At 39.4% G+C, this 1114808-nt stretch overlaps 135 protein-coding genes, 10 long non-coding RNA genes, 3 other non-coding genes and 6 pseudogenes across 289 annotated transcripts in view; 71 read left to right on the top strand and 83 right to left on the bottom strand.

The window, feature by feature from the left end:
• LOC103990429 (NAD-dependent malic enzyme 62 kDa isoform, mitochondrial) overlaps positions 1–27657 on the top strand; it is a 38123-nt gene extending 10466 nt beyond the window's left edge. The window contains exons 6-20 of the mRNA XM_009409559.3: positions 3509–3569; positions 8401–8504; positions 8611–8694; positions 10997–11103; positions 14146–14257; positions 15316–15429; positions 18257–18322; positions 22757–22829; positions 22906–22992; positions 26473–26527; positions 26620–26691; positions 26792–26854; positions 26926–27040; positions 27126–27224; positions 27350–27657. Of these exons, the coding sequence (XP_009407834.2) occupies positions 3509–3569; positions 8401–8504; positions 8611–8694; positions 10997–11103; positions 14146–14257; positions 15316–15429; positions 18257–18322; positions 22757–22829; positions 22906–22992; positions 26473–26527; positions 26620–26691; positions 26792–26854; positions 26926–27040; positions 27126–27200 (1188 nt within the window). The 3' untranslated portion in view covers positions 27201–27224; positions 27350–27657. The remainder of the gene's footprint in view (positions 1–3508; positions 3570–8400; positions 8505–8610; positions 8695–10996; positions 11104–14145; positions 14258–15315; positions 15430–18256; positions 18323–22756; positions 22830–22905; positions 22993–26472; positions 26528–26619; positions 26692–26791; positions 26855–26925; positions 27041–27125; positions 27225–27349) is intronic.
• A 5392-nt stretch (positions 27658–33049) lies between these two features.
• LOC103990430 (inositol-tetrakisphosphate 1-kinase 1) lies at positions 33050–34764 on the bottom strand. Of its 2 annotated transcripts, none has more exons than XM_009409561.3 (2): positions 34608–34764; positions 33050–34522 (listed from the first exon to the last, which is right to left on the bottom strand). In XM_009409561.3, the coding sequence occupies exon 2, from the start codon at positions 34466–34468 to the stop codon at positions 33449–33451; it is 1020 nt and encodes a 339-aa protein (XP_009407836.2). In that variant the 5' UTR covers positions 34469–34522; positions 34608–34764; the 3' UTR covers positions 33050–33448. The 2 variants fall into 2 exon arrangements, with proteins under 2 accessions (XP_009407836.2, XP_009407835.2); XM_009409560.3 differs by having other exon boundaries at positions 34596–34760.
• Positions 34765–37913: 3149 nt separating this feature from the next.
• LOC135678408 (uncharacterized) lies at positions 37914–41917 on the top strand. The gene is made up of 4 exons (XM_065191184.1): positions 37914–38192; positions 38283–38681; positions 40547–40961; positions 41520–41917. Exons 1-4 carry the CDS (start codon positions 37940–37942, stop codon positions 41716–41718), a joined length of 1266 nt encoding a protein of 421 aa, XP_065047256.1. The 5' UTR covers positions 37914–37939; the 3' UTR covers positions 41719–41917.
• A 339-nt stretch (positions 41918–42256) lies between these two features.
• On the bottom strand, positions 42257–51002 carry LOC135678407 (protein AE7-like). The gene is made up of 6 exons (XM_065191183.1): positions 50850–51002; positions 49066–49256; positions 45303–45408; positions 45109–45208; positions 42642–42687; positions 42257–42549 (listed from the first exon to the last, which is right to left on the bottom strand). Exons 2-6 carry the CDS (start codon positions 49187–49189, stop codon positions 42449–42451), a joined length of 477 nt encoding a protein of 158 aa, XP_065047255.1. The 5' UTR covers positions 49190–49256; positions 50850–51002; the 3' UTR covers positions 42257–42448.
• A 338-nt stretch (positions 51003–51340) lies between these two features.
• LOC103990433 (26S proteasome non-ATPase regulatory subunit 13 homolog B) lies at positions 51341–62764 on the bottom strand. 2 transcript variants are annotated; one of them, XM_065191181.1, is made up of 7 exons: positions 62439–62764; positions 60487–60933; positions 57294–57374; positions 53686–53882; positions 53433–53532; positions 51584–51789; positions 51341–51505 (listed from the first exon to the last, which is right to left on the bottom strand). In XM_065191181.1, the coding sequence occupies exons 1-6, from the start codon at positions 62748–62750 to the stop codon at positions 51601–51603; spliced, it is 1326 nt and encodes a 441-aa protein (XP_065047253.1). In that variant the 5' UTR covers positions 62751–62764; the 3' UTR covers positions 51341–51505; positions 51584–51600. The 2 variants fall into 2 exon arrangements, with proteins under 2 accessions (XP_065047253.1, XP_065047254.1); XM_065191182.1 differs by lacking the exons at positions 51341–51505; positions 51584–51789 and adding an exon at positions 52706–53100.
• A 5855-nt stretch (positions 62765–68619) lies between these two features.
• On the bottom strand, positions 68620–72566 carry LOC135678406 (peroxisomal membrane protein PMP22-like). Its single transcript, XM_065191180.1, has 7 exons — positions 72409–72566; positions 72219–72317; positions 71946–72047; positions 71748–71823; positions 70620–70690; positions 70458–70543; positions 68620–69170 (listed from the first exon to the last, which is right to left on the bottom strand). Exons 1-7 carry the CDS (start codon positions 72478–72480, stop codon positions 69119–69121), a joined length of 558 nt encoding a protein of 185 aa, XP_065047252.1. The 5' UTR covers positions 72481–72566; the 3' UTR covers positions 68620–69118.
• A 5571-nt stretch (positions 72567–78137) lies between these two features.
• LOC135586191 (large ribosomal subunit protein eL20-like) lies at positions 78138–82137 on the top strand. 2 transcript variants are annotated; one of them, XM_065191178.1, is made up of 4 exons: positions 78138–78297; positions 78661–78776; positions 78891–78954; positions 81551–82137. In XM_065191178.1, the coding sequence occupies exons 1-4, from the start codon at positions 78283–78285 to the stop codon at positions 81890–81892; spliced, it is 537 nt and encodes a 178-aa protein (XP_065047250.1). In that variant the 5' UTR covers positions 78138–78282; the 3' UTR covers positions 81893–82137. The 2 variants fall into 2 exon arrangements, with proteins under 2 accessions (XP_065047250.1, XP_065047249.1); XM_065191177.1 differs by having other exon boundaries at positions 78174–78381.
• A 552-nt stretch (positions 82138–82689) lies between these two features.
• Positions 82690–93373, top strand: LOC135678404 (carboxyl-terminal-processing peptidase 2, chloroplastic-like). Of its 6 annotated transcripts, none has more exons than XM_065191172.1 (14): positions 82691–83008; positions 83228–83311; positions 83748–84105; positions 84185–84334; positions 84882–84964; positions 85068–85276; positions 85732–85800; positions 85977–86095; positions 88703–88772; positions 88846–88887; positions 90733–90841; positions 91529–91626; positions 91694–91787; positions 93117–93373. In XM_065191172.1, the coding sequence occupies exons 1-14, from the start codon at positions 82850–82852 to the stop codon at positions 93240–93242; spliced, it is 1770 nt and encodes a 589-aa protein (XP_065047244.1). In that variant the 5' UTR covers positions 82691–82849; the 3' UTR covers positions 93243–93373. The 6 variants fall into 6 exon arrangements, with proteins under 6 accessions (XP_065047246.1, XP_065047244.1, XP_065047243.1 ...); XM_065191171.1 differs by having other exon boundaries at positions 82692–83008; positions 88697–88772; XM_065191174.1 differs by lacking the exon at positions 88846–88887 and having other exon boundaries at positions 82690–83008.
• Positions 93374–97102: 3729 nt separating this feature from the next.
• LOC135680106 (uncharacterized) lies at positions 97103–98928 on the top strand. The gene is made up of 2 exons (XM_065194094.1): positions 97103–97523; positions 98528–98928. Exons 1-2 carry the CDS (start codon positions 97103–97105, stop codon positions 98776–98778), a joined length of 672 nt encoding a protein of 223 aa, XP_065050166.1. The 3' UTR covers positions 98779–98928.
• Positions 98929–99707: 779 nt separating this feature from the next.
• Positions 99708–105396, bottom strand: LOC135678403 (tetraspanin-18-like). The gene is made up of 6 exons (XM_065191170.1): positions 105077–105396; positions 104897–104996; positions 103689–103769; positions 103491–103595; positions 102796–102993; positions 99708–100027 (listed from the first exon to the last, which is right to left on the bottom strand). The coding sequence occupies exons 1-6, from the start codon at positions 105241–105243 to the stop codon at positions 99965–99967; spliced, it is 714 nt and encodes a 237-aa protein (XP_065047242.1). The 5' UTR covers positions 105244–105396; the 3' UTR covers positions 99708–99964.
• A 2912-nt stretch (positions 105397–108308) lies between these two features.
• On the bottom strand, positions 108309–111121 carry LOC135678402 (scarecrow-like protein 6). Its single transcript, XM_065191169.1, has one exon. The coding sequence runs from the start codon at positions 110679–110681 to the stop codon at positions 108525–108527; it is 2157 nt and encodes a 718-aa protein (XP_065047241.1). The 5' UTR covers positions 110682–111121; the 3' UTR covers positions 108309–108524.
• Positions 111122–114416: 3295 nt separating this feature from the next.
• On the bottom strand, positions 114417–116019 carry LOC103990441 (L-lactate dehydrogenase A). Its single transcript, XM_009409572.3, has 2 exons — positions 115059–116019; positions 114417–114953 (listed from the first exon to the last, which is right to left on the bottom strand). Exons 1-2 carry the CDS (start codon positions 115662–115664, stop codon positions 114507–114509), a joined length of 1053 nt encoding a protein of 350 aa, XP_009407847.2. The 5' UTR covers positions 115665–116019; the 3' UTR covers positions 114417–114506.
• Positions 116020–116811: 792 nt separating this feature from the next.
• On the top strand, positions 116812–118231 carry LOC135678401 (L-lactate dehydrogenase A-like). The gene is made up of 2 exons (XM_065191168.1): positions 116812–117546; positions 117625–118231. The coding sequence occupies exons 1-2, from the start codon at positions 116941–116943 to the stop codon at positions 118069–118071; spliced, it is 1053 nt and encodes a 350-aa protein (XP_065047240.1). The 5' UTR covers positions 116812–116940; the 3' UTR covers positions 118072–118231.
• Positions 118232–119197: 966 nt separating this feature from the next.
• On the bottom strand, positions 119198–123969 carry LOC135587006 (vesicle-associated protein 1-3-like; annotated as a pseudogene).
• A 3534-nt stretch (positions 123970–127503) lies between these two features.
• On the bottom strand, positions 127504–130787 carry LOC135678400 (NAC domain-containing protein 7-like). Of its 2 annotated transcripts, none has more exons than XM_065191165.1 (4): positions 130358–130787; positions 129014–129200; positions 128663–128938; positions 127504–128072 (listed from the first exon to the last, which is right to left on the bottom strand). In XM_065191165.1, exons 2-4 carry the CDS (start codon positions 129171–129173, stop codon positions 127504–127506), a joined length of 1005 nt encoding a protein of 334 aa, XP_065047237.1. In that variant the 5' UTR covers positions 129174–129200; positions 130358–130787. The 2 variants fall into 2 exon arrangements, with proteins under 2 accessions (XP_065047237.1, XP_065047238.1); XM_065191166.1 differs by having other exon boundaries at positions 130371–130787.
• Positions 130788–133118: 2331 nt separating this feature from the next.
• On the top strand, positions 133119–167651 carry LOC135585576 (uncharacterized). 4 transcript variants are annotated; one of them, XM_065191162.1, is made up of 28 exons: positions 133119–133356; positions 133437–133529; positions 134665–134840; positions 137056–137329; positions 137403–137470; positions 137533–137602; positions 137687–138043; positions 138789–138868; positions 138958–139009; positions 140862–141015; positions 143580–143667; positions 144922–145024; positions 145098–145188; positions 148938–149035; positions 150557–150751; positions 153855–154100; positions 154785–154880; positions 154996–155090; positions 155182–155249; positions 155362–155445; positions 155520–155599; positions 160894–160976; positions 161066–161156; positions 161368–161441; positions 164470–164576; positions 165468–165586; positions 165668–165745; positions 166859–167651. In XM_065191162.1, exons 1-28 carry the CDS (start codon positions 133153–133155, stop codon positions 167096–167098), a joined length of 3564 nt encoding a protein of 1187 aa, XP_065047234.1. In that variant the 5' UTR covers positions 133119–133152; the 3' UTR covers positions 167099–167651. The 4 variants fall into 4 exon arrangements, with proteins under 4 accessions (XP_065047234.1, XP_065047233.1, XP_065047236.1 ...); XM_065191161.1 differs by having other exon boundaries at positions 133129–133356; positions 155526–155599; XM_065191164.1 differs by having other exon boundaries at positions 133332–133356; positions 134660–134840.
• Positions 167652–172090: 4439 nt separating this feature from the next.
• Positions 172091–174026, top strand: LOC135678398 (salt tolerance receptor-like cytoplasmic kinase 1). 2 transcript variants are annotated; one of them, XM_065191160.1, is made up of 2 exons: positions 172091–172915; positions 173156–174026. In XM_065191160.1, the coding sequence occupies exons 1-2, from the start codon at positions 172462–172464 to the stop codon at positions 173839–173841; spliced, it is 1140 nt and encodes a 379-aa protein (XP_065047232.1). In that variant the 5' UTR covers positions 172091–172461; the 3' UTR covers positions 173842–174026. The 2 variants fall into 2 exon arrangements, with proteins under 2 accessions (XP_065047232.1, XP_065047231.1); XM_065191159.1 differs by having other exon boundaries at positions 172092–172915; positions 173178–174026.
• A 7797-nt stretch (positions 174027–181823) lies between these two features.
• LOC103990446 (cytochrome P450 89A2) lies at positions 181824–183530 on the bottom strand. The gene has a single exon (XM_009409581.3). The coding sequence runs from the start codon at positions 183486–183488 to the stop codon at positions 181947–181949; it is 1542 nt and encodes a 513-aa protein (XP_009407856.2). The 5' UTR covers positions 183489–183530; the 3' UTR covers positions 181824–181946.
• A 3848-nt stretch (positions 183531–187378) lies between these two features.
• LOC103974931 (probable inorganic phosphate transporter 1-4) lies at positions 187379–188308 on the bottom strand. The gene has a single exon (XM_065194093.1). It carries the CDS (start codon positions 188306–188308, stop codon positions 187379–187381), a length of 930 nt encoding a protein of 309 aa, XP_065050165.1.
• Positions 188309–191539: 3231 nt separating this feature from the next.
• LOC103990447 (GTP-binding protein YPTM2) lies at positions 191540–196440 on the bottom strand. Its single transcript, XM_009409583.3, has 8 exons — positions 196288–196440; positions 195027–195099; positions 194458–194505; positions 194336–194383; positions 193639–193710; positions 193200–193355; positions 191872–191975; positions 191540–191779 (listed from the first exon to the last, which is right to left on the bottom strand). Exons 1-8 carry the CDS (start codon positions 196299–196301, stop codon positions 191683–191685), a joined length of 612 nt encoding a protein of 203 aa, XP_009407858.2. The 5' UTR covers positions 196302–196440; the 3' UTR covers positions 191540–191682.
• A 559-nt stretch (positions 196441–196999) lies between these two features.
• Positions 197000–198922, bottom strand: LOC135679870 (hexose carrier protein HEX6-like). Its single transcript, XM_065193851.1, has 3 exons — positions 198609–198922; positions 198208–198536; positions 197000–198137 (listed from the first exon to the last, which is right to left on the bottom strand). Exons 1-3 carry the CDS (start codon positions 198736–198738, stop codon positions 197043–197045), a joined length of 1554 nt encoding a protein of 517 aa, XP_065049923.1. The 5' UTR covers positions 198739–198922; the 3' UTR covers positions 197000–197042.
• Positions 198923–199742: 820 nt separating this feature from the next.
• Positions 199743–204040, top strand: LOC135678396 (armadillo repeat-containing protein LFR-like). 2 transcript variants are annotated; one of them, XM_065191156.1, is made up of 8 exons: positions 199743–200011; positions 201127–201296; positions 201679–201821; positions 201924–202168; positions 202795–202897; positions 202978–203116; positions 203407–203534; positions 203613–204040. In XM_065191156.1, the coding sequence occupies exons 1-8, from the start codon at positions 199795–199797 to the stop codon at positions 203866–203868; spliced, it is 1401 nt and encodes a 466-aa protein (XP_065047228.1). In that variant the 5' UTR covers positions 199743–199794; the 3' UTR covers positions 203869–204040. The 2 variants fall into 2 exon arrangements, with proteins under 2 accessions (XP_065047228.1, XP_065047227.1); XM_065191155.1 differs by having other exon boundaries at positions 199744–200011; positions 202792–202897.
• Positions 204041–204414: 374 nt separating this feature from the next.
• Positions 204415–205800, top strand: LOC135678397 (uncharacterized). The gene is made up of 4 exons (XM_065191157.1): positions 204415–204568; positions 204658–204769; positions 204891–204954; positions 205264–205800. The coding sequence occupies exons 1-4, from the start codon at positions 204535–204537 to the stop codon at positions 205585–205587; spliced, it is 534 nt and encodes a 177-aa protein (XP_065047229.1). The 5' UTR covers positions 204415–204534; the 3' UTR covers positions 205588–205800.
• Positions 205801–207116: 1316 nt separating this feature from the next.
• Positions 207117–212741, bottom strand: LOC135678395 (protein IQ-DOMAIN 32-like). Its single transcript, XM_065191154.1, has 6 exons — positions 212494–212741; positions 210825–211157; positions 210553–210744; positions 209755–209826; positions 207954–209661; positions 207117–207556 (listed from the first exon to the last, which is right to left on the bottom strand). The coding sequence occupies exons 1-6, from the start codon at positions 212581–212583 to the stop codon at positions 207537–207539; spliced, it is 2415 nt and encodes an 804-aa protein (XP_065047226.1). The 5' UTR covers positions 212584–212741; the 3' UTR covers positions 207117–207536.
• A 1374-nt stretch (positions 212742–214115) lies between these two features.
• Positions 214116–217410, bottom strand: LOC135678394 (uncharacterized). The gene is made up of 5 exons (XR_010514933.1): positions 215044–217410; positions 214908–214964; positions 214749–214805; positions 214538–214662; positions 214116–214436 (listed from the first exon to the last, which is right to left on the bottom strand). It is a non-coding gene; the product is annotated as an uncharacterized LOC135678394 (long non-coding RNA).
• Positions 217411–222372: 4962 nt separating this feature from the next.
• LOC135678393 (ubiquitin-conjugating enzyme E2 variant 1C-like) lies at positions 222373–226176 on the top strand. The gene is made up of 4 exons (XM_065191153.1): positions 222373–222533; positions 225322–225461; positions 225541–225666; positions 225748–226176. Exons 1-4 carry the CDS (start codon positions 222497–222499, stop codon positions 225886–225888), a joined length of 444 nt encoding a protein of 147 aa, XP_065047225.1. The 5' UTR covers positions 222373–222496; the 3' UTR covers positions 225889–226176.
• Positions 226177–228635: 2459 nt separating this feature from the next.
• LOC135679868 (indole-3-acetic acid-induced protein ARG7-like) lies at positions 228636–229448 on the top strand. The gene has a single exon (XM_065193850.1). It carries the CDS (start codon positions 228670–228672, stop codon positions 229135–229137), a length of 468 nt encoding a protein of 155 aa, XP_065049922.1. The 5' UTR covers positions 228636–228669; the 3' UTR covers positions 229138–229448.
• Positions 229449–230710: 1262 nt separating this feature from the next.
• Positions 230711–231767, bottom strand: LOC135679867 (protein SMALL AUXIN UP-REGULATED RNA 51-like). The gene has a single exon (XM_065193849.1). The coding sequence runs from the start codon at positions 231020–231022 to the stop codon at positions 230711–230713; it is 312 nt and encodes a 103-aa protein (XP_065049921.1). The 5' UTR covers positions 231023–231767.
• A 5033-nt stretch (positions 231768–236800) lies between these two features.
• LOC135678392 (kinesin-like protein KIN-UB) lies at positions 236801–253576 on the top strand. Of its 5 annotated transcripts, none has more exons than XM_065191150.1 (19): positions 236801–237487; positions 239302–239402; positions 239550–239672; positions 241834–241974; positions 242113–242334; positions 242417–242582; positions 243858–244007; positions 244692–244780; positions 244960–245163; positions 246207–246338; positions 247527–247658; positions 247756–247887; positions 248304–248442; positions 248578–248670; positions 250696–250821; positions 250952–251077; positions 252152–252295; positions 252738–252866; positions 252939–253576. In XM_065191150.1, exons 1-19 carry the CDS (start codon positions 237292–237294, stop codon positions 253097–253099), a joined length of 2706 nt encoding a protein of 901 aa, XP_065047222.1. In that variant the 5' UTR covers positions 236801–237291; the 3' UTR covers positions 253100–253576. The 5 variants fall into 5 exon arrangements, with proteins under 5 accessions (XP_065047222.1, XP_065047221.1, XP_065047220.1 ...); XM_065191149.1 differs by having other exon boundaries at positions 241789–241974; positions 252942–253576; XM_065191148.1 differs by having other exon boundaries at positions 241789–241974.
• Positions 253577–254678: 1102 nt separating this feature from the next.
• On the top strand, positions 254679–263417 carry LOC135678391 (AT-hook motif nuclear-localized protein 1-like). Of its 4 annotated transcripts, none has more exons than XM_065191146.1 (8): positions 254679–254835; positions 254929–255332; positions 256272–256339; positions 257753–257884; positions 259127–259288; positions 259652–260678; positions 260777–260914; positions 260993–263417. In XM_065191146.1, the coding sequence occupies exons 2-6, from the start codon at positions 255011–255013 to the stop codon at positions 259922–259924; spliced, it is 957 nt and encodes a 318-aa protein (XP_065047218.1). In that variant the 5' UTR covers positions 254679–254835; positions 254929–255010; the 3' UTR covers positions 259925–260678; positions 260777–260914; positions 260993–263417. The 4 variants fall into 4 exon arrangements, with proteins under 4 accessions (XP_065047218.1, XP_065047219.1, XP_065047215.1 ...); XM_065191147.1 differs by having other exon boundaries at positions 259652–260914; positions 260993–261106; positions 261630–263417; XM_065191143.1 differs by having other exon boundaries at positions 259652–260914.
• Positions 262472–262558, top strand: LOC135680176 (small nucleolar RNA SNORD36). Its single transcript, XR_010515420.1, has one exon. It is a non-coding gene; the product is annotated as a small nucleolar RNA SNORD36 (small nucleolar RNA).
• Positions 263418–264064: 647 nt separating the features above from the next.
• On the bottom strand, positions 264065–265192 carry LOC135679866 (large ribosomal subunit protein P1-like). Its single transcript, XM_065193848.1, has 5 exons — positions 265041–265192; positions 264851–264950; positions 264585–264711; positions 264398–264495; positions 264065–264279 (listed from the first exon to the last, which is right to left on the bottom strand). Exons 1-5 carry the CDS (start codon positions 265136–265138, stop codon positions 264226–264228), a joined length of 477 nt encoding a protein of 158 aa, XP_065049920.1. The 5' UTR covers positions 265139–265192; the 3' UTR covers positions 264065–264225.
• Positions 265193–270652: 5460 nt separating this feature from the next.
• Positions 270653–276283, top strand: LOC135678390 (polyadenylate-binding protein-interacting protein 11-like). Of its 2 annotated transcripts, XM_065191141.1 has the most exons (10): positions 270654–271222; positions 271310–271420; positions 272649–272693; positions 272772–272844; positions 272938–273050; positions 273167–273226; positions 273726–273773; positions 273866–273934; positions 275795–275856; positions 275970–276283. In XM_065191141.1, exons 1-10 carry the CDS (start codon positions 270722–270724, stop codon positions 276025–276027), a joined length of 1140 nt encoding a protein of 379 aa, XP_065047213.1. In that variant the 5' UTR covers positions 270654–270721; the 3' UTR covers positions 276028–276283. The 2 variants fall into 2 exon arrangements, with proteins under 2 accessions (XP_065047214.1, XP_065047213.1); XM_065191142.1 differs by lacking the exons at positions 273726–273773; positions 273866–273934; positions 275795–275856; positions 275970–276283 and adding an exon at positions 273573–273625 and having other exon boundaries at positions 270653–271222.
• A 1353-nt stretch (positions 276284–277636) lies between these two features.
• LOC103990459 (mediator of RNA polymerase II transcription subunit 18) lies at positions 277637–282052 on the top strand. Of its 8 annotated transcripts, XR_010514929.1 has the most exons (10): positions 277637–277785; positions 277909–278143; positions 278256–278355; positions 278442–278496; positions 278571–278927; positions 279005–279093; positions 280393–280502; positions 280697–280789; positions 280902–281050; positions 281743–282052. XR_010514929.1 is itself a non-coding variant. In XM_065191138.1 (7 exons), the coding sequence occupies exons 1-7, from the start codon at positions 278108–278110 to the stop codon at positions 281749–281751; spliced, it is 756 nt and encodes a 251-aa protein (XP_065047210.1). In that variant the 5' UTR covers positions 277732–278107; the 3' UTR covers positions 281752–282052. The 8 variants fall into 8 exon arrangements, 5 of the variants coding, with proteins under 5 accessions (XP_065047212.1, XP_065047210.1, XP_009407879.1 ...); XR_010514931.1 differs by having other exon boundaries at positions 277733–278143; positions 280443–280502; positions 280697–281050; XR_010514930.1 differs by having other exon boundaries at positions 277733–278143; positions 280410–280502; positions 280697–281050.
• A 4562-nt stretch (positions 282053–286614) lies between these two features.
• LOC135679865 (jacalin-related lectin 19-like) lies at positions 286615–287648 on the bottom strand. Its single transcript, XM_065193847.1, has 3 exons — positions 287519–287648; positions 287208–287423; positions 286615–287137 (listed from the first exon to the last, which is right to left on the bottom strand). Exons 1-3 carry the CDS (start codon positions 287519–287521, stop codon positions 286793–286795), a joined length of 564 nt encoding a protein of 187 aa, XP_065049919.1. The 5' UTR covers positions 287522–287648; the 3' UTR covers positions 286615–286792.
• A 2214-nt stretch (positions 287649–289862) lies between these two features.
• Positions 289863–290228, top strand: LOC135680105 (uncharacterized). Its single transcript, XM_065194092.1, has one exon. It carries the CDS (start codon positions 289863–289865, stop codon positions 290226–290228), a length of 366 nt encoding a protein of 121 aa, XP_065050164.1.
• Positions 290229–291360: 1132 nt separating this feature from the next.
• Positions 291361–296453, bottom strand: LOC135678389 (zinc finger CCCH domain-containing protein 31-like). The gene is made up of 3 exons (XM_065191136.1): positions 296204–296453; positions 293983–294043; positions 291361–292263 (listed from the first exon to the last, which is right to left on the bottom strand). The coding sequence occupies exons 1-3, from the start codon at positions 296274–296276 to the stop codon at positions 291498–291500; spliced, it is 900 nt and encodes a 299-aa protein (XP_065047208.1). The 5' UTR covers positions 296277–296453; the 3' UTR covers positions 291361–291497.
• Positions 296454–299493: 3040 nt separating this feature from the next.
• Positions 299494–303099, top strand: LOC103990464 (uncharacterized). The gene is made up of 3 exons (XR_672122.3): positions 299494–299713; positions 300090–300143; positions 301807–303099. It is a non-coding gene; the product is annotated as an uncharacterized LOC103990464 (long non-coding RNA).
• Positions 301911–308332, bottom strand: LOC135678387 (protein EMSY-LIKE 3-like). Of its 4 annotated transcripts, none has more exons than XM_065191132.1 (10): positions 307976–308332; positions 307045–307247; positions 306830–306939; positions 306493–306742; positions 306159–306383; positions 306003–306071; positions 303089–303322; positions 302888–302956; positions 302741–302804; positions 301911–302331 (listed from the first exon to the last, which is right to left on the bottom strand). In XM_065191132.1, the coding sequence occupies exons 1-10, from the start codon at positions 308001–308003 to the stop codon at positions 302156–302158; spliced, it is 1428 nt and encodes a 475-aa protein (XP_065047204.1). In that variant the 5' UTR covers positions 308004–308332; the 3' UTR covers positions 301911–302155. The 4 variants fall into 4 exon arrangements, with proteins under 4 accessions (XP_065047204.1, XP_065047205.1, XP_065047206.1 ...); XM_065191133.1 differs by having other exon boundaries at positions 301911–302328; XM_065191134.1 differs by having other exon boundaries at positions 302750–302804.
• Positions 308333–308782: 450 nt separating this feature from the next.
• On the top strand, positions 308783–313243 carry LOC135678386 (uncharacterized). The gene is made up of 8 exons (XM_065191131.1): positions 308783–309210; positions 309505–309614; positions 310133–310189; positions 310275–310574; positions 311160–311407; positions 311535–311841; positions 311951–312224; positions 312885–313243. Exons 1-8 carry the CDS (start codon positions 308824–308826, stop codon positions 313137–313139), a joined length of 1938 nt encoding a protein of 645 aa, XP_065047203.1. The 5' UTR covers positions 308783–308823; the 3' UTR covers positions 313140–313243.
• Positions 313244–314116: 873 nt separating this feature from the next.
• LOC135678385 (G-type lectin S-receptor-like serine/threonine-protein kinase LECRK1) lies at positions 314117–315725 on the top strand. Its single transcript, XM_065191130.1, has one exon. It carries the CDS (start codon positions 314151–314153, stop codon positions 314961–314963), a length of 813 nt encoding a protein of 270 aa, XP_065047202.1. The 5' UTR covers positions 314117–314150; the 3' UTR covers positions 314964–315725.
• Positions 315726–321019: 5294 nt separating this feature from the next.
• Positions 321020–326384, top strand: LOC135678382 (myb family transcription factor RLI1-like). Of its 10 annotated transcripts, XR_010514921.1 has the most exons (13): positions 321020–322190; positions 322298–322487; positions 322582–322658; positions 322738–322777; positions 322862–322916; positions 323004–323073; positions 323166–323405; positions 323720–324276; positions 324404–324490; positions 325340–325392; positions 325503–325648; positions 325756–325834; positions 326223–326384. XR_010514921.1 is itself a non-coding variant. In XM_065191125.1 (7 exons), the coding sequence occupies exons 1-7, from the start codon at positions 321591–321593 to the stop codon at positions 323376–323378; spliced, it is 1245 nt and encodes a 414-aa protein (XP_065047197.1). In that variant the 5' UTR covers positions 321020–321590; the 3' UTR covers positions 323379–323526. The 10 variants fall into 10 exon arrangements, 1 of the variants encoding a protein (XP_065047197.1); XR_010514923.1 differs by having other exon boundaries at positions 325513–325648; positions 325756–326381; XR_010514924.1 differs by having other exon boundaries at positions 325766–326381.
• Positions 326385–326489: 105 nt separating this feature from the next.
• Positions 326490–328718, bottom strand: LOC103990468 (glucan endo-1,3-beta-glucosidase 8). Its single transcript, XM_009409618.3, has 2 exons — positions 327902–328718; positions 326490–327823 (listed from the first exon to the last, which is right to left on the bottom strand). The coding sequence occupies exons 1-2, from the start codon at positions 328231–328233 to the stop codon at positions 326686–326688; spliced, it is 1470 nt and encodes a 489-aa protein (XP_009407893.2). The 5' UTR covers positions 328234–328718; the 3' UTR covers positions 326490–326685.
• Positions 328719–331474: 2756 nt separating this feature from the next.
• LOC135678383 (transcription factor bHLH48-like) lies at positions 331475–336028 on the top strand. Its single transcript, XM_065191126.1, has 7 exons — positions 331475–332235; positions 332324–332446; positions 332533–332598; positions 333287–333355; positions 333465–333539; positions 333796–333991; positions 335714–336028. Exons 1-7 carry the CDS (start codon positions 331753–331755, stop codon positions 335749–335751), a joined length of 1050 nt encoding a protein of 349 aa, XP_065047198.1. The 5' UTR covers positions 331475–331752; the 3' UTR covers positions 335752–336028.
• A 224-nt stretch (positions 336029–336252) lies between these two features.
• Positions 336253–337811, bottom strand: LOC103990472 (zinc finger A20 and AN1 domain-containing stress-associated protein 8). 7 transcript variants are annotated; one of them, XM_009409620.3, is made up of 2 exons: positions 337683–337811; positions 336253–336978 (listed from the first exon to the last, which is right to left on the bottom strand). In XM_009409620.3, exon 2 carries the CDS (start codon positions 336965–336967, stop codon positions 336452–336454), a length of 516 nt encoding a protein of 171 aa, XP_009407895.2. In that variant the 5' UTR covers positions 336968–336978; positions 337683–337811; the 3' UTR covers positions 336253–336451. The 7 variants fall into 7 exon arrangements, with proteins under 7 accessions (XP_009407895.2, XP_065047200.1, XP_018684037.2 ...); XM_065191128.1 differs by having other exon boundaries at positions 337602–337710; XM_018828492.2 differs by having other exon boundaries at positions 337666–337688.
• A 1025-nt stretch (positions 337812–338836) lies between these two features.
• On the top strand, positions 338837–342200 carry LOC135678381 (chaperone protein dnaJ 6-like). Of its 2 annotated transcripts, none has more exons than XM_065191123.1 (8): positions 338837–339156; positions 340310–340408; positions 340505–340606; positions 340710–340769; positions 340877–340983; positions 341196–341278; positions 341595–341685; positions 341773–342200. In XM_065191123.1, the coding sequence occupies exons 1-8, from the start codon at positions 339019–339021 to the stop codon at positions 341969–341971; spliced, it is 879 nt and encodes a 292-aa protein (XP_065047195.1). In that variant the 5' UTR covers positions 338837–339018; the 3' UTR covers positions 341972–342200. The 2 variants fall into 2 exon arrangements, with proteins under 2 accessions (XP_065047195.1, XP_065047194.1); XM_065191122.1 differs by having other exon boundaries at positions 338849–339156; positions 341764–342200.
• Positions 342201–344293: 2093 nt separating this feature from the next.
• LOC103991074 (zinc transporter ZTP29) lies at positions 344294–354513 on the top strand. Its single transcript, XM_018828771.2, has 12 exons — positions 344294–344433; positions 345692–345750; positions 345852–345944; positions 346075–346149; positions 346252–346333; positions 349332–349393; positions 351206–351262; positions 352175–352215; positions 352378–352445; positions 353546–353602; positions 353695–353812; positions 354318–354513. The coding sequence occupies exons 1-12, from the start codon at positions 344370–344372 to the stop codon at positions 354361–354363; spliced, it is 822 nt and encodes a 273-aa protein (XP_018684316.2). The 5' UTR covers positions 344294–344369; the 3' UTR covers positions 354364–354513.
• A 5110-nt stretch (positions 354514–359623) lies between these two features.
• Positions 359624–366967, top strand: LOC135678380 (E3 ubiquitin-protein ligase UPL5-like). Its single transcript, XM_065191121.1, has 3 exons — positions 359624–361459; positions 364006–364595; positions 366439–366967. Exons 1-3 carry the CDS (start codon positions 359743–359745, stop codon positions 366700–366702), a joined length of 2571 nt encoding a protein of 856 aa, XP_065047193.1. The 5' UTR covers positions 359624–359742; the 3' UTR covers positions 366703–366967.
• A 3950-nt stretch (positions 366968–370917) lies between these two features.
• LOC103991075 (uncharacterized) lies at positions 370918–377369 on the bottom strand (annotated as a pseudogene).
• LOC135582208 (DNA topoisomerase 1 beta-like) lies at positions 377017–385647 on the top strand. 3 transcript variants are annotated; one of them, XM_065191114.1, is made up of 16 exons: positions 377017–377232; positions 377971–379319; positions 379521–379715; positions 380428–380508; positions 381065–381124; positions 381251–381345; positions 381435–381591; positions 381692–381817; positions 383321–383401; positions 383478–383568; positions 383656–383810; positions 384261–384329; positions 384414–384503; positions 384589–384692; positions 384773–384941; positions 385141–385647. In XM_065191114.1, the coding sequence occupies exons 2-16, from the start codon at positions 378006–378008 to the stop codon at positions 385207–385209; spliced, it is 2856 nt and encodes a 951-aa protein (XP_065047186.1). In that variant the 5' UTR covers positions 377017–377232; positions 377971–378005; the 3' UTR covers positions 385210–385647. The 3 variants fall into 3 exon arrangements, with proteins under 3 accessions (XP_065047186.1, XP_065047187.1, XP_065047188.1); XM_065191115.1 differs by having other exon boundaries at positions 377017–377288; XM_065191116.1 differs by lacking the exons at positions 377017–377232; positions 377971–379319; positions 379521–379715; ... (4 more) ...; positions 381692–381817; positions 383321–383401 and having other exon boundaries at positions 383478–383575.
• A 536-nt stretch (positions 385648–386183) lies between these two features.
• Positions 386184–391446, top strand: LOC135678378 (cell division protein FtsZ homolog 1, chloroplastic-like). Its single transcript, XM_065191118.1, has 6 exons — positions 386184–386523; positions 388061–388160; positions 388836–389065; positions 390350–390517; positions 390615–390848; positions 390993–391446. The coding sequence occupies exons 1-6, from the start codon at positions 386254–386256 to the stop codon at positions 391242–391244; spliced, it is 1254 nt and encodes a 417-aa protein (XP_065047190.1). The 5' UTR covers positions 386184–386253; the 3' UTR covers positions 391245–391446.
• Positions 391447–391837: 391 nt separating this feature from the next.
• On the bottom strand, positions 391838–398366 carry LOC135678377 (transcription initiation factor TFIID subunit 6-like). Its single transcript, XM_065191117.1, has 12 exons — positions 398156–398366; positions 397950–398036; positions 397260–397361; positions 397072–397180; positions 395918–396024; positions 395670–395807; positions 395500–395595; positions 395177–395301; positions 393836–393968; positions 393635–393760; positions 393421–393532; positions 391838–392368 (listed from the first exon to the last, which is right to left on the bottom strand). Exons 1-12 carry the CDS (start codon positions 398279–398281, stop codon positions 392064–392066), a joined length of 1566 nt encoding a protein of 521 aa, XP_065047189.1. The 5' UTR covers positions 398282–398366; the 3' UTR covers positions 391838–392063.
• Positions 398367–398547: 181 nt separating this feature from the next.
• LOC135678379 (serine/threonine-protein phosphatase PP-X isozyme 2) lies at positions 398548–403979 on the top strand. The gene is made up of 8 exons (XM_065191120.1): positions 398548–398782; positions 399917–400069; positions 401614–401676; positions 401754–401839; positions 401943–402018; positions 402111–402376; positions 403333–403411; positions 403490–403979. Exons 1-8 carry the CDS (start codon positions 398642–398644, stop codon positions 403538–403540), a joined length of 915 nt encoding a protein of 304 aa, XP_065047192.1. The 5' UTR covers positions 398548–398641; the 3' UTR covers positions 403541–403979.
• A 1740-nt stretch (positions 403980–405719) lies between these two features.
• LOC135678376 (65-kDa microtubule-associated protein 1-like) lies at positions 405720–412778 on the top strand. Of its 2 annotated transcripts, XM_065191112.1 has the most exons (11): positions 405720–405877; positions 406762–406870; positions 406969–407059; positions 407136–407339; positions 408397–408651; positions 408733–408948; positions 409855–410010; positions 410134–410445; positions 411041–411128; positions 412023–412171; positions 412274–412778. In XM_065191112.1, the coding sequence occupies exons 3-11, from the start codon at positions 406988–406990 to the stop codon at positions 412586–412588; spliced, it is 1767 nt and encodes a 588-aa protein (XP_065047184.1). In that variant the 5' UTR covers positions 405720–405877; positions 406762–406870; positions 406969–406987; the 3' UTR covers positions 412589–412778. The 2 variants fall into 2 exon arrangements, with proteins under 2 accessions (XP_065047184.1, XP_065047185.1); XM_065191113.1 differs by lacking the exons at positions 406762–406870; positions 406969–407059; positions 407136–407339 and having other exon boundaries at positions 405726–405877.
• A 507-nt stretch (positions 412779–413285) lies between these two features.
• Positions 413286–414200, bottom strand: LOC135680104 (zinc finger protein ZAT2-like). Its single transcript, XM_065194091.1, has one exon. The coding sequence runs from the start codon at positions 414198–414200 to the stop codon at positions 413286–413288; it is 915 nt and encodes a 304-aa protein (XP_065050163.1).
• Positions 414201–415240: 1040 nt separating this feature from the next.
• Positions 415241–426206, bottom strand: LOC103990480 (phosphatidylinositol/phosphatidylcholine transfer protein SFH13-like). 6 transcript variants are annotated; one of them, XM_065191103.1, is made up of 18 exons: positions 426068–426206; positions 425803–425871; positions 425456–425689; positions 424442–425017; positions 422792–422909; positions 422398–422701; positions 422038–422137; positions 420501–420767; positions 420258–420335; positions 420074–420175; positions 419940–419989; positions 419751–419850; positions 419166–419255; positions 418958–419059; positions 417992–418157; positions 417509–417897; positions 416835–416909; positions 415241–415661 (listed from the first exon to the last, which is right to left on the bottom strand). In XM_065191103.1, exons 5-18 carry the CDS (start codon positions 422796–422798, stop codon positions 415644–415646), a joined length of 1848 nt encoding a protein of 615 aa, XP_065047175.1. In that variant the 5' UTR covers positions 422799–422909; positions 424442–425017; positions 425456–425689; positions 425803–425871; positions 426068–426206; the 3' UTR covers positions 415241–415643. The 6 variants fall into 6 exon arrangements, with proteins under 6 accessions (XP_065047175.1, XP_065047174.1, XP_065047173.1 ...); XM_065191102.1 differs by lacking the exons at positions 424442–425017; positions 425456–425689; positions 425803–425871; positions 426068–426206 and adding an exon at positions 423563–423782; XM_065191101.1 differs by lacking the exons at positions 424442–425017; positions 425456–425689; positions 425803–425871; positions 426068–426206 and adding an exon at positions 423078–423538.
• A 128-nt stretch (positions 426207–426334) lies between these two features.
• On the bottom strand, positions 426335–437215 carry LOC135678375 (myb family transcription factor PHL7-like). 4 transcript variants are annotated; one of them, XM_065191107.1, is made up of 8 exons: positions 437177–437215; positions 436940–437038; positions 435116–435342; positions 434266–434342; positions 434140–434182; positions 433932–433989; positions 432070–432139; positions 426335–427134 (listed from the first exon to the last, which is right to left on the bottom strand). In XM_065191107.1, exons 3-8 carry the CDS (start codon positions 435330–435332, stop codon positions 426661–426663), a joined length of 939 nt encoding a protein of 312 aa, XP_065047179.1. In that variant the 5' UTR covers positions 435333–435342; positions 436940–437038; positions 437177–437215; the 3' UTR covers positions 426335–426660. The 4 variants fall into 4 exon arrangements, with proteins under 4 accessions (XP_065047179.1, XP_065047181.1, XP_065047180.1 ...); XM_065191109.1 differs by having other exon boundaries at positions 436940–437015; positions 437177–437204; XM_065191108.1 differs by having other exon boundaries at positions 436940–437015; positions 437101–437194.
• A 1254-nt stretch (positions 437216–438469) lies between these two features.
• LOC108953329 (uncharacterized) lies at positions 438470–439831 on the bottom strand. The gene is made up of 2 exons (XR_001978966.2): positions 439415–439831; positions 438470–439314 (listed from the first exon to the last, which is right to left on the bottom strand). It is a non-coding gene; the product is annotated as an uncharacterized LOC108953329 (long non-coding RNA).
• On the bottom strand, positions 439182–439290 carry LOC135680184 (small nucleolar RNA Z152/R70/R12). The gene has a single exon (XR_010515426.1). It is a non-coding gene; the product is annotated as a small nucleolar RNA Z152/R70/R12 (small nucleolar RNA).
• Positions 439536–439626, bottom strand: LOC135680182 (small nucleolar RNA R11/Z151). The gene has a single exon (XR_010515425.1). It is a non-coding gene; the product is annotated as a small nucleolar RNA R11/Z151 (small nucleolar RNA).
• Positions 439832–441856: 2025 nt separating the features above from the next.
• On the top strand, positions 441857–456980 carry LOC135582192 (flowering time control protein FPA-like). 6 transcript variants are annotated; one of them, XM_065191097.1, is made up of 5 exons: positions 441857–442015; positions 442333–442647; positions 449879–451137; positions 451455–452785; positions 456621–456980. In XM_065191097.1, exons 1-4 carry the CDS (start codon positions 442013–442015, stop codon positions 452773–452775), a joined length of 2898 nt encoding a protein of 965 aa, XP_065047169.1. In that variant the 5' UTR covers positions 441857–442012; the 3' UTR covers positions 452776–452785; positions 456621–456980. The 6 variants fall into 6 exon arrangements, with proteins under 6 accessions (XP_065047169.1, XP_065047164.1, XP_065047167.1 ...); XM_065191092.1 differs by having other exon boundaries at positions 449864–451137; XM_065191095.1 differs by having other exon boundaries at positions 441857–442084; positions 449864–451137.
• Positions 456981–457242: 262 nt separating this feature from the next.
• Positions 457243–459688, top strand: LOC135678372 (pentatricopeptide repeat-containing protein At2g35030, mitochondrial-like). Its single transcript, XM_065191099.1, has one exon. It carries the CDS (start codon positions 457243–457245, stop codon positions 459262–459264), a length of 2022 nt encoding a protein of 673 aa, XP_065047171.1. The 3' UTR covers positions 459265–459688.
• Positions 459689–459846: 158 nt separating this feature from the next.
• Positions 459847–464888, bottom strand: LOC135678373 (THO complex subunit 3-like). Its single transcript, XM_065191100.1, has 11 exons — positions 464733–464888; positions 464341–464436; positions 463527–463656; positions 463089–463180; positions 462281–462349; positions 461805–461862; positions 461566–461665; positions 460965–461051; positions 460698–460776; positions 460458–460590; positions 459847–460203 (listed from the first exon to the last, which is right to left on the bottom strand). The coding sequence occupies exons 1-11, from the start codon at positions 464796–464798 to the stop codon at positions 460166–460168; spliced, it is 948 nt and encodes a 315-aa protein (XP_065047172.1). The 5' UTR covers positions 464799–464888; the 3' UTR covers positions 459847–460165.
• Positions 464889–467137: 2249 nt separating this feature from the next.
• Positions 467138–474244, top strand: LOC135678370 (KH domain-containing protein At5g56140-like). Its single transcript, XM_065191091.1, has 7 exons — positions 467138–467397; positions 467964–468049; positions 470112–470260; positions 471226–471345; positions 471427–471543; positions 473380–473523; positions 473656–474244. The coding sequence occupies exons 1-7, from the start codon at positions 467291–467293 to the stop codon at positions 473803–473805; spliced, it is 873 nt and encodes a 290-aa protein (XP_065047163.1). The 5' UTR covers positions 467138–467290; the 3' UTR covers positions 473806–474244.
• A 1641-nt stretch (positions 474245–475885) lies between these two features.
• Positions 475886–479401, top strand: LOC135678369 (glucan endo-1,3-beta-glucosidase 5-like). The gene is made up of 2 exons (XM_065191090.1): positions 475886–476526; positions 478197–479401. Exons 1-2 carry the CDS (start codon positions 476183–476185, stop codon positions 479308–479310), a joined length of 1458 nt encoding a protein of 485 aa, XP_065047162.1. The 5' UTR covers positions 475886–476182; the 3' UTR covers positions 479311–479401.
• Positions 479402–480377: 976 nt separating this feature from the next.
• LOC135680103 (subtilisin-like protease SBT5.3) lies at positions 480378–483540 on the top strand. Its single transcript, XM_065194090.1, has 11 exons — positions 480378–480458; positions 480537–480646; positions 480717–480814; positions 480889–481059; positions 481147–481255; positions 481339–481855; positions 481929–482026; positions 482104–482352; positions 482416–482530; positions 482603–482816; positions 482895–483540. Exons 1-11 carry the CDS (start codon positions 480378–480380, stop codon positions 483434–483436), a joined length of 2304 nt encoding a protein of 767 aa, XP_065050162.1. The 3' UTR covers positions 483437–483540.
• Positions 483541–483865: 325 nt separating this feature from the next.
• On the bottom strand, positions 483866–488309 carry LOC103990489 (probable galacturonosyltransferase 4). The gene is made up of 9 exons (XM_009409653.3): positions 487998–488309; positions 487830–487864; positions 487705–487749; positions 487485–487599; positions 487091–487296; positions 485943–486211; positions 485438–485795; positions 484763–485344; positions 483866–484439 (listed from the first exon to the last, which is right to left on the bottom strand). Exons 1-9 carry the CDS (start codon positions 488095–488097, stop codon positions 484164–484166), a joined length of 1986 nt encoding a protein of 661 aa, XP_009407928.2. The 5' UTR covers positions 488098–488309; the 3' UTR covers positions 483866–484163.
• A 975-nt stretch (positions 488310–489284) lies between these two features.
• Positions 489285–494761, bottom strand: LOC135678368 (protein transport protein SFT2-like). The gene is made up of 4 exons (XM_065191089.1): positions 494425–494761; positions 493368–493635; positions 490513–490617; positions 489285–489655 (listed from the first exon to the last, which is right to left on the bottom strand). The coding sequence occupies exons 1-4, from the start codon at positions 494622–494624 to the stop codon at positions 489545–489547; spliced, it is 684 nt and encodes a 227-aa protein (XP_065047161.1). The 5' UTR covers positions 494625–494761; the 3' UTR covers positions 489285–489544.
• Positions 494762–496202: 1441 nt separating this feature from the next.
• On the bottom strand, positions 496203–512206 carry LOC135678367 (GBF-interacting protein 1-like). The gene is made up of 10 exons (XM_065191087.1): positions 511912–512206; positions 510823–510866; positions 508596–508695; positions 507922–508051; positions 506745–507343; positions 504143–504533; positions 503068–503374; positions 502588–502749; positions 501704–502204; positions 496203–497039 (listed from the first exon to the last, which is right to left on the bottom strand). The coding sequence occupies exons 1-10, from the start codon at positions 512072–512074 to the stop codon at positions 496746–496748; spliced, it is 2691 nt and encodes an 896-aa protein (XP_065047159.1). The 5' UTR covers positions 512075–512206; the 3' UTR covers positions 496203–496745.
• A 2731-nt stretch (positions 512207–514937) lies between these two features.
• Positions 514938–519810, top strand: LOC135679864 (uncharacterized). The gene is made up of 9 exons (XM_065193845.1): positions 514938–515099; positions 516028–516213; positions 516463–516592; positions 516675–516755; positions 517073–517260; positions 518236–518331; positions 518404–518497; positions 519074–519187; positions 519442–519810. The coding sequence occupies exons 1-9, from the start codon at positions 514980–514982 to the stop codon at positions 519543–519545; spliced, it is 1113 nt and encodes a 370-aa protein (XP_065049917.1). The 5' UTR covers positions 514938–514979; the 3' UTR covers positions 519546–519810.
• Positions 519811–524497: 4687 nt separating this feature from the next.
• Positions 524498–529778, top strand: LOC103990493 (SEC14 cytosolic factor). Of its 2 annotated transcripts, XM_009409657.3 has the most exons (11): positions 524498–524668; positions 524787–524815; positions 526267–526350; positions 526446–526499; positions 526901–526978; positions 527081–527134; positions 527909–527968; positions 528052–528147; positions 528797–528898; positions 529004–529084; positions 529167–529778. In XM_009409657.3, the coding sequence occupies exons 1-11, from the start codon at positions 524614–524616 to the stop codon at positions 529473–529475; spliced, it is 1002 nt and encodes a 333-aa protein (XP_009407932.2). In that variant the 5' UTR covers positions 524498–524613; the 3' UTR covers positions 529476–529778. The 2 variants fall into 2 exon arrangements, with proteins under 2 accessions (XP_009407932.2, XP_018684443.2); XM_018828898.2 differs by lacking the exons at positions 524498–524668; positions 524787–524815 and adding an exon at positions 524940–525055.
• Positions 529779–529905: 127 nt separating this feature from the next.
• LOC135678366 (early nodulin-like protein 6) lies at positions 529906–531084 on the top strand. Its single transcript, XM_065191086.1, has 2 exons — positions 529906–530375; positions 530509–531084. The coding sequence occupies exons 1-2, from the start codon at positions 530186–530188 to the stop codon at positions 530916–530918; spliced, it is 600 nt and encodes a 199-aa protein (XP_065047158.1). The 5' UTR covers positions 529906–530185; the 3' UTR covers positions 530919–531084.
• Positions 531085–531266: 182 nt separating this feature from the next.
• On the top strand, positions 531267–533964 carry LOC135582172 (uncharacterized). Of its 2 annotated transcripts, none has more exons than XM_065191084.1 (3): positions 531267–531452; positions 532106–532206; positions 532293–533964. In XM_065191084.1, the coding sequence occupies exons 1-3, from the start codon at positions 531353–531355 to the stop codon at positions 533751–533753; spliced, it is 1662 nt and encodes a 553-aa protein (XP_065047156.1). In that variant the 5' UTR covers positions 531267–531352; the 3' UTR covers positions 533754–533964. The 2 variants fall into 2 exon arrangements, with proteins under 2 accessions (XP_065047156.1, XP_065047157.1); XM_065191085.1 differs by having other exon boundaries at positions 532139–532206; positions 532293–533963.
• A 5553-nt stretch (positions 533965–539517) lies between these two features.
• On the bottom strand, positions 539518–540975 carry LOC135678365 (uncharacterized). The gene is made up of 2 exons (XR_010514916.1): positions 540848–540975; positions 539518–540756 (listed from the first exon to the last, which is right to left on the bottom strand). It is a non-coding gene; the product is annotated as an uncharacterized LOC135678365 (long non-coding RNA).
• Positions 540976–542356: 1381 nt separating this feature from the next.
• Positions 542357–545826, top strand: LOC135678364 (phosphatidylinositol 4-kinase gamma 5-like). Its single transcript, XM_065191083.1, has 2 exons — positions 542357–542557; positions 543308–545826. Exon 2 carries the CDS (start codon positions 543557–543559, stop codon positions 545510–545512), a length of 1956 nt encoding a protein of 651 aa, XP_065047155.1. The 5' UTR covers positions 542357–542557; positions 543308–543556; the 3' UTR covers positions 545513–545826.
• Positions 545377–553369, bottom strand: LOC135678363 (WPP domain-interacting tail-anchored protein 1-like). Of its 3 annotated transcripts, none has more exons than XM_065191080.1 (5): positions 553180–553369; positions 550090–550624; positions 548811–550009; positions 547404–547568; positions 545377–547016 (listed from the first exon to the last, which is right to left on the bottom strand). In XM_065191080.1, the coding sequence occupies exons 2-5, from the start codon at positions 550589–550591 to the stop codon at positions 546822–546824; spliced, it is 2061 nt and encodes a 686-aa protein (XP_065047152.1). In that variant the 5' UTR covers positions 550592–550624; positions 553180–553369; the 3' UTR covers positions 545377–546821. The 3 variants fall into 3 exon arrangements, with proteins under 3 accessions (XP_065047152.1, XP_065047153.1, XP_065047154.1); XM_065191081.1 differs by having other exon boundaries at positions 550090–550609; XM_065191082.1 differs by lacking the exon at positions 545377–547016 and having other exon boundaries at positions 547147–547568; positions 553180–553368.
• A 230-nt stretch (positions 553370–553599) lies between these two features.
• On the bottom strand, positions 553600–554079 carry LOC135582159 (uncharacterized). The gene has a single exon (XM_065194089.1). The coding sequence runs from the start codon at positions 554077–554079 to the stop codon at positions 553600–553602; it is 480 nt and encodes a 159-aa protein (XP_065050161.1).
• Positions 554080–558633: 4554 nt separating this feature from the next.
• On the bottom strand, positions 558634–563514 carry LOC135678361 (protein NSP-INTERACTING KINASE 1-like). Of its 2 annotated transcripts, none has more exons than XM_065191077.1 (12): positions 563499–563514; positions 562989–563334; positions 562752–562906; positions 562554–562625; positions 562315–562458; positions 562144–562215; positions 561998–562057; positions 561509–561606; positions 560347–560496; positions 559883–560224; positions 559304–559683; positions 558634–559193 (listed from the first exon to the last, which is right to left on the bottom strand). In XM_065191077.1, the coding sequence occupies exons 3-12, from the start codon at positions 562871–562873 to the stop codon at positions 558876–558878; spliced, it is 1758 nt and encodes a 585-aa protein (XP_065047149.1). In that variant the 5' UTR covers positions 562874–562906; positions 562989–563334; positions 563499–563514; the 3' UTR covers positions 558634–558875. The 2 variants fall into 2 exon arrangements, with proteins under 2 accessions (XP_065047149.1, XP_065047148.1); XM_065191076.1 differs by having other exon boundaries at positions 562752–562884.
• A 2247-nt stretch (positions 563515–565761) lies between these two features.
• LOC135678362 (uncharacterized) lies at positions 565762–569969 on the bottom strand. Its single transcript, XM_065191079.1, has 7 exons — positions 569845–569969; positions 569660–569734; positions 568392–568449; positions 568008–568063; positions 567242–567304; positions 566709–566777; positions 565762–566318 (listed from the first exon to the last, which is right to left on the bottom strand). The coding sequence occupies exons 1-7, from the start codon at positions 569902–569904 to the stop codon at positions 566088–566090; spliced, it is 612 nt and encodes a 203-aa protein (XP_065047151.1). The 5' UTR covers positions 569905–569969; the 3' UTR covers positions 565762–566087.
• A 4497-nt stretch (positions 569970–574466) lies between these two features.
• On the top strand, positions 574467–577497 carry LOC135678360 (protein LEAD-SENSITIVE 1-like). Its single transcript, XM_065191075.1, has 2 exons — positions 574467–574675; positions 576612–577497. The coding sequence occupies exons 1-2, from the start codon at positions 574582–574584 to the stop codon at positions 577280–577282; spliced, it is 765 nt and encodes a 254-aa protein (XP_065047147.1). The 5' UTR covers positions 574467–574581; the 3' UTR covers positions 577283–577497.
• A 2797-nt stretch (positions 577498–580294) lies between these two features.
• LOC135679863 (NAC domain-containing protein 43-like) lies at positions 580295–581983 on the bottom strand. The gene is made up of 3 exons (XM_065193844.1): positions 581536–581983; positions 581169–581449; positions 580295–581091 (listed from the first exon to the last, which is right to left on the bottom strand). The coding sequence occupies exons 1-3, from the start codon at positions 581699–581701 to the stop codon at positions 580486–580488; spliced, it is 1053 nt and encodes a 350-aa protein (XP_065049916.1). The 5' UTR covers positions 581702–581983; the 3' UTR covers positions 580295–580485.
• Positions 581984–587409: 5426 nt separating this feature from the next.
• On the bottom strand, positions 587410–589200 carry LOC135678359 (protein CANDIDATE G-PROTEIN COUPLED RECEPTOR 7-like). The gene has a single exon (XM_065191074.1). It carries the CDS (start codon positions 589182–589184, stop codon positions 587667–587669), a length of 1518 nt encoding a protein of 505 aa, XP_065047146.1. The 5' UTR covers positions 589185–589200; the 3' UTR covers positions 587410–587666.
• A 4959-nt stretch (positions 589201–594159) lies between these two features.
• LOC103991081 (probable lysophospholipase BODYGUARD 3) lies at positions 594160–598148 on the bottom strand. The gene is made up of 4 exons (XM_009410444.3): positions 597512–598148; positions 597104–597438; positions 596818–597017; positions 594160–594635 (listed from the first exon to the last, which is right to left on the bottom strand). The coding sequence occupies exons 1-4, from the start codon at positions 598008–598010 to the stop codon at positions 594299–594301; spliced, it is 1371 nt and encodes a 456-aa protein (XP_009408719.2). The 5' UTR covers positions 598011–598148; the 3' UTR covers positions 594160–594298.
• Positions 598149–601219: 3071 nt separating this feature from the next.
• Positions 601220–607634, bottom strand: LOC108953397 (uncharacterized). The gene is made up of 3 exons (XR_010514915.1): positions 607404–607634; positions 601972–602113; positions 601220–601871 (listed from the first exon to the last, which is right to left on the bottom strand). It is a non-coding gene; the product is annotated as an uncharacterized LOC108953397 (long non-coding RNA).
• A 111-nt stretch (positions 607635–607745) lies between these two features.
• On the top strand, positions 607746–613463 carry LOC135678358 (DEAD-box ATP-dependent RNA helicase 7-like). The gene is made up of 14 exons (XM_065191073.1): positions 607746–608414; positions 609210–609344; positions 609438–609578; positions 609663–609774; positions 610298–610368; positions 610655–610809; positions 610896–611007; positions 611107–611208; positions 611298–611358; positions 611432–611603; positions 611690–611786; positions 611874–611968; positions 612178–612311; positions 612965–613463. Exons 1-14 carry the CDS (start codon positions 607893–607895, stop codon positions 613207–613209), a joined length of 2154 nt encoding a protein of 717 aa, XP_065047145.1. The 5' UTR covers positions 607746–607892; the 3' UTR covers positions 613210–613463.
• Positions 613464–613801: 338 nt separating this feature from the next.
• On the bottom strand, positions 613802–616458 carry LOC135679862 (protein pxr1-like). Its single transcript, XM_065193843.1, has 5 exons — positions 616192–616458; positions 616026–616090; positions 615415–615635; positions 614328–614454; positions 613802–614215 (listed from the first exon to the last, which is right to left on the bottom strand). The coding sequence occupies exons 1-5, from the start codon at positions 616355–616357 to the stop codon at positions 614081–614083; spliced, it is 714 nt and encodes a 237-aa protein (XP_065049915.1). The 5' UTR covers positions 616358–616458; the 3' UTR covers positions 613802–614080.
• Positions 616459–618348: 1890 nt separating this feature from the next.
• On the top strand, positions 618349–632672 carry LOC135678356 (uncharacterized). 4 transcript variants are annotated; one of them, XM_065191067.1, is made up of 16 exons: positions 618350–618484; positions 618589–618682; positions 618811–618985; positions 619173–619278; positions 619369–619451; positions 620591–620623; positions 623393–623570; positions 623757–623862; positions 625831–625911; positions 626374–626438; positions 627749–627805; positions 628050–628121; positions 629494–629733; positions 631011–631126; positions 631739–631831; positions 632300–632672. In XM_065191067.1, the coding sequence occupies exons 1-16, from the start codon at positions 618422–618424 to the stop codon at positions 632442–632444; spliced, it is 1707 nt and encodes a 568-aa protein (XP_065047139.1). In that variant the 5' UTR covers positions 618350–618421; the 3' UTR covers positions 632445–632672. The 4 variants fall into 4 exon arrangements, with proteins under 4 accessions (XP_065047142.1, XP_065047139.1, XP_065047140.1 ...); XM_065191069.1 differs by having other exon boundaries at positions 618391–618484; positions 618559–618682; XM_065191068.1 differs by lacking the exon at positions 628050–628121.
• A 3354-nt stretch (positions 632673–636026) lies between these two features.
• Positions 636027–636961, bottom strand: LOC135678357 (dehydration-responsive element-binding protein 1G-like). The gene has a single exon (XM_065191072.1). It carries the CDS (start codon positions 636876–636878, stop codon positions 636156–636158), a length of 723 nt encoding a protein of 240 aa, XP_065047144.1. The 5' UTR covers positions 636879–636961; the 3' UTR covers positions 636027–636155.
• A 3663-nt stretch (positions 636962–640624) lies between these two features.
• On the bottom strand, positions 640625–643297 carry LOC135678354 (vacuolar protein 8-like; annotated as a pseudogene).
• A 1331-nt stretch (positions 643298–644628) lies between these two features.
• LOC135678355 (BAG family molecular chaperone regulator 1-like) lies at positions 644629–646363 on the bottom strand. The gene is made up of 4 exons (XM_065191066.1): positions 645932–646363; positions 645554–645810; positions 645332–645478; positions 644629–645266 (listed from the first exon to the last, which is right to left on the bottom strand). The coding sequence occupies exons 1-4, from the start codon at positions 646155–646157 to the stop codon at positions 644913–644915; spliced, it is 984 nt and encodes a 327-aa protein (XP_065047138.1). The 5' UTR covers positions 646158–646363; the 3' UTR covers positions 644629–644912.
• A 4023-nt stretch (positions 646364–650386) lies between these two features.
• Positions 650387–653577, top strand: LOC135678353 (uncharacterized). Its single transcript, XR_010514914.1, has 2 exons — positions 650387–650841; positions 652916–653577. It is a non-coding gene; the product is annotated as an uncharacterized LOC135678353 (long non-coding RNA).
• A 625-nt stretch (positions 653578–654202) lies between these two features.
• Positions 654203–667251, top strand: LOC135678351 (probable transcriptional regulator SLK2). 2 transcript variants are annotated; one of them, XM_065191063.1, is made up of 10 exons: positions 654203–655572; positions 655659–655790; positions 657870–657918; positions 662000–662214; positions 662306–662374; positions 662625–662725; positions 664494–664587; positions 664694–664763; positions 666301–666524; positions 666599–667251. In XM_065191063.1, the coding sequence occupies exons 1-9, from the start codon at positions 654916–654918 to the stop codon at positions 666519–666521; spliced, it is 1608 nt and encodes a 535-aa protein (XP_065047135.1). In that variant the 5' UTR covers positions 654203–654915; the 3' UTR covers positions 666522–666524; positions 666599–667251. The 2 variants fall into 2 exon arrangements, with proteins under 2 accessions (XP_065047135.1, XP_065047134.1); XM_065191062.1 differs by having other exon boundaries at positions 666301–667250.
• A 62-nt stretch (positions 667252–667313) lies between these two features.
• LOC135678352 (F-box protein PP2-A13-like) lies at positions 667314–670509 on the bottom strand. Its single transcript, XM_065191065.1, has 3 exons — positions 669834–670509; positions 669511–669629; positions 667314–667880 (listed from the first exon to the last, which is right to left on the bottom strand). Exons 1-3 carry the CDS (start codon positions 670152–670154, stop codon positions 667448–667450), a joined length of 873 nt encoding a protein of 290 aa, XP_065047137.1. The 5' UTR covers positions 670155–670509; the 3' UTR covers positions 667314–667447.
• A 3060-nt stretch (positions 670510–673569) lies between these two features.
• On the bottom strand, positions 673570–679138 carry LOC135582134 (protein DWARF AND LOW-TILLERING-like). 3 transcript variants are annotated; one of them, XM_065191060.1, is made up of 3 exons: positions 679019–679136; positions 675272–676820; positions 673570–675169 (listed from the first exon to the last, which is right to left on the bottom strand). In XM_065191060.1, exons 2-3 carry the CDS (start codon positions 675876–675878, stop codon positions 673926–673928), a joined length of 1851 nt encoding a protein of 616 aa, XP_065047132.1. In that variant the 5' UTR covers positions 675879–676820; positions 679019–679136; the 3' UTR covers positions 673570–673925. The 3 variants fall into 3 exon arrangements, with proteins under 3 accessions (XP_065047132.1, XP_065047131.1, XP_065047130.1); XM_065191059.1 differs by having other exon boundaries at positions 673570–676750; positions 679019–679138; XM_065191058.1 differs by having other exon boundaries at positions 673570–676820.
• On the bottom strand, positions 678212–679136 carry LOC135678350 (protein yippee-like At4g27745). The gene is made up of 2 exons (XM_065191061.1): positions 679019–679136; positions 678212–678702 (listed from the first exon to the last, which is right to left on the bottom strand). The coding sequence occupies exons 1-2, from the start codon at positions 679109–679111 to the stop codon at positions 678475–678477; spliced, it is 321 nt and encodes a 106-aa protein (XP_065047133.1). The 5' UTR covers positions 679112–679136; the 3' UTR covers positions 678212–678474.
• Positions 679139–680396: 1258 nt separating the features above from the next.
• LOC135678348 (oligopeptide transporter 7-like) lies at positions 680397–683969 on the top strand. Its single transcript, XM_065191057.1, has 7 exons — positions 680397–680549; positions 680616–681121; positions 681203–681300; positions 681934–682503; positions 682609–682864; positions 682947–683129; positions 683219–683969. Exons 1-7 carry the CDS (start codon positions 680495–680497, stop codon positions 683831–683833), a joined length of 2283 nt encoding a protein of 760 aa, XP_065047129.1. The 5' UTR covers positions 680397–680494; the 3' UTR covers positions 683834–683969.
• A 405-nt stretch (positions 683970–684374) lies between these two features.
• Positions 684375–687087, top strand: LOC135680102 (heat shock 70 kDa protein, mitochondrial-like; annotated as a pseudogene).
• Positions 687088–690288: 3201 nt separating this feature from the next.
• On the bottom strand, positions 690289–691498 carry LOC135678349 (uncharacterized). Its single transcript, XR_010514913.1, has 2 exons — positions 690950–691498; positions 690289–690860 (listed from the first exon to the last, which is right to left on the bottom strand). It is a non-coding gene; the product is annotated as an uncharacterized LOC135678349 (long non-coding RNA).
• A 9059-nt stretch (positions 691499–700557) lies between these two features.
• Positions 700558–708420, bottom strand: LOC135678347 (CDPK-related kinase 3-like). Of its 2 annotated transcripts, XM_065191054.1 has the most exons (11): positions 707689–708420; positions 705635–705765; positions 705278–705319; positions 705079–705187; positions 704879–704957; positions 703406–703702; positions 703098–703207; positions 701736–701843; positions 701535–701597; positions 701068–701235; positions 700558–700998 (listed from the first exon to the last, which is right to left on the bottom strand). In XM_065191054.1, exons 1-11 carry the CDS (start codon positions 708244–708246, stop codon positions 700861–700863), a joined length of 1803 nt encoding a protein of 600 aa, XP_065047126.1. In that variant the 5' UTR covers positions 708247–708420; the 3' UTR covers positions 700558–700860. The 2 variants fall into 2 exon arrangements, with proteins under 2 accessions (XP_065047126.1, XP_065047127.1); XM_065191055.1 differs by lacking the exon at positions 705278–705319.
• A 3860-nt stretch (positions 708421–712280) lies between these two features.
• LOC135582127 (kinesin-like protein KIN-7J) lies at positions 712281–720092 on the bottom strand. Of its 2 annotated transcripts, none has more exons than XM_065191052.1 (15): positions 719720–720092; positions 719279–719622; positions 718901–719144; positions 718257–718346; positions 718029–718129; positions 717822–717935; positions 717669–717750; positions 717520–717587; positions 717361–717426; positions 717165–717280; positions 716164–716497; positions 715878–715982; positions 714867–715793; positions 712990–713321; positions 712281–712851 (listed from the first exon to the last, which is right to left on the bottom strand). In XM_065191052.1, the coding sequence occupies exons 3-15, from the start codon at positions 719124–719126 to the stop codon at positions 712533–712535; spliced, it is 2880 nt and encodes a 959-aa protein (XP_065047124.1). In that variant the 5' UTR covers positions 719127–719144; positions 719279–719622; positions 719720–720092; the 3' UTR covers positions 712281–712532. The 2 variants fall into 2 exon arrangements, with proteins under 2 accessions (XP_065047124.1, XP_065047125.1); XM_065191053.1 differs by having other exon boundaries at positions 719348–719622.
• Positions 720093–722358: 2266 nt separating this feature from the next.
• LOC135680100 (peroxidase P7-like) lies at positions 722359–723622 on the top strand. Its single transcript, XM_065194088.1, has 3 exons — positions 722359–722565; positions 722665–722856; positions 722932–723622. Exons 1-3 carry the CDS (start codon positions 722359–722361, stop codon positions 723484–723486), a joined length of 954 nt encoding a protein of 317 aa, XP_065050160.1. The 3' UTR covers positions 723487–723622.
• Positions 723623–725199: 1577 nt separating this feature from the next.
• LOC135679861 (peroxidase P7-like) lies at positions 725200–726457 on the bottom strand. The gene is made up of 3 exons (XM_065193842.1): positions 726174–726457; positions 725883–726074; positions 725200–725807 (listed from the first exon to the last, which is right to left on the bottom strand). Exons 1-3 carry the CDS (start codon positions 726378–726380, stop codon positions 725253–725255), a joined length of 954 nt encoding a protein of 317 aa, XP_065049914.1. The 5' UTR covers positions 726381–726457; the 3' UTR covers positions 725200–725252.
• Positions 726458–726918: 461 nt separating this feature from the next.
• On the top strand, positions 726919–732154 carry LOC103990521 (uncharacterized). The gene is made up of 5 exons (XM_065191051.1): positions 726919–727198; positions 728875–729044; positions 729945–730005; positions 731571–731641; positions 731725–732154. The coding sequence occupies exons 1-5, from the start codon at positions 726961–726963 to the stop codon at positions 731842–731844; spliced, it is 660 nt and encodes a 219-aa protein (XP_065047123.1). The 5' UTR covers positions 726919–726960; the 3' UTR covers positions 731845–732154.
• Positions 732155–732978: 824 nt separating this feature from the next.
• LOC135585569 (subtilisin-like protease SBT3.6) lies at positions 732979–738753 on the top strand. 5 transcript variants are annotated; one of them, XM_065191048.1, is made up of 11 exons: positions 732979–733547; positions 733628–733719; positions 733791–733888; positions 733957–734112; positions 734203–734314; positions 736285–736828; positions 737101–737198; positions 737276–737515; positions 737592–737706; positions 737801–737897; positions 738074–738753. In XM_065191048.1, the coding sequence occupies exons 1-11, from the start codon at positions 733467–733469 to the stop codon at positions 738643–738645; spliced, it is 2205 nt and encodes a 734-aa protein (XP_065047120.1). In that variant the 5' UTR covers positions 732979–733466; the 3' UTR covers positions 738646–738753. The 5 variants fall into 5 exon arrangements, with proteins under 5 accessions (XP_065047120.1, XP_065047118.1, XP_065047117.1 ...); XM_065191046.1 differs by having other exon boundaries at positions 732982–733547; positions 733957–734099; positions 736272–736828; positions 737801–738002; XM_065191045.1 differs by having other exon boundaries at positions 732988–733547; positions 737801–738002.
• A 336-nt stretch (positions 738754–739089) lies between these two features.
• Positions 739090–743236, top strand: LOC135678346 (protein DETOXIFICATION 46, chloroplastic-like). The gene is made up of 5 exons (XM_065191044.1): positions 739090–739444; positions 739537–739625; positions 739691–739785; positions 742776–742840; positions 743037–743236. Exons 1-4 carry the CDS (start codon positions 739422–739424, stop codon positions 742794–742796), a joined length of 228 nt encoding a protein of 75 aa, XP_065047116.1. The 5' UTR covers positions 739090–739421; the 3' UTR covers positions 742797–742840; positions 743037–743236.
• Positions 743237–743326: 90 nt separating this feature from the next.
• On the bottom strand, positions 743327–762216 carry LOC135582113 (uncharacterized). Of its 4 annotated transcripts, XR_010514910.1 has the most exons (13): positions 762035–762216; positions 761806–761900; positions 760707–760812; positions 759827–759925; positions 759636–759701; positions 758990–759106; positions 747068–747142; positions 746436–746538; positions 745421–745468; positions 744176–744297; positions 743949–744093; positions 743734–743784; positions 743327–743646 (listed from the first exon to the last, which is right to left on the bottom strand). XR_010514910.1 is itself a non-coding variant. In XM_065191043.1 (12 exons), the coding sequence occupies exons 1-11, from the start codon at positions 762095–762097 to the stop codon at positions 743992–743994; spliced, it is 996 nt and encodes a 331-aa protein (XP_065047115.1). In that variant the 5' UTR covers positions 762098–762216; the 3' UTR covers positions 743327–743784; positions 743949–743991. The 4 variants fall into 4 exon arrangements, 1 of the variants encoding a protein (XP_065047115.1); XR_010514911.1 differs by lacking the exon at positions 758990–759106 and having other exon boundaries at positions 762035–762215; XR_010514912.1 differs by lacking the exon at positions 760707–760812 and having other exon boundaries at positions 762035–762194.
• Positions 762217–765614: 3398 nt separating this feature from the next.
• LOC135678345 (protein SHORT INTERNODES 1-like) lies at positions 765615–767461 on the bottom strand. The gene is made up of 2 exons (XM_065191042.1): positions 766388–767461; positions 765615–766194 (listed from the first exon to the last, which is right to left on the bottom strand). The coding sequence occupies exons 1-2, from the start codon at positions 766968–766970 to the stop codon at positions 765812–765814; spliced, it is 966 nt and encodes a 321-aa protein (XP_065047114.1). The 5' UTR covers positions 766971–767461; the 3' UTR covers positions 765615–765811.
• Positions 767462–771496: 4035 nt separating this feature from the next.
• LOC135679860 (PTI1-like tyrosine-protein kinase At3g15890) lies at positions 771497–773134 on the bottom strand. Its single transcript, XM_065193841.1, has 4 exons — positions 772812–773134; positions 772589–772733; positions 772242–772504; positions 771497–772164 (listed from the first exon to the last, which is right to left on the bottom strand). Exons 1-4 carry the CDS (start codon positions 772865–772867, stop codon positions 771675–771677), a joined length of 954 nt encoding a protein of 317 aa, XP_065049913.1. The 5' UTR covers positions 772868–773134; the 3' UTR covers positions 771497–771674.
• Positions 773135–778318: 5184 nt separating this feature from the next.
• Positions 778319–786016, top strand: LOC103990526 (uncharacterized). Of its 4 annotated transcripts, none has more exons than XR_010514909.1 (15): positions 778321–778799; positions 780111–780244; positions 780380–780529; positions 780622–780733; positions 780838–781183; positions 781674–781887; positions 782046–782135; positions 782592–782847; positions 782979–783106; positions 783790–783888; positions 783986–784033; positions 784584–784694; positions 784783–784873; positions 785056–785339; positions 785495–786016. XR_010514909.1 is itself a non-coding variant. In XM_065191041.1 (14 exons), the coding sequence occupies exons 1-14, from the start codon at positions 778520–778522 to the stop codon at positions 785154–785156; spliced, it is 2145 nt and encodes a 714-aa protein (XP_065047113.1). In that variant the 5' UTR covers positions 778319–778519; the 3' UTR covers positions 785157–785517. The 4 variants fall into 4 exon arrangements, 2 of the variants coding, with proteins under 2 accessions (XP_065047113.1, XP_009407975.2); XR_001979196.2 differs by having other exon boundaries at positions 785418–785517; XM_065191041.1 differs by having other exon boundaries at positions 778319–778799; positions 784584–784679; positions 785056–785517.
• A 1034-nt stretch (positions 786017–787050) lies between these two features.
• LOC135678344 (uncharacterized) lies at positions 787051–790067 on the bottom strand. The gene is made up of 2 exons (XM_065191039.1): positions 789886–790067; positions 787051–787825 (listed from the first exon to the last, which is right to left on the bottom strand). Exon 2 carries the CDS (start codon positions 787821–787823, stop codon positions 787296–787298), a length of 528 nt encoding a protein of 175 aa, XP_065047111.1. The 5' UTR covers positions 787824–787825; positions 789886–790067; the 3' UTR covers positions 787051–787295.
• A 2226-nt stretch (positions 790068–792293) lies between these two features.
• Positions 792294–796592, bottom strand: LOC135678343 (MYB-like transcription factor ODO1). The gene is made up of 2 exons (XM_065191038.1): positions 793369–796592; positions 792294–793042 (listed from the first exon to the last, which is right to left on the bottom strand). Exons 1-2 carry the CDS (start codon positions 793683–793685, stop codon positions 792550–792552), a joined length of 810 nt encoding a protein of 269 aa, XP_065047110.1. The 5' UTR covers positions 793686–796592; the 3' UTR covers positions 792294–792549.
• A 100-nt stretch (positions 796593–796692) lies between these two features.
• LOC135680099 (protein GRAVITROPIC IN THE LIGHT 1-like) lies at positions 796693–798171 on the top strand (annotated as a pseudogene).
• A 420-nt stretch (positions 798172–798591) lies between these two features.
• On the top strand, positions 798592–801706 carry LOC103990528 (uncharacterized). Of its 2 annotated transcripts, XM_009409704.3 has the most exons (3): positions 798592–799320; positions 800049–800140; positions 800893–801706. In XM_009409704.3, exons 2-3 carry the CDS (start codon positions 800098–800100, stop codon positions 801480–801482), a joined length of 633 nt encoding a protein of 210 aa, XP_009407979.2. In that variant the 5' UTR covers positions 798592–799320; positions 800049–800097; the 3' UTR covers positions 801483–801706. The 2 variants fall into 2 exon arrangements, with proteins under 2 accessions (XP_009407979.2, XP_009407978.2); XM_009409703.3 differs by lacking the exon at positions 800049–800140 and having other exon boundaries at positions 798624–799320.
• Positions 801707–806052: 4346 nt separating this feature from the next.
• LOC103990530 (FCS-Like Zinc finger 1) lies at positions 806053–806899 on the top strand. The gene is made up of 2 exons (XM_009409705.3): positions 806053–806311; positions 806407–806899. The coding sequence occupies exons 1-2, from the start codon at positions 806199–806201 to the stop codon at positions 806585–806587; spliced, it is 294 nt and encodes a 97-aa protein (XP_009407980.1). The 5' UTR covers positions 806053–806198; the 3' UTR covers positions 806588–806899.
• Positions 806900–807177: 278 nt separating this feature from the next.
• LOC135678341 (translocon-associated protein subunit alpha-like) lies at positions 807178–813976 on the top strand. The gene is made up of 9 exons (XM_065191035.1): positions 807178–807307; positions 807424–807570; positions 808773–808934; positions 809038–809088; positions 810096–810184; positions 811603–811680; positions 811883–812086; positions 813451–813522; positions 813703–813976. The coding sequence occupies exons 1-9, from the start codon at positions 807193–807195 to the stop codon at positions 813751–813753; spliced, it is 969 nt and encodes a 322-aa protein (XP_065047107.1). The 5' UTR covers positions 807178–807192; the 3' UTR covers positions 813754–813976.
• Positions 813977–814101: 125 nt separating this feature from the next.
• LOC135678342 (uncharacterized) lies at positions 814102–815297 on the bottom strand. The gene is made up of 3 exons (XM_065191037.1): positions 814857–815297; positions 814701–814760; positions 814102–814626 (listed from the first exon to the last, which is right to left on the bottom strand). The coding sequence occupies exons 1-3, from the start codon at positions 815232–815234 to the stop codon at positions 814483–814485; spliced, it is 582 nt and encodes a 193-aa protein (XP_065047109.1). The 5' UTR covers positions 815235–815297; the 3' UTR covers positions 814102–814482.
• A 14611-nt stretch (positions 815298–829908) lies between these two features.
• LOC135678340 (uncharacterized) lies at positions 829909–841344 on the bottom strand. Of its 16 annotated transcripts, XM_065191022.1 has the most exons (8): positions 841193–841344; positions 840750–840824; positions 840460–840548; positions 840158–840357; positions 838748–838842; positions 838594–838635; positions 837558–838065; positions 829909–833316 (listed from the first exon to the last, which is right to left on the bottom strand). In XM_065191022.1, exon 8 carries the CDS (start codon positions 833196–833198, stop codon positions 830184–830186), a length of 3015 nt encoding a protein of 1004 aa, XP_065047094.1. In that variant the 5' UTR covers positions 833199–833316; positions 837558–838065; positions 838594–838635; positions 838748–838842; positions 840158–840357; positions 840460–840548; positions 840750–840824; positions 841193–841344; the 3' UTR covers positions 829909–830183. The 16 variants fall into 16 exon arrangements, with proteins under 16 accessions (XP_065047094.1, XP_065047092.1, XP_065047091.1 ...); XM_065191020.1 differs by having other exon boundaries at positions 838748–840357; XM_065191019.1 differs by having other exon boundaries at positions 838594–839998.
• Positions 841345–844558: 3214 nt separating this feature from the next.
• LOC135678339 (DNA-directed RNA polymerases II, IV and V subunit 9A-like) lies at positions 844559–847194 on the top strand. Its single transcript, XM_065191017.1, has 4 exons — positions 844559–844702; positions 844802–844877; positions 846389–846547; positions 847034–847194. The coding sequence occupies exons 1-4, from the start codon at positions 844674–844676 to the stop codon at positions 847112–847114; spliced, it is 345 nt and encodes a 114-aa protein (XP_065047089.1). The 5' UTR covers positions 844559–844673; the 3' UTR covers positions 847115–847194.
• Positions 847195–847386: 192 nt separating this feature from the next.
• LOC103990534 (lon protease homolog, mitochondrial) lies at positions 847387–865925 on the bottom strand. Its single transcript, XM_009409716.3, has 20 exons — positions 865355–865925; positions 863769–863834; positions 862257–862445; positions 862096–862161; positions 861977–862018; positions 860916–861038; positions 860084–860182; positions 859772–859837; positions 859591–859677; positions 858865–858904; positions 858576–858747; positions 856995–857119; positions 855401–855531; positions 855192–855296; positions 854979–855092; positions 851451–851618; positions 850597–850698; positions 849644–849886; positions 848763–849281; positions 847387–848062 (listed from the first exon to the last, which is right to left on the bottom strand). The coding sequence occupies exons 1-20, from the start codon at positions 865691–865693 to the stop codon at positions 847883–847885; spliced, it is 2976 nt and encodes a 991-aa protein (XP_009407991.2). The 5' UTR covers positions 865694–865925; the 3' UTR covers positions 847387–847882.
• Positions 865926–866466: 541 nt separating this feature from the next.
• LOC108953324 (ubiquitin-conjugating enzyme E2 32-like) lies at positions 866467–870481 on the top strand (annotated as a pseudogene). Its single transcript, XR_010514908.1, has 4 exons — positions 866467–866791; positions 866889–866972; positions 868736–868895; positions 868973–870481. The product of XR_010514908.1 is annotated as a ubiquitin-conjugating enzyme E2 32-like (transcript).
• A 447-nt stretch (positions 870482–870928) lies between these two features.
• Positions 870929–875577, top strand: LOC135678338 (uncharacterized). 4 transcript variants are annotated; one of them, XR_010514907.1, is made up of 3 exons: positions 871187–872931; positions 873739–874949; positions 875277–875577. It is a non-coding gene; the product is annotated as an uncharacterized LOC135678338 (long non-coding RNA). The 4 variants fall into 4 exon arrangements; XR_010514906.1 differs by having other exon boundaries at positions 871211–873827; positions 874336–874949; XR_010514905.1 differs by having other exon boundaries at positions 871676–874593; positions 874661–874949.
• Positions 875578–875978: 401 nt separating this feature from the next.
• On the top strand, positions 875979–878067 carry LOC135678336 (probable glycerol-3-phosphate acyltransferase 3). The gene is made up of 2 exons (XM_065191015.1): positions 875979–876975; positions 877059–878067. Exons 1-2 carry the CDS (start codon positions 876313–876315, stop codon positions 877908–877910), a joined length of 1515 nt encoding a protein of 504 aa, XP_065047087.1. The 5' UTR covers positions 875979–876312; the 3' UTR covers positions 877911–878067.
• A 410-nt stretch (positions 878068–878477) lies between these two features.
• On the bottom strand, positions 878478–879709 carry LOC103990537 (transcription factor JAMYB-like). The gene is made up of 3 exons (XM_009409718.3): positions 879538–879709; positions 879231–879360; positions 878478–879128 (listed from the first exon to the last, which is right to left on the bottom strand). The coding sequence occupies exons 1-3, from the start codon at positions 879707–879709 to the stop codon at positions 878612–878614; spliced, it is 819 nt and encodes a 272-aa protein (XP_009407993.3). The 3' UTR covers positions 878478–878611.
• A 3507-nt stretch (positions 879710–883216) lies between these two features.
• On the top strand, positions 883217–901166 carry LOC135582074 (protein MODIFIER OF SNC1 1-like). 3 transcript variants are annotated; one of them, XM_065191012.1, is made up of 9 exons: positions 883217–883420; positions 886181–886259; positions 889161–889235; positions 889321–889365; positions 889499–889874; positions 890057–890153; positions 895333–895410; positions 895532–897162; positions 898214–901166. In XM_065191012.1, the coding sequence occupies exons 2-9, from the start codon at positions 886228–886230 to the stop codon at positions 900578–900580; spliced, it is 4701 nt and encodes a 1566-aa protein (XP_065047084.1). In that variant the 5' UTR covers positions 883217–883420; positions 886181–886227; the 3' UTR covers positions 900581–901166. The 3 variants fall into 3 exon arrangements, with proteins under 3 accessions (XP_065047084.1, XP_065047085.1, XP_065047086.1); XM_065191013.1 differs by lacking the exon at positions 883217–883420 and having other exon boundaries at positions 886197–886259; positions 889499–889659; XM_065191014.1 differs by lacking the exons at positions 883217–883420; positions 886181–886259; positions 889161–889235; positions 889321–889365 and having other exon boundaries at positions 889731–889892.
• Positions 901167–903800: 2634 nt separating this feature from the next.
• Positions 903801–909849, bottom strand: LOC135678335 (probable receptor-like protein kinase At5g18500). The gene is made up of 8 exons (XM_065191011.1): positions 909310–909849; positions 907391–908074; positions 907183–907287; positions 906808–906930; positions 906297–906467; positions 906091–906220; positions 905065–905274; positions 903801–904274 (listed from the first exon to the last, which is right to left on the bottom strand). The coding sequence occupies exons 2-8, from the start codon at positions 908053–908055 to the stop codon at positions 904140–904142; spliced, it is 1539 nt and encodes a 512-aa protein (XP_065047083.1). The 5' UTR covers positions 908056–908074; positions 909310–909849; the 3' UTR covers positions 903801–904139.
• A 4684-nt stretch (positions 909850–914533) lies between these two features.
• LOC135678334 (uncharacterized) lies at positions 914534–919938 on the bottom strand. The gene is made up of 2 exons (XM_065191010.1): positions 919238–919938; positions 914534–914998 (listed from the first exon to the last, which is right to left on the bottom strand). Exon 1 carries the CDS (start codon positions 919761–919763, stop codon positions 919263–919265), a length of 501 nt encoding a protein of 166 aa, XP_065047082.1. The 5' UTR covers positions 919764–919938; the 3' UTR covers positions 914534–914998; positions 919238–919262.
• Positions 919939–920591: 653 nt separating this feature from the next.
• LOC135678333 (dynamin-2A-like) lies at positions 920592–933639 on the bottom strand. The gene is made up of 22 exons (XM_065191009.1): positions 933179–933639; positions 932917–932967; positions 932703–932823; positions 932485–932577; positions 930895–930956; positions 930676–930793; positions 930181–930523; positions 929247–929394; positions 928938–929039; positions 928726–928845; positions 928304–928387; positions 928072–928199; positions 926813–926897; positions 926531–926663; positions 925655–925731; positions 925499–925555; positions 924337–924478; positions 924110–924267; positions 923383–923496; positions 923224–923291; positions 921602–921774; positions 920592–921225 (listed from the first exon to the last, which is right to left on the bottom strand). The coding sequence occupies exons 1-22, from the start codon at positions 933317–933319 to the stop codon at positions 920978–920980; spliced, it is 2766 nt and encodes a 921-aa protein (XP_065047081.1). The 5' UTR covers positions 933320–933639; the 3' UTR covers positions 920592–920977.
• Positions 933640–936128: 2489 nt separating this feature from the next.
• On the top strand, positions 936129–941576 carry LOC135678332 (pyruvate dehydrogenase E1 component subunit alpha-1, mitochondrial-like). Its single transcript, XM_065191008.1, has 8 exons — positions 936129–936906; positions 936991–937070; positions 938157–938234; positions 940486–940581; positions 940673–940744; positions 940851–940904; positions 941000–941065; positions 941296–941576. The coding sequence occupies exons 1-8, from the start codon at positions 936144–936146 to the stop codon at positions 941338–941340; spliced, it is 1254 nt and encodes a 417-aa protein (XP_065047080.1). The 5' UTR covers positions 936129–936143; the 3' UTR covers positions 941341–941576.
• Positions 941577–942744: 1168 nt separating this feature from the next.
• Positions 942745–944643, top strand: LOC135678331 (uncharacterized). Its single transcript, XR_010514902.1, has 2 exons — positions 942745–943635; positions 943754–944643. It is a non-coding gene; the product is annotated as an uncharacterized LOC135678331 (long non-coding RNA).
• Positions 944339–946624, bottom strand: LOC103990543 (probable plastid-lipid-associated protein 2, chloroplastic). Its single transcript, XM_009409728.3, has 3 exons — positions 946152–946624; positions 945881–946079; positions 944339–944778 (listed from the first exon to the last, which is right to left on the bottom strand). Exons 1-3 carry the CDS (start codon positions 946559–946561, stop codon positions 944473–944475), a joined length of 915 nt encoding a protein of 304 aa, XP_009408003.2. The 5' UTR covers positions 946562–946624; the 3' UTR covers positions 944339–944472.
• A 1076-nt stretch (positions 946625–947700) lies between these two features.
• On the bottom strand, positions 947701–949277 carry LOC135679859 (uncharacterized). Its single transcript, XM_065193840.1, has 3 exons — positions 948508–949277; positions 948139–948418; positions 947701–948057 (listed from the first exon to the last, which is right to left on the bottom strand). Exons 1-3 carry the CDS (start codon positions 949231–949233, stop codon positions 947921–947923), a joined length of 1143 nt encoding a protein of 380 aa, XP_065049912.1. The 5' UTR covers positions 949234–949277; the 3' UTR covers positions 947701–947920.
• A 2098-nt stretch (positions 949278–951375) lies between these two features.
• On the bottom strand, positions 951376–953256 carry LOC135679858 (GDSL esterase/lipase At4g26790-like). The gene is made up of 3 exons (XM_065193839.1): positions 952854–953256; positions 951798–952290; positions 951376–951720 (listed from the first exon to the last, which is right to left on the bottom strand). Exons 1-3 carry the CDS (start codon positions 953220–953222, stop codon positions 951527–951529), a joined length of 1056 nt encoding a protein of 351 aa, XP_065049911.1. The 5' UTR covers positions 953223–953256; the 3' UTR covers positions 951376–951526.
• Positions 953257–960907: 7651 nt separating this feature from the next.
• Positions 960908–968432, bottom strand: LOC135678330 (cytochrome c1-2, heme protein, mitochondrial-like). Of its 2 annotated transcripts, XM_065191007.1 has the most exons (9): positions 968277–968358; positions 967859–967933; positions 967334–967423; positions 964777–964988; positions 964117–964396; positions 963963–964034; positions 961569–961685; positions 961408–961473; positions 960908–961311 (listed from the first exon to the last, which is right to left on the bottom strand). In XM_065191007.1, exons 3-9 carry the CDS (start codon positions 967391–967393, stop codon positions 961195–961197), a joined length of 924 nt encoding a protein of 307 aa, XP_065047079.1. In that variant the 5' UTR covers positions 967394–967423; positions 967859–967933; positions 968277–968358; the 3' UTR covers positions 960908–961194. The 2 variants fall into 2 exon arrangements, with proteins under 2 accessions (XP_065047079.1, XP_065047077.1); XM_065191005.1 differs by lacking the exon at positions 967859–967933 and having other exon boundaries at positions 968277–968432.
• A 696-nt stretch (positions 968433–969128) lies between these two features.
• Positions 969129–975260, bottom strand: LOC135678329 (methylthioribose kinase 1-like). Its single transcript, XM_065191004.1, has 6 exons — positions 974929–975260; positions 973264–973573; positions 972483–972657; positions 972162–972363; positions 970777–970991; positions 969129–969645 (listed from the first exon to the last, which is right to left on the bottom strand). Exons 1-6 carry the CDS (start codon positions 975133–975135, stop codon positions 969471–969473), a joined length of 1284 nt encoding a protein of 427 aa, XP_065047076.1. The 5' UTR covers positions 975136–975260; the 3' UTR covers positions 969129–969470.
• Positions 975261–975903: 643 nt separating this feature from the next.
• Positions 975904–981875, bottom strand: LOC135678328 (methylthioribose kinase 2-like). Its single transcript, XM_065191003.1, has 6 exons — positions 981572–981875; positions 979926–980235; positions 979209–979383; positions 978887–979088; positions 977499–977713; positions 975904–976336 (listed from the first exon to the last, which is right to left on the bottom strand). The coding sequence occupies exons 1-6, from the start codon at positions 981782–981784 to the stop codon at positions 976162–976164; spliced, it is 1290 nt and encodes a 429-aa protein (XP_065047075.1). The 5' UTR covers positions 981785–981875; the 3' UTR covers positions 975904–976161.
• Positions 981876–984728: 2853 nt separating this feature from the next.
• On the top strand, positions 984729–988949 carry LOC103990548 (reticulon-like protein B11). Of its 4 annotated transcripts, none has more exons than XR_010514901.1 (6): positions 984729–985000; positions 985101–985281; positions 985364–985680; positions 985788–985958; positions 988386–988482; positions 988607–988949. XR_010514901.1 is itself a non-coding variant. In XM_018829330.2 (6 exons), the coding sequence occupies exons 1-5, from the start codon at positions 984880–984882 to the stop codon at positions 985943–985945; spliced, it is 672 nt and encodes a 223-aa protein (XP_018684875.2). In that variant the 5' UTR covers positions 984731–984879; the 3' UTR covers positions 985946–985958; positions 988607–988949. The 4 variants fall into 4 exon arrangements, 3 of the variants coding, with proteins under 3 accessions (XP_065047073.1, XP_065047074.1, XP_018684875.2); XM_018829330.2 differs by lacking the exon at positions 988386–988482 and having other exon boundaries at positions 984731–985000; positions 985364–985505; positions 985611–985680; XM_065191001.1 differs by lacking the exon at positions 988386–988482.
• Positions 988950–991848: 2899 nt separating this feature from the next.
• Positions 991849–993766, bottom strand: LOC135678327 (cyclin-D3-2-like). The gene is made up of 3 exons (XM_065191000.1): positions 992769–993766; positions 992538–992677; positions 991849–992458 (listed from the first exon to the last, which is right to left on the bottom strand). Exons 1-3 carry the CDS (start codon positions 993517–993519, stop codon positions 992168–992170), a joined length of 1182 nt encoding a protein of 393 aa, XP_065047072.1. The 5' UTR covers positions 993520–993766; the 3' UTR covers positions 991849–992167.
• A 659-nt stretch (positions 993767–994425) lies between these two features.
• On the bottom strand, positions 994426–1008944 carry LOC135678326 (polyadenylate-binding protein 2-like). The gene is made up of 9 exons (XM_065190998.1): positions 1008373–1008944; positions 997642–997760; positions 996845–997501; positions 996675–996752; positions 996505–996594; positions 996092–996226; positions 995285–995467; positions 994985–995176; positions 994426–994883 (listed from the first exon to the last, which is right to left on the bottom strand). Exons 1-9 carry the CDS (start codon positions 1008608–1008610, stop codon positions 994638–994640), a joined length of 1938 nt encoding a protein of 645 aa, XP_065047070.1. The 5' UTR covers positions 1008611–1008944; the 3' UTR covers positions 994426–994637.
• A 723-nt stretch (positions 1008945–1009667) lies between these two features.
• LOC103990550 (CBS domain-containing protein CBSX1, chloroplastic) lies at positions 1009668–1015888 on the bottom strand. Its single transcript, XM_009409739.3, has 8 exons — positions 1015553–1015888; positions 1013218–1013305; positions 1013047–1013111; positions 1012073–1012121; positions 1011064–1011116; positions 1010200–1010315; positions 1010054–1010111; positions 1009668–1009976 (listed from the first exon to the last, which is right to left on the bottom strand). Exons 1-8 carry the CDS (start codon positions 1015748–1015750, stop codon positions 1009902–1009904), a joined length of 702 nt encoding a protein of 233 aa, XP_009408014.2. The 5' UTR covers positions 1015751–1015888; the 3' UTR covers positions 1009668–1009901.
• Positions 1015889–1018169: 2281 nt separating this feature from the next.
• On the bottom strand, positions 1018170–1018900 carry LOC103990552 (ethylene-responsive transcription factor ERF010). The gene has a single exon (XM_009409740.3). The coding sequence runs from the start codon at positions 1018814–1018816 to the stop codon at positions 1018343–1018345; it is 474 nt and encodes a 157-aa protein (XP_009408015.2). The 5' UTR covers positions 1018817–1018900; the 3' UTR covers positions 1018170–1018342.
• Positions 1018901–1020249: 1349 nt separating this feature from the next.
• On the bottom strand, positions 1020250–1026296 carry LOC103990553 (uncharacterized). The gene is made up of 5 exons (XM_009409741.3): positions 1025821–1026296; positions 1023569–1023725; positions 1021025–1021230; positions 1020672–1020845; positions 1020250–1020578 (listed from the first exon to the last, which is right to left on the bottom strand). Exons 1-5 carry the CDS (start codon positions 1026043–1026045, stop codon positions 1020492–1020494), a joined length of 849 nt encoding a protein of 282 aa, XP_009408016.2. The 5' UTR covers positions 1026046–1026296; the 3' UTR covers positions 1020250–1020491.
• A 424-nt stretch (positions 1026297–1026720) lies between these two features.
• On the bottom strand, positions 1026721–1032589 carry LOC103990556 (formamidopyrimidine-DNA glycosylase). 3 transcript variants are annotated; one of them, XM_009409744.3, is made up of 10 exons: positions 1032283–1032589; positions 1032147–1032198; positions 1032001–1032058; positions 1030885–1030953; positions 1030676–1030801; positions 1029732–1029782; positions 1028844–1028921; positions 1028458–1028560; positions 1027409–1027443; positions 1026721–1027335 (listed from the first exon to the last, which is right to left on the bottom strand). In XM_009409744.3, the coding sequence occupies exons 1-10, from the start codon at positions 1032509–1032511 to the stop codon at positions 1027018–1027020; spliced, it is 1119 nt and encodes a 372-aa protein (XP_009408019.2). In that variant the 5' UTR covers positions 1032512–1032589; the 3' UTR covers positions 1026721–1027017. The 3 variants fall into 3 exon arrangements, 1 of the variants encoding a protein (XP_009408019.2); XR_010514900.1 differs by having other exon boundaries at positions 1027221–1027335; positions 1027409–1027740; XR_010514899.1 differs by having other exon boundaries at positions 1027231–1027335; positions 1027557–1028560.
• Positions 1032590–1037608: 5019 nt separating this feature from the next.
• Positions 1037609–1049678, top strand: LOC135585560 (synaptotagmin-5-like). 2 transcript variants are annotated; one of them, XM_065190996.1, is made up of 13 exons: positions 1037615–1037876; positions 1038284–1038390; positions 1038477–1038525; positions 1038688–1038808; positions 1039606–1039727; positions 1042033–1042134; positions 1042216–1042290; positions 1042417–1042496; positions 1042580–1042730; positions 1042800–1043030; positions 1048557–1048856; positions 1048933–1049046; positions 1049195–1049678. In XM_065190996.1, the coding sequence occupies exons 1-13, from the start codon at positions 1037772–1037774 to the stop codon at positions 1049339–1049341; spliced, it is 1704 nt and encodes a 567-aa protein (XP_065047068.1). In that variant the 5' UTR covers positions 1037615–1037771; the 3' UTR covers positions 1049342–1049678. The 2 variants fall into 2 exon arrangements, with proteins under 2 accessions (XP_065047069.1, XP_065047068.1); XM_065190997.1 differs by lacking the exon at positions 1042800–1043030 and having other exon boundaries at positions 1037609–1037876.
• A 1301-nt stretch (positions 1049679–1050979) lies between these two features.
• LOC103990557 (protein PHOX1) lies at positions 1050980–1056095 on the top strand. The gene is made up of 3 exons (XM_065190995.1): positions 1050980–1053523; positions 1054339–1054555; positions 1055626–1056095. Exons 1-2 carry the CDS (start codon positions 1051639–1051641, stop codon positions 1054488–1054490), a joined length of 2037 nt encoding a protein of 678 aa, XP_065047067.1. The 5' UTR covers positions 1050980–1051638; the 3' UTR covers positions 1054491–1054555; positions 1055626–1056095.
• Positions 1056096–1056951: 856 nt separating this feature from the next.
• On the top strand, positions 1056952–1064340 carry LOC135679857 (uncharacterized). 3 transcript variants are annotated; one of them, XR_010515349.1, is made up of 4 exons: positions 1056952–1057052; positions 1057683–1057723; positions 1057812–1057912; positions 1063779–1064340. It is a non-coding gene; the product is annotated as an uncharacterized LOC135679857 (long non-coding RNA). The 3 variants fall into 3 exon arrangements; XR_010515350.1 differs by lacking the exon at positions 1063779–1064340 and adding an exon at positions 1059467–1059699; XR_010515348.1 differs by lacking the exon at positions 1063779–1064340 and having other exon boundaries at positions 1057812–1059699.
• A 1401-nt stretch (positions 1064341–1065741) lies between these two features.
• LOC103990559 (uncharacterized) lies at positions 1065742–1071596 on the top strand. Its single transcript, XM_009409747.3, has 6 exons — positions 1065742–1065945; positions 1066050–1066106; positions 1067657–1067810; positions 1070897–1070994; positions 1071083–1071148; positions 1071297–1071596. Exons 1-6 carry the CDS (start codon positions 1065823–1065825, stop codon positions 1071333–1071335), a joined length of 537 nt encoding a protein of 178 aa, XP_009408022.1. The 5' UTR covers positions 1065742–1065822; the 3' UTR covers positions 1071336–1071596.
• A 946-nt stretch (positions 1071597–1072542) lies between these two features.
• On the top strand, positions 1072543–1077019 carry LOC135678325 (ubiquitin C-terminal hydrolase 22-like). Of its 2 annotated transcripts, none has more exons than XM_065190993.1 (3): positions 1072543–1073646; positions 1075616–1075731; positions 1075880–1077019. In XM_065190993.1, the coding sequence occupies exons 1-3, from the start codon at positions 1072883–1072885 to the stop codon at positions 1076563–1076565; spliced, it is 1566 nt and encodes a 521-aa protein (XP_065047065.1). In that variant the 5' UTR covers positions 1072543–1072882; the 3' UTR covers positions 1076566–1077019. The 2 variants fall into 2 exon arrangements, with proteins under 2 accessions (XP_065047065.1, XP_065047064.1); XM_065190992.1 differs by having other exon boundaries at positions 1072544–1073646; positions 1075877–1077019.
• Positions 1077020–1082583: 5564 nt separating this feature from the next.
• Positions 1082584–1083586, bottom strand: LOC103990561 (uncharacterized). The gene is made up of 3 exons (XM_009409751.3): positions 1083362–1083586; positions 1083046–1083120; positions 1082584–1082967 (listed from the first exon to the last, which is right to left on the bottom strand). The coding sequence occupies exons 1-3, from the start codon at positions 1083495–1083497 to the stop codon at positions 1082717–1082719; spliced, it is 462 nt and encodes a 153-aa protein (XP_009408026.2). The 5' UTR covers positions 1083498–1083586; the 3' UTR covers positions 1082584–1082716.
• Positions 1083587–1084384: 798 nt separating this feature from the next.
• Positions 1084385–1085557, top strand: LOC135678324 (chaperone protein dnaJ 8, chloroplastic-like). Its single transcript, XM_065190991.1, has 3 exons — positions 1084385–1084666; positions 1084996–1085064; positions 1085176–1085557. Exons 1-3 carry the CDS (start codon positions 1084436–1084438, stop codon positions 1085365–1085367), a joined length of 492 nt encoding a protein of 163 aa, XP_065047063.1. The 5' UTR covers positions 1084385–1084435; the 3' UTR covers positions 1085368–1085557.
• A 909-nt stretch (positions 1085558–1086466) lies between these two features.
• LOC135678323 (uncharacterized) lies at positions 1086467–1088795 on the bottom strand. Its single transcript, XM_065190990.1, has 4 exons — positions 1088088–1088795; positions 1087298–1087368; positions 1086884–1087106; positions 1086467–1086797 (listed from the first exon to the last, which is right to left on the bottom strand). The coding sequence occupies exons 1-4, from the start codon at positions 1088217–1088219 to the stop codon at positions 1086603–1086605; spliced, it is 621 nt and encodes a 206-aa protein (XP_065047062.1). The 5' UTR covers positions 1088220–1088795; the 3' UTR covers positions 1086467–1086602.
• A 363-nt stretch (positions 1088796–1089158) lies between these two features.
• Positions 1089159–1090042, top strand: LOC103990565 (early nodulin-like protein 15). Its single transcript, XM_009409754.3, has 2 exons — positions 1089159–1089527; positions 1089610–1090042. Exons 1-2 carry the CDS (start codon positions 1089353–1089355, stop codon positions 1089963–1089965), a joined length of 531 nt encoding a protein of 176 aa, XP_009408029.3. The 5' UTR covers positions 1089159–1089352; the 3' UTR covers positions 1089966–1090042.
• A 76-nt stretch (positions 1090043–1090118) lies between these two features.
• Positions 1090119–1090952, bottom strand: LOC103990566 (early nodulin-like protein 19). Its single transcript, XM_009409755.3, has 2 exons — positions 1090725–1090952; positions 1090119–1090664 (listed from the first exon to the last, which is right to left on the bottom strand). The coding sequence occupies exons 1-2, from the start codon at positions 1090885–1090887 to the stop codon at positions 1090309–1090311; spliced, it is 519 nt and encodes a 172-aa protein (XP_009408030.2). The 5' UTR covers positions 1090888–1090952; the 3' UTR covers positions 1090119–1090308.
• Positions 1090953–1091197: 245 nt separating this feature from the next.
• On the bottom strand, positions 1091198–1093999 carry LOC103990567 (chorismate mutase 2, cytosolic). The gene is made up of 6 exons (XM_009409756.3): positions 1093845–1093999; positions 1093522–1093744; positions 1092142–1092228; positions 1091926–1092069; positions 1091747–1091839; positions 1091198–1091640 (listed from the first exon to the last, which is right to left on the bottom strand). The coding sequence occupies exons 1-6, from the start codon at positions 1093877–1093879 to the stop codon at positions 1091404–1091406; spliced, it is 819 nt and encodes a 272-aa protein (XP_009408031.2). The 5' UTR covers positions 1093880–1093999; the 3' UTR covers positions 1091198–1091403.
• A 1846-nt stretch (positions 1094000–1095845) lies between these two features.
• Positions 1095846–1113583, bottom strand: LOC103990568 (probable LRR receptor-like serine/threonine-protein kinase At2g24230). 23 transcript variants are annotated; one of them, XM_065190978.1, is made up of 10 exons: positions 1112643–1113583; positions 1112496–1112567; positions 1111856–1111919; positions 1110006–1110060; positions 1104730–1104916; positions 1101595–1101656; positions 1100280–1100387; positions 1099967–1100036; positions 1099204–1099842; positions 1095846–1098998 (listed from the first exon to the last, which is right to left on the bottom strand). In XM_065190978.1, the coding sequence occupies exon 10, from the start codon at positions 1098691–1098693 to the stop codon at positions 1096129–1096131; it is 2565 nt and encodes an 854-aa protein (XP_065047050.1). In that variant the 5' UTR covers positions 1098694–1098998; positions 1099204–1099842; positions 1099967–1100036; positions 1100280–1100387; positions 1101595–1101656; positions 1104730–1104916; positions 1110006–1110060; positions 1111856–1111919; positions 1112496–1112567; positions 1112643–1113583; the 3' UTR covers positions 1095846–1096128. The 23 variants fall into 23 exon arrangements, with proteins under 23 accessions (XP_065047050.1, XP_065047057.1, XP_065047037.1 ...); XM_065190985.1 differs by lacking the exons at positions 1111856–1111919; positions 1112496–1112567 and having other exon boundaries at positions 1099204–1099624; positions 1099693–1099812; positions 1099922–1100036; positions 1112611–1113583; XM_065190965.1 differs by lacking the exons at positions 1111856–1111919; positions 1112496–1112567 and having other exon boundaries at positions 1095846–1098759; positions 1098844–1098998; positions 1112611–1113583.
• Between the last annotated feature and the right edge of the window lie 1225 nt (positions 1113584–1114808).

The following is a 1114808-nucleotide window of genomic DNA, read 5'->3' as shown; positions in this document are numbered from 1 at the left end:
GAGCGGAGCAACTTGGGTGTAACTTGGCGAAGTACCCAAGCCGCATGAAGGGAGCCAGCATAGAAGATGGAACATGGAGCAGAGGCATAGTGCTTTCCTTGGACAGAGGTCAAGGACATAAACTCTTGCAGAGGCAAGAGCAGGATCATGTTGTTCCATGGGTCATTCATTCTGACGGAGCAGACTCATCTTGCATGGTGCCAAAGACGAAGGGAGCTTCGGGGCACATGCACTTCATCTCGGAGGAGCATTTGATGGAAGAACTAAGGCGACTCAATTTGCGGAGGCGAAGTTGAGTTCAGAAGGCCTTAGCACGGGGCAAGAGGACGCAGAGGCGGGTACTCTTGAAGAATATGCCACAGTGTTGTCATTCAAGTTGTTGTGAAGGAGGCGGTGCGCAGCGAAGATTGTGCTGGTAGGGGCAGAGGCCCAGGATCCAGATAATGGTGCACTGATTGCAGCGAAGTCGGGGGACTTCGGGAGCTACTAGGCGACGGACTGTCCTAGAGCGGTGCTTCATCTAGGTGTGACCCAAGAGTGGGTGGATGAAGGTCGATTGCCAAAGGAGCGAACAAAATCGAAGGTGGAGGAGACCCTGCGATGTATTGGCAGAGGCCACACATGGAGGGTTCACAATTTGAGTTTATTCCACAAGGATCAGAATGCAATGGAGATGTCACCAGGAGGCGACATGGTGCAGCGGATCGTGGTGGAACAGTTCGTGGCAATGCGATACACACGACTCAGTCCCGGAAGGGACTAGATCATATGGAGGTATGATCGGGAGCTACTGGGAGCTCCACTTCGGTGAACAACACGACGACAAGAAGGGCTATGGATTCAAGGATTGAAGGCCATGGTACCGCAGAAGCGGGTCTTCCGTGCGTGCATCGAATTTTGCATCGGATGAAAACCTTGGTCATTAGCATATGGGGGCTGTGTTCCACCAAGGGAAAAGTTCGTATGCAAGTACCAGTGAGTTCCATGGGTGGGACTTGATCATGCAGAGGTATGATCGGAGCAGCTGGAGAGTTGGACTGCTCCAGAGCTCACATTCGCTTAAGGGAGCCCGACAAGTGAGAGGACAAGGTCGAGTAAGCGAACGTTGCTACCAAGGAAGCTAAGGAGAGCAGAATCGGTGCAAACCCTACAACGTGATGGCAGAGGCCGCGCATGAGAGTTGTAGTCTGTCTTTCCATCGACAAAAGGGAGCTGCTTGGAGAACACAGAGGTGTTGAAGCAGGGGGTCGAAATGGGCGAGGAAGCGACGACGAGTCCAGAGGGACTTAGCTACCCAATATCAAGCATAAGTTAGAATGGAGGTGGACTCGGAGGAGTGCCACAGAGGCCTATCTACTGATTGTGAAGAAAAGGGATACAGATGCGAGGTAACGGATAGTAGGGCCATGGGCATGGGAGCGCTATGGTACCGCAGAGGCGGGACTTCCGTGAAAGTCATTGATCCCTTGCTCTCACGGAGGGAGAGCGCTTGGTCGTGAAAGGGGTCGAGGAGGTGGAGCATGCAGAGGCAATCTCCAAGTACCGAGACAAGGCTGAAGGGCAGAGGCCAAGAAACTTCGTAAGACCGGTGTCAACAAGTTTCTCATCAAGATAGCCGTAAGTGAAGGACTTCGGGTCATGCAAGAGTGCACGACCAAGGAACGAAGCAGGCAGTACGCGGTGCTGTACCTTTGCTACTCAGTGGAGTAGGCGGCAGGGTTGATGGAGAAGACGGTACAATCCCAGAGGCGACCTCATCTATCGGAGAACTACTCCAAGTTGGGGTGAAAACTTCCTGCATTCCAGAAGTTCAATGGCATTGAGAAGGTGAATCACAGTAGCTAACTCAACGCAAGGAGTGCAAACACTTCAAGTGCTTCAGAAGTGTGAGCAAAGAGTAGGCGAAGACTAGTAACCAGCTCGATGCATGAAGTACAACCTCGAGGAGGCGGGCGAAGTCAAGTAACCTTTGCCTTCTCAACTCTTTAAGAGAATGGGCGAAACCGAGTACCCCAATTCTCTTATCTATCCAGCAGAGGAGCTCTGCAAAAGTTCAAAGACCCTTCGAAGATGATGGAAGATAATAGTTGTCAAATCCTCACCAACGGTGATCAGTGCTACTGAGAGTAGATTGTCCGCCTCATTTCCCAACGAAATGCCAATCGATAGCGGAAGTGATGCGAACCTACTTGGAGGTGACAACTAACAGAAAGAAGAGTCAATGAGCAGATTTTTGTGGAGGAAGGACCCGAAACTTCAGAAGTTTGCGAGATGGTGCTCGTTATAGCTCCAACAAGCATCCACCCAGTTCAAGCAGCATGAGGAATTTCTGAGAGACTGGCACAGTAAGGATGGTCTTTTCCTTCATCTGGCGGATCCGCAGGAATCAACAAGGATCAACACAACTCAGCCAACCCCACAACAGAGTCAAAGTCATTGGTGAGTTGTAGCAGCATGGCGGATCAAAGGTTCGACTACTCAAAAACAGCAGCGGAGAGCAGCTGGGAGCCAGGAGGCGCATTGCAGCTGGAGCAGAAGATTGAAGACTCAGCAAAGGCGAAGAGTTGCAGTGTTCACAAAGGCTTCGACGAGGACGTCGAAGGGATAAGTGGGGGAGAATGTCACGGACAAACTTCTAAACAGGGTGTTTGATGTAATGCTTGGGTATGTCCGTGTCTTTTGTTATGTTCATGCTTTGTACAGCATGTAGATGGACGGCCGAAGGCTTATAAGTCCCATTTTAGTTGGGTCGGTGGCCGCTTTAGGCTTGTAAATAAAGGTTGTGTCATGTGGACACGTAGGAGAGATTATTCGGTCTGTAATGGACCATTTTACCCTTTGTTGTGCAATTATTCAGAGCTTGTAAAGTCTGTTTGTAATTTGCATTGTCTATAAAGTGTTTTTCGGACATGTTTGCTTGTGGATCCCGAGTGAGGCGTTTTCCCTGTCTTGTTCTCTCTTTTGTGGGTCCTAAGGGATCAGGGGAGGCTTCGGGGAGGCTGACCTTTGCGGACGGACGCGCAAGGGTGACGCACGACTTAGGCAAAACCAGCTAAGTCCGTGTCAGAACGTTGCAGATGAAGAGAAGACTGCGTTCTTCTCCTTGTTTGACGCGATGAGGCAAAGAAAAGGAGGCGACGTCGCCAAGGCAGTGTACGACTATATATATATATATATATATATATATATATATATATATATATATATATATATATATCGTACCGAGTGGTACACCCTAGCATACCGCTCGGTATGCCTGTACCGTACCTTATCGAGCAAAGCTCGATATGCTGGTACGGTATGAAATTAAAAACCTTGTTTGAGATATTGATTATATTTGAAGCCTACAGAAAGCTTTCTTTGTCAAGATTTCTGCCACTTTTCTGTGGTCTTTTGATGGTTCATTATGTTAGTTTGTGTTTGCTGCTTGTAAGAAAGAATGATCATAACAGCTTCTTCAGCAACATCCTTTCTTGTTTATATTTTAATCTTGTCTTTTTAACTATAGGTTCTTCCTGTGATGATTGATGTCGGAACTAACAATGAGAATCTGCTTCAAGACCCACTTTGTAAGATTCTTTTGTCATGCCATCAGATTGACAAATTTTACCTGTAAGTTCTAGAATTGTAAATGGAGCAACCTATGAACACATTGCCTGCTGGGAGCCGTAACTTTGATACCTTTATATTTTCTTTGAAGCCAAAATATTAGTGAAAAATGAGTTTATCAACCTGGGTATTTAATTTGGTTCTTCTCTACTTTAAACTTTAAACTTATTTTATAATTGAATTCTACCTCATATCTGGCAATAACATTAGAATTTCTGGGATCTTTGATTTGAAGTCTTTAATTTGTTAGTTACATGCTTTGTCAGATTATTCATGTTGTATCAAGTATTTAATATTTCCTGCAATATTGAGATAGCATTTTAAGGTCTGTATTTTTCATATTGTAGTAGTTGTGAAACCAAATATTTCATGTGTCTGCAACACAATCTCTTTTTCTGTTTCTTTTTGTTCAGCAGAAAAAATGTAACCCTTGAGTTCAATTGTTGGAATGGGACCTTTTGGCAATGCATTCCTATTTCATATGGTGGTATCTTTTTACAAAGAACAAAACAGAGTCAATTTAAGCTCCTATATTTTACTACTGCTGATTTAGTTGTTCCTAATACCTCAAAACACTTGCCCATAAAAGTCATAATAGAAGTTCTTGTGGAAGGAAACAATGAAGAAGAAATTACAAGGGTAAAGGCAATGGCTTAGATAGCTGGCTCGACAAATATTTTCTAGAAGAAACTGTATCAATGTTTGCAGACATAAAGTAAATACGATCATCATACAAATGTTACTTGTCAGGGTGCCTTTGTAAGAGCTCAGATTATGTCCAAGAAAATATGCTAATTTGAGTTGTAGAATAGCTTAGCTACCTTCTTTGTTGTTGATTCCTCCCACTTGCATGACAGTTCTGCTGAAGGCATGATCATAAATCATGCAATGTAGTAGCAGACACCCTAATTTCCCCAAACATGTGAAGTGTTCCATGAAGAATTGAAAATTTTGGTATGGACAACTATCACAAGGCATAAATAAAAACTGCAATCTAAGGCAATTACATATCAAACAAGATGCAGTTTTACATTTATGAATGTTTCCTTCATGATATAAAAAAAGAGTAAATGTCAAATGATCAGTACCTCCGGTTATTGACTGTGGAATGAATGACATATGCAAGGCAGAATGAGCATGACAATGGCAAAACTAGGGTCTATGGAATCAAATGATTGCATGGTATAGATCGAATAAGAAAAAGTCTGTTTCTTCACTTTGAAGTCAAAAGCACAAGTTGTGCTCAGAGAAAAAGGGCCTAAATAGTCTTAAGTTGCATTTAAATCTTGGTCTGCTAATGCTTTCAGTAACTTATTGGTCCTGTATGAACCAGTATACTGATCTGTGTTTCTTGGTATCATTGAATTAAATAATTGTAAAAGTGAATAGGACTATACTGGTATCGAGCTATATGTTTCGATACTAGTACTTGGTCAGACTAGCATGGTCAAGATTTGAGACCAAACTCTTAATCCATACCTTAGCAGTTTTTGGTCAAAGATAGCTTTAATGAGGAACTCTCCTGCTTTGGTGAGGACTCAAAATGGTTTTAAGTGTAGCAGTAAAAGAAAGTCTCAACCGGACAGGTTTTGAGGTTTGATACAACAATATTGGATAATAACATGTTATGGTCAGGCTTGAATAAGAATCAGTCAAGATACTCAAATAACACAATAGAAGTCGTGAATTCCTTGAAATAGCTGCTGCCTCAAAATCATTGCGTTGCCTCAGAATCATCTTGCTGATTCTCTATTTTCCATACCCTTGAATCCTTCTATCCCTCTTATCTGCCACTCCCTCATTCTGCTACAATATAACCTCCGTTAGATCCAAGTGGACTTGAGTAGTCTCTCCAACAACTTGGAGAGGGTGGCCAGTATATGAATAATGATGTCTGAATTTGCAACCAGCAGGACAGGTTATAGTTTTCCTTTACATTTATCTTTTTTATATATTTTTAAACTAATTGTTTCGGTCCAGTATATTACTGTTACTGGCCTGTGATACTGGTCCAATTGGCAGTCACTACAGAACTAATACCCAAAAATTGAAATTCTTTTCTATGACAAAAGAATTAGGATTAATTATTTTAATTTCATTAACCATATTTCAATACTTGATGAAATGTTTTTATTTGTAAACGATAGAGGATAAGATGATGGAGAATGATTTAAAATGGTACGAGCATGTGCTTTTGATTAGTTAAAAGATGTGAAATTGCTAATATTAGTGGTACGAGAGATAGAGGGAGACCTAATAAGACTTTATTGGAAATTATAACTAGATTTAAATATTCTTAATTTATCTAATAATATGATTTTTTTCCAAGCTCAATGAGGGTAAAATCCCAACGTAACGGACCCTAAATAGTTGGGACTTTACGACTTTGTTTGTTGTTTAATATTTCAGTACTTGATTCAAATTCAATATATCTAAATTCATATATCATTGTTGTTATCATCCTAAGAAGGATGAATGGAGGACTTGAATGCTGATCAACATTTGCTTGTTTGACCAAGTACTAGTATTGGAATGTATAGTTAGGTACTGGTACATATGAGGGTTTGCAATATCGTTTGAGACAATATGAACGATATTTATTGCTCTTATGAGGGATTAATATATGGACAACCTAATCTGACCAGTACAGCTATGATAGGTATTATCCTGATATGGGCTTGGTACCACCACATTGTTTCAGGTCCTGTACCATGGTGTCACGGACTTAACTGAAATTGCCTAAGTCATGAAGCACCCTTGCGGCAATATCACGGACTTAGCTGAAATTGCCCAAGTCATGGGGCACCCTTACGCTAATATCATGGACTTAGTTAGAGTTGCCTAAGTCGTGAAGTACCCTTGTGCCAATGTCTTGGACTTAGTTGGGATTGCCTAAGTCATAAGACTTCCTTGCATTATCCGTTTGCAAAGGGTCAATCTAGTTGCAACATCGCTCAGGTCCCATAGGACATATAAAAGAACAAATTGATTAGTTTGAAAGCAAGCGATAGACAAGTCCCGACGTTTCGCAAAGAGGACAGCTTTACAATATAGCAAACACTCGGTGTGCAAGAGAGAAAAGAAAGGAAGGATAAAACAAGGACTTTAGAAGGCAAATGAACAGTTACAAGTCCGCAAACGGCTACTCACCAGGTGTTGGGCGTTGATGGCAAGTTTCCGTAGACTAATCGTACAAACTTGTGAAATCTAATCAACGCCCAACACCAGGTGAGTAGCCGTTTACGGACTTGCGACTATTCGTTTACCTTCTAAAGTATTTGTTTTCACCTTTCTCTCTTTTCTCTCTTGCACATTGAGTGTTTACTGAATTGTTTGTAAAACTACTCTCTTCGCGAGACATCGGGATTTGTCCGTTGCTTGCTTTTGAACTAATCAATTTGCTCTTTTATGGGACTTACGTGACTTAAAGCGAGGTTGCAACTAGGCTGACCCTTCGCGAACGAATAACGCAAGGGAGCCTTATGACTTAGGCAATCCCAACTAAGTTCGAGACATTGGCGTAAGGGTGCTTCACGACTTAAGTAACTCCAGCTAAGTTCATGATATTGTCGCAATTGTGCCTCACGACTTCGAAAATTCTAGCTAAGTTCGTGACAATACGATGAGCTTACTTAGGGGGTGACACTAACCAACTAACCATTGGGTCACTATTAGGAACCTTGTGGGGGCTATAAAAAGCGCCCCGCACCCCATTCTTCCCCCTTACACTTACACTCTTATTCTCTCTTTTTCTGGCTACTCTCTCTCAAAAACTCTTTCAAAATAATTAAAGAATCATTATGGGAGGTTGATTTCCACAAGAGGAGTAAAAATCAAGATCCAGTCCATTCTCTTCAAATCAAGGTAATTCCAAACCTAATTGCTAAGTTTTAACCAATAGTCAAGTTAGACGTTATGCTTATTCTTGCATGATTAGACTAAATTTCAAAGCTTGAACCTAATTTAGTCTTAATTTAATCTCTAGTTTTGGAGGATCTAAGCTAGATCTATGAGGATCAAGCCTTGATTCTCATGGATCTAGCTAATTAGGTAAGAGTTTATGTTTGTTCTTATATGCTTATTCTATAGTCCTAGCCTGTACCTGTATAGGCTTGGGCAAGTATATCATATATCTTTGTTTGATATCTCATTTATTATTTTATAATTTAAATTCATTTTATAGGCATCTAATTTGATTGTATATAACCTGAAATATGTTCTCTGTTAATTTCCAGTCTTCTTTTAGGCTATTTCTGAAATCCAGTACCTATGCGCACCTGTATGACTCAATACTGTACTGGTCCAGGTCAGGACCGGTATGGAATTGGTACATGGGATTAAACCCCTTGGTACTAGTGCCATGCATTTTGAAAATTTTTATTATTTTATGCAATGATGTCTAACAGTATAGGTTGTGATACTGTCCGGTGTACGGATAGGTAAATATCCTATGAGTTACTAAAACAGGTATCAAATTGGTATTTAAATCCTTGGTATGAAGTATCACCAACTTTCCAAAAAGGATTCATTTTTAACAATAATTTAAAAGTAAATTCTTTTAGAATTATGCAATGCAAACCCACAAAGTATGTAATGGGTATTAGTATCCAACACGATACACTGAGCATCTTGATGTGTCTACTTATCATTGGTTCATGTACTTTGCAGGCCAAGGTTTATTATTAGACTTTATTATATGTCTAATTTTTATTTTTTATCACACTTCTTAAATATTGATAGACTATCCTAATTTTAACTTTTACAACTCATTCCTAATATATCATCAAGTAGATCTAGGACTTCAAGAGCATCGTCTTGATGGTGAAAAGTACCTGTCTGTCATCGATGAATTTATGGAGGCTGTCTTTACTCGATGGCCACACGTCATTGTACAGGTAATATTTAATGGCACACTATTATTTGTTATTCGAAAGTTGTAACCACCGTTTGGATATCTATCTTGATTAGATTAGATTTTTATAACATGTCTCTTTTTTACAGTTTGAAGATTTTCAAAGCAAGTGGGCCTTCAAACTATTGCAGCGTTACCGGAGTACTTATAGAATGTTCAATGATGATGTCCAGGTAAAGACAAAGGCATAAACTACTTATTATCATTTTATCTTTTCCAATTTCCTTATAATTACTTGCCATAATATTTAGGAGGTAGAAAAGGTTTATTCACCATGTACAAGGACCTAGGTGTGTTTTGTGCATGTATTGCAAGTCCCAGTGCTTCTGGATGCATCTAATGGAAGGACTTTAAGATATCAAGTGTGCTTCTGTAAAATTTGTAGTCCTTATGTTGACCTTCTACATCAACCACAGATATTAAGCTACGATAATCTGCATAGGCAATGGATGCGAAGCTTTACCGCTTTTGTGCTATCATGTAAATTGTCTGAATTCATATTCGAGACCATTATAAGCTTTACCCCTTTCCTGCAGACTGTTTTGTTTTGTCAAAAAACAAAACAGTGCTTTAAATATATCTCCTTCCCAGGTTAAAGTTTGAGCATAGAATATGACAAAAAGTGTTATTTTATGACATTTAAAAGCTAGGATCAACCATTTGGCAGAAATCGATCAGGTCAACTTAGTGGGATTGGGTTTTATAGATTAGAGGATCAGTTTTTTTTTGGAAAAAATAAATGAGAACATATTAAAGAACATTAAAAAAAGAAATAAATTCTTCTGTGGACTTGAGAAAATGTTGAGTATGCATGGGACCACGTCACTCATTGGCAGTCATTTTGTGGAAACAATTCGGTAACTCTTGGGCCCTTTATTTTTCGTCATTTTTTTTTCACTTCCTCTTATCTTTTGCTTTCTGCTTATTTACTTTTCACCTTGAATTGATGAGGACCAGCAGATCCTCTCTATTTTTGAGGCATGCTCATATTTTTTTTTATGGTTGATCCCTTTCCAAATCAATCAAACCAGAGTGAAATTGGACAATTTTTCTTTGCACCATGGTCTGATAAGAGTCATTGAGCATTTGAAAGGGCAAATAACATATTCAAGACTCCCTCTTTCTACGAAAAATGTGTGAATGAGGTGCTCTTCAAAGTTTCATATATCCCACTCCATTTATGTTAATCTGGAGTGGATTGACAGGTCGTGTGCCATAGTTTGGTAAGAGGCATAGAACATTTAAAGGGACGAATGACATGTATGATGTATACCTCTTTTATGATTATATGTAGATGGAGGTCTTTCTTAGGATTCTGAAGTTATATGACATAACCTGACCTATGATGTTCCTGTCTGAGACCAGTAAATTCTCACTGAACATGTTGTATGTTAAAGCACCATTTCTGTTCTGCCATGGTGAAGAAATGTGGAGAGAAAAGAAGGAACAGGACAATGCCCTTAACGCCCATTGTGGTATAACTATAACATACAACTACAATTTCCTCTGCAGGATCCCTTAGAACTGAAAATACCCTTATCTACAATTGTGATGAAATAAATAACACCATACACAATATACTTCTAGACTCTAGAGATCCATTCTATTTACAGGTAAGGTTGACAGAGAGGCTCCAGTCTTCAGCAATCCCATTATCAAATACACCAATTCACTGCAGGACGAGGGAACAGCTTTCCATTTTCTTAGTCGACTTTTATTTTAGATTCTATGCCCTTCAGCATCCTTGTTTCATGTTCAATGTCTCTCATTTGTTTGACTTTATTCTGTCTTCTCTCATTCATTTGACTCTTTATTCTGTCTATAACATTCCATCCATGTTGACTAGAAGTTATTATGTGCATATTACCTTATATTTTATTTTATCAGCAGCTCCAGCCCTTATTCTCAACATCATGCTTCATAATTGTCGGATCATCTACTGATTTAGAGATTTGATCAGTCACATTATCAGGATCTGGATGTTTTGAGAAATTTTTGCATTTAGTATCAAGTCACTGTCAGTTAACTTTTTATTACCATTAACATAGTTGTTACCCATATTCCATAGATCCAAATAAAAATGAACATTTGTATTTGTTCGGATTGACAGTTTAGTGGCATTTCAGGTCCCTGTTTTTCTTATTTGGATTTTTCTCTTTTTTCCTTTTGTATCTAATTCATAGTTCTTTGAGGAGCTACAGTTAGTGACATGAGTGCTTTGTACTTTAGAGTTTAGACAGTGTGCTTTAACTACCAGATTATTTTTCCTTATGAGCATATTATGGAGTGGCTATCGTTTACTTATGACTTTGATATTGAAGACCAATTTAATTCATTAATATCCCAACATCTATATTAACCATGGATTACACTTTTATCAGTTAACTTTATGTACAATGCAAGTAATTTTAATTTCATTTGAAACTATATGTATTTAGCTCCAACTATTGTCTTTCAACCTACTTGTTGTTATAGGGAACTGCTGGGGTTGCAATTGCTGGTCTCTTGGGAGCCGTAAGAGCCCAAGGAAGACCAATGATAGACTTTCCAAAGCTAAAGATTGTTGTTGCTGGTGCTGGAAGGTTTGAAATGATGTTTATTTGTTTGTTTTCGTATTTTCAATAGTTTTTGACGCATAAATGATTATCTTGATTCTTGGGTATGAAAACCTATAATAATCTGTTATTGCTGTAATAGCTTTTGCTGTTATGAATAGATTTTCTTTCTTCCATTGCATAGAGAAAATGACTGCTTATGCATAGTTTCCTAGCTATTAAAAGAAATCAAATATAATATGTAAATATATAGTATGGCATGACAATCCTGTTCAAATGATAAGATAAAGTGAAGACAATTGTTTATTTGTAATTAGGAAATGAGTTTATGTTTGCTGTGCAAGGTATGCCCTAATATACTTAACAAGCTGAAACAGTGTCCCCATGTTTTGCAAGAGATTTGCTCTCTGAGAAAACATTGGCAATATATCCTCTATGGTAAATGTGGCTAACAATTGATCTCGAGTACTAGATTATTATACTTGGTAAATGTATTAGTAACTTATACAAAGAATTTAGAGTTTTAACTGGAACATGCAATGCTAGATAGGGTTAGAATTTAAGACTAAAGTAGAGAGAAATTGAGATACAAGGACTGGAAAAAATTGTTTTTGTCTGAAAATGGAGCTGATTTGATTCATGCTGAGTTAGCCATCACCATGGACAAATCATTAAGGTATTTTTTTTAAGGCAGTTAAAAAATGTTTAAAGAAAACCATTTAGTGCATTTATAAAAATAGACGAGTAGCAATTTGCAAGATTAGTATCGGTATTTCCTTTTGGGATATTATGACCCAGATCAACAAGATTGATTAGGTTAGACTGCAAGTCGTAATTAGCTAAAGAAAACCTGAAAATAAAAATATACTCATAAAAGTAGCAAAAAATGAAAATAATATAAAGTTTGAGAAAATAGATAACTTCGTATTTCATAGAACATCTAGCTTCCTAAGAAGACATGAAATCAAATTGCAAAACACAAACAAAATTATAAAAAATTGTATAATGCAACCATTTTAAATTTAATTGGAAAATAAAATCTATTCATGCAAAATTACTAATATGACAAATAACAATACAAGTCATGTAAATGGCTCAAAACATAACAACTTGTAGCTTGGAAGATGGCCATGGATCCCATTGTAGCTATAGTATTTCACTTATCACCATATGGGTGAAGAGGTCATGTAAAGACAAACAAAGAAAAAAATATCCAATGAGTGTCCATGGATCCATATAACTTTTGGCTATTGGTGATGAAATTGCACTAATGGTGGCAAATGATGAACACAATCATTGAAGCAAAGGACTAAAATGCCTGTTTAACTGGTACGGCCTGACCAGTCATAATTGATTTGAATCTTGTCTGATACATGGACTAGGACACACTTTGCAGTAAAGCGCTTATGGACTAGGACACGCTTTGCAGTAAATTGACCACATAATATATGGTAGATACCATGGAACTCAATTTCGCATAGAACGATCTATACCAACTGGTTACCCACCTGTTTGTTGATCTATAATATACAGTCAGAATCATCTTTCTAATAAACGCTTGAAGAAGCTAGTACATGCTTTTAAAACATGCATATATCTGCTGTTCATTATTGAGGATCAAGAGTGGGGGGATGCTATGTAGATTTATTTAATTCTCAATTTGTACAAGATGAGACAAATATGTGCTAGATAGTAGATAGGTTAGCATTATTGAGAATTAGGATGATTCATCAATCGATAAAGTAGGAGATCCACCATATCTATCTAGATTTAGTGCTATGTAAATACGCGTATTGTTGGGATGATGACACCAAGAGGGGGCTGAATTAGTGCAAGTATATGATTGAATTCTGTATTGTTTTCAAGTAAAGAAGCAAGTATATAACAATTAAAGAACATTAGCAAGAGAAGAGAAATAGATAAGCCTTTTATAGTGGTTTTGTAAATGACCTACTTCCCAGTCCCGATTCCACATCTCTTGAGGCCACCAGTATTGTTCCCTAAATAAGTGAAGAGTAAGACCCTTACACGTTATACAATTTGTGACACCCCTCTCTTTACAAACTCATGAAAGAGATAGAACATTTAAGGGGGCAAGCGGGTTCACTGGGTCAATTGTTGGCCCTTTGCTTCTCTCCTATCTCCCTTTCTTTATTGGGAACCTAGTGAAGTTCGAATTTTCATGAAATTTTGGGCGTATTGCCAAAAATATTGTGCCAAAATGCAATGAGATCTGGTTTGAGGGTCTTTGTACATATGGACCGCAATGAATTTACATCTTTAGACAAATTGGCCACATAAATGAGAACTGAATCAGTGCTGGTGTAAGGGTCAAAGCCATTTTGATATATCCTTTAGAATTAGGGTTTCGAGACTTTAGAGTTTAGACTACTCACTGCCTCTAAGTTGTCTTGCATCACCCTGAGTCTCCAACATGCTCTGCCTGCCACTTTTCTTTGAAGAAGACCAGAGGACAGGGCAAGATTTTAGAGCTAAATTGCTTCTCACTGGAGCCAAGTAGTTTAACTTCTTCATTGATTATCTTTGCCACATTATTTTCTGATTAAAGAGTCCGAACATATGACTGATGGTAACTCCACTCCTTGATAACTTCAGCATATGTTGTCATTCCCTACATGGTAGTAGGATCGCTAATGAATTTTCACTAAATCAATTCCAGAATCTAATTAATCAACTAATAATCACTAGGCATGATTTTCTTTAGCAAGATCATCGTAACTATCAGTTTCTTCTCTATTTGCTACTTCACTTCCAGTGGCTAATTTGTTAACTCCAGCATATGTTGTCATTCCCTACATGGTAGGAGGATCGCCAATGAATTTTCACTAAATCAATTGCATAATCTAATTAATTAATGAATAATCATTAGGCATAATTCTCTTTGGCAAGATCATAATAACTATCAGTTTCTTTTCTATTGCTACTTCACTTCCAGTGGGTCATTTGTTATGTTATATCATCTCTCTGTATTTTTTTTTTATATTTTAGTAAACATGTGATCTTGATAATCAGATTAGCATATGATATGAAACTGTCATTCTTCAACAGTGCTGGAATAGGAGTTCTCAATGCTGCAAGGAAAACTATGGCAAGGATGCTGGGAAATAATGAATTTGCCTTTGAAGGTGCTAGGAGCCAGTTTTGGGTGGTTGATGCTATGGTGCGTGCAGGATTCCTTGTCACTTTTGATTGTAGTGTAGAAGACATTCACTTTTTTTATGATGTATGTTAATTGAAAGTTGAAACACATACAGTCACTTTATTGCTCCAAGAAACTGCATCTGTTAGAGGGAGGGTACTCTCCTGTTAACAAATACTGAGCCAGGGCTGTTGCTTGATGTGACTATAATAATTAAAACAACGTGGTGTTTCCAGTGGTCCCTGATGTTTACTACAATGAGCAACACAAAACTGTACATGAATTTTTGCTCATTTTAGCCTCCGAATGCTACTGGATTAGGCAACATCAGGCCCCAGCCTGTTAATGATGCTGATATAGCACAGATGGCCATCAGCAGCTGGTATTTAGTTAGTCTTTGTATCTTACTATGTCAACAATGCAGTGATATGGACTTAAATGATTCTATGAGGCTAATTGCTTGGTCAAATCATAAATAAAAAGTAGATGTTGATGGTTTTCTATGCCAAGATAGCATAAGTATTGCACCAACAATAATTCTCTTAATGAAGTAACATTTGTGCCACTAAATGGACAAAAGGAAAGTATAGGTTTAAGCTGCTCATCAAGTTTAAGTTCAGGGACAATTGGTGTTGTTGCATCTCCAGACAAAGTGCCATCTCTCTCTCTCTCTCTCACTACGGCCTGATTATTGTTGCATTGTCATAGATGGTAAATGATGTAATCTTTTACTTTGTCATTCAAAATGCTCCAGTAATGAAAATAATGGAGATTAAATTGTAATGGGATTAGCAAAATTTGACTTGCTGCAATGCTGACTTATCGGCTACTATTTTCCATGGTTGTTCTTAAGGAATACCAGAACCTCTTTTAGGATGCTGTTGTTTTAAAGCTTGAGATTAGTTCTAAACAGAACCTTGTGATATTGGAACTTTTTCTGTTGTTTTGAGCCTCAAATAGACTTTTGTCCTCTGACCAATTGTGTGCTATATAGTTAAAATCTTTTCCTTAGAGATCTTATATATTTTCTAACTCGGAAGTATCAAGAAAATGATGTTCTTATTTGTATGATTTCTCAGGGTCTATTAACAGAACGCCGCATGAATATTGATCCAGAGGCTTTACCATTTGCTAGAAAACTCAAAGAGTCGGAACGTCATGGTCTTCATGAAGGGGCAAGCTTAGCTGAAGTGGTAAGCATTTTGCTTGATGTGATATATTTTAAGGTTAGTTCTACGATTAAAATGCCACAATCGAGTCCTACCATGAACATAGTATGCACATACTGCTTGATGCTTTGTAGCAGGGTTTGCCTTTTCGGGTACCAGACCCATTTCAACAAACTATTGGAATGGTACATAACAGTTTGTACCAGTGTATCGAAACACGATATGCCTGTGCAAACTGGTGTTTCAACAAGGAAGAAAAAGAGGGTGAAGAGGAAGGGGCGGTGGAGGAACAAAGGAGGAAGGAGAAAGGAAGAAGGAAGAAGAAGAAAGAAGATAGAAGAGGAACAGTGCAGTGGTAGTGTCCCTGGGATGCAGCAGCAGCATTGAAGCAGCAGCAACAGCATCACAGCGGCGAAGAGGCAGCGCTACTGCAACATCGCAGAGGTAAAGAGGCAATGGCAAGGGTTGCGGCATCATACACGAGAAGAGGGTTCACGTTCGCGAGCCCTAATTTCCTTTTTTTTTCTTTTTTAAGGCTGAAATGGACTACGGCAGCCCCATCACTTTTTGATTTTTTTTATTTTAATCGGACCACCCGAAATGGGGTGGTCCACGGCAGCCCCATCACTTTTTGATTTTTTTTTTTAATTTTAATCGGACCACCCGAAATGGGGTGGTCCACAATCGGTCCATGCTTAGACTGATACATACTGCCCGTACCTTACCATTTCGGGTGGTATAGCAATCACTGCGTTGTAGTGCCTATAACAATCATCTGCCTTCATTTTAGAAAGTGGCATGGCATGTGGCACTTACATGCAAGAAGATTTGAAGTACCGGTTGCCTCGGTTCGGTATGGACTATCCAGTAAGATCACTTCAAATGCATCGCCAAAAGATAACTCATACCAAATTTTGTCTGTTTGTAAACCCATTGCTCAATACTGGTACCAAGATATTTTCTTTATTTTTTAATATTCTTTAAATATGGCGTCACGAAGGGCTATAAATAGCAACCGGCCTTTAGCAGTAGCTTCTCCCCTCTCTCTTCTTTACCTGCCAGTGTTGCACCTTAACCTTTTCCTCTGCCCTCATGAGTACGAGAGTCATGCGATGATGTCAGCCTAAACCTTACAGTCCTTTGCCCTTATGACTATGAGGGTCGCAGCGATGATGTCGACCCAAGCCTTGTAGTCAACATCTATTCTTCCTTAAAGAATTAGTGCATGTATAAAGGGATGAGACAACGACTAGATGACTCGGTTATATGAGTATAGAAGCTATAGTGGAAGTGGGCCAAGTCAATTAAGCAAATCATCCATGACAAGAACCTCTATCGAGCCAAAGGGTGAAACAAGAGTGCTAGCTTGGGGCAGCCAATTGCCCTTCCTTAATTGAGCATGATAGGCAGCATGAGGCAGGCTAGATTAATTTCATCGAAGGACTTGGCAAGAGGATAGCATTTGACTTGATATGTTGATCTCGATCCTGTTGCTTACCCTCATAGTCAACAAAACAAACACTAACGGAAAGGAAGGACATTGGGAAAGATATTATGAAGTCGTTCAACCAAGGATCGCACTTTCATATCCAAGGTTTGTACAGGTCCAGGGTTGGGCTAGTACCTACCATTAGATATCAATGTACTGATACAATGTACACCAATATGTATTGGGTTTTAAAAAAAAATTATTTTAGGATTTTTTTGTCCTATTTTCTTGGTTTATAGAATCAAATTAAATAAGAAAATTAGCTATAATAAATAGAAAATGTAAATTATATTGATCAAGAATAGAAATTCATATGATTATTCCATTAACATATAAAATTTCATATGCTATTCCATTAACATATAATAAGGACAAAATAGAGGTAATGTAGGAGGTGATTTTCTACAAATCAGATAATACATGGGAAAAGATTCAGGATGCCAACTGAATTGAGGGTTTGATGAACATGGTGGAGAAGATTGGTTTGCAGTCTGGGGTGAATTTCAAGAAGACTGGACAGTAATTGATGGAACACAAAGAAAACCTGTTTTGGACATCATGTATAGCACATTGTATGGACTCGATGATGGACAACACATTAGTCAGCTGACATCAGTCACAACGATAGTGTCAAGGGTACAATTAATCACAAAATTCATCTTCAATCATCAATGGGTGCAGTCCTTAATACAGAAGGTCAAACATGAAGAGATCCTTTAACCTGGGATCACTTGCTTTGACACAGCATTGAAGTCCATTCAACAAAAGAAACTTCAGTCCAATGTATTGTTCATATCAACAGAATGGGACAAATCTGGATATTCTAGTTCCATGGATGAAAAGAAAGTGAAGAAATACTTCCTATCTTCTAGGTTCCGTCTATAAATGGATAGTGGTTGGCTGGCACTAAATGGCACAGTGGTTGCCCAGCACTAACAATCTCCCCATGCCATGGCAAATGAACTTTTGTTAGTGAACCTTACTCCAAAAGGTGTTTTATATTTGAGAGCAGTATACAGCTGTTCAAACCTTGTTCAAAAGATCATTTATTTTAGGTATATGGAACCTGATTATGAAGAATGATTGTTTCATTTTCCAGATGTTTAAATCTTTATGCACAATGACATTGAAAATATATTGAGTCTGATTACGTAGACTGATGGTTTTGTTTTTAAGATATATAAATCTTTAAGCAAATAATGAATTGCAAATGAAGCTTTTTATCATGTCAAGCTTAGAAAAACTGAAATTTCATTATAAACTTGTTGAAAATTAGTCGCATAGTTCATGTTCTCTATAGAAAATTTTCTCTATTGCATGTTATTTTAATAATTCCTTTTATCACTTTTGTTTATGAACTAGGTTACAAAAGTAAAGCCTGATGTTCTACTTGGACTATCTGCAGTTGGTGGCCTTTTCTCCAATGAGGTACAAATTTATAGGAAATGATATGATGAATATTTATTGAAGTTATTGACATTTTGGTTCTATTTGTGTGTCAGTCTTATATATCCAACCGACAGAACATTTTAGCTATAGGACCTTAATATGGACTCAGTTTATCAATTAATTTAGTTATTTACATGAGTGACATCCAATATTTCGAAAAACAAATAATTTATTGGAGTAACTTCTATCGGCATATTTATGCATCTAATTCTAGTGATGATGCGTGCTTATTTCAGAAGTATGGAAAAAGCTTGCTTGCTAGCACATGTTTGGCGTTCTGTTTATGTAGATAGATGCACACCATCTTTGGTCAGAGTTAGTGTTTGGATCTTAAAATAAGGATAGTTCAGTTTAGTCATAGTATCATTCTTAACATGTCAGTATTCTTTTGCGGTTATGAGTATCAAGTTGGAGTCAACTAATTTATCTTTCCTGCCACAAGGTAATAACATTACATCGATGCCATTTTCATCAGAGATGAGATTTATGAACACTATTTGTCCATCAAAACTTCTAATAAAAGGTGGAATTGAACTTTTCCTTGGATTATTGTTTTTTAATTCCATCTTTGAAGTCAAATGATAATTATGTTCACCTTCTTGCTTAAGTAATCATAACTAATATGCCATCAAGGATTTTTTTTCCCATGACATCATTCCTTGCCAACTATATTAATTCTTAAGCTATGGTGGAAGATCCGTAGGCTGCTTGCTGTCTTGCTGTGTTTCAATTTATTGGAAAAAAGCACTCTTCCTTTTAAAGGATCAAAGAGTTTAGATTTTCGACAATACTTTTATGAGTACATAATTTATACATTCATCATACTTTTCCAGAATAATTTACATGGAATCACTGTAAATTCTGTGTTGTTATATTTCAGGAGGAAGTCCAAGTCATTTATACATTCATCTATCTTTATGGCTTGATGGAATCATTCAAACAAATTCTGTAAATCGCTTGAGAATTTCCATTTATACTCAAAGTCCTAGACATTTTATAACAATCAATTGCCATATGTTGTATCTAATAAAAATTAGAGACTCAAGACCCCAAACGTAAATTATATCTTCATATGGTATAGCAAGTTTTTTGAACTCATTATTGAAGGCTTTTGTTTGTTCATAGTCCATACCATATATTCTGCTATTGCGAAAATGTCCTAAGGTCATCGAATGACTGAGAAAAATAGACTTTGTATTGTTGCTATGTTGTTTTCACCTAGGTGCACTAGAGTCATGTCATGTGATGCTAACTTCTAAGCATATTATTCGTCTAGAATAAAATGCTAATCACTAAAGTTAAACATAAGATGATAAGATGATATGACATTGACAAGTTTTCTTTGCCCCAACTTGCTGAATGTTGGAGACTTCCGTTAAGAGTTTAGCCAAAACCTTTTAGTGAATTATTATGTATATGAGATAAACAAAACACGATATTAAACTAACAAATAGGTGCATACATTTATGTGAACACATATTTTTGGAAAAAATGAATATTTCTCTATGGGAGAGGAAATGTGTGCCACTTGCTACATGGAAGCCAGTAGTAACTAGGTCATCACCAGTCACACAAACTTTGGCTCCTTGGGCCATGCCATGTTTAGTCCAGAATTGGGCTAAACAACATGACCTTCAAACTTTATTTGGGCTTTACCCAAATTGGATGTTCTGGCTTTTTGATCAAGGGCCAAAAGCTATGCCTGCTCGAGTTCCATACAAAACTCATAGATCAAGGTCTTGCTTCTCATCTTCATTGTTTCCCTTAGCTTAAGCTATTGCTTTGGTGATGCTCTCAACAAGTGGCTCCATGATGTCCCCTGCAGAATCTGTGTTCTTCTTGTCATTGCATCTAGAGGATAGATCTTGTGTTAATGTACGAGTCTTAAGAACCAGACATGAGAATCATCAAGGTCAAAGGGTTTGTTATAGAATAAGAAGAGACAACAATTTTTTTCAAGGTTTGCCTTACTGGTCCGAACCGGTGTACCGGCCGATCGATAGTATGATATGTACAACTCCATATGAACATACCATGTGTCAATACGGCGAGGCATATTGATGGCACCGGAAAATGGCCGAAAATAGATCCAAAATTCCTAAACAAAGAGAAAAAATTTATATTATGGTTTCTAAGTTAGAAGTAAATATGATTTTAGTATAATTTTTGCAAAGGTCATCTAAATTAGGAAAGAATAGTGACATCTTTTTCAAGCTTTAGGAGTAGCTTTGTGGGACGTTCTGGGCCTTCATTTCGTTGATATTAAATTATCTACAAAAAAATGATTTAAATTGTTAGATTATTTATTAAATACCTTAAACTTTAAGATTCAAATGAATCAAATAATCGATCGATAGATATACCTGGTTCTACCACCAAAAAGAATGACGAGACTCAATGAGCGGTAAATCGAGGTCCTCGATCTTATGTATCTGTATATCAATTTAATATATTTTTCAGACCTAATCTTGAAATTTATCCCATGACATAGTGTACTGATACATTGTATGTCATTGGTACATCAATGTGGTGATGGTCATAGCATGATCATCGTGAACCACACTTGTCCGAGGCGGCTCTTGAGGCAAGTACGATTGTGGCATGTATTGGTGCGGAGCATGAAGAATGTTGAAACTTCTACTTTCGTCACTGATCTGTAGCTCCATATATAAGATCGATCACTATACTGTTGCTCGAAGAAAAATAATCGACTATCACTATACTACTACTCAGAGAAGAATGACCAACTATCATATCGAGCTCCATAATCTGAATCTTAGATGGCATCCATAAAATATTGTTCCTCGATCTATACACCACCCTCAAACTGTGTCGATGGGACTATCGACTCCCCAATGTTGCTGCCATCGTCGGTTGAGGTACTGCTGTCTACGTCGTTGACATGTCTCCGAACCGAGCGGTTTGCTGAATGCGATTGGGAAGTTGTCTACATACCTTTGATTAGAGAGTTCTTCCTTTAACTTAGGTGTTAATCCTCCCTAATTAACCTCCTAAGTTTGATCTAATCCATAAATTATAGCTTTGTGAAGTTTTAAGATAGTGAAAATATGAGAATGAGAAAAAGAAGTGAGTGAGAAAGAGATTGAGAGAGTATAAGAGTATGAGAGAATGAAAATGGGTGAAAGAGGGGGAGAAAAGGGTTTAAAAACTCTTTCAAATGGATCTGACCGTTGGAAAGTGTTAGATATGAGCCGTCCATCGGTAATGGTTGAAATCCAACCATTACCGACTAGTACAGGTTGGTAAGGGTCGGATTTCGATCATTACCTAACAGTATAGGCCCATATCGAATGATATAGAGCCTTTTAGTATATACCACCTGGCACAGGATGGTCCACGTACTGATCTCTTGTCGAATTGATATGTACTGCCCATATCGGACAGTATACTGCAGTACAGGGAACCCTGATTTTTTTTTATTACAAGCTGTAACAATGTTCTAACTTCATGTGCTGGGCTAAATCAGTACAAGGCCTTTACGGAGTTACCAGCCCTCACTCCCAAGTGTCTCACTAAGATTGGTTTAGTGCTCTTGGTACCAAGGAACTAATCGCAGATGAAGTGATGGCTCCGAGAATGAAGCTAGATATAATTAACAGGTTCAAGTGGAGGTGTTGAAGTTTTGCTAGTTCTGTCAACAATGGTTCTTGGATCACACTCATTTTGTGTGTCTAGTGCCTAAGGTATTATGATTAATAATGTTTTCTTTTGCATTTTAATTACTTCTCTTTTCCATATATTCACTTTGTTATATCCTTCCTGGTCTTTTAGATGTACTGGTTTTGTATTTTGTTATTGGACATATCATTTTCTTATCATATTAAATATAAGAGGAACTGGACATTTTACTATTTTTTCTAAATCTGGCATGGGATATAGTTTTTAGCTTTTGTAAGGAATTTCTGTGGCCCATTCTTGTATTAAATTAAACTAACCTTATAGATCTTGTGGTTACTCATGAGCTCATGATTCCTAAACATGGCTACACTTTATTTTAGCATTATAGTACATGATTTGGGTAGATTTACAAAAGAAAAAATCAACTGGTCACTCATGTTTGAATTGCATTCTATCACTTCACTCATATTGAGGTGAAAAGAAAAATTCCAAAGAACTACATTTGGTTACATTGGTTAGATATCTTTTATATTTTGATTTCTATGGACTCCCATGATTATGATTTTATGTTGGTTGGATGATATTTACATCTGAGTAGGCCTTGCTGTTTGTATTCTGAATTTTATTTTCTTATGTTTTACTTCAATTTCTTTGAAGTGTATCTTTGGCCTATATTCACGTTTGCTGCTCAAATGTGTTATCAAGTTCTAACTAGTTCCTAAGCTGTAGAAGGTTATCAAGCTGCTATAACATAAAATGGTATGTTGTACTTAGGTTTTAGAAGCCTTAAAGGATTCATCCTCCACTAGACCAGCAATTTTTGCTATGTCCAATCCAACACAAAACGGTTTGTAAAATTGAAGTACTTAAGCTATTAATCTTATTATGTTTTATCTCTGATTTTTTTATGTCTAATTTGGTAGCTGAATGCACTCCTGAAGAAGCCTTCTCCACAGTGGGTGACCACATTGTATTTGCTAGTGGAAGTCCGTTTCATGATGTCAATCTTGGTATGTGTTGTATGTAACTTTATCTTCTTATGTGCTTTTTGTTTGGTTGGGAGTTACGTGCTTGTTTCTGATGGAAAGAAATGCATGAACATGCAATTAGTTCAGAAATTTCTTGCCTCAGAAAAGTTCAGAAATTTTAATATAGAATTGAACATTACAAATCAATTGTCAGCCATAAGAAATAATAATAAAGTTGTTTTTTCTTTCTCTATGAGAACTGCTCTAATGAATCACATGGAGCATCACACTAGAGTAAGTACTACAGTGCAACTCATACGTGTACTTCAATTTCTACTGCTAGCTTTAAAATGGTTTGGCATTTTAAATACTCATCTGGATTATTGTTGAGACTTGAGACCCAGAATGAGAAACTTAGAAGAACCTACCTTGAGCATCTATATTTTGGCTTCTTTCTGGTATATTTTTTTCTATAGATCATCAACAATAGTCTTGCATATTGTGCATCATGACCCCTCTTGGACTTTTCAATTGAGTTGTTAGAATCATGACTATAGTTACCCCTCTTAGACTTTGCAATTGAGTAATTGGACTAGTGAATCTGATGATTAGATGAGATTCCATCTTAACAATTTTGCACCAAGAAAAGGTAGCTTACACAATATTGGTCTAGTGATCTACCAGACCACTTACTAAAAGGTTAAAGTTTTAAAATCTCATACTATGAGTTTTACACATAAAACATTAATTTTACACTTAAAATATTGGTCTGGTGGTGGTGGTGTGTCAAATCTATTTACTAAAGGTTAAACATTTAAAACTCATTCAATAAATTTAGATTCATCCAAAAGGCAAGTTTCAAAAAGTTGCAAGAGTCAATAGTTCAAGTGGCACTGCAACTTTAGTTCTCATCTCAGGTAGGATTGTTATCAAAAGGTATATTGACCAATTGACTCAATTAAAGGTCTTTCAAGTGAGAGTTTTTTGGTTCAAGAATCCTATGAAAATCCTTAAGTAATATCTAAAACATCGGTATGATAGTGTTATACCAACCTACTTATAAAGGGTTGATAGTTCAAAATCTCATTCAACAAATTTACATTTAGAACATATACGACCACCTACCAAAGGTTGAGACTGGAAAACTACATCTTTCAAAATTTCACATCCAAAATATTGGTATGCTAATGGTGTACTAGATCCATTTACCAAACATGTAAGGTTCTAAACTTATCCAATAATTTTAGACTATAAACATTGATATCGTGATGATATACAGAATCTACTTCCCAAAGAGTGAGGATTGAAAATCTCGTCCGAGAAGATGTAAACCTAAAGCATTGATGTGGTGGTATACCAAATCTATTTACCAAAGATTGAGGATGTTACGGTAAGTAACTTTTTTAGCCGTGGCCTCGGGGCCGACGCGACTTGGTTCGAGTCCGAATGCGCGGGGATCCGGCGCGGCGCTCCTTGGGGCGGCCGGGGTGGCCGGTCGCGGCGATCTGGACGTTCCGTCAGGGGGAGAGCTCTGTTGCAGCGTCGGGGAAGAGGCAGGTCCTTCGCTCCTTCGTTCCTGCACACAGGTCGGGTCGAAAGCTCGGCCCGACCCCTTCGACGATCAAGTTAGTTGATGTCGGAAGGGAGCTTTTCTAGTGAAGAAGCGTAAGTTTCAGTCCCCTTTCCCATTCGGGGTGTAAGGGTATTTATAGGTGTGTTTGATGTTACCTGATGTGGCTGCTTGTAGGGGCAGGACAGTGCCCCACGTGGCGCCTGACACGGCCACTGGGGTTGCGTGGAGGACCGGGCTACCGTAGGGTATGGGCACGCCTCGGTCGACGTGCTCCTTTGCCTCGGTCGAGCGCATGGAGTCCAATGGTGAGGTTGTTGGCTGAGAGCTGATGGCATCGGCGTGAAGGACTGAGTTCAGGCAGGGCGTTAATGTGCCTTGGTCGGCGTCCCGGTCCGCGTTGACCTGGGGGTGTGAGGCGTGATTTAGGGCAGCTGACGTCACTTAAGTCTTGTCGTCATTATTATCCTCATCAGAGGACATGAAACTACATCTAATAATTTTATACCTAAAATATTATTCTAGTTGTGGTGTACCATGTCTAGTTTATAACTTTATCCAATGAATTTTATAAATAAAATACTAGTCTGATATTAGTGCACTAACTCACTTACCAAAGATTGACAGTTCAAAATAAATTGACACCTAAAATATTTGTCTGGTGGTGATGTACTGGATCTACTCAACAAAGTTTAGGGGCATTTGAAATATCCTTGATAAATTGTACACCTAAATCTAATTGTGGTGTTCAATTTTGTAATTAATTAAAAGTTGAGAATTCAAGGCTCCATCCAACAAATTCTTAACTAAAATATTGCCCTAGTGGTGATGTACTAGATTTACTTATCAAAGGTTGAGGTTCGACATATCATCCAATAAATAGATACCTAACATATCGTCTAGTGGTCCTATACTAACCCACTTACCAAAGGTTTAAGATTTAAAATCTGATAAATTTACATAAAATATTAGTTTGATGATGATGGTGTACCTAACTCATATATCTTAGGTTGAGGATTTAAAATATTATTGTATAATTTTTATATCTAAAACATTGATCTAATGATGGTATATTAGACCCAATTATCAATGGTTGGTTGAGTGATCAAAATCTCATCCGATAAATTTACACCTATAATATTATTTTGATAGTGGTAACAGGATCTGGTTACCAAATATTGAGGTTTCAATCCTCATTTGACAAAATTGAGAAAATTGCAAATGTTACCTAGCTTGGTACAAATTTTAACTATTGATAACAAGGTCCTGGAATTGAGTCTTATCTTGACCACCTACCCTCTGCAAATAAAGAAAAAAATAAAGCTGCTAATCTACCATAGATTGTACCAGTAATAAAGGACAAGTAGGCATTAATATTTTATTTGAAACTGTCATATACTTAGGATCCTTTGGTCAAACTTTTTGAAAGCTTCGACGATTCATTGACAATCATCTACAAACTTGAACTACAACATAACCAATCAGCAAGGAAATTGTATTCTCCTACTTATGTATAGCAATCCAAAAGGCATGTAATGCCAGTTGATTTGGAGAGTGATGGGTGTTCATAATCATTGGTAGTGTTCAACTTAAGATTTGAGCTGGCTTCATGCTAGATATTATAATTAAAAGCAATAAATGTTTTGAAATATTAAACATCCAATATTTGCTTACATGGAGGGTCATCTTTCACTGGGAATGTTGCCCTGCACAATGGTAGGAAAATATCCATATACCCAAACCCTATTATTTGGTATCTTATATACTATTTCCCTCAAGCCCATTAATTCCGTCCATCGACAAGTTGCTTGAAGCGTTGATGGGCTAGATGCGTGACCCGAAGTGCAACAAATTAATATGTTCTCATTAACCTAGCATATGATATAAAAACAATTGGATAAAAGAAGTTGCTACTATTTTTTTATCACAAGTTGTGATGTTGCTTTTTGCAGGAAGTGGTAAGATTGGCCACTGCAACCAAGGAAATAATATGTATCTGTTTCCCGGGTTAGTTGAGCTGTATCTTTGCTTCTTATAACTTGGCATCGCAACTTAGCTGTTGGTTTTTTTTACGTCTGAGCAAGGCCCTTACCTTTCAGGATAGGCCTCGGTACACTTTTGTCTGGTGCACGTGTTATCTCAGATGGTATGCTTCAGGCTGCAGCTCAATGGTAGTCTCAGTAACGTTGTCTAACAGAGGTTTCATTTATTGTGTTAGAGAGGTCATTCTAATGACTTTTGTGTTTACAAATGACCTGCAAAACATATCAGTTTGGCATCATACATGAAAGAAGAAGAGGTTCTTAATGGGATAATATATCCTTCGATATCCAGGTCTGTGGTGAATCTTCCATAACTGAGAACATTGAAGACTATATGTTCGTTCTTATATATGATGGTTGCAGCATAAGAGACATAACCAAGGAAGTAGCTGCTGCTGTCGTAAGAGAAGCTGTAGCAGAGGATCTTGCTGAAGGATACCGTGACATGGATCCCCAGGAGCTTCAAAAACTCACACAGGTGAACAGTCATTTTATCTTGTTCTGTGATAGTAATTCAGAAAGCTCTAATTGATTTACCTTGGTTGTTGCTCCTCAAATTCTAGGAGGAAACTGTGGCATATGTCAAGAAGAACATGTGGGAACCCCATTATCCAACCTTGGTTTACAAAAGAGAGTAATCATCACATTATCTGTCTCTGAAGGTAGGTTCTAAAGTGGGCCGACCGACACGTTATGTGGCATCATTGAACTTTAACATTTTGATGATCATTTTCAGGCAAACTCTCATCAAGACTTACGGATCTTTTTTTTTTTCTGTCTGTACCAGTATTAAATACTATAATTCTCCATTGGGACAGCAGATCTGGGGGTTCATTCTTTCTTTGAGAGTTGCTGCATCACATTTGTAAGTTTGAGGGTTTCTATGGCTAGGAATATCACGTGTTATAACTGCACTCGGGCCAAGAATTTAGTTATGAACACACAGAAACGGCATAATCTTTTCCCTTCAAACCATGTTTTTCTGTATGACAGTAACGCAACATCAGATAAAAATTTGAGTCCAGTGATAAAATTCTTTCGATGCTTAAGTACTAAAGAGCTCAGTAAAATTAGTTCTTCTATAGGTTCCCAACATTTCCAGCACAGCCCTCATGGTCAGCTCATGTTGAGGTTTAATTGGTAGCCTATAGTTTGATTAGATGTCATGGGTTGAGTTTTATTGGCTATTTATTCAATTTGTTGATCTTTGTTTTTTCTGATTAAAAAAAAAATCTGCTGTTGATGAACAGATGACCTTTTACTACTATTTTTTCACTCGGTTTATAAGTCGATCTCGGCCATACAAGTGGAAAAGCCTGATCTAGTTGAGGATTGACTGGTTACGCAAATCAGGTCTGGTTATGCAAAGAATTTTTGTTTAAAGACCATCATTCTTGACAGATAATGAATTGATTGGGTCACACATCTTTAATTGGCAGATACTACAGCATCTCTAATCTGCTCCGAGAGGTAGAATAGAGGCCGAAAAATAATTCTGTTACATGGTAGTCTAAGTAGAAATGTGTTGTCTATCCCACACGAAGATCCATGCACGAGTGTGTACCTCATATCCTCCTGCAATGCCTGTTAGAACCTTATACAGAAGCATAGGCAATCTGAAAGATGTACTCTCTTCCATCTATTCATATATGGACAATGAGTTTATCATTATTTTTTTACTTAAAGAATCCATCTGAATTGATTCTTGATCTGTAGACTAAGAAAACCTTTTCTTTCAATGCCTTACATCATTATAATTACAATTATTCCACATTCAAAATTAATATGCCTCCTGTTATCCTCCCCGATATAATGATGTAATCATATTTCACATTCATCTTCTATCATCAAGATCCAAAATTTTGTTTTCCATTATAACTAATATACATGTTTCTTCTTGACTTTGGTATTTGCTGCTACCGAATGAATTGAATAACATTTTTTTTCCTCAATTACCTTGCTACCAATATAGACGTCTATAAATTGAATGCAACTAGTGTAATCTACAAGAAGCTTCAATGCATGTAAAACAAAGGATTTCCTTACTCAAAATATTTGGCATAGAGGAAATATTTTTATCATAATGAGAGGATATGAGAAAAATATTTTTAAAAAATGGTAATTTGTGATTCGGCTAATTGGAATGGACAAACAAAAGTCATACCGTTTACTGAATGGAAGGTCGGCTGAGGTACTCCAATTTGTCAGCGACTGATTGGAGCGTGTTTTCAAGTCTGGTATTCTCGCACCTAACTCCTTTAACAGGGCATGATTTTAACTACCACAAACTTCAAATTACTTTGTGTCTGATTCGCCAAATTTTTCTTAAGAAGAAAGATAGAAGCCTGTCGCTGCAATTTCATCCAGCGGATGAAGTATATAAGAATGACATCTTAGTAAGCTGCTCACAGAAAAAGATGGGTAGAATATATCGAACCATCATCAATGACTGAAGAAATAACTACTGTTCAAAAATGACCTACATATATTTTTTTGATAGAAAACCATGTCACTGATAAGATAACTAAAACTCTTACTATAGCCATCATTCACCAAAACACATTTCATGTAAACGTTATTGTGAACTTTGTCAGATTTCACATCCTATATATCAAAACATTGAAGGTCAAAAGTCAGAAAGGAAAAAGATTCAAAGATTCAACAGCAACGACAGTACTATCTCATGACAGGAATAACATCATGCCACTGATCAAGTAAGACTAATACTGGTCAGAAAGTGCTGGGAATAATACTCAAATTCTAATATGTTTGAAATTTTTAGTAACTATTTGCTCCACAACATACCCTAGGCACATTATTTGAGCAAGCTGTTGTAATAAAGCCTCTCTTCCCATCACTCCTACCCCATTCTCAGTATGTTGCTACAAAACGCTTATGTTATGAAATTCCGATTATGAACAAAAAAGAAATTGCAGTATCTACATCTTACTTCATGGAAAGATAAATAGACGAGAAAAATGACTAACATTCATGAAGACCACACCATAATATAAATCATAGTATAAATGAAAAATAAATAAATAACACATGAACTTTAATCTTTTACCCTAGTTCATGTTGTGCAGAGTGCAGACATTGTTAACATAGTATCTCAAAGCCATACTGTTACTAAGTTAAAAAAACAACAGGCACCAAATTCTGCATCATATTCCAAACTCAGGGTGATCCCTTTTACTTTAATTGGTTTCAAGTAATTTCATACAAAGAAGATGATAGAGTACAACTATTATCAAAAGAAGTTTTAACAAGAAATGAAAAGTTTAACTTGTGCCAGAAGCTTATAGAAATCAGCCCCAATATCTGGGTAGTCATGAACAATAAGCAAGTTTGTCTAATCACATATTGATCCACCCTTGACTAGAACCCAGAGATGGTTAAGATCATGGTCCGCCTTACCGGTCTGTACCGGTTTACCGATCGACCATCGGTATGATATGTACCAAACTGTACCGATGTACTGACACATGATACGATAAGACATACTGACAAACTGGTATACACCACTCATACCGATCCCCTATTGGATCGGTATATACCGCCTATATCAAACGGTACACTATGGTACGACGAATCTTGGTTAAGATAGTAATAAGTTAAGATAAATTCCAATCAGATAAGAGAGTAACAGGTCTAAATCTTGGTGGCAGGTTTCTACTGTTATAAAATGAAAAGCAAGCTGTTATAACAAAGAAACGCCAGAAACTTGCTCTGATAATGCTGTAACGAAAAGAGAGAGGAAAGTAGAATGGAAAAAAATAAACTAGATACTAAAGAAAAGGGGAGGAAGATGACTCAGATAAACAAGATAACCACATAAAAGGAAACGATGACAGGACTATAGACTGAGCAAGTTTCTGCTTTTGTACCAGGAAAGTAGAGAATATTTGATTTAGTAACAAAGAAACAACAGTAGTCTGATGTAATGGTGCCAATTCAAGTGGGAAGGAAAAAGTACTGAAGAAAATAGAAAAGAACACGGCAATGACCTTTCATAATACCATGATAGACAATCAAAGATGACAAAAAAGCTAAGAGGTCTTTACTCTTTAGTCCATTCTGAATGGCAAGTTTCTGTTGTTAGACCAACAAGGAACAAGATTATGTGATGTAATAACAATTAAACACTATGACTTACATTCTATCATGTACCCTTAGCTATAATATTCGGATGTGTATCCTTAACTATATTCATATTTGTTGGTGAACACTTAATGGTAGTCATTTGTACTACAATGAATTTTGTTTTGATATATCACTTTGACTATATTTATATATTTCTTATGAAATTGCATTCAAATATATGTTGCTTTGAAGAAATTTATTCAAAGTCTTATATGTTTATAATTTACAAAATATGTGAGGCTTATGATTTGCAAAACATCTGAACCTATGTCATGATTTACATATAAGCACTAAGAAAGATCTGTGTTCTTATGAATTTTGAAAGCAAATGCTTACCGAAAAGTGATTTATAAGTTTAACAAAAAGTTTTGATTTGTATATCGACTCGACAGCCAACTCGAGGTGCCCAATCCATCATATCTCTAGTTTGGTCAAACTCAGATTTCGTGAGAACCAGTTTGGTTTGATTATATTATACACACAAGCCCTAACTCCTCTACCAAATGGCAAGCAATAGAAAGCTCCATCCAATTATTTCTCTTTTCTTCTCTATTATTGATTGTCTTAGGATGCCTACATTCTTGCAAAACACCATCATATCTGGAAATGTAAGGTATTTTAAGATAAAGATTAACATATTATTTTTTCCAATTTCTATTTTACCATGAGAAATTCTTCTCAATCAAATATTCTAAGAATTTAATAAGTTTGACTAAGAATTATTCTCTTCATTTTAGATCTAACTTAAATATTATTTTTTTAATTAAGTGCTCTATAGATGGTTAGATATATGTAATTAATGATTTAGGTAGCCATTTGCATATTCAATTATATAAAACTCATCTTTGATTTAAGTTTTTTTAATGATTATTTTTATCCTTAATTATATTTTTTATCTTTTATAACGTGGACACCTTGCTTTAATCGAATGAGTGGCTAGGCAGGCGCTTGGCGCCTTGAGCAATTTAAAACATTGGCACCTTTTAGCGCCTAACATCTGTAGTGCTTGGTGCCTTTGACAACATTGATATGAGCACATGACCCAAAACTTACCAAGAAAATCACATTCCAAGACTCATTTATTAAAACCCCAAACCCATTAACTCATGTTCTAGTTCATCGAAAATGATTTAACCGGGCCATGTTTCACTTCTTCCATATAGGTTTTGAATGAGAAAGACCATAAATATCCATCTTAACCTCTCATTGCCTCAAGTCAACTTCTCAACATTGAAAAAGATCAGAGATTGAAGAAAAGCCTGCCGAACTAAAAGTATATGATCCTTTTTTTCTTGTGTGATCTTTAGTTTGTGATAATCAGTTTATTTTTAGAATGGCACACACCGATTGATTAGACACGTAGGAAATTGTGGGTGTTGTCAGCAGCCTAGTACATTGGATAAAAATTTACATATAACCTATCATCAACACATTTTTATTCCTGCAAATTTCCAATGTCTAGCTTTAAGAACCTTCAATTAAGTATTATAAATAATTGTTTCACTTATCAGACAAGTTGGTACTTGGGACCTCCAATCAAGGTCTGCAATACCGAATAATACCGCTCGTACTGAGTGGTACGTACCGGTCCATCAACAGACCGGTACACAGACCACCTGCTATTGAGCGGTAGCATCGATTGAGGCGTTATCGTCGAAAGTGACCAAGGGAGAAGAAAGAAGAGGGAGAAGGGGAAAAAAGAAATAGGAAAAAAAGGGAGAACCTAGAGATCACCTTTCTCCTCCTCGTTTGTCGACGACTTCTCATCCGCACGAGGTAGAAGAGGCATCGGCGTCCCAGGGCAGAGAGAGGCGAAGATTTTCTTTTTTTTCTTCTATTCTCAGGCAACGTCGCCTGTAAATTTTTTTTTTTTAATCCGAGGTGACGTTGCCTCGCATAGAGGTAAACTGAGCGATTTACCTATATATATATACTATGTAATGCACAAGGAAATATTAATCAAGAAAAAACAAAGAAAAGATAACAATATCCTATTATTAATGGATAGGACCAACAAGTGAAAAAAAAGAGTATAACAACAACAAGAACAAGTCACAATGTCTTAATCATTTAGGGCCAACTATATGAATCTTTTCTCAATAACAAGCATAATAAAGCAAGGCAACATCCCAGGTTAAATCACATATAAGAGTATGATGAATAAAAAGCTATAGATATGGAATAAGAGTCATGCTTTGGGCTAATATATAATGCTTTTAGAAGTGAATCAGCAAACTTACACAAAGCACGACATTTTGGTCAAAATAACTGCCAAAACAATCATAACCAAAATTCTCATGCAAGTGAACACTCTTTAGACTCATATGCACTGAGCCAGAAAAAAGGAACAGCAAATCACAAATTTCAGGTAGTATAGATGCCTATTTGATTGGAATCAGAACATAGTCATTTTGAATGAAATACCAATCTTATTCCACTTCTAACTAGAGAATGCAATCTTAAAAGGAGAATACCTAATTATTGGCACAAAAGTAAGGATGTACATTGTCAATGTAAGAACCAAATGAACCCATCCCAAAGTTAGAAATGCCTAAAAGAGTGAACTACTGAACTACTTATTCAGCCAGATACGATAATCAGGCAGTGACTTTCATATATGCTCTTATCATCTTAGTTGGCAGAGAAGTGGAAATTGTAACTTTCAAGTACCAGATGAAAACCGGTTTCCAGAAGAATGAAAGCACTTCAAACCTCATCCGACATTATCCATATCTTCTGCCATCTAGCGATGATTTCCGACCAAAACCTTGCTCTCTTTGTCATTATCGCCAACAGCTAAGCCTCCAGGATCTTGCTCTTTGTTCTCATAAACGATGTTCCAGAAGAAGTCAGTTAAAATTTTCTCATAAGATGGCATTTTTGCATAGCCAGGAAAGTAGTTAATGTCAATCACAAGATAACGGTTTCCGATCTTCACATCCCTTATAACATCAAAATTGAAAAGGCGCAATCCCATGGCCTGCCTCAAACCCCTTGCTATCTCCGTGAGAAAGCTCAACGGGGGCATCTCTGGCTCATTCAGATGCATGTAATACTCGACCTCTGTTGGGTCCTGCGTCGTCATATTGGACACCTGCGAGAAGGTGACAGATCCCTCAGAGCACTCCAATTTCTCTTCAGAGACATCCGGAAGGGACTTCCTCTTCACGCACTGCACATAATCTCCCACCACATACACCTTGAAGATGACCCCCCCATGGTTCACAAACTCCTGCAGTACGAGGGGCGGTTTGAGCTTAAGGAGGGCATCGCGGTGGAAAACAAGCGACATCTTATGCGACTTGGCACTTCCATCGGCCACCAGGGGCTTGGCAATGACCGGGAAGTGGAGGGCTCCGACGACCCCAGAATTGGATAGGGCGCCGGAATCATAGATCACCACCTGGCTCGGGATCCCAATGGTCTCCCTCACCTGGGGAATCTCAAGTTCAGACACGACCTGGAGCATGGAGATACGGTTGTGGAGGCGCTCGATGGCAAGGGGTGGATCAACGATAGGAACGCTAGGGTTCCTGGCTGCAAAATCCTCGAGCTGGACCTTCCAATCCTCACCATAAAGCTTGTGGATCACGCAATCGAAGGGACCCTGATCCGCGAGGCGCCGTGATGCATCGATAGCGACAAGATCGATACCACGCTCGCGTGCGAGACCGACAAGCGAGGGCTGGATGAAGCTCTGCTGCTTCTTTGGGGCGAGTGCGTACCCTACCACGAATCTCCGAGGAGTTATAATTTCCGCCATAACAAGCTCCGTATCTTAAGAAACACCTCGAATTCCTCCTCGATCTCCGATCGCCTACGAAACAAACCACATTTTAGAGCACAGATCGATCCTAATCTAGAGTTCCTCAACCTAAATTATCGATTACCAAGGGCAATACATGAAGAGAAGCGCAGAAAAATTAGGGTTCTTCCCTTTTCTCGTTCTCCGAACACCCGCCGGGTGGGCGCGGAGGGCGAGAGACAGAGAGAAGCAGGAGACGAAGAGAAGAGGGGGAAGGCTGGGGAGTTTTATAGCTCGAGGTCTACAGGGTGAGATCACTTGCGGTGAGTTCATGCTCGAACGACTGTGACCCTCTGGAGGTCAATAGATCTCACTAGGAAGGTGAGCAGAACCGGAGGATGATGGCCCACGCTTCGGTGTGATCATTGGCTGATACGCGTGGCGGCCTGACGACCGTCGGTTGGCGCTTTAACGGACCCGAGTGAATCATGTTTGTTCGAGGAGCCCGTGATCGAGAATCGTGGGGTCGTGGAAAGAGAGCAGCTTCCCCGGCGGTTCTCCGGTGGCTCGCACTGTTTCTTCAGCGTCAGCGTGAAGTGAATCATGTTTGCTCGCGGAGCCCGTGATCGAGCATCTTGGGGTCGTGGAAAGAGAGCAGCTTCCCCGGCGGTTCTCCGGTGGCTCGCACTGTTTCTTCAGCGTCAGCGTGAAGTGAATTATGTTTGCTCGCGGAGCCCGTGATCGAGAATCTTGGGGTCGTGGAAAGAGAGCAGCTTCCCCGGCGGTTCTCCGGTGGCTCGCACTATTTCTTTAGCGTCAGGGTGAAGAATCGCTAAGGAGATTCGCTCCAACGGTTTCGCGGGGATTCGCTCCAACGCTATCGCGATAGCTAACAAGACACATTTGAAACCATATTTATATTTTTAATATATAATTAAATTTTGAGTGAATATATAGTTATTAAATACTTTCAATGTCTGCTAATAATAAAAAAAATTATATTTTAAATATATATTGACATAAGTATTATTTGATAACATCAATATTTAACTATTTTTAAAGATATTTAAATATTAAAATTATTCAAACATTCGAAAGTAATGTTTGAAAATGATATTTCATTATTTGTGGGATGCTAATGATTTTTTTTTTAATTTAAAAGTACCTTATAATTATATCTAAAGCTTTAAAATTATCAAAATATAATTTTTATCAAATAATACTTATGTCAATACATATTTAAAATATAATTTTTATTCATAATTAAGAGTTTGAATTCTTTTGAAGCATCATACATGGATGGAATAAAATTAAAGAAAAAATTAATGATTTCCCTTTAAAAAATATATATTTTGATTGTTATGATCAAAAGCGACACTAAGAGGGAGGGTGAATTAATGCAGCAAAAAACTTTTGTGATTTCGAAAGACTTTGTTTCGATTAAAACCGATTCCGATGAAAATGGTTTTGGTTCATTTAGTTTCGGAGAGAATTTGAACTTAAAAGCTTTTCGTAAAAGTATAAGAGAAGATTAAGAAAATTTACAGTAATGTAAATTACACAAATGAAAAGTGTCGGTTTCGTAAAATCTTCGTACAATTAAAAAATGATCTCGAAATGTGTTAACTTGAAAGCGTATGTGAGACGTAGACGTAGTAAAAGTACAGAAAGAAGGAGAGGCAGTTTGCTATAAAAGTAAATTGCTCAAAGTAAGTGTAAATCGAGTTTTAGAATGGTTCATCAATGTAACCTACATCCACTTCCGGATTCCTCCTCCGACGAGGACATCCACATGAACGATGAATCTCGAATTTTGATGATAAAGTCAATTATAAATTGTTTGATCTAATCTATATGTTAAGAAAAGTATACAGGATTAACTACGATAATAGTAAGACATAAAGTTGATGTTATGTCGGAGTCAAAATCGAGATCTCATTGGGAGCTCGAGAGTTCGTCGGAACTCCGGACGTTCGTCGGAAGTTCTACCGGAATCGACCGAGAAGTCCAGAAGCTTGCCAAAGAAGCTTTTCGGAACTTGCCAAGAAAGTCATCGTAAAATCTAGAAACTTGTCAGGAGTCCACCGGAGTATTACCGAGAGTTTGTCGGATATTCGTTGGAAGTACATCGGAAGCTCGCTGGAAGAGCAATTGACGTACTGTAGTGAACATGTCTTAACTGTTAAAACATAAATTAAGTTTTCTGCTGCACTAATTCACCCCTGTTCTTAAAAAAAAAAAAAAAAAAAGGAATTTTGATACATGCTTACACTTTTTTTATATTACATTATTTTTAATTACAAATTATATAACTTTCACTTTAAAATACTGTCACCATTATGCATGATTTGACTTTAGATGACTTTTAAGACTTCCTTGACAACTATGTAAACTTATTAATATATGATAATAAATAAATAAAAAAACCCATTGACGGTATAAAATCAAGATTATTGCTCACTTTCAATTGCCATGAAAATCCATACAATTCACTAAAAATCATCAAAAAAAAAACATAAAACAATAATATATATATATATATATATATATATATATACGATTAAACATAGCCACCTTAACATGAAAAATAATCTCAGGATAGTTGATGTTATCAAATAAAATGCTTTGAACATTTTCAAGCATTACTCATTAGCATCCAGCAAATATTCAAATGTTGATATTATTTTCGATTTTCTTTTCCTTGAACTTTATTCCATTCGAGATGATGCTTTAAAAGGAATTCAAACTCTTAATTAGGAGTTAAATATTTAAGTTGTGTTAGAGTTTGATTTGAATAATTATGTGTAAGCAAATTAAATATATCTATACCTAAAAGCCACCAATATGTGAATCCAACGCATCTTTTATGTAAGAGAAAATAACACCTCTCTTCTAATCCAAATTAACCCAAATCGATTCGTGTCAACGTTTGGACTTATTCATCAACAAAAGCATGTAGAAATTGATCATACAGATTGGTGCTATTATGGAAAAGAAGGGCTACTTATAATTTTTAAAGTAAAATAAATAATCTTATTTATCTTAACTTGTCAATTATTTGAACGACAATGATAGACAAAATGATAATTTCAATATCATTTTCGTTTTTAACATGTTAAATATTAAAATTATATTGCTATCGATAAAATTATTAAAAATAAAAGAAATATTAAAATTATCTTTTTTATTATACTTTCGTACTGATTCATTATCACGTGTTATGTTTTCTGTGAATGCAATAGAAGATATTAAGATAATGAGATTATTTATTTTATTTTTAAAATTATAAAAATCATAATAAAAATCTTAAGTACTAATTAGCTCCAAAAAGAATTACTGGGTCAGGCACCGCTTCGGCATTTGGGTCGATCTGAACCGGGCCATCCTTAACCCGGTTCGATATGAACCGGTGCGGGTTTTCGCTCGACGGAAAATGAATACCATCTGACCGGTCCGAGTTTTCTCGTTCTTCGTTCTGTTCGAAACCTAATGCTGAACATGAGAGTTCAGCTCCTCCGTCGTGCCCATCTCCTGGCCCGGCACCTCCGCCCTCCTCCGCCTCTCACAAAACTCTCTCCCTCCGCCTCCGTCCCCTTCCTCGGTACCGCCTTCCGCCCCTTCTCCTCGCCCTCGGACTCCCAAACCCCACCTCCTCCCTCTGAATCCAGCTCCGCGGCGCCACCGGCCTCTGCTTCCGAAGCCCGCGAGGCCGATCCCCCCATCGAGGACGTCAGCAACAAAGGTGGAAACCTTATTGCACTTTCTGTCAAATTTTTATTTCTTTGCTCACGAAAAGTTGGATTTTTGTTCCTTTTTTTTAATGCTTGATTAGAGCTGAAGCGCCGTCTGGAGAAGTACTACGAGGCGGATGACGAGGAGCCTCTTGGGTCGGTCTTGGAAGCAATTTTGGCGCGGCGTTTGTCCAAGAAGCACGAGGAGACCGATGACGAGCTGATGGAAGAGCTGCGGATGGCACCGCTGTCGAATGTGAAGGACCGGGAGTTCGAGTCGGACTTTGAGGAGTTGCACGATACGGATGAGGAGATAGAAAATCTTTACGATACGAGGCAATATGTGGAGAAGAAGCTGATGAGCGATGAGTTCTTCAATATGGATGACCGCAAATGGGATGATATGATCAGGGAGGCCACCGAGATGGGGTTCTTGAAGGACACCAAGGAGTGCGAGGAGATCCTGGAGGATATGCTCAACTATGACAAACTCCTACCAGGTAAAGAAGCATAAAAGAACTGTAAGTAAAACTGCAGCTTTAGTTGATAACGACTTGCTACCATTTTTTTCTCAACCTAATGCAACTTAAATAGTCAGTTCCCAGTCTTGATGTTTATATCGTGATCAGCGGTCAAGCAAAGAAGAAATTAAGTGTTGATAACTTGATACAAGAAGATGAAACTATTAGGGAAATTTAAATGTGATAACCACTTGCCAACATCTATGTATACTTAATGCAAGTTGTATAGTAGTCCCAACAATGGATTTTTATATATCATGATTAGTCGAACCAGGATATTAGAGCTCCCGGTCTTGGATAACTATTTCAGGTGTTGAAACTGTAAGGAATTGTGTGTGTTCCAGTGAACTACCTGGAATAAATACAATGGCTTTAGTTTGAATTACATGTACAACCAACAAAATAATACTTATAAATATTTTCTTGTATTAGACAATTATAGTGTGTTGAATGTTTGTGGGTATAATATTTTAAATACTCGCATGCCAACAAGCTGCTCGTCTTCTATTCTCATTGCCGTCACAAAATAGTGTCTGTAAACTATTTAAAGTTGGTTATTGGGCTTGAGACTGAGCTCAGAGTTGTATGCACAGTTCCTCTAAAATTAGATGCTATGTGCATGACCGTTAACTGGCACACGGTTCGTCAATGCTACTTTACTCATAGTGATGACTAGATTCTTATATTTGACCTAGGTTCAAATTTGATCGTCCAATCAATTAAGGCCTAGGCGTGACCCAAGCATCACCTTCTTGTTGGTATTGCCCACCAAATCAAGATACTAACCAATCCTTAGTTTAGCTATGATACTTCATCAGCCCTATTTGAGCCCAGTATGATCAGTTTGAAGAACCAGGGCACCACATCAGTAACCAAATCAGTGTGGAAAGTCTTTGCACATTTGTGGACCACTCCTGCAACAATTTGATAGTTTGGAGATACTTTACTTGGTTACGTTGAATTAGATTAGATTCATTACTTGTGTAGAATTTTGGCATGCTTAATTAAAAATAGGTTTTACTTGTGTAATATACATGCATATTTTGCCGTTATCTGAAGAAAACAGCTAAAACAATAGTTGGCTTTTTAAGCTTCCACCTAGTCTCGGATTTCTCTCTCGGACCCACCTCCTTTTTGTTTTTCCTGTGAGACCTGCTTCGTTTTTGTTTGCTTTCTCAGACCCACTAATTTTGTTCTCTGTTTATCTTATTTTCTTAAGTTAGTTTTGTTTACAACACAGGTTGATCCTAGACAAAGCATGAAAAGAAACAAAATTATGTTCATGCTACGTGTTAGGTTTAAACACCAAAATTATGTTTTTTTTTTTTTTTCTTTCTAAATGTCTTACATCAGAAGCACAGGCATTTTGCCCTTGTTGCATACGAGTAATGGCATGTTAATTGGCATTACTTGCCAAAGATGTTCTAATTCTGTTTCCTGCCTGCATCAGTTTCTTTTATTGTGTTTTGAAAATTTTTCTTTTGATAGATTCAACTTTATCAGAAGATCTCTTCAGCTGCTGCTTTAATTTTAGAACTGTTCAAGAGTCAATTTGGTGGTGAGCATAGTTTATGATATACATAAATAGTGTCAAGCATATGTTTTGTGCATGTGAGCTTCTTGATGGGAAGTGGATATAAACTGTGTGCTTCCCGCTCTCTGCCTGCTTCCCAAAGTTTACCTTTCTTTGTTATACATAATGGGAGAAGGGAGAGGTTTCCTTCTATGGGCCATGGCCACTACCGTTTAAAGATTTGATTTGTGTTGAATTTCTATACCAGTTTCAAGATCCGACTTCGTTACTCTCTGTTGAAAATTATTTTTTTATTATGTCATTTTCTTAGATGAGATAAAACAGAAGGTGGAGACAAAGTTCGAAGAATTGGGAGCCATGTGTGAGAGAGGAGAGCTTGAACCTGAACAGGCCTATCAGTTGTTTAAAGAGTTCGAGGATGAGATGGTTCTGGAATATGCCAAAATAATGGAAGCAGAACAACCTCCTGAAGAAGATGCAATTGCTGAAGTAGACAAGAATGCAGAATTAGATGACCCGCCTGGTGAAGGACCTATTTTAAGATGGGAGTCCCGTGTCGTATTTGCTCCTGGTGGTGATGCATGGCACCCACAGAATAGAAAAGTTAAACTTTCAGTTACTGTGAAGGAGCTGGGTCTTTCAAGGCACGCTTTTAAGAGATTAAGGGAAGTAGTTGGCAAAAGGTATAATGCGGGTAAAGATGAGCTCACTATAATCAGTGAAAGGTATGCTGATTTCATGCTTAGTAAATCAGACTGTGTACTTATATGTGCTTGTCATCTTGCTCTGTAGTTTCTCATGAATATTTTGACAGTTAGCCTTCTTTTCTATGCTGGTACTTATACCTCATGCGACTTAGCTTTGTTGGAAGTCTGCCTCTTCTCTGTATCTTCCATTTCGATAGTTCATCCTTATGCGACAAACTTGTAGGTGGCCCTGCAAGCATACATAAGCTGCAGTGCTGCATATTTATTTGCATGCTTAAACTATATGTGGAAGCATGATTTCAAGATGTTATCATCTCCCTGAGCAGGAGTGGCCTGAAGCATTTAACTGCATGAGTTTGACGAGTTTTTACATAATGATAACACCATTCGGGCATGGTTTTAGATGATTAAGCAATCACAATAGCCTTTTTTTTTCACATTAATTACTCTGCAATTCTCAGTTCTACAAGGTTACAAATCTCTTGATCTTTGTGGTTGCTTCTATTTAACATGCTTGTCCTAACTCCCAGTAAACAAACCAGAATACCATGTGAAAACTTTCCTTGTCACTTTCAGGTTTGAACATCGGGAGGAGAACAGAAAGGATTGTCTTAGGACACTCTATGCGTTGATAGAAGATGCAGCAAAAGCTGATAAGCTGGTAGAAGAGACTCTAAACGCCTATGTCAAGGACCAACTCAAAGCTAATCCGTACTTCATGGAGAGGTTAAAGGCTAAAACTGCAAAGTCACAAGTGTGTCACTCAGGTGCATGACAAAATAATCCTTCGAAGTATTAACAAATAAGCAATTGTGTTTTGACCCGAACATCTGTGGATTATGACAGTAACTGTTTGGAGTTTGATTCTTTCTGCTCTGTTTGAACAAATTCATCTTTTAATCGGATTCTGTTATATTTAAATACTGTTGGATCCCTGGAAAATAATTAATTTATGCCTTGTTACAGTTAAGACAGTTAGATTGTCTTTTTTACTTTCTCTCTTTTAGATTGTTCAGAACAATTGTATATTCTCAGAATGGTTGTGAAAATATAAGCTCGCTTATTTTAGTGGTATAACAGGAAACACAAGTTGAGCTGCCAGGTGATGTGTCATTGTGCAAAAATTATAGAGAAGTATGCAGATTTTTTATTTTGTTTGACTTTCTATTTTATCCTTTTGTTTGAATCTATCCTTTCTTGACATAAAGAGTCATATCTGTTTCACGTCAAGGTGATGAGCAAGCAACAATCTGATTCCTGTTAGGACAAGCCCACATGAAGCAACTTAGTCCCTTCTATTGTACCCGAGGGGATTCTCAAAAGACATTATTCATTAATCTATACCGCAGGCATGTCACAGATAAAACAATGGAGTACACACACGGGATTCATGCATTCTTCCAATTGACGTGAAAATGTCACTTCTAAGTTCATCAAATTTGAACTCCTTTGACAGGCAAACACCAATAACAACAAAGAAACGTGTATCCCATGTTTCCGATGGATCACGCATACGTCGACTCTAAGCATGAGTCAACCAATTCCAATAAGTTGGGATTCTCCAGAGCTGCCGCAACTCGTTCTTTGTCGTTTAACTGCTTATTCACTAAGAATGAGAAATGAAATGATTACAAAAGCTGGTACCAGCAACGAAAATAAAGGTGAGGTCAGCAGTTTAAATAGGAAGAATGCATTTACCTTCAGCTTCAGTTGCATGTCTTCCTGGAGCCACCCTGATATCCACCTACAAGAAAACGTAGATATTCAAAGAGCAGATCAAGATTTAAATGCATGATCAACATTAACAATTGTCTCCCACATTCCGAGTAGTGGGTTAGAACATTCTACTGTTGCAAATCTAGTAAATAGTACCAAACAGTTTGTCTACAACTTTACCTATAATATTCTAATTGTAAATAGTACCAAGGCTTACTCGTACAGTTCCAGTAGACTAGGCTGTGAAATCTAATCCCCGATTCTTCTGAGTTTAATTGGGGCTTGCAGTAATGATCCGTACTGAACTACTTGAACTGTAGACAGGAGTTTATGTTCTTAAAGCACCTATAAGAAATTGCCCATAGATTCAACTCTTCAAATACAATGTAGCAAGTAACTAAGGCAATACAACTCCCGCATTATATGCCTAAAACTACATCTAGTGGCATGAAGGTGGGTAAGGAAAACACAAGTCTTGAAGTTGTAATCTTGCCTTATATGTTTCTGATATTGGTCTCATATCATGTGCTGTTAGTAGATCCATACATGAATAAAGTAGTTGAACAATGGGCAATATTTGATATCAGCATATCCTGAATAAAGTATAGACCTATGCCAACCTCCAGAGATTGGTTGACAAATATCCATAGAAATTTGAACCAATTGGGATCTAATTTGTATGTGATATACCACCAGTACAGTATTGTCCGTATATATCATTGATCTGGTACTTGTGCTCCTATTTAGCAACTGTCTTGAGATCAGGATAACAATAAGGGTAGGCAATTAGTTCAGCTTAGGAATAGAAGCAGAGCTATAATAAATAATAATGGACAGCATTTCTGGTATTAGTTCCCTTGTTGAGGCCCGTTCCATTCAATCTGCCACCGAAGCATCCAACTACAGCAAAACATAACTCATTAACCTAGCCTCCATCATCATATACTGGTCTGTCATGGCATTCATCTTTCTGAAGCCAAGCCACTCATTAAAAAATCAGCACCTGGAAAACCCTGTGCCAAAGTGCATTCCCTTTTCAGAGAAGTTTACTAGCTTCACAGGGATAACTGTATTCTCAAACAATCGACCAACAGAATTCCACAATCACCAGCTTGGTAAGCCAACTGGCACTCTGGCAAACACTCAAAAAGACTTGGAACCAAGGGAAGCAGCTTTAATCAAGCTTCTCAATAATAATATGTTTTTCCTTTTGAACCAATATATGTATCCTTTTCGTTGTGTCACTTATTCCTCTTCCATCTTTTTTTTCCTTTTAATTCCTCTTCCAACTTAATCAAATAACAACATCTTCCTAGATTCATGATGTTCATATTCCCTTTCCAAACACTGCCTTTGTAGGATGTATTCCCAAAGGTATAAACAAATGATTTTAAGGTACCCTAAAACTGAAACAAGGACTATTATTTTAGATGAATCTTAACTTGTTTGTGTACCTAGATTCCATAGCTGACCCTTTTCATGTATATATTTCAACCCAACATATTATTTTCTAGACTTCACCCGCTTATATTATATAAATCTTGACTTTATTAGTTAGGAATCGTTCACGGATAAGTTCTTTTAGTGTTTCGGATGCCAAAACCTTCAAAAAAAGCGTACCAGACACGTATCAGCATACCATGTTTTGGTACACAGGTATGGGTCAGGTACTCGGTACAGCATACATACCTTGGTCAAAAGCATGGGTTTTGATTTCAATCATGCCAGTCAGTACAGAAAGATATTTAGCAACTAACCATGGATTTTAATTTTGGACATGTGTCAATACAGACCCATATGTACCAGCCTGATGGCAGATTGACATGCAGATCGAGTAATTAGGCTTGATCCTTTCTGAAACCAAGTTTACCACCTGGAAAACTTACCGTATTAAGTCACTGGGTAGTAAGCTTGCTAGCTCTGTACTGTCCTGAATAATTAGCTTATAACACGGTAGTAAGCTTGCCAGTTCTGAACTGTACCAAATGATTAGCTTATACCGTGGATTGATCCTAACACCTAAAGGATCTGGCAACCGACTAGTATCAGTACCAAACTAAGTTTTCTAATGCTTAATTAGAAGTATGAGGACAAAAATGGGCACTATAAACTTCTACGTTTTGGTGGAGTATACACCTTAAGATGACAAATTTGATTGGGTTCACTTTGGTTGAGCCACTGTATCTTTTGATGATCATCAGATCATGTTCGGTTTAGATTTAGGCCCAACTGTAGCCCAATCCATATTGGTAGCAGGTTGAAAGTACAAAGTTCCAAAGGAAGCCCAACAAGTTGCTCAATTAATCTATCAGGTCAAGAGGGTTTGGTTTGAATCCAAAACAAGCTTATGTTGTAGCTTATAAGCAGCAATGGTCATGACTCTTTTAAAGTCCTACATCTAAAAGGCACATCATCCTTCTTACTAAAAGATCTGGTCTGAGAAACAAACCTTGTAACGAGAAGGAAGACTGCGCATAAGCTTTACACGAAGGCAAAGTCCAATAAGCGTAGCCATACTACAATGCTCAATTGTTGGAGTAAAAGTGACCCTGCATAAAAAGTAAATAATTCTCAGAAAACAACTCTCATAACCATATGATTGACCAAATGACCCTATGAAAGTGCAACAAAATGTTGACTTGCCTAACATAACTCTGCTTATCATTGGCTTCAATCGAGTCCTCTGTTACCACTTTCAACTCTTCCAACGAATATGGATGTTCTGGGTCCTTTATATCTCTTATATAGTCTCAAAGTGTCAAGAAAACAAAGTATTTTATACATTAGAATACATGCACTGAAACAAAAGCAAAGATACAACAACAATCCATAATGTTCCAACTATTTGAACTCGGCTACATCGATCTTTTACAGCATTGAACACTGTACAAAACAATATTCTAATAAAGTCTTCTTAGATATCCCTCTACCTTTCCTTGCACCACCGGTACAAATCATCTCACTTCTTTTGGTAACAAGATTCATAGATCTCCTAAGCACATGTATTTTCTCCAATTTTATCCTCTATCGGACGTCGGAACTATACCTAATTGTTCATGATATTTCTTTGTTATCAATCCTAATAACTCCACATATCCATCTCAACATTTTCAACGACACAGACACTTATTAATCATCCAACACTCAGATCATAAAGCACAATTGACCCAACAACTTCATATGAAAATTTTCTTTTAATCTAAAAGGAATTCAATGATTACAAAAAAAACTCTTGATAGACCTCTCTACATTAATTATCCATCATCAATCTCTCTATTTTTTGACACCTAAAATAATAGTATGATGGTCTACCTTGCTCACTTACCCTTAGATTGCAAACCTTATCTGACAAATTTTTTACACAAAATATTACTGATGGTGCACCTATTCACTCATCTTCTGTTGAGGGGTTTGAAATTTCATCGATTTGTACCCAAAATATTAAGGGTTTACCTAACAAATACCTGACTCGTTCACCTAAGATGAAGCATTTAAAATCTCATTACACAAATTTTCAGTATAAGATATTGGTCTAATGATGAAATACCTGAGTCACTTGGTAGTGTACTATACTCACTCACTTGCCAACCTTAGACAAATGGTTCAACACGTCAGCTATAGATTTGAAGATACTGGTCAATTTAGCTAGTAAAGACTTTAACTGCTAATAACAAGATCTCTTGATCAAATCTCATCTTCACCACTTAACTTTAACAAAAAGAAAATCTTCATCTTATTAAATAATTAATTCAAGATATCTACTAAAGCTTTTTGTCCATCTAAACTTAAAATCTTTAGTTTTTCTTTTTAATATTACTAAAATCAAAATCACATCTCATACATTCAGCCTTAGTTCTATTTAATATAGAAACCTTAGCTTCCAAGATTTGTCTCTGTTCCTCACGTTTAGAATTAATTCTATTTGAACTCTTATTAATTAAAATAATGTTATCAGCAAATGAATTATAATATGGAGGTCAATTCTATATATGACTAATAAGTTCATCGATTACCAATCTAAAAGGATAAGGACTTAAAATTGATCCTTAGTGCAATCTTATACTATCAGGAAACTCATTAGATACACTGCTTAAAATTCTAATACTAATCATTATATTATCATACATATCTTTTATATCATCAATATAATTAGTGAGTACCACTTCTTTTTATAAACCCACCATAATACAGTTTTATGGACACTGTCATAAGTTTTTATCTCTCTAAACTTTTTCATTAGTTGTGCTAACAAATAGCTTCTACTACTGATGCATATACCCAAATTAATTTTTCAAAACACTTCTTTTATAATGTGAATCATTATCTTAATTCCTCTATAATTTAAACAATTTTAAAATCTCCATGTTCTTATAAATTGGTACTGCAAAGCTCTTGTTTTATTCATTAGGTATCTGTCTAAATCTTAAAATTTTATTAAACAAACTCTTCAATGAAACAAAAGCAAAATTAGAAAGCAGGTAAAACATCAACATTAATAGGTTATGACAATATCATAAAAAGCCAACAAGTTCTGACAGACCATTAAGAATACAATTATGTGCCTAGCACAATATAACCAAAAGCAGCAGATCTCATTCCCATCATATAAGTGAATAACAACAATCAATGTTGCTAAGGAACAAAGAACATTAGTACAAATGCAAGAATTGGAAACTGATTTAGTCTTACACCTCATGGTTAGGACCATTAGGTGTAAATGTGCGCACCTATTTTTTTAAAAATAGCATAACAAGATCTTCCCAACACAACAATGTTCTAAAAAAAAACACTATGACAATGTTAATTGGTGAAATTTCTTAAATGTGACAGTTCTCAACTAAAATGTTCATATTCTATTGGACATCATAATAATAGTATCGGTGAGTCTTTTAGTAATCTGATGTTATAGATGAACATTACATGTAATGTCCATTATGTCTAATGGATATAATGTCCTATAGTGAGCTTAAACCGCAACCAAAAGGAAGATCTCCTGCCCTCATCAAGCCTTTACATTTTGGCAAAATTACATGTATGTTCCTACAAAGTCGGTAGCTTCAGAATTATCCCTCTAATTTAGTTTTAGCATGTATCCTTAGAAACCTAAAAATTTGCATATATAACCCTTGCACTTAGGTCCATCAGATTTGAGTATTAGTTGAAACTCTAATTGATATAACCCTCGTAAAACTAGTTATGAACTTGTGATGTAAAGAATACTAGGGGCATATTAGGTACTTCAGACTTGTATACACTTTTTAGCTCAAAAAGAACTATGTTAACCACAAACAGAAGTGGTTAACTTGAGTTCTCTAGATGCATGTTAAAGGGCAGGTATGTGGAGGATCTTAACATCTGGAGGGCTGTATTGAAATTTGTAAGGGTAAAATGCTATTCCACCATAGAAAGATATGCAAAACTCATATTCTCTATGCTAATCCCTGGTTTGCCCTAGCAAATCTTTTCTATATATTTGGCATCACTTTTGCAAGATGGCATTGAATAGCTAGCTAGTGCAAAAACTCAGTCGAATCACCCATGAAGCCTTCTTAGTTTTGAGCTAATCCACAGCCAAAACCATAATGGTGAAAAAAGGTTAGAAAAATGATGGCAATTGAAATGTTCTTTCTAAATGTTTGACTAGAGAATAAAAAATAACATCCAGAAAAGACTTTTGTTCACTTACATTAGTAGGTAAAAGCTAGGTTGAAATTCAAACCACCTAAACCTACACAACCTCAATTGAAACCCAGTGTTTTCAATTTGAAACTATATATAATTACCATTGGTTTGCATTACCCATTTCACGAAATTTTAAGTTTCAGTTAATAACTTCAGCATCTGCTTATATACCTCAAGACGTATATTTTAGCATTCAACCATACAAATAATCTAGATGACCACATTGTCGTTAGATGCATATGTTACAAGTCATATCATGAGCCAATTTCATGAGTGGTCTGCCAACAGAGCAGCCTAGAAGTGTCAAATCCTATAATGTTGAGGACAACAAAAAAATAACATCACAACTGATATTTATATTTCAAAATTATGTCATGAGAGACAGAGAAACCCTACACTGCTAATCAAATTAAAGGCTTAAATTAACTAAGATTTTAGGAAAAGATGGACCAAAATTAAAAATCAATTATCTTATTATGCTTGCCTCATGACACTTAGATCAACTTCATTTTCATATGTACATCTTAACAAGCTTCATTCTGTTATTACATTATAATCCGTATATATGTTTTTTATGTCACTGTTGTCACAAAACCAAGCCAGTTCAAATTATTAGGAAGAAGAAAAGCTGAAGAACCTGGATGACTATTCGTTTAACCTAGAAAGGACATCAGAATGGATCAAAAGATGGTATATAGTCAAACATGTTTCAGGAAAAGGATACCAAAAATTTCTTGTTCATCAATCGGCTCCACTGCATACTCATCTATGACGGTTGGCACATTGCGAGCCCGGCGTTCTTTCTTTTTATAAACTATGGGATTAGCATTGAGCAATCCAACCACCATTTCTTGTATTCTAGCCAGGATAAGCAAAGAGTAAAAGTGATGAAGCTCTGTCTTTGCCTTGTGCTTCCTGTAGAAAGAAAGTTCACTCAACCATCATCATAAGTTAACAACAAACAGAATTGAATAAACTGACAATATATAAAAACATAAAAAAGAAACACCCTCCACTTCTAGATTATACAGATTCCATTACGATGAGAAACAGAGGCGAAGTGTGAACCCTAAAGCTGAAAAAAAGGTTTACAGCTAGCAAAAAAGTCTGCATTCACTTTGCATATAGACTTTAATTAACTCAATTCCTTGCTGAGCCAGCAGTATATCCATATTATTTCCAGAAGATTTGTTTAGATCTTAAATGTTGCAAATGTACATAAAGCATCACAAACTATTTGAATTCAAAAGAGTATTTGAAAGGAAGTAGCAGTTATATCTCATGGTTAAGGCCAAAAAGTAGTCATCTCTTATTTGAATGAACAATAATTTTATTGTTTTGTGTTTTATTCTTTTTTCAGACTTACAATGGCTCAATTGGTCTCTCTATAACTCAGGAATCTCAACTCAAGACTGATGCTTACTGACTATAAAAGTGATTGAAATAGGAATTCTGAGTTCCTAATGTCATATTTTTGTTGATTTGACCTTGTGTGAACTGTAACATTTGTATTTTTTTTTCAGCATCAAATATTAAACAACAAACCCCAATGATTGAGAATAAACTGAGTGGTGAATTCTTTTTGCTTCAATATATAATATCTCCATAGACATTGTCCAATCATCATTATTTAACAATTAAAAGGGTGTTTATTCAAGTAATAACAACTATGATTATTGGGGTACAATGTCTACACTCTATGAGGATTTTTAAATCAAATCAAACTAAAACTCATTCTTGAAGAATACTCTTCATCCAACTTGCGCACGAGACCATTCTCTAAATTCGGACCAATAGAACAATATCACTACCCTATGAACTTGCAGAATCAAGTTTCACCAAAAAATAAATTTTAAATAAAGGAATGAGACTAGTCAAATATAAGGGGCGGAATTGACACAATGAAGAAAGAAAGAAAAGGTTGTTGTTTTATTTAGAAGTTCCTCATGCACTACTCCACTTTGCTTGGGAACTCATCATTATCATCATCAATATCACCACCATTGTCAAAACCACAATCAAACAATATCATGCAATGCAAGACGAACTAGTCGTATGGGAAAGGAAGGTCGGACAAAGTTGATGAAACAGGATCAATCAAATGAGCCAGGCTCTTTCAACTCCAGAGTTTTCCGTTGCTAGCACCATCTTCCGCTCTCGTTCGCTCGGTGTTTATTGTTTTATCATGATCTCACACCACTTCCCCTCGGAATAAGATTCGATCAAGTCAAATTGGAAGTAAGAACAAGAATAAACAAAATATCACTAGACCTCTCCCTTTGGTTCTTTAGGTGCCACCAACATGTATAATCTGTGGACATTGAATTAGAAGACAAAATCTGAAGAAAAAACAGAGAGAAATAAAGAAACATATTTTGAGAGTGAACAAAATAGCCTCACAACACAAGGCACGAGGTGTCGAATGATCGGGAGGGGAGAGAACGGGAGACAAGAGGAGAAAACAGGACAGGGGAAGAGAGAAGAGAACAGGATGAGGAAGAAGAGTACCAGAGGGGCGATGAAGCAGAAGCTCCGCTCTTGGCCGACGGCGAAGGCAGAGGAACCGAAAAGGCTAGGGCTCGTAGCCTCGTCGCGAGTGAGGTACGTATGTACTTTTATATTTCATTTTGTGCTGTGTTTTTTTTGTTTTACCTTTTATACAAGACTTGTGGAATCGACTCAGTAAACTCGAGTCAAGTGGTACCGACTTTATCGAGGCCAATCGCGAATCGAACCGAGCCGATGAGAAGTCCGGTTCGGCAAGCGGGCCGAACGCCAGGCTTTATCTGGACCGCGGGAATGTTCGATCCTACGGTCAAAATCGTGACTTTGGTTACCAATGTTCCCAAAAGCAATGCGACGAAGCCCTTCGGTCTTATCAAGAATCGAGAAGATGATCAAGAAAAAAATGTATTACAAAGACACATTCCTTACAAACAGCGCTAGCTGTCCTTAATAAATCAATGACTGTTCGTGCATAAATGTTCGACAGAGCAATATAGAGATGTAAAAACGAATGGCATTTTCGGCATAAATGTTCAACAGGGAACATTGTTCCTGAATCACAAGTAAAATTTATCATCTGGCTACGAGATGTCACCCGCCTAAGAACTTGGAACTCAAGTCATATCTTGTTTGTGCCCTCTTTTAAGTTCAGATAAATCCTGAAAATTTAGCAGAATACAGATTCAGCTGCGTACAAAAGTCATCAACAAAACCATGGCACAAGGCTACAGAAACACCTTTTCTCTCTTGCGCATCAGGCACAAGCCACCAGATCAGGTGTCTCGGCTTCGACAGACAACAAGGCTTGCCGCACCTTTCCCACCCAGGTATCCAGCCGATCACGCAGAGAACTTATTTGAGGAATTCCCAAAACCCTCGGCTGCACCCAGGAAACATGGACTGTGCCCTCCACTTGATCAATTATGCCTTCAATGAGGTGAACCTATAATAGACCATTGTGCCCATGATCAATGTAAGGCAGAAACAATAAGAAGGTTTGACACGCATCTTGGCGACCAACTAGACATTGCAAAAACGGAAATATGTTCTTAGATATGCGTCCAAGATGACCAAAAACCCTGAAACCACAATGCCTAATGATAATCTTAGTTGGGAGATCTTTCGACTTATCATGCCCAAATCAACATCAAGGCACCATTAGCAAATCCATTTTAATTGCAGTGGTAAGGGTCTATGAGGTCAAACCCTGCGACTAGAGCTTCAGCCCTGACTCCTCCAGCCTTCTTTTCCATCAGAAATATGCAAAAACATTATCTGAATGTGGCACTACAAACAAAATACAACACGAACAACCCATAAAGCGCAACAATTAAGTCAGGCTACATCAATCTTTTCCTACCATGAAGATCAAATTTCCCCAACTAAATAATAGTCACACTACAAACGAAATACCAAACAGAAATTTTGTATCAAGAAAAAAAATGCCATCAGCTAAATAATTTCCAGAGAAATAGCTATAATTAATTCACAGCCTGAATGAAATCATCCTGCTGATGTAACTAAAACAAAGCAGCCACTTCATTCACAATCATCATGCACAACAGGAGTCAGCAGGAACAAGAAAAATACAAACAAGAACTGAACTAGTTAACCCCCATAAAAAAGCATATAGAAAGAGGAGAAACAGGAAATACCCTCCCTAGGAGAGACAGATGCAGAAGTGAAGAGAAAAATGATCTAATTCCTGCGCTTACAGTTTGATTGGTCTGATGATGGAAAAATCAAGTAATTTGTACTAGGTATCCTGGTAATAACCATCAGAAACAATCAAGAGATCATCATCCATGGGGCCTACTGTCCTGCCAGCACTTTGATTAATTGGTAAGTATGAAGCAGGAAAAAAGAAGGTTAGGCATAGGAGTACTTTATTTTAAAAGCTGAAGAAAAAAAAAATTATGCTTGTAAGATTACAAGCATTCAACCAACAGTCCACGTTGAGTTGGTTGGGCAAGCAATTATTACTACTTCATATGAGGCTAGTCATGGGCTCAATCCATTGTAATAACAAAAATTTCTAACACAATGGTTGGCAGTGCTAGACTCAGTTGCCTGACAGATTTAGTCAGTATCGTGGCTTGATTCCCAATATGATGTTCACTCGGGGTGGTGATATTGCCCCGAATGCCAATTATGTAGCAGGTATAACCAGCAAAATGCCCACCATCTTTTAGGTTCCAGCTTCTTGGTCCTCGTAATTGACGGTGGAATGGTTGGACCTTCTATGGCCTGAGCTCTAACGGAAAAAAAAAAAAGAAAGATTCATGAAACAAAAAAGTTCCAACAATCATGCTAATCAACCAAACAAGTACCGCATGCCTACAAAATATGATCTTACCAAATGTTATGGGCTAAAACACCAGAAATGAGATAAATATAGAACAAATAAATAGACATCCATAATGGTGTATTCCCTAGCATGAAAAACCAAATTACAAAAAACTGAAGTGAACAGGTCAAACACTAAGGTGGACATTTTGTGCTTCCCGCTTTCTTCCAGATAGCAAAATCTACCTACTAATTTGTGTAATAGTTTATAAGAGAATGCAGAATTAGGTAAAAACTTACAGAGAGGCTTTTCATAAGAAGATATTCCACATCCTCAATCGAAAGTTTAGTTCGTTCAGCAATGACACTCAATGGAATGGTTCGATCTTCAGATGGCCGACTACAAGGAAACAAAGTGCAAAAGCAAACAACTGTATTACTGTGGAGTCACTTTGAAAAGTAATAACTTCATAATTAAATGAAAAATAAGCACAATTAGCAATAAACATGAGCCACCTTTAGAACAGGATTAATCTTTTCTAGCAGAAATTACCTTGAGATGATTTCCATCAAACATAAAATATTAATTTTTTCAAGTAGTTTCTTCTCATTCTCCACTAATGCCGGCTGTGCACATAAAGCGATATTATGTACACGACAAAGTTCTTGATAGCGAAGTAGGTTTCCACTGTTAAAAGCATGAAGGATATGGTAAAGCCACTCCACATTGGTCCCAGTCAGACTATTGATCTGCAAAACATCAAAAAATTATCAATTAACTAGAATCAGCACTCACTTTAAAAAAAATGAGATAGGTAAGCAACATCATGCATGTTAGCTTTATGCATTCACATAACCAAGAAAAAATTAGAGTAAAAGCAAAAAAAGAATTAAGAATTGCACCATGCAAAATAAATTAAGCTCTTTATAGAAGTTTCCTTTGTTTTGCATTTTCTCCATAAGATATCTCCATCACTTTTGAATTTTATATATTTGTTATTTCATGTACTCCTGAAATCTTGAAGTTTCGTATAGAGTACTGATGCAAATTAAGCGAGAGGGTGCACAGGCGTCTTGATTTTTTAAGGGTTTACACAAAAAAAAGGTATATGAAACTACCACTTTGGTCCAATCTACAGGCAGCTCACTCATGAGATTCTTTTCATATTTGTCTCTGAAGTTTAAAAGTCCAAGCAAATCCAAGTGTTGAGATGTATAAGTCGACTTTACAAGATGGATATCTATATGACTCCAATTACAAGGATATTATAAAATTCAAAAACTAGGTGATGCAAGAAAAGCTGAAAAGTAACCCTCATAAATGCAGGTGTCCCTTGCATCATATTATTGCACTGTTTGCTTTATTTGTTTGTGGAAGTAACAATCTTCCATGAGGCAGCAAGTAGAGCGAGAACAAGTAGTCGATACAAGGTCATTGCAGGAATAAAGATATCAGAGGCAAGTGAGGCTGGAAGAAAAAACATAAAGGAGAAAGACACCAAAGAAAAACTACATAAGGTATAAGGATAACACTGTTTTTATTTAGAAAAATTCCATCATAGATTCATTCTAAAAATCCAGAAATGATCATTATTATGGATAACTAAAAGACTTGAGAAGAGTTTCTCTTCCAAAAAGACTAAGGAGATAAATCAAATGAATGTAAATTCTCCTAGCAGCCACTGATTAAATAAGACAATAACTGCCTCTTCTAGTACTCGTTAAAAGATTTTCATCCAAAAAGAAACCAAGCCATAAGCTTCATTCCCAGTGCCATTTAGATTGTTTTGGAGACATGCAGCGTTTCTTTTCTGCTAACCAATGTTTGAGTCCAAATAGAACTCTCAAAATGCATTAGGAGAAAGTACTGAAGGTCCTGTTGATGCCACACAAACATGAACAGTAATTGAACTCTAAAACAACCAAAGACTCCTAATTAGAATCAAATCTGAAGCTAAGTTATTGACATAATTGACTAACTAATTTAATGTGAATATGAATTGACTTAACCTGAATTAAAAATTAACCTAACCTACCAAGTATTGATTTGTATAAAACTGCACCAATCGCTTCTATTGTGCAACATTATACCGTCGTGATTGCATTGTGTAGCTAAGATCCTTCATGTTCAAGATCTGGTGTAAAATGCCAATTTAAGCTTTATTCAACTGTATCATCTGGCAAATCAGCTGCAAACTTGTTAACACTAGTTAGTCACCACCAATGCTTGTATCCATCAATCTAAAAACTATAAAAGTAGAATCCCACTTAGAACCAATTAACCAACTACAATATTGACTCTGGGTCCAACTTGAACATGAAATGATGTAGCCATGAAACTAAAGACAACAGGTGTTCCCTTTTAGGATAGAAATTGTGTCATTATTTTTACAACTCCAGGAAAAAAATCAATAAACCAATACTGCATTGGTTTAAGTTGCTCATTTTTCTTTTCCCTCTCTGTAACTCTAACTATAGGTAAAACTTGATCATGCTTCATGTATAATTATCACTAGTAAATAATAGAGAGTGATCATATAATCAATTGTCTAAAATGAAAAATCTGATTCTATAATTAATTGTCTACAATGAAAAATCTTTCTGTGCCAGTTTCTATCCATTTCCTCTTAACTCTTATATGCTTTCTCCTGCTGCTCACACCAATGTTTCATACCATAGCCTTCTACCTTGTCAGCCCTCTAAATGTCTTTCTTAATCTTCTGTTTTCTGCCTCAGTGTTGGAAAATTATTAGTATAATACTACCAGACAAGACCATGTCAGTCTTGAAAAACATTATCAGAAATAGATTCCAAACCAGGAGTTCCAAGGCTCACAAAATCTGGACCGGAACCAGCTAGGGGTGATAAGATCAGGATTGGCTAGAGAACTCAACAGCCAAATAGCATTTGTTACTTTATTCTGCAATAAGCCTGAATAACTTATTTGAAAATATCTCAGGAAAAAAATTAATGATAAAGTTAAGCATCAATAGACACCTACAAAAACTCTCCAACCTCAAAATCATGATCAGACTAACATAGCATAGTTCAACATTAGATACGAAAATGAGAGTATGAGACATTTATTTCTTAACTCAAAACCAAATAGCATTTCCTCTTCTGTGCATATATCATTTGCTAGTTTAAAGTAGTCTTCAACTATTCCCAACCTTCTTAAGAATAATAATTATTTTAGTAGTACACTATAAGCGGTACCACTAACTAAGAACTGCTACAGAAGATTTCAGAGTTACCCTAGAAAAGAAAAAATCATTTGCAAATATACAAACACCAACTTGTTTGACAAAATCTATAACTACAATTAAAAGTTCTCTAGAAACCCCTTCTTGAACCCTGTCAAAAATGTCCTAGCAAACTTTCACTTCGCAGAAGGTAACTCAAGAGATATTTTATTATTTAATGCTGAACATCAGGCTTACAATATAATAAAAGCGAGGCTCCCTTCTTTTGTTTTCCACATCGTGATAGCAAATTGCTGAAGCATCGATACATGTATGATAAAAACCTAAGGAGCCTTTGGAATAAACAGGCACTCAGCTCTAACATATATTAGTAAAATCCTTAATTAGGAAATTCTGGCAGGTACTACAGAACGGTAAAAACAGTTGGGACAAGGCTATTGAGTTGCCATGTCTTATAAAATGTCACACGTAGTAATACACTAATACGGTATTAGTAATACCTATATTACATTTAAAAATTTAGGTATTAGTAATACCTATGTTGATATTAGTAATACCTATATTACATTTAAAAATTTCCAACTTCCAATGCAATATTTGACTATAAATACTCATTTATGTACTGATTTAAAAAATAAAATATTAGATTATGAAAATGGTTTATTAGTTACTTAATATACACAGCACATAAAAACAAAATAAAATCTGACAGTTTACACAAGTTGACCATGCAAAACTCTGTATTATGCATGAAAATATCAACATGATGACAAGTAATTAATACACAAAGTGCAGAAGATTTCAATTTGAATAACCAAAAATAAAGGAGACAAAACAATGAGAAAGTGCTATAATGTAAATTAACAATTATAAGTGTCCTCTATATCCCGACACATTTTTTTTTTAAAAAAGGTCATCTACCATCATCAGCTCTTAATTATTAGTAAAACTCTCTTACAATTGGATGAGCAAGCAATTCCCCGAAATTGAATACGTTATCACCGAGCAAGGCAGAAAGGGACAGATCAAATGCCAAATCCTGAAAAAAGGAAACAGGTAATAACTAAGATGAGATCAAGCTTCAACTGAAGGAGTTCCAGAACTAAGATGTGCAAGAACTCGAACACTTTTAATCATTAGATCAAACAATATTAACAAATTATGGCGACATAAAAATGGAAAATAATTTTTTTTTCCATTTCTATCAAAAAACAATAAATATAATCCTTTATTCCACTAGAGAACAAATTACCCGGGACTGACTACACACCATCGAACTTTCATAACTGATTAAATATTTAACAAAAATCACTTTAGTCAGGCCAATTTGTGACATCAGGCAAATTTGTGTCAAAGAATCAGAGAATACTGGACGCATAACTTGCTTTCCAACTTTATACAACACACCTGGTTTTATTTAGTCTAGGAACTCTGAGTAAGAAAAACAAGCTTGCTAAAACTTCTTATAGCTGAAAGCTTGATGTTCGTGTTATCTCGGTCAAGAAAATCGCATCTTTCTGTAAATGCTTTCTGGTCATTTCCCATAAATAATGTGATTATATGAATAGAATAATTCTCTTATAATTTGGTGGGAAAAGAAGTCACAAAACATCTTGTTCTATTAGTAGTAGCATGGCACTTCTTTCTTGTCGTTTGATATGGCTATCAAATTTGCTGGTGAATCACATGAAACCCACCTTCTTCTCATCTTTAAGATGATATTTTGTGTTTCTCATTCTCTTTCAATTTTCTGACAAGTAACAACAAAAAAACAGAATGCCCATGCTTCTTCCACTAATGTTTGATTACTTCTTACAAAGTTAATAAACTAATAAAGAGAGAACTTGATTATCATCAGTCTATGTTTTGTGAGAAACAACAAATTATATCATGTTTTTCCTTCCCACACCCATGAAAAGCTTCAGTTAATTATGTGGGTCTCTCTTCTATCCATCACATTTTAACCTGATGACAGAAGCAATCAGACTGCATTTTAATTCAGGAAAAAAGTCCATATGACCGATGACACTAAACAAATTATATTAAGAAATTCAAACAAGAAGGTGGATCCATTTCCACTAAACTCCATCAAGAAGACTGAGACATGTGATGAGCCAATTAAAAGTTATTATATAACAAATTTACAAATAATGAATCCAAAGGTACACCAAGTTGTTGTCTGAGATACCAATAACTAGGCAAACCATAGGGACCCACATAGTGTCAGGAGCTAGTACATATCTCCAATTATACCTCAATAATTTCCAACTGCCAAAGAATGCAATTGCAAGTAACAATACAAATCATGTGTATATTATGTAAACAAGTTTACTAAGTGAGAAAAATCCATCCAAATACATCTCCTTTTAATTTTCAAACTTCAAATGAGTTGCTGGAGCTGTGTGTTGATATAGCCAAAATTACTTAGGTCCATAAGAGAATCTCATGCCCAAACTTTAGATTGAGGAGACTCAGATGTAATATGCATAACACCCACAGGCATACAAGTCTTTTCCTTAATTTAGCAATATTTGGTCTTCTTCCTACCTGAGTCAAACTTATTATTAAAGCATATGCGACAAATTTCATCATATTAAATACCATGATATGCCAAGCATCTTGCCAAATAAGGACCAATCCAACCAGGTAAACAAATATGATGTTCAACTATATTTTAATTATTTTGTGCAAGCCAAACGCCACACTCCCTACCAGGTTCTGATTTTGGTATCAAATATTTTAAAATATTTAGCCTTACTTCAAACTAATTTTATCCTCTTCTAATTAATTTCTTTCTTTTGAAATTCCCATTATTCTCACATTTATATCAAACTTCCTAATATTTTCATTTACCAATGATTGCTGTTTTGACTTCATCTTACCACAACATCTTTCCTTTGGTGACACATCACTACCTTTAGACTTTCCATGATTTTCTTACGTTACTCTTTGATAAAGATCAATTAAAGCCCAAAACTCAAAGTTGAGTCTCCTTCGGTTTAGGTGGAGTCTGTACGTGTTAGGTTTTAGTTCTCCTTTTTTGTATTGTTGGAATTGATTTTATGGATATTTTCTAGATTTAAATTGTCACAGGGATTTTTATATGTTCTAGGTATTTTCGAAGTTATTTTACTATCATATTGGGAAATGATACTTTATCAGATTTGAGTATTTTTTGTTTAGCTTTAGAAAGGATTCTTATATTGAGAAACAATCTACTTTCAGGTTTGGATATATTTTAGTTAGCTTCAGGAATGAGTTAATATGATTTAATAGGATAGGATTAGATAGAGATTCCCTACCTTTTACTTTCGGTTGAGACTTAAGTATTTTATATTATAAATATGGGTTAAATCCTGAACCTTGTAACATGAAATATAAGAAATTTTTGTTTACGAAAACATTTGAGTTCTCTAGGCCATGTGACATTCAACAACAACAAATCGTAATGTCCCAATTATGTAGGGTCAGCTGCATGGATCTTCTTCCACCATTGAGTTTTACCCAAATCAATATCCTTTATTGAGTTAAGAACTTTTAAATCAATTATCTATAATTTCTAGCAAAGTCTTTTAAATCTCGCTACCCTTTCTTGCATCATTGATATTGATTGTCTCGTCATCTAAATGCAGCATCAAATAGGTCTCTTCGAACTTGCCCATAACAGCTTAGACAGTTCTCCCATATCATTTTTTTTTCCTCCTTATTGAGCATAAGCCATATGTACATCACACCTAACATTTTATATCCTAGTTTAAGCAAGACAGCAAGAAAAATACCTACTCCATCTATTATCAAAACCTCTTATAATGAAATTGTGGCTTCACCTGACAACCACTAGCTTCCTTGATAAAAAGGGAAGTCTGATGCCAAAAAAATTCTCATTCACGCAAGGCTGGCATATCCATTTTCATCTTCCAGCCAACATGCCAATGACCAAATAAAAGCACATAAAAATAAGGTTATAATAAAAAATGCAAGTAAATTGCAAGCGACATTAAAGAATGGGTAGACACTTAAGCATGATTACTTGATAAAATTTTACTGAGTACGTAGAAAAAGCTAACTACACAAGAACAAAAATCTTCAATTAAGTTTGGCAAAACAAAATTTTGGTTTTGACATATCCATAAAGAGAAGAAGTGATATACCAACTTGAATGATTCCGAAAGTGTCTCTACTGTAGTGTAGGCCAAATGAAGGAGAGTGCTCTTATAGAACTCAGCAAACTCTTGACGAGATTTATGATACTGAGAGGACATCCAATAATACTTAGCATGAACAGATGGATCAATGTCAGTCATGCTATCTAGTGTACTCTTCCCTTGTTCCAGAAGCCTTTTGCACTCCTTTTGATTTCCTATTTCCAGATTAATTTCAGCTATTTGCATATTTACATAAACGATAGTTTCCTCATTCTGCAAGTCCCTTGTGGCATGCAACTTCTCAATTATTCCATCTAGATAGCTGATTGCAGCTTCTTTTTCTGAATACTGATGTGATACTACAACAGCAAAGTGTGCAAACTTCAGGAGATTGATTTTTGTCTCAAATTCTGCAATGAAGTTATGATATAGTTGTATAAGGGAATCACCCGCCTGAAATCATGCAAAGAAAACGTAAAGGTGAAAAAGATAGAGTATGCATTCAGACATCATACATAAAAATGATTAACAAGATAAAATAAAATAATAAGGTTACCATCAATGAACATGAGAAATCAGTTTCCAAGGCATCTAAAACTAACTGATATTGAGCATTTAGGTAATTTTTGGGTGAGATTTGGAAGAGAATGAGAGTGACAAAGTGAAGGAATGCAAGAGATAAGAAGAAAAGAGAAAGTAGAGTGCATTTAATCAGTCCAAAGAGGCCCCAATGATTCTCTTTGATTGGGATATAACCGTACAGGGGCGATAACAACTTTATATCGGGCAACAAGCCCAGTACAAGAAGGCTACTGGGCCGTAACACCCATACAGGGCTTCAACTGCCTATTTTTAAGTGGACTACATCCCAATCGATGGTCAAATGGATAAATAACTATAGAACCATACCGAATTAAGCAAACCTTGCTTCTAGCCATATCAAAAATTGCTACAATGATAAAATAAAAGAATCTTATAAGGGAGTGCACAGCACAATTCAAGAATGAGTGTTAACAATGTAGAAAAGAAAACAATAGCACTGAGAAACATGACCAACTATACATAAATCTGATGGGGGAAGACATCAAGGAAAGTTGGGGACGTTCTTAATTCAATTGTAATAAGACTAGTGGCTGGAATTTAAGTTCTCCTTGAGTCCACAGATTGGTGAACCATCAGCAACATATAATTATAAATAACATAGTACCCCTGGCATTGGTCAAAACCATACCAAAAATCAAGAACTTCACGTTATCTGATGCTAAATGGCAGTCTGGTCCTCTTTCAGGTTCTATTAAATAGAACTACAATCAGAATGCTTTAGTGCACATCTCCTCAATATTTAGCCAAAAGTGAGAAACAAAGTCAAATTTGGGGTGGCCGTATCAGAAGGAAGAATTCAATAAAATTGGTTATTTATTAACAACTGTAGCTGATAACACACGTTCCCAACACTGATCAACAGGAATCACACGGATACAGGGTTACATATTTGTTGAAATTTCTATTTTATTTAAATTGGGAGAGATGGCTGAGTGGACTAGAGCGGCGGATTGCTAATCCGTTGTACGAGTTATTCGTAGGGTTCGAATCCCTCTCTCTCCCCGCTCGCTCTGATTACTTGATACTTCAGATTTCGAAGGAATTCCGATTCTTTTTTATATATAGGAAAAGTGACTTGCAATCGAACTTTGTTTTAGAAAATAATTCATCAATTAGAGGTGCAAAAATCAAATTATTTTTCTTTATAATGCTCGATCTTTGGCTTTCAGTCTGACTTATACCCACATAAGTAACATCATCCGACAAATCTAAATGATGCATACTGAAAGCCCCAAGTTTGCTTCAAATCCCACGGAGCGCAAATATCGGAAAGAAGATCAAACGCACTGGAACCGAATCCACTAGGCCCTAGAACAAACAAAGACGCGCAAATAGGAGTCGGAGAAGTGGCGGACCTGGACGACGGCCAAGCGAACGAACTGCTCGAGCTTGAGCGTCAGCTGGTGCCATAGCTTCCGCTGGTACAGATCCGCAAAGGCGCTGTACCAATCGGCCAGCTCCGGCTGCGCATGCCTCTGCGCTTCCAGGTATTGGAGTGCCCCCGTCAACGATGGATCTGCCATCACCCTCGGATAGAAGAGATTGAAGACGATTCTCGGCGAAGCATCAAACCCTGTGTGTTCCCTTTCCCCTTCCCCTATTCCGGCGTGGACGTCGAGATACGGATCCACCACCGCTGTCCTATTTCTTGCAGCCGGTTGGATCATACGCAATCAGCACAGCCCGTCCGATCTGAAGGATCTGATGAATCAGGAAGCCACGGGCTTCGGTGAGTTAATAACCGTCCGATCTAAAGGATCTGATGAATCAGGAAGCCACGGGCTTTGGTGAGTCAATAACCGTCCGATCTAAAGGATATGATGAATCAGGAAGCCACGGGCTTTGGTGAGTTAATAACCGTCCGATCTAAAGGATCTGATGAATCAGGAATCCATGGGCTTTGGTGAGTTAATAATCGTCCGATCTAAAGGATCTGATGAATCAGGAATCCACGGGCTTTGGTGAGTAAATAACCGTCCGATCTAAAGAATCTGATGAATCAGGAAGCCACGGGCTTTGGTGAGTAAATAACCGTCCGATCTAAAGAATCTGATGAATCAGGAAGCCACGGGCTTTCGTGAGTTAATAACCGTCCGATCTAAAGGATCTGATGAATCAGGAATCCACGGGCTTTGGTGAGTTAATAACCGTCCGATCTAAAGGATCTGATGAATCAGGAATCTACGGGCTTTGGTGAGTTAATAACCGTCCGATCTAAAGAATCTGATGAATCAGGAATCCACGGGCTTTGGTGAATTAATCCACGTACAACCACTTAAGGGTTTGGTTGGAAGCATCTTTTATTATTTATGACGTCAAATGATTAAAAATAAGTAAATAATCAAATAAAACGATTTGAAGATAAAGAAAGATAAAATATTAAAATAGTTTGTAATAATATTTTAAATATTTTTATAACCGCCTGAAATATTTCATATTATATGCCAGTTGAGGGAATTATACAAAATAAGAATGTGATTGATAGTTGGGAAATTATATTTAGTAACATAATAAATTTTATTAGAAATGACATCAACTATAATATTTTTTAACAAAAAATAATAATTATATGACTTTCTTAATATGAAAATAATATTTTATATTTTAAAAATAACACGAGAAAAGTCATACAGAACATCAACCTTGACGAACTTATTCTTTTTCTGATTCTATGAGAAGCTTATTCCGGAGACAAGAAACAGATACAGAGGATGATGTTCTTTGCCGTCTTCTTGTTCATGGATGTCGAAGACTACTAGTAACTGGTCAACCCTGACAGCAACAGTAAAGGTACGTTGGCTGGGGCCCCGCTTGACAATACCCTCGTCGTCCACAGTAGACTGTGCACTTGTCGTCGGTGCAATACGGCATGGGGCCGCAGGACACGATCGGTTTCGCAGCCACCTCCATATCTACGTACACAAGCAGAAAAAGAGTTAAACAGATCATATTATATATATATATATAGAGAGAGAGAGAGAGAGAGAGAGAGAGAAGACAAAGCTTCTTCACCTGCGGAGATGATAAGAACGAGAGCAACGAGGAGGAGAGCTGAAGGAATCGGCTTGGCGGATTTAGTTACAGCCATTACGGAGATCGCCTTTGCTGGTGGCTTCAACTCATCCCATCTTAGCTCGTCTTTTATAGACCGGTCGATAAAAGTAGGGTAAAGGGAGCGAATCTTTTTTCTATTTTATTATTGCCAGCATATAAAACGGGTTATTCGCTAAAAAAATTTAATAATAAAACTTTATCTATTCTCATATTTAGTTTTTTATCAAAAGAAATTCTTTTTTTTTCATTCTAGACTAAAATATCCTCTATAAAATAAAATAAAAAGATAATAGATGTCCATTGATCATAGACTCTAGTTTTTGAGATTGAACTGATTTGATGGACCAGACTAGATTTATTGTTTAATCTAAATCAAACTAATTTTATTAAACTAGATTGATTTAATAAAACTCTAAGTATTTAATTTATTATTATTATGGTCTAGATTGTTCTTGGTCATAGTGATCGTGGCTACGAGCCTCAATGATGAGCAGTTGCTAGTATCGTCATTCTTTTTCTCATTTACGTGATCATTGTTATCAATAAAACTATTTGTTGAGTCTTGGAGCCTTGTAGAGCCTCGATGATCAACGATTCATCGTTGTATCCTTATTTAACTGTGTAGCCTCATTGAATCACTATACTTAACACAATATTAGTAAAGCATGTGTAGTGTTATTGAAGCCTCGCCATTGTCCTTTGCAATATTATTGAAGTGTTAATTGCATCGGCTTATCGTTCGGTACATCTTGAATTATTCATCCAACAACAACAAATATATAGCATTAAATGAATACATGTTTATAATTTCATAGTATTAATTTTTAATATCGTTTAAGTATATGTTATTTATGAGTAGGATAGTATTTTTGGCAAATGTGCCATAATATTATAAGACATTGTAAACTTGTGATAGTTTTGAATCTAAAGTTATCATTTTGTAATTGATGTTATAATCCTTATTGTATTTTTATTTTTGATAATATTTGTAAAGTGAATTTTAGGATAATTACTTGTTGAGATATGTTTTGCTCGGATCACCACATATCAAATTTCATTAATTACACTAAAATCATCAAAAAAATTAAAAAATTGGTATTAATCAACTTAGAATCATGTCTTAGTAGTTTTTAATAAGTTTTGATCGGTTATATTCACTATAACTCGAGTTATACGTTAAAATTAAAAAAAAATGATACTAAACATATTAAAATTATGTTATGATTATTATAAGAAGTTTCAATAGGTTTTAACAAATTACTAAAATTATACTCGCATTATACTCGATCATAAATTTAATCATGCACATCCTTTATTTAAACAATCCAACAACCTAAAATAACATCCTTTATTTAAACAATTCAACAACCTAAAATAAAAATAAAATAGAAAAATTGAGACTACACATGTTAAAATAATGTTATCATGTCAACATAAAAGTTTGGATAGTTTTAGAGATAATTTTCTTATTTAAACTTGAGTTACACTTTGGTTACACTCCAGTTATATTCGATCATATATTCAACGTACAAATCCCCTATTTCAACGATTAATGACCTAAAATAAAAGAAATACTATATATTTTAGGATAATATTATGATAATTTTATAGAGGTTTGGATAGTTTTAAGAATAATTTTCCTATTTACATTTGAGTTACACTTGATTTACACTCGGTCATAAATTCATACTTGATTAGAACCAAAAATAAAAATTAATCAACTCAAACCTCACCGTGAATATAGAAAACTATTAATAATAATCCTAAAGGTGTTCCAAATATAGACATGCTTCTCCTTAATATCTCTACTAAGCTTATTGATATAGATCTAAATCTTGACATTTCAATAATAAAAAATCATCAATAAAGACACTTTTAGTTTTAGATCAATCTTGCCTTATTGCACCAAAAAAAAATGATAACACCCTTATATAGTGTCAAAAGTTTAAATATCATCAATTAGTATCAATAGGATTAGTGCACATATTTAATGGATTAACGAGAAAATCATCAAAGAAAATTATTTTTTTGAAAAAAAAAGAGAAGTTTACCATCGAAGAGAGGAGGATGCCATTGTTGATGAAGACACTATCGTTTGTAACCAGAGAGGAGATGAGATAACCATTGCTTAGTGATGTCGCTAACGCAAATGTTACGGAGAAGTCGATGCCCGAGAGGGAAGGATATTGTAGTCGTTTACAAATACCAGAGAAGGGCATAGGAGTTTGTCATCGTTAGAGAGTAGAGGAGTTCGTTGTTGTCGGAGAGTAAATGATACCAACTCGATTCGCAAATACTAGAGACGAGCTCACCATTGCCGGAGAGGGGAGGATGTCATTGTCAACAAAGACACCATCCTTCGCAGCCAAGAGGAGATGAGATCTCCGTTGTTCGATGATGCCACCAATATCGTTATTATAAAGAAGTTGATGTCAGAGAGGGAAGGATGTCATAATCATTCACAAATACTAGAGAAGGGCAGAGGAGTTTATCGTTGTTGGAGAGAAATAGAAGAGTTCATCATTGTTAGAGAGATACTGACATTATTCACAAATACTAGAGATGAGCAGAGGGATTCGTCGCCATAAAGAGAGGAGGAGCTCGTTATCACCAAAAAAGGGAGGATGTCGCTATCGATTATAAATATCATAGAGAAGTATAGGAGTTCATCACCATCAATGAGGGGAGGATGCTGCTGTTATTCGCCATCAAAGACGGACAAAAGAGATGAGAGGAGTGCTAGCTACCGATTATTTTAGGGCTATACTTGTTTTGGTGCAACACTTGTGTAACATTCTTTGCCTTTTGATTCAAACCCAGTTCGGTCCGGATCCGACCTAAATCCATTAAACTCGAACCGTAATCTCGACCAAACCGAACTAACTCTTGGATCTCTCAGGCTCGAATCAGGTTGCTTGATTTAATAAAAAGGGTCAACCCAATTTTAAGGGTATTTTTGATATTTTAAATATAAGAGACTCACTTTTATAAAAATAAAATATTATGACATCATCTATAAAATCCTATTATTAAGGTTTTTTAATATAAATTACCCTATAACATCCATAAGATAGATGAACCAAAAGAGTCGATACATGAATTAGCTTTATTTCTTTGGCAGATTTTTTCGTTTGTGATGCATGTTTGTAAAGATATGATCAGCATTTATTAATGTAACTATAGTTATTTGACATAGCCTTTTAAAGAAAACATTAATTTTTTTCTTATAGAGCCTTTCACCTTTTTTGAGTGTCATTGTCTCACGTAGTGTTTGATTATCTTTGTATTCATTTTCTAAACTGTTTTTTTTATTTTCATTTTAAAATTGATTGTTCCTTTGTTTTATTATGTTCAATTCTCATTTAATCTATAGCGTCGAGTTGGAGCGATAACACTAAAATATATTCTAATTAAATTATAAATATGTTTAAAATATGTTAAAATTGAAATAAAAAGTTAAGAAAAAAAACCCAAAGGCATATATCCACCTGTCTTCTAAAATACAATCAGGATAGTTCTTTTATATCTTTTGATATCAATAAAATAGAAGAATGTGAACTTAAAAACAAAACAAAAGAGACAAAAAGGAAAACTTCTCTTAATTTCCTTTCTTTCTCTTTCTCGTAATTTTCTACTGTTTTTTTTCTAGTTTTTTCTAATACAAACATTGATATGGAGGCAAAGAGGCTTGTTTATAGATAAACATTCCCAATGAGAGAGTGCCATGTGGCACTATAAAGATAATATAGCATCTATAGTGACAAGGGTAAAAGGGTAAATTTAATTAAAAATGTTTGAGAAAATAAAATAATCATTTTGCTATTGGTAATCTCCATAAAAAATAATAAAAATATAATTTTATTATCTATAACTCATCAATTTATCGATCATATTTTTATGGATCATCCAACTCACTCCCCACTCATGATTAGGAAGCGATTTACGCACATACCATAAATGGATATAGTTCTCAAATTCATCATCCAACCATTCCCCACTCGCGAGTATTTATGTTAATATCACATAAAGATATCTTAGGAATATTAAAAGTTCTTAAAAATATAAAAAGGAGTTTACTATTTAGAGCCTCATTCTTACTATTTATAACCCCTTTACTATTCATTATCAATTAAAAATTATTAAAATAGTATTTTACTATTTATAATCTTTCTAATTTTATTTTTACTATTTTCTTTATCTTTTTTTTTTTCCCCTCCATATAGCCCCTCACATATCCTACTTAGCAGTATTCAAAAGCTTGGAACATTATATATTTTAGATTAATGCAACCAATTATGGTGATGATATCTCCTGAACTATTATAGAATATATATATATATATATATATATATATATATATATAATCCTAATAATGTTAAATAATGATAATAAATATCAAAAACTATTTCTCACCTCATTCGTGCATTTTCTTCAACAAAAAAAGAAAAAATCCATTCACCAATAGTGTCACTCAGTATCAACTATCAATAAACTCTCTAACAACACTCAAAACCAGCAGCAGCTAAGAGTCCCATCCATATTACAGAACGATGCATGGTGCATACATAATGTTCGTCTCCGCACATCAATGCAGCTTCTTATGCCTCCTGGAAAAATAACTAAATGATTAAAAGAACAACCCCTTGTTCTTTTTTTGTTTTTGAACTTCTCAATGCTTAGATTACAAGGAGTAACGTATACATATCTCAAACTCTAAAACACCTCATCTACACACTGAAGTAGAATATCTTGCTGTAAACTTGGATCATCCTCTTTATTGTTTTTCATTTGTCTAAAAAAAAAGGACCTCAGTGTAATCTATTTAAGCTTCGCATAGCACGAGGCGACACTGGTTGCAAATGCAAGACTGGGATATCAAACGAACACATTATTTGTCATAGCTGACATAACACTACAACACGGTGCAACAAGGAACCCTAACAGCTCCTTTGCAGTATAAAGCAAAATACTAATCTTCATATTAAGCCTCCTTAGCAGCACCGGATTGTGCTTTTAGATTCAGAAACACAGCCCTGCATATTTAGATTAGATACAAAGTAGCCATTAGCATACGATACCTAATCATAAATGATTAGAATTAAACTAACACTGAGTACATGCACGAGATACATGTATATGTATGAAATTGGATCCTTTTAGAAAGATCTTTGATATCGTGCTTTACAGGATGATTCATTGGTGTGACCTAGAAAACGCCTGTCATAGATGCCAACTTGCAAACCATTTTGCAACATGTTTGACCTGTGGGTTGTGAGTTTCTCTTGATATTTCTTCATCATGATCTTATCAACTGGCTTAAAGTATCTAAAAAAAAATATTGAAAATTCGACTTCTCTTTTGGCATGATAAGATTGGCCTTCACCCTCTAACCACATTAAAGGCATCGAAACTGGAGATCATCTATTGTTCCTATATTTGTGGCCATAAGAACCTATCAATTTATTTAAAAAGGTTTCTATGATTTTAAGTTGCAATTCAACTTCATCAATTGGGTAGTTGCGATTTTGTGTTGACGATGGTTCAATCTGATTCATCTTATCAAAACCCTAATTGGTGACAGATTGTCATCTGTCACCAATATAATCTAATGACAGGTTGTTTATGTTCCATATTGAGTTGGAACACATGGTTTAGTCTTATATCCCTTTAGCATTGAGGAGGTGGATGATACTCATAAACAGCTAGGAGATTTCTCTCCTACTTAACACTTCTTTTCCCTACCTCCCATTTCAATAACAATTAAGATATTTATTACTTAGTTATTTTTGTATTCCTTCCCGGTTAGAATATCAGAGTGATAATTTAGGTAATTTAAATTACTAATCAAGTCAACTCAAAGTAAGTATGATTTAGGTCATTTAGATTACTCATTGAGGCTTCATGAAAAAGTAGGTATCATTTAGATCATTTAAATTATTGGCTGTCTTTATTTTCAGGTTTATGAATATATAAACCGAGCAATTATAACTACACCAAAGAGTATATCAGCAGAAATACAGTTTTGGACAATACGCACTAAAACAACATTTTCATGTGCAACAAAGTCTTTAGTCGATCCAACAAAACTATTGCATACAAGTTCATTTATCAATACATCCTGCCTTTACATTCCTACTTGCGCATGAGAGAGTGAATCAAATGAAATAATCATGCACAAATTTTAAGTGAAATGCTAATTTATAGCCAACTGGGCAAATAAAAGGACTAAACGATCTCATGAAAGAGAAAGTACATTATCAAATAACAAAAATGTTATCATCCTGTAATAACCAGAAATCAAATAAATGAGAAGCACATACCAGCATGAGGCAATAAAGCTGTGGAATAGAACACGCAGCTGCAGAGGCATATATTGGTAGTTTATCCAACCAACTATAGGCCAAAACTGCACATTAAACACCAATGAGAGCTTGCAGACAGACAAGAAAGTTCCAAATGTATCAGAAAACAGATGATAGTACCCTCCATGAAGTCATTTGAACAGATGGGTAATCTTTCCTTATTTTCCTTCTCACCAAACTAAATGATCTACCTGCACATACACAAAAGCAGAAAGATAAGCAAATGCATCCTTTCAATACTCATAGTCATTGTTCTTATAAGCTTCCACAATAAAGGATCAAACTGTATAAAACTTTGAAGCGAGAAAGCATTAACTAAGCAAAGATTATCTTCAAGATAAACCAATAGTTTGTACATAGTTTTATACGTCTGTCATGGAGAGATATCAGTCCCTCGTCACATTTTCTTTAATTATGGGCCTGAGATTTGGAAGTTGTTAACCAACTCAAATGTATCAATCCATTGCCACATTTGCACTACCTATCTTTCATAACTCATACTGAGTGTGACTCAGCATAAAATCCTGATCTAGCGAAGCAGTGAGACATGCAAGAGAACAGTTATACAAATAACCAAGAATATAGTTTGTGCTTTCTAATCCGTTTTTACCCTAGTTCTCGTCCGGTTGATTTTCCATTGAAGTTGGAAATCTCCAGAGACGCTGGAGATCTACCACTTCAAATCCTGGAGATGACAACAAAATTGGAAACATCCAAGCTTCTGGAAAAAATTTGACTTGCAAGATCACTAAGATACAAGCTATCAGATGTAAACTAAAATGTTGGGAGTTAGTGATCAAATAATTTGAGAATCTCAGATGCTCATCGAAACAATATTATAGAGATGCATAGTTATTACTAGAAAATAAACAACCAATCCTACAACTTCATAAGACATCATATCCGAACAGAATCAAATAGAGCTTATTCATTAAAAGTCAAAAGTTCTTTATGCAGCAGCAGATACATTGATCACCCCATTTTTGTGGGAGCTTTGTGCATGGGAAATAACAAATGACAAGAGAGAAAATTAAAAAGGCAGAAAATATAGTAAAAGGTCGGTGAAGTACAGAATACAAATAATTCAGACATCTTAGGCGAGATGGTAGATGTGTTTGATGCACAATAAAAAAGACACCTAAAAGGTTATGCCTCAGCATATAACAAGCACCTGTACATAACACAGGAGTGAAACAAAATTCAGCAATAAGAATATTATATCATAGGAAAATGCATAATAATTCAGACCTTCAAGAACCAAACCATAGTACATCATAAAGAGCATATTGTTCCAAGGTGAGGCAGTAAGTTGTTCCAACAGCACCTGAAAAGATTAGGCATTCTATAATTAAAGATCATCAACATCAATATTTCCAGGAAGCAGAGAAGTATGGACCAGTGCATATCATAATGTCAGATATGAACAAAAAATAGCGACATAATTACCTTTTTGGCAACAGTGTCCTTTCCTTTCTTTCCCTTGAAAAGCCTTTCCATAAACTTGTGCAGAAAATGACCAAATGGTCCGGCATACACAAAGCCATAAAGCTGCAGAATGTTCACAAGACAAATTCTGTGTTAAAGAAATGCACAATTGAGGACCGTGACATGAATTTTGTTAATTAACCGCGGTATCGATCGGGTAAAGAGGCCACAAACGCACGCATCAAAAACAGAGACAAAGGGTTTAATCGACCAAAAGAATTGAAGGTATCGTACCATGAGCAGAAACATCCTTCTCAACTGGAGCCTCTTGACCCCGGAGATCTTCTGTGCGATCGCATCACTGCATCCAGCCAACACCCCTGAAGTAATAGCCTACCGAGAAGCAGCAGAAGATCGAACCCAAAGAGCGAAAGACAGAGAGGGCAAAAGAACAGGGAGAGAGAAAAGTGGGAAAAGATCCAACCTTTGTTCTCAGGGGATGGGCTTGGAGTTGCTGAAGGTAGCGCTGCCACGCTACAGTCACGATCTCTGACATGTCTCTAAACACCAGGAAGAAGAAGAACAGTGCACCCTAGGCCTCAAAGAGAGTCAACGACGACGGCTGATCGAGGAGCATTCTTATAACATCAAGCCACAGGACGTCGAACATTAGAAGCAATCCATAATGACATTTATTATGATTATTCTTATTATTATTATTTCCATTCAAAGAGGGCCCAGGCAATCACATGGTAGGCTCCACATCGCGTGACACACGAGGCGTTTATTTTGGTTCGCCTTGGGTTCGGGGTATGGTTCGGAGCTTGGAATAAAAGAAATGGGTCGGACACTACTCGACTGCGTGGAATGCGTGCAGTAGAAAACACAAGGCGTTGACTTTTCTGATTCCAGACAAAATGATGCGGCCGTACTTAGCTAATAATAGTGACGTCAGCCTTCATGTTGGCGTTGAGTGCAATTGGCCGCACCACCCCGATCCAGCCCAAACATTAAATATGAGACCTACCCACTCGATTTGCCTCCCCGCGAGAGGGATGCGTTCATTTTGGGTCAACGTTTACTCCAGTTGGAGCCACAATATCTTGTAAATTCTAATATATTTAAAGAAGTTTTTTGAGGAAAAAAAACGGGAGTGTGAATTCTTATTTTTATTTTCTTCTCGTAAAATGTCTCTACTTCTTAAAAATCCAACATTATCATCTCTTGTTTTTACTCCTCTCTCTCTCTCCTCTCTTTCTACAGTGGTTCTTTTGGTTCAATTTAACATATTAAGAATCGATCCAACGAATTAAACCAAAATAAATTTATAATAAAAGTTAAGTAGTATTAAAATATATTAAAATTAAAATTAGAAAAAAAAATTTAGAATGCGTAAAATTTAGGATGAATTCTCGAAAAAACCCTCTAGATTTTAAAATTTTTCACAATGTATCCCAATTTTAAAAAATTCACGCTGAGTATATGATAATATTATTTTACCCATACCTTCGTCGGATCTACCATCGCTTTCGTCGTGCACTGTCATCGTACCTCTCCTCTCCTCTGCCAAGAACAACGATCAAATGGGGGGTTGCGAGCCCTTAGTCATACCTTCGCTCCACATAATTGCCTCGTCGCCCATGATGCATTAGGATGCCTCAAGCATGAGCCCACCCACCCTCCTTCCTCTTATACTATCGATGACGAGAGAGGCTTACAAGTAACAACAATGGTAAAAGTAGCCAGGGAGGTGCCTAAGGTTGACATCACTTGTTCATCGTCCAACGGAGATTCCAGCAAGGCAGACACATGAAGATGACTAATGATAGAGGTAACCAAGGGTAAAATTAGAATTTATGAAAAAAATTATGCTTTATGAGAAAATTTTAAACCTATGAGGTATTTTTGGGATTCACCCTAAAATTTATAATCCATGCCTTTTTTAAATAATAATTAAATTTATATAAATATTCAAATTAAATTTAAAATTATACTATATTTAAAAATATAAAAATATTATCAAATATTATTTAAAATTAGAACATATGAAATTTAATGTTCATATATATTATTAATTATTTAAATTTATTAATTTTTTTATTAAATTTTAAATTTTATTTCATAAGTTTATTTTAAAAATAAAGATATTAGTTTAAAAAAAATGATTCGGTTTAAATTTATTTGATCCATTTTGAATTTTTTTTTAATTAAATCCATAGCTAAAAAAAAAAGGAAAGGCAAAATTTAAAAGTTGAAAAAAGAATATCTAGGAGGTAATAACTAACATACAAGAGCTTTTAAAATGAATTGGACACATAGAAAAAGAGTTACGTTTATGTCTTGATATGGAATATATTAACGATCAATTATCATTCGATATATAAGCATCAAGTATAAGCTATCATAGAAAGAAAATATCCATATCACCCTTCGATTATTTGCCCGTGTGGACAAAAGTTCAAGACGAGTTGTTTGGAGCTTTCTTCCCCTTGTCGCCCACGTGGACAAAACACCAAGAGAAAAATGTTAAGAGTAATTACATGATATGTATAAAAGTGAATCTCTTATGCTATGTTGAGGGGTTCTCTTTTCAAGAAAAATCTATACCCATTAAAAGACATCGGTGACTAACTTGAGTGTCAAATTAACTATATCAAGAAATTGCCACAATATCAATCTAAGCACAAGTGGTGCCTCAGAATCTCAACACTTCCACCTTAGAGCGACCTTGATTATGACCTTGAACACTCTTATGCCCTTGTATTTGAACCACGTTAAGTCAACTCAAATGTTGATAATGATTTCTTATAATATTTTTGGTGCTAAGGAGAGCTTGGTGTCATAGAAACATCCACCCATCACTCCTCCCAACGAATGCTCTAGTAAGGAGGCATTGCCTTCGACCAATAGTACTTTTACTCAGAGGGAGTAGGTGTCATCCTTTCCACAAGTGGATGCATCCACTACAATGCAAACATCGATGTAGTACTGGCATCTATTCAATGAATTAAGCCTCTCGCCTCCGGAGATAACCTCGAGCCACCTACTTGTCTCTATCGAGGTGTTCATATATCTTACCCAATAGGTGAAGATGCTAATGGGCATGATACAAGCTATCGCTTATGTTGAAAAATCTTAAGGCGACATCACATATATAGCGAAAGAATAGAAAAGAAAATCTTATATTTCCAAAAAAAAAGTTTCATCATCATGTAAAGATTGGTGTGCAAAAGTTGTAAAATTAAAAACTACACGAGATACGTGTTACCTAGGGAGATCATATATCTATAAGATCCTACAAATTTATACGAGAGGATAAAGGAGGTCAACTATCCTCCTTTATAGTGGTAATCCACACGATAAGGGCTACGAATACTCAAATCGTTACACGATCTCCTCGTTGTGTGCACCACGTAATCAAAAAGGGGCCAGCCCTTCTTACTGTCCACATGCCCCCAAATATAGGGTTGTTGGCTGAGAGAGAAGGGGAGAGGAGAATAGGAGGTGACGGCAAAAAAGGTTTAGGTTATGGTCATTTAGTTCTCTCCTATTTATAGAGGTCCCCTATCAACTTAACCTTAATAGATCATGCCCTATTGGATATTAGATCTTCATCCAACTACCCAAGCCTCTTAGATTAGTAGATCTCTATCAAATAATCTTTTATTGACTCTTATTGGATCTTATCCATATAATCCAATAATTTAGGGGCTTATTGAATGTCTAATTAGATAGGAGTTCCGACGGATAACTCATATCCGAACCTTTACTCATTGCAACACCTACCATATGTGTGTGACCCTCTAGGCCCAATATTGATTTAGCTATAAGTCATACCTGTCACAACTCTTTCTAACTTAATGCATTATTATCTCTATAATAATTCGCTTGACTCATCGACTATGGACATATTAGGCCACTACGTTGCAACCTCATACGATACAAAAAAAATTAATCTATTGGGTCAGTCTATCCTTAGTTACCGTGTATCTGTAGTCTCTTATCAATCTAATATATCAAAAACTATATATCGGGCATGGTGCTGTTAGATCTATATGATTTCTACTTGAGTCTCGCTCTAATTGGATCTTCCGAAGAACTCTTTATTTCTCAATCCAAATGACTCTAGCTAGAGATTTGCCTGAGTAAGAACATATAAGATATTTTTCTCATGATACTGAGAATGAATGATCATCTATTGACACTAAATAGCTCTCGTAAAATTGGTTACTACTCTTGATGACCGATTATGTTAGATTTGAAACTTTCAAATCTATAAGTTTGATATCAAAGAGTCGAGTACTCATGCAGGATATCCTTGGTGTCTCAAGTCCAATGAGCAAATATACCACAAGGACGGCGAAATCGCTATCTGACAATGAGATATCATCAACCATCCAATATTTCATGAGTGGATTAATTAGTAAACTTATTCTCTAACGTGCATCTACATGGTATTCCTAGTATTCTCACATGAGTAGCTATGAGACTAATCGTCTCTATCATATAAACGGGTATACAATATACCAGTCTATCTAGTCATCTTGATGTCCCTCTCGAGTGATCTATGATCGGAATTATTTAAGGTCTCATTATCATAATCTCAACACAATCTAATTTTCATTTCACAGATGAATAAACATCATAACATGTGCAATAGGTAATATAAAATAAAAAATATCAAATAAATAATAATAATAAATATGTATCATATCAATCATTCAAGTGCTTATATATATATATATATATATATAATGATATATCGTTTGATATATAGTATGGTGTGATACCGAGAAGATCAAAACTTCGATACGATATAATATTTCAATAAAACGATATATCATTATATATATATATAATGATATATCATTATATTTTGTTTGGTTTCTATATATATCATTATATCATTATATATATCAATATATAATTAGATATATATCATTATATATATCATTATATATATCATTATATATCATTATATATATCATGATATATATACTGATATATCATTATATAATCATTATATCATTATATCATTATATATATATAATGATATATCATTATATCATTATATATATGTATATAATGATATATATACATATTTCAATAAATCAATATGTTGCTTGGTTTCTACAACCTTCAGACTCGGACAAACAACCCAAGGACTGAGAAGTTTTGTTTATTGCTGGTTGTTACTGTTATAGTTAGTGAGAAACCTCTATGAGGTTTTGATCGCAGGCTGCTCCAAGGCGGTTAAGGAAGTTGCTTACTCAATTAACGAGGAAGAGGAGGAAGAGCCTCCCAGAGTTAGACCCGTCGAATGGTACTGAGGTGCTTTCTTCTAGAGCAACCTTGAGGTCAGACAACCAGGAGATGTCAAAGGAAGAGTTGCGGAGACAGCACCAGGCAGAGCTTGCTCGACAAAAGAACGAAGAGACTGCCAGGTGGCTGGCTTGTGGTGGGTCTGAAGCTGCAGAAGGACGAGGTCCAGTGAGAACTTCAAGTGAGCTGATTGCTTCCAAGAATGTAAATGATTTCTTACTCCAAGGAACTAGCAATACAAGTAGATCGGAAGAATGAGCCTATTCTATTACCAATATATGGAAGCATGGTTCGCTTGAGAGACCAAAATTGAAGTCCACCAACTGTGCATATCTATCTGACCATGTTCTTGCTTTGTTAGTGCTATTTTTGTTTGGACTCTTAACGATGGATTAGTGTAAGTAGTAGCACAAGATCTTCAACTTGAATCATGTAAATGTGAATAGTGGACGGAGCGTTTGATGGAAGTTTCATGCGATATCCATACATGCTTGAACGTATTATCAACATTATCTTAAGTGTGTTTTTGCTAGAGCTGTATTAGATCTTTAAGTGTTATCCCTTTCTCATATTGAATGATGTCAATACTATACACACAATAGTAAATCAAATTAAGGCTTCCAATCTGAGCATCGCTTTGTGTCTTCCGACTTTTGTTCCCAGGAACTCTATTTTATATTATTATTTTATTCTTTATTTTCAGCAGGTTTTGCCGACCTGGCATTACATATCTTACGTGTGCGAAGTCATGTGTCAATTCCGGTGGCGAGCAGCGTGTTATTGATTCGAATTCGGGTGCGGTAGTTAGATCCGACCCGGCGACAAAACGAACAGAGTCAAGCCTATGACGAACCATATCCAACTGGTTGCACCCAATCTCATTCTGTCCCATTCTCGGGTCAAAGTGGAAGCATAAAGAGGCAGTGCGAGTGGTATAGCCCGCCGCTAGGGTTTTCGACTACATCAATTGCCTCTCTGATCTCTGAAGGAGTTCTTGGCGTCATTCGGCGGCGCGGCGTTGGAAGTCTCAGGATCCATGGGCAACTTCAGGGTAATCCTATCTGTTCGGTCCAAATCCGAAAAATCGGAGCTCTTCTCTTGTTGGTTGAATTCCTTTCTACCCACAATAACTAAAGTTAAGTGTGCTTTTATCGATCAGATGAGGCTGAATCAAAGGCTTCTTAGGTGTTTTGTCATAGTTCAATTTAGATTGTTTCATTTGATTTGTTGCATCTCATCATTATATTGTTCGATTTCCACAAAAGAAAAGAAACTGGTTAAATCGATCTATGCTTTGCTACGGACTCCTACTATTGCCCTATGCTGATGTTTCTTGTGTGTAGCTTTCTCTTTCTGGCTTCTTTTTTGTGGTTAATGGTGTATTTGATTTGTTTATGATGCCGGGTGGTGGCAGTTTCATCAGTATCAGGTGGTGGGTCGAGCTCTCCCGACTGCCACGGATGAGCACCCGAAGATTTACCGTATGAAGTTGTGGGCTACTAATGAAGTCAGAGCTAAATCCAAGTTCTGGTAATTTATGTTGGATCCTACCTTTTGGTTTTATGATTTGATTGTTGAATATATCAAATAGCATGTTTGGTCATTGTTGTTAATACGTTTGATCTTCTATCATGACAAATTCAGGTACTTCTTGAGGAAGCTGAAGAAAGTGAAGAAAAGTAATGGCCAAGTTCTTGCAATTAACGAGGTTTGTTTTGTCTTCTTTGTTCCCTTTGCTCAGACATGTTCTGTTTCTCCTCTGGACACGATGTGTGTCACTAATATATGAAGCTATCTTTTTTCCTTGTTAAATTGATGAAATGATTGATGGACTCACAATCACATTGATGAAATGATTGATGGACCTTCTTGGTGTGGGTACTTATAGAAAAACCTCAGTACATTCATTGAATAAACACAAAGGTGAAGGGTTATAGTTACTTGTAGTGAATGGTAAAGATAAATGAATACATGTATTTGTCAAATATTATATAGATAAATTATTCTGCTAAATAAATAGTTGAGATATGAGGGGCTAAATTTCTTCGTTAGCATTGCAGTTTATGATGCTTCAAAAGCAAGCATGTAAGATGGAACAGTGACTTCTTACATTAAAACCCAATTACACAGTCCTTATCCATGCCTAATTTTATAAAAAGTTTTAGGTATTTGCTTTTAGTTTCAAATTTTCAATCGGAAAACTTGGTTGGGACTCTAGAATATTGTTGAAAACTTCTGTAACTTAGTGAAATAGGGAGGAGAACCCCCCAACCTCCTCATTCCTCTTATTTTTCAATATTTGACAATCTCTTGAGCACCATTAGTTTCCACATCTGACCCTCTTCTCTGACATGATATCTGGGTGAATATACTACATCTGTGGACAGCCACTTCTTCTCACGTGAACTACGATCTTCTTTGGCATTATATCTGGGTTGATATGCTGCATCTCTGGACAACCACCCCTTCTCACTTGAATTAGGATTCAATTTTCTTCCCTTCTAAGGCGAGTAAGGCTATGAACTGAATCGATCAAAGGACAGCTTGGTTTACAGATCGGCAATCTGTTTTGTTGTAGGTGATAGGCAAGAATATCTTGGGAAGAGTCGCCAACTACGTCATCAATGAGATACCCATTGATGCCAGCAATCAACATCCTGATTGCTTTGTTTTTGAAGTCATTGTTTAGGTTTTGTGTTGATTTGTTTCATAAATTGGATGTTTGTTTTAAATTATAATTCTATTTTTTTATTTTGATATTGTTACTTTTAGATCTTTCTAATACTGCTTCTTTCTAGTACTAAAAATTTTATTTTATTTTTGTGTTCTTGTTGGGGAGAGTGGGAGGATTTATGCTTCTTAATGTGGTCAATGGGTCCCCTCATTTTTCTCATTTAATATGTTCCTTTGAAGCTATATTATGATCTGTCATTCAGACTCTCCTTTTGTATATCAATACACGGAAAGATGCTTTTGTGTGTCTCCAGAGTTTAGGCACCTCTTTAGTCTACTCTAACCAATCAAGAGGGATGCTTTATGTTAGACTATTATGCTGATATCAGGAATAATCTGTACATCATGATATAATCTCAATGGGTTTCTTTATTATCACAGAGGCTACTGCCTTTTCTCATTCGACTAGTAAGCACAATAAGTCACACATATGAATGATTCTTGGACATGGATTTAAAATATTGTGAGTTTGGTCAGTGAATGTTTCATGTCTTTGGTTATGGTAGGCATTAAATTGTGGTATTATTAAATTCTGAACTTTTTTAACTGAGTATTTGTGGCAGACGCTGATGTGTGTTTAAAGTGCGAGTTGTATTAGTTTTTATACTGTCTTAAGAAATTTTGGTTCAATGCACATGTCCACGGTAAGGTTTGCAGATGGCGAGGCTGGCATCTTCTCTGTCGAGCTCCTTGTCATGTGATTTTATCATGGGTTTTTAAAAGATTGAAACTTCCTCATTTCGGTGGGCTGTCAAATGATCTGGGCAGTCCTTGTGGGTGTGACAGCTCAAAAACAGCCTAAGTTGGGCTGTCAAATGATGCACTGAGGAATGACGTGCCAATTTAAATGGACTCATAGATTGAAATGTTTATGAAGTACATATTGGCTCCATGAGATTACAACCGTGAACTTCTGCATGACTTAACATAAATTTACCAACTAATTTAAACAAATATAGACATTCTAATTGCTGAAGGCATGACATTTAGAAATATCTAGGATAGTTATTCACTTGATAACATATCATTAAACAATTTTGAATTCCATAAAATGTTAGGTTTACAGAGATATTTGACTCCATTAGATAAGTATTAAGACGGGAGACTCATGTGGACAAGGATTTATGTCAAATGATTTTGAAACTCATTGAGATTGATGCAGGTTTGATTCTATCTACAGAAATGTATGTCAGAGGTAGTACAAACAAACGACATGAGTTAGATGTGTAACAAAACAATTGTTTTGTGACCGAGATGGTTATATTTTAATGATTATGCAGAAGTAACTCATTTTCCACAAATGCATTTCACTGTGTGATCAATTATAATCAGCAGCAAGTTACATTGTGTGTATAACACTTTTTTGTTAAGGATCCAAAATTATTTCGTCTCCACCATAGAATAATCTGTTGTGTCTGTATATATTAAGTGTTGTCTAAAGAATATAAAGATACCTCTAGTAATCGGGCAACCGCCTGCACTCATCCAAGCCCTTGAGTGGCAATTTGGTCTGAAATCATACAACCAAAGCAGTGCTTTTTATGATCTGATCTTATGCTGTGTTTTATCAGATATTTGAGAGGAAGCCAACAAAGATCAAGAACTATGGTATCTGGCTGCGGTATCAGAGCAGAACAGGTTACCACAACATGTACAAGGAGTACAGGGACACTACACTGAATGGCTCTGTGGAGCAGATGTACAATGAGATGGCATCACGCCACCGAGTCAGGTGCCACTGCATCCAGATTATTAAGACGGCAACCATTCCTTCCAAGCTCTGTAAGCGTGAGAGCACCAAGCAATTCCATGATTCTAAGATCAAATTCCCTCTTGTCTTCAAGAAGGTCAGGCCCCCTACCAGAAAGTTGAAGACTACTTACAAGGCCTCCCGACCTAACCTATTCAAGTAGGGGAGAATAAGAGAACACATTTTCCTAAAATTTTTGCTATTGGCATATTTCCCATTCTGTTATACTTTGTTCGTGCATCGTTGGATCACTTTTTACTAGTTCATGATACTCTTCGATCTGCAGCAAGTCTGAGAGTTTGCTTGTCTAGGGTACTTTTTCCTGTTTAGAAGCATATGTGATGATATCTTATGAATTGGATTCTTTAGCTCAGTTAAAAATTTAATGCTTTGTTGTTCTTATATTAATTAATTAGTGTTGATGATAGAGATAGTCCTTTCTCGAATTGGCTTTCGAACAAGGCTGAAGGAATAGCTTGCCTTGTGCTTATATCAATTTTTCTCTGAGAAGCTTTGTTTTCTAGGCAAAACAGGAAAGCAGCCCGTCGATGTTTTGCTGAAGCATTTAAGCAATTTTCTTATGTAGAAGCTTTCGATGCTTCGAACGAACTCCTCTTGGATAGCGTTACAGAGTTGTAAAGGGGACTACGGATCGACTTATGCTCGAGGAATTTGTTGCACTTCTCCGGTAGCATGGCACTAGATAGAGTGTCGTTCCATCAGACTTGACTTCTTGCTTGCATCAATACTCGATTCATTGATCATATATGAGCCCTCAGGCACTAACTAACTAAAAGTGATATACTTGATCATAAAATTCTTAAACAATAAATGAAATGCTTAAATCAGGAGGCCTCGGTTACACGATACTTGTCGAATGAGCCATGTGCTATTGCCTAAATGCCAGTCCCACAAAACGTATATACACATGGATGAAGAAGAGGAAGAGAAAATACACCGATAGCTTTATCATAATTGGTGGCTTCTTTCTACGCCTCGAGCGAGCGGGCGAGCGGCGAAGGGCTCAATTGGGGCCGCGAGTGAACCGATATCCCCATCATCCGAAACAAGATATCCATAAACCAAGTCTCTTTTATCTTTTTCAATTTTATTTTCAGCTATGGAGTCCAACGTCGCTTCCTCCTCTTCTTCTACCTTCGCCTCTCGTTCGCTTCTTCTCGCGGTCTGCGGCGCTCGGATGAATATCAGCAAGAAGAACGCTAACCCCCATCACCACCGTCATTCTTTCCCCGTCCGAAACCCTCCCGGTTGTCCCCTTGTAAGCAAGGCAACTACATGTTTTCTTTTGTTACTTCTTCCGCTGCTTCCTTTCGTTAGGTCTTTGGTTTCCGAGTCTCTCTAGTTTCAATATTACAGAGAAGAAAGATCTCGTTGCGGTCTATAATGGACCGGAGAAAATTTTTATTAAAAACTTAGAATCTCCGACTTTACAAGCACACGGCGTTCCTTTCTAACCAGATTCGGCTGCTTAAACTAGGATTTATCAGGAGATTTGATGAGGAAATCCATCAAATCGTACCAAGATCAACGGATGTACAATGATCGTGCAATAGGGTCAGAGGTAAATAGATTTGCTGGAGGACAATAGCATACTAGATTAAGTTTTCAAGAGTCAAGACTATCGCAAACCTTCCATTTTCTTTGCAATTTCTTGAATATTTTATAAAATATTTCTTAAACTGTCCAATTAATATTATTGTCATGCATATGAATAAGCTTACACACGCCCACACACAACAAAAGAGAAAAGAAAGAAAAGAACAATAGATTTCTCAGTAGAAAAAAACAATCAAGATTATCATAGACCGTAAAGTTTTCTTTTCAATCTTGTTTCTTAACTTTCCATGTATGAAAAACGAGCTCCTAAGTTTTCGATTTTCCACACTATGTGTAATTCAACTTTAAATAGGACTGTTCTTTTCTACATATGCAACTTAATGTCTCTTCTATCCTACATTACTCTATGGTGTTGCATTTTTTATATACCTCTTTATCAGGTTCTGTGGAGACTTAAAGCCCATAGTGTCAATGTTGGCAATTTTGCTGTCCCACTTCAGTGTGCAGCCTTTGGCTCTAAGAGAAGAACAAAATTCTATAAAACCATAAGAGGTGCTGGTGAAACTTTGTTATCTAGCTCCATTCTACAGGCATCATGGGGACACAAGAAAATACATGTTTGGTATGTACCATCACCATTCAGCTTTGGCAATCTCGTGGGAGTCCATGCCAAGATTCAAACGCTAATAAGTCGGAAAAAGGAATTCAAGCACAATATCTGCATTTTTTTCACTCGCGTGGTCATCACTGCAATGCTTGCCATATCATTGTCGGTAACTATCAATAAGTCACCCGCATGTGAGTCAATTTATCCCAACTTAGTGATGCATCACAAGTGTGAATTTGTTGATAATCCTTGTACATGACTTTATTGCAGGGGCACTTACTGAAGAAAATCTCCTTTTTCTTGAGGCATGGAGGACAGTGGATCGTGCATACGTAGATAAAAGCTTCAACAGGCAAAGTTGGTTTCGTTATCGGGAAAATGCACTTCGCAATGAACCAATGAACACACGGGAGGAAACATGTAGTGTTATGTTGGTTCTTTTTTTGAATCATTCTAAACTGTCCTCACACTTTTAGACTTTATCATATTTACTCTAGAAACACAATAGCTGCCATAAACTGCACAAATTAATGATGTGTGGAACATGTTTTCTTGAAAGTTAACATAATACTAACTGTTCATTGTCTTAATCGACATTGCTAGTCATATTATGTATCTAGATATGCATGAAATGCTATTTTAACTGCAGTATCAAGTCAATTTGTTCAAAAAGGAAAACAGAGTATCACTTCACAAGGAAATACAAAAATAGTTGATGAGCTTTAGAAAATGCCAGCTGAAGCTTACGCTTTCAATAAGACACTGATAGGAAAAAATATCTAGCATGGAGATCACTCCAAATTTAATGCACGCTTCTATTTGGTGACTATGCTCTTATTTAAAGCAAGCTATTGGTTGATTATGAAATTCGTACTAGTTCGAATGTATAACAACAGATTTGTTGCTTCACTGGTGTGAGTTAAATTGGTTTGGTTTTTTGTGAAAGCCATTTCATACTCTTTTTCAGATAGGGCAATAAAGAAAATGCTTTCAACACTGGATGATCCTTTTACCCGCTTTCTGGAACCTGAGAAGTTCAAGAGCTTGCGGGTATGACTTTTTGTGCAGAAGTATACAAGCTATCAAAATTGTTATTGATATTGAAGTTCAAACATGTTCTTGGTCTAATTCTGAGATGTAAATATGAAGGCAGTCTGGCACACAAGGTGCTCTTACTGGTGTAGGACTGTCAATCGGCTATCCTTTAGTGCTCAATGGATCGCCTACAGGGCTTATCGTTGTCTCATCAGCTCCAGGAGGTCCTGCTGACAAAGCTGGCATTGTATCTGGGGATATCATCTTGGCAATTGATGATGAAAGTACAGAAGACATGGATATATATGATGCTGCTGAGCGACTACAGTAAGTATCTTAGTTACAGTTATGTTAAGCTTGACAAGATCTTGTGGAATATGTTGTCACATTTTTGCAATAACAGTTTGCAATTTTTATTCTGTTGAGCTTCAAGTAAACTGTGCTGAGTTATTCAAATTTTTCGTAGAAACACTTTTTAAACTTTAATTGACATGGTTGAGTGCATTTTGCTTATTGTCAATTTCATGGCCATAAGAAATTTGAATTGCCGATTTACATTGTGAAGAGTTTGCATAGGTCTTTTAATGTTTTATCTCATTAAATCCTTGTTTATACCATCTCCTTGGATTTTGTCATGTAACCTGTAAATCTGTTATTAAGTGGATTTATATTTCGCTAGCTTCTAAACCATGATATGTTCTCCAGTTCATTGATTAGTTGTTAGTACATAGTACTCCAATTGTCTTATTTGGTTGATTTTCTAATGTACAAATATTATGCAGGGGAACTGAAGGAAGCTCAGTAAAATTAGTCATTCACAGTGGACCTGAGATTAAGGACGTGGTCCTGAGGTAATATATGCACATATCATAATTGATTATTTCATATTTAGGTCTGATGAATCTTATGAGCTGTACTATTCTTAGATTTGTGGTCCTTAGTTAATGCATACATATTTGTTTTATTTGGGCCTTCTAGAAGTCCTATGTTTGTCTAGTTTTTGCTTATATTTAAGAATTATGGCTAGGCGTGAAAAAGTTACATTCAACCCGGTCAAGACAAGGCTGTGTGAGATTACAAGATCAGGAGCAGAGAAATCCAGGATTGGGTACATAAAACTGACATCCTTTAATCAAAATGCCTCGGGTTAGTATTTATATCCTCATAATTACATATCTGAATGAACTGGTCCAGTCATTCCTTATCTGCAATAAGTTCAACATAAATTGTGTGCTTGAAAAAATTAGTACACTCTCTGAGGATAAGTACTATGTCAACTGTCAATATATACCTAAATGTGGCATCAATTTGGAAAAAAGGAAATCTAATGGTTTGAACACCACCTTATGCTTAATAGTCATTCAGGAAATTTCATTTTTACTTGAACATCATCTTGAGTTTGTCTCTGTCATTTATCTATTGCATTATCTATATGTTGATGTTTTATCTGAGCTGGCTTTGATGTTGTTGTTGTTGCGGGGTGTTGCTTACCCAAAGAGTCTATTAAAGATACATTAACATCATGGTCAGTTAATTAGGGCCCTAAGAAAAGCCCTCCTATATTTGGGGCAATAATAACTTACCATATTGCTACCGATGTACTTGATGCTGTCTCACAACTAGATGAGGGTTTCACCATGATGCACATTAAATCCTGGCTTGAACCACATGCTTGAGTGGTGATGTTTTGAATCTTTTGATATCATTTGTCATGACCCAAACAGTTCATATGGTGTGATTGCAACATGGCCCAAAAAATTTAAATCCAAATTACCTAATGATAATTTGCTCAAGTTGCTAGGTAAGTCCATTCTTTTGCCTTCACACAGATGTTGATTCTCGAGAGATTGTAGACTGTTTAATGCTGACAACATAATATATCAGATAGTACCAATCGGTGATTGAAAAAGGCGCTCGGGTGCTCGCCTAGGCGCTTGGGTGAGGCAAGGCCCGAGCGCCTCGCTAATCTCCCAGGCGGCACGCTTCAAACAGGCGCCGCCTGGGCGCTTCGGGCGAGCGCCTGGGTAAACCAAGGCGACCGAACCAGGATTTTAGGTCTAGTTCGGTTGTTAGTTGGTTCAATCGAACCAACTAAACCGATATAACCCTTACCTAACCCTAACCCCTCTGTCGCTGCCGCTCCCGATCCCGATCCCGATCCCGATCCCGATCTCGCTGCTCGCAAACGCTACCATTGTCACCGCTGTCACTGCTCGCAAACGCTGCCTCTGTCACCGCTCGTGCCTCCCGCTGTTCGTCGCTCTTGCTCGCCGCTGTCGCTGCTCGCGCCTCCCGTTGATCGTCGCTCCCGCTCCCTTTCCCGCTGCCGCTCGCCGCTCACCGCTGCTTCCTCGTTTCTTCGTCAACAGGCTTATACTATTAATATTAAGTTTATTTGAATTTTGAAATGATTAATTTTCAATACTGTTAATAGATTAATAATATATTATTTTGATTTTAATGTTGTTAATTTTTATTTACTTGATTTTGTATCTTAGATTTTCTTAATTTAATAGCATATTTTTATTTAAATTTTTAAATAATTATATTATATATTTTTATATTTTAGCATCTCGTTTCGCTCGAGCGAGCGCTTGGGCGAGCGTCTAGCGCCTCGGGCGTTTTTGGACCTTGGCGCCTAGCGCTTTTTAAATCACTGGTACCAAACAATATGCAGTTGTGGTTCCAGCATATGATGATTTTACCAAATTACCATAGTCAACTTTGATCAGCACCTTTTAATACCGTATGTGCCATAGCAAATTTTCCAACAAGTGGAGAAGTTTGGCATGTCAAAAGTTTCACTGTGTATCTCGCAACCAAACTTTAGACATCCTAAAGTCTCTTATGCCTTTTAAATATTCAGACATGATGCTATTTTTTTTTTCGCTGTACACAACAATCTGTATCATAGGTCTCTCTATATATATTTTGCTGTTTACATTGCATTTATTCTCATCTAATCATCTTCTGTAATAAAATTTTAAAATGAGACAGTGAGCTTCATTGATAAAATTTATCCAATTTGAGATATAATTTGTTTTTATAATCCCCTTCCTAATTCTACACTACAATCTGCTGAAGGGTGATTGTGGTCAAAGCAACAATTAGCAAGAGAAAGAGCCACTCCCTTGTTCACCTTAGTTTATGTACAAGGAACCCTTCCTTATCAGTGATATAAATCAGGCTCATGGATTGGGAGTTTGACCTCCATCATATCATGAAGACTGAAATTTCTTGTGAAAGAAAAAGGCAGCACTCGATGAGCAGAATCGCTCCAAGGAACACTGGGATTTAGAGAAAACATTAACAAAACCATGATAAACAGGGGGAATTATCTGCCATTTCCATGTTGTGGAGATTAATAGGTTTAAATTATCATCAATGTGTCCCTCAGTTTATCATAATTTTGTTAAGTTATTTAAAACAATGAAAAGATTCTCAACTTGAAGATATCCATTTTTATGTTTCCCTTATGTTTATGGTGGTTTCCATCATGTCTTCTTCTCTGGATACTGCCAATGATATTAACAGATGAAATATCCTTTAAGCAGCTAAGCCTAAATGATGCATCTGTATTTGTCCACATGCTAAACAATTGTCTTCATTCTTTTAAAATATTATATTAATTAATTATTTACTATTTGACAGATCATATGTGTATTATTCTTGTGCAATCTTCAAAACTTGAATTATTATGTGATATATATATATATATATGTGTGTCTTTGAACATTTTGTGTGCAGGAGCAGTCAAGGATGCCATAGAAACTTTAAGAAGCAATGGTGTGAAAGCCTTTGTGTTGGATCTCCGAAACAATAGGTAATCCTTTGTAGGAAATATTGATATTCTTTGGATAACTTCTGGATTTTGATTCACCATCTTTTTTGTACAGTGGTGGCCTTTTCCCAGAAGGAATCGAGATTGCAAAAATTTGGTAATCTTCTTCAGATAGCTTATTCCTTAAAATATTAGGCTTTATTTAAAAAAAAACGCCAAACCATTTATGAACGCATATAGTCTTATATCTGCAGCAGATGTAGATTTTTTGTTATAATAGTTCATTTCAGCTACAGAAAATACTGCTTAGTTGTATATATGTAAGGCCTCTTTTTCTAACTTTTTATTGTCTTACAAATTTTAAAATACAATACAAACAAAGAGTCCCAGATTGGGTTCATATCCTCCTAGAACAATGCAAAATACACACATTACAGATGTGCAACTAACAAACAAAAAAACTGCCATTCAAGGCCCAACTACCAACCAGAAACAATTAAAAACAATAAATTTAAAGAAATAAAGCGAACCAACATCCACCAGCCCCATCCAGAAAAATGCTGCAAAGGACCAAAACATATTCACAAACTACTATGTTCCAGAATCTCTTGTAAATTACAGTAGAAAAGTAGAAGCAAAACTCCATACTTCTAAAGAAAGAGACACTCATAATCCAATACACTGTAGTTTTCCAGACACAGCATTGACAGAAAGCTCCAAGTAGATTTCAACGTCTCATGATAGTTGCCTCAGAATGCAACAAAGGAAAATTAACCTACTGAATCAAGAATCTTAGAGATGATGTAATCAGAGGAAAAATAAATTGCTTGAACAACCTTTTATTTCTCTTAATGCAATTAGCATATTAGCATATGCATCAGCTGCTTCAAGGCATTTTTTAATGTCAGCAATCAAGTTTTTACTCACATAATAGTGGATAACCATCTATATTCCCGGTTTATTGGTAGATTAGCTCTAGTGAAACTGCAGGACTTGCAAAATCTCTTCCCTGATTTTACTGGTAACAAATAGGTGAAGAAGAAGTGGTTTTCAAATTGGTTGTGAACTTGACATAAATATAATTGGTCTCATTATTCTTCTCCATTGTCTTGTTTATAGTTTTCCTTTAGCAGCCTATTAAAGGGAAAAAAAAGCCTTGTCATGAACTCTATTTTTATGCCAAACAAGGCTTTAGAAGCTGCAATTGGTAACAGGAAGTCATCCATGGGATCAGATCAGTTGGATTGGATGATACAGATACGAGGACTGGGTTTCATTCCTTGGTTCAACTTTTTAAATCAATACATTGAAATTGAAAATTTTAAGTTTGAAGCTAACATTCATATTTTTTTATCACCACTTTCAAAATTTTGATGATGTGGTACTCTTGTAAAATTTTAATTTCATATATGCACTATTTTATGGTTTTATAATATGCTACCATTTAGTTATTGTATATGCTATTTTATAATATTGTGCTTGCTGATTGAAAATAATAGACACCAAAATCTTTGGTGCTGTTTAGGGTCGGCTATGTCTGATCTTAGATCCAGTCTGATTAGCAATTACTGATTTTCAAAACTATGATGTTAATCTACCTTATACCACCAAGTAGGACTCTATTTGTCTTATATGATTCCAAGCAATGAAGATAATAAATGAATGATTCTGAGTAGGAATGGATATTACAATTCTTTTGTTCCATTTTTTTGTCTCATGAATTATATTTATCTAGAATATTTTAGCACATTTTGTGCATACTGGTTGCATGTGGACTTCCTAAGGCAGAGATGGGAAGTTTTAATAATCTGTCATGTTATGCTGCATACTGGAGTCTGGACTCTATCTTTTCCTCTTATTGTTCTCTATTTAATCACTATTATTATTGATAAAGTAGATGAAAGAATGTTAAGATATGCACCTTTTTTTATGTGTGGATACCAAGTGCATTTAACCATCAAATGTTGCTAGCTTATTTTTTTTGGTACTTGTTGCTCTTTAGGTTGGACAAAGGTGTTATTGTGTATATATGTGATAACCGTGGTGTTCGAGATATTTATGAGGCTGATGGAAGCAATACTGTTGCAGCATCTGAACCGTTAACTGTGCTGGTATGATCTGATCTCTCTACACATCTAATTTTTAAATGGTCTCATGTGATTCTCTCCTGAGATCTTTATTAATAGTTGGATAGTATTATACTGCACAATGAGAGGAAGTGTTGCAAAATTGATAGTGGACCATATAAACTGAGAATTTATGTAGTTAATAACTTAATATAATTATTTTGATATATCACCCTTGTCAAAGACTGAAATGCAATGGATATATTTGTCCCAGTCATAGAGTTGTCATTATAGTGTGGTCAGACAGATCAAGAGTCAAAATTTTCACTATGATTACACACATCATATTTCCTAGAGATAACTGTCTGGATGCTTCAGGATCATGTTCAAATCAAATAAGCTGTCACCTGTATCTTTGTGATCACTTCAATGTAGAACTAGGAAACCACTTATACACTTTGTCTCCACAGATGTTTTCGTTTTTGTTAGTGAAACCCCATAACATTAAATTATAGTATTCTGCAGCACTGCAGTTTGGTTTTGCAGGATGTTATATGCTCCTATGTTTCCCTATTTTCTACCTATGTGTGTATATTTTTGCCAGTCAGTGTTCTTCTTTGATTATATGTTAAAGCGTTGGTCTTTTTTTTTCAGCTTTATTGGAAATGGAGGATTTGTTAAAATTTTCCTTTCTGTTGATAAGTGTACTGTCTTCTTTACTGAATATGTTAGGTGAACAAAGGAACTGCAAGCGCAAGTGAAATATTAGCTGGAGCACTAAAGGACAATAGAAGGGCAGTATTATATGGGGAACCTACTTTTGGAAAAGGGTAATTACTTGAATGAGTGCAAGAATTAAAAGTGATTCTTTCCAACTTACTTTATGTGCTTGTGCAGAAAAATACAGTCAGTTTTTGAGCTTTCTGATGGCTCTGGATTAGCTGTTACAGTGGCTCGGTATGAAACCCCTGCTCACACTAATATTGACAAGGTTGGTAATCTGCTGTATGCCCATCCACTGCCCATCCACTTCTTCTTTTTTTTGTTTTTGTTTTCTTTTCAAGTGGGAGGGATGAAATACTTGATTGCTTGTCAGCCTTAAATATCAAATGGGTGTTCACCTAGTGATATAACTTAGTATTGTCTAAATTGGATCTAATTTGAGTTTAATTATACCTTTTTGGCATTTGCATGGATATTTGTCATAATTTCTAAGCGTTGAGTTACATTGGAATTAGAAAAACAAATAGAGTAGGAAAGTCTCTATCAAGCAGCCTTCGTCTGTTGACAAAATTTTCTAAAAGGATCCAAATTTGTTAAAAAGAAGGGATCAGCTGAGAGAAATAAGAATTATGTGGTTTATTTTGTTTTTGTATCCCATGATAAAAAATATTCTTCAATTCACTTGTAGGAGTGCTTGTCTGGAAGATTAGCATCCATACTGCCTTGTAACTTGCATGTATCCTGATATTTGTCTTTAATGTACACTAATCTGCATTATAAAGCTTGGACTACACCCCATTCTGATTCCCCTACCTTGATTTTCTTACCAATCCACTCATGATTGCTTTTGCTTAGCACACTCATGATCAAGATATTGCTTTAATTGACACTAATCCGCAGTATGTTCAAGGAATTAGAACTGGATGGCAACCGGTGCAGGTTTTGGGCTTCTTATCAGGAGTGAACCTAGCCTGAACCAAACCTGGAAAGGCCTCATGTCTAGCATAGTTCTTAAGTAATTAATTTTCTTCGGAAAAACAATTTCTTGATGTGTTGCTTGTGTAAGTCTGATTCAAATTGACCTGATCTAACTCATACGGACTTGACAATATTGTAATGTACTGTAAACCTAGTAAACCAAGTAAACTGTGTTCTGAAGAGTAAGCAATAGAATGACAGTATTGTGACATACTGTTTATTGAATATTAGTGTAATCTGATGGTAGGAGAGCAAAGTTGATATTAGTTAATGATGTTATTTTCACTGGCTTTATAGAGTTGTTCTTCTTTACCCGTCCACTAAATTTATTTCTTTCATGGGCATCAGTTAATGTTGTACCGGACACACCCAGAGATAACTTGGCTTTCCAATTATGTATTTGCACAAGTGGTTTTCATATTTATGTAATTTTTACTATTATTCTTTTTTTTTTTTAACTTCATTTCAAAAACTCCTATTTCATATGTTTGAAGATGTATGATGATAAGTACTTATTAGCAAGAAAGAAAGAAAAAGAAAAACGGTTTTTATCATTACTAAAAATTATGGTTGTTATGACTTGTTGCCTTTACATACTAATAACAAAAAGCTTGTTCAGGTTGGCATCAAGCCAGACCACCCCCTTCCAACACCTTTTCCGACAGATGAAGAAGAATTTTGCAGCTGCCTCAAGGATCCTTCCTCTCCTTGCAATCTTAGTAGTTCCCAGCTATTTTCGAGATGACGGAACCGAGCTGCTTTTTGCCCTTTTTTTTCCTTTTTTTTCTTCCATTCATCATATTCAGTAAGATTTGCTTGCTGCTGTTGTGAAGATAATGTGATATTCATGATAATCAATTTGTTTTCTTTTTCGCATTGTCTTGCAATTACTGGTGCAGACTTCACCATGCGAAACCTGTATATTTCTTTCCAGCATTTATTTCTTTCTCTAATGTTCACCCACTTGTACACTCCACTATTCAAATCTGAATTCAGGTTGTGTCTATATAATACTTTTCACGTGAATATTCAGTTTTGTGTTTTTTTCCTTTTCCTCGTTAACTGACAAGGAGATCCTTTTCGTTGCTCTTAATTCCACTTCGTTTTTCTGTAGGGTTCCCATGCATTACTGAGAACTTGAATCGTACTTTCTTTTTTTTCTTCTTTTTGTGTTTACCATATTCGTGAAATTTGCTGCTTTGATGGGTGGCTTTCTAGCGAATTTTTGTTTTAAGCTATATTATATTTATCAAGAAATCTGCCCCCAATATTCCACCTTTCTCCCTTTTATTTTAATTTTTTTCTTATCTCTTTGCGGCAAGAAATTCATGTGAGGGAAAATAGTGAGATCTTATTAACAAGAAGGAGATAGTCCTAAACTATCTCCCTTGGACTTTTATCCATGTGGGCAAACGGCCAAGGGTGACCTAGGCATTTTTTCTTCCATGACATTCCATATGGTGCTTATGTATTAGATGATGATTGATTACTAATATATTCCCTATCATTTGTTTCCTCCCCCTCTCAAGGCATGCTTCAAGGCTCTTGTTAGGGGGGGTTCGAAATATGACGTTTAGTTCATCCGACATAAGAGCATTTGAGATCTCTTCTCACGGGTTAGATTTTCCCGACTAATGCCTCGTGCGACAGTGGAGATCGGGCTTCTCGACCTCCACGCCTCTAGTGAAGGCAAAGGTTGGGCATTTTGACCTCCACGCCTCGGGCGGAGGCGAGGGTTGGGCGACCCAACCTCCACGGCTCATGCAACGACAGAGGTTGGGCTTCTCAACCTCTGTGCCTCCAATGGAGGCAGAGGTCAAGCATCTCGATCTTCACGTTTTAAGCGGAGGTGGGTATCCCGACCTTCGTGCCTTGAGCAGAGGCAAGGAGGTTGGGCCTCCCGATCTCTACCTCTGTCCTTGCACAAGGCGCAGGAAGCCCAACCCCTACTTTTGTAAGAGGTGTTGAGTTTGGGATGCCTAACCTCCACGAAGGTCGAGATGCTCAACCCCCACCTCTGCTCAAATTATGGACACTTGACCTCCACTGTCACACAAGGTGTGAAGGTCAGGATGCCTGACCCCGCCTCTGCTAAAGGTATCATGGTCGAGAATCCTAACCTCCACCATTGAACGAGGCATGGAGATCGAGATGCATAATCCCCACCTCCGCTAAAGGTGTAGAGATCAGGAAATCTGGCCTCCACCATCACACGAAGTATGGAGGTCGAAACGCCCAACCCCTACCTTCACTTGAGGCATGGAGGTTGGGACGCCTAACCCCCACCTCCACCAAAGGTGCGATGGTCAAAAAGTTCGACCTATGTCGTCACACGAGCCATAGAGGTCAAGACGCACGAACCCCACCTTTGTCCGAGGTGTGGAGGTCAAGACACTCGACCCTCCTTCTACTCAAGACATGGATATCGAGACACCCAACCTCCGCCTCCACCTTTGCTTGAGGTGTGGAGTTCGGGACACCTGACCCTTGCCTTAACTTAAGGTGTTATTCAAGAAAACCCGACCTGTAAGAGGTGATCTCAAATGCTCTCATACTGCATGAACTAACATTGCTTTTTGGGCCCCTCTAGCAAGAGTCCTAAAGCACGCTGGGGGTTGGAGAGGACAAATAACAAGGAATATATTAGCTCTGAATCATCATCCGATACATAAACATCATGTGGAAGCGATTATGGAAGGAAAAGGGTCCAAGTCACTCTTGTCCATCTACCTATGTGGACAAAAGTTCAAGATAGATTACTCGAGGCTATCTCCCTCCCACTGCCTATGTGGACAAAACACCAGAAGGGAGACGTTAGAATGATTACAGGCTATCCCTTCCGATGCTACGTCGAGGACTCTCTTTTCAAGCAAAAATCTATACCCAAAAATGACCTTGGGTTAACTTAAGTGTCGGAGGGATCAGGTTAGAAAATCTCCACTGATATCGATCTTAGTATAAGCGCTGTATCGAGAGCTCAACGCTTCCACCTTGGAGCCCCCTAAGGATCACCTTCAAACGCCTCGGAGCTGCTTTGGACACTCATGTGTCCTCATGTTTGAATAATGACGGATTGGCTTAGGCATTGACGATGATTTTTCTTCGAATGAATATGAGATTTAAACTTATAATCTTACACGAAGATTTTACCAACTAAACTCAAAATATTATACGAGACAACGAGCAATGTTGGTAGTTAATTCTATTGGTGGCGAGATGCATTTGTCAATTTAGACGTTAACGTCCTAACACGGAGGTCAGAAGCAGAAACCAGATAAATTGATTGACGTCACGGATGACGGCACCACCATGGGGGCCATGAATGCAGCAGCCATTACCATATGACAACTTAACAGCTCATCTGATGGACCAACGTGGAGTGCGTATGATTCAGCGTTGCATGCGACCAGTAACCCTCTTCTACAACTTAAAACACTCTTGGATGATCCTGCGGCGTGTGGTTGTCAGATGTACCAATCTGTTGCCGGCTGCAACATTTTTGGTCATTATTTGGTGTTTCGACGCCCCAAACCTACGCTGTACAACAGCTACATTAAGGCGAATAAGATCAACAAGGCATTATGGCAATGAAAACAACATGGAGCCTACTGCGTACATCCACTTGAATCGAACAATGACTGCTAAACCACGACATGGATGATCAACGTAGAGCTGTAAATTTGTGGACCAACTGATTTGTGTTCCACTCGCTCTTATAGCTCTTTCCATTTTTAACGCTCATCTTAGTTGTTCAAAATAGAAAATAGAATATATATATATATATATATGAAAATCCTTCTTTTGTATTTTTATTAGAACCATGCATCTTCTTTTATAGATGAAAATCACATGTTAAGCAAATCCAAGAAAAAGTATCAAAAACTGAAGTTAATTTCAAATCAAATTAAATTATTCTCTAACATTTCCAAAGAATTATCTTGATTGATATACCGATGTTTTAGGACTATAAGATCCGTCACATTTTTCGTAAGGTTAATCGTTGTGCTTATTGGTTAGCTAATCAGGTTAAGTTTTGTAATTCTGATCAGATCTGGAGATCTAGTTTTCCTCCTAATGTATTGTCTCTTTTGATTTCTGATGAGCAGAGCTTGGATTATTAATATAGTTTTTTTCTCTTGAAAAAAGAAAGGAAGAATGATGAAAAGAAAAAAAAAAAAGGAATATAGATAAACAGATAGATTCTGCTCTCTCTCTCTCTCTCTCTCTTTCTATCTATCTATCTATCTATCTATCTACGATTCATTCAGTGAGTGAAGTATTCTGTATCTCATGAAGCGCGCGAAGCTTCACGCGCTTGTCACCTACATTTATCACCATCATGGTATTGTTAAGGCATGCACAAAGACCAGTACAGCGTGCAGGCTCTCTCTCTCTCTCTCTCTCTCCCCTCCACGAGATTCTCTCTCCATCGTATTTATGTCTCTCAGCCCATCACTATCGCCTCCATGCCCACCATCTCCATGTAACCACCCCTCCAGCACAAATTAAGAACAGCGCATATAGGAATCCAATGAGAGAAAGCCCCCTAAGCGGAAGAGAGAGAGAGTGCGTGTGATATAGGCAAAACACAAGCCTCTGCAAGCAATGGGTGGTGTCATCAGCGGGTGCTGTAATAACAGCCATGAGTCGAACGAGGAACTGAGAGGTCGAGTTGTTGTGCTAGAAGAAGAGATCAGAGAGATGAAGCGCGCAAGGGAGCGTGACGCTTGGGCTTACGAGCAGCGCTTGGCGGACTTCGCCTCCAAGGAGGAGGAGTGGAAGCGAGAGATCAGGAAGAAGCAGGAGGAGGAGGAGGAGGAGGAGAAGAAGATGCTGAGCAAGATGTCGAAAGAGGACAGGAGAAGACCATGCTTGGAGATCTGCGAGGATGACAAGGAGCGGCATTTCCTCGTGGAGTGCATGGAGGAGGAGCAAGCGCGACGGGAGGAAGCGGTCGCCAAGTGGAAGCAGCTCTATCTCACCATAAAGACCGAGCTCGATGACCTCATCCAAAGGACTCGTGAAGGTGAGTGTCTCCGCCAATTCATTCCCCTACGCCATTTGTCTGCAAGATTAAGTCCTCTGAGATAACTATCTATACTTTTCATGGTAACCTTGTCATAGAACACACTACACACACACACACACACAGAGAAGAGAGATTAGAGAGAGAACACACGCATAAACCAAGCGAACTCTTGCATACCTTCGTTCATGCGTTTCGACAGTGGATCAATGTGCTTGGAGTGGTTGGAGGAGCACCACCAAGTTGATGTCAGTACTTCTGATGTATCCATTTATTTAGGGCCTTCGTCAGAGCTGAAAGAAGACAAAACAAACATCAATAGTTCCCATGCAGCCTTGTGGATCAAAACTTGCAAAACAATAATCATTTCCAAAACTTTTTTTTCCTATTTTCTTTTGCAATCAGTGATATGTTTGCTGAGTCTTCCTCTGCTAAGCCATGTATGACCCTATTATGAGAGTCCAACGTCCATGTACATGAACGTACGACCAACCTCCCCCTGTTCTTCACAATAACTACTCATTAACTTCTTTGTTACCATTGACTCGATTGTGTCACTGACTATCTGGGAACAGCAACAGGTGCTATAGTGAATTGAGAGAATCAAAAAACATTTTATCTTGTTACCATACCCGACAACTAATTCCAGGAACTCGTAGTTCTTTCTACCTTATACCTATGACAAGATAATATGTTGTAGTTCCATTGTTCGTCTCACGAACTCGATATGCTCCTCTGCGTTCAACATGAATGAACGTGTCAACTAATTAATTATTGCTGTTGTCTTATCTGCACTTCTTTGGACCACACAACAGTAGTTTAAGATGCCATGTGACACTTTCACCATGCTGCCCTTTTTGCCTTGTCCATACCTTTCTCTCTGCTTCGAACATACAAGTTGAAGGATAACATTCATTAAGTGGAAGGATAACATGTAAAGATGTCAGTTCAAAAAACAATGGGTTATAGAGCATAACATTCATTAAGTTTTGGTTCCTTTGCAGGTGAGAGATTTGGATGGGGAACCGAAGAAAGCATGATGGAACAGCTTCAGAAGGATTTAAGAGACAGGGAGGAAGCAATGGAAACACTGAGATCGCACATAGCAGTAATGGCAAAAGAGGCGTCCAAAAAGGATAGAGAAATCGATATTCTGAGGCAGAGCCTGAGAATACTCAGCTACAGGCAAAAAGGTGCCAGTAGAATGAACCTGCCGAGAGGCTTTTGCTCATTGGCAGGCGGCAGAGATCAGTGAATTAAGGATATGACACGAATGGTAAGATTTATATCAGAAAACCTGGAAAGAGTGAGTGATAAGACTCCACCAAAATCCGTAACAGTAACATGTAATGTAAAATTAAACATCTAATGTTGTCCTATGAATATTAAAATCTTCATTATTACAGGATGGTGCTTTTCAAGGCTTCCTAATTTTGTAATCTTTCTGAATTTATAATGTTTGGTTATAAGATTCAGTTCATGATACTTACATCAAAATTCCTTTACGTTTTACTCCTCCAGACATGTTGCTGATCCTTCCCAAACTTTGTCACCTGAAAGATTACCAATAATAACTGACATGCAAAACAATCAATCAGTCTCCTGAAAAATGCATGCTCTATAGTGTTTCCTATTGTTTCTTTATTTGGGTTCAGATGACAGAAAGTTTTATGACCAAAAGCAGAGCATACATTTACAAGCTTTTTTTTCTATTAGGACTTGAAGGCTACATTGCACAGCATTGCTATGGGAAATGAGAAACCATTAACATTGTGTGCCACAGTTCCAGACTAAGGGGGAAAAAATATATTGCTCTATGTATATAAGCAGAAGAAGGGGAAAAAATAAACCAATTTCATATTTGGGAGTATTTGCATAATAACGCGTTAAAAGACGAGATCAAACAATGGAGATACACTCCCTTAAGTGTAGAACAATGCACAGATACCCCAACCTTTCCGCTGAAAGAGAGATATATCTCTTGATCCCCCTCCAGAAGCAAATTTGCTAGCAGGCAAAAAGAGGCAGTTGTTAAGCTATATAATCTCAATGGGTTACAGTTCCATTGAGCACAACAAGAGTCAGCCAAGAATATAACGCTGCTGCTGCTTCTGCAGAAGTTAAATCCTTGACACCTAACCTTTAACGGTTGCCAGAGAAGCAACAACAGGCAGAGACACCATAAAAGTGCAAAGGTCCCCAGAAGCCTGATTGTTGTTCAGAAAAAAAGTTATGCAACAAGATATCAAAGCACTCTCAAAGCACTGTGAGAGACATCGACAAGATATTAACAGCATGATACCCAGGGCAACATAGAGAATGGATATGTTACAAGGGACTCCACAATTTTACCTACTAACAGATGGTTGGTTGCACACACATGCCGAGTTTCAAATCAAACTGCTTACAGGATGAACCACTATCTTCCGATGTTGATGTTCTTATGGCACTGGGGGCTTCAGGTCCACAGCATTGGGTGGCAGTTCATTTTGGTTCAACCCATACTACAATAAAGCAAATATTAAGTTGTAAGAGAAAAAGGTATGAAGCACGGAGGATTCAATTATTGCATATGCGGATACAGTATATCTTCAAGATATACAAAGATACCAAACATACACACAAATACCCACTCGGTGACACATAAAGAGGGGAACTAAAAAATACACATTTTTCTTTTTGTTGGAATGGTATCATGTACAAGAACATATAATGTACACAATCTATATGCATTAGAATACAACCATCACCGAGAAACTACTTCAAACACAAATATTCGCAGTTGACTCGAAAGTAGATACTTACCTGATGCATGTATGGGAGTTTTTCTACACGAGCTGGTATTTCCTATGTATTACACTCCACTACAAATAATTCACGAACAAATTGAGATGACACCTGTATGTCCTCATGTAGTCAAAGATGTTTAGGTTCATATTATGTTTCTTGTACAACCAGCAGATGTTTTCATAATAGTAAGATAGGTGGTGAAGGTGAGATTCGATCTAATCAAGATCTTTATCAACTAAGCTGGCTGAAAGTCTAGATTATAATAATCTGAACATAGTATATGAGAACCTAATAACTGTCATGTCCAAGTTAATACAGGAAAACAGCAGCCGATGGTGAAAACAAGAAACTTGGATTTGATATTCTTTCCTGTAGGCTGACCCAGACCCCAAACCATGTAGACTGACTTCAAACTATGCACATCCCTGCTCATATCACATGTTAGACTAATTGGAAGCACCATAATCAACTAATTCAATGCATGTCTCATGACCATCTCTGAGTCACATTTAATTGATTTCTACCTCTCCTTTGTAATATTTTCTTTTACTACTTCATGTCACTGACATGTTTGATGTTTAGAAGCACGTATCGGACAATATGTCAATGGAAACTAGTACGAGGACTTGACAAAAAATTGTGGTTAAGTGCGCAAAACTCCCACCAATGCAGTGTGACCAGGTTTGAGGTATGCTGACCTTGGTCGCCTAGGTTGCCAAAAAAGAAAAAAGAAAAAAAACAACCTTACCATGGTGCTAAGGCTCATCCTCTAGTACAAGGACTTGATAAAGAAAGCATTCTTTATTGTTCCCATAAAATTCCTTCCTTAATAACATAATTCAGATGAGGATATCAACTTCGACCAGTTATATTTGATAGGAAACAAAGATCTTGTACACTGTTTGATTGAAATATATTTGTTAGTTGATCAATCAATAGCAATAACAGCAAGGATGTTGTTTTGCAATAGGCATTTCCAAATATCTGTTGCTTCAAGAACTCTCTTTTTCATTACAATATGTGTTTTCAAATTTCTGCTGCATAATGCACTCGCTTTTTGCAATCCACATAAGTTTACAGCCCCGCATGTATGCCTCCGACTATACACTACATTTTATCTCCAACAATCGATGCAGTACTATACGATTTCCATTACTCCTAATGTATATTATATTGCTACGGTCCAACCTCTCATTACACTGAGGATGATCATCTTAAAAGGTATATTCACTTAACTTACACAAAATTTTCAGAAAAATTTAATCCTCTTGTTTCTTCCATCCATTTCTCATGTAAACTTGAAACAAAACATGTACAATCACAAAAAGAACATCATTCATAAATCTACTAGAAGATAGATCTCTCAATTCTCTAGTGTTAAATGTTTTACAGAGTTATTGGCTGCACCATCAGTTTCACTATTTCATATATGTTGGAATCCAAAAGTTCTAGAGGGTTCTCCATGACTATAGATCACTTGTCCATTTTATGTCGTCTAATCAATATAGCTGCTGCTTATAAATTTCTTTTGACCCCCTTAATGAATCATTTCTGCGTATGCCTCCAGTACAACCTACATTAGGAAAAGAAAAAAGAGACAGTATGATAACAAAATATTTAAGGTCATTGGCCCTCCTGCACAACTATTAGATATTCAGGAACAATAGGAAGTTAGCCATTAGGTATGCTACTGACCATTTGAAGCTGCAGATCTGAATAGGTATATACCATCATGCCAGACGCTAGTATGCAATGAACTTCTATACTTAAATGATCAGTGGACTTGGAAAGAACCATTAAGTTTAACCTATGACCATAAGATAGAAGTGGATTTTTCTCTCCTTTTGTCAAGGGCAAACAAGCATCTTGACAAAATTTATATGCAAGGTGGAACACCTTGATTTTACTGCTTCATGCTTCTTTACCCATTACCAAGGTATTATTGTCCTACATGTCCCCTCTACTTTCCTTGCTGAATCAGAAGGAGAATATTGCTTTCCAAATCATCTTTGTATCTGTGTCCATGCATCATATATCAGGTGATTCAAGGCCTTACAGTGCGTTGAACTTGATATGGTTTATACAATTGTAGAAAGCCAAGCAATAGTCGACAACTAAATTTATCTATGATCAATCACCATAGAGATTCTCAGGACTCTTAATAGTTATCCATTTAAATGCATTACCTATAATATACCACATGATATTAGTGTGATCATCTATCTTCTTATTAACATATAATATAATATAGGAAACCCATGCCTATCTTATTCATATAGAAGATATGTATTAAATTTTGTCTGTCTTAGACTGGCTACATAATTTGTTTACCTCTCATACACTCTATTGAAGCTACCACTGCATAGTCAGTTCACTAGAACCAAACATTGTTATGGATTACTAAACATCTACATTAAATCCTGACATGGTCGACATCAATCTGGTGAGGACTAATACATCAAAACAAAAATTGACAAAGTACCTTATGTCTCATTCTAGAACTCCAAGTGTCAGAGTGAATTCCTTTGTTGTCAATGGAGGTTGTACCATAAGAGGGGCCACCACCCTGTGGGTGAAGAAGTGGTCGCCTTATTACAACAAAATCTTCATCACTGTCATATGCATCGTTTCTGGGTTGAACCAAGGCTCGCAAAACAAGTGTCAACAAAAGACAAAGTGCCTATACATAAAACAAAGAAGAATATGTATCAATTGTGAAAAAAATGATCTGATGGAACATAAATATGCTTCTAAAAAAATTGAAGTCGATATCTTAATCAAATGATGTCAAGGTTTCATAAGAAATATACTGACACACAAACCTTTCCTCATGCAAGGTCAAGGTTAAACTCAAAAGCCACAAATATAGTGGATAATAGAAGCATCTTGAAGTTGCAAGTATTCTTTTTATGTAAACCTAAAAATAAAAGGGCAGACTAGAAATAATATGTTTTTCAACAGATATCAGTCCTTGTTCAAGTTTGAAATGACTGCTAGACAACTAACTTAACCTAAAACATAATAAGTGTCAATGTAACATCAACAATCAATCACACAAAATAATAAATTGGCCCAGTTATTAAGTATGATAATTCGTGACTTAAAAATCACGTACAAACTGCCCATCATTCAAAATGGGATCTAACAATTCGAAACATATACTAATAAGAAACTTGCCTGGATAGCAATCACACTCACAGCAACCCATTTGAAAATATCCATGTTATCTTCTACAAATTCACGAAGATTTTTTAGTTCTCCAGTGGAGTCATATGGAAGATCCTGTGAACCATGACACATAGGACAGTCTTATAATGGAATATTCTTACTATATTAAAATATGACTATGACTAGATACAAAAACTAGAAAGTTACCTCTTCCCAGTGCTTGTTTAGCAAAATATCACCCATCAAAGCTGCTTCTAGTACAATGAGCATGGTGGATAAAACCGCATACTGTTGTTCATCTATGTTAAGGAAGTCATGCAAAATCATTCACATAAATGTACATATACTATTGTGCTCAATCATGAAACTTATAATGCAAAGAGAAAAAGTGACAGCCAGTGCCAGAACTGTGACTTCAGTTACACTTGTCTCCAAGAATGGCCACGACCGAGGTGCATCGTGAAATGAAAGCCAATCCTTTGTATATAGTTTTTCTAGTTACTTCTTATTAGTTCATACAATCAAAGTTATGAAATGAACAAGCAAGATTTACTTCAAACAGTATCTCAATGCAACTAACAGCAGTGGAATTATAAAATCAGGTGTTTGGTAGATTTCAGAAGTCAGAACAAAAGCTAACTAACAGCAGCAAGTGAAGGAAGTCAAGTAACTACACAAGGATGGAGTATGGCAAAATGCATTAGCTGCTCAATGCAACTAAGTCTGCTGGACTAAATTGTTTCAAAGGCATTTGCACAGGCAGGATTTTATTTTGTTGAATTTGAAGGTAGATTGTATTCAAATCCATGCTGTATTTTCCCCAAAAAGACATCAATATAGAATGAGCAAAGTTCAGTGTAAATATTGAAGGAGAAAATAAACTGCATGAAGTTGAGGAAATATTAAACCAGGAATTAAAAGCAGTCATGATGAAACTTATGAAGCATGGACACAGATACAATACGACTAAGACACACAACTAAACTGACAAGTTTATACTTTTTCCAATACAAATGAGATCAAGAAGCAAAGGTGAAAACTACAAGTCTACACTGTCACCTTTCTCAGTGGTTCACTAATAATGTTGGTCTCCTTGGGTATCCAATAAAATTCTGCAACGGTTTCAATTATTTAGCGTATCACCAGCTGATAGTTCATTTATTTTCCGAGAAATGAGAATAGAATAAAAAAAGGTCCACTAAGAAACAACTTTCACGGCATATAAAAAAGGGCTTCACAAATCATTACTTTGCAATTTACCTAAACAAGGAGCTCCATATATAAAAATGTTCGGCAATCAAGTAACCAAACCAAAAACTGTGGCTTACTGAATTCAAGTTATGTCCGATTGAAAATGCCACTGCAGAAGGAAATTGAGGAGAACTAAACATGAATACCCACCAATTGCAGGATACGAAACAGAGGCAACAGCCGTTGACTGCCTCAGCAGCGACATATCCGGTAAACGAAATCAGACACAGGGAGATCCCGACACCCATCGACGCACACACGAACCTTTTGTGTTTGCCAACAAAAACAAACAATCAATAGAAGACGCTCAGTGAGTGTTCCAGAGAAGAGGGCATTCAGTTTACCAGGGGGCGGAAACGTCTCGGAGATCGAGGACAAGATGCCCGTGACGATGCCAACAATTGAGTACCCATATGGAGTAGATCAACACGGAGACGCCGACGAAGGTCTGTAGGAAGTTCAAGAACTTGAGGGCGAACGCCAGGCAGCTCCGGCAAAAGCTGGGACGCATCTCTCTCCCTATTGGTTATCTTCCTCTCGAGGGTAAGATCGAGAACCCTAAAATTCTCGGACGAGCGAGCTGGGAACCCCCACTTGGGTTTCTTGGAGGATGAGAAAGGTGAGAGGGAAGGCTTTGCTTGGCATATGATTGGAGAGAAGCGACGAGGAGGAGAGAGAAGCGACCGCCTTGTCTACCCTTTTGTTTCAATCCAAGCGAAGCGCGGGTCCCGGTGGGCCCCATACCGATCGTCCAACCGGGACATTTCCCGGTTAGGAAAGGAAATGAAAAGCGTAGAATAAGAAGGTGCCAAAATCCAGTCGTCGGGTCCGCTGCCAGCTGTCCTTTACGTGTTGTTTTTGTTACGATAATTGGACGAATTCCTTAAAAACAAAAACTTTTAAAATTTGCACAATTAAAAAAAAATCTTATAGAAATATTTTTTTTTCAAAAAATTTCTTAAAGATAGAAGTTTTTTTCGAGAATTCGCCCATAATAATATTTAGGATGTCAATACTAAACGATCTCAACGGAATGATTTTAAAAAAATATATAAATATATATTTCATTTTTTTTTTATTTTTTCTCAAATAATATTTCTACTTTAAAAAATCTAAAATACTCTTTAAAAATTTATATTATTTTTTATTGTTTACCACTTTTAAACTATTATAGTGTTTTCGTTTAGCTCATTTACAATATTTTTCAATCTCATTTATAGTATTTTTATTGATGTACTAAAAACATTATAAACATAATTGAAAAACACTATAAGGGATATCATATTTTTCCTCTTTGATTGTCATTGCTCATAGGCTATTTATTACAATGTAGATTTGGTTGAAGTTAAGAATATACTTAAATCATTTATAGTATTTTCGAGTAGATTTTATAATGTTTATATTATGATGATCAAAACATTGTAATAAGCTATTTTTTTTATTTTCATCTGGATATTACTGTTCCTAAACTATTATAATTTTTTTATTTAAATCATAGTATTGGTCTATTAAATGGTTTATAATATGTTTTGATTTTATTTGTTTATTTATAATATTTTTAAGTACGCTTTATCACGTTTATAATGTGATGACCAAAAACACTATAATAGTTCAAAATAATGTAACAGATCAAAAAACTATAACAAATGAAAAAAAAAAATAGGGATAATTTGATTTTTAATTAAAGATACTATTTGAAAAAAAAAAATAAAAGAGTAATACCAATTGAAAATTTCTTTAAAAATATATGAATATTTTCTAGAGAAATTATCCATCTTAATTCACTTTGGATATGAAAAACACACACACACACACACATCCAAAGGAAAATAAAATGATAATTTCAATAGGATGAGGATTTCTTTACAAACAACAGCAGCTCGGTTCAAATACTACACATGTAATTGCATGGCAACTCTTTAAAGATTAAGCACAACACAAGCACAAGAAGAATGATTCTTTATGCTTGACACCACAGCCGCGAGGACCAGAAAATTCCGCCTGTAAAGCAAAAGGCTACCACGCATTGTAGAGGTTCTCCATAAAGCACAGATTGTTCACAAGTTTTATATTGAAAAGAAATTTACTGCAATTTTTAATTGTGCCAATACCATTTGGAGCTGTATCCACAAAGTTCTTTTTGATGAGTCCTTTGTAAATGGATGAAGAGATCAAATCAGCTGATGATCCACTATTAACAGGCAAACATAGATTTAGGATTTCATCTCTTCATCCTAACATTCCATACAACCATACAACAATTATGCAGCTGCATGCAAGTTTAGAAAGAACACATAATAAAGCAAAGTCCATTTTTTTAGCATGTTGATAATGATAGAAAGAATTACTGAAATCACAACAAAATTTGGTAGCTCAGATCACATGGCAGATAAAAAATTGCTTACTTCTTAGTAGAATTTTCATCTCACTTGGTAAGATGAAGGTACTTCCATTGACAACCTAACAAGAAAACCTGAGTGTAATTGGTGGAAGAAAACATCCATCAGGAGCTAATGAATTATAAGATGTAGTCAAAATGTTTTCACTCCAGTAGGACAAGAAAAGCACCCCTTTACATACGAGTCATAGACGGACATAACAAATATTAATGTGATGCAGATGCAAGTTATATATAGCCAAGAAAATTTCTTAGATAAAGATTAAAACTGTATACTGAGAAACCTTATTGTAAGTTTTTGTATCTAAAACCAGTTAAACATCACATCCAACTTTAAGAATAATTTGTGACACTTAACAACCACATGAAGAAAAGAATTTGGCCCAGAAATTGACAGTGCCAACCTACACATTAAATTTTTTTCTGTAGTATTGTTTTTGATAATACATTCTCAAAAGACTTGTGAAACTAGATATGCAGATGGAAGAGACCACAGACAACATCACATCATGTGAATATTCATTCGGAAATGCTCTGCAAAGGAATGAGAGATTAAAGTAACTAACAGGCGTTTGTAGAGTAAAGGAATTCATCTGCTACATTGATTTAGACACTGGTGTTAACTGTGTGCATTTCCAACTCTGGTTTCTCAAAGTGTGGTTGCACTCGAAGTATCACACACATAATTGACCATCACAGGCACATAGGGACATGACGTGTTCCTTCTTTAAGCTGGACAGAAAACTTACCATGGCTAGGTATTTGTAGTCTGATGTTACTCTGAAGAAACTAGCAAAATAAGCATGACACTTCTTGCAAAACCTACGAGCACTATGTTTGGCAAATACAAGTTTGTTCTTGTGCTATATACTGAAGCACCAACTATAATAGTTGCAGAAACATGTTCAGTAGCTGAGGTGCTATATATCCCAAAATTATGTGTGATCAACTGATTTGTAGTTCAGACAAATAAATGACTTGACATCGGCTTCACTCCATAACCTATCTATGTGAGATGAGTTAGAATGTACATGCACTTCGATGCATGGTAATTCTGAGGAATCTACACTATGCAAGTTGATCAAAGTTTTGCATCATGATAACACATGGAAAGAACATTCGATCTATTGTACCACCAAGATACTGTAACATTACTATCCATGTCCACAATCATAAGATTAAGTAGAACTGTTAAACTGTAAAAGACATTCCAGTTTGTTAAATGCCTTCGTCGAATGGATACAATGCAAGGCACTGGCAAATAATGTCATATTTGACGATAGAGTAAGTTGCTGACCAGAACTAACATAGTTTTTGAATCAAAGCTAAATAGAGTTCAAGTTACATGCATAAGAAAATTCCAAGATGACATGCCTGTGAGAAAAAAAGCTCCTTCAGCAATTCCATGCCGATACTGATATAAGTTCCCCATGCTGCCAACAGAGGGAAAGTGAAGATTGGCGCTTCTCCACATGGAAACCCCTAACCAGCACCCTCTTCAGAAGACACTCTGCTTGCATCTCTGTGAAGTTGCTGAATTGCATAGGCACAAATCCAGCAGACACAAATAGAGTTCTCCAAGGCAGCACTTTCTCCGACAAACAATGGTGGCCTAGAACAGCACTTTCGACCCTTGGTCGCACTAGGAACTGTTCGAACTTGTTAGCTGCATCCTGATTGGCACCTGCTGCATCAATTGAGTCGAGGAGCACTGTGCATGACTGGAATGCATGGAGGATGTGATGAGCAAAGGGCAGGTCACTGCGATCACATCCATGATCAACCGAGACCAAGATCTTCGGGGAGAGTTGCTTCACGAAATCTATGAGAGTTGGGATGGGTGGGCGAATTGCGCAACCAACGGGGAGGTTTATGGCAATGGCCTCGTCAACAGCAGAACACCTTCCGAGGAGAACTGATGGGTCGAAGGGGTCGAGACTAAGGAAATTGAATTCGAAGGGGATGTTGAGGCTGCCGGCAAAACGGCACAGGTTCTGGTGGATCAGATGGAGCTCCAAGGGGTGGTGGGTGCAGGGCGAGGTAAAAGCCGATATTTTCAGGCATGGAGTGGCAGCCCTTGTTGAGGACCACTGCTGGGCAAGCTCCTGCATGAAGACTGACCACTGCATGCCGACCCCAATGTCAAAGTCGATGATGTGGATGCATCTCGCGCCATCAAGCGCCTCCAAGAGGGGTTGGATGCAGGTGAAGATGGCGAATTGGACGATGGGGGAGACGTCGGAGAAAGTCTTGTAGGTTCCAAGCTTGAGCACAACGTCCAACGGCGTCAAGATTCGGTTCGGAAGAGGTGGAGGTGGGTGGGGGGAATGCCCGGCGAGGAGGTGGAGAGCCTCCTTGAAGTAGAAGGCGGACCGCAGGAGTGGCTTCCCTACGGGAAAGGGGAGCTGGTGATTGAGCCGCGCCAATATCCCTCGGGCACTGACGGTGTTCCCGACCTCGATCAACTCGGCCGCCTTGAAGAGCTGATCGCTCAGTGCCTTCTGCTCCTGTGCCACGGCTGCCGCAGCTGCGGGTGCCTCATCTCCGCTTGCTAATTTGGGTTTTGCCGGTCCTGGTTGAAGCTGGCATGCAGATGCGTTGAACTGCTGAGAGAATCCCGGCTGCTGGGGCGGGTTGGGGCGGCGGAGTTCAGGGGCACGGGAGATGGGGAAGGGGTGGACGGCAGGGCGTCTACGGGGAGACGGGTCAAGATGCCGCGGTGGCTGACCCCCATGGTGGCCGGCGAACTGATGCAAAGGGAGGAAGAAGGAAGATTGATGCGGGAATCGGGCCTGCTGTTGCTGAGATAAGAGGAGGCTCGGGCAGAGGAATGGCTTCCCCTCCGTGGATTCTTGGAAAAGGACTCTGGGCTGTGTGGGAGATAGACGCACGGGAAGGGTAGTCGCTGCGGGAGGAGGGAGGCAGGAATTGGGATTCACACTTCCACACCCAAAGGTGGCACCACTGGCAGAGAGAACAGAGGAAGTCGGCGGAAGAGGATTAATGACTTCCGCCGACACCGAAGCACCTTCTAACACGAGAGCTGGATCGAAATGCGATCGGGTTCCACCATGGCCAACAGAAGAGGTGTTGTCGGCTTCGCTGGTGAACCACCGGAGAAAGGTCTGGTCTTGGCCGATAGAGGCGGCCTGTTCCAAAAGCAAGGCCTCCCAGACGCCACCGAGGGAGCACTCCTCATCAGCGGGGACGGGCAGGAGTTCCTCCTCCCTCCGGGCCTCTTCCGCCGCCGGTGGAGTGGCGGAATCCGAGCCGTCGGAGGAGGCCGGCCCTCCGCCGCCACCGCCGCGGGTGGGGTACAGGGTGGAGGCGGAGCTTGGCGGGCTGGGGCTCCGCAGGCTTTCCAGAACCGACCGCGGCTCCAACACCAACCTTTCCTGGTCGTCTGCCCTCTCCTTCCACCTAGTATTACTATTGCTATTATCAGCAGCAGTAGCAGAAGAAGAAGCACACCAAAAGAGGCCTTCTTCGCCTTCTAAGACCTGCAGAGGAGCCCCCTTCTCTTGGAGAGAAAGGGGCATCCCTCCTCCCATCGAACAATCAGCAACACAGCCGCCACTTCCACAGACTCCAACAAAAATCCCGCTACGATCTCCACCAACAAGCACCCGTACCCACCTGAACTTTGTCTGCAACCTGCTGCTACTCTCCTCTGATGACGGGTGTTGAAACTAGTGCAGCATTTTTAATCCCGACTGAGAAGAAGCTCTCCAAGATCTCTCTTTTCTTACCTCGTCTTCCCCTCCAAGATCAATTCTCCTCTCCTCTCCTCATCGGTACATGGAACGAGATGCGACGGGGTGGCGACGGAAGAGAGAACAAAGGTCGGAATCAAGGGAATGAGGTGGAACCGCGGAAAAATGATCCGCTAAACCTTCCTCTCTCTCTCTCTCTCTCTCTCTCTCTCTCTCTTGCGAAGAAGAATGCGTGCAACCTCGGAATCAAGGGAAAGGTCGTCGAATGCTTCTTCTCGCCCTCTATCTTACCGTCATCCATAAAAATTAAAAGAATAAAAAATAATCTTGTCTAATTTATCTCAATCTTTTAATATATCGAAACTGAGATTTAAACCTTATAAAATCATATAATGATCTTTAAAGGTTTAGGAGGGCATATTTGCCCTTTTGGTAGATTCTTTTCAACGCTTGCGGATGAAAGCTAATTATAGATTATTATTTGAGTTAAGATCTATTTTAACCCTAATAATAGTTTTGATTATGGATCTTAAGTTTTTATAATTTACTCGTATGTAAAATAATCCTTATATTTTTAAAAAAATATAGTTTATAAGTTTATCTAAGTTAACCCACGTTATAGTTTGATTACATGACATGCTAACTCATAATAAATTATTAATATAATGACATATATAATTTAGAATTAAGGTATATTTTAACTTATGTGGTTTTGGTTATAGAGCTTTTAAGTCTTTGTGGTTTACTGATGTCTAAAATAATCTTTATATTTTAAAAAATATAGTGTATAAGTGCCTCCTATCATGTCTGAATTAACAAACGTTAGAATATACTTACTTAAGTTATAAGTGCCTCCCATCAAGTCTGTATAAGTGCCTCCCATGTTGACTCATAATAAATTATTAATATAATGATATGTATAACTTAAGTTAAAAAAAAAACTAATACTTCCATCAATAACAGGACAAGACATCGTCGTGTAAGTGACCACCAATAATAGTATCGAGTAGTTGTTACCTAGTAGGGCGTCGTATGCACGCAGCCTCTCTTGCACTGACGACAAGCTCAGGATCTTCCAGTCCTGCCTCGAGTGGATATGCGTCGATCAGTCCGATGCCAGGTATATATTGGTCTCCTGATCCCTCTTCCTCCTCTTGGGTGTCCTCATCCCTATTGCTCCTCACTTTGTCGTCCCTTGTGCCACCACCTGTTGCACCTATAACATGATAGTTCAACTCTCCATCACCTCCACCTCCACCTCCGACCTCTCCTATCTATGCTTCCCCACCTTCGTTCATCACTATGACCTCCGTTACTTCCTCTTTATCAACAAGTTGATTAAGGAGAGTAAACGAGTGCGGGAGGGCTACATGGACCAGCTCAATCACTCCTTTTACATACTCTCCATCTTCGTGATGTCGTGCTTCATGAGGGAGATAGCTTATAAGGTATTATGACATTTGTTGGGATCAAAGTGGGTGTCGTTCGCAATTGCAGGTAACATCGTGGTGAGCGACATGGTGGCATACACCATAAAGTTGGTGAGTGACATCCGAAAGCTCTTGAACTTATCGTTTACGCAAGAGAGGCTCTATGCATACGATGCCCTGTCGAGCAATAGTGACTCGATGCTGCTACTGCTAGTCACTTCCACGACAACGCCTCCTCTCACCATTGATAGAGGTATCCATTTAAAAATAATAATAATAAATTATACATATCATTATATTAATAATTTATTATAAGTCAACATATCATGTAAGTAAACTTTAATGTATGTTAACTCATACTTGACGAGATGAGCTTATATATTACGTTTTAAAAAATGTATAAATTATTTTAGACACGAGTAAATCATAAGGGCTTAAGATGTTAATGGCTAAAATCATGATGGCTAAAATGAATCTTAATCTTAAATTATATGTGTTATTATATTAATAATTTATTATGAGTTAACATATTACATTCTAACGTCTGTTAACTCAAACTCGACAGAAACTAATATATTATATTTTTAAAAATATAATAATTATTTTAAACATGAATAAACCATAAAGAGGACCAAAATAACTTAACTCTTATTATTTCGAATAGATTATCTAATAAAAAAGTATTAATGCAGAAAATGAGTAAATTATCTTTGTACAAAGTTGCATCGATTGGACGGTCCTGATCTTTGATCTTTGACCGGCTTATTTATTTATTTTGTTTGGCCCCTGCGCGCGAAGAGGGTTTGCCCCAAATTGGGACCGGACAACACCGAACGCTCGCCAATAACGGAGGATCAATTCCCCGGGCCCGCCAACGTAGGCCAGTTATGTTCGAGTAAGCAGAGGGAAACGGTTCATCAGAGCCGTCGGATGACGATCGAAGCGTCCCATCGACGGCGCAGGAGACAGGGGAACGCTGCCAGGCTGGTGCCTGTTCTTTCGATGGGCCCCCGACGGTGATGGGTCGCGCCGGGGACGGCTTTATCTGATCATTGTTATCTGACCAGAGTACCCCTCGGATCCAGCGATTGTTACTGCCTCTGCCCTCTTCTCTTCTTCCTCATGAATGTTTATTTTGTTTACTATGATTACAGAACTCAAACGTCAACAGCGTCAATGATGTAATAGTGTGAGTGGCTTGGTATCTGCCATTTATTATCCGCCTATCAATCTGTGCAGTGAGTGTCGATGTTGGGATAAACAGTGACCGATACATCAGTGTTTCGTGATTGACATGTTAGTATTATATGATTTATATTGCAAGCCATCACAATAAACAGTTTGCACACTCCAAGCCTCCTAATTGCTCTCTCTCTCTCTCTCTCTCTCTCATAAGAAAAGGTCAAGGAAGGGGGACAACGGTGGTGGCCAAGAACTATGGAGGGTGTTCCCTTGTCCATGCCAAAAAGAAAGGACCGAGTACTGTGTTTGCATGAGAATTGAGGAATCACCGGAGACATGAACAGGGCCAGTGCTTACTTTCTAGAGGAAACCATGATGTGAAGGGTGGACAACACGTAAAGATATGCTTAGTTTAGATCAGACCCCATGTGATGGCTCACAAGCCTCGCCTACCTCCTTCCTCTTTTCCACTTGGAATCGGAAAGCAACACGCATCACCTTGCGTTTACAACGAAAACCTCTCCTTGAAGTGGAGTTCAAATGAACCCTGCCTCGTCTCCTCTCCTCGACACCTTTTTACATGGTACGATTCTTGCAGGCCAGGAAAACGGGGACGGAGACATGTTCTTTCCTCTCCTCCATGGACTTCCTTCGCTTCAAGCAATATCCCAAGTGACGCGTTCACCGGGATTAACGCATTTAAGTTTGAGTTAGTTCATTCTATCATTACGAAACAACTTTCGCTAGTATTTTGAAGTAAAATGCATTCAAATAATGTATAAGTTGTAGTATGTCCGAGTTACTGTAATGTACATCAAAATGCTTGCCAAAGAAGGTGTTCCTTGCAATGTAGAACTACTGGTTCTCAATCATATACAGCCACCTGTATTTGTGGCATTTTCTAACAAGATTATGTGGTTCGATGAGATATATTAGCCAATTTACTTATCCTTCCGAGATAACAGGGAATTGGTTGACTTGCAAATGGTGAAAGGAGATACAATCTATGTGAATTGATTATCGATGAAGATAAGATGTCATCGATCGATAGTTACAGGTCGAGTTTCTGTTGAAGCTCCCACAGAGTGTTGGCGGATCGTCGAAGGCGGGCAGCCTCCTCGTCACTGAAATGGATATTGGCGACGCTGAGAACGCCGCTACGGCCGAGCTGGGCGGGGAGGCTGAGGAAGACCTCGCGGTCATCGGGGATGCCGTAGAATCCCTTGGCGAGCAGAGAGACTGGATGGATGCGGTGTTGATCGCGAAGCAGAGATCGGGCGAGGTTGGCCGCCGAGTAGCCAATGGCCCAGGATGTATAGCCCTTGAGGCGGATCACCTCGTACGCGCTCTCCACCACCGCCTTCCTTATCTTCTCCAGTACTCCTTGCTCCATGACTGCCTTGTCGTTGGTGAGTTGGCTCAGTATGGGCACTCCGCCCACGCTCATGCTTGACCACAGCGCCACCGAACTGTCACCGTGCTCCCCCACCATGTACGCCTGTCCATTTGCATCGATTACTTTCAGACATGTATGATCCAGCCGTTCGTGCGGTGGTAGCTAATGCTGATGGATGGATGGAATGATGATGCGTTCTTCGCCTACCTGGACATCTTGAGCGTTGACTTCCAGGTGATCGGCGAGCAGGAACCGGAAACGCGAGGAGTCCAGGTTGGTCCCCGACCCGATCACCCTGTTGGGCGGAAACCCCGACAGCTTCCAGGCGATATACGTCAACACGTCCACCGGATTCGACACCACCAGCAGCAGCGTCCCCGGCGAGTACCTCGCCAGCGGCGGCACGATCTCCTTGAACAGCGCCAGATTGCGCTGCAGCAGGTTTAGTCGCGTCTCGCCCGGGATCTGCCGAGCGCCGGCCGTGATGATGCAGACATCCGAGTTCGCCGTCACCGCGTAGTCCGGAGACGCCAGGATCCGGGTGCGCGGGAGAAAGGCCGCGGCGTGCTGCAGGTCCAGCATCTCCCCCTGCAGCTTGTCGGGCTTGGCGTCCACCAGCGCCAGCTCGTCCGTCAGGTCCTGCGTCAGGATCGTCTGGGCGATGGCCATGCCCACGTTCCCGGCACCGATCACGGATATCTTGGTGCGACGCTGAGTGGGAGACGGCGGCGCCGCCTGCTGGATGGGGCGGAACAGGGTCCTGTGTATGTCATCAGCGAAGCCGAGCTCCGAGAGTGATGACACCTTCTTCATCTTCTCAGGCCGAAGCTATGAACAGGATGGTAGCAGAATATAGCTAGGGATTGGTTATCAGTGTGGGTTTTCTTTATCTATGATCTGTCGCAGCTCCTCTTAGACGCCCTTTATAGAGAGAGAATTGAATCACGCTCCTGGCGTTATTATAACTCGATGTGCAGATTGGCCAGGCTTATAGAAAGTGTCTTTCCACCATCTCCATCTGACGAACAGTGGCCCATATTCTTTAAGATAGCCTGTTTTCCGAGTTCACTGGTTTTGTAATGGCGGCACCTACGGTTTATGATCCGGGAAATTAGAAAGGAGGAAGACGACCCGAGATCTAAGCGGATGCTTCTCAAACGGACACAAGCTGTGCCTAATATGCTACTTTCCCCAAGTCCCACGCTCGCAGCAGTACCTATGAGACGCCTACCAGCGCTGAAACCCAGCGAGGTTTTCACGTGGTCGCTCGTGATACGCTCTGTTTCATGCTTTCTGCGAACGCCGACGAGAGACGATGACGCGTTGAAAGGGGAGAGAAGTGACGTGGCCCTCAACTCAAAGTCTCGAGGCGGTCGGCCGAGGCACCACCGACAGGCGTGAGAGACGCCTTCGTCCAACTTGGTTGGCGGGTCAGTAACGCCAACTAACGGAGCGCAATTGTCTGCCACACGAATCGAAGCGTGAAACGAAACCGCTAAAACTGGATTCCATTGGCTCCGTTGTTTGTTGCCGGTTGGTTACATGCCAATATGGTTTTTAGTTGATACATCGATTAGCTTATTGTTATGGCCTCGGCATACGTACATATATATGTACTATGTTAGCCCGGTCAACGTTCAGGGCCACGGGTCAATTTGTCGTAAACCGTCGGCGCTGCGCGTGATGGAATGCCTCCATATGCTGACCGAAGGCTGTGCGTAGGTGTTACGAGCATGTGTTGAACCTTCTACCAGACAAAAGTTCTCTGCGTTTCTCGGACGCAGAGGTGGAATGGAAGGTTCCACTGGTGTAGTCTCTTCAACATCTAGATGGTGTTGCTTGGGATCCAAGACACACTGCTTCTACGGTATCCACTAATGAACATTCAACGGTGACTAAGAATGGTGATTCTCTCTCTCTCTCTCTCTCTCTCTCTCTCTCTATAAAAGCAGCACGAAGGAGGCGAGAGATATCACAAACACAAGTTCCTGAGTGGTCGACTGCTTTCATTCACAACCATATAGTCTCCTGCTATTTGCCTAAGGATCAATTTCTCTCTCCGTGGTGGTTCTGCGTCTATCGATCTGAGATGAAGAAGGCGTCGTCCCTCTCCGAGCTCGGCTTCGCCAACGACGTCCACCATGCCTTATTCCGGCCGATCCAGGAAGCAGCACCACCCTCCCCGACGAAGCGCCACACCAAGATCTCCGTGGTGGGCGCAGGAAACGTGGGCATGGCCATCGCGCAGACCATCCTGACGCAACACCTCGCCGACGAGCTCGCGCTCGTCGACGCCAAGCCCGACATGCTCCGCGGGGAGATGCTGGACCTGCAGCACGCCGCGGCCTTCCTCCCCCACACCAAGATCCTCGCCTCGACCGACTACTCCGTCACCGCCGGCTCCGACATCTGCATCATCACCGCAGGAGCTCGCCAGCTCCCTGGGGAGACGCGGCTCAGCCTCCTCCAGAGAAACCTGGCGCTGTTCAAGCAGATCGTGCCGCCGGTGGCAAAGCACTCGCCGGGAGCGCTGCTGCTGGTGGTTTCGAACCCGGTGGACGTGTTGACCTACATTGCTTGGAAGCTCTCAGGATTCCCGCCCAACCGGGTCATCGGATCCGGGACCAACCTCGATTCCTCCCGCTTCAAGTTCCTTCTGGCTGAGCATCTGGAAGTTAACGCTCAAGATGTACAGGTATACGATCGATTTGCATTCACTGCTGCTATCCCTACATGTCTCGTACTCATCTCGTGCGTGTAAATGATTTCCCAGGCGTACATGGTAGGGGAGCACGGTGACAGCTCCGTGGCACTGTGGTCCAGCATCAGCGTAGGGGGAGTGCCCATACTGAGCCAGCTCACGAAAGACAAAGCTGCAATGGAGCAAGGAGTGCTAGAGAGGATCAGGAAGGCCGTGGTGGAGAGCGCGTACGAGGTGATCCGCCTCAAAGGCTACACATCTTGGGCCATCGGTTACTCGGTGGCCAGCCTCGCCCGATCCCTTCTTCGCGATCAGCACCGCATCCATCCCGTCTCTCTGCTCGCCAAGGGATTCTACGGCATTCCGGAAGACCACGAGGTCTTCCTCAGCCTTCCTGCCCAGCTCGGTCGCAGCGGCGTCCTCAGCGTCGCCAATATCCAGCTCAGCGAGGAGGAGGCTGCCCGTCTCAGGCGTTCCGCCGACACCCTTTGGGAGCTGCAACGCCAACTCGAGATTTGAGTCTCGATTAAGATCTACGCTGGACGTCACCACCTAATTAATTAACATGTTAAACAATAACGGCGTTTGCCGACCCACTTTGTTTTGGTTCGTGGAACAGAAATCATTACTATGTATTTGCTTTTGAGAGAAATGAATATAACCCCTCTTTTTAGATTTACATGGCGGTATCAGAATAGGATACGTAAGCCATTGGTCCACGTTTTGCCCTCGTTATGTCATTCATGCGGTTCACGTCACAAGCCCCATCTTCTAGTCTTGGTTTGGTTAAGGTTTAGAGTCCATTTGGATCTTTTATAATATTTTCATTGTAATGATCAAAATAATATAATAAATTAATTTGTATTTCTATTTGGGTGATGTTATTCTTAAATTATTATAAATACCTATTTGAATCATAATATTATATCTCAAATGATTGTCAGTGTATTTTATTTATATACAGTATTTTTAAGTAAGCATCACGGCATCTTTATTGTGATGATCAAAATATTATAACAGGTAAAAATAATAATATAAAGAAAATTTTTTAGAAACAGTTTAGCTATTTTTTTAAATCAGGAGAAAAAAAAGGGTATCGTTTTAAAAAATATCTAAAATATGAATATTTTCTAAAAAATCATCCTATTATTTATGTTCTCGCCAACAGAGGCCGACCTTTCCGAGTCACCGTTAAAGCGAAGCACTAATAAGTTTATGCCTTGTGCTCTCATCTCGAGTCCGTCCATTGGCTCCTTTAGGCTCGGTGGAGGAATCGGTTAAGGTATCGGGGAAACTTGGGAGAGCTTATGGACAACTAAGAGAACTACTGTTCTTCCACAAAGCCTAAAGGAGCCAGTGAATGAGGAAGCAGTTTACGATCGAAATCGATGTTGACAGCCGTCCGAGTTGTCAAACGTTGTGTCCAAAGTCAATCCTGACAACTAAGAGAACTACTGTTCTTCCACAAAGAAATTTGTCCTTCGCGTGCTTCCTGGAAAATAAAGTCCAACATTATTTTCAATAACACTGCTGTCCAGATAGCCATAGAGAGCAACGTGATAATTTAAGCACATTTTTCAACTAGTCATAAAGACTCTTCTTATTTCAAAGATATTGTTTTCTTGATGTCAGAAAATTCCAAGTATTTCACAAGAAATTAAATGATTAAGATCAATTATTACGAAGTTCCATAAAGCATATACTAAAAGTTACCAATACTTGGTGTCGTTTACAGGTTGCCTTCTAAGTTTCATATATAGAAGAAAAGACGAGGCCGCAATCTAGAAAAAGAAGTTCAAATCATCTTTCTTTACCTTCTGTGTTATGACTTCGTCCAGTTTGGTTTTGCTTTCTGTGTTACAACTTCTTGATGATATACCCTATAAGAGCACCATCGACACCACCACGTTGCATTTTTTCCTCAGCAGATCCTGCAATTGCCATTAGAGTGAGCCACAATATCATGATAATAACCAGGAATCTTTTGCAACAAGTTCACAACCAAACTGGAGCTCCTGGCAAAACTAAATATCAGGCCTCTTTCATCGATATCATGGTCTGAGATATAAACCAATACATCAGTGTTAGTGGATCAACCGAAGGGTATAAGAATCATCAAAATTGTTTGCATTGTAGTTTCATAATATAGGGAAAGAATCAAAATGAAATTCTAAATTGTTGTAAGCTATACAGAAGTGTCACCATGGTTCCTGTGCTGGCATTTTCGGAGTCTTTTGCAATGTATTCCTGGTTTCTTACAGCACCTTTTATATTGAAACAGAAGCAAATGATAGATGAACAAGATATGATTTAGTGTTCAGATTAGAGAGATATCAAAATGAAGAACTACATACACGAGAGTTGTACATTTCAAACTACAGCAGTCTTTTTCACCATATGCAATATAAAAAATATATATATCATATTCTGTACCTCAGGATGAAAAGACTGACGGAACTGGGTATTTCCATACTTTAATGAAAGTATATGATTTTACTCATTCATGAAGGCATTCGGCATTTTAATGAGTTCAGAATAAAAATTGGATACGAAAGGTACATAGACAATAAATAGAATTGAAACATCAAAGTTGCAATCACCAGAATAATCTACTAGATTTTCATTACAACCTATTTACCAGTTTATAAGCACTATGAATGGCAAAAATGCTAGCCTTTAGTTGTATCATACATTTGTATGTGATTTGAAATGTGTACCAGTTCCTGCCGAAGCTTTCTGGTTTTGTTGAATGGCAGTATGTTTCTCTTCAGTCAACTTTGAAATCATAGCCAATGCCTGTATATTGGAAAAGGTAATCAAATTACTAATATCATGAATAACCAGCAGTGTGTATAAGGCTCATTCTTGAGGCCTCATAATAAGAATTAAATGTCAGGCAACAATGTTAGGTATAATGTAGCAATCAGATAAAGAGTCAAGTAAATTTTAGCAAAACTAATGTGTCTAGTATTGGGAAAACAAGCCCTTCCTGAAGCCCAAGCTTACCGATCCCATTGTGGCTATGGTCCAATTCACAAATCAAGGTTCATACAAATAGATGGACAAAGTTCACCTAAACATATCAGAGCCCCTAAATTCAGCTTATTCCTTTTTTGCTCCATAATGCATAGATAATTCAAGAGGAGGAAGACAATGTAATAAGCTAGGTCTTACAGTGGCAAGCAGCCACAAGTAACCATCATTGCCAAATATAGACAAATCACCCCACAAATTCAGTAATGATTTCATCCCTTAAGTCCATTTTCTGTAAATAGAACATTAACAAACAGGTTGAAAATATTCACCCAGTTCCTTAACCACAATTGTCCACTATGTGCTAATAAAGCTGTCGAAAAATGACATGGCAGCATTTGCCTGGAGTTGAGTTTCACCGCTTAAGATCATTTGCTGTAAAAAGACTGTTAACAAAAAAGCTGACCACATTCATCTAGTTCCTAAACCACAATTGGTCAATAAGTGCTAATAAAGCTTTGTCATCTGCCCATAGTTCAGTTTCAGGGAGACTTTGAAAGCTTCATCGATGTTGGCATGCCAACCAGAGCTGCATAAAAACGGAGTCCAACTACCATGCCAAAGCAATATTGACATGGATTCCCTGCCACATCAAGGAATGTGTCAATGCACCCTTTGTGTTTTTTTTTTTTTTTTCTTAGGGTGTGTGTTTGGTTTGCACCAAAAAGCCATGGAAATCTGTTTTCTTTCAGAAGACTTTTATGAGGTTTGTTTATAGAAATGACAAAACTGTATAAGGTTAGCAAACCCCAAATAGTTGAAACTTAGGCTTTGATGTTGTTGTTGCCATTATACAAATATGGGAAATTGCTTTCAAGATTTTCAACAAAAATTTGGGCATATTTCTTTTCCAAAAAAGAATTTTCCAGTTTCATCTTCATTTTCATCTTTGTTTCTGACTTCATATCTTTGTGGAAAAATTGAAGAAACATGTTCCTTTATTCCTGAAACTATCTTTTATTCTTTTCTAATAATCAATTTGTTGTGCTGTCAAGCTAATAGTGTGGGTGCAGATGGTGATGGTGATGGTGGCAGTAACAACGTAGCGTAAGCAGCATTGGTTATACTATTTCTGTGGTGGTGGTGATGAGATGGTGGTTACAAAAAAGTTATACTAGTGATGATGGTGGGATCTTAATTTCATTAGTTAATCAATAAAGTTTCAATGAACCAAAATGGTGCAATAAAAACACCATATATTACATATCTAAGTATTTCAATGTGACAGCTGAGGGGGGTAATGACCTTCATTGGCAATATTACTTGCAGATATGATTAGATGATTAACCAAGTTAAGGATGATAAGATGGATGGTTGTCACAAACTTGTTCAGAATTAGTTCTTCCAGTGCTAATAATCTCCACATCTAAGTTTAAGAAAGCATTACTGATTTCCACATAAGGGGAGCAAAATATTAAACCAAAGAGGCTTTCAAGACAAAACTAACTTATAGGAATTTTGTGAAATTGTTAGACCAAGAACAGATAAAGGGAAGAAGTAACCTCTGAAGACTTCTCCTTTGACGGCTCGCTAGATCTTGATACCTGAAAGTTTGTTGAAGTCAATTGAACTAATCGAAGCAAGATAACTCCAGGTATACATAACATAAAAATAAGGACAAGGAAATGTGAATGACATATTAAGGGCCTCAATTAGTTGACAGCCACTTACAGAATCTTGTGTTTGTAAACTATGAAGCCCGTTTCCAATGTGGATGATCCTTCTTCTGGTTCCTCAGGAACAGGTGAGGGATGACCAGCAGGAACACAAGTGACCCGCAACTTGAACTCATCAACAACCTTACCAGGTTCTTTATTGAACTGATGGTTAGTAGTATAAGTTATAATCACACAACCAAAATTGAACAGAAGAAATACTAAGGCATCCCAATGAACATAGCACAGGTAGGGACCATTTCGGAGGATATGGCTTAGGTCGTTGCACCATGCTCTGTTATGACACTCTGAAGTAGGAACGTGTCATTGCATTGCATTGCATGTCTGATGGAGCCTCCTTTTGTGCTTGCATGGTGACTAAAGCATCAAACACAGGAAATAAAGACAAGCAGTAAGACCGAGTACTCTGAACTGACCAATTATCTACATCTCCAACTAGATCGAGAGAAAACAGGGTTTACCAGTGACATCACATGTGGACCTAGGCAATACAATCCTGGTATTGGAGCGGACACAATATTTCTTCGAGTTCATAGTTTTAACCTATATAATAACATCAGCAAATATACATATCTATGTCAACATAGATAATTTATCCCGATTACCACTAAACAAGAAGAAATGGCAGCTGAACACAAAGAAACGAATGAGAAAGCGACAATTATTTGATCAGAAAAACGAAAACAATTACCTTGAAAGCAACATATTGATCTGTCTTGTTGGTCAGCTGCATGGAACATGAGCTCTGCTTCTTCAACTCGACTTCTCGACGCATGACCAGCCGGCAAATCCCGTTAGCAAAATGACAACTTTGTGTGTGTGTGCGCGCGCGCACGAAAGGAAAAATATAGGACAAAACCGCGAAAGGAAAAGATAAACAAGCATTGATCGATCGGGGGAAAAATATAGGACAAGTACAATATCAGAGAAGTAAAGGTTGCTTACAAGGGACTTCGAGCTCCGTCGGCTGGATGCCGAGAAATCCTCTGTCACTCATGTCTGCTTGTGCCTTCAGATCGAGGCCGTCAAGATATAATTCTGAGAAGATGAGACGAAAAACCAATGGATTCAGGAGTTCTTTCCCCTTTCTCTGTTCTTTCCTTCGCCTCGTGGGATTGGGGCAGTGGATGAAGGCTAGGAAATGAGGAACGCCAAAGGAGTGGCAGAGATGTCTCGTCTCGCAGGGGTGGGGGTAGGTGAAGGGCGAGGGCGCGGTTGGATGGGACACTGGCGATCGTGCTCTCTCTTCTTCCTCTCCGTCGATTAGTTATGTGATGATGGCCATCGGTGTCGGTGTACCGCATCTCCATGGCGCAGGGTACGGATGCTACAGAATCCCAAACTTGGAGAGGCCTAGAGCCCAGGGCCCGGGAACCAGGCCCGAAAAGTTTACATCGGAGGCCGCCGACATCTTTCATCTGGGTCAAGCTCTCTGTGACCATAACACCAAACGAAACACCCGGAAAGATCGTCCGTGTCCCTCGAAGAGGAATCAACTAGGGCAGAGAAGTTCCAATGAGAAATCAAGAAGAAGGAGAAGGAGAAAAGTGTAGATAGGGTTCTAAGACCAGAAGAGTAGTGAGTGCATCCGGAAGCGAGCTTGGCGTTCGTAGGCGGAGAGTTCGACGTCGAGTTCGCCCTCCGTCTTCCTCCCTTCCTCGAGGAGCTCCCCCCAACGACCGGGCCGTCTCCTAAGCCACCGATCGAGGAGGACAACGGCATGGGCATAATTCTTATTCAAACACAAATAATATTTCAGGGAATTTATTATCCAAGGAAATGCTATCTGCAACAGAGTGTTCCCTATAAAAAGCAAAAACAAAACAGAAACACGCACGAACGTGAAGAAAATAAATAAAATAAAGGCACATAGCGAATAAAAATAAGAATAAAAACCAGAAAAATAAGAGATGATGAGATGCAACATTTCTAATTTCTCGATCAATAATAGTTAATACATACAAAATCTTTATGACAAAAAATAGTTTAGATTTATTATTGTTGGGTGAGAGTATTCGAAGGATGAAGGAAACCTCAACAATTAGGCTTTTATCGATGGTCTTAAAATTGGATATAGTTTTTGTGCTAATATAAAATTTTATTTATGCAAATTAAAAGAAATATTATTATTTTGTGAGATGATTGATATATTTTTGAAGTAAACAAAATATTATTATTATTATAAAAAAAAAACTAAACATACAACCAAGAAGCCACTCAAGCATATAAGCTCAAAATTGTTGAATGACTATCTAGATTTCTTGAGACAATAAATTTATTATCGTCTTTTCTTTTCTTCTTTTCTTTCTAATCAATTTGTTATATTGTTATTGTCTTAAAGAAGAAGACTCCTAATTAGAACAGGACTCTTAGTCGAAGTCAAACATGAGCTTCGAGCTTAGATTTGAGTATATCATATTTAAGTTGAATTGAAGTATGATAACTCGAGATGAATTGAAGTATGACTCCAACTAAGCTTGATCTTAACTATGACCTATATTTGAATAAAAATTTATTGAGACAGTATTTATTCATGCATTTCCCTCAAAGGAACATAACACTGTCTTTAGAACCATCGAGGTGACAAATGTTTTGTTCTCTCTTTTCCCAGAGGAAAAGAAGAATGCATTGGCTACGGGGAAGTCAATGTAGGGGGGGATAAGAGTCAAAAAGAACAAAGCTCAGAGCGAAATAAGTCCAAAAAAAAGCTTTGGATACATATAGGACATGAGGTGTCGGACCTTAAAAGCAACATCATGAGCTTTGCTTCCCATGCTGTCTGGCTCAGGGAGGGTAGACATCAATCACTGGAGCCAGAAGCATTGTCTCCTAAGTGGCCTCTGTTTCCAGTAGTTGTCATGTGTGGGGATGAACCAGTTATCATGGATCCTCTCTTCATCTCCATCATCCATCGGTGACATGTTTGTACCACGTAAAAGTACGTACCCATTTCCCTTTGTAGCGTATAATTATTGGGTTTTGCTTCCACAAGTATATCCCAGGTATACACGAACATGAGGATGCAGACAGACATCTATACGTATAGAGCCACAGCGATGGTACATGGACACTGTACATACTCATCGCATGAACCACCATAGATCATCTATTCTAACGGGTAGGTTATAGTGTTATATCTATTCTCGATCTGCTTTTAAATCTGAAGAACTCTCCTTTGCTTTTGTCACCTATCCTTTTGGCCGTGAGTAGTGCCAACTAAATAAGTAGAGAAAAGGTCGGCGTGGATGATTAATGCAGTGTTTGGATTCTGTAATTACATAGATATATAGAGGATAGATGGAAGGAAGTGATGATTAGATAAGATTAGATAGAGGGGGTGTCAGGAGGGCTTAAGGTGGGTCTCAGGCCACTGGCGTGGAAGGAAAGGAGGGACGGGGATAGGTGGTGGTAGCATGATGAGTGGTCACATGAGAGCTTTCACGCAGGCATCATGTTATCTTCGTCTACAAACAACACTTACTAACATCACCTTAATAATTCTTCCACGTCCCGATGCCTTTACATTGCATGCATCTCATGTCCACTTAGTTCCCAACAGCCCACCTTTTTTGACCTTGGATCTCACACCTCTCTCTCTCTCTCTCTCTCTCAGCGTGATATATAGACAAATAGTTTGCTTTAAGGAAGAAGGGGATATAGCTTTGCTTGCCTGCATGGATTCCTGGTGGGTTCTTCTAGTCCACAAAATCGAAGGCCGAGTGGGTGGGAGGCATTTTTGTACTGCTGCTTCCTTTCTCTCTGTTGATCAAATCCAGTGTTCTGCTCCTTCTTCTCTTGCTGTAGCTCTCGCGAGGAACGCAGCTTCACTTGGTTGTCGGACGTTCTCTGCATAGGTGACCTGAAAGGGTAAGCAAACATAGGAAGATGATCTGACGTGCTATATACTCTTATGGTTTCTTAGGGTTTCCAGCGGCTTGATGCTTCTTCGGACTCGACTTTGATGTTACCAGCATTCTTTTTAGTGACAAAGGAAGCTGCCAAATTGTCGAGCTGAGATAAGTAAGATGTTCATCTGACGATATCCTTTACTTGTATTTTCCTGTGAGCATCAAATATTGCATTATGGTCAATCTTCTTCATAGCCAATTGCTTATTAACTCCCAGCTGTATCTTTCTTTGGCCAACGATTAATTCTTCCCCGTAGGGTTTGGATGATTAATGCTAGAATTCCGTAGGAACTGATCTGCTTCAAAGACCATCGAATGCTTTAGTTGTATGCTTGTGTCTAGCTTTGCCTTGATTCATACCCTGCACATCAGTAGATGCAGAACAGGTATGACATCCTACCATCATTACTGCAACTTTAGTGTTACAGACAAAGCCTAATTTTCCTGGAGTTCTTATGGATTCAGTACATAGAGCATCATCCACAGCCAGCCTTGAAGTCATGCTATCTATATAAACTGGACTATTCACTGGATGAACAAAAGCTTCATGGTACGTACCTGACAACATGGTTAGTATTGCTAATTCGTCCTTTTAACGTCACAAATTTATCTGTTTTATGTTCTAAATTATGATGATGATAGTTGTTCTGTAAGTGTTGGCGTAATGGTCTGTAACACTCTTTATCTGCAACAAAGCTGTGTTGCTCTTATCGTCATCGATACGTACATAAACTGGAAAAAGGCAAACCTTAAAACTATTCTGACTAGAATTCCTTTACGTGTAGCTTTTCATGTTTGTGTTTGTATTCGATGCAATGACATGCAGAACTGAAGCACGAAGCTTCCTCGTTCCATGAAACGATTAATGGATTGCTCTTTCAATAGCTTTAAAACCGGTTCATGTTCTTTCTTTTCTTGCATATCAGTGGTTCTTTCTCTTCACGTCTGACATTTGGTTTTAAGGTAACGGATGCTGTACGCAGAAGCTCCTAAGTTATATTGAAAGATGGCACAACATAAGAAAAATAGATGGAATGGATAGTGTGCGATTGATTTCATATTGGTTGTACATATTCTACAAAATGACTTTGATCGTTTGAGCCTCAGCAGACGACTTCCTGCGGTGCAAATGTCATGCATCGTAGTTAATTTTCTGATGAAGCAAATAACATCATGGCACACATTCATATTAGTAGTCTTTGCTTCATTCATAAGTAGGAATATCTAGAATAACAGCCGCATCGCAATCGTCTAGTACCTTATGTACACAACCATAATCATCACTCGCACATATATGATTCATATCGTGCTGGCTACATAGGAGAATTCATGTTTCATTTCCACGGATACATTTGGCAGCTCGACGTGGATGTCGACGGGAACTCCATGGCAACTTCTTGTTCATCGGCAACTTGAAGAAGGTCGTCTTCATCCGAGTAGATAGGTTTCTTTGAGCCATCATGGCTGAGCTGAGCTGCAACGAACTTGTCGAGAATCCTCCAATCCGTCACTTGGTCTGATGCTTGGCTTAGGTTTTCATCGTTGTTGTCCGTCGTGGTTGCCTGAAGTTGGTGTCGAGGTTGCACTGCTTCATTCTCCGAGAAGATGAGTCGCTGTAGGGAGTCTCCGTGGTTCAGGTAGCTAAAAATCATGGGGGGCTCTACTGGTGGGAGCTCGTGATCAAGAGCTTCGTGCGGCGAGCGGTAATGCAGTTTTATCTCTCTCTTGTAGGAATAGAGTTGGTGGTGATGATGATACTCCATGGCAGGCTGCGGCATGGTCCTCTTTGGGGAGTCGATGTCGTGCATGAAGGAACCTTGCTCATCGTACCATGGCAATTCATCACTTGCCTTTCTTGCGGTTGGCACTCGTTTCTTGAACACCCTGCACACAACCCAACCCTCTTCCTGTAACATGAAGTTACAGGACACATATGATCACGATAAGATTGTAGAAAACCATGTCATGCAGAATAATCATCACTTGCAAGAAGAGATCAATTTTGCAAGAATCTATTCAGACATGGCACTTCAAGACTAAAAATATCAAGGAATTGCCGGGAATATGAACTTGGTTATTGTTTCAAGCTGCAGTAAACGCTTTAGACTAAACGTAGCAGATGAAAGAGTCGAGTAAATCACAACATGAAGCTGCTTAATTCAGGCTAAACTAAGTCAAAAATGCAACCAACCAAAGCCACTTAGAATTTCTTGTATAATTAATTATATTGTATGTTGCAAGTGGTTTATCTAATTATAATCATTCTGGTATAAGATGTAAACGTTTTGTATAAGAAGAACAAAGTTCAGATCAGGACATGTATATATGTGGCTATCGATTTTAAAGGAGTTTAGCTAAGACGGCAGTGGTGGCGTTTTAGTTTGCAGACTTTAAAGAAGAATATTAGAGTAGATATGAATGCATGCTCTGCATGAGCCATCGTTGTTCTATCAGTCTTTGACATGAGAAGGTGAAGTTTAAATGAGAATAAACTTGCCTGTGGAGGTCCATTTTCACTTGTTTCAAGACGGTATTCATGCATGATCCAATCTGACTTTTGGCCATTTGGTGCTCGACCCTTGTAATAGACCAAAGTCTTCCTCATTCCGACCAATCTATGCTTGGAGTAAATCGGTTTGTCTCTTCCAGTGGCTTTCCAGAATCCAGCTGTGGTTGCTCGGTTAGTTCGAGTTCCGGTTGGATACTTCTTGTCCTTGTGGCTAAAGAAGTACCACTCGTTCTGCTCTTCTGCTCCTATCCTACAGATCTCTATGTGATGGTGTAAACATGATCAGTTCAAGTCTGAAAGGAGCAGAAGTACTTGAGGTTTTGTGTGAGATGTACCCTGAAGATCCCAAGGTTCGATTTTATACAAATCCACATCTTTTATTACGTCTAAGTCGATTTTTCTTGCAGCCACTTTCTTCCTCAGGTAGTAATCTACCAGTTCTTCATCGGTGGGGTGGAACCGAAAGCCCGGTGGAACGTGCGAGATGGTGTTCATACTCTTGCCGTGATGTTGCGCCAGGTCCTGCAAACCATGTCATGATAATAAGCATAGTTATCTTTGCTGTGATGGAGTATCACTGCACCAAAGATTTCTCTGCAGAAGTGTAATTATATGTCAGTTCTTTTCTCTGCACCCTGGAATACATGCATGGCATAAAACCATCATGTATCAGCACTACTCTTAAGGGAGATTATATGCGACTCTCGAGCTTTAGTAATGTCAAACATTTCTTCCATCATCATATGTGAATGACAGTTGGTGAACCCTATTACAGTTAGAAAACACCTTATTTCTGTTATAAAATATGAGATTTCTTTTTATGCTAAGCATTGCTACAGTAAGTCTTATTAGTTTTCCTATGGTATCAAATGAACTTGCAATTCTGAATGAAAGTATTTGAAAAGCATCAAAGCCTGAAGATAAGTTGCATGCTTAGTGAGATAAAATATGTTTTGACCTTCATTTTGTTCAACTATTTTCTTCATTTTGTTTTCCCAACACATCTGTTGCCTTCTACACGCTAGACATTCGTCACAACTTAGGTTTGAGGTCCATCGAAGACTCAAAGGAAGATAAAAAAAGGCTCCTGACATATATTTGATCCGGTGGATATCCTCAAGGAATGTCTCGTAAAAATGTGGCCTACAAAAGAACGATGGTTCACTAGTGAGATTTCTCTTTGTTTCTGAACAAAGCAATATAGTAATGATTTCTATCACGCATGAAGGTCCTCAAGAATAGCTCAAGAGAACTATGGAGTTGTCACGCTATATATGGACAAAGCTCATACGTAGTTCACTAATCCACCCATGAAATATCTCCTTCCATTTAAGTGTTTGTCGCAACATCTTGCGAGAAAAGAAGTGAAGCAGATCTCGTAACGATCATGTTCGCGCTTCTCTATGCCATGGATCTCTCATTCCGTTGATCGAGGACTGTAGATCGCATGAACAAGGTGCATTTCTAAGAAATGCTTTCATGAGGATGCTTAGGGCGTGCGGTGAGCGATGATTAACTTGACATGCAGATCTCCACCGAAGTGGACAAAAGAACGAGAAGAGGAAGAAAACCATGGAGATCTTTAGTTGCATCTTAACTCGCTGACCTAATTTCCTTACAAGAGAAACGCAGATATCCATGATCGACGAAATTTAACATTCTCAGTATGGAAAGCTCACCTGTAGGTATTACCTGGAGAAAGACGGCGATGAAGGCACTGAGATCTAAGCAGGTAAGATCTGGATCTTTCGTTCTCCCGCACTTTTCTCTCAGAGGGGAGCACGAAGACGGATCAAACCTGTCTTGGGACTTGAACCACTCAACAACGTCAAATTTCTTCGGATTGGCCACTACGTGAAGTGAAATGATCCGAGCCCAACAAGAAGACGCAGCAGAGATAGAGAAGAGAGGAAGAAAAGAGGCAGCTGGAGAACAGTGGTGGAGAAATAAATGGGAGATGGCAACTTTTCAAGTGTTGGTCATGGATAACATGTCTCTCAGGCTTTCTTCTGCCACCCAAAAAATTGTAGGGAGAAAGATCAAAAGCCTCCTCTGCAACCACCTCGCGTGCCGACGAGCGAGAAGGTGATGGAGAGGAGACGGGCGAGAGCGAGAGAGAGAGAGAGAGTTGCAGAGAACGGAAACGGGGGACAGCGGGTATAATAAGTAAAGCTTCGGTGAGGCTCATCCGCTTTCACCCACCTTCCCACTATGCAAATGCTAAAGAAATCAAAGATATATCCATATATATACATATATATATATATATATCATATTTTGGTATGTATGTATATATCTATTACATGTAAATATAATAATAATGGTCGAACAGCGTTCTATGGGTGTCACGGAAACCTATGAATGAGTTGTGTGGATCAAAAGATGACCTACTTGATGAGCTCATCAGAAATAACGCATCTCTCTCCCCTCTTCTCTGACTCGAAAAACATAAACAGTTTCTTCTGCTTTTGTTTCTGCGTTACATGATAAATAGAGTTGTTGTTGTCTGTGAGGGTTAGGAACAGTCTCCAGCCACAAACAAAGTGGGAGCTTAGAATGACAAGCTCGACAGAGGTAATGATATTGGTTTATCAGGTTATGCAAGCAAATAGGAGTCGGATTTGCAAAGTACTACACACACCTCCGATTAAAGAGGAGGACATTGCCGGAGACGTAATTGAACAGCCACCTCCACTGCCCACTCCAGCGTGTGTGGGACCGCCCGCACCTTCTATCCATCCATCCATCCATCACCTTTTCCTTTTAGATTTCTTTTGGCGTCGTCCCCACCGCCCCTTTCCACCTTCTAACATCATGCTTCTACCCTAGCTCAGCTTTCAGCCATTGCAGAAACCCACAAAGCCATGACCACTTAAGTACATCTCCATTTGTCTGTCCTCCGCCATGGCCTTGTCCAAGTTTTGCCTAATTAGCAAGTAGCTTCAGCGAGTAACCTGTTCTCTCATGACTGGCATACGAAGATGGAGGGGTGAGTGGGGGACGGGCCCCACGAAGGAGCGACAATGATGTGGATAGGCGAGCCCGTGGGTCCCGGCGTGGACTGGCCCCCATCATTAGGCACGCCATATACATCTATATATTTACTTGTCCTGTTCGGAAACACATGCACCGCAGGTTGGGTCGGCTTTTCCACGGTTAACACGTGCACAGCCCGACTCTCTTTCTCTCTCGCTCTCTGACCTCCTCAAATTCTATTACCGAGAGTCAAGTCTCGTGCATATTTCTCGCATCATCCGAGTTAGCACCGTATTATTTCGTAACTCGAGATTTTTTGACCACCCAAATTTCGGGCCCACCCAATATGTGGAGCCCGCGTCGAGCCAGCACAGAGCGCACCATGGTAATTCTACGGCGGACCCCAGTCATGATTGCTTGGCGCACGACATTGAGGCCCATGAACCCGGTCCATAACAAATACTTTCTAATCGGAGCAAAAAGACCGTCCATTAAGCCGCTGGGGTTGAACCCGGTCCGGGCCATCCAATACAAATGGCACGTCACAATTCTTGTTCATTAAAACCGATCCAATTTTATAAATTATAAATATAGCTAAAATTACTTAAATATTTTTTTATTGAATATAAATATGTATGATAATTTTGAGATTAGGATGACGTGAGAAAGAAAGTGAGATCACTCGTGTAATTGCGCCTCTCTTTGGGCCACCAGTCGTCTATCTCAAATCTTCCTTCACTTTCTCATCATCCTTTACATCTTTACACCTTTTCCCTTTCGTCACCAACATGAACATAAGTAGTAGAATTGCCAAATGTCATTTTGACGACTATAAAAAATATGTTTTGATCTATATCAAATTCATATACAGTCACTTGTAACAATGGATAAACTATAAATATACATTTGATCATAATAACTATTTCTTTTATATTATCGAACACTTTGTTTGGATTTAATTCATATTTTGGATATCATCAGATATTATTTAATCTAGCTAAAAATTTATGTTTAAAATGATGGTTGATTTTTTAAAATTGTTTACTGTATTAGTGCTGTTATTAATTTTTTTATGCCTAATATTATTTATTATATTATTTACTTTTTTAAATAATTTATATATTATATATATATATATATATTTAAAAAGTATTTTTAGATAAATATAATCAGTTGTTCGGACGGTCGAAGCAATAATATGATTACAGCATAATATGATACCCGATTACACCATCAAAATAATAATCACAATAGGGTTTATTTTTATTACACCATATAACTTAATTCAAATCATGCGTGTCAAGAGACTCGAAACTTCCCTCTCCCAGCCTTTCGTTGTTGCACGTTTCCCAAAATTACATGTACACCCTCAACAGACTCGAAGATTAAGGGCCCGATGTGTGGATCGTTCCCACCAAAGAACTCGGGCTTGGAATTGGGCCCGGCGATCTCGTCGTCTTCATCCGGCATTCCGCGTCGCTCGTTTAAAAACCCAGAAATGAAGTCCGGGTTGGAAACGGGTCCCGCTATGGCGCCGTCCTCATCCGGCGTCCGCTGCTGGCGGACGGCGTTCCTCACCCTCCGAGACGAAACCCTAGCCTCGCCCCCTCCCCCCGCCCTGCTCGCTCTCCTCCGCGATCTCATCCTCTCCCACCCCTCCGACGCCATGGTCGCCGCCGCAACCGATCTGCCCCCTCACGAGGTGACGCTGGAATCCCGTTCTCGGACCCTTCTTTTTGATCTTTGGGTTGTTCCTGAGGGAGCGAGATTTGATGGTTTCAGGTGACTGCGGATTTGGTTCTGCTCGCTGAGCTGGCGTCGGCGGCTTCGGTGTGCAAAGATGTGGATGATGTGTTGCTGTGGACGTGCCATTTGGTATTCTTTGTGCTTTCTTGCGTTCTCGATGCATCAAGTTGATCTTGATGCATCAAGTTGTTCCTTCAATGATCTAGCTATTCGAAACAGTGATCCAAGTCACTGGGGCTTGGGATAAAAGCACAACTTGCTGATTTTTCTTTGATTATATCTTCAGGATTCTAGTGTTCAGTATATCAAATTAAATGCTCTGATGCATACGGGTTGAGAATTTTAGACCATCGGTAGGATTCTTTTTTTTGGATTCAGAAGGACGATGCACCCGATAAATTTTGTTTGTTCTTCCATAAACTTTTATTTTGGCTAAGTAGAGCTTGGCGCTTTGGTCAACAAGCATCCTCACACTGAGGAAACAAGTACTCTACCCCTCCCTAGTCAAAGAAACCAAAGACAGCCACAATTTAAAATCTCTTTAGAAAGATAGACCAAGATTCTAATAAGAATAAAAAACAATAAGAGCAAAATAATTGTTTATTATCTCTTTGTAGATACATTCTTCTACGACCAAAATTTGGTGGATTGAAAATCCTCTGGCGACATAGATTAAGTTCCTGGAAGTACCATCAATGACAGTAAGTAATGAATCTGAGCAGTTTCTTAAGATGTTCTTCTTCTCTGACTTATGTATAGAAAATTCTATGACCTCAGAAATTAAGTTTATATCGTGGACTGTCCTGTGCTTTACCTGTCTGTGGCCATCATGTGTCATGCTTTATACCATGATCTTTGTACTGATGGTTTCGTACTAGAATGCGTGAAGGTGAAACCTCTGGAATGATTAGTCCCTTTTGATCCATGAATTTTATTCAAAATTGCGTTATGTAAATGTGCTATCGATTTTAGGTTGATATCCTTTTTAACAAGGAAAAGATGATATCTTTGTCTGATACTAGTCGTAGGCTTTGCATGTCTTGTAATGTTATCATCAAGTGTGTTTGAGATTCTATAAATTTTTCCTTTTTTTTGTGTTTGAAATTCTATATTTTCTGTTCTTTTGTGATATTTGGTTTTCTAGTGGTATGACATTAATAATTGTTGGTATGACATTGTGTCTTAATATGTAATCAGAGATTGTTTTATTATACATGCTGCCATTACCATTTACTGCCCCTGATGCTGTTCATATCCAGTGCAGATACATGCTGTTAGTTGCAAAGTCTTCCTTGGCATTAGTTCTTCTTCTTGGACCGTAATACTGAACATTCTTAAAAGGGTTGTGGAGCACTTGCTTGGTAATACTGATAATAGTAGTGTTTGTATGGACGACACTTATAGAATGAAAGCACTAACCGAAGTCTTAGATATTCTCAGGTTAGTGAACTATAACAATTTTGTTAATAGTTCTCAGCCTTCTTTCTCAGTGCTTGTTCACTTGCTTGGTGTTTGTTCGTTGATAATGAATCAACACAATCTGCATATGTTGTTTTCATCTGAAGCAAAAAGATAAATAAGAGAATTCTTGAAGTTGTACTACTATGCATTTATCTTTAGATTTCATCATAACAACCTGATGTCTAAGTCCATTTTTTTGTGTAATATGTGAAATTGGCAGTGACGAAAAGATTGCCTTGTCGAGGAGACCTCCTGTTTGCACTATCTAAGGTCATTTAGGCATTGCCCAACATAATCACAGTAGTTGCTCTTTGAAATTCTGTAGTTACTTATATATCATTTTGTTTCAACCACATTCATTATAGGATTATTTGAGCATCATAGCCAGGCCTGTTAAAAATATTTGAAATAATAAATGCATGTACGAGCTTGGTTAATCGAACCTAGATGATATTTGAGCATAGCTAAATTTCAGATTGGTTGCCAGTCCAAAGGTAGTGTTTGGTCTGATCATGATTAAGCCTGCCTCAATCTTGGCACAATCATTTTAATGCTGTCATCATTGGCATCGATCATGCAGACAAGTTCTTGCTTGGCTCATGTGATGATCATGCATGTTATGTTTATTTGGGCTCATTACAAAGCATCTCTGTATTAAAAAGCCACGTACAGTCTGTCTGGGATCATTGAGCTAAACTTGTAGCCCTAGTCACTGATTCACTCATTTATGTTCATGGATTTAAACACCTTAGTGTACTGACTGTATCAGGCCTGTAGATAATGTATCATATAATGTTGAGTTATATGATGCTTCAACTTATGCTTTATTTGTTTAGTGATATTAGTGAGGACAATATATCAAGGTTCGTCGTACTATGTTATACCACTTAGTATGGGCGGTATGTACCGGTCCGATAGGGGACCGGTATTGGCGGTACATCGGTATGCTCCCATGTACCATGTGTTGGTATGTTTGGTACAGCTCGATATGTACCGTACTGACAGCTGGTCGGTACATTGGTACGGACCGGTTAGACGAACCATGCAATATATGCTGGTAGCCTGGTACTAACATACTTTATCAGTATCGGTACAGTGAATATGCAATGACCACCATTCTTAGTTTCGGCTATTTGGGGATGACTACATGGATCCTTTTTCCTGCTATTATTGAGCTTTATTTAGGTCGATTTCCAACAAAGTATTTTTAGGTATCCTCTAGCTTTTTTCCCACCAATAACTCTAATCAACTTGCATCATCTAATGTGGGCATCTATATCCTCTAGAGTTTAAATGATATGGGTTCAATATCTCAGTTTTGATTTCTTGAGTTCTTGATGTCTTAACCAGGGCACATTGGATAGCAAGACACTGCTGGTGATGTCTTGAGCAGGGCACATTGTAGTAGTCACTAGTCTGTCACATGGATCCTTGGTGCCTTATTCCTTTCTTTGGACCATTAATTCAGTAAACTTGTGTGTGATTAATTTTTTTATATCAAGTTTGTCATGATCCCAAGTTTTCACAATTTGTGTGAGCGTCATTTAGCTAGCAGTTGCTGCTTTGTCAACAGCGTTCACGAAGGGGAAACCTCAGGATGGCTGATAAGCATTTGGGTCGATCAGACCACTTCATGTTAATTCAGTAATGCAGTTGGGCTGATTGTTGGCTTCTGCACATGGGAGAAAATTAGTTGGTTTAAGCCAGTGCCAAAATCAATAAATCCAACAAGTGCTTTGGCTGGTTATTTTGGTTGGTTGAGTCAGCATAAAACATGCTGTCCAGCATGCCATCCAGCTGAGCTGCTACCTAGTTGTTGGCTCATCACCTAATCCTGCTTTTGTTTTTTAGGTATCTTGAGACAAATAAGTGTCTGGTGACTCAGGCCTTTTCTGATCAAGCTCACTATAGGAAACCGGTCAGAGAACACAGATTTGTTTTTACTTCTGTACAAGTTTTCTGTCCAAATTTACCATGATAAGAAAGTCAGGTGCTACCTTGGCATCATTATATCAGAGGATGTCATTGAGGTATTTGTGTAGAAATGCCATGATTATAATATTACTAAATAAACCATTTTTTGGGTGCTTAGAAGGTATCATCTTTTGGTTTCTGCATTTAAAAAATCAAATACCTTTCACATTTTTGGATGCTGTAAGTTATATGACAAATAATTCTTTACCAAAATTTTCAGGCTTGCTGTCAAAGCATATAGAAGAAACAATTCGTTATCTGAGATTATGGAGTTAGTCAGGCTTCTTGTTTGTCTTGTTTCATGCTTGCATGCTGAGTTATTTAGCCTACATCATCCACATGGAACCCACAGTCCTTTCAATGATTCTGGACATAGAAATCCTCTATGCAACATTTTATGGGACATACAAACTCATGCACTTTCCATGATGTGTGATGCTTTAACTGGAATTGGAACTTCTATCCCGGCCAACTTATGGCAATCAACAATTGAGGTGAGCTTGTTTTCTTTGTTTTAACTTGTCTCTGTATCTATAGTTGCTGTGGCATATTTTATCTTGTCACCAGGTATTGAGGAAAGTAATAGATTACTTGGTGTCGAAGAACTTGCTGCTTGAAAACTCTGTCATGTCAAGGTACTTTTTTCCCATAATTGGACAAGCAGAAGTCTTGAATATAACCTCTTATCTTTTTGCAGGCTTTTGTTGAATCTTCTTAATTGTCTGCATTTGGTTCTTTTGGAGCCAAAAGGTTCTCTTTCAGGGCATGTATGTCTGTAGCTTCTGCTGTGTCTTTATTTTGAATGAATTTTGTTAGTTAACCTTCGATAACTTTCTTTGTGAAAATCTAAGGTGCCAGGTTTGGTAGCAACATTGCAATTATTTCTTGTGTATGGTCTCCCCAGTAGATCTTCATTACGACCTATGATCAGTGATTTGAAGGAAAAAGCATTTATTTCTTCTGGCATAAAATCTGGGTTGGGGGAATCCATAAAAAGTGTTCCCGGTCCTTATAAACCACCACACTTGCGCAAGAAGGATGGTCCTAATAATGACACACTGGATGCTCAGTGTTCTTCAGACCATGTGCCTTCAAAATATGGTTTCACATCATCAGATTCGGATCATAGTGATAGCGATGGCTCTTCTAAGCATATAGACCGTTTCAGAAGCTCAAAAGTTAGGTTGGCTGCACTTACTTGCATACAGGTACTTTCTTGTTTACATTAAATCCCTCAGGTTAACTTTTCTGCAAGTTCAGGTTTGTTGCAATCTTATCAACTAAAGAAAAGATGTATTGTTGTAGGGTGCTTTAAGTCCCATGTCAGGACTTAAAGCTGCTGTTTTGCTCAAAAAGTAAGATGGTTAAGCTGAATTATTTTTCATAAGGTCGAGATATTTGATGTTAGCTGTAGCTTGTAAAAACATTATTCTTCTAATGATGCCTTGGCTGTTAGACTGTTAGGAAGTTGATAGTAGTTGAGATCATCCAAATAAGCAGTGAATGACAAGTAGATGCAACAGGTAATGCAAAAGGCTCCATTGATAGGTTTGTGTGCATAAATCTTAGTTGTTTGCCAATTAGAGCTGAATATATCTTTCATATGCTCTTTAAAATTTCTTTGAAGTAGTTGGAGAACTTTATGAAACAAAAAATTCGAAAACGTTTTCTAATGGGCCATAGAATAGAAGGTGGTTATTGATTATTTGATTTGAGATGTAGTCATCCTTTCTTTTAATGTAGACCTATTTAAAAATCTGTATAGATGCATGATGAGTTAAAACATAAAGCTATTAGATTTTTAGGTTGGAGGCCTTGCTTTTACCATGCTTGATAGTTGATACTAGGTCCTGTAATTTTTGGTTCCATCCAGTTGTCAAAATTCTGAAATCTATTGCTATTTCAAAATAGTGTGCTGAGAGCATTTTGTACTTGTTTTATTTCTATTCTAAGGATCTTTGCCATGCTGATCCAAAGTCACTTACTTCTCTCTGGATGCTACTTTTACCTGAGAATGATGTGCTACAATCAAGGTTCGACTCAATTGACCTTTTGATGCTATGAGCTTTTTTTTCTTTATTTTCTCTTTTTACCATCACTTTGTGCAATTGTTGTTCCGCAGAAAATTCGAGGCTAATCTGATGACATGTTTGCTCTTTGATCCCATAATAAAGGTAAGCTTTTTGAAAGTCTGTTGTGTGTTTTTTGTCTTCATATGGACTTCCCTTTGATGCCTTTTACCTGTGAAATATACTTAAGGTTTTTCAAAAGCCGGTTTTCTAGAAGCTCATCTTTATTGTTGAAGAACAAACTGCAATGCCACCAGTAAAGATGGCTCCTATGAAGCATGGACATGCTAGATTAAGTGGCATACCCGTGTCTAACACGTGTCAGACACAGGTTCGTCATTGACACATTCAGACACGTGTTGGACGTCTGTCCAGCCTTGTCTTTTTCTTTTTTAATTGTGTTGGATACGACTTAGAATGTCGAAGTCGGGATTCTGTGCCACGACTGCGAAGGTGTTGTGAAACTGGGATTCCTCACTGCGAGTGGACTGTGAAGGCTTGGAATCCTTTTTCTCACGAATTGAGGAAGGATTTTCTTACCTATCGTTGGCGTTAAATACCTTAAGACTCGATTGAACCCTTCTTCCTCACCGGCTTCCCTTCTTCCTCACCAGTGTAGCCTTTGCTTCGCCCCACCTGTGGAAGAGGCAGGCTCTGCCCCACCCGTCGCCTGCATTCGGTCTAGTGAAGCCTGCTCCCCACTTGCGTCCCATCATCATCCTTTGGCCCCGCCCCTTGCCAATTGACCTGCGTCCCTACGAAGCCTCTGACAGAGTCGCGCTACCAAGCCCTCCGCTCCAAGTGCCCCACCTACGACCCGATGGCTGTCGCGCATTGTCGTGTTGTCGAGCCATCTAACTTGAGCCCCCTCTCTATCGTCGCGTGTTGTAGCACTCTCGAGCCCTCCTCCCGAGCTCGCCTCTCTGTCATCTTGTGTTGTCGTGATGATTGAGCCCTTCGCCCTGAGCCCCCCCTCTGTTGTTGCACGTTGTCGTGCTCTCATGCCCTTCGCTCCGAGCACCCCTCTATGACCATCGCATTGTCATCGTGTTGTTGCACCCATCGCCCCGAGCGACCCACCTGCGACCCGGTAGCCGTCGCATGCTCTCGGGCACTTGGCGATCTTGTCGGCATCCAGCGAAGCTTCTTTCTCAGCGGTGTCCAATGAAGGTAAATTAATTTACCTATTTTATTTTTTATTTTTTTAATTTGGGTGGCGTCCAACGAAGGTCAATTAATTTACCTATTTTATTTTTTTAGTTTTTGAATCTGGGTTTTAAAATCTGGGGTTTTAATCTGAGTTTTTATTGCTAACCTGGTTTTTTTTTACTGCTGATTATTCTAGTAGGTAAATTTATTTTTTTAGTAGTTAAATTGTTAACATATTATTCTAGTCGTTGATTCATGATTGTAGGGACAAAGCGCATCTTGGAGTGTGTTCTTCTTCATGACAAAAAAATCCATTTGGTTTAAGTCCAAACTGCAAGTTAGATGTTCATTAGTAACACAGAGATAGCAGCATCATGACTACAACATTAATAAGCTCCAACAATTGTTATGGAAATTGGACTTATTTTATTAATAAGCTACATTAGTAAGTGTATGGAGAGACTATAAAAGGTTATGGAATATTAAATATAATTTGTGTCCTCGATGTGTTCGTGTCATGTCCGTGTCTGTGCTTCATAGCATGACTCCATTATGGAGTTGATTACTTTTTACTGCAGACTTTTCTAACACGTCAAATTCCCTGCTTTGCCACTCACTGCGTATATGATGTTTTCTTTCTTACCGAGGAGCATACATGCACATTTGTCGAGGAAGATTATATCTTCTCTTGGTTTTGCATTACTGTTTGTAATCTGTGGATTCTGTCAACCTCTTCTTTCAAGTGGTTGTGTTTTATTTTCCTATTACCTATTTGTATGTTCAATCGATTCTTCCCTTTTGTCTACAGGTACGGATCGAATCAACTTCTGTTTTGGCTAGTATGTTGGACGGACATTCTCTAACATTATCACAAGTAGCTGAATACAAAGAATCTTCAAAATGTGGATCATTTACTACATTGTCTAGCTCACTGGGACAAAAGCTAATGCAATTGCATACAGGTGCATAATATTAGTCCTTATTTTCAAACTTTTAGATTGATTGGTGGAATGCTTGGACCATGTTTGTATTCTTTTATAATCTTAATTAGTTTTCTATTACTACTTCCTTGTCTGGTGTATTTTTTTGGCTACATGTTTGATTAGAAATTTGTAACATAAATCCTTCTGAGTCTTCTCAGAGGCTTATCGTTTGTTTTTGTTGAATACTTGAATACTTGAATTAACTTCATGTTTTTGTTGTTCATATGAATACCTGAGTGTGGGGGATCCTAGCAAGTTGCGACAATGCCAATCATATTTTTTAATGTGGCTTATTGCTTAATTTACTTAGATCAAGTAACTCAAAAGAACTTCCTAGATATCTTCTGTTTTGCGCTTCGTGTCAATCATGTTCTGTAGATTTATCTACACCACAAAGCATACGATGCTTTATGTTTCTTTTATTCTTGTTTCCCATTGAGTCTCATTTTCTTAATTTGAGATGAGTTGGATAGTCTCTCACTAATACTTTGCCTTGTAAAACGATTTTTGAATTGTTGTTTTCATCCAAGGATCACCTTTACTGAAACAACCTTTTGTTCGTTATGTGCTAGCATGTTACAGCGTGGGCCACATACTAAGGCTCACATGCTCATCACATTGCAAAATTGGCAATGACACCTTTGAGACAGCACAGTCTCCTAGGCTAGTACCTTATGGTGCTCTACCTCTGAATAAATATTCCATGGTTTTACAATTCTTTTCATTTCCTTCTTGTTGGTTAGTATTTTCTCATTTATGATATTTAATTCTTGCATACTGGTTTATGACATGCAACTTTAGCAATACAAAGAGAAAAATTTAGGGAATATAGTCAAGAAATTTTCAAGAATTAGAGTTTCAGGTTTCTTAGATTGTTTAACAAGAAGAAACCATTACTGAAGATGCATAAACTTAAAGAAGGATTGTTAAACTGGAGAGGGTCATCAGAAAAAAAATTAGATGGTTGTAAGATAAGATATTCTCATGGATCAGAATCTTGGGCGGTTAGGAATCATGGACCCAAACTATTGTCGATAAGACAAGGATGTTATTATGGGTGTATGGGGTCAATAGCAAAGTTGCTAGATTCAATCAGAAATAAAATGGGAGTAAATAGCTTATAAGGTGGTATGATGTACCCAATAGGGTTTGAACCTAGCCAGTTGATTGGATTACTGCAGAGCCAAAACCAACACAAGTTTTTAATGATTTTTTTTAATGAGCCACTCTGTCCGAACCCTGAAATGGGTTCCTGTAACTCAAGGCTAGCCAGCGGTCTGGTAAGGTTGGCCTGAGTTAGTTGGGTGATACATGAGGGGCTCGTCAACATCTCCAATCTCTACCATCCAACTAAAACTAAACCTTAAACCATTAAAAGAATCACCAAATCATAACAAGGGCAAACAAATCCACTAAAATAAATTCAAATGTAAAAGCAAACACAAGAGATTTTAAATAGAAAAAAGATGCATAAGACAAATATTTTCAGTCAGAATAGGAATATAGAAGATTGTCAAAACTCAAACATTTAAAATTTTGGTCTCAGATGGTGATAGTGCCAGTAGGAGGGGAAAGCATCATGAGCAAGGTCGGTGAGGTGGCCACTTGCACCACTGATGGAGAAGTGACCAACTTTGCTGGAGGTGGCACAGGCAATGGAGGACAATGCTTCCTGCACCATGAGAGAGAGTGGTTTGACGGATATAGATTTGTGACGGTAATAAAGGATTTGAGAGATATGAGACAATGAAGGGACAACTGGTGTCAAACATTGTGAAAAAGAAAGAAGATGTGTTACAACTTAGATGTTAGGGGCAGCAGCTGGGTAACCTATAGGGGGCATATGACAAGGGATTTCTCTTTAGTTACTTTGTAGAGAGGTTGAGTTGGGCTACCATTACCTAACCCCTCAGCCCAATCCTGACCGAATTGCTAGTTTCCACTGACACTTTTTAGCCCATTCCCAATGGTCCAAACTGAATCCTGCCAAACCCTGTGCTATATGTCAGTTTGGGCTTAGGTTAGCCTGCCCATCTTGCATACCTATATCCTTTATATTCACCAAGTACTCTGAAGATGTTTGTTGGAAAGAAAAAAAAGACAAGTAGCTGAGCTTATATTAATATAATAAGTTGAGTCAATTAGGAGTCCCTGGTGTGAACTACCCTCCAAGTAGGCAGGCGCCTCTTGATCAAACTCGGTGATAGGAAAAATCCTGTAGCTTACCCAGACAGTTGGGTGATAGGTCCCTTATTATTGTCATTCTCGTCTTCATATTATTATGTCGTCTTCATATTATTATGTCAGTTATTCTTTCATGTGGCATCTTGGAAGAAATTTGTGTTCTATTAACCCATGAATGTGGAAATAAATTACTGTATTCATTTACAAACTTATTTTTTCTGAAGATCCACTTGACAGTGGCAGTGATTCTACATACCATATCAAATGCAGATTTTATCCATAACTTATTCCTTTTTCAGCTATACGTCCTTGTTTAATTGCAGTGTCCTATGCATGATAAGTTGATCTTTGTGTTGCAGGTTTATTGTATCTTCTGCAACATGAAACTCATAATGGACTTATTTCATCACTGCTCAAAGTCATCTTGGTTTTGATATCTGCCTCCCCGTATGATTTCGATTCTCTCCTTAATGCTTATTCCTATCTGTTTTTTCATCATATTCTGAAATCTAGAATTGTTAGTGCATATTACATGATGCCCAACAGTGTTGAACCTTTCTTTCCACTATTGATAGTGTGGAGTCTTTCAAATTTTGCAGAAGCCTTTTAGTTTTCATTGTGGATTTAAGTACTGGTCCAACACTAATTTCATTAACATATCATATCATATCGATATGATGCCGGTATACCGTTTGGTATGTCGACTAATTCTGTTGGGTTGGGTATTAATAAAAAAAAGTTGTGTGTGGTTAGAGCACTATAAAACTATATGCACCATTACCAATACTCGGTTGGACAAATATTTTAAATTGTGGCTTTTTAATTTTGTTTCAATTGTTTGAAAGTTTTGAGACTTGCTTCTTTTTTTTCCTTCAAAGGGTAAGTGACGAAAGAAAAAAATATACTGAATGAAGTTTCGAACCCTCAACCCTTGGTAAATTAGTCTGGTACACTACCACTAGACTAATATTTAAGGTGTAAAAAATATGTTGGATGAGGTTTCAAACTCTCAATTTTTGGTAAGTGACTTTGGTATATCACTATCAGACCAATGTTTAAACTTTCAAGTGTAAAAATATATCGGATGAGGTTTTGAACTCTCAACCTTTGGTAAGTAAGTCTGTACACCACCACCAGAACAATATTTAAGATGTAAAAATATATTGGATGAGATTTCAAACCCTCAACCTTTGGTAAGTGGGTTTGGTACACCACCACCAGACCAATGTTTTAGGTAATAAGTCAGATGAGGTTTCAAACCCTCAACCTTTGGCGAGTCTGGTACACCACCACTAGACCAATGTTTAAGATGCTATATATCAGATGAGGTCTCGAACCATCAACCTTTGGTAAGTGGATTTGGTACACCATAACTAGACCAATATTTAAGGTGTAAAATATATGAGATGAGATTTCAAACCCTTGCCTTTGGTAATTGCATCTGGTACACTATCACCAAACAAATGTTTAAGGTATAAAAATATATCAGATAAGGTTTCAAACCCTCAATCTTTGGTAAGTGGGTTTGATAAATCACTACCAGGCCAATGTTTAAAATGTAAAAACCATTAATAGATGTCATATCAGACTTGCTTCTTCTTTATTGCGTATAAACCATGAAGGCAGTAACAGTACTCAATTTATCTTTTCTTTTGTGATATTATTTTGCATTATGTTTGTTTATAATTTACTATTTAACAGATATGGTCGCATGCCTGGGGATTTGCTACCAACTGCAATTACATCCTTGCATTCAAAAATGAAGGAAATCCTTGCCTCCAAAAATGAAAATATTGGTCTTCTGGTATGTTTTAATTTGCTTTTCCTCTGAAAATGATGATGTTTGACAACATTAAAATTTACAACTATTTTTACAGGTTAACAATCTTAGTTGCTTAGGTGCATCATTTTCCAGATCCCCACCTTTATTGCTCGTCCTAAAATTGCTTGAAGAAGATATTTTACATGGTTAGTTTATTTTTATAATTACAAGTTTTCCAGTTCAAATATTCAGTTTGGTTTTCTTATAAATGTTTCAGTCTTTCTTCCTATATTTGTTTCCTTTATTTCTTTCCTACATTGCTTTGGCACACTAGTTTTGCCTTTTAGGACTGAACTGATATGCCAGTCAGGTCTTAATGCTTGATGTTGTATTTCATCAATTCTAAATAGTTGCTTGTTGTTTTTTTTTTTTTCTGTGCAAAGAAGTTTAGTGTATCATGACATATTTCAAATTTTTTTAAAATTTGAAGAAATTACCATTACATCAAATGACGTACATGACGCTCATACGTGGATTTAAAACTGAGACATGTCACTCGTGTAACAATGCACTAACTAATCCGAATGTCTCCATAGAGACTTTTGATCTGTAATTGTTCTTGTCTGATATACAAGTTTTCACTTTTCCACCAACTTTGCACTATGCATAATGTAGTTTTTCTCATTCTACACAATGTTTCTCCTCTTGCTTCTGATATATTGTTTTGTTGTATCATCTGTACTTAGTGCTAGTTGTTATGTTGAAGAGGTGGGCAATAACAGGAAAAATATTCTGGGGAAATTGTTATAGCATTAATTTTCTATTCAATTTGTGTTCATCAGAATTTGCAATGCAGCCAAAGATGACATTTACATTGAATGAGGCAAGGATATTTTGATAACTTTGTAAAGTTGTTGACTAAATGTCATAACTTACAGTTGTTACTATCCTAAGATGATTTGGGAGTTATTCTCATGAATATGTACTTGTATTTTTGTTCAAGCAGATACTTTCATGGATTGGGATGATATTTATGTCATGGATTTAAGTCTCAATTATACTGGGAGGTATGGTTTGGTATTTACCAGTTCAATGGTTGGCCAATATGCTGATCAGGCAATTTTACTTGGTTTGGTCCAAATTTAAGCTTATTTCTTGATAATCTTACCATATCAGACCTATCAGGCGATAAGCTAATTAATACTGAACTTTACTTACCGTAAGCCTACCTCCCACGACTGATTTGGGGATACTTTCTTCCAAGGATTGAAATATCGTACCGTACCGGAGTTTCGACGCTCGCTCGTTATGGGTATGATACTGTATACTGAGTGGTATACCGCCTTTTCCTTCTCCCACGCGGGGCGACGTTACCTCGTTTATATATATATATATATATATATATATATATATATATATATATATATATATATATTCTGTTTCGCCCGGTAACGGGCGGTCCGTGTACCGGTCAGCTGACGGACCGATACGTATCGCCCGTACCGGACGGTATTATTCGAACTTGCATACATTGCTTTCTTCTTTGTTTTAAATAAATCTAAGCAGCTGTAATCCTTCTCTCTCTTCCCTCTTCTTTCCCCCTTTCCTATGCCAACTCCAAGATGAGCAGCAAGAACAAGGCGGACCAATCCCAACGTGCCACTACCTCCATTGAGCCTCTCCTTTATTACCCCTACATTCATAACGAGGTCACCTTCGTTCTTGTTTGTCAAATACTCAAGTGTATGCCTCCATCCTCTCCTTCCCTCATCTTTCTTTTATCTGTTCTCTCTCTTTGCTTGTAGTTGTTTGACCCAAGGATTTTAATTTCGAATGATATCGTCCCTACCAGGCGATACGTTTCGGTCCGCCAACAGATCGGTATGCGGACCACCTGCTACTGGGTGGTACTGTCAATTGGGGATGTTTCCGTCCCGTTATCGCCCGAAATCGGTCGGTAACGATCGAGTTCGACTGTCGCCGCTCGCTACCATGCGGTATTAGCCAAGGGAGAAGGAAGAAGAGGGAGAACTTGGTGATCCGGCGTTGCTCTCCCTTGACGATCTCGATCCGTCACCGCCCTCCCTTGCCGTACACGCAGATGAGATGTCGCCTCCTCGTCTGAGGCGACGAGGCCTCGGCGTCGTCGGCGACTTCTCCTCATCCGCACGGGGAGAAGAAACGAGGCGACCTCGCCTCGACGACATCGCCCACTTTTTATTTTTTAACTTTTTTATTATATATATATATATATGTATATATATATATGTATATATATATATGTATATATATATATGTATATACCGAGTGGTACGTCAGAGCATATCGCTCGGTACGCTCATACCGTACCATGCCGAGCTAAGCTTGAAATGTCGATATGGTACAAAATTATGAACGAAGGTTTGACCAGTACCAACCTGTACCAACACATGATATAGCAGTGCATACCATTACCATACTGGTATGGCCAACCTGATCGACATTTTGATCCATGATTCACATATTCATCTTTTGTTTGCATCAATGCCATCTATACAACACTTGCGGACATCAACTCATAAAGATGGAACAGGGTCTCTGTCAATGTGATGGTATAATTCTTTAAGGCATTCAAGAGGGTTGTTATTTTAGATAATGTTATTGTTATCCAAGAATGTAAAGTTGTGGAAATGACTTGACCATTCGATAGCATATCATAACCAATTAAAAAAGAGAAGTTAAAGAAAATGGCAAAAGATTGAGAATAAGAACTCAAGATAGCTTGACAAAATGGATGAAAAAGCAAACAACAAATATATGTGCTTTTCCAATAACAAAAAGCTATTAAGAAAACAAGGCATCAGGAATTGTGACATGGTATGGGAAGAAATGATTACCACAAAGATTGCTGTTTACCTATAATGAGATTGCTGATCATCTCTGATTGAGACTGTGTGCACAAAGCAGGATTGGAGTGGGATGTAAAAGAAAACCTGCCATTAACCTTTAATTTAAATACATGTTTGATTTTCATGAAATAGGATAAAATTGGAGAAAACAATTTCTTTCTGTATTTTCATATATTAGACAAAAGTCTCCTATTATGCATGGAGACTTGGAACCAGTGATCTTTCATGTTTTGTGTTTCTGTTCAATTTAGATGATTAATTTGATCCCATGGATTTTGCAAAAATCAAGGGAAAGAATCGATCACTTGTCACAGTTGTAAAAGGAATGTGAACCAAACCATTCTTTAGGAACATAATTTCTCTTTGTATAATGGAATTGTGCAAAGACCTTTCTATATTGTCTATCTGAATCCTTCTTGATTAACCAGCCATGATAATTGTAGTTCCCCAAAAATCTCTTTATTGCTTAGTTTTTCTTCTTGCAAAAGGATGAAGAAAATAGGCAACAGCACTAATATGATCTAGTAATTTTTCCTTGGAAAAGCCTTCCCTTTCTCTCATCTCCAAGTTTTGGTTTTGCTCCTGTGTTTGAATTAAGTGTGAGACTTTTTATTTTCAGAAAATTATCAAAATAAGGGATTTCAACATCAGGCTTAAGTCATAAGGCTAGTGTTTGAGACACATTGATATAAAATGTATTCGCTGCACATGAGTAACATTGTGTTGCTTTAAAACTGACCCTCTTGGTTTGAAATAAAGTAGTAGTATTTTAATCATAAATGTTTTTCTGAATCTATTGTTGTATGTCCAATTATTTTCAAGCTTTGTAGTTGGTTCATGAGGGAATTGAAGTTAAACTTTTGGTTAGATTATGCAAGTCAATCATTTGCTGAATTGTTGTATGCTTTCAGTATGTTTGTAATAATCAATAAGCTTGCCTTAGAAACTTTGGTTAGTTGTTGTTTTGTTTTCAGACTCCAACATAAGGTTTAGTGATGCAAATCTATTTATGATTATTAGATGTTCTAAACAAGTGACAATGTAAACTGAAACTTTGATCTGTTCAGGTTTTTCTCATGACCAACTAGAGCCATCCATATTCTCTACTTTATTTCACTTATCGGAGAAGAGGAGACATCCAAGTGTTGTTTTTGAGGCCCTTCAGGTATAATATCTTAGTGCTTATTTTTTCTAGTTATTAGTTGTATGTAAATTGTAAAGGTTCTTAAATTGCATTTTGATTGAATTTGCCAGTACTGAATTAATTTTCTCCTAGATGAATGTAATACAAAATGCTGATGAAGACTTAGTATATTCTTCATGGCTTTTAGCATTTTAGGCCATCTTAGGAGGCTCACCTTGGTAGTAGTAGCTTCCTTTGATGGATCAAAGAGTTGATAAAGGCTTAAAGGGTATCCAATAATGATGACAATGAAAAAAAGCCCCAGTGCTTGAAATTTCCAAACAATGGAAACTTATAATGTGAATCATCTACAAAAGAAAACTAAACTTTTCTGGATAAGTGGTTGGAAAGCAAGCGCTAGTATGTGTATTATGATGGTGGCGTCAATATAAAGATGCAAATTATAATGCACCCTATACAATTCAGAGTTTATGATCTTCCCTATAGTTCTGGGCAAGCAAGCAACCAAGTTCATGAAAGTCACTTCTTATGATGTTGTTTCATATATCATGCATTGGGGATTACTGATTGCAAGCCTTTAATTCCCACCAGATTAACCAATTTTTTTCTACTACCAAATCTTTGGACAAATTGAGTAGAACATTTTCAGAAATAGAGCAACTGTTGAAATAACAGTTATTCTTCCTGTATGCAAGTCCATTATGCTCAAATGCCAATAAGGTATGGGCAGGAACATCTGCCAGCACTCAGCTCAATTGCCATTGTGCTGTTTAGGCTAATGTTTTATCCTATTCGAAAATATAGTAATTCATACTGTTATATTGGATTTTGGTTATATTTTAGTTTAAGCACCTGCTTAATTGCCATTGTGCTGTTTAGGCTACTAAGGGGTCACAGCCTAGTATCACCTAGGCAAACCTTGTCCACTATCAACCTGGGGGCTGAGTATTCTTTTACAAAGCAAAGTGTTAACAGGATGATGGAGTGGAATGCTGATTTAAATGAACAGAATGCATTGCAGCAAAGACATAATGAATGAGAGAGAGAGAGAAAGAGAGAGAGAGAGAGAGAGAGAGAGAGAGAGAGAGAGAGAGAGAGAGAGAGTTAAGAACTGTTATGAACTTAAGCAGACAGGCTCTTAACATATTGTTTTCACTAGACAAATTACTCAGTCTTTTGTCTTGCTTTATTGTAACTGAGCAAAGACACAATTCCTTGATCAAGAGGAAGCTATTGTTTTTTTCTGCTTGTTTTACTTAACCATGATTTATTTAATTAGTAGATTCTGATAACTCTTCTCTTAGTTGCTTTGGTAGCTCTGTAGATCAGTTTCGTTGTTTGAATGCTTTAGTCTGTTCCTCAGCTTGGTACTAAAATATACTGAGATAAGGGCTTTTTATTTAAAAAATTTCTCATGGATAGAGGTGTAGTCGTAAATTGTGCATTCCTGATAAGCTGATTGGTATCTAATAAATTCTTCTTCATGTTTTATATACTATTCAATACAGGCATGGACTCTTGATTTTTGACATTATCTTTTAGGTCTTGAGAGCAGTGGCACACAACTATCCAAGTATGGTAACTAGATTTTGGAGACAAGTATCTGATAGTGTTCATGAACTTTTGCACGCAAGGAATCATGAATCTAGCTGTGAAGCAGTAGCTGGTTTTTGCAAGGAAGAATTTAGCAAAGCTGTTGGAGTAACCACAGAAAAATGCATTATGGCTGCTATTAAGGTAACTATCTTATATCATTTGATAATAACAGTTGAAAATCTTTATATGTAGACGATCCTTATAATTTACCATTTATTTGAATACTCATCACCCTTGTATGTACAATGCAGCTTATACATACGTATCTACTAAGATAAATGGTCCTACATGTCATAATGAAATTATGAAAGCATATGTCTATTTTTGAATTTCAACAGTTCCTGTTCATCTTTCAGTATAATGTCAAAAAATGAGTTCCAACTAATTTTTTTATGGTTGGCCATTTTAATAAGCTATAATGAGGAAGTTCACAACTTTAGCTACTGGTAAGTTGTCCCTAATGGAATGGGATGCTGCTTGTTGATTTCAAATCTTGATGATTATGTTCAATAATCTTTCTATTTCTTTGGCCATTCATTCCTCTCCTTATTCAACAATGGTTGGCTGGCAATGCCAGCAGTAACCAGTCGGGTTGGCAGCATCAGGTGGCTTTAGGTAAGGATTGATCAAAAGGATTGATTGTCTTCGAGAGAGAAGGTTATTAACAACAACCTTCTTCTACTCGGAGATCAGAAGAAGATTATTAAAATTTAAAAACCCTAAACATAAACTTAACAGAAGAATATTTTCAAATTGAGGGGTAAGCTCAGTTTATGTGGGTTACTAGGCAGCCTGTGAACCAGACTGGACCAGGCGAATAGCCCTGGTCCACGTGTCGGTTCAGCTGTAGACCAGTAAATACCGTCCTGTACATACATACTTCCATACATACATACTGCCTGGTGTTTACCTGTTTAGGCGGTATTTCAAATCATTGCAGAAACAAATATTCTGTGCTACAATTTAAAAAAATATGATCTTTGTGAGGATTGACCCAGCCAGATTCTGTTTCTAACTGTTGGTAATACCAACCCACTTATATAAGAAACCATCTTCTTTCCACAAAATGTAAGGTCTTGCAATTTCTTTCCAAAAATCAAGGTTCACACCAATATCTCAAATCTCGTGCATGTACTTGTTCTATCTGATTCAGATAGGTGTACTGTCCAAATAATTTGAGATGAAGCAAAAAAAGCAAAGAACCCAAAACCTCAATACTGCTCTCAATATTACCATGTTGCAAACAGAATGGTACGCCTCGCCCTTGCCAGCTGGCCATTGGCACCATTCATAAACAGAGTCTTGAAATGCCATTCTTTTAGCAGGCTAGTGTATGGATTTGGGTTTAGCAATATGGATTTTCTCCATGATTCAGCTCTAAGAAGGGCAGAAGGGCACGGCTGTTCCTTAATTTGGGATCATGTACCATTCTCATCCTTTGTCTTCCTTTTTCCATTGTCTCATCTAGTTTTAATTGATTGATTCTTTATTACTTGAAGATTCGGCTACTGTGCTCGCTGAATGATTCATCGCCGATAAACTCTTCTGTTCCATTTTCTGGTTTGCAAAAGACTAGACTCAATGGAAAATTTCCAAATTTGAAATGAATTGGCATTTAAATTTTCATCTCTTGGAATGGAAGGTGTATCTCAGTTGATTGCTTCATGTGTTTTCCTTCAAGGAGCCAAGGTTCAAATTAAAAATCAGTTTTGATTTCCAAAATTTATGTGGAATGTCTTTGAAAGTCTTTGTTATGATGCTTCTTTGAAGAGAAATAAAAAAAGGTTGAAGTTTCTGGTTGAGTATTACATTGAAGTCCCAGACCTGTCGTAGACTGCTGTGTAGATGGATTTCTGAAAACTTACTACAGCCTGTCACTGTTTAAATCTATGGGCCTTAATAACGACAGGTGTTTTGTAGGGTTGTTGAAGATCTATTGAATTATTTTTGTTGCAAAAAGTTCAAATTATGAAAAGTTGATGCCTGAATTTAGGGTTAATTCACAAAATGATTGCTATTTCATGGCACAGTGGGGTGTCAAAACTGTCCTGACACAGCATACTGCCATGTATTTTGGTCATATTCCGCATACGTCAAAATTTGGCCTGCCCATGTGTCAGTACAGCATATGTGGCTTGGCATGTCAAGATAATTCCTATTCAAGGTACATTATTTTAAAGTATCATACACTTCACTGTATACAAACATTCTCCTTCTCATCATCATCCATTAACACAACCATGTAAGATCTTTAAAGTGAAATTAAAGAACATTTTTTTAATATTCTATTAGGCTCATTAAGGCTCTAGTAATGCTGTTGCAGTTGGTCACCACTGAGTCTTATAATTCCTTGGATTTAAAGGTTCAGTATTTTCTAATGTTAGCTTTCACAGAAATAAAAACAAATTTAGAAAAAGATTGTCGACTTGACACTTTGTAATTGTTGTCATTCTCTATAAATGGCAAGGTTTTATATACCAATTGGAGCAGTATGTTCTGCCGGTATATACCCATTCATTCAAGGATTGATATCGGACCATATAGGTCATTACCGGTTGGTATTCAGTTTGCTATCATATTTTCTTCTGGTGATAAGTTGCTATACCACTTGGTATATCAACACAGTTGCATTCCAAATGGTTACTAGAGAAGGTATCAACTGAGGTCTAAATCCTTGCCATATGGAAAATAAGGAATCTTCATTGTCTCCCATTAGTATTCACAACCATACATGCATGATGGTTTGCTTGTATGTTTACTCACAAAATGTGATGGTTGAGCCCTGGCCCAATAAATTTATTTTGCAAGTACAAGTTAGTTGTTTCATGTTGTTTCAAGCATAGTTTGAAATCTCGTGATTTTCTAACGTAACATTCTGATGTGCACCAATAAGCCAGTTCTACAGTGTACTGACCGAACGTCAGCATTGAACATTTATTTTCATATTTCTTGAGGTCTAACGGTACCATACTGACTTTGGCATAATGGTCCAGCAGGATTCCAGTGTCAGTATCTTTTTGGTATTTTAAACCTTGGTTTCGAGTAAATAAGATGACTTGCCTTTATCTCATAGCCTGGTCCTTCTGATTGAAGGTTTAAATGCAACTATTATTTCAGCTTCTTATATAATATTTATCACATCAAACTTGTTCTTGAGATTGATGATTGCTAATTTAGGCATTGCTGCATTCAATCTTTCACTATCTTAACCACATGAGTTGATTATTTAAAGCTTGTGAATTAGGTTCTCGATGAGTGCCTTCGTGCAGTCTCTGGATTTAAAGGAGCCGATGACCTCCAAGATTTTAGATTACTTGATATCCAGCGTATTTCTGATTGTACCAGAAGTAAGAAGATATCATCTGCTCCTTCGTATGAACTTGATGGTCCAGTGGCCTTAAATGGAGATTGTGCCTCATGTGGGCTTGAGCAGTGGAATGAGATTATCGTAAAGCATCTACCTGAGTCACTATCACATGCCTCTCCAATTGTAAGTTATAGTATTGCAAGATCTAGTCTTTCAATTTGCACCACAATAGTTCATGGTCTGAACCTAATGTATCTTATGAGTCTGAATCTGCATATGCTTGTTTCCTTATTTTATTGTTGTTTATCTTTATTAAGCTTAGATGATCAGCAGAAGAATATCTGAATGAGTTATAGATATGATCTCTTCCTGACTCATTATTGCTATTACTTTGTATTCTTTTATACCTGCCAGTTTGGGCCTTCTGTACAAATACTGGATGAATATTAGATAACAACTTTAGCCTGGTTTGTGGAATTCTTCTACGTCTTGCCTTCTTGTTCTTCTTATATTTTTTTTCTCAGCAAGAGGGTTCATCATCATATTTCTTATTGCTTTTGTATTCAAAATCACATAAAGGACTTTGAAATCTCAAAACAATATCTATTTCATGGATTTATGTTTATCTGGCCTTCAAAATTCAAATGTGAGACAGTGATCAATATATTTCAGAAGTATTAAACATAGGGATTGAGTTCACTTGATTTCATATGTTTGGAGGACAATCATCTAGGGTTTATGGTGCATAATGATGTTGAAATTTCATGTAAAAATGAGTTATTCGTTTTTTTTCTACATGGATTGTAAACAAAATTTCTTGTAGTTCTTTTGGTAGATACTGATCAACTCATGCCTATGCTCATTCAGGTGAGGGCAGCATCAGTTACATGCTTTGCTGGGATGACATCGGGTGTTTTCTCCTCTTTGACTAAGGACAAACAAGAATTTGTTATTTCTTCAGCTGTATGTTGTGACAAATACTGACATAGATCATTTACAGTTTCTATTATTAAACAAAAAATTTAGGATATTTTTTGGTAAGTAGTATATGGAAGTATTCACCATGTGCATTCCATAGGTTACTGCAACATTCGGTGATGGAGTTCCTTCTGTCAGATCAGCTGCATGCCGAGCCATTGGTGTCCTAACATGTTTCTCAGAAATTGTTTCTCGGTAATTCTATCTTGGATGTTCTTGCATCTCAAATTGCAGTGATTTAGAATCTGGAGTTACATTTCACTTTCATCGGAGTGCCATTTTTCAGATCAACAGTGATTGACAAATTTATACGTGCAGTTGATTATAATTCACACGGTCCCATAGCCTCGGTACCTACTTTTCTGTTTTTAATATTGCTACCTTTTCTTACTAGAATTACATTTTTGTTTTCTTATCTTTTAAATGGCTAGTTTTATTACAATTATGTTTTTCTTCATCCAGGTACGGATTACCGCTTCATGGGCTCTAGCAAATATATGTGACGCCCTTCGCCACAGAGCAACTGAACTGGACTTGGATAGATCTGAAGGTTAGATTTGTTGCCATTTGTCTTATTTTACAGGCTTTTTACCTATATTTCATTTTAAGCTCAAGAATTCTCAGATGCAGGTGAAATAAGGCTTTCTGACTCTATCTATCTTTTAGTTGAAAGTGCACTACGATTAACTAAGGATGGTGATAAGGTGAGGTGGTTACAACTTACAACTTACATCCAAATATGTTTCCTCATATTTGTATCCACCATATTTATTTCTTACATTCTCTTTTCTGTTGGTATGATGTAAAAGATGTGTTGAACCTGTTGATGCTCTAATATATAGCAAATGCCTATTTGTTTGCATATATGGATAGGCTGAATTGTGACAGTTATTTGGTTTGCGTTCCTGAAAAGGTCGACAATATTTTGTGAAAATACTAGCAAAATGGATTCTAAATTATAGTTATCAAGATTGAACTAGTACTTGAACTGGCCATGCCTTTGGTCATTTGGATAATTGTCCAGACTGATCGGTCTGATGTTTCAATAAAATTTAAAAATATAAATGTGTACAATGATAAATTAATTTTATATGATAAAAATATAAAATATACAAAAGGAATATGTTTTCTTGTTCTTCTCATTACTTCCTTTTTCATTTTTTTTCAATTTGTGTCTTTTTCTTATCCTTCCTTGCTTTTTCTTCTTTCTCTTCTCCATCTTTGCTTCTCTGCTGATAACATCCCTCGATTCTCTTCCATGACACAGCCACGAGCAGCAACCTGAAGCAGGGTATAGGTGATGAGCAGTTCTTCCTTCTCCTCTCCTCTCTTTCTCCCCTACAGTTTTTCTTTCCTAGGCTGTTACATCTTTTCTGATTGTCCTATTTCTCCTTCGTTATTTTTCTTCTGCTTCTTTTAGACAGGAATGAAGAGGGGCATCAGAACGTACTCAAATGTGGGTGTGGTGGCAAAGGAGAGGCGTCAGGAAGAAGCGCTTGATTGTGGCATAGGTTTGGGGGAATAGGATGTGGCAGTTAAAGGAACTGGGGCCAAGGAAGACACAAGAAAATAACTCGACAATTTTAATAAACTCAACATGTTGTACCACCTGAGGTGGCACGGTATGGATGGTAAGAACTGGTATGACCAGCGACCGAGATGCAGATCACCCGAGTTCCTATTGGCATGCCCCAGTGTACCATGTTGGTACACTAGTGCAGACTGGCACATACTGACCTGACAAATCTCCGAAACAGGTCCGGTACCCGAAATGACGAACCCTGGTTTAATGAAAACCATCCTATTCACCTTTTTTCTTTCTCTAGGAGGAGCCAGATTTTCTCAAAAAGGTTGTACATCATATGACTTTGTTATCTAGAATGTAAACCATCTAAGTCAATGTACTGGTGTAGGTGCCGAAGTTCAAAATTTTTGGTCTAGTACAAGTACAGGAACTCATCAACTGATAGAAGCTAATCATTATGGTATTAATATGATCAGTACATACCTAAAAGTTCTAAAATTGTGGTTTATGTTTGGTATATAGGTGGCACAGTTCTTTGCCAGCATACTGTTATCTGGTTGGACTGGTATGACACCATTGGTATACCATACTATTTATTTCTGTGGTAGATAGAGACATACTAGATGCTTCTCTTGGTTCGTGGAGATGATCAGTTGGTTCATGTTGATCGCGAATCATGCTACATGCTGATTTCTTAATTTGCTATTATTAGGTAAGATATATTTATTTTACCAAGTAATTAACTGATCATCGAATTGGGTTGCTAGTAATGGAAGCAGAAAACTCAGAGAGATTCATTATTATTATTATTATTATTGGTTTAGTGCTTTTATTGTCTTAGCTTTTTGTCTATGATCCTCAGTTCTGAATCGTGTTGCTGAGATGGAAAAGATTCATGAGTTGTAATCAGGAACCTTGATTTAGGTTTCATGGGAGTTAGAGATCATTAAAACTTCAATATATGGAAAATTATGCATTAAAATAAGAAACATGTGCTCTTTTTATCCAGTCCCCTTCATCATCTGATGCAACATGATGCTATGGAGTCCTAATGGTGATCTCTCTCTTGGCTGAAGCACTCGATTAATACATCACTGGTTTTAAGTCAAAATAGACTGTTTAGTCCAGATTATTCCAGCATAGTTAGGCGACAGATCAAAGTCAAATATCGAATTCTACTATATCCATGTTGGTTGAGATCCTGGTGTCTTGGTATAAGGATGCCACAAGATGTTGCGACTGATATTAGCAAAACATTAAGCACTTGAATCCTTCTCTAAGAATACTAAAATTTTCTAAGTAAAGATTTTAATTTCTAATATCTTAAGAATTTTAAAAATACTGTTGATTCTTTTAGGGACGAGAGAAATCACAGGCAAGGTATGAACCAGAATTTATGAAGCTTAACAGACATTAAGATTTAAGATTGTGTAATTATTTCTTTATGGCAGTTGTGGTTGTTTGACCATGTGACAACATCTATTGTCTTCTTGTTGATATGTAGCAGTCAAGGCCTGCCATTTCGGGTACTGATGCTATATCGGTCACTGGGTGGACCAGTTAAAAATATTGGTCCATACAAGTCTACTGAGTGTCTGTATACTGGTATGCGCCAGATTTTGGTACATACATAAGATATTCCCAAATAATCTATTTTAACCTAATATATCCCCTTTTCTGGTTATATGTAATCAAATTAGATAGTTTGTTTTTGAAAAATAAGATATGGATTAATGAAAATGTCTCATCTAGAGAGGCAACACAAATTAAGACATATTCTGATGAAAAATTGAGTCTTGCTCTTGTTTTGTTAGCATATTTAACTCGATATTACAAAAATCTTCGTGTTGAGCTCACAAGGGACCTTCCTGGTGAATCAAAATAGGTTTATAAACAATATATATGCTTATAAAATACTAAATGAAATGTAAAACAAAGACAAATACCTACTCGAACCCGGACCAATACATCTAGGATCGATATGGGTCCAATATCGAGTATTGTTTGGGATCCTCGATATGATGGATAGAATGTCATCTGTAGGACCCATTGATGTAATAACGTGGTCATAGTCGTTGCTGCATTATCATTGATGACTCTGTGATAGGGGGCTCTTATGAGAAGTACGTTGATGCCGCATCATCATTGATGGCTTTATGGTAGGAAGCTCATATGACAAATAGGATCGCAACAGGTATGATAGGATTTGTCATCATATCATTGTTGCATATCTTACTTAGAGAAGAATGACCAACTTCCACCATGTATATGTTGGTTATTCCATCATAATGGTAGGAAGGCTGTGAATATGTTGAATTCCCATCAATGTCACTATTGGGTAGGCTTTATGACATATGAGACGAATCATCCATTCCTTCCCCTTCCCCTTATCCTTGCAGCCATAAATGAGCTGCACGGATCCTCATGCTTTGTGATCCGAAACCTATGTGCCATGAGCAGTGATTTAAATAGGCGCCTGGGCGCTCGGGCAAGGTGAGGCAAGGTGAGGCCCGAGCGCCTCATGGGTGAACCTGGCGACGTGCTTTAATGAGATGTTGCCTGGGTGTTCGCTTGAACCCAGGCGTCGAGTGCCTGATTCAAATGAAGCAACCGAACCAGACTTTTAAGTTTGGTTCGGTTCAATAGTGCCTCGTTTCTTACCTGCACAAGCCACCCCCGCACACCTGCACGACCCCGAGCCATCAACTCAAGTGCTGCTTCTGCGTCCTGTCACGACCTTAGCTGGTTTTGCCTAAGGCGTGCGGCACCCTCGCGCGTCCGTCCGCAAAGGTCAGCCTCCCCGAAGCCTCCCATTGTCCCTTAGGACCAACAAAAGAGAGAACGGGTTAAAGAGAACGCCTCAATCGGGATCCATAAGCATACATGTCCGAAAAACACTTCATAGACAATGCAAATTACAAACAGACTTTACAAGCTCTGAATAGTGACACAACAAAGGGTAAAATGGTCCATTACAGATCGAAAAGCTCTCGCACGTGTCCACATGACACAACCTTTATTTACAAGCCTAAAGAGGCCACCAACCCAACTAACATGAGACTATTTAGCCTTCGGCCGCCCCTCTACCTGCTGTACAAGGCATGAACATGCCAAAAGACAACGGACAGACATAAGCATTACATCCAACATCTTGTTTAGAAGTTTGTCCGTTACAGTCCGGCACCAACGCTTTCTGCTGCTGCCTCCGTTGCAGACGTAGCGGACTGAAGCTTCCTTTAGCGCCGATGGACGGGTTCAACGGGCTAGCCTTCGTCCGTAGCTTCCTTCCGCCACCGCTACTTCTGGTGCAATTCCTTCCACCACCGACGGTGAGGACCGTAGCTTCCTCCACTATTGATGGACACCTCTGAAGCTTCCTCCACCCACAACATCGCTATCCGTAGCTTTCGTCGCTACCGCTGCTGCTGCTGTCCGCAGCTTCCGTTGCTGCCGCTGCTGCTGCTGCCACGGTTGTCATCTGCAGCTTCTTCCTCCTCCACTACTGCTGCTGTCCGCAGCTTCTTCCGTCACCGCTGCCTTCTCCTTCCTCACTTTCTACCGTCGATGACACTTTTCTCTCCTTTTCCTACTGTTAAAAGTTCTTTTCTCTCCCTTTAATTACTGTAAACAGTAAATAATATACTGTTAATAGTAGATTGTTAACTATTGTACAAAGCAAATATGTCCCTTTGCTCTTAATAGTAAAATAAGCCTGCAATGGGATATACTAGGATGGTACTTTAGATCTTTTTAATTTAATATTATATTTTTTATTTATATAATCATATTTATCAATTATATTATATATTTTTTTATTTTAATATTTCAGAGCATCTCATTTCGTTTGGGCGAGCGCCTAGCGCTTTTTAAGTCACTAGCCATGAGTAAATACTACTCCTCGACCATCGTACCCTGACTCTTGAGTAGTGGTACCACGATGTTGTTGCCAACATTGGATGATGGTTGTTGGTGATGTTGTTATCTCCATGGAATTCATGAAACGTGGACAACAAGGGAGATAGTGTCTCATCACCAGACTGAACCTGTTGCTCATCAATGTGTTCATGGGATCCCAAGACCATCAAGCTCGTCCCTTTCCCTTCTCGCAAGAGTCGGATGTTCTCATGATCACTAGCTCCTCCTGTAAGCCTTGTTCCTCTTCTTATACTGCCATCAATATAATTAGGAGATACATTTTCTATTGCAAATCTAACAAAATAAACCTCTGGGGACACTATTACAGGCTTTTCTTGGTCATTAAAAATCATATGTAATTCTTTGTTCTTCTTTTTATGCTTTTCCGTTAATTGCTTTAACAAATCTCTAAATCAGCATCGTGGTTCCTTTCAGAAAATTTCAAAATGAAGATAGGTGTGTCATTTTGCTCATGTCTAGGAGATTCACTCATTATTCTTATCGTCAGTATTTGAATTTCACTCCAACAGTTCCTAAAATTTTAACTTATTTTTATAGATTAAGTCAAATGCTGTGAGGGCTCTTGGAAACCTGTCAAGATTTATCAGATTAACTAATCATTCTGCTGAAAGTTTGCCAAGGTACTAATGGTATTCTATTAGTTAACTAGTGCATTTGTCTTTCTTATATTAATGTACAAAAGAAATGACTGGTTAATTTTCATCATCAGTGGTTCAAAGTCAGCTTTTCATGGAAATGCCCACTGGCTTGAGAGAATGGTGCAAGCATTTGTTTCTTGTGTGACTACTGGCAATGTAAAGGTATGTCAAGCATTTGCTTCACTACATTTTGCTCATGGTTAACATTGTGTATCAGTAGGATAAGTGATGACTAATATCTTGTTTTACCAAGCACCTTGAGAAAACAAATTCAATGGCAAAACCTCATTCTTTACAAATAATTGCATGGAGGTTGGTTTATTTAAAATCTTCCGATGGTCTTTGTTAACTTTTTAACTCTTTGGTGTTTCAGGTCCAATGGAATGTTTGTCATGCCTTAAGCAACTTATTCATGAATGAAACAATAAAGCTACATGATATGTCTTGGTAAGGTTATCTCAATTTGTCCAATGATGTTGTGTATTATATGTTTTCTTTCATTGTTTTATTGCTTTACATTAAACATCTTCAGATTTCAACCTCATTATACTTAGTACTTTATTAATTTGTATGGCCATGCAACATAGAATTTCTTATGGTGTAGAAGTGATGGTGAATAGTTAAAAGAATATGCAAATGTTACTTAATTTTCTCTGCATGTAATATCTGTCCTATCCCCACGTATTATGTTTTGAGACCAAAGTGACTTCAAAGTAAAGATGAAAAAAAAGAGTCTATCTATTGGCCTGTTTGTTGCACTAATCTTTGAGCTCACTATATTTAATGAAGATCAAGTTTACCTGATAGTTAATTATATTAGTTATTGTTTTGGGGATGAAGTGGTGATAAAATTGATTTTTTTCTAGTATCTATTTTGATATTTCTAACATGGTTTGCTTTACCGGTTTGTACCGGTGTACTGACTATCGCTACGGTATGTACTAATGTTCAGACATACAATATGGTGGGGGTGTATCGACATATTAGTATGTACCGTCCATACCGATCCCCTGTTGGACCGGTACATACCGTCTGTACTGAGCGGTACATCGTGATATGGTGAACTTTGAATTTTCTGGTCTCTCTTCCCTAACAGTTTATCATTGCAGTAGTTTCTTTTACAATATTTTTCTTGTTTCCCAAGCACCAATGTGTTCGTTTTGTTTCTTCTCTAATAATTTCTTGATTGATGTATTTCTATTATTTCAAATCATTAATGCTGTATTTGGATCCTATATCTTTTAAAAGATTTTTATATTTTTATAGATAATATTCCTAGCTTCACCTATTAATAACCATTAGATATATTATTAATAACCAAGTTTTTTTGTATTACAGGTTAATAAATTACATTATATGATTAAACATTCCAAAAATAAAATTTGTGATTTATCTACAACTCCTATGTAAATGTGGTTATGTGCAATACATTTGCATTTGAAAGTCTACACATTTTGATCTCCTTCCCCAAACCCTACATCGAGTCATCCTTTTATGCTTATGCAAAAAATGAATACATATATATATATATATATATATATATATATATATGTATGTATATGTATATATATATGTATGTATATGTATGTATATATATATGTATGTATGTATATATATATATGTATGTATATATATATATGTATGTATATATATATGTATGTATATGTATATATATATGTATGTATATGTATGTATATATATATGTATATATATATGTATGTATGTATATATATATGTATGTATGTATGTATATATATATATGTATGTATGTATATATATATATGTATATGTATGTATGTATATATATATATATATGTATATATATATATATGTGTGTGTGTGTGTGTGTATGTATGTATGCATGTATGTATACACACACATATATATGTAATCGATCTACATCACGGGTCATGCCTACTTGACCTACTTCCTGTTGGTCGTTGCACTTTTAGAACTCAATATTCGAAGAGTTGGATGCCCTTACAGGACAACTCCCTTGAGTGGTGTGCCCGACACGATCACCTCAACACCCAAGTTTCGAGGTCTTACATGATGGTCAAAATTAACATTCAGATCCTGAAGTATACATGAGAGCCCCTTATTTATAGAGTGGTGAAAAAATATCCCCAAAGTAAGGATTATTCGGAAAAATATTCTCATCCTTAACCCAAAAAATATTCTGAAAAATATTCGCATGTAGAGAACTCAATTGGCTCGAAATATTGGCTGTATCAATATGAAAAACAATTTCCTACAGATGTTTTGGGTTAGCAGTTACATGTAGTAAATATTTTGAATTTAGAAGTTCACTGAGTTGATCTTTTTATGAATTTACTACTTTAACCTTCTACAATAATGTTTAAATATCTTTGTATTATGGAATTGCTTTTATGGTATATTGACATAGCTTCAGGAACCTACTATATTAATTTGTTATTCCTTGTATATGCTTTTTTTGCATATGATTTAGCTAATAAAATAGTATATGGCTATAAATTTTTTTTGTTTTGCATTTTCACATATCATGGGCTTTTGTTCTTTAATTTTCTAGGTTACAGGACTACAGTAAGCCTAATTGATGTTACTTCAGTGCATCTTGTTTGACTAAAATTTCAGATTCGCTTTACTACTGACTACTGGAATGACTTCTAGGGTTTGAATTCTCTATCAATTTCACTTGTATGACGTACAACAACAATTATAGTAGTATTTTTTCCATATAGCTGCATGGTGAGCTTATTTGTGGAAGAAATGCAATGACAATTTAATGATGAATTACATGCAAAAGTTTCAGAAATTAAAAAGGAAAAAAATAAGCAATTGCATTTTGTTAGACTGAAACAATATAAGAATTGAATATTCCATGAAGCAGCCATGGTATGCAAATTTTCGATGTACATACTTTTACAAGTTGGAGCCACATATACTTTACTCAAAATTTACATCATAAAGTTCAAACTAAATTCACAAAAAATTATGATCAGTGCAGTGTTCAAGGTCTGAAATCCAAATTTCTTCAATTTACTGACACTGAAAGCATAGAGTTCAATTCTTTTTTTCCTGACATATGTGGGAGAAAGAGAAGTGACCAAGAAGAGTGGCTTCTTTGTTTTATGGGAGGAACCCATTGAGAACCCTTCTCTCTCTTTAACCATCAAATAACGCTTATCAGTGACCTTTGTTCCATAATGACCAGTTACATTTATATAGCACAGGACTCTTGGACTTTATTGGTTTACTTGAAAGTTTTGATTTTGCAGTACTCAATGACCGTGAACTTATCATTTTCAATTGCATTGAATTGTAGCAATAGTTTCTCATTTTGTCATTTAAATTTCCATTATATACTTTAATGTGTATAATTCATTGCAGGGTCGATGTTTTTATTTTTCAGTTTGTTGTCTTTCTTCCTCGAATACCTTGGATGCAGTTGTCAGTTTGTTCTGATTATAGGCACTCTTAATTTCTGCTGCAGGGCACCTACTGTTTACAGTATTCTTCTATTGCTCCTTCGTGATTCTACCAACTTTAAGATTAGGATACATGCTGCAGTTGCTTTAGCTGTTCCAACATCGAGGCTTGGTTAGTAATAACTATCCTCTGATTTACCGAATATAATTTGGATCCACTAGGTCATTGAGATTAAACTAGATAAAACACATAGAACAATTAATGCATGGGAATGACTCATTCTACAAAAAGAACTGTAAAAGATAAAATTGACTGAATGCTTGAGGGCTGGAAGCCTGGAACTCATAAAAAAAAATTTAGAAACTTGCTTTCCTTAGTACTGAATGTTTCTAAATGATCTCTTCTTCTTGATTTCAAGCATTTTTGTAACTGGTACTTTTTTTCTGTTTTACATTATATTGCTAGTAAATTTGTGATGTTATCAGTACAAGGTAGGATTTATGAATTATCCTTTCAATTTTCTTTAATTTATGTTTATCTACCCTCCCAAGGTTTGGAAACTCAGCTGCATGCTGATAAGTGTCCCTCAATGCAGTTTCTTTCTAATTCACTTCATCTTACTTTTAATTTGTTTCTTATCAATCATTTATCGACTTGAATCAGTTCCATTTTTGTTATTGTTATGTCAAGGGTTGTGTCACAATAAAATGCTTTATGAATAAATCAGTCATATGGTTGGAAGATTCCAAATGTGCAATGGTTGGTATAAAAGGAGTATCCTTTGACGAAGCTATTGCCAATGTAAGGTTTGGGTAGAGTGACTGTACTAGAGATATTCCTACTAGCAGGGATGTCATTTCATGATCCAAACCCTTGACTCAGATCATGAAGGAGCAACTTTGTGCTGGTGCCATGGATATCCCTCGTGAAGGGATGCTATAATTTTAATCATCTTTAAAAGCCTTCCCATTCAGCTTTCCTTTATCGAGTAGCTCTTGAGCTCTTTTAATAACAAACTCTACCACAAGAATTTTACTATACTAGTGAACGTTTACCATGCAGATTATGGGAGCTCATTTTCTGATGTTGTTCAAAGTCTAGAACATGTACGTGAATCATTAGTTTCAGATCAATCTTCAACACCATCTAGTTTCAAATACAAAGACAATCTTGCAAAGCAGGTTAGTTTAATAATATCCAAATGAAGACCAAAGCATCCCTTCACAAGCAGACATTATGGCTTAACAACCTTCTTTGTCCAGATGACTTTGACAATGTTGCATGTGCTTGGCTTTGTTTCACCCAATGATGACCAAGCTCTGAAAGATTTCCTTGTTAAGGTCAGTACAATTTGTTCTTAGTATTGTTGTTGATCTTCTCTTCATATATATTGGAAGTTTATTTGAAAATGCACCTTAAATCTGTTAGAAGAAGGTTTGCTGTTAGTGTTTTTCTTAGATGGCATAAATTTCTAACTCTGTTCAAAGAGTGTAATAGTAATTATTTTATCTTTTCATACATGCTACATATGACAGCTGTTCATTTTCATTTCCCTTTGGTAATGATTGTCTTAGACAACAGAAGAAAAATCATTTCCAAATGAGCTACAGAAAGAATAGAAGATTGAATTATATGATCCTTCTTAATCTGAAAATTGAGTATCACTTCGTTCCTGCTACTGTCAGACATGAATTCCTTTGATTGACTTTTAGGGTTTAGTTTCTAAGGAAAAAGACCTATGCTATCTTAAAAGTTATATATATATATATATATATATATATATATAATTATATATTTGTATATGTATGCACACACACACACACACACACACACACACATATATATATATATATAGACAGATACATACATGTATATATACATATATACAGGCAGATATATATACACATGTACCCACACATATATATATATACACACATGCATACACACAAATATATATATATATATATATATATATATATATATATATATATATATATATATATATATATATATATATATATATATATATATATGGTGCAATGAAGAAAATGTTGAAGCCCTTGAGATAGTAGCAAGAAAATGTCTACTCTCTATATAGCTTGGTCCAAGCAGTGTCAACTTGATATGCAATTCAACAATATTTCAAAGTGAGTACTTGACCATTTATAAAATGTGCAGTAGTGCCTCATTGTGGCTGGATATAGATAGTCCACATACTATCGATAGCCATGTATCGTGAGAAATCAAAGTTAGCAAACTGATGGAAAGATCTTTACCAGGAATCAGGTGTCCGGAACTGTGAAACCGATTGCCTTGTTTTCTACCTGTTCGGATATATCTTACTTGTTGCTATATCTATTTGTAGTTTATGCTTTTATCGCATTCGGAAAATTAGATTGCCTCGTTTTCTTTGTGATTGTTATATTAATACCATATTATTGTGAATGATGCAGAAAGCACATGTTCTGGAAGAGTGGTTCAAATTGCTAACTTCAACTTTAGCAGAGGCTAGTGATCAGCCTTCAGCAACGGAGTGCATGTCTAATCAGAATCAGGAAGATGTTTTGACTTTATTTGTACCTGATAAAACAATGTTATCAAGGGCATTGAAGTCTGTGCTTGGTGTCTACGAATGCGGCAATCATCAAAACATTGCTCAGAGATTCAAGAAATTAGCAAGCATCTTATTATAATCTTAGTCATTCACTTAATACGTGTAATTGATATTTATTGTATGCACCATGAAGCTGGTTTGTTTCACTGGAGACTACCATATCCCAGCGACGAGCTCTTTTACTAGGTTGGGTCATATGCAGCATTTCTATTGCGCAGGCCCTGCTGTCGCTTGTGCGTTTGAAATCGGAGGACAAGGCTAATCAAGATCCGTCCCATCGTGCTCCATTCAAGGCCTTCGGAATACTTTATTTGTAGACCCTCGCAGAACAGTGATGAAAATCCTTTTGATGAAGAAGATTGTCTCATTCTTATTGGCTGACCAACTTCAACTTTTCAGCTTGTTTACAAAAGTGATCGATGTTCTAGGTGTGTCCTTTTTATAACTTAGATATGAGGACATGGGAAGATTACAGATACCTGTGGACGTCTGGATGCCTTCGAGTGGAATGGAATTTGTATACGCGCCTATCTTCGATATAATGCTGTGTATATTTATGCATTTTGGTTTTATTCATGTTTGTATAATATATTGAGAGCTTGTGGTAGGCTTGATAATTTCATTTTGATTAACTTTTGTGATTGTTTTAGGTTTATAAATGTAAGTTGTATGCAGTTATCGCATAGCAGTGATTTAAAAAGAGCAAGGCGTCAAGGTCCACAAACGCTCGAGGCGCTAGGCGCTCGCCCGAGCGTAACGAGGCGTTAAATTATTAAAATATATAATATAATTATAAAAAATATATAATATAATTGTTTAAAATTATCTAAATTATAAAAATATATAATATAATTATAACAATAATTTTAAATAAATAAAAATTAATAACATTAAAATCAAAAAAATATATTATTAATCTATTAACAGAAAATTAATCATTTCAAAATTTAAATAAACTTAATATTAAGAGTATACTGAGCCTGATGGAGAAACGAGGAAGCGACGGCGGTGGTAGCGAGAAAGGGAAAGGGAGCGGAAGGCGCGAGCAGCGGGAAGACTCGCGGGAGGCGAGAGGGCTCGCGGGAGGGCTTGTGGGAGGCGTGAGCAACGGGAGGGTTCGAGGGAGGCGTGAGCAGTGGGAGGGCTCGAGGGAGGCGCGAGCAGTGGGAAAGCTCGCGGGAGACGCGAACAGCGAGAGGGCTCGCGGGAGGCGCGAGCAGCGACAGCGGCGAGCAGCGGTAGCGAGCGACGAGATCACGATCGAGATCGAGAGCGGCAGCGGCAGCAGGTTAGTGTTGGGGTTATATCGGTTTAGTTGGATCGATTGAACCAACTAACAACCGAACCAGGATCGAACCAAACTTAAAATTCTGGTTCAGTCGCCTTGGTTTACCCAGGCGCTCGCCCGAAGTGCTCAGGCGGCGCCTGTTTGAAGCGCGTCGCCTGGGACATTAGCGAGGCGCTTGGGCCTCGCCTCGCCTCGCCCGAGCGCCTGAGCGCCTTTTGCAATCACTGTCGCATAGAGACAAACTGTCAAAAACCTTAAAGCTATTTGAGTGGTGTATGCTTGGATGAGCTTTTGGGATAGTATTTAGTATTGGTTTGCTGTCTTGTTTCATAGCAAAATGAACTTTTATCTTACGATCTTTTACATCTTTCGAAATTTATGATTTTAATTTACGTTGTTTATTAAATGTTTATTTAATTGATTGCTTGTGAATTATTAGTAACAGTCTCTTTAGCTCGTCTTTTTTTTTTAAGGTCCTTATGGGATCAAGCTTCAAAAAGATTAGTCCTTTGTGGATGGATACATAAAGATATAATATAATTTAGGTAAAATTAATTAAGCCCGTGATAGATGATATCAGAGCGGGATAAATATACTTAGAAACACTTGATATATAAACATCGGGGACCTTGTGGATTGCGTTAAGGATAGTCAACACGTGCGATCATTTGAGGGTAATGGGCATAGAGGCATAGGAAAAGAAGTTACTTAGAGTGAGCATATGAGATTGACATTCAAAGTAATGATCAACCTTTTGCATGAGAGACACCACGAGGATAAGCTAGTTGGGAAGACCATTTAACACATGAAGGTTGGGATGATGGATAAATGTTTGAGCTACAACTTGATGTTGATAATCAAATTTGATGGTGCTCAAGACAAGCAATGTATTTAGTAAAGGATGAGAGCGTGTAAGATGGAGTGGGTTGTTTAGCATCTGAAAGAGTTATGCAAAGTTCACAAAAGGTGAGAGGAATTACTAACTCTTGGTACTCATACAAAGACTTATATGCAGATGATGGATTGTTTGTGGTTATCCCAGCACAATTGAAACTTAACATCATAGAGCATTGAAATTTTCTCTTCGATATGGGAAGGATACGTCCGTAGGAGGCTTAAGTATATAACAAATTTAGCATGTTGCTAGGCCTTAAGGGACATAACGAGAGTTGCATTTACGAAGAGTTGTAATCTAGAGAGTGTGTTCGTGAGAGCGGAACAATACATAGTTCGTTCAATAACGTGAAGCAGTCTAAGGGGATGGTAGTCTTCAAAACTTACAAAAGGATGCATGAGATAATGTGTTGGTAAACACATTGTGAGATCAAGTGGGGGAGTAACCCCGTAGCATTAAACGAAAAGACAATTAGAGTCGATGTGAAGATCAAACACAATGAAGGGTTGACCCATGGAATAGTGGGCGTAAAAGTCACCATCAACTCAATGCAAATCGAGGAGCGAAGTAACTTAGGTGAAACTTGATAAAGTGCCCAAGCCACATAAAGGGAGTTGACATTGAAGACAAAATATGGAGAGAAGGTTTAAAGTTTTCCATGGATTGAAGTCAAAAACATAAATTTTTATCTTTTTTTCCTTAGATAGAGGTCAAAGACATAAACTCTTGCAAAGACAAGAGCAGGATCATGTTGTTCCATGAGTCCCTCATTTTAATGGAGTGAACTCAACTTACATGTTGCTAAAATTAAAACGAGTTGAGGCACATGCACGTTATATCGATGAAGCATTTGAGACTCCGGGCCCTCAAATGCCTCGTACCATAATTAGTGCTAACGTGAACCATTCTTAGACCTCAAGACATCCGTGGATCTTGTGGCCTTACTTACAAGATATGGTGTGATCACAACATGCCAATGACATTAGAGATCATATGTGTATTATCAGTAGCACATAACAACATCCCAATGACATTAGAGATTGGTGTCTGTTATATATTTCAGGAAGGAAGACATTAAATGTGATCTCATGCGATTTTCTAAAAACATTAGAGATAGGTGTGTATTATCTTTAGCACATAACAACATCCCAATGACATGCTAGTTGCTAAACAAAGAACAAAGTTTGTATGTGCAAATTATAGGCTGACTTCACATGAAAATATATGTACGAAAAAAGTTATACATCCCCATATTCATAAAGGATAACCGTACACATGATAAAAAAAAAAAAAGAATCCATAATGACATGTAATATCAGATGCATTGGCGTAATTCTATCATAATAGCTTCGTTATATCTAGATCAACTGCCAAAGGAGTGAGTCATGAAAGATGTGAAGACAAACAGTTAATAGAAGAGATAACAGAAACAACTAACAAAGGGTTTTTGGCTTACCAATGTGAGAGTACAGCAGACCCCTTCGTGTCAGATCCAAATGGACTCATGGCTTGCAGATGGATTGGGTCCGATGCATGAGAAGTCTGATCGGATTAAGATTCAGCCAATTGGCTAACTTACGATACATGGCAAATCCAATTCAATCAGACCTGGGTTTCTTTGGTGCCTGTATCGAAAGCTTAATTAACACACTACTTCAGTTTAATCAAACTATTTTGCATCGACTTGTACAGAACAAGCTTACCTACCTTCATACATGTAAACCTTGTGGCCCTCAAATCCAGTGATTTGATTACACATGCACCGGGCATAAGCAAAAGATTAGTGACAGGCAATAGGTAAACTATGGTTCGATTATTTGTTTCCAGAACCAAGTGTCATGGTGAGTGCCCATAGCAGCCTCCATGGTCCCAATAAAACCATGTTAGAGTCTCTAAGCATGCCTTTGTTTTTCTAGGTTTTTCAGCAAAAAGAATTTGAATCACTATCATCATGAAGGCTGATCGAACTCTTTTTCTATGTAGCACCTCAACATTTTTGTTTGGCAGCTTTATCTGGATAACAAGCTGTCATGTAAAAGAATTCAGTGCTGAATACAGCACAACTTTAAGGCTCACATGACTGATGTTCTCAGTGGCTCTGACTTATCAGACTTCATGCAACAATTAGTAAGGATGATCACAGAATAAAAAATGGGTTAAATATCCACAAATTATGTTTCATTAGCAACATCCAGACTAACTGAACTCCCGAGATATTTTGTTGCCATCTTCGTCTGGATATGAATCTGTCTTGTAAAGAGTTGCATATCAGCTAGGATACATAAAATGAAAACTATAACTTCAGCTTGGAAACTGCCCATCGGAAAGAGCAAAGATGTCATCAACTTGGTACTTATTGATTTATGGTTGGGTGAGCAGTACCTATGGAATATACATAGGGTCATATGCTTGGGCCAGAAAGAAAAACAAAGTTGTCATATATGGTTTGTGTTCTCGTAGTTGTGATCCTTTTCATATCTCAAATTTCATATTGAATCCACATACCACACGCGTAAAGGTGGGTTGGGACACTAGAGTGGTCCTCAAGTTGGATGATTGTTCTGTTAATTCTAAGCTAATACAAGAAATACATACGCATCAGAGGTTGGAATGTCAACTTCATTAAGACTGCAACTGCTAGCTCAGGACAATCTAAAGGGGACTGCTTCTTCCTGTTCTCTCTGTCCTACTTACTAGTATATTGAGGTGATGCTAGGAAACATGACATCGACTGAACAACTGCTTCTATTTGACCCTCACTCCACAATAAAAAGCCATACAAAGCAGTCATTTAAAATGCCTATGGTTTCAGTTGTCATGTCTTGTATCAACTTGCCGTCCACAATTGAAACTGGACTCCTTCCTAATCCTTGAAGGCTATTTCTTTTTTACTTGGCTTCCATAGGCACGTTGCAGATTATGCACTGAACCCCTCCAGAGAATTGCAGAATTCCTCTCTCTCTCTTTCTTTCTTTCTGATCAAAACAGTAGGTGGAGAGAGCACCATCCATACATACCCATGCATATGCGCAATCCCCACTGATTCCCTTCCTGCACCGTCTCCTCCTCCCTCCCCCTCTCTCTGTCGTGAGAGCATGTCCATCAATTCTCGGACGCTATACCACCACTATTTCTAAGTCAACTCCTCTTCTGTAATCGTGACCACGTCCAGGACTCTTTGAGCGCCAAGTCTCCCCCTCCCTCCCTGCTACGAACCGACTGTCCCCGCCGCGGCCGGAACAACGAATTAGAGAGAGACATGGGTCTCGCTTTAATTCTCGGCCTTGCGGCGGCCATCGCAGCTCTTATACTTTGCGGCTCCCTCGCCTTCATCGCCTACCTTAAGTTCTTCCGCGCCGGGGTCCTGTCCTCCAGCCCCACCAGCGACGTCGAGCTTGGGGCAGACGAGGGCCAGGCGGCCGACGTCTCCAAACTGGCGATCTCTCCCCAGAAAGACGCGGACGTTCGTCGGCACAGGTGGCAGGAGGTCGAGGCCCTCCTCGGCGACCGCGCGGCCGCCGCTGTGATCGGAGAGGGAGGCTTCAGCACCGTCTACCTAGCCCGCCTCCCCGACTCCACCCTCGCGGCCCTCAAGGTCTACGCCGGGGGCGGCGGTGACCTCCCGCGCCGCGCCTTCCGCCAGGAGCTCGACGTCCTCCTCCGGCTCCGCCACCCGCGCATCGTCCGCCTCCTCGCCTACTCTGACGACCGCGGTAAGCTCAGCTCCTCGAATCAAACGATTCATTGCCACTTTTATTGCCCCCTTCCCCAATCAAGAAATCATATGTCATATTTTCTTCCGATAGTGTCTCCGGCGAAAGTCACATGAGGAGATTATTTGACGTGTGAGCGATTGGTTTATATTAAGCGGAATTAAATTAAAAGATATAATAGATGACTCCTATAAAGTAATATTTCTTTTTTGTTTTGTTTTTGTCTTATGGAGTAAGTAGAGGGTTTTGTAATGGACTGCAGAAGAAGACGACGACGAAGAAGGGGTTCTGATGTTGGAGTACGTACCGAACGGGACGCTCCACGAGAAGCTCCATGGTGGTGGCTCCACCCTGCCATGGGCCGCGCGCACGCGTGTCGCGTACGAGGTCGCCGGTGCCGTCGAGTATCTCCACGACGGAGGAGGCTCCAGCCTCCCGATCGTCCACGGCGACCTGACGACGGCGAACGTGCTCCTCCATGTCGATCTCGGCCCCAAGCTCTGCGACTTCGGGTCGGCCCGGGTCGGATTCTCGGCGGCGGTCCGGCCGGCGGCGCCAGTGGTGGGGTCACCGGGTTACACCGACCCGCACTACCTCCGGACCGGGATCGCCTCCAAGAAAACGGACGTGTACAGCTTCGGGGTCCTCCTCCTGGAACTCCTAACGGGACGCCCAGCCGTCGGATCGGAGGGCGGAATGACGCTGGCGGCGGCGATGGCGCCGCGGCTGCGGGGCGCGGGGAGTGGGGTGGCGGAGGTGGTGGATCCCAGGTTGGGTGGCGAGTACGACGAGGCGGAGGCGGCAGCTATGGCGGCGATCGCCGCATCCTGCGTCGGGGAGCAACCAACCTTGAGGCCGTCGATGACGGAGATACGGAGCATCATGCGGGAGGAGGTGGGATCGTCGGTGACGTCGACCTTCGATGAGGGATCCGATGGGCAAAATAAAGAAACAAAAGAGTAGTCAAGGTTTAGGCCGCAAGGAAATTAACTTTGTAACTGTCGACTGAAACAAGGCACCGGCGCAGGTCGATGAGAACTAAACATTAATAGTAGTAGTAATAAGATGGTTTGGTCCTAATCCTCCTCCATTGGGGGGAATACATGCGCCACATATATAAAGGCAGAATCAACGAGCTCGTTACCTAATGGAACGAAAAAACAGAAGCATGATAAACATACATCGTCATTTCATCTGAAACAGAACGAGATCCAAATTTCCTGCGTCCCATTGTTCTTCATGCTCTTTCTTAACCGACTAACCTTTTTTCTTTTGAGAGTGAAACAAGATTACACGGAAGATGGCGGATCGAAGATTCACAAGGTGTCAAAGAGTGAAACAAGAACTACTAAAGCCCCGCATAGATAGCAGATAATAAAGAATGCAAATTTTTTCCTTAAATCCCACCAGATTATTGCAACTAAAATTATAAATAAACCACATCCTCCTAAATAATCATGCTAGATTAGATGTACGTGGATAATTGCTTTTGCACATAAACTAGCTAAGTTGGGGCGAACTTCAGTACTATATTCATCTTGGGGAAATAATTTTGATTGGACACTTCTGTCTTCTTCTATGGTAGTTTTTTTATGATACTAATGAATAATTTTATTTTTTTAAAAAAATTATTAATTATAAATCAAGTGTCCAGAACATAATATCCGGTAGGAAAAAGATATAATTAATGTAATTGATGTTCAAGTCAGTTGGAGGCCGGGTAGAAGTGTGTGGTGGGCTCATGTGCTTCCTGATTGAGGTTCAAGAAGCCTTAGATGAAAATGAGCATATAAGTCGGGATTGTCATGGTGGAAAAGAGGCCTAGGTTATTGAATAGATGTTAGTGCCAAGGTAGACGCATCAAGGTTAAAAACATCGCTTGCTACCCCTTGTGAGTGAATGTATTATGGGTTAGGAGTGGAGCCTCCTCGAATACTGGGATAGTCAGTTCGTAGTCAACATGGATACTCGAACTGGGGTAGTCAGTATCAGGTCGGGTCTAGGCTTCATCTCCAGAATCGATCCAAGACAAAGCAAGGAGTTTCTCTTCCTCCCCCATCGGGTTGTTGCTTCGTCGTCAAGTTTCTACACACAGGCCGAGGTCGGGAGAAAAATTTTCCGACTCGTTCCCTCAAAAGCTCAAGTCAGTGTTGAGTGGAGTTATGGGGAGTTGAAGTGTTTGAAGTCCGACCTATGACACTAGTCAGGAGATTATATTTTATACTTGCGAACGAAGGTCAATCGTACATGGTCTTTTAATGACTGTTGATTCCTTAGGCAATCGACTCGTACCTTTCATGCGGGCATTGATCAACCTTCATGGATCGACCCTGTACGACACTATTCCGAGCTTTCCGAAGTTGCTCTGTGCTATGCGATATCGTCTCGTATGGCCATGGATAGCATAGGAACTTGCGCTCATCCCATCCAAGTCCGAGGTGTCGTGTCGACACAATGCACTATATTAGCCCTGAGGCTCCACGTTGGTGCTGACATTCTCTTTCTCTCTCCAAACCCCACCCCCCCCCCCCCCCCCTCAACCCAAAAGAGACATGTCTCTGGTTCCTCGTGGAGGGGCTCGGAGCATGGCTTGGTGCCTTTTATTGGCTAGGTCGATTGTTGTGCTAAGATTGGTGGTTTGATCGTCGGTTGACCAGGAGCTTCTATTCGGGAGTTGAATTGGTTGAGCGACATAACTCGGGGATTGGGCTGGCTGAGCAACACTACTCGAGTGCAGGACTAGCTAAGCAACACTACTTGGGCGCAGGACTGACCGAGCAATACTACTCAGGCATTGGGCACTAGAGTGGTTGAGACATGACTCAGCCACGACGCGTGGCTCGAGCATCGAACTGGCCACGAGGCATGCTTCGGGCATTGGACTGGCTAAGACGTGACTCGAATATTGGATTGGTCGTGAGGGCATGACTCGAGCATCGAACTGGCCGCGAGGCATAGTTTAGGCATTAGACTAGCTGAGACATGACTCGGATATTGGATTGGCCACGAGGCATGGCTTGGGCATCAGACTGGCTGCGAGGCATGGTTCAGGCATTAGATTGGCTGTGACACATGGCTCAGGCATTGGACTAGCCGAAATGTGACTTGGACATTTGATTGGCCACGAGGCATGGCTCGGGGTATTGGACTGGCTGAGATGCAACTCAGACATTAGACTGGTCATGAGGCATAGCTCGGGCATAGGATTGGCCTAGATGTGACATTGACATTGTTTGGCCGAGGTGCACAACTAGAGCACTGTTTGGTCAAGGATTCGGCATTGTTTGGGCGAGGTGCATAATTCAGGCATTATTTGATCGAGGTGCATGATTTAGACGTTGTTTGCCCGAGGTGCATGATTTATACGTTGTTTGCCCGAGGTGCATGACTTGAACACTATTTGGCTGAGGTGCACCACTCGGGCACTGTTTGGCTAAGGTGCACCTCTCGGGCACTGTTTGGCTGAGGTGCACAATTCAAACATTATTTTGATGAGGTGTATGATTCAGATACTATTTGGTTGAGGTGCACAACTCAGATACTATTTGGCCGAGATTCACAACTTGGGCACTATTTAGCTAAGGTCTATGACTCGAGCACTATTTGGCAAAGGAGCAAGGCTCGGATACTATTTGGTTGAGGTTCATGACTTGGGCACTGTTTGACCGAAATGCACAACTCAAACACTGTTTGGCTGAGGTGTATGGCTCTGGCACTATTTGGCCAAGGTGCACCAGTCAGGCATTGTTTGGCTGAGATGCACAACTCGGACATTGTTTGGTCGAGGTGCACCACTTTGTCACGAACGGTCGTCACACACCCGTAATAACTCCATTCAACGAACTGTTCGTCACTCTCATCTACATATACAGCTGCTTGGCAGTATGTTTTGTCTTGGTTTTAAGTCCTTTTGCTTGTAAAAATGTAAGTTCGAATAAGTTGCAGTGCTATAGTGTGACCGCTCACCGAACCAAGCAAAACAGTCCCAAAATAGCTCCGTATTCGCGTGCCACGGGCTGTTTTCTGCGCTCGCTGCCGCATGCAAAACGTAAGTCATCTCAGCACCTTGGAACCACCCGGGTGGCACCATGGGGGATGGGGGTTCGATATAGTGTTGGGCATTAAACAATCTTTTATAAGTTCGCACATTACCTTGACGAGAACTTGTTGTCACGCCCGGCACCCGATGAGCAGTTGTTTGTGGACTTACGGTTGTTCGTTCAACTCTCTAAAGTCCTTGTTTTTCTCCTCTCCCTCTTTTCTTTTATGAACACAAGGTGCTCACTGAATTGCTTGTAAAGCTTCCCCTTTTCGTGAGACGTCGGGACTTGTCCATCGCTCATTCTTCGAACTAATTAACTTTCTCTTTTTACAGGTCCTTCAGGACCTGCAAAAGGTTGCAAGTGGGCTGATCTTTGTGGATGCAAATCTTTAAGGGCGAGGTGTACAACTTGGACAAATTGGGCAAGGGTGCCTCACGACTTAGGTAATTCCAGTTAAGTCCATGACAACTTGGACACTGTTTGGCCGAAGTGCACAACTTGGGTATTGTTTGGCCGAGGTGTACCATTTGGGTACTATTTCGCCAAGGTGCACCACCAGGGCATTATTTGGCCGAGGTGCACAACTCAAGCATTGTTTAGCCAAGGTGTACGACTCAAGCACTATTTGGCCAAGGTGCATCATTTGAGTATTGTTTAGTCGAGGTGTACCGTTTGGGCACTGTTTGGCTGAGGTGCATATCTCAGCATTGTTTGGCCAAGATACATGACTCAGGAATTGTTTAGTCGAGGTGCACGAGTCGAGTATTGTTTGGCCGAGGTGCACAACTCGAACACTGATTGGCCGAGATTCATAACTCAAGCACATGACTGGTCGAGATTTATAATTCGGGCACATGCTCCACTATAGCGAGCCCCCCTTTTTTTTTATCTACACACCTTGGGCTCATCTACTTCCGGCCTTGCCATGGTAGGTCTTTTTCTTTCCCCGATCTGCTCACATGAGTAGCTCCTAGCGAGGCCTCTTGTGTGACTCCTCACACTTTCTTGTCACCAGTTCCTCAACAACAATATACTGGTTGGCCCGTTGGAGTATCTCGGGAACGATCGTTGGTGCCCTCTCGACCAGTAACCAAAAGAACCTTGAAGACTATAGGCCTATAAGAACACTTATATAACCAAATAGGGGTGGATATATGGAACCCCTAGGATCTCAATAGCGAAGCGGGTGGCAAAGAGGGAGAGGGATTCGTCCTCCTTTTGCCTTAGCCTGAGGAGTATGGTCGCAAACGGTTTAGGTCATATGTTGGCTAGGAAGTGAAGCTCGAGTTCCCTTGTAAGTTGATCAAAAGATGAAACTAATGATGGCCTCAATTGGCTCTACCATATTCGAGTCGGGCCTCGGAGGGTGGTAGGAAATGCTCGACACATTATGGCATCGAAAGTGCCGTATAGGACCATCTAGGCCCGAAAGGTGGCAACGTGCTTTGTTGGATCGGAGCCACCATCATAGGCCTCTAACATCGGGATGTGAAAGTTGAGGGGGATAGGTTTGTCCTGAATTTCTTGGGCAAAGAGAGACCCAACCGAGGTACTTTCCCGAGCTCCTCCTTGGATTTATGGAATTCCTTTTGAACCTCGTATAGACGTCGATTCACCAATTTCAATTGGGCCCAGAATGAGTCATCCGTCGAGTCGGATGATAGGGTGTTGGCTTCGAGGAAGGTCGAGATAACGCATTTGGGCACAGGGACATTGTGCTCTGCCGTTGGCCTCAAGTGTCTTGATTGCTCCTGTAGGGAAATCTAGGGGCGACATCACATGTGTAACGAAAGAACAGAAAAATAAAATCCCCAAATTTTCCAAAGATATGTTCATCATCGTACAAAGATTAGTGCGTAAATTCCATAAAACTAAAAACCACGCGTGAGATAGTTATGTTACCTAGGGAGATTTTATATCCCTGAATCCCTGTAGATCTATATAAGAGGATGAAAGAGGTCAAGCATCCTCCTCTCTAGCAGCGATCCACACAACAGGGCTGCGACGGTGCTCCTCAAATCTTCAGACCTGCTATTTGATGAGGAGAAGGAGAGAGGAGACTAGGAGGTGGCAACCAAGAAAATCTCTGGCCTATTGGTGTTTGGTTCCCTACTATTTATAGAGGCTCCATATCAACTTAACCATAATGGATCTTGTTATATTAGATATTGGATCTCTATCCAACTACCCGAGCCTCTAATCTCTTAGATTAGTAGATCTATATCCAATAATATCTCACTAGCTCTTATTGGATCCCATCCATAGGATCCAATAATTTATGGGTTTATTAGATATCTAATAAGATATCGGGTTCGACGAATATCTCATATCCGAACCTCTACTCGTCGCAATGCCTACCATATATGTGTGACCCTCTAAGCCTAATATCGAGCTGGTTATGAGTCATATCTGTTAGAACTCTTTCTGGCTCAGAGAATTATTATCTCTATAATAATTCATTTGACTCATCGCAGACGTACTAGGCCACTACGTCATAGTCCCTAAACGATACAGGGGAATCCAATCCTTTGGACTATTTGTCCTCAGTTACCGTGTATTTATAGTCTATCATCCATCTAATACCCCAGAGATTGTCTACCGGGCATGATACTGTCAGGCCCATACAGTTTTTACTCGAGTCTCGCTCTAATCGGATTCTCCCTGAGAACTCTTTCTCTTTCGATCCGAATGATCCTAGCTAGAGATTGTTTGAGCATGAATACATGAGATATTTCTCTCATGACACCGAGAGCGGATGATCCTCTATCGACACTCAATAGCCCTTGTAAGATTGGCTACCACTCTCGATGACCGGTTGTGCTAGATTTGGAACCTCCAAACATATAAGTCTGGTATCAAATAGTGGAGTACTCATACAGGACATCCTTAGTGTCTCAAATCTAAGGACAAGATACACCACTAGGACTACGGAATCATTGTTTTATAATAAGGCATCATCAACCATCCAGTATATCGTGAGCAGATCAATCGATGAACTCATTCTCCGATGAGCACATATATTGTATTCCTAGTATCCCCACATGAGCAGTTATGAGACCATCCATCTCTATCATATGTACGAGTATACAATATACCAGTATGTTTGGTTATCTCGATGTCCCTCTCAATTAACATATGACCAAGATTATTTTGGGTCCGTATTTAAAGGTGAATCGGTCTTATTATCGTGATCTCATCACGATCTGATTCTCATTACATAGATCCATGGACTTCACAATATATTCATGCAATAGATAATATAAAGTAATAAAAATATTAATATATAATAAATAAAAAAAGTGTGTATTATGTCACAAGTGTCATCACTCACGTGATTGGCTTGTAAGGCACCTATGACTAGCAGCTCCCCGATTGGGGGGTGAGTATTTAGAGTTAAAGGTGGTTGGTCGACCGGGGTGACATTATAAGGTATAGGGTTGAGCATAGGTTGGATCATGGGCGATGACTATGGAGAGAGAACCATCTACTGAGCTAGCTAGGATATGAGGGATGTGATGGTCTGCATCATCCCAACTAATGCTTGCATCCGGTGGGTGAGGTTGAGGAATACCTCGACGGAGACAACTAGTTGCCCCGCGCTAGCCTTGAGAGGCAAGAGCCCAGGGTTGTTGAACAAATATCAATAGTGATAGGGGTAATAATGGTGACATGACGTGTCGTGACGTCGGCCTCACCCAGGCGCCACTCTGCCCAATGATTGGAAGGCAATAATGCTGACTCGACACGCGTTGGCGTCACCCGCTCTCACGCAACAACTTCCTCGTTGTCTGACCCCGCGCGCTTGACCGAGGCAAAGGAGGACGACGACCGACCCTTGCCCATACCCTGCGGTAGCACAGTTCTCCATGCGACCCCAGTGGCAACGTCAGACGCCGCGGGAGGCGTTACCCTGCCCCTGCAAGCGGGCACATCAGGTGACACCAAACTCGTCTATAAATACCCCAGAGTTCTAAACGAAGAAGGGGGGGGGGAACTACAAAGACAAACACAACACACTTGGAGACATCTCTTCCTCCGAAACTCTCTCCACATTATCTGACTTGATCGTCGGAGGGGTTGGGCCGAGCATCCGACCCGACCTTCGTGCAGGTACGAGACGATGTCGCCTTTTCGCGGCGCAGCGGTGGAGCTTCCTCCCGATCCGATCTGCTGGCTCGAACCATCGAGCTCGAATGCCGGGAGACCCCGAAGGACGTCACGCCCGATCCCCGTCATTCAGACCCCGGAACCAGCCGCGTCGGCCCCGAGACCACGGCTAAAAAAGTTACTTACCATAACAAATAGCACCCCCGGAGTCTGAGTCGAGACGTTTCCATCTATATGCAGGAGAGTGGGGAGTTGCCCTTCAAGGTCGAAGGTGACGATGGTGGCAAGTGCCTTCTCACCAGGGCATTCGCTGGGGTTGTTTGATGGTGGACCCTCTTGTAACATCGGACTCTCCTTCTAGTATCAAAAATGTTGAGCAACTTTATACCATGACCGATATATCAACTTAGCTTGGTTCGATCTTGAGTTTGCAGAGTCACCCATGAGGATTCTCAAATTAGGATGGTCAACATCAGGTTGAGTCTTTGCTTCATCTTTAGAATCGATCCACGGTAGAACAAGGAGTTTCTCGTTCTCTCCCTGATGTCGACCACCCTAATCCGAGAATCCTCATGAATCAGTTTGTTCGTTACATGATATATAGTGAGAGAGCGATGTATATACATGTATCGACGATCATGGCGATGGGCCCTACCATCTGTTCCAATTTGCTTCAGTACCATTTATTTATCTGGAATATTTTGAATTAATAATTATAATATAATAAATTTATAGGTCAACGCCCCGATCATAATAAATGATATCGAAAGCCACAAAGTTGGCAGTTCAATGACTATTTGGTAATTTGTGTGGTTCATGAGATGACATCGACGGTGAATGAAGCATGCATTTCTATACCCTTTTCTATTATTCGAAGTCTATCATCTCAATATCTTCCTCCTTCTAGGGATGATACGAGCTCTCAGAGGATTCTTCATGACGACGGTGAACTCCATCTTCTCGGTCATGTCAACCTCCTCGCCCTCCACTCGCTTCCACTCGAACTCCCTCACCAGGTTGGCCACAAAGTACTCGAGGTGGAGCATGGCCAGCCCCAGCCCCGGGCATATGCGCCTCCCCACCCCGAAAGGCATCATCTTGATCTCCCTGCTCCCCGTGATGTCCACCGCCGCTCCCCCGCCGCCGCTCAGGAACCTCTCCGGCTTGAACTCCATCGGCTCCTCCCACACCTTCCCGTCCCAATTCATCTCCGCCACGCAGAAGTTGACCGCCGTTCCCTTGGGCATCAGGTACCCGCACAGGTCCACGTCCTCCGTCACCGCGTGGCTCAGGACGAAGTGGCCCGGCGGGTGCCGCCGCAGCCCTTCCAGTATCACCGCCTTCAGGTATGGCATCCTCTGCAGGTCCTCCTCCTTGATCTCCTCCTCGTCCCTCCCGTCGGTGGCCCCGTCGATCTCGTCCCGCAGCTTCGCTTGTATGTCTTGGTGCTTCACCAGGTTCGCCATGATCCACTGCAACGCGGTCGACGTCGTGTCCGTGCCCGCGTTCAGGAACTCCGAGCAGAGGGCCACCATCTCGTCGTCCGAGAGCTTCCTTCCCTCTTCGTCCGGGAGCTCGATCTCGAGTAGGGAATCCACGTAGGAGTACACGAACCTTTCTTTTTCGTTTGGCGGCTGCTGCTGCTTGTGCTTCTTTCGGGCTTCGATCAGGGGAAGATATAGCTGTCCCTGTCTTTCCCTCATCTCCAAGACCGTCTTCAATCGATTGCGAAAGATGTGCCTGGAGATGCTTGGAACAAAGACCAGCACGCTGAGTTTTCTGCCGTAGAGGAGGAGGCTCCGCTGCGCCTCCTCGACATTCTTGATGGCCTTCTCGTCTAATTTCTCGCCGAAGCACATTAGGACGAGCAAGCAGAACATAGCGAACTGGAAGCTCTCCATGGCGACGACCACGCCGTGGTGGGCATCGGCCTGGGATCGGAGGTGTTGGATGAGAACACCGAGGACCCACGAGCGGCCGTCAGCGTAGAGCTTGATGCGGGAGTGATGGAGGATCTCCGAGGAGAGGTTGCGGCGGAGGAGGCGCCAGATGGGGCCATAGGCGGCGGTGGAGATGTTGTGCTGGCTCGCGCTGAGGAAGCGGACGGCCGGCAGCGGGGCGGGTCGGTCGGAGAAAGCAGCGCCGTGCTCGACGAGCGCCTTGTGGGCGATGGTGCGGTCCAAGATGAAGATGGTGGCGCGGGAGCCGATGTGAAGCGTGACGACGGGGCCGTACCGAGCGTGGAGCTCCCGCAGGATGTCCTCGATCTCTCGGAGGGACCGGCGGAGCCACAGGAGGTTGCCGAGGATCGGCACGGACGGCGGGCCGGGAGGGAGCCTCCTAATCTTGACTTCACGATCGAGGAGGAGGAGGAGCAGCGTGGCCAAGGTGACGGAGAGGAAGATGAGTAGCCACAATTCCATGGTCGGACGGATCGGTGATTGTCTTGAACTCTCTGTACATATAGTACATATATCGCAATGGAAACTTGGACATGAAGTCTCATATCTTTAGCCAAACCAGTGGTGACGCACAGGCTTACATCCGCTTGCCTTTTGATCGAGTAAGGCACCACCACTTGGCATAACAGTGGCCATGGTGTTGACTGTCAATGTGGCTTCATCAGGTCATCGCGATGGCAAAGTCATCAAGGAATTAATTAGAGCACCGCATGGTGTTTCTGGTTCTGGTTCTGGTGGGGGAGGTTCAGTCCTCCTAGGTAATCTAGTCCAAATTTCATTTTTTACTATACATAGGTTTCCATTGATGACATTGAATCGATCTAGTTTTAAGGTTTCTTCATCAGATAGAATAACTATATTATGTGCACGCATTAGTCTTGTTACGGTAAGTAACTTTTTTAGCCGTGGCCTCGGGGCCGTCGCCTCGGGGCCATCGCGGCTTGGTTCGGGTCCGGAAGGCGGTGATCTCCATGGGGACGCTCCTCGAGGTCTCCCGGCGGCCGAGCTCGGTGGTTCGGGTCGGGAGGTCGGTTCGGCAGGTCGGGTCGGCGGTTCGGGTCGGCGGCTCGGGTCGGGAGGCAGCTCCGCCGCAGCTTCGGGAAGAGGCGACACCGTCTCGCACCTGCACACAGGTCGGGCCGGGAGCTCGGCCCGACCCCTCCGACGATCAAGTTAGAGAAAGATGTGGAGGGGATTGTGGATGAGGCAGAAGAAGAGCCTCTGAGTGTTTTGTGTCTGAGTGAGTTCCTCCCCCCTTTCCCCTTTTGCTTAGGACTCAGGGGTATTTATAGATGAGGTTTGATGTTATCGCTGGGGTTGCGTGGGAGGCCGAGCTGCTGCAGGGTATGGAGAGCCTCGGGCAGTGTGTCGCTTAGGGGTTTGCGTGGGAGACCGGGAGGATCGCAGGGTATGGGCGAGCTTCAACCGTTACCTGCTTCTGTCTCGTCCGGCTGTGCTGGGTCTGCCATTTTTTGTCATATCATATGCCCCCCCCCCCGAAAGGAGCTATGCGTCGGTTCTTGCATGCAGGGGGTCCGATGCATGGCTTTTTACTTCAGGTGGGCTGGTCATGCATATCCGAGGCGTATGACGTAGGCGGGCTAGCCGCGCGGACGTGTCTCGTGCAACATGGGGCCGAGGTGCGCAACTCAGTCAGGAAGCCGAGCAGGGTTAGACTCGGGGCTTATGGAGCCGATGAGGGCTGAGGAGCACAGCGTAGGCGGGGTGATCGCGCAGGTGTGGTCCCGGGATGGCGTAGAGCCGAGGGTCGAGGAGCACAACACCGGCGGGGTGACCGCGCAGGTGTGATCTCGAGAGGCGTAGAGCCGAGGGCCGAGGAGCATAACGCAGGCGGGGTGACCGCGTAGGTGTGATCTCGGGAGGCGTAGAGCCGAGGAGCACAACGCAGGCGGGGTGACCGCGCAGGTGTGGTCTCGGGATGGCGTAGAGCCGAGGGCCGAGGAGCACAACGCAGGCGGGTTGGCCGCGCTGGTGTGGTCTCGGGATGGCGTAAAGCCGAGGGCCGAGGAGCATAACGCAGGTGGGGCAACCGCGCAGGTGTGGTCTCGGGATGGCGTAGAGCCGAGGGCCGAGGAGCACAACGCAGGCGGGTTGGTCGCGCTGGTGTGGTCTCGGGATGGCGTAGAGCCGAGGGCCGAGGAGCACAACGCAGGCGGGGTGACCGCGCAGGTGTAGTCTCGGGATGGCGTAGAGCCGAGGGCCGAGGAGCACAACGCAGGCGGGGTGACCGCGCAGGTGTGGTCTCGGGATGGCGTAAAGCCGAGGGCCGAGGAGCACAACGCAGGCGGGGTGACCGCGTAGGTGTGGTCTCGGGTGGCGTAAACCCGAAGAGCCGAGGAGCACGACGCAGGCGGGCTGGCCGCGCAGGCGTGGTCTCGGGATGGCGTAGAGCCGAGGGCCGAGGAGCACAACGCAGGCGGGGTGACCGCGCAGGTGTGGTCTCGGGATGGCGTAAAGCCGAGGGCCGAGGAGCACAACGCAGGCAGGGTGACCGCGCAGGTGTGGTCTCGGGATGGCGTAAAGCCGAGGGCCGAGGAGCACAACGCAGGCGGGGTGACCGCGCAGGTGTGGTCTCGGGTGGCGTAAAGCTGAAGAGCCGAGGAGCACGACGCAGGCGGGCTGGCCGCGCAGGCGTGGTCTCGGGTGGCGTAAAGCCGAAGGGCCGAGGAGCACGACGCAGGCGGGCTGGCCGCGCAGGTGTGGTCTCGGGATGGCGTAGAGCCGAGGGCCGAGGAGTTCGGCGCGGGCAGGCTGGCCGTGCGGACGTGTCTCGGGGTTTATTGAGCCGAGAGGCACGACGCGGGCATACTGGCGGCACTGGTCTGTCTCGGGAACATGGAGCCAAGGAGCACGACGCAGGCGGCTAGCGGCGCAGGTGTGGTCTCGGCATTACGCGACCGAGGAGCACGACGCAGGCGGGCAGACCGCGCAGGCGTGGTCGCAAGGGCCATGCGTCCGAGTAGCACGACGCAGGCGGGCAGGACGCGAGGACGTGGACTCGGGCACCATGCGGCCGAGGTACACGATAGAGGCGGACAGGCCGCGCCGAGGTAGATCTCGGCAGTGATTGGGCGAGGTGCTCGGCGCAAGCAGGTTGCGACCAAGGGACACCGCTCAGGCGTGCAGGCCGCGCTGAGGTGGGATTTCGGCAGAGAGCTGCCGAGGTGCTCAGTGCAGGCAGGCTGCGACCGAGGGACACCGCTCAGGCGGGCAGGCCGCGCTGAGGTAGGATTTCGGCAGAGAGCTGCCGAGGTGCTCGGTGCAGGCAGGCTGCGTCCGAGGTGGTGGGCTCGGCAAGCAGGGAGCCGAGGCGTTCGGCGCAGGCAAGCCGCGGCCGAGGGGCGTGGACCGGGTGGATAGGGCCGTGGAGTTCGGCGCGGGCAGGCTGGCCGTGCAGACGTGTCTCGGGGTTTATAGAGCCGAGGGGCACGACGCGGGCGTACTGGCGACACTGGTCTATCTCGGGAACATGGAGCCAAGGAGCACGACGCAGGCGGCTGGCGGCGCAGGTGTGGTCTCGGGCATTACGCGATCGAGGAGCACGACGCTGGCGGGCAGACCGCGTAGGCGTGGTCACAAGGGCCATGCGGCCGAGTAGCACGACGCAGGCGGGCAGGACGCGAGGACGTGGACTCGGGCACCATGAAGCCGAGGTACACGACAGAGGCGGACAGGCCGCGCCGAGGTAGATCTCGGCAGTGATTGGCCGAGGTGCTCGGTGCAGGCGGGCTGCGACCGAGGGACACCGCTCAGGCGGGCAAGCCGCGCTGAGGTGGGATTTCGGCAGAGAGTTGCCGAGGTGCTCGGTGCAGGCAGACTGCGACCGAGAAACACCGCTCAGGGGGGGCAGGCCGCGCTGAGGTGGGTTCGGTGCAGGCAGGCTGCGGGCGCTGTTCAGGCGGGCAGACCGCGCTGAGGTAGGCTCGGCGCAGGCAAGCTGCGACCGAGGGGCGAGACCCTGGTCGGTAAGCCGCCCTGAGACAGACTCGGCAGTGAATATGGCCGAGTAGCTCGGCGCAGGCAGGCTGGCCGCGCATGGGGCCGAGGAGCCGAGGCAGCGGGCTGCTTTGCTGCGCATGAGGCCGAGGGGCCGAGGCAGCGGGCTATTTGCTGCGCATGGGGCCGAGGAGCCGAGGCAGCGTGCAGCGTGTTGGCTGCGCATGAAGCCGAGGGGCCGAGGCAGCGTGCTGGCTACAGCGTGTTGGCTGTGCATGGGGCCGAGGAGCCGAGGCAGCGGGCTGCTTGCCGCGCATGAGGCCGAGTGGCTGAGGCAGCGTGTTGGCTGCGTATGAGGCTGAAGAGTCGAGGCAGCGAGGCTGCTAAGCAGCGTGCTACTTCCTGCGCATGAGGCCGAGTGGCCGAGGCAGCGAGGCAGTGTGCTGGCTGCGCATGAGGCCGAGTGGCCGAGGCAGCGAGGCTGCTTGCTGGCTGCGCACGAGGTCGATCGATCCCGAGGTAAGTGGGGAGCACACTTGAGCCTGTCGGATAATACCTCGACATTCGGGTGCCGCCCGTTTCGCGTTCTTGGCAACAAGAGCAGTGTACCGCGCGGTCTCTGGCATCTTCATCCGCCAGTAGTAGGTTAAGGCAGCCGAGAGGGCGCCCAGCATGAGAGTTGTGCACCAGATGTAGTCGGCTTCCAGGACGGTGGAGCCGGCGCGGTCGTCCCTGTAGGCCGGATAGTCGAAGCGCTCATTGAAGGCGGCGGAGATGATGATGGAGACGATTCCGCCTGTGAGGATGCCGAAGCCCTGCGTAGTGAAAACGACTGCGATGAAGGCGCCACGGGTCTTCTTGTTGGCGTACTCCGACATGATGGTGGCGGAGAGCAGGTAATCGCCGCCGATACCAAAGCCGAGGCAGAAGCGAAAGAGGCAGAGGGTGGCCATGACGCCCTTGGCGGTGTGACCGAAGGAGAGGCCGATCGCGATGGAGCAGATGACCATGAGCATGAGCGTCATGACATACACCTTCTTGCGGCCGAGCTTGTCGCCGAGCCACCCGAAGAAGAGCTGGCCAGAGAGGGCACCACAGAAGGCCACGCGGGTGATGGCAGCGGACACGTTGGGCGGGAGCGTCCCGGGGCGATTGGGGTCGAAGGAATAGATGCGGCCATGGAGCTTCGTGACGAGGGAGTTGCAGAAGAGATCGTAGGCGTCGGTGAAGAAGCCCAGGCCAGCAATGACGGTGGCCGTGAAGTGATACCACCGCGTCTTGGCAAGGTCGAGTGCCCCGAGCACTTGGAGCTGACCTCCGGCCATCGTTGCAACGTACTTTCCTCTGCTTGTGCAACCGCTCTATAAGAAGAGGAGGAGGAGAAGAGGGAGACCAGAGCTTGGTCGCAGGAAGGAGAAGCCGAGCAGGGAGGTCTAGAGGAGAAGGCGAGGTAGGCTCTGAGAACAGCGGGAGGGGCCGAGGCCGCGCAAAGATCTCGACTGTAGCCGAGGAGCCGAGGAACTGAGGCACGCGGGTTGGCTGCGCGCGTGGGACCGAGGGGCCACGAGGGGTCGAGGCGCGCGGGCTGGTCGCGCGCGTGGGACCGAGGCGTCGAGGCGCTCGGTGCGGTCGGGCTGGCCGCGCGCGTGGGACCGAGGGGCTCGAGGCGCGCGGGTTGGCCGCGCGCGTGGGGCCGAGACGCGCGGGCTGGTCGCGCGCATGGGGCCGAGGCGTCGAGGCGCTCGGCGCGGTCGGGCTGGCCGCGCGCGTCGGACGCGGGCGGGCTGGTCGCGCGCGTGGGACCGAGGTGCCCGAGGCGCGCGGGTTGGTCGCGCGCGTGGGACCGAGGTGCCCGAGGCGCGCGGGTTGGCCGCGCGCGTGGGGCCGAGTGGCCCGAAACGCGCGGGCTGGTCGCGCGCGTGGGACCGAGGTGCCCGAGGCGCGCGGGTTGGCCGCGCGCGTGGGGCCAAGTGGCCGAGACGCGCGGGCAGGTCGCGCGCGTGGGGCCGACGCGGGCGGGTTGGCCGCGGGCCGAGCCGCGCGCGTGGCCGAGGAGCCGAGACCGGCCCCAGAAGTCGCTGCTGCTGGTGCAGGTCGGCTGCAGCGGAGCAACCAAGGAGAAAGCTAACGTACCGTCATTTCGGGCTCTCCTTCTAGCGCCATTATGTTACGGTAAGTAACTTTTTTAGCCATGGCCTCGGGGCCGTCGCGGCTTGGTTCGGGTCCGGAAGGCGGTGATCTCCGTGGGGGCGCTCCTCGAGGTCTCCCGGCGGCCGAGCTCGGTGGTTCGGGTCGGGAGGTCGGTTTGGCAGGTCGGGTCGGCGGTTTGGGTCGGCGGCTCGGGTCGGGAGGCAGCTCCGCCGCAGCTTCGGGAAGAGGCGACACCGTCTCGCACCTGCACACAGGTCGAGCCGGGAGCTCGGCCCGACCCCTCCGACGATCAAGTTAGAGAAAGATGTGGAGGGGATTGTGGATGAGGCAGAAGAAGAGCCTCTGAGTGTTTTGTGTCTGAGTGAGTTCCTCCCCCCTTTCCCCTTTTGCTTAGGACTCAGGGGTATTTATAGAGGAGGTTTGATGTTATCGCTGGGGTTGCGTGGGAGGCCGAGCTACTGCAGGGTATGGAGAGCCTCGGGCAGTGTGTCGCTCAGGGGTTTGCGTGGGAGACCGGGGGATCGCAGGGTATGGGCGAGCTTCAACCGTTACCTGCTTCTGTCTCGTCCGGCTGTGCTGGGTCTGCCATTTTTTGTCATATCAAGTCTGGTGATTAAACTGTTAGGATTGGAGAAGCACTAGGGGGGGTGGGTGGGGGGGGGGGGGGGGGGTGAAGACTTAGTAAAAATAGCTCGAGTAAAGAAAGGAGATGAAAACTGAAAGTTTGCTGCTAAATAAATAAATGTTTCAGATGTTAAGATCAATAGCACTAAGGGGGGGTGGGGGGATGAATTAGTGCAGCGGATAAAAACGTCAAATTCGTCAAATCTCTAGTACGATAAAAATCGTTTCCTACGTAAAATCGATTTCGAAAACTTAACTTGAAAGTAGAGCCGTTTGACTGGTGGCATGTCCAGGATGGATCGAGGGCTAAGCAGCTGCTGGTTGATTCCTGATGGCGGAGGGCTAAGCAATGGCCACGACCCGAGAGTCGTTCGACGAAATTACCGACCGAACCCCCAAAGCAGTCGTCATTCCCTCTTCTCGAAATAGACGATGTTGTCACAATATAAACCTGGAGGATCATAGGAGCCCGAATGATTAGAGTTGAGAGATGCCTGCACCACCACCACCACTTCCTCGTCGAACCCAACAGAATAGAGATAGATAGAGAGAGTAGATGATCCGGGTCGCACGAGGACGCGGGGGAGAAGAGGCAAAGGAAGGAAGAATGGAAGGTGAGCCACGTCTGATCGGTTCCCCCATTCGTCTGTTCTTTGCCCCAACACATTAACAGGAGCTCCGTTCGATGCAATGCAAATGCAAACAGAGAACGGAAGGCGAGGCACGTTTGCCTCTCCGTTCGTCGCTGCTTCCATACCTTCTCTGGCGCTTCCCGTGTGCATGCAGCCAACCGATTGCAGCCACGTGGAAGGCAAAGCAAGGAGCGAGGAGGACGAGGCCCCTCTTTCGCCTCTCTCACACCCTCCCACATGCACAGGGAGAAAGCAAGAGAGAGAGAGAGAGAGAGAGAGAGAGAGAGAGAGCCATGGCCACACCATTGCCGCGTAGCCCTTCCACTTCTCGCAGAAGCACCGGCCGCCTCCGCTTCTCCTTTCACCCCTGCTCCTCCCGCTTAGCCCTCCTTGCTCTCTCCTCCTCCCTCCTCCTCTGCTTCCACATGGTGTTCGGCTTCTTCTTCTCTCTTTTCCTCTCGATAAGAAACCGTATGTCTGATTCGAATAATAACAACATTGCCACTGTAGGCGGCGGAAGGCATCCCGTCTCGGACCAAGACCGTGGCGGGCCACAACCTGGACCCCACGCCATGGCACCTCTTCCCCCGCGTCAAGCAGCAACTGCGCCCCCTCGCAGTCTTCCGCTGCCACTTCCTCTCCTGCCCTCGCAGGCGCATTCCGCCCCCCACCATGCCGAAGCCGCGGCGGCCTTGCCAGTCCTTCTTCCGGTGGATCCACCGCGACCTGCAGCCGTGGCGGCGATCCCGCATCTCGCCTGCGATAGAGACAACAGCAATCAATCTGTACAGTCCATTGAGAATATCCAGTGGTTGATATAGGCCTTGTCGAGCGCAAGTAACTATTTTCAGGTTTGAGTTCAAGTATGGGCGCCTTCGAACGTTATTTAATGTAATGAAATTAGAAAAAAAAAATAGAAATTGCGTTAACAGTGCTAAGAGATGGCTTCAGCAATTTCTTTTGCAAGGATGCTCTAAGCATTCTTGACCAATGGTTTAAGCTAATGAGTCAATTATTCTATCAATTCAATAATAACTCTCATGTAATATATTTTTTTCATCTCTTTAACATGCTGGTGATACATATCTCGACCACATATCAGGCATTTGATAGCAGCACCCGCATGACACACACATCGAGAATTTGTGAAGCAAAAGAAACCCAAAGGCTTTCATTTCATATTGATCACCATTTATACAGACGCATTGGGAGGGAGAAGAAAGAATGATCAAAGAATTGGGTAATACAGTTAGCAGTAAGGGTAGCAATGCAAGATGACATAGGAGGCCAGCCTACGAAGAGCAGCATGTAGTCTTCTGGTTGACAGGTTGTCCACGGATTTGCACAGTAGGAGGCCTCGCGCCGTTCATGCCGGGCTGACTTGCCATCCTGCATCCATGCATGCACAACACATTCATCAACAACTTGGATGTGCACACTACCATATGCTTAGAGAGATCTTACAACGACAAGCCACCCACTTGTTCTTGATAGCAGCAGTCATAGCCATGAACGCCTGCTCCACATTAGTCGCATTTTTAGCGCTAGTCTCCAAGAATGGGATACCAATTTCATCAGCAAATGCCTAGTGCAATACATACAAGCATGGTAAGCAGCACAGGAAATGTGATCAAACACCTAGCTACTGAATTATGCATCTGTGGTAATAAAACGTTCTCTTAATCCAAGATTGAGGCCTAAGAATTTATCGATTCAACCTTTGCTTAAGCAGTTAAAAATCGAGTTTTGACATATAAGATATGGGAAGATAAGATTCAGGTGAGGCTATGTCTTTAACCTGATGTGGCCCAGAAATATCAAGTGGAAAGAGTTTGGGGCCTACCAAACCTGAACAGACTGTCCGCTAACCAGCATGCGGCCACCCTTACAGGATTTCAGCTTTGAGTATGTGGGCAAACCCAGATGGTTACTGATGTTACAAGTTCAGCCCTCTAGAATGAATCAGACATGCAAGCTATTATTTTCCGAATATGTGCCCATTTTCATTTCACATTTTCTTCTTTTTTTTTTCTTTTTGGATTTATTTTTCTCACAAATAGCTCACTTGCTGATCCAACATGGCCAATCAAGCCAATCTTAGTAACACATTCTCACATATATTGATCTGATCTTAAGAGCCTTAACATTAAGCTGACACTGGGTGAAATATCACTCAATGTTTCATGGCACAGAATGTGAGAGACTGCAGCAAAAAGACTAATGAAAATGGATGTCTAAACAAATATAGTAAGATCAACATCTGCATCAGATTTGAGACACGGTAGAGTTATATAATTGAAAACAAAACCATTAAAATGGTCTCTCAGATCGTTAACAAAAACCAGAGGAGTTCCTGGTGAAAGTATAGTTGAAGGTTCTACGAGAGTAACAATATTATTTCAGTTCATAAAATCAGACATGGAAGATTTAAGAATTGTCATGATAAGAGAGACAGATGCTAACAGAAATGACTGGCAGTAGAGAATTTTTAATGTAACAGAATTGGATGGAAATGTACATTGTTCTCATCAACAATCAACTAGAGAAAAGTAAAAGAGCCAGAGCAGACTTTAGATGGTAATGAGTTTCATTTTCACCTAACGAACCATCCATTGAACAAAGATAATGCATGAATCACAATGAAATTTCAACAAAGAAACCATGGTCATCCTGGTTCACGAGTCCATACCATGCTAAAGCCTGCTTTATGTATAGTTTTCTAATTCACTAAACTATATGAAAAATTCACATATATGGTGCTTTTAATATGTTCCAAGAATGATGAACATATAATAAGCAAGAGAATCACCTTGGCTGTCTCATATGACACAACTTTGTTTGCAGTAAGATCACACTTGTTTCCAACTAGAAGCTTTTTGACATTTTCACTTGCATAACGATCAATTTCATTCAACCACTGCTTGACATTGTTGAAGCTCTCCTGGTCTGTCACATCATAAACAACCTACAAGATAACGAAGATCAGCGATTGTTATACAAAGAAAAATTCCTTTTCTTTCTGATTGTGATTAATATCAATCTTCCTGTGATTTCAAGGACCTTTGAGTGGTTGATAGGCTGTGGATCACGTCTCCTGTGCATCAATTGGTAAGGAGTATGAAACACCACAGGAAAATAACTGTGTTGATAGGTACTTCCAATTGGAAGTGCCTCCACCCTAAACATAGACTCTTGTTTCCTCAGCATATACGAGACAAGTTACACGGATGTATGGCAATACAACTTACAATAATTCCATGAGCTCCTCGATAATAGCTGCTAGTAATTGTTCTGAAGCGTTCTTGACCAGCAGTGTCCCACTATAACAAAAAAATTAGTTGGTTTTTGATAGATAAAAATAGAACTTCCAATAGTATTCATGAAATAATTTATAGGGACCAACATTTATACACATAAAAAGCTATCAAAACCAATTTGCACTAATAGAACATAAAGTACTAACTACATGTCTCTTGCAGTCAAAGTAGAGTTTCAACCCTGTGTCATAACAGGAAGCTATCTTTTGATGCAATGACAAGTCCTCATTTGCTGCTTTCACAGGATATTATGCTACTGTTAATGGAGCTTACTCCTTTATGATATTTAGGAATTACAAATGGCATTTAGTTTCAAGTGATCATAACTAAAAGTTCATTAACCTGTGGTTTATTTTCTTTTCCTAATTTATGTTCTATTTTTTATCATCCTCGATGAACAAAATTAGGTTCCTACAGTAGGCTAACATGTTTGTAGGACCAACATAATCCTCTATTTAACTTAAAAAGACAAACATTAATAAGTCGTTGTAAAAAGTTTTTTTTCCGTAATACTAATCATACATTAAAAATACGGACTGCCAATCTTCTCCAACAACAACTATTAGTAGCAAAAAATAAGTATTCTTCATGTAACCAGCATTGATACACTGAGTTCGAGAAAACTTACAATCTGAAGCTTAACGGTCTTCCCATCCAGCTCCACAGTGCGTATTTTCTACAAATACCAAGAGCAGATGAGACTAAATTCTTCATGCTAACAAAGTCATGTCTAAAGATAAGCACACTCACAAAATCTACTCCGATGGTGCTGATGTAACTGTCCAGATATGAATCATCCTGATCAACAAAAGGAAACGTTACAAGCTATTAACTCAAAACAGAAATCTCAGGTTATTGTTGGTGTAAATAAACTAATTAAGAAAAAGATTAGAATCAAGAAAGAAACATAATGGAATATAAACTGTCGTGCAATCAACACAAAGTTTCCTTTGCCGTCAGCCGTAGACCACCAAGTAAAAGATCAAAAATCAAATATCTTTTAATTTAAGAAGATATGTCATTAGCCGCAAACCCCTAGGAAGATGTTGTTGAAACTACAAAACCTTCCCACAGAAAGATCAATTCCACCTATAGAATGTCTAGCATTCATGTTGATATGTAAAGCCAGAGAAAGTAGGCAAGCAAAACCTTGTACATTTTGCAACATAATGCAAACAAGAGCAAGGCTCCCTAAGATTCTCTGCTATCTTATGCACAAATGTTATCCTTAATGAATAAGGACAATCACCACATTTTTCACTTCTTATAACAAATTCCAGATAAATATAGAATTCTATAAACACAAGTCAAGCACTCACCGCAAATCTTAAAAGGAGACATGATTTGCCAACACCAGAGTCACCAATAAGCAGAAGTTTGAACAAGTAGTCACTGCAAGAAGAAGAAGGCACAAAGTTAAGCTCTTCAGGTAATAATTGCTTCTCACTACAAGGGACTTCTTTTTCTCCAACTTGTAAGGCCATAGGAACACTTACTAAAGCAGCTCTAAGCATTCTAAAACACCATTTCATTTCCTTGAAGAGGACTGATTTAAGTTTTATTTTTATTCAAAATAATTACAAAATCAATATGTTATATCAAGCGAGATGATGTACAACTCATGAAGAACAAACCGTTTAACCACGACTTTGTAATTTGCCTAGCGTGTGTATATCTAACTAGTTTGCTATCTCAGCTGGAATCCTGCACAGGCCATTGAAAAGATCCCCAAGCCAACTCGTACAAAATATGAACGACTATGAGAATCCTTTCTTTCTAAATTTACAAGAAACTCTAAGATACCGATGGGACACAATATTTGACAACAGGAACCAAGATTAAAGTTTCTGAATGCTCTCAAAAAGATAATGCATGATCATAAGCATCCATTTGTACTTTCTGTATCCAATTTTGAAAAGAAAACAACAAGGAGGATGAAAGAGGAAACATGTTCGTGCAAAAGAACCCAACACAAGCTGAAGGGCAGAAAGAAGGATCTGCTGTGGATGGACCACATTTATGAATGTTTCAAACCAAGACAACCTGTAATTGCATCATTCCTTTCCAACGTAGTGGGGTACTAAAGTTGGACAGCAATAACTGCCGTAAAGCTGCCCTGAAAGAGAACGTCCCCTCAACATCTACTCTGTAGAACCACTCGTACCTCTATTTTCCTGCTTCTTAATGTTCAAAATATCACCTTTTTAATTAAAGTTGATCGTTTTGTAAAAGAAGTTTGATTCATTCACATTCGCAAGCAAATCAATGCAAAAGAAAGAAAAAGACTAATCAGCTCCGCTCCATTACGCTGCACAATCAGAATCTTCGTTCAGATCATCAGATCTGGAGCAGGGCTCACGTTCCTTCTTGATCCAAAACAAAGAAAAGCATCAAGATCCCAAGCTAGCAACATACCCGCGCCGCGCCCAATGTGCAAAGAATGAAATGGGCATAAAGCGGCAGATCCCCCCATCAAACAGCCGACACGAGATCAAATCGAGAGGGAAGACGCGTCGAGAAATCCATGCAAGTATAACAGATACCGAAGAAAGGCAAAAACAGACGGGGAGATTGACTCACTACTCGGGATTCATGGCTGGTTGAAGGAGGAACGAGGTTAATCGCGCGAACACTGATCCCTTCACTTCTCTTCCTTCCTCCCCTCCCCTCCCCTCCCGTCCCGGGTAACGGAAGGCGACGAGAGATACGGGAACGATCGGGAGGAGACCACGCCCTCTGTTGTCCCATTAATAATAGCAATAATGGCACCATTAACAATAATACCATTCTAATTATATTACTACCATTAATAATAATATTAATGAACGAAATAAACGATCAATTTGTTAATTAATTAATTAATTAATTAATTAATAATAATTACTACCATTAATAATAATATTACTACCGTTAATAATATTATTAATTCTCGAAAGACGTATAGTAATTGAGCGAATTCACGAAAAAAAATCATTTTTCGTTTTTCTCGCAAAGCGTGTCTCATTTTTAGAATTTTCAAACCATTTTTTAATACCTGAAATACCCTTTTTTTCTATTATTTTCTCATAGACCGATTCAAAAGGTAAACTTTTATACTATGTTATAGTATTTGTAATACTACCAGAAAATTAATATAATATATTATACTTTATATAAATTTTATAAAAATATTGCATTTATAATATTTTTATAATAGTATTTTAAGAAAAATACTATTATGTATAAAAATACTGTAACACAGTAAAAAAAATTATTGGTATAGTGTTTTTTTATTGCTGAAAATATTATGACTGGTTACGTCTTTACCTCTGACTAAGCTCATTACCTCTATCTATTTATATCATCATATCATTCGGAACAGTGTCCGTCTCCTCCTCTTCTTCTCCTTCTTCCCACACCACCTTCTTCCAAAACCAGTGCTCCCTCCATATCTGATCCATTTTCTCCATAGGCAGGTTCTTCGTCTCCGGAACGAATAATATGACGAACACGGTCATGATCAAAGTCCACCCTCCAAAGAAGAAGAATACGCCAGACCTGAGATGGCAAAGCATGGGCAGCAAGGTCTGGCCGACGACGGAGGCCAACAGGAGCACCACCGCCACCACGATACTTTGCCCTACCGATCTGATCTCCAGCGGAAATATCTCGGTCGGCACTAGCCACGCCAATGGCCCCCAAGACAACCCAAAACCCGCAACATATACACACACCAAGACCAAGACCATGTACGCGGAGCCTTTGCCGACTCCTCCGTGATTCCCGAGCTGCGTTGCCAGTATCCCTCCCACCATCACGTGCGTCGCCAACATCTGAACTCCTCCCACGATGAACAGAGTGCGCCGGCCCACTCTGTCGACCACCGTCATGGCTATGAGGATGAATCCCACGTCGATGACCCCTGTGATGACAGCCGACAGTAGAGAGGAGCTCTCTTCGAGACCCATGGATCGAAAGATGAGCGGAGAGTAGAAGGTTATGGCGGCGATCCCTGTCATATGCTTGAAGAACGGAATCAAGATGGCCATCACAAGCTGAGGTCGGTACTTGCGCCGCATGATGGTGCGAAGAGGGTGCTGTGCTGCTTTGGAGATTCCCCCTGCGGCGATCAGGTGGTCTAGCTCGGCTTGCACGTCATCCGTGCCTCGTATCTTCCGGAGCGTCGCCATCGCCTTGTGGACGGAATCGGTGTGTTGAATCAGACTGGTTGGCGTTTCAGGAAGGAAGAGTGTGCCGAGTGCCAAGAATGTGGCCGGAAGTACAGCCAACCCAATGGAGATTCTCCATCCCCAACCAGAATGGATCTTCTGAGTTCCATAGTTGATCAGGTTGGCAGAAAGTGTTCCCAATCCGACGAAGAAGAAAAACCCGTTGTTTATTGCACCTCGGTGTTCTGGTGGAGCCATTTCCGATAGGTATAGAGGGACAGACTGCAAGCGATGGTAAACAAAGAAGCAGCAGTCGCAGAAGAGAATACATAGCGATAGATGGGTCGTATACCTGATTGGTGAAACCGACGCCGATGCCGAGCAGGACGCGGCCTAAGATGAGCATGTACACGTTGATGGCCAGGGCGCCAAGAACAGCTCCCGCCATGAAGAAGGCGCCACCGAGCAGCATGGACGTCCGGCGACCGAAAGCCTGCGTCACCCACGACGCGCACAGGGAAGCGAAGAGGCCAGCGGCGTACAAGGAGGACGTGAAGGTGCTCAGGAGCTGGCTGTCGAACTTGCAGTAGTTGCTGGTGGCGTGAGAGTTCTTCTCATGCATCTCGGCGTCAACGTCCGGGAAGAACTTCTTCAGGAACGGCTCCATGGAAGTCACCCCACCTGGGAAAACCTCACGCTCAAGACGTGAAACGTACGACGATCGATCACCGAGAGCCAGCGCGAGAGCAGAACCTGAGATGCCAAGGTCGTAGCCGAAGAGGATTCCGCCGGTGGCCGCGACAGTGCACGAGAGGATGACAAAGGCCGTGATTCTTCCCTTGTAGTAAGCTTGGCGCTTGCCGACGACCTCAGACGCCGCCATGGGTAGATGTCAGAGAGCTCGGACGCTAGCTAGGAGACGATGTTCTGACTGGAAAAGACTGAAATCTCATATCAATTAATTTAGTCGATAAAGATCGTAATATTTTGAGACTCGATTCGTCTTTATCATTTATCGTTTATAAACAAAAGAAAAAAGTACGTGATATAAGACAATATAATAAAAATATATCCCCCGATATTGCGACGAGAACTTCTTTGATGCAGTCTGAGGACCGCATCGACTGTGTCGGGGAACGTAGAAAAGAAGAGTAGTAAATTAACTAACGTCAAAGCATCATTATGTATATATATATATATATGGAGAATTATATATGTCCAGTCTCAAGAAAAAAAAAAAAAATCTTTGACTGTACAAGGAAATCTCTCTATTTTGTTGAAATTTTTTTTTCATTCTATTAAGAAAATTCTTTCTCTTATAAATAAGATAGGGACATGTTAACGTATACTTATTTGTCTTCTCAGATTTATCCAAATACCTAAGAAAAACAAGAGAAAATAATTGTTATGATTCCTCAATCATTAATTATCAGCTCCATTCTTCTTTTAGTGAACAAGAGATCGTTAATTTCGCATCTATCTGATCACCTTTTTATGGACCATATAACGCGGGAGACCAATAAAAATATTTCGTAGCATTAGGAGAGGAATATGTACTATTCCATCCCCTCCACTCTTTCGGTTCGATGCTCGTCGCATTAATATCAGTGCTTCCACTTACAGATTCCCAAATCAAAGAATAAGATCGTCGATCAACTCAAGTGAGGGCCGTCTGATCGACTTGGAACTTTCAAAAGCAGAGGAAGGAAAAGGGGAAAAGAACCACGAGAAATAGAAGCAATTAACGGATCGGATCGGGTCAAGAAATTTAGACCTGCTAATGTGTCGGATCAGCTTCGGACAGCACAGGCCAGATCCGATTTCGGCCGATACGGGCCTTGGAAAGCCCACAAGGGTAACATTAACTTCGCCCTCGTTAGCCCACAAACCGCCCAATCTCTTCTTAGGCGAACAGGGCAGGGAGGGACGGCGAGTTGAGATGCAGAAGAGGGAAGCCGGCAAGTCGCCCGGCTCCTCCACCACGCCCGCCAAGCGCGGACGCCCGTTCGGAAGCACGGCGGCCGCTGCTGCCGCCGCCGCCGCTGCTGCTGCTGCCGCCGCTGCCGCCAGCTCCGCTTCCTTCGCTGCCGCAGGCGATGCCAATTCTCCGGCGTCACTCCTTGGTCCTTCTCTCCACGTCCCGAACTCCTTCGCCGGTTAGCCTGCAGATTCCCCTTCCTCTTCATCTCCCTGCTCTCGCTCTCCCTCTCGACTCAGAATGTTGGCTCAAAGATGTTCCTTTTTCTGATTTTTTGCCGAATGTATCGTTCTTTGAATCTCTGATGGTATTAAGTCTACATATTTGATAACGGAGAATGATTTCCCTTTCCTCTCCCCCGCTTTATATAGAACTTTGAATCACTTTTATGGTATTGAGTAGCATATTTTTGCTTAAAGAAGCTTCTTTTTCTTTTCGCTTTCGTTGAAAATATCGTTTTTTGGATTGTTGATAGTATTAACTCTACAAATCGTGAGCCACAAGATTGTGTTCCAGCAGAACTTTTAATTGACCAAAAAATTCTCGTTGGTTTAGGTAACTATGGCACGCCTATTCTTCCACGTGAGTCCTCTGGGGACGAGCTACTGGATAGGGCTTTTTGAAAACGTATTCAACATAGGGAGTTAAATTAATGTGATAAACTGGACAGGAGGAAGTTGAATCAACCATGCTTAGTTGGTTCTAACAGAAAACAATAAACTTGTGATAGATTGTGGTAGCCACCGGCTGACATGTATTCTGCATAATTTACTTAAATCATTAGTTTCATTTAGCAATGTTATATTTGGTTCATCAAAGTGAGCCCAAACCAAAGGTCAATCATGCGCTTTTTGGATCAGAATGTTGGGCACTGGAAACAATGTATCAGGATAGTGATTTAGGAGAGGTGGAGCAAGGCATAAAAAGAACTTTATTAGAAATGATAAACAGAGATTTGATGGTTTTTAATCTGACAGATTGCCCTGAACAGAGCATGATGGTGGGAGGTAGCCAATCTCAAAATGTTTCTGGCGCCTTTTGGACCTATGAGTCTAAGAGAAAAAGGGAGTAACAAGATTCATCATGAGAATGATGTGCATCTAAGAGCTATAAACAACCAATGAGTCAACTGGAACCTTCTTTCCCTTTTTCTTTTATGATTTTTCAGTGTGATGACCATTGATTAAGCATGAAATGGTGTTTGCATAGATAGGGAGCTTATTTGATGTTAACTTGATGGTAAAGGTGTTATGTTTCCTTTACTTGGTTATTGTACTGAATATATTTTTACAGATCAAAACAATAAAAGAATTGTCTTGGCGTTGCAAAGTGGCTTGAAGAGTGAGCTGACATGGGCATTGAACACACTTACCCTGCTTTCTTTTAAAGAAAAGGATGATCTACGAAGGGACTCAACAGCGCTCGCTAAGATACCTGGACTGCTGGATGCTCTCCTTCAAGTTGTAGGTGGTCGTATTTTTTGTATTTATTTTGTTTAATATTTTAAGACATTTAATTTCTATGGAGGTAAGTTTGTTGCATGCCATGTATTTGGAGATCTGATAGAATAGCAGCTGTTCTTCCTAGATTGGTGCTATGTGGTTCTAATTTCTAACTATTTTCTTTGTTGTTTTAATCACCAAAAGTGATGCCAGCTTTAAGCTGCTTGCGGCCTTTAATTTTTATCATGGTTAAGAACTCGTTTAAGCATATGGATGAGAACACTTGTTTTTCTACAAATCGTGAAGATCATTTGTATTTTAAGTTTTTTTCATTTTGTTTTGAAACCTTATGCTTTTAGTGTTATACTCACATTAAGTTTTTCATGTCATCCATGCATGTAAGGTTGATGATTGGCGTGACATTGCTTTTCCTCGAGACTATACAAAGCTTGCACGAGTGAGAACATTGGGTGTAAATTCAGTGGTTACAGGTTTTGGAAACGAGTTTGAAGCGACAAGCAGTCTTGATACCACTTCCCATCCTGGGTGTGTTAGAATGACATTCGCATAGCCAACTTCTCATTTCAGGCACCCTTATATATCTCTTTACTATGATGTTTGGATTGAATTTGATAGTTTCTATTGCAGTCATAAAAGTTCATCTAATATGGAGGCATCTAGTGGGAAAAGACATCGGTCAATGGACTGGTGGTTTGAAGATGATGGCTTGTTTAACGTGGATGAAGAAGGTCGGGCAGAAAAGCAACAGTGTGCCGTTGCTGCTTCTAACATCATTAGGAACTTCTCTTTCATGCCTGATAATGAAACAATCATGGCACAGCACAGGCATTGCTTGGAGACTATGTTCCAATGCATAGAGGATCAGAACACAGGTACATAACTTTTATGATAAGCTTTAAGTTTTAGTCGCTTTTGGTAAATTCTTTTGGTAACCAATGTTCATTTGTTATTCCAAAGGGAATATAGTTGCTTTAGTCTTGTATGGTTTCTGATTTGTCAATTTTGCTATTGATACCCACCTTGACTTTTCGCATGTTTTGAGACTAATATTTTGTTGTGGTTGGATCCAGACAGTTGATAGTGTTGTTTTTATCATTATGTGATTCTCTTAGTTAATTCAAGAGTATCTGAAAGACAGTAGGCTTTTGCCATTGTGGACTGTCAAGCATACACAACCTTACCCGACAGCAGAGAAGATTCTTTTCAATAGCTTGAACCCATTATCCATAAGCAAGTAGCAGTTGTTAATTTACATAAAAGGATTGACATAAAGCAGTATGGGAAATAGCAAAGCCTGCTGATTACTGATTGAGAAATGAATAATGCAGATGATGCAACTGCTGTTGTCAAGTGGAAAACCGAGACTAATCACATGGCTCACATATAGTTAGGCACGACCATGTGGTTCTTATCGATAATCTGCACAAATATTTCTCAGTTACTTATTTTGCGAATGCCAGGCTTTAAAGTTATTCTGTTTAATTTGTTTGTACAGAAGATGAGGAGCTTGTGACCAATGCACTGGAGACGGTTGTCAATTTAGCTCTGCTTTTGGACCTTCGTATATTTAGCTCGTCTAAGCCATCATTTATCGCAATGACGTGAGTCTTCGAACGGAAAAATCCCTCTTATAGCTATTTCCTTATGTCTGCAAATCCTAATACTGTCCCCATGAAAGCAGTGAGAAACGTGCAGTTCAAGCCATCATGGGGATGCTTGGATCTTCGGTCAAGGCTTGGCATTGTGCAGCTGCTGAATTGCTTGGACGCCTCATAATAAATCCTGATAACGAGCCGTTTCTTCTTCCTTCAGCTCCAGAGGTCAGTTACCCATTACTGATTTGGTTATGGATAACCTACCATGGTCTTGATTCCCAGTATTCCACATCGCATAATACATCAGTTTTCAACAGCGGTTGGGATTTAGTGAACTCCTCTCGTTGGTCCACATCACGTTGGACTCTTGAAGGTGTATATTTGTTTTAGCAGAGGTGTATATTTGTTTCTCGAGTGCATGCCAAACTGCTATAGTTTTATGCTTCCGCCATTTCACCCAAAAGCAGTATGGTTAGTAGCTACATTGTGAGGTGGATCTTGTTTTTTCTGTTCAGATGTACAAGAGACTAGTCGATCTTCTTAGCCTGCCAACCGTCGATGCGCAAGCAGCTGCCGTCGGGGCACTCTACAATCTTGCAGAGGTGAATTCAGATTGCAAAGTGAGGCTCGCAAGCGAGAGATGGTGAGCAGCCTGAAACCTTCAATCGTGCCCCTCCCTCTGCTGTAGTTCTTCTAATGCGTGTGTCATGATCAAATTCAGGGCCATCGACAGACTCTTCAAAGTGGTGAAGACTCCGCATCCTGTGCCTGACGTTTGTAGAAAAGCTGCGATGATACTGGAAAGCTTAGTGTCCGAGCCGCAAAACCGGCATCTGCTTCTGGCACACGAGAGCAGCTTTGCAGAGATCCTTATGTCAGATGGGAGGCACTCCGATACCTTTGCACGAATACTGTACGAGCTTACATCAAGACCCAATAGCAAAGTTAGTACGGCTCGTGGTGTATGGGGGATGTGAGAACATTATGTATGATTTGCGTCTTTGCTACCTCGAGGTTTCGTAGCTACATAGTAGTACGAGAATTATAGTGGGTTAGTGTGGGCCACATGTTTCTCCTTCTTCATGAGCAGAATTTGCAAGTAAATATGGGTGATTTTTTTGAAAAAGTTTTTTTAATTTTTGATTTGAAGAGATGTGTTTTTTATTTTTATTTTTATTTTTTAAATAATTTTTTTTTTCTCATCAGTACCAATGATGTTTGATGTTTTTTCTGTTAGTGTTGGAGATACCATAGGGTATATGGATCCAAGTTGATGGATGGATTTGTATCCATAGGATCTGTACAGGAATTTATTGGTCACTCAAAATGGGGATCAAATTACAGTGGGTAGGTGTGAGCCAATTTATTTGCGAGGAAATAGCCTTCTCCAGCCTCTTGAGGATGGTGGATGGATTGGCATCGTGTAATGATGGCTTGCTGGCGAGGTGAGGAATCAAAGAGGACAAGCACAAAACATGACCCCTTAGGGGGAAAGGCACACATTCCAAGCTTCCACTCCTCCTCATCATCGAATTCTCCTCCTCTGCAGCCATAAATAAAGCAGCTCCCTCCCACCTCCATCATCCCCACCCCCGCCCTCACCTGCCCTGCGATAAACGAGAGTGCTTTTGTCGTGTTTCAGAATGGGCATTCCCATCAGCGTTCTTGGGAAGCTCGGCAAGTGCCCTCCTCGCTCCATGAAAGCATCTGTCCCTTGTAATTTGTCTTCCCACATTGATTACTTGACGATTCATTGTCTCCTACAGGCCTGCCAGGGGTGGATTCCTTATCTACGGATCAGGTGTATACCAAATACTTCGGCGACCAAAATATCAAGACCTACAAGGACTTTCACAAGGCTTTCCTTTCGCTTTGCAAGTAAACACTCTCTGTGCCTGTTTTCTTCTTCTTCTTCTTCTTCTTCTTCTTCTTTTCTTTTTGTTCCGTATCGAAATCATTTGTATGATCTCATATTTCTTTTTCTTTTGTGGTGGTGCAGCGATTTTAATGCAATCATGCCTGGTAAACATTATAAGATCAAAGCAAACCAGAAGGAAATAGAGGTGAGCTTGCCTCCCTACCGACTCCTCGTCCCCAATAATTTCCAAAGTCTTTGATTTGTATGGATGGCTACCGAGACTTGCTGATTGCCAGCTAGCTAAACACAAGGATGTCAAGATTGTTAGTATATAAAATCAAGGAGATGCGAGTAAGGAAGCTCCGAGGTGGTCCTCGTGGATATGCCCCCCCTCGTTGGCAAATGTGAGAGAGAGAGAGAGAGAGAAGAGAGAGAGAGAGAGAGAGATTGTGGAGCTATGGAAACTTCTTCCTGGGGTTTTCTTTCTCTCTCCCTGATGTTGTTTTGTGTGCAGGATTTCTTCGAGAACAAGTGGTTGACAGCTAAGGAGACAGAGGAGTCGGGGCAGCAGAAGACGAGGAAGGATTTGCTTGTGGAGTTCATGAAGGAGAACGTGGAGGAGTACAAGGCAAGCTCCTCCTCTGCGATGATATGGGTTGGAGCAACCATCCCTGGGGCCGCCGTCCTGCTCAAGAAGTCAGGGGAGAAGGTGCCGCAGGTGAAGAAGTTCCGGATCGACCTCGTCCCCAACTTCGTCTTCGTGCCCACCTGCACACTGCTCTCGCTCATCGCCGTCAGAATGATCAACGTCACCAAGGCCACCCGGACTACCTCTTAGAACCACCCACCTTCCCCCCTTACCGATCTCACCTTGCTCTTATCCCTACATCACATGAGCATATATACAAGTAGAAATCTATTGGAAATAAGATAAATGGAAATAAAAGAAGAAATGTCAAACCTGTCTGCATTGGTGGGCCTATGAGCATGTATACAAATAGAAATCTATTGGAAATAAGATAAATGGAAATAAAAGAAGAAATGTCAAACCTGTCTGCATTGGTGGCCTATGAGCATTTATACAAATAGAAATCTATTGGAAATAAGATAAATGGAAATAAAAGAAGAAATGTCAAACCTGTCTGCATTGGTGGGCCTATGAGCATGTATACAAAGAGAAATCTATTGGAAATAAGATAAATGGAAATAAAAGAAGAAATGTCAAACCTGTCTGCATTGGTGGCCTATGAGCATTTATACAAATAGAAATCTATTGGAAATAAGATAAATGGAAATAAAAGAAGAAATGTCAAACCTGTCTGCATTGGTGGTCTCTGTCCCTGTGAATCAAACCTCATAAATTAACAAGCTAAACACAACAAAATACACATTGCAAAGATCTCCAGAGACTCGGTTTTCATATCCTAATATGACTGACAATATTGCACGAAAAGTGATGGGTCGAGCATTTTAATTCATCAATGAGAATATCCAGCAGGCTCACTAAACTTGGACGCTCTGGTTATATGCAATTGCTGATCTAGAAGAACTCGGTTGACAGATCGAATAAAGCTCGTGAAAAGCTGAGCCACTTCATTTCATGCACATCTAAGATTTACTAATGAAAAAGTTCTAGAGAAATATGCTCTGCTATTCAAAATTTCCATGCATATGGAGATGTAGCATTGAAGTATTGGATGAGCTAATTTTTCAGACATTTTATTGACCGTAAGATAGTTTCACTAAGTTCCTAATTAGAATTCCCAAAAGCATTCATCTATCCTTCACACCAGCACACAACATTGTATTCTCTTCTCGGGAAGAACACACAGCAAAGTATAGTAACCACATTAAAATTCCTCCAAGGCAAGAAAACATTCACAATCACATTTGCCAACGATTTCTACATAAGATTGCTCAACAAACAGAAGACCCACACAACGGTGAGAGAAGGCTTCTAACTTAACCATCTCTTGAAAGAATCAGTCTTCCTGTGTGTGTGTGTGTGTGTGACCTGAGTTAATACTGTCAGATTCTGAAAGCTTCCACTATGACATAAATTTTAATCGACCCTCCAGATAACATAACAACTGACAAGACCATTAGCTTAGCAAATATTAAGTCAAAAAAGGTCGATGTGCCACTTGAAAAACCAGGCTTACACCTTACCTGTGTGAGTGGAAGGTGGATGCGCCCTAGGAACATAGTTTTGTGACTTCAAATTGAACTTTCATGAACATGCAACTTGAGTAAATATAGGGTGTGCATAATTTTCCAATGTGAGCATCTGGAATGCAGGAAACACTACATCTTTATGCAACCTTGGCAGTCAAATCCGCAATGCAAGGCATGCACAACAAGGTAGAATGAGACTGTAACGAGCATGATGTTGTCTATAAATGGGAATCAATCCAACCCTATGTTTATGACACGCCTGTAAGAGATAAGTGACAGTCATAGTCTTACGAGAAGTAAATTACAAACTTGCAAAACACATGCAAACAAATACACAAAGCATAGCATGTCAAAAATCAAACTCTCACCAGCATCCAACCTTGTATAACTCACAGAAACTCTAGGGCAACGGATAACCTGATGGTAGGAGCTTCCAAGAATCAATGAGGTATATTTTCATTTGTCATCATGAGCTCCTCCTCCTCCTAGCCCAATGCTTACAGAGTACATCAAGACAATAACTGACTGAATAAACTAACACTGGCACAAACATGACACTGGCATTACTACAAACTTGTAGGGTTCAGATTGTTTGTTGCTCCCGAGGCTTCATCATCTTTGCCATCTTCTCTCTGAAAAGTTGACAGAACAACTCAAACATGTCAGTGAAAGATATCAATAGATGAGGTGAATAAAAGAAAAATATATATTTTAATTTGTTGGTCATCTAAAAACAAAATCAAGAAAATTTTACTCTAGAAATGCCACATGAATTGGATGATTACCCGATCATTCTATAGAATATAGATGTATCCATGTATGATAGTCACATGCAATGGCACACATGCCTAGTTAGAGAGGAAGATAGTTTTTATCCAACTACAAAAGCATTCTTAATATGAGATTGTGTTACTTTACACCTAAAAAGCAGACATCGTCTGTGACATGAGAAAATCACATCCTAACACAGTGCAGACAACAGTGCAATAGAGTCTGCGGTACCCAAGTGTTCACAAGACCAGTGATTACCAGCAGAGTTATGAGGAGAATGAACTCCATTGTTGTTTCCAGTCTTCTGGGCTTGTGATGCTGATCTTTGCATGCGTGGGGATGAACTCTGCTTTCCATTTTCGATAGGTAAAGAATGTCTCTTCTTAGGCTGGTTATCATGCATATCAGGGCTGGACTTCGGGGGTGTACTAACATGGGCTTTAGCTCTGGCAGATGCAGTGGCTTGCATATAACCTGGAAGAGAATTGCTGCTACTGAGCCTGGGTTCCTGATCGACATGCTCGGTTTTTGCCATCCCAAGTGAGTTACGTCTCTTTGGAACTTTCGAATCCTTTGTTGAGTTCTCAGAGCTACTTCTTCCACCTGAATCATTATTTGGATTACACGGCAATCTTTTACCCACCAAATTAGACCTTTGCCTATGAGTAGGCAGGTTATTATCCTTCTTACTCTTTTTGGCATTTACAGAGACATCACTAGATGGAGTTCCATGTAGATCAGGCATTGTCACATGACCCCTAGGAGTTCCTTCAGGCGACCTAGCTTGTTCTGTCATACCTTCCAAATGAGACTGCACGTCTGAAGTAGTAGACTCGGCTGGATGTTGATCAAACTGCACCAAGTCGGTAGAAGCATTCATGTTGGCCATAGTCTGGTCACCTCCATGAGGTCTTTGTGGCACCGTTATATCTGAAGTCAAGCGAGAGTCATTCTCATTGCCACAAAAATCAGAAATATCAATAGGATTCTCAGCATCAGCGCTGAATGAATTATTATGTTTCTCCAGGGCTCCAGTTTCAACAACTTCCCCACTTTCCATTTCAGATCTGTCCAGTGAGTCAAGCATGGAGGAGACAGATATTTCAGTGCCAAACTCTGAAATCTCAGCTTCCACCCTTGAATCCTGCCACATTGACTTCTCTGCTGAAATTGCTTCGTTGTTGTTTGTAAAAGAATCCACTCGAATATTGTTGCTCTCTGTTTCTGATTTTGACACAGCAGTTTGATAAACAGGACTAACAGACCGACCAACAGTTGACACTGAACTCAGCTCTTCAAACTTTGACTGAGCTGCAGCAAATGCTGGATTGCGTGGTTTTCTTGGACCAATTACAGATTTCTTTCCTTCATTCTCCAGTGTTTCAGATGATGCACTTTCATTGGTATGGTTGGAGTTGACTTTACATTCAAGCTTATCAGGTACAGAATCAACTAAGATTTCTGAACTCATCTTTGGTTGCAATTGTTTATTGTCTGATATAGAATCCAAACTTTCCTCATTAGCCATCTCAGTTTCTGTACAATCTTGAACTGTGATGTTCAAGACCTCATTTTTGAGCTCTTTGTTTTCAAAATCACTCTCCCCTAAAGATTTGGAGGACTTATCTGGATCAATTCCTGGATTTTGAAAGCCAAAGCTACCAATACTTTCTGTAGTTAAACTATTTTTTCCATCAGCTGTCATGACTAATTCCGTTGGAGCCAACTTAGAATCAGATAATGCTGAGGAATCTGAATGTGTGATCTCTGTTGCCGAGTCATCATCTGCCATTTTAGCATTCCCATCTAGAGCACAACTATCTTGGTTGAGATTTTCCTCATGTTGCTGGCTTAGCCCTGGGGACGTTACAGCCATCCATCTTTCCAACCACTTCCATGCTGAATCAGACTTCAACGGTTCACATTTTATATCTATAGTTTTTGACCTCGGTGTAGTCTCCAGAAGCTTGGAAGAATCATAAGATGCAAGTTCGCATAATAGCAAATTAGATTAATAGATAAATCCAATACGTCAAAAATTGAGGGTGAGTAGCCATACCTGACGAGCAAGCTTATTGGAGAGTAATTTCTCGATTGATGTTTTTGATTTCTCAAAATAGTCTCCCTTTCCCTAATAAAAAAAAATGTAAAAACATTTAAGAAAATTAAATTAAATTTCAACAAGCATCAACCACATTAATCAGTAGGCTCAAATACAATTCATCATGGGATAGACATGCTTGGTAGAGAGACCCATACTGAGGCACAAACATAACACTAGCATGCATTTTCTTACAAGTAGAATCCAGATCTTTCAACATAAGTATTATCATCAAAATCAACACAGTTCAAAAACAAAATCCTAGCCCACCATTGGAGTTATATAACGCAATAAAACTAGTGACAATTTGGGAAAGGATATATGATAGCTATTATCTTATCAGATAGCATAAACACTACCAAGATAATGAGGTTTAGGCACTTCTTTAACACAAAGTCATGTGCATAAATGCATTGGTTTGAAGCAATTGGAATAAAAGAACTCTGAATATCACAATTCACAGTCAGACAAGAATTTAGCTTCCCACTATCGTTTGTTGACTAAGAAGTTTACTGACAAAGAGAAATCTGTGGAGCTAAGACCCATCTATAAGAATTGCATAGTTTCAGACACTTATCCAAGGCCAAAACAAAATCAACATGTTCAAAATTCTAGAAGCACGTTAATATTGTTTCTTACATAGTGATGATCAAGTTAGTAACATGTACTTGAAAGTGCTGGTATTATGGTGCCCTTGCAATAAGACGCCATCAGATGAAACACCAAAAAAAATTTGAGGATCTCTGATTTATCTACCTGGAAGTTCTTATCTTCTGGAGAAGATTTTTCAACTAATTGACGAGCATGATGAGCCCTTACAAGTGCTTGCATTCTTATGATGGCTTGAATACACCGGAAAGTTCCAATGGCCTGCCTTCTCACCAGATGTCCACGTACAGCAGCTTGTAACTTGACAATGCTCTTATGTTTAAGGAGCTTTTTCCTGGCCTAAAGATATTTCTAAAGGTGAGAAAGTAAATACAAGCAATATAACATGATTAACAGTCAGAATCAGGTAAAGAATATACCAAATATCCCCTTATAGCAGACTGAACAATTACAGCATCAGATTCATTGATGGCAGGACCAACTGTATCTGTACTTCTGTTAGAACTCGATGGAGGAGCTTCGGTACTTACTATCTCCAATGGTAATGGAGAGGTTTCAATTGGCCTTTCTTGTATTTGGACTTTCTCTGGATAAGCATATTTCGGTGAATGGAAATTAGTAATCGTGACTTCTTGACTTTGCTTGCTAGAGCAAATGGATACAGGTTCTGAGATCACAGTGTTGCTTAGCACTCGATGCTTAGACGATCTCTTATAGAAACTCCACCTGTGCTTATCCGATGAAGATTTGGCCTGAAAAATATAGAAAATATTCATTAACATCTGTACAGCAATGGCACTTGATAAGTATTAGGACGACAAAAAAATAATATGTGAGCATCGCTGTTTTTAGTTGCCAAAGAAACAACAGGTATATATGTCAAAATGCTTTGTCAACTGTACCATTAAATATAAAAACTTAGTTTATTGAACTATGTTTAATTGCATGTGCACGTGTTTTGTTTTTTCAATTTCTTTTGCGTGCAGGTCATATGCCGTCAATAAAGTTATTAAAGATCCAACTGGTATATGTGCCAAAATGCTTTGTCAACTTGTACCATTAGCTACAGAAAACTTATGTTATTGAATTTTTAGTTTTTGGTTTTCTTTTGTCCACATGCAGATGCGTTATTTAGTATCAATAGTTGATAAAGCTTGTTTAACTAAAAACTAAATGCTCATATTAGATATCTAGAAAAACAAAATTCATGGCATATTGTGAAAGCCTCATGTGCATGAACTGTTTTGTTCTTTGGTTTTCTTTTGGTGCACACACAGAAGTGTTATTAGCAGCACTAGTCATTCAAGTGAAAACTGAAAGTTCCTACAAGATATCTACTAACAATTTGGGCTAGCAGCCACCCCCAAGACTTACATTAGTGCAACATTACTCTCTGTGTGGGCCCAGCAATTCCAAATAGAATTTATGATATTCCTTTTCGTCTTCTATCCACAAGCTGAAAGTGCATGATCAGGTGTGGTCAAGGCAATATTTGTACTAGTGATAGCAGAACAATCTCTCCATTTCAACAGTTGGAATGATTTAACTCAGTTCAGGCGCACAGTAAACGGAATGCAAGATTGCAGTCAGGCAGATCCTTCTGAGATCAATTCGAAATGATTTCCATCTCCGATATGCTTCCAAGCAATCCCTACGACCTACCTCAATCTTACAGATCCGTATGACGGAGAACATCCACCATGATCCGTCAATCCCCACCACGATCCTCATGCTAATATGCACAGGTGATCATGCAGATGAACCAAGCTTACTAAAGTGCAGCTTAATTATGGAGTTAACTGGGTCAAAGCCACTGATTTAACCATCTGGGAAAGAATCTGATAATTTGGTCAACATCACTTTAGCTAAACAGATTCTTTCCTTCATCTGGGTCACGAAAATGGAACTCGAGAGATCCAGGGCACGGATCGGAAGCGAGGCGAAGTTTGATCCAAGTAAGCTCACATACTAACTACTTTCGACAAAGATCCACAGAGGTCCCTCCAATGCCAGCTCGAACAACAACCAATTAAATCGGATCGGAGAGCCAAAAGGTCCGAAACTAACAAAGACGCTAAACGAAATTACCTCTTCCGGTCCGAGATCGTCGTCGTCGTCGATGGCATCACCGCCGCCGCAGCCGATGATCTTGAAGCATGAGCTCGAGGGTTTCCCCATTGCTCCTTCTCTTCTTCCTCTTCTTCTTCGCCGATCCCTCCGGCTTTGGGTTCAGTAATGGACTGGTTTCGTCCTTTCTAGAGCTACCGAGAGCAAGAGCAACTGAGAGAAGCCACTCTCTTTCGTGTCCGTCGATCGGGTTTTAACAGAGCGGCTCGGAATTTAAAACTGGCTCATCAAATCCGATTAAATCCCGCTCCTTGGCGTCCGCCCCTCATCTCTTCATTTCGAATCGCCGTTGCGCTTACCTATCTCCTAGTCGTGGCGCCTATACCGGCTCTGGGGCCCAAACTGTGCATGGCGAATGAGGAGGGTAGGGAAGTAGGGTGGACCGTCAGAAGCCCTGATTTAAAGCTAGCCGACCGGTAAGCTTACCTCGAGATTGGGTGAGAACCGCGTCGGGCGACGGCTTCAGTTAAGAAAGCTCGTAAATTACAAACGGGACCCCGTCGTAACGGGGTTTTCGAAACGGTCCGTTTTGGTCATCATCGATGATGAGGCAATTAACTACCGTTGGCGGAACGCCCGTTCCGTCATGATGATAAGGATGTGGCAATTGTCCGTGATTTGTCACAACAACAGCTGATATTAGACACGTGCAATGCACGAGATCAATGAATGGAACAATTTCCACGTTACGACATCCTTCCCTATCCTATGGTTGATTGATTACCGGTCACCTTGATGCAATGTCATGTTGAACTCATTTTATCGAAATTGGATGCATCTGCATTCCCAGCTGCACATATGGTCAACCAAGGCCATCATTTCTTCAGCAAAAGGAAAAAGAAGTAGGATCGTCGATTCCTGTTCTTTGTGGGTCACCAACTGTTATATGGTAATGTTGTTCTATCAAGCATGATGGTGATAGCATACCGTGTACCACATGCGAGGGGGGAGGGGAGTGAACAGACGCACATGGAACCTGAGCCGGCCATTTGCTCGAGTGAGCGTGCCACTGCCGCAGGCACGTGCGCGGCGAGCGCGCGTGGGGCCGGCGGTGGTTGGTGGACCCGGTGGTCCGTCGAAAGAATCTGACCGTCCGATGGCGAAGGGAGAGCGCAAGATTACTGTTGATTAGGTGGCCGGTGAGTTTTCAGGCTCGACGAAGGGCACGAGAGCAGCTGGGCTGTCGCCGATTCCAGCGGATGATGATGATGACTAATATTAGAAATATGGTGAGACGTTAATGATGGATAGTCCTGTGTTGTTTGTCATATCGGGTGGGGTGGGGGGCAGTGACAGCCTATGCTCCACGTTGCTTGTGATAGAAAAAGAAAAAGTTCCCATGAAGCTACCCAAGTCACATGATTACTGATGGGGCCCACCTGCTTGAGCCAACACAGGCCAGTGGCTCGACCACAGCCTCACCATCGTAGTCTTACGTGTGCTTATGCTTACTTCTTATTTGCAGACTGCTGAATTCTGTGAATGGTGGGGGAGGAGATCGGCGATTGCTTCCGGGGTGGAAGAGCAAGGCTGCAGTCAAGACTTAATACTGATGACCTTCCAACTATTCGGAGCAAAAGATGTGAACTAGCGGTGACTTTACGTGCCTATATCTTTAGCTTTGGCAAAAGGTCCAGATGGGGAACAAGCTAACTTGTTCTTTGCCTTTATTTTTTCCCCCTTCTCTATCAAGCTCTTGCTTGTCTGTTTTTGTATGCACAAGGATGAAGCTTTCCACTGTACTAGTAGTTCCCTTTGGATAGAATGCGGCTCGCCAGCGTCATGGTGTGCCAGCCAAGGCATCAAACCTGTCTTCCATCAACACCACGCTAAACCAGGCTCGATCATTATACTTCACTGTCAACCAATATCGCCTTTCATTTTCACAATTTGATTAGCATCACCTGCAACAAATTTAAAGACAATGATCACGCGATTTCTTTTTGAGCAAACAAAACTATGAAAGAAACCCACTTCCAAGATCTTCTCGGATTGTAGCAGATACCTCTGAGCTATGATGCTGCTATGATTGCATGAACTGATCTTACAAGAGTAAATCAAATATATGGAGTAGCATAAACCTGTTCCTCCTGTCATCAGAGATCCATCTCAAGGTTAGGCAGCATTATCCTGATAGGACAGTAATGATGCATATTCTCAATTCAGGGTTACTAAAGCTAAAGACGCAGGAATTAATCATTTAACCGGAAATATACCTAAGAAACGTAGGCATTGATCTACTCTTCAATCTTGGAATCTGATCCAAACTCAACCTGAAGTTTAAAGATTAATGAACAGATTTTACCAACTAATTATGCATATCAACCACCTCAAAATCATAGTCTCATAATTTCTTTGGGAGGTCAAATCCTTACCAATGTGGATTTGAAACCATAGGTCCAGAAGATTTCCTTTTTGTATGGCAAGCAGCTCTGCTTTTCATTGTGGATACCAACCTCAGCGAAATCACAGCTTTATATTTCTTAAACATTTGGGAGGTTAAAATCTTACCATGTGGATTTCAAACCAAAGCTCCATCAAGTCCTGTGCTGCAGGCATCCCTACTTTATATTAATGATGCCTTCATCTTAGCCATCCTTTTGGCTGTCTCCATCTTCTTTAGATGAATTCAATGGTTCAATCTGGTCAACATGTTGACCCTCTAAACCTTTCTTCTCTTCCTTTAACCTGTCAAATATGGCTAACACGTACAGCAGAAAATTTTGAGAATAAGGTGTAATAAGCATTTCTTGCTAATTAACAAGAATAAAAAAGATAATATAAAGTTCAACTCACACCATACAGTCACTCAAGATTACCTAAGAATGAGAAGGATGCAAATTCAATTGATCTTGGGAGCCAATAAATGCAAATTCAATTCTTGATGGGTGCACCTTTTATTTTTTGGATGGGTGCTTATTCACAAAGGCATTAAACTCAAATTTTTTTTCCTTCAAAGAAAGCTCCTTATAGAGCTCAAATCCATTCAAATTAGGCATGCTCATTGAATTCCAATGAATTCATCTATGCTAGAGAATTAACACCATAAGATTCCAAATGTACAAGTCCAACACTGGGTTTCATATCTCGATGCATAACAATGAGGGTTCAGTCAAGACGTTGATTGATACTCCTAGATCAAGCTGTTTATGAAACACGTTCTAGGAGTTAGGCACAACTTCATACGTCTCACCGGTTCACTAAATACATACTTGGGATTTGACTTCTGTGTCCAGCAATAATAATCTCAACCTGTTCTGGAAGAAAAAGAAAAAAACCTACCTGAAGCCCACTTTTTAATGGTCTAACAGTTGATTAGGGAACTTTATATAATCCTACCATATTCTTAAAGATACACTAAACAAGGCTCAGTTGAAATAAACTAATTTTTGAGGGACTTATACTTGAGACCTGACATTAGGAAGTAAAGCTATGAATAAATAACTAGAACACCACAAGTCTTTCTTTATCAGAAAACAGATCTAGAAACCTCGATGGTTCGCAGTAAAAACCACAGGACATTTACAAATTATTATTGCCAATGCATAGCATGTAGGGACAAATTTGTTCTCTAATACCTTTGTACATCTTGTCTATTCTCTAGATTCAAGCCAAACATTTCATGAATTAACAGCTCGAACCAGTTGGCCATACATCACCTCTGTATACATTCTTCTTTCTCATCTAAAGTCTACCAGCAAATTGGTTTAAACATGCATTCCTCTTCTCCTATTTCAAATCACATCTCTTCTTGATGAGGCTTCATTGCATGGGACTAGGGATTCCAAAATGCAAATCCCTTTTTGGGCCATGACCTCAGGGATCATTATAATTTACTAATGCTGCTTCTTAAACAATGATTTCGTAGGTTTCAGTTTAGCTGAAACCTAAAATATCACATCCAATCACTACCTGAATCAAATCAATGCTCTTAAAACCATTTTGAAGCCAAGCATGAATGAACGAGAATGTAATCGTAGGTCATGTGTTTTCTGAGCCTAAGAATTTTGAAAAACAGTGGATATAGCCAGGCAAGAATATGATTATGAGACCAAGGGACTTGATTAACTATGAAAGAGAAGATAATGAAGTAAAATGGAAGTGCTCAACCTGTGCCCTTGCTATAATGACTCATAAGACTGCTCTCAGATCAATAGAGTCAAACACTAAAATTTATGGGAGGCTGAATCCCAATTAGGTTATTATCCGATATTGCTCAACATTGTAGTTTTCCTGCACTGCAAAAGTGAGAATCAACCCCAAAGTTACCTCGAGCAACCAAGAATGTGCCCTAAGCCAATCAATTAGAAGTCCTCCCATATGTGGATGAGATTAAGAGAGATGCATCGGTGAAATACCTGAACTGATTTGCTATGCCGGATGCTTGGACAAACTTCACAGGGTTCACATATTGTCCTCAATGTGCCATCGTCAACGAACAACAGAAGGAATTGATAGCGTGGATTGTTGTTAGCTAGCAAATCTAGGATAGATTAGAAAAACCCACCATAAAAGGTATCGAATTAATCGAGATGATGGATGTTGAATGACCCGGAGGTCGCTGTAGACTTCAACGTCACTAATGGTGGTGAGGGAGGTGACGTAGCGGTCGGCGCCGAGGGAGGCCTAAGGGAGGATGGTATACTGTAGGCGGTGAGAAGCATCTCGGACACCTCTGCCTCGCCATATCTTCACCACCGCTGGTTCGCCATGCACAGGACGGTGAGATTGGGGTTCTTTCGTCCCCCGGAAGGGAGGCCGGGGCCGCGGATGATTTGGTGACGGCCATTACCGGTGGTGGCGGCGGACGAGAAGGGCGCGACCGACTCAGTGTATCATGGGAGCGCTGAGGAAATTTACTGTGCAATGGGGAGGGTGGTGACGATTTTTGGATCGTTGGATGGATTGCGATGTCACGACGAACGGTTCTGATTACTGTTGCTCACCGCGTTCTAACTGCAGAAGTCGACTACGGACGGTTCATTTGAATTTTTGAAATAGCACATTTGCCCCCCCCCCCCACCAAATCTTCATATAACATAAATATCCTTCTAAACATTATCGATAAATTTCAAGAATATATTAAAATTTTATATACTTAAAAGTCCCCTTATCACTTTGACAAATTATTTGTTTTTATTTTTAAATTTAAATTAAAAATAGATTAAAATTATTGATTTAAATGATAAATCAAATATTTAAATGAAGTTTTAATATTTTAGCTTAATAACTAAAAACACTATTAATAGTGGTAATGTTGGTGATACCGAGCATAACTTAATTCAGGTCGCATGCCCAAAAAATTTGAGATGTTATAGAAGACAAGGCTTAAAGATGCATCAACTTTCATGAGGATCGAGGTTGAGGTTGAGTAGTTTTCCTTGCATGCTCATGCTCAAGTTTATGACCAAATAACTAAGAGAATAATTTTACTAAATAATAATTAACCTTGATTATTTTTTCATATGTAGTTTTTAATAACAAATTAATCGGGAGAATATTCGGGATGTTTTTCATCTTATCATTTTTTAGGTATAGAAGAAATATTCTCCTGATTGTAATTTTGGACTAGTGTCCACATGAACTAGACTAAGTCTTGTGTCTAATTTTGATGGGGGTGAATATTCCTTATCAATTGTGAATGCATACTTTATGAGCTCGTTCAATGGGATCCGAAAGTACACCCCCATGCGTTGGTTCAATACATTAGTAATCAACACGTCGGGTAACCTCGAACACTTAATTCAAGATTGGAATAGAGGCAATGCCACTCAAACTAGTTTGGTAATACTATTGAGGGACTCACATCAAGTGGAGTAGGTCAGCCATTAGGTGGTGGAAGATCATCCTCGATCGACCTATATTAGAGATGCAAAAGAGAAAAACTTCAGCCTACCTATCATAAGATCGTCAAAGTGCCCATGTTGGGTGATCAAAGTCTATCGTTGCTAATTCATGTGGCTCATGAGTGGAAAACCATTGATGGGATATTTGAAAGTTGAAGGAGTGGCTCAAGTTATAAGTCTTGCATCTATGGTGGGACTCGCTTTGCACCTTGAGCCCCACCAATGCATTTTTACCGTGTAATCACCTTCTAGCCTTTCGAACCTTCGAAGCACCTTTCCCTTCACCTCAAACCTTAGGTCGAGAAAACTGTTGGGAAATCTTGGGGGGCGATATCACATTTCCAACGGAAGAATAGAAAATAAAATCCTCAATTCCCAAAGATATATTCGTCATCGTGCGAAGATTAGTGCATAAAAATCCACAAAACTTAAAACTGCGTATAGATTAGATTGTGTTACCTAAGAAGATCATATATCCCTAAATCCTTATAGATCTCTAGGAGAGAGTGAAGAAGGTCAAGCGTCCTCCTCTCTAGCGGTGATCCACACAATAGGGCTACGACGACGCTCCTCAAAACTCCAAGCTTGCTCTGAGGTGGAGAGGGGGCGGAGAACATGAAAGACAAGCAAAGGCTCTAACCTATAAACTACTGAATCCTTCCTATTTATAGAGATCCCCTATCAACTTAACTCTAATAAATCATCTCCTATTGGGTATTGAATCTTCATCCATCTACCCAAGTCTCTTAGATTAATGGATCTTTATCCAATAATCTCTCATGTGCTCTTATTGGATCTCGTCCATCGGATCCAATAATTTAGGGACTTATTGGATATCCAATAAGATAGGGGCTTCGGCGGATATCTCATATCCAAACCTTTACTCATCGCAACGCTTACCATATATGCGTGACCCTCTAGGTCTAATATCGAGTTGTCCATGAGTCATACCTGACAAAACTTATTCTGGCTTGGTGAATTATTATCTTCATAATAATTCACTCGACTCATCGACTTCGGACGTACTAGGCTACTACGCCGTAGTCCCCAAACGATACATGGAAATCCAATCCATTGGACATGTCTGTCCTCAATTACCATGTACCTATAGTCTCTCATCCATCTAATATCTCAGAGACCATATACCGAGCATGATGCTATCAGACCCATACGGTTTCTACTCGAGTCTTGCTCTAATTGGATTCTCTCGGAGAACTCTTTCTCTCTCAATCAAAATGACCCTAGCTATAGATTTGTTTGAACAAGAATATATGGGACATTCCTCTCATGACACCGAGAGTGGATGATCCTCTATCAATACTCAATAGCACTCGTAAGATTGACTACCACTCCCAAAGACTAACTGTGCTAGATTTGGGACATTCAAACATATAAATCCGATATCAGAAAGTGGAGTACTCATACGGGATATCATTGGTGTCTCAAGTCTAAGGACCAGATACACATTGGGACCACGAAATCGTTGTCTGACAATAAGACATCATCAAGCATCCAGCATTCCGTAAGCGGATCAATTAGTAAACTCATTCCCCGATGAACACATATATTGTATCCCTAGTGTCCCCACACGAGCAGCTATGAGACCAACTGTATCCATCATATGGCTAAGTATACAACACATCAGTCTGTCCGATTATCGCGATATCCCTCTCGAGTAACATATGACCGAGATTATTTAGGATCTATGTTTAAAGGTGCATCGGTCTCATTATCATGATCTCATCACGATCCGATTCTAATTACACAGATCCAAGGATATCACTATATATATATATATATATATATATATATATATATATATATATATATATATATATATATATATATATATAGTGATAAAATATCAAAATATAATAATCAAAAAGACTGTGTGTCAAGTTACACGTGTCATTACTCACATGATTAGCTTGTATGACACATGTGACTAGTAAAAATATCCTCCTTTCTCTTATCTAAATCTCAATCCATTAGCTGACTAATGGTTGAGAAAACTAAAGTCTTATCCTCATATAGTCCATGGTCAAGACATGAAGTAATGCATCGATTTTCCCTCTATCTACTCATCATGATATGTCTTCGATGGTGGAGGATTTCGTCTTCTCAAATGTCATCCAACTCATTATTTTATTTAGTGTCTTCGTTAGGGAATGCTATCATGTTGACGTTATCTTAACTTATGATTAATTTTAGTCCTACTTCCGAGTGTGCAATAGGGCCAATGACTAATGCAAAAGAGGTAGTTCTTTTTCATTAGGACTAGTCAAGAGTAGGGTGGTTTTAATCTTGATTGATCGACACATGCTATCAATAACTCCCTCTTTTCCTACCCTTTGAGGAGAATAGTCAAATACTTTAGTTAGTGGAGGTACTATCCTCTTCTTTGGGCATAAAAAGGATGGACAAAAACTAGTTGATCAATACCGGTCTAAGTTCGGGCTCTTGGGGCATGATACAAACTCATTTCCTTTTTTAAGTTTTGACTTTTCGATCTATAATTTATAGTTTTGGTCTTTTGCAAGGATAAATCTTTTTGCAATGACGAAGAAGGGTTTTAGGATAGCCTATCCATTTAAGAGTGATTTTGCTACGACCATTACCTTACATTCAATCATCACTATCATATTAGTAGTTTTAGAGTAACATTACCTTAAGAGTGATTTTAAGGGTTTTAGGTTCCTATAATAGAGCCACTCGAAGAGTTAGAATGACGATGGTTAATAAAAGGTCAAGACACTAGTTTATCTATGACTTATACAAAAGTAGGATGGTGCCCTTCACTATGTTGAGGATATCCCCTTGGTAGGTGAGTCCCTTCAATCGAAATGGGATAACTTGTAGGTGATGACATGGGAAGTATCAGTGATGACTAAATCAATATGACTCAGTTAAAACTCATGTGTATAAAAAATCTAATATGATTAAAAAAGAGGCTTAGTTGCCTTGATCAACCTACACAACAATTGAGATTGAGTGAGGTTCTCCATATGATCTCTTCGATTATCTAATTAGTCATGAAATATGAATATTTTTAAGTAAACAATCACTTACCTCAATTATTGTGATCAGTTGGACCTTTTTAGTAAATTTATCCTGAAAAAATATTCTAAGGTATACACAGAATATTTTTATAAAATATTTATTTAGCATTTGTCTCGTATCCTCCTTGCGTTGGTTGTCACGTGTCAAGCTCTTATTGAGATGAATATTTTTTTTATAATTAAAGTCTAATTTAAATCTGAATCAATATTTATTATTAAACTTATCATAAGTTTTGATATTTTTATAAATATTTTTTTTATTTTTTTTAAATAATTATGAATTAAAATAAGGATTATTTTGATATATATTATAACAAAGTATAATGTGTCATCATTTTATCACAAATACTTAAATTCAAACATATCTATTTTGAGAAACCTTATAATATTTTTATATTATCATAAAAGATAATAATAATTAAAAATGAATATTATCCGACTATAATATTTTTTTATTATACCAAAACATTGTAACATAACCAAATCTTAATTCTTTTAAGTCATCATCAAACTTGATTATCAATCCTATTATATATTTTAATATTCTATAAAATAATTTATATAAGAGTTTAAGTAGTTTCCTATGAAAATTAAGAAGGTTTTGATTTTTTTCATAATAAGTGAAATTAAAAAGTATTTTCTCACATAATCTTAAACATAAATTAGGTAAATTTTGAGAATAAATTCCTAAGTTTAGAAATTTCTCGTATAATATTAAGAAAGTTTAAAATAATATTTTTTTAAATCATCATTCTATCTTTATGTCGTGCACATATTACCTCGTTCATGTCTCCTTTCCTCCCTTAGTTATTTTTTTTTTTTAGCATTTGATATAAATAAAAATATTTGAGGGGGTACGCTAAAATAATGCCATCTAACATAATTTAATAGGTATATGTATAGAAATAATATACTTTTACGATGTTGCTATACGCACGGAATCCACAAGGAACGCCCCATTCCATTCGTGGCCATATATCTTCTTCGCCTGCCGTCACCCGTGGTCGCGGGGAGACGACGAAGCTCGAGGGGAATCATCCAGCGTAGAAGTTCTCATCAATGACGCTCGGTGGCTCCGGTGGATCCAGCGTCGTCGGTGAGAATCCTTTTCTCGTCATGTTTTCCTGTCTTTTCTTCTAACATGGATGATTAGGGTTTCTTATCGATCCATGCGCGAGTGCTTCGTGGCTCCTTTCTCATGAGGGGGTTTCTTCAATCAGATCACAAGAGTTTGTCTTAGATGAAAGGAACGTCATGATCGTTCCTTCTGTTGATGGTGTTGAAAAGATCCCAAATTGACACTTTGTATGTCAGTCAGAGGGAACGAGGAACCGGTGGATGTACCTCATTTCAATCTTCTAGGGCATAACCCATCTATCATGTGTTTCTTTTGATAGACTTTCCGGGATTTTGGCCCTGCGACGTGGATATGCAATAGGCTGCAACTTCTCTGATGATCTGTGGATACTCGTTCCACCGAGAGACGTTCTTGTCTTTCTTTACCTAACTTTTATAGATTTGTAAAAGCAACTATAAGATCGCTAAGAATTGTTAAAGAAGAACAAATAATTTATTGTATCGTATGGTCTTGGTCACCGTTAGAGAGGATCATAACTTTTGTATGTGCAACTATAGATGTCAGAGTTCCTTCATGATTCCTATCAAACATTTTTCCTTGGTGGCCTTAATATCATTGCCTTCTCTAGAGGAATATAAAAAGTAGTTTTGGATCGTCCCTTAGCTAATGGAAAGTAGTTTGATTTTTTGTTGTTACTGAGAGGTATTGAGGATTAATTATAATACTTTCTATCAGGCCATACTTTGACAACATCTATTGAATATCATGACCACAAGTTGAAAGCACTAGGAAAAATAGGATTAGTGGTAATAACATTACCACAAATGGATTTAGCTTAGATATGAGATCAATAACAGTGATGGAAGGTCTCAAACCTGTCATATTCTTCTTCCATGTTTGTATCCGTCTTTTCTTACCATAGAGTGGTTATGAATTCCAGAGAGGATTGTTAAGGTAAAAGTTCCAAACTTATTTCCCATGATCCATTCGTTTGGGCTTGTGTAATTTGGTGTAAGACCAATTGTCTCTGTGAGCTATCTTATTCTCTTTTTCATAGAATGAAATAAGAAACTGAACAAATCTACTTTTTCATGTTATACCTAAGGTTTTTGTACCATCGTAAAATAGTTGTCATCATTAATGTGTTAGGAAGGGTAATTATTTGTTTTGACTAAAACTTTGGAGAATGTAGTCATTTTTTTTCTAAAAGCATTTTTTTTAATGGATATGTCATGTGTCATCCCAAGAAAAGAGAGATCTATGTTAAATTACCAATTACTTTGTTTATTGCATAAAATTAATTGTCATTTGTAGATGCTGCAAGTTATCTTACTACTCGATAAAATTGCCTAGAATGTTCATGTTTTGACTTTAGAAGTTTCGAAGATTAGTTAAGAAGCTTATGCTTCCCATAGTTATTGTGCAGATTACCTCTCTAGCATATGATACAAACTAGTTAAATTTCAGAATAATGTTACAGACAGTAAACCTTTTTCTCTGATTGGTATTCATCTATGACCAAACTTGTGAAAGTTTAAAACAAGTCTATAATAAGGTTTTTATGTTAAATCGATGTTTTTCAGTAGTAGTTATTCAATTTTATCGAAAGCTAGTGGAATTGAGAAGGTGCTAATCAGTTTCATCAGTGTTGGTTTAATCTCATGGAAGATTCAAAATTCAAATATTTTATGTTTGCTACAAGGTCTCATGGAAGATCCTAATGCTGTAGAGACCTCTTAGAGTTTCATGTCTTATTTATAGCTTTGCAAGATACAAAAATACTTTATCATAATCATGACCATTTATAGCAATTCAAATCCGTATAGTGACGCACTATATCGCTTTTTCTTTTAGTATCAATTCCTTGAAGACCAGGCCTGATGACAAAAGGTACTGGAGTTGAACATATTTTTAAATGTGTTATTGGGGCATTAGCATCAAGGAGTAATGATTGAATTGTTCAACCTGAAATACTACTTCATGAACTATGATGTAGGTTTAGGCTCTTAAATTTTGATGCTTTATTCAGCCGTTATGAAATCTTTAAGTTCTCACCTTATCTCTACTTCCCTCTATCCCTCTTTTTTCTTCTTGTTTCCTTTATTATTTTCTACTTTTTCTCTCCTCTTTTTCACCTTACTCTCCCATCTGGACAGCTCCAGTGTGACATATTGATCTCTTACCATGCCGGCTACCAAGGTCATCAAGCGGAGCAAATTTCAACACTCACTAGACTCTTCAACTTGCTGTGTGGTTCATTGGCATTGATAGAATTTTTCAGTCCTTTCACCTTGGCTTCTTATTTTGTCTCTCTTATGTTCTTCCTGTTACGTCAGTTAGGATCTGTCTCAGCTGTATGACCATTAGGTGGGTTCGGGCGAAGACGAACATCGATTAAGCCTCGTTGGGCCAGAGTGATGACTGAAGAGTTTGACCAAATCTACCCAACATATTGTCAATGTGGTTGGTATAGCCGAATTATGTATAGGAAGAAAACTAGGATCAGATTGGTTTTATTGATTATTGAATCCTTGCACATTCAGAATGAATTTCTAGTAGTTTAGCTTGGAAGTTTTGTTTTCTCTTCTTACATAATTTATTTTGTTATTTATGTCAATCTATCATTCTCTCAGTTATTCTTTTTTGGTGCTTGCGTCATTCCTTGTAAATTCAACAGTATTAGGATGTGTGATTGGAGATTCATGGCAGTGTTAATAACTTTACAATATTGCATTTCATCATAAACTCTTTTTTTTTTCATTTTGAGTCAATATGTTAGCTCTATCTTCATTCACTTTGCTTGCAGTTCCTCGGAACTTCAGGTTGCTCGAAGAGCTTGAACGAGGAGAAAAGGGCATAGGAGATGGGACCGTAAGCTATGGCATGGATGACGGAGATGACATTTACATGCGCTCCTGGACTGGAACAATAATCGGTCCTCATAATGTGAGAGACTCCAGTTTCAACATTAATAGCTTGATCCATTTGAACTAGTTTCATCACTTGTGCTGCTATTCTCTTACAGACCGTCCATGAGGGTCGGATCTATCAGTTGAAGCTGTTCTGCGACAAGGACTATCCCGATAAACCACCTAGCGTTCGGTTCCATTCACGCGTTAACATGACTTGTGTCAATCCTGACACAGGATTGGTAATTCTATATGGTTCAAAGATACATGTGCCTTGTGGGACTACTTTGTTTGGAAACTGATGTTTGACCCGATAAATGCAGGTAGATCCAAGGAAATTTCCGGTTCTGGGCAACTGGCAACGTGATTACACGATGGAGTACATCTTGACACAGCTTAAGAAAGAAATGGCGGTGTCACAGAACCGGAAATTGGTCCAGGCTCCCGAAGGCTCCTTCTTTTAGGTCAGTGGATCTCACGATCGCAAATCGGGATGAAAGGTACCTTTCGATTGTATGGATTTTAGGTCAGTGGATCTTGCCATTGCAAATTGGGATCGAAGGTAGCTGTCGAGTGTATGGAATTGATCGATGAACAGTGGTTTGTTCATTCCATGATGGATATTTGAACTCTGCGTGGTTATATATTATCGGTGTGGGGTGCGTGCTTTATTGGATATTGTTCAAGAATATTGTCAAAGTCAAACAGTATCTGAATTATATTAGATGGAGAATCTGATTTGAGTTGGGTCACTGACTTCGTCTTTGCAATTAATTGCACGTGGGTTGTTGGATGGGTGATGTGTGAACCACAAAAGGCAGGTGTGCGTTCGCCGTAGAACTCGTGATCCTCATTGGTTATGACTGGTTGCACCCACCCACCTCCAAAAGAGTACACCATGATGGGAGAAGATGAGAGAGGGTGCGTGCTTCCACGGTTCATTTCGAAGCACATCTGGCTTTCTATTTGAACCCACTCATTCCGTGTCCTATATCGACTGCATCAAGATCGCTTCATAATTGAATAGTTAGGACCCTCCATTTAGGTCGTGATGATGGTTCAATTTAAATTAAAATTATAATTGAATCAGCTAGGAATCAGAATCGAATCTCGTCAACTGCTTGGATTCGGAATCGATCTTGGTCAATCGGAATCGAGATCTTACGGTTTCAATTTTAGGAGCCAACAATTCAAACTAATTAAATACCAAAAAAAATAAAAATATATTTCATAGTATAATGGTTAATATCGTAGACTTAAAAGTCTATTTACCCGAGTTTTAATTTTAGCAAAGTAATTTAAATTTTTTTTATTGAATTTTAGTAATTTATTTTATTTTTTTTATGGATGAAAATCAGTGGACCGAATCAAAACCAAAACTAAACCTTCGAAATCGATTTGATTCTGATTTCAAATTTGATGGAAGAAGAACTTAGAGTTGCCAAATAAAAAAATGACGATTATGAAACCAGAAGCAATGGTCACCCCCTACGTCCATGTTGAAACTACACTTGACTTTCCTGCACGACAGAATCTAATGCCAATTACGTTCACCTAGAGAGAGAGAGAGAGAGCACCAAATCATGGCCGCCGCACCTGTGGAGTGAGTTCACTCTTCGAGAGAGAGAGAGAGAGAGAGAGAGAGCACCAAATCATGGCCGCCGCACCTGTGGAGTGAGTTCACTCTACACCTACCACATGTAATTAGAAGGATGCCTGCAAGCCCGGGATTCTGCCTGTTCCCTAGTAGACGTAGACATGACAATAATTCAGGGCAAGCACATGGCTCTCGGGTCTGGTATCCCATCCATTCCTATCACTTCTCCCTCATGCCAACTGTTTCACATTTCTACCTAGTTGAGTTATCGATCAGTCCTAAAGCCAAGCCATAACTCTCTCTCTCTCTCTCTCTCTCTCTCTCTCGGAGTATCCTTGCACACGAAGCCAAGTTGGTGGGTCCTGTGCAGTACCGCCATCTTGCCTCGCCCATCTCCTTCCTTGTCCAGCGATGGGTATGGGAAGGAACAGGAAAACAAGGCATTATGAGCAGCTTCCACCGATCAAGTCGTAGTCCACATGCCAACTGCTGCGGCTCCAAGAATGCACGATCGACGCCTTTGTTTTCTGGGAATCGAGACAAAATAGCAAGACATCAAGATAGCGAGCCGATCGGTCTCCAGTGCAGCACATGCACGGTGGGGGATGGCGAGACGTCGTAGCAGAAGACGAAGAGCATGTTTTCCAGCAGCCAAAAAGAGGTCTCCGTGCACTCACTGCCGACAGCCCACCGTCAGTGCCATCCTTCCACCGGTGCAAATGCTCCTACACCTACATGCATTCATGCGTGCATCCCTTTCGGCGTGTAAATTCCTCGCCTATCTCATATGCTCGTCCTGACGCCAAAAGCAAGATCAGCTGGACGACTCGACGTGCAACGTCCACTCGGGCCCTGCCGATTCCAAGATTTCATGCCTTGCTCCTCTCAAGTGTTCTCTGTTTTATGCTTGGAAGAGTCAACCGATGCCGAATTCCTCCACTCCAAACACACGCCACATCTATCGACGTCTTCATACGTATAGGATTAGATCATCGGGTCTACGTATGTGAATGCTTTTGCTCCGGTCGACATTTAGCAGATTAATTCTTAATGGACCTATGCGACGATGGTTGACGATGATGAAGATTCTGTAGCTGTATGAATAGAGCAAATCTTCTCCACCACATCGACTGTATGACCATATGTCGCAGTAAAGCGTCGTTTGAGATCAGAAAGTAAACGGGACGTGACTGATACTACGTTGAGCAGATTGATCTGAAAGCTACCAGCTTTTCCACTGCACAGTGCAGATATGTAAATTGGAGAGCGACGTTCTCCAAAACCATATTGTGTACCTTATTACTTGTTTTAGATATCAAACATTGGATGCTCGATCTCCCACGCTCCCATGTTTTGTTCGATAACAGCAAGCTCTTTACTCGAGTCTCGAGGTAAGGTTGACTGTTGTTCGATCAGAGAGAAGATGACGACTAAGAAGTCCTCTCTCTTTGTGACGTCTCTTCGTCACCTTCGGCCGATCCCATCACACTTGTCGGGTCAGCAGCGCTTCGGACACCCGACAAAGGAGACTGTACACTTCTTGTCGTTATAATACGATGAGATAATGAAAGGGGAATGATTTACTCCGAGCAGACAGTCTCTTATAAAGGCCTCTGCATCGTCTTCGGGAGAGGAGGAAGGAATAGGGATGGATGCAGGAGGAGGAGGTAGTGAGAAGTGCAGCAAGATCCGGCACATAGTTCGGCTGCGGCAGACGCTGCGGCAATGGAGGCGGAGGGCGGCGGCGCCGTCGGACGTGCCGGCGGGGCACGTGGCGGTGTGCGTGGGGAGCAGCTCGAGGCGGTTCGTGGTGCGGGCGTCGCATCTCAACCACCCCGCATTCCGGGATCTGCTCCGCCAGGCCGAGGAGGAGTACGGCTTCGCCTCGCGCCCCGGCCCACTCTCCCTCCCCTGCGACGAGTCCCTCTTCGAGGACCTCCTCCACCTCATCTCCTCCTCTTCTTCTTCTTCTTCTTCTTCTTCTTCGAGGTTCCCAGACTATAATCTCGATGACTCGGAGAAGCTCTCCCGCGCTTCTTCCTGTTGCTGCGCCGTCGGTCAGTGGCTCCACGCCGCTGACTCACTGCCGCTTCTACACCGCCACCGTCTCTCCTAGAAGCCCATCTGCTGAACCTCAATGCAAATTGCCGGAGGTCGATCCAAAAGTTGGCTTTCTAATGTTATTACTACTGAGAAAACAAAACGAAGCAATCACATGCTCTTCACTCTTTGCGTGCTGCATACTTAATATCGAAGGACGGTTGAAGCGATCACGTCAAGGGTCAAAGGGAGGGCAATGGTCTCTTGCTCAGAACTGTAGAGCCCACCTGAGGCCCGCCGACTCTCGGAATGGTGATGGAGGACACAATCGTACGTTCCACTGCAGGCATTAGCTCCATCCAAAAAAATAGATGTTTCCTTATTGTACTGTGAAGCCTTAACGATTAACCAAGGCATATATAACTTGCTCATCTCTCTCTCTCTCTCTCTCTCTCTCTCTCTCTCTCTCTCTCTCGGAGTCCGCTGCACGAATCAACAAGACATTAAGGAGAATTAAACGCACGTCACTTTAAAAATAAATAAATAAATAAATGATAAATATTCGAACATCCCTTTCTATTTGCGCATAAATCTCTCATATCTTAGACAATTGCGTAAACGAAGTCTGTGGTATCCACCATAATGTCCTTCTGCCGAACACCTTGTTGGTACACCGACTCGAACAGTGAAAAGCATGTCCTGCCCATGTTCGAGGATCCAATCAAGCACTTAATATCCGGATGCCGTAGGACTTTGGAGCTTCTTTGATTGGCTGCTCGATCGGTCGCTCGTCTGGCTCATCGATCGGCCTTGCCAACTAAGTCTTTGACGTAGAAGGCGTGGATTGGTGCTCAGGAAAATTAGAACCCAGGAAGGTTAAAGGCTTATATATGCACTGAGCCATGGCAGGGAAGAGGAAGGAGTGTATGCGCTTAGCTACCTGAACTCTTCATCCACCGTGACACAGCTCGTGAGAGATGATGATCGACAAAGATCGGGGGACCCTTATTTGATCCTGGTAATGGTGATCGCAGGAAAGGCGCTTGCGAGGAGCATGTCATGTGCATGGCCGGGACAACGTTATAGTGGCGTGGCAGTCGAGCACTGAGCATCTCTCATGGCGTCACGTAGTAAGGAGTGCTGCAGCATCGATCGATGTGCTGTAGTAAGTACATGGACCCTCCTCCTCTCGTCTCGTTCCCTTCCCACCGCTACGTTGCCCTTGTGATTACGAGCTCATCGTAATGCTTTGCGTGATTACATGCTCACATGTCCGGTGTATCCTTGTGTGAATGATTGGCTGCACGTCTCCCACTCTCTCAATACCAGATATAGAGTTTGTCTCATAGACGCTGGAGAGCATGGTTGATCAGCACGAGGGAAGTGACTGTTTGGGTACAAAAGCTCATTCATGGTGTGATGGAGGCTTCGACATGGGCTGCTGAGCATCGTTCATCTCCTCGAGCAGAAGAAAAGTGCATATGTGATTTTATGGTATGATGATTTATCACAAAAAGAACACCATGAACAATGGCCAAGTTTGGATTGGATGTAGACTAGACACACTAGAGAGAGAGAGAGAGAGATGATCGTAAAGGTCAGCAGAAGCAGAGTCGCCTCCTCTGCTGCTCTTGGTCTTGACTTCCGCTTCACCTGAGGGCAGAGGTGAGGGAGCGGAAGACCACCTCGTCGCATGGGATAGTGAGGCCCATATGGTGCTCGAAGCCGAACTCTTCCTCGGCCTGGCGGAGGAGGGCCTGGAACTCGGGGTGGTCTAGGTAGGAGATGGGCACGATGAAGCGGCTCCGGTTCTTGCCGACGTAGACGACGAAGTGGCCCTTGGGCACGTCCACCGGCAGCCCTTCCTCCTCCTCCTTCTCCCTCCCCGAGCCCGAACACCGCCTCAGTATCTGCCTCAGCACCGCGGTCTGAGGCGGCTTGTTCTGCTTCTTAATCACCATGTTTGTTATGCTCCGCTCGCTCACGCCACGACGAGAGGCCGAGAGATCGAGAGCATGAGAAAGAGAGGAAGGTTGGCGGGGTTATGAATGCTAGCAAGCGAGGCAAAGTGGGAGAGGTGAGAGGGACGGACAGGGGCATGTGGTGAGGTGGGATGAGCAGGGAAAAGGACGCAGAGGACGGGATAGGGGCGGGGTGGTGTCGGGTGGTGCGGCCGTGCAAAAGGACATGCAAGGCGGACACGCCCCGTGGCTAATCGATCACTGCCAACTTGATCTCCAATGGTTCCTCAGGAAGAACCATCTCCTTGCTCCCGTTCCCTCGGTTCTTCTCCATATCACAGGCAAAGAAAGATCCACGCGAGGAACACTGTGTCGATCAGCGTTCCTAATGATTCTTACTTCAGCTTCAGCTATATATCAGAACTAATCCTATCCGTTAGACTTCGATACAGAACATCTAAACATCAGGAAAGCTTATTGCCGAGCTCTTCGAGAACCCCCCGATGCCGTCAGAGAGACAGTCACCACTGTCCTTTCCAGTTTCATGCATGAGAGGAAGGGGTAGTGCACCGTACTCGAGGGTACGATCCCTTGCTGAGGTTCGTGTCATCATGGCTATGGTTGTGGCAGAAACCATGTGGTGCTTCCCCGCCCACTGCCTGCTTCAATCCATCTCACCTTTCAATGCCATTTTAGCGGTCAGCTTCATCTAGCTTCGTCCACCGTGCTTCGTCGCAGACGAGGAACGCTGCCACCCGTACTTTGTACTCTTTTAGCGCTCGCAGACCCCTTTCCCCGCTCTTCACAACACTTTCAATCTCAGAGGCTCACACAAAAAGCTACATAAAGAAATCTTTTGTGCGATTTTTCTAGAAAAAAAAATTATATTTTGATAGTTTCGGTCGGTACTCATCAAATTTTTTATCTTGCTTTTCTATCAATTTTAAATTGTATTTGTATTTACCTGATTTATAGTATTTTTAATAACATTTATAATATTTATTAAGGTACTAAAAATATTATAAACGTTATTGAAAATATTATAAGTGGTTTTATATTATATATTTTTTTATTATCATTACTTGTATATTATTATAATATTATATTTTTAAACTTATAATTGGTTTGATGATGTTATGAGTTCATTTGGATCATTTATACAGGTATTTTTATTGTGATGATCAAAATAATATAATAAATTTTTATTTATTTATTTTAGTGATATTATTCTTAAACTATTATAAATATATATTTAAATTATGATATATCAAATAATTTCTATTATGTTTTGATTATATTACACCCATTTACAATGTTTCAAATAGGTTTTAAAAACACTATAATATACCAGTGAGGAACAAAGATGAAGATGGAGTTCTTGAGCAAAAGAAAAGGACCGGTGAGGAACAAAGATGAAGCTGCTGAATCACCAATGGAGTGCAGTTGCCAGTAGATGCAATAAATTGGAAATGCATCAGGTAATTGTGATGGCAGACTACACAGCTCTGTATTGCACATGAATGCCATGTTACTCTTGGCCCTCACTTTCCTGCATGGGTACAAGTGTTGGCCCCATACAGATCATAGCAAACCAGCTGCTTCCTCTTCTGGAACTCTCAACACTGAAACCTCTCAAGGTCCAATCCAAGATGAGATAGGAGGCTAAAGTTTCTTTGGAGTATGATACCCAATAAAGATCAGAGAAGACTGCTGCATGATCATGTGAAGTAAGACTGGGATCTGAATCCATTCATCATGGTTAACAAAAGGATGAGAAGCAAATTGAGTTGTCTGCATCACAAAAAAGGCTCAATAAAATGGTCTATCAGATCTTGGAAGAGACATCAATCACCACTGTGCCATAGATGAGATGGCACTCCCAATACACATGATTTATCCTTCTTGGAATGAATGAATAAATAAATAGATAAATGCTATAATTCCTCACCACATGAGCATTCTACATTCTATTTAATGTAATTGTCAGATAAAAAATGACTGGGTCAGAACTGGCACATGAGCTTCTCTGAGTTTGCTGCTGGGCTTCTTCTGCTGATAAAGGTGAACATGCTGCAACCGATGAACTGGGCCTTGGACGAGTCCCTGTCCTTGTTGAGGTAGTGCCCAAGCAGCATCCATGGCTATGTCAAGCAATGCCTCAACAAAAACAAAAGATTTTTATTCTCATCCTCCTGAATTCTGCCAGTAACAAGTGTTGCAGGATGGCTTACCCTCTGCTTCAAAGTTGCAAGATCTCATTATGTTGATGAACACAAACATAAAATTCTTGATCACCATCACTGAACAAACAGCTTTAAGTTACTGATCTTGAATGTGCTCCTCCACAGAGATTGTCTTCCTCCCTCAGTTGCCAACTCTGTCATGCAGTAACACCTCTTCTTTAATTTCCCAAATATGCAGTTTACATTTTTGTTTCTTATACAATAATAATAATTACAACAACAACAACAATAGATTTCTGTATCTATGGTGTTGGACAAATCTCTTGCTATTTAATGCTTTCACTTCCCCTCTGTCGGTCCTCACACTCACATGGGAGTCACCAAAATATGACAAGAAAGGGTCAGGATTTTGTTGGACTTCTGGAAGATGCTTGAATCCTCATTTGGATTGCAGAGTAAGTCGACTCCTCTAAGTTACTCCGGTCGCATGCCGAAGAACAGTAAACTCACGGCCAAGTTAGTGTCACCTGAACTGAAATTGACATCCGAAAAATTCCGATTTAACGTGGCGTAAAATGCATCCCGGACTGGTCTCCTGAAGAAATATGTCTCGAGTTGCTGTGTTCTTATTCCCTGTTGTGATCCCGGCTGATATCTATTGAGCATCTCCAGAGGAACTAGCATCGAAAAGGAAGGTAACAAGAGAGGAAAGCGTGATGGGTCGCCATCAGGCTGTAGGCAGCGAGTTGCCATCAATGGTTCGGAGACACTTATTACTTTGTGGGAAAAGTTGCATCTGAGCTGCAAGTCGTCTTTGTTGGAAGATGATGGAGTGTGAAGATCCGTGATGGCTTGTGAGATGCTCTGTCTCTCTATCGCTCTCTTCCTTCAGCCTCATGCGAACCCTTTTGAGTCCTCTTCTTCACCGCCTCTCGCGTTTGGTCGCGGACGGCTGCTGCTGCTGCTGCTTGCATGAGGGAGGGGAGGGGAGGGGATGCCGGTGGTGATTGATGGGGACAGTGGGGCTGTTCTTCCTTTCCCCCTTTTCCTAGTTCCCCTGGACATTATGAGATCGTTGATTGATCGGGCATCACGAGTTGGCACAGAGAAGATGGAAGAAAAGGTCGCTGAGACGCACAGCCATGCAGTTATCGCCGGCATGTCAGCGGAGGTGGGGGCTCGTTGCCGACAGGCCATGTAACGACTGCTGGCGGCCCGGCATCTTTGAGACCTTCGTCGCCCACCCCAAAAGGTGGCGGAGGAAAAGGGCAATCGTACCAGCGATGATGCTTTCATACGCATGTCACCCCTCGCCTCTCTTGTTTGCCACTCCTTCCGCCCACGAATCAGAGCGCATGGTGGGAACCGCTGATTGCTATCCAATTCCGAGAAGGTATCTTTTCCGGGTGTACATTAACTGGGTTGTGAAGTTTTTGGCACCAAACCGACCGCTGCGACCAAACATATGCGACTCACGTGACCAACATATTATATATTATATATATTAACAAGCATAATTTATAATTAACTTATAGGAAGTACGTACAATTTTCATTCAAGCTTGGAAATCGATAGATATAGGCACGTGCATTGCACGTTGGCCACCATAAGAAGAAACAAAACCGAATTAACTGACCAAAAATAGCGTGTTATTAAGACAGCGGGGATACGAATTAGATGGTGAGGAAGCACGTCAGAAAACAAAGGTGGGAGCAATGGATGCACAGTTGTGGGTTGACCAGCAGCAGAACATGCGCTATAAAGCTTAGATGGCTTTTCCCTTAAGAAAGCCTGCGCTCGCGATGTGACCATCATCTCCGTGACAACGCCGCTTCACCTTATCATCCCATGTCTTCTTCCACCTCTCTCTCTCTCTCTCTCTCTCTCTCTCTCTCTCTCTCCACCCTGCACTCGCTGTAAACACCGTGAAATTAGATTGTGTTATGCTATATATGATGTTTAATTATTTTATGTAAAGATCGTAGAGAGGATGAAGATTAGTCATACATTGATAAAATTTAAAAATAATTTTATTAAAAAAATTAACATCTTAATCAATTTGATGTGATTCAAACATATATGTGTACAATTCAAAATGTCTCTAACGTAAAAATATCAAACTCTATTACTTATACGAATATCAAGATTGAAATAATTTTTCTAATATGATTCATCTGTCACCCAATTTAGCAACCGGAAATGTATAAGTATGGATGGGCTTTTGTATCTGATTTTACTGGCGTAAGATATTTTATAGAATATTTTACGAAAATATAGTCTTTAACTACTCTTAACAAATTTTTCGTAGTCTCTCGTCCATGTGAGCGACAAGAGAGAATTGTCCATAACTATTTGTCTTAAACCTTTATTATAGACAAGTGGAAGGTTTTTATCGTATTTTCTTTTTACTCTAGACACGACGGATGATTACGTGTTGAATAATAATTGATTGATTATGTATTCTCTATTAATTTGAAACTTATAAATTTATATTTTTATTGAATACACGAATATATAAAGTTATTGGATGAATTTTTCATAAAAGACTATTTTTTTGAGCTTTTTTCGATAGATATTTAATTAATTTAATTTCTCAAAATGCCCCTATTTGTTCTAAAATTATTCTTTGTAAAACAACTCGTAGGGTGAATATTATAATTGATATAATATTTAAAAAAATATTATAATTGATATAAAAATATTTTATTTCTAAATCAGTAAGGATATATATTTAAAATTATATTTTTGTATATGGATAAATTTTTATTAGGTTTTGAGTCTATTTATCCTAATTATAACATTTTTGATGTAAGCCTATTCAAAGATATATAACTGAACTGATAAATAAATCTTATATACGAGAAATTAGGCCGATCTATCTTATAAATCGATACCATTTTAATAATCTTAGGAATAAAAAAAAAATAAAAACTTTTAATGTGACTAAAGCAATCTTCTCAGATTCACTGTGAGGTTGATTGGCTATGCAGGAATCGAAAGTTGCAAAGCCGGGATGAACAGGACAATTATGGGCTTCTGTCTGAGGCATGAACACGAACAAGCATCTTCTCATGTCACCTTTGTCTCATAATAAACCATCGAGCTCACTGTCAACCAATAGAACGGTTACAGTATTCTCAAAGATTCATTTATCCTTATGCCGAGGGTGAGAATATTAATTATTATTTCGCTGCCTGATTGCTTACTTCAATCGTAGCAACGAGGAGATAAAATGTTACTCCGAAAAGAACAAGAAAAAAGTCTTCTCGGTGACTTAAGTGCATCGAGTGTTGCGTGAATCAATCAATCAATCAATCAATCATAGCAATGCCCAAAAATGCAGCTTCTATCGTCCATGCATCTTAACCGTATGTGATGTTTCTACGTGAACCGACAGCGTTTGTTTCATTCATGAGTTATTCTGATTTTAAAATTTTAATTAATATTTAATTAGTATAAAAAATAAATTTATGAGAAAAAAATATCATATATCTCGTTTAAATTTAAAAATAAAATAAAAATTACTGTTGATTTTACCTCAAAAGTATCAAAATATAGATTTGTAGATTTAAACGGAGAACGAGCGCAAGCGAGACCTAAAAAGCCGCGATCAATCAGGAACGAGACAGCAGCTGCTTCCTTTGCGAGCACCGGTCCCGTGTCTCTCTCCCCTTCTTTTCCCAGCTTCGCCGTAGATACCACTACTACTTCTACTACTGTCTCTCTCTCTCTCTCTCGCGTTCGTGGGGCCCTCGGCGTTCCCCCAATTCGTCGCCAGGGCAGCGGAGGAGGAGAACGACACCACGAAAAGCAACGCATCGTTGCTCTTTTTCTTCCTTCTCGATTTGATTTGAACTTCTGTCCCTTCGCTCTCCCTTCTCTCTCTCTCGTTGTCTCGCTCGTTTCCCCTCCGATTCCCCACCGGCTTCCCGTGACGACTCCTCTCTTCCATTCCATTTCGTCTCCAATCTCCTCCGAGCGTCGGGATCGAGGAAGGAGCATCGCATTATATCGTGGGAGAAGAGGCGAGGGCTTCGTCGGCTTCATCTTCGCTGCTTCATCCTTTTCTTCGTTCGAGGGAGGGGGATGGCTTCCGGGAGCTTCAGGAACGGAGGCCCCAAGGTTACCTCCAAGCTCGACCGCCAGCCGTCCTCCGCCGCCTACTCCACGCCCAAGCCCTCCTCCAAGTCCAGGCCCTCCGCCGCCCCCGCCTCTCGCCGTGGTGGCTCCGTGGCTCCTGCCGCTGCCCACTCCGCTAGCAAGGCCGGCGGCGATGCCGGAGGTTTGTGTTTTACTCCTCCTGAATACCGAGATCTGCTTAGATCGCATGCATCCCGCGCTTGATCTGTGATTTTGTTGGATCTCTCGGAGCGGAAAATGAGTCTCGGAAACCCGTGCCTCCTTTTCCCTGTCAAGTGCATGATTTCATTTTGAGCCGCATTGTTTTTACCCTAAAATAGCAATTTTACCCTAAAATAGCACAGTGTCGTTCTTTGGGGTTTGGTGTTTGACATTTAAAAGCTTCACATTCTAAGGTATTTCGTCTGCTGCTCGCTGGGCGGGTTTCCTGAATTTTCTTTTGGCGGCCGCCTAAGCAATGAGTGGAAGGCGGCACTAGATTTTGATCGTTACGGTATTAACATATTGACGAGTGCTGTCTCGATATTTTTCAATTGTGTATTGAGATATGCAATGGGATCTGTTTAGATTACTTAAGCTGACAAATGGGTTGTAGTGCCGGAATGCGTCCACCGGGGAGGAAATGCTGTTGGGACTGCTGACCCCAGGATCTTATGATTGCGTCTGATGTACGGTTGAATGGATAAAGGTGGCAATCATGGGTGGTGAGCTTTCATGCCTATGTGATTCACTAAAATTGCTTGCTCCTTGAGGCACCGCAGATTGGACAAATTGGACAGGGGAAACGGGCGCTAAGCTTTTTATGATTTAAAAAAAAATGTTGATATAGCTTACCATTCAACGTGTATAATTCAGAACTATATGGTTCTGGACAATCTTGGAAGCTTTTTACCGGGGGCAAGAAAACAGATAGATCCTGGCAGCCAGTAATCGATGGGAAAATGATCTATCACTATCTGTCTTTCTCCTCGTAGAATGCATAACAAGTTAGTCCAACTCTCCTCCTTTGATGTCATGTTCGAGGAAGTTTCTGGAGTTACATCAGATCAAAGCTAATTGTGTGAAGATGCATTGAGAAGGTGTCAGGGTGTCGCTAGTGGGATTGTGCACGGTGAATTTGAAAGAGATGAAGGAAAGGAATGATCACTTTTGGCTGTTTTCTGGATCACATTGTTGGAAAGAAGCTTGATGTTTCCTGGAAACTATGTATAGACAATCAGCAAGTGGTAACTGAAACTAAAAGCAGTCTTGGATTTGGGTTGAAGAAGGTAAAAATATTGTAAACGACTTCTAAAAGTCCTCAATAAACTGAGTCTGGAACCATGTCTCGTTTATTTTCATTTTCTTTCTTTATTTCTTGATCTTCTTCTCTTGTTGTGTTCTTTTGTGGTCCTTTTCTCTACATATATCTCCATTATCCTAAAATGGACTGATATGGTGCTCTTCTTTTCTGTTCTTTCTATAAAACAGTCTTTGCCCACTGCAACATGTCGTACTTTCTGTGCAGTATGGTGCAATTGGCACTATCATCGGAACTTGTCAAATCTTGCTCATTTGGGTTTTAGATTATTTACATAGACTCAGATATCTGGCTTGAGCAATGTCATCTGCAGGATAAGTCCTAATTGGCATTCTTCTTATGTGATTTGTCCGAGGGGAAAGAAGGAATATCTGATGGAAGAATAAATAACTTGAGAGACAGTGAATAAATTTATATTGATTAAGGTTTATGATCAATCTTTGCCTTCATTAATTACTAAAAGTTAAATTAACATGTTATACTTTTGTTGATCAAACATCTATTATATTTCCAACTAGAAGAATGACCCAAATGAGAAAAGATTTCGTTACTATCGTGACTGTGATATTGTTAAGTCTACATAATTATCCCTCAGTCATTTCTGGATTACCTTCAAGTTGCTAAAGGTATTCACAGTTTTTCATGTCCTTAACCAGTTCCTGGAAGGGTTCGAGTGGCTGTAAGACTCCGGCCTCGAAATGCAGAGGAGATGATAGCAGATGCTGATTTTGCTGACTGTGTCGAGTTGCAGCCTGAGGTTCTTGATATATTCATTTTGTTTTATGTTGGAAATCTATCATATCTAAGCATGCTTATGATTTCATGTTACTGTGACTGCTTTTGTGTGGAATTTTAGAGCTTATTAATAGTGTCGCCAATTATTATTTTTTATGCTGGGCTGCAGCTTAAAAGGTTAAAGCTCCGCAAGAACAATTGGGAGTCAGAAACCTATGAGTTTGATGAGGTGCTGACAGAATTTGCCTCACAAAAACGTGTGTATGAAGTTGTTGCAAAACCGGTTGTGGAGGTATTGCACATGCCTAATACCTGATATTTACCATTTTGTTTCATGTTTACTACATCAGATCTATCTTAAACTTGGATACAATTTTTTGTGATGAATCATTAATGATAAGTTCGTATCCTTGTTTGACCCTATCTATGGACTATTTTGTCGAAGTTTGCTGTCTATCTTTTAGATGCTGCATCAAGTTCTTCCTCATGCACTAAACCTTTCCACTTTGTGGCACAATCCCTTTCTGGTAATGTGCAGGTCGGTTGACACAGATCATCGTCAGGGATGTGCCCCTCAGCATGGGTATTGTGCTAGTCCCCATGATGACACAATGCGTGCCTTCATGCTAGTGTCATTACCTTGTTGGCATTGTTTGTACTTTGTATATGACAGCACCGTTGCCATGGCCTGCACATGCAATTCTTGCTAGTCACAATGATAAATTGTGATGTCATTGGAACCATCATTCTTGTTAGTATAATGCTTTTAGGACTTGGTGTTGCATATGATTAGAAGTGATCAAATTTGTTGATATACTCATTATGTCACCCTTTCTTACGTAACCTAGCTTTGAAGGTGAGTATTGCATTGATTTTACCTTCATGGATGGTCATTTTATGAAAACAACTGTATTTTTCTATCTTTCAATGCATCCTTTATTTTTGAAGTTTCTGATTGGACCTAGTTTATCCATTTATCTGTACATCGCACTACTAAAAAGCCAAGTGGAATGGTTTCATCTCCTACACAGAGGAGAAAAGTCTTGAATTCCGATCCCCCATTTTTTAATGATGTTTTGCTGATATCACTTCCCAGTAAACATGCACAAAGTAAAATTTCAGACTTCAATGAGATAAAATTTTTCCAAAGTAACAATCTCCAAGTAAAAGCCCCTAACTACATAGACACCTTATCTCCAGGTTGGCATCGCGAAAAGCTTGTAAAAAGTCATGATTTTGTTTCTAAAAGACATTTGTCATTTGTTAACTTCAGTATTCTGGCATCACACTCTGTGTTGCATAATTTTTTGGCAGTAGTTTGGAATCTTGTCTGGTTTGTAGTTTACACGAAGCACATGCTTTTATACTCATGCCATGTCTTTAATTATGATGCTCAAGTTCTTAAGTGAATTCATAGCATGAAGTTTTATTTTGCTTTGCACTGATTTGGGTTGGACATATAGAAGAGTTGAGATCACGTTCTAGTTTTATTTTGATTATTTCAATATGGTTCCTTGTACCACACACCTTTTCCTTTGATGTCGAGATATGGTTCTATGGAAAGTTTGGTTGGTTGCTTCTGCAAAATACTTTGTTCTGAGACCTTGTATGTCATTCTTACCCTATGTTGAATTATATTTAACATCATAATTATCCTGTTTAGTGCGTATATTATTTATCAACTTTGGAAGATGATAAACATAAATGTTTAAAGTTTCCAGTTTGTGATTTGCTGAACTGCTTTACTGATGATGTAATTCTAATATATACTATTGCCTGTTTCGTCTGCTCAGGCTCATGGGCGGAGACTCAGAATTTCATCTTACTTCCTTTGTTCAACATCAAAGGCTGTTACACATTAGATACTTGTTGTTGCTTGAAGCTAAAACAAACCTTAACCCTAGATTTTACAGGTTTAGTTTTCATAAAAATGATTTTGGTCTCATTTTTTAAGAGTATTGGATTCATCCACTTTGATGCTTAATGGAGTCAATTTTTAGTCTCAGTTTGTAAAAGAGTATTCTTGTGATCACCCATCTACCCATGATTGGAAGCTATGAACTTGTCCTTGAAAATTTTCATTAACAAATGAGCTCGTTCAAGAATATATAAGTGGAATTGTTCACGAGCTTACTAAGCCTAAATGTGTAAGGTTTGCCTTGCTCTAGCTTCACTCATTTAACAAATGAACTTGCGTCAGAATCAAACATGGTGTATTAACTTTGGCAAACAAGCTTGAGAGAGCTTTTAACTGAGAGAGCCTTTAACGAGCCAAACAACAAGCTGTTTTGCATTAAAATATATGTTAGGCTGCAACTTTACCATTATAAATATACTTCTCGTCATTACTTTACAATTGTATTCTGATACTTCAGCTTGTGATGAGAAGCCTTATTTTTCTTCTGTAGAGTGTTCTGGAGGGGTATAATGGTACAGTTATGGCCTATGGACAGACAGGTACTGGGAAGACTTTTACTCTTGGAAGGCTTGGGGAGGAAGACACTGCTGCACGAGGCATTATGGTCCGTGCAATGGAAGACATTCTTGGAGATATGTCTCCGGAGACTGATTCTGTCTCCGTGTCATATTTACAGGTTCCTTTGCTGTTGGAATTTTGTTTGTTAAATGAAATCATAAAGCTTCATGTGTAGCTTGCTCAGATCTTGAAATCCATTCATGAGAATAACCTTTTCCGCAGAGAACTGATAATCTATCTTTATTGTTTAATATAGCTATATATGGAAAGCATACAGGACCTTCTTGTTCCTGCAAATGACAACATAGCCATTGTAGAAGATCCAAAGACTGGGGATGTTTCACTACCAGGGGTGACCACTGTAGAACTCAGAGATCAGAAAAGCTTTATGGAGCTTTTAAGATTAGGAGAAGCTCACAGGTTTGCTGCTAATACAAAGTTGAACACAGAATCATCTCGGAGCCATGCTATTCTAATCGTGAGCAAACAGTTTTTCTAAATGATAGCTTCTGTCTGTGGTAACTCAAAGTTCAAGTATAACTATTGCTGCATCATACCAGGTTAATGTCAAGAGGTCAGTTAAGGCAAGGCATGATGCCGATCAAAGTTTTCATGGAGAGAATGGTACTTCTTCCACCATGGTGACATCTTTTAGACCACCCATAGTTAGAAAAAGCAAGCTTGTTGTCGTGGATCTTGCTGGTTCGGAGAGGATTGACAAGTCAGGTATATATGATACATATAAAATCTGAAATTTCTTGTGTTTCTTGGCATGTATCATAAAGTTTTAAGTTTTGCCAGCAACACCTGTGTCAAGCATCCACCACAAGGGCATGTGCCAGTATGCAAGCAATCTCAACACTCGGCATGGTCAGGCATGGTGATGGCACCAAAAAGAAGCTGAAAGGCAGGAAAACAAGAAAAGAAAATATTAAGTGGGATTTTAAACATGAGTTTCAAATGTTAATCATGTTAGGTTCACTATACTATAAGGAACAAAGAAAAAAAAAAGAAGAAAAAAAACTAAATTTGTTTGTGGTGACATACTTCTTAAGTAAATAAAGGGAAGTGAGGGAGGAAAAAGAATGAGAAAAAGAGACTTACTTTCAGTAGCCATTGATCTTCCAGTTTTGGTAGTCAGGAGAATTTGCTGGTTGGAGAAGACCCTTGTGGCCTTCAGTTATGTGGGAGAAAGAGAAGGTAACTGAGAAGAAAGATAGGATGACTCCTTGATTAAATTATAAGTGATGATATAACGCTTTCTTTTATAACATAAATTTTGTTGCTGAAAAGAAACGAATTAGGTGGAATGGGTATAGTATGCCAAGATAAAAGTGAACATGTAAGACAAAAATGTCTTAACAATTCAGCTGTCTCATTAGGATGCTATAGAACAAATTTGAAGTACTTGGATATTTTCCAAACTATTAATACAGAATAATGTGACATGATAAACAATTGATTAAACCTGACACATGTTGCAAAGAAATTCACCATTTTTGTTCCACTAAACTGCTGGTAGTTAATATTTTACATGCTCCTTAAAGGTTCTTTGTGATCTTAAACACTTTTAGGACATATATATTATTCCATGTATGATGATATGTTTTACTTGTTAATGTTTTTGTTAAAAAATTGCATTTATGCCCCATAGGTGCTCTCCCCAAAGGCTAAACAATTACTATCCTGCATTAGTTCTCCTGAGCTTTTTTCAATCATGATGGGCACTGTGTCCATTCATATTCTGGTTGTTACTTGTACTGGATATAATTTCTACATAAATCTTACATAATTGGCCTGCTTTTATAATCTCTAACTAAAACTAACTGAAATGCTTAACATTTCTGGCCTAAAGAAAATATGCTATTCCATTGGTCATAGATATTCTAAATTATGTTTGATGTGCTTAACGTTTCTGACCTAAAGAAAATATGCTCTTCCATTTGGTCATAGATATTCTGAATTATGTTTGATGCTTTGTGATGCCATCTTTGTTCACAGGAAGTGAGGGACATACACTGGAAGAAGCAAAGTCAATTAATCTTTCACTAAGTGCTTTAGGCAAATGCATTAATGCACTTGCTGAAAATAGTCCTCACGTTCCAGTTCGTGATTCCAAGTTGACTAGGCTGCTTCGAGATTCATTTGGAGGTTAGATCTAGCAGCCTGCTTGCTAGTTTATCAGAAATGTTGCCTTTTTCCATGTCTTATTCGATCACAATTTTTGTTGCATATTTTCCTTTTTTGTGCAAATGATACCAATGGTTGATTGTGAAAAATCATGAGCCACATATTGAAGATTTGTTTTTCCATTTATCGCTTATTCTGATCACATGCATCACTGGAATGTTGATTCGATGGTCTATCCTTTATGCTCAGTGAGTTTAAAACCTCCTTTGTATAATTTTCTTGTGAGATAAAAATTCTTCCATTATCTTGTATAACTTCGATACCAAGGAAATAAGTCATTAAACCAAAGTCGGTCATCTCAAACTCCTTTTTCATAGAGTGCTTAAAATCTTTAATCATAGAGCTACTATTGCCTGCAAATATTAAATCATCTACGTACAGACATACAAACAAGATATCTCCATTAGAGTTCGATTTTTTATAGAGAGCATGTTCATGTGGACATTTAGAAAAATCATTTTGAATAAAATAAATATCTATTCGAGAATTTCATGCTCGTGGGGCTTGTTTAAGCCCATAAAGATTATCAAATTCGTATCTTGATCTGTAAAAGTTTTTGTATGACAATCAACTGAAATTTGTATATTGATATTGAGGTTACTTGGTCCTGGTCCTTGTTTTTTGTAACATGTATATGTTTCACAGGCAGTGCAAGGACTTCATTAGTGGTGACCATTGGACCTTCACCTCGACACAGAGGAGAGACTTCAAGCACCATAATGTTTGGACAAAGAGTAAGTTTCTCATTTCACGTCGATGTTGCTTTGCCTTAAATTATTTGTAAGCCTTTTTGCAATCAATGTTCCACCTAGAAACCAAAGCAACATATCTTCCAGACAGTGCACCAGTGAATGCTGTATAAGTTATTATCTGTTCCTTAAGAAGCTGTTTTTATTGGATATGTCCATTGTAGGCAATGAAGGTGGAGAACATGGTGAAACTAAAGGAGGAATTTGATTATAAAAGCCTGTGCAGGAGGCTTGATATTGAACTTGATAAGTTAATTGCAGAAAATGAAAGGCAAAGAAAAGATTTTGAAGATGAGATTGAGAGGATAAGAACAGAAGCAGACAGCCGTATTGCTGAAGCCGAAAGAAGCTATACTAATGCTCTTGAGGTATATTTTCAGATTTATCTTTTCAGTCCATTGATTGGCAAGTCCTTTACATCAGTCGCTTAAAAGTATTTTGATGTTTGATCTAAGAAATTCTGGTTGCTTTTTAATTGATATTTTCCTGTTGTATACTAGAATCTTAATATTATTTTCTTTTATCTTGCAGTCCAGGGAATAATAAAAATGGAAAAAATTAGTAGTTAAATAGTAGTTTCTGGATGCTCGTGGATTCTAAGTATGAATTTGGACCTAACTCTTAGGCCAATCAAAATTTCATCAGTACTTGAAGCTTTTTAGTTTCATTTATTCTATTAAGCAGAAGTTATGCCTCATTTCTCAGCCTGTGACAGTCACAAGTTTGCTATTGGACTTGCTGTGTAGTTTGTTGTTTCTGATTTAATCATCAATTACTAGAATATGACTGCTTTGTTGGTCTTTTCTCAAGTAGCTGTTTTGTTGTTCTGATCTTTTGTGCAGGATATGCTACATAGTCCGTCTTCTTTTTAAAAAATGTTCTCATACTGACTACTGATTTACAGCCTTAAATTCATGATTTCCTTACTTTTTAGTTTTTACTATAACTGTGAGGCCTTCATCATCCATGTTGAAGGGCTTCAAATGTGGTTGTCCCCAGATGAATTCCTTTTGATAAAATGTTTTCATGCTTACTTCTGATAGCCTTGAATTCATTGTTTGTCCCCTATACCTGTTGGATATCATGACCTACTGGTTCAGAATATTTATGTTACTTTTTTAAACCCATAACATCTTATCCTCACTTTCTCAAGCCCCATGTTTCATCAGAAACATTTACTCACCCACCTTCTGACACCTATCCAAAACTTTCCTCACTCTGTTTCTTGCATGGTGCATGTACTTACATATTTCCTTCATCAGGTACCTCAACTTTCTTTTACCCTTTTGCATATTTTCCCTTACTGATGCCTCAACTTTTATTTTTAATCACATTCTTGAACGTGGTTTGGCCTTAACTATGTTATTGACTTGTGATAAATTCTCCCTTGTGTTTTTTTCTTCTTATATAGAATGAGAGACTGAAGTGCCAACAAGATTATATGGACTCAATAAAGAAGCTTGAGGAGAAGTGGATGTCTGATGTGGAGAAAGCCAGAGCAGAGCACCAGGATGCGTGTCTAGAAAAGGAATGTAACAAGGAGGTATATAGTGTATTCTATATACTAATTTCCATTCAACAATTTCAGATACTGTCCTCTTGCTTATGGGCCTATTTACATGATCTCAGATCACTTGTGAATGCATCTATGAGATCTTTTTTTTTGTAATAAAAGCCTGGGTGGTTTAATAAGTTTAAGAAGGAAGCCAACTCTTTATTGGACAAATTGTTTGGTGTTCAAGATTAAAAAAGTGACAGATTTGATATATCATAGGAATGCTTTAGAATAGAGCTGCATCTAGTTACCACATTAACTTATTGTATATGCTTATTTATTGGTCAAAATTACCTATTTTTCTGGACTAACAGATTATGGACACACCAGGAAGCAATAGCCATTGGTGCTTTATTTTGATGGCTGCTTTTGATTCTTGTTTCAGTTTTCTTTTATAATGCTGAATACTGTATATATTCGTTACCATCCATAACCAGTCCTTTTCCATCTTCCTCTCCCTTTTTGACTCCTATGATTTGAATTAACTTGCAACTATTTTCTGGTGCTTTTAACAGTTTTTTTGGACACTACTCATTCTGTCTCATCTTTTTCAAGTTTGTATTGTTTGAACGAACTTAAAAACAGATATTTCTGGTTATCTCTTTCCTTTAATAGTAATTAATCTCAATTGTCCTAACTTTGTATGGAATTTTCAGATATACTACTCTAGTTTAACACTCCAATTGGCACATGTGGTCTTGTAGTTGTCACGCAAAACATGCCTTTTGGCCTTAGTGATAATTGACAAGAATAAACTATTGGTGCTTATCAAGGTACATCAACAAGTGGCAATGAATTTCTGGCACAGAAAGAGGTGATTACCATGCCAATATGACTATAGTGCATGCTCAATGTACCTCACTGTGCCAGTACTTAGCCTGCAACAGCATCCACCGGCCCTTATCCACAAGACATTGCTGGTATGTCACAATATAACATGACACAGTGCACAGCAACATGTTGATATCCAATGTGGGTGTGGCACACAATCTTGATCCTTGATATTTGAAGATCATGTAACATACACTTGAAAGTTTAAATATTCTGCAAATGTTTGAATTTAGTTTTGTAATTCAATCATGTGGTTTTTAATTTGGTGAGACACATAACATTTGCCTTTTCTTTTTTCATGAATTATTCATAAATGTCTAACAATAATTAATTTTTGGTGCATAGGCTCCAACATCTAGCTCAGATGAAATTGCCGAAGTCAGACAGTTACTCGAGAGTGAAAAGCTTATGCGACAATCTTCTGAAGATGAGGTTAGCAACCTTAAAAGTGAAGTATCACATTGGAAAAATTTGGAGGTACGGTACCTCTTAATATGATTTGCCAGACCTATCAGTTTCTAGAATCAACCTGAACAGCAGATTTTCTGTATAATTTGCACTTTATTTGTCTTAGGCTGCTGGCAATGCTGAAATTATGAAGCTTCGCAAGATGCTGGACAGCGAAGCCAATCAGAAACAGAAGCTTGAAGAAGAAATAGCAATACTAAAAAGTCAATTGTTGCAGCTAAGTCTTCAAGCTGATGAGGTATGTAGTTGTACTATTGCTTGTGCGCGATCATTCAATTTGGTAAACAACATCTAATTCAGTTGTCCTTTGATGATTACACTACTATATATATTTTTGTGTTCTGATGCATCATGAGATTTATCACTTTATCACCTTTTTTGGTGTTCTGAAACAATTGGGTCCTTTTGTTACTGAAACACATTTGTTCACTGGATGCCAACATGTTGACCATCTTTTTTTCTGTTCACTGAAACAGCATGTTAAAAATCATAGGTACATGCATATTCAATTGTTTTGGGCATTTCATGCTTGCACGCCTGGAATTTTTATTTACCTATGATAAATATTTTTGTCTTTTTTGTTGCTTCTGGTTATATATCCAGCTAGTATTAAGCCATGTTCTCATTGATAGTTACTTCATTTCCTTAAATCAGACGAGGAGGAGTCTTGACAGAGGTGGGTCTGGGAAAGTCTTAACTGGATTTGATTCCCTTGTATCGCAAGCTAGACATTCACAGCTTAGAGACTCAGCAAATGGACCTAAGGCCTCAATAGCTAAACTTTTTGAACAAGGTAAAATTTAAAAAATTGCTGATATTCCTTCAGAATTGTTAACAAATTGTGCTAGATGACCATGTTCTGTTGGCTAATGAATTTTATTATGGGTTTGTTTTTGTTGATATTCTGGATTGGTTTTCCACACGGCAGTGGGTTTGCAAAAAATATTGTCATTGCTTGAATCAGAAGATTCTGATGTTCGAGTTCATGCAGTGAAAGTTGTAGCAAACCTGGCAGCTGAAGGTGAACTTTAATTTAGATGTCTCTTAATATTTATTCTGTAGTTATGTTAATTCTCGTCTTTCACTTTCTTTTTCCTGCACCACCTTTAAATTGCTTTCTTATAATATAACTTGTATACACTTGGACTTTACATAATCAAAACTCATTTTTCCAAAACAAAAAAATCCTATTTGGTAGAAATAAGTCTTGTTGGATATGCTGCTATTACTATTTCATTTCAGTTTATATAAGTTAGGTTTTATACTGAAGAATATCAAGTATTGTAGGAATATGTTCTCGTTAAATTATTAGTGTGGTGGGCCTAATACGTCTCTAAGATGATAGTTTGTAACATCACAGTTGTTGTATACATCTGAAACTAGAGTTTGAAAGTTTCTACTCAAATGTCAGACAACACAAAACATAACGATGTGGAACTGAAATCAAATATTAAGGTTAACAACTAGTTAGCTAGGATCAAGGATTTTAATCTTTGTCCAGTTTTGGTTTTCCTGATCCTATTTGACTGGTATAGTTCCTGTGTATTGATTGGTATACTGATATGTACAGACTCATATAAATGAAAAAAGAAGAAGAATGGTATTGTAATAATATCGAGCTATATGTTTTGAGGCTGGTACTTGGTCAGACTGGAATATAGCGGTCCATATTGACAGTATGATTGAGATTGGATACCTTGGTTAGGGTACTGTTTTATGTTGAAATATTAAAGTTGTATGGTGTATATAGTATATGAGTGTCTCCTGAACTTAGTTCAGTCCCGACAGCAAGCGTTGTACTAGTCCAATGCTGGCTGCCACATGCCTTGCTGATTGGATACTTGCATGATCGTTGCTTGTACATACTTGTATCTTACATGGTGAATGCAAAGCTTAGTTCATGATCATGTAATTGATATGCCCAAGATGTGGCAAGGCATTGGGATGGCAAATAACTTGAATGTTTTAGCCTTAGCATCAAGATGTGGTTGTGCTTGGTCATGGAGCCAGTGATCCTTGATACCATTTTATTGCATAAGCATGCTATTGAACCAGGTTAGTAAAATAAGACATGATATTGTATGCATTTTGTGTATCACTATGCCATGGAGTAGCATAGGATCAAAGACCAAAATAAAGATTGCTTCATGGTCCTAAGATGCAGGTCAGCAGGGCAGATTGGAATCAGTAAAAAAATAAACAATTTTAAAAATGAAAGAAGAAGAAATAAAAAAGGTCATATAACTTCCCTTAAAAGGCTCTCTTTTGCTTACTCTTGGGCCCTTCCCATTTTGCTTGCTTCCTATTTTGCACGGTTGAAAACTTGGAGCCTTCGAAGCTAACTCTTAGGTAGACTTAATACCTAGTCCCATCCATTTCCAGGCTTTATCATTCTTTTTATGTTTCTTTTGCCTCCATTATTTCTTTACTCTTAGATAGATGTCTTCTTTGTCGCTGCCTGAGGAATATTTCGGAACTTATATATCCTTCTTATCTTGCTACCACTGTCAATATCAAGTCTCAATTTATACCACTAGAGATTCAGGTGATTGTCCAACTTGGTTTCTTTTGGAAAACCAGCCAAATTGAAATGACTGGTAGAAGTTGAATTGTGCTTGGTCATGGACTAAAGAAATTTTGCATACCATGTGAATTGAATAAGAAAACCTATGTGCAGACATAGAGACAAGAAATTTGGTATCACACACGCACTGTGTATTACCATGCTATTAAATACTCACATGCCATTAAGTATCAGAGGAAACCAAGATTTATAACTAGACAATCCTGATCTGGATTTACTGGATTGGGTCAGGATTGGCTACTTACATAATTGTACTGCTCAAAAGATGAATGAAATGCATCTTCTTTTTCAATGACTTAAATGCTTTAGTATTGTTTGTTTGTTTCTCTAAGTAATTAGTATCTCTAGCTTTTTCTGGGACTGAAAATTTTATTAGCTATGGGGACCTTTTTTTATGACCTTGAAAAATTGTTATTCTTACATTTTTTCTATTGTAAATAATGTTAAATTACATCTGACCAGAAGCAAACCAGGAAAAGATTGTAGAAGCTGGTGGTCTTACATCACTGCTAATGCTTCTAAGAAGTTCGGAGGATGAAACTATACGTAGAGTAGCAGCTGGTGCAATCGCCAACCTTGCAATGAATGGTAAGTATATGATGATTCCTATGCTGACCATGTTTTCTGTATATACTTAAATCTTGAATTTAGATCTATTCAATCATTTTTGTATTCTCTAACATACTTTCTCGATTCGATATTGCTTTTGTCTTTGCAGAAACCAACCAGGAGCTTATAATGGCTCAAGGTGGCATTACCTTGTTATCTATTACTGCTGCTGATGCTGAGGACCCTCAAACACTAAGAATGGTTGCTGGTGCCATTGCTAATCTATGTGGAAATGGTAACTCCTTTAACTATCTTGGTTCAAGCTGCTAATGCTACTTATATAAATGTTATCGACCACATAATAGTTGGAATCAAAGATTTGTTGTTACTGCAACTGCATAATAGTAGGAAAAGACATGACTCTCGGTCTTTCTTTTGGCATATGTTCAGTCAAGAATTCCATTGAGATGTTTTGTTATATGTTTGCCATTTCAAATTCCTGGGGTAGCTCTTCCACATCATGAGTAACCCACTAATTGAAGGGGACTGATGCAGCTATGCTATAGTATTTATTGTGAGCATTGTGATCAATAAGGTATAGCAAATACATGCGTAAATCTATCTTCAATGAGAAGCTTATAATATCATTTATAAGGGTATTTGTGATATTTACAACTTTATAAGGGTATATATGAAATATTGCATATGTTCCAAAGGTTTATATATAATTCTCCAAACTTATTAATGCCGTTTTGAAATCTTCTTCACATGGAAATTCTGTTGTTGCCATTTGGAATACTATCTTATTCACTTGTCTCTGGGTTCCTTCTGAAAGTATCTGTATTCTTAAGTTTTCCAAATTCTAAATAACAAGAAATATGCATAACTAGGTCAAAAGGTCAATCTCATAGTAAGTGCCAATATTATTGCATAAGAATGACCAATATCCTAGGAATATGGTAAAATTTTCACTTCTGGTTGAAGTTTTCTCTTACATTTATATGATTTTTTTTCCTGATGTAGCTCTAACTTGTTATATGGTACTCATGTTCAACAACATGAATTCATCTGCAACTGAATATTAAAAGAATGTCACCAATTTAGCATGCATGAGTCTTTGTGACATAAGTTTTGCTTGTACAGATATGGTTGATTTTCACTGACTAATTATTCATTTATGGAGTATTTACATCACCACAAATGTAACTTGCACTCAATCTGTCCTGTAAAATGAACTACATATAGGATCTTATCCCTGCTAGGCACTGATCTTTAACCAACATGTTATCATGGGCCGCAGAGCGATGCAATATCTTATGTACTTTTTCTGCAAAGCATGTTTAGCATTGACTTTTACTGTTTTCTGCAGATAAGTTGCAGATGAGGCTTAGTGGAGAAGGTGGGATTAAAGCCTTGCTAGGTATGGTTAGGTGTGGACACCCTGATGTTCTTGCACAAGTTGCACGTGGCATTGCAAACTTTGCGAAGTGCGAGTCTCGAGCTTCTACTCAAGGTAAAGATGTCTTGCTGTCATTGTTGTTTAAATGATGTTCGTTGTTTAATTTTAAAGGTTGCTATTACGTATTGTATGCTCATGTTAATATGTAGTGTTCAAATCGGTAATAGATCTCCAACAATGTAATTCTATTCAACAAATTTTATTCATTAGTCCAATGATCAAAAGCCATTATTATATGAATTGGCTGTGGCAAATATCAACTTCCATTTCTCACCTTTTAAAGACATGAATCAACTAGTCTCATCATATGAGAAGGCAAACTTAGGATTTAAGATATGGTCATGCATATATATACCACTTTTGATATGGTTGCTGATTCACATTAAAACTTTTAAACGAATGCCTTCTGCTTAGGTAAGCTTGGACTGCCGTGTTACTGGTTGTTCGGTGTAGAACAATTACTCGCATATCTGTGATAATTCGTTCCTTGCTGCAGGAAATAAGGCAGGTGTATCCCTCTTAATTGAAGATGGAGCTCTTCCTTGGATTGTAAAAAATGCCAACCATGAAGCTTCACCAATAAGACGCCACATTGAGCTTGCATTATGCCACTTGGCGCAACATGGTAATTTTGCTTTATGGTACTGAAATCTCAGCATCTCTTTTTTCTCTTGATAATGTTAACTATTCTTTGCAGAAGTCAATGCAAAGGATATGATCAGGGAAGGAGCCTTGTGGGAACTAGTTCGCATCTCACGTGATTGTTCACGAGAGGATATCCGGATGCTGGCCCACAGAACTCTGATTTCAAGTCCTACTTTCCAAGCAGAACTAAGGCGATTACGCATTGAATTTTAAGATGTAAAAGATGGCCTGCCTCATGGATGGTGTGACGGGCGCAGTGCAGCTGGTCGATCGTGAGCTTCATATTTCACTAAGAGTCATGGAAACAAAGTAACAAAAAGTGTCGCCTAGCTTCAGCTTACTCCATCAGTAGAGTGGGGATCAGATCAAACCAGTGGTTCACGAAGCTTTCATCGTTGGACGAGAGAATTCAAGATTTCTTGCCATTGATCATTGTTTGTTCATCATTGTGATAGTAAAACCCGATCTGCCTACACTGTACATGTGTTTGTTGGGCAAGGTAAATAGGGTGTGAAGAATAACTGAGGTGGTTTTGAGTAAGTGAAAGATTGAACCTCAGTGGCCACTGAAAGTATCGATCCTCCAGGCACCTGTATCGATTGGATAAATTAACTGGTTCTTGGGATTTTGACAACAGTTTGCCTCCATTTTTATTTTACTATATGAATTCCAATATTGAAACATATACAAGTCCACTGTAGACAAATGAAAAGCTGGTGTCATGTTGGGACATGGATAGGATTGGTTCCACATTTTGCTGTCCTTGAGCTTCAACTCTCTCATGTCGAATGCTAATTAAGTAGATTTTCCGTGGGGTACTTATTAAGTTTGAATTTTTTTTTTTTTTATATTTTAAATCTTATTATTTGTACATAATGAATAGTTTAGATTTATTTAGATAAAGAGTATCAGGTCACCTAGATTCTGTATGTATTATTTCTTTGACTTGAGAGAGCTCACGAGATATCTCAGATTCCAACTTGCCTACAAAAGCAACTCAAGTGGAGATAGCTTATGAGATGAAGGTTTGCTTCCGGCTGCTGTGTCTACTCTCCCTTCTTCACTTTTGTCTCTGATACAGAATAAAAATGGGTTGGCAAAGGAGGATCCAAATACTCATCGAAAGAACTAAGAGTTGATCTTGCCATATACCAAATGTATTTTAGTCTTTATATTTTTAAAAATTATATTGATATATTTATAATTACGAAAGTAAATTATTCAAATTTATTTATTTTAATATTTTTAAATTTTTAATAAAAATATAAAAACAAAAGATCAAAAGATAAATTTAATGTTTTAACGATGGAAGATATATCATTGAAGATCGTTATGCATTGATGTCAAATCTTTAGTTGTTCTTTTTATGACCATCGATATTATCAATTATTAAAATCTTAAAATTATATTTTTAATTTTTAATTTTATATTTTATTGATAAAATCTCTCTCTCTCTCTACTTTTAGACAGTATCGTAGCAGATAAAAATCTCTCTCTCTCAGTTCTCTCAGTGCAGAAGTCTCCTGTGGCAGTGCTGTGATTATTATCCATTCTAATGGCATTTAAGTCCCAATGATCATAATAAAGCGTAAAAGGACAAAAGAAGTAAGTGAGAGTCGAGCACCGGTGGAGTCTTCCACAGGTGGCCTCTCGCCTAAATAAAAACAAATCTGACGTCAAAAAGAAAAAAAATAATATATATATATATATATACACATATATACGTATCTTTTGCATTCCCTAAGAGGTTATTTCGATATTTGGAGTATATATATATTTCTCTCTTCTTACATTACTAATAATATTATAACAACAACAACAATAATAATTAAAATTCCTCTTTCTCTTGGCCTTTACATGCACTGTTCTCTCTTCATCTTCATGTTTCCCTTTGGTTTTGTGAGATCGGTAGTATTCCACTCGATGAGATAGAAGGCGAGAGAAGTTAGGCAAGAGAAATATTTGGATATTTTTTTGTTATTTTTTATGATTTTTTTGTTGTTGTTGATGCGGAGCTCTTGGTGGTGTACTCTGATGGCCAGAGCTGGGGAGAACCCTAGCGATCGGAATCCGGCGGTGTCAAGCGCTTGACTTTGGAGATTCTTGGGAGAAGTTCGTCTCGGTATGGAGCGCAGCGAACAAGGAGGGGCCCCTTCTCCTACGGTGGCTGTGGCGGCAGCGGTGGTGGGGGAGGAGAAGCCCGCCAGCGAGATCAGTGGGATGGCCGCGGAGCCGGTGAAGAAGAAGACGGGGAGACCGAGGAAGTACGGGCCGGACGGGAGCCTGCTTCGGCCGCTGAACCCGATGCCGATCTCGGCGTCAGTGCCGGCAGGCGTCAAGTACACGTCGGCGGCCGCGGTGGGGGCGACGTTGAAGCGGGGTAGAGGGCGGCCAGTGGGTTCGATGGCCAAGACGCCACAGTTGGGATTCGATTTGGAGCATTTAGGTAATCCTTTTTATCGCCAGTCTCCGTCTTATATCTTCACCAACTCTTGACCTAAAATTAAGGCGTCAGTTTTGCGTTAATTTTTCTTTTCTTTAATTTTCTTTTTCATGTCTTATATATTTCTTTAATCCAAAAAATTATTGATGCTAAAATGACTATTCAGATTTACTGAATATTTCTTCTCTTCTTAATTGACTATTTTTTCTAATCCAAAAATTATTTTTCATGGAGGTTTGGTTTTACTGACGATGAGGGGGTCTGTGGATCCCAAAACGGTCCTTTTCTTGGCGTTGTCTCTGTTGCTTTTCATCTGAGTCCATTTTTGGTGGTAGCTGTCGGCTTGGAGTTGCAGAAACAAGTCACTGGGATCTGCCAGGGGGACCAGAGACCGATGATCTCTATCTGCAGATCCGATGAGGTAGGGGTGTGTCGGATCTGGTGGAGAAAGCAATGTTTGTGGGGTTGGCTTGGGGAACCGCGGACGTGGATGCTTGCTCTGGTGCCAGTCCTGAGAAGGTGGAGAACAAGAGCTGATGTGGTATAGGATCATTCTCTGGCTGAAGACATATGGGGAACAGTCATTGGATAAGAACTTTCTGTCTTGGTTCGGATTGTTCAAAGGGATGGACGACATGGTGTTCGCTGCTGCTTTTGACAAACAACATAACCTCTCAGTGTCCATCCTCAGGGAAACATGATGTCTTAGGCATTAATTCTTGTGGTCAAACTCAGTAACTGCTAGATCTGTGTACCTGGATCTCTTCATCTCTTCTTCTCGAGTCATACCTGATGAATCAAAAGACTAGTTAGCTTTGGAGTTCCATGACTAGTAGCTGAAATGTATTTACCATATACAGTGTTGCATTTTGCTTGATTTGCTTCAAGAACACCCAGTACTTCAAAGACTTTTATTCTCTTTTCTGAATTGTATTGATGCAGGAGAGATGGGAGCCTGCTCTGCCGGCGCAAATTTCACACCTCATGTCATCACCGTTGCTTCTGGCGAGGTATTACTTCCTCGAACCTAAAATTAATTTCAACAGCTGTAACCCTTTATTGTAAAAAATTTGTCATATGCTGTATGTCATGCTAATTTTAGGCTGTCTACCATATGCCTGAAGTTCTTATCAAATACTTCTTTTCCTTTTTTAAATATGCCAATACAAGTATGCCGCTTTGGAGTTCCAGTGGCAATGGCTAGACTCAAATTGTAAACAGGTTCGACGAGTAACAAATGGAGCATGCCAATAATATCTTAGAGCAAGCTCTTCTTAGTCTGTTATCATTGTGCTAAAATCTTTCTCCAGGTGCATTCGTTCAAGATAGTTCAAATTTCAGCTGAAATCCAGGTCTTCTTTTCAGTGTAAATCAACTAGAAGCAGTGAAAAAAAGGCCTTTTTGTCACATTTTTTTAATTTCAGTTTACACTTTTGTCATCATCTTCCTCTCTTGCTAAACTTCTGCTGAACTTCCACTTGAGAACTCTGTGAATAATATGTTTCATTGGATTCATCTTTCACCAAAACTTGGATGCCTCCAGAAAACTATTCATTTTACAAAGTACTATTATGTAATGTGTATCTTCCAAAAACACAAGACATTAGACTTCAGGGAATCATTTGTTCGGAACTTCGGATAATACTAATGTCGCAGTTACTGCAACATAATATGATAAGAAAATAATGGTTGTTTGGATTTAAATACTGATAGAACAACAAAATTCAAATTTTGCATATGATAAATGCAATATGCTGCAACATTTAAGTCTCTCATCCTTCTTTTGTAGTTTTGACCTCTGTGTTTGCTTGGTTTGTTTTTATCTGTAGGTTGGTGACTTTTGTAGTTTTGACCTCTCTAATGGCATGTAACTGACAAAAGTAATGTATTCGATAAATGATGGTCTGATCAGACAAAATGCAGAATAATATTGGTTTGGCATAATTGGTGAAAATGGATCGGATAATATCTGGGAAATGTATCTATAAGTGGATAAAATCCTGATGTAGTTAATAATCAGATCAAAATTTTCTGTCTGTATGTGATATAAGGAAGTCTCATACATATTTTAATATCCAATTATCTTTTCTATTATGTATATAGAAACTTCTGATCTTCTATTAGAACAATACTGTTTCTGGAGAGGGCATAAAACTACTTGTTAGTTGCTTTGTCTGGTTTATTTTCCATTCAAGTTCTACTTACCTGGACTCTGAATATCAAAAAACAAATTGAAAAAACAAAATCAGGTTCTAATCTGATTTTTTTTGTGAAATTAATCAGGAAAAGAAGTCAGGAGTCTCCTTTCAATGGAGTTTGATAAAGTTGCAAAGCCTCCTCTTATATGTTTCTTTTTTTATCTTGTCAAGATACCAAAACCTCTATTGAACATATTTCTAATTTACGTCTGTTATTGTTTGCAGGATGTTACCATGAAGATCATATCATTTTCACAGCAAGGGCCTCGAGCAATTTGTATTTTATCTGCTAATGGTATTATCTCAAATGTTGCACTTCGTCAACCATATTCAAGTGGTGGTACATTAACTTATGAGGTTTGTATATATCTTCATATAAAATATAGGATTCAAGTGTGGCAGTTTATGTCTTGGTAGAGAATGAAGTATGCGATTCAAGTGCGCCAGCTTTTTATAAACAGATCATCTAGTGTTGAATCGTATTATGAAAATAAAAAGTTTAGAATATTAAGAAGCACATATTCATGCAAAAATCTCGAGCAGCAAACATTGAAGATAAAATAACGTTATATTATTGCCTGCAAGTAAGTTATTGCTAATAAACATATCTTGATCCATTGGTTTGTTTGTGCCTTTGAGATGAAATTACTCCTTATGTGAAGTTTGTCACTTCTTCTTGACTCCTATTTTTGGGGAAATTTTGGACCTTTGCCCTGGCATTGCATGACCTCAGACAAAGTAGAACTTTCTAAATTTTTTAGCGGTCCATCTTTTATTTGACTTCGCCACATTTTGGAATTAGGCACTATGTTTTCTTTTGGCTGTAAAACTGTGCCGGACCATTGAGCCTTTTGTATGTTTAGACCATTTTTTTTCTCCAAAATATCACTTCTGCTCATTTGCCTTGTGGAAATTTTCTAATTTTTTGTGTTATTATCATCGTTCTCTTATCGTATGTGCTAGAGCTTTTTTCCCAAAAAAAGATGTAATCGTTTATGATAAGAATGATCGTGCGTCTTTGAAAGTGATGCTTGACACTGTTTGCATTTACTATGAAATATTTATTTTTTATATTTTGGTTCAGTAATACTTTAGATTCCTTGTTTTCATATTCTTATTCATTTCTCACACTATGTAAATGTTTTTAGTGCTCATTTGCTCTTTCTGCTGAACTTTTTTATGTACAAAAGTGCTGAATATATTGTCACTCTAACACTTCTTTGAGCTCTCTTATTCTTTCTTTTTTATACTAAAGACAGTTTTACTTGTATGTTAATATTTAAAATTTCTGAAGATTAATTTGATCCTTTCTTGGTGCTTTTAAAATTAAATTAATATTTAAAATTTCTATAAAGTTGTAGACTACTGTTATGCCTTTCCGAAATGTCAGAGTTTACCCTTCAGAGTGGGTTCTTTTAAATTGCCAAACTAAATAAATGAGCTAATCTTGATGGCGTTTACTACTACTACTAACACTTTTAGCAGTAAAGTGTGTCTAAATACTTTCTGTTATTGCTCATCAGCTATAGGTAGAGACTTGCAACCTTTTTGGTGAGTGCGGGTGCTGTTGTTTATAATGTCTAACCTGCTGTTTATCAGGGCTGTTTCGAACTGCTCTCCTTATCTGGATCTTTCATGCCAACCGAAAATGGAGGAACGAGAAGCCGATCGGGTGGTCTAAGTGTTTCTTTGGCAAGTCCAGATGGTCGAGTCGTCGGCGGAGGAGTTGCTGGTTTGCTGGTGGCTGCAAGTCCAGTGCAGGTAATAGCGCTCAAATTCTCATGATCTAAAATTGTGTCATTTGCCTGCCTGAATAATTCTTTTCGCTGGAAACCTTTTTTTGCTTTCAATCAAGTTTCTTTGAGCTTAAACCAAGTGAGTACACTACTAAGCATCTACCTTTGGTTTCCCACTGATGTTTTAATCGAGTGAGGTGGATGAAATATACTGCCTGCCTTTTCGGCATCTGATTTTTCACTGCGTCCCGTTTTATGTTTCTTAAGTACTGATGTTTGATCTTTATATGTGCAAAATACTGGGAATATTTTGCTCAGGTGAACTAACGGTTGCAAAACCTATGCATATTCAAACATCATTCTTAGCTTCCCTGCTCATCTGTGGTAGGTTGTAGTGGGAAGTTTCTTGCCAAGTTACCAGATGGAGCAGAAAATTAAGAAGCCCAGACTGGAAGCTGGATCAGCATCGACACCACCGTCCGCCGCTCCCAGTTCCAGCGCAGACGCGGAGGAAGCTTTCGGAAGTGGCCTAGGGCAGCATGATCGGGCGGCAACCGGGAAACTGGATCCTTCAACTACATCCCCTCTCGGGGAGGAAAGCTGGGCTGCTTCCTTACGGTCAGTGCCAGCAGACATAAACATGAGTTTGCCTGGAGGATGAAGTCGCACCAAGTTCTCATTTGTATCACTGCTAATCATGCATTTGCTTTCATCAAAAATAGACTTTAAATGGTTTGATATTAGGTTTCATAACTCGAGTTGGATTGATGTTCGACGTTGTAACACGGGGTTTTAAACCGATGACAATTAATTCCAGTCGTTCTCGCTACTTTGCCTGTAAATTTTTTTGTAGCATGCGACGATCCTGATCATTCTTCGATTGTTATTGCTGATAAGGAACGTGATGTGTTTGTTCTTGCAAGTGTGCCGACCATGACCCAGTTGATTCTTCCAAGTGGAAGCTCCAAGCCCAGCTCTGCTGCGACGAATTAGTTCTAGCACCTATCTGCAGGATGTGAGAGTGAGAGAGAGAGGGGGAGGAGGAGGAGTTGCGAAGCAACCGGAGGCAGGCGTCGACAGGTGCGCGGAGGGAAGGTGAACGCCACACCCCCTTCTTCGTTCTCCTCGTCTGCAAGAAAAGTTAAGTGGACCTTCTCGAGGTCACCCGTCGACCTTCCCGCCTTCTTTCCCTCCTCTCTTGTCGTCTCCGTCGTCGTGTCCTGTCTCACCGCAGTCGCTACCGCCCTCTTGGCAATTGCACGGAACTCTGAGGGGGTATATGTGAAATATAGAATAAGTCATGGATGCACGTGTAAAATTATCCTCCTCGTCCAATATAACTTCGACCCCCAGCCTATCCTCCCGAGTGTTATTATTGTTCTGCTACGCCGTTGGCGGCGGCCAAGAGAAGCAAGGTAACGACAGCAGTTCTTCTTCTTGCTTCGTGGATCGTCTATCCTTTGGAAGTTCCATCTCCGCTCCGAGGTGTTAGGTCTTGCCTTGTGCGTGCTAGATTTGGGTCTTTTTTTGTTCATGGCGGCGGCGTACGGAGCAATGAAACCGACCAAGTTGGGGCTTGAAGAGCCCCAGGAGCAGCTCCACCGTATCCGGATCACCCTATCCTCCAAGAACGTCAAGAATCTCGAGAAGGGTGCGTGCCTCACTTCGATTCGGTTCCTTCGTTTTTTCCTCCATCTTTTCCCTTTCTGATCGGTTTTTTGTTGTATAGTTTGTGCGGATCTGGTGAGGGGAGCGAAGGACAAGCGGCTGACCGTGAAGGGGCCCGTGAGAATGCCCACCAAGGTCCTCCACATCACCACCAGGAAATCTCCTTGTGGCGAAGGTATTAAAATCTTCCCTGTTCTTATCATGTCCTTGTCTTTGCTCATCATGCCAATCTTTGAAGTTTTGCGTCCCTCGCACTAGTTTGATAGCCTCAAGAATTGATGCCCATGATAAACTAAATGTTACCATTTAAAAGCTTCAATTGCATTGGATGTTGATGCTGTTGGTGTATGTTAGGGTTCTTTGGTATAGGAAACTTTGGTGGGGTTAAAGATACAACTGTGTTGTTTGATTGTCTTGCAGTGATAGTCAAAACGTCCATATGGTCTCATTTTGGATGTAAGTCGTGATATTTATGGTTGGGGATTTGAATAAACGACAATTGAATCACCACACCAAGAGATAAATGTTACATTCTGGTAATGCTAAAAATAATATGCTAGTTCACAATATATCTGCCAGTTCGTTGCTCTCTGGTATAATAACTGCTGCATTGTCATACAAGTCCCATTTTTCATAGTAGTTTAGTAAATGTTCATGTCCTTTCATAGCATCCCCTTGAATATTGTATTTCTTTCCAGCAAATTACTTATCGAGCACAGATGATAGTTCTGATCAATGATGCTGTATATGATAAGTGAAACCAAAGTTATAGCTACCTACAATACGAAGCTTAGTGGTTTCTTCAGTTGACTTGGCATACATTCATATTAAGAAACCGAAGAATGAGCTTCTGCCCCTGAAGTACTGGACATTGAGCTTTTTAAAGCTGATTCTTAGTCAAATGGCAGCGTTTGGTGAAGTCCATGTATACATGTGTATGTATATATATGTCCATGTATACGCATGTATGTAGATATACACGTACAAATTCGCATTTATATCTATTCTACAAGCAACTGCCAACTATACATGCTTTGTTTTCTTAAAGAAAATCATGAGCTCCATAAACTGTAGTCGACAAGCTACAAAAGCATTGGACAGTGTATCCGACTAGGCAATTTGGAAGATAAAAAAATGATTCACTCTGTCTTTAAGTCACTTTATACATGTTTAAGGGGTTATGGTTTATTGTTTAGATTTTGGCAAGAAAATGTATAGCTAAGTGTTTCTGTAAAGATTGGTTACAAAAGCTTTTGTCAGCACTTGCTGCAGTCGGTTGTGTGAACCAAAATCCTATTAATAATTAGGAACACATTCCCGGTGTAGTAAAAGCTCGATCATCATTTCAAATATTGGAAATTTGCAGAGTTTCAGACTTAACAAAAGGAGAGTATTTTGTGTTTGTTAAACACCATTTTTGAATGCCTTTGCAAGTGTTTCTTGCATTCATTGCTTGTATCAAAATGTAAAGTGATGGTTCTGGGAATTAATTGGCTTTAAATGCATAGTTGTATGTGGTTGCTGGCAGATGATTTCTACAGTGCAAATGATGAGAAGATAATTTAGTTGACGCTGAGATATTCTCTATGAAGTTTCAGCACATCGAGTTTTTTAATACTGATGCACAGTCTATTTGCCTATGGTCTTACCATTAAGTTCTTCAATACTAATGACAAGTTAGGATTTTGTCATTTCTTTCAACTTCATTTGGTCTTGGCGTGGAGTACTTCTTTGAAAGAAAGACTCCTTGGAGAAGTTGAGCAGAATTTATTACCCTCATGATATGTAGACTGTGATAAGCATACTCTATGTACTTCATGTTTACAAATGAAAACGGGTTGTAGACTTGATTTACGTCCCCAGGTCTGGTGCTACTTTAGTTCGTTTAATCATTATTATTTTTTTTTCAAAATAAGCTTCTGATCACATGATCAAACAGCAGAGCTTTGTATTCCTTCTGATAACATGATTTGTGTTTAACCGCTTTTAGTTGTTTTGGAGTCTTCAATTTCCCGCTTCACCGTAAGGATGGCCTGCTGGTGTGCTTGCTCTTCAGGCTCCTTTACGATTGTAGAGTTTTTGTGTTGTAGGCATGCATATAGAGAGGTCAAGTTAGAGGTGGTCAACCACGTTCATGACAAATCGAACCAAGAAATGCTTTTCATTCTATTTATGATGTGGTCAGCTATTTTTGTGAAACTTGATGATCACCTCTTTTTTGTTTTCTTTGTTGTTTGCGGGAACCAACACATGGGATCGATTTGAGCTCCGTGTACACAAGAGGGTGATCTATCTTGTCAGCTCTTCCGAGGTTGTGAAGCAGATTACCTCGATCACCATCGAACCTGGGGTGGAGGTCGAAGTGACAATTGCAGAATCGTAAGCTTGTCTTCGTTGAGTAATCCAATAGTTTATTTTTGTGACATTATATTCCAAGGGAGATATAAAATCCAACTGTCGTAATAAAATTTTGATCTGTTGCCGCAGTTCTAAGTTAAGACCATTTGGTTCGATCTCGAATTTTCATATAGCTCTCTTATCCTCTCAGGTAGACAGCTGCAATTTTCATATCGCATTGTGACTGACATTTCTAATTATGGTGGCCATTACGTTTTATCATAATAGAAAATTTGTCTTAGCAGTATGCCATGTAAAAATTCGAGTTAATTATAGATTCATATTTATATTATATTTAATTTAATTTATCATATTATCGATTCTGTTGACTGTTGATGAAAATATCACACATATTATTATATTTAAAAAATAATTTTAAAATAAAATTAGAAAGATAATTTTGATATGAAAACAAATTTTTTAGGAAACTGAAGTGATATAATGTTATTTCATTTTTTTCTCTCTGTGTCATTGAAATTTTTATTAAAATATAAAGTGAGAGATATAATTTTATATCCCATCCTTCGAAGACGAGAGACGAAGTCAAAGAAGGAAAACGTTTTCATAAAAATTTCACAAGTAAAAATTAATATTAATGAGAATAATATTATGAAATTATTATTTTTTGATTTTAAATATTTTATTTTGATAAGGAGAAAGATTTTATGTTAAGCTGAAAACCACCGATTCCCACATTACGTTAACAATGGCTCAAAAAATTAAAATATGCCATCAATATCAAAATGAGGTTAATAACTTAATTCAATGATGTGAAAAGTAACCACAAGTATGGAGAAGAATCTGAAATCTCATGACTCATAATGGATGACCAGACTTAGCGATGGCAGTAAGCAAACTTAAATAAAAAACCTAACAAAGATAACGATTTAGCCATCTCTAATCAAACAAACTGAATCCCATGTCGTCATCACTCTCTTCCTTGGGCTCCTCCTGCAGCAACAACGTCGGCGGGAAACACGTCAAACCCTTCGGCCGTACCAATCCAATCCAAATGATTGGAATCTCGTGCAACGACAACCTATAGATAATCCAAGAGCAAAATTCTCACCTTTTTCTCCTCCGCGGCAGGATCAGCAGCAGGGGCAGCGCCACCACCCGCACCGGCGGCCGGGCCGGTGGAGACCGCCACAGCAACACCACCTCCCCCTGCAAGAACATCCAAACATTCTGCAAAGTAAGTCTCGGAATCGATTTTTTTTTTCTAAGCCAAAGAAAAAGAAAGCAAGAAATCGAACCACCGGAGCCGACGCTCAAGATGAGATCATCGACGCTCCTCTTCTCGAGGAGCTTGGCGAAGAGGGGCGCCCAGTAGGATTCGATCGTCAAGTTGGCGGCCTGTACCACGGTTAAGATCTTCTCCGACTGATCGTTTCGGGAAGGCGGCAAAAGAAAGGAATCAAAAAGATCACACAGAAACAGTGACCAAGTCATTAAAGTCATGACGACCGCTGCGGACGAAAGAAGAACCGTAAATAAAGAGGGAGGGAAAGAAGGGAAGAACCGTGATGGGGATGTCGTCATCGTGGAGGATGAGAGCGGCGTAGGTGCAAGCGAGCTCTCCGACTGAAGAATCGGCCATCGGGAAAGGAAGAGCTCTGTCGCTGAACGACAACCAAAAAGATAAACAACGGGAGAAAAAACTCGGGGAAACGAAGGGATCGACAGCGAGGAGATGTAGATAGAGAGATTACCTTCGGAGATTTGGGGCGTCAAGCAGACGAGGGCAAAGGTCAGCGGCGGTGTGTGACAGGGGAAGAGAGTTATAAGAGGGAAGAACTAGGGTTTTCATGGGCACGCCACTTGGAAGTGGACGTGCGGTCTCGCCGTTATGCCTACCAACACACGCTTCAGCAATTGTAGCGCTCCTATTGGTCGGCAGCCTGATAGAAGCCAGCAGTATAATAGATAAAATTTCGAGTTTCTCTGTATCTCATTTGAATTTTTAATTTATACACGTCTATATTTTTTTGGGAGAATAAACTCATTTTTCAGAATTTACTGGTAGCATCATTTTCATAATTCATTAATAATTTTTTTTCATAATACATTAAATATCTTTGACTAATATTTTTATTTTTTATGAACTAGTTCGGACATCGATCCAAACCAATATGAGGGAATAATAATTTATATTATTATTGTTCTTACATATTGATTCTCAGTTACAATATGTTACGAGAATATATTATTGATATTTGAGTTAACTCGTTATGGTTCATGCGCATAAAGATCAGAGAGATTTTTCAATTCGATTATTTTGATATCTAAGTTAGTAATATAAGATAGATGAGTATAATCTCTAATGATAAAGTGTTAACAAAAAGGCTTTTATATCCGGTAATAAAGTGACAGAGTATTCTATGAAATATTATTCAAAAGAATAGCTTTTAAACCACATTTAACAATATCAATTTGGCCTCTTGACTAAGTAAGCAATAAGCAAGGCCTTACGCTCCTTTTATCATTTCTTTGGGAGGGAGTAGGGGTGCTAAACTGATTTACTTTGGCCACGCCAACAAAAGGGGGTTGGGAGCTTATCCTCCTCGCCTCGAGTAGCAAGGCAATTGACGCATTCTAATTAGCTCACCTCGGGCGAAGAGAGGGTCGATGCTTAACTAGCCCACTTTGTGTAAAGAGGGAGTCGATGCTTGACCTCTCCACCTTGAGCAAAGGAGGAGGTTGTCACCCAACCTACTAGCCTCAGGCAGAGAAGGGGTCGATGCTCGACCTGCCCACCTTGGTCAGAGTGAGATGTCAGCACATGACCAACCCACCTAAGATGGAAAGGGAGTTAGCGCCCAATCCCTCCACCTTGATTGTAGAGGGAGGTCGGCTCTCGACCCCTCTACCTTGGTTAGTGGGGGTTAATGCTTGACCTCTTTGCCTTGAGCAAAAGAGAAGGTCGGTGTTTGACCTACTTGCCTAAAGCAGAGAGGGGATCAGCACCCCCGACCCCTCTACCTCAAGTAAAGGGAGAGGTTGGCACCCAACCTACTCACCTTGGGTGGAGAGTTGGCACCTGACCCCTCCACCTTGGTTAGCTAGGGAGGTCAAGCATTGACTAGCCCATCTCGGACGGAGAGGGGGTCGGATTTTCTTGATCTCAATGTCTTGGACAAGTATCATTTTATGTGAGTCGGTTTTCATGATCAGATCTGACTTATGCCTTTGAGAGCTCTCTTCAAGTGAGATAGATTTTTTAACTCATGTGCCTCTAATATATTTTGCCTTATATATCCTGCAATGATGGTTTTCTTTTTACGTGAATTGAGTTTTGTTGACTCATGTACCTCAAGTAGATTTTGTCTTTTACCTCCCATCCTGGTGGGTTTCTCATTATGTGAGTTAGGTTTTGTCAATGCATATACCTTAGGCACATTTGTTTGTGACTCTTGCCATGATGAATTTCTTTTTACACGGATCAAGTTTTATCGACTCACACACCTCGAGCTGAAGAGGAAGAGAGGAGATCCAACACTTATCATCAAAGAAGAAGCTCGGAGAGTCGAACTAACAAGGCAGTTAGAACAGATCGAGCGATGCTTTGCTAATCAGGCTAAATAGTTAAAAATGGTTTGCCATAATAATAGCTACAACATGGAGGATGAGCTACTACGACTTACTGGAGAGTTGGACTCAATAAGGACCTACAACTCTGAGCTTGTGGGGTAAGTTGTCACAACCAATGAGTGGGTCACGAGTGTGATTGAATAGTTGCCTACCTTAAAAGAGTAAATTCATAGACTAGATAGCAAGCTTGGGGCTTCAAGGGAGACGTTGGAGGTTGAGAGGACTATTATATCGAGGTATCAGGAGGAGATAGTTATCGACTATAAGCCCTCCATCAGGTTCAAGAAAAGGTCTAGAGAGGTTGAGAGTTACCTTGTATCAGTACGGATGCTATGCTGCCTTAGCTTGTTTCAAGGCAAGATATCCCGAGTGGATATTGAGGAAGATCCATTCATCAAATATCTCAAAGATCAAAATATTCTGACAGCTAACCAGGTCCCCTTTAATGACAACCCCAACTTATCATCTCGCCCTAATGCTTAGTCCATTGTTATGTTATGTTATGCTAGCCTTCTCTGAGTCGCCGGGACTATCTACCTGACTAGTTTTTGTATCTTAACTTTGTTATATCGTTGAGCTTGTCCACCCAACCATTTATTTACTTTGGTAGGTAGAGGTCTCTTTTTAGATGTAGAGGCTCAACCGAGTTGGTGTCGTATTTTAAAGTAAGAAAACTTTTTTTTCCCTTAACTTATAACACTTACTCCTCGAAAATATTCTTTTTTTTTTTTTTTTTTTACAATTGGTGTCAAAGATATGGCAGAATAAGGCTTGATGCCTTAAGTGTATAACTTTTTTAAGTTTACAATGTGTCATATCTTTAACTGTAACACTCCCTCTATTATTACGAGGTGATAGGTTCTATCTCGAATGACCTCGTTAACCTAATAAGGCCCTTCCCAATTTGGGGTTAGCTTATCTGAGGATCCAATTAGGTCATTAATGTCGGCTTTTCAAAGCATCAAGTCTCCAAATCCAACCCCCCAAAGGCGAACACCTTAATTGGAAAGCTTGGCTAACTTTCTTGTATTTTAATGCCCTTAGGTGTACTTCTATTTTGACCTTGTTGATTAGGTCGAGTTCGACGAAGTTATTCTTTAAAGGTTTTCCCATCAAAATTCTCAACTCAATGTATTAGAAAGATTACCTCAGGTGGCATGACAATCTTAGTGCCGAAGGTTAAGCTGAATGATAACTCTCTCGACCTAGTTTTAGGTGTCATTCGAGAAGCCCACAAGATACGTGATAGTTTATCTATGCAAGTGCCTTTTGATCCGGTGGTCCACTTCTTTAATCCTTTGAAAATGACTCGGTTGGTGACCTCGACAAAACCATTAGTTTGAGGATAAGCTATCAAATTAAACTTTAGTTCAACTACATAGGGTTGACAAAAATCCTTAATATAGCTCACACCTTCTTGGAGTATGTATTTGTTCCTCTTCGACGCATGATGAATCCAAGAACTTTCCTAAGTCTACTATGAAAACGCACTTGATTGGGTTGAGATGCATGTTGAACATTTTCAAAACTTAAAAAGTCTCGACCAAATTTACTAGATGTGTGTTAGCTGTCTTACTCCTCGCTATCATGTCATCCATATAAACTTCAACATTTCTTCCAATATGATACTTGAATATTTTATTCACTATCCTTTGGTATATTGCTTTTACGTTTTTTAACTCGAAGGATATGACTTGGTAGTAATATATGTCTCGATCCATGATGAAGTATGTATGTTCCTACTCCTTCGATATTATTCTGATTTGGTTGTACCATGAGAATTTATCCATAAAGGTAAGAAGTTCGTGACTCGAGATAGCATCAACCAACCATTGAATTTAAGGAAGGGGATAATTGTTTTTTGGGTATACTTTATTATGATTGATATAGTTAAAACGTATATTCTAGTTTTCATTATATTTTTTAATGAATACGGCAAGCTATTGGGGGTATTACAATTCGATATTGAATCATGCTCTTAATAATTTATCTATCTTTTCACTAATTGCTAGTCGACAGTTAAGAACAAACTTACGATGGTGGAGACAACTTATAGCTATTTGTTTTAAATCCATATCCATATGAGTAAACCGGTGTGAGATAACTTTTGTCTCATTCTTCCAATCTAGATACCATGTGGAGGACAGGCGTGAGATGGTGATTGATCGATAATATCCTTTATATCATAATGTTTTTTTGTAACGATGATATCATTGAAAATACTATGACTAAGTTTTTTTAAAGTTAAATCTTACATGTGATATATTTACAAACATGTAGTTCATTGTCGTTGAAAAATATTAAAAATTGATTACAAAATTCTTCCATTATAATATTTTTTTAGTATTGCTAAAACAACTATACCAAAGTGTAAAAAAAGATATATATTGAGTTTTTCGAAGTTGAATCTTGGAATTTTTTACAATCATATAATTCATAATTATTGCTGAAGGATATTAAAAATTAGCAAAAAATTTCTCAATAATATTTTTTATAGTGTTATAGTGTTTATCTAATATTGCTGAAAACATTCTAACACGATATAAGAACATTGTAACTGGACTGCTTCGTCACATATATGTCCATTGAAAAAAAACAAAGGAGAAATAAAGAGCAAGTGATTGGCCGTGAAGTCGAGAATGTTTCATGTATCGGGTTCAAAAAATCGTCATTACAAAATTTAATATATATATATATATATATATATATATATATATATATATATATATCACGATAAGAACAATTCAAGAATAATAGATGCTGATTCTTTAAATACATTATTTTAAGAAAAAAAATGTAAAGATAAAAATATTTTTTATTCGATAAATATTTCCTACACGTTTAAACCTCTTTAAATATTTTCCTCAATTCTACTCTTGGATTTCTCGCTGGCAGTGCGGTGTGAATCGACGTCAAGTCTGCACTAATAAAGATGACCAAAATATTTGCCGAGTTAAATATAGAGACTTCATTTATTATGTGCATTAAACAAATATCTTAAGATGATTTTTATGCCGATATTTTAAATAATTTAAAAAGCAAATATTTATGGGTGATTTTTCTGAATTTTATTTTTCCCAAATAGTCTCGTATTTTTCGTAAGCCAATCATTGCCCTTCCTTCCTCGCCATCACCTCTGCCGCATAGCGGCGCTGCCTGCCCTTCCTCGCTCATCGCCCGTCGCCCTCCGCCCCACTACGAGGCACCACTGTCTGTCCTTCTCCTCCTCTTCCCTCTTCGACCCGCTCTTCCCTGTCGCCTTTTTCCTCCCCTCCTCCTCTCCATCTGCTTTTCCTCGCCGCCTCTTCCCCTCCTTTCCCCCTCATCCTCCTCCCTTCTCCCCCTTCGATCGCCTCCTTCCTTCCCTTCCTCCTCAGAGGTGATGGGGCTTCACAGCGGGAGCAGGGGTAGAGGTGACGGACGAGCGACGCCCCACAAAGGCGGTGAGGCCTCGCGGCGGGAGCAAGGAGTCGAGACGCCGATGACGGGTCACGGGCGGGCGGCATCGCCTAGCGTTGGGACAGAGGCAGCGACGAGAAAGGGTAGTGGAAGGAAAGATATTTACGTTAGTTATATATAAAAAAAAATAAAGGTACTCTTTGGAAATATCATATTGAAAAAACAAAAAAGGAACATTTTCATTAAATCGCCAAAGCTCTTTTTCCACAAAAGATCAAGATTAAAGAAAACAAAAAACAAAATGAAATGGACTGCCCGATGACGTCCGTAGTCGTTATAATAGCGAGTTGAGGGAAGGAGGCCGACGACCGAGAGGGGAACGACGAATTTGCCTGTGCATCACATGATGGCCGTTACCGAAACCGCCAACGGTGTCGATCTGGCGGCGTGCTCGGCGCCATCCGCCGGCGATCTCGTCCGCGCCGAAGAACCTGCCTCCCACAAGACCAGGGATCTCGCGGACGACGACCACGCCGCCGCCATCGACGGTCTCCCCACCCTCCGTCCCCACCACGACGCTTCCGCCTCCTCGGGCTTTCTCGTGAAGGACCAGAAGTTCCACCGCGCCTCCGATCGGGGGTCGGCTGAGCTGGAGCAACTGCCCGATGGAGTCGCTGGCGGCGGCGCGGAGGGGTCCAAGCGGGAGCTGAGGGATCTGGAGGATCTTCTGTCGAAGCTGAACCCGATGGCGGAGGAATTCGTTCCACCTTCCATCGCTGGCAATATACAGGCCGCATCCGACGGAGCCGGCGGCGTCGCCTTTGGTGGTGACCTATACGCGAACGGATTTGGAGCGAGCCAGGGTTTCGAAGCTGGCGGCGCTAACGGGGACGATGGAAGCCGGGTAAGGGTTTTTGCTGTGTTCTTGGTCTATCGTTTCTTTTCCTTCTTTTATGGTGTGATCCCATAAAAGAGTCTGGTTCTTGGTCAGATGAAGAACGGATTCGGTCAGGCGAAGCGCCGGATGAATAATCGTACGAGTTTGGCACAGCGAGAAGAGGTGATTAGAAGAACTGTATACGTTGCAGATATAGATCATCAGGTAATGAGACTTTTTAAGGCATTTCTGGCTACTTTCACGACCCTGCAATCGTCATAAGTATCTGCGTCCCGATAAAACGTTTACATGTCCTCCTATTATTCTTTTTCCTGCTACGTGCCTTCGTTTTGGTCCCTTATTGATTGCAGATTGCATCTAGCTTCTCTTTAAGCACACACAACTGATGAATTGGATTGAAATGGGGTTATGTAGGTTGATAATTTGATTCATGTACTTGTATTGCAGATACAGTTTATCAGGTATTTGAGTCTCTTGAATCACATAAAAAATACTGGATTGGGTCAATGAGATTGATATGCTTTGATATATGTTGATTTGTATGTATCTGTCAATAGCGAACATTCTGGTAGAGAGGTGCATATGTGGAGCATGTTCATGTTGAGCTATGTAAGCAAGGTCGTATAGTAGTTATAAGTGTCCTATAGTCCGATATGATCTTGCTTTTTCTTTTTTGTTCAGACTGTACTCTATCATGTGTCCAGGCATTTGCCTGATATCCAGATGTTGGTCTGTAGAGTTTTGATCAGCCAACTAGTATATTTTGATTGAAAATTTCTTAAAGATTAATATAAGATATTAAGTTCTTCTGCTGTAGAAAAGTAATTATATTCGATTTAGTGAACATATTATCCTTGCCTTTCGATAATACTTCAATAGAAGTATTTTAGGGGGCATGCCATGGATCGACATCTGGTTCATTAGGCAATGTGCGTGGGCAACTTAGCTGATGAGATTGGATGCTTTGCTATGACAAAGCCAAAACTGTAATTTATATCCTTGATTATCATTCTTGTACTTTTATCTTCATTGGTACTTCTCTGCATATTGTTCATCTTATATGTCTCTTCAGATCTCTTAATGCATTACATAATAAGCAATTTCTACTGGTGAACATCTTTGCTCAATGTGATAAAGCAAAAGGAAATAAAATCCTTGGGGACCATCCTTGGGTTTGACCGTATGTGGTGTATTTTGTTGTTTCTGTTCATATTTAGATGTTTCCGCAGAATGTTACTCAGACACATGTTTTAGAATGAACTTAACCTAGTGTTGTTTCTAAATGTAATGCTTGCATGGCTAAGGAGCTTATTAGCTGACTCTTGTTTTCGATACATGTTGTTTTTCAATCTACCATAGACAATTTTTCTTCCTGTTGCATTTTACCTTTCATTTTCCGGTTGAAACCTTTATGTACAACTATAATATGTAGGTTACTGAAGAAGATCTTGCAGCACTTTTCATCAACTGTGGACAGGTGAATTCCCTTAATGTCTTTCAGGCCTCTTCAACGATACATACTCTTCCAAAATGTATAATTCTTTGAATTTTACAGGTTGTTGACTGTCGCATGTGTGGGGACCCAAAGACTGTTCTTCGTTTTGCTTTCATAGAGTTCACTGATGAGGGTAAGCTTCAGTGCAGTGTACTTACATGCTATTTAGTGTCTCAATTTTGAGATATGAAATCACCAATAATTGTCTGGGCTTATGCAAATTCAGAGGGTGCAAGAGCTGCTTTAAATCTGTCAGGGACCATGCTTGGGTTTTACCCAGTTAAAGTGCTTCCTTCAAAAACTGCAATTGCACCTGTCAATCCTACATTTTTGCCAAGGGTATGAGGAAATTGATTGTTGGATTCCTTTGTTTCGATGATATCCCTTTGATAAATTGCATTTGTCTCATGTCTTTATTCTCAATGTCTAACTATTTAAGTACTCCTGTCTTTCAGTCCGATGATGAACGCGAGATGTGTTCAAGGACTATCTACTGCACAAATATTGACAAGAAGGTCGGTGATAATTCTCACATTATCTATTCCATCTTCCATGGCAGCTTAATACAACTATTTTCCAGCTTCACCCATTAATGCAATCAGGAATTCAGCCTTGACAGAACCAATGTCAAGTTCAAAGATAGTACTTAATAGGATTATTGAAGTTTCCCACAGCTTTTTGGGTCAGTCTATTTTAAATTGGTGTAAATTATACTTGGGAAAACCTCCTCTATTCCATATAAAGTGCCTTATTCTTACCTGGCTTAAAACCAAAAGCAGGTTATTTCATTATGGTTCAATTAACTGATTTTATTCGCATTTGCATCCTGCCTAAACATGTCTTATTTTTTCCTCCCTGTAGCATGTCTGTTGAGGCAAACATTCCTCAAATTATTGTTCTTGGCACTTCCAAAATTTGCAGTTCATGAGTCAAGTTTCACTCTCTAATATTCACCTCCAGCTAAGTAGATCTTGTCTCAGTATGTTTTTTTATAATGGTATTCCTTTGGTACAGGTATCTCAAGCTGATGTTAGACTCTTCTTTGAGTCTATATGTGGAGAGGTTGGTGTCCTCTCTTCTGTTCTATGTTGGTAATTTTCATCTTGACATGACTTATAGTGCAAATATCATGATATGGCTCTCTTCTGTTATAGGTTTACCGATTAAGACTTCTTGGAGACTATCATCATTCCACTCGAATTGCTTTTGTTGAGTTTGTAATGGTTGGTATCTTTGACTTGATATTTTCATACCGAACCATTTAATCCAATGTTCTTACTTTTTTCTGAGAAAAGGGACAAGTTTATAAATATGAATGTTTGAAAAATGAATATGATTTTAGATTGAATGAAAGTTAGAAATAATGAGAAAATGCAAATGATTTCCTTTAAAAGTGGGCATGTTCTTTTGAAAAGCTACCATAATTATGTTACTGCATCATGATATGCACATGCTTTGTAGTAGCTTGGTTGGTATACTTTTTGATGGACACAAATCTATATTTTTACCATGTGCTAATGGTACTATAAAATAACTAGTCAGCGAAGTTATATATATATATATATATATATATATATATATATCTGTGTTTGCGTGCGTGCGTGTGTCATATGGTATAAAAAAAAACAAGATAGCCATGACAATTGTGATACATGGTGATTTGCTATTGTATTTACGCAAGCACTAGTGGCATGTATGAGAGACAGATATGCAACAGGAGTATATCAAGCAAACACTGTATTATATGTGGTATATCTACAGGTGTTAGATACATCCATATAAATGATAATATTTTAATATATATGGTCATCCATGGACCATGGTTACACTTGTTCACTTGCAGATGGGAGGACAGTGGAAGACTATTAGCCACTGGTTTAACTAATAATAGCTATGGGGATAAGTTCATGATTAATCCAATATGATTATCATTTTTGAGTTTTACATCAATCTTCCATTTATAACTCTTGATTATTGGCTCAAATGGGCTGGGTGTTTTCAGTGAATGGTCACTTAATGTTCTAGGAATGCTTGTTGGTTTTCGACAGTTGCTCATATTCTCCTTGTGTTTGGGTAGCTTAGTTTATGGACAATCCACTGATCCTGTTGTTATAGCAACTTGCATAGAATTTAAAATAAAAAAGCAGGTCTTCCTGTGAACATATACCATTATTTGCTCTGCCTTAAGGTACAAACTGTCATAATTTTACCAAGCCAGACTACTAGTGGTTCTGATATATACCAAGAGATTTAAGCCAGGGCAAGTTGTAGAGTAACCAAGAATGCCTATTGACCACTCTTTAACTTCATATGTGCATCCAATTCCTTGCCTGGGCTTTCTGCTTGATATTAGATAGCTACCCAACGCTGTTAATTGTTTGCTAAAATTTGCTAGACATAACTTTTGGCTTGTTGGTCAGTGACAATCATTGTTGTTTTGCCAGTCTTTTCCATTCATATACTTCTTTGGTTAATTGCATCAGTGTGTAGGCATCAAAGCCTTGACAGCATTCTTTTACATTACAGGATAGATAATTAAATTATAAACATTGAGTCAAGATTAACTTATATATTGCAATGCACTCTAAAGTGCATTGATTTTCATTATGCTGTTTGATTATTGTTGCTGTTGCTACTAAGTTCCTGTCATTCACAAAGTATTCAAATTTGGAATTCATTTACTTTGTAGATTCAGTGATTTGACCACCTATATACCTTAGGTGGTCTCTTTTATATGTAATCTCTTTGTCATGGTCGCCATGCTCTTTCGTTCCTTCCTAGTGTTTGAATATGCTAGAGTCTCCTCTAAGTGATAACCAATTTCATCGATTTTAGTATATTTGTCTGAGCTAGTTTGGTAGGATCATTGTCCTGTTGATCAACCCCTGGAATATTTATTAGTAACAAAACTATCAAATGGCTGACTGCAAATATTTCGCTTTTTGTCTCTCAATGACGTTTGTTGTTTTCTTGTTTGCCGTAAAGATGTTTTTTCTTATTTTTAATCACCAGCATCTTGTTCATTTTGGCTGGAATTTAAGAGTCACAACACTATAGTTGTTACCTGAAATTTATTTTTGCAGGCTGAGAGTGCAACTGCTGCTCTGAACTGTAGTGGGGTTGTCTTGGGATCTTTACCAATAAGGTGCAAAGTTTTTTCCCAATTTACTCTTGGGTTTTTGAATCCTCACATAGCTTTTCATAGTGTCATTTGAAACTATTGTCTTGAATTAGTTGGTAAGTGTCCTGATTTTTCAGGGTGAGCCCCTCCAAGACCCCTGTGCGCCCACGTTCAAATCGCCGACCAATGCACTGAACCATATGGTTTCAAGTTGTGTGCATGACAGCCATATTATACTGGACACATATATGTACAAAAATATTTAAGATATATTCTGGTTTCAGAGTTAATTTAGGTAGCATTTCCCTTGTTCTTTCTTCTCTTTTCTCCAAGGGAGAGGCGAGGAGACATTTATCTGGCACATAGTGACACTGAAAGTGTTTGATTACTTGTGTATTTTGCCTACTCCAAGAAAGCTGAGAGAAAGCTCCAAAGATTTATTTGGTCAGAATGGTTGAAGTGAATTTGTTAGTTATCATCCTAATTATGTGAGTGGTTGTCTGTAACCAATCGGAGATTGAAATATCTGCTTTGGAACTAGTTTGGTGCAAAAGTTCAAATACATGTAAGAAAGCATTGCATGTTGGTGATGTTGCTGGGTCCGGATCATCTCAACTGAGACGTAAGATCTCATCGGGTTGGGTGTATAAGTTTTGGATTAGAATCGTTTGGCATTTGAGATTCAAATTTGAACATGAGGCAAATCCGGAACCTGAATAAAACTTGTTTCTTTTCAGTCTGGTTGTGTTTTTGTTGTATAATTTCATTGGTGACTTTTTTTTCCCTTAGAGATGAAGTTTGTCTGATCTAGTCGACTCAGACTCAGCCTGTTGGTAGTACTCTTCGAAGTTGGACAATAATGCATTACGGGGTACCCATTCCCAACTAGCTTTCTGCTCTTAAATATTGAATTGGATGATCTTATTGGCACAGAGGCTGCTGTTGGTTCTAATTCTTTGCACATTGTTTACATTTTCTGCAATGTTGTGTTAGGTAGTAATGTCTTTATTGTTGTCGATATGAAACTGTTAACTAGATCAAGTATCCTGTAGCTTTTAGCATCATGTCGGGAACTTTGCCTGAACTACAGAGAGAGAGAGAGAGAGAGAGAGAGAGAGAGAGAGAGAGTTTCTTTACCCATCATTTGTTCTTGCTCATGCTCAGAGTTCTCAGATTTTATACATGATCCTTTCTCAGTTCCATGTTTTGGTAGTTGCTCATGTGCTAGTGCCCATGAGTGTAGAAACTATAGTTGACTGTATTTTGCAAGGTCCATTTCATTAGTGCCCCTCCTAAGAATGGTTTGAGTAATTTTTTTGCGCATCATTTTCACAAAGTTTAGATAGATCCTTTTTGCTAGCAATATCTAATAGATATTATCGGACATCAAGAATATCTAATAGATTAATCTGGAAGATTATCCGCCAACAACAATTTTCCTGTTTTTTATTCATGTAAAATTATATTTGAACTTTGAAGTGACTCGACGGATGAAATGTCGACCACAAAGGATCAAATCAGTTTTTTGCTAGCAGTTCATATTTTTGCTATGGTGAGGACTTGAAGCTGCTTCCTTTGGTTTTATTGGATGAATAATTTCTCCCATCTTAAAGAAAAGAGATAAAAAGGTATAATTAAATGAAATAGCAAATACTTTTTCTTTCTAAAAGTCTCACGAAGTTAGCTTATTAAATATGTAAAAGATCACAAAAAGAAGAAGAAGAGGACAAAGACATGGAAGAAGTCGTCAACATAATTCCAACCTCCCTGCAGGCGAAAGCTACCCATAGAAGATGAGGGCATTTGAGTCATCGTATCACACTGGACCACATTAGTTATCGTGTACCGCGTGATTGAAGCGACCTCTTTTTATTCCCGAGCACACAAGCAATTTGCTGTTTCGAGTTGGTCGTCCTCGAGACGGAAGCATCGGAAGAACGCCGCTGCTCGAAGGTGACAACATAAAAGCCCTTATCCCTTCTTTTTCTTTCTTTCCCTCTCAATGGAAGGAACTACGGACTACGATTCCCACTTTGCGCGCTCGCTTATGGGGATCGTGATCATGTGCTAAATTAGGGTTTTGGATATCCTGGCGATGTCAATATATACCAAATCAAGCCGAGCGCCGTGTGTTTGACGAATTGCCTAAACCAATAATCCTCCTTTTGGATTTGTTTTCTGTGGCACTCTCTGGTTCTCCTTTTGGATCTGTTTTCTGCGGCACTCACAAGTTCTCAGGAGCGAAGGAAACGGCGTGGAAACAGGTAGATTGCGGATGGAGTGCGTTGTGCAAGGAATAATCGAGACGCAGGTATGTTTTACTTGAAATGCATGGCTGATTCGTGGTCCGTTTATGAAGATTTACACGTCTGTGTTCTATATTCCTCTTCTCGGAAGCTTATGACAAATCTGTTCGTTTTCAGCATGTCGAGGCCCTCGAGATTCTTCTTCAGGGCCTTTGTGGAGTTCCAAAGGAACGCATTAGAGTTCATGAGCTGTGTCTAAAAAGTGGACCGAGCCTTGGTGAGTAAATCGTGGCACTGAACTCTGTCTGCATCGTCATGATTGACCACTCAAAAGAACCTGCCTTTCTGCCTCATTTGTTGCAGCCGTGCCCTCTGAGATCCGCCTCTTGTGTGATTTAGCTCAGCCCACTCCGTCTTGGTATGCCTCTGCCCTAAACTTTTTGCCACCGCACACTGTCTTCTTATGATGACTCAAATTTGGCCTCGATGTAGGACCGTGCGCCATGTTGGGGGCGCCATGAGAGGTGCTGGCGCCGAGCAAATCTCAGTTTTAGTTCGAACCATGGTGGAAAGCAAAGTGAGCAACAACGCGCTGCGCTTCTTCTATTCGCTTGGCTACAAGCTGGACCACGAGCTCCTCAAGATAGGCTTCGCCTTCCGTTTCCAGCGAGGTGCGCCGATCACCGTCACCGTGACCTCTGCCAACAAAATGCCGAAGCTTCACGCGACAGACGAGGCTGTGCCCGTCACTCCTGGAATCCAAATGGTTGAAATTACAGCGCCTACCGCTGGGGACAATTACAATGAAGTGGGTGCTGCTGTTTCTTCCTTCTGCGAATATTTGGCTCCGTAAGTAAATCTGCTACGCGGCTGTCTGTCTCTGTCTGTCTGGAGATGCTTATTAACTGAGATGTGTTGCACTACAGGCTTTTGCATCTCTCAAAACCCGGCGTTTCGACCGGTATCGTTCCTACCGCTGCAGCCGCTGCAGCTTCGCTGCTGTCCAACACCGGTGGTAAGACCATCTAGTGACGATTCCGTTCGTGTTTACTTATGGACGGTAAACTGAATCATCTATGATTTTGATATTTATGGTGGACTAATATGTCAAGAAAAATGTCCCGTTTGCTAAGATTTCTGTTTCAAAAATTATTTTTAGATGATATTTGTGCATAATAATAATAATAGTCGTACAGTCAAGATGCAACGCACGAATCAACAAGAAGCCGGGGTCATTTGTAAGAAGCGTCGCTCCGTATCGTACGGTCGTCGCGCTCGCATCATGGGACTCGATCCTCCTCCTCCGCCTCCTCCATCAGACGCCTTCGAGAGAAGCTATTTAAATCCCGTTTCGTAAGTCTCCAAGAAACCTCGCAGCAACGCAGAGAAAGCCGACGAGCCGATTCTTCTCTGTTTATGCCCTAAAACCTCTCTCTCTCTCTCTCTCTTGCCTTCGCGATCTCTCCGTCCATTCTTCGCCTTCTCTCTTCGTGGCTTCCTTTCTCCCTCGCACCCACGCCGACATCACCGAGAAGGGAGAAGAGGACAAGGGATGGAGGCGATGCAAAGCCCTAAAGGTGGATCGCGCCCCGTGAAGCCTCCGCCTCGGTTCGCCTTCCTTTCTTATCCTCTCTTTGAGACGCCATTAACTTGTTGTCTTTCTGCTAGCTCGTCTGATGGAATCTTTCTTGTGATGGCGTATCGTTTCTTGAACTGGGTTGACCGATAGAATCGAGTTCCTGGGACGATGCGCACCGTTTCTTCAACTAGATTTGGTCCTCGTCAACAAGGGCGACATCTTCTGGTCACGGGGAAACCGGACCTTTCGCTATTTTCTGATTGATGTTCTGTTTTTGGTCTATATGCGCTTTCTTGCTTTGCGGTGATCATGATCCCGGTGGTGTACCTTGAGGAGAGCGTACTTGTTTGGTATGACGGAATCGGACGCATCATTTCGTGAACTAGATCGACCGATGGAACCGAGTTCTTGGGACGATGGACCATTTCTTGAACCAGAAGTGGCGAGAGCTTTTAGGAACGGGGAATCCGGACATTTTGCTTTCACAACTGGCATGGAACGGCGTGGATCTTTCCCCCACACGTTCTTTGGCTGTATGCGCTTTCTTGCTTTGCGATGCTCATGAATGCTTCAGGTCCGTAGGCGTTTACCGAACGGACAGGTCGCCGTCACTGCTTTTAGCATATTATTTCTGTCTTTTTCTTCGTTTCTTTTTGAATGTTGGTTTTCTACAGCTGCTTACCTTGTGGATTGAGATTAATTGCATTCTTATTTTTCTCTTTCATATGCGAGAAGGGGCTAACACGCCTCAGCTCCTCTATTTGTTTGCAATGTCATGTTTCCAGATGACCCTTCTTTGTGAAGCTGATGCAGCTCTGTATCCCCTCGATGAACATGATACAGAGGTATGTAATCATTCTTCTCATGTTAAGTGATCTTGTTCGAGTCAGTGCAGGTTTTACTCGGAAGTGTATATGCTTGGCACAATAGTGATGCATCTTCTTTAATTCTTTTCCTTTTTCTTTTTTAGTTGTTGGTAATACTAGTGAATGAAAAAAAATTTGCAGCAGTAGCATATTGACAACGTTTCTTATCGTAGCTCGATGATTTCCTGATGCTTCGCTTGTTAAGGATTATGTGGAGCGTTCTGGCATATTAAGCACATAAATGAAGTCTCTGAATCAGAGAACTGGTAGGACCATGTTTTCTGTTTTTACTTCATACAAGTAGCTGAAACTACAGATTTATGGCCGGGAAAGCAAACAAGTTCTCAGAGAAAGAACTTTACTTCCCATTCATTGTAGGTGCTCACCACATGATCGCACGTGTTGGTGATGGTGAAATCTGGAGTCAAGTTGATCATGAGAGAAAAATGACTTTATCGTTACCAAATTATAATAAGCTTTGCTTAAGTGATTCCTTGCTGGGATACCAATCTGATGAGAGTTACAAGGTTGGTGATCGGTATAGTTCCACTTTCAGGGACATTGTCTGCCCGTTAACGGTGAATGATAAATAACTTATCTGGTTCTATTTTTTATTTCGTTCTTAAAGAATAAGAGTTAAACACTTATTATGCTGCTTGATCATATAGGAGGCATGAAATAGGAATACTGAAACGTTATCTCTTGTTTCATGGAATCATATGATTGATTGGCGGCAACAATTGTGGATGACCAGAACTCCTGAAAAGATTTAATTGTTGTGTATTTGCTTTTATGCAAATTGCTCTGTGTAGAAAGAAATTAAGTTACTGCTTTTATGCCATTAATCAGTAGCAGATCCTTCAGGGCTACAAACGCAGACCAGTGTGTAGTAGTAGGTTAGAGCATTACCGTCTACATTCTTTTTGATGCTTGGAATTTTGGTGCCCTCTGAATCGTGCTTAATTTCTATGTGCAAAATTGATTTTCGGACTTTGGTTAAAACTTTGGTTTTATCCGAGAAGTAAATAGAAGACGTAGAATTCAGAACGGGTTTATTGCAACAGCATCTATATGTATGTATTCCATGCTTTGAGGTGATTGATCAAATTTACCTGTCAATAGATATCTTTTATTGTTTGAACCAGAATCAGTATGCTTTTGATATAGCATCTATATGTATGTATGATCATATTTCCTTTTTTTTATTTTTGGTTTTCAGGTGCTGTAGAAGAGAAGAGGCAAATGAGTTTCGAGTTTGCATGACACTGTACTCGAGAAAAGAAATAAAACTCCAAGCATCGTCAAAGGAGAGAGAGAGAGAGAGAGAGAGAATGTGCTCTGCAGGCTTACCGCAGTTCGTTTTACGATTTCGCGTCACAATCTTGAATCATAAAATTGACAAAATGGGATTTTGACAACACAAAAGGCAATATGACATGCACATAACTTGGTCCATAGAGGAACCGAAGCAAATATGCCATCAGCTGCGCCTCTCATGTCAATAGTAATGTCCTTTTTGATGAGGTTTACCCAATTGGATAACAAAACATTCTGCAAAAAAAGGATCCATAAACGATGATCCATAATGTACGCAGGAGTCCAGGAATTCCTCCTGAAGAAACAACAATTAGACTCCCAAGTACTCGCGAGAATCAAAATGGTTCTTTCTATCTGCAAGGAATTCTTGAATCTGAGACAATAATAATAAAAGCTGATTAAAATTAGTTGCATGAACTTACAGTCCTCTGGACAGTTATCTTCACCCAGTCACAACATCAACAATCCTAATAGCCCCGCTGCTCGCAAAAACATATAAATGTTTAGGTGGAAGTGAACAATCAGGTACTCAAGTAAAAAAGCCGGTCCTTGTAAAATCTTTTATCTCCTCCTGGTGGTATCTGCAATTAATTATCAAGAACAAAGGGGTAAAGTCCGCCACCTAAACATTTTCTGCAATTAATTAAATCTTCTTGGCCTTTTACCGCTGGCTACATCCAAGTGAAACATATAGGTTACGGTCAGAATATCCAATTCCATTTGTTTAAAAAATTTATATCAATAGATGGTGACCTAAAATGCTTCCAGAAAGGGTTGTCTGACTTCAAAACAATATATACGGAAGAAAAAATATAACAAGAAAAAAAGAAAAAGAATTACCCGAGTATCACGTCTCCCTGTCAGTACTTTATCCATCACTGCTTGAGGTTTAAGGATAAAGAAAAAAAGTAATTTGATGATGTACTTAAACAAGACATCATTTAATTTCTTTTTTTAATCCGAGATAGCCCCCCTTAAGTGATCAAATAAAGAAAAGAAAAGTTGCACAAACATATCCCACCAAAGTTTGAGATTTTTGTTTATATTTACCCCTCTATGTAGAAGAAAAACAGAAATAAATATTTTTTAGCTTGTTAGATTCCCTTGGAAGCAACAGGAACCCTGAACTTGTATGCATAGATATGCTTGGTAAATAAATTATGTTATATTGCTCTGATCTAAAATTGCATAAAAGGTAAATAAATTTAAATATGCTATATTTCTTTTTTTTTTTTAAAGATCAATCTGATCAGACTGGGTTTCAGCTGTGCATAATAATTTGTCCTCTAGTTCTCCTCCAAGAACAATGTTTGGGTAAAATAATTGTACAAAACTTGGATGCTGTCACCTTACAGTTGGAGGTAAATTATTTCAGCGCCAACATAGAAATAATACAAAACTGCAAAATGCATGCACACATACAGAAAAAGAATGCCTAGATAATTAATGAAACATGCTACCCTCCCATAGACTTGCTTGCTCTGTGCTTAGAGATCAAAGAGGCTCCTTGTATCATGGCAAGCAGCATTCATGAATTTCTTTATAATTTAAGAAATCTTAATCTATTTTTAATACGAATTTAAAAAATAACTATTAAGTATTCTAAATAAGATGATATCATATTGTTAGTATATTAAATAAAAATAATTTATATTAAATAAATATAAAAATAAAAATAGATTTTCTTTAATAGAGACTCACCTCCTCCTATATAAGGGGAAGGATTTCTCTCATTCATTCCTCACTTAGCCGAGCTGGAATGAGAAGTTACACCATGCTGACGAGAAGTAAGTTTCCCTACCTTTCTTAAAAATAAAAAAAAATTATTTTTATTTGATTATTTAAATATTGAAAGTTTTGTAGTACAAAAAATATTTATCAATTTTTTAAATATCAAAATTTTTATTATTGCATTAAAGTCAATCAATTAAAATTTTTACAATATTCTTTGACCTCTAATCAAGATTTTTATTTTTGATTTAAATATGTTAAAAATTTATATGTTTTATCTAATATTTTCTAGCTTTACAATTTATCTTTAATCTTATCTGGATTAAAATTTTTATTAGATTAAAATATGTTATCTAATTTTTTTGATATTCTTTGATCTGAAATTTAAAATGTGCTATTCTGAATGATTTAAAATTTATTTGACTAGAATATATTAAAAATATACATGAAAGCATAATTTCTATTTGAATTTAAAAGATTATTTCTTTGTATTAAAGCTTATCTCCTAGTCTATCTTTTAGTATGTTAGGATTTCTATTCAAATTTAGAATGTTATTTCTTTATATTAAAGTTTATCTATCTTTTAATGTGTTATTATGTTTTTGTTTATATTGTTAATGAATATATATTATGATATGAAATTAGATATTAATTGGATTAAAATTGCCCGTAGGCTAACCCAACCCAACCATCATAGGCGATCATATGCGACGCATATGACCAATCCATGGGTCAAAGTTGGGCCAACTTTGTATAATGCATGTCCAATCATATATAATACATATGACCAATAGATGGGTTGGCTCAATCTAGCCCAATATTATTGTTAGATTTGAGCTCAAATATTAATTGAACTAAATTAAACTTGATTAGCCTAGATCGACTCTTGGTGATTTCATTGACTTATTCAAGTTAGTTTTAAAATGATTATAATTTTGGTTGAAAATGTGATGCAGGAGAACCTCTCACACTACTTTCGGCTGCACATGTCTTTTATATATGATTGTGAGAACACTAGTATTTCAAAATATAGGTGTCACAATAGTGTTCCAAATGTATTCTATCCAACCAAATCATCAACGTATATGGTCATATTGGAAAGCTATTGCAGCCTATGCGGTACCAGAATCAAATATCTAAAACAAACATGCCAATTAAACAAATGCCGCACATTAGGATGCTAATCTAAGAATTTCACTTATCAATCACATAATGCTCAAGGGACTTGTTTCTCATTAATATGACTTTCAAAATATTCATATAGAAACCAACCTCCTTATCATAGTTCAAATTAACATATTACCTTGTGTCTACAAGCAGATATGAATGGAGAACAGAGGTAATAAATAACTAAACAATGGACAGCACAAGGTTAACAACAATATTTGTCTGAAGAGAAATGAAAATTTTAGGAAGGAACAAGCAACTGTTGTAGTTTGAATTTCAAATGCAATAGGAAAACGATATAAATACCTGCTCATATCCACACGATCTTGTTGCTGTTCTCCACAACCTGTCGATGAGAAGCCCAAAGTCACTTGTTTGCAGTTATAATTTTGAAGCAAGAAACACTAAAGGAGATGACCCCCGACTTACTTGAGACAATCGAGTGCTTCTGCGTAAAGTACACGACTGATTTAGGCCCTCTACAGGGATTGAATTATCTCCTCCTGTCTTTTCCTCCTTCAAGGGTGTTTTGGTGTCATTATCTTCAGCATGAGGCTCCGTCGCATCTGTGGTTGCTGATCCAGTCCTATTTTCTGATCATTCTATTCTCCATTCTTGACAACGAGAACCACTTTGATCGGAATCGATATCCATCTGGATCATAGACAAAAGTGATTTGATCATTTGTTCGATTCTCCAAGGAGATGTCATCTGTTTGATTCTCCAAAAGCAGATGCAAGGGTGCGCCTCCTGTTCGCTTCTCCGAGGCTGTTTCAACCGTTTGCTTCACCAAGGGGGCGTTGTCTTTTCACTTCTCCGAGGGCATGTCATCAGCCTTATCTGATTTCTCAGCAAGATTGTGTGTGGCAAAAGCCTGAACAGGTCCAGAGTTCTTGGTCGAGAAAACAATCAGCAAAGAACCTCGCTGTATTTCCTGTCAGAAAAAACTCTGATATACCAAGAGCTCTTTTGCATCCCTATTGGCAGTCTAAAGAAAGTTTGATATCTTGATCCAAGAAGCATGCTCCTGTCAGAAACTCTCTCTCTCTCTCTCTCTCTCTCTCTCTCTCTCTCTGTGTTTTGCATCCCAATTTGCAGTCTAAAGAAAGAATGATATCTTGACCCAACAAGTGTGGATCGAACAAGAATAGCAGAAAGACCCTGACGCTCCCTGTCTTCTTTATGATCCACATCGAGGAAATAACAAAGCGACAATCCGAAATGATCACAAGATTCCAATCGTTCCCCTCTTCCAAGAACCTATCCACTATCAACATAAACAGAAAGTACGAAGCAACAATTTCTCGCTAATAGATCAAAAGAATCGTGCGTTTCTAGGATCAAATGACCCAACACCAACGAGAAATTGCGATAAGAACAAACTGATCATTCGAACGAACGTGAAGACAACGGGTTAAAAGCCGGAACATAAGATCCTCGTAATCACGAGACGCCACACCTTCCGACGCCGTCGGCGAGATCTGCGGCCGCCTCCGATCAAGAGAACCGACGAAGCAGCTCCGATGGCGTTTAGGTGTTCGCTGCGCCCCCAAAACCCTTTTGGCATCCGAGATAGAAGCGAAGAGAGAATAGGCGGGAGAGATCGAGAGAGGGGGGATATGAATTCGAATCAGGCGCGAGCCAAATTTGTCGAGTATGATCACCGCCGCATCAGCTTACCGCAAGCGAAGGAAGACTAATTGGAGTTCTGTTTTATGTTTTTTCGTTTAAAGAATCCTCCTATTTAAAAGACTAATTCGCAAAACAAATAACTTATCGATTTCATGCATGACATTATGCGACTATATAACACAATTGAGGAAAATAAACATTGTTATTATTTTTGGTGTTTCAATAATTCATAAGAGACCTTTAATGCCTCTTTAGATATATAATAACGAAAATATTCTTTTCTTATTAACTGTAAATTAATATATTTCCAACTAAAAGAAAAGCTTATGTGATGGGAATCATAATGTCATCGCTGAATAACATATATTTGAGTAAGGGTAAGCTCGTCGGCGAACGAAGTATGGCGAGGCGTGAACTGTGTGTTAAGGCACGCAGTAACAAGGATCTACTGAAGCGGAGCACAGGCGTGGCGGCGCGGCGAGGCGCCGAGGCGGATCAGGCTTGAAATGGTGCTTCAGGCTGATGCTTTTGACGTAGATGCCTAGGGCGGAGAGGTGGCTGCCGGTGGAGCGACCATGAAACCCACCGAAGTCAAGGCCGGAGTGGAAGTTGAAGCAAAAGGGAGTGCCTTCTTCCCGCCCGAACGGGCCGTAGTTCGTCCGGTTGGTGCCAAACTTCAGCGACCTCATCACCACCGCACCTCGCTGCTCCACCGGTCCGTAGTGCCCGCCGATGGACGTCAGGTACTCCCAGGGTTCGAAGCTGATCTGCAAACCACACAACGGGTACAGAAACAAGGAAGGAGAGATACGAGCGGGGGGGAAGGAGATCACTGACGCAGTCGAAGTAGTCGCCATCGCCACCATGCCTGTGTGCGAGTGCTACGGTGCCATTGATGTCGTATATGATTTGGATGGAGTTGATGGCGTTGCCATAGGTGACGAGGATCTGCTTTACGTTCCCGTAGCTCGATTCATCCCACTCCACGCTTCGGCTCACCACGTCCCCGCACGGTCCGACCTTCACGACGATCTCCTCGTTCACAATATTGCTCTGTTTTCTCCCCCCCACCCACAAACAATAAAACTCTCAAACATCAAAAGAAAAACAGCAATCTTTTCTTTTGTCATTGTGGATTGATTACGTACCATTGTGATCTCTATCGAAGCAAGACACAACCTTTGATTCAGTATCTGCCTGCTGCTGGGGATGAACAAAAACAAAATCAAAATCCTCCTCCATAAATAGAGGTAGGAGTCGCACTGTTTCTGTATTCTTCCCTTTGGAGATTTGCACCGAGAGTCCTTTACGTGGGAAGGTTGCCATGCAATGCATATGACCTACGGAGTTCCTTGTGCCTTCCCCTGATCTTGAGGTTTCCTCTCCCTTTGAATCGACCCAACGATTCTATGGTTCTCCGAGGAAGCAATTAAATATTTCAGCATCTCTCTCTCTATCTCTCTCTCTCTCTCTCTCTCTCTCTCTCTCTGTCCAATTCTATGCCAATCACGAGCATCAACAATATAGATGTGAGGACCCAACATGGAACCCCTAAACAAAATCTAGGATGCATGATGGAGACATTTGTATTAAGTAATTGAATCCATTTCTCATAGGAACAAAGCCAGACTTGTCAGTCACCTTCTTCTCAAACTAAATAATCATATCTTCGATAGTTGGCCCAGCTTTTAATTTTTCTCCAACCTGCATCTCGGATTCAGGAAGGTGAGAAGTCTACCTCTTGTGCCCATCCTATAATATTATTATTATACAGATAGATGCATTATAAGATGGAACATTATGTTAATCTTTAGCGGTTGGCATATTATTGTCTCTACTATGATATAATAAGGTCTGCACCCATTTGGGGCGATCTAAAGACGGGGGACAGTATCGAGTAATCCCGATACGTGATGTTAATTGCATTGTCCAGTATGGAGCCCTATCAGCGTCTCATTTTGAATTTCTCTAACCCATCTAAATGTTGCAGTGTATATATAACCATTATGTTAATCACAACTTGTGCATGTAACCTATGGAGTTAGGAAGGGCCATCGACATAGCTCAAGTCAAGAGGATTAAGTGTAACCAATAGGGTGTATAGTACCAATTTTAGCTTTGATTAATGGCCTGTTGATGAATTTGTGCATAGAATTCTATTGTTCTTGACATCAATCTGATATCACACCAGAAACCAGCTGAACACATTGTTAGGAGGGTGGAAAAGTTGATGGTTGGTTGCTTGCACCAAAGAAAAGTGCAGACTCACATAATTCAAGACCTTAGATGATCTTAAAGCCATCTCTGTGAAGTCTCATCACAGCCTTCAAAGACTTTTCTAATGGTCAGTACAGAAAGGGCATGCTGTAGCAGTTGGAACATCAGTAGCTACTCCATTAAATTAATGTTCATATCTTAAGTTTATATCTCTTGGGAGGAATTTGGTAACATTTCTTGAGAAGAAGAAATAGCAGGTTGCAAGTATGCAGCTTCAAAGCAGAAAAAGAGATGAAAGCACTGTGAATCCTTGCAATCAAAACAAGTTACTGCTGTTCTTTTCTTCTGTAAACCCAAGAAGAACCATGTTTGGCCAGTAAAAAACAAGAATCTGCTACCTCAAAACACAAACTAAGCTCTTAAACAGCCCTTCCCTCCCTTTCATGAAAGAAAAACCTTTGAACTTGGCACATAGACTAAGACTAAAATGTCTAATCGATCCAACATCTGTACATATTTAGTTCTTGTTAGTTGTTGGTTGGCCAACACTTTGTGAGCATCACATGAAGGCATCCAAAGGCAGCTTGGTTTTACTTGAATAAAGTAGAGATTGATGATTGATCATGAAACATTTCATTTTTGTTGCTTAGTTTATATGTTGAACTCCTCGTTACTCGGATCAGACAAGGGTGAGGGGGATAAGAACAACATTAAAGAGTGCTGAGAGATGCTAAGGCACATGATTCATGGTATTAAAGTCATGACCACTAATCTGTCAGAAATAATGAACCATGATCCATCATCACAACAGGAACTGCTCACCATCTCCTTTTCTGCATAGAGAGAGAGAGAGAGAGAGTTTATGATGAGAAAGGGATTTGGTTAGACTTTGTGACATGCTGCTCTATAGATACTTTTATCAGCTCATAAAGGTAATGGATAGTAAAGATTCACCAATAGCACATCCTAATTAGGTGAAGAGAAGTACAACCTTATGGCATGAAGAAAAAAGTGGATAGAAGCTAAGCACTTATTTTTTTATGTCGGGGAAGTCTCTTTCTCCCATTCTTTTGACGCTGATACTTCTTCTTCTTCTTCTTATTCTTCTTCTTCTTCTATTATTATTATTTTGCCTCCAAGACATGTCCCTTATCTTCTCATTTCCCCCTCATAGTGCTCATTAGCTCTTTCTCTCTCTCTCCCTCCCTCTCTGGATATAAGTTAGATCTACCTATCTATATCTCTGTCAGCTATATTCTTCTATCCGTAGGCAACATGAGCCAAGCAGTTAAAGATCGGCCAGCTTCGTTGACATCGAGCAAGGATTCGCATGTGATATCGAAGCTGAAACGCAAGATCAGAATCGTGCACATAGTCACGCCGGAGATCATAAAGACCGACGTCGACAACTTCCGGGAGCTGGTGCAACGACTCACGGGGAAGGCCGCCACGGGAACAGGCAGCAAGAAGCAGGCTACACCGGTGGCCGCGATCGGTGCACAGGAGGATGTCAAGGAAGAACTCGTGGAGGAGGAAGACGGCGGCGAGTGGTGGAAGGAGGGCGTCTCCGGAGGACCCTTGGGAGACACGGGTTTGATCTTCCAGGACTTGATCGATTTCCCGTTGCTTTCACATGAATGACCGATGTATGAGGAGGGGTTCATGTTTTGCTTGCTTACGAGGAAGACTGCCGAGTCCTTGTCGTCTTTCTTTCTTCATCTATCTTCTTATTTTTGGTTTGATTTTTTGAGTTCTCGGAGGATGGATCGGAATTGCAGCTGGGTTTGAGTCAGCGTGGATCTCTTAGCTTGATAATGGACGTGGGAATTTTTCTTGTTTCCTAGACTTTATAGCCACCTTGTAAATAAACGATACCAAAGGTCATAAAATATGTAGCATTTGCTAGCATATTTTTTTCTGTCTGTGTGTAGCTCTACAGAGAATTGCAGGGAAATCTTTGGCTTAGGGAACTCTAAATATGAATCTTACATAGAAGCTCGAATAAAATACTACACTGGAGAAGGTTTTGCCCCCCTTTTTTTTTTTGGACTATGTGAACAATGCTCTTTCGAATACTTGGATCACCTTTTACTTGCGTATGGCTGCAACACTGTTGTGAATTGTGGTAAAAGAAATGGAACGAGAAACATTTTTTAAGCGTCCTGTAGGTTGAATGTAAAAAGATACAATGATACAGACATTCCGATATGCTAACCACAAAATACGGGCGAGAGACTGGCATATATATATAGGTGATAAATTAGTACGAACCATCATTGACTTTTTGCACCGCCTTATCTTATATATATATATATATATATATTAGTACGATCCAAGGGATCATTCTGAATTAAACGAGAGAATTGATGATAATATATATATATTGGTCTGACTCGAGGAAGTGGCTTCCAAATCTTCCTAAGCCATGGTGGATGATACACGGGCACTAAGTACTTGAATTAGATGGCTTCTGCACACGCTACTACTGTTGCCGCTTCACAAAACAACAAGTTGGCCGCGTGGGGTGGTCACGTCACACAAGCAATGGGATCGATTCATCTAAATATGGTCACAGGGATCACCACATGCTGCAAGAACTTCGTACAATAGATTCTCTTTTCAATCAAATGCTTCCTCCACCGGCAGCGACTGCACATGTACGATACATCGGAATTAATCCGCGAGTATCCAGAAAACTAGCATTATTTAACTCGAGTCATCCAAATCTGCCAGCAACAAGCACCACTTTTCAACACATTAATCAAAGGGACGGTAAGAAAAGAAAGTGCCATTAACTGCATAAATACAACTCAAAATATGAGAAATGTCTCTAAATTTATGAGAGATTCCATAAGATGGATGATAAGATAAAAAAGAAGGCATGATGGCAAGGAAAGAAGGTACATTTCTTCATGCAGCAGACTTGCGAAGCTCACTTGCCCCATGAGCGAAGTGGCAACGATCACCAAAAGTGCATGCTCCTTTGGCAAAGTTCTCACACAACTTGGTTTTATAGTTGCTTCCAGGGCCAGCCGATGCTGCAGGAGCTGGATTCCTGGCTGCTATTCCAGTGCTGGCACTAATATTAACAATTAGTTCTCTAACCATTGCACTAGCCTGCTTGATCTGGTCAAAAGATCCCTCCAGTTCAATGTTCCTCAGATTCGGGTCTGACTCGTGATCTCGGATGGACAGCTTTGCACCAGTCATTCGGCAAATCTGCTTCGTGTTAACCCCACCTTTACCAATTATAGCGCCTGCAAGGGATGCATCCACACTAATCTTTGCGGTAGCAGAGGCTCCAAAGCTAGCAGCAGCTGCATCCACACCTGCAGGGGGAGGCAGCTCAAATCGGCCTCCCAGTCGTCCCCCCATTGACGGTGCCATTGGACCATCCAAAGAAGATAAGATGGGCTTGCCGAGCTCCCGCTCGCCATGAGCAAAATGACATTTCTCTCCAAATTTGCAGCCTTCAGCTGTGTTGTACTTGTTGCATATACGGGTCTTCACAGGGGGTACAGGAGCACCATCATGAATGGCAGGATGAGCCACTGGATTCCTCGATGGAGGTCCAAGTGCTGAATTCCCTAAGTTGGTCATCTGTGCAACAGCCTGAAGGCCACCAGGAACATAATGGAGAAAATGGCAACCCTCTCCAAATGGGCAACCAGCAGTGCTGCAGAGTAGCAACTCGTACATCAGGGTGGCATATAAAAATAACTGAAAGCCATAAACAATGAAAATAAATTAAAAAAATGCACGTTTTAATAGGACAAGATTTTTACACAAAATCAACATCCAACATGACAAGAAAAGGAATGGGACCGTCCAATGGACAGAGGCTCCAACCAATATGTAGTCAGGGTTAGGATCATTGCAAGCAATCTTACCTCCGCAAGTACAAAGGTTGTTTCCTTGGTAACCACAAAAAAAAATGTCTCCAAATTTATGAAACATAGCCAATAGTAATATTTAAAATAATTAAGTTACAGATTGAAGTTCGATGATAAGACACTTGAGGTCATTTCCCATTTTACACCACATCAAATTTACTGCAACAAGCACCCCCTAAAACAGTAGCCTCAAAGCTAAGATGAAATAACTAAACAGATAAAAAAACATCAGGCATCGTATACTGAAATAATACTGTCAACAACATGACTATTTAAAGAAAGCTCTTCAGCATGTGAAAAATACACAAAAACCAAGGAAAACATACCATTTTAGTCTCAAAAAATTGCAAAATTATATGATTTTGAAGGATGCTATGTGGAACAAATTAGAGTCATGAATGACCACCAAAAAAGCACTATCTATAGAGTACAAGCATGTGACAGAGGACACCAAACAAGACATTACCAAGTATACCAAGAAACACCCACTGCCACCAGTTTACGTGGTTTAAAGTTTTCTTCACATAATACCATGCCAAGTGTCAATTCCACAAAGTAGCCAAAGAAATGCTCCTCATGAAAAATTTCATCAAAGGACACCCAGTCAACCATATGCCAATTTATTGCACATTAGTCAAACAAATTCACAGTTTGACAAATGTGAATAACAAGTTCATTTTCATCCTTTTACTATATCTGCTTATTAGATAAAAACTACTTGTTCAAATATGATAATATTAAAGTGTGCTATTCACAACTGGGATTTAGGTTGTCAAATGAGTCAAGATGGTTCCATAAATGATGCCATCTTTAATGGAAACACAATGTCATGCATATAAAAATGTTCCATTGCATTTCCCTTGAACAACTGGAAGGAGTGGTCTGGCATTACAGTGCAATCTTGCCTTCTTAGAAGATTTGTAAATGATGTCACACTATTGTCATCTACATGCTCGATAAACATCAAAAACATATTTCTTAACAATTTGTGTACTTGATGGTCAATCTAAACTTACTTTTTATACTGCAAATAAGAAAAACAAGAAGATCCCTACAACATCAATGACAAACAATGTGCACAAATATTATCTTTTGACAAAATAATACTGTTTTGAAAAAACTCAGGATTAATCCAATAAAAACATCAATTACAAACAAAACTCAACTTGCTAAGACAAATAGCAAACAATTGCATATAAGTAACCAAGTAACTGGAAGTAACCAGCTGTATCAATAATCAATCATATTTATCTTGCTTTATGGTTGCTATGATGTTGAGGATTTTGATAACCAAAGAGCTCTTGTGAACTCCAATTTACGCTGTTCAGTGTTGTTAACTTGATTAGAGCACATAAACCTGTATCACAATCTTAAATGACTGATAGATTAGCAACAAAAACACTGGTCCATAAAGTATAAAAATTTTAATTCAATTTTCATATACAGTTGCAGAAACAAAAGTTGCTATAGGATGTTGATTTTAGATGAGTTAGGATTAGAACCTGAAAAACTTGGTGCATGGCTTCGATTTGCTTCCTATACCAGATTGGAATGAGTCCGTTTCTGTATAACATTAATTACGTGTTCTCAGTTAAGTTCTGCTCATTTACTATTAATAGTTCAAGTACACATTAAACAACCTACTACCTTTGAAAAAATTTTAGCAATAAAATTTTCATTTACAATAGAAAGTCAGATCAACACTATAATCTCAATTAATAAGTAGATATCTCAAACTTGTTTATATTATGACAAACTGGAGATCCATGATGACTATTACCAGAGATTTATCATCTGTAGAAAATCATAACAAGACATATTCATTCATTAAGCAATAATTGAGACTGACTGCAATTTAATTGAGGTATAGCAGCACAGTGGAATTATCTTTAAATAATGATGCAACAAGATGGTAGTGAATTAAAAACTTAAAACATTCATGATCTTTATAATCATTGGAATTTCTGCATGACATCCAAGTTTTTAGACCCAGCACCTTCTTTTAGGTTGATCAAAATATAAAGGAAGCTACAAAAGATCAGTGGTTTATTTAAATAGGTGCCCGGGCACTCGCCTAGGCACTCGAGTGAGGCGAGGCGAGGCCCGAGCACCTCAAGTGTCAACCAGGCAACATGCTTCGGTGAAGTGCCGCCTGAGCACTTGCCTAAACCTAGGCGTCGGACACCTTGGGCGAACGCTCAGTTCAAATGAAGCAACCTGACCAAACTTTTGAAGTTTGGTTCAGTTGAACAGTACGATTGAACCAACTAGCAACTTTCTTTTACAGCACCCATAAAACCAACCCTCCACACCCCCGCGCGACCCCGAGCAATCAACCCTAGTGCAGCTTCTGCCTCCACCGCCAATGCTTCCTCTGCTCCTGCCTCCGCCGCAGACGCACAAGACCAAGGCTTCCTCTGTCACTGACGAACGAGTCCGACAACCTAGCCTTCATGCGCAATTCTCTTCCGTCATCGTTGCTTCCGTGTGCAGCTCCTTCCACCGTCGGGGGAGAGGATCGCAACTTCCTCCACCACCGATAGACACCTTTGAAGCTTCCTCCGCCCAATACATCGTCAATCGCAGCTTCCATAGTTGTCGCTACTGTCGTCCACAAGTTCCTTCGCCACTGTTGCTATCATCCATCGCTTCCTCCGCCGATGCTGCTACCGTCCGGAACTTCTTCCACTGCACTGGCGTCTAAAAGTTCCTCCATCACCGCAACCCTCTCCTTCCCCACTTTTCACTGTCAGTGACTCTTTTCTCTCTCTTTAACTATTGTTAATAATATTTTAATTTATATAATCATATTTATAAATTATATTAATTTTTATATTTTTAATATTTTAAAACGTCTCGCTTCGCTTGGGCTCGAGCATTTTGAGACCTTGGTGCCTTTTGGCACCAAGCGCTTTCCATATCACTGCAAAAGATACCCAACTAAAGCTATTTAAGCTAGATAAAATCTTTGTGTCATACTGTCATTTAGAGGCTGAAACAAAAAATAAGGACATCTACTTTGAGACAGAAGAAACTTTGATAATAAAACTGGCAGTTGTGATAATAAGCTACACGTCTCTCTATCAAACTTTTCAGCAATACATATTGCATATTGAGGTAAATAAAATTTAAGAAGAGCAAAACATCTGTACATGTTTTTATTTTTGTGTGTAGGACACTTGGGAAGGTAACTGCGTCGTGATAAAGGAATATTGGCTCACAAATAAAATTAAGCAACATGTAGCTTTTCGAAGCTAAAAGAGCCCTCTGCTACAACACCAGAACAACAACATCAATAACTTTCTCTCAATGAAATTATCTAATAAAATGCATCTGAAGTCTTAATCAGACACTAAACAAATCAAACAGAACCATCCACCTTAAAACCACGGAAGCCCTTCTGAATCAGTGAAGAACATAACTATCAAGTAACATAATAATTTTATGACAGCGAAAAAAAGGTGAAAACTACACTTCTTGAAAAAAATTATAACCTTAAATACCATTTAGCTCAAAATAAACACGAGAATAAATAAACAATAATCTTTGCATGAACAAGAGAAATCTCAAACAATCAAAGGCGACAGTGAACCCACGATTTCCCTCTCCGAAATCTAGAGGCTACACTAAAGCATGGCATAGTGCATATAAGAACCTCGGCAATCCGAAAAAGGAAAAGGAGAAGAGAAACGGAGAATAACAGGTAATAGATTTTAATCCAACCTCTGAGCCGCTTCGAGCCAGCGCCCACCCCATTAGCAGCCTCCGGCCTCCCTCGCTTGCGAGCGGCTTCCATTGCGACCACCAGACGATCCGGATCACCGAGCGGGTGGTGACTATCAGACGAAGGACAGATCGAGAGAGGAAGATAAGAGTGGAGAAATCTATATCGACCGAAACCCTAGCTAGGGTTTGGAGACCGCAAAAGAGAGGAGCGGGGACGGCCGAGCCTCGAAAGGACGCGAAATGCCGTAGCAAACACGTATTTATAGCAAATGGAGAAACGGAGGACTCGAACCGTCGGATGTTAAACGAATTCAATTTCTGATGGCAGTCGGTTTGAAGTCCGCGCCGCAAATGGCGAGGCCTACCCGACATGACATCACGTGAGACCACGTGCTCGTAGTCGGTGATACGTCTTTGATGGGCTGTGTCACGTGAGCCCGATAGGCTTCCGGCCCATTAGACTCTAACATACTAATGGGCCATCTTTACGTAGGTTTACAATATATTACATATAGACATATAAACATATGCGTAGGGACTTCGGATCAGCTATATTCGATCCCAATTTATGTTATTCATTTTATCTCAGGCTTTTACGATGGAGTAATAATCCCATAAGAACGATGAATTTATATTTTTTTGTTATTTTTGTGTGAATTGATGAATAATCATATTTAAATTTGACATATTTTTAATATTATGTACTCTAGAGCTAATGAAGTTTACATATGATTGCAATGAAAATGACGTAATTGTTGCAACGAGAGGAATCAAAATCATTGATAGAGGGATAATAAAGAAATAAGGATGAGAGAGAAAGAAAAAAAAGAGGAGCGGAGACGAAGGCATCGATGAAAGAGGGAGAAGTTAGTGTAGGGAAAAACAGAAACGGTTGTAGAGGAAGAAGAGGTAAATAGGTAGATTGATAGTGAGGGAGATATGGTGAGAAAAGTGAAGATTAAAATGAGGGGCGTAAGCTGAGTTGGTGATTAGAAGGTAACCAAAAAGGTAGAGAGTGAGAGGTGAGTATGCATGAATTGGGAGAACCTCGTTAATCAATGATATATTTGATCTTTGCATAGTATTAAAAGTGAAGATAATAGTTCCTATCCACATGTTTACCTATGTGAATAAGGGTCTAAGGTAAAAGGCGTAAACTAGAACGTGTCTAAGACATATAAGTTGAGAAAACTTGACTTATGTAAAAAGAAACTCATCACGATGAGAGGTAAAATATGTCTAAGATATGTGAGTTGAGGAAACTTGACTTATGTAAGAGAAAATTCATGATAATAGAATGTATAGGATAAAATATACATAATGTGTATGAGTTGAAAAAACTTAATTCACATAAGAAAAAATCTATCATGGTCGGTGGCACAAAATAAAATATATCCGAGGTGCATGAGTCAAAGAAACCTGACTCGCATAAAAGGAAATCTACTACAATGAGGGGCATAAAGAAAAATATATTCGAGACACGTGAATTAAGAAAACCGTCACTTCGAGAAACACGAGATTGAATGTGTTAGGGCTCGTGAATTGAAAAAAATCTAACCCCATGATAAAAAAATCCACCATAGCAAGAAGCACAAGGTAAAATATATCTAAAGTGCATGAATCGAAAAAAAGATATGTATATGAGTAAATCCATTATGACGGGAGACACAAGAAATAATGCCCAAAGTATGAAGGTCAAGTGGTGACCACTCCATTGCTTGAGGTGGGTAGGCCACTGCCTAATGTAACTCATCAACTTGGTGGCCCATACAAAAAAAATAAAGAAGAAGAAGGGATCAGGAGATGTAGGCACCATTAGCAGAAAAAATGCCTCTCCACCTGAGATGGGTCCCTCAATGATAAGAGAGTCTTTGTCGTCTACTTCTATCTCTCGCTTATGATCCTCACCACAACCCACGTCAGCACTGAGGTAGGGACATCAGGAAATCTAACTCTCTTTTTTTGGCTTGAGGTAGGGAGCTCAAGCACTCAACCCTCCATTTTCGTCGCTACTAAGCCATGAAGATCAAGAAACTCGATCACATACACACTCTGCCTAAGACAAAGAGGTCGAGCACCTGACCCTCCCTTTTCATCGCCATTGAGCCGTGGAGGACAGGAACCAACCCCCTGCTTTCTTTACCACCAAACCACAAAGATTGGAAGATTGACACCCATCATTGCTAACCTCCAAGCCCAAAGGAGGGTTAGGCTCACGTTGACAAGAATTGATATGTTGTTGAGGAGGGCCCGTCAGGGAGTAGCAACCCTTCGCTGAGATGCGGAGGTCAAGCACCCTAATCCCCCTTAGTACCAAGGCATATAGGTTGAGTGTCCCGACTCCCTCACTCTCGAAGAGTGCCCATTGGTGAGGAATAATCTCTTGTTGAGAGATGGAGGTCAATTCAAGGCACGAGTCAGACACCCCCAACTTGTCAGTATCCATCTAATAGGCATTGTCGAAGAATCAATCGAAGAGGCATAAGCTTACTGTGTTGGTTAAACTAGACGTTATACTTGGCCAAAGAGTCTAAGGCAGGCTAGTGTCCACGTTGGAATGAAAAAACAAATGATATAGAGAACATTATTAATCAATCATTATCAAATACATTGCCTTCATATGATGTCTGTAATGAGAAGACAAAGGTCACCCTCTATTCATGTGGACAAAGGGTCTAAGGCAAGCGATTATAGGATATCCCTCTTCATCAACCGCGTGGATAAAAGGTTAATGGGAGGTTGTTAGATGCAATCAAAGGCTTCCACACTCACTCGGGTTACTAACTTGTTGAAGGGATTGAATAGAGAAATCTCTCCCGATCTTAGTCTTCGTGCAGGTAATATATTAAGAACTCGACATTTTCACATTGAAGATATTTCAAACAATCCTACGTATTCGTTGGACTGACCAATACATTAACTATTTCTTTTGATAATAATAAAAGGAGAAAGAAAGGGAAAATGTCATATCTAAAATAATAAGAATATATTTCTTCTATAATCATAATTAAGATTACTGTAGTAAGTAATTCATAAAAGTAATAATAAATTTATTTATTTTTACTATTGACAATTCCTCAGTATTGACGGTTTCTATATTATCGATTTTATTTTGTTCATAATTTCTTATTTTATTCTCATTGTTCGACGTTGTTCTGTAATAATAATCTGCAACGTGAGAGCTCTGCCGGTTAACTTTGCGGGACCGAGTCGTCCCTGACGTCGGCAACGCACCGTTCCCTCTGCGTCGTTATCTTTACTGTCCCTCGTCTCCCTCGTCCTAACGTCCGCTTCCACGCCACCGTCGCTTTCCACCCACCCGACACGCCCAACACAACCGAAGAAGGATATCCTCCCCCTTCTCGCTCTCTCTCTCTCTCTCTCTCTCTCTCTCTCTCTCTCTGTCTCTCTGGGGATCCAATGGAACCCCCACTCGGTGAATCTTTCGGAAGGGGTTTGTTGTTGGTCAATCGAATCGGAGAACCCAATCCAGAATGAACTCATCAGGTGCGCCCCTCTTTCTCTTCCGCCCCGCGATCGTTTTTACGGGGCCTTTTATCTTTTGTGCAGCGATGGGTCGCCTAATCAGTCCACCTCTTTCCGATCGCCGCTGTTGATTGTTTTTTGCATCGCGAAACAATTTCTCTCGTCGAATTACATTCTAGATCTTGGTTATAAAACAGAACAATTCTTCTTCTCTTCTGCTGGGATTAGATTTCTGGTAGAGACCCACTAGTTGATCGTGAGAACATGTGGATTAGGGTTTTACTTTGGCCTCGTCAATTTGGGATGGGATAGGCTCATGGGATTGCGTATTCGTACTGGACCTTCGCTTTTCCAGTCAATCTAGGCTTTGAACTAACTTGTAATTTGATCCGAGCAGGTTTCCACAGTAGAGTGTTGCATCAGATGATCTGATCCTCCTGAATAGCTGAAGGTAAATTTGAAGCTTCCTTTGCGTTATGTTCTTCCCCAAGAGAAGTAGCTTTGCAATGTTATTGCTGGTAGTGATTGGTAAGGGGCCAATTAAAAGCATCTTCTAGGATTGGGGATTGGATGCTTAGTTTTCTGCTTACTTGACTCCACTTTTTTCTATTGTTTTACTTGGTTAGAAACACATTTGTTTATGTTGTTGTCATCCTATAAACTCAATATTAAAAGATTTGAATACTTAGAATTCATGTTCCTTTTCAAGATTTTATTGGCATCGAAACACAATGATGTTGGCTTCATCTTTTTGAATAGTTTCTTTGTTTTTGTTCTACTTCTTTCCATCTATTACCGATCATTCACATTAGAAAAACAAATTGATCTGTTAAATCGATATTCCACTTCTTGTTTCTTGTAAAAGAAATTGTGGTAAATTCATTTGATCGTATAGTGAGATGGACAAGAAGATTGATGGAGGCCTAACATAAAAGAGTCAAGTAAAATCATTATGTGTGTGTATATGTGAACCTCATCAACATAGAAAGGTTAGATACCGGGGTGGGTTACTCTTATGTACATATCCCAAATACCTCTAGAGAAGTATTGTGCCACATTTTCCTCATTTTATTATGCAATGGAGAAACATAGGTTTAATCATATAGTGCAATCTGACCTTTGTTGGTAGAGACTCATTCTTAGGAAAGAAGTTTAGCCACTAGTAGTGGAGTGGAGCGCTTACTACGATAGCAGAGTGGGTAAGTATTTCTTCGACATTCATTAGAAGTCTGTTTTAATTTATGGGGTATTTTTTTTTATTGTGTCAGTAATTTCGCCCTTCGATCTCACTGCATGTTTGTCTAAGATATTTAAGGCAAAAGTCATGCGAGGCGACCTTTGGTTGGTTTAGGCATTTAACTCGTTCCTTTTATCTTTGATTACTACTTGCGCTTTAGTTTCTCCCTTACTAGAATAATTAACTGCCAAGAGAATTTTGTTGCAAAAGCATTTCATCTTTAAACTTGAGTCTCTTTATCATTGTGGTGTTTATCCAGCTCTTGAGAGAGAGAGAGAGTTTTCTATATGTCAATTCTTTGTTCAGGAAGTTTCTTGGCCTTGCTTGTTTTAGCTGCTCATAATTCCTTTTCCTTTGTACTGTAACAGAGTGTTGTTTGTTTTCTTTAACTTCATATATCTATATTTATGTGCACCTTTTCTTGCTAAAATCTGTTCATGCTAAACCCGACGACGTCTAGACTCTAAAATTATCCTTGCTGATTCAACCGATCCAATTCGATTATGAAGGGGGCTGATCTTTAACCAAACTCCAACTTTTAAAACCTAGGAATGCATTTTGAGGTGGAAGGTGTTTGACAGTATCCATTGTAGCCGCCCATGTTTTAAGTTCAGAGTTTGATTGTAGTCTGGTACTTGATGCTGTGCTTACTGTATGTTTATTTTGATTGGTTTTTACACTTAATGGATGTTCTTGGATCTTAAGACGAGTAACATATTATAATGCTTTGTGTACTGAGTGCTACAAAATCTACCTTTGATCAGTCACCTGTGGGTTTAAAATGGATGTCATGTAATCCCTGATACATATAATTTAAAAGAAATAGGAAGCGAGTACAAAACACTCCCGTAGTTTAATCATTTGTTGAATTTTGCAGGTTCTAATGCTACTTAAAGATTCTTCCGACGGCCACAGCAACTACTGCAGGAAACAAAGTTTGTTTTGTGAGTGACGAAGAAGATTTACGGAGAGCTTCACTGCTGCTGCTAAAAGGGAGTTTGTTATATAATCTGATAAGAGTTACACTTAGAAAGAACACACACATTCATTCGACCCTTGCGAGGATGTTAATAATCGGCAACCGTTCTAAAAGCATTTACAAGGAGAGGCACATTCCTACATTCCTCAGCATGCTTTCCTTGAGACGAGGTTACAGTTAAGTTGCCAGCGATCAATATCTTGCGAAAGAGACTGCAATTTTCCACACACCAAATGGCATATGGAATCTATGTGTCATCATCGTCACCATGTCCAACCAAACGGTCGCCATCAGAACCTTCTCTACCTCCACCGGCAGTCACGTCATCGCCACGGTACTTATCTGCTTGCTGGTTCCCACCGTACTGCCGCCGGTTTCCCCATCCCATGGATTGCTGGTGCGGGAATTGGTGCTCGCCCTCTTCTGCCAACAAAAAGAGAGGGCATGTTAGCCTCCGTCGCCCAGTTGCAAGGATCTAAAAGAATCCAGAGTATATAACTTGACTTCTTAATTGAGCTTATCAAAAGTTGCCAATTAGCAAACAAACAGAAACCAAAGGACGCCCGGTTCTACAGGAAAGGAAAGAAAGACACCATGGTGGAATTCTCTTGATTTGGTAATTGCTGCGGCGGAGGCAAAAAGACAGACATCGGTAAGCAGTGATTACCAACCAGCCTATTATATTGAGCGGATAACAGATTCAACTGGTTCTGCTTTGTCACATGCAAAGCTTTGATGACACATGGGGAATATTATAGATGGAGAAGAGACTTTTTAGAATCGGAGGATCTCATGCACGACATGAATGGAGAATCGAGCTACATGTATTTACCACTCTCACCATCAGATGCATCAGCAAGCATTGCAATAGCATCGATCAGTGATTGTTCATGCTCCTGCAAAGATGGGGCACCTCAATGTTATTTCAGACAAACACATTGATGCTGAATAAAGGAGCGAGGTGGCATGTTTTCCCTACTTTCAACAACTTCTTGGCCTTCTCGATCTCGAGCGGGTCAGGATGGCTCGCACCGAAAACCTTCTCCACCTGATTGAAGCAGGAAAGAGATGAGAGAAAAATATGCTGTCAAATGACACGGCAGTTGACAATGTTCCATGAATATCCTGTCAGATGATAGAACAGTTGACAATATGTTCCATGAATTCGTAAAATACATACTTCCTTTATAAGTGTCTCGGTGTGAAGGATCTCGATGTCACCGGCACGCTTCTTGCCGATGCCATTTTGGGAAGGAGGAAACTGTTTCTTAGCCTGATTCTTCATGGTTCCTCTTCCCCTTCCTGCTCCTGGAATGCCACCACCACGGCCAGTTGACCTTTTAACCCCACCCTGGCCAGGCCGATGACTGATACCCGGGTCCCCGCCCTCCCATCGTATATCATCCGGGGAAATCTACAATTAGGACGTGATTCAGGTTAGCCATCAGATAAAAATAAAAGTTGATCCATTGGTTTCTAAGGACAGCGCTGCTGATGTGAATGAATTAGTAGGGTTTACTTTTACATGAGAACCATAAATAAACGTCACATGAATCATATGAAAGTCCACTAATCTCCCTCCCGGAAGAAAATCCAGAACAGCTGAACTTAAATACTGAATTTTAGAGATCAGAAAATTCCATTGAGAAACAGTAAATGGCAACAGAGATTCTGATAATCATATGCTAAACTTACCTAACCACAAAAACTGAATAAACGAATAATTTGATACTAGGCATAAAGCCCAAAATATTACATGGGACAGATGGTAGTTGAAAGTACTTTCAGGCATAAGCTGCAAGGAACAAACTTGCCATGAGCATAAGAAACTTTTCAGTGTAATAATACATGGTTATCACATGTCTATCAGATTATATGATAACAGTCAGTTCACACAAAATGCTTTCATGTGGCCTGTACCTGTAAACTATCTTGTAGATAAAAACACAAGCCACATTTAGTTTTTTTTTTTTTTAATTTCGATTTAAAAATCTATATTCCCAAAAGTTACTGTAAGATGGTAACCAACATCTTCAAAGGTTCTCATACTATACAAATTTGAGGAGAGAAATAAATGAGGCACTTAGCATGTAAGTTAAAGTGCTCTGTTAGCATAAATCAAGACTTCCAAGTTTCTACACCCCAAAGTCCACTCGTGTGTGAAGTATTGTGAAGTATTTTAACTTGAACTCCATCAAGAAACGGTAATGGAAGTTGCACAAAGGTGCATAGACCTATATTGGCTTGCTTTTTGGCATCCTCCTCTACATGGCACTATGTCCAGCAGAAAGCCATTTAGTTAAACTGTGCAAACATTTATAACTTGCACTATGGTATGTCCTCCATACCATTAGGTCTGCAAAGATATGCCATCTGAAATCGTTTTCCTGTGTCAGTTACCATATCAAGCTTTAAATATCAGGTAGTCTTGGCTATAATGTGTGTTTGAAGTATTTTAAGAACCTCTTAATTCTGTTAATATGGAAGTGCACAACCAACAATGACCATATGATGGGGGAGTAGGGGTACAAGGATAAGAAATGTGCAAGATATGTTACACCAGGAAACAACTAAACACCTACTCAAAGCTTGTATTTCTTTGAGGATGCATGCTATATCGAGTTAACCTAGGAAAATGAACTTCAAGCAACATCAATATTCTGAAAGATCCTTTTATTCTTTTTCTCACAATTCTCGGAACAGCTCTAACTTTAGGTATTAGACAATCTCCAAGATGAAGGCTACCACTAGTTAGTCTATAACACTAGTAACAAAGTACTTTTTGATCTCATGCTCCTGGAAAGCTGTAATGCAGTTTCTTTAAATGGAAAGAATATCTAGATCGCTTCCATAAATAAATCAGTAATACATCCACATTCTGCATTACGAGAATCAAATTTGTGCACGTTTATTCAACCAAAGTGCAATAGAGCAAATACAAGAGTGGAATGTAAGTTCCACATTCTTTTCTGAAACCCTGATAACCAGCTACCAGTGAGCAGTTAATAGTTCACTCACTAGTAATTATCAAATAACCATGAGCATCAAAAATGAGAAACAACAAAAAAATGCTTTGAGGGTGTAAGCAATTCAAAGGGAAAGTCACCATACATAACATAAAAGTCCAAATATGATTTCCAACCAGCAATAATTAACTAAACTTTATGAATCAATATTTAACTATAGCAAATTGATGTTCCCTTTCATTGATAAAGTATTGAAAATGGAAATGAAGGAGAATGGAACATGTCATATGCAACCTAACAAGTTTATCACTGGGAGAGACCAAAGTTTTAAGTGCATTGTCAAACAAATAGGTACAGCTATAAGATGGACTTTGTAAGAGACCTATGGAAACAATAAAAGACAAGGATCCTCATAATAAATTCTAGTGGAACCTTAAAGAAAATTCCATCAGAGCAAAAAGCCAGAACAAAAAGAAGTACCAAAAAACACCTTATTGTAGGCCTTTTCTGTCCTAGTTCAGGCATGGTAGTAGCAAACTTAATCATAACCCTCTCCTAATAGTAAAAATTAAGTGTCTTTCTTACCTTCTTTATTTGTTAAAGAAGCAATTCAGTATTTTACATTATGCCATATGTTAAACCCTTCTCTTTCATCAACTTTTCTGCAGGGTTATGAAGTTCAGTCTGACACTATTTTAGTAGATTGAGACTTCCCAATTAAGGAGCTGGAATCAGTTGTTACTTGTTTCTAAATCCAAATTTTATTGGTCACAAAACACCAAAGCCTCCAGAGTCGATGGTTCCTCTCCTAGAAAAATATATACTGCATATGTAAAAGGGTAGTACCCCTTTGTGTGACCCATGTCTACTGGGAAGACAGCACTAAGGCAGACTGGGAGGCGATTCAATCTTATTCAATACAACATAATGACTTCAAGCCATCACATGGAACCACATCTTTGGAGCACTCACTGTGATTTAATAATTCCACAAGTTTCTACCAATAAAAATAAGCTAAAATAATGTCCATGCAAGGTCAAAAAGAAATACACTATCCATTGTTGGAAATAGTCACTGGGCATAACATAGGCAATGTAACTTTGACATAGTAAAAAACAATTAACTTACATCCTTCAAATTGACCCATTCCCATGTCTCATCTTTCGTGTCAATATCATAAACCAGAGCATGAAGACCCTACCAAGTGTTGATGATAAAAAAATTAAAAACAAGCAATGCTACAAAAACAACAAGGAAGAAAGCTGGAGCACTTAACAAACTCACTTCAACTGGATTATAATCAGTAATAACAGCTTCATAAAAGTTATTATCTTCAGGCCACCTAGTCATGACCTTTCGCCCAATTAGTGGATCATATGGTGTCTTTTTGGCTGGATCAATCATAGGAGCACCTGAAGAATTCCTACTTGCCACTTGGCTTCTTCCACTAGGACCTGCAGAAGGATACTGCATAGACTTCATCGAAGATACACCAGGCAACGTCTGAGCCTGCAATTTCGATATAACTTCAATAGAAAACTATTGTGTACATGTCTAAGTAACATACAATTCTAAGAAACAAGTAACTATATGCATTGTCGTAAGCCCAATAACTTACTGATTTGGGTTTTTTTCCCTTGGCTGCTGTTGCAGTTCCCCTTTTTGCAGCTGATGATGATGGCTGCATGGGAGCCACAACAGGCTGTGATTGCAGACCAGGAGATGGTGCATCCAAGGACAACGAAGGTACAGGCTGTGATGTTCTTTGCCTCTTTCGAGAGGCTGAGATGGTGGGACTTGGTACAGGTACATCTGGTTGAACATTATTAAACATCCCAGATTGGAGTCCACCTGCTTGCCTCCATTCCCTAAATAAAAGTAACGATGAAGGGGAAAAAAAAACAGACAACAATAGATCATTGGCCGTGATCCCATAAATCTATTTATTAGCAAACCTTATTCTTCGAATAATGTCATCGGCATTAACCCTGCTTAATAGTTCTCTATGTTCCTCATCCGACACTCTGAGCTCCTTTCTGAGTTCGGTTATTAAACTTTCTTTCTCCTGAAGAAATATGCTCATCGGAAACCAATTAGTAAGCAAAATTTACATGTGAAAAAAGAATAGACTAATACAAAACAGCTATGGTCATTTTATGTGGATAATTACCCAAGTAATGGCATCAGACTGAGCCTTAAATGCTCGAAGAACAGAACTGTATGCCTCTTGCTCAAGTCGATGTATTTGGGTTTCCATATCATTCTGCATTCTACCATATGGAATAGCGCCAATAGTTGCTCTTCCATTACCAGTCACTTGTCCTCCTCTTATACCCCTATTCTGATGCGGCGGAGGAAGATCATCATCAGTTCCTGCAACCATTTAGTGACAATAGAATGAATAGCGCCATATTACAAGCACATAAAAAGGTAAAAAAGATTGCCAAAGATGCTAAGAATGAATGCTCCATGATAGATCTCTTTATCCAGCCCACGGGAACTCATCTCATTGTGGTCCAGGGTAAAAAAGGGATGTCTCATCTGAATACAGCTTAGGGAAAACAAAAAACTGTTACCTGTCGCATTGCCACAATCACCGAATGACTCAAAATCAAACTGAAGTAAAATTTCTAACAAATGACAAGTACATTAAGGTCCTCACTAACAGGAAATTTTTCACAAAATAGAAACCTCCATCCCGTAGAAAAGTTGAGCTGATGACAACTTTGCTACATATTCCTGAGATTTGACTGACTAATAGAAAGGGAAATCTACTCATTAGACTTGTGTTCCAATTGCGGTAACATAGTGTGGCTCAGAAGTACTATAAATGCCTACGATCAGTATTTACCGGAGCAGACAAACAAAGGTAGAGAAGTTTGATTGGAACTTCAAGACGCTGGACCTGAGTAGCAGCAAATCAAGCTCAAAATCCTAGTTTCCCGACCTCTGGTTTTTCACTATAGCAAACAACTCTGATCCAACGAAATGAATAAAAACGCATTGTACGAGGAACATCGACGATGGCTTACGAAAAAATATAACCCTAAATCACAAATAAAAGCATGATAAGATTGGAAGAATGCTAAAGAAACGCTTACCACTGCTATCGGAAGGATCAAACTCCATGTCGGAAGCCCTTTGGGTACCGAATCCCGGCGGTGGTAGACCCCAAGGACTGCCAATCACGTCAAAATCAAAGAGGAGGAGCTTTCTCTTAACTAAGAACCAATTCGGAGTGACCAAAGGGAGTGATCTGGCAGCTCCAGCATCTATTTCGGTCAGCTCGAGCGGAGAAAACGACCCCTCGAGTAGAGCATGACAACACGATTCGATCAGAAATCGGAATCGGGCGACGGGAATTTGGGGGCGTTTCGAGGGGATCGGAGCTGAGGAGGCGATGGGAAGCAAACGAAGGGGAGGGAGCGAGGGTTCGAGGGGAAGCAAAAGGCGTGAAAGGGCGGATTCCAACGCATTTTATAGTGCAACCTTTTTAACAGTTAATTCCTATTGTAAGTTCCGCTCGATGGATGGCAATCGGACGGGTTCGGGTCTGGATAACACTTGGGCTACGCCCAATCAATTCGGATTTGGGCTCGGCCCAGACCCGAATCTAGTTAATCCACATCGAGTCAATTAATTCGTTTTGGGCTCCGATCTATTTAATCACGTATGAATTCATTGAGAATAAGCTGGAAACACTTGTGGTATTACATTATATTCCTCAAAATATTGTACATATAGACTGCTTTATCAATTTATACGGAAAAAAATATTTTAAGTATGAGGTAAAAGAGGAGAATTATTTTAAAATTCTAAGAAATGCTTTCTGGAAAATAAAGAACGATTTTTTTCGATAATTCATATATATATAATAGAGTCTCTATTTTGAACGACCACCCGAAGAAACGGGAAGATATCCTTACTGCATCATCAAAACGTGGGCGCGATGCTGAGCCATTTCGCCTCTCTCCCTCTCCAATGCCTACCGAGGACTCCCTCGCCCTCCTCCTCCTCGCCCTCTTCCTCTTCCATTTCCTCTCTCCTCTTCGTCTCGATCTCTCGGTCCACTCACCTTTGGTGGCGTCCGAATCGGTTATCGGATGCACGGAGATGCGTTCTCCTGCATCGGGGGAGACCCGATCGCCAGATCGGAGATGGGGCAGGTGGGCGAAGGTACTCCATCGTTTGTCTGATGGAGTCCAAGACGGAGGCGCGGGTTCCAGGGGCCGATGGTAGCAAGAGGGGGCGGCTGAAGGTCGAGGCGCTAAATTGGGATCACTCCTTCGTGCGGGAGCTGCCTGGCGATCCAAGAACTGATACGATCCCCCGTCAGGTACTTGTTTCGGGATTTATTTTGCCGGTTGGATCAAGATTAGATCGTATTCGTCCATCCTCGTTCTGTTCCCCTTTGGATTCTTTGGTCACACGCGTGTCAGATAGTTCTTCGTATTATCATTTTCATTCTTGCCCTTGTTATTGTTCTCATCATCATTACTTCTGAGTGTAAGTTTATGTCGATATTTTTGCAAGAATAAGATATTATAGGCTGGTCTCGACAATCATAATGAGTTGATGAAGAGAGTTGAGGCCTTAGGAAGCGGCTAATCTGTTTCCAAATGGTTTCCAGGTGCTTCATGCTTGTTACAGTAGAGTATCTCCATCTGCTGAAGTGGAAAACCCTGAACTTGTAGCTTGGTCAGAATCAGTTGCTGAGTTGCTTGATCTGGATCAGAAAGAGTAGACATCTTTACTAACTAAACTTACAGTTGTTCACCAGCTTAAATTCTATTATATGCATAATTTTCATACAAACACACCAGCATTTTTCACCAAATTTCATCAACTGTCATTCATATGCAGACTTGTCTTAAAAGCAAAAGTAAAAAATGAGACAAGTTTCTTTTTCTTGTTTGATTCACAATTTGGCAACTCAACATTTTATAGAATGTACAATTTTCCCAGGAATATAATCTATACATCTGTTCTGTTTATCTCCCACATGGATCACTAAATCTGAAATCCCTGGCAGACGAAGAGTCTATTGCAAGACACACATAAGAATTTTTTTGGTATATTTAGGATTTTGTTCTCCTTTTCCAGTTTGTGCAAAACACATGAGATTTTGGGAACCTTGTATGGTTTTATTTTTTGGGGGGCTATTTTACATGGATTTCTGTTGACTTGTTCTTTTTTTGGGGTAATATGCTATTTGCATTGAGCCTTATTTTGACTTGTATAGTGATATCTGGTTGCAGGTTCATACGGCCTGATTTCCCTATAATATTTGCTGGAGCACTACCTTTGAAAGAAGGGTCAGTTATGAACAATAAACTTTGATTCTGCACCATCCCCTTCACTTCATATGTGACAAGGGCCTGAATGAATTGTTTATTATAGGTTGCCTTATGCTCAGTGCTATGGTGGTCACCAGTTTGGTAGGTGGGCTGGTCAGCTAGGGGATGGACGTGCAATAACTCTTGGTGAGATTCTGAATTCTCAAGATGAAAGATGGGAGTTGCAGCTCAAGGGTGCTGGAAAGACTCCTTATAGCCGATTTGCAGATGGTCTGGCAGTTCTTCGTAGTAGCATCCGTGAATTCCTTTGCAGTGAGGCAATGAATGGACTTCGAATTCCTACTACCCGTGCACTTTGCCTTGTCACCACCGGCAAATTTGTTACCAGAGACATGTTTTATGAGTATGTCACTGTGGAGCATATTTGTAGCTAATTTTTCTCCGCTTGTATATATAACAAAGCACTGCATCACACACATTTTCACAAATTTGCTGCATCGTGGTTGGTATTCTTTAGAATTAGATAGGAAACTTCCTAGACTATTGACAGAGACATGTTTTACGAGTATGTCACTACTGCACATATTTGTAGCTATTTTTTTCTCGGCTTGTATATATAACAAAATGCTGCATCACACGGTTTTTCACAGATTTGTTGCATCATATTTGGTATTTTTTAGAGTTTGATAGGAACCTCCATAGATTATAGACAGTTGCACTTTGTGGTGGCACACACATATATAATTTCAGACATTTCCTAAGAAATGTTAATGTTTTTCCTTTCATCATAGTTTTCTATAACAAGGTATGGAATGCAGCATTTTGTTAATGAGAGATCATGAAGTGCTTATCTTAATGCCTGGATAGTTAAAACATTGGATTCTGTTAAATTGATGAATTAGCGTCCTCTGATGGGTAAACTATCATGAAGAACCTTTTGCTTTTGATGATATCATCCTTCACTTATTTATGCCCATGTTCCTTGCAGTGGCAATCCTAGGGATGAACCTGGTGCAATTGTTTGCCGTGTTGCTCAGTCCTTCCTGCGTTTTGGTTCATATCAAATTCATGCCTCTAGGGGAAAAGAAGACCTTGATATAGTTCGTACTTTGGCAGATTACACAATCCGCCATCATTTTCCCCAAATCGGGACAATGAAAAAAAGTGATAAGTTGTCTCTTGAGGTTGGTGTAGAGGGTTCTTCAGTAGTGGATCTGACATCTAACAAATATGCAGGTAATGTGATCCACACACAGTAGTTTTTAAGGTTATCTGCATAAGTGGTATATCATATAGAAACAAGGTCAACATATCTGTAAATCCCTAATTCTTTGGCTGCCTTTTATTGCACTCATCATATCAGCTTGGTCAGTCGAGGTTGCTGAGCGCACTGCTTCCTTGATTGCTAGTTGGCAGGGGGTTGGCTTCACTCATGGTGTTCTGAACACAGACAACATGAGTGTCTTGGGTTTGACTATCGACTATGGGCCTTTTGGTTTTTTGGATGCATTTGATCCAAGATATACTCCAAATACTACAGATCTTCCCTGGAGAAGGTACTGTTTTGCTAACCAGCCTGATATTGGCTTGTGGAATATTGGACAATTTACTGCAACTTTATCAGCTGCACAGTTGATCAACAACGAAGAGGCCAACTATGCAATGGAAAGGTTTTCTCTGGTTCTGGATGATAATATGTTTTGAAAAATTGTTCTTGATTATGTGTCGAAAAACATAGTCGATTATTGACATTTGTCTTGGATGTTTGTGTTTCTGCAGATACGCTAATAAGTTTATGGATGAATACCAATCCATAATGACAAGAAAGCTAGGTCTATCCAAGTACAGCCAACAACTCATAAGTGACCTTCTCAACAACATGGCTACTGACAAAGTTGATTACACAAATTTCTTTCGGTTGCTTTCAAGTCTAAAAGCAGACACTACTATTCCCAACAATGAGCTCCTCGTCCCTCTTAAAGCTGTTTTGCCGGACATCAACCAGGAGAGAAAGGAGGCATGGACCAGTTGGGTGAAAACCTATCTCGAGGAGGTATGATTTTTCATGATACTTTTTACTTTAGTATCGTTTTATAATATCCAGGTAGTGGACATCCGTTTTGGTTCTGATCACATCTGGTGTAGTAGGGATTTAGCATGTAATCCACATAAGTTAGGGATGTGATCAATAGTTAAGTCTAGATGGAGAGGCCTAATTGGAGGATTCAATGAGCTATCACGGTCACCTAAGTAGCATTAGAGGAAGTTTTGAGATACAGCTTGACAAATGTTGAGATCGAATGGCATGCGAGAGGAATTAAATGTCACATGGATAGAGTTCGTACAGAAAGAGTACATGCAAATAGCAAATTTTGTGATTAAGGCATTTGTTTATCTCTTATTTGCAAGATTTGCAACTGCAATGGACAGAAAATAAGTGCATAAGTCGCTCCGAAGTAAATCAGATAATTTTTTGACGATGATCACATTTGATCATAGAAGCAAATAGCGTTCAAGGTTAAGTTGTAGGTAGACTAATTGTTAGGTTATGTATGAGAAGAAACAATGTTTTTGTGCTCCCTCTAGTGGCTATGGTGCCCAAAGTCTGGCCGACAGGTTGCTGCGAGCTTAATGTCTACATTTCTTTAAGAAGAGGGGCTGGTTTGCTTATTTCACTCTTTCCTAACAGACTCTTTTCTTGTTTCTTCTGAAGCTGGTTTCTAATGGCATCCTGGACGAAGGACGAAAGGCTGCAATGGACTCTGTTAACCCCAAGTATGTCTTGCGAAACTATCTGTGCCAAAGTGCCATTGATGCGGCCGAGCAAGGAGACTACAGCGAAGTCCGCAGGCTGCTGAAACTAGTGGAGGATCCATACAACGAACAACCGAGGATGGAGAAATATGCAGGGTTACCACCAGAGTGGTCTTCCAGGCCAGGTGTGTGCATGTTGTCATGCTCTTCTTGAGGACGTGTATATAAGTGAACTGATATGGTCTTGAGACCTCAGTATAAATCGAATTGCTATGTAATCAATCTCTGATTGTAAATGTCTGAACAATTTTCCTTCCATGATTGAGATAGATGCATCACTTTTCGGTTTATAAATCAATGTTTTCTTGCTTTATAATTGTATTGGCAGATTGGATATGCCCAAAAACGGAATTGAACTGTGAAACTAATTAGTTTTCTAACGAATCATAGGTATGGATCCTATTAAAATATCAGGCATATAAAAAAGACCAAATTGAAATGATTAATCCAATCAGTTCTTTTAAGAATCATAGAAACTCAGTAGCTAAACAGGTCTAATTTTCAACACAAGCAAAATCAAGATGAATTATGGTGGAAGTTATTTGAGTAATATTAACCCCAATCAAGATAATCCTTTATTCTTATCTTTTTAAGTGGCCCAGTCATCATATCCGTTCCATGACAGGAGAAGAGGGAGAATAGAAAGAATTATGGAAGAGGAGAGGAAGAAGAGTAGATAAGAGAGAAGAGAGGAAAATTAATATAAAAGGAGGAAAAGAAAAAAAAGAGGAAAGGGGAGTAAGAAAAAAAATTAAATTAAAATAAAAAGTGAAAATTAACACAGATGACTTATAATGCGCTTGTTTCCCTCCTGTAATAGTAATAAAGATGCATAAATAAATGGTCGTGACGCGTACAGACGACACGATGGCGAAATGTACTGAGATGACTAGTATAGGCTACCAAGCGGGGAAAGCACGGCGACGACGGAGTCCCCGCGTAGAAAAGCTCTCTTGCGTCTCCGTCAGCATACTATTGGTCGAATTGAGTGTCTATGAGTGGTTAGAAATTGCAAGCACTGGTTCTCCCATCAGTAGCCACACAAATCGTAAAACATTTAACACGCAGACTGACTTGGGAGTCAACGAAGACAAAGACCTGTGCGACGTTCCCCTTTTAACAAGGTAATGGTGTCTCCGAACGTTTCCCAGCAGGTCGACGAATCATGAGACACCATATTCATCATCTCGCACACAAACCCTCTGCCAATCTCATTATGACTCCTCCCTTCATCCTCGTCTTCCTCTTGTTAACCCAAGTAATCACAGCTACCGCTGCTGGCCAGAGATACGCCAATATCACACGAGGCACCACCCTCACCGCTCAAGGCTCGCCCAGTTCATGGCTCTCCCCCTCCGGCGACTTCGCCTTAGGCTTCTACCCCCTCGACAGCGACACCTCCCTCTTCCTCCTCGCCGTCTGGTATGACTCGACCTCCCCTAAGGCCGTCGTCTGGTCCGCCAACCGCGACGCTCCCGTCGCTGCGGGTTCCACCCTGCAGCTCACTAGCGACGGCCGCCTCTCCCTCAAGGACCAGGACGGCAAGCAGGTTTGGAACGCCGGAGCCGCCAACGCCTCCTTCGCTGTCCTCCTCGACACAGGCAACCTCGTCCTCGCCGCTTCTTCCTCCAACTTCCTATGGCAGAGCTTCGACTTCCCCACTGACACGCTCCTGCCGGGCCAAGTCCTGACCCAGGGCTCCAGCCTGCGTTCCCAACTCACCGATTCGGACACCTCCGATGGCCGCTTCCAGCTGGTGGCGCAGACGGACGGCAACCTCGTGCTCTATCCGCTGGCCCTTCCCACCGGAAACCAGTACGTCGCCTACTGGTCCACCGGCACGACCGGCTCTGGCAATCAGCTCGTCTATAACGAGACTGGCAGTCTGTACTATGCCGTCTCCAATGGTACCATCGTCGGCATAAGCCCTACCTCTACCTATTCCACGGGCAGTCTGTACGGGCAATTTCCTCGATGATAAATTTGTCGCTAGGATTTCAGACTTTGGGCTGGCAAAGCTTCTAAAATCCGACCAGACTCGCACCATCACCGGCATAAGGGGAACCAGAGGGTACGTTGCCCCAGAGTGGTTCAAGAGCATGGCAATCACAAAGAAGGTCGACGTGTACAGCTTTGGTGTGATGATGCTAGAGATCATATGCTGCAGGAAGAACTTGGAAACAGAGATTGGGGAAGTGGAAGAGGAGGAACCGGTGCTGGTGTACTGGGCTTATGATTGCTACAAAGACGGGAGGTTGGACCTCCTGTTGAAGAATGATGAAGAGGCGATGAGTGATTCAAGTAGGGTGGGGAGGTTTGTTACAGCAGCTATTTGGTGTATCCAGGAGGATCCATCGCTAAGGCCCTCGATGCACATGGTGACCCAGATGCTAGAAGGAGCAGTTCCAGTTCCTATGCCACCTGATATTTCATCCTCCGCAAGCTCGTGGTAATTTCAATAGGTGGTCATGTAGAATCTGTGGTCGCTGTTATACACTGTCGTTTCTAAGACCCTCTTGAGTTTGTACCATGGCGTCCATTTCTCTTCTGCATTCTCGAAGACCTCAGAGCCATGCTAAGATCTTGCGAGTGCAAGAATCAATAAGAGTGCAAATCGCTGCACCAAATTCCAATGCGATGAGAAAAATTTATGTATTTGTTACTAGTGCAACTGTCGTGTTCATGTAGTACGGATGCAGCTAATGTTTTTTATAATGCAATCTTAATATTAATTTTGTGACATGGAGCGTTTTACTGCATTTGTCAATGGGAATACATCGAATTTAATAGTCTTGAACTTATCAAAGATGACCACATTTTTATTTTCTTTTCTTGCCTCGATCTCTCCCTCTGTCCGTTTCTCTCCCCTCGCAATGTGTACTTGTCCTTGCAGCAGCACTGTAATATTCAACAGCATGGCTCATTCATTTCAGCCACAATTAAACAACCGTCCTCCTGAAAAATCCCTAAAACCACCTTACCCATCAAAAGGATTTCAACATAACTTCCTTTCGCGAGCCAAGTCACTATGAGTCATGTCGAGGAAACGTAGCAAAAAGCTGTTTGTTGAAATGTCCGTAAGAAAAACTACGGCTGATGAAAAAGCTGTTTTATATGCTGTTCAAGTGACATGTTTTTTTATAGAGTTCAATCAGTGAGTTTCACTTTTTCAAATATTTAGAAGTATATGTTTTAGATATTTTAAAATATGTAAATTTGTTATACATTTGTGCCCATTATATTTTGATGCTGATTGAACTTTTCTCCATTTTCCGGTCTAATGTCTAATCTGAACATCTGGATGGATATCCGGTTCTAGTTTCCTATATGATCTTACTTATATGAAAGACAGATTCATGGATCGTATATCATCCACTTTCATACCTCATGGACATATACAGAAAAACTCTCGAAAGAAAATGTCAAAAGTGTCTTACTGTTTGACATCATCCAGGAGAAAGCTGTGACCTACGACAGGTTTGGTACAGAAAATGGTTGTGTGCCGTGGGGATCAGACGTGGTGACTTAAGAGATTGGGTTAGTGAGATCAAACCATCTGAAGTAAAATATTGGGTTGATTCTTCAGTAACTTCTGTGACATTGGGATCAAACATCTTGACCAAGAACAAGATTGGGTTAGTACTCTACTGGTTCAAACTCGACTACACCAATGGCAAGTGGGATGACCTTAGGGAGGCAAGCTCGACACAATCAGGACTGGCCGAGTCTCCTCTAGGTTTTAGTTTTCATGTGATGCTGTTAAGATTGACTAGACTTCTTGTAATATGACAGAATCATCCTACTTAAATCTTTCATATATAAACGTAGACAAAATATTTTCATGACTATAATATTATTCACCTACATCATCAAAAAAAAATATTATGTTGACGCTACATACCACCGCATGTGCACGAAACACGATAGGGTCTGCCGACCCAAACATTTAAAAGATCCAGATGATGCCTATTAAACAGAAATATGGTTACTTGCAAGTAGGATAGATTGCCAAAGGAACGTATATAATAAAATGTTCAAATTTTGTAAATTCACATGCAAACAAATAATCTGTGAGTGGATATGCAAGTAGGTTGCAAGTGACTAAAGCGATCATCAAGCATAAGATAACAAAAATACATGACAATCATATAACAAAAATAAGTAAAACATATGATAGGAATAAGATGATGTAAATATAAAATAGATATCCGTAACACACAATATAGAATACTTTATGGCACGCCATAATAAAGAACACAGTACAAATACAATAATATCGGCATGAAGAAGAAAATAGACCTAGGGCCATATAGGAAAAGGAAAGGAGGCCTACAGGAGCTGGTACATAGATCTCAAATTAAGCCTGGAGCCATATAGGACCCAAGAATAACTGGGATTTCAATGGACCTGCAACACTATGATGCTTGGCCCAAAAGATCCTGGCACATAAGGACGTAATTAAATGGAAATGCCTTTTCCGTAAGTATCTGTCCTATCCTCTCGAAACAAAAGCACACCAAACTTGCGGCATATTGAATATTTACCTAACACCTTACAAATTAACATATTGACCATCCTAGCATTCTAAGCATGTAATCTTTTCCCTGTTAATCCTGCGTCCAATTCGACAAATTGCACCTATGATGTTTGATCATGCGTGTAAATGATACCTGAAACTTTTGCGTGTATATCATTTACCGTATAAGAAATGGACTGATTTAATGGATGAGTATAATGCATTAAAACTCTTATAATAGGTGTTAATGGTACCTCATGCTGAGCTAATGGGGTGTAAAATGAATGTTAAAGCAATGAGGCGTGCAGAGCGATGTACCAGACATCCGGCCGCATACCACATTTCGCCCCCGCTCATAATTCGCTCTCGACGAAACACAATGAAGAGAGTGCCTTCATCTGTCAAACAGAAAAAACACTTAAATATAGTCGAATATAAGACATGTCATGCACTATTAAATAGCTTAGGTTTATCTAATAGTTCATCAATATAGTCAAATATAATGAATTCAATCAAAAAAAGTATCGATGCCTGCCGATAAAGTCGTCAAGAAAACTATGACCTAGCTTGCCGTATGATGTAGTCTCATGCACCATTAAGCGTTACAACACAATCGATGGACACGATGAGGAGGAATGCCTTGGTCAGTGAATAGTTTGCAGCTTGTGTCGGCTTCCTGATCATGACGAGCCCCAGGTGTGACAATCATCGGATGATCCGGTAGTCCCTCCCTTCATGAACGACCACAATCTCCCAACAGAAATAACGGTGGCTTTGCGATCTCACGCGTCTAGAGAAACAAACAAGAAAAACCAGCGAATAGATCAACCTAAGAAGACCAAAACCTGCATCGCGTCAATCTGAAAAGGGAAACAAGAAGAAGAAATAAAGAAAGAAACAGAACAAGGGAGAAGAAGACTTTGACCACCGAACCAGGAGGAATTGTCGGAGATTGTCCACTGCTCCAATCCGCCACCGAGAAGCGACAGCGCAGGTCTCGTCGTGCCCGTGGGATTGCTTGGATCGGGACGAGGGATTGGGATTTGAAAGTCGACGGTTCCGATTTAGGAGTTAGGAAAAGAAGAGGAGAGGAAGAAAGGGAAACGAATACAAGAGAATGGTAAAGAAGATCACCATCGAACCAGGTGCAATCGCCATCAGACCTGCATTCGACACCGATGAACGACGCAAGCCTTCCCGTGCCTATCGGAGCAGAGAACGCCATCGCCGCCATGGGCAGACTGCTTGAATCCGGAGGAGAGCTTCTTAATTAAAAGAAGATTTGGAAGTCACGGCTACGGTAGGGTTCCGATTTGGGGGCTACACAACGAAGAGGAGAGGAAGAAGCCGCGGGTAATGGTAGAGACCTCGAGAGCTCGGCCCGCTTTATAGTCGGTCGGTTACGGTTTAGGCGGTTCTCTCGAACTTCCAAAATTTGAACTGCCCGCGTTGCCACATCTTTCGTTTGAATTATCGGATTTGCCACTACGAGGCTTCGAAGAGGTTGACTTCACCATTGTTAGTGTGGGCTTTGAAAGATCGCCCAATAAAAACTGAGCTCATAAGCCCATTTATTTATGGGTTTGCACGGCAAGTGTATGTCAAAATGTTCAATGCAGTCTGATGTGTGTGTGTGTGTCTTAAACAACAAATTAAATGTTGGCTAAGACTTGTGAGCATAGCCACTCCTTATCGTCCTCTTTTCCTGATAGCTTTCACGAATTTGAAGGCATTAATTATAATTTATTATCATCGATAAGCTTTCAAAACTCTCTCTCTCTCTCTCTCTCTCTCTCTGTACATAAGTTCCAGGCAACAGTCACTTGGTACAGCTAAGCGCTGTGTGAGCACGGGACAAGAATCTTCTGCCGAAGGCGGCTGGTCCCATCGGCTACAACGACCACAGAACTAAGTGAGAGTGATTCCACAAGTCAAAAGGCAAAAGAGAGAGGAGAAGTCAAAGACATTTTCTACTTCTGACGAAATCAGAGTCAGCAGTGGACCTCAAAGAACAGGGGAGCAATGGGGAATCATTCGTCGTCCCCCACATATGGATGGTCCTCTAACAACGCACCTCAAGAATCCAACCCCATCTTTGGCTAAGCAAAACCATAAGAGAATGCCATGGCTGGCTTTGAAGGTTCGCAGCCCCATTACCACCAGCAAAAACGTGGACAAACAGTTCCACTGGAATTATTCTTCCACGGGACATGGAAGGCTAAGATAAAAAGAAGGTTTTTCCTGTCGATCGATCATAATGGCATCAAAGCCTTCCCTCAGAAATAAAAAACTGTGATTTCTATATACTAATTGAATCAAATTTCCCCAATCAAGAAAAGAAAATAAAGAGAGAGAGAGAGAGAGAGAGAGAATAAAAGCATCTCATGGTGGGGGAAGGGTCATGCATGTCAATGGCATAATCTTATCTTGGAGGATTGGGATGCTTACAAAAATGGGTATCTTAGATAAGATGATGTTTTGCCAATGACTGTATAGATCAAGTGAATGACTTCAAATGAACATATAATTCTCATATCTTAAGAATGGGTCTCTAAAATTAGGTGAATCATCTCATTAAACAACAATATCCTTTTTAACGATTTCTTCTTCTGAATAGATTAGGAGCTGAAGCCTCGTTTTAAATAAGCTAATGCCTACAAATCAACAAAGCAAGACTCGGTGCCCCTTCCAAACAAAACTAAGAACTAATGTCCTTTCAGAATCCAGAGGGCCACTGTTACTTTGGGTGATACAGAAAAGTGGGATGGCTTCATGACATGGAGCTTCAGTTGATAGATACACAAACACAAGCCTCAAACACATCCAAAACCCTCCTTTTGCTGCCATGGGTGCATTCTGACTCCCCTCCTGTCTGCACTGTCCAACTTAAGAAGAGATCAGAAAGCTCTGGCATCTGCATAACCTTTTAGACAAGGGAGGCCTACAAGATGACTCTTGTTTCAGATACCAAACCTCAGCAACTCGCACTTGTGTGGTTTGGAAGTCCATTATCTGATGTTTCCAGTTGAAAGAGCCACAAATGGAAGATCGTTCAGATCACTGAAGATGAACTTGGCCTTTCTGAGTTGTACTGCATTCAATATATACGTACATGTTTATTAGCTGGCTAGAAATATACATCAGCGACGTGCAGTTCTATAGTGCATGGATCCCCACGTAGGAACGAGAACCGTGCCGTGGTTGGTCCATCATGCTTATCCACAAGCATGAATCAACATGAGAGGCATCAGATCCCACAGCTTCGAAGGGAGGTTACCACTGAAAACCTAATCTGAATCTGATCCGAAATGTATGAAGAAAAGAAATACTGATATTGTTTATTATTGACTTTTCTTAAAAATAGCTTTAAATTTGAAAAAGAAACGCATGTATAATATTTATGAGTTTAGAGAGAGAAATTTAATGTTTCATTATTTTGTATGGATGCATATGAGAATTTTTTCCTTTCTCCTTCCTCCTCAGTCTCATGCCTTTGTCGTTTATCACAAAGAGAAGGCACGAGTGTCATTTGGATGCATGAAAGGTGCACTTGCAGCACCTCTTCATAGGTTGATAACTCCAAAGGGATTTGTTCTCATGCTTTGGGACAATTGTGATCCTTTTTCTTCCTCTTCTTCGTCTTTTATCCCTCGCTCATTTGGTTCACTAGGAGAGGCTTACTCCGTTAAGACCAACTCTCTTTTTCCAGACCATGTTAATGGCGACTCATCAAGAATACTTGTGGTTCCTTTGTTACTTGGTCTTTTCTTTGGTGAAGAGCTTATTGATCTGGTTGGTGCTTTAGTGATCATCTGAGGAATAAGCTGGCGCAAGCTTATGCGTGTTATTCTCATCTTGTTCTTGAAGCCTTGTGGAATATGAGGGACATTAACCCTGCAAATAGGGACCTTTGAATCTTTAGAATAACGTCGGCGGCTTGCCTTCTTTTTCTCTATTTTGTAGGCTTTTTTGATGCCTCTTTAGATTCTGGTGATATATCAAGGCAGTCTTGACGTTGCTTGGCATTTGATTGTTCTTGTAGTTTCTCCACCCAGATCTGTTGATCTACAGATATTTCACATTGCTTCAATGGATCTTCAGACGAATGATCTCCCTGAATTCAGTCATGGATCGTTCAGAAACGCTACGTTCGAGGCTTCCAACCCTTCTTACCAGAGGAACACTTCCTTGGGCTGTTTTCCTGCGCCAAGGAATCCTTGGTCTTCTGTATCATTGGTTTCCTCCTCCACCTCCGCCTCCTTCGAGGAGGAAATGGATTCGTCAAGCCATGGTCTCATGCCCCCTACTTTGCCCAGTTGTGTTTCAAGCTGTGTTGGATCATCGCCTGCCGTCTTCTTTGCTTCTGAGCAATCGATGAGCTTCCCTCATCTTTACTTGTACCGATCTGATACCCTTCCATCTTTCTCTAAATCAACAAAGAACAGGCCTGCAGCAGCATCGTTCTTCTTCGATAGAGACGACGACTCCGTGAAGCAATACAGACTTCCTTCCCAGCCGAGGGATGCTTTGGACCCGGACTTGAAGCTTCCAATGCTGCAGAACACAAGGGCAAGTTCCAGAGATGGTTTCCAGGCCAGCCGGATTCAACCTTATCCAGGAAGAGCAGATTGGAGTGCCTCATTGCAAACGAAGCATTTAAGTCCACCTCAAGTTGTTCATGATCCTTCTGTAAGTACCGAGTTCTTCTCGTCATCTTCTTCGTGCTTGTTGTTCGCATCGGTTTCTATAGTGAGCATCTCTTGGTTGCTTGTTTGGCTGTTTGTTCTTCCACTAAGGTCGGATGGGGTATACCGAGCTGTTCAATGGACAAGCCAAACCTTCGTCTTCAAACAGAGAAGCAACTGCCCATCACCTCTGCAAGTGTCTCGTCTGCCACAGCCATCTCAAACAAAACACGAATCAGGTGGACACAGGATCTCCATGAGCGGTTTGTCGAGTGCGTGAATCGGCTTGGAGGAGCTGAGAGTGAGTACTGAATTTGGTCCGATTGCCTATTTCCAGAAATCCCAAGTCGAAAAGGTAACACATTCTTGTGTATGCTTGTCGAATTTGCATGCAGAAGCAACTCCAAAGGGGATTCTGAAGCTGATGAACTCAGATGGGCTAACCATATACCACGTCAAAAGCCATTTGCAGGTATCATACACTACAACTAGGAATACTTTAATGCATCCATTATTTCGATCTAAGAAGCTGAAGATGATATGTCTTGCAGAAATATCGGATCGCCAAGCACATACCAGAATCTACTGAAGGTAAACAAAGCTTCAGCCATCTTCCATGAACAATTGCTTTACACTCCAATCTCATTTCATTTGCATTGGCCAATGATGTTACAGGCAAGTTCGAACGAAGGGCTGCTGCCGTCAGTGTCACAGAACTCGATCCTAAAATGTAACTTCTGCCGACACTTTGTAAAGATTATGTATTAAAACGGTGAATTCTCATCTTCACTGATCAGAGGATACCATTCTGTTGCAGTGGCATGCAGATATCAGAAGCATTGCGGCTTCAGCTGGACGTGCAAATGCGCCTCCATGAGCAGCTAGAGGTGCAGTCTCATGAGCCTCTTCTTCTACTAATTCGATCGCAGCCCTCCTGATGAATCAAAAATAAGTAATCGTGTCTCCCTTTCTTGATCAGATTCAGAAGAATTTACAGCTAAGAATAGAGGCACAAAGCAGAAAGCTCCAGCAGATGTTCGAAGAGCAGGTGAGAACAACCAAAGGTCCTGCCGAGCTTGAAAACCTGGGTGATCTGTTTTCGGGGAGTCCTGCAGCGAGTCTTGAAGATGCTCAGTTGTGGTGTGCCCCGGATGGGCCACAGAGCGCAGACTTCCCATTGCAGAAATGCTAGCTTTAAGATACAGCATAGAATTGCTGTGTAAGTGTGCATAAACCTACCAGCTTGACTGCTGATTAATGCTGGTCAACAAGTTATTCTTAGTGAATGGATGCCTGTTGTAATATCCTCATTTACGTAAATCATCTTAATTTTCAAATTATATTAATCGAAAATATCTTTTTCATTAATAGCGACTTGACATAAGTACGATAAAACTTGTTGTGCAACTATTCAAAGCTTGTAAAGTATGTTTATAATTTGTATTGTATATGAAGTGTTTTTCAGAGATGTTTGCTTGTGGATCCCGATTGAAGCATTCTCTCTAATCCGTTCTCTCTTTTGTTAATCCTAAGGGACAAAGGGGAGGCTTCGAGGAGCTTCGAGGAGCTTCGAGGAGGCTGACCTTTGCGGACGGACACGCAAAGGTGCCGCACGATTTAAGCAAAACCAGCTAAGTCAGGAAGAAAAATTTTACTCCAAAATATTCCCTTAATAAACATATTATAACAATTATTTAAGACACGATAATTAATATTAATTATTTTTTACTAAATTTATTTTATCCTCATCAAAATTGACGAAGAGATCAGATCGAAAACCCTAATCAACCTTAGTATTCATACAAGTTGATTTAGGTGGGTCCAGTATCGATGGAGTGTTCGTTTCGAGAGTATCGAGCAACAACGCAAGCATATATATCTCCGGAGCGGCACGACCGGTCTCTGGAAGTCTCTGGAATCTTCTCCTATAATAAATTGCTCCTCTCCTCCACCTCGCTCCCGTTGCCCGCGCCACCGTCTTGGTTCGTGGTCGATCTCAGCCGCCGAGGAATTCGACACGCCCACCGACGAGGACACGATGGACGTCCCAAATGGCGACCCCGCCCTCCAGATCGGCGATTGGGTCAGAGGTATATCTGGTTTCCTTTCTTTTTCTCTTTCGGTTCTTTTTGTCTTTGGGCGTATCTGTGGTTGGTCTGGTGGCTTTTAGTGGTTTCTGGGTGGAAAGGGTCCGATCTCTGAGGTGCTGGTGTGCAGTGTATCTCGCTGGGACGCTGCTCGACGGGACTAAGTTCGACTCCGCCCGTGATCGGGATACCCCGTTCAGGTTCAATCGCGGCCTAGGTGAGGGGGCTTTTGTTTCCAAATTCTTGCTGTCTTGTTCGATGAAACTGCTTCTCCTCCCTCTGTAAGTTGGATGATTATTATTTCTTGTGTCTAATCTGTATTTTATCGTTAGCCTTCTTTGAATGCTTCTTTCATTTTTTCTCCCTTGAATGAGATGTTGTTTCTAGACATTATTGTATAAGTAAAATTGGAACTTCATAAGCATGATTAGAAATAAATGTGGCTAGGCTGAATAACAAAATTACAATCATTATTCCTTATTCCTGTCAGTCCATAATGATCTGCAGTAAATTGGTTGATGGCTCAGAGGTTGGGAAGGCAACTTGAATTCGTAGGTATTAGAGATTGGTTGCTAGTGTGAGTAAATGAAGAGTTGGGAGCAGCAACCATATTAATGCTGCTGCAAAGAAATCAGTTTCTTAAATAGATGACAAAGGAAACAGTTCCTTTGATTGACTAAATTTATCTGTGCGTGTACAAAGATGACAACTGGTTGCAAAAGTTTTAATTTAATCAACAAAATCCTAATTTCCTGCAACATGACAACAGAATGTCACAGCTACCTCTTTTTAAAGTTAAGCAGAGTTCTTTGGAATGTCGAGACGAGAGAATAGCATGACTAAAATACCACTGAATCAGTTGGAATATAATACTTTAGATTAATTTGTTGAGGAAAAAACTTTAAGCCGGTTTGCTCTTGAGCACATTCACTCATGTTGAAGTTGAGAGTGGTCTTCTTCTTTCTCATCAATCACTTTTCAATGTAAATGCTTTTAACAAATTAATTTCTTTTTAGCACTCGTGAAGTTTATGATTTCACTCCATTGGTATTCGTTAATGTTTCAGGCGAGTTTGAACAAAGGTCTGCTGTCAGATGACACAGAACATGATCCTAAAATGTAATTTCTGCATATAACTTGTACAGAAATATATAAGAACGATGAATACTCACCATTACGACATTCATTTGGTTTTTATCTGCAAAAAGACCATTCATTTTGCTGCACAGTGGCATGCAGATAACAGGAGCATTGCGGCTTCAGCTAGATGTCCAAAGGCGCCTTCATGAGCAGCTAGAGGTGCATGCTTCCATAATGTTGCAGGCAACTCCGAACAAAGGGCTGCTGTCGATGTCACAGAACATGATCTTACAATGTAATTTTGCCAATATCTTGTGGAGAAATATATGAGAACATTCAATCTGCGAAATGACAATTCATTTGGCTGCAGTTCACTAATTAGAGGTGATCATACTGCTGCAGTGGCATGCAGATAACGGAAGCATTACGGCTTCAGCTAGATGACCAAAGGTGCCTTCAGGAGCAGCCAGAGATGCACTTCGTGAGACTCCTCTTACAGTAATTTGATTGAAGTCCTCCTGCTGAATCAAAAATATCAGAAATGTTTCTCTTTTATTTTTCTCTTACTAAGACCCAAAGAAATTTACAGCAGAGGATAAAGTAGAATGCTCCAGCAGATGTTTGAAGAGAAAGTGAAAACAAAAAAAAGTGCTATTGAGCCTGAAAACCTGGCTATTTTGTTTTCAAATAGTCCAGAGAGTCTTAAAGATGCTCAGTTCTTGTGTGCCCCAGATGGGTCACAGAACACATTTCCAATTGAAGATTGGTTAGCTTTAAGATGTAGCATATAATTCCTGTATAAGTGTGCATAAATTTACCAGCTTTCTTGCTGTTTCATGCTGATCAACATGATTAGTATCTCTTTGCAGGTTTTAAGGATGCCTTTTGTAATATCCTCAATTACTCAAAGAGAACTTTCAGTAAGTTGATGGTAGATCTCCACTCTGGATTTAGAAGGGGTTGTAGAATTCGATGTAAGCACCATTTTTAATTAGTGGATTAAGTATAGTGGAATATTTGTTTCAGAAAGAGCACAAGGAATGATACATATATTTCATATGAATGCTCTAAGGTTCTTCAGCTGGTTTTCATGTTATGCTTGACCACAGATCAATAATCGTGCATTGTCCTTTTATCTGCAGACTCTTGTTCTGTTCTTGTAATGAATCTTGCTCGAGCAATTGCAGAAGTAATCTGGTTGTTGATTTGTTCTGTTCTGATCTCTCAAATCATGTGTGTAGAATAATTCAGCAATAGTATGTGAAATATGCTGCTGTTGGAGAAGCATTTCTCACATAAAACAAGCTGATTGAACAAGCCAAATCATCCTGTCTAAGCCACTCGTGCCTCTCTCATCAGCAAGAACAGCAATGTCGCCATCCCTCCCATCACAGCCACCACCAAGTCTATCGTCTTCCCCTGTGCTGCTGCAAGTGAACCGGAAGCGATCATCACCGGAAATCGGCACTTGTCGTCGCTCGGGTCCCGATCGATGACCACGGCGAGGTCAGAGAAGACACAGGCACCGGCCTCCTGGTTCTTCACCTGGTAGTACATGTTGAAAGCATAGGACGCGTTCCCATGGAGGTCCAAGTGGTTGCAGGATGAGCCATACCCCATGGAAGTGCAATCCGAGAAAGAGCAGGCGTAGTTGACGCTGTCATTCAAGTCGGTGAGGTCGGTGGCAGCCGGGTCGAGAATGCACCATCTTCTTGGCAGGTAATCGACCCCCTTGACGCTCACCAGATTGGTGTCTCCTCCATGCCCCGACAAATCCAATCCGTACTTGGGCTTCCCGTCGAACTCGAAGATGCCCCAGTGCCTCTCGAAGGGCCCGGGAGCGATGCTCTTGTCGTCCTCGTCCATGAGGCTAAACAGGTAAACCTCCATGCTCCCGTTTCTCGCAGGCGTCCCCTTTCCGCCCGTGACATGGCGGAGCAGCCCTCGGTTGAACTCTTTGGCCATCTTCACGTTGGCGTTCTTGTCGCCGTCAGTTGGCCAGCCAATCTCGCCGATGATGATGGGCATATCGGGATACCCTGCTTTCCTCAAGGACCAGACCAGGGTATCGAAACTGGCGTCGAGCACGTTGGTGTAGACTGCTTCGCCGTCACTGACGCGCGTTTTGGCCACCCCGAAGAAGGCGAAGTCCACCGGGAAGTACTTGTCGCCGTAGGCGGAGAGGAAGGGGTGGATGTTGACGACGAAAGGAGCGTTGTTTTCGGAGAGGACGGCGAGGATTTTGAGGACGGTTTCTCGTGTCTCCGGTTGGAAGTGTCCTGCCGAAGGGACGGGGTGCGGACCCGGAGAAGTGTAGATGTCGGCATTGAAGGGGACGGTGGCCTTCACATGGCTTCCCAGCCCTGAGTCGTCGAGAGCTTTCTGAATCTTCTTCAATGCTCGTAACGTGGGTCGGCTGTAATTGCCTCCATATGCCCGCAACAACGGCTCATTACCCACCGCAACATATCTGCAAGCCATTAGTCCTCCATATCGATTCCAATGAACGAAGGAGAAACAGAGAGAGAAGAAGAAGAGTCCAACATACTTGATGTTGACGCCACCGGTGTACCTCCAAGAGGTGACGTTCTCGTCCACCCAGTCGGCGGCTCGCTGTTGATCAATGCTCACCTCCTCCAGCATGTAGTTGGGTATGCCGACCATAACCTCGATGTCGGTCCCCGTCAGAGCTTCGAGCATGTCGGAGTCCGCGTCGAACAGCTTCACCTTGTCGAACCCGTTCTCCACCAGCATCTTCACCACCTTCTTGGGCGGCAGCCGGTGCGTCGCCATCTTCCCCCAATTTACGCCCACTGCCCCACCCCCGGTGGCCATGGCAACCACCAACAGGGCGACGCAAAGAAGACAAGTCTGGCTCATTCTCGCTGCTTCCTCCTCCCTCCCGATTCTAATATATTACGGGATCAAAGGGAGAGACGAAGTATGAGGGAATCTAGCTTTCCAAGTAGATTCTACGTGGATGTCGTCCATGCGGGCCTTTGTTGAGTTCATCGCAGCTTCATATGCCTACCACCAGTTTCCCACTGCCAAGTACACTGCGGTGATGCTACGAGTGGAATCCACACACAAGCACCATTATAGGCAATTGTAATCCAAAGCAGAACAACCCACGCAGATGAAGTGACAGCACTCCAGGGAAGATCATGAGCAGCTTGAGCTGCAAGGAAACATTGAGAAAGTGTGGGACATCCTGGAACGCAGAGGTCGAGAGTATGCACACAACCTCTACTCCGAGAAAGCAGAACTATAGGGTTTTGTCATGCTGTGATGCAATGTGATCAAGCAAAAAAAAGGCAAACGAATGCTTTATCTAAATTACTGAAAAGAGTTCATCAGCATGATGAAGAATCAGACAAGAATGTATCACTCGATCACCCACTCCCAGCTCATGACTGGGACACCACCATTAGGATTGCAAAGACTCGAGGGAAGCAGGATTAGCTGTGGTGATGGTGTGGTTGCAGATAAAGGTGTGAAGTGGAACGACGTGGAAAGGTCTCCACATCTCGTCACAGTCCACCGAGTAGGAGATATCATCAACTGGCCTTCCACGGTAGACCTGACGGTGACTGCTACGAGAAGGTTTGGCCATCGGAGACTGCTGAATTCACTCTAAGCAGAAGCGTTTGTGGAAGTTCTTTTACAAGAAGAAACATTCAGACAAATTTACTGCCCTTTTGCTGCTTTTTAGCTCTCGAGAAAGAGAAAGTCAAGGTCAATCATCGCATGGTAAGGTCATGATTGGTTTCTTACGGCATCAATTAGGCCATGCCAGAGAGAGCACTTTGATCAACCATGTCTGTGAGAATGAGACCATATGGAGAGGACTCTCCGTCAAGACGAAGCGCTCTCTTATCCTAAGTGATCTATATCGACCGTGGGGCACGTTTCAAGGGATGGCTCGATGGGTGACGGTGTTTCCTGTTCTGCGCAAGCCTGGACCAATAAAATGGCTCCTCGGAGCGGGCCCCGCCAGGTCGGCTATTTAACGGATAACGAAGCAGGCGTCGTCGGTGTTGATTGGTCTCCGACATCCCCTGCGTATACGGCCTCGGACCGTTTGCGGGTAATCCATATCACAGGCCATACGAGAGAGCGGTGGACTTGGGACCGTTGTCTGGTCGATCAGCGCCATCCATTGAAACCGGGCCCCACTATATATATATATATATATATATATATATATATATATATATATATATATATATATAACACTCATACTTTTAAAAAAAATTATAAAATATTATATTTAAATAACTATTTTACCTTCGGCCATCGTTGGACCCATCATTACCTGCATCCTACACCCCTGCACTGTCTCGTATCGATCTTATTGTGTTTACCCATGACCCTCGCACGAGGAAGGAGGAAGTGTGAGAGTAATTGTCGCTTCCGTAGAATTACATCATCTCCTCCTTGTATCACCTCTCATTTACTTTGTCAGATCGAATCGCTCTGTATCCCTTGAGCAAGGAAGGATGAGGTGTGAGAGTCGTCACCACCTTTGTAACTCTACTCTTGTGCACCTCATTCGCAACCATCACGTAAGAAAATAGGAGGCATAAGGGGTCACTATAGTATTGCGGACCTCACGCGAGCTCGTTCCTATTGGGGAGGAGGTGACATGAGGGTCATTGTTATCTTCACAAATCTTGTTGGACCCTATCAAACTTATTATCACTCTCGTACCCCTTTCTTCCTCATATGAGGATTAAGAGCGACAACTCCGAGAAGAGGTGATGACAATGCAAGACTGAACCAACGATGGATTTATTAAAGACGAGGGTAAATTGATTTTTTTCTAAGAGGATGTGCTCTCTTCAAAAATGTTAAACGTAAGGGCTTTTTTTTCCTTCAAAAAACCATATATAACGATTTTACTAAAAAATACTCTCATTTTAGGTATTTTCGAAACAGTTACCCTCATTTTTATTTTTTGCAAACCATACCTTAATTAAAAAAAAATCTAAAATTGCCCCTCCTCCTAGAACCCCTCTTTGGCTCCTCCGCCACCGCCGCCTTGTCCCACTCTCCCCTCTTTCCCCGCCGCCCACCCTCTCCTCCTCCTCCTTGCCCCTCCTTCCCAGCCCTCCCTTCCCCCTTTCCTCCTCCTCCTCGCCCCTTCTTCCCCTCCGCCCGCCCTCTTCCTCCTCTTCCCATCTTTCCCACCGCCCGCCCTCTCCTCTTCTCCCGTCCTTCCCCCTTCCCTTCTCTCCCCTCTCCTCCCCTCATGGACGACGAGCGGTGGACGACGAACGACGGCGATGGGTGGATGGCGGGTGGCAACGGACAACGGCGGACGGCGGCGACGGTGGAAGAGGGGTATTTTTGGATTTTTTTTATAAATTAAGGTATCTGATTTGAAAAAAAATGGCGATAATTGTTTGGAAGATATCAAAAATGATAGTTTTTTTAACGAAAATCCTATATATATATATATATATAGGGGGTTGTGGTGGTGGTGGTGGAATCGTTTACTCCTTGAAAACGATAAGAAGTCAGGAGTGAAAAGTATAACTGGAGGGGGAAATATGAGGGTAGAAAAGGGCTGGCAGAGGACTGCGAAACCTGTGGCTTGTCATTTCTCCGGATCAATGCACGGAGAGCGACGTGTCGATGCATCCATTGAAGAAAAGCTGTCAGCTACATTTTCCCCTGCGACGTCCCCTAGTCTGTACATATGCATGAACGACGCCCACCTCGGCGTACAGGAGCGCAGGCCTGCCAACCGGGAAGACCAAGCGAAAAATAATATTAAATGATACGGTCTCCTAATCGCTACGTACGCATCTTTCTTTCTGCGCCGTCCTCGTGCCCTGTGCTCGTCCCTCGCCCGCAGAGCCGATCCTGTGTTCTGCACTCAACCCTCCGGTCTGATCACCCACAGACTTCACCATCCAAACCGTACCTAATGTTCAATATGGCATCCCCCGACCGAGAAAAGCGTTCGTTTGTTCTCACCGGGTGTGACCGGACTCCTTATACTCTTCCATTTTTTAGCATTGTCGTATGCGTTTCTTTCAGAGCGCGCGGCCGTTGAATCCGCCACAGACGGAAATCTATATGTGTATATATATATATATATATATATTAATAGAAATAAATATCGAGAGGAGAGAGCAGAAGCCAGTTCTGCTTAACGCTGCGTACGTCCACTTGACGCTTTCGCTCTCGTTTCCTGTTTCGGCTTCGAGCCCACCTCTGGTGGTTTTGCCCATCCGACGTGCCCCCGTTTGAATTCGAGCGCTCGATCTCCCGAGAGTGGTTGTAAAGTCTCGATCCAGAGGATCGAGTGCAGGAACCGCGAGCGATTGGCTCGATTTGGGGAATTCGGGTGGCATTCTGCGGCGGTTTCTCCGTGTGCTTTGGAGGAAATCGATGGGATCGGCTGGGAGCTATGGCGTGGGAACGGGGAATTCCGGCGCCTACATGACGGAAATCGCGGAGCCCATCCGGTTCGAGGAGGAGATTCGAAGTCTGATCCAAGCCAGGTTCGATGCCCAACCGGTGTCCGGCGGCTCCTTCACCGCGCTCCTCGGCCTATCGGCTAACCAGGCCGTGGGCCTCCTTCATGAGCCCGGCGCCGGCGAGGTTTCCGCCTCCGCCGCGGCCTCCTCCCCCACTGGCCTCGGGCATCCGCTCGGCTGGTCTCCCACCTTCCCCTCCAACGCCGGCCTTGCGGAGCGGGCCGCAAGCTTCCCCGTCTTCGCCGCCGCGGACTCCCCGGCGTCGAGCTCTGGCGGAGGGCCCTCGCCGCCGCTCAAGGCGGAGCCCTCGGACTCCGATTCCTCGCCTCCCCTCCCGGTCCCCATCGATAAGCCGCGGCGGCCGGCAAAGAGGAAGGACTGCGAGAAGCAAAAGGTCAGCAGCGGACTCCCCGGGGTTCCGGGTAAGGTAACCACCTCGTTTGGCTGAGGGCGATGACACGTTTCCCTCTTTTGTTGCTCAGGCAAAGGGCCCCGCGAAGAAGCTGAAGACCGCGGAGGAGCACACTGAGGATGACCAGCTCCCTTACGTTCACGTCCGCGCTCGCCGAGGACAAGCCACCGATAGCCACAGCTTAGCGGAGAGGGTACCGCTTACTTTGTTCCCAAACAATCCATTAAATCACTTAGTTTTAGCTCATTTCCTTACTTATCAACCTTTAATTTCTCGTAGGCGCGAAGGGAAAAGATCAATGCGCGGATGAAGCTTCTCCAGGAACTGGTTCCCGGATGCAGCAAGGTCAGTACTCCTCAATCATTCGCTGGATCCCTTAATTAAAGTATTAAAGCCTCTTTTTGTGCATTTATTTTCGTAGATTACTGTTATACACGCCGCGTAACAAAAGTTAAAAAGATGGTTTTTTTTGTGGGGGGTGGGGTGGGGGCGTGGATTGGTGTCCGTTTTACCATTTCATTGTACCATGGAGAGAAGGTGTTTGTGGAAATTCCTAAGCAAAGATGAGATGCGATCGTGAAGATATTCTGGTCATCGGGTAATCGAGCCTCCGGTGGTGACCCTATTTTGGAGCCGCCTTCGAAGGAAAAGTTGACAGTTTTGGCCAGGTTCGGACACAGGCAATCGAGTCTAAACTGACGAGCCTATCTCATAGGCGCCTTTGAAGGAAAAAGTTGGCTGATTTGGGCTCTCGAGTGGACTTTTGTTGTCTTTTTCATTGACATACGTAACTGGTACAGTCACACGCTTGGAACTTCAACGTAGAAACAGTCCAATCCCATCGATTACTTTAATGCATTACGGGGATTGTTGTTGCTTTATGATTGACCCACTTTTAATCTGAACTGCATCCATATTTTGGATGAAACAAACAATTTTCCTCTTGATCTATCAAAAGACCTTTCGTTTTCATGTGGAGACAGGAAAAAGGATTTCGAAAGTGGATTGTCTAATCTGTCTGTCTGTGATGCAGATTACAGGAACAGCCTTGGTGCTTGACGAAATCATCAACCACGTACAGTCGCTCCAAAGGCAAGTTGAGGTACAGCATTCACTCCACCAAAAGCTCCTGTTTCCTTCTGTTATCTTTAAGATAAGATGAAACAATGATCCAACGATGATACCATCCACTCCTCCACTGTGGTTCTCAGTTCCTGTCGATGAGACTGGCGGCGGTCACCCCGAGGATCGACTTCGGCGGTCTCGACAGCTTTTTAATGGCGGAGGTAACGCCTCGATCTCGTGAGATAAAGGCTAAAAATATGATTTTGCAATAGTTGTTTGTAAGAAAAGCAACGAGGCATATGGGAACGATAACCATTGAGAACGACTCCGTTCCAATCCAAATCCTTCCGTCGCCATCATCGTTAATGTCCGATCTCCGAATTGCCTCGCTAGACGCGGGGGCAGCATGTACCACCGTGGTACTTTAGGAGATGCGAAACGGATTACCATGACGTGAAATGTGGTCGTTGATGGCAGTGTGGACCGCTGGTGGCATCCAATGGAAGGGGCGAAGTGGCTTTGGATCCTGTGTCGTGGTCGTCGGACCCGGCTCCGGGTACCGGACAACGAACGGATCTCCGGCCAAGCCAGCAATCATCTACGGCGTGGGTCTACCCGTATGGTCTCATCAACCATGGGACTTCGCTCTTTGGTTATGGCGCTGCCAATTCCGGTAACTCCTTCATGACTCTCCTGTTATTCATCCTTGTATGCTTTACATGTACGGGACACGCACGTTTTACTCAGACTCTTCTGAGATTAATGAGATTTTTTTGGGAGGACAAAGATAAGATCCGTCGTCCTCTCGACCCCGACTGCTTCTGTCCCATTCCGGTGACAATGTCGGGCCCAAAAGCTATAAATGATTGCTTCAGGCAACGACGCTTGCCTCTGTGTTTGATTGGCCTGCCCCGACCACCCGTAATTTACATCTGGTCCCGATGGTCCCCCTGCCAGCATGTAGATTTTCTCCGTCACTTTGCACAGCCGTCCGTCTTAATTTGGTGCCTTAACTTCATTGTCAGTGCAGTGAGTGTTTTCTTTCCCTGTTGCTACCTCATTACTCACAGCCAGTACTGTGCAGACCTATTATTGGGTACTCTTTCGATCAAATGGATAGCAACATTGCCATTTTGTTGGTGCAATCTCGTGTCAAACTTTGCCAGTTATATGCTTTGCTTTACTTCGGCATCAAGGACAGAGACACATAGCGACTTAGGAGTTAAAGACTTCCTTTTCCTGGGGTCTTGGATATGCACACTGTTAGATCGTCACAACCCAGCTGGTACCAACTTTAGCTCGGTGCATAACAACTCATATCTTGTTGTGAGCCTTGGAACCAAAGTCATTAATTGACACTCTTGATATAGTTCTGACGGGCATTTGGACCACTGCTCTGCACAAACTTTTAACTTCCTTTTGCTATAATTTGACACCTTGTCTGGATCTTATCTTGGATGTGGTGAACTTTTACTATTTACTTTGAATCCTGATTCAACAATAGGCACTTTTTATGATCTCGTCAAAGAAGGCTGCTTGACTAATAGTTTGGCCTTCGATCGTAAGTCTTTGAAGAAATGCCTTTTGCAAATCTCTCCATCTGGTAGGGCAGTGGTGCTTCACCTCATGTAGAAACAGAGAAATGCCTCGCCTAATGAAGTCATGAATTTAGAGAAAGCTTATACTATGTTCTCAGTCTTTTACATATGTGCCTAATTGAGAAAGGAATTGCAGTACGATGCTAGCACAAGCTAGTTATCATTCACAACCTTGAACAAAGCCCTCCTAGGCAATAATCTTAAATTCCAGGTTATGCACTGCCCCATATAATCAAACTCAGGTATGGGCATGGATTATGCAGTAAATATTCACTATTTCATTCAAATAGATCAGCGAAAATTGATCAGGTAGGTTGTTGTTTCATAGGCAAAAGCTTTTGTAATTATTTTCTGGCACTTGTTCATTGTTGGCGGCATTCACCAAATAATGTCGTGCGATTTTATAAAGAAAAGCAGCTGTCATTAGTCTGTACTTCTGAAGAAGCCTTTTTTGTTATTATGTGCATCCAGCCTAAAGCATTTGCATTTGAGATGATAAAATGGAGGAGTTAAGAGTTGGTATATCTTATTTTATGAATGATGCTTAATTCTGATACACCTGTCGCTAAAAGACTTCTTTTGCATGCATGTCTTAGTAAGTGCTATCATTTTTTGGTTTGATGGATGTTTTTATACACTCACAAAGAGACATGTTTGAACCATCGATTTTAGAAACACATGTATCCATGAACATGTGTCTTGTTATTTTAGACATTTGTGTGTCTCTCGACATCGACCGACCTATGTTGTATTTAAATTGCTGACTTATGCATTGTCGTCTCTTCTTTTCTTCCTAGTGCCACTGAACTCGAACCAATCGAAGACGGATCTCTGAACAGCAGCAGCACCAGTGGCGCTTTCCTGCTGGCAAAACACTTATGTACAGAGCAGAGTAAATGTATTGTTAGGACGAGTCGATTGGAAGTGGAAGGAGAGCTTCGTTTGCACTCTTCCTGTGACCAGCTCCCAGCTCTCTGATAATGAATTGATTGCAGAGTATGTATGATACTCTTAATTCCTCGTACCCTGTCCTATATAAATTTTCCTGTTCCTATTCAAACAACAATTTTGATTTATGCTCCTAATCTCGTAATGAATCATAATTTGCTTTATCCCAGAGTTACATATCTAGGAAGTTGTAGTGCATTAGAGCAATGACCAAGGATTCATACATTCTTGAATGACAAATGCAATTCTATTTATTCTCAGAAAAAGAATTTAGTCTTTTGTTATAAAATTCTATAAGACACCATGAATCTTAACATCCTTCCATTCTGCAATTGATTTTTCCCACGATCGATATACCAAATTACCATAGCATCAGACACCATATTCATCCATCAAACCAGCATAAACTAAAGCTTAATTCACCAGATCTTTTTCCAATCAACAAGATAAAAGAGTTCTCGAGGCTACAAGATTGCCCTATGCATCATTCCACCAGCAAATTTATAGCAACAAAAGGGCATCAGCAAGCAGGCAAGTGAAAGAAGAGCATCACAATAACAGTTAAAAGTAACCTTCACTCCATAGCCTTAGATCTTATCAAGTTTTTCAGCCTTAACAATAGGGTTTGCTTTGGCAATCGCAGCCTGCGCTGCCTTTCGGTAATCGAATTGGCAGTCATGCTTATCCGAGTAGCGGTGTGCGGCACAGAAAAGGTTCCCACACCGACAACTAAAGCCGGTCAGACCAACCCGTTTCCTGCAAGTGCTGCACCTGTTTGGACCCTCCTTCGCCTTTGCTTCTCCAGCCTCGCTCGAGCCAAGCACATCAGGTGGCTGTGCCGAAATCACCTTCGACTCCACAGAGCCAACAGCTACATGGGCATTGCCAGATACAACAGGTTCCTTTCCGCTACCGCTGCCACTGCCATTCACGAGGCTGTCGATCGAGGATGCTGCCAGCTTTGCCTGCTCCTGCTTCAGAATCATGTCCTTGTGGCACTTGGAGCACATGTTCATGGTCGCAGCACTTCCGAAGAAGCCGCAGTTGTTGATGCAAAGGATCGGTCCTTCAGGGGCTCGGCATCCAGTCTCATCGTGCTCCATTGCTAACTCCCCTGCACCACGTTAACCTCGGGTAAGAACCAGAGAGATTTTACATGCAATTACCATAACACCTATCCTCGATCAAACCCTTGAATCCCACAAAAGCAAGTGAATCAAAGAAGCTCAGACCGGTGAGAAAAGTAGCAACTTTGCTCCTAAGCTCACGCCTTTCTTTCTTGTTTGAGATACCAAAAGAGCAATATCTAGCAGAGAAGGAAAAATATGACAAAAGGAAAACATGGAAAGAAGTCCATAGCATCCTATCTCAATGGAAGACACCCGAACCAGAGAGGACGGATGAAGCCCTTTCCCATTTGAAATAACCAAATATCAAACCCTAACCCGCTCTAGCTTGAAAAAGTTAGCACAACAAATCTCAAATGCTATCGATTCGGCAGAACAAACCAACCAAATATTTGCATAGAAAAGAAAGGGAAGAAAACAATCATTTCGGCATAAAAATCAAACCCTCATCAAAGGCAAATAAAAAGGCACTTTTTTGCGATCGGCCTCCCTCGCGATTCGCCTGCGCCGATCTCCGCGGATTAAAACTAATCAAATAACCCCCTATTCCCAATCAAGAAAAAAACACAAAAGAGCATGCATAAAAGGAAAAGAGGCGAGTAAGTAAAACTTGTGTTTTCGGTTCGTAGAATGCGACGGAAAGATCACCAGAACAGGAACGGCTGAAGACGAACCAAATCGAAACCCTAACCTTAAGCGGCTGGAAATCGCCTCGGAATCGAAGAGTCGAACCCAAGCCGAAAGTAGCGAAAAGAGGGGGGAAGAATAAGAATCGAAAAGAGAGACAGAATTACGTTTCGTATGTAAGACGGCTCTACGCGTTCGGTCTCCATTGGGCCACTCGGTGCTTCGTTGGAGCGTTGTCGTATCACGTACGACGCTGCGTTGTCGACCAGCGATTCGTTCCGCGCGAAAATGGACGGCGGCAAGCCGTCGTCGTACGTGATTCGCTGTGCTCATGCTTCGATGCAGGGATCGCAGTACGCCGCATCGCCCTACCGCAGCGTGTCTGGATCACCAGTCTGTGCTGGTTCACCAACCAGGAAAATGAACGCTTCCCCCTGGTGAAAAAGCCGCGGGCCCTATCTGCGCCTCACAATGGGCTGGGCTTGTGGGCCCTGCTTCCACCCATACAGTAGGTGGCATACAGGACCGGGGCTAACTCACATGTGCAAAATGGTCGACTCCAAATTACTAGTCAATTGATACGTTACAAAATTGGTAACCCGCGTGGTCTTTGAAAGGTAAACGCTTTGACCCGAAGATTTGACCGACGATCTCATCATTTTTTTTCTATATTCTAATTTTATTTTGATAATTTAATATGAACATCGAAACTATATCGAAAACACATTAATCGATTTTTCGTGCAAGAAAGATGCATGGAGATCAGTAACACATTAGGAAACCAAAACATTGAATGCGATTAAAATTCCTCATGCATATTAAGCTATAATAGTTAAAAAAAATCAACATCTAACCGTATAAAAAATAAAAATATAAAATAAAGATTAAATGATATTGTACGATACAATTTCATATTCTTTTATAAGTAATTAGTTATTTTTAGTATTTATATTTTAAAAAATTATGTTAGGATTTTTATACTTATAAAAATTTTATAGGTAAATTTAATTTTTTTTCTTCTCATGATTATGTTAATAAAAATATCACATATGTTTGGTAATAAATCAAGATGAGATAAAGTCAGGTATTTAATGAAAAATAATGAGATTAAATATTTTACTTAAAAGGGAACATAATTTCATGGTCCGGTTTCGAACCCGGGTGAGGGTAAGAAACTGACCACCCCCACCAAATCATCAGTGTGCTCGTGTTGGTTCAATTCGATTGACTTCGAATGGTCACAGTCGGTCCGGTTCGATATATCCACCGCGCCGTGACCGAACTCCGGCCGAGCACCTGATCGTGGAAAGGGCGGGAAGTATTGGGGCTTTCGCTGCCCTAATAAATATCGAGCACCTCCTATTTGTCTGTCCTCTTTCGCCCGATTACTTCCTTCGTGAATGGGGAGAAAAAAGAGATCTAGGGTTTCAGGCCAGGGCAGCGAGGGGAATGCGGAAGGAGAAGGAGGAAGAGGAGGAGAAGAAGAAACCTCAGGCGCCGGTGAATCCTCCACTCCTAGAGACATGAGCTTGTACGAGGTACCCAGTTGCTTGCCATTCCGTCTCTTTCCCGCTTGAAATTTTGTCGGCTTGGGGGGGTTCTTCTGCTGTTAGCTTCGATCGTGGAAGAGCGTTCGAAATCGCTAATTTTTCTTTGCTTATTGGTTATATATTTTGTACTCATCTTCCATTGCACGTGCTTCTCTTGCTGTGGGGGTCGGATGTGCAGCGTCGTGCTCTTTCTTTGCTATTTATATCTTATATCAGGGCCCCGGACACTTCTTAGAAGCGTGTGATTTTCGACAAACACACGCTTTCTGATACAATCACGCATGGCATATGAATTTATGTGTGGATTAGTATGTACAATTGGGGACTTGAAAGAAAAATGTAACCTGGATTCAGAGTAGTTGGAATATGAATTCTGATGAAGGCGCCCATTATCTTTGTGATAATGGGGGGCAGAGAGTCCATTATCTTTTATTTAGCCGAAACATGTGTTTTTTTCTTATTACAGTTACTTAGATCTTCACTGCTCTTTATTGACTTAAATTCACAACAGGACTCTTTGTGATACAATCACGCATGGCATCGATTAAGGGCAATGCTAAATTAGGAAGAATGCAAAATTTTCTTTTACCTTGTATTTTTCTTGTGATTCTTAGGAGTGTGAGGTGTTGCTCTTCTGGATAGCTGCAATCGTGTTTTAATCATAGTTGCTTCTATCTTGGACGGGTTATTCTTGGCTTATGAGTATGGTCTCCGCTGAGTTCACATCGAGACGGATTCTATGGTTCTGGTGGATATCATAAGTAAACAATCTCCTGTCCCATGACGAATGTTGAATGCTGTTAGAGACACTTTACATCTAATGTCTGTTATGGATGATTGTAAAATCTCGCATGTATTTCGTGAAGCAAATTGGTTGACCACTCATGCTAGAGCCAACAAACTCTCTAGTCTTTGGAGGAATTTTTATCCTCCGGACTTGGATCTTTTTATTCGCATCGAGGCGAACGGGATTGTTTCCTATCAATTTCATCAATAAAGTTTTTTTAAAAAAAAAAAAAAAGTTGCTTGGTAGAATATATTCATCATACATTTTGCTTTGTGTTAGTTATAATTGTTCAGGAGAAAAGCACACTTTACATAAAAATCTAGGGTCCAGTACCCTGACTTGGTCCTCTTGCAGATTTTAGGTGTGGAGAGGACAGTCTCTCAGCAGGAAATTAAGAAGGCCTACTACAAACTGGCCTTGCGTCTTCATCCAGATAAAAATCCTGGTGATGAGGTATAGAATTATGTGTGGATTAGTAGTACCACGGTACTATCCTATCTCGGGGATGTTGTTCAGCGGTTTCAAGTTTGTACTCGTCATATTTTCCAGGAAGCAAAAGAGAAATTCCAACAGTTGCAAAAAGTTATATCTATTCTTGGGGATGAGGAGAAAAGGGCTGTTTATGATGAAACTGGTTATGCTGGTGATGATGTAAGTGCTTTGTTTTTAGATGTTCTCTCTTCTTTATAGTTTTGGATTAAGAGAGAGATGGGCAAGCCTCTTCCTATACTGTTGGAGTATTTGCTATTGACAGGCTCTGGTTGGGGAAGCTGCTGAAAATCTACAGGAGTTTTTCAGAACGATGTACAAAAGAGTATGCCCCTCCCTCTGTCTTAGAAGAACTTGCTAAGTTAATTGAACCATGGGATGGCATGTTATTTTCCTTGATAATGTGAATTAGTGTAACTCTGCTGGGTCTAGGTTACGGAGGCTGACATTGAAGAATTTGAAGCTAATTACAGAGGTTCAGATTCTGAAAAAAAGGATTTGAAGGATCTATATGAAAAATTCAAGGGCAATATGAATAGGTAAATGAGAGAAGCTTCTTTAATTTCATCTCCAATAACCATATTTCACTGTTCTGTTGATGTTTCCAGCTTTATTTGGCTTAGTACTGGGATGCTAGCAGGATTTAGGGCATAGTGTTCCTCAACTAGGCTCCATGATTTATCAGAGTATGGTATAATAGCAATAGCACAACGAACTTCAAACTCTTTGACAAGTTATCTTTTTGATTCAGGCTTTTCTGTTCGATGCTTTGTTCTGACCCAAAGCTGGATTCACACCGCTACAAGGATATAATTGATGAGGCAATAGCTGAAGGTGAGTTTTATTTTGTTATCAATCGCAAATTACTAATGTTAGTGTACCTTGTGAAAAGAGTAAGAACATGATTCAAGAGTACTTAACAGGTCCTTAATGTTCCTAAAGTCAAAATAATTTTTCCAAATAGTTTAAATAGTAATTATAATATTATTATTGACATCCTTCTCATGGAAGTGTGTTGATTTTTAAGTGAAGGTTTTCCTATGTGGGTTATGACAAGTACAAATCATAAACTAAGATTTGAAAATTTAGGTACAATTTTTCCATCAAGAGGCTGGTTATGTTTGACTTGAAGGTCCTTCATATTTTGTAGGGGAACTAAAGACAAGCAGAACTTATCAGAAATGGGCCAAGAAAGTTTCCGAAAGTGAACCGCCAACCAATCCGGTGGTCAGAAGGCAGAAGTGAGTAAATTTCACAGAACATGTCCTGCCATTCATGTAACTTACTTACTTCAAGATTTTAACTATAATTTGGAAAAGAAAATGCAGGACAAAGAAACAAGAAGGAGCAGACATAGTTGCAATCATCTCTCAGCGAAGGAGCCAGAGGAAACAGCAATTCGACTCCATTCTCTCCTCCATTGTTGCTAAATGCGATGCAAGAACTGAACCGGAACCCACTGAAGAAGAGTTTCAGAAGGCACGACAAAGGCTTGAAAGTAAGCAGACAAAAAACCGGAAGCGTTAGTGTGTGGACAAAGTGTGTTTGTTGAAGTTTACTTGATTCAATGTTATCATCCACATCGCGAGCAGATAAAACTTTTGGATCAAGTCCTATAAATGGGAAGGGAAGAACCTTTTATTTCATATTCCTGTTGTTGCTTTTGTCTCACAACACACCTTTTCTACATTGTGTTTGGCATGGTTTGATGACTAAAAGAATTTTGGTCGGCATGAAGACGTAATTGGTTGTCTCAGTATTGGTGTTGGTTCCATCTTCTAGTGCAAAAGCCTCATTCATGAAGAAGGCCTAGTGGTCATTTTGAGCTTGTGTTGTTAGCCAGCAACTTAGTGAGAATCTATTTTTTAGGATTAATTACATATTATCTTACTAACATCTTGATTTTTATATTTTTAAAATTTAGAATAATTTTTTTTTATATTTATAAAAATAAAATATTTAATTTTGTATCTTTTCATGTCACTCTGTTGATAAAAATACCTCATCGAAATGAGGTAGGATTAGCATGTGTTCAACAACAACAAAATTATATGTTTTATCTTCATGAGTATAAGGATACTAATATAATTTTAAAATATATAAAAGTTTAAAATACTAAAGATAGTGAATTATAAGAATAATTTATAATCAGTTTTATTTTTTATAATGACACGTCAGAAGCACAAAAGTATGTTATCCCCCAGTTTGATGATCTAAAATGTTGATGCCCCTGTCAGCAAGAAAGCACACCAAGAGGACTCTTACTACTCCCCTTTTGATGCACATACCAATTGACTCATTATGTCAAAAAGAAAGATATAATTTGAATACTAACTAGAGGACATACCTATTTGCAACAACACCTAACAAATTGCGAATGCAACAAAAGGTCACAATTCCTCATGCATCACTTGCAGTCCACCTCCCCTTGAAACAATGACATCCACAACAGTGCCATGACACAAACCTCGTTCCACAAAACAATTGATTCTCCTACTCACACATAGAAGTCTTTGATCACCTGCACAAGTAAAACAACACCAACAACTGCTCCCCCATCCATGATGTGCATCCATGCCCACACAACACTCCAAGCACCTATCTGCTAATTAATCCCATGTATTGTTTAGTGTGTCAACCATCTTCATCCTCCACAAGCCATGCCAAGATTGCTTGCTTTTGCCACACATCACATCGACGGGAAAAGCACCTCTTGCTTGTCTCTCTCCAAGCAATGAGAGACGAGAAGAGCAACCAAGTCTATTCCAAACGTGACCCACTTGCATGGGTGATGACAACATGCTCTCTCCTACTCCACTTTGCATACCCCCTCATATCTTCATTGCACATATACATTTCTTTTTTTACCAAATTTCATGTTTCCAATGTTAATTATACTGCATGTATATAGTTCTATATATATATATAAATAACATAATATCATTTAAAAATGGAAAAAAGTATTGGATTCCCAATTAAACTCAAACAAAAACAGGATTGTCTTGGATCACTTCAACCTTGAAAACCAAAGTTGTCAAGGGTATCATCTGTAGCAAAACATGTACCATAATAAGGTTACATGACGAGTGTATATATGCAAATATGCCACTATAAAATTACATGATGTATGAAAGGTTACTTCCATAAATGTATTATTTTACATATAAATCATTATAATTTAGATCATCTTAGCAAGTACCATAATAAGAAAATATAAAAAAAAATTATAAAATGATTATGATTATTAGTATGAGCAAAAGATAATTTATTAAAATATATGAAAAGACCTTTAGATATCTTTAGCTAAATATATATGCCTTTTATATATCGCTAAAAGATCCATATATTGATAATAAATATTTTTAAAAAAATATAAATTACTGTAAATATCTAATAAAAGCTACAACATACTTTTCGGAGCATAAAAAATGAGTCGACTGGAGAAACCAATCTAACCTTCACAAATTAGAAGATCTAAAATGAAGAGTAAATTAAAGAACTTAATAATTAACTTGGTATCAGATTCATCTCTGGAAACCCCTCCTCATAAGTTTTATTCGATCCTAAATAGTTGAGACTCTATCATTTTATTATTATTATTATTATTATTATTATTATAATATTTGATACTTAGAAAACCTACGTAAGAGTGTTTCCGTAAATCCAGTATTTTACAAGGGTATATATAAGAAAATATGCCACTACAATATTAGAGATCTATGTGTAAAAAAACCTGCAAAACGGGTACTTCCGTAAATTCATTATTTACAAGGGCTTATATGAAAATATGGCCTCGATGCTATATATACCGCACCATCACAAAGACTCTCTGTATAGTTTGCCTCTCTCAATCCTCTCCCGCTTCTTCTTCGAGAAGCCTCTCTTTCATCCAAACAGAGGGACGCCTTGAAGGGGTTCGTTCTCGATGGACGCGCAAGTGCTCGTCGCCCTCGCGCTCTCGCTGGTAGGCGGATTGAGCACCTCGATTGGTACGTGCGCTAATTGGTTCTTGATTTCGTCGTCTATTGATGCCTTCCTTCTCCTCTTTTGCCAGCCCTTAATTTGTGAGCAAGATTGTCTGTGTCTGACCCATTACAATGAAATGTTAATACAGGAAGTAGAATAGTATATAAGATAAGAATATGCCCAATAGTTAGTTTTCTTTTCCTGATGTAACATCAAAAAAATTTAGTGCATATGCTCACAGACTTCAGATTTAGTGTCATGTGGATAGATCACTTGATGACATTGTATTATCGTTCATAAAGGCTACGAAGATTTGTGTTACGCTGCACATGACAACTGATCACTTGTTTCACTTCTTATATATTACTGAAGTGCTAAAAATATTTCGTAATCACTTGGTCTCTCACTGGAAACAAATTTAGCAAAATAATCACTGGACTAGATACTTCAAATGTACCTGGACCTTGAATTAACTATTTCTATCTGAACTAGTTGGTTTTTTGTCTGAAATTTCTGAGACAAGGGACAAATTAGTCTGAAAATTTTGATATTGATTGCTAACTATAGCTGTTAGGGAGACACTGAGCCAGCTGGCCAAAATTCTGAACTGCTTGGATCAATACCGGTCTGTTTTTGTTGAGACTGATTGTTCTCAGCTGAATCTTCAAGCCAGGTCAACGGAAATTATAGGTCATATGGGTGCAGGGAGTTGAATATATGTGGTTTCATAAATAATTATCATTCATGAAATTCATAAGCTTGATCTCAGTGTCCTAGTTTTGTTTCGGATGCATTTGTACCAGTGGAGACATATATGTCTTTTAAATAATGGTAAGTTTTTGGGGTATATGGCCAATATGATCAAATTTGTTCAATGGCAGTTTGAAAAATGAAAACATGGTACTTTATGCCTTTGGTTCTAGCTGTTCTAAAGGTACAAGTATTATGCATTGCAACTCAAAGTTGCATAAACACCTTCAGGAGGTATTATTGTATATCAAAGGTCAGAATCTGTTAAGGATGTATTATTCAAGGGGTTAAAAGTTAAAACACCTTCTGTCAAGAATTAATTTTCAACACACTTGTATTCTCATAAAATCATGAACGACAATGGCAATATATGTTTTTCTTTTTTCATCATGAGGTTACTTTTAAAATCTTATAAATTCTACAGGTCTTATTATATCATGTGTTCATCTCTCTCTCTCTCTCTCTCTCTCTCTCTCTCTCTCTGTCTTTTCAAGATGATTTTGCTCATGAAAATGTTGGATATCTGAACAGGTGGGCTTTTGGTGATTCTTAGTAATGCTCCCAATCTTAAGATGATCGGGAGCTTACAGGTGATATTATGTTTATATTTTTCTATCCTTCTATTTGCAATTTAATTATTGTTTTTACCTTCATAAGAAACTATCAAATATGATGTTGATTTTCATATCAGGGTTTTGCTGCCGGACTTATGATGAGCATGTCTTTTTTCGATTTGGCACATAATGCTATGAATTCCCTTGGTTTCTTTAGAGGCAACATCTGGGTGAGATTGTCCTCTACAACTTTTTAGATTGCTTGACACAACAAGATGAGATTAGGAATTAGATAATGTTGCTTGTGAATATATTTGGCTTTAGATAAATGTTTATCTGTGGCCTTGGCTACTTCTGCAGTTCTTTGTAGGTGTTTTGTTCTTTGCTTCTGTCGTCAATTTCATCCCAGAACCAAGTGTTCCAGGAACTTGTAAGGTTTGAATGACTCGTTTTTTCCCTTAACATATGTACTTCTACATCATGTGCACCAATCATTTTATTTGTATTATTAACACTTATTTGATACGAGAGATTTAGGAAGATGGTGATGGATCAGTTAAGGACATGATCAGGAAGCACCACCGCCAAGTCTTATTTAGTGGAATAGTTACTGCAGTTGGTGAGTGTGCCTTTTACTTTGTTTAGTATACTTATTTTTGTGATGCATATCACACATTCGATATGATGAAGAAAATATAACTTTTTACTTATCAAAATGATCTATGGTGCTTCTTCCATGTTATTTCACAAATATCTAGACATGATAGATGCCATTATGAAACTAATAAGTATACATTCCAACTCCTGAATCATTCTTTAAACACAAGTGATGGTGTTCAAAGTGTTGAATCCTGAATTTTGATGATAAATCAATTGATGAGTCTATAAACTAATATACGTTTGAGATAAGTGATGCAGGAAAAACTTCGATTATGGAAAGACATATCGATTAAAGCAGGAGAATCATACGTTGGGACGGAGTTCATCATGTCAGAGATCGGGCATCGGGCCGGAAGGATCGGACATTGTACCAAGATTGGACGTTGCGGGAGGTCAATATGCCGAAGGAAAGGACGATGTGCCAAAAGTTCGGACGAAGTACTAGATGAACTAATAACATGCCGGACAATGTAGGCTTCATGATTGTAACATTGTGTTTTGATCGAAGTAGTTTAAGTGTCTAATTGAGTTGGTTTTGGATGTAACCATGCCAACTTGATTAGGAGCCCATTGGGCCTGAATCATGATTGAATTAGGCCAATTGGAATGCCAATTCAGTGACATGAGGTTAGGCTAGGTGGTGGCACCGTCAAGCCAAGCGGTGGTATTGCTAGTGAGCTGGAAAGTACGAATTATACTTTTTTAAAAATCCCGATGATGGTACCGCCAGGGTCAGTGGTGGTACCACCTAGTGTCAGGTAGTGGTACTGCCCAAACTGGCGGTGGTATTGCTAGAACATAGTCTCCCAGGTTATGTCAAGCGGTGGTATCACCCAGGCAGGCAGTGGTATCGCCAGTGCTCAGGTTGTTAGGTGGTGGTATCGCCCAGTGCAGACAGTGGTACTGCTAGAACCCTGAAAACCCAGGGATTTGAATTTTTGGCTCAATTTCTGAAGCCATTTGGGGCATATAAATACCCCTCTCATGCTTGCTTGACAAAGCATGAAAAGCTTGTGATTTTAAAGTGTTATAAACTCTTGAAAAGTGTTGAATCTATTCCTCCTTGAGTTTAGAAGGTATTATAAGGGAGGTGAGAGGTCTTTTATAAAAGAGGGGTGTAAGGGTTCTCTCCTAAACCTGTGAAAAGGAGAAAGAGTTATAACAAGGGTAGTTGATCTTCGCCCATTGAAAGAAGATCGGTGGTGAAAGCTGGTGGTCTCAAAGGAAGAGGAATCGGGAGTGGACGTAGGTCGGGATGACCTAACCATTATAAATCAGTTTGCATTTCTTCTTTTGCCTTGATTTACTATTGCATACTGATTTACTTACTAAGCAATCATTACTCACACGTTTTGTTAATCACATTTCGATACATATTCATTGATCGAACTTTCAAATCGAAATTTTTCGAAAGCACTAATTCACCCCTTCCTCCCCCCTCTTAGTGCCTTTACGATCCTAACACAAAGAAGACCTCAGGATGTAACTAGCGTCACTATTTTTATTGCAATTAATAACTCTTGTAAATTCTTGTTTGATAATTAAAATATCACCAAAGTGAAATGTTTAAAGTGTTGGAATATGAATTTTCTGATAGCCAGTGTTTATCGTGTAGAAGTGGAGTAGGACAAAGCATTTTCCTTTAGTTCCTTGATAGAAGAGCCCCATGATGCTTGTAAACATTCCTTTGTTGTGCTTGGTACAACCTCAGAAAGTATTGATGAAGAAACTTTATTTTAGTCTCTTTTCTTGATTATTAGACATTGTCATAGCTGTAATCTTCTGGAGTTTAATCTTCACATGGTTTATCTGTAGGAAAAGTTTGCTATATTATGCATACTAAGAAACTTCTCTTTTTTTCATTAGTATCAGTTCAATCTCTAGCTATGAAGTAATATGAATCAAGTATAGAATGATATAGCAAGGAGCTTTGCATCTGCTTATTATATGCATTTATCACAAAAGAAACTGGTTGTGTCACATTGTTATCTTTCTAATAGAACAAACTTGTTATTGGCATATGATGATAGTGATGAGAAAATAGGCTAGCATGCAAGTATGCATGTAGTTTTGAAGTAACTGTTATTCCATCTATTGTTGATTATGCCACAATAAATCCATTGCATAGCCTATTTAGATGATGTAAGAATATTAAAGTGTTATCCTGAATAATTTTTTGTATTTTTAAAGTACCTTGCTTGAGTAAAGTGATAGGAAACATCTATATACTGAGAATTCACATTTTAGGTTCTGCAAGATGTGTTGTAGCAGACCACCAGAATAAGCCTCAAAACACAGACATATGGGCCAAGAATAAAGGTAGAAAACTGGACAATCATAGGCATTAATTGCTAAAATTTGTGTGGTTCAGCCAATAAAAATAAGTGGCACAAGATGCAACAATGATAGTATACTTATCAGATCCTTATAAGTCAATCTTAGTCTTGTCCACTTTCAATGTGGGACTAATCAGGGTGTGGCAATGATGATGCCTTTCAAAACCTCGAAATACAAGATGGCACATAATACACTCCTTAGCACTAAATGTTACATATGTATGACTTGTGTAATTGTATGTTAAAGTTGGCCTAAGGCCACCTGGAGGCTTCTTGGGGTCAGGTGAAAAGGGAGGTCCTATGGCAGCCAGAACTTTGAACGAGTAAACACAAGAGGCCATAACAGAATGTGAAAAAGAAATTCTTTAAACAGGGTATCAATATGGTAAGTGAACATGTACATTCTTTATTTAACCATGAGATTTTTTATATACTAATATTTAGTGAATTTGTTTAAAAATCTAACACACCTGGATCACTTGATTGATATAAATGCTTCACTTAATGCTTGCAAGGAAAATATTAGATTGTATGAAATTTTTTTTGGGGTTATGTACCTTTTGTCTCATATATTCAATAATTCATTGGCTTTATCTAAAAGCAATTAGTTCTTATCATCAGTTGCAGGAATTACTGTGCATAACTTTCCTGAAGGAATGGCTGTTTTTATTGGAACAACCAAGGTATATGTTGTTCCTGTACAAATTATAGGCATTACATCATGATTGCACATCTTCCAATTAAGCTTGAGGCTTCTGAGATAACATAGCTTATTAAAACCATAACATGCATGGTTTCAACCACACACCCATTGAATTATTAGATTGTCTACCATGGAATTTGTGCATAAATTGGTTGAACAGATTGATGATTTGTTCATCATTACTCATATTACATGATTTAATTGGAGGATGTTGCGTACTGTGTTCCTATGCAGCCATTTCAAATGAATATTCAAGTTATTGATTTTCTTTTAAATTTCCACTAAGTTGATTATGCTACATTTTAAGTTTAAATTTCAGAATAAGCACCATCTTTCTGTGGAAGTTCTTTTTTGCATCTCATTTTTCTCTTGTTTATAGTCACAAGTTCACGTATAAGTATGGAACATTTTATAAGAAGCAAAGCTTCTAATCTGGAAAAATACGGAAAACTAGGAAAAGTTTGGAATGAGTTCCGACTATATACTTGTTGTAAAAGTAATGTAGAAAATGCAGAAGATTAAGGGTTTTGATATATTTGTATACACTTTCTTGCATAAGAGAACATGGGGGAAATAGATGGTTGAAGATACACAAAAAGTCATACACAACATTTGTAATTTATTATATTTCTCAAAATGATATTGTATCATTCAAAAAATAAATGAATAATCATTGAACAAATGTCTATTAAGTTTATGGAGAATCATTTGCACAAATAAAAACCTATACATAATTCAATATTTTCTTAGAAATCTCTTTTGCTATTTTGGTTACCGGAGCTCCTTATCTTTTGACTCTCTATTGATTTTAATGAGTTCATTCACTGAAACTGAAAACAGTGTATCTTCACAATAAATGTAAGCTGTTTCTTCTCAGCATGGTAACCGTATTCTCTAAATTTTTGGAAAACTTTAAATTATTCAATAGTTTTTATTTTGCGTTGATTCTCCAAGTAATTCTCCATGAACAAACTAATGGTGAGAATTACTAATTACTTGATTAAATGTTATGATTCATTCTCAAATCATTTAGGATAATCTTAAGTGACAATTGTTTAATTCAAAGCTAAGACATGAAATGTATAAGAGGATATTCTCTATTATAGAAATATGTACTCTGACATGTTTCTATCTGAATAAATTCTAAACTTTTTCTGAATTCTCTGAAAAGTTTTTGAACTATAAACTGTTTCATCTTGGAAACTATTTCTGAATATCAAACTCATGAGTCATGACTATGATTCTAAGATCTTCTTGCTTCATATTTTGGAACTTAACTCTTACCTTTTCCTTTAAACAATGATGTAAATCTCATTATATCTTTCTCTTCCTATATTCATGTGTTCTTTCTAAAATGCAGACATAATTCTTGATACTGTTTGGAAACTGCGTCCTGTTATATGTTAAATGTTATCACTTGTAATTATCTTTCAGTTCTTATTTGTCGCATATGTTAAATGTTCTTTGAATCCCTTAACCTTCTATCTGCAATATACATCCTGGGTTTATGTTAATTTTGATCTAGCATGACTGCTCTGTTATGCTGTGTCTCAGTATCTAAGCCTCTGGTTGTTAACAATGCCTTTTTGCATTGCATATCCCTTTTCAGGACATTTGATATGACTTCACTCAGTGCTATCAGAATGTAATTCTAGTTCAATTTTGTATATATTGTTTTTTTTTCACTTTTATATTTTTCATCCTTAACTTCCTTATTTTTTTTGTTCTTTCTTTTTTCTCTCATTTAGTATAGTTTATTGTTGACTATTTATCTTGGATGCAAATATTGTAGGGACTTCGAATTGGCATTACATTCGCACTGGCTATTGCTCTTCACAATATTCCTGAGGTATATTTGACTGAATGTTTATTTTAAAATTATATGTTTGTTAATATATTTCTATAAACCAGGAAGCTTAATCCTTGTCTCTGTGTTAGTTCTAACACTATAAAATTTAATATAATTTGATCTCTTATGTTAAAAATGCTTGTTGGGGTTTGGTAGAACATATAATAAAACTAACTTTGTCTTTTAAACCAGTGCCTGCTGACTTGTGTCTTTTTAAGGTTCAACCTGGTAACAACCTAGACCCGTTTTGTCCAAATTTGTCTAAGCGAGACACCTGACCATGATCCAAGTTTCTTTAGAAAATTTGGACCCAAAAGCAATTTATCGAAATGCCTAAAACCAAAGTGGATCTAGATGTTAAACTAGATATTTTTCTGGGTTCAGATTTATGCCTAAACCTGGTCTTTTTGTTGTAAGTTGAATGGATTTCTCAAAAAGCTGCCACTCCTATAGTTCTCCAATTATAACATAAGCATTGACAAAATTTTTGATACCTATCCTTTCTTTGTAAAATGAGCATGTTACTCTCTTCATTGCTATCCTGTACCAGGGCCATACTTGCATTTGGGTTCGTAATTCTTATAATAAGTGCTAATTATTTTATCAGCCATACTGTTTAATTCAAACTTACTGGAATTCCGAATTTTGTGTATGCAGTTTAATTTGTTTAAATCATTTTTTTTGTAAAATGATGATGCATCAACTTCATTAGATTGGTGATAGGTGATCTTCATCTATTTCATTAGATTGCTCGACAATTTTGTGCCTTCATGTGGTTGAGCCAATCATCAATTCTGTTTTTCAATTAATTATCTTTGACAAATAGACATAGTATGTCTAGAGTTATTTTTTTGTCTTGAAATCTGGATTGAAGTTTCGATTTCATCTCAAATGAAATTATTCATTTTACAGGGTGTTGCTGTTGCTCTTCCTGTCTATTATGCCACGGAAAGGTATGCTTCGGCTTATAATGATTTTACTCCTTCAACATTTCTTATATGCTGGATGTCTTGACAAAAGCCAAGCCAAATAAAAGAACAGATGCTATTAGCATTTACTTTTGGAAATGGAGTCTAATTCATAGTTTAAGTTGGTATTATATCTGCGTGTTCCAGCAAATGGCAGGCTTTCAAATTGGCAGCACTTTCAGGTTTTGCTGAACCACTAGGTGTGATAATCATAGGTATGCAAGTTTTACCCGGCATTCTCCTGTTAGATCAACCAAGATTTTATGACTAGTTATTTGGAAAATTCCCTCTAGCATTTTGAGGTTGTCTGCAATTGCATCTAGTTTTTCCCAAAGCAACCAAGTGAGTTTCAAAAAATTTGGTAGTTATAGATATCAACTAACTTATCAACTCTAATACCGAAGCACATCACTGAAAATTCACATAATTAGAAAGGAAATTTTTTTTGCTTTAACCTCCTCCATTGTGTCCAGCAGTGGAACCTGACTCTATCAGGTGTTATTCCAGCATTCTTTTAGTGCCTAAACTTTAGGAGCCACCTGCTTGCAATGGGCATACACATACCTGCCTATTGTTGACAACATATGTCATTCCTTAAGTATGTTAAAACAACATTAGATTTTTCAAGGGTGAGGAGCATTTTTGGTGGTGATTTCTTTCTTTTGTTTTGCTTGGATTCTAAATGAGCTGACATTTCTCAATCTCTAACAAGGTCTCCAGAACATTAGCCTATGAGAACTTAGTGATTTATAATCATTATTATTTAAGACTAAGGGTGTCTTCGAGGAACTAGAATTTCACTTTTGATCTAAAACAATGGATTGATTGAGTGCAACAAGTTGTACTGTCCCATAAACTCCCCACTATCTGGGGTCAGCTAACGCGCAGATTAAACAAATCTGGAAAGGTTTATAGGTGGAGTTTTCATCATGTACTATGTTAGATATGCATAATTTGAGAGTGTTTATATATCTGATGTAAACTAAGTGAACGCTATTAAGTTCACTATGAGACACCTATCCTATGTAATTATATTGTTCTTGTTAACTATTAAATAGTTCAAATCTTTAGATGAGAACTTCTCCATATAAATTTCACATGACAGTTTTTGGATAATAAAAGCTTACAAGTTAAATACATTTCTTAATGGTCACAACAAATCTCAATAACTAAGACTCGAGGTATCTTCAAATTGTTGATCGTCAAAATTTTAGTTCTACAAATTTAGTTGAGGCACTTATTTCCACCTTTTTAATAAAATATTTGGTTTAATGCCTTGTTGATATGGCTTTGTTGTTTTTGTTGTTTAATGCAGCTTATCTTTTCCCAAGAAATCTAAATCCTGAAATTCTTGAAGGGTTGCTTGGATCAGGTTCCTCACCTATTTATATCACCAAAGGTTTTCAATACAAAATTAATCAATATTCAAAATTCTAATTTTTGTATGTTTACTTCGGTAATTAGTGGCTGGCGTGATGGCTTTTCTCACATTGCATGAAATGCTACCTATAGCATTTGACTATGCAGGTCATAAACAAGCTGTTCAAGCACTTTTTCTTGGCATGGCTTTTATGTCTGTGAGGTTAGTCATTATTATAAAATTATTTATGACTTTACTTTGTATTAGAAGATTGTGTTCCCTAACTCACCATTTGGTGGTTAATGCATAAGCAATCTTGTGCGTCTTTGAGCACTTCTATTCAGGCCTTAGAATAGTGTCTGTATTTATCATTCACTTTCTCAGAAGACTTAGTAAAGACCAAAGAATATTTGCAAATGTCAATTCTTCATGCCTTCCAACTTACAACCATTTGGATTTTCTTTTTTCGTTCATTCCACATTCCTAATATCCCTTGACTTCTGTGTAACTATGAGCAATATTTTTGTAATATTGAGATCTCTTACAACCTTTCAGTCGATTAGATTGAACCATAACTGGTATCTGGCTATCTGCAATTTTAATTGTTTCTGATTCGTGGAAGATCACTGAACTTGATCACACTAGTGCTATATTATACAAATATTATTTATCCTTGCTCTCGTTTTTTTAAACTCAGATATTGAAATTCCTTTTTTTTTTTTGCCAGTTTGTATTTCTTAGACATCAGCCTCCCAAAGGAGATGAGATTGTAGCTGTGGTCGTGGTCTACTCTGTGTTGTAATCATAAAAAATTCCTTGTATATTGCAAATCTCTAGACAGGTTCTTCATTTATCGATACCAAATTTATTTATTGTGTACAATTGTATTTTTTATGTATAATGTTTCTTTTACTATCATTCTCCTGAAATCGCTCCTATGCTCCAAATGAGGAAAAAGGATCTCATTCTTGGCCGCCTCACCATCATCTTTTTGGTCTGCTGCAGTTTTTTGTGCTACTTCTTGTAAGAAATCATATGATACTGCATCATGTGAGCTGCCATTATACAAGTAGCAGGAGCAGCTTGATTAAATCCTTAAGACACCAATTCAATCTGTGCAAGAGGCAGTTGGTCAATGACCTCTTCTTGATTATCAAGGCACATACCATGTTTAAGAAACTATTGAAATTTACCGTTTTAACTGGTTGATTAACACTGGATTACATACAAGACAAATACACTGAGAAGGAACCGGTTATATTCTCGGCTGCTCTCCGTGTGAAAGTGTCATTGGCATATCATTAGTTCAACCCGCAAAATTAGCCTTTACTTCGGATGAAGAGGAGACTGCATAGAAATATTCTTTAGTGTTTCCCATTGCATATACTACTATCGATTTTTCCATTGTGCACAGAACATTGCTTACCTAATTATCTGATTAATGTTTAGTGCCTTCTTTCCTGTTGATGTTTTTCATATCTTAGATGGTCATTAGAAGAGACACTGAATAAACACTCTGAATATTCAGCTTTAGTTATTCTGCTGTTGTTATAATCCTACAGTGGTCCAGCCACCATGTAACTTGTCCTTGAACTAGATGTAGATGTATCAGCACTTAGTTTTAACAACATCTTTAATGCTTGAGTCGTATCAATTTCTGTTGGATGTTAATTTATGTCATAGTTAGGTTTCATCTTTATCACTACAAAGCAATATGCTTCTAGGACATTTTAATGGGTATATATTTTTTGTTTGTTTTTTCAAAGTTGTAGTCAAGTCATATCTTTGTAAGTTTGTATATACCCAGGAACCATAGAAACAACAAAATGAAGAGATTCTGACCTAAAAAAGAACTCCCAGTATGAAGATGACTATCATTTGTTAAGCTAACGGGTGATGGAATGGTTGATGGGTCTCTGTGCATACGAAATGTTAATGGTAATTTCCTTTTGCCAAAATGATTAAAGAGTTGAGAGATGATTTGACTACCTGCTGAGATGTGCAAAGCTGGTACATGGATCTAGTAGAAATTAACTATAAGAATCATGATATATATATATATATATATATCCCATACAGTTCTTGTGGCTGTGTGGCTCATGCACTTTGCCAGATCAATGTTAGGTTGATCAGCACTGAGCAATTTATTCAAGCGTGACAAACGACCATGACTCAAAGAAAAAAAAAAAAGCCATGCTAAGAAGAAAGACTTGCTTTTTCAATCAAGTGTTGAAGTTTTCGTATAATATCTAAATGTGTGCTGCAACTTATTCCTTGTATCTTTCACACTCACATGCCAGTGCTTCTTCTTCTCCACTCTATTTGATATATATATATCTCTCTCTCTGTTTTTCTGTGCGTGTTTAAGTTGCTTAGTGGAATGAAACTCATCACTGATGATCTGATACAAGATTCTAAAGTTCCAAAAATTTGAGGGTTAACTATAGGATCAACTTTGACTTCCCACCACCTATAATACTGCTCATTTCTGTGATCTCCTCTGCATGAACATGTTGAAAGCTTCCTTTGGTTCTTTTTCCTCAGGAAAAATCGAGGTGGAATTGTGTTAATATCATGTTTAATGTGGCGTGTGTAACATGTCTAATATCATGCAGGACATATATAACATAAACCTCTCTTTTGGGATTATGAAAGGCAATAGGACATGGAACAATGGGTGGATTTGTGTTCCATAATGCAATATCTTAAGGATGATCAGAAGAAAGATTCAAACCATGCAGAGTTTACTACCAGACCTTATCCATTGTAAAAACAAATAGAAAAAAGAAAGAAAAACTTCACCTGCTTGTGCTTTCATTCTGATCAATGGTGACTATTTTTTATATTACTAGTGCCAACTTATAATCCACTTTCTTCGGTCAGCAACTTTGCCTTTTGGCATGTGCTTTCCATAATATATCTCACCAGCCTATGGGATGACATATGGCAGCCAATTGAATAAAAGATAGGTTAGGGACCTAAGAAACAAGATGGCAATCTCTTTTAATTATCTATTTCTGATTCAAGCATAGAGAAAGAAAGGAGATCAATAATACTGTTCAATATTTTGTGTTGAAGGCAGGATATCTATAGTTACAGATTTCATTTGCCTTCTTTCTTCCTCTTTCTCTTTTGTTTTTTATTAATAATGGAGGGCCAATTTCTACCAAGAAATTGGGTGCCAGTGCATTAGAAAATTTTAATTTAACTTAAAAGATAGTTAAGTTAGTGGAGACTGCTCAACTTGGGAAGGATTCAGTTCAGAAATTAGCAGACAAGATCTCTAGGTTTTTTGTCCCCATAGAAAGTATATTATTTTATCATTTTACTGCCATTTTGTGGCTTTCTTGATCATTGTAAAGATGTACATAGTAAATAGCAGTTGATAAGTTCACAATTAAGTACTCTGAAAAAAGCAATGGAGATATACAGCAAGCTTCTGCATATATTATCACTGGCATGGGTTCATAATTAACCTAGACTGCATTTACATGTACCAGATGTACAAGGATGGATGCAAGGTTCTGATAGTCCTTGATCCTTACTCATGTTAAAATGCTGATCCAACAAATAATAGCTTGGGTTCAGGTTGCTCAGCTATTTGATAGCAATAGAAATGATGTATATGAATAACACATATTTACGAGATTGTTAACCACACAAAATTATTTTATAACCAGTATATCTTCCAATAACTCGGAAAAATTGGATTTACTATTTAAATAGGGGGTCCTGTAAATTTTTCTTGCTAACTTAGATCTTCTTTATTCTGTTATTTTGATTTTCTATTTTAAATATGTGGATCTATTTACTTCTCTGCCTTCGGAGACTGTCTTGCTCTGTTATATTGTTTCAGCTAATGCAGTTTGCAGAATACAACTGCAAAGCTCTACTTTATTGGCATGTGAAATGTGAAAATAGAACTGCGTCGATGGTGCTTCTTTTCAGTGTGCCAATTATATTCAAGGTTATGGTGGTTGCTTTCACAACTTGGCTTGGTTGGCTCATCCCTGCTGAAGCACACATTTTTTCAAGGAGTTGGATCAAAGTTGATGGATGAATTTGAAAGTGGATGGATGAATTTGAGATTTCAGTTTCAGTGCTTGTCTGTCCATGTTCTCTAGGACTGGCACCTACCAAGACCGGCAGCTGTTGTGGTAGGTACTGGAGAAGTTGCTTCTCAGAGGGATCCTTATAGAAGGCGATAATGCTCTATGAAAAGCGGACAAAGGTAAGAAAAAACTAGTGATTGTTCAGCATAGGTGCCTAGTTGCAGTGAATATCTATATGTAATCAGATGAACTTACACTTCTAATTTATTTTGGATCATGCAGATGGTATCTTGACTGAGTATGTCTGTCTAATTCACAGGTGAAAGCTGTTGTCTTTGTTAAAACTGGAGCTCCATCAGTTGGAAGGTCTGCAATCATTCAGATGAAGCTCTTCTCAGAGATATCGTCAAGACCTGGCTGCTGCTGCTACGGAGGTTAGCACACAAGAACCATCAAAAGATGCACTTTATAATTTATTTATCTTTTAGTGGAGGTCACCCTCTGGCGAAGGCTGTGTTGTAGAAGACTCAGAAAAGCTACATCAGCTGTATGGGTCTTGCAATGATTCCGAAGACTTCGAGGTGCATCCTGATGCTGGAACGGAACTTGTTGGAAACAAGAGTCCCTGTTCCAAAGAATCCCCGAAATCCAAAGGCTTTCAGATATGGAGCATATGACCAGGGCTTGTGTGCTAATTGCAGTCGATGGTGTAATCTATAGAGCTTTTGGTGTAATCCAAAGGCTTTCAGATAAGGAACTAAAGACTTGCAGGTACGCTTGACCTATTAATCTTTTTTGGCTCTTCCCCCTTAAATCTGATTCTATCTTTACGAGCATTCCCATGTTGATCTTTAGTGGTCCATGTTCACGACCAAATATTTTCATGAAGGATGTGCCATTAGTTTAGCATCAAAAAGTCTCTTGGAGTTGTGTGACAAGGCAACCGATTGAGCCAATTCCATAAGCTTGCTATATAATATGTTTACGATCAACTTGTTGAGAGATGTCATGTGATAATAGGTTGATCAAACAAATAGCTTTACAAGTTTGGAATTTTTGTGTAGGAACTTTTTTCTTCTCCTCTTAGCGGATCTCTTCACCCTTCTATAGGATTAATCTTGTTGGAATCTCCGGGCATCCTCAACTGGAGCTCAGCTCATCTCATCTCATCTCAGGTAATCCTCGTTTCCTGCTGTGATCACTTAATGGTAACGCACTGACCATGATGTGGAGGGATAGAAAACATAAATAAGGATCATATCTCTTCTATCGGTTTAACTTTTAGATGCAATAATATAGATTAAAAATCAGGTCATGAGTTTGAAATAAATAATTGTGGGAACTCGATGGCCTTTTATGCAATTGACACACATAAAATCTTCTTCCGCAAGTTCTTAGAGGTAATGAGGGCAATAAATAGTCTTTTTATCCATATCCAGTGAAAGAAATTAAGTTTTTAATATACAAGAATAATAAAAATATAAACATAAAAAATTCTCTTATGTTAGTCCATACCCTCTCATATGATTTTTTTTTTAGTTTTTCATCCCAAACCTCTACATTTACTTTAGAAGAAATCTCATAGTATACCATTTAACATCAATTCTTAATTTCGGAAAAAAAAATCATATTTGGAAGATTGCAATTTGATTTTCCGAATAAATCGGGAATCCAAAAATAATTATGAATCAATCAATCTCATTAGTTTTGGAGAATTTCTCTCTTGTAGTTGAATTTTGTCGTCTTCTCTATTAATTAGTTTACAATGAATTTGATTTCAATCAAGACATCCATAAACACTTACCGATCGGAATACTTTGTCGATTCCAGTAACTTTTAATTGGCTTTTGGAAGCAACGAGGCGAGCCGCCGAGTTAAGCTGCAAGACCAAGTTTAATCTGCCAACTTTCAACCCTAATTTCAGCCGACACGTGTACTCGGAGGGGTCTCTTTCCCCGTCTATATATTCATAGTCCACCCCTTAAACCAATTGCTGCCGTTGCCCGACCGAAAGCCCTTTTACCCCTCCGCCGTGTGCAGAGGAAGAACCGCGCTCCAAACCCTCCCCGCCTTCCCCTTCCTTTTCCTTGATATACGGAGATGGAATCCTCCGGTTCCTCTCCGACAGCGGCGGCGTTCCCGAGGTTTCTGTCCTCTCAACACCACCACGAGCGCAAGAACGACGACTATGCCGATCAAGACCACTCCTTCCCCCTCCTGAAGATGGTCAAGCCCTGGCCTCCCCTTTCCTTCTACCCCTTGTCTTTCTCACCCGCCACCGTCGATGATGCGGACGAGGATCTCCAATTCTTCGTCCGCTTGCTAACGGGGGAAAGCCTCGTGATCCACGCCCGTCCCACCGACACCGTAGATTCCGTCATCGAACGGATCGAGAAGGTCACCGGGATCCCCTGCTACCAGCAGCGGTTAATCTATCGCGGCCGCCAGCTCCAGGGTGATTCCACCCTCTTGGATTCGGCCGTGAAGAAGGACACCACCCTCCAGCTGACCTGCGGCCTCAGAAGCACCGATCAGCCGACGTCTTGGAGGGTCGTCAGCGACCTCATCTCCTCCATCTGCTTCCTCAACACTGCGGCCCCCGGCACTCATTCCAGTGTTCGGCAGTGGAACACTGTGGACCTGCTCGTGAAGCGGTTCCTCGCCAACACCCTCTTAGACTCCGATGCCGATAAAAAGAAGATCTCAGCTCGTCTCCATGTCTTTATTTTGGCGGGCGCCCCTTCCGAACTCGTGAAGTTGTATCTTTCGCCAGTACTTGAAAACCGTGTAATCGCCGCTGTTGCCATTCGGATCTTTCTCACCCCAGATCCTGACTTCCTTCCCGCACAGATGCACTTGCATTGCGCTCCTATAGTGCTCACCTTCTGCAAGATGCTCGCGGCATCAGTGGGCAGGAAAGATCGGCTTTATATTGGGTGTCGCAGCACATTGGCCCGGCTTCTCAAGTCGGGGCCTCCCTACTATGTTCATTGGACGTCCGTTCACTTGCTTACGGATTTGCAAGTTTTCATCGCCGAGCTTGTTGGGTTAGCGGATGTGGCGCTCTCATCACACACCATGCATATCTCCTACGTTGTTATCACTGATCTCTCCAATTTCTTGTTTGCAGTGCACCATGTGACCCAGGATCTGAAGGGCACAGATGGGTTCATATCGAAGAACTACTTTGACCCTGGGTACCCGATGTACGAAAATATCATTGGTGTGTTGCATGACCTATTCTTCAAGCTCCTGAACAAGGTCGGCCAGTGTCTTATGAGGGCAGAGGATATAATGGACCTGAGGGGGCTGGCACGATGCGAGGTACAACTTAAAACCTGGTCGCAACTGCTAGAGGTTCTGGCAGTGGTTAAAGTCTTCTCCGACTTGTTTGAGGGTGCTGGCCAGTTTCTTCATTCACTTCTTCTCAAGCAACGGAGGATGTTGAATGTTCTTCTCAGACGTGCTAAGAGGGATCATAAGCTTCGCTGGTTTCTCAAGTATAAAGATGTGACTGATTTCGCTGCGAGGAGGAATTTGGTTCTGATGATGCTTCCTGTAGCAAAGGAGGAAGACGAGCTGCATGAGATGCTCATTGACAGGTCGCAGTTGCTGCCTGAGTCCTTCGAATATATTGGCCAGGTTGATGCTACTGAATTGCATGGAGGGCTTTTTATGGAGTTTAAAGATGAGGAGGCCACAGGTCCTGGTGTTCTCAGAGAGTGGTTTTGTTTGTTATGCAAAGCTATTTTTAATCCTGATAGTCCACTTTTCCTGCCGTGCCCACACGATCACCGGCGATTTTTTCCAAATCCTGGTGAGTTCATCTCTATATTATTTATTTACCTTTGTTGTAGTTCTAGTTTTGTAATCAACAAACTCATGATTGTTGCATTTTACAAATGATGAATGTGCCTTTTCTTAGTTCTTCCTCCCAAGTGATTTCTTGTGATATATAGATGAATATGCAGTGTCTGAGTTATCATCATTTGTATCAAAAATCAAATATTTTAGAATAGGTTCAAGATCTGGTTGTTGCATGACAACTCCTCATCCCTTAAGCCTACTTTATCTCAAGGTGCAGATCTGGAACCATATTGCAGAATCATATCCTTGTCCTTCATTACCTTCCTTTTCTTTACATGTCGAGAGAGGTTGTCAATGTCCTTATACTCATCCTGGAATTGAAAAAAGAAAGTATGCCATCTAATCCTTCATGATTTGATCTTGTTGGCGATAAAGAATGGTTGAATCTATGTGAAATTAGTCTTTATATCTTTTAGTAGGAATCTCTTGTTCAATATTGAAATTTCTTGTATAATATTATTTTTTGTTGTCCTTTTCTTTTATCACATTGTGATGTTTTTAACTGGGATTGCCTAAGGCGTACGACACCCAAGTGTTGACATGTCATCCGCAAGAGTCAGACTAGACCTTAACCTCATTTAGTCCACAAAGAGCTTGCACAAAGAAGAAAAAATTTGAAAGATAAATGTGCGAGTAATATGTCATCGTCACACATGAAAAAGGCAAGATAATCGAGATTTCAAGCAACACAAAGCAACCAACTTTTATTAGGCACAAAAGGCTCTTGAAAACGGGTTGAATGGTTGCACACAATGGGGTTCCAAAGGTAGTTGCAGGCCCAATGTTCACATAGTACTTTTGTTGAACAAACAGCGGGCACACCGAAGACGTTGTACTAACCCTCAGACATATAACCAAGGCCCCAACCAGCGGGGTGCTACAATGAGTTCTAAGGTATTGAGACAATTGACGTTTTGCACTAGAAGGTCATTAGCTAGAAATCAATTGGTAACACATGAGAACGAAGTTGTTTTGACCATTTTCCCCTTTGCGCGACGTCATACAACCAGAAACGTTTTCTAGTTTTAATAGATAGAAACAAAAAACAAATGTGATATTAAGATTAAGGCAATTTTCTTCACGCTTCTCTGCTCTTTGATCTTCTTTCTTTCAGTGTAGTGAGGTCTTTGATGTCTATCACATATTTGAGAGTCTAAATAAGTGAAGTTTTTTCTGTTGAATTTAGTGGAGATCATGATGTGATATTAAGATTAAGATGATTTTCTTCATGCTGTGTACTCAGGTTTTTGATGTCTATCATATCTTTGAGAGTATAATTTAAATCTTTAATTCGAGTTGTCACATATCTACCGGTGTCTTAGTTGTCGTACAGGTCTCTGCTATCTGTGTTCCATTGTCAAATTAAAAAATTAGCAATCCAGTGATTGCTAGCGAGCCTCTCTCAAGAATCTAATCAGTGATAGATACTCTTCGGATACTATTCCTACAAGTGTGGGACTGAATACCCTTATTAGAGATATAAGCATTGAAAACAATCACCAACTCTAACCATTGAGAGCATAGTTGGGTGACCCTCTTTCAGAATCAACTTCTCCTAGGTAAAGATACCTCATTTTCTTCCAAAAATTACAATTTCCTAGGTATAAATTAAATACCTTATTCCCAGAAATCTTCCAAGCATCAAAATCTCCTAGGTATTTCATTCCTAGAAATATGGGCAAAAAATTCAAGTTCCCTAGGTATTGTTATTAAAATTTCCATTCTTGAAAGTATAAGCAAAAAATTTAAGAATGACAAGTGATAAAATACATTGAAATGCTAAGGTAGACACAGCTAAACCTTTTCACATTTTTTAATATATCATGGTTTAAACTCTACCAATCTTTAAGTTAACAAGTATTCATTTTGTTCTTGATGTTTGATTTCATTGTTATACACTGGATGCTTCTTAATAGCCATATAAAGATACGCAAGTAATTTTTTTTTGTTTATTTCATGTTTATGTCATATTTCATTTCAGCACTTCAATACAAGGCATTTTAATCAGAGGTCCTCAAACCCACATCTAATAGAACTCGTCTAATAATGTGATTACTTCATGTTTATTACTTCGTGAGTAATTTCTGGTGAAAGCTCACGTCCAATCAGAAGTTGTGAATCCACATCTAACAAAACTTGTCTCATTGGGTGAATTTTCTGTAGCATACATAAACAAATATGTTGTGTGTCTTATGTCTCCCTAAGGGTGTGTCCTCGTCCAACAAGTAGGAATGTGATTCCACAATAATGGCAGAGTGGTAGTAGTGGAGGAGACAACTGTGGTCCTATTGAAAGAACAAGCTGATGAGAGAAACTAATGTGGATTATATTCATTTCTGTTAATATATTGTAGAAAACGTATAATATTGTTTCTTTTATGAGTGACATACTAGAGTTATCATCTCATTTATATTTGTTAATTGTTCTTCACTCACTGTATTTTTTTCTTCATTTTTAATTTTTGCTTTCTTATTATTTATTGTGAATACCACACAGCATCCGCCGTGGATCCCTTGCACCTAGAATACTTCAACTTTGTGGGGCGAGTGATTGCATTAGCTTTGATGCATAAAGTCCAAGTCGGTGTTGTGTTTGATCGTGTATTTTTCTTGCAACTAGCTGGAAAATCTATTACTTTGGAAGATGTGTGCGATGCAGATCCAGTTTTATACAGGGGTTGCAAACAGATACTTGAGATGGATGAAGCCTTTCTTGATTCAGATGCTTTAGGACTAACATTTACCAGAGACATTGAAATGCTGGGGTCAAAGACAACAGTTGAGCTTTGTCCTGGGGGGAAGAATATTACTGTAGATAGCAGGAATAGAGAAGAATATGTCAACCTCATGATCAAGCATTGCTTTGTCACATCAATTTCTGAACAGATTGCTCGCTTCGCTCAGGGTTTTAGTGATTTTCTCTCTAATTCAGAGGACCTGCAGTTTTTCTTCAACAGTCTGGACCTGGAAGATTTTGATCGAATGCTAGGTGGAAGTAATAATGTCATCAGTGTGAGAGAATGGAAAGAACATACTGACTATGATGGCTACAAGTCAAGAGATCCTCAAATCTGTTGGTTTTGGAAGGTAAAATGCTTATTATTTTGACTCTCAACAAATGTTTCTTTAGATTTGCTGTCTAAGTTTATCAAGTGTCCATCTAGTTATCCTAATTTTTGAATATTGCATCACATCCTTATCGATAATCTTTCCTGGTGAATTTAGTCATTTTTAATTTGCTAACTAGATCTGCCTTGAAAATTATCTCAATTTTTTTTCCTTCTTCACAAGACATAGTTCATTCCTTTTTGTTGTGATATGACCATTATTTCCTCTCTTATCTACTTCTGGCTGCTAATGCCATTGAATTATTTTGCCCCTAGTTGGGGTTTTGTGGTTATCAGTCGAACATGGTTGAATTCTTTTGCCACATGCTTTGGCAGCCATTTGGTGCCTCCAGTTTGCAATAGTTTTGAAGTTTCTTAGAACTTATTTACGCCTTAGCCTTGCTTCATGAAACTTTATCAACATTCTTGCTGTTGGATATTTTGTGAAGCTTGACTTGTAGAAGTTTATTTACATGCACTTTTTCACAGTATCATGTAGCAAATAGCTGCTTGCTTAGTCTATTTTTAGAGATAATGTAAAAAGATTATCAGAACTTATTGCCTCAACACTAATGACAAGCTTTCATTTATTTCCGTATCTGCCACTAGCATGTTCTCCTCTAGCCTATATACATACCTCTGCGGAAACATACTTTTCTAGTGACCCTTTCAAAACTTTTTGCTTTATGATTTGGACGTTGGCCAATTAAGAAACAATGTAAATGGTCATTGCTGAGACAGGAATTGAGATGGAGGTATGGGGTCATTAGAATTGATAAAATTAGGGATACTTTTGGTCAGGGATTTAAATATTTGTTGGCCAGTACTTATCAAATCAACATTTATTGAGTTTTGACTGAGTGCTGGTATCACATGTCATTGATCTTGTTTTTTTTTTTTTTTGTATTAATTGACACTAGGGTATATAGGTCGGTATATTGCCTAGTGTACCAGTACCATACCGGTCCAGCAGGTTATGAAACCGGTATCATGCCTTGGTTTCGGTGAAAGATGAAACTAGAACAAAACTTTTAAGGTGGTAGGACATGTTTGAAAGATTGTGTTGATAAAATGAAGCTGGGTCAAGTTGGATTAGTCATGCTAGAAGGGATAAGACGAAAAACTAAGAAAATCTTATCTGAAATGCCGAAAAGATACCTCTCACATTGCTAATGTCTGGTTGTATTGCCCTCAACACAGGTCGGTGGCAGAAAAGAAATATATATTTGAGCCCAAATTTGTGGTATCTTGATCCTTCTAAACCTTTTCTTGAAGTGTAGTATGCAAGCTAAAAAGGGTGAAATGTCGTAGTTTAGTTAGTTGTGATTTATTTATTTTTACCAGTTTGAGTTTCCTTGCAAAAAAAAAAAAAGTGTGCAATCTCTTTTGTTAATCATTAGATGTACTGACTAACATTGCTTAAACAGTAACTTTTTGATGGTTGACTAACTCCACATGATTAAGTGCAAAAGAGGTTATGCTTTTAGGTGTATATATCCTATTACCGTTAGGGGTGTTTCTGTAGTTTCCAAGAGGTTGATCATAGTTTAGATTGGTCAACCCCAAAAATTGGAAGGCTTATGTGATGACTTAGTCAAAACATGTCTCAAGATTTGTAGAGTCTTGCACACCTGGTCACTTCTTAGACTTGAATCTACAATGATTTTGAGCCATATTGCAGCAGTGATCCGTTGAAATCTTGAAAGATATCATACATCTAGGATGGTGGGTAACATTCATTTGTTAGCGTTACACATCACGTAGTTATAGATGTAGATTATTGCAAAGGAAAAACTACTGAAACTTGATTTAACTTGTAGCAGATTGTTGAGGGCATGCCCGAGGAGCAAAGAAGACTACTACTTTTTTTCTGGACATCCATCAGGTACTTACCTGTAGATGGATTCCGTGGCTTGTCTTCCAGATTGTACATATATAGGTGTTCAGATTCCAAGGAGCGTCTACCAACATCGCACACATGCTTCTTCTCCCTTAACCTGCCAGCTTACAGAACAAAATCCATCATGCGAGATCGGCTTCACTTGATAACTCGGGAACATGTTAGCTGCAGTTTTGGCACCTCATAACAGTTCGGCGATGAGAGGGATCTGGGTTCTCTGTGCAGATGTCTTTTTTGTCCAAAATAATGGTCGGGATAGGCCATTATGACCTGCAATCTCTCTCTCTCTCTCTCTCTCCCTATATATATATATATATATATATATATATATATATATATATATATATATATATATATATATATAAAATCTTTTTGTGGATCGAATTGTAAATAGATAGGTTGTTCACTACAACATGAAGTGACACATGCAAAAAGGAACTAATTTTTCTATAGTTGTGCATAGCAGTCTTTTTTAACTTCAATTGACAGAACTATCTCTTCAACTAGAACTCTGTTGGGATCGTTTTATTCTGAGTTTTTGAATAATATTTATTAAATTTATTTAGTTTAATTAGAATCAGAGATTTATTTAATATTTATTTATTATTAAGAGTTAAAATCTTTTCGGTAATCAATGAAATATTATTCAATTTGTTGACAAATATTAGGAGGTCGATCCTTTGGAAATGATTATTCTCTTCTTTTTTTTTCATAATAAAATCTTAGAGTCTTGTCATTTGGTATTAGAGCAACCATTTGGTATTAGAGCAACGATCCTCGACGTTCTTGTTGTAATTATCATCGTCTATAAAAAAAAAAAAAAGGGTGACTCACCTCCTCGTCGTCGCTCCTGCTCCCCGACCAACAACTCTACCTCCGCACTACTCTATCTCGCTCGAGCGAGAAAGGGCCATAGTCGCTATTCTTGGCAGACCACCCCCTTGCAACGCCTAGCCTTGACGACCCTTTGTTGCTCCTCGCCCTCAGCGACCTTGCTCCCAGCCGCACCGCCACCATTGCCTCTCAACCCCTGTAGCAACCTTCCCTTCTCGCAGTAGTAGAAACAAAGCTTTTGGCTAGCGACCACCATCGTTGTTGTTTCTCGACCAACACCCCCCCTCGTTGCGCTGCAGTCGCCCTCCAATTGCGCACCCTTTCTGAAACAGGAAAGGGCCATCGCAACTACATCCTTCTCGAGCGAGACTTCGCCCCTGCTTCCCATACTTCTGGCCAGCGACCACCGTTACCGCTTCTCTCCGGCCAGTGATCACCGTCGCCGTTGCTTCCCGACTAGCACCGCCCTTATTGCGCCACAGTCGCCCTCCAACTGCGCACCCTATCCCGCTCAAGCGAGAAAGGGTCGTCGCTGCTATTCCAGGCCAGTGGACCACCCACTTGCAGTGCCTAGCCTCGGCGACCCTTTGTTGCTCCTTGCCCTCGACGACCTTGCTCCCAGCCGCATCGCCACTACTGCCTCTCAACCCCGGTAGCAACCTTCCCTTCTTGCAACGGCAGAAACAAAGCATTGTTCCTAGTCGCACCACCACCGTTTCCTCTACGTCCGACTAGCGACCATCGCCGTCGTTGCTCTCCAGCCAGCACCCCCCTCGTTGCGCCGCAGCAGCCCTCTAGCCGCGCACCCTATCCCGCTCGAGCGAGAAAGGGTCGCTGTCGCTATTCCCGGCCAGTGGACCACCCCCTTGTAGCGCCTAGCCTCGACGACCCTTTATTGCTCCTCGCCCTCGGCGACCTTGCTCCTAGCCGCACCACCACTACTGCCTCTCAACCCCGGCAGTAACCTTCCCTTCTTGCAACGGTAGAAACAGAGCATTGTTCCCAGTCGCACCACCACCGTTTCCTCTACGTCCGGCTAGCGACCACCGTTGCCGCTGCTCTTTGGCCAGCACACCCCCTGCCACCGTAGCAGGAAAGGAAGAAAAGAGGTGAAGCGGGGCAATCGCAATCGCAGCCCACTAGATCCACCATCCTTTGCATCTTTTGTCGCTCAACCATTCCTCCCTCGTTCCGCCACAGGCGCCATAGCCACCGGTCACCGTAGTATTGATGCCCTTGACTCTGACACCAAAAATAGGAATTGAAGATTACATATCTACAGTCTTACACAATTGCTATTGACAACTTAGTAAAAGCCTAATTAGAAGCCTTGGTAACTAGAATTGAGAATCGACTATAAAAAACCCTTAATAATTTTAAAAAGAGTCTATTGGAGAGCGTTAGCAAATTTTAACAAGATGATAGTTCAAGTCTTACATTGAATCAATCCGGAGACATAGGGAAAATGACCCAAAAACAGGACACAAGCTACCAACACATGAAGGTGGAATTTCCAAGATGGAAGATAGAGATTCGACCAGTTGGATTTCCAAGGCAAAATTTTTTTTTGCTTTCATAAGACCCCAGAAGAATCCAAGGTAGAAATAGCCTCAATCCAGCTAGACGAAGATGCAATCCAGTGATATGATTGGTATGAAACTTGCCACAGAGTTTCTTCATGAAAGTAGTTCAAGAGAGGGCTTCTTGTTCGTTTTGGCCCATCTGAATACGAGAATGTTGATGGACAGCTCGTAAAAATTCATCAGACTTCTACAGTGTTGGAATATCAGAGTAGGTTTGAAAGATTATCAAATCAAGCCAAAGATTGGTCTAAACGACAACTAGTGGGCACATTTATCGAAGGACTTAATCCAGATATTCGGTGTGAAGTCAAAGATCGTCAACCCCGCACTATGATCGCTGCGATATCATTTGCATATTTACATGAGGAAAAAATCAGTAGAAAAAATCATTGAAACATAAGTGATAACAAACAGATGATCAGCAAGCCACCCACCCCATCTATTCCCAACCGGAACCCTAACACTCGAAGACTAACTCGAAAAGAACTCAAGGAAAGATCAGCGAAGGGTTTGTGCTGGCACTGTGATGAAAAGTGGAGTAGGGAGCACCGATGTAAACAAGGACAACTTCTTATAATTGAACTAACTGAAGAGGAACCAGAAGCTAACAATATAGACTCTAATCATGAAGATATGGACTCTAATGACGATGTTAGACCTATCATACATACAGTGCATGCATTAGCCGGCTACTCTAACCCGCAAACTATGAAAGTTGGAGAAACTTTGGAACAACATGTTACAGTTTTGATTGATACTAGTAGCACTAACAATTTTATGGATAGTAAGGTTGCCGATCGATTGGCCTACCACATTAAAGACCGTAACAAATTTGAAATAAAAGTCATCGATGGATGGATTTTAACTTGTGATAGTAAGTGCTCAAAGATTAAACTGACTTTGTAGGGCCAATAGTTGCTTATGGACTTCTTTTTGCTACCCTTAGAAGACTTCGACGTGGTGCTCGAAATTGAATGGCTATTAACCTTGGGTGATGTTTCATGAAATTTTTCTAAACTAATCATTAAGTTTTTTATTAATGAAAAACATGTGATCCTAAAGGGAAGACGTGAAAATAAGGTCACAACTGCCACTAACTATCAGATAGAGAGAGTATTTCAGAAGACTACGACACCAAAAGGTCGACCTATTGCTTACACTATCGAAAAGTGGAGATCGTACTTACTCGATCAATGGGTTGTGATGTGCCGTAGATACCCTGTGACTAAAGTGCTGAAAGATAAACTCTCCGAGTTTGATGTTGTTTAACCTTGAGGATAAGACTGATTTGAAGAGGGAGGAATTGTTAGGACAATTTTATTTTTTGAGCTTTTAAATAATATTTATTGAATCTATTTAATTCAATTAGAATCAGATAAAGGTTTATTTAATATTTTTTTATTATTAAGAGTTCAAGTCCTGATATACTCTAGGTAGTACTTAGTGATATAACCGTTTTTTTCGACAAACAATAAAATATTATTCAATCTTTTGACAAACTCTAGGAGGCTGATCCCCTCGAAGTGATCATTCTCTTTTCTTCCTTTTCTTTCGAAATAAAACCTTAGGATCTTATCAATCTTCCATCAAATTTTCTACTATTTAGAGCGGCTGTTGCAACGATTGATGATTGATATGAAACCATCATCTTTGTGAATTATGTGCTTGTCAACCATCGGCAGTGCCAAGTGTGATGTTAGTTCATATCTTGCTTGAGAATCAATGAACTACGCTCCTATTTGATTGCGATGCATACTGTTAGTTCATCTAAAAAGCAGCGAAGATTATTTGTCCATGTGGGGCAACATTTCTTTGTATAATGTTAGCCACGAAAACATTCTACATGTGTGATCTCAAGATTTCCCGTGGCTAACACAATATGAAAAGTAAGCAATACTAACTAATTCATCTTGCCCCAAATTTACCAAACAAGTGTTTCGATAAGATTGCATATATAATATAGTCTGTGCAAATTAATGCGGTAGAAAAAAAAATCATAAGATAATGACAATAAAATATCAGGGATTTGGTTCAGAGTAACAACTGTAAGGACTTGAACATGACTATGTAACAAAGACGAGAAAGATGATGACAGGAGAAATGCTCTCAACATACCTGGACAAACTTGGCCATGTCGAACGAGAGTAGAACCACTGGTTTGCAATCTGGTATTCATCTTTCCTCGAAATATTTCACCTACATAATGTAAAAGTTTGTAAGGTCCAACTGAAGTACGATGCTAATAACTTTTAAGAGTTAAAAACTAAGCTGTGTAGGTCACCACACAAGCTTTGGATTGCCACCACCGAAGAAATTACACAACACCCTAAAGAAACTGTATGTTTAATATGATCACATACAATCAGTATACTCAGGACTAATTACATATCTCTCTTTCTACTTAAATCTCTTTAATATTCTGGTTTCTAGGTTTAAAAAATTTATATTGAAATCTGTATTGTTATAAAAATGAAACATCTAGGTTCATTTATCTAAATATCGTTGGTTTTACCGATAGAAATACGAAGACAATAAAAAAAAAATAATTTCAATATTTCAGTTGATGATGACGGACAACATCGATAGTGACGGATGACAACACGTCGCTCTCGTCCACACCAACCACCTGTGACCCCCAGCGGCACCGTCATCCGCCACCACTAACGTTGTTCGTCATCACCAACTAAAACATTGAAATTATTTTTTTGTTTATTGTTTTTGTGTTTCCGTCGATAAAACTGATGATGTTTGAGTAAATGGACCTAGATGTTTTACTTTCATAACTATAAAGATTTCAATACAAAATTTTTAAGTCTAAAGACCAGAATACTAAAGTGGTCTAACTACAGGGGTACTATGTAATTAACCTATATAATCACGTATTAAGTATGGCTCCTTTTCGAGTCTATAAGTGTTAATTCAACCGCTACTGAACCGCATACATATCTGTGAGTACAAGCAAGAACATATTAATTTTTTTTTAGGTACTTACCATCTGAAGGTAAATAATCAGGTATAAATCAAGCAGAATCAAATTACCCAAAAACCTAAAAATTAGAGGAAGTTGAAAGAAAAATAGCAATGATCATGACTTTAACAATTACTTAGTTGAGTCTCACATGAAGACTGAGAAACAACCCATTTCATACCCTAGTCCTTTTTATGGTGTCTGTGGAAATGATTGAATGGGTATGATCTATATGCAAGCCACATATCATAAAGAACTCATCTTAACGTTTACATAAAACATGATGTTTCAAGGCTGGACAGGCAACAGAAGGTTCATAGATCGAGTAGAGCAAAACAAGATCCCTGCTTAAGTATATGAACAAAATGATATCTTAAAAAAAATATAAGCTGCAGAAAAAGATTTGAACATAATGAGCAAGAGTGCAGCAGCATGACTTGAAGCAGCAACAAGAATAAGACTACCTCCCTCCTACTGCACACCTAAAATTATTTCGTACCATGTCAGACCAAAACCCAGCTAACTATGGTGCAACACTAAAGGCATATGATGAGAAATGGTTTGAGAAACAAGTGTGCTGATGTTGATACAAATTTAATCAGGCAATCCATTTGTGAGCAATAGAATGACAAAGGATTTAAGCATAATACCAACTTTTGAACATTTTGATATAACTGCCAGAAAGAATCAGAATCCTTTATTAAAAAAATATAATACCCAAAATATAACGTTTTTTTTCTTCTTTTGTTTTATGTATGCTATCCGAGGAAGATTCAAACTTGAAACTTCTAGTTACTTCAGTGAACTTGCTTTTCGAAGAAATCATTAGCGCGAAGGGTATTCTATTCTAGAAGAGGTCAAAAGAGATAAGTCAGATATGGACCAGCAGTTTGCAATATATTTACAATTAAATGCCTGCTTAACAATGCACATAAATATCAATGTCCTTTGGCAGGAAACTAGGATGTTCTAACTTCTAGAACACATTATTTTGCAATATAAGAGAAGTTGATTACAAGGGATTAAGGCATCATCAGAATAAAGAATGAACTTAAATTTTAAACTCGACTTGCACAATGCTAAAATCATAATTGTTATGTCAAATATTATAGAAATGCTGGAATTTAAGGGTGCAAATGATATTATTTCACCATGATCAATGCAGAACATATGCAACATAAGAAGCAGTACTTCAGAAAAATTTATACCTAATTTCTGCTATTATATCCATCTCATCAGACAGTCAAGTTACTTTTCACTTATTAAACACTAATCATCATCTGCATCAAGCAAGCCCTCAATATTAAAAAGAGTTGTAAAAACTCCATGAAATGACCAAAACAAAACAATGCAACTTGCCACTGTGGCCTCAAATCAGACAAAAAAGCAAAGGGTTATAGTTCTGGATACAGATGATGTATTATAAAATCGATATGAAAGAAGATAAAGGCATAGATAATCTAACCAGTTACTGGATGGTATCATGACTTCCTGAATAGATGGTTTGCCAACATATCAGATATCCCTGAGAAAGGAATGCTCTCACACCCGAACAGTTCTTCAAGCTTAGAGTCACATAAAACAGACGTGTTTGAAGAATCCTAAAAGAAGTTAAAGCAGAGAATTCAAATTGAAAAGAGAAAGATTTATTTCTAATCAATCACAGGGATTTTCTTCAAAGAAACACGAGATAACTTGCTACCAAGAAAGCAATATCAGAATTTTCTGATACTGGTGACATTCAAATAAAATGTAAAACCATAAAAGCCTTAGGAGTTAAACAAAAGTACCACAATTTACACTGGAAGAGGAAAAAAGATATCAGCACCGTAATACAAGCCAAGAAGAAATATATTATAGTTCTCTGAAGCAGCATTCAAATGCATGAATACATGATATCTTGAGCATCTTTGATGTAAAAGAACTAGTGCTGTGATAATGAACATAGATAGAACTTACCTACAGCTGGTTAGCGTTTATGGAATCCTGCACACGACTCAAAGCCTCAGATTGGAGCATTTCTCTTTCCTCACTTCCAAAACATTTGACCAGTGCTCCAGAAATAACAAGAGGACATTCATCAGCATCAGGTTTGGTAATGTCAGTTGCTGCAACATCTACAACCTTTAGCTTTTTAGATTCAGGACCTGTATCTTCTGCAAGAAGTAGATTCAAGTCCATTTAGGTTGTCATTACATATATGTACACTTAAATAGATGAGATGATTCACATACTTGGATAACCAAGTGGTTGTATATGCTTAGATAATAGCTTGTTCATCTTAAACATTTCAGTACTGTCAGTCTCAAACACCCACCTTAGTTCATCGTTGCAGATGATCTTACTCTTGTTATTAGGATATTGAAGATTGTTTTACGGATGTAAGCCCATAGCTGTTTCACAATCTGATTGTAATATGTGATTAGTAGTGCCTGCACAATTCAATAGAAATCACTCCAGAAAGGTGTCATGCACGTTAACAAATGAGTTGACTGATAGAGGAACCTGAGTTCTTGACATTGCTGCCTCACCAACAATGAGCTGGAGTTCAGGTGAAACACCACAAACTGTATTTAGACCCCCGGGACCACCTCATTTTTAGGCTTAGGTGGTGCACTGCACAAAGAAGAAATGTTGATAAACCAGCACAAATACCACAAAATCCATACTTATGAGCATATGTAAAAGCAGTGAAGATGCATATTTCTTGGTATAGAAAGTCAACAAACACATTAATTTTTTACTGATAAAACATTGTGATGATTCATATCCATTCTTTCATGAAAAATCAAACAAACCCAACAAAATAAAATGAAGAACAAAGTCAGTGTTCAATCAATTTCTCAGCATAACCAGAAAACAGTAGTTCCCAATGTGTCTTAGACCTAGAGTATAAAAATCAAGAAGGGTCAGATTTTCTTCTCAAGATAATCAGATATCTCAACATAAATTAATAATCATGACCTTTCTTATTACCAGTTATGAAACTGTCCTCAAGATTTTCACCATGTTATGATGGTAGTCAAGTAGCATTTATTCCTAGAGACAACATTATAGATGTCCAGCATTGTCTACGTTAGCAATACTTTCTTTTTCTGTTCCTTTAGGTGCATCATCTCATAGCTAACCTCTTTCCCATCAATTCACCACGCCATCTGACAAGCCTTTCTATTTTCATTATCAGAGTGGCTGCAAGTGTATAGCCAGAAGGCTCCAGTAAAGGACTCAATAGATCTTAGTTTGCCTTGCCATTATATAGGCACAAAACACAAAATATCAGCTTTCCCAGCACTTAAAATTCTTTGAAATAAATATTAAAATTCTCTATTTCATGCAAGTTTACTGTAATCGTCAGACTCATTTTGCATGACCTACATGGCCTTTCATCTCCACCTCTTGTGTGCTAGTGCAAGCCATGCAGGAAGATACAACTAGGGAAAAATGACAAAAAAAATCAGAAAATGATATAAACTTCAAATCTAAAGGCCTTATTAAAGATAACTTGTGAGAATCACCGAGGAAACGGTAAAAACTGGATACTGAAAAGTTATCCTTTTCAAGGTAGCCTCATCTTGTGCCTAACCCAAACCAAAGTTATAAAATCATCCTTAATGTTGATAAAAAAGAGGATACATGCACAGCAGCCACCTTCTAGAAGATGTTAAACTGATCCTGTCACAATCCAACCCAATGGGATACTTGTTAAGTTTGAATCATTGATTCATTGATCCAAAATGCTTCAACATAAGTCACCATAGAACATCTAACCTTATTCACGGGTAGCTCTTTTCAAGTAGATCTTTTATACTCAAGCTACTCAACATGTCCAATACTCGGTCAGCTCTATATCATTTATTATGATTCATCCTAATTAATAGCTGACTCATTAATTTATTGAGTCTAAACTACTAACAAAAAATACTTAAAGCCTAAGTTAATAGTGGTAGGCCAATCTAACTGACTGATCAAGTGTGTTATATGCACACTAACTTTAATAAGTTCATTAACCAGAAATAATTAGTTAGTTTTTGAGCAAAAAAATGATCTATGATCATGAATTAGAGCCAATCTGAAGAATTATAGTACACCAGCTCAAATTGGTTAAATAAAAAAAGGCCAATGGCATAAAAAAATGAGCATAAAAGTTAAACAACCAGAAACCCTCGTCTAAAAGGAGGGGAGCGCATACGAAGTCAAAAGCTTTCCTTCTGTCCAGCCGCGGACACAGTCACAGGCCGGACGGCAGTAGGGACCCCCTGCGCCACCTGGTGGAGCTGCTGCTGGAAGTGGTACGCCGCCACCACGGCGGCAGAAGGCAGAGGCGGAGGCGGAGGGTGGAAGACGATGCCAAGGCTGTGCTGGTTGGGGAAGGTAGCCGGAGTGGCGACGGCCGCGGAGGAAATGGGCTTCGGAGGAGTGATCTGCTGTTGGAGGGGGAGGTGGTGGAGAAAGATGTAAGGGTTATGAGGGGCGGCGGGATGCTGCTGGTGGAAGGGAGGTTGAGAATGGGAAGAGGGAGCAGGGGAACGGGAGGAGCCAAGGAGTAGCTCGATCTGGTCGCGAGTGAAGGCGGCGGCCTTGTGGGAGAGGTCGAGCCCTAGTTTGGCCTCGAACCGCCGGACGACGCCAGCGACGGAAGCGGTGGCCGGGTCTGACTGCCGGAGAAGGGGATCGACGCAGCTGGCGATCTCGTGATCGGAAACCGGGGCGTTGGCACGAGTCCCACACCATCCAACGGCGATCCGAGGTAGCAAGAACTCAAATCGCTCTCCCCGCCCTCTCTCTCTGTCTCGTTGATGGTACGAAAAATGGAATGACTAAACTACCCTCGAGGCCGTTTTAAATGAGGCAGAATACATGACACGTGATATGCACGTGATTTACCTTTCCGTTTTAGCCGCACCACGTTGTCCAAGACCACATCCTGCGCGTTGACCAGTAAGTAAGACTGGCTCGAGTCCTAAATCGGGTCACAAATCGAGTAATCTGATTGAACCCGAATGGACCCAATCTGTTCAGTCTCAGTCGAACACAACCACGACCTGATCGAACCGGCCCACGTTACAAGTACTATATATAACAATTCCGTGAAAGCTAAGGGTGTTTCCTGCGAGGCTTGATCACTCGTCAGAAGAAGAAACGGAACCCTTTCCGATTTGGGGAGGAAGCCACCAGGGGAGAGAGGGTGAGCTGAAGGAGCGGAGGCCAACCAGAGCATTACTTCCCGGGGAACCCTAGTTGACCCCGGGGGAGAATTGGACATAACTAATCCCGAGCTCGCTTCTTGATCCTTCACCCGTAGTTTTTCCAGGCTCTGCCTGGAAGAAGTCAGGTTGCTTCACCAAAAAGTTACAATTGGCATGTTATTTATTGGTTTGTGTTCGATCAGTTAAGTAAAAGTGAGACCCTGTTGAATGATCTAACTATCTGTTTGCTGCGGATTTGTTTCTCGATGGGACCAATCTCCATGTTTCTTAAATATATTTGCCTCTGATTAATTGTTTACTAGGTCAACAATAGGCATGATGTTTAGAAGTGGAATTAGTGCTTGTACATGTTACAGATGGTCCCGGAGTGTGCATGCTTAGTTGTTGAAGATGCATGTTTGCTGCAACAATCATCTGTTTGATCAGGATTCATTTTAGGGCTTCGTAAGGGATGGAGAATGGCTGTTTATGGATGATGTCTCTGTGATTTTTGAGAGGTGGATCTAATTGTCCTGCATGTGATTGATATGAGGCGTGAAACTTTTCCTAGCAAATGCTTTCAAGATGTCTTGTTTTGATTAACTCTCCTATATCAGGACACAAAAATCTGTACCTTCTTTAGTCAGATAGGCATTTATTTAATTAAAGATGTGCATCAAGAAGTCTGCCTATTAGTGTTGAAAAACGTAAAACATGTAGATAGAGTAGCAAAGAATAAACTGATTCGTTATTCCTTCTTTTTAGCATTAATTTTACTTATGCTGCAAATATATTGCAAAAATCTTGTCCCTACAGCATTGTAAATGTGTCTTTCTTTTTTCCTATCTTCTTGCTTGAGCATTTATCATTTTTGTGTATATCAGGGGGAACCTGGTTTGGATAAACTATAATATAAATAATGTCTGTTCATGGCTGCATCAATCAAGTTATAGATGACAATGGAGAAGATGATGAAGGACCAATTATTTTTAAGAGGCCAAACTCTTCATCAAAACAAAGTCAGTTGAGCTGTAGTTCAAAGAAGACAGCTCCCCAAAAGCATGATGGTTTTAATATTACTTCTAATCAAAATGCTGGTAATGGTGAGAACTCTCATGTGCAAAATGCTAAAGTGTTCTCTACTGTAAAACCATTGAGTGAGAAGCCTAATGTGGCAATCTCAAGTTCGCGGTCTTGGGCATCTGTTCAAGATACATCCTATCATAAATCAACAACCAATGATGTGGGACCGGAGCATCAGGATGAGTCATCTCCTGAAGTACAGGAATCGGATGATTCAAGTGATGATAAACCATTGAGCCATAGACTTAATTCAGTTTCTGTGGCAGTTCAGAAGAAAAAATCCACCGATTTGGAGAAGATTCATATGCATTCTTTAGATCATAAGTTCGTAAAGAAGAGTACAGATAAGATGGATTTGGACAAGCCAATCATAAAAAATGAGGATTCTGACTATTCTGATGATGATAAACCACTGAGCTACAAATTTTCTTCTTCAGCAGCAGTTAATAAAAGTGGCTTCTCACGTGTCATGAAGGCACCTCAATCTTCGAAGCCCACTTCACCTCCATCCATGAAGATGAATTCAAACATCAAGGGATTCTCTGATGATTCAGAAGATGAAAAACCACTTCTTTCTAGGTTTCAATCGAAGGCCACTGGTGGTTCTTCTATGAAAGATTCCAATTCAGATGAGAAGCCTTTCTCTTCTAAATTGAAGGTAAATGGTTCTAGCAAGAAGGAAGGAAATAGTGACAATACATTCCCCAAAGGTGGCCAAAAGCGGCCTCTGGGTAACATTAAACCTACTGAATCTTCAAATATTAAAAAAGTAAAAGTTTCAGAAACTCCTGCTTCTGTGAAAGTTAAACATGAAATTGCTGTAAAGAAAGAAATAAAGGCAGATGACAGTGATCAAATACCAATTGCACAAAGAATGAAGAAAACAGTGTCTTCTAACAGTACATCAGTTAGCAAGAGTGTGTTACATAAAACTCACTCATCATTCAAGACAGATGGCAAGAAAATGAAGACAAATGTCAAGGATTTCAAATATTCAAAGTCATTGAAGGTGCCTCCTGGTTCTGGCGGGGGCCAGAAATGGACTACCTTGGAGCACAATGGTGTTATTTTTCCTCCTCCATACAAGCCCCATGGTGTCAAAATGCTCTACAATGGACAGCCAGTTGATTTGACTCCTGAACAAGAGGAGGTTAGAGTTAAATAATATTTCAATTCCTCATCATAGAATTCTATATTTGTTCCCTTGTCTCTCTCTTTTGGTACATATTGCTGTTGCTTCTTGTACTTCTGAAAAGACCAGTATTTGTTGAATTCTTGTCAAACTGCAAGGACTTTTGATGATTTACATCTTCAAACCTCTTTTTCCTTTTCTGGATATCTTTGGTTGCAGGTTGCAACAATGTTTGCCGTGATGAAGGACACAGACTATGGCACCAAAAAACAATTTATTGAGAACTTTATGAATGATTGGCGACAAATACTTGGTAAAAATCATGTCATTAAGAAATTTGAGCTATGTGACTTCACTCCAATATATGAATGGCATCTAAGGGAGAAGGAAAAGAAGAAGCAGATGAGTGCCGAGGTAAATTATGCTGCAATCATCTATGTAGTTGCTGACTCGGTGATTTGATGAAATATATGTGAATGAGTAATGTTTCCTTCATTTTGATCCTGCCATTATCTAGTACAAAGAATAGAATAGTTGTTTGTTTTGTTTTAATACTCTTCATCTTGTACATAAATTGTGGAGGCTTAAGTGCTGCCATCGAATAGAAGTAGTAAGTTGATGTACTTCTGGCCCATTTTTGGTGTGGATGGTAGGCTTCTAGAAACTGCCAGATTCATAGTTTTATGTCAGTTTGTTTGTCATCCATTGCTTCTGGTTTAGGGATAACTCTCAGATTGAGAAAAGGCTTTTCTTTTAACCTTTTGCTTTTCATATGTAACACCATAACTGATTAGTGATTTATGTTGGTCTATTCTGTTTGTGCAACTATTATAGCAACATCTTGAACTTTTGTTGTGCATCCCTGATTAAAGATGAGGTAGGAGCTCCTAGGCAGTTCCTTGCCTTTCTAACTTTGTTTATGATTTGATCATTTTCTTACACATAAATTTTCTTTTTTTCATCGCTATAGTTTAAAACAGATATTTGGTGAGTAAAAATACTTCATTAATTGATAATGCATTTTAGATGTAATGATCCATGGCATGTTTTCTTCTCCAAATTCAAATCTAGCACATTATATTAGTAAGCAGGAGTTGCTAACTATGTATCTATGCTGTCTATGTAGGAGAAGAAGGCCGTAAAAGAAGAAAAATTGAAGCAAGAGGAGAAATACATGTGGGCTATTGTTGATGGTGTGAAAGAGAAGGTTGATTATAAGTTCTGACTTTATTTCACATTTTTCAATAGTATTTTGTTTTTCTGATGAAGCTAGTAGATAACGTAATTTATGCTGTATATCTGCTACTGAATTGATAGGAAAAGTCCGAGACTTGAGTAAAGTTGTTGCACCTTTGTTCTTTATTGAGAGTTGTGCATAAATTTATGCACAATTTGATCAAATATAGATTTCAGTACAAGTTTGCTTTATTATGGGCATATTTCATGCGGCTTGAAACATACCATCTGCCACATATTAAGTAGATCCTTACCAGACACTTTGAATTTCAGAAGTCACTGTCACCTGCAAGTTTTTTAAAAGTTTTTTTTTCTTTTAAGTTGGTTTTTTAAGCATCTGTTATTTTGGGAAGAATTTAATGCATACATGATGCAAGATATCTCTCTGTCAATGTTATCACCATGTGGGAAGCCTTTACCTCATGCTTAAGTAACGTACCTTAATATGGTGATGCATATTGTAAAATTTGTGGCCAACCTTTGTCTTTCACATCTTATGCTGGAACTAATGAGTAGGTCTTTTTTAGGTTGGAAATTTCAGAGTCGAACCACCAGGATTGTTTCGAGGCCGAGGAGAGCATCCAAAGGTTCTATTATTATTATCACTATACTGGAATTTAACTGTTAGCTGTCTGTCAGGGTAAATTGGAATGCCAGAAGATCCTGTCATTTCTATTTTCTGCTGAATCTACTGTTGCTTATTGTAATTCCAGATGGGAAAGCTGAAAAAGAGGATTCGGCCTCGTGATATTACAATTAATATAGGAAAAGATGCACCAATTCCAGAATGTCCAATACCTGGTGAAAGGTAATGTCAGTTAAATTATTAATCTTGTGAAAAAAGACTGAAATTTTTAATTAGCATTCTAATATTAGCATTTGGCTTACCTTTTTTAGGTGGAAAGAAATAAAACATGATAACACTGTCACATGGTTAGCATTCTGGAATGATCCCATAAATCCAAAAGAGTTCAAGTATGTCTTTTTGGCAGCAAGCAGTTCATTAAAAGGGCAAAGTGACAGGGAGAAATATGAGAAAGCCAGGCTATTGAAGGTAAATTGCTCTTTTTGCTTTGGAAATGACAACATGCATCAGTTTTTACCAGTAGATTGCTCCACAGGCAACTAGTGAGATGCCATTCTTTCTTTTGTAGGATTATATACATAACATTCGAGCAAACTATACAAGGGACTTTGCCAGTAAAGATCCAACAAAACAGCAGATAGCAGTGGCAACTTACCTTATCGATAAGCTAGCACTTAGAGCTGGCAATGAAAAGGTACCAACTCATTGACAAAGTTCAACAGTTTCATCCTTGTTTATTCGGCCTTGTGGTTTGTACTGTTAGTGTCTAATCTTCCCAATTTTCTAACCTTCAAATGTCTGGTTGATTCTTGTGTTGCCATGCTCAAAACTGGACCACACACCATGTCAACTTTTTCCCCTTAAGATATGCATATTTATTTCAATGTTATTTCTTTTGGCAAATTATGGTGATAACCTAGATACATTAGCTATGTGAGCAAGGTTTTAGATTTTGATCGGACTGATATGTATCAGTCAATACTTATCAGTTCAACCAAGAATTGGTACCAGAACATACAGCTTAGTACTGATTGATATCTATTTTTATATTAATTTTCTGTTATATGGGAAAGTATAGTTTAGTTTACTACTTGATATAGTAGCACTGTTCATATCAGAGAAGGTGTTGAAACTGGTATTTGACTAAGAATTTGAACCTTGTACCTGAGTACTTATCTGACTGAAAATATAAACCTTGTATACTAAAATAACTAGCTGGTATTTGATGTGTTGATGATGCTGTTAAATCATCTCTCACTTGCACAGAAATAATGGTTTGGACATGTAAACATGAGCTTCATATTTATGTTGAGGTGCTCCTGTTGATCCCTAATCTATTGAGAAATCACTTCGTGCATTTAATTCATTTTATTGTATGTTGCAGTTTGGCTTTTTAAACCATGCCATGTAAAAGAAACTTTCTTCTATAACTTTTCCTAGTATCATTTGTTGGTGTCAAACTAGCTTTATTAGCTTGTCATAAAAGGGGCAGCTTCTGCTAATGCAGGGCCTGAGAAGGGTTAATCTATGTAGTCTTACCCCTGTAATCGGAGTGACATTTTCTGCTATTCGAACCTTAGCCACTTGGGTTACGAAGGAGCAACCTAGCTTTATTAGCTTGTCATAAAAGAGGCAGCTTCTGCTAATGCAGGGTCTGAGAAGGGTTAATCTATATAGTCTTACCCCTGCAATCGGAGTGACATTCTCTGCTATTCAAACCTTAGCCACTTGGGTTATGAAGGAGCAACCTAACCATGATGACTTTATACAATGCATGAAGACTTGGACATAATGCTTTCATACAATTATGTGCACTGTGGAATTCTCTAAATCAGTTGTGCATTGTGAATTTCCTGGTCATCATAATATGCTTATGTTGAATGAGCTGCATCATAATTAGTCATTCACCTAATGCTGGAGCATCAATCTTCTAATTGAACTCACTGCCAATGTTTATCCATCAGATTTTAGAACGATTGAACTCATACTTAAAAGCAAATCTTGGTATTTGCTGTCATATTTAATATTACTTCTGTAGTTCATTTCTTTTCCATGTTACTGAATGATATTTTGTAAGCTCCTGAGTGGAAAGTTTTTATCTTATGCTTTCGAGGATGGTTGCTCTTTTCTGGGTGTACTTTATCTTGCAATATGGATGTTACTTGTTTATTCTTTTGCCATATAAATCTTTCTACAGGATGATGATGAGGCTGATACTGTTGGTTGCTGCACTCTAAAGGTGGAGAATGTTGAGTTGGTCCCTCCAAACATGTTAAAGGTAGATTCTGGTTATTAGTTCACTTCTATTGTTTCATTTAATTCCTTGTGTAATTTTAACATTATGATTTCTCCAGTTTGACTTCCTAGGTAAAGATTCTATCAGATACTTAAATACCGTGGAGGTTGAACTGCCTGTCTATAAAGCAATTGGAGAATTCCAAACTGGTGAGAGGTGACTACATAATTTATGTAGTTTGTTCAATTTCTGTCAACAGTATGTTTGGATATTAATCAGACATTGTAATTCATTAGCTAAAAAGAGTGATGGAGGTAGAAAGGGTAAGGGTGATGATCTCTTTGACTTGCTGGACACAAGCAAACTCAATGCACATTTGAAGGAACTCATGCCTGGTCTTACCGCCAAGGTTTTCCGTACATACAATGCTTCAATTACCTTGGATGATATAGTAAGTATGAAGACGACAGCAGATACCTGTGTTTTCTTCCCTCTGTTATTCTAAGAATCCAGAGTCTCGTTTCCTTTGAACTGCTTTCTAATAATGCAATCTTGGCATTTCATGAGATCCATATTGAACGGTGGCTGTACTTTTGACTTTAAAGTGCTCAAATGATGCTATAGGGAAGGAGTGCTTGATAAACTTGAATTTAAACATGTTTTATTGAGTCTATGTTTTTGCTGTATCTTTTACAAAAAAATTATTAAAATTTATACATGTCCTGTACAATCATTGTACAAATATGTCCTGTACATGTTTGATTAAAATTTAGATCAAAATATGCACTTACTTTGTTGATACTTCATTCTGGACTGCCACCAGTTTATCATAATCCTATTGCGTAGTGAAATAGGTAAGCATCATACTTTTGTCTATGTTGATTTTGTCATGATATGGCAGTTGAATAAAGAAACCAAGGATGGCTCTGTACCTGAAAAGATTGCTGTCTATCAGCACGCAAACAAAGAGGTACTGTGGCTTCTTGTTTGTCTATTCAGTGATTTATGAATTTATGAGTCATGATGATAATTGATGGTTTCTTTTACAATATAGGTTGCAATTATATGCAATCATCAGCGCAGTGTCTCGAAGTCCCATGAAAACCAAATGTCTAGGCTGAACGAGAAGATAAATGATTTAAAGGTCTGTTGGATTTCTAATTGTCATTATTGATTTTTCTGTAAATTTTCACTAAACATGCCTATTTTGTTAATACTGTTGCAAATAGGCCCAGCGGGATGAATTGAAGATGGATTTGAGTAGGGCCAGGAAAGGGAAGCCTCCACTCAAGGATAAAGAAGGGAAGACAAAGAAGAACTTGTCCCCTGAAGTGTAATGGACTTAACCAGATTGTTGAACTTGAAATTTCTTTGAAATGTCGTGTCTGTGATCTGATTCACCTCAACTTGCAGGATAGAAAAGAAGCTCTCTCAGGTTGATGCAAAAATAGAGAAACTTGAGTTGGATAAACAAATAAAAGAGGATCTGAAAACTGTTGCACTTGGAACATCAAAAATTAATTACCTTGATCCCAGAATATCAGTTGCATGGTGCAAGCGCCATGAAGTTCCCATCGAGAAGGTGCATCATCTGCTATCCTCTCTTTCTGAGAAAAGCTTGACATTTATGAAATATATTTTCCATGGCAAACTTTGCATTCAATAGATGGCTTAATTTATTATGCCTTACTCCACAGTTCAGTACGAATCTTTAATTTTCCACATACAAAGGCACAGTTTTTTTTTTTTACTTCTAAATCTTGGCCTGTTTTTCTTACCAGATATTCAACAAGTCATTACTTGCAAAATTCGCCTGGGCAATGGATGTCGAGCCCAACTTCAGATTTTAATGGATCATTGTTGGCATGCTTGATTCCTTATATTCCAAGAAAGAAAGAAAGAAAGAAACATTCGAGTCATTCACTTTTTATGAGGGAACTCCAAATTTGTTTCTAATGCTCCCAAGCTGCATTAGGGAGCCTCTGGCAAACGCCACTACAGAAATTTATGGACACTTTGATCCAAATCATTAGATAACTGGATTTCTTGTTGCTTTATATACATCAAGACGTTCATGTTGGCCTCTCCTTGATCTGTTCTTCCCAGAACTAGCTTGGTGTGAGCTTTGTTCACTAAATTGGAGGTAGTGCTGGGGATAATGTTGGAATCTACTAGCCACTTGCAATTTAAAGCCACTACCATCTGCAAATCTGTTGTTGTATGTCCTGGATATATTGTTCGAACTCGTGATCTAAAGTCATCACTTGTGGATGTCTCGTTCTCTTAAACGTTGCAAATATTCCTTCAGCCATGCAAGCGAGTAAACATTTGCTTTACCCCTTAAACAAAGTATAATCATGAGCATTAGCTCCATCTTATATATCACTATATGTAAGGATGGATGATGATATCAGCCACTTTACTCCATTCAATTTCATGTTTGCTCCCCTTTTTGAACCATCTGTAACATTTCCTCCTCCTCAATCTTGATTTTTTAAACATGGAATGTCATCTTCCTTATCTTAATTACAAATATAATAATAAAACTGCTATATTTTTCAATACAAAAAAGTAGAAACTTAATTACTTACCTATTTCTCATAACAAATCCTACTCTCCGTACACCACTCACACTCCTAAGACCACATGCAACTACTATTTACAAGCATTTATATTTATTAGCAACCAAAACACATGAAAACAATAAGAAATATAAATATTAAAAGAAGCTATTTTATACAAATGAGTTTAAAATACTTTATCCAATTAATAATAATAATAATTATTATTATTATTAAAAGGCTAACCTCTTTGTGTTGCAAAACCCTAAGCTTAGGATCTTTATTTCCCCTCGTTATTACTTTCCCATCTCGACGGACGGACCGACCTCCAAAATGGCTTCTTCCCTTCGATTCTCCTGCCCTTCTCACCTCCATTTGGCCTCCATTTCTTTCCTCCCTTCTCTACATTCGCCCTGCGGCCCGGCCCCGGCCCCGGCACCGGCGGCCGCGGCTAGGAGGGGGGCCCTCCGGCGGCGAGGGGTCGCCGCTGTCCGGTGTTCCTTCTCGCCGTTCGTCCCGGTGGAGTCGGCCAGGATTAAGGTGGTCGGGGTCGGAGGGGGCGGGAATAACGCCGTGAATCGCATGATTGGGAGCGGGTTGCAGGTTGGTGCTCGAGTTCTTGATGCTTGCGCTTGTTCTTGAATTCGAGTTTTCTTGTGGTTCTTTTTCCTCCCAGAATGCGGCTTTTATCGGATCGTGCTCATAGACCTGAACCTTTAAATTCGTTGCTTGATTCCGATGCTCAATGCACTGCTCTCGAGGGTTGGAGTTATCCAAGTTTGTCTGGATAGGGAATTAGTGTCGTTTGTAATGATAGTTTTAATGTTATTATGAACTAATGAAGATGTACGACACAATGCAGGAGGAAAGACTCGAATAAGAAACCAGATATGGTTCTTCCATTTTGGTATTTGAAAAATTCTGACTCTTGATTTTAGTTTCTTGAGTTTTGGATTAAATTCCAGTGTTCTTCTGGTGTTTGAAATTGAACGCATATCATTCTTTTCTTGCGGTGACCTTTATACCACACTAAATATTGGTACACAAGTGTTTTTTGGAAGAGTAAAATAGGACTTCTAGAAATATGGCTAAGAACCAAGGGACATCCAAATGAAAATAAGTTGTCCATTAATCAGACATCCAAATACACATATTTTGGAGGGCATGGATGCAAATATGAAATGTAGAATGCTATATATGCTAATATAGATATTTAAGGTGTATATATGGCTAAGAACCCATGAAGAAAAGGTCAGATATGATTCAGAAAGCATATCTATAGACAGATGGAGGCATACGAGCGTTCTAATGTCCTATCTAATACAGATGGTGATGATTCTTCTGCCCTTTGGGACACCATGGCTAATTTATGTGGTTGACATTATTAAAAATGGTCAGTATGCCTGATATATTTAAGTTTCCCTGTAGATTCATTGTATTTTTTAGTTAATACTATGTGTTTATTTAAACTTTAGTAATGAATCTTTTTTTGTACTTGTTTTATTTTGCTTCTACTTGGAGGGTTCCTTGTTTTTTGTCTTTTGTCTAAATGTCATTCGAATTCAAATGCATACATATATGAGTAATTAGATAGTGGTCAGGGGGTTATGTGCTTCATCCTTTTATTTACTTAACAAAAAATATTTATTTTTTTAACCTTTGATTTAAGAACATCCACTTGATTTTTTGTTGTCTAAAACTAACAGAAGTACATAAGCATACAAAGATACAACATAGGAAACAGATGAATTTTCTAGGTGTGGTTGAGGGGTTTGAAAATTCTACTTTCTCATCATCTGAGCATACATGCCAACTTTAGCAAAATCAAAATTCCATTGTGATATCACAACCCATCTTGTGATAATGGTAGGTTGCTTAGAAATTTAATATGTTTCATTTCTCTTTCCACATATGTTCATGAACCTTGCTTTGGTGGTGATGTGGTGTCACGTCTTAGTTAAATTTCATCCCCTTCTACATATAATCTTAAAGGATTAGAAAATTATGTGCCTACTTCAACAGTTAACACATGGCCTTGAATCAAAAAGTTACTTGCCTCTTATCATACCTGATAATCTTGTGTGTTATCATTTTTCACTAGAGAAAGTACAGAATCTGATTCAGTCTTCTGCATTGATAGGGGGTGGAGTTCTACGCAATAAACACCGATTCTCAGGCACTGTTGCATTCACAAGCACAGAATCCGCTGCAAATTGGGGAAGTCTTGACTCGTGGATTAGGTCAGGCACTCAAACTATTCATTAATAATCTTTTGATGGGATATCATTAATATTCTGTAAGAACATAAAAATTATTGTATATCTGCACCTGTAAAATCTATCAAGAGATAGTATTACTTTGCATATGCTTTCTTTATCCTGTTTTGTAAATAACTCTGAGTAGAAAAAGCTTGCTAAAATGGAACATCTTTTAGTGGTCTAATTTAACTTATATTGACTATAGTCATGTGGTCAATTACTCATCAAAATCTGGTGTTTGAAGCAGAATATGATGCTTTGGAGAAGTTGGAACAGGACAAGAATGCCCCAAGGAAGCAGTAGACTATGAATAGAAAAGATACTGTACACCTGCACTGATATAAATTCTGCTTCCTGGATCCATCGAATCATTTTACTGTTAATTTTAAACCAGAATTAGTTGGATTGTTGATGGCATTGTCAGAGGGCTTTTAAACTGAAATGTTTTGGATGTTTAATATATGAATAATGACATATCAAATGTCGATTTGTGAGTAAAACATGACAGTTCTAATATAAATTAAAACTTGTAGGATGATTTTCTTCATTACTATTTTAATTTAGAGAGTGTTTTCTTCATTTCATGAACTAGCCACTAGTTAGTGAAAATAGTATAGATTCATTAGAGTAGCTAATCTTCTGCTTGGAAATATGCAGGTACTGGTGGAAATCCTCTTCTTGGAGAGCAAGCTGCTGAGGAATCTAAAGAAACTATTGCCAGTGCCCTTAAGGATTCAGATCTTGTCTTTATAACGGCAGGCATGGGTGGAGGAACTGGTTCTGGTGCTGCTCCTGTTGTTGCTCAGATATCAAGGGATGCAGGTTATCTGACTGTTGGTGTTGTCACCTACCCATTCAGTTTTGAAGGTCGCAAGCGTTCTGTACAGGCAGGTTCATAAGTTCTCTTTAGTAATATCCACCTAGTATGCTTCTCATATGTGAAAATATATTGTATTATATAACTAATTGCTAATATTCCTGGTTAATGATTCTCTCATTCAGAGTATTTCTGTTTCTCATATCCATATATGTCTCATTTGAACATAAATTTTAGTCCTTCTGCATATCTCTGTTAGCTGTGCAAAATAAATCCTTGTAATAATATGCTTCCTTGCTGATGTGATTAAAAGAGAAAATGAGTAGATAATCTTAGATAGGTAGGCTGTTTTGAGAGAGAGGACTTTTACTAAGTTATTGATTCTCTGAGTTAGGGGTTTTCTGTTTCTCATATCTATATGTGTTTCAGTTGGACATAAATTTTAGTCCTTTCACCTAACTCTGTTAGCTGTACAAGATAAATCCTTCCATAATATGTCCTCTTGCTGTTGTGATTAAAAGAGAAATTTAATGTGTGAAGTCAAATAGACTGTTTGAAGAGTTATGGCTTTAAAGGTTTATGATTATTTCACCTAAATCTTTGTACACTTCTAGTTCATGTCAAGAGGTGTGATCGATTTGCTGAAAGGTCCAAATAACAAACAATTCTTTGAAAATATATATGAGCTGAGTATGTGACATAAGGAACGCATTGGTAAGTGGATCTGTAAGAATCCACTATTACACTTTCAGTGATTGACTGAACTCTTTCTTCTGCAACAAATGTTTTTGCTGTAAATGTTCACTGCTTGCACATATGGTAAGTGGATCCTTATGGTGCTAAACTTGGATTTTGAAGTTTTAGTCAAGGAGCATTTTCTCTTATCTGAGATGGATCTTTTGCTTTTTCAAACCCATATTTCCTTGTTTGAGGTCTTCTGTTCTGTCTCATCTTACCAAGTACGTCAGAAGACTGAATTTGAATATGCTTTATAAGAGCAGTGCTAAATGCACATAGGTGTGAGCAGAAAGTTGCACTTTCTCCTAATTAATCCTAAAAGCAACTAAGCAAGTGATTTTTCCTGCCCACTTCAAAATTTCATTAATAATTGTCATGACATTGCAAGGAGGAGGATTTCATCAGTTGTTAAGAATTTAGCATTTGCAACCTATATTTCTCGTCTTATACTCTATACGATATTCTGAGTTCTGATAATGGTAATTTTATTTTACCTTTGATTCCTTGTAAGACTATTAATTAGCAAACCATACTTCTTAATATCTTTTACTACAATCCTTGTTTGTTGAGGTGTTCCAACTTCCAAAGGCTTGCTTTGTGCTTTGACCATTGTCAGGCTTTGGAAGCAATAGAGAAGTTACAAAAGAGCGTTGACACCCTCATAGTGATTCCTAACGATAGATTGTTGGATATTGTGGACGAACATACACCTCTTCAGGATGCTTTTCTCCTTGCAGATGATGTTTTACGTCAAGGGGTGCAAGGGATATCCGACATCATAACAGTGAGTTAGATTTGACAGTGATATAGGGTTTAGGGAAAAGGCTGCAGTAGATGGTCCTATTTTGTGGTGCTGCGACTGATCTTCTCCAAATTTGCAGATCCCTGGACTTGTTAATGTTGACTTTGCTGATGTAAAAGCTGTCATGAAGAACTCTGGAACTGCCATGCTTGGTGTTGGTGTTTCCTCCAGCAAGAATCGTGCACAAGAAGCAGCTGAACAAGCTACCCTAGCACCTCTGATTGGATCATCGATCGAGTCTGCTATGGGAATCGTGTACAATATAACTGGCGGAAAGGATATCACATTGCAAGAAGTAAACAAAGTTTCTCAGGTACTTTGTGGAAATTTTACGCATGAAACTGAATTTTGCTGTGTTGGGACTCGTGCTTGTTTAAATCTTCTGTCATTTAGCTTCAAAAGGGAGGATGTTGTCCATCTTATGATCAAAGCTCATTTTGGTCCTACCCATATGCAGGTTGTGACAAGCCTGGCAGACCCTTCTGCAAACATCATATTTGGAGCGGTTGTTGATGATCGTTACAGCGGAGAGATTCATGTAACAATAATCGCCACAGGTTTCTCGCAGTCATTTCAGAAAACTCTGTTGACAGATACAAGGTCAGCCAAGGTTGCAGATAACAATGAAGCTAAAACTGGGGCACACCTAATGAAGAGCACAGCCAACTCACCACCGGTATCCTCTAGGTCTCGGAAGTTGTTTTTTTGAATGCTCGCATCGTAATTAGAGTTGATTTCGTTTTCACCCATGCTCATGTACACAATTTTACTTGTATCTCCGTTTTTCTTGCAAAAAGAGCAATCCTCTTCTGGAACTGCAAATCAAACAGTACTGTTGACTTCTCGTGGTTGTCATATGACGACTTGGAGTTTTTAGAAATTTCAGTGAGTGATAACTCGGTTTTTAGAAATCAATTTCTTTCACTCTATCTGAATGTGGCAAAAAAAAAAAAAAAAGCTTGTGTGTAATGTGTGTGAGCACCCTCCGAAGTGGGAGAAAAGACCATTTCTATGAAACTATTTTATCATTCAAGTCGTTTGGACCCTAATCGGATCCTCTAATTCTTAGAATCGGTGTGGATTAATGTGTTTTTTAAAAGGAGTCGACGAAGAAATGGCTACTGTGTTCTTTTCTGCTTTCATTTTTCAACAGTGACGTCACAAAACGATTCTGTGATGGTCGTTTAGATTTGTTGATAGATTTTGTTTCAACTTCTCAGATGCTTTGCAGGTGAGAAACAATCTCGTTTTAGACCCATCCTGTGTGATGTGTTGCAGTCTCGCAGCTGACTGACATGCCCGTAATAAGCAACCCAACTTTCATCTTCTATTAAGGGTGGCAAAGCTATTTCCATGTCAATATGTTTACACCATTCAAAGATAAGAAGGTTCAGTTACACCACCATCCCTTAGCTTGTCGGGAGACTCTCCCGGTGTGCCTCACCACTGCAGGCTAGATAAAGAAAGACATCTATACTGGCTGAATGAATGAGAATACACCTCTCCCGTTGTGACTCACCACTGCTGGCTAGATAAAGAAAGACATCTCTACTGGCTGAATGAATGAGAATACACCTTCACCAAACAACTGAAATAGAGATGCCAAAAGACGTCCCGCTTCCAGATCCTCTTTCCAAGCCTGGGCCAAGACAGCAGATCCCTTCGGCGCCACGCTGCCACCCTTTCCAGATGACCGTGTAGGGAATCCATCCGGTGCACCCTGCAGGTTGGCTGTCATGGCAATGGGTTGCATTGCACCTGTAGGTTCATCAGCTGCAACCTTCTTGAATGGTGGCTGCTGCGATGAGAGGTTGGTGCTTGACATGCGCTTGTCTAGTTACATAACGAAAACAAATAACTCTTAGGGAAAGTACAGTGGCATCTGCAAACTATTTGCTATTTGACGACGCGAATCACGCTCAACTATGAGAATGTCGCATGATATTTAATTTTTGGAGAGAAGATAAATTCAAGTAGAAACAAAAGCAGTAATAGAAGCAGCTATTGTTAGACTAGTTTGTTTGTGCCAGATCACCAAGTCATGCATCTCCTTTAATTCATGTCTTCAAGAAGACAACAAAAATGTATAGTGAGCTCATGGGAGGTTGAGTTCAGGCAGCAAAGTGATTAACATAATGGCACAATTAGCCTCGTCAGATGCATATACAATTATTGTGAAGCGGGAGGCCATCCACGATAGATATACTTTGTCTTGTCTCCGAGAGACAGAACAGGAAAATTAGTATCACCACCAGTGATTCAGAATCATCAATGGATTTTTTAAACAAACTGATCATGTCCATTGTAGTTTAGCCAAAAGGTCTGAGTTGTCCTGGAATGTGACTACACCGCATAGATCTAAAGCTTCCTTAAAAATTAAGATTATTTCATTCTCTAGTTATTGCTTTATTTGGTTCTAGAGCCTCGTATAATTAATACTGCTATTACCAATACCAATGCTGCAATATTCCAAACCTTATTACACTATCAAAAATCCACCTTTCTCCTTAAGTACGTCGGATGTGGTTTCGAACCCTCATCCGACATACTTAAGTGGAAAATTCTCCTAGTAACCTCTTACCAAAGTTTGAGGGTTCGAAACCTCAACTGGTATATTTCCAAAGATGTCTCCTAGATTAGCTGGTAAAGACCATATCGCTCTTGCACATGTGACTATTGCTCTTGCAGACTCCTCACTGTATCAGTGCCACCAATGGTGCTGATAAAGTGCTATTGTGTATCAATAATAAACTCAACTTTTAAAACCATGTGGAACAAAAACAGCAGCACAAGATGATGATGGCATAAGATATTTAGAATAAAGATATATAGAATGATAATCTGGTGGAAAAAAAACTGATTCAAGAATAAACAAGATTGCTTACTGGAATGGCTAGTTGCAACTCTCCCATTAATCCTCCAACCTGGATGTCTTGGAGGAGATAACAAACCTGGGAACAACTTGAGCCGGTCATACAAACATTTACCTGCAGCACGCTGAGATATGCATTCTAGTAAGTCTTTATTGCATCTGCATATAAAAATCATGTCTTCACAAATAACTTTGAGATGTAACTGAAGAAATGGACAAAAAAGTACCAGTAAGGCACCATATACTCGCCAAGCTTCTTTTCTTTTCATCTCATTCTTCTGCTTTTCCAGTTGCATCTCTGGATGTAGAAGTTGCAGGTATGGCTCAAGGTTAGGCAGAACTAGCAGACGTACCTAGCAAGGTTAAGATACATCTATCAGATTAGAAAGAGAGAACCACATAGCAAGAAAGACAGTTAAAGGAAGTACCACACTAGTTCCCAATGCAGCAAGCCCTTGAATGGCACCATAATGTTGTGTCAGTGCTTTAGATGGATCCAGAAAAGCATTGATCAGCGTTTTTGTCAACCGGGACTGCAGATTGTGATACACATGACCATATCTGTTGTATCCAGCAAATTTGTTACAGAAAGTTATCTAAAAGTCCTCTAAAAGTACAGAAACTATTAACCGGGACTTGAATTCATAGTTTACAAGATCATATATGTATGCTTGTCATCAATATCACAACTTTTAAGGAGGTAAAAGTTACCAGAACCCTATGAAATGCTTAGTATTCATTATAAGAATGTAACTAAAGTGCTCAGGTGAATGTCAAGTCATGACATAAATCCAGCAAGAATAAAAGCTTAAATTGTTCCGAGACTTGAAGTCTGTCATCAATATCAAAACTTTTATCTATCCTTAAAGACAACCATCAGAGAAGGATATACTGCAATGAATTGCTGGAGCATACAAAAGAATGCAAATTAATGGCTGTTTATATTTAAGTTTTTCAGTATGAAACAAAAAGATTTTCTGATGACATCGGATCTTAAACAAGTGAATTAACCACTGACAATCAGAAGCCATGTATTGGTTATTGTATAAAACCTACAAGTCAATTACTTCTGAGTGGGTTTGTCTACAGAAAATTATGTTGAACATAATATAGATGTCCAAATTTCACTTTGTTCTCTCAGTTACACTTGATTACTTATGCTTAGCAAACTAGTAATTTTACAGTCTGAGTTGGCAAAAGATGAAAAAAACTGCATCTTGAAAGGTGCAATTAAAAGTGCATTTTAAACTAGAAACACAAGTCCATCGTTGCAATGCTGGGAGAGATTTAAAAGCCACAAAAATCATCACAAGAAGCACAGCATGAGCCACAGGTCATTCCTAGTTCTAAAATTAAGCCCAACTGTCTCATCCCTGATCCATACATAGATATGTTTGTTCCTGATCTTGTATTCTTTTTTCCACATAACCATAGTGCCTAAAGTATATCAAAATAGTTAAGCTCTCCGGGTAGGATTAAAGCATGCAAGATGTTCGCAGATGATGTTCTGAGAAGAATAGGGGGTATACAGGATTAGCCAATCAAAGAGATGTTCATACAAGCACATACATAGGAATGTTTAAATTTTTTTTTGTTTTGTTTCGGCATTATTCAGTTGCATGTAATATCTAAATGTTTTCTGTGTGTTCAAAAGAGTTGCATGAGGAGCCCTGTTTATTTTCTGTAACTAGCAACACTTGTAGACCCTTTAAAGAATTGTTAACTGAATAGAAAAGAATGAAGTTCTACATTTCAGCAGAGCGTCTGACCTTTTGCATACTGATGCAGCTAGATTTGCTGAGAAGTCTCTCAGTTCCCAGTGATTATCTGTTATTTTACTCCCCAACCTTTTGGCAACAACACATGTTATAATCGATGGCATCAGCTGATGTAACTGTAGATGAGAATATTCTTTATTAGAAGGAATGTGCATGGCTGTACAACATTTCAGCAGTCCAGTGTATGTTTTGCAAGGAGAGGTTGACACTAAGCAGCAAACTCATGGTACTCAATTATGGGAACAGATCGGAGAATATAAATCAAAGTTCATGTCAATAAACACTCCATGTACAATTCAAATAAGATGACTTACATATGGCTCTATGTGAATGTGTGGATTTTGGAGAAGGCTCCGGACCACACGCATTAAAGCAAACAAGATAGGAAGATCATTTAAGCTTCGGGCAACCTGTGATAGAAACAATTATAAACTATGACCTAAGAGGATATATTCAACAGATAAATTGATTTAGCAAACTTCACCTCGTCTGCAATGAAGTATGAAAAGTATGGAACTAATGGATGAATTCCTGAATCCACTGCTAAACTCACTAATGCTTCTTTGCAAAGGATGGACTCAGGCCTAGTCACTGTAAGCTCAGTGATTTTGTCAAAGTAGAGCTGCAATGAGAAAGTAACTAGATAATATGATAGGCAATTCTTTCATAGAAGCTCAAATAACCTGTAACAGTAAAAGCCAAGAAAGTTCAGAAGCCTGCAAGGAAAAGTACCTGGAGTTCTCTAGATAGTACGTGCTTAACAGGAAGTTTAAGATCAACAAGAAGCCCGTCTTCCTTGTTGTTCTCAGACTTTTTGTTTTCTGACGGGGCTACAATTGCTAGAAATAATAGGCACAACAATTAATTTCAAATAAAGGTTGGAAATCCAATAAAACCAAGACCAAAATTAATACTACAAATAGTATCCAGAGTTTGTAGTGGTGATTTGGGGAGCAAGAGAGAAGATAAAGTAACTAGCAAATATCTCAATACAGATATATTAACAAACTAGTGCCCATTACATGAATGTGAAGTTTTGAAATTTATAGTTACCCTTACTCCATCAATGTTTAGAAATTTATATAAGGTATTAGATCTGTCGTGTACATACTTTCTCAGGATGCATACTGGAAACTTCAAATCGATCCTGGAAAATAGCATATAAGCAGTATTTCTAATGTTTCAAGGGAATAAAATTTTGGTCTCTCTATGAAAATTACACAATTGAGTCTCGTATAAGTGACCATATAGACAATCAATATATATTCAACTTTTGTAACTACGAATACCTATGTGGTACATATGTTTGTAATCAATTAACTGATGCTGCTAAATATTAACTGCATTTTCCTGTGCGCTTCAGGATCTTCATGTATCAGAACTCAAAGACATGATATCATGATGATAATCTTACATAAGACTTGAAATATTAACTGATGCTGCTAAATATCTATAGGCATGAACATATGATTCATCTACTTCCAGTTTAAGGATTGGGACTAATTCCAGTTAGCCTATTCAAGTAATGTAAAAACAAGTACCAAATTTCAGGTCAACTGAGCAATTTGCTTCAAAGAGGAATAGAAGATATCTTAAAATTTCAGAAATTCTGTCTAATGAACTACCAGACTGTCATCGTCACATGCTGTGACAAGTCTATGATCAACTAACTAATCAAAAGAAAAATTAGAACACATTCTAAATTATTTAGATGTTGGAGTTATGAGATAGATCCACAATACTTCTTTCTGATCTAAATTTCATCCAGCTATCAAACCATAAACCATAGTTTTTCATCTTTTCTGAGGAAGAATTTGCAGAAAACTAGCTACTCCAACAAGAAAGAATCTCAGTTAGGTCATGAACATAGTGAAAAAAAAAAAAACCTTCAACGGGAGCATTTTCTGGAATCGCAGGTTGGACCCCTTCAATAGCAAGCCAGTGAGCCACAACAGCAGTATCAAGTGGTGCTTTGGGTAAGGGTGCATCAATGACCTGTATATGCCCAACCCCCATAAAAGTAACAGAGTGTACATGGAGCATTTATGAGTTACAACAAAAAAGATACTCGTACCTCCTTGAAATCTACATCTCTGTCATCAATATAGAAAAGATCCTTGTGCCCTACAGCCCTTTTGAACCGCAAAGGATCCCCAGATGCAAATCCATAAATAGGCTGAGAGATAAACAAGCACATCAAAGATAACTATTGTTTAACTCCATCCAATTAAAACTAAGAAAGAAAGCACACTATCTGTTTGACAAGTTTCAAACATATCTGTTGTGCTTCCCAACCCAATTCAGGATCCTCAAAGCACAAATACCTTTGCTTTCTACATAATATTAAAGGAACTTATATGCTGTTAAGAAAACCACGAAACCATTGTAAAGAATTACTTGATTCTAATAGAAAGCAGAAAAGAAACCACCGTATTTCTCAAAGTAAAAGTTTAAACAATGGACGTTTTCATGGTCCTAAATGTTGGTCAACCGCAGTAGATTAACAAGTTGGAATTCATGAGCTATGAAGAAGAAGAAAATTGGTGTTTATTCCCTGAACAAATTCGTTAAATCCCAGAAACTAAAATTTCTACCTTTACAATCAACAGATCTAGTGGCCTTGCATTAAGAAATGGAACCAATGTAACCACGAATCTCACAAACCCATCAAGTTAAAACCCAGTAAATCTTCTTGTTTTCCAAAAAAACAGTAGAAAAAGAACCAAAATTTAGAACTTAGAAGTCCCACGCAAATGGAACCTACCTCGACGTTCCTCAGACTAAGCGCGCTGTTCACATCCTCCGCCGTCAAGACTGTCCTCTTTGAGTGGCGCATGCACTTGATCGCCTCCTGCGCATCATCTCACCATGTTAGAGCTCACATAAAAGAAAAATAACAGAATCAAGCTCAAGGGACCGGAACTTGGAAACCCAAAACCCTAAAGAGAAGGACGATGTTTTATGCACAACCTGCATGATCTCACGGAGGCGGTATTCGACGTCGGGGGCGAGGGCGAGGGCAACATCGGAGGAGAGGTTGGCGATGCCGATGCTTTGCGCAATCACCGCGATCGTCTCCTTCGGAACTATACTCATTGCCTCCTCTCTTATCTGCCTCTTCTCGGCGTCTCCTTCGACGCAAGCGAGGTGTTCGACCCCGAGAAAGGACTCGGGTTGCGCTCTAAATCGGATCCGGTTCTTCTTTTGTTTATAGCGGATCGGGTTTTGCCTGCGGTAAGATTACCGCTATGATTAGGGCTGGTGAGGTCACCGCGCATCGTTGGTATGTGGTCACCGACCGGTACTTATGTGACTGCGGATGTGAGACGCAGTTCTCTTTTCAGCGAGAGGCCGTAGGCGTAGGGGAGGAGAGAGAGGGAATCGAGGAGGTGGAGGATACGAGGGAGGAGGGGGAGTGAAGAAATCGGCTGGCGGAGGAGCCGAGGGACGGGGGAGATGTCGGATTTGGACCGTCAGATCGAGCAGCTGAAGCGGTGTGAGCCGCTGAAGGAGTCGGAGGTCAAGGCACTATGCCTCAAGGCCATGGAGATCCTCGTCGAGGAGAGCAACGTTCAAAGAGTCGATGCCCCCGTCACGGTACGGAGGCCCCTTGATGGATCCCTTCTTCTCCGCTTTCCCACCTTTTCCCTCTCCAATATCGTTACCTCGAAACGTCTGCTCTGTTTTAGTTCGTCTTCCGCTGATCTGTAGTGAGGTCTTATTCTCCTTCAATCTAAATACCATGTGGAGATGTTCGGACTGATAAACGACTCTAGGTTTTGTTGCCAAAGCGTGAACTTTTCCCTTTGAAGTTTGCAGTTTTAGGGTTTCTCTTTCGCTTCGCGCATTTTCTTAGCCATAATTCATTATAACTGGATTTCGCTGGCATCTCGTTGACATGATTGCCATCGTAATTTCAAGTTGTGAGATTGATCCTGTGTAGTTAATTGTATGCGAATCCTACAGCCGTCTTAATTGCTATCTTTGCCAAGTTTACTTGATGGTGATGTCGGCGCTTCTGTCTGGCCACAAGTATCGTTGGTTATAAAGGAACTTGCGAATGGTTGCATTTTGGTTAATTTGCTGAATCCTTGTAATGGATGTTGGATTAGGAGAGTTCACATTCCTGTGTGAAAACTTAATGCAAATTATGAACTTGGATTTGAACCTAGGAACTTGTAGATTGTGAGAGATCCAGTAGAGGATTTGTTCAAGGCTTGCATAAGACGTATCCCATTCTGCCTCAACTTATGCATGTAAAGAAAGCCTAAATATGGGTTCTCTGTTGCCAATTGAAACCATGGCATTTGGAGGAAGCAACAGTTTTTTGGTCACATAAATTAATGGATATCTACTAAATTTTGATGTAAGCTCTAAACTTGTCATGTCTACTCTATATTTAACTTTAGAGGCAAGGATTATCTTTCAAATTTCACTTCCCCTTATTAAAAGAAACTATATGCGTTTTGGTCTTGTTTAGAACAAGTTGTTTAGTTTCAAATTATTTAGTCCCCAATCAAAGCTAAAGTTTAGCAACAAAAGATTGTTGGTAACTATCATGAGGCCACTTATATTGGTTTGTCCAGTAATAAGTTCTTCCAAGAAATTTTCTCCGTCATTTCCTTGTACTCTATGCTTGCTATATAGTGTAGTTTTTTTGACGTTCTTCAAGGGAAAGTTTGGATCCTTTGTGTTCACTTTGTTTAACAGCTTCTGACTTGTCTATCTCAGATATGTGGTGACATTCATGGCCAGTTCTATGACATGAAAGAGCTATTCAAGGTTGGAGGTGACTGCCCGAAGACAAATTACTTGTTTTTGGGTGATTTTGTTGACCGTGGATTTTATTCAGTTGAAACTTTCTTGCTTCTGCTAGCGTTGAAGGTACATCCTACCTCTTTTCTTTGGCATTTACATACCTCTGGTTTGCTAACATATCACATCTTTATACCTCTCTTATTTTTGCACTGTTATCAGAATTTATTGTACATCCATACAAATCCATGCCTCATTTGTGTAATTTCTTTCTTGTTGCTGTACCGTTGTCACAGCGGAGACATTGACTGATCAAATCATATGATAAAAGTTTATCTTGTTTGATTAACATTAATTCCTCACTGTGCATTTTGTACATGGTTCTTTCTTGATGGAGTTAACACTTAAATAAACTTCTGAATTCCAGTAAAGCAAAACTATTCAAACAAGCTAAGCAAGACCTAATAAGAAAGGAAGTCCTATGTTCTCCCATGTTGCTTGAACATTTGACATTTGTCATGAGATAATTCAGAAAAAAAAAAAAGCTATAAGAATGATGCACAACTTATGAAGCCATTTCTAGATGAATAAGGTGTAATACTCACAGACACAAAGAGCTTTTTATAAGCATGAAACATCAATCTGTTGACTACAATCTTCAGCTTCACATTGCACCAGTATCTCTTCAATCTTGTCATCCTTTATCTTTCCATACCTAACTAATTCTATTTAACTTCCACAGCTAGTCACTACTGCAAAGAACAAATAATTAAAGCAGATATCAAGAAAAACCATTCAACCTTCTTTGGTGCACATGTAAAATGTGTTACAAGTTTATAATTACACATCCATCATATGACATAGAATGTTGGTTGTATGTTTTCCCGATTGGAAAATGCATCAAACCATTAGATTATGTTTTAGGACCTCCTAATCTCTTTTCTTTTGAAGTGTTTTCGTTGTGGAACTCTTATGAATTAGTTTAGAAACAGGTTCCTTTATCTGAGACTTTCCATGTCTGTTTAAAGTAGGAAAACTAAGAACAGAAAACATGTGCATCGAGCTGATGATATAATTGATTATGTTCTTGTACCTTAAACATTGGTCTGGAAGTGGTGTACCAGATTTTGTGTACCAGATCCACTTATTCAAAGGTAGAGGATCAAAACCTCATCCGATATAATTTTTTGACGGTGCCGGCTAGCTTTTCTGTAAAGACTAGGCTTTGACAGTTCACTGTAAAGTCCTGACTCGAATTTCACATTCGTCATTTACCCTTTGTGAAAAAAAAATGCCTATCTTGCAGTGTGACCAGCATCATGCTGAGGATATGGGTGTCTGTTTTGTCAATCTTTCCGATTTAACACGTTTTTACCTAGTTGCTGGCTAAAAAGCAAAAATTTCACAATGTTCTGTTCCATGGAGTGCCAAACATCTTTTTATCCCCATGCTAATTGGTCTATAACATTCTTGCACCTTCAACATTGATTTCATTGTTCTAAGTGCATTTGATAACACTCACCCACTTCTATTTTATAACTTGGTTCTAAATGTATTCATCTAGATCTTAATCATTTTGTTGTATTTATGTTTTTCTTTTTTTGTTGCATCTTGCATGACGCAAATTGTTTGGTCTATTTTTTTTTCCTTCAATAATCATTGAATTTGTATAGGTGAGATATCCAGACCGTATAACTCTGATACGAGGAAACCACGAAAGCCGGCAGATTACACAGGTCCAAGATCTTAAAGATCAAAAGTTGTTTTGATGAATTGTTGTTTTCTGCTTTACAAGGCATTGGTGTTCCACCAGGTATATGGATTCTATGATGAATGCCTCCGTAAATATGGTTCTGTAAACGTATGGAGATATTGCACAGATATCTTCGACTACTTGAGGTAATTCCTTCATGTTTTTATAATGAGGTTAGTTGATAATTATTGGCCATCCAGCATAAATCCTGATTTCTTGGTTATTTTTTTCACTCGTGCCATTTTGCAGTCTATCAGCACTGATTGAAAACAAAATATTTAGTGTTCATGGGGGTCTATCTCCTGCCATAACAACTTTAGATCAGGTTATTTTTATTTTTTGCTCGTTAATGTTGTCTTCATTCTTTTTCCAATTGAACCTCTTGAATTTTAATTTGGGAAATGATCTGTTTAACAGATCAGAACAATTGATCGGAAGCAGGAAGTGCCTCATGATGGGGCCATGTGTGATCTTCTATGGTCAGATCCAGAAGATGTTGATGGCTGGGGGTTAAGTCCTAGGGGTGCAGGCTACTTGTTTGGAGGAAATGTTGTTACATCTTTCAACCATTCAAACAACATAGATTATATATGTCGGGCACATCAACTGGTAATGGAAGGTTACAAATGGATGTTCAATAATCAGATTGTCACAGTCTGGTCTGCTCCTAATTACTGTTACAGGTATTTTGTTTATATTTTACAGAAATTTTATATATATAGGAAAATAATGAGCTCGTGTTCGCGGAATCTTCTGTACAGTGCACTAGTTCAGCCAATTTAAAAAAGTCTTTCTTAAAGTTCGAAAACTTTTATGCTGGGTATGAAGTGGCATTATTATAAAATAACTTGGTTAATCTTATCGTCCTCTATTTACTCAAATTTGGTTATTTGCAGCTTCCATTTTTCAGATATGATAGTGCACTTATGTCTCTTCCCTTTGTTTTCTCAGTGTTATTATCTTTCCCACAATCATTTCAATCTTAAACTGTAAAAATGATGGTCTCCTTAAGATGAAAAAAGCTGCACGAATTTTTGTTGGATAAAATATTATGTGTCTCCATCAAATAAAAGTTGGAGTCTTGTCCCTTAGATCATCTAAGGATGTCACCGTAGCAGATATATGTAGCTTGAAGATTTAAAGCATTGATGCTGAAGGTCTACGAATAAAGATCTAGGGATTTGTAAGCCAATCACGGGCTCCAATTTGAGAAATTTTGAGGCTCTTGAGAACTTTTTGCCATGAAAATCTCAAGAACCAGCTCTGATCTTGTACTTCCTGTTTACTTGCTGACTTGACAGTTTGCTTGCTCTTGTATCCAACTTGTTTAACCTTGTAAAAGACTATTGCTGTAAACTATCATCCTTATCGTATATTTGTTTCCTTTAGCTACATCTGTCCTGAGTGAACCTGAGGTACAGCTTCAAAATTCTTCCCAGATTGCTTTCCAAAGTAAAACAAGAGAACCAACGATCAGCCACTGCTTATATGTGTCTTTAAAATAACGTGCTTCATTAATTTGACTGTTAGGGATGTAGAGTCTAGAGAAACATATGATTTGCACTAGTGATGATACAAAAATATATCCGTGCCTTACTGTTAATCATGTCCATAGCTGACCTTATGAATGACTTACCAGATGCGGAAACGTGGCTGCTATTTTGGTGTTGGATGAGAACCTGGACCAGCAGTTCACCGTCTTTGAAGCTGCACCACATGTTTGTGCCTAAAACATTTTCTTTCATATAAGTTATACTTGATTCATAATTGTCACTGAGACCTATAATCTGATGCAGGAATCAAGAGGGGTTCCATCAAAAAAGCCAGCCCCCGATTACTTCCTCTGAGACGAAGAGGAGGAGGCTCATCCTCTCAAAGTTTACTCAAAAGCTCATTAGATTTTCTCAATTCTGAACTGAGCTTATTCGTCTGAGTCTGCACAGTCTGCAACCACAGCAGAACACCAATTAGCAAGACACGTATCAGTATTCTAGAGGTGCTTTCATTCTGTAGGTTTGGCTGGTCTGTGTTGTTTCACATATTTCAAGTATGTGAACCTTGGTGTGTATCATCATAAGAACCATCACATTAGTTATAGAACATCGTGAAGGGAAAAAAGAATGGAGATATCTTAGAAGAAAAGCTTCAGTGAGGATGCAGTACCAGTAGGAGATGTAGTAACAAGATTCCATTGTTGTCAATGCGGAAAGTGTTTTGGTTTGCATCCATGGATATTGGCTTATCTTTACTTGATTTCAGAAATGGAATGGGTGAGGATTTCAAACATATTGACATAGTTAATGTAGCAGCTTTATTGTTTAAACGATTACCATTTTGAATTATGTTTTCGGAAATAGCTGTTATTAAGTTCTTATAGCAGAAAATTTTAGCCCTCTTTTTTCTTTAGATTGTAAGCATTGTTTATTTTTTTCTTTTTTCTTAAGATTATAAGCATATGATTAATTCTATATTACCGTCTATATTTGGATCTTAAAAAAATTACACTAAAATTTATAGTTTTAAAAGTAAAATAAATATTTATATTTGTCCTAACATCATTAATTATATTGATGAAAAATATAACATGTGGTATTTTGTGTGAAGTCTACATGAAAAATGATGGATAAAAAGATAATTTTAATATTTTTTTATTTTTAATATATATGATATTAAATTATTTTTTTATCGATAAAATTATTAAAAGAATATTAAAATTAAAATTATTTATTTATTTTTATTTTTTTTAATATAACTTATGATAAATAAGATTATTTATTGAATTTTAAAAAAATATATAAATCTTAATATAAATTTTTTAAATATAAAAATCATAATGCTAATAGGATAATATGTAAATAGTCCTACTACCATCTTAGTAGATGATTATAACATATTTGATCCTTCTTAATTATCTGATCGACATATATAATCTTACCTTTAAATTAGGTAATCTAATTGCCAAAAACATATATTTTTGGCAATTGGGCATCAGGATTCTCACCAACATTGAGTTAGAATTTATTGTGAGATTAGATGGATAAAATCCAAGAGATTATAAAAGACAGGATAAATGAGACATAAATACTTTTCTGTAAAGCTTCTATCAATATAAATCTTGCTTAACAATCTTTATACAACTCGTTATATCAGAAATGTCTGAATTACAAATGATCAATCTTGCAGTCTCTTATGGATTATGATATCTTTTGATAACCCCTACAAAAGAAAGAAAGAAAGAAACCATGGCCTCCTCGGTCCTAATCAAACAAGAGTGCCACGTGTACCATGTTTATTAGAATGAAATCCAACCTACGGGACTGGGGCCCTCTGATCTGGTCGGACCCACTCCTCCCACCTCCTTAGCTCCGATCGTGACCTGTGCCCCACCACCACGTGCCTCTCGGGCCCCACTCGGCAAGCTCCCCCGGTCAAAGGCGAACCCGAGTACGCATCAAAGGCCGCGACAAGATCCGATCACGAATCTTCATGCACGTGGATCACTCTGAAAGTGCACATCACGGGCCGTCGATTCGCCGGTCGCGGTACTGTCTCCTGCCTTTATATGTGCTCCAAGTAAGGTTTCAATAAAGAGAGAGGGAGAGAGAGAGAGAGAGGACCAAAAGGATCAACGCCCACCATGATTGGATCCATCGGTGACATTAATGTCATGTACCTACCTATTCATCATATGGAAGAACTATGCACATCATGCTCATCACCTATGTATGCATATGTATGTGCGTTGCCAAGGAAAAGGATGCCTAAAGATTAAAAAGAGGGATATAGAAAAGGAAACACGTACTATAATGTTATTTAAGTGATGGGGGCAAAGACATACATGTCCGAATTATTTACAACATGGCAGGAAATCTTATCTATTTATTTTGTTTGGCTGATCAGATTTGTTCTTATCATTTACAATTTTTCTTTTCTAATCTTATTGATTTTATCTAATTATATGTATTTTGTAATTTGGGGCCCCACTTTTGTCATTTATGACACCTCTTCGGAACGGCAATTACCCCACTGTCGCTTTGTCCCGATCGAGCGAAGAGAAACACAGAGTCCCCACTAAGAGGAGGAGCAGCAGCTTCGGAAGAGTGTAGAGAAGCGAGGCGGCGATCGGATCTCCTCCCACGAACGATCTGCCCCTCCGACCGATAGCTCTGCGATCGATACCCCTCGTGAGCTCTCGCATCCCTCTTCCGGCTCCCTGTTCCCCTCTTTTCCCGCTGGAGCCCGCCGCTTTCTCGTGATTTCGTGAAGGAACGCGGCCCCATCCGCCCGAATTCGCTGCGGGTCGGGTTCTTGGGTGCTTCTTGGCTAGATTTGGTGCCACATTCTGGCGAGGTTGTAGAATTGGTGGGTGGAGTAGGTAAAATGCAGGGCTTTACGATGAATTGCTTGGCAATGGTCGTTCCTGGTGCCGATTCCGCCGATTGGAGTTAGTTTGGGCGTAAAAGGCTGCTTCTTGGAGTCGATCTGCTAGTTTTCTTTAATCTTCTTGTCGTGGTTTCATTGGCACTGCTGGTTTTGTGCTGGAAGGGGTTTAGTGTTCTTGATTTGATACTCTTTTGTTGGATCTGTTGTTTGTCTTCTATTTCGGTACTTCACTCTTACCTTGTAGTCTCTCGTTACTCCGATGCCAAAAAATTTTAGGATTTTGACTTGACAGCATGTTGATTCTTTACTTCAACCGGTCACTGTCTTTAGATAACGAGATACAGCCGGTAGGATATCGTCTATTTGATATGGTTGGGGGAGTTGGCCATCATTGCATTTTTTGGTTTCAATTTTTTTGCTCTCAATTCTTAATAGACTTAGCTGGTTGCTTCAATGTGGTGTATTTTTAGTTCGATCTGCACACAATTTTGGATTTTAGGCTGGAGTAAGTCACTGTTGAGGTTCTTTAGCTCCAGCGACTTTGGTATAGTTGGGCCTTGATGTCTTTCCCTGACAGCAGTTTCATTCAATTAAAATTCCCAGTTGGCCCACATGATTATTGTCAGCAAGAACTGGATTTGCTTATCCCCTGCTATACCATAACTCATCTTTCTATTTGTAACAGTCTGCAGCATAAGGTCGTTCCAGAGGTCCAAAATCTTTCTTCTTGACAAGCAGCATCCTTGTTGCATGTTTCATCAGTCCACAGGAATAATATTTCTTTGTCCTACAAGGTATACAGAGCTGACCCACTGCCATCTTGACTCTTCTTAGTCCAATACAATGGACAAAGTATGTATCTAGAATCTAGATTGAGTCTTTTGAAGCACAGGTTCAAAATCGAGCTGTAAATGGCTATCACAGATACCCAGAATCCATTATTGGGTGAAACCACATGTGGGTCTTTGCTGCAGCAGTTGCAGGTAGTTTATTTTCTTGGACATACTTATTTGCATGGATCAATACAAAGCTGACCACTTGACTCACCTCGTGCTTCAGCTATTATGGGATGAGGTTGGTGAGTGTGATGAAGAACGTGATAGAATGCTGCTTCAGCTAGAACAGGAGTGCTTGGAGGTTTACAAGAGGAAAGTTGAGCAGGCGTCAAAGACAAGAGCGCTTCTTCTCCAGTCCTTGGCTGATTCAAAAGCTGAACTCATCAGACTTCTTTCTGCTCTAGGGGAAAAATCTTTCATTGGCATTGTGAGTTGCATTTGTGTCACTCAGATTGCTACGGCCATTGATTTACTTAGAACTAGAAAAGTGACCGTTTTTTGACTTGCATCATTTTTGCAATGAACTCTTCAAACATCATTTTATCTTCGTTTCTTGATCTATAGTAAATTAGACAACCAATTACACACAGAGTCAATCTTGCATTCTGTTCGGAGGTATATGCAAGGAGTAAATGACAACTAATTGCACTGGGAACCAGTATCTATACTGGACACAGTTTGTTGGTTGTATCCATGCCTAGTGAGAAATTCTATGCTAAATTGTATATCAACTTGAGCATTGGGAGACACTAAATGTATGATGTTGTATCCTACATGGATGGGTTTCAAGTCTGTACATAAATTTTGAAGAAAAAAAGAAAAATCTATGGACATGACATTACTTCTGTTTAATTATTAAAATTATTGTCTCAAACTCCAAAAACCTTATGATATAGAATGAACACTGGGAGCAGGAGTAAGTTTCAAGTGAGTAGAAGAGGGAGGAGTTTCTAATACCTAAAGAGTCCTTGTTTTAGACAAGTTAGCAATCACTTAGCATACTAAGCTGGAATAGACTGGTTTTGCACATGTTTCGATAACAGAATAAGGTTTTTTTCTTTTAGTAGTCTGTGTCCCGTCTGCATTTTTCTTCTTTACTCTCTTTCCATAACACTAAATATCAAGAAAATTTTATCTATGTTGTCTCCATCTGATGAAGGCTGTGGCATACCTTGAAAACACATAGGTATGCTTGGAGAGCTGAAATATCCTTTACCTAAGGTTTCTTCAGAGCCTATTGCTGCATAAGTAGCAGAAAAATGCAATAAGTTGCCCTCCCTAGGCAACACTTTGTGCTGACAAGTAGTTACATAGTTACTTCATAAAGATAATCTGCCTTGATCAGTTCAAAGATATAGGGTATTTATCAGATCAAAGTAATTATTTATTTAACAAGTGCAGGGTAAACTGCCCTTATGAGGTTACTACATCTTGATCACAAAGCACTTTTTCTCTACTGATGATTCATGTTTGGTCTTTATCAGCCTGATAAGTCCTATGGCACAATCAAGGAGCAACTAGCAGCTATAGCACCACTTCTGGAGCAAATGTGCAAGCAGAAAGAGGATAGGATAAGAGAATTTTCTGATGTGCAACTACAAATTGAGAAAATCCGTGGAGAAATTGCTGGAAATTTGAAGATTGGTGAGCAAATTGGGACAACAGTTGATGAGGAGGATTTGTCACTGAAAAAGCTGGATGAGTACCAGTTCCAACTGCAAGAACTTCAGAAAGAGAAGGTTCCTCATTATAGTGTCATTATTCGGCTTATCTTAAAATCATAATTCCTGTGCTAACATCTGCATAACTAACTTTTGCAGAGCGATAGGCTGCATAAGGTCCTTGACTTTGTCAGCACAGTGCATGACCTCTGTGCAGTTCTGGGGTTAGATTTCTTTGGTACTATAATAGAAGTTCATCCTAGTTTAAATGACTCTGTTGGTGTACAATCAAAGAGCATCAGCGATGATACCTTATCCAAGCTTTCTAGCATGGTCACAGCACTTGAAGAAGACAAGAAAACGAGGCTACAAAAGGTACATTCAACAGTGCAGCATAATAACTTTGGCTCTTCAATCTAGGCTACAAAAGCACTATACACTTCATTGGTTCTAAATCTGAAGCTTTGATGTATGCAAAGCATTCCTTTTCAACTTTCAGAAAACAGGAGATTGAGGCATTGTCATGCTTGCACTCCAACCTAACAACTGATGCTGCAGCAAGAACAGGCAATAGTTCCTGACTATTTGGCTCCAACTATGGATCTATAGCTCTTCTGGGTGCAATATTACTAACCAAATTAAGGGCCATCATAGTTCCTTTTTATTCTTTGACATCTATAAATTCCATGTTCTTATTGATCTAACCAAGAGTTATGCTAGTTATCAGTCACCTGATGAGGGCTCTTCTTCAGGCTTGGATTAGCTGTATAAAGGATGTGATGATATTCATGTATAACAGAGCAAGCATAAAATATTTGTTTCATTTTTTAACAATATAACTTTAGATAAAGAGTTCTTTCAAGCGTGACCCTAAAATTCTAACTATTAGAGTAGGGTTGTACATATTCTATCCTTTTTAAGTCTTTAGCATTTTCCTTGTCAAATTTATCCTGCCAGAATTCAGCTCAGGCTTTATTTTTGAAGTCTCGTGTTCTTTTTTGAATTGAGCTTTTGTCATAAAAGATGTGATTGTTCTGAGAGGATCTAGTGACTGGTGTATGTTCAAACTACATATGATTCTACCTACAAATTAAATATATTGTATGATTGTGTGAAGATAATGAGATAACAATGAAAGGGGTCGGTTGATAATAATTTTCTTTTCTTGTAGTACCATGTATATTGTGTTTCTGATATTTTGCTTCATATTTTATCATCCAGAAAGTTTAGCTAACTAATTGCATGTGCTTGATTTGATTTTTGCTCTTGTTGCATTTTCAGCTTCAAGAGTTAGCTGCTCAGCTTACTGATCTTTGGAATCTGATGGACACACCAATGGAGGAACAAAGTTTGTTTAGTCATGTAACATGTAATATATCTGCTACAGTGGATGAGGTTACCATTCCTGGAGCTCTCGCCCTTGACCTGATTGAGCAGGTTAGTTAAGTATTGTGAAGTTGACAGGGCCTAGCTTTTCTGAATTACAGTACTGAGGAGACGGTAAAGTCTTTTTTTAACTTAAATGTGCTGTTATGTATATTTTACTCTCTCTTTGTCAAGGCGGAAGTGGAAGTTGAAAGGCTAGATCAGCTAAAGGCAAGCAAGATGAAGGAAATAGCTTTTAAGAAACAAACTGAACTTGAAGACATTTATGCTCGTGCTCACATAGACATAGACTCTGCAGCTTCAAGAGATAAGATATTGGCTCTAATTGACTCTGGAAATGTTGAACCTTCAGAATTACTAGCAGAAATGGATCATCAGATACTGAAAGCTAAAGAGGAAGGGATGAGCCGAAAAGAAATATTGGAAAAGGTTGAAAAATGGATGTCAGCATGCGAAGAAGAAAGCTGGCTTGAAGACTATAGTCGGGTACAGATGATACTTATTTCTTGTCATTGTATACTGATTCTTATACTGAACTCTCTCGTGCATTATTGTACAGCTTGGTACTTTGATCTCCAATTTCCAACAATAGTGTTGTGTGTATATTTTAGGTTTACTGACTTGTGATCAAAATCCTTCATTGATGGGAGGTACCTCCCAGAGGAATTCTTTCTCTAGCCCATGTGTCCATGTCGATGCACACATGTACTTGTATATTGGCATTATTTTATGCTAGTCATTTTTTCAGTCCTTACCCGTAGTTGCCTGTGGGTATATGTTCCAGTATATTTAGCTTTTTATTGTAGGATGCCATGACTACCTAGTGCTGCCTTCCTAAGAAGTTTCTTGAGTGCAATGTTATTTTGACTCAGTACTTTATCTTTGCTTAAATATTAACAGAATCTAGTATGTGACCTGCTTGTCCATTCAGTCTCTTATATATCACTGAACTTGGAGAAATTTTTGGGACAGGAGAATCTCCACCATAGAGTAGTTTTCATGTCGTGGTCAAAGCAGTTAACCTGATCCATGTTTAAGTACTAAGCATTTCTGACCTCTGTAACATGGTATCCTTTTTCAGGATGATAATAGATATAACTCAAGTAGAGGTGCACATTTAAATCTCAAGCGCGCAGAAAAAGCTCGGATATTGGTTAACAAGATTCCAGGTCTGTTTGCAAAACCTTGTTTAGATCTACGAATTATATATCTTACCATGATCTACTTTCTGAAGTAAAAGATTATGCCATTATTGGCAATAACTGCTTATAATTCACTTGGAGAGGATATATGGGTGGTTACTTTTCCCTTTAAATATCCTTTTGCAGGTGTTTTTTCCTGTTAAACGTGTACTTAATATGGAACATTGTATTAATTGGTCTATTTGATTCCAAACTTTTGTTGTCACGAGGGATTATAGTAATTAGATCCTAGTTTCTGCGCATGCATCAGTGATAGTTCTGAGTTTGCCGACTCATGTTTGAACATTCTGATAACTTGCCTCAAAAGAATGGCAATGTGATAGCCACTTTTTGCAATTGTTGGACTGGAGCCATTGGGACAAGAAAACATTACAGTTACCATTGTAGATGAAGACCGAGCCTTCAGTGAAAAGTGATTATCCCACCATCAAAAGCAAAACATGTTAAATTCTTTTACTTCTTTCCTGCATTCCAACTGAGCCAAAATATATTTTTTTTCCTTTTTGATATGGTGGTACTAGAAAACAGGGTAATTGTCTTCATTACTGAGGAAGGCTGACTTCTCATAATCTACGAGTTATCTTTATCACGTAGTCGTAAAGAATCATTCTGGTGCATTTTATGTCCAATAACATCAGGATCAAATTAAAGCGGAGGTTATTTTACTTTCACCTTCTTGCTAGCCAAACGATTCTGGTCAGTACAAGTTTATACAAAATGTGAGTGCCAAGTCATGGGTCTTTTCTAGTAGATTAATTCTGTCAGCTTAGGGACATTTGTATGATTAGTAATTGATCTACAGCTATGTTTGTATTGGCCATTTCGAAGACTTTCCATGACTAACAGTATTTGATGGTTCAGCTCTTGTTGATATGCTAATTGCCAAGACTCGAGCATGGGAGGAGGATCGTGGCATGTCATTCATGTACGACGGTGTTCCACTTCTTGCTATGCTAGACGAATATACCTTGCTAAGGCAGGAAAGAGAGGAGGAAAAACGAAGGCAGAGGGTACTCTTTGGCTTCTTTAATATTCATGATCGTGCTATCCTGGTTTACAATGAGTCGTATTGTGAGGTTTTTATTTCATTGTTTTGTACTTGAGACTTGCAGGATCAGAAGCGCATTCATGAGCAACTTGCCACTGAAAAAGAAGCTTTGTTTGGTTCAAGGCCAAGTCCAGCCCGGCCACTTGGTCCAAAGAAGGTGATGGGCCCTCATGCAAATGGCGGCGCATCTAATGGAACCCCCAGTCGGCGGCTATCCCTTAACGCCAACCAAGGCAGCATGAACGGCGTCAGATCCATGAGCAGGGATGGAAAAAGAGACAGTAACAGGCCAGCAGCTCCAGCGAACTATGTTGCCATGGCAAAAGAGGATGCAGCCTCCCAAATGTGTGTCACTGAGCAAGCTCCTGCTTCACCATGAGTTGTTGCCATGAATATGTTTGCGCCTTTTCTTCTTAACCCGATGCAGTCTTTTGTTAGGTTGTGATGAGTTGTGGAGAGTGACTGTAGTTCAGGGTTGAGGAGTGACTGTAATCAGGGTTTTGATACTCTTCTTTAATTGGCCTGTTGACTTTTGAGAACATAATATTCTATTATTGTAAGATTCCATAGCTTAGCTGTAAGAATATAGGTTTCTTCATTCACCCTAATCTAAGCATGCCTCATCTTCTGCTTCCGCTTATGTGAAGATGCAGACTGCTTAATCAGCAAAATTCATGTTTGGCCTCTGTTGGTGATGCCCCTCTCCTATTTTTGATCAGATAAACGTGGAAGCATGAGTCATTTCTTGTATCATCAAGAAGCCTTCAATCACAGTCAAGAGCATTCTTATGAAATGTCTAGGGTTTGAAGGATGATAGGATCCACAGAAATCAAACTATATTGCAATCCAGGCGTAGTTTTGGTGCACAAGCCAAAGCATGGATCTTAATTTATAGCCATAATTCCTTTTGGAACAAGATAGATAATTGGGAAAAAAGCATGAATAAAAGAAGTATGTATCATAAGGCGGTGTATAATGTTTTCTATAAGATGATGAAATCATGCATGCAAAAACACGAAGTATGCATCATAAGGTGGTGTATAATGTTTTCTATAAGATGATGAAGGTATGGGTTTTATGGCTGTGGCTCTTTGTTGAGATCGATGGTATATGGTGGATGGCTTGCTTGGCTAGTCGTGTTTCCCATGGCTGCAAGCTTCTGTTGGTAATGTGCTCGCTTGTGCCCACCCAATGCCTGCCCCGATAGAAACACCTTGCCGCATAGCTCACATCGGTGCTCCCCATCCGAAGCTTTCATACGCACATCATGTGGTGGATCGATCATGGCGGCGTCATCCGCTCGCTTGGGTTCCCCCACCGATGTCCCGAACACCTGCGAGCTTTTCTTCCTGCCTTTGTTGTGGCTCACCATGTGGCCGCCCAGTGCGTGGCGGGAAGCGAACGCCTTGTTGCATGTGCCGCGAACGTATTGCCTTGTCGCGTCCTCCGCCTTCGTCTTCTTCTTCATCTCTGATGCTGTACATGTCGAAGAAGAAGAAGGTGGTGGTGGTGGTGGTCGGGGCGCCACGTCGTTCCTCCTCTCGTCTTGCTTTTGTCTGGCACGGAACTCCTCGCTCATGCGCTGGAGATGCTTCGCGGCTCGGTGTTCTTCGTCGTCGAAGTCGTCGGGGTCGAGATCTGGTTTGCCTCGTCTTCCTCTGTTTCCTCTGCCCGGCCATGCTGAACCGATCAAAGGCGAAGCTGAGGCGTTCTCATCTCGGGTCGGTGGGTTTACGCCCTTCCAATTCCTCTCATGGACTCTCATGTGACCGTACAACGACTTCATGTTCCGGAAGGACTTCCTGCAGAGCCTACAACGAGGATCATCTTCATGCTCTGCTGTTGCTTCTCGAATGTCATCATCGTGAGGCGCCATCACGGTTTGATCGCTCTCGATTCCAGGAGGCTCCGAGAAGGCTGACGTCGGTCGGCCGCGTGTTGTTGATCCATGACGTGCTGCACCGGTTGTCGGAATAACTGCGGCTGCCATGGGAACCTAGCGCAGAAAGAACAAGAACGACGCCGCCGACCAACGAAACCAGACGCCTTAAGCTGCAGATATCAACTCCTACGCCTCTTCCGAACGTCAGTTCATCCTTGAGAACAAGCAGCACCAGTGAAATAAATGCAAGATGAAGGAAAGAAAGAAGAGAGAGAAAGAGAGAGAGATTGCACCGAGATTTCGACGGTACCGCTTTGAGGTCACAGACGAAATCGGTGTAACGCGACTGTGCTCACCTAAGAAGAAGCTGCCGCTGCTGCTGTGGCTTCGTCTTCTTCTTTATAGAGCATGCCTCCTGTGATTGCAGATCGTTCGTCCAGCTTGTGATACCAATGTGTATGTTTTCACGAGTTTGTACTGCCTCCGTGGATGGAGGAGTTTCTTTGGTATTGGAGTTCTATTTTGGATCGTTGATTAGATCTTATAAAGATTCGTACAGTGATTAGTACGGCATTAATTCCCCGGCAATTCGCTCACATTCTTTATCTTCTCAATTCAAAGATTTAATTTGCTCACATTCTTATCTTCTCAACTCAAAGATTTATGTTCATAATCTCAAGTCAAAGATTTATGTTCTTGAGATCTAACATTCTTATCTTCTCAACTCAAAGATTTATGTTCATAAGATCTAACATAGATATGATGTCCTAAACTAATATACATACTTAATTAGACCCAAACAGTTGGAATATTATGAATTGTTGTTATTCAATTTATTAGACTTTTGAACAATCATACGTTTTATTTTGTTACCATTAATATATTTATTGCATAAGTTTCCTATTTCTATTTTTTTATTTTTTTAGCTCGACATTTATGAATGGATGAATGAATCTAAATATAAATCCATTTTACAGAATAAAATATTCATGATCGAGTGTACATGTGGGTAAGCATACATCAATACAATGGCGTAATGCACACAAAATACACAAGATAAGAACTATCAGAAAATGTACATGACATTGGAGATTAAGATCATCTCATGTTACACCATCACAAGGAAGCACACATGTAGCGAATTAAGAGACAATTAAAATGAGAATTCTTTGTATTAGACACAAACAACAATAGAAGTCGACAATAATTATGAAGCTATTGCGTACGACAAAATTGGTATTTCACTGCATTATCAAACTCTACATACAAACATCCTTCATCATCTGTTTTATTTCCCTTCCATCCGCACCTCACCTCTAATCCATGACTATGAAGGTATTCAGTATCAATTCATGAGTGATCTGTATTCAGCAAGACCGCCCTGTTCCCTTCCACCCCCAAACAAACAAAGCAACAAGTAGAACGAGGTATGCTTGGTGTTAGCTTGCATCCATGACCGCTGCGAAAGCCCCAGCATCTCAAGCTTCTGAAATTTTTGCCTATGCTGCGTAGCATCAGGTACACCCAGCTCAACGTAATCGCATCCAGAGTTCAACAAAATATCCTCTTCTGGATCAAGAAAAGCAAGATCATCAAATTTTATAATGAAGAGGGTTCAACAAAAGAGATTTGCTTCCATTTCACATATTGGACTATTTCCTGATAGCTTAACCGTTTGGATTTGTGATTACTTGATCAAATCTTTAAGATGATAGTGGAGTAAGTCATGAGCTCAAATCTTATACCTATCCCCTCTTTTCCAATATTTAATATAAAAAAAATTCATACAGTACATATTCTTTATTTGGGTCTGCAACATGTAATTGAATTTAGTTCTCACATCAAGCGTAAGTCAGCTTGCTCACGAGGAGAATATTAGAGCATATAATGGGTCCTTTTCTATCAATTTAAGCTTTTGAAATTTGTTATCACCTAATTAGATAAGATGATGTATCACAAGTGTAATATGGAACGAAATGCATATTATTACGCATACAAACAGGCCTAACCAACTAGGAGAGGTGTTCCAACTTCCACAAAGTAAACTTGGGAGAAGATCATAGGTAGCAGAGAATAAAAATACAACTTCCACCTTTTCCCTTCTTGAAAGGGAATAAAGGGAACTAGTTGGAGAAAGAGAGTTTAAAAAAACGAAATCCTGTCAAGTCTTCTTCCCTTGAAGAGAAGATCTGGAGCTAGAGAAGAAAAGGTGGTGGAGAAAGCATTTATCTTGAAAAAGTAGAAATGAAACTAGTTCTTTAGGTGTCTTGTACGAGATATATGTAACTTAATTTCTTGGCTTTCCTACATAAGATCCATGAATCTCCCCTATAATCTAATTCCACAAAAAGTCACTGACAACTTATAGAAAGACAAAAGCATGCTTGTAAAAGATCAGGTTGTTCTTTACTCTTAAAACACCCTAAATTCAGCATGAATTATGGTTTACTATGAACATTTAGGTAATCATTGAAGAGAACTGATGACTTTTATGAAAAAAGATGGATGATAATAGTACATACTGAACAGTTCAAAGAAAATACATTGGTTAATAAAATGTACAACTAAAACAAATCCCACTCAATTCAGACACTGATGAAATTATTTAATTATGTGTTTAATCTATAAAAATTTTAACTTTGTCTTTTTCTATAGTTGACTTGACAATTCTTGTAGGAACCTAAAAGGTTTGAGTGAAATAAAATGCATGTAAATGAAAACAACAAATCCATAAAGATTTACCCGAAGTTTTAAGTCCTGCATTGCATCTAATGACTCAGAAATGTCCAGTTGCTTCATAACTGTGGCGTGCAAGACCTGAACAGAGAGTTTAAAATAAATAAATTTGACAGATGGACCAACAAATGCCCCGGACGAGCAAAACTACACTATGGATCTTAGGATATGATATGGTAAAACTAATAAAATTAGATCAATTAAGCAACATATCACACTGTCTTGGTTAAATAATGTTCTGCAACACAACAGATTTCCAAGAATACCATAATGGGAGATCTGGTAGATAAAGATGAATAAGGCTATGTACCAACATGCTATTTTGATAATAAAATCACTCCTATAATTCAGGTTATGAGTACAAGGACATTTGATAATTTTTTATTTTAACAAAATGAGAGACTCCATGAGGATGGAAAAAAGACAGGATTAGATAGGGTAATTTTATATGAATAAGCAATATTCAAAATAAAACACCTTCAGCACATGAAATAATTTGATCATATTTAATATGAGATGTGCCATTACTCTCTATTATAAAAATGCTGACAACAAAAATACAGAAATTCTAAAATATTCATCAAGAGAGACCTTCCTGTGACAAGCTGATCGAGCACACATTAAAGATGAAGGGGCTAAAACATACTGCAGAGGCAGATAAAGGGGAAATGAAAACATACCCTTTTAGTCTTTTCAAGGTCAAACTCAATATGTTTTATTCGATCCCAAGATTCGAGCAGGACACGCTCTTTCTCAAAAGGAATCTCAGCATGCTTGTTTGTTAGCTCATCAAACATCATTTCTAACCTCTGAAGGCGTTCCAAACAGGGACTCAAACGATCTTCAATATTTTCCATTGATAGGCTGCACTGGGCAGCAGTATTTTGAGCATCTGAGGGATGAATGTTGCTCAGCCCTCCCTCTCTAAAACCAATAACATGAATGTATGACAGAATTTTGATTAAGAAAGCTATCAATACTCTTGCAATCCACTGAAAAAATCTTTCTCCTGAATCCTCCCTGGTGATAGTGCGACTCCCAATGCTCAGACTATCTGAGAACAACAGATCTAAATCAAGAATCCTGAGGACCATGGGAGGGGATGAAAACCTTGTTTCTAAATCAAAGGATGTTTGCATTTAGAGCAAGCCAGCAAGCAATACCTTGTGGATTTGGTGTTGCGATATCATATGAACTCCGTCCTTGATTTTCAAAATCCAAGATTCCTTTATTAGATTGTACTCCTCTTCTACCACAATCTATAGCTTTGTCAACCACAACAATATGGTCATCACAACTATGGTAAGCTGTTGAATCTCTTGCTCTGACCTGCATTAACCATCAAGAAAAAAATTGCAGTGCACTTGTGATCTAACTCAAGGGGAATGAATTTTAATCTTTACCAAATAACTAAGATTAATTTTCCTATCTATCTGAATCTGTGATTGACATCCGCGCCTCACAAGAACACTTGATCAGAATGTAAACTAACACAGCACGCCAGATGACTCTCATTAGCAGCACTTTCTAGAACTATAACAGAGAAATATGCAGTTAAAAGTCATAAAAGTATAAGAAAAAGGAAAGAAATTTTGACCATGAATAAACTCTTTAGCAGTTCGGATACACAGAAACTGACAGAACCTTAAATAAATTATCATTATTGTTGCAATAGCAGATAACTGATTCACTCAAAAAACAGTTCTAAAACATAAACAATCCGTCCTTTGCTGCTTTTTCCCTTTTGCCATAATAGGTTAAAAGGGCCAGCATACCCTTTTCTGGAATGACTGATCAGGAAAATCCTTCAATACCTAATCAACTGGATTATATTATTATTATTATGAAAATGTCCAGCATCATGACCAACTTTCGTAGCAAAATATGAAAACAAAGATGAAACTTGTAGGACTTATAATGCATGGATTAAAGCATGTAGGAAACTATGGTGCCCAAATATTAAAGTATTTTTGTTGCCCTTAACGAGATCTCTTATTTCAAACTTCCTCCAGTTCATTTTATAAATGAGTATCACTTAAATTTTGTTGAAGCTTGAAATTTTGGATCCCAACCAATAAGCATTCCCAATAAAATTAAACACACAATTTCAGTACAGGAGAGTAACTCACTTCTTCACAGACTGGAGCTAAACGACTATGCTCAACAGTCCTAGAAGCAAGATCATCAACATCTGATCCAGATTCAAGTGTCCATGTACCACTACTTCTTCCCTGTCATTAATACAGACAAAAAATATAATACAGGAAGAGCATGACACAATGTATCTAAAAACATAGAGGATTTGAAGGCTTAAAGGCCACACAAATAACAACTTGCCTTCAAAAGATATGGCCCTGCGAATGCTTCATCCCCGTCCGACATACGTCTAGTATGCCTAAGTGATGCTGCTTCAGCATTTTGCACAAGCTAAAATTTGAAAGATTCTGATAAGAACATTTCCCCAGTTTTTCTTGTTTAATAAAATTTAAATGGAAAACAGTAATCATTTTCAGCTATCAAGGTATTAACACCAAAATGAAAAACTATCACATGAAAGTGAGTATATCTATTGATATTGTTTATTATTCCAAAATCAGCATGATAAAAAACATGTTCCATTTCAAGCATACGTGAAATGTTCAAGTTGAATGATCCGACACAAATTAGATGAGCTAAGTGCAAAATCCAATTTGGCCAATTGTGTTCATTCAACAAAATAGAGAGCACCACTGCACAAGTAACAGTGAATATAACATGAAAGAAAACTACGGTTCAACAAGTTCATCATTGTGATACAGACTGCTTATAAATGCAGAGGAAGCTATTCTTTTAATTGATTAATGATTAATCTGAACTTAGTGGTGAAACAATGTAACCAAATGGGAAAGTAAATATCTACTTCTTTCAATAAACAAATTATACCTTCATGATGTTAGGATTATTCCAAGGTCCTTTATTGGACTTCAAACACCCTCCTTCAGCAGCGCATGTACATGAGCCACCCAAGAAATCTGGAAGTTGACTAAACATGACAAACATATGAAGTTTACTAGGCTATCAGAAAGCCAAACCATCAATTTCAATATCATGATAGAGGAGATATGATCTAACCTTGAATCAATGACTTCAAGTAATGTACCTTGGAACTTGGTTCCCAATACCTGCATGATACGATATTTATCCACATATACTACAGCACTTTAAAAAGCAGTAAAATAAACCATTTCAATTATAAAGGAACTTACGTGTATCTTTGATGTTGTTTTTGGGTCAAGAAAACCCTTTACAGTGTTCCAGAGTAGCCTAAAACCATGACCGGCATTGACAATGAACATCTGATGTAGAGTCTGCATTTTTTACAAGTGTAGAACTTTATCTTAATACAGATAAATAAAAATAATGGATTGTCATATAAAGAAAGCCAAGTACCTCAGGGTAGTAATCTCCATCAATTTTCTGCATTTTCAGCAAGAGGTCTCTTGCTGTCTTGCTGAAATTCTTCAAGCCCTGCATCATATAGAACTAAAACTGACTCAGCGAGATCAAAACAAACAATATTATTTTTCCTGCGACCTGAACAATTCAGTATATGCACTAAACAGTAAAATATCTTCATCTCATTCCTGTTTATATGCACATGAATAAGTACAATCTGGAAAAGAACTATCGTACCACACCATGCACATCCAAAATAGTGGTTGTTGAGTCAATATGCCTCTTTGCTGCAACTGAACATGCAGGAAACTTTTCATGAAAAGCTTTCTCAAACTCCTGGACATGATATTTTATGTACCGTTCTACAGTAGTGATATGCATAAGCTTATTTGGCTCCACTTGCCCAAGCCTCTCAATGTAAACAGGTCTTCCCTCTTTATCAACTCCATGGTAGCCTTGAGGATAATGTCGCAAAACTTCCTCCAGCTCCTCAAACATAAAATCCTTGCATCCAATAGTCACAAGTTGCTATGTGTTAGCATTCACTGATAAATTTGCATCTAGCTCAATATAGCATCTGACCTACAAGTGATGATCCTTAACATAACTGAAAAAGGTAATGGAATTCTAGAAAAGATAACTAAAGAAATTAAAAATACCTAAAACTGACTGCATTAAAGTTAAAGACAAAGGAATGTGTCGTATACGATGGTGAAATTTTATCCAGACACATGGGATTGATAAGCGGAAATGAAAAATATTGTAGTTCTCAAAAATAGTTGCATCTGCATTATTGCTAACATATTGCTTTTCACTGTCTGAAAATGCTCATCATCGTAGATCTAGCTTCTCACTTGTGCTCCTTGAAATACAATTTAGATGTAGGCTTTCCAGCATGATGATTTTTGCTGCCTAAGGAATAATTTTCAAGATCTGAAGAGTTCTCCTAACTAAACCCTTTAGAAATTCCACTTACATGTTCTTGTAGGCATAGCAGCTATATGGTACGAATAGTAGAGGATCAATTTTTATGGTAAAGTCAATATAGCTGTAACTCTTCAAGAGAACATTCATGTGTGCGTGTGTGTGTGTTATATGGTACCAATAGTAGAAGATCAATTTTTATGGTAAAGTCAATATAGCTGTAACTCTTCAAGAGAACACTCATGTGTGTGTGTGTATACACACACACATAAAATGCATGTCCGATTAGCATATGTCAAGGCCCATCCCAAAAAATATATATTATTCATTTAAATAAAAATTGCAATGTGAAGTATAAAGGTAATAAGCAGTTTCTAGTATATTCAGAAGATATAGAGCCTGGAATAATCCAATTCAAACTGGAACTGCTCCCTTATAACTTTATACAGAAATAGGGAAATAGAACTAAGGTGGTAACGTTAATATAAAATTTCTGAATATCATAATGTATTTGACTATCAGCTATAAATAAATATGCTTGCATCTACTTCCATGTCAAAAATATATCAACTCGATTTTGCTTTAAGTTCAGTGGATTTGTGACATTAAAATATCTCAGAGCCATTGCAAGGCAAGACACAAGTGGCAAACGCACACAAAAAAAGAAAATTAAAGAAAAATTCCTAAGGATGACAAAAGAAGAAGAAAGAGGAAAAATAAGAGAAACTTTAATAGTATCTTCGGCAGACTTTTCTGTTCCGTTCAAAGAAGTCAGCACCTAACAATTTTCTAGCCTCATCAACCTTTTATTGCCTATATGATTCTGAACAAGCTTATCAAGGTAACCTACCTCCAAAATTGTATCTGTCCCAAATTCCTTTCTCCAATGAAGCATATCAACCCACATCTGAACTGCTTTCTCACGGTCAAATTTTCTAGCTTTCAAAAACCTGCAAACAGAATTCCAACAACGAGCAATAAGGAAACTTTGGAATGGCAAGTTGCCTAGAAAAAGAAAATCATAAGTAAATGACAGATTACAACAAGTGCACATGCTCTTCAAATTGAAGCTTATAAGGCATTAATGAATTGAATGAAGATGTTTATCGTCACACTTCAGGCAGCTAATCATACAAGCCTCAAACAAGGTTTCAATAAACATACCTTTATTACAACAAAAAATCAAACTGCTTTATAGCGAAAAATTAACCTGAGCAGTATATGATAGTCATCGTGTTTCTCTGGCAGCAACTCCCTAGAAATTAGCTCCTTGCGAAATGTGTAGACAGCACGTTCCTCTTCCACATCCCTGACATCCTCAATCGAAACAGAAGAAGTCCTGTGAACATCCTTCCTCTTCCCTCGTTTCTTGAGAGAGTGGGTGAACCGTGAAGAAGCACTTAACGCCTTTTTCTTTAAAGCTCCTATGGTCAATCTTCTTCTTTCATCCTCAGAGTTCTCCACATCTGATCTCCTTTCTTTTCTGTCTTCCAAAATATGCAGACCTTCCATGCCTTCAACACAACAAAATAAAGTAAGGTGCGGCTCTAGTATCACTTCATATTCTCGGAAACCGAGAAAGACATGAATTGAAGCAACCATACCGGTCATTTCCTGGCTGCAGAGGACAGGATTCCGGTTGTCTTCAACCTTACAAAGAGATGGTTGCAGCTTATGCTATGTGAACAAAATCCTTGGATTACTGGGGACCTAAGCCTCTACCTAGTTTTGATGAAGGAAACAACAAATGTAGATACCAGCACTTAAGCAAACATCATTAACAATGTATCTTCAGTTTCTTCAACATATTAAATGACTTAGCTATAAACATCTAAAAAGACAATGAAGAAGAAGAAGGTATTGATATTATTATGATTCCTCAGAACTTACTCATGGAACAAATGAAACCATTAGACTGCGCACCGATTCAATATGCAGCTTAAAAATTAAACTGAAGGGGAAAACAAGAAAAGATGAACCGCGTGGTGAGGTACTCAGTACCTATTCACCTCGCAAGAAAATCAACAAATTAAAACGCCACTAAATTTAAAAGATTCCCTTTTTTTTTTTTGGAGAAAAGCCAAAGAGAGAAACGACAGTTCAACGACCTGCATTTGTGCCAATAGAGTAAAACCCAGGAAAGAAAATAAGGAAGGCGTCCTCAAGATCAAATCCTACAAACCCATCGTCCAAAAGAGCTATCAAGAAGCCGCTTGAGGACTCCCTCTAGACGCAAATCACACACCCCAAACCTGTGGAGCAGAGAACTACGTTCGTGCGACGTGGAGAGAGCTACCACCGATTTAACGATCTCCGAATCACAAATAACAAGATATATATATATAGATAGAGAGAGAGAGAGAGAGAGAGAGCACCAAATGCGGAGGTCGACGAGGATTCCTCTACCGACAACAACGAGATGATGATTCCCGAGCAAGATGGAATAGAGAAGAAATTCCACCCTCCTTGATCTAAATGGAATATGTTCTTCTCGTCCTCCTCTCTCGACAGCGATTGGAAACGGAAGAGAACGGCACCCGAAAATACACTAAATGTCAAATAAATAGATGAAATGCTTGCGAAGGTTCCCGCACTGCTCTCCCTCTCTCATACTCTTGTTATAAATATATTTTATGGGACAACAAAATGACAGTCATGCCCTCGTAGCTGATATTGTTACTTAACCGTCATTTGATGGAAATAACCGTAAGAATTTATTATATTTTTTAAATGGAAATTAACAGAGGAAAAATAAGGGTAAACAAATAACGGAGTAAATGGGATGCATGCAAAACGGCGCTTTCGGCCGGGTCGCGAGGTGGGCGGCCGCCGAGGGGACAAGAAAAGATCGGCGATCCAGGGGAGACAACGGACGAGGACTACGGCGCGGCTTTTTCTTCGTCGTTGCTTTTTCTTTTCTGAAGACTATCTTTTTTATTGTCTCGCTTTGGGGAATTTTTAGGCGCAGTGTTATGTCTGATGGGACTCCGAATAATAGGAAATAAATGGCTATTTTATTGGATGCGTCAAAAAGCGTGCCGCTTTACAGGCTGTTGCGTACCCCCACAGCAAAAGATGATGATGATGATGATGATGATGATATTAGATGAATGTGAGGTATTTTTATTATTTTTCTTTTTCCTTGCGTGGGACATGTATTAGCTTTCTTTTCTTTTCTTTTTTTATAGAGGACAGGTTGGTGCTCGAATATCGTATAAACTAAAATTAAATTATAGGTGGTGAGAATTACACACCTCGACTCGCATCAGGGCATCGGGCGAGCCACGCTTATCTTCTTCTTATTTTCTTTCTCTTTGTTGGCGAGACCAAGAACGCAGGCTGTGGCGCTCGTTCTGGGGATGTGTTTTCTGTGGCACGCCTCTCTGCCTCTGGTGGAGAGAGGACCGGCTGTCGCGCTCGAGTCAGGGGTCTCGGAAGGAAGACCTGGTGGTGGCGCTGTGATCCCGAGGGGGACCCACCATGGAGGGGAAGAAGAACACAGCCGTTGGTGGACTTACCCTGTGACGCTGTTCGATGTTGGAACAGCCGGTGGCCTCGTCTTCCTCCCGTGGCGGTCAGCCGAGCGATCTTTGACCGACGCTGCTCTTCGGCTTCGGCTGCTACTAGCAACCACTTTGGTCCCAGCGTACCTCCAGGGCCCACATTGTTAAGTTCGCAGTCATGTGCCACCCACTTGTAGCTGTCTCCGGCAAGGAGCTGTTGTTGGGTAGGAGTGGGTTCACCGTAGCCGGGGTCGGCGGAGTGTAGCCCAACCACCCACGGCTATTTGCTGCTTCATCTAAAAACCGTCCACCGAATTGAAGCCCGCGCTGTCATATTCCATTAAAGCTTCAGAACTAAGATACATCTATCTCTAAAGAAACTCGCAGAATATAATCATGGACACATTTCATCATTTGATATCCAAATCCATTTCGTTTACCAACTCGATATCACTGCAAAACACATACAAGTATTGGTCAAATGCCTCGTTGGTTGCCTTGAAGGACAACGCACATCATGCATAGTGGTGCCTACAACTCTGTTCTTCAAGATGTTTGGGTCATGCATGGACCACCTCACCATCAAAAACTAAAAGCGAGAATGATTAAAAATGTGAATCATCAAGGGTATAGCATGATTAAAAAGATGAACCGTCAAGGGTGTAAAGACAGATTCAATATGATAACGTGGACGATAAAGAAGAACATGGCCTTTCAGATCAAGCATGAAGCGCATAAGCAAAGCTAACATGGGGATGGGTCTACCTTAAGCGATGCCCGTGGTCAAATCTTGCATGATAGTGGACCATCTCAGAGGGGATAGCCTGTGTGCTTCGGAGTAGACAGCAAGCAAATCAGGAAGCAGCAAAGAAGGTCCTGCCAAATTGTCAAAGGGATCCTCCTGTTCGAGAGTCACATGCATTGCTTCCGGCTTCCACCACAGCAGCCATTATTTATATTGCAGGACTTCTTGAGATGCAGAGACTGAAGCCTGGGTACCTGACAGAAGAAGCAAGTTCCACCCTTCAATTGGGGAGACGCTAAAATGAATCTCTTGAGACAGGATCAGGAAGTTCGTCCTCAAACGAGAGACTTTGCCATGCAGCACCCACCATAGGAGAGTCTGACAGCAATCTGTCCTAATACGCCGCAGCATCAGGTACGACCGGGAAACCGCCTGCCTGCATTTAAACACATCTTCGGTGGCTAAGGAACAAGAATAAGGTATTCACAGCCAAATGTTAGGGAAGCAAAACTCCAAAAAGATTGGCATAACAATCTGGCACAACAGCGCTTTACGAAAGAGAAGCAGAATCCCTTGAATGGGGACATGAAAATTTGACACAGCAGGGTTTCACGAGAGAACTGTTCACATACTAGATCAGCTCCACTTTGTGCGATCAGCAGATGCAAGCAAGAAATACGTCAAGGCTGTTCTGCCAAGATGCTTCTGATGAGAAATAGGACTCCGTTTCTTTTATGCATCAAATATTTCTGTCAAGTCAGGGCAAGAACCTTTCCTATTGTACACTTCCAATTGTGTTGAAACCACAACTATCTAGAGATAATGGCCAACAGGCGACCATGATTGGCTGATGGTTATGATGTGGGAATTGATGATCACAGTTAAAAGCACAATTGAAGTGGATGGGTCAAAGTTCCTACTGCATTTAACTTTAATACGAGAACTAGACATGGCAGCACAACAGATTAAACAAATGAAGAAGCCAAAATCAAGAATCAATCACTTCTTTGGCTGACATGGGATGCTAAATCCCCCGGTCAATTCCTAAGCTGCTGTGATTAACCATGGAGTAGAGCACCTCCTGTCTGAGCTGTGAATTTGTGCGGGTATCTCATGAATTGCTGACACTCTATGAGCTGAAAAATCACATAATAATTATTCACCCTCCAGCATGGCTTTTCTCTCGTCAAGCTATCCTTGATGAACAGCAACTTGCATGAATCCTTCATAATTTGCTTCCTGAATCATTCCCAAATTGTTCATTGAAGATTGAAGCGCTTGATGCATCAAATTGCCCTCTGCCAGCTAGGAACACTGAGCATGGCTGCTGGAAATCTGAGCCTGAACTTGACTCCAGGATATGCTGAGCCGGAATTAAGTCTGTAGTTTCATGCCCTGGGAACCGCTGCCTCTTCACCCTCTCATGCTTTGGACTCTCTAAAGGGGAGGAAACACGGCAAGTGGAGTCAGGAGTCAGGGGCTTGCTAGCAGCTTTGTCTTGAACTGGGGAAACTGAAGTTGGCGCAGGAGCCAGAGGGTCAGTCTTGTCATCAGAGTTTAAGCAATTATCATTACTGTAGGCATAAATGCCTACTCCAGGTGGTTCAGCCGGCTCCCCACTGAGCCGCTGATGCTCCTCAATAATCTTCTTAAGATACTTGCTTTGGGCTTCTATTCTTAGCTGCAGTTGCCTTTGTACCTGTCAAAATTTTCAAAATCCAGGTCAGAAAAGCTCCCTGTCACAACTCATGGCCTTCTACCTAACAGATTGTATCAGAGTTGTAGGTTAGATAAAAATGTGGGATTATTGTAAAAGTTTCATCAGAAGAATCAGTATAATATTCAATTCATACAAGTTGTTCTGAAGTTTAACGGCCAAAACAAATAAAACCATCAGCCAAATCCCAACCATAACAAACCTGGTTTCTTGCATTTGTATCTGAACAAGTTTTTTCTTTTTTTCTCGCATAGAATAGCAACAGTGGCATCAGAACAAAAGCAAATCATAATGGTAAAACCAACCAGCAAGAAGCTCAATTTCCAGAAAGGAAGGGAGCAACAACGATTACAAAAACAAATCATAGTTCTACCAAAGGGGCAAACAAAATGTACTGTCCGTTGGCAATGACATGATTCTCATAAACAAGAATCAATTAGGGATAATGGATTAGTAGAAGCAGTGTCAATTTGGGCATAATGAATTATTAAGGATTGAAAATCTGGTATCATCAACTGTCGTATGATGATCTGCATGGGAATTAATATCTAGGTGAACCTTGAGCAATTAATTATATTGTAATGTAGGTGAACCTTGAGAAATTAATTATATTGTAGGTCATAGAATCATGATAAACTGTCTTGTATGCCTGACAGTTAACTTTGAAATATCAAAAATGAATTTATCAAAATATTACATCTGATCTTCATAAAATTCAGGACTCTCACAGACAGGAGTCAGTAAGATGAGAGAAAGAAAGATTGAAGCATTTTTCAAAACAAATAAATCAATGGAAAGAAAGATCATTATAGTTGCCATGTAAGGCTATATATGCATCGCAAAGTAATCAGGCATAGAAGATGCAACTCCTAGTAATTCAAGTACTCAAAATATTTTATTTCATTTATATTATTGATTCAATTTGTTAAAACAGATGCCACCATAGAAATATCAAATATATTATTGAAGTTGATTGTACCCTTGCTGATCAATACTCTAATGTCAGCCCAGTAAAAGTGTAATAGCCTAATTTTTAATTAGGTGATAATTTCATTTCTTAAGTGAACCTAGGGTTAGGGTTAAACCTCTCTCCCTTTGTTTATAGTTGGCATCCTCTCTTCTTGTGGGATAGATTATGAACATCGAGGAAGAAGGAGAGGAGACGCTAGGGCATTAACCTACAAAAATCCAAGTCCGATTCCTTAACTTCCCTACATCCTCCTCATTTTTCTTTTTTCATACTAATATCCTTTTCATGTTTGATTGATGTTCTCTTGCTATGGCAAAACTACATGAATCTATGTCAAAGCAAAAACAATAATAGGTTCATTTTCTATCGTAAAACTGCATATATTTGATTCTCCTGACCTTGTAGTGCAAGAACTAAGTCTCATTTGTGAGTTATAAATCATAAATTGTATATCATGTATATGTATGCCTAGAGACAAAATTATTTTGGTGTTGATTTCATAGGATTTTAATGGATTTCCAGATCCTTTAAATAAATAAATAAATAATTTCATGTTCTCTAAGAGTTTGGCAAGTAACATTTGGAATTACATTATCTAGCTATCTATATTTTACTATTAATCATTTAACTATTAAAACAGGAAAGGGCTAATTGGTATGTCTTTACATCACGGCTGACTTGGTCTTGTGTTTATACAACATTGATCTTTCTTAGGTCAAAACACAAATAAAGGAAGAAATTGTCTCTATAACAACACAAAAAAAACTACATATTTGTTTGAATGTAGAATGGTATCGAGAGTAAGGACAGTAGGACTATTCGAGGTGAAATTAGATTTGATAATTGTCATTATTATCATAAATATATTAATTTAAAAAATATATACGTCTCTATGAAAGGATTTTAGTTCAGGCACTGACTGATCTTCTCAAGAACCGATTTAGGTCAATTAAGGACGTGACAGTCAAAGCAATGATTTTAAGGACCTGAATGATTATGGGATCCGATACCTTTACTAGGATTCTAGACTTGTCTTGCAAAAGAAAATATAAGGTTAGAGTGATATAATGGAAGCATAATTAGTGAAATTTAGAGGCCCAAATTTTTTTAAATAGGAGGAATTGTAATACCCTAATTTTAATAAGAAAAAAATTGATAATATATTTTACAAGTGAACCTAAGGTTAGGGTTAAACCCTCTCTCCCTTTATTTATAGTTGTCATCCCCTTCTCTCATGGGAGAGATCATAGCCATCAAGGAAGGAGGAGATGAGATGCTAAGGCATTGACCTACATATGTTCAAGGTAGGGATCTAAGTTCTAAACTTTCCTATATCCTCCTTTTATTGTCCATGTTAATATCCTTTTTTATGTTTGATTGATGTTCTCTTGCTATGATAAAATTGTATGAATCTAATTGACATAGATTACTTTCACATAAATTCATGCAGTTTTGTTAGAGCAAGTGAACATCAATTAAACAAAAAAAGGATATTAACATAGAAAAAAAAAAGATGTGGGAAAGTGCAAGACTCAAATCCCTACTTTAGACTTTTGTAGGTCGACACCCTACATCTCCACTCCTCATTCCCCGATGGTCATGCTCTCTCCCATGAGGGGCTGACAACTATAAATAAAGGGAGAGGAGGCTTAACCCTAACCCTATGTTCACTTATAAAATAAATTTATTAATTTACTCCCAAATAAAATTAGGATATTACAATTCTTGCCTCTTAAAAAAAAAATGGTCTTGCAAATTTCTCTAATTATGCTTCCACTGTATCACTCTAACTTTAGATTTTTTTATTTTAACAAAACAAATCTAAAACCTTAGGAAAGGCAATTGATCTCATGATCATTCAGGTCACTCAAAATCATTATGCTAAATCAATCTTTGTCATGCCCCGAACTAACCTAAATCAATTCCTGCAAAGATTAACCCATGCCTAAATTAAAATCCTTTCAAAAAGCCATATAATTTATTTTAAATTAATATATTTATTACAATAATGATAATTATCAAATCCATTTCTTCTCGAATAATCCTCCGGCTCTCGCTCTCGATACCACACTATCTTCAAACAAATATGTAATGTTTTGTGTGTTGTTACAGGGACAGAACTCGTTCCTTTATTTGTGTTTTGACCCAATAAAGATTAATATTCTAGAAGCAAAAGACCAAGTGAACAATGATGTAAAACAGAGTAATTAACTCTTTCATGTTTTTATAGTTAAATGATTAATAATAAAATATAGATAGCTAGGTCATGTAATTTCAAACGTCACTAGCTAAAGTCTTTGAAAACATGAAAGAGTTTTTTTATTTAAAGAGTCTAGGAATCCATTAAAATCCTATGAAATCACTAGCAAAATAATTTTATGCCAAGGCATACATATATATGATATACAATTTATGAAATACAATTAATTCTTGCACTACAAGATTAGGAGAATCAAATATATGTAATTCTACCATAGTGTTTTTGCTTTGGCATAAATTCATGCAGTTTTTAATAGCAAGAGAATGTCAATCAAATATGAAAAGGATATTAACATGGAAACACAAGGAGGATGTAGGAAAGTTAAGGACTCAGTTCCTTACCTTGGACTTATGTAGGTCAATGCACTAAAAACTCCTCTCCTCCTTCCTCGATGGCCACACTCTCTCCCATGAGAGGGGATGGCAGCTATAAATAAAGGGAGAGGAGGTTTAACTCTAAACCTAGGTTCACTTATAAATGAAATTATCAATTTACCCCTAATTGAAATTAGGGTATTACAAAAAAAAAAGATATAACTTGGCAATGCAAAAATGATTTCACAATATGTGATGTTAATTAGCATAGAACATTATATACAACATTATCTTAAGAGGTTTAAACAAAATTAGATAATAGCATAATTCTTCATCTAGTAGAAAGGCAGATAGCTTGAAGTCATGATAAATTCATGTGCAACAAATTAGCCTATGTGCTAGCACAACAAAAATATTAAGGAAAAGATAAAAACCGATAAATCTATGCCAGAGTGGATAGCAACAGATATGATGCAGATATTAGTTAAAGGGAAAACAGAAGACTTAGGATGGATTCAATATATAATAATTCCATACTATCAGTATCAGATAGCATCATACAAAAGTTGAAAGGTTATCCATAAAGCACTAAGCAAATTGATAATGCCTTTTACCCATTGTTTCTGGAGTCAGCTATCTTTGGTTTAATGATACATAAAAAAATGAACTGGTCAATTTTCTGACCAAATTAATTATGTTATCATGGATCTTAACCAAAAGATTGATACGTTTATCAAGATTTGTCGGGACAAACTCTGGTTGAATTGAATGTCATGATTTTATTTTGAGAAAAAAAAGTCAACTTTAAGAAACACAAACATTTATTGAACTATGTATACCAGAGAGAACTTTTCAAAGGATTAAAAATAAAGATCAAGTGGGGCATTCTGAAGTTAAAATGTCTCCTGAATTGACATGTTCAGTTTGAACTTATCGCAGATAATCACAAACCTCAAAGGTCTACTCTTGTGTATTTCCCTCATACCATGCTGATTCAAGGTAGCTAAAAGGGATATTTCCCTCATACCAGAAATATCGGTCCAAGTTCCCATACAATAAGCCTAAAACAAAGACGATGCAGAAGAAAGAATCTTGATGCATCACTTCATTTAATGTGTAGTTTGTTAAATAAAACCTCCACTTCTTTCCACAAATCAACATGTTTCTTTGTGGTATCTGTTCAAGTGTATTTAGTTAAAAATATACAAGTTTTCTTCAACATAGTAGCCTTTCCAAAGCCATATATTGCATCAACTTCGAAATATTACTACCGAATCTGCTGATGTATATAACACAATTTTTTTTCAGTACAAACAAGTAACAACCGCTTTTGCACAATCAATATATTTAAGTTACAAAAATACACAATTCACCTCTAATTGTTCATGAAGCCGCTTTTGCACCTCCATCTGTAACCTGAGTGCTTCAGTCATTTGCATTCCACTGAGACATCAAAAGCTAAGTAGGTTTAGCATGATGACAAACTAATGAAACTTTTTATCAAGGAAATGAAAACTTAAATGAGAGCTAGAAAGAAATCAGCATAAAAAAAGAGAAGAATGATCGTTTGTTTTCAAATGAATGCTATGCACCAAAAAGCCCAAGAACTTTATCTACTATAACAAATTAAAAGGGCAGCCTAGTGCACAAGGCTCCCACTAATGCGGAGTTCAAAGATAGTCAATTTAAGCAGTCTTGCTCTTGCAATCAGAGAGATTGTTTCTATGGCTCAAATTCCAATAAACTAGGTTGCTAAGGAGCAATATTCCTTGACGCCAAGACTCATCTTCTAAAAAATAAAGAAGACAATTTTATATTGATTTCAGAAATTGGAAAATACGCCAAGACTCACTTTTGTCATGACCCAGCCGAATGGGATAACTGATCTATCATCTTTGTTGAACCTGAATTATTGGCTCAAAATAATTATGCCCAAGTTAATCCTAGTATATCTTTTTTAAGTCATTTTCAGTTTTAGTCCACTTTTGATACGGGACTAAATCGAGAGGTCACAATGCTTCCGCGTAAAGACTTGAGGCCCTCGTCAAGCACCAACATAGCTCGCACCAATATAACTCATTAAATCTTATCATGGTGCACGTGAAGCCTAGCCGTGATGGCTCCAACATATCCACTCCCCATACCCAAAACTAGGTCGGCTCTGACGTAATTTATTATGATCCGACCTAATGAGATAACCAACCTATTAACTTTGTTGAGCCTAAACCACTGGCACAAAATGCATGGGCCCAAGTAAATAATAATATACCTGTCAGAGTTACTGTTATAAGTCGATCTAAAGTTTTAGCCCACTTCCGATGTGGAGGTGGGGTGTCACAACTTCGATACTAGAGTGAACCTAATACATAACTTTTATGTAGCTGTGTTATAAAAAATGAATACCACACCGTTTCTGCTAAAGCTATGTTAAATGCAAGTACAACAAAGTTTCACTTAAGCTTCTAACTAAGTTGCCACAAGAACTACAATGACAACATCAAGCCATACAGATGCTACTACTTGAAGTTGGCAACAAATATCAGTTGTTGAGCTCTATTGAAGACAATATCACTAGGTCCTCATAAGTACTATCCAAATTCCAAAAAGAAGATTCAAGTGGCCACTTGTTACTCTAAAATCTCTATAAATATCACTTTACTCTTGCAGCTTTCCTGTGTCCTTAACTGATACAAATAACCAGGGGAGCTAATTAACAATGACAAATCTTGAGAAAATTATAATCTTTATAAGAGCGTATGAATAGAAATATAACAGAGAAAGTACATGAACTATGTGAAATACTTGCTTAATAGAAATCCATAGTCCTGTATACTTCTTTGGTAATTCATGAACAGTTCATTTTTATTTGTGCTGAATAATTATAGTGGTTCAGGCAAAGTTAAATTTTCAGAGCATTTTCTCTGCCATTGAAGAGACATGCTTCCTGGACAACGAGTTATATTTTCACTCTTGGCTGTGTCCCTTTAGACAACCAGAATCCCAAAACTAAATCTTATCCTTACAAGAATCATAAACAAGTCTATCTGCCACCAAGATGTACTGCTCTTACCATGGTTCTTTAGTTAAAAACATGAGAACAGTTAATGCATGCACAACATGCTTTCTTTGTAACCAAAAGCAAACTTATGGAATAATCTCCAGTTATCTGCAACAATTACTAGTGTCTAAGCAACAATTGTGTTTTGCTTAACTGGGTCATAAAAGACAGACTTACGAGGAGTTTTCAGGTCTCATAGTATGGTCACCAGAATCCTTATTTTCAGACTTAGCACCTACATGAAAAAGAAAACTGTAAAATCAAAACCAAGCCCATGCATCAGTTTCATAATTGTCTGCACAAGGAGAATATGGTTTCCACTTTCAGCAATCAATAAATAACCAAACTCAATAAAATTTCTCTAATAAGTTTTCAGAATACCTACCATCAGCTGATGAATCAGGGATATAATTTGCAAGCCTGTATTTCTGGGTGCACCATCAGAACTGAAATTAGTCAATGCAACAATATGAAAAAAGAAACTCTAAGAAGAGAAAACGTCTAGAAGTACCTGTAAGTGGCTCTTTATATGGTATATAGTTAGTCCTGATACACCCATGATTCTAAGAACTCCTTTCGGAGTTGCTCCTGTCATAGGCAAGCAAATTTAGATACTGTTGAATAGAATTACCTAAGCAGATAAAACAACATGCTATGTCATTTAGCATAACTGAGAAACTTTTTTGCTTAGCCGTTCACTGATTCTTCAACAAATGTACCAAGCATAACTTTGTTTACAAGAAAACACATTATTAGTTATACCAAGATCTATCAAGTTTTGATTTTCTCTCAAATGTTTGCAAAAAGAACCAAGAAGCTTAACAAGTTCAAAGAGGATGGTGAAACTATAACTGAAAACAAATTACTGGAATCCTGCTACAGACCACAATCATATATAAAAGGTACCCTCACCAATATATTATGGGCACTAATGGGTTTTACATTGGAAAGAAAAATGTAACAATAGTTGGCCCATCCACTAGAAATTAATTACTCCAACTAGAGAATTATTCATTCAGAAACTAAATTTTCGTAACAAAAGCATTATGATTTTCAAGCTGCCTATAGATGAAACTAAACACATCAAAACACCTCAGTTATGATAAAGAAACTTATACTACATGATATCACAGGATCAATAACCTGAATCCTTATTATCATTAGGTCATCTCCATTACATTATTCCATGCACAACAAAAAGAGTATATAAAAGGAACTTGCAATTTGTTTGTCTTTTAAAGAAGATGAATATGAAAGGCATTGCACTGTTAGCAGCCTATGTAGGAAAAAAAATGCATGGGAGAAACATCCTCTGTGTCATCCCATAATTTCAAGAGGAAGCCAGATAACCATGCACTTACTATCTGGTCCACCAAGCTGTGTCACAGCATCTACAAAACGGTCATGAAGCTCATTGGTCCACCGTAGACGTTGTCTTGATGCCAAATTAGGATTCCCAGGATCGTTCCTTCCACTATTCGAGAACACAACATTGTCACTCAGTTCTAAGTGTTGGTCATGAGCAAGTGAATTCTTGCCGTTTGGACTTATACTTGAGACTGCTTTGGATTGATACATTTCTCATCATCTATGAAAACAATTACAAAGTAACAGCAACAGTTATATAGCACTTACTAGGTGATTTGCAAAACTCTGAGAGTAGAAATATCAAACTTAGACTTTACATATATGTGATAATAAATCAGATTAAGGCATTATAGTAGTGTTAAATGCCATTCGTTAGACATCAAAACCAGGAAATTAGACTAAAAGAGATAAGGTGGAAGCCCTGCAAAGCAAAAAGTTAATCATTGTGTATTCACAAAAGATCTTGGAGCATCCATAACATGAATTATTATTCCTCAAAATCCAGCTGATCTCCCTACGATAATTTCCATATCAACTTAGATTAATTGTGATATAATAAACATGATCCTTGAGTATAAGAGACTGGTCATACACTAATATCTTTAGCTCCTATCTTAATGAGATACTTTAAAAGACTACTCTATATGGAGTCTTTCAATTTAAGCTTAACTGTGAAATGCCCCCACAAAACAGAGATCAAAGACAGAAAAACACTGATAAAGCTGGAAAACAAATAAAACATTATCACGTTTATATAAAACCATCTCAAAGTTGCTCAAGAACTATTAGAAATAACAATTTTCACAGCATGATTGCAAATAGGATTACCTGTGGTATGTGGATCCTTGTTCCAAACAGGATATGCAACCACGAAAATGAAATGAAAAAAACAGTCTTTCAATGCGACTTACTGAACTATATTTCAGCTATACCCAGAATTTGCAAGTTCTCGGTAACACGAAACAAATAGGCTCTGGCACGATAACTTATCGGTTTATGATTTTTCAGAAATCAAAACCTATAACCGAATGTTATTGATATTAATTTATTAAATATACTCTAATAACTTATAGTTCTGGTAGATTCAGTCATTGACTTGGTGATTCTTCCCATTTCTAAATCAACTACAGATGTCAGTGGGCCAAGATTATTGCTCTATAGTACCTCGCATAACAAACATAGGTTGAAAACATAAGATTTAAGTCACATATTATTGTTAGAGTGGTAGTGATTACATAGTAATATCCTCGACAACGAAAACGTCTATGTTTGTTCAGTATCTAAAAATTCTGGTGCTTTTCATTAACAGTTGTTGTTTTATAGTTTACAAAGAAACCAAAAAGATCAACATCACATTGAAGTAGAAACAATTACCTTACACTCCACAGGAATATATTAAAAGATAGCTGGTAAGGGTTAAGTACCCAATCAACCTAATCAAATAGCAGCAAAAATCCTCTGGGGGTCCACTAACAGTTTAGCGATGGGGCAAAAAAGATCAACTCACGGAACCTCGATTACCTTCCCTCTCAAAGAAACTATTTTGAGCTCGAACGGTCTCCAAACCCTCTGAAAACTACCACAGTTTAAAGAGCCAACAATCTCCATCCATGCGTCAAAACTCATGCTTCCAGAAAGTCCCAAGTTCCATAAACTAAATAATAGCCCTAGTGACCAGAAAAATGAACCCTAGAGATGGCTCAATTAATCTCATTCCCCGTCAACTCTCCTACCGTGCAGGATCAACACAAGCCGATCGAGAGCCACGAACCAATTAATGCACCCAAATCTACAAAGAAGAGAGATATATTTATTACCTAGACTGACAAGTCGCTAAATCGCCCCCAATTCCCGACTCCAGCAGGATTGAAGCCACGATCGCCAGCGAACCCACTGCAATCGGGAGCGTGAACTGACTGAAAAATAGCAGAAACGAGCAAATTGAGATAAACATGGAACAATCAATAGCCATAGAGACCGAATCTTTTTGGCGGAGATCGAGAAATCACGAGGGAGGACTTGTCGTAAATCGAGATTTCGTTGCACTCGCTTACCCCCGCTCAGAGATTGGTCGGGCTTCCGCCGGTCCGAGGGCTCGCGATCGCTCCCTAAAACGACCTTTATAGTTGCCCGCGGGCAGAACCCGAGGGCTGCCCAACCGGGATGCGGCCGATCCGTCTCGAGACTCTCTTGTATCGGAGATCCTTAAATAGCATACGTGGCATCTTCTTGGCCACAGGATCCACCCTGTATCCACTCGATTGTTCGTGGTGTTTTAGGAACCTTTCCTCTCTTCCTTATTTCGTATTAAGAACATATCGTTCGAGATAATTTGATTATTTTTTTATGCCTTAAGACACCAAAATAATAAGAAAAAAATTGTATTAATTGATGATTGTGAGACTCCAATTCTTAATTTCTTCCCAATCTTCTCTTGAATGGAGATAGATGTGTGGTCAAACAACACACAAGGAATGAAGATGTGTAATCAAACAACACGTGTGATCTATCTTCCCATACATTCGATGCAGGTGTGTGATCAAACAAACAACAATAAAATATTAGGAATGAAGAACATGGCTGGTGAGAGATTAGAGTGAGAGAGAGAGTCCACCTCTCTGAATTGACCACTGTGTTTGATTCAAGGATAAGAAAAGAAAAATATACTGTTGGATGTAACACAATGAAACAATCTAACACTTTTATGTTCCTGAAGCCTCAGATAAGGCTGTGCATAAGAGATGAAGCAGGAAGTCAGCAGCATATAGGATGACACATAAGAGGAAGATTCAACTGCATCATTATTATTATACTTGATAAAAAATTCTTTGCTAGTTTAATTCCCATAAGATAGAACTCTAAATTAGCTCCACATAATCCAAAAAAAAATCAATAATTAATAGAATGAAGCTAAAAAGATCATCCTTCCTAAAACCACATTCATGATATACATTATAATTATCCAAACTGACAAAAGGACTTGTCTCATGGTTCTGATAGACCAGCAAACTTACATTCTCACCTTAATTTAAGGTTTGATGTCAAGACAAATAGATATGCAAAGATATATTCAATGTCAAAAACCTTTCTCAATTTGGATATCTTTTTGAAAACTTTGTTATATACAACCCAAATAACTTGGAAAACTTTTTTCAAGGATAACAGTGCCTGATCTCTCAGTGTTTGTGAGGTGAGTTCTACTTCTAATCTTATTTTCTATATAGCTACAGGAACATCATCCATTAATAATGTAATATATTGCACCATAAACATGCAAAGATATATTATATGAAAGAATCATTATATGTCATTCACTCGGTTCATTGATAAATACACACAATGTCAACTGGACAAACATCTTTTTTACATCCATTTTGATGAGAGAGAAAAGGAATTAATAAAGTCAAGAGCTTATACAAAGTACCTTTCAAACAAGTCACAGCATAAAAGGATTTAAAACATCAACAGTGAATCACAGATACGTTGGATGTTTCCATTGATTACTCTTAATAACTGGATGGATCATCTAAAACACCACAGCACACAATGATGGCTAATTTTGTTGAACAACAAATAATAGTTGTGCCCAGAACAATTTGTCCCTGATTCAACAAGTTTCCAGCTGATTGTCCCCACTTCAATAAAGTTCATCTGTGATCCTTAATCTTCATCTGTGGATGATCATACATCACGGCATCAAATCTAAATGAATAGCTCGAAGGTTGACTTCTAATGTGTCAAAACACAGACAACTAAGAGAACCAAAACATAGAGAAGTGACAGGAAAGAAAATAAGTAAACTACAATAACATAGAGTCCACACAAGAACATTTAAACTAATGTTTTTATTCCATAAAATATAAAATAAAATAAAATAAAAGTAGAGATATTACATTAAAGCAGATTATTAATCAGAGATGAAGTACTCGATACACAACAATAGTTGTGATTTAGAGTGTCTTCGATCGACAAGAAACAATAACTGATGGGACAACGTTCTGAACAGAAAAAAACAATTTTTGCAGCAAAGCAGAGGGGTGAAGGTGAGGGAAGGGATTGGGAGCTCAGTGGAAGGAGAAGTCGTTTAGTTGGTGAGAATGGCTCACGGCGATGACAACATATATCACCGCCACTGCCCACACCCGGTTCTTATACTCATCATAGCATCCTTCATCCATCCGACCCTCAGCTGCTGCAAAATCCAAACTAGAAATTAAAAAAAAAATCAATGTAACGGGCCATCGAACGGACCGATTCGCAAGAATAGATCGATCGGTGCCTCAAAATTTCACCTTTGCAGAAAATACAAAGATGACGGCTCGCTCAAACCGAAGGCGAGTTAAAAAAAACACCTTTTTTTCCCATTAAAAACAAAAGAAAACAAAATTGCAGGAGAAAAAAGGCACGGAGCGGGGGCTTCAGTGTGTGTAACAACAAAGATCAGATCATAGACTATGTCTCACTGAAATCCGCTAAGATCCTTAAGATCACTCATCATCAGCCAGACAAGAAAGAAAAAATTGTTAGGCCAATAGAGAGAACCATAAACATCCAAGGATCAAACAGAGCAAACAATGAACAAGACCCGTCCCCGAACGGTTTGGTGAGGAGGACGGAGGCATTCCTCATATAGTACGGGGGCGGCGAAGTTTAGGGTTAGGGTATGCGACTTGTGACTAGGGAGCGGCGACTCGAAACCGCCCGGACTAAAGATTGATCCTGGCCGTCCGATTCATCCAGATAACAGTCCAACTAATACTGGAGGAGGCTCGCGTACTTCTAAGGCCCATTACCAGCCCACTAAGTTGTGCTCATCCGCACGAATCTTGATGTTATTCATTCGGCCGCTAACTAATTAAAGATTACGCCTGTAATTAATTTATTTTAATATTTCGATTTTTATTTTTTAAAAAAAATTATATTATGATCTTTATATTTATAAAAATAAAATATTATAATTTTTATATAAGATTAAAATGATGATTTCATATGATTAAAATTTAAGAGACAGAGATTTTATTGAATCAATGGGGTTAAATGTTTTACTTTTCGTATATATAGGAACGTAATTTTTAAAAATATAAAAATAAAATATTAGAAGGAGAACCTAAATATCGCAAGAATACCTATCCATAACTCCTCCCGACAAACACTCTAGTGAGTAAGCGCTGTTGTCAACACTCGATACCTCTAGGTAAGAAGGACGTCTACCTTCCTTTCCTTGGGTGAACGTCTCTACCTTGACATAAACATTAATATGTTACTAGCATCTGTTCAACAATCATGATCTCTCCCCTCCATGATTAAGTGCAAGACATCTACTCATCCCATTCAATACCTTTATAGGTCTTACCCATCGAGTGCGAATACTCATCGACATAATACAAGTGATTGCCCCTCTCCAACCCCAATTGGGCTAGTATGCAACTCTAGTAAGAGATAATCTTTAATTAGTCCGAGAACTATTGATCGTAGCATATCTTATGCCAAATATAGTAGAAGATTCTTATGGGATGAATATTGGCGATGAATATGAGTTTGCCATTGAAAGGTTTCTGTATGCCACTAAATCCATGAGATGTGACTTTATTTTTATTATTAGTGATGGATCTCAATAATTAGAGTTTTTATTTACCTATTTGTTTAATATCGATTTATGTTAATATGAATTTTGATTTGAATAATGTTGGTGTCTCCGCTCTCATAATTGATAATGCTTGGGATTTATCTTTAATAGATAACTATTTTGGAAAATATCTAATAATGAAATATCTCACCCTCCTAATGATAACATTAGATTGAAATTGCAATGTCAAGGACAACTATCAACTAAATATGTTAATCGATTCCTTTCTAGTACATATTCATATTGTATAGATTAGACTATGGTCCATTGCTAATATTCCTAAAGTCTTATTAGATTAGATTATGGGTTGTCTCTCTTATTGCCCATGTAGTCAATAGGTTAAGGATTGATTGTTGGAGGTAGTTAGATGCATCCTATTTATCAGAATATTTTAAAAGATATTTTATTCATTTACGATTGAGTATAAAAACTCATAATCAATATTATGAGAGAGGGACTTATTAATTTGGGTGTCAAAGGGACTGGATCGAAAAATTTCTTTCGACCTCGTTCTTTGCATATGTGATACTTCCAAAGCTTCACGTTTTCATATCAAAAATACTTTGAACAATCTTGTATATATGAGTCCAGATCATGTCAGACTGATCAGGACTTCAACGATTTCTTTCCTTGACGTCATCTTTAGTTTGTTTAATATTTCATGAATAATAATAAGATTAAAATAATATATTAAATCGATAGTCAATTTTGTTAGGTTAAATAAATATGGACGAGATATCTATTTCTTAATGACGAGTAATAACAACGGGATATCTATTTCATAATATAGATTACGAAATAATAATAGATAGTATATTATTATAAATCGTATTCATGAAGATGAATGTTGAGTATATTAAGGCACTGACAACAAAAAAATGAGTTTACATAAAATCAGTTTTCTTTGGAAAAAAAAAGGAAACGTTAAACATAGAAACATTTTAGGATAAGTGTTTTGCTCGGCCACGAGAAACACTTTTAGGAAGCGACGGCGAAGCAAAACGTTTTAATCAATCGGACGGTTGGGATCGATTTAGTGTCTCGTAATAGCCGTTTCATTTCCCTTTTGTCGCTGTCATTATTACGTACACACAAACAGATTATTTTTGTTTGAGTCTCTCTCAGTATCCCAAATCCCTCGATCGGCCTCCTGTCGAATTAAGCAGCAAAAGAAGGGAAAAGCATAGCGGCCGCCACCGCATCCTTTCTATCTCCCAAAACCCTAATCTCCGATCGCCGCTACCGGAACCCTAACCCCGGAGCAATGGTTCGCTCTCCGCCTTCTTCTCAATCTGGCCGCACGTGTTAGGTTTTGGAATTCTCGAGTTTTGGGAAGGTTTCCGTCGTTTCTTATACCCTCGACTCCGTTCGTTCTGGTCAGTCTATGTTTGATGGAGGATTTCAACTATCGGATTCCTCTCGGTTTTTGACCGGGTTTTTTTTTGCTATAGAGTCTTGCTTCGATTTGGATCTGCCGTTTCACGGCCATTTAATCGGATTCCTTTCCTAATAGGTTAGGTTCTTCTGTTTAGTAGCGGGTTGCTGATTGTGATTGATCGTTTTTTTTTTTTTGGTGCTCTTTAGATGGGAAGAGGAGGAAGGGACAGACTGAACAACGAGCACACGTCGAGGCTTGAGGAGAAGGAACGTCGAACTGGGTGGGGCGTCGCCCCGCCCTCCAGACACCTGTGGGTCGGGAACTTGAGCTCTCACGTGACGCAGAACACTCTATACGAGCATTTCTTGAGGTTTGGGGATATTGAGAACATAGCTTATATGCCTGGCAGGAGCTATGCGTTTGTGAACTATAAGAAAGAGGAAGATGCTGTTATCGCATTGAGAGGGCTTCAGGGTTCCATTGTCGCCGGAAATTCTCTTAGAGTCGAGTTTGCAAAGGGGGTTAGTCATGAAAATCCCTGTCCGTTCCCAAATTTGCATTGCTTTAAGGTTTTGGGATCCACATGTACTTTGGAGCCATGTATTGCTTTATGCTCGACCTTTATCACATAGGATCTAACAAAGAAAGTTCCACTAAATATGCAAATCTATCAAATAATTCAAGCGTAATTTAAAATGTCTAGTGACTTTTTAGTATAGGTTCAAATAATAAGAGTTATGACATTTCATATAATCAATCATAATCGGCTTTCAGCATTCTTAATGATCGGTTGCAGTATAATTGCCATTCAATAGAACTACGTGACCTGAGCTCTTTTCTGTTTGGCATCATTTTTCATGATTCACCGCTTCGATGTCTCCATTGAACTTGCATGTCCAATTTGCTACCGTTGTGATGTCTTCGGTTCTCTGAGATACATTGATTATTGTCAGAACTTTGAAATGCACATGTATGCTAAGATTGCATGCGCTTCAAGTGGCAAGCATGTGGTGATGAAAAATAAATGAAAATATTATAATTTGAGGAAAGTAAGAAATACAAAATGCATTTAAAAAGGTCAGCCACCTCAGTGCATGGCTAACTTTGTCTTTTTTTTCCCTTTCTCCTTCCCTCTTAAATTGCATGTGTCAAACCTTCCAAGTTTAACATCTCATGATCCTTAAAACTCATTACGATAGGCTGGTTTAATTCTTCAAAGTTTGATTTTAATTCTAATGAGATGTGGAAACTTTAATCAGCAGGTCATTATCAACTAGTGTGATCAAAAGCAAGCACAATAAAGAGAATTGACGATATGGAACAAACAAAATTATAAAGAAGCTGCTACTAATGTTTGATACACATTGTTGCAATCTACTGCTCCATGTTTACTAGCATTCCACATCATATAATGGTGATATTTGGCATAGATTAACTTGATTTAGTTTTAAGAATTTCATCAACAAATGCTTTTGTGTTATAAAGGCATTAAGATAAAATCTTCTTGTCGACTGAAACAGTCATCTATTTTAATATAGCATTAAGACATCAAGCCGATAAATTATTGGTGTTGCTATAGAAAATTTACTAATGAAATAACGTACCACACTTATCAATTTGTATATGAAGCATGGTCCCTTAGGAACATGATTATAAATAGGTAGGTAGTTTCTGAATGAAATTAGTCAACATAGTTCCCTGTCCGTAGCAAACTATGTTATATTCAATGAATTTCACTAGTTCAGGAGTGCGGTTTGTTTCTATAAATATGTGGAGTTTAAGAGAGAGATTGTAACACATCTATGAATGGTAGCTCAAAATTCTAACTACAAGAAATGTTTTATAGTCTCGAATAATTGCTGAAATTGCACATATTTTACATTTCTGGTGCCCTTCCATATATTTATCTAATCTTCCATCTTTAACTTTATTTATTTGCGAGGAAAATTGTTTGTCACCTCTGAAAAAAATAATGAAAAAACTTTAGATTCTCACCAAACTAGCTGAGTCTGTTTAATTCAATATAATAGAAAATGCAAGGATAATGAGTCTCTGCCTGAATTTTTATCTATTATGATTTCAAAAAGTCTCCTATATGTTTTATCAAGTGCTTTTTTTTAATCTAAGGACTCAGATTATTACATGCTTTTTTAGTAGATGAAACTAAGAACTAAGAGGTATAAGAAGACATTTCAATTAAATAATAAGAAAATTATGTATATTTACAGTGTCCCATTAAATCGGTTGGAACATCTTCCAGAATCAAACACATATATCCTGCTACTGTTAACAACTTTGTTTTTTCCCCAAGAGAGAATTTATTGTCCATCTGGCACCTATGCAAACAGTTTTAAAATGAAGCCCTATTGTTCACATTTAAAACTCATTTCAGGTTGCACTTATGTTATTCATATGAGTAAACAGATGTTCCCGTTTTCAAGCAAATGATTTGCCATAATTTGAGAATGCTACAATATTGTATAATGAAGTAGCCACCACCATCTTACTCATATTGTCCTTTCTATGTAATGTATGTTGACCTTTTCCTTATCACCTCACCCTGTACTCTCTTCATTATGGAAGACTGAGTTTAATCACCTGGCAAGTTCCATCAATCTTGGGTGCAAGGGATTTTGGAAGATGATTTGAACTCTAGAGTTTTGTAGGATGGTGGTTGGATAATGTTTAGTTGCTTCCATCACATTCTGATGCTAACATCATACAATAACTAAAGTGTCTCTAAACTTACTTGGATCATTGTGGAAAAATAAATCCATAACATGAAATATTGAAGATTCTTTCATGAGTCAGAGCTCTCTGCTGAATCATTATCTAACCATTTATATTAAATTTGTGGCATTGCCATGTGAGCTTGATCAGTCAAATTATTCACATCCATACAGGGGAAGGTACATCATTGGGTAATTGGTTTTTATGGCAGCTCTTCCATGATGCGTTAAAAATATGAGTGGTCCTTAGCACAATAATGTTGTGGCTATATCCATATCACCATTAATGGAAAAAACAGTAGTGTTTAAGATTCTCTAGAATGATTCAAGGTAATGGAGGTTGAAGCAATATTATAACATGTGTTCCACATTTAATGTGTTTGAAGAAGCATATAGTCATGATTAGAGGATTTCATTTTTCCTTTTCCTTGATAAGAACTTGATGTTCAGCAAGAAATTCTGAGAAGATTGGTTACTGCTTTAACAATTAACATATTACTATTGGACACAACAACCAGATCCTCTGTATAATCGGTTCCTCAGAGGCTGTTGATTTAGCCTACTCATGTGGTCTGGAAGGGAGCTATCCTTTTCAACCGGCCCTACTGTATCACCTGCATGTTGTTCTTGTCGTGCTAACTGGACAAGTACTTCTCATTGTTCCAATATGATGTGTATACTAATTCACCATCTTGAAACTTGTTATTTGTACACTACAACCTGCTTCTTGCTTGTGTCCAATGTGGTTTATCTACCAGCTCATATAATAATATGTACAGAAATTCTTCCTTTTGTTACTTGTTTCCCAGCTACAGAATTTTCTTCAATGTCTTGTAGAGGTTGAAAGGGGCCTTACTTTTTTTTACATTTAGCAATATCCTAGGCTTCGCAGAAATAAGTTATAGTCATTTTTAAAATTTATAAAGTATGCACATGACTAATGTACTACTAACTTTTCTAGTAGTACTTATAATAAACATTTGCATAACCTGGTCGAAGCACAGGATTCTCTGGTTTGCACCAAAAGCATGTTTGGTCGTGAGACTGTATTTTATTTATAATATCAATTATGAGACATAGTATAGGACTTATAAAGGCAAAAAAGGTGCAATAGAATATAAGCTGTACATGCCAGTTATGGTGGATTACAAAATGGCATTCTAAGTTCTGAATGATCTTCACATGATGTTATTATAAAATGCTGCAATTTATCTCCTATACCATTCGAGAAGTTTAGTACCATTAACTTGTAGCTTTAAAATAGCTACAGGTGAATGTAATATCCCTGCAGCCTAAACTTCACTAAGAATAATGTGAAGTGGTTGCAAGATACTGTGAACATTATTGAACTGATTGAATGACAACGTAAAATGTCAGCAATAACAACTATCGAAAGCTCACATCATTTTGTTTGCTGGAATTTGAGTCCACAGAATTCTTGTCACCCTAATGTGAAGTATGGATTATTGTTTTTCTACTAATTCTAATAAGCTAAATCTGAAGAAACTACATGTATGTTTTTACTAAATTGTTTCCAGATGTTTCAAAAAGGGCCACAATGTGACATCTACACAACATGAAAGCTTCTTAGGTGCCATAAAAATCCATTTTGTTATTTGTTGTAAACACTTCCTAGGTCTTTCTTTCTCTCTCTTCAGACCATCATTTGAACTAACTTACTCACCTAATCAGTTTTGGATGATCTGTTTAATCCTGTGTAAAGGTATATTAACCACAAGACTTCAGCAGAAAAAAATACTGGTTAAATATAAAAGCCATCAAATTACAATTTTTTTCTTATGAACTCTTCTTGGGTTTTCCTTTTATTTCCCTCGTGCTATAACTTCAATCAACTCACCTTACATAAACAGTTCTTGTGTTTTTATGGATGGTCCATTTAATCCTTGGTTATGGTCTTATACTGCAAGACTTCACCAAGAACAATCCACATGAAGTCTGCAAGAAGTTTTGGATTGGTAGTTGTTAACGTCTTGTGACTTATAAAGCCTGTCATCTTATTATGTTCAAGAATTGATACTTCTACTCTTTCTGCTACAGTTTAAACAAGATGTGAAACTCATTTTTTGGAAATCCACCATGTTGGGTGGCAGATTCCTTTGTTAATCTTGAAGTTTAAAAGCCAAATATTTTTGCATAACAATTAGCCAACATATATTCTGTTTGTGAGTAAACCATGCATCACATTGATTTCTGTGATCAGCAAAAGGTGCTGTAAGAAGTGGCATGTTTCTTTAAACAATTTGTTATTGAAATTAAAGTAATGAAAGTCCTGATTGCTCAATACATTAGTCATGTGTTACAGCTAAATTCTAGCCAAAGGGAAATGCCATCTTAAACACAATTAAATTGTTACATAACTAATATGGAATCCATATTCAGAACTTCATGTTAGATTCACATGCGAGAATGGTGGACACGTAGATCAGTGACATTTATCATTTATGGTTGGATAGATGAAGTGTATGGACTTTGAAGTTACAAGTTTAATCATAACAGGTTGCAAATTATACTAAAAAATGCATGATCTGTGTGTCAAAGATGAGGTGGCTCAGCAGAGATTTCTTTAAGGATGAGAACCATATGCATGTGTTAGCCCTTGACAGGCACCTTGGGATCTGCCAAAGCTCAGTTAGACCCAGACCGACCCTCCACTCAACTAACTTTGATGGTGAGTGACTTGAGATAATATGAGGCTGTTAATGTGTTGAGAGATCCTGAATAGTGGTGGTGCTTGTTTTTCTGGAGAGGTGTAAGGAATTGATGAATATGATTAACAAGGAAGTTTGTTTGCCCTTGACAGGCACCTTGGGATCTGCCAAAGCTCATTTAGACCCAGACCGACCCTCCACTGAACCAACTTTGATAGCGAGTGACTTGAGATAATATGAGGCTGTTAATGTGTTGAGAGATCCTGAATAGTGGTGGTGCTTGTTTTGTTGGAGAGGTGTAAGGAATTGATGAAGATGATTAACAAGTTTGTTTGTTTGAAAACAATTGAGAAAAGGCTGTAAGCTAGATGGCCCGAATCATAGAACTAACTGATATTTGGTATAAATTTTGACAGTTGAGGTTATTCACATTCACAATTGACTTACATTATTTATCTAATTTTCCCATTGTTTTCTTTGCTTTTATTTTAGTATGGGTAGCTGATGATCATCTTTATTGGACAATTGATTAATAGATATGTGGATTATCTTCTATCAAATAATTTTGGGACCCTTGTCCTGAAGATGTATAATTTAATTGAAATAGAATACCAAAAATTGATTTGATGTGAATCTCATCATACAGAAAAGTAAATTTGTTGTTTGAGCTTAACTGACCTGCCCAAATACGTTCATCTATTGTTTCTTTTGTTATTTATGTTCCTTAAGGTTACATGAATAACTCTAAACTCTACCATGGTTGATGTTGTTGTATAGTTATTGCATAACTTGTTAACAATGAAAAGTTTCACTTGTGAAATAGTTACTTCTTGATTTGCAGTGATCAATTCCAAATGTAGATTTAGCTTCAGTATAAGGGTGGTACACCATATTATTCTTTTCATGATTAAAAACTTGTCGCAAACAATTTACTCAATCATATTTTGCAATGGGTCTTGACTAATAGGTTTTCTTTATAAAACGGATCCATATTGAAGATTTTCTGCTGAAGTCATCTGTCATCAATAAGGGAAGGGAAGAAAACAAAAAAAACAAAAGAGAAGAGAACATGTTCACACCTCAAGATATTGATAATGAATTCTAGGTTTAGTTTAAAAAGTTCGTTATCACTTGTTGACATCTGATGTATCTTTTTCTTTCTTTCACTTTCAAGAATTTAGTAAGGTTAGGCTGTCTACATTTCTTCTTAATGCTTGTGCCATCATTTGGCACGATGAATGATAAAGATACATATTATTGTAAGTTATATTGCCAAAAGTGTGTTAATGCATTTTGCTTTTAGACTAAACCTTTAAGATCCTCTGGTCCTCTGCTAAGTTAACTCATGATGTTCCAACTACGTAAATTAGTGTCTTTACTTAAGAAAATGAGACAGAATATCTAGGCATGCTGTTTGTAGAAGAATTAGGGTATTGACAAGCATAAATTAAGCTAGCCAGTATTTTGAATGATGGTAGATTGACAGCTACATGAGTTAAAATCTTGTTGTAAGATCTGTAGGATGAGATTCTGCTTTCACAGTGCAGCATCTGATCTACTGATGGTAAAAGAGATGGAGAGAGAGGATTTGTAAGATCACTACTTCCTGAAAAATAGAGTTGTGGTTGGCTGTTTGTGAATTATGGCATTCATTTTTTAGTAGAATTGATTCCACGATTCTGTGCTTTATGAGGTTTCCTGAATCTGAGAATTATTTGATTTATGTGATTTATTTGGGGTATACTTTGACAGTTTGAAGTCTAATTGTCCATAACTATTGAAGCTAGCCAGTTGGCTTTTGCAAAAGCTTCTTCATATGCTTTATTTGGTAATCTGGTGTGGTATGCGTTCACAAGTTCTGGATTTTTTGACCATTCACATTGCTGCAAATCAGGAATATATATTGTCTCTGGTCTTGTTTGAGAACCCTTCTTTGATCATCTTGATCAATTGAGGAATTCAATCTCAAGCAGTTCACTTTGTCAAAGTCTAAAGTTGAGTGTCAGTCTTTTGTTTTTTCTTTTCTATATTTCTAGGGTTCTAAATATACAACAACAAGTCACAGTATCCCAAATATTTGGGGCCAACTATATGGATCTTTTGCTACCATTGAGCTTCATACAAAGCTAGGGTTCTAAATATCTGTTATATAAACTTTTGCTTAAAACTGTCAGGTGTTAACTTTTGTATATATGCAACAATATTGATATACTCAAAGTCCGGGTAACTACTTTGTATATCTGGTAAATTTTTGTTAGGTGCATAATATTACTGTCAATATCCAACACTGCGAGTCTACAAAGCTTAACTTATATATTTTTAGTATTCATTTATCTCAGAAAATTCAATTACAGGACAGGGCTTCAGTATCATCACAGGATGATGGATATTCACAACTCGAGGAAAGATATTCTATTGAACGGGGAGAACCACTGTTCCGAAGAGATGTAAGAGCACATCGCCAGAGTCCTGAAAAATCACATGAGAAGAATAAGGGAAGTAGAAGTACAGAGCCTAGTGAAGTGCTGTGGATAGGGTTCCCAGTGTATCTCAATGTTGAAGAAGAAGCTTTAAGTAGGGCTTTCTCACCATTCGGTGAAATTGAGAATATCGCTACATTTCCTGGTCGCAGTTATGCCTTTGTTCGGTACCGAAGTATAGTTGCAGCTTGCAGGGCTAAAGAAGCTCTTCAAGGAAAGCTATTTAACAATCCCCGTGTGCACATATGTTTTGCCAGAAGTGAGTTCTCAACAGAGTCTGGAAGAAACTCTAGCAGTGCTCCCATTCTGCCACATCTGAAACCGAATTACCAACCTGGTCTGAGTGGTCAAAGTCCTGAACCTTCCCACTGGGGTAGAGGCTTTGATAGCCATATAGGAGAGTTTCCAATAGCGTCTCCTCAAGATGCAAGTTTTATACGACCTGGAGATGCAAGTTTCACTGGTTTTGAAGGAAACAGTTCTATACGACCTGGTGCAGGTCCAGGGTCCATTTTTACTGGTGATATTGAACATAACAGATTGCAAGAATTGGGTTCAGAAAGGAGGATGTCAGAAGAACTTTATGAGCGTTACAGAAATAGTCCTGCAGCAGAAAGACATGGCCGATGGCATGATGTTCCTTTTGAGAGACTGCAAAGAACTCCGCCACTTGATGATTCATGGGGTGTAGAGGATCACACTTTTCCATTACCTAAGAAGCCAAAAATAGACACATTTTCTGACAAAGAACTTCCTGAATATCCATTCTCTGACATAGAACAAGGAAAACGTGATTTTGGCCTGCCGAAGTTCTCCCCAAATTTGCCATATGGTACTGCCTATAATAAAAGTTTTGAGTCTGTTCCTTTTGATCACAAAGGGGCACCTCAACATTTGAGGACTATAAATGGTCCACTTGCAGATAGTGATGAATCATGGAGAATGCTTGATAGTTCAAGTGCAGGCCCTGGTCCTTTACCTTTAAATGCAGCCAAGCTACAAAGACCAAGCCCTGAGCTTCATCAGCCTCCACGGATTCTAGAATGGAAGTGGGAGGGAACAATAGCGAAGGGAGGCACAACAGTTTGTCGGGCTCGTTGCTTTCCTGTGGGGAAGGTCCTTGATTTTATGTTGTAAGTTGCTCGCCATATTGCTTTGGTATTTTTGAGATTTAGTTGGTTTTATAACTTAAGAAAAGCAATAATAGTTAAGTTTGAAGCAATTCTGTTAAACAACCTATTTCTTTACACTTTATATTTGCTGATCAGATTTCATATTTGTACTCAGTTTTTCGCAACCTATTTCTTTGCTTGATTATGTGCTTCTCTACTATACAGTTTATCATGTTCCATTCCTCATTACATCGTTGCTTTATAGTTAGGTTAATGACCACCACTATTTTGTTTTTAATTTTACACGTTACCTTTATCTCATTAATTATTATTTGCAGACCAGAGTTCTTAAACTGCACTGCAAGAACAGGCCTTGATATGCTTGCAAAACATTATTATCAAGCAGCTGGTACTTGGGTGGTGTTTTTTGTTCCAGAAACTGATGCAGATATAGTCTTCTACAATGAGTTCATGCATTATCTGGGGGAGAAGCAGCGCGCAGCTGTTGCAAAACTGGGTGAAAAAGTTACTTTGTTTTTAGTGCCACCATCGGATTTTTCTGAACAAGTTCTGAAAGTACCCGGAAAGGTGAGCATCTCTGGTGTAATTTTAAAGTTTAAACAGCCTGGCTCCAACTTTGGTTCTCTTCACCATCCTCTGGAAGCTGGAGAACCAAAATTGCCACCCCTTGTGCATCAGCCAAATGATGTTGTTAGACGTCATGAAGACACATCATTTGCAAAGCCTAAATCCCCTGATTTAAGGGCATTCTCTCAGGGACAGAACTATTTTAGCCCATCATCAGGACTACTACCCCCACCTCCCCCTACTTTCCCACCACCACAGAAACGAGGTGACAATTTTCCTTATTCAGGATCTATGCATTCCATGGAAAAGCTACCTGACTATCACATAGAGAGCAGACAGGATCAACCTCAGCCCCCAAGTCCTGCAATATCATCAAAGTGGTCTAATCAAATGCACATTCCAACTTCTGATCATGGGGATTTTCCTCCCACAATGCCAAGTGCTGTGTCACATTTATCTAGTAATTCTGATGCAGAATCATACCTACTGGGAAATCATAAAGTTGCACAAGGATCTGCTTCAAGAAATTATGCACCTGAAAGTTCAGGTATTCCCACCCTTAATAGCAAGTACCCCACACAAGAGGGAACTAAACCCCAAGTTTCTTCAAACTTGCCACTTTCTCTACAACCAGAGCAACTTGCACAACTAGCAGTTCTTCTGGGGCAACAAAAACAAGCAGGCAAAGAACCAGCTTTATCAGCAGATGGTCAGACCAAACTGGCAAACTTGTTGCAGATTTCTAGTTCACATGCCCAGTCTCCTGTGATGACTGTCCAGGCCACGGATCCACATGCTCAGACCTCTACAACACATGCCTATTCTTCTTTACCTCCTAACTTGCTAGGTACCCAACTCAACCAAGTGCCACAATACCAGCAGCATCCATCAAATGTTCCTGCAGTGCAACCAGTAGTAAACCCTGGACAACAAAATAATCAGCAAGCACCAAATAACTCTCGGGAAGACGCAGAAGCGGATCCCCAGAAGCGTTTGCAGGCAACTTTGCAGCTGGCAGCAGCTCTACTTCAACAGATCCAGCAACAATCAAAAACTGCCGATCAACATTAGACTGGAGAAGGTACACACTTTCTGCATTATCTTTTCTCCTAATTGTATTTATTGCTGAATGAATAACTCAACTGAAGCTAAGATGCATGCATTTCCTAATCAATAATTTATGAGAATCTGGGATGGACACCTGAATGTGTTTGTTTTCATGCTATTACTGTTTCTCTCATAATTGAAATACAATTTTCATCCTTACAATATTACAGAGTCTTAATTAGTAGAGGAAAAAATATTCAAATAGAAATTGAATCAGGAAAAGGAAAAAAAAAAAAGAAAGAGAACTTTCATGCTGACCTTATTAGCAAGCTAATGATTCCTTACAATCATAGATGCTTGTATTTTTTATTTTGACTTGGTCTGCATTTTTGTGTGTGGAAAGATTTCTCTTTTATCCATTGTATCTTTGAATTTGATATATCCTCTCAGCTTTTTCAGCCATTATACATTGTTTCGTGTTCATTTATTATCCCTCAGATTATTGAACATTTCTATGCTTTGGAATTACTTTTCTTTTGACTGTAAATTGTTTTGTTTGAGCTTCATATAATGAATAGAGCACATTTTATTAGCTTGGATGTAATAATAAGTACTTGGAGTTATTTCAATGGTATAAATTATTGAAGGGAAGTTTCCTTTTCCCTGGTTTCATGAAGAAATCCAATTTTTATCTTTATCAACATTTTCCAAATATGAATGAACATACTGAACTTCACTCAGGATCAGTATCAGATTATTGGTATATAAACCTCCATCTAGTATTGGTGTCATCATAACAAAGTTCTGATCCTCCACTGTACGAAACTTTATGGCGAGTGGCACATAATGTCAGATGTTCAGTAATGGTCTCAATTTTCTGATAAAGCTTAAACCTGGAAAGATTAGAGATGGAGAGGTAAGAATGTCCGTTTCACGGATGGAAATGCATCTATTGGTATGAATTTGATCAGTCTTACCAGATGCATTGGTTGTAACTCAAATAGTTCTCTACAAACTACAATGCATTTACATGAAGGTTGAGATAGAATTCTAGAAAATACAAATAATTTCCTTGATAATCAGATGCAACAGGAAACATTAAGAAAATGTAGATAGCCTCTATCACTTCCGAAGTGTCCCAACAAATGTACTAACGAAAAGCAGAAGATGACAAGATCACAAACTATTAATCATGGAGCACATATACTAACGGTTAAACAGATAACTGATTACCTATTCAAATTCACTTGTTTACCACATCATGCTTCAGCATTAACTAGAACAAAATATTGAAGTAACTAAATCTCTTCCAAAAATCTGAGAAGCAGCAACTAAGCACAGTAACATACTGTGCATCTATGAGAATTTATTATAAGCTCCATCTCCAACTCTGCCAGTTGGTTCACCTCAGCTTTAAAAATGCACAACAAAACAATATTATTAGATATATGTACAACATTAATAGTTTTAGAACTACTGCAACCAGATTATTTGGTATCCCTTGCATATGATCCATCCATTTTTATTGTTTTTTGGAATATTAATCCTCCATTTTATATTCTGCACATAAATTTTTGAACCCGTTATTTTATGAAACCATATCCTCTTCGATCATGAACATTAGTTAATCTGTCAACTGTCTTCTCGTCATAAACTATAAAAAAAATCTTTTATCCCTTGGGTACAACTTTCCTCAGCTTGTGACTTGACCAAAGGGTTTTTTTTAAAATGAAAACTTCTCCAAGAAAAGGACAAGGGTAGAGAGGATAGAGATAATTACTTTCAATGCCAAATGGATAAATAATTCTTAAACAGTAAAAGTGTCCTATTGATGACCTAACATTGTTAGTGGAATATACTTGTAATATTCCATTAGACAATCCTTATATTGGACATACACTGTTAATAAGCCTTTCATGGGATAGGCTCTATTTTTCCCTCTTCCATTCTCCAGCCAAAAGGCCATGTTATCCATTATCCCTTTTGTATATATCATACATATATATCTTAGTTCTGGTCAAATGCAAGTAAGAGTTCTGGATTATTAAGTAAAAATGATGGAGCACTCTTTTGTAAAAAAAAAAAAAATATCAACGATTTTTCTTATCATATTTGATCAATTCTTCTGTTTTGAAGAATAACATGTACTGAGCTCTTCAGAAAGAGCAAGGAGCAATCCCTCTCACATGCTGACACCTTTAACTCATATTTATTTGATGCATTGAGAGAATATATTGGATGGTCCAATATAAGCAACTATTCGACATAAATCAAGATTCTTTATATTGGCCAGGCCAGTCTGTTTATCTACTAACGTACAAAATGTGGTACCCCAATGTGGCTGGTATCAGTATCAAAATGTGGATCTCGATACCAGTACATATATTTTTATTGCTTTTTAATTTAGTTCAACCACATTCTGCGATATGGATCTGTATGCGGTCCAGTATATGGTAATGTACCAATTTCATAGGTTACTAAAACTGGTATCAAATTGGCAGTTAATTCCTTGGCGTAAATAACAGTAATGTAAATGGAACATTATTAAGAACCCAACATCTGACATGCATTCCATAGACAATAGGTAATAAAGATGGTATTGCATCAGTTAGAAACTCACTGGCCCATTGGTAAAGCTTGGCAACACAACTGGATTGTTGCATTCAACTCAAGATAAAACTACTTTTGGGGACATGAAGAAACATCACATTTGGTGCTTTATTCTAAATAGAGTGGTGGTATCACACATGGTAATGGAAATAGGTTCTGTTCATGGACATGGAGTATCACCCAAAAGAGAATTATCCATCAATACTGATCTTGCTTCCCTAGTTGACAAGCCAAAACTATGACAGGAGTCTCGTTCACTGGGTTTGTGTGTTTTTTATAATACCAAATAAGATCCTTTTGAAATCAACAAATCAATTAAATACTCATCAAACATGGCAGTTGTCTTTCACATCCTTGCATCATATATTATGCATCAAAAAATGTATAATTGCATAGCGTGCTAAGATACATCACTCTACTTGACAGAAAACATGCACCTCTAGTTATGTAATATTTTTGCCTGATATATAACCATAAAATAAGTAGTAATGTGGTTCCATGACTATAAGCAAGAAATGAACAATTGCAGAAACATATTGCCCCAAGGAGGCTCCTATTCCATCGAAATCTCATGGCAAGTGGTCTGCATGTCATATTCTTAGCTTATCTGTTACTATCATATTATTATGAGCTGTTCCAGACGGGTATTTGGATTTCACATTTGGAGCTCTTGGATGGTTGATTTGAGTAAGATTGAAGATGACTAAATTATTTAATTTAATAAACATATCAGGCCAGCTTAGGTTCATGATTAGCATCGAAGTAACAATCTATTCTGGTTTGAGTTACACGTATAGCTCAGGCTATTTAGGAACAAATAAGAGTATTACAATGTCAACATATTTTGAATGCTTGTATTTGTTTTCAGCAACCAAATGATAGTGGTGGCTAATGAGCAGCAACATGGATTACAAAAAGATAGGAGGCAGTTGAGAGGATAAGTGCAATAGAGAAAAAAAAATTCAAGACTCGGACAGAAAGAGAGGACTTGCGCATGAATTGTTAAGTGCAATTTGTTGTCTTTATCGTATCCCTTTCTTTTACTTGTCCGGACAAATATAAAATTGCCACTTGATGAGATTTAGAGGGTGAAGTTGGTACTCACCATTTTCTAGACATTCTTAGATGTACTTGGGAGGTCAACACCAAATCATTTACTTTTCATGATTTTTATGTGAGAAGCTTGTTAAATGAGTTCCTAATCTCACCAGCAGTATATCTTGCAGAAGCTCTTGCAAACTTCGTTGTTAATTTTGCAGATCATGCACGCTGACACTTCAAGAATGATGATCTGGCATCATCTACCACCACCACTCTTCCTGCTTGTATGATTTGGGCGATGGCGGCGGCAGCAGCAGCAGCAGCTGCTGAGACATGCACTTCAGAGACAGTTAAACTAGATAATGTCAGTGGAACTTTTTTGGTCCATGCTGTTGTTGAACTTAAAGCTACACTTCGATCTTTCATTATGGTTTATCAGGTATCAATCCATGTTCTCCCTAATCCTCTCTTTCACTTGTTATCAGAGAAGTGCCTGTGAGTGGCAAAGCCTTCATTTTGATGCAGCTATGTTGTGTAGATACATTGTCTGCTGAATGAAACCCTAGTGTTTCCCATTCTGTATCTGCTTCTCGTGTATCGGAACTGAACGGCATGCTAACCAAATGTGGTGTCCAGATGCGGGCCGGTTCGGGGCCCAATTATGCTCCGGCCGGAGACGGCTCATGGGCCGACCTGACTTAGGTTTCTTTCCTAGTCGTCTTCGTTGCAGGAAAGCATGGACCGCTTTGATCCGATTTGGCTGTCCGAACCGGCTCATGGTCGGACTTGATATGGGTTTTATTTCCTATCGTCTGTAATTGTTGCGTGTCGCAGGAAAGCATGAACCGCTACGCTCTGGGTCGTCGCTTTCTTCTACGCCATCTTTCTTTGCTTCGTTCCGTCGCAGCTCGTCCTTCATCTCCTTCGACCCCGACTCCGACCGATGATCCTGCAACTTCATATCCTTCGCCCCCGACTCCGACCGATGCTCCTGCAGGATCACAGACACGCTCGGTCTCCGATCTCGACTCTTGGCAGATGGCGTCCGACCTCCGTTCCTGCAACCAAATGCTCTTAGACGTGGGTCGAACCCGAGGCGTCGATGAAGCCCGCGCTCTCTTCGACCGAATGCCCCGCCGAGACCTGGTCACCCACACCACCATGATCACCCTCTTCCTCAAGGACGGCCGCCTCCCGCAGGCCGAGGCGCTATTCCGGCTGCTGCCGCATCGGAACGTCGTCGTGGAATCGGCGATGATCGATGGGTACGCCAAAGCTGGGAGAGTCGACGAGGCGCTGCGGGTGTTCGACGCGATGGCGGCCCCGAATGTGGTGTCCTGGACGAGCTTGCTTTCTGGGTACTGTCTGGTTGGGCGGATAGAGGAAGCAAGACGGATCTTTGATCGGATGCCGGTGAGAAATGTGGTGTCTTGGACAGCGATGGTGTTGGGCTATGCTCGGAATGGGTCGCTGACGGATGCTCGCGAGCTCTTCGACCAGATGCCGGAGAAAAATGTCGTCTCTTGGACCGCCATGATCAAGGGTTACGTAGAACATGGTCGGATCACCGATGCCCGGGAGTTGTTCGACAGGATGCCGAATCGCAATCTGTACGCTTGGAACATAATGATCTCGGGTTATTTGGGCGACCATCGAGCGAGCGAAGCGATTCGTTTATTTCAGTCGATGCCTCACAGGAACGCGGTTTCTTGGACTATCATGGTGACCGGGCTTGCTCGAAATGGATTAACAGAGGAAGCACGGCAGTACTTCGAACAGATGCCAGCGCGGGATATTGCAGCGTGGAACGCGATGATCACTGCTTACGCTGACGAAGGTCTCATGAGCGACGCGAGGGGACTCTTCGATTCGATGCCCAAGAAAGACGTGGTGACATGGAACGCCATGATCGATGGGTATGCAAAGAAAGGCTGTCGAGATGAGGCCTGGAGGCTTTTCCTTCGCATGCTTCGCTTGCCAATGAAGCTAAACGAGGCTACTTTAACCAGCATCCTCGTCAACTGCGACAGCCATGTCGAAGTTCGCGAGATTCATGGACTGGCCTGTAGGTTTGGTTTTGGCTCGGACACTTCGTTGATGAATGCTCTGGTGAGCAGGTACTCCAGAACTGGTGACCTGACTTCAGCTCGGCATGCTTTCGATGGACTGGAAGCGAAGGATGTCATCTCATGGTCCTCGATGATACTAGCTTACTCGAACCATGGATGTGGTCATCATGCACTGCCGGTGTTCGCCCAAATGTTGAGACATGGAGCCAGGCCTGATGGGATCACTTTTCTTGGGGTGTTATCAGCTTGCGGCCATGCCGGCCTCGTGGAGAAGGGTAAGAAGATGTTTAGCTCGATGAACAGCGTGCTTGGATCGGAACCGACGGCGGAGCACTTCTCGTGCCTGGTGGACCTGCTCGGCCGAGCTGGGCGCATCCAGGAAGCGATGGCTACGGTGGCCGAGATGCCGGCGAGCGAGAGGGATGAGGCTGTGTTGGGAGCATTGTTAGGTGGATGCAAGCTACATGACAAGATAGAGGTGGCAAGCCATGTCGGTGAGGAGCTCATTGAGTTAGACCCATTGGGTTCCGGCGGTTATGCCCTCTTGGCCAATGTGTACGCACGGCACGGGAGGTGGCACGAAGTGGCACGCGTGAGGAAGAAGATGAAGGAGAGGAAGGTGAAGAAGGTGCCCGGTGTTAGCCAGATTGAAGTTGGCAAGAAGAATCATGTGTTCTTTGCGGGTGATCGGTCGCACCCTGAGGCGAGGGAAATTTACGAGATGCTGAGAGAGGAGCTTCTTCCACAAATGGAGGACATGGGCTGCTCGCAGGTGACTTCTGTGCTAACGTGACTTCTATGTCTGACCTCCCCCACGAATCAAGAACACCATGGACCATAAGCTTCTTGAGCAGATTGGTTGCACACCTCAATGAGTTCATGCCATGTTTCACAGAAGATGAATCATCGGGCAAAGAGAACCTTCTCCCAAAACCTAAAAGACCAGCCACCAGGTAACAACAGACTCTAAGATGACGATGCCTTGCATGTGTCCACAGTCATCTCTTTCTTCTCTGGAAGAGAATTGGAGCATCGAGATGCTTCCTCCTCTTGGACCATCATGATGTCTGGAGTTATTCGAGAACTCGACATCTGAGCGATTCCAAATCCCATAAAACATGATGAAGCATATGGGAGAAGCTTCAGATTGACAAGGACTTACGAAACAGATTGTTATGTGTTCGAAGGCATCTCTTATAGTCATTGGTTTGCACTCCTATTGGTCCTTTTTTTCCTCCACTTCAACAATTATGCAAGTATACATTATTCCTCTGGCACGGGCATGCTAAGAGCACCATCTTCTGTAGAAAGGTATGTACCAACTCTGTTTTCAGTTTCAGTAATTCTACTTCATCTTAGAAAAGTAAGATCTCAATGGCATATGAAGGCATGCAGCACACACACCTACACATCAATTGTGATATAAATATTTAGCACAAGGGTAATGCATGTAGAGACAATCGATGTATAGACAAACAGATGGTGAAATCTATGACCTTCAGATTAAAACAAAATTGCTGGTGGCATAGCCTATAGACTTCAAACTTCAAAGACAAATAAAAGTGGAATTACATGAAAGCAGATTGTGGACTGTAGCCAATCCTAACAAGTGAATGGCCTCAGCAGCTTAACTTCGGGACTTTTCGGTGACAATGAGTTGAATCATTTCACTCGTAGCAACCTTCTTTGGAGAATTAGCTGCTGCTCTCAAAACCAAAAATTCGGAAAACACCTGCAAGATCAATTTCTCAGTTATGTGCATGTCATTCAAGCATCCTTCTGCACTTTGGTGAAAAAGTGGCCCCATGATGGACCCAAGCACGTACGATCAGGACTAATGACCTACATTGCAGTCTCAAATAGAGAGTAACTTGATCATCCATTAAGATTATCAATAATAGTGGGAATGGAAATGATACCATATAATTTTACGGGAAACAAAGAATCTAACCGGAAGATAGATAGAAAGGCCTTATAGAACAGTACCATCGTCAGCCTGATATTTGTTCTTGTCATCTCCTGCATATGCCAGCAGGTTGTATTTTGGGTTCCACTCCACACTGTTCATCGGAGCCTTACATGGGATTTGATGAACTGATCGGCCACTTTGGACATTTGACTAATAAATATTGTGGAAAGAAACTAGTCAACTTATCGCTGCCAAAAATTCTATTATGATTTAATATTGTACAAGGTGAAAATATGAGGTTCTTGGAAATTACATACAATATCAACAAACAGATCTTCACTTGCTGAGGCAATGTATTCTCCTGTATAATTAAAGCTGATGGTTCTGACAGGCCATCTGGAATGTAGTCAAGATGAAAGTTACTTTAAAACATATCGCACAATGCAAAACAACAAGTATGATGATCTCCTGATTCAAGCATTTTGCTTATATGTATACATGTATTACCATTAAACATAATAACAAGGTGGCCCTGTTCCAGTCAGCTAATATATGTATGGTAGGATTACAAGGTAGATGCTTACTCAAGTTTTGTGAATGTCCTGATGCACAAAATATCTGAGACATTCCAAAGGCTGACGAGTGAATCTGCACTCCCTACAGCGAAGTATCTGCAATGTAGGAGCTCAAAAGTATTACCTTCAAAGTTCAGAAAGGTAGAAATAAGATCAACTAATGGTTTCCAGGATATAACTATATTTTGTGTGCCTGCCTTGGTCTTTTCCTCATTGTCTTGTGCTTCGCAACAAAAGAAAATTTCAGTATGGCAATCAAAGTTTGAATTTTGATTTTCAAAGATTTTATGAAAACAATTTCTGCTAGTTTACTAATGAACTTCACATCATGAAATAAACACTGGGAAGGAAATGACTATCTTTGCCAAAAGAATCTGTAATTCTCATGGAGCACGATAATTTTCCAGGAGGTGTTGACAACTAGTAACCTGCTCAAAAAAGCTGAATTTTCTCAATGAATTAGGTCATTTATGATTGGAAGAAAATGAAGGTACATTAAGACTCCTTTTTGAATTACTTTATGCCCTCTTAACACTGAAATGAACTTATTGCACAAATTGGAAAAAAAGAAAAGAAAATTCATTCGAATAATTAAAGTCATTAATATTACCTTCCAAGTGGATCAATTGCAATGCAATAGCAACCTGCAGTATGAGCCATCAGGGTGTGAAGCACCTTAAGGGATGGGTATGCCAGTACTTCAACAGTACCTACACAAACAAATATCAAATCAGTTTTTTCACGTCAGTCATACATGCAGGCTTTTCTTAAAGAACATGAAAACTGTTTATCTAATATTATATTTGTCTAAGCAGCAAACACAAAAAGGTTGATTGAGGTGATTCTAACCATTCCCAGTAGTAAGAAAAAATAGCTCTCCAGTTGTGTTCCAAGCTATCTCATTTACCTAATGTGCAGATCACATGACATTAAAGCAACATATTGTCATTAACTCTAAATAAAATTTTGGAAAAAACAACAAAAAATAAAGCCACTCCTTTTAGAAGCCACGTTGGTAGGATTCTAAGCCATCAAAAAAGAAACTATAGCAGCAACATTTTTAAGAACCAAAACATAAAAAAGAACAAAGCACTAAAAGAAGCAAGGTTCCTATGAACTAATCACACCTTAAAATACCACCTACTGAAATACATCTATCAATGTACTAATAGTCCCAAAAAGCACAATAAACTAACACAACGACATTACTATCCAGCATTGTGAAAAAAAAAAAAAAAAAAGACAGCACATGCAAGGCGAATAAGCAAAAGTTCACTTATGGAGTGAAATCCTTAAAATAAGCAATGTCTTCTAATAAATATGACCTCATAATTAAATTTGCGTCTGTGTATTGGCTTATATTTCCTGACGTCCAGTATTGTTAGCTCATCCTCCTGCAACAAAAGATATTACAGCAATTGTGACAAGTTAGCTTTTCTCATACTTCAGCCAAAAGAGAAGGCAGCCAGGATAAAGAAGAACATAAGTGTGGGATTGATCTTTAGTCTTGCTAAAGATTCTGTAATCCATATTAGATTAGACTTAAATTTAATTTTCAGAAGCATATCATATAGACCAACATAACCTTTCAATTGGACCTTGAAGGAAATAAGGCTCTGATGATCTAGATATACGTAACTAAATCAATAGAATCAGTTTGATAGTGAAAGACGTTAATGAAATAAGAATGTATAGATAACCCTCAAAGACCAAAAGAAAGAAGCTCTTGTGCATAAATGCCATCTGGTGTCAAACAATGAGAAGTAACACTAAAGACATAACAAGAACAAGATACTGATATGTATATGTTTCTATGTGAATAAAGCATTACAAACACAAAGGACTGAATCGGCTGATAGAGCTAAGTCATAGAAAATTGAATGTAAAAGAAGGGCAACATAGACTATATAATAATGCACATATTAACCATATTTACAATTACTTCTCCAGCTAGAAGAGAAAATAAGGGGGAAGGTCACAGTGTGACATTTTGGTTAGTCAGCATGTAGACAAGCGATTATAGCAAGCTTAGATACCCTCTTTTTTTTCTTTTCTTTTCTTTAGTACTAATTCTCAAATAAAAACCTAGATGACTTCCAAAGACCTTGCAGAAATCAGGTTTTCTCTACATACCTTATTTCCAACAGCTATGTGAGCCCCATCAGGTTTGTAAGTGATATTGATGTTTTCTCCACTAAGCTCAACATTTTGAGTGCATTTTCCACCTGGGGAAGACATTCAAATATGGAATTTGATGGTAAAATAGTAGAATTATGGAATTTGATGGTAGGGAAAAAAAATCCCACATTAAAAAACACTAAAAGTTGGTTTTAGCATGTAATAGTATTCTAATACAACTCATAAAGTCTTAACAACAAAAAACTTTGACCAACAAATTTCCAGGGATTATCATCTATAGATAGATCAACGTTTAACTTGGAGAAATAGGCACAATAAACCAAAAGCAACAATGAGATTGTGTGAGCTTATGCTTTTCCCCTTTTCTTCTATTTTTTACACATTGTTAATTAAGCAACCTGTTAAAGTGAAAGCTGTCAGAGAGGAACTTACTTCGGGCATCCCAAAAACGAACAGTCTTGTCCCCTGCTGCTGTTGCAACCACATCAGGATGCTTAGGATCCCAGCATAGCTGATCTACACTGTCTGTATGCCCTTTTAATTCAATATCTTTGACCTTGCCCTGCAATGGAACATGTAAATGCCACAAGAGAAACTGTATCTATGGAACATGTAAACACCCTGCAATGGTGTTTTGTCTTCTAAACTGCTTTGAACCACGAGGAAGAAATGTGCATCATTAAAGTGTTTAAGATATCCTACTTATACTTTTCATCGCTTAAAGCGGCAGACACAGAAGCCTAGGCACTGATCTTGGCACCTAGGACCTAGGGTAACTGTTTTTGTAGAAATTTCTTTAAAAGCCAAATGAACCATGAAACATATCCTTACAGAAGCCTGTGACCTCGTGATCCATTCAGGCAAACACAAATGAAGCATGGATTTGAAGCAAAGGCAGAAGCCTTCAACTGCTATGTATGAAATCAAAGGGCTATGGTCATGAAAAAGTAAGAGTAGAAACATCAATATCAAGTGGTGGTAGTCAGTAATGCTAGCTGTTTATATGGCCAAATGCAGATAGCAAGTCAGATCATCAATTTCATGAAGCCTAAAAAATCATTCCCTGAGCAACTTTTTCATAGCTCAACTTCCTTTTAACCAGATAAACATGTCAAAGACAGGGAAAAAAATGTAACAACAAAAAAAATAAAATTTCTCAATGAAATGTCCTTTCTTCTTCCCCCCCCCCCCCCCGCGTCAAAAGCGAAAAAGGAAAGCGAAACCAACAAGGAGGGAGCGGGATTACGTGGCCATGAGGATCGATGTTCCAAATACGAGCAGTGTGATCAACAGAACCGGAAGCAAGCTTCGTCCCCAGACAATTCCACGCCACCGAATGAACCTGGCATCAGATTAACAAACCATAAGGTAAGCTTCCAATGACCACAAAAAAGAAAACATCGTTAGGTTTTCCATGCATCCCAAACAAGAAAAGCGTAAAATTTCCTACATGGAATCAGCAAAAAACCCCAAACAAAGTTCTAGGGTTTACGCGCCACTCAATATGATCTAAAGAAAGAAGAAAAAGAAGAAGGCATCTAGGGTTTCCGCGCGTCCCAAACAAGACAAGCATAGTATTTTATACAGCACTCAATATGAATAACAGGAAAAGAAAGATCAAATCTTCTACGGAGGCACCTTCTTTTTGTGGCCTTGGTACTCTCTGGAGCACAGATTTTTGAAGCTGATGGCTCTCTCTTCCATTGCCGGCTCTCGTCCGAGCACTCACTACGAAGTTGATCCGATGGCGTTCGTTGCAAGGCGGCAGAGCTCATATAAATAGGGCATGGAAAAAAAAAAGTTTTTTTTCGGGTGAAAAAAAAATATGAATTCACCAAAAAAAAAAAAAAAGCAACTTATTTTGATAAATTTTGACCGAGCGTCCTAACTTTAAAAAAATATCACATAGCAACCCTTTATTATATAAAAATAATAACTTATTCTTATCTCCGTCGAACCTATCATCATTGTTGTCTTGCACCTCCGCTACGCTACCTCCACCACCTCCTCCCATCTATGTGCCTAACCTATCATCACTTTTGTGAACCCTACCGATATCTATCGAAGTTTTCTTACTCTCGAGTGGGGAATAATGGGATATGACGATGATGACCCCTGTCGTCCTTGCCTAAGAAAGAAATGGGTCTTTTTCGTCGTCACATAAGGAAAGAGCGAGCATGATGATGGTTCTTGTCGACTTTTTTCATCTTCACCCACGACCCTCGCATGCATGCAGAGGAGGGGCCAGCGATGTTATTATCGTTGACAAAAGCGATGAGTTTGACGAGACTAAAGGGAGAGGATGTAAAGGAGATGAGGTGAATTTGACGAGAGCTAAAATTTTTGAAGATTGAGCTGTAAGAAATTCTCAAAGATATGATTTTTCTAAAAATTCAGTAAAAAATATTTCCCTAGAAAATACTTTTTTTTTTTGTATTTCTCAATCCATACCCCTATTTTGTTTTTCTCCAAATAATACTTCTAATTAAAAAAAAAAACCTAAACAACCTTTCAAAAAAATTTCTTGGTATGTTATAGTGTTTTTGGTTTTTTACCTATTACAATATTTTGGCCACCACAACAAAAATATTATAAAGTATATTTAAAAATTATAAATGATCTAAATAGACTTTTAAACTTAACCAAACTAACTATAAGCCTAAAATATAGTGTGTAATTATCTATAAGCAGTGATAATCAAAGAGGCATGATATAATATTATTTATCATATTTTTTTATCAGGGACAATCTCAATACTATTCAATCGTGTGTTCGATCAAGTAATACCCAAACTCAAGAAAATAGCAACCATCTCATCTTAATCTAAGTCCTAATAGGACTACTATAGCTAACTTATTTCGGTGACAACCTTCTTCATCATGTTTAATAGTCCAAAACTTCATCCCAAAACTTCATCTAGCTATTATGATAAATTCTCAATGCCTATTGTTTGCTTTCTAAATCTCAGATGGAGGTTCCAACAGCAAAGAGAGAATGATAAGAACAAAGATCAACAATGATCGTAAGCTACTAAGAGCACCTATGTATTGTCCAAAAGTAATCTACATTTTCACATGATCATAACTTTTCTTTCGCATTTATATTTCTATTGTTTCAAGTCTCGTAGTTATAACTTTAACTTTATAAATAATGAAAGTTATTTTCTTTGGACTTTATGCTTGGGTTTTCTATAATAATTCTCTTTGAACTCGAACTCCATATAAATCATTTTTCAGTCATATTTATAGTGTTTTCATTTCATTACATCAATAAAATACTATAAATACTATTAAAAAAATATATAAACAAGCCAAATAAAAATATTATAATAGCTGAAAGTAAATAAAAAATGAGAGGAAAAATTTGACGAGAAAACTACTAAGAGAGTATCTTTTGGAAATTACCTAATATATGAATATTTTCTTGAAAAATCACAAAATATTTTTTTTTGAAACTTGTTATTCATAATCTCATTTTTACTATTTGTGCTATTGGCAACCTCTATAAAAACAACAAAATATATATTTTATTATTCATAATTCTTTAATTACTAATCATATCTTTATTCTCGTAACTTTTTTATTTCATCCATAATCCCTCGATAGAGTCAACGTCGTTTCTCGTCACTCCATTATTCGATATTGCTAGTCATTCATAATTATGAAAAGAATATGAGGATATTTATATTTTTTCGCGTCACCTCTAAACACTAGTAATTAAGAGAAAAAGAAAAGAAAAGAAATACAAATATGACCGTAATATTTATGCTCATATGCATACGAGTATCTTAGAAATAATAATAATAAATTATTATTCTCTTTTTTGAGCGCCGCCCATCTACGATTGATAGATCATCGCGAAAGATGAACGGACGATCAGCTCAAAGTGGCATAAGAAGGATATGAATCGAATGCACATCACATTTGAACCCTTATCTCGTGTTTATTAACCGTATAATTGTTCGTATTTATGGGGTGTAACTGTCGCCGGTCGCTTCTTATTCCCATATAAATACCGCTCTCCCTTTCTTTAGTTCTTTCTTTCTTTCTCCGTCACCTCTCTCTCTCTCTCTCCGCCTCCCCGCAACACAACCATAAAAGTAAGGCAGCTCCTTAATTAGGGTCTCGCGATCTCGCCGTAATCTGCCGCCCGATCGCTGCACACAGCGGGAATCCGGCTCCGATCTTGCCGGGACCATGGCTTCCGGAAGATACATGGCCTATTCCCCGTCCCCTTCCGCCCCGCACTCCCCTCACATCTCTGGCATGCGCTCTGCCGGCAGCGCCCTCGCCGAGCAGGAGAAGTAGAGTTCCCGCTCTTCCTGAAACCCTCCTTGTCCAGAATCAAAGAAAATATTTGATCTTTCTGCTTTTTCTGCTTCGCGATCGATTTTTCTTTTCTCTTTCTTTTAATTTCTCTGAAAATCTTTTAGTAGAACCGGTGATCTCACTCTCATCTGCGTTCGTGCTGGATCTCTGGGAGATTCCATTGAAGTCTGGATATTTCTGTGATCCAGGCAAGCTGATTCCTGATTTAAAAGGAAATATCTTTCTTGTTCCGATTTTGATCGGTGGGTTTTCCCATTCTATGGTCTGATAGCATTTTGTAGCAAGAGCTCCTTCTTTTGGTATGTTCTTGAATGACTGAGCTTTTGAACAGTCCATCGACGCGAGGCCTGATTTTTAGAATTTGTAGTGCTGGTTGTGCTTGTTTGATTCTTTTTTTGTCGAAGATCGGTTACTTCTGGTTGTGAATATTAAGCCAGGAAACGTGTATATTTGTGCCTCCGTTGGTTGTTGGGGATTTCATGTGTTTTAATTATTTGACAAACATCCTGCATAAAGTTCTCAAACAAGCATCACTTGCCAGGTACCTAGCGGAGTTGCTAGCAGAGCGTCAGAAGCTCAGTCCATTTGTGCCAGTGCTGCCTCACAGCTATCGCTTGCTTAACCAGGGTGGGTTTCTGGTTTCCTGAATAACGTTATATCTTTCTGAACCTGCTTTGCAATGAACCAAAATGCATTATATTTGTTAATTCTGATATGCATGGGATGTGTACTCTTTACTATTGCTTCCTGATGTACTGTTTTTGCTTCTTAACATAGTTTTGTATGCTATTTTCAGTCTTCCTGTATTAGATTTGGTTACACACTTTTCCCCCTTCCAATATTCATACAAAAATAGCATGCGCCTATGTGCAAATGTCATCAAAAGCCTTCAGAACATTTTGCATCAGAATATAAAATATAAATTGTTGAAGATATGTTTAGTTTCTCAGTGATCGTTACTGATATTGCTGACATTGCACTTGCCTTTTCAGAGAAACGAAGATAGAATGAATGGATGATCAAACTTTTGGTGTGTCTCTGAATGAATATTGACATGGTCAATTTTGGATGTTTGGAATATTTGCGAATAAATTTGTACTCATGATCAAAGACAGAATCAGTTGATGTCCTTGCGCTTTAAGATAGAAACGATCCTGGTGAGAATTTAAAAAGGAAATTGAATTATGATGTTTTAGTGATTTCAAATTTATGCCTTCCAGCATTATATCAGATGAACCACTAGGATATGATCTACCCTAGGATATACAATAATATAAGGTTAATTTGCATATCTTTTGTAAGTTGATTTAGGCAGGTGCAAGAAAGGAGCTGCTTGAATAGTTTGACAAACTGGAAATCGAGGTGCGATTAGAAGTGCATTTGATAATCCTCGAGGAATCTAATGAGAATTTGTGCAAACTACCTAAGTCAGAGTTATATTATGTCAAAATATTCCTTTATCTACAACCAGACTAGCCTGGTTGTTGAGCTTTAACAAGTATTGTTGTTCCAGTGGAGCATTCTGTGCCATTCGGTGGCAGGCACAGTATGTGCCATCAGAATCATCTGTCATTTGTTGAGCATGTTGGGGCCAAAAAAGCAGAGAGAGAGAGAGGGTAAAATTCACTTTCTTTGGCTTCAAATAAGGGCTAGAAACCAGAAGCTAGAACCAGTTCCATTGTGACAGCTGATAGGAAGAGCAGAGAGAGAGAGAGAGAGAGGAACTCAAGCGAGGAAGAATATTTGGCCTTCAGGATTTCGTGGTGAGTTGCTAGGTAATCTATTCACTCCCTTTTTGGCTGCATTCAAGATGCCCTTGATAGGATATTTCTATATTTGCCCTCCCTGACCCTGCGGTGCCTGTAGCGTCATGCGTTGAACTGTAACTACCTGTTAACAACAATAGAAAGAGACTTATTTTGATAAGTCAGTCCTCCACTCCTCCTACTGTCTTAAACCAAATTTGGACTTGATGCTTTTTCATCGGAAATTGATTTATTGAACTTTTTAATTTGTGTGGAACTGAATTTCTGCGTGAAAATACTGCAAACATGTCAAATGAAGATTTTTTCCTTGTGTAGCGAGTTACCGAGTTTCATACATGCATGACCCTGCATGTGCACACACAAAATGAGTTACTGCTCAATAATTTATTAGCACACAAAAAGAGTACCACTTGCTGATCTAGTGTTGAAAAGGTTTGTTGCCATGAAAATAGGTCAGTGACCTGAAATATTCCATGCACAATGTAGTTGAGATATGTAGACTTTTGGCTGACAGTGAGAGCCTTAAAGTTTTCTTGTGCCCAATATGACAACCAGGCAAGATTGATGACTATCAGATAGCTGCACAATGTAGTTGAGATATGTATTAGCTCTTCTTTTTTGTTCTGTACTTCATAGTAAGTTGGATAGATAGATTTTCATTTTGGAAGTAACGAAAGCTCTGCCAATTGCCAGTACTCTATATTCTTTGCATACAATGTTCTTTTGATTGCTTTCTTATTGGACCACAATAAGCTAGTTCTGGTTTTTCCTGGTTTTATTTGTATATTACAAAATTTGATATTTGGACTAATATGGTTGTGGTACCAATCGTTTAACCTGTGCCTGTTCATTTACTTCTGACTAATTTAGTTAACAAAAGCTAACTGGTAATTCTTGTCCTTGAAATTGGAATTGTGGAGCAGAAATTTTGCGTATAACCACACTGTTGGAGAATGCATCTCTTTTAGATCAAACTGGGCTTGAACATGGTAGCCCACTAATTACTGGAGGAGTATTTTCGAATGGAGGTGCTGCTGATATGAATGGCTGGGCATCAACATTTCAATCTGAAGTACGATTACTAACCATTAACATGACTTCTTTTATATCTAGTATATTGCTGCTCACCAAAAGTGTACATATTTTGATGCAACGGATGGCTAACATGAATTAGTTGTCCTGAATGAGTGCATCCTTTGTGTGCTGTTTACATTTGATGTCATTTAAAACGTTCCAGTTGTATTCTTGCACTATTCGACATAGTTGTCTACATCCCATTTGAGTCTAAAATTGTCCTGGATTTTAGCTTACTGACTAGTATTATTGATTGCTTGAAAGCATTAGCATCTTAAAAAGAAGGCTGAACCCCCAGTTCAATTTATTTTATTTGTCCTAATTGCATAGGGATGTTAGGTAATTCAGATATAGATACCAGCAAAGAAATATTTCCTTCTTTTTCCGGTGATCTGTTGTTGCATTAGCTTACCCAATCAATTCCTTGCCATAATCCTGCATTTGTTAGATAATGCAGGTATTCTAGTATCTGCTGCTTATCTTTTAATAGTAGACCTTTGTTTTCAGCTTCAATTTGTTGCACCCGCAACATTGTATGTAAGAGATGCATATTTATTTATTAGCTTGCATGTGAACTTGAGATTTCTTCCTGTTGTCTACAGAATGCCCGGTTGTTTCTTTCTCATAGCATCAGAATATTCTCTGCTAATTACGTCATGAAGCTAGAATGTGTTTACATGCGCTCAAAATGGTACCGGCTTCAATTTGTTGCATCTGTAACATTGTGAAATAGGCATTTTTGTTTACTAGTTTGCATGTGAGCTTGAGATTTCTTCCCCTTGTCTGTAGAATGCCCTGTTGTTGCTTTCTCAGAGCACTGGAATATTCTCTGCTAATGTTCTTATTACTTCTACTTCATGAAGCTGATATGCATTATATGTGCCCATATTATGATGTTGTTCAATACTATCTATTGTCAATTAGTGGATTTCATTTGTTGTGGTATTTGCCTGTATCCTGCAGAGATTGGGAATATTACAGCCTTCATCAGGGAACGGATGGGTTGTTCCCCCAGGCAGCTCCTCGGGTCTTCTCGTGAAGAAAACAATTAGAGTGGATATACCAGTGGACCACTACCCTAATGTTCGTCACAACCAATTTTCTCTCCTTAATTGTATTTTGGAAGGCATTTGTTGTGGGATTTACTTTTTAATGATTGAACAGTACAACTTTGTTGGTCGGCTCCTTGGTCCTAGAGGAAACTCTCTCAAACGAATTGAAGCAACTACTGGTTGTCGTGTCCTAATTAGGGGGCGGGGCAGCATTAAAGATCCTACTCGTGTAAGAATCACTTTTCAGCTGTTACTTTATGTTTTACATGCATGCATGGCATTGTGATTATGAACCTACAGAACTACAATATCAGAGGCTGCAAGCCATTGCCATGTTGCAACTGTAGGCAAGTTAGTTGCAACACTTTCTACATACAGCTAGATGTTTTTACATTTACCTGAAAATTCATGATAACCCCAAGTAATATTAAAGTGGATGAACCATATTTCATCAATCTTTCTTCAGTTAAAGGGATATTGATGTGCTTTAGGATTTTTCCATTTCAGATTTAAGCACCATATATTACCAAATGAGATTTAAGTTCAACAATCTTTCTTCACTGGTACCAGTGCATGTCACAAGCATATTATATATACAACCATGGAGTATACTCAGTATTCCATAGATGTGGCACATGGTACCTTAACTTTTCAGGTTTTTCTGGGACAAGAAAAACTTGGATGATTCTTTTGATAATTTTGGCATCATATAAGATAGAAGCATTTGTAAAAAGCCTCACATGTTATCCTTCTATCTCTCTCTCTTTTTGAACATTTCCCATGAGAGTTGCTCTTGGTTCGCTCATGTACAATATTAATTTCCTGAGTCAGAGCTTGGATATTATTATTTTACAAGTCTCTTCTGCTTGAAAATAAAGGTTTAGTTGATCATGGGAACTTGCTACCACATTTATGGGGTAGATGGAATACAAGACCATGTGTGGATTGTCCTTGTTAGAATTTTGTGCTTGGTAGAATCGCCTCAAAAGTTTATTAAGATGTGATGGAAGTTCTTCACGTGCGTCTGTATCAGTTTAGTCTGCATGGTCAGAGGTGCACAAATCTAGTAATTTTTTGTAATTTCCTAGTCCCTTTTATGATTTTGGATCTTCCTTGACTTTTTCTGCAGGATTAGATGCAACATTTATCATTATGTATTTGTAGGTGTAATGATTGCTTTGACAAGACATCTCCTTATGACCTTCTGTTGCTTAGTTATACATGCAGTACATCCAATATTAGCATTTTGTAGCCTGTTCAATCTTTGGTTTCTTTAAAGGAGCCTGTTGTAGCAGCAAATGATGTTTAGGGTGCAAAATCAGGAGAGTGCTTCATGGGAGATCATGTTTCTGATGGATGATAGTTTCTTGTCCTAACTATAAGACTAGAAGAATCTACCAAGAACCTGAAAGGATGATTGGACCTCTCTGTTTAGGAGGTTCTTTGTGTGTGATCTAGGCTTTTGTCTTTAGTAATACTGATAAGGAACTGCAAGGGTCATATTTCTTGTACATGCTGTTACTTTTCACAAGATTATCATCCTGATAATTTTTTCCCCTCCTATATATTTACTGTTGCATAATCCCATGGCTCATTTATCCAAGTTGGTTTGCATCTAAAATGAGAATCCCAAGAAGCCTAGGGTAAATATCTTAGAAATGAAGCAAAACCTTGATTTTTGTATTTCTATCTACTACTCATAAAACAAATATCGATGATGTAGAATTAACAACCATAATGGTTGTACTTTTCAACCTTTTGGCTTCTTTCCTGTGCTGGGTCAGACCTGATTAGAAACCTTGTTTAAGCTGTGGCTCAGCAGGCTGCATCAAGGGAGATAACAAGGCACAGCACATACTCACATGTACAATTCTTGATACTTAATTTGTTCTCTTGATGTTTCTTTTAATATTTAACCTGTGTTATTTCTTTTTCTTTGAGATCTGTTTCTTAGTATGTTACATGACCGGGCTTTTGTGATATTTATGAAAACTGAAATTACATGAATGTTTGCATCCAATGTCATAATAGTCACTGAAGCTACATTTTCTATTGTATTTCATAGGAGGAGATGATGAGGGGAAAGCCAGGATATGAACATCTGAATGAGCCCCTTCACATTCTTGTAGAAGCAGACTTGCCAGTTGAAATTGTTGATGCTCGCATAATGCAAGCCCGTGAGATACTCGAAGATATGCTTAAGCCTGTGGTATTGTTCTACTCTCGAGCATGGAGTTTAATGCTGTTAATGTTCTGCAAATAATGATAGTGTTTCATTTTCCTGCTCTGCCAGATACAATTACTGGTAGCTATGTAAGATTGTTCCCCATTTCTTATGCAGGATGAGTCCGTGGATTTCTTTAAGAAGCAGCAGCTACGAGAGCTTGCAATGCTCAATGGCACCCTCCGTGACGATGGCTCTCACACATCAGGGTCCGTTTCCCCTTTCCATAACAGCCTTGGCATGAAGAGAGCCAAGACCAGGGGGTGAACTGAGATTGTCATTCAGCTGTGCCTGCAATTGACGACCATCTTTCTCCAGACATTACGGCCAATTCTCCTTGAAAGATTGATCAAACGTTATGTCCCAGTTAGTGTCAGCTTAATGCGACTAACACGTGCCTCTGACTATGGTTGTCTGAATGTGTCTTTCTGCAGCAGGGGGAAACGGTTCTGGTATTTGCTTATATATGTGCCCTACTCAGGAATATAAATGTACTTTAAGCTTGATTTCAGTTTTGTGTGATTAGATTACAGTCAGTTTTGATAACAGTGTGGGGGTGTGTAGAAAAATCAGTCAGGTCTGTGTATAAATAGTGAGTTGATATTCCCCATTAGAAGATCTTTGTAGGAGTGTGGTGGGCTATATGAATTCTTAAAAGTGTTATGCTCCTGTATTTTGCTTGTCAATGCTAGTGCATTTGTATTAACCTTGTGTTTATGTTAATCCTGCTATAGAACCATAACCTCTCCATGTCATTGTTGCTATTTTGACATTCCTGATTATTATAATATTGCATATTTTGGAAGCTAAACTGTGTTAAATACTGATCATGGATTGTTAGTGTCATTTTGAATGGAGATTGATCACGATCATCCATTGGACTTGAGAATCAATCAGCAGAGCAGGCTTGGTTACTTGTGAACTGTTGCAAATGACACCTTGTTTAGAGAGATAACCTGCCTTCTCCAAAACTCCTCAAATAATTAAAATAAATATAAAAAATGTATCACCTTGTTTAGAGAGATTATTTTGGTGATATGACCTTAACCTTTAAAGGTACAATTTTATTGTTATGCTAATATCTGTCTTCAATTAAAACAAGGGTGAATTTTTTAAAAAAAATTAAGTGTTTTTTATTTTATTTGGCAATGCGTCTCCTTTTTGTTTTAATTTTTGTGTATTTTTTTTCCTAGAAGATGAGATTATCCTTTAATCTTGTTGTGGTTATGTTTGTCTCATCGTCATCGTATTATTTTGCTCTATCATTATAATATTCCCATAGGCCTCTCTCTCTTAACTTTAATTGTATGGGCGTCACGAATGGCGACGAGGGGTTAACTTTGCATTGTCGATTTCGACCTCGTCGTGCACCTATGCTCACCTATGCTCTATGGTGCCTAGACGGGTTCGTGCAAACGATGCTTGGTGCGAATGACACTCGGCACGGTGGGCCGAGCGAGAGAGAAGAGAGGGGAAGCTCTACCATGGTTATCTCTTTCTCTTTTGCTTGGAGGGCCGAGCGAGAGAGAAGAGAGGGGAAGCTCTACCATGGTTATCTCTTTCTCTTTTGCTTGGAGGTCGAAGAACATGATGCATGAAAAGAGTATGACAATCGACATGATGAAAGAGGACGAAGTCTTGTCACGATACGAAGGCGACATAGGTTTGTTGTACAAGCATAGTTTCGTCTTTTAGAAAATAAAAAATGTTACACGAGAATAAAAATAAGACAGATGTTGGTTGTACAAGCATAATTTCAATGATAATAAAATAAAAAGGGGGTGTTCTGTAAAAAAAAAATTAAGATTTTTCTGAGAATTTACCCTTAAAATAAAATTCAATGATAAAAAAAAATGAATGAGATTGACCCTGGAATGGAATGCAGTGGAAGCCTACTGCTTCGGAGCTCTTTTAACAGTAAAGGCAACAGAAGAATACTCCGCAGCAGATGAAAGGAAACGAAACAGGGCACATCCAACGGAATCTTCAGTACATGCAAATGCTTTCTCTTTGTCTGCAGATTGCCACCTTTCGCTTCCTCCACTTGACATGCGATATATGCAGCCTTCTGCAGTAAAGTGAGTTCCTGTGTTCACATCTTTTCTCTTCTTTTCCTCTCCTTTCATGGGCAATTAGACCTCAGCCAATCGCTTGCAGTTTGCAGCTCTTAATCCACCTCATCGGAGTTGTCTGCGACTCCAAACCCAAATCATCTTTACTCTCTCCCCTGCAGAAGAATGATCCGTTAACGAGGTGGCCCTTGTCTTCTTCACAAAAGGCCAGCATTGATTGGCTGTAATGGATTGCCTGATCACCTTGTCCAACTCGATCCAAGACCATCAGATGACCTCCAAGATCTTAATGATCCACCACTTGTCAAAGGGATTGTTGGATTGTAAGATTCCTCTGCTGAATTCCTTTTGTATAACGTACCATTCACTTCATTGGTTCCTTCGGCTTTCCTTTCTCTCTCAAGTTTTAATTTCGGCTTTGGTCCTCTGTCTCTTTCTCTTTCCCACCACCAACCTCACTGGAGCCCAGAACCGTCGCTCATTCTCTCCGTCTCCACAAAACCTTGCTCCAGATCCACTCCAATGCCGCTTGCGCCCTTGATATCGCTATAAAGATCAAATCTTTGGTGGAAATGGCAGCTTCCAATTTGGCAAAGGCTCTGTTTTGGGGGTTTTTCCTTGAAAGATGCCTCCTTTTTGTGGATTCTGCCATTGGCGTCAACTGGGGGACACTGTCCTCCCACAAGCTCCCCCCCTCCGTGGTGGTGGATCTCATGAGGGAGAACAAGATTGGAAAGGTGAAGCTGTTCGACGCGGACCCGGAGGTCCTCTGGGCCCTGAGGGGGAGCGGCATCGAGGTGATGGTGGGGATCCCCAATGACTTGTTGGCGGCTTTGGCGTCTTCCATCGCTGCTTCTGATCAATGGGTCGGTCAGAATGTGTCGAGGTACATGGTTAAAGGCGGCGTTGATATAAGGTACGTTGTTGTTGATCGTAGAACAACTGTTTGAGCAATTGCTTCTGTTGCATTCTGATTCTGGACGCTAAAGGTGAAGTGTTTGAGGATTGAGGAAGTGGGAATCGTAGTTTTAACAAAGTCCAGAACTGTTCTTCAATTATTCAATATACACTTGTCTGCTAAGATTCATATAGAACTCTTAATCTACTATGCTTACAATATTTGATAAAGCATAGGGAAAGAAATAATTGAATTACCAGATGAAATGCCCTGTACCTTTCACTAGTAAAGATGCAAAGGGACACACAAGACTTTAGCATGGGATATGTGTATGATCAAATAAAGGGGTGCTTGATGCAAATGTGCATATATAATAGTGATCCTTTTGCCTTAGGTACATGGGTCATTTTCCATGTCGATTGGAATTAATCAGGCATTGTTTTTTTCATAGGTAAAATAGATTTTGACTTTTATTGATGACCTTGCTACAAGTTAGAAATGTAAAATTGAAGGATGGGTGCAAGACTGACATATGTATCTGATATGTTGAGGAATATGCATAAATAAAGGTTGGATGCATGATAGACATATGTATGCAGTAATTCATGTTCCTTTTGAATATGGATTACATGCCACATTCATGGTGTAGCCGCATCACCGACAAAAAGGATTTATTATTGTTAAGTGGACCTTGCGATAAGTATTGATACATATATGATCATGGGTAAAGATGCAAGGTGAAGATGCATTCATATCTAGCAGTCCTTTTTGCTTCAGGAATGTGGGTTATATACCACATTGATTGGAGTTGACAACAGGTAAAGTGATTATGTATAAGGAGAACATGGCTAGAAGTTGATCATGAAATATAACTGAAAGGGAGAATGCTAGATGATCGAATGTATATATGCCCTGCCTCAAAGACATGGTTTACATGCTACAATGATTGAAATTAATTGGACACTCTGTCATTGGAAAAAGGAAATTACGTATAAGGAAAACCAAAGTAGATATTCTTGTATCTATCTAAATAAGCAGTTGCTCAGTGGCATAAAACTCAGGGTCAACATTGAACCCTGGTCATAAGCATCTAGATAGAATAAGTCTCACCTCAAGAATGAAGCCCATAAAAGAACACAAAATCAAGAGTTATGCTCAAACTTGAGTAAGCCTCTTGAGAGAATGTGAGTCTCAAATCAAGAACTAGGCCCAAAGGAAAGAACGAGTCAAGAAACTCGGTGCATAAATAATCTTGAATGCTAAACTCAAGGGCATGATCGTGAGGGTTTCAAGAAGTCAGCAGATGTATATTGCTTGAACTTCATTATAGAAGGATTAGGATGTCCATGATCAAGAAGAATAGGCATTTGTTGATTGTGTAGATGGGCTCCTTAGTAAGAAACCTAGATGGTATGTTATTGGGTACACTGGAATTTTGTGACATTCAAATTGTAGTTAGTGGGCTTGTGATAAGTTTAAACATTTAATATAATTAAAAGTTTTCGCTAGCATGAATTGACACATATGCATATGGACATCCATTGTAGGCTAAGAAAATTTATTGGCTCCGTATTACATTTTTGTAATTGGATTAGCTAATCCTTAAAAAGGATAAGATTATTCAGATGTTTGTTCCTTACGTTCATTTGTAATATGTCATATTGGAACTCAAATCACTCTCTTGTCAGATATGTTGCAGTTGGAAATGAGCCCTTCCTCACAAACTATCAAGGACGATATCAGTCACTAGTTGTCCCAGCGATGCTCAACCTTCAGCAATCATTAGCCAGAGCAAATCTTGCAGGCTATATAAAGCTAGTAGTCCCTTGTAATGCTGATGCTTATCAGTCAGCTTCAGTTCCTTCTCAAGGAGCATTTCGGCCTGAGCTGACACAGATAATGACCCAGCTTGTGTCTTTTCTTAACTCAAATGGCTCTCCCTTTGTGGTCAACATTTATCCCTTTCTAAGTCTCTACCAGAGTGCGGATTTCCCACAAGACTATGCCTTTTTTGAGGGCTCTTCTCACCCTGTTGTCGACGGCCAGAATGTCTATTACAATGCCTTTGATGGCAATTTCGATACCTTGGTGGCTGCTCTCAGCAAAATTGGATATGGGCAAATGCCCGTAGCCGTCGGAGAGGTGGGCTGGCCTACAGAGGGAGCACCAAGTGCAAATCTAAGTGCTGCAAGGGCTTTTAACCAAGGCCTCATCAGTCATGTTTTGAGCAACAAGGGAACGCCTTCGAGGCCTGGGATTCCTCCAGTCGATATATATCTCTTCAGTCTTCTCGATGAAGAACAAAAGAACATCCTACCTGGAAACTTCGAACGGCACTGGGGAATCTACTCTTTTGATGGCCAAGCCAAGTACCCCTTGAACCTTGGATTAGGTAATGGTTGGTTGAAGAATGCGAGGAATGTTCCATACCTTCCATCAAGGTGGTGCATTGCTAATCCATCTCAGGATCTCACCGGTGTCACGAACCACATGAAGCTCGCTTGCAGTTTTGCTGATTGCACAACTCTGTACTATGGAGGATCATGCAACACGATCGGCGAGAAGGGGAACATCTCTTATGCCTTCAACAGCTACTATCAGCTACAGAAGCAAGATTCAAAGAGCTGTGATTTTGATGGGCTTGGGATCGTTACATTTCTCGATCCCTCGGTAGGTGACTGCCGCTTTCTTGTTGGAATTAGCGACAGTAGCGGTTGTTGTCTCGGATGTGGCATCCTTTGTGCATTGTGGTTCGTATCACTTTGGGTTATAATTTATCTGAGAGTTGTTGATTCCTTGTAATGTAGGAAGCAGCTTGGAACTTTTTGTGGTGCTTATCGAACATGAATATGTTATACTAGAAGATTGCATGCATGTCGACTTTGAATATTCATGTAGTGCCTTCATTACTCACACAAAGATAGGGTGAAGAGTCTTCATCTCCTTGACATGTAGATCAAGGTGATATATCTCAATGTGCCAGCTTAAACCACTAAGAAACAGCAATTAAGGCCTCTTATTTCTTCATTTTATTGCTCTCTGACTAATCCATCCTCTGTTCTGGAACTGAACATTGCAAGTTCATCATCAAGGAGATGTCAATGGTGTTTATGCAGCAAGTTGTGCCCACATCAGGCATGGCCAGAAATTATAAGTCATAAGATTAATCGACAGATCATTGGCGACTAAGTCATCTACCCAAGAGATGAACTCAAAGTAACAGCTTTATCTCTGCACTCGAGTTGGTGCATCTGTGATCTCTCTCTCTCTCTACAGAGTGCAAAACATGAACTGCAGCATCCATGCTCACAGAGTGAGAGGGAAAAATAATCTGCACTGAGCAAAATTGCCTGGGAAGACAAAGACATGTTCTTCTTGAGGTCTTGACTTCATATTTCCTTTCAATCCTGATAACATGTTCAGAAATTTCACCAAAGGAATTAATACAATATGCAATGATAATTCAGCCAAAATTCCAAATCTCTCACGGTACAGATAAATAGCCAGTTAATATGATTGCTTTGAGGATTCTCTCTCTCTCTCTCTCTCTCTCTCTCTCACATACACACACACACACTCTCTCTCTCTCTCCAGTTTCAGTTTCGGTGCACATAAATGGCGAGAGGCAATTAATATGTTTCCTCTGAGGATTCAATCTAATTCTATTATCCTGGAAAGAGTCCATAACAGATCAACCTTCATCCCTATTCCTCCGTCGAAGGATCTCCTCATCGGTAGCCTCTCCAAACGAACTGTTTCTGCTCTATCTACGTGCATCCACTCCCACTCTCCAAGTGTCTTATATATATAGACGCTGCATCGGCGCTGCTAGTAACGAGGAAACAGGGGAGGAACATAAATCGCGAGAGATGACGAAGCTTCATCTTTTTCTTCTCGCCATCGCATTCCTTTCCTCGCTGCAGAATCCGGCAGTCCTCGCAACCAAGAAGGTGAGCGACGACGTCCCGTAACCATATATAACCACGCAGATAGATCTGCTGACGTTTGTCCGTGGGATGTGATGCCAGGCTTATATTGTGTACCTCGGCGGGCACTCTCATGGCGCCAATCCCACCTCTGCAGACTTCGAGAGTGCAACTCAGTCTCATTATCAGCTGTTGGGATCCACTTTTGGAAGGTATTACTGTTACTCTGATCCAAAAACAACAGTTCTGGTGCTGATCTAAAGTTCATATCTTTCATCACAGCGAGGAACTGGCTCGCTCTGCAATCTTCTACTCCTACACGAAACATATCAATGGCTTTGCTGCAATGTTGGAAGAGGAAGAAGCGACGCTGATCTCCGGTTAGAGTTCTTGTCTTGCATTGAGCTCTTCCTTCTGACGGTTTGTGATCTTGGATTCTCTTGTCTCCGTGCAGAGCATCCCGATGTCATATCGGTGTTCGAGAACACCATGAAGTCGTTGCACACGACCAGATCATGGGATGTCATGGGCGGATTCTTGAACAGGCAGGGGAAGGCGCACCCCGAATCTATTTGGGCCAAAGCCAACTATGGCGACGACGTCATTATAGCCAATTTCGACACAGGTTCTTCGTCCATACCTTCAATGCCTTCGTTTGTTCCTTCTTTTCTGTTTGGATTATCTTTGACGAAGCTGCGTTTTCATTCGAAAGGTGTGTGGCCTGAATCCGGCAGCTTTGATGACAAAGGATATGGGCCGGTTCCGAAGAGATGGAGAGGGATCTGCCAGAACAGCACCAAGCACAGCTTTCACTGCAACAGGTCTTCTTCTTCTTCTTCCTGGTTCTCGGTGTTCTATTGCAGAGAGTATACGCGATGCTAAAGCTTCCTTTTGGGTGATCCAGGAAGCTGATTGGTGCCCGGTTCTATGACTTGTCCCATCAGGCCAACAGTGCATCGCCGCCGGTAGAGTACTCTCCCCGGGATAGCGAGGGCCACGGCACCCACACGCTCTCCACGGCCGCAGGGGGGATCGTCCGCGGCGCAAACATCTACGGCGAAGCCAACGGCACTGCCAGAGGTGGCTCGCCCCATGCGAGGGTCGCCGCCTACAAGGTGTGCTGGGGGCTCTGCGCCGATGCCAACATTCTTGCTGCCTTCGATGACGCCATACACGACGGCGTCGACGTCATCTCGTTGTCGGTAGGTGGTCTTCCGTATGAGTACCTCTTCGACTCCATCGCCTTGGGGTCGTTCCATGCGGTGCAGCGAGGAATCACCGTCGTGTGCTCCGCCGGCAACGACGGACCGACCCCTGGCACGGTCTCCAATATTGCGCCATGGATATTCACCGTAGGAGCAAGCACGATCGACAGGGAGTTCTATTCCCTCGTCACTCTCGGCAGCAACAAGAAGATAAAGGTTTGCTTCTTTCGTCTTCGATCGATTACCTCTCCATACACGACTCGACCAGTTGGAACGCGTCGTCTTTCAGGGAGTGAGTCTCTCGCCGAAATCTCTTCCAGCCCATAAGCCCTATCCATTGATCGATGGCTCTAATGCGAAGCGCCCGAATTCATCCGCCGAAGAAGCGTAAGAACAGAGTTGCTCCCCTGTAGTCCTGCTCGCATTCCATACATAGCATGAACAATTGTTTGTGGGAATTGCAGTGGCTGGTGCTACCCAGGAACACTCGACCCCGAGAAAGTTCGAGGAAAGATCGTGGTTTGCACGCGCGATACGTCGTTTGCACGAGTGGAGAAGGGCGTCGACGTCTTGAAGGCCGGCGGGGCGGGGATGATCCTCGCTAACAGCGATGAGGAAGGGAACAGCCTCCTTGCGGATCCCCACTTCCTCCCTGCTTCAATGATTACATACAAAGATGCTCTGAGACTGAGTTCCTATCTGAAATCTACCAAGTATGATCTTGTCAGGAATTCGATGAGTTATTTCTGGCCACTGAACTCGATCTTTGTTGATAGGTCACCTACCGCTACCATTTCACCTGCAACTACAGTTCTGGGAGTGAAACCAGCGCCGGCCATGGCTTCTTTCTCATCTCGAGGCCCCAATCTTATCAATCCCGAGATTCTCAAGGTCGTATCTGTTGCCTTTCTTTGTTCGTTTCCTCTCAATTGCATAGCTTACGATTCCTTCTTGCTCTTGCAGCCTGATATCACTGCGCCAGGGGTGGACATTCTCGCAGCCTTCACCGAGGAAGTCGGACCTACCATGCTGGATTTAGACAAGCGACGTGTCCGATTCAATGTCATGTCCGGCACGTCGATGTCCTGCCCTCACATCTCCGGCGTCGCAGGCCTGCTGAAGAAGCTCCATCCTCGTTGGAGTCCTGCTGTTATCAGATCGGCCATCATGACAACCGGTTAGAGATCGTCAACAACGGAACGTATTGCTCTTCTATCTTGCGTGATCTTAATCCAAGTTCTGGATTCTATGGCAGCGAGAACTCGAGACAACACGAGAACGCCAATGAAGGACGATAACCGCGAGAAGGCCATACCGTTCGACTACGGCGCAGGGCATGTGCGGCCGAACCGCGCCATGGATCCCGGGCTGGTGTACGACATCACCTTCACCGACTACGTGCATTTCCTGTGCAGCCGCGGGTACAACGCTTCCAACATGGCGCAATTCATCGGCAAGCGCTTCGCCTGCCCGTCGAAGACCATGAGGGCGGAGGACTTGAACTACCCATCGATCACCGTCCCGAACCTCCAGAAGTCCTTCACCGTCTCTCGCACCGTGAGGAACGTCGGCACGCCCGGCACGTACAATGTGAGGATCAAGGCTCCCTTCGGCATCCACGTCTCGGTGAAGCCGCAGACGCTCGAGTTTGCCAAGGTTGGGGAGGAGAAGACGTTCCAAGTCAGGCTGCGGTCGCGTAGCGAGAGTGTCGGTGTAGGGTATGTCTTTGGTGGCCTGACATGGACCGACGGTAAGCACTACGTGAGAAGTCCTCTGGTGGTGAATGCGTTCTCATGAGGTTAACATCACTGGGTCGAGATGATCCCATTTTTTAGGATTTAGCCCCTCTTTTTTTAGTCTTTTGTTTAGATATAGAAGTATAGTTGCTAATTTATTTGGTTGGTGATTCTAATAAAAAATTTTTGTTCATTTTGGGTTTTTGATGAAACTGTTCCAATGGTACTTTGTAGATACATATGCAATCAACACGAGAAAAAGGCATTGGCATTACATCAAACACCTTCATTGAATAGACAAGTATTGTTGAGAGATCATTAAGGCTGCTTTACAAGTGCGCAAGAAAAGAGAAACACCCACTGCAATGGATTTAAGAAGTTTAATTGTTGACTCAGCAAGAAACTTTACTATCGTGCAGACATTTGAGCTTTTTCCAAAAGCAGACTGCTTTTTAGATTCAACTGAGATAAGCAAACCAAGAAAACTTCATAAAGGGGGAAAGAAACATGTTATATAAGGATGAGAGTTAAATCTCAGGGTAGTAGAAACAATATGGCTTACAGTAATTTCAATGAAAGTTTATAAGATGTAAACCATGGTGTCTGATATTAGAGATGAAACATGTACAATACAACTGCACTTGTGCAGATGGCAAAAACTATGGGAATAAGAAAAACTAACGACGAATAAGAGCACTTATTAATGAGAGCAAAATTGAGCTGAACATTTTTACTCCATGCTGAGGCAAGAGAGGGTTGGAAGGATGCTTAAGCGCCACATCCACTCTTCAAGGATTGATGTTGCAGTCCCGTATAAAAATGTGATCGTAGTTTACATACTTGGACCAATAGCCACGATACTTAGGCATGCCGATATCCAACCAAGGCTTCATGTTTCCGTTGTAGTGGATGACTGCAGCCGATTCGATGTCCTTCAGGTCCACCTGTGCGTTGTACCCAAGGCCCAAAATATGCCACCGGTGATCAATGGGAATTGTATGGTTGTAGAATGTTATTAAGCCAGGAGGAAGACTTCCCAATCTCCATAACTGTCGATCAATATTCTGTGAGAACAGAGATAACAAACAGATTAGAAATATGCTGCTCCACAGTCGCAACAAGTATAATTTTGGTGCATTTGAAAGTTATTTTAGGCTCTAAACAAAATAAAACATCTCATCCAAAATTTTAGAAAAAAAGAAAAATATAACTATTACGCTTATCACACTGTGCTATAGTCATGATATGTGCCACATGCCATTATAAGGTTGTTTCATACCAATGCAGCATCCTAAGCTCATCATCAAGGCCTATAATGTTGCCCGGTCCCTTCTAAAGATGATTCAAGTATACTAATTCAGCAACTTGTATAGGCATCATGTCTTACCAGGTTCTGCCAGTAGTGATAGACTTGTGTGATTTTCTGCTTCCTCCACTCATCCAAATCAAACACATTCATTCCGTATGCCCAACCGCAAGCACGGGGATTGAAGTTCTTGGCAATAAGAGGATTTGAGAAATTGAGATATTTGTCAAATCGGTGAAAGCTTTCCCCACATGTCTCGATCGCACCATTGACTTTTCCCTTCATGTCAACCTTCCAAAGGCCAGTCAGGTCCTTCTGTACAACAATATCATCATCTAAAAACACCACCTTGCTGAGCCTTGGAAAGACCTCGGGTAGGTAAAATCGCAGGTGATTTAGAATGGATAGGTACTTTGGGTTTCTGTACTTCAAGTTTGCATCAGAATTTGCAGTACCATGATGAGTCCTGAAGTAATAGTCAATCATGGACTGGGACCTAAGCTGTTTCAATACTGGACTGTAGTTGTCATTTAGCCACGTAAATTCTTCAATGGTCTGAATTTGAATGGCGGCTTTTCCAGGTGGGTTAGCTAGAAACCACATCCTCATAGCTGCATAGTTCAGTCTATCAGTTACAATGTGGAAAACGTGGTCTGCAGGGTTCTGCAAGTAAGATATATTCTCTTTAACTAACCAAAGCAAATTGAGATTAATTGTTAAAATGAAAGACAGAACAGATGATAGCCGAGCACTCACATTGGCGTTAGATATAGTTGAGTTGACCACCACTGCTGTAGCCAATATATTATCCGAAAACAAAGCATAGTGATAGAGATCAGGGTCTTCAAACTTTTCTCGATATGGGAACTGTTGCTGGCTGGAGTTCAGGGAAAAGTACTCGTTGGAAAGCCGTAGAGGAAGACAGTGTAGACCTTTGGAAATGGTTTTAGCAGCAAGTTGAGTTAGAAACAATTCCTGCTTCTTATGAATTCGTAACTGTTCCTCGCTAGAGTGAACCATAGCACGGAGCTTCTTTACAACAGCAGCACAATCGTCTTGAATCTGCTTGCCTTTATTCAAAATTAGCTCCATTGCCTTCAGTTTCTCATATGTGCTAAATTAGCCAAAATTGGGAAAAAAAGGTCATCAATATCAGAGAAGCAAGCATAAGCCCCATATATGTGCATACAAACACATAACCACTGTATGCATGTATAAGGCTTGCATATTATATTTCCCATAAAAATTGGAAAAACCTTACTTTTTTGGCAGATCTGAATCCTTGGTTGCATCTCCAAGTACACGCTGAGTATCCTTTATACGTAAGCGTAACTCCCTTACAAGGTGAGGATTGGCTCGAATGGGCCCAATGCCAAGATAGACCTTTGCACGAATCAACTGGTCCTTGAGCTGCCTGACCCTAGCATCAGGAATTGTCATGTTGCTGCTCTTCTTTCTCAGGATTGTCTGGCGTTTTTCTGGATTGTTCCTAGGAGATGTCTGTCTATGTTGCTTTTCAGATTCATTTTCCTGTAAACACATTATACACGTAAACAAAGCAACGCACATTGCAGGCACCATAATTAGAAATAAAAGACAGAGATTGCAGAAGGGACTGGAAACAGATATCACAAAGCATAAATGAAATGATTGCGTTCTGAGAACACTCATGTCATTATTTTCCCTTTATCACCCCTAGTTAACATCAATCACATCTTTTGGACTAGTCCGATGGACCATCAAGATCTGATCAAACTAATCCGACTTCCTAAATTTAGAATTGAAATGAGGAAGCTTCCTGTGTAATAAGTTCAAAAGCCAAAATCCCAGTTCGTTACAAGTAGGTTCACACAATCGTGGTAGTTTGACAGTCCAAAACGTTTGCTCAAATGATTAAGTCAAGGTACTTGTAACTTTTCAGGACTAGTAAATGCTGGGAGAAGTTGGATTGCCAAATATATTGTACTAACTTTTCCACCTATGGTCAGGTATATTTCTGATGTCACCAATAAAATATAAGATCCTATTCCATCAAGCTACATCAGCAGCAGCTTATAGTTGACTTTAATTTCCTCTAGATAATAGAACAATGAATTGCTCTGGAAACTCCACCATAATTTTCTTCCTAGCAGATAAGAACTGCCCGATAAGCACAACCAAATCACACATTCAATTAAAATAGGAAGAAAAAAGCAAAAAATATGAGATGGCATAATAGTGCTAACAAGTCATCAGCACCAAAGAATGTGCTCTGGAATCGTAAATTCCCTAAGTTCCCGCTTGTTCAGAAGCAACAATAATTAATCAGATGTGATACTACAAAAGAAAAGAGAAAGAGAGAGAAAATAATGCAAAATCCAAAGACATTTGTATTGTAAGAATTGACTGCAAAACAAATTAGTACGCTACCTCTTTTGCTGGAATAGAATTAGGAATAGTTTGTTGAGATCCCATTTCTTTGTGCTCTTCCACTGACTCGGGCTTCTCCAACCCGTTTCCTATCACCCCATTGGTCACTTCCTTGATCACAGCCTCCCTCTCCGGCCGACTCCTCTCATCCACCGCTGCCGACAGAACTCTGCTCTTGTGCTCCTCAGATTTCCCCAATGGCAATTCTGTAAATAGTCGAGAAATCAACAGTCACCATCGACCTACCATTCTTTAGAGTAGTAATGAACCACATCATCTTGACCACCTAAAGAGCTCTCCATGTAACCATTATAATTAAGATCCACAAAGTGTAAGATTCTTCCAATTGAAGGGCAAACAATCCTAATACTTACACATCAAAGGGAAACCCTACCTGCGGTGGTTGATGATGCAAATCCATCCACCGGATCAGTCGGAATCTGATTGGAATTGCTTGAATTATCAGAATATATAACTCCGACTGGCTCTTTTACGGAATTCGTCGACTCCTGCGAGCAGATACAGGAGGTAGAAAGATCAAACCTTTCACCAAAATTTGAGAATTAGACGCGTGTACGAAGGCAGAAGGGTCGAGAGAGAATTCCGAATGCCACCTGCGAAAGCGCATGCGGTTCCCCAACCTGGTTCGTCCCAAAGCTCTGGAAAAAGACATGTCTCTCTTTAGATTAAACAAAAGAAAGAAATGCACAAAAATGTCTCCGCGGCGTAGGAGATTTACCTGACCGGAAGCTTCATCAAGGACCTCGTCATTTGCTGTAAAAGGGAAACAAAACAATGAGAACACCGTAGAAAAGACGAGACTTTCTCGTAAATCACTCATCAGAACCCCATCTTCCCCCTAAAAAGACTCCATCTTTGCCCCTCTCCCTCACTTTCGGGCACTCACAGCTGGGCTTGGAGGCGGCGGAGAGCCGATCCGTGTAAAGAACGATGGGCGCGAGAACCGTGAGGCAGAGTAAGGCCAAAACGAGATTCCTCCTCACCATCTTCGACCACCGCTCATCATCCGAGAAACGACGCTCCCCACCCTGTTTCCTCTGCCGCCCCCGCAACGCAAGTGCGAGATGAAGAACCGCAATTAATAACCCAATAGAGACGTGCCGGCATCGGAGAAGGCCATGAAACCAGCCGTTGCTCGACGGAGAACCACTTCCAGCCTCTCCTTGAGGCCGAGACAGTCACGGAGTGATATGCGAGCACTGCAAGCTTCCTCTGGCACTCTGATTTCTATTCGAGAGGTATATACGCAGGGAATGGAGATATATTTACCCCCATATTTGCTATGCGTTGTCCAACTCTACGCTAAACTATGAGCGGAGAAATGCATAGTTCAAAACAAAAGGGAGTGACTTTATCACTCGTGGGATCAAAGATCCTAGCCGTCCAAGTTAGGTTTCAGGGAATGGAGACCGCTGGATGTCTCACACTTGTATGTAATCATCTAATTTTAGGTTATATCACGTTAATACCATAAAAACCATCAAATTTGAGTTCAGTGAAAATATATTCATCTCAATTTTGTAATGCATTTTACTTTGGGAAACAAGATATTTTCTTTTGGTAAATATTCATCTCTTCTACCAATTGGGTCAGTATCCACCGTTTTGTATTTGATACGATGAGAATGCAGTAGAAATGTAGCATTTGGTATATATGTTTCAATGTATCAGACAATATGTCGATTGTCGGTTCCGACCGACAGGTATCGAAGTGAAATATAAAACATGAAGATATAATTAATTGTGATCTAATTGAAGCCACAAACATTGAGGCCCACTGCAGATTGACAATTAAATTTCTCCTAATTTTGTACCGTGTTTTGTATTATGTGCATCAAGTCTATTTGTTCGCATTCGGCTCGCGTCTCCTCTCTAACATTGGTGTCGATTGGACCGGTTCGACTACATTAGAAAAAGATTCGACCCAATCGGTTGATCAAATCAGATATGATATTATTAGGGAAAGGAAGGCTCCAATAGGAATTGCAGGCCATTCTGCTCTCTCAGTCTCTCACTTCTTTTCACACAGTCTTAATTAATTTCTCTCAGATCAATTACCCCAATCGATAAGTATAGCACAAAATCTAAGAATGAAGTAACCTGGCAGGCGACGTAGAACTCTCCTGCAATATCCATTCTGTTTATGCCATATTAGACTCTACCTGGAAGGAAGATTCAAGAAGAGATCATCAGATATCTCATACATAATACATTAAGATTCACATGGGCAATAAGGTGGACTCATAACATCAATGGTTTTCCACTCTAATAACAATTCAGAAATAAAAGTTTTGTTGCATATTACAAGCTCACTAGTTAAAATGAAGTCCCAAAAGATTTAGATTGCTGCAACAGACAGTGATCCAAGAGCTCTCAGATGATAAGAACCCTGTTGTTTAAAAAATATGAGTAACTTTTTTTTTGGCTAATGGAATTATCTGCCGAAACACCTGAATACTGAGGATGTTAAAGTTGAAGAAAGAAACTTCAATCCAGCAGATCCTCCAGGGAAGTACGAAATGGCATAGTATGCTAGTGCCAGAACCTGCAGAGATGAAACCAAAAAAGTCAGGATTAATATTACAGAACTCCAGATATACTCCATTATCTAAGTAACTTGATATCATGCAGTTTTTGCTCATGCATGACATTCTGGCTTCAGCTAAAACCTAGTTTAATTACAATGGATGGAAGGAGGGAGTTGATTAGAGCCAATCTTAAGGATGATTTAATCCATAATGTCTTGATAAAGTTGTTTGTACCAACGAATAACGAAAAAGAAAACCAACCATTAATGGCTAATGCTGACCAGCACATATCTTTTCCAAGGGATTTCCGACACTCTTATTCAACATATTTATTTATTGTCTGAACCAAACTGAACATTAGTTCATTTCTTTACACAGTCCAACCTAAGTTTCCTTTCTCATAGAAACTTGCAGCCATTCCACCATGTTTGTCTCTAGTGGAGATGCCAAAAGAGCCGAGTGCCAGAGATCAGTTGTCCCACTGTATTTTGTTCATTTGGTAACTCAATCACTTGGACAAATTCTAGCAACTTGATTTAATTTCCCCCCAAAGTTCACTTAAAATACTGGGATCTGAGTTTCTTCTTTTATCTCTTTACACATTTCTTATTTTAATACTAGAATACCACTATTTGCATCCCTGTGGCGCGGCAACAGTCACATGACAGCATGGCACCTGCACTTACAGTGCCAACTTCTAATCGGCATTGTCATGCTCATCTTCATGGCAAGTAAATCCTTGACATACTCACAAGGGAATACTAGCACATTGTGGAGGGAAAAAAAAAGTGAACAAGCATATTGAATTTCACAACTATGCATGTGATAATCTGTCATAGGACACAAGACAACTTAGGACCTTGAAGATCATTACCTGAATGACGGAGAAAAGAACAGAGAGGACGTAACTATGAAGTACCATGGACACATAAATCGTGCCAACCATACTGCCAACAAATCCCAATGTGAAGGGAAGTCTCTGCAACAGACATCAACATCCATGTTATGATACTAGGATTGTAACAATAGTTATGTCAAACCAAACTATAATGTAGGAACCAGTACTAAAATGCTACTGATAATGTACTTGTTGTCCTAGTGAACAACTGAAAAAGATAGGATGTTAAAACATGACTAGAATCACCATAGCTGGAATAAGGGGAGGTGGGTAAGTGAAATTACTTCCCACAAACACAATAAACAAAAACACTACTATATGAGTTATCACAGCTCAAAAACTTTATGAAAAGCAAATTAACCAGTGTTTATGTTTTGAAGAAATTTATTTTGGTAATCTTGACATCGTGGCAAGTTTAAATGCTACAAGGATCGGCCAGAAAGAATTGGCTATGTTAATCAATTGCAATCCTTTAGCCCAGAATTCAATTCTTGTGACACTTCCAATCTTTTTATGGCATATATTTCAGATACAAAACATTTTAAAGACCTATCAGTTATGTTATCACCATAAAGATTACAATTCTTCAAGTCTGAACCTTTCGTTCGTATTCTTTGCATAATCTTCTCAAACTGAAAACCTGCGTCCTAATCCTAGTATCAACTCCTAAGCTTAATCAGCACAAGATTTATGAAAGAACAAATTTTCCAAACACATGCGACATCCACTCAACATTAATATAATCTAATTCTGAAGAAGCCTAGAGTAGCACAAGACGAGGCTTAAAATCTTGGTCCTATACAAGTTTCGACACTTTGTTGGACCAAAACAGAACCGAGATACCTGTCGATATACAAAGCTGTACTGCTTAGTATCATTATATAATAAATAAAAAGCTAGATATCAATGATACCAGCGATACGATTCAGTACTGATCCTTGGCCAGTCGTACATACCGATCAGATTGATATTTGAAATATTGATCCACTTGTGATCACAAGAAAATAATCAAACAAAGCAGAAAAAAGATATAACATCACACATCTCTGACCAGCTTTAACAGTAGACCATTTCTACTTGATATTAGTGCTTTTTTTTATCTATCATCCAAAATTTCTTGAACAAGTGAGAAAATCTTAAAGCTAATCAATCAACATTAGGGAATTTTTATTTCTATTATTTAATATGAGAAAAAATACTCTTTGAGAAAATATAAGAAATATTTATATTTGTACTCACAACCAAAAAGCTTTCACTCACACATGAACAATTCAAGAAATATGTAACATGTTCAGGTCACAAAGTGTTAAACACTAAATGATAACAAATATTACACATAATCAACAGTATATATAATTTGCATGTCGGTGTATTGCCAATAATTAATTTCCTCTAAAAATCCATCATCTCTTCTAAGATTTAATTTTGTTTCAGGCAAAATGAAAACATACATATAAGACCAACAGTTCAGGGATAAAAAAATTCAAGACAAATCGAAAAGAATAGTACATTATAAAATTTAGCGATGAGAAAATATAAATAAGACCAATAATTACTTAAAATATAAATAAGTAGTTAATAGTTGAAACACTTAAATTTTCAGATCGATCAAGTATAGAAGTGCATAGCAAGGAAAACATAACTAACCAATGGTAATATATGATTAGGTAGCATCCTACCCAGACCTAAAATCAGTGTAAGACAAACTGAAGAACTTGTGAAGCAGGATTTGACTTCTAGCAATTGTGAAAGACAGATTCATTGTTGTCTCATCTTCCTTTTCCCCTCTATCTTTTTGAATAAAGTCCCCGATTAATTCGATCTGGTCCCTGGTGTTTCTCAAAGATAAGAGCTGAAGGGTAAATCATGACAATCAGGAGAAAAGAGTAGACAAGGAGGAGAAAAGGGGGTCAAGCCACTTGAATGATATTTAAATGATAAAAGAGTGTTGATCATGGCAAAGCGAGTAGGAGAAAATAGAGATTGACAATTGTAGACAGAGAACAACCATCAGGACTGGTGTCATGCATGACCATCACATCGTTGATTGTGAGTTTGAGGATGATAATAGTTTCACCCGTACTGATGAGAATTACACAATAGGAAACTTCAAGTCGGCCATCTTAAAATCAAGTTCAAGGTGAACGAAAAAGATCAATGACGAAACAAAGGCCAAGTTCACACAAAACCAGCAAGAGACAAATCAGCTCCACATTGAAATCAGAAGTAGAGTTGTATGCGATGGTCACATATTGAGCCACAATAACAACAACGACCTCACTACATTGCAACTATTAACATATATTTGCTGCTAGAAAAAGGACAAGAGCAACCATTCATAGGAAAGCTAATATTCATGAATTTGAAAAATAACAAATGTCATAAAAGCAAATCACTAGCCATGATGCAAAAGTTCTCATATCACAGATCAGATTTTGAGAAAGGTTGCCTGAGAATAGCACCACTCATTTTGCCAATCTAACATCTCTTATCATTTTTCCACACTCATTGATCCCTAGAACTTTCACTAGCCAGTCTGAGTTTCAATTACTATTTTTTCTCAATAATAATAGCAACGGTTCAATCTATTTTCAAGACAAGCACCCGAAAAAAGTTTCAATGTAACTTCACTTAATTGTTGCTTCACTACTAACAGTTTATACTACTTTCATGACGATAAAAGGAATCTTAGTAAATGATTCCTCCCACCAAGAATAGCAACTTAACAAACAGTCAAGTCAGGATCAGCTTTGTTTTTTATAACAGTTGATATTGGTGAAACAAGAGAAAGAGGCATGCAGAATTGGCATCCTTTGTGACAATAACTGTACCTCCCTTGAAGACATGTGAGCAAGCTGATTCCTAGGACCTTTGAGAGCAAAGAATGAACCGACAATAAATGCACACCCCAGGGTGAAACAAATGGCAAACTTCTGTGGCATCAGCACCATGACCGGAAGGAACATGGTGAATGCAATGAACACAAGGAAGACACCACTGGCAAGGAGCAGTCCAAAGTACATGAGTGATTTCCCGGATGGGACACTGCTTGTAGCAGTCTGGAAGCTCCCAGGTAGCTCTCTAACACCTTTAGAAACCCTGTGAAGTATCAAACCATAAGATAGAATGTCCCGTGGACTCACTGAAATAAATTAAATTAACTTGTTTTGCAACAACATTAACAGCTTCAATCCTCATTAAAGGACAAAAATAATGCCGTATTTATCTTCTGGTTACAACTTCACAAATTTCCGTAGGGCGATAATTATGTCATTTATTCAAATATTTTACTAACATATTCCTGACAACCACCTTTTTCATGTTAATTGTCCCTCCAAACACCGCAAGAATGTATTCCAGCAACCAGAAATGCGTTAATTGAATAATTACGAAGTCTTTAAATCCCTAACTTTGCCATATATACATCTGAGAATTATCACTCAGATACACCATAAATCAAAACTCAGAACCAGAACATATTTTAGAATATGATAAAGAACAAACCAATTTCCTCTGTATAATTAACATTCTGAAGCTCTTTACAGTCGATCCTGGATGACCTGATAAGGTTAAACGCATCGAGAATATAGACATGTTCTCAAATTCAGCCGTTTCCTCGTTGAGGTACATAGTACTTACCTAAGCCCTAAAATCCATCCTCCCTTAAGAGAAAAACCAACAAGAAATCAGCAGAAAAGAGCTAACCCTAAATCTCGTACGATCTGAGCTAACCAATCTAATTTGTGACACTCAACTATCAAATCTCAGCTAGCGAAGCAAAGATCCAAACCTCAACTCCACAGAAAATCCCAACCTTCTTTAAAGAAAACCAAGCAACAAAAACGACAAGGATCGGAGAGGGAAAAGGGGACGGGAGAGCGGGCTCACACGCTGAAGGTTCCGGCGACCTTATCGTTGGCGGTCCTAACGGCGGCCTCGAGATCGAAGCCCGCGAGGGAGGATGAGCCGCCTTCCTCGACGGCCTTGGAGGCGGCGTAGGAGTTCCAGTCGGCGAGGAGGGAGGTGGTGGGCGGCGCGTCGCGCTCGCTGGGGCCGCCGGAGAACCACGCCTGCGCCGTCCGCTGCATCGTCCGGGGAACGTGGAGAGAAATGGGATCCGAGAGGGAGGGGAGGAGAGGAGGGAGATCGCCGACTGCGTGCGCACGCGGGTCGGATTGTTAATGTGTTATACGCTACTTTCCTTCCGCCATTAATACCGTTCGGCAAACGAGAGGGAGTACTTCTATCCACCTAAATGAAACAAAAACAAAAAAAAGGACCATTTTAATTATTTATGTTATAAGAATTTGGTCTATCACAATATATTTATCTTATTATAGTGTTGTTTTAATTACCATAACAAAAATAGCCTATTTGAAAATATTATACATGATTTGAATAGACTTTTAATCTCAAATCAGATTAATTATGAACCTAAAAATATGATATTGTAATAATCTATGAGCAATGATAAATAAATAGATGTAATATAATATCATTTATACTATTTTTTATAATTATAATTATATTATTTTTAACACATCAATAGCATTATAAATTTTATTGAAAAAACAAAAAAGGGGTAAAAAAAGAGTGAAAATTTATAACAGAAAAACTTTTGAGAGGTATTTTAGGTTATTTTTAAAATTAAAATATTATTTGAGAAAAAAAAAACAAAAAAGGAGGTACCTTTTGAAAATACCAAAAATATGAATGTTATATAGAAATCATCCTTTTCTCATATCCTAAACATTTTTTTTTCTAAAATTGAAAATTGATATTTCTTCTATAAGTTATGTTTTAAAAATATTGATTCTCTATACATTTTTTCTTAGTAAAGAGATTTTTATTTTGGCAATTGGATGGATCTTTATACATTAGACCAACATATTGTTTAAAATATTTATTTCGAGCATGAATATTTATATTATATTATTTTTTATACAAAAGATAAATTATGCTACTAATATATTTTTTATACAAATTATACGTTTAAAATTTTTTATTTATAAATGATCTATAAGATAAAACTATTAATAGAGGTAAAAGAAGCCTATCAAGGAAGCAATCGATACACTTTTATTAATACATAGATTATGCTACTAATGACATCAAATATATTGATATTGTCTCTGTTTATATAATTATCAAAGAATATATATATATATATATATATATATAATTATCAAAGAATCTGCTAATATTAATTATTATTATTATCCGTTTGCTTCGAATCGATGACTAAATATGATCTTACCAATACATACCAAAATTTTCTTGTCTTCTTCTAATTTTAGGGATTTGTTTTTGGTGTCAAAAGAGGTACAATCTTTTGAAATGCATGCCATTTCACTTCAACGTGAAAGCATCCTTCAATCTTTATTCCAAGCAATCTGAAACCAATTAATCACTGCATAAATGTAAATCTGCAAACTCCATTTACCGAGTGGTGAAGGGCCGATACAGTGATCAGATTGGGACGAAAGCTTCCTTTCTCCCTCTCCCATTTGCCATGGATTGTCCCCTCGGGGGGGGGGGGGGGGGGGGAAGATCATCGCAGAACACAAACATGCTCTGTTGATCGACCTGCAGAGAAGCTTGTTCCATGTGTTCTTGTCAAACCATGAACAACAACAATGAAGTATTGTCACAGAAGCTATCACAGGTACAACAAATATTAACTGTTCTACATTTTTCTTTTTACTATCAAAATTTACATTACTGGCAAGGCAGTGGGGAAACAAAAAAAAATTGAAAATCCAGTAGCTTAACTTTTTATCTTCTAATGTCTTTATGACCTCATAATGGTGGAAAGGAAAGCCACAATTTTCACCACCCAATGTACCATTAATGGATAGAGAAAGAAACGAGCAAACAAGAAAGAATGCGCAGCAAACAAAAACCTGAGCAGACCGCGCAGCTAACATAAAAATGGTCAGTATCAGTCACAGGTATAAGCTGAACTATCAAATCCTAGCGACTCCAAGCCCAGAACCCTTTTTCATGCAGGATGGCGATCCTTTAGACATATATATATATATATATATATATATATATATATATATATATATATATATATATATATATATATATATACTCTTTTGGATCGCACCACCCTAGGCTGCATCTTGAAATATCTTCTAACTGTTATCCAAAGTAGCCTCAGTCACCTGCTTTGGCTACTGTAACTTAGATTGGACATCATCTTCTCAATAATTATTCGTCCAATTAATCTGGGCATGTTGTGGCTGTTGATAAACACCAGCAGGGGGGCCGACCATTTCGACGGCTCCAGCTACAGTCTGGGACTGCTGGAGTAATGGATGAACAGAAGAAGCTGGAACAGTCGGTGGAGGGTGGTAGACTCCACTGAAGGCACCATGGCCTGCTTGCGTTGGTGCATAAGTCATGTGTTGTCCCTGAGGAATGCTGTAGTAAGAGCTCGCCTGAAGGGTGGAAATATCCCGTCCAGGTGCTGGAATCCAGACAGACAAACTTTCGCTCTGTTTCAAACACACCAGGATTCAAATATAACCAAGACGAATTGATGCATATAGATTGGACATAGGCAAGTCATTAATTATGCAAAAGAACATCATACATATAAGTAATATTAACTATACAACATGCATATTATTACATGAAAAATAAGAAAGCAATATTAGAAAAGTCCCAAGTACACAAGGACAATTGAAATTTTTGCTTAGTTTCTCAAAGGAGCAAATAAGTTGGCGTAAAAGACTCAAAAATGGATAATGCAGAGAGTCTTATTTACTAGTGCTGCAAGTTCCCTCAGCAAAAGATATCAATTACTGCAAGCTAATATTTCAAGTATATGCACCCAACATAACAGTAACAACGAAGTGCATTTTGAAAAAAAAAAATGGAAGTGCATTTGCTCCCGACCAATAGAGCACAAGCCCCCATGGCTCTATCTAAATCCCACGTTTGTTACCTGATGAGCTATATAGCAACTTGTTAACTATCCTCATCTTGCAGATTCCAAGAAAATCAACATAATTCTGTTAATTATGGAACACCAAAGTTGAATAGTTACAACCAGAAATTTTGTAACTACATGGCCCATGAAGCTAAACAACATAATCTCATCGCTTGTTTAAGGCAAGATATAATGCACCAAGAGCCCCAGTATCAACCACCAACAAATAGGAAAAAAACACCATACAATTTTCCTTGGTTGAACAAAAGAGCAGGTCTAGTTTCAAGACAAGCATATTTATCAACTTGTTACCATGATTGTGGTGAAACAACCTTAGTTGATCACAGTCATATAAGAAGCACAGATACAAGGATATTGAGTACAATGCATAACTTGATAAAATCATTGTTTTACTTGACCAAATCATTTTGCTAATCATGATATTTACTCCCTAGAGAGATAGTAGCAGTACACAATATATTTCTGACAAAGATATGTCTCAAAATTCACTCAACTGTTGGAAATATAATTTAGGAATATATCCTTGAAGGAAATGATAGTGGCTATGGCTTAGAACACAATCAGGCAACTTTTGCAGGAATGAGAGTTAAGAGAAAAGGACAAGCCAGAGAAGATCAAAAGGCAGGTATATAGAATGTCTGATACAGAAAATACACTGGACCTTCATTAGTCAGAAACTAACGAATCAAGATCAACCGTCAACGTATTCAAAACTGCATTCAAGATCCAGAATGGGATTGTCCATTAGAAGAAAAATCAAGATCAAACTGGGTTAGCCAAACTCAAGTGAGGTTGGTTAATAAATTAATAGTGAGTTTTGGCAACATGGGTGACTAGGATTCGAATTTCAATATTCCTTTTTACAAAAACAAAGGAACAAATCTTTGAATTGCAAAGATACAACAATGACAACAAATATGTAAAGTCCCAACTATTTTGGGTCAGTTACTTGAATATATATATATATAATGTATTTAATTCTTTATCTGTAATTTGTAATTTCTATTTTCATCATTTTATGTCTCATATCACTAGTAGTAATCATTTCACTTTTTTTAACTACTTGCGTCTCCTACACACATGATTAAATAATTCTCCGTCATTTTATTTTCTATCGAGACGACACCTCACGAATGAAAATACTTCTTGTCGTATCATCCAACTCAACATTCTCATTTCAACAATACAAACTTTGTGTATACATAGTTTTGTAATTGTCTAGCACTCTAGCATTCAAAGTATTGTTAGTCTAACAACTATGCTATAAAATAAATACGACCATGAAACAAAAGTAAAGTTCAAAATTGAGATGTCTCTCAGGCTCTAAAATTAAAATCTAACTGTTTAAAATTTTGAATTTTAACCTTTTATTTATTGCTCAACAGTTCAACCATCTAACATTTTTAACATATTTCACAAATCTTATGCAATTACTAGAAAAAGACATTTTTGAATGGTTAATTGATATACAATAAAGTGTAGGTTTTCATGTTTTATATGGCCTAACAAACCAAGTAGTGCAGCTCTTTTTTACTTTCTTTATCAATGTTTACTTTTATTTAAACAAACATAATTTTCCATATCCACAAACTTCTAATATTAAAAAAATTATAGTTTTGCTCAAGGTTCGCCATACTACAACATACTACCTTATATGGATAGTACGTATAGGTATGACAAGGGACCGGTATGGGTAGTTCACACTAATATGTTGGTATGCCCCACTGTACCATGTGTTGGCACATTAGTACAATTTAGTACGTATCGTACCGACGATCGATCTGTCACAGACTTAACTGGTTTTGCCTAAGTCGTGACGTGTCATTGCGTGTCCGTCCGCAGGTCCCTTAAGGACCTGCAAAAGAGAAGACGAGTTAGAGGAAACGTTTAACTCGGGATCCCACAAGCAGTCATTTCAGCGAACACTTGATAAGCAATGCAAATTATAAATATAGACTTTGCAAGCTCTGAACGGTCATGCGACAAAAGATCCAATGTGGTCCGTCATGGTCAAAGTCCCCAGAAGTGCCCACATAACATTACTGCAGAACAAGGCAACGAACAAGCTCTAGGAGCTACCCCAAAGGCCCATCCAACCATGTGCCACTCGAGTAGCTCCTAGGTGTTGTGCTGGATGACACTCCTCACTACTGTGCGGAGTTAGAAAACCGCCAAAGTGACTACCTGGATGGTCTGTTTTTGAGGAGTTTTACCTTTACATAATAATTGCACACAACCTATGTTTACAAGACTAAAACGATCACAAAACTCAACAAAATGGGACTGTCAAGCCTAGTGCAAGCCCTCTACACATTGTGCAAAGCATGAATAAAACCGAAAGACACAGACATACACAAACATTACATTGAACACCCTATGTATAGATTTGTCCATGACATATCGGTACACCAATAAGAATCGGTACGACAAACCATGGTTTTGCTAACTGCTAGAGTGCAACACTTCTATAAACTATCTTTTATGTATCTTCAATTTGTTTCTTTTCCAAAGGAGAGAAAAAGAAGATTGGGAGTCCCAACTGAGGCCTTGCATGTAACAAGAGGTAAACCTTTTGAAAATCAAAGCTTATATTAAACAGGAATATAAGTCCTCGCATCAAAGGATTCATCATTCCTCACTATAAGTACCGATCCCTACTTGCCAGAACAATTCTAACCTATGCAGTCATTTCCAGAAAATTTTCTGTTCCTTCTCTTTCCCTCTTCTGCTTTCTCTTTATTTCAACCTCTCTTTTACCCTTTTCTTCCCATTAGTGCCTCGATTGGTTATACCTAATTTTTCTAAGTCATTCTCAGTTGACTCCAGCTGATCTGGATTGGTGGCTGGTCTCCCGAAAATTGGACCGAAATTGAGAAGGATATACTGAAATCTTAGTGGCGTTGCGAGTCCTCACATTCATTCTCAACTGCTTCCAATTTAAATGCATCTTAACTTTGAAGGGGGTCATATGCCCCTGCTCCATGGCAAGCTAAAAATGATTGTAAGCACTTGTTAGTAATTAAACAAAAGCCTTTACACCAAGTTAATCGGGAAAAGCACATTGCTCCTTTGGAAACTTATGTTCCAACTAAAACTAAAACTACCAGAAAACCAAACTGCCTGTGCAGAGACAGTACATAGTTGGTATAAGTTAACTACTTCCATAAGGATGCAGGATACAATCCCAGTCTTCCATAATTTGTTGACATGTTGTATGCTCATATTACACTTGCTTCTCATGTTTTCAAAAACAGATACTCAAAAATATTCTTTCTATATGCTATGGTCAATATTTTCTACTTCAAGTCAAGAGACCGGACATGGAAAATGTTTGTATTCAGACAATTAAGTGGAGAACTATTCATATAAAATCAAACGTATCTTCTTGAAGGTTTTTATCTTCTAAAATCTGCTGCATAAAAATTGATTGAGCTAAGCTCATAGCAAGTCCCATAAGGAGTGAGATTATCAGTAGTCCATTGTAAATAAACTCCAACAAAAACATAATTCAGCTTTAACGGAGTAAATAAAATAACTAGCATAAAATGAGAAGATATGGGAAAGTAAAATTATCTGTGATACACACAAATTGTATAGTAATGGATGTGAGCGATGGTTTGAGTCTCTGAGATAATAAACGAGTCACCAACCACACCTAGAACAGCATTTACCAAGTAGTTGTCTACAAGTCAAGCTCCACATGGTTTCAGGCTCACAGTATCCTGCTATCTTATGTGTTAACCTTAGAAAAGGTCTTATTCTTCCAGTTAACAGACTGCTTCAGTAAGCTTAACTACAAGGGTAATTCATCTGATAAGGTCTTGTTCCTTTGAGCAGTCTCTGAAGCTAAGGATACAACATGTAATTCCACATCTTGACCCCAAGAAACAGCAAAAAAGGAACACTCTAGCCTACCACAATCTTAGATAAAAACAAAAAGTAGAAAACAACAGCTGCATGAGCAATTCAAATGCAGTAGCAAAAATTAATCACCACATACGAGTTTAGGAGATATAACAGTAACATTAAAACTTGAAGTTCTATGAATCACATTTTCTAATTATGATTTGTGGTACTCTCTCTAATCTTAAATTAAAGTTTACTCATCTACAGTAACAGCAGAACTATGAACTTTTTGCATGAACAAAATAACTAGGCACAAACCAAATATCACATATAAAATCTAGCCAAGTATAGAGAACATACCTGCTGCCCTGGAATACAAAGATTGTTTTCCTTAAACTGGGAAGATCCGAGATCATCATTGGCAGTTGAGTTTCCACTAGTAGCAGCATCAGGAGTATAGCCAGCTGGAGTTGAGTTATACATTCCATAACCAGCTGGCATTCCAACAATTGTTGAGTTACCAATGTTAGCACCAGGCTTGTATTGGGGAAGAGAGTACTTGACAGGGGTGGCAGGATTTGCAGATCCAGGAGTCGGAAACATGCTGCCAGTAGGAGGCTGCTGAGGGAATGCAGGACTGCTCAAGAAATGGTGAAGGGTGGGGGGAGGAACATAAAATGGTGAGAAATATTGGTTGTATGGAATGTAGTTGGGAGGGTAGTGAGATATATGTAAACCAGCAGGTTGCCGGAAGACGGGAACTGGCTGCTGTGGAATAGCAACAGAACCCTGCATGGTGCCTGCAGCTTGAGTTGCAAGAGGAGTTGAGCCAGCCGTAGATAGCATGGCAGCGTTGGTACTCTGGAGGAGGAAAGAAAACATCAGCATTGGAATCCTAATCAGAATACAAATAGGTGATGTGAATCTGAACAAGAAGATTTTAGTAGAATATTAAAGCCAAAATAGGTTATCAAGACAAGGAAAAAAGTTGGTTTGGACTCAAGAATCACGGAATACAATTACAAAAGTTCTAGAACCATAGAACATCTAAAATAAGCCAAACAAGTCCCATATGTTTACTGTTACATACTGGCAAGAGGATAAAAGGGAGAGCTATGGTTTTCCAAAAGCAATCACCAATAGGAGCAACATGATTGCGATTAGTATGACATAACTCAAAAGGCTACCTACTTGTATCTTGAATTAGAAAAAGGTAAATCATAACAGAAAGCTTGAATGAAAACCTCATTAGAAGCCTGGCCAGTCTGAGAGGGTAGGACTGCAATGTTCCTGTTGTACATAGAGGCACCGGGTGCAAGAAATGGAGATATACGACCATCAGAATCAGCAGTAGGTCGATAGAATGGTGTATAGTAGCTTGTCGATGGGTCATACGTTTGCTGGACCTGTATATCAGAGAATCAACATCTCAACCAGAAATATTACAGAAAATAAAGCAGATCAACCAAATACAACATGAAAGAGAAAAATCTGAAACACAAGAAATAGTAGTATCAAACAGATCCTAGGAACACAGTTTACATACCAAATCCAACCCATGCTAAAGTTAAATATTGTCTATTACCAATCCTTGTTCAGACTGGTTTATATTGATCACAATCGAAATATGATTCATTGTTATATAAAGTCATGTCATCACTCAATCAAACAACAAATTTCACAGTTCATGTAACACAATATAAAGATCGTGGGAGTTATCATACCAGAAAGCTTGGGAAACGCGAAGTATCTTGAGCCTGATGTTCTGAACTTTCAAACTGTCCAAGTTGGTTTCCTAACACTTGAGGCACCAATCCTAGTGAAGGATATGATGGTGCAGATTGAACAACTGAGTTCTGAAGGCCTTCTGGAACCAAAGCAGCTTCTTTTTGAGATTGGTCATATTCTGCAGCAGCAGATATGCTGGAGGGAATGCCAGCTTCATTGCTTGAATAATTATCTGACACCTGTTCAGGTGATTGCGGATGATTTATAAAATCATCTTGAGCAGCTGAGGATGTAGTGTGTGTGCTGCACGAAAAAGAAAAATGTTAGAAGAGGCACAATCAGACATCAAAATCAATATAAGCCAAGCATAAGTACTAATATTAAACAGAATTACAGTGAAGAAGAATACAAAAACAATATCCTATAATCCAATATAGAGTTTCTAGAGAAAGGTGAAGTAAAAAACAGTTCATAAATTATCCCTTAATACCTTCATTAAAAGTTAAAACAAATACAGTATGCTTGCAGCTTGTAAAGGCAACTGAAGCATTTTTTATGTATAGGAGAAGGCAAAGGCACTCTGTGTTTCATGCCATGCAGTTCAACAAAGCCAATTTCCTTTTGGGATACCACTAGACTAACAAACAAACTAATATTCTTGTGGTAAGTTTCCAATATGAAGCTACCTATAACAGTGCCATGGCACTAACAGATCTCTTCATTATCGTACAGCAAAGAAAGGAGAATTCAACAGAAAATGCAATTGAACTTCAAAAGCTTTCTGATTGACCAAAACAATATAAAACAAAATGAGTGCTAAATGGATCATTTTTAAGGTACAAAGTTCATCACCAGACACTAATGTGCCCATGCATGGTATGGTCACATTTATTAAGGTTTATAGCTATCCAATTTTCCCACAGTTATTTCATCTCATCAAACACAACAGTTGATTATGCAAATGTGCATCATGATCTAAAATAAACAAAAAGAACCACATATGTAGAACAGCACATATGTATATAAAACTGCAGCGAAAAAAAAAAAAGAAGCAGAACTAATGTTTCTAACCTTAGAGATGGCTGCTCAGTAGTTTCTTCAGTCTCCTGAGATGAGTCAGAAACTGGTGTATCAATCCTGTCTTTTGCAGGGCCATTTGCAAAACCCATATTCAACTCAAAATTAGGATCAAAACTTCCAAAACTTAACCCATGTCTTTCAGACTCTGAAACTTGAAGATGGTTTGGAATAATGACGTGTTTTCTGTCTGATAGCTTCAGTTCCTCTAGCTTCTTTTCTAACATCAGAGTAGTTACCTCTGAGGCCACAGAACATGGTGCTGGTAGTGATGCAGCAACAGCTTCAGCCGCCAATGGTACATCAGGGGTCTCAGTCATTTCAGATGCTTGAGAAGCAATTACAGGTGTTGATTTTGGTTTCCACTCTTTATTAGGAACAGGCGCTGAAAAAAAAGAAGCATGCTACTTAGGCAATTTTAAGTTCACCAACTTGACTAAGAGTAGCAATAAATGCAAACTCAAGGAATTGTACACACACACAATTTCAGCATCAGAATGGTATGTAAAGAGTTATACTGCATGTTACATGTGAAAACTACCATTATGAGATCAACTAGATATTGATACTTGCCAAACCTTTCAGAAACTATTATCAGAATTGAACTGGAAATAAGTTTGACATATAAACATAGGAATGCCCATATATAATAGTGCAGCACTAGCACTTGTCATGATGTTTTGCCGAGAGCATCCTGACACAGCACTTTTCTAAAATTCCATGTGAGCTATGCTAGTGCCTTTCCAGCACATACTATGAAAATCAAAGACCTTGCTTAAAAGTATAAAATACTCCAAAACAGTCAGATGTAAATATTTGTCATTTAATGCATCAAAACCACAATCCATATAAATTTGCAAACCAACCTAAAAATCAACAAATTTAGTTGTCTTGTTAATTGGTGTTAGGTTCTTTCAAAATGTCAATTGTTTTTAACAAAGATAATCTACCACCAGCCCAACACGTCTTATCAAAACTATGGATATATTTTAGAAACATGAAAGATGCAAGAATGAACAATGGACTCAAGATGCTAATTTGGCCAAGACTGCATTCAGATCAAGTTTCTTTCAGACTTAAGAGTTCTTTATAAAATTAGAACATTTTAGTCAGCATCATAAAAATTCCAACATACATAGGCTGCCATTTTGACATAGCATTGCAGAATGATTTGGGGCCTAGTTCCTTACCACTGCATCCTACTAAAAATGAACAGAAATCCTCTACTGCTTCTAATTCCCTAGATAGAATTGAATTTCCCAAGGCATTAAATTTTTAGTTATCACTAAAAGCAAATCATCTCATGTAGAGACAAACTACAGCAGATCTAATTTAGTTAAAGAGACATGTTTTATTTTACCCCCCTAAAAATTAGGCATGGTTGGTAAATATATTCAGGCTTCATTTTTTTCTTTTTACATGAGATGCTGTCTTTATCTCTTGAGATGTCAAACCTGAGATGCTAGCAGGTATAGACTCTCTCTTAGGAGTTCCCTTCAAATATAGACTACTAACAGCCAATTCTCATAAACATTCAATTTAGGTCAGGACGGACTAACTTATCATGTGTTTTTAGCTTGTATGTTTAGTTCAAATAAAGATCTGAATTACAAAATGTGTGAACAGTGACTGAAAACTATGGTCATCACAACTGACTTCACTTCATCCTAGTATTAACTTGGTTTAATCCTTAGATAGTCAAAACCTGAATATGAACCTTTATATTACAATCTAATGTTTAATATTCCAACGTTTCGTGGCCAACATAACCAAATTATCTTGTTCTGACCAGCTAAATCTGACTTAACTTGATAGGTTAGAACTTCGAAATCAAGAAGCAGGTGTTTTTTTTTCCTCCTTTTTATAGTTTGGGGCCTTGTTGTTGTAGATAATTTGATATTAAGATCTACATTTAACAATTATTTGTTCCAGAAAACCAAATAGATCGACACAAACTGTGCCGGCAGGATGCAAGATTGGTGGTGATCTGACAAGTTGTGCCAACAATAGGCACGGCTTAGCATGCTGGCAGCACAGAAGAACAAAAAAAAACGGAAGTACTATAAAAGGGAGAAACAAGCCATCTCTCTATCATCATCAACAACAAACAGAGCCATACATTGCCAACTATTTGGGGTCAGCAACATGGAATTTTTCCTGTCATTGAGACCCTTTGAGGGCAACATCACTAGTCAGAGTTATTATATGCTTTCTCATTGTTTCTAATGATGTCTTCTTAGCTCTTCCTCTGCTCCTACTCCATCATATTGTCAATGCTTAAACTAAAAAGTTTATATACATTTGTACTCATCTAAGTTTGCTCATCCACGGTGACTTAACCAATAAAGGGAGTTGCTATAGGCTGGGAACAGGAATGAAGGCTGGCCGGCAGGATCCGGCAGTCGTTAAGGAACACAGTATCATTAGCATAAGAACTAACCTTTTATATGCTGAGCTACTTCTCAAACTTCCATGGTGTACAGTAAATAAAGGGTTGGGATAACAAAAGCAAAACAACACTTTTCATTATAATGAACCAAATACTCATATCCAAACGTATGTAAAAAGGTGACATAACAAAGGTGACAAGGTCTACCTTTCTGCAACCCACTTAATTGTTGAGAACGATTGCTGTAAGTAGAGGATGGTCTACTGCCTGTAGCAGTGGAAAAAGAAGAAGGTGCAACTTGAGATTTTTCTGATAGTTCATTTGATCCTGATTCATGTGGTTTCATGGGTACCTTCCCATGCATATAAGGACTGCTCATAGAAGAACATTTTCCACTCATGTATGATAAATTGGATCCAGATATATGTTGAGATCCAGCATGGCTAGTGGCTGTTTCAACAACTGAGTGTTGAATTCCTGTTATCCGTTTGATGTTTTCTAGCTCAGCAGGGTTGTGTGCATCAAGAGATGGTGCTAACAAAGGATCTGAGGTTGGAACATAGACCTCGGAAACAGGTGCTGCTGCTTTGTTTGATGAAATTTTGTCTGAATCTGGTATAGAATGTCCACCTGTGGGAGTACTCTTTGCATCAGTAGGAGATAACCTGGAAGTCCCAGTCTTAGTAGTCACAACACCAAAACTTTCTTCTTGTGGAGCAATGCCACTGACACCAGATACATAGGACCTCTGAGATGATATCGGATGATCTATGTTGCTGGGGCCATCGGTTGGACCAGATATGGAGCTGAAAATTAGCAATTATTGAAAAATGTAGCTTCATCAATATGCTACATGCAGTAAAATAAGTTGTAAAACATCACATTTGCTTTAATGGAGAAAACAGACTGTACCAAAGAACATTGAAGACTATATGTCCAAACCACTTCTACATTTAAAAAGAAGAAAAATAACATAACAAGCAAACAGGTTTTCTAAATCTAAGCATGCCCATTGCCCAGTTGGGGGAAAAGTTAACTGGAATACTGTAATACATCCACATAACTCAGTAGATGAAAATGTAAACAGAATAGACATCTCCAAATCATGGTCCATTTTATTACTATCATCATCCACCCCAGAGTTTTTAAGTAGTGAAGAAGAGTGTCTTGTTTAACTTATATGTGTTGAGCATTTCTCAATTGGTAGCAGCCTCCAAGGGCATCAGTGTCCGAACATCAGCACAATTGATTGGGCATATAGCCAGTGCAAAAAAAGACAACATATATTATCATCAACATAAGCATCAGAAAAATCATGCATGATTCTAACTTGACAAAATCAGTGTATTTCAATCAGAGCCAATAAAAAGATAAAAATGGATACCTTAATATGGAATTTGCAGATTTGACCTCGGTATCAGGAGTGTTTGAAGAAGAGGATGGAATGCCTTTATCTGAACCTTGATTTACTCCATTAACCTTTCCTGAAGTAAGATTTCTTCCAGCAGCAGCATCTAGCAGGCAATGAGAATTAGTTGGTCTATAGCCAAAATTTGATAGGTAGCAGTGAAACATGGAAAGACTAACCAAAATGCAGACCACACAACACACATTAGAAGTGGAACAATACATGTGCTACAATAGAATTTCCAAGAAAAATTAGAAAGTTGCTCATAATGCAAAACCTGATTCAAAAATGAGAAACAGACCATGCAACTCACACATAATAAAATTTTAACAAAGTGAAAAAAAAAAAGTTGTGCATACGGATAGATGGCATAAGATCAGATTTGGCAACAGATATTAAATAAATAAGAAGTTGAAATTAATTTAACCATGACATGTCTAATAAAAGAAGAAAGAGCATGAAGTTACATGTTGAACCAAACTGGTTAGCTAATTAGCTTCGTAACTAACAATGAGCTAGTGGCGTCTTCATATTGAAACAGCAGCTTGACGAAATAAGCAAATTAGTACCAATGAAATAAACATGAAACTGAACAGATCAGGTTAATCGCTACGTAAACTTCATAAATTATATTCCAAAAGAATACATACCACTAAGTACAGGTCGTGAGGAGTAGTTCCCTCGACCTCCCCTACCTCCTCGTCCCTGTAGCCCCGCCCTCCACCTAGGATCAGCAGGCTCTCTTACATTCTGTAGAGAATAGCAGAACACTTAACTTGTGAAGTAACTTATCAAAGACACTCATATGCCGAAAATCCTCATTTTAATTTCACATAAAAAATAATAATAACAGCGACTTGTATAGTTGTAAAACCACCACAGGAGTGAATATTGGCACTTAGACAAATTTATCCCAAACATAAAAATGGAACTCCAAGTAAAACATGATCTCAATCTGGTTTGTCATAGAAGGATATCAAAGATTCAATCAAAAAACCAAGTTACTGCCAAAATTCAAGTAAGTCAACCCTTGAAGAAGCATTTATCAAAAGACATGACACTTTCAAAAATGATATTTTCAAAAATTTAAAACTTCTGCGAGCAAATTTAACATATTTCAACATATAAGATAATAAACTGAACACTTGAAAACAACTCATACAAATAATGGAGGTCACTGTACTACTTGGACGGAATAGAAATTGTCTTCAACATTTGGCATAAAAACCTTAACAAAGTTGGAATCCAACATCTGATTTGTCCTTTTTCAATCTTTCTACATCATGATTTATATACTGTTTCCTAACTGCTCTCAGTTGTTTTCCTTTTCTTTCTTAAAGAAAAAAAAAAAGAAAATACAAATGCCAATATCAAACCTGCTTAGTCCTGGAGTAAAAATCCATATGGAACAGAAAACAAGCTTCTAAACCTAGCAAATAGATCAGATGTTTAAATTAAGTACATCTAGGTATAAATATCTGTTACAGAATTATTTACCCATCTTTTTTCGAGTTAAAATCAATTCTATCTGATATGAGGGCAAATGATTGTTTACTCAATCTTACAGTATGAAGTTTTGACTTTGGTTTCAATTAGAGTGACCATTCATACTAAAATTAGAATACTAAAGAAAATTTGTAAAAAATCAAATATTAGCAAGGCAGTTTGTAAAGATATTCTCCAAGATTACCAAAAATGGGTCTTATGAATGTTTGCAAAATAATTAAAGGTACTTTATGTTGGCATCAGAAGTTTCCCTTCTGAAGATGCAACAGAACCGAAATGTGTAGCCTTCGATGTCCATTATAAAGTTTACTTGGAAAGATGGAGTCACACAATCCCAAGTCCAAATATAACAAAACAAGAAACATAAGATTGATTTGAAAATAACCAGAATATCAAATATATTCCCACATCCTTAGGTTGATCTTGAAAACAATGACAGAATTTTGAACCATCAAGCTTTCGTTTCTAGAGGTAAATTGTGGGAAGATGTGGAAACAGAAAAGATTTCAATGAGTTTTGGGATGTGATAGAGGCAATCATGCAGCCTTCGTCCAATTGTTTATATGAAAGATAAGGCTTCAGGCAGGTTTGGAGCAGTTCTCAACTAGTCAAAACCATTGAGTTACAACCAAAACTCAATCAAAATCGACAAGATTTTGTATGAAATGAATGAAACTCTTATACTTCAAATTCTGGGACTGGTTTCAGCTTCAAACTGATCCAAAATGGTTCAGTTTTGTACATTTTGCCCAAAACATGAATTATCCCAGTCCATGACCCTTGCAAGATAATACAAGTAAGGAACTTAATAGTTAGACATCCCTAATTAATTGCTTCGGCTGCATATTAGTTTCTTGTGGTATTGGCTCTTTTAAGAATCATTCAGTTTGAAATGGATTCCTACTGGGAATAGCAAGTTTCTTTCTGTATACGACACCTACAGGACTTGAACAGTAGTTATGGATTCACTTCAATCCAAATCCTGCTCGAAACTCTAACAGAACAGGAAGAAAAGGACTGATTCATTATAACAGCATGCAAAGCTAGAATTAAAAAGTGAGATAACCTTTTATGACTTAAGACTTGGATGTGACCCTCAATATAGACTTGAATTAGCCTTTCAAGATTCAGACTGCATGATGAAATAGCATATGTAGTGATCAATCGAGAGACCAAACTAAAAGGCAATCACTTGTCTGCAACTTTGATAAATCTTAATCGCTTCACTGAAAATTAAAAAGAAATAATGTTGTTCTGAATCACAAAAGCATCGTGTTAAGTGATCTGATAAACTTTCCTCACTCAACAGAAGTAAAAAAAGATGCTGACAGCATTAAAACAAAAACTGCAAAGGAAATAAAGCAGATTTACCTCCTTTCTCCTGTCACGCTTCCTTTTTACCTCGTGAAAGGGGTCTGTAAAACAAAAACCAAAAGAATAGTTATGATCCAGTGCACAATTAGACCAATAGTCCATGAACAAGTCCCTTCTTACATTCAAGTATATGTGCGCCCACAAAGGAAAACTTTGAGAATAAATAACCAAATTGATGCATGCATACTGTAATTACAAGAGAGACAAAGGAAGGGCCAAAGACATGGAAAGCCTTTCACCCAAACATCTATATATTTGGATTATATAGATTAAGCTAAGCAGAAAAAACGTCACGACATCACATTATAGTATCTGTTAATAACTTCATATTTTAAAAACGCCAAATGTCAATTACAACCAGACCTTCAAAAAATTAGGAAGCATTTAGTGCATCACACGTAGTAAATCCGTTTGTGGAGATGGTGTCACTCCCTTGTCAAGGTACAAACCACGCTAGTAACACCGAAAACTGAATTATTACCAAGTTGCTCTATAAAAATAACTAAGAAAAGGCACTGGAGCTCCGAAATTTTATTTATTCCAACGTCATGAATGACAAATCCTACTGAAACACACCCTACGCAAGAGGGAAGGAACATATAGCAACTTTTCAGGTGAAATGACCAATCTAATCCGCGATTCAAGTTAAAAGCAAGTCCAAAATTTTAGGCAGAAAAGGGGCAGCAAATCTAAAAGAACGCGGGGATCCAAGTGACGAAAAAACTCAATTTACTTTTAACAGCATAAAGATCGACGACTTAGCTCCCACACCCACGGTCGATCGACATAACCCCAAACATCGAATCACACAAGTCAAATTCACAGGTCGAAAGCCCCAAATCTCCCACCCCAGAATATCCGATTAGAAACGTCGAGAATGCAAAACGACAAAGCGATCCGTCGTCGACAAACCACAAAGCCCAGCGCGCCGTGGCTCAATTTACTCGACAACAAACTTCGTGGCTCTGCCGAGCAATCGACGCCCATAGAGAATCGAAGCTGAGCTGGGGGTGCGGCAGAGGCCAAGCACGGAAGAGAGAAGGGGGTGGGAGGCACCGGGATGGGAAGGAGGTCGGGAGGGGAGACCTTGGAGCAGGAGCTTCTGGGCGGTCTCGTTGGGATCCATGCCGCACTCCTTGAGCATTGCGTAGATCTCCTCGTCGCTGTGGTTGCCGGCGATCTCCTTGATGTTCTGGATCGTCGGCCGCACGCCGGCCGGGATCGAAACCCTAGAACCGTCGCCGCTCATCTTCGAGTCCGGAGAGCAACCGGAAGGAGGAGAAGGAGAAGGAGGAGGCGGAGGGCGGCGAGGTGGGGGTTTAGAGAGAGAGAGAGAGAGGGCCGGCGAGCGCAAATCAAAGAGGCCTAAAGGAGGACGCCTCACTCTTTTTCATTTTTTATTTTTATTTTTTTGTACTGTGAAAACCGTGTCTTTTATGAGACAAAATAGCAGCTTTCTATTTTTGAGGGGGTTTTTTCGAATTACATCTATTATATTATCATTATTTCTGTTGTCACACAACATTTGTTGACAGTGCCGCTTAAATGTATTGAAACGGTTAATAGAACGATATTAAAGAAATATAATCTTTATTTATGAAATCATATTAATACAACATTAAGACTTTTTTTTTCCTAAATCAAGTAATTATAATCCATCGATTTTACTGATGTGCCACTCTGGGACAAATAAGACCCTCTCCTCCTTCTGGGTTAAGGAAACAGCCATGTCTTGTGGGTTAAGGAACCGATGTCTGTTTGCATTGCGATTATAATGGATTAAGCTATTTCTATTTTTATTATGTCTTAGTATTTATTAAATGTAAATTCTGGCTTTTTGGAATTTGATTTTTGTTTAGTTAAAATTTTCTGGGAAATAATTTTTAATGTATTATTTTAAAATTCGATAGATAAATAAATAAATACTTGATATGAAGACTCAGCATGAAACTATTATCCGTGAAAGGAAAAAGTCACGTGTGAACATTGACTCGCTTTGCCATTTATGAAGAGCGAAGAAGAAGAATAAGAACAATAAATGGTGCATAAATAAACCTATAAGGTTGGGAATATTATCTATCTACCCTCCAAAGCTAACACAACTATATCCTTGGAAATGTTGCTCTAATGTTGGCAGACGCTTTGATCACTTTTCTAAATTAAATATCATGACGGTGCATATACGAAGGTAATGTTTTTCTATATTTAATTACCGTGAGTTCGGAATCAGCATATATACATTGTGATCAAATCATATATAATATTTTTATTATTAATCTATATGTATAATTATATTTAGAACTATAACTTTTTAATTATTCGATTTGGATATTGATTTTGAACCAATCGATAACGTTATACTATATATGGTCCAAGTTGATTTCACTTATCATTAATCTTGTCCAACTTATATTGTATTGAATCTTATAAGACTACAATATTTTTGATAATGGTCCTATGATAACTAAGTTATATTCGGATTATTCAACTTATGTCTTTAAGAAATATATTTTTATAATATATTTAAATAGTCATTTTATAATGAGCCAATAATATTGTTATTCTTAGCGTCGATGTTGATTATAAGAAAGATGATATGTTCCTCTTGGAATTATCTACAATCATGACGTATCAAATTCAAGATGTGATATTACGGTGTAATCCATGTGATATTAAGGTATCATGTGGTGTCACTCGCATGATCTCGATGTGTCAGCCATATGATATTAAAAGGTGTAGCATGTGATATTAAGGTGTATGAACATTGAAACTCTAATTAATATAATGAGAGATCAAATAATGAGAAAAATATTTGATGAATGATAAATAAGATATATGATAATCATAATTACTAATATTTAAATTGAATTAGTTGACAAATGCCAATCGACTATATATATATATATATATATATATATATATATATATATATACATACATATATATATATACATATATATGTATATATATATATGAATGTGTAGATAAATGAGGTCGGCTATCATTTTCTCTACCGATGATCCACGGTAGGCTTACTAGATATCCAATAAAATATGGGCTCCAACGGATATCTCATATTCAAACTTCTACTCTGTCGCAAAACCTATCATATGTGTGTAACCATATAGGCTCAATATCGAGCTGGCAATGAGTCGTACATATCATAACTCCTTCTAACCAAGTGACTTATCATATCATTTTGGATAAAGTATATAAGATAATCCTATCATGACACCGAGAGTCAATGATCCTCCATTGAGACTCAATTGCAGATTGACTACCACTCTATCGGTTATGTTAAATTTGGAATATCCAAACCTTTAACTATAGTATCAAAGAGCTGAATACTCATACATAACATTATTGATGTCTTAAGTCTAAGGACTAGACGGATCATAGAATTATTGTCTAATAATAAGGTATTATTAATCATCCAACATTCATAAGTAAATCAATTACTAAACTTATTTTCAAATGAGCACTTTCACTGTATCTTTAATATCCTTACATGATATAAGAATAATTGGCTCCATCATATGGATGGATATATAGGTGATAGTGGACAATTGGGTGGATTAGCGGATCATATTAAGGTTCATATATCTTATTCCCTATCAAATGTATAAGTTCTTAATAATTAACGATTATGTAAAATATGTAAATTCAGATGATTTTTTCAAATATTGTTTGAGGATACTTATTAAATCCCCTTTTATTTTGCTTATAACATTAATATGAATTAAATGAAAAATAATCAGAAATAATAATAATAATAATAATAATAATAAATAATAATATAATAAATAATAATAATAATAATAATAATAATAATAATAATAATAAAGTCTACTATCCATTTAAACATATTCAACAAAACATGAGCTTATTTGCTGTATATGTTCATTAAATTAACATTTTTTATTCCTAAAAAATATAGAAAAATATACACGAATGCCAACTTGCCAATATAACTAAAATTAATCTTCGGGCCCTCACAGAGCGGGTCGGGCACTATTCGGACCTGCTTTGATTTCACCCGAATCCGACATCCACGTTTGCCTCCAAAACCATCCGTCCAAAGCGGCAAAACCCTAATAAGACAACCTGCCATCGTCTCTCTCTCTCTCGTTGTAGTGGTGGTAGCAGCGGGAGACATGTCGTCGTCGACTAAAGTATCGGCGCTTGATATGCCCGACGTGCCGATGGGGCAGCTGCCGGAGCACCTCCACCTCCAGCGAACCCGCGTCGTCTGCAAGGCCGACGCCCCGATCCATGTAAGGCTTACCTTAATCCGCTGTTGGTTACTTGCGCATCGCCGTGACGAACAAGCACGAGTTTTTTCCTGCTTTGTGTGCCTTTTTCACGGATCGTAAAAGAAAGATGATCAGTGTTTCCTGTTCATGACTCCGTGCGTCAGTGTTAAAATAATTATGCACATGGCTGCGGCATTGACACACATCACAAAGAGAATAAGAGGATCGAATTGTTATCGGCCTTATGTAGATTTTTGCCCTGTTTGTGTAATATTCCTTTCGACGATCGTTTGAAATGTACAAAGGGTCACATTTAGCGTGATTTCAATAGAAAGATGGCTTCTTGCGGCTCCGTTTCTACTAGACGCGATCTTTCATTAGTCTTCTTCTTATATATTTGGACATTCTGAATATATGTCCATGATTCTAGGAAAAAACAAAATCAGATAAGAGATCAATGCTCCTGCTTCACAGTTTGGCAGCTTCATCATGACAATCTGCATGACAATCTGCATCTGATTACTGGTTCTACTTTGGTTTACGTTTCTGATTCTGGTCTTCTATGATTCTGTATTTCTCTAAAACTTGCCTCTTCATTTCTTGGCTTATGTTTATACTTGCAGAAGTGTGATGTTCTTGTCCTAATCCTTCTCCATTTGCAGCTCGCCATTTCTTCAATGGCTTGTAATCTGGAGTGATTTTTTTGGGCTTTAATACTCAACGCTTTAGAATAATAAACAATTTTATAACTAACGATGTGGAAAATAATTTCATACTTTTTTATACCTGTTTCTATTGTTGAAAGAAGATTGTTGCAGAAATACTCATTACACAGGTTCACATGTTCGGGATTTTCTTGTTCATTTAGTGGTTGGTTTCACTTAATATCTCACTGTATGATTGTATCACTGATGTGCTTCATGCATGACATCTCTATTTGCATCCGAAGACAGAAGGCATTCAGTACTCTGGTGCTTATGCATCGATTGGAGTTGACAATAGTCTGGGACCAAACAAGTTCTGCAAGAACTTTAAGACTGAAGTTGTCAGGCTTACTGAGGATGAGATTGAATTTGATATGGTTGGCATTGATGCTTCACTGGCAAATGCATTCAGGAGGATCCTCATCGCTGAGGTACAGTGACGAGCAAACTCTCATTTGTTGTTATGAATGGCATCAACAGATCATCAAAATTATCTGAAGAACTTTTTCTGCTTTCTTATTCCTTCTTTCTGTCCGCCTTAGCTATCCAAATTTTAATTTTACATGCTTGTACTTTTATTTTATGCTGCTTTTCAGTTCCTGTGTTTTGATGTTTGCTTAATTTGCACTAGAATTTCGTTTAGCCTTCGGTACAATGATTGTCATCAAAATTCTTTCCAGGTCCCTAGTATGGCTATCGAGAAGGTCCTCATGGTCAATAACACATCAGTGATAGCAGATGAGGTGCTGGCCCACAGGCTGGGCCTTGTTCCACTTAATGCTGACCCGAGACTATTTGAATATCTCTCAGGTTTGTGAAAATAAATGTATGTTTTGATTTGGCCATCCATTTGTATGTTTCCTTAATCCATTTGAATGTATTTTCTTTATAGAAAATGACACTCCAAATGAACGGAATACTATTGTCTATAAGATGGATGTATCATGTAAAAAGGGCGGTTCACGAGTTACAGGTATTATTCTGACGTCTTAATCAACATATGGTTCAAGCATTCTTTTATTTGTTCTTGCATTATGGTTGGACTTGTGCTTGCACCTTATTCTAGTTTTTTATACAATCTTATAGACCCGGGTCTTGTGTTCTCTTTTTGGAAACCAAATTCTTTCCATGTTGAAAATCTCAAATGTGCTATTAGCTTTTACCTTTTTTCCTCCCTGACCTTTACATTTTCTACAATGCTATTGGGCATTTACAATATTCAAAATTTGAGTAATTAGTGCTTCATTATTTGGATTGTAATTGTGATCTGTCTTGGTTGCTCAAATGCAGTGAAGTCAGATCAATTGAAGTGGCTGCCAAATGGCAGTGAACTTCAAATGACCACTTATGACAGTTCTGCAAAAGCAAAAAGCTATACATCATTCAGCTGTAGTCAAGATTCCATGCCAGAATTCTCTAAAAAACCTCTTGGAGTAAGGTTTGATGATATCATTCTTGCCAAGCTTGGGCCAGGACAGGTACTATTTCTATTTCTCGGATGTGGCCAACTGTTCTTGTGTACAAAACGTTTTTGCTTTTTATTTATACAAATTACTGGTATTGTACAAGAAATAATATGAGAAGTGAGATGCATTCTGATAGTTGCGCTAGCATTAGATAAGATGATTTTGGTTCAATTTTCTCTTTGGTGACTGTGTCTTGAGGAAAATGCTGATAACCTTTTCATTCTGCTTATACTGTATTTATAGCCTCTTGAAATTTGGTATGACCAGTTTTGGGATGTTCGGGCTTGTTGGGTGTTCTAAAGGAATTTTTGGCACACATGAGTAAATTAAATGTAAATAAGTTTATGATGGCTGCACTAAAATCTACTGTGTAATTCTCTCTTTAGACCTACAGAGCTCATGTTTCTGATTTTTTATTCTTTTTGGATATTCAGTTGAATCCATGTAATTATCATTCTCTCCAATCTTCTGTCTTTTCAGCCTTAAGATTCTTTTGCATAGTTGCAGTTTATTCTCTTAATGCCACTAAGCATGATTTTGACTACTTGATGTGTTCCTTTTGGTTTTCACTATGTGGTACTCGGGGCATATATGAACTAGCATTTTGCTTGTGGTCCATAGCGGTCTCCATAAAAGTGTGGACATTTAAATATCATGCTTTGTGCAAAGAAATTGAATAATGATGACTCTGTTTTGCCACGCACCTTAGAGACCAAATTTGAAGTTTTGCTGTGCTAGTAGTTGATGTTGTCAAGCAATGTTTTGGCTAGTAGTTTGTATAGTTTGATTTTTATACCTAGAATACTGAAGCTTAAGGTTCCTTTTGGTGTAGTTTCCCATTAGAGTTACTGTCTGATATTCAGAATCTTATGCTTATCATTTACCACTACCACAAATCTTATAACTACGAGCGAGTTGAATTGTCTTGTTTTAAATAAAACTTAAATATGCAAATATTGACCTTTTCTATTGACACCTGGCTTCTAGGTAATTGAGCTTGAAGCACATGCTGTAAAAGGCATGGGCAAAGTACATGCGAAATGGTCTCCTGTGGCTACAGCATGGTACCGGATGCTCCCTGAGGTGAATAATGAACCTTTGTTATTTTTAACTTGCATCAATAAGAAGTATATACTTATTAATATTCTCTATTAGGTTGTAATATTGAAAGAAGTAAAAGGTGATGATGCTGAAAAGCTTGTAAAGAAATGTCCAGTTGGTGTCTTTGACATTGAAGACCTTGGGAATGGTCAGTAAAATTTTCCTCTTTCTCATGTCTGATATCGAAGTGTCTAGCTGCTGGCACGATTGGTGTTTTAGTTGCTAAGGTATTAGTGTTGGTATTTATTTCTTTTAATTGTTCTCCTGTTATGTGATGCCAATACTTCAACAAGACCTTTTAACACTTACATTTAGCAAAGCAAGACCCCATGACAAACACAACGAATCATGTTTCCATTGGCGAGGAAAAAGTGAAAAAGGAGATAAAACAATCCAGAACATTCACAAGGGCCTCACCATTTATTTGTCTCTTTCTTTTAAAAAGTTTAACGTCAGATGTTGTAGATAATCTTTAAACCTGTTGTCGTTAAATTGTAGCTGCTTGCATCACAAATATACTCACATATTAAGATGTGCGCTAACTAGGGTTTTAATTTGGTAGTCAACTGTCCACCTCAGGAATGTGATATTTCTTGTTTTGTGACTTGTCTCTGAGCAAGCTCGCAAATTTCTTGTGTTGAGCATCCATTCCATCAGGATGCTGTGATTAATTGTGTTCTCTATGTTTTGTGTTCATCGGTCGAATGTTTTTGTTCCTGAACAGGTGAGAAGAAGGCAGTGGTAGCGAACTCACGTACCTGTACATTATGCAGAGAATGCGTTCGTGGGGTAAATGAAGAACTTGTGGAACTGAGACGTGTCAAAGACCACTTCATCTGTAAGTACCATGGCTGCTCTCAGAGTTGCAGCTATGAACTGATATTATGCTTTTGCTATGTGAGTTATTCGACCTCTGAAAACATGAGATAACTAAATTAAGAAGCACAACCCAGAGTCAAGGCTTTGTATTTTTTTTTCCGCGGTTACAACTGAAGGTCTTCAAATTTTCCTACAAAATGTTTGTTGCTTCATTTGCTTCTTTTTTTTTTCTGAACGAATCTGTTGGTTATCATCCATCTTAACTCTGTGCAGTTACCATTGAATCAACTGGAGCTTTTTCGCCGGAAGAGCTATTCATGAAAGCTGTGAAAATTTTGGAAGAGAAATGTGATCGTGTGATTTCAGAGCTCTCTTAGTACACATTCTTATTTCCTGCAGGACCAGCTTACTTAGTACGAGATTCTTGCAGCCAAAGAGATGCATGTGACAGCAATCTTTTGCTGAGTGATGCCAACGGGTTTTTTTTGTGTGTCAATTTGTATTAGATTCAAAGAGAAATAAAATAAAGGAATTTTGATAACATTTTGAGTGAATATATCGTCACCACCTTTGTGACCAGTCATAAGATGAGATCTAAATGTAGCTGATATTTTCAATATATATTTGTGTATCTTGTCTCTTTGCGGCTTCTATATAGCCACACGAGTATAGTGTTTTATGAGTCTTCATACAATTCTCTCTTTATTATTTATGTGCAGCTTTAGATGTTTTTCATGATGAAATTACTATTTCTAATTCTCTCTTTATTATTTATAATTTTTTTAAATATATTTTTATAAAAAAGTTAATATTTTGAAATTATTTTGTTACAAATATACGTAAATATTTTTGTTGTTCTTTTACTCTTTTTTTTTTTTTTTCTTTTGAGGATGATATGAAAAAGGCGACGAGTAGATAATGAGATATTAGAGATATTAGATAATGATCGGTAAGTAGTGATATTAGAGAAGAAATAAATGGATAAGATCAATAATATTAAAATTATAAATAATAAAATAATACTTTTATTATTTTTTAAAAGATAATGAGATTGTCAATAGTTAATATGAGGCTTCGAATAGTAAGCTTCTCGTCAAAATTATACCTGAATATTTTTTTTTTATCTTTATAAGTATTTGGTATAATCGATATACAAATAATTAGTCCCATCGAAGGATCTCTATAAATTTTAAGAAGGTGTTTGTAGATATAATTTTTAAGATAATAGATGAATACAATATGGTATTAGAAAATCTTATTTGCACATGGCTCAACTCTAAAAAATATTAAAAATACTATTTAAGTTCGATTTAATTAACGAGAAGAGCATTTAAATATTTAGAGGGGTAAATATACATATATGTATGTTAATACTAAAGTTTGTAGGGAGAAATATGTTATTTTTTAGGTAAACCCCGAAAAAGATTAATTTAATCGTACATCCTACAAGAAAACATTGCTCTGTACATTTAGAGACACTGCTGTTATCATCCCTCTCTTCTTCTATCCATCCCCTTGCAATGAACTCACACCTATGAAGGCTCAAGCTCTCTTCTCTTCCTCTCCCACTTTGATTTATGTTTACTTTCTCTTTCCTTTTTTGTGTGGTCCGGCAGGCACAGAAACATGTCTTGGTTGAACTGGTGAACACAAGCATAGCCATGTCTTGGGAGTTCTCCTGCAGCAAGAATGGGTCCCTGGAGGGAGTTGACATTGTTAATTTGACTTGCCATAAACCTCATCAAAGCACCATGGAAGGTGGTGGAGAAGAGAGAGAGAGAGAGAGAGAGAGAGAGAGAGAGAGAGAGAGAGAATAAAAGGCATTACAAGGCATCCACCAACATGCTCATCAATGTCAGCAAAAATGGAAACAAAGTGGAAGAGCCACCAGAGAACAACCAGTATCAGAGAAAGGCACACTCTGCATTGGTGTCACAACTCACCAGTAGAAAAATATGCCATGAGAGCTCAGTGAATAAAGTGGCATGCAGAAGAAGAATGCAAAATGTCCTATTCACTGATTCAAACATTAAGAAAACAAAAAAGCTATCTGTAAAGCAACCCCTGCATCTGATACTACTGCACCATATTTCTCCTCTGTAATCTCTGCATTCTTAGTGTGTTACTTGCAGCAAATGAGGGAACGAATAAGCTCCTCTGAGCCATGTCATGTCAGGAGATGATTAAGTTGATCTAGTGATGGATATCAGTGGATAACTAAAGCTTGCACCTTTCTCACTGGATCAGTATCACAGATAGCCCAGTTGTCAGCATGTAATCCTCCTGAGGCAACCTACCATGGAGCATTAGCTGAAGTTATATTGCTCTCAACTTTATCAAAAGGCATGATCATAAACAAGTAACATGATTTGATGTGGACATTTTGTCTTCTTCTGCAAGTTGGAATATGACATGGAACATACACATACATGGCTCACACTTCCTGAGATGAGTGACTGAACCAAGGTGTAGGAGTAAGGAAATGTGACTGAGGTGGTTGACTTGTGATCATGGAAGTGAAGAGTCAATGGATTACCTTTCATATCTCTCCTGTTCCTCTGCCCTACTACAGTCAACAGAGTCATTTCTTGGCCACTTGGAAGCTCCCTTTAATTTCTTTTCTTTTGAATCATAATGACAGAACTGCATGTACTTATCCTGGAGTCAATAATTTTCTTACTTATTTAAATTTGAGTTTAGAAACATGTTACTGTTAGCCATTGTAGTTTCTTAGTGTTAGTAGCTACAGTAGGTTAATTAAGTATATTTTTATTATATACTCCTTTTAATTCAAATAAATTAATATTGATTGTTGTTAGAGGTTGTTAATCTGAGTTAATTAATTATTACTATTTATAATGGTAATTATGCTATTTTTACATTTACAAGGATATACATGTAAAAATAAATAAATAAAATGAGAAGTTCTAAATTATCCAATATATTACTTTATGTATTTTATTCTTTATATAGGTCTATTAAAGAGTAATTTGACCCCTTTTTTTTTCCTTAGAATATGAGAATGCAAATCTCTTAATTTAATTCCATATGAAATGAATCTAATTTTTATTTTATGTATGTGACTTGGCATGTTTATTGACAATTGGATGCAGAGTCTTAAAGATTAATAAACCAATTTAACTCTCAACAGGCAAAATCAACATCAATCCCATGCAGCACATCAGATCCAACAAGAATAGCAGCATCACACATGAAACATGGTGCTCCAATATAAAACACTTGTTGCTATCTTGTCTACATATGGCCACTTAAATATTAATGGATTCCAAATCACTGAACACTTGAAATTTAATTACTGTTGCAGTGATTCTGAAACAACTGCTTCCATGATGGGATCTTAGTTGGTTCCAAATCATACAAATATGTTCTTCATGACAAGCAAGCTAATGAATCATGGAAAATTATCTTACATTATCTTATCCATTTTTATGCTTTGATATTTATTTAAAAGACTTTTAATGTAATTTATTTTTTTTATTCTCTTAAATAAAAAGGAGTCCTGATTAATTGATGCATTCAATCTTGTTCTTCCAAGAGAAAGAAAGAGAGAGAGAGAGAGAGAGAGAGAGAGAGAGAGAGAGAGAGAAATCTTGATGTTAATTACTTTATTTGTAAAGTGTAAAGGTTCTAACATAATCACCCTCTTGAGGGGTTTCATGTGGTTTCTTATGCTGAATGGAACCCTAGAAATTATAATGGATGGATGATGCAACTTGTCACCAATTCCTTGAAATAAAAAGCTTCAAAGGACATCACACCATTGTTGCTCCTCCATTAAAAACAGAGGGAAATGCTTCACACACACAAACAATATGGCACTAAGTGTTGTTAGATGATCCATTCATTTTTTATGCTTTCCAAGGGAACATGCCAATGCCACCTCAACTTCATCCTTTTGGGTCTCCTAATACTCAACAAGAGAGGTGGTGGTGTTTACAAAATGTTTTTGAGTGCTTTTTTTTGTCTCTCAAGTGCATCTCCTACACACAAAAGCAGGAGACAGTCTGACCTCACATTGTCTGTGGCTCAGAAGTGCATCTATTGGTTTGCACCACTTGCACATGTTCATCTAATTTCATTGGAAACACACCTTCATTAATTTTAGTATAGCATGTACCTTATACCTCTTGGCTTATAATTATGTATATTGTTTAGGTCATTTTCAGCCCTAATATTTTCATCATCATAAGGACTTTTTATGGCTATTGATGTCATTTGAAGTTTACATTAATAGTCAAAATATGAAGATTAATGGTAGGGGCATATATATAGTTCAAGTTATTATTATTAATATTATTTTGTGTTAGTATGTTTAGTTAAGGTGTAATAGGAAGCCTCAAGTGAGTATTTATTTATTTTTTATTTTTTATAAAATAAACCTTATATTTGATTTAATAAAGCGACAAGAATTTCTCCTAAATTTAACTCATTCTAACTTAGTTTAAGTTTATAGAAATAATTTCTCTAAAGATAAGACGGTATATATTAATTCTATCTCATATTAATAAAAACTTTATGTATTAGATTATCTCTCCTAAATTATTATTTTTTCAATTATATTATACTGAGGTCACCATAAAAACTCCAAATTCTTGTAGTGAGAATAAACATGAAATTAAATTAAATTCCGCTTTCATTTTTACTTATTAGAAGCAATGAATACTACTAGTAGTCTTTTCTTCAATTTATTTAAATCAAAAACAGCACTAACATGAAAAATTGCTCCTCTTATCCCTTAATTTTCTTTTCATATTTACTGATAAATTTTAATTTAGCATGTATACATATATCATTGCCAAATCTAAAATCTTACTTATAAGCCATGGTGGTCATAAACTATCCAAAAACTATATATATATATCTATATATGTATATATATGTATATATATGTATGTATATACATATATATATATATACATACATATATATATATATACATACATATACATATATATATATATACATATATATACATAATATATATATACATATATATACATAATATATATATATACATATATATACATAATATATATATATATATATATATATATATATATATATATATATGTAAATAATATTTCATTTAGGGACTAATCTGCAAAAGACAACCTGTAAATATCTGTCATGTGATTATAAGCGACTCGATGTGGTTTTGGATTTATAACGGTAACTAATTCGGAAGACTGCACATTAAATAATATAATATACACACAAATAATTGATTAATCTATAAATCCCAATTAAAATTATTTTCCTTTTTTTTTTTTGTCGATTTATAAAGAAACTGAAAAAGATGAACGTTCGAAGGTGAGTGAGTGGGAGCGAAGGAGAATTGGAGCCCCGCCCGTCTTCTGTGCTCTCTCCCTACTTCCCCTCGACTTCGAATCCCTCGTCCTGTCGCGCGGATCCATCCCTGGCATAATGGGGATCGCCTCCCAGGACGCCGTCAAGCAGCTCTCCGCGCTCATCGGCCAAGGTCCTCTTCCTTCTTCCCGATCTACTCCATTCTCTTCTTTTATCTGATTTTGGGCGATTTCTGGATGTCTTGTTTCACCGTGATCCTTATTTCGCTTGTTGGGTTTGGAATTTTGCAGTGGACGAGCCCTCGAAGGTCACATTTCAGGTTTGGCCCCCGGGACACGGTAGATCTGTGTGGATCCTTTCTTAATTGCTTCGAATTGGACGATCTGCGTGGATTCTATGAGTTAATGAGTGCATAACTGAAAACTTTTAGTTGTAGTGGCTGCTAAAGTCATCGGATCCTCAAATTTTTTCGAGTAGCAGAAGTACAAAAGTGGAATTGAGCTTGTCATGCTGCTTCGTCGGGTGTTTCGTGTATGCACAGGAGTTGTAGCGACTGACGGTACTTGATTTGAGAGCCCTTTCGGACTGTAATTGTTAGCATAGGATGTGTTACGGTTTTATTGGTTAGATGCTTCAGAAAGAAGGTTCCTTGCCCTCAAAATCAAAAGGAATGAGTTCATTTTCTGATGATTATTGAGATGAGAGATTGAATCAATCTAGTGTCCGAAAGCGAGGTTGCTCTTGGAGTCGGTAGGATGTCCATCAATTTTGTCATTCGCCTTAATCGGGTTTAGATTCATCATTCATGAGCTTAGTCCTAGGATAAATGTGAGCTCAATCGCTCATGATCTTTTATGATGGTCGCCTTTGTTGTTTGGTTTTACATCAAATGGATACGGGTCGCAATTAAACTCATGAGGTCTTAGTTTCCAGTAGATGACGGCAAAAGAATTTCTGTATGAAATGGCAGTCTCTGTACACTTGCAAAATTTGTCCTAGCACGGATTTCTAGTACTTCACTAAGCTTCCTAGTGCAGCAGAGGAAATTTGAATAAATTCTAAACAGGAGATTCCATAGTGTTTGAATCTTCCATGGTAACTTATTGGTACTATTAAGGCATTTTCTTATATTAAAGACCTGACAATGCATTGGATGTCAAAGATCATTTTCTCTGCTGTGTCAACTAGCCTTTCCTTGTGATTCCATAATCATGCTAGAAATGACATTATATCCTCTTAGCTTAATCTATGAACATTCTTCTTTTAGTATCCTTCAACTTTGATTGCATCACCCATTTCAATGTCCATGTTAAGAAAGTGCAGGTCGTTGGACTGCTACAAACAAATCTAAGAGCCACGGTTGCAGTTAGTTAGCTGAGCTCCATCTAGACCGTGACTAGAAACTTTACGATGGAACACAGATAAATTACATTCTATTGTATATCTTTTAGAAAATGAAGCTGTATATTGTGATTATCCTTTTCTTTTACTCTTCACTTTCTCCTTTGATCCATTAAGTTTTGTCGCTTTTCTTTGTGGTCGTGCTCATTTGAAGCTTAATAAGATAAAAGTGTCTTTGTTGAGATATCTGGATTGGTTTGTGCATTGTTGCATAAGTGATTGGTCTTAGGTTCGAGTTTGTGTGTGAGCGTCACGTATGCGATTTGATATAATGAACTTTTTCTTTCATTTTTTAAAAACTAAGATAAAATTGCTTCATGAGTTGATTATATGTACCATGGCTCTTTACATTTGCCATTTAATTTGCAGAATATCCATCAGGGCTATCCAACTGAAACTTTGGTGCGCTTTCTTAAAGCTAGAGAGTTGAATATCTCTAAAGCACAAAACATGGTATTCTGTACATCGGTTACTTGTATTTGATTCTCTTGTTTAGTGCATTCGAACGTTGTTTATCCTAAACTCCAAGTTGTCCATGTCTGTTGCAGCTGGTGGACTGTTTAAATTGGAGGAAACAAAATCATATTGATGATATTTTGGCTGTGAGTTCCAAATGAATATACTAATCTTTTCTGGAGTTCCACCTAAGATCATACCTCAGTATATCCTCCATGACATAACAAACCAGTGATCAATAGAATCATAATATAAGACTTAAATATTCTAAACATATAATTCTGTAGTGAGAACACATCTGCTGCGTTGTTCAAATCCAGTGAAAGGAACCACTTATTAGTTTCGGCACGAACTGGGTTTTTCATAAGCGAGTCCATGTCATTGGTACAAACAAATTTATTATGGTCATTAAAGGACATTTAATGGAGAAGAAGAGGCTTCCAAAAGGAATGAATAACATCATTAGCATGCTAGCCTTAAAGTGCCAATCTTACTAAATCTAAAAATATTGTCTACTGTTTTCTAATGGTTTATTGTCTCCATGCAGAAACCTATAATTCCAGCTGATTTATATAGAGGGATTCGTGATTCTCAACTTATAGGAATGCCAGGATACACAAAGGATGTAAGTCTTCTCTTTGTACACAGAGGATGTCCTACACCTTTCTGTGAGTGGTGTATTATAGCTTATTATCTTCTTATAACTTCAAATCTTTACCTTGGACAGGGTCACCCTGTTTTTGCAATAGGCGTTGGCCTTAGCACATACGATAAAGCATCAGTAAGTTTTGTAAGATTCCGTATAATAGATCATTGATGTCTAGGTTAATAGCTGCTTAATTGACCTCTTAATCAAATTTTGTTCTTCATCAGTCTTCAAAATTTTGATGTTTCCGTGCCGTTCGTGTCGATATAAGACTTCAGGTGCTACCACTGCATTGCTTGGTCACAGTGGTGACCAATTGGGAGAGGCTGGAGGAGATAATAAGGGACAACTGATCTTAATCTAAGAGATCATTTCTAGATTCGCCATATGTGTAATATCATAAATGAGACAGGCTCCTTTATGTTTCTGAGAAGTTATAGGGAGTTTTGCCAGTGATATTGCATGTATATATATAAGGTATTTATGCACACCTTTTTGGCTATCTAAGTAGGTCAAATGGGAGACTGAATGAGGCTCATCAGATTTATTGACATTATTACTTTCATGTGCAAGATAATACTATTATTGCCGAGACATGCTGATGAACAAATTCTTAAAGAACATGCATGGAATGGAAACAGTTCCTGCATTTATTTATCTTAATTACTTTACCTTTTGGATTAACCAATATGTTCGGTAGAAGAAACTCTCTTAGTGCACACTTGCTACATAAGTTTGTCAGTGCAAATTACAATAAGCAGTGAGTATAATTTGGTTTCTGGCTGGCCAGAAGATGGCAGTCTTTGCTAAATATATGTGCTTCAAAATTACATTGTTTTTCTCCAGATACTTATAGCAGCTAAATCTTTCTCTGTTCGTTTTAATAATCTGGGTATCACTTGAACATAGGTGAACTACTATGTGCAGTCACATATTCAATTGAATGAATACCGGGATCGTGTAATTTTGGTGAGCTGTAATTTACAGAGTTTACTAGCTTTACACAATTTAAAATATGATGTCATTTACTTATTACCTTATTTCCCCTGTAGCCTGCGGCAACTAAGAAGTATGGGCGGCATGTTGGCACATGTGTTAAGGTTTTAGATATGTCTGGCCTGAAGCTTTCAGCATTAAGTCAAATAAAGGTACTTCTTCATATATTTTCTTTATGTTTTCAAAATTTTGGCATCTGTGTTGGATTTATTAACTCACATGATTTTGAATCTAAATCATCATTTGCAACTCAGTAGTCCCATATTATGTGTATTATCTATGAGCTGATAAGGTTGGATTTGTATTATGATGGCTCAAAAGAACCTCATAGCCTATTATTTTGCATCTAGAGAATCCTGTTCGGCGGTCCAAAATACTTAAAGAGTTTAGACAGTTACCATTGACATCATAAATAATGGACTGATCTTAGTTGCTTTTCGAGATGGGACTATCAGTTGTCCTGAAAACTTCCACCTTTCGGATGTTCTGACACTGCATAGCCAAGAATTTTCCTAAGAGGTTTTGATACGGATTTAATTGAAGGAATACCTTTTAGGCATTGCCAGGAGCACTATCTCAGCACATGTTTCGAACTGCTTAGATTTCTGTTGTCTTGGGCAGGACATATGCCAAATAGTGATGTTTCATTAGTCTGTAGAAATTTAGAAATGCACTCGCTATGTTTTATTTGAATTGTAGATTATTTCTTATATTTTTTCTTCTTTTGAGACATTTATAAAACAGGTGGCTTGATTAACTCACCACGACTGTCATCACACTTTGTTTGATTATTGATTGCAGTTATTGACCATCATATCTACCATCGATGACCTAAACTACCCAGAGAAGACGGAAACTTACTATATCGTTAATGTTCCATATGTATTTTCGGCTTGTTGGAAGGTACACATCAATGAATGATCTTCCTTTTACAATTGTCTCTGCTTAGTTGATCTCTTTCTTGCAATAAGCATTGAACTTTATGCATTTCTGGATTTCTCTTCACAGGTTGTGAAACCTCTCTTGCAAGAGAGGACAAGAAGGAAAGTGCAGGTACTGCAAGGTTGTGGAAGAGATGAGTTGTTGAAGGTAAGTAACTGCTTAGCTTTTCTTTCATTGATCAGATTTTATGTTACTGACACTGACAAGTCTGGTCGATTCGTCACTGTAGATAATGGATTATGCCTCTCTTCCCCATTTCTGTAAGAGAGAAGGTTCTGGTTCATCTCGGCACTCGTCTTCTGGATCCGATGACTGCTTCTCCTTCGACCATCCCTTCCACCAGCAGCTCTACAGCTACATCAAACAGCGAGCACCGAGCCGAGAATTCATCGCACCATTGAAGCAAGGATCTTTTCACGTAGACGTGCCTGAGCCAAATCCCGAGGGAATCAAGATTGCTAAGACCATCGAGTCAGAGATGCACAAGTTGGAAGACTGCAATGGACTCGGCCGCTCTTTGAGTGGTCTCAAGATTTAACAGTGCATCAATCTCTCCTCTCCTGATCTGCTCACGCCCCTAGTGCATCGCAACAAAAGATCATTCGGTAAACCAGCTGTTGTTTTTTTTTCTTTTTCCTTTATTTTTTTTTTTGTTTTTTCAAATTGATCTTTCTTACCCAACTTACTTGGGATACACTGGCAAGTCCTTGCAATCTCTCGATGCAAGTTTAATAGGAAGTTGAATAGTGGATTTACTAAAGCATATATAAGGAAGAGAAAAAGCTGGACACTCTATGCAATCTTATATTCTCGTAGAATATGAATATTTTTTCGTTTGTCAGGTTCTTAAAGCTGTGAGTTGCATCTTGCAATTTCTTCTTGTGAATGCAATAGGGTTTGGTGTGCTCAGGTCCTCCTCTTAATTTAGGCCCATAACCCCTGAAACTAAAGACACTGTTCCATTGTCATACCCACGTTCTAGCTCGCTGACTTGGTCAACGCCATGAACCTTGTGAAGGGCCCCAGCCCTCTTACCTGTCCGCCAATACCGCACGGCCACGTCGCCGTGCAACTGCCCTCACCCTCACGTACCTTTCCACTTCCCCCCATCCAACTAACAAACTGCCCATGATTTCCCCACACCACTCCTCTATATAAACACACGCATCGCACTTCACTCCACTCCACTCCCGAGCCAACCAAGAAAAAGCAGCAGCACACCTTCCTCCTCCTCTTTCTGTCTCCTCCATGGCTAATCTTTCCTGCATCGGCTTCCTATCCTTCTTCATCTTCGTCCCTCTTCTGATGGTCGCCGTGGAGTCGGGTCTGGAGTTCCATGTGGGTGGATCCAGGGGTTGGATCGTCCCCGCCGGAGATGAGGCCGAGTCCTATAACCGGTGGGCCATGAAGAACCGCTTCCACGTCGGAGACTCCGTGTGTAAGCATTAACTACCAGAAGCCATGGATAAACCAAGCTTCCTTTCGATGCTGTGCATCTCATACCAGCCGGTTACGTGATCTCCTTTTCTTTCACTAAACAACCAACTCATCTCTCTCACGGAACCATGTAGATTTCAAGTACACGAACGACTCGGTGCTGGTTGTGGACCGGGAAGCCTACGGCGAATGCAACACCACCGACCCTCTTCTCGCGTTCGACGACGGCAACACCACCTTCCGCTTCGACCGCTACGGCTTCTTCTTCTTCATCAGCGGCACGCCGGGGCACTGCGAGGCCGGCCAGCGGCTCATCGTGCGTGTGATGGTGCACCCGGAGTTCGCCGCGGCCAGCCCGGGGCCCGCCCCGGGGCTGCAGCCGGGTGGAGGATCCGGTTCGAGCTCGGGTTCGGGTTCGGATTTCGGCTCGAGCTCAGGCTCCGACACCGGGCCTACACGTTCCGACGCTGCTCACGCTCATGCCGGTGTCTGGGCGATCATGCCCGGCTTGGGAGTTCTGATGAGTGCGGTGTTGTCCGTTTGACGTCTTCTCTTTCGTTTGTGCGCAGGTTTCGAACTCTTCCTCTTTGGATTCATGGTATGGAAAATAGTTGGCCTTCTATTTATGTTGCTTGGATGTGACTTACTTAGGTCATGTAATCAAAGCATTGAGGATAATGCCAATTACACATTCTACCAACAGTAACTAAGGCACAGTGTTTGATCAGCTCCCAACAATTTTAAATGCTAACATGAAATCAAATTATATATATATATATATATATATATATATGTATATATATATATATATATGTATATATATATATATATATATGTATACATATATATATGACGAGTGAAATTAAAAGGGGACCGTTCGGTAGTGGGAAATTAAAAGAAAAGAAATAGAAGCTCGGTTGGACTGCGAAAGGGGACCCAAAGTTCGCAGCTTTGCTCTCCGATCCCGTTCCCGTGCCCATGGGGCTCTTGGCCGAGACGCCTCTCTTCGTCGACACCAACCTCGGCACTCGCTTCGCCTTATCCGTCCCTGATAACATCACGGCCGGCGATCTGAAACGTAAGGAATCCGATCGAAGATTGCGCTGTTTCCAATATTTTGTCTCCTTTCTGTGGTGGATTTGTGTGCGCTCTCGCATGCCTTCCAATTGTTTGATCAAATGCGTCAACTGATTTGTCAAGGTATATGTGTCTGTAATTGGAACTATTCGCTGAAAGATACTAGGGGACTTCTGGAGTACCTTGCTATGCTTGCGGTAGTAGTGTGTCCACTTAGAGACGCTCATTTGTTTAACCTGGGGATGTTTGATTGTGTTTGCAACCAGAACCATTAGGTTACTTAATTCCCTAGAGAGAGAAAGATCTTGGCAATGCTACACGGTATGCTTGGATGGAGAGGAGATGAGAGCAGAGAATTGAAGAAAGGAGATGGAGAGAAGTCCCGACTTCCTTCCAGACTCCCAACTTCTTTCCTTCAGGATTGGACAGATAGGAAGGGAAAGGAAGAACTGTAAGTTTGGTTTGGGTGAGGGGGTTTGGGGGTAGATGTCAAAATATATTTTCTCTACCAAATGAAGCCTCTCTCCAAAGCAATAGAGAAGATTGAATTCAATAGTCCTTTACGAAAGATGTGCATGTGAATCTATTGTTGTTTCCTTAGTATCTTTGTACATATCTATGATAGCTGGTTTCTTGTGTGCTTATTGTTCATAGAAAATCTTGATCATGCCATGTGTAAGCAAGCAGGTAAACTCAAGTGTGAGCACAACTCTTGTTTCCCGGCCCTCGGAAAAATTGTTGTCCATTCTCTCATGGTTAGTAGCTTGGTAGTTCTTTTAGCCACTTCAATTTTTACCATGTCTCCTTTTTTTCCCATCCTAACTTTCTTCCCTGTTTGTAGGTAAAACAAAAATCTTTTCTCTATCATATCCCAGACTCAATGCCAATAAAGGAAGCCTGTCAAGGATTTCGCAGCACTTGGTTTCTTCGAATGGATGCTACTAGGTTGACAGACGTATCCATGCACCAAGCATCAATACCTTCCTCGATGAACCAATTCAGAAGACGAGATTCTCCTTATCTGGAAGAAACTGTCATGCCAAATTCCTACAAGTTACCAGCTTCAAGCAACTCAAATTGTTGCACACCTGGGGGCCGATTCATATGCACTGAAGTTGACATGGATCACATATTAGAAGGGTCCATTTCCAACATGATTGATTGTAGCAATGCTTCAAAGGCAGTGGATTTTACCATATCTACAGTTACAGCTACAAATATGATAAATCAGGCAGGTAATATTGTGAGAGATTGCTCGACATGCGACGAAAGAGAAGTTGATGTGCCTTCCTTGCCACTTATAAGCCAGAAGAGTCTGTCGAAGAGGAGGAAATTGGAACATGGCATTCAAGGGAATGTTGTTGGAAAAGAATCTGTAATCAGCAATAAAACCAGAAAATCTGGAGTTAGTTCTAGTTTGGATTCTGGGAAAGAGGTTAGAAAAGATAATACTGCTCCAAATGCAACTCAAAAGGACAAAGCTTGGGTATCAGAAGGGCCATCAGAAAAAGAGCAACACAAGAATTCTTTATCAATGGAAGAAACTCCCAGCATGAATTTGTCAGAGAAAATATCTGTTACCGGTCTTATTTCAAGATACTTCTCTAACCAAGATGAGGCGAGCACATGCAGTAATCTGCACAAAAATGTGATGGACACTCAGAGTGTAACCGTGCAACCCACCAGTATGCTGAATACCCAAGAATTTCATCTAAATGAAGCAACTGGTTTTGCAATGAAAGATGTGCAAAGTTCGGCAGACGATAAAAGCTCAAATGAAGGTGAATCAGACTGTAATACGGCTTGTTCCTTCAATATCAACAAAGAAACAAAGCATGTTTGTCTCACGAGCAATAATGTCAGAAAAATTGCCAAGAGCAAACCAACTACTTCTGAAGGCAGGGTACGACCAAGTGCTATCATTTCGAGTGCAAAGAAGGATCCTCGTGTAGCTGAAAGCAGATGCTACGAGGCAGGCAACACTACATCATGCGGAAACAAATCTCTGATATCGAGCAGTCAAGTCAATAGGAAATTGGTTCATGCTAGGCCTCGTCGCACATCGACTTTTTCTTCTCTTTCATCACCAATCAGCAAGCGTAAGAGAATTTTTAGCAGCAATGACAACAAAAATGAAGTCGGGACGCGACTCGTCCAAGCAGCAAACAAGATTTATTCCTCTGTTAGTGCTGAAAAGTTGCCACAATCCAGGTACATCTCTAGATGTGGAAACATGTCTGCACCTAATTCAATTGTAATACCTAAAAGATTTTCTTTTGAGATAAATGATTCTGATGATTGACAAATAAACCATGTTAGCTACTGACCACAATTTTCTGGTTTTACTTGGAAGTGCTTCACAATGTGCATGCTATATTTGTTCATCCATTGGATAAAAGGAAATGTTCATGCTTGCATTCAAACTTCAAGTGTCATTCATCATTCACAGTGCAAGTGGCCATCCTGAGAAAATACTTCTTCAAGAGCTTACCAATTTCAAGATGTCAAGAGGTTAGGTTCTTTTGCAGAAAATACAGTGCTGAGAAGCTACAAAACATCATCTGCTGTTAACCCTCCCGCAATAGATACATCTGTTACAGCAGGAAGGAGGCCCTGAAGATGACAGTATGACGCCACGTGTTTCGCGCGTTGTCGAACCGCTGAGGTTGAGTCTTACTTCGTTCCTTTGACTTCTCTATTGTTGATCCACCTGAACCGTCTGATCTCGATCCGAAGGATAAGCTGGTCGAAGAGAAGGCCACGTGAGCTCGTCTGACTAACGGAGTCGAGGTATTCACTTTGACCGGTCGATGACCACACGTGTCATGGATCTGGTCAAAGATGGGGCTTCGAGCAACATCTCTTCGAGCAACATGAAGCGTCGAGTGGGGCCCACATTTTAATCAACGGCTTCTGATGGGAGTTGTAAGATCCTATTTTAATCAACGTCGAATGGGGCCCACACGTGTCATGGATTTCTCACCACTCTCACGTGCTTCGCACGCGCACCTCGGATTCTACCATCGTCAGCCTGGGCTTGGATACCTCTATTTAAGGGGCAGATGCTTCACCTTCCCCTCGTCTCTCCATTCCGCTACCGTCGCCCTCGGCCCCGCAGCGGATCACCCACCGGAGCCCACCGATCGTCTCGTCTCGCGGTCTTTCCAGCGCTCGGGTGTGGTTTCTTCTTGAACCCTCGTGGTTGATCCCGTTTTCTTGTTCCCTTTTCCTGTAAGTTATTGATCCGGATTCGTGTTTAGCTCTAGGGTTCTTGATGATGGGGGATCTGTGAGGGGATATTTCCGGTTTGAAGATGAGATTCTTGGTATTGCGATTGACTTTGCCGCATATGAAATTTCCGTCTAAGGTTTTGTTCTTGGTCATCTTTAGTTCTTGATCTGACATGCGATGAGAGACGGGAAATTCCCCGTTTAATGATAATTGCAGCTGATATTGCCATATATGAAATTTCTGCCTAGGGTTTTGTTCTTGGTCATCTTTAATTTTTGCGTTAAGCCGAAACTTCATGGAAAACTGAATTGGTCATTTACTGCCCCTGTTTCTTTCTATTTCATGTATATATATACACGCCATCGTGATGGTTTTTTCTTGGTGGAAGATTCGTGATAGAATATTTGTCTCTTTTTTCTTCTTGGAAACCCGATGAAGACCTTTCGTCACCTCAACCGACAATGTTCCCTTGATCAACAAAGAATTGCTCTTCTCAAAAAGCTTTTAGAGTCGAGGACGTCTAGAAATCATAAGTTGCTCCACCAACAATTATCAGCCCTTCCTTTTTTGTCTTCTTGTTCTTTAGAATCGTCCCGTGGTCCACTAGTCCAAGAAGACGCCTCATCCTTTAACTGCCATCGCAAGAAGTTCCGAATCATGACGCGCGCGTCATGAAGCAATGGACAGCCCGATGGTACGCTAGAGATGCGGAGAGGAGGAGTAGATCTTAGGGGAAGAGGGAAAGAAAACCCGCTTGCTCTTGTTTCTTTTGTGTTTTTTTTTTTTTTTCTCTTCTCCTTGCTTCTGGTTTTGATCGGATAACCCGAGCCGGGAATCTGCCTTTGTAGCTTACACACTTCATGAGCAATACATCCTGACTTTCTACTATTGTTGTTTATTGTATTTTGATCATCTGATTAATTTATGACTGAAGTTGATTGCATGCATGTCTGCATTTTGTGATTCAAATATTTGAAGCTTGGTTTGCTGAGATCCATGAGGTTTTGACATCAGTTAGTCATCTACTGGGTTTCACCGACTTTTATAAGAATAAAAAATCATTGTGCTAGTTTTAGTGTGATTACAAGTTCTTTTGTATCTCTTTGTAAGTGTTCTTTGATTTATTTCTGCATTTCGTAGAACCTTTTGTGTTTTTTTTTTTTGTTTTAATATGGCTCCGATATATACCTACAGAATCATTTGTTACTGCATGTATTGATTGTATTGGGAACTGGTAGCTTGGTCTGTGTGTGTGTGTGTGTGTGTCTGTGTGTGACACTAATTCAAGGACCATATCATGAGGACTTAGCTAGGACTTGTGTAATGCTAGGGTGGTTCACATGTTCTAGTTATTGGAAGGGTTGCCTCGATTCGGAAAATAGCTTAGTCTATGTGTGTGTGTGTGTGTGTGACACTAATTCAAGGACCATATCATGAGGACTTAGCTAGGACTTGTGTATGGCTAGGGTGGTTCGCATGTTTAGTTATTGGAAGGGTTGCCTCGATTCGGAAAAAGTGATGTGAATAGCATATTTATAGCATTTGTTGTCTTGACAACATTATGTACTTTGAAATAACATGCGCATGTTGTACTATGAGTCATGTGAGTCACATGGTCGCTTCGTGCTATTGGTCGTTCCTACCAACCCCCGACCAAGTGATTGAGTGAGATCACCAAGTTGCATGGGCAATCTAGTAGGGATGCATATCCAAACCGGGGATGTAGGGACATCTTTATGAGTAATAGTTAAAAAAATTACTAAATGTGCATTATGATTAATGCACACTGAATAGACAGGTAAGTGTGAGTAGTGTCCATGTCACGAGCAGATCTAGTTAGTGGTCGTCGTAAAACAGATGGTGGAAGAGGAGATAGGCAGAGGTTCCATCTTTTTTTTTTTTTTTTTGACTAGTTTCAGTTCACGATGCATCTATGTTTTCATCTATTTTTCCATGATGTGAGTAATGGCAATAAAGGAGTCTTCGATTCTACATATTTTTCTACATATTTAGTCGCATACTCTTTTCAGGCACTGAGTTGAAAACGTAGGGTTGAAATTAAGGGTGCCATCATCTTGATAGTTTGAAGTGATAGAGAAACAGGCAACTGCTTCTTCCTTTTGCAGCACCTGGATGAGGGTTTTCTCCATCAAGAAGTAGGAATTTGTTCCTCTTAACTTTGTTTCTCGTTAAATTAAAATTCATTTATGTTGTGTATGGTTGCTTGGATTTTGTTTTTAATTTATATGTCAATAAAAAATAGAATATATATATATATATATATATAAACAGAAGAGAGAAGGAAACAGAAACTTATTTACTAGACCCATGGTACCATATAACATCAAAATGTCAAAAAAAAAAAAAACATACAATATATATATATATATATATATTAGTACTCTTTCTTTATAAAAAATAGATTGGTCCTCTAAATAAATGACGGCAACGATGCAAAAAAAAAAACATGATACTCTTTGATGAAAAGTAACGATGCCAAAATAGATTGGTCATACAAAATCTATGATTATTTGCAGCACTTAGTGACGACAACTTCTAGCCTCCACATTATCAATTTTATAGTTGGTGTTTAAAAGAAAATTCACAGTTTGGAAGGCTTTTTGCTTAAAAGATATTGAAAGTAGACTGCAATTTTAAGTAGAGATTTAAAGACTCCCGACGTTGCCATGCGGTAATGCTAATGTCTCTCCGCAAAGATGAGTTTTTTTTTTATGAGCTTTTTTATTTTTTATAAGAGGTAATAAAAAGTTTCAAAAGGTAATCTAACCCATTTATAACTGATCAAATGCAGAAAAGAAAAAAAAAAGGAATCAAATGGCGAGTCATATAAACGAACTTTCACGTAGTAGAAGTGGCAATTGCCACCGAACAGAGATGTGTTCTGCGACAGATTTATAAGCAATAAAATGATTCAAATATTTTTTTATAATGAAACAATTCATGCCGCAACCCAAAGTTCAAAAAACCAGTGCAAAAAGAAACGAACCTCACGAATGACACTACCCAAATACTAAAGAAAATAAAGGGATGATCCAGAGGTTTAAAATCCTAAAACACCTTTAAGGAGAAAATTTTCACCCCCAGAAATGTCGTTGGTGCCTTAATCAATTATTAGCAGCCAGATTGTGGTCGAGAAAGCAAGTTACCTGAATCGAACACCCTTTCAGGAGAGACATTAGCATTAAAAAACCACCACTTATTCTTTCGGCAAAATGTCCCTCTTTAATAATGAAAAGATGTAATGTTTAGAAATATCGTAGAATTAAACACACACACACACACACACCAGCTAATGCCATTTTAACCTTATAAACCTGTACAAGGCAACAAAACCTATGCATTTTCCTGATTTCAGACCCAAACATAACCCATCCTTTTCTTCTAAAAACATAGAAAAACCTGTACGTACCATGAAATTTGAAATAAACATAGAAAAACCTAATTGTGCCAAAGGTCAAATGGTGGCAATTTTTTTTTTTTTTTTTTTTGCAATGTTAGCATAGACATCAATTCACTGTTACTAAGAAAACAAGTTAGAAGTCAAGACGGAACAGGGCTTTCCAATTATTGGTCTGTGTTTCAGAACATAAACAGAAGGATCGTGCTTTTACAGTGCACAAGCATATATAACGAAAGAGAGAGAGAGAGAGAGAGAGAGAGAGGGAGAGGGAGACAAGAACAGGTATATAATAGCAACATTCTATAAAGCTTTGGATTTATGGTTCTTTTCAGAACATAAACAAAGGATAGCGGGAACAAATTATGAACAATATTATATCAATGATATATAGTAATATCCACCCACATGTTGCTTCATAAATATGCAACTCCATATAACTTTTAGCAGATTAACCAAGCCAACCAGCTTTGACAGCTCCCAACTGATTATAATTAGTAAGGTCACTCCTGATTTCATTCAGATTATCCCAATTGGTGCTGGCTCATCTACTGCAGATTTCCTGCTGGTTTCTAACCATTTGGAGTCAATCAGCTTTTTTTCTCATCAATTTTCAATATCCTCAAAAAAGACCAACTGGATCATCCAATTCAACCAATCTAGAAACTATATCCTCCAGCCAATCCAAAATCTGAATCTGTGACCCTTTTAACCAAAAGATGCTTCAAATGTCCACACTAGGAACGTGGAAGATATCCTCAAGAAAGCTCCTTTTCTTTTCCCAAAATGTCAATGATGGCAGTCCATACCCATGGAGCTGTGAGCATGGCTGCCTTCTGCTCACCACTCTACTCATCCACTTTCACTATAAGCTCCAATACAACAAACGCGAGCAATCTAAACTTAGTTATAGTTTCAAAATACTACGTTTCAGTAATGTTTAGGAAAGTACTTTTCTTCTTCTGAGAGCAGAAACAAACTTAATACATTTAGTTCGGACGTCCACAAGTGATCACGCATGAAATTAGCCTAATGATGACCAAACAGCTTAAATCCATGCATTGCACAAAGCACAGCTAATCGTATCACCGTTATCCCTCAGTTTGAAGTTTCAGAACTTGTATCATTCTGGGTTAAAATATGCATTCATATACTACCAATGCCTCTCCCTCCCTCTAATACAGTTTTTCATGACACAACTTCACAGAATCTCATACAAAGACTTTTAAGAACTACTCACCACATAGTGTCGTCAATAACAGATAAATCTATATTCTCTGTAGGCATATTGATAAGAGAAACGAAGGAAACATGCATTCCATATCCAATCATGTAATAGCTCAAATATTAAGTCATAACACTCGTAACCAAACAGCACATTTAGCTATCGTAGATAAAGATTATAAAGAATAAAAGCTTTTGGTCAAACAAAAGTGATCTTAGATCCCCAGCATAAAATCTGTAGATGCTTTAATGTTCTACAATTATGTAACGCTTTCAAGACCGGAAAAAAAACTCCCTCTAATACAGTTTTTCATGACACCACTTCACTGAATCTGCAAACCTATTGTCTCAACTCGGTAACAGAATCTCATACAAAGACTTTAAGAACTACTCACCACACAGTGACGTCAATGACAGGTAAATCTATATTTTCTGTAGGCATATTGATAAGAGAAATGAAGGAAACATGCATTCCATATCCAATCATGTAATAGCTCAATGTCAAGTCTGACAAGAGAAAGATGAACATGGAACAGAAAGGATAACTCTGACAAGAGAAATCTTGTAGGCAGCAACATAAGAAATCCTTATACAGAATCTTTTGTTCTTTTAATCGAACAGAACTAAACCCTGCGAGCCCTAATTTAGAAGATTCTTTTACCCCAAAATAAAACGAATCAAGAAAGAATACCTCTCTCGCGCAGGCAAAGAGATCAACGGGACTAACCCTGCTGGTTCACACGGAATAAGACTTGTGCGATGGGCTTCGATGAGAATCACACAGCGGATTGCGAGAAAGAGGCAAGAAGAAGAAAAGAAATCAAGAAGAAAGAATAGCCCCAGGAAGGGAGGGGCGTTAGATCGTCATGCCGACTCTTCTAAGCCATTCGCCTCTTGATCCTCGTCCAACGTCCGATTAACTTACGTCATATAACATCGAAATCTTAGACATGGAGGAGGGAGGGAGATACATAATTAAAAGAAAGAATTAAAGGGGGAAAAAAAGAAGAAATCGAATACACGCTTGTGGAATGGGTTTCCATGAGCGTAACACAGCACATTGCGAGAAAAGAGGCAGGAAGAAGAAGAAAGGAAAACAAGAAGAAAAAACTTTACATCCAGGAGATAAGGAGCCCTCGATCTGCCTGTCAACTTTACTACGCGATTCCCCTCCTAATCCTCGTCCAATGTCCCATGACGTCGCACCAGATCGCATTGCAATAATAAGGCAAGAAGAAGAAAGGAAACCAATCAGAGAAAGCTTCCAGGAAAGGAAGAATACCTCCGGGAGAGGAGTCGCCCTCGATCTGCACTTCAACTTCACGAACCGATTCCCCCCCACCCAATCCTCCTCCAATGTCGGATCAACTCACACTAGGTCGCAGCGAAATCTTCGACATAGAAGCGGGAGAGACGGAGATCCACCGAAACCCTAGGAGGGAGAGAGCAGCGAAATCTTGGACATAGTGAGGGGAGAAAGAGATCATCCGAAACCCTAGAGAGAGAGAGAGAGAGAGAGCCACCGAGAGACGGATCGCAGCGAAATCTCGGACGGGGAGGGGAGGAGATCATGCGAAACCCTAGAGAGACAAGACGAAGAACCGGTCGATGAGTTCCTCTTCCTGCAAATTAATAAGAACCAAAGGAGCAAAGTGAAATTTTATAGTCTCTATTATATATATATATATATATATATATATATATATATATATGATGTAAGAAGAATGAATTGTTGGCGATAAGAAGTTATGATTGGATTAATGTTTATGTCTGAACTATAAGATTACATGGTTCAATTAATTTAGGATAAAATATATTAAAGATTTAGTGGGTTTCTGATCAAAATTATCGGATCCATTTATATTAGGAAATTTTAAAACATAATTTTGATAAGAGAAAATTTATCTTTTGACTCTTTTTTCTCTTCTATATAATTTAGAAATTTAAAATAATAATATAATAAAATAATAATAATAATCTAATTTATTTTTAATAGATCCATAATAGAAAGTAAGTTTTAATTGTTTAAGATATATTAGGACGTTCGAAGTATCATATTTATTCACGGCATATAAAGATACCTAAGATTTATTCTTAATTCATGATAATTTTTTATTTAGATTTTTATATTAACTTTTCATGATATAATTAATTTAATTTTACAATCAAAATATATATTAACATATTTTAATTATTTTTGGCACCTGAGGTTGGTGGGTGTCTCCATGTGAGCTGTTTTGAAGAAGCCAAAAGAGGAATTATGCTGTGCAGAAGCTTCACAGAGGCATCTCCGTCGAACCTTTCAATTCAAAACAGCTCACCGTATTTGTCTTTCGCATCGCTCACTGCATGCAAAGGACCAATCCACGCCACCGGACACCGAATTGGGGCCGTCACATCTCATCCGCACACTGATACTTACGAAGGTTGACACACCAAAACCAAGCATATCTCATCCATCATAACAAAACAATTATAGAGACCACTGTTTGGATGCTCGTCCTTTTCCTACACTCTGCCCCTATTTTTGTATTTTAAAATGCCCCAAAAAAAAATGATGTGATCATTTATAATTAAATTCAATATACTTTAATGGTTAAATATTAAAAAAAGGAGTCACGTCCTCACGATGATGGCGTTCGTGTAATTATCCTGTTGCAGAGGTCCATGGAGAAATCGCCGTCGGCAGAGGTCCCAATCGTTATCCCCCACGTCATCGTGATCTCGATCCGACGGACGAGATCGTCCCCCTTCACCCATCCGACGGTACCGGTTGATCTTCCAGACTCTTCCGTTGGATAGGACCGAGTTCTTTCTCCGGGACTGTTGGGTCCCACGAACGCCCAGTCCAATCGCGAGGCGGGTAGTCGAGTTGAGTTGGGAGCGAAACCGGTCGGGAAAAGTGCTGCTTCACCAACGGCTGAGATGGTTTCAGAAGACCGAGACGAACGGTTAGATTCATCTCGTGGCCCACTTAACCACGGTTACTTTGAACCCCAGGCAAGGCTTAATATATTATAAAGAGGGCCAGAGGGGGACTGGCGGCGGCGTGGTTGGAGGTCTGGGAGGAGTACCGTAGAGGTCTTGGCGTCGCTAGCGCCGGGGTCACAGCGGTCGACCGTTCCTTTGATATCATCGAGCCGTCGGTGCCCGGTCCTCGACCTGCCGCTGGGGTCGGACCAGACGGCCGGCGTCGCTCCCTCCAGATCTTCGCCGCCGTCGTAATCGCCTCGGTAGGGTTTGATCCCAGTCTACTTGATTTCGTTTCGGTGGATTCGTTCGATAGTTTTAGTTCTGTTCATATGTTCGCATCTCAAGCTTTTCCCCTTTTCCTTCGGTTTGACTTGGACTCGTATGGTTCCCTTGTCCTCAAAGCAAATAACGTTTGATCTAGTTGCTAATTGTAGTTTTCATGCATACATGTTTGATCTTTGTATGCAAATCCATCTCTTTGGACTTGATTTATTGGACGAACGGCACGTTGTTGTGCTCTTCCAAATTTAAAGGAACAAAAAATTATTGTTCTTTGTGATTTATGTAATTTTTAGTAATCGATGATTTATTCACTATAGAGATACATTTATTTTCATGTTAATTGCGCGAATCGAATTCCAGGAGTTAGTTCTTATCTAATACTACAAGCAAATGCAAAGTTCAATGCTCGAGGGGATTTAGCACACTAAGAATCATAGAGTAAGAGAAACTTGTAGGTTCAGATTCGATTTGCATGCTTGGATGCAGGTGATATTAGCTTTTGTGATCTCAAGGTGATTTATTGCATCAACAATAGTTAGTTCTTTTTTGTGTTCTTGTATGCAATTATTTCTGTGCATTATCCTGCAAGTGATTCACTCCTGTGTTTATCTTTCCCGTTCCCTCTTTATCTTGCTTAGAGAAAAAAAGGGTACTGAATTCACCAGTGAATTGGTAGTCAATAAGTTCGAATTCTTAGCTAAAGTTCTGACAATCGGACTCCCTTGCAGCATTGGGTTCTTCACTTTCTAAATGGCTTTTGAAGCATAGAGGAATTGCTAGGCCTCCATGACTCCTACCAACTCTTCTTGATGCAAAGCTTGTGGTTTTCCTCCATTTCATGATTGTTAATGTGCATCTTCCCCTCTCCGTAACCGCGTCAGCCTCTGTGTTTGGCGTGCGCACGAAGAAGAGGAAGAAGACATCTCAGTTTGGCTTTCCTGGCCTCATTAACCTTTGACGATACCCTGGTGATTTCCATGTCTTTTAATTTGGACAGCCCTGTTCAGACCCAGATGGCAGTTTCAGTCTTAAAACATACCACAAGTGGTGATTTATGTGGTAACAGAATTGGCGAAGGAAAACCGGTGGGGCGGCGTCGGGTGTTTATCCAGACCGAGACGGGCTGTGTGTTGGGTCTCGAGTTGGACCGCCAGGACAATGCCCACACCGTGAAGAGGAAGCTGCAGATTGCACTCAATGTTCCCACTGAGGAGAGCTCACTCACTTTTGGTGATCTTGTGTTAAAGAATGACCTCAGTGCCATCCGGGGCGATTCCCCGTTGCTTCTCTCGAGGAACTCGATGCACAGGAGTTCCTCGACCCCGTGCCTGTCCCCGAGCATAAAAGATCATCAACAGAGGGATTCCAGTGGGCCGATTGAGATATTGGGTTGCTCAAGCCGCTGTGACCGGATGAAACAGCTCGTCAAGGATGCCGTGAAGGCCATTAAGAGTGGTGTCGATCCCATTCCTGTTCACAATGGGCTCGGAGGTGCCTACTATTTCAGGAATAGCAATGGTGACAATGTTGCAATCGTCAAGCCAACGGACGAGGAACCATTTGCGCCTAACAATCCAAAAGGTTTCATTGGTAAAGCCCTTGGCCAGCCAGGTCTGAAAAGATCTGTACGTGTTGGTGAGACGGGCTTCAGGGAGGTTGCCGCATACCTTTTGGACTATGGAAACTTTGCAAATGTTCCTCCGACAGCTCTTGTAAAGATAACCCACTCGGTGTTCCATGTCAACGATGGAATGAATAATAACAGTGGAGCCAGGCACTGCAGCAGAAAGCAGCAGGTGATCAGCAAGATTGCTTCTTTCCAGCAGTTCATTCCTCATGATTTTGATGCCAGTGACCATGGCACATCGAGCTTCCCTGTTGCTGCGATACACAGAATTGGGATACTTGATATAAGAATTTTCAACACAGATAGGCATGCTGGAAACTTGTTGGTGAGGAAGCTTGAAAATGGGATTGGTAGGTTTGGGGGAAGGATGGAACTGATCCCTATAGATCATGGCCTCTGCCTGCCGGAGAGCTTGGAGGATCCCTATTTTGAGTGGATCCACTGGCCACAGGCATCAGTACCATTTTCCAAGGATGAGCTAGAATATATTGCCACTCTTGATCCGATGAAAGATTCTGACATGCTTCGGATGGAATTGCCAATGATCCGAGAAGCCTGCCTCAGAGTCTTGGTCTTGTGCACAATTTTCCTCAAGGAAGCAGCAGCTTTTGGGCTTTGCCTAGCGGAGATCGGTGAGATGATGAGCAGAGAGTTCAGGGGAATGGAAGAAGAACCTAGTGAGCTGGAGGGCATATGCATCGAGGCAATGAGGTTAGCAGCAGAAAGAGAGGGGTTTTGTCCAAAACCTGTGCTAGAGGAGGAAGAAGATTTCCAGTTTCAGATGGAATGCAATGAGGATGATCAGCATGTGATGTATAATTCATTGCATTCGTTCGACTTTGGACTGAATGGAGGATGCCCCAGAAGCCTTCTGTCAAGGTTGGAGGAGAGCATGGAGGAAGAAGAGGAAAATGATGAGGAGAACAAAGAGAGCAGTGTCACCGGCTTCCCACAAGTTTGTGAGAAACTTCTGTATGTTTCCGAGCTTTCGGCATCACTGAAAGGTGTCAGCATCACTGGAAAGACTCGGAGGAACCAGGTTGGAACACAGAACAGGAATACTTTTAGTACCGGTAAGGCATACGATAGGGATGGTGGAGGCATTCAATCTGTGAATAGTAGGAGTGCTGATGAAACACTTCCTTCTAGCGTGAGTTTTGTGAGGCTGGCAGACATAGATGAAGAGGAATGGGCAGTTTTTCTTGAGAATTTCCAGGAGTTGTTGCCAAACGCATTCCAGCATCGGAAGTGTTTGACCACGGGGCAAAGGCAGATGCAGAGACTGGGCTCTTCTTGTCAGTTTTGAGTAGGAGATGAAATGGAGAAAGGATAGAGTGGATCGGTAGTTTGATTCCAGTTTGTTGTTTGCGCTGCTGCCCTTTCTTGTAGGTGTGAAGCATTAAGCAGGATTAGAATAACATCATGCAGATCAGCTAGGGAGGAGGAAGTGATCTTGTATATCTTGGGTTGTAGTTGCTTGAAATAAAACATTAGGGAAGTTATGTACATTTGTTAGACAGGAATCATGGGTAGGTCGGAGTTGCTTGAAATAAAATTTTAGAAAATTCTTGTACATTCTTTGGACAAAAGATGTTAGTTCTTCATTTATCTTTTGCTGCATGTCCATACTGGCTTTGGATCAGGTGCCGATGAAGTGGTTGTAATTTAGTTTGAATTATTGTCTGTTTAACCAATCTTCCAATCGGTGGATTAATGTGAAGCCTATGTTTTCTTTTCTTTACATGGATGTTTTTTTTTTTTTTAATGAGAGCTCAACCATTCTATGTCTCTTTATCCTGTTGTGAAACTTGTGGTGGCTGCAGGTAATGAACTTTGTGGAGGTGATTGAGATTATTTATTGGATCATATCTTATGATAACGAGAATATGTTTGGAGATTTTGATGCAAAGATCTTTCCAGGAAGTCATTATTTTCATGCTAAATTCACTCCACAAGATACTAATGGCTTTAAACTTTTATTGATGCCATCTGTTTGTGATTCTTAGTAGGATAGGTCATGTAACCTAAAACCCTGATGTGGCTACAATTCTCTGATCAAAGCGGCTAGCTGTTCAACCTTGCAGGATTCGGGTTACGACAGTGGGGACTACAACACCCTACTTAAATGTATTCAGCTGTCCACTTAATTTGCAAGTTCTTGCACAAAGCCTAGCATGTCTCAACTGTGACCTTTTCACCACCATTGGGCAAAGAGTTATGCCAGTGGAGGCAGGTGGAAACGTGATCTGAAAAATCTAACAGAGAGCGACAAAATCTCTGCTCTCTGCCAGTCTCCCTTATCCAAAATTATGGGCAACTCTGGTTCTGAAACAGAGAGCCAGAGATCAGTGCAGAACACAGATGAAGATGATGATGGGAAATGGGAAAACCAGGGGCCCAGTAGGTTGGTACAGCCCACTGGAAATCCGAAGGGCAATCAATGAAACAGCCGAAGTTTTGACGACCCAGACTCTAACCACACAATTATTCTGATGGTGAGAAGTATGTCTGCAGGCTGCAAGTCACTCTCCTGAGATAATCTACTGTGTAGTTGATGCTAATCTCTCTCTCTCTCTCTCTCTCTCTCTCAAAAATCAGAATATAAATAATCAAAATCAAACAGTGAAATTGAAAAAAATTCTTGTCGATATACGTAGAATGCAAAGACTGCAATAAACAAGACAAGGATAGCCGAGACAAAAAATACTTACCGTCTCCATCTTGGGACCTGCACCTGAGGATTCCTCCGTTGAAGCAGTCATCTCCATGCTCCTGTCGCTGGCAGGCACATCTGCAGCTAACTTCTCTACCTAATTACATGTAAATTTCCGTTCAGCATTTATTAAAGAGGCTTCAGTCCCAACAAAAACACACTGAAATCATGTGATCGGAATAGTTATGGCATTTTCAAGAACATGTAGCCCCACAACAGACACACTGTTCTGCAAAATTAACATGCATCTTCATACATAATGTGTTCATCTCTAATTTATACAGACATTGGATACATGCTGGCAAACTACATCATGAAAATATACAAGTCTAACAAAAACTCATATTCCACACACAATCATCAACAAAACCCTAGTTTTCTTAATAGTTGACAAAAAAAAATCAGTGGCCAGAGTGTTTCTCAGTCACTACTAGAATGAAAAGATCAATGTTTACACAGATTTTGGAGAACCAACAACCCCCACCTGAAAATCTGTAGCTGAAGACTCTGTCAATGCATCTATAGATGATTTTGGAAACCCAAGTTCAGTTCCATTCTGAGGTCCCTTGTAACTCTTAGGAATGTGGGCATCGCCCTTTCTTTTACACTTCTCAAGCAGAACTTTGTTCTTTTTCGCTAAGGCAGATATCTGCAAGCAGAAGATGTACATGATTTTAGAAGAGCAAAGCTTTTTGCTAGAAGTTCTCCGAGAGAAACCTAAAAAATAATACATATTCTAGGTGAATCAACTGCAAATTGTTGTGCTAAAAAACAATTTCACAGCATGTCCAAGGTAAGAACATAATTGAACATAAGCGCCACGATCACTCTGTCATATACATTTTTTCAAACAGTGAAACTTGTTTGGATGCAATGAAAAAAATTTGGGGTTGCAGATGGCAAACAGAGCTATAGCAATGAATTTACATAGCGACTTAGAGACTAATGACCAACATAATTATCAGCACATGCTATTTGGTAATTTTGATGGCTTACTCTAATGGCTTGTTTTTTGCCCATATGTTCTCGATTATTGTTTCCTCAACATTCTTAATCATGGCACCTGTTGTTTTTCTTTTGCCACCACCTCGTATCATTCTAGAGACTTCAACAAATTTCTCATTCTTGGACTTTCTCAAGAAAGGTGTCATACCTATTACCGTCGTCGCAAATCCTTTACCTCTCTTTGGACCATATTCTAAAGTTGACCACCTGTATCTTTCCTCAAGTGGAACCAATCATGGAGATCTTTGTCCAACAGACATTACCTTCTCCATCTAGGACTTAAGATGATGTCTCAGCTTCAAATAAGATGCATGTTAAAATGTTGTCAAATCCGACATAATAGTAGTAGTACCAAGCATGTCAGAAAACGATGATACATCACTAGGAAACATATTGAAGGATACAAGGAGCACAGATATTAAGAAGCAGTCCAAAGATCAGGTTGAGCTTAGATCAAAGTTCTAAAATAACCTGTTCACCGGACTGAACTTTTGTTTATGAATAGTGTTAAAACAGGGTAAAAGACAAAAGATTAAAATAAAAGAAGGATGCGAATTGGGAGTTTGGGACAAGAAAGGGCCATTCTGTTAAAGGTCATCTCAAGAATTAGAATGAATAAGATTTCATAGCAGCATCACAATGTGGAAAAGTAAACATAACTGTGAGTCTTCAATAGTTTGAAGCACTTAGTTCAAATATGTATACTTATTGCTAAATATCATCGACCATTCCAAATGAAATAAAACCTGTAGAAATAATCAAATCAAGCATGTCCTTAACCTCAGATGCAAATGGTAACCATAACAGAAACATTAGTTAAACTTATTTGCTTGATGATTTAATGTTGAACAGAACAGCGAACAACAAAAGAAGAAAAGACACATACCTGTAACTGAAGATGTTCTCTTTCCAGGGCTAGTTTCATGACCAGATCACTAATAATTTTTGTCCTAATACCAATGTCTTTAGCGGTGGCTATTTTTGCACCCTCGGTTTGGTGCAATGATGTCTCTAAATATTCCAACCTTCCTCTTAGGCAACCCAGCTCTTCATTTAGTTCTAAATTGGTTTCAGTTAATAGAGTGCACTTAGATTCAGCATTCTCAGCCCTGCTTTCGGCTTTTGAAACCTTTGCTTTAAGATCCTCGATCATACTTTGCATATCAGTAATTGCAGCATATAACACATTCTGCTGCTCTTCAAGTGCTTCAACAGATGCCTTTGCATGCTCCAACTGAGTGTTTGATTCCTTGTATCTCCTCTCTAAAAGGCTTCTCTTTTCAGATTCACTATTTCGAAGAAAAACAATCTCTTCATTTAAAGCAATATTAGATTTTCTCAATTCAGTATACTTGGCTTCTGCACTTTCAGCCTTGCTTTCAGCTCTCAAAACATTAGCTTTGAGACCTTCCATTACATTTTCCATCTGATAGAGATCAGACTGCAGTGCACTCTGTTGTTGCTGACTGGTTTCTGCAGAAGTCTTTGCCAGCTGCAACTGGACGTTAGACTCCCTAAGCTGCTCCTCAAGTGCCATCACCTTTTCCCTCAGAGACAAAATTTCAGCACTGGTCAGTATGCCTTTTTCATCAGCTTCCATAACACTTGCTTTTAGTCCTTTTTCCTTTGATGAAAGCATATCATTCAATTCTGCATGACTAGATGTCAGCCTCTCTCTGGCAGCTTCTTCAGCAGGTAATTGCATCATATTTTCCTCAAGATTAAATCTCATTTCATGTTCTCGATGCAGCGAACTGTTCAGATTAAGCTGAACAAGCTGAAGTTTTCCAGCCAGTTCTCTTGCAATACCCTGAAGTAGCTCTGCAGAGTTCTCAGCCTCAAATGCTCTCTCCAAACATATCTCCATCAACTCTTCCATGCAGTATAGCTCTCTTTCTGTGTAATGCAGTTTTATCTTAAGATCCTCTTCATTTGATCTATATTCTGAAAGTTTCTTTTCAAGATCCAATTCTCTGGCCAATGATTTTTCCAACATTTGTAAGACATGCCTTTGTTGATCAACAGTCTGTGGTTTCTTGATGGATGTCAAATGATCATTCTCAAGTTCCTCATTCTCATCAGACCCTAAGTAAATGAATACACATCATGTAAGTATGCACAAACAGAAACAAAAAAGCAATGTAATAAACTGATGGACAACTTACTGGTCTCATTATGAAACAAAGCTAGAGTTCTTTCAAACTTGGATGACTGTTCCCGAATGTCAGCAACTGAGTCTTGTAGCTTCTTCACTGATTCTTCAGCATCATGTAACTTTTCTTCTACTGTAGCAGCACAGTCTTCCATGTGCTCACCCTGACAAAAATTTTGGCGGGCCTCCATGATTTCAATTTGTAGCAAGGACATGAAGCTTTGTAGTTCATTGACCTCCATGTCTAAAATTCCAGATAGGATATCAGACTCGAAGGCCTTCATAACAGATTCATCTGAGATGTCCTCATATCCCATGTTCACACTTTCAATGTCATGCGCTCTGTCGGCTACTTGCATCAAGAGCATCTCCAAGTTCAGTAGCTTCTCAGAAGAATAAGCCACATCAAGTTCTACTCTTGTTAGAGCCTCAGCTCCATTTCCTCCATTTATTCTATCTTCACTTAATGATTCATCCTCTTGTAAACAGTTGCCATCATGATCATCAATAGCCATATTCTGATTATCCTTTTTCTACAGAAAAATAACCTGTAGATCTAATTAGCCTTTAATGAATACAGAAAAGAAAAAGGAAACAGATCATGAACCTCAACAAGCATCCAACCAATGTAGAAGGATTATCATTTTATAATAGTTATTTTAATGACATCAACTTATCTCCATCACATGAAACTACATCATAATGGATGAGTATTTCCACAAAAAAAAAAAAAAAACAAAGTAAGCTCCATTTACTTGCAGAAATAAATTAAACATGGTTGTAATGATATACTATTCTATACTTGGTATCAATTAATAATAAATTCGATTATAGATTTCAATCAATAATATGAAGACCAAAAGATAAATACAAAGGAAGTTTCATTCTTAGAATTGTTGTGGTAATTCACAGTATTCATGTCTCACCAGATAGGTTAAAATTAAACAACAAACAAGGACAGTAAGTATACTGATTTAGAAATCTAGAAGGATGCTGCAGCACTTGGATTTAGCAGGGCTGAGTGAGATGAGACAATTCAGAAAGGTTGCCACATGAGGGGATGAAAATAGGTTATCTAATATACTGAGTCTGGACCTTTTATGTATTGTCACATTTACTAAATTTGATTAAACATATGGTCATGCAATACTGGCTCCTCTCATTTCCCAAATCAAAATCAAGGCCATACATGCCTTAGGGACTGAAACTGGATCCGGACAATAACTGGAAAATCATACAAGGCAGAACTACAAAAGGAAGCAATGCTGGCTCCTCTCATTTCCCAAATCAAAATTAAGACGATACATGTGTTAGGAACAGAAACTGGCTCAGGACAACAACTAGAGAATCATATAAAGCAGAACTACAAAAGGAATAAAGAAGAAAACCATCATTTTTGGAGCTTAAAATTAATAGGGGCAGTCTGATGCTTAGAGCAGCACATCTGTATAATTCTCTCTAGGTTATTTAACCAGGCACAAACATGTTAACAGAGTCAGGTTTGAAGTATTCATTGACCATTGGGCTGCAATACAATCCACTAAAGCTATTGACGTGCAATACAATGTCATGGCCTTTGACAAGCTTAAAACAATCAGATGATCCTAAAACAACTGTTCAGGAGTGATTTACGGACTCAGATCTTTTTCTATACTGCACGACAAAACTCAATCAACTTCTGTCAATATCGGTGTTCAAATATGTGAGGCAAATGAACCCAAGGTAAGTTTTATAAAATCAATTGACATACATTAATCAAACAATCTCTAAAAATTATCTTAGTAACTTGAATTTATGGAAGTATTATAATGGTGATTGGAAGGTTCATTGATTCTAAAATACGCTTCAACACTGAAAATTATTCTATATAGACTTAAGTTGAACAATAATATAAGGACCACGATCATACAGTAGTGTCAAGGACCTGAGACTGATGAATGAAGATCAGCAACTGACATGACTGCCAAAAATAACGGAAAATTTTCATTGACATGAAATTATTCTATACACCTGCCCTAATCCCATTTACCATGATGTGGAACAATTCGAGAAATAAATGCAAATGTTTCTTTCATGAAGACTTCTTAAGTGAGTCAAAATAACGGTCAACATTTTGAAAAAATATTCTAAATCGAAAGTCACATAAACAAATAGATATTTTGGAGTCTTACAAGCATTGTCATAAACAACTCAGTTTAGAAATTGGGACAAATTTTATAAGGTAACAAATCACAATTGACTGGTACTCATCCACAGAAAAAGACAATTTATACTGATCTAATGAGGCCTTCCTTCATCCAAGGAAGGGATTAAAAGCATTCAGGGCCTTTTTGTGATACAGATGATAAGTTTTGGATCACTGAATCATAAACTTCTGGCAAAACTGGACCCCAAAATGGTAGATTATCCTGTTACTGCTTGTCAATACTAACAGAATTGTTTAGAAAGACTAACCTATATAAATATCTTCAAAGAAATAGTCTCAACTAACATATTACTTGAAGCATGAAATTGTAGGTTTATCATTCCACAATTTAGGAGACAATGTAGATCGAACGTCCTGAGGAAACACAAATTCTGAGAAAAACAGTTGGCAGGGTCTTACTTTATTACTAGATGTTGGATCTGGCTTATGAAAAAAAGAAAAAGAACAAATGGAAAAGAAAAATAAAGTTGGCTTTGATGCCTAACTTTTATGCACTTCTTTCAACAGATAAATCACATGTCCGCTTCCAACATGAACAACGACCCCTACAGTGATCATCCTGCCCTCGGATTTAGCACCTAGGTCATACTGCATTTAAGATTTCTTCCGAATCCACACCGGCTGTTTTATCTCCGACATCAGAAGACTTTTCTTGTGAACCATGAAGAGAAGCGTTAAATCAAATATTTACGCCCTCAAGAACAGTTGATATCTGTCAATCATCTTAAATCTTGGGACCGAAACGGCTCGAGATACTTCGGCAACAGGAAGCATCAATGCATCTATTCGCAAGGTTAAGGCAATTTATCACAGAACGAACAAGCAAAGTTGAACCCTCAGACGAGCTTCGGATCTAAACCAAACCATAAGAACAGCTGGAAACGTTAGATAACTTACGACAACAATTCCGGTAGGGAGAAGAAAACGGATCGATCCGAGCCCCGATGTTTTCTATCGATCGAAAGGACCTGAATGTTAGAGTTTCGGGTGGGAATGCCGAGGCGGAGGGACGACGAGACAGAGGCGTTGGTTCGACGCTCCTTTGGTCACCGCTGCCTCCAACGGAAGCGAGAGAGAGAGAGAGAGAGAGAGAGAAGGGTAAAGGCGTACGAATTGGGCCGGGTTTGCGGTTACAAAGCGGACTAATAGGTTGGGTCAAGTTGGGCCATGGGCCCAATCCTGGTCAGATTTGAGCCGGGAAATTTCGCAGATGTCCTATAAAACAGGTGCACGAATCATAAAGCAACATCGATGGTTCCTAAACCAACACATGGATAGATATCATTTCCTACGGTGAGCATAAGCAAACAACATTTGTCATTTGAATCTGTTCTTCCTCGCTTCCGAGTTGCTGCGAGGATCCCACGCCTGTTTGCTTCTCGCCTCCTCCACCTCGTAGAATTCCTTGTAGGAGTAAGAAGAAGAACACTGGGCATGACCCTCCTTCCCATTTCCGTCCACGTTGTCACCGACGTCGTTGTACTTGGAACCATCCACGCCGCTGCCGATGAATCCGGTGGAAGCATCAGAGGCCATGGAGTCATCGTCACTGTCCTCGCTATCGTAACCTTTGTGCTCATCATCATCATCATCCCCGCCAGTGAACTCCACCTCGCTATCATCATCGTCGTCGTCGTCGTCGTCGCCGCCATCATGATGCGTAGGCGAAGAAAGATACTTGGTCCACCCAGAATCGCAGCTACTAAGTTCTTCTGCGTCATCTCCGGTGAGTTGGGAAGTATTCATGACTACGACTACAGAAGAGGAAGAGAAGACACCAACGGTGGACGGCTCCATCTTCTTATATAGGCAGGGAAAGAGAAAGCTCACTCAAAACCAGCTTCATCGAATACCTGAAGACCGAACTCATCTTTGAATCATCCGACAGTTTTATCAGTAGAAGAACAGCTTTACAGAAAGAGACAAATCAGCCATCACACAGCACAGCAGAAGCAGAAGAGATTAATGAACAGAAGCATGTAAAGTTACATCTGTCGTCAGCTCTTTCTGCCTCGCTTATCATACGCTCAGACAGGCAGCCAATGCTCACCAGCTTTACTTCTCACGCTTGCCTTTGTTTAATGCATCCCATATGGAATTCAGGGATTGCATTAGGTTTGTGAAGATGTGATCGTCAAAAAGGTCTCTTGCATCAGACCTCACATCTGCTTGTCTTCCTAGCTTTTGTGGAAAAACAAAGACAATGTGGAGAACAATGCAGAGAGAGAGACGGATTATGGATGCGACGTCAGCATGAGCAGTCTGCTATTGTTCATGTTGATTGAGTTAGGTATGCCAAAACCCTAATAGTTTATGGGTTCTACTACTTGTTGTCGACACAACTGAGCTAGCGAACATACTTGGATAGACTCGGAAGCAGAAGAACACATGTCAAAGTTACTGTAGGTGTGACATGCCCCCTGAAACTGGGGTACCCTCCCAATGGGTTGTCTGAGAAAGGTGGACCATTGGCCGAAAGCTGGCTTCTTGATACTAATTACCCTATCATGCTCAAGTTAGGCAGCTCACTGTCAGTATTATTTCTTTTCTGCTAAATGTTTTGGAGCATGTGACTCTTGATCATTGCAGTCTCTGTGTGTGTGTGAGAGAAGAGAGAGAGAGAGAGAGAGAGAGAGAGAGAGAGAGAACATGGGATGGTTCATTAGTTTTTTGTTTTATTAGTTTACCTACACATGAACACAAGAATGTTGGTTTCTTCCTCTTTCTTTCCTTCTGACTGCACTGCAAAGAAAAGCTTTTGATGAGTAGGAATGGCAGGTCAGTGCTACACATTGCATCACTTCCACATGGAATCTTTTTCACTATTCATCTCATCCAAAACTTGTGAGATCACAGTATCTGACTTGTCTCTGACATGAGCTACAGTTGAAGCTGTCCTCTTCTTCCTCCTGCAGAATGACATCTCTTCGTCTCTCGTAAGACATGTTAATCATGCCCTTTTTGGTTGGAAACATACATCACAACGGATGGGCACTATTGGATCTTCACACTAAAAGGAAATCCTAATGAAGACGATGTCCTAATTCTATATGATCCAAATAATTCTCCAGTGGGTCTACTGCATCCAAGTCAAGGATAGAAACAAGACACATTCTTCTTTGCGGTGTGGATGGAGGAGGAGGCTTAAACTAGTGGGCACTGGCAAAGAGGGAAGAAAAAGGAGATCCAAAGGAAGCTAATGGAGGTGATCATCATGCTCCCCACTGATCAATAGAAGTGGATATAATTGAAGCTGCCGGGATGCTTCCTGTTCCAAGCCCACCGCAGACAAAACTATGGGCAGTCGTCCCCGTCGCTGCTGCAACACAGTGGAAGCATGGGGCCATGGCGTTAACGCCCACGAGCCGTCACTTCCAACGACCCATAAGGCCACGGCCATAACCAGCAGTGCATGCATGCACGCATTTCATCTGACACTATAATGATCTCGGAGAAAGAAGGCAACCCTGGTGGTTCTGCACATCAGCTTCTGCATCTGCTCGATAACCCTACTGTTCTTGAACAAGGTTTACGTACGGATAGAACAATCAAAAAAGTAAGGTTTACGTACGGATAGAACAATCAAAAGTAATCTTATATGTGAAGTGACAAGCACACAAGATTCTGGTTGTATCTAATGGAGATTGATGTTCTTGGCCAAGATCACCTCAGTAAAAACACTTTTTCTTTGGAAAGACTCAATATCTGATACCAACATAAAAGAGAAAACTTGATTCGGTTTGTGTAGGTTGAGCATAAATCTGTAGCCTTTTCTTACAGATTAGACAACAAGAATATTTTGAGAAACGATTAGGATTGGTGGTAAAGTATGCGTCTTAGCCACAAGCAATTCTGAAGATGGTAATTCCAGTCTCATCACCCATCACATTTCTTGAAGTTTCATCTTTATCATCACCTTCATCCAAATTCCTTAAAGGAGTAGTCATATCTATTGATATATGTATGTTGGAGAGTTGATGCGAGACATGTAATCTAAACCAGTAATGATCTGCAAGGAAGAGACTTCATGCAAAAGCTTAAAGCTTCCTGGAAGCCAATTTAGATCAGAGAATAAAGCTTCATGGCATTCCTTGCCAAAGTACTTTTGTCAGAGAACAGACAAAGAGACTCTCTCTGAGTTATCACACCTTAGAGTCTAACTCAAGTTTACATCTGCCGCGAAGGGAAAGGAAAAGATAGAAAGAGGGAACAAAAGGAGCAGGAGATTGCAGTGTCATGGTTCTTGGCAGAGAGAGTTCGGCTTCGCTATGAAGGAAGGTGTGCTCTCTCCAGCCATGATGACCACGAATCTTGGCTCCATGTCCAGAGGAGCAACCAAGACCTTCTCAGGCAGGCTCGACGCCGCCGCCGAGTCCCGGTCGCCGGCGGACTTCCGGTGGGAGCACGCAAGCACCACAAGAGCTACTGCTATAAGGATCATCATGGCTCCTAACCCTCCAAAGAGATAAGGAAGTGGAGTGCGCCATATGTTGGATCCGGTCGAACTCGATGAGCTTCCAGGCCTCATTTCTCCTTCTCCTCTTCTTCTTCTTCACCTCCTTTCTTCCTTTGCCGTGTTCTTAAGCTTCGTTGCGTTGGGCATTTATAACCGAGAACATAGTGGCGGTAGATGCAATCCAAAGCAAGGAAGCATCCTTTCTGACTTGGTCCGGTGGGTCACTCAGGCTATGATTTGGTGGAAGTTTCCACTTGGTTTTGTTTAGATTCTATACGACATAGGAAAAGACTTAGAATCGATTTTCCATGTTTCTGTTCTTGTAATCATCTTAATACGACAAGAGATCTACAAAGTAATTGCTTTCTGAATCTTTTTCTTTCATTTTTCGGGTGGCTGATGACAAAGGGATTGTGTATTATGGACAGGAAAGAGAAACTTTCTCCACCATCATCTTTTGCTCGAGTGTCAAAGAGATGACTTTCCCCCTCCATTATTATGCATCTCAATCAGCTCCTCCGTGGAATCCACTGCCTGCAGACGATGCTTCCGCGTACAACCTTTTCCACATGATCACTTCCAAGAACACAGTGTAACCCATGAAGACTACCTCCAGAAGAATGCATGCCTCCTGTTCCTTGGACAAACAAGGACAAAAGCAATATTTGTATGTTCGTGCACCCAAGCCAAATGATACCACAGGCAACCTGAGAACATCCTCTTGTTGCCGCATCCTGGAAACATCGTCACCAACCCCACTTCACATCTTTGAGCCACCACATCCAACAACCAAAGTCAAAGATTTGAAGCCGATGCTGAACATAAAGAAGGAAATTTGGAGTAGGAGACTTGAATTGATGTTATGATGCATGCTCTGTAAAGCATCAACAGATGCAGAGAGAGAGAGAGAGAGAACCATAGTTGATGTTAAGATTTGCATGGTGGAAGCCATGATGTCAAATGCTGTGCACCCCAAAAACCAAGAAAGTATAAGGAACAATGCACACCAACAGCCAATGTGGAGCTCCATTTCTACCGTCTTCTTCATGCCAGCACATGGAAATCACCGAGCCCACCGAACGCCTCCAGTGCGCCGCGCGCCTCCCAGCAATCGAAGAAAGGTGGAGTATCTTTCTACTTTAGAAAGCTAGTGGGCAGAGACACCGATGGAGAACTGTGGGAGAACCTGTTTTCATTGTTTCCTTTGCACTGACTACATAATTAGAATGAGAATAAATCGATCTGCCAAACAAAACAAATCAAACCGGCAGTGCAGAGAGATGGAACATATTCACCCCAAGTTTGAGGATATGTTCCCAAGGCTTTTTAAATGAAATGGCTAAGGCATCTCATCATGAAGCTATGAGAGAGATGGGTTGATGATTGGATGGGCCACTCGTTCCTACGATGCATCAGATGCTCAGTGCTAAGCAAATAATTAGGAATGGTGAGTTGTGCCATATGTTCATCCATGTCCCTTTGTTCTGTTCTTCCTGTCACTCAAAATATTAATGTGGCTATTTGTGATGGCAAGAGATGTTGAATTGGCAACAGTATTTTGCTGTCTTGTGGCAACATTGTTTTAGTTATTTATCCTTCCAATTGGCATAGCATTCCTTTCTCCTGACATCATGTTCTCTTTCTTTTTTCATTGGCATATTTCTGTTCATCATCAACATCTCCCTTATGATACAAAATAGCCACAGAAAGAAAGAGAAAGGGAGATAATAGATAGAGAAGACAGTGTTCCCTTGTAGATTTGTGTTGGTTTAATTGCACTTTGAAGTAAAGTACTCTGTTCATAATACTCTTATCAAAGAAACTATACAGAATTGATGTTTCAGACTTTGTATCAGCCTAAAAAGAAAGTTACAGTAAGGAAGAGAAGGGTCAGATTGACCACTCAAGAGAACTGCAATTTACAATCTTATGACTGAATTATATCATCTGTTGAATATGAACCTGTCACAGCACATGGTAAGAGCTCCATCTATTTCCCTACAATAGCAGACAACTCCCTAAATCATTCTTAACACTCAAAAACATTTAATTCAACCAAACACTCTGATACTATCTGTACAAGCTCCTCATATAACATGCTAATTATGCTTGTTTCGATCATCATCATCATCATCAGTCACCTTGGTCCCGAAAGCTCTATTGCATCGATCAGCAATGAGGAGTCGTCCGTGATGTCGGAGTACTGTTCGGAGAAGATCTCAGGCACCTTTAGCTTGTGAGCTTCGATCCTCCGAGAGGCCTCCCATCTCTCTGCAAGGCCATCACCTTCGAGCATGCGAACCACCTCAGACATTTTGGGCCGGTGGCCTGGAAGGTACTGGGTGCACAAGATCACCACCTGGATGATCTCTTCCACCTCAACCCGATCATAGTTGTTCTTTAGGTCCCTGTCCACCAGCATGTCCAGGCTCTTCTCTTGGTGAATCTTTCTAACCTGGCACCGAAAAATTGGCATCAGCAAATGACAAAAATTATAAGCTTTGATGCCTTTGGAACGTGATTCTGGGGTAAAGGGACGTGTCAGTGGACATGTATCATCCTTACCCAGTCGAGAATGGCACCTTTCTGGTTTGTTGCCTTCCCGAATTCTACAGCTCTCAGACCAGTGATCAGTTCAAGGAGGAGGATTCCAAAACCAAATACATCTGTTTTCTCGGAAGACTGGCCTGTCGATAGATACTCTGGAGCTATATGTCCCACAGTTCCACGCACAGCTGTAGTGACATGTGAATCCCTGTGATCTAGGAGCTTTGCTAGTCCAAAGTCTCCGACGACAGCCTCACAGTAGTCGTCGAGCAGTATATTGGCAGCTTTTACATCCCTGTGGATGATCTTGGGGTCGCATTGCTCGTGCAGGTAGAGAAGCCCCCTTGCAGCTCCCAAAGCTATTCGTTTTCTGGTACTCCAATCTAATGTTGGTTTCGCTGCACGACAGACAGCAAGGAAGAAAAGAACAAGCTTCTGTTGTGTATCAAAGATAAAGCATGACATCCGCAAATCAACAATTACAGTAGTTGTTTTGGTCAAACATAACATATATCAATCAGCAAGTGGAGGCATATCTTTTGTACTTCCATGGATGAGTTCATGTCCTAAAAGTAGGAAGCTTAAACTAGGACTTACCTTTGAGTCGGGAGGCAACACTTCCATTTGACATGTATGGATAGATGAGAAGCCTCTCCGTAGCAGTCATGCAAAACCCCAGCAATCTAAGGAGGTTTCGGTGCACTGCCAAGCTTATCATTTCAACTTCAGTTTTGAATTGCATCTCGCCGCCTGCAGCATTTCCATCCTTGAGCCTTTTGATGGCTACCAAGGTTCCATCTTGCAGCTGGCCCCTGTACACATTTCCAAAGCCACCATGTCCTAGTATGTTTTTGCTGCTGAAGTTATTTGTAGCAATCTGAAGCTCTCTGAACTGAAACCTCTTTAAATTGCCAAGGCTGACTTCTTCGTGGTGTTGGTCTGAAAACAGTATGATTGTTACTACAAGTAAGAGACTAATGACTTATTCTGAAGGAAAGCAAGGGATCAATGAGACTGTGCTCAAATTCTCTGATTTGAAGCTGGAGAAGGGATCAATTTACCATTGACATCGAAGAAGATATGTTGGTCGCGCATTTGCTTCCACCAGAGGAGAAGTCCAAAGCCAAGACTAACTAAACAGATGCTCCCAAAGGTAGATCCAAATACAAGAATCAGTTTGTGACTTTTGGACCTCATCAGGGTTGGAGAATCTTGAGAGAAAAATAATTACGATCAGCAACAGAACAAGGAGGTTTCATAAAGTCAAAATCAGTCAATGAATTCAAAAGAGGGTGGGGAGGGGAGTGGTTGAAATTCTCAAATGGTGAATGAAGCTTAGAAATAATCGATCAGCTTAGTGCATAAAAGATTAAAACGGCGCACATCTTGTCATTCTGACATGTTCTAACACCAAACAAATTGTTTTATAGTAACAACAGAGAGCCATTATGCATAACACTCATCTGGAAAATTTAGGAATGAAAATATTAAAAAAAAATCATCTCACAGATCTTATCAAATTACTTTTTAGGCAATGAGATACCAGCTTCTGCACACACAACAACAGTCCGGAACTGCGAATACAAAAATGTAGCTATATAGTTTATTTTTGATCTCATTGACATTATATTGACATAGATGGGTGCTAGAAGATTAAAAAAATTAGCATCTAGCTACTGGACTACAAAGAACGCAAATGATCATTTAGTATCGGGAACCATCAAAAGAATTACAGTTAGCAAGGCCGTGGTGGCAGTCCTCCGTCTCTTACTTCAACTCTACCTCAGTATAAAGATGCAGAATTTTGAAAGAATGATGAGGTTAACCAGTCTCCAAAGTCATTTCCTGATAGATTAATGGCAAGGCCTAATTGATATGAAATTAGAACAAGGAAAACCTGTACGGAATTGGTAACCGGAACAGAAGACCACTGTCCTATAATCTCTAGTGCACCAGCCATTTTAAATTCCCGTTGGGGTGACTTATTACCCCATAAGCTTAAGCTTTTAGATGAACAGGAAATTGTTATAACTTAATAAATGAGACAAACTCTTTTTTCCATCTGAAAATTATGAGAACAGTCCATTGCAATAGATTGCACATATCACCATGGTCATATGGAATTTAGCGTTCAAATCCTGACCCATGCGGCCGCAGAAATAATTGGGAGTAATAAGACAAGTCAATTAACTTTAAACTAGAAATTTGCAGATAAAATAATACTCTGAGAACTGTTAATGTTGAAGGACATTGGCATAGGCATCATTCCATAGCATTTTTGCTCCGAAGCTGATGGACAAAGTAAAGGATTTCCGACAATGCTGCAGAAACGTGAAAAGAGATAGTTAAGCCAAGAAACGGCAAAAAAAAATAGAGCACAAACTGCTGAATTTAATAACTCTTAAGCCTAGCAGAGGTAAATTGACGATAATTTGCATCTGAATTCCATTATCTAAAACTTTAATGATTGTAAAAACAAAAGAATCTAAAAAGAAAATACTTCAGCCGCTGTTTGAATTGCCACTTTAAATAATTTATGCTTAATACTAATGCTTTTGATGTAGCACATTTAGGATCCGATGAACAACACCGACATTGATGATAAATCAGGTTGCGAAAATCCTAAACGGCAATGGAGAAAAGTTGGCAGTGCCTATGAAAGAAAAAGGGAGTTCTTAGTGCAGAGGTGCAGCTGAAAATTGAATGTCTCACTTGAACGTTCTTGCCGGAATCTTAGGTATAGTGCCACTCAGATTATTGTAAGACAAGTCCCTGAAGCATGAAAACCACAGCAGCCACATCGGTCACAAACAATGAACTAGAGAAAGAACCTGGAAAGATCATATCAACAAACTTACAGAAAAGCAAGTTGTGGAAGATCGGCCAAAGATTCAGGAAATGCTCCAGAAAGGCTGTTGTTATTAAGCCTCCTGTTCTCAGCTCAAACAGATAAAGAAATTACCGGTCAGTAAACAGTACTTCAAGGCCATAGAACCTGAAAATAGTCTTGTTTTCACACCCCTGCTCACATGTACTGAAGATTGTTCAGATTGCCCAGTGAGTCAGGGATTTCACCAGAAAAATAATTGTTGGACAGATCAATTGTTTGAAGCTTGGAGAGCTTCCCAATTTCTGGTGGTATGGGGCCAGACATGTTATTGTTCTGCAGGAACCTACAGAAACAATCCCAATCACTCAGGGTCACAAGCAAGAGGGAAAGGAGAAAAATTGTTCTTGAATTAAAGCACCAATAATTTATATAACTCACAGAATTTTAAGGTTTGTCAAGTTCCCTATGCTTGGAGAAAGTGTACCAGATAGATTCTGGCTTGGAGTTGCTCTGCCACAAGTGTTGATAGACCAAAATTAGTTCTACAGTCTGAAAGAGAACACAACTCAAACAAGTACGCATGCTTTGCTTGCCACTGAGAGAGAGAATCAATGGACTTGTGGTGGGGGGACTTACAGGCCAACGACCAAGTTCTCAGGTGAGCATGTCACCATAGTCCAGCTGCATGGATCGACAGAGTCCTGGTCCCAATTCTCAAGAACACTGTGAGGATCCATGAGAGAGGCCTTTATACCCATTAAAGCTTGCACTGAAACAGGATGACAACATAACTGATTCAGATGGGTCACTCCCACTGGAGGCAGGAAGAAGAGAAGAATCGGAACCAAGAGGGGTAGAATACACACGCAGTACCTTCAAAGTTGACACCTTTTGGGGAGAGCAGAGCTGTTCCAGCAGCCCAGAACAAGAAGAAGGCCGACCAAAAGACCAAGGTGCTGCACTTCTTTGCTCTCATCGAACTGTACCAAAAGAGCACCCAGTGGCTCAGCTTAAGAGAGTGAGGGGACGAACTCACCGATGGCCTTCCTCTTCTGCTCACTTCTGAATGCTAGCTCAAGCTCAGGGCAATGGGCAGCCTTCTCTCAGACCTGTAAGGTCGAGAGCCATAACCTCGATAGAATGGAAGGAGGGGTGAAAGCTTGAAGGAAGAGGGGAGCATAACCATGCCTGCCACTTGGTTTTGACAGAGAAAGGTGTCCTGTTCAATGGAAAAGCGGATCACAGCCGAGTCTTTCACCATCACAGGGAATATGCATGACATGTACAAAGACCAAAAGCTAGATTCTCCCTCACTACATCTAGGTGCAATATCTCTATCTAAAAAGCATATCACAATAGTAACATCATCAATCTAAATTATACCTGCTCCAGGATCTTAAACTATGATCAATCCAAGTTGTACCTGCTCTTGAGCAAAATCTGACAGCACATACATCACCACATCTTATGGTCTAATTTCATGGTTCGCAATGAGGAAATGAATGGTTCAAGGAGTAAATATAGAGAGAGAAAAGTATGCATGTTAATGGAACAACGTCTCACTCTGGGAAAAGACAATGGAACTTGGTGGTGTGTCAGATGGATCACATGCTTGGGAAGTGCGTTCGGCACAATTTGATGATGAGAGGAGAGAACTTCTACAGTAGCAGGCACAGAAATGGCATGGAGTAAGAAAGATAATGAGCCATGGCATCTGAAAACTATATAGGAAGCTTCTAAATCTCTGCTTAATCTGCACGAAAAGGAGCATGATAGTACAGGGGAGCTGAAACTTGTAAGACTGGGTTATGCCATCTTCCTCATCCTCATCCACGCATTGATGTCCCAAATGCCTTTGTCTCTCTAATGTGACAAGGACCAGAAAAGACCAAGGAATAAATCATGCTTCCATTACTGTGGTGAAGATAGGTCGATTGCTTTTGTTGATTCCCCCAACGCGAGCGCTGCCCAGATACACGGCCATGGCAAGAACAGGTGGAGAAGCCATCAGCAGAGGATGTCAGAAACCCGCGTGAAAGCACTAGTCACAGGTTCAGAGTGAAACGGGGAAGGCAGGCATTCAAAAGCAAAAGCTGCCACTGTCTCCTCCTCGTGCATGGCTTCCCTACTGCCTCCTTTACCAGGTTGATTGCTGTTGCGCGCGCGCGCGCACACAACAGTTTCCCACGCATTCCATTTACGCGAGGGTCCAAACTGCAGCCCACGTTGAGGCTTTTGCCGTGTCTCCCACCCCTCACTCGGTACTTCTCCCGAGCATGCACGAAGAAGGGATGCATTGATGCATGCGAGCGAGCTTCTTCTATTGCCTCCACACAGTAGATGATATGATGTTGCAGGGTGTGGTGGGAATCTCGATTTGGAGAATTCTTCTCATCAACAATACAGAAGTATGTTCCATCTACAATGCCTATCAAACCGCAGTGAATGAGTGAGGTTGGTGACAGAGGCAATCATGGTGTCCAAAGAGAAAAAGAAGACTAGTCTCATCCCACAGCTAAAGCTTGGGGGGTTGGTTCCATTCTTTGCATGGAGATGGAAATGCCACTGAAATGACAGCCCCCAACACATCTCCTTGTCACTTGTGTATGATATGTGGCATACCTTCTCCATGTGAATGTATAGTCCAAGTCCAAGTGACACAAATTCCCTTCTCTTATGGCCCCTCCACTTTGCACTTCTTTTGAGGACCATGTCTCCCTGGTGATCCTATCATCTCACACAAGAACACATTCGCAAGGGCTGTTAAATGAGACATATCTCTGTGTAGCAGTAATGCCCTGCTGCAAGGCTTGTCTGTACTTCCACATTGTTCACAGGTTTAACAGCTAAAGAAGCAAAACAGCACAATGAGGTGTTGATTTTGTCTATCACATACTGAAAGTGAACAGGAAACTCTCTCTCTCTCTCTCTCTCTACTTTGTCTTTTGACAGGGAAGAACATATATTGCATTCCTTTCTGTTTGGGACCTCAGCAATGACAGTGAAGAGCATGTAGGTCTCTAACCTGAACACTAACTCTTACAGAAGCTTGCAAGAAAATTCTTTGTCAGGTACTTCAGCAGTTGAACTTGATTCCAGTGCCTCCCATGATTGAGGAAAAAAAAAAAGAAGAAAAATAGAAATGATGCATTTCCAAATGGACTTGATGAACATAGTTTTCTGGATGATGGTGACACCAGTCATCGCACGCACACACAGGACTCTGGCATCGACTGGAATCCCTCATTTGTAGTGTTTTCTTTGTCCTCAATGGTGCAGTGGAATCTCCTCGAGTACTATCACATACGAGTGAGCAAAAGCTGGCGGCAAATGCCTGTACTCGTTGAGCTGCTTTTTGGCAATTAGCTGATCTGAAACTTTCAGTGCAGATGGGTGAATCCAAGCAGTCAAAAGGAGGGTGGATTTACGTGTTGACCTCAGTCCACCGCGGTCTTGTTCATCGTCTTCCTGCCTTGTCATCATTCATCAACACCCCTTGTTACAGTCATTAATAACCTCTCGAGCTGTCCTATCTTTCGCTGCAATTTGCATGAGTGGACTTCTTGTTTGCATGTCCACTTCAACACTGCCCACTTCACTTCCTTTGTGAGTTTATGCATGATACAAAGCTGGAGTGCAACAGGAATGAACCAAACAAAAAGCTTCTTTTCTGAGGATTATATATATGTCAATCTAAAAGCTCTACTCTGATTGTATATGGCAAATCTTCCAATTGATCCCAATTTAAAATTATCAACATTCTGCCTTGAAAACATAATTTTTTTTCCTTCAATTTTTTTACCATTTCACACATATATATACTTCGCTACAGGAATACCGATCCTAGATCCTATGTCCTACAAAGTTTTCCACATGCTTTGGATTGGTTTCCAGTGACTGCAGGTTGACGGCAACAAGAATTGCTACGATCAATAAACAATTCAGGCTGTGCTGAGTTACAGATAGAAACAATCAATCATCTTCTTCACTTTCATCACTGTAGGAGACCAAACCCCCAAGTGCACTCGGAGCAACATCAGGTGGTGGCTTTGCATCATGTCGCCCATCTGGAGGTTTGCTACTCTCTGAGAAGCCATCAGGGACGGTCGCCTCAGTCCTGGCTTTCTTTGCTTGTGGTTTCACTGCTATAATTATGTTTCCCGAGCGTGCTTGTTGATTCCTCTTAGGAAGAGGCTTAGGTACCTGTGAATCAGGTCACCTATATTAAAGGAGGAAAGCGAAAACGATGGAAAGTTCGGGGGACAGAAGGAACTTGGTTGTCCATAATTGGAAATGCCTACAAGTAGCACTTTCAAGTAAAGCACATGCTACAAGTAACAGTTGTATAGATATCTACATCTATAGCTACCATTTGCAACTGCAACAATTACGGTAGATGAAATGGTGAACGGTGCCGAAGGAGGATGAGGAGATAGATGATTATGCAGATTCAGATGGCGAAGGAGAGGAGGGCATGCACAAACAGGCGACAAGTGAAAAGGACAATCCAAAGTTTGATTTGCAAACCAACCTCCTGTAGCATGTTGCTATGTACACACATTGCAAGTGTCTTGTAGATAACCAAACACTAACCTCAGTCCTAGTCACAGGTGTTGTTTCCTTGAGCTCATGAACAATAGAGGACTGAGCTGCCACTGCTTCCTAGAAATTCAAAAGAAAAGACAAATTTAGCAATGATGGATAATAAAAACTTATGGTTCATTTAATTCACAGCAGGAATACACCATGTATGTAAAGAGCATTACGAGTTAAAAGTAGAGCCATTATCAATCCTATCAACAGTTAGTCAATACCACAGAAGAAACTGACAATACAGGTACAAGTATTATAAATGTGATCCTATTTCCACTCTCTTATACCTTTAAGGATTACGATATAAATATCCAACCAACATACGCCATGGCCCAGATTCATAAGAGATTAATCATCTTGAGCATTGCAGTTTTTTTTTTCATTTTTTTTTAATTTTCAAAAAATCTTTTAGCTGCAAATGTTTTCTTTTAAATGTAAAAAAGAACAAAGAAACAGGATAACTATTATACAACCAATAAGCACTGTATATGGTACAACAAAAAAAAATCAGCTTGTGAGGGCAAGATGTATACATGGAAACTGCGAAGTTGTTGGGCGTCTTCAAATGCCACTTGTTGTTCGTACTCCCTCCTAGACTGAGAGTGAAGGAGACAAGCAGTTAGGCAACCTTACAGTAACATGGGTACCATCCAACACATATATACGCCACCATTTTCTCCAGATGTTATATGAGACCAATAAAGCAAAATTTCGGTAGTTTTTCCACTTAGAAAATCAAATATCTAAAGCTATCAACTCTTACTGCCATATAATATAAAAATGTGAAGACATGTCTGTATATACAGCTTCTGAAATATGTGAAGTGAATCAAGAAACATAGACCATAGGAATCATCTTGATTGCATTAAGTAAAAATCGCTTCTAGTGGCAGAACAGTAACCAATGAAGAGGATTTAGAAACATTGTAACAGCTCTCAACATGACGAATGGCAAAGAATAATGAAATAAGCATACTCTTAAGACTGGAACCACATAATATGAAAATGCATCAAAATTCTGAAAAAAGTGGTTCCGGTGACAGCATGTTGAGACTAATTCACAGCTCAGATAATCACCAAATAACACCCAATGACATATTTTTCAACAGTGGCATGCCTATAAACAACAATCAGATAGTATCATATGCAATGATAAAAAGATAAACCATGGAAACATTGACTAAGAAAGCTCAACTGAAATCCAAAGACAGAAAAACAAATCATCAACTTTTAACCAATAGGATCATGTTCTTCAAATGCTGTCATGCCCAATAACTAAATGGCTTTAGGCAATGCTTACAGTCTCCAATTTGTCTAGAAATTCTGTCTCATCCTCATCCAGTGCTTTGGGTGGTCCTAAACACATGACAAACACAAATATCATAACTTGGCACCAATAATGTATAAAACCATAGGATAACAGAATATGCACATCATTTTGTCTAAGAAAGCAAGACAGCAAAAAACCTACTCTAACAGAAAATACAATAAAGCGGAGCAACTTGAATTCAGAAAACAAAGGTAATGCATCTGAAATAATTAGAGGTACTTCAAATCACAAGAAATACATACTACATAGTTCAGCTCTTTTTCTTCTGAACACACATACTGAACATAAGTACCATGACAACACAATGCCACTTAGATCAATCCCCAAATTGTGGTTGCTACTAAGAATACTCACTGTGCTTAAATCTCTCATTGAACTCTGCATCTTTTTTGTCTTTATTTTCTTTCAAGATCTGCAAGAAAAATAAATATAAAAATAAATAAATACCATAAACATACTATGAAGTATCTTTATACTCTATATACCTAATTTTTGTTACACGAGAGAGTAAAAAATATACTATATCTATCCAAACTTGATCAGTTAATTATACAAGCAAATGTTTGCAGTAGTAAAGCAACAAAAGCATATCAATCAACCTTAAGAGAGGAAAAAGAGAAAAACATTAGGATGGTTGGCAAAAGCATTAGGATGATAGTAACAGTTCCCCAAGATTCCGACCATTTTTTAACAACAACCATGGTGAAGATTTTGACAAGTTAGAATTATTGTGTTGTCTTATGAAGTCGATCACAAGGGCCAACATCTCAACAATCCTTTTAATGGAAGGCATTAGCATTAGTATGGATTTGTCATACTTTAGAACTCCATGCCTCAAAACTGTGAATGCATCCTTAAGTTTCATTTCATGGCAATAATTTAACGAATGCAGCCTTTCACCATGGTTTTGCTGAATTGGAGTGTCAACATATTTCGTCTAAAATAAGCTACATATTTGCATGATAAAATGAACAAGGAAGACGATTATCTGTTATGTCGCTATGTTATCATCAATCATGTTTTGCACTGATCGGATATTTATGTACTTAATGTGCCTTTACGACAAAACAGTAGCATATATTGCAATACAATTAAAGAGAAGCAAACTTCTGCAAAGATAAAAATTGTCATTTGGTTGGCATCTCCCTTATGCATTACTTCTCATAAACTTCAAAGCAAATCAACAGGTTAAAATGTCATCACGCCAGCTTGGTGGCATCGACAAAGGTTATCAGATTCTATAATTTCAGGCTAAGACTTGTCAAGTCACATTCATTTCCAGTTTAGAAGCAGCAGTCTGTTTGCTCTTTATCCTCTACAGGATATAAAGAGACGCTTCCTTGCGTCATTAGTAAACTTCTACATCTATGACTCCCCACGGGAGGTTTTTCTTATCTGAATAACTAGGTAACTATAGATCCTGTTGCAAATCTTCTTGCAGCATTTGACTAGGTTAAAGGAGTTGCAAAGATTACGGAATTTACACAGAGGGCAAGTCAGATCAACGTGAAAGCCACTCATTTGCGAGCGTAGAGGATCATAAAGAATAAAAACATCAAGCAAGATCACAGGCGACGAGAAATCACAAGGAGAAGGACAGCAATGGGACGGAATGGACCAACCTCGTACAAAGGCCTGTCTCGCTGAGCGGTGCCATCTTCGACCCTCTCCCCCCGCGTCCTCTTAGCATGAACCAACTGCAAGGAATACAAAAGGACGGAATCTAGGGTTGGGTATCCAAAGAATCGAGAAAAGGTGGGATGCAGAGGTAGGGTTTTGAGAAGGGGGGAAGGGAACCAAGAATAACCTGCTCCTCGGAGACGAAATTGACCAGGCGAAGGGGCGGTGCCGGCGGTTCATCCTCCATCGTCCGCGCCGCCTCTCGTTCCTTCTTCTGCTGCTGATCGATCCGAGATTCAAATTGAGTTACGGTTTAAAAAAAAGAAATATGAAATTGATAATTTTTTTAAATAATAAAATATTATTGATAATCTCTCATTATTAATAACTTTTAAAAATAATAATTTTAATTTTAATTTTATAATTTACAACCCTAATAATTTTTTCTTTCTTTCAACGATCCCTTATTTCATTTATCTTTAATATATTATTATTTTTTTACTAGTTAAAGTAATTGATACATTATATATATATATATATATAACCTTCACATAATATATATCTAATTTCATTTTAAAATTCATCCACATTGAAATGACACTATGTTACATATCTCATTTACTCCTCCGATAGGAAGGCAAATTGCATGCGTGGGATGATATACTATCATTTCATCAAACACCTTCCTTCGACGCGGTCCAATCTGCTCCTGTAGGTGTTTGCTAAAATGACAGTGGGCAACGAGAGGGACGATCAGATGCGCTGTCGCAACGTGCTGCCATAATCCAATAATCCACCGAAAAGCTTAAGAGGGTCATTATCTTCGTCGGACCCACCAAGGGCGGTCAACAGTCATAGCGAGACTCCAAGACTTGCAGCACCGTCCTTTGATGCTGTCAAATCTCCTCCCACAAGTGTTTGCTAAAATTACAGCGTGCAAAGAGAGGATGATCACACACAGTGTTGCAGTGTACTGCCACAATCCACCGAAAAGGTTAAGGCCGACCAAGTGGGGTCAGCAGTCAAAGCAAGACCCCATGATGAGGAGCATCACCGTCCTCTCACACCTTTCATACTAATTTTCCAGATCCCCAGCCAACGTGGTTTCCTCCTCCTCCCCATCATTCACCACAAACTTCGATCTCTACTCTCCTCGTTATATACAAATACAAAGATTTTATGATGTTGCAGGAGAGTTACAGCGTATATAATCTTGGCAGGACACCGACCCTTACGTCAATTCTCGAGGCCTGAATACGTCATGGCATCCCCCAAATGATTCGACCTTCCTGTGTAGTAGTATATCACCGTCCCAACCATTCTATCACCGTCCTCTTGTCTCATGGTATCAGATTGGAGCAGTTCTGTGCCCCTATAAATACTAACTAAACTCGTCTCACCGCAGCAGCGAAGAGAGCGAGCGAGCGAGGAGGAGTCGCAGAGAGCACACAGTCGTCAGCACGAGATGGGGAATGCGGCGTCCCTGTTTGCTTGCTTCGGCAGCAAGACAAAGAAGCGCAGGGGCGGCGGCGACCCCAAGAGGAAGCGCAGGGGCGGCCATGAACCCGACCAGCGCAGCGGTATGCCGCCGAGAGAAGGCGCCGGGGTGGAAATGGAGACGAGGCAGCAAGAAGAGAATGGGTTTGGCATAAACGAGAAGGCCACCGAATTCATCATCAAAAAACGCGGTCAGTTGATTCAAGATCAGCTACGGGAACTTTCTCCCTCTGATGGAAGCAACAAGGTTAATGTCGGAACGAATGCTTCTCTGGGAACACAGTAAGGTTTCATGTCGATGGTTTGAGAGATGTAGTGTTTGCTGTAGCAGATGCAATACGTATTTTCCTAGTGTAAAAGGAAAGCAAGAATTGGTCTACATACCATTCAACGCTTGGGGTAAAATGAAAGAGACATACGATCAATAAAATTGGTCTATCTATCTCCGATCACTTATATTTCCATGATAAAAACAACATCTGATCTCGAAATCTTATTATATATATACGTATATTTTTACTCGGTCAGCTACACGTACACTGTGATCTTGAGGTTATGTACGAGTAGGTTTAATGTACATAAGATGGAGGGATAGATGTAATCGACAAACACCGGCGATTCGCGAATGATGGAAAACGTGTTGATGGACGGAGGGGAGGGAATAATGTTGTGAGGGTGACATTTCATGTGACGAGGAAGGGAAGTAATCTGGAGAGATTTGGGTCGGGAGAAGCAGCTTGTGCGAGAGGTGATTCCTCCCGATCGGCCGTCCATCCTTTGGCGTGAGCAGTGGGCGCAGCACTCCGATGATGATGATGATGATGATGAAGATTAGATCTGCCTAATCAAAATCTTTTGGATCCAATCACATCAGCGTTCCTTTGTCTGCTTCTTTAAGTTTGCCGGTGTATTCCAATGCTTTTGTCTAGAACGTAATTGTTTAGGGAAAAGAATAGAGTGGATGCGAATCACATCTCGGAGAAGCCATGTTTGCATTATGTAGATTGGATGGATGCGAATCAGTTCTTGCAAACCTTCATTTTATTTTAATACATATTGGGGATACTTTGTAGAATCTGTAGGATCTGATAGAACTTTCTTTCTGGCTCTGTTCTCAACTCCAGGAATGAGAGAGAGAGAGAGAGAGAGAGAGAGAGCAGAGGCTTGGAAGCTGAGTCTTACCAGGAAACTTTTGAGTCTCTGCTTGGGGTTTGATCTCTTCCAGTTTCATCCTATATAAATCGATAGATCATGAAAACGCTTTGTCTGCATTCTGCCTTCACTTGGAAGGCTGTTGCATGAACTGAAATTTTATGCACCCAAAAGTATCGTACTAAAAAATTCATTCACTTTAAAATAAGAAGAAATTAATAAAAATTGATACTAAATATATTAGAATCATTTACTAATAATTATTTTAAAAAATTAAATTATTTAAATAAAAATATCTTTATTATGCTCGCGTTATACATGTATATAGATTCAACAAAGTTCAACCTAATCTTATCAATCATAACGATCAAATCAAATTAAACCAACTCATGAATCTATGACTTGAAACAACTTGATTGAAAGGTATTATCATTTAAAAAAAATAATATTCCTTAATAAAAATCAATTATGGGGGCATCATTTGCTAAAACCTTATAAATAACATAGAAATAAAAAAATAATTATTTTTATTTTTAAACCATTAAAATATATTTTTAATTTCAACCTTTAAGAGTATGAAATATATGTTTTGTACGTACCTAATTTAAAAGTATGAAATTATATCATTTTTTAATGGGGTAAATTTAGCCTCTAAAATAGGCTTTTTTAATTTCAATCCCTTTAGAAAATCAGAAATATAAATTTATGGTAAATTCGACTTAAAATGGCTAAAAATAAAAAAATCATTATTTTACAATTATAGTGCTTGAAATAAATTAAATATACATTTTAATTGCTTAAAAATAGAAACAATAATCATTTAGGTCTTTGTAAATTATTTTCAATATTTTTTAAAAAATTAAAATTTTGAAAAAATGTAAAATATATGCCACACTGTTTTATGTATAAGATTCCAAAAATAATATTATCTTATTCAAAAATAGTGTAACTGAAGTATTTAATATTTTTATTCTTAAAACATAGGAAACCCTTATATAATAATATTCAAATGGATTTTTTCCCTAAATTGTTGTAATTCATCCTAAATTGGTTAAAATATAATTCATAATTTTCACATATTTAAAGGGCTAAAATAAATTAGAAGTAATTTTAATGACTTAAAAATAAAAAAATGTTATACATTTCTAAGTTATTTGAAAGCTTTCTTGAAAAATTGGTAATTTTTGAAAAAAAAGGGATATATATATATATATATATATATACACATTGTTGACTTATTCAAAAATAGTGTTGCTTTAAGTCTTGAAAGACTTTTTTAAATCCTAAAAACCATAAAAATAATCAAAATTAATATTCAAGTGGCTTTCCCCCCCCAAATTATCATAAAATCACCTTAAATAGGGTAAAAATAAATAACTCATGTTTTCATACTTTTAAAGGGTTGAAATAAAGTAACTTTACCTATTTTAATTGCTAAAAAAATATGATTCTTCAGATATTTATATTTTATTTAAAAGTTTTTTCCTAAAAATTTGAAGCTGAAATACATTTTTATGTCTTTAAACCTTAAAGCACTTTCTATAATTATTTTCAAATGGTTTTTGTTCCGAAGTTAAAAATACCCTAATCGATAAAATTTTCTTTTATTTTTTATAAATTAAAAGTCTCATTTTTTATTAAATCATCCCTTATATATATAATTTTTTTAATTTTTGGTCAACTTAAATTAAAATGATAAGGTTGTAATTATACCATTATTTTGGAATAATTTTATTATTTTATAAAAGTGATTTTTTTTATTAATATAAAATGTATATTAATATTATCTATTTTATTAATATATTTGAATACAGTAGCTTGGTTAATGTAATGGACTTGAAAATTGTAAGAAAATAGAGAAAAAATAAAAAAAAAAAGGTTGAGAATACTTCTTATATTTTTAAAATTAGGGATTTTATTAAAAAAATTAAAAAGGGAATATATATATATATATATATATATAACTAAAAAAATGATAAACATTGCAATTTTTTTTGGTGATCTCTTTAACGCGGCTTGGTAATGGATCCTATCCAAACCATGGTAAAATTTGAGTTCTCCAATTCCAGTCCAACGGTTGAGATGTAATAGTGGCGAAACGCTGATCCAACCGCGTCCCCCACACGGTTGGCACGCTTTGTCGAGCGGGCAGAGAGGGATGCGATAGGACGGAAAGGAAGACAGAAAGCAAGCGCCGTTATCCTCCTCGTTCCTCCCTTGGCGATCCCTCTCCTCCTCCTTCTCTAACCTAACATCGGCGGCGAGAGAGGGAGAGATGGGGGTTTTGTCCAACAAGATCGAAAGGGAGCAGCTGAAGCCCGGGGATCACATTTATTCCTGGCGATCCGCTTACATCTACGCTCATCACGGTGCGTCTTCCTCCTCCTCCTCCTCCTCCTCCTCTTCTTCAACAATTTGTCTCGTCACTTCCCCCCTTTTAGCATTGTCCATCGGAGGTCGATCATGTAATTGCTTATGTTATTCTTACTGTTGTTGTTGTTGTTGTTGTTGTTGTTATTCCTGGTTGCTCTCTCAATCTCTTGACGTAGATAGGTAAATTCATTTAGATGCTAAAAAAGTCCCGAAGCTGTCAAAACATTACGCGCTGATGCGTTGCGAAGACGTTTTCTTTACTAACTGTGGAGCAAATCAACCCTGATAACCTCCTCCTTGTTAAAAAGGAAGCAAACATGTAGGTCATTTGTAATAAGCAGATATGGGCATTGGCGACGGGGTAGGACAGAAACATCTAAATTCGTAGACTTGAGAATTTGGGGCTGCAGCATTTAGTGCCACAGAAACCTTATCGGTGCCGAATTGCATGTATCATAGCCTTTTGGCCGGAAGTTTAGAGAAGCTGGTCACAAGTACCCTAAACTTGTAGAAGAGAATCCAGATTAGATGTAACTGAGTGCAAATTCTAACCCAATAAGAGAAAGGTGTTTGCATCTCGTGGTGCCAAACTTGGGTCTTTTTGATTAAGAGGTCCAGTGATGTTGATGTATATTTCCCTGTCGACTGCTTTCTTCCCAGATGCTAGTGTCATCAGCATACTATTTCTCTACTTGAGGCTCTGAAGAATGCTGTTTTCTCAGTGACAATTGATGAAATCATGCTTGAAAATCTTGCCTTTGTGATTTTTGTATCATATTCTTGCATAGCCACCCTCAGAGGCATCTACTGGAGTATCGCCCGATTGAAGGCCTTCTGAACTCTAATAAAAATTACTCACCACACTCCCATTTTCCCCATTATGCATCACGAGTCCTTTCTATGTATCCATGATTGGCATATATAATTGACATCAAGATGACTAAATCTTGCTACTTTGGAAGTTGGAACAGTCTACTGGAGTTGTTATTTATCTTTCTCTAGGTGTAATGTTCTATAGTAACATGGTAATCGTTGTTATCAGATATGCACTTCCCATTGAAGTTGACGAACACATTCCTATGCGATATTTATCATTTCTACCCCTGTGCTTCTCCTAGGCTACATATTTATTTTTAGTTGTGACGCTCATTAATTTGGATTTCCATTTTCCTATATAAGTATACCCAATAACCTGCTGAAATCAAGAGAAAAAAGGGGACAGATAAATAGTCAGACTATGTTTATCATTTGATGTCTCATTATCTTCAAATTATATTCAGTATATTCTCATTTACTGCTTGAGATAGATTCTGTGATTTGGTTTCTAGTTATGTGTGCTTGATTATTCCCTATCTTGTATTACAACAGTAGTCGCTCATACTAGTATGTTTTTTGGACACCTTGAAGCTAAGCACAAGTGATACAGGTGAACCCTATGGTTGGTTTTCAGAGGATTTATTCTCATATAAGCTCCGTTTTTGACATTTTCTTATGAACATAATTTACTATAATTGGTTGCATTTGCATGGCCTACTAATTCACTTGGAAGGTGAAAAGCTCTAGTATTTGACATTATGTACCCAATGATTCATGAGGATCCTTCTGTAGCTATGCTGTTTCTATGAAAGATGATTTCTTGCTACAAGTTTCATCCTGTCTTTCTACTTGCTCAAGCCTCTGATATTTAGCTAATAAAAGCTTCACCTAAATAACCTCTCTCTCTCTCTATGTCTAGAAATATTTTTTTATTTGACTTCTTAAGAAGATTTAGTGTTTTTGGTTTCTGAATGACATGCTTAACTTCCATGTATATGTTGAGTTGCATGCATGTGAGCACATGACTGCCAGAGCGGATTATATATTTCATTGCCCTCTTGTAAGTGCAATGATAACATTTGGTCATCAGTGATTTTTTTCATCGTCCTCTCCTAGGGATATATGCGGGAGACAGCATGGTCATTCACTTCACAAGGGCAGCAGGCCAAGAAGTTGGAACAGGAACAATATTAGACCAATTTATCTTCAGCTCCTCTCCATCGAATACAGGAGCCGTATGTGAAAGGTGTGGTGATCAGAGCAGGCTGCATGGAGTAATCATTTCCTGCCTTGATTGCTTTCTTTCTGGAGGCAATCTCTACGAATTCCGCTACTCGGTCACCCCAGCCTTTTTCATCTCTAAAGCTCGAGGTGGAACCTGCACGCTTGCAGCTTCGGATCCCTCTGATGTTGTCCTCCATCGAGCAAGATATCTCCTTGATAATAATGGGTTTGGCATGTACAGCATATTTAAGAACAACTGCGAGGACTTTGCTATCTATTCCAAAACAGGTTTGCTTGTGGAAACAACATTCAGCGTTGGACGCAGCGGACAGATATCGTCCCTGACCGCCGCACTAACTGCTGTTGCGTCCTCCCCTCTTCGCTTCCTGACAACAAGCCCCGGTGGGTTGATAGCGGTAGCCAGTAGCATGTATTGCATCGGTCGTATTGTTTCCGATATTGGAATCAGGCGGGATGTCAATAAGATCCCCGTGGAATCCCTGGTTGCACAATTGGGCAGAGGTGAGCCTGAAGCAGTCACTGCCACCGTACCTGCCGGCTAGACTAAAATGGTCATCCTGTCCAAAAAACCTTCTTCTATTCCTGTTTATTTGAACTTATGCAATGTGTGTTGTTCGGACTGGTATCATCTGTGATCGAAGGTGCTGCTGATGCTTGAATTACTCAGAAAAACATTGGAAATTGTATGTTCAAGATATGATAACTGCATCCACTGTGAAGTTATGCATAAGAATGTATTGTAAAAAGGTTTGCTCTATCATCAGGAAGAGCTCATAATGAAATTTGTTGCTTGAAAAGTTCACATGTTTATATATAACCCTAACAGCTCTATCAACCTGTAACTATTTAATTTGGTCGAAGCTTTAAATAATAGAAAAGGAAGCATTATAAAGATTCTTTTTTTTTTCTAAAATAAAGAATAGAATCAAAATTTTGTGACATAACACTCGAAGCTCGAGAATGTTAGCTGCACATAAAAAAATCTAAAATATCAGATAGATTTTTTTTAATTTACAAACCCAATTTTTTATATATAAAAAAAAAAATCTTAGTTAATTGATACTAACTGAAGGTTTCTTTAATGACTTGAACAGATGACTATTATGTTATTTGGTAGAAGTAGATCGAATGAATGTAAATACACTAAATCTTGAATTATGTTCAACCATTTTTCTTTTATATATATATATATATATATATATATATATATATATATATATATATATATAATTATGTTCAACAATAAAGCTAAAACTACGAATCATTATATTATGGTGCCAACGATGCTGTCTTTTCCAACATTAAAGATATACATATGCTGATCATATCACCGTATCAGTGGACTCCGCCATTACTTTCTTTTAGGTATCTTTTTCTGGCGTTGGCAGGGACGAGGAATCAGGTCATCGGGGTGGCATGACAAGATAAATGGATGTTGCACGGGCTCCTGCTTCATGATCTGTGCGAGACGCCCACCGCTGGGTATTTGCGTAGGACAAAGCAGTCATGCCTCCGAGTACTGTTCCCGGAAAAAGATGACCTCCCTCGAGATGTTGAGCTCGGTCTCGATGGCCATGGCATGGCAGACGCAGGAGAGCTTGTGATGGGTGCACTTGAGGCCGAGAGTGGCCGACAGGAACAAGCCAACGGAAGTCGTCTTTCATGCACGGCCCCCATCGATTCATTTGAGACGAAGCAAGAAGGGTGGGTCGGCAATCATCAAGCTGTTGGCTAATGTTCCAGAGAGAGAGAGAGAGAGAGAGAGAGAGAGAGAGAGAGGGGTGATGGTCAAAAGCCGTAGGTAGATATTTCACTGGGACAACAGCCAACCAAACCTCATCACGACGACTCCCCCACGTCTTTTCATCTCTCCTACAGAGCAGCAGAACAATCAATCAAATCTATCAATAACAAAAACAAAGGAGATATATATATTCACAAATCTATTTCTTATTATTTATAATTTTTTAATTATTTTTATCATTTTTTTCTTCTTCGAATCACTAGCGACGTAAATATTGTCTTCCTGATCACAAGCTACGAGCAAAAGACGACAAGTAATCCATAACGACTAAAGAATGAAGAGCAATGTCAGGTAAGATTCTGATAGATGAAATAAGATATTATAAGAATAATGATATGATTGACAATTGATGGACTATAAATAATTAAATTATATTTTATTATTTTTATAAAATTTTGTCATTAGTAAAATGGGGTTATCAATTGCAAGCTTAAAAATAAAAAAAAATGTAAAATCTCATAAAAAGACCCCCTTTTTTTTGGACTTTTCCCCATAAGTGTTTTTTATTTTCATAATTTTCTAATGTCTTTTTTATTTTTTTAATACTTGAAATACGCTTGATTTGGCAATCAATCATTTATCCTTTTTTCTTTATTTTCCTTTCTTTTCATGTTGATCGGCCCATATGGTAAACTGGTCCGATCATAATATTTTTACATTGTATTATAGTATTTTTGTCCGATCATAATAGTATTTTTTATATTATTAAAAATATTATAACATAATATAAGAATACTGTAATTGAATCGATCCATAATAAAAAAAAGGGGGAGAAAAAAGAGATAAATTGTTGATGGTGTTTTTGATATAAAAAATAATATTATTAAAAAAATTGAAAATGAGATACTTTTCGAAAAAAAACACTTTTTTCTCGGAAATCACCCAAAATAAAATGATCAGAGTTGTACTGATCAACAAGGAAAATAAAAGGATGGAGGCAAACTTATAGGATGGCGCAAAAAATCATGGAAATTGAAATTGATCAGAAACACCACGATTAAACATACAGATGAAGAACATAAAGCATGATGTGAATGACCAAAGGATGATGAAAACAATGAACTTACCGATCATCCACACTCTAAACGTCAGATATGAAATAATGAGGGTGACATCAGTAGGTTACTCGTTGCTCCAATATGGAATCATGAGATATTATTCCCCGTAGAATGGCGAGCAGATTTACCACCCAAAAAGAGTGGGAAAAGGAGCCGAATGATGAATGGAATGCTCGTTCGAGGAGCAGCAAATCCTTGGGAGGTCACATTCCCATGGCCTAATAGTCAAAAAGGAACGGCATGCGAGGTAAGTGGATCATGTCAGTCTCCTCTGAGAAGCTCGGTTAACAGGGACTTCTCTGTCCTCTCCTCCAACCCTTCGGCTACTGCTGGCCCAGCTCACCTACCCCGAGAGCAATGGATCGGGAAGCAGATAGGGAGCTTTGTGTGCTTGATGATGGATGGACCTGTGGAGCTTTCGTTTTAGTGTCAGCTTTGTGCCACAAGATGCTCCGGATTTCTCTCGTAAGCTTGCTTGCAGGCGAGGAAGGAAAGGAGATGTTTAGGAAGAAGAACAGTTGGTTTCAGCATATGTATTTCCTTCACGTACGTACTCCAACAGGGAAAGCCACTTTGCGATGGTTGGCTTTCTCGGTGCATCGCGTTTGCATGACCACCCAACGCCCGCCATCCTCTTCTTTCTCTCTCCTTCTGTTCCCCTTTCCATCCCACCTTTCCCTGCTTTCGCGACGGCAGAGATAACGATGTCTCCATATATCATTACGGCAAACGTGAGACCGAGTTTTATTGCAGACATGAAAAAGGGAGCCGCACGTACATCACAGACACACCATATTGTCCTACCGATGTATCACTGATCATCGTATGTACTTCTTCGCGAGAGATCGGTCATGACGCTACTCATTGCTAGCTTGCGTTATCTCTATAGAGAGACGGGGCTGATGCGGTCAAGCAGCGGTGACGCCGCCGCCGCCGTCAGGCTCCAGAGGTCGCCGTCCCCGCCGTGTCGGTAATCATCAGCGTGCGGTGTTGCGGACGAGGGAGATGGGTGGCGAGGGCCACCGAGCTGGGAGGCGAGCAGCTGGTCGAAGGCAGCCCAGTCGCCGACGCCTGCATGGATCGCAGCCGGCGACCTGTGGCTTGCGTGGTCGTCGGAGGAGCGATCAGGAGGGAGGTTCCTTGGGGGTGATCCGAGGGTCGTCGGGCTGTCGAGAGGCGGAAGCTTCATGAACATCTCTTGCAGGCCACAACCGAAGACGGTCTCGATCGGCCTAAGATTGCTAGCGCTGTCGGCGGCGTTGTCGCTCGTCCCTTGGCTTTCTCGCGTGTATGATCTGCTCATGTATTGAAGGATCTGATCCAATGCGTCGTCGCCGCCGCCCGGGCGCAGCAACTGGGTCTTGACAGAACTCTTAGAGTCGTCGATGGCCTTGCGGTGGTGGTAGTTCTTCTTCTTCTTGAACACTCGGCAGACCACCCACCCATCTTCTTGGTTCGTCGCTTCTCCAATCGACACGGCAGCACACATCTATATCGCCAGACGCAATTAGTCCAACATAGGGCGGATGAATCGAGAAAGCAGCAACATGGTATGGGGCTTCTTACGTCGGATCGGGGGATGAGGTGGGAATGGTCATCCAGCCTATACTCGTGCATGATCCAATCCGACTTCTGGCCGCGTGGAGCGCGACCTTTGTAGAACACCAGCGTCTTCCTCATGCCGATTCGTCGGGCGTTGGAGTAGATCACCTTGTCACGGCCGGTGGCCTTCCAGAATCCGGCCGCCGTGGCTCGGTTGGTGCGCGTGCCAGTCGGGTACTTGCGGTCCTTGTGGCTGAAGAAGTACCACTCGCTCTGCTGAGCTGCGCCATTAACCCCGCACTTCTCTGTGCATCCGATGGACATGATGAGTTCACGGTTACGTACCCACATCACTCCCATGCATGAATGAATCAATGGAAAGCAGAAGCACCTTGTATGTCCCACGGCTCCAGCTTGTTGAGATCAACGTCGCGGATGACGTCCAGTTCGATCTCCTCCGACGTCACCTTCTTCCTCAGGTAGTAGCAGAGCAGCTCTTCCTCGGTGGGATGAAAGCGGAAGCCCGGAGGCACACGGGGCCGCCCATTCACCGACATGCTCACAGCCGAGTGGTGGAGAAGAAGAAGAAGGCAAACGTTCTTATTTATCTATCTATCGAGTCCCACCGCTCTGCTCTGCGGCGAGGACCAATGATCTCGATCGGCCTTCTTGTGGCTAGTGGGGTTAGTTATGCTGGACTGGAGGAAAGCCACCCACCCCATGGCAGAAATGTGGAGAGAGAGAGAGAGGACAGCATGCATAACCATGACAGCTGACCTTCAAAAAGACTCGAGAAAAAGAACAGGGGAAACAACGAATACGTAACTACTGCGCAAGAACGCCGACGACGGCGACGACGTCGGCAAGAAGAGAACAAGGAAAGGAAGGGGGGGGGGGAGGTAATGTGTGGTAGTAGAGGCGGCGTTTTCAGGTGTCCCACCACCCATGGCAAAGCTCAAACGCATTTCCACTGGCTTTAATTTTGGTGCCGCCACCGTCACGTAGGCACGAGTGACAAGGGTCGAATGAACCACGTCGCTTGCGCAACAAAGCATCGCCCCTTTCGATGCGTCCCGTCACCTTAGCAAAAGGAAGGAAGAAGCAGTGTTTCGATCCCACTCTTAATTTGAGTTAATAATGATTTTATTTCGAGCACTTATTTTTCTTTTAATTTAATTTATTTTATAAAAATAAATAATAAAGATTAAATTAAAGATAAATACCTCACTAATTTAGCTGACACCTTATCACAAACGATTGGCTAATCTGTCTGTGGGTGTCAATAATTCTCACTCTTCTGGAAGTCAATCATGAAGCAGTCGACAGTGCAACCACTGTTTCCACTTCGTCTAACGACAGTGCAAACACGTGTCTCGATCTTAAAGGGTGGGTGTGCTTCATTTGTAACATAAATAACTGTATCCTGTCCTAATCAACTAGTTTAATTTAGGTTTTCATGATTAATCAGCAGCCGTCGACAACTTAACCGATATTAGGTAGGTAGCTTCTCGTTGGTCCTTTTAAATGCTACTTTTAGTATCTTAAATTCCTTCCCCCCAAAAAAATATGATTTTATTTTAAGTTTATTTTTAGTATCTTAAATTCCTCCCCAAAAAAAAATGATTTTATTTTAAGTTTGATAAGAGAGATTTGACACGTGATGTTTATTTAGATGTCCTGCTGGGCTCCAAATATATATATATATATATATATATATATATATATATATATATATATATATATATATATATATATATATATATATATATATATATATATATATATATATATATATATATGATTTTATTTTTAAGTTTGATAAGTAAAGTTGGACAATCTTATGAAAATTTAATGGTGAATTAGTTTCATAATTAATCTTAATGATTATTAAAATTCTTATAAAATGTTTAGATACATCGACTCACTTAGGGCTACTGTTTGAGTGCTATATCACCGTTATTCCGAGTTATTAATTTAAATATCAGATAGACTTTTATATAGTTTTTCCAGAACTACTTAACTCAATCAACTCTTGATACTAGGCTTGCAATAGGCTTTAATATTAGCAAAAATTAATCCTAAATCCGGACAATTTTAACCTAATTGAATCACAAGGTAAGTGCCAATTTCTTTCCTGAATGCATAGAAAAGTAGAGAAGAAACTATTATGAGCAAAATGTATGAAATAATTTCTTTTGCACAGCTGAAAGGTAGTGAAGATAATTATGATGGTGCAAAAACACGTTTGTATTTAGTGAAGATGGTGAGTTGATGGCCCACATTCTATATCAACAAAGATAAATCAATGTCATGATTCTATTTGTTCTTTCTTGTGAAAAATAAATTTATGATTTTGATATTTCACTTAATTGTAAGTATAAAAATCATAATATGCTACTGTCATACGAAAAATTTTAATACTATAAAATAAAATCAAGATCACATATATGATATATATATATATATATATATATATATATATATATATATATATATATATATATATATATATATATATATATATCTTTTTGATGGTATTCACAATGTTTTTATTTGATCAATAGATGCATCGTTATTCAAAAGCTACAGATATGCGGAGAATTAGACTTTGTCTTCTTTTCTTTTTCTATTATTCACATGATAAAACTAGACTTTGTCTTCTTTTCTTTTTCTATAATTTACAAGACAAAACTAGACGGAACTAAGCTTTTTCTATGATATATATCTTTTTGATAGTATTCAGAATGTCTTTATTTGATCAGTAGATGCATGATTGTTAAATTTAAAAGCTATAGGGATATCAAATAAATCTAAAAGTTATAGGGATATCAATTTATAAGGAGAATTAGACTTCTTTTTCTCTTTTCTTATAATTCTGATAAATTAGAGACAAAAGATTGATGAGAGAATTTTATGATAATTAATTTTTTAATTGATTGGTAATTATAATTAAAATTTAATCATATCTATAATATATCTTAACCGATTATAATCACATAATCTAACTACTCATTTCATTTGAAAACGTTCGGTGCGAATGCTTGGGGCTTTACTTAAGCCTGACATCTCCATCTAAGCGGATGCATGGTAGAGTATTGGATAGAATGCGATCCATCCCATCCATCAAGCTTGTAAATGTTTTAGCTCCACTTTGGAATACTGAGAATATTCTCAGTGAATTATTTTAGCTCTACTTTTGGCTGGAAAAGATTGATTCTATATCATTGGATTCTCCGGCATATTGATTCAACCAAAAGGCATTCGTTTCCCATCGATTTACATTTATTAGGAAACAAGCACAAAATTTCCAGCATAGAACCTTATTTCACATCCAATCAGCTTATCGTAACTTTTGTCAATGCATATATATATATATATGTGTGTGTGTACAAAGTTATACTTACATAGCCCTAATCTGATTCCAGAACCGATGACTTTGATTTTATAGTAATTTCCGATTCAAACCGATAGTTCCAATTCAAGTTCGAAACACATATTTTATTTTTATTTTTTTTTAAATATCCCTCCAACCAGTTGTTGATTAGGACAAAGGAATTTGGTTACTTAGGTATTCTTTATGATCCCAAATTCTAAGAATTTATGATCTCAAATTCTAAGAACCGAAATTGAACCATCGAATCTAATTCGAATTGGAAACCGACCGTTGACCCGTTCGGTTCCAATTCGAACCGAATGATGATCAAATCATTCATATATATATATATATATATACACACACATAATCAAACTTGTGTATACATTCATCATTGTTCATCTACATCAGCTCTGTGCTGAAGCAGAGGAGGTTTAGATGAAATAATCAAGATGGTGAGACTCAGTTGATGACATGAAAGACACAGTAAAACTAAACATCTGCAAGATGACTAATAGACTTATGGTTGACATCTTCCAACCAAAATAGACTTCAAGATTGCCTCCACTGATCAGCAATAGTAACACCTAACCAATAAATACACAGGAGATGTGACATGGCAGCATAGGAGTGGGAGTTTCCACACTTCCTACCATTCCCAGGGACCAATGGGACCCCCTGTGATAAGGCAGGTAGGTGAGACAAGTTAGCCATTACATCACAACCAACCTCAACACTCTCTCTCCAGTAGGTGTCACATCTTACTGCTAACCTTTCAAGATCTGAGTGAACTTACCAGTGCTTGGACAAGTAGTTGCCAGCTTCTCTGAACCAGACATATCAACTTAAAACTTCAAGCCACAAACACATAAATTGGACAAAACTGAGCACAATATATGCATATAGGTAAACATTAGAATGAAACAGAGAATACTCTTCTTACAATCTTCAAAGCAAGTTCAAAGAAACCTTAGACCTTGCACCAGCTGATGCCAGATTAAAACTCCAACCAGCAAGATCAAATTTGACACTGTTAAATCTTCTTTAAATTCCACACAAAAGAGGGGATATTAACAGTAGGTACATGAGCATGAAGCAAAAGACTAGAATAATGAAATGAAATCCTGGAACTAAAACTTGAAATCCATCACCATCCCCAACTCAAAATGTCAAAGTCAAGGTTAAGTTTGCAAATAGAGTTGGAAGTTTACCTCATGCCTGTGCATCCTGACAAAACAGAAAAGTCCACAGGAAAATCAATTTTTGGCACTGACTTGTTTCAGATTTCTAATATGCCTCCAGCACCAAGTGATTCTGAGGTCACGGAATTTGATCAGTTCCATGGTTCCGACAGCATCCAGCTAGCTAATATGGGTTCCACATTCACTACTCAATATGACCAGTTCAAAATGATTCAATTTTCTGACTTTTTTTCTAATAAGAGTTTGGAAATTCTCTACTTTAGGTGTCTTGTGTTTCCAGCTATTCTTTGAAGCAAAATAAGATATATAGTGCATTCATCCTTAATGTTAGTTAATAAGCCCTTGCAAAATCTCCCCCGTTATTATAAGCTTCTTCCTCACAAATCTTGAACAATCTTTCTTTTTTTCTTCGTGAGAAGCATTAATTTATTTAACTCAACAGATGTCACTATTTAGGATGACAAGTGTCAACACCGAGTGACATGGTTTAAGGTATATATGTATTAGGTGGGCTGAATTTGGGTTTAAATTTTTGACATGATTATTAGACAGGTTGGTTTGGGTTGAAAGTTTTGTTTAGTATATGCGTTTGTAGCAACAAAAAAACCTGACCTAACACAGACCTTTGTCACTCCTAGATATGCTGTTCTTTCTTTTAATTCCGAATTTTCCCTATCTAGTGCTCATAATCCTCACTCAGCTAAAGCCATGATTGGTTTCACCCCCATCGTAGAACAAAATTATGAGCTTTACAACTCAGTATCGGCTTGCTGACTCAAAAGGAAATACTTATTGTTTTTTTCCTTTTTGTTGAACATTATAGATAACTTCAACAATACCAAAATGTTAGCCATAGGATTGGAAAAAGCATCACACAAGGAGGTTTGATCATTACCAACAACCAATTGCACCTGTGATGCACATTGCTTTTGTTCAGATGCTACTTAAATTCACAGAAAAGTTCTCCTTTCTCCAAAATAAAATGTAATCATCCCAAAAGCTATTGTTTAGTTGCTGTTCAATTCCTCACCAAATTATTTGCATATAGGGTTTAAGATGGATGACCTAGATTGTGTATCAAGGTAGTCTGGGCCCTGGACATAATTTGTCATTATATAATGAAAATATACTCAATACCAAGCAAAAGCAGGTGCTCGAAAACTAATACCTTGAAACATGAAAATACTTCCATAACAGAAAATTTCACAATCTTATATCATATTCAGCAGCTCAATCAAAAGAAAAAAAGCGAGAACATGAGGTTTTTCCTATATAAGAGATGGAAATCTAATAAGATGCATGATTGTACTCCAAAGAAAAAGGAACTATAAGACCCCCCATATAGAGTATAATAAATCGTAAGGACCTAAGACAGTCATGTAACAATGAATTATCACATGACATTTGTCAGTTGGTTATTTCTTAAACATTATACAGCATTATGCTAAAATATGGCATTCTGTATAAGGCTGTTTTCAGACAGATTACATCAGATGCTTCAACAATTCAGTATGTGATAAATAATGTTCACACCGCAGGAAACCGCTACATTCTGTTTGAAAATCAGACTGGAAGATCTGAATTGTGTACCGACAAGAAAAAACCATGATCATCCAACTTAAAAAGCACAAAAAGTAAAAAGGAATAAATGAAATAATGCAGGCTTTCTAGTGACTGAGAGATGCCATAATTACTGAAAAACATCAAATAGCACCAATAAATGAGAAGTAGACAGACAAACTTACATGCTATTGTACTGACACTAAACAAGATGACCATATCTCCAACGGCAACGGATCAGCAATGCTTATTTTACTGTAACATAGCAAAAGAAAAGTAAAACAAGGATAAAAGATCCGACCTCTGTTTTTTGAGCTTCCCTTGACACTGTATCGAGTAGAAGGCAAGTAAATTTCCTGATTCCTCCTTGAAGATCCAAGTACTGTTTCACAATTCAAACTCATCATCGAGTTTGAGAGCCTCCGCGGCTGCCTCCTCCTCATCATCATCGATGGCAAAGTAGGGGTTGCGTGCCTCAGGCCTGAACCTGTACCCAGTGAAGACATAAAAAGCCAGGGTGGCAAGCTCCCCGGCGACCACGCTGGTCCACAAGTAGCGGTAGGAGGTGATGGTGGTGAGGGCGTAGACTACCACCCTGGTGAAGTAGATGTAGCAGATGACCACGATGTAGTACTGGCGGAAAAGAGTGAGCTTCATGAGGTTGACGGCGGCCTTGCCGTCGGTCCTGGCGGCCTCCCGGAGGTTCTTGATGGACCAGACGATGGGAAAGAGGACGGCGCAGCAGCAGATGACATCGACGAGGAGAAAGACCTGCTTCCATGTGACCCAGTCGCGGGCGTAGGGTCCGGACTCGTCGATGGCGACCTGAGCAACGTTGGAGACGACCTGGAGGGGTATGACGACCATGAGCACCTTCTTCTCGCGGTCCTGGAGGTAGGGCTTGAGGAAGGACCAGCCGGTGCCGATGAGGACGATGAGGGTGAAGAGGGAGATGCCCTTCAGGAAGCTGAAGATGTAGAAGAGGACGTCCCAGCCGTGGGCGGATCCGGTGCGTTCGATGTAGGACTTGTCCTCGGCCTCGCAGAGGAGGTTGAACGCCTTGAGGACGACGACGGCGAGCATGAAGTAGTGGATGCGGAAGGCGGCGCGGCGCCTGCGGAGAAGGACGGCGGCCCAGGCGGCGGCGAGGGCGGAGTAGGTGAGGAAGAGGATGAAGTAGACAAGAGGCAGGACAGCCGCGCCGGCGGAGAGGTAGGCGCGATGGGAGGGGTCGGGAAGGTTGAACATGGCGGAGCGGACGGACATGGAGACGCGGAGCGGGGGGAGGCAGTTGGCGAAGACGAGGGTGAACTGTCCGGGCTGATCGGTGAGGTTTAAGCGAAAGCGGAAGGTGGAGGAGCGGGCGACGCCGACGCCGGAGGGGTTGGGCGGGGGGACGAGGCCGTCGAAGGAGTAGACGAGGCGGACGAGGTCGGACTGGAGGGCGCAGGTGATGTCATGATCCTGCAGCTGGCGGAGGACCTGTAGCCATGCGTCCCAGGTAGATAGAAAGAAGCCCAGCTGCGACAGGTCCGGCGACTCCGCCTCCGGGAAGAAGGCGATACCGGTGACGTTGAGTTCTAGGCCGCCGGCCCGGGTGAACCCAAACTTGTCGAAGGGGATGATGGACCGCGCGTCCGATCGCACCTCCATTTCCCGGATCTCCGCCCTCGCCCCCCCAATCCACGCCGACACGATGATCAACGCCAATCCAAATCCCCGAACAAGAAGAGATCTCGACAACCCCTTCGCCGCCATGACTACCACTTTTCCCCTCTCTCTCTCTCTCTCTCTCCCGACTCTCCTTAGGTCTCGATTTCTTCTTCGATCAATGGGTTTGGTTTGGGTCAATGGAAAGGGGGCAGAGAGAGAGAGAGGAAGTTTCCTCTTCTTTGCTTGCGACATGGAGCAGTAGGCAGATGTGGTTGAAGTGTGACGAACCGTTGGGCCAAATGCCACGAGAGTTCAGAGTTAATTACTGGGTTAGTAGAGACAACAAACCGGCTTCCCGTTCGACCGTCACATTGGACCGGGTTCAGTGTTAATTTACACGTAAAATCGCGATCCGTTGGACTTTGGAGAACTGGAAAGGAGTGGACCGGTTCGATGATAAGAAAGATTTTAGCTTGACTTGGTGAGCTACATTAGATTTTAATTGGACCGGAGTAAATTAGATTTTGACCCGATTCAATTATATTCAACCTAATTCCTTGGAGCTCACGTGAGCTTAACACAACACAGGCATTGTTGTTCACTGTAGGCTTTCCCTCTCCACGCGCCGACACGGTGGATGAGTCCCTTCCGACGGCCGCGCACAGTTCCCACTTCTTAACGAGCACCACCACCAGCAGCGACAATGGATGGGGACGGGCGATTGTCTTGGTTTTGTCGTTCGTCGCCGATGGTATGTTGCACCCGCACCTGCGCCGCGCCCCTCCTCGCCGCATTCGTTGGAAGGTAATAACCTACTCGAGAATATGTCCCTGCTCCAAACTGATGCTTTCCTTGATCCTACAACGTTACTGCCTATAGCCGAATTGGCCAAAGCCTGTGATACGCAAGGACTTTTGTGCTTTTGGAGTTCAATATGCCCAGTATAGATTGCACGCGTCTTGTTCGTTTAAATGCCTGTGAGACATTCATCTTGAACATAGTATTTGATGGTGGTAGATGGACCACGAATTTATCGTGTGATCTAGGCTTTTGTCTTGGCCGATATTGAGGAAGGAGGTATCCAGCTCCGAGCTCACCCTACGATGGGAGGATCGGAGGACTGTCAGTTCTAAGTCTTGGCCGCCTTGTTAACCTGTGAGTTTTGGGACAATCATCCTTCTCAGTTGTGCTTTATGTTTAAAAGAAAAATGAAAAGAAATTTTCATTACATCAAATGTTGTTAACATGTCGACTCAAACTTGAGACCTATCACTTGTGCAACACTGCACTAATTACTATATGTTAAGACCCTCTAGTTCTCACATCTTAGCCATCTATCAATATGATTATCCAACTATCTAATTTAATAGTGAAAGATCTCATCAAGATCTGGTGGGAAGATTTCAAATGATCTTATGGAGCCACTTTTAAGTAGCTCCTAACTTTGAAGTGACCACATTGCTTTCATCCACAATCATTAAAACAAAAAAGGGATTTGTCATGCCAATCATTGAAAAGTTTGGCAAATGTGCATTTGTCACAACAAATTTGACTATAGCATTTATGTCCCCCGGTAACTATGATCCACCATAAAACTCCTGCCATTAACATTCATTACAAGAACTAAGGTAACAATTGTCAGCTAATTCATTTTTCTTTTAAATTAAGATTTAAAATAATAAAGTTTCATTGATACTTTTACCATCATATTTGCTTTAAAGGGCATATTTAAAGGGGTGCTAATGCCAATTAGAACCTAAACATTGTTTACTTTAATGATCAGGTGACGTGGTGATTTACATGTGCAAGTTTTGCAAAGATATATACATATTCATAAAAATTTAAATTGAAAGGATACATTTTTATGTATATGTATGTATACATTTTTATGAAGTCAAATAATAAGGATAGGAGCAGATTTGTCTTTGAGTCATCCAATATTTACCGATGCATGAAATTCACTAGGAAGCAAGTCATAAGCACTCCTATTAAAATCAACGAAACACTCTTATATATGAATCATACTGAACATTGGATTACTGGTTCATATTCAGTTGTGCCTAAATGTTGATCCTTTGTTCCTTTACATTGAAAATATATGTTTTTTTTTCATGTCTAAATATAATACTTTTTAGCTCCTCTCTGGAGCTGTAATAATTGATAGACTGGTAGATGCCAAGAAAAGGGGGAAATGGTAAGCTGTAATAATTGATTTATTCATCAGATTTTGTAGTCCAGTGTCAACTTCTGGAGATGTTACGGCAACAGACAGGTGCTTTCGACATCCTTCAGGGCAAACATTACTGGCTGTTATGCAATTTTCCTGTCTATCCTTTGGCACATTCCTGACGTGATACTCTCGTTGAACCTTACTTGCAGACCAGGCTTTATTTTCTTGGCATTGCTTGGATTGGATCTAGCAAGTGACTGGTTGCAAATATACAGGTAAATCGTTCATTTCCAGTGGAATGAGAAAGGGGGTATTAGAATTCTGTGATGCTTTCCACAACTGTTTACAGAGCTGCGTCCTAAAGGAAATGTAATATAATGAAAAGAAGCATTTGCATAATATAATGGATAAACTTGCATCCAGTGATGCTAAAGAAGGCATAAACACTCAGTAGAGTGTTGATGCATAAATTATTAGGAAAATATGCTTTGGAAGGCGTATACACCTTGTAAAGTGTCAATTCAATGCATAAATGATTAGGAATATATGCTTTGTCAGATTAGTCTGGATTTTGAATATACCTGATTTGACAGAGTTAATTTCCTTACCCACATTCATTGTGTCATATGATCTTGTAGGTGCAATTTGGGTCTTGCAAACATATTCTTATCGATCAATCTGGAATGGAATTGGCTGATTTTTCGAACTTTGCTGCCAGTGATTTATACCGGTTTGACCAGCTGTTGGGGGGGGGGGGGGGGACCCACGATTAAAATCCTTGGTTTTAAATCTGGTCTACGGTGTAGATGTTTAAAATTCTGCTTATTGTAGGCTTTTCAAATGCTGTAGATTGTTGTGATCGATATACATTAGTTAGCAAAGACATGGGAAGTAAAGAAACATTCCTTATCATTCCACATTGAGAAAATTTGTCCTTCACTATTATAATTTAGAATTGCATTATATGTATGGGTTGAATTTGTCTTTCTCTTGCCATCCAATTTTTTTTTTTTATATTCATTTTCTGTGCTTTACCCTCGAAGCTGATAAAATAGATAATGCAGCTGCTAATGCCTCTTACATTAAGAATAAACCATGGATTTTGCTTTGTTTGTTGGGTTGACATATTCAGCTCTGATTGTGCTCTTACAGCCCACATATTCAACCCATGATAGGTTTTAACTGTTCACAGTCCATCCCTCTTTGACCTAATCATAGATCAAATTATGGGGGTGTGATGACTGCGTTTTTTGGAGCAGATAAAAAGACAGCAACGGAGGAGAAAACTGTAGCAGTAGGGGAGATCTTGGCAGCAGCATCTTGATTCAAAAAGGAGGAGAAAATGACATAAAAATAAGAGAAAAAAAGGGAAGAAAACAAGAACAACGTAGAGAGACTGTTCTCAATTATTGTGTACAGTGACATGATCTTTGTATTTCTGTTATTCTCTTGTGATTGTTGCAAGGATTTTGAGCAATAAATTAATATTTATATATTCATTATTTTTATAGTGGATTATCTTTATTTTATTCTGTGGTTTTTATCTTTTACGTTAGAGAGATTTTTCATATAAATTTTGGTATTCTATTTTATTATGATTTCATTTAATTTCGTTGTATATTATAACCTGCAAGTATTTGTTCATATATAAAAATTTAGTTTCGCTATATATCTCATCTTTTTTTCTCAGTATCGTATGGTTCTCATTCATTTTGCTGTGATTGCAATACCACTACATCTTAATTTGTTTGGTGTGGAGCAATACTGCTTCTCTGTGCCCTCCCTCGAGATACAAAAAAGGTCAGTTCCTTCTGTTAGGGTATTGATGCGCGGTGCATCGACACCCTAACAGAAAACTACAGACTACAAGGCGGCGTCATACAGCGCCCAACCTGTTATTCTTTTACGGCGGTGAGCAGAACCGGTGTAGGAAAAAGAGAAAAGGCTGCGGAAACCGACCGGGGGGATTACCGCACACTAGCAGAGGAACGAAGACGCCGGAAAACATTTATTACGGTCCGAAATCCTCGGAATCCCGCGTAACTCCACTTTCTTATCCTCCGTCGAGGTGAGCGGAACCCAGGTGTACTTCGATCCAACGTCAAATTGGTCAAGAAAAGAAAAGAAAAGAACAAGGAAAAGTGATGGCAACGCACCGGTGAGCGAGTGTACCAAACTGTAGTCGCAGGGTGATAAAAGAGGCCCCAAAAATCAATTAGAACAGCCCAAAATCTCACAAAGCTCCCGTAACTCCACTTTCTTATTCTTATTTGCGGTGGGCGGAACTCGGTACCAACCGCCAGTTTCCCGCACTTGGTTCGGATGCCAAAGCGGTCGAGAAAAGGACGAGATTAGGTTTGGGTTGCCGTGGAAGCATCGTTAGTGATGGGCGGCGAAAGGAGACTTACGGTCGCTGATGGGGCCGAAGTCGACCGGCGGTCGGCAACCGACACTTAGGCGGTGCTGCCGTCATCTTCACTAGTGTATTTAGTGACTGAACGTGGTTTTTGTCGTTCAGATGAAGCTTAGACGCGCCCATGCCCATGCCTAATGCCCAATCAGGACGAGGATAAGAGAGAGAGACTTATCCCCACGCTGCCCGCTGGAAAATTTATTTTTCTTTAATTAGTTTTTGGGTGGTCGGTAGGGGTCATTTGCATTGAGTTGACTTTGGTCGATGAATTATGGATATCGTGATACCTAAAGGTTGACGTTGGTCGATGAATTATGGATATCGTGATACCTAAAGGTTGACGTGTGTCAATCTTGTGTTATGATATTGTAAGCCCGACGTTACGTTATAAACTTAGTCAGCATGATCTTTAGGTAGTTGCTCGCTCATCTTAGATCAATACTCTTCTTTATGTTCTCACTCGTTCGGCATACATTCCGCCTTAGTGTTAGTATTTTGTAGGACATCAAACAAAATGCTCCTATTAGTCGACATCCGAATTAACCTTTAAGACAATAATTATTTTTTTCTTCATAATATTCATAAACATGATAATATCTATTGATTTAACTGATAAAATATAAATTCAAATCTCGTCTTCATCATTTATCTTTATAAATAAAAATTATATATATAAATAAAAGATTAGGCATAGGGTATTAGTACATGACCCAACACATAAAAGAGAAGGCAGGGTAGGGTTTGTGGTGTTAATTCGGGTTTCTTGTATCGACCTGCGGATGGCTATTTGCTGGTTGGGCTGCCTGCGTTCCTCCATATCTGTTCCAGCTCCCCGGCCAAGGCCTTGTGGTGGCCGACGACGATGGTGATGTGGTCCTTCCTCTGGAACACCTTGACACGAGCCCTGGGGATCCTCGACCCCACGGCGTAGCTACAGTCGACAGGGAGGACATCGTCGTCGTCGCCATGGAACACCGCCACGTCGCAGCAGCTCCGTCTGTTCACCCTATCCATGTACCGTTCCATCGCCTCCGCACTCCCGCATATCACGTTGTGCAAGCTGTGCCATGCAGCACGGTGGGTGTGGCACATGAAGGCATCCATCATGTAGGTCCTTATCCTGTTCCAACAACAACAGAACAATACATCAAGCATCATTCAGACACTTGGTTTCCTGGTGCAGTCCATGAGGATTTCAGCTTGTCCAAGTTTCGAGGCCACGGAAGAGCATGTGAGAGTCATAAATAAGGATTGACCAGAGCGTAATGTCGACTGAAAGCACAGGAATAACGCGCTAGCAAATATCTGGAAGGCAGAGTTGTGCAGGATTTGGTGGCTTTCATTGTCATCTCATTCATGCTGCATCGCATCAGATAATGACGTGAAGAACTCGGCGGATGTGGGTGTGCAAGCAGTACTCGGACCATGATTAATGATGAGCACAGGCAAGCTGATGGAGACATACGACGAACAATTTAAATTTTCCGAGAAAGATGTCAATACTATGAATTTTGAGTGGTGAAACCTCGAGATCTGTACGGTTCTATGAACCAGAAATGTAGTGATGAATTATAGCAGGGAAGAAAACAAAGCAGACGACAAACAAAACAGAGTCGTTTACTGATTGATTTCTAAGCTTCCTTGTATTATTAATCTTCCGCGTAATCATCAAGAGTTCAATAGACTTGGCCAATTCGTAATCGTGACAGGATTAACATCGTATGCAATTTTCACTGGCATAGAGCTCAACATGAGAACTATCTTGACTCGTTTGGGTAGTCAGCCTGCATTAAAAGCAGACATGACGTCCTATATAAAGCTAGCTAGCATTGAGTTGGATGGAGGCTGATGGGACGGAAACTGTGCTTCATCAAATACTCAACCATTTAGATGTTGCATTGGGCGGAAGGGAATAACTAAGTTCAGCATGGCTGTGTCCTCGAATCCATATATACATCCATCAAGCTTAGCCGAAGGGCAATAAAGTTGCCGACCTCTGTCCTTCAGCATCGACTCGACGCGCTGAGGGATAATAGGGAACATCGTTTTCCCATACCGAACAGCCTCTTGCAACTAACTACTTGTTGAAGCACATTAAATTTTGATTCGTATTTGGAGTTGCATTGGATATATATATTATTTATATTTATTTGTTGAAGTGCATTCACTAACATCTTTGCAAAGTATTTTTTATTTTTTAAAGGATGAGATTATTCTATCCCGCCATCCCATCATGGTCACTTTCGTTCTAAGCAATCTTATCATCTATCCTTGAGAGGTTTTATCATCCCAATTCTTTTCTCTCAATCACCCCATAACCATTTATGATTTTCTCTTATGGGAATGATGGGACTGAGGATGATAGAGGGAGATAGTAGTACGATAAGATGACAACGAAGAGAGGGACGATATGACCTTGTGGGTTGGAGACAATCACAATAGGATTAGGTAATCTCATCTTTTTTCTTTTTTAAAAAGGACTCTGCCCAAGAAATAATGAAAACCTAAGGATTATATATATATATATATATATATATATATATATATATATATATATATATATATATATATATATATATATATATATATATATATCCGAAAGAAATAAAAAGACAATGGTGGAAAGGTAAACAATTAAACACCTTAAATACAATTCTAGTAGAGCATAAAGAATTCTTCATAATGCATATCGGAACAACAGTGATAATATTCATGGTATTATTGCATGCAATTATTTTTTTCAAAGTTTAATTAGAAAATGATGGTGAAGACGAATCAAACTTTGGTTTATTAAGAGTTTTATTTATTATTCAAAGTTTTATTTATTAATTAATTAATTTTCTAGTAGGAACTAAAGGGAGATATGCTTTTGTCAATGTTGTAACAGGAATTGAAAGTGCAAAGACCTCAACTTGTACTAATAGTATCTGTCTGTTAGCTATGCAGTCCAAATAGCGTCTAGAAAAAGAATACATAACAAGGAAGAATGTATGACATAAGCGCAACAGTTTAAAGCATCGAATTGTAGGAGTTGACACAGTGAAATGGGATATTTCGAATTAGATGTATTAACATTTCTCTTCTGTGTTGTCTTGTGTTAATTTGTGTTTTTTAATCTTTTGGGAGCCTTACCACATTGCACACAATCAGCTAACTAGAAAAGCAGCATGCAACACGAAAGAGATAGATCACTAACATTGAATGAAGAGGTAAGAAAAGTAGCATGCAATACGAAAGAGATGGATCACTAACATAGTAGAAAGAAGAGGCAGTTCAGCTGCAGATCATGGTGTAGATTTTACCTGTTCCGAGTGATGAGTCTGAAGAGGAATTCCCACAACCGGTGATTTCTGCAGATTAACAGGCAAATCGTCCTGCTCACGTGCTCGTACCAGCACGACATCGACGCCCCAAACATTATTGGCGGCCACACCTTCTTCGGCGCCACCTGCCGCATCACAAACTGCGCCGCCTTCTCCCCTTCGGGCACCGGAAAGTATGGCTGCACCAAACCCCACCTTCATTAAACGAACGCCATGGACAAACCCTACTCCATCCTCTACTCATTGATCGACACCCTGGACTTACCGGAGCGATCAATGCAAGCGACTTGACCGCCTCTGGGTGCTCGACCGCCAGCGCCAACGCGATGATGCACCCCATGGAGTGGGCAACGATGTGGAAGGACCGAACGTTGTGCCGCTTCAGGATCGACTTCTCGATCATGTCCACCTGCTCCCGCAGCGTGTACAGCGAGTCCGCCGGCTTCGGGCTCCGGCCGAACCCCAGCAGGTCCACCGCGAACATCCGATGGTTCGACTTGGTCGCGTCTGAGAACTCCGGAAACACCGTCTCCGTCCAGAACGCCGACGACGATATGAATCCATGAATGAAAATGACGTCCGTCGTCGTCGTAGATGTGTCTGTCGTATTCCATCGGAATATTTTTCTGATCAGTGCTTCAAGAATATACACCCAAATGCAGTAATTAAATACCTTTGGGTCCTTCGACATGAACATATAGGTGAGATTCCGGAGAATTGCATTTCTTGCAGTCGCAGTCGGACCACAGCGGCCGTCGTCCGCGACTGGTCTTCTCCTCGAACGCCCCGATGACGTCAGAGCTCACAGTGAATCGAATCGATCTGCTGGTCTTATAGCCCACGGCAATGGCGGCCTTCTTAGTGAGCTCAGCAACTTGGGACGGGCGATAGTAAAGGGTGTCAGATACATCCCCCAACCGGAGCTTGGCAGCCGCTGGAACAACCGTGCGGCCTTTCGTCGCTGATACGAGGAAGTCGCCACTGATGGTGACCTCCTCCGGGGAGCAGTAGCACGGCCTCGAGTCGGTCTCCATGGCGGAGTCCACGAGCTTGTAGACGACGCAGAGGATCGCGTCGAGGACGTCGAGGAAGGAGAACACCAGGAAGCCCACTGCGGAGTTGAGGAAGCTGGCCGCACGGCTCAGACTGGACTTGTTGAACTCGGCGCCCATCTCCTCTGTGTCAGCTGCTCGATCTCCATGCGACGCGTTTTTAAAGACAAGACTTTGTACGATATACGATACTGTTCACAAGTAGGCCGAGTACATGGTTTGCAGGTATAGGTTGACAGTTGCGGAAGCTTTGATGAAGATATGCAAGTTTACCCGAGTGAAGAGAGACTGATGACAAAAAATACCAAATAAAGAATAAGAAACGGATGGAAGTTGCAAGTTGCAGACTTGCTTCCCAACAAATTTCTTTCGTTCAAAAGGAGCCAAAAGTAAAATAAATAAATAAATAAACTTTCTACCTACCAGAAAAGAGATGTCGGGCACGGGTGGCTCATTTGCATTTTTCATCGGTGGATGGTAACGGGCCCATGTTTGGATGTCGACCTCTCTAGAATTGCCAAACCCCCCTTTTTTTTTGTCTGTCAGTATAATTTAACACAGTCGAAATGTTTATCTTACAATACAAAAGTAAAAAAAATGAAACCAAATAAAAATTGCATCAGTCAAGTATGGCAGTTCAAGGATTGCTTGCTATGCTTGAAGTGACCCAAGACAGTTTGCATTTCTGATAATTATCAAAAGTGGAGTTAATGCTTTACTTACAAATGACGGAAACCGATTAGTAATTACATTTCCCAGAAATCTTCAGGGGAAGAGGTGATCTGTTTATCAAAGAGCAACACTTTCCAAGTCCAACTCATGCTGTCAATACTGAATGCTACCAATCTTGTTGGAGCAAGATACTATATGCAAAAGACAAAAAAGCCTAGATCAGATTTCTGGAGCTAGAGCCAGTTTCTAACTGCTCATTTGGATAGTTATCATGGATCATGCATATCAAGTAGCATGAGTGAAAGGTCTCTCTTAACACGGTAGTTTGACATATCTGATACGTTTTAACCACACACACTAGATTGAGAGCTATTTAAAACAACACTTAGAATAATTATAATCTAAGGATTTTATTCAAAATAATTGAACAGGAATTCATTAATAATCTTTCTTGACAGTTTGATTGATGATAATCCCCAATGCTCATTAATGTGATTGATCAAAATAGAGACTAAAAGATGATTGCTAGAAATGGGAGGTGAGAGAGAGGATGATAGGCCATACCCTACAAGTTAAAGGAAAAGACAAACAAGAGCAAGTCTTAAGGCCTCAAATTAGACCTAAGATAATGGTATCCACTCTTATCAAAGTTTCTCACACTTATGTCTAATTATTTTCATGTTGTCACAGTGTATTGAAAAATGACAAAAAAAACTTATTTTTTATGTTCAACGAATCCTAAAAAGCTTCTGAGCATATGATAGTACCACTCTCCTATCGAATTTCTCAAGATTATACAATATAACCTCTCGAGAAATAACATGTACCAAAATCTGACTTCTTAACCCAAATCTCATGCAATCCCAATTAATTTTGTCTCTCTAATCTCCTAACATAGTTCTAATTTGGTTTCCACACGATGACTTACGTTAGTCACAAAATTATACAAAAATGATAAGAATTCTCCGCTCAACAGGTTCACAAAAGTAGTTGAGGCATTTTTGATTCAAAGAGTATCACCACTCATAATGTATAAATATATTTTGAGGATTACAGTTCTAAATAATTTCCTCAGATTTATTTATCAACATAACATATGCTTACCTCAATTTTTTTCTATAAGAATACACTCCTAATTGATCAAATAACACAAATTGGAGTTGGGATATTGATTGGCACTGGAAGTAGCTATATAACCGGCTATAGTCAGTGCAGAATCTTTACTAATTTTTTTCACAAATAAGATAGGAACTAACCATGGTGATGCATTACATATTCAGTCAGGTTAAGCCCTAGTATAACAACTCTTCCCACTTTTCAAATTCCACTAGTGCTATTCTCCAAAAGAGAAGTTTTAGAAGACATATCAAGCTAGCTGGATCCACATGCGTGGTTTGTGATCGTCATTTATGGTCTAGAAAAGCTATCAGTTACCTTTGTGTTACCTATGCAATCCATGTTCTAGTATCCTTGGACAACATACATACGTGATAGTTTGCTCATCAACTAGTCTTCTTTTGTTTTACAAGGTCATATTATAGAGTGACTTCTTACTAGTAGGTGGAGTGAGGGAATGCTACACAACTTAGTGAAAACGCTCAGTCCATGACAAAAGAATGCCAGAAAACCATCTCCCAAGGCTGAACAAGTAGGTCATTAAAATTTCATCAAGAGAAATCTATTACCAAATTGATCTATGTTCCAACGTAGACTAAAGAGAATAATTTCAGTCCATAAAGAGATCAATCATGATATCACTCAATTTCCCAAGCATAGCAAACCTTATCATTCACTTGGCTCTCGATCTATACACTAAGAACAAGGAAAAACTACAGTCAAATTGCACGCATTAATTTCACGCGTCCAACCATTATAGTACGAGAAATAAGGGCAAATAAATGAACAAGGGAAGGAGCTTGATACCGGATTTTGATCACACGGGCATGTACAGGGGATGAACAGCCCCAAACTTCGCCCGAACAGGGGCCGCCTGCCCTGGGGTGTTCTTCATCAACAACAGCTGCAAAGATCTCCGATTCTTGATGCAAAGCACAGGCTCCCCTGCAACAACCAGATGCGAGTAAGACAAATGACGATTCTCTTCCCTGATCGGTTCCAGCGGATCACCCTACCTCGCGATATAGGTAGACTTCGACCCGAAGGGAACCTTAAAAGAGCAAGAATAGAGGAGAGGAAACGGCGATGAGACCGCGGCCGCCCTGTACGCGGTCGATCTGACACGCACCAGATCCGGAGCATCGCCATTCCCACCACCACCACCCCTCTCGCCTCCACTCTCTCTCTCTCTCTCTTCCTTCCCGCCCGATTTCACCAAGTTCTGTTGCCGAGCTCTGTCGGTTAGATTGGTGGGGCCCACGATAATCCTAACTAATTGGCCCTATCTACAGTTACGGGCCATCTTCTTTGCCGATCTTCGTCGGTTAGATTGTGGGTCCCAAAAAAAAACCGTCAATTGGGCCTAACAGCAGTTTATGGGCCATTTGGATTTCCATGTCTTTTGCGTCGACGGTGTAGTGACATGTTAACCAATCGATTGCCGTCATCCATCGGTAACACACGTGAAAGATCAGAGTCAAATCTCTTTGCTTCAAATATTGTAGTGTCACTTTCTCCACCAATGTAAGAAAGCATTACGCTGATGACAAAACAAACCATTAATGGTTCATTTGATTGAAAAGGACTGTAATAGGCTCCTGTTCTTACCCTGGGTTGGTCCCTCGTGTCTTTCCATGCCACGTTCATTTGGATTACTGCACGATGGAACATTCTTGTGAGACTTGGTGAACCAGATCTGATCTCAATCTTCGCCATGCTCCAAGAAATCTATCGTGATTGGAATTGTGTCATGTCACCCACATGGATGAACAATCGAATCAACTACTGCTGCGTTGAGACTATGAATAGAGACAGTGGGTGTGGAACAGCGTCCTTTCCACTAAGAACTGAAATCAGAGCTTTAGATTCTACCATACCGATTTACATCCTAATTTCTAGAAATCAGAATCGAACCGTATGACCCCGCTTCTCATCTGATTCGATATCATCGAACTATTGACCTGATTCGATTCCGATTCAGTTCTGGTACTCCTTTACACCGTTCCCATGCTACTACTACTAGCTCACGTTGCTCTTCCACTCTATATATCTGAGCCACGCTAAAACAGCACATCAACACCAGGCTTACTTGGTAGCACAACCCGAAGTTGAAGTGGCAGAAGGAAGACGAGATCCACAAGCATGGAACGGCAAGAGGCCCCCCTTCACCATGCGGACGACGAGGAGTTCCTCCTGCTCCGAGAGGGAATGAGGAAATAGTGAAAACAGAAGGAACTCAACAGAGAAAGAAGACTTTGTTTTCTGTTCCTCCCATCTCATCCAGAAATCTTACCAAGTGATGTTTTATGGTTAAGTTGGGGATTCAAGTTCCCAAGGTCGAGGTGCGTTTTGAGAACTTGAGCGTGGAGGCCGACGACCTCTTCCAACCTTGTTCAATGTCTGCGCCAATACCCTGCAGGTGCTGCTGCTTCAATCTACAACAACAACAAAAACAATAATAAGATGTGAAAATATTGCTTAGCATTTTGAAGGCTAATCAAGTATTTTGTTTGTGTGCACAAGATCAGCTCCTTGAAGGCTAATGAATCTTCTAATCATTAGCACAAGAGTGAAAAGTTTAGGGATTATCGATTAATTAGCATCATAAATCTAAGAACATGGAAACCGATATTACGCGTACAGAATTTACTTGTTTTTTTTTTTGCTCAAGAGACTAAATTGAATTCTTATCAAGAATTTATTTTCTCTAAGCAAATTTAACGAAAAAGTAGTCTCTTATTTCCTACAATCAGATCCTTTTTTTTGACATATTAGTGACAAAAGAAGTCTTGCATCCAATTTTTTTTCAAATCCACAAAAGTAAGTTATACCCAAAATACACCCAAAAACTTTAATATTGGGTTAGCGACTACGAACAAAGGCAGAAATTAGAATATTGCATGGATTATAATTTATGAAAGTAGATATGACACATGTTGCAAAGCAAATACTACTACTAGGATTTCAGTGGCCCTCCTAACATTGAGATCTTTTAAATTACTATGAGAGCCATGGAACATCCTTGTGATGCTTATGGTAAATGTAGCACATGAATCATGTAATGGCACAGCTATAATCTTGGTTAGGTTAAGATGTCATTGGATTATGAACGCTTCTTGGGAATTTGATTTAGTTAAAAGTTAAAACATAGATGAACTAACACTTGGTTATATATTCTTGCATTTACATAACAAATCTTTACAATTGTAAACAGTACCCTATGTAGCTGGAAAGGAAAACTTATGTTGGCTCACCTTTCAAAGAGAGCTAAATTTTGTGCAAGCAAGTCAAATTTAAGAGACAGTCAGTTAAAATCTCACAGTCTGCTTTCAAACATTTTATATCGAAAAGGAACAACTAAGAACAAATGCAAACATTTGATGAATTAACAAGATGAAAAATGAAGACATCTTAACAACATATAAATTAAATAACTATGAAATCATAAAGCTCCTAGACAAATAGTGTTCATTTACCACTGCAAAACATACAGATTAAGTGTCAGAATTGCATTTTTTAACCATTCTTGTCCTTTGCTACCACTGGAAGTTACTACTGATGAAAAGAGGGGGGCAGTTTATCTATAGTGGTCCTCTGGGTCCTCTATCTCACATCATGATTCAATATTTTCAGGTAACATATTTTGAATTAATCTTTGTTCCTTAAATGAAGAGAATAAGAATAGGTCCAAGGCTTTTCTGTGCAGGCTATCCCAGGAGTTCCTAAAATAAAAAAAAGACCAAAATCCAGCAACATGGATGCTAGATATCACTTCTCTTACCATGGAATATGATAAGTCCATCGACTATGCAGAGATCTTTCGAAGTTCTTCTCTATACAGGTAACACAAAAAAAATTCTTGGTTCAAGTAAAAAGACCACAAATTTAAAATGAATAGCAGATGAGCTTTGGCAGCATAACAAGGTTGCATCTTTTCTATCTGGATGTCAAGGGTTCAAGTCTTATAAACAGCCTCTAGGTTGTGCACACTAAACCACCACAGATCCTGCATTAGCAGGAGCCTCCTGCACTGTGCCACCCCTTTTTATGAATAAAATGAGGTGCTGAATTTATACTTGATCTAACAGAGAAAACATGGAACTAGTTAGTGAGCTGAGTAAAATACGGCCAAACTCAGAGGATCTGCACTTCGCGTCTGAATATTGGCAGAATTTTGGGTCACAATGTAGTGCGTGCTTGTGGAAATTACACAAATCATATTGGAAAAATCCAGAATTCAATGTCGTCCGTTTTGTGACTACAGTTGGAACTTCAAATCTATTTGCCATAGTATTTTGTAAAATTGGCTCCAACATGTAAGTTCAAAATGATCTTCCCCATGCATAGCTGAAACTTTTAGTTCTGTTTTCTTGGCTGAACAATAGTACCAGTTGATAGGGGCAAAAATGACGATGTGACACGTCATGACAGCATCCCCCGAGCGATACACTACCCGAGGCTCTCCATACCCTGCAGCAGCTCGGCCTCCCACGCAACCCCAGTGGTAATGTCAGACAGCTACGTCAGGTAACATCAAACCTCCTCTATAAATACCCCTGAGTCCTAAGCAACGGGGGGGATGACACACTCAACACACGGAGGCCTTTTCCTCCTCCTAAACCCCCTCCACATCTTTCTCTAACTTGATCGTCGGAGGGGTCGGGCTGAGCTCCCGGCCCGACCTGTGTGCAGGTGCGAGACGGTGTCGCCTCTTCCCGGTGCTACGGCGGAGCTGCCTCCCGACCCGACCTACCGACCCGAACCGCCGACCCGAACCACTGTGCTTGGCTGCGGGGAGACCCCGAGGAACGCCCCAAGGAGATCCCCGTCGTCCGGACCCGAACCAAGCCGCAACGGCCCCGAGGCCACGGCTAAAAAAGTTTCTTACCGTAACACCAGTGAACAACATATTTTCTTGAGTTCAGAATGATTTCCTCCATAGCTGAGAATTTAAGTCTTTTTTTTCACTGCACAACAACATCAGTGAACAAGATACTCTCAACAGACTGGGAATCATGTAAGCAACAGCAATGTTTCATGTCTATGTCAATACTTTTAACCCTGCTCTTTCTTCAATGAATAACAGTACTAGTGAACAAGATATTTTCAACATTTTCAGAGTCATGTATGCATCAGCATTGTTTCAAGGTTTTGTCAATGCCATTTTGATGCAGCCTCTTGTATGGATGGAGACAACAGTACTCTACCGAGAAGGATCAGCTGGAATGTACACTTCCATGGCTTACACTATTGCTCAGGTAATCTTATTTCTGCAATCCATTCAAAATTGCAGCATGTTGCTATGAACTTACGATTTATCATGAACTCAAAGTCCAACACAAGGATTGTTGTTTCATCATTCCATGACAATGAGTATGATAATACATTTCTAGCAAGGAAAATGCCAGAAATTGCCTGAGGCATGTGTTGTCACTTCTGGCACAACTGGGCATGAAGCATGCCCGGTACCTCTGAGGCATTGCAATACATGTGCTGCAGTATACTGTTTCTACCAACAAACACAGTAGTCCACTTTTTCATAGAAAACCAATCAGCATACATTAAGTAATAGATACGTCACTGCTTATTTTTTCAGTTCTATATAGATGAATATCATCATAACATCTGCAGGTGGAAGTTGAAACCCCATTTGTGATACTCCAAGTGCTCCTCTTTTCATTTATTTTCTATCCAATGATTGGATTCCAGTTGTCGATAGTAAAATTCCTCTGGTTCTTGCTCTTCATGCTTTTAAATTTGTCCTACTTCACAATGTATGGGATGATGACAGTAACACTCACACCAACTCCAGAAATAGCTTCCTCGGTCTCCTTCCTCATTTATCTCTTGTGGAGTTTCTTCTCTGGTTTTTTCATTTCAAGGAAGGTAAATTTGACATTCTTAGCTTGAAAGAATGTTGACTATGTTAAAGCAGATGATCCCAGTTTGGTGGAGATGGTTATATTGGGTCAATCCTGCAGCATGGACTCTTTATGGTCTGATGTTTTCTCAACTAGGAGATCTAGATAAACCAATTCATGTTCCAGGGAATTTGGATCAGCCAATAAATGTGTTTGTTCAGGACCTATTTGGTTTTCAAGACAATGATTTCACAATTATCGTGGCCCTTCATTTTGGGGTAATTGTGTTATTCCTTTCTTTTTTTGGCTTCAGCATCGAGAAACTGAATTTCCAGATCAGGTGATTAAACTGGAAAAGATGTTTGAAGCAGGGGGTAGCACACGTAGATCTATTCAGTACAAGCATAGTGACAACAGCAAATAGCCAACTCAGACAAGGGGCTCAAAAGATAATTTTCATAATTTTCTCTCCCTTTTTTTTTTTTGTAAAATTCAGCCAAAGAATAGATCTCATAAAAACTTGTCTGACCAAAAGCGCATTCCCTTTAGATGTGCTACAAGATGATACAATATGTAATATGATTAATCATGTTTACTTGACAATGGCGGTTGACGCCAAAAATTAATTTGTGTAGCTATAGTCTGACAGACATGGACAAGTAAAACACTACAGTGACTGCCTTTGGGTTTTGGCATTAGTGGACGCAAATTTCATCATGAGATGCCAATGCCTGAACAGACAATAACTATAGCATATAAGACAGAGAAGTATAACATAAAAAAGGACAGCCTAGTGTCACATCCTTAACTGGAATTGGCTAAGTATATGTCATCCAAGCAATATGCTTTCACAAGGGTTAGCCTAGACTTTAACCTCGTGCAGTCCACTGAGGACTTGCACAACGAAGAAAAAGTTAGAAAGACGAACATGTGAGTAATTTGCCACCGTCACACACAAAAAGGGCAAGATAACCGGGATCGCAAGCAACACAAAGAAACCAGCTTTTATTAGGCTTGAAAGGGTCTCAAGAACAGGCTGAACAAGCACATACAAAGGGGGTTCTGAAGGTAGATTTAGGCCCAATGTTCACCTAGCACTTTCGCCTTTCTAACATTTTCTTCATTGTGCATGTCCTTAGTGGACTAGACGAGGTTAAGGTCCAGACTGACCCTTGCAAACACATATCGCTTGGGTGTCACACGCCTTAGGCAATCGCTGCTAAGGATGAGACAAAGTGATATCAGAGCGAGTAAAGCAAATATTGAATTGCCATGGCAAGGCAGTGTAGCAAAACCAACACTGCTGTACAAGATAGGCAGCAAAAATGTGTGGCCGTTCCAGAGAAACGGACAAGCACTCATGTGGAAACTAGCAAAGCTACTCAAATGGAGTGTGGCATTTGCAGCTCTGATACCACTATGAAACATTTCGAGCTTTACATGACATAAAGACAAAGCAAAAACACTGACAACAAACAAAAATGGGGTTGACTATAGTGTTTTCTGCCCCGTACAAGCTGTCTACAAGAAAACAGTGGAAAACAGGAACCGAAAACCGTCATGGACAAGTGTCGAACACCCTGTCTGCATTGTTCTATGACACTAGTGTGAGGAAGATCAACGTGCGCAACCTTACCCCTGCAACCAGATCATAGAGGGGCAACCTAACTATGGAGACTGTCTCACCCATTGACTTCACTGGAAATCTGATATAGCACTCACCAGCAAATCCCAGGCAGCTCCTACCCGGCTAGGCATTTCGTCGAGCAGTTTTAGAGCGCTGTTTATGCGATAACTGAAGCCATCGAGAAGACAAAACGCTTCTTTCGCTACGTAGCAGCAGGAGAGTGAAAAACAAACCAACCTTTAGGCATCAGATGTAGATGCGACATGATAGTCCACGCTCAACCTCCTCTTACACCATCCGCTCCCGCCTTGGCATTTTGTCAAACAGCGATAGGATGCAATTGATGCGACGACAGGAATCATCACAGAGGCGCTCGTCGCCTTCAATGTTTTGGAGGATATATGCGTCAGTCTACACGAGCGCTTCTTTCACATCTAGACTTGAGTTACCACTTAGGATCCCACAAGCTGACTCCGACTCCACTATATCGTACCTTCAGTCGTACACTAAGTCGGTGTAGCAAGTAATTATTAGCCTTCCCCACACCGTTCCCTTCTCCTCCTCGGCACGTGCCGAAGCCTAGGGTTTCTCTTGTCGTCGCCAAATCGAACCGTATAAAGCCCTAAACGCTCGAACTCTTTCGCCCTCCACTCCTGCTCCGGTCGCTGCGCCTCCACGCCCAGCCTTTCCTACGACTTCCGCAGAGAGCTACGACCCGCCGCCACCATGCCTTCTCTCGTCTTATCCGACCATCTTCTCTCCTCCGAGGAGACCAAGAAATTGAAGCCCAAGGAGCTCCAGAACGGCATCCCTGAGGAGGGGGAGCAGAGGAAGAAGAAGAAGAAGAAAAAGCATGCGGAGATCGAGTCTACATACGGCGAGCTCGATAGCAGCATGGAGGATATGGCGTCCGAGAAGAAGGCAAAGAAGGGCAAGAAGAGGAAGGCCTCTGATGATGACGAAAAAAGTGACACCACGTCCGATTCCACCCAGCCGACCGTCGCCGAGAAGCAAGCAGCGGCAGTGAATGGGGGCGCAATGAAGAAGCCGAAGCTGATGAAGGACGATGACGGAGAGACAGACAACGCTGCCGATGATCCAAATGCTTTGTCCAATTTTAGGATCTCGAAGGTCTTGAGGGAGACTCTGAATTCGAAGGGGATTAAGGCTCTGTTCCCCATCCAGGCCATGACTTTCGATCTCATACTCGATGGGTTTGATTTGGTCGGTCGAGCACGGACTGGTCAGGTGCGTATAGATCTTTATCATTTAGTGCGAGATATAAGCCTTGACATTGCTTATTAGTAGACCCTGAAATAGATTGAAACACCAGTACTTAATTCTCCAGCTAATTATAATCTAAAAGAAGGCTTTTTACTAGTGCATGATTTGTCAGTTCCATAATTGGCAATCCGAAGATTATTCTCAGTGGTTTCCTACAGAACATTTTTCTAAGATTCCGATTTTGTGATGTAACATATTGTTGCACATTAATCCAATAACTATTTAGAATATGATATATGTTGAAGTATCTAATGATGATCGGTTTGTAGGAAGGTTGGTCCTTGACCCAGATTGATGGGCTAAAATTGGAAAAAACCATCTGATATATTTGGTTTTAGCTTGAAATGTCCAGATATGTAACTTGGTTGGAATCATCTGACAAGAATTTGCTTTCTTGGTTCTGGCCAACTCTAAACTAATCCCTGCAAATTTGTAGTTTGTTAATTGATTTCCTGATCTGATTTGGGTGACCTGGTTCAAACTCTATCCAAAAAACTCGTGCATTATCTTGTGTGAAATCGGATAGTAATATTGTCATCGACAGATTCATTTGGGCAAAAAGATCCAAGTGTCTACAAAAATGGCACCAAGGATTGTGTTGTTGCTGCTGTCATTCTCATATGCTTTAAAACGAAATCTTGTATTTTTTTTTCTATGTATCACTGATGTTCATGCTGACTTGCTGCACTATACTTACTGATATCTATAAATAATATATATTGCCTAGTTATGGTATCTTATGTCTGTCCGTATTTGCAGGGTAAAACCTTGGCTTTTGTGTTGCCTATATTGGAGTCACTGACCAATGGAGTGCATAAGGCATCAAGGAAGAGTGGTTATGGGAGATCTCCAAGTGTTTTGGTACTTCTTCCAACTCGTGAGCTGGCAAATCAGGTATCTTTAGGTTTTTTTATTGCCTATGATAAATGTGCAAGTATTTTGGTGTTTCTTTATCTTGGAACTTGATGGAAATAAATCCAAATCCAGGTTTATTCAGACTTTGAGGCCTATGGTGGGACAGTAGGTTTATCTTCATGCTGTTTATATGGTGGATCCCCTTACCGTACTCAAGAAATTTCACTAAGGCGAGGAGTTGATATCATTGTTGGGACTCCCGGACGCATAAAAGTTATTTTCTTTCTTGCATGGCTTCATAATCTTTGTTGGCTCTTAAAACTTTGTTTCGAGTAAAGACATCTTTCCTCCTTACAGGATCACATTGAAAGGGGGAACCTTGACCTGAAGGCTTTAAAGTTCCGTGTCCTTGATGAAGCAGATGAAATGTTAAATATGGGTTTTGTCGATGATGTGGAACTAATTCTTGGTATGGATCTTCTCTTCACAATATTTGCACCGGTTATCTACCCCTGCATTTTATATGTTGTAAAAGTGACTTCTATGATACTTTAAATATAATTAGATGTTGTGTTAGATCTGCCAACAGTGTTGGTTAGTCACAATTCTGGTATTGCATATAAAATAATCATGCCTAGGCTAATGCTGATCTTTATCTTTTCATATGGAAACTTTTTATTGCATCAGATACAAAAATTGTTTATTAATGTTTGTTGTTGTTGGTTTTATTGTTAACCATCTGAAAGGCTTGTTAAAGTTCATGTTGCTCAATGCAAGTTCAGATAAATGCTTGATCAATATTGCTATGGGTTTTTTTTCTTTTCTAATATGCACCTGTATTGGATTCATTGGTTTTATCTTGATATTTATCTCTGCAGTTTGGGATTCCAGACCTACAGCTTGTACCTGATTATAGTTATGGATGAATTATGTGTATTGACATTACCTGGTTAATGTTAACTCAGTGTTCTTTTTCTATTCTTGTTTTGCAGGTAAAGTTGAGGATACTAGCAAAGTTCAAACACTTCTCTTCAGTGCTACCCTGCCTGACTGGGTAAAGAAGGTCTGTGGATCAAATTTATTCTTAGTTTGCCCCTTTCTCATACAAATTTCATTAAAGGATCTAAGTGTGGTTTCAAATACCATGTTATGTCGAGGATACTATATTGGTATATTAGTCTATAGGCACACTAAACAATTTTTAGTAGATGATTATGGGTACAATGAAGCATTCCATACTATGCCAGTTGGCACGTAACAGTCAAATAAGATTTGAAACCTTGGATCTTAATGAATAATATGCTTGAATTTCTTTTTTCTTCTTTTAAGACCGTTTGAAATGCTTCCAGATATCTACACGATTTCTAAAGCAAGATAAGAAAACAGCTGATCTTGTTGGCAATGAGAAATTGAAGGCTAGCGCCAATGTTAGACATCTTGTTCTTCCTTGTACTCGTTCAGCAAGACCACAACTTATTCCCGATATTATCCGTTGTTATAGCCGGTTTGTAATTTTTTGACCAGCAAAGTATTTTTCTATTTACTCCCTTTTTCCTGGTTCCTAAATAGGATGTGTGAATTTTTTCTTAGTGGTGGCCGAACCATCATTTTCACCGAGACAAAAGAATCTGCATCTGAACTTGCTGGGTTATTACCTGGTGCACGTGCTTTGCATGGGGACATAATGCAAGCACAACGTGAGGTAAGTAGAAATGATGACAAAGACATACTTAATTTAGAATCAGATTGTGTTTGTTGGTTTTCTTTGTCAGTTTATCTATTAGGACCTGGTATCGTGCAGGTCATACTTGCTGGATTTAGGTCAGGCAGGTTTTTAGTTTTAGTTGCTACAAATGTGGCAGCACGTGGCTTAGACATAAATGATGTGCAGTTGATTATACAGGTGCATTTTTGTGTCCCAGAAGTGGTTTCATTAATTACCGAGGCACATGTTTGGTCGTAATAAGTAATGAACATTGATTAATTTTTCAGTGCGAACCCCCACATGATGTTGAAGCTTACATTCATCGATCAGGGCGAACTGGAAGAGCTGGTAAACCTTTAAGCTTTCCCATATCAATCTCGACTTTCGATGTTAATGAGATGCTAAGAGATGCCTCTTTCAGGAAATACTGGTGTTGCTATTTTGCTTTATGAACCCAAACACTCGTTTAGTGTTTCTAGAATAGAGAGAGAGTCAGGTGTTAAGTTTGAGCATATATCTGCCCCTCAGCCTGCTGATATTGCTGAATCAGCTGGATCTGAAGCAGCTGATGCTATTTCAAATGTCTCCGACAGGTAAGCTGCGATATCTCATATTAAGAAATGCCTCAATTATGTTATAGTTTACTGTTGACCTAAGCATATATTTGGTTAAAATGCAGTGTTATTCCAATTTTTCGTTCACAAGCAGAGCAGCTGTTAAGCTCCTCTGAATTATCAGCAGTGGATTTACTAGCAAAAGCCCTTGCCAAGGCTGTTGTAAGTCAATTCTCTCTGCTTGCAAAAGCTATATAATCCTTGAACTGAATTGGTGATCCTTGGTTGCATTATGTTCTTCTATAACAGGGTTTCACTGACATAAAAAAGAGGTCACTTCTCTCTTCTATGGAGAATTACGTGACATTACTTCTTCAGACAGGAAAGATAATCTATTCACCTTCGTAAGTGCTGTCGTTTTTTAAGATACTCATTGAGTTTGAATTTTATGAAGATTCTTTTGTTTATAGGTTTTGACTTTTGATGATAATATCCTAGTGATAATGTCTCCAATTTGACAAAAGTATCATAGTATCCTAATGATAATGTATGTTATGTACTTAAATTTGCTAATTTAAGTTTCATTTGTACATGATCATCAATTTTTTGTCAGGTTTGCTTTTAGTACGTTCAGAAGATTCTTGCCTGATGAGAAGATTGAAGGTGTTAAAGGCCTTTCTCTTACTGCTGATGGCACAGGTGCAGTGTTTGATGTGCCTGCTGATGATGTAAATGCATTTCTTGAAGGTATGATGATGGTCTTTCATTTTAAGCTTTTCTCAGTTGTGCTGCTAATTCTTCGTTTGAAGTGGCTAATTGCGTTTAGTAACTTCATAGGAAACTTTTGCCCCAAGATTCACCATCTCTGCGTGTCTTCTGCATGCGGAGTACCATCAGTTTTTGGTTATAACTCGTGTATGAAACAAATACAAGTTCTTAAAACAAAAATGAGCACCGTTGCACGGAACATATGCACAGAATCATAGAAGAGAATTTGTAGGTTCTGGATTTTTGCTGCTAGTTCTTCATATGTGGTGGCTAAATTCGTTTAGCAACTTAATAGGAAACTTTTTGCCATAAGGATCACCATCTCTTTGTCTCTTCTGCATGTGGAGTAATATCTCAGTTTTTGCTTATAACTCGTGTGAAAAAAAATACAAGTTCGGAAAACAAAAATGAGCACAGTTACATGGAACATATTATAACTTAACACAATCATAGAAGAGAATTGTTGGTTCTGGATTTCTCTTAATCAGCGATGCTCTTCCTTGCACAACATATAATCTTCACCAATTGTTGTGGCTTTGCCATCCTTTGTATTCTGTTTTCATTGTTTCATGTGACTGATGTGGATATATGATGTAAACTTTTTGTTGCTTTTCTGTCTTCTGGTCTTGCAGGCCAAGAAAATGCTCAGTCGGTGTCCATTGAGGTCCTGGAAAAATTGCCCCCTTTGCAAGACACAGATCGGTCGAAACGTGGTAACTCGGGCCGAGGAAGGTTTGGCGGTGGCAGATTCTCTGGTGGTAGAGGTGGCAACAGCAGTTCAAATAGAAGAAACGGTGGTGGTGGTTTCATCGGTGGAGGCCGTGGCCGAGGAAAAGCTAGTAGTGGTGGTCGTAACAGATTTAACAGGTGGAAGTGAAAGTGCACAGTTTGGTACATTACCACATCAGTATCTGGAATTTTTACTGTTTATTCTTTTCATCTCTTTGATCGAGGAATTAAAGGTATAATAAGCATAATTGACTACAATTCTTTTCTTCTCCATGTGGCTGAGATGGTTTTATACCAATTTTGTTCCACGCCATTCAGCTCTGTGGATTTAAGTGTTTTTGTTATTTGTGATGAGATCTTTGCAAATTTTAATTGGTCAATCTGTGCGTCTTAAAATTTTAATTGATCTTTGCAAATTTTATAGTACCTCATGGTGTTTGTTCAGTTCTTTACTGTTCTTGGATGAATACTAAGCTGACTTATAAGGTGGTGGACAATAACAACCAGATTGAGCCGAATCATGTAACATTCCTCGGAGAACTTAGTGCTTCTAAATCATGATTCACGTGATAAAAGGAATCGAGAAGGTAATTAAATGACAGGACTCATTTTTTCCAATCATATGGCATGGTATTAGAATTCCATAACGAGCATATTACAAGATCAGAAAGATCAGAGACTGAAACCATGGCGAAAGATTGCATGTCTCATCCAACCACACGTTAAATTTTGACCAGATAAGAACAAAGTGATAATATTAATTTAACAAAGATAATAACTATCTGAACAATTTGCTTATATTGAGTTTTCGATATAAGCAACAGAAAAAACTGAAGATACACTTGCTTGCCCGTAGATGCGAAAATTAGCACACGCACACGCTCGTGTGAAGGTCCAGCAAAAACAGACAGCTTAAGCACAATTCTGAAAAAGTTAGTGACAACTCCGGCAAAGTACCAGAAGCTAAGTTCGACGACATCAACTTAAATCTTAGGCACCTGTAACCTCTGAGATATAAGTCACGACGATGGATTTTGCGGAACAGGAATTTGGACACCGGGTCTGGATGTCCATCCTCGCTGATTCCTGTAAGCTTCAATAGCCTCTAACCTGATTCTTTCGTGAAAAGCATCATGGGGAGTCTTTAAAGACTTCTGCAAAAATAATAATAATAATAATAATAATAATCATCATCACCAAAACTTTTAGATCTCAGGTTTATTTGATGATAACACACAAAGAAACAATCGAACTCCAAAATATTACCTTAGGAACTGATAACTTAGGTGGAGCCTCAACAACTTCACCAAACTTGATCTTTTCACGCCCAGGGAAGTCTACAACACCATCTATCTTTGCTTTCTTATTTTTCTTTCTCCTGGCCTCAAGATACCTAGCAAATAAGAAAAACAGAAAGGAGTGAGAATACAACCTTCTTTGAGCTGTGACATGCAAGTCCACGTAAGAAAATGAAAAAGAAACAGCCAAATTATACTATTAATAATTCTTCGGCAGACAACTAATCTATTTCATTCAACCAATGGCATGCACCCTGCAAAGTGCAGAGTTTTTCACTAGTTAAATGTGTAGATAAATGTCAAATTCTAAGTTCAAACTACTATATTTGTTTGAATATTACCAGTTGAAAGACGAGCAGATAATTATCTTCAACTGCGAATTCATGGATCTGAATGCCGATGGATGTCAATATACATTTTGATAAAAGAATCCCGCAGACAGAGTTCAAGCATTTCACAAATTAATACATGTTCAATGACAAATATAATACATCATGGTTAGAATTTTAAAAGGTAACTTATCCTAAAAACCTTATAACAAAAACTCAGAAAACTTCTAAAATTCTTACATAAATATACTACTGAGTTAAATCCTAGAATCCAAGAATTCCAGAAGAAATAGCATAATAGATCAGTGCATTAGCAATTTTTAGCCGCAACACTGAGTGTTAACAGTTGACTATAGCTTTTTCCAGCATTGTTGCAAAACGTGATGGCTTACTAAAAAGATTTTGGACATAAGCGGAGCTAAATTTCAAAAGCCAACAAAAACAAAACTAATCCTAAGAATTATTTCTCGTGCCTTAAATGTGATCTTGCAACCAGTCCTATTCTTGTCCACATCCTCAAAAATATATTCAAGGAAGATCATTAATGAGCAAACAATAAGAGTTAACGGTACCCTTATGTTTCAAAATATGAAGAAAAGCTTGGAGACCACGACTTAACTTGACCTAATAGGAAATATCATGGATGTAATTGTGGAAAGTTTCCAGATCCTCTTACAAGCCAATATATTCATCAAAATCGAACAAATAAGTAAATAATAAGCTTACTCTTTGCGTTTTTTCTTCCTTGTGGTAGCAGCAGCTTGATCTAATTCTTGAAAACGGAGATCCTTGGGTGCATTCTTTTTCCGTTTCCTTTTTCTCTCGTTACCTAAGCTTGGTGTCATGGTTGCATCTTTGTCGTCTATATCTTTGTCCTTCTTTCCCTGGATGCCTTCTTTGGTCACAGAACTGAACTCGGAAGAAGGCTCTTCTTTTGTGTTGACTTTCTGTAATTACAATGAATTAGTATCAATTTGATACAAGTGTCAGTAAATCAATGCAAACCACATCAAAAAATTATAAAAACTGCAGACGAGCGTACGAAGATACTACAACCAGCAGACGAAAACCAATTCGAGGAGTTTTGCATTGTTTAGCCGAGCAAAAGAAACTGGCTATAATTTCAAGAATATAACTATGTGCATGGCAGCAAAATACACAAAAACATCAGTATAAGACTATCCCATTTCTATGGATTTGAGTAGGCTTCATGGATTTGGCATTACGATGGTTATGAAAGCCCAGAATTTTACCAGGATATTCTTGCTTCAAATTAACTACCCATATTTCTCAGACAAAATCAAGCGTTTTTATCATCAAAAACGTATTTTGTTTACCTTCTCGACGGCGCTTCTTTCCTTTCTCTTCTCTTTACCCGCGTCTTTGGGGGTTGGCGCAGGCCCTAAAAACATCTGAAAGCGTCAATAACAGGCGAGGTATTTAAAAGAACGACTGGGGGAACGGCAGAGGTTTGTGGAAGGGGGAAGGGGAGCAAGCGACCACCTGGCTTGGCGGAAGACGAATTGAGGTTCTTGAGCTCCATAATCTTGCGGAGCTTGGAGGGGATGGCCTCCATCTCCTTGACGCTGGGAGGCGGCGGGAGGCGCGTGTCCCCGCCGTGAGCGGATCGGTAGTTCTTCTCCCGCCTCTTCTTGCCCTTCCCACCCATCGTCGCCGCTTGCACGCGCGTGAGGATTTCGTTCCAGCAGCCGGGAGAGACTGAAAGGAAACAACAACGAGATGAACCACCGGCCGGTTTGATTTGGTCGGGTGAGAGTTCGGCTCGAAACCTAAAGGAAGGCAGATAGCTTCTTACATATATATCCTTTGAAGGTTAAGAAATATAATATTTACCCCTCAAAATTTTAATTATATATATATATATATATGATTAAGATTCATTTTAGTCCTTATAGTTTTGACCATAGATTACTTAAATCCTTATGATTTATTCGTACCTAAAATAACCCTTATATACTTAAAAATATAGTATATAAGTTCCTCTCGTATGAGTTTACAATCGTTATAGTTTCCTTATGTGACATGTTGACTGACAATAAATCATTAACATAATAATACATATAATTAAAGTTTTAAAAAAATAAATACCATCATCAATGATGTGAGAATGCGTCGTCATGGAAGCGATCACTAGTAGTAGCATCGAGCCATTGCTACCTAGCAAGGCATTGCACGCACGCAGCCTCTCCTGCATTAACAACAAGCTTAAGAGCTTCTGGTATTGCCTTAGGTGGATATGCATCGACTAGTTTGATACTAAGTATGTAGTGGACTTTTGGTCCCTCTTTCTCTCCATATGTATCTTCATCCCCACCGCCTCCCATTTCGTCCTCTTCTATACCCTCACCCATCGCTCCTATAATATGGTGGTCTAACTCTCCATCACATCCACCTTCGTCCTTTCCTACTTTTGCCTTTTCGTTTTCGTTTATTGTTACAGCTTTCATCGCTTTATCTTCCTTAACAAGATGAACTTTAATCATTTTTAAAATTTAAATTATACGTATCATTATATTAATAATTTATTGTGGGTCAGCATATCACGTAAACAAACTTTAATGTTTGTTAACTCATATTTGATGGAAAGGATTTATATATTATATTTTTAAAAATATAAAGATTATTTTAGACATTAATAAATCATAAGGACTTAAGTGATCGATGATCAAAACTATAAGGATTAAAATGAACTAATATATATATATATATATATATATATATATATATATATATATATATATATATATATATATATATATATAAGAGGCATCTTAGGCTTCCATCCATACCTTTCCAATAACTCATATTAATAATTATGAACAATATTAAAGTTTAATTTTTTAAAAGAGATAAAATAAGTGTTGAGATTGAGGATTTAAAAGTGTAAAAGTTAGCTTAAAACTTAAATACTTGGATAATTTACTGAAAAAAACCATTCATAATGGAGAATCCATCTTTCCCCTTCGGAGAAGTATGTCATTTGGCCTGTGAAGATTATTGTATAATTTTATATGGCTTGAGTGTGAATATATTGGGATTTGATTTTTTTAAAATTATCTAAAATTATATTGAAATAAAAAAAAATCAATAGAGTTGATATTTGTATTATATTTGTCTCGTGTACTTAAAAAAAATCCAAATTTGGCATTAGAAGGGCTTATCCCACTTTTATATACATATTTACTCTATTATTTTTTTTTATTTTTTTATTAATTTTATAAGTTTTCATAGTTCAATTTGACATATAATTTTCACTTAACTTGTTTATAAGTGTAACACTATATAATTTATCTAATTCATCTTAAAATTTTCACAATAGAAGGAAAACATAATATACATAATTACTCTTTTTTTTTGTTATTTTAAGATTTTTTAAGTCTAATTTGATGAAGGATGAATAATTAGATTCATGGTATTTTTCTTTTCTTTTTTTGGATATTTGAGTACATTGGGCTGCCTGCCTCAGTAAATATTGTAAAGAGGAATGAAAGCTGATTATTACTAAAAAAAAACTTATTATTATTATTATCGGTTTTTCCAAATTGTCCAAACATTTATTTTTGATACTTTTTGGATATTTCTGAAAGCTTGGGGGGTTTCATGATAAATCGCCCCTCGTGCCGGTAAGTTGTGCTCATGCATTTTATAACGCATCTCTTATCGTGTGTCAGCACTATCTCCCTAAAGCCCTCTCGCTAAGCTCCCAAAGCGCATGGCCGCCTCGGTTCCCCACCAACAAGAAGCTAAGCTTCACTGCTTCCTCCAATGGCTTCAGGTATCTCTCTCTCTCTTCGCCCCCGTTCATCGGTCTTTGTGCTTCTCTTTGCTGGAGTCGTTTGATCCGTGTAGCGAACATCACTTCTTGGAACGGAATCGTAGGCCAACAGTGTGGAGCTGCGAGGCTGCTGCATCCGATACTGTGGACCAGACAAGGGCTTCGGCGTCTTCGCCACCACCGGCAACATTGGCGACGGTAATCATCTCGATTTCCCATTTGCTCTGCGCGAATTTTCGCGCAAAACCCTAGTCTCGAACGATATGGTTGGTGTCAGTTTGACCATGTTTAAACGAGTTTGCACTAAAGCTTGAACGATTTCGTAGGTATCGTCATGGTTGTTCCGCTCGATTTGGCTATCACGCCCATGAGGGTTCTCCAAGACCGGTTGGTTGGGCCGAGATGCAGGGCCTTGTTCGAGGAGGGCGACGTCGACGACCGTTTCCTCATGATGGTGTTTCTTATGGTGGAACGCGTGCTTCCGAACTCGGTGTGGAAGCCGTAGGGATTCTATCCTCCATCGCAAGTTACCTTTTTGCCCTTAGAGATTCTACCTGAGAGATCGAGAATCATGTTTTCATTATACTTGTCGCCTATTCTTGGGAACACACAAAATATGTTTCATCTGAAGTTAAGGTTCAAGTGTACGTACTTTGAAGCATGCATTTTCTGATTGTTTTTGTGGTAGGTACCTTGATTTGCTTCCAAGCACCTTTGAGAGTACTCTTTGGTTTACGGAAGATGAACTTGCTGAGTTGAGAGGAACAACATTGTACCGAGCCACATTGGTACAGGTATCAGAATGTTCTCATTGATGCCATTTTAGAACTGTAGCTACATAGTTTAGATTGTTAGTCATTGCTAGGTTGTTTTTTATGATGCAGCAAAAACAATTGAGAGCTCTATTTAATGACAAGGTCAAAAGCCTCGTTGAGGAGCTTCTGCAAACCGACAGAGATTCAGATAGGTGGGTTAAAATTCTCTAAACTTGAAATTAATCTTCTAAAGATTTTGGTCACCTTAGAAGGTTTTTTTATTTTTTTTGAAGTCTCTTCCTATTGAAGCCACAACTGTCTATTTCTGTCAGTCTGATGCTTGTGATCACTTTTTATTGAACTCTAAAATATAAGAAAAATATTCAAGAATAATGGTTTTCGAGACTATGTTATGTTTGTGTGTCATATCAGAAACTTGACATTTTAGAATGAAAAAGAAAAAAAAAAAAACCATACACAAATTTGTTAAGGGTTGGGATCGTTTTATATCTATTACTGAGACTCTGAGAGTAGCTAATTTTTAAGCTCACTCTGTTGTACTCGATCAAACACACAAATGTCAAAGCATTGTTGGGTACTACACAGTCTATTACATCCTCCTAATTACAGAAACTTTATTCTCAAATTTTATACATACCCCAACTTGGGAATAATTAGGGAGATCTCTCTTATTCTTTTTTTAGTTGTTGTGCCATCTAATTCTGTCTGATGTTGCTATAGTGTTTGTAATATGAGCATTCAATTTATGTATACTATCATGCTATTTATACTGCTATAATATCATTAGTAAGAGGCCTTTGAGTCTACTTTCTTTTAAAAAATAGAATAAATTTTCATTATATCAAATAGCATACATGACGCCCATACGTGGACTCAAACTTGAGACCTATCACTTGTGCAACAATGGACTAACCAACCTCTCGATAGAGAACCCTTGAGTCTAAATTGTTTAGCCATTGTTTCTTGTAAATTTTAAGTTTTACATATTAATTAGGTTTTTTTTTGGTAATATGTATAAGATATGAGTTTTCCGTCTCATATAATGCTATTCAGTTGGAAATTAATGGTTTGGGATCGTGATGAAGTTTCTTTAAATAATATGTGCCCTTGTGAACTTTTTGCATTCCTACTAAAAGTTCTACAGGAGTGAATAATTATTTTACTTTGTAAAGGCATTTTGGTTGTATCTACCATGCTTAATCTAGGTATGCCTAAGACCTGTGGTAAAAGATTAGTTATTTCTTCTTTTAAATTTTCTTCTCCGGAATTCTTCTCTAGGATTTTACTGAGCTTGCTACTAATTTCCACAATCTGCTTAATGATTTGCCAGAACCATTGAAGTGCAGTTCGAAGACTTCCTTTGGTATGAATTCTTATATTCTTGCTAGATGTTGCTATAATTTACACACTTATTCTGTACTAGACACTTATTTGTTGCAGCTAATCATGGAATAAAATAAATGACATTTCATTATCTTCAATCCTTGTACATCGACTGCAGTTCCTAGTTTTAGGGTATAATTTTGATGCAAGTTATAAGTTGATTGTTTCTTTTTTTAGATAGACCTGCAAATTTAAATTGCATAGTAAGTTGTATATGGTTTATCCAGAAATCCGTTTGGAAATTCTCTTTGATGAAGACTGCAGAACTTTTGGTTTAAGCACTGACCATTCAGTAGGTATGCTTATCGTGCTTATATTGACTAGCAAACATTGGCATAAAGAAACTACTTAAGTGATTAATATACTAGTAAGTACTAAGGCCAATTCTAATGTGTGCTTGTGCAATTTTATGTTAAAGAGTTCTAATGCAGATCTGCAAATGTTCAGTTTTTGATTCAACAGAAGTTCAATGGTAAAAGTTGGGCTTGTTAATGTATTAAAATCGTGCCAGTTCAAGCAATTCTTTAATGATGAAGATAATCTTATTTGGATTTTGATTCTAATTCTGTAGTTTGGAATAAAAAATGAAGAAAATTGGTGCTCAAATTTGTTGGGATCTTACAATTGAATGATGCTCCATTTTATGATATAGATCAAAATGGCCTTGAAACAACTGTTGCTACCTTGGATTGGGACCCTATAGGATCATAACAAATAGGTCCGTATCAGGGGTGATATGAGGACTTGTATGAGAAGATCCAAATTTTGTTGTATTTTTGCTTATATCAACCTGTTGATTTGTTAAAATCCTTTTCATGTTCTGTAATGAGTTATATGTGATAATCACTATACAGGATACAAAATGTAAAACTGATTATGGTGTTTGACTCTGAAGAATACATAAAACAAAGGATGCTATTTTATATTTAATTTAGAAAACTCTTCTTTTCTTATTACCTTATTTTAGAAAATTGTTTCCTGTGGTAGTCCCTTATTTTAAAATTTTTTGGTTAATATGAGTATGATATTTGTTTCTTGAACATGTTCGGGTGAATCAGTGGAGGCATATGTAGATTAATTACTTATGTCTCATAAAAATGCAACTTGTTTTTTGTTTGTGATTGTAAGACGTGATGCTTTACTATTTTCTGTTGGTCTTATTTTTCTAATTGATATTTCATAATTATTGATATGTTTGTTTAAAATAATTTATAGTTTTTGAACATCATAAAATACATCATTGAGTCCAGACTTTCGTCAAATAAGATCCTAGACCTAAATTTGGGCTTAGAATAATACAACCCATTTGTTTATATTAGTTCACATGTTTGACCTATGAAAGTCCAAAAGACCAAGCATGAAGTCATTTGCTTTCAACAAGCTATCTTTTTAGATGTCTAACCATTGAGAGATGTGATAGATGTTAAACTTTGCAAGTATTTCCTTGTGTCATTTACTCCAAATGGCTAGTTGTTTTTACATCATAAAACTATAGTTTTCAATATTTACTCCAATCAGAATGCAAGATGCTCCCCATTTAATTGTAAGTTTTCTGATACATGAGTGTCTTTAGTGAGCTGTAGTGCACAAAAAAATTGTGATACCCCTTTCATTATTTGATTTAATGCAAGTCTCTGTAATGGTCTTCACAATCATAATTATGTAGTTATCGTCCAATAACTTATAATTTATCTGTCATTAGATGAGGGCGGACCTTGGTACGACAATAATGGTCCTTTACAACCTGGGAGATCGGAGTTCGAGGGAAAGCTGTGTACATTGATCCTCTTAGACCCTGAATTGGCCACACAAATAGAGTTAGATACACCGAGTTCCTTAGAGGAATATCAAGCCCATACATTATATATGACATATCATCAAAAACACGGAAGTCAGTCCATCGAAACACCGACAGCGGTTATAAGTTATAACAATGTATCTTCTATGCTAATGGCTCAATGATTGGTGATGGATGCATAAACATTCTGGATACACCGAGTTCCAGAATTGACTCCTGTGAACATACGTGTCTTGTCATCCTAAAACATATACTTCAACAAAATAGTTTATAAAAAATAGAAATCAGAATACATTTAGGTATATATGTACAGCAGAGACAAATCATGAACATAAAAAAGCATCTCATAATTACATGGAGGCTGAATTCTCAAGAAAAATAAATGTGTGAAATTACATGTTGCAAATACACATTTTTGTTCATCCACATGTATTATATAACCAGTTACAAGCATAATAAATGGTTGTATGTCCATCATAAGAATTTCAATTAATTGATATAGCAAAGTTGATTGCATCTAATTTATGATATGTCCTGGAAATGCATTGTAATTATAGCAATCTTTTCTTCTACTATGGGTTCATTCTAGTTCATATATAAAAGAGTCAATTATTAACATAAATATCACCATAAACTTACTGTAACATGATATGTCAAGTTGCATATCATCTACCTTTAGAATATCAATGTGATTACAATGATCCATATTATTACCATCTTTTCTTGAATGTGAAAGAATCTTGCTATACCTAAACAGGGCTACACTGAACTTATAAATATCATAACTAATTTGTTTTTAAAATGCAAGAGCACAGTCACTTTCTTAGGTAGCATCAACAATATTCTAGTTGTGTCTTTTCTATTTTGTTAAAGGGAAATTTTAGTTCTCAGACTCAAGTTATACACATCTTTAGCCTTCTTTCAAACTGCCTTCTCACATAACTTTGACAGGGCAAATTGCATATTTTGGACTAGAGCTTTGAATATACCATTTCCTCGTTCTTATGTCTTCCCTGAGTCACTAGATGAGCAAGGCAAAAGTTCTCTGTCCTGTAGCAGTGAAGCCGATGCTACTGTAACTGGAAATTCTGGTGAAACATCTATTCATTCACTGAACGTCAAAAGTGAGGTTGTCATTTCTGCTGTTATTTGTCTCTCTTGTATGGTAGTTAACGATAAAGAATCTGTGGTTTCTGTGTGGATTTTCACTGTATTTTACTCAAGAGGGTGCCTATTTTAGAAGGTTTTGCTATTATCCTACCTTTTTATTTATTTTCTTAAGGTCAATCTGGTAATTCATGGGTTTTTGTATTAGGATCATGTTATCGTGGAGAACACGGCTGATGGTGCTTACAAATTAGCCAGTGCAGAGACTGTCTGGGTTGAGGGCCTTGTTCCTGGAATTGATTTTTGTAATCATGGTATGCCACATACCTTTGGCAACCAAAGCACAGCCGTATGTAGAAGACTATTTAAATTCAAGAGTCATGCTTATTGTAACCCTTGCTTTTTGTGTTGACATACCTCATTGGAGTTATCTGGCAAGTAGATTAAATAAAGCTTTTGCATCAAATTGAAATATCATCTTTCCGTATTGTAATAATTCAATCAGTTCATGGCGGTTTTTTGTCTTAAAATGATTGACATAACACAGTTACCTGAACACTAATTTTAATATGAAGGTTTCTCTCTTTTTTTTTGCTAATTGGGACTTGATTAGTGGGGTTCAAAGGTTGGCCTTTATTTAATTGCTCTAAGATGCTTTCTTTAAAAATTAAATCACTCTCTGAAGACTTGCCTTCAACTAGCATATCTCTCTGATATGAACCACATAAAGTTCAAGGTAGGAGCTTTCTTATGTTCTAGATGTATTCATGAGTAATACTAGTTTCAGCCGACGATTGTCCTTTGTAGCATGATGGCAATGTTGATGCCTTTCTACAGTGGCTTGGTATATGTTGGCTAGTATGCCAACATTCTAGCATAGCTGCATGATGCATGCTGGTACCACATTTGTGGTTTGGCCTCTGACAACTTTTACGGAGTTGCACAATAATCTTGGTTGCAAATGACAGATAATCAACATGGGTGCATCAACTAATAAACAACTTTCTGAATTGGGCTCATTAGGTAGTATTACTTTAGCATGTGTACATAAAACAGAAACAAAAAATGCCATTGCTTGGACTGACAAGTCAGAAAAATAAAGACTAAGTTTTAGAGTTCTTGAAATCTTGTGATGCTATTATTATCAGTTTCTGCAATATAAGTCATTAAGTCTGCTATTGTTTGTACTTTGTTGTAACTCCAGAATGTCTAAATAGAAACTATGTGAATTTGTACATTAGTACATGTTTCTTTATTAAAAATACACTAGACTCTGCATAACAACCTGGTATTCTCTGGCCTTATGTTGGACATTCTTGATATATACATACATGAAGCCATTTTTATTTGGCTCCATATCTATTAAAAAAAGGAATAATAAAGTAACTAGCAAACAGGTTGTAAATCACTAATGATTTGCCATCATGGAACTGGGATGAAGTACTTATCATCTGACCCTGACTTATCAGAAAGGAATAGTGTTGTTGCTGTTGCTACTGTATCTAGAGCAGTGATTTAAGTGATGCTAGGGCTATTATAAAGAGAACGATTCATGGTCTGCTAGCACAGGCCTTTTGACAGCACTAATTAGATAAAAGAAGTAAAAGAGAATAATAGAACAATAGAAAAACACTTGCCTGATGTTCTCCAGCAGGTGGACTACCTTGGCAGCTCTCTCCTTCAGCACAGCTGACTGGGAGTAGGATGGAAGTGACTATGACTGATCGAAAGGTTAGAGCAGTCCAATTCGGGGAACCTGAACCTTTGTTAGTGGAAGAACATGTAATGTTGGAAACTGCATGGTGCTGCCAATTAACAGACAAGGGTTTCTCTTTCTTACACCACATTGCTGGATATCTCGTACAAACATAATTTGAGTATTATTTTGTTGAAACTAATAACTAATAGGTAAACTCTCATTGGACTATTAGTGTTATTTCATATTGGCATGTTATACACCATTATTGTGGATAGACTTAAGAAACACGTCTCTGCATTTTTCTTAACTCAGACTTGCATTTGTGAATGATACTTTCTCTGGTATATCATCCTGACTTTTTTTCAAGTCGCTGCATGATACAAGAAAACCACATACTATCAAATTTCAGCATTATGTTCCAGACTTCCTGGCATAGAAGGCTTAGTTTTGGAACAATTTTGTCTAGTGTTGACTTGTGGGGCAATGTTGTCTAGTTCAGTGTTAAGTTCCATTGGTGGTAGCACCTGCTTGTAGTTTCTGACTAAATCTGCTTAATTTCCATTCATTGATTATCTTGTTTCAGGTTTGAAGGCAGCTGCAACATGGGAGGTTGATTCAACGGGAGCTGTGACTGGAGTTCCTGCTTCTATGTATCTCATTCTTGGTAAAATACTACTCATGTTCTACTCTAGGTGCTGTGTTCCAATGTCTCCTTTTGAAGCTCAGTAAATATCAGAAACCTGTTCTTGGCAATAATATGAACCTTTGATATTACCACTTAAATTTGTTTTGAACATACTTGGAAAATATGTAAAAGCTAATGCTGAAATGGTTGATATATGATATTGTTTCCGTCTCGTTATTGCCTAAGCTCAGTGTTCCAAATCTCTGGAAATGCATTACCAAGGAACTTATTTGGAAGGTTAGGTGCACTGATTGATTTATGTTCTTAACATGATTCTTAGACATCCATAGTTGATGTCTCTCCTTAAGTTTGTTTGGCATTTGAAATTTTAACTGAGTGCAAATTCAACAATGAAAATCAGGTTGTTTTTTTTTTGAAGTCATGCAATTCATTATCCAGTTAAATATGGTATTTGATTTCATTTGTGTTTCTCCGCAAAAGCTGATCAGCAAAATTTTGAAGTTGGGAAGGAGATATGTATCAGCTATGGTAACAAAGGCAACGAGGTACAAACTTTGTCCATTGAATTAAATGGTTTGTAGTTTTCATTACTTCTCATTTACTGGAAGCTCTTGTTGACAGGAAACAATTTGCGGATGCATTATATGACTTTTTGCTTTTCACAGTTCTGTTTATTTTCTTGCTTTCATTAGACAGCTACTCAGCTTATCAATCTTATGTGTAAATATGAATTTTGAATAAATGTATATTGTTTTTCAGTGTCATGGTACTTTGAGAACACATTTAATTTATGAAAAAAATGTTCTACAAAGTACAAACAACATTCATGACGACAGTACTCTTCTATTTGTTTCTGAATTCGAGAACAAATTCTGCTGGATTTGTATCCAAGTGATCTATTTAGTATGGACTGCCCTGGAATGGCATGGATTGGCATATTGTTGGCATAAACTTTCATATGCCCGCCTTATGAGTATAATTAACTTTAAGATTTTCCTTTTCCTCTTCTAGCCTATCTGTGATGCATTTTTATTAGATTTTTTTTATTTTTTTTTGCTGGTTTGTTGAAATTGTTCTATGAGGCTAATATCTAATAACAATTCATGCTGGACTTATCTAGGTAGGTTGTACCTATTGTATGTACTAACATCGGGAAGAATATACACCTAAGTTGTAAAAGTTTGTGTTTGAGTGGGGTATGCTTAAATTACTTAGCCATGTCTAGTGCACACAATTGCATATTCCACCAAGTTTGCCAAGATGAAAGCATGTGCTCAAGTGGTCTATCGATGAACCTTGGTTATCAATCAAATTTATTAAAAACTCAAAACATTTGAGGATCTGGTTGTGCTTAGATGAAGAGAGAAAAGTCAGATTGTATTTAACTAAATGGATCAAATTGTCAGATTGTATTTAAGGTCCGCCTTGGATTTTAGCTAGAACATGTGCATTTATTCATGGGAAAGTCTGGTTGTTAGCGAATTCTTACTTCTTACTAGAATCTGTTGGAAAGCAATGATGCATGCTGTAAGGAGCGTGCATAATCAGCCCATTTCATCGTCTGCTGTCCTCGTCCTGCAAATTCTCTGATTTATTCTGCATTTCAGGGTCAGTGATCTGAAGAATTATGTCATTCTTACTATATTCCATGTTGGATTGTTTGAGAGTAAAAAGCTATTACACATTGCCTATTCTTTCCTGTAAAGAAGAAAATGGTCAAAGTCACGAGACTAGACTTTCCTTTGCCATATCACATATAAGTTTACACAACCATATATCAAGATTTTCAAGTTAGAAGATGTTGAGTTCATGCTTTTTTATTTATGAATTGATCATTTTATTATTTTGCTTGCAGGAGCTGTTGTACCTTTATGGGTTTGTTGTTGATAACAATCCAGATGATTATCTCATGGTATGGAGACCTTCTATAATTTTTATAAAAGCAAAAAGTGCTTTTTGACAATTTTAGTATTTTTTTGAGAGCCGTAATTTGAGTAATATGAATCATTATGTGTGTATATTTTGTGGCTAATCTTTTGTAAAAACTAGTCACTATTTCATCTTAGTTTCATTGCATCATTTACTCCTTGTTTTTTAATGCCATTTTTTGTAAACCATACTTCATTTTTACTATTTTCTTGATTAACTTTTTTTAGGTTCATTATCCCGTTGAAGCATTAAAGAGTGTTTCATCATCAGATAGCAAAGCGGAACTTCTAGAAGCTCAGGTATTCATGTTAGGATTAGTTTTCTTACACAACAAGAATAAGCCATAATTAGTTCTCTTACAAATGACATAATTTATGTAAATATTGGATGTTAAGTCTACCTAAGGTTTTATACTGATCCATCAGTTACATGGTCACGGCTTTGTAGTGCCAGTAAGTGATTCTAAATATCGTATCTGTTAGGCACCATGGTCTATTCTTATGCAGCGTTGGGACTCCTAATTTAAATAACCAGATGCTTGAAACACCCATTACAGTATGACTTTTATGCAAAAGTTGTCTAAATTGTGTTGAATTGATTTTCTTAAGTTAGCATAATTAGCCACAGGCACTTTTCACCACTAGATTTGATGTCATATCAGTTCTACCATAACATCAAGGTTCGCTGTACCCCAGTATATCGCATGGTACGAGCGATATGTATCTGTTCGATAGGGGACCGGTATGGGTGGTACATACCGGTTTATCGGTATGCCTCACCGTACTATGTGTTGGTATGTCGGTATGGTTCGGAATGTACCATACCGATGGTCGGTCGGTGCACCAGTATGGACCGGTAAGGCGAACCATTCTTAATATTATGGTTAATGAAACCTCATCATTTGCTACAACCAACAAGTTTTATGATGATGATTTGGATAATTTCAAGTTTACCACATTTTTTGATTTTCTAACAGTCACATATGTTGCACAAGATTATTTTTACATATAAGAACCAAACTTGTACAGCCTTATCTGATAGTTTCTAGTTTCTAAACTTGGCCAATTTTAGAAATTATAAGTACAGGGGAGCATAGTGCTTTTAGCTAAAACTACAGGAGGTATAGTGTAACTTAAAAAAATTAGTAATCTGATGTTTCACAAGATTCACAACTGTGAAAAGTGGGTTGATATAGAAATCCATTTACTTTTCCTGATCATCGTTTGTTCGGCCTTTAAGACAGAATTTCCAAATATCTGAGTATTGCTGATAATGCTTATGTTAACTCTTATAATGCTTATAAGAGTTATTATCTGATTTAAGTACAATGTAAATTGTATGCACTATGGACCATGACTTAATTTCTTTGTATTACCTAAACATTTAAGCTTGCCTTCTTTATGGCTGTAAGCCTATAACACTAAATACTGTGGATGATCAAGGATAGTGTTTTCCCGACCCTTTTGAGTAGCACTGATGAATTTACACTAGCACCTCCAGAATTGAAGATATTTATTTGTATTTTTTCATTTCTCAGCTGTTACTGCTGGAAATTAATTTATCACAGATATGTTGATTAGTAGAGCATTATGATATTTGATGGATTTTGCCAGTGCTTATAAACACCATTTACTGTGCTGATTTTGCTTATGAATTTGGTTTCGCCTGCAGAAAGCTGAACTGAGATGTCTCCTACCTAAAAGTTCGCTCAATCATGGTTTCTTCAGTGAAAGAAATGAAGATAGTAAGAAAAGCTTGGTCGGCCAGAGCTATAATTATAGCTGGAGTGGTCAGCGCAAAGTTCCTTCATATTTGAGCAAGCTGGTTTTCCCACAAGAGTTCCTTGTGGCTTTGCGGACTATTGCAATGCAGGAACATGAGCTTAGGCAAGTTGTTTCATTACTAGAAGAGGTAAAGGTTGTTTCTTTTTATCCTAAAATGGACATGTTTATACTTTATACTAATGGTTGGATGAGGCAGTTCATCTATTCGGTAAATGATGTGTAGCTTATCGAAGCAAAAGATCTGCAAAATAAATTTAATACTTTATGATGTAGTGATGTTAGGCAATTTGTTTAGATGGATAGTTAAACCTGTAACGATTTATACACTATTTGGTATACTTGGCATAACATAGGAGAAATATGAAAGATTCAAATATACATGTTTTAGCTGTAAAGTTATAAATGTTTTATCATTTTGTTGTGAGCATAGTTCATGTTTTTGGTTAATTTTTCTCATATGATTCACTTGGTGAATTACTGATATATTTTTGGTGGATTTTGTGGTCTCATTTCCAATGATCTAGAATTTGTAAAACTCAGTTGGAGTTGGCTGATGTTGATCAGTTAATAGACAATTTGTCAAAAGAAGAAAAGGAAAATAGAAGGATAAAGGATGGAAGGAGGCTGACAGTTACTCTAGGTGGTAGCCTTGGGAGGGGAAGAAGAGGGAAAGGAGGAAATAGTTGCTCGAGTCATTGCATTCACTGTCAACCACCAACTTTGCAATGTTCTGTTACTCGAGAGAAGAGGATAGACGGAAAGAAGAGCACAATTTTTAATTTCTTCAAACAGTCCTTCACTTGCCTATGCATTATCCAACACTCCACATGCATTGTAATTATGGAATCCCTAGGGTTATAGTGAGGCCTCTTATGCCTTAAAAAGCTGCAGACAATAGGGGTCAATTTTTTTATTAGTTGCAATAATTATTTACTGAAATAATATTCTTTATGATATATTAACTTGTTCATAATAAATCCATCTTGCGTACTTTTTATTGTTATCTTCCATATCTTCTTTTATATTTCAGTTTTCCCTGTACCTATTTGCAATGTTAAATGCCATACGTAACATGAAAAAAATTCTTTTATCGCATATGAATTGTATTTTCTCAAATTGCTAATCAAGGTTGCATTAGATTTGTGGATGAAAGCATATTACAATATGACATGGTCCACATTTTCCTGTTATCCTTTATTATTAATCAACTTCATTTTTAATGTTTTACACATACAGCTTCAAGTAAGTTTGCCTTAGGTTCATATGTGGATCATCTCATCATCTTACAAGATGTTTTTTCTGATTTGACACAGATTCATTAACTGGGTGTGAACAAATTACTACATAGATATTTTCAGTTTATGATGCCCTTGATTTTCTACTTTCTTCTTTTACTTTGACAAGCTTGGTGCATCTGGGGAGGAAAGACAACCATCTGATAAAGATATACAAACAGCTATATGGGAAGTCTGTGGGGATTATGGAGCCTTGGAACTGCTTGTTGAACTTCTTCGCATGAAGTATTAGTCTCATCTCACATGTGCATTTTTCTTTTTTCTCTGTGATATTCTTTGTCATTCTTAGGTACTTTCATTTCTTTCTTCTTTGTCACTCTTACAGATATGGATCCTAGGTAGTCTAAATTAGGTGAACAATTCATGGTTTGTCAGTTTTGTCTGACATCTCTATGCCTGTTCTTACATGATAACTAATGAGATTAAATTCTCTCGAAGTACCTTGAGCAATGACTTAGATACTGTAATACTTCCAATGTACTGACACATTAAAAGATCATTGTTCTTATTGAGTATACTGATTCATATTTTCGATATCAGTTGGTGATACTTGTCTGATAAGATTCTGGTACGAGTACAATACTAATATATAAAACCTTGTCTTGAGCTAACCTATCTTTTGGAAGCATGCCTTCCATCTATCTGTTTCAGTGTCTTGTTGTTTCTTGATGTGTAATGTTGTGACAATCAATACAGATTAGGGAACAATTAGTCATGCCAATAGCCTCCATATAGATGATGTGATATGGTATGCTGGGAAATTAGCATGCAGATTCTGAAAATAGTATCTAGCTGTGCTATTCTTTTATTTGGTTTCTTACATTTTATGTTTGCAAGGATGACGGAACTTGAAGAGGGATCTGGAACAGAAGATTATGATGATGAAATTCTTACAAATTTCTCCATCATGAAACTTGAAGATGTTGAGAGGTATGCTGAACTAGCTTGAATTTTATGATTTTGTTGCATGTCAAGTACAAAACCATTCCAAGAGAAGAAATATAGTCATCGTCAAACGTTCAGCAAGGTGGCTATTAATTTCATAAGAGTTTATTCAATCTCCCTTCTGCTGACCTTTGCCATAAGCATATTCATGGGGCAGATTCTTGAGGCTACTGAGTTGTTTCTGGTGTTGTCACGGTGTTTTGAGTTTAATTTCAATTTTGTAGGTCTGAACCATAAATAACTCCTGTGTAGTTGTTCCCTTTGTCATCTTATTATATCATATTCATCACCATATACAAGTTTGATTAGTTTGGTTATATATGAGCAGTCATATGCAATATGTCACATTCATCATATTGAGTGCTGCATCTACTGTTGCAGGCAAGACAAAAAACATTATCCATGGCATTCCTAGTGAGACATCTATTGAACCATATATTGTTTTCTTCGCAGGAGCAAAAGGACAAGTGAAGGGGTGTCAATGAGCAGAACTCGATGGTCCTGTGTGGTGTATAGGAAAGGCCAAAAGCAGCTCACTCGCCTGTTTCTGAGGGAAGCCGAACAAGCACTGGAGCTCTGTGCAAGAGAACAGCCATAAGCAATGCTACCTTCTTAGCTGCTGCTTCATCTATAAACTTTTCTACCTTAGCTTATTAGTTCACTAGAAAGAGATCCTTTTTGACATTAAAGTAATAAGCTATTTACATTGTTCTTTTAGAAGCTGTTCTCACAATTGAATTTGTCAAACTGGCTTAATCCTCATTATTATCTTTTTTCACAAGAAAAATATTACTTAATTTTGAATCTTATTGAGTATTATGCTCCAGCCGATCAAATTCATTGGCGATTTGCCTTTCCGAATCTTAAAGAAGCGAATGTTCCCATGAATTTGTAGTGGAGCCCCGCCAACCCACCGCTTCAAAACCCCTTACTATGCTTTGTCGAACCGGATCGAAACCCTTTCCACATCCGCCGGTCGCGCCTTCGTCCATGGTCGTCGGGGAGCCTCTTGCGATCTGTCGAGTCTCTGCCATCGCAACGAGGGCGTCGACCTCGTCCGGGACGAGCGCGTCGCCATCGGCCTCTCGCTCCTTGTAGATCAATCGTCCAGCACCTTGTTCGTCGCCGTTTCCAAGGTACGTTTTCTTGATCCGGTCCCCCTTCCTCGGTAAGAAGACGGATGGTTGGGGTTTTTGATCCGGCCCCTTTCTTCCAGATCTCGGGGGTGGACGCTCGCTGCCGAAGCCCGCGGAAGATAGGCTGGATGCAACTCTGGTATAGCATCCGAATCAGGTCTTCAAGACTCTATCATATATGTACGGGTGTGAATTATGAGCTGAAGATGACGCATCTTCTGGATTCATAATGCACTTGTGTTGGCTTCCTTTTGATGGTTACTTTTAGTTGTTTATTTTTCAAGATTTATATTACAGATAGGCGAAACAAAGAAGCTTACTGGATCACATATATCACAAATGTGGAAACCTAGGGGAAGAGGAAACGAAGTGTATAATGTTTTCTAGTTTCTGTTGATTTGTGCCTTGTACATTGCACACTCGCACTCTCGCCGCTAGAGTAGTTGCGCACATAGTGTCTCATGGTTGCTCTCACTTTTGTATCAGGTTGGTTTAAGGAGGCCTCTTAATGTCAAACCACGCCCTTCCTGCTGCTGGTCTCCGATCCCAATAGAATTCTGACGGTCTGGCAACCTAATCTAAGTTTTGTGTTTATAGACAATGAAATGATAGATTGCCGTAAATGATATGCATATAATCTACAAGGGCATCTAATGTGTTGATACTTAGGCCACAATTTAGTAAATATTTTTTTGTTCGTATATTATAATCTTCTTTGGTTTTCAACTTCCTGAATTGAGGTATTCTCAAATGCCTAAACATTTAAGTTCTATTGAGGCATTGAATTGATAATGACGAGCTGAACAAATAAAAAATGGCAATGTACAAATTTAATTTGCTTGTAGTTGGTATATTTCTGAAGTTTTGATGGTTTAAGATTGATTAGAACTTTGCTCTCATTATTTACAATTGGTTTCTGTTCAGGTAGAATCTTCTCTTTGTTTATATTGACTCTCTTCCTTTCATGATTTAATCTGTTTAGTCATTTTATCGCCTTATCTTAGATTCACGAGTAATCATGAACCTTTATATTCTTGCAACACAACATTGCCCAATGTACTCTGCAGGAAAGGAAGGCCTTTTGTGTAGCTGGATAATCCTGAAGTTGAGGATCTGGTTGACTTACTAACTTGTTTCCAGCACCATTTTGCTATCTTATATAGTCAGAGGATGCTTCCTTCCGATTACTAAAGAGAAATGAGAGCTTGTTACTTGACCAATGTTAGTTTTACACCATCATGTGGGTGGAGATTATACATGGTCATCCTTGCTAGGTCAAATGGCAGAGAGCCACCTTTAGTACTATCCTTCATACTCTCTCCATTGACCGAACTGAAGTCAGCCAGGCTGAATTATCAGGATCTGATGAGTCAACCGATCCATCAGATGAGCCAGATGTTCCTTCTGCTGGATGATGAATGCTGGTTTCTGTTGACTGACAGAAGCATTGATCCTGCATACGTTGCACATCTCAAAGAGGTCAATGGCTTATTGGAAGAAAAGGTATGCACTATATTTTCCTTTTCATAATGATTTTTTTAATGTTGTAACATTATTCCAGTAATATGACATTCGTGGCGCAACACATTTGCTTTCTGTCTTCTTTGGCAATCAAGGGGCACTTTGCTCATAGACATTGATGTGTTGCTTGTGAGCTGATCACCTCTAACTTGATAATCTAAAGCAAACATAAATAAACTGGGCACTCTTCTAAACCATTCATTCTATGCAACTTGATGTACCCGAGGCTGTAAATTAATGATCCAATCAAGGGAAAGTTCAAAGATATCAAATTGGATTGGCATATCCAAAGGTCAATATGTTGGGTTCAAATTAATGTTTTTAAGCTTCGGTTGCTACTTTTTTCAGGTCAAGGGCAGACTATATTTGTCAATTAATCAATATGTCAAGTCGGCACTTGATTTTAAGGAGACGATAGTTGTGTTTTGTATGAGTCAATAGAGTCTTAGTTGAAGAAGGAAAAAGAGGTCTGGTTGCTTGTATGAGAGAATATTGGCTTCATAGCACACATACATTTTACTATTTCTGGTCTTTCTTCCTTTATTGCTACTTCAGGTCTACTTATCTTCTTCTCTTTATCTCTCTATGCAGCTATTCTATCTGCTTGCTACTAAATTAGAGAACTATTGGATTTTAAACTGACTTTAGAGTTTTGACGTAATCGTGATTAAATTTTAGTGAACTATTAGTGTTTTACGACGCTGCTGGGAATCTGTTTTTTGTTCCTTTTGTCCCACGTCTCTATAGATTCTTGCTTGTCTCTTGTTTTCATGTGAATTTGAAGAGACGATGTCAGATGTGGTGGCCATGGATTAATTTGTAGATCCATTTTGGCCTCTTTTCTCTGTATCCAAATAGGAATACAGACATGCATGCACACAGAATCTGATCCATTGAGTCTGGCTTTCTGAATCCTAACAGTTATTCACCTCGTTTACTTTTCGGCATTAATCGCATGGTAAATAAATCTGTTTTCTGCTCGTGTTATTTCAGGTGTCACCAACGTTGACCGTGAGAGCAAGACATTAACCAAAACCCTAGTGGAAAAGACTGTTTGACCTTTGACCGCATCTGCAGAATGATTCAAGTGGGGTTCGTCTGTATTCTCTCTCTACCCCAACACCAGAAAGTGTGAAATATCCGATAGTGGCGGACTCGTGGGATCTTCCTGGCAAGTGTTCATCTGTACTGTGACATTACTCTTTTATTTATTTATGTATCTATTTTTGACAGCCACAGGACTTCTGTTTCTCGCAAGTACCAAATTGCTGCCCAGAGTTGATTGGTTCGCCGGTGGACAGAAGGAATTCGTCGGTCATACAAAACCACATCAACAGTTACACGTAAGATTCTGCATCCCCTCCGATTCGTACGGACCAAATTACTTTTCTTATTTGTCTGCTACTTTCGTACATCAGTTGTTGATAATAGATGTGACATGTGGCAGGCTTGTCACCGATGGCTGAGATGTTAGAGGAGACCAAATTACCGATGGCTGAGATGACTAGGAGAGTATCCATTCATTTCCTTTTAAATATAAGTCATCTCGTTCGAACCAAAATTGGGCACTCTATCTATCACAATTTCACAGTAGCTAATATACATGAAACCTAACATCGACCTGGTCAGGTGCCACGTTGTCGTCTCCATCATCATATGGAGTAGCTCCACAGCGGCAGGTCGGCGCCAGCATCGACATCATCCCAATTGTACAGCAGCGGCTCCACCAGCAACTCCTCCGCCATACTGGAGTAGTAACAGTATCCCAAATCCATGTCGTCGTAATTCATCATATCAAACGCGCCTCCGCGGTAGCTGTCGCTGCCGGCGCCCGCCTCCGGTGACGTCGGGGGAGGTGTGGCCGTCGTGGGCAACGATGGTGATGCGTGTGCTGAGCTCTCTGTCATCGGGGGGGACGCAGCGTCGCCGCTGGAGTCCGATGACGGCCGGAACGCCTCCGCGGCCTCCGCCGCGGCCCGCGCGATGTCCCTGGAGCTCGAGAAGGAGGGCGGAACGCGGAGGCGCCACGCGGAGTCGGCGAAGTTGAGACAGGCGGAGCGGCCCCGGAGCATCATCGCAGCGACATCGTGCGCGCGCGCCGCCATCTCGGCCGTGGGGAACGTGCCCAGCCAGATCCTGGTCTTCTTGTTGGGCTCCCGCACCTCGCAGACCCACCGCCCGGCGGCGCCCCTTCGGCGGACGCCCTTGTACACCGGGTGGCGCGTCTCCCGGAACTTGGTCCGCCCCGCGGGCCGCTTCGGCGGCGCCTGCGACACCGTCGAGTACAACCACGTCTCCCCCGAGGAAGGCGAGCTGGAGCTGGAGCTGGAGCCGGAGGAGGCCGCGGCGCCGTCCCCACCATAAAAGGTATCCATTCTGAAACTGAGATGCTCTGCAGTCGTGCGTATGGTCGAGCGTTAGTGAGAAGGGGGGTGTTTGGTGTTACTGGGGAGTAGTGGGGGAGCAAGCCGCAGATATGTATATAGTGGCGGGCGCGGACGTCGCCGTCGTAACGCGGTTGCAGGAACAGCTGGATAAAGGCGAGCAAAGGGCTTTTACGGCTATCTTTTAAAGGGAAGGAATGGGTGCCTGGTGGGGCAAATTAAATTGGGACGTGGCGGATGAGGCGAACGTAGACTCGGTTACGCAACTCAGGTGTCCGTTGTCACTGCGCTGGCCTCAAGTCTTGCGCACATAAATTATTCCCTACGTGTCCCAAGGGAGGCGGGTTGGGTGCAGTCAGGAGAGAGAGAGAGAGAGAGGCGGGTTCGTGGGCAGCGACGGTGACGCGTTTGCCGCGTCCGTAGACGCGACGGGGCCGCTGCTGCTCCTCGGCGGATAATTTACTTAGATCTTAAGAAAAAAATTCCTAAAAATGATAGTTGGCTAATATTTTTGGGTAGACAGATATAACGGACGACCTATTTATTCGGAATTATCCGATTAATTCTGGGACGCATCGCTTGAAATGGTCTGATCTCCTTCGCAATAAAATGTCTTGTCAATACCGTCTGAACCCTAAAAGACGTGTTTTCATTATTAAAATTAATCAAATTATACTTGGTTTGACATGGTGAGTTATACCAGTCTAATTGAGCCCAACTTTCAAGTCAATTTTCAAGTAAAATTATTCTGAAAATATTTTCCTAATGGGAGGGCTTTTTGTACGGGCGTGTGGATGCAACTACATATCAATTAGTTCAATTAAAGAAATAAAACGATTTAAATACATCAACTATGTAATATTTTATGATAAAACTATATATATATATATATATATATATATATATATATATATATATATATATATATATATATATATATATCTTCGTGTTTTTTATTTGTGCATCAAAATTTATCTTAGTGCATATATTCCTATAATACTTAAAAACTTATTTAAATAACATTGTCGTTAATTCTGTTAGATGAACGTTAGCATAACAACATTGAAACTTCGAATGATATAAATACAATTAAAAATATTACATTTTAAATTTCTTCCAAGTAGTAAATTTTTTATTTGTCTTTTTAGATTTGAAGTTTAAAAAAAGTATAATGTGTGGTTGATAATGATTAATATAATTTTATTAGACAAAAGCTAACAGAAGTGATTATTTAAATATTTTAATATATATTGTTAATTTTTAAAGGAGTAAATATACCGTTTCCAAATTGTCAAAAGGATACATGTGTGGAAGGCCCTTATTCTATTGTCGGAGGACCTGACCTTTTTCCGGATACTATGAATTCATGTGAGTTTAATATGTGTCGTTGAGATAGATTTATACTATGGATCCGATCAACGCTTCACGTGGTTTAACGTGATCCATTCACCCGCCGACCCATCGAAGTAGGGAAGCAGCGCCCACGCAGGAAGGAAGCTGCAGTCCCGAGACCGCCAGTTTTATACTACAAGACAAAAACCGACTTTGGGCGGCAGTATCTTGTTGACGCCTTCAAAGATTTCCAATATCATTGAGTCAAACATAATAATGCAGGTATCTCTTTGGAGCACGTTTCTGACAGTTAGATTTCGGTTGGGCCGCCCGCGCACCTCACGCGCGTTGTGGTGGTATGGGCGGTGACAGTTGGAAATCCATGTCCCCCACCCCACCCGTCTCGGTCATATGGTCGCCAACCAACGTCGCTCTGCTCTGTCCCCACGAAGCTTCTCCCCTCTCCCCTGCCCAACTAAGCAATCATGCATCATCTGTCGCTCTCACACTCTCTCTTTCTCTCTCCCTTCTTCTGATTCCAAATTCAAACTCCTGGCTTGCTTAAAGCTCCTCCCAAAGGGCAAGGGAAGACCCCTCTCGCGGTCGCTTTCTTGGATCAATATTTTCCCTCGTTCCCTTGCCGTCTGCTTCTAGTATTCCATTGTTTCCATGTTGCCTTATTGGATTTATAAAATAATAAATTATTTAGACATATGATTTGACATTTTAGGTATCAAACATATCCATCCTTGATTAGATTGGTATCAAACATAGTGTTCTGGTTCTTTACACTTAAAAAATTTATATTGGTATTACTATAGTTACGAAATTGAAACATATAGGTTTATGTCGTTGATTTTATCAACGAAAACATAAAAACAAAGAGCAAAAATATAATTTTAACATTTTAGTTCATAGTAGTGGACGACGTCAGTGGTGGTAGAGGATGATTTTGTTGGGGTTACGAGATGGTTGTTATGGATGAAGAAAGTATTGACGAGAGGTGAGGGTCGTTCAGCATCTACGTAGATGCCAATACAATTGTCGAGCGGTCCTTTTACTTCTCTGTATATATATCAATGTTGACGTAATTGCCGAGCGACCTTTTCGTTATTTGACATTTGCATCAATGTTGATATAAACATAGAGTAGCATCACTTGACAATTACGTCGACGTTGATATAGATACAAAACGGTTTTCATCTCTCGTCATCGCTCTTCTCATTCACAATAGTCATCCGTGGCTCCCTAATAATACCATCAGCACGATGTCGTTCATCACAAAGAATTGAAATATTAAAATTATTTTTTTATTTTTTATTTTTATGTTTTTGTTGATAAAACCGATGACGTTAGTATAAATGAATCTAGATGTTTTGCTTTTGTAATTATATAGGTGTCAATATAATTTTTTAAAATATAAAGATCATGATACTAAATAGTTTAATAAAAAGGTAATATGTAATTAGTCACTCATAGCCACAACTTATCAGTGAAAAGTTGCAAGTTTTACAATTTCCTAAAAGAGAAAAATGGTGACATATTCAATCTCCAAGGAGGTATGCAGATGGTTAAAGCACCTAAACTGCAGTCAAGAGGTTAACAATCAATATTTGAACGAAAAACAAATCAAGAAAAAGATCGCTAGGTTAACCGCTGAATGGATCTTGTGGCCTGTGAGGTTCCGTTCCACCTCTTCTTCCTCCGTCACTTGGTGTTTCTTTCTTTCTAAACGAGACGGAGATGGTCACACTGTCATCTCTCCACATCTATTTCTATCGATCCAACGGCATACATCTCTCGTTTGACCTGTCTTTTATCATAAAATAAGTACTTTTCCTCGTTACAATCTCTTAGAAATATAAACTACACACATCTAATTTTGTACAAGTTATTTACAATAGGTTCAAATCAAAACTCATGTCAAAAAATAATTAGATTCGATTATGATTATTTGGATATGATGGGTGATAGACAGGACATCCATATAATTATCATGGTGATGATGGTGATATATTCAAACCTATTAATGATATGAATTAAAGATTTAAGATCCTCCCCTGGAACTCACGATTTCAGGTGCAATGCATGTGGAGTGTGGCCTGGAGAGCTTAGCTGTGTCCGCACTGTCTCGACATTTTAGTGTCTCGCCTTATATTCTATTCACAAAATTAGGTGTGAACAGAAACCGTGGACTTCCTTCGTGATCGAAACCGACCCTAACTCACCCATTAAACTAAGCGGCGGTCATACGGGCGGCGGGCTTGGTTGCGTTGAACGGCCGGTGGCCCTACGTGTGGTGCAAGGTACTCTCAAGACACAGCACAGCTTCTTGACCTTGGCAGCCGTCATGACCGGAATTGTTGGATTCTAAGCTTTTGGTCGTACGAAGGGGACACAAGATGGATGGAGAGATCTTTCTCGTCATTTCAACTGTTCCTACGAAATCAATCACAAGGCATGAAATCATCAGCAGCAGAGACATCAAACCGATAAAGAAGAGCCTACAAATCTATCACTGGCTTCTTGTTGCAGTCGGTAGTCCTCGATGTTTCAGAGAGACACTGAAACATGGAGAGAGAGAGAGAGAGCTCGCAGCCTATCTCCTGGCGAACAGCAAGCTCCGAAGCCTCCCCCGTTGCAGTCGCTCGAGCAACTTCCTCGCTCCTGGAACATCCACTTCCGCCAGCTTCTTCAGATACCCGATCCCTCCGTGCGACACCATCATCTTCTTGCACCGCTTGCTGGACGACAGGATCAGCAGGCAAGCCACCGCGTACTTCTTCGACGTGTTCTGTGGGGTGGGGTCGAGCAACCGGACCAGGTTCGCCACGCCCTTCTCCTCCTTTTGGCCTCCCTCGCGTTGTGCGGGTGGGTCATCAGGCTGGCCATGGCTTGTGCCGCCGCTTCCCTCGCGCCGTTGCTCTTGGCATCCAGCATCTTCACCAGCAAGGGCGTGCAACCGGATTCTCCGACCGTTCTCTTCGCCTCCGCCGAGCTTGTGATCTTGCAGATGGCGGCTGCCGCCGCCTGCTGTGCCCCCGGGGATCCATCTTTCAGCGCGTGTACTAGGCGAGGAAGCAGGCCGAGTGAGATCAGACGATCCATGGGCGCGGAGCACACCAGGTTCTTCAATGCGCCCACTGCTGCCTCCTGTGGCGAGGGTCCGTCGATGTACGCCAGGAGGCTCCGAACCCCTCCCTCCGACACCACCCACCTCCTCAGGCTCTCGTTGCTTGATGTTAACTGCTGCAGACACCCGGCGGCGTGCGCCTTCGATCCCGACACCACACTGCAGTCGAGCAGGTTGATCATGACACGGACGACTCCCTCGTCCGCCAGGCTCTGCCTCACCTCGGGCACCGCCGACAGGTTCTTCAGCGCACCCGCAGCTGCCGACTGGGAGGTGGAGTCGCCGACCTGACAGACTTCGATGAGAGGGAGGATCCCACCGTGGCCGGCGATGGAGCGGGCGGTGTCGGCGGAAATCGACAACCTCTGAAGCGAGATCACCGCCTTCTCTCGGGCCACTAGGCTACCGGATTCCAGAAGCCGGATCAGCGGCGGCAGCACCCCTTCGGAGACCAGCAGATTCCCGCAGTTTTCCGACTCGGTGAGCGAGTATACCGCGGTGGCGGCCTTCTCGCGGACCTTGGGGGAGGACGCGGTCAAAAGGTGTACGAGGGCGGAGACGTTGCTTCGGCACAAGACCGCCATCACACTCTTGCCGTCCTCCCTCATCGCCTCCAACAGCCCATCCAAGGCCCGGTGCTTCGCCTCGGCGTGCCCGATCTGGAGACGGGCGAGAAGCTCGCAGAGTTTCGACCTGGAGAACTCCGCGTCGCCTGGCCGAGCGGGGGTGGAGGCCGGAGGGGGGCCTGCCTCGCCGAGGACGCCGGTCTTGACGAGGAGTCCGCAGTCACGGAGATTGAGGTCCAGCTTTCCTGACAGCGCGTCGAGGTCGCTCTGCATCCGGAGCTTGCCGCCGTCACCGCCGCAGCAGCGGTCGGCCAATTCGACGGCCTCGGACAGGGTGGCGGCGACGGACTCGAGCAGCTCGCGGCAGAGGGCGTGGCGGGCGAAGCAGGGGTGGGTGGAGAGGTCGGAGAGGCAGGTGGGCACGCGCTCGATCTTGGAGGCGATGGATTTCCATCGCCCGGCGAAGCCCCTGGCGGACCGGGCCTTCTCGAGGGCGGTGGGGACGAGGAGGCGGGCGCGGGAGAGCCAGTCCTCCACCGGCATCGCTGCGACGTTGCCGTCGGAGGTGTTGTGCTCTGTTTCTTCCATCATGACTCGCTGCTGCTGTTGGTGGTGTTGATCCCGCTGATCTGGGAGAAGAGCAGAGGCAAAGGATGAGCTTTGTTTGTTCCTCCTTTTCTTCTAAGCAGAAGAAAGAAGAAGGTGACGAGAAGCGCGATGACTGTTGCGTTAAGAACGGGAAGAAGGTGGGATTTGGGTTGGATTGTGGGGGATCAGCAAAGCAACATCAACAACAAGAAGAGTAGCAGAGGCAAGGCTTAGTGGAGAAGAAGCGAGTCAAGGGACCGAGTTCAGGGCCAGGCCGACGCGGTCCACTCGGACTCAGTGGAAGCAAGGCCCGTAGGATACAACGAGCGCGCGTGCGAGCGGCGATGAGGGCCATATCGACATTTCACCTGCGAGGAGCTGGCTGACGACTTGAAATGACGATAATGCCCCCGTAAAGGTCAAAGAGCTTCGCATCACTCCATCAGATCGAGGGCCACTGTGGGACTCGATCACCACGCCGTCGGCCGCGAACCGGCATGAACACGGCGGTCCAAGCGAAGGTTGCCCGACCTAAGAGGAATTCGACAGAAGGGGAGAAAGAAACTACCTTCGACCGGATCGTTCTGTTGTGGTGGCTGAGAAACGTGGCGTCCAGAAACGGAAGCGGTGGCGACGGCGACGGCGACGCCCGAGCCCTTCTTCTTGTTCTTCAGGAAAGCGAACGACGCAAGGGCGAAAAGGAAGATAACGGAGAGCAGTGGCTTCTCCTCCCGAAGCAGAAGCGATAAGACAGAGCTTACGCGCATCAAAGAGGAGGAGGGTGTTGGGCGTGACGAGGAAGGCAGGAGAGTTCGAGTTGCCGTTCGGGATATTTAATGGCGTCCGTTGCAGGGGCCGATCGATCGGACGGCAGGGACGGGTTGATGGGCCATCCGACCGTTATGATGCTCAAATTTGAAAGGCCCCGGGCTCGTCACCCTAGGTCGCTCGAGACGGCCCTTGTGATTGGTGTTCCCGTGGACCCTACATCATCACGTGACTTGCAACCATTGGGAAGACGCAGTTCCCCGAATGGCGGCTCGGCTGAGACAGAAGAGCCAAGCTGGATGGGCCATCACACGTGGACTCGTGCGGAATTTTTGAACGGGGAGCCGACGGCTGCGATGTGCCGCAGGAACAATTTAGTGAACGGACGCGAGGGCGGTGACCTACGCAGGACAAGGCGGCGAAAGGCGTACGACACACGACAAGCAAATCTGTGCCGCAGGTCCACGTGAAGCGGGGAAGTTGACAGCTGACTGCGGCAGCCGGAAGGCACATTACACCCCTGAGAAGATGACGAATTCACGAGAACGCCACCGCCTCAAAGGTGGCGTCGGCGACTAACACGACTTCTGATGCATTTCACGGCCCGGGTTGTCCGACGAAGGATGCGTCGCCGTAAGCAAGGATTCACGAGCTCTACAGTGTGGATTCAGTCCTTTCGGCCTGCCTGATCAGAATAAAACGGTGCATGATAGTTCACATGAACCTAAACTACTTGGGTTTATAGTCGACCATCTATTCCTCGAATAAAAAGAATAAAAGAGGAACCAACCAACATAGTGGTGACAGGAATAATGTAGTCATTCATTGCATTGAGGACCATCTCGGTAGGTGTTTGACCTATCAAGCTACCACAAGATGTGGCTGTAGCAGCAGGACAATGCATCGCTGCAATCACTGATACGCAACTGCTGCACATCCACCACTAGGATACATGCCAGCACAAAAAAGCTGGTGGTGGTCAGTCAATTACCTACTGCTGCAAGCATTGACAATAGCAGCAATTGTAGAAAGAGAGAGACGCCGGCTGCGTCGAACTACTCGTGCATAATGCAAGTTAGAGTCCGACAGACGTGGGCTCAGGAAGCCCTCATTGGAGTACAGCAAATGCCAGAGTCAGCAGCGTCCACCACAGCCGTGTGGGACTAGCAATTTAATGCCTGATGGTAATGTTACCAAATGGGTCACTATTTCTTAGATTACCTTCTTCCAACGCACAGCATCAACTTTGTAGCAACTCCATTTTGATTGGACACACAAAAACAAGCTTTTTCACGGAGAGAGAGAGAGAGAGAGAGAGAGAGAGAGAAAGCAGCACAGCTGAGTAACTTTCCAGTGTCCCAATGGCTACTCTCATTGCCTAAATGATGGGCTTATATCAAGTCAATGACAAGAGCCAGCAATACAAAACCACTGTCATCAAGCTTGTGACCTTCTATGGTGTGTGGACAAGCAATGCTAAGTAGTATGGGCTGTCCTTGTTTACCTTCAAATGGTAGATAGCGCACAGCTATTATGAGTCCATTTATTTCTCGTGGATCTATGCACAGAGACTAGTAGGAGGAAGCGTTCTTCAAGATGATCTCACCAGTAGCAGCAATGCATGCATGCGTCGGAAGCTCAGAACAGCTCCCAGTCGAGCTTGGCATGGGGAGTGGACGAGGCGGCCGGGGTGGGCGTGGTTGTGGATGGCATGAACAGGGAATCGAACGTTTCCCAGTTCGTCGTCACCACCACCGGTTGCTGCGGCAGCCCATTCTGTGGTTGCTGCAAATGCATCTTCTTTTGCTGCATTTGCGGTCGAACCGGATTCTGCGTGTCCCTCATTTGCTGTTGATGATGATGCGGTTGGTGACTCTTCTGGTGTGGCCATTGCGGCTGCTCTTTGGCCTGTGGACGACCATTCGCTCTCGGCATTACGTTCTTGATCTTGATGGCATCCAGTGTCTCCACGTACCTCTGCACTCGCTTGATCTGTTCCACGCAAGGGATCGATCAGCAACCGATCAAATGAGTAGACAAGGGGATGATTGATCCACCTGCATTCTCCTCTGCAGCTTGACATCCCCGTCGGCGACGATCGCGTCCAGCTTTATCAGCTCGTTCATCAACGATTCGATGAGATTGGTCACGTCGTTCTCCGCCACCCTCCCGCCTTTGCTCACGATCGCATCCAACGCCGACACCTGATCGATCAATGGAGATTAGTCTTTGGGATCGGGGCAAGGGAAGGGTGGGCGCAACGGTGGGTGTGGGATTACCTTGGAGGCGAGCCGATCGACCTCGAGGCTGACGGCGGAGATGGACTTGGTGGCCTTCTCCATCTTGTCGGCTTTGCGCACCTCGAGGAGGCGCTTGGCCTGCGCCGTGGCGTCTTCCACCAACACCACCTTCGACTTGTCCTTCACCCCGGCGTGGTCCAGGAACGCCGTCGACTCCCTCTCCTTGTCCTTGTACAACAGCTTCATGTCGAGCGGGTGCAGCCCCGTCCTGGCCGACAGCACCTTCTTCAGCTCCCCTGCGCACCGCGCCGCGCCGCGGCCACCACTCGTTCAATCAATTCGTCGACCACCTTACGCGGACCAACCGCCGCAGGAAGAAGAACAAGAAAAGTCCCCAGGGAACGGCCGAGTTCTTACCGAAAGTGGCCTGAGAGCTGACGTAGGCCTCGTGGTACACGGCGCCGTACTTGACCTTGACGCGGATGGTGGGGACGGGAGCGGCCGCCGCGTCGGCGTCGGGGTCGCGCTTCTGGACGAACATCCCACCCGGCCTGACCTCCCACTCCGCCGCCTTCTCCGCCGCCGGCGACTCCTTAATGGGGCTGAACGCCGCCGCCGCTCTCCCGCCTGTCCTGGACCGCATCTCGCTCTTCGGATGTCCGAAACCAGCAAACGGATTCGCCCGCCCTCTAATTCATCAAGACGAGCTACAATTTAGACCAAGAACGAAAAGGATTTGCTTCTCCAAGCTCCGGATTCTTGCTACTTTGCTTGAGAAGAAGATGAGAGAGAGGGGAAGAGGAGGCGAAAGAAGGAAGGAGATACGGGATGGCGTTGACGGAGAGGCGAAGAGAACGGCAGGGAGAGAAGCCAATATTTATAGTAGGTAAAGAAATCGGGAGCGACATAACAACAAACAACTCGAGCGCAAATTGCAACACCGAACGGGTCGCACATCACCGCTACGCAACGAAACCGTTATGTTCGTAACGAGACCGAAACGCTTTGTCGCATCGCCCGTTCTCTCTTCCTTCCTTTCCCTTTCGTTTGCTTTCCGCCACTTATCGGTATCATTCATTATACCGGTACGTAACCGATACGACGATAAAGCGGCAGCAACGACGCTTTTCTTCCCCAGCTCCGCGGGACCCGCCGGGATGACGCTCCCCGTCTACCTGCCTTGTGACTGCAGGGGGACGGAGCCCATCGCGGGACCCATGAGAGACGGGCGTCGCGGGCCCCGCCGCCACCGACAGTCCTCGAGCTCGACGCGGCTCGGCGCCGAGCCGCGTTTCGGAGCCTCAGCAGCCGTCCGATACACAGAAAGCGACGGTGCACCGTACGGCGCGGCGCGAGAAATCGACGCCAAGCCGAAGCTGATCTCATCAAGCAAGGAAACAAGAAGCAAAGATGGGGGGGCGTCTAATGGCCTTATCATATGGAAAGAAAGGGAAGGTGAACTTTCCCTGTCACGTCTCGATTTGCTACACAGAAAGAGAGTAGATTAATGGAGGTTTCATCCGTCAAATGGCGTGTAGAGAGCACATAGGAAAAGTGTGTGTATGAATCGGAGAGGGATGGGGTGCGCATGCAGCGCCGGTGGCACGTCAATTGCATTGCGAGGACAAAAAGGGTTGGGTGTAACGTCGACAGGCCGTCTGATGACGATCCTGCCGTTGTCATAAGATCGCGATGCATCACCGGCGTTGATATTGAGAACGGTAATAAGACACGGGGAAATTATTGCATGATGGCAAATTGGTGAAATGTTATTTTCGTTGGGGTGTTTCTCTTTTTCTGCATGAGCTGAAAGGACCACTAATCACTAATTATTTGCTCATGGCAGATTATTCTCGTTATTTACATGCTTAAGGTGGTCAACGGACTGTTGTTAAGTAGTTAATATAGTTTATGGGTCAAATAAAGCTTGCTTTTAAGGTGGTCAACTGCACAGTTTTCTTTGAGGTGATATCATTAATTAAACTAAGAGCAACCCAATATTATTGATTATTCTGTATATCTATAAAAAAATCTGATTTTATGCTTAATAAAAATTAATATCATCGTCGTCATTACATATATTGTAACATTCCATTAATCCCATATCGTAATGTGTACGATTGACTTATATGAGTATATTTTAATTAACATGTCAATCTCATTTGACATCTGTTTGTTTGTATACGGCACACATTATATCACAAAATCAAATGATACGGGAAATATTTTATATGGGTCTTATTTTTTCTATGTTTAGCATATAATTTTATTATTCTTACTTATGATCATTCATGATATTTATTACCATTTTAAACCTATGATGGAAAGCCACCTTTATAAAAGTCTCATAGGTACAAAGAGAGAAATAACTCTTTCTAATATAATTTTTACTTTATAAAACTGGTATTCAGTTGAAATTATTTTAAGAATTAAAAGAATCTTATCATAAATGCCCCATTGTTATTTTATAAAATCTCAAATATATTTTTTATTCGACACTACAAAATATACTCAGAATAAACAATTGATTAATCTTGAATCTATATTCAAATCAAACAACTAAAATATATCATTACACAGAATCTCCATAGTAAAGATGTCTAAATTTATACCTTATTTATTTGTCATTACTGACCAATTATTAGAGGTTGGCAAACATTCACGAGTCATTTGCCATCCAAAAAAAAAAAAAAAAAAAAAGGTGAGAGCTAAAAGACATGAATACAAATAAAAGAAAACAAAAAAGATAAAGACATGGGAGATCACTTTAACATCTTTTGCATCCACTCAAGCAAATACCTCAACTAGTCATCTTATCCTCCACAAAATATATTCTCATGTCACAAAATCTATGGTTGTCTCTTAGAATAATGCATGTCTGAAAGCAAAAAATAAAAGTAGATTCATCCATGATCCCATGCATGATTAAGATATATAGATTGGCATATTTAAAGCTGGATTAGGACCATCATCCACAACACTAAATAGTAATGATATTATTAAGTAAGATGATATTGGAATATGCTTCTTCCATCCTATTGTCTGTATAATGTGCATGCACATTAAGATTCAATGAATGATAGAGACAAAGTTAAGCTTCTTCTCATAACATTAGGTCATATTTCTCCATCTTTGACCAAAGTTGCTTGGGAACCTTCATAAGAACCAAGTGAGCCTCCACTTCCATTATTTCCTCTGCAACTTGCAAAGAGATATCAAACCAGCCAGCAAATGAAAATGCCAAGAACACAATCAACCATAGATTATTGTCATGGTGTTCCTCTTCATGCTGTGCATGCATTTAAAACCATAATCTGAAATAAGATTGAATGCTGACTTTGGATATTCTCCTTAAAAGGAGAGAAGAAGACACTCTATCTCCTGCTATCACATTTCTTTTGCCAATTGATGAACATATGTTTACCTACAAACTCTTTGGATATTACCATCAAAACAGGAACTAGAAGCTAAAGCTTCATGCACACTCAAGATCCAATCTGCTCAAAGTCCTCCAAGAAAAAATTGAGTTGAAGATTGATCAGATGCACACAGAAAATGTTCACAAAGTCACTCTATGTAATTCTCATCTGATGTCAGTATGAAGAATGGTTAAGATGAAGCTTTCAACTTTTGTTTGGTGTGTATAATATAGGGTAGTTGGATGCTTCATGAATCAACAGCTAGTGGTATTGGTGGTGAGAATGGAATAGCTTGTGAATGCATGCATGCCTTACCAAACATGTAGAAGACATTAATTACAAGTATCGTCTCTTTAGCATGTTAGAAAGAAACCCTGACAACTTAGGAATCCTCCCACTCCTTCCATCCATTCCACACATCAACAAATATAAGGTGAGAGAAAGGAAAGACCACATAAACTGATCTCCAACCAGGCCTCATTTTGGGGACCGATAATTCATTTTTTCCTTTGTTCTTGAGTGACCACAAACCATTCCTTGCTTCTCATGTTGTATAATTCAATCAAGTTTGAATATTATGATTTGGTATTAATATTAGTATATCGAGAGTTCGAACCTACCATGAAAAATATTGAAATCTAAATTAATACGATCGATTAATTTTAATTTTTTGACATCCTCGTATCGAATGTAATCGTCTGACTTATTAAACTTAAACAATTACGTCTAGAGAATCAAAACAATGAGACAAAGAATAATAAATGGTAGGTAGATCGATTCCAAAATTGATACAAGGTGATGAGTCACATTGAGCCATCCATTTTGAGACTCCATAGAGACATTGGATTATGTATTGAATTGCCTCAGAAGATGGTGGTATCACATTGACATGAACATACCAACTAAATACCCCAAAATCATTTGTTTGCCGACATTGATATGACAATTTTGACCAAAGATCATCAAACATAAGAGAAGCATTGGAAGTATGGATCATTGCAAAAAGGACTACTCAATGAGGTCATAGAATGATCTTTGTTGAACACAGTGTGTATGAGTTGAGTTAAAAAGTTGAAATTAATTCACCTAAATCAAATGTGAAAAAGAAGGCAAAATTGCATACAAATCCTCAATATTGACATTAATATATTTTGGAAATATTACTTACATATATTCTTTATAAATTAGTAATTTTTATTATTTTGTTTTTTTTGTAAATTTAGTTTTAAGAATTAATAAGTTCAATAATCAGCAAAAGTGATAAAAGGAAAATTTTAAATAATTTCAAATTTGTAGTGTCGTTTTTGTTTTCGATTTTCTCGAGATCGAAAACTGTTTTCTGTTTTCAGAACTGTTAAAACTGTCTTCTGTTTCCTCCAAACGATAATTAGGAAACGAAAACACGATTATTAAAATGCTCGAAGCATGTTTTCTAGGAAGTGTTTCCTAACTTTTCGTAGGGCTCTATCTCGACGGCACCGCCCTCGTCGCCTCACTCTCGCTCCGATTACGCTGTTGTTTCAATCCCTACCCATCTTCCCCATTCGATCTTTCTCTTTACTTGTTGTTGATGTATCTATTAGTTGATCGATTGCTGCTTTCCGTGTTGTTACTTGAATGAATCCCAAGTTCTATTGTCTGTAGCCATATGCAACATGGATCATAACAGTAGAACATTTGCCCCTATTTGATGGCCTTTGGTTTGGTTACATGTTCCAAGGGCTTGCTTTTGCTGAAAATTATACATCTTTTATATATGAGATCCTCTGTATTATGCTTTTGGACATGGAAAAGGAAATTGGTTGGGCATGATTTTGTGTTTGGTTGCCCAATAAACCTATGAGCTTCAGTTGGAAGAGCTTGGTCTGTCAAAATCATATGCAAGGAAGGCAGAAGAAAACTGTGATGGTTGGTTATCATCTCATAATTGTCCTTTAGTTCCTAAAATTTACATTCACTGACTCGGGACAATGGTTATCCTTTTTATTTATGCAAGTCAAATTTATAGTTTCATGTTTGTTTGCAGTCTTCTTTGTGGTATGCAATTCGTAGGGAGGATGCAATTGTAGTTCTCAGGTAATTTTCTGTGGATATGAACCAAAAGGAACTAAAGGGAGATTGAACAATGTTAATGCAAGAGGTGATGTAGAATGGAGTAGAGAAGTAGAGAGAGAGAGAGAGAGGGGAAGAGAAAGAGAAGTGTGAGACTAGAGAGGAGAATAAAAGACTAGAAGAGAGAAGATGCAATTTTTTTTGTTCAGATCTGAAGTGTTTCATCAATTGACAAGCTCTACTATTTATATGGGTTTGGAGCCTTAGTACAATCAACGAAGGCAATGATTCCCAAGAGTAATCTCATAGAGAACTTATTTGCCTTTCAGAAACTTAAAACATGACTTCTAGGAGACCTAAATAGCTTACTACAGTTGAGAAGAAAAAGAGTGCACTTAATACAAAGGTAGAGTCCCAAGGTTAACACCTACGAAGGTTCTTTATTTTCCCACACAACTCTTTTAGTTTTTAGGTTAGGTAATTGATGATTTTTTATTTTTTTTCTTTGCCTAGAATAAAATCTTCTAAAATCCTTTATAAACTTAGATGGTTCTCCATCAAGAGGGTGCCCGGGAATAATTTGCTTGAGCCTCACTTTCATCTGAGCATATTGTTCCTCTTATCTTCCGACACTTGTATGTTTGAAGATCTCTAGAAAGCCTGGGCTTAATCTCTAGCTAAAGTCTGGCTGTGCAAACAAGATTAGGCTTTTCCAGGTTCTTTATTTTCCCACACAACTCTTTTAGTTTTTAGGTTAGGTAATTGATGATTTTTTATTTTTTTTTCTTTGCCTAGAATAAACTCTTCTAAAATCCTTTATAAACTTAGATGGTTCTCCATCAAGAGGGTGCCCGGGAATAATTTGCTTGAGCCTCACTTTCATCTGAGCATATTGTTCCTCTTATCTTCCGACACTTGTATGTTTGAAGATCTCTAGAAAGCCTGGGCTTAATCTCCAGCTAAAGTCTGGCTGTGCAAACAAGATTAGGCTTTTCCAGTGCTTTTTGTTTGTTTTTATAATGATCGCTGAAGATGATCCACATTGATTTGGGATTTCCTTATTGAATAGTTCAATGGCGGTGAGTAGCCAAGTGGGAGTTGGGGGGTTTAGGAAGGTCATCTGGGCCAATGGAGATTCTGTATTGGTTTGTTTCAATTAAATGATTACCCTGATAATGCTGCATTCTTGTGTTCTTTTCATTCTTTATGGTGATTTACTTTGAGCTTGTATTTTGTATCAGTTCCCGCATAAGTGCTTTCTCAAAAGTAAATTGCATCATGTATACTGTATCTAGCTTTTTAGTATTATTTAAGTATTGAATATTCCTTTTGGTTAATTATAGGAAAGATTGAGCAAATGTTTGTTTTTGCAGTACAAAGACCATTAGTTTATTGATTGTTGACATATTTTTTTCATATTATTCACATATTCTTCAGTTTTTTGTTGCTACATTATCGTTCACTTATTTGAAACATGAAATAAGATAACCATCTCTTTGAATAAAGGAGTTGTGAACCTCAAAACTATATGATGTGGTGCAAATTCATTCACTCTCGATGTTATTTCTGGTAATTTTTTCATCCTTGAACTATATAACCCGAGAAACCAAGGTTTATTTCACATATTGATAGGAGGTCAAGATTTTGGTGCAACACCCATTCTAGAACAAGATCATATGATTAATTTGTAGACACATCTAAAGTACAGAGGTCATAGTTACCTAGATTTAACCTCATGCAGAATATGCAACACTTAAGCTTATTAATTCTTGTGCATCATTTCTTTTTATGGCTGAAAATGCTTTACAAAATAATTTTCTTGTACATGACTCACCTGAAATTTGGAATCTGTACTAACGCTATATTGCTGAAATGATCCACCTCACATTTTTCATGACTGAAAGGTTTCGAACCACTTTTGGCTATGCAGAGTTTGAAATTGTCTGAGCATATAAATAAAGAAAGAGAAGCAGCAAAACGGGTGAATCAACCATAACACTTGGAAAAATGCTTGTCTACATGCTTGATTAATTTGTTCTTGGGTTTCTTCGGTGGGGTATACTTAGAAAAAGAGATATTTCTCGTGTGTATGTGCACAGGTGTGGATGTGTGCATGTCTGTCTTGTCTGCCCATGAATCAGGTAGGTTGTTGCTATATCATCATGCAAGATCTAACTTGGATTTTGTTTTGCAGTGAAAATTTCGGAAAGAAAACTGATAAAGAAGTACAACAAACTTGTACCTTGGCGTTTGCCCTAAAATCTTGCAGTTTTCTTAATTGCCTGCTTCATTCTTCTCAAGTTCATCACAGGCTGCTGGAAAGCTCGAATCATGCTTTGAAAAGAGGTGGAGACAAAAACACGACTAGAAAATGTCACTGCATGCCCCATCAGAGATCTGCCAATAGTGCACAAGAACAAGGATTTGTGGTTTTGCTCCAAAACAAATGTCTCTGTTTATTTCCCTGTCAACTGAAGAACAAATGAATTCTCCTCCTGTCAACTGATGAAACATTTTGGCTACATGCTCTTGTGTTCAGCAAGCCTGAACTAGTGGAAGTTATGATCAAAGAATATTTGGTCAACTTGATCAGCTGCTATCTTTTCGAAAGAACATTTTGGATGGTTGGCTATGTTGAGTATTTACTCACTAGATTGAAACAGATCCAGACAAAACTAATTCCTTGGAAAATGTAGTGAAATGTTAGCAATGCATTATATATATATATATATATATATATATATATATATAATTTAAAGCTAACAAAGATCAAAATCTGACTGGAGATTCTGAAGTTGGTTGAAGGTTCGATGTGGATTCAAAATATTTAATGGAGAGATTAGATTTTAGAATCCACACCATTGAATAATAATAATTCGTGGAAAATATGCACCATATCACATCTCACCAATCTTTTGTGGAGTGATAATTAGAAGATCGTATAAATGTACTAAATTCTTCTAATTTAAAATTCTGGGATAAATTTATCTCAATCTAATTACAAGATAATTCGTGGAAAACATACACCGCGTAATTAGAAGATCACTCGAACGTATAGATAGATCTCATAAACCCTGGAATCCAACCTTCTCGGATTACAGTCGATCTAAACATAACCGCCAATCCCATATCACCACCGTCCGCTAGATCCTCGCGATGCGTGCAATAACGTCAGAACCGTGCCTATAAATTGGTTGGGATCCTCGGCTCCTCCGCTACAATTACCGATCGCGTCGGACGGCATCGCCCACGGCCAAGTCGGAAGCGGGGAAAGGGCAACGGGGCGAGAACTCGCGTCGTCGGTTTGATCCTCCTCGTATGACAATCTCGCCCCAGTTTGTGCGGCTTTGGTTTTGTTTTCTCTTGAACCTTTTCTAGATTTCTGCCTCGTCCGTTCTTGATCGAGCATGGACGAGTTGAGGGGTTTGGTTTCTTGCTGACTGGGTCTGTTCTTGGTGGTATAGTGCTTTAGTTGCCGTCTCGGAAGCCGGCCTGATGGCGTTCGAGATAATTACGGCTCGAAAGGCTTTTTCTTGAAGGATTTCTCTAGCTCTTTGTGTTGGATCTTCTTGGTATTATGATGCTTTTCTTTGCCTTCTCGGAAGCGTTTTGAGGTAGTTAGGGCTCCTTCTTTCGTTTCTTGAAGCAGTTTTTGGCTTTTTTGTGTGTTCGATCGTTTCTGTGGTTCGTCTGCGTTTGAAGTCATTGTTCTCATTGCTGGAGGGTTTGGTGTTATGACCCTTCCTTGGGGGCTCTTATAAGAAAGAGAGACGCTTGCCACCGGATTTCTTCCTGGTTCCTGGATACCAATCGGCCCAACCTCCTAGGGGACCACTCTCTTCTTCCAAGGCGGTGAGCAGAACCAAGCCCCAATTCTGAACTTGTCGACGGAGAAGAGGCACCTCATACTCAGACCTGTGTCTGTTAGACATGACCGGCTGTATCCTCAATAGCGCGGGAAACTCCTCCGGGCCTAGTGTTGGGGCAAGCTCAATAGTCAATGACGCCAACTCGGCTCTCTCTGGGACACAGTTGCAGCGCAGCGCCAGCATCAACAATGAGCCGTGCATGCGCCTCCCAGCCTCACCCATGTCATTTTCATCAAACAGCACATCAGATTCTTGGGTGATGGATGGCTCCATCATGCAGCAGAGCCTGGGTAGCGAGCATGCACACAAGCGAGCTGCATCGAGTGCCATATCTGAGATTATAGCACAGGCACCTGACGATTCAGTGCATATTTCAAAAAAAGCAAGGCTTGATTTGAAGGATGATATCATGCAGCGGATGGTGATCCAGCAACTGCTGCAGGGCTCAGAGCCAGAGCCAGAGCTGCATGGTCATCAGAATCCACAGCTGCATGCTATGTTACAACAGCAGAGATTAACCCAGCTTCAACAGCACATGATGCAGTCTTTTCCGCAGACTCAGCAAGCACCTATCACCTTTCAACAGCAACAACAGCTGAGGAACCATTTGCAGCAGCGGCCTGTTGAGGTAGCTGTCCCTGCCAATCACAATTTTGATGTGAAGAAAGGTTCTTGTCGAGTGATGCAGTATTTGTATCATCAACGGCATCGCCCAGCTGTGAGTTCATTCTTTTCTACAAAATGCTGAATTTTCAAAGTGTTTGACATGTTATAATATGCTCTAAATCCAATTCTTCTGTATAGGATAATTCCATACTATACTGGAGAAAATTTGTTGCAGAGTATTTTGCACCACCAGCTAAGAAAAGGTGGTGTTTATCATCGTACAACAATGTTGGCAACCATGCTCTTGGTGTTTTCCTGCAGTCAGCTAAGGTTAGTATCTGATCATCTGAATTCTTATATATTGTGTACCAAATTTTGTGTCAGCATAAACCATGGATGAATAGCGATCCCCAGTTTATAGTGGTCCAACTGAGACACCATTTGGTCATCATCATGCATCTGACTGCTTGGAGAATTTGAAAAGAATAGTAGGGCGAACAAGGAAGTAACCTTGAAGCAAAACTTTCATCATTATTTTTATGCTGTCACTGATAAACTAGGATGTCACGCAATTCAATTGGCCATTGCTGGTGGATGCTGATCCTAAATTGTATGATTTATCTTGACATTCTGATGCTGTGAATATTGGATCATTAGTCCTCTAGAGTCATTAGAGGAATCAATTTACCCCTATTATTATTATTATTATTATTATTATTATTATTATTATTATTATTATTATTATTATTATTATTATTATTTTTCTAATAATTTGTGCAAGGTCTGTAAGATCAATATAAATTATAAAATGGATGTCAGCTTTGGGATTTAGGATTGAAATTAGCAGGATTGTCCATGCCAGATTGTTGGATTAGGATTGTCAAATATAAGCTTAAAAAAAAGTAAATGGAATATTTTGAAATTAAATATGCTGGAATGCTGTTTTTAGAATTTTATGAAGGCATTTCCTGGGGAGCATATATGCAATTTGAAAATTTTGTAAGTGTAAAATGTATGATGCCTTCTTTAGGAGCAGAAATGTGGAAGATTGTATATATCATCTCAAACAACCTTCTGTGTGTTGCCACTTTATCAATATATAGAAAGAGATATATTTTGTCGATGCCATTCTTAAACACCATGTTGATGTTTGGACCCTCATAGTTCAAGTGACAGTTTAGATCTGATGAACTGAGGATGGGACGAGTCCCTTTAAGATTATAATTCCTGAGGATAGGTTGGCATATACTTTTGCTGTTTTGCATATACTTCCCACCTTTGTCTTGTTTCCCTGAAAACCCACTCTCTCTTTTCTTGTCGGCAAGTGAATACTGACAAGCAGTGATTGGCACCTGATGTAGCATAATTGACAATGAGGAGAAGGGATTAGAAGTTTTTATTTTCTTTGCCAAACTTGAGATAGTGACTTGTTCCTTAACTTTAAAATTAACGATTCATTGTATTATGTCATTTTGGTAGTGAAGCAAGCAGATGTAGATCTGCATCAACCAACTTGGTGAACCATGTTTGTGCTTTAATTATTGGTTTCTGGGTCAAAGGTCAATTTAAAAGTAAATTTGTATCAACTAGAAGAGATATATCTACGTAAACAGAAGGTCCCACCACATACATTGAACTTGACTGGGGTCAGATACCATGGATCAATGCACCAAGTTAGCCGAATAGTTTGTCAAGGTTTGATTGCAGAGGAATGCATTCTTTCTTTCACTTAGGGATGTTGATTTTGATCCAATAGATATGCCCAAAGAATAAAATTTAACATGTTCATAAAGTAAACAGGCTTGTTCTAGAATGCAGAAAGAGACCAAAGAAGATTTGGATAGAAATAATAAGTGCACAAAAGGGTCCATGAACTGTTTAGTTACCTCAAATTTATTGGCATTGCCCTTACTAGGGCATGGAGGGGAAGGACCATGAGGCTCACTCTAGAAATGAGACTTGGTTAGAAAGTATTATTGGTTTTTGGGAGACTTTTGCTTCTACTATTTGCTGGCCAAAAAAAAAAATGGGGCAGGGGGAAATACATTTAGTGATCATAAATGATTTTTATTTGAACTGTAACAGTTGTTTGTTGATATTGATGTTTGTATGTGAAAACTCATTTTGGTTTGTCGAAATCTCCTTTCTAGATGGTAAGCAGAAACTAGTATGATTATGGTAAACCTGTGAATTTTTTTTTTCTCATTTGATTTTCTTTCTTGTTCTTATTGGTTTCTTACATTTAATTTTGTAAACCTTTTGTTACTTCTGATGTTTATGTATAATAAAAAAAAAGAAAATAAGGCAAGAAGATATAATGAGATCATGTTTATAAGGACCAGATGATGAAAATTTTCCATCTTTGGTGATAGAGCATGACTTTTTTGTACACTTTTTTTCTTGTTGCAGGGCACATGGAATTGTGATCTTTGTGTTGTGAACTCTGGAAAAGGATTTGGTTAGTGGTTATTTTTAAACATATTCTTAGACTCCTTGAAAAACAATTAGTTTAACTCTGTATCCACACATCTTGTCAGTAATTTGATATTTTTCTGTCACAAGGTTTTTCATGGCAGCTTTTTTGTTCTATTGATGTACAAATATGTTACACCATTTTATTTAATGGCATTTTATGTCTTGTTCAAATGCAGCATTAACTAAGTTGCAAAAGATAATGTTGGACATGTCTTTTCTAGTAGTTAGTGCTGAGACGAGGGTGAGGGTGGGGAGGTAGAGACTTGCATATGCTCGTCTCATTTCTCCTCTTTCCAGATTGTAATTGACATGGCTGTTTTATGATCCCTTGTGAATCTTTGTAGTCCTGTCATGGTTTTTTCTATGTTGTTTATGCTTCTTTGAATGTCTAAGTAAGGATGAATGCTTTTTGTCTTGTTTGTGGCAACAAGCTCTAGATTTCATTGATCTTAAATTTCCATTTCTTAGACATTCTTGTAGTGTTTTCTTGTGAAAGTAGCTTTAAGAAAATAAAAAAAAATAAAATATATGGCATAGTTCAAAAATTTGAATGTTGGACTTGTACCGTTTGTTCTAGATAGATCGGTATGCATTCAGTACATGCCAACATATCATCACATGGTACACCGACATATGAGTTTGCACTATGAAGGTATGAGGAGGATGAGGAAGGGAGGAGGGGGTGGAGGAGGAGAGGAGTGAATGACGAGGTTGAACAATCTAACGATGGTATGAGGGCTAGCAAGCAACACGAGGCACGGTCCAAGTGAGATGAGAGAAGCCCTATAGTGTAGGTTCGTGACCTTTTTTTTTTTGTTTGTGACTTGTTAACTGATATAACATCGCCAATACGGGTCCCACGCTCAGATGAAAAAGGTGGTGGATTGCGTTAAGTCATTGATAATTAGCATAAAACTATGTCAGATCTTATGAATATGGATTTTAACCGATTTCAGTATAGAGTTAGGTCATCAATTGAAAGTGACACGATGCACCTTGTTCACCTGTGTTTCGAATTGTAAGCGATAGGCTAGGAGGTTGCCTGGAAGTGGTCCGTCACATTGGTGCTTGGATATGGTGCCAAGCAGGCAGGGTTATCTCATTGTTTTGGACCAATAGGAGTAAAAACGTTAGTCTAAAAACAGAGGTTGGGTTAGCAACCTGGAATATATGGACACTTCCAGGGAAGAGATTAAAATAGTAAACACTATAATTAAAAGAAGAATAAATATTATTTGTTTACAAGAGACTAAGTAGCTAGGAGAAAAATCTGGAGAGATAGATAGTACTGGATTTAAAAATTGATATACTTAAAAAGTTAAACACAGAAATGATGTAGGAATTGTTATTGATAAGGATCTTAAGAACAATATTGTAGATGTAAAAAAATTTGAAGATATAATTATAGTTCTAAAATTTGTGAAGGGACAAGATATTTTGAATGTCATTAGTGATTATGCCCCTCAAGTCGGATTGGATGATCAAATCGAAAGAGAATTTTGGGAAAGCTTAAATAATATCATTTAAGGAATACTTATAATTGAAAATTTTATAATTGGAGGAGATTTGAATGGTCATATAGGGAAAACATATAGTGAATATAAAGGGATGAATGTGGGCTTTGGTTATAGGGAGAGAAATGAAGATGGTGGTATGATTTTGGATTTTACAACTTTATATGATCTTATAATTGTAAATACTCACTTTAAGAAGAGAGAAACATTTGATTACTTACAAGAGTGGTCATAGTCAAATAGACTTTTTTTTCACTAGAATAGTGGAGAAAATTATTTGTAAGAATTGTAAAGTTATACTTAGTGAAATTTTGATGAATCAACATAGGTTGATGGTATTAGATATTTATTGTAGAAAATGAAAGAAAAAAAAAGATAGTAGAAAATATTACTAGGTCTAGATGGTGGAATTTTAAAGATGATAATGTAAACCCTTTTAAGAATAAGATGGAAAGGGAGACGACTTGGAATTTAGATAAGGATAATATTAATATTATTTTGACTATGATGACTAGTAAAATTAGGAACTTATCATAGGAGATTCTTGGTGTGATTAAAGGTAGAGGTGTAACTTTAAGAGAGTTGGTAGTGGTGCAAGGAAGTTCAAAAAATAATTTTTACTAAAAGATCATGTTTTAAAAATTAATAAAATTATAAAAATGAGAAAAATATAAAATATAAAGAATATCGAAAGGAGGCTAAAAAAATGATTAGTATAACAAGATATAATGTTTATGATGATTTTTATAATAAATTAGGTATTAAAGATGGTGAAATAGATATATATCAAATTACCAAAGATAGGAAAAGAAAGTGTAAGAATTTAAGTAATATTAGATGCATTAAAGACGAAGATAAAAAAATACTTGTTAATGATAACGAGATTAAGAAAAAATAAAAAAATATTTTTATAAATTATTTAATAAATATTTCGTATAAGACTTAGATTTAATGATAAATAATAGTGGTAGATTTAATAATCATAGATTTATTCGTAAAATTAGAGCTAATGAAGTAAAAAACACATTAAAGAAGATGAAAATAGCTAAAAATGTGGGGCCTAATGGTATCACTATTGAGGTCGGAAAAAGTTTAGGGGACAAGGGAGTAGCTTGGTTAATTTGTTTATTTAATTAAATCATGAGATTCAAAAGGATACCAAATAAATGGAGAAAGAGTTTTTTGGTGTCAATTTACAAAAATAAAGATGACATACAAAATTATTTAAATTATAGAGAAAATTAAAATCGTGAGCCATACTATGAAACTTTAGGAAAGAGTTATCGAAAGTAAGATAAGGTTTGAAATAAATATCTCTGAAAATCAATTTGATTTTATGCTTAGAAGATCACTCATGATAGACCTCCCGGGTGTATATTTTTTGTTGATGATATTTGTCTCAATTGATGAGAGTATAAGTGAAATTAATTATAAACTTTATCTATGGAGGCAAGCCTTAGAAACTAAAGGTTTTATATTAAGTAGGAGTGTAGGACTAAGACTGAATATATAAAATATAATTTTAGTGATTTTAGAAATAGATAAGAGAATATAGTTAAATTGGATGGACAAAAAATACCTTTAAGTAAAAGTTTTATATATCTTGAATCAATTATTCAACAAGATGGAGAGATCGATGAAGATATTATTCATAGATTAAAAACAAGATGGTTAAAATGACTAGGTGCGTCAAGAGTCTTGTGTGATCATTGGATACCTTTGAGATTACAAGAAAAATTTTATAAGACAATTGTGAGACCAACAATGTTTTATAAATATGGGTGTTAGGTAGTTAAAAAAAATATGTACAAAAAGTTTATGTTGTCGAGATGAGAATGTTGAGATGGATGTGTGAAGTTATTGAGAAAAATAGGAAAAGAAATATTTTTATTCATGAACAACTAGGTATCGCTTCGATAAAAAATAAGTTAAGAGAAAATTATTTAAGATAGTATGAACATGTGCTAAGGAGATCTCCGAATGCGGTAGTCAAGAGAAGTGAAATAATTAATGTTAGTGATATGAGGAGAGGCAAAGGAAGACCTAAAAGGACTTTAATAGAAATTATAAATAAAGATTTAAACACTCTGAACTTGACTAAATATATGATTGTTTACAGATCTCAATGATTGCAAAAGATCCATGTAGCGGGCCCCAAATAGTTGGGACTTACGGCTTTGTTATTGTTGTTGTTGTTGACCTGTTAACTAATACAAAATGGAGAACTAGGTAGATTGAGCAAGAAGCCCTCGAGCATGTGTCAATTAAATCTTGGACAGGTAAAACTTGATCCCATGTGGATTGTTATTTTAGGTTTTCAAAATTTTCACTTCTCATGGAAATGCAAGTTTAGTTAGTTGCAAAATGTTTAGGTTTTGTATTTATTTCTATTCATATAACTATATCCATATCATTACTCTGCATATTCCTATCTATTTCATTGGCAAATATTTCACTTTTGGTTTAGTCAACATTAATTTTTCTCTGGATTAAAATTTTTTATTGATATTTTTTGTTAATTTATATAATTCCATCTTTTTTTGTTGGCAGAGGTTACTTTTGTAATACTTCCTCGATTTTTCCAAATTAAATTTGAAAGTGGGCTTGTTGATGAAAATTTGTTTCTTGGCATGTCACGTGAGTGCCATTTGTCTAAAGGATTCATTGTGATGGAGTATGACAAAGTGGCCCTTGAAAGTGTTTATGAACATTTACGTATTGTTCGTGAAGGGATACTTCGAGTTATATTTACTCCAGAATTGAAGGTTCCAAATTGAATTTGTCTCTCTTGGTTTTTCTTTACATATTTTGTATGCCCAAAAATATTTTTCTTAAAACATCTGTCTGATGATTTAGATACTATCCTGGGACTTCTGTGTTCAACGTCACGAAGAATTTCTTCCTCGTAGAGTGCTAGCACCCCAAGTACGTGGTTTATTTACATGCATAAGGCAGTGCCCATTAGAATTATTTTTATATTTTAATATAAACTGTTATTTCTAAGACATTGGCTTATCTATGATTTTTTACTTGTTTCAAGTTCTTTTTTGAATTTTTTAGACATATCAACTTAATTAAGAATTTTAATTTTGTCTCTTGTGAAAAATGTTTTGTTGGACTGAACATTTTACATGGGTGTATCCATTTCATCTTACCATGATAATTTTTTTTCCAGGTTGACCAATTGTTGAAAGTTGCACAGAAATATCAAACTTCTGTAAACAAGAATGGATCTGCCAGAGTCCCACATCAAGAATTGCAATCCTGCTGCAACTTGTAAGCTAACTCATTATTTGATATAAAGTACCTTTAAAATGAAGATGTCTGTGATTCAGTTAAAAATTAAGATGCTGAAAGCTTCAAGGGAAGATCCAAAGAGTACTAGATAGCTTATTTGTCACCTTATGAACGTGGCCTGTTTCATGGTTTTATCATGTAATTAATCTTAAAATTTGTTACCTCCCTTTTCTTAGTAATGGTTATATGCAATTACTAAGAAAATAGTTGCATTTTATATTAATTGTATATTTATAGTTAGAACATATTGTTGTTGCACCGCTAAGATGTATTGTCATTTTATTTTCCAGTGCCCTTTTGGCATGACACACTGTACCATCCAGCACAAGCTATAAATTGCCATAGCCATTATATGTTGGCACCTTCAGCATGGGTTTGTTGATGTGTGCCAATACTTTTTTGGCATAGAACATTTTGACCTATGCGGACACATTGATTGGCATGATATTCTTAGACATCAGATTGGTTGACTGTTAAAAACTAGAATTTCATGTGAAGAAAAATCACCTTATGTTTTTGAATAATTGGTGCATGGACCTATTAGCCTGTGGTAAGCTAAATCTTCACATGCTGTAGCTTCTCCATATATGATCTTTTCTTATTAGTAAACGAGATTGGTGTTACAAGCCCTTATTATGCATCGAAACTGATATAAAAATTTGAAAATACCATATTCTAAGCTAAATAAACTGATCAAGAAAATGAGATCAAAGAAGTTAGTAAAAAACAAACAACTTGGAATATTTCAAATATAATGCCTGATACATTTTTCTTCTATTTGGTAACCGTAGTTTGACAATTACATGATTGATAATTGTCCATGTCACCCTTGGTTTGTTAATATTGTTTCCTTTAACAAGAATCTCCTTTAACATTATGATATTTAGCAACTAGAGTTTCTGATTCTGTTTTTCAGCTTATTATTGTATCTTGAATCTGATAAGTTGATCTGTGATTGTTAAACTTGGTGGATTGAATTTGTTAATGATGTGTCCTGACAATGAATTTTATTATATGACATGTCATTACTTGCAGACATGCTGTTCTGAATTAGATAGTAACTTACAAATTGGAACAATTTTAGAAGTTACAGCAGTGACATATTCATTAGAACTAGAATCTACACAAGTTGGATTATCTTAACTGGGTTAGAAATTTTCTATGAATAATGTGTTCCATTCTTTAGCATAGAAACATGACATGGCCCATAAGATGCAAATTTATTTGTCTATGACTTTTTTTATTAAGCGAGATCTTGATGAATGCTCTCATTGATATTGTCATGATCGAACTTGATAAGATATCATTAATTATAATATCTCCCACTTAAAAGGATTAATGTCTTTGTGAAGGACCAACACAACTCAAGATCAAATCTCATGTGATGCCTAGAACAATGGTGGTTCTATATCATGACATGTCCTCTAACTCCACTCATGGATAATCCTTTTTCTACCTGAGCTTCTTATCATGTCCAATACTAGATCGACCTTGATACCATTTATCATGATCCAACCTAATGAAATAACTGACTAATTAACTTATTGAGTCGGAAAGCTGATTGAAAATATTTAAGTCCAATTTAATAATAATTTTTTATTTTATCACACTTCAAGTACAGTTTGCTAGTTTTAGTCCAAAATTTGCATTACCTTTACTGTCAATTTTCTTAGTGGTGTGCTGTATCAGTTAGTTACTATGACTAACATTTATGACCTCCAGATCTGAGGCATTTTTTACTTTGCAGGTTTACAAAAGCAGGTCATCAGCTAACAAGAAATTTGGAACTACAATCACCGAATGAATTAGGGTTATCCAGGAAATATGTACGGTTCATTCAGGTAATTAAGAAATTATTTTAGTGGTTGATCATATAATTGAGAGCATCTATTCTCTCTGTTTGTGTATTTTGCCACATTGTCTTTAATTAATGTTTTGTGTTGACAGATATCTGAGGTGGTAAATAGCATGAAAGACTTGTTTGATTTTAGCAAGGAGCATAACAGTGGACCTATAGGTACAATTCTTTATAAACTTAGGTCTGATAGACACATATGCTATGGTGAGAATTCCAATTCTATTGTTGAAACTTTGCTTTTAATGTTCCACTAGTAGCACAGAGTGCTTCTCTTGCTACAGAAGCAGCATCTTATATTTTAGGCTTCTTAATTTTGTTCGAGTGTCTTGTTTCTTTCGGTATATCTTGCAGTATTCACCTGACTTGTGATAATCCACAACAATTTTAGAATCTTTATTGATATACCTTCCTCTTGTGCATACTTTGAGTGGCTTAAAACCAGATTTATTTTTATTTGACTCAGCAGTTCAGACCTTACTTCACCTACTTATGACGAAATCCCATTTTGTGGATTTACATAAAACATGCCCAACATATATAATTATAGTTTATTAGCTTGATTACTGAAGTCAATTAGAAGACAAGCATCTGTTCTGTATATATACCTTTAACTTAACATAGTTAAGGGGATAAAGCAATAATCCTACTCCAAAGTTTATCAGGAAGTTCAGAAGTTAATGATGTCTGTACAATTGTTAAGAATTTTGAAGAACTGTTTCAGAAACTACAAAGATGCTTTCATCAGGATGCTGACAGGATAAACTTAGGGGTCATGCTGATTAGGCTCATGATCTGTCAAGATATTCTATGGTCGGCCTTTTAGAAAATGCTGTACTAGATATTGAATTTGTTTATCTGATCAAGTTTGAGTTAACGATACTTTATTTATTTTATAATTCAAAATTTAAGTGAATGAAGGTATACTTGGAGAACATGCTTAATCATATATTTTAAAATTCAGAAAAAAAATAAACCATCATCAGATAATGTGGTGGTATGCTTTGCAGAGGGTAGCTGAAATGAGAATTTGGTTATAGGTTGATCATTGATGAACCCTACAACACGGTGGCAAAATGAGTCCCTTGTACCTGCCATCGATGATATACTCATGTAAGACCAAAGAACTAAAAATGAATATCTCAAGAAAGATTGGTACTGATTGAAAGCTCAATTCATGAGGTGATTCTTATATGAATAAGTCAATTGAGTTGCCACTATTATGAGGTTATGTTAAATATTTCACCATTTTAGTAAAGATTTTTGGCACTACTGTTTCACATAGTATTTTGTTCTACTTTTCATCCCAAGGCATGGAGTTGCCTTGCAAAAAAGGTTATTATGATGTTTAGAGATTCAGACAGTTTGTTCCTCATGCACACATTCCCCCCAATAACCACACCCCCCACACCCCTGCCCCCCCCAATCTTCAGTGCTGAATCAACCATTGCTTTCTGCAGCTCGGCTCGTACTCTTGGGGCAAATCTGGGCATAATGTATGCCACAAATTGATCAATAAACTCCTTTTCTTTCTTTTTGTTATAAAGCTCCAAGATGTAGGTTCTAGCTGGGTTGTTGCATGTTTCCGCTTGGATCTAGTGAAATAGTCTCCCTACTTATCTGTGCATTTAGAGACTACTGCAGAAAGTAGATCATGTTTGAAAGCATTTTGTAATTTTATGGTTATCATCTGCTGCAGAGAGCTTAAAGAACTATACAATTCAGGCTGCAGCCTACCTCCAAAGGCAAAAATTGCAGGAGATGGACCAATCAGTTGTGGTTCACAGTCTGCCATCTGATCAAAACATGCTGAAAAGGCATGGGCGTTCATCCAGGGTTAGGCAATCATATGAACAACAAGTTGGTGTCCAGACATGTCCCTTCATGACAACCGAGCGAGCGCGAGGCCAGACCTACTGAGTGGTACTCCCAACTTGACTCAGATCATTGTTCGACAGGAACAATTAGGCCAACAAGAACAACCTATGCAATTTCAGGGTTCAGCTTCATCAATTCAGGTTAATGCCTGCGTTGATAGTATCTTGGGGCAGCATCACCCGCCATCATATGGTTGCTTGCTTCCACAGAACAGTCTGCATTTCACCCAGGTGAACCAACAACACTTGCACCAAAATGCAACTCGAGAAATGATAAATAACAACAAAAGAAGATCACAGCAGACTACCAATACTCCCAGCACAAATGGTTCGGTAGCTGCAGAGGTAATCGGATGCGGCATTCAAGTCAGGATGAACCCTGGGTCTGTCGGAAACGGAGCCAAGTTTTCCAATATGCACACTGGCATGGCTGCTAGTTCGATAGTGACAGTATTAACTCGAGTGGAGTTGATCCAGAACGCGGTTCTTGCAGAAGTGAACCTCATTGCTGAAGGTTTTGAGCATGGTGTTCCATGGTGACTTTAATGGCATGGGTGATGGATGGTTGGGATGCTTGAGAACTGTAAAATTTCATATAGTTAGTATACCATTTGAGTAGTTAAACAGTTGCGGTAGCATTTGGTATATTTAGAACCTATAGTTTGCTTGCTGACAGTTTTGAGTTTTGTCATCGAGAATTCATGCCGCCAGTAATGATTCTTTTGTAGCTTGAACTTCTACTATGTATTTAGAACATTGCTTTTTGAAGGTGATTAGATATTGCTGCAAGAAGCATCTCTTTCTTCATTCAATGATCGCTTTTAACCCAAAAAAATTGGAAGACGGATAAAACATTAAAAGGGGAAAAGCCTCATCATCCTTCACATTACAACATCAAGACGGTAGATATGTATGTACAGGACACCACCACCATCTGCCGGACGACATGATGCACCTCCCACGGCAAAGCTACAAGAGCGGGCAGGATGCAGTCGGCGGACCGACGAAGCCCTGCGGCCATATCAAAACTGAGTCAACGCAGAGACCCCCTTTAGTGTGGGTGCAGTCGATCTGCGTCATCGAGAACTTAACTCCGGTGGGTGCATCTGAGCTTCTCGAGACAAAATCCCCAACATGGTAGTGGATCCAACTTCCGGGTTCGTCCAAGTAGCACTTGGATTGAGCGAGTTGGCCATCCGAGGTTGATAGCATAAACCTCACAGGCTTCACGTCCCATCCGTGGATGTGCTCGGGGCTACACACCCGACGGCCGAGCCGTTTGGTGGCCCTTCCTAAGTGAAGTCGGAAGTATAAGCTGTATGTGCCCTCCGGGAAGCAGAATTCCACTTCCCCACGAACCTCCAGCCACCATATCTGATGAAGATATGCCACCGTCTGAAACCTACACGAACAAAGTGCTTCATGTCATTGACCTTCTTCTATACATAATGATGAAGTGTTTTAATTGGCAAATCAAGCATCTAGTAAATGACAGAACAATAATGAATGATGCATTACGGATCTTAACAATGCATTACTCTTCGTCTTGAGATAATACATTTGGAAGGAAAATGCCAAGGATGCATACAGGACCATTCAGAGAAAAGAAATATCCCTACAGAGTGTCATCGTTGAGATATCTGGACTGATTAATGCATTGTTGCAGAAATGAAGGTTAATACATTGTTGCACAAGCGAATAATCTCATATTTATGTCCACGTATGAGCATCATGTATGTTATTTGATGTAATAAAAATTTCTTTTAAAAAATAAACTTGAGTGACTACGCTGTCAACGAAAATACATTAGAGAAGTCTACAAAACATATCTCAGCAAAAGGAAACTGTTTTGACAAAGGCTTGCTGCTTTGTCATGATACAATATCTCCTCAGAGAAACAAAGCTTTTGATTTCCTCCATATGCTTTCAACAAATGTCACCTTTATTTCAATTTCTTTTTGTGTGGACAGACTACTCCTTTATAAAAGGAGGAAAATGTGGCAGCAGGGAATGTCATGTTAGTCTCATGTGGCAAACAATTTCTGATTCTTTGGTTATTAGTCAACAAATACCAAAAAATGAGATTGGTGGTAAAGGAAACAAGATAAAATGAGACATGATCCTTCTCCTAAATCAAGAAACCTAATTGGCAAGCAAATCAAACAAATTCCTAATGTCAAACCACCACACCCAAATATGTGCTAGAGGAAAGGCTTAAATAACATGGTCTACAATTGCAATGGGATAAATGTACAACACGGCAGAAAAATTAGTGGGAACATGAGAATTAAGGAGAGGGTGCAGAAACGGAAAAGCTTTAGCATATGGTCAAACTGTGGACTGCATAAGAGAGACAAGGAACCACTGTTACCACAGCAACATACTCGATAGATTCTGATATGTTGTTGTATAAGCTGATAATAACATTCAGCTGATTCAAGCAGAATCAAATAATTCAGTACCAAGATTCAATACAGTTCAATCTTCGGTTATCTAAATAGATGAACCCAAACACACATGAATACGCCTTTGTGATACAAACATAGCTTTCAAGAATCCATGAAGAAACATAATACACAAAAATGTAAGACTCATTCCCAAATTAATCTTCATCCATCCGTAATTAATATTTCTTACTAATATCTTTAATTGATTTACTACTTAATCAATGTTCAAAGTCACCGATTTATGTTTAGGAGTTAAGCTTCTTGATTAATGGCCTAAATTAAATTCTTTCCAGCAAGTACTCTTTTCTAATTTATCCCTTGTGTTGCAATCTCTCTCCCTAATAATAATCAAGAAATTCCTGGACATCTCATTAATAATACAACCATGCTTAATGAAAAAAGAGAGATTGTAATATACATAACTAAATTAAGGTTGCAAATGTATTGAACTTTACAAGAACAAATCCATGAGACCAGCCAGATTATGCTTCAAATTGAACTAAAATCATGTGAGTCACTCGCTGAAGTATGTCTCCGAGGAGACATCCCAGTGGTCAAGCAAACACAAGAAGGAGAGGCATCTACCTAGATTCTGCTGTTGGAATGAAGTTCCAGTATCTCCTATCACCAATCCCTGTTATCGACAATGCCTTTGAAGATATCCACATACAAATCAACCCCCTCTTCTTCTCTAGGCAAAATTCCTGCATATTTCCGATCCATCAACAAGATAAAAACTCAGAATCTATGGTCCGGTCATCAAATTTTGTCGCCGAATCATGCAAAAAGATTCCTCCCTTTATGCATAGAACTAGAGAAATTCGCACGATATTCTTATCCGAACAACAATTCGAGGATGATACAAGAGCCAAACGATGAAAAGGAAAAGGAAAACGATACGCCCGTACCATGTTTGCCCCACCGAAGGCATTACGGCGACAGAGGAGCGCGAAGATCTCTTTCTTGCTAAGCCTGCGGCCCTCGGAGTTGTCCTCCCCCGACGCCTTCCCCAACAGATACCTGTAATTTCTCGGCAGCTTCGTCTCCCACACGAGGTCGGCCGACGCCGCCCCACAAAACGTGCGGCAGAGCCGCGCGAGCCGGCAGATCTCCGCCGGCTCGAGCCGCAGCATGATCTCCGCCACGCAGCCCTCCGGTAGGGTGCCAAGCCCCGTCAGGCCGCCGCTCACCCCCTCCGGCCCCGAGTCGCTCGACATCCCAGCTCCCATCGAAAGAACCCCTAACCCTAAACCCGCAACTCCAACGCTCCCCCTCACCACCGCAGAAACCGCTGGCAAGGAGCGATCTTGAGGACTAATTGGGGCGTGATCGGTAGAGGGTGAGGGATTTGGAGGAGAGGAGGAGGGCGACTCCGGATCGCTTCGTGGAAGGCGGCAGATTCATGGGCAGGAAGAGGAGGAGGAGGATGAGAAACCCACCATCCATTCCAATTCGCGCGACCTCGCGGGCTTCCCCGTTTGGCTTCTGCAGCCACCAATTCTACCGTTTCTGGCTACAACCTCTGCGACAACTCTCTCTCTCTCCCTCTCCCTCTCCCTCTCTCGCTGCCTCTTCTATTTATTGCATTTCTTGCCATGTAGAATATAAATAAATATATATATATATATGTAAATTATGTATTTTTATATATTGATTTTCTAAAAAAAAATCCTAATAATCTCTTATTTGATAATTAATCGAAACATTCGGATTATTCAAATTTACGTGTGATAAGGATTGAAAAGAACTGTTAATATAAATGGATTGAAAAGAACTTTGTGCTATCTTTCACATCTCACAGATGGAAAGAGTTGTGTTGGATGCCACTATCCATGTTCTAAAGGAAGGGTGTCAAATACACAGATTTGATCAAGTAGGCCATGAAAGTGTTGATGAATTGTTCCATAGAAATTGATAAGGATGCTTGTAGCACAACAAGAACACACCCACACCACTTGGATCATTATACTGAATTGAATACTCTCATAAATCTCATTTGTTCTATCCTAGATTGGACTGAGCAACCCCAACACTGTGGATGGTGGATTACTTTTATGGAGTTGATCTGAAAACAGAGCTACAAATATCACATCCTTTTGGCCAATAAATTAGTAGGAATACCATGAACAACAACTCTCCTCTGCTCAAATGAGCTTTTCTTTTGAGTGCTCTGTTTCCTCCAACCTGAGTAGGAGGGAGATTGATGGGGACAGAGGGCATTTAGGGGACAGTGGAGTCAGAACTGGATGAGATTGCCGTCTTGTGCCACACGGTGGAAGCCTTATCCCCACAACAGAAGAATTTGATCATGTATTCTTCCATAAGAATAAGCACTTTATCTTAAGATTTTTGGATGATATCTTATGAAATATATTTGTGCAGATTCTCAGGTGGTCTTTCATTGTCACCTCTCTCTCTACAGTGCAACTGAACATTCTTGATAATTCCATGCTACCAAACGGAGGAGGAAGACAGATAAGAAGATGATAAGCAGAATGCAAGATTCTACCTTCTTCACAGAGCCTGTTAGCATGGAATTCTCTCTCACAGAAGGTATTAATGGAAGGTTTCCTGGTCCAGAAACTTTTTGGACAGGAAATAAACTCGGTCTCATCAGGAATAAATCATGGAATAGGAGGAGGCTTTTGCCAATATCTCCCAGAATCATGAATAATGACAAGCTTGGCTGGCTTCCTGCCACAGGCAGCAGGTTGATTTGTACACCTCCATCTCCACAGCTCTACAGCTATGAGCTCCATTAACTAAGAAGGGCACTTTATGATCTACACATGGAAAGGAGATGGCCACAAGGATATCTTCTAAGCAAAAGAATCCATTCCCAGTTGCGTGGATCCGAGTCATCATATGACAGACTCTGTCCCACCCATCTCTTCTTGTGGCCAGTATTGAACAGAACAAGAAAACGAGAAGACAACGAGAAGACAATGCTACGACCATTGCTGTTTGGCTTTGTCTTGACACAAAGATTTGCTGAGGAAGCAAACAATGAAGGAATCCTCCACAGTTTTGAATGTACTACTGATCAGTTTGACTTATCCAAGAAAGCTAAGAATGCTGCAAAAACTCTAATTTTTGCCGGTGCATTTGCTGGCTCATCTCTACTGGTAGGTGCCGAGACAAGTGCCTGTTTTTACTGATGAGAGATGTGTTTGTGTGCTACATTTCTTGATGAAATAACAAAAGTAGATCTCGCTGATGGTGGTTTCTTTGACATCCATGTCTCTTCTTGTAGGAGGAGAGTTAGGCAGCAAAGATTAGATTAAAGAGTTCAGTGACAGGGGAATTCAATGGTCTTCTGCAACAGTAGTGTTTTCTCCTCCTCTTCATTTGTTTGCTGCATCAAGATGTCATCTTGCCTTTTCAACAGTGACAACCATGAATAGTTAATAATCAACATGATAACAGTAGTGTTTTCTCCTCCTCTTCATTTGTTTTCTGCATCAAGATGTCATCTTGCCTTTTCTAGAGTGACAGCCATGAATAGTTAATAATCAACATGATAACAGTGATCTTCTCGAGATGTTAGCTTCTTATCACCTGTTCTTGTTCCTTGTTCCCCTTGTTCATCTACTACAGAAGAAATGACTTGGCAAAGAATTTTGGGCTGGCCTAGGATTGCTTCAAAAATGTATGTTATGAGGCAGATCTAACTTGCATGGAACAATTACTGGTGGTCACAAAACCAAAACTTCAATAGCATATTAGCAAAAGACTTATTGCAACTCTGCTAATACTGCACAGATAATGATTTTATTTTCGCAGGTTTATATATTCTATGGTAGTATACTCACATACTCATTAGTTGCAGCTAAATTTTATCTATTCTCTGTTTCCAGCTGAAGAGATGAAGTTGATATAGAGATCAATGATCAATCATGTGAACTCAGCCCTTTCTTTCATAGTATTATTATTACTTCTTGGCTCTTTTTTGAAGTCTTGAAAGCACATAACATACTTTTATCTCAACCACAGATGAAAGCTGGTGAGTTGTGATACATTCATCAATGAATTTTTCTAACTCTTGCAAAGATAGTTCAATCAACTAATGAGCATTTAGTTTAGTTGATTGAATCATATACACATCAGGTAACATTTTGCCAAGTTCATTAATACAATGCAGATATTGAAATGCCAATCTTTTTGCTTTCTTCCAGCTCTAGATTATTTAAAGATGATATACAACAAGTTTTTCCTTCAAAACAAATGAAATGTCCCTTGCAAATATATAGTAAGCTGTATTCGACAACCATTTCTGATTTTTACAGCAGCAAAAAAAGATAATTTCAACAAGGCGAGTAGTGCTTCTCAATGAGTATCACAAGATTGTTTGACTCTCATAAGTTCTCTATCTGTCAGCTTATAATTTCAGAAAGTCAAAGTGTGTTTGACAAATTAAGAAAAGGGTTGACTTTGTATCACATCAAGACATGATTTCTGAAAGTTATCTTCCACAAAGTGTGTTTGACAAATTAAGAAAGGGTTGACTCTGCATCACATCAAGACACATGATTTAGTCAATGTGATGAGTGGATGGAAGTGTCTGTTAGGCATTAGAATCTAACTGGGCAAATCATCCACTCATAGAACAGAGCACCACAGAAGAGGGCATAAGAAACTTGAAGACACACACAGAAACAATTACTATCCATTTATAACTGTTACTACCATCAACATGAAGCAATGACAAGAATGATGTATTGTGCTTCTGCAGCTACACTAGAGGAAATAATCAAAGAATCCTATACCTATCCTCAAATTCTAATGGAAGCAACTATAGGTAATCTGCTGAGGACCTAAATTACAATCATTTTGAACTTCTGCAACATATATGGGGAGCCTCAGCCGCAAAAGAATCAAAGAATTGCAAAAGAAGAAAAGCAAATAAAGAATGTCTATGTTGTGTGAATGGTAAAGAATGGACCTGTTCATGTCTGGAAGTGTATAAAGAATCCATATGAGAGTGATGCAGAAACCACCAACTAGCTTGGCTGAGACATGGAGGAGCTGCCTGCAACATCTCTGGGAGCCCATGCAGAGACCGTGTACAGAGGCTGATCTAACCACATGAGAGTGAGTCCATCACCTTCCCCTTGCTTCTCTATGCTGTACTTCTCACAGGAGTACATCCTCAGGATCATGCGACTCTGCAGCATCTCCCTTTCTCCAATTCCCAGGCATCTGAACCCACCATCCTCCATCAGCTTGCTCCACCCGTCGAAGCCCTCGTGTCTCTCGGTTCTCTCATCCCCTTCACAAGCAACTATGTTTCTGATCTCTTTGGCGAACACTTCTTCAACCTTGATCCTGGCCTGGCTGTCCTTGGGCAGGGCATCATCCATGGAATCGAAGATGGCCGCGTAGTAGCTTAGTGATCTGGCCAACCTTGTCTCCCAGTTAGGCTCATTGTGCTTTGCTTCTTGTTCTGCCATGACGACGATCTCTGGGTGTGTGCTCCTTATCAGATCCAACAGATCCATGAAAGCCTTTCCGCTCTCGTCGTAGAGTGCCTTGTGCATCGTCAGAACACAGTTCACCGCGAGGCACTCCTCCCTCTTCACATGAAGCATCCAAAGCCTCACATCTTCCAACCTGTCCACGACTGCATGGAACTCGAACGCAAGGTTGAACGACTCCGCGAGCCTCGCAAGCCTAATTCCTGTGTCCTGGAGGTCCTGTCTAGATTCGCCGACCCCGGTGATCCGGACGTGGCTCGGAGGATTAGGCCGCCGAGAAGCCAAGCTCTGAAACAAGCTCGGCCACTGCAGGCCTTGCTTGATGTTGAAGTCTATGATGTGCACTCTGTCTCGTCCTTCCAATGCCTTCAGCAACCTCTCGTTCAGTGTGAAGTGGAGAAATTTGGGAATGGGACTAACACAATCGAGGAGCCGCAGCGCTATAGCATTGTCGTCCTCGGTCGGGTCGAGGAGGCTCCTTGGCGGAGCAACAGAGAACATGTGAGGGCGGAGCCTCGCGACTCTGAGTGCCAAGGCCTCGGTGTAGTAGGCGACCACCCGGTGAATGGGGGTTCCCTGTGGGGTGGCCATCTCTCCGAGCCTGGCCAAGAAAAAGTTCATGGCTTCGTAGTTTCCTGTGCTAATGGACTCCGCACACGACGTGAGCAAGCGCACGAGCTCGAGACCCTGCTGCTCCGTCAAGCTGCCATCTCCGTCGCCGCCTGCGTCAGCAACACCGGAAGAACAAGGGATCCGAGACCCGTTCGATGCTGTATTGCCAGAAGAATCCTTTGTTGGCTCCGGAGAAGAAACGTATGCGGACGACGACGACGAACTCGAATCAGACTGAGACTTGCCGTTTGGATTTTCACCTGTGCTCAAATCATTGTCGGGGCCAGAGGATCCTCCTACCAAAGTATGGCTCGAGGACGACGGAAGCGGAAAGCTTGCTGCTGTGGGCACGAGAAACACCTTCTCCCCTTCCACCAATGGAGGCTCCTGGGTGGACTGAGGGAGCCATACCTCGCCCTCGACGTCGACCAATCCTGCTATGCCGCCGGTCCTCGTCCTCTTGGCTCGGTAGTCGTCGCACGAACCCCTCTCATGGAATCTCTTCGAGCTCCTCCGCCGCTCCCAAGGTCCGCCGTGGCCTCCATCGATCTCTCCGGTTCCTCCCCACGAGGACGTCCGAGCCACCATAGATGACGATGAAGAGTGTGTCACCGGGTTCCGCCTAAAGGAGCAGCTGGTACCCCGAGCCTCCGCCGAGGGCTTCTCCACCGACAGCGCCACCCTCAGGGGATCCTTCCGGGAGGCAAAGCCACAGGGCAGGTCGAGTCGCTGGGTACCCATCTTCTGCTGCTGCGGAGGGCAATGCTTCTCCTGTAACTGGAAATGGCAGGCTTGCAACTGCACGGAAGCGTCGATCCTCAACTTGTGCCTCGGCGACAGCAGCGTCGATGAGCACCCAGCCAACATCCTCTACTCCTCGTCCAACTCTGCTTCTTACTCAGATAAAACGATGCAAATTCTTCCTATCGTGCTGTGTGTGCCGCCTAATTGCTTCAAAAAATTAGTAAAAAAGGCGATTTTTTTTATTCGAGAACGGAGAGAAAGAGTGGAGGAGAGATTTGAAAGCCAAGTCAAAAAGAATCAAAGAATGGTTAGAAGAACAAATCTTGATCCCAAAACATTAGCGGGAGGAGCCAAGCACAGAGCCATGGACGTCCCACAGCGAAGCTCGTGCGGATTCCCCGGTAGCCATGGGAACCTCTGAGGCATCACCAGATATCTCCGCGACCTCCATGATTCCAGAAACCAAACCCAAAAACAAAGAGGAGAAGAGAAAAATGTAGAAGGCCGACTTCGAATTCAGGTGTATTTGGAAAACATGAGGAAGATTAAAGAAGCAACGAAATCAAAGATTATTCTGTGTGTTCTTCTTCTTCTCCTCCTCCTCCTCCTCCTCCACCTCCGCCGCTGCTCCTCCTTCCGGTCCCTCCCGCTGCTCCGCTACTGTGCCGGGCGAGTGAGTGTGCGACGGACTCACCGTTCCATGGAAAAAACGCCAACAGCTGCCAAAGTGGGATTCCCGGCACTGTCGGCTTGACGACGGGCGACCGCCCGATGTGGATCGGACGGAGAGGAAGGCGGGGTTCGATTCCGACCGTTGCGAGTGGTGGTAATCATAACGCCTTTTGCCAATATGACCGTTGCCGTGACTGTTGCACCCGGCTTCCTCGCGCGGCGTGACTCGCACGTGCCGCCTCTCCACGACCGTTGCATGGAAGCAAGAGTTGGGATCCGCTGTGGCGCCACCGACACGCGGGCGACCAATGTTGCAATAGACTCTTGACGCGCAGGGATATATTATTAATTTTCTTTAATATTTGACATATGCACTAATGACAATCCTGCAACCTAATAGCAGTGAAAATTTTGCTTCAAAGGCAAAATAATATGGTTGGGAAATCAATACTAATCACAAGCTTAAGCATGATGCACCTCCCACTAAGCCATAAACTTGCCAAATCAAAGTTAGTAACAAGATACACTTTTTCATAATGAGATCAAGAGCAAGAAAAGATAAGAGTAAATCTACAACATCCAAGAGAATTTGATAGGCCAATCCTGAAAAGATTATGTAAGAAAAGAATTTATATAGAGCTTAATGTTTTGGAATAAATATCTGTTAGTACAGTACCAGCTGAGTTTCTATTAAGAATACAATCACTGGAGAGTTTCACCTCCAAATAAATTATAAATTCTCCTCAGGCCCTAAGCAAACTATTGCAATTATAGCTTCTTGATAAGATTGAGAACTGAGGTGGAAATCTATAACCAGATATGTGTATACAGTCTATTCCAGAGAATGCAAAGATTTCAATGCTAGACTGTCTTAAACAACATTAAAGAATTGTAATCTGAGTACACTTTAGTTTCTTGTTCTGAGATTAAAAATAATTTCACCATGCCATGGAGAAGTTAGTGTTACAAGACTGTAGATCATATTTGGTTTCTACAGCAGTTGATGTTCAATAAACATTTTTTCACTTCTAACTTTTTATCTTAATCTCCCCATGAAGAGCAAAAGAGAATAGATGACAACTTGGAGTAGAAAAAGGAGCTGACACAAGTGCATCATTGTGAGATCAGATATTACCAAAGCAAGATAACAAGGACACACTCCTAGTCTTACAAAAAGAAAAAAGAAGCATTCATAGTCAGTCATAAAAAAGCTAAGTATCAGCTAAATTAACGCCTAGGTTACCAAAGACTTGGAATTTGCATTACCATGGAGCATCAACTTCCTGGAATTCAACAAATTCAAGGAATGAGTTATATAACTTCCATAGGGCACATAGGAAGAAGATGATAGTCAACAGTCAATCAATTTCAAGCTAAACTGGCAGAAAGAAAGGAGTTGTACTTTAACAATAGCTGCTTCAGGGAGTTCACCAGATGTCAAGAGCAATAGCCAAAAGATGCAACTTACCAAAACTAGACCTTGACTAAAGCATCTTGTTAGCATTTGATTCCACCCCTTCCAAGTATCATGCAACATATCGATTCGATCTCAGACCATTTTATGCGTGTTTTGGTGACTGATGAGGGTGTTTTCTCCTTTGATCTATTAATCAACTAATTGTTGAAGAGAGACATCCCAACTCAAATTATTATTGTTCAGAGAGGCATGGTTATTTTATCTTTTGACTATAATGCACACCGCTCCAAATCAAATATAATAAAGTGACAATTGAGACTAGTTAAGCAGCAAAACTATATGAAGCTAAAGCTCATTGTTAGGCAGATTGCAGCAAAATAAATCATGAAACATTACTTAAACGCATATGCCTAACCGATAAGCAATTGTTTTCATGGTGGCAGGACCGACATCTCCGAGACCACAAGTCTGGTATTTATATAAAGTTCAACAATCGTCAATTAGGCGACATTTCTATGGACAAGAATATATGGCTCTATCAGAGGATTCAGATCGCAGAGACAACCGTCTTATGCAAACAGGGAACTCGCATCAGAAGCTTCACCAACACATCATCCATTTAAACTCTTACTACCAGTTCTCCTTGATGATTCTTAGCTTCTCAAATACAAACTTCCCTTCCTTATACTTCTGTGTCTCTTCATAAGCTCTTTCATACTTCCATCCCAACACCTCACCACAATCACGGCAGTATATATCAGCAACTGTATGCAGTCCTGTCATTAGCTGCCTGTCTTCCTTTGGCCCCATAACAATGTTCATGGCATGAGAAAACAGAAATGCATGCCCATTTCTCCCCTACAACACATTTAAAGCATGTAGAACAAAGATCATAAAATCAATTCATGAAATGTGAGAATCACCATATGGAGGACGCAAATAAAGAATTGATTGACCTAAGAGCAGTCCCCTTTGATCATGTCAAAATGCTAGCTTCAAACAAAATACTAAAGATGAACACCATGAATCTCCAAAATCAGCAAAAAAAAGATTCGATTCAAACACCGGGTTTCACTATTAAGCAAATGCGTGGAGTTGAGATACCGCAAGGAACAGAAAAAAAATTAGGTCTGCAGCGTCTGTCAATCATTATTATCTACGATAAGAGCTTCACCTGGAAAGCCTTCGATATGATATCGTCGTGAAGGCAGACATGGTTTCCGCAATGACTGCAGCTGTAAACTCGAGGCCCGACCATTTTCGCCATCGATCGCTGCCCCCAGCTCTGGTCCTCCACTGTTCCAATCAAGCACACACAACAAGAACACACTTCTAAGAATCTAAACCATCAAGAAGGTAAAGAACATCAAAACACACCAAAAAAAATCCTAAAAACCCCCAACAGAAACCACAACCTCAATCGACAATCGGGGAGGAAAAAACTGACCTAAAATCGAGTTTCCCAACCACAACAATGTCCAAAACAATATTTGTGTATATATATATATATATATATATATCAACACCGCCGCCGCCGCCGCCGCCGCCTCTGATAGATTATCTGAGGCAAGAATTGGAAGCCAGAGGATAGAGACGCGGATAGATCGAGAACAAGAAAAAGGGGGAAGGAAAGTGAAAGCGACGGGCAGTTGTTGGTAAATGGCAAAATTAAGAAAAAAAAAAATTCAGAGGAAATATATATTGAATATAAAGTTAGTTGATTTGGTAGTTGGAAACCACAAAATGCTACATGTGATATGATTTCCTTCGTTATGACATTTCTTGTGTTAAATAATTATTTTTATAAGAAAATATTTTAGACTTTTGAAAAGGATAGAAACTGTGTTATGAAAATAGGAAGAGTCAAAATTGGATTTTTTTTGTTTTTTCTTTTTCGAAAATCACCCTTATCTTTTATATACGCTTTAAAATAAAATTTTAATTAAATATTATGATCAATTAGCTCATCCATCAGTCAAACTGGTGATACGGTGCTCGTCTGGACGAAGGAGCCCGAAACCATTGGCCATCCCTCGTGATAGGAGGGTGGAAGGAGGGGCGGTGCGAATTCCACGCACAATGAAGGCTGCCTACGGTACGAAGCGAGGAGGAAGGGGTGGCGGAGACTCCACGAAACGTCCTGTCGTCTTTTATCGGCAGTAGAATCTCTCTTCTTCCTTCTCTGCCTCTTCTCTGTCCATTAAGACTGGCAGATAGGAATGGCTGCTGGGGGCCATCTGCTCCTTTCTCTTCCGCCAAAATGGAGGCACAGATGATAACTACAGAGGATAGATAAAACACACACAAAATGCTCATCCCGAACTATACGACGCAAGCGATGGACAATGGAACGAAACACCACCATCATCATCACATTACAAGCAACATGGGTTCAACCTCTCTCTGCATCAAGCATGTCTTTCACTACATCCATCTACTTCTCCGCACACTACACTCTCCAAATGAACTCCGAGAAATGCTGGCACGTGAACGACATGTGCATTTCTACATCCACACACACATCAGCTTTAAATGTAGCCAATAATAGTAATAATACAACGCCATATCCTCCTCCTCCTTCTGCACATACAATCTACAAAGAGAAGAGAGCTAAAGAGGAGGAGGAAGAGGAGAAGGAATAGCTACCAAAATGGACAACCCCCAAGAACGAGAAGAGGATCCCAACCAGATCACAGCTCCTCTGCGTACGTAACCTTATCGATCTCTCTTTCTGTCACCCGCTTCATCTCTTATCCTAACTCACCATGCAGTCGTCCCCTCCGATCTCCCTACCGCCGCCTCCTCCTCCTCCTCGCCTCCGCCGGATCAGGTGGAAGAGGAGGAGGAGGAGAACTCGCCCATCGAGCAGGTGGCACTCACGGTGCCGGTGGAGGACGACCCCACGATGCCGGTCCTGACCTTCCGCATGTGGGTCCTCGGCACCGCCTCCTGCGTGCTGCTCTCCTTCTTGAACCAGTTCTTCTGGTACAGGAAGGAGCCGCTCTCCATCACCTCCATCTCGGCTCAGATTGCGGTGGTGCCCCTCGGCCACCTCATGGCCTCCACCATCACCGACCGCGTCTTCTTCAAGGGAAGCTGGTGGGAGTTCACGCTCAACCCGGGGCCCTTCAACATCAAGGAGCACGTCCTCATAACCATCTTCGCTAACTCCGGCGCCGGCAGCGTTTACGCCATCCACGTCGTCACCGCCGTCAAGATATTCTACGGAAAGCACATCACCTTCTTCGTCTCCCTGCTTGTCGTCATAACCACACAGGTCCCCATACGATCCGTTCACACTCCCTTGCTGCCTTACCTTGGCTCCCGGTCGGTCAAGATCTCCACGTGATGTTGCCAGGTTCTGGGTTTCGGGTGGGCGGGAATATTCCGGCGGTACCTGGTGGAGCCGGCGGCCATGTGGTGGCCGTACAACTTGGTGCAGGTCTCTCTGTTCAGGTGAGAGGGACGAATCTCCGATCTCTTCTCATCTGCCATCGACCTATTTTGATCTTCGTAAGAATCCATTTACTTACCTTCTCTTGTCTAATATGATAAATGGACAAGACAAAAGACTGGTTGGTAGTGATGATGATTGCTACTGGCGGTCCAATCAACCAGGAAAATTAATTCCGATTTGCATCTACTTGGACATCTCATCACAACCAATCTTAATTATTGATTTTAATGATAGTAGTCTCTATGTGAATTAGCTTTAAGCTGTAGTTATTTTCTTGTTTCTTGGATGAAATCAACTTCAAGAGCCACTCTAGTGCAAGAGGTAGAATATTGCATCCCAATTGCTCAGATCTGACAAATTGCTTGTGAGTTGGTCTGTGAAAGCAATAAAAGGACACAGTTTTTCTTCTGTGATTGTAAAACTACAAATTCATACCTAATATTCTGTAGATCGTCTGATATGAATTTAGGAGATCTTTTCACTGTATTATCTCTGGATCTTTGGTAAAACCTTAGGAGCTCCCGGAATATTTTTCTTTACTTTGTTGGATACTTGAATCATTTGTTTCAGAAGTGAGACTCACCGGTGCAGTTGCAGACGACGTGAACAGTTCGCCTTCTGTCCCCATGCAGGGCCCTGCACGAGAGAGAAGATCGAGCGAAAGGCGGCATGACCCGGAACCAGTTCTTCATGATGGCCTTCATATGTAGCTTCGCCTACTATGTCTTCCCGGGCTACCTCTTCTCCATGCTCACCTCCCTCTCTTGGATCTGCTGGATCTTCCCCCACTCCATCCTCGCCCAGCAGCTGGGTTCTGGTCTCTACGGCCTCGGCCTCGGCGCCATTGGCCTTGACTGGTCCACCATCTCCTCCTACCTCGGCAGCCCACTCGCCAGCCCCTGGTTTGCTACCGCCAACGTTGCCGCTGGCTTCGTGCTCATCATGTATGTCGTCACCCCAACCGCATACTGGCTCGACTTGTACGACGCCAAGACCTTCCCCATCTTCTCGGATGGCCTCTTCACCTCCACGGGGCAGAGTTACAACATCTCAAGCATCATAGACTCCAATTTCCACCTCGACATCGAGGCCTACGACAAGAACGGTCCGCTCTATCTGAGCACCTTCTTCGCGGTGACTTACGGCGTCGGCTTCGCATCTCTCACGGCCACCATCTCTCATGTCCTTCTCTTTCACGGAAGGTAATTAATCTTTGGCACCACCAGAATTGCTGACGGTTCCATGTACCGACAGATGAGTAGCAGAGATTTCTACGTCGTATGACCTAGTTGACTGCGTGTCCACAGCGAGATATGGCAGATGAGCAAGTCGGCATTCGAAGAGAAGAAGATGGACATCCATACGAAACTGATGAGCAGATACACTCAGGTCCCTCAGTGGTGGTTCATCGTCATCCTCGTCGCCAACATCGCTCTTACCATCTTCGCCTGCGAGTACTACATCGATCAGCTCCAGCTGCCCTGGTGGGGTGTGCTGCTAGCCTGCTTCATTGCCATTTTCTTCACGCTTCCCATCGGAATCATCACGGCCACCACGAACCAGGTGTGTACTCGCTACTCCTTGGCATGCATCTCCTTCACCAAGTCAACTAATCCGATTGATTGTCTCTCGATCGATGAAGTAGACGCCAGGCCTAAACATCATTACAGAATACGTCATGGGGTACCTGTATCCCGGCCGCCCGGTCGCCAACATGTGCTTTAAGGTATACGGCTATATCAGTATGACACAGGCGTTGACTTTCTTGCAAGACTTCAAACTGGGGCACTACATGAAGATACCTCCCCGAACTATGTTCATGGCTCAGGTTCGTCTACCGTTCCTTCTTAGGATTCACCACACGATGGATCTTCAAATCTCTTTGACATGCAGAACCCGCCTTAATGATTAATCTAGGTTGTAGGCACCTTAGTTGCGGCAATCGTTTACTTGGGCACAGCATGGTGGCTCATGGAGACGATTCCCAACATCTGCAACACCGAGCTCCTGTCTTCGGACAGCCCATGGACGTGCCCTAGCGACCATGTGTTCTACGACGCGTCCGTCATATGGGGTCTCATCGGCCCTCGCAGGATCTTTGGCGACCTCGGCACCTACTCAGCCATCAACTGGTTCTTCCTGGTCGGCGCTGTGGCCCCGCTGCTCGTCTGGCTCGCGCACAAGGCCTTCCCAGGCCAGGACTGGATCCGTCTCATCAACATGCCCGTCTTGATCGGCGCCACCGGCATGATGCCGCCGGCGACGGCTGTAAACTACACCACATGGATCATCGTCGGCTTCTTCTCGGGCTACGTGGTCTACCGCTACCGGCGCGACTGGTGGACGCGGCACAACTACGTGCTCTCGGGGGCTTTGGATGCTGGCCTCGCCTTCATGGCCGTGCTGCTGTACCTGTGCTTGGGATTGGAAGACATCAGCCTCAACTGGTGGGGGAATGACTTGGATGGCTGCTCTCTGGCTTCTTGCCCCACCGCAAAGGGTGTGATAATTGAAGGTTGCCCTGTGTCCTGATCTCATGCCAAATTTTGCCTTGAAATGGCAGCATATATATAGATCGATTGATCGTTTAAAATTGTGCATATGTATTAAAGACTGAGATTGGATTAGGTACATATAAATAAATAATATAATATAAATTAAATATGCAGGTTGGGCGCAACCATAAGTCCGAAGTACATTTCGGCCACCAATTAACCCGCGCAATACGACAAAAGACACAACCGGAGACAGTGAATCGAGTGGACCGGATTTCGCCCGTTTTAATATGCCGAAGTATCAGCGCGGTAAGCCGAACCCGGTCCATCGGTTCAATTGGCCTTGGGCCGAAACATGCCGCGACCTAACGGGCCACGCCGCGCCATTTCCCAATTGGTCGACGGCCGAGTTGCTATTTAAGCGTCCGAACCGTGTCTTCTCGAGTGTATGCTGCGGGTTTGCCTTCTCATCAGAGAAGCTGGGCGGAACCAAAGCCCTCCTCGGGCGATCGCCTCAAGAACCCTTGTGAAGCGCCAAACCCAACCCTCTCCCGTGGTTCCGCCTTGGGAGGAGATCGATGGCGGTCTCCGCAATGCTTCGAGCTCTGAGACGGCGCGATCTGTCGCCGCTGCCCGTTCTGTCCTCTCGCCTCAGATTCGTGAGTTCCTTCTTGGATAATTTTCACCTCTAGAAGCGATTTGGATCTAGTAATCTTGATGAGGTTCAATCTATTGCTTTCCGGAAAAGTTTTGGTGTTGTTTTCGACATCGTTTGGACGTTCCATTCGCCTCCCACTTCGGATGTATTAGATTCACCTCATTTTGTGTTAGGGTGATATGCAATTTGTTACTATTGTTCATCATTTCTATATAATTTATCTTTCTTTTTTCTGTGATGCTCTTATGCGTAGATGATAAATATAACAATTCGAAGTAATCTTGTCAATTACCAATGGGTGAAGTATATTTGGCATTTAGCTCAGTGTTTGCTTGATGATTTGAAGCTTCTGCGCATCATACTGTCTCTACCGATCGTATATTTGATTTTAGCCGACCACAGTAGTATGTTCTGAAGTCAGTTGTAGAAACAGGATTTTGTTGCCATGTGTATGACATGGTTTACCCTCAACCTAGGCTGCTCTTTTGGTTTCCATTGGAAATTATTAGTTAGCTGGGTAATGCCCCAACTACTTGGCTAATTAGTTAGCTAACATCTAGGCGGGTAATAGTGATGGTGGATGAATTTAGTCCTTGCATCACTGGGCTGTCCCCTTATTTGAGGATTAGTGTATTTTTTTTGTTCCAGAGAAGCGTAGCAAAAGTTAATAAAGTACTTGAAATTTTTCCTTACTATTATGATGTGAGTAGCAAATGTTCACAGTATGTGAAACATATTGATTGAATATTATTAAGCCAATCTCAAGATTTGTCATCTCTTAGAGCCTTAAATGGATGATTTGTTTGCCCAACATATGTGCAGTGTATATATCTAAATAAATCTACATGGTATGAGAATCTTAGATATGTGAACTGCCCAAACATGTGAAGGTGGTCTGATAAGTGTTGGTGTCCACATGGACTCAACATGGATGTGATGCACTTTTTTGGACTTTTCATATTTCATCTTTGTTTCTGCAGTTATCTGGCAATGCAAGCATGCAGTTGGGTGCTTCTCGTCTTGGTCACAGAGGGGCTAGTTTGGTTAGACCCTTCAGGTATCATCCTATGCATATAATGTTGAAGTGCACTTTCAGACTATCTCCTTTAAGGTGATCACAGTACAGTTCTCTAGTATTCTTTGGTTTGTTTCACCAAGAACAAGTTTTTCTCCAATGCAGCTCAAAGCCAGCAGGAGATGATATAATTGGAATTGATCTTGGAACTACAAATTCTTGTGTTGCAGTTATGGAGGGAAAGGTGGCGCCTCAGTCGTCTTCGCCAAAGTCCTTTTTTGCATATGATAATTTGTAAGTCTGTTTAAATCCACAAGATTATACAATTTTCTTGTTTATTACAGAATGCTAAAGTTATAGAAAACTCAGAAGGAGCTCGTACCACGCCACCTGTTGTAGCTTTTAATCAGAAGGGAGAACTACCTGTTGGAACTCCATCAAAACGTCAGGCAGTGACCAATCCTACAAACACTCTTTTTGGGACCAAGCGACTGATAGGCCGCCTCTTTGATGATCCTCAGGCACAGAAAGAGATGAAGATGGTTCCTTTTAAGATCGTGAGGGCACCTAATGGGGATGCATGGTTGAAGCCAATGGTCAGCAGTATTCGCCCAGCCAGATCGGTGCATTTGTTTTGACAAAGATGAAAGAAACTGCTGAATCTTATCTTGGGAAGTCCGTGTCTAAGGCAGTTGTCACAGTTCCTGCATATTTTAATGACGCGCAACGTCAGGCTACAAAGGATGCAGGGAGAATTTCTGGTGTTGATGTGCAAAGAATTATCAATGAACCAACTGAGCTGCACTTGCTGACGGGCTGAACAACAAGGAGGGTCTCATTGCAGTTTTTGATCTTGGTGGTGGTATATTTGATGTTTCAATATTAGAGATATCAAATGGGGTATTTGAGGTATATTTTCTTTATGATCTCACTTCAATTTCAGGTCAAGGCAACAAATGGTGACACTTTCTTGTGTGGGGAAGATTTTGACAGCGCATTGGTAGAATTCTTGGTTGATGAGTTCAAGAGAACAGAGGCAATAGATCTTTCAAAGGACAGGCTGGCTCTGCAGAGGCTTCGAGAAGCAGCTGAGAAGTCTAAGATTGAATTGTCATCAACATCTCAAACTGATATCGATCTTCCATTTATAACAGCTGATGCTTCAGGAGCAAAACATATGAATATCACTCTGACCAGATCAAAATTTGAGACTCTGGTTAATCACTTAATCGGAAGAACAATAAATCCCTGTAAAAGCTGTCTGAAGGATGCAAGCGTAAGTACCAAGGATGTTGATGAGGTTCTTGTTGGTGGAATGACTAGAGTTCCAAAAGTTCAGGAAACAGTTTTGGAAATCTTTGGAAAGATTCCAACCAAGGGAGGAAATCCAGATGAAGTTGTTGCAATGGGTGCTGCTATCCAGGGTGGTATTCTCCATGGAGATGTTAAAGAGCTGCTCCTCTTAGATATCACTCCCTTATCGCTAGGTAATGAGACACTTGGTGGTATCTTTACGAGACTGATCAACAGGAACACAACCATTCCCACGAAGAAGAGTCAGATAAGGTTCAGTTCAAATAGTTGAATTGAGCTTAAGTTTCTATTAGTCAAAACATGAAGTTATGCATATAGCAAATTTGGCAAAAAATGAAAGGTGACATCAAGGAGCAAAGATTCACCGTCTTTGATCTATACAAAACTATAAATACAAGTCCTTAGCCTTCTTTTTCTTATGGATCAAAGTCTTGGGAAAATTACTTCAAAACTCTTGGTTGATGGTAGAGATACCCATGATCAAGGATGTGCCACGCCTATTGGTTACTGGCACTAAACATGAACCTGTGTGCCCATATATGGACACTAGTCATGTGATCAAGTGCTGTCCTGGCACTAGATGCAGAGTCATGAATTCTGATTCACACACCATGCCAACCCGACACTGGTGTGTAATATTCTTGACTTGTCTAAAATGCCCTATGATATGGTTTCAAGACTAGGAATCTCTATAATCTTGACTCATTTAAATTATCTTAAGTTATGCCTTCAAGACTAGGGACCTCTTGTTTCGACAGCACCTCTTCGTTATTGGAAGACAGCTTACCAGACTTCTGGTGTAGACTCACGTGTGGGATGCTTATGCTTTTGTATGTTGAGTGTTTTAAAATAATATTTAACACACAGTATTAAGGTTTATATAATTGTAAAAAAGCTGAAATAGTTCCTGAATCATACATAATGTTTCTTAAATAAAATTTTCATATATCAATACACTAATCTTTATCTTTAATGTATAACCATGTCACTGTTTTCAGATTTTTAAATATGTACTCAAGTACTCAACCATATTGGATGATTCAAACCATGATACATCATATCCTCCTAGCATGAGTACCATAGGTATGATTTAGAAGATTTAAAACAGATCAATATGTAATATCCAATATGCATCAAGGAACATAGTATTGTGACAGCTCTGCCTCCAGGGAGTTCAAGTTATAGACATTCATGCAGCTATACTTTACTAGCCAATGTTAGGTCATGATGTAGCTTAATTGTTAGAAGAAATTTAAAGATGTCTTTTCTTTTTTAACATCCGCTTTTCTGTTTCCTGATTTCTTGAGCAGCCCGTTTACCTACTTCTTTTTTTTTTTTTTTATAAACTTAAACGATAGCCAAAGCCATTGAGATATAAAATTTGTTGAGATCAATAATCATTTCATCTTAGTCAACTTGAAGAGACTGACACAGATTTTTAACTTGCATTTTCTCTGCTGAATGTTGTATACTCTATATCAATGTATATTTTTCCTATATTTTGGTAATTCATTATTTCGGGTATTGTGACAGTCTCTGCTAAAGACAAAGCCAATGGAAAGGAGCAGCAAATCACTATTCGCTCATCAGGTGGCCTCTCTGAGGATGAGATTGAGACGATGGTCAAGGAGGCCGAGCTGCATGCTCAAGAACAGTGCTGACACCACAATTTACAGTATTGAAAAAAGCTTAAGCGAATACAAGGATAAAATTCCGGCCAAGGTAGCTTCAGAGATAGAGTCTGCAGCAGCTGACCTACGCAAAGAGATGGCAGGAGACAAAATCGACAGCATCAAGGCCAAGCTTGATGCAGCAAACAAGGCAGGAAGTTCGGGCGGGTCATCATCTTCTGGTGGTTCTCAGGGTGGCGACTGGGTTCCGGAGGCAGACTACGAAGAGGTCAAGAAGTAGGGTATCTGACAGATGATTACAGCCCTACTATAGCAAGTCAACTCATCATGTGTGGGAGTTACTGTCAACCTCATCTAATTTTGGACTCTTTTCTTTTGTGAATAAGAAACAATGGTCTCTACTAGATAGTACTAACTCCTGTCGCTTGATCATTCTCCTCTCCAGGTAAATCAAGTGCCACAGGGTTTTGTTGTCGCGTTGGATTCCAAGCATTTCTGGTGCTTCCTACGGAGAGCTGATCAAACCTGCTGTCCCCCGAATAGGAGCAAATTGTGGACATTTCCCTGTCAAAGATGCCGACTTATTTGATTCCAAGATCAGGCACTATCCTTTGTCGAAAAATTCTTGTAGTATGTAATCATATGAGCTTTTGTTCTTGTTCATACAACTTGTCTCTTGATATCAGACACTTGAATTCTTCTCGTACGTATTCACTGTGAGCATTATTTGATATATTACAACTGTCTGATCTGTATCCTTTTCTCTCTACATGTAGGATTCAAGTTCGATATTTGATGTAGCTTTCTTCATTAAGATTCATAGCATATGCTCCTTGGTTGGAATCTACAGGCTACAATGACATTGACTACTTAGTACTACAATGCCATAAATCTGGACGTGCTTGCCTTTGTTTAATCAAACATTTAGGTTTTCTTTCCCTCCAAAGTTGCAGGGTGACCTTGTTTTTTTTACTGAATATAGCAAATTTGCCATGCCAAGATGGCCATGGATGCTGCTACGGATGACTTCACCATGGAGCTGAGCTCTTAACGGACGACATTCGATCTCCAAGTCCCAAGAGCTGCTCTCATCTCCACACTGGTCGACCACCATCAAGAATCACTCACAAAAGTTAACGTGCCTTGTAACAAAACATGCAAAGACTATATGTAGAGCCCTCCTGACAGAAAAAGCAATGCAGATTAATATTGTATGGATAGATTCATAACCTAGATGAAATGATGTGGATGCTTGTGGTTGTCTCGTTAGGAACAGAAGAAGGTTTGATCCAGTTGGTGAAACAGTGCAGTAACAAAAGCCATGAGATTCTTCTTTCGAGTCTAAAAAGCAAGTGCATGGTGCTGTTGTTAGATATGTTTGTGATCATAGGAATGCTTAGTTTTCAGTTCGGATGACACAACACAGCGAAGCCAAGTCACCGCAAGAAGGTTGCCGGTGATGGTGCGTGAGCCCTGCGACGTCGCGTCCATCGGGTGCAAGCTGACGTTTTCTGCTTCCGTGTGGGGAGTCTCCGATTTGAAAGCTGTCATTTTTACCTTCTCAAACCCTAACCTTCTCTCTCTTTCTCTCTCTCTCTCTCTCTCTCTCTCTCTCTCTCTCAGTATTTCATGCTTCGCCAACAGAAGAAAACAAGGTAATGGAGATGGCGGTAACAGCCACAGTAGTGCAATGTTCTTAAGCGAAAAGCAAAGCTGGTTGTGAGAGGTTTCACATGTTCAAGTCTCTCTCACTGCTCTATCTATTTCCTCCAAAACAAAACCTAAAAGGTGCAGAAGGTTTCTTTATGCTTATTCCATGAAGAGAAAGCGTCCCTTCAAAAACTAACGTCATCCATCAACCACGGTAGAATATCTAAAGATCAAAGGTACATATATATATATATATATATATGTATGTATACCCGTAATCTCTGATCAGTATCATAACGCCGACTGGAAAAGGCCTCGTTAATTGCCTCAGACATTTGACGTAATGAAGTGTATGGCAACACACGACCATGCTCGGCAAACAAAGAAAGGAAACCCCTAAGAGGGATTGCAAACATGGGAAGAGAGAGAACAAAGAAACCAGAAAGACATCAGAGATCCAAACTCGGTCAACCTGGAAAACCTTGCAGGGAACCTCCCCACCGTGCAGATTTGCAAGGAAAAAGAAAGCCAAGAAGAAATAGTACTGTCAGCACACAAGCAAAGAAAGCTGAACCATGTCAAGAACTGAGAGATGCAGAGCTGGTTAACCTGGGAAGACATCCGGGTAACTCTGCCTGCAGGTCTGCAAGGAAAAAGAAAGAGAGACAAAAGAAGAAACCCTTCTTGGAAGGTAATGATGAAAGCCTCTTACCCTGCATGTCAGCATGAGCAGAAAGGATAGATCATGAAAAGAAGGTAGGTAGTCATAACCCCTCCCCACCATGATTGCTCCAATCTGCTCATCCTCACAACATCAACAACACAAAGCAAAGAAAACAGGAAGAAGAAGACGAAGAAGAATAGGAAAGAGAAAACATACTGTACCTGCCAAAACAGGAGATGAGATCAATATAAGAGAAGCTGGGTCACTACTGGTAGAGATGGAAGCTGTGATTGAGGGGAATGAAGCCTGGTCCGAGATCTCTCCACACGCAACAACAGTGAAGGAGAAGATGGCCTCGAGCCAGACAACATTCCCCTCAAGGAAAAAGCTTCCCTTTCTTGATGGTCCTCTCAGCTGCCTTTGGCTTTATCCTCCTCTCCCCCCTCCCTCCCCCATGACTTCCGGCTTCCTTCCGGCTGCTGCAAGAGATGTTTGAGCAGCATAGGAGGCGATGATGAAGGAATGATTACCCTCACTCCGTATAAGGAGATGCGTGCAAACGAGTCACACAGAGAGAGAGAGAGCAGTGGGTGTGCGGTTGCAATAAAGAAGGAAACAACAAGAAAATTTAAGCGAGGATGTGTGTGTGTGTGGCTGTGGGGAAGAAGACGGAGTAAAAGACAAGACATAGCGGCAGGCCGCGACCCCACAGCTGGGGCTGTCCTCGGAAGAGACCACGAACCCATGCACTCTCTCTCTCTCTCTCTCTCTCTCTCTCCGCTTGACTCTTCTCTTCTCCACCTTCTGCACGTGATGACGCCGGTGGCAGGCAGGCCCTCCTTTCTCCTATAGTTAATTCTCACTGCCATGGCCTTGGAATTGCTGCTGCAAGCTACTGATACCTTTCTGTGCATTCTTGGTCCAATTGGATCTTGACGGCAGGGATGCACTCTGAAAGGGAAATGAGAAGGAAAACAGTAGATTTAAATGGAGTGGTTGAGTTGATCAGAGCCTGCAGGAGTACGGTCTCACACTTGCCCACCACCACCACCACCACCACCACTTTTGTGTAGTTCTTCGATACCAGTCTCAAAATGTATGATCTACATGTATACATACGTATACATAGGGCATGTCACCTGAACAACGTTCGCAATATGACATCTTTCGTCACACAACAATATCTCACATCATATGCCAATCAACTGCTATTTTCTTGCTTGGATTGATTGCAACAACTCTTCTTTTTCTTGATTAAAGGACGAAGGCACGCGGGGGAAGAAAGAGGAGGCAGCCCTCCACCCACCCAAGAAAAGGTCAACAACGGACAAGATGATACTGTGCGACAATTTAAGTGAAGTCTTGGAGTCATAACCTGTAGCAGCAACCTAATAGCCCTCCTCCACCAAGAACTAGTAGCCTACATTTTAAATCTCTCTCTCTCTCTCTCTCTCATACGATCATCTGAGTACCTGACAAGGAACTCTTTTCGCTGCCATTTTAATTGCATGCATCTTTTCAAAGTTCGAAGATGAAGAAGGACGTCATTCTCTCCACTGTCCTACGATCAACGTGCACACTATGGTTGATCCGGAAAAGTAGGTTATTGTCGCTCGATCAAAGCGTCCAAGTTTGAATCTGTCTACAAATCCTAATCGTGGAACATGTGGGAGAAGCTGAAATGGAAGTGCAAATCTGGTTGCCACCCATCTAGGAGTGTTGGTGATGAGCTCTGATGACGAAGATCCTAAAGCTAGCGGGCGTGGTCAATCGCTGAGGCAGTGGAGGAGGTCAGTTCTGGCAGCGACGCTGCGTTGGAGAAAGGCTTGGGTTGTCCTCGATCGATGTAACTGATGTCGAGGAGAGGGAGGAGAGCAGTTTTGGGACGTGGTGGGAGGAGGAGGGGGCCCGGGGGGGGGGGGGGGGGAGGAGGGAAGGGAAGAAGCAGCGGGGATCGCGAGGAGTCTGCTCTGGAGTTTTTCTTGGAGTCCGGTCACTGTCGGTGAGAATAAGACCACGGCGGTTGGACGCTTTTGCAATGTTTTTGGGGTTTTTTGAGGCTCTAATCGGCACCTCTGCTCTTCGGTACTTTGCAATCTGCTGACCGCCCGTGAGAGTAAGACTATGGACGGCTTTAGGTTTTTTCGAGTCTCTCGGTCGACCGACCATCATGCTGTCACGACCTTAGCTGAAATTGCCTAAGACGTGAGGCACCCTTGCGGACAAAGACTCAAAGCTAGCGTGCGTTGCCAAAGACGCGGGTCACCCGTGCGGCAAAGACGCGAACTTAGCTTGCGTTGCCTAAGTCGTGCTTCGCCCTTGCGATCTTGCTCCGCAAGGATCAGCCACTTTGTAACCTCTCGCAGGTCCCGAAGGACCTGTAAAAGAGAAAGAAAGTTAGATCGAAAGAACGAGCAACGGACAAGTCCCGAAGTCTCGCGAAAAGGGAAGCTTTACAAGCAATTCGTCGAACACCTTGTGTGCACAAGAGAAAAGAGGGAGAGGGGGAAAAGCAAGGCTTTCAAGGATGAACGAACAGCTGCAAGCCCACAAACAGCCGCTCACCTGGTCCCGGACGCAACACCAAGTTCCCGTAAAGGTCACGTGCGAACTTGCGAAAGAGTGTTCAACGCCCGGTATATAACCGAAGCCCCATCCAGCCATGTGCCACCCGGGGGGTTCCTGGGTGCTGAGATGGCTGACATTTTGGTGAGCGGAGGCAGCACTCCGCTCACCTCCCGCGGCACGCGAAAACGGAGCCGTTTTGGGCTGTTTTGGGGCTGTTTTGCTCGGTTCGGTGAGCGATCGCTTTTGCAACGCTGCAGCTGGTTCGAACTTACATATTTACAGCAAAATGACCCAAAACCATAAGAAAACATGCTGTCAAGCAGCTGTACATGCGGGTGTGAGCGACGAACGGTTCGTTGAACGGAATTGTTGCGGGTGCGCGACGACCGTTCGTGACATTCTCCCCCACTTAAACTGTCGACGCCCTCGTCGACGCTTGTTGATAGTTGTTGATGACTTCTTCTTCATGTCGCAGGGCATCTTCAGGCTCCCAACTGGCTTCAGTTCGGGGAAGCTTTCGCCACTTCACCAAGTACTCTGTCTGTTCCGCTCCGCTGGGTAGCTTTATCTTACGATCCGCCAGAATGGTTTCCACTCGCTTCTCGTAGGAGGCTGTGATGGGAGGAAGCCGAGTTGGAACACTTCGAGAAGCGTCTTGCGGATCCGAATGGTAGGCCTTCAGGTTGCTGGCGTGAAGAACGTTGTGAATTTTGAACCACGCCGGCAGCTGCAACTTGTAAGAAACATTGCCTACTCTGCTGATAATTGGGAAGGGCCCTTCATACTTACGCACCAATCCTTTGTGAACTCTGTTCCTGAAGAATTGGAGTGATGCTGGTTGGAGCTTTACCAACACCAAATCGCCAACTTTGAACTCTTGTGGTCGCCTTCCCAAGTCTGCCCACTTCTTCATCCGTTTTGCCGCCTTCTCCAAGTAAGCTCGCGCAATGTCGGCATTTCGATGCCACTCCTTTGCGAGATGATAGGCTGATGGACTACTCCCAGTATACCCAATTGCCATAGTGTGCGGAGTCGACGGTTGTTGTCCTGTGATAATTTCGAAGGGGCTCTTGTTGGATGCAGAGCTCCGCTGCAAGTTGTAGGAGAATTGGGCGATGTCCAACAGCTTCACCCAATCTCGTTGATTGGCACTCACGTAGTGCCGGAGATACTGCTCCAAGAGCGAATTTATTCTTTCAGTCTGACCATCCGTCTGGGGGTGGAGGCTTGTAGAGAAGTATAACTTTGACCCCAACAATTTGAATAGCTCGGTCCAGAATCGTCCCAAGAACCGAGCATCCCGATCACTAATGATATTGTGTGGGACTCCCCAATACTTCACTACACCCTTCATCATCAGTCTAGCCGCCTCTTCAGCTGAACAATGTAGGGGGGCAGCAATGAAAGTTGCATACTTTGAAAACCGATCGACCACCACGAGTATCGATCCAAGTCCCCCTACAGGTGGCAAACTTGATATGAAGTCTAAGGAAATGCTCTCCCATGGCCTTTCTGGTACGGGCAACGGCTCCAAAAGTCCCACCGGCTTCCGCTGCTCCGCCTTGTCTTGTTGGCAAGTAAGGCATGTTCGAACATACTCCTCCACATCAATCCCCATCTTTGGCCAGTAGAAGGCCCTCTCCACGAGAGCCAACGTTCTGTGAATGCCGGGGTGTCCAGCCCAAAGGGAATCGTGACACTCTTTTAAGAGTTCACGCCTCAAATTGTCCACTCGGGGAACATAAACCCTATTCCCTTTTGTGTAAACAAGTCCCTCCTGGACCCAAAATCGTCGTGCCTTGCCTTCTTTGATGAGCTGCATCAGGATAACTGCCTGGGGATCACTATACAGTCCATCTCTGATTCGGGAAAGGAAGTTGGAGTGTAACTGACTTGCTTGGCCTCTGCCCTCCAATTGTGCAGCATTCACGCATTCCACTTTCCGACTCAGCGCATCGGCCACGACATTCGCCTTCCCGGGCTTGTATTCCATTGCCATATCAAATTCAGCCAGGAAGTCCTGCCACCGTGCTTGCTTTGGGGAGAGCTTCTTCTGAGTTTGGAAATAACTCAGGGCGATGTTGTCTGTCCTCAGCACAAATCGCGACCCGAGAAGGTAGTGTCGCCAAACTCGTAGACAGTGAATCACTGCTGTCATCTCCTTCTCATGCACTGGATACCGCCTCTCGGTCTCGTTGAGTTTGCGGCTCTCGTAGGCCACCGGATGACCTTCCTGCATGAGTACTCCTCCAATAGCGAAGTCCGAAGCATCTGTGTGGACTTCAAAGGGCTCTCCATAGTTTGGCAATTTGAGCACTGGTTCTTCTAGGACAGCAGCTTTCAGGTCTTGGAATGCTATCTCACATTTGTCCGACCACTTCCAAGGCTGCTCCTTCTTCAGCAACTCCGTCAGTGGGGTTGCCCGCTTCGAATACCCGGCAATGAAGCGTCGATAGTAGTTGACGAAACCAAGGAAGGATCTCAACTCTGGCACCTTCTTTGGAGTTCGCCATTCTGCAACTGCTTGCACCTTCGACTTGTCCATCCGAATGGAGCCATCACCGATTCGATGCCCCAAGAATAGGATCTCAGTTTGAGCAAAGTAGCATTTCTCCCTTTTTACGAACAACGTGTTCTCCCTGAGAACCTTGAAAATCGTCCGAAGGTGCTTGACATGCTCCTCGAGCGTTTGGCTGTAGACGACGATATCGTCCAAGTAGACGACCACGAACTTATCCAAATACTCCTTGAATAGCTGGTTCATGAGAGTACAGAATGTGGCCGGAGCGTTGGTTAAGCCAAAAGGCATCACCAAGAACTCAAACGCTCCATATCTGGTCACACAAGTAGTCTTTGCTTCGTCGCCTTCAGCAATGCGCACCTGCCAATATCCCGACCGAAGGTCGAGTTTCGAGAAATACTTCGCCTTGCCCAATTGATCGAACAAGTCCGCAATGAGCGGGATGGGATACTTGTTCTTCACTGTTACTTTGTTGAGGGCTCTGTAGTCGACGCATAATCGGAGACTCCCATCTTGTTTCTTCTGGAAGAGAACTGGAGCTCCGAAAGGTGCTTTTGAGCTGCGGATGAGACCACTGCTTAGCAGTTCACCTAACTGCTTTCTGAGTTCTGCCAACTCTGGCGGGGGCATGCGGTAGGGTGGTCTCGCTGGAGGCTTCACTCCTGGCTCCAGCTCGATACTATGATCCACGCCTCTGCGTGGTGGAAGAGTCTTCAGCAACTCGGGTGGCATAACGTCTTTGAACTCCTTCAGGACGTTTACCACCACAGCAGGTTCTTGAATGGCCTCTTCGTTGGGTGGCTCTAGCTTCATAGCAGCCACGAATGTCAGTTCGCCCTTTCGCACCCCTTTCTTCAATTGTAACGCCGAAATATGTTGGGGCTCCTTGGTTCTTTTCCGAGAGACGGGAACCACGCAGGGGTCCTCGCCTCCCATCATACATAAGGAGTTCAAGAACGGCATCGGCACCAACTTCGCCGCGTGCATAAATTCCATTCCAAGAATCACTTGGAAGTCGTCCAGTGGCACGGCCATCATGTTGGTGTTTCCGCTCCAAGTCCCGATTTTGATAGGAACACCCTTCGCCAACCCGGAGATTCGCCTGGCCTCCGAGTTCACCGCTTTCATTCGGCTTGGGCTCTTCTCCAAGATCAACCCAAGTCGTTGTGCTTCACGATCGGCTATGAAGTTGTGGGTAGCGCCCGTGTCCACCATTGCACGGGTCATTTGGCCATTCAGCTTGATGTCTACGTACATCAACTCACCACTTCCTGCTTTCTGTTGCTTTGTCTTGTTGTTCTCCCCCACTTGACCCCGCATAGCGTTCAACAAACGCATTGCTCCCATTCGGGGTCCTTGCGACTCTTCGTCATCGCTGCTAGATTCTGAACTGCTCGAGCTAAGAGCAACAGCTTTGCCCTTGTCCGATCGGGGAGGGTGGATGGAAGCCGTCAAAGCATTGAGTGCCTGTTTCTGTGGGCACTCCCTTACCATGTGCGGTCCTCCGCACAAGAAGCATCCTCCAGGTTTTGAGACCTTGCCTTTCGGGTTTGGCCCTTTGTGGGAGCTCTTCTTCTTCTGTTCGCCCCCGAGCTCCTTCCCTCGAGAATGTTTTGGAGGGCGATTGTTTGAAGATTGTTTCCTTCTCGTTGGGTCTTCAGAGGAAACGAAGTCGGTGAGCCTTTCTGCAGCTGCAATTGCCCCGACCACGTCGGTAACATTCCTTCGATTCAGCTCCTGTTGAGCCCATGGTTTCAAACCATCAAGGAAGCTGAACAACTTGTCCTTCTCGGACATGTCCTGTATGTCCAGCATCAGTGCAGAAAACTGCTTCACATAGTCTCGGATGGTAGTACTTTGGCGGAGTTGTCTCAACTTCCTTCTCGCGACGAACTCTGTGTTCTCCGGTAGAAACTGAGTTCTCAACTCCCGCTTCAAGTCTTCCCATGTGTCGACTCGACACCGACCTTGTTGGATCTCCTCCCAACGAGTTCGCCACCAAAGTTTCGCATCTCCATTCAGATACATTGTTGCTATAGAGACTTTGGTATCTTCAGAATCGGGCCTCGTAGCTCGGAAGTATTGCTCCATGTCGAACAAAAAGTTCTCGAGTTCTTTGGCATCTCTAGCCCCTCCGTATCCATGGGGCTCAGGTGCCCTCAAGTTTTGTGGCGGTGCAACGCGGGTGTTGCCTCCTCCCGCATTTAGCGTCCTTGTGAGCATAGCCACCTTTGCCGTGAGTTCCGCCACAACATCCTGTAAGTGTAGCACGGAGTCCTTGGTGTCATCAGACAGTCGGTCGACTAGGGCCTCGACCTTGTCGATCCTGGACTCCGCTTCCTCTTGCGAGCTCTCTACCCCAACAAGCCTTTGTTGGCCATGGTAGAGTTCCTCCATGCTCGCTTCCAGAACATCCAGGCGGGTTTCCGCCGTCGTGAGTCTCTCTTTATGACTCTTTTTCCCCGTTAGCGCACCAGATTGCGCTTCCTCCGCTCGCGGAGAGTTGCCAACTTCTCGCTCATCCTGTTCGCTGCCGCGATCCTCGTGAGCGGCTCCAACAGCATGAGAGCGAGTGTGCACATGCAGCCCACCTGCGGCTGCTTGGGGCAAGGTTCCGGCTTGCCCCGTCTTGCTTGATTCGCCACGATGCTTTGCCATGGCGAAGTTGCGAAGTTCGTTCGCTGTTCGATCGAAGAGCTTGCCCGCTCTGATACCACAATGTCACGACCTTAGCTGAAATTGCCTAAGGCGTGAGGCACCCTTGCGGACAAAGACTCAAAGCTAGCGTGCGTTGCCAAAGACGCGGGTCACCCGTGCGGCAAAGACGCGAACTTAGCTTGCGTTGCCTAAGTCGCGCTTCGCCCTTGCGATCTTGCTCCGCAAGGATCAGCCACTTTGTAACCTCTCGCAGGTCCCGAAGGACCTGTAAAAGAGAAAGAAAGTTAGATCGAAAGAACGAGCAACGGACAAGTCCCGAAGTCTCGCGAAAAGGGAAGCTTTACAAGCAATTCGTCGAACACCTTGTGTGCACAAGAGAAAAGAGGGAGAGGGGGAAAAGCAAGGCTTTCAAGGATGAACGAACAGCTGCAAGCCCACAAACAGCCGCTCACCTGGTCCCGGACGCAACACCAAGTTCCCGTAAAGGTCACGTGCGAACTTGCGAAAGAGTGTTCAACGCCCGGTATATAACCGAAGCCCCATCCAGCCATGTGCCACCCGGGGGGTTCCTGGGTGCTGAGATGGCTGACATTTTGGTGAGCGGAGGCAGCACTCCGCTCACCTCCCGCGGCACGCGAAAACGGAGCCGTTTTGGGCTGTTTTGGGGCTGTTTTGCTCGGTTCGGTGAGCGATCGCTTTTGCAACGCTGCAGCTGGTTCGAACTTACATATTTACAGCAAAATGACCCAAAACCATAAGAAAACATGCTGTCAAGCAGCTGTACATGCGGGTGTGAGCGACGAACGGTTCGTTGAACGGAATTGTTGCGGGTGCGCGACGACCGTTCGTGACAATGCGGTGACTGGCACTCGGTGACTCTGGAGAATACTTGGTATCCGCTGACCTCCGGTGTCAATAAGACTGTAGAATTTGGACGCTTTAGCAACGTTTTAATTTTTTTCGAGGCTCTTATCAAACTATCAGGATGCGGTAACCCCACCCGAGGAGTTTCCGCACCTCCCCCACGGCGGGAGTAAGTCGTTGCTCTAAATACGAGGAGGCGGCAAGCAAACATATTTTTGCTTAAAATATATATATATGTTTAATGAATATATTTAACAGATAAAAAGAATTAGTCATAAAATATTATTTATGTTAACAGAGTGACATCAAATATATAATTTCATTCTCATAACATCGTCAGCTGACCTTATTAGTATCATGATTTTTATATTTTACCTTATTATAATCATGATTTTTATATTTTAAAATTTTATATTAAAAATAAAATATATAATTTCATTCTCATAACATCATCCGCTGTATTGACGAAAAATATAATACACATCAATATGAAAGTAATTAATAAAAAAATAATTTAAATATTTATTCTATTTTTAAGATTTTATAGATAAAAAGATAATTTCAATCGCTAGGTATAAAAGAAATAATTTATTTTTTAAAAACTATAAAAAACTTAATATAAATTTTTTTAATACAAAAAATATGATAAGATCTAAGTATAAAGGATGATATATAATTAGCTCGATGATGATGGAAGCATAAGATAGATACCTAACAATAATTTGAGATCTTGACTCAAGGAACAAAGCTTTAAAATGGTTGAATATGAGTGCAATGTCATGTTGAATCATCATACACATTACCTCGAGTATATTGAGCATGAACTGACCGACGAACCAATCATGACATTCACCAATGAGCCCAATGTGCAATCCAATCTCAACCCTAAAATGTCAATTTTGACTCCACTCCCCAGTCAACTTAAACGACCAGGTCCGGAGTCAAATCAGTCTCGAACGGCAGACAGAGAAGAGTCAGGTGGCAGTACAAATTTTTGACCCGCGTAGATTTGTTCTAGTAAAGGCATTAAGAAAAGTAATTTAAAAGATACTGCTCTGCACCCCTTCAGATCCATTCCAGCTTTTTTCTGATCCACTGTAGGTGCAACAGAACACAAGAAATAGATCAGACCACTGTCCCACCAAAAAGAAAGAAAGAAATCGACAGTAGCAACAGAGGACACACTGGATGAACAATATTCACACGACCATGCAAATCTATAGAATGGATGATAAGATTGCCCGTCCCAAGTTGAATCTTCAAGACCATCATCATCTCTCTGTTTCCCTTTACTCACTGGGAAGAACAAGACTTCATGCATTGACCCCCTTGAAGCATCATATTGGTAGGAGCATCATGCAGTGGACCATCTTTTTGTAATGCACTCTAAGAAGCTACTATGTCAAGTTGAAAAGGAGAAGAAAAAAAAAAGATAACAAAGAAGGAAAAGAAATGGTGAAAATGACATGCTCTATATTTAATGGATCAAATATTAGAGATCTACAACAATGGTCACCGAATCTAGCGATGTCTTGTGTTTGAGCTGCGTATAGTGACACCATGTAAATATCTGGTGTATCCGAGAACGTTGAGCTTCCCGTCCTCTGGTCTAATCCAGTCTTTCAGAAAAGAATAAGACGTCGGGGGAATATTCAGTTCCTATGGACATAAGGATACGTTAGAGTCAATTGGAAATATAAACAGAAAGCTTATTATATGACTTGGTACCTGTGCCAGTTCCTCAACAGAGATGACTCTGTTTCCCTCCCGTTCAAAATGCTCGAAAGCTCTACTGGCTAGCTGTTCCCAACCTTCCAAAGCTTCAAGATGATAGGGGCTGATTGCAGCAGCACAGAATTCCTCAAAATCCATCCATCGATATGAGAGTGGCTCCAACTGGATTTCCGATCATACATTACTAAATATAACTGATATTTTCAGTAAAAACTGAAGGCGACATTAAATGGCATGACAAATGCATCCTTTATTATTTCCAGTATAATTTTTTTGTGCATCTGATAGTGATCTATAAGATGAGACAGCTTTCGAAACATGTTATTAACTGTATTTTGTAACAATGAAGAACATGAGAGTCCCTCAAGAAAAAATAAAAAAGTTAGAATTCATAAACAATAATGGTGCCTTTTAGAGAATAGACCAATCCTAATTGAATAGCAGAAGAATGGATGCCTCACCGCATTTAGTATGTCTGTAACCCTAGACTCCCTCATTGCTTCCGTTGCATTTTGCATTAGTGCCTGCACCAAATGCACATAGATTGAAGAAAAGAATCATGTATATAGTATATCGGGAAAAAAAACTCTCAGCTATTACATTTCCTTCTACCAAATGCTGTTCTACCGATATGTTTAAGAAACAAAAAAGGGCATACTGACCATCCGAAAGTTTTCAAGGAATATGTGTCCATCTTTATTTGGTTGTAACAAATTAAACTGAAATCTTAGATAAAATAGCTCGTCCTCTGTTAAACCTTTAGATAGCGCCTGCAAAAGAGGTACAGAAGAATATAAAATTATTAAATATATCACAAAATCCACTAGCATGGTCAGACTGAGGTCAACATGCATATATAGGTAAATATATAGATGCATCTACGTGTGTATACCTAAAATGTCACAAATCTTGCAGAAGGATGAAGAACTGAGAATAAATAGGGCATCCATTAACAAAACAACAAAGTTGCAACATTTGTTCATCTGTGTGCCCCTATGTGGTCGATGCATAGAACAAACACTGTCATGTACAGCTGAAATGACTTTGACCATTGAATGATCAAAATGCTATATCTGCTTTTGTGGAACTCCTATTAACTACTTACCAGTTTGTAGCCCTCATCTCATCCATTGTCTAAATTATGGGCACTTCCAATCCATACTTTTCCATTTACAAATCTCATCCTCCCACACATCTTCCTGATGCTGTCCTGTTATTCCTCTTTTTCTTCATAGCTGGTGACTTTCACATATTACGGCTTCTGTCCAATAGTCTCTTCTTTTCACCTTGACCTAATGTTCTTCCTCTGCATGTTGCCTTTTTTCGCCACCATCACGATTCCTCTCAGATAACTTTACTGCATATGGCCACATGATGAAATCCTAGGATACTTTCACGTGTCTACATGCTCATATGTGCAGTTTATATAGATTAAATAGTCACATGATGACTGGTATAATGATGTGTATGGTTACTGCATTGTAATAGGCATTTTATTCTAATTCTTCTCGTGTTTTCACAATCATAGTATGCTGGTATTCTTAAAGGCTACTATTTAACATTCAGTTCTTAGCTTTCATGCATTTGACTAGGAAAGTTTCTTCTTTTTTACTTTCAAGATGTGTTATCCCTAATTGATCCTCAAAATACAACATGAGAAGTTCCAAACTGCAATCTTGCCTTGTCGCTAATTAAGGTAGAAAACACATTTTTTCCTCCTTTGGCAATCAAGTCATAACTGGCTTATTTTCAGTTGGAGAAAGTGAACAGTAAGAAGGGAAAATAGGCCACATGCAATAGAACAGACAGTGTGTCATGAATATACAAAGTGATCTTTGACCTGAACAAATTACATATCTACATTTTTACATATCAGGTTAATTTTTTGCTTGTATAATGGTAATCCAGAATAAAAATCCTAGGTATAAGAAAGAACTCTTTTTTTTTTTCAGATGCATCTGTAAGAAGTAAACAAACAAAGAGACGATAGAGCTATCAAATTCTTGGTACATATTCACATATACCTTTAATGCAGCTCGTTTGAGAGGTGTGGCACGTAGATATGACTTGATTAACTTAAATATCAGCATGTCCAGAGGAATTTGCCGTTGTTCATCTCTCAACCAAGGGTGCGCTGCCATCAAAGAAGCAAAGGTTACTTTTCAGAAATTGACTATAGCTCAAAACCTCAAAAACTAGCTAAGCTTAATCTGATATCGAGTGGAAAAAAGTGAAGCTACAAACATAAGGACTAACAATGAGCTAATATGTAGAACAATACTGTCTCTTTGTTAATGAAATCAAATTATAAGTAGTGAGGAGTACAACTTACTCAAAGCCTGTGCAGCTGTCATTCTTTTTCTGTAATCCTTATTTAGAAGTCTTTTCACAAAATCTTTAGCTTCACAAGAAACATCTGGCCATGGTGAATCATCAAAGTTGGGATCAGCTCTCAGCACAGAACGAAAAATTCCCGATTCTGTCCTTGCCCAGAAAGGTCTACTACCACACAGCAAAATATACGCTATAACACCAATACTCCAGATATCTGCCTCTGTACTGTATGATCTATGTAGGACTTCAGGAGCAACGTAGTATGCACTTCCAACAATATCATTTAGTCTTTCTTCTGCACAATCATAAATAATTTTTTTACTAAATATCAACCATAATAGGATGGAACATGCCAAAGTAAAAAATAGTGACAAAAGAGAATGTCCGAAATAAAAAAAATTGAGCAGTTTGAGAGACAAATGTACTAGAGATGCCAGGTTAGACAGGGCCATGGGATATTCAACTACTAGGTTACACAACCAGGTTAATTTCCCAGTTAGTATCCCTTCTCTCCATGACATCTCTGTTTAAGAATAGTTTTTTCATCCTTATTCTCATTTATATTCTTCTTTGAAACAAATTCAGAGGATGGTCCAGCCACAAGCTATAGTCCCCTTCCCACTGTCCCAGTCCCCATATCAACTGATTCAGCATTTCATCAAGTTAGGCAGGTTGATCTTATAAAAGTATGAAGCACCCACTTCAGACCTACTCCTAACAATTCTGGTTGCAATAGGTGGTACAATATTGTGAAGTTAATAAAATTCAGATGTGATCAGTGACCAAATAAGAAAGAAATATATATGATCAGAAAGCTAGAGCCAGAAAACACTTCTGTACAGCTAACGCTTCAACCACCTTCCATTCTGATCCTCTTATATATATATATATATATATATATATATATATATATGTGTGTGTGTGTGTGTGTGTGTGTGTGTGTGTGTGTTCACAGACTAGCCATTAAAAAGATATGATCCTTTTATCTGATGTTCATAGTAAGATTTGTCCTTTTTCTACTTGTATACATTTATTTTGATCATGGGCCTACACATAGTTCCATTCCTTTTTAACCAATCTGTTTTCCTCCCATTACTCGTATGATATCTGCTTATGCAACATTTTTATCTCTATGTGCTATGTCTATGCATAAAAGCTGAAAAAAAAATATAAGGCTTTTATTGCATCAAATTCTTATACATGATCATAATGTCCATTGAAAAGTAAACTCATTTCATAAGACCAGAAACGACAGCAGAATATCACCAAATCTAAATGCTGCTTTTCAGAGGACTTTATATAATAAAATCTAAAACAATCACAACATGTGACTCTGATAAAATTAAAATTTTAATATAACCAAAATCTGATGATTCCAGAATAGCTGCATATCTTCATGTCTGGAGTGACTAAATTGACAATAAAGGATAACAGATAAGCACAAAATTACATGTAATTGGCAAATGCTCACCTGGTTTAATAAAATCAGAAAGACCAAAATCAATCAACTTCATTGGTGAATTTTCATCTTTCGTAGCGAAAAGAAAATTCTGTCATCAACAATAGAAAAACATCAGCAGCATAGAAAAAAATTGTTAAGAAAGAATGAGAGAAATAGTTACTGCAGAAAATAGCATATGCTGCAATAACTTAGTAGTTGGTGATATAGACCTCTGGCTTTAGATCGCGATGTACAACACCTTGAAGATGACAAAAGGCAACTACACTGAGAATTTGAACAACAATAGCCTTTGCATCCTCCTCCAAGTACCTTCCACCTCTTGAAAACACAAGAAATAAGGATTTCAATAAAAAAGTTAATGTATGAATAAGAAACATCAAAGAGTTGTTAATGATCTCAAAGAAAAACCTGGATAGAATTCTATCTAATAATTCTCCACCTTCACATAATCTGGAAAAAAGGAAAAGAAAGAGATAGTAGGATTGTCACACCAGAACACCAAAATGTATAATGTACATATCATCGTCATTTATCATGGAGAAACCTTTTCTTTTATTAATCTTGAAAAGGATTCTCATTTATCAATAAGTCATACTAAGTGGGATGCAATATGCATATTTTAACAGTATTTACAGGACAGCAGAGAATCAATCAATCCAACCTAGAATAACAAGGAACAAATATCAGAGAGTGTAGAGCAGGTAATTATATTCCTAATATTACGAAAGTCATTAAAACAATGAGAAGAAAATTAAGAAGACATACTCCATGACTATGTAGACGTTAAGTGCATCCTCACATGCATCATAAAACTTGACAAGATTTTTATGGCCAGACAAAGATTTCAGGATTTTGACCTCCCTACGAACATCTTCAATTGAAATTGGTGTTGTCATCTGTAACCAAAAAAAAAGGTAAGCTAACCACATGGTCAAATTAAAAACCAGTATGCAGCACGGGTGATCATCTTATTATGCTAGGCATGAGTCGAGTTCTAAATATAGACTCAGAAAATGCCAATACTCAGATCACCAATATGTAGATGTGAAGCAAGGCATAATATATCCCTTTTGTCTATAAATGAAAAAATTGCTCCAAGCTGATGCAAAATTTTCACTTATGCTAGCTTTGGCCATTTTTTTATTCATTCAATGTGGCAGCCAGTCACAATTGGATGTCAATGGAACTATTTAATTCAAACACAAACTTGGTGTTACTTGTCCTAGTAGAACCAAAAATTGAAATATCAGTATGGCCAATATATATCAATCAAATAGTCGTATTGACATGTATAACTCCGTACTGATAAAGTATATGTTTATTTTTCATTATTTTATTCAATTATACTAGGTAGTACAGGTAGGTATACTAATACCATATTGATCCAACAAATCATTGAAGTTGTTATCGGACCAATATTTAAATCATTTGAGAAAATTGTGGGGGAGCAGCTACTAATAATGACTGAATTCCTCTTCCCAACAAATATGAAGTCAATAAATTTGTTTACTCCTTGAAACAAATAGCCTCCTACTTTCCCCCTTCCCTTTAGAAGGTAAAACAATTAGATTTGAGATCACTAGAATAAGGAAAACAGCAAAAAATTTATCTAAATAACTTCAATATAAATGATCCTCACATCTAGGCACTTCAATGGATATCTATATGCATACAGTGAAATGAATGTAACTGACCACGACAATTTTTTGATAAAATTATTAATGCATCTTATCAAACTGCATTTTACTACTATTGCATCCCACTGAAACTCTAGGAATTCAAGTTGAAACCACTAATTTGACACACTGCCATGCATGCAGGTGCTTTGCATCACATAGTCTTTCTGATTTCATTTTTCCAGAAATCGCTGCAAACTAAGATAAATTGTCACCCATCTAATCAATCCATTTAGGGCAACTATCATACTTTTTGTAGTACACATTGCTTGCACAAACATGTTAGCTTTTCTAGAGTGTTCATAATACGTTAGTGAGTGTGGACATGCACATTTATTAGATGAAATAGTAGATGGTTATATTATACAGTGACTCGATGATTGTACCAGAGGATTTAGTTATGTTCTTCCATTTCTTGAGCCAATGACCAAAAAAATCCTATCAAGTATAGAAGCATTTTGATAAAGCATCTCACCTTCTGCAAATCGTTGGTTGTCACTAAGATTCATACACTGGAAATTCTAACTAATCAGAAGTGAGAATGCGATATATCCTGTGTGCAAGTAAACAATGAGTACATGGTTTACATACATGCTTAAAACCATATAAGGGTGAAATGTCATCAAAAGAAAGCACGAATTGCTATTTCATTATTAATGAGTCAATGGCAAACCATAACTGATCTTAGAGCCTCTATAGCTCACTGCCATGCTGTTTCTTAATTCTTGTCACAGAATATACAACATTCATGCCATGCAAGCAGGCACAACTCTTCGGCACCCTTCCCCTCCCCGAACTCACCCGCCCACACCAAAAAAAAAAAAGAGGACAAAAACGAAAAAGGAAAACAAAATAGAAGAGACTAATTTTAAGTTAAGAAGCAATCTATCAATAGTCATATTGTCGTCCGACCTAATGGGATAATTGACTCATTAGTTTTGTTGAAGACTCTGAACCACTATCCTAAAATGAACCAACAAACAAAAATGATGAGGAAGAGATAACCATGCTGGACCTAATAAATTATATAATTCGGAATATATCATTTGGCAGTAAATAGTTGGCGATTGTTAAAGAACCACTAAGGGTAGAGACGGGATAAGAGTGAACCAAAAAATGTCCTCCTTGGACATCCCACCGCACCTTTGCTTTGGAGATAATCTTGACGGCGACAAGCTGACCCTTGATCTCGCCTTTCTTGGCAGTGGCCAAGCACGTGTGCCCAAAATGCCCCCTTCCAACCTCCTTCCCTAGTTCATACTTGGCCCCGAAGTTCTTGCCGTACCCGAAGCTCTTATCCAGCGGCCTCTCCACCTCCCCAGTCCCGTCCTCGGGGATCGGCCCTTCCTTAGGCTTCGGCGGGCCCTGGCGCTTCACGAGGGCGGCCATTATATGCTTCGCCGGGGACGGCGGCGGGAACGGCCGGCGGAAGAATCGCCGCGGGGTTGACCTCGCCGGCGATGGGGAGATCCCGTCGGGGAGGGGGCTGGCGGATCCTTGCGGGTGCGGGCTGGGCCACGCGCTGGCGCTGGCGGAGGAGCGGACGGGCGTGGCGGCGCCGCTCCGACCCTTCCGCTGCGGGGTTGGGGGCGCCGGGGAGCCGACCCTCGGTCCGCCGTTGACCGAGGTCTGGGGATCCCGATGTCGACCGGCGTCGCCGTCCTCGGCGGCAGAGACGTTCTTGCCGTAGCACTGCCCCATGGCCCTGCCCACCGCCGCTCCCTCTCCTCTGCAGACTCGTCTTCTATCTCGCTAGGGTTCGGATTGGTTCCAATCGCGAGAAGAGAGGGGGGTCAAAGAGGCGGCAGTCGAGAGAGAGAACACGAGGAAGAAGGGAGAGGAAGGAAGGGATCGCAATTAAACGGCTTCCTCGAAAGCGTGGGGTAGAATGACACCCTGACTTCCTCCAGGGACCGATTTGTAAGAAACCGAGCCCGGCTGAGTCAGATGGGAAGACGGACCGACCTGGTTTTGTTTCTTCCGGTCCCGTTTCAAACCGATCTGCCACAACACCCCCCGCAGCAAACGACCTGTACAACACTATCAACTCTCAGTACGGTGACGTCATATGGGGACGTGTCGGAAGTGGGATGGCTGAGAAGAGTGTTCGACGAAACGAGTGGGAGCGGGGGATGGAGGAATTCTCGGTTCGGGGTGCCGAAATCGCTCCCGAAACACTGCGTGTCGCCGAGTGCGCAAACTCGCGGTTATTACGGCACACTGACGCCGCAGTAAATCAATATAAAATGATACCTAATAAGAAAAGAAATATATATAATATATAGTATGTCTTCTTTTACATTATCTGTTTACACACCATGCTGGATTAGCACCATTGACATTATTGCAGGATGGCTGCGAGAATAATGCAAAGCCATCATGAGAAAAAGGAAAAAAACTGAAAGGAAAATAGCATTACTAAGTGGTCTTTTCTTTTTCTTTGCTTGCTTTTTTCTTTATTGGAGGAGCTGATGGCAATTGATGGAGATGCATGTAGTAGTCTTGAAGGTGATGCAACTTTGAATAGGTGGCCTTTCACTTTAAGCTTGCCAACTTTATCTTCCCTAGTGTCATCATCTTTTACTTTTTCCTTCTTGGCTTCTATTCCCTGATCATCAAGTTATCATCCTTGGAGCAAATCTCTGTGTGGAACATAGCTTTCCAAGAATCTTAGAGATGATACAATCATCCACTTGAATGCTAATGCTGATCACCTTCTCTGGTAGAGATTTTTTTAAGACCAGCTCCAAATTTGCAGGTCCATTTGAGCAAGCTCACCTTCTTGAAGTTGGTGTTTGTGGTGCTAAAAGCAAGCATTGGAAGAACAGGTCACACAGACTGTTCAGGAATCCAGAATTTGCTTTGGCAGAACAAGATTTGTGTGGTGGTGTGGTGTGGTGATGGCCAGCATCTGAATTGCTGCACAAAAAAGACTGGTGCCTGCATAGAATAATCTTCTAGGTGTTGACTGGAAAGCTTCCACTGAGAAGAGAACCAATTCTAAATGAACCTGCATTCAACCAGTAGGTGGGATCAGTTTCATGCTCCAAAGAAAGCTAAACAATTCTAAGTCAAACCATGGGTTGGAGTCTTCATTACCATTACAAAACCAAGGCTCAGTCAAATCCCCAGCCAAAGAGAAGAAGGTAAAGCAAGCTTCCACTTGTTTCCTTTGGATCCAGTGGATGCAATTGGTTGCCTTTCCATTTCTTCTTCTTCTTCTTCCTCCTCCTCTCTCTTTCAGGCAGGCAAAAGATTTATTATGAGATCACAGGCCCTGAGAGGTTGCACTCTGCAAAGTTCCACACGTTTTCTGTTCTTTTGCCTTGACTTTTAGACCAACGACTCCTTCCACCATTGACTTCTCACATCATTTGAAAGTCCTCTCTATGCTTGCTATAGCTTAGTTGACTTTATGGATGAGATCAAACAATCTGAGTAGCACTGCTACTCCAAATACTATTTACTAGTGGCAGTAACTGCAGAGTCGTGGAAGCTTGTGTGTGCAGAATCCACAGGGTTCAATCAGCCAAGTGCTTCAGTTGTAATTCTATTTATGAAGCTTATAACAGCAACAAAAAAACAAATTTATCCCAATCATCAATCTCTTTTTGTTTCCCCTAATTTTGTGCTGCTGAACATAATTTAAACATGGGCAGAAATGTAAAGGACAAATAAGATGTGTGAAAGAAAAGAAATTAAATCAGAAAAAAGGGAGAAAACTAGAGGAACTATTTTAAACTTGACTGTATCAGAGCATGAACAACATACATGGGGTATAATTCTGTAAGATGTATTTTCCAAACTAATCTTTGATGAGAAGTCTGCTTTGGATTAGTTTTACCATGTTCTGGATCCTAACCTGTTTAATTAAAGAATTTATTTGAACATCAAAGTAAATATGTAACCATCAGAACTTATTCATCAAGTCAGATGTAACCAAAATACTAAAAGGACATAAGATAGTGCCATAAGAAAGGAGAGATTTCTTGAAAGTATTTATGGTTGATTTAGAAGAAAAGTATTGCAACCATGTCTTGCAGTTGCTTGAATTTGAATTGTCAAAACGTGCATGCGGTGTGTTGATGTACAAATGACCTTACCGAGAGCGCAAAAGCCACTGCTTTGCGGTTCTCAAGTTTCAGATATAGCTAGGAATAAAGGATGCAGCACTGGTTTTCTGTGGGCATTCTACAGCATTAAATCCTCACAGTTGCCGAACCATATAAGAAAATTTTACTGATGCTAGCAATCAGATATCACTTCAAAAAAATTAGACTAAGGTGATCTAAGCATTGAAAAACTATGTCAATTTAAGATACCGCATAAGCAGTCTGTGTCTTGTGGAAACATAATCTGAAACAAGCTAATGAGACATCAACCTAAAAAATGCTTCCCTTTCTGTGCCAAGTTATGATCTAAGACTTGTAATGATATATTTATCTATAACTAAAAGGATAAATGGGAACTTTGGTTTTCTTAATGTCTGAGCTGCTTCCTTTTGGCCACTGAGATATCAGACCACAAATCGAGCACTTAACTAGTAGCATTTGGGATAAGGAAATCTTAGTTAGGTATGATTCAGGATCAGAATAATTGGTATAGACAAGAATAGTTCAACAGAAGCCTGGAAAAAAATTGTCAAGGGTCTTCTTGCCAGCTTGGATGTTGGCATGAAAGGTGTGTTATGCAATTTACCTCAGATAAGGAGTTATATGGTGAAGTTTCTCACGGGTTGTAAAAACTATGTGAACAATTCAAGTGGTAGCCCCGTCAAAAAAGGGAGGCAGACAACACTGTTAGATTCTCAAGCTGGAGACCAGTCATATGGCCTGCTGATTTATGTCTCATACTGTTGGTAATGTGGTGCATGTGCTGGTCACAGCTTCTCTCTCTCTCTCTCTCTCTCTCTCTCTCTCTCTCTCTCTCTCTGCCTGCATGGTTTAGCTATAAGAATACAGCCTATATCCAGCTTTAATCAGTGGCAACCAATTTAAGTATGACAACATGGTGACAGTTCTCTTGGAATTTATTATTTTGGTCCACAACATCTAAGCCATCTTTGGTAAGTCATTATGTTCTAGGAAGTCAAACCGATGCTATGATATCATCATCTTCATTCTAGATTTGCTTTTGCAGTAGTTGCTCTTGCCTTCTCTATCCCTACTCACATGAGTTCTCTAGTATAACAGATACTGTATCATTTTGATTCTTGAAGTGTTTTCCCAAGTTTATAACCATTCAAGTTCTTTTCCAGATTTGAACAGACTCCCTATGCCAAATCTCTTAAGCTCTCTTGAGGCTTGTCCAAATTGTACAATGTTCGGCTAAGTCACTGGTTTAACTTTATGTTGCTTATGATTAGGCTAACAACATAGCTAAGCAAAATGAGACAGGTTACAAATCCATGCAAAGGTATATGGCAAGCCCTTTCTCTTCTGGTAAGGATATTGCAAGCTACTTGAAATGTTTTGCTAGCCGACAAGTTAATGTATACCTTTGCAGTAATGCTTTAAGGAAGTATTATAGCATGGAGATTACAATAAAATTACATTGTTGACTAGCTCCAAAAAGATTCTATCTGAGAACAGTGGGTTAAATCCTCATACAAAACACATTGAGATACCTTGAGTTTTATTTCTAAGCAACAAGAATGATACATGAAGAATCAGCATAGAACCACCTAGAATATGAGAAAATATGAAGAATGGAGCATGCACATGGAAATAGAAATGTAAAAGAACAAGCCAGGACTGGTAATAGCCTTGTAAATGATACATGAGTGGCATGCAAGAACAGAAGTTCTTTTCATCATCCAGGTAAATGCAGTAAATTTGTAAGAAATTCTATGGAGAATTGATAATTAAAGAATCATAAGAATACACACACTGGGAAAAGAGGAAAAAAGAGATGTGAATAAGTTGATGTCAAATCATGATAGGCAGTTCTGCAGACTTACTGCCTTGAGAACTATATGAACGTATTCCTCACATGAGCAAAGACTTCCTGTATGTGAAGCCGAAGGATCTATGGTTAGTTTGCTGTGGTATGAAACTGAGTCCAAACATCTCCTTGAGGGCCTCCCCTTGCTCCTGAAATCCAATCAACTTGGCTACAAGCGATGCACTCTCCCTGACATGTGGCATGTCAGTTTTTGTCCAGACAAGCTGGGCCAGCTGCAGGCTCCTCTGTTTCGTGTTGAGAGCAATTCTCCACTTGGAATAGATTGTGATCCTTTCTTCTAGGGATAACTTTTTCTGCAGTTGCCTGTACAGCATTTGCCTTTCGCGACGAAGATATCTCAAGCTGTCAAATTGCAAACTTTCAGATACACTTTCTAAATAATATAAAGATTATGATAATCTGATCATAACATCTAATATTTGAGTTTAAAAATATGCTATTTTAATAAAGGAAAAAGAGGAAACTTTAACATGGTTGCACCTTGAGGAGGACATAATGGTACGACCATCTTCAGCCACTATCATGTTAGAATGCTCAGGAAGAGAAGTGTTTCTTAGAAAGGACAGCCTTCTATTCTCCACTTCCAAGTAGAAGGAGTCGGATGGATCACCTTTGAAAAGTAGGAAAAAGTAAGTCCTGTGGACTAAGGAAACATTGCAACCATGCCAAAGTTCAATTATCTCCTGCTGCTTTCTCTGAAACTCTATTGGCCATCTCGAAGGAGATTCAATAGAATACAATACTGAGTCTACTCCAACATCCTTTACAGTTTTCTCAACTTCGAATTCTTCAACTTGGGCCCATTGAGTCTCCTAAAATCAGACAACACACAAAAACTCGGTGATAAGAACAGTATTAAACTGATTGGGCATGTGATGAAATATCAGCAGGCAATTTCAATTGCAATTTAAGATTGTTAAATCGTTAAATTTTGGATAAAAAAGGATGCCATTTGATTTGCATGACCAGTATCACACTGTAAAAGGCCTGAAATGCACCGAAGGGAAATTATTATTATTTTTTCTTGTCCATGCATGAGTTAGTTAAACTTCAGATGCTGCTAACAAAGATGAGTTCAATGATGGATCTCAACTCAGCCATACATCCACATCATTGGGACAATTAGTGAAAGTTTGCTGTCTCCTTTGTTCATGTAGAGCATTTGTTTTTCATGGGTAAACAATTCCTTTCTGTAATTCTTTGTGTCCCACTCTGCATATAAATATTTTTTACTTTTTACACTCATGTTGATAAGTCTACTATTATAGTTACCCATTGGAGAAAACACACAACAGGATGTCAAGAATGGCATTCATAGCAACAAAATAAGAATTATGCTATATAGGTACATATATGCACATGCATTCATTTAAACATATATCGATGGGATGCATCTACTATTCAAGCCAGATTTGATCCCCATCCTTAACCACCCGTAATGCCCTCTACTTATTTACGAATTTATACATACCCATAATATGAGGAATATTTTTTTTTCAAACATACACATACATAAATGTACAAGTTGATAAATACATATAAACAGAGTTGATCTAATATCCAAGCAATAGGATTTAGGTCTCAAACTTACTAATTCATTATTAATTAATTCCTCCATATAGTAGACTAGCACATGGACATAATCTATAGCTCATAAAGATACAGAAATATTGCCTTAACAAAGAAGAAAAGAAAAAGGATATAGATATTTGTACAAAGGGAATTTGTGAAATTTGATAATTTTAAACACAAAATGAAACCATGTCAAATGGATTTGTGGTTGTAATATCTTCTAGGTCATTTCTACTGCTATCAAAACTGTTTATCTTCATTTATTCAAGCATATAAAAGTTAACATAATTTGATTCTTTTATATATATTAACTGAATGAAATTGTTTTCTGTGCCATAAAACTGCTTTGTTCTTCCACTTGATCCATAAATAAGAAAACTCTATAAAATTTGAACTTCCTAATCATTTCACTGTCACAGCATGTTTTGCATACATTCTTCAGATCCAAGACAGACCATCTACTTTTAGATCCACATTTGGGATCAAAAGAGGAAGACTGCTGCTGGTAAGAGCTCCCTGCCATTTATATTAGTAGTTATTTGATGCTGATGATGGATTCAAAGGAGAATGTGTCATCCAAATTCCCATGATTAGGATTACCTTATCATACTCGTGAATGTGCATAAGACCACATATCAAATATATATTAGCTAAAATCAGTGAGAATACTGTAGGCAGGTGATTGTCAAGGACAAGACTTTTGTTGGCATTCAGTGTCATAGAAAGGATATCTATACAAACACACAATTAAAGATATATCTCGCTATAGAGAAGAGAAGTCACACCTGATCATCAGTAAGTTCCTTTTGATGCTGGCTCTGAGCCATCTGAACCACTCCTGAAAAAAAGTTACTGACATTGGTAATATCCTCTTCAGGAACAATCCTAATATTCTGGTCTTCAATGACATGACTAGGAATAGGCTCTTCCGTATTCTGGGATCCTTCAAATGAGTGTGCCTCATTTTTTATATCATTCAATGGCACAGAAATTTTTCTTGGAATCCAGCCAAGGCTGACAGGAAACTCATTCAAGAAGTTCGTAGGTGGTCTCCCGTCATGCTGCTCTGCCTCTTCAGTCCAAAAAGAGGATGAAGTAGTCATAAGGCTTGCCCTGCAACTTCTGCTTCTAGTTAGTGGCAACTCCCTGAAAGTCATTATTTTTGGCATTGTGGGCCATGGAGACATATCATCAAGACATGTTTTTATGAAATCATCAATTGTCTCTGATATGCCCTTCACTGATTGCTCCGTTTCAGGTCTTAGAAATGCATAACTTACAGATTGTGGTCCAGTATCTTCAAGCTTGTCTAAATCAGTCTGAGATGGTAGATCATCACTTTCTTCAATCAATGGTGGATTGAACTCCTCAATTCTATTTGTGCCTAAAGCATGTATCTCAATACACCTAACTTCCCTGTAATGGTCTTCAAAATCGTTTGATGAGGCTTCAAAACTTTTGTCCCTTGTCTGCTGTAAGATCATTCCAGTAGACAAAGAACTGCTGACTGAGTGCCTAGGTGAGATATCTGGAACTATGTCCAGTTTATCAGAAAGCTCTACATGATATTCATTGTTGCTTTGATGTGGTGCATCAAAACTTATAGAGCCAAACTCTGAACTTTGATATGCAATACCTGATGTTCCAGAAATGGAACATACATCCTCAGGCATATTGTGCACATGTGATACAGAGGCGTGACTCAGTTCATGCTATAAAAAGGAAAACAAACTTCAGCAAAGACAAATGACAAGTTATGAAATATGAACTTCAATACACATATTCAAGGGCTGTACCCATTGACTTGAAGCTTGATCATCATCTACAGTGGCAAGCAAATCTTTGAGTTGAGATTGAGCAAGATCTCTTTGCTGTATCAGCTCCTTGATTTCTCGCTCCATCTAAAAGAGGAAACAAAAAAGGCCACATGTTCAGAATTCATAAGGAATATTTTCTCTAAGAAAAAGGAATCAATATAGTCTATGAATCTTATACTCAAACAATCAGTGGAGGAGAGTAGACTACTGTTCATTAACTTTATTTGAATTGCATAAATAGCTGAACTAGAATTTTTTTTATGACCTTTTCAATCTGAGCGTCTTTATCCCTTAGGGCTTCAAAATGAGAAGAACAGGAGGCCGATCCTGGATATTTCAGTTCACTCTCCAATCTGAAAACTTCTCTTTGTAGATGCTTAACCAATGCCTTATCAGACATCACTACATTGACCTGTGCATTTGTAACTACTTGTTTTGCACAGCTTGCAAATAGAAGGGTATTCCTGGACTGCTCGATGTGGTTTCGTGCAGGGCTCATTGTACAGATAATAGCTGTTCTTGAATTACCTCCCAAGGAAGACTGCAGTATGCGTGTCAATTTTGAATCTCGATATGGAATGTGCCCATTTCTTCCCTTGCTGTATCAAGATCATGTAATGAAAGCTGAAATACATGCAAAAATAATGTACCGAAGAACAAAACATTACTATTCAGCTAGTTGAGGCCAAAAGCAAATCAACTGTGGAGAAATCTAAAATCTCTTTATGGTACATACACCCTCTGGGATATATGCACTGTTGGAAGATACGAAAGCAACTCATCAACCAAATATAACCAACAACAACTTTCTCCTAAGTCCTAACCACATGTATATGTGCATTTACATTTAACTAACAAATGGTAAACGACTGGTCAATTGGATATAAAACTAACATCAGACTTCTCCTAACCAAAGAATACTTGTAAACTTGTATGTACATGTACATATAGATGTATTGTATATATAGAGAGAGATGACATGTTGCTGACAGCAATAGCTATGAACTTGTACTAGTGGCAGCAGAATGTCTCATGCAAGCTACTAGGAAAAAGAAGTGCAATAAAAGAAAGAGTAGAAGCAAATTTCAGCTTTTATCTGAAGCTTTTTTGTGGAGGACACAATTAAAACAGTGTCTTGGTATCTTAGGTTTTGAAATTCATTTATCCAAAACAAGGTACATGAAACATATCTTTAAAGAATCTTGTTAACAAGAACTAAATATTACAAACTTGAATGATTGCCAATGCACAGTAATATTCAACAACCTTAGCTTGCGTATGACAGTTCCAAGGGTAAGCAAGCTTCGATTAATGTGGCAGCCTTCCTTCAGTCTAGCACCAGTTTGAGATGCTCGTTCACTCCCTGCAAGATCAACAAAATTCTGTCCGAAGAAAATAGTCAAACTGTGTTGTCATGTGGAACAAAAATGATATAACTGATTTCTTAAGAAAAAAATTCTACCACGGTGGCTGCAAGAGTGCTTGAGCTGTTCCTATTCAGAAGCTCTCGAGCAGAACTTTCAATTGTCTACAAGGATAGACAAAAAAAAATGGGTTAGTTCCAAAAGTTCCATCAAAATGGAGTATGATAATTTATATTAATCTGGTCAAAGAATCAAACCAATCTGAGTATCTGATGTGATCGTGAGCTCATTTCATTTAGGGAGGTTTCCCCTGTCTGTCTTTGTGCTGCACTAGAAAATGCGATACAGTAAATGTACAGAGTTCAGTAAGAAATTATGCACGATCATCAGGCATACAGCATTGCACCTTCACATGTGGAAAGAAGCTCCTTGAGGTGGTTCTCATCCCTCAGAGTTTCCTCTGTAAGTTTCTCCACTATAGTTCCTCTCTATGAAGCATAACTAATAAGATTATGGAAAATACAGATTACTGAAACATCTAGTAAGAACACTCCTTTACCTCTGGATCGTCAAGTAGCCTAAGAGGGGAACCATCCATACTGAGGAGATCCCTAACCACTTCATTGTATATCTCCATAGCTGAGAATTTTAGAATGAATTCTCTCTCCTCATTCTGTGAAATCCGAATAATCTCCCCTTATGAAATGAACATGCAAAAAATATACAGAAGCTCATCTTTTACTAGAAGATAACGATCAGAGGATACCCTCTTTATGTGGTCATAGATATCTGCTACACTATACTCGGTTATCCCTGTCATTGTGTATGTCTTTCCGCTGTTAGTTTGCCCATAGGCAAATATAGTTGCTGAAACAAAACACATGCAGCATAAATTAGCTCATGATAACACAGTAGCAATCAGGTGCCTGTTATTAATGGCCAAATAAATAGATGGATTAATCTTTGTAAGGTATTAGAGAGAGAAGTTTCATACCATTAATTCCACTTACAACAGAAAGAGCAACTTCCTTGGCTCCTTCCTCGTACACATCCCTTGTGCCGCACTTTGACCCGAAAACTCTGTCTATCGACCAAGAAGAAAACAAAGTTTAGATGGAAAATATCTTAACAGTAAGAAAGAAGAACATATACTTTTTTCTAATTCTAGATTTTGAGAAAAGCCCAATCAAATATTTAGATACATCTTTTAGCATTGCCAAGAAAGAGAAAACATGTTCTTGGCATGCTGCTCCTGAGTGACAGAGCCAAGTACATTACCTGGACAGAGATGTTCAACATGAATTGTATCTCCTTGATAGATGGTGAGACAGAGGTATTATAAGTTCAAAAATATGATATTATTAATATGAAGCAATATTCGTTGTTGCTATAAAACAATTTTATATCCTAGAGAAGCATCTTGCTTGGTGTGTGTGTGTGTTAACAAGACCAGAATTTTCTTGAGCATCAAGAATCACCACATTGTTAAGAAGAAGCTTAGTCAGATGCAATCGATTTCCGAAACATTATCCAATTCATTTAGGACATGCAGTATCCGTTCGTTCTCATCCGCATTACCAGAGCAAGAATGGACAATAAAACAGGAAAACAAAGTTAAAGCAATTGGAAAGCACTCACCAAAAGTATAGGCTGTCGGATACATGGATCGGTCGGGGAGGTTGTTCTTGAAGACGACGGTGGTGCGATCAATGCACTCCCAATCCGAGGTGTCATTGCGCTCCAACTCCTTGGCATTGAGCGGCCTCAGCCTCACCGAAACCAGTATCCTCTCCTCCTCCCCAACAGTGCCACCGCCCTCCGCCTTCTCCCACTGCGCCGGCTCCTCGCTGCCGATGCTCCCCATTTCTCCCACCTCCCTCCCCTGCACCACCAATCCGAGAACCTCCAATCTATATAATCGAAATTCCAACAATGATTGAACATGGAGAGAACCAAATAAACTAATCTAAACCCAATGTGCTGTTATTCATCTCCCCAAGAAGAAGGAAAAAATACAAGATAAGATTTTTATTGAAGAGGAGAAGGAGCGGAGGCGGTAGAAGACGAGAATTCCACGGTGCACACCGCGTTATGCGTCGTTCATTTGGTTGATCCCACTTCGCGAAGATTTCAGCCTCAAAAAGACCTTTTTTTTTCCCCGTCCTTCAAGATTCCAACATTCTGATGCGAAGAGGTAAACAAAATGATCGCTGTTCCATCACCAATTCGATTCCGCAGCTTCTTGTAATGGAGTCGCCGCCCGAGTTTGGACATTTCTCCATGGCCAGGATGGTCCCCGCCATGACCACGGCGGCCCCGTGCCTTCCTCCTTCCCCACCTCAGCTTTTTCTTTCGTCAACCTTTTAGTAACAAGGTTCACATGGGTACTTCCTAGTATTTAAGGAGAAATCCAGAAAGAGGTACATGGAGAGCAGCAATAATGCAGGGAAAGCAAACCTGCCCGAGCTCTTCGTCCTTGTACAATGGCCTCTCTCCAACCACCTCTGGATCGAGAGAGAGAGAGAGAGCAACAAGTAAAAGGCCTTGCCATGGTAGATGGGTTACAGATGTGCGTGTGAAACACTGAGAACGAAGAGAAGAGAAATCAAACTACTTGCGGTAACATTTGGTGAAGTCGATGCCATCCTCATGTTGATTCCTCGCATTTGATTGCCCAAGTGGGGGCGCTCTACCGCTGAGGGATGGCGAAGCGACAACGTGTAGCAGATTCCTCAATCCTCCTTTTCTAAGGCTGAGTAAAGCAAAAATAAAGGCTGAGCGGCGCGCAAACCTGTCGGTGGTTGCGTCGCGCCTTCCACCACAGCGAGTGCGGAAGGTCCCTTTGACCGTCTCTGTCTCTCTCCACCCGACTCTCCGTCTCATCAAGCAGTCCGTGAAAGAGCAGAAATTGGATTCTTGTGTGGCTCAATGACTATTTACGTGGAGAATTCGATGCATGTCCAGCCATGAGGATGCGTGCACATGCAGGTGTCTGCAGTTCGCTGAACACATCTTGAGATTTCTGATACGCTGTGTCATCGTCTCTGTGCCGAGTTTATGTTGGCAGTAAGTGTTCTTCCCTACAAGTTCCATCCAAATGCATTTTCCCAACGTCTGTCCATTCGATAATTTGCTCCGCGTGAGAGCTTAATATCATATCATGCTTTCGTTGATGATCTGCTCATGCATGGGAGCTTGAGTTCTTTGGATCTGAGCTGTATCATCTGAACTCATGCTATATGTATCCTGTGAGATTGGGAAGAACATCGTCAAAAGCTCCCACAATTCCCTGTTTCTCTCCTCAGACATCTGCCGCTGACAGAGAACAAATATGCGATGATCTAAATCGAGTAAATAAGTGGATCTAAATGGCTCACTTGCACAATTCTTAAACCAGTAGTTCTGCACATCATGGAAGTCCGACCCATGGGCCTCTCCTTCGATGCGATACGCAGATGGAAGCCTGACCTCCCCTCTGCTCGAGGGGATCCCCGGTGATTAAGCTTAACATATTAGATGAAGAACTAGACGTTATACTTCGGATCTCTCTGGCAAGAGTCTCACGTGGGAGAAGAGATAAATGATAGGCACTACGTTATTTGCTAATCCTCATCTAATATGTAACTGTCACATAGTGTCTAAGATAAAAAGGAGAAAACAAAGGACATCCTCCACCCATCTATCCACATGAACAAGGATCCTAGGTAGTGATTATTGCTTGTCACCCTACATGGATAAGAGGCTAAGGAAAGCCTAATGTAGGCAATTAGAGGTTACCTCATCACATAATATTTTATAAAATATTTTATCCTTTTATGACTAGGTATAAAAGCTCGTCTTCAATATAATGAAAATGAGACTTACTTTTGTTGACTACTCGCATAGACACTCATATATCTCCGGCTACTAACTTGGATATCGAAGGAATCGAGTCGAGAAACCTCAGCCGACCATGGTCTTCATGCAGGTGGCAACTCATGAGCTTAATGTTTTCATCTTGGAGGCATCTTGAACAACCTTACGCATATGGGTTCGGACCACATCGAGTTGACCAGAACATTAATGACTTTTTCCCCTATCATTTTTGGCACTAAGATGGTCTAATATCATAGGAATACTCACTCACTAACCCTCTCTATAAACACTCAAGCAATGAAGCTTTGCTCTTGACCCATAATACTTCTATTCAGGGGGGCAATAGCCACCCTTTCTGCACATCGACACATCTACCTCGGTATAATAGATGATGGATATTGACGTTTATTCAATGACCCGGGCCTTTCACCTCAAGGACAACTCCAAGCCATCTATTCACCCAATCGAGTTGTTCTTGAATCTCGCCTAGCAAATTTAGATGCTAATAAGCACCATACATGTTATCGTTCTACTTTTGCCCCAATTAATCCAACAAATGATGCCATTAGCTCAATCGCCATTGACATTAGCACCCATCGAAGTTCTCCCACCTGACGGGTGCCATACCCTAGGAGCACCGAAGGACCATCAAATCGCTAGCTAAGGGAAAACTTCACTCCTTAATCTGAAACCTAATTAGTGAATTTGACAAAGGATCTACTGCGAATCTAACTATGATATATGGACTAACATTTAGAAAACATACAACAAGAGTTTCAACAATTCAAAAGGAAAGCACTGATCAACCCCGCCTCGAGTTGATCGTTATTCACCTAGAAAAATCTAAGAGAAATTAATTATAGTGAACTTTTTCCTCGTAACGTTGGAGGGATTCGATGGTATTACCGATGCAATTTAGCATATTACAACAGCTTTCCATTATCAAATATCTATAATTTATCTTAAATTAGTAGGATTTTTATGTGTTTGACCACTTCAAAGCAATTGATGTGTTTGACTTCGTCTTGAGGCTCCTCTATAATCGTAACGGGAGTCCGAAGTTGTAGAACGACCGAGGATGCGACGTTTGAGTAGTTCCCATGCGTGCGTGCGTGCGTGCGTCCGTGTGTGCATGGCTGGGCTTCTCTATAAATGAGGACGCACGTCCTCTGTTCTTCCTCGCACCAACGGTAGCCGCATAGGGGAAAGGCGATCGTCCTCTGACCTTTGCTTTGATCCCTATGGCGTTCTTCAAGAGCTTCTTGCCTCTCCTCGTCATGCTGCTGCTCTCCTGCAGCGTCCAGGGCCAATTATTGCCCGACTTCTACAAGAGCACCTGCCCAAGACTCCAGCGAATTGTGAGATCGGCCACGAAACAGGCCATCGATAAGGATCCCAGAATGGGGGCCGCCGTGCTCCGCCTCTTCTTCCACGACTGCTTCGTCACCGTACGTGAGGCGACAGCCACGATCTCCTTCTCGTTCTGCTTTCGACTTCATCACCATCACGGCTTCTTGCTGCTGATCTCGTGTTCGTTGGTTCCGTAGGGCTGCGATGCGTCGGTGCTTCTGGATGACACACCCACCGCCGTGGGCGAGAAGAATTCGGCTCCCAACTTCAACTCTCTCCGCGGCTACGAGGTTATCGACTACATCAAAGCGCGCGTCGAAGCATCTTGCCCGGCGACCGTGTCGTGCGCCGACATCCTCGCCCTCGCAGCTCGTCACAGTGTTTCAGTGGTTAGTATCCACTTTCTTCATCTACGTACTACGGATCGATGGTGGTGAATGACGCGGTGCTGGATCTGGATGCAGCTCCGTGGACCAAGGTGGCAGATGCCGCTGGGTCGCAGGGACGCAAGGACGGCGGCGAGCCAGTTGGAGGCCGGCGCCAACCTTCCCCCTGCCGGCATGGAAGTCCCAGGCCTCATCGGTATATTCGCGTCCAAGGGACTCGACGCCAAGGACATGGTCGCGCTCTCCGGCGCCCACACCATCGGCGAAACGCGGTGCGGCGTCTACCGCTCACGCATCTACAACGACAACAACGTCGACCCCAACTTCGCTGCCATCCGCAAGAACAACTGCCCGCCTTTTGGCGACGACAACAAGTGGACGCCGCTCGACCTGCAGACGCCGACGCGCTTCGACAACAAGTACTACAGGAACCTCCTGGGTGGGCGCGGGATTCTGCACTCGGACCAGGCGCTCTACAGTGGCGGACCGGCTGATAGTCTGGTGAAGTTATACAGCGCCAACAATTCCGCCTTCTTCGCCGACTTTGCGCTGGCAATGACGAAGATGGGGAACATTAGCCCTCTTACGGGAGCCAACGGGGAGATCAGATTGAACTGCAGGAAGCCAAACTGATGGTGACGACGACCACCACCACCACGGCGATCAGGGTCTAGACTGTGGGATTGCTGTGTTCAGAACGATGTATTTTCCAGCCTGCAGAACGATGTTTTGTGCTCGAGAAGAAACAATTCTTCTTTTTGTTTTTGCATATTTCTTGCCGTTTTTTCCATGCAATAATCCAACCAAAAAACAAAAAGTCGTATCCAAAATATTATTTATAAATTTAAATATATCTGATAACAAAATAAAAGGTATAATTAGTGAATTGGCCAAACCAAGAATAAGAAGACATGCTCTTATTTGGAAACAATGAGATCAATAATATCTCATCCATATTACACTGACGGAATCATACGGAGGAGGTCAAATACTGACCTTTAAAAACCAGCAAATTGATAGAAATGGATCAAATACTGACCTGTGTATCAAGTTATCGGGACCATTTTGCTGACTCGCGATTTGCAGCCTTTCTATAATCAAGGCACTACACCATAATTAAGGCATGAGTTTGACCTGGTGAGTCATGGAAGTTAGCAACGGGAAGAGCCACATCCTTGGCCGGAAGCGAAGAAGACAAGTTCAACACACTGTGCCCGTCGTCCGGCAGCAGCCATGGCTGCTCCAGCCGCTGCCAATTGAGGCAGGGCGGGCAGGGCAAAGACATCGGAAACATCGCGCCACTCTGTGTATCGACAACCACAGCTCTTCTCCTTTGTTTTCCTCACTTTGGTCGGTTGTCGAATCGGAACCGGAAAACTGTACTAGATAGGAAAAGAAACGCATCTCTGAAAGATTTGTTTCCGAATAATAAAGCTAAGCACAACAGCATCGCCATGGAGAAGAAAGAACCTCCTCCGTACGATTCCGTCAGTGTAATATGGATGAGATATTATTGATCTCATTGTTTCATTCAACCTGTGTCTTCTTAATTCGGGATCATTTTGCTGACTCGCGATTTGCAGCCTTTCTATAATTAAGGCAACAAAGATATAAAGAGTTGCTACACCATAATTAAGGCATGAGTTTGGCCTGGTGAGTCATGGAAGTTAGCAACGCCACATACTTGGCCGGAAGCGAAGAAGACAAGTTCAACACACTGTGCCCGTCGTCCGGCAGCAGCCATGGCTGCTCTCTCACCAACCGCTGCCAGTTGTGGCAGGGCGGGAGGGGCAAAGGCATCGGAAACATCGCGCCACTCTGTGTATCGACAACCACAGCTCTTCTCCTTTGTTTTCCTCACCTCCTGTCCTCGTACAGAGAGAGAGGAAAAGATTTGATCTTTGGTCGGTTGTCGAATCGGAACCGGAAAACTGTACTCGATAGGAAAAGAATCTCTGAAAGATTTGTTTCCGAATAATAAAGCTAAATCCGAGTCGAAGCACAACAGCATCGCCATGGAGAAGAAAGAACCTCCTCCGTTTAGTGTAATATGGATGAGAAATTATTGATCTCATTGTTTCCAAATAAGGGCATGTCTTCTTATTCTTGGTTTGGCCAATTCACTACTTATACCTTTTATTTTGTTATCAGATATATTTAAATTTATAAATAATATTTTGGATACGACTTTTTTGTTTTTTGGTTGGATTATTAGATGGGAAAAAGGGCAAGAAATATGCAAAAAAAACGGAGAAAGAATTGTTTCTTCTCGAGAACAAAACGTCATTCTGCAGGCTGAAAAATACGTCATTCTGCAAGCTGAAAAATACATCGTTCTGAACACAGCAATCCCACAGTCTTGACCCTGATCGTGGTGATGGTGATCGTCGTCGTCACCATCAGTTTGGCTTCCTGCAGTTCAATCTGATCTCCCCGTTGGCTCCCGTAAGAGGGCTAATGTTCCCCATCTTCGTCATTGCCAGCGCAAAGTCGGCGAAGAAGGCGGAATTGTTGGCGCTGTATAACTTCACCAGACTATCAACCGGTCCGCCACTGTAGAGCGCCTGGTCCGAGTGCAGCATCCCGCGCCCACCCAGGAGGTTACTGTAGTACTTGTTGTCGAAGCGCGTCGGCGTCTGCAGGTCGAGCGGCGTCCACTTGTTGTCGTCGCCGAAAGGCGGGCAGTTGTTCTTGCGGATGGCGGCGAAGTTGGGGTCGACGTTGTTGTCGGTGTAGATGCGTGAGCGGTAGACGCCGCACCGCGTTTCGCCGATGGTGTGGGCGCCGGAGAGCGCGACCATGTCCTTGGCGTCGAGTCCCTTGGACGCGAATATACCGATGAGGCCTGGGACTTCCATGCCGGCAGGGGGAAGGTTGGCGCCGGCCTCCAACTGGCTCGCCGCCGTCCTTGCGTCCCTGCGACCCAGCGGCACCTGCCACCTTGGTCCACGGAGCTGCATCCAGATCCAGCACCGCGTCATTCACCACCATCGATCCGTAGTACGTAGATGAAGAAAGTGGATACTAACCACTGAAACACTGTGACGAGCTGCGAGGGCGAGGATGTCGGCGCACGACACGGTCGCCGGGCAAGCTGCTTCGACGCGCGCTTTGATGTAGTCGATAACCTCGTAGCCCCGGAGAGAGTTGAAGTTGGGAGGCGAATTCTTCTCGCCCAAGGCGGTGGGTGTGTCATCCAGAAGCACCGACGCATCGCAGCCCTACGGAACCAACGAACACGAGATCAGCAGCAAGAAGCCGTGATGTAGATGAAGTCGAAAGCAGAACGAGAAGGAGATCGTGGCTGTCGCCTCACGTACGGTGACGAAGCAGTCGTGGAAGAAGAGGCGGAGCACGGCGGCCCCCATTCTGGGGTCCTTATCGATGGCCTGTTTCGTGGCCGATCTCACAATTCGCTGGAGTCTTGGGCAGGTGCTCTTGTAGAAGTCGGGCAATAACTGGCCCTGGACGCTGCAGGCGAGCAGCAGCATGACGAGGAGAGGCAAGAAGCTCTTGAAGAACGCCATAGGGATCAAAGCAAAGGTCAGAAGACGATCGCCTTTCCCCTATGCGGCTACCGATGGTGCGAGGAAGAACAGAGGACGTGCGTCCTCATTTATAGAGAAGCCCAGCCATGCACACACGGACGCACGCACGCACGCACGCATGGGAACTACTCAAACGACGCATCCTCGGTCGTTCTACAACTTCGGACTCCCGTTACGATTATAGAGGAGCCTCAAGACGAAGTCAAACACATCAATTGCTTTGAAGTGGTCAAACACATAAAAATCCTACTAATTTAAGATAAATTACAGACAATGTTCCTAATTAAATTAAGAACAATTCAAAATATTGTTTATTGTTTCTTCGTAGTATAGGTTTTTTTAGCTAAAGATGTGGCTATGAGATGGAAGACCACATAAGTACGTGAAACCATGGACGAGTCACGTTGGGTTCACAAGGCTCGGCTCGTTAGCGAACCGAGATAGACCAAACCGTGAAACGAACCGTGAAACGCCACATTTCGTTTCACCCTTTCTTGCCGGAAACCAAAATTGGGCACCGGTCCAGACCGTCGCCGACACGGAAGCATCGTGGTCTACTATGTCTGGAGGATCCATCGGTGGTGGCGTCGGGCGAGGCGAGGGAATGGCGGCGGAGTCACCCGACGGGGCCTGCCACGGGGATCGGAGCGGTGGAGGTGACGGCGATCTGCGGCGCAACCCGAAGCCCTCGACCTACAAAGGGAAGTCGTGCAAGGGATGCCTCTACTATTCCTCGCGGCTCAGATCTGACTCCAGTAACCCCGTTTGCGTCGGCATCAGCCGGACTCTCCCCCAAGGTCCATTTGCTTTCTTCCTGCCTTAAAGGTTTCTAGTATATGCAGATTATAACCTGAATTTCCATGGCAAAGATGAACTTTAGGGTTATTGAACTTTAGGTTTTTTGGATGATAGAATGTCATGCATGTGTTCATGAATCAGGGTTATTGAACTTCAATACTGTGGGTGTATTGTTGATTTTAGCAACATGTTGAATTGTTTGTCAACTCATTCAGATACTTCTGCTAATGGATTGGTGACCTCCACTATGATGGAAAGGAAAGTCTGTTATCAGTTCTTGGGAAAGAAGTATAGGATATCATCGTAGGTCGCAAAAAGAACAACCAAAAGAATCAACAGCAAATAAAATATAAATTCAAGATTTAGCATTTAAAAATATGAAACAAAATAAGTTAATCAAGTCCCTTGCATGATGCTTTATGCCACTCCTGCTATTGCCAGCTTAAAACATGTAAAATATTGCAAGTTTTCCATATTTGATGCCTGGTTTATAAGAAAACGGTTCGTTTAGTCAAGCAAATTGCTACACCATGTATGATAGTGATGTCAGGAAAGGGAAATAGAATTATAGGGAGGATACCTGACTGAAAATAGATGGTACTCTCTTATTCTTGCCTGGTCCATGTGTCTTAAGAACCTCCAGCTCACCTACGGTTTTTTTTCTTTGTTATTGTCAATGAATTGTGTTGTTAGAATAGAGTTGTACAAAATTGACAATCCAATCTACATGTTGTCACCTTAATGGTGAAGTTCCTTATTAACATAAGAATGCAGTCTTGTTAAAAGCTGGATTGGAACTTTTAAATTGGTAGGTGTTAGATTCAGTACCAGTTTCATTAGTGCCCTTAATCAAATATATTATGACAGTGTAGAGCTTTCAAGCACTATCTGAGGTCAATGCTCTTGGTGCCGTGGAATCACAGCATTCTTTCTTGTGCTTCCAATTGGATAACAAAAGAAATTGATTTGGTCAGTTCCTCAATTTTCGGGTTAGATATTCTTTAGCGGCTATAGAATGTCTTCCTCCTATTTTGGAGTCACATTAACTAATCCTTTTATTATAAGATAGCTAAACCAGTTTGTCATATATCTATAGTGTATTATCAGTTATTAATTGTTATTTCAACCTTCACATGTTAGATTCTTCTTCAGGCCATAGATAGCATTGAAAATTATGTCAATTTGATTGCAGTCTTAACCAAGACCATAAAACCTCAATAACAGAATGTACTTTGTTTCCTTATCAATTTCAGTCCATCATATAGGTCCTCTTTCCTCAGAGAAGTTTCCATTGATTAATTCCATGGAGTTAGGCATGAATATAAACCATGATATTAAGTGCCATGGAGTTAGGTATGAGTTAAAAACACAGAAGTATTAAGTGTACATTAGCTGAAAAGTGGGTTGCTTTTTAGGCTTCTTAAATCTCTGATAACTAGAGGACTTTTCGGTGGTTTTTATCTATGATTGACCTATTAGCACATTTCTATCTGATTTTGTTTGTATTTTTTTTAATCTTGTTCTTTTTCCAGTCCACCATAACTTAAGGAGTTATTTGGTCTGAAATGACTCATTGGATACTGACATATTATCATATTGTTTTTTATCTGAAAAATTGGCTACATGAGATTCATTCTATTTTCATTGACAAATAAATATGAACTCTTGTCACCAGTACCAAGCTACATCATTGGAGAATCTGAAATGGAAACTACAAAAGATGGTCATAACCTGTCAGATTTCAAGTATGCCTGTGTTGGTTATTCAGTTTTTCTTGATAAGAGAGATGACCCTGTTGGAAAGCCAGAGAACCAAGCAGAGTTGCCGTTTTGTGCAGGCATAGAGGTATTTCTTGCTTCTATGACTTTCTTAACTGCATTTCCCTTTTTAGATTTATCAGAAGTATGCATCTTTTAATCATTATTGTATGTGTCTCTATGTGCTTTCTGGAGCAGAGAGTTGATGCATGCATTAAAAACCACTGGTATATTATCCAGATGCACCTACTGCTGTAGTTAGGCATACACAAAGACAACTTCTATTACAGTTCTTGTTTGCTCTGGCAATTACTGCTAAGCTTGTAACATGGTTTCCCATGGGCTCCCCATGGTTATTTAAATGATGGTTTCTCTCAGTGTTGGAAAGTTTAACCTGGTTATACCTGGACAAAGCATCCGTGAATGATAATATCCCATAGTCAGCAATCTTATTTATGAAGATATATATGTATGGCAGTGGAAGGTTAACTTGGGCAAGCCGTACCAAGGTCTTATAAATCAAGCAAAGACAAACTTGTCCATAATTCCATCACAAGATATTTGTCCATATAGAACTAGTCGATCTCAACCCTAGGTTCATATTGACCTTTGATATGTCTCTCATAATTAATATTGCTTGCAAATAGCATAAAAGATGTCATTGAACTCACAATCAAAAACATGGAAATAAGTCTAAATAATTATGGTTACCTGGAGACTTATCTGTGTCAAAGAAATTTCTAGTGCAGACATGTTGCATGAATTCATCTTGTTATTTTTGGCTTTACCTTTTATAAAAACTCAAGAACTTCACTGTGGTCCAGACTCCAGAGTGCTGCAATTTATAGATATTGACAACAAATGGAATAGCCAAGAGTGCACTTTGAAGAGTTAACTCTTGTATCTTTTACTTGCAAAAATATTATGTTTTTTCGGAACTCAACCTTTTCACTGTCAGTTTTCTAACATCTGTAGAAATTTATTGTAGCTATTGGTGGACAGGAGAGCTTCAACTGCTGGTCATGTTCCTGCAAATGTTCACAAGGAAGGTATTTGAACTGCAAAATGTTTTTTGGGAAGTTCTAATTCATATAGGATGTAAATGGATGTTGAATTATGTTTTTTCTGTTACACTGGATAATAGTGCAGATTTCTTGATATGATTATATTCTTGGTTAAGGGGTTAGGCTCGAAACATGCGACTTGATGTTCCTTGAGCTCGAGCTCTCAATGTGGAAAGACCAGTCTTATGAACAACATGAATCTTTTTGCTAGTTCATGATGAGGAAAGTAGCAGACTGTATCTTTTGTGAGCATTTTTTTCTTCAAAAAAGCAAGGAGATGGGAAAAGTGCAATTTGTACTGTCAATTTTCTGAATATTTATACCAGAATAATGGCTGAGATCATCAAAGCATTTTATTCTTATTCTTGTAGATCCTAAATTGGAATTTGGACCAGTAAATCCCTTAGAACACTGAGTGGGCCTGAAGAAATCAAATTCGTAATGTTATTACTATTGTTTTAGACTAAGCTTGGAAAGTGAGCCAAGAAGTAGAAGCTGAACCAGGTCAAAAGTTGTTTATTAGAGTTCTGTTTGGTACAAGCATTAATGGTAATACATCAAACTTAGTAAGTTGTTACAAATCTGAAAATTGTTATCATTGGTCAAATTATAATATGCTTATGCTTAAAGAGACTTCTCGCTGTGTATTCTTAAAGTTGTTTACTGAAGATTATTTGCATTTGTAGATCATTGAAAATTTTGAGAAGCTGTTTGGGCAAGATGTAGGGGATTAATCAGTATAAAGAAGTCATAACCATAAGGTGTTCTTCTAATATTGGCCTCGCAATAGCTAAAGCCAAAACCCAGAGGTTTTCAGGATTTTTTGTGACCCAGATGGAACCCAATGTTTACTGCATATCAAAATTGTGATAGCTCAGAGTGCAAATCTGGAGCTAGATTAAGAAGTCCATATGCTGTACCTAATCAATTTTTCAAAAATCTTGTACATGCTGTGAGCAGCAAGAGTTGTTTCTAGCCTTTGTGACTATAAGAACAATCTGATGGAGAGCTAAAGGTACTCTCATGATTCAAAGGCTTTGATAATAATTAGAGGATGTGAACTGTGCAAAGACATGCATCTTTGCAAGTTGCTCCTTGGCTATAATGTTTCCAGTGGACTCTGCTGGTTATAGTGGATACAAGGTTTTTAGCAAAGATGTATCAAGAACGTCTGTTGTCGCCATCTAAATGTGGGAAACTATTTCTTTAACTTTTTTAATTGCATCTTCTATTGTTGTCAGTTAGCCAAACTAAAGTTTGTCAATTTGCATGAAATTTAAACAAAGTGAAGATTCATATTCTTTTTTTGCAGATACTTCTTGCGCATTTTATTGATATAGCTCAGTGGCAAGAAAAAAAAGACCTACATACCTAATACAAATAGTTTGGACCTTAGGGCTTCTTCTTTTTGTGTTTTGTACCTTTTGTGATCTCCTTGCCGTGATATGGGTTGTCCACTGTTGCCTGCTATTCTCTTTTGGTGTGTCTGTTTCTCCTGTATTTCCTTTGTCTCTGCAATTTGGCAATCTGATCGGGTGTTGTCGATGTAGATGCTACGCTTCGTTCTCAACCACATCCACACCGACCAGCTCAATCTTCAGGGGACGAATTCTTCAGCAGGAAAGCAATTAGTTTTAATTCTATTTCTACAGATTCCCCGTCCAACTCAGTGTGAAGAATACTGAAGGCTTGTCTGTATGCAGGTTTAGAAAGAATGCTGGAGTAGTGGCATCAGGGGTGGCCAGAAACCTGAACAAAGTGGGCAGTTACATCAAAGAAAACATCGAGGACATATTGTATCCTTATCGAAGGCCACCCAAGTAAAACCTTTACCCTAACCAACAGTTGAGCTCAACGGAGCGGTAGCAAGCAAAGACAGTGGGTTCGGATCTCCCATGTTTCTTTCCTTTCTGTGCTGTATAAGTTTGAATGCCATCACTTGTTATGAGAATAAATCTGTTGTAAGAATCTATGTGCTTGGATGCTGCATGTTGGCTTTGTAGCAACATTCCTTTCTTTTAAATTTCTTTGAAATATTGTGGCATTTTCTTTTGTTGGCTTAATGTAATTCCTCTGGTTGTACATTTAGTCATGTCATCTGCCAATAAAATTGGTGTTTGTTTGTGTTTGACCACACTCAATGTGACCATGTCAACTGATTTCATGTAAATCTGTTATGAACATTCTTCAGAGGTTCTGCATAGAAAATAAAATTATGGAAAAAGACTAATAAAAACAAATATTTGAGTTCCTGAAAGAACAGAGACTGATGCAGGACCCAACTGGCTGTCCTCCATTCTGTAGTCTTGTCCTTGGAATTCCTGAAAGATCAAACGACATGAGGACCCATCGGTGTCTCAACAAGCCAATATATTGCAGGTGGAGGCTACTTCTTTATGGGTCTCGACAGATTCCTTTCTGTTCTTTTTTGCTCGATCTCAAACACAATAAATGATTGTACGTTGTCACTACCTACCTCGACAACCACTGGACCATGTCGAGGTTGGCTCACACTGTTTTCTTCTTGGAAGAGAATCCTTAACCTTACCACGGGCCTCACCGCGCATGAAGGATACAGTCATGAATTAGGCTGCTTAATCTCAATCGGAGAAGACAGCGGTCGCAGACGCATACCGACGAAAACACGCTTGCTAGGTGACAGATGAAGGCAGACCTACCGCTGCCCTTTATGTCATTTCTCTTGCACCAGTGAAATGTCACTACCAAACTGCTGGTCAAGATCTTCCATCGAAATGGATGGTCGGTCAAATCCAACGCTGCCCGTCACGCTTTCTGTACCAGAGACATGTCTCTTTCGACTTCCACATCCCTCGAATCACCGAGGGGAAGAACACTCGATAAAAGAACGCGAATGGCTCTGGTTCCGAGGAATGGATTCAGATGGCATGGCAGGCAGGCAGGCCATGTCTCGTCCACCCAGAGAAACAGTGGCCGCGAAAGGGATGGATAAGCTCCGGCCCTCTCTGTCTCTCTCTCCCCACTGATGGTGGACGTTGCTGTTGTAATCACCCTGTTCTATCTTTCTCAATTCTACACGCGTTTCTCCCACTGCTGTCGCCTTCCTCTCTCTCTCTATATCCGTGCTCGTCACCAAACCACCCAGAAAAGAATCCACTGGGCGAGTCAACCCACATCGTCTTCCACTCCCATTTGCCTGACACACTCAAAAAGCCATACTCCCAAGCACCAATCATGGAGGAGTGACTTCAACCCCAAGCGAGGCGAACAGCAGCGGCGCTTTCCCCCAAGCATGAACTCGGAGTCCAACGTGGATCCACCGACACAGGCCCGAACGGAGCGAGAAATTACAGATCGCAGTCACCACACGTTAAAGCTCCCTCTTTCACTCCATGATTGCACGACCACTGCGCCAGTACAATCGACTCCTCTATATATGAACTTGTTCCTCGATTGCTCCCGAAACCATGGCTGCTTCTTCACACTTCACGCTTCCTTTCCTTCTGCTACTGCATCTCCTGCTCCTCGGTCTATTTTCAGCAAGCAATGTACGCTCTCCTCCTCTACTTCATCTCTTGTTTCACTGTGTCTGCTCCCTGCTGTACTGCGTATTGATGTCCCCCTGTAGGTCTACATCGTTTACATGGGAGAGAGGGCGCAGGACGAACCAGCGGCAGCTACGGAGCTGCATCATGCAACGCTGTCCACCGTGCTTGGAAGGTTCGACTCTGCTCCTGGCCCTCTTCGTTCCTACCGAAACTACTCGTGTGATTCAGACTTTTTGTTCGCAGCAAGCAAGCGGCCACTTCCTCGATTCTTTATAGCTACAAGCACGGATTCTCGGGGTTTGCCGCGGTTCTGACAGAATCTGAGGCAGCTCGTGTTGCCGGTAAGTTTGTGAACGTTTGCTGGTCGTTTTGGGTCCCGGGCGTTAATTGGTACTGAGCATTGTCATAGATTTGACGGGAGTTGCTCATGTCGTTCCGAACCGGATTCTTGATCTGCACACGACGAGGAGTTGGGATTTCCTTCATCTGAAGTCAAACCCTTCGGGTGGGCTTCTTGAGATGAGTCGGTCCGGTGATGGGTCGATCATTGGGGTACTAGATACTGGTACTCTTTACTAGTTTACTCCTCCTTCTGATCACTGGTAGCCGACATTGAGTTCATTTGTTCTTAGAAGTTTGTGTTTCTTGATGGAAGGAATATGGCCCGAGTCCGAAAGCTTCAGCGATCGTGACATGGGAGAGATTCCATCTCGTTGGAGAGGAGTCTGCCAAAAAGGAGAGAAGTTTCATGTTTCTGACTGCAATAGGTCAGTGTTTCCTTTGTTGCCTTAATTGATTGGCACAACTCTTACTCTTGAGATGCACATAAGTTGTTTGTGAATTTGTTGCTGAAGCAACAGCTCCCAAATTTGTGCGGTCGATTGCCTATGTCAACTTCTTTAACTTCAATTCTGACAGTGCTTTGCCTTACTGAAGTAGAAGTGCTTTCATCTAAATGGTTTAGTTATCGGCATGGCAAGACACATCATAATTTTGCCTTCCTGGGGTGAACAGAACATGATGTTGTGATTCTTGAAACATCCAGCATTTGAGTCGAGACTTTTATTGCACACACATATTTGTTGAATGTTGAACGATGGCCAAGTATGAATTTACTACTGTCTCAGACCAATCCTGTTTTGTTGCAAATTTCGATTTGGCCATGAAGAAAAAAAGGTGAACTTCTTGGTAATGGAAGAAGGCAAACATGAAAGAGGATGCGAAATTTGAGCTTTTGTAAGTGGATCAGTGATTGACTTCATTAACAACATTCAATTGTATAGTCGTCCGCCTTTAGATCTATTCTGGAAGGCTGGGAATATGTGCAGTGCTGAAATCTACATCAGAAATTTTGATTGCTTTTGTGTTGTCCTGCATGTATTTGTTTTTTTTGTTTTTTTTGTTTTTTGCCTTATCTTGGTTCTTATAGTAATCAAATCAAGGTATGTAATACTGTACCGTACCGGTATTTCGAGGTTGGCTCGGTACGGTATCGTGTACCGAGTAGTACATCTAATTTTGGTGTAAAATCTTCCAAAAATACTTGAAAATAAAAAAAAAGTTAGGATAAGGTTTTAAAGTTAAAAATAAATATAGTAATAGTATAAGTTTAGCAAAATTAATATAAATTAGGTAATAATAGTATCATATATTTTTTTCGGGCTTTGAAGAATATCTTGTGCAAGGTTCGTATTTCGGTCCATCACGAATTGTCTTTTTAAACATACCTCTTGATTAGAAAGTTCTTCCTATTAATCTTCTCAAATTAGCCTTGATTCAATTCATAAATCGTTGTTTTGTAGAGTTTAAGAAAGCACAAATGTAAAAAAAAGTTTGAGATAGAGTGAAAATGTAATGGAGCGAAATAGGGGAGAAGAAGGGGTTTAAATACTACGAGAAATGGCTCCAACGGTCAAATTGACCGTTGGAGCACTGTATCACTGTTACCGAGCGGTTTTAATTGACCGCTGGAGCACTGTATCACCGTTACTGAGCGGTTTTAAATATTTCTTCCTCTTACTATAGCACTGTAACATGTTTCGTTCGATAGCGGGCGGTCCGCGTACCGGTACGTACCGCTCGTACTGAGCGATATCATTTGAAATTGCATATCATGAATCAAATAATAGTTTACTTGATAGTTAAAATAGATGCTTCTTAGTTGTGACCGAGTTAAGTAGCCTTTAACATCAGAATCTGTCAAAATTATCTTGTTGAACTTTCTGAATCAACGTGAGTTTTGGGAAATGTATCGTTGCTGTTTTTTAAGCTGATGTTTAGCCTACATCTTTTACTCTTGATTCTTAGGTGATTTATCATCAAATACCAAAATATGAAGGTGGTTATGTTTTTAATAGCACTGATCCCTCCTGCACACTTAAATATAATCATTTGATGCTCTCCATCTATCCAGAACTCAATTTTTTATGATGTACATGGATAGGTCTTTCTCCTTCTAGCCTAGACAGACTATGCATATTTACTTTCTGAGAAACCCTCTTGTCACATTCCCAGTTTTGCTAATGATTGTGCCCATCTTTTGCTATAGCTGTGGATTTGTAAGGGGTTCACAAAATCATTGTATACCAATCTCTCTGTTATTTGCAACATTTTGCACATGGCATCAATTCCTAAGATTGAGTTTGTATTCCTGACTAGTGAATAGAAACAACAGTGTTCTAGACCTTGTGATTATTGAGGTGGTGACTTCAAGTTTCACGATAGGGCCTTTCTGCAGGAAAATAATTGGCGCACGATGGTACATCAAAGGATATGAAGCTGAATTTGGAAAGTTGAATACAAGTGACATACTGGAGTTTCTATCTGCTCGTGATGCAGTCGGGCATGGTACACACACATCATCTACTGCTGCTGGTGCATTTGTAGGTAATGCAAGCTTTATGGGAATTGCTCGAGGAATAGCAAGAGGAGGTGCTCTAAGGGCTAGGTTGGCTATTTACAAGGTGTGCTGGGCTACTGGTGGTTGCAGCTCTGCGGACATCCTTGCCGCTTTTGATGATGCAATACATGATGGGGTAGATGTGCTTTCAGTGTCTTTGGGCCAATCACCCCCACTTCCTACCTACATTGAGGATGTTCTGGCCATTGGTTCTTTTCATGCTGTGGCCAGAGGGATAACTGTTGTCTGCTCTGCAGGAAATTCTGGTCCTTTCTCACAGACTGTGATAAATACGGCTCCTTGGGTTATAACCGTTGCAGCAAGCACGATAGATCGAACTTTTGTGACATTCATATCCCTTGGGAACAACGTAACAAAAGCGGTATACATTAAACTCCTCCTCATATATAGCTCACGATTCACTTTTTTTTTTTTTTTTTGAAGGCAAGCTTGTGATACATTTAATAGCTTTCATAAACCATAAATTCTATTTTGAGTTGTTTAATCATGCAAGATATTTTCTGCATTTATGTTTTGATCAGATACTTCCTAATCAGTGTAGCAAAAATGCTTTTGAATTTACATGCTTTCAACCTGTGAATTGCAATTCTATAAACAACTTTCTTTGACTTGTCTCCAATTGTAAATATTCAGGGTCAAGCATTATACCTCGGGGAGCATGTGGATAAGTTCTATGGGATAGTTTATGCTGAAGATATTGCTTCAGATAATGCAGACAGTACTGATGCCCGGTAGGACCTTCAATACCTGTGCTTAATTATCCGCCTTGTGTACTCTCAAGTTTCTAGCTAAGATGATGTCTTTGTAGAGGTTGCGGTGCAGGTTCGCTAAACGCAACTCTAGCAAGAGGAAAGGTTGTTCTATGTTTCCAAACTCGGGACCAAAGATCCCCTCTTGTTGCTTCAGACACTGTACGAAGAGCTCATGGTGTTGCCGTTATCTTTGCACAGTTCCTGACTAAGGATATTACCTTTGCTTTTGATTTCCCCTGCATCCAAGTTGACCTTGAAATTGGAACATCTATACTCACTTACCTGGGCAGCACAAGGTACTTCTTAAAATTGATTTCTCTTGTCATCATGGACTCGCAACTTAATCGATTTCTATAAATTGTTATCGCCCAGGAAACCTATTGTGAAGTTTAGCACCACAAAGACTGTGCTGGGGACAGTGATTGCCCCTGAAGTGGCGTACTTCTCATCTCGAGGTCCTAGTTCACTTTCGCCGTTTGTGTTGAAGGTGCCACTGTAATTCAACTAAATATCAAACACTTTCAGTGGTTCTTATTTGTGCTTGATAAACTGATAACGCGTTAATCACCTCTCCTTTTCAGCCAGATATCGCTGCGCCTGGTGTAAATATCTTAGCATCTTGGTCACCAGCTTCCCCTCCACGCAATATGCCTCCGCTTAACTTCAAGATCGAGTCAGGTACCTCCATGTCCTGTCCTCACATTTCTGCAATTGCTGCTCTTCTCAAATCAATCCATCCTAATTGGAGCCCGGCTGCAATAAAATCTGCAATAGTCACAACAGGCAAGCGACATCCACTCTGTTTCGACTGTATTTACCATGAGTATCGATCTAAGCTGTTTCTGCTTCAACAGCCTCTACTATCGACGAGTATTCTCTTGGCGTAGTAGCTGAGGGAGCTCCTCACAAGCAAGCTAACCCATTTGACTTTGGAGGTGGACATGTGGATCCGAACAAGGCCATCGATCCTGGCTTGGTATATGACATGAGAGTGTCTGCTTATGTGCATTTCCTGTGTTCCGTGGGCTACAACAACTCAGCCGTGAGTTCATTGACACAACATCCCACCATCTGCCATGACATATACCAATCACACAAGGACCTAAACCTCCCTTCCATAACCATCCCTGAGCTGAAAGAGAGCTTTACAGTCACAAGAACAGTCACAAATGTCGGTCCAGCGACATCTACCTACACTGCTCATGTGGAAGCACCTAGAGGGGTAAGCGTTCGTGTCAGACCCTCAATCTTAGCGTTCAACTCGACCGTGCAGAAGCTCAAGTTCAAGGTGACATTTGGGTCGCGGCTGAAGGTGCAAAGTGGATACTTGTTTGGGAGTTTGACATGGAAAGATGGAGTCCACCATTTGGTTAGAATTCCACTGGCAATTCGCATTGTCATCGATGAGTTCGATATTTACACTTAATAGGATTGTCTTCTTTCTCCTTGTTCGTAAGTGTCTTTGAAATAGCAGTGAGTAGATTGTGACTTCAAAATCTCATTCTAAAGAAATCAGACAAATAATCAAATGATATTTCATATGTATATATATATATATATATATATATATATATATATATATATATATATAGTATGAAATAGAAGTGTCAATAATCAAATTTACACCCCACTAAAAAATATATAAAATTTAAAAATAATTAAAATATAAAATAGCTAAATATTTGTGATAATATTTATTGTTATGATAGTCATTTGTCAAATTTTGAAGGATTTTAACACCTGTTAAATTCTCGAAATAGTTGTTAGACTATAAAGGATACATATGGGGATCAATATAAAAAGAAGTAATTTCAAAGGGATATATGTGCAAAATAGCCGCGCTTTGAATAAGCACACATCCGCGCTTCCCTCCGCCCTCCCAACTCGCCCTAATCCCCCTCGTCGCCGCCATGTTCTCTCCTTGCCTCTCCTCTCGCCCTTCCCACCACCTTGATGGTTCGAATACGAATCGACGTCCGCCTTCTTCGTCAGCGGGTTGCCGCCGCCCAAGAAGCGATCTCAAGCTTGCGGCTCATCTTGTCTCCGATCGATCCCGACCGCACCGAAGATGGCGATGCTTCATAGGTCTCGGTTCTTGACCTGGAGGCCTACGATTCGGGAGATCCGAACACTTGGAAGCAGGTGAAGGAGATCGTTTTGTTTGCCAGTCCGGGACGGAGGCTCTGCATCCACGGCTCGACGATGAGACCGGTTCTCCAACCTGGGTAACCACCGCGTCTCTAATGTTTCTTGAGCGTTTTTTGGATGACTTTCCTTCTCTGGTTCTCGATCGTGTAATGGGTTTGTTGGTGATTAGGGCCGGGAACGATTGTTCTGCGATTGTGTTGAGCCTCATCGATGCGATGGTTATGGGCCTGGGAAGATGCTGGGACCTCGCCGCCATAGGTGATTTCCGTCTCTTGAGGTTTTCTTGGATGCGATTCTTGACCCTGGAATTCGCTTATGATTAGGGCCGGGAAATGTTCCTTGCGATTACCTGTGCCACATCTTCATGTTTCTGTCGATCGCCGCTGCACGACTTCACCTCGGACATGATCGCCACTTGGTAAGACTCTAAGTCTGTGTAGATGGATTAATTTTGCTTAAGCCGTAGCTTTGTTGAGGTAAGCATAGATTATCTCATAGTTAATTATCAGTAGTATCTCGATGTTTATGCTAAAAAAAAATTAAATTAACATTCATCTAAGTCCATTTACTCTAATATCATCGGTTTTGCAAACAGAAACATAAAGATAAATTATAAAAAGATGATTTTAACGTTTTTGATGATGACGGATGATGTCGATGGTGGTAGACAGTAATGATTTCAATAAGCGCTCGGGTGCTCACCTAGGCGTTCAGGTGAGGCGAGGTGAGGCTCAAGCGCCTCGCTTCATTTCCAGGCAATGCGCTTCAAAGAGGCATCACCTGGTTGCTCGCTAGAGCCCAAGCGTCGGGCGCTTCGAGCGAGCGCCCTGGTTAAACCAAGCAATCGAACCAGTGTTTTAGGTCTGGTTTGATCTCTGGTGCTTTAGTTGGTTTAATCAAACTAACTAAATCATCGATATCAGTCTTCCTCTTGCGACTTCCTAAACCTAACCCTACTTGCCACTGCTATCGTTGCCACTATTGTCGCTCATTGCTCCCATTGCCACTGTCGTCGCTCGTCGCTGCCACTATCGTCGCTCTCGCTGTCGTTGCTCTCAGTTAGCAGTCTCGATCTTCCTCTTACTCACACTCTTCTCACTTCGATAATATACTGTTAACAGTATATTAAATTTATACTAGTAATAATATTTTTATTTATTAAATTAATAATATATTTTTTGATTTTAATACTATTAATTTTTATTTATTTAAAACTATTATTATTATTATTATTTTAAAATTTGAGATTTTTTAATATGATATTATGATTTTACAAGATTTTCTTAATTTAATATCATATTATATATTTTTATATTTTAATGTCTCGTTTCACTCGGGCGAGCACCAAGCGCCTCGGGCATTTTTGGATCTTGGCGCCTAGCGCTTTTTAAATCACCGGTAGACAATAGCATCGTTAGGGTCGCGAGTGACTGTTATGGATGAGGAGAGCGACAATGAGAGGTGAGAACTTCTCTGCATTTGCGTTAAAGTTGACGCTTTGTGGAGCGACGAAAGGGCTGTCAATGTAAATGTCGAACGTCATCGTTCAACAATTACATCAGCATCGATGCAAATACAAAGTGGCCCTTATCTTTTGTTGTTGCTTTCCTCATCCATAACAGTCACCTGCAACTCCCAACAACATTGTTATCTGCTACCATCAATATTGTTCGTCGCTATTGACCTTTACCATCATAAATTGAAACTTTAAAATTATTTTTTTTACTTTTCATCTTCATATTTTCGTTAATAAAATCGACGACGTTTAGAGTAAATGGACTTAAATGTTTTACTTTTATAATTATAGAAATATCAATATAACTTCTTAAAGTATATAGACCAAGATATTAAAGTTAGCTAATTATATAAGATAATATGTAATTAGTCACTTTCTAACTATAGCAAATACAAAGTGGCCTTATCTTTTGTTGTTGCTCTCCTCATCCATAACAGTCACCCGTAGCTCCCAACAACATTGTTATCTACTACCATCAATATTTTCGTCACTATTGACATTTACCACCATAAATTGAAACTTTAAAATTATTTTTTAACTTTTCATCTTCATATTTTCGTTAATAAAATTGACGACGTTTAATATAAATGGACCTAAATATTTTACTTTTGTAACTATAGAAATATCAATATAAATTCTTAAAGGATATGGACAAAGATATTAAAGATAACTAATTATATAAGATAATATATAATTAGTCACTTGGAGTTTTGATTGATTAGTTCTTCTGATGGTTTATATATATATATATATATATATATCAGGAAAATAAGATAACGTGAAAAAAAGGTTGTGCGCCCTTCGTTTAATTGATGAGTAGTAGAGATAGTGGACGTGTGGAAGGCACAATAGAGTTTAGACCGTTATTAGGGTCGTTGTTTTTGTCCACCGCACGTGTTCCAATTTGATTGTCACCCTTTCAGAATGTTGACATGGCTGACCACTATTTTGTTTTTCACCGAGTAGTGGACTCCTAGGTTGAATAATTATGAAAAAAAATTTATCTTGTGAGATCAAAAATAAAAAAAATATATGATAGTAACATCATTTAATGTTTAACGAAGAGATCAAGAAAGTGTGCTCAGTTCGAAGAGTTCAGAGTGTTTGATCGATTGAAAAATATATATTTTTTATTGCTATGCTAATAGATATGCTTAAGGATAAGAACCACCTATATCAGAATATCAAAAAATGATTATATAATATCTCTATGGCTATTTTGCATAGGGCACATGGGATAGAGAGACACACGAGGTCATTAGAGTATGTTAACTTAAACAATCTCGTGTAAAAAAAAATCAGACATAGAAGCATGTAAGGAAGGGCATAGGAGTATATTGATTAGACTTATATGATCGATTCGATTGCACGGACCTTGGTTGATCGCTCATGATTTCATTAGATTCTATATATTGAATTTTTATCGATGGTCAAATCAAGTGATATCATTTATTATATATTGTACTTGGGATAATGTCAAACTCAGGGATAATAACTACCTATATCAGAATATCAAAAAATGGTTATATAATATCTCTATGGTTATTTTGCATAGGGCACATGGGATAGAGAGACACACGAGATCATTAGAATATGTTCACTTAAACAATCTCGTGTAAAAAAAAATGAAGCATGCAAAGTCAATAAATCATTGAGGTTTACTTCAATTGTCATACTTGAGGGCATTAAGATGTGCTTGACTTTAACTGCCTATGGAGTGTTAGAATATATCTTTCAATGAGAGACTGATGAAAGTATTATGACCCAATGAAAGTATCGGAGCATTAGATATAGAAGACTTGCAAGTATAAGACATCTCCCATTCAAATATATATATTTTTTGTTGAAACTGTTGTGTCCTAAATAAAGTTTCTTTTTTTTTGGCTTTTCAGAGAACATATGGACTGAGATAGTTGGACAACAAATCTTTTTTACGTCCTCCACCAAGTATCATCAGGTGCTGGTTGCAATATGCATTATTCTATCCTTCAAGCTCCTGAACACCATAACAACTTTATTGCTTATGAAATGCTGCTGAATGTGTTCATACGGTAACGATTTATACGGTTCATCATGGAAAAATAATGATCGTACTACATTGACCTGCTGAATGAAATGCTGCTGAATGTGTTCGGTGCATCATGGATTTGCAGGTGTTGCTGAATTCATTCAATCTAAAAGAACCTAGAAACATTGGCGCTCATGCAAAGGACAACCCTACATTTACATGCTGACTGAAATCAATATAATGAAGTGCCCTCAAATACCTGAGCAATTAACATTTTAGTAGTAGAATTACCCTTCCAATTATTGGAAGGAACACAAAGGCATGTCGGGCAGTTTAATGGTTAAACACAGACTTTGTTGTTTAATGCTCGCGGTGTTGATAGGGACTGAAGCTGTGTAACTATTGCTTGATGGCCATTCTCGTCGACAAAAGACAAAGCAGGAATACCGTCAGTTGGGCGGTAGTAACATTACGCTTCACCCCCTGGTAGCAACTACCAGTCAGCAATCATCATACAAAGGGGGAATCTATGGAGAACCATGACAAAATACAGGTTTGTACTTCATATCTGCATTAGTATTCTTACAAGAGAAATGTGTCAAAAAGAAAATGAATGCGCACCACTGTGGTCATCTCGTAGGCTATACGACCTCTTGGGTCATCGTTTCTTCATTGCTCTTAAGACTTTTTTACCACCCGGTTTAAAGAGTTCTATATTCTGCAGAACCCGAATCTCGCCTCATCGCTAGAAGAAGCTATAGTGGTCAAATAATAAAGATGATTTCTTTGAGTGGGCACAGAAAATAGGACTTGATAACAGCAGAAGATTTCAAGTTTCTCACCTTTTTTTCAAACTTGAATTTCCTTTGACTTGCTAAAGATCAAACTTGCGGCTATAGCACCATCATAAACACAAAAAGGTTGCAGGTCAGAATGGATGCTGTAGCCACTTTTAATGGGTCATAGAAGCAATATATAATGAAACTCTGAAACCATCACATGGATATAATATTTTTCTGCTAGGCTACTGAAGGAATTGACAAATGATCTTTCTTACCACACGTATAGGTAGCTGATTTGTCAGATGGCTAGGATAGAATTCATGGATGTGGCCCTCCAAGTGCTTGGACAATTTCCTCTGCTCTTGATTGTATGCCTCTAAGATACTCAACAAGAACACGCTGTTGGTAAGAACCCCCCTCCTACAGGTAAAGAAAAAGAGAGGAAATGATGCAAACACTCAAAAAAGTGTCAGTGATCAAATGCAAAAGATCCAGATCTTACTGTACGTATTAAGACCCGCTCAATACGTTTCTTTATAACAGCATAAAAATCTTCAGGTGCAACTTCTCCTTTTCCAATATTAAGTCCTTCGATCAATAGCCTATTCCAATGGTCCTCTGGAGCTGCATTTAGATACAATTACACAATAATAGGACATGTACCAATTTACTATAAGTTGGTTTGTCTGAAGTTGCTGCAAATTTCATATAAAAGATGATACAAAGAGTGCTGGAACTCTTTTGGCATTCTCTCTACAGAGACCAGGGGATGCAAATTTCATATGCCCATTACACAATAATTTAGATGGGGATTCACCCTTCAGTTACTTCTATTGGCATAGAGACCAGGGACCAGTGACTTCCATGGTACCAATGTGATCACTTAAGAACATGAGCTACTCCTACTGGCCAGCTCTCTACAGGTTTTCCATATTTTCCACCAAATGACTTTTAGATTCCCATATCAGCATACTGGTACACAGGGGTCTTAATGGTAGTGATTCTTGGGAGTCATAAGCACAGCATTACAAGACAAATCATAACACATTAAGATTTGTTTAGTATTTCAAAGTCTCAGAGGATTGCACATGATCTTGGTAAAAATTGAACACATGATATCAGGAACCCTGAGAACTTTGCCATTTGTGTGCATATATTTTTGTCGCTACAGACTGCTTGGTGCTTCATTTTCTGCTTGTGTGCATATACTTGTCGCTACAGACTGATATCAGGAACCCTGAGAACCCTGATATCTTGGTAAAAATCATTTCTAGTTACAGTTGCATCCTACAGTGATAATAACTGCTGGACTTCTGGCTCACTGTATAATGTCAAAATACCTCTAATGCATCCAGCATGCTCATTTATTTGAAATGATTTCATGTGAACTACAAATGATCTTTCAGATACAAAGTTTTTCCTCAATGCCATTATACTAACATGCTTTTATTTGGTGCACGATCAATTGGTTTCGTATATGTGATGCTCCTTAAACTAAAGCCTCATTGACAGTCTTTTGACTAGGTGGAGCTTTCAAGCACTCACTAAAACAGACAGTATAACATCTACTCTCCCACAAGGTTATAAGTTCAACTCAATGGGTACATATTTATGTTTGTACACGTGCACATACAAACATAAGTAAACAGTGGCAGAAAGATACAATATATATGCCAACTATGGTTTTATCGACAACAAGGGCATATCAACATTTATTGTGTAGGACAGTATGCCAAATATAAGGTACCTTCTATGACAGTTTCAAGAAACTTTTCTCCTGCCAAAACTTTGCCCCCTGTAGAAAACATACAATTTGAGAACCTCACATAATTATTGCATCTTAAAATAATCCAGAATTTAATACAAGCACAAGACATTAATCGAAATAGCATATATGCTGATACAAAATTTTCTACACTCTGGCAAGAAAGATATTGCAAATTCCTAAAGATCGAATATGTCAGCAATAATAATATAAGTCTCCTACTTATCAGACCTGTCTTTGTGAGCATCACAGACATTATGATGGAACAGTTAAAAATAATTAGTACTCCAAGCATAGTTTTCATCAAGCTGGTAAAGAAATCATCCTATGATGAAGAAAAACTGGTACATCTCTATGTTATAATAAAATTTTATCATATCAAAGAGATTCAACAGATAAAAGGATAAATATTGCTCATGTGAACAACGTCAAAAGCTTCTGGCACATCAAACTCATGATCAATCGTCTCCAAAGAGAAGACAGTAATATGCTTCAAAAAAGGAGAATGATAGCATGACAAGAATTGATTCCAATTCATGCTCTTTTTTTCACAACTTTTCCTGGGTGTACATACATACAGACAGAAATCCTTTCCAATTTCAAGTATAAATCTTACTCATCCTAATGAATCAACTAAATCCCAAGATTAGTACTAAATATTGAAATAAGAAAGTTAGAATAAAAATAAAGTTAGGCACTTGAGCCTTTTGAGTTATGACAAAGCATAACTGCATAAGGACCATGAGAAAAGAATTTAGCTCCTGTTTATGCACAACCAGCCTAATGAAAGCTGAAGTAATTTGAGGCATAAGGCTTCCTATACAAAATACCTAACATAACTTTACCTGGCATGCCTCTCCCTATTTAATTATTCTCAAGAAGCTAGTAACCAAAGCTAATGCACACAATACTTGTACCTCAAAGAGAATCATCTAGAAATGGGAGCAAGAAACAGATACTACCCTCAACAATACTGCAAAATAATGAAGCCTGTTACCTTTGTATACATAGCTACGTTTTCTAAGTACTTTGGAAGCATATATTTGCAAAACCTTTTGCAGCATAGCCTCAAGCCCTGGCTTATCTCCATCTTCTTTTGCCTGCAAGCACAAAATCCATACCTCTCATTGTAGAAAGCATAGCATATGCATGCAAGACTCAAGAAATTAGAGTCAAATTAAAAAACACTTGAATTTGGGATTTGGATCAAGTGCAATCATATCCATTAGTTCATAATTAAAATCAGCCTAACATGGGCTGGCACCAATCATGACCCAACGCTGGCTGCCTGCACTGTGGTGATGAGGCCAGCACTAGCCATGAGCATGTGTTGGAACTAAGTCCATACTTATCTTGTATAAAGCTGCATGGAACTTGACAGTTATGAGCAGTGCATGAAGTCCCCATGAGCAGGATATCGCACAGCAGGCACATGATGTGACTGGCCCATGCCAGTAATATGTGTGTAACATGGCAAGACAATTTTTAATATTAATTTTTATTTTACTGATTCAATAAAAGCATAAATCTTGGATTTATTTAGACAAAAAATCAACAATTAAAACATATTGATGTATACCAGTAACCAAAGGATAACATCAATAGACAGAATTCACCAAAAATACTAACCTGACGTAATTGGGCATTAACCTCTGAGAGAAATCCTTCATCCAGTTGTCCTTCTTGTTCTCTCTTCTCTAGTTCCTGATAAATATTTACAAGGAAACCTTCAACAATTGCATTATTTCATGACAAGAGTAACATTCTTAATAACAATGCTTTTTTTTTGGTTCGTCATTTTCTATCAGTGAATGGAAATTTAGAATCTTAGATAATATTACAGAAAATAATTGGCTTAGGAAATCAATATGAATAGTAGCTTAGCAATTATGCATTAACATATTAACCTATTACTAAACAATATATAGAATGGTCACTGGCAGTACCTAACAAATTGCACCATATTAACCATGGATGATCAGACCAATTAACAAATTTCACCACAAGTTCACCTGGGAATTTATTCATGCTCGTCTTAACTTACAATATCACGTCTTGCAAATCAGACACAACAATACAATTTACCTACCAAATGTTGTTCAATAAAAAAAATAAGATAATATCATAAGACTAACACTGGTCGAAATCAATAATCAATATATTTTTATGATTTCCGTAACTCCTTATGCATTTTGATAATTCTCACTGATACATAGTGAACATTGTTGAATTCTTCATCCCACAATCCATATTATTTTATTGTTCATTCATCCTGGTACCTAAGTCACCATTAGTCATCTTGCCAAAGATGTGAGAATATAGAAAATGTTTATGTAACAATCTTAACTGAAATTATCAAAGTAAGATTTGAAGAGAACACCAGAATAGTGAAAGTGAGCAGAAAAAAGTAGTAGGATAATGACAATAGTAACAATTTGAATCATGATGAACATATAAAACATGAAAATTTACTCGAGACTACCTATACAAGATGGCTGCAACTAAAACTAGTCCAAGAACCCACTTAAGCCTATAGGCCTAGCATAGCAACTATTAATGTCATGATAATCCAATATACGTGCAACTCATTGGCAACAGTGCTGATATTGTTGGGCTTTGGATGGCAAAATAATCCAAAGTTCCCTTGGAAGTTTCCAAACACTGCCAATGTCGGTCCTAAGCCAAGATGAAAAAGATGGAGGGTTGCGTTAGGTCGTTGACAACCAATGTAAAACTATGTCAGATATCATGAACATGGACATTAACCAATTTTAGTATTTCAGTATATCTCAATGGTGGCATAAGATCCATGTAGCCGACCCCAGTAGTTGTTAGGATCAAGAGCACTAAGAGGGGGGGGGTGAATTAGTGCAGCGGAAATTTTATAATAATTTAAAAACAAAAAGCTGCGTTCGTTCAAAAACGATTATGATGCAAAAGCAAATTCTCAGTTTGTATCTAAGTGCAGTTTGCGTCTTAAGCGCAGATTGCGTCTAAGCGCAGTTTTGCGTCTAAGCGCAGATTGCGTCTAAGCACAGATTGCGTCTAAGCGCAGTTTTACGTCTAAACGTAGTTTTACGTCTAAACGCAGATTTACGTCTAAACGCAGTTTTACGTTTAAACGCAGTTTTACGTCTGAACGTAGTTTTACGTCTAAACGCAGATTTACGTCTAAACGCAGTTTTACATTTAAACGCAGTTTTACGTCTAAACGCAGATTTGCGTCTAAACTTTGAAACTCGTTTGTATATTCGCAGAAGGCAGTATGCAGTTGAAATCAAGACGTAAACGTAAACTGAAATCTGATGATTGAGCGAAGAAAGCCGATTTACGTCCGAATGCAGTTTTACGTCTAAATGTTAAAACTCGTTCGTAAAATCGTAGAGGACAGATTGCAGTTATTAATAGGATTAAAATGCAAGCGTAAACTGCAAGGAAGCTCGTTCGTAAAAGCGCAGAAAACAGTTCTGCAGAATCAAACGTAAACGTAAACTGTAATGTACGAAAATGCGAGTTTACGTCTGAATCCAGATTTGGAAGAACAGCACTTAGAACTTGTTCGTGAAAGCGCAGAGAGCAGTAGTGATGAGGGAGGTTTGCAGTAATGATAAAGTGCTCGAAATTAAACGCAAACCAGAGATTTATAGTGGTTCGGTCAGCCTTGACCTACTCCACTTTTGGCTTCCTCCACCGATGAGGTTGCCGACGTCAACTAGCTGCCTTCCTTCAATGGGCGAAGGCCAAACTTCCCTCTTACAGTTTCTCTCCTTTTGACAGGCTTAGGAGACAACCTTTACAGACCTTTCTCTCCTCACTTTACAGTTGAACACTTGAAGAACAGAAGGAGGAGACTCAAGGATTTACAACACTTTTGAGCTCTTTAGAATCACAGAAAAGATCACAATTTCGGTATGGGTCTGTGCCTTTTCAGTGCTGAATGGGTGGGGTATTTATAGGCCCCAACCCAGTTCAAAATTCGAGCTCAAAACGATCAAATCGATCTAATCCCAGAATTTCTGGGATCAGGCGGTTGCACCTCTCGACTGGAGAGGTGGCACCGCCTGGCAGAGCTCGAAGACTGAGCTCTGCCGATTGCTTCTTCTCTGCCAGAGCTCGAAGACTGAGCTCGATGGTTGCATCACCTGGCAGAGCTCGAAGACTGAGCTTGGTGGTTGCATCACCTGGCAGAGCTCGAAATCTGAGCTCGGTGGTTGCATCACTTGGCAGAGCTCCAAACTGAGCTCAAGCTGATGCACCATTCTGCCATAGCTCGAAGACTGAGCTTGGTGAATTCATCACCTTGCAAAGCTCGAGACTGAGCTCAGGCTGATGCACCACTCTGCCAAAGCTCGAAGACTGAGCTTGGTGGTTGCATCGCCTGGCAGAGCTCGGAACTTGAGCTCTGGCGGTACAACCTCTTGGCTGGAGCGGTTGCACCTCCCAGCCGTGCAGCCCTGGCGGTTGCACCTCCTGGCTGGGGCGGTTGCACCTCCCAGCCCCTCAGCCCAGGCGGTTGCACCTCCTGGCTGGGGCGGTTGCACCTCTCAACCCCTCAGCCCAGGCGGTTGCACCTCCTGGCTGGGGCGGTTGCACCTCCTGGTGCAATCAGGGTCCGAATGGTTCACTCCATTCGACCCACTTGAATCTTTTCAGGGGCCCAATTGCCCCAAGATTAAGCTAATGGGTTCACCTCCCATTTTCCTGCTTAATCATCGTGCTAACTACGATTATCTCTAAGACAACTTCTGCAGCTTGCTCCGATGCGTCAATCGCTTCTTCCGGCGAGTTTCCGGCCAACTTCCGTCGATCATCCGACAACCCTCGGTGATCCTTCTGCGGACATCCGGCATACTCCTGGACTTTGCGACGATCCACTTGGCGAGTTCCGACGAGCTTCGCTTGGCAAGATTCTGGACTTCTCGGATCTGTTCTCTCTGAACCTCCGACGACCGTCCGAACTTCCGTCGAACTCCCGAACTCCCAACGTGATCATGATCTTGACTCCGGGGCAACTCCTGCTGCTTGTCTTAATCTCATCGTAGTTAATCCTGCACACTTATCTCAACACATAGATTAGATAACAAATGACAATTGACTTCATCATCAAAATCCGAGATTCAACAATCTCCCCCTTTTTGATGATGACAATCAATTGATAAAGGAGTTATCCTTAACTCCCCCTATCTATATGCCATAGTTGAGATAAGTCAACCTTGAATTCAAGACCCAAGAATTCAAGTGACGCAATGATAAGTTAGATCAGTTAAACTTATCAATGCTCCCATCATGATGCCTATCATGATGTATCTCTTCAAGAATTATGTCAAGACATGACATACATCAACAAGTTTGTATGATAGTGTTTGTAACCAATCATCATGCAATCATATAAAGCTACGAAGGACTTTTTACATGATGCTTACATTTGAGATTCTCTAGTAAGTTTGCATTTTCTTCACAATATCAAATTAAGATATGATGCAAACTATAGTACATGTTCACATATCTCTTGGTGATGCAAGGATGGCATAACATTGTTTATAGCATCACTGAAGTATTTGCAACTATGACATAGATATGATTATGGCAGTTCAGCTATGACATAGTGTATATCAATTCATATTTTTCTCCACATATCTCATGGTGATGCAAGGATGGCATAACATTGTTTATAGCATCACTCAAGTATTTGCAACTATGACATAGATATAATTATGGCAGTTCAGCTATGACATAGTGTTTATCAATTCATATTTTTCTCCCCCTTTGTCATCAACAAAAAGCATGATAGCATTATCAAGCAAATAAAGGAAGTCATGACACATATATCACTTTATTGTTTTTGCTTGACGGAGGAAAGTCATTTTCCAAGGAGTTTTCATAAGAGAGTACGGGAACATCCCATTTTTAGCATACAACCTGAAAAATGAACTTTTTACATGCATTTGGTAAAAAATATTTGCAACATGTTGTTTGATCAAGCGTTGTCAAGGCATGTAATAGTAATAACATCCGAAAGACTAGTTTAAGTATTTGGACACATCAATATACCTAGTTCTCTTCTTATGTAAACAAATTGTTCTTCACATAGGGGTTTTGTGAAGATATCAGCCAGTTGATGTTTGGTATCAATAAACTCTATGGTCACGTCATGATTAGTGACATGATCACGTATAAAGTGATGTCTAATATCAATGTGTTTTGTTCTTGAGTGTTGTATAGGATTTTTAGTTAAGCATATTGCACTCGTGTTATCACATTTAATGGGAATATCTTTAAGAATCACTTTGTAATCTTCTAAAGTGTTTTTCATCCATACAACTTGTGCACAGCATGCACTTGCTGCAATGTATTCAGCTTCGGTTGTTGATAGGGCAACCGAGTTTTGTTTCTTAGATGACCAGGATACAAGGGCATGTCCTAAAAATTGACATGATCCTGATGTGCTTTTTCTGTCTAGTTTACAGCCAGCGAAGTCCGCATCAGCATAGGCTGTTAATTCAAAATTTTCTGTTTTTGGGTACCATAATCCTAGATTGGTAGTTCCATTAAGATATCTGAGTATTCTTTTGACAGCTTTGAGATGAGATATCTTAGGGTCTGATTGAAATCTAGCACAAAGTCCTACACTGAACATAATGTCTGGTCTGGTGGCAGTGAGGTAAAGTAAACTTCCTATCATACCCCTATAGGTTTTTTGATCGAAGCTTTCTCCATTCTCATTAATTTCTAACTTAGTGGAGGTGCTCATAGGAGTGTCAATGGCTTTTGAATTATTCATTTTAAACTTCTTTAGCAAACTTACAGCATATTTGGTTTGACTAATAAAGATGTCATTGCTTAGTTGTTTGATTTGTAGGCCTAAGAAGAATGTTAACTCTCCCATTAGACTCATTTCGAATTCATGACTCATAGTTTTCGAAAAGGATTCACAAAGAGATTCATTTGTAGAACCAAAGATAATGTCATCAACATAAATCTGAACAATGAGAAAATCATTTTCAAAATTCTTGATAAACAATGTAGTATCAACCTTGCCTTTTACGAAATTATTTTCAATGAGAAAAGAGCTAAGTCTCTCATACCAAGCCCTTGGGGCTTGCTTTAAACCATAGAGAGCTTTAGTTAATCTAAACACATGATTAGGGTAGCCATTATTTTCAAATCCAGGAGGTTGTTCAACATAAACTTCTTCGGAAATGAAACCATTTAGAAAAGCGCTTTTAACATCCATTTGAAATAATTTAAAATTATTGCAACTAGCATAGGCAAGGAGCATCCTTATGGCTTCCAATCGAGCCACAGGTGCGAAGGTTTCTTCGTAATCGATACCTTCTTCTTGGTTGAAACCTTTGGCCACTAATCTAGCCTTGTTTCTAACCACGATACCATTTTCATCTTGCTTGTTTCTAAAGACCCATTTAGTACCAATTACTAAATGGTCATTTGGCCTAGGAACAAGCGTCCACACCTCATTTCTCTCAAATTGATTTAATTCATCTTGCATTGCGAAAATCCATGAATCATCTTTCATGGCTTCATCAACACATTTGGGTTCAATTTGGGAGAGAAAAGCGGCGTTGGCACAAAAGTTTTTAAAAGAAGATCGTGTTTGAACCCCCTTTGATGTGTCTCCTAGGATTAGTTCCTTAGGATGAGCATCTATATACTTCCAATCCTTGGGTAAGGATGTTTTGGAAGTAGATGCAACCAAGTTGCTAGTTGGAGACGGGGTTTCGTTTAAATTTAAGGAATCAAAATTAATATCATCATCAAGATCATTTTTCTTAATTTCTGAAATTTCATTGAAAACAACATGGATGGATTCTTCAATAATTAAAGTTCTTTTATTGAAGATGCGAAAAGCTTTAGAAACCGAAGAATAACCAAGAAAAATTCCTTCATCAGATTTAGCATCGAATTTTCCTAAGTTATCCTTTTCATTCAAGATAAAACACTTACACCCAAAGACTTTAAAATATGAGACATTGGGTTTTTTGTTATTCCATAGCTCATAAGGAGTTTTGGTGAGTAAGGGTCTTACTAGGACTCTATTTAAAATATAACATGCAGTGTTTACAGCTTCGGCCCAAAAATATTTGGGTAGGCTATGTTCATTCAACATGGTTCTAGCCATTTCTTGCAAATTTCGATTTTTTCTTTCTACTACCCCATTTTGTTGAGGATTTCTTGGAGTAGAGAAGTTATGGTTGTATCCGTTGAGTTCACAGAATTCTTGGAAGTCATGGTTTTGAAATTCTCCACCGTGATCACTTCTAATTGACGAAATCATAGATTCCTTCTCATTTTGAACAAGTTTACAAAACTTGGTAAAATGTCTAAAGCATTCATTTTTTTGTTTTAAGAAGTAGGTCCATGTATATCTGCTGTAGTCATCAATAATGACAAAGGCGTATTTGCTACCTCCTAGACTCGATGTAGAGATTGGTCCGAACAAGTCCATATGGATCAATTGTAAGGGCCTAGAGGTGCTTATTTGATTCTTAGCTTTGAAGCTACCCCTAATTTGCTTACCTAATTGGCAAGCATCACATACATTATCTTTGATGAACTTGATATGAGGAATTCCTCTTACAAGTTTTCTAGATGATACTTGATTGATTAGTTTCATGCTAGCATGACCTAATCTTCTATGCCATAGCCAAGCATCCTCATTCATAACGGCAAAGCACATTTCATCACATAAGTCATTGATGTCAATAGTGTATACGTTGTTTTGTTTTAATGCAATCATAGATATATTTTTGTGTGGTTTTTCAATGATGCAGGCATTAGATTCAAATCTTATAATATATCCTTTATCACATAATTGACTAATGCTCAAGAGGTTATGTTTTAAACCATCAACTAGTAAAACATCTTCAATAGAGAGGTTGGATTTGTTACCAATGGTTCCTTTGCCAATGATTTTACCCTTGTTGTTGTCTCCGAAGGTGACATATCCTTCGTCTATGCTAGAGAGCTTAGAGAATTGAGATGGATCTCCGGTCATATGCCTTGAGCATCCACTATCAAGGTACCATTTCTTGCTCCTAGCTTGCAATTGTTTAGTTTTCTACAAGAAAGGATGACGTTTAGGTACCCATTTGCTTTTGGGTGCCTCATAAATAGATCTACATTTTCTATCATGTTGCATAGAGTTTATCATGGTTCCTTTAGGAACCCAAATTAATTTGTTTGGACTTATTTTCTTGAATGGACAACAATGTGTCTTGTGTCCAGATTTGCAACAAAAGTTGCACTTGGTTTGGCGTTGAACGTGTAAGGTGGGGCCTTTTACAAAGGTAGTTGGATTTCGGTGAGGACTCCTCACAAATCCAATCCCACTTCTTTTGGGAGCATGACCCTTGTTTGTAAGGATCATGTTTAATGACTTGCTACCAACCTCGAATTTCTTCAAGGTGTCCTTAAGCAGCAAGTTTTCTTTTTGTATAGTTTCTAAATCATGACATTTGATACATGAGTTTAAACTATCATGATGTTCGACTTTTAACTTATCAAACTCACAAGTAAGATTATCATGTAGCTTTTTTAGCAACTTGTATTTCTTATTTATAACTTTGCATTCATCAAATAAATCATGGAAGGCATTTAGTAATTCATCGAAAGATAAATCAGCATCTAATAAATCCGTTACCTCCCCTTCGATGGCCATAAAGGCGTAATGAGCAACTTGCTCGGTGTTGGATTCTTCTTCCTCGGATGCGCTCGAATCATCCCATGTTGCTTGGAGCGCCTTCTTCTTTGTTGTTCTTTTCTTGACTTGGGGACAATCACTTTTGTAATGTCCCGGCTTTTTACATTCATAGCAGATCACCTGGTCCTTCTTAGGTTCAAGTTTATTTTTCACATCATTTTTAAACTTGTTTCTTTTGAAGAATTTTTTAAACTTTCTTGTCAAAAGTGCCAAGTCATCGTCACAATCCTCATCACTTGAGTTTTCTCTCAAGTGGCATTCAGAAGTCTTAAGTGCCATATCCTTCCTGTTCTTTGGAAGGATGTCTTCCTGCTCTTCATGAGCTTTGCAGGTCATTTCGTAGGTCATTAATGACCCGATTAGTTCTTCAAGAGGGAAATTTTGCAGATCTTTTGCCTCTTGAATGGCGGTGACTTTAGGATCCCAACTCTTAGGAAGGGATCTTAGTATCTTATTAACAAGCTCAAAATCCGAAAAGCTCTTTCCGAGACCTTTTAAACCGTTGACGACATCCGTGAAACGGGTGAACATGTCGCCAATGGTTTCACTCGGTTTCATTCGAAAAAGTTCAAAAGAATGCAGCAACAGATTGATTTTTGACTCTTTCACTCTACTTGTGCCCTCGTGGGTCACTTCAAGTGTGTGCCAAATATCAAAAGCAGTTTCGCACGTTGAAACGCGATTAAACTCGTTTTTATCAAGAGCGCAAAATAAGGCATTCATAGCCTTTGCATTAAGAGCGAAAGTCTTCTTCTCCAAATCGTTCCAATCGATCATTGGAAGAGAAGGTTTTGAAAATCCATTTTCAACAAGGTTCCATAGTTCTAAATCCATAGAAATAAGAAAGATCCTCATTCGGGTCTTCCAGTAAGTGTAGTCCGTTCCACTGAACATGGGTGGACGTGTAATTGAATGCCCCTCTTGGTTTCCGGCGTATGCCATCTCTCTTGGGTTTTAATCCTTTAGAGAGTTAACCGAGCTCTGATACCAATTGTTAGGATCAAGAGCACTAAGAGGGGGGGGGTGAATTAGTGCAGCGGAAATTTTATAATAATTTAAAAACAAAAAGCTGCGTTCGTTCAAAAACGATTATGATGCAAAAGCAAATTCTCAGTTTGTATCTAAGTGCAGTTTGCGTCTTAAGCGCAGATTGCGTCTAAGCGCAGTTTTGCGTCTAAGCGCAGATTGCGTCTAAGCACAGATTGCGTCTAAGCGCAGTTTTACGTCTAAACGTAGTTTTACGTCTAAACGCAGATTTACGTCTAAACGCAGTTTTACGTTTAAACGCAGTTTTACGTCTGAACGTAGTTTTACGTCTAAACGCAGATTTACGTCTAAACGCAGTTTTACATTTAAACGCAGTTTTACGTCTAAACGCAGATTTGCGTCTAAACTTTGAAACTCGTTTGTATATTCGCAGAAGGCAGTATGCAGTTGAAATCAAGACGTAAACGTAAACTGAAATCTGATGATTGAGCGAAGAAAGCCGATTTACGTCCGAATGCAGTTTTACGTCTAAATGTTAAAACTCGTTCGTAAAATCGTAGAGGACAGATTGCAGTTATTAATAGGATTAAAATGCAAGCGTAAACTGCAAGGAAGCTCGTTCGTAAAAGCGCAGAAAACAGTTCTGCAGAATCAAACGTAAACGTAAACTGTAATGTACGAAAATGCGAGTTTACGTCTGAATCCAGATTTGGAAGAACAGCACTTAGAACTTGTTCGTGAAAGCGCAGAGAGCAGTAGTGATGAGGGAGGTTTGCAGTAATGATAAAGTGCTCGAAATTAAACGCAAACCAGAGATTTATAGTGGTTCGGTCAGCCTTGACCTACTCCACTTTTGGCTTCCTCCACCGATGAGGTTGCCGACGTCAACTAGCTGCCTTCCTTCAATGGGCGAAGGCCAAACTTCCCTCTTACAGTTTCTCTCCTTTTGACAGGCTTAGGAGACAACCTTTACAGACCTTTCTCTCCTCACTTTACAGTTGAACACTTGAAGAACAGAAGGAGGAGACTCAAGGATTTACAACACTTTTGAGCTCTTTAGAATCACAGAAAAGATCACAATTTCGGTATGGGTCTGTGCCTTTTCAGTGCTGAATGGGTGGGGTATTTATAGGCCCCAACCCAGTTCAAAATTCGAGCTCAAAACGATCAAATCGATCTAATCCCAGAATTTCTGGGATCAGGCGGTTGCACCTCTCGACTGGAGAGGTGGCACCGCCTGGCAGAGCTCGAAGACTGAGCTCTGCCGATTGCTTCTTCTCTGCCAGAGCTCGAAGACTGAGCTCGATGGTTGCATCACCTGGCAGAGCTCGAAGACTGAGCTTGGTGGTTGCATCACCTGGCAGAGCTCGAAATCTGAGCTCGGTGGTTGCATCACTTGGCAGAGCTCCAAACTGAGCTCAAGCTGATGCACCATTCTGCCATAGCTCGAAGACTGAGCTTGGTGAATTCATCACCTTGCAAAGCTCGAGACTGAGCTCAGGCTGATGCACCACTCTGCCAAAGCTCGAAGACTGAGCTTGGTGGTTGCATCGCCTGGCAGAGCTCGGAACTTGAGCTCTGGCGGTGCAACCTCTTGGCTGGAGCGGTTGCACCTCCCAGCCGTGCAGCCCTGGCGGTTGCACCTCCTGGCTGGGGCGGTTGCACCTCCCAGCCCCTCAGCCCAGGCGGTTGCACCTCCTGGCTGGGGCGGTTGCACCTCTCAACCCCTCAGCCCAGGCGGTTGCACCTCCTGGCTGGGGCGGTTGCACCTCCTGGTGCAATCAGGGTCCGAATGGTTCACTCCATTCGACCCACTTGAATCTTTTCAGGGGCCCAATTGCCCCAAGATTAAGCTAATGGGTTCACCTCCCATTTTCCTGCTTAATCATCGTGCTAACTACGATTATCTCTAAGACAACTTCTGCAGCTTGCTCCGATGCGTCAATCGCTTCTTCCGGCGAGTTTCCGGCCAACTTCCGTCGATCATCCGACAACCCTCGGTGATCCTTCTGCGGACATCCGGCATACTCCTGGACTTTGCGACGATCCACTTGGCGAGTTCCGACGAGCTTCGCTTGGCAAGATTCTGGACTTCTCGGATCTGTTCTCTCTGAACCTCCGACGACCGTCCGAACTTCCGTCGAACTCCCGAACTCCCAACGTGATCATGATCTTGACTCCGGGGCAACTCCTGCTGCTTGTCTTAATCTCATCGTAGTTAATCCTGCACACTTATCTCAACACATAGATTAGATAACAAATGACAATTGACTTCATCATCAAAATCCGAGATTCAACAGTAGTTGGGGCTCACGGCTTTATTGTTGTTGTTGTCCCCTGTAAGTTTCCAAATGCATTTATGAAAAAAGCATGAAAGCTAGTAGAAGTAATTTTTTAAAATTTTAAGCACAAAGTAAATGCGCAACATCAATCTCTCAAGATGATGAGAATGACAAGCTATGCTTCTCTGACTAAAAGGGGTAGATAAATTAAAAACTTATTGCAGTTCCTGGAGAAAGATTTAGTCAAAATATTAATTTCTCATGCAAGATACCCCAATTTTATATAAATTAGTCGTACAAAATCATATTATTACCAAAATGACCAAAGGAGCACAAGTATCAAATCCACATGCACAACTACACATAAGGAAAGACAATTTAATTTCTAGATATTTTCTTAGTGCACATATAACAAACAGTATTTGCAACAAATCAGGAAAATCTCCATGTATAGAAAATAATATATTACGCGAAGAAGCTAATAAGGGAACTTGAGAAAATGGGATAACATTTTGAGATTAAGAAAATCAAATATTTGTATAGTAGTTTTAAGTTTCAATTTACTTTCTCCATCAGAGTAAGAGCCTCAGGATTTCTCGGTGGCCACGATATCTCTTCAACATCATCCACTACAGGATTCAAAATTGCCTTAAGAACATCAGTTGCAGATTCTATCCTTTCCTGCAATGCAAAAAAGGTTCTGATATTGAATTTTCCCCTTGACGGAAATAGGGTTGGAGATTGTGATGTTTTCTTGATATAAGAACAATAAGGTCGAAAACTTCAAATAAATTGTTAGATACATTACTTGCTTGATACAAAGTGAACTACAATTCTAACATCACAAAGATATGATTTTTGCAAAAGTATTCATTGGTTGATGGTCAAATGCCTTGCCACTGAGTAGAGCACCCAGCTGGACTGTTAGCCTACTACAGTTAATGATAGACCTTCATTTGATCTCAACCACATTTTTGTATATTAGAGGAACATGTCAAGTTAAAGATTAAACTTAAACTGCTTTCAGTCACTCGGACATTTCAGTCATTGCTTGTAAATGTGCTTACAAGTGAACAAAGACTCAACTCCATAAGAAAAATATAACTTCATACTACTTCATAGTTTTTTTGTTTACTGTGGCTTGTCAACACAAGATACAAATAAACAAGCTGATAGAAAGCACTCTAATGTTTTTTCAGCAAACACTTACATTTGTTTTATGGACTAGGCGGTCGACTATGCTCATTACACATGCAGCTAATTCTTCATAATCCTTCTGTAAAAGCAATCAATGGTGAATTAAGCAGTTCTTAGCATATTAATTCCACAAAGCCACAGGAAACACATTTGATAAGATGCTAAATGTTGTTAGAAAAAAATTGACCAAGTAGAGAACCATGCTTTGTCATCATCTGATTTGCAAGTATCTGTTCTAGCAGCGAGGCGGATCCAAAAATCCTCGTTAAACGCGAGAACATTTTCAACAACAAGTTGATCAAGCTGTTTACACATTGGAAACATTGATTAGTAGACTAAATTCAATTAAATCAATGCAAGCACCTAGAGTATCATCATCAAGTGACACGTTGCTAGTCAAATTTTATCAACATAAAACACACATACACACACACACACAGGACACAAACAAAGAAGCAGCTTACTTGACAATATTTCCTTTAGAAAAATCACAGTTGCTAATCTAGTCAATCCGATAAGCTAATAAAAATGTACCAACATTCATTAGAAAAACTAATTGACACATTGTTTCCCTGGAGTAATTGTTCTAGAACATATGAAAGAGATAGAGCAAATTAAGGAACACTTACAACAAGGCCAGGTTCCAAGTCATATAAACAGCTTCTCTGTTTACATGGGTACAGCTACATGCATCGACTTTCCCTAGATTATATATTGACAAGAGCCTTGTACACTTGTTTATTAATTATAAAATGTCTGGCCTCTTATTTTTGCACTCTAAACAACTCAACAAGTGATATGGCTGAAATTAAATACACGAGAGGGCAATTCTTTGAAGTTTTTACCTTCAACAAGAAGAATACATGTAAAGCATGTACCAAAGTATGAACTCATCCGGCTGATCCAAGCAGAAAGATTTCATTATAACCTACTTATGATATTTTTTGAAAATTGGAGTTGTCGACTATCTAGTAGAATAGTTGCAATATCCCATAAAAACCAAGCTGGTTAAATTTTTTCAGACATCTATGTTCATCATCATAAGATGAAGTCTATATATGTTGCATCAACATAATTGACTTACTTCCCTAGCATTTGCAACTTTCAACATGTCAATAAGACGGTCTACTTCTACGGTCTTCTTAAAAGATTTTTCAGCATCTTGATTGACTGCACATATTGTTGTCCTCCTGTCCAATAAATTGAATTAATTCATATAAGTTAGTTAGAAATGCTGTGCATATACATACAAGAAAGTAATGACAGAATTTGAACATTTTAGCATCTGCTATGAAGTGAATCAGAACGAGGGTGGTCTCCATGAAACAATTCATCTTAAGTGATCCCACATTTAAGGGGCAAATAGCTTTTAGGACTTGGAGAAATTATCAAACCAATATATGAACAGAGTAAGGTTAAATAGGATCTGGTAGGCGACAGGGAGGAGGAGAGTCACTGAGATGCCTAGGTTTCTTGGGAGCCTGGGCACCTAGGCAAGCGCCCGAGCACCCAGTGATAACACTGAACCAATATGCTCATTCACATAACCAATTGATGCATAAAAATAACATTCACAAAGAAATATCCTATTAGTTATTCATAGAAAAGACATCAAGGAGAATGTCACAGGGAATTCAGTTTTAACATGGTCTATCATACCAATCTCTGAAAGATACATGCATTGCTAATCTTTGTTCCTGCTGTACCAGAGAACGATAGACATTGTGTTATGAAACTTACAAGCGGCAAATTTGTAAGATTAAATTTTCTCTTAACTTCATATGATCTGCTTCCTCCATCATAATCATTAAAACTACAGAATCAAGATTTCGATCCATTTCCTTCCTTTTTCACGAGCTTAAATAGAACACTTGTCTACCACTTTTGAGTTGAATTGTTAACTGTTAATAATTGCATGAATCATCTGAATCTATTCCTTTTTTTTTTTCGAAATTTATTTATATTAACGTTATCTAAGCATACGAGAATAGTAAATTCAGATCACTGCCAATTTTGACGTAAACATTAACCAAAATCCAACATAACCCCAAAGCATTACCATGGAAGGTACCAAGAAACAAATCAAGAATTGCAAATGCCAGATGACTTAGATCAAGAATTGCACAATAAAGAACGCAAGAGTCATGAATCGCAACATCGACATAGATTACAGTGAACCGAACCTGGTGCCGCAATTCTTTGGAAAGAAAAGAGAACATGCCATCCCGATACCGTCTTTCGGACCCCAAATACTTCCCCACCGCCGACAGCACAAGCTCTGAACCAAAGCACTACCATGCATGAGATTAAGCACGCTATCCCGGCAAGACTAACACTCCAATGCGATCCCTTAAAGTCGAATTCTAACCCTACACATTAAGAGGTACAAGAAGAGGGAAGAGCCGGCCGCACCTTGGGAAGAGAAGATGATCGGAGTGGAGTAGAGATCAGAGAAGCTGCTGCCACCGTCGCCATTCGCGAAGCAAATGGAAGCAACAAATGATTTGCCGATTTGATCGCTCGAACTCCCCCCTTCGCAGTCGCGCCTCAGGCGGGAGACTCGAACCTCACGAACAACAACCGGATAAGGAAACCAGCGATCTCCTAACGGCCTTTCCTCGGGCTTATAATTGGGCCTCAAGAGCAAGGCTTTCGGCCCACTAAAAGAATGGGCTAAATATCACCCGATTTCTTCAGCTTATAACTGGGCCTAAAGAGCGCTTTCAGGCCCATCAATATTATATATATATATATATATATAATTTATTTTATTTATTTATTTATTCCTTTAATTCAAGCTTAAAATTAGGAAAGGAAGAAGAGGAAAGGATGGAATGCCTGCTTCCATTGAAGCTGCTTTGATCGATGAACATGTAATTGCAGACTCCGAGCCATCAGACGCACGCATGCATGGAGCAGCTTATGTTTCTTCCTCCTTCGGACCAGTAAAACCAAGGACAATAAAAGTTGTCTGATCGACACAGCACAGCGGCAGGGAGGACGATTGCATGGCCCGCCATCACACGGCGTCCCCATCGATCGACGTCAAGAGCAAGCCTTGTGTCATCTGTTCGCCCACCATACAGACGTAGGTGTTGTCGCTTCACTTGGACCAAATTCTGCGGTGATGAACATTTTCTCTCCATCTTCCAGTTATTTGGTCTGTGATATCAGCATTAAATTACTGCATGATTCCTTTCCTAAAGAGACTCAGCTGTACAGGCAGAAGTACAATAGAAAAAGACTAGAGCGCAGAAAACTGCAGAAGGATACTTCTAACAGTAGCTACTGACAGAATTCATCCTGCCTTGGCAGATCCTGAAAAGAGGCAGGTCTTCCTTGATCCTGCAACTCACCAGAAGAAACTGCAGTTAATATGTCCAAACCATCAAGATTAGACTGAAGAATTATGAGAGATAATTAAGGTGAGGAGGATCACAGCTGTAAGAGCATCAAGTTCTAAGATCCTACTGAAGAAACATGCACTTCTTTAACTAGGTAGTGTTGCAATTTCTTTGAACAGTCCATGGGTTTTGCTGCATGTCTTCAGAGTCCACCACATATGAGGTTTCGGAGATCAACCAAATGCTTAGATGACAACATTTTTCGCTGGTTCTTGCATCTACTGACTCCACAATTCAGAGGCAATTTGGAATAGAAACTTTGAACTCCTCATCAGGATGTGTTTAAGAGCAAAAATTGCATCCTTTATCGAAAACAAGCATCACAGATTCCAAACATGTTCTAAAGTAGAAGAAAATGTATCACAAGGAGATCAGTTGTATATATAGGTGCATAATCTACATGCATATATGTCATTGTATCAGGGAACAACATTAACATGCTTGTCAATGAGGCCATGATCTATCAGTTGGTCTCACTCTCTCTTGAAGAGATTTTAAGTCTGGATTTGGAAAATTATTTGAAAGATGATAAACATTAATAATTCATAGAGATATGATAACATATGTGAGAGAAAATAAAGAGACACATAAAGTCTTAGTTTTGTTTTGTCATCACCATCCTCTGAAACTCTCTCACATCTCACAAGCCATAAGCCATATATATAAAGACTAACCTTTAAATAAAGTCAATTTCATAACACTCCACCACAAGGTAAAACCATTCAAGAAGTAAATACAAAGATAATGACACACTATTTTACAATTAATCTCCGAGGAGTAATAATAAATACTTTACTTAAACTTGAGACTTCCAAATAGCAGTGACAAGAATCTTTGACATGATTAGAAGAGCAAAGCAAAGTCGAGAATTCATTCTTTATATTACAGTATAGTCATCTTCAAGCAACAAAACCGAAGCAAATACCCAATATTATGCAATGCAATATGGAGGTATGCAAGATGAACTGTCAATTTAAACTGGGATTAGTCTGTGGTAGCTACAAAGAACATATGAATCTACATTAGGTGTATGTATTTAGGATGAGTATATGCATTCCATGTTACTAACCATTTTATGCTAAGTGCAATGTATTAGGCTTTTACCCCAAAAGCTCTTAATCACTGAATTACTTGTTATGATCCTAATTTTGCATCTTATACAATTTTCAGAATGTCCTCACTCAAATTCATGAATGATTGCTAGACCCTTTTTAATCATGGAACAATGATCTTGGTAGGGAAAACACTAGTACTGATGATTGCTATGAATTTGCAATTTTTTGTCATAAGTTTTCCTAATAGAATTTGCATTTGTATTTAAGTTATAAGTTCACTAGTCTTAGGTTGGATTCATGTTCTTTTACTTCTGAAATAGATCTATGATGCTTCTAATGGAATTTTAGGAAAGATTTTAAAGCAAAAAAAATCCAATAACATGCCAATTATATTTTTTTTAATGAGATTTAGGCTTCCTTGGCTTTATAAAATCTAAAAAAAAAAACATTAAAAAAAATTCAATTTTCAAAAGAGTGTAGGAAAAATATGGCATCATCAAAAACTACTTAATTGAGGGTTATCAAATGAAAAATCTTATATCCAAAACCTCAAATTAATAGATGAATATCATAGGGTTTGCTTTCATGCTGTATGGAAGCTGGTCACTTGAAACAAATCTTGAAGGCATCATCATGAAATTTGATACATGAAGTAGAATAAGATGTGAACTTGACTGATTAATTTCTTTAGAGAGAGATATCAATGAAAATGATTGAACAATTAACATTATCAAGGAACCTAACTCATTCTTAAACTCCCAATCCTGTCAATTTCAGAACTACTGTAAATTTGCCACATATTTACTGATGGGGTTTCTTCTATGGGCTACTCTTTAGAATTAGTATAACAAATATGGGAGTTAAAGGAAGGCTAAACCCTTATTTAAGATGCTTATAAACAATCATAAATAGACGTGATGGAAGAACATAGGAAATTATTGAGAGTAATAAACATGCATGTAAGAGATTAGCTTAGGAGTAGAGAGGAGAAAAGAAAGGGAAAAGCTACACCAATTACAGCATCGGCATGTTTTGCAACAGTAGCCTGTAAGAGAATATTCTAACCAAGAGGGAGAAATCAGAAAGAAACAGCGACCTCGGAAGGGAAATCCAATAGTTCCATCGCTGGCCCATAAACAGGTACTACAAGCACATAATTAATACCATCTACTAACTTGAGCCACAGGCGTATGTCTCTTCTCTCTCCAAAAAGTTTGGAATCAGTCCGGCCTTAGAGATGGAGCAAACAGGTCATGAGAGCAATGCATAAGTGAGAAGAAGGTGAAGGAAAGCTTACTTTCTTGAAGCTTCTTGGAACTGCATGCATGGCCGCTGGATTGAACTCAAAACGAGTTGTACCTTCCTTGATTCAATGGTCTGCTGCAGAGCGGCAGCGGCAGCGGCTGCTCGCATGTCCATGTCGAACACTTGAGCGGATCAGGCAAATCCCATAAAAACCGCCATTTTTTCTGGGGAGAACTATAGACACAGCACCCAAAACGTCAAAGAGCAAAAGAAGAAGCTGATGAGGAAGGAGTTGAAAGAGTGTCCATACGGATTTGGCTTTATTAAATCGATTGAACTTGAAGTTATTCGAAAGTTTACGCAATTGCCAATAGATGAGGAAGATTGCGCATGGTACAAGACACTTAATCCCAGACGAGGCACATTAAGTAACAAGGAAATCATTAAAGATCATGCAGAGGTCTCATCTTTTTTGTAGGGTTCCGCTACGGCCTGTGTTGGTGGGGGAAGAATTGAGTGCCCGCCATGAAGGCGCTCAGCGGGGTCGCGTATGGGTCGAGCAGTTCAGTGGCTCCAGCAGTGGCAGTAATGACCGGGTGCCCGGCAGTAATAACAGCAGCAGCGACGGCCGCAGGAGAGGAAGAGCCTTCGCCATGGTTGAGCTGATAACGAGATGACGACGGGGATGGGTACTCGGTGTCGGCGCCGTGATCATACAGTATGCCCCTGAACACATGCCCGCCGATGCTCACGGCGGTTTGGTACGCGTACTCGTCGTCTGCTTCGTCCACGGGGCTCACGCGCACACACCGGAACACGGCCTCCGCGCTCACTTCCGGGGGTAAGCTGTCGGAGTCGAGACTTCCTCCTGCCATATTGAGTCAAGTAAACAGCGCATTCTTCCGTCTCGTGTTCTATGAAGAAGGAAAGAGAACGTCGAACGTGTGGTGTTTGATGGGTGCAGCAGAAAGAATGGATCACGCAAAGGATTCTGCGAACAGTGGAGCAGATAACAACAACAGCGTTTGGGACTGCGTAGGAGTGGTAGGAAAATGTAGTACCATACGTGGTGGTGGTTGCCATGGCAGTTGGTAGTCCGGCGAAGGCCATGATCTCCCTCGGCCTCTTGGAAGTATCGCCACCGCCACCGCTGCCGCCGCTTACCTCGCCCGCAGCTCGGCCCTCCCCGCGATGGCTGTCGTCGTGCTGCACCAAGCCGCCGAGTTGCTGCTGGCGCTCGCGGCGCTTGGTGGCGGGGACCCAGGTGCTCTTGACGTGGGTGGGGCACTGGAAGCCGCGGCTCTTGCAGCAGGTCCGGCACCTCAGGTGTGCGCAATCCTTCTTGGCCTGGTTGCCGCAGTCCTGGCAACTCACCCCGCCGCTGCCACCGCCCGGGCCTCCTCGCATCGGCCTCCCCGCAAGCGACGGCAGATCATCAGGGAGTCCGGCGGAGGAATACAACTGGTCCTCCCGCTGGATCTGGTGATGCTGCCACAGCTCGAAGCCTCGGGTGTAAGCGACGTCCTCGCTCCTGCTTCCGCGACCGCCGTAAAGGAAGAAGCTCTCCGAAGGAGGGATCACCCCTTGCTGATCTCCGCGATGTTGCTGGCTGCCACCGCCACCTCCGAGAAGGAATTCCGCCATATCTACTCCTCCACTCGATTAGTTACACCCGATCCATGACATCTCATCTCCTCTTGCTTGCAATCTTGGGGGAAGCGTGACAGCGATTATAGGAGGGAGGAAAGAAGGCGCAAGAATGGTTACTGGCAGCGCTGCTGCACTCTTTCTTCTTCTTAGGCCGCTGCTTTTTGGTCACTGCAGGCGCAAAGACGTAGCAGCCGAAGCAGGAAGGGGAGCAGTCGATGATGCCGTCTTCTTCTCTCTCTCTCTCTCTCTCTCTCTCTCTCTCTTGCTTCTCTTCTTCGAGTCTTCCGTTTCTTGAATTACGAAATGAAACAATAGTTTAAGGGGACGGATCGCAGCCGGTGCTGCAACGCCGCCATGGAGACGGCTGTGCTGTGCCCTCCTCGATTCCTCATTTACTGCTCGCCACCTTCTCTTCTATTTCCAGCTTCCTCCACTTTCCCCAATCCCCATACCCTTCTTTCTCTCTCTCTCTCTCTCTCTCTCTCTCTCTCCGCTTGTGATAATTACTGCTCTTAAACATTAGAAACTCTCTAAAGTCTCACGCGTCTCATTATTTAGAAGGGAAGAAAACAACGGGTAACCAACGCACACAAAAACAGGAATTCTCATCATTCTATCTATGGACGGCCTTAAATGAGCCACGTGGCAGAGATCGCGACGTTGGCTCGTGGTTTTTCATTTTGACCTTCAACCCCGCTGCCCTTGCGTGACAGCTCGTCCTCACTTTTACCGTCGTCCCGCCCTGCCTCCTCCTATCCCCCCTGTTCACGGAGGAGAAAGACAAGCAGAGTCTCCAGTTACTTGGCCAGCCACGCATCTGCAAATCTAGCGATCTATGCATGCCGAATCCCAGTTGACAGATTGGATATGGTAGTTGGTGGACGAAGGCATCTCCTGCAGGCTTCAACTTGTTTTAGTAGCTTCAATCAGTGAACAAGGCACAGATCGTTGCGTCCGCAAGAGGACTTCATCCCAAACGAAAAGCAGGTGGATAACACCATCATCATGCTTAAATCTCATCATGAAATATCATGGCAGGGAAAAGTCATGCTACTGATCATTTCTAGCTCGATCCCCACAGGTTACTTACATTAAAGGACTTATAACCAAAGGCCGATCAACCTTGAAGAAGATGTTGATATGAAGGAAGAGATGAGCAGCGTCTGTTATATGTTAATCTGACATGGAGGCATGTGGAGATTTGTCAGCAACTTCAAGGACAGCGTATGGCTTGAAGAAGACAAGTCGGCTGAGGAATGAATGGTCCTGTGACAGCTGTGCATGGAGGGACGAGCTACTTCGTTCCTGGATTATGAATGCCACCTTGCCCCTACCAGACTACACTCACTCTTCCGTGGACGACTTGTTGCTCTCACCACCACCTCCTCTGGCTTGCAGACACCTTGTGTCTCGAGAGCCACTGTGTTCGCTTACCTCTACCGTCGAGTATCGATCATCACGAAGATCGGCTCGCATTAATCATGTCTCAGTTCTCACATCGTCGATGCTGATACGACGGAACTGTATCGTTCATTTAGAACGGTACTCAACACCCAAGCGGAGCCACCTTACGAATGATACGTTGCTACTCAATAATTGTGTACTCGTCTTCTCTCTCTCTCTCTCTCTCTCTCTCTCTCTCTCTCTCTCGTCCTCGAGCCATGTGCTTCCTCCCCCCCTGTTTCAACCTTTTCTCTCCCTCTCTCTCTCTCTCTCTCTCTGTCTGTCGTCTCTGTGTCACATGTTGGCCGGAGAAGAATAGAGAAGAAGAGGGGATTCGGAGGACGCAGATCCCTATATCTAACGAACAGTATATTGGGATCATGAGCAGGAAGAACCTGTGAGCAGGAGAGCCGCGGCTTTGAAAGGCGTGCGCGGTAACGAAGGGTGCTCAAGAGGAGGAAAAGTTCGCTGTCGAACATTAATTATACGTGGCTACGTCGCATGTGAAGCCCATTACATGGTGGCAAAGTGGTGCAGCAACCTGGACGCGAGTTTTCACACAACCAACGGGGCGGATTTGGCTAGGATCCGACATCCGATACCCGTACCCGATCATGCACGAAATGTCTTATCAACAGCATGCGTCACCCGTTCAGGTGATAGCTGTAATCTGCATCGCTATTCGATGTATCGAACCACTTTACCTGAAAATAACAGCTGTTGTCCTGTTTTCTCGCTCGCTATCAATAGTTTACAGTAGGAGTGACTGTATCAAATTAGATCCGTGTCGTCATGAAAGATATGATTTTGATATATAGTCAACGCAATAATTACAACATATGCGACTTCAGAGTATTTTCCAACCTCTCTCTCTCTCTCTCTCTCTTTTAATTGCGTCAATGTCTCTCGTAATTCACAAATAACAACAATATATATATGAGATAATTGTCATGGATTCCTTCCCTTGTGGAGTAGAGGGGGTGTGCATGCACCTTTCCCATGCCATTAACAAGACAACAATGCAATATAATAGTCTCGATATATAAAAGACCACAATACGTAGCATAATAGATAGATAGATAGATAGATAGATAGATAGATGGCATTTGGACCCCCACCATCACATGTAGTAAGTATACTTTCTCCTTTCTACGTGACAGTAGTCGCCATAATTATATTCATCCATGGATTATATTCTCTAATCTTGTTGGGCACTCATCAGATCTTCCTTGTCTCCACTGGATCCGCCTTGTCTCCTTCTAACCCAGCATGACATAAATACTCCCATGGACTTGGTGCATGTTGAAATCACTGCATCGCTCCGAGCAAGATTCTAAACTTAAGAACTGAACATTTATAATTGATCCCTGTGATGAAGAGTAGTTGAATCTTACGTCGCTTACAATAGTAATTGTGATGCTAAGAAACAATGAAAGAAAAAGTTCTTGTCGAATAAGATGATGGACTAAGCATCACTAGCATCAAATGCAAGAGAGGATGGAGGTCCAAAGGACAAAGTATTGCCTAGGTTGGAAGAGTACATGTAGGAAGGGCCTAAACAATTGGGAGGCCACAATGAACATTGAACAAGAAGGCATGTGACTCTTTATAAAGGAAGTGATGGCCACTATGCTTTATGATTCCTTCTTTCCTTAGTATTGTCCGAATTATTTGAGGCCATGGCACACCCACTTTCAGACCTAAAGATTCTGAAGCTTAGATTAGGAGTCATTTCAAATTTACCTACCTTCTTAAAAGTAAATAGGAAATGGCAGCACCCTAAGGAACCTACAAGCACAAGCACATGATTAGGTTTCTACTACATGGCCAAAGTGGCTTAGCATCTTTTCCTCTTCCTCACATCATCTACATTCCTTGGCAACTTGGATGTTGGATCTTGTCAAGAGCTACATTGGTGGGATTTGTTGGTTGCTGTTCTGTCATTCAGTTTATATGTATTTGTCATGTCAACCTTTTTTAGGGGACACCTTCATCAGTAATTTAAGAAAACAATAAAAAGAAAGAGAGTTTCTCAAATCAGGTTTCCAATTTTCCTAGCTTGGATTGCATTATTAGAAAATTTAGACCTGGTTAGTTTAGGCTCATAAGACAGTCTAATTAGCAGATTCAAAAACCAATTAGTTTCGCCTGTGTTCATTTACATCAATTTAAGTGCCAAATGATCAAGATTAGTTTTAAAGTAGATGTTCAAATTAGATTGCAACCTAGAGATCAACATTTGAGTCATAGGTGTAATGTGAGAGAAGCTTCAGGTTACTGTCTCATTCATCCTGATCCATTCTGAACCATCGAGTCCATGCACCATGCAAGACAATCTAAGTGTGCCATCCAGTCCATTGCAACAACTTAGAATTGGATCAAGCCCAGCTTGAATTGGTTCCAAATAATGACATGATATATATAAATATAAAACTCAATGAAGCTCAAGAGGCAGGACATTCTCTCTCTCTCTCTCTCACTCTGGATATATGCAGGTGAAAAACATGGTGGAAAACAAGTCTAGCTAACAGATATCTTGTGGAATTCAAACAACCCCAATCTGAACTTCATACTGAAAAGTCGAGGTTTGATTGGAAGATATTGACTGTCAGGATAAGGGTTCACATGGAAGGTGAGAGGGGACTATTTCTCTTGGAACTTGTAGAGACTTTTGAAGCTGATACTATTGGCACTGTTTCTAAACGCTGGATGTTTGGTCAAAGCCATCACGAGCGGAGAAAAGATATTAGGCAACATATGCAATGACTTGGGATTCTGTGATGCATATGGAAGACCAGTCTTGAATCCCCGTATCTACTTTGCACCATAAAGCTCGAATCATCTATGTCAGCTTACTCAGTGCAAATCTACAGAAGCTAATTTAGACTTTGTGAACTTTAAACGAACAGTCTGATTTTGGCTGGCGGAAGCTTTCTCGGTCCATAGGTTTTCTGGAGAGTGGAAGCGTTGACTACTTCAGATGGGTTTTCCAAAGACTTAGGGTTTGGAAAGAACTAATTAGAAGCATGTAGAAAAGTGTTGCATTGAATCCTCTAACATCGACTCAGCCAATATCGATCATTGAAGAGTTTTTCCTTCGATCATCGTATTTGTTACATGATTTCAATTGTGTATCGAACTCGATCATCATCAGTGTCCTGCAATCCACAGACGCAGGGACCAGGAAGAGGAGCTCATCCATTACCCCATTCTCGAGGTTTTCCTCTCGAGCATTTCCTATGCCTATCTCCATCATCACCGACCTTTCAGAAGCGCCACCACTTCCTTCATCGTCGGTCGGTTCTCGGGGTTGATATCGGCGCACCGCAAGGCGATAACCACCGCATCCTGTAGCTCGTCTTGCTTGAACCTTCCGCCGAGCCGAGGGTCTGCAATGCGGTCCCATGCACCGTTCGCCGCCAGGGGCGATGCCCACTGCACGATGTCGCGCATGACGCCGCCGGACAGCTTCTCGATGGGCTTCCTCGCGCTCACGATCTCGAGCAATAGGATGCCGAAGCTGTACACGTCGCAGCTCTCGGAGACCTTCCCAAGCATGGCGTACTCCGGTGCAAGGTAGCCTAGGGTTCCCTTCACCCTCGTCGTCATGTGGCTCACTCCCTCCGGTATCAACTTCGCGAACCCGAAATCGGCAACCTTGGGGCAGAAGTCTGCGTCGAGGAGCACGTTGCTGGCCTTGATGTCCCTGTGTATGATATGAGGGCTTGCCTCGTGGTGCAAGTACCTGAGAGAAAGCATATCAGGACATGCTCACACTCATCGTAAGAAGACGAATCAGATCATATCTCAGATCCGGCTTACGCTAGTCCTTCGGCGGCTCCGATGGCGATCCGCATCCTCGTCCGCCAATCAAGCAGCACTTCGGCAGAACGACGGCCATGGAGATGGCAGTGGAGGCTGTTGTTTGGCATGTAGTCGTAGACGATCAGCCTCTCCTTTCTGCCTGCAGAGAATCCTCTAAGGCTCAAAAGATTCTCGTGTCTCACCCTTGCAAGAATCTCGACTTCGATGGCGAATTCCATCTCCGCCTTGGCTGTCATGGCTTTGAGCCGCTTCACGGCAATCTACATGACTTATTCCGCATCGGAAGTAAGCAAAAACTGGTTTCTAAGCCATGACAAATTGTGGAAGGATGGCAAGCCACTTACCTCTACTCCTTTGCTAGTTCTACCCCAGTAGACAGCACCAAAGCCGCCTTCTCCGAGCTTGTTCCCTTGGTGAAAGTTCTCCGTGGCATGGATCAGCTCCCTCAACCTATAGGTTCGCCAAGGATGGCCATGGCTCTCATTCGATCTGAAAAGAACCAGTTAGAATCAGAAAAATCTCGCCACAAAGTATAGTAATAATAGAAATATATAACAGGCGCAGTACCTCCGTGAGGCCTCCTGTTCGCCAAGTGAGAAGCAGCAAAGGCAACTCTGAAGCATCTAGCCCTTAGGAGTTCAAGAAGATGAAGCCCTTGGAATCCTAAGAAGATGAGGAGCAGAGCAAAAGCTAGGCTACACTAAGGACAATTTCATTTGCCAGCTCAAGGCACTTCGAACTCATATAGAGAACCTTGCTTCCGTATCGTCAAACTCTTCAGTACTCTTTGTTAGTCTACATTTCTGGATCTAACGCAGCATATGATTTGCTCGACAGATTCAAAGAAAGTTTGCCGTACTCGTCTACGACGCGGTCTGACACCCTTTTTTCCCTGCACGACTACCTCCTCGATACTGACTACATCCTATTAATCTTAATACTTCGTATGGTTGTGACACAGAACATTGAACAGGTCATACATAGAATGATGCGTCCAGTTTTGTTCCAAGTCAACAGTCCAAGATCAAATATTCACGGCACAGATTTCTTCAGACTTCTCCTTCCTTGACTTTGTCGCTTCTGGGAAATCCCTAACCGTTAGTTGCTAATCGACGCACTTCTTCAAGTTTGGAGAATGGCAAGTCTAACTTTGGTGCTACAGTTGTACATAAATCAAGAGTTTTATCTAGCATTTGAGCATGCAAAATGAATGGATGCAGTTCCACTCCTGTTTGCTAGTGAAGTTTGATCCAATAACATGGGGTCCAAACTCCAAAGCCCCCGCTGTTTAGCATGTAGGCAGCCTGTTTCGTTGAGTCAACATCGTCTGAGCCGCGTCCACCGAAGCAAACGAGGGATGAGATGGACGGTTCCAAATGAAATTGGTGGGATCAACGATTAGGATGTGAAGTATCAAACGTGTTCCGTCATGGACCCACCGTTCCTCCAGCTACTTCCGTTTACTCATCCTTTTAAGTAGGCCAAGACGTTGAATGAGGTCGCTCGATTTAGTGGGCCCGAGGACGATGCATCGAATGACCAATCGAAACGAGGCCGGTGGGTATGTCCCAAAATTAAACGTTATCGTCGCCCTAAATTTAAAGAACCCAAACGCCTTCCCCGTCTTTTCGGCGATCCCTCTTCTCCTTCCGGATCCCTCATCCCATGGCCACCACCTTTCCGTCTCCGCCGACGCTCCTGCCGGTGAAGATCCAGCTCCCCCGGACGATCGCCGCCACCGCGAGGGTCGCGGCGGTGCCCTCGCCGCCCGGTGACGCGAAGCGGCGCTGGTGGGCGCCGCCGTCTCGCACGGCCCCGCGGGAGGTCCCCGTCTCGGAGGAGCCGGATGCGACGGCAGAGGGAGAGTCCGCGGCCGCGGCAGCGGGCAGATCGAGGCTGACGGCGGAGAAGGCGAGGGTGCTGAGGCGGGAGATGAGGGCGACGGAGAGCTGGCACGACGCCATGTACCGCTCCGCCATCGCTTCCCGACTTGCTTCCCCCGATCAGATCTAGACTCTTCGCTCCCATCCCCTCCCGTCCCTCGTCGTTCCGCCTCGTTCAGAAACCCCACGAATGGGCTTTTGGATTTCTCTCTCCTTTTACCTTTTTTTGGGTGTGTAAAAAGGATTATCGCAGGTGGGAGGGACGTAATATATGTGAATCTGCTACTACTTGTCTTCAAAATGCGTGCTAATTACCTTGAAGTTAATCTATTGGAATTGTCTGAGACAATGCTATTTGAGCTCGCAGCCGATGCTAACAAGTGTTGTTCTTGGTGATTAAGGATCATCAATATCAACATTTTCTAAACTTTAATTATTAATGGATAAAGAGAGAGAGGGATTGAGTGTGAGATGACGTGGATGGAAAGCGGAAGGAGTGCTGCGTGTCGTCATATTTGAGTGGGCTGTGCTGGTTCGTGATTGAGAGGGAGGGTGACTTCAGCGTACATGCAGAGCTGGATGGCTCATCTTAATAAATGGATTAGGATGTTCTCACGGTCAGAATAAAGCTGATGATGATATATATATGTATAATATGAAGCCTCTAAGTCAATAGGCCTATCCATAAATATATGGGCCATTAAATCCATGGATCCTCCCTCCCTTCGAATCTCCATTATACCATTTTTACGACATTTTTATTATGTTTATTATTTTTATTTCTAATTTCCGGTTCTGTTTGCCTCGCGAAGCATTTCGATCAGCGACGGGAACCGATCTCATCGTCCTCCTATGGCGATAGGCTCTACGCCGCCTCGACGGCGTCCTCCTCTCCGCCCCTCCCCTCCGCTCCCCGCCTTAAGCCTTCTTCCATGACGCGGTCGCCTACTCCCTCTTCGATCGCGTCTTCGCGCTTGCCCTCGCTCCCGACTGAAGCGGCCGTCGGCCGCACCGGAAGAGCCAGATCGGCACCGCCGCAAGAGCTTCTTGATGACGTTCAAGATCTTGATCACGTAGATGGCCTGTACACCGATGGACTGTGCGGATAAGAGGATTGGATGAGTGGAGATGGGTTAATTTCATATTAACCTTAACCTCAAGTAGTTAGACCTTTTAGTATTCTAATTTTTAAATTTAAAATTTTTATATTAAATTTATATAGTTATAAAAATAAAATATTGAATCTTTGGAAGATATATATAACATGTGATAGTACCTGCATAAATAAAATAAAAATAACGATCAAAAATATAAATTTAATATTTTAATTATATATTTGTTTATTATGATTTAATTGAAACTTCTTAGTCAGGTTATTGTGGTGGTGGTGAATGGTAATACTGTTGGGAGTCCTGCGTGACTATTGTGTGTTGGGAAATAATGGGGGGCGACATCATATGCACAGCGGAAGAACAAGAAAACAAAAATCCCCGATTCCAAAAAAGATGTTCATCGTCGTGCGAAGATTAATGCGCAAAAATCCGCAAAACATAAAACTGCGTATAGAGATTGTGTTACCTAGGGAGATCGTATATCCCTGTTTCCTTGCATATCCTTAGGAGAGGGTGAAGGAGGCATATCCTTAGGAGAGGGTGAAGGAGGTCAAGCGTCCTCCTCTCTAGCGGTGATCCACACAGCAGGGTTGCGACGACGCTCCTCAAAACTCCAGGCCTACTCTGAGGTGGAGAGGGAGAGGAGAATAGAAAAGGCAAGCAAAAACTCTAGCCTATGAGGCTGTGAATCCCTCCTATTTATAGAGATCCCGTGTCAAACCCTAATGGGTCATTCCCTAGTGGGTATTGGATCTGCATCCAATGAGACAAGAGCTCCGTCGGATATCTCATATCCGAACCTCTACTCATCGCAATGCCTACCATATGTGTGTGACCCTCTAGGCTCAATATCGAGCTGGCCGTGAGTCATACTTGTCAGAACTCCTTCTAACTCAGTGAATTATTATCTCTGTAATAATTCACTCGACTCATCGACTACGGACGTACTAGGCCACTACGTCGTAGTCCCCAGACGATACAGGGGAATCCAATCCATTAGACCTATCTGTCCTCAATTACCATGTACCTATAGTCCCTCATCTATCTAATATCCCAGAGACCGTATATCGAGCATGGTGCTGTCAGACCCATACGGTTTCTACTCAAGTCTCGCTCTAATCGGATTCTCCCGGAGAACTCTTTCTCTCTCAACCCGAATGACCCTGGCCAGGGATTTGTCTGAGCAAGAACACATGGGATATTCCTCTCATGACGCCGAGAGTGGATGATCCTCTGTCGACACTCAATAGCCCTCGTAAGGTCGACTACCACTCCCAATGACCAGTTGTACTAGATCTGGGACAGCCAAACCTATAAGTCTGGTATCAAAGAGTGGAGCACTCATACAGGACATCCTTTGTGTCTCAAGTCTAAGGACCAGATACACCACTAGGACTACGGAATCGCTGTCTGACAATAAGGCATCATCAACCATCCAGCATTCCGTAAGCGGATCAATCAGTGAACTCATTCTCCAATGAGCACCTGTATTGTATCCCTAGTGTCCCTACATGAGTAGCTATGAGACCAGCTGCATCCATCATATGGACGGGTATACAGCACACCAGTCTATCCGGTTATCACAATGTCCCTCTCGAGTAACCTATGACCGGGATTATTTATGATATGTGTTTAAAGGTGAATCGATCTCATTATCGTGATCTCATCACGATCCGATTCTCATTGCACAAATCCAAGGACATCACAATATATATATGCATTTATGCAATAGTTATAAAGTGATATACGCCAAAATATAATAAGCAAAAAGATTCTGTATCAAGTCACACGTGTCATCACTCCCGTGATTGGCTTGCTAAACACCTATGACTAGCATTTTGATGGTGATCGGTGAGAATGACCCGATGAAGGATCTTGCCAATATTGATTCGAGCATTGATGATTGAGGTGGGGATGACGATCGTGATAGTAGTGGAGCTTGAGGAACTTTATATGGCTTCTTATAAGGAAGGAGGAGGAAGAAGAGAGAGAACATTGACAGGAGTTGATGCAAAGGGAGTCGAGGAAAATGACGAGGACGATGGTCGCTCTACATCGTCTTACAGTTGCATCGGTGTCGTTTTTGTATATGCATTGATGAGAGGTGAGGCAAAGACCTTGCATCCCATTGACGCAAATACAGAGTAGCGTGGTGCTAATACAGATACCTCACCTCCCGCCAACGTAGATGTAGAATGGTGTTAGAGGAGGAAGAGGAGAGAGAGTGAGCAAGTGGAGGGTGTACCGATCGACGTCCTCCACCAACTAGACCTCGGAATGTTTGGTTGAATGAGATTGTGGGAGCTTTGTTGGTTGTTGCTTGGATTGCGATTGGGTTGCTTGTCCATGGCTTCCAATCTATGCCAATTATGCAGTTGCCTCCTTTCATTGCCATCGTAATGGGTCCATGACGATGACGACATGATCGTGTGGTGAGACAGTGGATTTGGGATGAAGACTCATCGTATTTGTAGCAAGAGTAGCTACAAGTAACAAGTCGAGGTTGTCATCAGCGGCTTACTTAAGGAGGTTGGCATGATAGATACTGTAAGTTATGTGAAAAGGTGAGCCAATGTCAATACAATTCAAGTGGAAGACATAACCGCAATGAGAGAGGCGATAGAGCTTCTCATCATCCCCCAACTCGTTGAGATACACCGCACACTCAAACGCCTCCTTCATCACCAACCTTAAAGTATACTGGTATAAGGAAACTTCTTAAAGATCTTATAGCTCAGCCCCTATTGCCATTGAGATCATGTTATGCCACCTATAATATGATGATGTCATCATCCGTTACCACTACAATAGTTGGTATTATAAAAAAAATATAATTAAGATATTAAAAGTATTATTTATTTATTATTTTCGTATGATTTGATTTTTTTATTATTACGTGTTATATTTGTTTATTAATAAAATAGATAGCGATAGGATAAATAAAATTAAATATATAAAAAAAGGTAAAACGGGTAACATTTAATTAGCCGAGTGAGAGCGACGATGAGACCAGGAGAGTATCCTGAATCGAAAAGGGTAAACAGGGCCACAGCTTGAAGGGACACATGTTAGCCGTCGCTCGAGGGTCTCTGTCGTCCTTGCCCGCTCTCTGGTCTCCGTTCTCAGCCACAACCTCGAGAAGGCTGCCTAAAGATCTCGTGCTCGGAAAAATTCTCTCTTCCACATAAATTTGGACCAGCCCCCACCGCCACCCACCATGGAGGAACCCTAGCGGTTATCAGTCCCCTGGCGCCGTGGAGGTTGATGGATTGCCTCCACCATGGCGCTGGCCTTCTCCCTGCGCCATCACCCCCGGATCGCTTCCCCTCTCCGCCCCTCACTTCCTCGTCCCAGGCCCCGCCGGCTTCCCTTCTGTGTTGCCTGCGTGAGGCCCTTGGCTTCTCCGGCTCCGGGGCAGGGTGAGGCGGCTCGCGGCGGGTTGGCCTTGGTGTGGTTCAAGAATGATCTCCGCGTTGATGATCACCCTGGCCTCGTGGCCGCCGTGGCTAAGCACGAGACGGTCGTCCCGCTTTACGTCTTCGATCACCGGATTTTGTCCGGTCAGTTTCTGTCCCCTTTCTCTTACTTTTGCGGCTAACAAACTCGACATTTGATTCGTGGCCACCGACAAACCCGACACATCCGTCGACTGTTCTTGTTCAACCTTGTTTTTTTTCTTAGAAAAATGACGTTTTGTTGCACTTCTAATATTTTGACGTAATTAACAACTCAGTTGTTGTATGGATTGCGGCCAAGAGAATATTTTTTTATGTGTAACTCAGGAATCAGATTTAGCAGGTAGGAACTTCCAAGAACAAGATACATTGGATGCATAAAACCAGATGACATTTTTTCTGATTGCTAAGCAACCCGTATGTGCAGAAGAGAATCTCACAAAACTGTCATTGTAGTACTGCTCTGTGGGTCTGAGTTGAATTTTTTTTTTTTGTGAATCGGAGGTTGTTATTATGGTTGGAATGTAGATGTCAATGACAACGTTGAAATGAATTTAATTTAATTGTTCCAATAGAAAGGGTAGAACTTGGAATAGCTTGCACAACAAAAGACCGGTCAATTCATTCTTTTTATGGTGATTAATTCATGTCCAAGAGAGATAATGTGATACATGATTAAGGAGTGAGCCATGTTTAAGTTGACGAAAGGGAGAGAAATGAGATGGAATAGTTGAGAATGAGAAAGTTACAATGTATTAGGTCTAAAATAAGTTGTTTTTAAAGAAAATAGTAGAAATGGGTTGTGCAACAAACCTACCCACTTAAGATATAAGGAACTTGTTGTTTTTGTTGTTTCTTGCCAGATACCATTCCGTAGCAGGTTTTTTCGGACGTTTTCTAGGCTCAGAAGGAACCGCAATAATGACAACTGCTCTAGTTTCATTATCATCAATCTTCTCTATAATTGCATTTTATGAAGGACTTAGAGTAGTCAGTATCAGAATGAAAGCCAGGAAAGTCAGAATGGTTAAGTAGAGGGGACAGTGGGCAGGATTGCGCTGAGTAGTCTAAGAATGAATCATTATTGGAGCGATACTTCTTTGTTGGGGCGAGCTCAAACCACAATAAGGTTGTTCCTTTATGGCCTAAGTGTCAAGGGCATCAAGTATGTTAACAACCATTTTGGTTGCAGATGAGAATGTGTATGTTAACCTCCTCAAGTTCACGGTGGTGAGAGCCTCGCGCATCGGACCATCTTTATGATAATGAAACTGTAATAGGAAAATCTTGCTGATGTGCATACTTTCTTTGTGCAATTAGGTGTTGTAAATAAAGTTATTTCCAATAGAAATACTTTTGAAGTTGTTTAAAACAAAGCACCTTTGTTGTTTTAATTTGTTCAGTTTTTATATGCAGTTCTTTCTGATGAAATGAGAGAGCTACTTCTTTTCTCTGTGAAAGAACTCAAGGAGCTGCTTAAGGGTCAAGGATCTGATCTGCTTCTTGGCTTTGGAAGCACTGAAGATGTCATATTAGAACTTGTAAATAAGGTTGCTAAACAGGGATTAATGTCATGTTGTACCTCACTCTGCAAATAGATGTCATATTTGTTTTGTGTACTCTGCATGTGCAGTACTTCATCTATGCTAGCCCCCTGATTTATCTTATCCCTCAAAGTGTTTCAGGTAAAGCCGAGTCACATATATGCAGAAGAGGAGGTAGAATATAATCTTCGTAAGCTGGCCACTACTGTCGAATCATCTTTATCTGCAGTACCATTCTCATGGGGAAACCCTGAATTTATCTTTTGGAGGACTCCCTTTTATGATTTTAAGGTAGTTCAGTTTGTACTTATATTTGATTTTTATATGTTTCAGGTCTATTTTATTTCTGTAATATATCATGTTACTGCTTCATGTCTGCCCAGAATTTAAAGGAATTATCTGCATCATACCATGAGTTTACAAAACTGAAGCTGTCTATATCTCTTCCAATGCCAGCTCCGACCATACCTGTTTTGAGCATGGAGTTGAAAACTAGTATGCTTTTGAGTTCCTTAATGTCATTTTTGTCAAATGTTTGTGTATGTGTTGATGTGCGAAATGGTATTTGTTTTTCATATAATTGTGAATTTTCTTTTCAGGTGCATTACCGTCTCTTGTTGATGTAAAGAACTATCTGGATGGTGCACCTTGTCAGTCAGATGACAGCTGGATTTCTCTTAAGAAAGCTTCACCTATGTCCATATTAAAAAAGAATAGGAATCAAAATATTATGAAAACTGATCCTGCTAAAAGGGGCAAATATTATGATGAAAAGGGAAAAGAAACCTCATCGACTTTCAACGATGTGCGAAGTACAAAAATTTCAAATTCCATGTTTGTGTCACAAGAGGGGAGTCTGGTGAAAGGTGGAACAAACACTGTGTTAAATGCTCTCGCTGCTTATTTGCGATATTTAGAAGGAACAGCAAGGGATGATTGGCAAGAGTATGTAGTTGGCTTGCTTCTTTATATTTTATCCATTATCTTGGTGAAAATAGGCACTTATCATTCACCTTCTCTGGGTTTACATAGGTTACTCTAATCTCGTAGGAAATTTGTTGGGATTTACCTGATCTTACATAATCTTAAAATGTTTTCAGGCTGTCATTTTCCCATCCAACCAGGGGAATGTCATGTACATCTTTTACGTACAGCTTTTGTATTCCCAAAAGAATATATCTGAAATGTCCTGTTCACTAATGATGTCCTGGATACATGCAAGTCCTAGATATTAGGACAAATATTTATCTTGTTTGTGTCTAACTAAATTAAAAAATATGTAATTAATTGCTTGCCGATATTTGTTACATTCTGTGCATTGCTATCTTTGCTACAACTTGTGACTTACCTAATATTATCAAGCATGATCATGCACATTTTATTTTATAAGATTCAGCAGTTTTGTATTGCCTGATTCATTAAATTCAATAAGTAGGTTGCATGACAAGTTACGGAAAGCTGAAAGAAGGAAAGGAGCCTCATTCAGTGCGTTGTTTGGTTCTGCCCTTTACTTTGGAACTATATCTCGAAGGAGAGTGTACTATGAAGCTATAAAGTATGAGAAAGAACGCAATGGAGGCTTTCTATCACCATTTGGATATTCAGCACCTACAATTGCAGCAGCAGTTGATGCTGTTTGTTCCATGGAGGTAGGACCTTGGGGTTTATCAACCTAAAATGTGTGAAGTTAGTTTTTTTTTTTGTTTGTATCTGCATTTTGAGATTTGGAAAATCATATGACAACTGCAAACTACATCTTTAAGGTCAATTTGTTCGTCTGTCTAACAATGCACTGATCATGCAACAGTGGTATTCGGTTCTGGCTTTGAAAAGCCAAATATGCAATGAAGGAGTGTACCCCGTTTGGATTTGGAGATGGAAAGGTCATTTTATTCAGGTAATTTGTGAGCACAAAGTTTTATTTTTAATTTCCTATCTTGCTGCCTACTTTCCTTTATGTCAATAAAACTACACAGATCAGCACTGAATGTCCAATAAGGCATGAAAATGAAGTATCGCAGGCCAATCTCTTTAAAATAAAATGGAAATGAAGTTGGTCTGTCCTGTACGTCTGAACTGGTCCTGCCCTGAACATTTCATAGATGCTGCAAGCTTGATTTTCAACTGGAAGCCACGGAGGGTGTCAGAATAAACATATTAGTTTCAGGAGTATGTGTAAAGAAATAAATTATGGTTTTTGTTTCTTTACCCCTATTTTTTGAGTCACAGTGAAGGTTTTGCACATTAGTAGGTTTGATATTGGTTATTATGCTAATTGTTACATGGCATGTTATTTAATCAGGCCATAAAACACTTCCATGTGCATTCTCATTTACAATAATTTTGCCTTTAGTACACAGCCGTTGGCAACGAAGGACCTGCAGCTCTTCTTGTTCATGGTTTTGGAGCTTTCCTGGAGCATTTCCGTGGCAACATATCTAACATTGCTGATGGTGGACATCGGGTTTGGGCTATTTCACTGTTGGGTTTCGGGAAGTCAGAGAAACCAAATGTCATATATACTGAACTTTTGTGGGCAGAGTTGTTGAGAGATTTTATCGTTGATGTTGTGAGAGAACCTGTTCATCTCGTTGGCAACTCGTTAGGTGGTATGTCTGAGCTCATGATAGTGCAACGATCTACTGAGTGATTGTATCTAATATCAATTTTTTTTCACTTGAGTTACACTTCATTATGAATTTGTTTGGAAACTTCTTAATCCAACACTCTTTTTTTCCAGGTTATTTTGTTGCTACAGTTGCAGGTCTATGGCCTTCTCTGGTGAAGTCTTTGGTTCTTATTAACACAGCTGGTTCGATTGTTCCCACCGTTTCGTCTATTCCTTCAGTTGATGTAAAGCTGATTCAGGTTCTATATCAGTCACAATTGTGTAGTTGCATCTTTCGTAACATACTGGAGTGTTACTTTTCTTGCTCATGTCGGTTAAAACTTCACATTTTATGTTGCATTTTGTCAGATCTGGAATGCTTTGCAAGAAATTGTATAAAATATTGACTATGTACAGAATTTGTTGGAATATGATATACTGTAGTTTGAAGTTTATCATTACATTTCAACTTATCTAGTCAATATTTACTTTTTTCAGCAAATAAGTATTTAAATACTTTTAATTTAATTAATATATATATTTTTTAATGAACTCACTGATGAAAGATCCATGTAGCCAACCTCAAATAGTTATCATTATAGCTTGTTGTTGATGATGATGATATTCTGAACCAAACACAACCTTAGAAATTTGAACAAATGTCCGCTATGTCGAAAGAATTGACACCTGCTACGTTAAAAGAACCAAATGTCTTGATATGTCACAACCAATACAATCAATATGGACAAGAATCTGATAAATAAAGCCTTGTCTTTAGTGATCGCTTTATAAGCAAACCATATTGTGTATTTAGGTTTAGTAGTTTCTGTGTGTTTATCAGATGATAAAAATAACATCATCTAACCTTCAGTGTTGTTGTCATCATCTCTGTGAGAAATTTGAATTGTGAGGTTGCCAATTATGCATAAATTTGTTCTTTCAGGAAAGGAAAATATCTGGGCTTGCGTGGTTGCAGGCACAACTCCTGTTGCTGTTCCTGAGGTCAACAGCTGGCAAGTTCATTGAGAAGTGTTACCCAACTGTATGTGAACCTTAAGGATTTTCCCTTGATCTTTTTCTTGCATAAATTACATGCCATTGACATATGTGCTGTGTATTTTGTCATTCATTTGATTCAGAACATAGAGCGGGTGGACGGTTGGCTTCTTGGTGAAATTCTCAGGGCTGTATCCTCATTTATGACTTGACAATTCTGAGAATTATTACGATGGTCTAATTTCTGAACTGTTATATCTGTTCAAAAATTAATATACCACTGCTTCCTTCCACCTGTGATGAATGCAACAAAAGTATTTCTGACCTCCAATTTATTGGAGCACTGAACATAACTTACATCTTGAATATTAGATGTTGCCATAAAACTACAATTCTTATTCATCAATTTCAACTTTAGGCCATTGTTTGTACTCGAGGAATCCACATGCTAAAAGGGTCTCTTTCATTAGGTACATCATGGATTGACAGTGCCACACATTTTACAACAAAATTTTGTTTTCTTTTGTTTGTAATACTGACTTCTCATTTTTTACGCATTGCATTTTGTGCAGCTCAGACTTCAGACATGGAAATATATACATTATATTGGAGACTTAATTATGTGATATTGCTACTCATGCATAGCTATCTGTTGGTTAAGAATGGATACCTGAAATTAGGATGTGAGACATCTAAAGTTTAGATTCTTATAGGCTTTATATTTTCCTTGACCAAAATCAGTCATTTGATCCCGGTGCAGCCATTGTTCTGGAAAGTATCGTGACCTTTGATTTGTCTATTCCTCTTAATTACCTACTTGGCTCCTTTGGAAGAGAGGTATTGATTATACAAGTAAGTGCATGATAGATGAGTTGAGTTAAGAAGGCTCATGCGTGATCAGTTAATCAGCTGATGGTGCATTGTGTTCTTGACAAACCAGGGGATGAAAGACCCACTGACCAAATCCGAAGCATTCTTGTCCATGGTCAGGGAGCACTGCAACAAGGTCACAATAAGTGAATTGGATGCAGGTAACTGGTTCAACCCTTTCTGAAGCAAAATCAGATCTAGACATAATTTCTGTTTGTCTAAAATTGGAAGGATGAGATCTTAAAGCCTTGTTCATTCAGATGATGATGATATATATTTTTTAGTTTAGTTGGATGGCAGTCCTATTCCGATATACACTCACTGTTTGATAATGTTGTTTCAGGTCACTGCCCCCATGATGAGGTGCCACAGAAAGTGAATTCAACATTAAGAGAATGGATAACCAGAGTTGAAAGCAGTCTACACATCTTGGAGAGAGCTTAATCTTCTGTACTGAACATTCCTACACAGTTAACTCTCTTTTTCTTCCGAGAAACTCAAGAGAAAGAAAAATATATATATCACCTTTTACAGTAGAAAGCCCTCCTATTTGAAAATGAACAGAGTTTGGCAACAGGTGCCTCTGCTCATCCAACTTCATCTAATTGAGGCGTTCCGATTTCCACGGTATTCCTTTTTAATAATATTATTTCACGATATTTGGATTTGATTATGAACATGCTGGTGATTCCGTTTCTGTATCAGTTCAAATGCAACCTTGCATACAACCTTGGTAACTGGATTTGATTATGAACATGCTGGTGATTCCGTTTCTGTATCAGTTCAAATGCAACCTTGCATACAACCTTGGTATCTGGATTTGATTATGAACATGCTGGTGATTCCGCTTCTGTATCAGTTCAAATGCAACCTTGCATACAACCTTGATATCTAGATTTGATTATGAACTCGCTGGTGATTCCTCTTCTGTATCAGTTCAAATGCAACCTCGCATACAACCTCGATATCTGGATTTGATTATGAACATGCTGGTGATTCCGCTTCTGTATCAGTTCAAATGCAACCTTGCATACAACCTTGATATCTGGATTTGATTATGAACTCGCTGGTGATTCCTCTTCTGTATCAGTTCAAATGCAACCTTGCTGAGGACCGGCCTCGGACGGAGAATTAATATCCAACCAAGCATCCGGCTTCTTATTCCCGCATGAAATGTAGATGTGACCGTCTTCTAAGGTTGTAGAAAGCTAATTTTACAGACTACATTAAGCTGCCAATTGCAAACCACGTAACCAAATAAATATCACGAAATGAATCCATTCGGCATCCAACATTCCTTGTAACATTTCTTTCGTTCCAAAATCTGTGTAACCAGTAATTTTCTGTTGCTAAAATACCGAAAAGAAGCAGAAGTACTTGAGCTCATGAACGCTTGTGATACATAAAAATCTTTCCTCACTTCAGCCACATCGCATGTTGTTTACAGAAAATGAATAAGGAAAAAAATCCGGTTACACAAGAAGAGAGAGAGAGAGAGAGAGAGAGAGAGAGAGAGATGGGACTTTAATGTGATGTCAGAAACATGCAGAAATGTTGAGCTCTCTGCGCATCACTTATGCTAAGATTGATATTTTGAGAAATTTTTTAATACGATCCGAATGGCCGAAGTATGATTTTTTTTTTTCAGGAAAAAGAGCTCATTGGCATAGCATCGGTGATTATCTTTTATAAGGAGACAACTTATAACCATTCTAACGTTCCCCTTTTAGTGTTTTGTTTATACGAGAGATATGAGGAAGACGGTCTTAAATAGTCCGTCTTGGTAAATGGGAGGGGAGTGACATAGACCTTTTTTCCTTCCACAATATCTTTCACCTGACGCTTATATATCGAATAATAGTTGATTATTAATATATTTCTTATCAATTATTCCTCCCAAGACATGCTTCAAAGCTCTTATCGAGGGGCTCAGAGTCTCATGTTTAATTTATCTGATAAACCTATTGCCAACTTGCTTCTTCGTGGCATTCACAAGATAGATGTTGATCGAGCAGTGGTGACCGAGGTGGCTCTAAGACGAAAGCGTTGAACTCTCGAGGTGTCACTAACTGCCCAACACTTTCGTCTTAGAGCCACCTCGATCACCACCTCATATACTCTATGACATAACACCAAGGATTACCTTTTATACCTAGTCTTGAAGGAAACAATTAATAATCACTCCAACATCCTTCTCTTAACATTTTATCCATTTGAGTGACAGGAGAGAGATAACCTTGAACAATCTACCTTAAACTTTTGTCCATGCAAAGAGATAAAACGGAAGGCGACTTGAACCATTTTTTTTCCATGATAATTTTCACGTGAAGCTTATATGTCAAATGATAATTGACTGTTAATATATTTTCTATAATCAATAAATTAAAGTACACAACAAACAATTGATTCAATGGTCACAGAAAAGGAAAACTTCTGTATAATCCAAGCTGATTGTTGAATGCAGGAAAGGAAATGGAGTTTTGGTTTCCAAGCTGTCTTCCGATTGGCGCTAGTTATTGAATCTCAACCCATTACAAGGAACCTTGTTTCCCATGGCTCGCATTCCCGGTGAAGCTTAGAACCCTATTTCGAACTGACCTGCAGCCTTGCCCGACGGGCACAGTCCGCAAAGCTTTTCACCACTTGTGCACATTTCAGAGGATTCGAGGCATGTTCCTTGTAACAGTTCAGGCAAGCATCTCTCTCAGCAGTACAGGAAATGGAGGAATTTTGGTGGGGCAACTTGAACTCCTTGTCCCGGAGCTCCTTTGCTCTCTGAGTGAGCTCCTGATTCATCTTGTCTTGATGCTTTTCCAGTTTCTCCACTGTTCTTTGGCTCTCCCGAAGGACAGAACGGATAGCTTCCAACTCTGAGATTGTAACTGGGTCTGGAGGGGGCACCGGCATGAACAGGGGAGGCTGGAGGGGCCATCCCCCGCTCGGGCTGCTTTTCTGTGTGCTGGGAACTGGCTTGACATTGTTCTGAGGCTGATGCGGTTCCTTTGAAATCTTCGGCTTGGGTTTCTTGGTTTTCTTCTTCGCTTTGTCATTACCACCAGCTAGTTGATTGATCAAGTCCGAGCTTATCTTTATCGTATATGAATCCACCATTTCTGCATGCAACAGAATATTCCATTCTTATGAGTCATATTCAACTCAAAATTAGTGCTACATGGGCACTCTGAAGAATGCATGCAAGGTCAGTTGTAGATAACCGGCACCATAGCAAGCATCAGAAGCCCATACTAGGCTAATAACATAACCTCACAATTTGTAATGCTATATAACAAGCAAAATGTTACAATAAATATTCTAATATTAAGTGTTCTGCAAACAAATTTGTACTTTTTAACATATATTACACAACAAAAATGAAAAACTACAACCTAAACAGAATTGTTAGAAAAAAAGGACAGATCTGGTGCACAAGACCCTCTCCGATACTAAGTGTGGGAAACATTGATGTCCATGATCTTATCGCTACAAGCAGAAAAGATGTTTCCACAACTTGCTAGTCACCCAAGTTAGAACGGAACACAACTTTACCATGGCATCAAGATTGTTTCAATATCTCTCTTGTTTACACCACGAGATACCCCAAAGGTCTGGTGAAGCAGTAAGGTCATAAAATAGCACTAACGAGGGAAGCAGAGACCACGGATGATCTGCAAAGATTATTTGGCACAAATCCAGTAGAAACTCTGATGTTTTCCAACTAGCAGTATAGAATAATAAGAAAACAGATGAAAAGAGGATGAAAATAAATTGCTTGCACCACGTGGATTTCGTCCCCACCCAACACTTCTAATTGGGTACGTACGGATTCCTAATCCTAAAGGAATAGACCTTTAATTTCTGCAAGGATTCCTGGGCAAATTATCAGCTAGTTCGTGGAGAAGAATATTAGAAATGACCAAACGTTGATCAAAGAAATCATGATGTGGGATTAGTAAACACAACTTTGGCAATCGTTGTCTTATCACGCAAAAGAACTACAAGTACAAATGCACTTTGTTCTTCCTGAATCTTCATATTTATCTCCTTACGCATCTTCCTGAATTTCTTTGGTTTGTTTAGGATTTGATCGGATGAACAACGAAGGGTGGTGACAAAATTAGGTTCAGGTCTAGTTCAAGTAGGATGACATTTGGACATACTGCATAACAGATAGACCCAAGACATCAAAGCTTGTCTGAAACCTAATCTGATTCTTTCTTTGGACAATTCAAGCCATACCCGATCGACCTAAATTCTTGCTGGACATGCAAACATACAAAACTAGTCTATACATTCATATGTAAAATTTGACATACAAGAGACCGGTAACATGTGTTCGTTTCTTCATCTGTTCTTCTACATTAAGCAATATTCTCAATTTAGTCGGTTGGTCAAAAGACAAATCCATCACGCACTTTTGTTGTCACAGAATACGCTGCTAGCCCTATTTATACAGGACAAATGGATACAGCAGCAAGACATTTCCTGGATCTGGACCCTAGAAATCGTCCATCTTGGTTCATTTCAACCACAGGAATCTCGTTTTCCTGTTTTACATGGTATGTGACAAGCACTCATCCAACAACTTCCGTTTACATCATCAATCAACCAAATAAACCTCAAATATCCCACTGAAATCCAAACGAAACGAGCCCTAATTCATCCCTACTGGGTCTCACAGTTGGCAATAATAGAATAGCACTACCGATTACCAATCCCTCGGCTTACGGCTTGGATTGCACACGGCAAAGCTTTGAAGACGATGCTCGAGCAATTTATAGAGATGGGGCACCACGGACTGCAGTCAAAAGGGGAGAATAGAGTGAAATCCATCATGTATTCTACTCTCATCAAATATAGTCTAGTGTTCGGGACCAGCCTTCACGTCTTCTATTCCATCGGCCATCTCTAGGATTCGGAAGATTCGCGTTGAAGAACAAAAAAGAGAGGAATTCTAGGGTTATCACTCATCACCGCCATGGAAAAAGCAGTCATAATCATCGGATCAAGAATCATAGTAGTAGTAGTAGTAGTAAACAGGACTCTTGAGCAAAATCTGACATCCGCATTCCCCGAGTCCCAATAAAAAACCACCCCAAGGGGGTCAATTTGCAACGACCAAGCCGACCGAAGCCATCAAGAAATCGAGCGCGCAGGGAAATAGAGAGGGAGTTACCTCCGGGCGAGCTCTCGCTGGGGAGGAAGCAAGAGGGACTCGAGAGAGCGGAGGCGGCGAGACGAAAGCTGGGTCTTCCTCGAGGCCAGCGAGGGAGACGCCGCCGGATCGAACGGCACTTCGCCAAGGGAATGTATTCGTACGCACACGCCACGTTCCGCCCCAAAAGTTTCGTCGACGTCGTCACCTCCTTTCACGAACCCCATCCATCTCCGCCTCATCCGTGGCCCCCACACAAGCAGACTCGTGATGTGGTGGGTCTTGTCACCGACGAAACGAGCGCTTCGTGAACTCAGCGCGTGTACACTGAAGACTGGCCCTTCAGTGGGCCGAAGCCTGCTTAGGTTGGCAGCCCAATTAAGCATAGTTGAGCCCACATCCAATCATGGACGGGTTATGTAAATCAATTTACAGTGCTTAAATTCAGCATGATATCAGAATTTAGGGTTTCATCAAAAATCTAAAAAGGGAATTCTGATTTTGTTTAAGCTTATCAAAGATTAAACCAAAGCCGAAATGAGAATTATACTATGGTTTGGAAGAAAAAGAAAAACCCTATGAGAATTATCAATCGATAGAGAATATATTGGGTAAAACTCATCCTGCTAATGCAACCAGACAGAGGAAGAGATACATTTCAATACCTTTCTATGCTTGCAGAGGGTCACTGTTTCTCTAATATCTTCTATATTTCATCACTCTCAGCTAGACATTGTTGTATCTATAAGCTTATCAAGTCAGATAGTTGGAGACTGAGCTTTGAGCTTGCAGAGGGTCACTGTTTCTCTAATATCTTTTATATTTCATCACTCTCAGCTACACATTGTTGTATCTATAAGCTTATCAAGTCAGATAGTGGCTTATCAAGTCAGATAGTTGGAGACTGAACTTTGAGCTTGCAGAGGGTCACTGTTTCTCTAATATCTTTTATATTTCATCACTCTCAGCTAGACATTGTTGTATCTATAAACTTATCAAGTCAGATAGTTGGAGACTGAGCTTTGAGCTTGCCTGATCATGGCTTCTACTTTAGAATTGACATACCACTGAACCTATAGACCAAGAACTAGTTCTAGCCAGTTTTTTTTTTTGGACCAGCTCAGAATTAAAAACACTGAATGCTGATATGTGTAGTTTATATATGATAAACATAATTTCTGGCTCACAAAGTCTGCTGGTAGAAAGATAATATTATTCTTTGTTTGCTAGTACTTTTTATCAATATACAGGAGGTCAGTCTACAGGATAAGCATTGAATCATTCTGACATTAGTATCCCTTTATTTTATTTTTGGTATAGAAAAATATGTATGCATATCATTTTCCTAAGATCATGACTTTATTATTATTATTATTTTGTTCTTGCTTCCTTCTTTCTAAGACATATCAGAAAAGTCTCCTGAGAACTGGTGTCTTAAAAGATCATGGCTAAAAGGGTGTGATATATACATTATTAATAATCATAATTATATATATTAGGTTAATTAGTATTCATATGTAAGATCAACAATTTTGGAAAAAAGAATTGCTCTTACATGACTTTGAACTTCAAATGCTGGGAGGAGAAGAGTACACATCTTTCTAAAATAATTGCAAATCATTTTATTTTGACTTCTTGGGTGATTCATCAAATCAAATATCACATAGGATTCAACAACCAGACTTGTTCTATCTGTATCTTCCTTCTGAAACTGATGTGCTTCCACCAAACCTGAAAGTTCAGTGACAGATGACCTAATGCAGAACTTTTTCCTGGCTGCTTACTTGCTCTTGGCTTCTTGTTGCTGTCCTTTGAGAGTAGAAGTGTTTCGCACGTGCAAGCAATTCCAGAGTTGCTTGTTACACTCCATTACCATTGTTGATGGTGATCCACCTCTGCTTGATGAGCAGTTCAACAAAGATTCTCTTGCCTGGAATTAGTTGAGAGGAACACATAAAAACATACTAATCAGATTAAATAGCTTTTTTTTATTTTTTTATTTTTTATATAATTATCAATCAATAAAATGAAAGTTTATTTATGATCAAATTCTTTAAAAGATGATGAGGAACTTTTTCTTGTCTATAAATAGATAAAAAATTATAAATATTTAAAAAGAGAAAAAAATACGAAGATGAGTTTAATTCTTCTTCTAAATCAATATTATACAGGGGAAGACGAATCTAATTTTTTTTCTAGATCGATATCACTCACATTACGCTCATAGATTATACAAATCTAAACTTTAATTTATGATTATCATAATTTTAATATTTATACTGTACATACCGAAATATATTAAAAAAGAAGTAAGTCAGTTCACAGCTTTAGTATTGGTGAAGTTTACCAGAATAGTCTGACATTATAAAATAAATAAAACTTATAAAATAAGCTTTTACATCGGTCTGATAATGAAATATTATCTATGATGCACATATAATTAGCCACATATGTATTTATTCATTAATCAAATTATTAACAAAAGAGTCACGATTTTATGTACATGATTCTTCTTGCACGTAAAGAGGGAAGAAAAGAAGAAACATAGGGTGAAGGAAGGCTTCATGGAGATCCAGCTTCTACTTTGCAGGAATCGAGGAATCCATCCTTGCTTCCCCAACCAAGCTTACTACGGATCGATAGGTAATCCACAGTTGTGACAGTACACTTGTTGTGCTTCGTCGTCTACCTTCTCGGGTAGCCTTGTGCGCTGATGGATCTCTCTCCATCCAAATTCTCCAAGTCCTGGATGTCCAGCAGCCACTCGGAGCTTCCTTCTTCCTCCCACGGCATTCGTCCGGCAATGACGCTGCCGTAGTTGTTGCCATCGTCGTCACTCGAGAGCTGCCACAGTTCATCCAAAAGCACCGGCGTGCTGTCTTCCCACAGGCAGCTCATCAAAGGGTCCGTGCCGCCATCGATGGAGCTTGCTTCCGCTGGGCTCCTGTTGTCCGAGGACGGTATTTGGCCTTCGTTTCCTTGTGACTGTAACTGGTCGTCGGACTTGTCCGTGGTCACGGTGGACGGCGAGGCCTCGGGGCTCGCCTGCCGATGGAGCGGACGATGAGTGACGGGATCGATGCCCATCTTGAGAAGCTTCTTCTTGATGTGAGTGTTCCACAGGTTCTTGATCTCGTTGTCTGTTCTTCCCGGTAACATTGCAGCGATCTTAGACCACCTGAAAAAGAGAAATGACAACATCATAAAACATCTCTCCCTTCCGATGAACTTCTTGTTTTCAATTTGATCCCACTACGTGAGATTTCAGAATTAATGTACATGAGAAAGTATATTCTCTAGTATCAGAATTAGTCAATCTGAATAATATGGACACAGGTATCATAGATTCTTTCATCGACACAATAGATTCGTTGTTCGAGCATTTCCAATCCATGTTTCCTATCTAATTAAGCAGGGCAACTACGCGTGCTGTGTGTGTCTTGCTTGTTCCATGCAATCAACTACGACGACTTCAGACCACTTGTGAAGAAGAGGAGAGAGTACCTGTTCCCCAAGCGGGCATGGAAGTCGATGACCAGCCGCTCCTCCGCCTCGCTGAGCAGCCCCCTCTTAAGGTCCGGCCGCAGGTAGTTCGTCCACCGGAGCCGGCAGCTCTTGCCGCACCGCAGCAGCCCCGCGAGCTTGGGGACCGCGCGCCAGCAGCAATGGCCGTTGGCGAGGATAAAGTTGATGAGCTTGTTGTCCTCCTCCGCCGACCACGGGCCCTTCTTCACTCCGAGCTTGTCGCAGCACGGCCGTCGCCCCATTCCCTCGTCAAAAGCTCCGGAACTACCCTCCCCCATCCACCACACATCTTGCATTTAAAGCGCCTGCCACCTTCCTCTCCATGCATACAAGCCATCCCCATTGAAAGCAGCCCGGCAACTGCAACAATCTGACCGGTGTTGCCTCTGCTCTGGTGTGACAGTGACGGCTGCCGATATGCTAACCTGAAGGACTTCGAAGCCTCAAACTCCTCCATTCTACAGGAGAAGCTCTCGATCGCGATCTTACTTCAACATTTCATCACCAATGTCGTCATCCCCCACGTAGTGAAAGGAGGGATCTCACCTAATGCCTCATAAGAACATGCGTAAGCATTGCGTCGAGGCTACCACGCACCACAGATCAGCGAACAAGCATGTTGAGTAGCACATCAGATACAATGTCATGGAACTCAGGAAATATATATTGGTTGATCCTACATAATGTGGGTTTCCAGATTTCTGATTCTAAAATGCACGATGGCTCTCTGGAAGACTCTAAAGGTCTGAATTCCCTAATTTCTTACATCTCTCTCAGTGAAGAGACTGCTTAGCTTTAGTTGGCTCTTATATTTGGAGTTTCACTCTCCATAATTCCCACAAAAATATGAGAAGATAGAAAAGGACTGTCTAATGCATGAGCATCCATAAATACAGAACCTGAAAAGGGTCAATGTACACAATTTTCACAAAGAATGATAGTTTCTTGATTTAACTCTATGCAATTCTTACTTAAGCAGGTGCCAAATCTCACTAAGATCTAAGAATCCATGTACTCCATAGAAACCTTGACAAAATTTCTTCATTCTTCCTCCAGACCTTATTTCCTAAGATTTTACAAGAAATCTAGTGCTGATCTTACAAAGTTTCCAAATCTAGACTGATGTATAAACTGCAGGAGATCATACAGTCCTTGACTTTTTTTTTTTTTTTTTAATATGAGAATAATTAACATCATTTCTTTTAAGCTTTATGTCCTTTGGGATGTGATTTCAAAAGAGAAATTTTTGTTGCCTTTAAAACTTTCATTTGGAGGTTTATTGAGGTTTCGGGAGATGAATGATTACATAAATGAAAGATAACTGGACGAGGATAAAAATGTAGAACCATTTGGAATTATATCATTCTCCCACATGAATATAAAATGATGGATGTACAAGTAATTTCAAGTAAATATGAATAGACGGAAGGATTAGTACACACTAAACTAAGGATTAAAAAACAAACAACAAATATGAGTGATTTTTATACAAATAACAAAAAGGACCAATACATGGAAAGATCAATGTTCAAGAACACACCTAAAATGCATCATTTTCATGGAAGAAATATACCCGATGTCAGTGACTTCAAAAAATAACACAGAGGAACCTCAAATATCAGAAGATTAAGCTGTTAAAATAAAAGATGCATAGCATTGTGGTATCTTAGTAGGTAGGATTGAATGACTTGTGGAGCTGCAGATCATACTCTCCAAGAAGGCATTCTGAATGAAGCATAAGATAGATGCATGTGCCCAACCTCACCAACCATCACCTCAGATGGTTGCCGGTGCTTCGAGGGCACAAATTGCAACATTGAATGTGAAATTTTGTTTATCAATCAAGATCGAGTCAATTTCCACATGAAACTAGTCTAATGCATGCAATTATAGAATGAAGAACAAAACATATTGATATTATTCTTTCCCCCCAAAAAAGAAGACAATAATTCCAAGAAATGCAGACAAGTATAATTCATCATCTCCAGCTATGCTACCGAGCACAGAAGTTTGTGGTGTCATTACGTGTACATTCCTTAGAGGGAAAGCAATAACACTAACCACTACCATTCTGATTTTACATAAGGCAGTTATTTCTAACCCGTAAAGTTTTGTTATGGCATCAGATTGCTTAGATGCAGGCACCAAATGTATGTACAAGACTGTGCAATTAGAGATGACAAGGAGATAACCTGACTGCAAAATGAAGGGCAAGTTAAATATGCTGGCATATGTCATATTATTGATCAAGATACTAACTAGATTCTATTACCACCGTATTCCTCACTTAATATAGTGGAGTGTGAATTGGTTCACAGCAAAAAAAATATAAGCCAAAGGGACAGTAGAGCTTACTTGGTGACAATCCTTGGTCATGCAATCGGATGCATAACTTAACCAGCTAGAATGATTAATCAGTTTCGATCATGCTTTGGATAGGCATCAATTAATCTAAAAGAACAATGACAGCAAGGTGGACTATGAGTCCATGATGTAATTCTAATCTCATGAATCAGATTGTTTTCCTCTTCTAACATGTCCAATAAACTCAAATCAAGACGTACAATGCATCAAACAATATCATCAGTCCTGAGTATGTTTATGACTCATCAATCAACCATATGTGATGCATAATAAAGATTTGATCTGTGAAATCCATCTGAGCAGTAATTTTCTTGGAGGAAGGCTTCTTTTTTACGCTATAAAACTTTGGCAACTAAGAAAACAGTACTCGTGAACAGACAACTATTACTGCTACTAACAGATAAGATTCAAATCGTATCAGAACACTTCACGAATAGACAATAACTACTTCTACTACTACTGATTTCTAAAGCAGGAATTTACCTAATTAATCCAACCCATTTAAGCCATTAGGAGAACAAATCATTCACAAACACTGATCAATACAAATGCCCCCACAAATCTGCTGTGACAAGAGGGGGAATTGAAAATTAAGTACCTCAATAAGCAATCTTGATATCAATTAAACCGATAAATACATCAAAGAATTCGAATTTTATCGAAGGAAAAGAACCAACCGAACCATAATTTGGGCGCGCTACCGACAGCATCAACTGCGCCTCAAGAAAGCCGACACCATAATGCAGAAGAAGACGGCAGGGCTCCGCGTCGGTTTGCGAACCGGGAGGCTAGCGATGCCCCGCCGTGGAATTATGGAACCCCTGCGCTCCCCATCGGATTCCCGCACCGCGTCCACACCGTTCTTCTCTCGATTCAAATTGGGGACGGAAGCGGGTCGGGTTTTTTTGAGCATACCCGTTTACCCGATCCGCTTGTCATATGAAATATCCATCGAATCGGGTCGAACACGCTCGACCGCTTGAGGTTGTCGAAAGCCGAGCCGTGCTGGCGTTCGATCACATACGTAGCCTTCTTCATCCGGGACCAAAAGGGTGCAGGTTTAGCCGGATTTGGTGGATCACCTCCTGCAAGGGAAGGCAGGAGCCGTACTCTGCTGTTCCCTGCCTTTTTCCCTTCCTCTCTTCGTTAACCAGCAAGGAATCCCATGCTCCTTACGACCCGGAGAAGATCTAGTTTGCGGATAAACTTGTCATTGCTGAACTTACGAAGCTCTTAGAACTCGAGCACATGTACCAGCATAACAATCCCAGAGCAACAATTTCATCACCCCATGGTTCATGTTAAGTTGCAGAGATCCAACAGCAAGAGAGCTTGATAAAGACGTACGAAGTCATGGTGAAGAAGTTTCAGTCCCAGATTCAGAGTAGGGAAGGTGAGATTCGGCATTGGCAGAGAAGAAGCTGAAGCTTGAGAAGAAACTGAAGCGGCGAGGCATGCTGTCAAAAGATCGACATGTCTCGGAACTCTGCTTCTTCTCAACCGAATCAAGCCCAGATGTTTTCTCTTCTGCAGCATGCTTAGCTTAAAAATCCATCAACAAAGCTACTGATTTGCATGCTGCAAGCGGCAAGGTGGGATTTGGATGCAGCATCAAACTCAGTTGAACCTGCAGTTGTGTATGGAAGATGGTCTCATAAGAAGTATGCATTCGAGTCATACATATGCCAAAAAATTTTCAGTGGGTTTTAAGAAGAATGCTTGTGTGTCAAAATTGAAGATTGTGTGTTCTCTACTGAGGTCTTCTTCGATCAGTTTCTGGCTGGTGGAGCGATGGATCCAATGGACATGGTGAGCCAAAACCCTGATTCACATTTCAGACAATCTAGTAGGAGCAAGTACTGGTTGATCATTCATCCGGAGGTGGAAGGTTGTGTCTTTGGGAATTTGGTTGTGGTGAGTGGTGAGCACCCAAGAACACACTTCTACCAGGCTTTCCTGAGGCTGACCAAGATCCATCTGGCTACTGCAGAGGCTTGCACACTCTTTCCATCCTGCAGCTGAAGTTTTCCAGGTGATCAAAGGCACTGAATTCACAGATGATTGTATGGAAAGTGTGGTGAAAAATGCAGCCATAGATGCATCAGACCAAAACCCTGAGGTGTGGGGCTCATGGTTATGCCAGGTTTTGTGACTGGGGACAGTGTGAAGTATCCTGAATGAGCTCAGTCCATGATTTGATGTGTAGGAAGACTAGTGATGCTGCTGCTGGTTGTTCTGGAAACCATTGTGTCATGTTGCTGAAGAATTCAATCTATCTGTAAATCCAAATGAAGCCATCAATTTAAAAGTTTTTCCTTGTGTCTGATGTCTATGTGAAAACACATGGGTCAAACCTCCAAAAATAAATGTTTAAGAAGTTTACATCTGAGAATGAATGGCAACTTGATTAGTGTTGAATTGGATCTCTCAAAACAGAGAATATGGCAATTTTTATTAGTATATTTTCATCTTCCAAGCATGATATCTAAATATAATGATTTCCATGTTAGTGTTTATTAGTATTTGCATCAAGATATTAATCAACATTTTATTTATATATTCAATATTAAATAAGTTTCATGATGATATTATAACAAAAAATAAACACTAACCTAACATGACAACATAAAATGGTGTTTCTAAGTAAACTTGGTTATCATGCTCCAACCTAAATTTTGTTTCTGATTTGCTACTTCAAATTTGATTGTTTAGTCTGCCATCTAAAATGCATGTTCTGATTTTTGTTGTCTTGCAGTTATCTAAAATAAAGCATGGAGCAATTGAATTGGATTGACAAACCTTAGCACATCAGTAGTCACATCCTTCCAAATGCTGTGATCAAAAGATTGGCTTTAGAAGCAGTGATGAATCTGATTGTAGTTAATCTTTAGAATTGGCAAAAAGAAAATGTTAGAGTTGGATGTGATCATAATATACATCAAATCTATCTCCTCTCAAACACTTTCAATTGCAAGTGTATTGCAATTTTATTGGGTCAAGCAATCCACAGTGATTTATTTACTGTTAACTGAGCTGAATAATTTGCTGGCCTGAAGCAAAAAGCTGTGAAGGACAGAAAGTAAAGTTTTAGCCACCCCATCAAAGCATCAACCTGTGATTTTGGTCCACCCACCAACTCCTTTTCCTCTGACCTGCCTTCTGTGGACCAATCTGTATTATTACCTAGTTTAATCTGCCACCTTCGATGGTACCATTGCCCTCAATTCTCGGGAAAAAGAGTCCAGCTGAAGCTTGCACTCATTTCCCATCACTACAGCATCGAGAAGTGCCCCTCCACAAAGAGACCCCAGTTCAGCTCAGCACCAACACTGTGCCTCTTCATCCCACAGACTCCTGTCCCAGAAGAAACAAAGCCACCAAGGCCAGCAGAGCTTAACAAGGTTCTCTTCCCAGGTATATTTGCTCAGGAAACTGATCTTATGTGAGGTTTTCAGCTGTGGTTGTGGTGTGGGTTGCTGGTGTTCTCAATGTGGAAGAACTGCTCCTGCAATTTCTACATTTTTTGTCTCACAGTTCTTGTTGCAGTTGTCTGGGCTGAAAATAAAGGTAAGATCTACTTCTTCCTTTTTGTTTTTCTCTCTTTGTATTCATTAATATACATCTATCTGTCTTATATTGTGCTTTGCGGCATTCATATAAAGGAGCCTCCAGCTATGTTGTCATTCACATTGTAGATGCCTTATGCATAAAATGGGATGAGTAGATTCTTGGAAATGTATGTAGTTACATTCCACTGGCATTCCAAGTGACCAAATTCGTAGTTTGTTGTTTGATTGCTCATGATGAAAAATTTGCAGCAAATCTTCTGTCCCTTTCCATCTGTTGTAGGAAGAGTTTTGTGGTTGGGGAAAGCATATATAAAATGGAACTAAATGCAACTCTTCATGTTTCTCCTAATCATAAGGGGAAAAAAGATCTTCATGATTCTCGTAACCTGCAACATTTACCCACCTGTTCTGTGATTTCAGAGCAACTGATCACATATCCTTCATTATTCTCCATCCTTTTCTTTTCTGTGTGTGTGTGTGTGTGTGTGTGTGAGAGAGAGAGAGAGAGAGAGAGAGAGAGAGAGAGAGAGAAGAAATATTTTCCATCTTTGGTTTCCAGAATTCTTGATATTCCTGTGCTGTGAATTATTTTTAACAGTGAGTTGATTCATGTTAATGTGATGGAATCCCATTTAAAATCGAGGGGCAGCCATGATATGATGCCCATTTCCTTTCGGGAGAAGTAAATATTGGGTTACTAACACCTTCACTTTTATCTCCTACAAGGAAAATCTACATTTTGCTCCATGTCTGGACAAATCATTTTGATATCAAGATGAAGAAACCATTGGTGATGTGCAAAAACAGAGAGATACATGGTCAGTTTTCTGATTGTTGTGTATCAAGATGTAGGGAAGCCAACAAAACAGCAGTGTTACTTCACTGAAGTATTTCTTTCAATCTGTTGTGTTTCAGAATTTACTTCGATGTATTTCATGATTTACTTGACAAATGTGGAATCATAAATTCACTCGTGTGTTTCAGTTGTCCCTCACGATGTTCAGAACTGATTGGAGATAATTTAGAATCCAGGAGGCCGGGATTTCATTCAACAGATTCCTTGTTTCTTCCCCTCTCTGCCTTTTCTGCACAGTGATCATATGAGCAATCATATTAGACCATGATGTGACAAACACAAGTCAAATTTTCCTAAAAGCTCAACCATGATATAGACCAACCACACTGTGTGCATCAGCATTTCATGTTCTTTGATATTTAATTTATCTTATCGGTTAACACCCTGTATTTCTGTGGCTGCTTGTACTCTTTTTAGGTAGTAAATAAAGTTATTTCCCTTTGGAAATCTCTCTATATAATCTCTTCAGGCATTCTATTTCTTCTTGTTTTATTTTCCTTTCTGAAAAATTTGCTCTCGATATTCTTTTGTTTTCTGCTGATTCGAGGAAGAATGTACAGGATGCATGTAAATGCTGTGTCTTCACAAGTAATAGAGATCAGAATAAAGTTTCATGCTGTGCTAAAATCATATTATGCTCGGTTTTCAATCACAGAATTATTGAATTTCTTGTATACTCTGATACCATATTCACCTAATGCGATGTGATTCCAGGAAATCCTGCAAATGAGATTGTCGACTTCGTAAACAAGAATCGAACGGCAACCAAGTTACCGAAACTCTACGACAGTCCAGGACTGGGATGCATGGCCTTGCAATTCTTGCTGGAATGCACTCAAAACTGCACTAGCAACAATACGCTTGCCTGCCAGCCTGCAGAAATTGACATCACCGAGGTCTATGCTCCCAACTGTGGGGTAGAGCTACCTACCATCGACACTATATCTGGCCAGCTTGTTGGATGCTACTGGAGCCATCTAAATCCAGAACAAGCCTTCTCCACAGTTCTTGTCCCAACCAAGAAATCGCTCTCTGTTATTCACAGCAAAGAACATCATGAGGTTGGAGTAGGATATGTCAGAGGACACCATGGGCCATTTCTATGGTGCATCTTGTTCAGCAGCGGGAACGCCACCAGCTCCACATTTGTTCTTGAAGGTGGAACAGGAATCAAGCAAAGAAGAGGTTGCTTCAGTGGAGGAGATGTGCCATGTAATGTCGGCACCAGCCTTTTGCCAGCACACAACACATTACTTTCCTCCATATGCTGCTTACTTGTGCAATTAGTTTTAGTGTTTGGTTGAGTTTCTTGGCAGCTACTTTTTGAGAGACAACTCCATGAATTCCCAGGCAGATCTTGGCTGTCTATTTATCTTCTTCTGTACTATCCTTGTGCTCAATTGCAACGAGGAAACACAGGTTGAACACTGAGGTGGGCAATTTTCTTTCCAAAAATCATCTGCTTAAGGTGATGAGTTGTGGAATTTTACATCTTCTGATGCTTCTAATTTTCATCCATATTTTCTTACTTGTGGACTGTTGTGCTTTATATGGTTGCTGTGTTCCTTCAATGGTTTACAAAGCTAAATTCACTCATCCAAACTAGTTTGCTGATTTCCTTGTGATTTATTCTTATACAAAGAAAGGGTGCTTTGTACACATAGCCTTAGCTTATCTCATATTTTGGTATTTTCCAATCGAAACCTCTCATTTTACATTTTATTTTTCAAACAGTGTCTCTAATTTAAAAATATCCAAAATATCCCTAAAAATTTTTTCCATCAAATTTTCTTGATCGTATTTTTATCAGTTTGAAAATATTGCAGTGATTTCATTTAACTCATTTATAGTGTTTTTCAATGATGTTTATAGTATTTTTATTGAGGTATTAAAAACACTATAAATATTATTGAAAAACATTGTAATTGATATCATATTATATCACTTTGGTTGTCATTGTTCATATACCATTATGCATGTTGTTGATTCAATTAAGGTTTAGAGTCTATTTGGATCATTTATGATGTTTTTGAGCATGTTTTACAATATTTTTATTGTGATAATCAAAATATTATAATAATTTAATTTTTAATTTCTATTTAGGTATGTTGTTTCTAAACTATTATAAATACATATTTTAATTATATTATAATATATCAAATGATTTCTAGTGTGTTTTGATTTTATTTGACTTATTTATAGTGTTTTCAAGTAGATTTTATAATATTTTTGTTTGTGGTGACTAAAATACTATAACAAACCAAAACACTGTAATAATAAAAAAAATTTGAGGGACACTTTGGGTTTTTTTTTTTTTTTTCAAATTAGAGGCATTATTAAAAAAAAAGCAAAAAAGAGAGTACCAATTGAAAAATACAAAAAATATGAGGATTTTCTATGAAAATTACATATATATATATATATATGTATATATATATATATGTATATATATATATATGTATATATATATATATGTATATATATATATATATATATATATATATATATATTTGATGGTAATACAAAATTCTTTTAATTTTTTAAATTATATTTTAATTTGGGTGAAAGTAGCACACGTGTGAATTTGGATCATTAATATCCGATTTAAGAGGGCAACCAAATGCGGATTAAATATAAATATATGAAAGAAAAATCTTCGAATCAAATGAAATTTGTGGATGAGTAATTCGAATTTGCTTAGCTTTTAATTTTTATATCACATATTAAAATTAGATGATGAAAATGATGACGACGATGGGCTGAGAAACATGTCATGTGGGATGGGCTTAGCTTAGTTTGGTCCGGCCCAATATATTCTGTACTAATACGAAACCCTAAAATAAGACACAGTGGAGGTCCGATCGACGAGGAGCAGAAGAGGAGGCGAGAAGATGATCTACCGGCCGTGGTCTTTGCTGTCGTCCACAGTGGTGATATGTGGAGGCGTCGGCACCGCCGGCCTCGCCGGGATCTTTCTCTTCGGCGTCAAGGTTTGTTCTGATCATTTTCTTGCTCCCCTTTTAGCCGCCTATAATATGTTCTTTTCCCTGTTCTTTTCATTGAAGTTTGTGTTATGATTTGGACACCTAATGAATCCGATCCATGAAGATAGTTTTTCGGTCCCCCTTTGTATATTATTGGGCGATCGATGTCTTCTCACGAACTATTGTAATGTGTTGCTATCACGTTGCGCCATAGATTCTTCTTTCAATTAATTCCTGTAGCGTCGACAACAAGAGAGCCTTTGGGGGGGATCTAATGAGATTTTTGTTGATCTTTTAAGATTTTTGTTAAGCTAATCATGTGGAAATGTGCGATTGGCGTGTAAAATACCTTGTTGGTGTGATCACAAGATCCCCTTTATATTCTTATGATTTTAGGTCCTTGTGGTTCATTTGGAGACTCAAAATGGGAGAGTGGGTTGGGGAAGGGGAGCTCAATCTGTCTTCTTGTGGCAACAACAACCTCATTGGTATGTTCATTCACTGAGCATATAGAAGAAACAAAGAGATGGATTGACCTTCGCCAACTCTTTCTTCTTCTTTACCATTCCCATGCCTTGTCGCAGTCGATATGTGTCATGTGGTTTCAAATTCTTTGGACATAAGTTTAGGTTACAGGGAACGGGAATAATTCTCTTCCAGGATCTTCAGTCATGCAAATCCCTTGTGTTTAGCTAATTAGTGGACTTACAAAGTATACCGATCTTCTTGTTTGGAGAGATATCATCATGCTGTCGTGCCATGGATTTGAGTCATAGAAACAATCTTTTTGCTTACAAGGGCAAGGGCGCGTACATCGGTCCTCCCTGTTAATGAGAGCTGAACTGGACCGGCTTATATGATGTCCGGCCAATTGAATGGACACTTTTGGTCAATCCGTGATGTCTCATTACTGATGAACCTTAGCATCTTCTGGCTGACGAATTAACAACATATTTTTAGGTTTTTGTATGTGCATGTCTAGGTAATCTTTTGATTCATAGATTTTCTTTATCGCAACAGATCCTTCTCAACTAGTTTTAATTTCGAATGAGGTTGTGAATGAGGTGATCTTGTCATGGAACTTGCAGGAGAAGTTACAAGAATACCTGTGCCGTGAGGGCGAGAGGCTCCGACAGCTGGATAGAGCCACGATGGAAGCAAACAGAGCCAGAACAAGTTGAGAAGAGATACAAAGCTACGGTGTTCACCATACCAATGGTGGTTTCCCTTTTTCTCCAGCTGTGTGAATTTTCAAGCTCAATAAATGTTTCTGCAAACTTCTGTTGGAACTTGGTTTCCACCTGTGGAGAACAAGCCCCCCCACTCTTAGTTGTTATAATCTGAAGTTTCAGATGCTTTGATCTGTTGCGATAATTGGCACCTGATACTTTAGCCACTCTTTGTCATCTTCTGTTCATATGGAAGACACCATCATTTGTACCATATGGATGATGCTTTATCAGGAGAAAGGTTGCAATGAATAAAAAAGGAACCCAAGTGTTTTTGTGAGGAAAACAACACTGAAGAATTGGTGATAGAAACAAAAGAATTCCAAACAGGTTTGTATGTGACACAAACATTGTGCTCACTATTATTTAACCAAATTCATCCCAGAAAATTAAACTTTTTTCCTGGTGCAGTTCCTGTTAATTTGCTCTTTTATGCAGTCCAGTAGGATGATGTAGTCTTCTTTAGGAGATCTGAGTTGCAGTAGCAATTGTCAGAAACATTGTGCTCGCTATTATTTAACCAAATTCACCAAGAAAACTAAACTTTTTTTCCTGGTGTAGTTACTGTTAATTTGCTCTTTATGCAGTCCAGTAGGATGATGTAGTCTTCTTTAGGAGATGTGAGTTGCAGTAGCAATTGCCACAATGAATAGCTTTAAACTAGTGGATTTTATATGCTGCAGATAGAGTAGAACATGTGAAGCTTGTCATTTCCCTCAACCATTTATAACATTTTTATGATGTGATTGCAAGAATCTCCTCTTAAAATTTGTGGAATCTTGATTGCATACTAGATACTATTTTCTGCCCCTAACCCCATGGCCATGGTAACATGTTCATGTCTTTGTTTTTGTCCCTATATCATCTGTATATGTATGTCAGCATAGATTATATAGAGTTGGACACACCTCGGGGCTGCCGTTGTCCTTCCCAACTCCGCCGCTGGTTCAGTTCATGGAGACATCTCTTCCCTATCGGTCCACCTCATGCTGCGTCAGATGTCCTTTCTCATCCAAGTGTTGCACTGACTTCAAAACCCGTGCCACCAAATCCATAGTTGAATGGGAGGGAAGGAACGAATAGAATGGCCATTGGCCAGCGAAGCAACGAGTGTCTTTATCTCCACGTCACCGAAAGGGGTACTCTTACAGCATTGCGCTGATGGTATTCTTCGATCCGAATGACTCCTCAGAATTGCGTGATAAAACTATATCCATATCCATCGATTAGTAAGAAAAATCAAAATATATTTAATTAAAAATAATAAGAAATCAAATACCGTAATTTAATTGGGAAGAAAAAGGTTCCACAGAGTTCAATAATCGGAAGCGTTATTCTTGTTCGTGATCTCAAGTCAAGTTCAGTAAACTGCACTTGATATGACGGGATCACAATCATCCCTAAAGAAAGTGATACAGTGATGACTATAATTATGATAACCCACCGTATCAAGGTTGATCTCAGTCAATCTAGTCGCTTTAGCTGTAGGACAGACACACATGGGAATCGTGCAGTTTTAGGAAATATTTAGAGTATCACTTGCACCATTTTCCCCTATATTATATGTATTTGTCCTCCCTGGAATCGAATCACTAAAAACAAGGTGTTCTCGCAGCCAATGGATTCACTTGCGCTGCCACCGGTTTCCACCCACGGTTTCCTTCTCCTCCACCTCCTATTCAGGTCCCCGGCTACCCATTAATATCCTCCCCACCTCCATCGCACACCCCAACAAGCTCTCTCCGCCATCGGAGACCAACTAAGATACAGGTCGAGTGGAAGCTAAACACAGTACTACTGAGCAAGCATGCCGTCTCCGAGGTTCTTCTCCGTCCACGAGGCCCGGCGCCACCACTTCTTGGGCTCCTGCTACCTCTGCAAGAAGCCCATCGCCGAGAACAAAGACGTCTTCATGTACAGGTTTGTCGTGGGTTAATCGCTTCTTTTGCTCTCCGTTCGAAACTGCTTAGAGCTCGGCGACCGATGGGAATGGATCGATTTGATGTGTGTTGCAGAGGGGACACTCCCTTTTGCAGCAAGGAGTGCCGGTGGGAGCAGATGGACATGGATGAAGCTCTGGAGAACGAGTCCAAGAAGCAGTCGTTCGCCATGAAGGGCAAGCCGAGCTTGACCATCCCTTCCAACTGCGACAAGAAAAGCTTCAAGGCCGACGCTGCTGCCGTTGTTGCCGGCTAATACAACCTTAATTACCAGACGATGGCAACAACTTCCTCCTCCTCGGATTCAAGTTTCAGTACGTAGTTCTGCGAGAAGCTTGCTGAACGACAGAATCCAAACAAAGAAACCCTGGGAAAGAGAGAGAGAGAGGGAGAGAGAGAGGCTAAGAGCAGGAGAATACGAAAGATGAGAGGATTTCTTGCTCGATGTACAGAAGAAGAGATGTAGATTTTGGTATCCATATGTGCAAGATTTTGCCCTTCCCCAGTTTTCTTCTGTCAAATCTTGCTTGAAAGGATAATAAGAAGGACAAATCGTCGGCTTGTTTGACTTCTTCGAGTATGGATATTGTCGATAACCTTCCAAGAACTCGCCATTGGAAGTCTTTAAGTATTCCAGCTTTCCATCACACCGCGGAAACTTAAATCTCTACATTAGAGATCTCCATGCAGACAATTCTCACTCATTTCACAATGAATAATAGCATATGATCATTAAGTTCTATAGTTCTAATTTATACTGTCATCGGATTTCAAGCTCTATTGTTCTATCGTGGTAGGCTCAGTAACAGCCGAGTAACGCCGTTTTACACGTCCCCGATATATGTAGCGTTTGTAACATTTATGACGGCCGTCATTTCGGATAGGCCTCGCAGGGCCACGTGTTGCTCAGCGGTGCCAGGCTCTACTTACCTCAGCGATCGTACGGATCAGATCGCACTGTTCAAATCGAAAGCAGGTAACGGTAGATGTCGGTTAAATCAATGCCTACGGACGGCTGAGATGTTAGAATTGGAGCAGTTCGCGTAGAGCTGTGGTTGGAGAGGATCCTAAACGGGAGCTACTTTTGTGTAGTTCTCTCTCGGATCGAGTCACTCCCGTCTCTGCTTTCTCGAGTCGTCGTTCTTGAGCCGTCGCGGTCAGCTTCCTGGATCGCCATGGCGATTAGGGTTTTCTCTCTCCTAATCGCGCTTCTCCTGTTCGCGTCTCCGATCGTCCAAGGTATACACTTCGTTTCCCCCCATCAAGCTGCTCGCTCTCTTCTATTTGTGATGTGTTTGAACTAGTTGATGGGCGGTGTTCGTGCCATTCAGCTGACGAAGGGACGCTATCTGTGTCCATTTCGTTTGTTTTCGTGTGTGTGGTTTTCTTTTTCTCCCTGTTTCTTCTCTTTTTTTGAATTTTTAGTTGGTTTGCACTCATGGATTTTCTAGATCTGCAGGATTTACCCCAGTTGGTGAGAATTATCGTTTTGTTTGAAGGATCGGTAGAACAGGTTGTTTGCCATCGAATGGCAGCCGTGCTAGGTTTAAAAGCTTGCGTCATTGGATGAATTATCTAACTTGTTGTTTGAAAATTTGCTATGCACAACTGAACGTTGTGTTGGTATTTTCTTGTTGAGTTTCGGGGAAATTTTTTTTTCTTTTGTAAAGGAAAAAATGGTGGGCAAAATGGAATGGATATAAGAAAAAGAGAATGAGAAATATTCAACGAATTAGAATACGGAAAAAGAATTGACAGGAAAAGAAAAAGGATAGACGGTCAAATTTGGCGACAACGACAAGAATTGACACTATGAAAAGCTACACCACTGTTTAACCTCGATTTGAGCTGATCTATCTATAACATATCTTTCTTTAGAAACATTTCTGAATATTCGGCTACCTGGCTCTCACCAAGGTTTCTCGGCCAGCATAAAATTCCTTTCGCAGAGATCTTTAGGGCTTGCAATGACCAAAGGGATGCTGTGAACTGATGATTAAGCATTTCGTCCATGAAATTGAAAAAAATAAAAATGTGAAATCTATTCTAGGCTTGGGATATCTTGAAATCTTTTAGAATGCAGCAACATCCAAACTTAATCAGTAGGTGCACTTCCCTCTTATTCTATATTAATTGTTTATCAGTTTATGTAGGATTACAACAGAGCAGTTGCTTATAATCTTTTGGTTCCAAACTAAATCAGTGGGTGAAATTTAGATAATTGTCATAGTTCCTCTTAAGACATATTCTTCCCTCTTTGTCACTAATTTTTTATCAGCTAAGGTACATGATAATATGGCAGTTAACTCCGTGACTCAAAAGCTTCTACTTGAAAGAAAGTTATTATAAAAATTTCTCTTGAAGCCTTTGTTGACTATCTATTGTTGGATGTGTCTACGATATTCCTTTGTCGACTATCTATTGACTCTGACTTCTGGCAGTTGCGAGATGTCAGTCGGATGAGGATGTTGCTGCGACAGAAGTTATTGAAGGAAGCAATCTTGGCATTGTTGGTGATGATACCCAAGTTTTTGGTGATGGAACTCTGGGTCCAGCTCCTGGCATAGATACTGTCTGTGTGTTTCCAAAGAATGCTGCTAGATGTATGTACTACTTCTGGGAATGAACAAATCATTTCAGATGGGAACTTATAGTTTTTGTTGTAGGATGCGAACATAACTCCTTGACTATCTTTCGTCCATGCAGTAGTACCAGCAGGAGAAGAAACTGAGCTACTGGTTGGCTTACATAATGAGGGTTCTTTCCTATGGCCTTTTAAAATTTGAATCTAATTCAGCACTTCTTTTTTGCATTTCTATCCCATGTCTGATCTTTTTGTTTATCTTACTATTGTTGTGTACTCCTTATGTACTACAAACTCAACACATTCAGATCCAGCTATATTAGTATTTAGGACTATCAAAAAGTTGTTGCTATCACCCCCACATTTGAGGTGATAAATAGATGTTCTCTGAGTTGTTGGGAGTCTATCTTGACAGATTTATGTTTGTACCTCATAAAATTTTGGTTTCCTGGTAGTCTCTGTTCCAAGTACATGTTGTCATGGCCAATATATGCAGTAACTGAATGTTCAAGTTGTTGCACTGTTGAACATTCTTAAGTTGCTTCTTGAAATAATGATGACTAAAATCTTGAGACTACACTAGATGAGGCAGCAGAATCAGGAACTAAGTTGTCCTTCCCTTTCTTCATGTTTTTTGGGCTAAACTGGGAAAGAGCCGTAGGATCTGTATATTATTGGTTTTTTATTATTAGCTGACCTCATATTCAGTTTATTCTTCTTCTTTGAGTTGTTTAGATTAGCTATATTTAGCTATATGAGGTTACGTGTGGAAATAGGTTTGTGGAAGCTGACGCCTTTGCTGTATGGTCATGTGATAAGTTTGTTATTTTTATTCATGGTAATAATCTTATTTTTTCACTGTCCAAGTGTACACATAAAACAATGAATCTGCTCTGCAAACTATAGGCATATTCTACCTTTAGGCATTAACCTTATCATTTCTCGTTGCTCCACAGTCTGCTGTCTACCTGCTCATTTTGGTAAGTTGTTGTCTTGAATTTGTTGTGTGGTAATTCAGTTGATTTTTATTAAAATCATCACTATGTGGAGGTAGGGTTGCATACTGGGGTTCCCCAGACCTTACATTAGTGGGAGCCTCTTGCACTAAGCTTCCCGTCTTAACGAATTGTCTGCTGTTATATTTGCTTCTAACTGAATGCCATCATCTGGAAAATTGCAGGTGAATCAACTTTAGAAGTGGTTGCTATACGTGCTAGCCTTCATCTTCCATTTGATCATCATATGTTTGTTCAGAATCTTACACTGCAGGTGTGTTTCCATTTAGATGCCATTTATGATTTAGTTGCTCTACAATGGGCATCGCATACATTCCCTTCTTGTGTTACCGGTGCTTGGCTGCAGCTTATGATGTGCACGGTGTTTGAGAACTGTGCTTTACTTTCATGCATTGACGTCTATTTTCTTATCTCAAGTTACCTGGAACTTATTTTTTTGGCTTCTTCATTAATAGCTTGAAGAAGTGGCACAAGCTGTGTTATTGTACAGTTTTATTTGATTCATAATAGGTGTTCTGTACCTCTGAATGTTGACTGTAAGGGGGAATATAAATCAACTGGATGGTGGACAAAAAGTATCTGATCATTGTGGAACAAGTTATCACTGCCATTGGATCACTATATGGCTAATGTTCTGTAGGTACTTAATAGTTAGCTTCAATAGGCTGGCAATTTTTGTTGTGATCCATGCATAGCTACAGAAAAACAGAACTAGAGTCTAGGTGAACTTGTGTATGAAACAGTCATGTCATTCTGCTATTTCTACTCATATTGTCTGGATGAAATTTTTTTTTTACCTAGGTGATTAGTTGATGGTTTCATATGTCACTCAACTTTATTTGCATTTCTATGAAAAAGTATAACTACGGAATGAAACATCCACACAGGGGTAATGTCTTCTAATGAACATAATTAGCAATAATCCTTATAAAATTTGGTTTGAGTAATTTTGGTCGATTTACTGGCCTACAACGATTAAATTAATCTTTTTTATGCAAAATGTCATCATTAATTCAAGTGAAACAGTCCTCAGAACTATAGTGTGTAGTGTGTACTGATTTTCTTATTGGTTTACGAGAACTCTCATGCTGTTGACTGATATTGATAATTATAGTTTCTGAAGAATTATATGCAGATTATAAAGACACTTGTTTTACATGTTCTGATTATGAAAAATAACAGAGAAGAAAAAGATAACTAAATTTTCTGATAGTTTAGTTTATATTATTAATTCTTTAGTTTTTAAAATCATAAGTGATCCACTTTAATTGGAATGTATAGTTGGTGGTATAATTCCAGGAAACACATTTAGTTTTTAATATAACACATTTCCCAAATTTTCTTTAATTGGGGTTGGTGAAGTTTGGTAAGAAACTCTCTACTGGTCTCATAGTCAGCTACTATATTAACAGAGTAATGGATATCAGCTCACCTTGTTGATGTCTAACGGTTTGTCAGGGGCATGCTTCTTGTGCTGCTCTTTCACAGCATTCTTTTCTCCTGTGATTAAATGATTGATCTTTTTTTACTTGGAACTGTTATGTAGTCTTCTGTTGCCATCTCCTTCCCTAAATGCATGTAAATTTTGCATGCGTCAAATCTGTTGTGTTTGGTCTTTGATTTGATATTCCAACAGTGATATTAAGTCTTCCTACTAATTTCTATATGCAGGAATTCTATAATGCATCAGTGCCTGTTTCTGCTCAAGCTACTTTCCCGTATGTATTTGCTGTCAGCAAATACTTGCAGGTGAGTGCCACAAATATGCGACTGAGAGTCTTTGTAGTTCCATGCTGATACATGTATTTTATGAGCCATTATTTTTCTCCTATCTCTATATGTATATTTCTCTTATCTGAATCTTTACACTTAATTGAGAGATTTATACATAATCATGCACTTGGATGTTTCTTATTATCGTGGAAACCTATAAACTTCATTTTCTGTGCAGCCTGGCTCTTTTGATCTAGTGGGAACAATAGTCTATGAGATTGATCAGCAACCATATCAGAGCATTTTCTATAATGGTACTGTTGAAGTTGTTGAAGCTGGAGGTTTTCTAAGCATTGAGTCAGTCTTTCTTGTGACCCTTGGGGTTGCTCTCATTGGCTTTTTGGGATTGTGGGCATATGGTCAAATTCAACAGTTTTCAAAGGTACTTCAACCATTTGATCATTTTTTTGCTAACCTTAATTTCTTAATCGAGTTTATTGATCAGGCAATTCATGCTGCTAAATTGCATCTTTCGAGCATCTTTTCATACAAAAATACATGAGAATTGAAGCAGTTGCAAGTATACCTCTGCAAAGTTTCAAATTTCCTCCTGATCCACAACATCTGAACCTTTATACATTTCCACTTGGAAAATCTGCTTCCTGCATAAATATCCACTTGTGTATATATAAATATCTGACCCTTGGGGTTGCTCTCATTGGCTTTTTGGGATTGTGGGCATATGGTCAAATTCAACAGTTTTCAAAGGTACTTCAACCATTTGATCATTTTTTTGCTAACCTTAATTTCTTAATCGAGTTTATTGATTAAGCAATTCATGCTGGTAAATTGCATCTTTCGAGCATCTTTTCATACAAAAATACATGAGAATTGAAGCAGTTGCAAGTATACCTCTGCAAAGTTTCAAATTTCCTCCTGATCCACAACATCTGAACCTTTATACATTTCCACTTGGAAAATCTGCTTCCTGCATAAATATCCACTTGTGTATATATAAAAATTGTCTTAAACAGTTGCATTTACTCGTAAACTAGGGGATAGTATTGTGATTTAAACAGTGGATGAGGTCAGAATATGTCAAAACAACTAACGGAAGTTAGAAACAGGGGGTAAAATTAAGATGAGATGATGTCGGGATCTAAGTAGATAAGGTAGGAATCAATCAGATCAATCAACGGATATCATATGTAAATGATCCTTCTTTAGATATGGTTGAATTGACCGATTGCTTCCAATGCCTTTGCGAATTCAAAGGTTTGTCAATCATGCATGACTGGTACAAGATTTATAGGCATGTGCACAAATCCTGGATGCAAGAGTTACAAGGAGTAACTCATTCTGCTTCTAATCAAGTACACAATAATATACACGATGCCACTTCTCCTTGCATGACCCGGAAGTTGCTTTCAATTCAGTACCTGCATGCGCTTTGCAAGTGACAACTATTTCCTAATTCATGACAAGAACCCCAATGGATAAAAGTAAAATGAGATCAAATCTGGTGTTTAGGTACATCAAAGAAAGAATATGTAAATACCTTTTCTTTCTAGAAGTTGGCCCTCTCCTGAGCACCAGGCCGCCTGTTGTTCCCTATTTATTATGTTTTAAAATAAATGGATTACTTGTTTGGTATATACAAGACGTCTTTACGAAATTTCCTGTTGACCTTTTAAACTTAAAATCTAGTTTGCAGATGCAAGTTTACGTTTTGCCATACAAAGCTATTTTATCATGTTCATGCTGTTATATGCTAACCATGTTTGTTTGTGTGATTTTTTAACCCAGAAAACAAAGAGATCTCCTAAGGTGGAAGTAGGTACTGGAACCACAGATGCCAACATGGATGAGTGGTTGGAGGTAAATATTAATTTGCTGCATCCAAAGGATGGTTGTTAATGTTCTCATCTTTTACTTCATAATTTTTTGACATCTAATAAGTTGATTCTGGCTCACTACTCTTGTCAATCAATTGCTTATAACTTGGATTAGTTGACTCTTAAGATTCTAGATTATTACACTGTTTTTTGTTGTGCTCAGGGTACTGCGTATGCTCAGTCATTGTCAAGCAAGTCTAAGAAAAAGAAGTAAATGATAGTCTACTTCTCACTCGTTTGGCTTTTTCTGAAGAGTGAAATGGATAGTTTGTAGTCATCTGATTCAAAAAATCTATGCAGTTCTTACACGAGATAGCTTACTAACTCTTCATTTTATTATAAAATGTAGTTGGAAATCTCAATTTTGAATAGATTTATATCTAGAAAATTTTAATCTGTGCCTCTCCGCTTGATTCAAGGTATAGATTTCAACCTTATTCTTGTTCTAGAATTTGAATTCGGGGAATGGTTTTGCCTGATCCATGGTTTGTTCTTGCTAAACAGATTGTGTTTCTTCTTGATAGATAGTGATAACAAAAATACCGTTATTATCACTATAACAATAATGCTTACGATTAGGGCATGTAATCTACATAACGAACCGCCGTGTCCGCACCACCGTATTCGTTTCTGTTTTCTACACGCTCTTCTCTCGTCCCGCCGCTGCCGCCGACACCTGATCCTCTCCCTCTTCCTCTGTCTCCTCCTCCGTCTTCGGTGGCGCGTTCAGATCCAGCATGGCCCGGGAGCTTGGCGCCCGTTCCGTGGCGCACTGGCCGTCCAGTTCCTGGTGATTTTCCAACGGAAAGAATGCGAGCTTGGGATCCGCGGGGATTAGGGCCAACCCGGGTGGTTGACGCTGGCGCCGGCGGTGGCGGTTCCGTGTTGGACTACATCCAATGGCGGCAGCCGGCCAAACCTTCGCCGCGATGACAAGTTTTTGCTACAAGATCGGTCCCGCAAAGATTTCAAGTAAATGGGAAAAAAGGACCCAAAAAGAAACCAAAAAGAAAGAAAACATCACCTCCTCCACTTGTCTGAGAACATAATTCCTTGCTCTCAATTGATTGCTATGCTCCTCGATATTCTGATCCAATGCAAATAAGAAGACTGAAAACAAGAAGATGACCGAAACCGGTGAGCCAAAGAGGAAGGAATTACTCTCTTGAGATGAGCTCCGTCGTCGAGCGACGCGAATTCTCGGCGGTGATTCAGCACCGACTGTTTCGGATCCACATACGCACATCAAGGAAACGTCACGCATCGCAAAGCAAGATTCGATGGACTCGAGATTGTTTTATTTTTTGCTTTTCTTACCTCGGGTCGCTTGTTGACCCGATTGACCGCAGGCAGTGCCGCCGACGAGCTCGGCATGGCGTCGTCCTTGCCGCCGCTCCCCGCCCTCAAGGGGTTGCTTAACTTCCTCTGGCCGCCGTCTGAGGCCCGGCCCTGCGGAGGGACAATGATCGGAGGTAGAGGTGGCGGAGGAGGAGGGACGGAAGAGGGTGGACCGTCAGGGATGGAGCGGCTCCGCCACTCGCCCCAGCGAAGGTATTCGGGGAAGACGTAGGTGGTGCGGCGGCAGCGGCGGTGTTGCAACTGGAGGAGCATCTGCGAGAGCCTGCTCAATTTGCGAGCCGCAAGCTGTTCCTTCTCCGTCAGGCACAACCGCGGCTTCGACGTCCCTTCGTCCATGTCTTCTTCTTCCCAGATTGAGGCGGCGATCGGATGGGCGAGTCGCGCAGACGAGGAGAGAGACGACGCTGCTGCGGAAAGAGTGGAAGAAAGGAAACAAGGGCGGGTTATAAAGGAATATTTTATTATATTTTAAAATTACATTAACCTACATAATCAGTATTATCGATCTGATTTTTTATTTAGTTTATTATATCATATACTTGCGCGTAACATAGGGTTTTTTTTAGTGATTGTGGAAATATCCTTACGTGCATACAGGATAAGGCTTTGCTTGTAAGATCGACTCCTTGCTCATATCAGAAGATAATGCTCGACTGTATGAAAATACTTTCCGAACGTTGCTATGATAACATAAGATAAAAGACGGAAGAAGCGAAAGGAAGAAAATAAGGGCGGGTTATAATGGGATATTGATCAATGAAATCACGTCACGTGTTAGGTATCATGCATCCATCTACCCACATCTGAATTCGTCTCGATAACGAAAAAATGGGTAAGGAGAACATTCCGGCGCAGCAAATGATGATTTCGGGTCGGATGCGCATCCCGAATCCTTCGACTCCGGGTTAGCGGGCCTGACGTGGGGCGGGCCAAGTCCAGGTGTGCCGGGAAAGGGGCGGTCAGAATCTAGGGAGCAACGTCGGCGTATGAGCGACTGCCACGTATCTCCCTTCTAATGCACAATGAAACCCAATTATTAATGATAATTTCTTCTAATTACGTCAACCTAAATAATAAAATATACTTTCTTTCAAAAGTGAAACTAATTATGCACTGTCACTGACGAATCATACCATTTTGTCTATTACAAATAACTATTATCCAGTCCAAAGAGTTATGAGCAATGATCTATGAAAAAACAATATATCAAGTTGCAAGTTTCACCTTTTTATTTGGCTAAACTTGAGAGAAAGATGATGACCAATTCTTCCTTCGAGGCATGGATGTACTTTCTATCACACTAAATAAATGACTGGTTTTTCAAAATTAAAATATTACAAATCATTACAACAAAAGTGGGTATGAAAGGATAATGTTCATTAGATATACACAACTTCGCCCTCGATCTTGCAGTAGTAATTTTTGAGAGATATAAATGTTAGATTGTATCGTTATCTAATTAAATAATATATAATATAGATTTAATTAATTTTTAATTATGATTATCGATCAAATTAAATTATAGTAAGATTCATTAAAGATAATTTGATTGAAAATGATAGTCTACTTCTCACTCGTTTGGCTTTTTCTGAAGAGTGAAATGGGTAGTTTGGAGTCATCTGATTCAAAAAATCGATGCAGTTCTTACACGAGATAGCTTACTAACTCCTCATTTTATTATAAAATGTAGTTGGAAATCTCAATTTTGAATAGATTTATATCTAGAAAATTTTAATCTGTGCCTCTCCGCTTGATTCAAGGTATAGATTTCAACCTTATTCTTGTTCTAGAATTTGAATTCGGGGAATGGTTTTGCCTGATCCATGAGTTGTTCTTGCTAAACATATTGTGTTTCTTCTTGATACGATTATTCTCACAATATTGATGTAAATTGTAATTATTCTTGATCATAGTCCAGATTAGTTGAGATTAAAACATCTGTAAGATTTGAGTCCATTTGTATCGAAAAGCCGTTGGTTAAACCTCGAAACTGGTTTTTTTTTTTTTTTAATTCTAATTGTGTTATAGCTGCGTTAAAAACCAACAGATTTCCATTTTTTCCAAAATTAATCTTATTGGTGTTATACAATTTGAACTAAATCAAATAAATTTATTCACTGTGATTAAAAGTATCATCGACCCTATCATATTTTTTATTATTTTATAAAATATAATAATACTATTTTTATCACATCATTTTATTAGAATTTTATTTATATTAAAAATTGCTTTTATAGTAATAGTTATATTGTATTTAAGTCAACCAATGATCGGAGCTTATCCTTTCCTTCAAAATGATCGGCCTCCCATCAACAACTACCTACCAACATAACAGTTGAGAAATTGAAAAAAGTACTGTTCTTACCTTCATAAAATAATAATAATAATAATAATAATAATAATAATAATTATTATTATTATTATTATTATTATTATACATGTATTTTATCTTAAAAAACCTTCATTATTAATTTTTTATCAAATAACTTCCTCCTAATTAATTTTTTTATTTGAAGATATCTTTTCTCATCAATTCGATAAAAATATCCTCAGTCGTCCACTAATTGTCCCCACTAGCTCGTCGACCACAAGTCACGCCTCTTCACGTTGTAAGGAGGGGATGACGGTGGCATCACTGCACATTCGCGAGCGACGGGGAAGGCTGCACGACTAGGGAGGAGGAGAAGCGATACCACTTGTCATGGGAGTAGGGGGTGATGATAACAATGGGGAGGCGACAATGGTCGAGGGATACGATAACGCCGATCAAGGGTGACTGATAAATAGTGATAACAAAAATGTCGTTATTATCACTGTAACAATATGGAGGGTTTTGTATGTAAAATACCGTTATTATCACTATAATAATAATGTCGCGCTACATCTTCCTCGTAATCTTATCAAATTAAAAGTAAACTAGGAAGAAAAGGAGCAGAAAAGATTACGATTAGGGATATGATGACGCCAATCAACGGTGACCGATAGATAGTGATAACAAAAAATGCTCTCACTAAAAACCAATTAAGAGCATCATTTGGTAAAAACCCAATATGGAGGGTTTTGTATGTAAAATATCGTTATCCAATTAAATAATATATAATATAGATTTAATTAATTTTTAATTATAATTATTGATCAAATCAAATTATAGTAAGATTCATTAAAGATAATTTGATTGAAAATGACTTTCCTAATTATTTATTCACTCTCGTCTATAAAGTGACAATATATCTTAAGAACTATAGACATAAGGGGATTCGTGACATGATTAAAAGATTAAAAAAAAAAATTTAATTTCTTTTCGTCTCTCATATATTTTCTTTGTCTCTAAATCTATCGTGATCTTGTGAATAATAGGAGGAAAAAAGAAGATAAGTCTCATTGTCTTTGCAAAGTAATATTACAATATAATTCAGATTTGATGATGGTATGTTTATAGATTTGATAAAAGCTTTCTAAGCAACATGAAAAGGTATGCATCGTAAATTTAGAAAATTATTGTTATTTAATTTTAGATTTTAACACTAATTTTTTTATAAAATAATAAAATATTATAGTTATTATGTTTACAGTTGGTATCAGAGTCATGATTTTGAGATCAAATACTTTAGATCTATTTATCAGAGCACTCTTTACTCGTAAAATATATTAATAAATTTTTATTTACGATACATGAACGATTCATCAGTATTATCGATTTGATTTTCTATTTAGTCTATCATATCACATCATTTTATTAGAATTTTATTTATATTAAAAATTACTTTTATAGTAATAGTTATATTGTATTTAAGTCAACCATCGGAACTTATCCTTTCCTTCGAAACGATCGGTCCAACATAACAACTGAGAAACCGAACAAACGTACTGTTCTTACCTTAATAATAATAATAATAATAATAATAATAATAATAATAATAATTTTTATCAAATAACGTCCTCAATCATCCATTAGACGTCCCCACTAGCTCGTCAACCACAAGTCTCGCCTTTTCACGATGCGAGGAGGGGATGGCGGTGGCATCACTGCACATTCGCGAGCGACGGGGAAGGCTGCACGACTAGGGAGGAGGAGAAGCGATACCACTCATCATGGGAGTAGGGGGTGATGATAACAATGGGGAGGCGACAATGGTCGAGGGATACGATGACATCGATCAACGGTGACTCATAGATAGTGATAACAAAAATGTCGTTATTATCACTATAACAATATGGAGGGTTTTGTATGTAAAATGCCATTATTATCACTATAACAATAATGCCGCGCTACATCTTCCTCGTAATCTTATCAAATTAAAAGTAAACCAGGAAGAAAAGGAGCAAAAAAGATTACGATTAGGTATATGATGACGCCGATCAACGGTGACTGATAGATAGTGATAACAAAAATGCTCTCAGTAAAAACCAATTAAGAGCATCATTTGATAAAAACCCAATATGGAGGGTTTTGTATGTAAAATATCGTTATCCAATTAAATAATATATAATATAGATTTAATTAATTTTTAATTATGATTATTGATCAAATCAAATTATAGTAAGATTCATTAACGATAATTTGATTGAAAATAATTTTCCTAATTATTTATTCACTCTCGTCTATAAAGTGACAATATACCTTAAGAACTATAGATATAAGGGGATTCGTGACATGATTAAAAGATTAAAAAAAAAAATTTATTTCTTTTCTGTCTCTCATATATTTTCTTTGTCTCTAAATCTATTGTGATCTTGTGAATAATAGGAGGAAAAAAGAAGATAAGTCTCATTGTCTTTGCAAAGTAATATTACAATATAATTCAGATTTGATGATGGTATGTTTATAGATTTGATAAAAGCTTTCTAAGCAACATCAAAAGGTATGCATCGTAAATTTAGAAAATTATTGTTATTTAATTTTAGATTTTAACACTAATTTTTTTATAAAATAATAAAATATTATAGTTATTATGTTTACAGTTGGTATCAGAGTCATGATTTTGAGATCAAATACTTTAGATCTATTTATCAGAGCACTCTTTACTCGTAAAATATATTAATAAATTTTTATTTACGATACATGAACGATTCATCAGTATTATCGATTTGATTTTCTATTTAGTCTATCATATCACATCATTTTATTAGAATTTTATTTATATTAAAAATTACTTTTATAGTAATAGTTATATTGTATTTAAGTCAACCATCGGAACTTATCCTTTCCTTCGAAACGATCGGTCCAACATAACAACTGAGAAACCGAACAAACGTACTGTTCTTACCTTAATAATAATAATAATAATAATAATAATAATAATAATAATAATAATTTTTATCAAATAACGTCCTCAATCATCCATTAGACGTCCCCACTAGCTCGTCAACCACAAGTCTCGCCTTTTCACGATGCGAGGAGGGGATGGCGGTGGCATCACTGCACATTCGCGAGCGACGGGGAAGGCTGCACGACTAGGGAGGAGGAGAAGCGATACCACTCATCATGGGAGTAGGGGGTGATGATAACAATGGGGAGGCGACAATGGTCGAGGGATACGATGACATCGATCAACGGTGACTCATAGATAGTGATAACAAAAATGTCGTTATTATCACTATAACAATATGGAGGGTTTTGTATGTAAAATGCCATTATTATCACTATAACAATAATGCCGCGCTACATCTTCCTCGTAATCTTATCAAATTAAAAGTAAACCAGGAAGAAAAGGAGCAAAAAAGATTACGATTAGGTATATGATGACGCCGATCAACGGTGACTGATAGATAGTGATAACAAAAATGCTCTCAGTAAAAACCAATTAAGAGCATCATTTGATAAAAACCCAATATGGAGGGTTTTGTATGTAAAATATCGTTATCCAATTAAATAATATATAATATAGATTTAATTAATTTTTAATTATGATTATTGATCAAATCAAATTATAGTAAGATTCATTAACGATAATTTGATTGAAAATAATTTTCCTAATTATTTATTCACTCTCGTCTATAAAGTGACAATATACCTTAAGAACTATAGATATAAGGGGATTCGTGACATGATTAAAAGATTAAAAAAAAAAAATTTATTTCTTTTCTGTCTCTCATATATTTTCTTTGTCTCTAAATCTATCGTGATCTTGTGAATAATAGGAGGAAAAAAGAAGATAAGTCTCATTGTCTTTGCAAAGTAATATTACAATATAATTCAGATTTGATGATGGTATGTTTATAGATTTGATAAAAGCTTTCTAAGCAACATCAAAAGGTATGCATCGTAAATTTAGAAAATTATTGTTATTTAATTTTAGATTTTAACACTAATTTTTTTATAAAATAATAAAATATTATAGTTATTATGTTTACAGTTGGTATCAGAGTCATGATTTTGAGATCAAATACTTTAGATCTATTTATCAGCACTCTTTACTCGTAAAATATATTAATAAATTTTTATTTACGATACATGAACGATTCATCAGTATTATCGATTTGATTTTCTATTTAGTCTATCATATCACATCATTTTATTAGAATTTTATTTATATTAAAAATTACTTTTATAGTAATAGTTATATTGTATTTAAGTCAACCAGTGATCGGAACTTATCCTTTCCTTCGAAACGCTGAGAAATCGAACAAACGTACTGTTCTTACCTTAATAATAATAATAATAATAATAATAATAATAATAATAATAATAATAATAATAATAATAATAATAATAATTATTATTATTATTATTATTATTATTATTATTATTATTATACAGGTATTTTATCTTAAAAAAACCTTCATTATTAATTTTTTTTATCAAATAACGTCCTCAATCATCCATTAGACGTCCCCACTAGCTCGTCGACCACAAGTCTCGCCTTTTCATGATGCGAGGAGGGGATGGCGGTGGCATCACTACACATTCGCGAGCGACAGAGAAGGCTGCACGACTAGGGAGGAGGAGAAGCGATACCAATCATCATGGGAGTAGGGGGTGATGATAACAATGGGGAGGCGACAATGGTCGAGGGATACGATGACGTCGATCAACGATGACTGATAGATAGTGATAACAAAAATGTCGTTATTATCACTATAACAATATGGAGGGTTTTGTATGTAAAATGCCATTATTATCACTATAACAATAATGCCGTGCTACATCTTCCTCGTAATTTTATCAAATTAAAAGTAAACAAGGAAGAAAAGGAGCAAAAAAGATTATGATTAGGGATATGATGACGCCGATCAACGGTGACTGATAGATAGTGATAACAAAAATGCTCTCAGTAAAAACCAATTAAGAGCATCATTTGATAAAAACCCAATATGGAGGGTTTTGTATGTAAAATATCGTTATCCAATTAAATAATATATAATATAGATTTAATTAATTTTTAATTATGATTATTGATCAAATCAAATTATAGTAAGATTCATTAAAGATAATTTGATTGAAAATAATTTTCCTAATTATTTATTCACTCTCGTCTATAAAGTGACAATATACCTTAAGAACTATAGCTATAAGGGGATTTGTGACATGATTAAAAGATAAAAAAAAAAATTTCATTTCTTTTCATCTCTTATATATTTTCTTTGTCCCTAAATCTATCATGATCTTGTGAATAATAGGAGGAAAAAAGAAGATAAATCTCATTGTCTTTGCAAAGTAATATTACAATATAATCCGGATTTGATGTTGGTATGTTTATAGATTTGATAAAAGCTTTCTAAGCAACATCGAAAGGTATGCATTGTAAATTTAGAAAATTATTGTTATTTAATTTTAGATTTTAACACTAATTTTTTTATAAAATAATAACATATTATGGTTATTATGTTTACAATTGGTATCAGAGTCATGGTTTTGAGATCAAATACTTTAGATCTATTTATCAGCACTCTTTACTCGTAAAATATATTAATAAATTTTTATTTATGATACATGAACGATTCATTAGTATTATCGATTTGATTTTCTATTTAGTCTATCATATCACATACTTGCACGTAATGTGGGGTTTCTAATGATTGTGAAAATATCCTTGCATGCATGCTGAGTAAGGCTTTGCTTGTAAGACTGACTCCTTGCTCATACCAGAAGATGATGGTCGACTCTATGAAAATGTTTTTCTAACGTTGCTCTAATAATATAAGATGAGAGATGACATAATGTTACATTAACAGTGAAGTGTGTGCAAACTATACGGTTGAATTTTTTTTTTAATCTTTAAAATAAAACATGTTAAAGAGTAAACTAGCAGCTTCATCTTATTAGAATTATTGTATTCATTATTTATATTTTAAATTATTTATTAGTAACAGTTCTTCTTTTAAGGTTATTATTTATCTCACATGTTTTGGGGTTTGAAGGTATCACTTTACTCTTGTTGCTAGTGATTATGAAGGTATCACTTCACTTTACTCAATTTAAATGACACCGTCTCTAAAAAGTTTAGGATAGTTTTGATTCCGATAGGAAAGCAATATTCTAAAATTTAAGGTATAAAAAAAGTCTATATGAGCAGTATATAAATTATTTGATGCAGAGAATGTCATCACTTTTAGGAAATTCAAGTGTTGTGGCTTTCATTATAGTGTCAAGATTTTCTTCACTGTTTAATTTTATAGTTCCCGAATGTGCCATGAGACATCAAATAAAGAGATAAAATACACTAAGGATCATGGATGGAAAAATTTAGAGAAGCACTAAAGAAAAGACGATGTAGAGAATAATAAGGTCACGAGAAGGAATCACTTAAGAGACCAATGTATGAGCTGATTTTGTTCCGCTCTTTGTGTCTATGTCTCGTTTTATGAGAAAAACTTCTCTAGTTGTTGCTCGTAAAGTTAGTACTCTAAATAGTCAGAATAGAGGCTATCTTAGGAGAAGAGAATAAGGGAAGAAAGCACTGTATCCAACTTAAAGGACAGATTACCTCTATGTCTCATAAAAAGACTTATCACATCTCTAGTCTTTTCTTTTTAAGTTGTAGGATAGGCCTTCATTAGCTTAAGCGGCCCTCATTAGACTGGGATATAATCATCCATATTGGCATTAAAATCAACTTAGATTGCTTTGGTGTCATTGGAATAAGTTTGCATTAGCTAGAATTGGTCCAATTGATCTGCATCTCTTTGGCTCTTTCTAAAAATAACTTGTATGATGAAGGGACTATTATGAACTTGAGATTAGTGTTGATTGACCTCTTGACTAATGATTTCTTCTTATGGATAGTAAAAGTTAAGAAATATACCCTTTCATCTGAGGAGGCATCGACAAGTAGTTTTTGGCAGCTCTAAAATGAATTTTTAGTTCTTGTAGTTATGGTATTTTAATTAAAGCTAAATCAGGTTTGATTTGGATTCTAGGATTTTTGTTTACCTCTCATTTTCACTAAGATCTCCTTCTTGACCAAAGGTGAATCTTGGGTATGCAATCTTAAGTCTTGGATAGGTTCTGTTATTAAGGTTTGTTCCTGGTTAGATTCTAGGATTCTTATTTTGATCTCATTCGGATCAATCTTTCTTGCATAGGTTTTGTTATCGAGGGTAAGTCTTGGGTATTGCTCAGATTCCAGAATTCTTGTTTTGATCCATCTTTTTTACCGTACCATCTTTCTTATTTAGATTTTGCAACTAACTCATTCTGGCTTTGGAGAAGTCCTTAGATTTTGGTTAGATTCCTGGGTTCTTGTTTGGATCTCTCTGTCTCTCATTCCAAGGATTTGTCACTGATGGTCATCCTGATCTTAAGGTTCTTGTTTCTCTTTCTCTCTCTCGATCGAAACTTGACCTTTGTTTGTGGCCATTTTTTACAATGGTTGGGAAATGAGTTAGATTCTTGGTTACTTCAATAAGTGATTGTGGAAATATCTTTATGTGCATGCAGGGTAAGGCTTTGATTGTAAGACTGACTCCTTGCTCAAATCAGAAAATGATGCTCGACTCTATGAAAATGCTTTCATAACGTTGCTATGATAACATGAGATGAGAGATGATATAATGTTGCATTAATAGTGAAGTGTGTGTAAACTATATGGTTAGAAAATTTTGTTTGATCATTGAAATAAAACACGTCAAATAGTAAACCTAGGAGCTTTATCTTATTAGAATTATTATCTGTATTATCTGTATTTTAAATTATTGATTAGTAATAGTCCTTCTTTTGAGGTTATTTATTATCTCACACCTTTATTCATTCTTTCATTGTTTTGAGGTTTGAAGGTATCACTTTACTCTTATTGCTAGTGATTACGAGGGTATCACTTCACTTTACTAAATTTAAATGACACCGTTTCTAAAAAGTTAAGGATAACTTTGATTCCAATAGGTAAGTAATATTCTAAAATTTAATATATACAAAAAGTTTATATTAGCAGTATATAAATTATTTGATGCAGGCAGAGAATGTCATCACTTTTAGGAAATTCAAGTGTTGTGACTTTTCATCATAGTGTTAAGATTTTCTTCATTGTTTAAATTTATAGTTCCCGTAATGTGTCATGGGACATCAAATAAAGAGATAAAAACCACTAAGGATCATGGAAGGAAAAGTTAGAGAAGTACCGAAGAAAAGACGATGTAGGGAATAGTAAGGTCATAAGGATGAGGAATCACTTAAGAGAATGATGGATAAGCTGATTTTGTTCCCTTTCGAGTCTGTGTCCCGTTTGATGAGAAAAACTTTTCTAGTTGTTGCTCATGAAGTTAGTCTTCTAAATAGTCATAGTAGAGGCCCTCTTAGGAGAAGAAAACAGAAGAAGGAAGCACTGTATCCAAGGGACAGATTGCCTCTATGTCTCACAAAAAGACTTCTCACATTTGGAGTCTTTTCTTTTTAGGCTATGGCATAGGCCTTCAATAGCATAAGCATAGGCCCTCATTAGATTGGGATATAATCATCCATATTGGTATTAAAATCAACTTGGATTGCTTTGATATCACTGGAAATATCATTGCGTGCAAGCAGGGTGAGGCTTTGCTTGTAAGACTAACTCCTTATACCAGAAGATGATGCTCAACTTTGTGAAAATGCTTTCCTAACGTTGCTCTAATATCATAAGATGAGAGATGACATAATGTTGCATTAACAGTGAAGTGTGTACAAACTATATGGTTGAAATTTTTTCTTTGATCTTTAAAATAAAACACGTCAAAGAGTAAACCTAGTAGCTTCATCTTATTAGAATTATTGTATACATTATCTGTATTTTAAATTGTTGATTAGTAATCATCATTCTTTTGAGGTTATTTGTTATCTCACACATTTATTTATTCTTTCATTATTTTTGGGTTTGAAGGTATGTTTATAGATTTGATGATGGTATGTTTATAGATTTGATAAAAGCTTTCTAAGCAACATCGAAACGTATGCATCGTAAATTTAGAAAATTATTGTTATTTAATTTTAGATTTTAACACTAAATTTTTTTATAAAATAATAACATATTATGGTTATTATGTTTACAGTTGGTATCAGAGTCATGGTTTTGAGATCAAATACTTTAGATCTATTTATCAGCACTCTTTACTCGTAAAAATATATTAATAAATTTTTATTTACGATACATGAACGATTCATCAGTATTATCGATTTGAATTTCTATTTAGTCTATCATATCACATACTTACACGTAATGTAGGGTTTCTAATGAGTGTGGAAATATCCTTGCATGCATGCTGGGTAAGGCTTTGCTTGTAAAACTGACTCCTTGCTCATACCAGAAAATGATGCTCGACTCTGTGAAAATGCTTTTCTAACGTTGCTCTAATAATATAAGATGAGAGATGACATAATATTGCATTAATAGTGAAGTGTGTGCAAACTATATGGTTGCATTTTTTTTTTAATCTTTAAAATAAAACATGTCAAAGAGTAAACTAGCAGCTTCATCTTATTAGAATTATTGTATTCATTATTTATATTTTAAATTATTTATTAGTAACGATCCTTCTTTTAAGGTTATTTTTTATCTCACAAGTTTTGGGGTTTGAAGGTATCACTTTCCTCTTGTTGCTAGTGATTATGAAGATATCATTTCACTCTTAGGAAATTCAAAGCTTGTGTTGTAGCTTTCATCATAGTGTCGAGACTTTCTTCATTATTTAAGTTCAGAGTTCTCGTAATGTGTCATGGGACAACAAATAAAGATATAAAAAACACTAACAATCATGGAAGGAAAAGTCGGAAGAAGCACCGAAGAAAAGATGATGTAGGGAATAATAAGGTCATGACGAGGAGGAATCACTTGAGAGACTAATGGATGAGCTGATTTTGTTCCCCTCTTCGAGTCTGTCCCATTTGATGAGAAAAACTTTTCTAATTGTTGCTCGTGAAGTTAGTCCTCTAAATAGTCAGAGTAGAGGCTCTCTCAAAAGAAGAGAACAGAAGAAGGAAGCATTGTATCTAACTTTAGGGATAGATTGCTTCTATGTCACTTCTCACATCTCTAGTATTTTCTTTTTAGGCTATGGCATAAGTCTTCATTAGTATAAGCATAGGTCTTCATTAGACTGGGATATAATCATCCATATTGGTATTGAAATCAATTTGGATTGCTTTCGTATCACTAGAATAAGTTTGCATTAGCTAGGATTGGTCCAATTGATTTACATCCTTGTGGCTCTATCTAAAAATAACTTGTATGATGAAGGGATTATTACGAACTTGAGATTAGTATTGACTAACCTCTTGACTAATGATTTTTCCTTATGGATAGCAAAAGTTAAGAAATATACCTTTTCATATAAGACGAGTAGTTTTTGATAGCTCTAAAATGAATTTTTAGTTCTTGTAGTTATGGTATTCTTGACGGTTCGCAGTTACCTATATGTAATAATTATCAGCATTTACTTAGAGCAGGAAATGTCTTTTTCAACTATGAATTCTTTCATGATTTCATTAATTTGAGAATTTTTTGTGCTGATATTAGTCAAAGTGCAAGAAATATCATTGTCTCTTGATTTTTGTTTTGGAAATGTTTATCATTCCTCAGTTACTTCTAAAGTATTGTCAGAATAATTAGATATAATTCATTCTGCAATAATCAGGGTAGAACTGGGTGGCGAGATGAACTTGGTCTCTGGCATACTATTTGCCCACCTTACTCTAAAATATTGTCAGAATAAAAGGCAATAACAGAGGATTATAATTTTTGCTGTAAGGTGGTATAATATTTTGTGTTGACTTATGTTGTCACATTGCCATAAGTTTCTGAATACTGTTTCGCTGCAATCCAATCAAATATGAGAAGGTGCTGGAAACAATAGGTAAACAATTAAAGTGAACAGTGGTGCCCTTGACATGATATGTTGGAGAATCTGATGATGCAAAACCTCATGGAAACCACTACTGAGGACTTCTTGTAGGTGTGTTCCTTTAGTCTCATGATGCATTGTCGATGTGAAGTTCTTATAATGCGGATATGTATTTTTCTTTTTCAGTGTTTTTTAAATGTATATAACACACCAACTACATCCATTATTGTGTATGTGGGTTTTCATTGCTATATGGGCCCAGCATTGCCTTAATTGTGGCCAATGTTACTCAGTTGCCATGTTAATGTTATCCCCTTATTTTAATTAAGATTAACTAAAAGACTCTGGTTTTATTGCATTAGATGTTCTTGAAATTTGATATGTCAATACTAAATTCTGTAGTTCTCAAGAGGAAATAAGTATATATTATATATGTATAAGAATCTTTTGCCTTCATTTTTTTTTTTTCTAGGCATTGAACTTGTAAAATAGGAACTAAGTATATATTATAATGGTTCATTAAGAAAATAATATGATATATTTATCATGAAAAATATTATCTCATATGGAGAAGCTAGTGCAATATTATAATTATTGTATGTTACACAAAAGAGTTGAAAATTATCCCCTGCAGTTTTGACGATATTATTAGTTCCTATTGTGATTCCTGTGCTTTAATCATGATGCATATGAAGTAGTGGATAACACAAAGAGCACCTGCAGGATTCATTATCTTGTTTGAACACAAAGGCATTCTTGTTTCTTTATGAGGTTAAAAGCACTCTCCCCTCCCTTTTTGTTTTTTTTTCTTGGTCCCCCTTTGATCTTTCTTTATCTAGTTTGCAGCAGATGCTGAACACATCAGTTGTAAGGGCAGCAGTGGTGAATGCAGCAGCCGCATCTCTTCTATTTTATTGACTACCTGTATAAGTTTTATCGAATGGTAGATCAATCTACATATAAGTTTTATGCATTATTAATTCAAGTCATTGGATAGACCTATTTGCAGGGTCCGGTTCCTTTTAACTGTTAATACTTTGATTGCTGTTATTCTAGAAAGTCAACTGTTTGCCACCACCACTGTCGGTCTCTTCAACGCACACGGGTGGGAGACCATTACCTTTAGGTTTAGTTCACTGCAAACTTATGGACTTGTCACATAGATATCATAAGCATGTATGTATCTGTTGAAAGAAATTGTTGTTCCTTCGATGTTCATAAGATGGTTAGCCTTTTAAAGATTAGAACGTGATAAGCTGGTAGATCATCCATGCCATTGTCAACTTAGCAGTATCATCTTATATTTGCCCCCTTAAATAGAAGATTGTTCTAGTAACTCTAGATTTATGCAAAAAAATATATATGTTTTATAGATTTTATAGCAAATCTATAAAATCTTACACGGCAGACGGCCCACGAGCCGGGAATTCCTGAGAGTGGTCTCTGGCAGATACACTAGCAACGTTACGTCCAAAAGTGGCCCTTGCGGTCATCGTTCAAAGAACGTCCAAAAGGAATGTGGAGGTTTGTAGTGACCGCAGGGCGCCGACAAAGTGTAGCTCAGTAATGTGCATAAGTTGGCATACGTTGTATTTTACTTGTAATGCGCCGAACATAATAAATACATTACCAATTTTCAACATGATTGCTGTGAACTATACCGCCAACCATGCGATTAAGTACAAAACAAGGAGGTTACCCTCCTGGGGGTCCATAGATGATAAAGCATCGAGCACCCAACATCTCTGATGACAAAACAATATAGAAAACACGATCAGAGTAAATTAAAGATAAAAAGCCTACGACTCATCCACTATGTTAGAATATCTGCGAGATATACATGCACCGAACTTCAACCAGGTGCAACAAACTAATAGATAACAATCAAACCAGGGCAACAAATTTCCATCAGTACTATTCTATATCCTTATTAGTTTCTCCACCTATCATCACCGGATGGTCAAAGCCTGGCTGGCCATCTTCCACAGCCAACAAGGTAGGCACACTATCTAAATAACCTGGTTTCAGAAGCACCTATCATCGTGGTGCCATCTGCTTGTAACCATATAAAGAAGGCTCCCACCCGGCATCCGGCTCTTTCCGCTTCAATCCAACAGATGAACTAGAAGGCTGTGCACTAGTCTTTGTTTGATCTTCCATCCGACTTCTGTAGCCTTGCAGAAAGAATTGTTGAAAACTGCCACCCTCAGTCGATGGTGCACCACTGTTCAAGTCGACATGAAGCGGTGACATCCCAAAACCAGCCATATCCGAGGGCATATTGGTTGCACCTAAAACAAAGGGTGGCCTGGCAGATGGCACCCCAAGTCCTCCAGCACCAGTAACATGTGGTATGGCTGCAGCCCCTCTAGAGTCTACCATGTAAGAAATGCTCCCAGGTGAATAATATGCTGCAGGAGCGGATATGGTAGGCCCAGTGGCAAGTCCAGCATAGCCACAACTGGGGTTCAGCATGTTCACAAACAGTGGTGGAGAAACAATAGTAGGCCTGATGTTCAGTCCGTTTGGCAGAAAAGAGTGCTGCTGTGCTTGATTGGGATTATGCTTTCTTTCAACAGCAATCACCGATCCCATGAGTTTAATGACAGGATCATAAGGTGCTGGCCCTCCATAAGATTCCAAGGCTTTAATAGATGATGCTTTATCAAGGTTGTGAGTAATGCCAATGTCAGGGAAAGATGGGTTGTCATTCAGGTCAAAGTCTCCAAGGGAAAGATGCCTATAAGATGATGAAGAAGCAGAAGATAAGCTGTGCTCTCCATTCAGTAAGTGCAGCTTCTGGGAGGAGAATGGACATGTAGATGTATCCGCATCCCCAAGGCAATTTAGATCCAAATTTAGCTTCTCTGGTCTTGATCTGACTTCCGCACATGAATCTCGAGATGGAAGACTAGAGGAAATAGGTAACTCTCTCACACATGTGAATTCATCATCCACATCATCCTCCCTTTCAGCCACGTTCAGATCAATTCCAAGGAATTCTGATTTCTGCTTTTCACCAGAAGAAGTCCTTTTACCATCTGGAGTTCTTCGAGGAGATGCTGGTCGAAAAGCACTGGTAGCAGCGGAACCCTTCCATCCCATTTCACCTTCAAAATGAAGAGGCATAACAGGCAATCCGGGAGCTCCTTTCGAAGAAGCAAAAACAGCTATAGGAGAAGACACAGCAACAGATATTTTCATAATAGGCTTCATCTCAGGTTCATCACCACATGTATCTGCATTCAGGTCAAAGGTGCATCCATCCGTAAGAGACTTATCAACTGATTCTTGAGCAGGAATGGGTGATTCTTTATCTTTATCAGAGTTCCCCGGATCAGAACTCATGTGCTGCGTGATCTCCGACTCCTTGTCAGGAGATGAGGTACCAGAATGATCTTTTCCAGTTGATGAACTATCCCCACCAACTTCCTCAGTCACTGCTTCAATCTGCTCTTCTTCAGAACCAGGGCTATGAAAACCAGTCATTTCCCCAGAATTAACCTCAGGAGAGCTGCAAAAGTGCTCTCTATAATCGACCACCTCTTGTTCCACTGCTAAAGCAACTTGCCTTGCAACCTCTAATGCATCATCCAAACATCCAAGTCCAATTTCTGACTTCCGACTGATGTCTTCACCAGCCTCTGTCCCAACAACTTTAAAAAAATCAGTGGATGTCGAAAGAGGACCTTTCCGGTTCCTAAAATTGATGGCACGATCTATATCTTTAATGGCACTGCTAGTGGCTTCCTCCCTTTGAAGGGATAGTTGACCATCATCTATGTTGTCAAGAATGGTAGCAGTGCAAGAGTAATCTTGAAAACCACTGGTGAAAATTGCAGCTGAATTGGACTCGGCTGTTATGAGACACTTTTCCCTCCTGTAGTCAAAATCCCCAGCCTTTGGCTGACGTTCCGTTGCCTTTGCAGCAGAAGAGGTGCCATTGTCAGAATCCAACTTGCATGAGATAGGAAGTTCAGCAGCAGCCACCAATGGTGTCATAGAAGCAGAAAAAGCAAAAGATGAAGAATTACTGGAAGTTTCTCCCTGATTAGATTTGCACAGCTTATCTTCTTTCATATCAGCATCAATCTCTTTCTCAATATCAGGGACATCTTTTGACATTGGCGTGTCATGGTGATCAGCTGCATCTCCTTCCTGACCAAGTCGAGAACAAGTTTCAGTGGAGGGTTTTCCCACTGCAACACAACCAGAAGATTCTCCCATAACAGACAGATTCTCCAGGCAGTTCGAGACAGGTGATGACCCTGCTGAATTGGCAACTGCTAAAACTGCACTTGCATTAATGACATTAAAAAACATGGGAAAAACTTGATGTGGTGTTGGACTTATCTCCTTGTTTGTAGAATCAACAGGGGAGCTGTCTGAGGATCTTGTGGCATTAGAAACCTGCAATTCAGCCCCTGGAGATTCTGCTTGATCATTTCCTTCACTAGTTCCCAGAGAGCATGGAGAAATATTAACAACTGGATTTACTAAGTTCAAACAATTTTCACTTTTGTGCACATCCTCAGAAGATCTGGGTTGATTACTTTGACTGGTTCCACATTTATCATGGTCATGACAACTTATATCATCATTCCTTGCATGATTCCATTTATCATACAAAATTCTGGCCTTCTCCTTAATTGGAATGCTTTTGTGATCAAGGAGAAGCTCAATAGTAACTCCCACTCCAGAGGCAATTATCCTTTTATAGTCTATGGGAAGCCTCTCAAATGAGGTCAGTAATGAACAAATTAATTCTTCAGCATCGATGACATTGACATCTGCATTGAGGTTTAGTGCTTCTTGGAGCCATTTATTAAGATAAGAAAGTCCATTTAACTCGAGAAACTGATTAAGACATTCTTTATGGTCAGTAACTGTTAAAACACTTGCAACTGTACACCATTGTGTCACCGGATCACCCAAGTTAGTTGTACCACAGTCATTCAACTTTTGAATCATGGAAAGTAGCTCTTCAACCCTAGCAATATTCGAAAGCCCATCTCTCATCTCAGTAAGAGTAAAAAAATCTTCAAGTGTCATTCTGGCTCACAAGATAAAACTGGCAGCTAAAAATCTGAATAATCCACTCCTTGCATCATGCTGCTACTTGAGACATCCAATCACATATAAGATGAGCATAAGCATGTGATGTCTCCTTCTGTAATATATATATAGCATCACTTAATCAGAAGTCTAGTCACAAAAACATAGTACTTGAAAAATATTGTTCTTTTGGGAAAAAAAGTAAAATTAACAAATAGTATGATGCCAGACTTAACAAATAGCATAACCCATGATCCATATCCAAACTTAACAATGGCATAGCTCAAAATTCAAAACCAAACAGTGCAAATGACTTATCTGGCAACTTCACGAACAATATTTATCTGAATCATTCTCATGAACATTATAGTGTCTTTGTTACATGCACCAATTAATTATAACTCTTTGATTGTCACGACTTATACCATGAACTCCACCACAAAAGCTTGCACACTACAAAACTTTCTGGTCAGTTTCAGCATAAGATGTAAACACTAGGCATTCTAGGTCAGCAGAGATTTCCATACAAGCAACTGATTCAACACCTATATTGCATGAAGAGAGTGACAATTGCCACTTAAAAAGGAATGATCTTTTGTTAATATAACCTCTTTTTCCTTTATCTAACACCTTAGTAACATGCATCAATCTTTTTTTTTTCTAATTGACTCCAGCTGTCAGGTGTCTAATCCACAATGTGGTCTTTCTGATGGTCCAAAAGAAAACGTATCCCTGCGTGCATATTCACATGCAGTGGAACAGAAGGAGAAAACCATGCATAAGAACATCCCTCGTCAATGCATAGATACATATCCTTTTGAACTGCCATAAGCTGCTCAAAAAATACTTTGCGTTGGCAAGACATTCTATAACAAATTGTAGCTACAAACCCAACATTGTTACATTATTAGCCTCACCCTGCAAACTGCAAACGTACAATCAACTAAAAGATTCCTAGTAAACACAACCTTGTCTTTCTTGAAACCATTGAAGTACACAAGCACAAAATAAAAATGACAAACTTCTTAAAAAGAATTTCATATGCAGACCCTTGCTCTAAAGTTTCAGAAAAGCCTCATAAAGTTGCAAATATAATAAACACCAGCTAATGTTAGAGAACTTTCACTGATACCCTTCTAGCTATCAAGAGTTTTTAATATTTTAAAATCCAACAATCATCGATGAAGTTCTAGTGATCTCTTGAAGAGAGCACTTTTGACCAATGTCCGTACTTTTGTACTGTACCAGAGCATCGAGCTCAAATCGGTATGGTACGATATGAGGGCGACGAGGCGATGTCGTTGCCTCATTTCTTCTACTCGCGTGCGAAGAAGAAACGTCACCTCGACGACGCTCGATTTCTTCTCCTCGCGACGTTGCCAAGGCTTATTATCCTCACGCGGATAAGGAAAAGTCACTGACGACGCCAAGGCCTTATCGCCTCAGATGAAGAGAAGACGACATCTCATCTGCAGCGTCTGGCGAGGGAAAGCGACGACGGATCGGGATCGTCGAGGGAGAGCGACATCGGATCTCCAGGTTCTCCCTTTTCTTCTCCCTCTTCTTTCTTCTCCCTCGGCTAAGACCACTCGGTAACAGGCTACGACAGTCAAAATCGATCGTCACCGACAGATTTAGGGTGGTAACAGGGTGGAAACAGCCCCAATCGACGATACCACCCGGTAGCGAGCGGTCCGCATACCAGTCTGTTGGCGGATCAGTACATACCTTGGATCAAGCAGCTTAACTGATGAACCATAACAGTTACCATGGTAACCATTGAGGTGGCACTAAGCCATGAGCTACAATGAACAGCTCAAGCCCAATCTCTTCTTTAGTTGACAGAACCATATAAAGTGGTGAAGAGAAATTTTTCGATAATGATTCTGATACATCGAGCTCTAATGCTTGCGTAAATAAGAAAATCTCCCTGTTAAGATAGTAGTGAATAAGATTATCATTACTTGATCCTCATAATCATCTTTTACTTTACAACCATCTAACACAAGGCCTTAATATATTACATTTCTCACTTTCCTAACAATATAAAAGATTGCAAATTATTAAGATTTCAAATACCAATCAGATTTTTAGATACTGCCCAGTATTTTCCAGTCCAATGTAGGACCAAAATTGAATCAAATAACTTGGTACCAGTCAATACATATTCTTTCATTATACTTCCACTTGTACCAAGTGATACAGATCGGTGAACCACCCCATATTTAAATCTTGAATTAGATTAGATTGTGATATTTTATCCATGATCCATATCCAAACTTAACAATGGCATAGCTCAAAATTCAAAACCAAACAGTGCAAATGACTTATCTGGCAACTTCACGAACAAATAGCATAACCCATGATCCATATCCAAACTTAACAATGGCATAGCTCAAAATTCAAAACCAAACAGTGCAAATGACTTATCTGGCAACTTCACAAACAAATAGCATAACCCATGATCCATATCCAAACTTAACAATGGCATAGCTCAAAATTCAAAACCAAACAGTGCAAATGACTTATCTGGCAACTTCACGAACAAAAATATCATGAATTCTACAGTAATTCCACTTTTCATGAAACATTTGCATTGAACCGTAGAAAAATATTTGCTGTCATAGTAAGATATTTATTTTATTTCCTGTGAAACCTTAAATGATAAAAATCCCATTTATAGTACACCTAGGACTCTTCAAATTCTATCATACTAAGTAGGCAACTTTCCAGAACCAGGCTATACCTAAAGTAGGAATTTGTAATACCAACACTGGCTCAAAACAGAAACATCAAAGTACCCCCAACAACACCTGAAAATGATGATGAAATTCCTCCAATGAAATCAAAGAAAAAAAAAAGTGCAACTGAGACTCAAACTTAAATGAACTAAGATTTGAATCACACAAAAAAAATTATATGAACCGGCTCAAAAAAAAATTTCTTTCAGTTAGTTGATTTGTTTCTTCAGAATTTTATGACTTTTCATCTAGTGATCCAACAATAAAATTTTCGGTTTTGACTTTCAAGTCATCTCACCTGTCACAAGATACCAGATTGCCAAAAAAACAGGCACTACAACATCATGTTCAACATGTTTGTTGTACATTGCCCCTGGGAGTAGCTTGTTTTTTTGCTATGAATATTCAAGGAAAAAAATGATCCATGTAGGTAGTTGATAATGCTGCAATTCCTATGGTGTCTGGTTAAATGTTAGTGTTCATCTTGTTACTCACTCTTTGAAGGCATATCCATGAACTCTGTGTGTAAATCTTCTTCAGAACTTAGGCCACAGCAAGCGGCCTTGTGATTCTTCAAATTTCAATCAAAACATCTCAATTCTGACTCCACCCTTATTTTCCCTTGCAAATCATTTCTATGTTATAGGCAACACCATACCTATTCTCAATAAAATTGGATCCTAAAGGGTGAAATCATTGAAATATAAATATTCCATCGGTTTTCTAGGGTCAGTGCTGATACCAATATAAATGCAAGATCAGCAAGTGGGTAAAGAGAGTAAGTACTGGAGGGACAACAAAAATGGGAAGAAAAAAAAAAGGATACAAGTCATAAGAGAGTAAAGAAGCATGTAAAACCAAGGGAACTTAATTCCATAAATCAAAACTCAATATGCAATTTAGTACTAGCCAAGAAATGCTTGTCATGCGAACTTTGTCAAACAATCAATCCACTCCTACGATGAAGTGAAATTACCCTCTCAACATCATTTCATTTTATTATTAAAAGAACACATCACACTCTTGTGGGTATTTGACTGCGTGTTTCGAAAGATGAAACTAAATCATAAAAGTCAAAGAAGAGAAGATAAACAACCTTGGTTGTAGAATTTTGGCCAATGATCACTGAAAATTCATACGAGTAACAATCCACAAACTTAAAGAAAGGAACTAAATCCTGAGAGCTAATATTCACCAACGATCACCAGAATACATCTAAGACGAGCAATCCACAAACATCAAAATGAAATTAAACCGTAATGGTTCACGAAGCTATTAACCACAAGTCCTTCGTTAATCTGAACTTGGCAAGAAACCCGGAAGATGAAATTAAGTAGCGACAAAAGATCAGCAATTCTACAAGAAAGAAATATCAAACACATATTCAGTATAAAAAAAAGGAAATAAAGATCCAACCACCGAGGCAGTAAACAAAAACCCTAATGATTTCTCTTCGAAGAATCAAGAAACTAAATAAAGAACGCCAGGCCGAACCATTAAAAGAAAAAAAAAAAAGCAAGAAACACGGTGTTTGACAGGGTAGCGGTGCCGAAAAGCAACGATAGAAGTAGGGATCACTGTATAACTCGAGGAAAGGGAAGGGGTTGGGGATTACCGCGACTCGGCAGCCGGAGAAGAACGAAACCCTAAGAATCCGGATTCGGAAGCTAGATAAGCTCCGTCTTCGACAGCCTTTCTCTCGTTGTCGCTCACGCTTTCCTTGCACGTCAGTCGTCTCTCTCGCTCCTCTCTCTTCCTTCTTCGTCTAACCCTCGGTATCCTCAGCGGTCGTTCGGTTTGGCTCCGATGGCAACCATTCTTTCTCTCTTCCCACCTCCACTGTATTGTTTATTTCCCACATCCCATCCTATAAACTTTATTTTTTTCGATATTAAAAAATAATAATACTAATAATTGCTTTATTCCCAGCACGTGCTAGCGGGGCCCGCCCGAGGGAGGCGGAGTGGCTCGTGCAGCAGAGGTGAGCGACTAATGATAGCAGTTAGGATCTGTCGAGTCTCTTTGGTTTGGCGGTGTGCAGCCCAGAGCCCAGATCTTTCGGACGAAGAGACAGCTGGGCGCAGCTGTTGGTGCTTGAGCTTTTTAAGTCCCTTAAAAAAAAACTGTGGAAATAAAATAAGTGGAGTTTGATATAGAAAACATTAAAAATTATATTAAAGAAGTAATACAAGGCTTGTTAAAAAAATAATTCATGATTCATTTGTACGAAAAGAGAAAAATATATACATATTTTAAAACATAAAGGACACAGATTATATAACGAAATGAATGAATAAGCATAACATGTGAATTTATCATGGACGATAAGAGTTTAGATGGTAACGTTTCTATCGACCTTCAGTCAAATGAAGAGTCATGGTTGACAGATTTCTTTTTTTTCTCTTAGTAAGCTGAATAGGCGAGCACTACTACATCAATCATCCAACCAATACAAGAATGATTTATTTCTATTTGGAAACGGCCAGATCAAATTAAAATATTTCTCATCCAAATTTGAAATGAACACATAATAGGCAAAGGAAATAACCACCGAATATGCTGAAGTTTTCTCCATTAGAAAGATGATTGATTCCTAGGAACACTAGAACTTAAGTAACTAGCTAACTAATTATGTCTGTAAAAGGACTGACCTTAAGTCATGGCAGGTCTCATCTGGCTGCCTAAAGCTCAACCTGATACCATTAAAAGAACAGAAGAGATGCCAGTACAAATGGATGTGCATTGTGGAGTAATCAGAATCTGCAAAATAATACGAAGAATCACAGAGGGAGAGAAAAATAATACAGGTGTCTTCCTTTAGTCGTCTACTCCCAAATCCCTTCCTTTTCGCTGTGTGTTTCAGCATCAGAATCTGCACCAGTGTCAGATTCTGCATCTTCCTGGTTTCCATATTGTCGCACAAGAATTGTAGAACCCGATATGAGTGAAATGTCAAAGGGAACAACGAATAAAGAACTACCATTTGGGATCTTACACCTGAATCTGTGTCGTCATCCTTGGACAGCGGTTAAAAATAAGATAAGCTTAGTGAATAAAGTTCAAAATGTACATGTTTCATTTAGAAAACCTCAAAGCCGAGGGTTGAGTGCTACAGAGCAAAACAATATTTCAAACCTACAAGGATAAGATCACCCAACTTAACTAATACATGTGTATAAACACACGCTCAGACAAACATTTGTATGTGTGGTCTCCAAGTTATCAAGGAAAATCCACAGGGATAACAAGATCAAATAGACCCACAAATCCACAACAGAGGTAAACATAACAGTGAAGCTTGGCCTAATAAAAGAGATCAATGTATGTAAAATCTTAAAATCGCACCTTTTTGGTGATGTAATTAGGACAATCAATTATGTCAATGACTTCAATGTGAAAAAATATGTGCATGCTGATAACTATGCACAAAATCATTCAACTAAGTATCTACTTAAGGTTCCTACCGCTGCAAACTTGAGTAAGTTATCACACCGTTATCTGCTGAAATTGACTAAATTAATCAAAAAAGCCAAATGATGAAGTTGACAGCAAAGTGGCCCTCACAAGCAATTTTATGCAAGGCATATGGTTGGAGAGGCCAGTTAAATGGCTATAACCTAAGTTGTTTTCGAGTGGTATTGGTTTGGATAAAAATAATTGAGGCCTTCTAATGGACTAATTCTTGACATCTCATGTAGTCTCAGTGAGATCTTTGTAAAAGGAGAGAATAGATGAAATAATTATATCAAATTGATAAAATTTAAAAATAAGTAGGTAAGACAGAAAACATGTTTGTACTGCAAGATCCACATTGTGAGAGTTACCCTCTTGGCAGTAGGATTCTTGACTTTATTTTGGAGGAAGAATATCCCAGTCAACGCACAAACTCCCTGACCTCTTTGTTATCAATGAATAACTATAGGTAGCATCAGAGGGAATGATGGAATTGTACATGAGTTAGATGATTAGTCTCACATGGAACTTCCTTCTTAATTGAATGGTTCCTATCACGTGCAAGGATAGCATGATCCTTTTTGGTACTATAACCACATATATCTGCTGAATACGATATTGCAATTATCAAATTTATCCCAATAAATAAGTTAGGTCATCAACAATGAATATATTAGAGATAGATCTAAAGAATCAAAATATGAAGTATGAATGCTGTAGATAATGGAAATGACAAGGCATTAAAAGATAGTTCAGTAAAACCTCTAGGAAGTCTCCCTGCCAATTTTTTGTTGATCAACTTTGCCGCTGAGCAGCTTCGCACAGCCACCCTACGCAGTCAAGTTTTTGTTCACATGCATCTGAGAATTGCAAAACTAATGTCTTATTCTTGTTGCTGAACTCTGGTAACCATGCTAGATGGAACAGAACATATATTCTTCCAAAGTTCTGATGCCTGCAACCTAGATTTAATGAGAAGAAGTTTAAACATGGCAAGTGTTGCCTTCAAGTGCAGCATTGTAATGCTTGGAACAACGAAAGCTAATGTAAATATAGTGGACTACCTTTATCTTCAATGTTGCCATTCCATTTGCCTTTTCCAATCCTTCCAATCCCAACTTGACCCACCGATTCACAAATTAATCTAAAATATCTATGAACAAATTCACATCAAAAGAAAATGAAAAAAAAAAAACTGATCTCAATAAGGCATTATGAAAGAGCAATTGACCAATCAAATTTAACTAAAAATGAAACTACTACAATCAGCTGCAATACAATTAGGTAAACAACAAGAAACGAATGTTATTCTAAGCATCAATTTGAGATGTTTAGCATAGAATTCAATTCTTACATCTTATGCCAAAGTAGATCAACCCGTCTGGTCCTCATCACACCTACGAAACAACCAACCAACTGCTACGATAACCTTCATGAATAGAGCATAAGCCATAAACCCTAACACGGATATCTAAAACACTAATTGATTTAGAAAAGAAGATGTAAAACACAAAGTAAACTTATAAGCATGATTTGAACTAAATAAGCATTAGTAAACACATTATTTAGCAATTCAAACAAAGCTTCTTATGAACCTCTACAAATTTAGATGAAACAGTGGTTTGGTTAACGAAAGTAGAGCAGATCATTAGAAACGCAGGAAGCAGACAGTAAGCTACCAATGGATCATAGAAACATGATATCGATCGCACAGGGGAGAGAGATGCTGGAGCAGGAGAAGTAGAAAAGATCCGACATCGATGGAAAGATGTAGGCCGATTTGAGGGAGGTATGTACCTGCGAATCGCTACTCAAAGAAGATCTCCACGACCACGGAGGGCGCCACCGCGATGGCCGCGGCGACAGGGGGCCTCCATCGGATCGCCATTGCACAAGGTTGCCCTATTATTCGGGAGGGACGCGCGAAAACAGTAGCTCATGGATTTATACACGAAGGAAACCGATAAAGAAACGGTGAAGGGAACCCATGGTGCAGTTACCGCTCGCTTCGACGCAGCCTTTCGTTTCTTAGCTATTCGAATCAAAGAAAGCCAAACATAGCGACACGGTTGGCACGACATACATAGTAATGCGTCGCATAAATCTCTTTCTCTTTGGTTAGAAAAAGTGGATGGGCCCAAACGGTGGGACCCACCCAAATCGGATCATGTGTAACGCTTTCTCGTAAACGAGAAAAGAGTATAATGCGAAGCTCTCGTTACTCACGGGTTTAGTTGAAATTACCTAAGTCATGAGATACTCTTGTGGTAAAGTTATGAACTTAGCTTCAGTTATCTAAGTCGTGAAGCACCCTTGCGCTAACTCCTTGGACTTAGCTGGGATTGCTTAAGTCATGACGCGCTCTTACGATATAAGTCCGCAAAGGGTCAGTTAATTTGCAACATCACTCGGGTCCCGAAAGACTTGTAAAAGAAAAAGTTGAATAGTTTGAAAAATGAGCGACAAACAAGTCTCGACATCTCACGAAAAAGAGAAGCTTTACAAGCAATTCAACTAGCACATTGCGTGCATGAGAGAAAAGAAAAAAATGAGAAAAACAAGGACTTTAAAATGTAGAACAAACAATTGCAAGTTCACAAACAACTGATCATCGGGTGTTGGGCGCGAAGATAAGTTTTTATCAAGTTAATGTGCGAACTTGTGAAGATTGTTTAATGCCCGACAATATATTGAAGCCTCATCCAGCCCTATGCCACCCGGGGGGTTTCAGGGTACTGAGATGGCTGATGTTTCCCGTGCAACTGTAGTGTGCAGAAAACAAGACATGACATGCGAAAACGAAGTCATTTTGGGGCAGTTTGACCCAACGTGACGAATCGTTGCTTATATTTTCCAAGCGAAAACATATAAAACCAAGGCAAAACATGTTACAATGTCTCTATACAAGCATGCAAAAATGCGAACGATTCGTTGAACAAAATTGCTGCAGGTGCGCGACGATCGTTCGTGATAGGATGTCGAAGGTGATCCTATCAGTTTGTTCCTTGATTTTATCCAATATGCGATCTCCATGCTTGCTTTGTTTAGCGATTGTTCGATGCTTCCCTTGTTAAGTTTGTCATCCGATGGATCGTTGCCTCCACGAAATGGTTGTTCTTGGAACTAAACTAGTTTTTGTTTTGGATGGAGCTTTAGGCCTTGAAATTATTGCTTATCTTGATTCTTCTTGTGTTTAGGCTTTCTTCGTTTTGCTAATGAATGAAGGCACTCGAGTGACAATCGATTGCTTGGGCATGGTGTGGCCAAAAATCACATATTTTCGAACCTTTTTGTTCGTTCGGGTAAAATTTTGGTTTCCATTTTCTCTGGTTGAGAAAAGCTTGATTTTTATTTCACCTTTTTGGAAACTTTAGTTCTTTGTTTAAGAGATTCATCCTATCAGAGGTTTTGATCTCTCTTGTTTTACAGCTCCAAGAGCAGGATGCTGTTCTTTATTTGATTCCCTACCTGTCTCTGCCGTATTGGAAGTACAAGAAGTTTACTATATACATTCCCTTTTCACAACACCTTAAAAAATAATAAAATATTTATTATTTTATTATAAATAATAAAATAATAAAATATTGAGGCGAGTTGATGGCAAGAAAGCACACAAAAGTGCCAAATACATCTGATGAGCACAAGAAAGATGTGAAACTGAGCTGGGAAAGGATGCAAAAGCTCCACCTTCTTCTGCTAGTGGCACATCTCGGTGCCAATAGTGGTTGGTCATGACCACTATGATGGCAACGATGAAAGGATCAGCATGTCATGACCCGTTTTGAGAAACCCAAATTGAATATGGTACTTCCGGTGTCTTGTGAATTCGACAACTTGAAATATTGAGATTGAACTGTAGGATGAAAGAAACAATAAGAAGATTGAGTTGAAAAGAATGTCACAAAGAATAAAGGGCCAGCTATATGGTGATCTTTTGGAGGATGACAGCACCGAGGATTCGGTCTTCATGAGATACTGAGTGTTTCATCTCATGGGACTAAGTCCAGCAACAGTTCATCAATTCTGAGCAAAGTGGAAGAAGAAAACATATGAGAAGGAGATATAATACCTCATCATCTGAAGAATATGAACCTGAATCAGCTTTCTGGTAGTGATTCAGATTAGACTAGCAGCTGGAGTAAGAGTTGAAGGTGTATGCAGTGTCAGGTCCAAATCCACACACTTGTGTCATGAAATATTTGAACAAGTATCTGATGCTTCTGATGCAAGAATGTTAGTCTCTTTTTCTTGTATATTGTCTGATTATTTTCTGTTCCTAATGTTAACTGCCTACTGCACAGACAGAAACTAGTGGTATTGATTGTCTTATTTAATCTATATGAGCATTGCTGGACACATAATTGCATGCATATCAAATATCATTGTACTTTATCTAACATGCTGCACTAACTCCTTGTAGGGGAATTCTATATTTCTTGCTCTGGTTCCTTTAACTTTTGGCTGATGAACGATATCAACAAGCTAGTGAAATATTGGACATATTTTCTAATTAGCAGAACACAGGATGTATGACTTTGTGATGGATCACAGCTTTGATGATAGACCAGGACAACATATGACTCTGTAGAGTGCTAGTTCCTCCATCATGACATGCACACTGTTCATCCTCCTCAAAGTTACCTGTGAAATTGCTTCATTTTGGCAAGACATTACATTTTTTATTATATGTTTATTTAACTGCACCCTCCAGATGAAGGATTAGTTTTGGTGCTTTGCAACTAAGCATATCTCCTGAATACAAAGAAGATATGGCTTTTTGTGATATTATTCTTGAACACAAAGATACTTTGCTTCTAGTGGATGGTGGAATGTGTTTTCTTAGTGGATTGTGGAATATATTGTCTATGTGGTAAACCTGTGTTCTGAACTTTGAGCTCTAAATTTCTATTGAATGTTGGCCTTTTTAGGTGCCAAATAATTAAGTCATCTTGAATAATTAGTCAAAGCTCAAGCCTCAAGATATACAATATATGCATGATTAACTTGTCCAATAAAGGACCAAAAAGATTATGACAACTTTTTTGCAGAAGGACCAATCCCTCCTTTATGCCCCCACAGCCTAATAGATTATTACTCAAACCAATTGGCATCTTTATAGGAAGATTCTCCATATTGTTCTAGTTTGTCCCTTTTTAGTGGAGAACAAACTTCTCTGCAAAGGAGTCATATCACCTCCTTTCCCCCATACACTGCATCAGTGACCAGCAGAAGTGCAATCAGGTACAGAAAGCAACGGGTGAAGAGCAAAGAAGCAGCCATGAGTACCATGAAGTTTTGCCGTGAATGGTATGTTCAGTACTTGTTTAATTGGGAGAGTGACGATCACCTTTATATTACATTAGATGCCTATATGTTCCTCTGTCTTAATTCATCTTTCACTGACAGCAACAATATCTTGTACCCAAAAGAAGACAGGGAGCAGAAGGTCCTCCTTTATGCCTGCCGCAACTGTGATCATCAGGTCTTTTTCATGACATTATATTTATCCTATTTGATTTTTAATGCAAGGTTGATCTTGGATTTAGCAAAACTGGATGAAATTTGAGCTGTATTTGTTAAAATGCTCCTCCTATATCTTGTTGTGTTTTACACCATATGTATGTTTGGCAAGAGAGTTAATATTAGTTATCTGCATGACTTGCAGTGTCAAGATTCTTTTTCCCCTGGTCTGAAAATGTAATAACCAGCTAGTTGGTTGCTTATAATACTTCTAACTTGGTTTTCACATCTTCTCTCGGGCTGATTGATGATTCTTGTTTTACCAGTAATCTGTTCATGTTTATTGGAGAATAAACAAAACTCAATCTGTTCATGTATATTGAACCAAATGTTTGAATTGTTCTCGAGGAGTGGTCGATTATGCGATTAGGTTTCGAATTTCTGATGCTACGGGGACATGGAATGTGTTCTATATTTCAGACATCATTTTTTTTGTATGTTTTCCTCGACATTAAAGACAATAGGTATTCTCAATAGCTACAACAAGATCACTCAGGAATTAAAAGTCAGCCATAAATTGGATTGAAAATTGGAAATATCGTGTTGAGCATACGTCCATTGCACGACTAGTGATGCCCAACCATCTATCTGGCAAGTTGGGTTTAGTAATTTACAGCATTATAAACTCTTTAAAAAGTGATCTAAGAGGTCTCTAGATCCAAATGTCTTTGTTGAGTTGATAAAATGGTTCTAGTGTTGAGTCTAATTATTCCATTCTCATTCACAGTAGATAAGCATTCGAAATGAGATCTAGCATGGTGCATGGTCAGAAGTATTAATTTTCTCGACATGTAGCATTGCACTAAGGGCAGGAAGATTCCTTTTCTTTATACGAGATGAAGACAGATTAAAATAAAATTCGGTTTTAGAATCGTCGAGGTTACATTTTTGTAGTTTTAGCACTTCTTTATCAACTTGAGAAGTTTTCATGTACAGTAGAAATTTTTAGTCTGATCTGATCTGCGTTCGATGAGAAATTTTCATTTTGCATTATAGTTCAAGTGTTTTCAAGATTCAGGAACACTCACTTGGGAAGTAAGGTTGTTGTTGCTTCATGGATACCATGAACTTGTAACTTTTGCTGCCAGTGATAAGGAGTAGTTTGTATTTTTCTATGTTTTAGGAAACATTAAAACGAAAGTTATAAGTCAATTGTCAGAAAATAATTCCGTAATCTCCATGTTTACCCTTAATTACAGTCCTACCTAACTGAATGAGCAATCAAGATTGCAGTAATGTTGATTCATGGAATTATGAGGAACCAGAAATATTCTGCTGAGCAGTTAGTAGCTGTGACTTCTTAATGTTGATACATGCAAACAAGATTGCAGTAACAATTGCTACTGCTTAATGCATTTGTTTCCATGATATATATATATATATATAGATATAGATGGAATTGCTTTCTTATCAATACAGACTTAAATTGCATTTTTTTGGGGGCAAAAATATTGATATTATGCTTGAATTTAGGAGGTTGCTGACAACAACTGTGTATATAGAAATGTGGTACATCATTCTGTTGTAGAGTTCACACAAGTCCTGCAGGATGTGGCAGCTGACCCAACTCTTCCTCGTACCAGAGCTGTACGGTGTGCTGTTTGCAACCATCCCGAAGCTGTCTTCTTCCAGGTTATGATGCCTCCTCTGCAACTTCTGTTCAGTGTGTGCATGAAATGAATATGATCTGCTGTTTTGACAGTCAGTCACCAATTTAAGAATTAGAGAAATCCTGATTCCTGTTAACTCAATCTTCATTGAGAGGCAAATGTATGTTATTTGGCTTTCCTCAATGTTGTTTGGCCTTCGGTTTGTATATTCGATGCATAGGCACAACAACACAGTATCTGTCAGTGCTGGGAAGCAAAGATTACAGCCCACTTGAGATATGCAAGTGATTATTCCATTACACCAAAGATGATTACATTACTTGAGTTGGTTGTCATCTCTAACTTGTTTTAGAAAAGATTTCTATTCATGAACACTATCAGCAAATTCTCAGACTAGTTTGTCACCTCCAAAGTCTTAGTGCAGTAAGTACTGGAGAAACTCAGGAAGACATGTTTGCTGGTTCAGTTCTTGTCATCCTAATGGGAGAGTGTCATTGTTTTCTTTCAGGCAACGACTCGAGGGGAGGAAGGAATGACGCTGTTTTTTGTCTGCTGCAATCCAAGCTGTGGTTACAGATGGAGAGATTGATGGGATCACATGTAAATGAATGTTGAGGCTTGAGTTCATCTCTCGCTGAAGGAACGAATCAAATGAACAGTTTTGGGTTATGGCTGGTGATTAACGAGCATTATGAATGAGGTGATGATCACAGTGGTGTACGACTCAAAACTTATTTCATCTTTCTCCCTTCCTTCCACAGTGAAAACCTTGAGATACAACGCGGTTTAACCTCTATTATTTTGTATTATTTGTGCAACAATTCACTGTGCAAAGGTGAAACCACACAGATATTATTGAGATACAGTTTAAACTACACAGTTGAAACTGCGAGATATTTATTGAGAAAAAGCAATGAAAAATCGTTCCAATAAGTCACACCCGAAGAAAATTAGACACTTGTAATCGACACATGATACAGTGAAAAGGCAATGGAAATTGTTCTAATAAGCTTATATTAGCAAAGAATAATTTCTTCCTACGAAATAAGAACATGTGGTTCGATAAGCCTCTTTTTTGGTAAAATAATGATACCCCAACAAAATGGATGTGTATGATTGACTACAATCTACACCCCACCCTTGGATTGGGGTTTTATATGGGAAAAAGGTCCAAAGTGCCAAGATCCTTGAGGCAACAAATAAAAGCTCCAAAGGTCACATTGATCAGGCACATGTTAATAGATTGTGGCTGTGAGATGTACTGCTTTTGGTAACTGGCATCGATACTTTGCAAGAACCTGAGGTCTCAAAAAGATTCTGATGGATGTCGATGCAAATGCAAAGCCTTTGTACCCAATTATTTTGCATCTTCGCTTTCAAAAGCCAGCTCTAATATTTGGTTGTAGTTATCCACAAAGCGGACATCAAGGCCTTCTTTCACATTATCAGCGAGCTCGTCAAAATCTCTTCTGTTAGCCGAAGGAAATATGATCGTCTTGACGTTGCTTCTCCTTGCTGCAATTGTTTTCTCTTTCACCTGTTCAAGTTTGGAAATAACCCAAATTTTTAAACGAAATATTACGTAGGGAAGAAGCAGAAATACTATGTGACAACAAAGGATGCATATAGGAACGGGTTTCATATTCACGACAAACATGAAATAGTAACTGAATCAGTGAAGACAGTCAAAATAAAAGGTAGAAAATTGAAGTATGACCAGACTGCATTCTTGATCAACTGAATCGATGAGGACAATCACAATAAAAGGGTGGTTTGAAGTTTGACCTGACAGCATTCTTGTAAAATCAAAGTAGCCCTAACTTAATATGTGTTAGATATCAACATAACTATCATAGTAAAGAAATTAACAAGAGCCACTAAAAAAGTGCCATGAGCAAAAATGGACAAACTCTCTAAAGTATTATGGACAAGTACAGGAAGAAAAGATCAAAAGGATATCTCACTGTGATAGACATAACAAAATCCTTTTCCTGTTGGATGAATGAGGAGGCTTAAGTAGTTCTATGATAATTGATTATATATACATATATACCTATATTATATATATATATATATATATATATATATATATATATATTTATTTATTTATTTATTTATTTATGTATGTATGTATGTATGTATGTATGTATGTATGTATGTATGTATGTATATATATACAGATATGAATGATAAGACGGGGAAAATGCTAACAAAAATAAATAATATTAGTTCCATACCCCTCCAATCGGAAGAATTCGTCCAGTCAGTGTGACTTCACCAGTCATAGCAAGGTCCTTCTTGACAGGTTTGTTCAAGGCAAGAGATAACATTGATGTGATCATGGTGCACCCAGCACTCGGCCCCTCCTTTGGAGTTGCACCTGCAGGTACATGCAGATGGCACTTGGAAGTCGCAAAAAACTGATTCTTTGGCTCTTTCTCCAGTAATATTGCTCTGGCAACTGTATGAGCTATTTGTGCACTTTCCTTCATGACATCTCCAAGCTGACCTGTTAGATGAAGAGCACATTTTCCTTCTCCTTGCTCCACTAGTGTGGTCTCAATGTACAATGTTGAGCCACCCAAAGCATTCCATGCTAGACCCATAACAACTCCTACTGGTGTCTGATCATATATCCGTTCAGCATGAAATACAGGTTTTCCCACAAAATCAACCAGGTTTGACACATCAATGACAACTTTATCAACATCACTGCCAACTGCTTCGCCAACATTGTTTGTTCCTTTATTCGCCACCTGCCAATCCCAAAGTCATGATGTCAAATACATGGTTTGTCTATCCTTTCTTCATTTGTTTAATACATTATACATTTGTTTAATTCATGGAGTTAGCTAAAACTGTACTAGTTCATTCATATTATGTAACATATACTGAAGTGTATAGAAATCATTTCCTGCATTGGAAAGATGGGTATTATGATATTATGTTACATATGCTGATGTGTATAAAAATGGACAGCAAGAAGATGGGTGTCTTCCATGATCACAGAAATGCACAAATAAATAAGGGAAATAAGTGTCTGTCATAGTCCATCAACTTCAATGAAAAAATGCAATATCCCTTTAATAGTTAGACAGTAGAGAAGATTTGTTGCTACCTGCTCAGGCTCTTCTGAAGATTCAACAGCAGCATCATGAGAAGTTGCATGTTCCGTTTCTTCAGACACAATTTCATTTGCTTGTACACTTGAGGCAGATGCATCTATATTTTTGCCGATTTGACCATCTCCAACAATTTCAACTGCCTCTTCAGATGTACTGCTCGACTCTTGGAGGTCTATTTTTTGAGAATCAACCTCTGGTTCATTGGACAATCCTCGGCGGACAAGTTGCAAAGCTATCTGGCAAATAGTAAAACATCACAATTAGAGTTTAATTAATCCAATAAACTCATATAAGAAAACCATTGGTCACTACAGGCCCCCAAACTGCAACAGCAGCAGTTGCAGAAGTTGATACCACAATTCAATCAGGTGATTAATCTCTATGTGGTCATGTAGCCAACTCTGAACATAAGAAATGCAACAAAGGATGCAAATTGCAAAACAAAGTTATGCTTAAAAAAGGAGCATATACATCTCAAAGGCTTCAAAAGAACACAACAACAACAACAAAGTCGTAAGTCTCAATTATTTGAGGTTGGCTACATGGATCTTTTGCCGCTCTTGAGATATGTAAAAAGCATATGCTTAATTAAGTTCAGAGTATTTAAATCTTTATTTATAGTTTCTATTAAAATCTTTTTAGGTCTTTCTCTAAATTTATATGTAAAAAAACACAGCAAAATTGATATGTAACATTTAATAATTTCAACTATATTCTATGTGGGCAATATTGGAATGTAGATATGGTCAATTGGACACATTTCATAGTATAATGTATGCAAATATCACAAACTCCGTGTCAGTTTTAAAAATTTATGTAAAACTAATAGAGAATTTATATGCATTAGGAAAGACTAGGAAGTACCTCTCTAGAAAAAGGAAAGATGAACTAGACAAGAAAGACTTCAACACATCTCTTTTCTGCTATAAAGAAATAAAATATGTACCTTTCGGTATATCTTCTCAATATGTTTTTGTAGGTTTCTAACACCAGCTTCTCGGCAGTAATTCTCGATCAGTGAGAGGAGTGCAGTGCCAGTCACTTCTACCTGTACATGAATGAGGTTATTCATCCAGTTGTCATATAGCAAATAAAAGTTATGAGACTCATACACTTTACATGAATTATGCTTCCACCAATTTCATCCTATTAGCAAATATGAAATATTCCCTTGTATATCAGACACAACGGTATTAAAGTCTCAAATCTAACAGTTGAGGAAAACAAATTCACTTTAAAGTTAAACGTGTAAACATGTAACTTGAATGCCCCAAATATTTCATATCTATAAACACTGGCATGACATCAATCTAGTGAAAATTGCTGTTCACATGACATTATGATTATGTTCTGCTGTCCAATACTTAATAAGAAAAAATAACTGTGTAGTGTCTTTAAAATGTCTTGTAATGTATAAACTATAAACCATGCATTGTAATCCAAACATAGTGTTGAACTCACGTTCATGTGAATATCTCAAAAGTTTGGGCGGGTTTATATCTTAAAGAAAACATCAGTTATCTATTTTTCTACCTACTGTGCGAAAATGATTAAATTGTTTGATCTTGTTTGATCAACATGAAAGAGATCTAGAAGTATGAAAGAACAAACAAAAGTAGCAAATAAGAAACCATTTCCAAGCATATCAAGACTTATTGGTGTGCAACCACAGATGGTTATAAAAGGCTGAGTCAAAACAAGCAGACAAAACACTGCCCAACAAAAACACGAGAAGAGAATATTTAACGAAATAAAGCAGAATGATGGAAAACATAGCCAAGGGATAAAGTCAGATCATACTTGTTCAGGTTTGATGCCACAAGCTTCACGAATTGTCTTTTCTAAATAGTCTCTAGCGATATGCATCTTCTCGTCAGTGATATAGCCAGCAAGACTAATAACCTCCATTCTATCCAAGAGAGGATTTGGAATCGTCTCAGTTACATTAGCTGTGCAAACAAATAGAACCTATGCATACAAAAAATTTGTGTCAATTAACATCCAGGTAAAACAATGTAAGTGCAGAAAATCTGTTAAGAACAAAATAGTACACCACACCACCAGCTATTCAGAAAAACCAAGTAAAAAGATCAGAAGAAAGGAATAACATGGCCCTCATATTATTAACGGACAGATTATAAGAAAAATGAATAATATGCAGCTGTCATATCTAAGCATGGAAAACAACAACAATAAATCAAATTTGTAAATTCCAGACTATCACATCTTCTATTGGTTAATGAAGAAAAAAATAATGAAAAGACGCCCATCCTAAGTTCCTATATAAAATAGATTTCAGGTTCACTCTAGCTTCCACTATCAGCAATTTATTTAGATGTTTTATACAGAAAAAATGGTACTTGTATGCATTCACACCTATTCTTCATCGGTTTCATACCACGTACAATCCAATTTGGACAATTACTTACACGACAAAAAGAATACAAGGACATAATGCATATAATCTAACATCTAACAAAAGGATACATGACGTTTTATCATCCATGTACCTAAATCTTGTCTTGCATAAGCTAAGGCTCTGTTTGGGAACACATTTGAATTTTTAATGTACAGTTCGAGAAAATGGTTTCAATAAATGTGCAATTGCGGAATACTTTGAATGTTTAGTAAGCAATAAATGAAAACAGCATTTTAAATATGCATTCATTGACGTAAGTGTTGCTTGGTAAAATTGTATTTCAAACGTCTATTGAATATTTTGTGGTAAATTTACCCTTTAACATTTTTATTATTTATTTAAAAACGAATACATATTTTTATTTAAATTAATAAGTAAATAAATAAAAATAAAAAATGTATGTATGTAATCCTATAAAAAATTTCATATGGCCCAAAAATATATAATCATATAATAAATTCACAAATAATCTTTAAAAATAAATAAATAAAATTTCATTTTATAGAAAATATAAATCACATTGGTTTCTCACTAGATCATTTTGACAATATTGTAATTTTAGATAAAGTTCTAGGGCACTTTCGAAATTTAAACAATTATATTAGCATCCTGCAAATGCTGAAATGTTAATGCTACCATGAAGTAATATCAGCATTTGAACATTTTCGATACAACATCTAGGCCGGATGTGATTTGAAAAAAATTAACCAAACACCAATTTATAATATAAATGTGCATTGCATTGGGCTCTCAATCCACATTTCAAATATATTCTCATTTCTCAAACGCACCCTAAACCATGTTTTCAAATGCCATTATTTTAGTGCATGGAATTGTAGACACATACTCTGACAGCATCCTCACTGGTGATGCAGCTTCTTCAAACCTTATTTTTTTATGTAAACAAAATAATTTAAGAAAAAGTTAAATAGACAATTTTTTTTTACTTGGTTAAAATACTGGTAAATTGTCCATTGAGGATTTTGTCTTGAGTTATTTCAGAAGACATATACCTCATTTAAAAGCTGTGTTGATAATTATCTTTGAGTGATAGCAGGAAACTAGCAACACGATGTAAAATGGTAGAAGTGATCATTGGTTCAGAGCTGTCAGCAATTTTACACCCAATCATCAGAGCGAATTATAACTCGACAAGCTCCAAACAGGCAAAATGTCTTCCAACACATGAAATTATCGGCTGGAACTTGCAAACTATATAGCTACAGAAGTTAAGTGATCCATCTACTCTAATCAACATAAGGACAAAAATGACCATAATTCCTAAGAGTACATATTCTTCCTGTTACCCATACATCAAGAGCTTTATAAAATAAGCCATGCTATAACCTCCAAAATTTGAACTTGGATTAGAAACCATGATCTCATTTTAGTGCTACATTATAAGAGAGCATAAGAGCAGCTAATTTTCTGGAAAATCTCAACTAACAGGCTGTTTTCATAGAATTTTAAGTAGCATTTGGTTAGCCAATTTTTCTGGTGAAACTTAGGCTTTAAAAATCAAAGCATATGAAAAGCAACATAGATTAAAAAAAAAAAGTTAAATGATTCATCAATTATAATCCTACAAGAAAAACTTGCAACTCGTCATTTCCCGCTTGAATTAGTAAAAGAAAATATCATTATAGAATATCTCATTAAAAATCAAACATAAAAAACAAGAATTTGAACTAAGGCAACAAAAGAAATTAAATTATCAAATTTTGAAGCCCTAAGCTTGTTAAATGCTGCTGGTTAAGTCCTTTCTTTATCCCTTAGATCTTAATCCATAGATTTCACTTGTTCCTTCAAAAACAAAACTATAGGTAAATCCCATCTCTGTTTCCTTCTTTTAAACTAGAAAATATCTCCACTTCCTCTTCATACTTCTATATCCACAAAAATAGAGGGAAAAAAAATAAAACCAAGAGAATTGGAATCAGCAGCAGTGTAAATCATAGACGATTTGACAGGTAGATTTGATGAAATTATGCTATTCAAGAAACAATAGGAGAATAACAAATGTAGGGAAGAGGGATAAAGGGAAGAAAAAGATGGATAACTGCAAAACAGTTTCCAGAATTGATTCCAATGACAAAGTGAGCATATAGTGTAATGGAGGAATGGCTGTGCTGAAAGACAGACACTTTTGTGGTGGGAGGCAAAGATGGAATTTTAAGGCTGCAAGAGTCTGAACATAACACATTGTACTGTGGGTAGCCTTGTCAAGCAACAATTTGGAACGATATTTGATGTAGTCTAACATAGCATATACGAAGTATCCAAAAGGACCAAAACAAACTAACAAAACAGACTTAAGTTACTCATTTGATATCATATAAAGAATTGCATTATCAATTCATAGTGCAGCAACCATAATATTTCACTAGTGCAGTTTTTCACTAACATTATAAAATATCTTTAGAAAATTATTCACATAACAATCATTCATGGTTCGTAGCATGGAATCAAATTTTGGTTGGACCACTCGGCACAACCAGTCCAACAATTTGTTTCTCTTATTGTTTTTTTTTTATACCGCATGGTACAGGTCGGTGTACCACAATAACTACTGATATCAAACTGATCTGACTGGTTACAAAATGTGGTATTGAATCAGGATTTAAGTCCTTGGTTCATAGCAACATTCACTCACTAGAATCGCATTGGTTAAGTCATTAAGCATGCAATGGCTAGTTGGCTATATTTATTAGGCCTACCTACTATCCTTCATGGACCATTGATTACTAGATATAATATGGTACTCCCAAAAAGATCAACCTAAGTACAGCAGAAATCAGAAAAAACATGCATTGTAAAATTTTAACTAATACATTCCATGAAGTAATCCTTAATTTAACAATACCCAAGCATGTTAAATACAAAGTAGTTCACAGACGGAAGTGCCCAACCTTGGATAAATCAATTGGAACATCAAGGTAGTGATCAAGAAAATTTATATTTTGCTCAGGGTCAAGAAGCTCCAGTAAAGCACTTGCTGGATCACCAGCATGCCCCCTTCCCAACTGTTGTGACATTTATTTAACCACATGAATTTGTTAGAAGAAAAGTTCATCTCAGCAACACCACACACACACACAAACACCCTGAGGAGAGAATAATACCTTGTCAATTTCATCAATCAGAACAAGTGGATTAGCTGTTCCTACACTTTTTAGGCACTGCACCATCTTTCCTGGCATTGCACCAATATATGTACGGCGATGACCCTGGGGAATTTGAAGCAAATATATACAGGTGTATCAATAAGCTTGATGTTGGATTTTTAAGATTAGCTAACAATGTTCATATTCAAGATATAGTTGATTTTCACCTTGATTTCAGCCACATCAGCCAAGCCTCCAACAGAAAACCTGTAGAACTTGCGGTCTAAAGCACGTGCAATTGAGCGGCCAATACTTGTTTTGCCAACTCCAGGAGGCCCAGAGAGACATATAATTTTTCCTGAAGTTCAAAAAGGTTGGATCTCTTAAATAATATTATAAACAAAACAAATTCAGGAACAAATTGCTGTTTCATACTATAATGACACCAAAAAGTAAACAACCATTGATTCCCTACAACAACCAGGGTGAAGCCCAAAGTTGTCAGTAGTTCATAGCAAGGTTTGCAATTTTGTATCGTACCGAAGTATCGAGCTCAGCTCGGTATGGTACAGTAAGAGTATATCGAGCGGTACGTTTTGATGTACCGCTCGAGATATATACATATATATATATATACATATATATATATATATACACATATATATATATATACACATATATATATATATATACACATATATATATATATATACACATATATATATATATATATATACATATGTAAGTAAAAAAAAAAAAAGGTGACGTCGCCTCATGTTTCTGCCCGCATCGAGAGAAGAAACCGCTCCCCACGTAAAACAAGGCAATGAGGGGATGTACCTCGGTTTCTACTCCCCGCGCAAAGCAAGGCGACATAGCCTCGTGTTTCTGCCCGCGCCGCGCAAAACAGGGCAATGAGGCGACGTCACCTCATGTTTCTGCCAGCGTAGGGAGAAGAAACCGAGGTTTCCTTCTCCCGACAATGCTCGGTTTCTTCTCGTCGCAACGTCGTCGAGACTTCTTCTCCCCGCGTGGACGAGGAGAAGTAGTCGACGACGCCGAGGCCTCGTTGCCTCAGATGAGGAGGAGGCGACATCTCATATGCGGCGTCCGACGAGGGAGGGCGACTACATATCTGGATCGTCGAGGGAGAACGACGCTGGATTTTCAGGTTCTCCATTTTCTTCTCCCTCTTCTTTCGGCTAATACCACCCGGTACGTACAGCTCGCTACGGGCGGTATCATTCGAAATTAAAATCCTTGGTTCATAGCTAAAATCATTATTGATCCAAAAGAAGTGCCATAACATGATGAAATTAATTATTAAGAATTTCTTCAGCAATCCATCCTAAATTCGCAATCCACTACTTGTAACAAAAGTTCTGAAATAAAATCTACTCAAAAATTCAATAAAGCATAAAGAGTATGTTTTGTGAAAAAATAGGGGCATGCTCATGAACATTATATAACATGGATGTTTTCATTAAGAATGAAGAGATAAACCAAAAAACAGAAGACATGCAGGTGAAGATAGACATGCTATAGATTTTTAGGAAGTGTGAAATGCACTGCCGTCAACCACATATGAGTCTAACATGATATTTATAAAAAAAACAGAAAGACAAAAAATATAACCAATCTGAATCTAGAGAGAAAAAAAGCAATCAAAGCTCTGCCACACAAATTAAATCTTATTATTGGAAAAAATTGCATTTCTTCTTACCCAAAATGTCATGATAAGGTACAAGGAAAACAAGAACCAAAGATAAACTGGCATGATAAGTAAATACTACTTTATTCAAGGAAAAAAAAAGGTTTAACCTTGTGAGGCCCCTCTCAATTTTCCAACAGCTATGAATTCCAAGATCCTCTCCTTGACATCTGATAAACCATAATGGTCTTCATCCAAGATCTTTTGAGCTCGATGGACATCAAAGTTTTCAGTACTGCAAGTATTAAGCAAGATAGAGTTACATATAAACATCTTCAAAATTATATACCAAAATAAGAGAAATTCAAAACAGAAATTAAGAGAAATCAAAGTGCTAAGTTCTACAGTTAAATGCTTTCAGTTCACTGAATTGACACACTGATCAATTGCAAAGAGCTATAGAACATAGCATAAATTGAAGTACCTGCAAACAAAAAAGAAACACATGTATAAATATAATCATATAAATTTATTGATTACTGCATATCTTTTTCAGTCAATGAGAATTCTACATCATGATTTGGGAATAAGACATCAATTACGTCGAATATTCTCATCCCAACAATGTGCCAGGGGGAGCACAATTAAAAAAGAAGCATGAAGGTTCGTAGAGTGATTGAATAAGTTCAAATAACTAGATGAATTTGTAACATCGGAGGCAAGGCAAGTTCAAATAAGTATACCACTGAAAAAGCAGAAACATCAAAGCCTTTGGAGAAGCCAACAAAATTGATGTGGTACTAATCCTACTGATCTTACCATAATGGTCCAACCACATAATGATACACAGTACACCATAGTATACGGTACCAAGATACCATACTGGTTTGAGAGGGGGCCAATATAAGGTTGGTAGCAAGATTTAGTTCCTTGCAAAAAGCATCAGGGCCCAAGGATCATTTCTAAATACCACACCTTTTACTGATCACAGTTGGACCAGTCAAGTTTTCTGGTGTCAAGCTCTAATCAATTAATATTGGATATGAAAATAAGAAAAAGGAAAACATTTAAATGAAATAAATTATTAGGTTAATTATTCTTCCTCTTCTCATAGTGCCTAGTTCAAACACAAGCTCTAATCATGCCACCGCAGCCCCAGTTGTGGCATCTCAAATTCAGGAAAAGTCCTAAAATCTTGGAAGATCAAAAAATTCAAAAAGTTTCAAGTTTCAACCGGCATTTGGATATCAATTGAGACCGGCAAAAACTGCTTAATCTATTTATTTCATTAAATAACTGGAAACTGGTTCTTATGAATCAGACTGGGATGAATCGACTGATACTAGCAACATGATGCAAAACAAGAAAAAAAAAAACTTGGCAGGGACTATGATCAACTTAAATGAGTGACAATGACAACAAATAAGTATGAATTAGCATTGTTCATTAAAAATTGTCCAAGTGAAACAAGAAGAAAGTTGACCAAACACATAGATAACAAGAAAATGGCTAAGAAAACAACCAAGTATAGCAAGGATTGTCATGCCAACTAGAACAGAATGGTTCGTTCCCAAAGAAATGTATCAGTATGCTCCCATTTCACAAAAAAATAAATCTTTCAAAATAGCACATAAAACATCCCATGTCTATGCACAAGAAAGAGCTGAAGTACAACCAATACAAGGAATGTATGTATAAGATGTGGCATGGATATAGGATTTGTCTGAAATATTAATGCTTTGTAGTGAAACCTGTAATTTCCCCAAGGAAGTGATGTCAGCCAATCAAGGTAATTACGAGTTACATTAAACTCGCTAGAAACAGGCTCCAACATCTGCAATTTTGTGAGCTCTTCTTCTATAACTTGCAAAACATCAGGAGGGCATCTATCTTTATTTGGTTCAAGCCTTTCCCTGAACTTTGCTGCAGATAAATAAGAAAAAAGCTATGGTTCAATAAAGTACTTGACAGTAAATGAAATCTAGTCAAAGTTGAAACATCTATTCAAGTACAACACAATGTTGTATATTCTGAACTAACCAGTCAGTGCTGTTTTATCATCTTTCTCCATGCCAAGCTCCTATAAAGGCCAAGTTTTATAATACATCATTAATTTCAGATGAAGATATATCATTACACATTCAACCACAGAAACAACAACCATTTTATCTCTAACATGCTCACAAGCCTCACTTTGACAAGGGAGATAATCACAGTAAGACAAATGCCCTCACCACTGAAGTACCTATCTATTTCAGATGAAACATACAACTTTCAAGAATAATAGCAATCAAAATAGCAGAAGGTACATATTGAGGAACTTAGAGATGTACCCAAATAGTTCTACACCCAGAAGGACATTATCAGTTACAGGAGACTAATTATTTGCTTTTAATAAACTACTGATATCTCTAAACAAGAATCCTATTTTGTTCAGTATTAGGAAAATGGAAACAAGAACTTATTACAGAGACCAAAAAATTAATGCAGACCAGTGTTGCCTAAGAAAAAGATGGGGGGAGAAAAAAGCAAACCAGAATCAAGCAACCAGATACAGCTCAATCCAATGGTACATCAGGAAAAAATAACTCCAGCAATCTAAGAAACAGAATATTTTGACTCATCTGAAGTTTAAAAAACTACACAAACCAAGATCTAAGCCAAATTATTTGATATCTTTGGCTTGATCAGAGCTTATTATTGCCTCAATTGGGTGAACTGTTGGCACCCTGCTGCTGCTGAATCATCAGGGAAGTAGCAACCTACCTTTTTTATTGCTTTTAGTTGCTCCGTCAACAAATAGCGTCGTTGCTCGCGACTTACTTTTTCTTCAATAGCTTTTGCAATTGATTCCTAGAACAAAAGCATTTAAAATGGAACTTATACTTCTCTCTACAAGAATTCAGAATTCAATTACAAACACAGAAGTCAGATTAACATGTTGTACCTGTATTTTGCTTATCTCCATTTCTTTCTTGACTAATTCCAGTGTCAGCTTCAAGCGCTTGTATACCTGGTGAGAATATAGTTTTAAGATATTGCAACTCAGAAGAAATGAATGCAGACAGTACTCAAGCCATAAACTGATCCAAGTATGTGACAGTTTTGGGCCCTCAGAAGTTTTCATTTAGCAATTCTACAAGACAGCCCTGGCAAGAGTCTGAAGGCAATGTCTAAAGGCAGTCTCATACTTGGATCACAATATTGTACTACTAATCCAACAACAGTAAGAAAATTTTGGCAGCAAAATTCTACATACATTTAGCTCCTCAAGAACTTGCTGGCACAATAGTTTGTTAGCTCCAGATATAGCAGCTCCAAAATCTGCTAGCCTTGGGTAATTGAAATCACCAATATGCTGAATTTTTTACAAACAGAAGATATCAATTACAATTCAGTATTGTCATCAATCCTAGTCTGTAGGAAGCACAACACCCAAGGCTAAAAAATCAACGGTACATAGTTTCTAAGCCAACTAAAATTATATAACACAAATGGGAAACTAGGAGACCATGTTCAAAATAATGACAGTATACGCGATGACTTTAAATAGGGTTCACCATTTCGGGTACCAAACCCATCTCGGAGATTTATCGGTACGGTACACGTACTAGTCTATAGCGGTGTACCAACATACGGTACACTAGGGCATGCCAACGGAGACTCGGGCGAGCCATGTCTCGAGGGCAAGTCGGACCGGTACGTACAACCCATACCGTACCAACTTAGGTGGTACAGCAAACCTAGACTTTAATAAACCTTCACCCAATAAGATGTGCCTAGCTGTGGAACACAACTCTGATCAAGATCCAATAATCCATGAGATTACATAATTTTCTACTGCAACAGACTAAAATTTGCAAGATTGTGAAGACAGACCATATGGTACTCTATTGCACAAATTTCTTGTGTCCCGCTATCCAGGTTATGCTGTTGACATTTTCATTCTTTAAAAAGTAGAAAAACTCATATAACTTGTCTAATGCAAAGTGTTATGGAATATAATGGTTGGACATGAAGTTGAAACTTCTACAAGAATAAAAAGCAGCAGAAAAGCTGAAACACAGATAAACAAATTGAATAGACCTTGCCTGTGTATATGTTTGGACATGATCTCTCCAAAGGGAACTTGTTTTTAGAACATCTCTCAATGTCGATATGACTTCAAAGGCAGTTGCCTTTATAATGTCATCATCCTTATTATATGCTTCCTCCTGCCGAAAGAAACACATTTACAACAGAAACTCAAATTTTGTATCACGTATGAAATAGCATATGACATCAAGAAGAAAAATGTCACGTGGAAGATCAAATTTTGATGGTTTCTCTTGGAAACATCAGAACAACCAACATTGTTGGACTTCCCATCTTGCTTCGATAAAAAGATGAATCAGAAACCTTACTACTACCAACAATTCCTGTATGATTCTGACAGTAGTCGAGGCAACGATAGCAGGTTTCAACTTTCCACAGCATCAAACAAGAAAATTAATAAAACATAAAAATTGCATTGATGCTATCAGATGACTAGCTTATCCAAGCAATGATTATCAGCTAATAAAAAAGATTAATGAATTAGCCAAAGAAATAGAAATAACAATGAGCAGGCACATTCTGCTAATAGTAATGGATGTTCTCAAACGTACATATATTTTTCTTGGCCAGTCTTTCAACCTATGTAATACCTATAAACCAAACCAACTAGAGACCAAATGCCACTGGCTTTCTTGCTTGATATTAAAACAGTAATGTTCTTATTTCATCATTTAACAGCAAAAGCAATGTCTTTTTTCCTTTTTTTTAGCAGGAAAGCCATGCTTTTGCAGTAAAAAGAAAAGATAAGATACACGCCTATGTTTTGCTTGCAGGATTACTAATTCTAAGCAGTTTTGGCCTTCCGTAATAAGTGTAAAATCTCTAAAATGCCAACTGAAAAGTGTGATCAAATGATTCTGAATGTAAGAGGTTAAGATTTGTGAAAAAAAAAAGTCCAGCTAAATTGAGAAATGAAGTAATGTGAAAGAAAGCTAGAACTAAGAAATGAACACTAGATGCCGTTACTACAATATGAAAATGTCATCAAGAGAGCAACAAATATCACTATCAAGTTCCATCCAAGATTAAAAAACAAATAAGAAGCTAATTGATGTACCTTTAGATGATCAACTTTTACCGTAAGTGGATCCTCATCAACCTGCATAATGTGTTTTTTTTATAAAAAGTCATAAAACTGAGCACCCCAAGCCTGTCAATTTTACAAAAGGAACTCACCATCTCCGTGATCCGCAATCGCCGGTGACCTATGAGCACTACTTGATCCCCTTGTATGCTAGTTATCTGTGAAAACAAGCACCAGACAGCAAGAACATTAGCAGATGGTATACAAATTATTCCACCGCATAGCCATATATACGTGTTCTAAACATATATACCTGGGCGAGGGTCCCAACTTCATGCAGACGCTTAAATAGTTCCTTTCCCTTAAGATCATAAACACTTTTGTCTGTTTCTCCTGATGCAACATTCACATCAATTTCTGGTTCATCCTTAAGAAGAAAAGCACCAGCATATGCCACTGATCTTTTGCGATTTTCCACTAAAGCCGCTAACAATTTGGGATCCTGCAAAGAAACTTAGAAAAAGATCCATGAGCATCTTAAATACATGAGCTATCATCTACTAGCTAAGATAAGACGACAGCAGATTCAAGCATCTAGGCATCGGACAACTTCAATAAAATCAGAGTTGAGGTTGTCGAGGTTAATATAGGTGGCTTTAACACTTCGGTATATAGTTAGTTTTTTGACATATTTTGACCCTGATTCAAAAGTACAAATATCCATAAGCACAATTTTAAAAAATTGGATAATCAAATTCAGATAAAGTTATGGATATGTGATGGATAAGCATTTATATAACCAAAGTCATTCCTAATTTAATAATAAAGACAAAGTTGGCAAAATATAATCTGGCTAAATTTCAGCCCCACTTGCCACGACATGCAATGGCAGAGAGATAATACATGTTGACTTGAATACTTGATGACTGACATCATTCCAATGTTCCCTTGACCTTATGACCAGCAATTGTTCTCATTTCAAAAGCAGTATTAGCTATCACGTGACACACTGATAGCATTTTCCATGCCAGAAGGCACTCAGCAGAACACCATTTCCCATTAGTAAATTTTTTATATTAGCAAATATAGCAATGCCTTGTTCCATCAGAAAAGGGAAAAGACGAGGCTCAACTTTTTAACAAAAATGAATTATTTTTGGTATAAATTTGACACTAGTTCCAAGGTACGCATTGTTCAAGTATCAACCTTATTAATTTATTATTAGGTACAGGAATACTAATGTTGGAAGATTAATATCTTAATGAGTGGCAACTTATGAGCCCCTGACTCACAGAGCAGGAAGTAAAAATGTAAACAAATTAACAATAATTACTGAAGATTAAAAAAACACTTATCATGCAAGTGTACAACTTGCATAGGGAGTCCACAGTTGAAAACCTTATCATAGAAGCATATCTGCTTTCAGTTGTTTCATTTTTTTTTTTTCTTCATCACAATTTGAAATAGTCTAAGGTAAATTATATGTGATACATGCCCATATTTACAATTACATATATCATATCAAAGCAATACAAACCAAATTTACTGATAGAGAAAAAAAATTATGGCAGGCTGGAAACCAAGCAGCCAAAAACAACCAATTTATTTAAATAATAGATCAATTAATCTAATCCAAAAAATATACACATTAAAGATAAGCAATAACCACTGATATCAAGAGATGGAATCATGGAACTGCTAAAAAATAATTTTCTTAACTGCAAATGTATCATAAATTATTCATAACAAACCAGACTATATAGACAAGGAAGCTAAATTATTAGTCCTGGGAATCTTATAGTTATCTGATGAGAAACTGCTGCACCTTCACGTAGATTGGCATATAAAACCCAGGAAACAATGGTCTGTGTGGCAGTGGCAATGCTATAACCTGCTTCACAATATCATCAATGAGAAAATTTGTTAGTCTAGCAATCTAGGCATACACCAGTACAATTAGTAAATAAGATGATGAATTCTGAAAATGAGCAGATACAGGTATAAATTGTGATCCACACATAAATGCCAGGAACTCAGTTTCAGTATAGGTCACAATCAATAAATCAACATAGGAATACACACGTGTTAAACAAATCAAACAATAACAATCAAGGACGATAACAAAACCATGGCATACTTAATTGTCATTATAACTTCTAGACAACTGCTTGTTTCTGTGAGTATAAGTTGAAGAAACACGAACAAATTGACCAAAAAACATCCCAACCACAAAAGCATTTCTTTTTTCAACAAGACACATGCAGCTCAACAAAGACATGATTGACCTAGTCAGCATTATGCACAGGTTCATTTCAGTAGATACTCCCTTGCGTTAGGTTAACAAAAAAGGCTGATACAGTAGTCAAGGTTAGTTTTAACCTATTGTTTTTGGCTTAGATGAAACTTGTCCAGTCTAGGTCGGTTTCATCTTATATGACCATGAAAGTCATCATTTTGGTGACACATGCTGGTAGCAGATTTTGCACACCCATTCATACAGTACATAAGCACTACAACAGTCTAGATCAAGTTCAGCCTTGTATAAGTTGATTGGGTCTTGACTCTTGAGTATGAATATGAAAATTCAAATGTCAAAAATGACACAAAATGAGAATTAATTCTTTTTTTGTCTTTATTTACCATCAAGATTCAAGAATTTAAAAACCTATAAGATAATAACTATAAGATAATAGGTATAAGGGTGGTGTCTTTAGTTCTCTTACTGAAGATGTGGTGGTTGCACTAATGGAAATGCCATCATGTTGGTAATAGTGGCCAACAGTTTGGATGATAATAATGATCCAGTTAATACTAGCCATGGCGGTGATGATGGCAGAACAATACTGACGATGGAACAATATGAAGATGCCTTGGTAGCACCTTAGCAAATTCTTCTTCTCCCATTAGTGATCCTTTAGTATTCTTCTTATTGCTTCCAAAGAAACATCTTGTGGTGAAGAAATTTTCCAAAAAAGGATAACTACAGCAAAGAAAGAACTTCCTTTATTTATTCTTCTCCACATGTAAAAAGAACCATGTAATTATAATTATCTACTCTGTTAATTTGTTTGCACACTCAGTTCAGGCAATGGGCTGCTTTTCAATAGATTTCTTGACATAGTTTGAATCCGGACTACAAATCCTGTCTGTGCGTTAATACAACTACAACCCTATAGAACTTGTTAAAGGTTCCGAGGATTGCCAGTGTATGGAGAACATTTTCTAAGAATAAAACCTAGCGCAATCCACCCATATCCATATCATAGGATAAAATATCTCAGAGGGGAAAAAATCAACAAGTGTGGCAGTCCGTGTGAAACGACGGTAAGATATAAGAAAACAATACCAGGCACCAAACTATTGCCAAAAGAATTGCAAGAATTTGCTTCTATTTATTGGAAAAACACTGACCGACAAGTAGTCCTCGGGCCGTGGATTCATTGAAACAATGGCCGATGATGCTTTGGAATCAGCCTCCTCTGCGCCACCACCTTCAGCAGCGACGTTGGCAGTGGCCTCAGATTCCTCCTCGGCCTTGGCCTCTGCGAGCGGCTCCGAACCATCGTCAGATTCCGAGCAAAAGAACGCCTTTCTCCAAAAAACCGAGCTTCCACCGCGTCGGCTCGCCAAGGACCCCAGCACACGAAGCAGCGGCGACCTCCCTTCGCCGACATTGACAGCGGCCGACGGAAATCTGGCTGAAAGCCTCAATCGCCCTTGAAAGCAGGAAGAAGAGAGCGCCTTCAACATTGGGTCACCGGAGATCCACGGCCCCAGAAACCAAGATCGACGCTTTCCTTCTTCTCGGGGGTTCTTGCGACGGATTGAGCCGTTTATTGATAGATTCAGCGAGGAATCATTATAACAGGGGCGGCGACCCTGGCAAACTTCTCGGCCAAGAAAACCCTCGTTAAACCCTTTTGTTGTGCTCGGCGGCGGAGCCGCAATCTAGGGAAATCCAATTGCGATACCGTCCGACAACTTCCTTGAAATCACAAACGCATCCGATTTTAGTTACCGAAGCGAATCGCCGAGTCGGTTGTTCTATCCCGGGTCGGAACTCTCTGAGTCGGACTTAGACGGTTGCGTGCAAGGCACCGAGTTCAGAGGCCAATCTAAAAAATCGCATATATAAGATATTATGTTTGGTGTCCCGGCCTAGGTAGCGAGCTCGGGTTGGCTGATAGAGTAGAGCTCGCCAGTAGTAGCCAGTTAAAATCGGGTGAGGATCACCTGTTCTGCTTCAGACGGGTTCTAACTCACGCTAGTGGTGGATCCCACCCATAACAGGCTTCTACGCAGATCGTTGGCTTGGAATAGCTCGAACCCTGTCTGGCATCGGACAGGGAAGCCGATCCTGACGCCCACATGTAACGTTACGTACCAGTAGGCGAACTTCCCGATTGGCTACAAGTTAGCAAACACAATAAGTAGCAGTTGAGCCATCACACTCCACCACGTGGCCTATATAAGCGTGTGTCCAAATGGACAGGTGCCGAAAAAACGTTGGTCGATACATCGAAGCTAACCCTGTTTGATCCATGCGCTGACGTCCGAAGCTGCGCCTCCTTACAGAGTGCAGGAAAAGCAGATCCTCCGGCGTATTATGGCGGAGGAGAAGTACAACAGGAAGAACACGGCGGTAAAGCGGATCCTTCAGGAGATGAAGGAGATGCAATCCAATGCCTCTGATGACTTCATGAGCCTTCCGCTCGAGGTGATGATTCCCAATCCCTGACCGGAACGCTAACCCTCGGTTGCCCTTCTTCTGAGGGAGGGGTATATCATGGGAGGTTCTAATTACCGGCAGATTACCCTTTTAAACCTCCTGCGTTCATGTTGCTAACTGTAAGCTTTGTTCTTAGCAATAACTTCTTCATGAAATTGTGTATTTTCATATTTGCGTCTCTCATTCGTTTAATTGGTTCCCCAATCTTCGTCTCAGCCAAATGGCCGATTCGAAACACAAACGAAGATTTGCTTAAGCATATCAAATCGTCATCCTCAACACTGACAGCATCATGGAGTGGTATGTTCCACATTTTTATGTATATTTCCTTGCATATTTTTGGTGATTCATTCTAAAACAATCTTGTATTGGAAGCAAAGATGGAGTTTGAAACTAAACAAGATGCACAACCACTCTTTGTTCCATTGTGTTTACACTATCTCCTGATCCATGACATGTTTATGGTGATTCATTCTAAAATGGAATTATCGTGGATGCAAAGATTATCTTCTGAACCATGATAATGGAGGCCTATGATTAGGTTTCTAATTGCACTTCATAAATTATTGTAGAAATACCACTTTTAGAAACCACAGCATATGTATATTACATATCTTTTGGTTATAGTTGCAATAAATTGGTTCACTTTATGGAAAGAAAAATAAAATTTGCCCGTATGTGGTGTTATACAAATTCATACTGCCAGCACATGGTTTAAGAAATGATTTTAAATCCACTTGGGCCTAGGTCTCTCCACTCGAAGGCTTGTCGTTACCTGCTTGCTGTTATGTCTAAATGCATAAAAGGCACATGGAGTTGGGTCTGGAGACCAATTCTTATATATGATGGGATAAAGCTCCTTGTAGTAGTAATTAGGTTCCTTGTTCCATCAAATTTGAGATTTACTACCGTTTTAGGGATTAAAAACCCAATTCACATGGCTATCACATGTGGTAATACTACAGATGGATACTGACATGCCATGGCATGGACAGACCTAACTGCAGGTGGGTTAAATGCTATTTTTCTAAAACCATAAGTGGGTGAAATTGGCTTTGATCTCAACCTGGTTTCTCCCATATATTTTTGCACCCTATTTTGTTGCTTGCCTCTAATCTCCCACATTTTTTGTTAATCAGAACTGTATCTGTTGCCTTATTTGCAAAAGATTATGTACTCATTGTACTCCAGCTTATGTTATTATTAGGCAGCAATTGATGCAGTCGAGCACCAATTTTTCGTAGTTTGCTCTTATTTCCTGGTTAGTATACTACACGAGCTTTGTGCTATGCTAATTTGCTTTTGTTTATAAACATGTCATTTGGCATTTTACCTACTGTGGATAATAATTATTCTGTTGGAATTTTTGCCTAAATTATGGATCTACAGTTCAAATTTTGGTTTGTGGAATGTACTCATGCTCTTTACATTTGGACAAGTGGTTGATCTTGCTTCATGAAAATGTGGTAATCAAAATTCTTCATCGCAAGTTTTGCATAGGAAGTGATATGTGGAGTTGAATGGGCTTATGGGTGAATGCAAGGTTTCATGTCAGTCTGATCGGTTGTTAAAACTGACACTGGACCAAGATTTTAATTTCTTGGTAAATATTTGCGTCATGTTGATTGTCGCTTGCAACTTGTACATGAGCCAGTTTGTAAATTGTAACTTAGCCTATCAATCTTTTTTTTTTTTTTTGATAATAACTCTTGGAGAAAAGAGAAGAGATTTTTACTTTCTTTCCTTTTGGATGCAAGGTGAGAAATGAAGGGAAATAAAATATTTTCTCATGTTTGGTTTGATAAAATTAGAGAACAGAAGAGGAGAGAAATTTTATGTAAATAATAAAAATAAAATCTTTTCCCTCCATATTTCCCCAATTTCCGAGAGTAGCCAAAGAAGTGCTAAGGACCTTTCGAGAAATCTAAAAATAAAATGTGCCACTTAATTGCTTAAACTGCATTTATATCATATTCAATTCACTATATGTCCCCGTTTTTTCACAAGCCATCGGTCTATTAAAATACTTTGATTAATGCAATTCTTTTGTCTTGCTTTTTCAGTTCGGACAGCCTCAGTAGCCCTAATTGCTTTCATGTCAACAAAACCTGATGGGGCATTAGGGTCACTAGAATACACAAAGGAAGAAAGGCATGTTCTTGCCATTAGGTCACGGGAAGCAGCTCCCAGATTTGGCACCCGAGTGGCAGAAACTCATAGATGATGGATACTCTGGTCTCTTTTGAATTAGATTTTATCACTTGATCTGATGTTAATGATCCTTATGTTGATTTAGATTTAAATTCATCAGTACATGCTTAGCAAACCACCAATTGTTCCTCAGCTGTCATTGCCATTAACCATCAATGAACAACCAATTGCTCCATTGAGTGAGGACCCTCAAACAAATCCTACTAGTTCAGAAGCTGTAGCACCAGTTGAGCGGCCCCCAGTCCCAGAACCAGATAGGCCTGTAGAAGATGTGAGGGAACTTCGTTTAAATGCCACAGCTGGCCACATAAGAATAAGCTTCAGAGTGAGGATTTCAAGAAGGGTACCAGCAACAGTCACAAATGAGCGGCCTCAGAGACGTGAGGCAAGGGTTCAGATGCCACTCCTAGATGAATGCTTGTTCACTTTGGCTGCCATTGGGTTGGCCACCGGTATCATGGTAGTCTTAGTATAGAAGTTTCTCAAGTCAAATGTGCATGCTCGATACATGGATGCATCATATACTTGTATGTCTCGTGGCACGGCTTGGTCATGATAATATTTTGCAGTATAAAAAGTTTGTTTCCTTTTTCTTCTGGCTTTTGTTTGGTTAACATTGTTGCTGGCCATAGAATGGCATGCATATCTTGTTCATATTCCATGAGTCAGTGGATAATCTTGTTCCCTACCAACTCTGTTCTAACGAATGTCCTCAATGCATTGTGGTGGTAACAATGTTGATGCAATTTTACATGGTCTGCTTAATGATGGATTTTCCAGCTAATTTCACAGCTTGACAATCATAAGTTGATTGATGGTTCAAATTGCTATTCAGAATGTTCAGTAAATTCCAGCCAGCACCGAGAAGAGAAGATAGCACATTGCTTTGCTTTCTTTCCCTCCAGTAACACTGAGAGGATCAATCTGAGTCCGTAAAAAACATCATGTAAGTGTTTCAGTATGAATTAATGCAGAGGTCAGCACAAAAATTAGTCATTGAGGTAATTTTCTCTTGCTAAGCCAACCATTAGAATTTGTTTTCCAGTACACATCATGAGCTATTGGTAAGTAGTGATCTTCCCTTTTCTTTACCCTTGTTGGTCTCCTTTGTAATCAGATCAGTGTTTCTTTTTAGGTTGAAAGAAACTTTGTGGATGAAGAAGCCAACTTGCACTCATTGGCACAGTCCTCAATGAGCAATAAAAGACACCTCCAGATAGGAGCAGCAATCATTCAAGCCACCAAGCATCATGATTTGCTCACAGAGAGCAATTCAAAGAGTCTCTGATGCCCGTCACCTTAATATTATCGTTTTCTTGGTTTGCTGCTGACCATTCTGCAGGTTTCTGCAAGGCCAAGTCTTTTCCTTGTAGCTTTGGCTGACCGTCACTTGTTGAACAGCAATGACATCAAACAATCTGCAGTTTGCGTTCTTAGATCAATAAAACAAAACATTCTTAAAGTCCAAAAATTACTATGTTGATTGCTCGTAACATTATGTAATTCACCTGTCTAGTGTCTCCATTTTTTTGAAGACAATAACACAGTATGTTGGTATGATACAAATAATGTCTAATCTGGTAGCTGTCTCCAGCACCAGTTGCTCATGGCCAACAAGAGATCCAGACTCATCAGTGTCAAACCTTAAACGATGAGTCTTGTTTCATTTGGATACTGTGAAAGAAGATGTTCTTACATGCATTCTATTTCAGAATTACTCTTCAACTTGGCTGCCATTTCATCTGTGTGTTTAACTAAAGCTTCATTTCCTCCCCAAAGCCCTGGCTAGATTTCACTGGGTCAAGAGTCTGGGATATCCTTTTCTTGCACCAGACATAGGGGTTGAAAGCTTGGTACTTGGCACAAAGTTGAGTCTCAGCAGTGTGACATGAAGTATCATCGCATGTGTATGCGACCCAAAAGATAGTGTGAAGTGTTAGAATTGGGTGAGAATGAGTGAGTGAATGAGTGAGAGAGAGAGAGAGAGAGAGAGAGAGAAACATAAATCTGGTTAATTAATAATCCATGTCCAACAAAATGCTACACTAATTTCATTGCTCATATACTTCTTAGTCATCAAAACATTCATGATTGCTTGGTCCATTCCAGTCCATCCCCTTGAACTAATATATTGAGCAGATGACGACCACAAAAGCTTCTACAAGCTGCTACATCATCATATAGCTTGATCTTTAAGAAATCTCACAGAGAAGAAGAAACAAAGTAGTCGCACATCATCTCAACCTTGGTCACAAGGGAACATCCCCTCATCCTTATCCCCAGTGAGCAAGATTTAGGCTTCTTTCTCCCTTGTTTCCACATACATCAGCAAACATGTACAGAGGTGCTGCAACATCTTGTATCTTAATCATTCGAAACCCATCATGGTCCCCTGTAGGAAAACACAAAGTGAAGGTGGCCGACGACCCAAGTAGTTCTCCTTCGACAAGCCAACCTAGCTAGAAGATGGGAATCCTTTTGTCACCTCCAGTATTGAACTGGAACGGGGGAGGAGATGAAGGCCCATGAATCAGAATACAGTGAACCGAAAGGGAGAGGGAATAATCCAGGGTGTTCTTGCGAGGTCACGGAGGTGGGGCGCGGGGAACAGCGGTGGCCGGTGCCTCACTGTTCCCTTATTTGATCATGTGCATGCATGTGCAGTACGTTGGGAGAACATGATCTTTGACGCAAGCAAACCCTGTCCACCCCACCTCATCACTCTCTCTCTCTCTCTCTCTCTCTCTCTCTCTCTCTCTCACACACACACACACACACACACACGCAGTTATATATAAGTTTCCTTGTGTGTTACTGGGTCGTGTAGCAATCCCTCCTCTTCTCTCTCTCTCTCCATCTTTCTCGCTCGCTCTTTCTTTCTGCAGACATCCATTTACATCTGCAAGCCAAAAAGATCGGCGACGAGACGCCGATCTCAAGAAGGTTTGCTCTTGGTTCTCCGGCCATGCATGCCCGAGTGCTCGGAGGAAGGAAGCAGATGGCCAGAACCAAGAGGGTTGGTGGTGCAACCGTAAGATGGACCGGGAAGCCATTGATCTCGAAGAAGAGAACCGCACGAAGCAGAAAGGCCATGAGCTGCATCGAAAGGAAGCTCGAGGTGCTGCAGGAGCTGGTGCCCAACGGGCCCTCCGTGCAGGAGCTCGACGGGCTCTTCCGTGAGGCTGCCAACTACATCGTGTGCCTGCAGGTGCAGGTGAAGGTGATGCAGATCCTGCTCGATGAACTGTCGCCGAAGGTTTCCGATAACTAGTCGATCCTCCTCCTCCTCCTCCTGCTGCTGTAAATTTGCAGTGGCAGTGGCGAAGAGTATCACGCTGTGAGCTCAATGATTCGTTTTTTGGGGGAATGTAATTAGACGTTCGTCGATACATGTCTTCCAATTAAATCGTGGACTGTTGCGTATAGAATGAGAGTTGGCTGTGCTCTGGTCATGTATTCTTTGGATTCCAGTTGGGAAAGCATGAGAAAAGATCTAAGAGTTCTATGTTTTCTTATCTATGTGCATGAGATTATAGAATCCTCTTATCGGTCCACATTTGCGAATGTAGGGTTCTTAATGACCGCATTAACCAACTAACACCACGATTAATCGACCAAAGCTCGCTGTCAAATGTCCCACGGATCAAACCCGTAGGTGTCAGGTTCGTGTTGGATTCGATGTCGGGTCGGGTTAGGCTTTTCTGTAAACCGGATCAAATCCATGTTATGTTCAATTGAAGATTCGTGATTCCAACCCAACCCAAGACAACCCGATCCGGCCCAATAAGATTGGATATTCGGGCCATTCGGCCGCCAGCTTGGGTTTTTGGGTTGGCCTTTACTTACGAATCAGAATCTAACACCATTCGTAAAGCGTGACGGACGCAGATTACGCGTTGAATGAGCCGTACAGATCCCGATTCCGGATCAATGGGTAGCTCGACATCACGTGCTACGGAAGAGGGTTTAGGGTTCCTCGGTGTCCCGTGCTATGGAGGCAAGCTCCCCGGTTGGATCCCGGAGTCGAACTAAGAAGAGTCTGAATCCGGTCGATTCCAATCAACATCCCAGAAATTTCTTTCCATCTCTTCGTCGGATGGGTTTCCTCTACAACACACCTCGTGATTTGTTACTTAGAAGGATATCTTGATCACTCTGTTTCTTGTTGAATGGAAAGGATATGTTGATCCCTCTTATTCGTGTTGAATTTGCTGAAGTTTATGTTTGTCTGGTGTCATGTCAAAGGAAAGTAACAGGATCTTTATTAGTTTCAACTTTGTTATCTACATTCCAATTTGATGGGCTTGCGAGACGAGCGGATTCTGACTGGTGTTGGCTCATGCTTTTTCTTTGAGATAACATCGTCAAGTTTCTAAAAATTATACCTTGATTGGCAAAAGAATTCATAATTAGTTGTTCTATTTGGTTTGCTTCTGAAAAATATCCGACAAGTATCATTATCTGATTCATATATGATATGGATTCCACATGCATTTTGAATTGTGTATGTTCTGTAGATTGCTCTGAAGCTGTATATTTGTTTTGTCCATGGGATCAACTGATTCTTTCCACATGGAGTTTGGGCTTCTCTTTAGAGCCTCTCTTTCCCTGCTCGCTTTATCATGTCATCATGTTGCTGCTCTGTTTTTCAATATTGTTGCAAGAAACTATTCCAGTCTGTAGAATAATTTGGTTATCTTTGTCCTTTTCCTATCCTTCTCTTCTTTAGAGTCTGGGTTTCTCTTCTTTCCTTTTCCTATCATGACATTTTGCTCTTCAGCTTTCATGTCAAATAATGTAACTGATTGAAGAAATGCTTCAATAACACAGTATACTGACCAAAATATTTTGGCAGTTGAGAGGAAGTACCCTGAGGTGCAACACAAGCTGGTGTATCAATTTGAAGATAAACCTCACTACAGATCTCCTTACCTTTTCAGAAGTGTAAGCATGACAAAGTCTTCCAGTGTTTACTGATCAGGTTCACATGGGTGCCTGTGATTCAGATTTTGGTTCAATTGCTACCATTTGCATAGTTAGCCTTAACTGAAACTGTTTATTCAGTTGATAGCAATATAAATAGATCTGCTGGATAATCTCATTTCCCCTCCTCCATGATTATTTTTCGAGCTGAGCATTTATATATTATCATTTTGTCTTGCTTCCATCTTTCGTTTAAACATCCCTCCATCTTTCATCCAGCCATCGACTGGGTCATTGGCTTCATCTGATTAGAATCTTGGCTTGAAGTTTGTCATTGCTATTTAAAGGACAGGATACATCAGGAGTTTTTCATGATGTATAGATTCCAAAGCCATGGACAAGGGAGGTTTATTGGCACTGCAAAAAATCAAGCAAATTGGTCATCAAGTTATATGCATGAATGGCTTTGGCGCATTAACTGGCCATCATAAATTCATGATGATACATTTCTGATTTGCCATTGCAACAGGATCATGAGTTGTCTCAATCTGAAACTGAGCTTTTACCAACTATCAAGCCTCCAAGAACAGGCTGTGGATCTGTGCAACAGAAGCTACCACGTGCAAGTGCAGTCCCCATCGGACTTCTCAAGAGGTCTACGTTTCATTTCTCCCCTCCAAGAACATACTTTTCTGAGTGTACAGTGGGGTGCAGAGCCTGCAGCGACATCTACATCCAGTCTCCAAATCATTATCATGTGTTTTTTGCTTTATGCCTTCTTTTTCTGGTGAGATTATGGTTGATTGAGTTGTGCCAGCTGATCAAATTGGCTCATCTGTTTCATCTTATGGCAGTCCACGTTTCTGGTGGTGTGGTTTTGCCAAGTACATTGGTTTTCTGCTGCATGGAAGTCATCCAAAGAAGCCACATGGTAGCTGCATTGCTAATTCAAATCTGGCCTCATGGAGTTTTCCTCATAATCAAGAATAAAAGTTGAAATGCTTTATGCTGATTCAACTTGAGAATGATACAAAGAGATTCCTTGTCTTCTATAAAGATTAATACCAAAGTTTTTTCTCCTTGGTCAACTGGAGGACAGCCAAGTATTCACTCACAGTGGAGCCCAAGCAATAAGTGATCAAGGTTAGGTTTCTTTCAAGTTGCTTGCAGGTTATGCAGCGTGGAATGCTGCTATGATAAAATACAGACTATTATGATATTTATATTGCAAAGTGTGTGGCTTATGTCACAGTGTCAAAGAAAAATGGTTCATGTTTCAGAAATTTAAACAATTTTAATCAGTAGCAAGGTTGTTAGTAGTCATTGACTAAATCCTTCATTCTTGAAAGCCACATCTTGTGTTGTTTTTCCACCTCTTTTCTTTGCTCTTTACTCTCTTGTGGCACGACCTTCAGATAGTTATTATGAAAGTATTTAGTTTGTCTATGAACATAATTCTGAACTCAGCAGGAAAATGACTCCCTCCCAACTTCCGGCTTCACAAGTCAACCAGCACAAGAGATGAAGATAGTACATGATGGCCTGATGATGAGAGTAACGAGCATGATCCAAGAATCCACCGCTAATACAGCCCTCAGATTTGTTGCTGTGCTTTAAGTTCAGGACTTATGTGTCTCTTTGTTTGCCAAATTCCTGTACTTTGGAAAGAAAAACTCTGCATTTCAACGACATCTGGGCTCCAAATTATAAAAGCCTAACTACTTTTTTGTGTTATTGTCAACATGAATGATGGAATAAATTCCTTGGGATATCTTGTTGTGTAGTAGATTTGAAATTTCAAATAAAGAGTAGGACAACACAAGGTTTGGATGATTGCAACAAAGAGTCATCCTTTGAAGTTTCTCATTCTGCTCTGTATTTATCTTGTGAACAGGCTTGCAAGACCAGTTACAATTACTATCAAGAATTCATGTTGACGCTACAAACTCATAATACATAACTGATGTGATCTATATATATCTGACACAGTTTGACCAATCAACCTATGAGCCAAAGCCTTCATCTTTTTCTTATTCTTATGCGCAATATCCCCCTCCTTTGAGCAATATCTCCCTCTCCCTTCCTTGCCATCAGCCATTATTCTTTCCTGTGAGATGTAGTTGATCAATAGATAAATTACAGTAACACCACGTTCTCCATGTTTGAATTCCCATGGAGGTGTCTTAACGCCTACGTCACAATCATTTGATCTGCCCGATTCATGGCGGACGTCTCGCCACCGAGACTTCCACGGAGTCCTACTCGCCATCAATGTCCGAACTAGAATTAGGTCGGGGTGGGTCACGTTTGCAATGCCTCCGTGGTTGATCAATGGATGACTCTTCTCGCTGCTACTGCTATGGGAGAAAGGGCCCTGAAGAGAACCGCGATGGCCAGTGTAGACATGTTTGAACTACTCGCCAGCCATTTGGTCCGAATGGCTCTATAAATGCCAGCCGCCTCCTTGTCAATCTCATGCTAGATAAGACACAGAGAAAAGAGGAAGATGGCATCGAAGTCCTTCTCCAAGTTCTTTGCCTACTTCTATCGTTTTCTTCTGCGGAGACTCAGAAGTGCCCATGCAACCCACATAAGGTTTCAGAACTGGCCTCCTCTACCTGATAAGCTCTCTGGCCAAACCGTAGTTTGTCACATGGAGGGAGGCCTTCTGAGGTCTTCTTCCATCTTCCCATACTTCATGCTCGTGGCCTTCGAAGCAGGAGGGTTCTTCAGGGCCCTTCTCCTCTTGCTATTGTGCCCTGTGATTGCCTGTCTCGGCCATGAGATGAGGCTAAGGATCATGGTAGTGGTCTGCTTCTGTGGGCTGAGGAAGGAGAAGTTCAAGTTAGGGAGGACTGTGCTGCCCAAGTTTTTCTTGGAGGACGTCGGCATGGAAGGCTTTGAGATCCTGAGGAGGAGCCAAAGGAAGGTGTGCGTCAGCGCAATGCCGACGGTTATGGTGGAAGGGTTTCTGAGGGAGTATTTGGAGGTGGAGGTAGCGGTGGGTAGGGAGTTGAAGGTGTTTGGTGGGTACTACACCGGGTTGATGGAGAAGGACAGTCTGGCCTCAAAGGTGTTGTTGGGAAGAGAGAAGGCGAGGGAAGCCGATGTTATTGGATTTGGAGGCTATCCGAACTCTGTTCATCTTCCCCTCTTCTCCCACTGCAAGGTTAGACGAAGCCTATAAGATCTTCCACGAAGACACGACCGGCATAGCCTATTACGTACTAAATCACATTTGTTTCGTTGCAGGAAGTGTACTTGGTGAGTGAAGCAGACAAGAGAAAATGGCGTGTTCTACCAAGAACAGAGTACCCCAAGCCCCTCATCTTCCATGATGGCAGAATAGCCTTTAGACCAACCCCAATTTCCACCCTCTGCATGTTCCTGTGGATCCCCCTCGCCTTCCTCCTCGCCATCGCGCGAGCTGCCATCTTCATCTTCCTCCCCTACATCTTCTCCGTCCCCTTACTGTGCTTCATGGGCATGCACTCGAGGGTCATCACCTCACCGCGGAGCCATCAAGCCACGCGGCGCCAGCTCTACATCAGCAACCACCGCACCCTCCTCGATCCCCTCTACATCTCCGCTGCTCTCGGCCACCATGTCACTGCAACCACGTACAGTGTCAGCCGTATTAGCGAGATGCTGTCCCCTATAAGGACCGTCAGGCTGACGAGGAACAGGGATCAGGACAAAGGACTGATGAAGAAGCTGCTCCACGAAGGAGCGCTCGTGGTGTGCCCCGAGGGGACTACCTGCCGCGAACCGTACCTCATCCGGTTCAGTCCGCTGTTCGCGGAGGTAAGCGAGGACGTCGTGCCGGTGGCACTGGAGTCCCGTGTCAGCATGTTCTACGGCACGAGCACCAGCAAGCTCAAGTTCTTGGACCCCTTGTGCTTCCTCATGAATCCCTTTCCTCGCTACGTGGTGGAGTTCATGGAGAAGGTGGCCACCGGCTGGATCGGTGGGAATAAGTGCAGCAGCTGCGAGATCGCCAATCATCTCCAGGGAGAGATTGGGAAGCGCTTGGGTTTCGAATGCACTAGCTTTACCAGGAGAGATAAGTATCTGATGCTCGCAAGCAACGATGGGAGTGTTTGAGAGGGACGCCAAGGGCCGATGGAGCTCCACGTCTCCCTCCCCCCCTATAACCAGAAGTAGAAAAGAAACACTATTACGTTGACAACTGTGCAGACAAAATACATGTATTATCGAATCAAAACGATATAATAAAGCATCAAAGTCTTTATCATCTAAATTAATTATCATCTTATAAAATATATCGGATGAACCAAATGTCACACCCCGCGTTGCTTCTTAGAAGCACGTTTCCAACTTGGCACCTCATAATTCCATCGGTCAAAGCACGAGTGGCTCATGTTTGACTTGGGATCCGTCTCCATCGGACTGATACTTAGTCAACCCTTGTTGACTAATTTTACCTCATCGCGAATCTTTTTGAAGCCCAAACGTGCGTAGAAAGTGGGCGGTAAGAAACGCCAAGCGCGGTGCAGGAGCACACGTAGGCGTATCGCCAGCCCATGCACGAGTGGATAATCGTAGAAACTGTGAGAGTGGACAGTGCAAGATGCCGTGCTCTTGTTGTTCAAGTGTGTGGGGACTCGTTGCTACTTCCATCACATCCACACATATGGGAGACGATGCGCATGCAGGTGAATCATGTAGCCATGGTAGACTTCCTGCTAAGTCTAGTAACATTAAGCAAACATAAAATTGCTCTTATGATCGTCTCGTTCGATCATCAGCTCCATGACGAATTGCAACGATAGATCCAATTAGATCTACTGATTCATGGACCAACTGTCATCCACAGCCCACAAGTAATCACCGCTCAACAAGCCCTCTGATTCCCATCCGACGTTCTCAAGCTCGTCATGATTCAGGGGACAAGGCAGCTGGGACTCGGCCCACCCATCCCCACCGCCACCGACACCGAGCATCTCCTCGCCACTTTCGATCATCCCGCCGCCCTGTGCAGTGGTCGGAATCGAGTCCTTCGACGTCGTCGACGACGACGACGACGCAGCCGTCTCCTTGCATGCCGCGATCGCCTGCTCCGGCTGCCCGAACGAGTAGGGCGGTGGAGGATGGCCCGGGGCGGCGGTGGGGCCGACGTAGGAGGAGGAAGGAAAGACGCAGGAGGCCGCATGGATTGGTTCGGGAAGGCAGGGCGTCCACCGACGCCGCGCTGCGCCGCCGGCGTCGCGTTGTTTGGCGTGCTTTTGCACCCGAGTCCTCCAGTAATTCTTTATTTCGTTGTCAGTCCTGCCCGGTAGATACTGTGCTATTTTGGACCACCTTGTTCGGGGATAGACATACCATATAAATGCATAACACGTATCGTATAGATGTATATACAGTGTTTATGTACGCTGTATGTATTAGGTTAGTATGGCTTACCGATTTCCCCAGCGAGAGTGGAGGTCGAGGATGAGAAGATGCTCCTCCGGAGTAATGTTACCACGCCGAACATCCGGGCGGAGATAGTTGAGCCATCGAAGCCTGCAGCTCTTTCCAGTTCGCTTCAGACCTGCTCCAAAGAAGGATGGCAGATCACATCAGTACGGGCATGTGGAACAAAGAGTTAGACGCCATTCTACGATCATGAATACCTTGACAAGATACATGCCAGTGATACCGAGAGTTCCATTATCTTAAAGCTCAACGAGTACAACACGAACACAAATAGGCTGATCGAGGTACGTACCTGCACGACGAGCGAGGGCATTCCATCGGCCCTCGCCATGCTCGGTGACGTGTTCGACGAGCACGATGTCTTCTTCCACAGTCCACGGCCCTCTTCTGAGCTCTTCTAGCTCCATCTCCTCGCTTGGTGGTGATTCTGCATCCCAAGCAAGCAGCCTTTTATGGACCTCCATTCCTAATTCATGGTCTTTCTGCTTTGATAACTACGTAGCAAAGGATAAGTTTGACTGGAAGTTCAAGGATGAACAAGAGAGATGATGGATGAACGGGGACAAGATCGAAGTTATCAGATGAAAAGGATACAAGCATGGGAAACGAGGGGTGTGATGGACGTGCGGTAAGCGGCAACGGGACGAGTGTTTAGTCAACAAGTAGGGCTCAGTTCGACAAGCTAAACAGTGTGGGGAGGTCTCTAACTCTGACTTCTCTTTGGCTCTTTCCTTTTGTATCCTCATCTTCTCTTCTTCTCACCCCCATCGTTCCGCACATTCCATTACTGTTCTTGTTTTCTTTCACAACCTTCGATTTCTTCGATGTGCACATCCAAAAATATGGTGGTTTTCCATGTTTTCCACCTTGACCTTTCGAATAAAGATCGTGGCCTGTCTTTTTTGCTTCTCCAACTCAATCAAACACAAAGCGAGTTACATGCGGTCGATCGCCACAGAGTTGCGTGCCTCAAAGTTTCATGAGACTTCGAGTCAAACATAGAAAGCTTGAACCCACGCTTCGTGGTCTTACTACCTCCAAAAGCGAGCTATACAAGGACGAAAGTGACGGTGAGACGAATGACACGGAAAACTCAGCTATTGTAAGATCAAATGGCTTCATGATTTCCATCTTACAGTTGTGAATGAACACTCTTATTTCCTCCTGGGGAAAATCTGGCTCTTCTTCTTTCCTTTTCCAATTCAATTAAAGGATTGCTGTAGGAATAATCTGATTCTGATACCAAATTAGAGATCAAGGGAAGGAGATTTCTCTCTATGCAAAATTAGCACGAGATAGTAGTGTCATTATAGACACTGTTTTTGCTTACTTGTGGGATGCCCAACAAGTGACTGCCTCAAAGTCTCATATCCCCAAGTCAATCACATAAAGCTGATAACGATGGCCAGGAAATTGTGAGCGTTAGGGTTCTTCAATTATGGCCATTGGGTCAAACATAGAGAGATAAGCCCCACACGTCGTGATCTCTCTTCCTGAATACACAAATGCTCTTCAATAATATCCATGAATTATATTAGTCACTGAATTCTAAAGGTATATATAAATGTGTTGTTGTGATATCACGTATAATTGAAATATATATTATAAAAAATTAAATATTGTCAACAATCTAATCGTGATATGATAGACATTTCATCATCATGTGATCGATACATCATCTTCACATAATTAACATTTCATCACTATATAACTTTGAATATCTTATCGTAACGTAATCGACATGTCATCGCCTTTCGAAAGTTATAACCCTATCGACGATTCATCAAACGTCGACGAAGGTAATATTAAACTATAAAAAAATTCTTCAAATATGTTTTTTCGACTCTCTTCTAGTACATTTAGCACTTATGGTTTTGATAGATATCCAAATATATAAAATTTAAAAACTAATTTGAGATTCATATAGAATCCTATGAATACGCCCAATATAATTTTACAAGATTCATCATCATTCTTTAGAGCTCAACTTCGGAATCTACTCACCCATCACCACCTACGTGGAGTAAGACATTAGTTGACTCCGAATCGATGTACTAATTGCACAATCAATAAACTTTTATCACCCACCATAAGTTGTTTTTTACTTCTGCATCCAAAAGAGACCTCCACACTGAACCGTAATCGAATGGCTACGATCATGTGCATTGCACGTGAATCAGGTTCTGGTTGGGCCGTAAGCCCAATTACTTTTGGTCCGGTCCGGTCCTGCATTTGGCCCAACCGAAACATCCACGAGCTTACGAAGGTCGAAGATTGCTATTTTAGTTTGAAATAGATTTCTAATAGCTTGATATTTTCAAATGCATTCGCTTTGAGTTTTCTGGTATAGTTGTTTAGATTATAAGACCCCACTATCAACTTCTATATTTAGATATTTATGAATTTTGGCATTACATGTGTCAGTGAACTAATGTATCGTGGCTGATGAGTTAGCATAGCCTGGTTCACGGGTTGATGTCGGGAGTCAAATAGTCGGTCAAACGCATCGTCAAGGTTGATTGACCACAGGTCAGGACGAAGGCACCGGGATGTTGGTTGATGTCTTTTGGTCGGGACAGTCGTGCTCCGGGGGTGTCTGCTCTCTTTGAGAGAAGGCCTTGGGCGTTGGTCGAGATGTCAGATCGATCTAGAGGAAGGCGGCTCTGGATCTGGATGGTCATGCCTTGGTGGGTGGCCGCTCTCCTGCATGGAAGGCCCTCGTCAGGTGGTTGCCGATTTTGGCCCCTCAACGAGTGAGTTAATGCTTGGTTCTCTATTTTTTTACCTCTCTCCCCTGGTCAGATGCCAGTCAGGGGTTTTTATACTGCTGTACGAGGTCGACTATACGCAAGTTTAACGTAGCGCCCCATCCTCGAGGGGTGAGGAGGTATCTCTGTGCAGCCGTCGTCCCGGAACACACGGAACGGGACATACCAAGGAATGCTTCGGTACGAATCTTGGCTTGGCGCGTGAGAATACTCCTTTTACTGACTTGGCAGTGGCATGACGTGACGTCAGTTGTAACGTGGCCATGGCCAGGACCCAAAATATACCTTATCAACATGGGTCCAAAAATTTTAAATTAAAGTTTGTAGGTTTATTTCATTACGATGACATAAGTTTTATTATCTCTATTTTGTATTTTCTTTTTGTTCTTTTATTTATATAGTGATGCATACTATCATATTTATATAGTAACGGAGCACAAAAGCAGCGGTTTCTCATGAAAAATATCATATTTTACTTTTCTTTCCATATGTTGTTTTATGTTTTCAAATTTTGTGCAAAGAAAATCTATATGTTCATATACTAATTTTTTATATAAAAAAATCTCAAAATTATCATAATTCGATGTTGTAAGATAACTTCGTTGGATATGGATCATTGATTTAAAAAAATCTAAGATAAAATTAATAATAATACATCGCATAGCTCAAACGTTACATAAATAGTGTTAGGATCCATTATCAATTATCGTAATCCGATCTGATGTGATAATTTACACATAACTTCATCGAGACATAATTGGAATTTTATAATAATAAATCAAAGTCTTTATCCGGTTTGATAGAAAAAATTATTCTCGAATGAAATTATAATCTCTTGGTTTAATGATAAAAACAGATTCGATCATGTGGATGTTGGAAATTTTGTAGGCCAATTCAAGATGAGATAGGTTTAATGAAATTATTACATACGCTTTCTATTTATTTTTTTGTTATTTTATTTAATTAGAATTTTTATTTGTCTTTTTTAATTCAAAGATCGAAATGTCCCAACCCACATCATGGGCCATCGAGTACGTGGCAATCAACAAGGTCCGTAGGATTCCCATCATGCGCTTCCCGTGCGCCTGTAAAAAGCAGACAGGCCCTCTTATGATGCCTCATCGCGCCGGTACATGGTGATGCACCACTAAATGGATTCCACGTGCCCATCCTTCCTTTTATATGTAGCCCACCCTGCCGTCGTCGCTCCACCCCGCCTCCTCTTTCTTGTCGTTCCCTCGTCTCCCCTAGCCCTCATTCGGCGGCGATTCCGGCTGTCTGCCGGCTGTTCTGATCCCTCCTCGACCGCGCCGACGACCCCGTCCCCGCCCCCCACACTTCCCTCTCCCCCCCCGCCGCGGGGCGGATAACTCGAGCGACTCTCGCCGTCTCGAACGGTTCGACAAGGTATGGGTCTCCGATGCCTCTTCTGCTCTAGGGTTAACGGTTCGTTTTGTGAATTTGTCGTACGATTTAGGTTACGAAGGATTGGACTTTTGTTTATCAGCTTTTATTATCGATCTTCCCTCTGATCATCTTTGATTGTGTTTGTCCTACTGATCATCTTCTGCGATGCCGGTTGTTCTTGACAAAATCGTGCAACTGTGGTGGCGATGTCCTTACAGTGATCAAATTTTGTTGCAGATTCAAAGTCCTTTTCTTCAATTTATTATTTCGTGTGAATTTCAATCATTTATCCTTAAGAAGTGTTGGGAATTTCTCGTATGATCTTCATCCCTTCATCCGTGGCTCTGTCTATTAGATCTGAGTCTAACTTACTGTCGTAGTAAGTTCATGTAGTTTAGGTCCTACTGCTTTTGTCAGGAAAGAAAAGATCCTGCCACTTAGACAAAATTCCCATAATATTTCTAACTAATTATTAGGCATTTTGAGCCTACTCGTCTTGAAACAAGAACTTGTTAATAACTGATGGAGGGAGTAGAAATGTGGTGCCAATAGTTCTCTTGGTGCAGATCAGGAGATACTGCATACAGATATTCCCCCCAACTTCCTGTTTCTTTTCATCTTTTTAATTTGTTGTCCTACTGATCAGGTGATAATGCATCTCCAGGTGTGCATATAAATCAATCTGTCCCTTTCATCTAATGTAGAGCAATCTGTACAATTAACTTTTGCTATTCAGGGTTTTTGTTCATAAATATCTTTAAGCTCTGGTCTTTGTAAGTATGTGCAAGTTCGCTGTTTCGGGTACTGGACTCATGATATGTTGGACTGGTACAATACCGGTCGGTACCGGTGTATTGATATATGGTATACCGACTTGTATTTGTGTATCGACATATGGTACACTAGTATGTGCTGGTGTTTCGCAGAGGAAGAAAAAGAGGGATAAGAGGAAGGGGCCGTGGAGGAACAAAGGAGGAAAAGGGAGGAAGGAGGAAGGAAGAAGGAAGAAGGAAGAAGAGGAAGCGGTGGAGGAGGAAGAAAAAGGAAGAAGTATGTGGAGAAGAAGAAGGAAGAAGAGGAGGAGGAGAAGAGGTGGGAGTGTACCCGAGAAGAAGAAGGAACAATGATGAGGAAATGGCATCGTACGTGAGAAGAGGGCTTGTGTTCGCGAGCCCTAATTTGGTTTATTTTCTTTTTTTAACGGTGGATTGGATGGGCCCCACTACCTAAGGTTCGTCATACCATAGTGTACCGCTCGATATGGATGATATGCACTGGTCTGACAGAGGATCAGTATGAGTGATACATTGGTACGCCCCTATGTATCATGTATCGGTATGTTTGGTATAATTCAGTACAGTTTGGTACCTATCGTACCAATAGCTGATCGGTACATTGGTATGGATTGGTAAGGCGAATCAGGCTACTTCCTTGCTGTTTTTTTTTATTATTTTAACTGGATCGTTTGAAAGGGGATAGTCCACATACTGGCCCACACCTTGATTGGTATGTGCCGCCTGTACCATACCATTTCGGGTGGTACAATAGTCTTTGAGTATGAGTGAGTTGATTTGATGGTATCCACATTACCCTATCATCCCTGGAACTAGATATGGTTATAATGTGTGTCCATAATATACCCATATTTTTATCGAAATTTTGCTATCAACATTTTCTATGGATATATGGGCTCGATTTCAACTGCTTCTTTAATTTTCCTTTCCATTCTTCTTTGATTATTTTTTTCTCTCTTTGATCAGAATGGCCAACAAACTTGTATGCAGAACATTTATGATGAACCATTTTATAAGTGACTTTCTGATCATATTGTGAATCCACAACTTGAATGTCATAGGGCAGATTCTTTCCCACATTTTTTTGCAGATTCTCGTTAAAGATAATTTGCATATATGAATTCAATCAAATTGGCATCTTGTAAATGGATCTAGACTTTTGGAAACTGACTGAATATAATTCTTCTATTTTTTTCACTCTTTAATATCATTGACTTGTGCTCGATCATTGTTGGCAACATATATCATTGATGAATCTATATATGCCTTAAACTTGGTCCGAGTCCTTATTTGTCACACATTTTATTTGTTTATTATCTGCTTTTGAGCTAATTTGAATGAAAATAATGCTCATTTGATTTTTGTATGTGAACTTACATCTACTAATTAGCATTTATATGGTCATGGTTTGTGCAATGTCTAACCAGTTTCACTCCTATAAGACTAATATGCACCTATTAGAATTGCACACATTGGATTATCCTTTTGGGATCCATGCTTGCCTGAAGTTTTATGTTTCCAATGGTTTATATATAAATGTGCAACTATATATGCGTGAAAACTACTTTTCAAATTTTTTTAGGAGAGCAGTATAAATTTAATGTTACATTGGTTGATCTTATAACCAACGTAGAAGATTTAGTTTGCTACAGGTTTTGAACATTAAGGAATAATTTTTAGCTGTCCTTTATGATTTGATTTGCATGTTGAATTGAAAATGTTGATGATGTAAATTTTCTTTAAATAAAAAACAATACTTAAATGAGGGATTTGTTAAACAAAAAAATTACTGTATCCTCTTAAAAAATTTGGACTATATTACTAGGTTAGCTAAACTTTGAAGCTTTATTTGACTTTTCTTTATTTTAATAAAGATATATCAAGTATGTAATTGGAGATATTCCTGTGAGTAAGCTTGAATAAATACTTCAGTTTGTTTATCTTATCAGGAAACTTATTTTTTCAGGTAGTGATTTGCATATGTTTTGATGATCCACTTGCTCTTATTGTCATATGGCATCGAGTATCCTGGCAGGAGAACGAAGGTTGAGGTTTTACTTTTATCATCATCATTTTTGTTTATATTTGATTATATATTGCATGACATTAGTATCATGTATTGTGCATTACTAATTTGCTAACAAACTCCATGATGGTTCTTGGATAATTTTAGCATAGCCATTTTTCAGTTTCTTGCATTCTATTAATTTGTTATTAGTGAACCTTTTCTGCTCATGCAAATGTGGACTTTTGAGCCACGAATTATTAAGAGAAGCTCTGTAGACGTATTATTTGGATATTTGGTTCTAAAATATACAGCAACAAGGATAACATGTTTTGGTTTGGGTTTGGTGGTATTGTTTGGATCAGTTCAGTTTGGCAAGACTAGGATCAATCAATAAATTATTGAATTTTAAATTGAATTTATAAAAATAAAACGAATGTGACATATAAAATTTATTATAAAAAACCTCTCAATTTTCATATTCTATTAAGTATCCAACTTCCAAAAAAAAGAAATTTAAACATAAATACTGAAAACAAAATATTAAAGATAAAGAAGAAAAAACAGAGTGTACTTTATTTAAAATTGTTACATGAAAATCAATAATAATTCTATTATACAGAGACATTACTGTAGTAGATAATTCTTGTGTATATATGTATGTTTACACAAAAATTCTCAAAATAGACATGCCCGAAAATTGAAAATAACAATGGACCCCACTATGGTTTTCATGCCTTGTAGATCTTTGAACGCAAAGATAGGGACTTTCTTTAAAGAGAATTCTTGTGAGACTCGGTGTTGATTTCAAATCTTATGACATTTCCCTTATTATGATATTCATAGTCCCTCAAGAGGTGAAGAGTTATATTTTCCTTCTTCCTCATGCTTTTCACTCTCTCATGACTGTGGATGACAAATTATGAATATAACAATGGCAGATGGCAAGTTGATCAATTTGTTTTTCTTCTTTTAGTTTCTCAACTTTCATCTTATGCTATTCGTCCTTGATTGCCTCCTGTAGTCCTCCTTGATTGTCTCCTGTTGCAGTTGCCACCTCTCACTCTTTCTTTCTTTGAGGTTGATAATTTGGACAATCAGCTGGAATTGGCTTAAATTTGCTGAGTTGGTTGATATCAACTGGTTTTCGTCAAGTGACTCCATTTTGGCTATGAGGTGGAGCAATCAACCAAATTGGATTGGCCTTGGCTGATATATATGGGTTAGCATATGTGTACCAGGATCTGCATTCAATAAAATACAGCACTTGCAGAAGCAGCTATCTGTAATTTGGTATATAAGCAGCTATCTGTAATTTGGTATATATATATAGTGAGGTCTTGGTAATTAAAAATATGGAAGATGGTAACACAGATTAGAAATGTCTGTGTATAATAGAATTATTGGCTGCTTCTGTAAAAATACCAAGACCTCACTATCTTCCGTATTTTTACCAAGATCTCACTACAGCACTTGCAAATTGGATTGTGTATATATGTAAAAATACCAAGACCTCACTATCTTCCATATTTTTAATTATTGGCCACATCTTAGCTAATTCAGTAGCTTCTTTGGTTGAACGCCTGATCTGTAATTTGTATATATATGAAATGTACATGTTTAGAGAGTGAGGTCTAGTGTTGTGGTAAGGTTGCTTGTTGTGACCTGGCTGACCATAGTTCGAGTAAAAAAAAAACCTCTCCTCCACATACAGGGTAAGGATATGTACACGTTGACCTCTCCCTTATTATGATATTCATAATTCTTCAAGAGGTGAAGAGTCATCCTTTCCTTCTTCCTCACCCTTTTCTCTGTCTTGCATGGCTGTGGATGACAAATTATGAACATAACAATTGCAGATGGCAAGTTCAACAATATCTCCTTTTGTAATTACAATTTGTTTTTCTTCTTTTGGTTTCTCAACTTTCATCTTATTCTACTCCTCGTTGATTGCCTCCTGTTGCAGTTGCCAACTTCCTCTCTCTTTCCTTCTTTGAGGTTGATAACATGGAAAATCAGCTGGAATTGGTTTAAATTTGCTGAGTTTGGTTAATATCAGCTGGTTTTCATCAAATGACTCCAGTTTGGCTGTAAGGTGGAGAAATCAACCAAATTGGATTGATTCACACTCAATAAGATACAGCACTTGCGGAAGCAGCTATCTCAGAGTTCAACTAATCGACGTCACCATCTTTCGTATCTTTAATTATTATAGCTAATCAGTAGCTTTTTGTGCAAATCCATAGCTTCTTTAGTTGAGCATCTGATCTGTACTTTGTATGTATATGAAATGTACATGTTTAGAGAGTGAGGTCTAGCGTCGTGGTAAGGTTCCTTTTTTGTGACCTGGTTGATTATAGTTCGAGTCACAAAACCAATCTCTCCATTTGCCTTACAGGGTAAGGATATGTACGTTGATCCTTTGTAGACTCTATGTTGTTTGGGCCTTGTTCATTGATCTACCCTTCTATTAGATATTGTACGTGTTTCTACTCATGCCATATGGATGTGCATTTGCATTTCCGCACATAGTATGTTTAATGGAGGTGTGTTATTTTGGTCACTGAAGTTTACATGATGAGACCTTGAATGCTTAATGGTTGGTATAGTGCTCATGCATTTGAACCTTTATATGCTATTTGAAAACCTAAACTCATAAGTACCCCTTTTTCATGTTACTCGGTACTGTACCTGGTCTGAATATATTCTCAGAGCATGACCATATGTAATATCTTTTATATGCAACCTTAAATCAGCATTAAATGTTCAACTGACTTGTTCATATTTTACCTCTGACTTATATTGTCATCATGGTACCAAAATGATCTTGTTTTCTTAAAATACATCATCCGAAGCTTGTGATGTTTCTCTTTTCAGTAATCATTATGAGTAAATCTCTTGCTATGGTTATTAAATGTGAAACTCTATGATTATTTGTTAGATGGGCTTCCACTCGAAAATCAGGCATGACTATTTTGGGTAAAGTACCAAAACCCATCAATTTACCAAGTCAAAGGTAAAAGTTTTCTTATTGTATTTGAGACAAAAGCTTTTTATGCATCTTGGTGACATTTGATTAATCTTGTTGATCACCTATGAAGGTTGGAGAACAATGGTGTTGACCCAAACTTGGAAATCGTTCCCAAGTAAGCCTATTGCTTCATCACATTGAATTCTTTTTGTATTCCATGTTGTGGCCTTTTTGTAAATTTTTATGCTCAATTGAGTTTTTCTTAATAGTTTATTGACCTGAATAATGACTTCTGTTGCACGCTTTAGGGGTTCTCTTACTTGGGGAAACCGACCATCTTCGGCAAGTACAAATGTGTGGAGTTCATCAACTCTACTATCACCTAAAACTGATGGAAGTAGTGGTTCACCAAGTCATTATAGTGGTCGTCCATCATCTGGTGGAAGTGGTACGAGGCCATCAACAGCAGGTAGTGATAGGTCCCAAGACCCTTCCCCCAATGCATGGGGTTCAAATTTACGTCCATTTACAGCATCTGGATCATTGCCATCAAACCAAACACCAATGGCAGCTCGTCCACAAAGTGCAGAGACGAGGCCTGGTAGCTCTCACCTCTCTCGATTTGCAGAACATTCAGCAGATCCTGCAGTTGCATGGGGGCCTACGAGAACTGCTGAGAAATTCGTATTCCCCTAACAGCCAGTCTGTTTAATACTCAAATTTCTGATAGGCTTTTTTCTGCCACATCTGCATATGTGCTTTAAAGATGATGTTAGAAGTATCATCTTTTTTCTGTATCGTGAATTCAGACTTGATCTTTTTTCTGGCACATAACTTTTTTTTCTGGCATGTAATGTACTTTTTAGGGAGGTGCATCATCAAAGACTGACAAGTTCTCCTTGAGTTCTGGCGATTTTCCAACACTAGGCTCTGATAAGAAGTCTGAGACACACAGTCAGCAAGGTGATTATTTTTTTATATTCTTTCAAATCTTTTGGAGCAGAAGGATTGGTATTGAGAGTGTATTAAATCTTAACCTAACATTCTGTATGCTATGTATCTTGTTAAATTGAGTTTTTTTTAATGCACTAGTGAATTCTTTGAGAGTAACAGTAGCGAATCTTATAATGATTCTCATGTCATCTTAGGATGGCTTCTTGTAGTATCTGGATGCATCGTCATTGACATACATCTTGCCTAAAAAAATTTATAACTTGTTATGCAAAATTTCTGATATTTCTCTTAACAAATCTCAATGGTGGGAAAAAAACTCCATGTGGACTCCAAATAGTCAAGACATATGGTTTGTTTTCAAGGGTAAGATTATGTATCATGACTCTTCCCAGGTCTCATATTGGTGGGGGCCTCATGCATGAGGCCTTTCCTCATTTTCGATTTTGTAAAGTACCCTAGGGGTTTTTGTTTATACTTTTCTTCAGGTCAGAATGTGCTTGAAAGTTTTTAATTTAAGAGAGGTCATTCCTTTTTGCGGCTTTCGTTTAGGCAACTTCATATGTCGTCTAAAAAAGGTAAAGAATTCAAGAATAATAACTTGACTATGTGATTTTCTACTTTCAAATTTCAACTGATAGTAAAACTAAAGAAACATTGAACTAGGTCAAAAATTATATTAACTTTTAGTTGAAGTGAAGGAAGGATGATACAGCTACAAATGAACCTACCAAGAACAAGCTTTCCTACTATATTACAACTACAAATGGAGAGTATAATGAACTCCTTAAGAAAAGGATACTTTCTTGAACTCATCTACTTTTCAGCCATGGTTTGTTGTACTGATGCGTACCGCCCGATATAGGCGGTATATACTGGTCCGATAGGATAATGGTATGTGGACCACCCTCTATCGGGTGGTATCGGTCACTTGACCTTGTATCGGACGATACAAGGTTTGTACCGAGCGGTGACGGTCAAAATTTGATCGTTACCGACTTAAACCGGTCAATTTTGCCTATTTGAGGCTTAGAAAAGGGTTTTTAAATCTTTTAATCCCTCTGCTTTCAACTCATTTCACCCAACTGTCATAGTCGTTCGCCAGCGTACAAAGGCAAAGGCAAAGGTAAAAGGGAAGACAGTAGCATCAATTGTACCGTTGGAAAGAATCAAGTTGGGCGACGAGACACCTTCGTAATCGCATTCACCAACTCGTTCAGTCCAAAGACATGGTAGTGACGTGGACAGCAGTGCCTCGACCGATGATGGTGATGACGTTGGGTAGTCGATGGTCTCGTTTACAAAATTTGAGGGTGGTGCATGGATCAAGGAATCATATTTTACACATGCCACCCAAGAGTCAAATCATGGAGCTTGACGAGGTACAAGTCAAGTTTATGCACGAAACGAGAAAGGGAAGCTAGTGGATGATTTTGAGCAAATGCGACAAAGCCTACACGACGTAGACACAGAGCGAAACTCATCGTATTCACAATTATCGTATTATGGAGAATCTTACGACCAACAACAGTATGGTGATAGTTGGTTATACTTCTTCGAGCAATAGTATGATGATCGATCTTACGATACAGAGTAGCAGATCAGTAGTGAAAGTAGAAGTTCTGACATTCATTATGCTTTGCACCACTACATGCCACATTCGTCATGACTTAGGAGTCGTCTCAGACACATGTGGTTCATGACGATCAGCCTATGATCATCACCACATTGATGCACCAATGACGATGTATTAGTACAATATATCGTTGGATCAATTTCAGGATTGGGTTCAACAAACATATCATATTGATATGCAGATACATAGGATCAAGGTCTCCGATCCATTGCCCATGGAGTCCCGTCATTATTTTTTGGTAGTAGAACTAGGTATATCCGTCGATTAATTACTTAATTCATTTGAATCTTAAAGTTTAAGTTATATAAAAAATAATCTAACAATTCAATTTTTTTTTTGTAGATAATTCAATATTAACGGAAGGACGATCCAGAACGTATCATAAAGCTACTCCTCAAAGTCCGAAAAAGATATGTAATACTATTTTTTTTAATTTACATTATTTTTGCTAAAATTATACTAAAATTGTATTTATTTCTAACTTAAAAATCCTAATCTAACTTTTTTCTATTTTTCAGGTATTTTTGATGATTTTTTTAATGATTTTTGGTGTATTGTTGGTATGTCTTGGTACGTACCATATTGAGAAGGGCTCAATACATTGGTACGGACCAAAATTGCAATCCTTGTTTTCAGCCATAACCTGATTCACCAGATTTTAGTGTTTTCATTCTAGTCTTTTACCAAATTCAACCTTGATGTAACTGCATGAAGCATTTTTCTTTTATTTGTGAAGGGTAGATCTTTGTGTAATGTTCTGTTATAACTGTTATATGTTTAAAACTTAAATAAACTTCTTAAGTTGTCCAATATTTGTTTCAGCCAGTTCTAATTCAACTACTGATCTAAGCACTTCATAAATGATCGTTCTTTTTTTTTTGTTGGGTGCCTTCCACGTATGCTGTGCTTAGCAATGGAAGTTCTCTACTTGCTTCAGCAACTATGTAAAAGCATATTGATAAAGACCTTTGCTTAGTTTGTATAACTTACAAGAATTATTTTGATCTCAGAGAATTAGTGTGGTTAACAGGAGTATCCAACTATCCATAGTATGAAATTCTGATGAAGTACAATGCTGAGGAACAAGTTTGGTGAGTGAATATAAGTGATAGATAAAAGTCAACAGCCAGTCATATTAATGGTTAGTTGACTTAGTTCTGAATACTTTGTCATCCAATTCTTATTGGTGGTTCTATTAGTAATTTGGTACTCACTAGCAAGGTATGAAATACCGTACCGTACTGGTGTTTTGAGATTGGCTCGGCACGATACGGTAGGGCGCATACCGAGCGGTACACCTAATTTAGGTGTAAAACCCTCTGAAAATACCTGAAAATAAAAAAAAAGTTAGGATAGAGTTTTAAAGTTAGAAATAAATATAGTAATAGCATAAGTTTAGCAAAATCAATGTAAATTAGGTAAGAATAATATCACATATCTTTTTCGGGCTTTGAAGAACATATTATGCAAGGTTCGTATTTCAGTCCATTACGGATTGTCCTTATGTAAATATTAAAATATCTATAGAAAAATCATTTGAATTGTTAGACTATTTTTTAAGAGAAAAAAAGAGTTTGTGATAGTTTAAGATAGTATAAGAATGTAATGGAGTGAAATAGGGGAGAAGAATGGTTTAAATACTATGAGAAAGAGCTCTAATGGTCAATTTGATTGTTGGAGCACTGTAGCATTGTTACCGATCGATAACGGTCGATTTTGATCGTTACCGAGCTGTGTCGGGCGGTAACGGTCAAAATTTCGATCGTTACCGCCCGATATTATCCCGTATCGTCCGATACGGGACGCTTTTAAACGTCCCGCTATTTTGACTATTACCACCCGATATTATCCCGTATCGTCCGATACGGGGCGCTTTTAAACGTTCCGCCCAGTAGCGGGCGGTTCACGTACCGGTATGCCGTCGAACCGGTATGTACCGCCCGTACTGGGCGGTACCATTCGAAATTGCATACCTTGCTCACTAATCACTATAAGGTTTTATTGGTTAATGTTGTCTCTAGTGACTTGATTCAAAGAAACAAATTTTGAAGTACAAATAAACTTTAACCTATAATATCTAGGATGGTGGTATTATCACTACATCAGGGATTTCTGTATGTGTTTGTTCTAAAAATTTATAAAGCAACCAAGTAACATTTGATTTGACAGATATGAGTTAACAAAAAACCACTTGAATGATTGAAGCTGTTGTTAGCTGTTTGGAATGTGCACTGTGCATAAGGTTACAAGTAAAAACAAAAAAATAAATTGCTGTTTATAGTGTTGCCGATTGATTCATGAGTTAAAAGGAAATTGAATGAACCATTCTTCATAGTTCTGATTGAATTTTTTAAAAGATGATTGGTAGTCAAGTGTTTTTGAAATGAGAACACTGGAAAAAATTATTTTTTAAGTAAAAATTGCAATTTGACCATTCATGAAGCATTGCTTTGTTTCCCACCCTTGAGATGCCCATATGTAGCACATTACCAATTTTGTCAACCACCTCTTGTCAGCAAACTGCAGAACATGGGCATGAAGGCCCTAGGTTGTGTTTCAGATGCCATTGGAGCACATTTGGGTAAAGGAAACAATTGGAAGAAGGGAGAGGGGGGTGGGGGAGATCTCAGTAAGATGCATTCCTCCTTTTGATTCTTTTGCTATTTGATGTCATGTTTTTGATAAATCTCCGTGCTGTAGTGTTTCTTGTCTCTATTTTCCAATGGCCCTTTTTGGTGGTTAGTGACAGTTGCTAACTCATCTAATAGCAATAGAAGCAATTACAATGTCATGAAGTATGATAGAAATAAGAACTAATTGGGCTTATTTTCTTTTAAATTACTCTTATATCTCTCATTTTTAAGTCTGATTAAATTTAAGGCGATTTGTTCTGTAGGCCACAAGTAGGTGACTGGACAGGGTAACCTGCTTATTAGCCATCTCACATGTGTGGCACAGTGTCATGACAGAAACCATTATAAGCTTAACTGCAAAGTTGCTATATCACAAGTGGTGTAAACATCAACAGTGTTTTTTTTCGTATAGTAATCTGGCAGAAATGTAATAAATAGCCGCTACAGAGTGCACATTTGGAGTAGATATTGAGTTGGGTAGTCACAAGGGAGTTTTGGAGATGGTGCTGACAGTAGAATGAATGCACCATGACACTGGAATTGTTTGAGACTATAGCTACCTGGACATGACCAGGGACTAATTTGAAGTCCAAGATTTGTTATTAAGTAGGTCACAACAATATTAGATCAAGGTGGATCCTGATAGTCTTTTATTTTCATCTTTTTTACATCAAAATTTTTGAATCAATTGTGATACATCCTCTTTGGGTGTTTAGTAGAACTGCTTGCATTTTTTTGGTTTGCATCATGTGTTCTGTTTGTGTTTTTTTTCTATATTTGTTTGTCTAAAATTGAGCATTATGATGGGGCATACTTTGCTTAAATTTTTTGGTGCTAAAGATAATTGAATGAATAATTATAAGTAGAGTGGTATAATTTACCCGCATCGCCAATATGGTATTTTGATCCATGGTACTACCAGGTCACAGTTCTCAAGAACATCCTACTGCAACTTCTGGTAAATTCAGACCCAATATAAAGGTGGAACTTTCTTCCAATGGTGAGTTCAGATCCTATAAGTGTTCAATTTTCCTAAAAGAACTGCTCTATTCATCCATTTTCATGTTCTCGTAGTTTGTTTACCCTTTTATAACAATGGGTATCTGCTTTGTGAATTCCAGAGGATGGTTTCATGGATCATGAAAATGTTAATACTCTCAGGACAAACAGAAATTTGTATGCTGAAGGTGGTTCTCGACTAAATATGAATTGCCAGAATAACCCACAGCAGGCACAGCCATCCCAAAGCTTAAAAATGGAGTCTCATCAGTTTGATTCTTGGCATGGTCCTCCAGTCCACCCTACTGATGGAATTTGGTATAGAGGTGGGACAATAGGTGGTCCATACCAGCCAGCAGCTCCACGGGGTAGTTATCCCGTTGAGCCTTTTGTGTGCTGTCCATTCCCGCCTAACTCTGAGGCTGTTTTAAGACCAGGAGCTGGACCAGCTAACTACTATCCTACCAATGGAGAGACATATCATCCCCAAATGCTTCCTAATTCATACATGTTTCCTAGTCATCCTATTGTTCCATCTGGACCTGGGCCTTACCAGGTTCCTCCCTATGATGGGTTTTATAATTATCGTCAAACAAGCATTTACAGTTCTGGTGGACAACAGTTCCCTACAGCGGGTTTGGCTACTCAACCTAGTGTCTATAACCAACATTCTAATCGTAATGGAACTTTTAACTCAGGAGAGTCTCAGAACAGTCCTTGTGAAGATGGTTCAAAAACAACCAGGGAGCAGATGTTATCAGTTACAGCTCGTGTTCCTCATCAAGGAACCAACATGGTTTTGGTAAAACAACATGGTGACTTGGAAAGTAATCACCTGCAAGAAGAGCAATTCACTCCAGCAAATTTTGATGTGAAATGCAAACCAGGAATTTCCAACTCCAAGCAGAAGGGCGAGCACTCTACAGTTAGCAGAAAGAATGAAACTGATCAGCAAGCTCCATCCAAGCCAGCTAATAATTATGAATGCCAAACTTCAACTCCAGTCATGACTAACTTACAAGAAAATCCATGCGGAACATCTAATGGCATGCTGAAGAGAGAACCAGATACTGCAGTTCCAATGGTTCATGATCAGAAACATAATCCAGTCATAAAAAAGAATTCAGTGCTGATTGAAAAGATAGAAGGCTTAAATAACAAAGTTAGAAATGCTACTAGTTTCACTGAAATTGGACAGGTGCCATCTAGACAAGAGGGAGCAAAACAACCAAAGATCGTCAATGCCAAACCCGAATATTCTGCAGAAGTTAATGCTGCACATACTGAAAATGCTTCTACGTCCATCATTTCTGCTAAGCCTGTTTCTTTTGAGGAGAGTTCTTCAGATTTTCCTACACCAAGTACTACAGCAATGCCTGTTCCCTCTAAGTACAGCTCCTCAACTGTAGTTTGTAGCCCAAAGCTATCTGTTTACTCATCAATTGTCTCTAGCCCAGCAGAATTACAAGATATTGATGTGGTGAAGCCTGATTATTGGGTACCTGATGAAGCAGCTTATTTCCATGTTCCAAATAGAATCCATGTTACACGAACTAGGGGTGATTATCATGCTATATCGAGATCAGATAATCAAGTTGATACTGGATCCGCAAGAAAACCACCTGGTAGAGGTTCCTCTGCCGTTCCCAAGAAATTGGCTGTGGATGGCCCAGTCACAGGGATTCTTGATAATAATCCTTCTAAGGAGGCCATTTTGTCATTCTCATCAGATTCAATTGATCACAAGGTCCAGGTATGTAACTTTCCCATGGCTTGTGCAGGGTAATTGTTTGGAATGTAAAGAAGGGGATAACCATCTTATAACAACTATCATTTCTAAGTTGGATAGTTTTTCCATTTAATTGCCAAATGAAAGTTCATGTGTTGCCTTGAAGAAGATGTTTTTTTTTCCTCCTCTTTTTTATTCCAACTGCGAGGTTTAGGCACCATAGAGAACATTCTCTTTCAAGATTTTAACATTTTTTTATTGTCACAATTTAACAATTCATATATGGATATCCACATGCATACATGAGATTTGCCTGCTTGAAGAGCAGCTGTCTTATTATGCTCTGTTTTATTAGAAAGCAGTTAATGCATATGGTTTTAAAGCACATCACTGTACTAAAATAAACTTTGCTTGTAGTAATCATCCTTGCAAGGAGGATATGTTCTTGGTCCTAATGGAATGAAACTCATTGTGATCAAGGTTGTAAGATTATCCTTGATATGCATGAATCTGATGGTAAATCAAGCTCAATTACTGTGTTGTTAAATTTTGTGAGAAAGAAGAAGCTTTATCATTTTTTTTAAAACACTGTTGTTTATTTGAGCATTTTCATAACAAGTTTTACCTGATATAGGAAAGAAAAGGTGGTTAAAACGAAACAACAATCTGAACTGCAGTTTCTGGTTAGATAGAGTCATGGATACTTTGTGCATGTTTTCCGGACAAGCGAAAATACATCTTGTTTTCAGTAAGTTGACTAGTTTGATTCCACTGGCGACTTGCAGTTTGTATGTTCATGTCTGGCTTGTTCGTAATGTATTTATTGCATGATTTTTGCAAAAGAAATCTATTGTAGCTTAAGCGCATTTAAATAAAAAGGACATCACATAGCATTTGTTATATAATAAATTTTAAATGCTGCATAGAATAATGTTATCTATGATGACAGTTTGGTTAAATCTGGATGAAAATGGAAAAGACGTGTCTTCCTCTTTCAATTATTTTTTGTTTCTTTGTGGTCTTAATTGTTTGGGTCAATGATATAGTCATTTTTTGGATTTTTTTTTTCTTTTAGCATGCTAAAGTGAAGGAGATAGCTGTTCAATGCGCAAAACAGATGCAAAAGGAGGAAGAAAGGACGAGGGAACAAAAGGCAAAAGGTCTTGCAAATTTAGAAGAACCGAACATATGCTTAGTGGCACAAAACATGAAACAAAAATTGAATTCCTTATCACGAAAAGGTAATGTGCAGCATCAAGAAGATTCTGGAGTTGATATTGCTTCTCAAACTATTGTTGTAACTAGTGACCCTCCGGGTGATATTGTGGGGAATACTGAGACATTGGTACTGGCAACTGATAGTGGGAACAAAAAACATGGAACATTTGTTTCTTTGCACTTGAATTCTGCTTCAAGTACCCCAAGAGAAGTTTCCCAAGATTCTGCAATTTTTCATGGGCCGCCACTGGATCTGCAGCATGAGACAAAGACTACAGATGTTAGAAACAAAAATTTTAGTACAGAGTCTCATGTTGGTGGTGTGTCTAAGCACAAGCAGATGGGCTACAGACGAAGGCAGAAAGTCCCACTGGAGAAAAGTTCAGATAAGAAGCCAATCATGGCGGAAAATATGGACTCGGAGTATCTAGATGAGGTTGTGCTTGAGAGAAGCTCAGAAAATTCTTCTGAGGGTAATACACCTGCACCAATTAATGATAAGTTGCTGAACAATGAGGATCCTTATCTTCAGTATAAGAAGAAAAGCAGTAGAAACCCAAGGAATAAGAACAAGGATGACATCTCGATGAGCTCTAGTTTAATTTCTTATGCACATTCTGATGAAAATGTTGAAGAACATTTATGTGAAAGTTCCCAGTCTCATTCCCCAGCATTGGTTGCAGAAACTTTATTAGTTCCTGCCCAAGTTGCTGCTGGAAATGCTGAAAGTCAAGACTCCAAGGATGGTATACATTCTCACCAAGTGTGTTCTAAAATTATTAAAGCTCATGGTAGGATGAGCAACCACTGGAAGCCTCATGCTCCCAGAAGACCAGCAAGAAACCAGCAAGTTCATAGGCCTATGGATAAGGTCCATGGAAGTGAGACTGTCATCTGGGCACCTATAAAGCCTCGAAACAAGAATGAAGAATATGAGGAAAGCAGCCAGAGTGGTATTATAGGAAGTGACCATCAGTCTTCAGAAAGGAATGAGCATGATATGAATGGTGCAAGAACAAAGAGGGCTGAAATGGATCGATATGTTCCTAGACCAGTAGCCAAAGAACTATTGCAGCAAGAAAACACACAAAAATCTTCATCTGATGTTAATCAGTCAGGTGACATGCCTGAGAAGCCTTGCTTAGATTCTAAAGGTGCTGGGATGAGTAAATCGGATGGGTCATCAGGTAGGAGAACAGACATCATTGCTGATAAAAAGAACAGAGAGAATAGACGTACCAAACAAGGGATGGCACATGCCTCTTGGCGTCAGAGAAGTTCAACTGAATCAACTTTACCTTTACAGAGTTTGAATGAAAGCTTAAACTCTTCTGATGCTACTAAGCTTTTTGACAAGCCTTCTGATCAGCATCTTCAATTACCAGAACAATTTGGACCGGAGAGTAGCAGGAATTCTGTCTTAAAAGATTCAGTTGTCCTTCCTGTTGTGACTAAGGACCAAGGAAAGAAAAGCAGGGAAAGACATCAGCAAGTTCACAGAGTTGCAGGAAGCAATTATGTTGCTCTTGATCATGGCCATTTGCCGAGTGAAACAGATGATAGAAGTGGTGTCAATACTCCCATCTCAGATCTAAATGACACTGATGGAAGAACTTCTATGGCAGGTGATGGTAAGAATATAGGTGGTGAGCATATCAGAGCTCATGGTCACTGGAAACCAAAATCTCGGCCTTATTTTCGAAATCAAAAGCAGGAAAATAGGGACAATGGTGGACAAAGAATTTCTTGTCATAATGGTACGACTGAGAAATTCACTTCTCCAGGCTCCAAAACTGATCCTTCACGTGATGATGGTTCTCACGTGGTGATGGCTGCAGATAATGATGTACCTCCAGGAAATAGAAATGCTCAGCATGAAAGTAAGGTATCTCCTCCGCACCAACGTGGACACCACAATGGGCATTTTAACAGAGTGCAGGAAGCAATATATAAGGGTAAGGACTTGGCACAAGTTACTGGAAAATTAAATGCTCAGATAAATGAAGAAAGGCCAAAGAACAATGCACATCTTGAATATAAGCCAATTGGTTCTTCTAGTGAGCCAAGTGATTTATGCCAGTCAAACTTCAGTGTTGATCAAGGAGCACTGGTTCATCGTGTTTCCAAACAAAGGTACAGGGAACAAGTTCAGAGTCAAACAAGAAACCGTAGTCACTTCTTCAAGCAGAATACTGGTGCAACTGCTCTTGTTGGTGAAGAGTGAAACGTGTGATGGCTGCATAGTGGGTTTATAACCACTTTAATGTGCTCCAAAATTTTCCACCTATATGCTTGTCTGTAAGCAATATTTTAAAGCGATAAACTCCAGGTGTTTTGAGTGATATCCAGTCTTAGTCGATCCTATTCTTGTGAGCAGCATGCTGAAGGCTTGGTAAGTGACATGTGAATCAGAGTTCATAGGCACCAAGCATCCAGTTGGTTGTTCTTTCCCTGGATGCTTTATATGGTTGGTTTTGGTTTGGCGCCTAGTCTTTTGACATGGTTGGGAGTGCCATGAAGCTGGAGAAGGCTGTCTTACAATGAGATTGCATGGATCACCGGCGACTTGATTTTGGTTCTGCTACTTGTTGCCACTTCAAATATCTCGTCGAGGTAAGGCGTATTCGTTTTCGTGGGAAAGCCTGTTGTGGCCCTTAGTCACTTCTACTGTTAATTACTGTTTCTCCAATATGTGTGAACTTTTTGATGCTGAATTTTGTACAGCAATAGGCCTTTAGATTAAATGACTCGGTTGTGTTTCCTTGTTTTGTAATTTTTTGCATTAGAGCTTTACCCAACGTTTTTTCTCCTGCTATGACTAGTTGGATTACTGATACTGGTAAGGATCAAGTCTACTACTTGTTTTGAAGATCATCAATCAGAACTTTTGGTTGACGCTCGTAGATACATGTGTTGCTTGTCATGCATATGGTGTGTGTGTGTGTTGGAAGAGAGTAGGTTAGTAATCCTAGTTCCGAAGAGAAGGAAGTATGATGAGAATAAGGAAACGAGAGTGGTCGTCGTATCTATGACTCGGTTGGTGTCACTTCATTTTCTTAGCTATGATTTATAGAATACAAAAGCTTTTACTTGAATTCTGAATCCTGTTATGACGGGGATTACCTGCTCGTACACAGGGGTTTGGATGGTTACAACGTGCAATGCACGTGATCACTATTCAAAGTCAACGGCTACTCTTATTTTATTAATTGAAGAAGGAATTTTGGTGATGCAATTGGGTCGAGATTTGTTACGTTTAGACGACTCGACTATTGGAATTAGTTGACTCCTATTTCAAAACTGAAGTCTTTCATTCTTCGATTGTTTATATTCTTCTCTACTCTATTTCATGAATAGTCGTCAGTCTGACCGCGCCGTCCAAAGAACCGCAACCCACTGAAAAATGTTATAAATATTAAATATTAAATCGACTGAAAAATAAAAATTCATGAATGAATGAAATTAAATTCATACTCTATTCCATGAATACAATATTAAATATTAGATGTTAAATCGACTGAAAAATGAAAATGAAAATAAAAATTATATGTTAATGGGAAAAATACAAAATAAGAATTAAAAAAAAAATGATGGGATAGAAATCGGAAAATCAAAATCGCTCGGAACAAATTGGATTTTGATTTCATTTACCGTAGGATTGGAATCATCGGTTATAACCATGGCCAAGCCAAGCAATTCACTTGGGTTAAGTTACTGTGCCTAGGAGTCATCAGATTTGGAATTTTCAGTAGGGATAACGAAAAGCCATACGACTCATTTATTACAAGTATTGAGATTTTGAAATCTCATCTCATATATTTGAGAAGATATCGGCTGGGTTGGTGGTAAACTCATGCGATCAAACCCATTGTTCATCACCAAAAAGAAAATGATAAAATTGCATGCACAGCATACGAGAACTTTCCATCGATATTTGATAAGCAATCTCCTTTGAGGATTTACGATTGTTACTTTACCTCGTAAAGTACTTATTTTCTCTTTCAATTCTTTTTTTTTTTTCACGCTAAATGTTTATTGAATTATTCGTAAAGCTTTCGTCTTCACAACAACATGTTAAGAGTTGTCTGCTATTCGTTTTTGAACTAATCAATTCATTTTTTCACAGGTTTTTTTGGACTATGATATAATATTTTAAAATTTAATAATATTAAATAAAAATATTATAACATAATTTCATTATATTATAATATACTATAATTCCAAACTTCGGAAGGATTCATATTTAAACAAATAGGGCTAAAGACAAACCATCGTCGGGACTTTACTGGTCCGATTAAATCATCTGAAACTTTCAAGATTTTGAATGGGTAAATTGTTGTCGAGACAAATAAGTGAATAACATTTGAACTTTTGTTGTCCCCAACATCGTTATTGTTTAAATCAAATATCATATATCATGTTCAACATTTATGCAACTTCATTTTAGACATCAAAAGCCACAGACCTCGAATGCTACGCAGTACATCATGAGGTGAATCCATGATATTACTGTTGAAATTTCAGAAAAATACTTAATTGCATAATGTGTCACAGATGTGCCTAAAGGTTTCATGAACAAGAATAAGATGATTCCATTGAGGTACAACATATGTCTGATGTGCAGTATAAAATGGAGTCTAAAGCAAGGTATATAATACCTATACCCTATCGATGTTTCGAGATTGACTCGGTACGGTATGATACCATGTACGGAACGGTACATTAGGGCGTATTGAGTGGTACACCTAATTTAGGTATAAAATCATTCGAAAATACCTGAAAATAAAAAAAAATTAGGATAGGATTTTTAAATTAGAAATAAATATAGTAATAGCAAAAGTTTAACAAAATTAATGTAAATTAGGTAAGAATAGTATAACATATCTTTTTCGGACTTTGAAGAATATCTTGTGCAAGGTTCGTATTTCAGTCCATTACGAATATCCTTATGTAAACATAAGATAAGATTAGAAAGTTCTTCCTCGATCTTTCCAAATTAGTTTTGATTCAATTCACAAATCATTGTTTTGTAAAATTTAGAAGATCACAAATGTGAGAAAAAAAGCGAATATGAAAAATATAATGAAATGAAATAGGAGAGAAAAAGAGATTTAAATATTATGAGAAAGAGCAATTGATCGTTGAAGCTGTATCACTGTTATCAAACGATTTTAAATATTTCTTTCTCTTACCATAACACTGTAGCATATTCTGTTCGGTAACGAACGATCCGCGTATCGATAGCCATCGGACCGATACTTATTGCCCGTATTGAACAGTACTATTCGAAATTACATACTGGAGATCATAATTGACATTAATCACATTGCTCTTTTGCATCATCATGTAGTAAATTTAGGCAACTGGAATGCTGAACTTAAGAAAAATCACAGTTTTCTAGTATTTTTGGATAATTGCTCTGTGAGAAACAAACTTCTACAACCTGAAATGAAACAGGAGGTATTAGTTCTCTTCAAAGCAATCAATTCAAAGAAACATTTCCCTTTTTCAGGAAAAGGTCACACATCCCTCGAGAAGCTAAAACCCTGTACACATACTGTTTAAAGTACTTGTGAAGCATCATACATACAACAATACAATCTTCCCTTCAACAAAATATGAAATAAGGTGAAAATACATGGATAATACAGCTGCCTTGATCTGAATTCGAGGCGTTGTTGACAGAGTGGTAGAAATGATTAGTTGTTGCAGTCTGGGGAAGCAGCTGGTGAAAAGAATGTAAGCAATCAGGCAGAGATAATCTTTTCCGAGATTACAGAATCTCAATTGGTTGAAGATGATCTGTTCCTTCTGCTGCTGTATTTGGAGTCTGGGTTGTCACTTTTATCTGTGTCAGAACTCTCCCTCTGGGAATCCATATCTATGCTTCCAGCACGGTTGCGTCGATGTCTCCGATTCTGCAGATTCCCAAGTGCGTTTAACTAAAATGGTTCCATGTCATAACAAAAGTTTCATAACTAACATAAAGCAAATGCATTTCTAATCGATTAAAATTCATGCCAACATCCCTACAGATCATTGTGCATCTTGATCATGCAACCATACATCATCATTGTATACTACCGGAGACCAGAGTCCCGCACTACCACCACTGGATATAGCACCAACCAACTACGTAATAGGCACACTACAAGATTCAAGCACCAAAACGTAGCATGTTAATCTTTTTAACATCATGCCTAATTTGAGCTGTTTAAAATGTAGTCAGAAAGCAACATGTGTTAACAGCCTTACTCAAATGTACTTGTTGTAAACAACCATGAGAACCTGTAGATTATACACAGGAATACTATGGCATTGTCCTGTAATATCTTTGATGCATGGAAATGCACAATACAGCATTTGTCTCCTTTCAACAAAACTGCCATGGTCTTAGTTTTGCTTTTTCCGTTTTGAAACTACTTTAATGCCTTTTAAGAATGAGAGGTCCAAAAATATAATCACAATCGGGTCTCAAACCATCAGACCTTAATCAAAGAGTGCTGTTAAATTCTCTTTCAGTAAAACGATATTTACAATATACAAAGGTCATTCTTCTGAAAATGTGCTTAGTCACACAAACCTTGTGGCAAGAGGTTTACATTTCCACTTATTTTATCACATTGCATAGATAATTACACTAAAAGCCACGATTTTGCTTCGCAAATGGTAAAAACTAAATCAAACATAAAGCCGACATAATCATACCTCACGAGGTATTGGCTCATCAGAATCCAGCATTCGGACAACCTGACCCATCTTAGGTCTTTTCTCCGAATCAGGATCAACACACCTCAAAGCTGTCAAAAGGGCACGTTTAAGTGCTCTTGTAGATGGTCTTGTCTCTATACTTGGATCCACTACTTCTTCTGAACGCCTACTCCCAACCATCATTTTGAGCCAGTCAACTAGATTTACCTGCAATAACAATAAGCATAACTTGAAGTGAAAAGTGCACAGTGAAAATAATGCCATGTATAAATGTTTGCGTTACCAATGCACATTTTTTTAAATGTGGTTTCTTCCAATCAAACATTACATAATATGTGTATACGACGCTACACGATTTGAACTCTTGACCTCTTTAATTGCACACACTACACCTTATCCATCAGAAAATCTCCTTGAGATCCAATGCAAGCATAAAAGTATGAGCATGATACTTTTGCTATGGGTCTTAAATTTGGGTGCACAACTAAAGGAGGATATCGTAGGAAAAGCTTGAACTTCCATATTATGAATCAGTGCACTGGAAGAACTTGGTCATATTACAGAAGGCTAAAAATCAATTCACGTATCCCTTGTTCAATAGGGTCTAATGATAGTTCAACCTATCCATTCATCTTCTTAGAAAATAGTCAAAAAATTAGACATAATATCAGTCAAATTTAAACAAGACCAGCAAGTGTAGAAAAGATGAACAATTTTTGCGAAAAAAAATTATAAAAACACGTCTAGCACAACTGATTTTAAATAGAAGTGACAAAGGAAAGTTTGATAAATACAAAAAGAATTCAATGACTATTACTGATTAAGTGAAATAGCTGTCACATCCAGACATTAAAATTGAAGCAATTAGGTAGGCAAATCAGATTGATAGAGCCCAAAGAATGCAGATAACTGAAATGATCAATGAGTAAACTATCAGCAGTCTGCAGAACACGTGGAGTTAACCCATCTTAACTTGTTCGTAATGACTAAACATGATTGAAATGACCAGTCGCCCATAAATACCTCATTTGCGGGGCGCCCATAATCTACAGGATCTCTCCCTGTAATTGCTTCTAGAAGAACAACACCGAAACTGTATACATCACTCTTTTCATTTAGCAGTCCGGTGTTTGCATATTCTGGCGCCACATAACTGCAAATAGGAGAATCCATAAGGCTAAGCCATGAAAATGAATAATTTGGTGGCTTTAACGGTGAAGAATACTTACCCAAAGGTTCCCATAACCCGAGTAGTGATATGACTTTTACCAGCTCCTAGAAGCTTGGCCAAACCAAAATCAGATATTTTAGCATTGAATTCATCATCAATCAATATATTACTGGATTTGATATCTCGGTGCACCACTTTTGGTTCAATGGCCTCGTGTAAATAAGCAAGACTGTCACAAACATGTAAACTCTGACTAGATTAGAAATGCAAGAAATGACATTTCATATTATGCCAAAAAACATAGTTAAGACAACCAGAAGGTTCTAATGCTCAAAAACTAAAAACAAAGCTTAAATAAAAGTCAAGCCCAATATGATGCAATAAGGAAGTAGATTTAGGACTCTAAAGTTATCCGGCGTATTAAACTCATTCCCGGAAAGAAAAGAAATAAAAAAAAACAAGGCCATGAGTCATCCTTACTAGAACTATGAAATATTACTTAAAAGTGAAAGAACACGGTAGCAATAACACAGTAGCAATAAAAGGAAAAAAGAAAGAAAAGAACTCACGCCTTAGCAGTGCCCAAAAGAATCTTTATGCGAGCCTCCCAAGTAAGAGAACCCCGCTGACGCATAGCTCCATGAAGCCATTGTTCTAGATTTCCATTATTCACATACTCATAAACTAGCATCCTGAGTTGTTGAGAAATACAACCAAAACGACAAGTTAGGATGATCATTCTTGAAAAGTTTTAGCAAGTTTTAACATCCAATTCCAGACTCTAGCATTGTCTAAAATTGGGTAATTTAGTTACAAAATATTGACATTTAATATGAAAAGTGGCGGCTTGTACTTGGAACCGACAGAAGTGAACCACATATGTAACATCCAGCACGTAGAACACAGTAGAGACCATAGAATAAAGGGTTTTAACAGAAATGTACCTCTGAGTACCCTCCACACAGTATCCAAGAAGGCGTACTAGATTCTTGTGGCGGACATGACCAATGGCCTCAACTTCAACTCTGAATTCTTTCTCTGCTTGTCCTCTGTCATCAAACACCCAAGAGGTAAATTTCAAGCGGTAACATAATATCAAAAATGAAAAAAACATGTTACAAATTTAAAGAATATTATGCAAAGAAGGCGTACAGATTATTAAGAAGCTTTTTAACTGCTACTGGAGTACCATTGATGAGTTGTCCTCGATAAACAACACCATAACCACCCTCCCCAAGTACATTATCTTTTGAAAAACGATTGGTTGCAATTTCCAAGTCCCTCAAGGTAAACCAGTGACCCCAGCCAAGGTAAGAAAACTCTGGGAGGCCTGTCAAAGGTGACGGAGCAGTTATACGGTAAGAAGATTGTCTATGTACAGCAACTGTCCCTGAACTTCCTTCATCACCAGAATGGCAACTACCATCTTTATCTATATAATGAAATGAGCCTGAATGACTGTTCTCATCAGCATGCCTTGATTTGCCCAAGCCCAAATGGACCATAACCTTGTCCGTTTCTTTTTCATTGGATTTATCATGAACTGTAAGCAGAATACCATCACGTGCAACAAAATCATTAGCTGAGACTTGTTCAACCCTAACTTCTTTAATTTCCTTTGAGACCGGTGGTATTTGGCTAACTGGAAGATTGTTGGAAGCCCTCCTTGACCTTCTTTGACTCCTAGCATTAAGGCATATAACTAGAATGGAAAGAACACCCAATATGGAGACCCCAACAATTATCCCAATTACAACCCACAACTTGAGGCCAAAAAGAAATGTTTTATCATATAAATGTTCCTTCAGAGATGACATATTTCTGATAGCAAAGCTCCTGCAAGAGAAAAAAATCCAATATGAAGCGTAAAACTCCAACCACTTCAGATAATTATTTGAAATAAATGATAAAAAATGCGGGGTTTATACTTATGCAAATGTCCTTTCAAGGCAGCTATAGAAGTACAACTGTTTATAACCACTGAAAATATTTCATCCAAACCATAAAAAAATTATGATACACTAATTCCAATTGAATAGTAATAAGAAAGAAGGAACTACATCATGAAAGTGATCACAGAAGCATCCTACAGCATCATAACTAGGAGACTTCCAACATGGTCTGTGTAGTATCCTATAAACCCAGTACAAACCATGACAGTTCTCATGGATTCAAGTTGCACAAACTGAAGGAGAACATATGAATACTAAAAAAAAAAAATCACACGCTTAAGCTATCTATTCAGTAGAAAATATTCAGGAACTCAAGAAAAAACAAAACATAGGCTACCTATCACAACAGGGCCTAAAATAGGGATGAGAAGACTATCATTTATTTCCACGAGATATGAACTTTTAAGGCAAGCATTACAGTCATAGCATGGCAAATGCTCAGAAGATATCCATAATCGTACCGACCCTCTTATAAGAGAGGGTGACAAGCAAAGACACAAAAGTGGAGACAAGCATATAAAGAAGGAAACAAAAATTAGCAAGCACAAAACACACACAGACACACATACACATAACTCCCAGCTGAAATAACAGATCACTCTTAAAATGTGAGCTCTTATTCTTTTATCCTATACTAAAAAGAAGTACACAACAATTGAGTGCACAATCAACTTCCAGAACATTTTAACTTGGTCAAAATGGACCTACCAGAATCTGCAAGTATTCCATACTGTTAAATTCAGAATTAAGAAAAGCGAGAAGAAATATTCCCTACTTAATTCAATGTACATATTAACATTCTCCCATTTTTCAGTCTTGTAGAGTCTTATAAAATCACAGGTGGAGAAACCACTCCACCTTAACCAACTCCTGCATCAAGTTTACCAGCAAGTTCAACTCAATAAAGAACTACTAACTGCTTCCAAGAGCATCATCAGTAAGGAAACAGAAACACCAAACAGGCACTCCAAATCTAGATTTCTCGCACCACAATAACAAATTAACACCCAGAAGAAGAAAAGAACATGGTTTTATCCCATACGCCACATGCAATAATTTTTTTTCCACGAAATCAAGCCAGGGCACGACAAATCTGGGTCCATCGACTCTCAAACATACCTTGTATCTCCAGATCTCCACCAAGATCCAATCTTTCGGCCCTTCCGTCCCCCGTTCCGCAAGGTTCAGCCAAGAAGCGAGCCGACGGAGCGAAGCTGCGCCACCAGAGATGTCGAAAGCTACGGCACCATTTGCCTCAGGGAATCAGATCCGGGAGACAGAGAGGCTTCAAGAAACGATTCACAGAGCTGTCGGAAAGAAGCGGCGCCTCAGATCTAAGCCGGAATAGAGTTTTGGAAGGCTACAGAAGCTCCTCCTCTGAAAGCCTAGCCCTGAATCTAGCTCTAGGAGAAGCTGCACAGGAACAAAGGTAGCGCCTTGGATTTGTAGTAGGAAAGGGGAATGGTACACATGAGCGAGAGAGAGAGAGAGGAGGAGGAAGAGGAGGAGGAGGAAGGAGGTGGGAGAGGGAGAGGGAGAGATGGAGTTGTCAACGGTAGGTAGCAAATGGAAGTGGAGGAGGAGGAAGAGGTGGAGAGGAGACTGGGGAGGAGGAAGAGGAGGAGGAGGCGATGCTTCTGGTTGCAGTAAAAGAGTTGGCAGAAGAGGTGACATGGAATTGTCATCCTTTATTTTTATTTTTATTTTTTGGAATTCATATACAGACGATTTTTCTGAAAAAGATTCTATTTTTGTTTTTCCATATATACCCCTCTCTCTCTCTCTCTCTCTTTATATATATATATATATATATATATATATTGATAGTACCTTTAATTTTTATAATTATATAAATATCCTTTCTTCTATCATTTTATATCGTTATATTCGCCCCATCATAGGGTGTCACGTGACCTTCACCTTCTCTTTCTCTTTCTCCACCCTCATTTAGTAGTGTTGCATGATATATTAAAGAGTAAAATCATCATCTTAATGTTTTCTAATATTATGTTTTTTATAGTAGCTTTAAACATAAACAAGATTAAAAATTATTTTTCGAACTTTTAAAATTAATCAATTTAGAAAATTATTGCATTTTCCTTTTTTCTGTTATTTTTTAATATCATGTTCTTTTTTTTATTGAGTCATTGGAAGCCTTGAGAAAAATAAATAGCATGGAAAATGCTATATATATATATATAATGCATAAATGGGATTTAAACTCTAATTCTTCAATATAAGAGAGATGGCAAATTTTAATTTTAATTCGTTGTCATTATTGATAAATCAAAACAATATTAGATGGCTCCACCTTAATTTTCCTACTTATTTTCATCCCTATCAATTTGTGGTAAAATTATCGAACTAAATATTAAAAAAAATAAAAGAAAAACTCAAATAAGATAGCCTGAAAGAGCACGCAATTAATTTCCCACACTGATTGTTATGAGAGAGGGCATGGCGTGCATGCATGTTATTAATAATTGCACAACACACATCTCGAGAAAAAAAATCAGAAAAATTCAAAATAGATGGATCATTTTCATTTAATTCGAAGATCTCTTGCGTAATCCCCACTCGATATCACGCTCTACCATTATAATTTCCCATCAATATCTCGTTATAATTTAATTAAGAAGAAATTAGTGTCTGATTTAAGAAGGGATTTGATTATGATTTAAATTGGATCCTTCGAGTATCTAATTATAATTGCCAAGGTTTTAATGCTAGCATTTGACTTTTGATTTGGATTCGTTTTCATATTATATGTTATTTTTGTGTTTTTCTGGGGGAATTGAAGGGTGGAGCTAACAAAGGGAGAGGAGAGGAGAGGAGGATGGTGAAGGATTGAGAAGTAGTACCAGCATATGACAGCAATGTATCTTGAAATGTCAGCTACTCCTTTTGAGTTCTTTGTACCCAACCCATATGTTCCACGCTTGCCATCTGTTTGATGGAATGAATTGTTTGAAGTGCCAAGAGTGGTCATGAACTGGCTAATTAATCCCCAAAGGAGAAGAAGAGTGGGGGATGGAGAAGGTGTTGATGTTGGTTGGTCGGATGGGTATTTTATTCAGCTGGGGTGGGGTAGATGGGAGTTGATTAGCAGCAGAACGAGCCATTAGTCTCACCTAATCTTGCATATGAACTTGAAATGTAGAGCTGATGAACAGGTCAAGTAGGTTGAGTGTGGCTTTCATGCAGGATTGCTATGGAACAATTTGTATGCAGTGTTGATGACAAAGAGCATTTAGAATTCTCCAACTAAGTTCAAGGAATTTGATTCAGATGCTTGATTTTCAATAACAAGTAAAAAAAAAATCATGAACATCCATGCAGAAATCTCTGAGTGGTGGTGCTGGACATGAATCATGAGAGACCAAATCATATGGAAGATGAATCCTTAAATGTATGCTTAGTAATCCATCTTTTGAATGATTTGTTGGGACAACTGCAAGTCTCATGAGTCAACAAACTCTGTTTCCTTCCTCAATTATAGAGAGGGAGAGAGAGAGAGAGAGAGAGAGAGAGAGGTATGGCTACCACTACAGTTTACCTACAGAAGTATGGCTTCTAACAAGGACCAAGCTAACAGAGATACATCATGTCAACACACATCATTCTTAGGTCAGCCAGAGAGGATGGGGTTTCTTTCTTAGGAAGATGTACCTGAAGAGATGTATTTGCATGCATGGAATTCAAGAGACTGCAGTGTAGAATAACAAAAGAGCAGTTTGCACCTACATGAGCTAAAGTTGTCATACTGTGCAAGTATTTAAGCAAACACAACAATAGAGGATTAGAGCATGAAGTGTGTGGTTTTATCCCTCTCAAGAAGTTTCAATGAGCTTGCTCTGGTGCAGCAGTTCCTGGGGCAGCACAGTGTCATGCTTATTTAATTGTTCCACCTTTACCTTTCAGGGCCCTGAGAAAGAAGAAAAGAAAAATCATATCTCAACTTTGGAATGCAATCATTCTGTAGTAAAGATATGTTCACAATTGGAACTTCTTTACTCTATGCCATCATGGATAATATTTCAGTGAAGAATAATGGTCAACCACCAGTATGTTATGGATTAAGATGGTGTGGGTCTTTTTGTCCCTTGGATGTACCAATTGCAACATCTAAAAGTAAGCAATACCAAAGTCTTCTGGGTGCCACAAATCATGCCCTCTCTAAACATGGCTTTATCACATAGTGGATTCCAAACAGGCATAACAACACAATATTTTGCCGTCCAAAGCAATGAAGACAGTGATGGCCCAGCATGATGGATTCCCATGATCTTGTTCTCCAGCTTGGAGATAAAAGAGCCAAAATAGATGATGTGAGCATCTTTAGAGAAGAAGAGAAAAGGATTGCTTCCAATCTTTAAACTTCCCATATTAGTATATGGTGCGTGACAAGTAAGCCATTGTTGACTTGCTGGCCCAGATTATGTAGTTTATATGGAGGAAGATCTTGATGTTGATGTAAGTGGTGTTATCTCATGCTGTAATGGCACACAAGTAATGAGATATGATGATTATACTATCTATTACCAAAATCATAGAAAAAAAAAAAACCATTTCTTTGTTTTCTGATCACTGCAATTTTACAATTACAAATTTATTTTCTACTCAGACCTTCTAGCAGTCCAATTTAAACTTGGAAACCAGATAGTTCTTTAAGAAACAATAAGCTATTGATATCACAACGCGATATGCGCATTCTTCATCTAACTAGTGAAAATTAGTCATCCAAAATGTATTCATATTTTTTTACCCTTTTAATCTAATCTTGCAACATATTTTTTACAAATTATGATGTCGAATTATGCAAATGCAACTTGTATACAAAAATATATGCATTAGTGAAGTTGGCTTACCATAGTTTTTTTGACTTGGTCTCTCTTCACAGTTTCAGGCTTTCTTTACTTTGTCCATCCATTTCACAATTTATGGGCAGAGAGATTCTGAAAATGATTACTGGAAGCAGATAGAGTTCATTTCACAGTTGCTGGCTGTTGAGCATTAGGTGGCACTCTTTATGGTTGTGGATCAAACTGAGCTTGAATAGTTATTACAGAGGACACCAGCTACAGATTATACTGGAATCATTAATGGCTACAACCAACCACAGACCCTGCAGCAAGAAACTGTCAGCGGCAGAAAAAGGATATGATTTCAGGATGCAGTTCATTGCACACTGAGATAAAAAAAAGGGGCTGTTATTAGCAACATCACTTCAGGCTATGGACAGAGCAGCAGAAGGTCATCAAGACATGTACCTACTTCTTTGTGATTCATTCAGCCACCAAACTTTCAGTTTGCTTACACAATATTTTCCAGCATCCATGAAAGTACAGGATAGGTTGTTCAAAGTTCGTCAGCCAGGAGGAGGTGCTAAATTATGAGCTTCATTGCAACTGCAGCAGCAAAGGACATGAAATTGTTAAGTGCAGTAAAATATAGCTGAGCAACAACCATGGGGACCATTAGATTATTGACAATAGAGACAGAGCAAGAGGCCAACCAAGCTGCTACTATATAGAGTGAGCCCATTTGGCTGAAAACGAGGTGCATGTGCATTTCTGTTGATGAGTGCATAAAGCTGACTTGTTGCAGCAGCTTCTATCCTCCAAGTATATGATGTTATCGAAGTATCCTGAGAGAAGAAATGCACTGACAATACATCACCTTCAGTCTACAAGTAAGAAAGAGTAAAGCTAATAAGAGGCCATGAAAGGATTATGACATTGAGAGAAGAAAACAAGGAGATGGGAGAAAGAGCAGTGCTACAAGACCTTGCCACAGTTCTCATGTCACAAGATTGTGAAGTGCCAAAATTTCAGCATCATGCTATAGAATCCGTGACACATGATTATCCTATGGTCAGTTCCAGAGGTAAAGACTCTGGAGATCAAAATTTCTTCTACAGTTCAGATTAAAACATACCCTATGGACTTGAATAGGACAGTTCTTTAGCTTGATTTGTTTTCCCTTTTTTTAAATGGATGTACTTGGTTATAAAAGTGTGGAAAACTGGGACCAGAAGTGGTATGAAACCTGAAAGCATCTAATTTATGGACAACCTGCAGCTCTTTACCAGCTCATTTCTTTAATTTTTTTTCCTTTTTTTTCTTGGTACAAAAATCTGATTTAAGTCTCAGAAATTAGTGATATGTGTTGCTAAGCAGCAGAGCACTACCTTTTAGAAGCCTTCATCATTCAAAATCCTACCCTCCAGTTTTCTCGTATCAGAAACTTCAGAGTGTATTTTAAGTGTTTAACCTTCTATTTCCCTGGAGCAACCTTGTATTATTAATCATCCAAAACACAGACATCAGGAGCAAGACCGACATGGAGGAAAAGAAAACTGAGTATTTCTTCTAAAAAGTTCTAATCTGATAGAATTACATCGAGCTAATGGTTAGCAGATGATCTACATTATTACTCACACTAAACAATAATCCATAGCAGTAAGATTCAGTCAGTAATGGCCAATTAGAGTTCATCAAAATCTCATTTCCAAATTAACATGAAGAAAATAAAAACCAGCGTCATCTTCATCGGTTGCAGCACATTTCAGGTAATGCAACATCTGTGTAGACCTTCTTTGACTCTCCATTGAAGATCTCAAACTTGTTGATCTCGCTTGTGCCACTGCTTGCTCCATATCGTTATAGAGAGTATCTTTATCCAGAATTAAGCAACAAATTCAAATGGTGGATAATGGTGACAACAGAAGAAATAGCAAGAAAGAAAGAACCATGAGTTACCTCATCATCTTGCAAGGCTGGTTGACCAATATCCACAAATCAATTACCTGTGCAGCAGAAATAAATCATTTTCCATTATCTAGTTCCAGTCAGGTTACGCATTCATTCAAGCCATGAAGGACCTCTGGAATGTACCAAATGTAAACAAAACAAGTATAACACAAGCATCGTAAGTGGACAGTAGCAGTATGATGGATTCAGAAAGTAATTCATGTGAATAATCATCCATAAACACTGCAAAATGGCCCATACTTCTGCTCATCACCAGCAAGCTTAGTTCGGTAGGTGTCATTATAGAGTGATGGTATAGACAACATATCATTGCTCAACTATTGTGAAGGGTGGTTCACAGGCTTCTTTACAGATCTGCTTCTTCCAAAATGTTGAACTCCATTTCCCCCATCTGATCTGCCCAATCAGGATGAATTACACTTACTAAAGTGGAATATTTTTTTGGAAGCAGACTGATGATCTAGCATCATAACAAAGTAGAAAATTAGTCATAAACCTTCTGAAAAATGGTTTAAGAAGTCCATTGGCAGCTGTAAATTCTTTTCCACAAGATTTAACAACCAGATTTGGTTGGTATGTGCCTAGTTATCTTCTTTCCTTTCTCAAGGCACTCTCTGACCCGCTTCTAAATTTGTAAAATCCTCCAGAATTTTAACAGGGGAATAAGCAGCACAAAGTGTCCAGAATAAACTTGTTCTCATTTCCTCTAGCAGTTTCCCAGGAGCCTTATAGCATGTAGTGTTTTCTGTGATTATCACATAAGCCCAGCAGAAGATTATTCTTGACTTGGGAACAGCAAATTCCAGTTCATCTACCAAAAAGATCTGAAAATGTTGAAAACAAAATCAGTTTGGTATTTGTGCCACCTTCCCCCACCTGCTGCCTCTATAACTTTGCCCAATATCTTAAAAGGTCTTGTTAGCATTTCTTTTACTTCATCAGAAGTATCAACTCAAAGAAAAAGAATGTTCCTCTTGAGCCAGATACCAGGAAGTCATTTATCATGTTTATCTGCACATCCTTCCAGCTATCTGTCATAATTCTGTGACCTCTTGTAGCCCAAGAAGATCTAATTTCTATAAATGCATTCTGTATTAGTTTGAACTTCTTCTCTTTTGTTTTGATAATTGTGTTTGAAAGGACAGAACCCAGTAGGATCTGTCAATTGCAGTTTTGTACCACTCGTATCATTTCCTGTCAACCTTCCCCTGGAACTTTTCTGTATGGCTTTAATGGTAGAAACATCATGATTACCAATTGCACATACTGCCTCGATCTTATAATTTGTGTGCTCACATCCTCATTTCCATTGTCTGTATGCATACAACAGGCTGCAACTTCCTTGGTTTTAGGCTTTCATCCAATTCATATTAGTTGCCATTGCATAGCCTGTGTTCACTGCATTCATTCGCCACAAAAGAGTTCGGAAAAAGAAGGCTTGGTCTATGATGTGGTGGATATCGATGATGTCCGAATCAACCCAACTTGATTCTGGGCTGCTTCCCGCAAAGAGTTTGATGTGGCCGAGGAAGTGGCTTAGGAGTTCATCGGACTGTCACGAACTTAGTTGGAATTGCCTAAGTCATGAAGCACCCTTGCGTTATCCTTCTACAAAGGGTTAGCCTAGTTGTAATCTTTCTTAGGTCCCGAAGGACCTGTAAAAGAGCAAATTAATTATTTCAGAAAACGAGTGGTGGACAAGTCTCAATGTCTCGCAAAGAGGACAGCCTTATAAGTAATTTAGCAAGCATTTGGTGTGCAAGAGAAAAAAGAGAGGAAAGCGAAAACAATAACTTTAGAATGAATAATTGCAAGTCCACAAATGATTGCTCACATGGTGTTGAGCACATTGGTTCTAGGGTACAAACTTCTGAATCCAATCGATGCTCAACACTATCCCAAACCCCCATCTAGCCTTGTGTCGAGTTGTGCTAGGGAACTAAAATGGCTGATGACAACACCACAACCTACAAAAAACAGGCCATGATATGTAAAAATTGAGCCATTCTGGGATAGTTTTGCCCATTTTGATGAGCGATTGCTCTATAGCTCTGTAAACTGTTCTTGCTCACATTTTTCAAGCAAAAACATACATAAACAAGGCAAAACACACTGCCAAACATATGTACAAGCAAACAAAAGTTATAAACGATCTCCTAATTAAACTGTTGACACCCTTGTTGAGGCTTGCTGGTAGGCTTTACGGATTGCTTTTTCGTGTCACAAGGTGTCTTTAGACTCCCAACTTCACCAAATTAAGTTACAAACGATCCTATAATTAAGCTTTCGCCACTTCACCAAGTATTCGATCTGCTCTGCTCCTTTGGGTAGCTTTATCTTGCAATCAACTAAAATGACTTTGACTCGTTTTTCGTAGGAGGCATTGGTGGGGTAGCCAAGTTGAAACATTTCAGGAAGCATCTTGTGGATCTAAGTGGTAGGCTTTCAAGTTGCTTATGTGGAAGACATTGTGAATTTTAATGCACACTAACAATTGCAACTTGTAGGAGATATTGCTTACCCTATTGATAATTGGGAAGGGTCCTTCATACTTACACACTATTCCCTTGTGCACTCTATGGCTAAAGAACTGCAATGATATTGGTGGGAGTTTCACCAGCACCAAGTCGTTGACTTTAAACTCGTATGGTTGCCTTTCATGATCTGCCTACTTCTTCATCTTTTTAATCACCTTCTCCAAGTATACTCGGGAATATCTATGTTTCGATGTCATTCTTTTGTAAAGTGTTACATTGATGAGCTACTTCTAGTATAATCGATCGTCAAGGTGTAAGGAGTTGACGACTGCTATCTAGTAATGATCTCAAATGGGCTCTTGTTGGATATGGAGCTCCGTTGTAAGTTATAGAAGAATTGGGCTATGTTCAACAAATTCACTTAATCTTATTGGTTGGCACTCACTTAGTACTGAAGATATTGCTCAAGGAGTGAACTTGTTCTTTCAGTTTGGTCATCTATTTAAGGGTGGAGGCTTATGGAGAAGTATAACTTGGATCCTAACAATTTAAATAGCTCGATCCAAAATCATCTTAAGAAACGCACATCTCGATTGTTGATGATTTTGTGTGGAACTCCCTAATACAATACCACATTTTTCATCATCAACTTGACTGCCTTCTTTACCGAGCAGTATAGAGGTGCAACAATAAATGTTGTATAATTTAAAAACCAATCGACCACCACGAGTATCGATTTAAGTCCACCTACCGCCAACAAGCTTGATACGAAGTCTAAGAAAATGATCTCTTATGGCCTTTTATAGTATTAGCAACGGTTCCAAAAGTCCCACTGACTTTTGTTGCCCTACCTTATTTAGTTGACAAGGCATGTCTAAATATATTCCTCCACATCAGTCTCATCTTCGACCAATAGAAGACTCTTCACGAGAGCCAACGTTCGAAGGAGGAGGATGATTAGTGATAAATATATCGCTGGTTGGGGCGTTCTCTCCTTTGTTAACTCACCTGACGAGATATGATCAGTGATATATATATTCGTTATTAGTTTTCAACTCTTAGCTATACCAAACCACATGCCTATGCAAAAAAAAAACACAAATAAAACATAAACCACAGTAAAAATTTATATCGTTAACTTAAGTTAAGAATATTTAATTTTTTATTTATAATTTTTAATAAAATCTCTTTAAATGTTTTCTTATCGCTCTTTATATTGTTGTAATTATTACTCTTCTTCTAACTACATCATCTACGTAGTAACCCACATAGTCTCTCTATCACATGTTAACACCTATTATAGCTCCACCTAATTATTTTATAAATAATTTGTGTTCTATCTTTCTTGCTAACTCTATATATCTAATTAAACCTTCTCATTTACCCAACACTCATACGATCCATATAAAGTATTATGATTAAACAAAACTTTGAACTCTCCTCTCCTCTCCATTTGAACTGTCCAATCTTTCCTTAAAATGTAAAACCAAACGAGCTATTTTAGAAAACCATGAAAAGAATAAAGAACATGAAGGAGGGAAGACATTTCGACCCTCGAATAAAAGAAAATTCATGGAATAAGTAGTGAGGAGTGGTGTTTTAATTGAAACTACAAGACCCTTTGTTCCTTGGGAAAAGCAAAAAAAATCACACCCATTAAACCTATCGCTGCTTTTATTTTTCTCCCCTCCAATCATCACGTAATAAATAATACCGAAACACAAATAACGAACAGAAATCGCATTCGAAAACGAATAATCAGCCGACCAAGAAACAAACTCCTCTCCTTCCTCCGACCTCAAAATCGGCGTCCTCCTCCTCCTCAGTGGGCGTAGCCGACGAGGAGCGGCGCGTCGTTGAGGCCCCCCAAGTCCATCGACGACTTGGCCAACGCGGGCGGGGTGGCGTACCTGGCGGAGAAACCCCGCCGGACGGTGTCGCCGTCCGAGTCGCTGCCCTGCCCCTCGTCGAAGTTGCGGGCGTAGCTCATGGGGTCGTACCCGAACCTGCCGCCGGGCTTGCCTCCGCCGCCGTTCCGGGGCCGGCGGCGGAACCGGCGGATGAAGGTCTTCCACCGGGGGCCGGCCACGAGCTCGGACCACTCCCGCACCTTGAGGATAGCCTTCCATCCTCTGCACCACCACCGCCGGCTCGCCGCGGGGCAGGCCCCGTCGGTCCGCTCCGACGCCGGGGGCATTATCCTCTCCCAGGCCTTGTTAGGCCAGGGCACAAAGAAGCAGCAGCAGCCGCGCTTGGAGAACATCTCGTCCGCCGTGGCCATCGCTGCATCGTCTGAACCCGGCGAATGGTTGGCCGAGCCCATGAAATCAGCGACGACGGCGGTCCACCCCTCTCTCCTCTCTTGAAGAGAGGGAGAGAGGGGGGAGGTGGGGATAAAAAGAAGCGGAAAAGAGTGAAACGGGAGGGAGGAGATGGAAACAGCTGTAGGAGGGGTGATGGTGGCGTCGCAACGGGTGGATGGGGTGGAAACGAATGGAGGAGCGGAGGACGAGAGGACGGTGTCTTTATCTGTGAAGGCAGACCCGCGAAACCTCCGCAGATTTCGCCAATCAACTATGACTAAATTTATAGTTAATAGTATAATAATACAAATTTTATGAGAGGAATTGCTTTTTTGTTTTCTGTATGCTACTGCTGAGACCGACCGTTGTTCATTCATTACAAGGCCACGACGAGGACATGGATGGGTACAGCACAAAATCTTAAACTGTTTTCTTTTATTAGCTTAGATAAGACTCAGTCCAGTCTCCCCAGGTGCGTCGTTTACATGCCTCAAATACGGAACACGACTGCACCTGTCTTTGATTCTTACAGAAAAAACGTCCACAGTGTCTTTTTGCTGGGTTATCACCTCACGGATACACGAGTAATGGAAAGGCTCATTAAATACTAGATTGTTTGTCTCATAGCTACAGTGGATTCCATATCTAACAAAGTTATATGTGACATTTGAGTCTAGATTTCCAGATGAGACCACACCCTGATGCTGATCGAGAGTACAATGGTGATGTACATAGTTTACTACGTAAGCTGTGCCCATCCCACCGTAGTAGAGGCCGAAACTTTTGAGACAAATAGATGTCGCACGGATGTCGTAATTGAAGAATGAAAACATAAAAGAAAACCCAAATAAAAACGTAACAGAAGAATAATAAGTTTTCTCAAAAAAGGATGTTTTTAGATACAATGCATTGTACCACGAGCTCAGACAATCAAAACCTCGAGACTGCAATGAATTATTACAACTAATAACTAGGTGGGAGAATAACAGCAAAGCCAATCTTATGACAAAACAGGCTCCCCCAGGAAGATCCGGTGGTCGGTGTATCCTGTATTTTTCAGATAGATAAAAGGCTTCTGCATACGGAATGGAACCATAGCCAATGGGGGTAGCATGATAGATTGTTTTTGATCTTCTGTGGCTTGAATCAGCTGAAAAGAATTGCAAAGCACATAGGTAATTTGCATTCATCAATGATAGATAGTATATCTAATCCCAATCACACCACCAGCCACTTAGTATCTATACGATGATGAACCGCCTTGTGGTGGAGCAGGTGGCAACCTATTTGGCGTCTGACGGCTACCAGAGTTTGCGCCTGAACTTGCATTGCCATTCTGGGTTGGATTACCATGGCGCCGCCCATTGCTGCTGCTGGATCTTGATGACCCAGTGTATGAGCCATCAACAGATCCATTTGCTGCAGCATCAAATGCTGATCTCCAATCATCCCCTGAAGAAATGTTGGTTCTTGGGCTACTTTCTGCAATTGATACAGACAGCATATTTACATTCCAATCTCAGTCTGTCCAGCGTGTAAAGTGAATTTCGTATTAGGAAATAAATAAATATCGGCCAGATTAGGCAATATTCTATAGGTAATGAAATTTAACACTAAACTTTGGTCATAATTCATTACAGCAAAAGATCAATTTTGCAGTGTTTTCTTCGATACTGATTACAATAATCTTCATGATACACAATGAGTTAGCTATGTTACAAGAAAATAAATTAATTAGGAAGAGCTAGCTACTAAACCTCTTCACGAAGCAAGGCCTGGGGCCCATAGTAATGAACTATTTTATGTATCAACTTTGGGCTAAGCAAAGCAGTTATTAACAGATGGTATGAAAAATTACCTGTTCCAGTGCTACCATCTGAAGAGCTAGCTGCAGCTGCACGGTTGTCATGGATGCTTAGCTGGCGTGTAAGTTTTGAAAGAAGAGATGACTGCCTTTGGAACCTTTCTCGTCTATGCTTCACATTTTGGTCCTCCTGCATTAGTTCTTCAATTTTTGCTGTGCTTTGAGCGCTAAACAAAGAACAATCCCATTATAAAATATATGATGAATAAATTCTGGAAGTCGTGGAATTTGAGAGGTACAAGCACAACTATTGTTTAAAATGGCGGTCAAACAAAAGACCAATAACAGTGTATACAATTCAAATAATGCCATGTAGGATTATTTTATTATTGTTGTTATTTCAGCATAATGAACGGTATAAGTCGGCATACAGTTCAGTGTAATAGCACCAAACCAGTTGTATGTTGGGCATAATGATATTTGAATCCATAAGTCTAATCTTGATTGTAACTATTAAACCTACAGTGAGAAAATCACAGAAAAGTTGAATGGACCTTCAGGTAACAGTCTATAGTTTATTGGTTCCAAAAGAGCTCCACCATATATAGACTGGCTACCATCGTCAGCATTCCAAACTTTATTCCCATAGGGATAATGTAAGTGAGAAGTAAAAAAGCATGATCAAAGATTTTTTTTTTTAACCAGCTGTAAGCTAGATTCAGAGTTGGCATCAAACTCCAATTCAAGGAAAAAATAAGCAGAACATGTTGTTACACATAGGAACCTACCTTATCAGTCACACACTCATCAAGCAAGTAGGAAGAAAACCTAGGAGGTTACCCCCTAAACAGGCAAATAGGTGACATGAGCTTGATAGTGTTGTAGAAGATACTAGAAGCAGGAAACATAACGATTAACTTCTTGCATTTGGTAGCATATGAAACCAGAATGACAAGGACCAATGATTCTTATTGTTGTTGTTTGCTGAATATGGCAATTAGAGTGAAGCCAACTTAATAATATTTTCTTGTTTTTGAAAAACTAAAACTAAATAATAAGACTAGAAAAAAAGCATAGATTCGACATCAAAATAGGCAACAGCAACCTTTTTTTACAACAAACCAGAAGTAGTTAAACATCCAATTCTTATTATGATTAATTAAAAGTTGACTCCCTAAACATCAATTACTGTTTCAGCTTTCAATCAAGTGGTAACTTCTGAAGCAGCCTTGGCTGCATAGTAGAACTTGAATTGCCAACTTGGTGAATATGTCAATGAGAAAAGTTGTTCAACCCAAACTGATATGGTTCAAGAACCAAGCCCTGCGGCATGTCAGGCTTCACTTGCCTGACATACCAAGCAGTACAGATACATTGAACAACTTTTCTTCCTCAAACGTATGCCAGGTTGGATGGTCAATCTTACCATGCAGCCAGGACATCTTTCCGTTAAAAGATTCTGAGAACAAGCTGGCAGTAGCAGTAGAACTTAATCGCAACACTGGTTTAGTTTTGAAAGCCAAATAGCAAAAAAATGAAGTTCAGGAACCCAATTAAAACCAGCACCAGGGCTCACGGAGTAGTGGTATAATTGACCCCAATAATACTATATTCTTTCAATCTAATTAATGAACATATACGCCAACCATAAGCTAAAAGAATGGCAAGAAACCAACCTTATAGAGCTATATAGCTGATTTAGCATATCTTCCTTAGCTTTCTCAACTTGACAAAGCACAACAGCCTGCTCAACACACACAAACATAATATAAAAATAAACAATGCTTTAAATTGTTAAGCTGGTGGACAACAGGCCAAAAAAGCAATATAGTTACCTTCGGAACATTTGCGGCAAGGCTGTTCAAGACAGCTTCCACATAACCCCGAACTTCTTGAGACATCCATCGAAGTTCTTCTTCTGGATCAGCCGGCTTTCTAGACATTGTGTCCTAATATATCCGCATGTTAGTTTAAGTTCTAAAACTCGACACAACTACTGATGTATTGCAAAAGCATTTAAAGTGCAAAATTAGGTCTAGGCATAACTTCAATTGTTTAATCAGCAATAAGGAAAGGCATTCAAATGACAGGCCAATAAGCACACACATAAGCACATAAATTCATGTCTGCAGGGAAGAAAATATGAACTGGGTTCACACTTTTTTTTAGGCGCGCAAATACGCATGAAAACACAAAGAGAAATATACCAATTTTGACTATGCATTGTTTTAATGATTAAAATATAAAAAATGTCGATGTACCAAGCCTCCACCCACAGCATGCAAGAAAACTAAGTCTAAAATGCTGATATGGCCAGATTTGAAGTGTTATGCATGTCTGAAAACAATATCATCATCCAACACAAAAACCTTAAAAACAAGGTAGCTTCACCATCCATAGATAGAGACAGAGAAAAAAAAAAGGTTGCTTACAGTAATTTAGCAAGTTTAGAATTTCCTGATAATAGATGTTTCACAGTTTGCATGGTGTTTGAATTCTCTATAGAAATGCTTTCTTCCTCCCTAATTGGGAAAGTAGGTATTGCATCCTTGGAGGACTTACTAGTGAACCATCAGAATGGCTTTGTCTAAGACCAGCTTCAGAATCACTAGCCCCCTTCGAGGGAGTTCCCTTGGAATGTCCAGTAATATTTCGTATCTTATTCACCCATTCAACTTTGTCAGCCATGCTCTCAGCCTTTAACACTACAGTGCTGTGGGCTGCAAACACAACAAAATCATGATTAGTAGCAAAAATAACACAAATTAGGATAAGCACAACATAGTTACCTTTTAAAACAGTCTTGTATGCAACCTTGCTAGTTATCTTAAAGATGAGAGTTGGGTGTTTTTCTGGTCCATTTGCCTTTTTGGAGTCTTTCGAACTTTTAGGAGGTTCATCCTCCTCAGAGAACTCTTCAACGTTACATTCCTGAAGAGTATATTCACTTATTAGCAAAAATAGCATGCACAGGTACAAACCTAAAGGCTAATAGAACATGATTCCCTACACATATCTAGCACGAAGTGAAATGCACTACATTCATGTTTATCAGAAACAAACAAGTAGTAAATTACATGGAAAAAACTGAAATCTTCCTTTCAGAACACATGACTTGAGCAACAGAGATCATTAGTCAATATTTTTTTAATCTAAGAAAATTGGATATAACATATGCCTTTTCGTACCAAATTGATGGTTATATACTGTTCAAGAAACCTTTTTTGCAAGGAAAATAAAAGTCCAATATTTTATGATTCTCAGATGATGCATACATCCCAGGTAATTCTGTAATAAACTAGTTATTTACATTAGTGATGATTGTTGACTTAAATATCTACACTTCACATCATTTAAGGGGTATTCAACCATGGTCAGCAGACTTGGAAGAGGATCAAATTTCTTCTTCCAGTAATTATCTCTGTGTATAGGAGTCATTGCAAATAATTTCTTTCGAATAAGTTCAAATTATTTGGATATTTAAGTTATTACTTATAATCAGGAATTTTTGTAAAAGCTAGTCACATGTAATGCAGCATGTAATTGTACAAACACCAAACTCTTATACTGTAGCACTAGTCTGCTTCAAGTTTTTTGTAACAGCAATATCCTATATCATTCAAAAAAATTTCCACACATGTAATTACATGTAGAAAATGTTAATTTTACATTTTAAGCGACTGACATTACCAGCAAAGAAAAAAAATTTAAACAACTAAAGATATTTAGTAAAACAAAAAAAAAGTGAAAATGAATTAAGAACATCATTCAAGTTTATTTTATCAGTAGTACCATGCAATTAAATGATAGAGGCATTGAGCGAAACAATTAAACCTGACAGGCAACTTGCACTTTCATATGTGGATTCTAGCTGTCAATTTTGTCAATGTTGATATCGACAAGCTTGCTTTTATAATTGAAATAAGAATATTATACAGACAATAGTAGTACCTCCAATGTGATAACCCCACGAAAGTGCTTCTCCTCCTGTTTTTTAGTGTATCCAAGCTAAGAAAGAAAATGTTGATCTAATCAGAACAATTTTTTTATATAAAACTTGCAGATGCATCAAGCAAATAGCAAAATATATAAAGCTCATAGTTGAACCTTTCCACTTTTCTCATTGAGGACAAACCATCGCCTGCTCCAGCCATTTGTTTTTGCACTTTTTTTCAGTAAGAACCCTATTAGATAAATGAAAATTAGTCCCTAAATGATTTAACAGAATTCAATGTGAAAAAAACCACTTCAGGCTGTGCACGATTGGAAACTAGGTTGTCAATATAAAGAAATGCTAATAAAATGTAAATCACATTACTGTGACCATCCAATCTGTGTTAGGAAATAAATTGGGAATCTGAAAGCATTGGGAACAATGGCTGAAAGATAACTTATAATGGTGTATATACTAGTCAATTAAAGTTTAAGTTTCAGAAAGGTGTTGTATCAGCCATAACTAAATGAAGGCATACAAGTAACAAGCAAATGTGAAATTTTCAAAATATTTGGTTCATCCAAGATGATGAGAAATAGTAAATTGTAGAACATTTAGATCAATGAGTACTGTTATAAAAAAGACATCATCATTTATTTACTGAATCAAACAACAATAGAACCAAAAGAACTAACGGAAAAAGAACAGATATTGTAAGCACTCGGCTACAATTTGGAACAAGATCTTGGTTGTACACTTGTATTTATATATAAAATATGTAAATATTAACTCATTATATATATATATATATATATATATATATATATATATATATATATATATATATTCAAATTCTTTCAGAAAAACATCCTATACATTTGGCAAGCAGCTGCAATATTCATGAGGTATACATCATAAAAAAATCTCATGAAACTCCTGAAATTATGTAATCTGTAAATGGACCAGAAGTGAAACTATGATGTCTGTCAATAAACTGCAAAAAGTATTTGCCCTGACCAAGCCAAACATCCACAAAATTGTGAATTAACCTGCTGTTATTTCTCCAGAAGGTCCAGCAATCTGCAAGGCTGAGCCCTCTTTTGTTTCTTTTTCTGGTTGATTTGATTTGTCCTTCATTGATTTCAAGCTACCACCTTGACTTCCTGGTTGAGGGCTTGATGCCTAGAGGATGCAACAGAAGTAGCCATGATAAATTAAAAATGATAATTACAACTCGAAACTTTTCAAAAATCACAAATATTTGAGATGCAAAAGTCCATAAGCCTGCATTAGAGGATGCCAACTTCTTAACAAAAAGATCAGAAACTAACTCTATTCAAAATGGCCTGCTCAGCTTCATTTGCTTTCTTCGATGATCGATTCTTCAACTCTTCCTCCCTGCGCTGCCTATCCATTCTGATTTAACATACTTTATGTTAGAATATTTAAAAAATAATTAAAAATATGTGCATATTTCAAAAAATCTGAGACTAAAAATGTTCAAGCATGATTTCTACCAAGGTTTGAAATTTCGTACCGTACCGGAGTTTCGACGATCTCTCGGTACGGTACGGAACGGTATACCGCTCGGTATACCGAGCGGTATACCGAGTGATATATGTATATATATATATTATATATATATATATTTTAATGGCCGACGTCGCATCGCCTCGGCGACGTCGCTTTTTCCTTCCCCACACGGGGCGACGTCGCTGAGGCGACGTTTATTTAAATTATATATATATATATATATATATATATATATATAGCGACGTCGCCGAAAAAGGCGACGTCGTGTCGCCTCGGCGACGTCTCCGAAAAAGGCGACGTCGTGTCGCCTCGGCGACGTCGCCGAAAAAGGCGACGTCGTGTCGCCTCGGCGACGTCGCCGAAAAGGCGCTGCGTTACCGCCCGTTACCGAATGGTACCGGGCGGTAACGGTCGAAATTTCGACCGTTACCGCCCGATATTACCCGTAACGGCCGATACGGGATATTTTTTGCGTGTACCGCCCGGTAGGGGGCGGTCCGCGTACCGGTTGCCTCTCGGACCGGTACGTACCACCCGGTACGGGCGGTACGATTCGGTAAGTAAAACCTTGATTTCTACCAAGAAGACTAGCTGAGCTTTCTCAAATAAAAAAGGCTACTAATTTGCACTATCTATAAGCAACATCATCTACTCAGTAACTAGTTTTAAAAAGTAAAACTAGGCAGATTTCTCCAAAAAATAGGAGGCTTGAAGATTTATTAAATAAGACTTCATAAGAAGCTGCAGAACCGATTACAATCAAGAAAGCATGATATATCACCTCTGAAAATTGGCTCCTCACTGAAGAAAAAGCAATTAATTTAAAGAGCATGTATCAAATTAAGCAATTGAGTTTGACAAGCACTAATTAGCATTTTGCTATTTAAATGGCCTTCTAACTGATAAAAGCAAAACATGCATATTATAACAAAATTTAATAGAGGTAATATGTAATACTTCAAAATTGACATGCAAAATTGTTCACCCAAGTGAAGATCTTTAACTTGTTTCTGTTTTTCACCAATCAATAATGAATAAATTATTGAAACAAACAAACCTCCGCTGGACTAGACGGATGAAATGTTGCGGGGGAACAAAAGCACGCTCCATGTCAACTAATGCAACCACCATCTTTTTGGCCTCATTTCTAAAATTTTCTAATGCAGTAGATGCAATTGCAACCACCTTTTAAGAAAGAACAAATGTCAAACAACAGAAAGTCAATGATAACCATGTCCATGAAGTAACAAGATTGTGATTATCAGAAGGGCAAAGTAATAGCAGAGTACCTCTCTCTTAAATGGAGGATATCTGCCTAGTCCTGGGGTAGCATTCGCTGTAGCAGAAACTATATCCACTAGAACACGATGCACCTGTTTGACAGCCATTTTAAACATAACATAGTAAGTTGCCATCATAATGACATGATATTAACTTATCGAGACAATTACATCTAAAGCAAGTTCAACAATTACATCTAACTGCAAACAGTTAAGAAAGAGAAAAAAATGCAGAAGGAGAATGTATATGAAGAAAAACAAGTAAAAATTAAAATCTATGCACATAAGTTCCAGCAATAAAACCAAAATAAATTTCCACAAAACTCAAAAGCATAAGCAGCAAATTCTAATCATGGCATGAAGAGATTTTCCATGTAAAATCTATATGACCAAACCAACTAGAAAGACTATCCAAAAATATTGCTCAGTACCTCATCTACGCAAAGGCGTGATGGTTCTTTTGCAAGTTCTAGAACTCCTTTTATTAAAGATCTCAAACCTTTCTCTGGAGATATCAAATATGGCTGATAACCATCAGCTTCCAACACAATCTAGAAGATACAATCGGATCATGCAGAGCAATAAGATTACATCCATAGAAGTAAAATAATCTTATAAAAGAATACCCAAGTGGCAACCTTACCCTTTTGACATTATTGATATCAAAATGTCTATCCAATGGAAGCTGTTTTATTCTGTTGGGAAAATTTCCTTCAAAAGTTGCAACAACTTTCCAACCTGCACCCTGTCAATAAAATGCAACATTTGCTATGTAATAGATAGAAGAAATTACTTGATGATCTTATAAAGAAATAATTGCATCTTTCTGTTTTGCTGAAACAGTGACAAAAAACCCTTCTAAATAAAAAAGAAGATTTTAAGAGACAAGCTTAAAATAAACCATAAAAAATAGTAAGAAAGAAAGAACCAAACATATGTCACAACCACTGACCTCACCAGTAGCAATGTGCTGCAGAAACTTATCCTCAAACTCCCGACAAAGCTCCAAGGCAATAGCCCTGGTACCTTCTGCACTCTGCACCATTTGTTCACCAAGCCTAAACAACTCATCCTGCACAATCTGGGACTTACCTTGTAATCTGCAAGAATTAAGATAATTAAATATATTTCATATACATCTATGAGACCTGTATTTACCACAGCAAAAATATCTAGAAAATGCATTATGTTTGAAAAATACTAAACTCAAAAACTGAACAAATCAACCAACAGCAGTGTGTCTCATGAAGTCCACAACCAGTCACATTCAATTATGAAAAACATGAAAGAAAAAAACTATCTCAAACTACATTTATATCATAAAATAGAATAGCTCAACAAAAAATAAGGAGAATATGTCATAAGGAAAGGATTTCATAGTTTCTTAAATGATACACATGGAGACGTAGCAGTCACATATCAACAATAAGAGTATGACAGACAATACAGTGCAGTGTCTTTCTGCATTAAAATTTCAAACTATTTAATATCTGTATAAATTAATATATCCAATATGCTTAAAAAGACTACCATTTACTAAGAACCCTAACAAGGTTTCTCCATTTATGATATGTGTTTAAGGAAATATTAGCACCAGCACAAAAGCAAAACAACATCGACACTGATTCACAGATTAATTTCAACAAAAATATTTGGTTGACAGGCCTGAAACCATTGATTTATCCACACAGTTCCACTGCTGTTTCCAATAAATAAAATATGTATATTATCAGAAGAAATGATGCATGATTCTTTTATGTTGCTTCTCAACTTTCATGAGGCGCTAAAAAAATTGTGAAAAAAACTGAATCTGTGTATAAAATAATAAATTCATATATTTATTTTGCAACAAAAAATATGTAACAGTATATCAAAGAAAGATTCACCCAGAGAGAAGATTTGGAAGCCTGATCTTCATTCTTTTACGTATTTGCTTTGCAAGAGTATCAACTAATGCTATTCTGCCAAGCTTATTTTGTGGAGCTCCAGTAAGAATGGTTTTAAGACTTTCAGTCTCCGCTCTCCATGCAGTTTCAAGTGAGCTCTCAGATCCAACTGATCCAGATTGTGCTGAAGCAATAGAAACAGACTGACCAATCAGAGCAACCCAAGAAATATCGGCAGCACTCCTTGGCCCCTGATTTAACAGAAGAGCTTGAACTGCTGCAAGAGTTTTCTGGTCCCCGGCAGATTGATCAATCTTGCTAATTACACCGATTGTTCTTGTCCCTAAAAGAAACGAAAGCAGATGAGATGCAGGTCAAATGCCTAAGACAGGAAAGAAGACAACCCAACAAAAGCCCTACGGTCAGGTTTTGCATACAAGTTCAAGCTCAAAATTTGACCACAAAAAATGAAGTTATAAGGTAAGCAGTAGTAACCTTCTCCATCAAACTCTTTAGCCAGTCTAAGAGCACGAGAAGAAGAAATATCTGGTGCCTGAGCAGCCGGCACTACAACAAGCAATATTGCATCATTATGTGCCCCATAATCACTGACCTGAAACGAGATATATTACGACCCCATCGCCAAAAAGTTGAAAAGAAGAATTAGCACTGCCTTTTTTTTTGTTGCAGATACAATTGGAACTAGCAATTTACCACAGAATCATCCATAGCCCGCTGGTCTAAGCCTGGTAAATCAATCAATTTCAACGAAGGTGCTGGCAGAATAAAAAACATGTCAGCTGTGAGTATAACTTACTGAAGAACAACTTATGCAATAAAAAAGACTGAAATATCTTAAAGAACACTAAAAAGAATCCCCAAAAAAGTGCATGTTTCAAGCAGACTTTGTGACCCCGGTCATACTAGAAAATTACATTTAAAATGTAACCTGTCTGATCAAATAAGGAAAAGGTGTAAAAGTAATATTGTGAGAATACAATCAATGATGCCAAAACTTTGAGTTAAAGATGTTCACTCTTACTTCTTATAATTTTAGGAAATGTTTCAAATCTTATATTATGTCACTAAATCTACTAAAATATGCAAATCTTGTACATCAACTCGATTTATCAGTGAACTCGTGAAGGCTGTGAAAAGTGGCCATATACCAATCCAAAGTAAACAAATTAAAGCAGTAACCCATATCTTGAGCATAGATTAAGAAATAATTCTTTAAAAGACAAACCATCCTTCAAATTCTACTCTCAACCTACAGCCGCATTTTCACTCAAAGTTCATCTAGAATTCTGATATACTATGAATTCAGCAAATTAAATTTTCTGTAAAACTATTCTGTCATTCACAGTTTCTGAGTGCCAAAAGTTGATATCAGTCCTCAAACCACACAGATGAGGCAGAAAAATGCCCCTCTCCTCTCCTTGCTAAATATGATATTTTATTATCAATCCAATCTTTTTCACACTAGCCCCCTCTTACTTTTACTATTTACTTTTTCCATGTTACACTTTCAAGTTTAGTTATTCAAAATATACCTGTGATTATAGATTTTTTTTTAATTTGTAATTTTTCACATATAAGTGCATGATATCATCAATAAAAAAATTGATATTTTCTAACAGACGACACCCAAACAATAAACGATGACCACCATCCCAAAGTAGCACCATACACCTTCTCTTGTTGATACAATACATGCGCAAGTAATATGTATCATATACTGTTGGTATATATAAATTAATTCATATAAAGCGAAAGAAAAGTACAAAACCAAGATCTCAAAATTGTATACATCAAGCTCCGTAGAAAATACAATATGAGACGAATGACATTTAGAGAATCAAGGCAAAATATCACTGGAGTTGAATGCACTATGTGAGTACATCATAGGCTTCTTCAAATATATTGAAAGGCTAAAACATATGCATTTACCAAAAAATTAAAAAGAAAAGAGAGAAGACATTAAAATCTTGGAAATAATTAACTAATCACCACATGAGCAAACAAATTACATGAACTATAAGCAGGACCACTTTAATAATTTTCACTAAAAGCAGAAAGTAAAGAGTGATGGAAAGAATACACTATGTTCAAGCTGACACATAAACAGTGGTAACATAAAGTGGTGCAACAAAAGTACCTATGCCACAATAAATCAACCATTCAAAGTATAAATAAGAGATTGAAAATGCAACCATTCACCAATAGACCTAAAGAAAGTACTATAACTGTTCTGCACAGTGAGTATAAACAAAACAACAGCAAAGGAAGAAGAAATTGGTAAACCTGTGCTAGTCCGAAGCTTCAAATAGATTTCATCTGTGCGGCTCCTTCCTGAGCCCTTGCTTAGCCTGTCCTGGAGGGAATGCCTGAGAGCACCTAAGAATAACAAAATATTGTGTCAATTTTAAGACTATATAGCCGATCTGCAAATGAAGAAACTCCTCAAGTTGTAACATCGAAATTAATTAAGAAGTTCATTCGACGGATTCAAGGGTTCTTACTTGCAGAAACCTGCTGGGATTTGCCGTCAATTTGTAAAACAATTGATTTACTGCTCAGCGAGCCATCTCTTTGCAGATCAACGCTTATAGGAGCCCGAGTTGCACCATTTTCTCCTGTCGGCTGCAGTGAGATCGTTAATTTGACAGCAGGCTGTGGGTAATAGAAGATGAAACAATTAAAAAACTAGAATTCTAATTTCGAATTCACCAATACCAGGACGGGATGTCCGATTAAACTGTTCAACACTGCTGATTTGCCAGCACCCTGAAATCACGTTTACAAGAAAGATAGAAGCAAAGATAAAAGAAACAAGCAACAAGCATAGACTAAGATTGAACCCTAAAATTGGAATTCACCAAAGGATTGCCAAATTAAGCAAATAATTGTGCGTCCTCTTGGGAGATTAAGGTAGGAGTAATGAAGTAGGGCCAAAAAAGGAAAGCGACAAAGATTAGGGCAAGAAAGGAGGACTTACGACATTGCCGAGAGCGACGACGTTGAGAAAGGTGGACGTCCTCCGCTTGGTCGATCCCTCGTCGACGTCCTCGTCCGCGAGGAGTGCGGCGGCCTGCATCATGGACTCCGCGAGCTGGCTCAACTCCTCCATTGCCTCCATCGACGGCAAGGCAAGATAGGTCCGTATCTCGGCAGCGATGGATCAAAGGCCAACCCTCGGGCCCTGGGCTCACGGATTTCGAGCTGGAATCCACGAGAATCCCCGATCGGGTGGCAAGATCCGGATCTGAAACTCGATTTCAAACCCCAGACCGAACGAAACCAGACAGACAACAGATATCGGGGGCGATCAAGATCTGAATCCTCCACGCGTTAGGGATGGGAGATCGGGTGTTGGGAGGGAGGGTGGGGGGTGGCGTCAGCGACACCGCCACACAACAGCTTCTTTCTTCCTCGACGGTCGAATCGAGACGAAAGAATGAGAGAAGGGGGTCGGTTTTAGAAGCGATGCGCACGGTCAATAATAAACCGGACCGTGCGACTAATTAGACGAAACACGGGGTTACGACGAGAGAACATGGAGTTGGGATGATCCACGGCGTCCAAAACGCTTTAAGATTCGTAATTGAGCTCGATAGGAACCTATAGTGTTGTGGACGGAGAGATCTCCTTCCCTCGCCGTATCGAAGGGCGGAAGCCAACAGAAGCCGGGCGGCCACGTGGAGGCTGGTATTATTGTTTCGAACAGGATAGGGTTAAAATTACATGCGTGGCAGCATATCATGTTTTTGAATGATTGAGCTAATATCGCAACATAAATTAATATAAAAATGAGACATTGCCATGTAACATATTATTTTTAGGAAAAAAGGAAAATGGGAGCTTATTTTTTAAAAATATTTTTATTTTTTAAAAAATAATAATAAAAGAGAAATATCATTGGCTTAACTTCATCGACAATAGAATGGTATGCTTCTCGATATTGGAGTTAGAAATAGTTGTTAGTTCTAATTTACTGTTCATTCTGTTCAGCCTAATTCTGATTTATAGTCAATTCTAATAGTATCAGCAGATATTTAAGAATAAATTCTTAATATATCTTATATTAGTTCTAGACCAAAATTGACACACATGTATCAACCTATATATCTTAGACTCTGCTCTTTAAAATAATTACCATAATTTCTTAATAAATTTTAATTGTTGACGGGGCAAGGATTTTTTTTTCCCTAAGTTGTTCTATCACAATAATATATATATATATATATATATATATATATATATATGTAAGAAATAAATATAAAAAATAAAAAATTATTCGGTTAAAAATTTGTTTAAATTTTGGTTTGAACTGTTATAATATATTCCGATTGTTCAACACATACAGAGGTTTGAAGTTAATTGAGATTTACTTCCAAAAATACATTAGGTTGATATGTTAAGGAAGATTTACTTCGATATAATACAGAAACTATATCGAGTATATTCGATAAAACTCATATAATACTTAAGTTAGTAAGATCTTGAAGATTTTAATCACCCTCTAAATTTGCACATGGAGGGTTTTTATATAGTGTGGTGGATAATCATTAGTTTAAGATTGTGTTAAATATTAAGAACAATTATTTGCATCACTCAATCATCAATAAGTTATGAAATCATGTGTTAATCATTAACAATTATCTATTAGCAATCTAAGGGGAACTTGCATGAATTTTGATGAATTGAATGATGGTGGGGGTTTTATATTGTGTTGATGTTGTATCGTACATACTTCGATCAATGTCAAACATATTATTTGATGATTGAGCAAATATTTTTGAGTTTAACTATATAAAAAATCATCAGGCTCATATCTTTGCTCTTCTGGTATAATAACATTAATTCCGATTGTGTGATCTTATAGGTTTAGATCTAGAAGAGTCTTAACAGATGTTGGCCCTCTTAAGTTTATTTGATAGACTAATAATATCATATTTTATATAAGAGATATTAAAGTCATATAATATTGTCTGTACTTCCTAAGGTCACCTCAAAACTTTGGTATTCATGTAGTATATTAATATCATTACATAAAGTCGATTGATAATTAAATATCTAATGATTATATTATATCGATAAGACATTCACGATCAAATACTTATCTTAATTGTCTTCAAATAAGTTTCGGATGCAAATGTGACATAAAGGTCGATGGTCCTAAGGGACGTTATAGAGTCTCTCGTGAAGCTAGCCAAGGTGGAGTAGATCAATAACAAGTCCTTTAGGGTTAACTAAATTTTATGAAGGCATCATGGTATAGGATATAAATAAAACTCATAATATTAATAAAGATTTATTTGATAATTCTAAATGACAATCAAAACATCATCGTCGATCTAAATACTCAATTTCTTCCTCTTTCAAGCTAACGAATATTAGAAAATTACATTTATTTTTTAGATATTTAAAAAAATTTTTTAAAAACAATGATTAAAGAATAAATGAAAAGACATATTTGCCAAAGCTAACGAATTAAATCCATCGCCCAATAGTTGGCAAGTCTTAATGCTACCAAATTGTAATTGCCTCAATTAAATTTCTATTATTTAAATTAAAGCACACCGAGGAAAAGAAAAAAAACATAAATAATTGCAAACCCTGATTTGACCTAAATTAATGGGGTTGGCTTATACGACTTGGTTATTCGTTGCTTATGGTTACGGCCTCAACTGGCCAAACTGCTTCCCAAAGGCCGCCAAACCATTGCTTGACTCTCATTTCTAAAAACAAAACAGATACACCCAAAAGAATACCAAAGAACGCAGACCGTACGATATACCAGACACCAAGGTTTAACGGTTCGGATCGATTGAGTGTTTTTTTTGGTGATTTGTTGCGGTGCAAAATGCGTTATTGCCGTAACAGGACTATCGTTGACGGGTGAACTGCAGCCGTCCGATGGGGCATCTCAACTTTTCCGTTGACAGATATTTGACGACGCCATGTGCAGAGAAAAGCCTTTCCACCTTCCATTCTTTGCGCCTTCCTCGCAGATCCTCCGGCTTCCATCTTCCTCCATGGCCGCCGCCGCTCGCCGCCTCTCTGCAGCATCTCTCCCCCTCCGCCACCATCACCTCCTCCTCCGGCCTTTCGCCTCATCCGCTAGCGGCCAGCCCCCGATCGCCGTCGAGACCAGCGTCCCCTTCACTGGGCACAAGATCGAGCCACCCTCGCGCCTCGTCGACACCACACCCTCCGAGCTCCTCTCCTTCTTCCGAGACATGACTTTGATGCGCCGCATGGAGATCGCCGCTGACTCTCTCTATAAGTCCAAGCTCATCCGCGGGTTCTGCCACCTCTACGACGGCCAGGAGGCCGTCGCCATCGGCCTCGAGGCGGCCATCACCAAAAAGGACGCCATCATCACCGCCTACCGCGACCACTGCATCTTCCTCGCCCGCGGAGGGTCTCTCGTCGAGTCCTACGCCGAGCTCATGGGCCGCCGCTCCGGGTGCTCCAAGGGAAAGGGCGGGTCGATGCACTTTTACAAGAAGGATTCGGGATTCTTCGGTGGCCACGGGATCGTTGGCGCCCAGGTGCCGCTTGGATGCGGCCTTGCCTTCGCCCAGAAGTACACCAAGGAGGGGACCGTTTCTTTTGCGTTGTATGGTGACGGGGCTGCGAACCAAGGACAGCTGTTTGAGGCCCTCAACATCTCGGCGCTTTGGGACTTGCCGGTCATTTTGGTCTGCGAGAACAATCACTGTGAGTACGAGATGACTAGGCGCGGGTGGAAGGAAAACCAGGTTTTCCTTTGTTGATGAGCTAATTGCGTTTGTACTTTTGCAGATGGAATGGGAACAGCCGAATGGAGGGCCGCGAAGAGCCCTGCCTATTACAAAAGAGGGGATTACGTCCCTGGTTTGAAGGTGACTTGGATGAAATCCTCGTTATTTTCTATTACATCATTCATCTTTTATCATAAATGAAATATGCCCTTGGATGTCACAAGTTACTTTATTCTTCTTTTTGGTCCAGACTTCTTAGACTGTGTTAATATATCAATCAAAATTAAATCGGTTGTAGATATATAAGATTTCATTGCTTGATCAGAAATTCGTTTTATGTTGCAAGAGATTCTACTTCTTACTAAGAACTAATAAATGGTGCAATGAGAACTAGCATTTTCACTCACTTCTTTCTCATGTCTGGTAGAACAGCAGTGTATATATCGGGTTAAGAAGGAAACAGGAGTTGGTGATGATGACAAATTGCATATAACAAGAGAGTGTAAACTATCCAAAAAGGCATTCAAACAAATATAATGATGGTAATTGCTATGTGAGATCAAGGCATGGAGAGAGCTCTGTTATATGTCATCAAAAGCAAGGATGAATGTGCTATTTCTTAACCATGCATGATTAGTGGTTGTGAAAAACATGCATGGTTATTGATTTCTTTGAGCATATATATTTTATACATTTTCAAAAAGAGAGATAAGCAGGGGTTAGAGTCCTGAGAGGATAGGGTGATGTGAGGGATCTCTATTGCGTCTACGTTCAAGTCTTGGTGTATAGGTCCATGCTGGTGCCTATTGTTTGCAGATTCCATGACACAAAACCGCAGAACATAGTGGTGGTGTTGGAACTGGCACTTAAGTATATGACATGATTGAGCACACCAGAAATATCATAGTGTGTAGAACGTCCTCATTAGTGTCCACAGTGGTTCAGGATCAGTATACATCAATTTTTTGCACATGTTTGATTATGATTACTATACATAGTCAGCACATTTTGTCTGTTTGGTTGACTTCAGTCAGATTCTATATTTTGCAAAATATGTTCGCCTTGAAAATAGATCACAAGTGTCTTAGGTGCTGTGCAGGAAAATGGCATATCTAGTGTCTATCATCGAAGGGGCTGTCAGGATTAAAACTAAGAGTATATTACTTGAAAAGAATCAATGTTTTAAAATTAGTTTATCTTCTCCTGATACAGTGCTTTCCTGAACAGGTTGATGGAATGGATGTTCTTGCTGTTAAGCAAGCATGCAAATTTGCAAAGGAGTATGCTTTGCAAAATGGACCCATTGTGAGTGTTAGCCTTTTAAATTTAACTCTCATTCAGCTAGAAGTTTTCCACATGTTTAGAGATCAATTTCAAAAATGGTTTTTTCTTTTTCTATGACTTAGAAGCATCTTTAATTGTTTCAGATTGGACCTATTAATGTACAGAGAATGATGAGTAATAAAGATAATTACACTAATGTTTCATTAAGGTGATAGATTCTGAAGCTTCCAGATACAACAATTATCTATGTATTACCATTTAATCTTCTGATTTTCATATTCATGAAACTTAAAACTGTGACATAATCTCTCTGACTATGTATTCAGGAATTGGTCCAATGTTTTTTTATTCTCTATGGCACATGTTTATCTTCCTCCCATTCTACTGCTTCATTATTTGAAGATATATCATCTGTCAGAGACATGTTCTGGTCTTACTAGAATTTATAATTGGACAAATTAGTTTCGAAGATTGAAGAATGTGGTATGTAATTTTGGTCTCAAGTGCTGAGGAACTGGAGGTACTCACAAGCCAAATGGAAATTTACCCCTTTGATATTCTCACCTACATATTTATACATACTGTTTCAATAGTCTATTCATACATACTGTTTTGTTAGTGCATCTTTTATTCTTTTTCCTCTTTTTTTAGGGCAACTTCTTTAGGATTGAATAAGTAGTTGTTCCCATCTGGCTTTCAAGTATGCGAGCTTTCAAGCTTACATGTAACCAAGTTGCTAAACTTTTGTGTTGTTTATTTGAGACATCAAATCTTAATGCCGGCACCAACACAACTAATGGTTTCTATTGCCTAGTGGTCTTAATTTGGACTAATATGTTGGCATGCCATGTAGCACATGAACTTCAATGAATATTTTAACTTTCTTTTTGAAGCTCATCGACCACTACTTACTGGTTTAATAGATTGCCACAATCAATACCAGATTGGTATTTTGAACTTATCATTCCTATTACTGGTATTGACATAAGTAGTAATATTTTGATTGTCATCATAATCATCCAAAACCTTTTTTATGATATAAAAATAATTGTAAATTTGCAAAGGCATGAAGGATCGATTCATTATGCACCTTGTATAATCAATGACATCTGGATGAGCTGCCATAAATAGGAATATTTGGTAATCAACATCTATTGTGATAAAGAATGAAATCGATATTTGTTAGATGGGGAAAAGAGCTTTGAAACAACATGAGAGAGAGAGAGAGAGAGAGAGATGATGTTCACAAGCTATACACATCATACTTGAAGAATTATCCCCGGCTACATCAAAGTGCAACACCACTTACTAGAACTGATACCATCTAATCAAAGAGATACAATTATTTAATGAATAATGCAATCCATGAATTTCCATCATTGACATTGCAAGACCTTCAAAATATGTAATATTAAGTGATTACACTTTTGCTCACCTGATGATCCATCCTTGCACAGACTAGTGAAAGTATGTAAAAGTTTCTATATTCTAGTTCAGGATTCTCTGGTTGTGAGTTAGCATTTTGATCTAGGATGTTTTCTTTCATTTTATTCTTTTTACTTGGACCCGAGTACCTAGATTTCTGTATTTTATCACTCCTTTAGTAGAACTGTTCGTGTGCTGTCCTCATAGACATAAAGCGAAAATCATGAATAAGACCTGATGTGTTGCCAGAAGCAAAGAACATTTAATGCTTGTGTTCTGTGTGTCCTTTATGCTCAGTTTCAAATAATACTGAAGTCTCATAGGAATAGAAGTAAGTGGTGCTACTATGTATTTTTGTATAACTCATGATTTTGCCCGAGATACTAGTGATGTGACAGGTGAGAATTTTTTGCACCAAAGGCCTCGATGAGCCATAAAAGAATATTCCATTTATCAAGATCCACATCACTTAAGCTACTTTGTGAGGAATTTTACACGTATTTATTATGTACTTTGTATAGTCATGGACATGTTATATTTCACACCTGCTAGGGAAACAAATATGGATATCCTGTTTGTCCAGGGATCATCTGGGTTTCTTTTTTTATAATGAATATTAGTCACCAGTCAACAGATACATGATTAACATACTTGGGAAACAAGTTGTTTCACATGATGGCATTTGCAGATTAGAAATTTTGGCTAGCATTCTTGTACGAGATCATAGCTTGTAAAACATGTACTGTAATCATAGAGGTTGTATGTAAAGTTTTATGCTTCTTTTTTTATTCATTCAAGGAGATGATTTGTTTCTTTTTCTTTTCTCATTTGTTGTTTCATCATGCAGATTCTTGAGATGGACACTTACAGGTACCACGGTCATTCCATGTCAGATCCTGGAAGCACTTATCGCACCCGTGATGAGATCACTGGCGTGAGGCAGGTTAGTTGGATTCGACTTTTGGAGCCATCCATGGGATTGATTCCTCTCATGCAAGTCTTTTACCAATATATGTTGATTATGCCACTCGTAGGAGCGTGATCCTATTGAAAGAATCAGGAAGTTGATATTGTCCAATGAAGTAGCCACTGCCTCTGATCTCAAGGTACATATCCCTATAACATTTTTCTAAAGGAGCCTTTACACAAAATAAGGGCTAGTCATACTCCCTCTCTCCACTGGAATATGTTCTTCTACAAATGTTTGTGCAGGATATCGAGAAAGAAGTCAGGAAGGAAGTAGACGATGCCATTGCTCAAGCGAAGGTGCCTACTATATTGGAATTCGGCTATAATGTTTGGATTAAGATTAAAATAACATTTTCCTTCCGCTCATCAGATTCTCTTACTCCAATTTTCAGGAAATCCCAATGCCTGATCCTTCTGAGCTATTTACCAATGTATATGTAAAGGGTTTTGGTGCAGAGGTGAGTGAGCATACTTGTAGTTTGTCTGAAGGAATTAGTGTTTATTATTTCTCAGAGTGAGCTTTGGACGGTATTAGTTCATCTTTATTGTCATTGTGGCACGAATTAGCTCATTGAAACTTATTTACAAGTATACAATCAATCTAGTAAGATTGCTAACTTCGATATGCATTTTCTTTGCAATATTTTTTGGTTGCAAAGTTGGATTGACACTGCGTTTTTGCTTACAGGTGTTTGGTGCTGATAGGAAGGAGGTGAAAGCTGTTCTTCCATGAATCAAGCAAACATTGATACAATGAAGATTCTTTTCTCATGAAAGCTCTTAAAAATAAACAAGGAAACTGAAATTTTCTGATTGGTGTGCATTTCGGCATCCAACAGAGCATTTCTAGATGTATCCATTCCTTGTGCATTTCTTCAATTATAACCCATCTGTGGATGTCAAGATTTCTTGAAACTGAGCTAATTTACACTCATGTGCTAGATTTACTTCCTGATGATCTTTTTTATACTTCCGATGTACCTCTAACTATTTTTCCTATTGGCTTGGACAATCAAGAACGACAATTAATTCTCTCAGCGGAAGCCCTTCTAGGGGAAGAAAGGCATCTTGTATTGGTTTCTCTCTCTCGCTCTCTTTCTTTCTGCACTTTTATGTGAAATTATTTGTTAAATTAAGTATATTTTTCTTGTTAACTTTGTATAAATTTCATGCTAAGTATGAAAAAAGGATGAGCAAATTTTTGAAAAAAAAAAACTTTTGTTTTTAAGAATTTTTTAGATAGCATCTTAACTTTAAAGAATTTTCATAAAGCATTTTTGGATATGTGAAAAGAACATTTTATTTTTGGACCCATTGGTACCTCCTCTTTGTGTCGTTATCATCTTTATACCCTTATCAAATCTTACGGATATCACGAGCATTCATACCAATCTTATTCGTCTACATAGAATGTTTATGTAAAAAATATTTTGAAAGAATTTTAAAAAATAAGATATTATTTGAAAAAAATTTAAACTTATGATTTATTTATTTTTTTCCGAGAGTTCACCCCCAAAAAGATTGGCTCGTCAATTTACATATAGGCTTCCGCGTCATGGATGGCGTATTAGCTCGGTGATTGGCTGGTCCTTCGAAACAAAGGAAAAATTGACACCGACTCTTAATCTGGTAATTGGAAATGGCGAAATTGATATAATTTTATTATGGTAATTATTCCACCTACCAGATTTATCTCGTGTCGTATATACTTTTTTCCCTAAACAAAAAAAGAAAATTCCTGCTTAGTTTTATATGACAGATAAAGAACTTTAACTTTTCAGGGGCTCTATTTCCTTGTCACTTGTATGTGGCGTGGGAAAAGTGCCCTCTCGTGATGGAACTCGGGAGAGAAGCCAAGCCGGAAGCATCTGCACCAATAAAACGTGTACGCGACACGTGCGACAGGTGGGTATACTTTCCCAGACATGGAAACATTACTACCAGAGTCGAAACACACATCACTAGACAGCATAAAGCTTCGGCGTCCTACCACATCGCTGCGACGACATGGGCATACATGGATATGGCAAACAAGGTGACACGAACAGCAGCGACCGGAACGAACAACACAGGCATCCTGTCTCCCCTACCTATAACTACCCAGCACTGTAAGCGGCATACGTGGCCGTGGGAGGCGGGGAACGACCACCGCTATCAGAGCAAAGCTTGGCCCGAACCTTCGTGATGTAGGCCTCTGCTCTCCCGTCGACGCCGTCCCCTTCGTCGCCCGGCTCCATCAAGTAGTTCGCGCAGCGGCTCTCGGGCTCCACCAGCTTCATGGCCCTCGCGGTGGGAGGCGGAAGCGGGGCGCCGGGCGCGATCCTCGCGGGCGCCGCCCGGGTCGTCCCGAGCGCCATCTTGGCGAGCGCCAGGACCGAGGCCTTGAACACGTTGCCGGAGATGGCGGTTGATCTCTCGCGCATGGACGCGTGCTTGCGCCTGGCCATGAGTAGTAAGTAGCTCACTCACTCGTCTGGTGTTTTTGGTTGGGGCTTCGGAGGGATATCTGCAGTGGAAGAGGAATGCCCAAGGCTTATATATCCGCCTCGTAGGAATCATTGATGGGGAATTGCGTTGCGTATGCCCGCGCCCGAGTAATAGTAACATTCAATGATGAGCGTGGGGTGCGCCGTTATCGGTTTCAACTTGTGCCGCAAGCCACAGAGAGAGCGCCCTCAAGGTGTTTGCTATTATGACTCCCAATTTTTAGTCCTGCCTTGTACGTGAGCCTAACTGCTCCAGTTCACAAAGTGGCTTCGGCAGGAGGGTCGCAGATGGTGCCATTGATCATGACGTGGGAATCGGACATGATTGCATATCTCCTCGGTATGTTCTTATGGATGATCACGGATCGGCTTTACTTTTGTGGCGTCCTCGGAGAAAAAGAGACGGCTCGAGACAAACATCCGTAGAGATGCTTCACGAGTGCAACGAGAGGGACCCAACTCAGGGTATAATGACACATACATACGAGCAGCATACAAAAAGCTGAGAGGTGTTGGGTGCAGTAACCTCAGATATGGAAGGGGTGCGTTTTATTCCTTCTCACGATTGCTTCGTGCAGGAGGAGTAACGTTTACAGGTCCATTAGGTTGGCTTCATGTTACTTGGGTGGATTCGAGATGACAAATGGCCTACCTCAACAGGGGAATGTCTCGTGTGGTGGTCGGAGACAACGACATAAGGACTGCAGATGAAGCAAAGAGGTGGATTCGTCTGGTCGCTATCAGCTTTGGAGCACGTCCGGATCAAAGTGAGAGGTTCGTATTCTTCGTCCGCTTGATGTTTCTTTCTGTCTCTTCATAGAAAAGATAAGCCCCTGTTTAGCGTCTGACATAACAAGGAAGAGTGGGAACGATGATAAATAGGGTCCTGCACTAATTTTACTTGAATTTGAACTTGACTACTAATCCAGTGACTTCTCAGAACTTAGAATCATTTATTATCATGGTTTATTTTCCTGTAGAAATTTAGAGACAAATTCCATACCAGTATTGTTAACACCATACATGAGATTGTTGGACGAGTCTTAAGCATAATTTATGAAGTTATTTAGATCACCTGATAGATTAATCCTCGGAAACTTTTTTGCACAAAATACCACCATGTCTTTCTTATTGTTCTTCAGTACGAGGCATGTCCCTGTGGCTTTGGTTAACATACATATATTTCACAACTGTGCTGCCTCGAGTCATAATCCACAACATTATTTATTATCTATAGCTCCATCATATCAAAACCATGCACATTTAATTTGTACTATTAACTGAAAGGGCATATATCCTGTTCACATTTATTTTTCCCACTAGCATCTGTGTTAGATAGTATACCAAACTCCATGCACCATAAACACACTTGCACAAGCCTAAAGTGAGCAGCCTTCTTTGGTAAGCACAAAGACACTGCCAGCGTCGCCTCTTGAGATTCTTAACTCCTCGTCGAGATAGGTGGTTAGCAACCAGGATTGAACATTAGTGTTGTTTATTGGTATTTTTAGCGGCGGCTGTCCTGAGATGGTCCGAGCCACAGATGCTGCTGCATTCTGGATGGAACTGATGACGCCATTGAACGGAGAGAGGTCGATATTCTGCCCCAGGAACTCTACTTTGTCAGGTATAACGATGTCATCTGTTAGCTGTGGGGTTCCAATTATGCCTTCCTCGAATTTGATCTGGAGACAGCAGTAAACATGCCAACATGAGTCATGATATATATAACAAGGTGGAACTAGGCAACAAGAAAATTACATCCAAGATATCAGGTACAATCTTGATTCTCTGATGGTATGTAAAAGTGAGTCAAAATTCATTGGTTTAAATCTTCAAGCTGCACACAACTAGTGTAGACTTAAGAGGATTAGCATTGACCTAGGAGGATAAGGAGAAAGCCCACATCAATTGGTAGCAAGCAAAAAACTACATACTCATGAATACATTTTAATACACGTCCTATGATCTAACAAGTCAAGGCCTTCATTAAGAGTAATCTAAAACATTTATGAGAAGATATAATTTGCTTTTATTTTTTTGGTTTCTTGCATGTCCCAGTACATTCTTTTACCCTCCTATTTTCCTTCTTCGGTGTTGTTTTTGTTGTTAGGGAAGGTAGGGGAATGATGTAGAAACCTAATCTAGTCAAGTGCTTTCAAAGAAAGAACTTGGATCTCCATCCTATATCTGAGGATTCACCCAGTTAACCACAGGTACTGCTAATTGCAAGAACATTCTACAAAGCCAAAGAACACTAATAACTAGTCATAAACAGTTTGATAATACCAACTTTACACAAGCAGTGATCTGATAATACAAAACAACCCTAATTTGCACTTCCTGACCTGAAGAAGATTTTCCTAGAAGATGCAGGCCCCCTTTGTTGATGTAAATCACAGAAAGTTCAAAATTCTTCCATTTCTACATTTATTGTTCTATAGATTTATCTGCTACTAATTGATTGATTTTGTCAGAGAACAGGGGAATGCAGTATTCTGCAACCATCTCGAATAGAATCCAGCGAACTGCTTGACATCTGGAGGAGGAGAAATATAGTATGCACTCGATTTTATCATTAAATCTTGTAAGAATTGAGATAGAGATAATTTCCAGTGAGATTTCTCCCAAATCAAAATCTCATTAGCAATTGGGACCTAAACGTTCTTGATTGGCAGACATATCATTGATGACATGATTGAACTCTTGCAGATCATTAAGTAAGGAGCAATGTTTTGCAGAATTAGGAGGCTGCGGATGGCATGGGGAGTGTCGGAGACAGGATACCTGCACTCTCTTCGGACTACGGACTTCGAATTTGGCATTGGTGGTGACGGAGGTTGTCGCCAGAGGCCCCGAAAACTTCACCGAGTTCTGCACCGTAAAGCTCTCCGAATCAATAGTCTGCGATATCTCGTCCACCTTCACCAGCTCCGGCAGCCGCCCCGACGACAAAAGGGGGAACAATCCCGAGAACGAAGTGTAACTGCGTCCGCGACCAAATTGATCGATGAGAATGAGCGAGAAGAAGGATTTCATCCAAGATCTGGAATCTTACGCGAGGATCCATTTGCCGTTGAGGAGGGCGAGGGCGTCGGTGGGAGCGGGCGTAGGGTTCTTGGCCTCGAGCTGGGTGATGACCTCCAGGATCTCCGCTCTCGTCTCGCTTGACGCCTTCAGCCCCCGGTCCGTCCCGTACAGCAGATCAATCAGCTTCTTCTTCAGCTCGCCAGCCTCGCTCACTGCCGGCGGCTGCGCCACCGCCACGCCGCCCTCCTCGCCCCGCTCGTCGTCGTCGACCATCGCGCGGGTTCGGAACGGGGCTGGGGTTAGCAGCTGCATCCCGATGCCCCTCAAGGTGGGGGCTTTCAGGTGGAGGACACTGGGGGCGAGGTGTGGGCGGCCATTAGCCACCACTGAGAAGGGAGCCTTAATGGCCAAGAGATTCCAAGACGCCACCGCAGACATGGAGCAACTCTTGAAACGCCGACCGCCTTTGCGCTCTCGCCTTACCGTCTTCTTCCGTTGGGCGATTGATACGGGTGGGTTGTTATATTAACTTTTGAACAGCCACTAGCTGCGCAACGCGTGGAAGGAGGTAACGTGTACTTCAAAACAATTATTTCCTACACGTACGTTTTGAATACCTGCTTTCTGATTCGATGGAGCCTGTGCGGGACCCAACTATGAGTCGACTTTCACAACGGTCGGACTACAAACGTGTAGATAAACGTACCCGAAGCTAATTATATATTTTTCTTTGTTTTGGGTGGTGGCAGGACGCTACGCAATCGCGGTCGGGGCGGATATTTTCTGAAGTCGATCGTTCTAGAAACATCTCGCGGCGCACGTGCCCACGTGAGGCATCAACCCTGAAAACTGAGAAATACAATGAGGTGAGATTTGTATTTGTCATATCATGTTGATTATTTATTTATGAAACTTAAGTCAAATTGGTTATATATATATATATATATATATATATATATATATATATATATATATATATATATATATGTGTGTGTGTGTGTGTGTGTGTATGTGCGTGTGTGTGTGTGTGTGTATTCAAATATGATCACAAAATTTTAGTGTCCATTTAAAGTCCACATTTATATCTGTTGTTTTAAGTGGAGAACAGACAGATCTCATCCAATCCACATTTCATCCTTATCTGGACTTGATAATGTGCATAAGTCCCACCCAACCAATGTTAACCCAAGCTTCAAAATTATATTAGCAGTCACAAATTTTTACTAACTGAATTGGATGACATTCTCTTTAATAAGATTCAAATCATTAATCTTGATTTGATGAACATGATTTATTTACTTCTAGACCAATATTTTAAATATAAATTTTATCGTAAGAGATAAAAATTAAATGATATTCATTATATACTAACTTACGTATTTACCTAATAATTACTTTCTGCTACTCTCTCCATATAAATGACTAGAACAACTCAAGAACAAAAATATTTTACAGAAATTTGAAAACTAAACATCCAAATGATATATGTATATCGGAAGTTATGCCAATCCCATTTCTGTCAAGAAGTAAGTTGTGTGAGGACCGAGTAATATTGTATATTTTAGTGAGAACTGGTATGGATTTACATGTATAAAACCTTCAGCTCAGAAAATGTAGTATACAGACTCCCAAGTACCACATAGAGGAACAGAAGTCGTAAACATAATGAGAAACTGGACAGCAGCTAAGGGAGGGATCAACAGCTTATACATACAAGACCATAGAAACTGTACACACACACACACACACACAAAGAGGAAGAACAAGAAGGAGCTGAATCAAGGAGAAGATATGGCTTCAGGAGATCCCAATTGTCTTGCCCAGAAGCCACAAGAACAGAGAAATTTCAAGCGTGAATATGGTGCAAAGCCAGGAGCGATCCACCGTGAATCCAAATATGGTGATTCCTGCCCCATTGTTCTCCAGGTATGTCACTGCAACCAATCCAAGAAGAATCGAGTCAGATTTTTATGTGATCAAACCCACAAGCAGGATGGGATTTAAATGAGCTCAACCAAGTGCTTGTCGCTTCTGAAACGAAATGGTGTGGACATGAGGATGTACGATCTTCGTGTCCTCCAATTCGTCCTCCTCGCTGTCCTCTTCCTCGTCGGAGTCACCGTCGCCACCGGTGATGACCTCAGAGGCTGCCTCGGTGTCTATAGAGAAAGACTCGACGGTGGCACAGCCATGCCACTTCGCGGCGTGGCCTGTGAGGGCTTGAGCTTTGTGGGTTATTTTTGCTGCACTGTGCAGGCAGATAAGCATGCCGGTCACAAGCACAATTGAGCAGGGCTGCAAGTAGGAACACCAAATGCATATTTAGTTTCCTCTCATATTCACCGTGGAATTCACCTACTTATATAAATTAATCAACCACTCACCGCGAGCTCTCCGATGTTAAAGAGGTTGTCGTCGGAGTGCGGTCGGGTGATGACCAAGACGGCCGCAAATTGGCTCGCTGTCACTAGTATCAACCCCCAGAGGATGAACCCGCGGAACCTGTGACTGATCACTTTGAGCTGCCTCCTCAAGCGGAGGTGCTCGTTGAGCACCGCCACCGCCTCCGACTCCGCCTGGAACGCCACCGCGAACTCCTGCAGCCGCAGGATCTGCAGGTGGCAGATGGACCGGAACATCACGCACACCACGAAGAAGCTCGCGGCGCGGTAGGTCCACGATGCTAGTTCCAGCGCGCACGCGACGCAGCTGGTGGCCACCCGGTTCCCCAGGAAGGGGATCCGGATGGCGCTGAAGGAGTACCACCAGAGCTTGTAGGCGACCTCGGCGGCGAAGCATGGCGCGATGAAGAGCGCGAGGAGGCGGAAGGAGCTGCGGAGCTGGGCGGCGTAGGCGAGGCGGACGCGGGCGCTCTGGCCGGGGAGCTTGTTGAGGAAGAAGAAGTGGCGGAGGCCGTAGCGGTGGGTTGCGGCGGAGAGGGTGAGGAAGGAGAGGGCGGCGGCCACGGTGAGGGAGAGCTGGACGACGAGGTCGTAGGGGCGGCGGTAGGAGAGCATGAAGTGGGCCATGGCTGGGACGGCCACGGCGAGGACGAAGAGGGCCACCCACGAGACCACCGCGAGGACGGCGTTCGACTGGTCGAGGCACATCCACCCGAGGCAGGACCGGAGGCAGGAAAGCTCGTCGTCGCGGCGCGACTCGATCGCCGGGAGGAGCGGCGCCGCTTGCTCCGACTCCATCGTTGCCGTTACTCCCTAACTTTCGATGTGTTCGACGTATTGACCTCTGAGTTGTGCACGGTGAGAAACGATCGTCAACATAGAGGAGAAGAAGATTTGAATCGTCTTATTAGTAACCCCGGGAAGGAGAAGGAATCATCATGAGATAGGACAACCTTTAACGGTCATCTGTGATGTATGGAAGAAACAGAAAAGGATTAGGTAGTAATAATAAAAGAAGATCAAAACAAATCGAGGAAACGAGAAAACACGATTGAGAGAAATCTTATTCTTGTAATAAAAGAAAAAGGTATTGCCACATTTAATGCTTACCGAGTCAATCAGGGAGAAAGGCTTTGAATCGGCCTTCTAATTACTTAATGTTGTTGAGAAGTTGAACCATATGATTCTTTCTTGTAAGTTGGCTTTAAGTAGATTGTGCTTCAAATCCTTTTTAACTTATATCACAGGAAAAATTATGGTCTTATAGTCTCTTTGTTTCGACCCAAGTACAAGAATACAAAGGATGAAAACATATACATATAACATCAATTTATATCTTGTCTTCTTTCGAGAAGATATACTTTCATATTTGTTATTTGTTATTTTTATAATTATTATTGAAATAAGAGCAGGATTGTATGAGATGTTGTCTATGTGGCAGTTTGAATATATAAATCTATATATTTGTCTTGTTAGATAATTTTCCTACTTGTTTGTATTCCTATTTTGTAATTTAATAATCGTTTTCTTTATTCTTTTTTTTACTTCTTCATAATCAATATAGGAAACTAAATATTATTTCTTCATTTTATACCTTAGACATTAGCTAGGGTCGAGGTTTTAAAACCTCATCTGACATATTTTGAAGGTCTCAATTAGCTTGATCGATAAAGATCTTGATAGTTTATCGTTAGGTCATAGACTTAAATCTCATCTTCTGTGTTTATCTTTTTGTAAAAAATAAAAAATCTAAAAAATTAAAATTGGATTATATTGGATGTTGCTATGTGACAATGTGAATATGTTAGTTGAACTCAGACTATTGATTTAGGTAGACATTTTTTCTTTCCTTGCCTAGTATAAATATGAAATATATCTTGGTTTCAATCTACTCCCCCTAATCTAAAAGCATTCATCTCATACTACCACATGACATATTCACATACAATCTGAATTCAGTTGTCTATATATCATTTGACAAGAGATCTCTGATACCATCTATTTTGTTTGCCTAAGATATTTCCTGTTGTATCTTTCCTTCTCATATAGTTTGGTACAGGTTGGGAAGACATTAGAGGTGAAGTTGAAGTTGGTATTAGAGAATTAAATGGAGCATTATTTTGTGATATCGATGACTCTAATGCATGGAAGGTGAAGTTCATATGATAAAGTGTGTTGTCTTCTAATAGTGATGTACATCTTTCAAAATCAAGATAGGAATTATACTCCTCTTATGTGTGTTCAAATCTAATCACTTCAATGCTGATAAGAGGCCAACAAGGACAAGTGTCCATCTTAGTGCATCAGTAGAGTTATTGCATTGATGTCTAAGAACAAGTGTGTGTACATTACTGAAGAAACTCAACCCACCAATGTCCTGTTCTCGTCCTTTTAGTCTCTTTATGACTGACTGTATCGGAGGGTGTTTGATGGCTTGAATATACGATGAATTCATTTGACAATATATATAAACATCAGACAGTAGAAGGTAGACGAGGGTGTGGCGTCGGAAGAGGCGGCTGGTGGAAGGGAACCAACTCACTACCATAACCTTCCATGGCTTGTTGCTTCGGGTGAAAGGGACGATCGACAGTGACACAAACCATACAAATACGTGGTCGTATCATGTTGTTTGACATGCTGCGTACGCATAGAGACGCCAACAGCACTAAAAGTGCCCGAGAGAAAAGGGATTCGTGTCCGCAGTGATCGAGAAAGACAAGACGCGTTGCCTGCCGCTTTCGGCTGGCTTTCTTTTCGCGTCCTTCGATGGAGGTCAGCTACAGAAGCCATGCACGCGTGAACTCATGAGCTCAAAGAAAGGTCAAACACCGAGATAATTAGCTGCCGTCACATCTCGAGATCCACAAAATGGAGCATACAGTATCAGTACCGGAAGAATGTGATTCCAGGTTGATGAATGATATGTAAATGTAGGTGAAGGAACGATTGTACTCGTATACATTTCCATGTCGAACCAAACCAGAAAGAAAGAGGGCCTTCATAGGAACTCGGCCAAGCTAGTCCTCAGTGCCTGCTTCGCCATCATACGGTTTATCTTCTCCGTGGGGTGGAACGCGTCCCAGAAGATGTACTTGTTCGCATCTTCACATGTGTATGGACTCCACTGGTCACACAGAAACCCCATCTCGAACTTCCCTGTGGCACAGCACCCCTCCTCCACATTCTCGATCCCTGAACGACACACACACACACACACGTCTCTTAGATTTCATTGCTTAGTCGATCCGATGCACGACCCAATTACTCACCGTAGGAAGAAGGGCTACGAATGATGCGAAGCAAGCTGTCGTAGACGGGAGAGTATCTCAGCTTCAGCCCGGGCAAGGACGCGCACAGACGGGCGATCAACGCCTGCAGCTTCACGTTGAAGTCCCTGGCCACCTTGTTGTACTCCTCGATGCACCCACCACCTTGGAGGGCGTTGGTGGTTCTCTCCAACGGCAAGCAGCCGATGGCGCTGAGTCCGGTGAAGGATATCTTGCGGGCGCCCATCCTGTAGATGGCGGTGAGGAAGTCGGCGGCGCGGTCGATCAGGAAATCCTCGAACTCATCCACGGTGAACTGTTTGAACCTCCCCGTCACCAACAAGAAGTAGTTCTCCAGGAAGTCATTGGTGCCTATGCTCACGACGTACACTGCCTCCCTTACGATGTTCCTCGCCCGTGCCTTCCCCACGTGTCTTCTTAGCTTCTTCTGATACTCTTTGAAGTACTCCACCTCCTTCCACAATGGTATCACAGACTGCATGCAAGTTATCAGGAAAAGAAGCTTGCTTTAGTTCATCTCCAGATGATAGAAACGGATGTGTCGTTGATCTACCGACTTTACTTCGTCGGGGAAGCTCGACTTCATGGCCATTAAATGAGGCATGCATCGAGGCACATGGATTCCACTGACTCAGAGCACCTAACAGGACAGCCGGCACTTATTTGCCACTAAAGGCTGGCACAGGCATTTGCCGGGCGTCCCGATTCAAACGCTTGCCGTAGGCTGCTCTCACAAAGGCGATATCCATCTACTAATTTGGCAACCATGTTGACAAGGATGCTCTCTCAGAAAGAACAAAAATAAGATAGATACATAGATGGATAGATACTATGCGAAACTGTAGATCTGAAGGCTACTGCTGCAATTCCTCTCATGAACACCACCCTAGAAATGGTATGTGCCATGAAGAATGGTCTCCAAATTGATGATCTATGTGCCCACTTCGGATTGCTGGCACTCCGTACAATCTCATATTTTTGCTGTTACTGCATTGAGATGTAGAAATTAATATGCCATGCACAAGTGGACCGACTTACTAGCACGTCGGAGGTGGCATTGTCGAGGCCGGTGCCGGCGGAGGCGAAGCAAACTCCCTTGGCGAAGTCTTGGATGGTGTAGGCCGGGTCGAGGTACGCGGGAACAAGCGGCGGGAGGCCGAAGGCCTCCGATATGAAGTCGGTGGCGAGACGGCCGTTGCAGAAGCGACCGGTGGGGAGGCCGCCGGTGAAGTCGCGCCCGTAGGGGAGGAAGTTGCTCTTGAGGACCGTCTTGATCTGGTTGTTGTTGCCGGCGTCGACGGTGGAGTCGCCGAAGACGATGACGGCGGGGACGCGGGCGGAGGCCGCGGCAAGCGAGGAGAGGCAGAGGAGGTGCAGGAAGAGGTTGGGGAAGCTGGTGGTGGCCATATCGATAGGCGCGGCAAGGAGGTGGGAAATCGAGTGGCTTTAGCTGGTAAAGAAAGGGCTGCTGCTACTGCTGCTGCTGCTGTCTTAAGAGGTTGGTCATTTAATGAAGCTGGGAATGCCACGACAGGGAAGAAGAGGGAGAGGACTGTGCCACAACAGGGAAGTAATTTATTGGACTGTTATGTTTCGGTGTCTCTCCTCGAGCAGGTGCAAAGCACAAGTGCTTCGCTAGTAACTCGGTAAAACTCCATTGCATTGCATGGCCCAGTCGATTCCATCTCTCGATGAAGCTTCAATTCTCTTCAAGTCTGTGGTACTTGTTGGCACAGTGTTGCAGACGTTGATGTTTATAATCTCCCAGCTTCCTTCTCACCGACTGATACGGGAAGATCCAACGTATATTTTTTGCATTTAGTCTTCTCAGTTGCAGGTTGCATCGAACATCTCACTCGAAGTGATTTCAAACTAACGAGCAAATTGCTTCCGTTGCATTATTTCCAACCTCATCACCCACAAATTGGTGGTGATTAGCACCCTCTTCATGTGTCAGAAAAATCTAAGTTTGCTTTTAACATCGAGCCGCCGTTGATCTAGCGAGATCAACACAAAATCATGATCAGTAAATTGTAATTCTTTACGTAGCTGATAAAAAGGTAACTTTCATCGCCTCATAAATGTCCTCATCTAATTCTTCATGACTGAATTGTGATCTTATAATTATACCTCAAAAAGATTCTTCGGTGTAATATTCTGTCTTCTTCTTCGGCTTCTCCCTCACAGACTCGTTTGCACGGCTGAATCTTGAAGTTACAGGAATTGGAGTCCGCAGGAGTATACCCCCAATCCAGCTATATTTACCAGTATTAAATGGCAACTCCTATCCTCCTAAGAACAGGCCATGTGCTCATTCTCTGCTAGCCATGAAAGGAAGTACCTAAAAACGCAGCAACAGTTGGATGATAAACATACGGCAGACATATCTGATGGAACCATGTTCCCCACAGAATCCACAACAATGGTCTTAGTCTCTCTCTCTCTCTCGGGCTTGCGAGAATTCACCTGCTTGGTATATGGCAGCCAAGCATGCAGATTCTGCAGAGCCGACAGTAATCAGCGCCTACCTTTCACCTACTATATATAAGAGTGAAGGCCTCATCACATTCCAGATACGATGAGATGAAAGCAGCAATTATTTGGAGCATTCATCTTCCACCCACTTTGAGAGCAGCTGTGCCCAACTCCTTTGCTGCTCATTTTCTTTCGAAGTTGATAGGGAAAATGTTTGTTCGATCATAGCTGGACATACGGCGGCATGGTCAGCGAGCAGAAACGGATCCCGATCAATAATTTTGTTTCAAGAATATTAGTTTAATATAAGTTTTTAAAAGAATATTCCACATATACCGTTGAATATTTCTTTATGTCTACCATGATAATTGAAGTTAGTATTATTTATTTAAATTACTTTGCCCCTATTGAGGAATATATTATGAATGGAATGAATTTTATTGATTGAGGTGATTAGTATTTATATATATATTGAGAGAGATATTTTTCTTAATCATATACTTAAATCACACAATCGGATCAATTATTCAAATTAGTTATTGATCTTTAAATCATAAATTGATTGAGGGCGTAAGAAATGTAGGGATGTTATTCCACATACGCCTCTATCATGATCTTCTATCATGCCTCCGTAAGATTAATTTTTTTATCAAAAATATCAATCTTAGACCGATGTAATTGAAATATCTTGTAAGCAAAAGGCTTTGTGAGGGAGTCAGCTAGTTGATCAAAAGTATAGACGTGAAAAACATGTAGTTGATGTATGATAACTTGATCTCTAACGAAGTGAAAGTCGATGATAATATGTTTCATGCGTGAGTGGAACAGTGGATTGACGCATAGGTAGGTGACACCGACATTATTATGATATAATGTAGGAGTGAATTAAGAGACGATATCAAATTCCTATAGTAGATTAGTGACATAGTTGAGTTCTATAGCGGTGGCGACGATAGCTTGGTATTCAGCTTTAACGGTGGATCTTACGCTTGTTTTCTGTTTCTTAGAATTAAAACTGATTGGATTTGCTCCAAAGAAGACAATGTAGGCTGACGTAGATATTGTTAGGATCAAGAGCACTAAGAGGGGGGGGGTGAATTAGTGCAGCGGAAATCTTATAATAATTTAAAAACAAAAAGCTGCGTTCGTTCAAAAACGATTATGATGCAAAAGCAAATTCTCAGTTTGTATCTAAGTGCAGTTTGCGTCTAAGCGCAGATTGCGTCTAAGCGCAGTTTTGCGTCTAAGCGCAGATTGCGTCTAAGCGCAGTTTTGCGTCTAAGCGCAGTTTTGCGTCTAAATGCAGATTTGCGTCTAAACGCAGATTTACGTCTAAACGCAGTTTTACGTCTAAACGCAGTTTTACGTCTAAACGCAGATTTACGTCTAAACGCAGTTTTACGTCTAAACGCAGTTTTACGTCTAAACGCAGATTTACGTCTAAACGCAGATTTACGTCTAAACGCAGTTTTACGTCTAGACGCAGATTTACGTCTAAACTTTGAAACTCGTTTGTATATTCGCAGAAGGCAGTATGCAGTTGAAATCAAGACGTAAACGTAAACTGAAATCTGATGATTGAGCGAAGAAAGCCGATTTACGTCCGAATGCAGTTTTACGTCTAAATGTTGAAACTCGTTCGTAAAATCAGATAGGATTAAAATGTAAGCGTAAACTGCAAGGAAGCTCGTTCGTAAAAGCGCGGAAAACAGTTCTGCAGAATCAAACGTAAACGTAAACTGTAATGTACGAAAATACGAGTTTACGTCTGAATCCAGATTTGGAAGAACAGCACTTAGAACTTGTTCGTGAAAGCGCAGAGAGCAGTAGTGATGAGGGAGGTTTGCAGTAATGATAAAGTGCTCGAAATTAAACGCAAACCAGAGATTTAGAGTGGTTCGGTCAGCCTTGACCTACTCCACTTTTGGCTTCCTCCACCGATGAGGTTGCCGACGTCAACTAGCTGCCTTCCTTCAATGGGCGAAGGCCAAACTTCCCTCTTACAGTTTTTCTCCTTTTGACAGGCTTAGGAGACAACCTTTACAGACCTTTCTCTCCTCACTTTACAGTTGAAAACTTGAAGAACAGAAGGAGGAGACTCAAGGCTTTACAACACTTTTGAGCTCTTTAGAATCACAGAAAAGATCACAATTTTGGTATAGGTCTGTATCTTTTCAGTGCTGAATGGGTGGGGTATTTATAGGCCCCAACCCAATTCAAAATTCGAGCTCAAAACGATCAAATCGATCTAATCCCAGAATTTCTGGGATCAGGCGGTTGCACCTCTCGACTGGAGAGGTGGCACCGCCTGGCAGAGCTCGAAGACTGAGCTCTGCCGATTGCTTCTTCTCTGCCAGAGCTCGAAGACTGAGCTCGATGGTTGCATCACCTGGCAGAGCTCGAAGACTGAGCTTGGTGGTTGCATCACCTGGCAGAGCTCGAAATCTGAGCTTGGTGGTTGCATCACTTGGCAGAGCTCCAAACTGAGCTCAAGCTGATGCACCATTCTGCCATAGCTCGAAGACCGAGCTTGGTGAATTCATCACCTGGCAAAGCTCGAGACTGAGCTCAGGCTGATGCACCATTCTGCCAAAGCTCGAAGACTGAGCTTGGTGGTTGCATCGCCTGGCAGAGCTCGGAACTTGAGCTCTGGCGGTGCAACCTCTTGGCTGGAGCGGTTGCACCTCCCAGCCGTGCAGCCCTGGCGGTTGCACCTCCTGGCTGGGGCGGTTGCACCTCCCAGCCCCTCAGCCCAGGCGGTTGCACCTCCTGGCTGGGGCGGTTGCACCTCTCAACCCCTCAGCCCAGGCGGTTGCACCTCCTGGCTGGGGCGGTTGCACCTCCTGGTGCAATCAGGGTCCGAATGGTTCACTCCATTCGACCCACTTGAATCTTTTCAGGGGCCCAATTGCCCCAAGATTAAGCTAATGGGATCACCTCCCATTTTCCTGCTTAATCATCGTGCTAACTACGATTATCTCTAAGACAACTTCTGCAGCTTGCTCCGATGCGTCAATCGCTTCTTCCGGCGAGTTTCCGGCCAACTTCCGTCGATCAACCGATAACCCTCGGTGATCCTTCTGCGGACATCCGGCATACTCCTGGACTTTGCGACGATCCACTTGGCGAGTTCCGATGAGCTTCGCTTGGCAAGCTTCTGGACTTCTCGGATCTGTTCTCTCTGAACCTCCGACGACCGTCCGAACTTCCGTCGAACTCTCGAACTCCCAACGTGATCATGATCTTGACTCCGGGGCAACTCCTGCTGCTTGTCTTAATCTCATCGTAGTTAATCCTGCACACTTATCTCAACACATAGATTAGATAACAAATGACAATTGACTTCATCATCAAAATCCGAGATTCAACAGATATTCTATCATCAATGTTGCTTACCCAATTAGCATCGACAAAGGCATAGAGATGAAGTGATAAGTGTTTATGAAGAAGTCTATAATTGAGAGTCTCTTTAAGATATCATAAGACTCATTTTATTGTAAACCAATGCGTAGTGGAGGGCTTGTAAACCAATGCATAGTGGAGGGTCGATGCATAAATTATGATAATTTATTGACTACAAATAAGATGTTTAAATATGTGAGAGATAAGTACTATAAGAAGTCAAGTATTTGTCGGTACTGTGTAGGATCCGTAGAAGGGCTACCATCATATAATTTAAGTGATTCAGTGGTCGAGAGTGGGGTGACGACTTCTTTAGTATTCTACATATTCGTTTTTAATAATAGATCCTGAATTTACTTCTTTTAAGATAAAAAAATCCAAAAGATATGAATATTGCTTTCACTCCCAGAAAGTAGCTTAAGGTTCATAGATACTTGATGGAGAATCGATCTACAAATTGCTTGATCTCAATGAGATTATTGCTTGTAATGATAATGTTATCTACATATACTAGTAGATTTATAATACTTCCCTTTTATTATTATAAAAAAACGTGTTAGGCTTGGAGTTGACGAAGCTAATTAGCGCAAAAAACGAGCCAAGTTCAGTATACCAGGCTCTTGGAACTTGGCAAAGTCCATAAATAATTTTTCATAGTTTACAAACATGGCTTGAATATTGAAGGTGGATGAAGCTAGGAGGTTGTTGCATAATGACATCTTTCATTAAGGTCTCTTGTAAGAAAGCATTGTTAATATATCTAGTTAGTGTATGTGCTTGCCTTGAGTGACAATCGAACTCAAGATGAGCCGAATTGTTGTTGGTTTAACAATTAAAGTAAATGTTTCTATAAAGTCAACACATGATCGTTGGTGAAACTCTTTAGCTACTGGACATGCTTTGTATCTAGCAACGAATCCATTTGGATTCTACTTAATTCAAAAGATCCACTTACACCCAATGATATTTTATATGTCATTAAATGATATAAGGTCCATGTGACATTATGGAGTAGGGCATCATATTCTTCACACATGACTTTGCACAAAAGTAATGATTTTTGGGCTTATGTGATGGTTGTGAGTTTAATAGGTTTATGCGGAAAAATTGTGGTAGCATGGAGGTCAAAGATTGATGTGGTTTGAAGATGTCATTTTTGGAGCATATTGTCATGTGGCCACATGAGCGACGGACAGCGAGTGAAGCGAGGGGCAGCACCTTCCCTGTTATTTGAAAGCCCCATCTAGCCTTATGCCACCGAGTGGGTTCCAAGGTGCTGAGATGGTTGATGTTTCGCATCGCTCGTCGTGGTCACCGCAGCATGTGAAAACGACTCAAAAACAGGCCAAAACTGGCCTTTTTTTTTTTTTATCGTAGGAGCGAGTCCTTATTATCCGAAAGCCCCATCCAGCCCTATGCCACTCCGAGGGGTTCTAGGGTGTTGAGATGGCTGATGTTTCGCACCGCTCGCCACGATCGTCGCAACACGTGAAAACAACCTAAAAATAGGCTAAAACCGACGATGTCCAAGCATGGTAGTATTATTGGGTTATGTTAGAGGTATGAAAATTAGTATAGAGTTGTTGATATGTACCTGATTAGACTTATGCACTTCGGTGTAACTTGGTCGATGAGAAGATAAAGACATCATTTGTGGTGTCAAAGGTGTTTATTCATTAAGTATTGTAGGGTGAATTTATGGAGAAGTTACAGAGAGGGTGAAGTGCTGCTAAACTGAAGTGATAAGAGAGTGCATGTCTTGAGGAGAAATACTAGTTGATATGGTGAGAGGTGTGTTTGAGACGATCTAAGGTGTACTAATATGAATCCAGTGATACATGGTTGTTGGAGTGACTCGTATTGCTAAAGACACATAGTTTTGGAAGGGAAAGGCAGACTCGATAAAAATACATTCACAGACAAAGGTGTCTTCAATGCATGATGAATCCTTTGCGGACAAATGCATACGAAGCATATAACACGTCATCTGTAGATGAAAATATCTCAATTTTCGATGCATCCTTCGTAGATATGAGCGTCTCTGACGTATGATACGTCATTCATGGATAAAAGCATTTGAAGCATATGACACATCCTTCGTAGACACAAGTGTCTCAAATGCATGATGCGTTCGTAAACATTAGCATATTCAATGTTCGATGTGTTCTTCATCGAAAATATCCTAATTTCTAATGTCCCCTTCACGGATGTGAGCATGCGATGAATCTTTTGCAAACAAAAGCATACGATGTGCTCTTCTTTTATGGACATAAGCACCTTTTAACATAGAGCCAACTTGCTTGATGTTGATGTTGGTAGCTCGACATTCAAATCAAATTCTGCTCAAGATGGGTAGATTGACCAAGTAACAAGTGTTGCCTTATGTGGGTGAATCAGGTTCTTAAGCTGTCCGACCCAACAAACCAATCTACTTGATGTGGGCAGATCGAAGCCCCTATAGTTGATCGACCACACAAACTAAGTTTTCCGATGTGGGTCCCTTGGCTCTGCTGAAAAAGATCAGGTGGAGCATCTTGACATATCTAAGGCAAATCGGATAGTTAATCGATCAATTGATGTGGGTAAATCAAGAGATCAAGAGATTTATTGCTCGATGCAGGTAGATCAAGAGAAACTATAACAGTTTGCACCAATAAGATATCTACCCAATATGAGCAGATGAAGATGAAGCATGATTCGTGTCAATGGGTTGGACGAGCAGAAAGGGCACGATGGCTGACCCGATAAGGTCATCACTAGTCATCATGGGTTACCCGACATGGTCAAAAAACGCTTATCCCATCCTAAGGTCCACAATAAGGGCCTCTAGTTGCCATCGCTTTACGGTCAAACTATCCACCCTTCATCTGAAGTAGATGGATCGACTGAACTACTCCACAGCATGTTGATCGAGCTATCCACCCCTCACCATCTAAAGCAAATGGATCGAACAATCAACCTAAGATACTCCACTATCCGAAATAATTTACTCAACAATACTATAGCAATTCAACGAGTGTAGAAATAATATATCTACAGAAAATAACATACATATTCTCTCCGCCACATGAGTCGATGAATTAGTTTATTGTCTATCAAATGTTTGATAAAATGCCAAAGCGATTCCACAAGCAACCATCCGAATTCAAGGGTCGACCCCTTGAATTCCATGCCTTTTAGTTGACTGATAAGACAAGATCCTAACATCTCAACCATAAAATCACAATGATTTGCTCGGATGAGCAATTATGCTTTAGTAAACTCTGAACACTGGGATCAGTCCAACCACAAAGACAGACAAAGAACTAATGTCATGTGCAGCATCTAGTCACTCTGTTGGAAGGCCATTACCAGCCTCGACAAAACCCAAAAAATTTGAACTTTAGGAGAAAAAAATAATATTACTTCTCCCAGACAGGAGAAACGAAGAGCTGGAGATGCATCTGGCAATGTACACCATTGAGGGTCATTATTTCCATTGTCCACGACATGCATGTGGCAATCAGTTGACGACATCTACGACCAGTTTGCGCGACTTGATGACAGACCACTTCAACCGCCGATAATATGCAGCTTGGAGAAGAGCAAGCGACAGGACAAAAATCCATTTGAATCCCATCTACGATACCCCACAGCACTAAAGATTAGTGGAGTAGCGCTTATAGGTCGAAATCATAAAAGAAAGAAACATGAGAAAGGTAAAAAGACGAGTCACCAGTTTCCTCTCTTCCATCTCAGGCTCCGCTGCCCAAGACAAAAATGTAACAACATCCTTGCCCATCTGGAAATAAAAGTAAACATCAGTATCTGCACCTATAACAGATATCGCAAGGCATCAAGTGAGCTACAGTGTTGGTAACCTTTGTGGTGAATTACCTGGGATTCAGTGGCAGGAGTACCATCTTCATATTCGACGGCACCGTCAATGAGCATTTTTGGCATTGCTATTGCACCACCAGTAAAGTAAGGGTTGTAGTGCAGTCCCTCACGAATCTGTAGATGTTACAAATAGATACATCAACAGGTGAAACAATAAGAACGGTCAAACAATATCAAACGATTGACCTATGGACATACATAATTCAACTTTGAGCTGTTTATCCCCACAAGGCATATGGATATACATAATTCAGTTTTTGCTGAGGTGGTGAAAATTTGTAATGTTATACAAGGCTAACGACTACTGGGTTTTAAAATTCGAGGACCTTGTATCATGCACAAGTCAGCGATGCACAACTCTAATCACTAGCAACAAGGATCATTTAGTACCTGGAACACCCGAGAAAGGATGAAAGATGACCTGTTATCCTAAAATATCAATTATCATATAGATTTTTTTCTTAGGTTCTTTTACGCATAGAAGGACAGGTAGTTACCTGATAAGACCCTAAAGTCTTATCGTCGCTCTGATACCAAATAATAAGATCCTAAAGTCTTATCGTAAAAAAGAAGAAGAGAAAGGGGATGATCGCTTCGAGAGGATCGGCCCTCCTTGATCGTTTCGAGGGGATCGGCCTCCTAGGGTTTGTCAAAAGACAAAATAATATTTTTCATAGATTATTCTGATAAGACCCTAAAGTCTTACCGTAGGCTCTGATACCAAATGATAAGACACTAAAGTCTTATCGTAGGCTCTGATACCAAATGATAAGACCCTAAAGTCTTATCGTCGTTCTGATACCAAATAATAAGACCCTAAAGTTTTATCGTAAAAAAGAAGAAGAGAAAGGGGATGATCGCTTTGAGGGGATCGGCTCTCCTTGATCGCTTCGAGGGGATCGACCCTCCTTGATCCCCTCGAAGTGATCATCCCTTTCTCTTTTCTTTTTTACGATAAGACTTTAGGGTCTTATCATTTGGTATCAGAGCGACGATAAGACCTTTAGGGTCTTATCATTTGGTATCAGAGCCTACGATAAGACTTTAGGGTCTTATCATTACCATGATACTGAATAGATAGATATAGGATATAGTGGAAAAAATTATTCTGATATGAAAGCCAGTTAACTTTTAGTGTAATAAAAATGCAATAAAATGTTGACATTACTGAATCTCCAGTTACTTGGAAATCATCAGATCCACCTTTGTCAATTCAAGAAATCAAGAGCAAACAAGGTTTATAAGGCAAGTTTGGCTAGCAAGACAGCCTTTTTGGAAAACTCAGAATACAAGTTTATTTACCTCCTGTTTCTTTTTCTTTCTTAACTAGATAACCTCCATATATCAGTGACACATTAAGGTACGTCTCAAAAACGAACTAATAGTAACTAGTAACATTGAAGAAGTTACATATCTCTAACTCCCACAACAGAACAAGCAATACATGACTTAGAGCAAGAGGGTGGAAAAGTTGGGATTCATAAATTATGCAACAGATGTAGAGAAGAAAATAGAGGAAAAAGAAGAATCAAAGAAAAAGGAAAAGGAGAAGAAAGGGTGCATCTAACAAAGTAAACAGGTGAGTACAAGGAAAAGTTGGGATTCATAAATTATACAACAGATGTAGAGAAGCAAATAGAGGAAAAAGAAGAACCAAAGAAAAAGGAAAAGAAGGAGACGAAAGGATGCATCTAAGAAAGGAAACAGGTGAGTACAAGAAACATAATAATGTATATATCTCTTTTGTTGAAAACAGAAAAAAAGGAAAAACAGTAGAGAGAGAGTATTAAAAGAAACAATATAAAAGAAGTGAAATAGTGCTAGCAGAGAACATGTGAAGAGAATAATTCTTTAAAAAGAATGTAACAGACCCCATACTTCCCTTGATGGGAAACAAGCATGTTTTAACTAAAGAATACCAGAATAAAATGCACACTGCACAGATTCATCATGCTTATATCTATAGTTCGAAAAACAATGGAACAAAATAAACAACTTTCTCATTTTTCAGCAGATTAACACTTGTAATATAGAAAGTTGATGCAGATAAAAAAATGATGCACTTTATAAATTTGTACTTAAGTATCAATATTAAATGTTTAATAATATATATTTTTTAAGGTGGAATATACGTCAGCAAACAGAAATAACCACAACTGACAGTAGAAAATTTGTTCAGAAGTTAATTTCTATTTTTGCAAATTTCAGTTGATACCAAAAGATTAATATGAACATATTAAAAAAGGTGAAGATGATACATAAAAGCCTCACTAGATAAGCCAATTTCATATTGTAGTAACAAGACTATAGTAGAGTCATCAGTTATGTTCGTATTTAGTTAACATTGATCACACAAGTAAAAGAATATTTCATACATAACCAGAATATTACCGAAACACCAGCAGGAGGATCACGATAACCAGTGAGAAGAGCAAATACATAGTTCTGACCATTATGCCGTGCCTGGAAAAAAAGAAAATCAACATGTTTGTCACAGAAAAGATGAATGTTTCAGATAACCAAAATAGACATGTAGCAGTGGTACCTTTGTTATTAAGCTCAGGTCTGGAGGATATGCCCCTCCATTTGCAAATCTTGCTGCTTGTTCATTTGCATATGGCTGAGGAAAACGATCACTTAATTTGCCAGGACGAGTAAACATTTCACCTTCATCATTGGGTCCATCAACAACCTCAATCTCAGCAGCCATTTCTTTAGTCTCTTCTTCAGTGTATGCCACACCAACAAGGTCCCGAAATGAAATCAGTGACATGGAATGACAAGAAGCACATACTTGTTGGTATACTTGGTGACCTCGCCGAATTCTGCTCATACCATATTGTACAAAATATAAGTGTTACATCAGTCATGGTGAGTAACTTGCAATTTAATTTCATTTAAAAGATTATTCACATATTCCAAACAGTATAATTGTACAGAAGAAACAAGGTTTGAATTCATAAGGACCATGATAATTATTTGTAAGATACAAAATTATATAGGAAAAAAAATGAAAGTCATCCAGCAAGGGATTTAAAAGGTAAACTATTACAGTTATACAATCAATTTTTCAAAGTTTGCCATATTACAGAACTCCAAGCACATCAATGGTTTACATTATCATATAATAAAAAAGGAAAAGTTAATCTTGAAAAAAAATGAAAGTTTTGAGAAACATAAAAATAACTCGGCCGATGCTACTTACGATGCATGGTCATAAGAGCTAAGGATACCATCGTGTGGCCATGGGTAACTCGGGGCTGGTAAACCATGCTCTGCTTCATCAGCAGACGCTAGTGAAGCAAAGGCTAAAGCACCAGAAAAACCAACTCCAAGTAATGCAAACACTCTTAATGGTTTGAGACCAGCTGATCCAATAGCCTCTTCATGCTTTATTGATGAAATAAAAGATGGAACCTGCATAGAGGAGAATGAGGTCATAAGAAACAATGCTATTTTTTTAAAATCAACAAGAAAAGTTTGTTCAACGATACTTGCATCAAAATCTACATACATAACAAGCAAGCAGAAATCAGCAGATACTTCACTGTTAAGTAATATTAAGAGATTGTAGCTCACAATATAATCATTAGCAACTATGAAACTATACAAGTGTAAATTTCAACCAAACTATGGTTCCTCAAGACCTGTGTTTCAGGAACTATAGGTTTAGAGTTGATTTTCAGTTTTGGCAAAACAGAAAACTGTGAAAGAAACCTAGAGGGAACATCAGCTCCAACGAATGACTGGCTAGAAGTCTCTTTCCAGTGAAAACCAACCAAGAAGGTCCACGTATGAAGAGGGCATCTGTAATAGAAACTAAGGAGAACTTCCAAGTTGATAACTTTCTTAGGCAAACTTACGTAGAAAAATTTTCCAAGAACATCAAGCAAAAGATAACTAATTTAATTGATTTTGTTCAACTTTAAATCCTGATTTGAGTTATAATTGTAAAAATTAGCCACTGAAATATGTGTTCTCAAAATGCATATGTGAACCAACCATCTATGGACATCCCCCAGACCACTATAACTCCTACAATAACAACAGAAGCTTAAGAAATAATGCAAAAATATAAAATGACTCCTTTCTCCTGTTCATCATAGTAAACTTTTAAGGAATGATGGCAAGGATGCCAACAAATTACCTAATCCCTGCTGCAATTTGACTGAGCACTGCATCAAGCAACTAAACATAAAAGACTTGCCACTTTCTAGATACGGTTAAAAAAATGAGGAATTGAACTAGTACATGATATGTGCAAGAACAAATGATGTGATATGGGAAATGTAACAAAACTAGTCTCAGTAAACCATCATATTTCACATGTCATATTTCTGTAATGAGTGATAATAGAAATATATAACACCAAAACTAATCTCAATCAGTGGTTTAAATAGGCGCTTGGGCACTCGAGTGAGATAAGGCGAGGCCCGAGCGCCACAAGGGTCGACCAAGAGGCTCTCTTCAATGAAGCACCACCTAGGAGCTAGCCTAAATCCAAGCAATGAGCGCCCAATTCAGATGAAGCAAGCGAACCAAACTTTTAAGTTTGGTTCGATTGAACAATAGCTAGTTGGTTCGATTGAACCAACTAGCCACTTTCTTTTATTGTACCCATAAAACCCATGCCTCGCACCCCTGCACAACCCCAAGCTATCAACTCTAGTGCAACTTCTGCCTCCGCTGTCGATGTTTCCTCTGCCTCCGCTGACAATGCACAGGACCGAGGCTTCCTCTGTAACCGACGAACAGGTCCGACGGCCTAGCTTCCGTGGACAGTTCCTTTCACCGTTGTTGCTTTCAAGTGCAGCTCCTTCCATCGTCGAGAGAGAGGACATCAGCTTCCTCCTCCATCAACGAACACCTCTGAAGCTTCCTCCGTCCACAACGTCGCCGTTCGTAGCTTTCGCCGCTACCGCTGCTGCCATACATAGCTTCCTCAGTCGTCGTTATTGTCATCCGCAGCCTCCTCCGCCGCTGCTATCGTCCGCAGCTTCCTTTGACGCCATCACCGTCGTCTAAAAGTTTCTCTTTCACCGTTGCCCTCTCCTTCCCCACTTTCCATTGTCGATGACTCTTTTCTCCTCTTCTAACTATTGTTAACAATTCTTTTATATTTTAATATTTTAAAGCATCTTTCTCCGCTCGGGCGAGCACCTAGCCCTCAAGCATTTTGGGACCTTAACGCCTTTTGGCGCACCTAGTGCTTTTTAAATCACTAGTCTCAATAAACCATCATATTTCACGTGTTATATTTCTGTATTGAGTGATAATATAAATGTATGACACCAAAACTAGTCTAAGTAAACCATCATATTTCACAAGTTATATTTCTGTATTGAGTGATAATATAAATGTATATCACCAACTGTTATACCATAAATTAATAAAAAAATACTTATAGCTAAAAAAAGAAAAATTATAGGAGATACAAGATCAACACAACAGCCATTAATACTAGCTTATCTGATCTAACTATACTTCAATAAGCCTTAAGCAAAAAACTAGACGAACAAACCAAAATGACATTAAATAACTCAGCTAATATATAATTATAATCTGAATAGTTGCAAGTTCCCATTCAAATGTTTGATGCCTATATATGGTCTAATCAAGGAATGAAGCAACACATCACTTTCTCATTAGACCCTCAATTTGGCCTAGTTTGAAAAAAACAAAGGAAATGGCCAGCTAACATAAGACAAACCTAATTGAAAAGGTAAAGATATTTAAAAATGAATCTAAAAAGAGACGATTACTGATGACTGGAACTGAAGGTGCTTCCTCAGCAGCTGGCTGATGCCTCTTCCAGCAGCCATCGATTGCCTTGCAGGCTTGAAGCTTCACCACTGAAAAACAAGAAAACATAAATAAGAAGACTAGATATATGACAGATACATGAGATGAGACACACCATTTTGTGAAGGCAATATTGCATAAATCCACTTTGAAACCAATGCATAATCAAGAAAGAAACAAAAGAAACATTCAGTAGCATCATTTATAATGCAAAATATTATAAATTATGATATCATCTTTTTGTTCTTTGGACATGTTGGTTCGAATAAAAATTGCCAAAATATTTCTAGACTAATTCACCTACATCAGGATCATTCACAGACTTGCATTCTTGGACAAGAAAGATGAGACATCAACATGATCACTAATGACCTCAATGCCCTGGTCAAAGTATGCAGATTAGTTCGAAAATTTACATTCATTTCGAGCTCTTTTCTACTTTTTAGAGAGAGAACTTGTTTTCCTCATTTAGTAGCACTATTTACCTAAAACACGCCTAAACGAATGGTAACCCCGAGAATAGAAAGTCAACCGAACAAGCCGCCTCTTCTAGCAGCAATCTGCAGTTCCAAAAGTTCTCCACTGCCGTCATTAGATTATCAGGAGTCTAAGTTAATAGTATATATATACAACAAAAGTAAGGAACCGTCACGAATCCGGCAATTCTTGATCCATCTCTAATCGCATATGCAACATATATGCATGCACATGAATCACAAGATGCAAGAAGAAAAATACGTTGATGGCTCGAAAAGCAAAAACTGGTATCTCGTGCCCAAAAAGTCGCAACGAAGACCATAAATTGGACGAACTTATAATCGAATAGATCTAGCAACAGCAAGAACAACAACATGAAGAAAATACCATCGGAATGGGCAAGGGAAAACAAAGAATGAGACGGACCTGAAGGATCCGAGGGACGAGGAAGCCGGCGATTGGGGAATCGTGGACGGGGAGCAGTGGGAGGACGAGGAGGAGGGTGTGGCCCTGCCCTATTTGGGTGCCGTCATTTTATGGCGCTCTTCGGGGCCGCCGTGGTGGAGGATCGCGATCCACACGCCCTTCACCGGCTACCGCATGTTGACACCCTTTCGGTCGACCGCCAGCTGTGGGTTGCCAATTGGGCCGAACCCGATGCCGATTCGAGCGTCCGATCCTAACCCAATGCCTCAACTGGTCGATCGGGATCTACCTCTCCGGGTCGAATCTAACCACAAATCCAAATCAACCGGTTCGCTGCGGTCTATTTCGAGTCGAACCCAAACGAGATATAAGGAATTAGGCAATGCATTACAAAATATCATTCAAGAAAATACGTAATTTAAACTATAATAAAAACTAAAAATTTCGAATTTTCTTTCTTGGTTCAGAAGCAGAAGACATTGGTCGTATGCTTGTAATTTAGTGGTAGTAATGTGGTCGAATAATTAGAGATGATTTAGGGTGTGCATTTAGCTTGTTTTTGTTTCAAAAATCAATTGTTTTTTGCTTTAAAAAAAAACGAGTTTCGGTGAAAATTATGTGACTGAGTTCTACTAACTATGCAATAATGCATTAACCACTAAAATGTGTTTGACAGATATATCAATAGAGCTTCTCAGATACCAAGAAGAGCATAATAAACTTATTCAACCAAACAAGTTTATGATTTCCGATGGATCTTGTGGGAAAATAGTAATTATGAGAGAGTGGAGTTAAAACATTCAAATGGTGAACGAGGTGATAAAAAGCAATCTCATTACAAAGGCACCAAAATATAATGAGCAGATTTAATTCCAGGACTCATAATTTAAAGCATTAACAAAACCATGGCAAGCATAATTCTTTTCTACATCTAGTTATACACACTTATAAACCTCAACTCACATCTGAATCAACTTGGTTTTTTTCCCCAAATGAATACACGAGTTAAATGGGGCAAGAAACTTTCAGGATATGACAACTAGTAATAGAGCAATCATTCTCAGTTACACAATGAGATATGTGCTCTAGGAACCCGGAACAGGAGAAACATCCATTCGTTTTTTATTATAGCTTTTACTGGGAAACAGGCATCCTTTTTCTTTTTCCTTTTTTTTTTGTGTATTTCTTCAACTGTTAGGGAGCTGAAATCTCCTGGACGACTGAAATGACTTGGCCTATTGTTTCAAACTTGCGCCTTTCCTTGAGAATTGTTTTGGCACAGTCCAGGGCACGACGTTCACACGATGCCCGCTTGGTTACATCACTAATTGATTCAAAATCTTCAACATGAGCTACCCCAACAATTCTCCTGAAAGCCAGCCAACGATTAGTGAAAGCAGAAAACACAAGCATTCCAACTTGAAGTCATCAATCTTTTACTTCTGAAGAATGCTGAAACTAAAACTCGACAAGAGTTTAACGAAGAAAGCTAACGTACAACTCTTCCAAATCTGTTTCAGATTAATTATGACTATGAAAATGAGCTTTATTAGCAGACAGGATATATGATTCATAACTTCACTGTGTATTGAATCAGAAAAAGAACCAGAGAAGCCAAATATTCATATAGCATTCTTCTTCAGGCATGAAGAATAATAGATATCTAGATCCTCCACCATTTACCCGAACAAAAGGTCTACGTTTTTCGGCATGTTGACAGAAGAATGACAGAAACATAAAAGGCATGGCTCAGAAGATATACATTATCCCCTTGTGTGTGGTATATAACTACTTATGTACTCACAATGTAAAACAGGAAAGTCCTACGATCTTACATTTTGCTAACATATATAGCAACAAATTACACAACTGAGAAACTTGAATTACGATTGAAAGCAAGATTGAAGACTTGCAGCCCCTTCAGTTACCAGCATATAGCGATATACAACCAATGTACCATGATTTATCATCAGATCTGTAAAAAATTTCCTTGTCATGCGGTCACATGCCCAGCAAAGGACCTTGATGTTACTGGTTACAAAATTCAGATTTCACTATTCACCACAACTCTGAAAAATCAAATGACCTAGCCGTTATATATAATTCTAATAAAGACAATTAACAACATATTTGAACTATCAGCCATTTAACTTTTGAACAAGAGGAAGGAAATTCCTTGTTAAAGTATCATTAATTATGCATTAGTAATCATGATACAGATTCTTGTGCTTGCAGTCCATATAACTGGAATGCATAAACTAGTTTCATGCTAAGCTCAACATATTTAACCTGTGAGTCATTTTGACCTTAAGGCTTTAATCAAGTGGGAGTAAATTCCGTGTGAAGAGTCATTAGCCATGCATTAGTAAACATGATATAGTTTTTTGTGCATTTAAACCAAGAAACTAAAATGCATTAACTTGCTTCGAGCTTAGCTTTCCGATCCTAATCATAGATGATAGAAGTATGATGCACTAAAATAGAACTCAACAAGAAGTACCTTATCATCTTAGCAGCACCAAATCCAAGAGCATCATGAAATAAATCAGTCATGTACTTTTTCTGGACAAGAAGCTGCAGTTCTGGCTTGTTATATATATCTAAAAGATATGCTTCACCATGCCCATCAAAGTTTTCATTCCAGAGAGACACAAACTTATGATGAAAAAGATTCCAAGTTTCTCCAATTGTCCTCAAAATCCACTGTTTATATACCTGCACCATGATATCACCGTGAGAATACTAATAATAGTTATAAAGGAAATATTGGTGGTTGCAGTTAAACTTTCATTAGAAAAGCAAACTGAGCAACCTATTAAGAGTCACAAGTATCAGAAAATGTCAATATCAAAGAAAGAAGATAACTGTGCAGCATAAATAACTTCCAAACTATTCCATGATCAAAATTTCCACCAGGATAGCACTAAAATATCAAGCTTTGATATGCTAAATTTCTTAAGTTTTTCTTATTTTTACCAAATTTCTTAATGACTTTTCAGAACAACAAAACGGCTGAGAAACTCACGAAATTTTCAGGAACATGATCCCCATCGAGTTCCACCAACTCTGGTTTTTAGCCAGATAGCAATCAACTTTTCACTAATCATCATAGTAGTCTCTATACATCCAAAGAAACTCATCTATTTATCAGCTTGCTAGATAGCAAAACAGAATTATGTCGACATATTATTGATTTTCTCTCACCCCTCTATTTACGTCTTTGTTGTTAGCCAATTGCTTCCTTGTAGTTACTTCTGGTATTTAAGTTTTCATCTCATATGTCCACGTGACAGAATATCAAAAACAAGCTTGCATATGTTGCAAAGATAAAATGATACTCTGATGCACTGCTACCAAACTCCTTCAAATACATACTTGCCTTTTTTTGTGTTTCTATATCTATGGTTAAACTTCAAAATTTACATCACAATGATCTTTTACTTTGGTTAAAACATGGTGTAAGACACCAATGATTCAATTCCCAAAAATAATCAATAAGATATCAGCATTATTCATCAATCAAATATTAGCTTAAATTTATTACCACATCAGTCATATCTTAGCATAAATATTAGCAAAATGATTCCAGCCAATATAATGCAAAACCTGGCTCATTAGCCATAATATATTGACACCACATTTGAAATTGAAACATGGGTTTATAGCTCAAAATCTAATATAGACTGCACATTTGGACACAGAATTGAAGAAAATAATGCCTCAGAAGCAATAAAAAGAAGGATGTTGAAGGAATTTCCAATAGTTGTCTTACGCATACATGCATTTCTACTTCAAATTATTCTGCATGCTACAGCAAATCTAGAAAAGATTAGAAGCCTGTGATAAATGAAAATATAAATATTTATAATCTTATCTCATCCAGACCATCCGATCATTATCTTTATCAGCATGTCCATCTTGGGAAAAGAAGGCCAAAATCAAATTTCCCAAAAAAGCCCCAATGTCAAACCCCATAGGTCCATAAAATGCAAACTCTGGATCAATGACCTGTGTTGAATCACTAGTCACCATGATAGAACCAGTATGCAGATCTCCATGAATTAAAGCTTGTGCCCTCTCACAGAACCTACATGACAAGATTTAGGCAGCAATAAGTATACAAGGAAAAAGAAAACCAAATGAGGTCCATGGACTAAAAACAAAAGGAAAACGTGATAAGAGATGCAAGTTGAAACACAAGTATACATGGACTTCAATTCAGCTACTTCAATCTTCAAAATGTCATCATCCCGAACAGCCTCAACATCATGGTCAAGGTGTGGCGAAGTCCACCGATTATATTGAGCCACCTTATATGGGTCTGAAAAGACAACTTGCTCAGTGAGCCTGCATAGCTCTGCATTCCCACAAAATTCCGCAACTGCAAAATTAAATTCAAAAGCTTGTCAACATAAGCAAATAAATGATAAAAAAGGTACAGCTGCATGTTATGCAATCAATATTTATCTATCAAACAGAAAATAGAAAAATAATATGATATAGTTGCAAGACAGTATGCATGTGGCAGGCGAGAAGCACCTAATTTCCTGGTTCTGCTCATCTCTACAACTTATTGAAGCAAGAATACTAATTGTCCTCGATCAACATATATATCACCAAAAGAAGCAACATATATATCACCGTGCAAATGATGACACCAAAAGAAGCAAAAGAAAAAAAAGCATAGAAGGGCCTTCAAAAATCTGTCAAGAATTTGATAATTACAATTAAAAGCATTGAAAAAGACAAGATAATAAGGAGATAAAGAATATCAAAATTTTTAAATTCATCAACTTAAACATCTTGTTCCTAGGTACACAATGAGAAACTTCTAAAGATCAAGCAAAATAAACAATAAAATCTTGTTTCTAGATGCATACAAACGAAGTTATAAAGTTCAAGCAAAATGAACAGTATGAACTAAATAATAAAATACTTCAAACAATATTCGCTCATTATAGTCATGATTTATAATTAACAATTGTACCTGCATGTCTATGCTCTAGTGTGGCATGATAAAGAAGCGATGTGAAGAAAAGTGTTCTCGCCAAAAAGTCCGACATGTGTTGTGCAAGCAGTGGATATTCAATTCCAGCAATTAACCCTTTCCGCAAAATTATGTGCGGAGGCTCCAAGTAACGCATAGCAATCAAAGACATCGGTCGGTCAAAATGGTAAACTTGTGGCACATGATTTGGGCACAGACTACCATGCTCTTTTAAGGCTAGTGACTCAAAATAAGCACGCTCCTTCGTTAGAGGCCATGAAGTACCAATGCAGCGAACATATGGAATAGCCTGTTTGCAATGCAGACAAATGAGATCAACTTGATTCAGATCAGAAAAGTAGAAAGGAGGATACAGCTAATATCATATAATTTTTAAACAAAAAGAAAAATTCCATATAAGTGATACATTATGCAGAAGAAATATTCGAAGAAAAATAAATCAAATACAAGAAATGGTTTTGTTCTTACACTACAAAGGGAGGAACAACAATGTTTGACACAGAAAAACTGAAAGACTTTTCACTTTCAGTTCTAAGCAAGCCATGTCATTCATGTAAAACCAAATAAAGTAGTCATTAAGCAGAGATACATTTCAAAAGCTAGCACGTCAACGCCATGTAGCATCTTCAGCAACATGCATATAAACCATTATTTTGACATGAACATCAACCAAGCAATTAAATCTTTATAAGGAAGTCAAACAAATGGATATAACAGTATATAATAAGTTTTAGGAGTGTGGTCGCTAGAAACATGAAAGTACAGTCTACCAATCATCGACAACTACAAACCCAACAATGTTACTCAGACTCTCATCTTGATGCAACACATTATATTACCATCTTTCAAGAATATTACGATTGGATTTTCCTCCTAATATAATTCATGGCCTCATGCTTGGGACTTCTCTACTTCTCTAAATATATGACATTAGCCTTAAACAAATAAGGCAGTTTCCTCTCTTCAAATTTCAATCTCTCGCAAGTTTCTTCTTTCCTATTGCCTCTAAATAACATTCACACTAAAACACACTTTCTATTCTACTGAGAATCGAATATTGTTCCCATAGATCAACCAAGAATTTCATATCTTAGAGATCCTAGGAACGGAATATCCATGGAGTGGAGAAATTGATGTGAAGAAAAATATTCCAGTTAACAAGCATGGTTGCAACTTAAGTTTCTATTTTCCCTTTTATCTCCGTCTCACCAACAATTTTCAGCCATCCAGACTCTCAAAGGAGACATCTCTGTTTTACACACCCACTGTAATTTTTGATAGACTAGCAATCTCAGCGTTGAATATTAGGGGCTGGACCTCCAGAAGAATCCTGCACCTATATCGTGCAGAAGTTGTAGCATTCATGGAAACATCACTGGGCTTTGCCTGTATCCTATGTGCTTTGCTTTTATGCATTTCCTCCACTTCAACATCCATTTTCCAAACACTATACCTGACTTCAATGAATAAGTGCGAACAAGCAATTATTCATACCATCGGAAACCTTATCTTCTCAAGCATCAGTCCCTCCTCCTCTCAGATCTAGCCACGATCATACGGTCCGAAAGCGAAACCCCAGTGGCCATGAAGTCCAGATACAGCAAACAATGCACAAAAGCTAAATCAAACACTCAGAAAAACTACCTGCTTGATGACAAAGGATCCGGCGGGGCCAGCGACGATGTAGACGAAGTTGAGATTGCCATCGCCGACTTCCTTAATGGCGAGGCCCTCCAACTGTTCGCCCAACTGGGCGCGGAGAGCCGGCGTAGCCTTGATGTACTCCACCAAGGATGCCTCGTCCAGAGCTCGAAACCCATCGGCTGCCGCCGCCGCCGCCGCCGCCGCCATAGATACACGAAGAGAGAAAGAATGCCGATCAACGAGGAGACCGCTGCGGGCCGATTCAGTGAACCTGACCGGGTTCTTAAAATGATAGGTCGACAGTAGCGGAATCAAATTAGCTTAAAACTTGTGTTCCACGGTCGAGGAATAAAACTTGATGTTTCAATCTACCCGTTTTAAAGCCTCCCTTATTCCAGGTAGTGTACAGTCGGGCCCACAGCGTGATGCCCAATCACGAAGTCGACCGAGGTGGAGCAGAAAGCGGATTCGTGCGACAGAGATAAGCCCGAATTTTTTGTAATTGCCCAGCACTGCCCTTCAGGGGATTCCATCTAAGGTGCAAAGCATGACGAGAGATGACCGGGACCCACGTGCCCCCTTTTTATATTTATTAAAGCAAAAAAAATTGATTTTTGGATGATATGCATATCAAATTTTTTGCTTTAAAAAAAATCAGTTTCAGTGCAAATTATGTGACACTGAGTTCTACTAATTAATGCAACAATGCATTAACCACTAAAAATGTCTCGACAGATATATCAATGGGAGCTTGTCACATAACAAGCAAACCACAATACTAGCAAAGGGACATCAACCATCCACTACTTACTACTACTACTACACATGAAGTTTCTTGAGCATGAAAGAATGCTCAAGGCAAGAAGAATATGATCGAACTTGTGGGAAATTAGTAAATATGAGAGAAAGGGGAGTAGAAACAATCAAATGGTGAACGAGGTGATAAAAAGCAATCTCATTACAAAGGCACCAAAATATAACGTGCAGATTTTATTCCAGGGCTCATAATTTAAAGCATTACCAAAACCATGGCAAGCATAATCCTCTTCTACATCTAGTTATACACACTAATAAACCTCAACTCACATCTGAATCAACATGGGGCAAGAAACTTTCAGGATATGACAACTAGTGATACACAATGAGACATTCGCTCTAGGAACCCTGAACAGGAGAAATGACCTTTTCTTTTACCGCTTTTATTTTTTTGGTGTGTGTGTTTTTCTACAACTGTTAGGGAGCTGAAATCTCCTGGACGACTGAAATGACTTGGCTTATTGTTTCGAACTTGCGCCTTTCCTTGAGAATTGTTTTGGCACAGTCCAGGGCACGACGCTCACACAATGCCCGCTTGGTTTCATCACTAATTGATTCAAAATCTTCAACATGAGCTACCCCAACGATTCTCCTGAAAGCCAGCCAACGATTAGTGAAAGCAGAAAACACAAACACTCCAACTTGAAGTAATCAATCTTTTACTTCTGAGGACTGCTGAAACTAAAACTCAACTAGAGTTTAACAAGAAAGCTACCGTATAACTCTTCCAAATCTGTTTTAGATTAATTATGACTATGAAAATTAGCTTTATTAGCAGACAGATTATATGATTCATAACTGCATCTAATGTAATTGAAGTAAATAGTATAATGAAGGTGTATTGAATCAGAAAAAGAACCAGAGAAGCCAAATATTCATATAGCATTCTTCTACAGGCATGAAAAATTATAGATATCTAGATCCTCCACTATTTACCCTAACTAAAGGTCTAAGCTTTTCGGCATGTAGACTGAAGAATGACAGGAACATAAAAGGCATGACTCAGAATATATACATTATACCCTTGTGTGTGGTATATAACTACTTATATACTCACAATGTCAAACAGAGAAGTCCTACAGTCCCACATTTTGCTAACATACATGAGCAACAAATTACACAACTGAGAAACTTGAATTAAGACTGAAAGCAAGATTGAAGACTTGAAGCCCATTAAGTCACCAGCATATAGCGATATACAACCAATGTACCATGATTTATCATCAGAACTGTACACAATTTCCTTGTCATGTGGTCACATGCTCAGCAAAGGACCTTGATGTTACTGGTTACAAAATTCAGATTTTACAATTCACCACAACACTGAAAAATCAAATGGCCTAGCCATTATATATAATTCTAATAAAGACAATTAGCAACATATTTCAACTATCAGCCATTTAACCTTTGAACAAGAGGAAGGAAATTTCTTGTTAAAGTATCATTAATTAAGCATTAGTAATCATGATACAGATTCTTGTGCTTGTAGTCCATGAAACTGGAATGCATAAACTAGTTTCATGCTAAGCTCAACATATTTAACCTGTGAGTCATTTTGACCTTAAGGCTTTAATCAAGTGGGAGTAAATTCCGTGTGAAGAGTCATTGGCCATGCATTAGTAAACATGATATAGTTTTTTGTACATTTAAACCAAGAAACTAAAATGCATTAACTTTCTTCGACCTTAGCTTTCCGATCCTAATCATAGATGATAGAAGTATGACGCACTAAAATAGAACTCAACAAGAAGTACCTTATCATCTTAGCAGCACCAAATCCAAGAGCATCATGAAATAAATCAGTCATGTACTTTTTCTGGACAAGAAGCTGCAGTTCTGGCTTGTTATATATATCTACAAGATATGCCTCACCATGCCCATCAAAGTTTTCATTCCAGAGAGACACAAACTTATGATGAAAAAGATTCCAAGTTTCTTCAATTGTCCTCAAAATCCACTGTTTATATACCTGCAACCTGATATCACCGTGAGAATACTAATAATAGTTATAAAGGAAATATTGGTCGTCGCAGTTAAACTTTCATTTGGAAAGCAAACTGAGCAACCTATTAAGAGTCACAAGTATCAGAAAATGTCAATATCAAAGAAAGAAGATAACTGTGCTGCAAAAATTACCTCCAAACTACTCCATGATCAAAATTTCCACCAGGGTAGCTCACAAATATCAAGCTTAGGTATGCTAAATTTCTGAAGTTTTACTACTTATTTTTACCAAAATTCTTAATCACTTTTCAGAACAACATAACAACTGAGAAACTCACGAAATTTTCAGGGCCATGATCCCCATCAAGTTCCACCAACTCTGGTTTTTAGCCAGATAGCAATCAACTTTTCTCTTATCATCATAGTAGCCTCTGTATAACCCAAGAAACTCATCTATATATCAGCTTACTTGATAGTAAAACAGAATTATGGTGGGACATTATTGATTTTCTCTCACCCCTCTATTTACGTCTTTGTTGTTAGCCAATTGCTTCCTTGTAGTTTCTTCTGCTATTTAAGTTCTCATCTCAGATGTCCACATGACAGAATATCAAAAACAAGCTTGCATATGTTGCTAAGATAAAATGATACTCTGATGCACTGCTACCAAATTCCTTCAAATATCTACTTGCCTTTTTTTGTGTTTCTATATCTATATTTTAACTTCAAAATTTTACATCACAATGATCTTTTACTTTGGTTAAAACATGGTGTAAGACACCAATGATTCAATTGGTCCCAAAAATAATCAATAAGATATCATCATTATTCATCATTTAAATATTAACATAAATTTATTAACACATCAGTCATATCTTAGCATAAATATTAGCAAAGTGATTCCAGGCAATATAATGCAAAAACTGGTTCATTAGCCATAATATATTGACACCACATTTGAAATTGAAACATGGGTTTATAGCTCAAAACCGAATATAGACTGCGACACAGAATTGAAGGAAGAAAATAATGCCTCAGAAGCATTAAAAAGAAGGATGTTGAAGGAATTTCCAATAGTTGTCTTACTCTTACATGCATTTCTACTTCAAATCATTCTACATGCTACAGAAAATCTAAAAAGATTATAAGCCTGTGATAAATGAAAATATAAATATTTATAATCTTTTCTCATGCATACCATGCGATTGTTATCTTTATCAGCATGTCCATTTTGGGAAAAGAAGGCCAAAATCAAATTTCCCAAAAAAGCCCCAATGTCAAACCCCATAGGTCCATAAAATGCAAACTCTGGATCAATGACCTGCGTTGAATCAATAGTCACCATGACAGAACTTGTATGCAGATCTCCATGAATTAAAGCTTGTGCCCTCTCACAGAACCTACGTGACAAGATTTAGGCAGCACTAAGTATACAAGGAAAAAAGAAAAACAAATGAGGTTCACGGACTAAAAACAAAAAGAAAACATGATAAGATATGCATGTTGAAACACAATTGTACATAGACTTCAATTCAGCTACTTCAATCTTTAAAATGTCATCATCCCGAACTGCCTCAACATCATGGTCAAGATGTGGCGAAGTCCATCGGTTATATTGGGCCACCTTATATGGGTCTGAAAAGACAACTTGCTCAGTGAGCCTGCATAGCTCTGCATTTCCACAAAATTCCGCAACTGCAAAATTAAATCCAAAAGCTTGTTGACATAAGCAAATAAATGATAAATAAGGAAAAACAGCATGTTATGCAATCAATATTCAACTATCATGCAGAAAATCGAAAAGTGAGAAGCTCCTAGTTTCCTGGTTCTGCTCATCTCTATTGACTTTTTGAAGCATGAAAACTAATTGTCCTCGATCAACATATATATCACCGTGCAAATGATGACACCAAAAAAAGCAAAAAAAAAGAAAAAGATGGGCCTTCGAAAATCTGTCAAGAATTTGAGAATTACATTTAAAAGCATTGAAAAAGGCAAGTTAATAAGAAGATAAAGAACTCTCAAAATTTTTATATTCATCAACTTAAACATCTTGTTCCTAGGTACACAATGACAAAGTTCTAAAGATCAAACAAAATAAACAATAAAATATTGTTTCTAGATGCATACTTACAAAGTTATAAAGTTCAAGAAAAATGAACAGTATGAACTAAATAATAGAATACTTCCAACAATATTCATTCATTATATTCAAGATTTATGATTAACAACTGTACCTGCATGTCTATGCTCTAATGTGGAATGATAAAGAAGCGATGTGAAGAAAAGTGTTCTTGCCAAATAGTCCGACATGTGTTGTGCAAGCAATGGATATTCAATTCCAGCAATTAACCCTTTCCGCAAAATTATGTGTGGAGGCTCCAAGTAACGCATAGCAATCAAAGACAATGGCTGGTCAAAATGGTAAACTCGTGGCACATGATCTGGGCACAGACTACCATGCACTTTTAAGGCAAGTGACTCAAAATAAGCACGCTCCTTCGTCAGAGGCCATGAAGCACCAATTAAGCGAAGATATGGAATAGCCTGTTTGCCATGCAGACAAATGAGATCAACTTGATTCAGCATCGGAAAAGTAGAAAGGAGGATACAGCTAATATCATATAATTTTTAAACAAAAAGCAAAATTCCAAATAAGTGATATATCATGCAGAAGAAAGATTCAAAGCAAAAACTCAAACACAAGAAATGGTTTTGTTCTTACACTACAAAGGGAGGAACAACAATGTTCGACACAGAAAAACTGAAAGACTTTTCACTTTCAGTTCTAAGCAAGCCATGTCAATCATATAAAACCAAATAAAGTATTCATTTAGTAGATGAGTATCAAAAACTAGCACTTCCATGCATATAAACCATTATTTGACATGAACATCAACCAAACAATTAAATATTTATAAGAAAGTCAAACAAATGGATATAACAGTATATAATAAGTTTTAGGAGTGTGGTTGCTAGAAACATGAGTGTACAGTCTACCAACCATAGACCACTACAAACCCATCAATGTTACTCAGACTCTCATCTTGTTGCAACACATTATATTATCATCTTTCAAGAATATTACAATTGGATTTTCCCCCTAATATAATTCATGGCCTCATGATTGGGACTTCTCTACTTCTCTAAATATACGACAATAGCTCTAAACAAATGAAGAAGTTTCCCTTTCTTCATATTTCAATCTCTAGCAAGTTTCTTCTTTCCTATTGCCTCTAAATAATGTTTTGTCATTGACACTAAAAAACACTTTCTATTCTACTGAGAATCGAATATTGTTCCCATAGATCAACCAAGAATTTCATATCTTAGATAGATATCCTAGGAACGGAATATCCATGGAGTGGAGAAATTGATGACGAGAAAAATATTCCAGTTCACAAGCATGGTTACAACATAAGTTTCCATTTTCCCTTTATCTCCATCTCACCAACAATTTTCAGCCATCCAGACTCTCAAAGGAGACATCTCTGTTATACACACCCACTGTAATTTTTGATAGACTAGCGATCTCAGCGTTGAATATCAGGGGCTGGATCTCCAGAAGAATCCTACATCGATGTTGTGCAGAAGTTGTAGTATTCAAGGAAACATCTCTGTGCTTTGCCTGAATCCTATGTGCTTTGCTTTTATGCATTTCCACTACTTCAAAATCCATTTTCCAACACTATACCTTACTTCAATGAATGAGTGTGAATAAGCGATTATTCATACCATCGGAAACCTTGTCTTGTCAAGCATCAACCCTTCTACCTCTCAGATCGAGCTACAGTCATACGGTCCGAAAGCGAAACCCAGTGACCATGAAGTCCGCATACAGCAAACAATGCACAAAGCTAAATCAAATAGTCAGAAAAACTACCTGCTTGATGACAATGGATCCGGCGGGGCCAGCGACGATGTAGACGAAGTTGAGATTGCCATTGCCGACTTCCTTAATGGCGAGGCCCTCCAACTGTTCGCCCAACTGGGCGCGGAGAGCCGGCGTGGCCCTGATGTACTCCACCAAGGATGCCTCGTCCAGAGCTCGAAACCCATCGGCTCCCGCCGCCGCCGCCACCGCCACCGCCGCCATGGATTACATGAAGAGAGAAAGAATAATAAGAAGCCGATCAAATAGGCGACTCCAGAGTGCCGTTTCAGTGAACCTGACCGGTTTCTTGAAATGACGTTCGACGGTAGCGGAATCAAATTAGCTTAAAACTTGTGTTCCACGGTCGAGGAATAAAAGCTTGATGTTTCAACCTACCCGTTTAAAATCTCCCTCATTCCAGGTATTGTAAAACTCGGACCCACAACATGATTCCCAATCACGAGTTAGGTAGCGGTGTTCTGCCGGGGTCAGGCAATTACAATCCCAGCCGGATATTTAGCCACAGGCAATGCATATGCATCATATGAAAATAGTCAACGGTCACACTAAGATATTTTAGGGAGACTTCTTGGAAAATCCTCTTTTTTTTTATTTTTCCGAAAAACGTTTCACATTTTCAAAATTTTTTTAATACCTAAAATACTTTCGCCACTTACCTTCTTTATATATATATATATATATATATATATATATATATATATATATATATATATATATATATATATATATACACACACACAGATTGATAGGGTGAATTAGTTCAGTTATAATTTTTTTAGTGATATCAATAAATATTTTATAATAAAATTAATATATAGGATATTATAATATTATGAAATTGTGTTATAATATTTTATTCAATATTATTAAATTTAAAATATTATATTATAGTTTTTTAATATTATCAAAAACATTAGAACATAGTGTAAAAATACCGTAAACATAATGCTTTTATAAAATTTGTATAGCATAGTACAAAAATATTATAACTAGTCCACACGAAAAAAAAGAAAAAAAATATTCCATGTATTTTGTAAATAAAAAAAAGGAGATAGTGTTGATAATTTTGGAATTGAGGATGCTTTGCAGAAAAAATAAAAAAAGATGAGTTTTTTTCTGAAAATTTATTCTTCTTTTTATCGAAATGCTATTTGTGATCATATTTAAAATAATTATATTATTGAGTATCTTCTTCAACCTCTTAGGAAATTCCAGACGGCTCTAGATTTTAAATTGTTTATCCAATCCTTGGAATGTTTTTTGCTCCTTTAATATAAGACTTACAAAGAAATGAAAAGATAATTAAAAAACTTGGTGTAACGGAGAAGAGAGAAAAAAAAAACAAATCAATCGAGGAAAATAACAAATATATTATAAATAATTATAGCCTTAATTTGATCATCGATAATTATAAGTAATTATGATTTCGTGTAATTCAATGTAAGGTACAATAGTCTGAAGGATATGTATACTATTTAACGTATGTATGGGTTATTGCTCCGGAAATTATTTGGTTTAAGTATATTTTTTATACATGATTAATTAATATTAATTAATATTAATTATAATTACTGATGATTTACCTACTCATAGTGAGGTTTAATCCATTTAACAGAAGTATGATCTCGTCCAATATTACTTTCCAACGGATGCACGTACTTAGAATTCTTAATCAAAGCGATAGGTTTGTTAATAGATTATTTATAAATATTCTTCTAAAAATTTGAAGAATTTTTCGGGCTAATTATAATTATACGTTACTCCTTTAGTTACATCTTTTTAATATTTTAGTCGTTAGATTTAAAAAAATTACATTCAATCCCTATAGCTATATTTATAAAAGTAAAACATATAACTTTATTTATCATAATTTTATCAATTTTACTAACAGAAGTACGAAAATAATGGATAAAAATAATTGATCTCAATGTCTCAATTACCTTTTCGATGGTGACAAATGATGATACTGCTTGGGGCATGGATAACTATTATACATGAGGAGAGAGAGAATGATGACAGGACGTGAGAGAAGAAGAAAAAGATAATACAAATACTGACGCTCTACGTCTGCATCGTCTTTGCTCGACAACTACGTTAGTGTTGACACAAATACAAAGCAACGAAAGAGCGACGATTTGTTGCGAGCTGACGTAGTCTTCCTTTGTTAGGACTATGACATGTTCGTTCATGGCGCTAATTTCCTCATGGTTTATAACATCCGCTAGGTCATCTATGCTATTTGCCACTCCTTCAATGTTGGCTATCATGTCTTTGACATAAGTCCACGATGAGTCCACCCCCTTTGCATTTCTTATGATCCCAAATCTTACTGCCTCCCCTTTACACTCTATGGTCTCATCATTCTCTAACTTTTGCTTCTCCACTTCTAAGTCTATAATGATAGCTCGACAAAAAAGCTCATAAATCCTTGGTGGATCGCTATAAAATGATGATGTAGGGTGGTTGAGAGGTGAAAGTCATCCTGCTGGGTTAGAGCTAGAGGATGGGGTTACGAAGCAATACTGACATAATTGTTGAGCTACGTTGATGTAGTTGTTGAGCTGCATCGATGCATATGCAAAGTGTTTGCATCTATGTCGTCTTCTTCCTTTTATCTTTATACCTCAACTTTTATCGTAATTTTTACTATTCATCTACAACAACTATACGTGGTCCTCGATAACATAATTGTCTGTAAGTATCGAAAATATAATTAAAATATTAAAATTATTGTTTTATTTATTATTTTAATATTTTTATCAATAATATCCATAACGTTAGGATAAATAAAATTAGATATTTCACTTACATTTTAATATAAATTTTATAAATCAATGGATCCTAACGAGTTTTAACTATAAGTCAAACATATGCTGTTCCAACTATAAGTCAACATATGCTTTGATACTCATCCCCATCATTTGGTGCTGCCGTCCTTTGTTTCTACGAATTGGGGAGGATCCGTTTCATGACGGTGTGCTCACTCACGCAGGGAACAGGTTCTGCACATGGCTAAGAGACACCATGGGCCCACAATCCCGTCGCTGGGCACACTTACGCCACCACTCCACGCCAGTTGAGAGCCTGAACCCTGACTCGGTCGTCAGAGGCGAGCGTCACCCACGCATAGAAATCGCATCGTCGCCGAGGGCAACTTAGACGACGAGCAACGGATTCCGAAGAGAGCGACGAGAGGGAGAGGGAGAGAGAGAGAGGAGATTCCATTCGCAGCTCTCGTTTCAATTCTTCTCCACTGTTACAAGCCGAACTCAAAAACCCTAGAAGAAGCCATCCCGATGGCCGCCGTGCAAGATCTCGACCTCCCGTTAGCTCCGGATGCGCCTCCATCCGCCGCCTCCTTGCCCCCTTCCGGCCGGACTCGGCGATCTGTGCACCATGCCCTCGGCGGCGGCGCTGGTATTGCCTTTCGCCCCCCACCCCCACTGCCCTAGGATTTCGCATCGCTGCTTCGCTCTGCTGCCTTCTTTTCATCTATGGATGTTATTGCTTCGTCCAGTCGCCGATGTGCTTCTATGGAGGCACAGGAACGCGGCGGTTCTCATGGCGGTCGGTGCCACGACGGTGTGGTTCCTCTTCGAGCGGGCCGGTTACAGCTTCTTGTCCGTCTTTGCGAACGCCATCCTCCTTCTCGTGCTCATCCTCTTCTTCTGGGCCAAATCTGCCTTGCTCCTCAACAGGTTTGCTGTCGATATCCGGTTTGTTCCAAATCTTCTTGGGATGACTTCCTTGCTAAGTCGTGCAAATTCTTCAAACCCTCAGACCTCTTCCGCCCCTTCCTAATCTCGAGATTTCGGATGAGGTAGTAGGTAAGGCTGCCGACAGGGCTCGGGTGTGGATCAATCGGGTCTTGGCAATTGGGCACGACATAACCATCCGGAGAGATAGGAAGGTTTTCCTTCAGGTGCTCCTCTTGCACTTCATTAGATGTTCTAGGCTCGGTTTAAATGTCGCTTGTTTGACTTGCCTTTATGATCTGGTGATTCCTATGCTCTATCTCATCTCAAAGGTCATTTTGGTTCTGTGGTTCATCGCCTACATTGGGAGACTGTTCAACTTCCTTACCCTTGTTTACATAGGTTAGTTTTGCAGAACTAGTTTCGATAAAGGGGAGGATGGTTTAGGTGAATTATCTTCTTTTGTATTCTATTGGTGCATTAGTATAAAAGAATTTATCATGTTGCAGGAGTCCTTCTGTCTAGCACACTTCCTGCTTTGTATGACAAGTATCAAGATCATGTTGATGAAAAGTTTGGTGTGGCACATGATGCGGTCATGAAGCAGTACGTGAGCATCTTAAGCCGAATACAGGCACAACCAACCAAAGAAAAGAAGACTCAATAACAGAATCACTGCTGTATGTACTGAGATATCAACATTTAATTTGTAGGATCTCACTCTAGATATATTGCATGAATAAAGTTCATGAGTTAGGTGCCGTCATGCTAAGACAACAAATTGATCCTGAATCAGAAAAATCAATGATGTTTGACTTTGGCCTAAATAATTTAAACTTGAAAGAAAATTATTGCTGTTCCTGAAACCATCTTCATTTTTTTATACATTGGTCTACTGTCAAATTCAGATCTTTTTCTCTTATGATCATTTTAGGTGGATGGCTTATTAATTAATATGTGTTTGATTGTGTTTTCATTGACTTTATATCTTATTGGCTGATTGCTTCTTGTCTTCATGTCTATCTATAAACGTATACATTCATACGTACACTTGATGTGAATATATGGCATCTGCGTATGGAGAGATAGGGTTAGTATTGTGGTTGTATATCCCATGTTGTCTATACTATAATAAGCATGTTTGTGGCCTTTGATGTGACCTAACATTCCTGGAATGAATCTGCAGCCATCACATGTATTGTTAGATGCTAATGCTACATGCTTTAAATTTGCACATGTGCTTTTTCCGTTTGAGGTCTGGCATTGCAATTCAGTTTCCCAGATTGTGATTTTTTTAGCACCTTTCTAACCACTGTCTGCCTTAGTTGGAGTGACACAAGCCATAAAGTTCACAAAGTAATATGTCTACCTTAGGTTAAAAATAAAAAAATAATTCAGCTGCCAGGCCTTGATGCTAATTCTTTCAGCAAATGGGACCTCACTCTGCCATGCCAGCTGCCACATCAATAGTGAGGCGGAAGCTCCTGAACAAGCTGTTGAACAGCCTGTTTACTTGGCTGCTCAATTGCCAGTAGTGTGACTTTAGTTAAACATGGAAAGAAGCAAGCTGATTTATAACTGGAATGAAGCAAGCTGATTTACAACTGGAATGAAGCACCACTGGTCCATATACATGTTGAACAGCCTGAACAAGCTGTTTACTTGAGGCGGAAGCTCCTGAACAAGCTGTTGAACAGCCTGTTTACTTGGCTGCTCAATTGCCAGTGGTGTGACTTTAGTTAAACATGGAAAGAAGCAAGCTGATTTATAACTGGAATGAAGCAAGCTGATTTACAACTGGAATGAAGCACCACTGGTCCTATACATGTTGGACTATAATGAAATTCTATAATTTCCTATGGTTGGTAGATCATCTGCAAGAACTTAGTTTGGTAAGAAATGGTCCATATTCTTGCTGAACTAGTTATTATTTTAGTTACAAATGGTCCATATTCTGGTTGAACTAGTTATTAGTTTCCTATAGTCGTAGATTAGATCATCTGCTAGAACTTAGTTTGGTTACAAATGGTCCTATAGTTGTAAATCATCTGCAAGTTATTAGATTCTGTCACACAGATGCATACTCCCTTTGGTTTTTCAACTCTGCATTCTTCCATTTGCTTGACATCATAAATATGAGTCTATAATCCTCAAATTCTCATCATCCACATTTAAGAGAGAATATATCATCCATGATATGGCAATAGTAGAGGGCGTGGCTTCATAATTAGGTTGCTCCTTTTGATGTGGTGACAGAATTTGGGACAGTCTTGTTCTTGGATAGTAGTGCTATGTTGGTTGATGCTCAAATTGGTATAGTATATGGAGAATAGAGGGCATCAAGGGAAAGAGACCATATAATATAGAGAGGAAGAGAAAAAGATGTCTCATGGTCGGGACACAGGAAAGAGGGGTGAGTGTGTGGGTGTGTGTTGGTTGAGGTAACACTAAGTTTTACTTATTGCTCTTGAGTGATGCACTGCTCTTTTGGTGCCTTCCTAGTTTCAGTCTTTATGGTTCCATAACAAGCCAAAGCACACTAGTTTCCACCAAAATAGGCTAAGCTAGTGTCTTTTGGTTGATGTATGCTGGTCCTCATGCTAAATTGGCCACAGACTCCCTGCTGAAATTGCGGTCCTGAATAGTCAATATCACCATTCTCTCTTTGAACTGGTTGTACCACTAGAAAGGAAGATGCTTGCGGTATTGATATGGTTGTTGATCATCTCAAAGAACATACCATAAAGTGCTTCAAAATTTTTGCTGTGTCTTGAAATTGCTGGATGAACCTTTTTCCTCTTTTCTGTTCCCAGTCAATATTGGCTATTTAGAAGATACTCGGGGATGTAATGGCTGTCATTTGGATTAATTGCTATGCATTCATATAAGATTCTGAGCCTAGTCAAGATTAGACTGTACATCTGATTTAGTGAATTATTGGATATCTGAGAGGTAGGTGATATTGTGTGCCTTCTCTGAAATATTTCAATGTCATTACTAACTTTGTTTGCTTGCATTTGTCATATATTTCTTTTTTTGCACTTTTTTTTTTTCCGAAATTGGGATCATTGTTGAATATTGCTATCTCGCATTTTTTTTTTTTTTAGATTCCGGTCCAATCTTTTGCATGACATGCATCAAATCCATTTGGAAGCCTACTTAAATGACAATGTTTGGCGTGTCTGCTAAAATGAAGATCTGGTGGTAAACGTTGTTGCTTGTCGATGCAAATCACAGTGTCGAGTTGCCTTTTGATGATACTGAGTTTTGGACTGATAATTATATTAACATATTAACTGAATCATCCTGCTTGCATTGTGTACCCCAGGCATCCATATGCATCGGCAACCATTCCTATCAGCACACTACCATCACCTGTGTTTATGGACGTCAATATTAATGAACCAATTTATGGTATTTTCTGGTGGAGCTCTTGTTATAGTCTTTTCTGGTATGTTGATCAAGTTGACTGTGAACTAAAATGCCTTCTCAGTAAGCTGTGTTAAAATATTTCGTGTTAGAGCCATCTATGTCGTGGGATGTTTGATAAATTCTTCAATTTTAGAGCAATCGAATGGAGGCATGAACGTGTGTGCTTGTCTTCAATACACACTCTGAATGTATCAGTCTCATTCTTAAGTTAAATTCATCCCCACCTTTCACATGTTGCATATCGCTGCAGAATTACAATGTCTTTCCTGAGACAATAAAAATAGTATTAAAATGTGACATCAATGTGAAGGACAATAACGAAGGCATATTATGCTACTTGTTGTTACAAGAGATTTGGTACAAAAAAATGGATTGGTAGATCCTCCATGCTGCACCATTCACTGATCGATGACTTGGTTTGGAGGTCAACAAAAACCCTGCAAAACACAAGTCCTCTGGAGGTGGAAGAGCCTTCACAGGTATGTCAGCACAAACACATTGTGTATGCTACTGCTTCTACTATGTGCTAGAATGTATATCAACTGTTTGATGTTTCTTAAGATCTGCTTAAGTGAGGAGAAGGTAGATAACATGGGTCGGGCATGTCAAATCTTGGTATGCTTTCCCCACTAAAGTTTGATTTAACATCAGATTAAGATTGTCAAGATGTTTATACACTGTTAGGTTTAAGATCATCCATCGCTTTAGGTTCTTGCTCAAGTTTGTTTCCATGTGCCTGCTGTCACAAGAGTTTTCTGCTAAGCTGTTATAGTCGAACTTTGGAAGTGAAGACAATGTGATGTTTCCATGCAGTGGCGGGGAGCTTGATGATTGAGGAGGTAATTCCTAAGCATTTCATGACATGTTTGTCAAACCATGTGATGATAGATAGATCTTAGTCTAGTCTCTTGTTAATCTTTCTTTTCTTCTTTTTCAGATGAGAACATGATGGTCCACAGTGGAGTTTGTTGTCAGAGGGTCACATTTGTGAGGCTTATTTGACAAAATGGTGGCCCGAGTGTGCACCAGTCGGGACCTTCTATAAAGCCTTCCAACTACCCTTGCAGTTCCATTCATCCAACCAAGATAAGAACAAAGTTTGGGATCAATCATTTGTCTCTCAGCCTAAAATTCAAAGCTCGTATTCATGAGGAAGCAATCATATCTTCCCCCAGGAGTCATGCAAGGCATGCAAACTGGCTCAGAGCAGGGTTCAGAACCCCATCCACATGCACCAAGTGCTGCTGGTGCGGAGAGAGAGAGAGAGAGAGAGATCACTGCTGCTCTGATGGAGCTCACGAAAGGCCTATGACCAGCTCATTTATGAACAGTGTTGTTGGAATGGGACAGCAGAGGGAGTACATACAAGTCGTCAGGACACATTAAGGCTTTCTCTCCTACTCTGGAAGGTTGCCAACAGTCGCATTATTTGATATTGAATGAGATTTCCTCGGAGTCTGCGGTGGTGCAATTATCTGTGGCAGCCATGGAGGTAACAGTATCCACTCTTGGCTCAAAACCCGTGAACAAGATGAGCCAACAACCCCATCATCATCATCATCATCATCTCATCGCCATAAATTGGGCTCCGGAGACATCTCGAAGCTGTGGGGAATTACACACCTGTCTATGGGCATTTACTCTTGCAAAGTGAAGGTATATAATTTAAAGTTTCTGTCAGTTTCTTGTCTTTTTTTCTTATATTGAGATTTGTCGTACAGTCGTTAGATCTTTTATTTGAGTTGGTATAAACATATTTTATGCATAATTTAATATGATAAACTAAGAGTATGGAAGACCAAGTCAAAAGAAAAAAAAAAGTGTTGGTCATGATATCATTCCATAATAATTGTGTGGGGTATAGGTTGATCTTTTGATGCTTTGTGAGGCCAAAAAGAAAGTCCACACCTTGGAAAAGAAGACGAGTGAAGCTTTTAAAGAAACCTGGAAGAGCCCTCTCAATTCAAAGACCACTACTATTACTACTACTTCACAGCTCGATTCCCCCATTGGACTTGGTTGCTGCAGATCTTTCCCTTCTTGAATCCACCCTTACTTTTTGTCTTCTCAACTTTGATCAGACTTTTTGTGGATGACTGTCTTCTTGTCTCCGATGCCTCCTCACATCATTTTTTTATAATGTAGCAAAGCTTCGATGTTTGGCACACATTTCACAGCTATGTGCATCGTATTCTTGCAGGGTTGGTCGTGGATTACCCGCTTCATCCCATCTTCATCCCAAGATTGCAGGGTTGTCAAGGAGGTGGTCTCACGATTATGTATGCAGAAAGCCCACAGAGATGGTGACTGCAGAGAGAACAGAAAGCAATCCCGGTTGTGCAGGCTACTGCGGACTCCACTCGCCCTTTCACATCCCATCATCTACTGTGGAGGAGGACGAGATGGTTTGGGCTAGTGGCCGTCGTTCATCTCCCTTTTTCGTCTCGGTAGGAGCTAAAGCTAAGAACGCAAGGACACAGGACTCAAGGGCACACTCATTGGTCCTTGGCTCCCTCACCATCCCCTCGCCTCTTTTCCATTAGAGGTCTATGGATGACCTAACAACGGAACAAAGGTGGCTTTTAAGTTTTACCTAATCCAGAGATGAATCCTTGCCGCAAAGGAAGGTGATGTGCGTGCCTTGGAACGAGCGAGGAAAAGTTGAAGCAAAAGCATCACATGCAGGAGGACCGGTGGGTGTCCGTCCTCTTGTAAGTCCAGAATACTGCTGCTTGATGGCTAAGAGCCTTTAACCTCTCATCAAGGTCAAAGCTTATGAAAGAAGACCAACCAAATCCTTCCTAGAGGAGAGATCCTGTTGTACTCCTTGTTGGTCGAAATCCCACTCCCAAAGTCCTTCCCCGTTCTCCCTCTACCCATCTCTCTCTAGTGAGCACAGCCGAGCTGTAAGCACTAGGCACGCATGGGCTGGCCTAGTGGACACTGACAGGTCTCTCTCTCTCTCTCTCTCGTGATGTAATCCCATTCCGAGTCCCTCCTCTATCTTAGCCTCTGTTTAAGTCTCCTATCCATCAAACCTTGCACCGAGAGCTGGATGCTACTCAGCCCATCGGTGTTTGTTACTGCATGGTAGAGACATGAGGAGCAAACTTCATAACTGTTCCAAGATGCTGGCACTCGAAGGAAGAGGAAGGCAATGCATTAATGAGAGAACAGAAAGGACATGAGCTAGCTAGATGAACAGTAGGGAACAACTACAGAAGTGCAATAGTTTCTTCTCCATGTAATTTAAAAGGCGAAAAGAACAATGCCACCCATCTCTGCCTCCTTTTTCTGCGATCAGACGTTCTTTTTCAGAACTCTCTCCACCTTCTTCAATTGCTTCCATTGGCAACCAAAACTGCTCCCTGGAGCTCCCAGCCATGGCCTCCTCGATGGCAGAGATGGAAGGCAGTCTGCTTCTGCGATCCATTGCCGTAACTTTTATTGATACTACTTAGATTGAAACAGATTCCACACCGTCAACAACGAAGGACTTGGTGGTGGTGTTGCCACTGGGTCTCTTGAAGGGAGGAGCCGCCCCGGGAGAGGACGGGGGGGGTGACGGCGGCCACGCTGCCCATGAGTCACATGGACTCCCGCAGCTGAAGCAGGATCCGATCACCCCGCTGGGACTTCGTGGCGATGAACAGTAACAGGAAGCGGAAGAGGAATGCTTGCGCTTGTGGCCGACAACGCCGGCGCGCACTGACTCCACGAGTAGCTGATAGCATTCTTCCACCTTTTCCTACAGAATGCTTCACCCGATTAGCATCAGTGCATTGAATGAGACCGATACAAGGAAGAAGGAAACAAAAAGATCGAACCTTTGGGGCGTTGAGAAGGGCAACGAGGTGGTGGATTCCTTGAGAATCTACAGCTGCGACGTCTCCGTCAACGGGCACCGTAGCCCGGAGCAGCGCAGCCGATGCCCAGACTGATGCAGGATATTGGACCCATCTCCTATCTTTTCGACGCACAAAGCAGGGTTTTAAGGACATGGTGGCATGAAGAGATCGAAACCTTCATGTAAAGCTCGCATTTTGACGACAACCTACCGGCTATTACGGAGAGAAGAGCCGCTTCGCTCCTCCTCACCACCGTTTGGATTCGGACGGCAATGGCGGTAGCCGGGGAGTCGGCGTTTTCGGCCTTTGAGAAGAGCCGAGGGAGGACGTGGTGGATGAAGGAGAGGGGGGTGACCGGATTCATCCTCCAGCCGAGGGCGGAGAGCACCAGAAGCTCCATCCGCCTGATGGTCTTGGACTCGAACACGAACTCGCCTTCATCCTCCTCCGCCGCCTCCGGCGTCGCGGGCACCTGTAGGTCGAGCACGAAAGGGTCGCGCGTCTCCTCCATCTTCGCCGCCAACGAAAGGCACGCCATGGCGGCAAGCCGGCCCATCCACGGCTTGCCGTCCCGGAGCCGGAGCAGCCCGCCGCCCGCGGCGCAGGAGAGGAAGCACCGGTCGAGGTAGTTAACGGCGAGCACCGCCGTGAGGGCGGAGAAGGCGTAGGTAGCTGCGGCGCGCGCGATCCACTCCGCCGCGGCTTTCCTCGCCGACGGCAAGTAGGAGTCGTCGCCGCGGCCGTGAGGGACGAGGTCGCCCAAAGCCTCCCCTTCTTTGGCCGCGAGGGCGCAGAGCACCTCCGCCCACGCCTCCTCGTCCTCAGCCTCCGCCGCCAAGAGGACGTAGCGCTCGGTCTCACGGTCGTCTGCAAGTGGCAGCACCGACTCTAGTCGCTCATCTTCTAACTCCAAGTTGTCTTCTTGGCAGTAGAGATGATCCAAAAGCGACAGAAGAGCCATTCTTCTTCTGCTACAAACCGGAAGGCTCTGTTCATGATACTAAAACGCTACAGTAGGATGAACAGGAGAAGAAGAAGAGGAGGGAAGAGGAGAGAGAGTGGAGGCGCAGTTGGCGGTGGCTCCGTGGCTCCTCTTCTCCATGCTTCTCTGATATCTGTTCTACTAGTTTGTCTCAACGATCTGTCTTCCGTTCTCGAGATGGGGAGAATGAGTCTTGGGTGTGCAGTGGAGGTGGTGATATAAAGGGGGGGCTTGATTGGTGGGGTTTCACCGCGCCATTTGGCTATTGCTTGCTTGCTTGCTTTGCGGTCTTTGGTGTGTGGCTCTTTAATTTCACAGCCTCGCTTTTGGCATCATGCGTTTAATTTCAAAACAAGTTAAAGAAAAAGGAGGCGAAGGGAAAGAAAGCAGCAGCAGCAGAAACTTTTTACTTGTTTTGTTTGTCCTCCTACACTTGCACGAGATAAACAAAGGCGTTAAAGCCGCTAACCCATCGAACATGACATTGCAGATGAGTATTATAACTTGTACCCAAGTGAAGAAGTCCATCGCTCTAGTGAGTGATGTAACTCGTATCAAACAAGCCGCTAAAGTCTTATACAGCGTGATTGCATCGTATCGTTTTAAGAGGGGCTTCCTGAGTTTACTTGATATGATTTATATTAGGGGAATCATACCTTCACTCTGATTCTTTTCTTATTAACGTTCGTTCCTTTTGCATCTTCAAAATTATTAATTTTTTATTTAAAAAAATTATAGAGAAAAGATTGACCTTCATATCTAAAACGTGATTTGTGTCATTATTAATTAGGTGTTGCTCTCTTCCAACTTTAGTAGCATATTACTCTTCTTTTAAGTCTCTCTCTCTCTCTCTCTCCTCAGCCTAGGGTTCGGAAAAAGCAAAGCTAGAAAAGATTGGGAGTTGATTCCCACCGAGGAGTCTCAAATAAAAGAGCAGATTCACAAAGGAGTCTCGTTAAGTAGCAAACCACGAACAGGTCAACGAAACCAAAAACCAAGTCCATCATCTCTATCGTAAAGTCAATCCCACTCAAAACTCTGCCTAAGCACAAACTCAGATCCACCCGAGGAGTCAGAACTGTGTGGATCAGCTCAGCTCAAGAGACCACATCATTCAGTGTCAGGGCGGCCAACCTATCGGTGGGCGAAACCACCTGGTGGTGCTGCTGAGCGACACTCCTCAAAACCTCCATAGCCTCCGCTACTTTGGCCTTCAAAGCCTCGGGGGATTCCAGCAGATGCAACACTTCAGTTTGGTCCATCTCAAGGAGCATGCCAGTTACCTTTGCCGAGTAGTCATGCTCTAGCTGATCCACAAGTGGGTATAGACTCTCCCCCAGCATCTGCAGGAAGGGAAAAGAAGAATAATAGACGAACCCAAAACACACAATTACTTCCATCATCTATCTGATGGTGCAAACTCCTCAAGACTGGTACGCCGTACCGTTCTCTGCTGCTCCAGTGTTGCATTTGCCAGAGCTGAAGTCAATTCTCCAATAGGAACAGTGGGCTGAGGCATCCCACCACCCATGTCGTATGGGAGAGAGAACATACCGCCATGAATACCAGACACAGGAACCTCCGGCATGCCGCGGCCAGGTGGGTAGCGGTAGGGACGTCCGCCCCTTGGGAGCATCTGCAGCATTCACATGCCATCATGGGCTTTTGCATGCATCATAACCAGACAGCGGCTTTGGAACCGAGTAAACAGCATACTCAACACAAGAAAAGGAGTCACACCCACCTGCTGCTGAATCATTTGCATGGGGTGCTGCTGCGTCTGCTGCACCGGACCACCTCCTCCTGCACGTCTACTCCCAGGGCGTTGAACCTGCTGCTGACCTTGTTGAGCCATCTGCATATAGAAATTGGGGAAGGGTCCAGGTCTCATCCCAGGAACAAGTGGCTGCTGGAATCCAAATGCAGGCTGTAACAACAAAGTAGTCATTGGAACACAGATATCATCAACTCTGTCATGCAATGGAATCCATGGATGGTTCTTAGAATAAAAACATTGCTCAGAATAAGCTTCGAGCAAGATATAAAAAAAATTTGTATAGATAGTAACAGAACATACTAGTTTGATCATTTAATTGAAAGAAACACAAGAAGATAGAGAAGATGGCAACTGTTTAGTCAATTGTGGGCACAAGGTCCTGAGCAAATCAAACTGCAACTCTATCAAGTTTTCGAGGAAAACAATGACAGCACAACCTGAACAGTCAAAAACTGGCACAAAACCTCATTCAGTTCTAAAGGGTCCTCAACCCAACCAATTCAGATTATAAATTAATTCTGATATTAGTCTGAAAACCAAATCCAATTACTAATTTGATTTAATAGGGAGTTATATAAAAAGATTAGAAATTGTACTCCACTATGTAGATCTTTTAATATTGGTATACAGCACATTAATAGAAAAAAGAAGACACTGGTTTGACTACATAATAATCACTACTATACATGAATTTCTGGCAATACATGAAATTATAGTATAGCATTCCATTAAAAAGCACGCAGTTTAATTTTGTTTAGATAATAGGTGCGCTACCTGAGGAGGAACAAGTGCTGGTGGTTGACCATAGAAAAGTGGTTGTCCTAATCCAGGACCACCAGGAGGATATAATGGAACACGAGGAGCAACTGAAGGTGGCATTGCCACAGGACGCATTTGTGAAAACTGAGCCTGACAAACAAATATACAGGTAATCAGCAAAAGCAACCACACAAATTGTGTCACCATATGAAAGGTATCACAAAAATGTACAAGGAAAGATGCACTGGAACATGCATACTGCTAGAGCGAACTCTGTTATCATTATATAAACATTTTTATTGATATAAAAGCATGACACTCTTTCTTTGTCCTGATATAATTAAACAAGTCTTTGTTGTTGTTTGCTGCTTAACCAAAGTAACACTAGTCTCCAAGCATATAGTTCACAATGATTCAAAAAATTGTACCTGCAGTCTTGCTCTCCTATCTTCTTTGCGTTGTGCAGGAGCAACATAAAGAGGTTTATTGCCAATCATCTTGCCATTCATCTCCGAGAGCTATATCAATTTAAATGGCATATCAACAAACAGATTGCAATAACCAGCAGTGAAAATACAACTTTGAGATTTCAACTTACAGCTCGAGATGCATCTTCAGGAGACTGAAAAGCAACAAATGCAGATCCCTTACTCGCACCATTCTTGTCACGCATAATCTATAAAATATTTTAACTACATGAATCAATAACTAGCAATTATAGTATATTAAGAGAAGAAATATTTTAAACTAAACAAATCTAAAAAGAACCTTGCAAGAAGCAATTGCCCCAAACCCAGAGAATAGGTCCCTCAGATTATCATCCCCAATGCTATCATCCAAATTCTTCAAGTATAAGTTAACCCCTTGAGATTTTTCAGTGGCCTCTTGCTTACTCTGTTCAAATCTCTCTTTTAGTTCCTGTTCTCTTTCAGATTTTTTTTGTGCTTTTCCAACATACCATTCCTTATCATCAAATTTCTTCCCATCAAGTTCCTGAACAGCCTGAGCAGCATCGTCAGGATTCTCAAAATTGACAAAGCCAAAGCATTTCGATTTTCCATCTCCCTCCCTCATTACGATACAGCTAGTGATATTTCCAAATTCACCAAAAACTTCTTGTAAAGTATCCTCTGTCATTGATTCCGAGAGATTTTTTACAAAAACATTATTAAATTTTGTGTTGCCTGCAGCATTCTCTCTTTCTTGTTTGCGAACAAAGGGCCCAACAAAAACTTTCTTATCATTCAATAGCATGCCATTTAGCTTCTCAATTGCATTTTGTGCTGCCTCCTCTTGTTCAAACTGAACAAAGCCATAGCCCTTTGACGCACCTGATGCATCTGTTGCAACTTTGCAAGAAAGAATGTTCCCGAATGCAGAAAATGTATCATACAGTGCTTTGTTGTCTATAGACTTGTCCAAATTCTGTAGAAAACCATACACAAAAGTCAAAAGACACAGAAATATGAATGCACAAGTAATAACTACTGGAGCATATAAAAATCATAAAAATTCCACTCACAAATTCATGTTTCAATGAACCAAAAGTAAACTGAGTATTATACCTTAATAAATATGTTGGCAGTCCCACTTCTACGTGTGCTGGGGTCACGATTTGAAATCATTATCCGAATAGTCTTTCCATTAAGAGGTGTAAAATTAAGCACTTCTATTGCCCTTGCCGCTGCCAAAAGAAAAACCACAGTTCAAGAGAGCAATGCATGATTTTCTTCAGACACAACATATGCACTTCAACTTTTTGCTTACGCAAGTAGGCATAGCTATAGAAAACACAGTATATCTGAAATATTCATTTTTCTACTGGAACAAATGATTTGTTGCACATGCAAAAAACCAATATCTAACGACTAATGAAGTTGCAGAAAAATATGCTTTCATAAGGGGTGTTCAAACCGGTTTGAACCGAAGCTTTAAGGGTCGAACTGAACCACACCATTTTGTTGGTTCAATTAAAGTAAGGTAGTCAGAATTGGAACCAATTCGGATCTACCTACCAAACCAATTCACAACCAGTTAATCAGATTCAATTAACCGATTTATAATTTCAAATAATTTTAAAATATACATATTTCAAATAAACCGATTCAATTCTATTGAACCAAATCAGAATCTTGTTCTAATTGGGCGACATAACAAGATTTATAAAATTGAGCTCATGTCATTTATAAAATTGAGCCTTTAGGCCGATTTGATTAATCAATTTGAACTAGTTAAGGGCTTAGGACAGTGAACTCAACCGTATTGATATCTTATAAATTAAAATTGGTTTGGTTCAATTTTAATCAACCGGTTAAAATCATGCCTCACATTACACAGGTCCAAATCATCACATAACTTCCACAAGCTCATCCTTTAACTTCCAGATCCTGTTAAAATCTCTTCTCTATGTACCCAAGGAACATCTTGTCATTATCTTTAAGGTCAAAAAGACAGCTAGGCATGCCGAGATGAATGTGTGAACAGTGGATGAACATTTGTATTTTATGATGATAATTAATGGAGAAATGAATAAATTATTGTTGCTGATAACACAATAATGCAATAACTACTTATCCACCACTCTTCAATGGTTTCATAGTACAAGCTCCACAAATATGAATTCGATGACTCCTTTAAAACTGCATGAAGCCACAACATCATATAGAACAAAGCCTCTAACAAGTAGTTCATAATTTTTCATCAGGCTGCTTGTATGCAACAGCAAAGTAATGAGGTCATTTTATTTTCCTTATTTTTTAAAAAAAAGAATTTTAGAATGGAAATTGACTGAGCTAAGATCATTGACACTTTATCAATGTTTTCAAAGAAAAACCAAATCCACAAAAAGGATCTCTTAGAGAGTTGGTTACACCATATAGGCAAGTTGCAGCACTCCATATGCATACGTGTTTATATGGCAAAACTTCGTCTCTGGTTGGTTAACCATTGTAAAATCTAGTTAGAGTAGCACAAACTAATCAATCGCAACTCATTCACTAAAACAAAAGCTACTCCTCACCTACCAAACACAAGATGTCATAATCTTTGCAACCTAAAGGTGCATTCAGACCAAACAGCAATAGAAAAAGAATACAAACAATCAGAACCTAAACAGAATGCTAGAATCTAAGCAAGCCAATCATGCTTACATCAACAGAATGTGCATTGTTAGGGGAAAGAGTGTCATGGCCGATGCCTGAGCGCTAGGTGGCCAACACTTCGACGCTAGGTGGCCAACACCTCGACGTCAATTTGGCGCCAAGTGATCGAGACTTCGACAATTGTTTTAAAAAGAGCTAGGCGCCAAGGTCTCAAAACACCCAAGGCACTCGGCGCTCACCAATGCGAAGCGAGGCATTCCAAAATATAAGAATATAAAAAAATATATATTATAATTAATAAATATGATTAAAAAAAAAAAAAAAAAAAGGTCACATCATATTGAAATCACATAGCCAACTTGAAATATATATTACAAGGTGTAATTCTTTGACTATTATGCTTGAGTTTACTAATAATTTGAGCTCAATCCCATTTGATAGGATCATTTCTGACCCAAATCTAGAACCGAATGAGTCAATTGGCATCTTGACGCAATGAAATTAGAACAAGAGTGCTATTTATTGCGATTTAATACTTAGTGTGCTACATAGTCTACTTAACAGCACACTAATTGCTTCTCACATCCTTCACGCATCACGTCTTCAAAACCTTATCTTTTCGTCTTCCAACGAGATCACTTCTGCCCTCCCATCCCGCCTTCAAAACTCTAGCTTTGTGCCTTCTAACAAGATCACATCTTTTGCCCACCCATCCGTTGCCGAGCAGAGATCGATTTTCCATCGTCGAGCACTGATCAATTCTGTATTATTTACCTTCAGGTCAATGCCCCTTCTTTTGGCCTGGACCCCTTTCTCTTCAAATCTCATCATTTCTCTTCCAATTTCTTGTGCTATGCCACTTTCACTTGAGTGCACGCCCGAGGCGCTCGACGCTTGGGCTCAGGTGGGCGCCCAAGTGACGCATCAATGAATCGCATCACCTGGAGGTTGTGCGAGGCACTCGGGCCTCACCACGCCTCACCCAAGCGACTATTAAAACATTGACTTCAGCACCTGATAGCCTGGCACCCTAATTCCAAGAGGCCAACTCTTTGGTATTATGTGGTTGATGCCTCAACACCAAGTGATAGATGCCTCGGGGCCATGTAGCAAGCGTCCTAATGCTAGGTAGCCAACCCCGACGCCAGGTGGCTGACACCTCCATGCCAACATTAGGTGGTCTAGTCCAGTCAACCAATTAATATTCCCTCATCGTCTATCCCGAACTCGGAACTCGACGCAGAGTGACAACGTTTGGGCCCAAGATCAATGCATCGCATTCCCCATGAGTAGCGTATAACATGAAAACGATTTCTGAAGGCCACTATAAAAAGGGCCCAACAAGTACATCCCAAACAAGGACATTATCACCCAGGACAACCAAAATCTGACCAAACACATGTATAGATCTAAAATGGAGTTCAAAAACGATAGTGCAATGTCAATACAATCTAAATGTAAGGTGATGAGGATAGTAATTATGATAAGACTCGGTTGACGTCAACCGACGCCTCACGCCTCGATCGGCGCGACTGCACTCGGTCAACCGAACCGGAACACCGGCCGAGGCGCATTAATGCCTGCTCAGGCGCGGTTCTTCACGCCACGCCAGCGCCCATGTCAGACACTATCAGCCTGCCTCCTGCAGGCGGGCACATCAAACAGCAGTAAGCTTCCCTATAAATACCCTCTCGTTCATTAGAGAAGGGGGGGTCACACATACAAACACTTCTCCTTCATACAAAAATCCCCTCCACATCCACTGACTTGATTGTCGGAGGGGTCGGGCCGAGCTTCCGACCCGACCTTTGTGCAGGTGCGAAGCCGAAGGTCCCCACTGGACGCGCAAGCGAGGAGTTCTTGCCCGGAGGAAACGACGACCTCGTCTCGACCGACCGTCGTGATCGGCCACTGAGAGACCTCGAGAAGACGCTACGCGAGATCCCCGTCATTCTGACCCCTGACCAAGTCACGTCGGCCCCGAGGTCACGGTATAAAGTTGTTTACACTAACAGATTGGCGCTAGAGGAAGGGCCCGGAATGTCGAGTGATCACCCGAGTGGCTCAGATGAGCCCACGACTGAGAGGTCACACTCGACCGAAGCCTCGGGGGAACATCCCCCGCACGGAGACCATCGTGACGAACACCCCGCCACGACCTCCGAACGATATTGGCGAATATTCAATGACCCGGGCTTGTCGCCGCCCGACGGCGCCCTAGCCGACTCATCGCCCGTGTCACCCGAGGCCTTTCAGGACCTCGCCCGTCAAGTCCGAGCTTTGATGGAAATGGTGCAAACCATTATCCCACTCGTTTCTCATCCGGCGCACCCGCCCGCGATCGAACCACTGCGACAACGCAATGACACGGACTTAGCTGGTTTTGCCTAAGTCGTGTGGCACCCTTGTGTGTCCATCCGCAAAGGTCAGCCTCCCCGAAGCCTCCCATTGTCCCTTAGGACCAACAAAAGAGAGAACGGGTTAAAGAGAACGCCTCAATCGGGATCCACAAGCAAACATGTCCGAAAAACACTTCATAGACAATGCAAATTACAAACAGACTTTACAAGCTCTGAACAGTGGCACAACAAAGGGTAAAATGGTCCATTACAGACCGAAAAGCTCTCGCACGTGTCCACATGACACAACCTTTATTTACAAGCCTAAAGAGGCCACCAACCCAACTAAAATGGGACTTATAAGCCTTCGGCTACCCCTCTACACGCTGTACAAGGCATGAACATGCCAACAGACACGGACAGATATAAGCATTACATCAAACATCCTGTTTCAAAGTTTGTCCGTGACATTCTCCCCCACTTATCCCTTCGACGTCCTCGTCGAAGCCTTTGTGAACACTGCAACTCTTCGCCTTTGCTGAGTCTTCAATCTTCTGCTCTAGCTGCAATGCGCCTCCTGGCTCCCAGCTGCTCTCCGCTGCTGTTTCTGAGTAGTCGAACCTTTGATCCGCCATGCTGCTTCAACTCGCCAATGACTCTGACTCTGGTTTGGGGTTGGCTGAGTTGTATTGATCCCCGTTGATTCCTACGGATCCACCAAATGAAGGAAAAGACCATCCTTACTGCGCCAGTCTCTCAAAATTTCCACATGCTACTTGAACTGGGTGGATGCTTGTTGGAGCTTTAACGAGCATCGCATCGTAAACTTCTGAAGTTTTGGGTCCTTCCTCCACAAAATCTGCTCATTGACTCTTCTTTCGGTTAGTTGTCACATCCAAGTAGGTTCGCATCACTTCCGCTTTCGATTGGCATTTCGTTAGGAAATGAAGCGAACAATTTACTCTCAGTAGCACTGATCACCGTCGGTGAGGATTTGACAACTATTGTCTTCCATTATCTTCGAAGGGTCTTTGAACTTGTGCAGGGCTCCTCTGCTGGATAGATAAGAGAATTGGGGTACTCGGTTTCGCCCATTCTCTTAAGAGTTGAGAAGGCAAAGGTTACTTGACTTCGCCCGCCTCCTCGAGGTTGTACTTCATGCATCGAGCTAGTTACTGGCCTTCGCCTGCTCTTTGCTCACACTTCTGAAGCACTTGAAGTGTTTGCACTCCTTGCGTTGAGTTAGTTACTGTGATTCACCTTCTCAATGCCATCGAACTTCTGGAATGCGGGAAGTTTTCACCCCAACTTGGAGTAATTCGCTGATAGATGAGGTCGCCTCTGGGATTGTACCGTCTTCTCCATCAACCCTGCCGCCTACTCCACTGAGTAGCAAAGGTACAGCACCGCGTACTGCCTGCTTCGTTCCTTGGTCATGCACTCTTGCATGACCCGAAGTCCTTCACTTACGGCTATCTTGATGAGAAACTTGTTGACACCGGTCTTATGAAGTTTCTTGGCCTCTGCCCTTCAGCCTTGTCTCGGTACTTGGAGATTGCCTCTGCATGCTCCACCTCCTCGGCCCCTTTCACGACCAAGCGCTCTCCCTCCGTGAGAGCAAGGGATCAATGACTTTCACGGAAGTCCCGCCTCTGCGGTACCATGGCGCTGCTATGCCCATGACCCTACTATCCATCTGCTCGAATCTGTATCCCTTTTCTTCACGATCAGTAGATATGTCTCCGTGGCACTCCTCTGAGTCCACCTCCATTCTGACTGATGCTTGATTTTGGGTAGCTAAGTCCCTCTGGACTCGTCGTCGCTTCCTCGCCCCTTTCGACCTCCTGCTTCAACACCTCTGTGTTCTCCAAGCAGGTAACTTGGTCGATGGAAAGACAAACTACAACTCCCATGCATGGCCTCTGCCATCACATTGTAGGGTTTGCACCGATTCTGTTCTCCTTAGCTTCCTTGGTAGCAACGTTCGCTTACTCGACCTTGTCCCCTGACTTGTCGGGCTCCCTTAAGCGAATATGAGCTCTGGAGTAGTCCAACTCTCCAGCTGCTTCGATCATACCTCTGCATGATCAAGTTCCTCCCATGGAAATCACTGGTACTTGCATTCGAACTTTTCCCTTGGAGGAACCTAGCCCCCATATGCTGATGACCAAGGCTTTCATCCGAAGCAAAATTCGATGCACACACGGAAGACCCGCCTCTGCGGTACCATGGCCTTCACTCCTTGAATCCATAGCCCTTCTTGCCGTCATGTTGTTCACCGAAGTGGAGCTCCCAGTAGCTCCCGATCATACCTTCATATGATCTCATCCCTCACGGGACTCAGTCGTGTGTATCGCATTGCCACGAACTGTTCCACCACGATCCGCTGCACCATGTCGCCTCCTGATGACATCTCCATTGCATTCTGATCCTTGTGGAATAAACTCGAATTGTGAACCCTCCATGTGTGGCCTCTGCCAATACATCGCAGGGTCTCCTCCACCTTCGATTTTGTTCGCTCCTTTGACAATCGACCTTCATCCACCCACTCTTGGGTCACACCTAGATGAAGCACCGCTCTAGGACAGTCCGTCGCCTAGTAGCTCCCGAAGTCCACCAACTTCACTATAATTTGTGCACTATTGTCTGGATCCTGGGCCTCTGCCCCTACCTGCACAATCTTCGCTGCGCACCGCTTCCTTCATAGCAACTCGAATGGCAACACTGTGGCATATTTTTCAAGAGCACCCGCCTCTGCGTCCTCTTGCCCCGTGCTAAGGCCCTTCTGAACCCAACTTCGCCTCCGCAAATTGAGTCGCCTTAGTTCCTCCATCAAATGCTTCTCCGAGTTAAGGTGCATGTGCCGCGAAGCTCCCTTCGTCTTTGGCACCATGCAAGATGAGTCCGCTCCGTCAGAAAGGACCCATGGAACAACATGATCCTACTCTTGCCTCTGCAAGAGTTCATGTCCTTGACCTCTGTCTAAGGAAAGCACTGTGCCTCTGCTCCATGTTCCAACTTCTATGCTGGCTCCCTTCATGCGGCTTGAGTACTTCGCCAAGTTACACCCAAGTTGCTCCGCTCCTCGTTTTTGCATTGAGTCGATGGTGGCCCTCGCGCCCACCATTCCACGGGTCAACCCTCCCTTGAGTTCGATCTCCACATCGACTCTAAGTGTGCCTTCATTTAAGTTGCTTTAGGTCGCTCCCCCACTTGATCTCGCAATGCATCCACCAATGCATTCTCTCAAGCGAGATCATGCGACGACTCTTCGCCGCTTGCTCAGTCCATCGAGCTTCGTGGAGTTGTTGTTTGTTGAGGTACTCCTCAACATATGAGGTCTGTCTCACATGATTCTCCCTCTGGAGAGCCGGGACTTATCCCTCCTGGATAACTGTCCCATTGGAGCAACATCTCTCTTCGTTTCGGAGACCACCATCCCCTTGGGACTACTCCGATCTGCTGAACAAACTGTGCATTGTTCTGCCTCCTGCAAACGCACTTGTTAGATTGCACCTCCCCGTCAATACAGCCCCCGCTGCGCCCCTCAAGGCCTAGCAACATGCTGAACTCGTTGCACACTTCAGCCTCCTACGGACGTATCCTTCACATGCCGAAAAGAAAGTTTCAATGCTCCATGGCGCCGAGTCTCGATCGCCTTGGGATGGCCACGAACATTCCGTCGTCCGCATACAAGCCCATGCATGAGTACCAAATTCTTCGAGTTAGCAATTCCCCTCACCTCTGTGAGCTTTGTATAACTCTTTTGGTCATTGAGCAACTCATTCCACCTTACATGGTCTCATTCTTGCCAAGCGCCTCGCTTGCCTAGAGCACCATCAAGTATAGTTGTCAACGTTGAGCCGTAGCTCAAACTCAGCCATCCCAACCTTTGTGCGCTCCGCATTCTTCCAAGCTTGCCTGTTCTCGTGGTGCCTCTTGCGCGAAGGGTTGGCCATTCCTCTGAATGCCAATGGTAGATGCCCGCTCCTCTGAGCGACTCTTTTCCCTACATCTCCATGCCAGTTTTCCCTCGAACGGTCGCGCGTTGCTGACTGCCCTCAACGCAGCCCCGCTAGGTCCCCCACGTTTGCATGTCAAGTGTTTCTATGAGTGCTTGTCCCGCTCTGATACCATATGACACAGACTTAGCTGGTTTTGCCTAAGTCGTGTGGCACCCTTGCGTGTCCATCCACAAAGGTCAGCCTCCCCGAAACCTCCCATTGTCCCTTAGGACCAACAAAAGAGAGAACGGGTTAAAGAGAACGCCTCAATCGGGATCCACAAGCAAACATGTTCGAAAAACACTTCATAGACAATGCAAATTACAAACAGACTTTACAAGCTCTGAACAGTGGCACAACAAAGGGTAAAATGGTCCATTACAGACCGAAAAGCTCTCGCACGTGTCCACATGACACAACATTTATTTACAAGCCTAAAGAGGCCACCAACCCAACTAAAATGGGACTTATAAGCCTTCGACTGCCCCTCTACACGCTGTACAAGGCATGAACATGCCAACAGACACGGACAGATATAAGCATTACATCAAACATCCTGTTTCAAAGTTTGTCCGTGACAGCAAGGCGCCCGTTCGGGCCCACTTGACACCACCGGAACCCCCCACTTCGCCTCGGGTCCGACCGGCCTCGCTCGGGGATCCAGTGAAGACAAACCCAAGCGACCGCTCGGAACCTAAGGTGCTCTCTTCGGACTCCCTGCGGGCCCAGTTGCGCTTCGTCAGCCAACGACTCGAAGAGGTGCAGGAAGAGGTTCGCAGGTCCAAGGGAGAGCCCGGGGAGAACGCACACCAAGGGTCTCCCTTCTCACCCGAGATACGGGACCTGACAATCCCCCCGGACTTCCAACTCCCCCCTTTGGACGCTTACCATGGCTCCACCGACCCAGCGGACCATGTAGCTGCTTTTCGCGCCCAAATGGCGCTATACGGAACCTCTGATGCCATGATGTGCAAAGCGTTTCCTACCACTCTGAGAGGGTCGGCCCACGCGTGGTATGGCGGCTTGGAGACCGGAACGATCGCTTCCTTCGACCAGCTCGCCAATGACTTCGAGCTCCACTTCATAGCCTATGCACGACCAAAGCCCTCCGCGGCATTGCTCCTCGGACTTAAACAAAGGGAGGATGAGCCCCTGTCACACTTTGTGGATCGCTTTGCAACGCAAATCCGGGGCTTGCCGGACACTCACCCCTCTCTGTTAGTGCAGGCGTTTGTGATAGGCCTGCGACCTTCCAAATTCCTCTGGTCCCTCGCGGAGCGACCTCCCACTACGGTGCCAGAGATGCTCCAGCGGGCTAACCGGTACATCGCAGCCGAGGCCTGGGCAACTGTGAGGAGAATGGACGACCTCTGACCACGGGCTCCATAAGAGAGGCCAAGCACTTGCGGTGGCTACCCGATGTAGTCCTCATGAAAAGAAATCTAAGCCCTGCCTCAGTCTCTTCTGAGCGAAGGTTCAGTATCTACCTGACCCCCTCTCGGCTCGCGATTGGCCCCAGCTTAAACCCCTCTGACTCTACACGGCTCGGCCGTAGACTACTTGAGTCTACCTCAGCGCGGCCTGCCCGCCTGAGTTGTGTCCCTCGGCCCGAGCCACTTGCCTCGGCCGTAGACTGCCGAGGCCCCCTCAGGGCGGCCTTCCCGTCCGAACCTCATCACTCGGTCGCATGACGCTCGAGACCACGCCTGCGCGGCTAGCCTGCCTGCGTCGTGCTACTCGGCCGCATGACGCTCGAGACCACACCTGTGCGGTCTGCCCGCCTGCGTCGTGTTCATCGACCGCATGATGCCCGAGACCACACCTGCGCGGCCTGCCCGCCTGCGTCGTGCTCCTCGACCCCATGCTCCCCGAGACACACTTGCGTGACCTGCCCACCTGCGTCGTGCTCCTCGGCTCCATGTTCCCGAGACACACCAGCGCAGCCAGCCCGCCTGCGTCGTGCTCCTCGGCCCCATGCTCCCCGAGACACACCTGCGCGGCTAGCCCGCTTGCGTCGTGCTCCTCGACGTCATTTTCCCCGAGATCATGCCTTCGTGGCCAGCCCGTCTGAAAGCTTAAGTCATGCCTCGGACTCCCGTTACAACATCCGACGCATAGCTTCTTTCCGGAGGGGAATATGATGAGGATAGTAATTATGATAAGACTCGACTGACGTCAGCCGATGCCTCACGCCTCGATCGGCGCAACTGCACTCGGTCGACCGAACCGAAACATCGGTTGAAGCGCATTAACGCCTGCTCAGGCGCGGTTCTTCACGCCACGCCAACGCTCATGTCAGACACTATCAGCCTGCCTCCTGCAGGTGGGCACATCAAACAGCAGTAAGCTTCCCTATAAATACCCTCTCGTTCATCAGAGAAGGGGGGGTCACACATACAAACACTTCTCCTTCGTACAAAAATACCCTCCACATCCACTGACTTGATCGTCGGAGGGGTCGGGCCGAGCTTCCGACCCGACCTTTGTGCAGGTGCAAAGCCGAAGGTCCCCACTGGACGCGCAGGCGAGGAATTCTTGCCCGGAGGAAACGACGACCTCGTCCCGACCGACCGCCGTGATCGGCCACTAAGAGACCTCGAGAAGATGCTGCGCGAGATCACCGTCATTCGGACCCCTGACCAAGCCGCGTCGGCCCCGAGGCCACGGCATAAAGTTGTTTACACTAACATAAGGTGTTGACTCGCAAACGATCGAACTGCTATATATAAATTCGTCACAGGAACAAATATGCCGTTTGATAAAGCAAACGTTAGGGTGCAATGACCCAAAACAAATAAACAAAATGGACGCATACCAACGAGCTAAAGAAGGGAGCGAACAGTTCAACGTACCATCCGCCGGATCGTTGTAGTTGACGTAGGCGTAACCGAGGGAGCGGCGAGTGCTGATATCGCGGCATACACGGACCGACACCACCTGCCCGATCTGGCTAAAAATATCATACAGCTGCGCGTCAGTCACGCCCGAGTCCAAGTCCCCGACGTACAAGGACGTCGATGGGAACTGGACCCCACCACCGCCCGCCGCCGGGCCAGAGACCGCCTGGGGCTGAAGCTGGATCTGCGCCATCTCACCCTCTGGATCTGGACAACAGCGAAAACCCTAGCTTCCGGCTCTTCTAAGAACCCTAATCGATCAAGAACAAAAACAACAACAATAAACAAAGAAAGATTCCGTTTGATTGATAAAAAGGAACGGAGACCCGATGATTAATCGATAGATAGATAGGCACAACAGGTTTCTCGATTAGGGTTTCTGTTTTTTTTGGGGGGGGGGGGATAAATTTTCTAGGGAAATTTTGGCAGTCCTTGATATGGTTTGGAGATGGAGAAAGACAAGATATGAAGAGAGAGAGAGAAAAGAATTAGGAGGGCAGCCTCCAAAACTGCACCGCACCGGCATCGTGGCGGCCGCACGGGGTTTTAAATAGCAAGGGCGACACAAACCCTAATCAGAATGAAGCGGCGCTCTCCGCCGTCGGATGAGGCGCGACCCGAGGTGACGTCGTCGGTGGGGCGTGGGGTCGTTACGTGTCCGAGCCGCAGGGTCGGAGTTACGACTCGAGCTGTAACGCGTGGAGGGGTCGGGCGAAACCGGATCGCACGTATGACACCGGCCAGGGTGCAGGGTTCGTCAATCACCGCTACGCCGCAAAAAGGCAAGCGTCCCCGTTTAAAGAAGACAACGAGTTTCCGTACAAGAATAAACCAATACGACCGCAGCGCCGGCACCATCACCTGTTGCCTAACCAGCGGGGGAGCCCAGGTGGGTCCCGCGGAAGCCGCCGTGTTGCTTTACCAAAGGCAGCCCGACGAAGGCATATGGCCGGGGCAGGAGGATACCGAGGACAGATGTGTTGGCTGGGCTGAGCCATCACAGTGAACACCGCTCCATAAAAAGCCAGTACAATCTGTGAAACATTATCACAAGCTCACGAGCATATAAAGCAACAATTGATATTATACAATCTTATCTTTAGCATAGCATAATGCATCGGTCACGGTCACAATTGGTTACTAACTAATTCATAGTTCATTCTATTTGGGAGCAGCCCGGAATATATTAAATAGATTAAAATGATTCTCGTTGAACTAATGAAAAGAAGCAGCTCTTGGCGGATCTCATGTGAAAACAAAGGCTTCACTTTATATTTTGACATCAAAGAGCATGCATGTTCAAAGCATCCCGGACCCAAAAGAAAAACAATGGAGTTTAACAAACACATTAAAACCATATACACAAGTCCCAAAAATGTGTGGGCCTTTAAACTAGTTTAGTGCAAGACGGCGTGTGCCAAGTGATCAGCAGCTACCTGATCTTGTCAATAATAACTGCAACTTACTTGATTTCCATCTTAGAATCATGATTTTCTCTCCATTTCATGCTTTATTTGGAGTGCTGCACTAACTACATTTCCCCTCGTAATAATCCCGACCTACGATGTTAAAAATCAATCATTAAGAATATACCCAAAATAGGTACAAGGTAGGCGCAGATAGATATTTCACGTACCAATTTACCATCACTGTCAACAACCGGAAGCCTACGGTATTTTGTTTCAAGCAGTTGCCTGCGATCAGAAATGAACTCTGGTAACTTCACTCGTGATGAGAACAGCAATAACAAGAATTTAACGTATGGTCGCCACTGGTCAGAACCTTGCAACATCTTCGAGATTGGTTGTTTCACGGACCACAAGGGGGGCAGGAGTCATCACCTCACCAATGGTTCTACCATTAGTTTTACTTAACAGCTTCTGGATTTCATTGAATGCCTGCAGAAGATGATACTGTAAGTTTCAGCTGTCTGAATACATACGGATAGGTGGTGGTTTCTTATGCATAACATTCCTTTCTTCTAGAATATGATATGGATAAAGTTGCTTTTGTAAGGTTTATAGATAAACAGTTTTCAAGGGAATTCGATCCAGATAATGCTGCTTTAATAGGGTTAATATAAAATCATACTTAAACAATTTTTTTCTCAATTTACTCGTTCCATATATAACCATTGCATGACAATGCACACCAACACTCAAAACAGGAGTTGAACCGTGGACCCCTTGACTGTGGATATAATCTGCTAACCACTAGGATGTCCGACTAATTCAAAGATGCTGAGACCATAATAACTTTTAAGCAAATTATGTTTCAGGTTAATGAAGGTTCATAAAGAATAACCCACCATAACAGACTATTTTATGAGCAAGTGAATAAGTCACTTGCATCTTTGAGTTTGCACATCACTATCTCATAAAATACCTGTCTATATTCGATCAGATGATACCATCAATGTTACTTCTAATATCGCTTGTGATCTCTTTGGACCATCACACAGTATAAGACATTATGTTAGTTCTGTCTAACGCTAAAAAGCCCAACAAACACTGAGTCACTATTCTTTTTCCGAAGACAAGCTTCAAACGTATAACAAAAAAATTTCATCATGAATGACCATTAATATTTATTCTAGTAAAAGAAATAAGGAATCATACTTGTTAAAAGAAACAAAATCATACATACTTTCCATGTACTATCAACCTCAGGAAACATGCTAGTGTCAGCCCGTCCACTACCTGGGCAGAAAAGGAAAGTACAGGCATATGCTGTATCAGGATGAGTCTAATACATTAGAAGAAAATTCAATGTTCTTGACACACAAGCAAAATTCTATTCGTATCTTTGCAGAAGTAGAGTATAAGGAGGAGGAGCACTAAAGATACCTTGAAATTAACAAGGAACATTTATGTATTTAGGTGTTATAACTTCCTTCTAATATGATAACTAATAGTTCAAAGAATTCATTCATATAAGTGACATTCATCTTCTTTTGGTAAGCAAAACCTAGAATTTGATTAAATAACAAACTCGAAACAGGAACAACCCACACCAATTATTTCATCTTTCCTTGACTTACCATGTTTACCCAATATGGCATCCCTTGGCAGAATTACTCTAATGTATATTATCAATATGTTCCAAGTCAAACCTAAAAGTTTTGCCCATAGTAACATTAACAAATAAGGTTCCAACTATCTGGGGATGGCCACATTAATCTTTTCATGCCATTAAAATCTATGGTGCTTATAACATTGGTCAGTACTGAACATCAATGTTTGTAACCCTTGATTCTGAATAGCTATAAAACCTTGCAGGAAATATAATATCTTTTTTATTTTGAGAAAGAGAGACATGACAGCCTAATTCAATATCACCAATACTTCCAATAAATACATAGTAATCAATCTGTGTCCCCTTCTAGAAAGCACGACAAACTAACAGTGATCACTTCATAAGTAATCCAATCTGTCACTTAAAAGTTCAAAATTGGAGAAAAGCAAAAGGTAGAATCTAATCAACTAGAAAGCCCAAACATGACATTCTATGGAAAAAAAATGCTGCACCTATGAGTTACATCCTAGAGGTTGTCCAGTTATCAATCTGGAATCAAAAGAACATCAATGTAATTTGCAAGATTCTTTAAGAAAGAAAGATTAAGAGATAATAATCAAACAAAACAAATGAAGGAAACCTGAAATGGAATCTAGTGCTAACAAATCATAGTCTGAAACTACACCAACCTGAAAAAAAAAAAGAAAAAAGGGTAAGCCATAAGGACAAACATTCCAGAAAATGTACATGAGCCATACATGATAAAAGAAAAGAGATGCTAAGATGCATAAAAGAAAAGAAATGCACAAGCTCTTCTTAATTCTTTTTTGGACACAATACTAAAGCTAATCTTCATAGCATGCTGCACCACAGATATTTGAAATTCAGTTTTTACTTTATTTTAAAAAAGGCTAGCATGAAGGTGCAAATGTGATCTTTTTTCAAACTCAAAAAAGACGGCATTTGGCAATACTACAACATGATCTACAGTCTTCTGTATAGTGACAGCAAGAATACTGTTAACACTACAACATGATCTATAGTCTTCTGTGTTAGTGACAGAAAGAACGCCACTAACACTAATTATCCACACCTGATCTGGTACCATTGAACTAAAGAACCAACTCCACTACCACCTACAAATCTCCACTACCAGATAAAAACTTGTTCTTCTCATATATATGAAACACAAGGTTCTGGAAACTCCAGAGGCGAGGCTGAGGATTAGCTAAAAACAATGCAATGATCTCTCTGGGTTACCAGTCACCAAATCATAATGAGAAGATTATTTACCCAGTTCTTCCTCCTCTCTTCTTCTTTCTCCTCCTCCTTTCCTCCTCTTTTAGTATAATTTCCATCCTTGGAATTATTTATGTCAACATTTCCAGTTATCACAAAAGGAAAAGATAATCATGCATGAAAAATATATACAAGGAGCTTCAATCTTTGACATATTGCCTTAGAACAATAAGATGATATATTTAAAAAAAAAGTGCTATTTAGTGAATAGAAGATAATATCAAATACTTAATATTTACAAACAAACATGAGTTTCAGTTGCAACAAAAGAGATTTGATCAAGAAGGGAGAAAGAAAAGGGTGAAAAGTTCATACCAAGTTCCAGTCATCATCAATCACAGGAAAGCCAGTGATCCTATGTTCCACTAACATCTCCAGTGCTTTTGACATCACATGATAAATGGGTCAGCTAACCAGTTAGCCCAGTATATAAGAAGAAAAAATAAATAAATAACTATACAAACAAATAAATTATACTGGTAGTACCTTCATCAACTGAAGTGGTAGGCTTCACAACATGAAGATTTTCCCTTTTGGTCATAAAATCACCAACTGTGTAAACACAATTGCTTTGCTGCAAATCATTAAACCAGGAATATAAACCTGGGCCATGTCATTGATGCTACTTGGAGAATGGAAAAAAAGAAAACGAAATAGAAATAGAAAGCAAATTCTAAAGTAGTACTTTTTCATAGTAAAACTTCAGAATATGAAGTGGCCCTTAGCTAAGAGGTCAAAATAGATGCAACCTAGATAAATGCACTAAGTTCAGTCCAGTACTTGTTTCAACAGAACCTTTTTGAAAATATTATATAAGAGATTTGAATAAAATTAAACTAAACCTATTATCTGTCTTAGACAATGCTAAATGGAACTGTGAGAGAATTTCATGGAACTAAGCCATCAGGAAACGGAAATTAAGTCAAAATAAAGAAAGTAAAGGAAAAAAAAAAAAAGGGGTCAAAATTTACCTAATGCGAAATCTATGCAAGTCAGACCATCCTAGCAGTACCCTGCATAATTGCTATACTCTTAGCTTCTAAGTCACTATCTTTACATTCTCTACATGTATATGATCTTTTTCTCATAATGTAAAGTTAACATACCTCAATCAGTCTCACTATTCCTAAGCCTATAGTCGGCATTTCAGGTAGGCCATCCTTTCACTGAAAATGTGTTTTTAATTTCAAAATTCATTAACTAAGTTAAATTAAGAATAGACAATGGCAAATGACTTGTAAAAAAGCAAAAAATCATGCAAAAGACTCCAACCTTTTGACATGCCGATTTTGTCTAAGAGCGAAGATGGTTGTTAACTTGTTATGCAACTACCAGCAGCTAGTCAAAAAGTAAGGCCCTCTACTGACATGATTTATTTTCTCTTGTACTCTTCTCAAAACTCATTTGATCAGTTACAGATAATCAGATTGCATAAAATGTAAATCACGTCACCCTGCAACCGAATACTTCCAACTTTAACTGACAATAAGCACATGCACAACAACAGAATTGAAACCTGATTTAACTGTCTTCTAGGCTCTGAATCAATTGCAACTGTTGACTATATATCCTTTTTGGCAATTTCAAAGGAAATTCGAGAGATGCTGGTGCAAGCTCAATTAATTTGATAGATCACTATGGGTCAACATTTTGCAATTTATGACAAACATTTTGTATATGCCAATTCAGCTTGAATAATTGTCGTATGAATGATCTTGTCAACTTCTACCATGAGCTCATGTTTTTTAGGATTCATCTCGGGCATCATGTTGTATGAGGATTAAAAAGCAGAATGTAATGACAATCCAGCAATTCAAGGTGATGATAACAGTGCCTCTCCATCTTGCATGAAGCTCACAGCTCATCTAGAAAATGAATCATCTCATCAATTGCAATGTGCTTGTGCTCAAACAATGTCTCTTACAAGTTCTGCTTTTAGTTTTGAAGTTTGCAGTAATCTGTACTCTTCAAGACACCTTTAGCTAAATGGACGTTGTTCTAGATGATTGTACATGCAATATCAGATTATGAAAGCATCTCTATTAATTTATAGCTCAAAAAAATAACCACCTAAGCTCTACACAATTGATGCTTCACTTCAACGCTAAATACAAATACATGAGTAACCCAATTCTGGTTTATGTTATTGCAAGTTGCATATTCACATTGTTGCAAAAAGATTGCACAATGGCAGCAAGCATGGCATGAGTAGACTATATTTTACTTGCCACAAATATCTTACCATTCGTATCTCATCTTCTAGCTAACATAACTCTGTCTCCCCTGCATCTTTATTTTTGCTAGGTACTAAACTCGAATCTTATTAAATTGAGATAGTTTTGGTTAGACCTTAGGGAAGCAGCTGGGTCTATTAGGCAAAAATAGGACCAAACACTCCCATGTTTTAGGGTTCTAGATGTGCAAGATATCATCAGTCTTTGTCAACAAATTATAAAACCTAAAAGGACCAGTAGATTCATGCACCGATATCTGAGAAGAATCTTGAACAGCAGATAAAATAATTTAGGCATCAAGACTCTGATTCTTGTACAAGATTCACATGGTAGTTGAAGCCTTCTCTCAGTTTACCCCTTTCCCAAACCATTTCAAACTACCCTTCTCTTTTGCTGAAGCATGCCACTAACTTCACCAAAAACGCGCAATTAGATCCACCATAGTACGATCTTAGTTGGCCAATTTGTTATGTTGAACAAGATCAAGAGTTCACCCTCCCGGGTTCGATTCCGGTCCTAAAACAACAATACGACAAAAGGGGAAAGGAAAAAACAAGAGTTAGATTTGAAATGGGCGAGAATCTCACCGACGAGGAATTGGTCGCCAAGGACCCGTTCCGCGCCACGGCGGAGGCTGGGCTAGTGGAGGCGGCGCCCAAGTCGAGGAACCGCCGGCGTCGTCGAAAGAGGAGGGGGCTGCTGCGATTCCGGAGGAGGGGGATGGAGGGGTTCACTCCGAGGGCGGAAGAAGGGAGGCCGACGAGAGACTCCATGGATAGCAGCATCTCGCCCTCTCTATATTCGTCCGGAGATCACAGCAAGAGTTGACGGTGGAAGAGAGAGAGAGAGAGAGAGAGAGAGAGAGAGAGGGGCAGTTGGATGAAAGATAGGAGGGAGGCGGAGAGAGTCGTCTGCTGTGAAGTGCTTTAAAGTGAGAGAAAAAGAAAGCGTCCACTTAGGTTTTCTGTCCAATTTATTTTTTTTGTATTATTTTTCTTCGATCTACCAAAAAGACTATTGTTATTGTTTGATGTAATCAGTTCGATTCGTTCGATTTGATTTCGCTCTTAAATTGAAATCTCAATTTGAATCCTCTCTGTTTAAATATTTTATATGTGACTTATGTCGGCAATGTAACCGATAAAATTATTTTGATGTTAAAATAAAAATATATATGATGTAAAAATAAAATACTTAATATGAAAAATCTCGTAGATAAATATATTTTTAATATGAAAAATCGGTATATCTTACTCTATTGCATGTTATTTTAGGATTTTATTATAAGAATTCTCGTATAAGATTGATATACAGATATAACATTACTTGATCAATATCTTGATATTATATGGTTTGATACTTCAACGCTGACACTTCAATACTACGTCTGATGACACCTCGATATCTGATCAATACTTAGAGATGTAATACGGATTGAACCCTGAGTGTCGTATTACTAATTCCCACGTAATAAACATGTGGGTAGTATAAGATTGATAACTCCGAATCAATATTTTTCTAGCACAACTAATTTTTGATTTGATAAAAAAATATAAATAATTATATTTGCTGGGGTATTCTCATGATTGTAATTACTGTTTCGCTCTCCTCCTCACAAGACGATAGAGATGCCATCATTTTCCTATTTATCATGGCGTATAAACTGCGCTCTAACATCGCTATGTATCAATCACATCAACAATAGCCAAAGATGTCAGGCTACTCTTTTCACACAGTCCTTCAAAGGACATATAAAATCGATTTAATATGATTACATTTGAGATCTAAGCGTGTTTTCTTCGTACTTGATACACAACATTCAGCTGCGGAGTCATCATCAACATCATGTAAGCATTGGTCTCCTACATCTATAAATCTAAGTATGGTTAAGCGTATTGTAAGGCATGACAGCTAAATAAATGATTAATTATAAATTATTCATTGTAGTTAGTTATATTTAGTATCTTTGTCTCTATGTCTTAAAAAATTATATTGAGATATATATACTTACGAAGGTGAAATATCTAATCTTGTTTCTCCTCGTGTCATCGACTTTACTAATAGACGATATCGCACATGTTGTCACATACAAAAAATGATGCTAAAATTATGGTTTCATCTTCCTCTTCAGCTTCGGTATCCTCTCAAACGACCTATTGAAATAAGAAAGCGTCAATTATATCTCGAAAGTTTATTCATCAAAACAAGGTCGTCAAAGATGGTCGCCATCTTACCAATGCTACTTGGAAGGTACTCATGGATTTTGTTATTAGTGATGATGATGACAGAGGCTTTGGTGTTACCGAAGTTGTCGGCATCTAAGAGCTAAAACAATTGTCGTTCAATAATATAGTATTGAACTCGTTGTCAAAAAGTACCGGTGACAACACTCCCTCGAAGTCATTAAAATGAAGGTCAAGGCACTTAAGCAACGACATGCGGAAGGGCACAATTCGAGAATGAGCCAACAAAGCGGTTGTTACTAGCATCGAGCTTGTGGAGGAGTTTGAGACGAGAAATGTTTTGGGGATGATGTTATAGAAGCAATTGGAGTTTATGTGGAATAGGGCAACGATGGTGAAAGGGTTGAGCTCGACGAGGAGGTAGCTGATGATATTAGATATCAGTATAGTTAAAGTCGATGCCAACAATGATGTTGATCGAGGGGTTATCTAGTGTCACGGTGCAAAAGACATTGTGATAGCCACACATGTCAAGGCCAACCTAATTGTTGGTGAAATTATGGGAGTCAAAGTATATTACCTTCTTCCATGCCCTTAGAGTGATGTAAGCACGATGAAAGCGGAGATCGACAATGATAATGCTGATCTCGACATCGAAGTAGAAGTTGTCGGGAGAGGTCTCCCTTCTTCGAGAGGACCAAAAGCTGATAGTGTGCGATGGAGGTACCATCGACGTTAGAGAAAGACGTGCGATGGTAGCGAAACCAATGGGGGAGAACAAAATCACAAAAGGATTACAAAGCTTACACACAAGGGTAAATTATTTTTTTAATATTATTTTTTACATATGACAATATATATAATATTTTTTTATAATAAAATCGATGATACGAAAAAAAATAAAAATAAAAATTTTACTATAATTTTTTAAAATACAAGGATCGAGATTAAATATAACTAGTTACAGAGATAATATACAATTAGACTAACAAAACGATTGCCTCCCCAACAACTTGCGGAATTAATCTACAGGGTTAACCACAGGAATCTTATTCACCTGCAAAGCGAAGATTGTTAATGCTTCGGAAGGGAAATGGAAACCAAATAAAGTATCATCGAAGCTCTTTACATCGAACAGATTTCGCGCCAAAGAAAAGAGATCATTTCATGTTCCACTACATACGTACAAATCTACTACTGCAAGCCGCTGCTCCACTCGTCATCGGAGCTCTCGGGGGTGGGCTCCTGGTTGAGGTCGGGGTTCTTATACCGTTTCTCTTCTTTCCTACGCCGGTATTCCTGAGAGCGAGAGGAGAAGACGGACGCGCTTCTCTGCTGGAGCGCGTCGACCTTGGCGCCCACCTCCACCGCCTTCTTCCTTATTAACGCCGCCGGCATGCCGATGTCGGCACCGCTGCCAGCGTCGTAGACGGAGACGTCGTCAGGGAAGTTGAGGCGGGCGGCGCGGCCGCGGAGGTAGAAGAGGGCGGTGTCGTAGGCCTTGGCGGCGGCCACCGGGGTGCAGTACGACCCCAGCCAGATCCTGGACCGCTTGTTGGGCTCCCTGATCTCCGCCACCCACTTCCCCCACTTCCTCATCCTTACACCCCGGAAGAGCCGCTCCTTTGGCTTCATCCCCGCTTTCTTCGGTGGCAGCTGCCCCTCCATCTCTCTCTCTCTCTCTCTCTCTCAAACCTCTCTTCCTGGAGAGCTCCCTCTCTTCATCCCCTCACCTCACATGGTCATATACTCGTAACGTGGCGGGGATTTATAGGGCCGTGTGATATATTGCGCGTGCAGGTACGCGGCAAACACGCCTATTCCCGCGCTGTTGGGAGGCTTACCAGAGAGCAACTCGACGGCGGTGGAAGGGGTTTAATTGTATATTATTCCCCGTATTTAGACAGCAATGTGATATATATATATATATATTAAAAATAAAATAAATAATCTTATTTATCCTAACACTATCAATTATATTAACAAAAAAAATACACGATCGATACGGAGTAATAAAAAAAGATAATTTTAACATCTTTTTTATTTTAGTTATCTTATCAGTAAAAAAAATAATTTTAATCTCATTTATTAAAAATAAAATATTAAAATTATCCTTTTACTTATCATTATTTTTACTAATTTAGTATGTGATGTCATATGTTATATTAATATAATTAAATTATTTATTTTTTAAATAAATATTTTTTTATTTTTTAAAATTATAAAAATATTAATATATAATTTTAAAATATAAAGATCACGATACGATTTCAGTACAGTGAATTAGCCCGTGGAAAGGAAACGAAGGGACGAATGAATTATGCCGTTGGTACGACTGTCGAAAAGTCAAAACGCGTTAGTGGAGAGACTGACAATACGGACAAAATGGAGGCGGCTCACAGAGGGTGCCACGTGGCAGGACGACACGGTGAGCGGTGTGATGCACGCATTAGATACGATTAAATTCTTTTTGTCGTCTAGCGGGCGTCGGAAGTCACGTGACTACGACGTCCACGTTTCCGCACCGGTCACGAAAGCACGCACCGGGGGACCGCAACCGCCGACACGGGTCCAATCCGACGGCCGAGAGTGAAGGCCGTACCATCGAGTTGGTGCCGCTGTTGACACGAAAATGATAGGACGGGCATCTGGTGCTCCTCGAGAACAAGTTATTGGCATGAAACGTCGCACGGATGGATGCCACGCACGACGCGCGGGAACAGACAGGGTTCGAACAACATGTCGGGTCACCTACGGCGGCTGTGCATTTTTGCGCGTAATCAATGAACGGTACGACTTTGCAGTAGGTGATGGTGAGACGTGACAACAACTTTCTTGGCTCACATGACGACGGCGAGGACAGACGCAGTGGGCGGCAGGGTTGGCGAGTGAAAGCGATAGGGACGATGAACCCGCCAAATAATTTGCATGGTCGGGCCATTGTCGTCGACTACTTGAACTGCGGAAGACGCGAGCGAGGCTGACTTTGAGTTGGAAATTGGCTGTCATTAATCTTGTGTACTAGAGACAATTCGTTGGGTCAGTTATCAGGGCACAGTCGTTTTTACTGATAACGAAGATCCTTATGAAGCCCTAAACCATTGTTTCAACCAAGTTCAGATAATTTTTGGTTTCTCTGAGAAGAAGTCACCAAGAGTTGCTTGCTAACAAAACATGCAAGATCAAGTCACAACGGCAACCAGGTTCAACCTTGCAGCAAAAGGTGAAGACTGCAACACCTACTTATCAGATAACGAACTAAAGATGGTGTAGTGCATCAGGTTTTGGCTGAATCTTAAACCAAACTATGGTAAACTACACCACCAGAAACAACTGGCCTACCTCAGAAGACATCTGGATTGAAGCGTCCTGGAATGGAGCTGCTCTGCTGCGCCTGCCTCAGATGAACCGTGAGTGCGTAGTTGTTGATCTGCCAACCACGTAAGAACAATGGTTACTCGACATGGGAGATCATTGGCGGGGCCATCGGTAAACGCAAGAACAAATCTACATATCACCATACCTCTAGTGTTCGAACTTGCTCCTGGTACTGAGACACCAGCTGTTTCAGATGCTGCAGCTCTTGGCTTCTCTCTTCGTATTCTTTTTGGCGATGATGCTGGATAGCCACCGCATGCTTTAGAACAGTGTTCTCGCGAATCAGCACTTCAACTTGTTCTTTCAACATCATATTTTCCTATTATTAAGGGCAAAGGAAAATAAGCAATCAATATCTACCTTTATGAAAACTTGAAAAGTCCCAAAGTGCGGAAAGAATTCCCCTACGAATGGCTGGCATTGAGTGCGTAAAGAATATAGAACGATTCACTCCACCTATATGCTTGCAATGTTGGAGAGAAGAGAAGCCTAAGGTACCTTGTGTAAGTTTCGCAGCGCTTCACCATCAGCACGAGCCATAATGGATTTCTCTAAAAACTCCAGTACTCTGGAAACACGAGTTCTAGCATCATCCACATCAGAAGCATTCATCATTTCTCTCACAAATAGCTCTACCCATTCAGAACCATCTGTTGGAAGAATGTCAATACCAGCAGCATCAACACCATTTTCCTTCACTGTACCTGCTCAGTGTTCATATATGTTAGTATACATGAAAAAATAAATTGCCTGGAGAGCTATCGTATAGGTTGTGCATACACTGCATGCATTTAAAAAAATACCTCCCCAAAAAGATCAACCACATGCAGAACATAACAAATGCCAGTGGTCAAGCCAGGTCTGATAAGTTGTGTTTTTCTAGCAAAAAAATGCACTAAGGTCAATTCAGGATTGACCAATCCCAGTGCAATCATCACGAAAGACTCTTCCAGAATTAAAATATCAATCAGAGTGTTAACTGGCTTCTCTAAAAACAGGAGTACATTATAGGAGGTATCGATATTGACAAAGTCACAACCATGAAATGGATGAGTAATAACAATCATGAAATAGATGAAACCTTGATGTCAATGATACATTATTGGAGGCAAGAGCTTGTTGATGATAGTATGAAAATCAGATAAAAAGCAAACAATTTGGTCACGTTAAGTATATCGATTGCGATAAGGTTAGCACCAAAATCAAAATTTCAGCAATCGACAACCCATTCAGGGGACGTGCGTAGAAGTAAGTCTGAAAGATCAAATCAACAATCAGCAGCTGAACATAGTCCAATGACAACTTAAGACCAGACTAACTTATTCTTTCTCGCAGTCACTAACAAAATCTAATGATCAATTGCATAAACTATTGTCCGGATCTAGCACACAAAATTCCATCATCTTTCTCTCTGGTGCCCACCAAATGGAAACAAGATATTCAAGCCCACATTTCGTCCATCATTTGTCAACTAAACTATGAATTAGAGAAGTGTTGATTGATTGACTCCAATTGTAGCACTCTAGGAAATAAAAAAAATGAATACCCCTATTAGTGCATTTGACTGCTTCATTCACTCATGTGCACATGACTTAAAAATAACCTGTCCACTACATCTCAAGAAGTCTTAGAATTCTATTATAGGCAGAAAGCAGAAAGCAGTAAATATTTCAAAGTACCTGCTGGTCTTAAACATATAAAACTGGAAACAGCTTTTTCATGTTAAATTATTTTTGCCAGTGCCATATGTCCCGACCTCAATGAAGATAATTTTGCTTTAATCAACTTAAAAGTGTCCATCGTGACCACTCTCATGTCTCCACAGACCATCTATCATTTCCAGCCACCACCTCCATCAATCACTCATCACAATCGATCATCTCCACAACCTCTTGTTACCCCTACTATTTATCAGTCTCGCTGGTTACCATCCACAATTACAGATCAGCCATTGGCCAGCACCTGCTCCAGATCAGTTGTTGATAGTTGCACCTCATAGTCACCACAACACCAATGCAACCCAACATTTGTCATCTCCAAATACTTGCCACCACGTCCACTGGTCCATCACCATTTACCACCCTATTCTAGCTTATGCTCCTTTTCACTAGGCACAGACACATCTATTCTCCTACCTCCTCTTCTCTCCCTTTTCCCTCTTTTAATCTTTCATGTTAGCTCTTCAAAACATATTTTTACATTAAAAGGATATTTATGGAACATATACTTCAAAATAATTTTTTTAGAAAAGCAAAATAAGCACCAGTATTCCAATACAAGAATGATGATTAAGAAATGGAACAGAAAACTCATGTCTCCTCAAAATTGAATATTTTACAAAATATTTAGGCCCACATCTTCTAGCAGGATAAGGTTTCTTTCAACATGGTATTTGATTCTACTTGGTACTTCTCTATCAGCTGTACATCATCCTTGACAAACATAGGGAATTCAAAGAAAAATAATTATGGATAATTCTTGAAACAGTGTTCATCTATGGCAAATAAGAAACTGACTAGCGTCACCATCAAAGATATCATACGGCTAATGATACAAAGATTCCTTCCTTTTACTGCTCCCAGAATCAGGTATGAAATACAAGAATTCTTACTGAAATTCAATCTGGAGTACATATTACTTGACAAAACATCAATGCATCTACCCAATGACCTGCACACTAAAGTCCATGTATCTACCCAATGACTCTACAAGTTCTTTACATATGGTTGTTACTTCAGAGTTATAAACATAAAATCCATCTCAAGGGAATCCAATATCAGAACAAGCAATATGATTTCTTTCATCAAAATGTTTAAACAAATCTAATACTGCAAGAATTTAAACAAATTACTGACAAATAAAGAAAGAAATTACAAATACAAGAACTTATACATTATTTTCAATGTCCCGCATGAAATCTTAACAATCAATGTAATAGGTCACTAAGACACCTGAAGGAAAGAAACGTGACTATGCAAATTTACGATATTTAAAGACCAAAGCTTCACAATAAATGAAGTGCATAGTGGAATGTAAATCTACCTTCAGTTGGTAACTGAGCATTCATTTCATTGCCATTTTCAGGTTTTCTTACACCAGAAACCAAGTTGAAGTCTGCTGACTCTAATCGAAGGTCATTCAAACTCTTTATTGTGGAATCTAGATCATTTCCAGATGCTTCAAGAGCGCGTTCAAGAAGCTGGAGGAATTAATTACCATTGTTAGCAAAAATACAACATGATACACTCATATACTAGACCTGATTTAGAGGCATGCAGAAACCAAAAGGAAGTCACAAATAAAAAGATTTGGGAACTCTTGCCCATGGATGAACATGAACCATATGCAGCTGGGTAAAAGAGAAAAAAAATCATCGAGTTAAAATGCTAAAATAATAAGAAAACATAAAATGCAAAAACACAAACAAAATGATTTTAGGATGCATAATGCATAATTCTAACTGGAAGGTTAATGAAAAGGTTATGATCACATTGGACTAATAACTAACGGAACCTGCATCCCGTTCTTCAACATCGTCCTTGTAAGGAAGATCAAACACAATCAGATATGGAAGAGCAAGCCTATTTTACAATCCTGAATGGTCAGTCCCTTTAAATGGAAAGTGAAGGAATAAAAGGCACCATCAGAGAATAAAAACCATTACTCAAGAAATATAAGTTACTATCTATATCTATCCCTACACATGCTTGCTCAAAAACAAATGCAAGGAGAAGCATCATTTTATGGGAACAAAAACAAAAGTTCACCAGCAGACATCCAGAAAGATGCCATACAAAGCTTTCATGCACATCTAATGTAGATGTGTGATGTAATCACTATCTTTTTGCCAGTCACTCATTAATGTTAAACACTTAATGACAGATATAAGAAATAACTTCAATCTTATGATGCTTATCACAATAACCAATTAAGCTTTTATAGGCTTAAACAATCAATTCAACCACTGGCTTCATCCTAATTTGTTCCTAAGTTCAAGAACTAATGACGTACTTTGCCATATATCATCAAAACATCACATGCTACTAGCAGTCTTAACAAGTTACCGCAGGCAACTGCAACGGATGACAAAAAAAAATTAAAATTAAAATTGGTCACCCTAAGGAAGACAATCTAGGCCTAGCAGCTGTGGACCCCTCACAATGATCTCAACCAGTTGAAATCTTTCCTTAAATAGTGAACAAAATCACAGACATCATGACGCAAAGCACTGACCACTTAGAACCAGCTGGGCTGGGGCACGTGGGTGTGTACAATTAGTCATGCCCATATGTAAAACTGAGCACATGACTTGGACAAGCATAGAACATGCATGTTTTTTTCAACTCAGGACCAGAAATTATGAAACACTTGGCATGGAAATAATTGACACAACCATAAATTTTTCCATAAGAAATTCAACTTTGCATACACTTTTGCTTTTGCTATCAACAATGTCGTCAATTTTACTGGTAATGAGAACAGCTTCCAAAGAGGACAACCCTATTATCTTATGCAACAAAGTTACTATAATCACATGAATTAATAGCAACAGAACATTCCATTAGTAAGGAGCATACACCAGTTCCAAGTTCCTCAAAATTAAATCCAGATCCATAAGGAACTGTTATTAAAAGAAGCACCAATCACAGAAAGTGTCCTCGTGCAGGGTAACCAATCAAAACCAACAACAATTTCGTAGTAGGCACATACCAAGGTACCTACGTTACATACTTTACACAATCTTAAAATGGCAGAACCCTTTCCATCTTATACTACCATTACGAGCACCAAAGTTTCTGGGATGAGAGGACATTATGAGCCCATCAAATACCTTAAAAGCTAACAGCACCAGCTTGTGAAACCCCATTACCACCCCAAGGCCTTGGGACACGTCTTTCTAGAGCTACCATGCTAAAAAAAATTCATTTGTCTACTTTTGTAATAAAAATGTACAATTAATATCATCCATATACATAGAATTAGTATATATCTTCCAATATTGTCTTGATCAGCCATGAGCGCCTGCCTCTCAAGAAAAATAAATGAAACAAAAAACATCCTAAATGCACCAATAGGCCAATATAAGCCTAGATAATGACCATTTTGTGATAAAAATGGATGGAATCGGTGTGCATGACCAGCTAGTCAAACCAGATCGTTCTAGGATTCATCCGAAGATAATGAAAGTCCCAAGTTTGTGCATAAACTAAACCATCCTAAACAAACATTAAAAAAATATCTTAAGAATGAAATGACCAGCAGCCAAAGACAAGAGAGAGAGAACGAAAAGTCACCTGCTGATCCATTTCGGGGAACAGGGACCTCAGACGGGCAAGATAAGCCGCGATCCGTTCACCGTCGCAGTGGTCGAAAGAGGGGGAGGCCCGAGACGGCGAGACGCGGAGGGAGGCGGTCGGGGAGGAGGCGCAGCGGGCCCTCTTGGAGGCCGGCGGAGGGGTGCTGTGGAGGAGCTCCTCGAAGATGGAAGATGACCTCTTCCCGCAGACTACCGCAGACATGGTGGCCTCCACGCCTGGTCTTCGATGGCGTCCTCGATCCCTTCGCTCGCCGCCGCCGCCGCCTCCCCCTCCTCTCCTCTAGGCCGCTCCTCCCATCCAGCGGCGTCGATCTCGGCCGGATCTCGGGCAAGACCGTCTCGGGATCGATCCACGGCGAGGGCGGCGGCGTCCTCCAAATCGAGGGTTCGACGGAACGGGAAGAAAGGGATTGGGGATTGGAGTCTGCGACTTTGATGCTTTGCTGGGAAAACGAGGGGTGGTATTTGGTCACATGAAACGGGTCGGCACATGGGTACACGTACTGGGGTAAGAAAAGAAAATAGTAGAAAATGATTTAGTTGCTACAACTCACCTTTTTCGATCCAGTGATTTATAGGAATTCTTTTATCTGTTTTTTCCCTTAAAATATATATATATATATATATATATTTTTTTTTTTTTTTTTGCACCCTCTGAACAACTTTAATAGGCACAGATATTTTTGAGACTATCTCACCATCATTGAAAGTTCCTATCCTACCATTGCAAAACGTATCATTATCATCTCCATGCTTATCAAGGATATCAACTTCGTCATTGATGTCCATACTTTAAATGATCATCATCGTTCGGATCGTAAAGAAATAACCTTACTATTATAACAAAAAACGTCATCCTCGAGTGTTATATAAGATATTATGGATAAATTTTGCATCACCACCTCGTTAAGTTGAACTATGAGAATCCAAATGACTGCAGCAGGCAGCACATGTAAACAGAAACAAGAGCATCACACACCTGCAACCATGGCCAAGGAGCAAAATGGCATGGCAGCAGTTCCCAGCTATATTGTAACTTTGCATGACAGTGATACGGTTGATATCCAGTCACCGTGCCATCAACCAAGCTGTATCCTAAAGCACAATAAGCACACACAGGAAGACCAAAATGCTCCTGCAAAAGATGGCTGATTCAAAATTAGCCTCCATACACCTATATATTTGCTTTCTTCTGTCGTGTGGTGGCTCGAGTGGATTCTGACAGCTTCTTTGATGTGCCTCTCGCAGCTTGGACTTGTTTCTGCGTCGTTCCTTTGCTTGGAATACTATCGCTCTTGAACTCACTGGTTTTTTTCTTTTGCTGCCCCTCGACGCCTTCAGTTGTCTTGCTTCTCTTGGAAGTTCCATTATTATCGTCTTCCTTGCTTTCTGATTCTTCCACATCGGACCTGGCTTTTCTTGACTTCTTTTTCGGAGCCTCTTTTGACTGATTTCCGGTTACCTTCTGCAACTCCGGCACGTATGCTGAAGTCTGCCCACAGATATGATGAGTTAAACGAACATATAAATTGATAAGAAGAGTCTTCTAAGTAGCAAGGACTTACTCTGCCACCTACTGTGATGAAATTGATCTTCTTCCCTGTCAAAAAAAGAGGAATCTATAGTTTTACATTCCTTTGTTTCTCTGGATATCCATACAGGGGCATGGAATAAGAAGAGCAAGCATCCAAAAAAGATGAGATATGAAGATACCAATAGGTCATTAAATTTGCCACTGATGTATGAAAATAATCAGATGACAAATTCTTTTTCTTCTTTCATCACACGCAGTAACATTATCCGCATGATCTCCTAGTTCCTGCATCTCAAGGAAAATCCTTCTCCACCATTTCACAAAATCAGTCCATTATCGCACATCTCCTGAGGTCTAATTCCACTAGCCACAATTCGAGTAACATGCCAATCAATATTCTACCATCAGTACATCAGAAATTCATTGGTAGCAACTAATTTCAGAGAGTTGGGAAGAGTTGCACTCATGTTTACAATGTAGGAGACACCAAAGGCTTAATTAGCTATGTGAATTGCTCCATGATTCCATTAATTTATAACACTATTTTAAATTTGGAAAGCATATTGCTATCCTCATTATTGGAAATTTGGGCGAATAAATGGGCAAAACAAAGTTTGCGATATCTTTGTAAAACCTAAATAAACCGCAAACAAATCCTCTATTGTTAAACTATTGGCATTGCCCAAAATATGACAATTTAAAGCCACATTAGAATTCTCAAACATAGCCAAAATAAATTAAGCAAAATAAAGCTATATATAACCACTCTCTAAACATGAATATTATCAGACCTACAGTTAGTTTATTGAACAGCAATCAGAAAACTGTCATAGCTTCCATTTGATGGAACAAAAACCTTGGTTTTAGTGAGCACGGATCTACTCTAAAGTTCAAACAAAAATTGGAAGGTGATTACAGTTACAATGTGGTCCAAATAAAGAACTGAAATTCAGGAGAGTGCTGATTACAGATACTTGATGACTACAAATATCAATAAATTGAAATAAAAGCCTAATGCTTTAGAGAAACCAATCTTTGAAGTTGAAGTAGATGCATTCAATTTATAGTCAGAAAACAAACCATTTACAAAGGCCTTCCCAGATTTCTTTTCACGAGAATGAAAAATCCAATCTTTGGGGAACTGACTACTATCAGCTCCAACTTCCAGGGCCTTGTCTATTACCTGTAAATACAGACTAGTGTGTCAAAATGATCATAAAGAGGTATCTTATTTTGACCTTCCCCAGACATTTCCCCATTGAGAAATGAAATAATCATTATATTCTAAAATGACTGGTGTCAATATATCTTCAACCGCATGTTCAATAATCTACAGATTTCCCTTCCATAGTTTTTGTCTCAAGAATCACAAGTGTTTCTTTCACATACTCAAAACTGTTAAATGATCACAAAAGTTTCTTACACATACCCAAACTATCAGTTAGATGATTGTTTATGCTACTCACCTCTCTGATGCATCTGTGCAATGACTTGCAACTCTCTTTTGACAAGCTTGAAGCAATTTGAAGGGGATGAAGCTTCGCCTACACATTGTTAAAACCATGAGTGTCACACTTATAGGAGGCATCTTTAAATGAAATCATACACAGTACTGTTGTAAATGAAAAAGGTACTTTACATAGAAAAGGGTTTGTCGTTATCCAGGGGTGGGCTATGGCTGTGATAGGTAGAAAAAATAACAATATGCAACACTATGCACAATTTTATCAATGAGAAGCAAACACACGTACAAAATCAACATGCATGGAAGAGAAATCAAGTGCCTGGGGTTTGACTTGGTCATAATTACTTAGGTTGTTTTCAATCTAATTTTGATAGTTCCGCTCAGAAATAGCTGGGTGGCTGGCCCAACTACTCAAGGACCCTCTTCAAATGATTTGTTCCATTTGAAAGAAGCAAGCTGGATGGTAATCCAGAACAGACTAATCACAGAGTATCTTCCAACAATTTCAAAGAAGCAATTCTTACCGTAAAATAAGGTAAAGAAGAAAGAGAAAAAAAAGGTTGGAAGCCACAACAGAAGGTCTACGAAAGTCTGTCCATTCAGATATACATGGGAATAGTTTATGTTGGAAAATGATAAGCAGGAAAAATAGCAAAACCTATATGAAGGAACAGCTTATGTAGCATATGCAGAAGATAGAAGCTTATAACATTACAACGCAGGCCAGCATAATCCCAAGGAAAAGGCATATTAAAGAATGGGTAAATAACATAGAGCATGTCATGTGTGAGAAAGTTGTAGTTTTATTCAAGTTGAACTAGGAAAAAGGTTAATGAATCTGCCTAGACATGTAAAAGCATATGTAAGACAAGAAGGCAATGCAGATAACCTGGTAAAGCACCTCATCTACTATCCAGTTACCGATACCTGAAATATAACTCTGCAGCAAGAGAACAAAATTCTGAGAGAGTTGGTATGAATCCAAAATTCAAGGTATGCAAAGAAAAATAAACCAACCAATATGTCCACAGAATTAACAGTCACATTGTTTCAAATATAGAGTAAGTCAAATCTTGTGTAAAAGTTAAAGGCAACAAAATAAAGATATAGACAAATAAAACACTCCAAAGTATCCCAACTTGTGCTCTGGAAGACCAAGATCTAATGCTTTTAAGGACTTCTACGAGCTATTAAAGGGAACTTTGCAGCATTTAGCAATCTCAGCATCTATTCTAACCAACTTTTTTGTAACAAATTATATTAGAGCTAATCATTAGCTACCTTGACAGGCCAACAAAACTACCTCTAAGAAATTCAGTTGATATTGTTGTGACATAGGAGTAATCATTGCTTGCCTTTGTGCCCAGAACTAATTGTTTGAACTTAATTAACCATCACATAAATATTCAGTAGTTGTTTTGATAAATAATGAGTACATACTTGAATGATTCTCATAAATAAGTCATGAATTTTGATATGCTTAACAACATCATCAGGATAACTGTATTACAAGAATTTAGCAAAACAGGAAAGAGGCTCTCATGAAAATGAGTAGTGAGATAAACAGAACCACCTTATGTCTAACACCTTCACTCACCAAAAAAAATGAAAAACTTGAGTGCTAAAGCAATGTACCAAAGTATAACGATACAGATCTTTGTATGAGTTAGCACATGTCTTTCAGCTAGATGCAGTATTTGTAACCAAATCAATTCCACAAACAATGTATTATACCACACCTCTTAGGTGATGAGAAAAGATCAAAGGGCGTTCTCAGATTCTAAAACGTTTAACTACCACACAGAAGTAGTTCCGATAAGGATATTTCTTAACCTGATCAAGTAAGAGAGTCTTTATTGCAATCTTCTTTTTGCTTAGTGAGTCCACAAAGTCATCAACTGGCATAAGCTCTAACAGGGCATCTGGCCCTAGCTCAGAAATTGGAGGTACAGATTCTGGCTGCATCAAATAAAGCCTGTAAGAACAGGGACAATGTTTGCAATGACTGCAATCAACATGGAACAAGAAATGCTGGAGTATACATCATCAAGCAAGCGAACTCGGGCAAAACGCCTCTTATCAGTAAAAGAAAACTCCAGCCCATCATCTAGCTGCAAATTCAATGGACAAAAGTTAGTAAAATCAGGAAGAAAAAGATGTTGTGTCAATGAGAGAACAAAAATTCCTGCAGGTATATTCAATGACAAGGCAAAATTAACTCGGAGAACAAGGATGACTACTGGTATTTTTATGTAAGTCCCTAACCCTTAAATTGTAATCTCAAGCAAAAATATTATCTTCTAAACATAGTGAATATAGAGAACGCGTAGAAATAGTTGAGTTATGAATCTGACATATTCAGACTGTTTGATTTTACTCCCTCTTACATCCATTCAACATTGTTTAGGGTTCTACTCTACAGATTGAGACATGAAAACCCTGCATGCAATGGAGGATGAGCATTTAGCTAGTCTACTATGAGAAATCCATTATACCAGAAATGTTGATTATAGATTATTGCTGGTTTCAATCTATAATTTGCCTCAGACTATCATAAATAATGGAAGTAAAATCCGTTATACAGAAATTTTGATTCTAAATTCTTGCTGCCTTTGATCTTGTATGATTTACCTGACTATTATAATTAATGGAATGATGTTCAACAACATTTAATCAGAAAGTACAGGAAGTAATTGTTCTTTTTCTATAGAAGTCTAATCAGATACATTGAGTTGGTGCATTAACAAGCAAATTACATTGTGCCTAATTTATTATAAATTAGGTCCCTTTTGGTCTTAATGTGCAAACTCCACCGGTGCCATTTCACTTTACAGTCCTCTAAGTTATTTTTATCTTTTAAACTACTTCGAACCAGACCATCCTTGACTGTACAACATCCGAGCTCTAATCCGCATCAAGCAATTTAATCTTCTTGTCATCTGCTTCTTTGTATAACTTTCCATAATGTAGTTACTTCACATACGACAAGACATTTCAGCAACTTCAATTGAATAACTCGATCTGGTTATCAAGCAACCATGTCTCCATTTTAAGCAATAGGAAGCTAATTGCATTCCCAAAATCCTCATCACGACACTCATAAACCAAGCGACAGGAGCACGAACGGAAGAAAAAGGGCATGGAAACAAAACTCGTACTTTGACAAACACCTTCGAGTATTTCGAAGGCCATTCATCTGTATCGTTCACCGCAGCCCTAAAAACAACCAAAGTAGCTTTGAGAACTACAGAAAGCTCGGATTCCTTATTTGTATAAGATCATCTGGATGAGAAACAAAGACAACCTTCTGTACTTGGTCAAGGCCACGCCCTTGATATAGACCGCACCTGCCATCCCTAGAACCCAAGAAGACGGGTCAAGAAACTTTCTGAGACAATTAAAAAGCGGGGATTTTAATGAGCTGGGGAGGGTGTACCGACCGAAGTGGAAGGTGGGAAAGGGCGGGGAGTCAAGGCGGAGCCACAGGTTCTTCCCCTTGCGGAGAGCGGCGACGATGCTCCTACCGACTAGGGCGGACTCAAAGTCAGCACGGGAGACGCCATCGATGACCTTCGGATCGTCGGCCACCGAACATTCGGTGATCTTCTTCCCGACGCAGTGCTCCTCGATCGCCCGCCGAGCCACCTCCACCTCCGGGAGTTCCGGCATCCTCTGAACTCACTGTCTCTCTCTCTCTCCGTCGGGGCTTCCTTCTCTGTTCTCGCGTAGTTTCGTTTCGCAAGTGGCCGACACCTCGACAGATGATATTTTGATTAACGGGTTCGGTACGGATCCTAACATCCGTTAGGCATCCTTTGATTTGCATGAGATTTTGGTTGTGCACTTCCTAGTTTGACATTGCAAGATATCAAAAATCTATGTATTGGGTAACAACTACGTCGGCGATGTACGTTACAAAAACTCCTTTAATGCTTACGTTAATAAATTATTCAAATGATTTGATAAAAAATTAAAAAAAATTAAAAATCGATCTTTTCGGGAATGCACCACCGGAGTATTTTATAGTGTATTGAAGTGATTATTGATTCGAGATCATGCTAAATATCAAGACAGTTTATTAGTTGTGAGATTGTGCACGGAATCCTTAGGCCATAATTGTAGAGTAATGACTTGTTTTGATATTACGATTTTAGTTATCATCGTGGAGTTAGTGTTTTTGTCCATATCACATTGTTAACTTCGTACGATTGGAACTCGATTGACGTGCTAATCAAGAAGTTGACTTGCTAGTTAAGTGGGCATAAAGTGTCATCAAGTTACACATGTGTCATATTCCTCGAATCACTTGCCCTCGTATACACGTATCATATTCCTCAAATCACTTGCCCTCGTATATGTGAAAGGGTGATGCTTTATTGCCAAATTAGAGCATGCCATTATTGATTAATACTTTATAGTTGAATTCAATCACATCGTAATCGAGATGCTTCATGGTCGAATTTAATCACGTCATCAATAAATAATGCTTCATGTTTGGATTCGACCACATCGTTTTAGCTCTTCATGCACGTAGTCTCATAGCTTTGGGTTCTTTCTTGTATAACAAACACTACAATAATTTAAATCCACTCGCATTGTTTTTTGTTAGGTGTAATGTTTAATTTGGTTTGATTTATGATCGTCCACAATAGTTATTTGATAATTTGCACCCTATGGTCCAATCAAAGAGCTATAGGTCTACTCCCAACGAACCGTCAAGGACTCGAGGAGATCGTGATCTTGATAATTAATTTTACAAATCTAACATTTTCACGTTGCCTATCCAATTATATTGCTATGCGATTAAAGAGTATTGCGATGGAGCTTAAGGATCGTTCAATCTTATAAACAAATGATACTCTTTCTCTATTCATTTCATGTACTCTTGTAGACCTTATGTCAGATCTTCAAATATTTAAGCTTGAGAATGCTTAGTGGACTCGTGAACCTCCACCTTCGAAGGTCCAATATATCTTTTTCTTCCTCTTCATTTTCTACGAGCTTTGATCTGTTTTTGTCCCCTCCTCTCCTTTGGTCTTTGCTAATCTCACTTCCTCCTACTCTTAAGAAATTGGAGATCCCACGATGAGGTAGGCTACTCTATTGAGGGTGGTTCCTTCTATTGATAAAGTCTAATAGCCTATGACCCACTTATTTAACTATATCTCATGCATTCAATACAACTATTTCATTCTGAGTTTGATCTTAACTATTGGAAGGTAGGGGCTATATGTTAAATCATTATTTTTGTATTTATATTATGCACGATGAGAGTTTCGGTTCTCCTTCATCCTTTTATTTATTTATTTGTCATGATCTTATAAGTTTGGGAGGTTACATCTACTCAAATAGAATTGAACTTGTGACACTATCTATAACATTTGTTGAGAAATATTATAGTCTTTGCATCACCTTAACACTGGCCTTATATCATGCATATTATAATGTGTACTTTAGCGGCTTGACTACTAATTTGGTTCTTAGTATTTCTTTTCGTATAAATGGATTTTGCTAGAAGATTTTTCCACACCAATGACAATAAAAGGTAAGAAGTTGGATGACTCCTCAAGATTAACAAAGAAGTAGCAACTAGAATGATATTGGGAGTCATAATAGGAACAATGACAACAATACGAGTAGTCACATAAGTCACTATGAGTATCATTTGATCACCAAATTGAGCATCTCTATATGCTAAGAAGAGGTTAGCCTTGGTTCAGGCGAGAAGGATAAAAGAAGGCCCTGGTTCTCAATTATTGGTTAAGAGAGGCGACGAAAGATCACCCAACACCCACCTCTAACCTAGTTGTCTATTTACGAACTATCTTATTAATTGGGATAGGTTCACGTGCGAGGCTTCAAGCTACTAAACTGAGCCCATGAAGGTCCCTCTTCGTCCACCATAGGTGATCTTGACAAATTCATGCTTGTGGGAGCTTCCAGAATCGAGGGGTGACAAATTCGTCTACGAAGCTAGCAAGCATAAAGGAGGTTGGTTTTAAATATTTTATGGTTATATTGACCTTTTAAAAGACATCAAAGTATAAGATATATATCGAATTCTCAATGTTGATTTAAGATCCATTTTACTAAAATATTAATGATCTTAAGTGACACTACCAACTTATTGTCATGTTTAGTATCCATTTTACTAAGGCATTAATGATCTTCTTCCTTGAAGGTGATTACAGGTCACTATTTACTCAATGTCTTATAACATAATCTTTTAGGCATTAAGACATGAACTATATTATTGTCTTATCTCAACGATGACCCTCTGATTATAACATCAACTTACCATTAAATTGGGCGGCCTTGAAAATGTAAGGATGTCTCTTGAACCTATGAAAAATAATGGTGAAGATGTCCCCTCCTAATAAGCTCTTCAATCTATTATTTTCAATCGTAATAGTCCTTGATGTCATGATTGTGATTTTGATAAATTTAATAATATTTTATTTTATTCCTCCTTACAAATGAGGTCTTCATTGGCCAAGGCTCCTACATAAGTCTCTTTTCTTTAATTTGAAGAAACAATTCTGTTTAGGAAGTGTATAGGAGAATGAACTTTCTTCGTGATAGAGCATAATCCTCCCAAAGTCATTTACCTCATGATTGATTGTTGAAAGTTAGTCGAAAATGTTGTTGTTAGCTTCTTTGCTTTTGCCTTGTTTCTCTAATTGTTAAAGATTTGATTATAATATATTGGTTGACTTTTTAAAGTAATTATAGGTATGTTATAAGTGGCTTTTTAATTATCGATCAAAAGAAGCTAGAGGGGCGAAGGTTGCTAATGGAGACATTGATGAGAATATACAGATTTAGGTTTGACACTACCCTTACTTTCTCACTGAACCTTTTGGTGTAATTAGCTAGGGGTTCATCTTTCTCTTATTGTATGGCTATAAGAGCAATAATAGCTTCTTTTTTTTTTTTTTTGGAGCTTATAACTTATGAAATTGAGCTCAAATCGTATGACTAATTAGTCAAACAAACTCATAAAATGAGGGGGCAATCACGTGTACCATTTTTGTGTTGCCCCTTGAAGAGGAGTTGGAATCGAGATGAATATGTCCATTTTTGTATATAAGATCATCTGAGCTATGAAAATTGTAACATACTTAGACGAGTTTAAGTTCCCATCAAAAAATCTTTAGGATAGAGAGAAAGAATATTGGGTGATTGATTCTTCTTTGAAACTATGAGTGAATAGAGACCACACGTTGAATTTAGATATAACATGTTATTTTTATTATTTAATCTCTCACTTTATGCCCTCAAGACACTAGTTCATATCAAAGAGTTGATCCTCGACTTTAAGTGGGTAACGTTGTCATGTAGTGTGTCTCTAACCGTTTTAATAGTTCACACTCCTTAGTTCAAGATGCGGTGCAACAAGTCCATACGAGCGTGCCCCTCGTTAGGCCAATTGGGCGAGTTGGGCTCGTTAGGCCAATTGGGCGAGTTGGGCAAGAATGAGATAATTATCTGCATGATCTTTACTAATATTTAAATTTTTTAAGTTAGATTGGTGGAAGGTTGGTAGGATGTAAATTGATTGATTAGGGGGTCAAAGTTCACTAAACAAACGATTAAAGGTTGTGGGTTCAAGGATAAAAAAAAAATATTATTCTCTATCAACTGTACAAAGATCATATTTGGATTGGAGGGAGCTAATCTTCTTAATTTTCTTGTAACGATTCGATATGATTTCCTTAAAATATTTTAAAAAATATTCTTCTTTTTATGCCAATCTAATAAGTCAAATTTTGATTGTCTATCACAAAGAGGATTAAGACGTAATCAAAATCTATTTTTAAGTTCATCATAGGCTAAGATATTGAGATCAAGAATTCAAATAACCCTACAATAATTACATCAGGATATATCCAATAAATATCTCTTCAATATTTAAGTTAGTAGATTATTTAGTAAAATGAGAAAGGGAACAATAATAAGTCAAAAAATAATTTTTTTTAATAGATCAAAGTGACTGATGAGTCGAGATCACAATAAATATCGAAAAGGATACCAAAGTCATCAGACTACAGTAATAACCAGTGATCGTCGAATCAACATCATCTACCGTTGTGTGGTGAAAGAGTAGACATGACGTGTCCATAACCGTCAGAATCATCTGTAACTGCTCACTTCGCAACCTTACATGTGCACTGATGCCGACTCGTACTCGAGCCAACGTTAACCGCGACAACTGTTGAGCTCACACGTAATCTCGCCGCACGACGTCGATGCGGTGAGAGCCCACCACGACAAGTACTTGAACAAAGAACAACCAAATGAGGACAAACCCTACACATCGTGGACCAATTCGCCATCAATTACGAGGCGTTGCGGCCGCAAGTGGCTTGTCGGCTGTGTACGTAATTTAACTCTTACAATAAAACAAGTATAATGAAAGCAATAGAAAATGTTTATTATTATTATTATTATTATTATTATTTCTACCAAATCCACTCTCTCACGAACGAGCAACGGACGTGGGCGAGTTCTTCAGCACACACGCAGTCGCGTGATAGTCACGAGACGTGGCAGTCGGCAAGGCCGAGTCCCCGTCATACCGACACGTCACCATCTCACCCCGTCCGTTTCTGACTGTTACGCGCCGACCAGATCTCCCCTCTGTATCGTACGCGATGACGCGCGGACCTCGCTCGGCGCGTTAAATCGGACGTGGCAATCGGATGCACAACGAAGTGGGAACAACGCGTGCAGATCCTTGGTAAGAATAGCGTATGACTCCCACCGTCGACCAGAAGGCCGCACGCATCGACAAACCAAGCGCGCCCCATCACATCGATGGAGGAGGAACCCTAGTCGAGACGTCCAGATCTCCCCTCTCCTCCCTCCCTCCCTCACCCGTAGTAGACTCCCGTTGCCAGATCGGAAGCCCGCGGCAGGAGCTCCGCCAATGGGGTTCTTCGTCGGCCTCTTCCTGGGGGTCGTTATCGGCGTCGGTCTCGTCATGGCCTTCGCCCACTCGGAGAATGCGCGATCCAAGCGCCGAGGCGAGCTGGTACGCGTTCTTTTCCTTTGTCTCATCTGGAACCAGGTTGGAACGGTGTGGGTAATTTTTTGCATTCACCAAATGAATTGAAACGCGTGGAGATTATGTATTTTGGTCTGTTGAGAGAGATCGTGGATCAATTCGCGGTAGCGAGACAGTAGACTGTAAACTCATGTATCTCTGTGATCTAAAACAGGACAGAACAGAAGATTATTGTATATGGATTTCTAATATGATGATTTAAGCATACTAGTAGATCTAGGGTTTGGAAATGCAAATTATATGTGAATTATCCTATTGTTTTATCAAACAGTAGCTTTTTAATTGTACAAATTTTCGACAGCGTGGTGTAAGGTAAGAATGTAATCCTTTCGAGGTCTTTAGGGATGAGCTGAATGTGAATTTTCTTGCTACAGGCTGCTACTGTGGCAGCTTTCTCAAAAATGACAGTAGAGGATTCACGGAAACTGCTGCCGGCTGAATTTTACCCTTCATGGGTGGTTTTCTCCCAGCGACAAAAGTTTGGTTACTTTTTTCCTTCTTGCTGAACTTTTTTATATGTTCCCCTTGTTTCCATATTCTGATTCCTGTTTTGTAATCTTTACAGTTGAACTGGCTCAACCTTGAACTGACCAAGATCTGGCCTTATGTCAATGAGGTGCTCGTTATGTTCTTTTTTTTTCTTAGCTTTACGTTCCTCTTTTGAAACTTTGTTAGCTTGAGCTCTATATATTATGCTACTATGAGAAACTATACATAGTTGGAACTGCTAGTGTAACATTGAGAAGTTGGTTTGAGTCTGACAAATCAATTGCTACAGGCCGCGTCGGAGCTGATAAGAACTTCTGTTGAACCAGTGCTTGAACAATATAAGTCAGCTGTCTTAAGTTCTCTGAAGTTTTCGAAGCTTACTCTTGGTACTGTTGCTCCACAATTCACAGGTGCGATTTGGCACAAAGGCATATTTGTATAAGAACCAAAATAATCACAATACTCTTCATAGTTGAACTTTATGATTTACATATGATATACAGTAATATAATCCGCATACATTTGCACATTTTTTTCTTCTTTTCTTGTCCTTTATTTTGGATGGTGGAGAGGCCAAGCAACCATAGTAGTTAATCAAGCTTAGGATGGCAATACTTTTGTCTAGAATTGTTTTATTTGTTCAACATACTTAATTGTTTTTACTGAAACAGTCTTTTCGTTAAAAATTCTGTTTGTGAACTTGGCAGAAATAATGCTTGGCATTCTTAGACCACCATCTTGCAGGCTTGAAATTTTCTCTCAAGAAGAAAAAAGCTACCAAGGCTAAACTGCTGATAATTTTTCCGATATTTCATCAGCCAATTATACAGTTAAACAGGCATCTTAAATCTTTTCAGTGCTTTCAAGTTGCTGATACATTCTTAATTCACCTGGATTCTGCACAAGGCATATTTTTCTTGTTCTCAGAAAATCAAATGGATTATAGCTAAATTTGCTCTCTGTTATCATTGAAATAAGTCTTTATTATTTCAGTCTCCATTTTTTATGATAAAGGTTTCTAACACTGTAAATTGCATAACTTCATCCAGAATGAATATATAGGGATGCATGGCTTGTTACACTTTTCCCTATCGATCTTAATGACAGTATGAGTTAATGTGTTGATTTTTGTAACTGACTATCCTGCTATGAAGTTTCTTTTTTTAGCTTATGGAACTAGTGGTCATAAAAAGGTAATGTTTTTTAGGTGTTTCATTAATCGAGGATGATAATTCTGGAATCACAATGGAGTTGGAGTTGCAGTGGGATGGTAATCCAAATATCATCCTTGATATTCGAACAAGACTTGGTGTTTCGCTTCCTATACAGGTAATAGAGCAAATAGTTGTTGCGCAAGATGTTGCTTTTCATTGGTTCTCTGTATTATTGTTCTTGAAGGATAAACATTGCTCCATTCTTCATCCTATGAAGCTAATACTTCTCACCCAACATGTTGTGTCATTGATTCATAGTATGCTCCAACATGTTGTGTCATTGATCGAGGGTTAAAATTTTCATCAAAAACTTATGCATTTTGCCTTTTGCGGAAGGATTGGTACGCTACCTGATATGTTTGGGCATACCGACACATAGTATGCTTCTGTATGGGTCTGTCTAGTGAAAGAGTAGGAGATGCAGGTGGCAGAGGAGAGGAGGAGGAAGATGAGGAAGATATGGAGACACACATTGGTAGGAGGAAGCGGTGTCAGCAATGCCGTGGGGAGGAGAAGGCTGCAAAGTGGCAGTAACGAGGCATAGACAGGGAGGAGGGGGAGGAGGCGAAGCAGGGAAAGAGAGACAGACATGGAGAGTCGGAGGGGGAGAGAGGAGTGAGAAAAGGGAAGTTGATAGCTATGGCAGCTGTCATAAATAAAAAAGGATACTGGTATCAGCCGGTAAGCTCAGTAACTTATAATTGATACTTTTAAGTGATGTCAAGTTGAAAGTTGATCGTAGAGTTTTATAAAATCCTCAATGGAGACTCTCGATGCTGAACCATTGTCTACACTGAGCTTGTTTGATAGGAAAAAGTGAACACATTCATGATAATTTTTTTGAGTAAATGAATTTGATATTCCAGACAATGTCTGGATGGGTTATTCTCTTGTTGGATGAAGTTCTGCATTGATATTTCACCCTATGCTGATACACTTCAGATAGCCAATTTTTGTTTCTTTTTTCTTTTTGCTGCTTAACCCATTTTTTTGCTTGCATGTTTCATTTTTGTGGTCAAGGAAACTTAAATTTTAAATGATATTGTCATTTTTATATGTTTCAAGATTAAATGGAATCAAACGGGCAAGGCTTATTTTGATGAAGATTATACAACATTTCTGTTCTTGCCATGAATTTATGTTCTTGAGGTGTTAGATACTATGTATGACTTTGTTATATTCGGCAAGATATGGATACACCATGGGATTGACATGCCATGTGACATGCAAATGCAAGCTTAGGGCTGATTGGATTCCATCTTTTGCCTACTCTTGCTGGTTCATTGTCTATCCTAGTGCTAGTGATTTAATTTCTGCCAGTTTCATGTGAATGCTAACAACATGCATCGAATTTTAGGGCATATGCTGAGCGTCTTTTGTGCTGGCATAGTCAATACCTTAGTAGTCTTGGCACTTTTGTTATGCATGCTAGCTTTCACTGGTATAGAAAAACAATGTGCGGCAAAGTATGCATGAGCAACTCCCATGTCTTACTGAAACTCATGTCAGGGAACATGGAGTACATGTTGCTCAGCTATCAGTAAACATGGCACCAATATGTAAGTTGATTAATTTTAATGATGGGTTTGAATTATCTTGTTTGAAACTTGGACATTGTTGACTGTTGGTGCTTTTTTCACTTCTCAAAGCCTTGAAAATGAGTAATATTCATAAAAACTGTAATATAATAAGAATTATCTAAAATAAGACATCAACATCAGCTCCTTCATCTTGGAATGATGTTCCTAAGATAGACTAGAAATTGTACACTATGGCATTCATCTTGTGCCTGCAGAAGGTGCTGAGCTAATATAAATTTCAGGGCTATTTTGGTTGCCCTAGATTAGAAATACTTGTAGTTAAGATTGCATCGTAATAAGTTGCTTCATTTTGGAATGTATTTGAACTTTTTGGTTGAACTATTGAAATTTGTAGGCATACTTATCTGGTTTCTTGTGTATGCACCTGTAAATTATTGTTTGGTGGGCATTGGGAGGAGCTGCAGAAGGGTCCATATATTGTAAAAGGTTATTTATAGTTGTAGGTATGGTCAGAAAGAGTGGCCGGAGGATGATGATGGTTAAGAAGATATCAGGAAGGTTGGTTCTGTGTTGCAACTGGCCTACGATTCCACAGATAGGCAGTTTAGTCACATATGCAAATACAAATTAGAGAGCTAAGTTGCAACAAATTCCATTGTTAATGTGCTGATGCATAAGATTATAATCAAACACTTCAATCAATAAATATGTCTGGAATTGTTATTGCTCTTAAATTGCAAGCATCCAAAAGGAACTTCTCTCCCTTGTTTGACTGTTCCAAGAATTTGAATTGATAAAATTGAAAAAAAAGTTACATGGAGCTTTTAATTGTTACATAACCTTAAACTGACAACAATTCTATTGATTGTTTTAAACTAGGTGAAAAACATTGGCTTTACAGGGGTATTCCGTTTGATTTTTAAACCGCTAGTGGATGAGTTTCCATGTTTTGGAGCTGTTTCTTATTCTTTGAGAGAGAAGGTACAATTTTAATTTTAACAACTCATGATTTTCCTTGTTATTAGTTTTTGGTGTGTTCCTTATCATTGGTTTTTGTTGTAGAAAAAACTGGACTTTACACTTAAAGTTGTTGGTGGTGACATATCATCTCTTCCTGGAATTTCAGATGCAATCGAGGTTTACAAATCTCCAGTCTACCACATCATGTCTTTTATGAGAGAGAAGCATAATAAAGAATAGAAAAAAAAGGGTTTGTAATTACATAGACATTTTTACTGATTAAAGAACTTTGTCATTGTTCAGGGAACGATTCGTGATGCTATCGAAGATTCAATAACATGGCCAGTACGGAAAGTCGTTCCTATTGTGCCTGGAGATTACAGGTATGCTATATTCTTGCTCTTTTCATGAAAAAGTACGACTTCATTTGTATTACAACATCAATGACTTTCATCTTGTTACGTAGTGACCTGGAACTGAAACCTGTTGGTATATTGGAAGTAAAGCTTGTGCAAGCTAGAGACTTGACAAATAAGGACATAATAGGGAAGTCTGATCCCTACGCTGTGTTATATATACGCCCTTTACGTGACAGAATGAAGACCAGCAAAACTATTGTAAGCATAGATGCAGGTTTTTTACCTTTTATTGTCTTCTTTCTGGATTTGACTTTATATTCCTTGCAGAATAATGATTTAAACCCTATCTGGAATGAACATTTCGAGTTTGTAGTTGAGGATGCATCTACTCAGAATTTGACAATAAAGGTATATGATGATGAAGGGTTACAGCCATCTGAACTTATTGGTTGTGCTCATGTAAGTTTAAAGGACCTTCAGCCCGGAAAAGTGAAAGATGTTTGGTTGAAACTTGTCAAAGATTTGGAAATTCAGAGAGACAAGAAAGATCGTGGTCAGGTTAGCTCACAGATTATAAAATACAACCTTTTCTATTGCTGACTAGTGATTGTCCCTTCTTTGTTTGTCTTATGTGCTTTTACAACTTAGCCTTGATAAATTTAGACAGAGAAGGGCTCTCCCATAACCCTTTTGGCCTTTTTGGTTGCAATTTAAGTCCATTCAATAATAACTAACCAGCTTTGATGCAAGAAAGTTCATATCGGAGACACTATGCCAACGAACAACTCCAATTAATTAAATGAAACCCTTATAATGTTTTTGGAAAGATGCAAGGGGAGCAGAGTAGATGCCCCTGAATTAGTCAAGTAAGAGTAAAAGGAAGACAGATATCTATTCCTATTTTAGAAATAACAAAAATACTTTATCACTCACTTTTCTTATTTTAGAAATACATATCTTATGTATTTTAGAAATCCATAAAAAGAAATTTATACTTTCTCACCTGCTTTTCTTATGCTGTGTGTGAATGTACAACTTGTGCTTGAAAAATGTTAATGCAGGCTAATGCAACTCTAATATGATGACCACCTTAATTTTTTAAACCAAAATAAAACATCACATACTTTGTCATTTGCTTCGTGCGTACATATGTAAAAACTTAAAAATGCCAATGTATTGTCACGAACTCAACTGGTTTTGCTTAAGTCATGTGGCACCATTGCGTATCCGTCCACAAAGATCAACTTTCCCGAAACTTCTTATGGTCCCTTAGGACCTATAAAAGAGAAAACAACTTAGAGAAAGCGTTTCACTCGAGATCCACAGGCAATCATTTTAGTAAATATTTTATAGCCAATGTAAATTACAAACATATGCCTTACAAGCTCTGAATGGTTGCACAACAAAGGGTACAAAATGATCCACTACAGATCGAAATCCCCACAAGTGCCCATATGACACAACCTTCGTTTACAAGCTTAAAGCGACCACCAAAGCCGATGGGGCTGCTAAGCCTATTGTTCTCCCTCTATATGCTGTGTAAACAATGAACAAAATCGAAAGACACGGACATACACGAGCATTACATCAAACACCCCGTTTACAACTTTGTCCGTGACATTCTCCTCCACTTATTCCTTCGACGTCCTCGTCGAGGCCTTTGCAAATGCTGCATCTCCTCGCCTTTGCTAAGTCTACAATCTTCTGCTCCAACTGCAACGTGCCTCTTGGCTCCCAACTACTCTCCGTCGCTGTTATTGAGTAGTTGTACTTTGATTCGCTATGCTGCTTCAACTCGCTAATGATTCTGACTTTGGTGTGGGGTCGCTTGAGTTGTGATGATCCCTATTGGTTCCTACGGATCCTTCAGATGAAGGAAAATACCATCCTTGGTATGTGCCAGTATGTCAAACGCCTTATGTCGCTTGAACTAGGTGGATGCTTGTTGGAGCTTTAACGAGTATCGCCTTGTAAAGTTTTCGGGTCCTTTGCAAAATTTGCCTATCGATTCTTCTTCCACTTAGTTGTCACTTCTAGGTAGGTTCGCATCACTTTCGTTTTCGATTAACATTCTATTAGGAAATGAAGCGAACAATCTACTCTCAGTAGCACCGATCACCATTAGTGAGGATTTGACAACTAATGTCTTCTATTATGTTTCTTCGAAGGGTCTTCAAACTTGTGCATAGCTTTTCTACTGGATAAATAGGAGAACTGGGGTACTCGGTTTCGCTCATTCTCTTAAGAGTTGAGAAGGTAAGGGTTACTTGACTTCGCGTGCCTCCACGATGGTTGTGTATTTTTGAAGCACCCGAAGTGTTTGCACTCTTTACGTTTAGTTAGCTACTATGATTCACATTCTCAATGCCATCAAACTTCTAGAATGCAAGAAGTTTTTACTGCAACTTAGAGCAAGTCTCTAATAGCATTGGTCGCCTATGAGATTGTCCCGTCTTCTTCATTATCTCTGTCGCATACTCCTCTGAGTAGCAAAGGTACAACACCGCGTACTGCCTAATTCGTTCCTTGATCGAATACTCTTACATCGACCCGAATTCCTCCACTTTCGATTATCTTGATGAGAAGTTTGTTGACACCAGTCTTGCGAAGTTCTTTAGCCTTTTCCCTTCAGCCTTGTCTCGATACTTGGAGTTTGCCTTTACATTCTTCACCTACTTTGCCCCTTTCATGACCAAGTGCTCCCTCAATGAGATCAAGGGATCGATGACTCGACGGAAGTCCTGCCTCTACGGTACTATGGCGCTGCCATGCCCATGGCATCCTATCCGTTGTCTCGCATGTGCGTCCCTTTCTTCGCGATCAGTAGATCTGCCTCTGTGACACTGTGACACTGTGACACTCCTCTGAGTCCACCTCTATTCTAACCGATGCTTGGTTTTGGGTAGCTAACTCTCTCTGGACTCGTTATCGCTTCCTCACCCCTTTTGACCACATGCTTTAACACCTCTGTGTTCTCCGAACAGTTTCCTTTAATTGATGGAAAAGACATATTGCAACTCCTATACATAGCCTCTGCCATCATGTTGCTGGGCTCGTGCCAATTATGTTCTCATTAGTTTTCTTAGTAGCAACGTTCGCTTACTCGGCCTTATCCTCTGATTTGCCGGGCTCCTTTAGCGAATATGAGCTCTGGAGTAGTCCAACTCTCCAACCACTCCGATCATACCTTTGAATGATCAAGTCCCTCCTATGGGACTCACCGGTATTTGCATTCGGAATTCCCTCTTGGTGGTATACAACCCCCATATACTGATGATCAAAGCTTTCATTCAATGCACGCATAGAAGACTCGCCTTTACGATACCATAACATTCACTCCTTGAATCCATAGCCCTTCTTGTCGTTGTGTTGTTCACCGAAGTGGAGCTCCCAGTAGCTCCTGATCATACCTCCATATGATCCAGTCCCTCGTAGGACTTGTCTCATGTGTGTCGCATTGCCTGCAACTTTTCCACCATGATCCGTTGCTCGATGTCGCCACTTGGTGACATCTCCCTTGTATTATGATCATTGTGGGATGAACTCGGGCTGCGATCTCTCCGTGTGTAGACTCTACCAACACATTGCAGGGTCTCTATCACCTTCGATTGTGTTCACTCCTTTGGCAATCGACTTTCGTCCACCCGCTCTCATGTCACACCCAAACGAAGCACAGCTCTAGGACAGCCCATTGCCTAGCAGCTCCTGAAGTCCATCGACTTCGCTGAAATTAGTGCACCATTATTTGGATCCTAGGTCTCTGCCCCCACCAGCACAATCTTTGCTGAGCACAGTTTCCTTTATGGCAACTCGAATGGCAGCATAACAACATATTCTTTAAGAGTATCCGGCTTCGCATCCTCTTGCCCTATGCTAAGGCCTTCTGACCCCAACTTCGTCTTCGCAAGTTGAGTCACCTTAGTTCCTCCATCAAATGCTTCTTTGAGATAAGGTGCATGTACTTCGAAGCTCCCTTCTTCTTTGGCACTATTCAGGATGAGTCCGCTCCATCAGAATTAGGGACCCATGGAAAGACATGACCCCGCTTTTGCCTCTACAAGAGTTTATGTTCTTGACCTCTGTTCAAGGAAAACTCCGTGCCTCCGCTCTATGTTCCATCTTCTATGCTGACTCCCTTCATGCGGCTTGGGTACTTCACCAAGTTATACCCAAGTTGATCCGCTCGATTTGCATTGAGTTAATGGTGGCCCTCGCGTCCACCATTCCATGGGTCAGCCCTCCGTTAAGTCCGATTTCTATATCGACTCCAAGTGTGCCTTCATTTGGTATTGTCTTGGGTCGCTCCCCCACTTGATCTCGCAATGCATGACCTTATGTGAGATCATGCTACGACTCCTCGCCACTTGCTTGGTCTGTTGAGCTTTGTGGAGTTGTTGTCTTAATGTACTCCTCAATATGTGCTCCTTCCCTCTGGAAGTTTCGGAGACCACCATCCCCTTAGACTATTACGCTTTGGTGAACAAACTACGAATTGTGCTGCCCCTGCAAACGCACTTGCTAGATTTAGACTCTTCACTAATACAACCCCCATTGCACCCCTTAAGACTAGCAATACACTGAACTTGCTGCACACTTCAGCCTCTAACGGACGTATCATTCTTATATCGAAGAGAAAGTTTCAATGCTCTATGGTGTCGAGTTTTGGTTGTCTTGGGATGGTCATGAACATTCCATCGTCCGCATACAAGCCCTTGCATGAGTTTCAAATTCTTCGAGTCAGTAATTCCCCTCACCTTTGTGAACTTTGTATAACTCTTTCGGTCGCTGAGCAACTCATCTCACTTTTCACGGTCTCATCCTTTACTAAGTGCCCCGCTTGCCTTGAGTACCGTTAAGTTTGGTTGCCAACGTCGAGCCGTAGCTCAAACTCAACCATCTCAACCTTGGTGTGCTACGCTTTCTTTTCAACTTGTTTGTCCTCGTGGTGCCTTTCGCGCGAAGGGTTGGCCATTCCTTTGAATGCTAATCTCGGATACCTGCTCCTCTAAGCGACTCATTTTCCTACATCTCAATGTCTGTTTCCCCCAAACGGTTGTATGTGCTGGCTGCCCTCAACGCAGCCCCACCAGGTCCCCCAAGTTTGTATGCCAAAGTGTTTCCAAGTGTGCTTGTTCCGCTTTGATACCAAATGTCACGAACTTAGCTGGTTTTGCCGAAGTCGTGCGGCACCCTTGCGTGTCCGTCCGCAAAGATCAACCTTCCCGAAATCTCCTATGGTCCCTTAAGACCTACAAAAGAGAAAACGGGTTAGAGAAAGCGTTTCAGTCGGGATCTACAAGCAACCATTTCAGTAAACACCCTATAGCCAATACAAATTACAAATATAGACTTCGATAGCTCTGAACGGTCGCACAACAAAGGGTCCAAAATGGTTCACTACATACCAAAATCCCCATAAGTGCTGAATTGACACAATCTTTGTTTACAAGCCTAAAGCAGCTACCAAAGCCCACCAAAATGGGGCTGCTAAGTCTATTGTCAGCTCTCTATATGCTGTGCAAAGTATGAACAAAACCGAAAGACGTGAACATACATGAGCAGTATATCAAACACCCCGTTTATAACTTTGTCCGTGACAGCATGTCAAAACATATTGTTATACTTGGTATCTACTAACTGAATAGTGCTAGTTTAATGATGCATGATCTATTGGCTGATGTTGTGAGGATATTTTAGGAAATAAAATTGGCTTTTGCTCATTAGCTCTCTCTCTCTCTCTCTCTCTCTCCCTACCCCTTGATGTCATAGCATTAAATCCCTTGACTCTAAAGTAATAATATAACGCCATCCTGTCAATGGATGTTGCAAAGTTGGGATCAGAATACTAGTCAATTATCTAGATCATCTTAGAGTTGTCAGAGTTCATACTTCATAGAATGAGCCAAATATGGATTGGCATGGTGTGATTTAGTGCTGATCATATCAGTAGGAAATACTTGCTTACTGTAGCTGCTGGTGGTCCTTGATGTCTGCCTGATATGCAATTTTCTGAATTATTCCTGATGTTTGTAGTCATTTAGACATCACAGCATGTTGAACTATATCTTTGCTTTGTTGCATCAGGTTCACGTGGAGCTTCTATTTTGTCCTTTTGGGACGGAGAATGACTTTTCAAATCCTTTTGCTGTTCAGAAGTTCTCTATGACTTCCTTGGAGAAGGCTCTCAAAGGTAGCACAAATGGAACTGATACTGCTAACTTAGACCGGACAGCAACTCAAAGGAAAAAGGAGGTCATAGTGAGAGGAGTCCTTTCTGTGACAGTAATTTCAGCTGAAGACTTGCCTGCAATGGATTTAATGGGAAAGGCAGATCCATTTGTTGTGGTCCGTATGAAAAAAGCAGAAACAAAGAACAAAACGAGGGTAACTTCCTAGCACTCTTGGAAATTAAAGACCTCGTATTTGTTTTAAACATTAGATGTGACATAATTCTTTACAGGTGGTAAATGAAAGCTTGAATCCAACCTGGAATCAGACTTTTGATTTTGTCGTCGAAGATGGTTTACATGATATGCTTATGTTGGAAGTTTATGATCACGACACATTTGGAAAGGTATTGTACTTTTTTCCTTCATCTTCTCGACGATTATGCATCTCCATGAGGAACAAATGATGAATTCATCACATCATAGTCATATATCATATTTTTCATGTTTGTTAGTAGAAATTTAATGTGTTAACAGTCTCATTCATGATCATAGGACTATATGGGTCGATGCATCATGACGCTGACGAGAGTCATAATGGAAGGGGAAGTGAGAGACAGTTTTCCGTTAGAAGGGGCTAAATCTGGAAAGATCAACCTGTACCTCAAGTGGGCAGCGCAGCCCATATTCCGGGACACATAATGGACCGAAGCTGAGCTGATTCTACTCTTTGTAAGGGCTGATCTTTTGGCCTTCTTATGTGTCTTTGTGCAGGTAGTACAGAAAAAAAATTCAAGCACTGTCTCACCTATTTCATTGCTACCAAGTCTTCCCCAGGTTGTGCAATAGAGGTTGTAAAATGCTCAACTCAATCTATCTGTCTGTTGTTTCCCATAGCGCTCCCATTTGGATTGTAGATTACACAAATGTAGACAGACAATTTGTTCTTTTTCGGGACATTCTTGTCATAAGACTTGTGCGAGTGGGTGAAGGGTGTAATAACTTAGCGGTGCCATGAAACATGCGGCTGTTCGCCATATGTGCGGTTGTAGTTTTGAAGTTCGAATTTTGGTAGAGTTATTTATTGACCTTAAAATCTCAAGTTAGTAGGAGAGATCTAATTGTATTATCTATTTACCAAATTTCTTGCCATGGAGGAATTAAGGACTTGCATTTTTCTTAAAATAATGAGGTCATGGTATGACCTATCGATCATGACCAATCAATTGTTTAAAGCATGATGGATTAATTATATATTATAATTTATAATTAGTTATTTTTAGTATTATAATATTTATATTTTAAAAAATTATATTAGTATTTTTAAAATTATGAAAGCAAAATATGTTAGTCTATTTACCTAACAACATCAGTTTTACTAATGAAAATAAAAAAATAAATATATATTAATAAAAATAGAAAAATAAAAGGTAAAAAGATAATTATATACTAATGAATAGAAAAATAAAGAGTAAAAAAATAATTGTAATGTTCTAATTGGTGGTGATCGATGATCGTGTCGGTAGGGGTTGTGAAGGTTGTTTTGCATTTGCGTTGATGCTTATCACACGAACGATATTGGCATTATATATATATAACGGCTTTTATCTCCCCCCGGTGACACCGTTGCTGACTATCATTGATTGAAATATTAAAATTATTAATTTTATTATTTTATCTTTATATTTTTAAGGTAAAATCGATGATAATAAAGTAAATGAATCTATATGTTTCATTTTTATAATTATTATAAAGATATTAATATAATTTTTTATATTATATAGAGACTAAAAGTAACTAACTACATAGCTAATATTATAATTAACCTATATTTGACACATAATTGGCTCCATGCAAACTCATTTCGGAATACTTAAAAGAAAAAAATGGTTAATTAGCATCTTTATAACTGTGGCAAGTATCAATCGAAATCAAAGCAATAAATAACATTACAGAAGGATAAAAAATGACCTATTTATTTCGATAATAACTACAAGACGTGCCGATGTTGGAAGGAGGAAGGCATTAAAGCCGACAACCCGTCAATCCTTCGGTTGTTCCCGCCGAGTCGAGACCAAATACGTACGCAACCATTTGCGCGTCGGAAGAAAGGAAGGCAGTAAAGCCGCCAACTCGCCGATCCTTCGGTTCTTCCCGCCGAATCCGTGTTGTGTTAAGGCTCTCTCCGGCGGGCCCCACCTATTCGAATATTGGGAAGCACCTTCTGACCCGTCCCCTTGCGAGCGACCTTTCAGAAGCGGCGGCAACCTTTGCGGGGCCCACTGAGTAGGTCGGCGGTTCCCCCCAGATGGGCACTAAAAAATTATTGGTGTTTCGGGATTGTGCTCCATCGCGCCACCAGGACAACAGCTCGCCGGTTTGGCCGGCGCATGTTGTGCTGTCAGCCTCCTCCTCCACCTCCTCAGCCCTCTTCCTTATTAATCCGGTCGATTTAATTTTTTGCTTGATCTTGCGCACATTTTCCTTAATTTTGGCTCCCTCACTCCGCCCCAGCGCGACAAACCAAGCGGAGGAAGGGGGAAGACGGTCCTCGTGAGACCGAAGAAGGCAGACGAGATTTCTCTCACCGGGAAAGCTCGATTAGGTGATCCGAATAAGGGTTCAGATAAGTCTTTTCTGTCTTCTCTGGAGGATTTGTGGTTCAACTCGTTGATCTTGTAACCAAATCGAGTTTTTGTTGACTGAGCGAAACCCATCTTTCGATTTGAAATATTCTTTTCGGTGTGTTGTGGCGGCTTAGACGGGGAAAAGTGGAGCTTTTGTTTCGTGCTCTAGAGTTTTCCTGGCCCCTTTCATCGATTGAGAGAAGACCCATCAACCCAATCACCTCCCATTCCGCTGCCTTTGCCCTTTGTTTCTCTTGGAAACAGTTGATTCGTTCTGGTTTACAGATCACATATATAGCAATCAAAACAAAATAAGTGAATTTTCTTTTTTGTTGAGAAAGGTTTTAGGTTTAGATTGTACTTGAAATAGAAATGGGCAAGCCGACTGCCAAGAAGAAGAGTTCAGGAAGTAAACACAGTAATACAAACTCGAAGCACAGCAAATCCAACGAGCACAACCCAAAAGTCTACGATGAGGATACGACAATATTCATCGACATGGCTCGGGATTTAAAAGAGGAGGGCAACATGTTGTTCCAGAAGCGGGAGTTTGAGACAGCGTTGCTGAAGTATGAGAAGGCCACTAAGCTGCTTCCGAAGAACCACATTGATCTTGCATACCTCCACAGCAACATAGCAGCTTGTTATATGGAGATTAGCCCTGAGGATTACCACCTTGCAATAAACGAGTGTAATCTAGCCCTCAAGGTCTCACCCAATTACAGCAAAGCCCTACTGAAGAGGGCCAGGTGTTTTGAAGTCTCGAACAGGTTGGATTTAGCCTGTAAAGATGTCGATCTTGTTTTGAGTTCAGAACCGAACAACCTCACAGCATTGGAGATTTCGGAACGAGTGAAGAAGGAAATGGAGAAAAAGGGCGTCGTATTAGATGATAAGCCACTTTTTCCACTGCCAGAATCCTTGACAGTGAAAGAAAAGCCAAGGAAGAAGAAGAATAGCCACAAGTCCATGAAGAAGCTAGTTGATATGGGGGAGAAATATGCTGAAGTTAAGGAGAAGCCTATGAAGAGCATGAAGTTAGTTTTTGGGGAAGACATAAGATTGGCTCAGATACCAGCTGATTGTACAATGTTGCAGTTGAGGGAGATTGTTGGCAGCAAATTTCCAAGCTTGAAAGCTGTCCTTATCAAATATAAGGATAAAGAGGGTGATTTGGTAACAATCACTACATCTGAAGAGCTGAGATGGGCGGAAAAATCTGCAGACTCGCCAGGGTCTGTTAGGCTGTTTATTGTTGAAGTTAGTCCTGAGTTTGAACCTTTGCTTGAAGAGGAAAAAAACAGCTCTTCAAGGAGGAAGCTGGACAGAGAAAATAATTGCATATCTGAAAGTGGGAACACAAGAAGTGATGATGACAGGGTCTCTTCAGTTTATGTTGATGACTGGATTGTGCAATTTGCTCAGCTATTCAAGAACCATGTTGGATTCAGCTCTGATGCATCTCTGAACCTTCATGAATTGGGAACGAAACTATATTCAGAAGCAGTGGAAGAGACAGTCACAAGCGAAGAGGCACAGGAAATTTTTCAACTTGCTGAGGATAAATTTCAGGAGATGGCAGCTCTGGCCTTGTTTAATTGGGGAAACGTGCATATGTCGCGAGCAAGGAAAAGATTGTCCTTACCAGAAAATGCCTCAAAGGAGTCACTGCTTGCACAGATGAAAACTGCATATGAATGGGCTCAGATTGAGTATGTTAAAGCGGGAAAGTGTTATGATGAAGCCTTGGAAATTAAGCCTGACTTCTATGAAGGTCGTCTTGCGCTTGCGCTGCAACAGTTTGAGCAAACAAAACTTTCATGGTATTATGCAATTGGAAGCAAGGCAGATTTGGAGAAGTGCCCATCATCGGAAGTCCTAGAGCTATTCAACCATGCTGAGGATAATACTGAAAGGGGAATGGAGATGTGGGAAGAGATAGAAGATCAGCGGTTAAAGGGACTCTATAAACCCAACAAGGAAAAAACCTTGTTGCAAAAGATGGATCTTGAAGACTACTTCACAGAGCCCTCAACTGATGAGGCGGCAGAAATTGCTTCAAATATGAGGTCTCAGATAAATATATTATGGGGAACCATTCTTTATGAGCGGTCTGTTGTGGAATTCAAATTAGGCATTCCAATGTGGGAAGAGTGCCTTAAGGCAGCGGTAGATAAATTTAAGCGAGCAGGTGCTTCTCCAACTGACATTTCTGTTATGATAAAAAACCACTGTGCCAATGAAACTGCCCAAGAAGGTACAAAAATTTGTCATATAAGTGCTGCTCTTGTTTCTTTACTCTTTAACTATAGGTAGAATGAAAAATTCGTTACCAAACTTGTGAATGAGAATAGCTAAAATCCTCTAAATCTTACATATTATGTGCTACTGATTTATGCAAAACTTCTTGAAACATGGCTTGCTTATTCTTTAATTCTTTAATCCTTTATTGCATCTGTATCATTAGTGCTTCAATCACTAATAGGACTGTTCATGTTATGTTTTGTGCTGTTAGTATATCTTTTTTTTTTTTAATACCAGTGCAGGTATCAAGCTAGTAAATGCTGCTTTGTGCATATTTAGCAAAAAGTTTTCCACTACTACTGCTACATGGTAGCTGTTGTTCCAAGTATAACCGTTATCAGAAACCTTAAGACAGCATCCATTTTGAATAGGTGCAACACTTGAAAGTTTATTATCAAGAGAACAGTTGAGGATATTTGGCATGGACAAATATTTGATTGAATGTTATAACACGATATTTTTGTCGCTCCTGATTTGGCATATTTCCCTAGAATCCATGACCTGTTGCTTGTTCTATTTGTTTTAGGCATTGGTATTCACCTAATTGTTTACATCATCTCTCTATCCAAGTTTTTATGGCACTGGAAGTAATTAGAAGGAATGCTACACTTGGTTCAAGTATCACCTTGATAGCCAAATAAGTTTGTCTTCTCTGTTGATGTTTTTAAAAATACACCTAAGCAATGATCTTTCATCAAACTTTTATTATTTACTTAGACTAAAGTTGGCATGGAAATGACTATGTTAATTGTTTTTCTTTATTTGCAGGATTAGGCTTCAAGATTGATGAGATAGTTCAGGCATGGAATGAGATGTATGATGCAAAAAAGTGGATAAGCGGTGTTCCATCATTTAGGCTTGAGCCTTTATTGCGGCGACGAGTCCCGAAGCTGCATGATACATTGGAGGCATCAGTTTAGAATTTATGGGCATTATTGAGAATATCAAACCGTATTTTGCTATCTGCTGTCTGTGTTTTAAATAGGTAGTATTCTCATTTTTCGTATCTAAAATATAAGAGTCGTATCTAAAATATAAGAGCTTTGCATATATTGTTAAGGTATTGTTATCTAAGTTAGCTCTTTGCATATATTTTGTTGTTAAGGTATTGATTGTTATCTAAGTTAGCTGTAGAAATTAACAAAATGGGGCTATTAGGACTTGTCTTTTAGCCTTATCCATCTTATTTTGTGTATACTGTTCTTTTTTATCTGCTTGATTAGATTTGCCTTGTTTGTTTTGAATTTCTTGAAATAATCTTAACATCAGTCATTTGGTGTTACTATTTTTTTTCTTTCTTTTTAGATCACAATATTTGTCTTTCAGTTAATTTTATGATTTCAGTATTTATCATCTTTGTTCTTCAGGGTTTTTCCTGATAAATTATTCATGAAGGAACCAGGAGAGCTATTCGACTGCATTTAAGATCGAAACACATAAGTGTAGCTGAAAGTTCACAATCACTATTTATTAACTTCAAACTAGTTTACTCTAGCTCTTGCTGGTTGTTCCAGCTGTATAATGTTTTAGTAATGTTGTGGTAGCTTTTGACTTGACCATCTTACAATGCTACGTTGTTCTATGAGTTGCACACGAAGTGGTAGAAATAATATAAAAATTCATCATGGATCGGCAAGGACAGTGCCTAAAACTGCATGATCAACTGTAAACCATGGAGGGACATGTAAGTTGATTGACATATTAACTCATCGAGAATGAGTAGTTTTGGGATTTTAATTGGATGCCATTCTTTTTTGGCTCCTTTGTTCATATATACATCTGTCCTATATTTGGACCATTAGCCTGCAATATATGGTGAAGAACTTTCAGGACAAATTTCAATAGGTAATGGCCTGTATTGCTGTGTCTTAAATAAGATAAACCTGTAGAGCAATGAACAGTTTGTCAGAACATGCCGGCTTTGCTATTAACCTACCATCATGATTTCTGCAGAAGAATTTTTATCGCTAAGGCTGATACGAACTCGTCTGTTCTTTCTTTGTAATGATACTTTAAGAGACATCTCCTAACAAAACCTGGTTACTTTCCTTGCAGGTATGTTTTAGTTCATGTGCCGGTGCATCTAATTGTTTACTTTTGCGTAGAAGAGTTTGTTTCCGGAGTCATAGCAAAATTCTTTTTTTTCCCTCTCGTGTACCGGTCTGGCGATACTTGCTCGTAGAACTGAACTTCTTCCGTGTGGGAGTGCTTTTTTCTTCCTTTCATGCACCAGGCCGGGGATCCTGGTGCTATATACGTCTTGATACTTGCTCATGGAGCATAACTTCTATGGAGTTGAGAGCCTGACCAGCCCTCTTCATGTTGGTTGCAGAATTTTGATTCTTTGTTTGTAATGTTTTCCCTAGCATATTGTATGTTAGTATTCATTTGTGCTAAAGGCTTGTTCTTCATCTGTTGTATATTCTTTTTTTTGACCATTATGCTTCTGGTCTGTATCGAACATACAGGTTATTCATTTCAGAAAAAAAAAAAAATTGAATAAATTACTCTGGTAATTTATGGTCTGTCTATGGCTGTCCTGACAAATGCAGGCCTGGAAATATGTGAAGGAAATAATGTGACTTTGAAGTTTTTGGTAGCTTACTCATATTGTAGTTTGGCATGAGCTGAATTAAATGGAATTTGCATTCCAAATTGTCATGGTTCACATATCATACAGTTACTTTTTTTTTTTTTGTTCTCATAAGATATAATTTTAAATGTTTTATCTCAATGTTAGAGAAGTTATTTCCATATTTATTCCAAAGCATATCATGATATTTGATTCCTCCCTCATTTCAAAATTTGTGTAGGTTTGGGTCATTAATTTTACCCAAAATTATAAAATGAATGTATTAATTTTCGTCATAATGAGCCTTTCCAAAATTGTTTGGTATCATATTCTTAGTCACACACTTATTATATGTTCACAATTTTGAAAATTTATTTTATTTATTACTGTTTCTCATTACATTTCTTTTCTTAGTTGTTGTCTTTCTTCCACAATTTCGCAACAAAAGACTTTCTTAATTTATTTTCTCATAAAATAATTATTTTTATCATAAATTATCATTTAAAATGTAGTTAAATTTATATCACAAATTATAATAATGATCTTATTTTAATTTGTTATAATCAATTGCATTTTTTTTACCCATATTTAATTCCGGACTCAAATTTTCTGTTGCATGACCCGAATCCGAACCCGGTTTGCCTACAAAACAATTAGGGTATAGATGTAATTTTCCCCTCCATTGAATCGATCGAGTCGATGAGCTTAGACTTGGAGGAGTCCAAACCTGACTTGGGTGAAGCCTATTGCTGAACTCAATGTTGCGCATACGGAGTGACGAAGCCCAACTATAAATATGAGAACTCGTCGCTCGGGTTTTGGATTGGCCACCGGGGAGCTCCACATTTGCCGTCTCTCCGCCGCGGATTGCTCGTCTCATCTTGCTCCTCGATCGATCATGGCTGAACAGGTTAGACAACGTTTTCCTCTGCTGCCTTTTCTTTTTGTCGCGGACTCGATTTGATGCCCCGTTTAGGGGTTTAAGCGTTGTTGGAATCGTTAGCGCCTTGCAAGATCCCGCTGTTGATCGGAGGAATACATTCTGATTTCTTCTGCTGTTTGTATTGAAATGCCTGCAAATATCTGAGTGAGGCAACTGAGGGGTCTGTAGGAGTATTATTTGTTGTCTGGAAGACTTCTTGTTCTTGAACGCGATCAATTGGGACACTGTTTGATTGAACTATGTTTACCTAATTGTTATGCTCTACGCCGCGTTGCCTTGAATCCTGTCGACCAATGCCTTGATCATGCGTGATGTCGGTGTTGCCCATTTGTTGCGCTGCTTTCTTCCTTAAAACGCATGTGCATATGCATTTATGTTACGAGCTATCTAAGCAATTCAATACCTGCAGGCGATCTATATATTTTAGGGCATAGTTTGCCTGTAAGTCTGTTGGCTACTTTTGGTGTAATTTCTTATGTGTATTACGTGTGTATAGGATTTATTAGGGCATTTCATCTTAGGAACGTAGGAACTATTCATGCCTATTTAATTAAGAATGTGTGCTCTGATTATTTTGTTTGTATGCTCTTTAATCAGACAGAAAAGGCATTCTTGAAGCAGCCGAAGGTATTTCTGTGGTGAGCACAAGGACAATCTTTTATTAATTATTATATGGGAAGAACTCTATGCAGAAGGATTTAATTTAAGAATGTTGGTAATTTGCAGCTAAAAGAAACCTGGAAAGGGGAAGAGACCTGGAAAAGGTGGCAATAGATTCTGGAAGAGTATTGGTCTTGGCTTCAAGACTCCCAGAGAGGCCATCGAAGGTCTGGCCTCGTAACTGTTTCTTGGATGTTAGATTTGAGTCTTGCAGTTTGTTCATTCTTCTTTTTCCTTCCTGGATTCATTTTAGTTGGCCATCCTTACATGGTCTTGAATGTACCCTTGGTTATCTGTTGTTTTTTTTTTCTTTTTATTTGAAGCGAATTCATGATTTTGTTCCATTACATGCTAGAATATTCATGCTTGCAAAGTAAATTAGCCAATTTTTAGCTATTTGATTGCCTAGGAAGTGAAATGAAGTAATGGAAAATGCTTACAGTTATTGCAGCTAAATTTATAAGCAATGAAGTCATTGTCATTATTGGCGGATCTCGTGACTGATATTTGGTTGTCATTTTAAACTGATTTTTCATTTTTACTTGAATGTCTTTAGGACAGGGGTTTCAATAGGCGCTCGTGCACTCGGGTGAGGCGAGGTGAGGCTTGAGTGCCTTAAGCCTTCATTGAAGCACACCGCCTGGGCGCTCGCCTGAACGCAGGTGTCGGGCGCCTTGGGTGAGCGTTCGAGTGAAACGAAGCGTTTAATTGAACAGTAGCTTAGGTGGTTTAATTGAACCAACTAAACTATATAATGTTATTAAATCTACGCACGCAAACCCCGCCCCTCGTGCAACCCGAAGCCATAAACCCTACTTCATGCCCAACTGCTACCTTCATCGTTGTCGCTTCCTCTATCATTGCCTCCGTCATTGATGCACAATATTGACTCTTTCTCTACAATCAACGGATGGGTTCAAAGGTCTAGCTTTCGTATGTAGTTTCCTCTGTCGTCGATGCTTCCATGTGCAGGTCTTTCCATCATCGAAAGAGCGGACTGTAGCTTCCTTTGCCATTAACGGATACATCTGAAGCTTCCTCCGCCATGATGTCACCATCCACAGCTTTCGTTGTCGCCATTGTTACCATCCGAAGCTTTCTTCGTTCTTGTTGTTGTCGTCTGTAGCTTCCTCTGACGCCGTTGTTATCGTTTGAAGCTTCCTCTATTGTCATTTGTCGCTTCCTCTATCGCTGTCGTCATCGTCCGAAAGTTCATCACCGTTGCCCTCTCCCTCCCCACTTTCTATCGTCAGTATATATATCTTTTCTCCCCTCTAACTATTGTTAATAGTAGATTGTTAACTACTATTATCATATAATAGTTCCTATTTAGATTTTAGCATTGTTAATTTTTATTTATTAATTATATTTTATATTTTTTAATATTTCAGAGTGTCTTGTTTTGCTCAGGCTGGCACCACCTAGTAGCCGCCTTGGGCATTTTTAAACCTTGGCACTTTTTGGCTCGTAGCGTTTTTTAAATCATTGTTTTGGGATAGGAAGAATGTTTCATGAAACCTGAGAATAATTTTATTACAACTAATTCTTGTCTATTATTCTGTGCTTAAGGAGATGAAACCAAACGTGTACCATGGTTGTATGTCAAAATTAATGGAGAAATTACACTTAACAAGGAGTCATGAAATAGTTGGATCACATTTAGTTAGTAGCTTAACTATCATATCTTACTGTGTCCTCTTTTGATGATTGAATGGTTCCAGGATCACATACAAGTGGCTATGGCTGTTCTGTTCCATGTATCATTTACTTTTGACATAACATTTGACAGCGTGGACAAGTTTTTGCAGTTCTAATCAGAAGATTGATGCCCGTGTCCACAGAGGGTAGATTGTACAGTCATATTACTTTCGGCTTCTGCAGAACAATAGTAATGTTTCAGGCCAGAGTCTTGTTGTGACATCTTAAATATAGGAATTGGTAGTCATTTTTCTCAGTGATGGAATATTTGAATCTGTCTTCTGTTCGCAGTTGCTGTCATGTGTTCACTGCTCGTGTTTTGTTTTGATCATATACATGTGCATCTAATGTATTCCATCTTGTGCTTTATAGCATTTTTTTTACTTCTGATTTAGAAAGTCTCCTTTACATGTTCGCTCCATTCTTTTCCCACTTATGAACCAATATGGTTTAGTTTTCTTGGTATATTTGGTATTGGGTGTCGAATGTTAAAGGTTTTGTTTCAACATGAAAGCATAATCTTTTAATGTTTAGCACGTCTAATTTGTTTTGGTCCTTGAGACTATGTAGTTGGATTGAACTTTACTCGTGTATTTACTAAAACCTACTAAGAACTAGTGATTGAAAAAGCGTTAGGTGCCAAAGTCGTAAAACGCTCGGGCTTTAGGTGCTCGCCTGAGCGAAACGAGACGTTCTAAAATATTAAAATATAAAAATATATAATATAATATGATTAATTAATAATTATTTTTAAAAAATATGATATTAAATTAAGAAAATCTAAATTACAAAGTCACAATGTCACATTAACAAAAGTCTCAAATTCAAAACAATAAAGTTTTACATCACAGTTATTCATCATAATCAACATTATCATCAATTTCAAACGATTCATCTTCATTGAGTTTGTCCTCTTTCTTTCGTCCTTTCTCTTCATCAAAATATGTTTGTAACAACGTCAACAATAGTAGGAGTTGAGCTTGATGTTGTTACACCCATTTTTCTTCTCGTTATCTGTCTTGTATATATTTGTAATTCTCTAACACATGAAACTCTTGCCACATCTCCCTATGTTAATATATATGGACTTTAGATACAAGCTCCTCGTCAACATCTTGCAAGTTGACGCTCATTTCTCTCAGTAACTACTCATTTGAATCATTAATATCTTGTAATGAGATTGGATTAATTTTATTTCACAAATCATGACGAGCCTTTGAAACTTAATTATACTTGATATAAATAAGATCGTATAATCATTGATGTTCTAACCAATTTCTTCTCTTTGAGTGAATCTGTCATGTCATATAATTTAAAAATATATTAATACATCTATCTAAAAAATAAATAAATTAAAACAAAAATATTCAGTAATTCTTACATGTTAAAAGATACTTCAGTTTCACTCACAACCAACAACACTACAAATCAAACTAAGTATTTTTATAACAAATTACTGCAAGTTCGGGGTGAAATTTTCAAATAGACTCCACCATTCAGTTGCAAAATTTATGTTATTATTAGTAATAATATAGTAACATACTATATATGAAATTAATTATATTAAATTATTAATACTTAAGGATGTAGTTGTCCTAGATCGAGCTACCATTGGAATTTCAAAAAGACCATCGACATTGTTATATAGAGATAATTCACGAATAATCTTATCCTACACCTCAAGGGTTGGAACCGATATTGCAATGCACTAATATAACCCATTCATAACTTTTGCATCAAACCCAATAAATTTGATCTTATAAAAGAATTCTGGGTTCAAATAATATCCTAGTGCATGTAAGGAACGATAAAGTTGACAATTCTATCTTTTGTCAATGATTACAAAAGTTTTTTCATATTTTTCTTTATTTTTATTAAAAGACCTTTGAATCATCTCTTTTGCTCTATCTATAGCCTCATAAATGTCCAATTGTAAGCTTATTTTTATTATTCACCAACCAAAGGACTCGAACAAGAGAGTCTATTACCTTTAATATATAAACCACATGATTCCAAAATGATGACATTAAGATGATATCAATGATCCTCATGCCTTTTGCTTCTTTTGCCTATTTGCTTTTCACCCATTTCTTAGAGGTAAATATGTTTCTCAGGTTATGTTTTTGATGATGCATGCTCTATAATGTCAAGAATGAAATAGCAAATCGGGTGATACCATATCTCATAAATTCTTTATTGTTTGTGAATTTTTTCTTCATAATCAAAGCCCAGCGTGATTATAGAGAAATTCAACACCAAAGATTGTTTTTTCTAAAAAATTTTTGATGTAAGGGATCTTTGCAATATCCTTCAACATTAAATCAATATAATATGCTGCACATGGAGTCCAATATAAGTGATGTCTTTTTGTTTCAAGTAATTAACCTGAGACAAATGATAACAAAAATGATAAAACTTAAGAGTTTAATACATCTTCTATTTAATTAAATACAAAGTAATTAAAAATTAAAAAAAAAATTAAAAGATGAATCTTATTAGCTAATACATAGTTGTTTCCATTGTCGGTTATGAATTGAATGACATTTTGTTTACCAATTTCTTCCATGAACTTGTCAAGTAAATAATATATCTTATCTTTATATTTCACAAAATATGAAGTGTCTATTGACTTCACAAATATGATCCTTAAGGAATGGTTAACCATAAAATTAATTATATTCCTACGTCTGTCCAAGCATCTAAAATAATAGAGTAATCATGTGTTACCCATGATCTTTTATGGTTTTTTAATAAGTTATTTGTATATTCCAACTCTTATTTTAACAATGAAACTTGCATCTCATAATAACTTGGAGGTTTTAATCTCATACTATATCTTCTAATAGCTTCAATCATCTTCTTAAAACTGTTTAAACGAGTTGTACCAAGGAGAAGACCAGCTTGATAGAAGAAGCGAGCAATGTGCTGAATTGTTCTTCCTTTTATTTTTTATCACAAGTATCACTTATATTTGTTTGTTTTAATTTTGAGCCTCCTCTTGCCCTTGTTGTTTTTATGATTCTTAAAACATATATAGATCCATCGATTCCTTTTTATCCTTCTTAGTAACTATAATTTTTTTTCCTTTTTTTTCGTGTACTTTTTTTTTTTACTTGGGTTGACACTCATAGAATAATCTTCTTCATCATCACTGTATATTCAACATTATCCTCTGGTAAATTCTTATAAGATACATTCTTTTGCATCTTCTTTTGATTCATATAAGCTAACAACTCTTTTTTTCACCTAAAGTGGACACTTCTTGTAGGTTACTGTATTCTTTATATTTCTTACTAGTTGTTTTGCACGAGAAATACCACCTCTAATAGTCTTAACACAAAAGATGCAAATAACTGCATTAGGATCTTTATGATCCTTTAGATAATTATACTTCCAGGATTCTTTTTTTATGTAATTAAAGAATCTATTGAGTTGCTTTGTACACTTGTCATTTATCTTGAAACCGTAAAAATAATTTTAAATAAATAAAAATTAACAGTATTAAAATCAAAATAATATAATATTAATCTAATAAATAAAAAATATTATTAAATAGTATATTAATAATATACTATTAATATACTGTTAATAGTATATTAAGTTGATGTGAGAAGTAAGAGTAGAGATCGATGTGAGGACTGAGGAGGAAACCAAGGCTGTTGACTAAGAAATGCGATAGTGGCAGTGGCAACGACAAGAGAGAGAGGCAACAGCAAGAGAGAGAGGCAACAGCAGCAGAGAGAGGCAACAGAATTGTCGGCAGCAGAATCACGCGTAGGGTTAGGGAAGTCACGACGAGGGGGAGGATGATATGCGTGCGTTAGTTGGTTGAACCGAACCAACTAATGATGCGACCGACCAGACTTAAAAATCTAGTTTGATCGTCTTGTTTAAATTGGGCGCTCGCTCGAAGTGCTCGGCGCCTAGGCTTGGGTGAGCGCCCAGGTGACGTCTCTTTGAAGCGAACCGCCTGGCCATTAAACGAGACGCTCGGGCGAGGAAAGGTGAGGCCTGAGCGCCTTTTTAAATCAAACATGTGTAAGATTTATCAATCATATTATCATATTAGCAAGAGGAAAAGTAGAATCAGATTCTACTCTTGACAACTCAGTATTTGTGTAATTTCTGTTCAGCTCCCCTTGTTATGTTACCTAACATAATTTGTCTCTAACCCGAGCTACTGTTTGGGGATTTGTTGGATCTGATGTTACATGCTTTTTTTTTACCTTTCCTTTTTCAACTTAAAGTTGTTGGAACTTATACTTGCTTCTGATGAATGCAGATGATCCACATTGACCACATAAACATAAGTGTTTATCTTTTCTTTTTGGGCAGGGACCTACATTGATATGAAGTGCCCATTCACTGGAAATGTTTCAATTCGGGCCATATCTTAGCAGGCACATGTCACAGTTCTATGATGAACAGAACAATTATTGTACGCTGTAACTACCTTCACCATGTGAAAGAAATACCAAAGGCAAGCATGGACCACGATGCCATAATTTATAGTTGCTTAGTTGAAGGGATTGAAGATGTTATATTCTTGTCATAGGTATGAGAAGAGGCACTCAAATATTCCTGCACACATCCCCCTGCTTGTTACATTGGGTTATGTCAGGCCGCTGGCGAAGACTGTTCGGTTCAATGTACTAAAAGTCATCTCAGCTCGATCTACGAGTGGCGGTGGGCAGAAGGCCTTCTCAGCAGTTTGAGTCTTGCTAAAGATACCCATAATTTTTTTTTGCTTTTTTTCGCAGTTTGTGGAAGACCTGTGTTGGATAAACACAGCATGAGAGTTTAATGGGACGCTGTTGAGATGGTAAAGAGACTGGTAAAAGGGTTGTACTCTGTATCCTCACAAAATTGATTTCCAAGATGAATTCTTATTCCTCCATCGAAGGATTTGAATTTTGTTAAGCTATAAGTCGGCAGTGTAACGTTGTGCCAAGCTTGTTTATAAACTGTTTTTGAGGCACCATTTATTGGTCTGGCAATATTGATTTATTTTAAGGTTTCAGGCTGGTAAAGATTTTGTGTTTTGAATTTGATTTTCGATTTCGTCGCTTTGACATTAATTAAATTGATATAGAATCTGTACTTCTAAGGTTAATTTAACCAAAAGAAGAGCTTGGCATTTCGTCACTCAACCTGATTCGATTCTTTCCTCTTTAATACGAGGAAAGACAATAACAAGAAAATAACCTCAACAAGTCCTTAAAGATTTAAGAAGAAAGCCGACGTGGGTATGGATCCAAATTCGTTATGCATCGAGATCTGTGCTGGGCCCTTGATTAGCACATCAGGATTCGGGCATGCCTTGTTTCCCTCGGGTGTCCATGAAGTCGTTGGATCTATGTGACCTCCTTCGAGTGTACCTTGTTTTCCTCGGGTGTCCACAAAGTTGTTGGATTTATGACCTCTTTCGTGTTCGTTATGCATTAAGATTTGTGCTAGGCCCTTATTAGCATCATCAGGATTTGAGTACGGGCTAATTACATATTACCTCTTATAATTATATCTCTTTAGCATCTCGAATTTTAGATTTAAAAAAATTATATTGAAATTTCTATAGTTACGAAAGTAAAACATCTAACTCAATTTACCTTAACGTCATCGATTTTATCAACGAAAGCATAAAAATGATAGGCAAAAAGATAATTTCAACATCTTAGTTACGTTTTTGATGATTGTGGATAATGTCGGTGGTCGTAAACGATGGTACCAATGAGGTTGCGAGTGATTGTTATGGATGAGGAGGGAGAATAACATCGAAAAGTGAGAGTTGTTTTGCATATGCGTTGACGTAATTATTGAGTGACTTTTTATCGCTTTGTATCTATATCGACGTTGATGTAGTTCTCGAGCGTCGATATTTTTGTCTTCCTCTTCCTATTCTCTTTTTGTCTCACATTTCGTTATCGTTCTTCCTCTTTATCCACAACAACTATCTACGATCCTAATGATGTCATCGTACGTCATCATCGAAAGCATAACTAGGATGTTGAAATTATTTTTTATTTATTATTTTAATACTTTCATCGATAAAATCCATGATATTAGAGTAAATAAAGTTAAATATTTTAATTTTTTTTTATAATAATAAAGATTTTAATATAAATTATACAAATTTATGGACGGTAATGCTAAAAGGGTCTTGCTAACAGCTCCGGGCGCTCTCGTTTTCCTCGGACGTCCACCAAGCCGTTGGATCTGCGACCTGCGACCTCCTCCACCGTCTGCCGTCTGATTCGAAAGATCTGGGCCTATGATTCCTCGCATGTCTCAAAGCAAGGGCCTTTTTCTCGGGTCGGCTCGGTAACCAAATAGTGAGGGAGACGGGGGATCTCCCATCTCTCGGCGCAGAGCGGTCGAAGGCATGGAGAAGGGGAAGGGGTTGGCGAGGCGATGGGCGGTGGAATTCGCCGAGAATTCTTCTTACTCTTCATCGACGTCTGACGTTCCAGATCCTATCGGTTTCAACCGATCTGCCTCTGATCCCGTACTCCCCTCGCTATTCGTCTCCCGCTTCTTGATCTTTTCGCACCGTTCCGAGGATCTGTTCTGATTTATTTATCTTTTTGGGATCTTGGATTCTTACTTCAGGACGACGCAAATGCCAGTCGACAGAAGAAGGACGCCGAATCGGCCTGGAAGTCGCAGGTACTGATGCGTTAGGGTTTTGATTCTTCATGTACTTGATTTTAGAGACCTCCCAAGTCGATCGAGATATAGGTTTAGATTTCTTCCCCTTTCCAAGTCCGGTTGCCGATTTCCCCTTCTAGATTTAGATGAAAATTGTCTTTGGAATTTGCTAATCAAGTCTGGGCTTATGATTATGATATTTGCTTTATTATGAAATAACAAGGATCAGTGATGGAGATCTGATGGTATGGTTTTTACGTTATTTTGTGAACCTTTTGGAAATTCAGTTGGAAAACTCAACTGATGAAAATATCTTTTTTGTACTAGTCTCAGTAGCAAGTCTCACTAGATTGATAAGAACAAGTGCCCTACTAAGTTGTCAAGGTTCAATTGAGAATTTGGTGTGATCCCCTATTATGGTGATACCAAGGGTGAAAATGGATTGGATGTTGGGAAGTTATTATACATATCCACTTTTACTCAGTGGAATTCAAATTCAGATACAAGAACTTTTGCCAATTTTTGAAAGAATATGAAATGGGAGGATACAAATTCGACTAGGATTTAGGTGGTTCAAGATGTGAATTTTGACAGAATCGTATATTTCATGGGCAAATGATTAAGGCACTATATTAAACCAATCTTTGACAAATTTGGGCAAGAAGGCGAGAAGACTTCAAAGCAACTGTGAAGAAGAGTTTGAAATGAAGAAAAGATAATATATTGCGCCAAAAAATCAATTGAATTAGACATTTCTTTAGGTTAATGTAGGCGACTTTGACACTGTACAATATATGCTTTCCTTTTTCTGAAATGCAATTTTTTATTCTGATATGTGGTCTAAAGAACTGATACCATATTCATACTCATTTATTGAACATTTCTGATTGCAAGTTTTAGACGTGAATATGGATTTGTGGTGGATAACAATTTGTGTAACTGATTTTGGCCTTAACATGATACAGAAATGGGTCTAAATAGATACATCTGCCACAGTTTCATTTTGACTACTGGTAGCTTTATAACATTGTGGTTGCTGGCCTTCTTGTTTTGTCCGTTTTTAGTTTATTCGATTCCTAGACGAAATTTTGAGCTGATCTGGTTGCACTAAAGTAACGTGTTCATGGCTTATATGTTGCACTTTTTGAAGTGACCTTACAATTACTTCAATCCTGTTTCCAGTTGTAGCTCGTTGTCTCATGCTCATTGTGATATCTAAAGCAATTTGCCATTATTTGTTTGTTTGGCATTACTTTGATAACAGGAATTGTCCATTCCTTTTAAACTTATCAGCCAGCTTAATCATTGTTGTGTCAGCTAAGTATCTCATTTGATAGATGTCTAGGATGTTTTTGCTGATTCAGGTCATTTATATGATTAGTTTCTGTATGTTTATTTTCCTTCTACTAGTATCATGTTTCCATTTGCCTTTGCCAGTGTCTGTTTCATGTCTATTTTGCTTTCACTAGTATCTTGTTGCCCATTTGTGTTTGCTGCCATCATTTTTCTAATTTCTTCTATGTAATCTGTTTCATCCCCTCCTTTCTTCCACCTCTTCCTGCATGAAGAAAGCTTGGGAAGTGGCTCAGGCCCCCTTTAAGAACTTGTTAATGATGGGTTTTATGATGTGGATGGCTGGAAGCACAGTGCATTTGTTCAGTATTGGCATCACATTCTCAGCCCTTTGGCAACCAATAAGTGCTCTTCAAGGAGTTGGAAAAGGTATTAATTGTTTGATCTTGTTATTAGTTGGTTATGCTCACATAAGACAGAATGTTTACATATGTCTTTGATTTGACTCATATACATGTACCTTAGTCTTGGCCTCATTGGAGGAGGTGGAGATAGTGGACAGAACAGTAACTTAGGAATGAAAAACCTAGTACTATATGTAGGCAAGTTTTTTTGCATTCTATTTACTTCATGGAACACCAAAGATGTATAGATACTTTCCATCTGTATAACTTAGCAAGATTCCATACCTTATAATATTATTGCTATATGCTATATAATAGGTGACAAACAATTATGATGAAATAATACTTATTCTTCATTTGCAATTAACTTTATATGAAATTTAACAGATAGGCACACTGCACATTTGGCTTCTCCAAGGCCAGTGTTTTTTCATTTTTCATTTTATCTTTCTATCAGAGGGAAAAAATAAATTTTCTTTTTTGGCAGAAGACAGTCAAATAATCCTAATTAGTATGTGAAACTTTATTAGCCACTCCCAGTTGTTTTTCCATCTAGTAGTCGATCCTATTATATAATTAAGCTGCATTCAATTTAACTCTTCTTAAATGAGAAAAAATCTATTAAAATTGTTAGTTTAAATTTTTATCTTTAATCTATATTCTTTTGTTACAGTTACTATTTTGTGGCAACACTAGCTTGCCATTTTATGTATATTTTGGCCTCTTACTATAGCCATTTAAATGGGTTAAGTTAGTATTTACTACTATCAAGAGAGTGTCTATATTTGGAAGAGAATGGATCTTTGTCATGGTAGTTATTCTTAGAATGAACCATATGGATCTGGCAGGCAAGTCCTATAAAAGCTGCAGGATAGTAGGAATTAGCCATGAAATTCTGAAAATAGTTGCAGTCCATAATCTATTGCTCAACAGTACAATCACATATAACTTGTGAAACCTATTAGCTCACTCTCAAACTAGAATCAACTATATCTGATTACGGCTTATAATGGGAAATGGATGTTTTTAGAATAAAGTAATTATTTTGGTAAGAAGGGTACATGATGAACAGTGTGTTAAACTTTGAGTTACTATGAAATCTTCTTAATGCATGGAAAGTATTAATTTATATTAATAGATGTTGTTTGCTAATGACATTGGTTTAATTGATGAAATACAAGTTAGGATAAACTCTACAGTTGTCACTTTTCAGATTTGTTTGATGGAAGTGGGGTGGCTCAAATTAGCACATAATTTCAAGGAAAAAGGGGTAGAATTGAGAAAGGTGTTTGAAGAGAGAGAGAGAATGACTAATCTTGTCCTTTAAGTCCTCTGTTCTAGTTGGGATCAGACTGGATTGTCTAGTCGTGATGATAATTTTTGTGTTCCACTCACTCATTGATGTTCAGCTTGGATATTTGTCCTACTAATCTCGTGTTGGTCCTTATATAGTTCTATTACTAATTTTATTTTGTTATGTACTATTCCCCAATCGGAAGAGACAACTTTCTACGGGGTGAGCATCATCTTATAAATAACAAACCCCAAATCCAGTATGGCTATAGTTAGAGACTAGTATTTGCTTTTAGAGACTAATTATAAATCTTGTATAGCTAGGGGTTTCAAGTTCATTCTTGGAAACCCTACTTTCTTCTACGAAATAACCTGTATTATATGGATTTTTTTAGTGAAGGATAAGAAGCTTTTACTTCAGCATGAATTATTGAAGTCTATCTCTTTGTGGGAGATCTGTTAGGAGTAAAATATTATGTGAAGATAGCGTGGGACTAAGGATGGGAATATAATACAATGCTTCAATTAATTTTATGCCTCCTTATTGTCATGTGGACAACAAAGAACCTAATGGTTGGCTTAGATGCAAACTGTACCATCTAGAGGGAGCAGATCAACAGCTAACAGGGAGTAAATTAGTGACTTGGATCTGCAACTTTTGATCGACTCCTGCACTAAAGATCTGGTCCAACATGATTGATATATTGACTTGGGTTACAACCTACTAACCTACAGGTCCTGGGTTGGTTGCTGTGTCAGTCCACATGGTTTAGGCCAATTCGATCGAGTGTGAGGTCATGTGTTAGGCTGGTTTCCCAAACATGTTCAACATGGTGCAAGCCAGAATTTTGTGAGCGGGTCCACAACGTATATAATCTGAAATACAACCTTCTCAATTTTTCTTTTAAAATCATAGGAAAAGATCTTCCACAAATCTTGTTTTGATTACAAGTTCACAAATCAGGAAAGATAAATCAATAGAATAATACAGATTGACATAAAGATAAGAGGTTAAGCAAAATAGGAGTATAAACTAGTATAAGAGGAGATCTCTACAAGCAAAGGCGATGCCCACCATCCGCTCCTCTCTCTCGCCGTCGGCATCTTCTTCGTCATCGGCCTCACTCCCATGGCGACTTGAGAGGAGGAAATGTCATGGTATATTTATAGGATGAATGTCCTACCTCTCCAAGAAACCCTAACCTCGATCTAATTAGGAATCATAATCTAATTAACTTAACTTGTACTCGTAATTCAATTAGAAATTTCTTTAAATATATACCTCCACTTTTAAGCAAGATATATTCTTAACCTAATTAGGAGAGATACCATCTCTAAGTGAAATTACCAAAATACCCTTAATTAATTTTAACCTAGATTTAATTAAGAAATCCCCAATATAGCCTTATGCAAAAATCCGGGTATAACAATTGATTTCTCAGTAGTGATCAATCTCAATTGATTTTAAGCCATAGCTGATTTTAAGTTATAGCAATCAATCTCAATCCAGGTATAACAATTGGTTTTCTGCCCCTTGTTGCAAGAACATTTTGATTTATTTTTCTCTTAATTTTTTTAGTTTAGGGTTTTTTTTTTAAAATATCATAAATTTGTGTGATATCCTTTTTTCTTTGCAAATTGGATTTGCATGTCCTTTTATGATATTATGTTATTTTTGTGTTTGTGCTTAGCTGTGCATGTACTTTTCATATTATGTTGTGTTATTTTGTTTGTCAATATGGTTTTACCTTAATTTCTTCCAGTTAAGATTTTCAAGTTTCTTTGTGTTTTGAAATACTAATTCTGTTTTTCTTTTAGTCTTTGAACCTTACAAGGATTCAAAGGTTGATATTCTTGCACCCAAATTGCTCTTTATTGCCCTTAACTTGGCTGCACTGGCCTTGGGTGTCTGGAAGGTAAAACTTGCTGAATATAATTGTGCATAATATTGTATAAAATCTTATAAAATTGCTGTGTATGATTCATTTTCTTGTGGTTTGACAGCTGAACACATTGGGTCTTCTCCCATCGCATGCATCAGACTGGGTTTCTTCTTTACCTCCTGCACCGGTACGAATTCCTGATTCTGGATCATTTTTCATGTTTTTCCACTTTGTCATTTGTTGATGTGGTCCTTAAAAGTATTCTGGGCATGCTTGAAACAGAAATCCTTATTCTTCTTCTAGCTGATGCTATTGAATTGCTACTATTGATCCAGGAAGTGGAATATTCTGGTGGGGGCCTTCCAATCCACTGATGCTTTTTTGCCCAGTTCATAGTTTAGGAATCAATTCCTGCGTGGGATGCAAATGCTGGCACCAAATGTTTTCTGACAGTGAAACAAGCATCAGCACAATCAATTTGGGTTTTTGGATGCACTATATTACATGTTTACATGTGACCCTATATGCATAGCCCTATGTTTTTGGATGTGCCTTACAAGTTATCTTTCCTTTGAAAACATTAAATTAAGATTTCTATTTTACTATGAGCTTTTATTGTTAATCATCTTTTATTATGTAGAGTTGTCCTCCATTTACACCAGCTGTGATTTATACACATTGACAGATGCATGAAGTAGACATGGACTCCATTGGGATGTGGTTGTCTCTGCATGAGGTTGGTCCTGATATCATTTGCATTCATTACTATCAAGAAAGAGAACGTCTGCTGTTGTTTTCATGATTACATAAGCTTGGTTTGGTCTTTTGTTGCTTCGAAGGCAAGCACTTCAACTTGGGTTAGAACATGATGAGGGCCTGTTGGTATTAGTCAAACGTGGTTTGACCCCGGCTTTCAAGTTGTCTCTTTACCATCACAGTGTTATTTACTATTTGATTCGAATGACATTTCTCACCTGAACATGATGGTTTAGATGTGATGATTGGATGAATGGATGGACATGAAGGATTTTAATTGTGTGCAAATTAAAGTTTCTTTTTCCTAATGTTTGGTTTGTCAAATCCTTCACGTTAATAGGGACATGCATCGGTCAATTTCATAAATGTTAATATTTGGTCATAAATATTAATTTAACATCAATGTGGCTTTAAAATTAAACATATCAAAGCCTACCTTTTCTTATATTTAGGTAGAATTGAGTTTATGGTCTTGGAGAGTAAGCTTTGGTGATTATAAGTTGTTTCTTTGTGACCAAGATTCTAATTACAAATTTTTTTTAATTTATAATAAAAAACAATGTATTATTTTCTACAGTTAGGTTGTTCTTTAGAAGGTTACTTAACTAGATGGAAAGAAATGTTGGTTGTACAAGAAGTACTAAATGGAGTAAGAAGGGTATATATATATATATATATATATACTTTTGTGCAACTCTTAAAGCTATTAAATTATGCTATGAACTATTAAATCTTAATAACCTTTTTTTTGCGTATTAAATCTAATTAAAGCAACCCTTTTTATAAAAAAAAGACATATATCAGAAATGCACTCGAAAGAAAAAGCCATTAGAGTCGGTCGTTATAGAGCTCCCTCTCTCCCTCCCCCAATCCAACGCCAAAGACGAAATTTTTGATCCGCCGCCGCCATCTTTCCTCCTCCGATCCCACCGCCGCCGCATCAAATCCCCACCCCGCCGCCTCAAACCCTCACTAATCCCAGCTCTATTCCCCCTCCAATCTCCCAAATCGAGGACAGAAGCCATCTTTTTTCGGCTCCAAATCGGAACAATCCTCGTTTCCCGTGCCATTTCTCCTGTGATTCTTCGATTTCTTGGTCTTCTTCCGTGTCAAATTCATCGCCTTTGCTTCGAATTCCTCATCCGGGGATAGTTTATTTTCCCGGATGAATCTCGGGAAGCCACTTCCCTGTTCCCACCTCAAGGAGTACAGGAAGCACCATGGCTTGCAGGGCTACAGATCCCTCCAAACCCACTTCAGAACGGCCCCCAGTGGCCGCACGGCGGTTGGGAAGTTCCAATCGTTGATCCCGAGATGTAGCCTCTGCTCCCTCCGCCGCTGCCGCCTTTACCTCTGCCTGATCTGCTCCTCTATTTCTTGCTCCGACCACGCCGCTGCCCATTCTCAGGCGAACCCGGGTCACGAGATCGCGGTTGATGTCGACAGAGCTGAGGTCTTCTGCTGCGTCTGTGCCGACCAGGTCTACGATCCCGACTTCGACACCGCCGTTATGGCGAAGCAGTTCCTGGAGCTGCCCAAAGGTAGAGAGAAAGATCGGTGTCGGAAAAGGAGGGCCGCGCCAGCTCACGATATCGAAAGGGCATCATCGAGGGAGACTATTCTAGTGCTGGACTGCGGTGTCAAGAACCGATCCTGCCAACCTTTGAGACTGAGAGGATTGAATAATTTGGGAAACACTTGTTTCATGAACTCCGTGCTGCAGACGCTGCTTCACACCCCGCCGCTCAAAAATTACTTTTTGGGTGATTGGCACAATCGAGAGTTGTGCCGGAAGCAGAGGAGTAGGAGGAGGAGGAGGGCGGTGGAAGCCGGGGAATTGTCTTGTTTGGTTTGTGATGTCGACAGTGTGTTCTCGGAGGCATTTTCCGGGAATCCCACTCCGTATAGCCCTGCAAGGTTTCTCTTCAGGTGAGAGGTTATGTTGACTTTGGAGAAGATCAATTTTGAATTGCATTTTTGTTGGATCACTGAATGAGATGATAATCTACTGAGTAGGCATTCAGTGTCTGCGGAAGTTTTTTCAAGCTTTCTGCTGAATTATAATCTTGTCATTTTTTACGGATCTTTGGTTCAAACAAATATATTTCCTGATGTGATGTAGCAATTGGTCGATGATTAGTAGATTTCTTGTCTCTTACTTTTTTCTTCATAAATTTGCATGAACTTCCAAGCTGAGATTTGTTTGATATTTGTATCGCTTTTGAACATGAAATTTCCGGAAGAATATTAAGTTTTGATGATTTACCTTACATGCTTTTTTCTTTGCATCACATGAATTCATCTTACTGATCTCCACTGATTGTCGTCACTACTGGTCCAAACACTGTGTTGTTTGACACTCATCAAATTGTAAGAAAGCACGCTAATCTATTTGTCATACTCTCTCTTTTTCTACTTACCTTTGTTTGCCAAGCTTTAATAATGTGTCCCCTTGTTGATAGGATGCCTAAAACAGTCTGTTCCTTTTCTGTCTCTTTCCTATTGACTTGTTATTAGCTTTAGATACAACGCATAGTGTGATATATAGACACAATTCAAGTCTCAAAATGACTACTGGATAAGGTTGCTAAGGACAACACTTTCTCTGTCAATAGAAAGTTTGTTTGATGCATCCACCACCTGTAAATTCGTTAATCTTTTTTGCTTCATTTTTGCCTGTTTCCTGATCATTACCGTCTGTACCAGCTAGTTAAAGATGATCTCATCTGTATCATATCAATGCCCATTTTTGCTTTTAGGTTTCAGATTATACTATAATTGGTTGATGCTAGTTTATAGGTACAACCATCTATTATAGTATGATAAATGGCAACAAAGAAGATACTGAGATTTGTTAGGGATCGGTCACTGTCTGTCTCCATTAACGTTTCTTATTAAGGAAAATGTAATTTGTTTGGGGTGTTCAAAATTTTATATAGTGAATCAAACAACCTGATCATCTTTACATTCTCCAAAGTATTGGTAGTTCAAGAGGATGGAAACAAAAATGGGGCATTAAAAACCTTGAAAGTTGAGCTCATTTGGATAAATTATATCCATTTTCATTAGTTTGGTCTATTAGATTACCCTCCTGCTGTATTCAGATATCAAATTTTAAACCTTACGGTTCTGTAACTTTATCAGGCTTTCTATGAAAGAAAATATTTGTTTACAGACAAAACCCTCTGGTAGAAGATGATGGTCTTGAGCTTCTTCTATGTATTGTTCCTTAAGATGTAATCAGTGAATTTCCTTTCTGAGTAATTATTTTATTTCTGAGTAATTATTTTATTGTGATAGGAAAACAGGTGGTGGTTGGATCCTAGCTTTCTTCTCTCCATCCTTTTCCTATAATCTTTCATCCAATATTTTGCTCATGGGTCTTTCTACAATGCTTTAAACAGTGGGTTTGCACCATTATTTTGCAATTGAATCCACATGGCTAGCCCATCAATTCTTCATTCAGCTTGCACATGAGAAGAGTTGTTGAATGTTGTCCCCTTTCTAAAAGCTTGTGCTTTGGAGTATAGTGGTCATCCTATCAATTAACATAACAAGGATGCATGTAGCTTAATGGATCTAGTTGTGCCATACTGTGTTGTATGGACTTTGCTGCATTTCCCACTAGAAAATCTGGACAGTGTAAAATGACCAAAAAACAAGAAAGAACCAGTGAAAAATAAGCTCGCTGGAATATGGTTGAATAAGAAAAAGCAGAGACAGAAAAAGTGAGCTCAATGTGGAGCTTACATGTTATCTCTGACTCACCAACTCTGACTATTTTCTGATTTTGACATTTTTTTTATTTTGAGATGACAATGTCTTTTGATGCCTTTAGTCATACATTAACTATAAACATGAAGGACAAATACCTGAAATGTTTTTGATTGTTTTGCAGTTGGTGGCAGCATTCATCAAACCTTGCCAGTTATGAGCAGCAGGATGCACATGAATTTTTTATCTCGATGCTCGACATGATTCATGAAAGTGAGAGGTCTACCCTTCAAAACAAAGGTTGGTTGGACCTTTGTCAAGTTTTATATTATTTTTACTATTCGTTTGACTTCTGTGTCTTTTATTCTGAAACCATATCTGGCACATGTTTTACTCTGTATCCTTTAAAGAGTTTAGCTTCTTACTACATCACTGCTTTCTACAGTAGGGTTTGGAGATTGCCATTGTATTGCACATAGAGTATTCTCCGGGGTGCTGAGGTCCGATGTCACTTGCACCATCTGCGGGTTCACTTCAACAACATATGATCCTTGTGTTGACCTCTCTCTTGATTTGGAGCCAAGTACTGACTCGAAATCCAACAAAAGTTCCAGAATATCTACCCTAATGGGATGCTTGGACCTTTTCACAAGGCCTGAGAGGTTGGGACCTGATCAGAAACTCTACTGTCAACACTGTGAAATGCACCAAGATTCCGTGAAGCAGATGTCCATCAGGAGGCTCCCACTGGTCCTGTGCTTCCATATAAAAAGATTCGAACATTCTCTTAGACGGGGAACATCGAAAAAAATAGACCAATACTTGCAGTTCCCTTTCTCACTGGACATGACGCCGTATTTGTCATATTCCATCATAAGAAACAGATTTGGCAATAGGATCTTTGCTTTTGAGGGTGATGAGTCAGATGTGTCCAATGATCTTTCATCGGAATTTGAGGTGTTTGCAGTAATCACACATACCGGAAGGCTGGAATCAGGACATTATTTGACCTATCTTCGGTTAGGAGAAAGATGGTACAAATGCGATGATGCATGGATTACCCAAGTAAGTGATGGAGCGGTACGAGCTTCTCAAGGTTACATGATGTATTATGTTCAGAAGCAAATCAAGTGACTCCAAATTACTTCTTCAGCTTCACGATGTTATCAAATGTGGTGTAGCCCAGTATGGCCAGTATCTTGTTGCCGCATGCAAGGCGTGACAAGGGAACACCGTCAAATGGAAGATGGCTGTGTTCAGGCAAAAAGAACGGTCCTCAGACAAGCTGATGATTCCTTGATCACCAACACATGACCGAAGGGATCTAAATAAAAAATTGTCATGTTCATTTCCCAGATATCTCATTCCTTGTGCTTGAATTGGATTTGGCAGTCTTCCCTGATGTTCCTAGATAAGAAGCAATGAGACAGCAGAGGAGGTTGCAAAGAAGACACCAATGTGGTCTGCTTGGGAATCATGCATGCAGCTTGAGAAACTAATTGTACTTCTAAACTCTTGAAGTTTCACATTCATATTCATTCCGATCCAAATTTTAACATAATAATCTAATTTGATCTTCTACTCCGGAGACACTGGTCAATCGTGTCACTGCAATTATCTTTTATTTGGCCACTTATTTTGCTGTATGTTTAAGAACTTGTAGCTACATCCAAGCAGATAGGAATTTGGCATAACTGCTTGTGTGAGTAATAGAATGATAATTTTGAAAGATTGTGAGGCAACATTTGCTATGCCTCTGGCAAAAGTTATGGAGATGCTAGTTTGAGAAAATATGATGTATCCATTAGTTCCATATTGATCAATTCCGAAATTTGTTTTTGATAGTGCGTGACCAATATTAAATATAAAAATCCAAAGAATATGATCATCATGAACTAAAACAGGAAGGCACAGAATTGCATTATTTTCCTTCAAAATCAAAGGTGTTTCCATGAATGGAATTGACAATTGATTTCTCACATAGAACAACTACATATCCAAATATTTCATTCTCATTTTCTGGTTTTTAGGGACCAAACATGAAGAAGAATCAAACAAACACTCTGTCATCATATTATGCCTCTCTATTGGGCACAGGGAGAGATTAAGATGGGCATCATCCAACCCATTTTTATTCTTAGATACAAGCTTAATCTCTAAGCTCTGCTGTTGTTTGGACCATTACTGCACTTAAGCACTGCCTCCAATGCTTTTGCCTGATGGTGAGACCACCAAAGAAAAGGAAATCAGCAAAAGAAGAATTGTTGGAAGTGTCTTGTTGGAAGAGGTGCTTCTACCTTCCTAGATTGAGCCACACCAAAGACATCCTCTGTTCTTGCATCCTTCACAGGGTTCTATAAACTGGCATTTTACTGCTCTCGAGTGGATGTCAAATGCAGAAAGAGGAAAGCAGTAATTGTAATGTTATTCTCCCTACTGGAAGATAGTGTAATAAATATGCTGAAGGTCTCAATTCAAACAGGGTGATAAACAGATGCTTGTGTCCGTTTTATGGGTTGTCATGGAAACTAAGAACAGAATCATCCACGGAAAGAGAATGATCTCATACCAACTCATCATAAAATATTTGCCTAACAATGCTTGCTTTGAGATGCTTCAAGATTGATGTAGGTGCTGTACTCTAACGAAGTGGAGTGGTCTTGGAGTTGCTTTGAGAAGGGATGCTACTGCTAATAATGTTAAAAGGCTAAGCGAACGAAGAATTTGTTGTTGAAGGAATGATTTTATTTATTAAAATAATATATATTTATATAGATTTGAGGGAGAATTTTTTTCAATTATATGTTTAAATTAGACATATATATTATGTTGATTGATCCTCAAATAGGATTACAGCATGTAATGAATGTAAAATTATTGTTTCATATTTACTTTTATCATAACATTCTATGGTACTATCGTAAGATTGAACTTCTGTCAAGAATGTCATTCTTAGAATGATACAACTAAAATATCTACGAGAGCATGAGACTTTATGAGTGAATCAATTAGTTGATCGTAAGTATGGACTTGAGAAATACATAGTTAACTTATGACAAATTGATTTCTAACAAAATAAAAGTCAATAACAATGTCTTTTATGGGAAAGTGGAATACCGTGGTACAACATACGTAAGTGGCACCGATATTATCATACTATATAGTAGGAATAGATTGGGAGGTGATGCCAAGTTTATGTAATAGATTGGTAACCCAGTTGAGTTATGCAACAGTGATAGTGATGACTTAATATTTAGCTTCAGTGGTGGATCTTACGATTGTGTTTTGTTTATTAAAACTTTAACTAATCAGATTTGCAATATAATGTAGGTTGATGTAGATGTTCTATCATTAGTGATACCAGCCCAATTAATATCGACAAAGACATAAAGTTGAAGTGATGAAGAAAACATATTGCAGAATACGTTTTAGCATGAACCAATACATAATAGAAGGTCGATGTATAAATTATGATAATTTATTGACTATAAAGGAAATATTTGGACATGAAAAAGATAAATACGGCAAGAAATCAAGTATTTATTGGTATTGTATGGAATCTATAATAGGGCTACTATCATGTAATTTGAGTGACTCAATGGTGGAGATTAGGGTGATGAATTATTTGGCATCCTATATATTCGTCTTATTTTAAATGTACTTCTTTTCGGATAGGAAAAATCTAGAAGATTTGAACGTTGCTCTTACTCTCAAAAATAACTTGAAGTTCCTAGGTCGGAGAATCAATCTATCAATTACTTAAGAAATTATTTAATCTTCGTAAAATTATTGTATGTGATAATAATGTCAACTATATAAACTAGTAAATATATAATACAACTTTTTTTTTGTAATAGGAATAAAGAGACGTCAGATTTGGAGTTAACAAAGTCGACTAATATAAAAAATAAACCAAGTTCAGTGTACTAGGTACTTGGAACTTGATGAAGTCTATAAATAATTTTTCGTAATTTATAAACATTGTTTGAATATTGAAGGCGAATGAAATAAAGTGGTTGTTGTATAAAGACATATTTAATTAAAGTCCACTATAAGAAAGTATTATTAACATCTAATTAACGTACATACTAGTCTTGAGTGATAACTAAATTGAAGATGATTCAAATTATCATTGACTTAACAACTAAACTGAAGATCTTTATGAAATCAATACTAGGTCATTGATGAAACATTTTGGCCACTAGACGTGCCTTGTATTTGGCAATTGATCCATTTTATTTTTGCTTAATTCGAAAGATCCACTTATACCTAATGACATTTTGTATAAAATGAAATGATATAAGGGTTCATGCTATATTATGAGTAGAGCATCATATTTATCACATATGACTTTGCGTTAGTATAAAGATTTTTGGACTTGAGTGTTGTTTGTGGGTTCAATAAAGTTAGGTGGAGAGTTTATAGTAGAGTATATATCATGAATTTAATATGATTTGAATATGTAAATTTTGGACTCTATTGTTATGTGATGTCCAAGCTTAATGGTATTATCGAGTCATGTTAAATGCATAAGAATTGATGAAAAGTTAGTAATAAATACTTGAAAGTTAATACACTTCGATGTTACTTGGTCGAAGAAAGGACAAAGACATCAATTGTGATGCCGAGAACATTACTTCATTCATTGTTAAAGAGTGAGTTGGTGAGCAGATAGATGAAAAAAATTATAAATGGGGTGAGATGTTGCTAAACTAGAGTAATAAGAGAGTACATGTCTAGAGGAGAACTACTAGTTGATGCAGATACGCTTGAGGGGATTTGAGATATATTCTTGTGAACCTAAAAATGGATGGTTATTGTAGTGGCTCACATTGCTGAATGAATAAGATTTTGAAAGGAAAAGGTAACTCAATAAAAATAATATAATGTAAGGTTAAGGAACATAGCACCAAAAAGTATTATTATGTTCAAAGGAGTACCCGATGAAAATACAAGACTTGCATCTTAGTATTAACTTGTGTGAAGCAAAGGGGTATAACTAGAGATAATATAAATAATCAAATACTTTTACTTTTTGAATGTTTGAGATTTTATGAAATAATTTTTTAAATGGTGAGTAATGTTATAGGATTAGAGTAAGTACGTGGTTAATAAGTTTGAAAGGCTATTGACTAAAAGGCTAGTGGCATGGATGCCTAGTATAGGATGGAGAGACCAATTTCAACTATGTGTCAATGCTTTTCATTTGATAGAGTCAACTAGTTGAGGTGTGTGCGATGGTGACTTGAGATTTTATATAATATATAATAAAAAATATATTGTTAGAGCTTGGTATTTATCTCCTATATTAGAGTAAAGACTATAATGACTTTAAATTTAGGTTTGAGAGGATAAAGCTATGTATATTTAGTAAAATAATATATAAAAATAATATAAAATATGAAATTATTAAGAGAAGTGATTGGGTAGGGCCTCATATATTAGTGTAAATAAATTCAAGTAGTTTAGAGCAGAATGTGAAAGATATTCCAAAAGGTAGTATATGATTTTTATTACTAAGACAAACGAAGTTGAAAAGGAGTAACGAGAATTTAGTTATTATTGAATAGAGGATGACGAATAAGTAAAGTGGTGATGCCACACATCGATTGAGCAATAACTAAAGCAAGAATAATTAGGTGGGTGATTTGTGAAGCTAACTCGTCAACTTGTCATATAGGATAATGGTGAGTCACGTGAATTACTAACGCTAATTTTTTATATTCATCTCTTAGGTTATTGAGAATTTGAATAATGATTAATTCATTATTTAGGGATTTCTAGGCTAACTCGTCTATAATAATTTTTAGATTTTACACATAATCAATAATAGTAATTTTCTCTTGTTTTATTTTCATTAGAGTAGATAAAAGATTTAGCATGCGAGTGCAAGAATGATTGACAAAGATAGTTTATAACTTAGACCATATGTACACTACAGTATTATATAAAGAGATTAGTGGTGCTATAGAACTAGTAACTAAGGCTTGAATAACTTACATAATAAGATGATCATAATATAACCATAATTTATGATTAGGATTTTCCGTTAACGTTAGTTCTCTTGATATTTGAATATTTTCGAGAATGGATAATTGAGGGAGCCATCGATGTAGTCCAATATATCATATACGAAGAGAAGGTCAGTGAACTGTTCTTGTCAGGATGCATAATTGGCACTTTTGGATAGCTTGAAAAAATTAAAATAGCTACATATAAGCCTATTATAATGAGACGAATTATTATTTCTAGATGAAATAGAAGTAAATTTGAAATAGATCAGATGTGGAAGAGAACAAACATATTAGATTTGATGAAGTGGTTTTTGTTGTTTGCCTTATGAACTAATCAGATTTGATGAAATGAAAAAGATATGGATGAGGATATACCGGTCAATGTAGAAAGACTAGCAATCAAGGCTCCAACAATATACGATAAAGAAGGGAGCCCAACTACTGTTGTCGATCGTGAGAGGGCGACGAAGAGATTTGATGTTGATGGGAAAACCGAGAAGTGCGAAAGAAAAGTGACGAGGTAGTGGTGAGAAGTCCTGTAACCGTGTGGGATACAACAACGTTTAGCATATCTATCTTAGAGGAGAGTCATGGCGATGAGATTGAGGCTAATCTCCGACGAGATATTGGTATGATTACCGAGCAAAGTAAAGATCGTGGAGCAAGTTTGACCAAATCTAACTTATAAGGAAGACTATTGGGAAGACCTGTGAAGGAGACTACTGGCCAAAACAACGAACTAATATAAGTAGATACTGTCGATGTGAAGAGCAGGTCGTGACCAACTCCGAGTGCTAATCATGGACACAAGCAATGGCCACGATGGCTAGGAGAAGAATAAAGGGAGAAAACCTTACTTAAAAAGAACGAACCTATAATCTCATAAAAGGATGATTTTATTCATATTGGTAAAGTATATTTATATAACTTTGAGAAAGAGATTTTTCTTAATCATATATATATATATATATATATATATATATATATATATATATATATATAATGATAATTGATCCTCAAATAAATTGATCAAAGATTAAAATATATAAGAAATATAAAAATTATTATTCTATATTTATATTTATTATGATCTTCAATCATATGAAAGTGATCCTTATATATCCTTCATGCTGATGAATCCATCCACCATGATCCAGGCTATGCCTTTAATCATAGGATTTATTTCGACAAGAACTGTTGAAAGACATTACATGCCTGCATGACAACAAGCACTCTCATCAGCATCATCGTCATCATCGTCTTGTTCGACTTCAACCGCAGGAGTGCAGGAAGAGGAGGAGCAACCCACCGACGAGTAAAGTGAGAGAGGACCGCGGCCACCGCCAGCTGGACGCCGAGCTGTTTCGCTGGTCCCTTGGTTGGCGGAGCGTCTGTGAGCCACCGCCGGCGCCCTTCCCACCTCCTTTCCCTGCACCACTTCCCTTCCCCGAGTGGCTTATGCTCGTCCCCTCATCCAAGTGCTCTTTATTCTCCCCTCTTTCCTTCACAGTCACATTTAATCCTGCAAGCAGCTCAGTTAATGAGCATCCAAATATGGTGAAGGTTACAGAAACAAGATCTCCTACATCATGCAACCCACCCTGAAGTGGTTGAGCTTTTAGGAGCTGAGGTAGTCGCCGGGCCTCGTCATTTCCACCCAGAGTTCTTTGATCAGCTGAACACCAACAACAACAAAGTTGAAGCAAGAGAGTAAGCACGAAAGATAGGAGATGAGAGGCCTTCATGGATCCGACGAAGTGATTAGCTGCACAGTGACAAGCAGATACTCATGGGGATTTATACACATGAGATCGATGGTTTTCGCTTTGTAGAGAGGTGGTGGGAAATGGGTTCGCGTAAAGCATGGATTCTAATCGCACATGAACTCTGTACAACAAAGTAGATTGGAGCTCCACCTGCTCGCTGCCATATGTTCGTTCCCATGCAACTGGAAAGAAGGAAGAAAGCATCTTCCACAGCGTTATCCACAGCAATGCTTTGCTTGTATGCCACGACTTCTTCCCACAATACAACCATGTCATCAAACTTCATTCTTGCTCAAGACTACAATGGAACATGAGATATAGATCCACATTCCAATGACACATCAATATGAGCACGATATCATATCATATCATCTGTCTAATCACCATGAGTGACTATTCACATCATTCCATCAGATATATATATATATATATATATATATATATATATATATATATATACGAGAAATGTGATGATTATGTGACGTGGAAGTTATTTCCATGTTTTAAATGAGACGTAAAGTTCATCCATGTTTGAAGCAGACAGAGAAATCGGTACCACATCTAATGTTATTGTCCTCTCGTGTACCAAATAACAAAGATCGATACCGTTCCATGTTGCATCCGACGCATGACTGACGTGTATTTGGCGTGGAAGAAGCCGACAAAATTGCTCGATCAAATCCCTCCATAGATTTGTGCACCAACCACTAGATTCCTCATCGGACACATCGTTACCCGAGACCTACCCTAGCGGGTCATGCTGCCGATCTCCTATCTCAGCCACAAGCAAGCGAGGTAGCCAAGTGGGTAATAAAAAAAGCATCCAAATTATTGGACATTTTTATATATGTTCGACCACGTGGTGCCAAGTCACCAGGAAAACCGGCAATAATGTATTAAAAGTGTACCGCATGAAAGGTACTCTAAAGTTTACCACTTCTTCTGGGCCACTTGTAGTCGACACTTAGGTGGGGTGCTCTGCTGGGGACGATGTGCGAGTGCGTTGAAATTATGATGTGACGTGGAATATAAATAGAAAAGCATAATTAAATAAAAGTGGATAAAATGTAGAAAGATAAGGAGATGGGTTTATGTTACGGTCACGTGCTATGCACGCTGCCTCTCGTTGCTTTGTTTCCTTTATAATGGTTACCAACCCCTAATTCTTGGCAAAAGGCCTCACTTTTTGGGGGTTCCTGGGCTTGAGGAGTCGCGCTTCGGAGGATGGCGATGTCGATGGGGATGATGAACTCGATGGTTGCGTCTTCGTCTTCGATAGGGAGTTGGGCGAGGAGGGGTGGGGTGGCGAAGGGAAGGAGGAAGGCGGGAAGGAGCAGAGGCGACGTGAGGTGCGCCGCCGCCGCAAGCTTGGCGGATCAGTATCGGATGCTTAGGGTTCAGCCAGGGGCGCCAGAGAAGGAGGTCAAGAAGGCTTTTAGGAAGCTCGCTTTGCAGGTTCCCCTCTTCCCTTCAATCTTTCTCCCTCCCTCCCTCTTATTCTTTTCACTCGTTTGATTGTGGTGAGTTGTTTGGGTCTAGATCTGTTAAAACGGAGGGATTTTTGTCGCAAAATGGGTGGTCTGGGTTTAGTTTATCGCTTCTGGGGGAAATCTTGGAAGAGATCTCAAGAAGAATGATTTCAGAACACACTGCAATAAGATTTATTTCTGGCTTGTAATTGCTTTCTTGGCTCTTGACCTGTGGCCTGCATTAAAATTCTCAAAGGTTCCTTTTTGTGTCTTGTTTTGTGATCGTTCTAAATGTTTACATGGGATTGTTTGCAGTATCATCCAGATGTTTGCAAAGGTAGCAATTGCGGCGTCCAGTTCCATCGCATCAATGAAGCCTATGATGTAAGTATCACCATGCATCGTCCTGTTCTATTCTTTGGGATGCTTTGGATCAAAAAGAGAAATTGCAAGCCGAGCTTGGTTCCTGACAGAGTTGATCTATAACATCTGCAGATTGTAATGAGCAGCTTGAGACAAGCTGATCAGAAGCAGAAGCAAGAGCAATGGCAGCGGCCAGAATGGAGTAGTGATGGTTTCTCCGACGAGGGAATGTCCGACTCAGGCTGGGACTTGTGGGAGGAGTGGATGGGGTGGGAAGGGGCTGGCATCAGAGATTACTCCTCCCACATCAACCCTTACATCTGATCAGCCACAAAGCCAATTTTTGCTTCAAGATGACTACTTGAGAACAATGTATGTAAGATAGTGTCAAGTATCAGAAATTGGATGGGTGTATATGATTTCTGGGCTGTGGCAACCTTCCTTTTTTTGTGGGAACGGTGGTCATTGTTCCCAGCAACTTCTGGCAATGAAATGTTTGGTCATTTCCCAGCAACTTCTGGCAGTGACATGTATGTGTGAATGGTGTTCATTGTCGATTTGAAAGTAGTTCTGAGTCCACATGATTTTGGATGTGAAGTTTGATACCTAAACTTAACTAAAGGGGTAGAAATCAGATATATTAAGAGTTGTTGGGCAAGCTTCAATTAATTGGTGTGTGTTCATCTCTATCCTATTGCCTCTCAGTTGCAGCACCATATGCTTCCTATCCTGAATGCTTGTGGCTTTTTCTGGTTAACTGTGTTTAGGGGTTATCAATGATTTGAGGCTTCACAAACTCTACAGATATAAGAAAAATTGAAGATTTCTTTTCTCAGATCAAGTTGTATATATCAATCACTCAGATACCAGAAGGTAGCTTCTATAGAGCCAAGTTAAATCTTTCCATGCCATAGGATAGAACTTTTCTTCAGCATCTTCTTATGTTGGGGGAGACAAATCATCCATGACCATCCAATGTCACAACATGATGATGCAGCACAATGGATAAGCAAAACACTATATGGCCATTCTTCACATCATTAGACACACTTCAGTAATGAACAGCATGTACCTATAATCCATATGATTATTCTTAGTGCTTAAACAACTGCTTACAATGTCATGTCCACTAAATTCATCTTAAAAATCTATATGGCGGTTAGTAAACATCCCAACATGTTGCACTCTAAACTAGATCAAGTCGACATACCTTGAATACAAAGTCCAAATTAAAAGTGAAATCAGGGGAAAACAGATAAATTATATATAAGCTGCTTGAAGCTCTGATGGTGGATCCAAAGGTGACTGATGAGGGCATATTGAAAGATAGCTAGATGAGGTAGCTTTAGGATCCATTTAATGGATAATACTGTGGAGTATCAAGACATTCCACCATTCAGAATGTCAACTCTAATGACAAATATGTAGAACTGATTATTCTGATTGATTCACCAAATTCATACTAGGAACACCAGTGGCATTAATAAGGCATAATATTTTGAAGTAACTTACCTCTCAATAAAGGGCATGGCTTTTCACCCTTTATGACATAGATTAACCTACACCCTCAAAGCTACCTGATCTTGCCATGTGATCTTTCTCTTCACCACCCGGTTTGATCCACCACCGACATCTCGGCAAATCAAGGGCTTGAGATCATTAGCCACATCATCACAATCCATCAAACTCTTCCTCAACTTATCAGCTTTTGCGGGCCCTAAGCTGACCTGTTGTTCATCCAAACCTTCACCAATCTGCCATGAGGACATTCAGAAAATATTATTTCTCCTTTTTTGATTGTCAGTCACTTAGGCATGTAGCTTGAGATTGCATTACTTACTGACAAGGAAACCTGGTTCAAGTCTATTACTGCTGGGGTGCTTCGGAAAGAATCATCTCTGACTATGGAACTCTGGTCTTTGGCAGGGGATTGAAAAGACGAATTTGGAGGTTGATCGATCATGAACAATTGGGACGAGATACTCTGTGGTTTCTTGTTCAGCCTAAGTGGAGCTTTTCGCGATGGATTCATCGATAGACTTTCATATTTTCTCTGCAAGAATCTGTCGGATAGAGATGAACAGGATTAGTCATTGCAATGGCAAATGTTCTTGAACAAGTTTACTCACAAACCGAATGAATATTGATCGCAACTACCGATTTCTCACTAGAAACTTTTGAATTATTTGGAAACATAAGGCAAACATGGAAAAAGAATATAATGTTGAAAAAGCCAAAAGGAAGAGGTTATAACTTGATTTCAGCAAGAAGCTTCAATTTCTTCTGATCCACCTTCTGCAATTTCCTCCTTTTTGCTTCAGTTTCCTGAGATATAGACTTGTAAGATTTTTGAAGAAACAAAGAGGCTGGGATGAGTATAAACTGTACAGGAATTATGGTGCCCAAGAAAGCTTATATTCTTCTAGTTAGTATGCCTACACCAAATGAACTGATAAATTATTTCTTAACTCATACTTGAACAAAAGCACTCTCCTTAACTGAAACAGAAATGATAGGTAGATCTTTCAAAACTCAAAATCAAGAGTATAATCCGTCATATGGCCGACACGGAGCAATGATTTAAACATCTAGATCTGAAAAATCACAATTTAGAGAAAATAAAACAACAAAAGGCAACATCAAGAGACATAGATCTAGTAATTCAAGCAGATTGGCTTGGAAGCAAGAATAATGAAGAAACCTAACACATAATTCTTGGTTTTTATTTTCTTGAGAAAACTCATCTTAAAATTTTGATTAACAGATGCAACCTAAAATTAATAATTTTTATGCGATACCAAACCTTAACTATATATCTAAAGTGCTTCATGCTGAAAAAACATAGGGCTTTTTAGATTATTGAGTCCAAAAGTAATTCAAGTCCAAGCACCTTAATATGAGATTGCACCATCATACAATAAGCCAACTAAAAAGAAGCCCTAATCACCAAGATCAACGAGATAAGAAAAACCCTAAGCACAGCTCCCCCAGATTCATACACGGACCACAAATAATTTAACCAAGAAGAAACCCAAAGATCTTACCTTTAGCAGATTCTCGTAATCCTGCAGGAGACTCTGGTGCCTGAACCTCGTTTTCGCCTCCTGGCTAACAGGATAATTAGTGGATGGCGGAGAAGACTCCATGGCCGATCTCTTCCCCTTCTTCATCAACATGGCCGCAAAATCGAACCTTTAGAAGGCAGAAGAGGAGAGAAACCCAGATGGAAGGCACCGGATGGGAGAAGGTTCCAACTTTGCAAAGAGAGAGGAGATGGTGGAGAAACAAAGGTGGGGTTTCTTCCTTCCCCTGTCTCCTCCTGAGGTCTGACCATGACCAAAAGGCCCATATGAATTGGGAACAGGAGGGGGGTTACGGTCTTCCTGCTTGGCGGAGACGGGTGGGGAGTTCTCCTGGCTGCAGAGGGGCATTTCTGGTAAGCCAGGGCAGAGAGAGAGAGAGGTTTGGTTGGGTGATGCATATCTGAGGACACCTATCTTTCTTGCGTTGTCTTCCCCCTTTTTTCTCACCTCACCTCTTTCCTTTTCGGTCTTGGCTTCGGTTGTTCTCCCCTCACACAGCTCCTGGTCCAGATGGGCCATCGGGAACAAAGATGTCTACGCGAGGGCATGCACTCTTCCTTGGAGGGTGGAGATTCTTCTGTTTTGCTTCCTTGGCTTGGTTGACAGGGAAGGGTAGAGAGAGAAATAGAGAGACAGGGAGGGTAAGGTGGTGCATATGATGGGAAGAGGAGATGAATGCGCAACATAGTGTTGATTGGGTTGCACAGCAGCGCGCATTCCTTAACCCTTCGATTTGAGGGTTGATTCGGTCGCACAGCAGCGCATTCCTCGATCCTTCTAGTTGATGGTTGATTAGGTTGCTGCAACATTGCAGCACAGCAGCGCATTCATCAACCCAGCGTAAGGTGGTGCATAAATAGAAGATCCGGGGTTCTTCTATTTGATGCCTTTTTACCTATAACGCGTTGTTCTAATAGTGATGTATCATATTCCCACTCGTCGATCCTTCATGATCTAAAAGATGAATCATGACCGTCCATAATCAATCTCCTTCAAATATATTAGATTCAATTCCCGATCGAAACAGATTCGAATCCAGAAAAATTCTATCGATCCAATCAACCAATTCAACGCGCCACCTGATGACCTGTCCCAGTAAATCTACTCGACCGTTGATCTCCAACGGCTATTCCCTCTTCGTCTTCCACCTTAAGTAGCGCCGGAGTGGCTCGACCAGCTTCCCAACCAAGCCATCAACCCAATCTCTCCTCTTCTCGGCGTCACCCATGTCTTCATCATCGCTCGTCTGCCTCACCCTTCTCCTCGTAAGCTTCACTATCTCGGAAGCAAGAGACTTCTTGGTCGGGGGCGACGACCGGGCCTGGAGAGTCCCACCCACCACCAACGACTCCCTCAACCGGTGGGCCGAGAAGAATCGGTTCCAAGTCGGCGACTCCCTCGGTAATCTTCGCTCATCCTTCATGCTTCCCTCTGTGTCTACTGGTGAAGGCAGAACGGTCGCTGACGCGGCTCCTGCGTGCAGTTTGGAAGTACGACGCCGCGAAGGACTCGGTCCTGCAGGTGACCAGGGAGGCGTACTTGAGCTGCAACAGGTCGAGCCCGGTGGCGGAGCACAGGGATGGGATGGCCGTGGTGGAGCTGCACCGCTCGGGGGCGTACTACTTCATCAGCGGCGCGGAGGGGGCTTGCAAGCAGGGGGAGAAGCTGATCGTGGTGGTGATGTCGGAGCGGCACTCGCTTCGCGGCGGTCTCGCTCCGGCTCCCGGTCCGACGGAGTTCGAGGGCCCGGCGGTGGCGCCAACCAGCGGAGCTTCGATGACGGTCGTACTGAAGAGCGGAGTCGCGGCTGCTCTGCTGGTGTTGGGGATCATACTGTGACGGTGTGGTGATGACGACGCATGCGATTTATATTCTTATATTCTTTTATTCTATACAGTGCTTATTATTTGGGATTATATGTGCTATGTGAGTCTGTTTGGTAGCTAAATTTCACATCGAAATGTCGATTCAATTCGCATTAAACCACCAAAATTAACACTCATAGGAGCAGAAGCATCAAATTAACAAGCAATTCTACCAAACAATCCGATCTTAGAGAACAAAGAATGATGCAATTCTACCAAACAATCCGATCTTAGAGAACAAAGACTGGTGACGATGACATACGACCATACCGACCGAGATCAAATCGATATCAAACATATGAAGTGGCCGCCTTGGATCAGATCCCGACACCAGATCCGATCACCATCGAAGCCGCGGCGGCGACGAGGAGAGCCGCGGCGTTCGACGGCCACGGACGGAGCCCCGGGGCGGCGGATCCGGCGGCGCCGTGGGTGGAGGCGTTGGGTGGAGCGGCGGAGGAGGCGTTGAGGGGGTGGACGACGGTGACAGAGACCTTCATGCCGCTGAAGCAGAAGCCGTTGCCGCAGATGAAGTAGTAGGTCTTGGCCTGGTCGAGGGGGATGAAGTCCTTGCCGGAGCTCCAGTTGCCGGCGAGGCCGTCCATGGTGCAGTTGTCGTACCCCGTCTTGTTCACCTCGAACACGTTGTACATGTTCTTCTGGTACCTGAAGGCTGCGGCCACCAAAAGGTCAGGGTGGGGATGGAAACGGGAGGGGGATACGAAGGGCTTACAGATGAGGTCGTTGACGTAGAAGGTCTGGTTGTTGGCCCACAGCGTGTAGTTGATGTTGGGGTTCCACCCGAGGTGGCCGCCGACGATGTGGTCGGTGGCGGAGACGAAGGCCACGGCGACGGAGAGGAGGAGGAGGAGGAGGCGGAGCTGACGGAAACCCATTAGGGCAAGCTGGAGCCGTACACAGACGACAGAGCACAGTGAAGTGGGATGGGGAAATAATGGCAGAGGAAGCAGGGAAGGAGGTGTAAAATTACAAACATAACCCTGCACATCATCGGCATCGCGAACGGCTCGATGGTAGCTTTAATTTGAAACGAACGGTGGATCTATTGTGCCAACTTGTCAATATCTTACCAGCTTGATTTCACGGGTCCCACGACAATCTGTGGCGATCCGCTACTTCTCAGGCTGTAAAGCATACACTTACAACTCATTTCAAGCTGCAAACATACAGAACTCACAGAGTCCAATCGCCTAAACCACATCCATATCTCAGTTACATAAATTTCAAGTTCATTACCGAATCGATGATAAAACAGAGGAAGAAAACAGATGAATTCAGGAATTCAAGAGCTGGAGGAATCAGTAGCATCACAAGAGGCTCCTTTATTCTGTATTCGAAACAACGAAAACAGCAAACACACCACTCGAAGAAGAAATTGGATGCAAAAACTATCAATCAAGACGTCGGAGAAGGTACTCCACTTCGATGTCCTTGGTCAAGGGTATAACCCACTCGTCATAGAGACGAGCAACGACCGCAGGATCCACCTTGTACTTGGTTTCATCATCGAAAGTTTTGTCCTCCAAGGTTACGGTTTGCCCGAACACCATGGCTTTCTTCAGCACCCTTCTTTTGACCATCTCTTCGACAGCCTCAAACGTTAACAACTTCATCAAAGCATCCCTATCCTGCACAAGCAGCAAAGAAGAAACAACTTCGTAATTCTAAGTGTTTTTCTCTTTGAACAGCCAATAGAAGGTAGAACCAGCTGTATCAGTGAAAGGCAACCGATACCTTCGCACAAATTGCTGTCATATAATCTTGTGGAGCATCTCTAAACTTCACCTCCGCAACATACTTGCCATAGTGGATTCTTCGGGAGAGGGCCTGGACAGACAAAATATTCTGCTGAGTGCTCGTCAGATGTATATTGTTCACAGTGACAACAGGCACAAACAAAAATTGATTTTCACCTGCAAACACACAAGATCTGCTGCCGCTGTCGATGTGTAGTTCCCATCATCTCCTTCGACAGTGAATAGTGGGAGCAAATCATTAAAATACATGTTCCAGATGGCATTATTTGCAGTAACAGATGCAGATGCTGGATGGAAGACCTACAATTGGATCATCCTGAGCACGAGTAGAACAGACATCCTAAAATGTGAGACTCAAAGTTTGATGCTCACCTCTGGGAAGTTGTAAGGAATCCCGGATGGTGCAGGAAGATCATCTGGGAAGAAAGATACCTCTTCTGGGTTTTGATATCGACCGAACTGTGACACATTTAAGTGTCATTTTAGCTTATACAGATTATTAGTAACTGTGAGAAACGAAGATGAAGTTTCACCAATTAGATTAGGATTAGTATGTTGGACTGTCTACTTGGATCATTCGATGCAAAAACTAAACTGTATTTGGATTACCAAAATTTCTTGACTGCAAGAACAAACTAGCACACTGAATACAGTTGATGCAGTAATCTAACTTAGTTTGTTCTTGCAGTCAAGAAACTTTGGCCATCCAATTACAGTTCATTAATGTAGACCGTAATGCAGGGAAAAAGATAGACCTCATGATGAACCGTAAAGGGATCATCGAAAAGGCCAAAATAATGGGTTTCGGATGACATTTCAAAGTATCAGAGGGGTGGATGTTTCACTAATTTATACATAAAGAACAAGATATTTGGTAGGAAAAAGAATAATTATTATCTAGTTGTAGTCCAAATGCTTAAGAACCATGAAGAGAAGTATGAGCCCCTATCTTTCTTTCTAGCATTGTTATGCAATCACCCGTGCAACAACAGATAAAAAGTTTGGATAGCTTGTTCTTCTAAACAACCAAAGCCAAATGGCATGTTTCTCTAAACAACTCAATTCTCCCACAATCACGAGATAAAAGTTTGCTTCCAACAGGGACCAAATCATCCTATCGATTTCTCCTTAAGAATATGCCTAAAATTCAAGGATCCGATTCTCTAACTGATAAATTTCCCCAAAAGAGGATGCCCAAATTCAAGGACTAAACAAGACCAATTTCTGACCAATTCCTCCTAAAGAAAGCACCCAAATCAAGAGGTTAGCTCTTTTCATTAGATTCTAATAGTGACAAATTTCTCGTACTAATGAGCAAATTTCCATGGACGAGAACCAAATTCAAGGACCAACTTCTTCTATTCTAGAAGGGACTCCTGGTTGGCACCAAAGCCCACAAGCCTCAAATCGTCCTTGACCATATGTATCCTTGACCATATGTAGACTACAAGATGCTTCGAATCCAGGTTAACCCCCCATAAGCGTGGAAGGAGCTACACAGGATCTGGTCAAATGACAAAGGATCCCTTGAATGGTAAGGAATTGACACTAAATAGAAGATCAAGTGACTTCAGAAATGGAACAATTATTACCAATAAAATTCTTTCTTATGGTATATGTATATTGATCTCTTCTTTGATTCGATAGTCGAGACGCTCTCGTTGGCGAGCACATGACCTATGTGCATGCGATTCTACAGCAAATCGTGAAGTGGGCGGCCAAAAGAATGAGAAAAGAGAGCAAAGACGGGACCTTTGCCTGAAGAACCTCCGCCCCTCTGGCGAAAGCCTCGACGAGGGAGCGGCCCCCCTGTTGGGGGAGCAAGGACGGGTCGTACGCGGGGGCGTTGTAGGGGAACCTGGCCCTCTCGATGAGGGCGAAGACGATGGAGTCCTCCTGCCGAATCAGCGCGTCCCTCACCCATCCCAGCGTCAAATCCTGTGGCGGTGGCGCCTCCTTCTCCTCGTCCATCTCGCTGCAACGGAGGAAGGAGAGCAGAGAGTAAAGAAGACAGGGAGAAGAGGAGGCGGCGGAGCGAGAAAAAAATGTCGTCTTTTGAGAGAAAGTGGGGAGACCTGGTGGCGGCGGTGGAGTGTTCCGTGGAAGCCATTAGCGCGTGCCGTCGGAGTCGGAGTGGCTTTCTTGGAAGCGAAGGCGAGAGATGCTGCGATTGCGGGAAGCAAGCACTCAATCCTTCTCTTTTGTGACCTTCGTGCGGGACCCGCCGGTGGGGTTCTTTCAATCGCCTCACGGGTATACGGAGACCGGTTGGTACGCGGGTAAGTTTCATATGACTCTTCCACCTGAAATCATTAGATCGTTATTACGCGCGTAGCATAGCATATAAACCAACTCAATCATACGGGACATAACATAATGTGCACTCGAATTCTAAAGCTATAATGTTGTATTAATATGTGGAATAATTTGAAAGCTCGATCTCTGTGACAGGAGAAGGTATTTGGGTAATAACAACAAATTTGTCACAAGTGAAAACAGCAAATGATCGGTAAAAACAAATCATTTGTCTTCACACATAGAGAATCCGAGGAAAATAAAATAATAAGTCTTTTTTTTAGTCCAATCACTAATTAGCAAAAGTGAAAACTAATTAATCTTCTGTAGTTAAATAATATCTCGATTCTTATATTAAAATATTTATATTAAAATCTCTATAATTATAAAAGTAAAATATTTAATTTTATTTATCCGACTATCATCGATTTCACCAACGGAAGATACAGCACGTGTATGAATGATATGAAAATAATGAGTAAAAAGATATATTCAATAATGATGATAGATGATGACACCATGGTGATTGTTGTAATAGTGATCGACGAAAGCAATATAATAGTCGAGGAGGAAGAGGAGGGAAGTGAGATAGAGCGGTAAGGCATTTACGTTGTCATCGGAGGAGGAAGAAGAGGGAAGTGAGGCATCTACATCAACAATGCACTACTCAATCTCATCTTCCTCCTCTGGTACCGCTTTGCATCTCATCAGCATTGAAAGAGGAAGAGAAAGATGAGATACGTGATGCATTTGCATCGCTAACGACAAAGAGAGAGGAAGAAAAGGCAAGTAAGGCAAAGAGGTGCGACGCTACAAGAGGAAAAAAGAGGCAAGTGAGGCATTTGCGTCGACATTGTATTGCTCTACGTCCTCTTCCTCCTCTAGTGTCATTTTATATCTCCACCACCTTTGTAGAAATTATCATTTTTATGTCATTCAGTGCTATATGTTACGTCAGTAAAACCGATAACATTACGATAAATGAGATTAATGTAAATTTTTTAAATCTAAAAATTGATATGCTAAGGAGGTTTGACTGTGAAGAAAGTATGGAAGGATATCGACACTAGTTTTTTTTATAAGACGTTAAGATCTTAGAATTAGTCGTTTAGAATCAAACCATCTCATTGTCTGTTACACTAAGACAAGTCAGGATTTTATCTTTGATCTATTAACTTATTAAACCATGAAGTCAAATCAAGTATTTGCTTGTTTTCATAGGATCTGCATCGTAAGATTTGCCCTATCTTGGTTTGTTTCACATACTACATGTTTATGTAGGGGAAAAAGAAAATATGAGACGAGGAAAAGGATTCAAAGAGTAGGGGAAGGTAAGGATGAATCAGGTACTCCTAATTCTTAGACAGTGCCAACCTGCTCCTAAGAAATGATGAGGTCAAACCACACAACATGCACAACAACGAAGCCACTAACCAAATCCCAACATTTGGTGTGCCACCATGAGGTCTCCTACCTAATCCTTCTCAAAGGAGAAGACAACACATCATATAGGGTAGGAGGAAAGCATCTTCCAGAATTGCCTACCAATCAAAAGCAGTTCTGCATTGACTGCTGAATCACAGAGAAAACAGTATACAAGCTGTTGTGTGGAAAGACAACATATAATTTACAACTATAACACTGCATAGGATGTTTAAAGTATGCTGATCTAGCTCTTGAAACATCATTTTTATTATTAATTCATGACAAGTGTCGACACCTTGTGTGCCGATAAGGAACATTTATTGAACAAAAGCTATCAGCATTGAAACCTAACCATGTCAAGATTAATAGTCAGCAGCTCACACTTGACATTAAAACAGCAGTGTTTCATTGACAAAAGATACAAAGGATAATACAGCAACTCTGCAAGTTGCTCTGCTACAAATTTTGAAGGCAGGCACAGAAGCTACTTTTATGGTTTTAGAGAGAAACCAAGTTATAAGAAGTTAAGAGAATATGACCTGAGCATTTCCATCGTACTACGTTGTCATGATGTACTGTGAACCATATTGGCCAAGAATTAGCTCGAGACCAGTATACACCTGAACTGAATTCTACGATTCAATGCATAATAGTGACAGGTTCGATATCCTTGAGGAGACCAACAATCTGGTGCATGGATGGCCTCTTCGGTGGCAAGTCGGCTGTACATAGATAAGCAATTCTTAGTGCTTCCTCCATTTGTTTCTCTGGTCCTGTTTCACGAATCTTTGGATCAATCAATCTCGAGTACTCATTTCTCCTCACCAGATCCCTTGCCCAATGGACCAAAGTAATCTCCTTGTCTTCGGAGTATTCATCTCCGATCGGTTTCTTCCCTGTAATAAGCTCGAACAGCACAACCCCAAATCCATAAACATCGGTTTTTGTAGTTGCCAACATGTTTTCTAACTCAGAGAATTCTGGAGGAGTGTAACCCGGTGATCCTCGCGAAATATCACCCTCCATGCTATTCCCCACTATACTTGATAATCCAAAGTCAGCTAACCTAGACTCCATCGCCGAATCAATATAAATGCTACTTGCCTTCACATCTCTGTGAACTATTGGAGGGAAACATCCATGGTGAAGAAATGCCAATGCCCTTGCAGCACCTATTGCAATTTTGTGTCTGAATCTCCAAGTTGTCATTCCTTCAGTGGTAATACTCTGTATGACAGCATTATCTTGTTCCCATGTATCACTGGTCCAATCTTCGGTCGATTGCAGGCCCAGTGGTAAATCATGGAGTAGATTCTGTAGGTTTCCGTTCTCCATGTAATCATATATAGCAATCCTTTGATCCCCAGCCAAACAGTAACCGGTTAAGGACACTAAATTGGGGTGTTTGATCTGACCAAGTCGCTCGAGCTCTTTCGCAGCTTCCTGATCTGTCACCATTGATCCATGAACCAAAACCTTCATGGCTACATGAATGCCTCCAGGTAGAAATCCTCGGTAGACAGGTCCATACCTTCCTTCAGCCAACAAGGTTCCTTTGTCGAAATCGGATGTCGCACTCAAGAGGTCAGCAAAGGTAAAGTTCAGTAACGGCTTCTCGAAGATGACAACAGGGACAGAGGTAGCAAGCTTGACGTCGGCAACCCAAGTTGTCGAATCCGTCTGAAAGTAGAAGGGGCCAGAAATGTTCTGTTCCTCCCGGTATGACGGTTGCTTGACTGTCCACGATGGCGTCCTCTTTCGAAGAGCCAGGGCGAGGCTGATCAACCCTGCTAACAAAAAGAACAGTGACAAAGCCAAAGCCAATCCTAACTTGAGATCCTTGTGTTTGTTATCCACAGATCCAATACCATCCGGGTTAACTGCAATGGGGCAGTCACTCTGTGACCCGATGAATGATGATTCCAGTGTTTCAGGTGAAAATTTCATACCACAATAAGTAAGGTTGTTGTAGGAGAAGTTGAAATTTTCCATCACGGGTAGCTTCTTTTGCAAGGACTTTGGGATTTCGCCTGTGAGATTGTTCAGCGAAAGATCTATCCCTTGCAGGTTCTTGGTGCTTAGCTCAGGTATGTTGCCAGTAATATGATTCCGGGAAAGGTCCAATACCTTCATGTTAAGCAACCGAGAGATCCGAGGCGGAATTTGGCCGGTGAGATTGGCTTTCGACAAGTTCAAGTACTCCAGAGAAGATGGCATTTCTAGGAGATGAAACTCCTGGCTAGAGAACTTGTTAAATGCGAGATTAAGATGCCTTAGTGAACTCAAGTCCTCCAGACCAGGGAAGAAGTACCCGGTGAGTTCGTTCATCGACATGTCAAGATAAACCAGAGAAGACCAACTGGAGACGGAGCTGTGATGTACCTGAGAGATGAGGCCATGAAACTGGTTGCGGCTCAGGTCCATCACCTGCAGTGGATCCCGGAACACTCCGAGGGCCAGTTCTTGCAAAAGATTGCCCGAAAGATTGAGATAGGTGATCGAATCCAACCTGGATAAATCCGGCATCTTCCCACTGATCTCGTTTTCGGAAAGATCCAGAGTGCTTAGGTTCTTGAAGGCAACACCAAATCCACCAGGCAAACTCCCGCTTAATCGATTGTGAGAAAGATCGATCGCGACCAGAGAGGTGCATCCAAGAATCGCAACGGGAATGCTCGCCTCCAATAAGTTTCTGCTGAGATTGAGGACCACCAAGCTCGACAGCGAGCCCACCTGCGACGGGATCTCGCGGGTGAACCAGTTGTGCGAGAGGTCGAGGCTTTCCATGAGCTTGAAGTTGCCGAGGTTGCTCGGAAGCGGCCCCGTGATCTTGTTCCAGGAGAGGTTGAGGCTCCTGAGCGAGCTACCCGGTTCCGCGAAGTCCAAAGACAGCCCGGTGATGTTGTTGTGGCTGAGATCCAAGACCCGGAGCTCGCTGAGCTTACCGATGGTGGATTCAGGGATAGGACCGGAGAAGCCGAAGCCGGAAGCCACCAAGCTGACGACCCTCTCCTGGCCGTCGCAGGAGACGCCTCGCCATGAACAGACTCGGGAAGAACTGCCTTCGGCAGAGGAAGGCGCCACCTTCATCTTCCGGAAGAAATCAGAGACGACGAAGGCATCCGTGTTGTTCGGATGCTGCGAGGCCAAGCACCTCAGCAGCAGAGAAATGATCAAGGAGAAGGCAAAGACGCCGGTGCCCATCGGCGGGAAAGGCTGAGAGAAGAATTTGGCTTTTCCTCTTCCTTCCTCCTTGCCTCCAAACTCTCTCTGCTAACTCAAAAGGAGGCACACCTTCTTAGGACGACGAAGTGGCAACCTTTAGACATCAAAGAAACTCCATCTTTGAAGCACCTCGAGGTCCCAAGCCTCCGCTGGCGCCTCTGAGCTCGGAAAAAATGGAGCTTTTTTGTTCTTTTGGGCAGAGCGTGGGAGCTCATGGTTGTCTCGACATGGAGGCTTATGCAAAGACGACAAGGACAACACGGGCGCAGCTGCAGCCTTTTGTCCTGCGAAAGAGCACGACAAGTGATACCTCTGTCTTTCTATCACATGAGAGAAGAGAAATAGAGAGAGAGAGAGAGAGAGAGAGAGAGGGATCAGCAATTATAAGCAAGAGATGGGTAATAAATCAACGGAAGTGAAACCAAAGGCGTTCGAGTCGGAAACTATTACTGCAGTTGGTATTTTGAGGCACAAACATCAAACAATCACCTTAGAAGCTCAAAGCATGTGTTTGGGGGAAATCTGAGACACCCAAATCCAAACAGTGCCGTCGTTGGATTCTAATCACTTGGCAATGTAATAGAACCAAGACAATCCAAGTCTACCGGTTGCGTTATTACAACCGATCCATGATCCACACAAATACCAGAAGTGAAGTAATCCTTGCAAGCAGCACCAACACACAATCATACAAACATTACAATCCTACCTGCTACATGAACATCTAATGCATTCAGCAAGAACACAGGGTGTTGAATGGTGATGTGTTGATATCTTCCTGTGGAGCGAGACCCAACCACAAGGAAAGGGACGTACCGGAGTTGTACTAAGGTGTACGAAAGCCAAACAGCAAACAGTGTTTCCCGCCCTCGTGAGCACCGTAACGTAGCTTCCACCGCTCCGCCGCCCGCTTCGCAAACATCAAACGCACCATAAAAGTTCTGAGCCCGACGCCACCGACATCCCAAACGTACGTACCTCCGTGCTTGCGCAGCCTAAGCTTGGCCTTCTCACACACGACACTTTGAGGACCAGAGTTGATGGCTGTGCGATCGGTATTCTCGTCGATAGAGCAGTTGAACTCTCTACCGTCCGCTGCTGCAACAATTCAAAATCAATGTATAGTTCCTGCAGCAGCCAAAGAACACTGACGATAGATGCAAATCCTAAAAAGAAAGTGGGGGAGGAAGAAGCTAAAGATCAACACCATTTCGGTGGGGATAGACCAAAAGGAATCAATCAGCCAACAAACCATGTTTCCATCCATGCTAGATTGTGAATTCAAAAGTTCCAAGCCACCAACCGGAGAAAATTTTGACAATCTGTAAATGGAACATGTCATGTTTGTGATTCTCTGATTTTTAAAACCATATTCTGAAAGAAAAAACTCGAGCATAAATTTTAATCCGATAACAAAACATAATCATATCAAGTAATATGCAACCGCAGAATTATGCTTTAGAGAAAAATAAAGGTTGGATATTACAAGTTACATTCAAACATGAGCAAAGTAGAATGTAGTTTTACCTGCAGAACGAGCAATATACTGGCAGAACGAGCTTTACCTGCAGAACCATGTAGAAAGAGAATTTTGTTATTGCGCTATCTCCGTATCTGGGATGGATTTCTGATACTTCCCTTGTTCTTCAAGCTGATACTTGACAGCACTATATCTGAAGAAGAGGATACAGTGAAGAGAAACACTAGGTAATTTGGCATTACCAAGAATAAAATACTTTGTCAGGGTATTGAACTGACACATAGAATTGGTGTGATTTAGTTTGCTCTGATAAATAGCTACAACAATTCTTTCTTGCAATTTAAACATCCTCTTCTAGTGACAATATCCTAAAGGTACAAAAATAGACACATAAGTGGCAAATTTAAATATCCTAAAGAAATGCAAAGTCATGACAATATCTACGGAGGATGAATTCAATCTAGTGAAACTAATCAGAACAAACGGAACTAAATCCAATTTGATGAAATGAAACTGATCATAATCTCGGACTGGCCAGGTTTTGGAGCATATAATGATTAATTCACATTGTTTTCTGCGGTTCGCCGATAAATCAGAGACACCAAGACGCTTGAACTGATTCTTTTTGCAAATATGAAATCGTTGGAAACTCAAATACAAGGAAAAAAATTATCTACACTTATGAAGCTCAGGTGGTTGCTCGGTTCAAAATATTAATTTTATCACAAGTGGCAAGATTTGCAACATGAATCGCCAAAACAGAAACATATCAGTCAGACTTTATCCTTATAATCACAAATAGAATTGTTCTCATGCTATGATTCTGATATAACCAGCCTTGAGTTGTTAATTACATGCCGAAACTAGAAAGATGACATATAGTTTTCCAGAAACAGAATAAAAGGGGCGGCAGAGTGTATGATATTCAATGTACAGTTTTACGCCTGCAAACATCGGAGACAGAATGACAGTTGTATTTGAACGACCGTTCAGGTTCCACTAAATTGGAAACAATGGCTTCCTTGATGATGATCATTGAAAAAAAAAGTTAAAACATACATGAACAAATTCGCATATGTTGTAGAATTAATTTTCATTGTAATTCCTTCTATTTACAGCATAACATAGATCTAACATTCTATCTAAACCTTCATGAAGAACCATCCAACTTGTTCTTTAGGTTTGGCTTTCATAACTGTGCCGTTATATATTAATGTTATGTTTTAAGTTAACTATCAATAGGATTTACTTCCTTGATGACTTTAACATGTTCGGCAAGTCCTAGCGACGAACACAATTCTACAAAGTACAAAAGGTCGGTTGTTGGTATAGGAAAGCGTACAGCATGTAAAGGATAAACGGTCAGTGTTTAACTGAGAGGATCAAGTTTCCAGACAAACCTGTAAGTTTACTCCCTTGATGCCTTTCTCATATCCTGCATGACCCAGTGGACAACTCAATCCTACAAAGAACAAAAGTTAGGTAACTCATATAGGAAAGCACGCAGTAGTTGGTATAAGCACTTCAGAATTTGAAAGTCCTCAGGCTTTGCATGTACATACACAGAGAAACACAATAGCCATATAATGAAAAGTACAAATTAGAGATTTAGACAACAGGTAAAACTTTTCTAAAATTAAAATGCTGTACTCATGCCAAGCACTTGATGTAGCTTCCGTATCACAAAATTTCCAGTGATATGATGACATGCAATTAGCATAATATTTTTCTACTGAGGACATCCCAATATACCACTCATACTGACAGAAAGGCCCCAGAAATTGAACCAAATGAATTATAATAGACTGACAAGTGTATGTTAAATACCTCTATACTGTCCCTGAAATCACTAGCAAGGTAAATACCTACAGCAAGCATGAAAGTTTGCATACAAAATGTGCAGGCACCTTAACTAATACAGTATGGTAAAGCCCTAAATGTATGGGATGGTATTCCAATGAACTAAGCATCCGAGAACCCTAATCACTGTAAATAAATAATTTTCATATTAGAAAATGGCAGGTGATAGCTGACAAAACATATGTTCAAACAAAAAGAAGGATTATCCGGAATGATTATGCGTTCTGCCAATTGAGCACATATTAGAACTTCGGTGGATGATGCTTAAACAATAGATGGGTTGGCTAGCCAAATAAGTTCAGAGGTACGGTTGCTCGATTATATTAGTGAAATAATATTTTAACATCACTACATTAGAATGTTCATACATGGATTCTAGCATTGATCCAGACATGATAGTTAAAAGTTACACCACAAATTTTATTGAAACAGGATTTATTTTGGGTCTCAGTGCCAGAACTTAGATAATTCTATTTGAACTCAGTTGGACTTGGGTAATGGCTAGATCTAAACCTACAGAAGATAAAGTCTTCAATGTCTTGTTGAAAATAATTCCTTAATTCTTGATTCTAGACAATAGGTACTTCTCCTTCCTGATTCTGTCATATTAGTATATGGAAGGTTGACAGATGGAGACTTGTGATGCCATCTAGAGTGCAAGAAAAATTGAAACCTTTTATGTGACCATTACATAATGCAAGGTTGACGATAAATTAATAATATACAGTGGAAATGAATTCCTATTTCATCGATCTGATAGCTGTGCAACTTGAACAATCAGACTACAAATCACCTTTCTTCAAATGCAAGTTTATATAAAGCAAGGATGGAATCACAAGCTCTGCATCACCAGCCATTTCAATTGCATGAACATAAAACCTGGTCAGCAAAGGTGGATCTACACCAAGAGCCATGTGAACTTCTCAATCTTCACAAGGGAAGAACAGACTGGTCTCTCTATGTAGAATAATACTTGGTTTCGTTTAATATTTTAGGAGTGAATATGACCAGTATTAATTCCACCTCTGATGATTGCAGTATAAAATTGTTATGATAATGTCACGCTCTTAATCAGTATGAATTTGACACCTAAAACCTTTATGGAATGCCAAAAAACCATTATATGGTGTTGACATTTTTCTTGGGTACTTTGGAGATCTGCTGATGCATAGAGTGCAGAACCAGGGCAGATGAAACAAGGAATTTGTTTGACTGCTAAAATTTTTATATTTATAATTTATATCATTTGCGACACTTTTGACATCAAACTCACAATTGAAGTCCCAAATATTTATAGACATTCATAAATTTTGGAAAAGAAAAACACAAGAGAAGAGATTTAACATATTAGGTGACAGTATTGGTTAATAATCATGTACACACAGTTGCTATGTCTTCAGAAACTAAGATTATGGATTAATAAATTTTGTCATGAAATTCCGACTACAGAATTAAGAATTGAAACAAGCAACTTAACCCTTCCATCGAAATTGATAATGCAATATGCATTAAAAATATCATCAAACTAGAATTGCAAAAGACTACAGAGAATTATTGTATAGGTTAATGGGTGATACATATTGACATAAAAGTTAAGAATACTGGAAAACAATGAAGAAAAAAACTTAAAACCAGGAGAGTCATAAGTGATTAAAAATAGGATTTGTGTCTGAAAGAAAAACAAATTGGGATGTGAATACCAAGATCCATAGCTCTCTAATTAATATAGGCTCATACAATCAAAACTGGTCATTTTCAACCACAGCCAGTGAAAGGTATTGAGACCAATGAAATTGATCAATATAAGCTGAAACTTGCCAGACACAAGTTAAATCATAACAGCAAATTCAATAGAATAATTTAAACCAATATTGTTCAATAGTAGAAGTGGATGTCACATGAAAGAATAAATAATTTGAGCAATTCAAATGAAACTCCAATAACTGATGACAAAAGAAAGTTGCATATGATGTCTGGATCTGAAGCATTTATATAACATCTCTACAGTTGCATTGATTTGAATTCATTGTTTAGTAAAGAAGTTCATGTTTGCTTAAAGCAGTTTTACTACAATTTACATGGGAAAGATTTGAGTTGTTGATACTCGCTCCAAGTTTATCAAATGCCTGGATTATGGGGTGATGCAGTGAATGATGAGTATTTAATTCTCCTAAATTTCAACATAATAAATTCTCAAGTTATTGATTTAAAGAAGATGGTTTGTATCTTGCAAAAACTATTAAAGCTCTCGATCACCAAGTACAAAGCATCAAGAATTATTGATGTATTATAATTTGTACTTGACTTTTAGAAAATTATGATCAATTAACTAGGTGGCTGAATGATTTAATGCACAAACCATATAAAAGGGGAAGAGAGGAAAATTAGTAGGGTATTTAGTATTTGAAATCATATCAAACTTTTGTATCTTTGAACTACTAATCTTAGTCATCTCTTAAAAAGACAGAGTTCTCTTTTATTCTCTCATATTTCACTTCTTTTTCTCATCCCCTTATCTTTTCTTCCTCTTGATTCACATTATTTGGTGTCAAAATCTTCCTATGCCAATGGAATTCTTTCTTCTTATCACAACCGGAAAAGACAAGGGTGATGCAACCAAATAGAGATAAAAGGGATGCATAAATTAAAGCACTACGAAGATAAGTTGAGCTTACCATGCACCTTGAGTGTCAAGAAATCCATGGCCCTAGAGACTCAAGCTATGGTTATACAATGATAAATTCAAAGACATGAATCATTTTCCATCTAGAGAAGTTCCAGGAGACTATTCCATGGAGAGGTTTCTTCGTGCAAATGACAACATCAAGATTTACTTATCGGAGTTCCGTGGTCAACTCCAACCTGAAAAGTTTTTTTATTAGCTTAGTGTCGTTAAGAGATTCTTTGAGTACAAGAAGACCATAAGTAAAATGAATTACTACAAGACTTCGATATTATACTTTAATATGATAAGATAAGGTGCAAAATATACATCTTCAGAAAGGAAAGATCAAGATTTTTATCTTGGACAAAGATGAAATCTCTTCTCCATGATAATTTTCTTCCATTTCAGTATGTTCAAACTCTTTTTTAACAATTTAGCAATCTATAACAAGCTAGCAAAACCATCATCGACTACACTAAAGAATTCTACGAATTGATGGTCTGAATAAGATTATAAAATAAAAAAAATAACTCATTATAATATATGTTGGCAGCCTACGAGCTATGATTCGGGATGTAGTGAAGATTAACAATCGGAGGTTATATGATACTTATCAATTAGCACTAAAAGTTGAAACAAAATTTGTTATAATGCTAGTGGATCAAAAACTAGCAAAATCATAAAAAATGCATCTAAGCTAACTCCTACCAATCGTGAAGGGCAATTTATTCGCACTAGTCACATTCCTACTTCATATGCAAATAAGTTGGGTATTAGAGTGCCCAAATAGATAAGCTGATGCACACATCAACTTTGCCAAAAAAAATGAAAATGCCAATGAACAACTTAAAGATCTTAGAGAACCAAAATATGATGAAGACCTCAAGGAGGCTTCTAAAGAAATTGCGCCCGAAGAAAATGAATGTTTGATAATTCATAGAGCATTTGCTACTCAAGAGATAATTCTAATGAAGAATAAAAATGAAATAATATTTAAGACATGCTACAAGTCTCAAGGGCAATTATTTTGTTATTAATTGTGACAGTTGTGAAAATATTGTCTCTAGATATGATAGACAAGCTCAAGCAAAAGATAGAACCACATCCAAAACCATATTTGCATAATTCAAAAAAAGCAATAAGGTATGAGTTAGTAAATTATGCCTATTTTCTTTTTCAATAGGAAAAAACAAAAAGATAATGTGTGGTGTGATGTAGTACTAATGGATATTAGCCATATACTCTTGGAAAGATTATGGGAACATAATAGGTGTGTTATCCGGTAGAAAGAACACCTATACTTTTAAATTAAATGAAATTAGAATTGTGCTTTTGCTATGGAAAGAGGAGTTTGCTCCCAGTCCTTTAACCGAAAGATAGGAAAATAACTTCCTCACCTTAAATAAGTTTAAAAGAGAAAATGAAGTTGCATTTATGTTAGTTGCTAAATAACACATGTAGCCAAAATTCAAAGACATTAGCTTTGAAGAATTTCCTAGTGCCTACCTCCTTTTCCAAACATTCAACATCGAATTGTTCTAATTTTATGAATAATCTTGCTAAACAAATATCAGAATTGGATGAGTTGTAAAGAACATGAAGAGTTGAATTAACAAGTTATGGACCTTCTACACCAAGGTTATATTTAGAAAATTTTGAGCTTATGCCTCGTATTCTATTAACTCCAAAGAAGGATGAAACTTAGCCGATGTGCATTGATAGTCGAGCTATCAACCAAATCACTATCAAGTATAGATTCCCTATTCCACGTGTGGAGGATATACTTGATATTCTTATTGGCGCATAATTTTTCTCCAAAATTATTCTTAGAAGATGTTGTCACCAAATTTGTATTAAACCAAGGGATGAATGAAAAATCATGGTATGCAATTTCGAATGGTACCGTCCGGTACGCGCAGTACGTACCGGTTCGATGGCATACCGGTACGTGGACCATCCGTTACCGGACGAACCGTGCGACCGTGCTACAGTGCTACCATTCGGTATAGTGCTGCAGAGGAAATCGCTCGGTAAGTCCTGGTGTACCGTTCGGTATGCCCTGGTGTACCGCTCGATATGCCGGTACCATACCATACCGAGCCAACCTCGAAACACCGATACGATACGGTATTGCATACCTTGTGAAAAACTACTTCCAAGATTCAACAACTTTCAAGACCCAATCTTGAAATTGATCCCACAACAAAGTATATTGATACATTGTATACCATTAATACAACAATGTCATGATGGTTGTAGTTTAATCATCATGAATCACATGTGTCCGAGAAGATTATGAGATGATTCTCGCATGTATTAGTGCGAAGAATAGAGAATATTAGAAGTTCTATTTTCATCACTGATCTACCACTCCATATCATAAGATTGATCATCATACTACTACTCGAAGAAGAGTGACCAACTATCCCCACCCTGTTGTTGGCCGTAAGATTATCCATAATACGACGGTTGTAAAGTTGATGAGCTTTGCTATGTGTTAAAATAAGTTAAAATGGGGGGAAAGACTATTTGAAATAAGATAATCTCAGCCTTTAATTAGTAATGGTCAAAATCGAACCATTACCGATATGGACCCCATATCGCTCAATACGATGTCATAAAACATGTAATGCTCATGATCCGCATATCAATCCCCTGTCGGACCACTACATACCGCTCGTACTAGGTAGTGTACCACGGTACGACGAACCTTATTCCTATCAACCTTAAAAGAAAAAAAAAAGCTATATGTAAATTTCAAGAAATGCTCATTCATGAGAAGATTAAAGCTATTCAATCTTACGATATATTCGAAGTTTTCATAGTTTGGCATCCTTTCATCATCGATTTATTCAAAATTTAAGTACTATTGTAACCCTTTGATTAATTGTATAAAGAAAGGAGTGTCTCAGTGAACGTGAGGCAAACAATAATTTTGAACCATAAAGGATGAAATTATTGACTACTCCCCTTCTTGCATTATCGGATTTTTCTAAAATATTCTCATGTGGATATTTGTGGAGTACTCAACCAAGAAGGCAACCACTTGCATTCTTTAGTAAAGGCTTAGAAAGAACTATTCAACTTATGATATTGAATATTATGCTATTATTCAAGCACTTGGACATTAGAGACCCTATTTAATTCAAAGAAAATCTTAAATTCTGATCAAGAAGCTTTTAATATATAAATCCTCATGCAAATCTCGATAAATGATATTCAAGATGAATATTATTTTTACAAGAGTATAATTTATTTTGGAGCATAAAAATAGAATACGTAATAAATAGTAGATGCTCTTAGTCAAGAATTGGCGCATCTCAATACTATGTGTGGTCAACTAAAAATAATTTAATACAATAAGAAGTACTTACCTTAATCATGAAGATTTTTGTAAAATATAAAAGTTATGCATAAGAAGTCATAATGATTATTATATTATCGAAGATGGTTTTCTTTTTGTGAAACTCAACTTTATATTCCTAAATATTCTCAGAGAGAACATATTATCAAAAGACTATAATTTGGTGGATTGAGATATCATTTTGAGATAGACAAAATAGTCTTTATCAAAGCAAAATAATTTTGGCCTACAATATGCTAAGAAATTACATGTTATAGGAAGTGATGCAAATTGTGTCAAACCTCAAAAGGATAAACTCAGAACCTTGCTGCATAAACACTTTTACCAATTCTCAATGCTTTGTAGAAAGATAGATTGAGTAATCTACTATGATGCTTCGTTGCAAAAAGGCCAAAACAATGAAATATTATGCTACCTCATGTTGAATTTGCTTATAACACTATGATTAATCATTCTACCATCAATTGTTCACTGGAGATTGTTTAGTATCATATTTTATCTCCTATCTAGACCTTACTAAAATACCTGAATCACCTTTATTAAGTCAGAAGAGAGGGTTTAGCTATTACCATAACAAAAATTCATGAAGAAATCAGAAAGAAGCTTAAAGCTAGCAGCCAAGTTTACAACAACAACAAAAAAGGCCAATAAGCATCATCATGTGAAGATCTTTGAAGGAGGAGATCTTGTTTGGGTCTATTTGAAAAAAAGAATATTTTTTAACAAGAATTTACAATAGACTCAAAAAAAAAAAAAAAAATTAACCCCTTGCAAAGTTCTCAAGAGAATCAATGATAATGGCAATGTTTAAACTTCCTCCCAATGTTCACACTTACACTGCATTCAAAATCAAGACTTATCAATTTATCATAAAAAAATGATTAGAAAAATTCTTTCTCACCTAGGGAGGATGACGTAGTGCATAATGAGAATTGAATTCTCCCAAATTCTAACAAAATAAATTCTCAAGTTCAAACTCATCAAATATAAAGAAAATTTTAATAAAGACTATTAAAACTTAATTATGTATTACAATTTATGCTTGATTTTTAGAAAATTATAATTTATTAATTGTGTGGTTGAGTGATACACTATACAAACTATCTATAAAACGAGAGGAGAGGAAGGTTGATATGATATTCTAGTTTGAAACCATATCAAATTTTGTATCTTTGAGCTACTAGCTCTTAGTCATCTCTCGAAAAGAGAGCTTTATTTTATTCTCTCATATTTCACTTTATTTCTCACCCTTCTTTTTCTTTCTCTTGTTTCACATCAAATTTTCTATCTCTCAAAACCTAATATCAACAAAAATCTACAAGTCAACATGTGCACATGTCATATGATAAAAAAAATCCTTGGGTCTAACCTTGCATCAATATAACAAAGAGTGGGGACTCCTTTAGATAATCCACGCAGACATACAAAGTTGATCATAACTGTTGGCATAAACTATATCTTCCAAAGGACAAAACTATGAATATTGGCAAAAAGAAAAACAAACCATCACCTTCATTACGAGTAATAGATCTCCATGTGAAAATCATGAATTATAGGTGACTTACTCATGTAGGCTCCTACTTGGTGGTTTCCTCAGGAATCATTTGGGATGTGCACAAATATGGAACCAATCTGTCTATAGAAGCACTTTTCTCTACAACACCCAAGAAAATTATTAACTGAAAACTAAAACAATCGTGTCAATAAGTCTTATCCCAAGCTCAAGGACTATCAATGCACCCATGATCCCCAATTGGATATGTCATCTAGTTCCTAACATTAACATATGAAATTTAGTTTGTCTGGTCTCCTTTTCTCAAAAGAAAATGTTTGTTCAGCAAACATTGTCAAGAAGATAATAGATCATTGTAATTGAAATAACCAAATGCTAAGTTTGTCTGACAGTAACCAAATGTAATTACCTGTGGTCGCTGGATGTGCTTCTGTTTAGTCTTCCTTTAACGTCACCACCATTCACTGGAAATTATATTCCATTAGAACAGCAGAAGAAAGCTGATGCATATATGTCAAAAATCTGACTTTGTGCATATAAATAAAAAATCTGATGTATATATGCTTAAAAATCTGACTCATTTAAGCATAGTATGCCTGACTCTACCACTGTTAACATCAACAATCATCTGGATGTTGTAGGATGGGAAAAAGCGAAACTAGACAATGGAATAGGGGATTATATCTTCAAAGCAATCAAATTGAATCAATATCAAGTCATTTTAACTGTCTTATGGCTTAGACTTCACCTCAGGTAAACAGTGACTCACATTGAACAAAAGAGAATCACCCCCTTACCAGGAAACAAACTAAACTATCAAAGACATGATCCAAAACAGATCATAACCAATGATGCTACAAAAGATGAGATCATTCTGAGGGTAACTTGAAAAGAAAAATATATGATGAGGGAAAACAGTTTAATATAGGATAGTCCAGAACACACCTACAGATGGCCGGGTCAAATGAGGTATGTCAAATAAGATTAATAGTGTGAGGACAGATAAGATGAGGACCTAAAAGAAACTTCATCTCAAACAAATAAAATTATATTACTGCTCTTAGTTTAATTAGGATATTGAAATAAGCAAAGCTCGATGGCACAAAAAGATCAATTTAATTAACCCATAAAAGTATGAAAACTATGGCTTGTATTCTTAATTCTTAAGTCCAACATTGGCACTATGACCTCCATTATGTTAAGTCCTGTGACAAAGAAGATTTCTTTCATGGAAGGATTTAGAATCAAAGGCACAATCATGTGGCACCTTATTGGCTTCATGATAAGCATAGCCCGACTAAAGAAATATTGAGATGGAGGTTGGATGCACCAAGTGGTCCACTGCCGGTTCATTTTGATAAATGACAACATGAACATCATTTTTCATGGGATGGACTGTCTCAAGACATGTTAGATTTTATCTACCATAGCTGCACCTATGGATAGCAATTATCCACTCACAATATCCAAATCATCATGATGAGGTGCATCCCAGCTACCAATAATGGCATCCAAGCAAGCTAATCCGGATATCTAAAAGAAGAGAAGGTTCAATTGTTAAAGTTCGATGAGAGCATATGAATGTTTGGCCTTGAATTCACCTTATATATGCCTCTTTGTTTTATGGTTACAGACATAAACAAGGGATATAAGTGTGTATTAGTACACTAACCTATCCAAGCTAGAACATTGCTTTCCATTTGTCATGCCATCAAGAAAAGATTATGGTAAAAAGAGGACGAGCTCCATGGTTCTTCTCATAGCTAGTGATGAGAGCCATCGTGCATACCTTAAGATTCTAAAACTCCTTCAGAGGTATATGTTCCATGTCATAGGCATGGAATTTATAGATACCAACTCTATATTTCTGGGTTGCAACCAAGAGTTTAATAAGATCCATCTTTGTACGGTCAGGCAGGTCCTGTTATATTCGAACAATTCCTATTACATTTCTCTTCCACTTGGAAATTGCTTGCTGCTAAAGCATCCAATCAAGACAAATCCAGTTGAATAATTTGCTTTAACGATCATATCTCGAACCTAAATCCCTGATCCAATAAACACATACTTCAACTTCTTCACCTATAATGCACAAGGTCCAAGAACTGCACCATTTCATGATGAATCTTATGTTGTAAACTGTAAAAAATTCATATTATCATAATCTGATTCATCGGACTAACAATAAACCATTTTAAGTGGTATAACAAACTGAAGCAACAAGAGAAGAAGAGAAGAATGTCTAGCCAGAAAACCTACCACCAGAGCGAAGAAAGCAGTAGTAAAGTCATCTTCTTCCATTGTTTCAAAAGAATCAGTCAACCTACCACGAGGAATTGTAGACCACAGGCAAAGGTGATATCCCAAAACAAAAACATAAAGAAAAAAACTTGTGGGGACAGAGAAAACACTAAGCACAATGATGTTTTGTGGTAACAGCCTTCCTAAAGGAGAGAGAGAGTGGTAGGCAGAAGGGAGAACGACAGCCAAGAAAAGGAAAAATATCGACCACAGATTATTTCCAGTCAAAAGCGACACCTTCGTGGAGTAAGCTGGTGCAGCGATGATAACACCGTCAAACTGGGATTCGACGACAAAAGATCAAAAGCACCTACAACATGCCAGATATGTGAATGCCAAGAAACACCGCTTATCTTCCCACTCCATCGGCCCAACAAAGGCATGTGGAGAAACAAAGTCGAAGATGGTGAACATGAGCAACACTTCCCAAACCAAGCATCGACTACTCATCGGTCGTTATAATCGTCAACAGAATCATCAAGAAGAAAAGAAAGAAAGAAAACTCTAGTGCGCCATTATCCGAAATAAGAAACAGTTCTGTCGGAAAAGATGGAATCTTTATGCTCTAAGGTTGTCATAACAGGGAAACATCGCTTACGGATCATGGCGTGTAATGAATCTTTCTTCAACTCAGCAAAGCAACGACCGATGAGTGCGGCGAGGTAATGGTCTAAGAAAGGGGGCAAAGAGTTAGAAGGAAGAAGAAGACATACTGGGAACTCATGGCGTGTCATCAAGACTGAACCTTTCTCCGACGTGGTGAAGCAACCGTGGAAGACGGTAGAGATGAACTTCGAGATCACCTTCCCTCCACAAATCCCTACAGCTTCATCCCATCTTCCTTTCCGAAATACTCCAAATCCTGTCCAAAACAGGCAAAAAAAAAAAAAAAGGAGACAAGGAAGAGGGAGAAAAAAAGGGCAAGCAAACAACAAAGAAGACAGAAGAGAAAGAAGGGCAGGACGTGTCAAACAGTGGCTCCCGTCAAGGCCGCACACTCTGTTGAATGAAAGGCCTAGTGTACTCTCCTCTCTCTCTCTCTCTCTCTCTCTCTCGCTCGCTCGAATCCAACCCACGCAGAGACGGACAGTCCCCTCCCTCCAACCCACCTGCCTTCTCAAAAGTCACGCTTCCTCCTGCACAATTTCCTTAATTATCCGAAAAATCTGACCAACAATTTCTTGAACAAAGGCAAATAATTAAGAAAAGAAGCCATTTAGGCACGCAACGCCAAGAGATTTAACGACATCAAGCATCGGTCTCTCTTCGCCCGGAGAAATCCGACGGGCGGACAGGCAGATAAGATAAGACCGACAGCACAGCAAAGCGAAGCGAAGCACGGATCGAGACGAAGCTCCCGAGAGGAGATCGGCGACGGATAAGCACGGAAGGGGAACGGGATCGCATCTCCAGGCATGGCTCAAAAAAGGAAGGAACAACAAAAGGCTGACAGGAAGAGAAGTGAGCACGCAACGGAAACAGCACCGTCGCATGCCATTTTCCCCCGCTGTGTGCTCACTCTCTTCTGTCAACCCCCCTCGCATGAAATCTCCTCCTCCTCCTCCTCCTCCTCCTCGAGATCCCCATCCCTTCCTCCTCTCTCTCATCTGCCTGCAAAATATAGGGTTTGGGGGAGGAAGTTCTCTCTCACTCTCTCTCCTTCCGGTCTTGAGGTAAGCTATCGGATAACAAACGAAGCGAAGATGTAATTTGAGTAAATAGGAGGGTTGGGAGTTGTGGGATACAGTAACAAAGGGTTTTAATTTGATTATGACATGTCATATTTATCTAGTCTGATAATAATAATAATAATAATACTAATAATAATAATAATAATAATAATAATAATATATTTAGTTATCCTATATATTATAGTTTTAGAAGGTGTCAATTAATTTAATTAGTAAAAATTTTGATGATTTTTTTAATAACATTCTGAAGTTAAATCTAACCTTCTTCATTTATTGTCTATAAAATTAAATTAAATTAAATTAAATAAAAATAAAAATAAAAGAGGCTGTGGATTAGGGGGCGTACGTGTCGATCAGGGGGAAGAAGGGGTGTCGATGGGCCCCGCTAATGCCGGTGCCGTGATGAGCGGATGGGACTGCGTCACTGTGCGGATTACAGGTACGAATTGCCGGTCGCTTATTATTATTTGTTACCGCTCTTTCCCGACCCCCAGTAAGACTAATTAGGAGGCCACGTGGGTCCCACGATACGATTTGTCCCTTTGGTTCAACATTGACTTTGTGTTTGCGTGTGCTGACTTTTGGTAATGGAGACGTTCTTTCGAAACTTCAAATATGGGCAAAAATTACTTTTAAAAATTATATGAGATTTCGACCGAGTAAATTATCGAGAATATCTATTTATTTTTATTTATATAAATGTATTCTACTCATAACTATTATCAAGAATAGAAGGCTTAAATAGATGGGATGATGGTTTATGAAAATAGAAGGTTTAAATAAAAATAATATTATCAAGAATTCCACGAAAATATGGATGGTTTTGTTTTTTTAAATAAGATATAAATATTAAAATATAGTAAACTATATAACTATAATGAAATATATGATCGAACAAACGACCAACAAACTCATACTTTGTAAGACTAAGTGCAAAAAAGTACAATGACTCAAAAAATAAGTAATGATCGAAGACGGTAAGACAAGTTGAGTTCAGACAACAAGACTAATTATTATTATTATTATTATTATTATTATTATTATTATTATTAGTACTGAACTATTGATTGCATACTTAATGTCTTATTAAGTTGTCTTAAAAATAATATATATTTATGTTTGAGTTAAAAATCCATGTTTTATACACAAACAAGAAAACCACCATGGCATGATATTATTGTAACCTAACTGACTGTTATTATTATGTTAATCATTTTGTT

The sequence above is a fragment of the Musa acuminata genome, chromosome BXJ1-7 (genome assembly GCF_036884655.1).
Source record: "Musa acuminata AAA Group cultivar baxijiao chromosome BXJ1-7, Cavendish_Baxijiao_AAA, whole genome shotgun sequence".
Taxonomy (NCBI): domain Eukaryota; kingdom Viridiplantae; phylum Streptophyta; class Magnoliopsida; order Zingiberales; family Musaceae; genus Musa; species Musa acuminata.
The sequence above is the reverse complement of the archived record's forward strand: the minus strand, read 5'-3'. Positions and strand labels throughout refer to the sequence as shown.

Bases quoted from the DNA above. Each gene is read 5' to 3' on its own strand.
- LOC103990430 (XM_009409561.3), bottom strand. From the start codon at position 34,468: ATGGCGGAAATTATAACTCCTCGGAGATTCGTGGTAGGGTACGCACTC.
- LOC135678408 (XM_065191184.1), top strand. From the start codon at position 37,940: ATGCTGAACATGAGAGTTCAGCTCCTCCGTCGTGCCCATCTCCTGGCC. The intron at 38,193-38,282 runs GTGGAAACCTTA...ATGCTTGATTAG, and splicing joins CGAGGACGTCAGCAACAAAG to AGCTGAAGCGCCGTCTGGAG. The intron at 38,682-40,546 runs GTAAAGAAGCAT...TCATTTTCTTAG, and splicing joins CTATGACAAACTCCTACCAG to ATGAGATAAAACAGAAGGTG.
- LOC135678407 (XM_065191183.1), bottom strand. From the start codon at position 49,189: ATGGTGGTTGGATTGCTCAATGCTAATCCCATAGTTTATAAAAAGAAA. The intron at 45,409-49,065 runs GTATCCTTTTCC...TGACACTTTGAG, and splicing joins TGATGAACAAGAAATTTTTG to ACTATATAAGAGATATAAAG. The intron at 42,550-42,641 runs GTAAATGCATTC...TCTCATTCTTAG, and splicing joins ACATGCAACTGAAGCTGAAG to TGAATAAGCAGTTAAACGAC.
- LOC103990433 (XM_065191181.1), bottom strand. From the start codon at position 62,750: ATGATCCAACCGGCTGCAAGAAATAGGACAGCGGTGGTGGATCCGTAT. The intron at 53,883-57,293 runs GTAAGAGAGTTT...GATGTTTTGCAG, and splicing joins AATTGCTTGCTCATCCAATT to ATCAATAGTCTGACTGGGAC. The intron at 53,533-53,685 runs GTAATTTCTGCT...GTTTCCTTGTAG, and splicing joins TTGATGGAAATCATCTCAAG to TCGGCCATCTGAAGATCGAA.
- LOC135678406 (XM_065191180.1), bottom strand. From the start codon at position 72,480: ATGTCAGAGATCGTGACTGTAGCGTGGCAGCGCTACCTTCAGCAACTC. The intron at 72,048-72,218 runs GTACGATACCTT...AACATTCTGCAG, and splicing joins GAAGGATGTTTCTGCTCATG to CTTTATGGCTTTGTGTATGC. The intron at 70,691-71,747 runs GTCTGAATTATT...GTGTATGTGCAG, and splicing joins CTATGGTTTGGTTCTTGAAG to GTAGATCATTTAGTTTGGTG.
- LOC135586191 (XM_065191177.1), top strand. From the start codon at position 78,283: ATGGGCAACTTCAGGGTAATCCTATCTGTTCGGTCCAAATCCGAAAAA. The intron at 78,382-78,660 runs GTTAAGTGTGCT...GGGTGGTGGCAG, and splicing joins TTCTACCCACAATAACTAAA to TTTCATCAGTATCAGGTGGT. The intron at 78,955-81,550 runs GTTTGTTTTGTC...GTGTTTTATCAG, and splicing joins AAGTTCTTGCAATTAACGAG to ATATTTGAGAGGAAGCCAAC.
- LOC135678404 (XM_065191171.1), top strand. From the start codon at position 82,850: ATGGAGTCCAACGTCGCTTCCTCCTCTTCTTCTACCTTCGCCTCTCGT. The intron at 84,335-84,881 runs GTAGTGTTATGT...ACTCTTTTTCAG, and splicing joins GAACACACGGGAGGAAACAT to ATAGGGCAATAAAGAAAATG. The intron at 85,277-85,731 runs GTAAGTATCTTA...AATATTATGCAG, and splicing joins GATGCTGCTGAGCGACTACA to GGGAACTGAAGGAAGCTCAG.
- LOC135680106 (XM_065194094.1), top strand. From the start codon at position 97,103: ATGGGTGGTGTCATCAGCGGGTGCTGTAATAACAGCCATGAGTCGAAC. The intron at 97,524-98,527 runs GTGAGTGTCTCC...GTTCCTTTGCAG, and splicing joins CATCCAAAGGACTCGTGAAG to GTGAGAGATTTGGATGGGGA.
- LOC135678403 (XM_065191170.1), bottom strand. From the start codon at position 105,243: ATGCGTCCCAGCTTTTGCCGGAGCTGCCTGGCGTTCGCCCTCAAGTTC. The intron at 103,770-104,896 runs GTATCCTGCAAT...GATGAACAACAG, and splicing joins ACGGCTGTTGCCTCTGTTTC to TATGCGGTTTTATCCACCAT. The intron at 103,596-103,688 runs GTAACTTTCTAG...CATGGTTCACAG, and splicing joins TAAACAAGCACTGGGAAGAG to GATCTTCCATATGACTCCAC.
- LOC135678402 (XM_065191169.1), bottom strand. From the start codon at position 110,681: ATGGGAGGAGGGATGCCCCTTTCTCTCCAAGAGAAGGGGGCTCCTCTG.
- LOC103990441 (XM_009409572.3), bottom strand. From the start codon at position 115,664: ATGAAGAAGGTGTCATCACTCTCGGAGCTCGGCTTCGCTGATGACATA. The intron at 114,954-115,058 runs GTAGGCGAAGAA...GCAAATGGACAG, and splicing joins TCAACGCTCAAGATGTCCAG to GCGTACATGGTGGGGGAGCA.
- LOC135678401 (XM_065191168.1), top strand. From the start codon at position 116,941: ATGAAGAAGGCGTCGTCCCTCTCCGAGCTCGGCTTCGCCAACGACGTC. The intron at 117,547-117,624 runs GTATACGATCGA...ATGATTTCCCAG, and splicing joins TTAACGCTCAAGATGTACAG to GCGTACATGGTAGGGGAGCA.
- LOC135678400 (XM_065191165.1), bottom strand. From the start codon at position 129,173: ATGAACACCATCTCGCACGTTCCACCGGGCTTTCGGTTCCACCCCACC. The intron at 128,939-129,013 runs GTACATCTCACA...ACCATCACATAG, and splicing joins CGAACCTTGGGATCTTCAGG to AGATCTGTAGGATAGGAGCA. The intron at 128,073-128,662 runs GTTTATTCTCAT...TGTTACAGGAAG, and splicing joins AAATGGACCTCCACAGGCAA to AGGGTTGGGTTGTGTGCAGG.
- LOC135585576 (XM_065191162.1), top strand. From the start codon at position 133,153: ATGAAGTCCGGGTTGGAAACGGGTCCCGCTATGGCGCCGTCCTCATCC. The intron at 154,881-154,995 runs GTATGTTGTGAC...TGCATTCCATAG, and splicing joins AATTTGTTATTTCTTCAGCT to GTTACTGCAACATTCGGTGA. The intron at 164,577-165,467 runs GTTAGTAATAAC...TTTACCATGCAG, and splicing joins TGTTCCAACATCGAGGCTTG to ATTATGGGAGCTCATTTTCT.
- LOC135678398 (XM_065191159.1), top strand. From the start codon at position 172,462: ATGGGTCTCGCTTTAATTCTCGGCCTTGCGGCGGCCATCGCAGCTCTT. The intron at 172,916-173,177 runs GTAAGCTCAGCT...AATGGACTGCAG, and splicing joins CGCCTACTCTGACGACCGCG to AAGAAGACGACGACGAAGAA.
- LOC103990446 (XM_009409581.3), bottom strand. From the start codon at position 183,488: ATGGAATTGTGGCTACTCATCTTCCTCTCCGTCACCTTGGCCACGCTG.
- LOC103974931 (XM_065194093.1), bottom strand. From the start codon at position 188,308: ATGGCCGGAGGTCAGCTCCAAGTGCTCGGGGCACTCGACCTTGCCAAG.
- LOC103990447 (XM_009409583.3), bottom strand. The intron at 194,384-194,457 runs GTGAGTGTGCTT...TGGTATTTGTAG, and splicing joins GCACCATCGGAGTAGATTTT to AAAATACGCACTGTGGAGCT. The intron at 193,356-193,638 runs GTAAGTTGTATT...GTTATCTTGTAG, and splicing joins GAGGAGCTCATGGAATTATT to GTTGTTTATGATGTGACAGA.
- LOC135679870 (XM_065193851.1), bottom strand. From the start codon at position 198,738: ATGGCGGCGTCTGAGGTCGTCGGCAAGCGCCAAGCTTACTACAAGGGA. The intron at 198,537-198,608 runs GTTCTGCTCTCG...AGGTTTTCCCAG, and splicing joins CTACGACCTTGGCATCTCAG to GTGGGGTGACTTCCATGGAG. The intron at 198,138-198,207 runs GTATACGACCCA...CATCGCTTGCAG, and splicing joins GCGTCGGTTTCACCAATCAG to TCTGTCCCTCTATACCTATC.
- LOC135678396 (XM_065191155.1), top strand. From the start codon at position 199,795: ATGCAGAAGAGGGAAGCCGGCAAGTCGCCCGGCTCCTCCACCACGCCC. The intron at 203,117-203,406 runs GTCAGTTACCCA...TTTTCTGTTCAG, and splicing joins TTCTTCCTTCAGCTCCAGAG to ATGTACAAGAGACTAGTCGA. The intron at 203,535-203,612 runs GTGAGCAGCCTG...GATCAAATTCAG, and splicing joins AGGCTCGCAAGCGAGAGATG to GGCCATCGACAGACTCTTCA.
- LOC135678397 (XM_065191157.1), top strand. From the start codon at position 204,535: ATGGGCATTCCCATCAGCGTTCTTGGGAAGCTCG. The intron at 204,569-204,657 runs GCAAGTGCCCTC...TGTCTCCTACAG, and splicing joins CAGCGTTCTTGGGAAGCTCG to GCCTGCCAGGGGTGGATTCC. The intron at 204,955-205,263 runs GTGAGCTTGCCT...TTTTGTGTGCAG, and splicing joins CAAACCAGAAGGAAATAGAG to GATTTCTTCGAGAACAAGTG.
- LOC135678395 (XM_065191154.1), bottom strand. From the start codon at position 212,583: ATGGGGAAACCCTCGAGCTCATGCTTCAAGATCATCGGCTGCGGCGGC. The intron at 210,745-210,824 runs GTATATTCTTTA...AAATATCTTTAG, and splicing joins CTGCTATAAGGGGATATTTG to GCCAGGAAAAAGCTCCTTAA. The intron at 209,662-209,754 runs GTATGGCTACTC...GATTCTTCCAAG, and splicing joins CCAATAAGCTTGCTCGTCAG to CTTCTGGAGACTACACCGAG.
- LOC135678393 (XM_065191153.1), top strand. From the start codon at position 222,497: ATGACGCTCGGTGGCTCCGGTGGATCCAGCGTCGTCG. The intron at 225,462-225,540 runs GTGAGAGACTCC...ATTCTCTTACAG, and splicing joins CAATAATCGGTCCTCATAAT to ACCGTCCATGAGGGTCGGAT. The intron at 225,667-225,747 runs GTAATTCTATAT...CGATAAATGCAG, and splicing joins TCAATCCTGACACAGGATTG to GTAGATCCAAGGAAATTTCC.
- LOC135679868 (XM_065193850.1), top strand. From the start codon at position 228,670: ATGGATGCAGGAGGAGGAGGTAGTGAGAAGTGCAGCAAGATCCGGCAC.
- LOC135679867 (XM_065193849.1), bottom strand. From the start codon at position 231,022: ATGGTGATTAAGAAGCAGAACAAGCCGCCTCAGACCGCGGTGCTGAGG.
- LOC135678392 (XM_065191148.1), top strand. From the start codon at position 237,292: ATGGCTTCCGGGAGCTTCAGGAACGGAGGCCCCAAGGTTACCTCCAAG. The intron at 241,975-242,112 runs GTTCCTTTGCTG...TGTTTAATATAG, and splicing joins TCTCCGTGTCATATTTACAG to CTATATATGGAAAGCATACA. The intron at 247,888-248,303 runs GTATGTAGTTGT...TCCTTAAATCAG, and splicing joins TAAGTCTTCAAGCTGATGAG to ACGAGGAGGAGTCTTGACAG.
- LOC135678391 (XM_065191146.1), top strand. From the start codon at position 255,011: ATGGAGCGCAGCGAACAAGGAGGGGCCCCTTCTCCTACGGTGGCTGTG. The intron at 255,333-256,271 runs GTAATCCTTTTT...GTATTGATGCAG, and splicing joins ATTCGATTTGGAGCATTTAG to GAGAGATGGGAGCCTGCTCT. The intron at 256,340-257,752 runs GTATTACTTCCT...TATTGTTTGCAG, and splicing joins TCACCGTTGCTTCTGGCGAG to GATGTTACCATGAAGATCAT.
- LOC135679866 (XM_065193848.1), bottom strand. From the start codon at position 265,138: ATGAAAACCCTAGTTCTTCCCTCTTATAACTCTCTTCCCCTGTCACAC. The intron at 264,951-265,040 runs GTAATCTCTCTA...GTTGTCGTTCAG, and splicing joins GACGCCCCAAATCTCCGAAG to CGACAGAGCTCTTCCTTTCC. The intron at 264,496-264,584 runs GTTCGATTTCTT...ATGTTCTTGCAG, and splicing joins CTTGAGCGTCGGCTCCGGTG to GGGGAGGTGGTGTTGCTGTG.
- LOC135678390 (XM_065191141.1), top strand. From the start codon at position 270,722: ATGATGGCCGTTACCGAAACCGCCAACGGTGTCGATCTGGCGGCGTGC. The intron at 271,223-271,309 runs GTAAGGGTTTTT...GTTCTTGGTCAG, and splicing joins ACGGGGACGATGGAAGCCGG to ATGAAGAACGGATTCGGTCA. The intron at 273,051-273,166 runs GTATGAGGAAAT...CCTGTCTTTCAG, and splicing joins ATCCTACATTTTTGCCAAGG to TCCGATGATGAACGCGAGAT.
- LOC103990459 (XM_065191138.1), top strand. From the start codon at position 278,108: ATGGAGTGCGTTGTGCAAGGAATAATCGAGACGCAG. The intron at 278,356-278,441 runs GTGAGTAAATCG...CATTTGTTGCAG, and splicing joins AAAAAGTGGACCGAGCCTTG to CCGTGCCCTCTGAGATCCGC. The intron at 278,928-279,004 runs GTAAGTAAATCT...GTTGCACTACAG, and splicing joins TTCTGCGAATATTTGGCTCC to GCTTTTGCATCTCTCAAAAC.
- LOC135679865 (XM_065193847.1), bottom strand. The intron at 287,138-287,207 runs GTCAGTGATCTC...TGTGGTTTGCAG, and splicing joins ATGGCGACTACTTCGACTGC to ATCAGCTTCGAACCCTGGGA.
- LOC135680105 (XM_065194092.1), top strand. From the start codon at position 289,863: ATGAGCCAAGCAGTTAAAGATCGGCCAGCTTCGTTGACATCGAGCAAG.
- LOC135678389 (XM_065191136.1), bottom strand. From the start codon at position 296,276: ATGGAAGCCGCTCGCAAGCGAGGGAGGCCGGAGGCTGCTAATGGGGTG. The intron at 294,044-296,203 runs GTTGGATTAAAA...AATGTTATACAG, and splicing joins TGGCTCGAAGCGGCTCAGAG to AAACGGACTCATTCCAATCT. The intron at 292,264-293,982 runs GTTCTAATCCTA...GCTACTCTGCAG, and splicing joins CCATGCACCAAGTTTTTCAG to CACTGCTGGTTGCCCATTTG.
- LOC135678387 (XM_065191132.1), bottom strand. From the start codon at position 308,003: ATGGAGTTTGATCCTTCCGATAGCAGTG. The intron at 306,940-307,044 runs GTAATTATCCAC...ATATTTCTTCAG, and splicing joins AGTCTGATGCCATTACTTGG to GAGAAAGAAAGTTTAATAAC. The intron at 302,957-303,088 runs GTATGTATTTTA...TGCTTCAATCAG, and splicing joins CCGAGACACTTATAAAGGAA to GTGGAGAAGGTTTTCGGTGC.
- LOC135678386 (XM_065191131.1), top strand. From the start codon at position 308,824: ATGCTGAGCCATTTCGCCTCTCTCCCTCTCCAATGCCTACCGAGGACT. The intron at 309,615-310,132 runs GTAGACATCTTT...ATCTGGTTGCAG, and splicing joins CTTGATCTGGATCAGAAAGA to GTTCATACGGCCTGATTTCC. The intron at 310,575-311,159 runs GTATGTCACTGT...TGTTCCTTGCAG, and splicing joins ACCAGAGACATGTTTTATGA to TGGCAATCCTAGGGATGAAC.
- LOC135678385 (XM_065191130.1), top strand. From the start codon at position 314,151: ATGAGACACCATATTCATCATCTCGCACACAAACCCTCTGCCAATCTC.
- LOC135678382 (XM_065191125.1), top strand. From the start codon at position 321,591: ATGGATCTTCAGACGAATGATCTCCCTGAATTCAGTCATGGATCGTTC. The intron at 322,488-322,581 runs GTGAGTACTGAA...ATTTGCATGCAG, and splicing joins TCGGCTTGGAGGAGCTGAGA to AAGCAACTCCAAAGGGGATT. The intron at 322,917-323,003 runs GTAACTTCTGCC...ATTCTGTTGCAG, and splicing joins ACAGAACTCGATCCTAAAAT to TGGCATGCAGATATCAGAAG.
- LOC103990468 (XM_009409618.3), bottom strand. From the start codon at position 328,233: ATGAGCCAGACTTGTCTTCTTTGCGTCGCCCTGTTGGTGGTTGCCATG. The intron at 327,824-327,901 runs GTATGTTGGACT...AATGGCTTGCAG, and splicing joins ACCGGTGGCGTCAACATCAA to ATATGTTGCGGTGGGTAATG.
- LOC135678383 (XM_065191126.1), top strand. From the start codon at position 331,753: ATGGGATCGGCTGGGAGCTATGGCGTGGGAACGGGGAATTCCGGCGCC. The intron at 332,599-333,286 runs GTCAGTACTCCT...TCTGTGATGCAG, and splicing joins TGGTTCCCGGATGCAGCAAG to ATTACAGGAACAGCCTTGGT. The intron at 333,356-333,464 runs GTACAGCATTCA...TGTGGTTCTCAG, and splicing joins CGCTCCAAAGGCAAGTTGAG to TTCCTGTCGATGAGACTGGC.
- LOC103990472 (XM_009409622.3), bottom strand. From the start codon at position 337,226: ATGCTATGGACTTCTTTCCATGTTTTCCTTTTGTCATATTTTTCCTTC. The intron at 336,979-337,096 runs GTCTGAGCTTCT...AACGTGGTGCAG, and splicing joins AGTTGCTACTTTTCTCACCG to GGGAGTTAGCAATGGAGCAC.
- LOC135678381 (XM_065191122.1), top strand. From the start codon at position 339,019: ATGGGGAGAAAAAAGAGATCTAGGGTTTCAGGCCAGGGCAGCGAGGGG. The intron at 339,157-340,309 runs GTACCCAGTTGC...GTCCTCTTGCAG, and splicing joins GAGACATGAGCTTGTACGAG to ATTTTAGGTGTGGAGAGGAC. The intron at 341,279-341,594 runs GTGAGTTTTATT...CATATTTTGTAG, and splicing joins TGATGAGGCAATAGCTGAAG to GGGAACTAAAGACAAGCAGA.
- LOC103991074 (XM_018828771.2), top strand. From the start codon at position 344,370: ATGGACGCGCAAGTGCTCGTCGCCCTCGCGCTCTCGCTGGTAGGCGGA. The intron at 345,945-346,074 runs GTGAGATTGTCC...CTACTTCTGCAG, and splicing joins TCTTTAGAGGCAACATCTGG to TTCTTTGTAGGTGTTTTGTT. The intron at 352,216-352,377 runs GTATGCTTCGGC...TGCGTGTTCCAG, and splicing joins GTCTATTATGCCACGGAAAG to CAAATGGCAGGCTTTCAAAT.
- LOC135678380 (XM_065191121.1), top strand. From the start codon at position 359,743: ATGGAATCCTCCGGTTCCTCTCCGACAGCGGCGGCGTTCCCGAGGTTT. The intron at 361,460-364,005 runs GTGAGTTCATCT...AATACCACACAG, and splicing joins GCGATTTTTTCCAAATCCTG to CATCCGCCGTGGATCCCTTG. The intron at 364,596-366,438 runs GTAAAATGCTTA...AACTTGTAGCAG, and splicing joins AAATCTGTTGGTTTTGGAAG to ATTGTTGAGGGCATGCCCGA.
- LOC135582208 (XM_065191114.1), top strand. From the start codon at position 378,006: ATGTCTGTTCATGGCTGCATCAATCAAGTTATAGATGACAATGGAGAA. The intron at 379,716-380,427 runs GTAAATTATGCT...CTGTCTATGTAG, and splicing joins AGAAGCAGATGAGTGCCGAG to GAGAAGAAGGCCGTAAAAGA. The intron at 381,125-381,250 runs GTTCTATTATTA...TTGTAATTCCAG, and splicing joins GCCGAGGAGAGCATCCAAAG to ATGGGAAAGCTGAAAAAGAG.
- LOC135678378 (XM_065191118.1), top strand. From the start codon at position 386,254: ATGGCTTCTTCCCTTCGATTCTCCTGCCCTTCTCACCTCCATTTGGCC. The intron at 389,066-390,349 runs GCAGGTTCATAA...GACCATTGTCAG, and splicing joins GTCGCAAGCGTTCTGTACAG to GCTTTGGAAGCAATAGAGAA. The intron at 390,518-390,614 runs GTGAGTTAGATT...CCAAATTTGCAG, and splicing joins GGATATCCGACATCATAACA to ATCCCTGGACTTGTTAATGT.
- LOC135678377 (XM_065191117.1), bottom strand. From the start codon at position 398,281: ATGAGTATAGTTCCGAAGGAGACGATCGCGGTGATTGCGCAAAGCATC. The intron at 393,969-395,176 runs GTCAGACGCTCT...TGGATACAACAG, and splicing joins GCTGCATCAGTATGCAAAAG to ATATGGTCATGTGTATCACA. The intron at 392,369-393,420 runs GTAAGCAATCTT...TTATGTAACTAG, and splicing joins AGTTGCAACTAGCCATTCCA to ACAAGCGCATGTCAAGCACC.
- LOC135678379 (XM_065191120.1), top strand. From the start codon at position 398,642: ATGTCGGATTTGGACCGTCAGATCGAGCAGCTGAAGCGGTGTGAGCCG. The intron at 400,070-401,613 runs GTACATCCTACC...GAATTTGTATAG, and splicing joins TGCTTCTGCTAGCGTTGAAG to GTGAGATATCCAGACCGTAT. The intron at 401,840-401,942 runs GTAATTCCTTCA...GCCATTTTGCAG, and splicing joins GATATCTTCGACTACTTGAG to TCTATCAGCACTGATTGAAA.
- LOC135678376 (XM_065191112.1), top strand. From the start codon at position 406,988: ATGGCTATCACAGATACCCAGAATCCATTATTGGGTGAAACCACATGT. The intron at 408,949-409,854 runs GTACATTCAACA...TTGCATTTTCAG, and splicing joins AGAAAACGAGGCTACAAAAG to CTTCAAGAGTTAGCTGCTCA. The intron at 410,011-410,133 runs GTTAGTTAAGTA...CTCTTTGTCAAG, and splicing joins CCCTTGACCTGATTGAGCAG to GCGGAAGTGGAAGTTGAAAG.
- LOC135680104 (XM_065194091.1), bottom strand. From the start codon at position 414,200: ATGGCAGCCGCAGTTATTCCGACAACCGGTGCAGCACGTCATGGATCA.
- LOC103990480 (XM_065191103.1), bottom strand. The intron at 422,138-422,397 runs GTTAATTTTTCG...TTCTGTTTGCAG, and splicing joins GACTATCATATACTGCTCAG to GTTTTTGAAAGCTAGAAAAT. The intron at 420,336-420,500 runs GTACGATAGTTC...TATATGATGCAG, and splicing joins TTTTGGATGTGCATGGTGTG to GGCTTGAAGAATTTCAGCAA.
- LOC135678375 (XM_065191107.1), bottom strand. From the start codon at position 435,332: ATGTATCAATCCAAAGCAGTCTCAAGTATAAGTCCAAACGGCAAGAAT. The intron at 434,343-435,115 runs GTAAGTGCATGG...TGCCTATGACAG, and splicing joins ACAGCTTGGTGGACCAGATA to GAGCAACTCCGAAAGGAGTT. The intron at 427,135-432,069 runs GTGAATTGTGTA...AAATTTTGACAG, and splicing joins GGCTTCATGAACAATTAGAG to GTACAAAGGCAACTGCAGCT.
- LOC135582192 (XM_065191092.1), top strand. The intron at 442,648-449,863 runs GTTAGTCATGAA...CATTTATCTCAG, and splicing joins GAGTCGAGTTTGCAAAGGGG to AAAATTCAATTACAGGACAG. The intron at 451,138-451,454 runs GTAAGTTGCTCG...TATTATTTGCAG, and splicing joins AAGGTCCTTGATTTTATGTT to ACCAGAGTTCTTAAACTGCA.
- LOC135678372 (XM_065191099.1), top strand. From the start codon at position 457,243: ATGAACCGCTACGCTCTGGGTCGTCGCTTTCTTCTACGCCATCTTTCT.
- LOC135678373 (XM_065191100.1), bottom strand. From the start codon at position 464,798: ATGGAAGAGAGAGCCATCAGCTTCAAAAATCTGTGCTCCAGAGAGTAC. The intron at 464,437-464,732 runs GTGCCTCCGTAG...ATCTGATGCCAG, and splicing joins ACCAAGGCCACAAAAAGAAG to GTTCATTCGGTGGCGTGGAA. The intron at 460,591-460,697 runs GTATGTAATTTC...AATATTTATTAG, and splicing joins AAGATCTGTTTGTTGATATT to TCAAATGTCCAAAGTGGCCG.
- LOC135678370 (XM_065191091.1), top strand. From the start codon at position 467,291: ATGGCTTCCGGAAGATACATGGCCTATTCCCCGTCCCCTTCCGCCCCG. The intron at 470,261-471,225 runs GTACGATTACTA...TGTATCCTGCAG, and splicing joins CATCAACATTTCAATCTGAA to AGATTGGGAATATTACAGCC. The intron at 471,544-473,379 runs GTAAGAATCACT...TGTATTTCATAG, and splicing joins GCATTAAAGATCCTACTCGT to GAGGAGATGATGAGGGGAAA.
- LOC135678369 (XM_065191090.1), top strand. From the start codon at position 476,183: ATGGCAGCTTCCAATTTGGCAAAGGCTCTGTTTTGGGGGTTTTTCCTT. The intron at 476,527-478,196 runs GTACGTTGTTGT...CTCTCTTGTCAG, and splicing joins AAAGGCGGCGTTGATATAAG to ATATGTTGCAGTTGGAAATG.
- LOC135680103 (XM_065194090.1), top strand. From the start codon at position 480,378: ATGACGAAGCTTCATCTTTTTCTTCTCGCCATCGCATTCCTTTCCTCG. The intron at 481,856-481,928 runs GTTTGCTTCTTT...GTCGTCTTTCAG, and splicing joins GCAGCAACAAGAAGATAAAG to GGAGTGAGTCTCTCGCCGAA. The intron at 482,027-482,103 runs GTAAGAACAGAG...TGGGAATTGCAG, and splicing joins AATTCATCCGCCGAAGAAGC to TGGCTGGTGCTACCCAGGAA.
- LOC103990489 (XM_009409653.3), bottom strand. From the start codon at position 488,097: ATGGTGAGGAGGAATCTCGTTTTGGCCTTACTCTGCCTCACGGTTCTC. The intron at 487,600-487,704 runs GTGGCATTCGGA...ATCTGCTCGCAG, and splicing joins AACCGCATGCGCTTTCGCAG to GAGTCGACGAATTCCGTAAA. The intron at 485,345-485,437 runs GTGAGTGCTCGG...TCTTACTTGCAG, and splicing joins CAACTATATCTAACGCCAAT to AACCCTGCAGACCACGTTTT.
- LOC135678368 (XM_065191089.1), bottom strand. From the start codon at position 494,624: ATGCAGCGGACGGCGCAGGCGTGGTTCTCCGGCGGCCCCAGCGAGCGC. The intron at 493,636-494,424 runs GTGAGCCCGCTC...GATACTTCACAG, and splicing joins GTCGCCGGAACCTTCAGCGT to GGTTTCTAAAGGTGTTAGAG. The intron at 489,656-490,512 runs GTAATGATCTTC...TCATCTCTGCAG, and splicing joins TTCTTTTCTCCGTCATTCAG to GTTCTGGCACTAGCATACTA.
- LOC135678367 (XM_065191087.1), bottom strand. From the start codon at position 512,074: ATGAGCGGCGACGGTTCTAGGGTTTCGATCCCGGCCGGCGTGCGGCCG. The intron at 502,205-502,587 runs GTTTTCATTCAA...TTCCTCCTCCAG, and splicing joins CTGGCCAGGCTTCTAATGAG to AGTACCAACGCTGCCATGCT. The intron at 497,040-501,703 runs GTATGTTCTCTA...TGTTTGAAACAG, and splicing joins TTTGTATTCCAGGGCAGCAG to AGCGAAAGTTTGTCTGTCTG.
- LOC135679864 (XM_065193845.1), top strand. From the start codon at position 514,980: ATGTCGTCGTCGACTAAAGTATCGGCGCTTGATATGCCCGACGTGCCG. The intron at 516,214-516,462 runs GTACAGTGACGA...AATTCTTTCCAG, and splicing joins GGAGGATCCTCATCGCTGAG to GTCCCTAGTATGGCTATCGA. The intron at 517,261-518,235 runs GTACTATTTCTA...CCTGGCTTCTAG, and splicing joins CCAAGCTTGGGCCAGGACAG to GTAATTGAGCTTGAAGCACA.
- LOC103990493 (XM_009409657.3), top strand. From the start codon at position 524,614: ATGGGGATCGCCTCCCAGGACGCCGTCAAGCAGCTCTCCGCGCTCATC. The intron at 526,500-526,900 runs GTGAGTTCCAAA...GTCTCCATGCAG, and splicing joins ATATTGATGATATTTTGGCT to AAACCTATAATTCCAGCTGA. The intron at 529,085-529,166 runs GTAAGTAACTGC...TCGTCACTGTAG, and splicing joins GAAGAGATGAGTTGTTGAAG to ATAATGGATTATGCCTCTCT.
- LOC135678366 (XM_065191086.1), top strand. From the start codon at position 530,186: ATGGCTAATCTTTCCTGCATCGGCTTCCTATCCTTCTTCATCTTCGTC. The intron at 530,376-530,508 runs GTAAGCATTAAC...GGAACCATGTAG, and splicing joins CCACGTCGGAGACTCCGTGT to ATTTCAAGTACACGAACGAC.
- LOC135582172 (XM_065191084.1), top strand. From the start codon at position 531,353: ATGGGGCTCTTGGCCGAGACGCCTCTCTTCGTCGACACCAACCTCGGC. The intron at 531,453-532,105 runs GTAAGGAATCCG...TATTGTTCATAG, and splicing joins CACGGCCGGCGATCTGAAAC to AAAATCTTGATCATGCCATG. The intron at 532,207-532,292 runs GTTAGTAGCTTG...CCCTGTTTGTAG, and splicing joins TTGTTGTCCATTCTCTCATG to GTAAAACAAAAATCTTTTCT.
- LOC135678364 (XM_065191083.1), top strand. From the start codon at position 543,557: ATGTCTTTTAATTTGGACAGCCCTGTTCAGACCCAGATGGCAGTTTCA.
- LOC135678363 (XM_065191080.1), bottom strand. From the start codon at position 550,591: ATGGCTATTGATGATCATGATGGCAACTGTTTACAAGAGGATGAATCA. The intron at 550,010-550,089 runs GTAAGTTGTCCA...TCATTTACTTAG, and splicing joins TTTGTTTCATAATGAGACCA to GGTCTGATGAGAATGAGGAA. The intron at 547,569-548,810 runs GTATGTGTCTTT...TTCTGCTTGCAG, and splicing joins GAGAACATCTTCAGTTACAG to ATATCTGCCTTAGCGAAAAA.
- LOC135582159 (XM_065194089.1), bottom strand. From the start codon at position 554,079: ATGGAGCCGTCCACCGTTGGTGTCTTCTCTTCCTCTTCTGTAGTCGTA.
- LOC135678361 (XM_065191076.1), bottom strand. From the start codon at position 563,091: ATGAGAGCAAAGAAGTGCAGCACCTTGGTCTTTTGGTCGGCCTTCTTC. The intron at 560,497-561,508 runs GTATTATTTTAT...TTTTCTCTCAAG, and splicing joins CAACATTAACAGTTCTCAGA to ATTCTCCAACCCTGATGAGG. The intron at 560,225-560,346 runs GTAAATTGATCC...TACTGTTTTCAG, and splicing joins TATCTTCTTCGATGTCAATG to ACCAACACCACGAAGAAGTC.
- LOC135678362 (XM_065191079.1), bottom strand. From the start codon at position 569,904: ATGGAGGATGAACCGCCGGCACCGCCCCTTCGCCTGGTCAATTTCGTC. The intron at 569,735-569,844 runs GTTATTCTTGGT...TATTCCTTGCAG, and splicing joins ATTTCGTCTCCGAGGAGCAG to TTGGTTCATGCTAAGAGGAC. The intron at 567,305-568,007 runs GTAAGCATTGCC...CTTCACTCTCAG, and splicing joins TTCTAGACAAATTGGAGACT to TCTAGGAGGGAGTACGAACA.
- LOC135678360 (XM_065191075.1), top strand. From the start codon at position 574,582: ATGGGGGTTTTGTCCAACAAGATCGAAAGGGAGCAGCTGAAGCCCGGG. The intron at 574,676-576,611 runs GTGCGTCTTCCT...GTCCTCTCCTAG, and splicing joins TTACATCTACGCTCATCACG to GGATATATGCGGGAGACAGC.
- LOC135679863 (XM_065193844.1), bottom strand. From the start codon at position 581,701: ATGTCGGTGAATGGGCGGCCCCGTGTGCCTCCGGGCTTCCGCTTTCAT. The intron at 581,450-581,535 runs GTGCTTCTGCTT...TCGGATGCACAG, and splicing joins GGAGCCGTGGGACATACAAG to AGAAGTGCGGGGTTAATGGC. The intron at 581,092-581,168 runs GTAAGAAGCCCC...CTGGCGATATAG, and splicing joins ACCTCATCCCCCGATCCGAC to ATGTGTGCTGCCGTGTCGAT.
- LOC135678359 (XM_065191074.1), bottom strand. From the start codon at position 589,184: ATGTCGCAAGCAAAGAAGAGGAAACTTCCTCTCTCTCTCTCTGCCCCC.
- LOC103991081 (XM_009410444.3), bottom strand. From the start codon at position 598,010: ATGGGCGCCGAGTTCAACAAGTCCAGTCTGAGCCGTGCGGCCAGCTTC. The intron at 597,439-597,511 runs GTATTTAATTAC...GGAATACGACAG, and splicing joins TCATGTCGAAGGACCCAAAG to ACACATCTACGACGACGACG. The intron at 594,636-596,817 runs GTAAAATCTACA...TTGTTGGAACAG, and splicing joins AGACTCATCACTCGGAACAG to GATAAGGACCTACATGATGG.
- LOC135678358 (XM_065191073.1), top strand. From the start codon at position 607,893: ATGCCTTCTCTCGTCTTATCCGACCATCTTCTCTCCTCCGAGGAGACC. The intron at 611,359-611,431 runs GTAAACCTTTAA...TGCCTCTTTCAG, and splicing joins AGGGCGAACTGGAAGAGCTG to GAAATACTGGTGTTGCTATT. The intron at 611,787-611,873 runs GTAAGTCAATTC...CTTCTATAACAG, and splicing joins AAGCCCTTGCCAAGGCTGTT to GGTTTCACTGACATAAAAAA.
- LOC135679862 (XM_065193843.1), bottom strand. From the start codon at position 616,357: ATGGGTGGGAAGGGCAAGAAGAGGCGGGAGAAGAACTACCGATCCGCT. The intron at 615,636-616,025 runs GTAAACAAAATA...TTGTAATTACAG, and splicing joins AAAGAAGCGCCGTCGAGAAG to AAAGTCAACACAAAAGAAGA. The intron at 614,455-615,414 runs GTAAGCTTATTA...CTTATTTGCTAG, and splicing joins AGGAAGAAAAAACGCAAAGA to GTATCTTGAGGCCAGGAGAA.
- LOC135678356 (XM_065191067.1), top strand. From the start codon at position 618,422: ATGGCCGCCTCGGTTCCCCACCAACAAGAAGCTAAGCTTCACTGCTTC. The intron at 626,439-627,748 runs GTACAAACTTTG...TTTTGCTTGCAG, and splicing joins ATGGTAACAAAGGCAACGAG to GAGCTGTTGTACCTTTATGG. The intron at 628,122-629,493 runs GTATTCATGTTA...TTTCGCCTGCAG, and splicing joins CGGAACTTCTAGAAGCTCAG to AAAGCTGAACTGAGATGTCT.
- LOC135678357 (XM_065191072.1), bottom strand. From the start codon at position 636,878: ATGGATACCTTTTATGGTGGGGACGGCGCCGCGGCCTCCTCCGGCTCC.
- LOC135678355 (XM_065191066.1), bottom strand. From the start codon at position 646,157: ATGCGGTCCAGGACAGGCGGGAGAGCGGCGGCGGCGTTCAGCCCCATT. The intron at 645,479-645,553 runs GTAATCCCACAC...TTGATCGATCAG, and splicing joins TCGATCGGCTCGCCTCCAAG to GTGTCGGCGTTGGATGCGAT. The intron at 645,267-645,331 runs GTGGATCAATCA...TGCGTGGAACAG, and splicing joins AGCTGCAGAGGAGAATGCAG to ATCAAGCGAGTGCAGAGGTA.
- LOC135678351 (XM_065191063.1), top strand. From the start codon at position 654,916: ATGACCGGCTGTATCCTCAATAGCGCGGGAAACTCCTCCGGGCCTAGT. The intron at 662,215-662,305 runs GTTCCAAATTGA...CTGATGATTTAG, and splicing joins TATTTACTCCAGAATTGAAG to ATACTATCCTGGGACTTCTG. The intron at 662,726-664,493 runs GTAAGCTAACTC...TTTACTTTGCAG, and splicing joins TTGCAATCCTGCTGCAACTT to GTTTACAAAAGCAGGTCATC.
- LOC135678352 (XM_065191065.1), bottom strand. From the start codon at position 670,154: ATGGGAGCTGGGATGTCGAGCGACTCGGGGCCGGAGGGGGTGAGCGGC. The intron at 669,630-669,833 runs GTACGGGCGTAT...GGAAATATGCAG, and splicing joins CCTTCGGTGGGGCAAACATG to GAATTTTGCCTAGAGAAGAA. The intron at 667,881-669,510 runs GTAGATGCCTCT...TTGTTCGTGTAG, and splicing joins ATTCCAACAGCAGAATCTAG to GTTTCAGACGGTGGCATATC.
- LOC135582134 (XM_065191059.1), bottom strand. From the start codon at position 675,878: ATGTTGGCTGGGTGCTCATCGACGCTGCTGTCGCCGAGGCACAAGTTG.
- LOC135678350 (XM_065191061.1), bottom strand. From the start codon at position 679,111: ATGGCGAAAATGGTCGGGCCTCGAGTTTACAGCTGCAGTCATTGCGGA. The intron at 678,703-679,018 runs GTGAAGCTCTTA...AATGTGTTGTAG, and splicing joins TCATATCGAAGGCTTTCCAG to GGGAGAAATGGGCATGCATT.
- LOC135678348 (XM_065191057.1), top strand. From the start codon at position 680,495: ATGGACAACCCCCAAGAACGAGAAGAGGATCCCAACCAGATCACAGCT. The intron at 682,504-682,608 runs GTAATTAATCTT...GCGTGTCCACAG, and splicing joins GTCCTTCTCTTTCACGGAAG to CGAGATATGGCAGATGAGCA. The intron at 682,865-682,946 runs GTGTGTACTCGC...TCGATGAAGTAG, and splicing joins TCACGGCCACCACGAACCAG to ACGCCAGGCCTAAACATCAT.
- LOC135678347 (XM_065191054.1), bottom strand. From the start codon at position 708,246: ATGGGGCAGTGCTACGGCAAGAACGTCTCTGCCGCCGAGGACGGCGAC. The intron at 705,320-705,634 runs GTATGTCTTCTT...CCTTTTTTCCAG, and splicing joins AACGTCTACATAGTCATGGA to ATTATGTGAAGGTGGAGAAT. The intron at 703,208-703,405 runs GTAAGTTGTACT...CTTTGATGGCAG, and splicing joins GACAGCTGCACAGGCTTTGA to CGCACCCTTGGTTGAGAGAT.
- LOC135582127 (XM_065191052.1), bottom strand. From the start codon at position 719,126: ATGGGGAGCATCGGCAGCGAGGAGCCGGCGCAGTGGGAGAAGGCGGAG. The intron at 717,936-718,028 runs GTATCCTCTGAT...CGGATTTCACAG, and splicing joins TCTATGACCACATAAAGAGG to AATGAGGAGAGAGAATTCAT. The intron at 717,427-717,519 runs GTTTGATTCTTT...CTATCCTTGTAG, and splicing joins CACATCAGATACTCAGATTG to ACAATTGAAAGTTCTGCTCG.
- LOC135680100 (XM_065194088.1), top strand. From the start codon at position 722,359: ATGGCGTTCTTCAAGAGCTTCTTGCCTCTCCTCGTCATGCTGCTGCTC. The intron at 722,566-722,664 runs GTACGTGAGGCG...TTGGTTCCGTAG, and splicing joins TCCACGACTGCTTCGTCACC to GGCTGCGATGCGTCGGTGCT. The intron at 722,857-722,931 runs GTTAGTATCCAC...ATCTGGATGCAG, and splicing joins CTCGTCACAGTGTTTCAGTG to CTCCGTGGACCAAGGTGGCA.
- LOC135679861 (XM_065193842.1), bottom strand. From the start codon at position 726,380: ATGGCGTTCTTCAAGAGCTTCTTGCCTCTCCTCGTCATGCTGCTGCTC. The intron at 726,075-726,173 runs GTACGTGAGGCG...TTGGTTCCGTAG, and splicing joins TCCACGACTGCTTCGTCACC to GGCTGCGATGCGTCGGTGCT. The intron at 725,808-725,882 runs GTTAGTATCCAC...ATCTGGATGCAG, and splicing joins CTCGTCACAGTGTTTCAGTG to CTCCGTGGACCAAGGTGGCA.
- LOC103990521 (XM_065191051.1), top strand. From the start codon at position 726,961: ATGTCTGGAGGATCCATCGGTGGTGGCGTCGGGCGAGGCGAGGGAATG. The intron at 727,199-728,874 runs GTCCATTTGCTT...TCTTGTCACCAG, and splicing joins CAGCCGGACTCTCCCCCAAG to TACCAAGCTACATCATTGGA. The intron at 729,045-729,944 runs GTATTTCTTGCT...AATTTATTGTAG, and splicing joins CGTTTTGTGCAGGCATAGAG to CTATTGGTGGACAGGAGAGC.
- LOC135585569 (XM_065191046.1), top strand. From the start codon at position 733,467: ATGGCTGCTTCTTCACACTTCACGCTTCCTTTCCTTCTGCTACTGCAT. The intron at 737,707-737,800 runs GTGCCACTGTAA...TCTCCTTTTCAG, and splicing joins TTTCGCCGTTTGTGTTGAAG to CCAGATATCGCTGCGCCTGG. The intron at 738,003-738,073 runs GCAAGCGACATC...CTGCTTCAACAG, and splicing joins ATCTGCAATAGTCACAACAG to CCTCTACTATCGACGAGTAT.
- LOC135678346 (XM_065191044.1), top strand. From the start codon at position 739,422: ATGAGACCGGTTCTCCAACCTGG. The intron at 739,626-739,690 runs GTGATTTCCGTC...GCTTATGATTAG, and splicing joins CTGGGACCTCGCCGCCATAG to GGCCGGGAAATGTTCCTTGC. The intron at 739,786-742,775 runs GTAAGACTCTAA...TTGGCTTTTCAG, and splicing joins TCGGACATGATCGCCACTTG to AGAACATATGGACTGAGATA.
- LOC135582113 (XM_065191043.1), bottom strand. From the start codon at position 762,097: ATGGCGACGGTGGCAGCAGCTTCTCTGATCTCTACTCCACTCCGATCA. The intron at 761,901-762,034 runs GTGCGGCCGGCT...GCTTTGGTTCAG, and splicing joins GATCATCTTCTCTTCCCAAG to AGCTTGTGCTGTCGGCGGTG. The intron at 747,143-758,989 runs GTAAATTGAAAC...AATATTTATCAG, and splicing joins CTCTTACTCTGATGGAGAAA to GAACTAGAGAAGAGAGAACA.
- LOC135678345 (XM_065191042.1), bottom strand. From the start codon at position 766,970: ATGGCGGAATTCCTTCTCGGAGGTGGCGGTGGCAGCCAGCAACATCGC. The intron at 766,195-766,387 runs GTACTACATTTT...TCAATATGGCAG, and splicing joins GGCAACCACCACCACGTATG to GAGGAAGTCTCGACTCCGAC.
- LOC135679860 (XM_065193841.1), bottom strand. From the start codon at position 772,867: ATGCTTCAGAGTTGCCTTTGCTGCTTCTCACTTGGCGAACAGGAGGCC. The intron at 772,734-772,811 runs GTACTGCGCCTG...GGTTCTTTTCAG, and splicing joins GAACAGGAGGCCTCACGGAG to ATCGAATGAGAGCCATGGCC. The intron at 772,505-772,588 runs GTAAGTGGCTTG...TAAGTCATGTAG, and splicing joins GAACTAGCAAAGGAGTAGAG to ATTGCCGTGAAGCGGCTCAA.
- LOC103990526 (XM_009409700.3), top strand. From the start codon at position 778,520: ATGGCGCTGGCCTTCTCCCTGCGCCATCACCCCCGGATCGCTTCCCCT. The intron at 780,734-780,837 runs GTATGCTTTTGA...TTTTCTTTTCAG, and splicing joins GAGCATGGAGTTGAAAACTA to GTGCATTACCGTCTCTTGTT. The intron at 783,107-783,789 runs GTTCTATATCAG...TTGTTCTTTCAG, and splicing joins TTGATGTAAAGCTGATTCAG to GAAAGGAAAATATCTGGGCT.
- LOC135678344 (XM_065191039.1), bottom strand. From the start codon at position 787,823: ATGGTGGATTCATATACGATAAAGATAAGCTCGGACTTGATCAATCAA.
- LOC135678343 (XM_065191038.1), bottom strand. From the start codon at position 793,685: ATGCAAGATGTGTGGTGGATGGGGGAGGGTAGTTCCGGAGCTTTTGAC. The intron at 793,043-793,368 runs GTACTCTCTCCT...TCTCTTTTTCAG, and splicing joins CATGCCCGCTTGGGGAACAG to GTGGTCTAAGATCGCTGCAA.
- LOC103990528 (XM_009409703.3), top strand. From the start codon at position 799,242: ATGTGGAAGAACTGCTCCTGCAATTTCTACATTTTTTGTCTCACAGTT. The intron at 799,321-800,892 runs GTAAGATCTACT...ATGTGATTCCAG, and splicing joins TGTCTGGGCTGAAAATAAAG to GAAATCCTGCAAATGAGATT.
- LOC103990530 (XM_009409705.3), top strand. From the start codon at position 806,199: ATGCCGTCTCCGAGGTTCTTCTCCGTCCACGAGGCCCGGCGCCACCAC. The intron at 806,312-806,406 runs GTTTGTCGTGGG...TGTGTGTTGCAG, and splicing joins AAAGACGTCTTCATGTACAG to AGGGGACACTCCCTTTTGCA.
- LOC135678341 (XM_065191035.1), top strand. From the start codon at position 807,193: ATGACGGCCGTCATTTCGGATAGGCCTCGCAGGGCCACGTGTTGCTCA. The intron at 812,087-813,450 runs GTACTTCAACCA...TTTTTAACCCAG, and splicing joins AAATTCAACAGTTTTCAAAG to AAAACAAAGAGATCTCCTAA. The intron at 813,523-813,702 runs GTAAATATTAAT...TGTTGTGCTCAG, and splicing joins ACATGGATGAGTGGTTGGAG to GGTACTGCGTATGCTCAGTC.
- LOC135678342 (XM_065191037.1), bottom strand. From the start codon at position 815,234: ATGGACGAAGGGACGTCGAAGCCGCGGTTGTGCCTGACGGAGAAGGAA. The intron at 814,761-814,856 runs GTAAGAAAAGCA...GATCCGAAACAG, and splicing joins GGGTCAACAAGCGACCCGAG to TCGGTGCTGAATCACCGCCG. The intron at 814,627-814,700 runs GTAATTCCTTCC...GCATTGGATCAG, and splicing joins ACGGAGCTCATCTCAAGAGA to AATATCGAGGAGCATAGCAA.
- LOC135678340 (XM_065191018.1), bottom strand. From the start codon at position 833,198: ATGACACTTGAAGATTTTTTTACTCTTACTGAGATGAGAGATGGGCTT.
- LOC135678339 (XM_065191017.1), top strand. From the start codon at position 844,674: ATGAGTACCATGAAGTTTTGCCGTGAATG. The intron at 844,703-844,801 runs GTATGTTCAGTA...TTTCACTGACAG, and splicing joins ATGAAGTTTTGCCGTGAATG to CAACAATATCTTGTACCCAA. The intron at 844,878-846,388 runs GTCTTTTTCATG...GCTTGAATTTAG, and splicing joins GCCGCAACTGTGATCATCAG to GAGGTTGCTGACAACAACTG.
- LOC103990534 (XM_009409716.3), bottom strand. From the start codon at position 865,693: ATGTTGAAGGCGCTCTCTTCTTCCTGCTTTCAAGGGCGATTGAGGCTT. The intron at 862,019-862,095 runs GTGAGTTCCTTT...CACATTATGCAG, and splicing joins GATTGCGGATCACGGAGATG to GTTGATGAGGATCCACTTAC. The intron at 850,699-851,450 runs GTATGATCTGAC...ATTCATGTACAG, and splicing joins GTGGCATCAAACCTGAACAA to GTAGAAGTGACTGGCACTGC.
- LOC135678336 (XM_065191015.1), top strand. From the start codon at position 876,313: ATGGCATCGAAGTCCTTCTCCAAGTTCTTTGCCTACTTCTATCGTTTT. The intron at 876,976-877,058 runs GTTAGACGAAGC...GTTTCGTTGCAG, and splicing joins CCCTCTTCTCCCACTGCAAG to GAAGTGTACTTGGTGAGTGA.
- LOC103990537 (XM_009409718.3), bottom strand. From the start codon at position 879,709: ATGGAGGTCCATAAAAGGCTGCTTGCTTGGGATGCAGAATCACCACCA. The intron at 879,361-879,537 runs GTACGTACCTCG...TCTTTGGAGCAG, and splicing joins TGCCCTCGCTCGTCGTGCAG to GTCTGAAGCGAACTGGAAAG. The intron at 879,129-879,230 runs GTAAGCCATACT...TCCCCGAACAAG, and splicing joins CACTCTCGCTGGGGAAATCG to GTGGTCCAAAATAGCACAGT.
- LOC135582074 (XM_065191012.1), top strand. From the start codon at position 886,228: ATGGCATCGAGTATCCTGGCAGGAGAACGAAG. The intron at 895,411-895,531 runs GTGAGTTCAGAT...TGTGAATTCCAG, and splicing joins GGTGGAACTTTCTTCCAATG to AGGATGGTTTCATGGATCAT. The intron at 897,163-898,213 runs GTATGTAACTTT...TTTTTCTTTTAG, and splicing joins CAATTGATCACAAGGTCCAG to CATGCTAAAGTGAAGGAGAT.
- LOC135678335 (XM_065191011.1), bottom strand. From the start codon at position 908,055: ATGTCATCTCTGAAGGAACATTTATATGATAAAACATTTCTTTTTGGC. The intron at 906,931-907,182 runs GTACATTTCTGT...TCAACAACTCAG, and splicing joins TGTGTGGAGGGTACTCAGAG to GATGCTAGTTTATGAGTATG. The intron at 906,221-906,296 runs GTAAGTATTCTT...TCCTATTTGCAG, and splicing joins CGGGTTATGGGAACCTTTGG to TTATGTGGCGCCAGAATATG.
- LOC135678334 (XM_065191010.1), bottom strand. From the start codon at position 919,763: ATGGGCTCGGCCAACCATTCGCCGGGTTCAGACGATGCAGCGATGGCC.
- LOC135678333 (XM_065191009.1), bottom strand. From the start codon at position 933,319: ATGGAGGCAATGGAGGAGTTGAGCCAGCTCGCGGAGTCCATGATGCAG. The intron at 929,040-929,246 runs GTCAGTGGTTGT...TTTTATTGACAG, and splicing joins AGCACATTGCTACTGGTGAG to GGTGCAGGTTGGAAAGTTGT. The intron at 923,497-924,109 runs GTAAGTCCTCCA...CGGATATATTAG, and splicing joins GCCATTCTGATGGTTCACTA to GACACAATGTCTAGAAAGCC.
- LOC135678332 (XM_065191008.1), top strand. From the start codon at position 936,144: ATGTGCAGAGAAAAGCCTTTCCACCTTCCATTCTTTGCGCCTTCCTCG. The intron at 940,745-940,850 runs GTACATATCCCT...ATGTTTGTGCAG, and splicing joins CCACTGCCTCTGATCTCAAG to GATATCGAGAAAGAAGTCAG. The intron at 940,905-940,999 runs GTGCCTACTATA...TCCAATTTTCAG, and splicing joins ATGCCATTGCTCAAGCGAAG to GAAATCCCAATGCCTGATCC.
- LOC103990543 (XM_009409728.3), bottom strand. From the start codon at position 946,561: ATGTCTGCGGTGGCGTCTTGGAATCTCTTGGCCATTAAGGCTCCCTTC. The intron at 946,080-946,151 runs GTAAGATTCCAG...TCGCGGACGCAG, and splicing joins AACGGCAAATGGATCCTCGC to TTACACTTCGTTCTCGGGAT. The intron at 944,779-945,880 runs GTATCCTGTCTC...TGCTGTCTCCAG, and splicing joins GTAGTCCGAAGAGAGTGCAG to ATCAAATTCGAGGAAGGCAT.
- LOC135679859 (XM_065193840.1), bottom strand. From the start codon at position 949,233: ATGTGCCTCGACCAGTCGAACGCCGTCCTCGCGGTGGTCTCGTGGGTG. The intron at 948,419-948,507 runs GTGAGTGGTTGA...TCCTACTTGCAG, and splicing joins TTAACATCGGAGAGCTCGCG to CCCTGCTCAATTGTGCTTGT. The intron at 948,058-948,138 runs GTTGAGCTCATT...GATTGGTTGCAG, and splicing joins TCAGAAGCGACAAGCACTTG to TGACATACCTGGAGAACAAT.
- LOC135679858 (XM_065193839.1), bottom strand. From the start codon at position 953,222: ATGGCCACCACCAGCTTCCCCAACCTCTTCCTGCACCTCCTCTGCCTC. The intron at 952,291-952,853 runs GTAAGTCGGTCC...ACTTGCATGCAG, and splicing joins ATGCCACCTCCGACGTGCTA to TCTGTGATACCATTGTGGAA. The intron at 951,721-951,797 runs GTGAGTAATTGG...TGTGTCGTTCAG, and splicing joins TCGTAGCCCTTCTTCCTACG to GGATCGAGAATGTGGAGGAG.
- LOC135678330 (XM_065191005.1), bottom strand. From the start codon at position 967,393: ATGGCTGCTGGAAGAGGCATCAGCCAGCTGCTGAGGAAGCACCTTCAG. The intron at 964,397-964,776 runs GTAAGTAGCATC...TGGTATGAGCAG, and splicing joins AGCTCTTATGACCATGCATC to AATTCGGCGAGGTCACCAAG. The intron at 961,686-963,962 runs GTAATATTCTGG...TAACATCTACAG, and splicing joins ATCCTCCTGCTGGTGTTTCG to ATTCGTGAGGGACTGCACTA.
- LOC135678329 (XM_065191004.1), bottom strand. From the start codon at position 975,135: ATGGCGGCGGCGGCGGCGGCGGCGGCAGCCGATGGGTTTCGAGCTCTG. The intron at 973,574-974,928 runs GTAGTTTTTCTG...CATTGCAAACAG, and splicing joins GATCCTTTGTCATCAAGCAG to GCTATTCCATATGTTCGCTG. The intron at 972,364-972,482 runs GTATACTTGTGT...CTTGTCATGTAG, and splicing joins GTAGCTGAATTGAAGTCCAT to GTTCTGTGAGAGGGCACAAG.
- LOC135678328 (XM_065191003.1), bottom strand. From the start codon at position 981,784: ATGGCGGCGGTGGCGGTGGCGGCGGCGGCGGGAGCCGATGGGTTTCGA. The intron at 980,236-981,571 runs GTAGTTTTTCTG...CATGGCAAACAG, and splicing joins GATCCATTGTCATCAAGCAG to GCTATTCCATATCTTCGCTT. The intron at 979,384-979,925 runs GTACAGTTGTTA...TTAATTTTGCAG, and splicing joins ATTAGAGCATAGACATGCAG to TTGCGGAATTTTGTGGAAAT.
- LOC103990548 (XM_065191001.1), top strand. From the start codon at position 984,880: ATGGCCGCCGTGCAAGATCTCGACCTCCCGTTAGCTCCGGATGCGCCT. The intron at 985,001-985,100 runs GTATTGCCTTTC...TGCTTCGTCCAG, and splicing joins TGCCCTCGGCGGCGGCGCTG to TCGCCGATGTGCTTCTATGG. The intron at 985,282-985,363 runs GTTTGCTGTCGA...TCAAACCCTCAG, and splicing joins TCTGCCTTGCTCCTCAACAG to ACCTCTTCCGCCCCTTCCTA.
- LOC135678327 (XM_065191000.1), bottom strand. From the start codon at position 993,519: ATGGCTCTTCTGTCGCTTTTGGATCATCTCTACTGCCAAGAAGACAAC. The intron at 992,678-992,768 runs GTAGGTTGTCGT...TGCGTCGAAAAG, and splicing joins TCTTCTCTCCGTAATAGCCG to ATAGGAGATGGGTCCAATAT. The intron at 992,459-992,537 runs GTTCGATCTTTT...AGCATTCTGTAG, and splicing joins CCCTTCTCAACGCCCCAAAG to GAAAAGGTGGAAGAATGCTA.
- LOC135678326 (XM_065190998.1), bottom strand. From the start codon at position 1,008,610: ATGGCGCAGATCCAGCTTCAGCCCCAGGCGGTCTCTGGCCCGGCGGCG. The intron at 996,595-996,674 runs GTAAGTTGAAAT...AAATTGATATAG, and splicing joins CTGAAGATGCATCTCGAGCT to CTCTCGGAGATGAATGGCAA. The intron at 995,468-996,091 runs GTAGCGCACCTA...TTGTTGTTACAG, and splicing joins CAGCACTTGTTCCTCCTCAG to CCTGCATTTGGATTCCAGCA.
- LOC103990550 (XM_009409739.3), bottom strand. From the start codon at position 1,015,750: ATGCTGCTATCCATGGAGTCTCTCGTCGGCCTCCCTTCTTCCGCCCTC. The intron at 1,012,122-1,013,046 runs GTATGAACTTTT...TTTTTTTTTCAG, and splicing joins TTGATGATGACTGGAACTTG to GTTGGTGTAGTTTCAGACTA. The intron at 1,011,117-1,012,072 runs GTTTCCTTCATT...TTTTCTGCCCAG, and splicing joins AGCACTAGATTCCATTTCAG to GTAGTGGACGGGCTGACACT.
- LOC103990552 (XM_009409740.3), bottom strand. From the start codon at position 1,018,816: ATGGAGGGGCAGCTGCCACCGAAGAAAGCGGGGATGAAGCCAAAGGAG.
- LOC103990553 (XM_009409741.3), bottom strand. From the start codon at position 1,026,045: ATGTCTGCGGTAGTCTGCGGGAAGAGGTCATCTTCCATCTTCGAGGAG. The intron at 1,021,231-1,023,568 runs GTAGATTTACAT...AACACTGAGCAG, and splicing joins TGCTCAGTTACCAACTGAAG to GTACAGTGAAGGAAAATGGT. The intron at 1,020,846-1,021,024 runs GTACCTTAGGCT...CCTTAATAATAG, and splicing joins CGCTGCGAAACTTACACAAG to GAAAATATGATGTTGAAAGA.
- LOC103990556 (XM_009409744.3), bottom strand. From the start codon at position 1,032,511: ATGCCGGAACTCCCGGAGGTGGAGGTGGCTCGGCGGGCGATCGAGGAG. The intron at 1,029,783-1,030,675 runs GTTAAGAAATAT...CTCTTGCTGCAG, and splicing joins AGACTCTCTTACTTGATCAG to AGTTATATTTCAGGTATCGG. The intron at 1,027,336-1,027,408 runs GTAAGTCCTTGC...ATCTGTGGGCAG, and splicing joins TCATCACAGTAGGTGGCAGA to ACTTCAGCATACGTGCCGGA.
- LOC135585560 (XM_065190996.1), top strand. From the start codon at position 1,037,772: ATGGGGTTCTTCGTCGGCCTCTTCCTGGGGGTCGTTATCGGCGTCGGT. The intron at 1,042,135-1,042,215 runs GTACAATTTTAA...TTTTTGTTGTAG, and splicing joins CTTATTCTTTGAGAGAGAAG to AAAAAACTGGACTTTACACT. The intron at 1,049,047-1,049,194 runs GTATTGTACTTT...TCATGATCATAG, and splicing joins ATCACGACACATTTGGAAAG to GACTATATGGGTCGATGCAT.
- LOC103990557 (XM_065190995.1), top strand. From the start codon at position 1,051,639: ATGGGCAAGCCGACTGCCAAGAAGAAGAGTTCAGGAAGTAAACACAGT. The intron at 1,053,524-1,054,338 runs GTACAAAAATTT...CTTTATTTGCAG, and splicing joins CAATGAAACTGCCCAAGAAG to GATTAGGCTTCAAGATTGAT.
- LOC103990559 (XM_009409747.3), top strand. From the start codon at position 1,065,823: ATGGAGAAGGGGAAGGGGTTGGCGAGGCGATGGGCGGTGGAATTCGCC. The intron at 1,065,946-1,066,049 runs GTACTCCCCTCG...TTCTTACTTCAG, and splicing joins ACCGATCTGCCTCTGATCCC to GACGACGCAAATGCCAGTCG. The intron at 1,071,149-1,071,296 runs GTACGAATTCCT...CTATTGATCCAG, and splicing joins CTTCTTTACCTCCTGCACCG to GAAGTGGAATATTCTGGTGG.
- LOC135678325 (XM_065190992.1), top strand. From the start codon at position 1,072,883: ATGAATCTCGGGAAGCCACTTCCCTGTTCCCACCTCAAGGAGTACAGG. The intron at 1,073,647-1,075,615 runs GTGAGAGGTTAT...ATTGTTTTGCAG, and splicing joins CCTGCAAGGTTTCTCTTCAG to TTGGTGGCAGCATTCATCAA. The intron at 1,075,732-1,075,876 runs GTTGGTTGGACC...TGCTTTCTACAG, and splicing joins GTCTACCCTTCAAAACAAAG to TAGGGTTTGGAGATTGCCAT.
- LOC103990561 (XM_009409751.3), bottom strand. From the start codon at position 1,083,497: ATGAAGTTTGATGACATGGTTGTATTGTGGGAAGAAGTCGTGGCATAC. The intron at 1,083,121-1,083,361 runs GTGGAGCTCCAA...GTTGGTGTTCAG, and splicing joins GAACATATGGCAGCGAGCAG to CTGATCAAAGAACTCTGGGT. The intron at 1,082,968-1,083,045 runs GTGGGTTGCATG...AGCTGCTTGCAG, and splicing joins AAAAGCTCAACCACTTCAGG to GATTAAATGTGACTGTGAAG.
- LOC135678324 (XM_065190991.1), top strand. From the start codon at position 1,084,436: ATGGCGATGTCGATGGGGATGATGAACTCGATGGTTGCGTCTTCGTCT. The intron at 1,084,667-1,084,995 runs GTTCCCCTCTTC...GATTGTTTGCAG, and splicing joins TTAGGAAGCTCGCTTTGCAG to TATCATCCAGATGTTTGCAA. The intron at 1,085,065-1,085,175 runs GTAAGTATCACC...TAACATCTGCAG, and splicing joins GCATCAATGAAGCCTATGAT to ATTGTAATGAGCAGCTTGAG.
- LOC135678323 (XM_065190990.1), bottom strand. From the start codon at position 1,088,219: ATGTTGATGAAGAAGGGGAAGAGATCGGCCATGGAGTCTTCTCCGCCA. The intron at 1,087,369-1,088,087 runs GTAAGATCTTTG...TCTATATCTCAG, and splicing joins ATTACGAGAATCTGCTAAAG to GAAACTGAAGCAAAAAGGAG. The intron at 1,087,107-1,087,297 runs GTTATAACCTCT...TCTATCCGACAG, and splicing joins AAGCTTCTTGCTGAAATCAA to ATTCTTGCAGAGAAAATATG.
- LOC103990565 (XM_009409754.3), top strand. From the start codon at position 1,089,353: ATGTCTTCATCATCGCTCGTCTGCCTCACCCTTCTCCTCGTAAGCTTC. The intron at 1,089,528-1,089,609 runs GTAATCTTCGCT...TCCTGCGTGCAG, and splicing joins CCAAGTCGGCGACTCCCTCG to TTTGGAAGTACGACGCCGCG.
- LOC103990566 (XM_009409755.3), bottom strand. From the start codon at position 1,090,887: ATGGGTTTCCGTCAGCTCCGCCTCCTCCTCCTCCTCCTCTCCGTCGCC. The intron at 1,090,665-1,090,724 runs GTAAGCCCTTCG...TGGTGGCCGCAG, and splicing joins CTACGTCAACGACCTCATCT to CCTTCAGGTACCAGAAGAAC.
- LOC103990567 (XM_009409756.3), bottom strand. From the start codon at position 1,093,879: ATGGCTTCCACGGAACACTCCACCGCCGCCACCAG. The intron at 1,093,745-1,093,844 runs GTCTCCCCACTT...CCTCCGTTGCAG, and splicing joins CACTCCACCGCCGCCACCAG to CGAGATGGACGAGGAGAAGG. The intron at 1,091,840-1,091,925 runs GTGAAAATCAAT...TTGTCTGTCCAG, and splicing joins CAGATCTTGTGTGTTTGCAG to GCCCTCTCCCGAAGAATCCA.
- LOC103990568 (XM_065190974.1), bottom strand. From the start codon at position 1,098,693: ATGGGCACCGGCGTCTTTGCCTTCTCCTTGATCATTTCTCTGCTGCTG.